At 45.0% G+C, this 1,120,114-nt stretch overlaps 5 protein-coding genes and 1 non-coding gene across 7 annotated transcripts; 2 read left to right on the forward strand and 4 right to left on the reverse strand.

The window, feature by feature from the left end:
- On the reverse strand, positions 4,152-580,151 carry AFF3 (AF4/FMR2 family member 3). 2 transcript variants are annotated; one of them, XM_018054920.1, is made up of 25 exons: positions 580,107-580,151; positions 579,840-579,959; positions 484,658-484,732; positions 482,302-482,422; positions 480,926-481,238; positions 480,417-480,799; positions 310,052-310,099; positions 215,873-215,953; positions 204,453-204,489; positions 190,943-190,994; positions 137,319-137,370; positions 105,105-105,145; positions 65,911-66,097; positions 57,344-58,450; positions 51,856-51,980; positions 46,039-46,240; positions 44,083-44,204; positions 32,833-32,896; positions 29,191-29,327; positions 22,901-22,972; positions 20,924-21,017; positions 17,695-17,744; positions 17,032-17,255; positions 7,675-13,424; positions 4,152-5,575 (listed from the first exon to the last, which is right to left on the reverse strand). In XM_018054920.1, exons 2-24 carry the CDS (start codon positions 579,890-579,892, stop codon positions 13,303-13,305), a joined length of 3,762 nt encoding a protein of 1,253 aa, XP_017910409.1. In that variant the 5' UTR covers positions 579,893-579,959; positions 580,107-580,151; the 3' UTR covers positions 4,152-5,575; positions 7,675-13,302. The 2 variants fall into 2 exon arrangements, with proteins under 2 accessions (XP_017910409.1, XP_017910410.1); XM_018054921.1 differs by lacking the exon at positions 484,658-484,732.
- Positions 560,226-560,296, reverse strand: TRNAC-GCA. The gene has a single exon. It is a non-coding gene; the product is annotated as a tRNA-Cys (tRNA).
- Positions 816,300-842,418, reverse strand: LONRF2 (LON peptidase N-terminal domain and ring finger 2). Its single transcript, XM_018054704.1, is given in 20 exon segments — positions 816,300-817,028; positions 821,286-821,435; positions 823,394-823,425; positions 823,428-823,555; positions 824,135-824,293; positions 825,525-825,561; positions 825,564-825,642; positions 826,816-826,825; positions 827,320-827,424; positions 827,960-828,059; positions 829,763-829,964; positions 830,723-830,831; positions 830,866-830,918; positions 831,585-831,707; positions 836,544-836,662; positions 840,923-841,075; positions 841,078-841,239; positions 841,242-841,466; positions 841,469-841,751; positions 842,365-842,418. Coding segments are annotated over 20 exon segments (2,478 nt in total). The 3' UTR covers positions 816,300-816,833.
- CHST10 (carbohydrate sulfotransferase 10) lies at positions 854,088-876,749 on the reverse strand. Its single transcript, XM_018054922.1, has 7 exons — positions 876,488-876,749; positions 874,378-874,444; positions 867,172-867,303; positions 861,245-861,336; positions 860,229-860,448; positions 857,664-857,769; positions 854,088-855,951 (listed from the first exon to the last, which is right to left on the reverse strand). Exons 3-7 carry the CDS (start codon positions 867,281-867,283, stop codon positions 855,414-855,416), a joined length of 1,068 nt encoding a protein of 355 aa, XP_017910411.1. The 5' UTR covers positions 867,284-867,303; positions 874,378-874,444; positions 876,488-876,749; the 3' UTR covers positions 854,088-855,413.
- On the forward strand, positions 893,469-904,778 carry NMS (neuromedin S). The gene is made up of 10 exons (XM_005686290.2): positions 893,469-893,642; positions 896,030-896,085; positions 896,394-896,432; positions 898,355-898,378; positions 898,478-898,531; positions 900,499-900,573; positions 901,983-902,018; positions 902,608-902,649; positions 903,715-903,764; positions 904,621-904,778. Exons 1-9 carry the CDS (start codon positions 893,507-893,509, stop codon positions 903,751-903,753), a joined length of 501 nt encoding a protein of 166 aa, XP_005686347.2. The 5' UTR covers positions 893,469-893,506; the 3' UTR covers positions 903,754-903,764; positions 904,621-904,778.
- Positions 936,178-947,731, forward strand: PDCL3 (phosducin like 3). The gene is made up of 6 exons (XM_018054923.1): positions 936,178-936,302; positions 939,294-939,423; positions 942,555-942,645; positions 942,822-942,965; positions 943,953-944,161; positions 946,863-947,731. Exons 1-6 carry the CDS (start codon positions 936,297-936,299, stop codon positions 947,003-947,005), a joined length of 723 nt encoding a protein of 240 aa, XP_017910412.1. The 5' UTR covers positions 936,178-936,296; the 3' UTR covers positions 947,006-947,731.

Consider the following 1,120,114-nt stretch of genomic DNA (forward strand, 5'->3'; position numbering starts at 1 on the left):
GAACTATGAAGCATCTCTGAGGATGAAAGGATCCTCATGAAGAGGAAACCACAGTTCTGAGGTTGTGCAGAACTAAAAAGACAGAGGGCTGCTCTAGGATGTGATGAGCTTGGAGATCAAGAACATTGGGAGGATCCAGGGAGGACCGTCACTTTGTTCACCATAGAGAAGCTACCACCTCTCCACCCTGAAGGTTGAGAAGCTGGCAGTAGAGGTCTCAGTCCCCCAGTATGGAGCACTGGGTTCAGACAGTCATGATGGGGAGGCCAGGTGAGGCCCTGGCAACACCCAGGTGGGACGGGACGCTCTCTAGATGCAGTGAATAGGAATTGGCAGAGAGGCTGAAAACCAGATGTGAAGTGGAGCAGGCAGCCAATGACCCCTAAACATTTGAAAAAGCCATGAGAGAGAGGTTACAGCCCCAACAAATGGAAAAGTTTACACCCAAAGAGCAGAGTTAATAGAGCAGACAGAACAAGAATTTGGCACATATATAATTAGAATCCTCAGAGAGAAATAAAATGATATTGCACCCATAAAAAGGAATGTTTTAGAGATCTTGGAAATGAAAAATTTGATGATTGAAATAAAATTCTCAGTAAATGGGCAGAAGCACTGAAGCTGATAAGAGAGTAAGTTGAAAGGCTGAGTGTAGGAATGCTCTCTGAATAGCAAAAACGGACAAGGCTACAGGAAGGATAGACACCGGTTAAGAGAACGGGAGGACAAACCCCACAGCTGCCAACTTTCATTCAGCCGATCTTCAGCAGATGAGAACAGAGAACATGGAGGGGAGAGGTCATTCAGGCAGGAACGGAAGGCAGGGCCCCAGACTGAGGACAGGTGTGGGTCCTGGAGGCAGCTGAACAGAATCAAGGTCAAACAGAAGGAAAGACTCTCATCAGCAATTTCACAGTGACATTTCTGAGCTCAAGCACAAAGAGAAAACCCTGAAGGCTTCTGGGAGTAGGAGGGGGAGGGTAGAGAAGGGAGCGACTACATAACTACAAAAATAACACTGGATACGAGGAGAAACTGGGGAAATAGCTTCAAACTTCTGAGGAAAATCCTTGGGAATCATTATTCCACAAGTGTAACAACAATACAAGTGTGAGGACCCACAATGAGATGTTTTTCAGACATGCAAGGATTCAAATATTTGACATCTCAGACCTGATCTGAAAGAAGAATTAACTCAAAGACTATGATACAAGAAGCCACAAAACAGGGACCTCCTCGGCAGTCCAGCTGTTAAGACTCCGAGTTGCAAATACAGGTGGGGGTGGGGGTTCAATCCCTGGTCAGGGAACTAGGATCTCACATGCTGGAAAAAAAAAAAAAAAGAAACTACAAAACAAATGGGGAGTCAGTACCTTAAACACAGAGCTATAATTCACATACCACAAGATTTATCCTTTTAAGGTATGATTCAGGAGACTTTAGTGTTTCCACAATGCCATTCAACTGTCCCCAGTGTCTAAGCCCAGGACACTCAGCGCCCAGATAGAAACTCTGTGCCCGTCAGCGGTCTTGCCCCGGGTCTTCATCCTATTTTAACAGGATATTGAAATAGGGTTCCTTTTCTCTCTTTTCTGAGGAGTCCTTGAGACAGTAGGAAAAAGCAAAATAAATACAACTTGTCCATCCAACAACAGACAGAAGAGAGAAACTACAGGAAACTGTGGCAAATGAACTCGCAGTGAGGTGGCAGGTAAACTGAAGCAGGTCAGTAAGTCACAACCAATCTGACTCTGTTAAATTCATCTATTAAAAATGTGGAGGTGCTCACAGTGGGTAAACCCTACATTCAACCATATGCTGTTGTAACCATAGGTGAGGGACAAACCTAAAGCAAAACCACACAGGATAATAAGAGATCCTGGGATGGAAAAAGATACCTGCAAGTTATCATAAATGATGCATTTCCATATATAATATATGGTGCTATAGAAATGTAACATGGGGCAAAAGAGAATTTGAAGCAGAAGCTTAAGAAGACCATGAAGGATATTTCCTGTAGATAAAAGGAATACACTGTCAAGATCTGTCAGCCATGGGTGTTTAAACATCTAAAATATAGATTCAAAATCTGTTCTGTTCTATGTCCCCATATACTAGCAATGAAGCAAAACCCACACCCTCGATGATCACAGGAGAATCTGTTAGACTCGAGAGATCAGGAAAAGTGACCAGAAAGACATAAAACATGTATGAGGCAAAAGTCCCAGAGAGGCGCGGGGGTCAGGCCTGCCTGTCAAGCACTGGGAAGTCTGGTGACCTCGGGCAGCCGGCCCAGGTGCTATCTTTGGAGTGGGACAGAACGGCCAGGGTGCCAGGTCCACACTGGCTGCTGGGGTATCTGAGCAGAGAGCACTGGGGCAGAAAGGGGCTGCAGGACTCTGGAGGCACAGAATTTCTGGAACAACTTTATACTTCTACTGTACCCTCAGAAACACTATTACATATATCAATTGCTCCAGCTTGGAGCAGGATACCCAAATGTCAGCCCAAGAACCCCAGTATGGGCTGCATCTCTTGGAGAACGGGGACTGAGAGTGGGCGGGGCGTGGCTGGCTCAAGAACGCATTCCGCACTTTCCTGCTGTCCCTTCAGCCAGGAGACTAAGGCACACATTTATTTGTTTTTAAACTGGGCGAGATGTTGCCTGATTGAAACAAGTGCATTTACAGGAAATTTAATTCATAACTGATGGTTAAATAAGAGGCCACTTTTAGCCCATAACAACTTACAAGAGAAGAACAAAGTTGGAGGACTCAGGGTTTCCAATTTTAAAAATTACTACAAAGTTACAGTAATTGAGACAGTGAAGTCCTGCCACAGGAAAGACACAGAGGTCATCGGAATGGAATTAGAGACCAGAAATAAACCTTCTAGTGCGTGGTCACTTGATTTCAGACAAGGATGGCAAGACAATTTAATGAGGGTGAGAACAGTCTTTTAAACAAAGAGTACCAAGACAATTGGATATCCACATGCAAAAGAAAGAAGCTGGATCCCTTTCTCATGCTATATACAAAAACCACCCAAAAGTGGGTCCTATATCTAAATTTTAGAGCTAAAATTTTAAAATTTACTTGAGGAAAATATAAGAGTAAATCTTCATAACCTTGGGTTAGGCAAACCCTTCTTATATATGCTATGATGAAAAAGCACAAGAGACAAATTTCAAATAGATATCTTGTACCTCATCAAAATTAAACACTTCTGTACCCAAAAGGATAGTACAAGAAAGTGAAAAAATGACCACAGAATGAAAATATTTGCAGATCTTACATCTGATCAGGGACTCATATCCAGAACACAAAAGAGATCCTTACCAACTCAACAAGGCAAAAGACAAATAACCTGTTAAAAATGGCTAACTTAATAGGTGTTTCTCCAAGGAAGATTTAAAACGGCCAATAAGCACCTCAGTATCAGTCACTGGATTCTCCTTGGTGGCTCAGATGAATCTGCCTGAAATGCAGGTGACCCGGGTTCCATCCTTGGGTTGGGAAGAGTCGCTGCAGAAGGGAACAGCTGCCCACTCCAGTATTCTTGCCTGGTGAATCCCCATGGACAGAGGAGCCTGGCGGGTTACAGTCCATGGGATTGCAAAGAGTCGGGGTTGGGAAGAGTCGCTGCAGAAGGGAACAGCTGCCCACTCCAGTATTCTTGCCTGGTGAATCCCCATGGACAGAGGAGCCTGGCGGGTTACAGTCCATGCAATTGCAAAGAGTCGGGCAGGACTGAGCCACTAATTCTTTGACACACATACATCAGCAGTCATTACGGAAATGCAAGTGAAACCCACAATCTAACACTTGGTAGAACAGTCATTACGAAAAAGGACGGTAACGTATGTTGAGGGTGTCGAGAAGTTGGAACTCACATATACTGCTGGTGGGAACCTGTAAGAGTGCTGCTTCTGTGGAGAATGGTTCAAAAGTTCCTTAAAAAGTCAGACACAAAAAAGAAAAGGGAAAAAGAAATGTAGGCTTACGTTAGCTTTAGTATGGACCATTTTCAATGTCCATCTGCTGTTTGTGTCCGAACTAAGTCACATAACAGCTAATAAACAAAGCTCGGATATATAAACAAACAAACAATAAACGACAATCAAAAACTCTCTTAGCAAGATGATTCCAGGCTCCGTCACAGGTTGCTTTATTTTTCACTTCAAACTAACACTGAACTTCTTCTGCCAAAGGCATTATTAGATCAGTGCCCCTTTCTTTAAAATGCTTTTATCCATTCGTCCAGTTCAGGGGCTTCAGACTTTTGTAGAGGAAAAGATAGCCTGTGACAAAGGATGACATTTAACACAAAATCCTGTAACACAAGAGAAAGGACATTTTACTCGGAAGAGGTTCTAGGAAGAGACAGTAGGATGTTTGTGAGACAGAGTGATGTGGATTTCAAGGTTTAATGAGATATTAAAAAAAGTACTTTTCACTGATGCATCAGTTTTTACTGTCAAATATAAAAGTGCTTATTCTCACAAATCCTTAACGCTCATTCTGTTACAGTACAGAAAGATGCTTCTCCGTTCCAGAACTGTGCCGCACGCATTTCATGTGACTTACAGACACAGCAAAACCTCCATACAGTTAAATAAATGGCCAGCGATTCCATCATCCTTGCTTGTACTCGTCGATTTAAACTCGGACCAAACATAAGATCCTCCCAGACAAATCCTTAATATTAGTTGTTCTCTACTCCTTCCTAATATCTTGCCCAAATAATTCATGATTTGAATGTGTACTTCTGTTTATTTGCAATATGATAAAATACAGCTGTTGGGGGGACAGCGTTTTCATTTTTTTAATACAAGAGGGAGACAATTTGCAATTCTGTAAGCAGATCCGAGCAACCAGCAAAGGAGAGAAACTTTACCCTCCCTCCAGGACTATAGGCGGCTTTGAAGCAGCTGGGAGATGAGACCCCTCTGGAAGAGGAAGAGCTCTTGGTAACTTAGGGAGGGTCCACTGGAATTTCCTTGGGAAAAATGTTCACGAATTTCAAGAAAACCTGGAAGAAGCGTTCCTTGCTAAAGCCATCATTCTTTATTAATTTCTTGGGTTAAGATTTTTTTTAAAATCACCTTATTAAAGATGTAGCTGAAAGCACAAGATTTCATCAGGAGTAGGGCGTGTCATGGTGATTCTTAACAGACCATTATGACTACTTGGATTAAAATAGTGACGATCAACACAGATCCTATGCTTTTTACCCTTATCAAATGCTCTCACAAGAAGTCTCAAATGAATATCACATAACAAAAATGAACTTAAGCTCTTTTAATAGTGAACAGCTAGACAAAAATGAAAACGGTATTGGATGTTAATAAATATAGCACTTTATAACCAATGCTACAATATGTACATTTTTACAGCATAAATTACTGTATAGAACTGTCTGACTTAAAATCCTCTTCAATTGTTGAAATAATCCTAAGACCAATTCCTGTAAGAGGAGATGAAGGCCCTTTATTTTGGTTTGGTGGCTGCTTCAGCTGCATGGCTGGCGATGTCTCACGGGGGATGAGCAGGTTTCTAAGTGGCTGGCAGCTTTCCTAAGACCAAGATGCAGAATTTGAAAAGGTGTTTAGTGTGACACATGGGGCCTCTGATATCCCCACACTAAAACCTTGAATTAGAATTGCCAGCTCCATGAATAAACATCCAAGATGACACAGCAAAAGGAAAATGGTGGGATTAAAATTCCTGCTCTGGCTGAGGCAAACTGTTGAGAGTGACTTTGAACTTGATTTCACAGAACCTTGGCGGTAACCCGCTGTCACGCTGTAGTAGGCGTGTCTGTTCTCTAACATCCTGCCTGAGATGAGATGAAATCTGAGTGTCTAGCTGGTGAATCTCCACCTCCTCATGCTAATATTAATCTGAATACCTGGAGTTCACCCAGGTGTTGTGCTGCTATGAAAAGGGTATGGTATTATTTGGGCTTAAATCAGGCTGGAACTTTCATGACTGTTAGCTGTTACTCTTTCGTCCTAGGGAAAGACTAGGAAAGGGGTTTCCAGTGAGTATGACAAGAAGGGGCCCTTCTGAATGAGCGTTTCATGATTGTTTCGGCTAAGCTCAAAGCACTGATGGTGGGGCACAAGGATGCCCCCATGTCTAAATAATAGAAATATTAGGTAGAAGCTGAAAAACCTCAACTGAACATTTATTGCTTGACCTCAGTGATGACAGTCAGGTCAGTGGTCAGATTTCCGGGCTCTGTCTTGCTGCCTGGAGGGAGAACGGTCATTCTCACAAAGTCACCAAGTTCTCAGGTTGGCTTTCCCTCTCCAGGGAGCCTGAGTAAGGGTTAGCCTACAATTAAGCAATAATGTTGAGGCAATTATCTAGCCCACTAGAGGGAAACCCCCCCTTTCCTCAGGAGGGGTCTCTGCTTTCCTGAAGCTTGTGACATACCCGTGTGACAAGTCCCCTTTCTCAGGGACAAACCTCCCAGAGCAGCTGTCCTCCACCCCACCAGCCCCCCAAAACAAAAACAGTCACCACCAGAGGGGCAAGATTCTCATGAAGAGAACTGGCATCAAAGGAAAGCCAGGAGAGAATGGGTAGTGAGAAGATGGTGCCGTGGGCCATCTGGCCAGACCAGGATGTTCAGAGCCTGGTGGTCTAGAGGCAGGCTGTGTTCTCACTGAAGAGGCACCCAAGGGGAGCGGGACCCCATGTCCCTCCTTCCCCTGTTTCTTAAGGCCAGGACTGGACGAGGAAAGGAATGGTGGGATTATACCACCACCTGCAGAGGACCTGGCAAGGACAGACCCCTCCACCCCTGCCCCCTCACTGGTCTATTAGAGCCCTGCCTACTAGCAGGTTGGACTCAAAAGTGGTAACAGCAAAAGCTTGGGGGTCCCATGGAGACCCCACTGTCATCCTCTTGGTTCCAGAGAACTGGGTCGGAGCTGGGACCTTGCTCATCACACACCTTTGCATCATGGTACGTAGAAGAGACTGGGCTGCCTCTGTTGTCACAGTGATGCTTAACTCCAGCTGCCGGCGACAACTGGGGTCTCCAGCCGCTGCTCTAACCTGGTGATCCGCAATTGGATCTTTGGCGCGGCAGCTAATTGGGTTACATTTCACACAGAGGAAATGGAATCGTGGAGAGGGGCTTTATCCAAGAACTGGGGGCAGCAAGCAAAGGAGGAGTGTCTAGGCAGCCTGATTTACCCCTGACCCTTCAAACCTCAACGTCATCAAGTTCTCATATTGAATCTGTTTGCTTAAAGTTCCCACTGTCTCTAGTAACTGTTCTTCTAAACAGTTCAGATACAGAATCTGACTGATTAGAAGGAAAAAAAAAAAAAAACCCAAAGGAATGAAAAAAAATCAAGCCAGTTCACAGAGAAGGAAATTTTGGGTTGAGTTGGCAGCCCTGGGGACCTCAGGGGATTCATAATCAGTTTGCAAATTACTCAAAGGAAAGTGTTAATACTGGTTTTTTTTGCCCTACAAATAGATCCCAGAGATAGCTGGTAAGGCTAAGGAAGTGCCTATCACTAAAGATGAGTGTGCTACATGCTTAGGATTTTTGACACCTGAACTATGAGGTCATACTTCAGCTTTGGTGATCATTCATGCTGCAGATGAAGGTAACAGAGGAGACTCAAAGAATGTTCTTTAAAAAGCCACATACATTTGGCTACTGTGGGTAGACTCTGCCCAGTCAAGTAACGCACATTCCTCAGTGGTATTTTCTTTGCTCATCTGGGCATCTAGAAATAAAGAGAAGGTCAATACTGGAGGAAAAAAAAATCAGTCCTGTTTTATGAAAAACTGAAAAAGCATTGGAAACCAATACAGAAGTAAGATAATTGGGATTATTTTTTATAAACAAAGAGCACTCTTGGATAATTCTAAACATTGGCATTATCTTACACCATAGCTGGATATAAGCACTTTCTGATGAGCTTTTCCTATGTTAGAAGTGAGTCTGCGATCTGGCTTTTCAAGTCTCAACATTATTTCCTGATGCTTAAAGACAAACGCTGATCCTCGTGTTCACTGGCAATTAATTAGTACCTTGAATTCATCCCTCAGAGCAAATGTGTTCACAATTGGCCATAAGAGGTGGCTTTTCAAAGTAATGTAGAGGGATTTAATCCCTTGATTCCCATTACTACGAGTAAGAGTTGTGAGCCTATATCCCCTTTCAACTGACCCCAAATTCACCCCCTGCTGCCTCAGAGCACCAATTAAATAATAAAACCCAAACCAAACCATGGTCAGATGTATTTCATTTGAGGACAGAGTTTTATAATTTCCCTTATGCCAAGCAAACAAACCCATCTGATGATATATACAGAAGGATTCGGTTTGAACAAAGAGAACACGCATCTCAAAAGTCTGAACATTTCTTGTGCTATTTGTCAGGAAGTTTGTAATGTCAAAACACTGTGTTCTTCTGGGAATGGGAAGACAAGGAAATAAACTCTGGCTCCAGATTGCTGGAAATGCAGTTTACGTTGTTGGGTTGTTTTTTTCCTTTCATTAAAAAAAAAGATCTTTTAAGACTCCAGTTGATTCAGTGAAATGTCAATTGTTCAGTTATGTCCGACTCTTTGTGACCCCATGGATTGTAGCCCATCAGGCTCCTCTGTCCATGGGATTTTCCAGGCAAGAATACTGGAGTGGGTTGCCATTTCCTTCTCCAGGGGATCTTCCCGACCCAGGAGTCAAACCTGGTTCCCTGCATTGCAGGTAGATTCTTTACCGTCTGGGCCACCACTTCTTAAAAATAGGATTCTGATGGGAATAGACTTCAGCGAGTAGGAGGCTAAACTGCATGAGGGGAAGATAGCTCTTGAAAGATTATTGGATATTTCTTAGCCCAAACCACCTCTGAAAGAGTGCCAAGTTCAGTGGTCTCTGGAGCAAGCAAAGCCAAGGACCCCATTCTGGTCGTCTTTGAGATGAGGTGGTCTTCATGGTGACCGGAGCTAGGGTTCTGCTGTCGTATTTGAATATAAAGATACAGGCTGGACAAAATGAAGCAACGGTTTTACTTCTGTTCCTGTTTCTACTTCTTTTTAGTTTAATTTGAGGAGGGAAGGAATGAAAAGGGGAAGAAAGAGTAAAAAAATATGAGGCTAATAAAAAACGCTCTCACATGGAGGAGATATATATCATGGAAAGCCACTGGTCTAATATCTCTATCTTCAGTAGTTCAAAATTCTCTCATTTTACTCAAGAAAATATTGCTGACATTACTCCACCACGTTGGTTAGAGTTGGAAAAACCTGGTAGACACAAGTGAGGGAATTAACTTCTGTCATTATGGAATGTTGAGTAAAACAGTGTCCCGGGGCTGCTGGCTGGACAGGCATCAGTGTAGCTATCAAAATAACCCCCTTAAGCTCCCTATTCAGCATTTTCTGGGACAGTGTGGGTGTGTTCTCACACACGTGTGTAAATATGCTGGGAAATGGGAAAGACAAGTAGCAAACTATACTTCCAATAATGAAAACATTACTTTTTTCCCCCACGAAAAAATCAGACTTGGTAATGATAATCTGTTGGAAGCATCATTTAAAAAATTTTATGAAACTACAAGGTCCATTCTAAAGAGATTATGAACTAGGGACCAGAATGCTTATTTGAATATATTTTGAGTCTGAAGTTTCCTTGTAAAAATATTCACAGAAATTGGTGGACATTTTTTCATATTTTTACGTACAACTCGATGGCTCTCATTTACAACATAAATCATTTAATGTAACATTTGCAACCTTAGAAAGGCAGACATAGTTAATCCAAGTCAGTTTATAAATTCCAATTTCACATGGATTAAAAACTGCAGATAAATTAAGTCACAATAATATCCTGTACATGCATTAAGGCTGGTGACTGCTAAAGTGTCTTGGGTATCTACAAACAGGAAATCACACACAGATTACTGGGTTTGGAGAGTGTCTACATCATTAAAAAAAATCTTGCCTTTTTTTTTTTTTTTGGTGATACAGATTTCAACAGTAACTCTGGAAAACTGTGAAAAATGTTATTTAAAAATATATATGTATATACTACTGCACAGTTTCAAAGATGTGGTTCATAAATAAGGTTGGCTGCACTGATTAATTTGATAACAATTACTGCACTTCCGAGGTGATTTAAACACGCAGTGACTTATACTCAACATTAGGCACTGGTCATATCCTTCAAGCATACTACAGTTTTATGGTAGCTGTACTGTACATATATATTTTTAAATGTATGTATTTATACAAACTGTGTATATTATGTATGGGATGTCAGAAATGTACACATCACTGTTATGTAATACACACATCTTTGTTGTAGATAAGAGGGTACATTTTAGTGCAGAAAAGCTCACTGCGTTGATTCCACATGTTCAATCCAATACACAGTTTGTCAACTTTTCAGATTTTTTTTTCCAGTACATTTCTCTTTAGATAGTGGGTCCGACTTTCCGTTTGCAATTTGAAAGTTTCCAGAAATAACGTTTTAACAGAACCTCTCTTCCCAAACACAATTCTGCATGTGAGTCTGATCTGTGTCGAATGGTAACAAATCCCACATTTTAATCATGAATATATTTGGGTTCCTCTCTTTCAAAGATATTTCTAACAATTGTGATCCAGGTCCATTCAGGTCATGGAGGGATAAGGCCAGTTGAACTTGTACTGAACTTCTGAAGAAATAATGTCTTCAAATAGAAGGGAATGATGATAGACATTCCACATTTAAATGGGAGGCTCTCCCAAAGGATATACAGGGAAGGGCGAGCAGTGCTGTCTCTCGGGGGTGGGACAGCGTACTTCCAACTTTACACTTGTCTGCATTGTTTGAATTTTCACCATGAGTGTCTATTAGTTTCATAACCAGAAAACACAAGAGAGCTATTTGTACTTTGAACAAAACTAAAGAAAAGGAACCAGCAATGATCAGAAGATGCTTCCTTATCAAAAGCACTGATGCCAAAGCAAGGAACAACCACTCCCCAACATGCTCCACCAATGAAATGCGACTGTGAGAGCAACGGCACGCTGCGACTGCCCCCAGTCCACTGGTTTCATGTTTCGTTGGAAATGACTGCGGCTCACGGCATCCTGATGTAGGGCTGCTGGCACAACCAGCTGGAGGCAGCCTGTGCCTTGACTTGTGAGCACACTATGTGGATACCACCATGTGGCCTGGGGCTTAAAGGTGAATAAGATCAGAAAGGCACCCCAGGGATGCACAAGGGACACTGGGGGGGGGGCATCCTTTTATGTGAAAGTCTGAACGTTTCATCAGAATTCAGCAACAGTGAGTAGAACTAAGCCTCAGTCCTCCAAAAAATAAATAAAAATTTCTTAAGTTAGATCCCAATGGGAAGGGGAAATCTAGTAATAATTAGTGAAAGGAATGTCAGAAGCACCTCGGTTGGATAAATGTGAAAAAAGAAGTATTGTTAATATTTCCAGCTGCTTAAAGGCCAACACCAAATGCAAATTTCACAAAGCCTTCACTTGTTCATTGAAATGAATTTCAAATCACCAAAGCTGTTCAATCACTTGCACAGTTTTGAATCAGTGCTTAGAGCTAGGGAATTACAGCAATCTGATTTCCCACCCACAGATCAGGCTGACGAAAATGTTAATATTACAACCAAACCAGTGAGACCATTAGCATCTGATATACATGTTTTACGTTACCATCACCTTGAAAAATGGATTATTCCATGTACCCCATCACCTGTCTTTCTCAGGCTGTCTTAGGGTAATTTTGTCAAGTGAGAGGCATCAAGGTCATTATTTTTATTTTTAAAGCATGGCAAGGTATATCCTCCTTTCCAGGAGTTTTTCTTTTCTTTTTTTTTTTTTTTAACCAATATCTTTGTATTCAAATATATTTAACAAGAACACTAAATCTAGGATATGACAAGAGACAATAAAAGAAATAAATTTCAGCCAATAAAAGAAATTTCAGACAAACATTGTAAACAAAATGATGAAAAAAACTAAAATGTAAACTTAATTAAAAAAAAGCAAAACAAAGAATCGGGGGAAGACATACGCGTACTGGATGCACGGGGGCTTAAGCATGGTGTTCGGGTCACTGCCACCCCAGACAAACTGCAATCACTACAGGGATCTCCTGCTCTGTGGTGAGCAACCTGCTTATCAGACCCTGAAATACATCCCCCAGGTCAAAAACGCATTCAAGGTCCGCACGGCACTTTCCCCAAAAACAGGGAGGATTAGACAGAATCACGGCAGCAAACAGTTCTCGGCCTGACAAAGCAACAGACACAGATTCCGATGGAAGGGACACCCTAGACAATGTCCTCATTTGGCCAAGAACATGGGTAAGAAAGCTCTCAGAGAAAGAAAAGGCTTGTTGAAAAGTTATCGGCTGACAAACCCACGGGGCTCCACAGCCCCTGGGGTCACAGTGGCGAGAGGAAGAGACACACGTGCCGGCTGGGCTCCTGGCAGGTGCAGAGGGTTGTTTCTCACCGAGCCCGGGGACACAGCTGCTGCTGCTTTCTTCTGGGTGAGTTTTCAAAGACATGGAGGTTTGTTTTTTTTCCACCAAATCTCAGGGTCAGGGTCATGGTCATACTATTTTGGGGGGCAGGGCAGGGAAGGCCCATGGAAGTCGATTCATTTGCGTCTAACACGTTTAGTTGATAGTAGAGTTGGAGAATTGGATGGAGGAGGGGAGGGACTAGACAAAAGGCAGGGTATTTGGTAACATGCAATCTAGTAAACGTCCAGCACAAAAATAACTGACTTATTTTCATTATTCAAATACCCATTAATACAGACAATAAAAAAATAATGGGAGAAAAGTATATTAATACTGAAAGTAATCAACAGTATAAGAACTGGGTTCATCTTAACTGGCAGTCAAGCTTTTGGTGTGCTATATTGCACCTGGTTCACTAACCCATGAGATTTTGGTTGAATATTCTAAGAAGTCACGGTTTAGCTTGAACTAGAAAGTGTGTGTGTGTGTGTGTGTGTGTGTGTTTTCTCTGATCAGAAACGTCAGATCACTTTGTCTAACCTGGGATTCTGGAAACTAGACAAAGACATGGTCTAGAGAACTGTTGTGTCCTACACACCTCCACAGGCAGCTTATTCCACACCCACACACACAAACACACATGCCCTGGGAGAAAAGACTGCTGTTCGATGCTGAAAAATATTCACCGCCTTTCAAGAAATGCTGTGGCCGGGAACGTGGGGAGCACAGTGTCCAGAAACGCTGGGCGATCCGTGGAGACGCGCGCACGCCGCAGCCAGGGGGCAGGTGTCTAGGCCAGGTGGGCGCTGTTTCGCAGCCAGTGCAGGCCCTGCTGGGAGTACTGGACCAGGTGCTCCATGCTGCTGTGCAGGGTGACCGGCCCCATGAGCAGGTCCAGGTCGTTGAAGAATTCTGGTGAAACAGAGAGGGTCGTCAGGGGGATACACGCTCAGCTCCCGGTCCCATCATATGACGTGAGCCCCCCAGCAGAGAGCTCACCTACGTCCCGAGAAGCCCTCGACTGGCGACTACTAATTCAAACCAATGACATCTATTCAGCCAGAAAGCAAGGAAAACTGACTTCCCCGGGCAGCATTCTCCTTTGTGCAGTGACACCTGTTACCCTGAACTTGGCCTGAACTTGGCCTGAAGCTGTCAGCCTTTCCACTGTACTCAACTGTGTTAGGTGCTGAGCCCCTGGGGCAGTCCAAGGCTCCTGGAGGCAGATCAGGGATGGGTGTTTGTTTTTCTCTTTTGGCTTTTGGAACAATCAGCTTGTATACACTCTTTTATTTTTATTATATTGGAGAAGAGTTAATTTCCAATGTCGTGTTGGTTTCAGGTGTACAGCATAGATTCAGTCATATGTGAAATATGAGTCAGCTTCTTTTCCCTTATAGGTCATTGCAAAATGCTGAGTAGAGTTCCCTGTGGTCAGAGTAGGTCCTTGTTCACAGATGGGTTCTGAGGCATCTCTACTGAGGTTGCCAGCCAGTCTGTGAACCTTCTCTGGGTTTGTCCTTGCTTTAAACATGTATCATTGCCAAGGTGCTATGCTAGGGGCCCAAGGGTGGAGTCAGAGAGGGCACCAAGATGAAGAATGCATAGGCTCTGCCATCTCAGAGACTACAGTTTAGCAGCTGACAGAGACAGATCAATTCACGTGACTGCCACGCTGCACCGACCAGGGCCGCTGAAGAGCACTCTCTGGAAGCAAGAATCTGGGGAAAGTGTCTGTCGCTCAGTCGTGTCTGACTCACGCGACCCCAGGGACTGCAGCCTGCCAGGCTCCTCTGTTCATGGGATTCTCCAGGCAAGAATACTGGGGTGAGTTGCCATTTCCTTCTCCAGGGGATCTTCCCGACCCAGGGATTGAACCCTGGTCTTCTGCACTGCAGGCAGATTCTTTACTGTCCGAGCCACCCGGGAGAAGGTTTTGAAAGGTGCTCCTGGATGTGCTGAATGAGGTCCGCTAGGGAGGCTCAGAGAAGAGCCAGGGTCCAGGTGGCAGGGAGGACAGCGTGGCAGGAAGCCAGGAGCAGAGCCGGGGAGGAGGGGCAGGTTGGGGGAAGCCAGGTGGACTTCAGACTGGAAGCGTGGCTCTGCTGAGGGACAGGTGGCAGCTGGTGACACCATCTGGAGCCTGGCCTGCTCAGGTTCTCCCAAACCGGCCCTAGAAACCTTTGTGCATTTGTCCTTGCTCTTTTATTCACCTGTGACACCCACCCCGACTCCATCTCAGCTACTCGACTACTATCAAAGTCCTGTTCTGTGCCAGCTCCTCTAGGGGGCCTGTCCTGCTGGTCTTGGCGCCTGGCACTGACCTCCTTGGCTTCCCCTCTGGGTTTTTCTGGTTACACCATCCCTGAGCTGCTGTTATGTCCCATCTGGTTACATGATCAGTTTCATGTACTCAGGGCCCAGCTGCCTATCTGTGCCACTGGTTCTCATCTCATCATGAACTCCTCAGTCTTAGCCTCAGAAGCACGTTACCATGGGAACAAAACTGTCACTCAGTACTGGAGAAAGAGCAGGAACTTGGTAGGGAGAACATTAATAACATATATACCAGTCAGGGCTTCCCTGGTGGCTCAGACAATAAAGAATCTGCCAGCAAAGCAGGAGCCTTGGGTTCGATCCCTGAGTCAGGAAGTACCGCTGGAGGAGGAAATGGCTACCTATTCCAGTATTCTTGCCTGGAGAATCCTGTGGACAGAGGAGCCTGGCACACTATAGTCCATGGGGTGGAAAGAGTTAGACATGACTAAGCGACTATCACTTCATTTTCTTTCATAACAATGCATGTCTTAAAAGAATCTATACCTGTTGATCTCAGCATTCTACTCCTATCAGAAGATAATCAGAAATATGAACAATGATTTATATGAAGCTATCTATCATACTGTTATTTGTAATAGTGGAAGAAAGTGGAAGTAACATAAATGTTCAACAGCAGGGGAATGGTTTGAGAAATTGTGATTACTTTAAGACTGTATAAAGTAGCTCAGCTCCCTAGTAGCTCAGACAGTAAAGCTTCCTCCTGCAATGCAGGAGACCACGGTTCGATCCCTGGGTTGGGAAGAGTGCCTGGAGAGGGAAATGGCAATCCACTCCAGTGGATTCTTGCTTGGAAAATTCCATGGACAAAGAAGCCTGGCGGGCTACAGTCCATGGAGTCACAAAGAGTCAGTCGGACACGACTGAGTGACTAACACACACAGCGACTGTATAACCACTATTAGACAGTGTTACAGAGCCATCATAAAGGGTGTTTGTGAACTAGTCTCATGAAAATCTGCCTGATATAATGTAAAATGAAAAAAAAAGGATGCAAAACTGTACATGATCTTATTTTGGTAAAAATCCTGCATATTTGGAGAAGACTAGATGACATTTCAATAGAATGTTAATAGTGATAAGATTGTTGTTGTTTAATTGCTAAGTTGTGTCCGATTCTTTTGTGACCCCATGGACTGTAGCCCACCGGACTCCTCTGTCCTCGGAATTTCCAGGCAAGAATACTGGAGTGAGTTGCCATTTCCTTCTCCAGGGGATCTCTCTGACCCAGGGATCAAACCCAAGTCTCTTTCATGGCAAGTGGGTTCTTTACCACTGTGCCACCAGAGAAGCCTGTGATAAGATTACTGATAATTAAAAATTTTTTTTCTCTATTTTCTGTACTTTACAAATTTAGCCATCGTTACATACATACCAGTTTAAACATGCTTTTATGAGTAAAAACAAACATTATTTAAAAGAAATAGAGCTACTGTATAGCTCAGGGAACTCTACTAGGCTCTCTGGTGACCTAAATGGGAAGGAAATCAGATAAAAAGGGATATATATATCCACACAGCAGAAACTAACACAACATTGTAAAGCATCTATACTCCAATAAAAATTAATTAAAAGGAAAGAAATACAACTTACCCATAAAAACCTTTTTTTTTTTTTCAGTTGTAACCAGCTATCATTTGAATAGGCAATAGCATTCATGTGTGTGTGTGTGAAGTCACTTCAGTCGTGCCCAACTCTGAGACCGTATGGACAGCAGCCCACCAGGCTCCTCTGTCCAGGGACTCTCCAGGCAAAAACACTGGAGTGGGTTGCCATGCCCTCCTCCAGGGGAGCTTTCTGACCCAGGGATCGAGCCGTGTCTGGGCATTTCAGATCCCCAGCTATGGTCTAGGCACTGTGCAGGTCTTAGGGTTACAAAGTTGAATAAAACGTCATCCCTACCTTCAAGGACCTCACTGTCTACAGGAAAAACATACGTGTGCACATCTATATAACTTGTATCTGTATCATTGGTTCCTGTATCATCTCTAACCCCGCCTCTATCTCTATCTTTCCCGCAGGAATGATCAAGATAGGCAGAGGCACTGGAAGTGCCGAGGAGGGGGAGAAGTACAGCTTCTACTTGGGTGCATGATGCCGTCTCACCCAGCGACGCCCAAGGATCAGGCTGTCTCCCCGAGCTGTGGCCGACCCACGCACAGCTCCCCCAAGGTGCAGGCACCTCTGTTTTCCTTGGCTAGGTTGTCCGCCATCTCCCAGTAGTCGTAGCTGTGGAGGATGCTGTTGGTGATGCTCACGTGGTTGGCCGCCATCTGGTGGATGCGCTGCGGGATGCTGACGATGGTTGATGGGGACAGGGCGTTGCTGTTGGACAGGCTCCCCTGAGAGCCCACGGAGCCGGTGGGGGATGGGTTGGGAGACATGGGGGATGGGGTCCCAGTGCTCCTGGAAGGGGAGAGCATGGAAAAACAAGAGTGGAGAGGTTAGTACCTGGTGAGGCAGGGCGGCCCCTCAGGGCACTGTAAACAGTACGCGCGTTGCCCAACATCGTGTGTGTGTGTGTGTGTGTGTGTGTCTGTGTGTGTGTGTGTGTGTCTGTGTGTCTGTGTGTCTGGGGTGGGAGGGCTCAGCTGTGTCCAATTCTTTGTGACCCCATGGACTGTAGCCCATCAGGCTCCTCTGTCCACGGGATTTTCCAGGCAAGGATACTGGAGTGGGTTGCCATTTCCTCCTCCATGGGATCTTCCCGACCCAGAGCTCCATCCCATCTCTTGCATATCCTGCATTGGCAGGCAGGTTATTTACCACTGAGCCACGGGAAAGCCCTTGCTCAGCTTCATGCAACATCTCATTTATCACCTTCACTTTGCAAAAATGAACTTACTTTCCACTGGCCCCCCATGGAGATGGGGCTTGGGCAGCTTTAGATGAATTCTGCAAGAAAACAAAAATGTTGACAGTGAGTACCATCTGCTTGAGTTTAAACAGCCCACAATAGCATGCTCTTAGTTGACCACTGAGAGAAGCAATGACAGACTCTGTAGATAAAATGCAGGGTCACAGAAACTGGACCTGGGAAGTCACAGTTACTAGGCTTTTGGCTTCCTCTCTGCAGGACAGTAGGGTGGCAGGCAACTCCCCTCCCACACATACACTGAGAACATCTTATATTTAAATGTAGGGCATATTTGCAGAACTGTTGACATAATATTTAATGCCTGAAAATATATGAGACCATCAACTGTTACTGTTTTCACTTGGGAAACTTTAAAGTATTTCTCTTAAAGGAAGTTGCTCTTGAACATGTCTAAAAGAATAGATTAAATGTATTTCCTTAACAGAGACTGAATTCAAAAATTCTGATTTATTTAAATATCCTGATTTAGGATTTGTTGCCTGAGCCAGTTGTTTGCATCAGGCATTTAAAAGACACTTTGCCTGTGGCAAGGGAAGTTTCTAAATGTACAGAGAGATTTCCTCCCTGAGAGTCCAATGAAGCTTTCTTGGACACAAATCTGTGAGATTGTTAAGGACAAAAATGGTCTTTATAATACGGATGTCAATGTTCCCTTCCAGAAACAAGAAAATATAATAGCCTCAGCTTGGTTCCCCAGAGACAAAATGCTTCTTTTGGTTAAAAAGAATTTTATGAAGTGGTGACTGAGTTTTAGATTTTAGCGGAGGTGTTATCAAAATGGTGAGAAATGGCCTTACACGTGGGAATTGTGCAACATTGCCTTCAGGCCTCTTGCATTACAACTGAGGTCCCGTGACTGTAAAAAACACAGGTAGGGGCAAAGTCCTGTTTTCCAGAGCCAGTGGTACTGATGAAACTTATTTTTTATGAACCAACTATCATTGGTTCCTGGTGGCTCAGAAGGTAAAGAATCTGCCTGCAATAACGGAGACCTGGGTTCGATCCCTGGGTTGGGAAGATCCCCTGGAGAAGGCAATGGCTATCCACTGCAGTATTCTTGCCTGGAAAATTCCACTGACAGAGGAGTCTGGAGGGCTACAGTCTAAGCCATCGCAGAGTCAGACATGACTGAGCAACTAACACCAATCATTGCTTCCTAAAGTTTTCATAATCTCTGAACTTAAGTAGTATTGAAGTAGCTTTGATTTAGGGTATCTACCAGGAACTTCTGGAGGGGGAGATCTGATTCTGAAGTTATGATCTTTGTTCATTCTGTACAGCTTCACAGACAATCCACATACATTAAGAACTTGGATCTCTTGAAAGTTCTGTGTCTTAGAGTTCGGATTCCTTCTTTATTCAAGTGCTTTGCTTTACTATAATAACTCTTAAGTAATAGCTCTTCAGTCAGTTCAGTTCAGTCACTCAGTTGTGTCTAACTCGTTGCAACCCCATGGACTGCAGCACACCAGGCTTCCCTGTCCATCACTAACTTTGAGTCTGCTTAAACTCATGTCCATTGAGTCAGTGACGCCATCCAACTATCTCGTCCTCTATCGTCCCCTTCTCCTCCTGCCCTCGATCTTTCCCAGCATCAGGGTCTTTTCCAGTGAGTCAGTTCTTAACATCAGGTGGCCAAAGTATTGGAGTTTCAGCTTCAGCATCAGTCCTTCCAATGAACATCCAGGACTGATTTCCTTTAGGATGGACTGGTTGGATCTCCTTGCAGTCCAAGGGATTCTCAAGAGTCTTCTCCAACACCACAGTTCAAAAGCATCAATTCTTCCACACTCAGCTTCTTTATAGTCCAACTCTCACATCCATACATGACCACTGGAAAAACCATAGCTTTGACTAGATGGACCTTTGTTGGCAAAGTAATGTCTCTTCTTTTTAATATGCTGTCTAGGTTGGTCATAACTTTTCTTCCAAGGAGCAAGTGTCTTTTAATTTCATGGCTGCAGCCACCACCTGCAGTGATTTTGGAGCCCAAAATAGCTCTTAGATTCTAAATTTTTGAAAACGACTTAAACTTAGGCACCCAAAGTAAACAGAGACTCTTAAGTGTCAGTACTTGTCATTATAACCCACGATTGTCAGTGGACTAAGACAGTTACCTTTATGGCTTAGCACCTGGATACTCTACATGCACGGCCCGGCTATCTGATGGACATGGACCTCCAACACAGCCGGGTCATCAGAAATCATCTCCAAGAAGTGGAGGTTGGGGATTAAAGATCTAAAATGATGACTGTGGGGACTTCCCTTGTGGTACAGTGGATAAGAATTTTCCTGCCAGTGCAGGGGGGGACACAGTCTGGGAAGATTCCTGCTCCGGGCGTGGAGCAACTAAAAGCCTGTATACTGCGCTAGAGCGCACGAGCCGCAACTACTGACGCCTAGGCGCCTAGACCCTGTGCTTTGCAACAAGAGAAGCCACCGCAATGAGAAGCCTGGGCACCTCAAGGAAGAGTAGCCCCCACTCGCTGCAACTAGAGAAAAATCCACTCAGGAACGAAGACCCAGTGCAGCCAAAAACAAATGTAAAATGATGGCTGTGTATCTGATAAAGAGCTGGTGGAGGCAGAGATGGTATAATTTCTTGTTTCTACAGTCAAATGGACAGCAAAGAGGCCAGAAGTCTCAAATAAATTATTATGTCAGGTCCACTTCACAGCAGAACATCAGGGTTTTTTTTTGTCTCCCGTCCTCTTTCTTCATTCTCCCAATGAAAATGATTTCATTCCATAAAAAAGCGCAGTTTCCAATTCTATCCTTTTATGTGCACAGTGCTATTCCAGTGCCTCTGGGTTCTACCAAGCCATTTCTTATCATTTAAAATAACACCTTTATTAAAAATTAAATTAGTGACTGGAGATAGCAAAGAGGAGTTACTTCTAAGAGGAAGAAGCTCTGCGTGAACACGAGGAATTTATGTTAGCTATAAAGATGGACCTCCTAGGACGCTGGGGTGGGTAACAGGATCTTCTTTCTCTAGGGGCACTAGAGGGGATAAATTAGATGGGTTCTCAGGCTATTCTCTAAGCCCTGAATGCCATGAGTAGGTCGTAAATGGGGGTTAGTGTAGATACCAGACGGCTCCTGTATTAGCCCCAAATCAGTGGACTCTGCATTGAACATGTCCTTGACAGGGAGACAGCTGGGTACAACATTCTGCCCGTTAGCCAGACAGTACCTTGAAATAGTCGATAAGTGCTTTTGAATACTTGACAGCGTGATCCCTTTTGAGTCGAAACATCCTCCAGTACAGGAGAGCCAGGCATCGGTAACTGCAGCAGGGAGAGACAAATGAGCGGCCCCCGTGCCAACAATCTTGTTCCAATGCACTCAATGTTCCTAGCATGATCATATATATATTAAACATTTCTATACACAGGTATCTGACCTTCCTATTGGTTCAATAGGATTCAAAATTTCAGTTACTCCATTAAAAACATCCCTTCATATAAGAAAATATGTATAAACAACATATATACTAAACAATATAAATATAAATATGAATCAATAAACTGTGTATATATAAATAAAGAATATAACTACAAATGAATAGCTTTATTGCTTCTCCGTTGGGACTAAGCAGCTGGCCATTTCCTTCTTCCACCACGAGAGGGCAGTCTCTCTCCACTAGAGAAGTGAGAAGCTTTAGCACAGCGAGCTCTGCTTTCTGGGTGAACTTCAGGGCAGCACTACCTTACTCTGATTTTCCCCGGACATCTTGAACTTCTGGCCGTGGGTCGTGGCTTTGTTGAAAGCACAGCCCTTCTACCTGTTTTTGTCACCTTCACTTTTAAGTTAGTTTACTGAGGGAGAGTGGATACATGTATATGTATGGCTGAGTCCCTTTACTGTCCATCTAAAACTATCACATCACTGTTAATTGGCTATACTCCAATATAAAATAAAAAGTAAAAAAAACCTACTTTACTGGACTATAATTAGTTCATATAAAGTAACAGATATGAATGTGTTTTATAAATGATTAAAAATTATGCTGGGAGTAGTTTATTTTATAGTTTATATATTTGTTATTTACATAGCAGTAATCCCTCTTATATAATATGAACTAATCATAGTTAATTTATTAATCCTAGCATGAACGTTAAAGTTTGAAAAGAGCATAGAAAGCACTTCCCGAGCCATATCAACTACTTCCTGGTGCTTTTCACTCGTAATTATTGGCTAACTCAGATATGGTATTGACAGAGTAGAATACCAACCTAGAAAATACAACTTAATGGTCTCAAATTTTATTTTTTTTATTTAAATTTTAAAATTTATTTTTATTTTAATACAATTTTTAAAGGTTACTTTCTATTTACAGTTATTACAGAATATTGGCTGCACTCATTCCCCGTGTTGTATTAATACAACATATCCCTGAGTAATAGCACATCAAGCTCTACATAAAGTGGTGATGGAAAACTATCAGAGACCCTCTCTTTTGTGTCTGTCGCTATTGCTATTATCACTGTCACTATTTTGAGATTCAGTTCTACGACTTGCAAATCAGGGTCTAGGGTGGAGTATGAACCGTCAGAGATAAGAGACATTTTGGTTCCTTATCACAGCAGGCGCTAACAGTGAAGTGCCCTGAGGAAATGTCATGGGGAAAATTATTGTTATTATAATCACATAATCATTATCATTTCTGTTATTATAGAAAAAAACCTGTTACATGTTGATTAACATTTATAAAGTCTTTGACTATCAAAGCGGAAGGAATGGCTCCTCAGTTTAACGTGTTGAGAACCTGAACACGCTGTTTTGACTCAGCCCTACTAATCCCACACGTAAAGAGACAGATGAATCATTCTGATTGCATCCAAAATGTTAAATATGAGAGATTACATTGGGCACAATTCCCATTCAAATGATTAAAATACAAACTTACCTGATTTTAGAACACACAGACACACACACACACACACAGAGGAAAGCGAGCCCTTGTGTCGCAGACCTGCTCACTTTTAGTCATGAATTCACCTCATGCGTAGGGCAGCAGGGTGCAGGCTCTCCATGGCTACCTCGAGAAATGCCTTCAGTTCGGTGTGTTAGAAGCATTGTGAACACAGCACGCATTTTGGCACCAGGTTACCAGCTTCGCCAGCGCAGAGGCTGGGGAGGCTCTTCTAAGCCGATATGATGTGCTTACCATAATGCAGCCAGCTGTTTATCCTCTGGTGTGGCATTGGGGCCTGAGTGGGTTTTTAGTCTCATGGCATACCTTAAAAGAGAAAAAAAAGGAAAGGAAAACAAAGAAATAAAGCTTTCTTACTAACCCATGGACCATCTTTGGGGATGGTAGTTCTGTTAGCTCTTCGTGGTGCTTGCTGATTTTATTGTTACGTAGTCCACTGACGCACATCCGACTCTGTGACCCTGTGAACTTCAGCCTGCCGGGCTCCTCTGTCCGTGTGACTTCCCGGGCAAGAATGCTGCAGTGGGTTGCCGTTTCCTTCTCCAGGGGATCTTCCTGACCCAGGGACTGAAGCCCTGTCTCCTGCATTGGAGCCACGCGGAAGGCCTGACAGCTCTCTCTTGAAAGCCAGCTGAGGTTGCCCCATTTCCCCTAACCGTGACAGTACTGTCACGACTAGAACAAAATGACTTTGATGACCATCTAGCTACTTCCTGCTTTTTAACAATGCAAGTCCAAATTCTACAGACGGTCAAGAGTGTTATCCATTGAAGCATTACCCATGCATATAGTGATGCATCCATTTTTACAAATTCTGATCTATGGCTGAGTGAGTGACTGAGAAGATGTTGGTAAAGTTCAACCCTTTCAGACCAATCTCCAGAAAAATGTTTACTCTTTGTCTTCAGATGAATACGTGGGTTTACCTTTTTTTTTTTTTTTGATTGTTACAAAACTCTTATTTTGACAGCAGTATAACTGTCCTGGATGCATGACTAGCAGATTTTATGAACTTTACTCAATCTCACTTTTTCTCTGAACCAGCTGTCTATGGTCATTCCTTTCTCCAGTAATACACCAGGTTACTTGCAGATCCTTGGAGAGACCTGAGGCAGGCTGGGGAATGGTCAGGGAGTCCTGGGTTCAAATCCCAGGTTAGTCACTTATTGGTCATGGGAGCTTACACAAATTAACATCTTTAAGCCTCCTTTCCCTTCTTTATAAAGTAAGATGAGTACTTTACTGCTGATCGCATAGCATCGCTGTAGAGATTAAGTGAAACAGTATCTGTAGAGCTCTCAGCATAGTGGGCTGGCTTGTTGCAAGCTGCTCAAGAAACGGTACTGTTATTACATTGTCTCCAACACATGTAGATTTGTAGTACTTTTAAAAAGTTTATTTTTTGCTAGGTAAGAAATGGATTTATTCAGATTCAGAGAAAAGCACAGTCCACAGACAGTGTGGGCCATCGCAGAGGGCGAGTGTGTAAAAATCTACTTATTTTTAATTAGAAGATGATTGCTTGACAATATTGGTTTGGTTTCTGCCATACATCAGCGTGAATCAGCCATAGGTATACTTACGTTCCCTCCCTCTTGAACCTCCCTCCCTTTTCGAGTGTATCCCCTTTGTTTAGTTTTCATAGGGTTATTTCTCACAGTTTATTGGTCTCAACATTTTCTACTCTGCATGAAGAGCGGAAACCTTACTTCCATGTTTATGCAGTTAAATAACATTGCCTTGAGCATCACACAGGTCTTCCCTGGTAGCTCAGGTGGTAAAGAATCTTCCTACAATGTGGGAGACTTGCTGGGTTTGACCCCTGGGTCAGGAAGATCCCCTGGAGAAGGGAATGGCAACCCACTCCAGCATTTTAGCCTGGGAAATCCATGGACAGAGGATCCTGGTGGGCTACAGTCCACGGGGTTGCAAAGAGCCGGACACGACTGAGCAAGTAACAGTGTGCATTGATCATCAGATGGCGGTATATTTTTTGTTTCAATCACTGAGCACTCTGGTTTATATAGCTCACGAGGAGGGTGGTTTATCGCACGTGCCCAGAGTTCTTCCCTTATGTTGCTTTTCCTTTCCTATTGGCCCAAGATTCCTTCTTTTGCCGCTTCCTTTCTGTTTGAGAAACTTCCTTTAGCCAACCTTCAAAGGTAGGTCTGTTAGATACAAGCTTTTCATCTTCCTTAGTCTGAGAATATTTTTATTTCCTCTTTATTCCTGAAGAACGAGGCCTCCCTGAATCTAACTGCACGGTTAGCCGGGTTTCCCTCCTTCAGCGCTGGAGACACGCCATGCCACTTCCGGCTTCCGCGGCGCTGGGCCGCACGCGGCTGCGCCGGCACCGGCGTCCCCCGTGGGTGCTGTGCCACGCCTCTCATGGCTTTCAGGACTTTCTGCTTGTTTTCCGTTTTCAGAGACGTAGTTTTGATGGTGTAGTGACATGCAGTGCTCTGGCTTTGGGCTGTTTGGAGTTTTCTCTGCTTCCGGAACCCGTAGGGTTATGTCTTTTGCCAAATTTGGCAAGTTTCAGTCATTACTTCTTTAAAAAAATACAGTTCTATTTATTTGCTGATTTTGGCTCTTGCTGCGTGGGCTTTTCTCGAGCTGCGGTGAGTCTGGAGCCGGAGTGGGAGGGCTTCTCCCGCTGAGGCTCCTGGGCTCAGTTTCTCTGGAGCACGTGGAATCTTCCTGCACCAGGGACTGAAGCCATGTCTCCTGCACGGGCAGGGGGATTCTTCGCCATGAAGCCCTAGCCATTACTTCTGTCACGTATCTTTCAGCTCCATTCTCTCCTTCGGGGACCCCAAGGACGACCTGGAGGGTCTGCTGTCATTGTGCTTGAAGCTCTCCACTTCTTTTTCAGTCTGGTTTCTTGGTTGCTTAGGTTGGGGGTAGGTTCTATTTCTTGGTCTCAAGTTCACTGATTCTATGCTCCGTCATCGCTTCTCTGCTACTGTGACCCCTCCAGTGAGGTTTATATTTCCGTTACATTTCTCAGTTCCATAATTTCCATTTGGTTCTTTTCCAAAATAACTTCTTCTTTGTTGAGACTTCAATTTTTTTTGTTTCAAGAGAATTTGTAATTGCTTGTTGAAGCATTTTTCTGACAGTTGCTTTAAAATCCTTGTCAGATAATTCTAACACCTGATTCGTCCTGGTTACTGGTGTCAACCAGTTGTCTTTTCTCATCTTGGCTGTGATTTTCTTGTTTCTTGGCATGACGAGTGAATTTCTACTGCATGTTAGACATTCTGCCTATCATGTTAGAAGACCCTGGGTCCTGTTTAAATATTTTCTTTTAAAAGCAAGTCATCCTGTTTAGGTTTAGCAGGCAAGTCCTAGCCTACTTCTGTGGGATGTGGTTCCAGTTACAATTTAATTTTCAGAGCCTTTGTGCTATAATTTTTTCCTAAAATTTTGGCATGTGGGATCTTTGTTTCCTGAAAAGGGACTGAACCATGTCCCACTGAAATGAAAGCATGGAGTCTTAACCACTGGACCTCCAAGGAAGTCTACATGGTGGAATTTTTGATTTGAGGAGATGGGGTTCCACTTGCCAGTGTGCCCCAGGCACTTTCTCCTTGGTGGAGAGCGGAATTCTCTCACATCCTTAGCTGGGCACCTGAGGCAGGACCCCACCTCCCCAAAGTGCGTGCTCCTGGCTCCCCAGAGTCTCTCAGTGGGGGAAGGGAGTCTCAGACCTGGTGGGCAACATGCAGTTTCAAGCAGTAAATTAATGTTATCTTCCAACTCAGGTAAGAAGAGCTCTTATTTTAGTTTTCAGGGCAGCTTAAGGGACTCTACTCAATCATCTAAAAAATGGACTGTATTTTCCACCCATGCAAAGTCCCATCCCTGGTGCAGAGTGGGTGTGCATGTCAGCACCTCCAGTGGTATCTGATGGAAACAGGCAATTACTGCTGCTTGGGTTTGTTTGTTTGTTCTTAAAGTGTGAATGCCTTAAGCAGACGGTGTACACTCCAGGTCACCACAGGCCCTGTGACCCGCTGATCTGTACTATTGACTGAGTACATACTATGTTGTAGGAGCTCCTCCAGGGGCTATGAGGACATTAATGAACAGATCCGCAACCCCCCCACACCCCTGTGCTCAAGGCACTTGCATCCTAGGACACCTTACAGCCTTGTGCCTGTCTGCTTCCTCCCACTTTCTTCCCTGCCTGCCTGTGGGCATCCACGTCTGTGCCTTATTCAGAGGATGAACCATGAGAAACTAAGATCATGGACGTGAGTTTAAGCAAACTCCTGGAGATGGTGAAGGGCAAGGGAGCCTGGCATGCTGTAGTCCATGGGGTTGCAAACAGTCGGACAAAACATAGCAACTGAACAACAACAAGATCTCTTAAAGTAATTTTAGTTTTTTTCTTTTACTATGGCAATTTCTTTTCTTCACAGTCCAAAATACTGTACCAAATAAGAAGATAGTATGAAGCAATCACCAGTGCATTGGTGTAGTAGAAATATTTTAATAAGAAAAAGGGCTGGACAGCGTTGACTTCCGAAACATTCTTGAAAAGTGCGTTTTGCAGATGATGTGTTCTTCATGTTGGGATGACAATTTCAAAGGCCATCATCCTTTCCTGAATCCCGAAGAAGAGTGATGGAAAACACCATTGACTTGGGTCAACGCAACCAAGAAGATTAAATTTAGGATAATTAGAAATCTTCCAGGGCTTCCCTGGAGGTCCAGTGGTTAAGAATCTGCTTGTCAATGCAGGGGACATGGGTTCCAGCCCTGGTCTGGGAGGAGCCCACATGTAGCAGAGCAACTAAGCCCATGCTCTGAGATAAGAGGAGCCACGGTGAGGAGAGGCCCCACACCCCATAATGAAGAGCAGGCCCTGCTTTCCACAGCGAGAGAAAGCCCGTGCCCAGCGACGAATACCCAGCCCAGCCATGAGGAAATGAGAAACTGTCCATCTGGAATAGTGAGGCATGGTAAGACACAGTTATTCTCAGGTGGCCTAGAATCCCAGAACTAGAAAAATCTCTTAAAGTTAATTTTGGGACGGGTTATTTCATATAGTGCGTATTAGACGTTATTCCAAGCAGCTGAGCCAGCTACAGACATAAAACATGACACGGGCTCTCTCAGAACGATTAATGGGTGACATTCCCTTAATGGTTCATTAGCGGCATGAAGGATGTGCCTTTCCACGCAACCACCGTGGAAGGTAGGCGTCTCCCGCCTGTGGCCCTGCTGTGCCCCTGGCACAAAGCCTGCGTCTGTTTGCACCGTGGCCCGAACTCAGACTGGGGGATGGTGCTCAGGTCCAAGCCTTAGACCAGGGCAAGGCCAGTACCTTTTCAGACAGAGCATCATAGGATGGGTTTCCTTTCCTAAAATCCCCTTGCGCCTTCTTTCCTGTTATTAAATACTCCTGAATCATTTATTGATTGGAGTTAGAATTTGGATTATACAAGTCTAAATAATATTGAATCAGATAATAATAATAAAACCGCAGCACAGAGGTGAAAAGAGTTCCAATTCTGCCACTTCCCAGCAGGCGAAGTCGGCAACTCACGTCTCCATCAGACAAAGCTTCCTTCCTGCTAGTGGGGTTGGAGGAGCCGCCCTCCCAACCCTCACTCACACAGAGATCAAAGGAGGCAGGCGATGCCAAAACACATTGCAAGCTCGTCCATCTTATTTGGGGGATGAACACTGGCTCTTGGTAGCTGACAGTGTGATCTTTTTTTGTCCCCCAAGAATAATTATAATAGATATTTATTTATAGCACAGATAGTTCTACATTGTACATTTCAGGTTTGAAAGTGAAAGCACTGATCATTCCATCGTGTCCAACTCTTTGCGACCCCATGGATAGGAGCTTGCCAGGCTCCTCTGTCCGTGGGATTCTCCAGGCAAGAATACTGCAGTGGGTTGCCATTCCCTTCTCCAGAGGTCCTTCTCGACCCAGGGGTCAAAACTGCGTTTCCTGCATTGCAGGCAGGTTCTTTGCTGTTGAGCCACCAGGGAAGCCCACATTTCAGGTTTAACCAACTTCATAAAGATACTTGAGGGCAGCCACATCCACAGGTTTAGACACATGATTGTTTCATGATGAATTCTCCTCTCTCTTCTTTCCTGAATACCCTCTTTCAGGGCACGGTTCAAGGTAGAATTTATCCTCCTCATATTTTGTCCACTGCTCTAAAGGCAAGACCTGTTTCCTCATGCTCAGGTGCAGCGCTCTCTTAATATGTACCCCCCGTCGTTACAAAAGCTCTCAGGAAGCCTCCCTGTGGCTCCTCTTACATTGTCATTCTCATATACCGCATCTCCTCACAGTAAGCCCAGTGTACGGAATCCGACAGCATCGCAAACCATTTTCGAATACCCTCCAGTCGCCTTCTTGCTGTTGCGGTGGCAGGCCTGCTCACTGTTTCGACCCAGATGGTGTGACCTTTTCTGTGTTCATGGTCCTTATACACATATATTCTTCCCTCCAGCTGCCTGCCCCACCCGCTTGCAAGGAATGCAGTGCTTACCTGATGAGCTCAACTGTCTCTGAATACATGGTGTAAGGAGACTTGGACTCCATGGGGCCCTGTTCCATAGCATTTCCACACTCGATGAATGACAAGGCTGCTTCTGCGTAGTTCAGAGCCTTCCCAAACTTTTCCACCTGATCAAGAGAGTGAACACAGCGCCTTCCTCAAGAAGAGCTTTTCAAACAGCGTTGTCACAAAATCTATATGCTTTATTTGAGAAACTCGACTTTAAAGTTCCAAAAGCTTGCGAATGGAACCCAGAAAAAAATAGAAATAAGGTAATTCCTTCTCTAGTTATTTTCACAGATTCCTGCTGGTTTAGGGCAAGTGCGTGAATGGTTAAACAGAGTTACGCCAAATCCATATCATAATCAGAATTGCACAGAACTTCATAGCTGCTCTAATTTCTCTGGTTCTCTTTCTTAACTCCTAATGGTCAAATCAGCGTCACTCCTTGGTCCTTGCTGTTGTGCTAAATATTGATATATGTGTGTACTCTGGCTCTATGTGAGAGTTTTCACATTTTTATGGTATACTCCCACTTGGACAATTTAAGGCCTTGGTTATTATCTTTTACACTGTTTGTGACACCTATTGGGATGGTCAAAAAGTGCAGTTGGGTTTTTCTGTAACATCGAACAACAACAACAACAAAAACAACCCAAAGCAAGCTTTGCGGCCAAACCAATACATCTCCACACCTCTGCGTAGTCATGTATTTTTCAGTTGTTTCATGAATAGGACCTCGCCCCAAGGGAGAGGAAAGACAGGGAGGGGAGGCACAGCTCAAGGAATGGCATCAATGCTCATTGGATACAATGCTGAGCATCAGCAGAACTGATTTGGGAGCATTTGTTGCTGTTGTTTGGTTGCTAAGTCCTGTCCAACTCTTTTGTGACCCCATGGACTACAGTCCTCCAGGCTCCTCCGTCCATGGGATTCTCCAGGCAAGGATACTGGAGTGGGTAGCCAATCCCTTCTCCAGGGGATCTTCCCGACCCAGGAGCTGAACCTGTGTCTCCTGTGTTCTTTAGCATTTGAGCCACAGGGGAAGCCTTTGTGGGGGGGCCTGTAGACCCTCTAAACTTACGTTAATCTTTCCCTATATCAGCTTTACATTCTTAAGTTCTCATAAATCTAAATGTACACGTCAGATTCATGGTTCTGTACATTCTCACTCTTGATGGATAGCACATTCTAAATTGGGATTGGATAATCTCCCAGGTTTTCAAACATTCATTCATGAAACAAAACAGAATTACAGAGAGTCTTAACTACTGATCTAAGTCTTGCCTCTGAAAAAAAAAAACAAAACCCTCTCATTATTCATGACACCTTAGGAAATGGAAATGTAAGGTGAAACTCTCCTGTGTTAGCAAATCAAAAATTTAAACAGCTTTAACCCTAAGAGGAGTATTTCTTGGCAGTGCTTTTAGATTAAGGAAGTCATTTCTTTCAACAAGTATTTCCTGACGTACCCGATTCTGTGTGATTTGCACTTGACACACAAAAGCTCCTTCTAGGAACATGTACTTAGAAAAAAAATGTGCACTCATGAGATAGCTCAAAGTGGAAGGGAGTCCATGATTAACTAGCGGAATGCAAAGGAGTCCAATGCCAAAGGGAGGGCAGGAGGGAGCAAGTGACAGGGCTACAGGGAGGCCAGGTGGCCTCCAGGAGGAGACCTGAAGGGACTCAGAAGACGACCCAGGAAGGGAAAGTATGGTCTGGTGGAATCTGGGGAGGACATTGAAGGTGTGAGTATGCACGACAGTGAGAGTGTGTGTCTACGAGATACTGTCAGTGTGCCCTCTGCAGGTGCAAAGCCCACTGGCTGGCACAAGGCAGGTGTGCTTAGAGGCGGCAGGGGGCCAGTGTGGTTGTAGCACAGTGTCACTGGGAAAGGCCAGCTGGGCAAGGTGACACGGAATGAAGAATCCTGGTAAACCTTGGATGATTCAGGCAGGAAGCCTCCCGCTTTAAAATTCAGTGTGCCCATGCACTGGCTTCCACTGGCAACCAGGCCTCCCCATCACGGAGGTCCCCAAACTTTTTGGCACCAGGGACCAGTTTTGTGGAAGACAATCTTTCCAGACTGGAGTCGGGGCATGGTTAGGGGATGATTTTCATAAGGAGTGCACAACCTAGATCCCCTGAACTTGCAGTTCACAGTAGGGTTCACACTCCTAAGAGAATAGAATGTTGCTGCTGACCTGCAGGAGGCAGAGCTCAGGCAGTAAAGTGAGCGATGGGCAGCAGCTGAAATACAGATGAAGCTTTGCTTGCCCACCACTCACCTCCTGCTATGCAGTCTGGTTCCTAACGAATCACAGACCCGTAGTGGTCTGTGGCACAGGGGTTGGGGACCCGTGCTCCATCAGACTGTGGGATTGTGAGGATAAGAACTCCACCTCCTACTTCCCTTCTGTATTTTCTGATACGCTGTGATTATTTCCCCTGTATACCAGTGGACCCAGGCAGTGAGCTTCATACTAATAAATGCTTGGTGGGCAACCTCAGTAGCATTGGGGAGGGTGAGGTTACAGTTTATGCATCTGCAACCCTGGAAGAATAATACTCTGAAGGTCATTTGAGAGTCCCTTGGACTGCAAGGAGATCCAACCAGTCCATCCTAAAGGAGATCAGTCCTGAGCGTTCATTGGAAGGACTGATGTTGAAGCTGAAACTCCAATACTTTGGCCACCTCATGCGAAGAACTGACTCATTGGAAAAGACCCTGATGCTGGGCAAGATTGAGGGCAGGAGGAGAAGGGGATGACAGAGGATGAGATGGCTGGATGGCATCACCAACTCAATGGACATGAGTTTGGGTAAACTCCAGGAGGTGGCGATGGACAGGGAGGCCTGGCGTGTTGCAGTCCATCGGGTCGCAGAGTCGGACGCGACTGAGCGACTAAACTAAACTGAAGGCCATTTGAGATGCCTTACTCATCTCTAGTGCCCTGATTTCAGTTATGGATGCTGGAGGAGAGCAGAACTGAAATGACCAGGGAAGAAGGGGTCCTTTAGGATGAGATTTTCAGATGGGACAACCATATGTCTGTTACAGAAAAAAATCAGAAGTTTTCTATCTCTTGCCTGAAGGCATTAAGCTTTCCCAAATAAAAAAACTTACTCTTTGAAAACATCAAATCATAGTAACTTTACGGTCTTGTGTGTGTGTAATAGTTTCTTGGTTGTCCAGTTTCAGAGGAAGTATTTACTTTGGCAGGTACACATGAAGAACAAAAGTCTTTTTGAAAAGGGATTTGATCCTGGGACCAAGCCAAGGATTGGCCAGGCTAACAAGGGAGAAAAATGCAAACCATTTTTTTTTTTTAAGGAAAAAACAAAACAAAAAACTACCACCCACTGATTCCATTGCCTCTGGTTCCCATTCAAACTTTAGGCCTAAATTGAAATATTTGTTTATCCAGGGCTTCCTCCAAGTCAGACGTTATTAGTTGAGGTCATAATTTATCGGACCATGAGCACTGGATTATATAAACACTTCTGCATTTAACAGACCCAGCCATCCTTGTAATAGATTTTATAATTACCCTGGCTATGCTGCCCCAGCGATGAAGCTGCGCTACAAACGTAATTTGGAGGAACAGATCTGGAGAGAAAAGGTCTTACCATCGCATCTGCTTTATGCTTCATTCGCTTAGCTTCTTGCATAAAATAATCTGCACTGCGTGGCCTACAAGGAGAGAGTGACATGAAGCATCATCCCTGTGCAACTGTAAGATCTTCAGCAAATATTCTTTCCTTTGCTCAAACCTGAACCACAATTTCAAGACTCTGCTTAAGATGGAATCAAGTATATATATATTTTTGCATTTCCAAACTACTGCCTATATGTAAAAGACCACCATTATATTGCTCTTAAGTTAGCAATTCAAAACATGCTCAATATATGTAGATAAATATATACATTTACAGTGATTTTTTAACATGGATCCCCAGTGCCTAATTTGTAAGTCAGATTTTTTTATCTCACGGTTAAGAAAATGCAAAATCTTATTTCACATGACATTTACATGACACAATCCACTTTTGATATAAAGATGGCAAAGATATAATAATTGTATAGATGTGCATAGGTGTGTGTATTTGTCTAGCCTTATAAAAATCGGTGTTGTTTGTTTGCATAACTGGTACCTAAGGTTGTATGTGTCTCTATAATTATTTTAAAGCTTTGCAGTGAGAAATGAAAAGAGGTGATACTGCAATGATTACATTCCAGGTGTAATGAAACTAATTGCAAAATGATGTCTACCTTGTCACAATGCAAACACAGCTTGTATTCTCTTGAGTTCTGATTAGCTGGCTGGTAAACATTTAACCCCAGGCATGGGCATTATTAAAGCAATAACCCGACTCTGCAGCAAGACGAAGGTAATTCATCCAGAGAGGAATCTGAGACTGTGAAATGACCCCAAGTTACACTAAACCACTCATCAGACAGCACCTTTAAGTACTTCGTCAGGTGGATTTTAAAAAATCTACATAGTCTAAGTACCATCAGTATAAACTTTTCGTGTATTATGGGTCTTTATGTAATCAACAAACTTGACCTATTCATGAATACTCAACATAGGGCACCACGCCCTGAATGAGAGATAAGATGTTAGTAGTGATATTAATCATACACTGTGTAGTCTATTTAACATACTTATTTTGAACTGCCTTCTTTCAGATTCTAACGGGTCTTTTTCCATACTACAATATTAGGTAGCCAGAGCATCCTTTTATTCTAAGGGGTCAAAATGCTTAAAAAAAATCACACAGATCGTGTCAATGACATTACCATCCAAAGCGGTGATCCTCATTTGAATGGTTTAATCAATCAAACAAAGGGACAAACCAGGATCAAAGCAAATACTTAATCTTGGGTCACAAATCACAGAAGCAAGAGAAAGACCTTGGTTTTCTGTCTCTTCTTGCCCATAAAATATCATCAGCCCTTGTGGTAACACGCTGGGAATATTTAACTTTCCCAACAAGGAAATAGGAACATGGCTGCAGGGCCCCCGTTATGTGTATGATGAAACTCCCGTCTCTGGGTCATGATCCCTTCATGCTTTCCCTGCCACACAGGCCTGAGCCCTTCCTTTCATCCTGACGGATCTGCACTGGTGGGTGAAGACTGTGGGTTCCTTCAAAGGAGGGCCAGCTTCGACCACCTCTTCTTTCTCCAATTTATTTCCTCTGTGTTTATTCCATTTGAATGACGTTTTGGTTGCTTTTCATGGTGGTTTATTCTTCTTTGTCCACAGATTGACCTTTGAACACATACTGGCTATCTGTTGGGTCTTTGATGCCAACTCTGGCAATTTACATTATTTTTGTTCTTATTTTTTAATAGACTGTCAAGTTTTCTGAGCAGTTTTAGGCTCAGAGCAAAATGAAGTGGAAAATACAGAGTCCCCATAAACCACTTGGTACACGTGCACAGCCTCCCTTACTACTAACCCCCCTCAATTGAGCAGCCCATTTGTTACAATTGATAAACCTAAACTGAGTGACCTCCTTGATGGTCCAGTGGCTAAGACTCAAAGCTCTCACTGCAGGGGGCCCTGGTTTGGTCCCTGGTCGGTGAACTAGATTCCCACATGCCATAACCAAGAGTTTTCATGCTCCACGAAAAGATCCCACATGCCGGCACAGCCAGATTAAAAACCCTAAACTAACATGTCATTATCACCTGAAGTCTGTAGTTTACATTTGGATGCACTCTTGGTGGGGCACATTCTATGGGTTTGAAAACTGTAGGATGCCACATAGCCACCATAATAGTGCCATACAGAGTAGGCTCACATCTTAAAATCCTCTGCAATATTTTTTGTCTTTTTGCTGAATGCCCCAGAACAGAAGACCAGATCTACTGCTAGCTAGAAGCCAGGTCTGACTCCTGAGTTCAGATGGGGTCCTGCAGCCTACCTGTTCAGGAAAGGAGCTGCCGTACCTCCATCCATTTCCTCCCTGCTGCTATCACATGCTATGAACGCTTCCTTGTCAATATCCCCTTCTTTCCTCAAGGACCACATCCACCCAGGTCCAGGCTTTCATCACCTCTCCCGGCCTCGAGTTTCACTCCTGTCCCATCTCTCCTGAGCTTTAACTCTTGAGTAACGTTTGTAAAACATGGCTTTCGTTATATATCACCACCCTATCATAGATCTAAAATCAAACTCCAGAGCCTCTGAAACTGAATCTCAGTCCTGGTCTTTAGTAAGCTTGCCTAACCCTCTTCACTGCATTACTTACTCACCAAGTCCCTCAACCACAGTGAGTGGTGTCCTCACTGGCTGGTCAACATTTCAGCGCTGTTTTAGAAGCCCTGCTCATCCCTCCCCTCCTCCCTAGAACACCCTCCTCTCTGCTCCTTCACGAAATGCTTACAGTGAGCCAGATGTTGCTCATCTCTCAAATTCTCAGGCCCTAAGGACTTTTTGCTGGGAAAGATTGAAGGCAGGAGGAGAAGGCAGCAACAGGATGAGATGGTTGGATGGCATGACTGACTCAACGGACATGAGTGTGAGCACACTCTGGGAGACGGTGAAGGACAGGGAGGCCTGGCGTGCTGCAGTCCATGGGGTCACAGAGAGTTGGACATGACTTAGTGACGGAACAACAACAAAAAGCCTTCTTGGTAATTTTGGTTCATGCTCAGCTATGTCTTTCCTGATTTCAGATACCGCTTCTTGTTCGCACTTCGCTTCCAGGCATTTAATTACCTTCTGAGCTGTCCCGGGCTGCAGTCATTGCATGTGTGCAAATTGGCAGCTGGAATATTTTCAGCGTGGGCTCTGCCGTAGACCTCTTTGATCTTTCCCACCTTGTTGTTGTAGGTACATGGTAGAAGAGAAATGAGTCCCCCGTGCATTCACATTTCGAGTTTAGAAGAGAGAGAGTGTGTTGGCTTCTGATGGGGTGCAGCCTCGAAGCCAACGAGCCAGAGAACATCTCCATGGCAACCTGATATTCTCTGCATCATTATCTGTCCCACACTCAAATAGAGGAGTTTGGTCATTTTTCTCTTGCCCTCTTTTTTGTAGACCTTGTCACTGACAGATCATCATTTTTTCAAACGCATTTTGTTTTCATGAAAGAATTCTGGTAACAAGCCAAGGCATCTTCGTTTCTACTAGCCTTTTAAGTTATCCCCAGGGGGGCAGTGGCCTCAAATTCCCCATATGGATGCCGCCATCAGTGCTGTTTTTATCTGCAGTGTGTAAATGTATTCTTTAAACCTGAGATGGAGTCTGAGTCACAGACTCTCACAATAGTGTATGTGGATAAGTAACACATCTGTTTTCTGACTGTATCACAGGAGTGACAACATTGACCTGAGATGCTGAAGAAGTGTACTATCAGGGCCTATCTAGGAGCACATGAGAATTCTCATCTTTGCATCTTACTGCACTGACTCACTGAAGACTGCCTGCTGATTGGCCCTTTTTTCCCCCTCTCAGGTGATTTCTAGAGTGTTGGTTCCAGGTCAGATCATTATAAAGGCAATTGGATGATGGGACGTCACCCAGATTGCCCGGCAACGCCATAGACACGTGCTGTCAGGAAGGCGTCACTCTGGTGGTGACCTTCAAGTCAGCAGGGAGATAAAACGGTTGTCACCATTGTGGCAGCTACAGAATATAAGACTGCAGAGGCCCTAAAACGAAACCCAGTTATCTCAGCGTTCAAACCGAGTTTTCCTCGAGTCTTCTTTTTTTTTTTTTTAATGTGGAAAACCTAGAGTTTGGCTTTTTATTGTGATAATAACATTCTTCACATTGTTTCGCAGGGTGATGATATGTGATGCTAATCTGTGAGAAAGCCTAAGAAAAGTACAGTTAAACATCACGAATGTGACTGACTGCATCTCCAGGGCTCTTCAGAACCCGGGCTTGGAGCATCTGAAAACCTAGGCTGAGCCACACGTATCTCTGTTATAAGAGCTCTTGGCACCAAAAGTAATGTGACCACAGGATCCAGACAGCAACGACCTCCTCTCCTCCCAGCGGCCCCAGCAGCACACACGTGGCCTTAGTTCTAAGCAGCAGTAGGTGTGAGCCACCCTCTTGTTTCTGCTGGCCTGGGAGTATCACAGCGCCCTGACGCTTTGTTCTCCTGCGTGACTGACATGGAACCGAATGCTCTCCCACGGACAGGCTGGCAGGCAGCTTTCTGGGACTCCTACCTCTGTGAAATGCCCGTACCCACCCCCTTCCAACCCGGCAGAGCCAGCCTGTTTTGTGAAAACTGGCAGAGACGGAGAGCCTGACGTGTCTGAACAAACAGGTTCCCTGGCACCGCACAAGTCGAGATAATTTTCTCAGGGAGTTGGAATCCAAATCAGACAACGAGGCAACTGCACACCAAATGAATTCATCATCTGAGAGCCTGTCAGCCTGTCATCTGATAAGTCCTGCAGGTGTTACCATGGCCCAAGCTGTGAGGTTCTTTCTTCCCTAAGAAGAACGTGTAAGAAGTGGAGGAACTGTTTTCCATGAATGCTGTGGCTGAGGGCACTTCATAGCCAGGGGCCCCGGTGCTGCCGTTGGCTTTATGAGCGCTTCCAGAAAGAAGTGAGAAGGCTGCTTACAGCTTCCCTAGTGATTCAGACAGTAAAGAATCTGCCTGCAATGCAGGAGACATGGGTTCGATCCCTGGGTCAGGAAGATCCTCTGGAGAAGGGAATGGCAACCCACTCCAGTATTCTTGCCTGGAGAATTTCATGGACAGAAGAACTTGGTGGGCTATAGTCCATGGGGTGGCAAAGAGTCAGACATGACCGAGCAACTAAGCACATTAGCTTTTAAGCACAAGGATTCAAATGCAGCTTTTGTTTCTATGTTCTTGATGTTGGCTGGGACCCCTAAATCCCTGGCTTCTCAGAAACATGAGCGATGACTCGTCGTGTCTCCTACAGGTCGCAGGCTCTCACAGGAGGCTCCTCTCTCGGCCACACTTAGAAAATAACACGTGCTTTCCGGGACACGCAGGCTAAACGTGGCAGGCTGTTGTCATTCTATCATAAGCAGCTTCCTGTTTAAGTGGAAACTCATCAATTTGATTGCTGTTCTTCTCCAGGTGTTACAGGTAAGATAAAATCATTTTACAAAGCCCTTCAAAGGATCAGAGGGCTCAGATTTCAATCAGAATGATCTGAAAGGCCCTGTCCACCATTCTTGCCCTCCTAACCTCTGGCCAAATCCTTTTGTTCCTTCTTTCCCTCTGTTTTGACTAAAAACAAACAAACAAAAAAACCTTGGCAGAGAGGGACTTCATAAGGGAAAAAATTCCATATGAAGAAAGAAAGGCACAGGAATGGTATTATCAGAAAGGGTGGAGTCCAGCTTTGAAGTGATGGGAAGCGGGGGGGCCCCTCGGGAGGGGAATGGTCCCAGCCAGCCCACCACAGGAGTGCCTTGCCTTGATCTAATATCACCTACGTAAGGATTTCAGCTGGGGTCCTTTGAATAAATCACCTGACCTTTCACTTACGGGAGTCTTCCAATGTCTATAAAATTAAAATCCTTTCAGCTATAAGAATGCTAAGTATCAGGACATCATAAGTGCCAACTTCGTCTCCCTAACCTGCCAGCCACACGGCACAGGCCGTGGCTTCAGCATCGCGTGGCAAGGGAGTCTTTTCTTGGCGTCTGGAGGTTTCAGTAGCTGGGCTCCTGTAATCAATGCCATGGGGACAGATGGGGCGTTCGGAGGTTTGGCTGAATGTGACGATCGTGACTGACTCTTCCTTGTGAAATGTGGGCAACAGTCGGCACATCCTTCTGGAAGCGGCAGGCAGGTTGGCACCTGGGGTTCTCTGGCTCCCTGGCACAGCAATATGGCATGGGGGAACGGAGGCCAAGCGCTTCACCATCAGCTGTGCCCAGATATCTGCACCGAGGCCTTCGTGACACAGCTGTTCCCTAGATTTTCCACCGCCAGTAACTCTCCCGTCACTAGTGATGACACCAAGCGATTTCTAGCTCATGGCTTTGCACTAATAAGATCGGTTTCTAGGCTTTGGGTTGAATGAAGTGCTGTCACTCATGGACATAAATTCCTAACAGATTTTTGAAACAAAAGTTTGGTAATCACACCAGTGTCACCTTAAAACCAGAGCTGCCCATTAAAATGAATGAAATAACGCCATTTGCAGCAACATGGATGGCCCTAGACATTGTCATACGGAGTGAAGATAGTCAGACAGAGAAGGAGAAATATCGGATGCCATCCCTTACATGTGGAATCTAAAAAGAAATGATACAAACGAACTTACTTATAAAACAGAGACTCATGGACTTATAGAATGGACTTACGGTTGCCAAAAGGAAGGCTGTGGGGAGGGATGATTAGGGAGCTTGGGATCCGTATGTATACACTGCTATATTTAAAACGTCGTGTGGGTGCCTAGTTGCTCAGTCCTGTCTGACTCTTTTGGGCTTCCCAGGTGGCACTAGTGGTAAAGAACCCGCCTGCCAATGCAGGAGACATAAGAGACCTGGGTTTGATCCCTGGGTTGGGAAGATGCCCTGGAGGAGGGCCTGGCAACCCACTCCAGTATTCTTGTCTGGAGAATCCCATGGACAGAGGCGCCTGGTGGGCTGCAGTCCATGGGGCCGCAAAGAGTCGGACACGACTGAAGAGACAGCACGCACGCACACGTCTGACTCTCTGCAACCACATGAACTGTAGCCCACCAGCCTCCTCTGTCCATGCGATCTTCCAGGCAAGGATACTGGAGTGGGCTGACATCTCCCTCTCCAGGGGATCTTCCCAGCCCAGGGACCACACCCTCATCTCATGTGTCTTCTGCACTGCAGGTATGTCCTTTACCCACTGAGCACTGGAGAAGCCCCATCATATTTAAAACGGATAACCAGCAAGGATTATAGCACAGGGGATTCTGCTCAGGGTTATGTGGCAGCCTGGATGGGAGGGGAGTTTGTGGGAGAATGGACACAGGTCTATGGATGGCTGCCTCCCTTTGCTGTTCACCTGAAGCTATTACAACATTGTGAATCGGCTATTCCCTAATACAAAATAAGAAGCTTAAAAAAAAACCCAACCCTGCTGAGGAGTGAAAGTGGCACATGGCTAAACGGCTAAACGTCAGGGGAGGAGGAGGTGCAGTCATCACTGCCTCCCATCTGAGCCTGCAGGATAGGCTGATCTGGATCACATTTTAAAAAATAAGTTATTCTGTTCAGTTCTATCTCCATTCTGAAGGCACCACCTGGTACCTGCTGAATTGGTAAGTAACCTAGGAAAAGGGGCTGGAAGCCTATGAATTTAAATTGACTTGCCTGTAGTAATTCCTTACATTCACGGAAAAAAGAAAAAGAAAAAAAAGATGCAGGCACTACCCCCTGCCCCCGCCAGACAGGCTTCCCTAGTGGCTCAGATGGTGAAGAATCTGCCTGCAGTGCAGAAGACCTGGGTTCGATCCCTGGGTTGGGAAGATCCCCTGGAGGAGGGCATGGCAACCCACTCCAGTATTTTTGCCTGGAGAATCCCGTGGACAGAGAAGCCTGGTGGGCTACAGTCCATGGGGTTGCAAAGAGACGAATGTGACTGAGCAACTAACACTTTCACCCCCGCTCCCCCAGAATGTGATTCCACTTAGGGTGACTCAACAGTTGTTACTGGAGTGCCTGCTGAATTCTGGCTGTTGTCTGAAATGCACGTGTATTCAACCATTAACGAGTATTTATAATACAAAAGGATGAGTTTACTTTTTTTTTTTTTTTTAAAGCTACAGGATGTAGCTCTGAAAGTGAAATGGCACGATGGCAGCTGTTACTTTTGGGAATGCAATAACTGGATTTCTACCAGCTCTACATCACTTTGGTGCCAATTCTCTAGTTCTTTCTTTCTTTCTGGTGGTCTCTCTCTGTCCATGTCACTGCCTGTTGACACCTCCAGTGAGGAGAAGTCAAGGAAAGTGACAGGAGCCAGGTCATGGTCCTTGAAGCCGGTGCAGAGCGGAGAGAAAGCTGGAGGCTGAAAACCGCAGAGGAGTTTCCTAAAGAGGCCGCCCATGTACCGCCATCTTCCCTGAATTAATACCTGAAGGAATGAAGCAGATACCCCCACTCCCGCTCCCGCACCTCAGCACACGCCGGCTGAACACTTCACACACTTTTAGGGGACTTCCTAGCCCAGTGATCTCTTAAGACCCATATTTTCATTGTTCCGAGGAACAGACGGTGCCTGCTGTTGCTTTTCAAACCTGAAGAGTTTCCCCGCGATTTTCTCAGTTCAGTGGTTGAGTGGCTGCGTGAGCCGCGTGTTTCTTTTGCCGTCATGGATTTCAAATCAATTGGGGCACATGGCAATTGGAAGACGTCTCTCTCTCCGTATGATGGATATGTAAGAGGGCTTTTTAAAAATTCTATCTATGCCCATAAAAGGAGAAACAGTTTTATTGTAGCTGTCAGCCAGAAAAATCACAGTTTGCTAATGGGAAGAATGCATGATAACAGCCTCTTGGTTTGATACAGATAGGGACAAAATTACATTAGCCACCGTCTCAGCAGATTGAGAGACATTTCCTCTTGTGAACAGTCCAAGGAGCTGCAGGTCCACGTAGGACCGTGTAGCTGTTGCTGTTTTAGACTTAGTTTTCTGGTCTATGCTTTGGAAAATGCCTTACATGTTAATTTCCCATACGTGTGTGTTTAAACACCACGCCCTTGATATGTCTGATGCGCTGGGTACCTTACTGTTGAATGTGTGTGTATGCTCACTTTGTTAGACTATGACAAAGTCTTAGTCTTTCTCTTCTTCTTTTTTTGTTCCTTATCATCAGATCTTTCATCATATTTGCACTATTCTTTAATTTATTTTTCATTGAACATAGCTGATTTACAATGTTAATTTCTGCTGCCCAGCAAAGTGACTCAGTTATGCACATACGTATATTCTTCTTTGTACTCCTTTCCACTATGGTTTATCCAGGAGAGAGAATATGCTATACAGAAAGATCTTGCTGTTTATCCATCCTATATACACTAGTTTGCCTCTCCTAACCCCAAATTCCTAGTCTATCCCTCCTCCTCAGCAAGCTTCTTGAGATGAATAGGGGAGGTTTGGGACCCAAAACCTCAGCAAGCTTGGTTTGAATGATGTACAGAGCCACATTTCCATTCTTATAAAGACTTGACCTATAAGACAAGTATAATTGCTTTTCATTCCTTTAGGAACTGAGTTTCAAGCTAAAGGATACAGAGGCTGACCCATCTGTATAGTAACTACTTTATCTTCAATTTGTTTCCTAATATTAGGGAGAACATCCTTAATTAAGATGGAAATCAAAAGATTCCTACATCTTCCAAATGTAAATTTCCATACTGTCATTAAGCACAATTCCAACTGCCTGTTTTTATTAACGGTTAAAGCTCCCTTTGAACAATTTATACCCCCAAACACTAATTATATATGGAGTTGACTGTCGGATTGGATTACATGCCCTTCACCCTGGGGATTAATTACCACTTCTCTGGCTGCCCAGGGCAGTGAGATGAGGGAAAGGGGAGCTGGTGAGGGTCAGGGGAGAATGTGTGTGGGGTTGAGTGCAGGTGCAATCACAGGAAGAGGAGAAAAACACACGTCCTCCTGGGCCACCCTTACACTTTACTAAACTCAGTCATCTGGGAGTGTGTCCAAAGAAGGAACAAAGACTCTGGATTTGGCTCTCAGTCCTCGAAGTCTAGCTCCTCGTTAGCTTAATGAGGTCCACGCAGGGCCTGAGGAAGACAACTTAGTATTCCTGTTTCTTGGACATGAAGAAACAGACCTTGTCTACACTCTTGGTAAAGACAGGGTGGGAGAAAAGGCTGGGAGGAAGATGAGGGTGGAAGAGACAGCTTCCGCCTCTCCAGGTGGTCGCTCTGAGAAGAGGCCATCTCACCGGGTCTCAGGGGACCTGCCAGGAGACCAGGGTCATGCCTCACTTTTTCTGGTTAGGAAGCAGGGACTCAGAGACATTTAGCACCATTTTGGTTTCTGACTGTGGGTGGGGCGCGTGGCTTACAGTCTGTCCCCTCAGCTGGACGGTCAGCAGTCAGAGGGCAGGAGGGGTCTCTCACTGTTGTCTGTTGGTCCCCGCTGGGGATTTAAGGGCGTGCCTCCCACAGATACACAATAGTGTGCTTGCTGAACAGCAGAAATTGAAAATGGGATTCAAGCCAAACTCTTGAAACCATATCTCCTGCCCTCGAGGCTTGTCCTTGACACATATTTTTTCCCTAAGAGCCTAAATAATTTTCAGTATCATTTTATCATTTCTCATGTGTCATTTTCAGCATCTCCTGAGCGTTCCAGGATGCTATATTTATTCATGTTCTTCTTTTGTTTCTCCTCCTAAGTTGATGCTGGGAATGAAATACTTGGGTTTTGGCACTATGATGGGGGGACGGATGACAGGATATTTTTCCTGTATAAGAATTATTTACACTTTTATAAAGACTATAGCACTTTAGAGAACAGAAAGCTTTCAGGAGTGAATCACTATTTTTCTTTGCCTGTTACAGTTTACAAAGACAGAAATGCCTCTTTCTGGTAGCATACAGCCCCAAATGCAGGTGCTCAGAAATATAAGACTCCTTGATGCCATTTGCCTTAGATTTCTGGCATCCTGGATACAACTGTGATAGCACTGGCTGTCCTATTCATTCAAACCACTCCCCGCCAAGGGCTCGGGGGTGCACTCAGCAATTTCCTTTGAGAGGGTGACATTTAACTGACTGGGTCACATGACAGAAATGGCCACACTAGGGTTTATATGTGTCTAATCTGTAGACACATATAAACCATCTACCCGGTCCCACTTATCTGGCCTTCCCCATATCGACAAGACCCCACACTTACATATCATCGAAGATGAGTTTCTGCCTCTTGCAGTCCCGGTGGCTGTTGGAGCCTGGAGACCAGGGCTCGGTCTGCGGCCGTGACTTGTGGAGGATGTTTTCAGAATTGGTGTGAGCCGCTTTCTGGACAACAAACAAACACAGCCGCTTTTGAGAAACTGGCCCTCTGGCTGAAGGAGTAACCCGTTAGAATTGCTTGGGTTCTAGGTTAGACGTGATAGCGCTTTTTGTTTCGATTAAGAAAGAGAAACGTGTGCATTTTAGGTCTCAAGCTGGAAGCTTGTACGTGTGTGGTCAGATGCCATCCGCACGGCAACATTACCAGGGAGGCCTTAGTCTTGCTCTTGCATCCAGATCCTGAACCTGCTGAAGCGCAGATGGCTACTGCGGATGCAGGCTGGGGGCTTAGGACTCAGGCTCCTACTTTTCCCGGTTGCTAGGCCCACGGTTCTCCAAACTGACTGCATCAGAGTCACCATTAACACATAGACAGCTGAGTGCCACCACCAGCATCTCTGTCCCAGTAGGTCTGGGGGGGGCCTGAGAACAAGCATTCTGCACAAGTTTCAGAGTGCTGGTCTAGGACCGGAGCTCTCAGAACCACTGAGCTGTGTTCATCCTTCACGAGAGGTTCAGGTCATAGACTGACTGGTTCTCATCAGCTGTGTCTGACAAACAGGATGAGAAATTATTTAAGATGTGTTTTAAAAAGAAACACTCTCTATCTGGGGAAAAACTTAAACATCCTTTTTTTTGCTCCCCCTGGAGATACAGATATATAAAGAGCAGCTACTGTGTGCTGATCATTTGGATCATAAAACACCCTGTCTTTGGTTAGGAGATTCAAATGGATTCCTCTGAAGTAATTAAAGTGGAGTGGATACCAGTGCTTCTTTAAATATGGGCTGATTTTATGTGCAGATCAAGCCTCTTTGTTATGAGAGGCTCTAGGACTCTGGGCATTTCCTTTTTGGCACACACAGTAGTAAATTACGGATGTGTGTGAACCCTGGTCTAAGTGGCTCTCCTCAGCTCGACTGTAAGCTTCCTGCAGGCAGAGACTGAATCTGTTAGGTTAGCAATGCACCTCAATTGCTTAGCAGAGTGTCTGGGACACAATAAGTACTTCCTTGATCAACACCTGTTCAGTGAAAGAGGGTTGAAATAAAGTCTATAATTGGTTAAAGATTCTCTGCACATCATAGTTGCTTGTGATAGAAGGCTCTAGAGGCAAAGAGAAGTTGTGCTTGGTTTAAAATTTGAATTGCTTGCTTTTTATTTCTGATTTTCCTAATATGACCTTCTCAGATTCTTGTACCCTAGAACTAAAGAGAACTGCTCTCAAATGAGGGTGCCTAAGAGGCTTAGTTTCCTGATGGTTCAGTAAGACTGTGGCTCTTGTTGGACCTTAACAACTTTTTTTTCGCCTTTTTGAGTCACTGGATAAAGCATGAAATGCTGCCTCCCCTGTTTGTTTGCAGAGTCCTATTGCCAAGTCTCAATTCTCCTTGCCTCATAAAGCCCTGCTGGATTTGAGAAGCACAATGGGGAGAGTTTGAAATTAAATAAAGTACTTGGAGGATGCACAGTTCAGGGATGTCCACTCTTAAAGAGTATCCGTAAAGAGGGACTCACATGCAGTATGAGTATCCACAGGGGTGGAGCCGGGTTCATGTGGGCCCATGGAGAACGTGGGGCTGTTTCTTTTCAGAATGGAAAATGAGGTCCTCCAAAGAGGTTCCTAAGCAGAAGAGGCTTAAAATACCGCCTCTTTTTCTTCTGCCACAGCCTGTGCAAGACGCAAAGGGCAGCTCTTGCTGGGTCTTCCCAGAGCAGCACTCAGGGCTGCCTTGAGGGGCCTTGAGCTGGAGTTTAGACCGAGCTGGGTTACAGGCAGAGTAAGGGCTGTGCTCGGTTTCATTTCTGTTTCAACTGGGACAGGAGGGCATCAACCTACCGTGAGGTCCGCGGCATGGCTCTGCAGCTGGCTCTCCGCCTTATGCTTTTTGTTGGAGGAGGTGGAAGTGAACAGACCGTTGCTGTTGGATTTGCTGGAGGAAGTTAAGTCCTCGCCGGAGAATTTGTGTTTAGATGCGTCGGAGAGGGGTGAGATGGGCGACCGGAGCATTTTTTCATTTTTATTTATTGGTATTGCCAAGCTGGGAAAGGAAGTCACAGTAATGGAATGTCACACACTCAGCACAGGGGAAGGAAAATGTTTTATATATGACCCAAACCTCCCATTTAAAACCTGCTGGTAGGAAGATGTTTACTGGGAATTCTTGTGCCAGGAAACAATTTTATGGCATTAGGACCGTAACAAACAACAAGCACATCTTGTTCATTGCTTCTTTACTTATTCTCCCAGAATTAAGAGTAATTCTGGAGCGAAACGACTAAGAATAATACTCTCACTTCCCAAGTTTTTCATCCAAGGATCTCAAAATACACAGCAAACCACTTACTGTTTTCCTAACAAGTGCAAGCAGTAGGTAATGGGAAACTCAATTAAATGATACATGAGATCTCTACTTCCAAAAGGACTTTAGCTAACACCTGCTGCTGCTGCTGCTGCTGCTGCTGCAAGTCGCTTCAGTCGTGTCTGACTCTGTGCAACCCCAGAGATGGCTGCCCACCAGGCTTCCTCGTCCCTGGAATTCTCCAGGGAAGAATACTGGAGTGGGTTGCCATTTCCTTCTCCAATGCATGAAAGTGAAAAGTGAAAGTGAAGTAGCCCAGTCGTGTCCTGCTTTTACTGACCCCATGGACTGCAGCCCACCAGGCTCCTCTGCTGTGGGATTTTCCAGGCAAGAGTACTGGAGTGGGTTGCCATTGCCTTCTCCCTAATTATCCCACGGAGAATAACACAATCACAGAACAATCAAGCATGAAGCTACCTTCCAATTGTTAGGCAACCAGGCATTGATCAGAATACAAAGAACTGAAACAGTCATCAGAAATGACATTTTCTGATTTCTAGTACCTTATTTTACTTTCAAAACTATTGTCTATGCCTGAATATACATCCCAGTGGACCGTCACAGAAGGGAGTCACTTATATCTGGATCTTTACAATGTACGTAATGTGGATAGGGCTCTCTCTATTACTTCACGTGGAAACAAAAAGAGTAGGAAGACACATTAGCCCAAAATGAACTCAATCATTGCTAACTTGGGATGATTCTCCACCTGGTAGAGTCAGGCAATGTAAGGTAAATTCATTGGACAAAGAGTTAGTCATTTTTCCTGCATTTATGACTTCTTAATTGCATGTGTTGGCTATCACTGCAAACAAGCCATTAAGGTCACTTTTTATTTTTTAAGCAATATCCTCAGTTGGTGGTCACAGTGCAGAAATTACAAATGTAGGCCTCTAGAACAAATGAGAAACCAAGATGCTTAATGCTACGCAAACACGTTTGTGTAGGGAGAGAATTTCTGATGACAGCTTTCTGGTTTAAAAAGCACTGTGCATCCAACGACTTAGAAGTGAGAAGCTGTGTTCTAGAAAACTGCCTTGGGCGAATCAGAAGTAGCTCATCCAGTGAGGATGAAACACTGAAGCTGAAGATGGATGTTAATTGTCTGAATGTAATGGTTTCTCGACACATGAGTAAAGAAACCCTATTTCGAAGTCTCTATTATTTTACATACAGTACTCAGGTGGTGCTATAGTGATAAAGAACCCACTTGCCAATGCTGGAGACATAAGAGACACTGGTTTGATCCCTAGGTCAGGAAGATCCCCTGGAGGATAAAACGGCAACCCACTCCAGTATTACTGCCTGGAGATTTCCATGGACAGAGGGGACTGGTGGGCTACAGTCCATAGGGTTGCAAAGAGTTGGACCCGGCTGAATTGATTTAGCACGCGTGCACTCAGTTCAGTCCAGTCGGTCAGTCGTGTCTGACTATTTGCAACCCCATGGACCGCAGCAAGTCAGGCTTCCCTGTGCATCACCAACTCCCAGAGCTTGCTCAAACTCATGTCCATTGAGTCAGTGATGCCATCCAACCATCTCATTCTCTGTCGTCCCCTTGTCCTCCTGCCTTCAATCTTTCCCAGCATCAGAGTCTTTTCTAATGAGTCAGTTCTTTATATCAGGTGGCCAAAGTATCGGAGCTTCATCTTCAGTATCAGTCCTTCCAATGAATATTCAGGACTGATATCCTTTAGGATTGACTGGTTTGATTTCCTTGCAGTCCAAGGGACTCTCAAGAGTCTTCTCCCACACCACAGTTCAAAAGCACCAATTCTTTGGTGCTTAGCTTTCTTTATGATCCAACTCTCACATCCATACATGACTACTGAAAAAACCACAGCTTTGACTATATGGACCTTTGTTGGCAAAGTAATTTCTCTGCTTTTTAATATGCCGTTTAGGTTGGTTATACTTTTCTTCCAAGGAGCAAATGTCTTTTAATTTCATGGCTGCAGTCACCATCTGCAGTGATTTTGGAGCCCAGGAAAATAAAATCTGTCACTGTTTCCATTGTTAAACCATCTATTTGCCATGAAGTGATGGGACTGGATGCCATGCTCTTAGTTTCTTGAACATTGAGTTTTAAGGCATGTACTACATGATTTTATTTTATTTTTTAAAAGACTTTTTGATGTGGACCATTTTAAAAGTCTTTATTGAATTCATTACAGTATTGCTTCTGTTTTATGTGTTTTTTTTTTTTCCTGCCACAAAGCATGTGGGGTCTTAGCTCCCCAACCAGGGAAGGAACCCGCACCCCCTGCATTGGGAAAGCGAAGTCTTAACTACTGGACTACCAGGGTTTTAAACATGATTTTAAACACTTGTAGGAAAGGAAATTATTACATTAAATATTGTCAAGCACATACAATCTTTTCTTCTTCATCATAAGTGTATCTATTGAAATTGACCAAAGTAATTTTGAAACATTCTTGGGATCATGTCTTTGGGACATGCGATTACCATATATATCGAATTGTCGTATTACACTGGTACAGCTTGACAGAGGTAACCACAATTTGAGAAATACACAGACCACTTTTCCTAGAAAAACTCAAAGCTCCTTCATAGCGGCATTGAGTCCCTACTTAACATAAGTGAAACTATCAGAGCCAGCAGTCTCTGCCAAGCAAAGGGTCTGGAGCAGGAGTCCCTAACCTTTTTGGCATCGGGCCAGTTTCATGGAAGACTATTTTTTCATGGGCCAGGACCCAGAGCGGAAATGGTTTGGGGATGATTCAAGCGCATTACATTTAACTGTGCACTTTATTTCTATTATTATTACATCAACTCTGTCTCAGATCTTCAGGCCTTCAACCCTGAAGATTAAGGACCTCTGCTTTTATCCTGGGGTCCCTGAACTTGCATGGATAAGAAATTACATCTTCATTTTCATTAACCTCTCAGTGAAACGGAACATTTCCTTTAATGACGAACGAAGGCAGGAAACCAGAGGAGTGGTTAGCAGGTGTACTGCTTGCAATACCTGTGACTGCGTCACCAGTGGAAATCACAGATATTTTCATGTCATATCGGTTGTTGCAGACATCTTCAAATATTATTTAGACTCATCACTGCCAGCAATTATAGCAGTTACTAGAGCCAGCAGACAGGTTATTCAATCACACATTTAAAAGACACTCTGGAGTTGCATTTTCTCCTTTCACATGTCCCCAGTGTTTTGGGACACCATCTGCTGGGCACAGAGGACTGCGGGTTTGGCCAGCTTGTCTTTGCTGCTCCTCCTCACTCAGACCTCCCAGAGCCCTAGTCCTCCTTTCCCAAGGTGATTCTAACACTGCAGCCGCCTGTGCTCGGGTGCCCGGGCTCTCTAATTTCCTCTCCGGGTTTTAGTACTGCTCTACGTCTTCTCCTAACCTTTCAGTTTACATTTTTATGTGTTGCACTGAAACATTAATCTCCCCTTAAAAATTCTATGTACACAGTCGGGGAGAGTGAAGAGTGTCTGAGCAGAGGGAAAGTGGTTTCTGAGCTGTGCTGTTTCTAAATGGAAAGAGCTTCTGTGACTGATGATGAGCTCCTCGCTTGTAATAAATATCGGGGGCCTTGCTTTGCCAGGAAGCCGTTTGTCATGGAGGGGAGTCAGCGCTATGCAGGTCCCCCTGGAACCCCTCTGAGGAGGGGCTGTTTCGCCTTGGAGACCCGGATCTTGTCTATCCCCACAAATTCAGTCCATAGCCAGGATCTTTAGGTGTGTTTTATGAAGAGTCTGCTTATTACATCTGTGTGATAAGCTTAGTGTTCTCATGACTCTTAATTCAGTTTTTTGGGTCTCCCAGGTGGCGCTAGTGGTAAAGAACCTGCCGACCAATTCAGGAGACGTAAGAGACCTAGGTTCGATCCCTGAGTTGGGAAGATCCCCTGGAGGAGGGCATGACAATTCACTCCAGTATTCTTGCCTAGAAAATCCCATGGACAGAGGAGCCTGGTGGGCTACAGTCCATGGGGTCACAGAGTCGGACACTGCTGAAGTGACTTAGCACACAGGTGGAATTCGGTTTTTAAATTTTCAGAGTAGAGGGTGTGTTTTTGAAAGGATAGAATGTGCTATAGCTGGTAACTGGTCTTTTGTTACAAAGAAGCACTGCTGGTGCACCCGGAACTGTGACAAGCAGCCCACGCCCAGGGTCCTGGTGAACCGTCTGTGTGCGCTTAGTCACTCAGTCGTGTCTGACTCTTTGCGATCCCATGGACTGTAGCCCACCAGGCTCCTCTGTCCATGGGATTCTCCAGGCAAGAATACTGGAGCAGGTTTCCATGCCCTCCTCCAGGGGATCTTCCCAGTTCAGGGATCAAACCCAGGTCTCCCTCATTGCAGGCGGATTTTATACTGTCTGAGTTACTAGGGAAGCTCAAGAATACTGGAGTGGGTATTAGCTATCCCTTCTCTAGGGGATCTTCCCAACCCAGGAATTGAACCAGGGTCTCCTGCATGGCAGGAGGATTCTTTACCAGCTGAGCTACCAGGGAAGCCCTGTGTTAAACCAAGGGAATCAGGTCTGCAAGAGACAGGCTGGGACCCTGGGATCCTCTGCTTCAGCGCTTGCACCTGGACACATGTCTCCTATAGCAACAAAATACAAAGCAATCCTAAAGGACTCGGGGCTTCCCTGGTGGCTCAGACGGTAAAGGCATTGCAGAACCAGGGTTCGATCCCTGGGTTGGGAAGATCCTCTGGAGGAGGGCATGGCAACACATTTTGGTATTCTTGCCTGGAGAATCCCCATGGACAGAGATCTTGGTGGGCTACAGTCCATGGGGTCGCAAAGAGCTGGACTCGACTAAGCAACTAAGCACAGCCTAAGGGACTAAAAACAACTGTGAGCGTGTGCAGTTGGAGCAAATTATGAACAACAAGATACAAAAAGACCAAAAACCCAACTGCCAATTTTGAGGAACTGGGAGCAAAAGTGCACACAAGACCAATGAAGGGCATGGGCAGGCCAAGTCCCCCTCCACGAGACCCCTGGACCCACAACTTCCTCCCTCACATTTAAGGAATCGGCTTGCCCCCATCAGAGAGTGAGCAAGGGAAACTGTTACTTTTTCCTCACTCCTTCAAGCTGCAGCCTGAGCCCCAACAAAGCCTTGGCTGAATTTCTCCTCTGGCCTCTTATCAATTTCTATTGATTAAGGAGTCCAAGAACCCTGGTCTGGACACCCAGAGCAGAGAAATCATTAAAAAAAAATCTACTCTCCCCCTGCAAACACGTGCCTCTCAGACCCAGGCGTGCCTCCACCAACCCTTGCCTTTGCAGGAGGGCACGTACCTGTTGATGTTCATGCTGCAGTGATTTGCGGACAAAGCGCTGCTGGCAGGGGCGGTCAGCCGCGAGGCGCTCTCCCTCTCTCCCGGGGCCTTCTTGGTCTCCCTGTAGTCGTCTTCGTTGTCGCACTGCATGGAAAGAAGCAAAAACCAATCAGCTTCGGACTTCGACGGATCACAGCGAGCTCCCATCCCACCAGAGCAGGGGCTTCTTTGGACAAGGTCCTGAGCACCAACAGGATGGCAGCACTCTCGGCCCCGGCCTCGGTTCGCCGTCAGCTCCTCCTCGAACAAGGATGAAATCTGTCGTTTTGACTACTGACAGCTTACGAAAAGTGTGACACCAGGATCAAACTGCAGGAGGGAATATTTTGAATGATGCAAACTGCTCAACAAATGCGCTGGATTCTACCCTCCAAAGAAGATCTGCTCTGGAGTCTCACTGGAGTTCAGCATCCCTTTCTTTGGCATTTCTTGGTACCCAAACAAGGTATAGCAAGCCATCTGTCCTGGGCTTAATGCTGTAGGAGCAGTGACAAGCTCAGGCTTTTCTTCTGAAATTCATGGCCTTGAAGGATCTTTTTATAAAACAGCAGTTCGACTGGATCGTTTCCACGGTTGTATTTAACTTTAGACGTGTAACAGGTGTGATGCAGGCCTCCCACGTGGCACTAGCGGTAAAGAACCCGTCTGCCAATGCAGGAGACACAGGAGACTCAGGTTCGATCCCTGGGTTGGGGAGATCGCCTGGAGGAGGGCCTGGCAACCCACTCCAGGATTCTTGCCTGGAGAATCCCATGGACAGAGGAGCCTGGCAGGCTACAGTCCACAGGGTCGCAAAGAGACGCAACTGAAGCAGCTTAGCACAGCACACACGCAGGGGTAATGCATGTGCACTCAACCAACTTCTATTTTTGCTGAGATTGCAGCAACACAGCAGAGAGACATTCAGGATTCTCAGCGGTGTTTCCAGGAGACGGGCACTGATACTGAAGATAGAAAGACTGTGACCTTCTCCTTCTAGCTGGGATGTCACACAGCCTCTGGAGGAAGGACCACAGATGCTCACATTGAAACTATGCCCCATGGAGGGTCTGAGCCAAACCTCTGAACCCCCTAGTTTTGGCCCCCAGGGCTCCAGCAGGGCTAGACTCTGCACCCTGGGCAGCCAGGTCTGCGATGTCCCACCTCCCGCACCCAAAACTAGTGGTTTCACACCCCAGATGATGAGTAAGGAGCACTGTGCAAATGTTCTTCCCCTTCTTTATGCATGTTCACCTATGTTTCAGTAGATTTCATGAGGAGAGCTGAGTGTCAGGCTTAGTGTAAATGAAGTTTCATAAGTTAAACTTAAAAAGTCCATGAATAGTAAAATTACTTAAATATAGATTATGAATTATACATGTCTCTGTTTTTGCACATCTCTACTGACATATGCCTGTATAGCTATATGTATTTCCAATGTCTATATGTTTATCAATTTCTATCTCTGAAACACCTCTCTCTTTATATCAGCCTGTCCATTTATCCATCAGTCTCCAGATGACGGATTGATTTACTCATTAATCAATTAATCACCTGGGAGTTGATGGATAAATGCATCTGAGAAGTAATGAGGAGGGCAGGATATGCAGAGGAAAACAGAAGGAAAAGAGGGGCAGGTGTGTAGCGAGCTAACCCGTATTACTAAATTATATCATTTTAACCTAACAACATCCCTGTAAAGATGTCACCAGTTTACAAATGAAGAAACTGAAGTACACAGAAGGGAAGGTCACCTGATTAAGGTCACCTAGGAGGTCAGGGCTGAGGGCATGATTTGTGGGCTTCAGTGCAAAATGTAAAGGCTAGGCCCCATGTTCAAAAAGCTGGAGAAGATGCTTGCTGTCAGCCTTGGTGATGATTTTCTTGAATTTAACACCAAAAGCAAAAGTAAGAATAAACGGACTATGTTAAACAAAAAAGCTTCTGCAAAACAAAGTGTAAGTGTCTCAGTCACATCTGACTCTTTGTGACCCCGTGGACTATAAAGTCCATGGAATTCTCCAGGCCAGAATACTGGAGTGGGTAGCCATTCCCTTCTCCAGGGAATATTCTCAACTCAGGGATCGAACCCAACCAAGTCTTTGGCACTGCAGGTAGATTCTTTACCAGCTGAGCCACCAGGGAAGCCTGCACAGCAAAGGAAACCATCAATAAAATGAAAAGGCAATCTACTGAATGTAAAAAAATATTTTCAAATAATATATCCGAGAAGGGGTTAATATTCAAAACACATATAAAGAACACTTGCAATTCAACAACAAAGAAACAAACGAAAAAATCTGATTGAAAAACAGGCGGAGGATTTGATTAAATATTTTTTCTGAAGAATACATACAGATGGTCAACAGGCACATGAAAAGATGCTCAGCATCACTAACCATCAGGGAAATGCAAATCAAAACCACAATGAGATATCACCTCACACCTCTTAGAATGGCTGTCATCAAAAAGACTAGAAATAATACACGTGTGAGGATGTGGTGAAAAAGGAGCCCTCATGCACTGTTGGTGCAACCACCTAACAGTATGGAGGTTGCTCAAAAAATTAAAATAGAGTGACTACTTGATCCAGCAATCTCACTTCTGGGTATTAATCCAAAGAAAAGTGAAACACTGATTTCAAAAGACCCCCACGTTCACTGCAGCATTATTTACAATGGCCAAGACAAGGAAACAGCGTAAATGGCTGTGGATGGATAAGGAAATTGGGGCATAGGTATGTATACAACGGAAGAAGGGAGTCTTGCCATTTGCAACAACACGGATGGGCCTGGAGGGTGCTATGCGAAGTGAAATGAGTGGGATGTGTGTGTGCCAGTCACTCGGTCTCGTCCGATTCTTTGTGATGACAATGATGACTAAGACCTTAGGATCTCACTTAAATGTAGAATCTGAAAACCAAAACCAAACCACTCTGGGGTGGAGAGAGGGGTATAAAATGAAGGGGTGAAGGAAATTAAAGAAGTACAAATCTCCAGTTATAAAATGAGTAAGTCACGTGGATGCAGGGCAACACTAATAAACAGCATGGTGAGTGTAGCTAAAAATACCCTGGCACGCATTGGAAAGTAGCTAGGAGATCTTGACAGTTCTCACCAGAAGAAGAGATTTGTAATTATGTATAGTGATGGATGTTAGCTGGACTGATTGTGGTCATCATTTTGCAACACATGTAAACCAATATTGAATCATTATATTGTATAACTGAAAATAATATAATGTTATGTCAATTATACCTCAAAAAAAAAAAAAGCGGTTAAAGAGTAACATTATAAAGTGCTAAAGTCAGGAGCATTTTCCTGTCTTGAAACTGGTCTCAACCTGTCAGAGAAGTGTGTTTACTTGCTGCTTTACACTGTGCTCCTGGAAGCACGGGGATGCTTGGCACGTGCTGACTCTCCCAAATGCCAGGAGTACTGGCCTGAGACCGGGCGCGTGCACGCAGCCCAGCAAACGTCTTCTGCCACCTGCCAGCTGTGGGTCGCGGGGTGAGGAAGTGCAGTCAGGCACCACCGCTTCCCCAAGGCCAACTGGCAGTCTCTCCTGGGGGACCCCGCAGTACCTGGATTGAGGGCGGGGAGGTGCTGATCCTGACCCCAACCCTCACTATGCCGGCGCCTTGGCCGGTGGATGGGGATGCAGAGAGGGGAGGCTGCTCCCAGCCAGGAATGCACAGGGGCCACAGGGCAGGCAGAACCCATCCTGGGGAAATGAAGGGGGTGGGACCAAGCATGCTCTGTTGTCCCATCACCTTCACTTACAAAAGACAGATTCAAAGAGAAAAGGAGGAATTCCAAGATGGCAGCCACAGGCGTTAAATTCTGAGCATGGAGTCTTCTGAGCGGGGGCCGTGAGGCGAAAGGACTACACAAACCTCCAGCTGGTTTATTATTGGGAGACCCTATAGCCAGAGACCTGACTTCATTCCCAGCTCTGTCCTTTCTCACCTACATGACCCTAGGGCAAGTCACTTTAGGCTCTGTAAGCCTCAGTTTCCTCATCTGTAAAAGGGGTAGGACAAGAACATTTGCCTCAAAAGTTGTAAGGATTTTATAAATGATTGGGGCTTCCCTGGTGGCTCAGAGGTTAAAGCGTCTGCCTGCAATGCGGGAGACCTGGGTTCGATCCCTGGGTCGGGAAGATCCCTGGAGAAGGAAATGGCAACCCACTCCAGTATTCTTGCCTGGAGAACCCCCATGGACAGAGGAGCCTAGTGGGCTACAGTCCACGGGGTTGCAAAGAGTCGGACACGACTGAGCAACTTCACTTCAGCATCCCTCGTGGGGACATATACATGTGTTCACAGTTGTGAATGGTTTTGTCCCAAATCTGGGGCCGTCCATGAGGGCTATAATCTTTCGTTTGTCGCCCACTGTGTTTCTCGCTGTGGTCCTAGTTACTTTTGAAGATGTAGTAACAGGAGGGGGTAAAGAGTCTCAGAACTGGTTTTAAATTATGATTAAGTGATTCCTGCGCTCAAAAATTCTTCAAAAACATCTGAATGGCCAAGTGTGTGGGTCTACTTCTGGACCCGCATCCAGCTCTCCCTGCACTTAAGTCCCTGCCCGCCTCACTCTGCTCAATCCCCCTCTGTTCAGCTGGCTTCCCAGCTTTGGCAGCGAATCCTCTGATTACTCAAAAGTCCCTCCTGCTTAGGGCCCTGTTCCCAGCTCCTCTCCACCACAAAGTCCTTCCGCTCAATACCATGGGGAGCACCAGCCTATGGCTCCCATGCCACAAGCTGGTGGGTCCTGTTGCCCACGATCCCCACTGGTCACTTCCATATTCACGCCTCACCCTAGTCACAGCCTTACTCAACTCTATGAGGCAGCTGGCTTCTGAAGTCAAGGAATGACCCCACCTTTTCCAGCAAAGAATGGGGTTCACCTGTGTTTAGTTTTCCTCACTGGTCCAGCCTCTAGCTCATTCCCTGAAGACACTCAGTGAAGATTTCCCAACTGCCTACTTCCACATGCAGTGGGACAGGCCTTAATTATCTATCACATGGGAATGATAGCTAGTCTTCCCACAGTGGGCATTTCTAAGGATGTTGAGTTAATATGTGTCAAGTACTTACACTGGGCTTCCCTGGTGGCTTAGATGGTAAAGGATCTGCCTGCAATGCAGGAGACACGGGTTCGATCCCAGACTGGGAAGATACCCTGGAGAAGGGCATGGCAACTCACTCCAGTATTCTTGCCTGGAGAATCCCATGGACAGGGGAGCCTGGCAGGCTACAGTCATAGCGTTGCAGAATGTCAGACGTAGCGACTGAAGTGACTCAGGAGGCTCCTATGCATTTATGTAAAGTCCTCTATGAACGTTTGCTGGAGAAGGACACATAAATTCCTGCTCCTGGAACATTCCAGACCAGTGGACCTGCCCACAAGTTCGGGGAGGGCCCTCCCTCCCACTGTGCCTTCAGCCCCTCGGGTTTCCAGGCCTACCTTGCGTTTCCTCTTGGATTTTGGCAAGGTCTTTTCCACCGGTGCCTCGGATGCATGGGTCGTCGGGGGCGCGCTCTCAGAGTCCTTGGCTGCGGGAGCACTCAAGACCCCCGGCTCCTGGGGCAGGTGTTCCGGAATCCTGGACAGAAGTGTCAGGTCGATTTTGACCCAGAGTGACCGAACCTCGTCACTGTCCTTCAACGGGGAGAGAAGCTCGTTGCGGCCGAAGGGGACCAGTGTGTAGAACTGCTCCTCCAGCTCCTTGGCAATGTCGCTGGTGGTCCTGGCGTTGATGGAGCCCACGGGAGCGCGGGGGCCGCCGCCGCTGATGCTGGTGGGAGCCTCCTTCAGCCTCGGGTCGTTCCCGGAGGCGGCGGCGGCGGCGGCCGCAGCGGCCACGGCCTTGGACAGAGGGTAGTCCTCCTGCTCCGACTCCAGGTCCGAGTCCGAGGAGGAGGAGGAAGAGGAGGACTCCGTCTCGATGAACTCCTTGGATTTGGGGACGATCCTGCTCAGCCCCCGCGTGCGGCGCTTCTCGCAGGTCACGGCCGAGCGCAGCTCCTTGCGGTGGTTGGTCCTGCTGTTGCCGCAAGGCCTGGGCTTGGGCGGCTCCGGGGGAACCCCCGCGCCCGCCCCCGGCGCCTCGGCAGCTACGGGCTCCTCGGGCCGGTGGCCGCCGTCGCCGGCCGAGGTCCTCTCGGTGCGCCGGGTGGGCTTCTTGCCCGCGGACCTCCGGGCAGGCGCGGGCGCGCTCTCGGCGGGCGCACCAGGCACCGCGGGCGGCGGGGCGGCAGCGGCGGTCACGGCCACGGCCACGGCGGCGGGCGGGGACTTCTGCTTCACGCCTTTGCTCCCCGGGGCCTTGTTCGCGGTCCTGGGCCTCTGCTCCTCCTTGCAGGCGCCCTTGATGTCCTTGTCTCTCAGGCCGGGCGGGCAGACGTCGGGGAGCTTCCCGCAGTCCTGCGTGTCCTCCTTCACTGGGGTGTAGTACTGACTGCTCTCCGGCCCGTGGTGGCTTTCATTTTGGATCAGGACAGGGGGCTTGTGGTGATTCACTTTGTTTAGCCATTTATCCAGCTGCCACTTGTTAGAGGACGCTGGTTCCGCCTAAAAGCAGAAAACCGGCAAAAAACAAAACATCGCTTAGGACAGACTGACTTAGACGCGCCTGGCTGTTTTTCTCTTGGCTTGCTGCTCCTTTAGGCGTGTGAGCAGAAACCTGATGGGCTGGAAACTCAAGGAACGTGGAAGCAGGCGGTGTGTGTAGCGTCAACAGGCACACAGGGTGGCCACCCACAGGGCTTCCCAGGTGGCCCAAAGCATAAAGAACCTACCTGCCGGTGCAGGAGCCCCGGGTTTGATCCCTGGGTTGGAAGATCCCCTGGAGAAGGGAATGGTTACCTACTCCAGTATTGTTGCCTGGAGAACTCCATGGACAGAGGAGCCTGGCAGGCTACAGTCCATGGGGTCACAAAGAGATGGACATGACTGAGCGACTGACACTTTCCTGGACCCCCGCACTGAAATGCCAGTGCAGCAGCTTGAGAAATGAGAGGACACACTATTCCTCATTAGGACCCATTTCCAGCACTTTTGAGTGTTATACAGTGTATATTTTTTGTGTTTATACAGACATGCATAAACTTGAGAGCCCATGAAAGTTAACTGGGGTGTAGTTAGGAGACCTTGAGTGCTGAAGCGCACATTTTTTTTTTGGTGAGACTTGTAATTTGGGGAGAAAATAAAACGGGGCCGAGTGGACCCTGCTGGACTTGGTTCATCCATCCTCAACCCGCTTCCATCACACTTTGCCCGAAATGTTTCAGATGAGGAGGTGACAATGAACACCTCTCCTGTAAACAGTTTTGCTAAATTCGAGCAAATCCTGGGCATTCCCGGTGTTAAACTGACCCATGGATTGGCTCTGGGGGAGAGGGGAGGCCAGTGAATGCCCTGTAACAGAATGTCAAAGGTCATGCAGACACATTTTGGGGAAAGAATAGTTTGCAGAGTTTGCACGTACCTCTCTGGGGATCTATGTCTTATTGAAAGGTTAAGAACTGCTTCTCTTACAGGGAGTAAATGTTGTCGATTTTTTAATAAAAGTCCATTTATCCAGCCTCTCTGATTATTAGTAGAAAAGAGGTATATTGATAAGTGCAGAACTTTGTTGTTGCTGTTTAGTTGCAAAGTCATGTTTGACTTTTTGGCAACCCCGTGGTTCTCTGCCCATCGGATTTCCCAGGCAAGAATACCACAGTGGGTTGCTGTGTCCTTCTCCAGGGGATTTTCCTGACCCAGGGATTGAACCCACGTCTCCTGTATTGCGGGTGGATTCCTGACCGCTGAGCTACCAGGGAAGTCCCATAGACCTTTAGCTAGAATGTTTTTAATTTGTGAGATGGGGGAGAATTTTGGCGTGATTAAGATGATGTATGTTTCCTTCCCTACGTCCTCCACTCTATAAATTCATGGCTTCTGATGACTGGGTGAGGTGGGGGTGGGGTGGGGTGGTGGAACTAGATACCGCCCAGAATAAAGAAGAATGGCTTAGCTTTGCATTTCATATTGGTTTGTTAAAGCCTCGACCAAGTCAGGCTCCCTTGCAGGAGAAAAACACTGTTCTTTAAGATCATAATTTCTGAATGCTTGCTTTCAGGTGTTAAGATTTGGTTTCCAACAAAGAGGTTGGTCTTAAGAGCAGGACTTGGGGCACCGCCTCATGCAGAAAGGATCCTGCGGCAGGGCGGCAAGGGGTGAGGAGGGCAGGCAGTGCTCTAGACCCAGGGGTCCTGGCTGAGTCTGGGGCACAGCTCAGGGAGACGGGAAGCTTTAGTGGGCCAGCAGGGCCTGGGGCCACAGAGTGTGGACAGTGAGCACTGCGGCTGCGGCAGGGACTGTGGACAGTCTACTGGCTTCCTCCAAACAGACGAGACCAACTACAGTTCAGGGGACCGCAGCACAGGGTGTTGAGGGACTGGGAGCGACAAGGGACTGTAAGCAGAAAATGACCCTGCAGCGCATCAGTGATCACTCCAGTGATGAAATCCTCCCTCTGCTATGAAGGCGCCCTCCGGGAAGTCTTAATGGGAGTCTCCTTGTGAGGCATCTCACACGGGGATCCCAGGCCCTGCTCCTGGGGCCACGAGGATGGGGGAAGCATCCCCATGGGGTACAGGTGTGGAAGGGCCTCTCTCATGACCCCGATAGGGAGTCTGGACTGACTTGGTGTTCTGCTTTGTTTGTGTTCATGCCACCCATAGGGCCGGGACTCCTGAATAAGAGGCAAAAAAACAAAATGGTAAGATCTTTTTTGTGCCTCTGAGTTTTATTTTGTAAATTCTGACCTCGCTTTAATGTGGCACCTCCAGAGACAGGGAACAACGGAGCCCACAGAGCCCACCTGACCTGGTCCATCCTGCGACAGTGAAGTGACCGAGGAAGCAGGGTGGCAGGACATAGAATGGCTTATTTGCCGAAGGGGAGCTCTCATCTGCTCTGAGGTGAGCTGAGTGTGACTAAAGGCTACTTTAATTAAAAAAAAAATTATTTATTTGTCCATTTTGGCTGCACCAGGTCTTAGCTGCAGCATTCGGGAGCTTTGATTTTTGTTGCAGCACGTGGGATCTTCAGCTGGGGCATTCGGATGCTTAGCTGCGGCACGCGGGATCTAGTTCCATGACCAGGGGTTGAACCCGGGCTCCCTGCATTGGGAGCTTGGAGTCTTAGCCACTGGACCACCAGAGAAGTCCCCTGAAGGCTAATTGGTGGCAAACACGTTTATGGCTTTGAGGCTGTCTCCTCCCCAGCCCCATTTCTCTCTGACCCCTGGCTGGGTCAATGACTTCTGTGCCTCAGCTTCCCCAGATAGATGGAGGCCCAGTAATGTGAGTGGATGCTGAAGGCGCCTTGCAGAAGGGGACACACACTGGACTGGGTGGACACATTAATGGCAGCATCCGCCACTTGCCGCTGCCCCCCCCCCCCAACCCCCTGCCCCAGTCATCCTCGTCCCCGCCGTCCTGAGCCTTCCACACCTCACATCTCTTACATGTGAGGACATAGATGCCTGCCTGGAGCCAAAACACAGCGGCTCACAGGGAGACTCCCACTAAAACTCCCCAGAGGAAGTCTTCACAGCGAGGGGAGGATTTAATCAATGGAGTAAGGGCCCGCTGCCCCATGTGCTGCAGAGTCATTTTTTCTGCTCTTCACAGCCAAAGAAATCAGGACCATTTTCAGTACATTGCTAAATCACGTTCCCTTTCTCAAGGATCTACAATGACCTCCTCTTGCCTCTCGAAGAAAATGCAAACTCCTCAGGCAGCCATCATCTTACAGGCATCTTTCATTGCTGGAACACCCACAGTGTGCTCCCATATCACATGTATCATCTAATTTAACCCATAGATAAGAGATACTATCACCCTTAGTTTTTAGATGAGGCTCAGGGAAGTTAAGTAACATGTCCAAAGCTGCAGAGCTACCAGGCACCAGCAAGACTAAACCCACGCTTGTCACAGTTGAGAGTCAGATTCCCTTCCCTGTTGTGTTGCCTAAGCTCCCATTACTCTCTGGGGAAGCCTCATGGAAAGGGGACCTTGTTTCACTTGAGAAATGTTAGGTCTTCAAATGATAGAATTTGATGTGACTTTTGGAGAAGGTACCACTAACTCTCCAGATAATACCTGTTGCCCTCCATTATCCTTAACGGCATCATCTTTTGATATCCACATCTGTTTCATGTATATGAATCTTGTGTCTTCAACAAAGCCAAACACTGCTTTCTGGCAGAGGCCAGGTTTCCGCTTCTTTGTATCCCTCGCAGGACCCGTAACAGGTTAAAGGGGCAGCTTGCTCTGACCCTGTTGCTACTAATGACTCACAATGAGCTGTTGCTCCCTGCTTGTCACTTACTCCTCAGAAAAACCTCACAGATTAGACAGTGTGAGATTATCTGCCATTGGGGGGATAAAACTGTGGCCAAGCAAGCTTAAACAGCCAAGAATTAGGTGGCAGGGGAGGAGGGCAGTCTTGGGGCTTGGAGCTCCTTGCCTGGCAGGCTGCTGCCTCTGGTTTACTGTCTGAGCCATCCACTGGGGTTCTGCCCAGCGCTTTTGCTTGTTTGCTGGCTTGCAGTGAGTATTTCCAGCCAGGACTCTCCTCTCTGATCAATCTTCCCTCTGATTCATGCACAAGCCCTCCAGGGCATACTCTAGTCTCTATTTTATCTACAACCTCAGGGCACCCACTGCCACATACCCCACAGATGCCTAATTAAAGAGAAGCTTGTTGAATCCATGAATAACTTGTATTTTTGAAGATTTTCAAGAATGATCTAGGGTAGCATTTTCCAAAATGTGCTTTTAGCCCATGAAGAGAGCGTACCATGGTTGGATATATTTGGGAAACACCGCAATGGAGAACACTGTTTACATGAGTGATGTTGAGGGCTGAGTGATGCCCTGCAGTTGAGAAACGGGTGAAACCTACTTTATCCTGGCTCTTCTCAAAATCCTGTGACCAGAGACTGCCCTGGTGGCCCAGTGGATAAGACTCTGTGCTCCCAACGCAGGGGGACCAGGTTTGATCCCTGGTCAGAGAACTAGGTCCTACATGCTGCAACTAAGAGCTCCCATGCCACAGCTAAAGATCCCATGTGCCTCAACTATGACCCCGTGCAGTCAAATAAAAATAAAGTCCTGCGACCAGGCTCTTTCTTGTTCACATAGCAAGCTGTCCCTTTACTTGGAACACTGGTCTAAGGAGCTCTGTGTGCAGCTGTAAATGTGCTAATGGAGGGCCAAAATGCACCCCCCACCCCCTTCCTGCTCCCTGGTCAAGCTCTGGCATGAAAGGATGTCCCAGACCAAGAAAGAAGAAAGAACTCAATGAAAAAAATGAGTCTGATGACAAGCAACCAAACTTCAGGCCACAGAGAGGGGATCTGCAGCAATGGAAACACTGAATCCAGTGTCTCTTCCATGCCCACTTGCAGACTAGGGGTTATATTCCATGGTGATGCGTATGAAAGGCAGCGGTTTTCTACAACCAGGGCCAGAAACACAGCTTGGATGAGACGAAGGAGAGCCAAGCAGGTGCCCAGTGCTGGCGCGCTGCGGGGCAGGGTGGGGCGATGCAGCTGTCTTGGGACATCATGAGGATCTCCTGCCCTCATATCAGGACATTTCCGGAAGGGGAAAGGAGGGCCAGATATGTTTTGCTGCAAAGCAGCAGGAACAGGTCTTTGCAATGGAATGGGAGGTGTGTGGCTATAAAGAGCTGGGTGGTCCTGTGGGTGACAGGGAAACGGGTCTCACTGCTCTCTGTCAGGGGACCTGGGCCAGCTCAGCGCAGAGGAGAGCAGGGCTGCCATAGAGTCGGCCCTTAATGCTTCTTCCCCTCTTTTCAATGTTCATTCTGCAAAATCATTGTAATTTTTTTTTTAACAAAATTTTTGGCCATGCCACATGGCTTGTGGGATCTTAGTTCCCCAATGAGACACCAAACCCACAATGTCCTTGGCAGTGAAAGCACGGAGTCCTAACCACTGGACCGCCGGGGAATTCCCTCCCTGTATTTCTGAAGGGTGTGTGTCTGTAGTCGTCTTGGGAAAAAATGTTAAAAAAAAAAAAAAAGCCAAAAATCCCTTACTTTTATTCCAAGGAATACATTTCTTTCCAGCAGAGGTAAGTCACATGCTCTGTGGCTACACCTGTCACTTCTGCACTCCCTCTGCAAGGAGAAGCCAGAAGTTGAAACCTACCCGTGGCCTCAGGCAACTTAAACTCTAAGGCCTGTGTTAGCAGATTCCCCTCCTCCTCCTCCTCCTCGGCTGGGGGCTCCGGTTGCTGCTGGAAGAAATGACAAGTGCTTCCTTTCATCACCAAGGAGTTCAGGTCTTCGTAATTATTTCAGTGACATTTTAGAGGGAGTCTGCTCAAAGCCCTTTATAACCGTGCTTCTCTGAGGCTGGTTTCAGCCTCATCTAGAAACTCCAGGAGTCACATTTCAACATGCAAATAATATTCAACATTCCTGAATTTAACCTTCAAAGTCACGAAGAGCCCGGGATGGGGGTTCTCATTCACAGACCCCAAGGCTTTTAATCCACCGCCACTATCCCCCTTGGCCCTTGCAATGTCCCTGGAACACAATTCTTTCTACTACATATTCTGGAGTTTTTCAACAAATTAGATCACAAAGCTGGCTCTGAAGAAGCTTGGTTAATGCCTCTGTTTTGTTTTGATTTTTTTTTTTGCTTGTTTGTTTCAAATTATTCTCTTTAGAGTATCAAGTCTGTGAAGACAGGAATCTTCTTTGTCAGATCATTGCTGTCTCCCAGGGCCAAGCGTATCTGTGGCAGAGACTCAATATTTGTTGAAAAACCATAAGTGAGTGAATAAACATGAATGAATGAAATGATGGAGAAGGAATCATTTAGCTTCTGGGGAAAGTCAGGGTTATATCAACATATAGCTTTTACAGGTTAATATAGCTAAGGGCCTTTCCCTTACTTATACAGGGAGATAGAGATAGACAGACAGACAGATCAAGAGAGATAGAGGGAGAGAGAGATATAGGCACACAAACTGGAAATGTGAGGCTGGTTGGCCCTTAAAGGTGCTCTCCTCTCAGCACCAAGGTTTGGACATGTGGGTTTGGTTCATTTTAGAGCTTATTTAGAAATTTGGGCCCCAGAGTGGTACAGAGGATTGCAGGTTAAAAAAAAAAAAAAATCCTATGATCCTCAGTAACGTGAAATGTCTATACACTTAAGAAGAAGCCTTTTTATTCCTTCTTTAGAAATCAAAGTCTACCCTTACCAATCCAGAAACTGGACAAGTGTGTTCTCAGTCCTCTCTCAAGGATCCATGCTCTGAATTACTATTTAATTTCCCCCTTTAAAGTAGAAATAGCAATGGGTTTCATCGGGACCATATCATGTTTTTATATGAGGCACCTAAATCTTCCACATAGATATTCATCATAACTATAAAAGCTTTCATTATTATTTTCAGGTTCATGCTAATTTTTCTCTATTTTCACAAAGAAAACACAGTTAAAAAGGTTTTATTTATACTTATAGCCCATGTTCTTCTAATCTGTGACAAACTGCAAAAAGGTAAGATTCTAGCCATGTCTAATCCACAAAACTCCTTTCTCCATGATTTACAGGAGCTCACACTTCAGGCTAGAGCTGCCCTATCTGCTTATTGCCTCACTGACCCCAATCCTCAGGTTATTTCCAGCCAGCGATGTTTACAGCACGTTTGGAAAGTTCTGGAAGTCAAGATAGAGATTTTTGGACTGTAAGAGATGAAGTTTCTAGATCTCATAGGAAGCTCTGTAGCTAGGAGCACTTTGAGGAGGAGGTTGGGGGAAATGAGCCCAAATCAATCCTGGCAGGCTGACTGGGAGTGGTGGCCTAAAAGGGTCACGGCAGCTTGCAGGCCACGGAGACTGGAGGAGTGGGAGGTGTGAGAACCACACTGGGAGGAGGACCAACTATGCTCTCCGGGGTAGAAGCAGGCAGGGGAGGCCCCTGGAGGCCCGCAGGTACTCACCTCGGGACTGGAGTAGTGGGGAGGCTTGCTGCCCTCGCTCTCGCTGGAACTGCTCTCTGTCTCCGAGTCGGACCCCGAGCTGCTCTCCGAGTCGCTGGAGGAACTGCTCCCGCTGCTGCTGCTGCCGCTGCTGCTGCCCTTGCTCGAGGGAGCGGAGGCCCTGCAGTCGGCCGGCTGGAGTCCAGCACTGCCCACCCGCGAGGAAAGAGAGGGAAGGGAAGCCGAGTGAGCAAACACGGAAGCGCCGCTGAGCGGGCTGGCGGGCACCGGAGGCGCGCAGCCCGCACATCTGCCAGCCGTCACCTGGACGGAGCTGGCAGAGCCACCGGCAAGGTCACAACAGCCTCCTGGTTAAGACAACGGAGGCACAGAAATAAAACTGGGAGCGAAGGCTGGAGCCCCCTGGCCGTCGGGCACCGGCTGGCGTGACTGCTGTGTGACCATTTCAGAAAAGGAGGTGACGTCGCTGCAGGAGGACTGTCCCTGTTCTGCTGCTGTTTCTGGGAATGGCTTTTCAAATGCATCCCCGATTCCAATCATTGACCATAAAAGCCAGGAAATCCAAAATGCTTGAAATATTTTGCAAAGAACGAAGAGGTCTGTTTGCTTTATTTTAGGAAGTGGGCTGTGAGGAAGGGCACAGTGTCCTGCTCTGTGCTTGCACGGCCTTCTGGAAGGTTCCAGACACAGAGGGACGGACCAAGTTGTCTGGCTTCCTACCTCTCCCCACCCGTAGCATCCAGCGCCATCGTCTTTACAGGAGCTGGGCTGCTGTCTAAACAGTACTTTTCCTTTGAGCCTTTTATTAGAGAACTGGAGATCCCTCACTCACACAGTTTTTATTTATTCTGACTTTAAAATTCAACTCCAGTGCATGGCATACAGCGATACCATTTCAAATTATACTCGATGTTCATATCCACACTGAAATCTGCCAGGAAGGTCTATACTCAAATTAGAAACTCAAACAGAACAGCAAACATGGATCCTTCTCATGGCAATTAATTAACCACAAAAATGCAAATAACACACATCCGCCCAAACAGTGAGCCATAAAGTTCTGGTACTCACAAAATAGCCAACATTTTCAGTGTCCGTTATTAATTGCATTGAAACACACCTGACTCTGTCCTTTTTGAGGTCAAACTCTAAACCCAGAAAATGCAGTGACTACTTTTTTAATGTTGAGTCAGCACATATTGGCTTGCTTCTCCCTCTTGTGACCACCATTTCAACAGGACTGCATGCGAGTGAGCTTGTCAGAGTTTATAGTCTCAAGCGCAAAAGCAGCCAGGGCAAGGTAAAGGACCCTTCCCACCCGCCCCTTAGATCCTTGACAAATGCTTTGCCGGGGGACAGAGTCCTATAAATCCTCAGTGTAGGGGCCGGGGAAGGGGGCTAAAATGCACTGGGATCTTGCTTTTCAGAAGAAGGATAAGACAAGAAATGATCTTGCCGGATGGACCTACAAATCAAAGCACTGTTTTGAATTGCAGGTTTAAGGAAAAGTGGAGTTGGAACATAACCTTCCCCAGTGGTTTTTATTTCTTCTGCCAGTGTCACGGTCTGTACCCAAACAGTCCGACAAAATTCTTCACCATCAGGCAGCATCTGCAGCTCGACACCTTGCCTGAACTAAAATGATTCCTTTCCCAGCCTGCGGTTTGTTCTGGTATTGAGTGAGGACTCCTGGATCTTTAGACAGAGGCTGGGAAGGGGCGGTTAGTGATCAAAGGGTTATAATATTTCTTTCTTCCCTTATGAACTAAAATCCATTTTTCCTAGAGGCCGAGTCAAATTGACCACTATCAATGGAATCATAAAGAAAAGGCTGTTAGATCCTGAACTGAACATGAACGTTTGGGATCCATGTTAACGGTTTGTTAGCAGGTCCCCAAAACACTGGGGAAAAACTGCAAAAAACCAAAAACCTTCCCAAACCCAACCAACACAAACCCAAACCTAAAAACTCCCCAAAGCCAGAGAACACACGTTGGAGGAAAGAGATCTGTCTGCCCGCCACACTCTGGAATGACATCTGCTGAAGTCCAGGAAATTGAGAGAAATAAAGAGCATTTTGATTGGTTTTATATAATGGTCAAAGGCTTTGATCACCAAGCGGTACATTCTCCAGCTTTCATCCCCACAACAAAGGACGCATGAGGCTGGCGCTGGGTGTACCTGGTTGCTGTGTCTGCAGCAGAGGCAGCAACGTGTGTGCAATTCCCGGGGGCCTGCACCACAAGCTGACTGTCTTTTGAAGAGTGGCCCTTTAATTTCTGGGAAAATGTCCATTAAACAGTTACTGTGCCGCCTTTCTTTTATGACTGCTGTCCTGTCGTAATGAGACCCACTAGCCCAGGGAGACGGAGTCTCTGATCTGAATCAGATTGGCAGAAAAGCCTTAAGAGTTTTATGTTTTCCTTCCTTATACTAGGAAATTCACTTAAAATGACAGCTTTGCTGGCATAACTATTATTTGCTTTTGAAACAGTTGGGAGAGCCAAGAATTTTAGGTTTTCTTCTTGCCTTGCTTTGAAGGGCTGTGAGGCTCTTGTTGCCTCTGGGGTCAGGACTGAATACATCCGTGTTTCCGTGGTCTGGGTAGAGACTGTGTGGCTTTTGACATGACAATCCATATCAAGGATGGAGGCAGGCCTGTCTGCAAGGGCTCTGGAGGCTTCAGTTTTCGGATTAAGGTAACTGCCCTGAACTCCATAAAACCTGCTCCATTAAATAGCCTTTTTTGGGGTCACTGGGGAACGCTGGTCATTTCGGACTCAGTGTAGTGACCATTTTTGCCACGAGTGGAAGCCGCTGTGGCAGAATAAAGAAGCTAGGGATGGTCATCACAGCAGATGAGAACAGAGAGAAGGATGGTGGTGGTTTAGTCGCCAAGCCATGTCTAACTCTTGTGACCCCATGGACTGTAGCCTGCTAGGCTCTTCTGTCCTTGGGATTCTCCAGGCAAGAATACTGGAGGGCGTTGCCATTTCCTTCTCCAGGGGATCTTTCGGATCCAGGAATCCAACCTGGGTCCCCTGCATTGCAGGCAGATGCAAGAGAAGGATGGGCTCGCTTAAACCAGAGAAGCTCTTTGAGGTAGTGGAATTAAGATGATGGAAAAAGACATATTGAGCATACCCTCCTACAAGAAGATTTCAGGCTTTATATATTTAAAACTGCAAACTGCGAATTTTAGTGTGCTGACTAGTTGTCATGTTTCCATACCAAAGACATTAACAATTTTTTCAACTTAAGTTAAAAAGTAACTTTTTCCTGAAATGATACCATGGATCGACTGTCATGATGACACAGCATTGAGCAATTTTTAGGAGAGTTCTTGGACCCTGTGCCATTTCCGGATCATGGTGTCCTTGAAAATATGTGGACATGAAGATATCACTGAGATCATGGAATAAAAGCCTTTGTGTCAACGAACTTCGCACAGTGCCTGGGACATAATAGGTGATCACATGTGATTATTTTTCTGGGCTCCAAAATCACTGCAGATGGTGATTACAGCCATGAAATTAAAAGAAGCTTACTCCTTGGAAGGAAAGTTATGACCAACCTAGATAGCATATTCAAAAGCAGAGACGTTACTTTGCTAACAAAGGTCCATCTAGTCAAGGCTATGGTTTTCCCAGTGGTCATGTATGGATGTGAGAGTTGGACTGTGAAGAAAGCTGAGCACCGAAGAATTGATGCTTTTGAACTGTGGTGTTGGAGAAGACTCTTGAAAGTCCCTTGGACTGCAAGGAGATCCAACCAGGCCATCTAAAGGAGACACTGATGCTGAAGCTGAAACTCCAATACTTTGGCCACCTCATTCGAAGAGTTGACTCATTGGAAAAGACCCTGATGTTGCGAGGGATTTGGGCAGGAGGAGAAGGGGATGACAGAGGATGAGATGGTTGGATGGCATCACCGACTCGATGGACATGAGTTTGGGTAAACTCTGGGAGTTGGTGATGGACAGGGAGGGCTGGTGTGCTGCGATTCATGGGGTCACAAAGAGTCGGACATGACTGTGCGACTGAACTGACCTGACCTGTGATTACTGAATGAAAAAATCAATAGAAAAAATAAGGATTTAACCTTTCAAAATGGTTACAAACTCATTGGAAAATACCCTGATACTGGGAAAGACTGAGGCAAAGGAGAAGGGGGTGAAGGATGAGATGGTTGGATAGGATCACCAACTCAATGGACATGAATCTGAGCGAACTCTGGGAGATAGGGAGGGACAGAAGAGCCCAGCATGCTGTAGTCCATGGGGTCACAAAGAGTCAGACATGACTTAGCAACCAAACAAGAAAAACAATCTTTCTTCTCTATTTTAAAAAAACAACACCACCAAAAACAAATAAGAGGATTTTAGTCCCTCCTGTACTTTTCCAGTATTAATACCTCTCCTTGAAAAGAATGTCTTTAAACGTACTCAAAATTTCATGTGCTATGTAACGTAAGCCCAGTTCTCCCCTGGATGGTTTATTTCCTTTTGGTATTTTTATTTCAACAAATGTTTTGCCTGTTTTGTGAAGTGGCCAAGACCAAATACCCATTTGGGAGTGTCTTAGCTTCACTCTAAACAAATTGCTTGCCATGCCCCTTCCTTTGGCTGCAGCGACTGAATCTGGCCTGGGCTGAGTCTGAGTACCAATGGTCAGAGAAGAGATCTAGACCCCAGATGCCTAGATCTCACAGCACAGGCCCTCCTGCCAAGTGTATTGTGGGACCTGGATAAATATCCAAAGTTGTTCATGAGCTGTGAACTAACAAGGAACATGGAGGCTGGCTCTGTGCCTGGCGGGCACTGTGTGGGTAACTGTGATGCCCAGCGTGCCGTTGAGATGGATTGAAGGAGAATAGTTTAGGAGAGGTCCCACTTCTTCTCACTCAGCACTCTGTATGAACTAACACAGGCTTGCTCTCTAAACCATGATCAGTGCCCTGGCGTCGGTCCTCTTTCCTGATGCTGTCTCTGTGGACACCAACTGATCTAAAACTATAGCCACACTGTTGTTTGGTTGCTCAGTTGTACCTGACTCTTTTGTGACACCATGGACTGTAGCCTGCCCAGCTCCTCTGTCCCTGGGATTTCTGAGGCAAGAATACTGGAGTGCGTTGTCATTTCCTTCTCCAGGGGAATCTTCCTGACCCAGAGATGGAACCCGATTCTCCTTCATTGGCAGGTGGACTCTTTACCGCTGAGCCACCAGGGAGGCTCCAATAACCACATTAGGAGATGTGACCGTGGAAAAGCTGGCACAAGGAGGTTTACTGTTGCTGGAATTATCCCCCCAAATATAAAACTGGCAGGACTGTTGGTCTTGGACTAAAAGTTTTTGTTAGCTTTGATGCTGGGAAAGATTGAAGGCAGGAGGAGAAGGGGATGACAGAGGATGAGGTGGTTGGATGGCACCACCAACGTGATGGACATGAGTTTGAGCAAGCTCTGGGAGCTGGTGAAGGGCAGGGAAACCTGGCGTGCCACAGTCCATGGGGTTACAAAGAGTCAGACATGACTGAACGACTGAACACCACCACCAAAACTCTGTAATACCTCTAGGAACAAGTCTTGTATTAAACATGGCTTTTGAAGCTCTTCATGGTCTGGCCTTGATTACATTTCTGGCAGTTCCTCAATGGGTCCACCCCCAAACCTTAGCTGTAATAAATCTCATCACTTTTACAACCTGGGTACATTTGCAAATGTTATTTTCTGTGCCAGAAAGCCCCTTTCTCCCTTTCTTCCTTTGGTTACCTCGAACTCACTCTCCAGGAATGAGCTGCAACATCTCAAAGTTCCAGGCTGCCAGCTTCTCCAGCTAGTCCAGGCTATATGAGGAAATCCCACGGACAGAGGAGCCTGGTGGCCCACCATCCATGGGGTCACAAAGAGTTGGACGGCACTGAGCATGCGCGCAGGCACACACATGCAGGGAGCCCACGGCCGTGTCTTTCCTCAGGCCCAGAGTTCTTGGCTGATACGCCTTCTCTCCATCTTTCAGTCTTACGATTTTTTAATACATACTACCTGAAGATTTTAGCTGTGCTCTGCAAGGGGAATAGAGAGAAGTATATCTGCATCTTATTCCAGAATAGGAACCACTCAATATTTGTCAAGTGGAAGCCAAGACATGGACACAACCTAAATGTCCACTAACAAAGGAGCGGATAAAGATGTATATGCATGCAATGGGATGCTGCTCAGCCATAAGAAGAATGAAATAATGCCATGTGCAGCAGCCTGGACGGACCCAGAGATCGTCATACTGAGCGAAGCAAGTCAGACAAAGAAAGACAAACATCATATGACATTGCCTATATGTAGAATCTAAAAAAAAGGACCTGTGAACTTATTTACGATAACAGAGTCACGACTGTCGAGAACAAAGGCGGAAGTTCCCTCCTATGGTTACCAAGGAGGAATAAATCAGGAGATGGGGACTGACATATACACACTACTATAAACAAAAGAGATAACTAATAAGGACCTACTGTACAGCACAAGGCACTCTACTCAACACTCTGGGAAAACATGGGCAAAGAATCTAAAAAAAGAGTGGATATACGTGTATGTATAACTGATTCACTCTACTGTACACCGGGAACTAACTCAGCATTGTAAATCAACTATACTCCAATAAAAATTAAAAACAGTATTTATCAAGTCAGAAGGAACCCTCCCTCAGTACTTCCAAACTCCAGCACTGTTAACTGTGTTAAAAGCCGACGTAGGAGACCACCGGGCAGGTCTCCTTTATAGTCACTGCCCATTCTATCACCCAGGCAAATTAGGCTTTCCTTAGTGTAGTCAAAAGACATTTACTGTGGAAATTAAGCTCTGATTTTAAAACTCTGTGTACTAAAGCTAGAAAGAACACCTACATGGATAGTCTTGTGAGAAAAATGACTTGAACTGGGATTGTAGAAATGTTAAGGATAAAAAGGAGAGCGTGTCTTTAAATTTAGGTTCAGAGTAAATGGCATGGGGTAAAGGATGATCCTGTGTGACCTTTGTTGAGAATTCACTTGATGCCAGGTGCTGCAGAGCTATAGCGTGTGTGTGCATGTGCGTGTGCGTGTACGTGTGCGGTTTGCGGAGGAGGGAGCGGATAGGCACTTAGCCAGGCAGAGAGCCTGCCACAGAGGAGTTGGTTTCTTTCAGCTTCTCCAGGGAAAGAAGTGAACCATCAGAAACTGGGCATGCATGCATGCCTGCCTCATTGCTCAGTCACGTCTAACTATTTGCAACTCCACGGACTACAGCCCACCAAGCTCCTCAGTCCATGGAATCTCCAGGCAAGAATACTGGAGTGAGTTACTGTGCCCTCCTCCAGGGGATCTTTCTAACTCAGGGATCAAACCCACATCTCCTGTGTCTCCTGCATGGCAGGCGGATTCTTTACCCGGTGAGCCATCAGAGCCGTATAGAATCATAAAGTATGTGAAGTCAGCTATAGAAAAAACTAACGCAAGTCTTGATACCACTTGTTGACAATGCAAAAACTGCATATTTTTCACTAATATACAAAATCAAACAAAGGAAAGTTCTATAAATAAATCAGAATGGAGCATGCAGACCCCAGGGGAGGACAACAGCCATACCCCCCAACAGGAACTCAGGTCTTAAGACCTGAGACCCTGGGGTTTTCTGTTACTTTATGCCTCTGTCTCTTTCTTAGAGGGTGTGTATTATTCTGTCTCTTTCTAGGTAGGGACAACCAAGTTCCTAATAAGGGACAGAGCTGAGATTCTATTTCCAGAAAGCTATCCCATGAAAACAATCAGGGATGTGTAAAACATGTATCTACAAGGACATATGCTCTTATGTTATTTGCAATGGGCTTCCCTGCTGGCTCAAATGGTAAAGAATATGTCTGTAATGCAAGAGACCTAGGTTCAATCCCTGGGCCGGCAAGATCCCCTGGAGAAGGAAATGGCAACCCACTCCAGTATTCTTGCCTGGAGAATTCCATGGACAGAGGAGCCTGTCAGGCTACAATCCATGGGAAAGGATTTGTAAACAACCAAAATGCCCATAAACGGGAGACCAGTTAAATAAATAACTATACATTCTTATGAGGGAATGTAGTACTATACAGTTATTATAAACATATTAGGGCAGAATATTTACTGCCATGAAAAATTCTCACTCTACATTTGTGAGGCAATGGGCTTTTCAGTATGTCTATCATCTGAGGGCAGAGAAATGGACCAGGAATACCTACGTGCTAATCCCGCTTCTTCCCCTAGAAGAGAGAATAGGGTTTTACTGACTCAGGGTTTTGAAGCTTAAGAATCAGAGGGTCCCACTTGTCTATAAACAGGTTCTGACATGGGAGTATTAAGAACACAGATTGTGTAAGTCTTTTTGACGGGGTTTGTGAGACCCAAGTGCAGAAGCACTGAGATGTAAGTACTTTGCTACAACCTCCAAGGGCACCTGGGGTGCACTTGTGCTAGCTATGGGGCAGCGCTTTCTCTGCTGCGTTGCTGAACTCTTTGCCAAATTAGTGAAGGCCGTCATCTAACCTCACGTGATATATGTGCGTGGTCTTTCCTGGACAATCTGCTGGCTACAAAGTAGCATGACCGGAAGTACATAAAATATTACACATACAGAGCAAAACACTGGATGGATACATATTCAAATATTAACGGTGGATATTTTCAGAAGGTGGAATTATGAGGATAAATATTTTTCAAACATTCCTATTTTTCCAAGTTCTTCATTTTTTCACCAATATAACATGCTTCCTTTTAAATGTCCATTACATTGTGGAACATTATTCTACTACTATATTATTGAATTTAGCTTGCTAGTATTTTAGCTAGGATTTTGGGAGGACCTATATTTATAGGTGAACTTGACATATATCTACATTTATCCATTTCATGTTTTGTGTTCCCTGGTAAAAAACCCGCGTGCAATGAGGGAGACCTGGGTTTGATCCCTGGGTTAGATCCCTGGGTTAGAAGATCCCGTGGAGGAGGGCATGGCAACCCACTCCAGTATTCTTTCCTGGAGAATCCCCATGGACAGAGGAGCCTGGCAGGCTACAGTCCATGGGGTCGCAGAGTCAGACACAACTGAGTGACTAAGCACAGCACAGAGCATTTCATATTTTGGGAACAATTTTTGGCAGATTTTGCAACATGGTGGTTTTAGCTTAAAAGAATATATTGGATATCGTTTCACCTTTTACAGTGTCCTATCTATAGTAAAGCTTATATAGTATGAGACTTATTAGTTCCTTGAAATTTTAGAACTTATCACTTGAAACTTACCACTTTTGTAATAACAAAAGTCTAAAAATCTAAAAGGGGGTGCAGGGAGGCAGGTCTGTAAATATCACTGGGAAGCTGAGAAATATCTGCACCTCTTGTTTGAGTAACAGACAGGATTTAAGCTGGGAGACCTGGTGAGTTAGGGTCTTAGAGGACACTGGGCTTGCACCCTTGTGGAATGCTTCTCCAAAAGCCTGCTGGCTGGGCTAGACCATCTCTGAACCTTACAGCCAAGCAAAACCAGCCTGCAGCTGCATTATCGTGCAGGCCTTGGCAGTGTTTAAGAGGCTTGCCCAGAAACTGCTGCCTTCTGGTGATGCAAACTTGCTTCCCTTTGAGTCAGGTGGGTGGTCCTGCCAGTGAAGCTGAGTTGAAAAACCTTTCTTGGCTCAGAGAGCATTTCAAAGCCAGGAACTCAACATCCTTCTCTTCACGATTGGGACTGGAGCTGCAATGCAGCAACAGCTCACTTTATGGGAAGCCAGAAAGACCCCCAAGCACAGTGCCTCCCCTGGCAGAGCTACTATCTGGATAAAAGTCCCATTTACATGTTATTAATTTTATTATTAATGTGAATATTATATTAATAAAATTAACATAATTTTATTACTATCTGGATAAAAGTCAGATACACAATGTGAAAATATTTTCCCCTCTGTGTGGGTACTCTTTTCCCTTCTTGATGATATCGCTTGCAGCAAAACACTTTAATTTGGATGTAGTTGATTAGCCTATTTTTTATCTTTACTTGACCATTTTTAATAATAGATGCTTCAATGTATATGGTTTATTAAAATTTTTCAAAGCATTTTCTTTTCAGATCCCTCCTCTGGGCCACACGATAATCCTACATAAGAGAATCATCAAGTCCACTTCACAGCACAGGTGCACGCTTGGTGGAGAAGGAAGTTTGCACCACAGATCCATCCCAGGCTCCTCAGGCTAACTTGTACTCTCTGAGTTCCCAGACTTTCTCAGTGACTGGGTTAAATTATCAGCCTTTCTGGCCTCAGGCACATTAGGCACATCTAGAGAATTTTTACCATGTGAAGCAGAATACAGGGTAAACTTTAGAACTGGACAGACCCAGACAGACATCTGACCTCCTCTGCTTGCTTGCTGTGTGGCCTTGGGGAAGTTGCTGACCCTCTCTGAGCCTCTCAGCTGCCTCCCTGGATTAAGTGGGTAATAACAGTGTTGGCCTCATAGGGTTGCTAGGTGGACTAGATGAGAACATGCTTGTAATGTTCTTAGCACAGTGCCAAGTATATAGTAAGTGCTCAATACCTAAGGTTAACAGTAGTCTCCTTTAATTTTTAATAACTCTCATACTTCTTCCAACATGGCAGCCCAAACAGATAGGAATTCCTCCAGTTTACTGGCATTCTTAACTCATATTACCCATCTCTGGTCACTTCATGGGATTGTCAGATGTGCGATCAGGAAGGAACCTGGGAGATTAGCTACTCTGTCTCTCCAGAAAAAGACTGTCGAAGGTGACACAGCAAATGAGCTTTCCAACACTACTTCTTAGAGGTCTCCTATTTCCATAGACTTTGCTGTTTTAGTGCAGAGCTCCAGACAGCTAGGACCTTGAACAAGGTCAAAGGCAGCTCCCAAGGGAGGCTAGTGGGGCCCAGAGAGATTGGCAGCACCCAGCTGGAATCAAGAATGTCTCCTGAAAACTCTCCTCCTACCCTCATCTCCGTCTGAATACATCAATCCCATTTCTCTCCTGTGTTTAAAGCAAATAAACCAAGCTTCTTCATGTCAGCATGACGTGGTGTTTAATTTGCATCTCACCAAGGAATACAAGACTTAAGAATGACAAGCACAAGAGATTTTTATGGAAACCAAATGACAGTATGCGAACCCAGACTTGTGGCCGTGCCCACTCAAGCTGTGATCTCGTGAGCCGTTGTCAACCAGGCTGGATTTGCTCCCCGGATGAAGACTCTCAGGGCAAACGTGTCAAGTATTATTCAGGTGTTTCTGCAGGAAGCGCTCTTCAGAAGGGCCTTTTGAAAGGCTGTGTAATAGAGCAGAGCTGATGGACCGTGTCTGGTGACAGGGAACATGGGCAGCAGTTAAAATAAGCAGAAACCCAGCAAGGAAGGACATGCGGGCCTCACAGTAAGAAGCCCCCAGAGAGGGGAGTTTCCAGGACCAGCAAACTCAGCGACTCCGGGGCCCCAGCAGGGACCCAGTTTCTTTCCATGTCCTCTCACTGCCATCCTTGACTTGTCTGCAGGCTGATGCTCCTCACTGCTCTCAGATGACTGCGACAGTTATCACACAGAGCTGCCCATGTCCAGGAAAAGGGATGGTCCTATCTTATTTCCCTCATTGCACAGACTACCCCTCATGTCAAGCTGGCTTGAACTGCATCATGTGACCAGGGCTAAACCAGTTCCACAGTAAGAGTGATAAGACCACAGAGATTGGGTTGGACCAATCAACACACAGTTCTTAGGGTTGGCGCCAAACCAACTTCCCCTGAAGAATCTGCGGCTCAGTGTAAGATGAACTGAATAGAGGGTTCTCTTTGTAAGGAAGTGAAGACCATCGTCCAGAATGCCTGCACTATCTATGTGATCCTAACTTCCCAAATCCTTGCCACATCTCCATCAAGGTGAGCTTGGTGAATCAGTCCAGCTGAGGTTCAGCCTGGAAACCTGCAATCCTGGGTCACAGTCATTCCCTGGAGGTCTCCACCTCCCCATCGATTAAGACATGGGCTTGGATCAGATAATTTCTAAAGTTCCTCTCACTACTAATATTCTCTGATAAATCTATAATTAATCAAAAATCCAATGATCCTCATCTTAGTTACTTATCCTGAGAAATGCCTAATAGAATTCTAATGAGATGACAGGCTCCTTTCTGGGCTTCCTAGGTGTCGTTAATGGTAAAGAAGCCGCCTGCCAATGCAAGAGATGAAAGAGATGCGGTTGGATCCCTGGGTGGGGAAGACCCCCTGGAGGAGGAAATGGCAACCCACTCCAGTATTCTTGCCTGGGAAATTCCATGGGCAGAGGAGCATGGCTGGCTACAGGCCATGGACCCACAAAGAGTCAGGGATGACTGAGCAACTGAGCACACACGTGTTCATTTCTGTGGAGTTCTTTTCCTTTCCCTCATTCAGGATGACGTGCCATGGGAGGTGTGAGCAAGGGCCCCCACAGCCACGATGACCCATTACAGCTAGTTAGTCCTGAGTGGGCTCTAATATGCTGTCCCTGTGTTTTCTTCCTGAACGTGCATGGAGCTGTCTATATAACGGTTGAGCACATGTGAAACAAACACCTACCTCTACAAGCCCAGGTGATCACAGGCATTCCCTTGACAACTATGTACTGAGCCTCTGATACGTTAGATGCTGTGCTGGGGGCTAGAGATTTCTTAGCTTGCTGTGTGTCGACTTCCAAGATGAGCTGAAGGCATCACCTGCCTAAATCCAGCCACATCCAGAGCTGGACTTCCTTTTGTTTTAGGTCAGTAGGGTTCCTCTGCCATGTAGAATTTGCCAGGCTCCTTCCTTGCACTGTGGGTCTGCACCCACACCTGTCTGGCACTGTTCTGAGCATGGTGGGGGCGAACTGCACGATGCAAATCCACACCCTCTGATTTGGAGGGTCCAGAACAAGGTTCCAAACAAGACAGTGTATGTCAAGTGTTGAACTGTGTGATAAAATCCTTAGGGCTGACAATTGAGGGGCCAGGGGAATAGGGAGGGCCAGAGTTATCAAGGGGGGTCCACAGAGAAGTGGGAGCTAGGCTGAGTGCTGAACACAAGGTGCGATTTATCTTCTAGAGTAGAGATGGGGCAAGCCTTGGGCAAAGGGGTCGAAGAATGGGTGCAAAGCCAAGGCCGGACAGACCCATCAGGGCGGGTATGCAGGGTGAAGCGAAACAGGCTCAGACTGGAGGCGGTACTATTTATCCTTCCTCCTAGTCTCCAGAGTCTGGTATCAAGTAGCCCTTTAATTAATTACTTTATTTACTTTGGTCCCAGGGGCCCGCGCCTGTGATCCTGCGTCTTTCTCGATAATTGGGACCGGGGAGCAGGTTCCTGCGAACGCAGGAGCAGGAGCCCTGTGGCTTGCGCATGCGCAGTTCGCTCGCGCGCCTTTCCTCAGGTGTCTGGGTTCTCTAGCACCACGTGGACAAGATGGGCTCCTCCCATCAAGCCTGGTTCTGCCGATCTCCGCACTCTAGCCCTTCCATTTAGGCACACGAATGATGAACAGAGCTGGAAGAAACAGACAGGGGCTGACGGATTTCCTGGACTGCGTGAGATGAAATTCCATAAGCAAGTGTTCTGTGTCATTTAAAACAGCAAGGCTATTCTGAGTGGGATGTTCTTGAGAAAAACGCTGGACCAGGGCTCTCCAGCCTCACTCCGGTGCAGCCGCAGCTGGAGGAGGGGGCATATAAATAGGGAGGTAGGCTCCTCTCCAACCACCTTTACAGTGTGGCCCTACAGATATACTCTTCAGAGGCTGTGTCCGCAAGAGAACACTGAGGGAGAACTCATGGCAGAAAGCAACCCCCACGGACAGAGGCAGAGAATGAGAGAAACCCAGCTAGGGGGAACACCACAAAGACATTCCAGTCGAGGAAAGACATGTACACATTGGTATATCTAAAACGGATAACCAAAAAGGACCCACTATAGAACGGGACCCCGTATAGCACGGGGAACTCTGCTCAATATTCTGTAATAAACTAAGTGAGAAAAGCATCTGAAAAAGAATAGATACATGTATATGTATAACTGCATTACTAACTGTTCATCGGAAACTAACACAATGGTGTTAATCAACCATGCTCTGACACAAAATACAAATTAAAAGAAAATACAATTTTAAAATAGCCAAAACAAAGAAAGACGTTCAGGCCATGCCTGTGTCTCTTTAAGGTTAGCTGAACAATGAAAGGCACTTTCACTGCCACGTTGATCAAAGAGGGAGGACAGTGGAGAGGGGTAGGTAAGAAAATGAAAGGGGAATGAAATAAACGAGAATGGGGGCAATATATTATAACTTTGTTTGCTTTATCATTCCCGAGCACGGCTCCCCAGACAGTGCAGTGGTAAAGAACCCCCTGCCAATGCGGGAAACGTGGGTTTGATCCCTGGGTTGGGAAGATGCCCTGGAGGAGGGCATGGCAACCCACTCCTGCATTTTTGCCTGGAGAATCCCATGGACAGAGGAGCCTGGCGGGCTACAGTCTGTGGGGTCACAAAAGAATTGGACACAACTGAACGACGGAGCATGCATGCACGCATGCACAGTGCCAAGTAAGTCCTGTGACTCTCCAGCGCCATCCTGGAGGAGAAACTGAGCAGTCCCTCTCCCCGGATGTGCAGCCCGCTGACAGGAAGAGCATCCCCAAACATCGCACCACAGGCCAATCAAACTTTCTCGTCCCTGCCCGATGAGATGATTTGTTCTGGGAGGGCCTGAATGGGCCTGTGCATCAGCCGTGGACGAGCCAGGCCTGCAGGGCCGCAGCGTGTCCTTTCCCCAGACACCAGGATGGAGGCTGGAAGTGCAGTCCGGGCCCCAGCTCGGCTCTGGTGAAAGGCAGAGAGCCTGTCGCTTGTCCAGGGGAACGGCTCCTGCCAGTAGGGAGCTCCCGCTTCAGATCCGTGTGTCCCCTTGATCAGACCCACTCTGCCTCAAAGGCTGTTTCACTTTCCTTTTCCCAGTGAAGGAAAAAGGAGCAAGGGGGATCACAGGAGGCAGGAGGAAGGTCTGATGTTAGGGCACAGCTGGCAGTGTGCACCTTGGGCGAGTCCAAGGAGCAGAGTGCATTTGGAACCTCAGAGTGTCACCTGAAAGAACACTCCCCATGAGGATCTTAAGTTAAAAGATGGGGCTTGCGTTATGCTCCATAAGGCCAGTGACCTGGCGTCCCTAGGCCCTGCAGCCAGGACTGTCACTTAATTTGCAGGGGCTCACTGCAAAACGAGTAAGCGAGCCTCTTATTCAGGAGGCAGGGAAATTAGTGTCATCACACCACTAAGATACAGCGCCCCTCTTTTCTTCTGAGGCCTTTCAATGGGCCACAGCATTTTTTCTTTGCTATTTCACACCATGCTCTCTGAGCCCTGGGGCACTTGTGGGGTGAATATAAGCCCAGGCAGTCAAGGCTATGGTTTTTCCAGTAGTCATGTATGGATGTGAGAGTTGGACTGTGAAAAAGGCTTAGTGCCGAAGAATTGATGCTTTTGAAGTGTGGTGTGGGAGAAGACTCTTGAGAGTCCCTTGGACTGCAAGGAGATCCAACCAGTCCATTTTGAAGGAGATCAACCCTGGGATTTCTTTGGAAGGAATGATGCTAAAGCTGAAACTCTAGTACTTTGGCCACCTCATGAGAAGAGTTGACTCATTGGAAAAGACTTTGATGTTGGGAGGGATTGGGGGCAGGAGGAGAAGGGGACGACCGAGGATGAGATGGCTGGATGGCATCACTGACTCAATGGACATGAATCTGGGTGAACTCCAGGAGTTGGTGATGGACAGGGAGGCCTGGCGTGCTGCAATTCATGGGGTCGCAAAGAGTTGGACACGACTGAGCGACTGAACTGAACTGAACTGGGGGTCTTATCAGGTGGTGCCCTGGCTTGGGGGTTGTGACACTGAGCCAGGCACCTCCCCTCCCCATACGCTCACAACCCCAACCAACATGGGCAGGGGGTGACCTCCAAAGTATTGTGGCCTTTGCACCAGGACACATGAGGCACTGTGGTCAGATTGTGGGAGAGGCTTGACCCTGAACAGCTGCCCATTGGACAGACCCCAGTGCTGCCAGCTCGGGGTGGAAAGGGCTTTTCAGTGCCCCAGGCGTGCTGCCCTCCCAACCCAGCTGTGTCCATGCCCTGCTAGGGGGTACGAGATGGCACCAGTAACTGCAGAGTGGAGGGGGGAACCCTAGGTGGGACCAAGGGAGGCAGACTCTGAGAGCCCATCACAGGGAGGTGGTCTACCCAGAGCCAAGGGCTCCAAGCCCCTGCTCCATGCCCCATGGTCCCACTGGACTTTGCTTATAAAACACAGATGCAAGGAACAAACTCTTAAGAATTTCAGGAGAACGACTGCAGAGCATTAAACCAAGTGTGGGCAGTCTGAGCATGGGGCTGTACGACACTGCACGGTCAGCGGCCCATGAAACTGGTCCTGCTTAGAATGCAGGTTTCCTCCACCTCTGTCCTCCTCTGAAACACAGTGCTCAATGCACAGGCTGTCTTCCAGGCTCCTGTCGGGGGGTGGGGGCAGATCCTGCCTGTAATCTACCGGTAACCGATCTGCTAGAGTGCCCTTACTTAGCTCACTGCTGTAAAGGTGCAAGAAAATTCTGCAGACTATTTCCAGGTAACCAAGGTGGTGACAGCTTTGGAAGCTCAGAGGAGGCTCTGCAGAGAAAGGATTTTAAATAAGTTGGAGTCCCATGTAATTAAAATAATCTCGAATTAAAATTGCCACTTCAGTAATTGCTTTTATATTATAATATTTACTACCATTGCCGTGTGTAACTTATCTCATTAATTACCTCTGGAAGAAAGGTAGGCAATGAATAATTAATGAGATGTGATAACCGAGGGAGTAATAGGGCTTAAGACACAGAGCTCGGAAGTGCCACCTGCACGTGGTCCCATTAATGAGAACCTCACAGCCCAAAGGCCACATGCTGGCAGGGGATGCTGTGCCCATCCCCCGTAGCTCTTACAGGTCAGCACAGAAATCTCTGTGGCTTCCTCCAAGATGTGGAAACAGGTCAGGAAGTCTCCTTGGTGGCAGCAAGAGAAAGCTTCTGCTTTACTGGAAACAGACAGGCCTTGGCACAGATAACTCAGCAAAAGCAGAAATGGCACCAAAGGGTCAGCACAGTGCTGAGGCAGCGGTCCGTGCCTTCTGTAAAGGGGAGCCTGATGTTTTCCATCAGGACGTGGATGGTGGGCAGGGGATGCAGAGGGAGGGGTAGGAGTGCAGTCAGGTCCCTTTGATCTGCAAATGGTACCCACCTCCCCCCAGTGTGGATTTCCAAATAGGCCAACACTTGTTCCAAGGATGACACTCTCTGCAGGCACAAAGACACACAATCATCTGGAAAATCAAACAGAATCCTTGGGCACTGTCCTACTGGGAGTGAGGTGCTTATTCTATTGTCTGAAAAGAGAGAAAATTAGTTTTCAAAAAAGCACTCTTGGAGAGTGAGACAGAATTGTGATTTAAGCTGCACTGATAGTTTGTATACACATGGCCCTCCAAGATCTGGACATTTTCTGATGTAATTTCCCATGATGATCAGACAGTTTCACAGATTACTTTTTAAATGGACTTTCGATCAAGATATGTTGTCTGTAGCGTTCCCAGATAAAATACAGGGCACCCTCTGAAATTTGAATTTCAGATAAACAATGGATAATACGCAATATTAGGGATATGCTTATCCCAAAGTTATTCCTGTATCTTTATTTGCTAAATCTGGCAGCCTAAGGTTTGTGATCTTTCTAATCCATCCATTGTAGAAAACGTGTGGTGCCAAGCACGGAGGAAACACTCCTGGGATGTTTGTGAATGAATGCGTAGTCTGGCATGTCTGGCAACCAGCATCACCGTTAAGTAACATGTAGGGACTTCCTGCTCGAAGTTGTGCACAGTGCCTTCTGGGTTATTTGACAGGATCCGAGATGGAATAACATGTGAGAAGATTAACTACAGTTAGTCACAGATTGGGAAGTCTGAGGATCTGGGAGTTCATATTTCAGGTTGCCTAAACTGTATTTTAAGATCAGTGTAATACAACAGACATTTTCATGGAAGCATAGTATCAGTGAAAAAAAATGTTGCCGTATCAGTAAACAAAGGGCGTTACAGCCATCAGGCCATCACATTAGAGCTGTTTCAACCACCCAGAGAGTGCCCCGCAAGGAGCCTCAGGATGAGAAAACGCAGGATACTGGCTCCAGTTTGCTGAGGCGCACATCAAAGGAATGATTTCAATGAGCCCCTGACTCTTGTATTTTGCCAAGAATACAAAAGTGCTAAGATCTTTAACTTGAGATATTTGGTTTTCTTCAATTAAAACAGTAATCTCTTGAAGTTCTGACTGCCTGCTCTTTGTTGCAAAAATTCCTATATATCCTGGCTCCTCCCTTCGCCCTTTGGAGCAGTCCCTCAGTGCTATCTGAGATGCTTTGTCCCGGGCTTAAGTCCTCAGTTTTGTCTATCGAATAAAACATAATTCTCAACTTTTAGCTTGGGCGTTGGTTTTCAGTTGACCATAGTTTTAGTAGACCATAGTCACAAAATAAAAGGATGATACCATCTGTGTCTATTTCAAAGTCATAAAATTCAGGGTTAAAATGTTGCCTTTTTAAAGCTTTTGAATGAGCTGAAAGGGATGAAAGTAAGCCTTATGTAACCACTTTCCCAGTGAAACAAAATTTATTTACATCTCCACAACTGCAACACTGCCAGCTAATGTAGAAACCTAATGTGGCCATAGTTAGAGATGAGAATTTCTATAAAATGTATTGAACTGGTTTCCAGAGCAGGTGTAGAGAGTGTCCACACCAAAGGGCCTTTAGCACCTCCTGACTGGCAGAGCTCCACCTGCCCTTAGCTGTGTGCTACCACAGTTGCACAGCAGACAGTGGAAAATGTTATTTTGTGCAATACAACAGGTTTGGGGATAATGTTGGAGTTAATAAGTACCTGCCCTCCTTGGGGTGTTTCACAGAAAGAAAGTGGGATCTTTAAAGCTAGAGGTGACTTTCCAAGCTTGTGCTCACTGTTGTTTCCACTTTTAATCTCATACCACAGGCAAGGTAGAAAAGTCCCTCGGAAAGGAATTCTACTCCTTCAGGCCTTATTGGACCTTCCTACTGCCCTGGAGGGGCTTCCCTGTTGGCTCAGACAATAAAGAATCTGCCTGTAATGCAGGAGACCGGCGTTCAATTCCTGGGTTGGGAAGATTCCCTGGAGAAGGGAATGGCTATTCAATCTAATATTCTTGCTTGGAAGAATTCCATGGACAGAGGAGCCTGGTGGGCTACAGTTCATGGGGGGTCGCAAAGAGTCGGACATGACTGAGTGACTAACTCTGTCCTGGATGCAGCTTACCCTTTTTAGAACATGTAGGGAGGATGGAGAGGTGGGTGAGGTCTTCAGCACACACCAAGTTTCATTTCAGATTCCTCTTAGGGAGCTGCTCATGGGGCCAAGTGACCCAGCCCCTCAGAAACTCTACCCTTATGAGGGGTGAACTCATTAAGACCTGAGTTTCCTGGAGAAGCCTGCCTTGACTAGGGTTCTAGCATTAAGACTGCCAACAGGGACTTCCCTGGTGGTCTGGTGGTGAAGACTCCACATTCCCAATGCAGGGGACTTGGGTTGGATCCTTGGTCCGGGAACTAGATCCCGCATGGCAAAACTAAAGATCCTGCACACTGTAATGAAGGTTCCACTTGCCACAACTGAGGCCTGGTAACGCCAAATTAAAACACAAAAACGAAAACTTCCAATAGGTGATCTTCCTCAGAAAGCTAACGCTGGAGCTACCATGAGGATGCATTGCACGAAGCTTGAAAGGAGAAGGTTAACGAGGAATGTGCTAAATAGTAACTGAAGTCACAGCACGGTGACAGCAATTGGAAAATAAGCTACAGTGACCACCCACTGCTGGTGTTCAAACACCTGTCACGGAACCAAAGAGATTTCAGACACCATCGTCATACTTCCCTCCAGAAGTTTATCAGCTAATGAGGAGATGAGGCCAGTGGAGGATGGTGGCCTGGGGAGAATCAGTGGGGCACTCTCACACAGGAGTGACACAGCAGAGGGACCCAGACCTTGAAGGAGCACCGGTCCTGGGCTCCCCTCATGGGAGGGCCGACTTTTTAGGGGACCCAGGGTTTCTTCTTTTAATTTTAATTTGCCTGCTTCTTGGAAGAAAAGTTATGACCAACCTAGACAGCATATTGAAAAGCAGAGACATCACTTTGCCAACAAAGGTCCACATAGTCAAAGCTATGGTTTTTCCAGTAGTCATGAATAGATGTGTGAGTTAGACTAGAAAGAAGGCTGAGTGCTGAAGAATTGATGCTTTCAAACTGTGGTGCTGGAGAAGACTCTTGAGAGTCCCTTGGACTGCAAGGAGATCAAAATAGTTAATCCTAAAGGAAACCAACCCTGAATATTCCTTGGAAAGACTGATGATGAAGCTAAAGCTCTAACACTTTGGTCACTTGATTTGAAGAGCTATCATTGGGAAGGACCCTGATGCTGGGAAAGGTTGATGGCAGGTGGAGAAGGGGGCGGCAGAGGATGAGGTGGTTGGATGGCACCACTGACTCAATGCACATGAGTTTCAGCAATCTCCAGGAGATGGTGGAAGACAGGGAAGCCTGGTGTGCTGCAGTCCATGGGGTCACAAGGAGGAGGACATGACTAAGTGGACAACAACCACAGCAGCATTGCATCAGGGACGGTAGAGCGGAAATGGAGGAGGGCATTTCAGAAGGAAGCAGCCACAGCTAAGTCTGGAGGACAGGGGAGGCCTGCGGGGTGATATAGGCCTTGGAGGAGGGCTCAGTCCAGGGGTGAAGGCTCCTGGGGGTGGCCTGGTTGTCTGAGCCTCTTCCTTGGCCCCCTGATTAGCATTCTAAAAACTGCAGGGAGCCTTCTTTCCCAAAGAACTGCAGCCTTGAGTCAATGAAAGGATGAAGTTAGATTTCCTCCCACTGGTGGCCCGATTCTCATGTGAACTGCTGCCTATCACCACCCGTTCCAAACAAATGTCCCTTCAACTCTTCCCCATCTGCCTTCATAACCAGAGCTCTTATTCCATAGTTGGAAATGAATGGTTTATGTCAAAAATGTTTCCTAACACTGACACATATTCAGAATTAGTTATAATTAGTGTGGCTATACAGTTTATGGTTTAAACCAGGATAATTTGCTTTAAAAAAATTTGGTAAAATATACGTAAAAATAAAATTCACCATCCTAGTCATTTTAAAATGTACAGTTCAGTGGCAGTAAGTATATATGTATTGCCTTCCATCTACTAAACTCTTTTCATCTTACAAAACTGAACCTCCATTCCTGTTAAACACTAACTTCCCATCTCCCCCTCTTGCATCCCCTGGCAACCACCATTCTGCTTTCTGTATGGATTTGACCACTCTAGATACTTCATATGAGTGGAATAACACAGTTTTTATTTTTATTTTTGAACTTGTTTCACTTAGCATAGTGTCCTCAAAGTACATAATATTCTCAAGGGACACGTTAGAATTTCTTACTCTTTTTTTTGAAACTTTTTGGCCACGCCATGCAATATGTGGGATCCTAGATCCTGCACCAGGGATTGAACCCACACCCCCTGCTTTGGAAGCAAGGAGTCTTAACACTGGACCACCAGGAAAGTCCAGAATTTCCTTCTTTTTAAAGGCTGATTAATATCCCATTGTGTTATGCAGAGAGCACATCCTGTTCATCCATTCATCCATCTATGGATATCTGAGTTGGATATAGCAGTTGGATATATCTGATCTGGATATATCATAGAAGATATCTATGGATATCTTCTGCAGCTTGGCTATCATGAAGAATGCTGCTACGAACATGGGTCTGCAAATACCTCTTGGAGGTCCTGCTTTCGATTCTTTGGGATACATATCCAAAAGTGGAATTGCTGGATCACGTGGTAATCCTGTTTTCATTTTTTGAGGAGTTGTCATTTTTTTTCTTCTGTAATGGCTGCACCATTTTACACTCCCACCAACAGTGTACACGTGTTCCAACTGCTCCACGTCCTCGACAACACTTGCTGTTTTGTTTTTTTATAGCAGAGTAGTGGCAACTCATTGTGGTTTAAACTGGGACCCTTGCACCAGTGAGGGAAACACAGCTCTTCATTACCCTGGGGTGCATGGTGACCGCAGCTATATTCAGCCTGGGGAATGACACAGGAAGTGCTGCTCCGGTGACCTCAGATCTGGGGACGGGGAAGCCAGGGTGCAGCACTCTGCAGAAGAGCACATGCCAGTCTTCAGAGGGGGCCCTGTTCCTCCCTGTCATCTATCTGCTGGCATTCCCAACTTGCATAGGTAGAGGACAGTTTTGCAGATTACTGCCAGGTAACCAAGGCAGTGACAGTTTTAGAAGCTCAAAAAGGCTCTGTAGAGACAGGATTTTAAATAAGGTGGTGTCCCCGAGCACTGTTATTGATTGCATAGTAAACATAAAGAAAATTTAGGCTTGTTGAAACATTCTGGTTAGAAGAGTGGGCATTTGGACCTGGCTGGGCTGATAAAAAAGGGCAATGAAGTTAACTGCTATGTTATACTCAGACAGCTAGTTAGCTATGTGCTTCAAATAATCCACATCTCTTAACTAGATTTATGTATATCCCTGGTCATTTCACTATAGATTAGAGCATTTTATATGATAATTTTTGTTTGTGACAAGTCTCCATTTATGTGTAAAGATTTATTATGTAGGCCAATATTGATTATGAGTAAAGCTTTAGAGATCCTAATAAAATATAGGTGCATCGAACAGAGAACAAATTAGTGGTTACCAGAGGGGGCAGGGAAGGTGGAATGTAGGGGCAGGCAGAATTTATAAAAAGGGTTATTGTGGGATCATATGAAATCATGTGCGTAAAGCTTTTGAAAACTGTAGAGCACTACAGAATTGAAAAAAACTTTCAATAAAAATTAAAATAATAAAGGCAGATGTAATTACTGAGAAATTAAACAGATGAGTCAGTTCTTAATATTGATAAGACTCTTTGCTTTAACAACAACAACAAAAAATATAGATCCATAGATTGCTATCTGATGTGAAGAACTAACTCACTGGAAAAGACCCTGATGCTGGGAAAATTTGAGGGCAGGAGGAGAAGGGGACGACAGAGGATGACACGGTTGGATGGCATCACGGACTCAATGGACATGAGTTTGAGCAGGTTCTGGAAGTTGGTGATGGTCAGGGAAGCCTGGCGTGCTGCAGTCCATGGGGTCTCAGAGTCAGACACAACTGAGCAACTGAACTGTACTGAACTGATAGACTGCTACAGGAAACCGCCTCATGGGAAAGCTGGATTTACTGAACACAGAAATGGCTCAGGATTAGGTGGCAACATGGTGATCTTGGTGATCCAGGATATTCATGGGAAGAGAGGTTACATCAGAGATTTACAAAGACTGTGTTCTTTATCCTGAGTATCGAATATTCCAGGTTTCCCATATCTAGTCTACTAAGTGCCTCAAGTAAAGAAATAAAATCGCCAATCATACAATTTTAATCTTTCCTAAGGAGATGCAAGAGACGTGGGTTCAATGCCTGGGCTAGGAAGATGCCCTGGAGGGGGAAATGGCAACCCATTCCAGCATTCTTGCCTGAGAATTCCATGGACAGAAGTCTAGAGGGCTATAGTCCACAGGGTCGCAAAGAGTTGAACATGACTGAGCGACTGAGCATGCACCCACAGCTTACGTATTATTTTAGAACTTTAACCAAATCTGCACAAATGAAAACATTCTCAAGGCTTTACAGGGGATAGTATTCAGATTCTATTCCAAGTACAGAAAAGGAGGAAACTACTATTAAGGCATTTTTCAGCCGACACCATCCTATTAAGAGACCTGAGTTCTATGAGGAAAGATTGTATTTGTGACATAGCCAGTGGTGCTTTGCGACATCACAGCTAAGTCTTAACCACTGGACTTCCAGGGAAATCCCCCCAATAGTATTTAGTAACAGATTATAACCATTACTGTAATAACTTGATGACTTTAGTAACTGGAACCACTCAAACTTTTCCAGAAAAGCAACTGGGTATCAATAGCATCTCTGTATTGGCTTTGGATATATTTAGTTTATGATATACATTTAAAATCGTTATATTTAATGCCATGTTTGCTGTAAACCACTTGAAGTAATTCTGTCTCTATTTCAGGTGATGGACAGGGAAGCCTGGCACGCTACAGTCCATGGGGGCGCAAACAGTCAGACACGACTAAGGGACTGAAATGAACTGATTCAACAAAAAAGGAGAAAAAGTTGGCATAATGGTAAAGAAAGTATTTTTGAATTGAAATTGCCCCTTCGGTGATTGCTTTTGTATTAGAATATTTATTGCCATTTCCCTTATGTAACTTATTTCATTAATTACTTTTGGAGAAGAGTAGCCGCCATGCCTAGGTTGGGATGTAAAGGGTTAAGGATGAAGGAGGGAATGGGGGTGTTTTGACTTTACCCTTTATTCCTCATCAAGAGTAAGAGCTTTTCAAGTTGCTTTTTCTCTTTTTGCAGCCACTGTCTTACTAAAAAGTGGACCATTTGTAATCAGCATTTTTAAACATAGCTCTCTGGCAAAAATAATCTCTCAAAGCCTAACAACAAGGCCTTGAGATGGATAGAATGAGCATTACTATCTCCACCTCACGGAGGAGAAACTAAGCCCCTGTTGGTGTGACATCCCTTCTGATGTCCAGGGAGACCCATGTGGTCTCCACTCCCCAGGAACTTCATCTCACTTGTTTGAGGCAAGGAAGTCAGGATGACGGATGACCAGCGCCCAGAGGAACAGTATATACGGTCAGAGAACACAAGAGACTCAGCAGCTCATCACCAGTGATGAGGGCCGCACAGGAGGCGAGCCGAGGGTGCCCTGGGGGCGGTGGCGAAGGCAGCAGGGCAGGGCGTTGCAGCTGTGATCGGGAGCGTGGAGAGGAGGAGCCAGGCGCGTCTGCGGGGAGGGGCGGAGAGAAGAAGCCCTGCTCCAGGCGGAAGGAGCAGCAGGCGTCTCGGGGCAGGGGGTGAAGACTCCTGTGCCCCGACTCTCGAAATGAGTCTGAAGGGGGCCCAAGGACTCTTGACAGTTGAGCTCCTGCTCCGCCATCTCCGTTTTTTCTTTTCCATTACAGTTTATTATGAGATACTGAATATAGTTCCCTGTGCTATACAGTCGGACCTTGCTGTTAATTTATGTTATACACAGTACCTTGTGTCCATGAATTCCAAACTCCTAACTTATCCCCGAACCCCCCAAACCGCAACTTTCATCTTCATTAATCACAACTTTGGTCTCTATGTCTGTGAGTCTGTCTCTGTTTTGTATATAAGTTCATTTGTTTCATATTTTAGATTCTGCATGTAGGTGATATCCTGGTATGCGTCTTTCTCTCTTGACTCACTTCGTATAATATGATCATCTCTAGATCCATCTCTGTGGCTGCAAATGGTATGATGTCATTCTTTTTTACTGCTGCGGTGGTTTAGTCGCTAAGTCGTGTCCAACTCTTACAACCCCATGGACTGTAGCCTGCCAGGCTCCTCTGTCCATGGGGATTGTCCAGGCAAGAATATTGGAATGGGTTGCCATTTCCTTCTCCAGGGGATCTTCCTGACTAAGGAATCAAACCCGGGTCTCCTGCATTGCAGGCAGACTCTGTACTGACTGAGCTACGAGGGAAGCCCCTGTTATCACTGAGTGGTATTCTATTACACATACGTTCCACGTCTTCTTTATCCATTCATATGTCAATGGACATTTAGGTTGCTTCCATGTCTTGCCTTCTCTGAACGGCGCTGCTATGAACATTGAGGTGCACATATCTTTTGAATTAAGAGTTTCCTCCAGCTCTATCCCCAGGAGAGGGATTGCAGGATTATATGGTAGCTCTCAGTTTTTTGAGGAACCGCCATACTGTATTCCGTAGTGGCTTTCCACCAATTTACACTCCCACCAACAGTATAGGAGGAAGGTTCCCTTTTCTCCATGCCCTTTCCAGCATTTATTGTTTGCAGACTTTTTGATGATGGCCTTTCTGGCCAGTGTGATACATCACTGTAGTTTTGATTTGCATGTATCTAATAATTAGTGATGTTGGGCATCTTTTCATGTGTCTGTTGGCCACCTGTATTTCTTCCTTGGAGAAATATCTATTTAGATCTTTTGCCCATTTTTTGATTGAGTTCTTTAGGTTTTTTGGTTATTTAGTTGTATGAAGTGTCTGTATGTTTTGGAAATTAAGTCCTTGTTGGCATGACATTCCTTCTGATACCCAGAGAGATCTGTGTGGTCTCAGTCACCCAGAGCCTTCACCTCACTTGACTGAGGTCAGGAACTCAGGATGATGGATGACTGGTGAGCTAGGGAACAGTATAAGGGCAGGCTCACACTTTAAAGACTCAGGCGAGGGCACAGAGTTGCTGTCAGGATGTGAGCAAAATTTCGCCTGTATTTTGAAATGTTAGTGAATAGCTAATATTTCTCCAGCCAGGTGGAAGGGAAAAAAATCTTCAAGAAATATAAGCCTTAGGCAATCAGGCTGGCTTGGCTCTCCTTTACTCATCGTATAACTCCGTCAAAGCACGACCACAGCGCTTTTCAAGTTTTCCATCATCTTCTATTTTAAGTGCAGAACACAGCAGGAGGTCTGAAATCCCTAGAAGTGCTTGCCTGGAGAAAACGGAAGTGGATTGAGGTCTGTCCTACCACGCAAGCCCCCAGCGGGATCCTTCGTGGGCGTGTGTTCATTCCCATTTTACGTTCAAACGTGGAGTGGACAGAGACGAAGCGTGACTAAACCTGCCTCTGCTCTAACATGCGGGCAGGGGCAAGGGCAGCCTGTGGCCCTGCACGAGGCACTCAGGCCTGTGCCAGGACCGTGAGGCCAGGGGTTTTGTCCTTTTGGGGATTCTGTAGGCAGAGCAAGGATGAGGCCCTTTGCCACCAGTGAGGTCTGCCAGGCCCTCCCCGCCCTAGGCTATGCTGCCTTCCCAAAACTTGGGCTCCACCCACCTTGGGCACCTGACTCCACCCTCCAGTCCTGTTTCCCCATGTGGAAAGTGGGGACAGTGATACCTATCCCAGGGGACAGTCAGGGGGATGAAATGGGGTGACGACATCAGGTCCCAGCAGAGGACTTGGTGTGGCAGCCACGAGGCTCCCAGAGGCCTGGGGGTGGCCTGAAGACCACGAGCCTTTCTCATTCAGTGTTCTGCGCATCCTCCAACAACAGCAAAGGCCCATCTGGCCGTCTGTTTAGAATTCCACTGAATAGCTCAGTGGCTGGGCAATGACACAAAGCAAACAGGGCCTCCTTCACCTAGTCCTGCAGAAACTAATAAACACCCCAATTCTCTGTGCCTGCGCAGCGTGCGTGGCTGAAAGGGCCTCTACACATCCCATCTGCCTTTCCTCCCCTGGACCAGGATTCACCTGGTTCAACAGGGGTCTGTTGCTGTGCAGTCGCTCAGTCGTGTCTGACTCTTTGCGACCCCATGGACTGCAGCATGCCAGGCTTCCCTGTCCTTCACCGTCTCCCGGAGCTTGCTCAAACTCATGTCCATTGAGTCAGTGATGCCATCCAACCATCTCATCCTGTCACCCCCTTCTCCTCCTGCCCTTAATCTTTTTCAGCATCACAGTCTTTTCCAATGAGTTGGCTCTTCACATCAGGTGGCCAAAGTATTGGAGCTTCAGTTCAGCATTAGTCCTTCCAATGAATATGTAGGGTTGATTTCCTTTAGGATGAATGGGGATTATATCTTCATTTTAAGAAGAGGAACCGTGGCCTAAAGAGGCTTGCTGGCTCCCTGATGGTGAACAGGGCAAATGGGGCCACTGCGAGGCCAACTGGGGCCTCTGGACTTCAGGTCTGGGCTAGGCTTCTCGAGTCTCCGTCCAGTTAGCAGCAGGGAGCCAGCAAGCCGGTGGACCTGGTCTGCGAGAACGAGAAAAGGGCCACAGCCTTTCCCTTCCCGAGTAGTTGGTTTGGTATCAACATTTAACCCAACTGACCAGTACTTAATGAATGAGCATGGACATTCCAAATGCTGCCTGCCGGGATGGGAGGAGCTATGGATACAGGGCAGCATGGAAAGGGAAACTCAAGGCCAGAGAGCGCTCCAGGGAGGGGGAGGAAAGGCTCAGGAACCCGCTCAGAGTTTGGCAGCAGGTTAGATGGTTGTCCTCGAATAACAGGGATACAGATGGCCAGGCTCTGATGCCGGCTGAGGAGAGCAGAGCTGGGCACCATGTTCTGCTGGCCAACAGGAGGACCCAGTATGACAGCTGGCCCGCCGGCACCTGGCCTGGGAGCCAGCACGGGAAAGGCCAGCCTGCTCCCCTCCAGGGGGCACGTTAACCTTTCAACACCAGCAGGGGAGCTCATTGGGCCCCCAAACACAGTCAGCAGAGCCAGCAGGCCAGCCTGCCAATGCTGGCCCAAGGCTGCCTTTGGAGGACATTGGAGGCAGGAGTCAGAGGAGGCGAGTGGAGAGAGGGGCCGAGAGTGGTGGAGGGACAGGCCCGGTGCCCAGAGTTAGCAGCTGGCTGGGCAGCTTGCTCCAGCTGGCTCAGCATCCTAGGAGTGAACAGTGAACTGCCTGGGTGGGGCTGCCTGGCTGTGGGTGGGAGAAGCAAGGAGAGGAGGGGGTGGGAGGTGCTGGCCTGAAAGGCTCTGGGAGCAGAGAATGAAGGCTCCAGGCCTTCGGCGAGTTTTCTCCACTAAGAGGAGATTAAAAAGAAAACAAAACAAAAAAACAATTGTGGTGTCACAATTTAAATAAGCTTTCATCAAAAGAAGCTAAGCAGTTTGGTTTTAAATAAAACAAAACCCCACTAATCTACTAGATTTAAAACTACCCACACACTGCAAATGTTTCTCCAGCTGGACTCCCACTTATTAAGAGCACGGACACAAGTGAATGAGTTATAAAGACACGGTGGCCTCGGTGCACTAAGAAATATACATGGGAGATTTTGCTGGTGGTCCAGTGGCTAACGGGCTTCCCAGGTGGCTCTGTAAAGAATCTGCCTGCCAATGCAAGAGACGTAGGTTCGATCCTTGGATTAGGAAGATCCTCTGGAGGAGGGCATGGCAACCCACTCCAGTATTCTTGCCTGGGAAGTCCTATGGACAGAGGAACCTGGCGGGCTACAGTCCTTGGGGTCGCAAAGAGTCAGACAAGGCTGAGCACGCACAAGCAAGTGCACTGATTTAAGAATCCGCCCACCACTTCAGGGAGCTCAATCCCTGGTCCGGGAGGATTCCACATGCCTGGGGGCAACTGAGCCCATGTGCCATAGCTGCTGACCTCGAGAGCCTGGAGCCTGAACACTCCCAACTACTGAGCTGGCGCGTTGCAGCCACTGCACCCTGTGCGCCCAGAGCCTGTGCACAACTAGAGAAGCCCGTGTGGTGAGAAGCCTGCTCACTGCAACTAGAGAAGAGCCCCAGCTCACTGCAACTAGAGAGGAGGCCCAGCTCACTGCAACTAGAGAGGAGGCCCAGCTCACTGCAACTAGAGAGGAGGCCCAGCTCACTGCAACTAGAGAGGAGGCCCAGCTCACTGCAACTAGAGAGGAGGCCCAGCTCACTGCACCTAGAGAGGAGGCCCAGCTCACTGCACCTAGAGAGGAGGCCCAGCTCACTGCAACTAGAGAGAGCCCCGGTGCAGCAGTGTAGGAGGCCCGTGCACCACAGGGAAGACCTAGCACAGCCATAAATAATAAATATGCAGATTAAATTGTTCTAAAAGTTCACTTTAAAAACTTCCTGTTACCAGAGGCCCCTCCGGATGCATCCTCCTGGCTCAGACCTCAGGCGGTGGGTCTGCAGGAACCCGCAGGCACCCCCCGAGTCACTAAACCATCTTAATGAGTAATTAGTGGTTTCAAACAGCTTGTTATTTATTTACTCGAAAGACCGTTAACAGCTTCTTTCAGGCTGCTGTGTTCTGTTGCGTAAAATACATGTTTGGGGCCTTTAAAAACATGCCTTATTTACCTGGTAGGACTCATTGTCTTCTCTGGAGCTGTTACATTTTATGATGGAAATTAGCACTGGGGGGCTTTTTAAAAGCTGGTTTTCAGACTCGATAGCCTGCGTTTGCTTATGACACTGATGCAAACAGCTGTGCTGACGGTCACCGAGGGCAGTCAGGGAGACTGCCGCCGAGACGGCTGCTGAGAAGCGGCAGCAAGGCGAGTGCGTCCACGTCGGTGAGTGTCCACGGGCACCACTGACCCCGTGGGAGAAGAGGCCCCACAAAGAGGCTCAGAGAGCGTTTTCTCTCTTTCCATGGCCCCCAAACAGATCTCTACCGGGATCTCCCAGGTTACCTGAGAGTCACTGCTTTTGAAATAAGGATGATTTACTTTAAAAATAATAAAACGAATCTAATTATTTAGAAATCGACTAGAAAAGCTGTCAGGAAACAACCCAGGGTGGCTTTTCTAGGTGAGTGAAGTAGGATATTGACACAGGAGAGATAGGTGGCAGGCTCCTCAGGGGCCGGGGTGAACTCACCCAGGGACCCACAGTTTGGCTTTTTTTTTTTTTTTTAAAATGGGAGAATAGGCTCAATTAGAACCTATTACAAAGTTGGGAGGAAATAAGCAATAGTAAGGGATAGTTCTTGGGCTTTGTTGATATTTATTTTTCTATACTGTCAAGGTAAAAACATGCTCCACACTGTGATTTGTTCATGGTTCCATAAATTAAATCCACTCTGTCATATTTTCCCGTCTTCCTATTCAAGCTTCTCGGCATGACTTAGAGAATATCTCGTGGTACTTTGATTAGCGGGCTTTCTTAGTGATGCAATAGGGTAATTACTATCATATGGATAGACTAACAAAGCATTTTTTCTATTTATCACCTCATTTAATCTGACCGTAAACCTAACAAGGAGGGTATAATTACCACCCTGTTTATGCAACTGAGAAAGTTCAGACTCAGATGAATAAATACTTTTCCCAAATTCCAGCCCAAGTTCAAGGATGCAAAATCCGATGCTTGCTTCATGACGTCTTACAAAAGAAGAGAGGAGATTAGGGAAAGCCGGGCCAGATATACGGTGTTTTCCCTCCTCCTTATCATGGGAGCAGAGATGTGTAGCATAATTTGAACTCACGGCCTTTCATATTTGAAAGGCATTAAGTTATTATTGAGCAGCCGTTCTTTTTTTCTCTAAATAACTTTACTTCTTTATATTTATTTTTGGCTGTGCCGGGCCTTTGTTGCTGCGAGGGCTTTCTCTAGTTGTGGCAAGTAGGGGCTGCTCTCTAGGTGCCGTACACAGGCTTCGCATTGCAGTGGCCTCTCTTGTGGAGTACAAGCTCTAGCTCTCTTTATAACTTGGTGGGGTGGGAGGATGTTACTGAAGCGGCAAAGAGCAACAGCTCTAGCATCAGCTGGAGTCAGATAGGCCACACTGTGGCTTTTCAGCCACTAGATTGTGGGTCAGTGACACGTCTCTAGAAACCCAGGTTCCCTAGGATTTCAGAAAGGATATGTGGAAAAGGAAACAAGTTCCTCTCTTTAGGCCCTAATGTTGAATTCCTCCTTCTTGGCTGAGTGGGCTATCGTGAGGAATAACGACGTGATGCTTGTGAGGTGCTTGGTGGTGTACTTACACGTGACTGCTGTACTAACAAGGCCCAGGACCATACAAGCACACGCCCACATTCAATACACGCAGCAGATCTGCATGCGTCTAAGTTTCCTCTGAAAGTGAAAGTGTTAGTCACTCAGCCATGTCCAATTCTTTGCGACCCCATGGACTGACTGCAGCCTGGCAGACTCCTCTATTCATGGAATTCTCCAGGATAAAATGCTGGAGTGGGTAGCCATTCCCTTCTCCAGGGGAATCTTCCTGACCCAGGAATCAAACCCAGGTCTCCCGCACTGTGGGCGGACTGTGTACTGTCTGAGCCACCAACTTTCCTCTACCACCCTGTAAACTCCCAGAGAGTGGGATACATGGGTTTTTTTGTGTCTTGCGTAGAGACTGGCTTGACACCTTACTCACTGTGCGGTCTCTATCCTGCAAATGTGCGTTGACTGAGGAAAGGAAAATAGAAATGAATAATTGGTAGAGATCGTATGGGAGGGCATCGAAAGATGTGCCCATAGTGGGAAGCCTGGCAATGAGAGGGGAGGAAGAGACAGGGAGCAGCCAGAGGTCATGTCTAGGTATTAGCAGAACTATGGCACCCTACAGTTCTCTCTGGTCACTGATTTCTAATTTAACTCCACTCTAATTGAATTGCACTGGATGGTTTCAATTTTTTGAAGGGTTTTTTCTCTAAGACTTTCTTCCTACTTTTGGATTGTTTTAAAAAAAATCACTCCATTTCCCTGTCCCAGGTGGCAGTTAATAGTGCGTCTCAATTCTACAGCATCTTTTAGGCGTGGACTCCTCAGTAGCGAGCCCCTGACCGTTAAGCTCTGCTTCCGGCGGTGGTCTGCTGCCATGGTGAACAGGCATCATTTCAGCAAGCTATTTTCTATTTTAAGCCCAGAGTTGCCATTTGTTGCTGTCATTCAGTCACTAAGTTGTGTCCGACTCTTTGCAACCCCATGGACTGTAGCTTTCCAGGCCTTCACTGTCTCCTGGAGTTTGCTCAGATTCATGTCCATTGAGTCGGTGATGCTATCTAACCATCTCATAGCGTATCAGACACCTTCCGACCTGGGGGCCTCATTTTCCAGTGTTGCCTTTTCATACTGTCCCTGGGGTTCTCCAGCTAAGAATACTGGAGTAGGTTGCTATTTCCTTCTCCGGTGGACCACGTTTTGTCCGAACTCTTCACTATGACCCGCCCATGTTGGGTAGCCCTGCACAGCATAGCTCATGGTTTCACTGAGTTATGCACCATCCTTTGCCACAACAATGCTGTGATCCATGAAACGGGAAGAGTTGCCATTGCTTAACCACAAAACACAGGACCTAATTCTCTCATTCATTTGTTCATCGTTTTCTTCATTCATCAGATGACTTCTGTGTCTCCTAATTGCCAGGAACTGTGCTAGGTGCTAGGGATAAAAAAAAAAAGCTAGGCCAGAAATGTAAGGACTATTATAATTATTAGTAGAGACAAAGGATCTACCAATGCTACTCTCTACTAAACAAAGTGCAGATAGAGTAAGCTATTAACATTTGTTAGACTATAAAACATGGCACGAACCGCCAGCCCCTGACCCCATCCAAGCCTGCCTGCTTCCTTGCTGCGTGATGGGGATGAGAGAATTCTACTCCTCATGAATCAGAGAACCTGGAGTACAGTCTCAGCTCTACCACTTGCTGTCTTGTGACCTTGCGTGACTCCATTGCCTGTCTCAGGTTCAGTTTTCTTATCTGTAAAATGGGTCCCTTCTATCTCATGGGGCTGCTGTGGGATCATAAAATTAGACAGTCAATGAGATGGGCTTTCTAAACTCTAGAGCTCTTTAAAGACGTTTTGCACGGTATCCCAAAGTGACTTTATCATAAGAAGCTGTTGCGTTGGAGAGACCGGGGACCACAGTGTGGCTCGAGGGCGAGGCTGATACTTCCCCTCCTGCTACTTTGTCATTTTACAAGTTGGAAATCTGAAACTTTCTCACAAGCCTCTCCTGCTCCCTGTTCAGACCCTTTGAGAAGAGCCCAATCGTCACCAGTGCCTGGCAATTGTGACTTTCTTCTCCCGATTTCAGGGACAGTGTGTAAAATGAGACCCGGAAAGTCACCCTGCGGTTCTGGCGGCCACGCCCAGTACACTCCCCTCCGCCTGACCAAGGTTGGTGCACGTGGCGACGGGTCAGGAAGGTGAGGCTGAATGCAAAGTGCACACCCTCCTGCCCCCGGCTGTTAGCACCTGCCCTCCCCTGCCCAGGGGCACCACATCCAGCCTTGCTTCCAGACGTGATCACACTCAAACCGAGGTGAGCCCTTCATTCTAGGTGAGTCCTCACTTACTTAATTTCATTATATTCTCCCTAATGGAAAGAGGAGAGTTGATGGGTGAGATTTATTTGAGGAAGGGCAAGACTGAGGCGAGCAGATGCGCGAGGCTAATGGGGGCTTTCTCTTCACAAAGTCAGCACCTCTGGACTCTGGACCGGGAGGCGCCGAGCGCAGGTGACAGGCTGCTTCTCCCCATGGCCCGCCGGCACCAGCCCCGGGCCCGCTGTGCACACAAGGTACTTCAGTGGAGCCTCGTGGTACCAGTGCATAAATCAACGGCAGTTGTTTAGATTCCAGTATAAATGGATCTTGGACCTGAGATACTGCCAGATGGGCAGACCAGGTTACAGTCTGGTGATGCATCTCCAAGGCTGTAAAAATGGAGCCATTTCTGGAGTCGCAGGCTGACATTTCAGAAGATGATTACATGCGCAATTTAACCATACGGCCATTCGTGTCCTCCTAGCCCCACGGCCTTAACAACTGTTTTCATGTTGGCTTTCTTGCTTGTTCCTGTTTTTTCTTCCCAAAGTTAAGCACAATCTTTCCCCTGCCCCCAACCGCCCAGCTTCTCATCTTTCTAGCTGAATGTGATTTATTCATATGAAATTATGCTCCATTTTTATAAAACCCAAGTTACTGCAAATGAAGCTGAAGGTTTCACAGAAAATATTAATTCCTGATCTACAGCTATAAAGCATCCTGGCTCACTCTGCAGCGGCTCTGTTGCTCCGAGACGGATGGAAGCGGTCCAAGGGGATGATTAACTTCTCAGCCCTGCCAGCTGCCTAGTACCCCTCTTGCCCTGGATTTCCAGATTGACCCCCAGCTTCTCTGCCAACGTGCAGTTGCTCAGCTTGATATATCAGACGAATCCTTTTTCTGATCACAGTTATCTACTATTCACTAGTTAGGAAGGGAAGCTAATAGTATTCAGAGGCACTTTCCATACCGCACACACACCCTGTTTTCTCCTGATAGCATTCTGCATATCCTCCACGTTACCAGTGACACGGCACCTAAGACGTGCCTTTAGAAATGACCCACTGGCCAATTAATCCCAATTCTTCTCTGCCTCTCTGTGCCCCACGCAGCACAATGGTCTGTAGGAAGAAGAGATCCTCGAGAGGCACATTATAAGAAGTGGGTAAGTAAGAAGGAGCATGTCTCTTTGCAAAGGGTGGTTTTCTGGTTTATCTTGTTGAGAACTTTGCCACCTCTTCCTGGCCTTTGCTTTTCCGTTATCTGGGGGCATTGGCAGGCCTCTGTAGTAAGCCAGCTGCTTCTCAACAGCATAAAACTGACAGATGAAAAAATCTGTAGCCATCAGGAGAAAAGAACAAAACCCACCTACCCCATCTTCACTCACCCTTCCCATCACTGCAGGTGGCACGGATGAATTGGGCCAAAGCCTGTCTGGACTTGGAGTGCTTGGGGTATTTTCGTTGAGCCATAAATTAAGCCCATAGCTCAAGCAAAACCAAAGAAGGCGACAGGTTTTTCTTGGATGTTTTTTTAATTTTAGTAATGGCAATATTACAGGTGTTGTTTTTTTAAAATATATTTTTGGCCACACAGTGTGTCATTTAGGTTCCTAGTTCCCTGACCAGGGATCAAACCTGCTCCCTGTTGCATTGGAAGTTCAGAGTCCTAAGCACTGGACCACCAGGGAGGCCCTGGCAATATCAGAGATTTAATTGATCAACGTTGTGTATTTATTGGCTTTCCCGGTGACTCTGCAGTAAAGAATCCACCTGCAATGCAGAAACTGCAGCCGAAACAGGTTCGATCCCTGGGTTAGGAAGATTCCCTGGAGGAGGGCATGGCAATCCACTCAAGTATTCTTGCCTGGAGACTTCCATGGACAGAGGAGCCTGGTGGGCTACAGTCCATAGGGTTGCAAAAAGTCTTAGCATGCAAGTGTTAAGAGAGCGTGACTTAGCACGCATGCCCATGTACTGATTACGGAGAACTCGCTGAACTTTAAAGCATTACGGTCTCAACTGTCAGATGTTGGGTTTCTGCTAAAATGTCCCTGGAAACCAGGAAGCTGGAACAACGAAAAGACAGACAAGACCGACCTTCAGAAAACATCCGGATGTCTTCCACACTCTGACATTCCATGTGGATGAGATTTCTACCTGACCTCAGACAGGAAAGAGCAAAGCCTGTCCTGTGAAGGGAGACTTTCTTACGGGGAAGCAGAGGACAACTGGCTTCCTACAGTGTAGACTCACACCCCTCCAACAACCCACAGCAAGTAAGCTACATTTCATGATCAGGCTGTTCATCTTGAGGCAAAACGACCCTGCTCCTGGATCAGATGTCCTGTGCTCACCAGCTAAATGGGACGGACATGGGATCACAAAGGGGCAAGTGAGCCAGACACCTCAGTGTCACTTGGTGGTGAGACACAAACCAGCCCGGGCTTTCTGTGCAACTCCTAATCCCAGCATTCAGGGAGCAGCCGCAAAGGCCCCAAAGCGCTTCTTCTAGAACAGAAACACAAGTGCCTAATCACCATGGAATTTTATATCAAGAGGTGATAACAGGCTGAAAAAAAAAAAAAAGTTTAGGAAACCAGAATAGTTTGTGTGACTGGATGCAGAAATGATTACCACCAGGCCGTAGGGAGTCTGAGGTGTAGGGGTTAGACCTCTACTTTGGGAAGGTCACAGCCTGGGGTTGTGGGGGGATTTTTACTCAATTCCATTCCCACCCTGAGGCAGTTCCTGCAACAAAAGAATTCTAGGCAAGTCATACAGCGGTTGGACCCAGAGTCACATTTCTCATTTTCTAGAAAAGGCTGGTTTACTCCACAGAATACGTAGCGTGACAGAAAATGATATCTGTCATGTGATAAGCTAGCATTCTCTAATTTAAGAAGCTGGAAAACACGAGTCCAGTTGATTCAGTAGGTCTTACAAGTCCTTATTTTGAAGAAGGGTTTTTTAACTGTATCTCCCAACAATGACAGATATTTCTCACTCATGGAAATACTCGTGTGGCCCTGAATTAAGAGAAAACATAGAACAGGAGGTGACGCCAACTCATTGCTCTGAAAGGCACCGGCTTCCTCGCACTTTGAGCAGGAAAGCTGCTAGATGTAGAGGGAGGTGCTCAGTTACATTTGAAGACAGAGAAATTCGTAAGACAAGCAGCGAGAACGGGAACCTCGGCTTCCGGGCAGTGGACTTTCTTCCTTACAGTTTCTGCACGTAGTGGTTATATAACAGCAAGGGCTAAGATTCTAACTTACGAGCCAATGACTTGGCTTCAGGGTAAGTTTTTGAGAAGATCAGAAAATGTCAAAGGTAATAGTGCTGCTCATCATGAAAGTCCGTGCCCATCTTCTACCCAGGACCGAGTCATGTGTCTTTGGGAAAGAAGCCTTAGAATACACCAGTCCTAGTTTCTGATGACTTGTCTTTGTATCCACAGCCGTATCTTCAAAGGGAGTCCATATTTTTAAAAAATAGTCCTTGATTCATTCTACCAAAGGCCATAAAGAGATTCTGTGTCTCTGTAGTCGTTTTATTGAAATGTAATTGATATACCGTAAAGTTCACCCATTTAAAGCTTGCAATTTAGTTGTTTTTATTATATTTACTGGGTTGTGAAATCATCACCACAATCTAACTTCACATAATTTTTATCATCCCATAAAGAAACCTTGTCACCACCAGCAATGGCATAACATTGTAAACTGTGGGCTTTCTCTTGCTTCTCAATGTGTTTTGTTGAAGGACTCACTTAAGAAGAAGAGTCAAAGGGAAAAAAGAAACACGTTGAGAAAAGGAATTAATGTGTTAGATTTTAAATGTGTTTTGATCCAGTCCCTCTCCTCCTCTTCCCAACAGACTCAGAGGTGGTGCTGCTGCTGCTGCTGCTGCTGCTGAGTTGCTTCAGTCGTGTCCGACTCTGTGCGACCCCATAGACGGTAGCCCACCAGGCCCCCCCCGTCCCTGGGATTCTCCAGGCAAGAACACTGGAGTGGGTTGCCATTTCCTTCTCCACAGAGGTGGTACAGTTACCAGCTTTTGCGAAAGTCACAGAAGCAACCCCAGAAGATGATGTGGCAGCCACTTTCACAGCACACAGGCTGGTGTGGGGAAGGCTTTTCAGCTGAAACCACAACACTACAGCTCAGCCTGCCACCACCGAGAAAATGCTTTTCATCTATGTGCATGGATAATTCACCTCAGGGACAGATTTTTCCTTGGAGAGGCACTGAACTGAGCTGGTTTACACAGGCAATTACTGCTCATTCCACAAAAAAAATGAACTGGGAAGGAAAGGAGTGGGGGTGATGGTAGCTAGCCAATGCAAGGTGTCTGCTAGCCTGCTGAGTGGGACGTCTCCTCCAGGTCTTTCTAACTTTGTAAGAACATCACTTGCGGAAGGAAAGGAAACAAGGCTTCGTCTTTACCACCTGGTAGTCTTTAAAATACACACAAACACACACCCCTTGGCAAATGAGAAATAAAAAAACCAACCCAAACCAGTAAATGGTCAAGTCTACTCTAGGAAGTAACTTATTATACATCCCCACTCAACTATCTTTATACAGCCTTATAGGCAAAGCAAGATGTGAAATACAGCTTGAGTATGTTTACTGATTAGGTTTCCATATCTCGTTCAATCACACAAGTCAGAAAAGACAAGCCAGAGTGAGAAGGAAAAAGTCAGGCACACAGGACTGGGAACTGGGTTCCGCGCATAAAGTATTTCGAGAGAGAATCTCATCAGAAGCCAGACAGCTCTTGGGGAAGTGTCTGAAGAGAACACCCCAGAATAAATGCAGTACTTATTGCTGAAAAATGAGCTCAGATCTCAACCAATCCCAAAGTTCAGAATTTACTGCACCATTCAGGACGCTCCTTCCAAGTTTCTTGTCTCCCGTTTCATCGCACAACGAGGGATTCTCCGTACTTTCTATGAAATACAGCACGGCGAGTTTTGCAGTAATAAACTCCACACATGCATGACGAATCGAGGCATGCAAAATGTTTAACATCCCAGTTCACAGATACTTTAGGGACAAAATCCGATTATGAATTATATGCCACAATAAATAGGGCTCAATGTTTCATAAAGCAATTTATAGTTCATAAAAATGACAAAACGTACCTGTCAGACAGAGTGTGGAGGGCCGTTCTCTGGGCTGCCTGCTGGAAGAAAGGGCAGAGATGTTTGTTTAATATTCTGGCTTTTAAATTATGTGCTCAATCAATACTTAAAAAAAAACCAACCCCGTGTCACCCACATATTTTGCCAAGTAGCCAAATATGAAACTACTAGTAACATAGTAGAGAACCCTTTTGTATTATTAGGAATATTAGAAAATGAACATTTCTGAAGTTAACTGAAGTCCCTCACCGGGCACACCTGCCACCAGGGGGCGGCCTTGAGGAGGCTGGACATGGCACCAGTCAGACCTATTTCATTTCCACTTCCTGAAATCATTTTTAAACACTATTTTATTCTAGTTTCCTGTAAGAAAAGGATCTGTTTTGGTTCCTCTGCAGTTACGTTCCCAACGAAGGTATAATTTTACTCCAAGTTTTCAGATTTATTGATAAAGTCATCACAACTGGATATTGGAACATTGACTGGCTTTGAGATGATATTAGGTGATTATTTATATGTTTTAGACACAGTTAACATAATTTCTAAAGAGTCTTTTAGAGATTCACATTGAAATATCTATGAATGCAATTACATGATGTTGGGATTTAAAAGAATATAACTGGATGGGAGAGAGAGGGGGTGGGCATATAAATGAAACGAGACAGCCTTGGGTGGGTGGCTCTTGAAACTAGGTGATGAGCACATTGGGGGAATATTACAGTATTCTGGGAAATTTTGTGTTTTAAAATGTCCATGATAAAAAAAGAAAAAAGAAAATAAGAAGGCCTCCACTGCTCCTTCAGATTCTCCCACTTTCCCACTCACTTTCCCTTTCCTGTTCTTTTTTTTCCTTTGCCCACTTGCCTTCCCCTGAATCTGTGGAAGGCAGAGAGCACACTCTCTTCTCTGATGAGAAGTCACACGAGGAGGGGATCAAAGTGTGGCCTCGAAGACCAAGGCCTCCTCAGGGTCCACACAGGAGACAAGGAGTGTACATGGTCCGTCTTCACTCTTGACCCAACAGGTGTCAAAGTTTACTGTTTATCAGAGACAATAACGTCTCCCGTGCTCTTCTTCTTCACAGGAAGCAGACAAAATAGAATCTTCAGGTTAGGAAAAAGGACACATCAGTACCATTATCCCTAGTACAGAAACGAAAGATACCCTCGGTGATAGCAGGATGTCCTTGGATCAGGCAGTCAGACCAACACTTACTGAATTCCTACTACACAGAAGATGACTGCCCTGGGCGCTACGGGGCACAAAGGCAAAAGCAGAAGAAGTGGTCACCGTCCTGGACAAGCTGCGTCTCCAGGGAGTTAGAATGGAGGTCCAGGGATGACTTGCAGACATTGATGAGATAACATGGAAATAAAACGGTGAAGGCTGTTGTATGGCGGAAGCCAGTCCAATATTGTACAGCGATTATTCTCCACCTTAAAGTATTTTTTTAAAAAAGGTGAAGGTAGGACAGAGCTAAGAAGGGGCGGACACAAGCGATGACTAACCACTGGTGCATCTTTAGACACGCAGTTGCATCCGACTCGTTGTGACCCACCGACTGTAGCCCACCAGGACTCTCTGCTAAGAACACTATTCCCTTCTCCAGGGGATCTTCCTGGCCCAGGGACTGAACCTGGGTCTCCTGCACTGCAGGCAGATTCTTTACCGTCTGAGCCACCAGGGTTCTACAGTGTGGGGAGCTGTTAACAGGTGCTCTGGGAATATCTGCAGAGTGAACGCCAACAAAGACGTCACTTACGGGGTCCTTCCCACGGAACTGTGGCCCGGGGGGAGCGGGCACTGCTGGTCCTGGGCTAGATGGCAGAGAAAGGGCCTGTCTGAGCCCCCAGCAGTGCTTCTCACCTGGGCTCCCCTCACCCCAGTGCCAAGAGTGTCTGGGTTTGAGGTGGGTGTGTTTCTGTGTGTCGCACTCACGCGGGGCTCACTACTGCCGTGTAGTGCCTGCCCCGAGGGTGCGAACGACTTTTAAAAGTCAGGGGCATCCCTGGTAGAATCAGAAACTCTCCTCTTAAAATGACAAAGGTGTCTCCGTGGAGACACTGCGGCAAAGTAGGAATGAAAGGCAGGTTTGAAAGCAAGAACCCAGGGAACACGGGCTCCGGGGCTGAGCACCAGGAACGGAAAATGATATGAGAAACTTAGATAAGTCTACAGGCGACACAGCCTCAGTGAGTTAGAAAAAAAGGTAACATCTGTTGAACTGGGAACGGAGAGTCTCATGCCCTGGGACAGGCTCTGCCTCTCATTTATATTATGGACCTGTATTCCGGTCCTCAACCCAGACCTTAGTTTTCAAACAGCCCTTTCCCTCCCCGAATGGACGCTGAGGGAGCCAGTCGAGGTCCAGGTCCTGGGGACAATCTGAGGGGCAGCTGCCCCTTCCTCCCTTCCTGGATTCCAGGTAGTGGAAGCCCGAGTGTCCTGGCATTCTAAGGGCACGCCATCCATTCAAGACGGGAAGCAAGAATGCGCGCTGTGCTCTCTCTTCTTGGGGACACGTGAGGGAGCGGAATGAGGCAGGGGGAAGAGGCGAGAGGCTGCTGGAAGGTCTGGAGTGCAGGCTCCCCCGGGACGCCTCAGAGGAGGCACATCCTTCTCTCTCCTCTCTCTCCTTCCTCTGTGAGGGCCGCCCCAGGGGCACATTCACAGGACACCCCGCCGGTGCCGGGCAGCCACTGCTGTTCCCTGGTCCCCTCCTAAGGGGGTCTCTCCTCACTCAGCAAGATGGCCTTCAGGTTGGAAGGTATCCCTGAAAAGAACTTCAGTCTCTACTCCTGTTTGGCTAAGTATACAAAAAAGCATCTGGGACTCCCCAGAGGAAAGACAGCGTATATTATTAGCACAGTCTCTCCACATCGTCTCAGTAGGAGGCATTGGAGACGGACTCTTCCTGGAATAACAAAAATCACAGGAGATGCGACTAAAAGTTCAACAGAAATCTCTCACATGGCATCTGAATTTTCCCCAGCCGTGGATGTCAATTTTTAAAAAATGTCTATTGATTCCTTTCTCTCCTGCCTGCAAATACTTCCCACTGGCTTTTGTGATAAGGAAAACACAGCGCTGGTTGATGTGCAGTCTACAGAAGATGACTTAAGAAGCAGAAGCAAAGCAAAACAAACCCTCAACAGAAAACTCAGATGCCCATCACTAGAATACCTATGAGTGGATGCTTCCCAGGTGGTAGTACCTGCTGAGAATAACTCCATAGGACTGATGTGGGCGAGGCCTCTAATGCAAGCTGAGCTGAAGCTGGGAGCTGCAGACAGACATGACCCTGGGACCAACAGGTCCTTCCAGGCTTAGACATCCTGCACCTAACCCAGGCACTCTGTAGTCCGTCCACACGACTGCCTGCACTGCTATTTTTAATGCCTACTTTTGATTGTGCTATTTAATTTGTAGTTACTCTCCATCATTAAAAACTTAACAGAAGATGGCTCATCATCCATCAAGAAAGGAGATGAGAATATATTAAATGTTTTAAATAACTTCTTGAGAAAAAAAACCTTATGGCATTAAAACTCTATGTTATATGTCAGAGCAAAGACCACCAACTTTATTTTTTTTTTACTGCCTTAAACTTTGGCAGTTGTATACTATTTTATTTTACTGTTGGAAAATAAGAAAATAAATAAACATTGGAATTAAACAGCAGAGAAAAATTACTTAGGTGACTCATGATTGAATGCTGAAAAACTACTCATAGTAAACTAGATGAATTGCCCACTTTCCTTTTCTTAAGACTCGTACATTACAGCAACCGTATTTCTCTCTTCCTAAATCATCATCTTCTCTTGTAACTTTCTTTTTATTTAGTTCTCAGCAGAATAGATTGAGAGGGTTAAGAGCATGCATCATTGATCTTTCCTGAGTTCATTACTCATGCATGAATGACTCTGAAGGGTAAGTCTATGAGTCAAAACAAGTTTTCTGCCAGAAATAATCATTTTCCAGCTTCTCTTCAAGAGATGACATCTTTTCTGTGTCTTTATTATAGGAAGCTGGTGCTTGGGAGCCTAATCAGTAGACTCACAGGTTTCAATGCACACTAGATGAGTTACCAGTCACAATCTGTTATCGACGGGAAGTTAAAAAGGAAATTAACTGTTCTTACTGTAACTGGGTCAAGTGGTGAACAAGTTCATGGGTACTGGAGTGGGGAGAAAACAAAGGGAAAAGACTGGAATTCAGAGAGGTCTCAGCATGATCCAGTTTCTTTCTTACTGACAGAAACAGAACTAACATGTGAGCAGAACCGTAAAGCAATCGGATGTACCTGTTATGTGCAGGTGCTGGGCTTGGCTTGGGTGACAGTCAAAATAGGCAAAGCTTTTGCAACACTGTACTTGGAATCTCCAGGTGAGCCAGACACAAACGGTTAGACACACAGAAGCATTCTAGATGGCGAGGGCTATGATCAAAGGGGACAGGAGCTGTGAACCAGAATGTGAAGGGTCCTTGTTTGGGATGAATGTACAGGGAAGGCTCTCTAAGGAGGGGTAAGAGTATTGAATGAGAAAAGTATGAATGCAGAGGAGGAAGGGACAACTGTTTAGTAGCAGAGGCCTGAGGCAGGCCTGGATCCCTGCTTAGTTGAAGAGCTACAGGAAGGTTGCTGTCAGGCACGTTAGTGAGCGGTGGGAACAGTGGCAGGTTGTGGAGGTCAGGTTAAGGATTTTGGACGTTATCCACAGCAATATGAAGTCACTGAAAGGTTTACATGAGGGGAAGCTGAGAGAAGGATGTACGGCACCTGCCTGTACATTCTTTGCAACTTTTGGTGAATCTATAATTTAAAGAAAAAAAGAGTAAGGAGAAAGGCAATATGACTTAAGCTTTTCAAATACCCCTCTGCCTTTTGTGTGGCAAATGGATTGGGACAGGAAGGGACAAAGTTGAAGGTCACTTGCAGCGATCTAGGTAAGGGGAGTGCATGGGAGCAGTGGAGATGGAGAGAGTTCATGGTACATTTTGGAGGTAGGCTTGAGGGAACTAGTGACTGACTGAATGTTGGGGGGGTGGGGAGCGTCAGGAATGAGTCCCAGGCTCCTGGCAGGAGCACGTGGCATGGATGGAGAACCACCGACTTGGACAGGCAAGATGGGGCAGAAGCAGGACAAGGGCAGAGTTCAGGTCTGGGTGTGAAAAGAACTCTAATTCGAAAAGATACATGCAGCCCAGTGTTCACAGCAGCACTGTTCACAATAGTCAAGACATGGAAACAGCCTAAATGTCCATTAACAGATGAATGGATAAAGAAGAAATGGTACACGTACATGATAGAATATTATTTAGCCATCAAAAAGAATGGAACTTTGCCATCGGCAGTAACATGGATGGACTTGAAAGGCATTATGCTTAGAGAAGTTATGTCAGAGAGAGAAAGACAAATATTGTATGATGTCACGTACACATGGGCTCTAAAAAATTCAAGAAACTAGTGAATAACAGAAAGGAAACACACTCGGATATAGAGAACAAACTAGCGGTTACCAGTGGGAGGGAGGCGGGGCAGGTACAAACGACTGGGTATGAGATAGGCTCAAGGAGGTATTGTACCCCATGGGGAACAGAGCCAGTGTTTGGCAGTAACTGCAAATGGAAAGTAACTTTTAAAACTGCATTTAAAAAATGCTAAGATCTCCCCACTGCCCCTCCAAAAGTTTGGATGTGCAAAGTTCCAGTTGCTTATGGGATGTCAAGAGGAGATGCTGAGTAGACAACTGGATTTGTGAGACAAAACTGTTAAACGCCAGTTAAGAACACAACATCAATCTGTTTTCGGCAAGTGACAATCCCAAGGAGAGAGACGGTTTGATTTTCTGGATCTGCATTTCGGTATTGGTCTAAGAGAAGCAGATATAGACTCCAGCTGGGGAGGACACACTTCCGTCTCTGCACTTCACGTGGGCATGACCTCCACCTGCTACACAGCATCAGGTGTATGACCAGGACAGTCAAGGAGGTGCCACCGCAGCAGCAGTCACAATCCCATCATGTCATTGTGTGAGGCTTGTCTCCGCATTTAATTACTCGAATAAACACGACCGCAGCTAATCTTAGTTCATCTGCGTTTGGCTGTTATTGAAGCAGGCTATGAAATTTACACGGACGCTCACCTCTTTCTAGGAATTCTGGCTGGTAAGGGCTTAGTATTTTCTTGCCATCCTTCTTCAAGTTGAAACTTGCATTTATTAACTTATTTCCCTGTTTAATTTCCTTCTACCTCTATTAGCACATTTTATGTTTCATTAACTTAATTTTTATGCTGTTGTTTTTCATTTTGGTCCTAGTTGATGACTGTCTTTAACTTTATGTTGCGAGTTTCCATTTGTTTTTTTTTCCAATCCATTTAGCAATATTTGCAAGACAAAGGAAAGAGTCTCTTTTCTTTTCAAGTAATAATAAGTACTTTACATTTTTAGAATTCTAGAAATGCTGTCTAGGAAGGGTTGCGCTCAGTGGACTCTGACCTTATCCTGTGCCCTACAGGGGTCAGGCAGAGTCAGGCGTGACACTATCATTTAGCATCCAAATAAGAACAGTTTTGAGAGTGAAATGGGATGCTAACCAGATGAGTATCAGGGACAAGAGGAGAAAATCCTGCTTTCTTGGGGCACAACATACGGTCACGTGAATAAAGATGACTCTACACATATAAACATGATCAGAATGAGCAGCATAGAATTTCAGGAGCTAAGGAACTTGCCAAAAAAACAAAAGCAAACACCTGAATCTGGTCATTTCTGGACAAACCACCCCGACGCTTGGTGTCTCTTTAAATCAAGTCGGTGCTTCTCCTGTCCTTCCTCCAGCTTGTGCTCTGTTTAGAGTCTGCCTACAACCGGAGGTCCTTTTGATGGAGACTGCCTTGACCACTCAGGCTCCTGTTGACCCTCCAGCTCTCAGAGCTCCTGGTCAGAACACGGCTTAGCGCTGGGTTCTATTCTTTCCTGGGGAACTTGCCATCTGCTTCACAGGAATTTTAGTCTTGGCTAAAACTCAAGTCCCCTGAAGATCACTAAAGGCAGAGATCTCAGCTCATCCTCACTCCACTGGAGACAGCCTCCCGCGGATGGACAGCGCCTGCAGCGGGATTCGAGATAGGATGTGAGTAGCAACTTCTAGTGATAACAAACGCTACTATGTGCCACGGCTCCGATGTCAGAGCTTTGCTGAAGTACACTTTTTCCTCTTAGCTGTATATTCTTTCTCTATTTTACTATCTTGAAAATCTAGGATATACTTTTCTTTAGAGAAATTTTGACTGGTTGTTTTAACTGCATAGCTTTGATTTGCATATGTCTACCAGGGATTACTTTGCCAACAAAGGTCCGTCTAGTCAAGGCTGGGTTTTTCCAGTAGTCATGTATGGATGTGAGAGTTGGACTGTGAAGAAAGCTGAGCACTGAAGAATTGATGCTTCTGAACTGTGGTGTTGGAGAAGACTCTTGAGAGTCCCTTGGACAGCAAGGAGATTCAACCAGTCCATCCTAAGGGAGATCAGTCCTGGGTGTTCATTGGAAGGACTTATGCTAAAGCTGAAACTCCAATACTTTGGTCACCTCATGCAAAGAGTTGACTCATTGGAAAAGATCCTGATGCTGGGAGGGATTGGGGGCAGGAGGAGAAGGGGATGACAGAGGATGAGATGGCTTGATGGCATTACCTACTCGATGGACATGAGCTTGAGTAAACTCTGGGAGTTGGTGATGGACAGGGAGGCCTGGCATGTTGTAATTCATGGGGTTGCAAAGAGTTGGACACAACTGAGCGACTGAACTGACCTGAACTGAACCAGGGATTTGATAAAGATAGCAACTGACACTTATTAGTACTTGTTATATCCTATGGGAAGTGCTGATTAGACATGATGATACCAGATGGTTTGCTGGATAACATTATCTTAAAATTTGGATTCTGTTACTGACACGCTGATCTGGGGGCCTATTTAAGGTTGGTGGCCATCCTAACTTGGCAATTCAAACCTTCTGAGAGGGATTAAGAGGCACTCTTGTCTTCACTGAGCATTTCCAGGACATTTTACTCTAGAGACAACTCTAGGAACAATGGTAACATTCGCCATGCGGCCCCTTCTGCATCCAGGAGGGGTTTCCATCACAAGAGAAGAGTTTGGGGCAGCTGCTAAGGGTTAGGAGAAAGAAGGGACGGTGTGTGGATAGTGTGAGCACATGCCCCAGGGGCTGTCCTCCAACCACAGTGACTGATGTCAGATTCCTCCCAGGAGGCGAGGGCCCCAGGGAGGACCTGGACGATACAGGCACCTAGAGTGATGGGCCATACAGACCACCATGAGGGCAACGCTACGGGTCAGAGAGTCCTGGTGGATTCCTGGGGGAGGTCTACGTGGTAGAGCGGGTGGTATATGGTGCTAAGAGGTCAGTCTGCAGTGGGTGGGTGATGGCAGGAAGACCCACAGCCATGCATTAGGTTATTAGTGTGGCAAGGGTGGGGGTGGGGGGCGGGCAGAAGCAAGCTGGGTGACACTCGGCTCCTTGCCAGGTCTTGGGGAGCAACTTGTGCTTCAAGAGCTGTGGCATCACTGTCCTCGAGCAAGTAGCCTCTTCTACCTGGGCTTCTAGGAATTTGCTCTATAAAGGACCAGACTGAGGGAGGCTAGAAACCAGCTCCTTAAGGACAGGAAGTGGGTACCAGGTACATAACTGAACAACTCTTGGTACAGTACAAGGTCTACGTACAGCACAGGGCACACAGATACTTGACAAATATAATGTTCCTAGGTGACCAAGACAGGGGTGGTGCCTCTGCCAAAGCCCTGACGGAGGATGCATTAACTTTCTCTCATTCATTCATTCACTCAATTTGACCTCATTGCTAAAAAGATTTGTGTCAGCAGAGGATGAGAACTCAAAATCAGCAACAGATTTAAAAGTCTCTCACAGATTTTAAAGTTTATTCAAGCTTTTGTTAGTATAATTACAAACCAAAGAGGTTTATTTTTTTCTCTTAATTTTAAAAGAATGAGAAAGTCAGTCTTCTGTGTTGAAACAGGCATTTATTACCCTTCAATTGCCAGTCACTCTTTTAGGTAAGTTGTTGCTGCTGTTTCGTCTGTTAAGCCATGTCCAACTCTTTTGTGACCCCATGGACTGCAGCTGGCCAGGTAAGAAGATGTGAAAAATCTTTGCTGAACTATTATTTTGTTAAAAATCAAAACGACATGTTCTGTGTACATGCTTTCTTACAAGAAACTCATTTTGGGGTCTCCCTGCCGGCTCAGTAGTTCAGAATCTGCCTGCCAATGCAGGAAGCATGGGTTCCATCCCTGGACCCCGGAAGATCCCACATGTATGTGCGTGTGTGTACACGCTCAGTCAGTCATGTCCAATTCTTTGTTGCCCAATGGACTACAGCTTGCCAGGCTCCTCTGTCCATGAGATTTCTGAGGCGAGAATACTGGAATGGGTTGCCATTTTCTTCCCTAGGAATCTTTTCCACCCAGGGACAGAACCCAAGTCTCTTATGTCTCCTGCAGTGGCAGGTGGGTTCTTTACCACTAGCACCACCAGGGAAGATCCCACGTGCCATGGAGCCACTGGGACCGTGTGCCACAACCACTGAGCCTGAGATCTAGAGCCTAGGAACCGCAACTAATGAGCCCATGTGTAGCAACTCTGAGGCTTGCATGCCCTAGAGCCCGTGTTGTGCAACAAGAGAAACCACTGCAATAAGAAGCCCACACACTGCAAATACACAGTGGCCCCCACTCGCCTCAACTGGAAAAAAGCCTGCCTGCAGCAACAAGGACCCCGCACAGCCAAATAATAAATTAACTAAATCCAAAAAAATCTTTCAAATTGACCTTGGAATGAATTAGAATGCTGTAAGAAAATGTATAAATGAGCAACATAAAGAAAGTCTGTTCCTCCCCCTTCTTCTTAAAAAAAAATCATTTTTTTCCTTGCAGCATTTTTCAGTAAAAGCTTCTATCAAGGTACTAAATAAGAGATTGTTTTACTCTATGTGACTCCCCATCTCTGGACAGGTGGAAAACCACCAGCCTCTCTCTCTGCCTCTCTCTCTGTTGCCCTCTCTCTGCCTCTCTCCCCTAAATTGCCAGCTCACTATTCTCACCTCCTCCTCTGATTTTAGATCTATTCTTCTATCATTAGCTACTTGCCTTTACTTAGATAAATCAATTTTCTGGCTCCTCCCTGTACTGTTCTCCTTTTATTATCTAAATAAGCCTAAAAAATTCCAGCAATTTAGATGCAAACTTGGAGACTGGGGGAGAGGGGTCAGCTCCGAGAGCACAGGAGTCCTGCACACTTACCCCAGGCCTCACTCTGTGCCTCGCTTCCACTGGACTATTACTCTTTATAACAAAGAGATCAAGCCCTGAGCCTTTGGAGTAGGAGCACTGACTCCAAGACCCTAGACTAGCAGAGAGCTAACCCTAGGGAGTATCAAATAGTCACAACTCACACAAAGGAAACCACTCGAGTACAAAACTTGGCATCACCCAACCACCAGTATCACCCTGCGAAGGATGCTTCATATGAATGACAAACGAAACAAAAATACAAACCTAATTATCAGCAGACGCTGAATGAGACACCACCTCACTCAGCCTTGCCCATCAGAGGAAAAACAAACCAACGAGAACAAACTCAGCACAAACCTTCCCCTACACAAAGCTTACACAAACCACTGGACCAAGCTTAGGAGGGCAGAAACCAAAAGGAAGAAAGAATTCAACCTTGAAGCCTGGGGAAAGGAGACCTCAAACAGAATATGTTTAAAAAAATAATGAAAAGGCAGAGAAATACTATGCAAATGAAGGAACAAACTAGAAACACACAAGTCCAAATAAATGAAGAGGAAATAGGCAAACTCCCCAAAAAGGAATTCAGAATAATGACAGTAAAGATGATCCAAAGCCTTAAAAATAGAAAGGAGAAAATGCAAGAATCAATTAACAAAGACCTAGAAGAATTAAAGAATAAACACACAGAGACATACAACACAATTACTGAAATTAAAAATACTCTGGAAAGAGTCAACAGCAGAATATCTGAGGCAGAAGAACGAATCAGCAAGCTGGAAGATAAAATGGTGGAAACAACTTCTGAAGAGCAGAGCAACCTCTGGAACAATATCAAATGCACCAACATTCGAATTACAGGGGTCCCAGAAGAAGAGAAAAAGAAAAGGTATGAGAAAATTTTTGAAGAGATTATAGTTGAAAATTTCCCCAACATGGAAAAGGAAATAGTCAGTCAAGTGCAAGAGGCACAAAGGGTCCCATACAGGATAAGCCCAAGGAGAAACACGCCAAGACACATACTAATCAAACTAATAAAGGCTAAACACAAAGAAAAAATATTAAAAGCAGCAAGGGAGAAGCAATAAGTAACATACAAGGGAAACCCCATACACTTAACAGCTGATCTTTCAGCAGAAACTCTGCAGGCAAGAAGGGAATGGCAGGATATATTTAAAGTACTGAAAGGGAAAAATCTACAACCAAGATGACTGTACCCGGCAAGGATCTCATTCAAAAAAATTTTTTTTTCAATTTTTATTTTTACTTTATTTCACTTTATAATACTGTATTGGTTCTGCCATACATTGACATGAATCCACCATGGGTGTACATGAGTTCCCAAACATGAACACCCCTCCCACCTCCCACCCCCTATTCAGACAAGCAAAAGTTAAGAGAATTCAGTACCATCAAATCAGCTTTACAACAAATGTTAAAGGGACTATATAGTCAAGAAATACAAGAGAAGAAAAAGATCTATAAAATCAACCCCAAACGATTAAGAAAATGGCAATAGGAACATATATATCAATAATTACTTTAAATGTAAATAGATTAAATGCTTCATCCAAAAGACACAGACTGGCTGAATGAATACAAAAACAAGACCCATATATATATGCTGTCTACAAAAAACCCACTTCAGACCTAAAGACACATATAGACAGAAAATGAGAGGATGGAAAAATATATTTCGTGCAAATGGGAAGCAAAAGAAAGCTGGAGTAGCAATCCTCATATCAGACAAAATAGACCTTAAAATAAAGAATATTACAAGAGATAAGGAAGGACACTATATAATGATCAAGGGATCAATCCAAGAGGAAGACAGAGCAATTGTAAATATCTATGCTCCCAACATAGGAGCACCTCAATACAAGAGACAAACACTAACAGACATAAAGGGAGAAATTGACAGTAACACAGTAACTGTAGGAGACTTTAACACCACACTCACACCAAGGGACAGATCATTAAAACAAAATTAATAAGGAAACACAAGTCTTAAATGATACATTAGATGAGATGGATTTCATTGATATCTTCAGGACAGTCCATTCAAACGCAGAAGAATACACCTTCTTCTCAAGTGCACATGGAACATTCTCCAGAATAGACCACATCTTGGGTCACAAATCAAACCTCAGTAAATTTAAGAAAATTGAAATTGTATCAAGCATCTTCTCTGACCACAGTGCCATAAGACTTAGATATCAATTTCAAGAAAAAAACCAGAAGAAACACAAACACATGGAGATTAAATAATACATTTCTAAACAACCAGTAGGTTATTGAAGAAATCAAAAGGGAAATTAAAAATTTCTAGAAACAAATGACAATGAAAACACAACAACTCAAAACCCATGGGATGCAGCAAGAGCAGCTCTAAGAGGGAAGTTGATACAATACGATCCTACCTCAAGAAACAAGAAAAACATAGAATAGACAACCTAACTTTACACCTAAAACAACTAGAAAAAGAACCAAAACCTCCCAAAATTAGCAGAAGGAAAGAACTCATAAAGATCTGAGCAGAAATAAATGAAAAAGAAATGAGAGAAACAATGGTAAAGATTAATAAAACTAAGAGCTAGCTCTTAGAGAAGATAAACAAAAGTCACAAACCTTTAGCCAGACTCATCAAGAAAAAAAAGAGAGAAGAATCTAATCAACAAATTAGAAATGAAAAAGGAGAGGTCACAACAGACAGTGCAGAAATACAAAGGATTATAAGAGACTATTATGAACAACTATATGGCAATAAAATGGATAACCTGGAAGAAATGGACAGATTCCTAGAAAAGTTCAATCTTCCAAGACTGAACCAGGAAGAAATAGGAATTATGAACAACCCAATTACAAGCACTGAAACTGAAGCTGTGATTAAAAAATTTCCAAAAAAAACAAAAGCCTGGGACCAGATGCCTTCACAGTAGAATTCTATCAAAGATTTAGAGAAGAGCGAATGCCTATACTTCTATAACTTTAAAAAAAATCGCAGAGGAAGGAACACTTCCAAACTCATTTTATGAGTTCACCACCACCCTGATACCAAAACCAAAGACAACACTGAAAAAAGAAAACTACAGGCCAATATCACTGATGAACATAGATGCAAAAATCTTCAACAAAATTTTAGCAAACAGAATTCAGCAACACATTAAAAAGCTTATACAACATGATCGAGTTTGGTTTATTCCAGGGATGCAAGGATTCTTCAATACATGCAAATCAATCAATGTGATATACATTAGTGAAGCGAAGTTGTGAAGTTGCTCAGTCGTGTCCGACTCTTTGCGACCCCGTGGACTGTAGTCTACCAGGCTCCTCTGTCCATGGGATTTTCTAGGCAATAATCCTGGAGTGGGTTGCCATTTCCTTCTCCAGGGGATCTTCCCAACCCAGGGCTCGAAGCCGGGTCTCCTGCATTGTAGACAGACAGTTTACCATCTGAGCCAATAATCTAAACAGATGCAGAAAAAGCCTTTGACAAAATAAAGCACCCATTTATGATTAAAACTTTTCAAAAAATGGGCATAGAAGGAACCTACTCAACATAGTAAAGGCCATATATGATAAGCTGACAGCAAACATTATTCTCAATGGTGAAAAATTGACAGCCTTCCCCCTAAGATCAGGAACAAGACAAGGGTGTCCACTTTCACCACTATTATTCAACAAAGTTCTGGAAGTCCTAGCTACAGCAAACAGAGAAAAAGAAATGAAAGGAATCCATATCAGAAAAGAAGTAAAGCTCTCACTGTTTGCAGATGACATGATACTGTATGTCGAAAACCCTGAAGATAGAATCAGAAAATTACTAGAGCTACTCAGTGAATTTAGCAAAGTTGCAGGACACAAAATCAATATGCTGAAATTGCTTGCATTTCTATATACTAACAATGAAAAACCAGAAAGAGAAATTAAGGAATCAATCCCATTCACCATTGCAACAAAAAGAATTAAATATCTAGGAATAAACTTACCTACGGAGACAAAAGAACTGTACACAGAAAATTGTAGACTATGCCAAAGCCTTTGACTGTGTGGATCACAATAAACTGTGGAAAATTCTGAAAGAACTGGGAATACCAGACCACCTGACCTGCCTCTTGAGAAATCTGTATGCAGGTCAGGAAGCCCCAATTAGAACTGGACATGGAACAACAGACTGGGTCCAAATAGGAAAAGGAGTACGTCAAGGCTGTAGAGTGTCACCCTGCTTATTTAACTTCTATGCAGAGTACATCATGAGAAACGTTGGGCTGGAAGAAGCACAAGCTGGAATCAAGATTGCCAGGAGAAATATCAATAACTTCAGATATGCAGATGACACCACCCTTATGGCAGAAAGTGAAGGGGAACTAAAGAGCCTCTTGATGAAAGTGAAAGAGGAGGGTGAAAAGGTTGGCTTAAAGCTCAACATTCAGAAAACGAAGATCATGGCATCTGGTCCCATCACTTCATGGGAAACAGATGGGGAAACAGTGGAAACAGTGTCAGACTTTATTTTGGGTGGCTCCAAAATCACTGCAGATGGTGATTGCAGCCATGAAATTAAAAGACAGTTACTCCTTGGAAGGAAAATTATGACCAACCTAGATAGCATATTCAAAAGCAGAGACATTACTTTGCCGACTAAGGTCCATCTAGTCAAGGCTATGGTTTTTCCAGTGGTCATGTATGGATGTGAGAGTTGGACTGTGAAGAAAGCTGAGCATCAAAGAACTGATGCTTTTGAACTGTGGTGTTGGAGAAGACTCTTGAGAGTCCCTTGGACTGCAAAGGGGATCCAACCAGTCCATTCTAAAGGAGATCAGTCCCTGGGTGTCCTTTGGAAGGAATGATGCTAAAGCTGAAACTCCAGTACTTTGGCCACCTCATGCGAAGAGTTGACTCACTAGAAAAGACTCATGCTGGGAGGGGTTGGGGGCAGGAGGAGAAGGGGATGACCCAGGATGAGATGCCTGGATGGCATCACCGACTCGATGGACGTGAGTTTGAGTGAGCTCCAGGAGTTGGTGATGGACAGGGAGGCCTGGCGTGCTGCGATTCTTGGGGTAGCAAAGAGTCGGACACGACTGAGCGACTGAACTGAACTGAACTGAGGTTGCTTCTGTGTCCTGGCTATTACAAACAGTGCTGCTCTGAACAGTGGGGTGCATGTGTCTTTTTCAATTAGTGTTAAATCTTTTTCAGATATATGCCTAGGAGTGGGATTGTTGGAGCATATGGTTAATTCTATTTTTAGTTTGTAAAGGACTCTCCTTACTGTTCTCCACAGTTGCTGTACTAGTTTGCTGCTGCTAAGTGGCTTCAGTCGTGTCCGACTCTGTGCGACCCCATAGACAGCAGCCCACCAGGCCGCCCCATCCCTGGGATTCTCCAGGCAAGAACACTGGAGTGGGTTGCCATTTCCTTCTCCAGTTCATGAAAGTGAAAAGTGAAAGTGAAGTCGCTCAGTCGTGTCCGATTCTTAGCGACCCCATGGACTGCAGCCCACCACGCTCCTCTGTCCATGGGATTCTCCAGGCAAGAGTATTGGAGTGGGGCACCATTGCCTTCTCCAGATATATGCTGAGGAGTGGGATTGTTGGATCATATGGTTATTTCTAATTTTAGTTTTTAAAGGACTCTCCTTACTGTTCTTCACAGTTGCTGCACTAGTTTACATTCCCATTAACAGTGTAGGAGGGTTCCCTTTCCTACACACCCTCTCCAGCATTTATTATCTGCAGACTGTTTGATGATGGCCATTCTGACTGGTGTGAGGCGATACCTCACCGTAGTTTTTGATTTGCATTTCTCTAATAATTAGCAATGTTGAGCATTTATTCATGTGTCTGTTGGCCATCTGTATGCCTTCTTTGAAGACGTGTTTATTTAGGTCTTCTGCCCATTATTTTTTTTTTAGGTTCTTTGTTTAAAGAATATTTTTTAAAAACCTACTTTAGCTGACATTAAGATACTGAAGCAGAGGTTCACTAAAGTTGGCTTGCTTGTGGTCACAGAGCCAGAGAATAAGACAACTGGACACGCACAGTGCCAGAGAGCACCCTGGCTCTGCCTTTGCTGACCTGCGGACTGTTCGGGCCAGAGACTGAAGGGAAGGGGCTCAGATGCAAGAAACTCCCCAGGGAAGCCTTCTTTTTTTTTTTTTTTCAATCTCCAGGGCTCACTGTGACAGGACTGCATATGTAAAGTGCCCACCCAGGTCAGGTCTGGTGCTGTTGGTCGAAGGTGAAAGAGCCAAGCTCAGTGGTCAGTTCTCAGGTCAGTGAGAGCAGCAGAAGCGTTTAGATTCGGGGACAGTGTTGCCAAGGCAACAGCACCTCCCACATGAGTGAGTCTGTGTGTGTGCGTGCACGTTTGTCAAGTTCAAAGTGAATGCAAATAAGATCAACAACTATTGATGGCTGAGCTGCCCTCAGACCCTCTCTGAGCAGTGAGTGAATTGCAGTTTCTGGTTCTTGGGAGTGGGAGGCTAAATTGGGAGTGTGCAGGGTGATGCAGTCCAGACCTTGCAGGTTCTATGTGGCTGCCTGGCTTTCTGGCCTGCTCTTCAGGGCTTCCGTCAATCATAACTCCTCGAATCTTCGCACAGGGCAATTTCAGCCCAGGCCAGACCTTGAGCGCAGCCAGGATGACGACGGCCCATTAATAACCCTCATCTTTGGCAGAGCAGGCAGACACTGGGATTGCTCACTCCCTGCTTTGGCGGGTTTGCCACATGCCTCTTGGAGCTTTTAACAGAGTCCTTATGGTACCTTCATTCGATGCTTTGGTGGAGCCCCATTCACTTCCCCTTGCTGCAGTACGGGATTCGTTACTATGGATGCAACCCAGACCCAGGGGTGGGAGAGACAGATGTTACTTTGTTCTTGTCGGAAGACAAGATGAAAGGAACATACGTATTTTGATAGTTTTGTTAAAAATGCAACCTGTGCTTGAAGAACCAAAATCTAAGTCTGGCTTTTTGTTTCACAACACATCCTGTTGAATCAAAGTAGAAGGCAATGGCACCCCACTCCAGTACTCTTGCCTGGAAAGTCCCATGGATGGAGGAGCCTGGTGGGCTGCAGTTCAAGGGGTCACGAAGAGTCGGACACGACTGAGCGACTTCCCTTTCACGTTTCACTTTCATCCATTGGAGAAGGAAATGGCAACCCACTCCAGTGTTCTTGCCTGGAGAATCCCAGGGACGGTGGAGCCTGGTGGGCTGCCATCTATGGGGTCGCACAGAGTCGGACACGACTGAAGCGACTTAGCAGCAGCAGCTATATTTGAATGTAAAAATGGGTTTGTCAAGGTTAGGAAAGAGCCTCGTAATTTCACTTTGCAAGCCAATTAGATAACATAAGAGAAGCTGAAGTACTTCTGATTGTTTTACTATTGGTATTAGGATTTTCACCTCTCAACTGACCATTGCCTGATGGTTTATACTTGAAAGTCTTTTCACACATAACATGTGTAATCACGTCTTTTTTCCTTCAACTGCCTTGGACTTTTAAGAATGAAGTCCAGTTAGAGACAAACTTGTTTGCAAAGCAGAAACAGAGATACAGATGTAGAGATACCAAAGGGGAAGGGAAGGTGGGATGAATTGGGATATTGAGATTCACATATACATGTATACACTGTTGAGACTATGTGTAAAATAGATAGGGCTTCCCAGGTGGCGCTAGTGGTAAAGAATCAGCCTGCCAATGCAGGACACATAAGAGATTCAGGTTCGATCCCTGGAAGAAGATGGGAAGATTCCCCTGGAGGAGGAAATGGCAAGCCACTCCAGTATTCTTGGCTGGGAAATCCAATGTATAGAGGAGCCTGGCAGGCTACAGTCTGTGGGGCTGCAAAGAGTCAGACACGACTGAGTGTCTGAACACCATAAAATAGATAACTGATGAGAACTTACTAGAACAGAGAACTCTACTCAATGCTCTATGGTGACCTAAATGGGGAGGAAATCTAAAAATGAGTGGATATATATGTATCAGGGATTCACTCTGTTGTACAGCAGAAACGAATACAACATGGTAAAGCAATAATACTCCAATAAAAATTGATTTAAAAAAGGAACAAAGTCCAGGTAGAAAGGAGAGGTACCCAGAGACATCCCCAGAGACAGATTCCGGCAGCCTCATACTCTAGCACTTTTCTATGAGAAGAGGACCATGTCTGATGACATTTCAGAAACTGTCTGGTCTGCTTCTTCTTTTTTTTTTTTCTCCTTGGCCAGGCCCTATGGAATGCGGCATTTTAGTTCCCTGGTCAGGGATAGAAACTGTGACCCCGGCTGGGGAAGCATGGAGTCTTAACCACTGGACCACCTGGTAAGTCCTTGATCTGTTCCTAAAAGATCATCTTGTTTCACTCAGCACAGTCTTTCAGCTACAGATCTGCCCAGGATGGAACTGCAAGTGCCCAGGGGCACTGAATTCCCATGAATGATTTTGTTCCCCGTATTACAGAAACAAGAGCCTAAGATAGGTCTCCTGAGGAACGCTGTGCTTCTGAGATAACTGGCCCCACTTGGAGAAGACTTGGAAAAACACAAACACGAATAAAACTTTCCAAGTGCATACCTGGACCAGAAACGTGAATGACTGTAGGGAGAGCCTCTCCCACGTGAAGGCCCCCAAGGCTGGGTATGAGTGATAGCACAGACTCCAGGCAGCACCCACTCTTGAAGGGCTGAACCTCTGCAAATGCTACTGAAGGGAAAACCCCATAAAAGTCACAGGACAAAGCGCTCTTATCAGAGTCCTTTGGAGGCAGATTTCCACTTCCTCTGCCAACCTGTGCAGGGCTAGCAGCTTCATTTGAGAAGAGCATGCCTATCTTCTGCTGTTTTCTGAATGGAGTCTCTTTTGGTGGTTCTGATATCCATTAAAAAAGCCTGGCTTAGTTTCCAAAATGTAGCTTCCTCTGAATTCTTCAGCTTAACAAAGCCATGAGTCTCCATTTTTGTGTTAACTGTGTGTTTGCCCAAATTTAATGGATCACCTTTTAATTTCTACATAATTTTGCTCATTTTCCAGATACCCACTGAGGATCCTCAGACTGAAATTAGTCACATCCCATAGTCCAAGCTGAGTGGACACAACTAGGCTTCCATCAATCTCAGGTACCCAGACGAGGTTTGAGAAAAAAGAGTTAGAAGACAAGGCTGTGGGCCTTGGTATATCTGAGCCCCATGACGTTTAGGTTGGCTGACTGTTTCAGTTTTGGAAATGCCTGTTGATTAACATAGAAAAGATTTAACTACATTCTTGTGTATCCCCATCTATGCTTATGCTTCTCACAAATTATGTTTATAAAGATTGCCATCATGTTAACCATCAACAACCTACTATAAAGCACAGGGAATTTTGCTTGATGTTATGTGGCAGCCTCGATGGGAGGGGGGTTTTGGGGAGAATGGACATATGTATATGTATGGCTGAGTCCCTTCACTGTTTACTTGAAGCTGTCACAACATTGTTTGTTAATTGGCTATACTCTGATATAAAACAAAAAGTTAAAAAAAAGAGTGGTATCATGTAATAAAACTGGCCATCTTAAAATACTTTTGCATTTGCTTCTGGTGATAGTAACATTTTTATGTATAAAATATTACCTAACTTAACTTTAGGGCCATTAAACAAAGAAACAGACAAAAACCTCCTGGTGAACACTGGTGTTTCACTGACTGTGACTGAAGTTTGAATTACGATAACTTCATATGACAAAGATCTGATCATTTTCAAAGACAGTTGCCGTTCTGTTTCCATATTAACAAGAGACAAATCAGTATAATTAAACTGGATAGGGAGCTTAGGTACAACGCTAATGAAAGATAGTACAACACTAAAAATAAAAACAAACATAAATGACAACTTTTTTTCTATTTTTGCTATTAGGTTTAATATATGTAATATATTACATACATTCCCTGGTGGCTCAGACGGTAAAGAATTTGCTTGCAATACGGGGGACCTGGGTTTGATCCCTGGGTTGGGAAGATGCCGTGGAGAAGGGAACATCTAACCACTCCAGTATTCTGGCTTGGAGAATTCCATGGACGGAGGAACTTGGCAGACTACAGTCCATGGGCTCGCAAAGAGTCAGACATGACTGAGTGACTCTCATTTAATATATGTAATGCATACTTTTTTTGTACAGTCATTGAGGACAGGGCATTTCCCAGCATTTAAAAAGTATTTTGGATTTTTGAGGTTAAATGATCGTAATGAAGATTACAAATGTGTAATTCATCAAGACTGACAAGCCAGCATCTTGCACGATATCTGACATTTAGTAGGCATTCAAGATTGTTCTGAGAATGACTTTTATGGAAAAATGTTTTAGTTCTTGTTGGCTACAAATCCCATCTATGATAGAGGTCATTTCCAATGTAGCAGAAACTTGATTTTGGAGCCTCAGCCCTCAAACCTGGTCCTGATTACTGCTTCAACTCCTGTTTATATAATTCTACACAATTTTGGCAGGAATCAAGAGCACATACCAGGGTGTTGGCTTTTATGAATCTCCTGAGATGTGAATGTCAAGTTGACTGGATGAACTCTGGCCACAAATCCCAGACAAGCACAATGACTCTATTTATTCAGACTTGGCCGCCTGAATGCAGATTGACTCTGCGGGTAATAAATTTTCACAGGCAAAGAACTTCAGCATCCACCAAGCTGATCCCGAGAAGAAAAATGCACTCAGGGACGTGGAGCTGGGCTGCAAGAACCTCCTGTATTTTTACTTCACATCTGCATGTCATTCAGCTGATTCATTTGGTGACTGATGGGCATGCCCTGCTGATGGTTTCAGAGGTTCTGAAAAGCTCTGCTTTCTGTTACGCAATTGTCATATTAAAAAGGAACAAGGGAGAAAATGAACAGCGGCCATTACAATTGGCAATCTGCTTTTAATATTACACCCAGAGCTGATGTTACTTACCCAGTGACCTCTACGGTAAAGAGCAGAAAATTGAGATGGGAATGTTCTGCATGCTTCTTCATAAGAAACCATCGTTAACAAGAAGCAGTAAGAACTGCAATTCGGCACTCAGAGCAGCCTCACCTATAATCCCGACACCTTGATGAGCGAAGCTTTAGAATTTTTCTCAGACAACTAGATTCTTTTTGAGAGCGATTATTAGCACTCTATGCATTAAGAAGAAGCAAAGAACTGGCTCTTTAACTTGCAGATTTATGTTAACTATGTGGACATCTATTAAATTAATTGTGTGCTCTCCAAATATTGATCGGGGATTAAAAGGTAACTTTTCTTCATTGTGAGAAGCAAATGATGCCAGTAGGAAAATTTCCTTCTGCAGATTATATCCCATGATCACTGCCTGTAAAATTAAAACTGTCAGTTTAAGTGGATAAACCATGCTCATTTAAAGAGAAAAATGCAGTTATATAATTAAAATGAAAAGACTGCCTAATATGTGTGGATAATGTAATTACTGGAAGCTGCAGGCACACACACAGCCATTCAATTTGGATCCCTGCGCCTTACTTCCCTGAGTTAATGTATTTGTCATCTCTGAAACGCTGTCTGCAGTTGACACCATCTCAGCTGCTCCTTGTTGAATGTTGTAATCATGTGGCCTTGTCCTTACATCTTAGCTATAATAATTTCAACTAAGTACTTGCTGTGTCCAACCACCCAAGCTCGCCCTCCTCACGTGACAGGCAGAACTCATTTCTTAAACTTGCCTTTTATTTATTTACTTTTATTTTATTTTTGGCTTCAGTGAGTGGCATGCCAGATCTTAGTTCCCCAACCAGGGATTGAACCCGTGCCCCCTGAAGTGGAAGCATGGAGTTTTAACCACTGGATTTCCAGCGAAGTCCCAGAACTCATTTTTTCACTGAATGGGAAGATATGCAATATAATTCATCTCTCCCTTTTGGATCCACCAAAAAATTCTTTTAGTACTTTCAGGAACCACTTTGTCTTAAATCTTGTAACTCCATCACTTTCTTCCAAAGAAATACTGGTGTCCAGAAATGCTAAAACCCAGGGTCACAGGCAAGGAGGCGCCACACATATTTTGTGTCCTTGTTTAATTTACCCAAACAAGAACTCTGACTCTCAAATCATGTCATATTTCTAGTCAAAGGCATGAAAATTATAAGAATAAACATGAGACTGAACATCCATTTTCCTTAAACCTCCAAATTCAGTAAACCTGGTCACAATTCCAGTTCTAGAGATTACAGTCAGAATTCTACCATGTGTGAAAGGGGAGGCTGTGAAGAAATCCATTCTCTTGGTGTTGGAGATTTCTGGAAAGTTATAGCCTCAGTATGCCCTGGCATGAAGCTGCAGGCTTCCCAGGTGGCTCAGACAGTAAAGCATCTGCCCCCAGGGCAGGAGACCTGGGTTCGATCCTTGGGTTGGGAAGATCCCCTGGAGAAAGGCATGACAACCCACCCCAGTATTCTTGCCTGGAGAATTCCATGGACAGAGGAGCTCAGCAGGCTACTGTCCATGGGGCCACAAGGAGTTGGACACAACTGAGCATAAAGCAGTTGTTGACGTTTCTACAGAGACTGGAGAAATGTTTTTCTCCTAAATAGGTAGGTGAATTGTGTATTCATCTACAACTTTTGACCTTGGGTCTGTGTTTTTTGTCTTCTTTGTCAACACTTTTGATCTTCTGATAAGACTAATTTGAAAAATCGCAGTGTTTAATAAAAGAAATAGACTGAAAGTCATCTTTGATACTGAACAATAGACAGCAGGAAGTACTCTTAATTCAACTTAACATTACGCATCATTCACATATCCGTTCAGCAAGTACACAGCACCTCTGCTGTGCCAAATACAGTCCCTTCCCCTCAGGAAACTTCCAATCTGGTTGGTAGAGATATTTAAAAAAATAAATATAAGGCATAACTAAAACTATGATGAGACATAAGAAGAAATGTTAGGTTATCATGACAAGGACTAACAAGGGGCCCAAGTTAGATTACTGAAGGCTCCCTGGTGAAGTGGAATTTATGCTGCACCCCCAAGATGAGTAGGTATTAGCAGGGCAAAAAATGAGGGAGAAGAGGCCTATGGAGGCCCTAAGCCACCTGAGCTCAGCTTCCTGGAGGAGCTGAAATAAGGCCCATGGAGTGGAAATACCATGACCCATCTCAATGTGAAGCGAAGCGGAAGCCCTGAGTGAAGCCAGCCTGTGGAGGGTGCGGTCAGCTACCCTATGGGCTTTGGATTGTACCCCAAGTGGAATGGGAGCCCATTTAAGATTTTAAATTTAGGAATGACTTGATCTGATGTTGATGATCTGACTTGATCTTTTTAAAAAGATCCCTGTGTATTATAGAGGGGTAAGAAGAGAGACATGCTGGTTCCTACTGAACTGGTTTAGACCAACCAGGATAGAAAGAGGTGAGATGGATGGACTAACAGCTGTGAATTTATAGGACTTGGAGATAAAACTAACATTGGAGTGCGGAACGGGGGCGTCATCAAGGATGAGTCCGATGTTTCCAGACTTGAACAACTGGGTGTCTGGCAGTTCTAGGTTAGAAATGGAAACAATCACAAGGGGAACATATTTGTGTGTGGGTAGGAAGAGGGGTGGCAAAAACCAGAACTCCAGTTTAGCACAAACTGGATCTGAAATGCCTGTGAGACATCCAAGTGGAAAAATCAAGCAGGGCTGTGGTTCAGAAGAGAGCTCTGAGCTGAGGATATAACTTTAGAAACTGTGAGCATATAAAAACTGAAGGTTGTGGGAATTGATGAGATCACCCTGAGAGAGAGAGACAGACAGAGGAAGTGGGGAAGATAAATCAGGAGTAAATGATGAAAGACTCCAACATGCAAGTCTGGCTGGAGGAGGAGCAGTCAGCAAAGGAGTTTGAGAAGAGGACAGGCAAGAATCAAGGAGCATCTGATGCTCGAAACCTCCAGAAAAGTGGGATAAGCAACAGCTTTCAATGCTGTAAGTCTTCTGAAAAGAGACTTCAGAAGGAAAACGCCTGAAAAGAGCCCAGCCCACGTGGCTCTGCAGACCCACTGCAGACACTGTGACCCAGTGAGTAGTTCTGGTAGAGAGGAGGGGCAGAAAAGAGTTCAAGGAGTGAGTCCCCAGGTAACTGAGAGGAAACTCTTGAGAAGAGGAAGGCAGTGTCCTCCTGTGATAGGGAGAAGGGAGAAAAGTGAAGGAAAAGGTAGTTGTGTCCATCTGGTTACAGGAAGATGACGCTTTTGCTAGACGGCAGTCAGCATGGTATGCAGCAAGGAAGGAAAGGTGAATGAGGCACAGAATAAGATTCAGGTCATTCACTCAAGAAGTCAGGAAGACGGATAACTAAATCTCATATTATCAGTTCTGTGATGGAGGTGATTACAGGATCCTAAGGGAGAAAACTTAAAAATCCCATCACCAGTGAACTGTTATGTGTATATAATGTAATTCCTAGAACAGGCACTAAAAAAGCTATATAAAGAGGCACACTCAAAACTACTATATATAAACAGAAATGGAATTCTATAAATTGTTCAAGGAACCTATAGAAATTCAGGAAAAAGAAAACAGAAAAATGAAAAAATAAAGAGGACAGAAGACAAAAATAAAATGATAGATTAAGTCCTAACATAATTAATGATCATTAATGTAACATTATGTTACATTAATTTATATTGATTAGTTACCTTAATTTTCAACCAATAATTACATTAAATGTAAATGGTCCAAACACATTTAATTAAAAGACAGAAATTGCAAAGAGGATAAAAGATAGACAACCATATGTTGTCTGTAAGAAACTAATTTCAAATATAACAATATAGGTAGGTTGTAAGTAAAAGAATGGGAAAAGTTATATCATGCAAACATCGATTAAAAGAAACCAACAGCTACCACACTGACATCAAGTAAAGTAGACATCAGTACAAAGAAAGTTAGGAGAGCTAGAGTGGAACACCGGAGAAGGCAATGGCACCCCACTCCAGCACTCTTGCCTGGAAAATCCCATGGACAGAAGAGCCTGGTGGGCTACAGCTCATGGGGTCGCGAAGAGTCGGACACGACTGAGCAACTTCACTTTTACTTTCATGCATTGGAGAAGGAAATGGCAACCCACTCCAGTGTTCTTGCCTGGAGAATCCCAGGGATGGGCGAGCCTGGTGGGCTGCCGTCTATGGGGTCGCACAGAGCTGGACACGACTGAAGCGACTTAGCAGCAGCAGCAGCAGCAGCAGCAGCAGAGTGGAAGATGTGTGCCAAGTTAGTTGTGTCCAGCTCTTTGCAACCCTCTGGCTGTAGCCTGCCAGGCTCCTCTGTCCTTGGGATTCTTCAGGTAAGAATACTAGAGTGGGTTGCCATGCCCTCCTCCAGGGGATCCTCCTGACCCAGGGATGGAACCTAGGTCTCTTATGTCTCCTGCATTGGCAGGCAGGTTCTTTACCACTAGTGCCACCTGGGAAGCCCAGAGTGGCACATACATAATGATAAAAGGCCAATCCACCAAGAAGACGTAGCAATCCCAAATGCGTGCAGTGAATGTGTGCTATAAATCCCAAAATAACAGCAGTAAAACACGTGACGCGAAAACACTGATGGAACAGAAAGGAGAAATAGACAAATCCACAGTTGCAGTTGGAGGCTTCAGCACTCCTCTCCCAACAACTGATGGAGCAACTAGACAGAAAGTCAGCAAGGATATAGAATAACACAAGGACGACATCAACCAACAGGTTCTAACCGACATTTATGGAACACTCCACCCAACATCAGCAGAATATACATTCTTTCAAGTGCCCATAAAACATATGCCAATGTAGACCATATCTTGGGTCATAAAAAGTACTCGATATACTTATAAAAACTGAAATCATACAGGATGTATTCTTAGACCACAATAGAACCAGACTAGAAATCAATACAAGGAAGATCACAGGAAATCTCCGAACACTTGGAAATAAAACAACACACTTCTAAAAGCATCAAAGAGGATGTCTCTCTGAACTCAATCACCGTGAAAGTACAAACATAGAGAAATTTATGAGATGTATTGCTGAGAGTGAGATGCATAGCGCTGAATGATTATTCTTAAAACAGGACAATCACAAATCGATAATCTAGCCTCCCTCAAGAAAGTAGAATAAGAAGAGCAAAATAATCCAAAGCAAGTGCAAGGAGGGAAATCATAAAGGCAAGAAATCAATGAAATTGAAAGCAGAAAAACTGACAGAGAATATCAGTGAAACAAAAAGCTAGTTCTTTGGGAAGAACAATGAAATTGATGAAGCTCTAGTAAGACTGACAAAGAAAAAAAATTAAGATCAGTGTTAAGAATGAAACAGGGGCATGGATAAAGAAGTTGTGGTACACATATACAAAGGAATATTACTCAGCCATAAAAAGAACACATTCGAGTCAGTCCTAATGAGGTGGATGAACCTAGAGCCTGCTATACAGAGTGAAGTAAGTCAGAAAAAGGAAAACAACTATTGTATGCTAATGCATTTGTAGGGGCCTCCCTGAGAGCTCAGTTAGTAAAGAATCCACCTGCAATGCAGGAGGCCCCGGTTCAATCCCTGGGTCGGGAAGATCCTCTGGAGAAGGCATAGGCTACCCCCTCCAGTATTCTTGGGCTTCCCTTGTGGCTCAGATGGTAAAGAATCCACCAGCAGTGCAGGAGACCTGGGTTTGATCCCTGGGTTGGGAAGATCCCCTGGAGAAGGGAAAGGCTACCCACTTCAGTATTCTGGCCTAGAGAATTCCATGGACAGTCCATGGGGTCGCAGAGTCGGACGGACACAACTGAGTGACTTTCACTTTCACGGAATCTAGAAAGACGGTACTGATGAACCTATTTGCAGGACAGCAAAGGAGATGCAGACACAGAAAACAAACTTGTGGACACAGCGGAGGAAAGAAAGGGTGGGATGAATCGAGAGAGCAGCGTGGAAACACATACATGACCATATGTAAAATACATAGCCAGTAGGAATGTGCTGAATGGTGTAAAAAGCTCAAATCAGGTGCTCTGTGACAACCTAGAGGGGTGGGATGGGGTGGGAGGTGAGAGTGAGGTCAAGGGGGGGGGACACGCGTATGCCTATGGCTGATTCATACATGACAGAGACCAATGCAATATTGTAAAGCAGTTATTCTCCAATTAAAAATAAACAAATTAAAAAATTTTTAAAAGACTTTTAAAAAAAGAATGAAGCAGGGGCTGTCACTATAGATTCAGACTTCAAATGGACAATGAAGTAATACAACTCTGCTGCTGCTGCTAAGCTGCTTCAGTCGTGTCCGACTCTGTGGACCCCAGAGACGGCAGCCCACCAGGCTCCCCCGTCCCTGGGACTCTCCAGGCAAGAACACTGGAGTGGGTTGCCATTTCCTTCTCCAATGCATGAAAGTGAAAAGCAAAAGTGAAGTCGCTCAGTTGTGTCTGACTCTTAGCGACTCCATGGACTGCAGCCCGCCAGGCTCCTCCATCCATGGGACCCTCCAGGCAAGAGTCCTGGAGTGGGGTGCCACTGCCTTCTCTGAATACAACTCTACACACATAAATATGACAATTTAAATGACATCGTGGACGCTATTTCCCTAGCAGTCCAGTGGTTAAGACTTCACCTTCCAACCCAAGGGATGTAGGTTCAATCCCTAGTTGGGGAACTAAGATCCCACATAACTTGGGGTCAAAATCCAAAACATAAAACAGAAACACTGTGTAAAATAGATGACCAGGGCGGGTTTGATGTGTGAAGAAGGGCACCCAAACCCGGTGCTCTGAGACAACCCAGAGGGATGGGGGGAGGGAGGCAGAGGCGGGGGACACATGTATACACAGGCTCCCCGATTCATGTTGCTGTATGGCAAAAACCACCACAGTATTGTAAAGTAATTATCCTCCAATTAAAATAAATACATTAATTTTTAAAAAATGGTCCACGTCAAAAAATCTTAAAAAAAAATGACACAATGGATTAATTACTTGAAAAGCACATACCACCATAACCTACCCAATGTGAAATGATCTGAGAAGCCCTTTAACTATCAAGAAAATAGTTTCTAAAAGTTTCTAAAACTCTCCAAGCCCACATGGTTTCCCTGGAGAATTCTGACAAACATTTAAAGAAGAATTAACATTAATCTTATACAATTGCTTCAAGCAAAAGAAGAGCAGAAAACACTTAGCAATTCATGCTATAAGCCAGCATTACCCTTATGTCAAAACCAGACACAGACAATACAGAAAAAGAAACCTTTGGACCAGTATTTCTCATGAATATAAAAAGACAAGCACGTGAGGAAATGTAGAGCAAAAGGAATTCTCTAACATTGCTGGGGGCAGAGTCAGAAGGTACAACCATTTTGGGAAAATCTACTCAAACTGAACATCCTAGAGCATTTTTACTCTTGGGGACAGACCCACAAGAATGTTCCCACGTGCTCCCCAAAGACTTGTACAAGAACGTTAGTAACAACACTATCCCAATAGCCCTAAACGCCCTTGTGCCTGTCGGTAGGAGGTTGGGTAAGCAAATGATAGCATATGCATACGATGGATTAGGATCCAGCAATGGAAATGAGCAAACTTCACTTACATGCAATATCATGCGTGAGTCTTATAAACAAAATGCCGAGTGACAGAAGCCAGACACAACAGCACGCAGTCAGACTCCTACTGACGTCAACGTGAAAGACAAAGACAGTTATGATTCGGTGTTAGAAAGCAGGAGTAGTTACCCTGGAAAGAGATGGGGGAGACCCGAGAGACTGGTCATGTGTGTATCTTGATTTGGGTGCTGGTTACATGGGTGTGGTTTACAGATACTCATCGAGTCATAGTCTGAGGTTACGTGTAACTTTTATTGCGCGTGAGTGCTAAGTCACTTCACTTGTGTCCAGCTCTTTGTGACCCCATGGACCTTTGCCCGCCAGGATCCTCTGTCTATGGAATTCTCCAGGCAAGAATACTAGAGTGGGTTGCCATGCCCTCCAGGGGATCTTTCTGACTCAGAGATCAAACCCACATCTCTTAAGTCTCATGGACTGGCAGGCAGGTTCTTTACCACTAACGCCACCTGGAAAGTCCAACTTTTCATCTGGTCTATTCAAGCTGTGGTGGTTTAGTTGCTAAGTTGTATCCAGCTCTTGCAACCCTATGGACTGTAGCCTGCTGGGCTCCTCTGTCCATGGGATTCTCCAGGCAGTTGATGTAAAAAGAAGGGAAAAGCCTGTTGGATCTGGTGATATGAAGATTACAGGTGAGCACAAGTAGTGAGGAGGTGGTGGGCTGCAGGGATCTCATGTTAATTCCAGTTCTACATGACCAGCTCTGGAGCACAGAGCAGTTCAGGGACTGGGGCAAGGCTGCAGAGCTACTGGGGAGCAGAGCAGGGAGTTGAAGCCAGGGCTGCTGAGCCCACGCTCACTCAGTAAACTGGCCTGTCTCCGATTTTGAGGCTGTGAGGGTAAAGGAACATTAGACAGGAATATGCAAATACATTTGAGTCTGAGGCTACTTTCTGAAAAACACACAGGCGGAGCAACTCTATGCTCTTGCGGAAGTCCCTTGATCACAGCAGCTACACAGGCTGGTGACCAACCGTCACAAGGACGACCTGGTGTCATGTAAGAAAAGGCCAAGGATTTCAGTGCACTGCATTTACCAAGGCAGGGAAAAGTTCTTGAAAGATTTGGGGCTAAGGGACAGACTCTGATCATATCTGAAAAACCCATTTATGTAAGATGCTTAATTATCTCTCCATGCCAGAGAAAGGCAATTGTGTATATGTGCTGTGTGTGTGCAGAGCCTCCACTCTTTTAGGGGCACAATCATATTTTGGTCTTGAAGAGAAAACAAAATTCTGTATCATCAGTCTTTATTTATCTACTTCCCTTTTTTTCTTTTGAAAAGCTTTATTATTTATTTATTTGGCTGTGCCAGGTTTTAGTTGCAGCATGAGGATCTTTAGTTGCTGTCTGCGGGATCGGATTTGGGTCCCCTGATTGGAAGTGTGGAGTCTTAGCCACTGAACCACCAGGAAAGTCCCATTAGTCTTTTTTTTAAAAGCATGAGAATTATAATTTTGTGATTATATAAAGGCCAAGCTACACACCCAAACACACACACAAAGGATAACACATATTCAGTGTTAGGACAATCAATAAACTGCCGTATACAAAACCACTGTCTGGAGTCTTAATTACAAGGGAGGATTATGGTATGAAAACCGTTCACTCTTTCATTGCAAATGACAGGAAGACGTATACATGTAGGGACCAAAAGCAAGAAGAAAGACCTGACCAGCATATTCACAGAACAGTATTTCCCATGGCTACAGAGTGGGAAGGAGTAGCTAATGGAGCGAAATGGGTAAGCTGAAAGTTCCCACTGCCTTAGACTATCTGTCTGGTCCATCCTTGAATTTTTAAACTGTGTTTTCAGTAGAAATACTTTCTGGTAATAGTCCAGGAAATTCTTTCCAAATTAACACTTGCTGAATGAAACAGTCTGTAAACCACTTTTCCAATATGAAGGGTACACAATCTACACGTTTGCTGTACATTCCACGCTAAGTACACTGCGGAATGTACTTAGTCTGAACGTCCACTGGGGAAAGAGACACAAGAGATGAGATCCTTTGCTTATAGATATGAAGATGATGACCAACATGAGCGACTCATTCCCTAGTTCTGCCAAGATCATCTGGCCTGCTGGGTGCACCCAGAAACAGATGGGTCCACCTCTAAACAACCAAAAGCCTGAGTGGTCCTCCTTGCTCAAAACTCCTTCGCTTGGGCCTTTCTTTGCTGGCCCATCTAGTTTCAAATGGCACTGAGCTCTGTCCTGTACTCAGTCCGTTCTTCGATGCCTCACCTTCTCTTACGGGGTGGGAGGCTCTTCTGTGACCCCACAGCTCAGGTACTCTTCCTGGATGTTTCCTTTGACTTTGATCTCCCCTTGGTACACTCTCTCGGTACCTTATTTGCGTTTGGATGTCTAGACGGCTGTGTGACGTGAGTGGCATTCCCTGATAGCTCTGCATAAAATCCACTATTCCAAGATCAACTGAACAGTGCACGTGTCTCGTATCACATGTAAAAATGACACAGAAAACCTCTCTGAATTGTCTTTATACCGATCACATTTATCCCAACTTGACACAATACAAAATAGGTGATGAGGAAAAGGAAACAGAAGCGGAGGAAAATCTGCCTTTCAAGTTTTCAAACTTGCTTTAAAATACAAACATTTCCTGAAATGCAGAAGTGAAAGTAATGAATGTTAAGTGGGTATTTTTTCACCTTAACTGACTGATCAGAAGAGTATTTATAAACCCCTGACTGATGTCTGGAGCTGATAAATCAACACCAGAGGAGAAGGTTTCAAGCACATTTATCACTTAAGACAAACAGGCTATTCTGAGTGTGATTATTTTTTATTCATCACTTTAGCTTACCTCTGCATTTGCTCCTGCTCAGTGTTAATAGTATCTGTGGAAGACTTCTCAATATTTAATGCTACAGCATACTTACTGCATGCTGATGAGGTGAAACTCACACATTTGATCTCCAGAAAGCCAGTAACCTTTCCAAAAAAAGTTTCTATCTCACACTGAAGCCTGATCCCAGGCGGCTTCCATGTAAATAGCTGCTGTTGGCTTCAGTGCCATGAAGATACAGAATTACAGCTTTAAGCGAAATTAAAGGCCAAGATATTTATATTTGAACAGGCTGGCTGAACGGCACAGAATCCTGTCATCAGCCGAGAACACCCAGCAGCCAAGGGTATTGCAATCTAGCATCCATACGGCTCAACACCCAGGACCGTCTACTGGGTCAGCACTACCATGTCACATTCAAAGAACTGCAACATGAAAGCACATCTTACCTGTTCATTCTCCTCTTCATCGCTGCTTAGCTTAAGGTCATCTTCTAGCATTCTGAAAGAGGGAACACAAAGGTACAGATACTTAGCAAATTCAAGAGACTTCAGCACCAAAATATGTGTGTTAGAGCAACGCTTCAGTAAGGAGTGTAGTTTTTGTTGTTCAGTCGCTGAGTTGTCTCTGACTCTTTGCAACTCTATGGGCTGGAGATCAAACCAGTCAATGCGAAAGGAAATCAACCCTGAATATTCATCGGAAGGACTGATGCTAACATTGAAACTCCAATACTTTGGCCACCTGATGTGAAGAGCTGACTCATTGGAAAAGACCCTGTTGCTAGGAAAGATTGAGAGGAGAAGGGGGCGATAAAGGATGAGATGGTTGGATAGCATCATCAACTCGATGGACATGAGCTTGAGCAAACTCTAGGAGATAGTGAAGGACAGGGAATGAGTGTATTAGATTTCCTTATTGAAAAAATGTTTCCTTTCGAGCCCTTTTCCTCCAATGCCACATTATGAAAATGAACCCTCAGGACAGCCATAGGACATGACAGGATGCTTCAAGAATATGAAATTTTAAATAAACAGAATCAAACAGGTGCTTTTCCTTGTGAAATTTTAATTCCATGATTGTTTGTTCATTGTTTCCCATGTGGCAGGGGCTTGACCATATCTCTATTATTATTGGCAGGAAACAGAGGAGGAGAATGGGCAGAACCTTGCCAAGAGCTAGAAAATAGTAAACTTGAGTTCTCGGTGCAGCTGTTTGGCGTTCCCCATCAAAGATCTGGAGAAAAACCACTGTCTGACCATCCTCCTGGATGGGGAAAAATCAAGTAGCAGGAAACTTTCTGAAATATCTTGTCCCTCAGGTGCGTCATGACAGATCCAGTGGGAAAGCATATTTTTGGGTCCATGAAAGTTAAATCCATGCTTTCAAACTGTGGTGCTGGAGAAGACTCTTGAGAGTGCCTCGGATTGCAGGAAGATCAAACTAGTCAACTCTAAAGGAAATCAAGCCTGGATATTCATTGGAAGGACTGATGCTGAAGCTGAAGCTCCAATAATTTGGCCACCTGATGCAAAGAGCCAACTCATTGGGAAAGACCTTGATGCTGGGAAAGATTGAGAGCAGGAGGAGAAGGGGATGACAGAGGATGAGACGGTTGGATGGCATCACTGACTCAATGGACATGAGTTTGAGCAAACTCTGGGAGACAGTGAAGGACAGGGAAGCCTGGTGCACTGCAGTCCACACAGTCACAAAGAGTTGGACACATCTTAGTGACTGAACAACAAAAACTTAAAAGTCAAAAATTTTAAAAAAAATCTGAAAAAGAATAGATACATGTATATGTATAATTGAATCACTTTGCTGTACACCTGAAACTAACACAATATTGTAAATCAACTATACTCAAATATAAAGTAAAAATACAGGACGATGATAGATATATAAAAAATTAAATTTTAAAAAGAAACTAAATTCAAATGTTATTATTTCTGATGATGACGAAACTGTATTCTTATCAGCACTGCTGATTTATTTCTTTATAGAATAATTATTTTCACAGGACGTCATTCAAAAGAAATCTCACTAAGACGCACATCTAAACACAGATGAGTGCAAAACTGCTCTGCCTGAAGCAAGGGGAAGAGTCCATTTGGGGATGGACACCAGGGCTCCAGGGATCAGTCTGGAGGCACTGAGGCCCTGTGCTGGAAAGGCCTCACTGTCCTCTCTGAAGTTACCTTCACAGTCCAAAGCCTGGGACTCCCCTGGTGGTCCAGGGGCTAAGGCTCTGTGCCCCCCATGCGGAGGGGAACTGGATCCACGAGACACAACTAAGGGTTCAGACGCTGCAGCTAAGATCCAGTGCAGCCAAATAAATACCTTTTTAAAAGTCCAAAGCCTGACCCCTAAAATGTGCTGTTTCCTTTAAAAGTTAATTATAGGCCTATTGTTGATAAATTCCTCTGATTATTTAAAATTTTTTTTGATAGAAACCGTTTTAAAAGCCCTTTATTGAATTTGTTACAATATTGCTTTTGTTTCACGCTTTGGTGTTTTTTGTTTTTTTTTTTCGGCCAGAGGCATGTGGGAGCTTAGCTCCCTGACCAGGAATTGAACCTCCACCCTCTTGCCTTGGAAGGCAGAGTCTTAACCACTAGAAATGGAAGTCCCTTCTGAATAGCTTTAGTAATTTCAGTGACTTTTGGGATAAGCTTGGGGTAAAGGTCTGCCAGGGCAAGGTGTTCTGCCCCAAACAGCCCCTCACCAGCCCCATTTCCCTCTTTGTGAAGTGAAGGGTTATAAAGCTGGGCATCTGCAAGGTCCAGTCCTGTTTTAGAGTCTTTGAGTCCACAAAATAAATTTGCCCCTCATTTCCTAAAGTAGAAAAACTCTTGCATTTGTTCTAAAGAGCACGACTGTGAAATTTCCAAGCAATTTTCCTGTACCATTTAAGCCGTAACCATTAGGGCACCAAATCCCCCCCGCAGCTGTGGCCATTCTACCAGTAGTAAGTGGTATCCTTTATTACTTGAGCCAGAAGCAAACAAGCCAAGCGCCAGCAAAGACTGCACAGTTGCACTTAACTGCCTTTACATCCGTGTGGCTTATCACTCATTTCTCCCAACCTCATGAATTCATACGCGGGCTTCACAGAGAAGAGACACCATTAGGGTTTATTAGGGCATTGCTGGGAAAGAACCTAGGAGGGCACTGTGTGTCCTTTGTCCTGGGACCCTAGTGACCAGCAGGGTGGTGGCACAGAGTACAATACCTGTTGGTTGCCTGGGCGCCTATCACAAGATGACTTTCTTACCTAAAGGCATAATTCCCTTCTGAGGAAAAGGACAGCTTCTGTTCCCCTACTGCCTGTCCTGGGGTCATGTGTCAACCGAAATTTGGTTTAATCTTGAGGACTGCTCTGTAAGCACTGGATGTGGAAAGCGTGGGTGGGAAGGTGGAGGGAAGGACAACATCATGGTTAAGAAGCCCTTGTTAGATAGAAGTTATGTCAAGGGTGACTGAGGAGTTCATCTCTGTATGGACAACACTGTGTACAGATTTGAAGACCACTGTCAACCAGAGGAAGACACCCCGACATGCCCCAGAGCCAGGGTTTTTAGCTTGGTTGCACACCAGTCTTCTGTGAGCTGGTCCCTGGGAGCTGTGCAGAGAAAAGAGTACGTGGCCGTTTGCCTCTGAGGATCCAATTAAAGTCCAGAATGTCTTGAAATAGGAGGAACTGGTGGTGGGAATACCGAGTTCAACAGCTTATTCACGTTGCACAGCACCCCAGGAAGCTGGCTGCCAGCAGCACCCGGACCGCAGTTATGAAGACAGTCACCACCGTCCGGAGCTCAGATGCCAACAGGCACACGCAGAGGCGACTCAGGCTCAAGCCCCCTGAGAACACGCCCGGCCCTTCTGCTTTGTTCTGGCCACAGCAGAGTCCCTCTGACTCAACTTCCAAAGCACAGCGCATGTCCCTTTCAATGCTGGGAACGTCAACGTGGCTTCTTAGAGAGCCTGAGGAGGACCTGAAGGGTATCTGAGGTTACAGAGGGAAAGAGAAAAGCTGGGACCACTTAAGACCCTCAGAACTGTCCCCACTGGGTGCAGACTGTGGCTGGAGGCCACCCTCCACCCACATCCACACTCACCATCAGAGCAGTCCCACCCATTGACAACATATTTATCATCTATTTTCTAAAGGCAATAGATGAGCTTAAGTAAGTTAAACAACAATAAATAACAACAAAAGCTTTAAACCAAGAGTGAAAGAAAATGCAGGCTAAGTGTTGGTGAGGACTCAGGGCAGGGGTTGAAGGCTGACTCCAACACTCTGAAGCACTGAGCTCGGTGACTGGGGCGGAAGAGGAGGGCTTGTGGCTTGCAGGGCACGCCTGCATCTCTAAGCCCCTCCAGCTGGGCCCCACCAGGCTCCCCGCTTCCAGGTCCCTCGGCCCCTCCCCTATACATCCCTGCGGTGCCCTCCTAGGTATCCCAGCCCCTGTCCAACAGTAGCAGCTCCCAAGGTGGCAGGCCTGCTGAGCACTTTCTAGACGTGAGCTCGTTCAGTCCCACAGCATCTCCTTGAGGGGGATGCTGCCGGGGCAGCGGTCCTCAGGGGTCAGACCACCCTGGGAGGAATGCTGGCTTTGCATTCAGCAGGTCCTTTCTCAGTGGGTTTCCTGAGAAATCGTTACAGAATCCTTGGAAAGTGCTTAGTGCAGAAGCTGGTTCAGAACCAACAGTCAACACACGTTCATTTTTCATGAATATTCCTCTTTTACCTCTGAGGATAAAGCCTTGGAGCATTTAGGAAACTTGCATGTGTCAACAATTTGGGACAGAAGATGTTTCTGTAATAATGCCTTAAAAGTAAGCCATGTGCTCTATTTTCAGGCCACCCTGAGAAGAAAAGATGACGTTTTCTGGAGATTGTGGAGGGGGGACATATTTCACGATATAATTGCTGCCATGGTTGATGGATCTGATGTGACTTTATGTCTACAGAGGGCAAAAAGCACAGCCATCAGTCCGAGCGCACAGGAGATGTGTCCTGGAGCCTGGGGTTGGTCACATGACACAGGGTCCCTTAGCAGAGCTCACAGTCTGATGACAGTAGGGATGCTGAGATAAAACAGTTGATAAAATAAAACTCTGCGAATGAAGGCCAGAGAGCAGAGGTGAAGCCAGAGGTGCAGCGAAACCTGGCCTTCACGTCCTGAGTGCCCGAGGAACTGTCCCACTGTGTCTGGACCACTTCTGGCCAGCACCTGGTGGTGACTTCATGGTGGAGTCTGGTTGGACAGCTGAGAACCAGGACCCTGACAGGACTGAGGCGGGACTTCATTTTAAACACGCATCTAGGTGATTCAGATTCTATTCATTTCTCACTGGCACAATGTGTAAACAGTTTCTTAACATTATTGTCCCAGGAAGGTTACAACATGCCCCCTGAGCAGCTGGTGTGTGTGCACGCTCAGTTGTGTCTGACTCTTTAGCGATCCCATGGACTATAGCCCACCAGGCTCCTCTGCCCATGGGATTTCCCGGGCAAGAATACTGGAGTGTTTTCCCTACTCTAGGGGTTTTCTCCACCCCGTGATCGAATCTGTGTCTCCTGCACTGGTTTATTGCTATACCACCTGTACAAAGGGTCCGCTGGGAGCTGTGCAGAGAAAAGGGTGTGTGGTCGTTCGCCTCTGAGTTCTGATGGGGAACCCAGTACAAACACTTCTCTTCACAGTTTGCCAAGTCCCACCTCGGGTGGACCACTCTGTTTCTGGAAGTGAAGGATGAATGAAAACAGCGCCTCACCACTGACAGCAGGATTACCATCCAAACTCCCAATCACTTACTCGTTCCATCTTCTGCATTCTTTCGTGGTGGGCACCTGTCTTTGGAAAGCATTCTGTCTTCCAGGGCTGGTTCTTCTCACACATTACATTCAAACCAGTACCAGCATTTTTAAGGGCCTTAACATTTTGAAGGTCTGGCGTAACTAATTCTCACGGAACTCAATTGCCTCATCTGAAGGTAAGGCTCTCAGAAAAGTGAGGATTTCAATACAACCCTTGCAATGTGGACAGAGGAGCCTGGCGGGTCACAGTCTAGAGGTTTGCAGAGTCAGACATGACTGAAGTAACTTAGTATGAAGCATGCACTTGAAACTTTAATATTTGAAGACGGTAGCTCTGGCTCAGTGGGAAAGAATCTGCCAGGCAGACCCCTTGGTGGGGAAGATCCCCTGGAGGAGGAAATGGCAACCCACTCCAGTATTCTTGCCTGGGAAATCCCATGGACAGGGGAGACTGGAGGGCTACAGTTTGTGGGGTTGTAAAGATTCGTACACGACTGAACTCTCTCACACACACGACTTTATGTTGTGGCTGCTGCTTATATTTTTGATGTCCACAATTCCTCAGGAAGCAGAAATAGTAGCCTACCCTTCACAGATGGCCCTGCTCCTAGGGCTCATCTTTTTACACAGGTATTGCAAACAGCCACATTAACTACCTTCAAATATGACGGCAGTCATTTCACACAGCAGCGGTTTTTAATTAATAGTATTTCCCTGGAATTGCTTGTCATTTGGGGCCTTTATCAGATCTGAATCCTGCAGTCCTTTAACGTTCATTTCATGTTCTTAATGGCTTCTTAAAAATCAGATTTTTAATTGGGCTGTTTGGTTTGCATATTTGCTTCTATAGCTGGTGCTTCTACGATCTCCACCTGTTTGAGATTTAAAGCCAAAGACAAATGCTTATGACTCCCTATTAAACATATTCACATATGCAAATATCTATTCTAACAATGTGGCATGTTTAACCTACCTGTCACACAAGTTCATCCCTCTGAAGGAATTCCCCGAGCCTTCCTCTCTGCTGCTTGGAACACAGGAGGCGAACTTATAAATCTCATCTCCTTGTTTCTGAAGTCCACTGCTCTGTCAAGGTTAGTGCTACCATCTGCCTGGGCTTATTTTCACTAACAGGTGACACCCTTCCTCTCTGCGTTTGTTCAGAAGAATTCAGCTTGTGCTCTTCCCCGGTTAACTGAGAACCCAGGTGGCCTAGGGCAGGCTCAGCCAGAGTTGGGGATGTAGTGCATCCAGGTGACAAGCAAGGGAACGTAGCCTGGAAGCCAATGCAGAGATCGGGAACAAGACAAAGGTGGTCTATACAGATGGCCTGAGACGCCTCCAACTTTGAGCCTCTCCTACCGCGTGTCACGTCGACACCTTTCAAAGCAGTGCTGGTTCATGGGAAGATGGCATCTGCGCACACAAGTCTTTCTGGATCCCCTCTTGCCAGGATTGGTTCCAGCTGTTCATGAAATCGCAAACTGTCTTCTCAACTCTTTCATCCATGTTCACTCCGGGGTGAAAGAGTGCTGTAGCTTTTCTGTGTATGGCCTCAGTTTTTCTTAAGGACATTAAGTTCCAATGGTCCTTTTCCTCTACCAAGTCTACCTGCCGTCTTGATACAGGCCTGTCTTCCCTAGGGGACAGCATCTCCTAGCATTTCCTACCACTTAAGACCCTCGCAAAAGCCAGCCCCATTAGGAATCCTGCAGACCCTGGTGAGAAAATCAAGCAGATAGTCTCACGCGTGTGTACGCTTAGCCGTTCAGTCATGTCCGACTCTTTGCAGTCCACAGACTGTAACCCATCAGGTCCTCGGTCCATGGGATTCGCCAGGCAAGAGTATGGAGCGGGTTGCCATACCCTTCTCCAGGGGATCTTCCTGTCCCAGGGACTGAACCCAGATATCCTGCATTGCAGGCAGATTCTTTACCATCTGAGCTCCAGGGAAGCCCGGGTAGTCTAAAATCTAGTATCAATACATTAATATAGAATAAGCGGAAATCAAAGGAAGGTGAAAATCAACACTAATACAAGGACACAGCCTGTGGCCCTGGAGTGTGGGTGGTGGGATGCGGTTGGCCAGCACTGAGTCTGAGTTCTGTCCCTAACCAGCTCTGTGAACTTGGGAAAATCATTCACTCATTCTGGACATGGTTTCCTCAGCTCTAAAATTAAGCTGGGATAAAATGAACTCTACAAACTCTTGTGGCTCTAAATTCTGACTCTCTGCCTCTACCAACAGGTGGAAAGTCCAGTTAGACTGTTGGGAGTTTAGAGAGTTCCCTGGATCTGAGTTGACATGACTCATTTAAAAGTAAAACTGCCAGGTTGATTAAAGGGTCCAAGTTCCACACTGGAGCCAGGAGCCTGGAGTGAAGTCCAGTCATTTCTTTGAATGCCTACTTCCTCACATGTCAGGTGAAACATTTTACATGTTTTTTCTTAAATTTACATAAAAATGAACACGGCAGTGCTTTTAGATGGTAGAGTGCTACAGAGTGTTTGACTATTTCTAGAAACATCTCAGATATGCAGATGACACCACCCTAATGGCAGAAAGCAAAGAGGAACTAAAAGCCTTTTGATGAAGGTGAAAATGGAGAGTGAAAAAGTTGGCTTAAAATTCAACATTCAAAAAACTAAGATCATGGCATCCAGTCTCATCACCTTATGACAAGCAGACGGGGAAAAAATGGAAACAGTGACAGATTTTATTTTCTTGGGCTACAAAATCACTGTGGATGGTGACTGCAGCCACAAAATTAAAAGACGCTTACTCCTTGGGAGAAAAGCTCTGACATACCTAGACAGCGTTATTAAAAATCAGAGACATCACTTTGCTGACATAGGTCTGTATAGTCAAAGCTATGGTTTTTCCAATAGTACATACAGATGTGAGAGTTGGATCATAAAGAAGGCTGAGCACCAAAGAATTGATGCTTTCAAATTGCAGTGCTGGAGAAGACTCTTGAGAGTCCTTTGGACAGCAAGGAGATCAAACCAGACAATCCTAAAGGAAATGAACCCTAAATATTCACTGGAAGGATTGATGTTATAGCTGAAGCTCCAATATTTTAGCCACCTGATGCCAATATTTTGAGATCACCCCTTCCTCATTGGAAAAGCCCCTGATGCTGGGAAAGAGGAAGAGAAGAGAAGGGGGCAGCAGAGGATGAGATGGTTGGATGCCATCATTGACTCAACGGACATGAGTTGGAGGAAATTCTGGGTGATAGTGAAGGACAGGAAAGCCTGGTGTGCTTCAGTCCACGGGGTCGCAAAGAGTCAGACACAACTTATCAACTGAACAACAATAAGAAACAGGTCTTGTGTGATACGGTGTGAAGGACGGAGCCTTGCCGGCAAGCACCACCTGCACTGAGTCTACAATAACCAAGCACCTTCCCAGGAACAAAGGCTTTTGTGCGAGGTGGTCATGAGAACTGGACCGGGAGGTAGAGGCAGCGCCCCACCTGGCTCGAGACCAGGGAAGTGTTCCTTCTTCTGTTACAAACTAACCCGTTGTCTCTAGATATTTTCTAGATTCTTCCTTTTTATAGTGGAATGTGATCCCAAACACACATCTATCGGCTTTGGGGCAGTTAAAAAAAACTAGACTCATATTTTTCTTTTCTCCTAAGAGCATCTACAAATAAAATCAGACAGCACATATGCTAAATGATGAGCAGAGCAGCTCAGCAATTTGCTGAGAACCCCCAACAAGCCTTCGCCAAGTGCTCTGGGCTCTGTTTCGTGTAGCACTGGAAGCATATGTCCTCTTAAACACTCTGTGTCTGCAGGAGCCTTCATTCTTTCTAAGGAACAATGTGTCCCCGAGCTCCACTGCAAAGGCACATTTAGAAAAGCACGTAGTCACAGGCCATTCTTCCACGTAACTGAAACAAGGAGCTGGCGGCCAAGTGTACCGAGCAGTTCCTCACCAGATCAGTCTTCCAGGGCAGTAAGGACCCCGAGGTGCTGTGGCAGAATGTTTACAGAGGAAAGCGAACTTGGCAGGCCCGCTGCTCTGACCTCCAGCGCCTAGGGCAGCAGGAAGCTCCCTGAACAGGAGCCTTGGGACTCAAAGCTGGGCCAGCGATTCTTAGCCAGCTGAGGGCTTGTTAAGACACAGGAGGCTGGGCCCGCCTCCAAGTGTGGGAATGCCCCCCCATATTTGCATTTATAATAAGTCCCCGGGTGATACAGAGGCTGCTGGCCAGAGGCCACACTTTCAGAAGCACTGGGCTAGGCCGTAACCTCCTGCCCACAAAGGTTTATTACATCCCGAGTCAGGCACCGAGAGCAGAGAGCCTGTGGGATGGTCCCTCGAGTCTCCTCTGAGGACTTACTGGGGCCTGTGGTCTGGGTCAGGGGGCCTGCAGCCCTGACACTCAGACACATCCCAGTGTGGATTCCTCCCTAGATCTCTCCCAGCTTGACCTGGGCCGAAGGGTGGGATGACACCACCCTTATGGCAGAAAGTGAAGAGGAACTAAAAAGCCTCTTGATGAAAGTGAAAGAGGAGAGTGAAAGAGTTGGCTTAAAGCTCAACATTCAGAAAACTAAGATCATGGCATCTGGTCCCATCACTTCATGGGAAATAGATGGGGAAACAGTGGAAACAGTGTCAGACTTTATTTTGGGGGGACTCCAAAATCACTGCAGATGGTGACTGCAGCCATGAAATTAAAAGACACTTACTCCTTGGAAGGAAAGTTATGACCAACCTAGATAGCATATTCAAAAGCAGAGACATTACTTTGCCAACAAAGGTCTAGTCAAGGCTATGGTTTTTCCAGTGGTCACGTATGGATGTTAGAGTTGGACTGTGAAGAAAGCCGAGTGCCGAAGAATTGATGCTTTTGAACTGTGGTGTTGGAGAAGACTCTTGAGAGTCCCTTGGACTGCAAAGGAGATCCAACCAGTCCATTCTGAAGGAGATCAGTTCCTGGGTGTTCTTTGTAAGGATTGATGCTAAAGCTGAAACTCCAGTACTTTGGCCATCTCATGCGAAGAGTTGCCTAATTGGAAAAGACTCTGATGCTGGGAGGGATTGGGGGCAGGAGGAGAAGGGGACGACAGAGGATGAGATGGGTGGATGGCATCATCGACTTGATGGACAAGAGTTTGGGTAAACTCTGGGAGTTGGTGAAGGACAGGGAGGCCTGCTGCTGCTGCTAAGTTACTTCAGTCGTGTCCGACTCTGTGTGACCCCATAGACGGCAGCCTACCAGGCTCCCGTCCCTGGGATTCTCCAGGCAAGAACACTGGAGTGGGTTGCCATTTCCTTCTCCAATGCATGAAAGTGAAGTCGCTCAGTTGTGTCCAACCTTCAGCGACCTGGCGTGCTGCAATTCATGGGGTAGCAAAGAGTTGGACACGACTGAGCGACTGAACTGAACTGAAAGGGTGAGATCCCAGAGAGAACCAGGGAGAACTCCTCTCACTCACTCCCACATCTGCTAAGGGAAAGACCTCATTCACCCAGCCCGCTGAGCCTGACTCACTGGATACAAGCTCCCAAGGCTCGCACCTGCCCTCAGAATGTTGGAGTAGCCAGGCCTGGAGACCAGTGACCCAGTGAGCCCCTGAGCAGAGCACTGGAGGAGGAGGGCCGTGCTGGCTTCAGGCTCCTGCAGGGGTCAGATGGAGTCGAGGAAGGTGATCCTCAGGCATGGTGGGCCAGGGGATGGAGGGAGATTATATCCTGCACTCCCATGGTGTTCTTTTTGAAAAGTGACACACACACACGGTTCAAAACTCCCACTAAAGGTAAACTATCCAGGGGAATGTCTTCCTCCTTCCTGTCCCTACCTACTTACTTCCCAGTCTTGCCCCTGAAGTCACCACTGTCTGTAGTTCCTTATGTATGTATGACTTCAGGGTTTATGCATTAACCAGCAAACATTAATGCAGCACCGTGGGCCCCTTAGAGTTGTGCTCAGTCGTGTTCGACTCTTTGCCACCCGGTGGACTGTAGCCCACCAGGCTCCTCTGTCCATGGGATTTTCCAGGCAGGAATACTGCAGTGGGTTGCCATTTCCTCCTCCAGAGGATCTTCCCGACCCAGGGATCGAACCTGCGTCTCCTGTATCTCCTGCATTGGCAGGCAGATTTTTTTTACAACTTGAGCCACCTAGGATGTCCAGTTCAAGCCTAACAGGTCACTAAAATGTTCTAATAGCCATGCGAAAAAAAGTAAAAACAGGTAAAATTAATTTTACAACATATTCAACATATATAAATCACCATTATCATTTCAGTGTGATAACATATACATTTCCAGGGCTCAACAGTCACGTCTGGCCAGTGGCTGCCAGACTGTGCAAGACAGGCTCAGAGCTTCTGCAGACGGTGAGGACTGCTTGTATCTCGAGGAAGTGTCACGTCCCTGCCCCCCCAACCTTCAGCTCCTCTTTGCCTCTTTTAGGGGTCACTCTTCTCTACATTTCCTTCCCCACGGGGTACACTGGATAAGCCTGTGAAGGTAAAGACCCTGATAACTCAAGAGTGTGGAGGAGTTGAGCAGGAGAAAGGCAAGGCTCTGGTCAGAACAGATGTAAATGTGTCCCCCTGTTGACAATTCCTGGTGGGGACAGGGACTCCAAAGGTCAGTTAAATATGTCAGTGACCCATCTTGCTCCCAATTCTGAGGACACTATCTGCTCGGGACCTGACACACCACAGTGTCTTATGGAAGAGCTGTGAGGAGAAACCAGTGCACAGCTGCAGGCGGTTCAATTCAGGAGCCACAGCCTCGGAAAATGGAGCAGGGGCAGCTTGGCAAATACACTGTGTAAAATGCTGACCACTTGACAAGGCAAGTCTGCCTACTCACTTCTCTCATTGATCATGTCCCCACTTCTCTTAGATGTAGTATGGACCCATCTTACCAAAGTTATTTGAAATATCCCAGTGTTTTTTTTTTTTTAGTTACCTATTTTTAAAAGTGTGCTGGCTGTTCTTTTTATTTGGAATTGCAGTTCTAGCAAGGGGATCTGGGCAGCTGTGCCCAGTTTCCTTGAACAGTTCAGGCCTCTTTCCACCCAAAAAGCTGTAAGCACAACACGCAGTTGGGATGATTGTGAAAACAAGAAAATGCTCCCTCTTTTCCCTTCAGGGCACTGTAGATTATAAAGTAGCTTTCTCAGAACTATTAGACTCGAAAATTGCTTCCTCCTGAAAGAATAAGAGGGAAAGAGGACTGGCTGGACTCGATCATCTCTATCAAAAACAAGTCGGACTTCAGAACGAGTACTTGAAGGGAAGCCTTGCTCCTCAAAGCTGGTTTTAAAATTCCCATCTTTGTCTGTTACAGGGACTTAGAAAATTAGCTTCTGAACTAATGTTTTTGGTATTAGAGGATTCTAATACCTCTAATTCTAATTAGAGGTTTCTAAGGCATGATGAATTCAAGTTCTGCAGACCTGGGAGAGAGGTCAGGGGACCTTGACTGGGAACTTGGAGTTTCCTATGCTGCCCAGACTTGACCATGGGCATTTCTTTACATGAACCTCTTAGAAGGGGATTGTGTACCTACCCCGAGGGGAATGAGAAATGAGATCTGCACCGATTGGGCTCCAGTCGGTGATGCCAAATGTTGATGGTCAGTAAATTGGAAACCTGGTTGGCTATTTCTGTTTCCTAACTAGTGGCTTGCTTATTTCATTCATAACTTTTGACAGGAAGGACGTATTGAATCTGGAAGGGTCATACATAGGGCGGGCAGGTTAAGATGCATTCTTTTGTTCACAATACTAGTTTTTGCATTGTTATGGCGATTGCTATTGACAAGCTGACTGCTGAGACAGCCTCTAATTAACAGATTTATTTGAACAGATACCCTGTGACGGTTAGGAAACAGAGTCGAGCATAATGTCCTAATAAGTGAAGGCAGGCATGCTGAACTACACTCACGTCACATGCTCCCTGAGTATGGCCTAACACAGTGGTTTCTAGACTTTATTACACAATGGAATCACTTGGGATCTTTAAAAAAATATCAATGCCAGGCTCCCGCTCCACCCCCACATTCTGATGTAACAGATCTGGGATGTGATCTGGGCATCCAGAATTTTAAAAGCTCCCAGGATGATTCTCATTTATAGCCAAACATAGGAACCACCGTATAACACAACGAACTGGATGGTCTGCAGAGGGGAATATCCTGAATAGCTTGGGTCCTTGGAAAAAGTCCCAAACTCTGAGTTTTAGTCTGTCCGCTAATAAAAAGGCATGAAAGTCAAGACACAAATGAGACAGTAGAAGTGAAAGCACACTGGAAACTGGAGAGCCTCCTAGGGGTTTCTCATCCATGAGGTCAGCATCACCTGGGTGTTGAAACACTGACTCATGGGCCTCTTTCCCAGAGATGCTAATTTAATTGGTCCTAGACTGGGCACCAGAGTCAGTGTTTTGTCCCACCGCACAGTATATGGCATCTCAGGTCTCTGAGCAAGGATTGAAACTGCACCCCTGCATTGGAAGCATGCTCTTAAGCCCTGGACTTCTAGGGAAGTCCCAATACTGATATTTTTGGCAAGCATCGCAGATGACTGTAGTATTCAGCCAGGGTTGAAAACCAATGCCTAATTCCAAACAAATGCTCACCTTTTCATTAAAGCCGTCTGCAATCTCCACATCTTATCTGACTTTGTACAGAACTAGAGCACTGTATCAAGATCATGTATCAACTCAACTGCCTTCACCTTTCCCCCAACTTCCATTTGAATACGAACGTTTCCAGGGAGGTGGGCACTTCCTGAATGCCAAGGGTAAGGCACAACTCACCCTTCCTAATGAGTTAAAGGATTAGAATTCTTTGTGGTTGTTTTCAGCAACCATGGGCAGTTCTAGGGCCTCTGAGATCATCTTCTGGCTTGTTCTTCAGCCTCTGGGATGAAATAGAGATGCTTCCATAGGTTATCCTGCCTTTCAAGGTCTCTGAAGAAATCCCCCAACTTTCTTCGAGACAGTACAGCACCGTTGTTGCTCTTGTTCAGTTGTTAATTCACGTCTGACTCTCTGTGAGCCCATGGACTGCAGCACACCAGGCTTCCCTCTCCTCCACCACCTCCCAGAGTTTGCGCAAACTCATGTTCATTGAGTTGACAATGCCATCCAGCCATCTCATCCTCTGCCTGCCTGCAGGGTTTTGAGTCAGATGTCACAAGTGAGAGGCGCCTGCACAGGATCTGAAAGGTGGAAGGGTAACAGAAGGTTTGCACTAGGGCAGTGGAAGCAGGCATATAAGCGCCAGCGGGTGGTAGATATGAGGCTCTTCGAGAGGCTTCCAGGATCCTTCTGGGAATAACACCTGCAGACGCCAAGACATCTGAGATGACTGTCGGCAGTTTTCATCCATGGTTTTCCAGAACTGATCACTGATTTCCAGCTGGCCTCTGGCCTAGCTTACCTAACCCTCCTGATGGACTTGGAGGTCACTCATGTCTTGTGTTAAGTGTCTTCCTACTTGAAACACCTCAAGTGGCTTCTCTTTTCCAGATCAAATTCTAACTGGTATGTATAGTAATTAAGAGCTTGAGCCCTGCAGGCAGAAAGCCTGATTGATGGATCCATATGCCTGTTTTGCCTCATACGCGCTGTGCATCCTCGTGCAAAGAACTGAGTTGCTCTCTCAGTTTCCTCATCTTTAAAATGGACGATCAATGGACTTCCCTGGTGGCCCAGGTGTTAAAACTCTGTGCTTCCCATTGCAGGGGGCATGGGTTCAATCCCTGGGTCCCTGGTCCAGAAAGTTGTGCATGCCACGCTGGTGTGCACCCCCCCCCCAAAAGGTACTAGACTGAGTAGTCTGTCGACACAGCGAAGGGGTGGAGCTGCAAAGTGTCTCCATGCTAGCTACAGGCACAAATCAAAGGCTTGTCATTATCTGTGCAAAGTAGTGAAATTCTGGCCAAATAGTCATCTTAAGTCCTCACAAAGCATTCTTGCTCTTGACCAGCAAGAGAAGAACTTTTTCCAGATGACAGAGATCTGCATATGCAGGCATAACGCGTTAAGGGTATAGGGGACACGCTTGTTTCTTGGTCCTGCTTCGTCACGCGGATGTATGTGACATTTGCGTGATGCTCCTTCTTAGAGATGCTCTGTGCACGGCTCTCTGGCCTCTTGAGGGCCTCTTTACCTTCGAACCTCTTTCATGGATCCGCCTCTTCCGGCCACTCCTCCGAAGCTGATGCAATCCTAGGATCCTGCCCCAACTCTCCGATCTTCTGCACCCTCTCATCTCTTCATCTGCTCCTAAGGATGACCACTGTGATCTTATCCTCCACTGTGATATGCCCCAAACCAGATCCACTATCTCCTCACCTAAAATCCAGCATTCACTGCTGAATCCCATGTCCACCTGCTCATCTGTATGCAGGGTCTGGCTTCCCCTCTCTCCTCCTTACAGCTTCTTCAGCTTTGTCTTGAACCCATTTCTGTCTCCACCCCTTCTCACACTCCAGGTCTCGCTGTAATCACTTACTCCCTCCCTCCCGTCATTCCTCTAGATTCTATTTCCCACCTTGCTTCAGTCCGTCTCAAATCTACATTGTTCCTGCTGCTTCTAAAGTACACAGACCTCCTCATGGCCTGGCCGCAGCTCACGGCAGTTGCTCCCCTGTACTCACTTTGCACTGACCTTGACAGTGGCTTCGAGGACCAGGCCCTCAGAAAGCTGAGGCTGAGCAGATACCTTCCAGCCCTGTCAGGCCCCCTCACCACCCTTCTCCCCTCCCCGTCGGACCATCTGAACCAGAATTCCCTCCCTCCCATGTGCACGGGACTCCCTGTTCCAGGGAAATCTCAGGCTGCCTGGTTCCCAAGGCTGGTCTCCAACCCAGGACGCTCCCCATCACAGCTCTGTCCCCCCAGCTGAGTGTGAGTTTCAGGAAATTTTAGAGTTTCAGGGGTACTCTGAGAGCTCTATGAGGGATCTTGCAATATATCTGTGCCCAAATTATCTTCATGAAAGATGCAGACACCGTCACGAAATTCCACCTAAGATACATGTAGAGGCCGAACTTCTGCAGCCTGTGGTCCAGGGCACGGTTTTATTTTGGAGCATCTGGTGACACAGTGCCCTTGTGTCCTTTCTCCCTATACCCCTGCCCTGGACTATTTCTCTGCTTCCTCTGACCTGCCTTCCCCAAAGACATTTATCTCAGGCCACTGTCAGGGGACTGAGGCCGTGAATGAACTTGTGCACTAGAGAAATCCTCTGCAAAGGGACTTGAGAGGCGTTGGTGACAGTGGAGACTAGTGGTTGATAAACTGCGTGGTCACCGGCAGCCCAGCCTTTTTAGCAGAGGAGAGCCTGTGCTGGAGGGCAGGGCCCTCAAACGTCTCCTCAGCCACCTTAGCCCCCCAGAGGGAAGCAGGCTCTGACAGTGCACGCGGACAGCCCTGCAGGGTCAGGAGAAAACTGGACTTAAGGGAGAGCTCCCTAGGACGAAGGCTGTTAGATAAAAGGTAGAAATTCATTCTGAGGGAGGTTGTGTTTCAGGAGGATGTTTACTTAGCGATTAGGAACCAGGGGTGGCTCAGAGGGTGAAGATCCCACCTTCAATGCAGGAGATGCATGTTTGATCCCTGGGTCAGGAAGACCCCCTGGAGGAGGAAATGGCAACCCACTCCAGTATTCTTGCCTGGTGAATCTCCATGGGCAGAGGAGCCTGGTGGGCTATAGTCCATGGGATCACAAAGAGTTGGACATGACTGAGCAACTAACACTTTCTCACTTTCAGGAACCAGGGAAAGGCTAAGTTCATTCAATTAACTTAGTGTTTAACATGGGGTTAATGTTATCTAGAATTCAGAAGCCTTTAAGGACTTTTCAGCAGAGCCTTCTTCCCTTCTCTTTGGGAACTTCTGGAAACAGTGACTGGTCATCAGTCCCCAAGGCTTGGCTGAGCTGGCTGGAGTGCAAGGTCAAAATAGCTCTGCTGAAACCTAGGGAGGGTGTGGCCATTGGTGCAGGGCCCACAACCTACCTCTCTGGGCCCAGGCTGCCTCTTGCAAATCTCAAGCACTGTTAACTCTTTCCCCTGCAGAACTGAGTCCCAAGGCACGAAAAATCCCCAGCTGTTAAATCCAGTGTTGGCCTCTGCAGAGGCCTCCCATCAGCCCAGAGGGCCCCTTTGGTCAGGGGACAGGACAGTGAATTCTGTTGACCCCTTGGTCTTGATCCCTTCTTCAGCAGCACTGTTCCTTATTCTTGCTCTTATGTGTCATCAACCGCAGCAGATCTTACCCCACTGATCTGGCGGCTCAGATGCTAAGGCTTATCAGTTTGTGGTGGTCAGAGGTGGGGACTGTGCCTGGGAGGTGCAGGTAGCATAAGGAGGATGGGCTGATGAAGGTCCCAGAGGAGTTTTCGAGGAGAGGGGAGGAGGAGCAGCAAGTCATATCCTACAATGACTCACTCGCAGCCTGCCCCTTCCTCTGTCGTTTGAACTGTACACACCTTTGGGGGTCCAGCTCAGATATGCTCCTCTAGGAAGCCACCAGACTGTCCACCTGCTCTGGTCTCCCATCTTTGAGCACCAGCACGGACCCCTGTCCTGGCTGGGCGCTAGGGGTTCCTGCCTCCTTGGCTCTGAAGGGCCAAGATGATGTATGTAACTCCTCGCATCCTGTGGACCAGTCAGGTGGCCAGTACCAGGTGAAACGCGGTGCAAGGGGGCTCGGCGTCAAAGCTTCCTGAGGCTGGAGCTGCTGCAGCTTTGTGGGGGCTCTGAGTCCATCAGGATACAGCCCTCTCTCAGGGCCCCTGACACCTTGCACAGAAATGCTCTCTCTTCATTTCACCCCCCAGCCCCGCAGGGCCAGCGTCATTTGAGCAGGGGCTGAGAATGTCATATTCCCTTGGTCCCTGTCATTCCAGGGCTGAGCATGGGGCCCCTGACAGAGCAGGAACTTAACTGAAGAGATTCTCAACCGAACCAAATGACCAGAAATAGACCACTGTGGTAACAGGGGAATAGCTGGGCAGCAGAACAGGAGAAAAGGGCTACCACGATGTCACGATGAGAATTCCATTCTAACTGCAACTCAAGTCTCTTTATTGATAGGAACATTACCATTTCTCCAGATGGGTACCTCTAAATGTGATTGTGCGAGAAAATTTTATTTTTCTCTGTGTATATTTCAGTCATATTCTTGGAAAGAAACCTTCTTCCTGCTCTTAGATAGTGCAAAAACCAGATGTGCTCAAATCTAATTTTCATATTGAAAGAGTTTACATACCATTAGGATTTCTTACCTGAGATCATCATTTACAGTAATTCTAAGCTTTTTCTAGTAAGGAAAAATACTTATGCTTTTCCTGTCTTTTAGAAGCCAGGGTGATTTCAACCAAAGAAAAATGAAAGCACTAGTGGATATTACAGAAATGGCATTGCCTCCTAGATCCTGCAGTTTGTAAGTCCTACGTTTATTGCTGGTTCCTTGACAAGTGGGAAATGACTTTTTAAAATCTTATGACACCAAGTAAATACTTCCTTCTAGCTTTCCCTTATTACTCAAAAATAAAGTCATTAATTTTTTTTTTTTTTAAAGAATGAACACGAAAGCCAGTGATTTTTGGTGCCTTATTTACATTTAGGTTGGTAATAAGTAAAGCACTCACAATACCTCTTTCTTTTCCCATCATTATTTCTGTTACAGTATCTTACATACATAAACCCCAGCCTTTTCACTGTGTAAACATGTGCTTTTCAGAACTCTGCAGGCGAGGACTTCCCTGGTTGTACAATGGATAAGAATCCTCCTGCCAGTGCAGGAGACAGGGTTCTACCCCTGATCTGAGAAGACTCCACGAGCCTCAGAGCAGCCAGCCCGTGCGCCACACTACTGAGCCCACACTCTAGGGCCTGTGAGTGGCAACTACCGTGTCCAAGTACTGAACTACCAAGCCCAAGTACCAAACTACTGTGCCCAAGCACCAAACTACCAAGCCCAAGTACCACAGCTACTGAAGCCTAGAGCCTCTGCCCTGCAAGAAGAGGGGCCGCTGTGATGAGAAACCTGTGCCATCTCAACAAAAGCAGCCCCAGCTCTCTGCAACCAGAGATAGCAACTAGGTTCCAGCATAACCAAAACCAGACAAACAAACAAACCCTCCAGTCAAGAAACTGGAGACGGGTGCTTTAAACACTCAAAGGATTTTGTGGGCTCAAGGTCAAATTCTGAAGGATGACCCATTTGGCTGTTCTTACCCCACTGACCTGGTGGCTCAGACGCTAAAGAGTCTGCCTTTAATGTGGGACATCCGGGTTGCATCCTTGGGTTGGGAAGTTCCCCTGGAGAAGGGAACGGCTAGAATCCCATGGACAGAAGAGCCTGAGAGACCAACTTTCTCACCCCACTGATCAGGCGGCAGGTGTAAACACAGGGTGCTTATGGTCAGAGTGGGCCCTGGGCGGTCAGTCTCACTGGCAGCCCAAAGGAGGCTTGGGCCTGGTGTGTAAGGGATGCGATTTCTGGCTCTCCTTTCTAGCATTCTTTACCAGCTTGGTGATCTGGTGGCCATACTGGCTGTCCATTTCCAGCTCTCTATAAATGATAACACAAACACTCTCTCAGAATGGCATATTTGAAAGAAAATATGGTGAACAAAGGCTTTTGTATTCCCAGGAATGAAGCATTATCAAAAGTTTATCACTTGTTATGAGAATTACTGCAGCTTCTGATCTAGGGGATTTATCTTCTAAATACTTACACATAACTGCCCGCCCCACAATTCCCCACAAGAGGGCATCTCCCTTCATGAGCCAGCACCCTGGGTCATTCTTGCTGCTCGCAATGTATTTTCAGCCTCCCCTGATCCACTCTGCCATTTCACATGGTTGGGTCCACCTTTCCTTCACAAATTTGGGGTACTATTTTTATTTTCAGCCTAACTTAAGATACATTAGAGAAAGAGGCTAAAGGTTGTCAACAGTGTTTAAAGAAGTAATAAGAACAGTCACATTTCTGGGTCAGTTGTGAGCAGACCTCCACACCTCCTCAATGACCTTCGAATGTTCAACTCGTCTACTTAAAAGAAAGCTTTGAATCCCTCAAGTTATGTATGATATGAATAGGAAGTGGCTGACACCTATACAGAAAACAGTGCTGGGTCTGGAGTTAATTTTTTACTTTTAACGTTGTCACTTACTTACTAGCTCTATGGCCCCGAGCAATTTAACCTTTTTAGGTCTCCACTTCTGAATATACATTGAGAATAAATAATACACATCCCCTCAACTTTAAAGGGTTGAGTAAGATAATGTAGATGAAAGTATTCTGTAGATTTTAAATCATAGAATAAATGAGGGTTTATATCAGTGTAGGCTCAGAGCCTCATGTAGAGTAGGATCTCAATAAATGGAAATTGAATTGCAGGGCATGAAAGAGTCACCACTAATTCTTCTGGCAACTTGACGAGTAATCCAGGGGTGAGGGAGGGTGGGAAATCCCGTTGGCAGATTATACTTGGGTTTAGCATGCTCCAATCCGCTTTCTTAACTGACACCAGGATGGAAGTAATGAACTTCAACATCTGGTTATATGGCTCTAAGGAATCAGTTTAAATGACCAAACACAGGGAATTCATTTAATTCTCGATGGCATGGGCCCCCTGGAAAGGCAGGCAATAGGCCTGGCCTCAGTAAGCATCTGGAGAGGGCAGACGTCCAGCTGAGGGACCGGGGAACTGCACCCCTTTCCTTCCCTCTCCTGTCCCCTCACCGCCATCCTGCGCCTGCCTGCCTGCCTCCTCCCCATGCCCGGGACCTGGGAGCCCAGGCTGGGTGCTTCTGGCCTCTCCCTTCTCTTATTCTGCTTGTACCTGTGGCTGGTTTCATTCACCTAGGCACTTACTTCTGCTACTATTCACTGTGGTTCCTGGAGCTTTACCTCTCTGCTTTGAGGTCAGAGATGGTATTTCAAGTGTCTTTTGAGTCCCCCACCCCTGTCTGAGGACCAAGTCTGCAGCAGGTGATAGCTGATGAGGGGCCCGGACACCTGTGAAGGTGCTGGGCTCTGGTCCTGCAGGCTGCAGCCATCCGCCAAAGGACTGGAAGCAGGACAAGGACCTGCTTAGCCCCATCTTTCAGAAAGGCAGTCTTTAAGGTGGACTTGATGGGAGACTGGGAGAGAGCGAAGCCAGATTTTCAGGGAGGGAAAAACAGGTCCACAATACTTATCTGAAACCCTCAGGTCTGGATGTGTTTTGGGTTCAGAACATCTTTGTATTTTAGGAAAGCAAACCAATGCCTACACCGCACAGCCTATACCATCCCAGGCAGGGTCTGGGTGCTCTGATGACTAGACAGTCACAGCGAGTGGGAAAAAATCTGCACATCACTTTCAATCGGTTCTGCCAGAGGAAGTTTTTAAAAGCTCAGGTGTTCAGAGCTTTTAAAGTTAATGGATTGAGAGAGAGACTGTGGGTTGGTATTTAAAGGAAAGCCTTCTAAGAAGGATGGGGCTTGCTGAGCAAAGACTCTTGTGTTTTGCTGAGTGCCTGGAGTGGAGTAAGTGCAGAGGTCAGGGAGGAGAACTGCTCAGCCCCATAGAAGGCAGGGTGTCTGGACTGTGGGCAGAGACGGGCAGAGGGCAAAGAGAGGGGCCGGCAGGCTGGTGCGGGACGGATGCTGAAGCTACCCAAGGAAGCCAGGCAGAAGAAGCTGGTGGGGCAGACAAGGGCTCTTAAGAAGTGAAATGCCTCAGTTTGAAATCACCTGCGTTGTTTTCTCTAAGTCCCCTCCCTGTCCGCCCTCACATACCTGATGACTGCCTACAATAGGACCGTCTAACAGAAGGATCAAGTGGCCACCTAGGTGATTTTAAAATTTCTAGTGATAGTGCTAAAAAATTAAAAAGAAATAGCATAATTTTAATAATATATTTTATTTGACCCAATACATTCTAAACCGTGTCATGTAATCAATAAAAGGGTTTCCCTGGTGGCTTAGATAGTCAAGAATCTGCCTGCAATGCGGGAGACCTGGGTTCAGTCTCTGGGTTGCGAAGATCCCTTGGAGAAGTAAATAGCTAGCTACCCACTCCAGTATTTTTGCCTGGAGAATTCCGTGGACAGGAGCCTGGCGGGCTACAGTCCATGGGGTCACAAAGAGTTGGACACGACTGAGGGACTAACACTAACAATCAATAAAAAATTACTGAGACCTTTCACTTTTTTTTTGCACCAAGTATTTGGAATTTGGAGTGTATTTTACACTAACAACCTTCTCAGTCCAGACTCTCCACAACCCAACAGCCAGCTGTGCCTGGCGGCTCCTGGACTGGGCAGTGCAGCCCTAGATTCCCCGGGGGCCTCAGGGTTGGGCGGCAGCGGAGGGGGGAGTGGGGGGCAGGCCCTACTCCCAGCTCTGTGCTGGGTGAGTCTCCCTGGTGGGGCTCTCACAGACTCAATGCTTCTAGCCCTGGACAATCTGACTCCAGTAATTCATCAGCTTCCCAACAACCAGGGGATTTAGGCCAGGTGCCCCATCTATGAGCACAAACATGTTCTTCTCTAGTCAGATCTTTTGAGAAAGGCTGGAAGTGAGCCCTGAAACTGCAAGGGAAAATCTGGAGTACGAGTTTCTCCATAAAAACTCTGATTTTACATGTGTGCCCGTAGCTTCAAGGCATGGAGCAGGTGGGATTATCCCTGCCCCCACTCTTTTCATTATAAATGAACATGTTTAGTTTCGACAACTGTAATAAAGAGATTTCTCACACTAACAACACATCCCTACATTTTCACTTGATTTTATTGGTCAGAGATTGGATTTCATTTGTAATGATTAATCCTGAGACTCTGTGAGCACTTATACACACTTGAATGCCATAAAAAAAAGGGAGCTGATGAAGAAGCCGAAATAAAATATCTGCAAAAATAAACATCACAGGGTCATTTTTCTCTGGCTAAAGAATCCTCCAGAATCTCTGAAAAGATGACTTATGTGTGTGGGGACAGCCCAAACCATGCCAACAAGGCACTTAGTAAACATGAGTCATCCAGAACTTGGCCCCGCCGTGGAGGCACCCACTCCTCATAGCCTGGTGCCCCCCGCCCCCACCACAGCAGTTAGCCATCCAAGCCTACTAAACAAAACTGATTGTTTTTTTAGTGAGGGGTGTGGATAAAATTCTCAAATGAATTGCCTGAGAAGTCAATTTGACATATGATCAACTAAAATCTTGGCTTCTCAGAAGAACTATAAAAAATTTCACTAACATCACACCAATCTCCAGTGTGCTCCTACCAGCATCCCGTCATTTAATAGAGTCAAGTCTCAGGTGGGTTATGCACAAGAAGCTAAAATGACTGCATCTAAGCCAAACAGTCAGCAACTGTAAGCCAAGTTCATCATGCGCTTCTGTCATTTACACTTTAAGTTGTGTTCCATAGAGAAGGTATTATGCATTTCATAATCCCGGGGAATGCCAGCCACATGCACAGTTATATCTGTCCCACTTTGTTTTCTATGAAAGAAAGAGAATCAAGCTTGCTTGTTACTGTTCTGCACTGTTCTCCCTTTATGCACCACACACGTGGTCTCTGGAAGCCCAGAGCTTGAACTAACGAAAGGTCTGCACATGGTATGACACAGCGTGTAATTTCTATGTTCTGGAGGGATTACTGACGGCCACGGAGAGGGAGGCGGCCAGCCTCTCTGCTCTCTTTGCCCTTCTCTTCCACCATCTATTTCTTCTGAGATCCCTGCCCTGCCAGGGAGATTTGAAGGTGTTAGGTCTCTCAACTCAATTTTTCTTCCCACCTCCAAGAAATAAAGCCCACCTGGCTCTTTCGAAGTAGAGACTGGAAGAAGGAGGGGAAAGCAGGTGAGGGGTGCGTTTCACAAGAGTTCAGGTCTGGTTCCTGTGGACCTGCCAATTCTCAGTGCCACCTGGGGTCCTGCCACACGTGCAGCTGAACAGACCTGTCTGCGGCATGAGATGGCCTGCCCATCCCCGACCTGTGTGTGGCAGTGGCGTGTGTGTGTGCGTGTGTGTGTGTGTGTGTGTGTTTGGAATTGTGGATATTCTACCTTGAAATAAACTCTCCAACTCAAAGACCAACTGTTAAGAGCCCAGAGTTTTTACAGAGAAAGAAAATATGGAAATTTCAGGTCTACAAGGAAAATGTGGTAAGAAAGAGCAATGAATAAGATGATGAGTTATGCTTCCAGACATACTTCTACTGTAAAGGCTACTTTTGTTTTAAATAAGCAAGGCATTCTGTTCTGAAAGAAAGGTCCTTGGGGTGAATATAAGAGAAAAAATAGGTCCTAGTAAGGATCCAAGTCCTGATAACTGTTTTCAGGGTTTGGCAGCTCTGCCACATGTTCAGAGCTGATGACTGGTACATCTGAGGATCTGAATTCTCCTCCTGGTTCTGATGTTAACTATTTACCCATAACCTTTCTTGTGGCTTCCTTACTGAATAAAGAACCCAATTCCCAATCTTCTTTATAGGTTGTTGTTGAAGAAAATGTGATGCAGTGCTTTGAAAGTCATTATTTTATTAACATAAATGCAGTAGCAAACAAATTCCTGACTATGAATTTGCATGCCATCAATATATCTACTGCCTGTGTGACAAGGTCTCATCTCTAACATTCTATGTATGTTTTTTTCCTCTAAAACTTCTTTGTGTATTCCCAGCCTGTTCAAAATAGAATTCTAAGTGGGTAGCATCTGCAGGACTGGGCAATGCTATGTTGTTTCTGGACCTAACCCAAAGTTCCAAGAACCAGACCATCTCTAAACTTCTTCCCAGTTTGAAAACTCATCTAATCTAAGCAACAACAATCTCTAACCAGGAACCTCTCCTCTTTGCCTTTGGACTATTATTTTAGCAGCTTATTATTATTATTTTTTTTAAAGCTCATTTCCCCATCCCATGGCTACGTGTCTCCTGACACCACTAATGATGGAGTGCTGGGTCCAACCTGGGCATCTCGTCCCTGCTGACTGTCCAAGAGTCAGCCTGTGACTCACGCCTTGGGCTATCCAGCACTGGGGTGCTGGGTGGCTGTCACCATGATGTTTACAGGATTTGGAAATTCCACCTCAAGCTCTGCTCCAAGGGTGTTGATCCTGGCTAGCTGCTTTCATGAAAAAAATCCAAGCACCCTGGCTCACTTGGGGAATCTGGCATTCTTGAGCTTTTGATACTGAGACAGTGGAAAACTTTATCAGTATCCATGCTGCCAGTAATTTTTATCCATTTGAGCACTTAATCTTTTACACATTTACCCAGCAATTTCCAAAGCTTGCTACAGATCAGAGTTAGCACTCTTCTGCTAGAAGAGAATACCTCATGGTTCTGATAGACATGTTAGTAGACAACGTGTGAGACCGTTTTAGGCATTTAGGCATCAGCGTTTTATAATGTCCATCATAGAGCCCTTTGTACAGGTTTTGTTGGAATTACACTTAGCATTTCATTTTCTTTGAAGCATCTGTAAATAGTACTGTATATTTTAATTTGGTTTCTACTTGTTGTCAGCATATAGAAACTTAACTGATTTTTGCGTGTTGATCTTCGATCCTGTAATATTATAGAGCTTGTTCGTTAGTTCTATTTGATAGGTTCTTTGGGATTTTCTATATAGACAAGCATGGTGTCTTCAAATAGACACAGTTTCCCCTCTTCTTTGGCCAATATATGTCTAATACTTATTTTTCTTGCCATATTTCAGTGGCTAGAGTTTCCAGTATGACACTGAATCAGAGCAGGGACAGTGAACATCCTTATCTTGCTTTCAACCTTAGAGGGACAGCATCCACCCTTTCACTATTAAGTAGGATGTTAGCTGTGGTTTGCAAATGTTCTTTGCAAGGCTGAGGAAGTTCCCCTAGAGTACTGAGAATTTTTATAATGCATGAGTGTTAAATTTCATCAAATGTTTTTCTCCATCAACTGGCACGATCATGTGCTTTTTCTTCTTTAGCCTGTTGCTATAGTTGATTACACTGGTTGATTTTTGAATACTGAATCAGCCTTGCATACTTGGAATAAATCCCACCTGGTCATGAGCATGGTCTTTTTATACAATGTAAGATTTAAGTTAACATTTTCTTAAACCTTTTTTTAAATGTTTAGTTCATGGGAGATATTGGTCTGTCGGAGAAGGCAATGGCAATCCACCCCAGTACTCTTGCTTGGAAAATCCCATGGGCGGAGGAGCCTGGTGGGCTGCAGTCCATGGGATAGCTAGGAGTCGGACATGACTGAGTGACTTCACTTTCACTTTTCACTTTCATGCATTGGAGAAGGAAACGGCAACCCACTCCAGTGTTCTTGCCTGGAGAATCCCAAGGACGGGGGAGCCTGGTGGGCTGCCGTCTATGGGGTCGCAGAGAGTCGGACATGACTGAAGTGACTTAGCAGCAGCATTTTCATTTTTGTTTTGTCTTTGCTTGGCTTTGGCATCAGGGAAATGGACTCATGTGATTTGGGAAGTCATCCCTCCTTTTTCTTTTTCTGGGAGAATATATAAAATTAATGTTAACTCTTCTTTAAATATACGGTAACATTTTGCAGTGTAACCATCAGAGCCTGGAGATTTTTTTTTTCAGGCGGAAGCAAATTTTAAACAACAAATTTCTTAAATAGTTACAGGGCTATTCTGTTCGATCCCTGGGTTGGGAAGATCCCCTGGAGAAGGGAAAGGCTACCCACTCCAGTATTCTGGCCTAGAGAATTCCATGGTCTATGTCCAAGGGGTTGCAAAGTTTGGACATGACTGAATGACTTTCACTTCACTTCATTCTGGTTGAGTATTTCAACTTGGCTGAGTTTTGATAATCTGTTGTTTCTAAGAATTGGTCCATTTCACATAAATCATCAGATTTATGTGTGTAGAGTGTTCATAGGGATTATCTTATCCTTTTGACATCTGTAGGGTCTATAGTGATGCTCCCAATTCACTCTTGATATTGGTTATTTGCGTTTTCTCTCTTCTCTTCAATCATGCTAGAATTTTTAAAATTTATTCAAAGAACCAGCTTTTGGCTTATTTTCTGTATTGTTTTCCTGTTTTCGATTTCATTGATTTCTGCTCTTAGCTGCATTATTTCCATTCTTCTGCTTGTCTTGGCTTTTTGAGTTTCTCAAAGTAGGATTTAGATAATCGATTTCAGATCTTTACTCCATTCTAACATAAGCATTTAGTGAAGTGAAAGTGAAAGTTGCTCAGTTATGTCCAATTCTTTTGCGACCCCATGGACTATACAGTCCATGCGGTTCTCCAGGGCAGAATACTGGAGAGGGTAGCCTTCCCCTTCTCCAGGGGATCTTCCCAACCCAGGGATCAAATCCAGGTCTTCTGCCCTGGAGGATTCTTCACCAGCTGAACCACAAGGAAAGTCCATTTAATGCTGTAAATTTACATATTGGTGTTGTTTTAGCTGTATCCTACAAATTTTGATATGCTGTCTTTTTTTGGTGTATGTTGTAATTTTTCTTTCTATGTATATTATAAATTTCTTTTGAAATTTCCTTTTTGACCTATGGGTCATTTAGAAGTTTGCTGTTTAATTTCCGAGTGTTTGGAAATTTTCCAGTTGTCTTTCCATGACTGACTTTTAGTTTGACTGTTATGGTGAGAGAACACACTATGATTTCAATTCTTTTAAACTTGTTAAGGATTTTTTCTATGTACCAGAATAAGGCTTATCTTCATGGATGTTCCACGGGAGACTGTGTGTCCTCCTGTTGTTGGGTGAAATGTTCTATCAATATCCATTAGATCCTGTTGTTTGATGGTTTGGTTCAGTTCATTTATATCCTGTCTAGTAGTCTATTGATTGCTTAAAGGAGGGTTAAATCCTTAACTATAATTGTGGATTTGTCTATCTATCTTTTCAATTCTATCAATTTTTGCCTCATGTATTTTGAAGTGCTGTTATTTCTCCATACACATTTCCAATTGGTGTATCTTCTTAGTGGGTTGACCCTTTTTTCTTTATGTAATTTCCCTATTTGTCCCTAGTAATTTTATTTGCTATAAAATCTACTTTTTAATATTAATATAGCCACTCTTGATTTTTTAAATTAATTTTTACATGATGTATTTTCTGATATTTTTACTTTCAATCTACCTATGCCATTAAGTTTGATGTGAGTTTCTTGTGGACAGTAAATAGTTGGGTCATTAAAAAAATCAACTCTACCAATCTCTACTATTTAGTTTCTGTATTTAGACCACTCACATCTAATGTGATTACTGACAATGTTAGGGCACAGTTCTGCCATACTGTCCATTGTACACCGTTTTTTCCTTTTGCTTCCTATTCCTCTTTTTTTCCTCTTCATATGGCTTACTAGTACATTTCTCAGAGCATTTTGATTTGTTCATAATGTTTTTTTAATATGGTACTTTGTATAGTTTCCTTAGGGGTTGCTTTAGGTAGTGCCATACACACAGATAACTTATCAGTCTACCGGTATCCTCTTTGAAGTATAGAAATTTTACCTCCATTTTAAGTCCCTTTATCCTACAGTTTACCCTGGGACCAGCATACAGCTTTAGCAGTCTGGGTCCAAAATACGAGGCCCTGTCATTCCTGAACTTGAGGTGTGATCTTGAGGTCTCAAGCCATTCCTGTACCAGTAACATCTGTATAGGCACTGGGCTTGCAGTTTAAAGAAATATAAGAATATAACCATCCACTATAGCTCAGATCTCAGATGTATGATAAAAGCTCTAGGCAGATGGTCAGAATCAATATATAGTATCATACCTGTGGCTATAATTGGGTAAAATGAAGTACTGATCTCAGAAGTTGTGGACCCCACCATGAACAGCCACTCCACTTTTAGGATTTATTTTTACGCTAAGTCGCTTCAGTTGTGTCCGACTCTGTGAGACGCCATGGACTGCCACCTTAAAACCAACAAGCGACTAATCATGTTTCTTGCCCTTTATTGCTTTTCGAGCCCCTAAATCATCCAGTTAGTAGAATGAAGTACACAGTTCTAGATCATGGAATGTATTATGTTCCCAGGTCAGTGTGCTAATCCCTGGCTAAGTCACATTTTGGCATGATCAGAAATGTACTCTAGATAAATTAATCATATAGTTGGAATGAAGAAACTGGTAGCAGGAAGATCAGGCTTCTGTAGAGGGCTGGGAACGAAGCAGGGAAGGCCTGAACAAAGGTATGGCTACAGAGATGTAAAGGAATAGAATTATTATACTCAGGAGAAGCTACGGGGTTAGAACGTGAAAGGATACAGCAAGTGACTGGGTTCTGGAGCTAAGGAAGGAGATAGAGCCCATGGTTTTGACTCTGGGTGGCAGCACTAATGAAAGAGAAAGATCTGGGCGTGGGGTGGAATGGAGAGGAACGTGAGGTTCTGAACACATAAGAGTTTGAGGTCTTGGTGACTGGCTGGAAAGACTGGTTAGGAGCTCGAGGAAGACATGAGAGTTAGGGATCTTGATGTGGGAGGCTCCTGGACAGACGTGAGAGTAAAAGATGTGGGGATGGATGACATCACCATTAGGAGGCTGCTGAGAAAAAGAAACAGATCAAAGATCGAGCGTTGGTAAGAACAGCAACAACAACAAACCAAATCGAGCGAGGGCAGCTGGACAGCAAAGAGTAGATGGTTCAAAGCAGGCACGAGCTACAGGTCATAGACTGCAAAGACGTCAGGAAAGTCAGGGGCTGGGAAAGGGCCACTGGTCCGGCCCAGGACAAAGAGGTCATGCTGGCACACAAGTCCAGATGCCAGAAACCAGACGCAGAGGACAGGAAGTCAGAAAGGAGGGCCCACGGGAGGTCCAAGGATGGGAGAGAAAGGCCAAGCATGAGAGCCCGGCAGTCACAACGCTTGATGGGTGTGGCTATTTGGTCTGGTTTGGGAAAATACCAGAATGTTGCAGGCTGGGAGAAAGCGTACCTAAGGAAGGGATGAACCGGGCCTGTGGAAGGACAGAGGGAGGAGACCAGGTCAGGGAATTGGAAGGGAAATAGGTCAGGAGGAAGCAGAGAGGCGCAAAGCTAGGGGGCAATTTCAGGTGGAGACAAACCAAGTACAGGACACTGCCCCAAAGCCTCTGAACGCATGATCACTTTTCTTTTTAACCTACAATGCTTCCCTTGTTGAAATTTGTGTGATTCCGTTGGGGCCTAGGGGGTTTCCAAATCTGACTAATCAGCAACATTAATTGGGAAACTTAAAAAATACAGATTCCTAGGCCCAAACCCAGCCCCAGTGAATAACAATTTCTGGTGGAGGGGGCCTAGGAATCTATACCGTAAAGCCTCCTCAGTGATTCCTATGGTGATCTGGGTTTGAGACCTCCAAGTATGTTTTAAACCAAAGACATGTATCAGAATGACAGGGGTAAGCGCTAAGTCCTCAGAGCACAGCTACTGACATTTCCAAAAGCTCCCCAGGAGATCTGGTGTGCACCCTGGTTAAGAACCACAGTGAGGAGACAGGACTGAAAAAGCAACCTGGTCAGGAAGGATACTGAAGTCACCATGCAGACTGTTTCTCTGTTGCTGACATCACCTGACAATTTCCTCTGGACATTTTTCCTATCAAAACAGCGCCTATTCCCAGCCTGGCTGCTGCAGGTGGACCGATGTGATTCCTTGCGACTTGTCAGCGCATTTCCGAGGCAGCCAGGCCGGTGGGGAGGTCAGCTCTGCCCGCTGGGGAGAGACTGGCTTTGGAACTGTTTTTGCAGCTTCTTTAACGGAAAGCATATAGAATAACATTGCTCTTTCTCTGAACTAACCACACACTGAACCTTATGAAAGAAACAGTAAGATGCAGAACAGAGACAAGGTGGGAGAAAAAGCCACATTTCACTAGTTCGAGAGAAAATCTGATCAAGTAGATTCAGAATTAATTTGGTCTGAAAATTCCCTGCTCTCTTCTGCTGATATTTTTTTTAAAGCAGCAGCAACAATACAAAAACTACAAAAATGAGAGCCTGACACATACTTGTCTGGCTTTGACAGAGGCTGCAAGCCCAGCCCTTTTCATACCTCCCAGAGAAACATTTTCTTTTATCCAAAATGGTGGTGTGATCCAGTCCCTGCTCCAACAGCCCCAATGCCTCATCTGTCGGAGTCTTTCAAGTTTACGGCACAGACGGAAGCTGTCAGTTTCTCTCTCTTTTTATAGGACATTCACATTTGCATTCTCAACAGACAGTACACGCCTCAAAGGCCATATTCCCCCCAACATAATAATCCTACGCTTGAAATATGAACAAGATAATAGCAGCATGAAAATATTCTTACCCCGATGAAGGCTGGCTCCAGCTGTGGCTTAGTAAGTCAAAAACTAGTAAACTTGCTTGTAATAACATCCTAAAAATTCCAAAGGTTATTTTCCCTCATCCACAGTTAAAAAGCCATCTCCTACAGAACAGTGTCATGTCTGTGACGTGTCCAGGATTAAGGCAAGAGAGTTCTTGGTTATAGTAATTTGTCTGGTTAGAGATTAAAGAAAAAAAAAACAAAAACTTGACTTGAGCTGTCAGTTAATATTTTTCACTTAACAACAACAACAACAAAAAAGCCATTTTCATGCTTCACCGCAGAACTGTGTGATTTTTAAACAGGTAAATTCTCCTCCGTGTCTGGCATCTGATAGTTTTTTTGCATGTCAGCGTAAGCAAGCAAGCAAAACACCGATGAAGTTTCAAATGCGGCTTAGTTACATAAACGGAAGTTAGCTTTCTTTGATATAGAATTACCGAAGCATCTCACTGAAAAAGCAAAATCCTCCTTGCAATTAATAAAGAATTGGGGTATTCTAACCAAGCTGAAAACTAAGAACCTTCAAATTCCAAGTGTTTCCATTCCTGGATGAGCTTTGGTATTCACATGTTAATAGGATGCCTGCTTTTTTTTTTTTTTTTTTCCCCCTTCTTCTTTTGGCCAATGTTCAGGCCAAAGAGTCTGTGAAACAGACTTTTTCCATCTTATGACCTGCTTTAGAATTTCTTTCTTGCAAAATGTTAGTTATTTTGCTTGGCAGATTGCCTGAACACATTCTTATTTTCTCTCTCTCCTACTACTTTACCTCTATCCCATCTCTCTTCTCTCCCATCTTTCCCCTCTTTTTCTTTTATTCTTTGATAAATTATATATTTAAATTAGAGTTCACTTGGACCTACAGTCTATGTGTGACTTGGCAGGGTTGCTAGAGTTAGCAAATAAAAATACATAATCCCCAGTGAAACCTGAATTTCAGGTAAAAAAATATGCCCCCCACCCATTTTTTTTTTAAGTGTAAATATGTCTCAAATGGGGCTTTCCTGATAGCTCAGCTGGTAGAAAATCTGCCTGCATTGCTGGAGACCCTGGTTCGATTCCTGGGTCGGGAAGGTACTCTGGAGAAGGGATAGGCTATCGACTCCAGTATTCTTGGGCTTCCCTGGTGGCTCAGATGGTAAAGAATCTGCTGCAATGCAGGAGAGCTGGGTTCAGTCTCTAGGTTGGGAGGATCCGCTGGAGAAGGGACTGGCAATCCACTGCAGTATTCTTGCCTGGAGAATCCCCATGGACAGAGCCTGGTGGGCTACAGTCCATGGGGTCACAAAGAGTCGGACACGACTGAGCGGCTAAGCACGTGGTACACATGTCTCAAATACTGCATGAGACATACTTACACTCATAAACTATCCCTTATTCAGCTGATACTCAAAGGGAACTGGGTGTCTTGTATTTTATCTGGCAATCCTAGTTTAGAGGTTAAACAGAGGGATGTGAAACAATGAAGACTTCCATTGACAACTCCTGGCAGAAGAGGCATTTCCATTCCTGTCCTTCTGAATGTCTCTGGTCTAGGGACAGCATTCTCCATGGCATTGCTTCAGTTTATTTTTGATCAACCAGCGTGAATGAAAGATCCACAGAGGGTACCACATCCTGATACTGAAGGAGTCCACTCAGAGTTCCAGGGCTGACCCACTATCACCTGAATCCAGAACCTGTGCAACTGGTCCCTCAGGCAACATGTGATCTTAGTCCAAGCAACAGATACCATACAAATACTTGAGTTTTAATGGCTCACTTTTCTTTCAAATTTGAACCTTGAATTTAATGCTTTCAAAGGCACTGAATTCTGCTGTTCTGACTCTAAGGCTGTACAGCATGATTGGTAATGGTATGATTAAAAAAAGAAGAAGAAGAATTCAAATGTACTTCAAAATATAATGAAATGATCACCTCTTGGACATTCTCAAGGGAAGATAAAAATAATGATATGGTACAGACATTTAAAGATAAGATAAACACCTTAATTATGCTAATTCTTAATTCAAGTGTATTCTCCAACATCTAAGTACTCCCAGGGGTATAACACAATTTAGAAGCGCTGTTCTGCAGTTTACAGACACAGTCATGTTTAGTATCTGGAAATAATCTGCAGTCTAATAGCAGAAATGAAGGCTATAGCGAAGTGCAGTTGAAAGCATGGGCTCAGGCGGCAAAATGAGTTGAAATCCCAGCTCTGTCGCACAATAGCTGTGTGACTCTGGGCAAATTACTTACCCTCTCAGTGCATCATTTCCCTTAGCTGTAAATGGGGATAACCATCCCAGAGAGCTGTGAGAATAATACGAGTAAAATCTTAGAACAGTGCCTAGCACATAGTAAATGCTCAGTAAATTGAAGGGGTGAAAGTCATACGACCCAGCCAAAACTGTCTGCAGGAAAACAAAACTCACAAAATTAAGAGACTACCTCCATTTTCACAAGTGACTCATGAGAAAAAAAGATTTTTTGTTTTTGTTTTTGTGGTCAGATGGGTAACATCTATTTTTTCAAAATTAAAAATAAAGATATTTTATGTATTTACGCATTAAAAATCCTCTGTTTTGAGAGTAATCTGCTTCTGAAAGTAGCATCACCCTGTTTCTAGAAGTAAGGCTGTAGGGTCGCCAGTTCTCCCCAACTACTGGTTGTTTTTCTCGTCTCACCCTGCTTATTCATTCTCCTTACTTGCCAAAACTCCGAAAGCAAATGAATAATACTCTGTCCCCCATCCCTACAATCCAATTAATCTCACTCAATCCTCTCAATTTGGTGTTAAACAGACTTTCAAATGAAACAGTCCCCGGTCGCCGGGTTTCCCGCCATCTGGTGACGCAGAGCTTCATTTGTTTGTGTTTGGAAGCAGCTGCTGAGCCCGGCAGCGCTGAGGTCTACAGTGCAGCCCACGTTTCTGCAGGCTGAGGCGGTGTCAAAGAAAGGGTGCTTTCAAGTCCAGCGCTTGTAGGGGAATTTCCTTGCTGGGACACGCTACCTATGTGAGCTCTCCGAGCCTGGGTTCTTTATCTATAAAAAGGGAGATTCTGATGCTGTCGATGTTTTCGAGGTGCTGTGAGGATTCAAAGAACTGACTCACCTACAGGGTGATCCTGTGTTCAGTTTGCGCCAGCTGTCCCTGCATCACTGTTATCTATTGTATAACCCTCCGAGTTTAGGAAGCATTAGCACACAGTCTGGTCTACAGTTAGAATTCAGCATTTGTAACCTCTTCGTCATGATACATATAACCCCACGGTACTATTTGAAAGAAACGCTTTACATCCCACAGAGCCATCATTTCTAAAGCAGGAATGACCTTCTTCACACAGAAGGATGAGTGCATGTGTGTGAATGTTTTGTCACCTTTATTCCTACAGTCCCTGTCCCTTCCTGTGTGCGTGTGCGTCTGTGTGTGCACGCTCAGTTGTACCTGACTCTTTACGACCCTATGGACTGTAGCCCGCCAGGCTCCTCTGTCCATGGGATTTTCCAGGCAAGAATACTGGAGTGGGTTGCCATTTCCTCCTCCAGGAGATCTTCCCAACCCAGGGATTGAACCTGGGTCTCTTTCATCTCCCACGCTGACAGGTGGATTCTTTACCACTAGAGCCACCTGGGAAGACTGTTCAGTCATTTAGGAAGCTCAAAGTGGAGATGGAATTCTCTGTGGCAGAAACTTGAGGCTTAAATACTTTACATGCTTCAGGGGGGTCATGTGAACACTGCTTTACCAAGACACACTCTGCCAACAGCAGAAGGCCCCTTGAGGTGAGCAGGTGGGCCAGGGCTGGGGAACTGTCCTTTGATTTCTGCCAGCTTCCTGGACTGTCAGATGAATTCCAGACTCCAGCCCCTGCTACTTCCAAGACCTCCATCACTGTGCAGAAACACCACCTTGACTCATGGCCTGTAACCAGGCTTCCTCCTGACTCCTCCCGCAAGCCTCCTCCCGGGCTCTGTGGGCTACAGCTCTCTAAAGTTTATGGTGGGAGAGCAGAGGATCAGGGCTTTTAGGGAGATGCCAGCCTTTTGCTCAGAAACAGGCTTTCTTCCTTCCTATCCTACTTCATGAGCTCTCTGCAGCAGACCTAAAGCAGTGCCTCCAACAGGGATCTCAGGTCTGTCACTGCCAGCTTGGGAGGTCTCACTCGCTGAGACCTTGCCTTTCCCGTCTGTAATATGAGATGCAGTAACGCCACCGGACTGTGGTGAGACGGAAATCAGACAACGTGTCTGGCAGAGTGCTTGGCCCAAAGTAGACATTGAACGCATAGGGATTATGCATTTTGGTACCAGGCTGCCTGAGAAGGGACCAGCATTAGAGAGAGGCATGGGAGTGCAAAGAGAATCTGTGATCTGGGGGTGGGAGGGATGGGGGAAACTCAGTTTGTAAATATACAAGCTCTGCATTTTGCAGATTTACATTTAATTAAAATCCACAGAAAAGAAAGAGCAAATCAAGCTAATAGTATTTCTGAAAGAAGATATATGAAACACACAGCGGATGCATTCAAACCAGCCTCCGTTATCCTGCGTTCATTCATTTACTCACACTGATAATCTTTTACTGAGTAAGTATTATGCTCTAAATGCTGGGCCAGGCTTCAACACAAGACTGTGAAGCAGCTTTATGAAAGAAAACATTTGGATGAAGCATAATCAGTCTGTTAATGTCAGGCAATATTTATTGATTACGTACTGCCATCAATACATATGGTAATATTTATTGATTTACCACAGTCTCCCTTGGCCAGAGTGACTCAGAAAAATATTGCCATCTGCTACAACCACACTGAATACAGAGGAGCTCCAGTTTACTAATGAATGTCTCTTCGGACTGAAAGAGCTCATTGCAAAGGTGCCAAGCTCACTTCCACAGACTGTCCACCTTAATCATCAAGTGAGAGGAGTGGTTGCTTCTCTGGCCGAGTTAGCGGTTGGTGCAAAATAACCCTTCCTGTACAGCAGTCACTCCAAATACATGTTCCGCGAGGCTGTGAATGGGTCCTGGAATTTTCCGAGTTGTCACTCCCTTGAGTCAAAGCTTTCTTTGGCTCTAGTATAATGCCTCGGGTTCTCTGAGGGGAGTCCTGCAGGGCTGCCTATAAACTAGCCTGTCGGGCAGGGTGGGCCAGAGAGAGGCCGCACAGCAGACAGACTCCTTGGAGGCAGATCTTTAGACAAGCCCTGGTTTCCTCGCCTGTAAAATGGGAAGGAAGAACTTCCTCTCCAGGCTGTGAGGAGGCTGGAAGAGGCCATCCTCCTCAGTGACCAAGCCTGGGCCACAAACGTGGCAGGGCCCCTGCACGTCATATCCTTTCCTTCCCTCCCTTCCTTGGCACAAGTTATTAATAATATCTCGTTTGTTGGTCAGTAACCTTTACTATGTCTTGTGAACCTGGGTTGACAAAAATGAATTTGTGTGGTTTGACTTGCACTAAAAAAAAAAAAAAAATACCAAGAATAGAAAACATCAGTGTCACGGCGGGTAATGTTTTGTGACACTTTCGTTTGAAACACACACTCTCACAGGATGTGCTGTATGGCTGACTGAGTAGGTTATATTCGAAAATTTGAGATGTGTATGTACTCCAAAGAATGAAAGCAGGAGGGGATATTTGTATACTCATGTTCATAGCAGTGTAATTCACAACAGCTAAAAGGGTAGGTGTACTTTAAATGATTATTGATGGATAACTGGATAAATAAATGTCTATACACATGATGGAATATTATTCAGTTTTAAAGGGAAAGAAAATGCCTTTTTAAAGAGGAAGGAAATTCTGACACATGGTATAATATGGATGAACCTTGAAGACATTATGCAAAGTGAAATAAGTCGGACATGAAAGGACAAATACTGTCTGATTCCACTTCTATGAGGTCCCTAGAGTAGTCAAAATTATAGAGACAGCAAGTGGAGTAGTGGGAAGAGGAAACAGAGAGATATTGGCTATGGCAATTTATTAACTTGGTATTAATGAGAACAGAATTTCAGTTTGGGAAGATGAAGACCTCTGGGAATACTTGGTGGTGATGGTAGCCGCAGAAATGTGAATGTACTGAATGCTTCTGGATTGTATGCTTCAAGATGCTTAAAGTGGTAAAGTTTATGTTATGTGTATTTTATCACAATTAAATTACAAACCCTTTAAATAATAAAAAAATTAAAAAAGCTTGAGATATCCTGACCTAGCTGACACCTTGAGAGATATGCTTGGATGGAATCCAGGTATAGAGAAAACAGAAAGCATGAGTCCAAGGGCACCAAACAGGAGATGGGATCGGACTTCCTAGTTTGGTCAAAGAATTTTCTTTAATGATCTCTGGGACGATGGGCCTTTCCGTCTGGTGTATGGATACGGAAGTTAAGGTTTGCAGCCTTGTTCTGGGATGGCGTAAGTTCCAATCTACATTTCTGGATTCATTTAGTATTTTAACTTGAGAGTACAATTGACACAAAGTGAAAGTGTTAGTCACTCAGTCATGTCTGAGTCTTTGCCACCCCATGGAGCCCACCAGGCTCCTCTGTCCATGGAATTCTCCAGGCAAGAATACTGGAGTGGTTAGCCAGTCCCGTCTCTTCCCGACATCCTCTGGGGTCACAAAGAGTTGGGCAAGACTGAATGACTAAGAACCAGCACAGAGCGACATCTAATTTCCTCCTCAGGTGAAACAACTTCCTGCCCTCTCCTCCCTTTCAGCAACGTTGCCCATTCCCAGTTGGACCAGTTGGTTCCTGAAGTCTGGGTCAAAGTCTTCCCTCCATATCCACTGGACACACCACACCTCTCAAGAGGCTTCAATCTCATTGCACCTACGTAAGGAGGGAGTCCGAGGAGCCCTAAAGAGCCTTCCACGGTTATTTTTTATTCTGTGCCTAAGAGTTGGAGAAACGGGATCTGGCCACTTTTCTCTAGACAAAGGGCCTATACTAGATTTCTCATTTTCCTAGCAGACAGGATCCTGGCAAATGACTTAAACAGATACGGAAAGGCAGTCTCTCGGGAAGGTACCTCACGGGCTAAAAGAACAGTCACAGTTCATCATTTTAGACACCGATTGCTATGGCCAAAATAAATATCAGGAAGGTTTCAGATTTCTCTAAAAAGAAAATAACCTCTTTTGGTAACAGTTCTCAAATCGACTTTGATCTCTCAAATTCCAAAACCTATTACATGATTAGTTTCTATAATCTTATTATTAAAAGCACATGCGTAAGTGGGAGATTTCTTTATATGTTTAGCACATAACTGTTCCTTTGTATATTTTCCCTCCATATTTAACATTTTCTAAGGTAATTCTACAATGGGCATAAGATATGTTTAATAAATAACTATAGGCTGTGTCCCCTCTCCCAAACATATATGTTGAAATCCTCATTTATTAATTAATCCTTAATGTTAGGTATTAGGAGGTACGCCTTTGGGAGGTATGAGGTCATGAAGGTAGCATCAGCACAAATGGGATTAATGCCTCCTTACAAGAAGAGACACGGCAGAGTTCGCTTCCTGTCTCCCCATTCTTTGCAGTGTGAAGACATGGCAAGAAGATAGCCGCCTGCAAGCCAGGAAGTTTTGGTTTTGGCACTGAGCCGGCCGGCAACTTGATCCTAGATTTGCTAGCCTCCAAAGCTATGAGAAATAACGTTCTGCTGTTTATATGCCACTGAGTCTATGGTGGTTTGTTATACAGTGGCCTGAATTGATGGAGTTGATATAAACTCATTGATATAACATGGATCACCTTTCACCTTTATAAATGACTCACAGGCACACATCAGACACCTGGAAAGGAGCTTTGGACATCATTTAGACCCACTTTGTTCCACCAGTCAGTGATATCCAAGTCTTCCAAGATGTTTAAGGTCAGCAGCGGTGGAGGTGAATTCTCCAGCCACCCCTGGGGACAGGTAAAGCCATGAACTGCTGGCCTCTGGTCCTACAGTCTGGAGGCCAGGAGAAGAGCGCTTCCGGCTGACATCTCTGGAGAAAACTGACCACTCAGCCTTTTTCTTCACAGCCCCAGCTTCACGAGAACTTTGTAAACTTCCTGTTGCTGTCCAGTCACTAAGTCATATCAAACGTTTCGCAACCCCATGGACTGCTTTCCTGTCCTTCGCTATCTCCCAGAATTTAACAGTGATACATCCAACCATCTCATCCTCTGTTACTCTGCTGCTGCTTTTGCCTTCAATCGTTCCCAGCACCCGGGTCTTTTCCAGTGAGTCTTTGCATCAGGTGGCCAAAGTAGCAGACATTCAGCATCAGTCCTTCCAGTGAATATTCAGGGTTGATTTCCTTTAGGATTGACTGGTTTCATCTTGCTGTCCAAGGGACTCTCAAGAGTCTTTGTAAACTTAACCCTTTCTAATGGTGTTATCGTTTTAAAAGGAGAGATGAAAATTCTCATTAAGCTCTGATCTGTACCAACTGCAGAGACAGGGTTGCTTTCCCTCTTCCTCTCTTTTCACTTTCTCTCTATGTCACATATTATTACTGTTAAATAGTAATAATAAGAATTTACTGAGTGCCTACTAGGTTCTCCTGGGTTCCCTTACCCTACTGCTCTCCACCCGGGCGCCCTTTCCCAATAAAATCTCTTGCTTTGTCAGCACATGTGTCTCCTCGGACAATTCATTTCCGAGTGTTAGACAAGAGCCCAGTTTTGGGCCCTGGAAGGGGTCCCTCTTCCTCCAACAAATGGCGACTCTGGCGGAGACTCTTCTTCGCTGAGACTGACATCCTGACCACTCGGGTACTCAGGGGCCAGCCTGCCTGCCAATGGACCAGACCCAGCGGCCACAACTGGGACCCTTTTGTCCCTGGTCTACCCCTGACGCGGACAACTGGCCAGAGTGCCCAGACCAGTAAGGAACAAGAGACTTTATTGACCTCTCTCCTCTTCCCTCTCTCTTTCCTCTCCTTAACGCTTCCTATCCTTCCCTGTTTTTCTAGTCCCCCGGTCCTGGATGCAGGAATCTGGTCGAAGGGCCCTCAGCCTGAGCTAAGGATTGGAGACTAATCACCTCCTCTTGGCAGAGAACTCGAATTCTGCTTCTGGTCTGGGCTGATTTCTGGTAGGGCTGAGTTCCAGTCCTCCCTTCTCTGGAGGCCCAGGGAAAAGTCCCATAACACCTGGGTATCTGTAGGTGGCAGGAGACGTCTGTAAGGCCACCTCTTTAGCCCCCCTCTCCCGCCTCCTCCCCCTTCTTCTTTCAACCTGGCTTCCTTGCCTCCCTTGAAATCTTCGATGTTAGTACTTGGATCTGAAGTTCTGTGTCCCTATAGGAAGTTTTCTGAGAGACTGTATTCTTGTATTTAAGGCCTTCCCTGGTGGTGCAGAGGTTAAAGCGTCTGCCTGCAATGTGGGAGACCTGGGTTCGATCCCTGGGTCGGGAAGATCCCCTGGAGAAGGAAATGGCAACCCACTCCAGTACTCTTGCCTGGAGAATCCCATGGACAGAGGAGCTTGGTGGGCTACAGTCCACAGGTCGCAAAGAGTCGGACAGGACTGAGCGACTTCACTTTCTACTAGGTAATGGGCCCTCACCATATATTCCAACTACTGTATTAACTTTGGAGAAAGAAGGTTTTGTGGGTTGCTCTAGTTCAGTTTGAGCTCATAATAGTTTCCCAGTCTTTTATTGTACGATGTGCACGCCGGGCAGACCACTTCCTTCCACTACATTTTGTTATTTCTTTTTCGTAGAAATTTAACTGTTTGTGTTTAATCCAGTTTCCTTAATTTATGAAGGTCATTTTGAATCCTCATTTATTCTTTAAAGTTATCGCTATTTTGTTCAAATGCTGATGGGTGCTGCCTTAGGAGTTTTCTACAAGCCTATGCTTTCGACCTCAGACTTGAGCATTGGTTGGCCAGTGGTGGGCAAATCTGGATTAAGTAAGCACAGTGACCCTGCCAAATTGCAGTCTTCCCTGTGTCTGGGAGATCTCCATTTGCTCCTTATTCCTAGAACTTTTCTAGTAAAGATGTAAAATCTAAAAGGATTTCAGTCTGCCTTAGTCACTTGCTCTAAAAGGTCATCACCATAGTCAAGGTCATGGAGGTTTTTTTTTTTTTTTTCTTTTCTTTTGGCTGTGCCATGCAGCGTGCGGGATCTTAGTTCCCTGACCAGGGATCAAACCCATGTCCTCTGCACTGGGAGCATGGTGGAGTCTTAACCACTGGACCGTCAGGGAAGTCCCCATGTAGGTTTCCTTCTGTGCGATCTTCCAGGAGTTTTACGGTGCTGTGTTTTACACTTAGGTCTGCGATCCATTGTGGGTTAATTTTAGTGAGGAGTGTAAGGCTGTGTCTGGATTCATTTTTCGAATATGTGGATATACAGTGTTCCGCCACCATTTGTTGAAAAGACCATCTGTGTCCATCGGATTGTCTTTAATTGCTTTTCTGAGACTGGCTGACTATATTTAGGTGGGTTTGTTTCTGGGCTCTCTATTGTGTTCCATCATTACTTAGCTACTTTTTTGCTAAGTATTAGCTTTATAGTAAGCCTTGAAGCTGGGTAGTTTGGGCCCTCCAACTTTGTTCTTCTTTTTTCTTGTATTGGCTATTTGACGTCTTCGCCTTTTCCCTTACAGACTTTAGAATCAGTTTGTTGATATCCACAAAATAACTTGCTGGAATTTTGATTCAGATTGCACTGGATCTAAAGATGATGTTGGGGAATTTGTTAATTTTTTATTAGAAATATTCCATTATGTTTCCAGTACATTGGAAAGTATTCCAGTATTCCAATATGCCAAAATTGTTTATTCATTTACCAGTTGATGTATATTGGGGTTGTTTCCAGTTTCTGACTATCAAGAGTAAAACCACTATTAAAATTCTTGTACTAATCTTTTAATGACATATGTTTTTCATTTTTCCCATGTTAATAATTACAGATGGAACTGTGTGCCTAATTGCTGGGGAATGCAATAAATGTGTGTATAAGAAACAGTTATTTAAAATGGTTATGTGATTTTTACACTCACAACAGTAATACACAAGAGTTTCAGTTGCTTCATAACCCATGATTGTTTGGTGGTGTTGGTCTTTTCAGTTTTAATCATTCTAGTGGGTATATAGTAGTATTTCATTGTGGCTTTAATTTGCATTTCCCTGAAGATGAATATTATCAGTAAAATGAATGTTTTCAATTCCTTATGGCCACTTATATATCTTCTTTTGTTTTGTTCAAGGCTTTGCCCATTTAAAAATATCTGTGTTTTCATCATTTTGTTATTGAATTGTCAGAATTCCTTATATATTCTGGACACAAAGTATTTGTCAGGTATATGGACTGTAAATATATTCTCCCAGTTTGGGTCTTGTCTTGTCATTTCAATGACCATAGATTTAGAATTTTGATGAAGTCCAATTCATCAGGGCTTTCTTTTCTCTGGTTTTGTGGTTTCTGTAAGAAATCATTGCAGGTTATAAAGAAATTGTCCTATGCTTTCTTTCAGAAGCTTTGCAGTTTTGGCTTTGTTGAGGTCCGTGATCCATCTCCATTGTGTCTGGCGTGAGATTGATATGTTTCCCCAGCAGCTGCTCAAGCACCATTTGTTGAAGACTTGGCTTTCCCCACTCAACAGCTTAATGTCTTTATCAAAAATCAGGTGACCATATATTTGTGGGTCTATTTCCAGATTCTATTTTATCTGTTTTATGTCAGTGCCAAACTATCTTAATTACTTTAGTTTTACAGTAAACCTTGAAATCAGGTACTGTACGGCCTCCAAATTTGCTCTTCTTCAACACTGTTTTGGCTACCAAGGTCCCTTGCTTGTCTATAAAAATTCGCAAGGCAACTTGTCATTTTCTATCAGTGTCCTACTGCCCTTTGATTAACATTACGTCATAGTTGTATAAGAACTGACATATTAACATTCAATTAGCCTTCCAATTTCGGAGAAGGCAATGGCACCCCACTCCAGTACTCTTGCCTGGAAAATCCCATGGACGGAGGAGCCTGGTGGGCTGCAGTCCATGGGTCGCGAAGAGTCGGACACGACTGAACAACTTCACTTTCACTTTTCACCTTCACGCATTGGAGAAGGAAATGGCAACCCACTCCAGTGTTCTTGCCTGGAGAATCCCGGGGATGGGAAGCCTGGTGGGCTGCCGTCTATGGGGTCGCACAGAGTCAGACACAACTGAAGCGACTTAGCAGCAGCAGCAGCAGCCTTCCAATTTATGAACTTCTCTCCATCTAAGTCTAAAATTTCTCTCCTCAAGGTTTAATGTCTTTTGCTAAATTTATTCAGCATTTTATGTCATTGTAAACAGGGTGGCTTTTATTTCATTTTGCAACTGTTCATTGTTTATTGCTATTAGAAACACAGTTGAGTTTTGTAAACTGACCCTGCTGAATTCATTTACTGGTTCTAGCAGCATGTGTGCTAAGTTGCTTCTGTCATGTCCAACTCTTTGGACTTTGTAAACGGTAGCCCACAGACTCCTCTGTCCATGGGATTCTCCGGGCAAGAATACTGGAGTGGGTTGCCGCGCTCTCCTCCAGGAGATCTTCCTGACCCAGGGATTGAACCTGTGCCTTTTATGTCTCCTGCATTGGCAGGGGGGTTCTTTACCACTAGCACCACCTGGAAAGCCCTAGTAGTTGTTTATTAAATTTCTTAGGATTTTCTCTATAAGCAATCATTCGTAAAGATTTTTCCAAAAGATTTTTCAATCTTTATGTCTATTATTTCCTTTTCTTGCCTTATTGCACTGACTAGAACTTCAGAGAAGGGGATGACAGAGGATGAGATGGTTGGATGGCATCACCGACACAATGGACATGGGTTTGGGTGGACTCCGGGAGTTGGTGATGAACAGGGAGGCCTGGCGTGCTGCGGTTCATGGGGTTGCAAAGAGTCAGACACAACTGAGCGACTGAACTGAACTGAACTGAGAACTTTCAGTGCAATGCTAAATAGAGGAGATAATGCAGACATTAATGCTATGTTCTTGATCTCAGGAGGAAAGTGTTTGGTATTTCACCATTAAATATGATGTTAGCAGGAGGTGTGGGGGCAGATTCCCTTTGTCAGATAAAGTAAGATCTCTTCTTGTCCTAGTTTGCTGAGAGTTTTAAAAGTCATAGATGGGTGCTGAATCATGTCAAATGCCTTTCCTTCATTGATTTAGAGGATCATATGGTTTTCTCCATTATTTTATTAATACGGTAGATTATATTGATTATGTTTTCTAATGTTAAGTCAACTAATCGTTCCTGTGATAAACCCTATTTGGTTATAATGAATCATATCCTTGTGTATCATTGGATCATATATACTAATGGTTTGTTAAGACGTTTAAGTTTTTAATGTTTATAAGAAATATTGGGTGATAACTTTCTTATTGGTGATAACTTTCTTTCTTACAAATCCTATGCCATATTTTGGTATCAAGGTTACACTGACTTTATAACAATAAATTCAGTAGTTTTTCTCCCTCTCCTATTTTCTGAAGGAGTTTGTGTAAGACCAGTAGATCATTTTTGGTGTTTCATTGGTAGAAATATTTCTTACTTAAGTTTTGATGGAATTTGCCAGTGAAACCATCTGGCTCTGGAGGAATTTTCTTTGTGGAAAAGTTTTGAATACAAATTCAAATTTCTTTAATAGTAATAGGGTCATTCAGATATTCTATTTTTTTCTCAAGGCAGTTATGATAAATTACATTTTCTGAGGAAACTATTTCATCTAAGCTGTCAAATTAATTAGCAGAAATTGATTCATAATATCCAGTTATTACTGTTTAAATTTCTGTAGGATATGCAGTTATGACGACTTTTTCTTTGCTGACGTTGGTAATTTATATTTTTCCTCTTTTCTTCCTTGATTAGTTCCGTCAGTGTTTTGCTAATTATACTGAATTTTTAAAAGAAACAAATTTTGGCTTTCTTAATTTTTCTCTATTGTTTTACAATTCCTACTCCTATTGTTATATGTATTTCTCCCTAATTATTTCGGTTTACTTTATTCTTCCTTTTCTAGCTTCTTAAAGTGGAAACATAAATTACAGTTGTTCACCTTTGTTCTCTTCTCATCTAGCCATGTAAAGTTATATATTTGTTTTTGTTGTGTATATTGTTTTAGTGAATCCAATAAAAGCTCACAAATTGTACATGCATTTTCATTCAGTTAAAATTATTTTCTAATTTCCTTTTTGACTATTCTATTTAGGAATGCGATTTAACTTTTAAATATTAGAGGTTTCCTGGAATTCCATTGCTATTGACGTATAATGGAATCATGCTGTGATCATAGAACATGTTCTTTAAGATTTTAATCCTATAGAATTTATTGATATGCCTTTTACTGTGCACAATAAGGTCTATCTTGGTGAGCAAATCATGTGTACTTGGTTATATTATATCTTACACTTTTTGGGTAGTGTTTTATAAATTTCAGTTAGGACGAAGTGGTTGTTGATGTTCAAATCTTCTATGTGCTTCCTAATATTTTGCTTAATTTTTTTCAATCGATTACTGAAGAAAGGGATTTAAAAAATTTCTATTGTTCTCTCAGTTTTTGTTTCACATATTTTGATGATCTATTAGCAAATACACCCATATTATGACTGTTATGGTTTCTTCATTAACTAACCTTTTTAGAATGAGAAAATGTTCTTTTTACCTCTTCTAATACTTTCCATCTAGACCTCTATTTGGTAGTTTAATAGTATCACCCTAGCTTTCTTATACTTACTATTTACACAGTCTACCTTTCCCTCTTTTGGCTTCAACCTGCTGTTTTTTGTATTTAAACTGTATATCTTAAAGACAGTAGGCACTCTTTTCAGTCTAACCTATTTTGGTATTCTATTTTAATGCCTCCAATGGCATTTATGCTCTTTTGGATATTGTTAGTGTTTTGCTAGGTATTTCACCATGCATCCTTAACTTACTGCCAGCCTACCTGCATTTAATATTATTATATATCACTTCACATAAAGTGTAAGAATCTTCTAGTCATGCAATTCCACTTACTCTCTTATCCTTTGAGCTATTTTATCATAGATTTTATATTTGCATACATCATAAATCCCATAAAACACTATCTTATTTTTAGCATTAAATAATCTTTTTATACTTACACATATATTTTTCATGTCCTGTAAATACTTCCTTCATGTAGGTTTGAACTTCCACCTGATATTATTACCCTTCAGTCTGACAAATTTCCTTTATCATTTATTGTAGTGCAAGCCTCCTGGAGACAAATTCTCTCAGATTATATAACATCAAAAATAACTTTATTTCACTTTATTTTGAAGGATATTTTAGCTAGATTTATAATTCTAACTTGACATTTATTTATCTTCTTTTTTTTTTTTTTGTCTTTCAGCACTTTAATGATGTCTTTGCTTGTATTCCAGCCTCTGTACTCTGTGGTAGGAATCTTTTGGTTAACTGCATCACTGATACCTTAAACATAATATGTTATTTTTCTCTACCAATGTTTAAGATTTTCAAGATCTCTTTAATTTAGGTTTCAGCAATTTTACCATAATCTTTTAAGGTGTGGTTTTACTTTCTTTATCCTGTTTAGGATTTGTTGGGAGAAGGAAAATGGCAACCCACTCCAGTGTTCTTGCCTAGAGAATCCTGTGGACAGAGGAGCCTGGTAGGTTGCTGTCCATAGGGTCGCACAGAGTCAGACATGCTGAAGCGACTTAGCATGCATACATGCATTGGAGAAGGAAATGGCAACCCACTCCAGTGTTCTTGCCTGGAGAATCCCAGGGACAGAGGAGCCTGGTGGGCTGCCGTCTATGGGGTCGCACAGAGTGGGACACGACGGAAGCGACTTGGCAGCAGCAGCACGATTTGTTGAGCTTCATGTAAGTTAATGTTTTCAGCCAGTTTAGGAAGGTTTCAGCTATTAGTTCTTCAAATGTTTCTTCTGATCTACTTCTCTGTCCTCTCCTCTGGGACCCCAATTACATGTCTATTATACTGCTTGACACTGTCCTATAATTCACTGAGGTTCTGCTCATTGTTTTTAATCTCCATTCTCATTGTTCTTCATATTAGATAATGCTTACTGATCTGAAGTTATTCCCCCGTTATTTCATCATTTCCATTTTTCACTTAAGATTATCCAATGACATTTTCATTTTAAACACGTTGCTTTTCAGTTGCAGGATTTTTATTTGGTTTGTCTGATTTGTTTTCATTTCCCTGCTGAGAGTCCTCGTCTTTTGCTTACTATGATCATGTTTTTGTTTATGTTCTTGAACATATTTTATTTTATTTTTTTACATTTTTTGTTTTACTTTTTTAATTTTTATTTTTACTTTACAATACTGTATTGGTTTTGCCATACATTGACATGAATCCACCACGGGTGTACATGCATTCCCAAACATGAACCCCCCTCCCACCTCCCTCCCCATAACATCTCTCTGGGTCATCCCCGTGCACCAGCCCCAAGCATCCTGTATCCTGCATTGGACATAGACTGGCGATTCAATTCTTACATGATAGTATACATGTTTCAATACCATTCTCCCAAATCATCCCACCCTCTCCCTCTCCCTCTGAGTCCAAAAGTCCGCTCTACACATCTATGTCTCTTTTGCTGTCTCTCATACAGGGTCATCATTGCCATCTTTCTAAATTCCATATATATGTGTTGGTATACTGTATTGGTGTTTTTCTTTCTGGCTTACCTCACTCTGTGTAATTGGCTCCAGTTTCATCCACCTCATTAGAACTGATTCAAATGTATTCTTTTTAATGGCTGAGTAATACTCCATTGTGTATATGTACCACAGCTTTCTTATCCATTCATCTGCTGATGGACATCTTGCACATATTTTAATATCTACTTTAAAGTTACTGTCTGAAAATCCCAACATTTAGGTTACTTTTTTTCTTGATTATGGACAACAATTTCCTATTCCTACACATATTCTTTAATTTTGGGTTAGGCAATAAATATTTTGCATGGTATGTTATAGAGGCTTTAGATTCTGTTTCATACCTTTAGAGTATTAATATTTTTGTTCTTTCAGACAAATCACTAGCTGAACTTGTGAATACTTAGGATTACATTTTGTTATGATCTACTTTGGTTTTGCTCTTAAGTTTTAGGGTGAATCTTTATTCTTAAAGGCAAGGCCTTTCTGAGGTTTCAGGCAAAAACCCAAGTATTTGTAATGATTTACATTAGATTCCCTATAACTTGGGTGAGATTCAAATTCCATACTCTATAGGCAGTCATAGGCAGTAGATGTTGACATCTCTGCTCAGCTTTTCAGTGGTTCAGTTATTGTTTTCCACTGGGCTCATTGGCCTTTCCCCATACATATGCAGTTTAGAAGTCATTCAAGCATGACAGGGAATTTAAATACAGAAGTGGAACTCTCTTCTGTATGGCTGCCTTCTCTCTGGAATTTCCTCCCTTAAATCCCAGCCACCCTGGCAGCCTTGAACTCCATCTTCAGACACTTCAAGATTATATGATCATGGCCTTGCATCGCAGTTGTTCTTTGTGGAATGTGGAGTGCCCTCAGAGGAGAAGCTGCGTAACTGTAGATCTCATGCATTCCAGTTTCTTTCTTTCAAGGGTCAAACTGCCAACATTTTCTGCCTTTTCTCGATCAGACTCTAGTGTCTTCAAATTCTAAGTTTTGTTTTTTTAAGAATATTTCATCCGGAGTTTTCAATAGTTATCAGAAGGAGAGTTAATCCAACATAAGCTTCTCTATCACTGAGAACACTGGCATTCTATCACAAAAATTTTAATTTGTGTATGTGCTAAGAATAAACTGTAAAAAGATCTAAAAAACTCTCATCTTTCTGAATACTCAGAAAACCATTCAATAATATATCCTGAAGGGATCCTCAGGTGTTATCCAGACTACTCTGTCCTATAAGGCAGTCCCTATACAGTGACGTATCATGTGTTATGATTAACCTCCCGCTCTTACTTACTTGTTTCAGGAGGTAATGTTTACTGAAGTAACGTTAATTACCAATGTTTCAGTAATGACTCCATACAAGTATATACTGCAAAATGATCATCACAGTAAGTCTAGTTGACATCTATTTCCACACATAGTTACACTTTTTTGTGTGTGTGATGAGTGCTTCTAAGATTTACTCTTAGCAACTTGCACATATTTAATACAGAATTATTAGCCATAGTCACCATGATTTACGTTACATTCCCAGGGCTTTTTTATTTTATAGCTAGAAGTTTGTGTGTTTTGACCACCTTCACCCATTTTGTCCACTGCTCACCCCCAGCCTCTGGAGGCTACTAATCTGTTCTTGGTATCTATGAGCTCTCTCTCTCTCTTTTTTAAAGATTCTACATCAAGTGAGGTTATATGGTATTCGTCTTTCTGTTGGACTTATTTCACCTAGAATGATGCCCTCAAGGTCCGTCTGTGTTGTCACAAGTAGCAGGATATCCCTCTGTTTAAAGCTGAATAATATTCCATTGTGTACATAGACCACATTTTGCTTCTCCATTCATCTGTCAGTGAACACTTAGGTTGCTTCCATGTCTTGGCCATCACAAATAATGCTAATCTCCAGCTAGGTTGGTAAAGAATCTGCCTGCAATGCAGGAGACCTGGGTTCGATTCCTGGGTCAGGAAGATCCCCTGGAGAAGGAAATGGCAACCCACTCCAGTATGCTTGCCTGGAGAATCCCATGGACAGAGGAGTCTGGCGGTGTACATACAGTCCATGGGGTTACAGACATGACTTCGCAACTAAACCGTCTCACTTTTAAAAGAGGCCAGTGAGGAAAGATGCTTCCTTGGAAAATGAGCTGTATGGAGACTCAATTTTATACTACAATTTAAATCCATAGAATGCCTTTAAATAATTCACAGTTCATGGAACTCTACAGACAAAGGGATGTAGCGGCATCTTGGAAGTCGACATTTTCCCACCAAACCACAAATGCGGAACGTGTGCCTTTCCCAGGGCCTGTGTATATGTTAGCGACAGTTTCCTTTGCGCTGCTTCACCCCTTCAGTTCCGACGGAGTTCATAATTTTGGTCTGCTTTATCAGGTTATCTCGGGCTTCCCTGGTGGCTCAGATGGTAAAGAATCTCCCTGTAATGCAGGAGACCTGGGTTCAATCCCTGGGTGGGGAAGATCCCCTGGAGGAGGGCATGGCAACTCACTCTAGTGTTCTTGGCTAGAAAATTCCATGAACAGAGGAGCCTGGTGGGTGTCACACAGGGTCAGACATGACTAACGTGACCTAGCAGATACCCATCAGGTCTTCTCAGCTTGCTCCACCTTCTGGCATCCGTACACTCTGATTCTGCTGAACTGGCTTCTGAATCATTATGATTATCCTGACCCTTAATGTTGAGTATCCTCTCAAAATCCACATGCTGAAGTCCTAACTTCTAGTACTCCAGAAGATGATTTTATATGGAGACAGGGTCTTCACCAGGGTAATGATGTTAAAATGAAATCATTAGGGTGGGCCAAAATCCAACATAACTAGTATTTTTATAAAAAGGGGCAATATGGGCACAGAGACGTGCATAGGAGGAAGATGATGTGAAGAAACTCAGGGAGATGTTTATCCACAGAACAATGAACAAGACCTCGAAAAAGATCCTTCCTTCATAGTAGAAACAAACCCTAATGATAATATTGGGTTTCTAGCTTCCAGAACTTAGATAATAAATTTCTCTTGTTCACGGGACCCAGTTTGTGCTACGTTGTTACAGAGGCCCTAGCAAACTAATATGCTTACCATTTAACAAATAAATAGATTCCCATTTTTCTACTTGGATTGACTTACGACTTTGTTTTGTCTCCTAAGATCCACTCACCCCCTCATCATGGTAAATGGCCAAAAAAAGCAAAATATCCTAAGATTTGTGTTCTAGTTTTATCACTCAAATTGAATGACTTTTCTGATTCTTAGATTCCTTATACGAAAAATAAGGATACTATCCCTGCCCTACTAGCTTATCTAGATAAAGCTCAGATAGGGTATCACATAGAGACAGTAAATCTCTACCCGAGTCTAAGGCAGCCTGAGTTCCTGCTCTTCATTCGTAATAAGCTATTCCTCTTGCCTAATCGTAACAGAACCACTGCTAGAGGGCTCTATGAGAGGATCAAGCTCAGAAGTCTCCACTTTTAACACAGGTCCAACCTCAGACTTTATTTCTGCTATTTCTAGTTCAAGAGGCAGGATGTGAGCAGATGAATAAGGAACTGCTTTGTTCAGGAATGTGGGGTCACGCTTCAAGCTTTCACTATTCACAAATCTCTGGAGGGTTTAAAAGTAATTTCTCAGACAACATATTGATTTTGTTAAGGTAATGAGTTATAGAAACTAAGACTTTTCAGAAATGTATAAGGGAAGGAGAGCTTTAGTGGCACATGAAACTGTATTAACAAAATTTGAGTCTATCGAACGTGATTTTTCTTTTTCGGTTGTTCTGTGAGGTTTGTGGGATCTTAGTTGCCCAACCAGGAGCTGAACCTGGGCTCTGGGCAGTGAAAGTATGGAGTCTTAACCACTGGACAGCCAGGGAATTCCCACTGTATGTGATTTTAAATTTGAAAAAATTAAACGTAGGATGCTAGCTGCTTTCTAACATACTTTGTATGTATCTTTGTCTGCTTTTAAAATGATTTTGTTGAAAAATGGTTGCTTCTATAATAATTAACACTTTTATAAAATTAATTATAAAAATAAAACTTACTCTCAAATAGTTTACATTTTAGTTGCATAAATTTTTATCTAGTCTCAAACGTTGTTCAAAAGAACCAAATTTTTAAAAGTGACTCTACCCTTTTCAGTTCTCTAGAATGCCTCCAGATGGCATTAAAACCCTTTTCTTATTTTATATAGTAAAAAATTTAAAAATTAGTACTATTTTAATAATTAAAAACCAGACACATTCATTATATCATTAGAAATCATGATAACAGAACCACTTATAACTTTTAGGATATCTTATATCTTAGGATATAACTTTAGGATATATCTTAAGAAAAACCAGCAAATAGTCACAATCTTTACGAAATAAATCGTCATCCTATACAAGCCAAAGACTCTTCCTAGACTGAGAAACACATCTTGGACAAATACACTCAATAATGTTATATCACAAGCTGTCATTTCTAATGGCTAGAAAGCACTTTAAATGCTTAGTAAGAAGAGCACTGGTCCAAATATAGATATATTCACAAAACTGTCTTATAAGAAATCACATTTAACTCCTCAGAAATGATAAAAAATAATGATTTTTAAGAAAAAAAAACTTGTTACTACTTCCTATTCAGCCAAAATAATTTGTTAGCTCGTGAGTTATGTAAACTTTGGCACATAAATTTGGCATCAAATTAATCATCCAAACATTTTTTCGATTGCTTGAGTATTGAGAGCAGAAAGACGAAATGTGGAATGTGTTTTAAAAGAGCCCTTTCTTATCTCTTTACAACTGTGTTTGTTAACTCAAAAACATGGATAATCCTTCATGTCTATAACTGTACATTTCACATAATTCAGAGGTGAGGTTGCAAAGGGCAGGCTTTAAAATGACACAGGTACTTCCCAGGTGTGTAGGACAGACGATCTCCCAGTATGTGAGAAACATTTTCCAATTATTTATGACAGTGATAGACGTTGCTGAGCAAGTTCCAAAAGCTCTCCTCCCTCCCTCCGCCCCATAATACCATCAAATCTCATTACATCTATCTGTACATTATAAAGAGGAGCCTTGTGTTTTCAAGATTGCTCTTACTGGGCTAAAGCACTAGAAAGACCTCAAAATGCAACTGCATCCAAAAGCATGTAAGCAGGCATTATCATGAGAAAGAGAACCACAGACTTCCTTCCATTATTATTATTACTATAACAAGATATTTGCGCTATTTTGTATTATAAGCGTGTTAGAGAACTCGGGATAGAAACAGGAAAGAGACTTACGATGTATTCGATGTGCCATTGTCTGGACTCTCTGGCTCGGCATCACCTTTCTCTTAAAAAAGGAAGCAGAAAAAAAAATACCTTGTGAGTGTTACAGCCTTTAAGATTTAAGAGAGATTCAATATTAACAATCATTCAAAATGTGCAGCAGGAGGCTTTTAAAACATCTTTTTATTGTCCAAGAACTGGATTTGCAAAATAGTTTCTTCTCTGTAATACAATTGCCGGGCATGGATCTATGAACAGGTACGAAGGAGCTGTTTGCAAACAACCAGAGGCTCAGAGTGGAGACCCTGCCTAAAGATAAATATCTTATAGATGGAACCTGTTTTCTTCCCCTTCATTTTACAGAAAATTTAAGGAAATAAACCCCATTAGCATTCTAGATGCAAGGCACTTTGACGCTTTCTGCCATGTGTATGCTCAGTCACTTCAATTGTGTTCAACTCTTCGTGACCCTATGGCTCCTCCGTCCATGGGATTCTCCAGACAAGAATACTGGAGTGGGCTGCCATGCCCTCCTCTGGGGGATCTTCCTAAACCAGGGATTAAACCTCAGTCTCTTATGTCTCCTGCACAGGCAGGTGGGTTCTGCACCACCAGCGCCACGCGGGATGGTGGTGCCTAGCTTGGGTTTAGCCCTGCTGCTGCTGCTAAGTCGCTTCAGTCGTGTCCAACTCTGTGCGACCCCATAGACGGCCTCCTACCAGGCTCCCCCGTCCCTGGGATTCTCCAGGCAAGAACACTGGAGTGGGTTGCCATTTCCTTCTCTAGTGCATGAAAGTGAAAAGTGAAAGTGAAGTCACTCAGTCGTGTCCGACTCTTAGCGACCTCATGGACTGCAGCCTACCAGGCTCCTCCGTCCACGGGATTTTCCAGGCAAGAGCACTGGAGTGGGGTGCCACTGCCTTCTCCAGTGTTTAGCCCTAACACAAGCGAAACCAGGTGGGCAGCATCAGAGCTTGGACAAGAGGATTGTACACAACACTGAGGCTGCACCCCAGCTTACAAGATCCCTAAGAATGACACTGCAGAGAACCCTGGCAGCAGATTCTGGGGTCACCCTGTTAGCACAGAATAAGATGCAAATCAGAAATCCTTCCTGACCACCTGAGAGGCTAGTTAAGCAACGTTTCTGCCGTATGTGGTCAAGGATTGGATGGGTCCATTTTTTGGAGTTTTAAAGGGCAAATTCCTCTCACAGTATATATAATTCTTAGATCCTCAACCACTGATGGTTTGAAACTATACATCCTCATATTACAAGGTGCTTCTTTTTATTTCCTTGAGGCTAGGAGATAGAAGAAGGGCCACCTGGGAGGTGGCTCAGTGGTAAAGAATTCACCTGCTAAGCTGGAGACATGGATTCGATACCGGGGTTAAGATCCCCTGGAGCAGAAAACGGCAACCCACTCCATATTCTTGCCTGGTAAATTTCACGGACAGAGGAACCTGGTGGGCTACAGTCCATGGGGTCAGAGTTGGACACAACTGAGCGACTAAGCAGCAACAGAGGAGACAGGAGGGTCGTGACTGCCACGTGAGCTAGCTCTGGTTATGCCGGCTATGCACTGCTAATAGCTTAACAAACCCCAGAGAAGACTATGAGTTGCAAGGGATGGGACTGAAGGTGGCAACTTGCTTCATTTTGCTATTTCAAGTCAGGCCTGGAGACCTTGTAGAAGCCCTCAGTCTATCATTAAGGGCCTCAGGTTTATGCCCTGTACCAAACTCCTTTTTGACACGTAGGCTGAGGAATGACCTCCTAAATCACATGATGAACACACTTCAAAGATGCTGTCCAAGCTTCTTTTTTCCTTATAGGAAATGAAACAGTTGTGAGAGAAAGAAGACCATTCTATATGACCCACACACCTATCTCAGACGTGACTGTGCTAATGAGTGCCCACATAGTGCTTGAAGCGCCCATGAAGGGTAGCCACCTTGTAAAAAAGTCACAACACCTGTTTTAACTGCCTCAGCAGCAAACACTGATCAGACAGAGCCCCCAAACATAGGAAATCATGGTGAAGTAAAAGTAGAGACAGCAAATTAATAGACTTTTAAGCTCATATTTCCATATCATATTTTGTCTTCCAGGCCAGACCTGTTGTGAACTCATTGAGAGACAGGCAAGACCTTGTCAGCTACTTTCATGCTAGAAAATAACCTAATTTAGTAGTTTCCAGAATTACTTTCCAATAAGTAACCACAATTCCTGCCAGAATCCCCAAATACAGAGTTACCTAAGACAGGTAAAGACAACTGGCTGCTGCTATGGTTCAGGTGTGTCCGACTCTTTGTGACCCCCATAGACTGCAGCCCACCAGACTCCTCTGTCCTTATCAAGATTGCTCAGTGAAACATCAACAACCTCAGATATGCAGATGATACCAGTTTAATGACAGAAAGTGAAGAGGAACCGAAGAGCCTCTGGATGAGGATAAAAGAGGAGAGTTAAAAAGCTGGCTTAAAACCCAACGTGAGAAAGACAACTAGACGGAGGTTTGACTTTTCTTAAACACAGTGACTTTTCCCCCTTTCATCTGGAGAAACTGGTTATGTTTCCTGGTCTGCAGCCACCAGAAGTCACCCCACAACTCATCATCATCAGGAACGTAAACAGCAGGCAACCGTAAACATTTCTGAACAACTTATGTCAAAAAAAAAAAAATCAATACGCCTTACGAAGACATTATTTGGATGCTTGAATAAATATGTTTTACCTTGATCAGCAATGCTGCCAGATAACCTGCGGGCTGGGGGACAGAGGCCTTACTGCACCTGGGGTCTGGGGGCTGCGGGGAGGGCTGGATCAGTGCAGGCGCGAAGCTGCAGCTGATTACCTCTGCTCTTAGCAGCACTTATGTTGTGGCAACGGGGAAAACAGAACAGATTCTGGCAAACAGGAAGGATGCAACAGGGCCAAATGAGGCATTTGTGAACAGTCTGGGAGTGAATGCTCTCAGCTGATCATGAATTAACCTTTCTGGGGGGAAAGTGAGCTCAGGATAAGGTCAGGAATTGAAACTATGTCTGTTCATCAGAAAGAACTAAACACAAAATTCTCCCCAAATATCTGGAAATTTTAGGTGATGCAATTTCTGAAGTTAACTTGAAATGTCTGAGTGTACAAGCCAGGAAGAATCATAGGCTCTTTATCAGGACCCAAGGGAAAAATGATGAATGTAAGCCAGAAAAAGTGCTCAGGAAGAGACTTTCCAGTTGGGTGCTCAGGAGATGTTTCCTTGCTACCACCAAACAGGACTATTGGGGGTCGTTCTGACTATTTCAGCTGATTTCACAGTAGATTCCACATTGCTGTCCTTTGGAAGGGACCTGAATTGATCTTTTGAGGAAATATAATTACAGATAGGAAGAGAGAAAAAATGAGCCATAGAAAGAAAAATTATATATACACACACACGTACGTATGTACTCACACATGTAAATAGATATGTACATGTATATCTATATTATTTGTGTTTTTTCTTTTTAAATTTCTTTTTAACTTTTTATTTTATGTTAGAGTATAGTTGATTAACAACGTTGTGTTAGTTTCAGGTGTATAGCAAAGTGATTCAATTATACAGATACATGTATCTGAAGCTGCAACTGTGGCCACCTGATGAGAAGAGCTGACTCATTGGAAAAGACCCGGATGCTGGGAAAGATTGAGGGCAGGAAGAGAAGCGAGTGACAGAGGATGAGATGCTTGGATAGTATCACTAACTCAACAGACATGAATTTGAGCAAACTCTGGGAGACCGTGAAGGCCAGGGAAGCCTGGCATGCTGCAGTCCATGGTATGGCAGAGTCGAGCATGACTTAGCGAGTGAAAAACAGCATTCTTTTCCAGATTCTTCTCCTGTTTAGGTTGTAACATAATGTTGAGTATAGAGTTCCCTGTGCTGTACAGCAGGCTCTTGCTGGTTATCTGTTTTAAATATAGCAATGTGTCCATGTTCATCTCATGTGTTCTTTCAGCGTGACACTCTGTATTTGTCTCCCTGAGCCTTCCACAGGACCAAGCACATATACACACTCAGCATATGTCTGCTGTCCGATGACCTTTCATTACCGCAGAATCCCACGCGATAGTGGGAAAGAGGAGGATGACGTATGTGCACGTTCCGCTGAGAAGGATACAGACTTTGACGTATGAAAGTTTTGAGGCTCCAATAGGCCACTTAAAAAGTTACAGTAGCTACATGTTTAATCCAATAAATGTACCAAGGGCTTATATAGCGTGTACTCTGTCTGGAAAGATAGATAATGTCTAATTTAACTGAAAACGACTGCACTACTGGAGTACCACTGCACTCTACGTAAGTGGTACTATGAAAAGGAAATCAAAGTAGACCTGGGCTGCATTCTGCTGGGAAGGAAGCTGATGCTATACTAGAGCATTTCTTTATAGTGAAAGTAATCTGTGCTCATGGTAACAACCATTATGCGAAATAATACACTTATTTTTAGAGAAATTAACTTCAGAGATACATAATAATTTCTAAGATGAAAAATGAGAGAAGGTATTTAATATACTTATATGACCACTTCCCTTCTTACAATTGTTGCCAGTTCTTTAACTATTTTTAATGTCCATGCTGTGCTTAGTCACTCAGTCATGTCCGACTTTTTGTGACCCCATGGACTGTAACCCACCAGGCTCCTCTGTCCATGGGGATTCTCCAGGCAAGAATACTAGAGTGGATTGCCACGACCTCCTCCAGGGGATCTTCTCAACCCAGGGATCAAACCCAGGTCTCCTATATTGAAGCCCTTTTAATGTCTAGTGGGTATTTTAACTTTAAATAAATTTAATCCTCTATTTTTTGATTAATCAACTTCTGACAGTACCTTTTCTTTTATACTATGTGAAGTGAAGAAACCCCCCCATTTATTCTTCCCTCCTGCTCTCCCCTCCCTCTATCACATCCTACTCTGCACAGCTATACCTTTCTTCTTGCATAGTCGAGATTTAAAATATTTATACTCTGTTCAGTAATTATTGAGCCATCTCATTAATATTAATCTAATTAATAATTTAAGTTTGGGAAGTGCCTATAGGCCAATGAGAAAAATTATATATGAATAGTGGAATTTATAATATTGTAGCAATATAAATATTAATCTCTAAGAAACAGTAGAAAGACTGGACCTGTGCAGAAGGCCTGTCACTAAACTTGGTCCCCAGCATTTACGTCAAATGGATTTTCATTCTTACATCTCACTGTGGCATAGATTAATTTGTCTCAGACAAAGGCTATGTCTTTTCTAAAAAGAAGTTCAATAGAGCATGCATGTAATGTGTGTAAAAATGTGTGTGTGTGTATATATATATATATATATATATATATATAGGCTTCCCAGGTGGTGCTAGTGGTAAAGAACAAACCTGCCAATGCAGGAGACACAAGAGACGGATCCCTGGGCTGGGAAGATCCCCCTGGAGGAGGGCATGGCAACCCACTCCAGTATTCTTGCCTGGGAAATCCCATGGACAGAGGAGCCTGGTGGGCTACAGTCCATAGAGTTGCAAGGAGTCAGACACAACTGAAGCGACTGAACACACACACACACACACACACACACACACACACACATACACACACATCTTTTAAAAAGTAAATCAGGTTAATTGTGAAAACACCTTGCAAGCCGAGAAATGGGACACTGACAATAAACAGCCCAGAATCCTCTTAGGCTTGCATCCTATTGAGTTCCCGTTAGCGAGTAATGGAATCTTGTGTTAATCTTCCAACTTTTCTTGATGGTTTTGGTTGTCCTGTATTTATTTGTAAGCAAAATACTCTTCGGTTTGTCCTGATTCTAAATTTCCCGTGAATGGACTTGTACCGCATGCATTCTTCTGGAGCTTACTTCTGTCACTCAACAGTGTGATTTTTAGATTCGGCCAGCATGATGCACCTAGCTTCGGTTCATTCATCCTGCTGCTGTGCAGCATCCCCTTATTTAGTTCAGGTCAGTCGCTCAGTGGTGTCCGACTCTTTGCGACCCCATGGACTGCAGCACGCCAGGCTTCCCTGTCCATCACCAGCTCCTGGAGCTTGCTCAAACTCATGTCCATCGAGCTGGTGATGCCATCCAACCATCTGATCCTCGGTCATCCCCTTCTCCTCCCGCCTTCAATCTTTCCCAGCATCAGGGTCTTTTCCAGTGAGTCAGTTCTTCACATCAGGTGTCCAAAGTATTGGAGTTTCAACTTCAGCACTAGTCCTTCCAATGAATATTTGGGACATCCTTTAGGATGTACTGGTTGGATCTCCTTGCAGTCCGAGGGACCCTCAAGAGTCTTCTCCAATACCACAGTTCAAAAGCATCAATAAAAACCTGCTATTTTCCTTTATTTGACACTTTCTTTTGGTGTTTTATTTAAGAAATACATCAGAAAGATGTTCTCTATACCCTTTTGAAAGTGTATAATTTTACTTGTCCCATTTAGGTCTTTTGCAAATACCTGGAATGGTTTCTATATGTGATGTGAGGTAGGAGTTAACTTCCTTTTTCTCCCTGTAGATTACTAGCTATTTGGGCGCTACCTATTAAGAAGCCCGTTCTTTCTCCATTGATCTGCACTGTTAGCTCTGACATGAATCTGGTTTTCATATGTCTGTGGGTCTGTTTCCCCTATACTGTTTCACTGCCCAATCTGTCTATTATTATCTTCATTACTTAGTTTTGGTGTTGTTTAGTCGCCAAGTCGTGTCCTACTCTTTGCAAGCCCATGGACTGCAGCACGCCAGGCCTCCCTGTCCCTTACCATCTTATTACTTAGCTAAAATAGTCATTCATTCATTCATAATATTGGTAACACAAGCCTTCAGCCTTGCTCTTCTTCAAGAGTATGAGCTATGTATTTTTGGCTCTTTGTAATATTAAATAAATGTGAGAATCAACCTTGTCAGTTTCCACATACAGAAAAATGAAGTTATAATTTCACTGTCTCCTGGTTCCCACAGCTGCTGTCAAAAGTCAACCGGAAGTTTAACTGTTGCTTCCTTATTAAATGGTATTTTAGGAATTTTTCTTTATTTATGTGGTTTGCAGTTTAACTATTATGTATCTAGTGTGGACTTATTTTTCTTTATCCTGCTTAGTATTCATTGGATTTCTTGAATCTGCAAGGTAGAGTTTTTCAATTGTGGAAAAATTTCAGCCATCATCTCCTTTAACATTCCCTCTCTTTCCTTATCTTTTTCTGGAATTCTAGTTAAATATATGTTAGACCTTCTTGCTTTATATCCCAGGTTTTTAAACATCCTTTCTCGACTGCAGTCTAGGTAATTTCTTAAGTTCAATTTCCTGATTCATTACTTTTTCTTCACCTATATCTAAACTACAGTTAAACCTAAGCAAATAAATTTTAATTTCTGTAGAGGTTCTGATTAGTATACTTTCAAATACTTTTGCTACCATATTTTCAATTTTCTCATTTTTGAAAATTAACATAAACATTCTTATTTTATGTTCTGAGCTTGGTAATTCCAGTATCTGAAGTCCTTGGAGGTCTCTTTAATTCTTGGCTGTCTGTTGTTTTTCTTTGCTTTTGTTCAAGGTCTCTTGTTTTATTGTATATAAATATTTTTGATAATAAGTGCTCATTTCCCTAGGGATTCTCATTCTTTTATTTGTTCTTCTCTATTTTCTTTGTTTTCTTTGTGTGGTATATTCTAAATAGCCAGATTTGATCTTTCTGTAATGACTAATCTTTATGTGCTTTAATTTCCTTTCATATTTTTTTATTGCTTTTGCTTTATATTAGGAAAAAAATGTTTTCAACCTTATATTCTAGACTTCAGCTATTATCCATCATTTCTATTAAGTTTAAAAATTTTGTCAACTTTATCTTTGATTCTCAAGTACTCATTTGATCTATAACTGCTTCTTTTTCATACCAATCTGTTCTTTTTATTTGATGCAAATAATTTCAATTGCTTCTGAAGACTGCAGTCACATTTGAAAATTTTTTCTTCTGTTTCTTGAATTAAGTAGATTTCCTCTGGGTCAGTGTTTTTCTTTGTTGCTCATGGTTATGTATTCACCTTTTTGAATGTGAATTCAAACTGGTTAAAAAGTACTGGTGTGGATTTTCTGTATTAGTATATTGATCTATCTTGCTAACATGTTTCCCTTGTAGGGAGAGGCTGATTTACAGCTTTTTCTAAGTGGACAGAGTATGTTAATTAGAGTTCAGGAGAGAAGAACTCTCAAGACAAGCTGGGAGTCCTGACTGTCCTCTGAACCCCCAGCAAAAATAGGAAGCAGTTTAGTCTGGGTGTACAGCATTTTGGTTTATTTCCCTCTTGAGAAAAACTGATTTTTCTTCCACCAACCTTAGATGTTGGAGAGGAGTCTTGAGAATCCCTTGGACTGCAAGGAGATCAAACCAGTCAATCCTAAGGGAAATCAGTCCCGAATATTCATTGGAAGAACTGATGCTGAAGCTGAAACTCCAATACTTTGGCCACCTGATGTGAAGAACTGACTCATTTGAAAAGAGCCTGATGCTGGGAAAGATTGAAGGTGGGAGGAGAAGGGGACGGCAGAGGATGAGATGGTTGGATGTCGTCAGCTACTTGATGGACATGAGTTTGAGCAAGCTCCAGGAGTTGGTGATGGACAAGGAAGCCTGGAGTGCTGCAGTCCATGGGGTCGCAAAGAGTCAGACACGACTGAGCGACTGAACTGAACTGAACTGAACCATAGATGTGTGTTTTCAAGGTTTGGTATTATCTCAGAATCTACTCTGCTTCTCTCTTAGGTGCATGTATGTGCCTGTGCTTAGTCACTCAGTTGTGACCAACTTTTTGTGACCCTACGAACTCTAGCCTGCCAGACGACTCTGTCCATGGGATTCTCCAGGCAAGAACACTGGGGTGGATTGCCATGCCCTCCTCCAGGGGATCTTCCCAACCCAGGGATAGAACCTAGGTCTCCTGCATTGCAGGCGGATTCTTTACTGTCTGCGCAGGCAGATTCTTTATTGTCTGAGCCACCAGGGAAGCCTAAGAATCCCTTCTCCAGGGTATCTTCCTGACCCAGGAATTGAACCAGAGGCTCCTGCATTGCAGGCAGATTCTTTACCAGCTGAGCTACCAAGAAAGTCCCTCTCTCTTAGGTACCAGCTCCCAGCTAGAAGTTCTAGATAACTGTTAATTTTCTTGGCAAATGTTACTTTTTTTTTTTTTTTTTTTTTTTTGTACGTTGGTTTCTGGGGGAGGAAAACCACACTGAAAGCTCCATATGAAAACCTGCCAAGATGGGAGTGGAGGCGTAAAGGCTGGAAGAACAGCCATGTTCCCATCACTGTCTACAGTCCACCCCTCTTCTCTGCTGGGGTTGAGAGGGAATTCAGCCTCTCCTGGAGTGAGCTCTGAAGGACATTCCCACCACCACTATGGATTGTTTATGTTTGTTTCATTATTTTCTTTTTTCTGAGCCATCACCTTCCCTGCCCAGGATCATCTAACAGCACAGTCCCACCCACTCTCCATTTTCCAGAAACTCAGCTGAATTTCTGGTTTGCTAATGAAATTCTTTCCTGTTTTCAGGGCTATTATGGATTTCCTTCCTTCACTGCCGCTTTTGGTTATTTTAATGCAGATTCAGAAGGAGGGAAAGAAGTGCTTATGCTCAGTCTGACACAAGAACGGGACATTCTCACACCTTTAAGAAACTATAAACATGCATCACCTATTTTAATGTTTAAGTTTCTCAACACTTAATAAGCTGCCATTTTATAATATTAAATTAATTGGTAATCAGCAGTCAAGGCTATGGTTTTTCCTGTGGTCATGTATGGATGTGAGAGTTGAACTGTAAAGAAGGCTGAGTGCCGAAGAATTGATGCTTTTGAACTGTGGTGTTGGAGAAGACTCTTGAGAGTCCCTTGGACTGCAAGGAGATCCATCCAGTCCATTCTGAAGGAGATCAGCCCTGGGATTTCTTTGGAAGGAATGATGCTAAAGCTGAAACTCCAGTACTTTGGCCACCTCATGCAAAGAGTTGACTCACTGGAAAAGACTCTGATGCTGGGAGGGATTGGGGGCAGGAGGAGAAGGGGACGACAGAGGATGAGATGGCTGGATGGCATCACTGACTCGATGGACGTGAGTCTGAGTGAACTCCAGGAGCTGGTGATGGACAGGGAGGCCTGGCGTGCTGCAATTCATGGGGTCGCAAAGAGTTGGACACGACTGAGCGACTGCACTGAACGGAACTGAAGCTTGCTAAAGCAGCTCTCTTTTAAAAGATTTGGATTAAAAAATAATTTTCTGTTTAATTTATACACTCTTTTCTCTTAGTATCTACATAACATAGTTTTCTAATTTCAAAAATAAAAAAGCACTGACCTAGAGCGGGGAAGATCAGTCTATCAAGATACATTTTGTTTCTCTGAAATTCAGTGTTTTCCTCTTTTCTACATACTTAGTGGAGTCATGATTCCCCAAACTGTAATTATTCCAAACTAAATGCAAGAAACAGCACAGGAGATGCTGGTAGGACCCGCTCTGTAAAGTTTCCAGGGTGCTATAATAGACAGAGGACACTCTGATTTTTATTTTTTTCCATTATGATTTCTTACGGGATTTTGAATATAGTTCCCTGTCCTATCCAGTAGGATCTTGTTGTCTATTTTATATACATAATTGTATCTGCTAACCCCAACTTCTAATTTGTTCCCCCACTTTCCCCTTTGGTAACCGTAAGTTTGCTTTCTGTCTCGGTAACTGTGGCTCTGTTTTGTAAATGCGTTCGTGTCACAGTTTATATCTACCCATGAGTGATATCATGGTCTCTCTCCTCTGCCTGACTTACGTCACTCAGCATGACAGTCTCTAGGTTCGCCCACGTTGCTGCAAATGGCATTATTTCATTCTGCTAGGTAGTCAGAAGAGGGAAAAGGAATCCAGGACGGCGGTGGCTAAAAGACAATGAAGAGAAAAAGCCCACGAAAATAGAACAAAGGAAGGTCCAAGGACCAGAGTGAGGACCTCAGGTAAAACAATCAATACTCCTGGCTGGCCCAATTTACACAGGACAGGCCCAGGAAAAAACAAAACAAAACAAAAAAAACACGTATAAAAAGAGGAGCCAACGCCAGCTCGCTCGCTCTCTCTCCCGCGCACTGAGGCGCTCTTCTCTTCGTGTCTTTGGATCGACGTGCCCTGATGCCTTGAAGGTGGATTTTCCTGCTATCTTCTAAATAAAATAGAGCTGTAACACTGAACTGTAACACTGATTTGTCTAAGAGCTATAACACGGTCCATTCGAGACCTGAGAGCTATAACACGGTCTATCCAAGACCCGAAAGCTGTGACACGCCGAGGGGGCTTTCATGTCCATCACTCCAAATCTTTGTTGCGACAAGACAAAAACCAAGGAGCATACACCCGCCTGACAATATTTTTTTTTTTTTTTTTGCTGCATAGCATTCCATTCTGGGTATGTGTGTATGCACACACTTGTATACACAAACATACCACATCACTGATTTTTAAATAATAATATTATCTTTTTAATGGGAGAAGCTTTATTCGAAAAAAAAAAAAAAAACAAACCCTTACCCCTAGAAAAGAGAAAGTCAATAACAAATATCCTTAGATGATGAATTGCCAGAATGTGGTTTATGCCATATCATGTAGGTGCCACTCACAATTCCAAAGAAGGTAGGCATGCTTACATTATCTCAATGGTAGGATCAGCAAGAAAATGTCATGCAGTGCCAAAAAAATAGGCCAGAAGCAAACAAGAATCTTGGACAGGAATTTAATCTCACACGGAAGGGATGGAAGCAACCTTTTAGGGGTCAAGGTTATGGGACGGAAAGCCTATTGTCTTTGGGACAGAGATCCTTGAATTCAAATCCTGTCACCTTTTTTAAGCCATGTGACCATGGTCTAGGTATTAACTGCAGAATCTCATTTTCATCCTGTGCAGAATGAGGCTGCAATGCCTACTTCATACAGCTACTGTGGGGATTAAATGAAAGAGCGGACATAAAGAAGAGCCTGAACACAGAAGGGACTGAACAGCTATTTCCTTTGTTCTTTTTTATGTCAAAGACTCCAAGCTGAGAGGAAGTACATTTATTCTATTATATCTATTATCTCCTCCCTTTACCCTGAGCTGTTTAAGTTGAAATGGAAAGAAATGGTGAGCAAAGCACAGGCAATTCTTCTGTATGCTCTTGTCTTTGGCATATGATGCCGAGGCCTGCACACCTCATGAACTTAACCATGCATCTCCTGATTCCTTTCCTTACTATTATACTTATTAATTTCTATAGATTTCAAGTCCCTTGGAATTTCACCTCTTCCCTGGTGCTTGTGCTCACAGCACATTCCAACAGAGGGTGGGATAATTAATGAGATTGCCTATGCACTATTATGCCATCATCCCCCTCCCCTGACCTTCCTCTAGCTGTGCACTGAAAGTCTAGGGCTTTCTAATGCATTTGTCCCGATGTCTTTTCTCCATAATCTTTCTGCCCTCACAGATGCTCAGTGGGTGAGCCCCAGACACATCTACTGGCTCAGAGTGATTTTCACGTTCAAACATAGCCTTGAAATTTGCAAGCAATGCTCTTTAGCCAACTGGCTGGTCAAGAGACGAACAAAGCCCAGTCTCTGTGGGTGTGATTACATGACATGGATGGGGTGGCTTATGCATTTTTAATGCTCAAGAAAATATTAATACCAATTAGCACTGCTGAAGAAGAGAATTAAAACAATACTTCATGGAATGATATTCTCTGTTTGATGATGAAGCCCCAGTGTTTTATTATACACTGGGTTCAACAACGAAATTCCTTCTAGGACACTTTAGTCTGTTTCTCCCCAGAAGAGGGCATGGTTTCTTCATGGATTCTAAGAACATTTATCATGAGATATTCTGATTGTTCTCTTTGCCCACCTATTTTCTTTTAATTTAGGTAACTCATTAGTTGCCTTTAAAAAGATTTTCCCCTCATACACACCAGAGGCCAACTGTAAGAAAGGATGGTATTACTTCCTCCTAGGGCTACTCTGAAATTCACCATTTTATACTGTGGCCCCAAGTAAAAAGTGTTAGTTGCTCAGTCATTTCCAACTCTTTGCGACCCCATGGTCTGTAGCCCACCAGGCTCCTCTGTCCATGGAATTCTGCAGGCAAGAATACTTGAGTAGGTTGCCATTCCCTTCTCCAAGGGATCTTCCTGACCCAGGGATCGAACCTGGGTCTCTTGTATTGCAGGCAGCTTCTTTACCATCTGAGCCACCAGGGAAGTCATATTTTGTCCCTACTTCCCTTGAATAAAGATAGAACATTCAAGGTCACGATGTACCTTATCCATGTGGGCAGCACTTTAACAAATGGCCCTCATATTCCCCACTTGATTTTGTCTTAGTGAAGTTCTTTTAAACCTATTGTATATTGCATGCATCCCCACTCTTCACCCACTTCCACCCCTACATATGAAGCTACAGAAAGAAGCATTTCTTACTTGGATTATTGTGTCCAGAGGAGGCAAGCTGAGAGTCCTAAAATAAAACAAGAATTATCAATTAATTTTCTTATTTTTTTCATTAGACTTTGTTCTTCATTTCACTAACATTTTAATATTGATTATGTATTGAAACAATACTATTTTGTTTATATGAGATTATAAAAATTACATGATAAAATTATGTTCACATCTTTATTCTTACAGTTTCAATGTGGCTACTATGAAATAAAAAATTTTATGTGTTTATATTATATATCTGCTGGACAGCACTGCTTTTGAGGAATAACAGAATGACTGGATATCTAATGGAAAAAAATAACCCTGACCTTTATACGAATTAATCTTAAAATCACTCTAATTAAATCATAGATCCAAGCATAAATACCCAAACTATAAGGGGTCTAGAAAAGTAATCTTTTTATTTTGACTTTCAAAATGAGATATATTATCGGTCGCTCAGAACCTAATCACTGATCATAATCTCTACCAGCTACCATAAGGAGAAACATTTTCGCGTTCCTTAAGCAGTTCTGGTATACAGCTCACAATTACTTCTATGTTGTATTATGGACTTCTTGTTTTGCTCACTGAAGTGAAATTCCTGTAACATAAAATTTACCACTTTAACCTGAACAGTTCAGTGGCATTTCGTACTAAACCACCACCTCTAATTGCAAAATATTTCTACCATTCCAAAGTCAAATTCCTTCCCCATTTCCCCATCTCCTCAGTACTTGGTAACCACCAGTCTACATCCTGTCTTTATGGCTTCTCCTATTCTGGGTATTTCATATTAATAGAATGATACAATATGTCACCTTTTTTGTCTGGCTTCTTTCATTTAGCATAATGTTTCAGAGGTTCACCCATGCCATAGCACATGTCAATGTTTCATTCCTTTTATGGCTGAATAATACTCCATTATACATGTACACACACACACACACACACACACACACACACACACACACACACCCCAGTCTGTTTATCCATTCATCTGTTACTGGACGCGTGGGCTGCTCCCACCTTTTGACAGTTGCGAGCAGTGCTGCTACAAACGCATATGCACGTGTACTTTTTGGACCCTTCTTCAATCCTTTGAGTATACATCTAGGAGTGGAGTCGAGGGTCATATGCTAATTCTACATTAAACTTTCTGAACAACCACCAGACTTTTCCACAGTGGCTGAAACGCTTTGAGTTTCTACCAGCAATGTATGAGAGTTTCAATTTCTCTACATCCTCACCAAAGCTTGCGATTTTCTTTTAATCAAAAAAATTTATTATAGGCATTTAAGTGGGTATGTAGTAGTTTCTCATTGTGGTTTTGACTTGCATTTCCCTAATGACTATGATGCTGAACATCTTTTCATATGTTTTTTGGCCATTTGTATACTTCTTTGGATAAATGTGTATTCAAATACTTTGTCCATTTTCTTGTTTTCAATAGTATCAAAATTATCTTTATTTTTTCACTGAAGTATAGTTGATTTACAATATTGTATTAGTTTCTGGTGCACAGAAAATGATTCAGTTATATACACACACACACACACATATGCACATATTCTTTTTTATATTACACTGTCCATTTTTCAATCGGGTTGTTTGCCTTTTTGTTGTTGAGTTAAAAGAGTACTTCATATATTCTGGATACCAGACTTTTATTACATAAGTGATCTGCAAATATTTCCTCTTATTCTGTCAGTTGTCTTTTCACTTTATTGATAGTGTCCTTTAACACACACAAGTTTTTAATTTTTAGTTTGACTTTCAAAATGAGATATATTATCGGTCGTTCAGAACCTAATCACTGATCATAATCCAATAAGTCCAATTTATCTATTTTTTCTTTTGTTACCTGTGCTTTGGGGGTCATATCTGAGACTCCACCGTTAAATCCAAGGTTGGAAATACTAATCTCTGTTTCTTCTGTGAAGTTCATGGCTCTAGTTCTTATATTTGGGATCTATGTATTACTGACTTTTAATCTAACCCTTCACTCTCACCACCCTTTCTGTGGATGAGGCTGGCAACCATCCCAGTGGGACATTCCACTGAGCAACTGCTGTCACTCTCGCGTGGGTGGACAGGAGATTATTATGGCTTTCCACACACCTGGAATGGCAGAAAGCCAGGACTGCGCGGTATTCGAATTCAGTTACTGACCAGGTAAATAGTGATTGAACCTGATTTTATTTCCACTAAAGTGAAATGCTAAATTCTGTTTTGGGAATTCACATTCTCTTTCCTTTGGCTCTTTCCTGTGGCTCAGTCGTAAAGAATTTGCTTGCCAATGCAGGAAACTCAGGTTCAGTCCCTGGGTTGGGAAGATACCCTGGGGGAGGAAATGGCAACCCACTCCGGTACTCTTGCTTGGGAAATCCCATGGACAGAGGAGCCTGGTGGGCTACAGTTCATGGGGTAGCAAAGAGTTGGACATGACTGAGAGACTGAGTACCTTCCTTACAAAATTCCCATTTAATATGAATAAAGAGAGTTATAAAACAATGTATTGAGATGGTAGGAATGTAAAAAACCCATAAAGTCCAGTGAAACTCATTTACAATTTTAGTGTGTGGGACAAAAATCCAGTGAAATGAAGTCAACTTCTGTTTTATGGCTTTTTAAATTATTTTAAAAAGCAGTGAATATTTTATTTATTCTTTATTATTTTAATTTTACTCAGATTGGTGGGTAGGGGTTCGGTAAGAAATTTGGCTTTCCACTCTAGTAAGCAGACTAAGTCATACACAGATGTCTTTAATGTTAATGTTGGTAGAAATGAGCTGTTTATCTGAAGAAAAATAACAAGCTCAACTCTCAACCCAAGCTTCAGCTTTTGGAAACAGTGTATTAAAGATAAAATATGGTTCCTGAGATGATGGGCTAAAATCTAATCCTCAGAAATGATTTTGGCCAATTTGCATGGTTGCTGTTACAAAGAGGACATCCATAGTTAACTTCCCCAAACGGACTGGGATATTTCTCACTCCTTCTAACCAATGTAGAGTTTATGTCTGAACATGAATTAGAGTGAGCTCTTATACATGAAAAACACTTTGAGTCTCATGTAGTTGAGCCCCTTGAGTCATCTGCAGATTTTGGTATTTCGGAGATGTCTTGTACCAGAGCAGTGAAGACTCATTTACTGTCAGATGAAGAAGAATGGTAACGGAGATAGTTTTCAACGTTATGACCATTCTTGGGGAAAAAAAAACATAGTACAAATTTTTGTGACATTGCTTGCTGTTGTTATCGGGACATAGATAATTTTACAGCTTGATGCACTGCAGACATCCTGAAACCCAGATGATGACTACTGACCACAGGCTCTTGAGACCTGAAAATGAGCTTACAGAGAACCTGAATGATAATTACACACTGCAAGACCATGTGTTTCATAAGCAGTAAATTTCAAAATTTAATGAACACATCTGTGTCATTAATGATGATAATTTCTGTTTTGGATGGGGGAGTGAAAAGGGGCAGAAAATGGTTAAAGTCGTTGGTTAAAAAAAAAATCACCATCAAAGTCTGCTCTCTGGAGGGAAAGAGACTTTGGAGAGACGCAATAAAGACTGCCCCTAATGTGTCATCCCACGTCTCTAGCTGGCATCCTCTGGATGGTGCACTGACCACAAATGGAGCCCGCATGCCTGGACTGGCCCACTCTGTGGGTACAGATGATGCCCCAGTATCCTTCTTACTGATCTGGAGAGTGCATCACTTGTCTGCTGGTGGAAGGTGTAACGAGGCTCCTCCCAAGTTTGGGTCACAGGGCCCTGAGTGCATTCTCATTAGCTTTCTGCTGCCAATGACAGGGCCCATGGTTTGCTACCTCTTGAAGCAGTACTGCCCTGCCCAGCCGGCTGCAAGACTGGCGGGCGGAGGCGGGGAAGGAGGGCACAGACCATGCAGATCCCTTATCCCTCACTGAGCCAGAGCCTGGCTAGGCTCAGAGGGAAACAAGCTCCAGACGCTGAAGTCCTTTCCATTTTCGTGTCTCCTGCTGCCCAAGTCAGACACTCAGATGCTCTTACAGCTATAGCTTCTGTCTCAAAGGCTTTTTCTCTCTCTGTGAACACCATCCCTGGGTAGCTGCCTGGAGAGTGGCTGGCCCCATCTGGGCACTGTCATTTCAGCCTCCTCTGGGAACATTCCACCAGATCTGCAAGGCTCCCTGTTGGGTCCTCAGGGGTTACAGAAGTGAGTGTACAAAGCCCCTGCCTTCCCCGCCTGGGAGCCCAGGGAGTCAGCAGAGGAGATGATGTGTATATAAGTTCTGATAACCCAGGGCGGAGAGGCATGTCACGACTGCTGTGCGGGAGCGCTTTGAGCCTTTGGAACCTGTCCTCATCCTTGGATGTGTGTCCCGCCATCTTCTGTGTTCTGCCTGGAAACTTCATTCTCCCCTCAAGGCTCAGAACAAAGAAGCTCAAGGGTATCTATTCTTTGAAATACTCCTGCATCTCAGAAGGACTTATTTGGTTTATGTTTTCACTGCTGCTGCTGCTGCTGCTGCTGCTGCTAAGTCGCTTCAGTCTTGTCCGACTCTGTACAGTGTCAAACTAAGAACTGTCTTTTTGACTATGACTCCTGTTTTAAACATAAACCTTTATCAAAGTATAAATGATATAACATACACTGTACATATTTAAGGTATTCAATTAGATAATGAATATATAATAAAAGAATGTTACTATTGTCTTGACCCAAGGATGGCTCCATCTTATGAAATAGCATTTCCTATTTAAACAACAGCAGTTTCCTAAAGGAAATCAACCCTAAATTTTCACTGGAAGGGCCGAAGCTCCAATACTTTGTCCACCTGATGCAAAGAGCTGATTCACTGGAAAAGACTGAGGGAAGGAGGAGAAGGGGGTGACCGAGGATGAGATGATGGGATGGCATCACCAACTCAATGGACGTGAGTTTGAGCAACTTCTGGGAGATGGTGAAGGACAGGGAAGCCTGGTGTGCTGCAGTCCATGGGGTCACAGAAAGTCGGACACGACTGAGCGACTGAACAGCAGTGAAAGGAACATTAAAGAAAACTCAGGAAAATAGGAAAGTGTAAGGAAAAGTTGCGGGTGTTCCTGTAGCAGGACATTTCTGAGGTTACTCTAGGGTGCTTAGTTTTCCACATTCACTCATCACGCATGTGTCACTCTGACGACAATGTGCACAAACGGGAGAACCACCTCTGGTTACTTAGAATATCTACAGCTGGAAACTTAGGCTTTTCTATCTTTAAATCCTGAATCCCCAACACCTAAACTATTGTTGGGTACACAGAAATCCCAGAACTTCTTTAAAGGCAGTAATGAGTTGGGAAGTAAAGTTTGTACAAATCATTTTGCTGAAGACAGAAATAACTGAGCAATCTAGTGGCTGAGAAAACCATTCGAGGAAGCATTATAATAAATACTATATTTCATCAAAGGTAGTTCAGTTCAGTTGCTCAGTCATGTCCGACTCTTTGCAACCCCATGAATCGCAGCATGCCAGGCCTCCCTGTCCATCACCAACTCCCGGAGTTCACTCAAACTCAAGTCCATCAGGTCGGTGATGCCATCCAGCCATCTCATCCTCTGTCGTCCCCTTCTCCTCCTGTCTCCAATCCCTCCCAGCATCAGGGTCTTTTCAATGAGTCAACTCTTCACATGAGGTGGCCAAAGCTGGAGTTTCAGCTTTAGCATCAGTCCTTCCAATGAACACCCAGGACTAATCTCTGATCTCCTTTAGAATGGACTGGTTGGATTTCCTTACAGTCCAAGGGACTCTCAAGAGTCTTCTCCAACACCACAGTTCAAAAGCATCAATTCTTTGGCACTCAGCTTTCTTCACAGTCCAGCTCTCACATCCATACATGACCACTGGAAAAACCATAGCCTTGACTAGACAGACCTTTGCTGGCAAAGTAATGTCTCTGCTTTTGAATATGCTATCTAGGTTGGTCATAACTTTCCTTCCAAGGAGTAAGTGTCTTTTAATTTCATGGCTGCAGTCACCATCTGCAGTGATTTTGGAGCCCCCAAAACTAAAGTCTGACACTGTTTCCACTGTTTCCCCATCTATTTCCCATGAAGTGATGGGACCAGATGCCAAACTGTGTAAGGCTGCATTACCTCATGCATTACTACTGAAGACAATTGCTGCCAATTAATTGTAAAATGCCATCAATGTAAAACAGATCCTGATACTAGGATCTTAAAATGTGAAAAAAATATGCACCTTAGACCAATAAAATATAGTGGCTCTTAAGCTATGTTGCTGATGGAAAAGAGCCCTTACCGTGTGAAGACACTACTGGAAAGTGGTTTTTTGTCTCTATTCCTGTCCTGAAAATAGGTTTCTCTGTACCATTTTTCTAGGTTTCATATTATATTCGGTTTTTTTTTTTCTCTGATTTACTTTACTCTGTATGATGGTCTCTAAGTCCATCCACATCTCTCCCAATGATTCCATTTCATTCTTTTGTGGCTAAATATATATTCCATTGCATATGGGCACCACATCTTCTTTGCCCGTCCATCTTTCGTTAGCCATTAAGGCCGTTTCTGCGTCCTGGCTGTTGTAAACAGTGGTGCAGTGAGCAGTGGGGTACATGTGTCGTTTTGAATTATGGTTTTCTCAGAGCACATGCTCAGCAGTGGGAATAACAGCAGAAACGAACACAACATTGTGAAGCAATTATACTCCAATTCTTTAAAAAATGGCTTTTTGGAACCATCTGAAGACTGCTGTAACTCATACACCCTCTTGCTTGCCTGTCAATCCATCATAGGAATTATAAAGACAAGAAATGGAAATGCAGCTTCTTTGCTTTTCAGACCCCCACATAAAGCTAGTTACTATAGGCAAAAGAACACTTGCTGTGGTTTGGCTTTCCTTCTTTCTCACCAATCACGTTCTTTTCTATGAAGCTCAGAACAACTAAAATAATGCAAATTAAAATCAATTTAACTGTTTACTTTGAGGCAATGAAGTAAAAGTGAAGTTTTAGCCTAAACATCTTGTGGTCATTTCTAAAGCATGCCAAGGAACCCAAAGAGAGATACAGATCATAAACTTTTCAACTTCAAAGTGCTTTCCGTCATGCTTGCTGGCTTTCATTCTCCTTGTACTGCATAGAGAGAAAGGCAATAGGGCTCTCATTTCTCTAATCATGCTAGAACTCTTCTGCCTAATGCTTTAGAAACTTGTCAGCAAGAACAGTTTCAAACCAGATCTGATCCCATCAGTTTCAGCATTCATTGCCATGTGAAACGTTTGCAAAATGCCATTAGATTTGCACAGATGCCTTCTGGGGATGAAAAAAGTTCTACACTTTTAGTTCCGGGTTTGTGTTTCAAAACTTATGAGCCTGCTCTGGAAATCAAGGGAAAAAGACAAAGCAGATTCTTTTTTTTTTTTTTTCTTGGTTGAAATACCTGCTAATTGCATGCATTCTTTACCAAATTCAATTCCTTTTGAGATTTGAAGAATAAGGCAGACATGTCTGGTAGTGTTTGTCTAGGGAACTGTGACTCGAAGTTAAATCTTCAGAGAACAGAAAAAACATCCAAGTTCAGTTATCTATTGGCGTTATTATATGTTATGTCCTTCAATACCCGGACAAATTGGGGAAATTCTCGGAAGTATGTAGCTAATTAATTTAGCGCTACTGGTAATTCAGAAAGCACATTTAAATCGACTTTCCTTTGAGGTCAAATTGCTCCTTTAATCTCAATAAGGGCTTAATTTCATTATTTATTAGTCATTTTGGAGATTTTGCCCTGCAAGTTCCATAAACAATTCTAGCTCCTACACACTAGCAATCTTGATAATCCCAAACATTAATAATCTAATTAATGAACTGCAAGCCTCCAGCTGTCAGAATACTAATTAGTGGAGATACAGGTTAAAAGAGAATTAGTAAGGTCTTTGCAGTAAGCAGGACAAGGGCTCCTCCAAAGACGTCTGCATCTTAATTCCCAGGCCCTGTGAGTATGCTACTTCTCATGGCAAAAGGGACTTTGCAGAAGTGATTAAGTATTTTGAGACGGGAGATCATCCTACTCTCCAGGAGGGCCCAACGTCATCACAAAGGGAAGGGAGGTGGCAGGAGAGTCAGGGAAGATGTGACAAGGAGGTTAGAGGTCAGAATGACGCGAGCCACGAGCTAAGTAACAGCGGTAGCCTCTTGGAGCCGAGAAAGACAAGACAGCAAATTCTCCCTTAAAACATTCAGAAGAAACAAAGCTCTGCCAACACCTGGATTTCAGCTCTGTGAAACTGATTTCAGACTCTGACTTCCAGTGTTGTAAGATAATAAATTTGCGTTGTCTTAAGTCACTAAGTTTATGGTGATTTGTTATAGTAGAAATGACACTAATGCAGTCTTATTTCATTGGGACAAGATAAATCACCAATACTCATTGTGAAATGTTTGAAAGAAAGGCATTATTAAAATCACGCAATGTTCCTACACATTACTTATTTATTTAATTTTGGGGCTGTGCTGGGTCTCTATCGCTGCGCACGGGCTTTCTCTAGTTGCAGCGATAGCAGCTCCTCTCCAGTTGCGGTGAGCAGGCTTCCTGCTCTGGCTTCTCTTGCTGCGGAACATGGACTCTAGGGCGTGCGGGCTTCTGTAGTTGTAGCACATGGGCAAGGGAGCTTTGGCCCACGGGCTTAGCTGCTCTGAAGCGTGTGGCACCTTCCCCAACCTGGGATGTGTGTCCCCTGCCTTGGCAGGTGGATTCTTAACCACTGGACCATCAGGGAAGTCCAATGTTCCTACACTTTGTAAAATCACCTATTCTTTCTTGAGAAAAACCCAAAAGATCTAGAGCTGAAATAGCTCCCCACAAATTCTATAGTAATCCTGGAGAAGACAGGATTTTTTTCCTATTTAAACTTCAAGTTCTGTGCCCTCTATGATGCAATGGTGGGGAGAAACATTTAGATTCTAGACATATTTTGAAGGTAGGGTAGATATGATTTAATGATGGGTTGGATGCATGTCATGAGGGAAAGAGAAGAATCAAGGATGGTGTTGAAGAGCGTCCCCCCAGAAGCTCGTGTCTGCTCACAACCTGTGAATTTGACCTTATGTGGATATAGAGTCTCTGCAGGTAAACTCAAGTTCAGATGGCTGCTGAGGGTGGGCCCTAAATCTAGCGACTGCCATCCCTGGAAGAGGACGGAGACTTGGGGAGATGGCCCCACAAGTGCAGAGGCAGACAGAGTGATGTGCCCTTAAGCCAAGGGATGTGGCCTGCCGTCAGCAGTCCCCGGGAGCTGGAAGAGGCAAGGAAAGGTTCCTCCCTCAAGCCTGCAGTGGGAGCAGGAACCTGCTGACACTTTGCTCTCAGACTTCTAGCCTCCAGAACTGCGAGAAAAACACATTTTTTTCCTATTTTAAGCCACCTGGTATGTGTACTTCGTTATTGCTGTTTTCAGTCGCTAAGTCGTGTTCTACACTCTGTGACCCCATGGATCGCAGCACGCCAGGCTCGTCTGTCCTCCCGGAGTTTGCTTGAACTCATGTCCATCGACTCGGTGATGTCATTCAACCATCTCATCCTCTGTCGTCCCCTTCTCCTCCCACCTTCAATCTTTCTCAGCATCAGGGTCTTTTCCAGTGAGTCAGCTCTATGCATCAGGTGGCCAAAGTACTGGAGTTTCAGTTTCAGCATCAGTCCTTCCAATGAATACTCAGGACCGATTTCCTTTAGGATTAACTGGTTTGATCTCCTTGCAGTCCAACGGACTCTCAAGAGTCCTTTTCAACACCACAATTTGAAAGCATTAATTCTTTAGCACTCAGCCTTCTTTATGGTCCAACTCCCACATCTGTACATGACTACTGGGAAAACCATAGCTTTTATAGGTACCTTAGAAAAGAAATAGAGATGGCTCCAAGACTTAGGCCTGTGCCCACTGCAAAAATGAGGAGACCGCTTATTGTAAAACACAGGATAGAAGGTTAGCGGGAAGACTAAAGGCTCAGTTTTTGATACGTCAAGCTTGAGATGTTTGTTAGATCCCCAAGTGGGGATGTTGAGTAAGTAAACAGAAACACAAGTATGGAGCTTGGGGGATGGAGAAGGGGATCGAGATACAGATTTAGATGTTAGCCAGCTGAGCATACAGGGTATTTAAAGCAAAAGACCAAGACAAGAGCGCTAGGAGAGCGAACCAGGAGAAAGGAGGGAAGATGAAGGACCATAGGCAAGTACAGAGTGACAATCAGAGACTCTGGATCCAGACTGGACTGCAAACCTGAGAGAAGATACACCCCAGCAACACAGTCAGCACATCTTAGCAAGCAGAAGATTGGAGACACGATAAACCTCGACGAATTAAGAGACTGACAGGTCACTGTGAAGGTATAATGCTAAAAAATAGTTACAAAAATGATTGCTTGAAATACTGCCCACTTTCTGCTACTGTTAAGAAAAATTAAAAAAAAAATCTCTATATACTCACTTGGAAAGACTTCTAAATATACCTTATTAAGAGAAATAAAAATCAACTTTTAGGACAGAGTTTACCATTGTGACAATTGTAATGAACAATTATTTCGATAATTTACTTTAGAAAGTTGTGATTTAACATTTAGCAATGACATTTGCGCATTGTGTGTATCTGGAAAAAAATCAATTCTTAGAAAAAGTACCATTTAGGACTCTTAAAAAAAACTGCATATGCACAAATGTGTATATAACACACAAGAAAAAGAACTGAAATGGTATACACCAAACTCTTGATGGTAATCTCTGGGTAGGGAAATAAAATCTGGACAAGAGTATGATAGACTTCATATTTTGCTTCTTCTATTTGTATAATCACATCTTTATAATGAGTATATAATTATGTGTTGGTTGTATGATTAAAAACCTAAAACTTATTATACTCATGTAAGACTGAAATACATTTTGTGACGTTTTGTGTTTGCTAGTTCTCAGAAAATCTTTTTTATTAAGTCCTAGAAAATATTTTCAGCTTTATAAAAGATAACTAAGAAATTATATACTTCATGTCCTTAATTCTAAGACACTGATTTTAAGATACATCGTTAATTTAATAACAGCTTTTCAGAAAGAAAAACAAGGCATACAATTATACTGAATGCATGAAATGATTGTAAGATGCATTTCAACGTCACAAATGTTTCTAGATAAAATAATAGTTACAATATTCATCACGTTTTGCAGGAAGTAGGAAAGTGGAGGTAAGTGTAAAAGGACTGTAAGCTTGATATTATCCCTTGGATGAATAGACCTACACTTGGAAATTGTTGAAAATCAGATCCATGTGCCCCGGCCAGGAATATTTACAGGGAAAGACAATAAGGGAAAACCCACTGTCCACTGGAAATCTTGTGCGAGTAAAATATACTCATCCTGAGTGCTGCAGGATCTCACCTTATTTGGAAATGGAAATTTGCTTGGTTCCACTTTGCCAGGTGGTTGAAGAGCAGCAAGCGGTGGAGGCCAGGTCATCTCCTAAAGGGAGGGAGAAAAAAACAAAGCTGTCAAACAGAAAGCATTTGAAGCAGCACAGAAAACAACTTCACACGCCGGTCTTAGGAAGGCATGCAAGAGATAAGGAATGAGCAGAGGGAAATAATAAACGAAAGGAACTTTTTAAAAAAAGATCTGAAACCCACTTTTATGATTTCTTTTCTTCATCTACCAATTCCTGGTTCCATGGCTATCTCCATCAATGCTTTCTACCTTAGAAAGATCTACTAGGCTAGCCTATTTTCATTTCATTTAAGCTCCTAAGTAAAGGGATGACCCAGTGGTAAAAGTTCCATGGAAAATACCACACAAAGGGGGCTGCTTCCTACAAAGTTCACGGGGTGTTTCTGAAGGAATGCACACAACATGGGGATCATTATTTAGAGGGGCTATTTATTTTATTATGAGCAGTGTAAGTTTCCAGTAAGTCCCAAACATCATTTTGGTCTTCATAGAAATGTCATTCATGAAGAAATGAAAAAAACAAAGAATACAACTTTAGCTCAACATGTAATAATACTTCATCTGCTTTTTGACATACACTCTCACTAAGCTGTGAGAGAGAGAGAGAGTGCAAGGTGGCAGGGGGACGGTATTTGTTTCATTCATATCTGGTATTTTTCTCCAGTTCCATCTCCTGGAAAATATTTGCATTCACTAAATGATTATAGAATTAAATTGAATCCATTTCTGATTACCAAGAATCTGACTTGGAATTTACAAATCAGTTCTGAACCCTATTTCTTGATTCCTTCCACTTCCAAACCTAAGTGACAAGCACTGAGGCAAGAGGTGATTTATTTTGAGAAATAAACTCAACATTCAGAAAACTAAGATCATGGCAGCCGGTCCCATCACTCCATGGCAAATAGATGGGGAAACAATGGAAATAGTGAAAGACTTTATTTGTTTGGGCTCCAAAATCACTGCAGATCGTGATTGCAGCCATGAAATTAAAAGACACTTGCTCATTGGAATAAAGGCTATGACCAACCTAGACAGCATATTAAAAAGCAGAGACATTACTTTGCCAACAAAGGTCCATCTAGTGAAAGCTATGGTTTTTCCAGTAGTCATGTGTGGATGTGAGAGTTGGACCATAAAGAAAGCTGAGTGCTGAAGAATTGATGCTTTTGAGCTGTGGTGTTGGAGAACACTCTTGAGAGTCCCTGGGACTGCAAGGAGATTCAACCAGTCCATCCTAAAGGAAATCGGTCTTAAATATTCATTGGAAGGACTGATGCTGAAGCTGCAACTCCGATGCTGTGGAAACCTGATGGGAAGAACTGACTCATTGAAAAAGACCCTGATGCTGGGAAAGATTGAAGGTGGGAGGAGAAGGGGACGACAGAGGATGAGATGGTTGGATGGCATCACCGACTCAATGGACATGAGTCTGAGTAAGCTCCAGGAGTTGGTGATGAACAGCAAAGCCTGGTGTGCTGCAGTCCATGGGGTCACAAAGAGTCAGACACGACTGAGAGACTGAACTGAACTGATTTTGAGAAAAGCAAGAAATTCTCTGTTTACGTGAAGACATTTTCTGGAAGTCCACCCTGGAAGGACTTATGGGTGACCAACCTCATGCACTTAAGGTGTCCCTTCTCTATCCTGCTGTTACCAAGGTTTCTCTAATGAAGAGCAAAAGAAGATCCAATGTCCCCTTATTACCGTCTCTCCTCTGCTCCCCAAGCACCTGCCTGCTCTATCGTGTATCAAACCATGTTATCTCTTTTAAAGAGGCTGCAAAGCAACACTGCTGAATTTGTGTCCAGGGACAGGGTCAGTTCAGTGCATTTCTTAATCAGCATTCTTGCAACGTATCCTTGCAACGTCTCTACCTTTCCACTCACCTGAACAACCATTCTAATCACACCTTTATTATTTTTAACCTGAAGGACGTTAATGCTTTCTGATGGCTCTCTTTCTTCTTTTATTATTAATCGTTCCCACACATCTCTGCTGAGTTAATTTTCCTAAAGTGAAGATCCAAAGGAAAAGCTTCCCTGGCTCCACCATCTTCATATACCATCACATACACAGCCATAAGGGCTTCCCAGGTGGAACCTTTGGTAAAGAACCCACCAGGAGACACAAGTGACTCAGGTTCAATACTTGGATTGGGAGGATTCCCTGGAGGAGGAAATGGCACCCCATTCCAGTATTCTGAGCTAGGGAATCCCATGGACAGAGGAACCTGGCAGGCTGCAGTCCATGGAGTTGCAGAGTTGAACACAACTGAGAGACTGAACTAATACACACAGTAATAAAGGCTGATGGTGCCACTGGTTGTGCTTTATGGTTTTCAGAGTACTCGTTCCATTCAAGTTTACACTCAACCCTTAATGTAATTACTAGCATCTCCATGTAACAGGTGAGGAAGTCAAAGTTCAAAAAGATTGATTGCTTTGCTCAAGTTCAAAAATGCCACCGCTGAAGTGCACACATCTATCCCCTTAGTACAAATCCAGTATTTCTTTTTCACTTTACTGCGTTTACTAAGACATCATCCTAGTGTTCAAACCTTCTGCAAAAAGATTCTGATTTTCAGCCTTGTGTCTTTTTGTTAAACCACGCACCCTAAAGATAGGACGAACTACTGTTTCTGCTTTTACTTACAACATTCTCTTCGTGTGTGAATGCCCCAGCGCCACATGCTTTTTGGATTTCTAGCCATTCATGAAGGCTCATCTTAAACATCGCCTCTGTCTGGAGGCCTTTGCTGACTCCCCTTCTATTCCAATATGATAAGAGAGCGCCCTTCTCATCCTCCTCCAAGGCACTTTCCCCCTCTCTCTTTTTCATAGTAACTGTTACGTTCCTTTTTGTGTTGTAGTTTTGTGAGTAAACACCTCAGTCTGCATTCAACCACTTTTCCCTCTTCTGATACCCTTCTCCCAATGTGGAGGAAAAATCATGCTTGGGAAACCTAATGTCTTTCAAGAACAGAACTCTGAAGAAGGACTGAACATTTCTTTCAGTAGGGATACTGTCTACTCATCTTTGTATGGACTAAATAAAGCACCTTGCTCAAAATTACCTCGTTGAATTGAAAGGAGCACCTATATGTCAATGCAACATTGCTTGCTAACATTAATTATAGCTAAATATTTCCATGTGATTTTCCCATCTAACGAGTACCACTAAATTTACGAAGGAATAGTAGAGACAGTAGGTCTATCTGACTCTTTGCCAGCCCGTGGACTGCAGCCTGCCAGGGTCCTCTGTCCATGGGATTCTCCAGGGAAGAATACTGGAGTGGGTTGCCATTCCCTTCTCCAGGGTATCTTTCCAACCCAGGGATAGAACCCGGGTCTCCTGCCTTGTAGACAGATTCTTTACTATCTGAGCCAAAAGAGAAGTCCCAAACAGTTTATTAGAATTTCCCCAAACACTTACATATACTTGTTTTGAATGAATGTGCAATGACTTTCTAAGACCGATTCATTAAAGTTCTCTATTAGGGTTTCATGTGAAAATTAAGTGCAAACAGACTATTTTTATTTCCTCTTCTGTCACTTACTAGCTCAGTGAGCTTAGGTAAGTCACATCTTCAGCCAGCTGTAGTGATTTCAAACCATCAGCTTTGGAAGCAACCAGATCTCAGCTTGTGGCATCTTTGAAACAGAGGGAATAGAGATGCTAACTATCTCATGGCTTAATCATGAGGATTAAATGAGATTTTATAGATATAATATGTGTATATATATAATCCCTAACTCTATATCTATGTGTGTATGTACACATATATGAGCATGGTTCCCTAATGTTTAATCATTCAATAAAAAGCAGATCTGATGCTGATTAGTACCGAGCTGAGTTTCAGAATTCTCTCTGAAATGAGAGGTAGAATTTCTCTCTGTTTTAGATGTCAGAAATCTGAGATGATAGAATATCTGGGGAAGCGCTTTTATAAAAGAATGAAGCATTGTGCAAATGTGATCCATAATTAAGTTAGCAATGATTAATAGAAACTACAGAGTGCTCAAACACAAACTTATTTAAAGAGATTATTATGATTCCTGAGTATGATCTGTACTTTATACTGGAGAAAAACTCCTTAAGCTTTCTTATCAGAATAGATCTCTGACATAGTAGTAACAGCCAGTGAAGAAAGATGTGACTTTAAAAAAGTGTTTCATTGGTACCTTATTTCTGGGAGTGATTTAGATGTAAGCAAAGGTACATTTTTTCCTAACTGCTAAACCTTCACTTAGTTTGCCTCAGATTATTTTCTCTACAAGGAAAGGATGCTGTGTCCCATTGCCAGACCATGGACCCCACGCCATTACATGCAGCATTCACCTCTGCCCTGTTCAGACCTCCTAACTTCAACCACCCCTCATCACTGCTTTGCTCTTTCTACCCCCACTCAGCTGTTCTTTACCCACTTCCTGAGCCACAGATAAGAGAGGAAGAGAAATACAAAGCTTGAAGCCAATTACTCCAAACTCTAGGTGGGTACTTTCTGATAAACTTTTCTGCTAGGGCTTGCATCTCTCTACCTTCTTTCCTTTCTGATTTTCTTGTCACTCAGGAATGACATCATACCGTGTTCCCCAGCAGCTGGGAGGTCCTCAGTTAAGACCCTATGCTTCTTAGCTAACTGATGGGATTAAAACTCTGAAAAAAAAGATACAAATGAATTTATTTACAAAACAGAAGTAGACTCACTGACACAGAAAGCACACTTGTGGTTACCAAAGGGGACAGGTGAGGGGGAGGGATACATTAGGAGTCTGAGATGAGCGGATATTCACTACTATAAATAAAATGGATAAACAGCAGAGAACAACTGTATAGCACAGGGAGCTACATTCAATGTCTTGTAATGATCTAGCGCGGAAAAGAGTCTGAGAAATTATTGCCTGTGTGTATATATGACTGAATCATTTTGTGGTACACCTGAAACACAACGCTGTAAATCAAATATATGTCAAAATAATTTTTTTGAGGTCAATCTGCTTTACTTTTTAAATTTTTTAATGTTTACAATGTTGTGTTTGTTTCCGCTGTACAACAATGCAAATCAGCCATAATTATCCATATATCCCCTCCCTCTTGGACCCTCCTCGCCACCTCTCCCCTGTCCCAGAGTGACAGGGGAGTCATCAGAGGGTGCCAGTCTGGACCCCAGGTGTCATACAGTGACTGCTCATCAGCTCTCTCTTCATATTTTACGCATGATAGTGTGATATGTTGATGCCACTTTCTCCATTCGGCCTGTTCTCTCCTTCCCCTGCAGTGTCCACAAGCCCCTTCTCCATCTGTGCCTCCAATCCTTCTTTGCAGATAGGTTCATCAACACCACTTTTCTCGATTCCACAGATATGTGTTAATACCCCAACGTTCACTGCAGCACTGTTTAAAGTAGCCAGGATGTGGAAGCAACCTGAATGTTCATCAACAGATGAATGGATAAAGAAGATATGGTGTATATACACAGTGGAATATTACTCAGCCATAAAAAGAACGAATTTGAGTCAGTTCCAGTGAGGTGGATGAACCTAGAGCTTGTGATATAAGACGTAAGTTGGAAACAGAAAAGCAAAAGAAATTTTAAGTATATATATAAAAAAACAATCAATGTATCTGTGTTAACACAGCCTCAACAGTCCCATCTCCCAAGGAAAGATGTCTAGTTATGCAAGGGATATATATCAGAGTATCTTATTTCCTAGACAGACTTTAAATGCCAAGTCTCTATATAGCAAATATACTCAATTCTGTCCTAAATGAATGAACAGATAAGGTTAAATAATAGGAGTATAGAAGGTTGTCTTTCATGAACTGTCCAGCCCTTTCTCTCTCCTCCACATACCAGTCTTCAGAAGCCAGGGGTCACATAGGCCAGTCTCCATGTTCCTGCCTTGTTAGACGGCAAGACTGACCATGGGTCCCAGGATTCTTCAGCGTCAAGGTGAGAAGATGCTCATACACTCATTTTGCACCCCTGCCCCCCCACCGTCATGTAGCTTCCGCTTGCGCTGAGATCACCTGTATCGGCCCATCTCAGGACAGACGGCGGGAGACTTAAAGCGGCCATTCAACAAGGAGCACAGCTCTTTATTATCAAAAGAGAGAAGAAACAAAAACTTGCATGTTACGCTGAGGTCTAATAATCTTAGAGTCCAAAACATGCAGTTAGGAAAGATCTGCAAAGTGTACTGAGCTTGCAAAAAGATGAAACTAGAAAAAAATGTAAACTGTATCTTATTCCTACTAGATGCACCAAATAGAAAAACGACTTTCCCTGGTCTCTGTCCCTGGGTACTGCTTCCCTCTTGGCCACAGCCACAGTGGTGTTTTATCTAAAACTGACCATGCCACGCGGCTTCGGCGACCTTGCTCCACACACTCAGGATGCCCCACCACAGGACGCTCTCAAGGCACACCGCAGAGCTACCCTCTGTTACCTTCCTACATTGTCCCCCTCTAAGGCTGATGGACTTCCTTCCTGTCCTGTCCGAGCTTTCCTTGCCCTGAATTCTTTCGAGTTTCATTTCATGTTATTCCAACTTTACTTACTGCTTCATTCTCTCTCACTCCCACCTCTTTGAATCAGGTCACTGACCAGTGCGGTCCTCAGCAAGGGATGCCCAGCCCTCTCTCTCTCACCCATGATTTGTGTCGCTTTCTTTATGGTTTACAGGCTACCTGGGGCTGTGAGTTTTCCTTTTATGGGTTATCACTGTCAGATTGTTAAACCTTTTATTCCCTACCAGATGATAACCTCTTGGGGGAAGGGATCATATCTGGTAACTCCGTCAATATCTACATAATGGGTAAAATAATAGAAATCCATTTAACCTCTCTGAGATTCTTTTCTGCCTTCTTCTTTGTTGTTGTAAAATAACAATAATAAATTATACTTGTCCTACCAAACACATATGACTGCTGCCAGGATAGCTGTTCAATTGCTAAGTCGTGTCTGACTCTTTGCGACCCCAAGGACTGCAGCATGCCAGGCTTCCCCATCCTTCACCATCGCCTGGAGTTTGCTCAGATTCATGTCTGTTGAGTTGTGATGCCATCAAACCATCTCTTCCTCTGTCGACCCTTACTCCTCCTGCCTTCAATTTTTCCCAGCATCAGGGTTTTTCCCAGTGAGTCGGCTCTTCGTAACAGGTGGCCAAAGTATTAGAGTTTCAGCTTCAGCATCAGTCCTTCCAATGAATATTCAGGGCTGATTTCCCTTAGGATTGACTAGTTGGATCTCCTTGCTGTTCAGGGGACTCTCAAAAGTCTTCTCCAGCACCATAGTTCAAAAGCATCAATTCTTTGGCCCTCAGCCTTCTTAATGGTCCAGCTCTCACATCCAAACATGGATGAGAGAGATTAAATCACATTAAATTAAATTACTTCTTTCTCTCTCTTAGCAATGTCTCCATGTTTGCTCCCACCAGAGGGTCCACCTCCACAGGCCTGGCCAGTGACCACAGTGAACTCCAGAATGCTCTGTGCTCAGCAATTGAGTCTTTACAAAATAAAACACTGGGTTAATCCCGTCAAATGCAAAACGCCAGAGTCGATTTTTATCTGTGGCAGGGGCTGCTGAAGATCAGAGCGTGATTTTATTTTCAGTTTCCATATCAGAATCATCACTCAGCAGTTGTTTCACACATATTATTCATGTTATTGCACTCTTATCAGTTAAGTGCCACCAGCAGTGGAACCTGGTAATTTTGATTACACTTGCATATGCTTTTAACGCTGGAAGCCAACAGGAGCACCATATCTGGTGAAAGGGAGGCATTACAGCTGGCCTGTGCGCGGGAGACAGGGCACAAGACTGGAGTTAGATAAAGCAGGAAAACCATGCTCCTTCCTGGACAGAACCAGCGCTTCCTAGTTGACAACGCATCCCAGGACTGTAAACACAGACTCCAGGTCAGACTTTAAGCCTGGGCAGGCCTGAGCTTAGAACAAGGAGGTCACTGTCAAAATCACTAATTTGGGCTTCCCTGGTGGCTCAGACAGTAAAGAATCTGTTTGCAATGCAGGAGACCTGGGTTCGATCCCTGGGTCGGGAAGAACCCCTGGCGAAGGGAATGGCTATCCACTCCAGTATTCCTGCCTAACTGAAGAATTCCACGGAGAGATGAGCCTGGCGGGCTAGAGTGCATGGGATTGCAAAGAGTCAGACATGACTGAGCGACTAACACAACAACAACTCGACAGATCTATAAAAAAGCCAAAAAGCCTTCATTCTGTCCCTACAGTAGAGGGACCTATAGTTTGAAAAGTAATAGGCAGTACAGTGTGTTCATAGCAATTGATGGAAAGCTTTTGGAAAAGCAGTAGCTGCTGAAAAATAAAAGTACTTTTCTTATTAAGATTCTTTACACCTATTTTTCTTTTTTAAAAAATGTATTTATTGAAGTATAGTTGATTTACAATGCTAATTTCTGCTGTACTGCAAAGTGATTCAGTTATATATATATATATACACACACACATATATATGCATTCTTTTTCATATTCTTTTCCATTAGGGTTTATCACAGGATCTTGGATTTAGTTTCCTGTGCTATACAGTGGGAACTTGTTGTTTATCTATTATATATATGTATATATTTTATATATTTATGGATAGTAGTTTGCATCTGCTAATCCCAAACTCCCAGTCCACCCCTCCTCTACCCTTCTTTCCCCCTGGCGACCACAAGTCTGTACTCTAGATCTGTCCGTTTGTAAAAACCTATTTTTCTTAGTACAACTCAGGCTGCTAAAATTAAAAATATGCAAATAACCCATGGAAATCTATAAAAATAGGGTTACCAAAATCATAATGAAATCTTGTTCTTTTAAACTGAAAACGCAGGCATATGTCCAATATAAACTAAAAGTGGCCTGAGAAGGGGATTCCCAGTTGCCGTGCGTGTATTATCTGGTCTCACACACCCTCCCCTACCAGGGGGTGGGTGGGAGGCACTCTGACTGGAACACTGACTAATTCACTGCAATGCCAGAGCTTCTAAACTAGTCGCTGTCCTCTGTTCTCAATGAAGTTAATCACCAGTGGATGCAACAGAGGGTACACCACGTAGGTAAAGATTAATGGAATCAATTCGAGAAGCAGCTTTTAATTCAGGTTTCACAGACTGGAGAACACGTGCATGAGAGGACAATATAATCCCACGGGCTTTCGGCAGGAAGGCAGGCATTGGGTGCTGACATCGGAAGGAAACCTTCCCAACTGGAAATTCCAAGGGTGCCTAAGACCTGAGCCACACACTCACTTCTGTAAATCGACCATATGACTTCCAGGTCTCACAAAGCTAAGCCGACGTGGTGTATGGCCTTTCCTTATTGCCTTCACACTGCAAAAAGAGTCTTATTCGCTGTAAGGAAATCAGTCCCATTTGCTGGAGACCCGGACCCCTCATCTCTCTGATTTCAGCTGTCCTTGAAAACTCTGGACTCCTTGTGGAAAGGATAAGCGCCTTGACTGAAGTTTATATAACTAACTGTCACTCTTGAAAAAATTATCTCATGCTGGAAAGTGAAAGTGTTAGTTGCTCAGTTGTGTCCAACTCTTTGTAACCCCATGGGCTGTAGCCTGCCAGGCTCTTCCAACCATGGAATTCTCCAGGCAAGATACTGAAGTGGTTGCCATTCCCTTCTCCAGGGGCTCTTCCTGATCCAGGGATTGAACCTGGGTCTTCTGCATTGCAGGCAGATTCTTTACCATCTGAGCCACCAGGCATATAACTACCACTCTTAAAAAAATTATCTCATGCTAGATCCCTGCATTTTGGACTTTTCTGAATATTTCTTGTTCTAGCTGCAGTTTTGTTGTTTTCTTGTTTTATTTCGGAACAGGAAGATGGACTTGATTTGTCTTATTCCCCTGTCCCTTTCTGTTAAGTGCATTCCCCATTCTCTCTGTGTGTTATTTGGGACCTTCCAGAGCAATAAAAACCAGACACTCCTAAGGTTCATTTTAAATGAAATCTATTCATTTGAGATGAATATATTTCAAGCTTACTGTCATTCCCATTCTTTGGTTTGGGGATAGCTTCTAGGACCTAAGAGTGTGTTAAAATGTTCCAAGTAGTGAAATCTACGTCAGGTTCTCAGAATGTAAAGGCGATGGTTTGATGTTCAGTGCACACCTGCAGGAACTTCACGGTTCTTGTTAAACCTAGGTGACAGTTTCACCCCTGAATTCCTGCTGGCAACACCCAAGTAGGTACCTGCTAGCTTCCTGCATTCTTAAAAACCCAGTGCTCCCAAAGAGAAGCACTCACAGGTTTAGTCATAAATTTAAAAGATGCTTTCAAGGAGAGACTGAAGCATGTGAAGAGCATTAAAAGGATTTCCCACATTTGGAATCTTGGGCTGGTATTTTCCTGTATCCTTTCTGAGAATAAATCATCTTAAATCTAGGTTTACAAGAAGAGAGCCAAATTTCTGACTAGCTCATGAGAAAGGTCGTGTTATTAATGATGCCACTGTTATCCTACTTCTGATCTCCATTATACCTCTTAGTGGAGATGCAGACACTCAGAAATTAGCCCTGTGAAGGACATATAAATTATAATTAATCTCTGAAATAACTGTGGTTTGTACTAATCAAACTTCTCTTTCCTAGTGGCTCAGTGGTAAAGAATCCACCTGCAGTGAAAGAGACATGGGTTCGTTCCCTGGGTCAGGAAGATCCCCTGCAAAGGAAATGGCAACCCGCTCCAGTATTCTTGCCTGAAAAATTCCATAGACGGAGGAGCTTGGCAGGCTACAGTCCACAGGGTCACAGAAGAGTCGGATGTGACTGAGTGACTAAACAGCAACAAGGGAAAAGATGAGGAGGGTGGTGGAGGTTAGGAGGAGAGGAGGGTCATAATTACGTTCTTGGCCATGGTTTTCACTTTATATGTTCCGAACCATTTTCCACAGACAGATAATCGTGAAATGTGCTTTTGATGAAGCCTGTGTCTCAGTTATAGAGGAGGAGAATGGTGGAATAGAACAGGCTCCAAGTTGGCATTTAATATTTGCCAATGGGGTCGCTAAGAGTCAGCACGACTGAGCGACTTCACTTGGGCTTTTCACTTTCATGCACTGGAGAAGGAAATGGCACCCCATTCCAGTGTTCTTGCCTGGAGAACCCCAGGGACGGGGGAGCCTGGTGGGCTGTCGTCTATGGGGTCGCACAGAGTCGGACACGACTGAGGCGACTCGGCAGCAGCAGCAGCAACCTCGCCTGATACTTGCCCTGCCGTGGACCAGCAGGATGACACTGGGCAACTTTCCTGTTTTGATTATTGGTGTCCTCATCCACAAATGGGTGTTAATAACCTTCCCTCACAGGATTACTGAAAGGATTAGCGATAGACACACAAAGTACCTAGCGCAGGATCTGGCCCAAAGTCGCTGCTCCCTGGAAGGTAATCATTGATGTGTTGCTAACTTTAGGATGCGTGTTCCAGCTTTTGGCATAGACTTTGTGAAGGGATGGGATGAACACAGGGGAAAACATTTATGAGTTGTTTTTTTTTAAATCTATCTCACTTCGTTAATTACTTAATATTTAACTGGTTAATTATTCATAGTCAAATAGAAGGCATAATGAACATGTGCTTATTAAATAATAATTTGCTTCTCTAACTCCTTTGCCACTAAAGCACCACGCACACGGGGGATGGGGGGGTGTGCTATGTCAGTGACTGGTATTTTTCCTAAATGGTCCAATTATGAGTAACCAGGATGTGTCCTGTTTCCAAAAGTTGATTTTGAGTTCCAAAGAGTTCAGATGCTTTGCCCTTGTGCCTACAGATTCCTCCCAGGACAGCAGGGAGGGCTATCCAGCTGGCATGCCGGCCTGAGAGCTCATCTCAGATGGGTCGCAGGATGCAGGGGGGAAAGGGGTCGTACAGGAGGAAAGCTTCTGTGGGATGGGGGGCAGGGCTTAGCATCCAGGCAGGGCACACGCAAAGCGGGCCAGCCTGGACAGGAGCAGACCCTGGAAGCCACTGCGGTTAAGATAAAGAGTCTCTGGTGTGGCAGGATTTCTGGTTCACCAGAGGGAAAGCAAGTCTCACTGCTTCACTGCTGTGAACCTGACCCTGTTGAAAGCATGCGTCTTTCTCTCCTTCAAGCCCTTTCCCAGCTAACTTCCTACCAGACACCAGGCTCCTGTCTATGAACTTCACTCAAATATCTCTTCTCAGGTTGAAAGGTGATTTATAAATCAGGGTTGGCATTGCCCAAGTCCAGCCAGATGTTCCTGGACTTAAGTATGAGAAAAGCAAGGTGACTTCATCAGAGACAGAAAATGTCTACTGCAGTGCTCCATATATGGACAGTCAAATCCAGAGACTGGGAGAAAGCTGCTTAGCTCCAGAGAAACTTTTATTTTTTTTTACCATGAGGTTAAAATATCCTTAAAAAAAGGAAAAGCAAAAGATTAAAATGTTTTCCTTCAGAAGTTCACAGGTCTTCAAGAAGAAGAGAAGTTGGGGTCAAAAGAAAAATCGGACAACAGTTACCCTTATTAGAAGAAAGAAACAACAAAAAAGGCTGAGTTTAGTATAGACTAAGACGCTTACCCTTTGGGGAAAAGTACTCTGTGAAAACAGAGAAATAAAGATAAAAGAGGAAGACACCAAATTAATGATGTCCCAAAAAGACAAGATTCAGAACTCAGTTGCTAAATGCGTCTTTACATGAGAAAAGGAAGAAAAGAACTTTAGGAGGAAATCAGAAAGCAAAGATGATCTTGCAGCAGTCTCTCAGGAGGGGGAGAAAGTGAGAAGGAAGGTTCGGAATATACAGGGCAAATGGATAATTTACAAATTTCAGACAGATGTTTCTCTTCTTTGATCCTCGCTGACAACACACAGCTCCATGTCAGGAGAAGGGGTCTCCAATCACGCTGAGGAGTTTATGACTCAGTAAAGCCAGTCGGGTCAGGGTCTCCTAGTGTGCCCAGATGTGCACTCCCCCAGACACATATTTCAGTTTCCACTACATGCCAGGTGCTACTTCAGGTCCTGGGAATACAATGTAACAGACATGGCCCCACCGGCTCTTAGGAAACATGAGCATCCCTGGGAGAGCCAAGTAATGAACAACGAACAAGAAATTTAACTACAACAGGCCCATACTCCTCATGGTTGCTGGGTTTTGTTTTGTTTCCTGATAGGGCCACCCCAGCCACCAAAGCTCATCCTGCTTTAATGGGTGCTGGTTGAGAAGCCATAGTCCTCAAACTTGCTACATTGATCTGATGTGTCTAATTAAAGAAAAGCATGAGAGGGGACTGGGTTGCAGTTATCAGACATTTGAGGGGTGGCCTTGTGGGAAAAACATTTTGTGTGTCCTATGGAGACAAGAAGCACGATGAGAATCAAAGCTATAGGAAAGAGTTGTGTGTGTGTGTGTGTGTGTGTGTGTTTTTAATAAACTCTCTAATGAATCTGTCTCTGGTGCTAAATATTCCGCAGGTGCTTTTTGTTAACAAGCCCTGCTTTAGGAGCTGGAAATAAAACTGAAAATAAAGTCAACGTCCTCATGGAGGTCACCTTCTGGCCAAAATGAGACAATACTTTGCAACACCATGTAATAAAACATAGTGTAACTTAGCATAATGTAATATGATATAGCATAATAATGAAACACAAAAACTACTCAATAATAGCTGGCCATGTAAAAATGGCAAGCTGCTTATCTTGGAAGTTTCAGGACCATATAGAGTGAGAGCTCTCTGGGAATTCAAAGTCTGGAGCATCTGCTCTGCTCTGACTTTGGTGGGACTACAGCGGGGTTTGGGGCAACCCCTGCCCCCTCCATTTGTCTCTGATTCTGGACTCAATGAATTCTGGACTATCCATGTGATCCCTGAAAGGCTGGGGATACATGATTCCTTTTTAATTTTTGATTTAACTGAGAAGTTTCCTCACTACATCTTTTGGATTCCATAAATAGTACCTGATTTTTGCTAAAAAGTTAAACACTGCAAAAATACAAAGTGCAGGAAAATGAAAGCCAGCCAGGATCCTAAGATGTAGAGATAATGCCCACAGTAAACAGTTTTAAGCCCTAGCTACTTACCCAGTTCTTATATACATATACTAACATGGGGATTATATGTATACTTCTAATAAGGTCACACTGTCTAGGGACTTAATCTTTTTCATTTTTCACTTCTTCTTTCCCCAAAGAACATATAAACTTGCCATCTTTTTAAAGGCTGCATAGACCACTGCATTGCCTGGAAGTACTATAGTTTATTTAATCAAATGATGTAGAGTTAAATTGTGGTGAGTTTTCATTACTCCAACCATGCTTAAGCAAAAATCCTTGTATATTGATTTTTTTCATGGTTCTATGTTTCTTAAATAGGATTAATTCCTGGTATAGATTTTCTAAGTCAAATGGCATAAATATTTAAAATTTTCATATATTGTCAAATTGTTCTCCAAAAAAATGGCCTATTAATTTACATTTCTCCAACAGTATTCTGTTCCTGTTCCTTTACTAATATTCTTTTTAAAAATAAGATTCGAAGTGGCTTCTGACCAAGATGATGACACAGGGGGCTCCTGAATTTCTGTTCTCTCACAGACTCACTGAACATACACAACACACGGAAGTAAAATCCTCTGAGAGAAATTCAGAAACCAGGCGAGTGACTCCTACACATCAGACAACAGAGAAAATGCCCGTATCAAAATAGGTGAGAAAGGCTGAGACACACTGCTGCCATGAAGCCTACCCCTGGCACGGCACCATACACTTGGAGGGAACTCCCTAACTCCCAGCTTGTCCTTGAGGAGTAAACCGTCTGGACCACAGACCACACACCCAGCACTCCAGTTTTTAAGCATGCGACCTGAATGACAGGCCCCCCCCCCAATCACCCAGCTCTGATAATCAGTGGGGCTTGCGTTCACGAGTCCCATGGGACTATAGGAAACAGGACCACAGAGGCAGTTGTTAAGAAGCATGGCAACATTCCCATGGCTATGTACCTGGCTCAGGCAGGGGAGAAGTGAAAACACCCTGCTTCACGTTCTCCCTGGAAGGGGTTCAACCGCACACTTTACCAGTTGTTGCCAGGGAGTCCAGCTTCTGATCAGTCTACGTCTAGGTACTACAAATCTCCCCTTTGGGACACTGACAGGTGTCTCTCTCTGAGAGAGGTGAGTCTTTTATCTAGTATGCAGAAACCAACAGAATGTATCATAAGATGAAGAAACAAAGAGATATGTTCCAAACAAAAGAACAAGATAAACTTCCAAAACCAATATTAATGAAATAGAAATAAATGACGCAATAGAGAGTTCAATAGATAGTTCCAGATAATCACGATGGTGTGATCACTCACCTGGAGCCAGACATCCTGGAATGTGAAGTCAAGTGGGCCTTAGGAAGCATCACTACGAACAAAGCTAATGGAGGTGATGGAATTCCAGTGGAGCTATTTCAAATCCTAAAAGATGATGCTGTGAAAGTGCTGCACTCAATATGCTAGCAAATTTGGAAAACTCAGCAGTGGCCACAGGACTGGAAAAGGTCAGTTTTCATTCCAATCCCAAAGAAAGACAATGCCAAAGAATGTTCAAACTATCTCATAATTTCACATATCTCACACGCTAACAGAGTAATGCTCAAAATTCTCCAAGCCAGGCTTCAGCAATATGTGAACCATGAACTTCCAGGTGTTCAAGCTGGTTTTAGAAAAGGCAAAGGAACCAGAGATCAAACTGCCAACATCTGCTAGATCATCGAAAAAGCAAAAGAGTTCCAGAAAAACATCTGCTTTATTCACTATGCCAAAGCCTTTGACTGTGTGGATCACAATAAACTGTGGAAAATTCTTCAAGAGATGGGAATACCAGACCACTTGACCTGCCTCTTGAGAAATCTGTATGCAGGTCAGGAAGCAATAGTTAGAACTGGACATGGCACAACAGACTGGCTTTAAATAGGAAAAGGAATACGTCAAGGCTGTATATTGTCACCCTGCTTATTTAACTTAAATGCAGAGTACATCGTGAGAAATGCTGGGCTGGAAGAAGCACAAGCTGGAATCAAGATTGCTGGGAGAAATATCAATAACCTCCGATATGCATATGACACCACCCTTATGGCAGAAAGAGAAGAATTAAAGAGTCTCTTTACGAAAGCGAAAGAGGAGAGCAAAAAAGTTGGCTTAAAGTTCAACAATCAGAAAACTAAGACCATGGCATCCAGTCCCATTCAGTTCAGTTCAGTTCAGTCACTCAGGTGTGTCTGACTTTTTGTGACCCCCATGAATTGCTGGATGCCAGGCCTCCCTGTCCATCACTAACTCCTGGAGTTCACTCAAACTCACATCCATCGAGGCAGTGATGCCATCCAGCCATGTCATCCTCTGTCGTCCCCTTCTCCTCCTGCCCCCAATCCCTCCCAGCATCAGAGTCTTTTCTAATGAGTCAACTCTTCACATGAGGTGGCCAAAGTATTATAATTTCAGCTTTAGCATCAGTTGTTCCAATGAACACCCAGGACTGATCTCTGATCTCCTTTAGAATGGACTGGTTGGATCTCCTTGCAGTCCAAGGGACTCTCAAGAGTCTTCTCCAATACCACAGTTCAAAAGCATCAATTCTTCAGTGCTCAGCCTTCTTCACAGTCCAACTCTCACATCCATACATGACCACTGGAAAAACCATAGCCTTGACTAGACGGAACTTTGTTGACAAAGTGATGTCTCTGCTTTTGAATATACTATCTAGGTTGGTCACAACTTTCTTTCCAAGGAGTAAGCGTCTTTTAATTTCATGGCTGCAGTCACCATCTGCAGTGATTTTGGAGCCCCCAGAAATAAAGTCTGACACTGTTTCCACTGTTTCCTCATCTATTTCCCATGAAGTGATGGGACCAGATGCCATGATCTTCGTTTTCTGAATGTTGAGCTTTAAGCCAACTTTTTCACTCTCCTCTTTCACTTTCATCAAGAGGCTTTTTAGTTCCTCTTCACTTTCTGCCATAAGGGTGGTATCGTGCATATCAGAGGTTATTGATATTTCTCCCAGCAATCTTGATTCCAGCTTGTGTTTCTTCCAGTCCAGTGTTTCTCATGATGTACTCTGCATATAAGTTAAATAAGCAGGGTGACAATATAAAGCCTTGACATACTCCTTTTCCTATTTGGAACCAGCCTGTTGTTCCATGTCCAGTTCTAACTGTTGCTTCCTGACCTGCATATAGGTTTCTCAAGAGGCAGGGTCAAGCGGTCTGGTATTCCCATCTCTTGAAGAATTTTCAACAGTTTATTGTGATCCACACAGTCAAAGGCTTTGGCATAGTCAATAAAGCAGAAATAGATGTTTTTCTGGAACTCTCTTGCTTTTTTGATGATCCAGCAGATGTTGGCAATTTGATCTGTGGTTCCTCTGCCTTTTCTAAAACCAGTCCCATTACTTCATGACAAATAGTTTGAAGAAGAGAAACAGTGGAAACAGTGGCAGACTTTTTGGGCTCCAAAATCACTGCAGATGGTGACTGCAGCCATGAAAATAAAAGACGCTTACTGCTTGGAAGAAAAGTTATGACCAACCTAGACAGCATATTAAAAAGCAGAGACATTACTTTGCCAACAAAGGTCTGTCTATAAAGAAAGCTGAGTGCTGAAGAATTGATGCTTTTGAACTGTGGTGTTGGAGAAGACTCTTGAGAGTCCCTTGGCCTGCAAGGAGATCCAACCAGTCCATTCTAAAGGAGATCAGTCCTGTGTGTTCATTGGTAGGACTGATGTTGAAGCTGGAACTCCAATACTTTGGCCACCTCATGCGAAGAGCTGACTCATTGGAAAAGACCCTGATGCTGGGAAAGCTTGAGGGCGGGAGGAGAAGGGGATGACAGAAGATGAGATGGTTGGATGGCATCGCCGACTCAATGGACATTGGTTTGAGTGGACTCCAAGAGTTGGTGGTGGACAGGGAGGCCTGGCATGCTGCATTCCATGGGGTCACAAAAAGTTGGAGATGACTGAGTGACTGAACTGAAATGAGATAGGTCAAAATAACAGTCATAAAGATGCACACCAAGGTGAGGGGATCAATGTGTGAACAAAGTGAAAAAGGTAAGGAGATCAATGTGTGAACAAAGGGAAAATCACAACAAAGAGAAAATATTAAGAAGTATGAAAGAGAAATCACAAGCCTGAAGAACATAATAAATATAGTAACATGGACTGTAGCCTGCCGGGCTCCTCTGTCCAAGGAGTTCTCGAGGTAAGAATACTGGAGTGGGTTGCCATTCCTTTCTCCAGGGGACCTTCCCAATGCAGGGACTGAACCTGAGTCTCCTGCATTGCAGGCATTCTTTACCATCTGAGCCACCATGGAAGTCCGAAAAAGTTCAACAGAGAGATTCAAAAGCAGACTAGACGAAGCAGAAGAGAGGATCAGTGAACTAGAAGAAAGGCCAGTGGAATTCATCCAGTAAGAGGGGAAAAAAAAAAGAAAAGATTGAGAACGAGTGGAGATAGCTTAAGACGCGTATGGGACACTATCAAACAGAACAGCATACGCCTGTGGGGATCCCAAGAGGAGAAGAAAGAGAGAAAGAGGCAGAAAGCTTTTCAGAGAACCTGGGGAAAGAAACAGACATTCGGATCTAGGAATCTCCGAAAGCACCAAAGGAGATGAATTTAAAGAGATTCATACTGAGATCTGAGACGTATTACAATTGTCAAAAGTTGAAGACAAGGAGAGAATCTTAAAAGAAGTAAGAGAAATGCAACTTGTTTATGCACAAGGGAACCCCTCTAGGACTATGAGCAAATTTTTCAGCAGAAAACTTGCAGGCTAGAAGGTAGTGTGGGATTATGCCCAAGAACACAATACTCAGCAAAGCTGTCCTTCAGAATTGAAAGAAATACAAAAAGGTTTCCAGTTAAACAAAAGCTGAAGGAGTTTATTACCATTAGACCAGCCTTACTATAAATGTTAAATGGACTTCAATGAGCTGAATTCAAATTAGTAACAAAAAATACATGAAAGTGTAAAAGTCACTGATAAGGGTAAATGTATAAATCTGTAATACTCTAATATTATAATGATGGTGAGTATTTACAAGGGAGGTGATAAATCACTTATAACTCTAATATACAGGTAAAAAGAAATTCTTTACAATAACTATAATTATAATAATTTGTTAATGAATATACAATATAAAAAGACTTAAATTGTGACATCAGAAACAAAATGTGGGAAAGGGAGTGTAAAAATAAGCAAGCAGGACATCAGCCTAAAACACCTCTGCACAGCAAAGGAAACATCAACAAAATGCAAAGGTGACCCATGGAATTAGAGATTTGCGAACCACACATCTGATGGAGGGTTAGCATCCAAAACAGACAAGGAACTTATACAACTCAATAGTAAAAAGCCAAACAACCCAATTAAAATGTGGGCAATGGACCCGGAGACATTTTTTCCAGAGATGACACACAAATGGCCAACAGGTACATGGAAAGGTACTGAATATCACTAAAGGGTAAGGGAAATGCAAATCGAAACACATACACCTCAGAACTCGCCCCGGTGGTCCAGCGGTTACGAATCTGCCTTCCAATGCAGGAGACGTGGGCAGGGAGCTAAGGTCAACGAGTACCCATCAGGTTAATTCCCAGCTTAAAACAATTGCCTTTCGTTGAGAAGAGCCCCACCCACAGAGGTGGACCTGAAGTAACCACGTGCAAGGTCCTTGCAACTTAACCCTGACCTCTGGCCACCTCCTAGGGGTGGACAACTGACCTATGCTGGACCGAGATTTGAAACTTAAACAGGGAGACTGGAGCTGGCTGAAGCTGGTGCTTGAATGGCAGTGTCCACGTACTCCAGTTGCTGAGGCCTCCATAGTCCGCTACCCATGAAGACCACGGCTGCCATTAGGTTGCGGAGGCAGGGGTGGGGAAGGGGTTCCCATTGTCTCAAGGCCTGGGCTCGGCTAGCTGGCGGCTGTGATGAGGGCTCTGGAGCCCTGCAGGACACGGCCCTCAGCCTGTCCCCGGCCCACAGCTCACCCGCAGGCCCTGAGGCTGGAGGGCCCGTAGGGTCCCAGGGAGCAGGCTGCCATCCACCTCCCACAGCACCCTCTGTCACGAGGCTGACCACGAGGCTGACCATTGGCAGAGCGGGACCTCTAACTGCCGCACTCAGTCTCGCGATAACTGTCCTGTGCTAACAACTGTGCCCCTATTCCAGAACTGCCACCCGATCCAGCAATCCCACTTCTGGGTAATATCCAAAAGAAATGAATCATCATCCCAAAGAGACACAGGCACTCCCAAGTTCACTGCAGCATTCTTCATAACAGCAACGGTACGCAAAGAACCGACGTGTCCACTGGCAGATAATGGAGAAACAAACTGTGGTATATGTGAACGTTATTTAGCCTTAAAAAGGAGCACCGCTTTCAACAAATGGGTCGACCTTGAGGACACTATGCTAAGCGGAATAGGTCAGTCAAGACAGATACTGTGTGGCATCACTTTATGTGGAGAAAGAAAGTAGAATGGTGACTGCCTGGGACTGAGGGATGGGGTAAACAGGGAGAGATTGGTAAAAGGATGCAAGTGAAAGTCATCCAGTTGTGTCCAGCTCTTTGGGATCCCATGGACTATACAGTCCATGGAATTCTCCAAGCCAGAATCCTGGAGTTGGTAGCCTTTCCCTTCTCTAGCAGATCTTCCCAACCCAGGAATCGAACCAGGGTCTCCTACATTGCAGGTGGATTCTTTACCAACTGAGTTATCAGGGAAGCCCTCTTATGAGGACCTAAATATAGCTGATAATAAAATACTTACAGTTGTAATGATTATACTATACTGTATGATTGAAATTTGACAGAGGAGCCTGGCAGGCTACAATCCATGGGGTCACAAAGAGTCAGACACAACTTAGTGACTAAACCACAACCATAACTGAAACGTGCTGAGCAGAATTTAAGTGTGCTTACCAAAATAAGGAAGATAAATATGTGAGGCAACGGATGTGCTAATTATCTTGATGGTGGGAATCCTTTCACAATGTATATCATATCATCATGTATACTTTAAATGTATTGCAATTTTATTTTGTTATACACAATTCATTATACTTCAATTTAAAATATTTTTTAACTCATTGCCAATTTCATAGGAGAAATGAACTGTTGCTTTAATTGCATCTCTATTAGTATAGCATATTTATTAGACGCATTCTTTTCCTATTTCTAGAACACCTGTTTATATTTTTGCTTACTCTTATATGAGAATATATATTTTTATTATTGTTTAAAGAGTGCTTTGGTTATCTGGGAAATTAGCTCTCTGTCTCACCTCTTAGGTTGTCCCACAAATATATTTACCATATCACATCTCTATGGGTAGAATTCCTGAAATAAATATGAACAAGAAAACTGCAAGGAAAAGCAACTTTTGAGAAGAAAAGGTGAGCCATAAAATTTTATCTTTGAAGAATATTCCATATAGTCATTAAAGTATATGGCAGGCAAGTTTTATTATAGAGCAGCAAACTTTTCTAAATGTTGAAACCTGATTGCTAAAAGTATGTTGTTGTTTAATTGCTAAGTCATGTCGGACTCTTTGCAACCCCATGGACTGTAGCCCACTAGGCTCCTCTGTCCAACAGATTCTCCAAGCAAGAATACTGGAGTGGGTTGCCATTTCCTTCTCCAGGGATCTTCCTGATCCAGGGATTGAACTGGTGTCTCCTTCATGGCAGGCAGAGTCTTTACCAGTTCCCCGTTAAAAATATGTGTTGCACTAAAAGCTTAAACAGGGCAGGACATCAATATTCCAGTTGAACCATCCAGGGTATAAGAGTGTGTGTGTGTGTGTGTGTGTGTGTGTGTGTGTGTGTGTGTGAATGTTTCCATATAATGGGTATGAGGGATCTTATTGGGTTGATGCAATCTTCTAAAACTATAATATGATGATGGTTGCACAAATCTATAAATTTACTACATATCATTGAATTGCATGCTTGAAATGGGTTAGTTTTCTGATTTGTAAATTATGCCTCAATACAGCTGTAAAGAAGACCTAGAGATTGCTCAATTGTGTGTGCAGATGGTGAGTGGCAGAGGGGTTCTGAGACAATACCCCCTAGACTCAGGGAAGGAGTAGCAAGTTTTTGAGGAAGGGTCCAGAGCCTTCTCAGCATGGCTCTGAGGACCCCAGCTAAATGTTGTCATCATTCTTTGACAAACTGAAGGGATACTGAAGGACACAGAAGCTCTGGTTTCACATTCCAGCTGAGCCCCAGAATGACCATTGGCTTTGGGCAGATAACTTCTCCAGGTCAAGACCTCTCATTTGAAAAGCAGTAACATGGCTCCCTGCGGTGGCCTCTGTCCCCGGATTCCAGGGTTCCCTGTGGCCCTGGGACCCGACTCACCACCTCCTCATTCCAAGTCCAGGGCTATTCCCACTTCCTTCCGCACAGTTATTCTGCCTTTGGGGGCCCTGAAAGAGTGGGGAAGGCATATTTTCAAATGCCAGGTGCCTCTGGGCCTAACAGCACATGTCCTGACGCCTCTCCCAGGAGCGTCTCCCTGGGGTTCAGGCAAGCCGGGTTCCCACCGCTCCCACATGCAGGAGGCCCATGCACTCACCCGCCCGAGGCTGCCCGGACGTCTGACCTCTGCCGGCATGGCTCTGTCCACACCCTACCCTTTCATCACATACTAGTTCATGACCCCAGTGGTTCAGGAACATCTCACAGCCTCCTTTGTTTAACCTCCCCTTTCTCCGAGAGTCTAGAGCACTAACAGTTTATAACTCAGTCGACACTGAATGAGACCACAGTTAAGCTCTCTGAGGGCAGAGAGCCCTCTTTGTTCACGACTCCATCCCCAGGGTCTATCTCAGCACAGTGCCCACGCCGGGTACTCAGATAAAGGTTGCTCAACAAGTGAGGTGTGCTGCTGTCCTGAAGCTGTTATGACCTTGCTAGATCAACACTCATTCGTATCATTTGTTGTCACTGTTCGGCAGGTGGGTCTTTCTTGCCACCAGGGCTGGGGCAGCTCAAGATCGTTCTGAAATTCGTCTTTGGGAACTAATGCCTCTACATCATGGGCCTCTGAATTCCTGGGGGATGAAGGGTTGGGCGTGACAGCATTAACAGTGGATTTGAATTCAGAGAGAGTCAGAAGTGGTTCAGAGTCAAGCTTCAAGAAAGTGAATGAGTAAGCTAAGGAGAGCCGTTCTGGGTCGTAACCCAACTCAGAGCTCATCCACTTCGTTCTCAAGAAGAAAGTAGTTCTAGGAATGCTTGCGAGATAACATCACTAGAACGAGTTATTTAGTGTCTCGAAATGACTTTTTTGAGGGACAATGAGTAATCCCTTTGAATGCATTAAAAATACTCCAGACGTGAGCATTTCTTTTAAAATCAAACCTCGCAACTAAACACACAGTAGGAACTAATTTGACACCGACTGATCTCGTCTTATTTACAGTTGTGGCAGAACACTAGTTTGGTTCTGAGCAAATATGAACTTTGAAATAAATTTGATGCTGAACAAAAACCCAGCATCTCCAGTAGAACAATAAAATAATGGAACAGTAGGAGACACAGAAAAATACATAATGACCTCTCAGAAGGAAGGAAAGTGTGCAGAACTTGCAAATTATGATTCTCAGAGGGGTTTCAAATAACACCGGGCAAAAAGAGAACACTCTAGTTGTTTCTGGAGTTCCTTATATTTGTGTCTTTTTGGCTCCTAATAAAGAATCGGCAGCAGAGTAGGGATTATTCTGGACAAATTTCAAAAAATTAAAACAAAAGTTTAAAAAAATAGTAAGAAGAATAGAGGTCAGTCTGTTTACCTAGCACAGACAGATGGCTGTATTTATGCAGTTAGAGGAGTGAGGCAGAGAGACTTCCAAAGTTCCATGAAGCGCATTTGCCAAGAAAATGCTTCAGGTTGGCAGAAGGTAGAAACCCAGTATTGGGTAAATATTTAGCAACACTGACGGATTTTTAACACTAATATCTCTTGTGCAGCAGAACGTGCTTTATGGTCTGAAATCGCTCTCTCCATTCTGTTTTGCCAGTGATGATACAAATCAAAGCACAGTCACCTGTCGAGGATGAATCCTGCACCTGTGAAACGGTACTTCAAACAAGCCAGCTTCCCAATTACAATGGAGAGGAGCTGGCAGCATGCATGCTCCCTGCTCCTGCAGTGGGCTCCTCGCTCTCACACAGAAGGGCTGTCAGTGGCACCATGAACAAACCACGGAAATTCCCCTTTATTACTGCTGTCTGCACAACCGATGTTCGGTCTGGGCTCCGTGGCAGATTCTGGTCCAAACTCGAGAGGGCTCCGCTCTGAGGCGTCCTCAGTGGCTCTGACTCTGGTAGAGACCAGACTTCTGGGAGCACCATGACAGCAGCCTCCAGCCTGGCTTCAGGGCGAGGGAGGGGCCCTGCGCTGTGCCTGTCAGTGGGGCACAGAGAACAGGGACCACGGAAGGGAGCTCACAGGGCAGCTGGGGAGATAGGAATCCGCGAGAAAACAGCCCTTCAGGCATGGGCTGCAGTTGCTGTTGCTTAGTCACTAAGTTGTCATGTCCAGCTCTTTGCAACCCGGTGGACGGTAGCCCGCCAGGCTCCTCTGTCCAAGGGATTTCCCAGGCAAGAATACCAGAGCTGGTTACCATTTCCTTCTCCGAGGATCTTCCCCACTCAGGGATTGAACCTGTGTCTCCTGCATTGGCAGGTGGAGTCTTTACCACTGAGCCACCTGGGAAGCCCTCAGACATGGGCAGCAGATTCCAAATTCAGGGCCAGGCAGTGATGTGGGGCTCGCCATACGCTGGCATGGCCAGGGCTGCATGGATCTACTGTCCAGAATTTATAACAGAAGGTGAGAGTTGGGTGACCCCAGGAACAGGCTGGTGGGATAGTCTGAGCTGGGTCAAGGGGATGAGTAGGGAGCAGAGGAGGGTACTGGGCAAGGTCTATAAGGGGATTTGAATGTGATCTCGAGGCATGGAGGGTAGGGGCTGGCAGTGGGTGGGCACTGAGGGTCTAAACGTGGAAGGTCACACATATCTGGTGCTGCTTTAGAGTGACTTGGCAACAGTGGGCCAGACAACCTGGATGAGGGGACAGTGGAAAAGGAGGTGACCTTTTAAAGTGATGAGAAAGACAGTTACAGGAAGGAGGAGACGGCAGGCTCTAGGTAAAATCAGATATTTCAGCATCAGAGTAAGGAACTGCTTTTAGAGGACAGAGTCTGCAGGGCCAGCTTCTGATCTCAGAACAGGTCTCTTTGGAGGTAGCTGGAGCACCAAAGTGTCCCAGGCCCAGAAGGATGACTTGGGGGCAGCCATGCTCCCCCTCAACTCCTGGACCACTTCCGTGCCCTGCCCCGTCCAGCCGAGGCACCCTCAGGACACAGGGAACCTCCTTCACTCTTCTGGATTCTCCTTCACTACAGCAGAGAGAAGCGGACCTGGTCAGTGTGCCCTCAAGTTAAACAAACAAAAACTGTGGATTGACCCACCTGATTTATCCAACTCAACACAGAGTCTTCACACAGTCTTTGCTCAGCTTCTGACTACAGAAGACCTCAAAACCACTGTCCTTCCCCTCAGGAGAATCACCATTAGAAGTGAAGATGTGGGACTTCTATGGTGATCCGGTGGCTAAGACTCTGAGCTCCCAAAGCTGGGGACCTAGGTTCAATCCCTGGTCGGGGAACTAGATCCCCCATGCTGCAGCTAAGACCCAGAACAGCCAAAAAAAAAAAAAAAAAAAACATATGTGGAGACACAATGCATGCATGCTTAGTCATGTCCTTTCTTTGCGACCCTACGGACTGTAGCCCGCCAGGCTACTCTGTCCATGGGATTTTTCCAGGCAACTGGAGTGGGTTGCCATTTCCTCCTCCAGGGGATCTTCCTGACCAGGAGATCGAACCTGCATATCTCGTGTCTCCTGCATTGCAGGCAGATTCTTTACCGCTGAGCCATTGTAGAAGCTCATGATGAACACATATTAATTAGTGAGCATCACAGAATGGCATGTAATTCACATTTTTAGAATGGCAACACTATGCATTCTAGATTACAAGGGTTAGACGAGTTGAGAGGCATTTAGAATCAATGACCAAATAATTTCAAAAAAGCATAAGAGCCTGAAATGAGCAGAGCAGCCTTGTTTAAAGGACTCTTGCTCTTCCTTACTGAGGATAAGACTTTAAGACAGAACGAACCTTGGGCTTTGAGAAAGAGGGAAAATATTTGAATGGATGTATGAAAATTAAACAATGACCAGCATAATCACTGAGTCACCTTTAACTGGAAATTTCACATTTAAAATCTCAGTTCAAGTGTGAGACTAGCCGATTCAGTTCCTTGGGCTATTGCTGATCAGAGCATTGACAACTAATACGTTTTCAAAGGTGTTGAGTACAGAACACTCACTCAGGTCTCCTTCTGCATGGCTCTTGCAGTCCTTAGAATAGTGTGAGGTAAGCACTACTGACCCATTTTACAGATGAGGAAACTGAGAACTTGCGAAGTTAAAGAACCTTCCCAAGGTCACACAGCCGTAGGTGAAGGAGCCACATCTCCACCTGCCTCTGAGCCACCCTGTCTCTGTGCTCACCTCCGTGGAGAAGGGGCTGCTTGGTTCCCACCCAGAGGCACTGGCTGCCAGAAGCACTCCCACTGCCCTCAACAGGCACCTTCTGCTACTGACCAAGCCCTGGACACAGCAGTAGGGCAAAGCAAGGCTCTCTGAGGTTCCATGAGAAATGCTTTCAGAGGGGATGCAGGCCCTGAGCTGCTGCTCACTCTCTGAAACACGGGTAGTTTGACACCACAGGGGAAATCTGTTTTGCACTAGTATACTTTTATAGGCATAACTAGTTGCTGAGAACTGGGTATTTCCAGATAGACTGTTTGTTGGGGTGGCGGGTGTGATGGTAAAGGGGGAGTCCTGGCCATAAAGTAATCTTTGGCCCAGAGCAATGGGTCTATGTTTTTCTTAAAAACAAACACACACACCAACAATAATAAACAAACAAAAAGCATACCATTCAGGCTCTCAAGTCAGTTGTGGCGTAGCCGATTGGTTTTAAACAAGCATCTACGGAGAGCCTCCTGCGTCCATGCAGAGTTCTTACACAGGTCCTCTCGCTGACCTGCTTCCTTCCCAGGCATGTCTGAGGAAAGTGCACCAGGCATCTGCAGTGCTTTCCACATGGAGGAGGCCTCTACTCCTCCAAAAGCCTTGTCCTGGTCCTACCTGACCCCAGCCCCATCCCTCGCGGGCCTTAAACCAGCTGACGGCAGATGGTGGCCGGAATGAGCCCAAGGGCCAACTGTGCACAGCAGTGGGCCCCAGACCGTGGGTGTTGGTGGGCAGACCACGTGGGGTCCCTGGCTTGAACTCTGAGTCTTAGGGATGTTCGGCCAGGGAAGACTCCGTTCTGGCGGCCAGGGCCTTCGCTTCCTGTGCCAGATTAAGCATCCCACTGCCTGGCCTTCTCTGCTTCTCTCGCAGATTTAAGTACATGGCTCCTCACTGCGACTCTCAAACCTCCTCATTATAACTCATCAGGAGGCTAGCTCGACAACTCCAGCACCTGGCAGGCTCTCTACTCTGTTCCTGTCCTTTCTGAGAACATGAAACTGCCCTGGAGAGCTGGTCTCTGCCAGACTACCTCCCTAGAGGCAGAAGTCAGCTCCCTTCAGTAGCTCCCCAGGCTGCCCAGAGGAGAGGCCCAGCGCTCCCACAGCAGGCCCCCGGGGTTACTCTATAAAACCCACATCTGGGAGAATTAGTTCCAGCACTGCTGGTTCAAACAGGAAGCTGGTATGTCCCTGTGACCTGGTCCCTACAGGCCTGTGGAATAAGGACAGGTTGGCTTGTCCCAGGCTTGAGGGGTTCTGCAACCCGTATGCCTGCCCTGTGTCCTTGGGCAGAGTGGCCTGGTGCTCCCGCGGCTTGGAGCTCACTTCCCCTTCCCTGGTTTCTGGCCTCCTCTTCCAGTTCCTCCTGCAGGTTTAAGAGGCCTGCACCTCACACAGCACTGGCACTGAGCTTGAATAAAAGGATGGAGCGTGGATCTAAGGAAGGGGTGAAGCGTGGGTGTCTCAGACAGTGACTGGGATGGGAGGTGGAGGAAACAGGGGGCTAGGAGCAGATCAGGAAGCAGAAGTATCGGGCACACAGACACATTCCAGCACGGTTCCCGGACATGCGTGCCAAGTCACTTCAGTCGTGTCCAGCTCCTTGTGGCCCGACTGACTGCAGCCCGCCAGGCTCCTCCATCCATGGAATTCTCCAGTCAAGAATACTGGAGTGGGTAGCCATCTCCTTCTCCAGGGGGTCTTCCCAACCCAGGGATCTAACCCGTATCTCCTGTCTCCTGCGCTGGCAGGCAGGTCCTTTACCACTAGCACCACCTGGAAGCCCCGTGGCTCTCCTACTCTTAACCAGCTCAGGCAGGATCGAAGGTTGTCTCCTCTGCTCCCACATCCATTTCCCTTTCATGTGAGCATCACTGGGATCCACATGGAAGCCCCTCTGTCCAGTGTTTTATGAGGGCATCTCTGTGTATACTGTACATGCGTGTGCTGACCACCCCTCCCCACCACACATATGAACATGGAAAGAAGGAGCTCAGGAAAGTCATCTAGTGGACCTTCCACAAAAATTTCAATATAAGGACACCTTTTGGAAGTCAGAATTTGGTAGACTTGTAGTTTTTAGGGTATAGTGACCGTGAAATGACTAAAAAAGTTATTCTAAATTCAGTATCACCTTTAAATGAACACACCGCATTTAATAATCAGGAAACAATGGCATTTTAAAAAGAGCACAGCCCCTCCTCGGGCTTCCCAGGTGGCTCTCTGGGTAAAGAATCCACCTGACAATGCAAGAGAAGTGAGAGACTCGGGTTGGATCCCTGGGTCGGGAAGATCCCCTGGAGAAGAGCACGGCAGAACCACTCCAGTATTCTTGCCTGGAGAATCCCACGGACAGAGAAGCCTGGTGGGCTATATATAGTTCATGGGGTTGCACAGAGCCGGACATGACTGAAGCAACAGCAGAGCACACACAGTCTCTCCTTAGGGATCATCATAAATGTAATGATGAGAAAAAGGGATGAGAAAAATTCTCACCAGACTCTCACTGATGGGAAGGTGAGATGAATTATAGACTCTGCTGGTGGATCTTCAGATATTCAACTATGATGATATTAAGGTTTTCAGTTATTTTCACTTCTAATGGCCAGAAAAACATGTTGATTCATGGTTCCCAGAAATGGAGATAGGCTTTGGAGAAGGAAGAAGATAACGGGGCTTTCACACTACACTGACTACACGTGTTAGGGTGATAGGCATGTATCACAGAACTTCACTATATTTCCTATATGGAAGCTCTTTTTGTTATTATTATTATTTTTTATCTAAACTTTCTGCTTTCACAATTTAAAAAAAAATCTTTTCCTTTTAAAGATATTTTTTCCTGTGAACCATTTTTAAGTCTTTATTTATTTATTTATTTAAGTCCTTATTTGATCTGTTACAATATTGCTTCTGTTTTACGTTTTGGTTTTTTGGCCTCGAGACACGTGGGACCTACCAGGGATCAAACCCATATCCCTTGCATTGGAAGGCAAAGTCTTAACCATTAGGCTGCCAGGGAAGTCCCTTACCTTCACAATTAAAAGAAAAAAAATAGTAGGAAAGGAAAGACATCTGAGTTTGTGTGTGTGTGTGTGGATGAGTGTGTATGTGCTAAGGAGATGCCTCTCATGGAGAACCTGGCCACTTTCCAATAAAGCACATACTACAGGTGTATTTTTCTGGTACCTCAGAGCCTAAAATTGCCATTGCATTGTTTTTACTAGGAACTACAAAATCACTTTCTAAAAATTGACATAAAATTCACATTCTATACAATGCACCATCTTAGCCATTTTAACATGCACAGTTGAGTGGTTTATTAGTTATTCACAATGCTGTACAATTGCCATCCATTTCTAATTCTAAACCATTTCCACCATACTCAAAAGAAACCTTGTACCTTCCAGTCCCAGGCTCCTCCCACCCTCTGGCAACCACTGTCTACTTTCTGTCGCTATGGACTTACCTATTCTGGACATTTCACATAAATGGAATCATAGAGTGTTTGGCCTTTTGTGTCTTGCATCTTTCACTTAGCATAATGTTTCCAGGGTTCATCCATGTTGCAATCTATGTCAGTACTTCATCCTTATTTTTGGCCAAAAAAGACTTCATTGTACCATAATTTGTTTCTCTACTCATCAGTTGATAAACATTGGGGTGGTTTCAACTTTTTGGCTATTATGGATAACACTGCTGCAAACATTCATGTAAAAGGTTTTGTGTGAACACATGTTCTTAATTTTCTTGGATATATACTTCAGAGGGGAACTGCTGGGTCACTGGTCACTTCATGTTTAATTTTTTGAGAAATTGCCAACAGTTCTCCACAGCCCCTGCACCATTTTACACTCCCACAGCAACATATGAGGTTTCTGATTTCTAAACATTGTTGCCAATACTTCTTTTATTTTTTGTTACCCTCATGGGGTATGACAGAGAAGGCAACGGCACTCTACTCCAGTGTTGTTGCCTGGAAAATCCCATGGATGGAGGAGCCTGGTAGGCTGCAGTCCATGGGGTTGCTAAGAGTCGTGCACGACTGAAGAGACGCAGTAGCAGCAGCAGCAGCAGCAGCAAGAGTTCTTTATAAATTCTGGATAACAGATCCTTTTTAAACATGCTGCTGCTGGTGTCGCTAAGTCCGACTCTGTGCGACCCCAGAGACGGCAGCCCACCAGGCTCCCCTGTCCCTGGGATTCTCCAGGCAAGAACACTGAAGTGGGTTGCCATTTCCTTCTCCAATGCATGAAGGTGAAAAGTGAAAGTGAAGTCGCTCAGTGGTGTCCGACTCTTAGCGACCCCATGGACTACAGCCTACCAGGCTCCTCTGTCCATGGGATTTTCCAGGCAAGAGTACTGGAGTGGGGTGCCATTGCCTTCTCCGTTTTTAGACATATAATTTGCAAATACTTTCTTCCATTCTGTGAGTTGTCTTCTCACTTTCTTCATAGTGTCCTTTAAGGTACAAAATGTTCAGATTTTGATAAGAGCTAACGTAGTTATACTTCATGGGAAATAGATGGGAAAACAGTGGAAACAGTGTCAGACTTTATTTTGGGGGGCTCCAAAATCACTGCAGATGGTGACTGCAGCCATGAAATTAAAAGACGCTTACTCCTTGGAAGGAAAGTTATGACCAACCTAGATAGCATATTCAAAAGTAGAGACATTACTTTGCCAACAAAGGTCAGTCTAGTCAAGGCTGTGGTTTTTCCAGTAGTCATGTATGGATGTGAGAGCTGGACTGTGAAGAAAGCTGAGTGCCAAAGAATTGCTGCTTTTGAACTGTGGTGTTGGAGAAGACTTGAGAGTCCCTTGGACTGCAAGGAGATCCAATCAGTCCATTCTGAAGGAGATCAGCCCTGGGATTTCTTTGGAAGGAATGATGCTGAAGCTCAAACTCCAATACTTTGGCCACCTCATGAGAAGAGTTGACTCACTGGAAAAGACTCTGATGCTGGGAGGGATTGGGGGCAGGAGGAGAAGGGGACGACAGAGGATGACATGGCTGGATGGCATCACTGCCTCGATGGATGTGAGTCTGAGTGAACTCCGGGAGTTGGTGATGGACAGGGAGGCCTGGCATGCTGCAATTCATGGGGTCACAAAAAGTCGGACACGACTGAGTGACTGAACTGAACTGAATGTAGCTATTTTTCCTTTTGTTTCTTGGGCTTTTCATGTAATAGTTAATAAGTAACTGTCTAATCAGAGGTCACAAAGATCTGGGCTTATATTTTCTTCTAAGATTTTTATAATTTTAGCTCTAAAATGTAGGTCTTCAATCCATCTGGAGTTAAATTTTACTTAAAAAAATTATTTACTTTTGGCTGCACTGGGTCTTCCACGGCTATACTCAGGCTTTCTCTAGCTGCAGCGAGCAGGGCTGTTTCTCTTGCTGTGGTGTGCAGGCTTCTGAGTGTGGTGGTGTCCCTTGTTGTGGAGCATGGGCTCAGGAGTTGTGGCCCATGGGTTTAGCTGTCCTGTGGCGTGTGGAATCTTCCTGGATCAGGGATTGAACCTGTGTCCCCTGAATTGGCAGGTGGATTCTGGAGCGTCAGGGAAGTCTGAATGAATGTTTATATATGGTGTGAGGTAGCTGACTTCAGTCTTTTACATGAGGTTGTTCAGTTGTCCCAGTACCATTTACTGAATGAACACTTCTTCTCTCATTGAATGGCCCTGGCATCCTCGTCAAAGATTAACTGACCATAAACTCATGGGTTTAGTTTTGAACTCTCAGTTCTATTCCATTGATCTATATGTCTATCCTAATCTCATCACCACAGCATCTTGATTAAGTATGACTGTTTTGCAGTAAGCTTTGAAATCATCAAGTGTGAGCCTTTCAACTTTGTTCAATGTTTTCTTTAGGCTTTGGAGGTCTCTTGATTTCCATATGAATTTTAAGATCGGCTTGTCCATTTTTGTAAAAAGGGCAGTTGAAATTTTGATGGGTATTGCACTGAAATCTGTGAGTCAGTTTGGGGAGCACTGCCATCTTAATATTATTCTTCCAGTCCATGAACACAGGATATCTTTACATTTATTTAGACCTTGACCTTCTTTCAACACTGTCTTCTAGTTTTCCATGGACAAGTACTGCATTTCCTTGGTTAATTTTACTCCTGGTTTTATTCTTTTGATGCCATTGCCAACGGACTTCTTTTCCTGGCACTTCCAGATAGTCCATTACTAGTATAGAGAAATATTTATTTTTGTATATTGATCTTATATCCTGTAACACGGCTACTTGTTTATTAATTATAATATTTTGTGTACATATATGGGGGCTCTTTAGGACTTTCCATATAGAAGATGATGTTACCAGTGAATGGAGATGGTTTTACTTATCCCTTTCCAATCTGCAAGCCTTTTATTTTCTTTCCTAATTGCCTTAGATAGTACTTCCAACACCATGTTGAATGAAGCAGTGACTGCGGACATTCCTGTACAGTTCCTGATCTGAGCAGAAAGTTTTCAGTCTTGCACTATTAAATATGATACTAGTTGTAGGTTTTCCATGGATACTCTTCCTGGTTGAAGAAGTTCACCTCTATTCCTAGCTTGTTGAGAGTTTTTAATCGTGAAAGGGTGTTAGATTTTTGTCAAAAGCTTTACTTTTTCATTTATTAGATGATAATAGGTTTTTAAAGATCATTTATTCTATAGTTATTATATTACTTGATTTTCATTTGTTGAGTCGATTTTGAATTCTTGGGACAAATTCCTAAACAACAATTTAAAAACAGCGGCAATATGATCATTATGCTAATAGTATCATATACCAGTGCGGTAATTCACATTTTCATGGGATTTTCACAAACAGAAAATCCTGGGAAAGTGACCACACAGTTATTATTTTTAATCTTCATTTTACAAGTGAAGAAACTGAAGCTTAGAAACTCGTCTAGAAGACCATGCTGGCATATGATACAGACATTGAACAAACTTGTTCAGATGAATGACTGAATGCATGGAAGAGAAAAAGAAAAAGCGAGGAAATGGGGTGAAGAAATATATCAAAAGGGTATTTGCATTTCTTAGCAACTTAATCAAGTCTAGCAGAATACAGAGAGGGATTTGAACGCAACAAAATCCAAACATACGTAACATATATTTTATAATTCTCTTTCCTGTAAGCTGGAAATACAATGCATTTTCTTTGATGTGAGGAGAGAGAAATGCTGAGAGGGATACTGGGGGCCGACATGTCATTTAAGCTCATGGAGAACTTTATTACTTTGGAGACTTCATTACAAATAATCAAACACACACACACACACACACACACCAAAAACTACTGCTTCAGAAACCTAAAAGGAAAGTTTTTTTCCTTTCTCTTCTTTAAATTATTCTGGCCAATGTTTTGATTTTCCATTTCCCTTTAGGGACAAAGACAGTTGTCTTTAGGATTTAAGGTCTTCACATTGTAATAACTGTAAACAGAGTACACTTGAAAGGCTTAATGTACACGTTACCAAAAGCCCTGTATCCCAAACATCTGTAAATGCTAGTGAACATTATAAAATAAAGACACAGAATTCCAGGTTTATGACACTATTTTTTCAAGACACTAATTCTGAGAGAAAGAGGGAAGAAGGGAGGGAGAGATGAAGGAACACAACCTAAGAGATTGAGGTAAGCATTAGAATTTTAAAAGGCAATACAATGTCTCCACTGAATGCTCAGGGGACATCCTGCCGTAGGCCTGCCACTGACCCTGCAAGGTTTTCCGAGGTGATCTATTTGAAGCTGCTCCTGAAACTTTCCATTTATTTATTTTTTATGAGTAGCATATTTTAATTCATTCCCTTCAGTTCATTAAACTGAGTGGATTAAAAGACACAGAAACAGAGAAAATCTTAATAATATGATGTAGATAGCATATCTAACTAACATGCACTGAGCCCTAAAATTTTTAAAATTTATTTATTTTAATTGGAGACTAATTACTTTACAATATTGTAGTGGTTTTGCCTTACATTGACATGAATCCGCCACGGGTGTAGGTGTGTTCTCCATCCCGAACCCCCCTCCCACCTCCCTCCCCATCCCATCCCTCAGGGTCGTCCCAGTGCACCAGCCCTGAGCACCCTGTCTCATGCATCAAACCTGGACTGGTGATCTGTTTCACATATGATAATCTACATGTTTCAATGCTGTTCTCTCAAATCATCCCACCCTCGCCTTCTCCCACAGAGTCGAAAAGTCTGTTCTTCACATTTGTGTCTCTTTTGCTGTCTCATATATGGGGTCATCACTACCATCTTTCTAAATTCCATGTACATGTTTTAATATGCTATATTCGTGTTTTTCTTTCTGACTTACTTCACTCTGTGTAATAGGCTCCAGTTTCATCCAGCTCATTAGAACTGATTCAAATGTGTTCTTTTTAATAGCTAAGTAATATTCCATAGAAGATACCCTTCGTCCAAGGTAAGGAGCAGCGGGCTGTGCTTTGCTGGAGCAGCCGTGAAGAGATACCCCATGCCCAAGGTAAGAGAAACCCAAGTAAGATGGTAGGTGTTCCAAGAGGGCATCAGACGGCAGATGCTGGGAGCCAGCACAGCCATCCCACCGATGACAAGGTCATGCGGAAGAGATCTGATAAGCAAGGCTTCAGGACTCAACGGACCCCCTGGACCTGCCCAAGCATCTATCTCAAAAACCAGAATCTGTCTGTCTTACTATTTTATGTCTTTCACCAACTCTTCTGACATTAACAGGGGGCTATCCCCAACCACCTTTCTCTGGAAAAATCAACTTAGGGCTCTGGCTAATAAGTCTTCTGGACATGATAGGAGTATTTCAATTCAAACCCCTCCGATGGCTTTCTAGCTTGCCTAACAGGTTTATACAGACTCTTGCAGCTACGCAAATGATTGTTCACAGCCTCCCAACTGTGAGAGGCACAGGAAGCCTAAAACATAGAGCCTTTCAAAGAGTTAAAAGCTATTAGAATAGTGCTGGTGTAGGATTTCACTGTTGAGCCAATGCTTGCTGCCAAGTTCCCATATCCCTTATCCATTGTGCACCTGGGAGTACATTAGTTAACATAGTTGGAATGTAAGAAAAACAAGTGTAGCCTTGAAATTAACCACATCAGACCTTTGAGCTAATTGTTTCTTTCTTGTAACTCACTGCATCTTTGCTCCATGAGAAATGTAACTTTGTTTAGCATTTTCTGAGGCTGACATAGATTAGAAATATACAGAAAAAACGCTTTGAGGGAAAGTAAGTTTTCTGGTTGAGCAGCCTTTATCAAAAGAGGGTCATACAATGTCCACAGGCCTCCAAGGCCAGAAGATAATGTACACAACATTGTCTATGGGAAAGGTTTGCAGAAAAAATCCTGGTTTCGATAAGGGCAAAACTGCTGGAGTGTTTGGGCTGACTCTGTATGACCTTGCATCTTTCATTTCCCTCTATGTACAAGTCAAGGTATAAAAATCCCTTTTGAAAATAAAGTTATGGGCCTTGCTCACCAAAGAAGCTTGGTCTCCCCATGTTTTTCTTTCTTTCTCTCTTTCTTTCTTTCTCTCTCTTACTCTCTTACGGGAAGGCGCTCTGCGTCTTCACTCCCCCGGGAGACCAGGAGGGCGCCTGTGGCCTCCGTGAACAGAGCAAGTCCCTTGTCTCGGGGCTTTATTGGCTTTCTGTGTAAACCAAGGAATGTCAGCTTCTGTTCTTTCCTCTCTCATTCACTCATTCATTCATTCATTCATCAATGCCATTTCTCCTGAGGGTTCCCATGGATCCTGTGGGGGCTGGAACCTAGCAGGCAGACACACTGAAACCATACTCACAGAAAACTAGTCAATCTATTCACACTAGGACCACAGCCTTGTCTGTTTCAATGAAACTAAGCCATGCCCGCAGGGCAACCCAAGACAGGCGGGTCATGGTGGAGAGGTCTGACAGAATGTGGTCCACTGGAGAAGGGAATGGCAAACCACTTCAGTATTCTTGCCTTGAGAACCCCATGAACAATGTGAAAAGGCAAAATGATAGGATACTGAAAGAGGAACTCGCCAGGTCAGTAGGTGCCCAATATGCTACTGGAGATCAGTAGAGAAATAACTCCAGAAAGAATGAAGGGATGGAGCCAAGGCAAAAACAATACCCAGCTGTGGATGTGACTGGTGATAGAAGCAAGGTCTGATGCTGTAAAGAGCAATATTGCATAGGAACCTGGAATGTCAGGTCCATGAATCAATGCAAATTGGAAGTGGTCAAACAAGACATGGTAAGAGTGAACGTCGACATTCTAGGAATCAGTGAACTAAAATGGACTGGAATGGGTGAATTTAACTCAGATGACCATTATATCTACTACTGTGGGCAGGAATCCCTCAGAAGAAATGGAGTAGCCATCATGGTCAACAAAAGAGTCTGAAATGCAGTACTTGGATGCAATCTCAAAAATGACAGAAGGATCTCTGTTTCCAAGGCAAACCATTCAATATCACAGTAATCCAAGTCTATGCCCCAACCAGTAATGCTGAAGAAGCTGAAGTTGAACAGTTCTATGAAGACCTACAAGACCTCTTAGAACTAACACCCCCAAAAGATATCCTTTTCATTATAGGGGACTGGAATGCAAAAGTAGGAAGTCAAGAAACACCTGGAGTAACAGGCAAATTTGGCCTTGGAATGCAGAATGAAGCAGGGCAAAGACTTTTAGAGTTTTGCCAAGAAAATGCACTGGTCATAGCAAATACCCTCTTCCAACAACACAAGAGAAAACTCTACACATGGCCATCACCAGATGGTCAACACCGAAATCAGATTGATTACATTCTTTGCAGCCAAAGATGGAGAAGCTCTATACAGTCAACAAAAACAAGACTGGGAGCTGACTGTGGCTCAGATCATGAACTCCTTATTACTAAATTCAGACTTAAATTGAAGAAAGTAGGGAAAACCGCTAGACCACTCAGGTATGACCTAAATCAAATCCCTTATGATTATACAGTGAAAGTGAGAAATAGATTTAAGGGCCTAGATCTGATAGATAGAGTGCCTGATGAACTATGGAATGAGGTTTGTGACATTGTACAGGAGACAGGGATCAAGACCATCCCCATGGAAAAGAAATGCAAAAAAGTAACATGGCTGTCTGGGGAGGCCTTACAAATAGCTGTGAAAGGAAGAGAGGTGAAAAGCAAAGGAGAAAAGGAAAGATATAAGCATCTGAATGCAGAGTTCCAAAGAATAGCAAGAAGAGATAAGAAAGCCTTCTTCAGCGTTCAGTGCAAAGAAGTAGAGGAAAAGAACAGAATGGGAAAGACTAGAGATCTCTTCAAGAAAATTAGAGATACCAAGGGAACATTTCATGCAAAGATGGGCTTGATAAAGGACAGAAATGGTATGGACCTAACAGAAGCAGAAGATATCAAGAAGAGGTGGCAAGAATACACAGAAGAACTGTACAAAAAGATCTTCATGACCAAGATAATCATGATGGTGTGATCACTCATTTAGAGCCAGACATCCTGGAATGTGAAGTCAAGTGGGCCTTAGAAAGCATCACTACAAACAAAGCTAATGGAGGTGATGGAATTCCAGTTGAGCTGTTTCAAATCCTGAAAGATGATGCTGTCAAAGTGCTGCACTCAATATGCCAGCAAATTTGGAAAACTCAGCAGTGGCCACAGGACTGGAAAAGATCAGTTTTCATTCCAATCCCATAGAAAGTCAATGCCAAAGAGTGCTCAAACTACCGCACAATTGCACTCATCTCACATGCTAGTAAAGTAATGCTCAAAATTCTCCAAGCCAGGCTTCAGCAATACATGAACCGTGAACTTCCTGATGTTCAAGGTGCTGGTTTTAGAAAAGGCAGAGGAACCAGAGATCAAATTGTCAACATCTGCTGGATCATGGAAAAAGCAAGAGAGTTCCAGAAAAACATCTATTTTTGCTTTATTGACTATGCCAAAGCCTTGACTGTGTGGATCACAATAAACTATGGAAAATTCTGAAAGAGATGGGAATACCAGACCACCTGACCTGCCTCTGGAGAAATCTGTATGCAGGTCAGGAAGCAACAATTAGAACTGGACATGGAACAACAGGCTGGTTCCAAATAGGAAAAGGAGTACGTCAAGACTGTATATTGTCACCTTGCTTATTTAACTTATATGCAGAGTACATCATGAGAAACGTTGGACTGGAAGAAACACAAGCTGGAATCAAGATTGCCGGGAGAAATAGCAATAACCTCAGATATGCAGTTGACACCACGCTTATGGCAGAAAGTGAAGAGGAACTAAAAAGCCTCTCGATGAAAGTGAAAGAGGAGAGTGAAAAAGTTGGCTTAAATACTCAACATTCAGAAAACGAAGATCATGGCATCTGGTCCCATCACTCCATAGGAAATAGATGGGGAAACAGTGGAAACAGTGTCAGACTTTATTTTTTTGTGCTCCAAAACCACTGCAGATGGTGACTGCAGCCATGAAATTAAAAGGCACTTACTCCTTGGAAGAAAAGTTATGACCAACCTAGATAGCATATTCAAAAGCAGAGACATTAGATTGCTGACTAAGGTCCATCTAGTCAAGGCTATGGTTTTTCCAGTGGTCATGTATGGATGTGAGAGTTGGACTGTGAAGAAGGATGAGCACAGAAGAATTGATGCTTTTGAACTGTGGTGTTGGAGAAGACTCTTCAGAGTCCCTTGGACTGCAAGGAGATCCAACCAGTCCATTCTGAAAGAAATCAGCCCTGGGATTTCTTTGGAAGGAATGATGCTAAAGCTGAAACTCCAGTACTTTGGCCACCTCATGCAAAGAGTTGACTCATTGGAAAAGACTCTGATGCTGGGAGGGATTGGGGGCAGGAGGAGAAGGGGACTATAGAGGATGACATGGCTAGATGGCATCACTGCCTTGATGGACGTGAGTCTGAGTGAACTCCGGGAGTTGGTGATGGACAGGGAGGCCTGGTGTGCTGTGATTCATGGGGTCGCAAAGAATCAGACATGACTGAGCAACTGAACTGACTAATATTCCATAGTGTATATGTACCACAGCTTTCTTATCCATTCGTCTGCTGATGGACATCTAGGTTGCTTCCATGTCCTGGCTATTATAAACAGTGCTGCAATGAACATTGGGGTACACGTGTCTCTTTCAATTCTGTTTTCCTCAGTGTGTATGCCCAGAAGTGGGATTGCTGGGTCATAAGGCAGCTCTATTTCCAGTTTTTTAAGGAATCTCCACACTGTTCTCCATAGTGGCTGTACTAGTTTGCATTCCCACCAACAGTGTAAGAGGGTTCCCTTTTCTCCACATCCTTTCCAGCATTTATTGCTTGTAGACTTTTGGATCACAGCCATTCTGACTGGCGTGAGATGGTACCTCATTGTGGTTTTGATTTGCATTTGTCTGATAATGAATGATGTTGAGCATCTTTTCATGTGTTTGTTAGCCATCTGTATGTCTTCTTTGGAGAAATGTCTGTTCAGTTCTTTGGCCCATTGTTTGATTGGGTCGTTTATTTTTCTGGAATTGAGCTGCATGAGCTGCTTGTATATTTTTGAGATTAATTCTTTGTCAGTTGCTTCATTTGCCATTATTTTCTCCCATTCTGATGGCTTTCTTTTCACCTTGCTTATTGTTTCCTTCGTTGTGCAAAAGCTTTTAAGTTTAATTAGGTCCCATTTGTTTACTTTTGCTTTTATTTCCATTACTCTGGGAGGTGGGTCATAGAGGATCCTGCTGTGATTTATGTCGGAGAGTGTTTTGCCTATGTTCTCCTCTAGGAGTTTTATAGTTTCTGGTCTTACATTTAGATCTTTAATCCATTTTGAGTTTATTTTTGTTTATGGTGTTAGAAAGTGCTCTAGTTTCATTCTTTTACAAGTGGTTGACCAGTTTTCCCAGCACCACTTGTTAAAGAGATTGTCTTTTCTCTATTGTATATTCTTGCCTCCTTTGTCAAAGATTCCTGAAACTTTTTAAACCTTGACCTGCAGTGATTGTTCTCAGAAGCTCCGACTTCAAATGCATTCGCTCTGGGCTTTACTTTTGGTGTCAGCATCCAAAGACTGATCAGGCCACGCCCCACGTTTGTTTAAACGGATGGTTAGGTTTGGGGACAAATACTCCTGCTCCAATGTGCACCCATGCGTGCGTGCGCACATACACTCACACCACCACCACCACCACCACCACCAGACACACACACACACACCACCACACACACACCACACACAACACACCACCACCACCACACACACACACCACCACCAGCACCACCACCACCAAACACACACACACACACACCACCACACACACACCACACACACACACACCAGCACCACCACCACCAAACACACACACACACACACCACCACACACACACCACACACACACACTCCACCACCACCACCACACACACACACACACACACACACACACCACCACACACACACACCACCACACACACACACCACACACACATCCCACCACCAGGACCACCACCACACACACACACACACACACACCACCACACACACACACCCCACACACCACCACACACACACCACACACAACACCCCACCACCACCCACACACACCCCACCACCACCACACACACACACCACACACACACCACCACACACATACCACCACCACCACCCACACACACCCCACCACCACCACACACACCACCACCACCACCACCACCACACACACACACACACACACCACCACACACACACCACACACACACACTCCACCACCACACACACATATACCACCACACACACACACACACCACACACACACACACGACCACGACCACCCACACACACACCACCACCACCACACACACACACACACACACACACCACACACACACACACACACACACACACACACACCACCACCACCACCACGCACACCCACTGATGGCAAAATCTGAGACAAGGCTTCTGAAGGTAAAATTAGTGCTTCAAAGTCCCGTAAAAGACTCAAAATATTTTAAACTCATGACATTTAGGTATCCAGAAGTGAAAAAGACATAAATGCTTATTCTGGCCCACAAGTGTATAGAGGGTCCATTTTCTTAAGTTTGAATATTTGCCACAGAAATAATTTTCAGCATCCAAACGTTTGTTCTGCTTTGCTATTTTTAGGCAAGTGCCTCGAGTTGCAGAGAGTTACGTGGCGGGCAGAGACTGTGAATGGCTGCCTAGAACTTGGGGCCCAACCTGGCTTTCTTTTCTCTAGGTACTTCTCTTGCAGAAGACAGTGGTGGCTAAAATCATCCCTCACAGGAGGAAAATGGACAATGAGCAGAGATTTCCATGAGAAAACTTCACTATCTACCCAACTTCAAAATGGACAGAAAGCTTTGGCTCTATCTCCAAGTTTTTCCCAGCTGCCATTTGTTGCCAGCTCCACCTCGTAAAGCATCTCCTCTTAATACCCTCCTCCAAACTTTCAGGATGGACGTTCCCTCCATGCCTGGCCCCAAGCGTGGGAATCCTGACACACTGGTGCCTCTAAGCTGGACTCCGGGTGCTCTGAGGGGGCTGGTGTATTGTCTGTGCCCAGGGCTGCCAGGGGAAGGTGTAAGCGTCAACTCTGCAATTTCATGCCAGTAGCCAAGCTGCCCTGCATCGTGAGAGAAGCCACACACCCTCAGAAGGTGTCACTCAGGCCTCTGCTTCCCAGGCCACTCAGTATCTACTCAGCGAAGATGCCATGTGACAGCAAATATTGGACGACCTGAGAGGGTTCCTGTCAACCCCACACTGTCCTAAGGATGGAGTCCAGCTTGGTCGCTGAAAAAACGTGTGTTCTTTTTGAAACCAAAACATTATCTGTCATAAAGCATTTAGCCTGGCTGTCTTTCTAGAATCTAGGCATACTCTATGATATGGAAGGCTGTCATTAGCAGGAACTTTCCTCCAGAAAAGAAAAAAGATGGTTGAGAGATCTCCCTGATGATCTAACACCAGCCACTTTTCTAAGGTATTCTGTTTTTGCTTCAATTGCACCAGACAGGGAGCCCTCATGGCGAGGGAAAGTGACTGGGGAGGGTCTAATGTGTCTGATTAGGGGACTCACTCTGTACCGAGCTTAGAGACTGTACTCTGTCAGCCAGACATCACTCATTGCAAGAACCCCGGGCAGCTACATTCACTCTGATCTGCTTTCTGGGTGCACCCAGGCATCCCCTATAGCACCAAAGAAAACACTCGAGGAAACCTCCTCGTATGCCTGGCTGAGAAGCAAGGACTTGCCTCACCAGCTGCTCTGGCCTGAATGATTAGCGAGGGATTTATTTAAGCCCTCAGCCCCTTAGAGAACTGGATTCAGTCCAGACACTCTGGAGGCAGTATGTGTGGATCAGAACCAGGCCTGCACAGCTCGCGTTTCCAGGACCCTGTCCTCTCCAACACCTCTCTGACTGGAAGCAAGACTTCACTGGGGAGCTGCCCCTGGTCTGCAGTCTGGGACCTTGTGTGTGTGTGTGTGTGATGGTGTGTGAAGATGTGTGTGTGTGTGTGTGATGGTGTGTATGTGTGTGTGTGATGAGGTGTGTGGTGTGTGTGCGATGAGGTGTGTGTGTATGTGTGTGGTGTATGTGATGGTCTGTATGTGTGTGTGTGTAATGGTGTGTGTGTGTGTGTATGAGATGGTGGGTGTGTGATGGGGTGTGATGGTGTGTCAGATGGTGTGTATGTGTGTATGTGTGAGATGGTGTGTATGTGTGTGATGGTGGGTGTGTGTGATGGTGTGTATGTGTGACGGTGTGTGTGTGTGTGTGTGTGATGGTGTGTATGGGTGACAGTGTGTGTGTGTGTGAAGGTGTGTGTGTGTGAAGGTGTGTGTGTGTGACGTGTGTGTGTGACGGTGTGTGTGTGTGTGAAGGTGTGTATGGGTGATGATGTGTGTGTGGGTGGGTGGGTGACGGTGTGTGTGTGTGTGTGTGTGTATGGGTGACGGTGTGTGTGTGTGTGTGATGGTGTGTGTGTGTGATTGTGTGTGTATATAATGGTTGTGTGTGTGTGATGGTGTGTGTGATGGTGTGTGTGTGTGATGGTATGTATGGGTGACGGTGTGTGTGTGTGTATGGGTGACGGTGTGTATGTGTGTGTGTGTGTGTGTATGGGTGACGGTGTGTGTGTGTGTGTGTGATGGTGTGTGTGTGATTGTGTGTGTGTATATAATGGTTGTGTGTGTGTGATGGTGTGTGTGTGTGATGGTATGTATGGGTGACAGTGTGTGTGGGTGTGTGGGGTGGTGTGTATGGGTGATGGTGTGTGTGTGTGTGATGGTGTGTGTGTGTGTGATGGTGTTTGTGTGTGACGGTGTGTGTGCGTGGGTGTGTGATGGTGTGTATGGGTGACGGTATGTGTGTGTGATGGTGCGTATGGGTGACGGGGTGTGTGTGTGTGGGTGACGGTGTGTGTGTGTGTGTGTGTGTGTGGTGTGATGGTGTGTGTGTGTGTGTCCGTGCAGTAATACCCTGTCCAGCCTCAGCAGGCTCCGAGTCTGACAGATGCAGGACTCATACCAAGAAACATATCACAGAACAAGGATGACAGACAGGCCTGGAGCTTCCATCTCTGCAGGTGCTGGGAACAGACTTGGAGCAAAGAATAGATAGAAGGCAAAGGCGCTGGCCGACAGAGCTGCACACACCAGGAGATTCTATTCCTGCACATGACAGATGGGGCTTCCCTTGGGGCTCAGATGGTAGAGGATCTGTCTGTAATGCAGGAGAGCCAGGTTCAATCCCTGGGTCGGGAAGATCCCCTAGAAAAGGAACGGCTACCCATTCTCCAGTATTCTTGCCTGGAGAATTCCACGGACAGAGGAGCCTGGTGGGCTGCAGTTGTTAGGTCACAAAGAGTCGGACACGACTGAGTGACTAACACTTCCACACTTTTCACATGACAGGGGAGCACGATATTAGGACAGGAGAAAGCTTTGTGCAGCACTAAGATATTGCTTCGCAACTTTAGAATCTTAGGTTGTTAGCATGTGGCAAGCAAGCTCTACGTGGCATTAGACATGGCAGCAATTTTCTTCTATTGAATAAAATGAGCTTCAATCCTTTTAGATGCTTTTTATTTTGGGATCTGAAGTAAGAATATATCCATGTAATTGTACTGCCCTCAAATTCAGTCCATACTCTTTCAATTACCTTTAGAGGCTGTTTCCATCATGAGTACATGCTAAGTTATTAGAGTATAAAAATTCATAATGGTCCCATCAGACGGCTGTATTAGTTTTCTTCTTTGCAAATGTGCTCTCTGTACTCTTTGCATATCTCCTCAATCCTTAACCTTAGCTCTGAAATTGTTGAGGGAATCCTAACCACAGTATCGTAACCTGTCTGTGTCTTGTTTGGTGTGTATGCACGGAGGTAATGCAAGGACCCTCTGAGGTTTTCTCAATTTTATCCTCATGTACAGCTTTGCTTGGGTCCTGACGGCCAAGAGGTTGGAAGAGGCAGGATGAGTTAGAGATGCTGCAGGTCAGTGTGAACTGGTTTGTCTGTTTGTAACTCAATGCAGGAGACCTGGGTTTGACCCCTGGGTCAGGAAGACCCTCTGGAGAAGGGAATGGCTACTCACTCCAGTATTCTTGAACTGGAGAAGCACATGGACAGAGGAGCCTGGCGGGCTACATGGGGTTGGAAAGACCGGACTCGACTGAGCAACTAACAGACACACACAATCGAAGGCTCACTAAGCCACCCCAAGCCCTAACCTATGTGGATCTGTATAATAGGAAGAGAGAAAAACAGAGGGTAGAGGATTACAGCAAGACTCTATGACTTAAGAAATTATGTATCACTTGGACTTCCCTGATAGTCCAGTGGTAAAGAATCCACTTTTCAATGCAGGGGTTTGGGTTTGATGTCTGATCTGGGAACTAAGATCCCACATGCCCTGGGGCAACGTGAGAGCCCTCTCGCCACAGTTACTGAGCCTGTGTGCTCCGGAGCTTGCGCACCACAAGAAGAGAAGCCTGTGCGTTGCACCTAAGGTCCAGTGTACCCCAAAAAAAAGAAATTATATGTCACTACCTTAGTGCCCACTCGTGTTAAACAGCCATTTCTAAATCTAAAATAACAGCACAGAGGTAGATTCTATCTGCATGTAAAAGGATAGTGCTAGTTATTGAAAAGCAGAGACATTACTTTGCCAACAAAGGTCCGTCTAGTCAAGGCTATGGTTTTTCCTGTGGTCATGTATGGATATGAGAGTTGGACTGTGAAGAAGGCTGAGAGCCAAAGAACTGATGTTTTTGAACTGTGGTGTTGGAGAAGACTCTTGAGAGTCCCTTGGACTGCAAGGAGATCCAACCAGTCCATTCTGAATGAGATCAGCCCTGGGATTTCTTTGGAAGGAATGATGCTAAAGCTGAAAGAAACTCCAGTACTTTGGCCACCTCATGCAAAGAGTTGACTCATTGGAAAAGACCCTGATGCTGGGAGGGATTGGGGCAGGAGGAAAAGGGGATGAGATGGCTGGATGGCATCACCAACTCGATGGACGTGAGTCTGAGTGAACTCTGGGAGTTGGTGATGGACAGGGAGGCTTGGCGTGCTGCGATTCATGGGGTCACAAAGAGTCATACACGACTGAGCGACTGAACCGAACTGAGTTCGAAAATTATATCCAAATCTCTAACAATTACCTGGAAAGGTTACAACTGCTAAAGATAGGATGACTGACTAGCTTAGAAAGAATAAAACTTCACTGTTGTCTTATTCCTTTCCTCTCTTTATAATGAAATCTTGCATTTTCTCTAAGGGCAGTAAAAGGGGATATCTCCTTTCACTTCAGGTTTCTGGGAGACAGTTAAGCTAAAAGTTCTTAAACATATTGCAGATGAAAGGTCCATCTGCTGTATCTTATTCTGTGACAGACAAGAGTTTAGAACTCTTCAGAAAACTTCGAACTGTTTCCATATTACTAGAGAAATTCTGAGAGTTGGAGTCAGCGCAAACATTTCAGTTCTTTAAGAAGTTATGGTCTTTTTGCTCCATCCCACGGATATTAACCAAGTTCCTGCATTTGAATCTCAATTGGATTTCATTGAGTGACATGAGACACTCAGCCAGTACAATGCCTGATATGTTTTGCATAAGAACCATAGAAGGGGAAGAGTCTGGGCTTTGTAATGTGACCCCGGGTAGGTCTGAATCTTAGCTCTGCTGCGTGTGCTCTGTGTCCTGCAGAGCCTCTGAGGTCCAGTTTCCTCATCTGTAAATGGGGACTGATGACCATACTTGATTCAAGGGACTGATGAGACGCTCAGATAAGACAGGAGCACTAAAGCTACCGTCAGCACATGAGCTCCTTGTGTCCTTAAATCTCAGTTGTGGCCAATGAAATTTTGTGTTGTTTTCAGGGTAGATGCTTTCTTTTCTTCAATTAAAAATTTTTTAACTAAAATATGGTTAATTTACAAGGTTGTTAGTTTCAGGTGTAGAGCAAAGTGATTCAGTTGTACATATATGTGTGTCTGTATGTATATATATATGTTTTAGATTCTTTTCCATCACAGGTCAAGAGTCACAAAGAATTGGACACAACTGAGAAACTGAACAAAAACAACTATATAGGTTATGACAAGATATTGAATATAGTGCCTTGTGCTATCCAGTAGGTTCTTGTTGGTTATCTATTTTATATATAGTAGTATGCATCTGTTCGGAGAAGGCAATGGCACCCCACTCCAGTACTCTTGCCTGGAAAATCCCATGGACGGAGGAGCCTGGTGGGCTGCAGTCCATGGGGTCGCAAAGAGCCAGACGCAACTGAGCGATTTCACTTTCATTTTTCACTTTAATGCACTGGAGAAGGAAATGGCAACCCACTCCAGTGTTCTTGCCTGGAGAATCCCAGGGATGGAGGAGCCTGGTGGGCTGCCGTCTACGGGGTTGCACAGAGTTGGACACGATTGAAGCGACACTTAGCAGCAGCAGCAGTATGCATCTGTTAGTCCCAAACTGCTAATTTATCCCTCCTCTGTCTTTCCCCTTTGGTAACCATTAGTTTGTTTTCTATGTGAGTCTATTTGTGTTTTGTAAATAAGTTCATTTGTAGTCGTTTTTTAGATTCTAAATATAAGCAATATCATATGCTCTTTGTCTTTCTCTGACTTATTTCACTTAGTGTGATAATCTCTAGGTCCATCCATTATGATGTAAATGGAATCATTTCATTCTTGTCTATAGCAGCAAACATGGCTCAGATGGTAAAGAATCTGCCTGCAATGTGGGAGACCTGGGCTCCATCCCTGGGTTGGGATGATCCCCTGGAGAAGGGAATGGCAACCCACTCCAGTATTCTTGCCTGGAGAATCCTATGGACGGAGGCGCCTGGCGGGCTATAGTCAATAGGGTCACAAAGAGTCAAGTAATATTTCATTGTATATATGCGCTGCATCTTCTTTATCCACTGAAATTATCATTAAGGATAAAAACAATAGATCATATAATAATAACACTCATAAAGTGAAAGATATAGTATCGGACAGTCAGATTAAAAAATGTTTCATCTTCAAAATCACAAATGTTTTTAAAAAAATGTTAAGCTTCCCCACACTCGGTTTCTTGGTCCTCTGGGATAAAAACACGAGTGTAACTCTGCACTGTGATCAAGAATCAGACAGGTAAGTCGCTGATGCTGCCTAGAAATTGGGGGTGCTGGAGCCAGCAAATAGAACAGACACTGGAAAGCATCTGTGGTTTTTATGCCACAGTGCTATAAAGGAAGATAGTAAAAATATAAACGCTAACTCCAAATTAATCCTTTTATGCCAACTTGCTGTAAAATATTTACAGGATTCAGGCTGGCTTTCGTGAGAGATTTAATGTGTCGGTGGAACTCTCCCCTTTCTGGTGCTTTTAGCTCCAGTGGCTGGATTCCCACCATACCATCTGTTCCTGACACTTGGTCTCATTAGCGCGACTATTTTTATTGATACGCCCAGCAATGCATCTCATACCATCTTAGCTAAGCATTATTTATTGTATCTATCTATACAACAATATTAACACAGTCAAGCACCAGGATCGGCCCTTGAGGGCATCATTAAAGTCAGCCAGTGTTCAGCGAGAGACTTAATGATGGATTTAATGGTATTAAATGGGAAAAAATGCCCTTGGCCTTTACATTCTCATTTAAAAACATATAAAAGAGCAGTAATTCAGGCAGTTATACTTCTCTCAAAGATTTTGCTCTAAATCACAGATGGCCATGGGAGGCCATGCGGCGGCTGGCTCACACCCACGCACTCTGACTGGAGCCAGAAGTGCCTCGTTGGGTCATAATTAGCAAACTGCCTGCAAACTCAACTCTTTAAATCAGAGACCAGCGAGTGCCAGGCTGAAGCACAGAGGGTGGAAAAGGAGCAAAAACGACCTTCTCGGTATTCTTGGGAAGCTTCCTTCCCTGGATACCTGCAACCCCTTCATTTCACACTCATGCCGTGCAAAGTGGTGTGTTTTGCTTTGTAAGAAAGCCTCATGGTTTGGCTCTTTGCTTAAGGACTTCGAGGAAGTACGCTTCCCTGGACCAGTCCCTGTCCACCCCTCTCCCCAGACAAGTTACATGTTTATATTTCAGAATCACATCACTGGACCAAACTCATTATCATTTCCATAGGATTGGGTACCCTGGAGAGCTCTGATCAGGGGCTGCTAGTCTGAAACATTTCTGATTCAAGACCATTTGTCTGGGTTTCAAATTTGGATGGAGATGGTTTTGGTAGAGGAGAAAAAAGAAATCCTGAATGTTACTCAGAGGATTGACTTTGCATTGCTGGGTTCTGAACCTGCTCTGTGACCTGGGGCTAGACATCCTCTGCGTCTGTTCTGTAAGACCCTGTTATCTGTAAGATGCCTCCTAGACCTGATATGATAGAAAACATAGAAAACAACTCTTATAAAACAATTAGTTAACACTTGTGAAATGCTTTGTATAAAGCTTAATATTTTGTTTCTTACTAAAACACTCAGAGTTTTAGTAAGAAATTGCTGGAACTTCCCTGGTGGTTCAGGGCTAAGACTGTGCTCCCAATACAGGGGGCCTGGTTTCAATCCCCTAGTCAGGGAACTAGATGCCACATGCTACAACGAAGATCAAAGATCCTGTGTGCTGCAACTAAGACCTGGCAAGCCAAATAAACAAATAAACAATAAATATTTTTAAAGAAATTGTTGATGAGGGGCTTTCCCAGTGGCTGAGACGGGAAAGAATCTGCCTGTAATGAGGGAGACCCAGGTTCCATCCCTGGGTCAGGAAGATCCCCTGGAGGAGGAAACGGCAATGCACTCCAGTATTCTTGCCTGGAGAATCCCATGGAGAGAGGAGCCTGGCGGGCTACAGTCCATGGGGCCATGAAGATTCAGACAGGACTGAGTGACTAACACTTCCACTTTCAAGTAATAAGTATTGCTTTGTTTTCTAGAGACCCTAGCAACCCTGGAAAGTGTGTCCAGAATGACAATCTGGTCGCCCTCTCTTGGAACTTCCATCAGGCCTCTCTGATACCAGCTGGGACTAACAAGCAGTGGCTGGCAGCTGCATTGTTCTTGCCTCTGGAATCAGGAAAGACTCATTTTGGAAATCCTGCAAATCAGCACTGAGAATGGGTCCTGGGGGAGAAGCCAGCGAGGAAACAGCCCAAGGACTCCGGCTGCCTCAATGGGAAAGTTGCAGCGCTGGGTCCTGCCCACACGTTTTACAGTCTTGTCAGGAAAAACATCAGTGGCAGAAGCCCAGGCTCTGCAAATTAAAATACAGCTACAAGAGGAGCTCCTTTGCATTTTAAAGCCAATTACAGAATCATTCAACTAATTTCAACAATGAAAGGAATGTAGATCCCGTCAAAATTACACACGCACACATGGACCCTGGTGATGATACCTAAAATTAGATTCTTGGGGGCAGCTCCTGCAAAAATAAATGCAAAGCGATTGCTCATCAGAAAATACATACTTTCCCATGCAAATCTCCCTTGCCTGTGATAAATTCCTCCAACAAAATGACTACTCAAGCATTTTCAACCTGCTTTGAAAAATACTGCAAGCTAATGTTTCTTGTCCAGAAATGTGTATACAGCATGGAAAAGAGAAGAAATGTGACAGCAACATCAGAGTCTTGAACTGTGTGAAAGCCAATCCATAAAAGAAATGTCACCAGAACTGGTTGAAATTGACTAAGAACCAGGTAAACATGGTAACCATGGTGTCCAACAGGTGCAAAACAAAACCTCTAAAAACCTATTAATAAGCATATTGCCATCTTCTCTTCTCCATCTAGACACAATGGGCTTAACGCTTTGGAATTTTTGAATAAAATGCACTAAATAGAATCTTCTGTGAATGAACGAGACAGCAAAGATGGGCTTCTCCCTGGTAAAGAAACTCTAAGAAATACTCATCTGAGGATAAAATGTTTCCTTTAGGGAGCACTGTTTGCTTTTAGAATTTTAATTATCAACCTCCACTATGTTGCTGCCGAATTCTATAGCAGTTTTCAACCCGGGAACAAGGTCTGCAGGCATTTTTGGTTGTCACGACTGAGGGGGTGCTACTGGCCTGCAGGGGGCGCTGCTGAACATCCTACGATGCAATGGGCCTTCAGAACAGTCCTCTGGCCCCAAATGTCAGCAGTGCCGGGGCTGATAAACAGACAACCCAGAGATTCCCTAGGTATTTACCCAACATAAACGGAAACACAGGTCCACAAATCAAGAGTCACGAATGAATGGACACAAATGAATAGCCAGATGAACAGATGCATAGGGTGAGGTCCAGAAGACCCTGAGGAGGAGTTTGGGGTGAGCCACCCTCCCAGCATGTGGACAAGTTCTTGTTCGCCAACCTGGAAGATCCCTGAACCCCATCCTTCTGGGGTTTTCTGGAAGCTTCATTTTGTAGCCACGATTGATTGAATCATTGGTCACTGGTGATTAATGCAACTTTTAACCTCAGGACCCTCCCCGGTGGCCAGGATGTAGGGCTGGAAATTCCAAGCTTTTAATGACACGGTTGGCTCAGTGTTTAAGAATCTGCCTGCCATGTAGGAGACATGGGTTCTATCCCTGGGTCAGGAAGATCCCCTGGAAAAGGAAACAGAACCCACTCCAGTATTCTTGCCTGGAGAATCCCATGGACAGAGGAGCCTGGTGGGCTACAGCCCGTGGGGTCACAAAAGAGTTGGAAACAACTGAGTGACTAAACAACAACATAATGACAGCAACTTTCTGTCTGCTCATTCTATCAAATAACAAGAAAAAAGTTTTGAAACTTACAACTAAAATTGTGAATTTGTCAATTTCTCCAAGCTATTCCACCAGCTCTTTTATTAAATATATACATATTTGAGGCTATTATGCACCTTTGATAACTTATTATGCAAACTTTATCATTTTAAAACACATCACTACATTCCTGGCAATATTATTTGTTCTGAATTCTACTTTGATATTAAAATAGACCCTCAGTCTTTCCCTAGATTAATATTTGAGTATATTTTTCATCCTTTCAGTCTGCCTATCTCTGTTTTTATATTTCAGGAGTGGCCATGGGACTGGAAAAGATCAGTTTGCATTCCAATCCCAAAGAAAGGCAATGCCAAAGAGTGCTCAAACTACCGCACAATTGCACTCATCTCACACGCTAGTCCATGGGATTTTCCAGGCAAGAGTGCCGGAGCAGCAGCAGCAGCAGCACACGCTAGTAATGCTCAGTTCTCCATGCCAGGCTTCAGCAACACGTGAACCATGAACTTCCAGATGCTCAAGCTAGTTTTAGAAAAGGCAGAGGAACCAGAGATCAAATTGCCAACATCTGCTGGATCATCAAAAAGGCAAGAGAGTTCCAGAAAAACATCTGTTTCTGCTTTATTGACTATGCCAAAGCCTTTAACTGTGTAAGAGTAAGAGTAAGTTGCTCAGTCGTGTCTGACTCTTTGCGACCCCATGGACTGTAGCCCACCAGGCTCCTCAGTCCATGGAATTTTCCAGGCAAGATTACTGGAGTGGGTTGCCATTTCCTTCGCCTCTTGAGAAACCTGTATGCAGGTCAGGAAGCAACAGTTAGAACTGGACATGGAACAACAGGCTGGTTCCAAAGAGGAAAAGGAGTACATTAAGGCTGTATATCGTCACCCTGCTTAATTAACTTATATGCAGAGTACATCATGAGAAACACTGGGCTGGATGAAGCAAAAGCTGGAATCAAGATTGCTGGGAGAAATATCAATAACCTCAGATACGCAGATGACACCACTCTTACGGCAGAAAGTGAAGAAGAACTAAAGAGCCCCTAGATGAAAGTGAAAGAGGAGAGTGAAAAAGTTGGCTTAAAGCTCAACATGCAGAAAACTAAGATCATGGCAAATAAATGGAGAAACAGTGGAAACAGTGGCAGACTTTAGTTTTTGGGCTCCCAAATCACTGCAGATGATGACGGCAGCCATGAAATTAAAAGACACTTACTCCTTGGAAGGAAAGTTATGACCAACCTAGACAGCATATTAAAAAGTAGAGACATTACTTTGCCAACAAAGGTCCATCTAGTTAAGGCTATGATTTTTCCAGTAGTCATGTATGGATGTGAGAGTTGGACTATCAAGAAAGCTGAGCATGGAAGAATTGCTGCTTTCGAACTGTGGTGTTGGAGAAGACTCTTGAGAGTTCCTTGGACTACAAGGAGATCCAACCAGTCCATCCTAAAGGAAATCATTCCTGAATATTCATTGGAAGGACTGATGTTGAAGCTGAAACTCCAATACTTTGGTCACCTGATGTGAAGAGCTGACTCATTTGAAAAGATCTTGATGCTGGGAAAGGTTGAAGGTGGAAGGAGAAGGGGATGACCGAGGATGAGATGGTTGGATGGCATCACCGAGTCAATGGACATGAGTTTGAGTAACCTCCAGGAGTTGATGATGGACATGGAGGCCTGGCATGCTTCAGTCCATGGGGTCGCAAAGAGTTGGACATTACTGAGCGACTGAACTGAACTAAACTGGTACTTTTCAACCTTTCACTTTGCCTATCTCTATCTTTATATTTAAAGTATGTAGACGGAATATAGTTGATATAGCTTCTACTAGATCCATTTAAAAAATCTTGGCCTTTTCATTTAATGTAATTATGAATTACATTAATTTAATGTTACACGTACATTATCTTGGACTTTTAAGTTTATCTTGGTAGCTGCTTACTATGTGCCCTGTCTGTTCTTGGTTTCTTTGCTTCTCTTTTCCTGCCTTCTTTTGTACTAATTGTGGCTTAGCTTAGCTGGTAAAGAATCTGCCTGCAATGCGGGAGACCCGGGTTCAGTTCTTGGGTTGGGAAGATCCCCTGGAGAAGGGCTAGGTTACCCACTCCAGTATTCTGGCCTGGAGAATTTCACAGACTGTATAGTCCATGGGGTTGCAAAGAGCTGGACACGACTGAGCAACTTTAACTTTCACTTTGTATTAATCAAATATTTCTTTTATTTTTCCTCCTTATTCACTTATTTGTGATATTTCTGTTTACTTTTAAATTGTTGCTTTTCAGTTTATGATGTGTATTTTTATTATGGCCTGTTGTAAAGTAATATATCACTCTATTTCCAATGTAAGAACTTTATAATAGCACCCTTCATTTCCCTGTTCAGTCCTTTGTATAATTGTTGCCATTCATCCTACTTTGACACAGACACTCGAATAAATTTCTATCTTTGGTTTTAGATTACCAGTTATTGTTAACATAGTATTAAATTAGGAAAAATATTTTATATTGAATAATATATTTAACATTCCTGGAGCCCTTCACTCTTTTACATAGCTTCAAATTTCCCTCTGCTACTATTTTTCTTAAGCCTGAAGACATTTCTTTAAAATTTTTTTATTCCAATATGTTGGCAATGTCTCGCCTTTAGTTTCTTTGAAAAATTCTACTCTCCTGCATTTTTGAAAGATATTTTCACTGGATATTTATTTCTAGGTTGATTTCTTTTTCTTGCAACCCACTTTGAAAATGTTACTCCATTGTGTTGTTGTTAGTATTATTTCTGACAGTAAGACTGTAGCTATGTTTTCATATTTGTTCCCCTGTATATAGTGTTCCTTATCCTTCTCTGCCCATGTCAGACTTTTCTGTTACTCATTTTTAGCATTTTGATATGATCTGCTTTGATTGTTATGTTCTTTGTATTTATCCTACTCAGGATTTGTTGAACTTTCTGTATCTGCAGGTTTATACTTTTCATCAGATATAAAAGACGGTAAGCCATTATTACTTCAAAACATTTTTTTCTTCATCTTTCTCTCTTCTCTCCTTCTGGAATTACCCAGCAAACCTACAACAGCTAGCTAGATATTGTGACACAGGCCGCTGAGTCTCTGCTCTTTTTCTTTTGTAATCCTTATGCTTTATTTTGGATAGTTTCCACGGTGATATCTTCAGTTTCATTGATTTTTATTTTCTGAAGCGTCAGATTAATGGTAAGTCTACTTGGTGAGTTTTAAAAGTCAAATAGGATACTTTCAGCTCTAGAAGTTCCATTGTTATGTCATTAATGTGTTTCCTTATTGTGTTATATCAACTTTTTATATCATCATCAACTTTTATATCACTGATTTCTTTCTTTATTGTGTTAGTCTTTTCCTTTAAATCTTCAAGATCATTTACATTAGCTGTTGGAAAGCCTTTGTCTGATAATTCCATAATATTTTCATTTCTTGGGATGTTTCTATTGACCAATTGTCCATTTGTTAAAGGTCACGTTTTGCTTCTTTTTGTGTCTAAACAATTGGAATCAATACTTAACATCATAAATGTTACACTGATAACTGTTTGAACCTTTTTTTCTTCAAAGATTGGTGAGATTTGTTACTAGTGAATGAGGTGTATCCTTCCAAGGATTAATTTTAAAGTTTTTAGCGTGTGTCCAAAGTAACCTTTACTCTGGGGATATTTTATCCTTATTACTAAGGTATGGCTCTTCTGGTGTCTCCACTTAATGGTGGTGTTTTGATTTTTCTTTTAAAGAGATTTCTCCATTATGGTTTGTGAGAATTCAAATACACCTCTGTCTTATATGAGCTCTGGGAATTGTTTAGTTTATAGCTCCATGGAAATCTTTATTTTCATGGCCTGTGGAGTTTCACATTACATATGCAAGGATTAGTATTCAGTCAAAGACTCAAGGGATTTCCTATGCAGATTTCTGAAACTCTTTCTTTTAATGCCTCTACTTTTGCATTCTGCCTTGCAAATTCCCGTTCCCTGGGCCTCTCCAAACGTTGTTCTCTCCTCTCAACTTGGCAAGACTTCTAGATTCTGCTTGAAGCTACTACCTCTCTGGACTGCAGTCTGGAAAGCACTTCTGAGTATAAATTTGAAGTGGTTTCGGTAGTCACCTAATTTATTTTTCCTTCTTATAGAATCACAAGTCTGTACGGACTGTGTTCCAATGTCTAAAAATAGTTACTTCATGTATTTTGTGCAGTGTTATAGTTGTTTACGGCAAAAGGGCAAATTTTACGCTGTTTATTACTTCATCAGTGGAATGAGAGTAATCATTCAAAAACACATGCCTGATGATGGTATATCTGTATAACTTATCGTCTACATTGAGATATTTTGGTAGTGCTAAAATACTAACCAAAAGGGGGTTTTGTGATAACAGGCATAAAGGCAGATGGTCACAGGGAAACTATAACCCTCTGCCATTGGTATGCATCATGGCTTAGCTTCAGAGCTCTTATTACCTTTACCCAACCTCCTTTTCCGACAACATTTATTCTTTACACTTTACTAACTTGATAATGCTCTTTCTTTTGCTTTTGACACCTCTCTTCTCCTGTCCATCTAGTAAATTATTCTGCCCTTCAGGTGGTTGAAACACTATCTTCCTCTGTCTCCATAGGACTTTGTACCTTATTTGGCAGGTACCTCATGGCATTGCATTAATTTGTTTACATTTTTACTCCTCTCATGAGCTAGACTTTTGAGGAAGTACAAAATCAAGAAACATATCTTTGAAAAATTAATCTAGAAGCAATATTTGTGAAATATTGGATAAAGGAAAAGTGATATGGGTAGGTCAGGAGATAGTTCAATATCGATAGTCTGAAGTTAAAGGGCTTCTGTTGCGGTTTAGCTGGTAAAGAACCTGCCAGCAATACGGAAGACCCAGGTTCTATCCCTGGATCCTGAAGAATTCCAGACGGGAAACCCACTCCAGTATTCTTGCCAGGAGAATTCCACGGACAGAGGAGCCTGGAGGGCTACAGTTCATGGGTTCACAAAGAGTTGGACAAGACTAAGCAACTAACACGACTGAGCGACTTCACTTTCCCTTTTCACTTTCATGCATTGGAGAAGGAAATGGCAACCCACTCCAGTGTTCTTGCCTGGAGAATCCCAGGGACGGGGGAGCCTGGTGGGCTGCCGTCTATGGGGTCACAGAGTCGGACACGACTGAAGTGACTTAGTAGCAGCAGCAAGCAAGTAACACTTTCACTTTTTGAAGTTAAAGAAACTCAAAGGCCTCTTAGCACCAAATCATCTTATTAATCTTAGACTCTGAACAACAGTCAAAATCTGTTTAGAAAATCAGGATTTTAAAACCTGAAAATCTCAGTATAGAGGTTCTTCATAGTTTATGATCTAAGTAAACCTGCCAAAATTTGACGAGTTTCAATGTTGGGAAAATACCAGCAATTTCCCCACTGTACTATACTTAATATTCTACTATAGTACCCACTGCAACTGACATATATAAACTATCATGCTCACAATCTCATTATTTGATGCAAAGTGAAAGTTGCTCAGTTGTGTCTGATTCTTTGCGACTCCATGGACTGTGGAATTCTCCAGGCCAGCCATTCCCTTCTCCAGGGGACCTTCCCAACCCAGGGATCGAACCCAGGTCTTTGGTCCTGGGGTTGGTACAAGACTATAGTCAAATATGGTGTCATGAATTGATTTTTAAGACTCTTGACATTAGACAACCAACAACACTGATTCTTAGGAGATGGAAAAGAAGTAAGGTAAAGCTGTGCATTATGCCAGGTTCCCGTACCAAGAGTTTCCAGACTGTGGAACTGAGAGGATAATTAGAGTTATCACTGGTCCAGTTAGAGCCCAGTGACCATCCTGAGCTGACTCTGGGAAGACAAGTCGACTAGAGGTTGTAGGACGGGGTGCCAGGGAGGAGACTGCTACATACAGAGAACCCTGAGACCTGAGGAAGGTCCCCTTAAGTACTCAGAGTCCTGAGTAACACAAGAGTGAGGAAACAACTTGAGGCTGGAAAAAGAGTCCTCCGAGATGAGCAGAGAGAAAACACCAGGGGTTCACATAAAGCCAGAAACAGTCACTGTTCTCACTAGCTAGAGTGGAAAACCTCGTCATGAATAGAGCATTGGATATCGCATGCAAAAGAATCTTGTTTCAGCTCTGGGAACAGTCAGCCTTAGACTAAATACTGCTCTGTTCTCACCTTTAAAGTTGCAAAACGAGACCCCAAGTGATCAAGTTGTTTCCAAGTAACTTGACTGCACCCTAGAACAAAAGCTCAAGAAGATGCATAGAAATAAAAAAGGCAGCCTTCTCACTGTCTGCTATCCAACTAAAGATTACTAGATCTACAAGGAAGCAAGACAGTGCAGCCCACCATGGGGAGAAGAGAGACCAAAAGCAATGCAGAACTGACAGGTATTAAAATTAACAGCTAAAGATATGAAATAGTATTATAACTGTAATCTATACGTCCCCAAAGTAGAGACACAGAATATATACAGAAGACCCAAATCAAACTACACAAAAATGAAACTCAGACCAGAAAAAGTGGTAAAAAAAAAAAAAGTAAAAATAATATCAATAAACTATAGGATCACTTCACCGATGCCTTAATGTACATGAAATAGGAGTCCCTAAAGAATAAAGGGATGAAAGGGAGAGAAAACATGCTTAAAGAAATATAGAAAGAAAAAATTCAAATTTGATGAAAATTATAAATTCACACATTCAGGAAACTCAATGAACACAAGAATCACAAAGAAAGCTATATGAGGACACAGTGTAATCAAGTTGCTCAAAATCAGTGATAAAGAGAAAACATTAAAGCAGCCAGAGTGAAATGAAATGCAGATTTTTGTCGGATTACAGAAGATTTTTGTCGTTGTTGTCGGAAACAATGCAAGTGAGAAGACAGTAGGGCAACATCTTTAATACATGGAAAGTAAATAGACACCAACTCAGTAACAATAACCAGCAAAAATACCTGTGAAAAACTACGGTAAAATCAAGACATTTTCAGACATATTGAAACTGAAAGAATTCATAATTGGCAGACCGGCACTTCAGGAAATGTTAAAGGAACTCCTATAGTTGGAAATATGGACACGCACTAAGGACTAAAGAGAACTGGAAATGGTTAACTTCAGAGGTCAAGATAGAAAAATATATTTTATTATTTAAATGTGTTTCAAAAAATATAATTGTTTCAACAAAAATAATAATTAATGTGGAGTCTATAACATATGCCAGCAAGCCACATAACAACAATAGCATAAAGGTGACTGGGAAGGGGATGCATCGTGCTGCAAAGTTCTTAAACGGGATACGCTTGCTAAGTTGCTTCAGTTGCGTCTGACTCTTTACCATCCTATGGATCACAGCCCACTGGGTTCTGTGTCCTTGGCATTCTCTAGGCAAGAATACTGGAGTGGGTTGCCACGTGCTCCTCCAGGAGATGTTCCCAACCCACGTCTCTTACACCTCCTGTACTGGCAGGCGGGTTCTCTACCACAAGCGCCATTTGGGAAGCCCCTGTACAGAATATGAGTAGCTTCCCTTGTAGCTCAGTTGGTAAAGAATCTGCCTGCAGTGCAGGAGACCTGGATTTGATCCCTGGGTTGGGAAGATCCCCTGGAGAAGGAAATGGCAACCCACTCCAGCATTCTTGCCTGGAAAATCCCATGGACAGAGGAGCCTGGTAGGCTGCAGTCCATGGGGTCACAAAGAGTCGGGCACGACTGAGTGTCTAACCTTAACCTTGATACAGTACATGAAGCGGTATAATATCTCTCGGAAGGAGACTGTGACAAGCTGAAGATACAAACCCTAAAGCAGTCATTAAAATGACAGAGTTATAGTTAGTAAGACAACAAATAAAATGGAATAATGAAAGACTAAAGAAGGCAGAAAAAGAGGGAGGCAAAACAAACAAAAGACTGAATGAAGAGAAAATAGCAAGACGACAGATTCAACCCTACGCATATCTAAGCACATTAAGTGCAACAGTCTCAAATCTCAGCTGAGAGACAGAAATGGTGAGACTGCATAGAAAGGCATGACCTGTTATAGGCTGTTTATAAGAAACACACTTCAGGGACTTCCCCGGTGGTCCAGTGGCCAAGACTCTGTGCTTCCAGTGCAGGGGGCCCACGTTCAATCCCTGGACAAGGAACTAGATCCCACGTGCTGCCATTAAGACCCAGCCGAACCAAATAAATGAAAAATTTAAAAAGAACCACACTTTAAACATAAAAAAACAAATAGATTAAAACAAAATGACAGAAATACATATTACATGCTGCTGCTGCTAAGTCACTTCAGTCGTGTCCGACTCTGTGCGACCCCATAGACGGCAGCCCACCAGGCTCCCCCGTCCCTGGGATTCTCCGGGCAAGAACACTGGAGTGGGTTGCCATGTCCTTCTCCCAATGCATGAAAGTGAAAAGTGAAAGGGAAGTCACTCAGTCGTGTCTGACTCTTAGCAACCCCATGGACTGCAGCCTACCAGGCTCCTCCGTCCATGGGATTTTCCAGGCAAGAGTACTGGAGTGGGGTGCCATTGCCTTCTCCGATATTACATGCTAACGTTAGTCAAAAGAGAGCTAGAGAGGTCATATTTACATCAAAGTATATCTCAGTGCAACTAGGGAAAAGATGGTTATATCACAATGTTTAAGGAATTCATTCATCAATAGCACATTACAATCTAAATGAATGCATACCTAATAGCAAAGGTTCAAATGTATGAAGGAAAAATGGATACAATGACAAGAAGATACAGACAAACCTCTAATTATAAGTATATTTCAATATCCCTCCCTTAGTAACTGACAGAATAGGAAGAAAATCAGTCAGGATGCAGAAAATCCAGTGGAATCTACAAAATACTAGTAAAATCAATAAGTTAGTTTCACAGTGTTGCAAGATATAAGATCAGTAAACGAAGATCAATTTTATACCTATATGCCAGCAACTAATAAACCAAAATCGAAAAAAAGGAAATGTCCCTTTACAACAGCAAAATACTAGGGACAATTCTGGAGAAGGCGACGGCACCCCACTCCAGCACTCTCGCCTGGAAAATCCCATGGATGGAGGAGCCTGGTGGGCTGCAGTCCATGGCGTCGCTAACAGTCAGACACGACTGAGCGCTTCCCTTTCACTTTTCACTTTCATGCGTTGGAGAAGGAAATGGCAACCCACTCCAGTGTTCTTGCCTGGAGAATCCCAGGGATGGGGGAGCCTGGTGGGCTGCCGTCTATGGGGTCACACAGAGTCGGACACGACTGGAGCGGCTTAGCAGCAGCAGCAGCAGCAGCAGGGACAATTCTGATAAAAGATACTCAAGTCCTGTACACGAAAACTGCAAAACATTGCAGAGAGAAATTAAAACAGATTTAAATAAGTGGAGATATATACTATAATCATGGTTTGAAAGAATCAGTATCGTTAAGATGTCAGTTCTCTCCAAACTGATCTGCAGATTCAATACAATCCCGATAAACATCCCAGTAGGCAATTTTTTGGGGGGTACAAATTGACAAGCTGATTCTGATATTCACAAGGAAATGCAAAGGTGTTAAAATAACAAAAGAGCTTTGAAAACCAAGAACAAAGTTGGAGAACTAACAGTATGTGATAGGAAATCTCATTATAAAGCTACAGTGAACAAGAAGGTGTGATATTGGTGTAAAGACAGAGACAGGAACAAAATACAGAATCCAGAAACAGACATAAATGGACAAACTGATTCTTAGCAAAAGTACAAGGATAGTATTTTCAACAACTGGTGCTAGAACAACTGGATATCCATGTGCAAAAACTGAACTTCCATCCATTATTTTAAAGTATGTAAAACCTAAAATTGCAAAATTTGTCAAAGAAAACAGGAAAAAAATTCTTGTGACCTTGCATTAGGGAAATGTTTTGCAACTATGACATCTAAAATATGATACCTAAAAAACTGATAAACTGAACTTCATCCAAATTAATTTTTTTAAATATAATCTTCAAAAGACATTGTTAAAGAGAAAGTAAAGATGAACCCTGTACTGACAGAAAATATTTGCAAAGTATGTATCTGCAAAGTATGAAAAAAAGTGAAAATGAAAGTGAAGTCGCTCAGCCGTGTCTGACTCTTTGTGACCTCATGGACTGTAGCCTACCAGGCTTCTCCGTCCATGGGATTTTTCAGGCAAGAATACTGGAGTGGGTTACCATTTCCTCCTCCAGGGGATCTTCCTGACCCAGGGATCGAACCCAGGTCTCCCGCATTGGAGGCAGACACTTTAACCTCTGAGCCACCTGATCTCTGCAAAGTCTATATACATATAAATACTTTTATGTATATAAAAACTTTCAAAAATCAATAATAAGGAAAAAATCAATGCAATAGAGAAGTGCAAAAGTTTTAAACAGTTTGGCAAAGGAGATATGAAAAGATGCTTGCTCCTTGGAAGAAAAGCTATGACAAACCTAGGCAGCATATTAAAAAGCAGAGACATTACTTTGCCAACAAAGCCCATATAGTGAAAGCTATGGTTTTTCCAGTAGTCATGTATGGATGTCAGAGTTGGACTATAAAGAAAGCTGAGCATGGAAGAATTGATGCTTTTGAGCTGTGGTGCTGGAGAAGACTCTCTCTTGAGAGTCCCTAGGACTGCAAGGAGATCAAACCAGTCAGTCCTAAAGGAAATCAGTCCTGAATATTCATTGGAAGGGCTGAGTGACTGGACAACAGAAGAAGATATATATAGATGAATAATAAGTGCCTGAGAAGATGCTCAATATAATTAGTCATTAAGGCAACCTAAATTAAAACCATGAAATACCATTACAAACATCAGAATGTTTAGATTTAGAAAGACCAAGTGTTCGCAAGGCTGTGGGGGAGCTGAAACACTCACATCCTGCAGTTGGGAATGAAAAATAGGGTAAGTGCTTTGGTGGACAGTTGGGGAGGTTTCCTAAGATGCCAGATATACTTCTACCAGTTGATCCAAACACTCTACTCCTGGATATTTACTCCAGAGGGGAAAAAAAAGCATAATTCTACTAAAAGACATTTTGTGTGTTATAAACATGTGCACAAATGTTTATAACAGATTCACTTGTAACAGCCAAGAAATAGAAACAACTCAAATGTCCTTTTAAAGCCAATGAATAAACAAATACAGTAAATCTGTACATTGGAATTCTGCTCAACAATAAAAAGAGAATGAATTATTGATACAAGCAAAAAGATAGATGAATCTCAAAATAATTATGTACAGTGAATGAAGCCAAACAAGAAAGAACACATACTGTATGATTTTATGCAGATAATACTATAAACTCATAAGGAAATGATACTTAATACTGTATTCTAACACATATATATGGAATCTAGAAAAATGGTCCTGAAGAATTTACTTACAGGGCAACAGTGGAGAAACAGACATAGAGGATAAACTTACAGCCATGGGGAGAGGGGGGGAGAGGGTGAGATATATGGAAAGAGTAACATGGAAACAAACAAACAAAAAAACTAATGAAAATACAAAAACCTGGCTTTTCTATTAAAAAAAAACTCACAAAAGTCTGGTAATGCTGAATTGATATCTTGATCAGGTGTCTGTGAGCTGGAGCTGAGTAGCACCTGACTTTTTAATAAAGATGGGTCAGGAGAGCTTTCCCTGGTTTAAACAGTTATGTTACCTACCAGGTCCTGTAAGCATTTGCATAATCAAAGTCTCTGAAAGAGCTTGAAATCTGATCTAGGAATGGAAGTAGTAGCAATAAAATTAATATGAAATAAGAAACTCTTTTCAGACCCTGGGATACTTCCTTTTACCTAATAAAGAGGTTTATGGTGCGTGTGTGCTAAGTCACGTCAGTTGTGTCCAACTTTTGTGCAACCCTATGGACTGCAGCCTGCCAGGCTCCTCTGTCCATGGGATTTCCCAGGCAAGAATACTGGAGTGGGTCACCATGCCCTCCTCCAGGGGATCTTCCCGACCCAGGAACTGTCCCTGCATTGGCGGTGGGTTCCTTACCACTAGCATGCCCTAGGAATCCAAAGAGGTTTATACTACATTATTATTTCTTTTTAGTCAGGTTATCAGAAATTTTAGATGTAAATATAAACAAAACAGTATACTTTCTAATTCACTAGAAATTGCATCTATGCCTTTAATTGTAATATTTCTATAAATTCTGTTTGGAGGAGGAAAAGAATAACACGTGACTCATAAATGAAACATTTAGCCGATGGTATTTTGAAAAATAAATAAATAGAACACAAACTCGTCTATAATGACAGCAGTCAGTGGTGGCCTGGGGATAGGTGGGACAGGCAGAGACAGGTAAGAGGAGTGAACGAAACGCGGCCTGAGAAAAATCTGGGGAGTGGTGGATATGCTCATTATCCTGATTGTGGTGATACTTCTACATGAAAATTCATGAAGCTGTCGTTCTAAACACGTGTAGATTATCATATGTCAATTACACCTCAGTAAAGAAATGTAAAAATAATATTTCCTATTTCTCTTCAATTCTATGCAATTTAGACTTCACACATGCCATCCTTGCTATATGCTCCAAGCAGTTATCTCTTTCATCAAAACAAGTCCAGTAGTTTTCGAGAAAAATTTCAGAAAATCTTCAAGTATGTTAACTTCAGTTATTTCTTGTCATTTTATAAGTTCACTTTCTCCTTTAACCTTTTTCTAAATGTGCTGAAAGGTATTTTCTCATGTTTTCATTAACCTGGTCTTCAGTGTCATAGACTCTGGTGATTGTGGATATTTCAGGTCAAGAAAATGAAGCCAATGGCATTGTTGATTGGAAGCCTAAGTAAGGCAGAGTGGCTGGGTCAGAGTGGCTGACCCAGCAGGACACTCCTGTGTTGCGCGTATAGCAAGATCCTGCTGCTGCACGCAGAACCTGGGCTTCTTTTCTTCAGAGCGCTGCATGAAGGCGGCTGTTCTGTTGAAAAGTCTTCACCAACTATGTCCCTGTCTTAACACCTCGTTGTAGGACCTCTCATCTTACACAACCCCCCTGTGCTCCAGTTCTTCAATTTATGCATTTCCCCTGATCATAAAAGCAGTGCTCTCTATATTATTTCAAGTCATTAATTAGCCAAGTTCCTTTATTTTCTGTAAGTCAATCCTTTTGCGGCTCTTCCCTTAACTACCTCCCCTCAGAACTATTTCCTTTGTTAAATACATGCTTATACAAGTTTCTGAATGTGTATTATGTATCAATTATATAATTACATAATTACAGTAATCGGATTTAACGGTATAATTAGAATGTGTAATTACATAATTAAAACATGTAATTACCAAGTTAAAAAAATAATATGGAAATTATTTTTTTTAAATGAATAATACATGTATGAGTAGGCAGCTCTCAGAGTTCACTACTTAAGCGTTCTAAAAATCATTTCAGCTGCAAACAAACCTAGAACCCAGTAAGCAGTTATTTCACTTGACGGGTTGAATATTTTCAAAAAAATTTAATAGATTTTGATTTTATTAAAATAGTAAAAACCTTTAAGAGTTCATATTTCGGATGCAGGAGAAAGACAAAAAAAAAGGCAGTTCTCACGGTCTGAACATATTATTCACCTGTTCCCCTAGACAAACTGAAAGTTTCCTTAATGTAATTAACTGCAAATAGTAAGTAGTGATGACTGAGAACGAAAGTCGTGACCCAGCTGGTATTCTGGTGAGTCCATGAGACAGTACTTCTGATTCTACCCCCAAATTCTATGCTTGGTCTCAAAGGTACAATGCTAATTTTAAAAATAAATGTTGACTATACATGGGCTTCACAATAAAAAATAAATCCACCTCTATTCATTTAATTTCAACTTGAACAAAAATTTTTTTAAATCTAGAAGTTTATTTTATGAGTGGTATGATGATGGTTCAGTTATGCTAGGTTGGAGAGGCAGAGGGGGATCAGATGAGTTCTTCAGATTCACGTTCTTCAGACAGACATATAGCCAATAAATAAAACACAGAGAGAATATGGACAGTAATAGCTTTAAAAGACTTTTTAAAAATCTAATAAGGTCATAATTTGGTGCCTAAGGAAATAATCTTCATCATCTAAACCAGCAATCAATTGCTGATTTTTCTGATCCAAATCAACACAGCAGTTGATTACTTTCTTCACAGGAAAAATCCCTAAGTCCTCTTCAGGCCCGTAACACTTTGTACATGCTTAATAATACAGCACTTAATCCCATTATCTCATAATAATGTTTACGTCTGCCACTTCTTCAGAATATGAATTCTAGGAGAGCAATCGCTCAGCACAGGAAAGATTTCTCAAACATGTTGAATGCCTGCAGGAGTCGTCTACACACAGATACATACATAGGCACACACACAATGAAGGACTATTTGCCTGTCCTTTTCATGGGGACACAGAACGAATCCGTCTCTTGACAACACATGTCACCAGCACATCTTTCAAAACCCAACGGTTTCACTTGCAAATACTCCTAAAGATCATTCTCAGATGAAAACTTGTTCTTGGACAGAAAAGGAAACACAAACATGAAATAAAAGAGTATGTTGCACAGAGACGGCAAGAAAAAATTAGCTGAATAGTTACAGTAAGCCACGGTCTAAAGCTTGATATTTTGCATCACATAACATAGAGGATCATTATATTAATAAGTGGGTGTCTGTCGGATCTGATCAGTCTGGTCTTCAGAGTTGCCCCGTTTCAGCAGACAGCTCCATCACTCCTCATCTTATGAACTCATCTGCAGCAGTTTAATGTTCCGTTCATTAGTTAATTATTTGCATCAACATTTCTTGGGCTTCTGTTCACTCTGTGTGAAGCAGTGTGCTGGCATGAAAGATGCAACAAAGAGCAGGAAGTAACAGCCCCTGGCCTCATGGAGCTCATGCTCCAGGAACAGGACAGACACAGAAGCAAGAGACAGCGCACACTCTCAGTCTGTGCTCAGAGAGCGCCCAGACCCAGGGAGTGTGGAGAACAGCGTGCCATGACGAATTCCGCACACTGCCTGAGGGCTCAAGCTCCCGGGACCCTGACCATTTCAGAGTTGTTGCAGATAATCCAGGCTGAACTTCATACACCAGAACAACTGGCTTAGAATGACTCCAACATCCCAGAACCTGGAGCTGGAAGATTCATTAGTCTCAGGAACCCCATTCCCTCTAAACACACCCATCCCCAACTCATTCACCCTCACTCCAGGGTAAAAACTGGCAAGCATTGTTCTCAGTCTGTTTTTGTCAGCAAACAAATTAGTAGGTTGGGGTCCAACATGTCTGTGCATGCGTGCATGCTAAGTCACTTCCGTCATGTCCAACTCTTTGCGACCCCACGGACTGTAGCCCACCAGGCTCCTCTGTCGATAGGATTCTCCAGGCAAGAATACTGGAGTGGGTTGCCATTTCCTTCTCCAGGGGATCTTCCTGAGTCAGGGATCGAACCCGCATCTCTTATGTCAGACAGACCCATTTCCCCAAACGTGTCATGAAATGCAGTGTCCTTTGTCCCACAAGTAGCTGTCTATCCATACCTACTGGAAGTCTCCTGAATCAAATGCCCTATTCAGCAGAAAATAGTTTGTAATGTAATGCACACATGCTGTTGCTTCAGTCATATTCGACTCTTTGCAACCCTATGGAGCCACTAGGCTCCTCTGTCCATAGGATTCTCCAGGCAAGAATACTGGAGTGGGTTGCCATGCCCTCCTCCAGGGGATCTTCCTGACTCAGGGATCGAACATGTGTATCCTGCGACTCCTGTATTTCAGGTGGATTCTTTACTGCTAAGCCACCAGGGAGGCCCCTTGCAATGTAATATATGGCCCTAAACTGAGGAGTTAATGATTCTGCCTAGCAGCAAAGAAGAAACTTGCAAAAATCATGGAAGCGTGCAAGTTCACAGTTATTCACATAAATACAGCTGAGGCTTATTGGGAAGGTTTGGGTTTTGTTTGCTTGCTTCTTTTGAGGAAATAGGTTCCTCCTTAGCTACTTGGGACCAAGTAGTAGCCATCCCAGAGCATCCTCCACAGCTGGACGTCAGTCACAGCCAACCAAGAGAGAGGTGCCCGATGACTCTGAAGACAAATCCTGCTTTGAATTCCAGCCTGACCACCTACTAGCTGAGCGATTCTGGGTAGATCACCCAATCTCACTGAGCCTATTTTCTGCTTTTATTAAAGCAGGATGAGCTCAGTCTGACTCTTGGTGACCCCATGGACTGTAGCCCGCCAGGCTCCTCTGTCCATGGAATTCTCCAGGCAAGAATACTGGAGTGGGTTGCCATGCCCTCCTGCAGGGGATCTGGCCCACCCAGGGACTGAACCCAGGCCTCCTGCATTGCAGGTGGATTCTTTATTGTCTGAGCCACCAGGGCAGCCTACAAGGAGGATGAAAGGAGACAGTACATGCAAAGCTCCAGCTCGGTGCACACATGGCCCCCTCCCCACCTGCCGGAGCAGCGGCCACAGTTAGGAGTGAGGGTCCCAGCTGGCCGCCAAGAGTTCAGCACCTCAGAAGCCACCTTTTCTTCTCCACTAGCCCTGCTGTCACTCTCCCTTTCTGCCCTGCCTTCACTCTCATCTCCAAGGTCAGATCTTGGGGCCTCAGAGGTTTTCCACCTTCCAGAAGCTTCCTTCATCTTCCAAAGAAAAAAATTTTTAAACTCATCATGAAACACCAATGCTTCATGTTCATTTCATCATGTCTTCCCTTTAAAAACCCCACATGAGACCACTTCTTGCCTGGCTCTCTCACCTTTTGTAGGTGAATGTCTGTGTTTTAATTCATTGCCTTTTCTATCTATTGAGTTCTCCTGCCCAGGCAGTGAACCTGTGAGCTTAAAATGGAAACAGAGAACCTCCTCCCTTTTCTGCAGCTGCCGCTTCACTAGTAGTCATTAAGTAGAGTCAGTGTTTTAACGCACTAACAAAAACACATGATTGTTTAACAGAGTATATTATGGAAAATGGCAGTGTTAATAGTCTCTGTGGAGTTCTAGTTGGGGAAAAGTACATTATAGCCTTGCCAAGGCAGGGGGCTGTTTTTGTACGTGAAAATAAGTTACCGACATTGTATATCATTTTTATATCTTGTTGCTAGGCAACATCTAAGAATGTGGTTATTGCAAATGTGTCTGCTTTCTTGTTTAAAAAAAAAAATCCACTTCTTAATTCTGTTAAATTAGCCCCGTTATTGATTCTGTGGTCTTTCCTGAGTATATTGATTGAGGTTCATCCATTAGCTTGGGGTGAGGAGGGGGAGGACAAGGCAGGCTTGCGTCTGTAACTAGAACGCAGACATTAACACTAATCATTAGTTCTCTTGTTTGTCACTCTTTGTTTTCATACACAGACAGGTAGAGTTCTGGTACCCAGAGATGCAGTCTTCAAAGGATGAGAGGAAGATGGGGACAGAGTCTGCCAGCGAATGAAATAAGTAATTACACGTATTTTTCTAGCGTGAGCTTCCTATCACCGATGGTCCTGAGGCCCCAGAATCTTTCTTTATTTTCTTTCTCTTGAAGTTTGACTCTTGTTTCAGCCTCTGTTTGCTTGTTCTTCTTTCCTGCTGACGTGCCACATTAAAGCCATATCCCCTGTCACTTAAGAGAATGAGGGAGGGGTATACAGAGGCAGTGCAGAGGGTAAGGAAAGGTGACTGGTCATTTCCCATGAAAGAGAATTCTCCCGGCCTCTCTCTCAGCCACTCTTCCTGGACCCCTGCTAATGGGAGGTGTCTTCTCTTCACCCTGTTGGTGAGGGAGGGACTCTGACCCTACAGTGATAGGGATGCAGAGTGGGGTCCTCCCGAGGGTAGGCAGAGGCGATGGGCAGCAGCTTATCGGTCACATTTATCCTCAGCCTGGGGAGAGGCTCTCAGGGTGTAGAGTGAACCAGCAGGGGCTGTGGGAGGCAGGCAAGAGGACAGAGTGATTCTACAGGGGGGGACCTTGGCTTGTTCTACTAATTCCACAGGCTGGCAGGGAACTAGACTCCTTACTTGGGGATGAGCAGGAACAGCACCTGGTCCCTTGATAAGGAGGGCTGTTTGGATAGGAGACCTTAGCCACGAGGATGGAATAGGTGGGGGCTTGTGGTAGGATCATGTGAAGCCCTTCTGGTTTCATCAGATGTCAAGGCAGCACATAGTACTGAGTCTCAATCTTAGTTAGTCCACCCCAGAAACAGATGATTAGACTGGCTTTTCTGACTTCAGGGCAAAAAAAAATCCAGGACCGAGGAGTCAAATTTACAGTTGCGGCTGACCAGGAAGACCTTTCTATCAGCTGAGAGACCACAAAACTAAAGGGTCTCTTTGGGGACATCACAGCTCCCCATCCAAGGAAGAACAGAAACTTTCAGCTCAGTTCAGTTGCTCAGTCATGTCTGACTCTGTGACCCCATGAATCGCAGCATGCCAGGCCTCCCTGTTCATCACCAACTCCCGGAGTTCACTCAGACTCATGTCCATCGAGTCAGTGATGCCATCCAGCCATCTCTTCCTCGGTTGCCCCCTTCTCCTCCTGCCCCCAATCCCTCCCAGCATCAGAGTCTTTTCCAATGAGTCAACTCTTCACATGAGGTGGCCAAAGTACTGGAGTTTCAGCTTTAGCATCATTCTCTCCAAAGAACACCCAGGGCTGATCTCCTTCAGAATGGACTGGTTGGATCTCCTTGCAGTCCAAGGGACTCTCAAGAGTCTTCTCCAACACCACAGTTCAAAAGCATCAATTCTTCGGTGCTCAGCTTTCTTTATAGCCCAACTCTCACATCCATACATGACCACTGGAAAAACCATAGCCTTGACTAGATGGACCTTTGTTGGCAAAGTAATGTCTCTGCTTTTCAATGTGCTATCTAGGTTGGTCATAACCTTCCTTCCAAGGAGTAAGCGTCTTTTAATTTCATGGCTGCAGTCACCATCTGCAGTGATTTTGGAGCCCAAAAAAATAAAGTCTGACACTGTTTCCACTGTTTCCCCATCTATTTCCCATGAAGTGATGGGACCAGATGCCATGATCTTCGTTTTCTGAATGTTGAGCTTTAAGCCAACTTTTTCACTCTCCTCTTTCACTTTCATCAAGAGAAACTTTAGCAAGGATTAAAGTTTAGCAGGGATTGCTGCCTTCTTGCATGGGAAATTCCATGGACGGAGAAGCCTATGGGGTCACAATGAGTTGGACATGACTGAGCGACCTCACTTTCCTTTCCTTTCCTGCTTTAGGCTCATGGCCAGTCCTTCTAAAGGGGATTCTGTGAACTTATAGGAAAGAACATATACCAAGCCATTTCCTCTCACCTGTTTTGTGTTCTCTCCCTTCCACCAGGATCCTAATTCCTTCTGTGACTGTTGAGGGTGCAAGAAATAGCCCTGAAGGTACCAGTCGCCCCACCCAAACAAAGCAAGGAATGTTTGGGGGTTAGGCTAAGATTTAGGCCTCAGCTGAGCTTTGAGCCCTTAAACATGGCTTTGATAAATTCGTTATCAAGTTTGTCAAAAAGGGATCATGACCCCTAAATTCTTTGAGGTCGTGATTGAGTCCACGATCTGCGAGACATCGAGGTTTCCATGGACTACTACATTCATTCCATCAGTATGTCTCCCAGATTCATCTATACCTCTCTTTCAGAAATGATGGAAAACTACCAAAATAAACCCACTTGAATGTATTGTGCCATGGATTGTACGAGAAACCCATGTAAGGATTCAGCATTCAAAATGGACCACTTGTTGCTATTTGCAAGATAGTATGCTGGACCCCAGACTCCCCAGATGGTGCTAGAAGTAAAGAACCCGCTTGCCAGCGCGGGAGACATGGACGTCTTTGGGGGAATGGATCTATCTGATTCACAGTGCTGGCTTCAGTATATGTGCTGAGACAGAATAAATGCTCAGGGACTATGTATAAAATGAACTTTTAGGTACTCATGAATTTCAGAGCTTCCCCAATAGGCCAGTGATTTTTCACTCATGAGCCTCTGGAATTTGACTCAATACTCTATCTCTCTATCTATCCATATAAAGCCCAGGATGAGAAAAAGGTCTGTTATCCCTGGAGCACATCTGGAGTGGAATGAGTTGTTTACTGGGAAGGGCAGTGACTGTAGCTGAGGACCACTCCAAGGCAGCTAGGCATCCTTCAGTTGCTATGCAACCCTAGGCATTTCCCCTCATCTTACCTGGGCTTTCTCACCTCACCTGGTTTCTTGTCTAGAAAATAATTACACTTACACTGTCACGTTATGGAATACCCACAGGGCACAAAGCAATAAACTTATGGCTTATTTAAGCCAGAAAATAAAGCTAAAGCAAAGGACAGGATTAGTCCAAATACCTGGGCTCAAGCAGGAGCATTAGACTCTTACTGCCTCCAGGCAATCGTGGTCATATGCAATCTTGGCTTTGGGGCATTTAAGAGCAGTATTTGAAAAAATCTCGTTTCCTATGAGATTTTTGTCAAAATCTGTGCATGTGCTTGTGTTGGTTTTTACTATTTATTTTATTGCTGCTGTAACAAATCACTTCAAAATTAGTGGAATGCAAGTCATTCCACTCCAGATTCGCTCCAGGAATAACAGACCTTTTTGCTTATCTTGGGCTTTATATGGATAGATAGATAGAGAGATAGAGTACTGAGTCAAACTCCAGAGGATCATGAGTGAAAAATCACTGGGCTATTAGGGAAGCTCTGAAAGTCATGAGTGCCTAAAGTTCATTTTATACACAGTCCCTGATTAGTGAGTGTGCATTTATTATCTTACAGGTCAGAAACTCAGAGGCCCAGAACTGGCTAGAATCAAGATAGTGGTAGGGTTGTGTTCTGTTTTGGATGCCCTAGATTCGGACACGACTAAGCGACTGAACTGAACTGAACTGAACCTAGTGGAGAATCTGTTCCCCGCCCTCCCAGTTTCTAGAGGCTGCCGGCATTTCTTGGCTCATGGCTCCTCCTTCCATCTTCAAAGCCAGTAAAGGCTTTTTCACACCCTCATCTCTCCGGTTCTCTCTCTTCAGCCTCTCTGCTCCACTTATAAGGGCACCTGTAATTAGGCGGCACCTACCCAGATAGTCTAGGATCTTTCCCCATCCCAACATCAGCTGCCTAGCAACCTAATTTCTTTGTTCCCCCAACTCCCCTTTGCCACATGAAACAGTCCCATATTCTGGGGATTCGGAATGTAACTCTAATTACACTAGGCATGACTCTGTCCCCCACAGTGTCTGTATATGATTCATCATCTGTCTATCAAGAGCAATGATGAGGACTTCGCTGGTGGTTAGGAATCTGCTTGCCAGTGCAGGGACAAAGGTTTGACTCCTGGTCTGAGAAGATCCCACACACCACGGAGCAACTAAGCCCAAGCACCGCGACTACTGAGCGCAGGTACTAGAGCCCACGCTCTGCACCAGGAGAAGCCACCGCAATGAGAAGCCTGCACTACGCAACTGGAGGAAGTCCATGTGCCACAATGAAGACCCATGCAGGCAAAAATGAAATACTTACATACGTTACAAACATTTTTTTAAGACTGATTAATGATGGGTTATGAATTCTGTGGGTACAGCCCAGCAACCTGGTCGAGACTTTTTATCACCTTGAGAACTTTATATTCTAAGGAGCATAATGTATAAAATATTAATTACCATCAGAAAAAACCCTAGCATTTATAACATGATTTATAGTTGCTAAAATACTTGGACATATATATTTCTTATTAAATCCTCATCATGACTTTGCAGGACATGTAAGGAAAGTATTATTATCTCTAATTCACAGGTGAGTAAGCTGGGGCATGGAGGAATTTCTTTTCTCTTATGACAGTCACAACAGCAGATTTCACCTTGCGTGTGCAAGTGCGCTATGTTGCTTCAGTCGTGTCCAGCTCTTTACGACTCCATGGACTGTGGCCCGCCAGGCTCCTCTGCCCACGGGATTCTCCAGGCATGAACACTGCGGTGGGTTGCCATGCCCTCCTCCAGGGAATCTTCCTGACCCAGGGATCAAAACCATGTGGGTGCTTTACCATTAGTGCCACCGGAGAAGCCCTGATTCAAACCTAGATGGGCAGAATTCCAGTCCAGCAAAACCTACTCATACTGCAAAACCCTGACAGGCTATGTCATGTCAACATCTACCGCCCGGAGAAGCGGGAAGAGATCCTATTTCTATGGTAGGAAAGGAAGCCCAGGTGTGGGGCCGTTCAGAAACTTTGTAAGGAACACACAGGACGCCTACGCCTCTTGCAGAGCCGACATTCTCCGCGCATCACCCCAGAACTTATCCCTGGTCCTCACTGGAGACAGTGATGTAATGACGGAGCGAGAGGATAGGAAGGGCTACGTAGACAGCCAGCATCACCACAGGGCTGAGGGGCAGCAGAGCAGTTTGTGCACTTCACACCCAGAGCTGACGGGGCTGCTTGCTTTAATGTTCTGTGTGTTAATAAAAGCAGCAGCTGTGAATGGCTGCAGCCTGTCATGCCCGCTGGTCACTAGGTACCTGAACACATGTAAGGGGAGGGGGAGGAGTTCTGTTAAAATCTGGTATTCCTGCTTGCCACTCTGGGTTCTTTTATTCTCCAAAAAGGTACTTTTTTTTTTTTTTTTCATGGAGAGTCCAAGGTCGGAACCCTGTTTGCTCTAATGATCTCACAGATGGGTTCTGATGTCTTAACTTAAAAAATAAAGGGACTGATTCTCATGCTCCACCAAAGAGACGGACATCCGTGAAGTGTGGCCACCCCACCTATAGACCATCTATAGTGACTGCGTTTTGGTCACCATCGGCCACTCTCTCCATCTGGAGGCCACCCACAGAGGCCGTGAGAAATGAAATCTTTTCCGGGGATCTTTGAAGAAAGCCCTGCAGGTGAAAAACTACCAGAAGCTGAAAAGTCATGCGCGCCTGCCGGTGGAACCCAGCAAAGTCTCGGGGAGCACCCTGGGTGTCCCGTTGCGGCATCCTCTGGAGGAAAGACCTGCTGGCTCCCAGAATGCTCACTGGCCACCACCTTAAGACGTGGCTCTGACGGTTAAACTGGTAGAGGATGAGAAAAATGAGAATCACCGGTAAAGGAAAACACACAAATTCAAAGGCATAAAGGAAGCCCAGAGTGACTCCCTTTCTTAATTGCCTAATACAATCCCCACTAGATGCATAAATTACAGTTCCTATTAACAGCTCTATGAATAATAATCAGTTTACTTTCTGACTTGTACCTAAATATACTTTTCTATATGATTTCATCTTTTATTCAGCTGTTTAAAAGCAGAACACTAATTACAGTTCCTATTAGTCAACATCATTTTTTCCCTCCTCTTTGCCATGGAGCATGTGTGATGACTGATTTTCTAAAAACAGAATTCCTTAGCATATGGAACAAATCATGCTATTATTAATGCATCCCCAAATGACTCTGCATTTCAATTCCCTTAATTATTTAGTCATTGCTGATTACGTCTTTTTACAATTCATTATCGCATTTTTCGCAACACGAACATTTTCTTCATTAAGTGTCAAAATGAACGGTTTGACCTCATAAAAAAGACACAGTTTTGAAAGTCTGTGCTTCTTTTCTTTAATGTTTTCACACTATATGATAACGCGGCACTAAACAGAAAGTTTTTCAAGGACACTGTAATATACACCTAGTCTGTTTGCAGTGACAGCCGTTGTTGGCTGACCTTGGGGTAAGTGAGGAGGTGGGCTGTGGAGCTGTCCCTAGCACATCTCTAAAGATCAATCCAGAATAAACGAGGAGTTTGGGACTAACATGTACACACAACTCTCTATAAAACAGATAACCCACAAGAACTTACTACACAAGGAACTCTATTCAATGTTTTGTACAACTTATTTGGGAAAACAGTCTGAAAAAGAATACATGTATATGGATAACTGAATCACTTTGCTGATACACCTGAAACTCACATAACATTGTAAATCATTTATACTCCAATATAAAATAAAAGTTAAAAAAGAACCCTAATTCAGTCACACTGGGATGTGCTCATTTTAAACAAACATACTATCTGTGCAAGAAGACTGTTGTACTAGTTTTAATCACAAAGCTAAAACCAGCTTTTAAAACATAGCTCTTCAAGTAGTACTGGGAAACTCTGGATAAGAAACATTTACTAAAATGAGAACTGACTCTTAATAAAAATTAATTGTGCCCTTTGGTTGATCCTCCAGAAGTTATAGAGCCAGATTCTGACCTGGACTCTTTAATAAGGCCTGGGCACTAGGGCCCTCATGCAGATGTTGGCTCATGATTTCGGGGAGGTCCATGTACCTCGTCTGAGTCCAAATTCATTGTAAAAATTTTTTTAAAAAGCGAAGGGAAAATTGGAAAGGATTAAGAAGGCTGAGAATGTGAGGGAATTAAAGGAAAAGAGACATGCTTACTGTTATCCGGCTAAAGCCTTGCCTCTGAGGTGTGAGATTTTCCTACAATCATGCTTCATTTGTAACCTAGATGGTAGATGCTACCATAATGTAGGGGTTTCCCTGGTGGCTCAGATGGTAAAGAATCTGCCTGCAATGTGGGAGACTGGGGTTTGATCCCCGAGTCAGGAAGATCCCCTGGAGGAGGGCCAACCCAGGGATCGAACCTGGGTCTCCTGCATTGCAAGCAGACGCTTTACTGTCTGAGTCACCAGGGAAACAGAGGGCAAGGCTACCCATTCCTGAATTCTTGCCTGGAGAATTCCATGGACAGAGGAGCCTGGTGGGCCACAATCCATGGGGTCACAAAGAGTCAGACACGACTGAGTGACTAACGAAATGGTAAACCTTTTTATTAGGTATACTTTCTATTTTCGCATGTACCTCCTGATCATGCTACAGTTGAGTCCTACTGAACAGGACGTGACAATGGAACTTGTTTTTGTCTTTGTCTTTTGATTTAGAACAAGCAACAGATGCCATATTGTCAAAGGGAGGTGTACCTAGTCAGGGCAGAGCTCGAATCAAGTGACAATCCTTCATACATGGTCTAAGAAAGTCAACCCATTTCCTTTCTCACTTCTTCTTTTAAGGGTCCATGTAGAAGCTGGAGATTTTCTTTTCTTTTTGATACCCCTTTAAAAGATTCTTTCTTTCCTTCTTTCTTTTTATTTTTTGGCCGTGCTGGGTCTTTGTTGCTGCGTGTCGGCTTTCTGTAGTTTCAGAGAATAGGGGCTCCTTTTCATTGCAGTGTGTGGGTTTCTCACTGGTGGTCTCTCTTGCTGCAGAGCACAGCCTCTAGGTGAATGCGCTTCAGTAGGTGTGGTGCACAGGCTTAGTTACCCCGTGGTATGCGGGATCTTCCTGGACCAGGAATCGAACCCATGTTCCCCGCACTGGAAGGAGGATTCTTAACCACTAGACCACCAGCGAAGTCTGAAGTTGGGGATTTTCTGAACCTACCTCTTTGAAGACTCTCACTACTTTAACTGTTCTTCCAAGCCCGAGTCGATTTCTGTGTTTCGCACTGCTCGCCTCAGTCTTAACGTGGGAAGGATTTATATTTAAGTAGGAGGGTTCTATGTCATTTGCCAATAAGACAGCTGCTCCAAGCAATCTACCAAGTTTATTTCGATGTGAAAATACCACTGTAAGTTAGAAGCTATGCATAATTTTTAATCCTTTGTGAGCTCTCAGAAGGAGTCTTTGGAAACACAGTAGACTAGAACATATATTATGGAAACTACTTTGCCTGGGTAATCTGATTCATAATTAGGCATAATTGGTATAACCATATACTTGTAAAAGCAACGAAAGGGGCATAAATCGACACAAATGAAGGTAGTTTTATCATAACTAAGAAGGCAAAGAAATTTAAATGAGCACTTTAACTGTACTTAAAGAGATTTAAAAAAAACCATCAACCACCTACAAACAATGTTCCACCAGGGGGTGTCGTCTGCATTTACTTGCTTTCTGGCTGCTTTGCAAGTGTATGCACCTGAACAGTTGTTTTAAAAAACGGTAGTTTTGTAAAGTGATTTATAATGTCCCACTGGCTTTGATATTTATTCCGAGGAAGTATTGTCTTTCTATTGTATTGTTTGTCAATCAAACTCAAAGCGATTCCAATGCTTTTGTTTTCTAGTAATACTACCTTGTTAAAAAAAAAAAACCTGTAAGCAGACACCTAGACTCTAGATATCTAGGGGAATTTGCTATTAATCCCACATTAATCCTTTCCTGTAGGCAGGAGCCCTTTAGCAAAGCAAAGATTTCCTAGCAATAAAGATAATCTCGTCAATCCTCCACAACTGGATTTTACAGATGGATATTTCCTTAAGTGAACCTCATCTCTAATGAATTTGAAACTACTTGATTATCCTAATGAGAATGATAGCAGCTAACAGTCATCAGTTTAAAAATAAACTGTTTATTTCAATCACAGCTTTGCTTTGGTTTACCTCCAGAACTGTGTGTGATGAATGAAAACATTTGGTTAGACATGTTGACTCACGAAGATGTGTGTATCCACAAATTTATCTGGCAATAGATGTTACAACCACATCACATAATGAGTGAGAACAATGCCTTTCTTCTTTGCGAAATGCACACTGTATTGAAATCTCTATTGACTGGCTGTCACCGGGCTGGTCAGTGGCAGAGCTGTTTGTTGAACAGAGTGTCTGATGCAAGAGCTCCAGCTGGGGTGAAAACTCACACCCGGGCAGGCAGGGGTGCGGGCTGTGGTCTCTTGGGGCCTCTGACTCTCCGTCTTTATCCATCCCTCTCCTGGAGAGGAGGACCATGTTGATTGCTGGAGCTCTTACGAAGAGTAATATGGGCAGGTGGTGTCAGTAACAGAGCTTTATGGAGGGAGGCAAAACACAGGCTGATGCAAAAGAACCCTGTGCTTCAAGACGCACTACTCAGTAACTGGGTGATACAGAAATACATGCTAGAGACCAACTTGTAAGGAACTGTCAAAGGTACTCTTTGAAAAAATTTATTTATTTATTTACTTATGGCTGCGCTGTGTCTTCTAGGTGCAGTGAGCAGGGGCCACTCCCTAGCTGTGGGCGGGCTCCTCATTGCGGTGGCTTCTCTTGTGGAGCACAGGGCTCTAGGGTGCATGGGTTTCAGCAGTCGTGGTGCATGGACTTAGCTGCGCCGTGGCACACGGGATCTTCTTGGACCAGAGATCATGTCTGTGTTCCCTACATTGGCAGATGCATTCTCAACCTCTGTACCACCAGGGAAGTCCCTCAAAAGTACTCCTGTGCACCCTTGTGCCACACGTCAGGTATCAATCCTCAGCCAAACTGCTGGAAGCCCTGTACAGCTTCTTCCCACTGAAGCAACAGCGGCAGCCACGAGCATCCTTTTATAGCATCGAGGCCAGGAGAGAGAGGGGATGCAAACACAAGAGTCCAGATGCATCCCCACAAGGAGAGCTTGCCTAGTCCTGTGTACTGAAAATCACTCTATCTGGTTTCTGAACTTAGGCTCCGGAGTCTGGAGTTTAAGCCCTAACCATGCCTATTATCTACTATGCGTTCCCCTCCCCTTATCTCAGTTTCCTGCTCTGGAAGATGAGGATGGCTTCATCCAGGGGTAGAGTGAGGATTGAAGCAGAGAGCACATAGCAAGAGCGCAGAAAGCCGTGGATGCATGACACACCCTGCCACCGACATTGCTTCTGTTGCTTAAGTTCACGCAGTCTGCTCCGGCCCACAGCGTCTATTCAGATCCCTGCACCTTCAAGAAAAGGAGGCTGTCATGCACTGTTGCTGATGGGCTCTTTATCATTTTTGGTAATAAAAGGTCCAGCACACGTCCTGCAAGTTTTTACTTCCTGAGTTTTCCCAGCACCACTAAGACCTTGGGGCGGGGTGGGGGGTGGGTGGGAGGTTGGGTGGGCAGAAGGAATGCATTTAAAAAATGCTCCACCCAAAGTTATTGCTAATCTGATCTCCAAAACGTGTGTTCTAATACACCAAATATTTTGCCCACTGCTCTTTCTTTCCATTTCCCCCCATGTGCACGTGCTTGGCTTTTGATGTGGCACGCACTTTAAAAACACATTATTAAGCAGACAAGTCGGTCACCCCTGGAGCTGACACTCTGTCCCCTGCTTATTCTTAACAAGTCTCCTTTTGTGCTGAAGTAATTAATCATTTCAGCTTTCTAAGGGTTGCTGATGGTCTTTTGAGATGACTCCAGTTACCAAGGCCCCTCTACCCCCATCACTGTCTACACTGTTCTGAACATGTCAGGAATCTGCTCCTGGGTCTGTATTCACGTCACAGTGGGCTCCTCATTTCATACAACAATAACCACCAACGTCCGAAAGAACTTAGTGTTCGCTTGCCTTTTTCCAGAGTCTGGGTTTGGGGTGTGGGTGGAGGTGTGAGTGAGAGACTCTGGTGGAAAAAACAAAGAACTAGAAAGGGAAAAGGAATGATCAGCTCTGATTCTGCAGCCCAGAGGGGAGGTTTTAATCTCAGGGTCCTGGAGGGAATCTCTCGGGACACCACCTTCTTCATGCATTGTGGCTGAATTTTCTTTCTCCCTTTTTTCTCTTTCTCTCTGGTTTATTGGCAGCTGAGTTTTCAAACGGCTTTCCTGTTTGAAGCTGAATCTTTGACTCACCAGGGTCAGAGAATGTCATTTGGTTTCCAGGGTAGGTTGCGGGGGAGTTGGTCATTTTTAAGATGCTGTATCAACAATTTTAGCTAAATTTAGGTTCTATTTTTAAAAGCCTACCCTTCCCTGTCCTCCACCCAGGTAGCCACTGTTAAACTGAATTCAAAAATCAGGTTTAAAAATGACCAAAAATACTATGAGATCACAAGTTACTGCCAGAGAAAGGAAGACAAAAGTGATTCATAAACTAAATATGCAGATATAAATAAACCAATAATGTTGAATTAATTAATATAGATTCCCAGGGTGATTTTTAGAAAATATGTACTTTATAAACAGAGACAAATCTATATTTGAGATCATTAAAAAGATATTTATAAGTAACTGAAGAATACAGTTTTAAATTAGCACATAATGTATCAACAATAATGCTGATCTAAGATTTTTTAATCAGGTTCCAGAAGCCTAATCAATGTTCATAGAAAAATACCTTAAAAAAAAGAAGGAGTAGAATATAAAACTTTTAGTATTTTAAATTCCATAGAACCATAGAACTCTTGTTATTTAGGATGACAATAAAAATAAGGAATTAAAATGAAAACATTGTTGTGAAAAAGTTGTTCTAACAGACATGGGTAATAATAAACTACCCATGAATTATACTCCTGTAACTTTTTAGGAAATTCAGGGGAGAAAGACATCCATTTGGATAAACAGATATACCTTTTTAGTGGGAGGTAGAAGAAGAGGAAAGTCTAAAAAATAAAATAGATCATCTAGTGTCAGAATACCCTGGTGGCTCAGTGGTAAAGAATTCTTCTGTCAGCGCAGGAGAGGAGGATTCGATCCCTGGATCGGAAAGATCCCCTGTAGCAGGAAATGGCAACCCACTCCAGTCTCCTTGCCTGGGAAATCCATGGACAGAGGCGCCTGTAGGGTTACAGGCCATGGAGTTGCAAGAGTCAGACACAACTGAGCGACTAAAAACAGCAACAGTGTCAGGATATGACAATTATTTTCCAACCCAATACAACTCAATCCCCCTTATTTACGGGGGAAACATTCTAATACCCTAGTGGGTGATTTAAACCACAGATAGCAGTAAACCCTGCATACAATGTGTTTTTTCCTATATATGTTAATACATAAGTATGGTAAAATCTGGGCTTCCCTGGTGGCTCAGATGGTAAAGAATCTGCCTGCAATGCAGGAGACCCAGGTTTGATCCCTGGGTTGGGAAGATCCCCTGGAGAAGGGAATGGCAACCCACTCTAGTATTCTTGCCTGGAGGATTCCATGGACAGAGGAGCCTGGTGGCTACAGTCCGTGGGGTTGCAAACAGCTCAACATGACTGAACAACTCTCTCTCTCTCTCTCTCTCACACACACACACACACACACACACACACACACACACACACACACACGGGATAAAGTTTATTTATAAATTAGGCACAGTCAGAGAATATCCAAACTGCCAGCATCTACTCTTGGACTTTTGGGCCATTATTAAGAAAGATTAGAACCACTTGAATAGAAGAACCAAGACATCAAGAAGACTACAAGGTCACTAACGGGTGGGCTGCACTGAACCCCCACTGGGTTCACATCCCAGGTGGGATGGAGAGAGATGGTGCAAGACTTCATCACGCTGTTCAGGACAGCATGTGATTTAAAATCTACTAATTGTTTATTCCTGGAATTTTCTGTTTAATCATTTCAGACCTCAGTTGACCACGGGTAACCGAAACTATGGATAAAAGAGGACTACTGTACCTGGAGAGACAGAAAGGGGTGTCCTTTTCCTAACTTATCAACAGAACTAAAAGTGTTAGGAAGCAGGCTGAGCACAGTGAATCTCCAGAATGTCTTGGCTACACGTGGGCCCAGGAATGGAGCCACATACAAATGCGAAAACGCCTTGTGTGCAAAAACCAGTTAATTTGGAGCCTAAAGAATGCTGAGACTGGATTTCCTATTCTGACATTGCGGCTGTGTGTGGACAGCTTTCAAAATCAGAACAAAACAACGTGTAGATAAATATGGGCGCATGTTCTAAAAGTCATGAAAAATGTCCTGAGTCTCAATCCCTATGTTTTTAAAATACTTACATCTCACTGCCTCCAACAATTATTAAAAAAAAAAACAAGAACTGCACAACTATAAATCAAATATGTCAGAATTTACAAGACAACATACACATGAAATGGCAAAAAATAATCAGGTTTCTGTGGGGGTTTTTTAATGTTATAATGTCTACATGGGCTTCCCAGGTGGCACAGTGGTAGAGAATCTGCATGCCAAGCAGGGGACTCAGGTTCAGCCCCTGAGTTGGGAAGATCCCCTGGAGGAGGAAATGGCAACCTGTTACAGTATTCTTGCCTGAAAAATCTTGTGGACAGAGGAACCTGGTGGGTTACAGTCCATGGGGTCACAAAGAATAGGATACGACTGAGCACAGACAGCAGTGTCTAAATAATCATGAGAGTAAGAACTGCAGGCAATTATCTTTTATTTAAAAGATGGATGGACTTGAAAACACTATGTATGTGAAAGAAGCCAGCCAGAAAAGACCACATACTGTGTGATTCCATTTCTACCCAATGTCCAGAATAAGCAGATTTATAGAGACAAAAGGTGGGTAAGTGGTTGCCTAGGGCTGGAGCGGATGGGGAAGGAAGAGAGGTGATGGCTGAGAGGTGGGGGTTATTTTTGGGGGGGGCAATGAAGTGTCCTGAAGTTAACCGTGGTGAAGGACACACAATTATATGAATGTACTAAAAGCCCTGGACTGTAAAAGTTCAATGGCTATGTGAATTATTCTCAAAAATTTGTTTAAAAAACAAACAATATGTTTAATATCTAGATAGATGTTCTAATTTTCCAGGCCTGTATCTTGTCAATCCTCGAATGATCATTCTCGATCTTAGAAATTAGTCAAAACTTTCCTGTGAGTATGTAATAGTGATGTGCAGCGCATCAGTGTAATATCATAACTCTCCATGTGAAAAAAATAAAGAACCCTGTGTGGGATTTTCACGATAGTAAGTACAGTCTTAAAATGTACTTCTGGAGTTGATAACGTTGGGGAGATGTGCTTTAATTGTTCCAAGAGTGGCTTTAGACGGAGCATATTAGTCATGGAAATAGCTTTGACTTCCCTCTCCCGATTCCATGATCAACACTGTAATTGAATTATCCCTGCAAATTTAACACCTTGATTTCTTCAACTTGTGGATTCATCAGATATCAAAACAGAAAACTCAGTCTCATGGAAGATAATCAGACTACAGTTAGCGGATACCACAGGAAAGGTCTGAGCTCTTCTGGTGTGTGATTCATCAGTGGCATGTCCTTTCCACTTCCAACCCCTGGTGTGGACATGAGTGGTATGTCCTTTCCACTTCCGACCCTCAGGAGTTATTGAGTGAATTCTCATTGCTCTTGGATGTGTCCCAATTGCAGAATGTGTCCTCGTGCTCCCAGGTAACCCAACAATCTTGACTGTCCTTGGAGGGCCTAGGTTTCAGGTTATGCGTCAAGCTTATGCTTCAACAAAGCAATTCAGTCTTTTTGGGAAGGACCACAGGGTAGAGAGCAAAAACAGACATTGAGCAAAAGGTCAAAGTCATTCATTCATTCATTACTCCATATCTATTTATTCAGCATTAATTAAATATCCATTACGTGCTAGTTGCTTGCTAGCCCCTGGAGATAATGGTCACTGCCTAGTGGGGCTTAAGAAAGACCATTATGAGTCCATACAATAAGTGCTGTGATAAAAATAAAGGGTCCCTGAGGAATATAGAACAGGAGCCTGTATTCAGACTCTGGCAATCAGGAAGGCTTCCTGGAGGGAGTGGCATCTTAAGTGAGGCTTAGAGAAAAAGAAAGAAACACTTGGATGTTTGGGGTCAGGGGTAGACAGAGTAAGAGTGAAGCCTGGAGGGGAAGGAGAGGGCTGTGGTGTTGCTTGTACAGAAGTCGTGTAAAGAGTGGGAGGTGGGCAGCGGAGAGAGGCGAGGTTGAACACCACGGCAGCTGGAGCAAGTGTGGCTCTGCAGACCACATCCAGGAACCCGACCATGTCCCGAGCCGGGGAAGCCACTAACGTGTTTCCAGCAAACATTCTTTAGAAAGCTGACTCTGCCTGCACTGGGGAGAGATAGGGGGAGGCAGGAGACTGGAGGCCAGAAAGGGGGTCTCTGGAGTGATCAAGGTGGGAAAGGATGGTGACTGAAGGATGGTGATGGTGAAGGAAGAAATGGACCCATTAGGAGGAGATTCAGGAGAAAGCCAGCAGAGGAAAAGCCAGGTGCAGTGAGAGGAGACCTCGGGGCAGAGGTCTCACGACACATCTGGTGGGGCGATCTGGGGGCATGGGACAGGTGAGCATGAAAATCAGGAAACAGAGCCTGATAAATACACCTGATACCCATCTCAGCACAGAACATGAACCAAGGAAGCCAGCCCGAGAGGAGAGAGAGCCGGGGTAGGAGACCTACACCTAAGGGGCAGTTACAGGGAGAGACGTCCATGGAGGAGACTGGGAGGGAACGGCCGCCAGGATGGGAGTAAACCCTGGGGGACGTGGCGTGAGAGATGCCATGCTGAGGCGGGAGTGCTGGTCAGCGGCACTGCACACCCACCAAGGGCTCACAACACTGCAACGGTAAATCTCATTCATGGAAAGAGATAAATAAGGATGTGCGCAGGCTCCACATTCAAGTGCTTATCTTTATGAGGATGAAGACTCACTGAAACATAAAGAAGCAAAACACTCGGAGAAGCTGTGGAAACAGGAGTGGACACGCGACAGTGTGATCCAAGGGACCCCGCGGCTGGCTCCGTTGCACCTTCGACATTCTCGTGTCGCTGGGGCTGAACCATCACACCGCCTTTCAAAGGAACGCATCTCTATTTGTTTTCTCGCCCACATTCTCTCTCTGTAACCCACTTGTCCTGTAAGCGCGGGCTGAGCTCCTCCTGTGAGTCTGGCAAGCGTTCTAAAGCACTGAGTAAATCTACTTCTTTTTGAGTCACATTCAATCTTATTATTTCTCTGGCTTTGTGGATGTACCTTGCAAGACTAGAGCAACAGAAAACTTTAAAAATCAGGTATATTTAACACCCTGGTCCTCTCATGTAGTGCTGAAGTTCTCCCAGCATCCTGACGCGAAATGAGGAAGCTGTGTCCTTGACCTTGTTGGGAACCCCACCATCATGCAGTCTGGCTACTGACTCGCAGACCTGGCCCAACCTGGGCACAGCAGGAGGCACCAGTGCCCGAGCTTCCCTGACAGCCTGTAGCATCCAGCTGTTGTTACTATTTGTGGGCCTGCTCCTCTCCTCCAGGTGGCCCCTTCACAGCAAGATATTGACAAACATGGGAGCAAAGATATTGACTATGCAGAGACTGTGAGGGTAGAGAGTGTATTCCCACATACTGCCAGGCCGGCTAACATCCCCTCGTGCTCCTACACTCCTGGTTCTGTAAGCCTCTGTGACGTCTAACTACGCACATGGACACGTAAACACAGAAAGGCAAAGTCACTCACTCCAGACTGGAGCTTCCAGACCTCCGAGGTCCCTCTGGCCATTGCCCTGAAGCCTCTGGGCTCAGAACAGATTCTGAATGACAAAATCCTCACCCTGCTTCTGTTAGAAACTAAACAGCTTTGGCATCCGCACAAAGCCTACAGAGTGTAGCCCATGGCCCTGGAACTAGCAGCAGGCTGCTGGATACCCCTGCACAGGCACCAGGACCCTTAGGCAGAGACACGGAGCCGCTTAAGTAGGACTTCTGGTTTCAGCCAAAACGACTAATAACATCTAGCAAAACTGCACCTTCAGATGTAAACTAAGATGTTTTACATGATGTCTGTGTCTCTGTCCACCCAGGGTGTCATTGTTCAGTCTCTCAGTTGTGTCTGACTCTTCATGCCCCATGAATTACCGAATGCCAGGCTTCCCTGTCCCTCACTATCTCCCAGAGGTTGTTCAAATTCATGTTCATTGAGTTGGTGTTGCCATCCAACCATCTCCTCCTCTGTTGCCTCCTCCTCCTGCCCTCAATCTTTTCTAGCATCAGGGTCTTTGCATCCAGGTGGCCAAGTGAAAACAAAAAGAAAAATCAAAACAAGACACTGCCAAGTGAAACTCATATATCTTGGATAAGACACGCAGTTTGCTTGGTGAGTTTCTCCAGACCTCCATCACTGTTACTTTTGCTTTGATTCTATTTTACTATACCAAGTAATGGGATATGTAAATGGGGCTCCTCTGCACTTATGCCCAACCTGATTTTGCCATTTGTGGGCTTCATTTTGTCATGAATAAAATCCTTACTACTTGAAACAAATGAAATAATTTACAAAGGAAACACCATGAGGCAGAAAATGCCTGTCTGGTTGGAAACAGGGCAGATCTGACCTTGGTCCAGTTCTGCAAATGACCCAAACAGATTGTTTAAAACAAGAGTCTCTTTGTTTTCTATTTTCTCCAAGAGGGGTTAATGTATTTTTGTGGCACAGTGGTAAAGAATCTGCCCGCCAATGCAGGAGATGCAAGAGACAGGTTTTATCCTTGGGTCAGGAACATACCCTGGAAGAGGAAATGGCAACCCACTCCAGTATTCTTGCCTGGGAAATCCCACGGATGGAGGAGCCTGGCGGGCTACAGTCCATGGGGTCTCAAAGAGTTGGACATGACTGAGCGCGCCCGCGCACACACACACACACACACACACACACACACACACACACACACATTTTCATTTGGATTAAGGGGCTTGTGGACACTTGAGCATCAGGTTTCTCTTGGCACACCACTCGGCCTGGTCATGTTGAGGTGTCATGATGATGTATGTGGTATGTGATGGTAACCTCAACTCTCTCCTCTTTCACAGACTTCCCAGAAACACAACTGGAAATCTTCTTTAGGAGGCTCCTCAGTTGCTAGGAAACCAAGGAAGCTGAGTTCCCTCTATATGCTGGACACCTGGCCACTCACAGTGTTAGGAAATTGGTAAGGGTCTCCAGAATTTAGACAAGTACCCACTTCATACAGGAGAAAGGCAATTCTACGTACATATCCACCATGAATATTTCGCAGGAAATTGGAATTAAATTGGTGACTAAAGATGAAAGCCAAGAAGATAATCTGCTCAGATGGTGCCCTGAAACTGTCTGTAAATCCATCCTTCATATCTAAACCAGATCTCAACACTGGCCTCTTATTACAAAAGCTCCCTACGTTATGAGGGTGGCTCTCAATAACCACCATCTAGAGCTGTCTGGCGTCAAATCTGTGCATTCTAGTTTCAGCCCCACGTGACCCCATTACCTTGTAAATGGATTTTATTTGCTGAACAAATGTTAATGCCATTCTACGTGAATGGATAATGCTAGGAAAAGCACCTAAGTATTACAGCACTGGAGCCCTTAAGGATGAAATACAGTGTAACTTAGAAAACTGTCTGTTACAAACATATGTCAAGCCAGGAGGGCTCCCAGACCTTGGAGCTCATCTCCACAGAACTCCGTTATAATCTGCCCCTTGGTTAAATGAATTTTGCCATAATACATAGATTTACTAGGTCCCAAGAATGAAATTCTCTGAGCGAGGATAAAAAATAATTGTGCTTGAGAACATAATGTAATATTCAAATGACTTGAAAACAGTCACCTCAGCAAAAATAAGAGAGGGGAGAGGAAAATGAAATTTAAAGGTGAGATTGCTAATGTTGGCCATAAAACCTCCATGAGTTCAAGTGCACGCACGCGTGATCAGGCACTTTCGGATCACGAACATGTGGGAGCAGGAAACCTCCCTTATATGGCAAAATGCCTGAGTGGTTTCATGAATGAGCTGGGAGGTGCGTCTTGCTTTAATAAGGCAGCACCACAGGTGGGGGGCCATGCTGGTCCCAGACAGAGCTGGTCAGAAACCCCAGCTCTACTGCATGGCAGCTGTGTGCCCCTGCTCGCTGTTTAACCTCCCCTTGCCTCAGTTTCTTCCTCTGCAAAATGCGGATGAGAATAGTTCCCAACCACACAGCAGGCAGCTGTGATGGCCCAATGAGAAAACATAGGCAAGAGCCTTAGAAGAGTGTCTCAGACATAGTGAGAGAAAGAAAGTGAAGCTGCTCAGTCGTGTCCGACTCTCTACGACCCCATGGACTGGAGCCTACCGGCCTCCTCTGTCCATGGTATTTTCCAGGCAAGAGTACTGGAGTGGGTTGCTATTTCCTTCTCCAATAAATGTCATCCTGTCCTTGTTGGTGGTCCGTATAGAATCTGGGCTTCCTAGGTGGTGCTAGTGGTAAAGAATCCACCTGTCAACGCAAGAGACGCGAGAGACGCAGGTTCGATCCTGGGTTGGGAAGATCCCCTGGAGGAGAGCATGGCAACCCACTCCAGTGTTCTTGCCTGGAGAATCCCAGGGACAGAGGAGCCTGCCGGGCGACAGCCCATGGGCTCACAAAAGAGTAGGACGTGACCGAGCAAGTGAACACACACTCACATAGAATTTAGTGCAAATGAAGAGCACGAATGGAAACCATGGCCTCTCCTCATGAGTGGTTTCTAAACTCAGGGCCCCTCCCCTCCACCACCAGTTTGCTCCAGTCTGGACTCTGCCCCCTCTCCTCCACAGAAACAGCACTCCAGGCACGTCCCCAGCAGTCCAGTGGTTGACTCCAAGCTTCCAATGCAGGGGCACAGGTTCAGTTCCTGGTCGGGGAACTAAGATCCAGCAGGCGGCATGGTGTGACCAAAAACTAAATAAATAAAAATAAATTTAAAAAGAAAAAAGAAACAGTACTCCATAAGGTCACCCATGACCTTTCTTTCCAATCCTTTGGGTGGTCTTCCAGCCTCCTCTCTCTTCTCCTCTGGGAAATTCTGAGCCCAGTTGAATGGAAATTCTCTTGGCTTCGACTCTGTGACTTTTCAGTCAAGATTTTTCCTCAGATTCTCTGCTGACTCTCTCTCACATGGATTTGCCAGTGGCTCTTCCCTTGCCTGGCCTTGAAATGGTGGACTTTAGGCTCTCATTGCTTCTCAGCCGGTAGTCCCTCTCCGGGCAAATGGACCCATTTCTGCAGTTCTACAGCCAATGCGGTAATCCATCCAAAGTGTTGGCCTGCCTTTCAGACCTCTGCTCTGAGCTTATGCACATCCTCCACGTCTACCTGAGTATCACAAGGCACCTCAAACTCAGGATCTGAAAATGATCGTGCGATGGACTCCCTCCTCTTACCCAGCACTTAAACGGGGCAGGACCCTATGGTCCTTGCCCACATCCATCCCACCCACTCCCCATGTCCTCTGCTTGCCTTTTGCTGTGGAAACTTTAGTCAGAGAATAAGCTTAATCAGAGAAATGAGAAGTGCAGAGACAGAACAAAGGAGACCAACTAATAATAATGTAGTCATTAAGCACAGTCAAGGACCTTTAGCTCCTTTTCAAGGGCTATAGATAATATTCTAAGCCACAGCTTGTGAGCTGTCTTATAGATACTGAAACCCCAGGTAGAAGAAGGTAACTACAGGATGATCAGACTGTACCCATGACGTTCCATTAGCTGACACAATTCTGAGAACTGGCCTCAGAGAAATGGGAACAAATCAATCGTAGAAGTGAAGATTGCTGCTGCTGCTGCTAAGTCGCTTCAGTCGTGTCCAACTCTGTGCGACCCCATAGACAGCACCCCACCAGGCTTCCCAGTCCCTGGGATTCTCCAGGCAAGAACACTGGAGTGGGTTGCCATTACCTTCTCCAATGCGTGAAAGTGAAAAGTGAAAGTGAAGTCGCTCAGTCGTGTCTGACTCTAGTAACCCCACAGACTGCAGCCCACCGGAGTCCTCCATCCATAGGATTTTCCAGGCAAAAGTACTGGAGTGGGGTGCCATTGCCTTCTCCAGAAGTGAAGATTAACTGTACCTAAAACAACCAAGATGACACTGGTCAGACCACCGAGGACCAATTTAAAGATGACTCAGAGCTGACTGTGCTGTGTTTCTGCATGTACCCCCCCAACTTCTGTCCATAAAAGCTCTTGCCTTTGTACGGATGGCAGCCTTCCTCCGCCAGTTGCCAACATCTAAAATAAAGGAAGCTTTCCTCTTCACCAGCCTGGCCTGTTTATTGGCTTTCAGTAACCACCCTTTTGGTAACAGCATCAGCCTCTCCCTCCACCTTCACAGGTCTCTACCCAGCATCCCTCTCCCGGGACCTGCAACAGCCTCCCCCTCCTCCCCATGACAGCCCCAGTCTGCTCACATCCCTCCCAGCTCCGACCCTTCACTGGCTCCCTGCTGCTTAGCGGTTCCTGAGTGTGGCTGAGAAGGTACCGAATGACTGGCCTCTCCTGCTGGGCTTCTCCCATCTGCCCTCCGGCTGCACAGGCCTCTTCTTTCCTTCCCAGGTCTCTGACAAGCCGAGCTCTTTGCCCCTTCTGATGGGAAGCCCCACCATTTTCTTCAGGTTGCTTTCCTGTTCATTCTCCAGCTCTCAGTTCACAGGTTGCTTCCTCAGAGACACTATTCTTGATCACAAATTAGGTAATAAATGCTAGAGAAAATATTCAGGAAACCCGAGTATTTATCACAAATAGCAGGACAGGTTTATTGATGAGATTTAAAAAATAATGTAGTATCTATCTCTTCCAGCACACTGTTGGTCCAAAAGGGCCAGGGTCACATCTGTTTAAAACTTACCACTGATGCCCAGTACCTCCCATATGGAAAGAGCATGCTGCTGCTGCTACTGCTAAGTCGCTTCAGTCGTGTCCGACTCTGTGCAACCCCATAGATGGCAGCCCACCAGGGTCCCCCATCGCTGGGATTCTCCAGGCAAGAGTACTGGAGTGGGTTGCTGTTGCCTTCTCCGAAAGGGCATGCTAACGCTTGTTCAATGACTATCTCAATTTTAATTATTTTAAGGCATTTTTCATGACCCTCCTCTTCCTCCACAACAAGAGAAGCCACTGCTTTTCAGAATGAGATGCCTGCAAATAATTACCTCTGGTGATCTTGATGACATCAGGTTTGCCTGAGTTGATCCCAAGGGGAGAGAACCTGGTAAGGAAAACTGGGCTCCACAAAGATGGTCCACAGTAACCCAGCATTAAAAACGCCAACACGCCTCTTTTTTTAGGGGGAAGCATACAGCACGTGGAATCTGAGTTCCCTGACCAGGGATGGGACCCATACCCCCTGCTCTGGAAGCCTGGAGTCTTAACCACTGGACCACCAGGAAAGTCCCAGCCATGTGTCTTGTCCATGATTTATAGGGAAGGGAATCCGCTTGTGAGCCGTCACACTGATGCTCACCGTTCTCCTTTAGAGTAGTCTTTCACTCACTCATTTATTCATTCATCCCACAAGGTCATGAATTCTAAAGTCTAGACACTGGGGCCACCATGTGGGAAGGACACTGATATAAGACGGACACACAACCAACCCAGCAGGCTGTACCTGAGAAGGAGCCCTGTGCGTGTGTCTGCAGGGGAGGAGATGCTTAGAAGAGGCCAAAAGATCCTGGGGATTCCTGCTGTGAGAGGCAGGCGGCAGCCAGGAAAACACTCCCGTCAAAACTGGGAATGCCCACGTGCTCCTCTAGGAGCTCCCGAAGCACCAAGGGCCGCTACTGACACCTTAGGCTGCCAGGTGAGGGGCAGGAAAATGCTCCCATGACGGCGCCAGCACCTCCACCAGCACCTCCCAGGCTGCACGCTCTCCTCGCTGGGTGTTCCTCGCGGCCTTGCAGTGAAGGCAGCGTCCCCCACCTTTGACCCTGCACATGTGCATAAATCAATTATCTCCTGGGTCCAGGCTTTCCCTCTTGTTCCACACCTGATCTGAGGTGGGCAGGGGAGGCACCCGTGGCATGATGGGTTAGGGGTCAGTATTGTAGGGAGGCAGGAGTGAGGCGAGGCTGGGAACTTCAAACCAGCTCTCTTAAGAAAAAAACAAATGATGGTTTAAACACTTGACTGCAGCATCCAGTTTTAAGTGATTTTCGCATTATCTAACACATATCCTTCTGGTACGAGAACTACTCAAGCTCTTTATGAACGCCAAGCCTTGCCTGGAGTGCAGAACGGAAAGGTCAAATGACAGAGCTCTTCCATATCCTCAGAAAAGACAAGAAAAGATCAGAAGGGGCAGGATTTTTAACACAGTGAAACCAAAAAGAGGACCGGTATGTTGTGGTCTTCTCATTTTTCAGACAGACGCCAAAACCAATTGAAGGAGGATGGCTTAAACACTGAATATTGGGACCCAAAACGTGAAAGTATGTTGAAAGAGAAAAATAGGACAAGTACATTAGCATTCTACACTATTTGCATTTAGCCTGAAACAAGGCCCAGGAAAGAGAATTTAGATATAAAGTACAATATGTATTTTATTCAGCATATACTTAAATGCCAGGAATGAAGCTGCCACACATTTCTGACAACTGTTTTCTCTATAAACCTCTGCCACAAAACCAAAAATCATTACAAATTCAACAAACCAAACTTCAATTAATTATTTTCATCAATTCCACAGTGAAGAGATTTGTGAAATAATGCTTTCCAGGAAGAATAAAAATATCCTACCTCCGAAAATGATTTGACAGTCAATGTAAAATTTTAAAGCAAATAATTGTATTATTGTAGCTCACAAACAATTCAACAAAAAGTATGCAAGGTGTCCAAACATTAAAAATATATTAAAATAAAGTTATTTTTTCTTTATAGGGAATTGCCACACCATCTGGTCTGATTTATCCTGGTGTTTTGCCCAGTGTAATATCAGCTTTCTGAGAGCCATAAATTATTAGGTTATTCCAATGAAAAATATGAGTGAAGAAAAAATATAGGTTGAAGCGGACATCCTGATTTTAAGTCTGAATACTCAGGAGAACACTAACATGGCAGAAGAGCCCAGCCTAAGTGAATCTGCACATGAAACTAGTTCACAGGTGTGCATGTGAGATGATGATGATGAAAAGGGCAGGCTTACCGAGAGGACCAGGCAAAATAATAACGTGCGTAACAATACAGAAATAAATCTTCAGCACTGAGCATTACCTCTTTGTCAGAGTGCTTCTGATTCTAATCAAGTTTGGGAAAAAAAACCAGGCAACCCCTGCCTGACTGGGAAGCATGGACTATTAAAAGATGCTTTTAAATAGTAGGGAGATGAATGGGGGCACCCGAACACGAACACGGCCATATTTTTCACCTCAACTCTGCTGCTCTATCTTCCAGCTGATCCCCTTCACACAGCGTCACCTCAGCCTGTGCAAAGGGGCCAGATGGAGGTGTAGCTCCTAGGTTTCTAAAGGAAGCATGGTTTTGTACAGTCTTATTTAGGAAACTTGGGTGATTACCCTCTGAAAGGGTAAAGATGAAACAACACACGAACAACGGGCTCACTCTGACACTCGAGCCGCACACCTCCTTCTGTTTAAAGCCTACATCAACCAACTGGTAAACTTTTTAAAAGAATATCCTTACCCGAATGATTTCTTCAACACAGCTGTTGGTTTCTCCAGATCGACTCTCCTGCAAGCAAAGGGTAAAAAACATTAAGCCTGATAGAACACTCTTATCGTTACAATGAAAAGATGGCACGTAAGCCTCCAAACTGAATAGAGTTCAGACAGGGTACCATGCCTCATAGGGGACTTATAAGCTCTTTTCCTTAATGGGATAGCACCCATCATGGCTGAGACCATCCCCTTCCCCAACTGCTGCACCACAAACAGGGTGGCCAGAGCTTCGCACACGCCCCAGAGTTGCATTATTGGACCCTCCAGCCATGTCAACTCTCAGCAGGGCAGGCTCCTTAGGAGCAGAGCACACAACTGGCAGGTGTGAGCTCCATGCACCGGGGCTCCATCAAAGTGTGGAAGGAAAGGTGGCCTCTACTGCAAAGGTGCATCTAGTCCACCCACTGGATACATGCACGGGCCCTGCCAAATACCAAGCACAATGCTGGTAGTTGTATCACCCCCAGAGCCTAGATTTACAGGGTAATGGGCTGAAACCTGAAAGACCAAAAGAAGACACATCCTCCGAGGGCAGGCTGGGTCACGTCACCCACACTGCCCTGTGCTGAAGGCGTGGCACAGGCTCCAAGGAATGGGGATGTCAGGCCACAGACGACTCTGGGGACCATTGTAAGTTTCAGAGATGCTGTGTGGTTACTGCTGGTGACATCCTCCCAGGGCACAGGAGGTGGTTTTGTGGGATGTGAAAGCAGCGTCTGCAGTAGAAGTGCCAGCTGTGATCTCAGTGAGACACTTCTCCGTCCTTTGATTCAGTGACATTGACCAGCACTCGGCGTGACCTCCCAGAATGAAGCTTTCTTCGCGATGTCTTTCCTAAGCCCACCCTGTTCTCTCTTTCCTCCTCATGGTCCTCTCTCCCCGATGAATGCTGGCTTGCATATTTGTTGGTTTTCCTTGTTTGTTCCAAGTCATCCTTCAGAGGGCAGGTCAACCGTGACTTCCTCAGAATAGCATCCCTGGCCCTGGAATATTCAGCCACACAGCGTTTACTTCTCCAGGGCACTCACCAGGATGGTAATTCATGGACAGACTCTGGAAAGACCTCTCCTCCCTCCAGGACACATACCCCACCCACCTGGGGGCTCTGTGTCCTTCAGCACGTGCTTCACACAGCCTTAAGCATGTGCAGTGAACGGGTGTCTGTCAGGAAGGCATGCATGATTCTACTTCCTGCCATTCCCAGGAAGGGGAACGCTTACCACAACCCACTCGAGGACTTTCCAATATTACAAAGGCTCTACCAAAAAGTGCACCTGCAAATCCCAGACCTCCCTGTGTGGCCCCCACTTTCTTTTCCTGGTGGCGGAGTACTTTATCAGAAATATTCCACACTTCACACTAGGTAAGGAGCATGGGCGAATGAAAGTATGTGAGGCTTGAAAAGGTCCTATACATGACTGAGATTTTTCCTACCCAGATAGAGAAGATTTGTCCAAGGCTCCCAACTGAGGCGCAGGAGGTTTACATGACTTGCCCTCAGGCCACAGAACAGCAGGACCTGGACCAGGAAACAGGGCTCCTAATCCTCAGTTGTATACATTTTCTCTTCCAGAAGCTTTCCCCAATCCCAAAGGCTGTGCTGGAAATATATGATTCCCAAACCTGAGGTCACTTGTTTGTCAAAGATGTTTCATCAGCATGGTTTCTAGGAGTTTTCTATAGCTTACACACTTTTTTTTTTTTAATTGTGGTAAGGTAAAATACACATAAAATAAATGACTTCAACCATTTAAAGTATATATGGCCTTTAACCATTTTAAGTATATAAGGTCTTTACTGGCCTTAAATGCATTCATAATGTCATGTCTAATTCTAGAACATTTCTGTCACCCTGAATGGAGGCCCCATGCCCCTTAAACAAAAACTCTTAATTCCCCCTTCTCCTCAGCCCCTGGTAACCACTAATCTTTTTACTTTCTCTCACTATGGATTTTTCTATTCTAGATATTTCATATAAATGAATTCTACATTATGTGACCTTTTGTGTCTGGCTGGTGTGTTTCACTTAGAATAATATTTTCAAGGTTCACGTTGTAGCTTATGACAGTACTTCATTCCTTTTTGTGGCTAAATAATATTCCATTATATTTGAATATTATCACATTTAATTCATCTGTTCATCAGCTGATGGACATTTTGGTTTTTCCACTTTGACTATTGTGATAGCACTTCTATAAACATCTATGTACAAGTTTTTGGTTGAATGCCTATTTTCACTTCTTTTGGGTTACAGACATAGGGAGTCGAATTGGTGGGTCATATGGCCATTCTATCCTTAGCTTTTCTGAGGAGCTGCCACAGTGTTTTCCATAATGGCTATAACATTTTGCATTCCTACCAGCAGCGTATGGAGGTCCTAATTTTTCCACATCTTCACCAAACACTTGTCACTTGCTGGGTTTGTTTTGTTTTGGATAATAGCCATTCTACTGGGCTTAAATGGTAATTTATTGATGTTTTAATATATATTTTCCTAAGGATTAAAGATGTTGAGCGTGTTTTCATGTGGACATTGGCCATTTGTGTATCTTTGGAGAAATGGCTTTTTCCCAGCTTTTCCTTGGGTTGATTTTTTATTGTTTGGTTGTAGAGTTCTTGATATATTTTAGATAAAGACCCTTATCAGGTGTAAGATTTGCATATATTTTCACCCATTCTGTGGGTTGTATTTCTTCATAATATTCATGGATGCACAAAATTTTTAATTTTGATGAAGTCCAATTTACCTATTTTTTCTTTCTTTATTGCTTCTCTGTTGAGGTTATTTCTAAGAAACTATAGCCAAGTCCAAGGTTATGAAGATTTACCCATGTGTTCTTCCAAGAGTTTTACAGTTTTAGTTTTTATATTTAGGACTTTAATCCAATAGTTCGAGAACTTTTAGGTGACATTTATTTCCTTACAAATTATTTGCTACGTTTTAGTTAAAATAGGAACACTATTTTAGTTAAGATAGGAACACTATCTTTGCATAAATGGTTCCTTTCTAATCTCATCATTAAAAGATCAATAACAAAATGTGTAAATCACGACTACTGTTGGTAACAGTGCACTACCATAATCTACACGTCTGTCCCTGTAAAAAGCAGTGTTGAGTATCAAGGTGAGATTAGAAGACCCAATGCTTTCACTAACATCTCTTTCCTCTTTCCTATATTCATCCCTTCTTCTGTTTCCCCAAAAGTTCTATTTTGGCAAAACACATTGACTACACCCCACAGCTTCCATTTCCAGTGCCCTATCCCAGGACTGCTTGGGAAATGTCACCATCCTGATACTTCAGTTAAATTAGATCAGAGAGTTCTTTTTGAAACTGGCTCAAACCCTATGTTCTTTCCAGGGCAGCCAGAGGCAACCATTACAAAGGCCTCAGTGGTCCTTTGAACAATGATCTCTTTTGGAGTTCAGGTGAGAATGAATGGATGAGTTGGAAAACGTATCTTTGGGCCCATCAACCATTCCTCTTATCCCACTTCCAAATTCCAACCCTAAATTCTCAATGTATTTGTTATTTTCCACCTTAAAACAAACAGCCAAGGAAAATGTGACTTCACACTCTCCTGGTGGACTCACCCAGGCACACAACGTATTACAAAAACTCTTTATATGTTTGGTTCCGAACAGTTAAGCTTACCCTGAATACCACACTTCAATTTCATTTGAAGTGATTTATGTCAATAAGAAGGCAATGGCACCCCACTCCAGTACCCTTGCCTGGAAAATCCCATGGACAGAGGAGCCTGGTGGGCTGCAGTCCATGGGGTCACTAAGAGTCAGACATGACTGAGCAATTCACTTTCACTTTTCACTTTGATGCATTGGAGAAGGACATGGCAACCCACTCCAATGTTCTTGCCTGGAGAATCCCAGGGACGGGGGAGCCTGGTGGGCTGCCGTCTATGGGGTTGCACAGAGTCGGACACGACTGAAGCAACTTAGCAGCAGGTTCCTCTTAGTATCTCACCTCATGATCCTACAAATTTCTACTACCCTTCTCTGAAAATAGAACACTCAGAGAGGGAAACAGTGTAGAAGCCTTGTTAAACACTTCCCTTGTCAATGTAGATGAAGGACGTAGGATTATTACATTCAGTCATCTCAATGGGAACTCCAGCTGTGAGCTCTTAGGGTCTGGCCAGATATCAGGTCCTTCCGTTCTGGGAGGGCCCCTCACCCAGCTGAGAAGGTGCCAGGAATGAGGCCAGGACAAAGGCCTTCCAACAACAGTCTCAGGGAGTCCTACCTTTAAATTACAGGAATGGAGGGGCTTTGGCAAGGAACACTTTGGGCTTTCTCCGGAACATCTCTGACTCCGGGGGTTCCCAAAGGAAGGCACCATGTCGGGTTTGAATTTCTCAGATCCTATGTGGATTGGAGTGGATCCATGAGGCACAATAATGTAGACAGTTTGAAATGGAAGGAACCTTAGTGCTCATTTTACCCAACTGGATGACTTCACAGACGAAGAAACTGTGACCCACAGAAGCAGAGAGTCTTGTCCAAAATCATTTTTGGCAGCAAGGGACAGTCAAGGTAGAACCTACACACATCTGTTCAACACAGTTTAGTGAATTTTACTACCTCATGCAATCTCTCCAACTCAACTGGCTCAACTTGAGGTCACTGTCATGCTTACTGTATAGAAATGAAAGAATCTGGACAGTATTCAGGTAAATTTCCTCCTTTGTTCCCACACTGCAAATTATCCAGTACTTAGTCACTCTGGATCTTACTCATTAACCTCAAATATCACATGGATAAACCAAAAGTGGAAGAGACAGGAGAGGAAGTGGAGAAAAAGAGTTAATACAACCATTTATTTCTTCTGTGACAGTAACACATCAGAGATGAGGATTTGTGCCCTCCGAAACTAGAGGACAGAATTCTACTTCGCCTTTTCCAAATCTACAAAGGTTGGGGTGGGTATGTAGGGTTGGAATGGGGTAGGCATGGGGGTTAGGGAGACTGGGGGGCCTTTTAACTGCTTTCTTTCTCAAAGTCTTTCTCAAATACGGTTTCAGCTGCAGTTGTACACTTTGATTATATCTGCATTTTTAAAACTTTCAGTGTTTATGAACAAGATTAAAACATGCATGTAATTACATCTCCAAATTTTTGTTTATATTTTTCACAATGAAGTCATTGCTTTCCTTGGAAAGGTACCCACTGAGAAGGAGGGCTGCACAATGAAAATTTGAATTACTCGGTATTTTGTGAGGGTTTGGAGCTGTTGCTTCACACTGGGTCGCTGAGCTGTTGCTCCCTATTTACTCTGACTCTGATGAACCCACGCCATTTTCCTATCATTACAGTTTGAAATCTGTCATAACAGCCTCACCTCATCGAACCTCCAACTAAACTTCAATTAAAAGCGAGCAACCCCAGCTGATTCTTCTTCTTGACAGTGTTGTCGATCACGTTCCTTTTTCACAGAACTGCTTTCCTCAAATCTTAACCGCTTGAAAATACACACCACACACTGTCAGCACAATGTGAGAACGGAGCTGTGGGTAAGGAGAGCTTCAGCAATATCCAGGAGCATCCTACTTCTGAGAGCCTAAGCCCCTAATTACCATGCCAGGCACACAGCCCTGGAAGAAGCAAGCCGTGCTTAAGGAGAAAAGGCTCGAGCCAATCAGTGGGAAATGGCATTTCACTGCGGAGGAGATGAAGCTGTAGGCATCCTATTTTCAAAAATAGTTTAACTCTTCATCAGACACATCGAAGGAGGAACTTTCATTCTAAAATAACACTGTTTTAAAGTCAGAGTACCTCTGTCTGCAAGCACTCGAAAGGTCCTCAAACATCCAGGAACTGTTTGTCACATGCAGAGTCTTAAAAACTTCTACAAAAGTATTCTTAAATGTCTTACTATTTTTTTCAGAGCAGCATTTTGCATATATTTTATTTTGTTAATGTTTTTTTAATTGTGGTAAAAGTCACATAATATAAAACCTACTATTTTAACCATGTTTAACTGTACAGTTCAGTGGCACTGAGTACATTCAGTTATACAACTCTCACTACCATACACCTCCTGAATTTTTCACCTTCCTAAACTGTAACTCTGTCTCCATTAAACACCAACTCCCCTGGGCATCTAACAATGTACCTTCTGACTATGAATTTGACTATTGTAGATAGCTTGTAGAAGACTAATCAAACTTGATTCAGAGGGAAACTGAGATACAAAGAGAGGAGGTGTCCCGTCAGTGCCACCAAAGCAGTGACCGAGGACCTGAGCTCGGATTCAGGGGTGTTCAGGTTCACACATCCATGTGAAGCCCCATCCTCTGGCTGTATCCCTGGCCAGTCTCATCCGAGGACAGAGCCACCTGAGGCCAGGAGTCAGCCAGCCAGTGCTCTCCTCAGCGGGGTTTACATCACACCTAGCGCCTCCCCTTTCAGGCTGCCCTCTGCTCCCAGTCATCCCCGGGGGCAGGCTGGCCTCATCCCTCCTGCATGTCCCTCCTGGTTTCCCGGATGTGCTCAGCGGGCCTGCTCACCTCTTTTTCTGCTGCTCACATCCCCCTCTTCCTCTCAGAACCACTGTCACCACCATCACTGAGACACTGACACATCAAGGGGAAGAAAAACACAGAAAAATAAAAAGAGAAAGCTGTATCTCAAGAGTGCAAACAAAATGGCAGCAGATGGTAGCAGTATTATTTTCAACTAAAGGACAATTCATAAGAAAAACACTGAATTGGAGAGAATGAGGGAAAAATAGAGCATCAAAAGAAGGCGTGTCAAGAAAAAGAAGAAAGAGAATCAAAGTCAGGCATGCCAAGAAAAAGAAAATAGAGTTCTCATGGGTAGATGTCTCTAATCCACTTCTGTTTTTCCTAATAGACAAAGGACACCAAAAAGAAGACCCCAACTATATAAGGGGGATAGAGAATTTGAGAATAAAATTAAATAAGCCTAAACTGAGAGATATAATGAACCTAGACAGTTATGAGGAAACGCAATGCTTCAAGTGTACGTGAGATGGCTAGTGAGGTGGTCACACGGTTAGCCACAAAAGAGCATCAGAAAATTCCAAAAAGCAGTTGTTTTATAGTCCAGACTCTATAGTCACAAGTTATCAAAATAATTAAGCTACGAATTAAAACATTAGACATAAAAATCTCCTAGAATTCTTGGAATAAAATAAATACCACATAACTATAAATAAATCTTCACATTTACAGGAAAATAAAATTATAATATGGCAAAGCAAAATAATGGGATATTATTAGAGCTAAATTCATACACTAAAAGCTTTCATTCTTTTTTTAAAATAAAATGTAGGTACTAAGCAATCAGTTAAAAATTTAAAATCAAGGAGACATACAAAAGGAAAATAACAAATAGAGAAAACCAATGAAATATTTATAAAACAAAAGTAATAATTTATAAAGCAAATATATAATTTCTTAAAACAAAAACACATTACTCAAAATAATAATAGAAAGTCACTTAAAAATCTGTTCAATAAAAAAAGTCCAAATAAACATAATGTTATAAGAAGGAGATAAAATATATGGAAGGGCTTGTAATCATAAGAAAGCATTGATGTTAACATTAATATAGAAAATAATACTAATAAAGTTTGATGAAGTTGGTAACTTTCTGGGGAAAAAAGCTGATATAAGAAATAAACAAAAATGAGATTAGGCCTATAAATCTGAGAATGCAGATTAAATTAAAAATTATCTTCAAATAAGGCTTTAAGCCAAATAGTTTTAAAGTGAAGGGCTTTAAACTTTCAAGGAAGAACTAATTTCCACATGTTTATTCTTCCAAAGTAGAAGGTAATGGAAAGCTATGTGATTTATTTTATTAAATTAGTATAAAAACCTCACATAAGAAAATAAATCAAACCTCCTCAGAAAATCTGTGTAAAATCCTTAAGGGATTATTTGTAAATATGACTCATAAAATATTTTAAGAATTAGTGGAAACTTAGTGGGCTCTGCCCCGGTAATGCAAAAATAGTACAATCCTAGGGCCCCTTTAAAGTAAAGCATCACTAGGGAAAACACGTAAAACTGTGGTCATCTCAGGTTTTTTTTTGACCTCAGAGGATTTTTTGATCATATATCTAGAAAACTCCAAGAGAGTCCACTGTTACTGTTATTTTAAAGGGAGGTTTAAAAGTGGTTGGCTATTAACAGTCAAAGCTCAATAGCTCTTCTGTGCAGCAGCAATAAACACTTAAAAAATATGAAAAAATCCCACCCACACTATCAAGAAAAATAAATGAGGAATAACCTTAACAAGACATGTTGAAGATCTGTAAGAAAAATCTTCAGAATTCTACTGAAAGATGAAATGCCTGAAAGAGACCGCTCTTAGCTTCTCTAACTCTATCAAATAATACAAAGATAAATAAATGTATTAATTAGGACAAACCACAAAGTGTACTATCTAAAGAAAAAAAAAAAAAGGAGGTGAATGTCATGTAACAGAAAACCAACCATTTTTAAAGTGTGCAATTTACTGGCCTTTTATATATTCACAGTGTGTGAGTCACAGTCATCCCCATTTAGTTCCAAACGTTTCCATCATCCCAAAGTGAAACACTGTACCCATGAAGCAGTTTCTTCTCACTCCCCTTCATGCTAATTTTTTACTATGATTTTAGTATAGTAACAAATACCATACTGAATTGAAAAGAACAAAATGAGAAAAATGTTGATGAGTGTCGTTTACTTGTATCAGTAGATTTTATGGTGGATATGTCATCTCTCATTTATGTGTTTATGACCAGTTTCTGGCAGAGTTCTTGGCACAACAGAGTAAGCACGTGAAGATGTTTGTTGAATGAATAATAAATGGCCAATGTACAAAAAAAAATGAAAAGACTATTAAAAAATTAAAGTCTTACACTTTAATATGATTGGTCATCTATATTGCAATGTCTTCACTTTAACGAAAAAAAAAAAGCCAGAATTACCTTAAAGACAAACTCTTAAAATATCAACATTTATATACTTTATTAAAATTAAGTGTATACCCATTGATAGAGAAATCATTAACAAGTCATTTGGCTTCCCTAATCTCCACATTTGTGTCTGTACATCAGGGACCAAGTATTTGCAATGTTGTTAAAGAGTTAATAATCGATTTTTGCAGTCAGATTCCTAGCCATAGGACAAGACCTTCCAGTCATGTTGCTATTTTTATGATGAGAATTAGTGATCTCAATGAGAGCTTGTAGTTAAAAATGCATTTGGTTTTCAGGAAGTTAAGTGGTCTGTCGGTGCACTGACCTTGTCAAATGTCTACCGACGGCACAAAGAGATTAAAACCAGAGACGGTGGTTTTACATCCTGATCACTAACTGATATTGAGTGCTTTTCCAGGGGGTCATGTCTCAGTACAGAGCCCCGTGCTGTACACCAGGGCCACCCTCCACACTGTCCCGTCATAAATGGGCACAGGATTCACAGACGGGAATAACGCACGTGTAAGTCCGCCTGTAGCCTGAAACTGACAAGACCACCTCAAGACTGTTCTTTGCCCTGTGTTTTCTCATCTACGACTGTGTGGTCATTACTTTTAGTGAGAGGAAGACCACACAGGCTCTGGTAAGAGTGACAAGGCTGAAGGTATTTAACCCTCCCACGTCAGGCATTCTTCAGTGAGACTTCTAAATGTACCATTTCCTTTTTGAACTGCTGAATAACATGGGTTTGAACCATCTACCGGCCTATTTTTTCCAATAAATATAGTAATTGTGTTTTCATTTTACAAATCTTTAAGTGAACTAAAGGTAGGGGAAAGTGTGTGTTTGGAGAGAGATCACAAGATGAGGAATTCAAAGAACCCAGAGCCGAGTCCTGATTCTATCCACACTGTTTCCTGTCCTTGGGTGACTCATTCATCAGTTCATTTGTTTCAGAGGCAGAGATAGCAGTAAGTGAATTCTGGATTGTTCAAGGGTCAATTGTAATCTAATAACACATGTTATTTGTAGGTAGCAGAAGGCTTACTAATAGGGCAGTCCTATAATCTACCCTTTTCCTCCCCTTAAATAATGGAATGAAATGTACAAGAAAAAAGATTTGATTACTGTGTATAGTGAGAACATGGTTTTCGTTTCTAATCATGAAATTCTGAACACAGAAACCTATAAGATGGAGACAGTAATCCAGAGGGCCTGAAGAAATTAACCGATTAAGGAGACTTAGGACTGCTGTGATTTGTGTCTCGTGGTAAGATGGGAAATCAATTCTCTTTTAGCCCTGAACTGAAATGACTATTGGAAATGGTAAAAGCGGGGCTAAGTATTTGGCAAAATTCTATGTGACACAGTCTATTAATTTTACCCAAGCATTTTGCTAAGAGAAATAGAGATTCACAAATAACTCTTAACTCATTACAGACCAGGGGATTTTTGCAGAAACGTTAACACCCGTGGCTGGCAATTTGTATTTTGGCCAGTCAAAAATTAATTCTGTTAATTCACTAGTGGTTTGCCAGTTATCACATTCAATAGTTACACCTGCTGCTGCTGCTGCTGCTAAGTCGCTTCAGTTGTGTTTGACTGTGCGACCTGGTAGACAGCAGCCCACCAGGCTCCCCGATCCCTGGGATTCTCCAGGCAAGAACACTGGAGTGGGTTGCCATTTCCTTCTCCAATGCATGAAAGTGAAAAGTGAAAGTGAAGTCGCTCAGTTGTGTCCGACTCTAGCAACCCCATGGACTGGAGCCTACCAGGCTCCTCCGTCCATGGGATTTTCCAGGCAAGAGTACTGGGGTGGGGTGCCATGGCCTTCTCTGAGTTACACCTGACACACCTGTAAAGTCTCCAGCACGGTGAGTTTCATTTTGACTTTTCATATCAGAATTAATCACTAAGGTATTTTGTCTTTTTGGTCTAATACTTAATGTCATCTGAATCAGAACTATATTCTGAAGAACGATCATCTTCTGAGACACTAGTACATATGTTGCTTGGACAGCCAGACAAAATATCTGCATAAATTCACTGAAAAATTCTTCTTTACTCGAAATGTTGCAATGCATCATCTTCGAAAATTTTACGGTAATAAACTAGCATTTATAATACACACAAGGCTGGAACAAAAATCTAATGGAGCAAAATGTAAATGATAACGACAATCATAAGTTGTATAATGAACATTTCATCCATTATGCTGCTGCTAAGTCACTTCAGTCGTGTCTGACTCCGTGCGACCCCATAGACGGCAGCCCACCAGGCTCCCCCATCCCTGGGATTCTCCAGGCAAGAACACTGGAGTGCGTTGCCATTTCCTTCTCCAATGCATGAAAGTGAAAAGTGAAAGGGAAGTTGCTCAGTCGTGTCCGACTCTTCGCAACCCCATGGACCGCAGCCCACCAGGCTCCTCTGTCCATGGGATTTTCCAGGCAAGAGTACTGGAGTGGGGTGCCATCGCCTTCTCCGTTCATCCATTATAAGCTTTAACAATTTTGCAAGGTGTTGTTAATTGTATCACTCTTTAAGAATGGATTGATAGTCTCTGGTCAATAATGTGTAATATATTAAAGTCCCTCATGAGTCTTTCTCTTCATTGTCATTTCACTTTTCCAAAAAGGTTTCATGTCATCTGGCCCTCAGAACAGGGTTCATACTGCGTGTACACTTAACATAAACTCTTTCTATGTATGCCCTTGGAGGAGACATGCTATAGATATGTGCTGAATTAAGATATCCAGTTGAAATCAGCTGGGATAGGGGAGAAGATTTACCTGCCAGGTGGAAGCAGGTAACCTTGGAGAACATGAGCAAGAGATCAGTATGCATTTTGATTGGCTGGTGAGAATTTTCTAATACTACGAAGTTTTCTATTAAATTCTATTCTGTAAATCTATCTACAGTGCCACGCTGCTGCTGTTTAGGCACTAAGTCGTGTCTGACTCTTTGTGACCCCATGGACAGGAGCCTGCCAGGCTCCTCTGTCTATGGGATTCTCCAGGCAAGAATACTGGAGCGGGGTTGCCATTCCCTTCTCCAGGGGATCTTCCCGACCCAGGGATCGAACCCATGTCTCCTGCTTGGCAGGCAGATTCTTTACCACTGAGCCACCTGGGAGGCACCCTACAATGCTATACTTAAAGATTTTCTTCTTCTTTTTTTCATTTATGCAATATTTAACAGCATTTTCATTCTGTTAAGCCACGCTTTAAAAAAATTATTTTAATTTTATTATTTATTTATTTGGCTGTGCTGGGTCTGAGTTGTGCCACGTGGGACCTAGTTCCCTGGCCAGGGATGGAGCCCTGCATTGGGAGCATGGAGTCTTAGCCACTGGACCACCAGGAAAGTCCCAGCACTTTCATTCTTGAGTCTGCTGATGTAGTTTCGCTGTTCATCTTGGAACATATTTGCAGGCTATCACAACCTAACAGTCACAGTAGGTTTTATCTTTTCCCTTCCACTGTCATAAAATGCTCAGTTACTTCAAAACCTGTGTGTGTCACAGGGTAAGGCAGAGTGAGTCCACTGGCCTGTGGAACCAGCGGTGCCTGGGGCTGAACCTGGATATGAGTCCAAACATTTCCCCTCTCCTCTACCAGGGCAGGTCTCAGAAGGCCCCTGGCAGTGCCTGATGACCACTGGACTTCCATGTGAAATATGACCAGACAAAGCCATCTTCTGGCGACCCTCGCTGGGCTACTCAGGAAGACAAGAGGCACATCAGCTCCTGTGCCCCTACAATGCGGGGAGGAGAGCCGGGCTGTTCGCCATCCCTAGTCCAAGGCCTCTGCGGAGCCCAATGAGGGGACAAACTCTCCATCTTCATTCCCTCACCAGGTCACAAAACCCCTTGGAGTTATAAGCTGAAAGGAGAAAAACAAGGCTTCCCTGGCAGCTTAGTGGTAGAGAATCTGCCTGCCAACTCAGGAGACACGGGTTTGATTCCTGATCTGGGAAGATCCCACATGCCGCGGAGCAAGTAAGCCCGTGGGCCACAGCTACGGAGCCCGTGCTCTAGAGCCTGCCCTCTGCAGCGAGAGAAACCACTGCAGCGAGAAGCCAGGGCACTGCCACCGGAGAGGAGCCCCCGCCCGCCATCGCAAGAGAAAAGCCCGCCCAGCACCCAGCAACGAAGACCCCGCACAGCCACAAATGAGCGAATAGAGTGATGAGGAAAAACAAAAGGAGAAAAAAGAGGCACAAAGCAAAAAGTCTGATAATAAGTAAATGCCCCATTTCAACGATACTGTGATTATTATGGCAAGATGCTGCCTGGACAGAATGCAGACAGCCCCTCTTCACTGCTGCCTGGCACTGTACGTTAGGTTTCCCCAGTACAAGAAAGAATTGGAGAGAAAACCATTTGCTGAGGTCCCCTGTTGGTGGCACAGACTTTGACTTTTTTTGGCTTCTCTTGTTAGGACGTTACCGTATTTGATCAGAAGGCAGATTTCTGCATCTCGAATCTTTCCAAAGAAGAAAATTTTAACTGCGTTTACTGAAAAAAATAAAATAAAAGGGCTGAAATCTAAAGAAAACACACCCATGATTATATTGGAACAATTTAACAATAAAGAACATTTTATGATAAATACCAAGAGCAGTCAAATGAAGTCAGAAAGTGTAAATGAAAATTAGTCAAGGCTGTTTTCTACCTAACACTACGGCTTAAAGGTTCACAGAAAAAAAAAAAAAAAAATCACTAAGTGATCTATTAACCCTCCTCTCTAACATAATACCAATGAATAACGATGTTTGAATATTGACTTGATTTCTAATACTGGGAAAGTAAATGATTTTTGAATCTTTTAAAATTAATTCTTATTGGAGTTGAGTTGCTTTACAATGTGTCAGCTTCTGCTGTAGAGCAAAATGAAACAGTCATCCATTTACATATATCCCCTCCCTTTTAGGACCAAAATGAGGCCACATGTATGAGGCATTTGGAGAGTGCCTTCCACCCGACAGTCGATCAGTAAACAGGCCTAGTGATTTTATCTTAGAGTTAGAGAATATTTGAGTACTTAGAAAAGAAAGCAATGAACACTAGGGACCAGCATGAGGACCACAAAGACCAGATGATGCTCTCGCTCCAGTCTCCTCTGGTCTTCTCTTTTTTGAGGCTGTGCTGCACAGCAGCGTTCACAATCTTAGTTCCCCCACCAGGGACTGAACCCACACCCCCTGCAGTGGAAAGGCAGAGTCTCAACCACCTGACCACCAGGGAAGTCCTTCCTCTGGTCTTAAACATGATGTATCTAGATTTCTTTAAGGTATCTGTCAAGGACTTACAAGATCTCCCAGTAGGTGAGCTGGAAATGTATGAATTGGCTGTTAACATGGTCAGGTGAACTAGTACACAAGGAGTAAGTATTGTTCAAAAATTAGTTATCGAGTTTACTACGTGGCCAGCGTGTTCTAGATGCCACGACTCGGTAACTGAATATAACAGGCAAAAATTCCTGCCATTGTCATGTCTAGATTCTAACGAAAAGGAATAGTAAAAAGATCTCGCACACAGAAACTAAAGATCCCGTGTGCCACAGCTAAGACCTGGCATAGCCAAATAAATGTACAAAATAAATATTAAAAAAACTAAGCCAAAAATGGTAAACAGATAAATCACATGGTATCCTAGAAGGTAAAATGTTAAGGGGAAAAACATGCAGAGCAAGGGGTCTGGGGATGTGGGCTAGGACATTACATGCGGCTCGTCTCACGGGCCACTGTCTCTGCAACCAACAGAGAATCTAAGGCCTGGGCTGGGAGAGCTCCCTCCCCACCACCTTCCCTGTCCCTACACCTGCACATTTTTCCCTTCCACTGTGAGAACCTCGTCACTCTTAGTAATACTTGTGTTTAGGGTTTCCCTTTGTTGCTGAGCTGAAAGCTCCAGGTGTCTAGAAAAGAATGATAAGACTGAAGGAGGTCTGAGCCTTTGAGGAAGAGTTGAAGGGAATGGAGGACAGGAGTGGAATGGGCCACAGCAGACACATAATGTATTTCAAGACCACTGCTATGGAAAAGGGTTGAAAGGAATTCTGGGTCACTCCAGACGGTGGAGTTTGACCAATGGGGTCAAGTACAGGAGTCAACTTAGAGTCCTGAAAGTTCTTGAACAAAGAATATTCAAGCAGAATGATTAATTACATGTTCAACCAGAAATTCAGTGGCTCTCTGAGTGGAAGTTAGTCCCTAAGAGTCGGACCTGACTGAGTGACTAACACACACACACACACACACACACACACACACACACACACTGAGTGGAAGTTAGTTATTAAGTCACACCTCTAAGGGTGAGATTCTTGCTAAATTTAAGACTATAATTTTGGTCACTACCAACCAATTTTCAATCAATAAAATGTTGCATGATAAATTTTCTTCCACTTTAAGAATTTTTTATTGAACTATAGTTGAGTTATTATGTTGTGTTCATTTAAGTGATTCATATGTATATACATACATACACATATATAATTATCTCTAATATTCTTTTCTATTATGGTTTATCACAGGATATTGAATATAGTTCTCTGTGCTATACAGTAGGATTATGCTGTGTTTTTTTCCTTTTATTATGCACAGTAAATTTCATTTTTATTGTTTTTTTAATTAATTTATTTTAATTGGAGGCTAATTACTTTACAATATTGTGGTGGTTTTTGCCATATATTGACATGAATCAGCCACAGGTGTACAGTTTAGTTACAGTACTATAAGTCTGTATGAGTTATTTGTGAAGAAAACCCATAAAGAAAAAAAAAAAGAATATTTTAAAAGCACTAATCTGTAAATATGAAATAAGAAATATTACAGAACCCACTAAATTAAGTGGATTAATTGGGTGAAGATTTGAGAGATTTTAATGAACAATTAATCAATAAAAGTGTTCAACGTGAAAATCTGTTACAACCCTGTTGACATTATTTAACTTCAAGCACTTGAGTTCTGTGTGCTTATAATTAGCAAGCTATAAGAGATGCCATCCATAGGAACATAATGAAAAAAACTGTTTATAATGATAATTAGCATTCGTTTTCACAGAGAGGCAGGTCACATGACTACAGGCTGTAGCAAACAGAGGGATAAACTCATTATGAGGAAGATGCTTCACTTAGGCAGGAACCCTACAACGCAAAGCCTTGCCTTAGAAAATACATTATAAATAAAGCTTCCTGCTAAGACAGGGGAGATTTTCCAAAGCGAGGGAGGAAGTTCAGCGAATCCATACATTAATACCTTCACTGGATGTAATGAACATGTTGGTAAAGACTCAACTGTAGAAGCTGACTTTCATCTTCTCTTTTTGGTTCCTCAAATCTCACCTGCATAAATGTTCCACAGAATATATTCTGGGTATTGTGAAAGCCAAGGGAAAAATTTTTGTTAAGATTTTTTTGATGTGGACAGTTGTTAAAGTCTTTATTGAATTTGTTACAATATAGCTTCTGTTTTATGTTTGGGGTTTTTGGCCATGAGACATGTGGGATCTTATATCCCGTCCAGGGACTGAATCCAAACCACCTGCATTGGAAGGCGAAAACTGAACCACAGGGAAACCCCCTTAATTTTTATTTTATATTAGAATATAGTTGATTTACTTTTGATGCTGTGGTACAGCAAAGTGATCCAGTTATACATATACATATATCTATTCTTTTTCAAATTTTTTTCCCATTTAGGTTTTCTCCTGCACTTGGGCTATGGAGCCGACCTCGGACAGAACTTAATCTCCTCCTCTGAGCACCGTGGGGTGCTTCCAGGGGCAAAATCTAGGCTCAGAAGCAGGAAGCACAAACACACAGCACAAAGACGCTCACATTTGTCATTCTGGCTTTAGAAAAATCAACATGTTCATTCAGCAGAGATGAAGCTCCGGTTCCTTTTCACAGAAACTCTAACATCTATAGAGACCTACTCGGTGAAGCCCAAAACACTTTCTAGACACATGGTGAAGTAATCAAAGTGCCTCCTCACCTCTCACTGTACCTCTGAGCTGATAAAATCTATTAATCTTCTGACAAAGAACCTGGCAACACTTGGCAATAATTAGAGACCACGGTCCTCTTCTAGACACAGCACAGGGTCACCGGCAATATTAACTGGTTCCTCTATTTGTTCTACATGGACAGCTCAGTTTGTATGAATCTTAGAAAGATTCCTAGCCTGAAGTCAGGGAGACGTTCAGTGCAGGTCACGGGCTGGGCAAAGCCAGATACACATGGACAGTAAGCCAGTCGTCAGACAGTGCAGTCCATGGCATGGGCCCCCTGGGCCACACAGGTCCCTCAACAGACCTTATTTAAAAAGAGAAAAATCAGGACTTCTCTGGCGGCCCAGAGGTTAAGAATATGCCTGCCAATGCAGGGAACACAGGTTCGACCCCTGGTCTGGGAAGATTCCACATGCTGCAGGGCAGCTAGCCACAGCCACTGAGCCCTTGCTGCAGCTCCTGGAGCCTGCCTGCTCTAGAGCCCGTGCTCCAAAGAGAAGCCACTGCACTGAGAAGCCTGCAAACAGCTAGAGAGCAGACCCCACTCGCTGAAATTAGGGAAAGCCCATGCACAGCAAGGAAGACCCAGCACAACCAGCAAGAAAGTCAACTAATTACTAGTTTTTTTAAAAAAAGAGAAAAATCTAAGGACCTTAATAGAGACATAGGGGTGGGGGGTGCAGTGTACTTTTCATCATCACATGCCTTTGAAAGGAAAGGCCTTGGGGCAGCTCTTCCCGGTGTCCTATGTCTTTTCAATCTGAGAAGCAGGAAGATGCCTTGATGCCGGCACTGATCCCATTGTGCCCCTCAAGTGAACAAACTCTCTGAGGGCTCCCCTGGTGGTTCATGGGTTAAGAATCTGTGCTGTCAGTGCAGGGGCCCAGGTCCCATCCAGGTGGGGGGATTAGGTCCCACATGCTGTAACTAAGACCTGGAGCAGCCAAATAACATTTTCTGAAAAGTCTCCTGAGGGACTCTTTATATACATACATTTTTATTTTTAAAAAATCATATATTATTTTTTTAAAACATAAAAAACAAGGAAGATGATGAAGATATCACTTTTGGACAAACCCTTTTGCAAACAGACTTGAGTAAATTAAAAGCTAAAAAGACAAGAAAAGCAATTATGTTCAGGGACAGTATCTAGAAGGTCCCTATCAATGACTTCACTCATACATTTGGTCATAGGTGATCAATGGGGATCAAGGAAACAGACAGGGTCCTGAGTCTCATGGAGCTTATTCCATTCTCTGGCAAAACAGGGCAATAAACCAAGAGGACAATTTCGGATAGCGATGAGAATAGTCAACAGAGTGACATGAAAGGGTGACGTCTAACCATTAAGATTCCTCTCTGCACGGATACTATTGCATTTTCACTCATCATAAAGGTATAATGAGGACTTTTAGTCCTTTGGGTGAAAGGTGCAGTTTGAGATGAGAGTGTGTACTAATAACAGTAGGTATAAAATCCCCAAAATACAATCACATAAAACTGAAAAGAAACAGCAATACACGGTCCCAAGTTCTACCACATCCCCAGCACTCTAGGAAAGAACCTATTTACAGTTTCATTGCAGCCACCCTGAAAAGGTAGAAAGAGAATCACAGGTTTGTGATAAGAAATTCTGCAAATAACACGGCAGGATTACGGAATGCAAATGTACATGCCACCACGCCATCTGTTCAATGTGATGACAACACTGGGAAAAGGCCCTGAAAGAAATGATGTTTGAAATCATTAAAAAAATAACATTTCAAGTTTAAAATACTCAGGAATCTTAAAACCAGCATCAACACATTCAGCAACCATATGGCTCTACAGCAGGTTACAAAAAAAATCAGCCGGCTTGCATTTTCTACTTCCACCCAGTGGTTTCTAAAACAGGTTCCTTTTTTCCGTTGAATTCTTTCGTGTTTACAGCTTCTTGAATTATACCTAGAATCATAATATCCATTTCACTCTTCTGACGGAGTAGATAATATAGTGAGGAAGATTGAAGTCAACGGTTCCAGAAAAAGGAACATGGAGGTGACTACGTATAACTTAATGAACACATCTTGTTTTAAGTCGATTAGTCTCTCCATATTGATCTCGCAGTCTCAGAAATAATAGCCAACTTCACTCAGTGTCTTAAGCTGCCAGGCACCGTGCTTTACCTTCATCATCTATTCCAATCATCACGGTTTCACCAAGCGGACACCACTATTATCACAGTTTGTAAAAGAGGAACTTCCTCAGTGTCACAAGACTAGCACGTGGCAGGACCACCGTCCAAACCTGACTTCGCAGGCCAACAACACATTCTCATCTACTATTCCATGCCATACATCAGTATTCAGATATTTCTGTGGACCAAACGGAGTCGACTTTTCACGCTTAAGAAATGAGCAATGTATGTTTAAGTGTATTAGTTGCTGAGTTGTGTCCGACTCTTTGTGACCCCCTTGACTGTAGCCCACCAAGCTTCTCTACCCATGGAATTCTCCAGGCAAGAACACTGAAGTGGGTAGCCATTTCCTTCTCCAAGCGATCTTCCTGACCCAGGGACCAAACCTGGGCCTCCTGCATTGCAGTCAGATTCTTCACTGTCTGAGCCATCAGGGAAACCCAACGTATGTTTAGGGTCAAGCTAGACAAACTTTCTTGTCTCATCAATAAGAGATGCTTAGAGAAGTGCCTTAAACTTTCAACAATAGGAGGAGTGTTCTACAGTAGTCTACAGGAAAATTGTTCCAGAGGCAGAAGCCAGAAGGACAGTCACAGAGTTGGAAAACCCAGGACCAAACAGAGGACAATAAGTGACTGTTGTCGGTGTAGTTTTTGAGAAAGGAGTTAGAAGAAGATTAACATCAGCAAAACCTATCCCATCTCCTGCAATAAATCGGAGACCTAAATTTCCAACCTAACTTTTAAAATGACATCTACACTGGGATTTTCCCTGGAGGTTCAGTGGCTCAGACTTGAGTTCTAAAGTAGGGGGTTGTGCGTTTGATCTCTGCTCAGGGAGCTAAGCTCTCACATGCCTCATGGCCAGACAACTAAAACAGAAAACAGAAGCAATATTGTAAACAATTCAATAAAGACTTTAAAAATGGTTCACATAAAAATATGTATTTTTAAATGACATCTACAAAGCCATTATTTCCATTGTCAATAACAGATGACACACTCTACTCTATAACCCAAAGCACTCACCACTAGGGAAGCGACTTTATCTCAATCAGAGAGACAGAGTGCAAATTAGCATAAGCTTTCCAGCATCCGCCTGAGGATACGCCTGGGGCACCTAACACAGTGGTGGCCAGCACTGCAGAGACGTGTGCCCCTCAAACTGAGCAAAGGATTCGTGATAAACAGTTCAACTTGTGGGACAGAAAAGCAGCCTGAAGTTCACTGGCTGTATTTCAGTTCCAACCAATTCCAATGCTTGGTAAAAATTACGAAATTTATAAAGGCCTAGAGAATTAAAAATTTACAACAGAAATCCTTGGGGTTTCAAAGGAATTAAAAAGGAGTCTCATTCAACTGAACAGTTTCATATAGTAGCTTAGGGATATAGCGGGAACCCAATTCTTGATGATTGGATAGCACTTTTAATTCACATGTAAAAATCAGAATATAAATGGCTCGTTCTAGGGCACTTCACTTTTCTTTGCTTTACAGATACTGTGATTTTTTACAAATTGAAGGTCCATGTCAGCCCTGAGCTGAGTAAACCCATGAACATCATTTTTTCCAACAGCATTTGCTCACTTCATGTGTCTGTGTCATGTTTTGGTAATTCTCAAAATATTTCAAACTTTTTCACAATTATTATATTTGTTATATTAAGCTGTGATCAGTGATCTTTGATGTTACTATTGCAAAAATATTACAACTCGCTGAAGCCTCAGATGATGGCTTTTTTTTTTTTTTTTTTAGCAAGAAAGTATTTTTAAACTAAGGCATAAAACTGCTTGTTTGCTTTTAGGAATAATGCTATTACAAACTTAATAGACTACAGGATAGTGTAAATATATCTTTTATATGCATTGATAAACCAAAAAAAAAAAATCACATGACTTGCTTTCTTAATTGAACTTGCAATCTCTCTGAGATAAGTCTCTATTACCTCAAAAGGCTGGGGTCTGGTGAGTATATTTTAATTGCTAAAGTTACTTTTCTATCTAGAAGACTTTAAAAAAATAACAAAACATATTTAAAGAACTTGATGAATAGTTTAAGAGGAGCTCAAAGGAAGTCCCAGGGACGGGGAGGACGGGGAACCTGGTGGGCTGCCGTCTATGGGGTTGCACAGAGTCGGACACGACTGAAGCGATTTAGCAAGCAGCAGCAAAGGAAGTCAGACAGTAGGAACATCTCTTCAACATTTAAGTTCTCTGGAAATGAAGTTGCAACTGTAACCTCACAAATGCAACAAACCGTACAAGGCTAGATGTGAGGCACTCAGTGACTTCAACAATCCGCAAAGGCGCCCTGCCCTTTAGCTGTGTCTACAAATCAGCCCATGGCCAGGGGCATTCATGTTGCGCAGAAAGCTATGTGGCCTCATAAAACTCTGTCCCAAACCTTTCACTTCACACTCACCTCTTTTGCTTTCGTCTAATGCTTTTATGTCCTAACTTCTTAGCAATCTTGACTGTGTTTAGCAACTCTTTAAATCTCGTGTAGCCAAACAGTAATAACATAAAGAGAACCAGAACTACTTTGGGCAGAACAAGAAAATATGACAAGTTTGTAACTACAACTGTTTATCAGAGAAAAAAATCCATACACCCAATTCACATAAACACATATATATTAGCTCTAGCTTACAGCCTCCTATCACTTTTGCCTCTTGTATTGAAATTCTGCTAGAAATTAATGAGCTCTGTTTTTATTGAGTCCGTCTCTTTAAATTCTTTAGTCTTTTCCTAGAAAGAATCAGAGACTAGCTAATAGGACTCTAATTTTTATCTTTACTTATTATTAAATTATTTGGAGAGGGACCTATGTACATAGATTTCAAGATTGTCCACATGAATATTTATTTTCTCAAGGGGAAAACTGTGAAACTAATCGTCTTTGATTCTAAATAAATGAGTAATTATAACTGGTGACTATGTTTGGGAGCGCGTTTGCAAACTGTTCCTATAATTGTGTCACTCATTCACAAGCACAATTGATCGAATCAGTACATAATACTGCATCCTACTTACTTGCATTAATTGTGATCAATTGTCACAGTTTGTTAATAAGACTGAGTAATTTTTAATCCTAAAATAACTATGCTGATTATCAAATGATTCGGTATTATTTAGTTTTTCTTTATAACAGTTAGAAATTGTTTAATATAATCACTGCATTCTTGGATTTTTGAACCACAGGGCCTTTTTATTTTACTGTGCTTGCTTTACTTCCAAGAATTTAGAGGTTTTTCCAAGCCATTCTGTCAACAGCTCATTAGCAAACTAAACTAGGGTGAATACATGTTGTGATTTTTAAGCATAAAAAAATTAAGATATAGAAACGTAACATTAGAATGCGTGTGCCCAGTTGTCTCAGTCGTGTCTGACTCTGTGTGACCCCATGGATTCTGGGATCTCCCTGGGATTCTCCAGGCAAGAATACTGGAGTGGGTTGCCATGCCCTCCTCCAAGGGATCTTCCCGACCCAGGGGTGGATAGCGTCTCCTGCGCCTCCTGCATTGGCGGGCAGATTCTTTACCACTGAGCCTCCTGGGAAGCTGCGATTATATGGCACATCTCTCTGTGCTTTCCCCTCAATTTTCCTTATAGGAAAATTTTACACTTTAAAATGTTTACACTTTGAACATCTCTGAAAAGACAAAGTCAATAAAAAGGTTTTAAACATATAAAAATGTGAGGTTTCATCCTTTATGAATATGTCTGTGTTAAATTATATTCTGAAATAATCTCCAGAATAAAATATTGTAGCTCTGCATTTCCCACATCCTAATTACAGTGCTAAATTGAGATCGGGTTGCTTTCCTATATTGCCATTATCTTACACTTGCCTACAGTAAAGCTGATGTCTATGGCACCCTACTCCAGTCCTCTTGCCAGAGAAGGAAATGGCAACCCGCTCCAGTGTTCTTGCCTGGAGAATCCTGGGGACGGTGGAGCTTGATGGGCTGCCATCTACGGGGTTGCACAGAGTCGGACACGACTGAAGTGACTTAGTAGCAGCAGCAGTCTTGGAAGATTCTCCTGGGAGTTTTCCTGACCACACTGTTCTTCAGAAGAATTGCTAGAGTTATCTGCAAACATGTCACTCTGCACCCTGTCTTCTAGAATCGTATCATTTTTAGTGTGGACTTTTGGGGGGCAAGGAGGGGAGAAGCATGGTCAGAAACCATCCACAGCACAATCACCTAGAACTTTTGTTAAAACTACCAATTATTGGGCCAGTTCCAGACTTGCTGAATGAGAATCTCTGGGGTAGGATCCAGGAATTTACATTTTTAACAAGTTCCCTGGGAAATTCTCATATTACAACCAAGTTTGTAAAATACTTGAATACTTAGGAATATGGTAACTAACTAGATCCCAAGCGAATACTGAGGCTAATCCTAGCAGAGTCACATGATTATCCATCATCACCCAGAAATATACCTGCTTATCCTTTGTTTTCCATACGATCGTTTTCTACCTACTTCAAAACATTGCTTTTTCTTCCCTTCCCGTCTCCACTTTCAATCACATGAAAGCTCAGTTTTCTTTCTCTGTTTTTTGTTGTTTGTTTTAGTAATCTTGGTACAGAGTATTTTTAAAGGCCTTCTGATAATCTAAATGAATTTTTCAATGGCTTCTCTCTACTAACAAATTTCTATCTTCTCTCAAAACTGTGGCTTTTGGGTTAGTCAAGATATTCCCCATGGAAACCACATCCCCACCCCTCAACGTGTTGCCTGGCATTTTGCACTCAGTGACTCTCTCCTTTAACGGTGTTCACTGGCTGGCCTCTTCCGGAAATGACTCATAAACATTAATTCATTGAATTCCTGATGGAGACAACTTAACCGGTCACCAGGTTTTCAGCAATTTGCCAGTTAAATGATGGGTTCTGGTCAATAGCTCCAAAATCAATGCTGCTGTTGATTCGTTTCATTTGTGGTTTCGCATCTCTCTGATTCAAAAGACAATCTGAGACATACAGATGGTCAACAGGCGCAAGAATGATTCTCAACATCACTGATTATTAGGGAAACGCAAATCGAAACTGCAATGAGGTATCGCCTCACATCGGTCATAAAGGCCATCATCAAAATACGAATAACTGAGTCACTTTGCTGTACAGCAGAAAAACATCACTGTAAATAAACCATACTTCAATAACATTAAAAAAAAAAAGACAATTTGATCTTTTCCAAGAGCCAATACAGATTTCATTTAGTTTATTACTATGCAAGTGGTATAGAAAAGAGGCCAAGAGCAGTGCCTGGACTGGACGGCAGTCGCATTGTGCGCCTTAGTCTCCATCTCTGTGTCAATGACCACGCCACGCCAGGACTCCCCGGTGGTCCAGCAGTTAAGACTGTGCTCCCAATGCAGGAGGCCTGGGTTCAATCCCTGGTCAGAGAGCTCGATCCCACACGCCACAGTGAAGACTCAGCGGTGTCAAACAAATTTTTTTTAACTTCTAAAAAATGATCATGGCAATACCATGTTGCAGAGGTCAGTGTATTACACTGAAAAGTGACTGCAAAGGGCCTGGCTCCAAAGCCAAGATGTGAGGTCATCATTATTACTTTGAAATCCTCCAGTGTATTCTTGGCACTGTTATAAATCTTAGGCTACTGGGTCCTTAGCCCACTCCTCGTTCTCTTTTCTTAAATGTTTTAGTTCCAAATATATCATACAGGACCTCCCTGGGGGGTCCAGTCATTAAGAATCTACCTGCCAATGCATGGGACAAGAGTTTGATCCCTGGTCCGGGAAGATCCCTGGAGAAGGAAATGGCAACCCACTCCTGTATTCTTGCCTGGAGAATCCCATGGACAGAGGAGCCTGGCGGGCTACAGTCCATGTGGTCGCAGAGTCAGACACGACTGAAGTGACTCAGCACGCACGCCGGGAAGACCCCACACGCTGCGGGGCAATGAAGCCCGCGCACCGGAACTACTGAGCCTGAGCTCTAGAGGCTATGGGCTGTAACTGCTGAGGCCTACGCACCTAGAGGCCACGCTCTGCAGTGAGAGAAGCCACTGGAATGAGAAGCCCGTGCACCGCAACTAGAGAAAGCCAGACCAAGGGCAGTCATAAACAAACATCTGTCTACCTATAGATACATACAAAAATGTGCTCATAACACATACACATGGTTTAAAGAGTAACAGGGAAACACCTATTTGTATATCCAAACAGCTTCAGATACAGAATTAAAATGTATTTTCAGGTCCACTGTACTCGTCACCTCATCACCCACCCATCCCCATCCCAAATGGTGTGTTTGTCATTCTCTTGCTTTTCTTTATAGAGTTTTACTACCTGTCTGTTTAATACAGTTTTTAAGAAAACTTTGCAAGTTGCTCATAAATCCTTTTATGACCTATTTTCTTGTCAACACTTCCCATCTGCCGCCTTTTTATTAAGCTCTCCTGTTCTCTTAAAGTGAGGACTGTCACAGACTCTGAAAGCTGTTTTGTTCCTCACAATGGTCCACTTCTTTCTTCACTGCCTAGCTTTTGAAGGCTTCCTCTATCCCCTATCCTCCCCAAGACTCCCTCATTTAATGTCTCGATGTCTAGCCATGTTTATGGATCGTTACTCTGGCCCTGGGTACCACAGTCCTGTGGTCCTGACACTGGCCTAAAGTACCCAGGCAGGGAATGTCCACTGTCTCGAATCATCCCTTATGCTCTTCACCCTGTGTAATAATAGCTGAGTACAAGACAATATTTTACAAGCATAAAAGGGATCTTTGAGACGTTTCTGGTGTGTCAGAGTGCCAAAGGCGAGGGCCTCATGAAAGGAAACGAACTAAATGAGATTGTGATAAAAGGTACTCAGTTTTCTGGTCTAAATTAAATTTCTGTGCTGGATACCAAAGGTTTCCTCTTTGTGTCCTTCTTTTAAGTAGTTCTGATGGCAATTAAAAAGAGCCCTGTGGTCACTACACTGTGCTCTATTCTAACCACTTCTATCATCTAACGATGCTAGTTTGGCGAATGAATATTACCAGGATTTTTTTATTAAAATGAATAGTTTTAAATGGAAACACTCAATAAAAAATCTCAACAGATTTTTTTTTTTTCTGCAAAGGAAATGGAACCACGGAATTCAAAATGAATCCATCTACCTTGCTCAATAAAGACTCTGCTGTTCGTTTACTGCGGTCATTGATTTTTTGCAGGTAATAACAGAGGTTGAGAAGTAAGCTTTTGAAAATGTGGATGTTTTTGTCTTTCAAAAAGGAGCAAAAGGCAAAAAAGGGTAAAATTGCCTAGTTCAGACAAAAAAAAGTTAAAAATGTATCTTGTGCTAAAAGGATACCTATATCAGAGTGAAAGTAACACTTTTATGCTATGAAGATGACTATTTCAGTGTAAATACACTATTTTCTCATGGGCTATGAAGTTAGCTGATGACTGATTTAAACTATATAAACATCAGAGTCAGACTGTTCTATTTATTTTGTCTCCACTTGAAAAAAAATTTCAGGAAAGAATTCACACAACCCTAATCCTAATCCTTTAGCCTCCAAATAAAGTATCTTAAATAAATATAAGTATGATTTAGAGACACTGGAAAATATCTGAGTTCCTCCACTGATTTATGTTTCTTACATGCCATGTTAAAGAGACCACTTATAAAAATCAACCAGTAATATACATATTATGCTTTTATCCAATGATACAAAAATATGATTTAGTGGAGACTAATTCATCCACACAGTAGACCCATTCTTGACAAGGTGACCCAGAGGTTTTGGGGCTGAGTGTGGCCAGGGTGTGTGAGTTAGTCAACAGCATCCTAACTGAACAGCTCTGGGCCAGAGGGGCACGGAAGCACTGCAGGAAAACTAACAGGCAGGTTCATGATCAATTTTCACCTGAAATCCACATGCCACAAAGACGTTGCTTCTTTCCAAGGGTGGAGCAAACACTCCACGTTGGAAATGACACAGAAGGGGATAAAAGAGAGTCATTAATGAAGAACTTCCAAGCCAGGAGGGTACCAGGAAGATGCAGTAGAAACCACCTCTCTCTTTGGCACTTCAATTCCTCCAAATCACCTTCCCAAGGGAACCTGAGGAAGTCAGTTGTTGCCGGGGGGCCTCAGAGAGAATTCACTACTATTGTAACATCTGACTAGTCAGCTGCTGCTGCTAAGTCGCTTCAGTCGTGTCCGACTGTGTGACCCCATAGACGGCAGCCCACCAGGCTCCGCTGTCCCTGGGATTCTCCAGGCAAGAACACTGGAGTGGGTTGCCATTTCCTTCTCCAATGCATGAAGGTGAAAAGTGAAAGTGAAGTCGATCAGTCGTGCCCGACTCTTAGCGACCCCATGGACTGCAGCCTACCAGGCTCCTCTGTCCATGGGATTTTCCAGCAAGAGTACTAGAGTGGGGTGCCATTGCCTTCTCCTCTGACTAGTCTAGCTACTTCCCAGTCTCACCCACTGTGGTCTGGCAGAATTAGTTTATGTAGCTTTTCTTTGATTTATGATACAAAGAATGTGATGATGGCTGCATAACCCAGACAGAAAACAGGGGATAAGATCAAAGTCTCTACTCTGGGTCGGTCACTTTTATCCAAGGTGTGTGATATCATTTGGGGATGGATTTTAGGGTCCTGACAAGTTCATCTGCTCATAAAAATCCACACATCTTTAAAAGTCCACCTAACCTTTCCATGATCATGAGGGATGGAGTAAAGCAGAGTTCCACGACAGTTTCTATTTTGTTTCATCTATTTCATACATTTTTAAGCACAAACACAGGTCTGGAGACTGGTATAATGATGAATCCAGTCCTTTGAAAGAAGTTCTCAGTAGGGACGAATGTCAGGAGAATCCTACATCAGCCATTCGATCAGCCACATGACCAGCTATCCTAAGGCTGCTCACTTTGCAGACACCACGACCACTCTGCTGGTAGTGCCCTTCCCGTGGGCAGGGAGAAGCCTGAGTCTTCACGCTGGCCAATGCCAGGGAGGGCTGCAAGCAACCTGGGCTTCGTCAGGGAAGGTGAACCGGGGAGCTTTGCCTGAATTTGGCTCCACAACCGACTACATTCACTGAACACGAACCTGAACATGACTCAGGACTGACACATTCTTCAGGAGCATGACAGACAGCATTCAGCACCATCAACGCCCTGCAGAACCCAGAATCGAACAAAAGGCCCAAGAGTTACGCCTTCTGTGCAGCTGGATACTCAGAGGTGACAGGGAGGTCACATGTTGCTTCTCAGGCATTTTAATCAGCGTCCTGTAGGAACCTTCTTCAGCATTAAACAGAAGAGATGCTGAGAGTCAGTTTGACAACACTGCTGAGAACACGGGGGCACTGATGACCTCAGGCTCCAGCTGCATGAGCTGCTGAACGGTAGTCAACACGAGCCGCGGGTAGGTGAGTGCTGGAAGGAGAAGCGGCAGAACTGATTGCTACGGGCCGGCCACCAGGTGCCGGCGGAGACAGCAACGGGGACCGTCCCAGTTAGAGGAATGGGGAGCGCTTCTCTGGGCTGACTGTTTGGAAGCCTTTGAGGAAAAAAAGAGACACACACACAACTGGCCAGGCAGCTTTGACCCATGAGCAATGAACTATGGAAACAAAGAGTGATTAAAGAGTAAACCAAAGAATTATTTATATGAGCACAGAAGGTCCTGGCTGTCACATTGCTTATTTTAGCCACACATACTCCATATGTTTGATGCCAGAATTAGATTCAGAAAGAGCTCATTAAGCTGGATGGGCCATTCTAACAGAATGGAATTTAATAGAGACAAATGAATATTATATTTAGGGCCAAAGATACAACTCCAGGAACATACGAGCTGGAGCTTAAGCAGCCTCCTGTGTGTACAACTTAGGAGTTACTGGTGGGAGTCGACAGTGAAGCAAAGTTGACTAATAAATTATTTTTTTTTCCAGGAAAAAGGACAACCTTGCTCTGGCCAAATAGGGTGCCCTGTGCTATGTTCCAGAAGCCATTCATTAGAAAGGCGCCCAGAGAAGAGGAACACATGATGTCACTGAAAAAGTCAAGGATATTATATATCCCTCACATTTCTGGAGGGGAAATTAAAGCCAATGATGGGTGCACAGTCCATTCACTCAACTAGTATTTGCTGAACTCTTACTACGTGTCAGGCATTGTGCTCGGCAGTGGAATTGCAAGATAAGGTACATCTCCCCAACATTCAGATCTTCCCAGAAATTGGCTAGAATATACAATGACTATAGGGTCTGTGAAGATATTAAAGCCAAGCCTGGGAGCTACTTTTCCATCTTTGACTGGAAATGGAATAGGTGAATTGTAAACTCCTAACTCAGAGTATTTTATGACCATCTACCAGTTACATTATTTATTTCTCTTTATTAGTTCTTCCACATTCTATGAGAGAGGCTAACTAGTTCAATGTGGCTTTTGGTAGAAAGCAACAGAAACCAACTCTAGTGAACTTAATTTGAAATGGCATTTATTAAAGAGAATATTGGGTTTCTTATAGACCCCGCACGAGACCTGGGAAGCTAGGCTTGACGACCTTAAAAACAGAAGGCACACAGTGTGCATGGCTGGGGCCTGGGGAAGACGCCTCTCTGTAATTGATGGGCCCCATCCCTATCAGCAGGCACTCGGTGGCGGGCACTGGGTGGCGGGCACCGGTGGCGGGCGCTGGGTGGCGGGCGCTGGGTGGTGGACACTGGAAAGTGCTACAAGGAAACAGCAGCCTGGAAACCAGAGGACACTGTCACCACCATAGGCATCCCTGCTGGATGGACTCCACGCATTCCCTACATCCTTGGACCACAAGGCTCCCACTGAGTATCTGGAGGGGGATGAATCAAGCTGGCAGAGCCTGTATCGTGAGCTTAAGCCCCAGTTTCAAAGGAGGCTGGAGAATCAAGCATCCAGCATTTTCAGTTTCAGCAGGTGGGTTTGCCTCATAAGGCAGGGGATTCTATTAGGATGATCAGATGCTGAGTTCTCCCAAAACTAATGAGGATGTAAAAACACTCAATGGAAGTTACAGCAATTCTTCCCCCAATAATATATTAATGAAACCCAGTAACTGAAAGAGAATGCCAAAAGGTGAGAAAATGAAAGCTGGTCAAGTAGCTTCTCTGCTATGAGAGGGAGTGTTTGCTTCCCAGGCGGCACTAGTGGAAAAGAACCCGCCAGCCCATGCAGGAGACAGAAGAGGCATGGGTTTGATGCCGGGGTCGGGAAGATCCCCTGGAGGAGGGCATGGCAGCCCACTCCTGCATTCTTGCCTGGAGAATCTCATGGATAGAGGAAACTGGCATGGGGTCGCAAAGAATCGGACGCAACTGCAGCAACTTAGCACATACACATTTGCTCCTCTAAATCCCAATTTTATGGAAGAACTCTGATAGTCATGGCCACTCCTAAACACGGTTAACATTGTAAACCGTCATAGTAGGTCTGAAAGGAACTGATAAGAGGAGAAAAACCAAAGAGAAAGCAGGGAGTTCCAGGCTGCGGCTCAGGCACTAAAGAATCTACCTGCAATGCAGGAGACCTGAGTTTCATTCCTGGGTGGGGAAGATCCCCTGGAGAAGGGAATGGCCACCCACTCCAGTATTCTTGCCTGAAGAATTCATTCTTCAAGAGCCATCTCAAATCTATTACGGCAGATGAGGCTGAAGTCAGCCTACTGGAAAACTCATCACTGTAACAAGACTAAAATAACCTACTGGGATCACGGGACTGGGAGCAAGCTCTAGCAGCCAGGGAACCCGTCATATAGTGTCCCCGGGGCCTGTGTTTCCAAAAAGATGGCTGGCAGCCCCCGTTTGCCAAAGGGCCTCTAGAGAAGGTCTTTTGATAATTTCCGTAGATAAGACAGAGGGCTTCCCTGGTGGCTCAGATGGTAAAGAATCTGCCTGCAATGCAGGAGACCCAGGTTGGATCCCTGGGTTGGGAAGATTCCCCTGGAGAAGGGCATGGCAACCCACTCCAGTATTCCTGCCTGGAGAATTCCATGGACAGAGGAGCCTGGTGGGCTACAGTCCGTGGGGTCCCAAGAGTTGGACACGACTGAGCACCTAACACTTCACACTAGATAAGGCAGTACTGCAGATGGCTTCCACCTCATGCTCAGAATGTTCTTTGGTAACACTTTGCTCTTTCCATCCAAGCTCCCTCTCCACTCCCCAGGAGTGAGGACTCTGAGAAGGGGCTCACCATTTCTTTAATTTCCCTGTGGTCTCCACAGGACAGTGCTGGGTGCGGGGCACCGCAACCTCACGTACAACACGGGGAAGCATCCGCTGGGGCCCCCAGCGGTGACACCTCTGAATGCCAAACTCCCCCCAGGAAGTGTGAGTGTGCTAATCACACTGCTGGGGCAGGTGGGCACACGGAGAAAGAGACTAGCCCTCCTCACAGCTGTCAAGCTGGGCCCTTCTCATTAACACCCACATTTCGCTTTCTTTCTCTTTTACGTTTCTTTTCTTTTTTTTTTTTAGGTCTTTTGACTGCAGCTTGTGTACTTGAAGCATGTCACTGAAAAACGCACAGATGGGATCTACCAGCACATGAGAAGGCTCTCACAGCGTCTGAAAGCATGCTTGATTTCGTTCCTTAGGAAGAAAAAGAAATCCTGTTTCTAATGTCTACGCATATCCCACACTCTCCCTGCTTCAGAGACAGACTATCAAAAAAGCCAACATTCCAAGCAGTCCTAAGCAATAGGGCAATAATTAAAATCGAGTCCTTGTGATTTTTTTTTTTAATCTTAAAGCAGCTAATTGTATCTGCTAATCTTGTCTGCATAGTTCACAGAGAGGGCACAGCGCCGGAAACAGACTCAACATTAGCTGGAACTGAGTGAAATTCAACGTTAGGCTGGAAGGGAAGACAGGACAGGCAGGGGGTAGGGGGTGGAGATCTGACAGGTGGTGCCCTGAGGGGATATGTGTCCTGAAGCAGGAAGGTCTGGAAGGAGGGGCCTTCTATCTTGTTAGGAAAGTTCTGGAGAGAGGGGGCTGGGAGTTTTAGTTCAGAAGCAGGAAGGGGATGCGCACTGCAGAAGAGTTCTGAGAACCATGAGTCTGTCTGGGATGACCCTGCGACTTGAGCATTTTAATAAGTAGCATCTCAGATCCTCTGAACAACATCAAAGAAGCAGAGAGGATAAAGTTACTATTCCCTGGCTGGATGCTGTGTTCTCTTTGTAGGAAGCTGTCTCTTTATAGAAAGAAGAAAGGGGGCTATGCCAAGATCCAACAGTCCGATCTTGAATACAAGTTCCTAGTTCTGGACTTAGAGGTGGCCCCGGCCACCTCCACCTGGCCCCAACTAGCTCACGGGTCTCAGCGAACTGTTTCCCAACAAAGGGCCCCCTTCCCTGTGGGAGCTGGTAGAGAGAGAGCTGTAGTCAATACATTTAACACATGCCCAGAATTTGGAAAGGATGAGATCAGCAATCTTCCCAGAAAATACCCAACAGAATTTATTTGGCTGATAAAATTATAGGACTTCTTCAATCTCAGCAAAGGCATTCCATAAAAAGAAGGCACTGGCTCAATAAACATTTACTCAGCACCCACTATGCCCAAGTGCCAGGTGCAGGCCTGCAGGGTGGGCGCGGGCAGATGGGAGGGAATTAAATATGACTGGGATAGGCTTTCCACTGCAGAGAACCCACAACTGAAAATATCACTAATACAGCCCTGGAAATGACAACCTCTGTCCCCAGGAAGTGCTGGGACTGACTTTACTGAATAAGAAGAAAGGCTGAACAAGGAGCACAGTAAGTCTTCTACACATGAACCTCCAAGCTGCAAACCTGGAAAGATGCGAGCGTGTGTTCCACCAGCGTCAGGCGTGAGTGAAGCTGCAGCTCTCCACCCCCCCCCCCCCGTCTCCTGTTGCTGGTGATCCTTCAGCTCTTCCATCTCCCTCCTCCCCTCCCTCCTCCAGTCAGTGACTCTTTCTGCCTGTTCAGTCAATGCCAGCCCCTGGATGCCACTATGACACTATACTACTGTGCGTTCCAATGTACTATACTATAAGAGTCAAAATGTTTTATTTATTTATTTTATGTATTATTTGTGTGAAAAGTATCATAAACCCATTACAGTACAGTACAACATAGCTGATTGTGTTAGCTGGGTACCTGGGCTAACATTTTGGACCTACGAACAAACTGGAGTTAATGAACGCACTCTCAAAAAGGAACTCGTTCGTATATGGGGGACTTACCGTATTCAACTGTATCCATTATCTCCAGCCCAGCAGGTCCACCATCGTGTGTCCTTCTAGAGGACTTCAGAGTAACACAGCTCACCCCGTGTTACCTCGTAGGCATCCCAGTGGGTACAGTGATATGCCAGCCAGCCAGAGAAGCCATGGGCAACGACAGAACCTTGTCACAGCGGATCACTTCGATGGGAGGATTCAGGAGCAGAAAGTCATATATGATTAAAAAATCTGATGTCACTAGTGGAGGAACTCAAAATTCTGCTCTCCTTTGTGAGTTAATTTCACATTATTCCTAAACATTCAGAAAGACCAAGAACGTGTCCGCTCAGTGAGGCGCTGGCTGGATAACAGGGACCCTGTATTAGGGAGTTCACCAGGCCCAGGTAACCCAGGCACAGAGGAACCAGTGGAGGGGATGCTGGCTGGGGCCAAACTCTGGCGACGCCTCGGCATATCTGCAAGGACCCCGTTAGAAAGTTTTCAGAAATTGAACAGACTGAACTTGGTGGTCTCGCAGGTGTGCCTGACTTCAAAGCTACTTCTTATGCCTAACAGAGCTGAGAAAGCTCCAGGCCTCTCCCCAGCCTCAGCCTTTGGACCCCGTCTTGGCCACCCTCTGCTTCCAGTTGGCATCTTGTCACTGAGTAGCCTTGAGATCCCAGACCCAACTGGCTCACCTCCCCAGCGATCTGCATTCACCTCCCATACCTCCTCTCTCTGAACCTAGACTTCCGCCCTGATGGCGTGGGCCCAAGGGGTGTGGGCACTTCCCTAGTTGGCAGAGGAGAGTGGGAGGACGTACCTGCTACCCTCCCCACCACACACACACACACAGAGTTGGCCTCGGTGAGGGGATGGCACCCTGACATCCCAGCCCTGATGCTTCTGCTCACACAGGTCCCTACCCCCATCCCTGTGGCTTCCTGGAGAACCACTTCCTAGATTACGACAACGAGGAGGAAGGTGACCCCTTGATCATCCTCCACAGAGGGCAGGCTACCACGTGGGCTGGGCCAGGACCTCGGAGAAAGACTGGCACTCTGGGACTAGGAGCCTCCTGGAGGGAGGTTTTAACCACCCTGGAAGCCTTCTCCCCTAAGTGGAGGGAAGAGCAGAAACAATGCAGCTTTTTGCAGGAAAAAAAGAGTCAATTAGCCACTGTAAGAAGCATTATGTGCAAAATTATCAATTACAGAAAGAAACCACTCTGTCTCTCCAATTGGTTAAATTCCATGAAAGGTAATTAAAAATATGACCCCTGGATGTTGATGGCCTCAGTCTGAATGCTGACTTTGTCATTTGAGAGTTACATAACCACTTTGTATCTGTTTCTTTACCTGTAAAACGTAAGACCACCTGCCTCACAGAGAATGTCTCAGTTCAGTTCAATTCAGTCGCTCAGTCGTGTCCAGCTCTTTGCGACCCCATGAATCGCAGCACGCCAGGCCTCCCTGTCCATCACCAACTCCTGAAGTTCACTCAAACTCATGCCCATTGAGTCAGTGACGCCATCCAACTCTCTCATCCTCTGTCACCCTTTCTCCTCCTGCCCTCAATCTTTCCTAGCATTAGGGTCTTTTCCAATGAGTCAATTATTTGCATCAGGTGGCCAAAGTATTGGAGTTTCAGCTTCAGCATCAGTCCTTCCAATATTCAGGACTGATTTCCTTTAAGATGGACTGGTTGGATCTCCTTGCAAAATACCTGGCACATAGTAGCCACCCACTCTGGCGGCTCAGTGTAAAGAACCTGCCTGCCAATGCAGGAGACACAAGAGGTGTGGGTTCAATTCCTGGATCAGGAAGATGCCCTGGAGTAGGAAATGGCACCAGATTCTAGTATTCTTGCCTGGAAAATCCCATGGGCAGAGGAGCCTGGTGGGCTACAGTCCACGGGGTCACAAAAAAGTTGGACATGACTGAGCGACTGAGTACGCACTCTCAGTAAATATTAGCTACTAAGTGTTTATTTACATCACAACACTACGCTCTGTTCTATTTCGCTTCTTGACAAATTCACTCTGACCCACTGTAAAACATTAAAAACTTGGATAAGTTGAGCAAAATCCTTAATGATAAGGAAAGGCTCACAAAACCTGCTCATTTTGCAGATGTTTCTTCAAGGTTGACTTCCACACAACAATTAATTGAAGGCAACGTTGCGAAGATTTTTATTATCACAGCAACAACGTTTTGAGAAATGATAAAGGTTAGTTGTAAGGTGAATTCTGGAATCATAGCAATGACGTTTTCAAATGCCATTGCATTAAAAGCCATTGGTTTATCTGGCACTTTGAAAAATCTCCTACACGTGTATAATATGCATGCGTGAATGTGGAACGGGATGCACTGATAATCTGGAAAATATTGGTTGCTTGAATTAAACAGATCTTCCATATGCTAACACATTTCATTATAGAACATCAAGAAATCACATTTATTTACATCGCCACCAGTCTCATCAAAAAAGATGTTAAGTGTGTAATTTAATGTAGCTGTCAAGCTCCTAAGTGGCAGATACAAGTTTTTTCTAAAATTGTAATTTTTACTTGCAAACTCAAATTTTATCATTAGCAACAAATATTGTCAATTGTTTTCCTGGAAGTGACAGTTTCACTTCATTCATTTTCAAGAAGCTGTCTGCCAAACATCCAAGTTTCAGAACCACTGGGTGTCTCTCAGGCATTCTTTAAAGTAAAGTCGCGTGCCATTTTCCTTTTGTGCCATGAAGTGGTTTTTCTCAACCTATAACCCTACGGGGGAGACAGAAATGCCTTACACATACTCCTCACTTAGCAAGTATTAGAAAGACACGCATTCAGCTGGGAAATCTAATAAAATAAATAATTTTACTTTTTCATCAAGGACATTCTTAAGTGAAACTGGCAGGTTTTTTTTTTTTTTAAACTGTAAGTCCATGGCTGTGAATGCAGTTATTTACCGTAAGAAGCCGGCAGCAACTGTGACCGTCAACACAATGGAAAACAACAACAATAGCTGTTATCTCAACATTACTATGAAGAGAGTTTTGGCCTTGGGGACCCACCGTAAGGGTCTTGGTTCCCTCAAAGATTATGTGGTAAGAACTTTACTTCTCTCTGCCTCAGTTTTCCTATTTGTAGAATGGAGATAATACACAGGACATATCCCACAGGGTTGCTGTGAGAACCACATGGAATAAACCATGTAAAGAACAAAGCTGGCTGATGGTAGGTGCCATGTAAGGATAGGGTGAAAGGAGAGTAGGGACCAACTGAGAGCCCTGGCCCATTTAGGCATGATCAACATAACCACCTCAGTGATTTAACAAAAAGAAGAATATTCATCAGCCATTTCCGCTGAAAGAGTTGTTGGTTGAGTATTTCTCTGAGACTGTGATATTAGATCATGATCCGGGGGATATCAGTATCATGCGTAAAAAGGCCAAGCCAATGATGTGTTCCTTCCATTGTATCGACCTATCTTTTCAGTTCAGTTCAGTTCAGTTGCTCAGTCGTGTCCGACTCTTTGCAACCCCATGAACCACAGCATGCCAGGCCTCCCTGTCCATCACCAACTCCCAGAGTCCACCCAAACCCATGTCCATTGAGTCGGTGATGCCATCCAACCATCTAATCCTCTGTCATCTCCTTCTCTTCCTGCCCTCAATCTTTCCCAGCATCAGGGTCTTTTCCAGAATCAGCTCTTCACATCAGGTGGCCAAAGTATTGGAGTTTCAGCTTCAGTATCAGTCCTTCCAATGAACACTCAAGGACTGGTCTCCTTTAGGATGGACTAGTTGGATCGCCTTGCAGTCCAAGGGACTCTGAAGAGTCTTCTCCAACACCACACTTCAAAAGCATCAATTCTTCAGCACTCAGCCTTCTTCACAGTCCAACTCTCACATCCATACATGACCACTGGAAAAACCATAGCCTTGACTAGACGGACCTTTGTTGGCAAAGTAACGTCTCTGCTTTTCAATATGCTGCCTAGGTTGGTCATAACTTTCCTTCCAAGGAGTAAGCGGCTTTTAATTTCATGGCTGCAGTCACCATCTGCAGTGATTTTGGAGCCCAGAAAATAAAGTCAGCCACTGTTTCCCCATCTATTTGCCATGAAGTGATGGGACCGGATGCCATGATCTTACTTTTCTGAATGTTGATTTTTAAGCCAACTTTTTCACTCTCCTCTCTCACTTTCATCAACAAGTCAGGGACTCCTTCAAAGGCCCTACTGATGAGATCTAAAAAACTCTAATTGCTGTCCTCCCCTGTGTGGCCTGAGCACCTCGCTTGGAGTTTGCCGGCCAACTCGTCAAAGCACTGGGGAAAAAGCTGACACTTATGGACGTAAGTGTGAGTAAACTCTGAGAGATAGTGAAGGACAGGGAAGTCTGGTGTGCTGCAGTCCATGGAGTCGGAAAGAATCAGACAGCACTGAGCAACTGAACACCAGCAATATACACCAGCCCATTCTCCATGCTCTGATCTTTAGAGGTATAACACTTTTGATTCATACAGAGATAAAAAGTTGTAGAATGGAGAATAACATTTGTCTTATTGGAGGTTTATAAGAACATTGCAGCCAGACCTATGCGGACAGCTCCAAGAAAAAAAATGATTCAGGCAACAAGAAGTTTGCAGCAACCAGCCATACCTCCTGCCTTTTCAGGATAAAAGAAGCCTGAATTCTAACTCAGGTAAGATGGTTCTTTGGGACACTAGTCCACCATCTTGGTCTGCTGGATTTCAGAATTAAGTTGGTATTCTTTGGAACTCATCTCTCCATTTATTGGCCTATCTCATGGTGAATAGTACCAGCCTAGACTTGGTGACAATTTTATGATAAGTATACTTTAGTAGAAATAAAGTAAACAAATTTCTGTTCTGTCAGTAAACAGTGACATATTTCTTTCCATTGTCATATCCTCTGAGGCTAGCCTATCAAAACTGATACAGTCTAAAAATAATCAATAATAAGTGTAAATTTAAGAACATGTAAGACATTTCAATCAATTAATTTGAAAAACTATCACTAAATTCTTGATTTGGCAATGGGACATCTCTCAAGTGAAAGACAGGTGATTCCTGAAACCTGATGACGGGTTTTGTTTTTGCACTCTTATTTTAATAGTACCCTGTGACTATACCACTTTTCAGCAGTAATCCCACACCTTGACTCTTTTAAGTCTGTGGAAAATCTTGCAAGTATCTGAATTAAACATGGGTAGAGGAAGGAGAAAGCTAAACAACTTTCAGTCTACAAAATCAGATCACTCTGGAGAAGATACCAGGTTTTCTTTGTTTGCATAAAGTCTGCACTCAGGGCAGCCCATGAATCTTGGGTAGAGGCAATGAAGTAATAACTCATAGGCCTGAAAGAAAAAAAATCCCAGAGCTGGTCATGGTGAGAGAAACACAGTGTGTGCAGTTCTAAAACTGTTTTCCAGATTGTATTCTTTAACAAAGATACCTATTATTCATGCTTTTGAAAAAAAGTCAGTCACTTCCCTCGGCAGTCCATAACGAGTTCTGCAGATTCATGGAATTCCTTTCTTGAAATCGTTTCCTTTACCTGAATTTTTATGTTTATACTATCTGTCTCCAAGCTATTTAAACTCAGCTGGTGAACAGGGACCACGTTTATATCTTCTGAGCCATGCTCATCAACCTCTTAGCAGCTCCATAAATGTCTAGATAACAACAATATTAATAATATTAATGAAGCCTTACATACTGCAGAGTGGGTATCAGTTTTTCTCCCATTTCCTGTGGGTGAAGAGAGCCACCTCTGTAAAATTTCTCTATTATTACCTCATGGTAGGAAAACAGTCAGAGGTTCTCTGCAAAGGCAATTCTGAACTTTTGGAAAGCTCAGAGTTGACTGGGAATAAACAACTGGTGGTTAAACTTTTACAAAAAGCAGCAAAAGAAATGGGTTATTATTTCATATGTGGCCAGATTCACAAGCAATCCGGTTTTGCCAGTGTGTCCGAGCCCACGGTTGTATTCCTCTCCTAACTGTGAAAACACTGACCTTAAGCTTTCTTGAGTCTTTAATGTCCTTTTTGATTATTATTAGTGTCCATGGGAGTAGATACCACAGCTACCCCCCTGAGGTATAAGCTAACATCAATCATCATTGTAACTTTTATTTAAAAAATTAAAGCAGTTAAGGACCAAAGAGAAATAGCCTTCCTTATCGCTATCATTTAAAAATGTCAATGACAGTGGTATGATGGTTCCATGTTCATTCAATTGCCAATGAATCCAGATCCATAACTCAAAGCTGGATTCTCTGCACAACATGGGTTCGAGGTATCAACAGCCAAGATCACTGGATAAAAGAGATTTAAAATTTGTATCAGGATTTTACTTTCCAAGAATTCATCGTTCAGCTTTTGTTGCTGGTTGTTTTATTTCTAGCCTACTGGGAAAGGTAAGACCATCTGAGGCAGGCAGACGTTTGAGCCTAGATGCAGGCATGAGAGGACGAAGAAATCCTTGCACATCCTATGAAGGCAGATGGGCCCGCAATGCACGCTGCTGCGCTCTGGGTCATGCACCCCCGGAGGGCCCCGGGGGCGCTGCAGAGCCATCTCCTGGGACGCAGCTAGCTTGGAGGTTCTGACTCACTGTATCAGGGTTGTTTTTCCTCTTGGGAAAGATCAGACACTTGCCCTTTATAAAAAACCTTCAAGATGAGTCACAAGGAAAATGAATTGGCATTCTGGGGTGATATGTGGCAATCAAGGCTTGAAGCGAGGCCGCGCACCGGCAGATGGATGCTGTGACTGTGTCCCAGGCAGCGAGGGAGGGCTGGCGAGAGTGCTGTGCGTGCACAATCTCCAGCTCCAGGGTTCCTGGCGTGGACCCCATCATGCTTCTAGGACTCCCACTCAATTTCCAAAGGGTGCTACCCACCCTGGAGACAAACCTGGTCCACGGAGGAGATGCGAAGATCCACAGCCAGGGGAACAGATGGCTTGGGGAGAAGCAATCTGGAATGATAGTGAGGTGTGGGAGTCGACATGGAGGCTGGGAGAGCGGAGAAGGGGCCTTGGTATGTCGACAGATGACAGTGTCGTTGGGGAGGAGCAGTTGGGGGAGGCGAGGGAAATGGAAGTGATGTATTTATGCAAAAGGGTTGCAGGATAATTAGGAAAATTCCCCTTCTGTCGACTCAGCCAGTCCTGTGTAGTTCAGACTAAGTGAGCACTGGCCTCCTGGAGGAAGCAAAGGTTACAGGCTCTTCCAGCAGACGTTCTATTTCAGATGGAAACAAATCCAAACTGAGCTAATTTGTGTACAGCTGCGAGCAGTATAAACATGGCTGTGTGGAATTCTTTATGGAGTAGAGGCCTTTGTACTCCATACTTCACTGAAGTTAATAAGTAGGTGTCAAACTTTGAATTAAAATTCCCAGAAGAGGACACAGCACAAAGGACAATAAAAATGATTTTTAAATAATCATAGGGATAAATAGCATCCACTTCTGACAAATGTAAGTGCTGGCATAAAATGTTATTAGGCTACAGAGATCGTCTTTTGTTCAGGAAGTCTGTTTTATTCTCCAGCCATGTCATTCATCATCCTAATGACCCCTCAAAATGTAAATTAAATAGCAAAGATGGATTCACTCGAAAAGCATCTTTGTGCTTGGTGTTAAACCATTTTTCTACTTTTATTCTTATATATCAGTTCATTTTTTCCGCTGGGGGAAAAAAAGCCCTCAATCCTTGAACACTTTATAGGGTAGGTTCATGTAATTCATATTTTCAGTAAACAGCTCATTCATTCTCCAGCACTCTGGAATTTGCGATTTTAAAAAGCCCACCAAAACCCCCGAAATCACATTTTAGAATGCTGCGCCCTGTGAATTATGTCTGATTCAGAAAAATCTTAGAAACCTGTGCAGGCATTTGCTTTGTTTGATTCAGAAGCGATCTGGTCTGGGGAAGCCCTCAATAGGAAAGGATTAGTGAAAATTTCAAACAGCCTGAGTTTACTGAACCGAATGCATTAATGGCTAGGCAAACACCATTTCAACCATTAATGATAAAAGAATAAGGTCATGAGCCAAATTAGTTGCAATTTCTTGTTCTGTATTGATAAGAACGTTCCCCATTCCTATGATGAATAGAGAAATCAGGGTTTTGTACTTGACCTGAATTTATGCATGAGCACACACACCACAGGAGTGACGGAGCAGCCCTGCTCGGGAGGCATCCAGGAAAAATACGCCAGGAGAGGAATACGGCAGCAAATCGCGCCTCATTTTGGCATGATTGGTCCTCATTTGCCTCTCTCTGTCTCTCTTTCTCTCTCCCTCACCAGCTACTCTCCTCGCCCCCTCCCCAGCCTAGCCTCTCTTTCTGCAACTTATAAATCATTCTTTGGCCATTCCTGCTTATGGGAGAGCTCAGCTAACCCGTGTGTTTCTCTAGCTCTCAGCTCTGTGTGTGTGTGAGTGAATGTATATAAAACGAAGTTACAAATAATTGCACTGCTGAGGTTTACCTGATGTCCAGTGGACACCCATTAATCTGTGCTAGGGGGTTTCTACAGCCCCAATCTGCAGAATAAATTATCATTAACCAAGCTAGGTATGCCCTATTTTATGAGGTCAGAATTGTTGAAGAGAGAGCCCAGAGGGGTGGCTTGAAACCATCCAGCTGGGAAAGAAGCAAGCTGGTAGGTAGCATCACAGTGAAATCTAGGCTCTTGCAAGGGCTAGGGACCAACTGCTGGTCTGGCTTGAGGGACATCCCCAAAGCCTGTGTGATTTGTGAGGATTGCTGCATTTTAGAAGCTCTCACATTTAGCAGCAGTTCCTAGGGAGGAACTGGTTGAGTGTCACCTTCTTCTGAAGGGTTGGCTGATGAAAGAGCACATTATGACAAACAGGGGTTCACAGTAAGATCCACATATTCCACCCAACATCCTGTGGGTTATTGTTAATGGTGAATTTTCTTTACAACATGACAGCCGAATTCAATGCAAGACTCAAGACTGTCAGCATGACAGTTGGCCACGTAAAGAGACTCTGTCGTCTGAACTCAAGCAACGGCCGTTTCACTTCTGCCCATCAGAGTCCTAAAAATGCACATTTTGATGGGCCTATGGATTGGTATACGATCTAAGAGCAGCACTAACGAGTGAGGAGGACACTAATGCCACGTGTCTACAGGGTCTTGACAAGTCCTGGCGGGAAAGAAAGAAGAAGATGGGGAAGGGATGTAGTCTGAGCGATAAAGTAGGTGCTACTCCTGACAAAGAAAACCAGGCATGGCTCTACACAGACATTTAACTCTAAGAAAGTACTATACATCGAGAGATATATTTTTAAGATTCATTTTTAATGGGAGGATAATTGCTTTACAATGTTGTATTGGTTTCTGATGTACATCAACAAGAATCAGCCGTAGGTGGGATTTAATCCTCAATCCTCAACTAGAGTCTGGTTAGATAAATGGTTAGATTCAATAAATTAATTTATTTTTGACCCCAGGCAGGAAAAACAATGTCCAGTCCAGGAACAGGGAGATTCCCTACTGTGGAGCATGTGCCTTTTAAACTTTGCAATCTGATAATAACATAAATTCACACCAATATGGTACCTTCTTAGAATCACAGAATGTGCACACACAAAACCCTTCAAGAAGAAAAGAAATAAGCTCCTCCCCTAAATGTTTTCGGAGCAAATTCCCAGTGAAGAAGGATCTCACAGTTTGAATGCATAGACTTTTAACCAGATCTAAAATTCCTGCAAACAGGCCCCTTTATAAATGACTGACAGTCTCACTAGGAACTCCACAAAATAAAATCCATGCTTCATTAGTCCTCCAGCTGAACTCAGAATCCTCTGGCTCAGAATAAATCTCAGCCTTTAAAAATAAATTCTCCTCTGAATTAACATCTCAGAATCATTAATCTTTGGAGTGACCCTTCCATTTCATTTGGAAGAGAAATACCGCATTTCACAAAAGGTCTTTTTTTTCTTTTGGCAGACCATGATTTCATGGCGAGAAGGAAAATAGCATGGCTTTTTTCTTCTTATCACTTCCCCATTCTCACCCTCAAGGTGGCTGCTTTTTCCTTCTCAACCAAAACACCCTAAATCTAAAATTAAGGGGCCGCTATAGACTGAACCAGGAAGGGACTAAAATTTAAGGTTTAGGTCTGTAGAAAAATAAAAATAGACTAAAGGGAATGATTATACATTTCACGGAGAAGGAAGGTCTGTGATTAATAAAAGGTTAGTAAATTCACAAGGGCTGGGATTTTATTCTTCATCGCGGGGATCTGGTTTGTCAAGAAGACACAACTCCGCTTGATTTTTCCACAATATGGAACATGGAACATGAGTTATGTTAATATAATTCACAAGTCAGACGAAGAGATGAGGTCTGCGTGCAGCCAGGAGAGACGCTGCTCCCTTTCACCCAATGTGTCAGATATCAGAGGAACAGAAATCAAGTGATAAACACATGTGGAGGGCTTGGTCTACAAGGCAATTCTTACTGTAATTCCTCCTGAAGAAGAGATCCACTCTGGAAAGTAAACAATTGTTCCTTTGTATGCTGGTGTACTAATCTAGATTTTCAAAGCTGGATGTTTACCAAAGGCAGAGTACGCCATGCTGTCGGCCAGCTTTCACCATGAAGCCCACACAAGTCAGGTCTCAGAGGAGAGCCTTTCGGGTGTAAGGACTGCTGGCTTCACTGTATTTCCTTCTCGTATCATCCCCCGTCTTATCGTTGGGCTTCCCCTGTGGCTCAGCTGGTAAAGAATCCGCCTGCAATGTGGGAGACCTGGATTCGATCCACGAGTTGGGAGCATTCCCTGGAGAAGGGGAAGGCTGCCCACTCCAGTATCCTGGCCTTGAAAATTCCATGGACTGTGTAGTCCATGGGGTCGCAAAGAGTTGGACACGACTGAGTGACTTTCACTCACATCTTTCTTCAACCTCAGTTCTTCCCTCTTCCAAGGATATTCCGTGGAACCATCTGTGTCTTTCCGTATTTTGGGATTCTCCAGCCAGAATTAGTCCCCGGTGGCTCAGAGGGTAAAACATCTGCCTGCAATGCAGGAGACCCAGGTTCAGTCCCTGGGTCTGGAAGATCCTCTGGAGAAGGAAATGGCAACCTACTCCAGTATTCTTGCCTGGAGAATCCCATGGATGGAGGAGTCTGGTAGGCTACAGTCCACGGGGTCACAAAGAGTCAGACATGACTGAGCAACTTCACTTCACTTCACTTCACTTCAGCCAGAAATGACTCCCTACAAGTTTGTCTGTCACCCACCCCTTCCAAACAACTCTATCTTCTACTATTAGGTTGTGGTGGTGGTGGTTTAGCCACTAAGTCTTGTCCAAGTCTGTGATGCCATGGACTACAGTCCACCAGGCTCCTCTGTCCATGGGTTTTCCCAGGCAAGAATGCTGGAGTGGGTTGCCACTCCCTTCTCTGGGTGATCTTCCCAACGGAAGCATTGAACCCAGGTCTCCTGCTTTGCGGGTGGATTCTTTACCAACTGAGCCACCAGGGAAGCCCTATTTTCCTTTATTTTTTAAAATTTAAAGATCATATTTATTTGGAAGAAACAAAATACCCCACAACCCAAAGGATAAGACTTTACATATCAGGACATCTCCCAGCTATTAGGTCTACAGATTACAAATCATTTTCATAGGAGATATTTTTGTACAAATGTTACATGTATTGAGGAGGAGGTCATAAACTTTGTTTTAACATGGTGGCAGGTAGAGGAACAGGGAGAAAACAGCTTTTTTGTATACATCTACTTGGAAGGAGTAAACAAGAAGAGAGTAAACCCTACCACTTCATCATCTATAGCAAATGATTTAAGAAAAACACCCTCTCAACCTTGGGTATCTCTAAAAGCCACTTGCTAGCTACTAGACACTCCAAGCCAGTTATTTAAAGCCATTTCACTTGGTATATCTTTTATGTCCACTGGGTAAATGATTCATTATGCTCACTGCTGCAGCACTCATGAGGCAACACTCCTGCACGAAACACAGCATTCACCACTCGGCTCTCCATGCTTACCAACTCTAAAAGGCTATCCATCACCGAAAGGATAAATCTACAGCCTGTAGAGCCACCAGCTGCCCCGTCCTAAGCTTTCCTATCTGGTTCATTTGGGCATTTCCTTCTGAACGGTCTCTCCAATAGCAGAAATTAGGACTGGTACTGAAATGCATGTAGTCTACCTATCACATGAGGAGCTTCCCTGGTGGCTCAGCTGATGAAGAACACCCGTGGCAGTGCAGATGATGCAAGCGACTTGGGTTCAATTCCTTCCCCCCTGGGTGGGGAAGAGCCCCTGGAGAAGGACATGTCAAAGCACTCCAGTATGCTTGCCTGGAAAATTCCAGGGACAGAGGAACCTGGTGGGTTACAGTCCATGGGACTCCCAACTTGAATTTGAGGGAAAAATGAGTCTGAGAGAGATACTCTCAGTTCTAAATTTGTGTTTGTGCCCAGTAGTTGCCCATTTCAGGGATGAGGGTACTGGGGCTTTGAAGCCCTGAAAACTCCATCTTTGGCTTATTATAGGTTTCAGAGGCAGTGAAAGGGATGGAGCCCTTTGGGTGCTTGTCAGTGATCACAGAGTGGTTATGTATGGAACCCTCTGGGTGCTTGTCAGTGATCACTGAGTTGTTAGGGATGGAGCCCTTTGGGTGCTTATCAGTGATCACTGAGTTGTTAGGGATGGAGCCCTTTGGGTGCTTGTCAGTGATCACTGAGTTGTTAGGGATGGAGCCCTTTGGGTCCTTGTCAGTGATCACTGAGTTGTTAGGGATGGAGCCCTTTGGGTCCTTGTCAGTGATCACTGAGTTGTTAGGGATGGAGCCCTCTGGGTCCTTGTCAGTGATCACTGAGTTGTTAGGGATGGAGCCCTCTGGGTGCTTGTCAGTGATCACTGAGTTGTTAGGGATGGAGCCCTTTGGGTGCTTGTCAGTGATCACTGAGTTGTTAGGGATGGAGCCCTTTGGGTGCTTGTCAGTGATCACTGAGTTGTTAGGGATGGAGCCCTTTGGGTCCTTGTCAGTGATCACTGAGTTGTTAGGGATGGAGCCCTTTGGGTCCTTGTCAGTGATCACTGAGTTGTTAGGGATGGAGTCCTTTGGGGTGCTTGTCCCTGGTCACGGAGTTGTGCATGGTGGATCTGCCCTTCACTGCATCTTACTCCTGGATGAGAGCGAAATTTGACCACTCACTTGGGCCATTTGAACAAGGTCATTTGGAGGGCAGATCTCACCTCTAGGCAGATCATACTGACAGGACCGGCCTTGGAAGCTATCACGTGACGGAATGTCTCTGTATACCCTCTCCTGTTACATTACAGGCTATGGAGCTTACCTGTTATCAGCTAATTTTATTTCCTCCCCTACTGTGTGGAGATGGGCCAAGAACCACTAAAACAGGAGACATGTAGACAAGTGAAAGTTTATGGATCCAGTTAACTTTGGGTGATGAATCTGGGTGACAAGGAACTAGGTCTGAACCAGGTGTGCAATTCTTTTTTAAGTCCTCAAAATACATTAAAAAAAAAAAAAAGAAGAAAACCTCCTTTCAAATGCCTCTTATTCACCCTCTGCCTGATATCCAACCCTGTTCATGTTTATTCAGTTCCAGTGTGCCTTTCAGATTTATGATCTTGTTCCTACTTCAGAAAGGTTTACATGACCCTAAGCTGGGTGCTCAGCCTCATGCTTGCTGGATCTTGTCATTACTTTCCACCCACACATTCACAAACTGGGAGAACACTCATCTGACCCCCCGGCCAGGTCTTGCTGGAGAACCCTTTCTTCAGATTGGCTGCAGCCTACCCCGACACATAGATGTCCCAAGATTCCCACAGCTAAATTAAAATTAGTACACTAGAGTCATTAAAGAAAATGTTTTTTTCTGGGACAAAGGAGGGACATGCAAAGGTCAGATGGCCTCCTTAACAAGAGATGGACATGTTCCCATGATGTCAGGCCTGCGGGCAGAGCTAAGAGCACATACAGTCCCCTGCTGTCTCCCCTCCCTGCCAGGAAAATTCGGAGCATGCAAGTCTGCCATCAGGACAACCTTTGATTGCTTTTGGACTAGTTTAACTTCAAGTCCATTGGATTAAGGTCCTTTAAAAAGGGTCTGTATCCCATGCTCCATGGGAGAAATTTTATTAGCCAAATTGAAAAAAAACTGAATGACAATAGGGCAGACATATATTACATCCAACTGAAGGCTGTGGAAGAAATTCCATTATAATATTTGATTTGTAGATTTCTTAACCGGAAAAAGAACAACAGTATTCATGAAGAAATTTTACTGTATTAATTTGGGCTATTCTCTTAAAGTCTTTCTTTTTAAAAAAGACTTAAATTTATTTTTAATTAACGATAATTGCTTTACAATATAGCATCGGTATCTGGCAAACGTAGGAAAAAATATTTAAACTATGTTGACTTCAACTGTAAGAAATAGTACCTTTCTTTGAATTACATTTCCAGTGAGTCCTAACTTGCAAAATACAAGTCCTCTCTCAACTTCCCATAATGAGATAGTTGCTCAGTCACCTACCCAAACCGGTAGCACTAGCTGGTATTTGTAATGCTCTGGAATCATCCCAAAACCATCCCCCGACCCCAGTCTGCGGAAAAACTGTCTTCAACGAAACAAGTCCCTGGTGCCAAGAAGGTTGGGGCCTTCTTGTCTAGATCTCCTGCTATTAGGGGAGGAGACTGGCTTCAGCCTGGTTTGTCCACCTCCAAACAGGAACATTACTAAATATCCATGACCACATGGGATTCTAAGGGCTCCTTCTCTGCACTTACTGTTTGTAACCAAAGTCAGCAAGCGTTACACTAATAATTTCACAGACACTGCGATAGTCAAAACTATGCATGGAATGGTTTAGTAATGAACCTAGCATGAATACTTTTGATAAGGCCAAAGCAAGAGAAGAAAAAGTATATCCCCAATAGCATATTGGGATGGGAACTCAAAAAATAAAATATAGTGAAATGTCACTGCAATCTGAGAACAAACAAGAGCATAGGTAATGGGGGATTGGGATAAACTAAATAAATCTTGTCTCTAAAACACGGACATTGACGACATTATATGAAATTTCAAGTGAATAAAAACTGTCAATTAAACAGAAGCTTGAACTTTGCCATTTTGAAATAGCATTTTGTTTTCTGTATTATATTTCAAAATGACATCCAGGATTTCAGTTACAAGAGAAGGAATGTTTATTTAAATTGAATGTTATAATTACTCCAATGCTTGCAGATAATTTTCTTAGCTCTTCCTTTATTGTTTCCTACGTTGTCAGTTTTTAAAAACTGTGCTAGTGTGGATTTTGAAAAGTTACTACACTACGACCTTTGTTCTTCAGTATTTCAGATGGACATTCAACCCAACATAACTTTGAGACATCTTTCTCTTTTGTGTATTGTCATCCATCACTTGTAACTTCTGAAAAGACTAAAGCATGTATGTCCATACTGTATCTTTTTGAAGTGGCAGCTGTCTTTGTCAAAGCATTGCATCTTTTCAAGGAAATGTCAGCAATGTTATTGTTGGGCCTCCCTTTGCCCAAGAGGCCAATGAGGGCTAAACCACGAAGCCAACAAGACAGTTAAATCAATAGCAGTCACCGCACCATTGTTCACCCAGCAGAATCTTCGTTTACAATGAGGTTTTTACATCATTAAAGCAAGACACAGGACTGCCGATCTCCACTGGTTTCAAGTGCTAGATGAAAGAATTAATTTGACTGTCATAAAAAATATGATGTAACTGTGTGCCTCACACCTTTAAAAATTCATGTTCAGGTTTACAACCTAGAAGGACAGATGTATTGCCTAGAATTAAAAACCCTGATTTACCAATTCTTTCTTATTCTCACAGTCTACATAGACTTCAAACAGATCTAATCTTATATAGAGAAAAGCAAAAGGTTTCAATATAATTCCTTGAAGATGTTATGAATAATATATTTGAAATACATTTATGTTGACACATCGTAACACATGCTCTGTCATGACAGACTTCTTTGAAAGGAATGAAAACATCCCATAACACCCAAGCACACCTGCTCGGGGGCAGATGTGGGTTTCAGGAGCCCCTGGAGGAGATTGCTTAAAAAAGAATGCAAAGTAAGGAACACAAAATTAAGTACAGGGTCTTGTAAGAGGACAACGCAATCCAAAAGCCCTGAAATTTAAGCCTGATTAACCAAATGGTAAATTTACCCCTGCCTCAACCATTGAAAAGCACATGTACCCTTCTGTTGTCCACTGACAGGTTCTGAATGAACTGGGCTTTTAGCTTGGTCTTGCTCTCACAGCGGCCTCCCCAGACCTCCCCTGGATCTTCTGTCTTAGGGCTGGGAGAGAAGGCATGGGTATGTGGGTTCAGTCCACAGCGTTCTGTGAACATCCTGAAAAACTGCTGGTAGCCACTCCCACCCAGAGAGGCAGCGGCCAGGGAATACTTTCTGAATTTTGCACAATTTAGGGGGCTGGACAGGCTTGCCAACAGGTATAAGCTTATAGCTTTCTGAACTAGCTTTATATATGTGCATGTTTTGTTTCTAATCATTTATTTTTAGTATTAATCAGAAAAGCAACAAAGAAATGCAGTAAAGAACATCATCTATTGGAATCAGAAAAATAAATGTACAGTTACAGAAAAATATCTCACTGTATGATCTACATTATGATGTCCAGCATGATTTTAAGTGGTCATGATACTAAGAGATTGAAAACACAGTATTACTGCACTCTTTTAACTGGTCTTCTGTACCGTATACTATGATTAACGGGTCAAATCCAGCCCACCACCTGTTTGTACAAATAAAGTTTTACTGGAACCCAAGCGTACGCACTCATTTACATATTGGCCATCACTGCTTTCATGCTGCTTTACCATGGCAGACTTGAATGTCTGCAGCAAAGACCAGATGGTCCCCAAAGCCTTAAATCTTTATTACCTGGCCCTTTATAGAAAAAAGCTTGCTAAAGTCTGTTCTGTTCTGTTCCACTTTTATTTGCAGAATTACCTGTAGAAAATTAGAGGCTGACATTCACACTTACTGATTTTTAAAAAAAAAACTTTTAATTTTGTATTGGGGTAAAACTGATTAATAATGTTGTGATAGTTTCAGGTGAACAGGGAAGGGACTCCGCCATACATACACGTATGTATATCCACATTCTCTCCCAAACTCCCCTCCCATGTAGGCTGCCACAAAACATTGAGCAGACTCCCCTGAGCTATACAATAGGTCCTTGTTGTTGGTCATCCATCTTAAATACAGCAGTGTGCGCATGTCCATCCCAAACTCCCTAACGATTCCTCCCCCCAGCCTTCCCCCAGGCAACCATAAGTTCATTCTCTAAATCTGTGTGTCTCTTTCTGTTTTGTAAGTAAGTTTATTTGCAGCAACATGGATGGACCTGGAGACTGTCATGCTGAGTGAAGTCAGTCAGAGAAGGAGAAATATCGTATGACATCCCTTATGTGTAGAATCTAGAAAGAAATGATACAAATCACACTTACTCATTTTAACACTGTGATGATCTTAATTCTGTGATCTAGACTTCCATGATCTAGGTTCTCTGAGGTCATTTTTCCATTCTCCTCTCTCTTTGGAATTTCCTTTCAACACTGTCTGCCTAAAGGAAATGGTTCCTACCTTCTCCCTGAGATGGCTGCCCTAAAAGTCATGTCTGGGTAATGAGCACATTCTAAATCACTTGCCTCTTTCTTATTTTTCTAAGGATCTGGTGTAACTACCGACGTTTCATCACACCTCAGATCTCACTGCAGTGTCTGATACCTGTAATGTTGCAGTGTATGATGTCACAGTTATAAAGAAGGTGAGAATATTCAAACACAGGACACATTTCTAATGGAGTTTCTGGAATACTTGTGAAGGAGTTGGCAAGTTCTGGGAGTCAACTGTCCTGAGACTCTGACCACATTCTCCTTTTGCTATCTGGGCAATTTAACACAAATTTAGGGTACACTACATTAGCCTAGACAAATTACAACTAGGATACTATTATCAAAGTAAACACATCCTCACATATAAATTGCTTCAGAATGTGCAAAAGGAAATTCTGTATTATTTGATGATACTTATGTAAGTCTCTTTGGAGAGACTCCTGGACTCACAGATCCTCATAGAATATTATTTGGGCATCACGATAAGGAGACGGCAGAGCCCGAGGGCCGCCACCCACCCTCTGTTAGTTTAGCCAGCATCTGTCATCCTCCCTTCCCACCCAACCCTTCCTGAAGCCCGTGTGTCCCTTCCATCTGAGATGGGCTGGGACTGGGGACCTGGGACCTTTTGCCGCAGTGCCTGCACCTGGACAAACATTTCTCCAAGCAACGAAACACAAAGAAATGTGAAGGGACTAAAAATAAATCCATGCCTGTACAGTTGGGCAAATTATAAATAACAAGAAGCAAAAGATCACAAACCCAACTGCCACTTGTGAGATATCTGAGCAAAAGCAGGGACCTGTGCATGACCCCTGCACCCGGCACCACCAAGGGGGTGGGTAGACCACCCAAGCCCCCTCTCTGGCCTGACCCCTCACCCCATATAAGAGACCAGCTTTCTCTCCCCTCCTCAGAGAGCAAGCAAGGAAATCTGTTCCTTGTTTTCACTCCTGACGGCTGCAGCGTGAGTCTCAATAAAGACTTGTCTGAATTTCTTCTCTAGCCTCTTATCAATTACTATTGGCCAAGGAGTCTAAGAACTCGGATCAGTAACATATCCAGGTCATCATTCTGAACACGGAAGAGACTCTCGTGAGATCAACAGCACGGAGAATCACTGCAGGGCCCCCTCCCTCATCTGCTGTGGGGATCAGCATTCCACACTGTGACCCCTCCTCCTCGAACAGCTCAGAGGGACGGTCTGGACTTGCGGGGGAAGGTGGGAGTGGCACCCCGCCCCGGACAAGAAACAGGACATGGTCACCTAGGACATGGTCACCCTAAGGCTGCCACGGACCGCTCTGTGATCCACGAAGAAGAGAAAAGCCATTCTTACCATCTGGACAGACATCACAGGGGGAATCAGCTTTGGCCCTCCCCGACTCAGTGTTTTGTTTTGTTTTGTTTTTCCTAATTCAAATAAACCATTTTGTTCACCAGGGCTGGGCCTGTCTGCTTCCTGGTGCTGGTTCAGCTTTCTTTTCACAGTGAAGATGATCAGAGCCTCCTCAACACCTCCCACAACAGGAATAATTTCTCTTAAGGATGTATCTGAAGCACTTCAGAGTATGTGACACAGAGCAAGTATTTAATAAATGCTAGTGCTAACTTTGAAAGTCCCTTTTTAGACAGTGCTATTGACGGAAAATTTGTCTTCTCCCAAGCCCTAAACCCTGATGTGACAGTACTTGGAATTTGGAGGTGGGGCCTTCTGTAGGTAATCAGGGTTGGAAGAGGTTGTGATATGGGAGTCCTCCTCACAGGATTAGTGCTCTTTTAACACATAATGACTGGAAACAGATTTGTATGTCTTTTGTTACCCAAACATTACTGATCAGACATATGAATATGTTTTTCGAGAGTGATACAATTAACATTTGGTTCAGTTCAGTTCAGTCGATCAGTCATGTCCAATTCTTTGTGACCCTCATGGACTGCAGCACGCCAGGCCTCCCTGTCCATCACCAACTCCTGGAGCTTACTGAAACTCATGTCCATTGAGTTGGTAATGCCATCCAACCATCTGATCCTCTGTCGTCCCCTTCTCCTCCTGCCCTCAATCTTTCCCAGCATCAGGGTTTTTTGAAATGAGTCAATTCTTCGCATCAGGTGGCCAAAGTATTAGAGTGTCAGCTTCAGCATCACTCCTTCCAATGAACACTCAAGGACTTATCTCCTTTAAGATGGACTGGTTAGATCTCTTTGCAGTCCAAGGGATTTTCAAGAGTCTTCTCCAACATCACAGTTCAAAAGTATCAATTCTTTGGTGCTCAGCTCTCTTTATAGTCCAACTCTCACATTCATACATGACTACTGGAAAAACCATAGCCTTGACTAGACGGACCTTTGTTGGCAAGGTAATGTCTCTGCTTTTTAATATGCTGTCTAGGTTGGTCATAACTTTCCTTCCAAGGAGTAAGTGTCTTTTAATTTCATGGCTGCAGTCACCATCTGCAGTGATTTTGGTGCCCCCCCAAAATAAAGTCAGCCACTGTTTCCACTGTTCTCCCATCTATTTGCCATGAAGTGATGGGACAGGATGCCATGATCTTAGTTTTCTGAATGTTGAGCTTTAAGCCAACTTTTTCACTCTCCTCTCTTACTTTCATCAAGAGGCTCTTCAGTTCTTGTTTGCTTTCTGCCATAAGGGTGGTGTCATCTGCACAATTAACATTACTCTGTGAAGTTGTTAGAGCTTAAAACTGATCAGGTTCACTATACAACTTATTGTCATTGTTATGACTCACCTTTTGGTCCATTAGGTTTTTGTGCTAACCTTGTGTATATTATAAACACAAAATTTTCCAAACATGATGCAACATGAAATTTTGAGTGAAGAAGAGCTTTTCAATGAACTTTGTGCAAATACTTTATCTGCCTATCCAAGTGACACACACATTAGTGTCTCAGAAGATGACAGTTCTTCAGGATACAGTTCTGATTCAGGTGATGTGGATATCAGACCAAGAAGAAGACAGAAATCATTAATGGCTGATTCTGATACATAAAGTCAAAATGAGAATCATGGTGCTGGAGAATGCGCCTTTGCTTCTGCAGAAGAGTGGACTGAAGGCAATATTTCACGAAAATGAGAAGACTTTATAGGTGTGTCAGGCGTAACTACTGAATGTAATAACCCACAGAGTGTTAATTAAAGAATTAATTTTAATATTATGAAATTTAATATTAATTAATTAATAGAGGAATTGATGTTTTTGAACTGTGGTGTTGGAGAAGACTCTTGAGTGTCCCTTGGACTGCAAAGAGATCCAACCAGCCCATCCTAAAGGAGATCAGTCCTTGAGTGTTCATTGGAAGGACTGATGCTGAAGTGGAAACTCCTATACTTTGGCCACCTGATGCGAAGAACTGACTCATTTGAAAAGACCCTGATGCTGGGAAAGATTGAAGGCGGGAGGAGAAGGGGATGACAGAGGATGAGATGGCTGGATGGCATCACTGACTCAATGGACATGAATCTGAATAAACTCTGGGAGCTGGCGATGGACAGGGAGGCCTGGTGTGTTGCAGTCGATGGGGTCACAAAGACGTGGACACGACTGAGTGACTGAACTGAACTGAACTGAGAATTAATTTTTGGCTGGCTAAAAGAAAAATCGCAAGCCTCAGGTGCTGGTTTTTGTAAAAGTCTTCCAATCAGTAATGAGTTAAGAAGAGACACCACAGAGCTTCCACATGAGGAATCTCCCAACCACATGAGGACACAGTGAGAAAGGGGCCATCTACAAGCCAGGAGGGAGGGCCCTCACCAAAACCCAACCGTGCAAACATCTTGATCTATGCCTTCCGGCTTCCAGAAATTCAAGGATATAAATGTCTGTGGTTTAAGCCACCATTCTATGGCATTTTGTCACAGCAGACTGAACAGGTGAACAGAGATAGCTTTATGGGCTGAGGAAGAGCATCAATTAACATTATTTCATAAACTGAGACAGATAAACTAGACAGAGAGATTCAGAAATTACTAATTACCTTTCATCATCATCTCCAGCTTTCAACTTGAACTTTTTATCTATCAACCTTTAAAGGATTCAAAACTAAGAATCTAGATTCAGACTATTGGAATTTATATCCTGTTCTGCCACTTTCTCATTTGTAAGGCTTTCCTCTCTAAACCACAGAGGGACCTTATCTACGAAACAGAACTCATAATGGGGTTAAATGAGAAGTTCCATATAAAGTGCTTAGAAAGGTCATGACCTGCCCATACAGTGAAACACCATGCAGCAGCGAAATGTGATAAGGAAGCTTCTAGAGAGAGAGATGTCCAAACAAACTGGTGAGTAAAAAGAAAAGATAAACAAGGAAGAGCAAAAATACATTGATATGTGTCTTTAATGAAAAAGAAATAGAGGGAGGGGAAATGGGGGAGAAGGACAAATAAGGAAAATATTTATTCCTATGTGATTGCATTGGCTCAATGAAAACTTTAGATGAATCCACAAGATAATAAATACAGCAATCAGAGTGTTAGGGGGAGATGCAGAGGGACAGAAAAGAAGAGATGAGGATGAAGGCGAAAGTGGAATTTTATTGTATACGTTCTTAGAAAGTAAAAGTGAAAGTCACTCAGTCATGTCCAACTCTTTGCGACCCCATGGACAATACAGTCCATAGAATTCTCCAGGACAGAATACTGGAGTGGGTAGCCTTTCCCTCCTCCAGGGGATCTTCCCAACCTAGGGATCGAAGCCAGGTCTCCCACATAGTAGGTGGATTCTTCACCAGCTGAGCCACAAGGGAAGCCCTCTAATATTATTTAAACTTAAAAAATTAAGAATGAAGGAAAGAAACAACATAAAAAAGAAAGAAGGACTTTATCTGGCATTTAGTATTTAGATTGTTTGACACTTTTTCTGATGACTGTCTGGAAAATATTTTTAAAACCTTAATTACATAATACATAAGCACACGCTTTTAAAAAATTTCACAAAGCACAAAAGTACACTATTGATAATCGGTTATTTTGGAAGAGAGATACAGACTGGCAAAAAGCAAAAGGGATGAACACTTTAAAATCTCGGTACTTTGTGCCTCCCAGGTGGCACTAGCGGTAAAGAACCCACCTGCCAATGCAGAAGACACAGGTTCCGCCTCTGATGCAGGAAGATCCCACGTGCTGCAGGGCACCTAAGCCCCTGCCCAACTACTGAGCCTGTGCTCTGGAGCCCAGAAGCATCAACTACTGAAGCCCACGCACCCTAGATCCTGTGCTCCGTGACAAGAGAGGCCGCCACAAAGAGAAGCCTGCACACTGCAACAAACAGTAGTCTACCCCCCCACCCCCGCTGGCCACAACCAGAGGGAAGCCTGTGTGGCAATGAAGACCCAGCCCAGCCGAAAATCTATAAATAAGTAAACAAAATTCTAAAAATACATAAATAAAAAGAAAAGTAGGATCAAGCTATATACTTGTTTTGCAACTGCATTTCATTTAACTTTTTAAAAGTTCTTTCATCAACTACAGATTGATACACAGATCTTCTACATTCCGCATATGGAGAGCTGCATCATTTCTGCGTCATGGACATATGATAATCCACAATATTTTTATGCCCCAATTTAACGTCTTCCCTATTGGAAGGCATTTGGGTTGTTGACCATTTTTCTCTATTACTAGTTCTTTGTGCACATGTGTGGATATTTCTGCCGGAAATGTGCTCAGGAATGAAACTCCCAGCCTAAAGGGCTCATGTTCTCAAATACTGGCAGACACTGCCAAACTGCACTCTGAAAAGACAATGCCAGTTTACAATCTCACCAACAGAGCACTTCCCTATGTTTGAGAAGAAAACTGATACAAAGATCGATTTTAAAAATTTAAATGTTGCTTTTGAAGCTGAACTGTATTTCAATAACACAGGGTAGGGACATGCCTTTGATTTAAAAAAAGATGATATGTTGAAATTCAGACAGGCTAAAGCAGAAGATGCTGAAGAAGCTGAAGTTTAACGGTTCTATGAAGACCTACAAGACTGTCTAGAACTAACACCCAAAAAAGATGTCCTTTTCATTATAGGGGACTGGAATGCAAAAGTAGGAAGTCAAGAGATACCTGGCGTAACAGGCAAATTTGGCCTTGGAGTACAGAATGAAGCAGGGCAAAGGCTAAGAGAGTTTTGCCAAGAGAATGCACTGGTCATAGCAAACACCCTCTTCCAACAACACAAGAGAAGACTCTACACATGGACATCACCAGATGGTCGACCCTGAAATTGGACTGATTATAGGAGAGGTTCTATACAGTCAGCAAAAACGAGACTGGGAGCTGACTGTGGCTCAGATCATGAACTCCTTAATGCCAAATTCTGACTTAAATTGAAGAAAGTAGGGAAAACCACTAGACCATTCAGGTATGATCTAATTGAAATCCCTTATGATTATACAGTGGAAGTGACAAATAGGTTCAAGGGATTAGCTCTAATAGAGTACCTGAAGAGCTATGAACAGAGGTTTGTGACATTATATAGGAGGCGGTGTTCAAGACCATCCTCGAGAAAAAGAAACGCAAAAAGGCAAAATGGTTGTCTGACAAGCCCTTACAAATAGCTGAGGAAAGAAGAGAAGGTAAAGGCAAAGGAGAAAAGGAAAGATATAAGCATCTGAATGCAGAGTTCCAAAGAATAGCAAGGAGAAATAAGAAAGCCTTCCTCAGTGATCAATGCAAAGAAATAGAGGAAAACAACAGAATGGGAAAGACTAGAGATCTCTTCAAGAACATTAGAGATACCAAGGGAACATTTCATGCAAAGATGGGCTCCAGAAAGGACAGAAATAGTATGGACCTAACAGAAGCAGAAGATATTAGGAAGAGGTGGCAGGAATACACAGAAGAATTATACAAAAAGGTTTTCACAACCCAGATAATCATGATGGTGTGATCACTCACCTAGAGCCAGACATCCTGGAATGCAAGTGGGCCTTAGGAAGCATCACTATGAACAAAGCTAGTGGAGGTGATGGAATTCCAGTGGAGCTATTTCAAATCCTGAAAGATGATGCAGTGAAAGTGCTGCACGCAATATGCTAGCGAATTTGGAAAACTCAGCAGTGACCAGAGGACTGGAAAAGGTCAGTTTTCATTCCAATCCCAAAGAAAGGCAATGCAAAGAATGTTCAAACTATTGAAAAACTGCACTCATCTCACATGCTAGTAAAGTAATGCTCAAAATTCTCCAAGTCAGGCTTCAATAATACATGAACCATGAACTTCCAGATGGTCAAGCTGAATTTAGAAAAGGCAGAGGAAACAGAGATAAAATTGCCAACATCTGTTGGATCATCAAAAAAGCAAGGGAGTTCCAGAAAAACATCTATTTCTGCTTTATTGACTATGCCAAAGCCTTTGACTGTATGGATCAACACAAACTGTGGAAAATTCTTCAAGAGATGGGAATACCAGACCACCTGACCTGCCTCTTGAGAAATCTGTATGCAGGTCAGGAAGCAACAGTTAGAACTGGACATGGCACGACAGACTGGTTCCAAATAGGAAAAGGAGTACGTCAAGGCTGTATATTGCCACCCTGCTTATTTAACTTATATGCAGAGTACATCATGAGAAACACTGGGCTGGAGGAAGCACAAGCTGGAATCAAGGCTGCTGGGAGAAATATCAATAACCTCAGATATGCAGTTGACACCACCCTTATGGCAGAAAGCAAAGAACAGAAGAGCCTCCTGAGGAAAGTGAAAGAAGAGAGTGAAAAAGTTGGCTTAAAACTCAACATTCAGACAACTAAGATGATGGCATCTGGTCCCAACACTTCATGGCAAATAGATGGGGAAACAATGGAAACAGTGACAGACTTTTTTGGGGGAGGCTCCAAATCACTGCAGATGGTGACTGTAGCCATGAAATTAAAAGACGCTTGCTCCTTGGAAGAAAAGCTACGACCAAACTAAACAGCATATTAAAAAGCAGAGACATTACTTTGCCAACAAAGGTCCATCTAGTCAAGGCTATGGTTTTTCCAGTAGTCATGTATGAATGTGAGAGTTGGAGTATAAAGAAAGCTGAGCACCAAAGAATAGATACTTTTGAACTGTGGTGTTGGAGAAGACTCTTGAGAGTCCCTTGGACTGCAAGGAGATCCAACCAGTCCATCCTAAAGGAAACCAGTTCTGAATATTCATTGGAAGGAGTGATGCTGAAGCTGACACTCTAATACTTTGGCCACCTGATGTGAAGAACTGAATCATTGGAAAAGACCCTGATGCTGGGAAAGATTGAAGGTAGGAGGAGAAGGGGACGACAGAGGATCAGATGGTCGGATGGCATCACTGACTCAGTGGACATGAGTTTGAGGAAACTCCAGGAGTTGGTGATGGACAGGGAGGCCTGGCGTGCTGCAGTCCATGGGGTCTCAAGGAGTTGAACACGACTGAGTGACTGAACTGAACTGAAAGCAGAAGATTTTCTTGTGGAATAAGGATCATAGCCTTCTCTTATAAATGCATCTCTTCACATCTCTTCAACTCTTGAAAGCAGTTTTATAGAGGCCCCAGATCTCACAGCAGAGAGGACCCTCACCTGCGGTCAAGCTTGACCTCTTACACGGATGTAGAACCTGCTCGCCATGGCCCATTCCAGCAAAGGCATGGGCTGTTTGCTCTGTCTGTGCTGATGAACCAGAAAGAGCAGTGCTTCAGATACTTGGTATAAGTTATTTAAAGTAATAAGGCATATTAGTAGCTGCTTGTGTACTGTAACCCACTCCAGTATTCTTGCCTGGAGAATCCCACTGACAGAGGTGCCTGGCATGGCCTGGGATGGCAAAGAGTTGGACTCATCGAGGGACTAACACACACATACTGCTAAGAGGGCCATCTCTTTTCTTAATTTTCTTGTTTCTCCACCTCCTACCTCTTCCTCATCATTTTTTTTTTTCAAACTAAATCTCTCTTGAGAAGTCATATAGCCACAGAAAACAAGAAAACTGTTCACCTTAGGTTTCTTGAGTAAACAGGTAGGAAGACCCAAGGTGGTTATATGATAAATACAACACGTATGGCTCAGATGGCAAAGAATCTGCCTGCAATGTGGGAGACCTGGGTTCGATCCTTGGGTTGGGAAGATCCCCTGGAGGAGGGTATGGCAACCCGCTCCAGTGTTCTTGCCTGGAGAATCCCATGGACAGAGGAGCCTGGGGGGCTACGGTCTATGGGGTCACATTAATTGGACACAGCTGAGCAACTAAGCACACACATATATATGATTTTATAAATTTAGATGAAACTGTTATTATCAGTTCAGGGAACTCCCCATCAATACCATCTAAGTGCTCACCTATTACCTCCAAATCTCAGAAACAGGAAAGCCCATTCTGACCTTCTTTCTGCCATAGCCACTTTCCCACAACCCACTCCTGTGACTTTTGCAGGCACGTCTGGTTCTAGAAGAATTTTCCAGGGTCAGTACCTGATACTTTTTGCACAGAACTTGACCCAAGAATCTCTCAGAAGTTTCCATCTGAAGCAACGCAGAGTTAAGTCAAGGTGCTTTAAATTTGCTAGCCAAGATGTTTCATTTGATCATTTTTCCCAGTCAAAAATACATTCTTATTCAATAGTTCTCTACCCAAGGGGTTAATGAGCTCTTTTTCAAGTAGAGCAAAACCTTTAAATCTTAAAGAAATGATTTACTTTTCCTTGGCTTTTTAAAAAAATATTTTTCATTATTTTTTCAAATGCCCTGTGGAGGGTTATTAAAAAATGGAAAATGGTTGGTCACTTTATCTGCCAAAACTAAATGAGGCAGATATGTATTATACAGTCAACAGAAAGGTGAATTCACCTAATTACCATAGGTATGATCACCATTTTAGGACAACAAAGACCAACATTTAAACTGCATTTCAGAAGTTTTATTTCAGCAACAGATAAAAGAGAAACTGGACTGTAAACATATATACTTGATTTTATTTTTGTTCAGCTGCAAAGTCGTGTCTGAGTCTTTGTGGCCCCGTGGACGGCAGTGTGCCAGGCTCCCTTGCCCTTCACTGTCTCCTGAAGTTTGCTCAAATCCATGTCCATTGGCGTTGGTGATGCTCTCTAACCGTCTCACTCTCTGCCACCCCTTCTCCTGTCCCCTTCAGTCTTTCCCAGCATCAGGCTCTTTTCCAATGAGTCGGCTCCTCACATCAAGTGACCAAAGTATTGGAGCTTCAGCACCTGTCCTTAATGAATATTCAGGGTTGATTTCCTGAATAGTTATGTGCAATTGATTTATTTTGTCATAAAAAGCAAACTCTCCTGCCCAATCCACACCCCCTTCTCTAGCAAGACATTCAACAGATTCTTAGGAGAAACTTTGGAATGAGAGTCTCACTGTCTACACCCAGCTGCCTCCTCAGAGCCCAGTTTCTTGCCCTTTGTGAATCCTCTCCTGATGATTTTGGTGCATATTCCTAACTTCTTTCAACTTCTGGAATGTGGACTGTCCACACCATTTTTTGTCTTTTTTCATTGACCTTGTTATATCACCACTTTAGAGTCTTACACCAGCTATGCCTATCTATATAGAGGTGGCAAATGCCAGTAAATACTGAATTGAAATATTTAGTTGAAAAAAATGATATAGATGCAGCTGATGAATATGATTCAAGAGTCCCTGAACTGCGAAGCAGACTAATGATCTGCCAATTTGATAAAAACATATCAATTGTGAAATGATAACAAAGTCTCTGATGAAGAAATGAAGCCTCCCAAGAAAATGAAGCCTCTCAAATGATTAATTTTTGGAATATCCTGGAAAACTCATTGATAAGCTGGGTCAACAAGACTGAAGACTTTTCTGTTTTCAACCCTCTCTGCAATTCCTGCTGAGGACATTATAAAGTTACACACAGAACCCAGACAAGAGTGGCTTCTCTTCTCTCTTGTTAACTAAGAAACAAGTTTGCAAAGAAAACTGTGTGCTCTCATCCCCTTTGCTCTTCTTTCCATTTTCTTGACATGTAACATTTCCCCATAAAATCTGAAGTGATGACTACATACATGTATTGAGCGTCTACACTGTATCCAGCAGGGTGCTCAATGCTTCAGCTGAATCATTTCACCCTCATATGAGGACACCGAGGGCAGCTCAAGGCCGGCATTCTGCACCTTCCTTGGATTCCAAAGTCCTGGCTCTTAATACTGACCACAGCACTCCATGACCCCACACAGGACAAGCTGTCATCTCCAACTTCAAGAGCAAGCTCACGATCTCAAAGAGCACGTCCTTAAACAACTGCGTCCCGGACACCTTCCTGTTCACCGTCTCCTCTCCTCCTGCGGGACACCTTCCTCAATCCTGCCTTTGCTTCTGCCAACACTTTCAATCCCCAAATGTTGCCTCCAGCCTGCAGCTCTGTTTCCTCAAGAAGCTTCTTCCACGTCTGCTCTGCCCACCTCCTACCCCCAGACAAAGCTTTAATAATATATTTTTGGAATATTAAAAGCAGGGAAAATGTGTTAATGACTGCTACACGCGACAGCATGATGACTCACACATCTGACGTCAGCTCAAGAAGCAAGATAAAAAGAGAACACAGTCTGTATTTCCAAATTAGAAAAATAATTAACCGTGACCTTTGAGGAGGGCATGAAGGCCATGTCCAGGTTATAGGTTCTGTTCTGTTTTTAGATCTGGGTGCTGATTACATGGGTTTACTTGGTAAAATTTTAGCAAGCTGTACACTCATGATTTACACATTTTTTCCCGAATTTGCTGCACTTATTTAAAATGTGTAAAATCATAGTTTTACTTTTAGGAAATTGATATGACTTCATTACATTTTGAATACTAGAATACAGTGTGCAAATTTTCCAAGTTCTCTCCCCTAATGTAAACTGGTACAACCACTACGGAGAACAGTTTGGAGGTTCCTTAAAAACTAAAAATAGAACTACCATATACTCCAGCAATCCCAATCCCAGTTATATAACCAAAGAAAACGATAATTCAAAAAGATAGATGTTCACAGCAGCATTATTTACAATAGCCAAGACATGGAAGGAACCTAAATGTCCATCAACAGAGGAATAGATAAAGATGTGATATGTGTACACACTCACCCAAACCCAAGACAATGGAATATTACCTAGCCATTAAAAAGAATGAAATAATGGCATTTGCAGCAACATGGACGGTTCTAGAGATTATCATAGTAAGTCTGATGAAGACAGACAAATATCATATAATATCACATATATGGAACTAAAAAATGATACAAATGCACATATTTACAAAACAGAAACACTCACAGACTTCAAAAACAAACTGACAGTTACCAAAGCGGAAAGGTGGAAGGGAGGGATAAGTTGGGTGTTTGGGATTAACATATATGCACTACTAAATATAAAATAATCAACAAGGACAGGGAACTCAGTATTCTGTAAGAACCTGTGGGGGGAAAGAATCTGAAAAAGAACTGATACATGTATATGCATAACTGATTTCTTTGCTGTACACCTGAAACTATCAAAACATTGTAAATCAACTACATTCCAATGTAGAATAAATATTAAATTTAAAAAAGCTTCTTTCCCCAATCTTAATAAAAAACAACAGGTGTGGTGGAAAAAAAATTATACATTTTCATCTCAGCTTAAAATTCTACAGTGGGTCCCACTGCCTCCAGACCTGAAATCCAAGGTCCCGCTGATGGCCCCCTCTTGTTGGTCAATTTCATGTCCCATGGCTGCCCCTGCTCCCTCAGGACTGCTTGTCTCCCCTCTGGTCCCAGCATCCCAGCCCCCTTCCTGCTTTCTGGTCTCAGCTCCTTGTCTTCTCTTTACATCTCTGCTTAGGCTAACCTCACCCCTTCAAATCCAAGAACAGTTCAAACACCATTTCCTCTAGAGCCCATCTTGCAGGACTCAGCGCGATGTTGTCTTTAATAAATCCTGTGGCTTCGGAATGTCTGGCTTTGGTCACACACACAAAAATGCAGTATATTGAAAACAAAAAAGCCCACTTATATATAAAAAAAAGCCCTCTTCATGGTTTCTTGTCTTTCACCCCACATTCACTAATATACACAAGTTCTTTCAACTCCCGTAATCTTGGCAAATTGAAACTGCAGTTTTCTGAAACAAAGGTCACTTGCTCAGCCACAGATAAATAAAAATTCACAAGCATCTTCAGGAAAATCAATACAGGTACTAAAAAATCCAAGTTGATAATAAATTTTAGTTCCCCTTGCACATTGCTCATGAATGTCACTATTTACTGGAACTGCTGTAATATCAAATATTTCAGAAGGTTATTGATTTTGCCACTGAAGTGTGACTAAAGGGATAAATAAACTGTTCCTGGGGTCAATCGATCCATTTATCTTCACTGGTATTTTATAAAAAGTCAAAGTAGCATAAACTTTGATAAATAAATGTTATCATGAAAGAAATATCGCTGACATAAGGACTGGAAGGAAGAAAGAACAGACAATTCTGATTTCTGAAAGACACAAAACTGGTTTAACATTTTCACAAACACGGGGTCAAGAAAAATAGGACCTTAAAAATAGGACCTTAAAAATAAAGTTCTCATGAAATAGACATGCAAATCAACAAAGGGTTTGTTTTCTTCTTTCTTCTTCTTCTTCTTCTTCTTTTTTTTTTTTTTTTTTTTTGCTTTTTTATTCTGCTAATCGGAAAGTAACTGCTAGAGTCTCTAAGGTAGAGAAATGTCTCTGAATAGTTTTAAGGTAGGTTTGGAAATGGCAGTCTATTTAGATTAAAAAACATCAGACTGGGGTACACTCTGAAGTGGCTTTTGAAGGCTTTGCTGTGAAATCAGGCTGTACCAATAATCACTTATCTGCACCACAATGCTCCCATAAAGATTTCAATGCAACCACAGCCTGGTGGCTGTAAGAGGACATTAAGGCTTCCAAAGTGAAAGCGTAGTGAAAGTGTTAGTCACTAAGTCCTGTCTGACTCTTTGCAACCCTATGTAGCCCAACCAGGATCCTCTGTCCATGGGGATTCTCTAGGTAAGAATACTGGCATGGGTAGCCATTCCCTCCTCCAGGGTATATTCCTGACCCAGGGAATGAACCCAGGTCTCCTGCATTGCAGGTGGGTTCTTTACCGTCTGAGCCACCTGGACATTAAGGCTTCCAAGGAATTTTGACTCTAGTCCAGGAAAAATGGGAACCCCACAAAGCGGCTATAACATACCATGAGAACTTAAACTGGCAAGATACTACTGCAGTTGTGTGAAGACAGCATTGCCATCATGTGATGGAACAAGCTGCTGATGATCAAAGTACACAAGTTGATACCGTCATTTCAGCCCAGTCACGACTTCGGTCAAACCCCATCCCCCAGGGAGATGCGCGGCTCTTGGAACGCAGAGACTGATTATGAACTTGGTTTCAGTGTCCTCCGAAAAGGCCCTCCCAACTTAACCTTCCAATCCAAATCTCTCAGACTTGAGCCTGCTCTGCTTCTCTTCTTATTAGTACCGAGACCCCTTCAAGAATGCCTGATTTTTTTCCTTTCCTTCACAGACCGTGGCGATCTTCAAGGACTCCTGCCTAGAAAGAGGCTTTTCAGGGTCCTGTTAGAGAAAAGCCCATTCAGCATTGGGCAAAACAGGGTCTCTCCCCTGGGGGGCTGGTGTGATGCCTAACAGCACAAAAGTGGGCGCTGCATACAATGCTATTTACTGATGGCAAGTGTCTCGATGGTCAGACGAGGCCTGGGATTCCCTGAGGGTCACAGGATGTTGGCAATGTGGTTCTCACAGCTGCGCAAGCCACCCCAGGCAAGGACAGAGTGGTAGCCATGGGTACAGTCAAAGGGGGGAAAGGCCCTCAACCAGAGGCTGTCCGGAGGCCTGGATGCTTTCCATGAAATAAGCCTGGCACATTCTCATGATGGCAGGTCACTAGAAAGAGTCCATGGAGTGCACAATGCTGCTCAGTTTCCATCTCCTGAACAGCTGAAAGTATAGGATCAGTGCCAGACTTGCAAAAATGCACATCCCTGTCCAACAGCAGCATTCCTCCTGGTCATTTGAAGGAACAGGATATGTGTGTGCATGTGTGTGCACCTGTGCAAGCATGTTTGGGTGCATACGCACACATGCCGTCCAGCTATAAATGTACTGCAGTAAATCTCCCTGGCATGACGGCACTAAAGAAATAAGGAAAATATTCTTTAGTGGCAGATTTCTCCTCTCTTCCCCTCCTTCCCAAGTCCCTCTGAGGCATACTGGACATGTCTTCCCAATGCATTACAGCAAGACCCCGACATACGAACCCTCAAAGACGCAATGTACATTTACATGTCCAATCACATAAGTTAGCTCACAAGTTCGCATCTGGCGTACACTATCACATGCCTGGAGAAGGCACTGGCACCCCACTCCAGTACTCTTGCCTGGAAAATCCCATGGGCGGAGGAGTCTGGTGGGCTGCAGTCCATTGGGTCACTAGAGTCGGACACGACTGAGCGACTTCACTTTCACTTTCCACTTTCATGCATTGGAGAAGGAAATGGCAACCCACTCCAGTGTTGTTGCCTGGAGAATCCCAGGGACGGGGGAGCCTGGCGGGCTGCCGTCTATGGGGTCTCACAGGTTCGGACACGACTGAAGCGACTTAGCAGCAGCAGCATCACGTGCCTGCATCCTCCACAAGCCGTCGTGCTTCTGTGTACTTTACTGTACAGCACAGTGTAGAGGACAGCAGCATAGTGTCTCTATTTCAAGCCCAGGATGTCCGGAAGCAAGCACAAAATCAGCAGCGATGTAGCTGGTACTGCTAAGAAATGCCAAGTGATAACAATGGAAACAAAAGTGAAAATAATGGCAAGAGTGGAAGGAGGAAGAAGCATGCTTTTAATGTATTATTTGTGTGAAAAGTATTATAAACCTATACAATACATGGAGGGTACATTGTGTTAGCTGGGTATGTAGGCTAACTTTGTTGGACTTATGAACCGACTGAACTTAGAAATGTACTCTCATAATAGAACTTATTCGTATGTTGGGGACTTACTGTAGAAGAAAAAGAAGACTTCACTGTCAAATCAGTGAGAGCTTCCCTTCCTCTACCAGGGTGCCATCTACTCATGCATTATGTAGCACAGCTGGAGAAAATCTGAATGTAGCCCGGCAGACTGGGCCCCGTCCTTGGGCTTGGCCATGCAACCTGTGTTTCTCCATCCACGCTTCTCCCAGTCTCCGACAAGTTCTGCCAAACTTCGTGGGCTCTGTGGCCAATGGGGCTCTCCACTCGGCCCATCTTGGTCCCCTGCCTTCATCTGCTTTTCTTCGTGTATTTAGTTCCTCAAGGGATGACACCACCCCGCTTCTGACTGCTCAAGCTGGAGCCCCGGAAGTCAGCCTCCACTTCTGTCCTCATTTCACCCACAACCGATGCATTACAAACTCTTCCTGAGGCCTCTGTCCTCTGCACGCTCCTCTCCATTTCTGCAGCATTTAGTCTGCTCCTGCTTCCAGTCTCTTTAGTCTGGCTGTGGCAGCTGCCTCCCGACACATCTTCTGGGATCCCGTCCCACTCCAGCGGCTTCTCCTACCGCAGCTGTAGTGATCTTTCTAAAGCAGCACCAGAGCCGAGTCACTGGGAAAGACCCTGATGCTGGGAAAGACTGAGGGGAGGGGGAGCAGGGGGCTGCAGAAGAAGCAATGCCTGGATGGCATCACCGACTCAATGCACATGAGTCTGAGATAGTGAAGGAGATAGTAATGGACAGGGAAGCCTGGCAGGCTGCAGCCCATGAAGCCACAGAGTCGGACACGACTGAGTGACTGAACTGCATCACCTCCCTCCCCTGCCTGAGACACTTTGATGGCTGTGCCCCTGGAAGTGAAGGCCGACTGCTGATGCCAGCTGGGAGGGCATTTCATGATCTAGCCTACATGCACCTGCTCAATTTCTCCCGCAGTTCCTCCCTCCGGCCTCGCTCAGCCTCGCCTACACGTCTAGGCTTTGCAAATCTGTTTCCCTCGTCCCTCTGCATCACCTGCTTCTCTGCTTGGATGTAATTTTCTCCTCAAACAGCAAAGGGAGGCCCCTCCTGGGTGTTCCCACAAAACTCTGTGTGTGGTGGCCATTAATATTGCTCATGAAATTAAGATTTTGCACATATATGGAACTGTATTTGCACATGACTGTTTAAACTGTAAGCTCATGCACTAAAAAAGTATAAACTTTAATACACAGTATAAGTAATTTATAGTCCTATAAATTTTTAAAATCTGGAAGTCACATGCTGTAATTAATACTGACTTGTTCTGCATATACAATGAAGGAAATATTTCTCTTTCTACAGTCAGAGAAATCAAACATTTATTTAAAATCAGTAAGCAATAAATTCTAATTCCCATTGGGGGACTTTTCTGAATAATGGTTAAATACGCACATATGCAGCATACAATGTGTCTGAGCATAGTTAGCTGAATTCTGTTGACTCAGCTCAACAACGCAGGTGTGGCTCATTTTACATGATGGGCATCCTTTGACAACTGTGAACTTCTGTGAATCAAAGTTTATTTTAAATGTTCCAATGAGCAAATTCTATGTAATTCCATGTTCAAAAGGAAGAATCATGTCTTAATTTAACTTTCTTGAATAATCCAGACTTTTATAATTGGATCTACTTATAGCAATATTATAAAGCAATTAAATTGATTATCATCACAGAATAAAACATGAAGAAAAAACCCAGGAATATAAGATATGTAGCTACCTATCACTAACATCCTACATAATACCATCACTGGGATGATTAAGCTGTCTTAAAAGCCTCTCATGCATAATGAAGGAAGAAATACAGGAAAGTTTAGTATTTATATCCTTCTGAATCCCATTTGATCTACTAATTTCAATTTTTTTTTAAACTCCCAATTTACAACTACCAAGAACACACACAGCATTCTAGAATGGAGGCATTTTTCCCAAAGGCACAAAAATTAGATTCTTAGAAGAATTATCTCAATTTTTAAGTAAATAAACACGAAATAGCTTCTTAGGCATACCAACATACATACACATGTAATTGTATCATTACACTCTGTTTCAGCAATTGTAAGATGCTGTCAACTGTGAGATGTACCACAATGCTGTGTGCTGTTGAGAAAGAAGAACTCCTGTCAACCACGTTATGATTCATAATAGATTGTAAGACACACTCTAATTTCAAAGATGTTAAAATGTGAGAAAATGTGCATTTTGAAATCACTGATATATAGGAATAGACTCCTTTCTGCTGCTTCTCCAGCATTTTGGAGGACTGCTTGGCAAATAGTAAACACTCTATAAATATTTCCTGAGTGAAGGAAAAAATAATAATATTTAACACATAGCAAAATAATATCTTGCATATAGGAAAATCATATAAATTATGGACACTGATCAAAGATTTTAAAGAATAACAGTTGTTTTATATACCAATTGTCTCTCCTTTTAATTGCAGCTCAGGAAATTAAAATATAATTATGCTGCTACTGCTGCTAAGTCACGTCAGTCATGTCCGACTCTGTGCGACCCCAGAGACGGCAGCCCACCAGGCTCCCCTGTCCCTGGGATTCTCCAGGCAAGAACACTGGAGTGGGTTGCCATTTCCTTCTCCAGTGCATGAAAGTGAAAAGTGAAAGTGAAGTCGCTCAGTCGTGTCCGACTCTTTGCGACCCCATGGACTGTAGCCCACCAGGCTCCTCCGTCCATGCGATCTTCCATGCAAGAGTACTGGAGTGGGGTGCCATTGCCTTCTCCGAAATAACTCTTATAAATGTCCATTAAATAGATGACAATCAGGTTTAAGACATGCAAAAAAAAATCATCTATAAATTTTATGAGATTCTTATTTTAACAACATTTTTAAATGATCACCCTGCTATGCCAATTTGATAATAGTTTGCAATAGACTGTCCTTTTGAATTTTACTTTGAGCCCATTACTTATTTCAGACTTATCTCAAAGGTCTGAGTTATCTTAATGTAACCAAATACCCCTTAGATTTTATCTTAAATCCTGTCAATATGAATGGGAAAGTGCCCTATTTCACACCTGCTGACAACTTGCTGATGCTGCCAATTACAAACCTCCTAAGTGTATTTCACGAACAGTTCTTCCTTAGTATATTTCTTTTCTGTTAGCTAACATTCTTTTGAGATATTACCAACAGGGAGCACTTTTATAAATGAAAAGAGTTCAAAAAACCTCTCATTTTTTGCTTAATTGGCTAAGTGTTAGTTCATCCCTTTACACATCTTCTGTATGGATTTTAGCCTTCATCTGAAAACTTCCCCTTTCTTCTTGGTTGTTTTGCCTCTTTGGGCTCACAGGTATGAAAATGGGAACTGGTAATGTCATCTTTAATGGTTTTGCCATCTGATGGTCCACTGGGAATGGAAGCTCTGGCTACCCAAGCCTTGATCTTCATGTAAAAATGCCAGGTCCACTGGGTCTGAAATAACTCTGTACTCAATACACAACGCAAAACAGGGTCTGGACTCTGGAGAATGACGAACCAAGGTCATCGTGTTCTGTCTTCACAACAAAATGCACATTTCCTATTAAACGGCAAATCCTTCACTTCTAAAGGTTGAATAGGACAGTATTTATAAAAGAATTCCACTTGGTAAAATTTAGAGTACAGGAAAAAAGTCCTATCCAAAAATACACTCTGGCTTGGGGCTCTTTTTGTTTGATTTTGAATTAACTTATTTTACACTTTTTCTCTCTCAATATTTTGGAAGACAAACACTGGTAGATACAGACGTCTCAGGCCCTGAAATCTAAAATACTTCCCCATGCTCCTTTAGCTGCCTTGTAAAGTTTTCCGTTACAAGAGGGCTTTCATTTTTATTGATATATTTTTGGTGCAAGCATACTGGTAGCAATGTTTCCCTATCTTTTTCATTGTTTTGTTTCTTCAACAATCAGCTTTGCCTTGGCCTTGTTCCCTAGGCTCCTTTAGAGGTGGGGAAAGAAGGTTCCAAAAGACTGTGGCCAGTTCTGTAAGACTGTTTGGATCACTAACATAATGCGTCTAGTCCTCTTTCCTAGGTGTCTTTTAGGGTTTAGAATTACAGCCCTTCCCACACCCCCAGAGCCGGGCTTCCTGCCTGTAGCCATATTGGCGGGCTGCTCCATAATGATGCCCAGGCAGCTGGTGCCCCACGGGCCTGCCTTCCCTTCCCTCCACTCTCCTCTTCGCTGGTGCTGCCTCTGGCCTCTCCCCTTTCCCTCCATGCCCTCTGGCTGCCACTCTCCTGCCCTTGCTCCTCCCACTCTACCACTCTGGTGTCCACGCTGGGGAAGTCCATAAACCGTGCTCCCCCATGGCCAGCTTTCAAGAGGTGGAACTGTGATGCCTACAACTGCGCGGCGCATCTGACGATGGTGTGCCATCTGGGAGGCTCTCCTGTTTCCTCTCCCAGCTGGCAGCCACATCTTCAAGGAACTGCCCTGAAGACGCTTGCTCAAGTTTCTGCCAGCCTTACTCTGCTACCCTGGGGAAAGGTTTCCACTGAACCTTACAGGACTCTTAATAACTAACCCTCCACATTAAGGACAAAGTCAGTCCTCAGCGTACCTGCCTGGGATTCTTGGGCAAAATGCTTCTTGCCTGCTCCCCCTCCTCGGAAATTAGTCCGTTACTTTTTCTTCTCTCACCATCTCTGACACTGGTTACTGTGCCAAGGAGGAATGGCCCCAGTGCATTGTTCCCTTTCTCCTGGGTATTTATTCCCAGCTTCAGACCCACAAGGAGAGTAATCCCAGCTTCAGACCCACAAGGAGAGGAGCGTCACGCGCTCCACAACATGGATACAAACAGCTATATAAGTCCTTTGTTGCCATTTTATATTTCAAAAACTATAACAGATATTCATGAGTTTAATTTAACTGTCTACTTACAACCAGCCATGCTTGTTAAGGGCTGCAATAAACCAACAGAAAAATTAAGCGCTCCACTTCCTCACATCCTAAGTAATAGATTATTTGAAGAGGTCCACATTACACATTCAGTTGGTACTCATACCAGCAGCATAGATCCTAATGATTCCATTTGGTATTCCTACAGACGTTATCATGTATCACGTCTTCTGCTGCCACTGCAGAATCAGGCCCATTCACTGTTGGTTTTTTCCTTTTTTTCCAGTTCCTTGTGTTTGATAAATAAGCTGATAGTCTTTGTGGTGCACAATAAAAGAACATTAAAACCAGACACACTAATGTGTGTCTGGAGACATAAGAAGGAATAAACTGTTTAAAGTCCCAACACCAAAACACTCCAGCTTCTTGCCTACTGCTCCACCCAGCTGACTGTTAGGCATTCTTATATTTCCAGATGTGATTCCAAACAACGTGGAAATAAAACTCTCTAACTTTACTCGGAAGCCTTTACCTGTGTTCTTTCATCATGCCAGATATTCAGGTGATTGACTTAAGAACCCCACAAGCTCCATGTTATAGACAAGGAAACTAGAACAAAGATAGTTTAGGAGGGCCTTCCCTGGTGGTTCAGTGGCTAAGAGTCTGCAGGGGATGAGGGCTCCAGCCCTGGCTGCGGAACTAAGACCCCACATGTCAGAGAGCAACTAAGACTGCTCACCGCAATTAAGACACAATGCAGCCAAATAAATAAATAGACATTTTTTAAAAAATAAAGGGTTTAGGAAATGCACTTGGTAGGCAGGGAACTAAGAAGTGGTGGACCTGGGCTTTAGACATACACCCTGTGACATCCAAGTAGGTGCCTGAAGATCTACTTGTCAGCCTCAAACATAATCCTACCCTTGTCTTTCTGGGGTCGTCAGATGTATGCGTCAGCTTGGCTAGGCTAGAGGCCCTGGTTTCTCAATCAAACACTCACCTAGGTGTAAAGGTATTCTGTACCATGCTGTTAACATCCACAATCAGGTGGCTTTATGCAAAGGACATCGTTATTATGGATAATATAGAATCATCCCTGAATATTCATTGGCAGGACTGATGCTGAAGCTGAAGCTCCAATACCTTGGCCACCTGATGTGAAGAGCCGATTCATTGGAAAAGACCCTCATGCTGGGGATGATTGAAGGCAGGAGGAGAAGGGGGCAACAGAGGAGGAGATGGTTGGATGGAATCACTGATTCAATGGACGTGAGTTTGAGCAAACTCTGGGAGATAGAGAAGGACCGGAAAGCCTGGTGTGCTGCAGCCCACGGGGTCAAGAAGAGTCAGACACAACTGAGCGACTGAACAACAACAATCTAATACATATATATTATATTATGCATATAATATATATATCTTCTGTTTCTGAGCCTCTTCCGGAACCCTGACTGCTTCGCACGTGAACTCTACCGATACTGTCTGTGCCAATCCTGCATGTCGCCCTCCCGTGACAACGTACAGCGAGTCATACACTACACGCCAGGCAAGTATCTGATGCGCTATACTCCTGAAGAGCAACCTACCCCAATTCCTTAGTGACAAGTGATTTAATTCTGTTTTTCATTTTGTAATTCGGGGCTCCTTTCTCCTTAATGGAGGTGTATCCTACAAGAACATCCTACTCATGTACTTGGAGTCACTCATATATTTATTATGTCATTGACTAAAAGATGTCAGAATTATGTCAAATCTGTGTAAGCTGCCTAAAACCAGCTCAATTCTGTTGCACTGTGTACAATTTTACCATTTTACATAATTAACGAGTTCATGCAAAACTCAGTCATTCTATGCGTAAGATTAAAGTGAAGTATTCCTAGTATTACCAAAATATTATTCCTTAGACACTAGTTTAGAAAAGCCTATTCTTCTCTTCAGGTTAACTAACCACATTCCCTGAAAGCTCCACAGTGAATCATGCATCCAGTCTGGCAATTACTTTACTTGCTTGCCTGTGGAGCTTTTGCTATTCATTCTTTCTCATCCTAAGTAGCTAGCTTTTGATTCTTTCTTCTGATAAGAGATTCTGAATTGCTGAGGAATGCTGCTTTTATTTGGAGGAGGAAATGGCAACCCACTCCAATGTTCCTGCCTGGAAAATCCCATGGACAGAGGAGCCTGGCGGGCTACAGTTCATGGCGTCACAGAGTCAGACATAACTGAGTATACACGCACACTACTCTTAACATGAAACAAATATTTACCACATGAATAGAAACGAAGGTCAGGTAGGCAGACAGATAAGCTGTAAGCATCACATGGTCAAAAGTCCAGTCCTCACTCATTTGATTCAAGATGGAGAGTGAAGAACCAAGTCCCTCTCTGCTAAGAAGAAGAATGAACAGGTGAATGATAGTATCAAAAGGTCTTGGATTCACTAGACTCATCCTCTCGCTACTGTAGCTCCCCCATTCATTATTAAGGGAATTGGAAGAAAATGGGCAAGTACAGGTCACATGAATAGAAACAAACGCCAAGCAGGCAGAGAGAGAAGCCGTACGCATCCCGTGGCCATAAGTCCAGTCTTCGTTCATAATAATTTTGAATCTGTGCTGCCCTTTCTACCTCTTGCCTACTGATCTAACACCAGGAAGAAGTCATCTATGTGTCACTGAAGCTGACTTTCAACCGTCACTCAATGTCACTGATGGAAAAATGTTTAAAAGTGATTTCTTCATATACAACAGCGATAGGTTCAATCTGAGACGAACTCCCAAATCGAAAACGTACTGATTTAGATTAAAAAGAACACAACCACAATGCTATGCTCTGCCACGGAGACTACTCACTAAATATTAATAGTATTAAAATGACTATTCAGGAGGAAAACACTCTTAATACTTGATTTGGGAATAAACATACTTCTGTTCAGGCAATGATAGAAAACTATCCTCTCATTATTTATTCACTAACTATTGTTAGTTAACAATTTTATTGTTCATTTATTTTCAATCCCAGGACTATTTTTTAAAACTATATCTGATTAATAATTTAAAATACTGTATTATGTAGTAGCATTTGGATATTATATTAAAGCATTAAAGAAAGCTCTAGAGATAAAATAGCAACGTACTCATCCTCTACCACCCCTGTGCTATATTTTAGTATTCTGATCACAGTATGCGCAAAGGGATGCACCGAAAACACCTAGACGAAAATTTTATAGTTATTGCAAGGATATTATAAACAACCTTGTCATCCGTATCACTGTCTATGAGAATACAAAGGAATAAAGTCTCTTGGATCACGATGAGGAAGGACTCTGCTTCTCCTAAGTAACTGAGTTTTTATTTAAGGACAACATGAATCTTTTCTTTGCCGGGGGGGGGGGGCACATTCCATGGTATGTGGGATCTTGGTTCCCTGACCAGGGATCAAACCTGTACCCCCTGGACCATCAGGGAAGTCCCAAGGACAACATGACTCTTGAAGCCTTTCAAATTTCCCTATTCACTTTAACTGTTAGGAATCTCAGCATCAATTTACAGGCTACTTTTACTTACCAATAATTGTATGAATTTTGGTAAGCTACCTCATGTCCTTTTCAGAAGAAGAAAACTATGAGGAGCAATGTGGTTTGGCAGGCGAAGTTAAATATCATCATTTCAGGACCTCTGGGTGGCTTTGCTCTTTGGCTGGAGCAAATCACTTAATTAAAGCCAACATCACGTATTTCTCCAAATTCAGAATTAGGGATGCTATAATTCCTTTCTCCTTATCCAAGGCTACTCTGATGATTGGTGAACTTGGTGAACTTTAACTGAAAAATCTTAAAAGAATGCTTGCACATAAATGTTAAGGAAAGTATTTTTTTAAAAAGCGTTTGATTTGTGTGCACAGTATAATAACCCAGCGCAGTGTCTGAGTCAGAGCTGTGGGCTCTGGGCTTCCTGGAGTGGAGCATATTAGTCCATTCATCCTGCCAGCTGTCTGATGCTTTGTCTTGACAGTGGACTGGTCCATGCTGCAGGAGGTGCGGCCTCACGCCAGGGTCCAGGCGGTTTTGTGTGTGGTTATCACATCCCAATCTCTTTCAACCACTGATCTATTATTTCTATGTGTTCCTTTTCATAAGACTGAGAATGGACCAAGATTTAGTACAAAAACGATTTTTTTTAAATAAGAAAAAGAATCCTCTCAAAACTCAGTAGAAAATGGAAATTACAGACTAGCTCCCTCAGTAGATCAAACTGGTTTTGTCGAATATTCACAACCATTTCAAGATTTGCACTTCTTATGTTCTCTTAGATCAGCAGGGCAAAGGGTGTAAGTATTACAGCTAAGCACGTTCTGACCCATGTGACATGGCAAGATCCAAGTAGGAAGGTCGAGGAGTCCTGGGGGTTTTCTGTGTCCCAAGATTCATATTGATATTTACTGATTAACACTTTAAACTGAAAATAAAAACAGATTCTAAGTGATGTGTCATGTATTACTGCAAAATGTTTCTTTTTTTTTACCTTTTTTCTTTTTTAATTTAAATTTATTTATTTTAATTGGAGGCTAATTACTTTACAATATTGTATTGGTTTAAGAGACACAGATGTATAGAACAGTCTTTTGGACTCTGTGGGAGAGGGAGAGGGTGGGATGACTTGGGAGAATGGCACTGAAACATGTATAACGTCATATAAGAAACGAATCGCCAGTCCAGGTTCGATGCAGGATATAGGATGCGTGGGGCTGGTGCACTGGGATGACCCGGAGGGATGGTATGGGGAGGGAGGTGGCAGGATTGCAAAACGTTTCTTCATGAAATAAGCTGCTTTACCTGGCAGCAGCTGCCATTATCCCCCTGCATGGAAGCTGAGTGGTACCCAAAGGGGGTCAGCTGAGTCACGGTAGCCAAGGGGCTGGAAGTGGAGACCAGTATACCTGTGGCAATGTGGCACCACACAGACAAAACCCAACACCCAGGCTAGGCGGTGAAGGACCCCCCGCTGTGAGCGCTGGGAGGTGAGATTCCAAGAAGCCCCGGGTATCTGAAAGCAATTTAACATTTAAAAAGCTCTGAATGGTAACGGTTAACCTCTCCATTGATTCACCAGTACTGTCTTGTTGAGATGCTAGACTTTACAAGCGCAAGGGACTGAGCCCCAGTGAAAGAGAGGGACAGAATTCATCTGCAGCAAGGACTGGAGCCTCAGACACAATATTCCATGGCACACGGAAGGAGGAGTTCAGAGATAACAGGACAACAGATTGCTCTTCAGCACCAAGGAGAGCAAGGCTACATTCATATCACTGAGGAACAGTGAGCCTGGTTTCTCCGAGTGATTGGCCTATAAAAGGAGGACTGCTCTATTTATTAATGTAAGAATCTAGCATTATGAGAGGCTTAGGGCAAAAACCTACTGTGTCCCATGGGAAAATGTTTGCCCAGGAAACAAACAATCAATAGTTGTATATTATATTTAGCTAAAGTTTTATGCGTGATGACAAACACAGTCCATAAATGTCACTTGGTAATCTGCACGGGCAAAAATTATCAGCCAAAAGTCACACATGGGGTGTGCGTGCTTCCAAATACCACATAACTGATTACAACATGTCTTCATATTTATAACTATGCTGTATGTTCCTATTAAGACCCAATAAATTACTTCTCTGCACCACTGATTATAAAGATCTTTCTTCATTAGGGTAACTTCCAATCATACAGAGCTTTCAAAAGGTCGTATTTTTAACGTGAATAAATGTAGTTGTATTTTTCACCAAATGATCCCTTCAAAATCAGAAATCACCAGGGTATGGAAGAGACACAGGGCTACATATTTAATCAGGAAACTGTAAATATAACGAAGGGCAAAATCTCACAGGGTCGTACATGCCCAAATGATAACACAGGGAAACAAATTCTCAGCTTATTGTTTCTGTATTAGAGACTGATTTTTGCTCCGCCAAAATCACACATTCCACAAGCAAAATAAATTATTCCCGTTATTTTAAGCCACTACGTTTCGAGGTGTTTTGCCATGCAGCAACAGCTCACACAAAGACTCCCTATCAGAAGAGCACAAAGACGCTTGTGATGGGCTGTTCTCTTTGTAGAGGCAAATACTAAGTGGCACCAAAACAGAGACGAGAAAGCACAACCTTTATCTGAGCTTAACACCTCCTTCCCCACCAACCCCATACCCTATCGTCACCTGGACTCTCCAGCCCTCACTTTGATCTCACAAATACTGGAGCAAAACCAGTTCCACCTCACTCCTTCCGCTCAGAGAGGAGGAGAAAGAAGAAAAGTTGAAACTACAGTGACAAGAAGAGTGTCTTATCTAGCTATACCTACCACTGTGCCTAAGGCGGTAGGAACTTTTTTTAAGTAACTATATTAAATATTGAACTCCAGGTAGTATTTTTTTCTCACATGTGTATGTATTATCAATGGTGAATTTTTGAGTGTGTTTGTTTGTGTACATTCTAATATTGAACAAATAAGTAAATAGATTGTGGATAATAAGAACAAGGTTTCTCTCTGTTGGAAAAGGCAGTTATGAATACAGAAAGAGAATATTAGAATGATCCCTGTGAAACTGTATTGGAATTAGAGGTATCAGTATGAACCCTACTTTTTGTTGGATACAAAGGAAGATAAATAAGATATATGGAGGTATGATAGATGTTAAATAGATACTTATTGAACAGTAGTAAATGTAACAGTAGTTACAGATGGATGGATGTATATATGCATTTTCTATGTATATTTAATACACTATATAAGATAGATAAGATGGGTCATGTAGTAGCTTTGTCCAATGAAAGGGCCTAGAACCAATGAGCACACACACAGCGGTTGCTAAAAACCATTTCTATGATAAATGAAACCAGGGTTCCCTGAAGATGGCTGATTCTAGGTCTGGGGTTGTAAACCACTGACTAAACTAAAAATTCATGAATTCATACTGGTTAAGTAAATCAAGTAGAAGGTAAGCTCTTCCTTACAGGGGAATGCTGACTAATAAATGTAAAGGTAACTATGTAATTAGAAAACCACCGTCTTGCAAGCATCACTATAATCACGGATTCAGGCAAGAATCATCAATGAATGTTAACACCACTGAGTGAGAGTTGGATGATAAATCAGGTGTTGGCATAGCTCAAAGATTCTCACTGACCGTACTCATTAGTAATGTCAGTGGAGAAACCGACAGGCCCCACCTTAGTCAAGTGATGGCATTCACGGCACCAGCAGCAGCAGAAGTCGGCATCATGGGCCTCCGGACATAACACTCTGAGAGGGGTCAGTGCCCTTCCAGTGCCCAAAATGCAGAACCTGAATCTGCTCAGCTGTGTCCAACTCTGAGACCCCATGGACTGTTGCCTGCCAGGCTCCTCTGTCCATGGGACTTCCCAGGCAAGAACACTGGAGTGGGTTGCCATTTCCTTCTCCAGGGGGTCTTCCCAACCCAGGGATCGAACCCCAGTCTCCCGTGTCTCCAGCGTTGGCAGGCAGATTTTTTAACACTGTGTTAGCTGGGAAGCCCCAGAAAACATTAAACAGACCGAAACTAAGAAACAGACTATAAAACTATGGCCTCAAGGCCTCAAAATATGTCAAGGTCACAAAAGACAGGGGAAAAAAAAAAAAAGCCCAAGGAACTGATACCTATTAAAGGAGCCTAAAGGGAGATGTTAACAGTGATCTTAAGGTGGATCCTGGGCCAGAAAAAGAGAGAGGAATCATTAGTACAATAGGAGAAACTAAAGTAAGGGCTGGAGAATACATTATAGTAATATTAAACCCCTGATTTGTATCACTGTACTGTGGTTATATAAGAGAATGCTCTTGCTTTGGGGGGGAATATACTGGAGGTACGTAGGAACAAAAAAGCATCATGTCTGTAACTTATTCTCAAATGGTTCCAAAAAATTATACGTACATATGCTAATATATTTTACATTATATACACATAAAGGAAGCAAAGTCAGGAGACGCAAAAGAAAGAAGGAGGTGGGGGAGGAAAGGGAGGAGAGGAGAGAAAAAGAGAAAAATAAAGCAATGTGGTTAATATTTGGGGAATCTGAGTAAAAAGTGTAAGGGAAGGCTTTGATTCTTCCTGCAACTTTCAAGGATGAAATTATTTCAAAGTGTCTTACAATTATACAGACATGGAACGATGAAAAATATTCACTTAATAACAAAACAGGTTAATTAAAATGTACATATTAACTCCTAACAATTGTTAAAATGGAAGAATACAGAACAGCATGGACCAATGGGATAGATGCTGAAACCATGTCAAGCGAAAAAGGCAAGTTAGACCATGTCATGGACAGTTCAGTATCATCTGCAAATTTAAAACAAATATGGGAAATATGACTGTAAGACATTTTGTGAAATTCTTAGTATTTTTTTAACATGAAGATCCCACATTTTCATTTCTGACTGGGGCTTAAATTATGTGCCCCATAAATTATTGTAATATTTTATTTCTTTCATAACAACCAAAATGAATTAGTTATTTCTGGGTAGCATATATCCAGGTGTTGACTATATTATTCTATGTACTTTTCAGTATTTCAACATTTTTTTTCTGTTTAAAAAGGATCTTTCCTTAAGTTCATCTTAAGATGTTAATATAGCTTTAGCCTGTGGTGATAAAACCAGAAAAAAGGAGCAAAAACAACCCAACAGTCAACATTTCAAAATCTTTTTTTAAAGCTTGTTATATTTATTTTTCTATAATTTGCATTTAAGGAAAAATAATGTCACCCATATAAAAACATAATTTCATGATAAACCCCTTGATTTTCTCTTCCGACCAAATTGATCTCCCTTCTTTCCTGTAAATCGAAGACAATGGCACCCCAGTCCAGTACTCTTGCCTGGAAAATCCCATGGATGGAGGAGCCTGGAAGGCTGCAGTCCATGGGGTCGCTGAGGGTCAAACAAGACTGAGCGACTTCACTTTCACTTTTCACTCTCATGCACTGGAGAAGAAAATGGCAACCCACTCCAGTGTTGTTGCCTGGAGAATCTCAGGGACGGGGGAGCCTGGTGGGCTGCCGTCTATGGGGTCACACAGAGTCGGATACGACTGAATCGACTTAGCAGCAGCAGCAGCATGCTATTGCATCATCAATTCTAATACCAGAAAAGGAAGAAAGAAAAAACCCAGTTTTCTTCTTTCAGTGTAGTTTTCAAAAGGGAAAAAGTAATTTACTGTTCCTTCAACCAAACAGTTCTCTCCTATTATTTGAAAATATATTCTGGTTGCAGGAACAAAATAAGATACAGATTCCTGTTCTTATTTTTCGTACTGGCTTGCCCTTTGCATTGCTGGGTATCTTTGATGATGAGCATGATAATTCACAAGTCCTAGAGGAAAGTTTTCAGAGTATCATCATCTAGCTTTGGAGACAATGAGGAAAAGGCAATCAAAGTTGGAAATACTCTGGGAATATCTTGGGCCATTTAAAACAATTTAAATTAGACCACTACTTCACTGCAGTTGATGTTCTTATAAATCTACCAACAAACATCTCCACTGACCAGTTCCTAGTTCTTTAGACTCTCTGTGCGTCAGAAATACTAAGTCCCCACACGCCATGCTCCACTCCTGCCTTCCACAAAGATGGTGCCACAATTAGAAAAGCATCAGTGCTTGCAATATTAAGTGCGCCAATCTTCAATTCATTAACAACTCTGGGTTGTTGCATTCATTCATTCTGACAACAAATATTTACGAGATGAGATGAACTGACATAACCCAAGTAAGCAGTAACCAAAAGGCATAGGAAGTGCTCGCCTCAAGGCTCCCTTACAGAAGTCACGTGCCAGTGGGGCATGAAGAATAAGTGCAAGCACCACCTGAAACCAAACCCTAGTAGAAGCAGCCTCCGCAGGCCGACTCTACATACACTGCGGTCTCGTTTCCAAGGATTTTATGAAAAATGACAGCAGCAACAAAATTCAGTACACAAGTTTCATATGAAAACTAAACTTGAGCGTCAGCCCCTTCTTTGTCATCCAAAGCTGCTTTTACACAAAACTCCTATATCCTCCTATAGCCCCATAAAAAAGTTACTTTTCATCAGGGGCATGAAAAGGCCTGGCTATCACGCTTTGAAAAGCAGGAATTTTTATTAATCCTAATCATTATCTTTATTGCTTTATGGTATACCTTAGGTTACTGTTTGATTTTTATTAACATAGACAATAATCATTAATTCTTAGTGGTAGTCTGGAATCATTTCCCTCCACAGTTAATGGTCTTCCCCATAAATGACATGGATGAAAAACATCTGGGGGGCACCTAATGCTTTTATGGAGGATCCATGAGCATAAAACTATTAATGTTTATCTTTTAAGCATAATTATCATATTTCTCACATAAATGCTTATGGTTGAACACATCAATTAAAACTAGATTCATAATTTTCATGTTTCAAATTTAATTGTGTGAAGAAAATCTATTGTATGCCCTCTTGTATATGTCTTTCAGGAGGCATTACTTGGCCAATTCTAGAAAAGGTTGTGGAATATGAGATGATTCCTTCTGTGAACAAATCCAGTCCTATGGGCATCTGCCATCAATTGGCATACATGCACTACCATAGGTAAAATAGATAGCTAGTGGGAAGATGCTCTAAAACAGGGAGCTCAGCTTGGTGCTCCGTGATGACCTAGAAGGGTAAGATGGGGTGGGGTGGGGTAGGAGGGAGAGAAATTATGTATACTTATGGCTGATTCATGTTGGTGTACAATAGAAACTAATACAACATTATAAAGCAACTATCATACAAGTAAAAATAAATTTTAAAAGACTGGAGCAGCCATGCTTGTTCAGATTATTTTAGGTCTAAGAGATGAACTTTGTTCATGTTTAGAAAACTAAGTTCAACTTACCTACAATAGTTTTAATTTTAAAAAATCCCTATTAAAATTTTTTCATACTAATTAATCTTTTTTCTTATTAATAAGTAATACTAAGGATAATGTTAAAAGTAACACAGTTTCCCAAATGACACCTGAAGTGAGTAGGAAATAACAAATATAAGAGGAAATTAAGGAAATAGAAAACTGAGAAACAGCAAAAGAATCAGCAAAGCTGGAAGTCAGTTCTTTAAGAAGATTGATAAAATTGATAACCACAGAGCAATACTGATCACGATGAAAAGAAGACAAAGAAAACAGCAATTATCAATATTAAGAAGAAAACAGTGACCATCATTACAGATTGCACAAAAATGAAGCGCACAAATAGGGGGTAGCATAAACAACTTTATATCAATAAATCTGACAACCTGGATGAAACAGACAAATTCACTTAAAGATACAACTTACCAAAACTGACACACAAAGAAATCAAAATGTAAATAATGTTGTACTTGTTAAAGACATTGAATTCATAATTAAACAACTTCTCTGAAGAAAACTCTAAAACTAAATGTCTCCACAGTTAAATTCTTCCAAAAACTAATCAAAGAACTAAAGCCAGTCACACACTTTTAGAAAATAAGGAAGAGAATATTTCCCAGCTCATCGGATGAAGTCATTATAATCTTGGTACCAAAATCAAAGACAGGAAAAGAACATTACAGGTCAAAATTCCTCCAGAATATTGATATAGAAAAATCTTTAAAACAAATATCAAATCACTTGGAAATATATAAAGAAAGATACTACACTATAACCGGTAGAATTTACTCCACAGATTAAAGGCTGGAAATCAATTAATGCTGTTCACTGTATTAACAGATGAGAGGGGGACATTCAAATGATCATTTCAGCAGATGCAGACAAAGCATTTGACACATCCATTTATGGCTGAATACATAACCCATTTGCGTTATATCACCCATTTATGTGAAAAACTTTTCAGCATGCTAGGAAGAAAAGAGAAGTTCCTCAGCCTCTGTGTGTACAAAATATTGATAAGACTTTGGTCTGAACTGTATTTGTGATGTTTAGCAGAATTCTGATTATCAATTTCTAGAAATAAGATTTCAATAATGAAAAACATATGGAATAGCTGGAAAGAAATGGGCTTTGGGCTTCAGAATCAGCAAGTACTTTATTTCACATTCTATCCAAAGTTCACAGTTAGAAGTTCTATAAATTTAGGAGAAGATTCAGAGTTTTGCAAAAGGACCAATTAAAGATGACTAGGATCTTCTGAATTCTGGCTGAGTGGAGAGTGAGGCCCAACAAATTCATTAAAAAGAGACAAAGCACCGAGCAACAATAGCGGTTCAATGGTGTAAAGCACACCTATGATGCTGCCTGCAATAAGAATTCATAACTTTGCTTTGGGAAAAACATACTCTCCAAATAGAAAATTTCTGCCTCCTTGGTTTCTAAGATCTACATAGCTTTAAAACAAAAAGGAAAAAGATGCTCTGACCTACACCAGTATGCATGTACTGTACTCAACATTAAGGGTGTTTGTTGACTCTCTATATTCATAACATGGAGTGCATTTTTAATGTTGCAGTTCTTACCATGATAATTAAACCAAGGTCAAGAATAAAAGTGTATAAAGGTTCAGAAAAATTCCACTTTAAGATTGCTCTCTGCCTTCCGACTGGAGAATGGAGAGAATGAGAGTAGGTAGCTAAGTTCAGGTCTCTGGAGAGGACTGCCCGTGAGGACTGTCAAAGCAGGAGCATCATTCACGCATCCAACTCAAGCCACTCCTCCTAGCTTGTCGTAATACCCTTCCCCCCAACCCCTTAGTGTCCCAGCCTGTCCTTCCTCCAGCAAACACAACTGAACAAACTTTTGTGCCCTACATCAGACTGAGGACCGAGGGAATTTTAGGTGTTTCGGAAAGAACACACACAGAGACCAGTCAGCAAGGCACAATCTGCTCCCTCTTCAGCGAACGCAAACCTCACACAGCCGTCAAGGTCCCACTTGCAGGTCGCTTCCCGTGAGCTGCTTTTCTGGAGCCCCCAAAGTCTCTGACCTTCTTCCTCCCGTCACTGCCCACACTCCGTCACTGCCCGCACTCCGTCACGGCTCGCCTGTGATCCTGTGGTGAGCTGCGGTTGACCTCCAGGGTGCGTGTGGGATTCGCTCTGGGTCTGTCTACATGGAAGTCTTCCCCCGGGGCTCAGCACAGCACAGCACCCTGCAGGCAGCCACTGCTCACTCAAGGAGAGCTGCTCCCCAGCCTTTCCATTTCAGTCAGGAACTTGAGAGAGGACTACGGTTATCAGCAAGTCGAGGGAGCCAAAGTCCCACTCCCCGTCCTTCCACCCATCACATTACATGTAAATCCAAACTTCACTTTACCTGGCTTATTGCTGTAAACTCAGCATTGATCTGGCAAAAATAGCAACATTGCGAGGACACTGTATCGCATGCTATGCTTCAGATTAGAAACTATTAAGATGACACATTAAAACCCAAATGCCATTTCATCAACTTAATTTTCCCCTGTCACACACTTCAAAAGGGAATTTCTATTTTAGAACCACAGCATCAAATGCAAATGACTAAGGTTTTTAATACTATTATTGTTATTATTACTATAACCATCAACATTATTATTACAACAGATTTTTTTTTTCCTTTTGCTCCTACTGATTCGTTAAAATTTACTTCAGTTTTGGCATGGATGATCAATGTCCGTTTTTTCAAGCTCAACACATATATTCTCCTACAAACTATCCCCAGCGGCTCAGTGGTAAAGAATCTGCCTGCAATGGCGGAGCTGCAGGTTCAGTCCCTAGGTCAGGAAGATCCCTGGGAGGAGAGCATGGAAACCCACTTCATTATTCTTGCCTGGAGAATCCCATGGACAGAGGAGCCTGGTGGGCTACAGTTCCATTGTGTCGCAGTCGGACATGACAGAAGAAACTTAGCAAGCACACACGCACGCATGCTTATTATTATTGATGAACGCAAGCACATCCAAGGAATAAATCCAATTGCCACCGAGCAGATACTGGAATTTACATCTACTGCTTTTGATCTCCATGAGGTCAAGGACCACACATGAATGTCACATTTGTGTTCTTAGCAGACAGCAGAGCGCCTGGCACATAGTAGGTACCCAATCAAAGTTTGTGGAAAGGATGCCCTTCAGTTAGTCTTGGTCAGATTAAAAGATGACTCAAGAATTTAAAAAGGAATGTGCTGAGATCTCAGCCTTCCACAACCTCTGAAATTCCTTGCTGGGCTTCCCTGGGGTGTGTGCCTTTGCTGAGCCTGTCCTGGTGGATAGAACAGTTCAGAGGTCAAGTGCAAGTGGAAGGGCACACACAGAAACGGCTGCAGACCCTTGCACCACTCAGCACACAAAAAGACGAGCAGTAAATGTTTGTTCAGTTAGAAGTGGACATGGAACAACAGACTGGTTCCAAACAGGAAAAGGAGTATGTTAAGGCTGTATATTGTCACCCTGCTTATTTAACTTATATGCAGGGTACATCATGAGAAACGCTGGGTTGGAGGAAGCATAAGCTGGAATCAAGATTGCTGGGAGAAATATCAATAACCTCAGATATGCAGGTGACATCACCCTTATGGTAGAAAGTGAACAAGAACTAAAGGGTCTCTTGATGAAAGTGAAAGAGGAGAGTGAAAAACCTGGCTTAAAAGTCAACATTCAGAAAACTAAGATCATGGCATCCGGTCCCATCACTTCATGGCAGATAGATGGGGAAACAGTGGCTGACTTTATTTTCCTGGGCTCCAAAATCACTGCAGATGGTGACTGCAGCCATGAAATTAAAAGATGCTTACTCCTTGGAAGGAAAGTTATGGCCAACCTAGACAGCATATTAAAAAGCAGAGACATTACTTTGCCAATAAAGGTCCATCTAGTCAAGGCTATGGTTTTTCCAATAGTCATGTATGGATGTGAGAGTTGGACTATAATGAGAGCTGAATGCTGAAGAACTGAGGCTTTTGAACTGTGGTGTTGGAGAAGACTCTTGAGAGTCCCTTGGACTGCAAGGAGATCCTCCTGCATGAGGAGTTGAGTATACAAAAGTTAATAATTCACAATCCTTTGCCCGCATGGGGCCGTGTCTCTGCTATGAGCATGCATGCCCAGGGTGTCTGGAGTGGGGCAGGACCTTCTGATCCACATGCAGGTCTAGGTTCTTTATGTTTCTCATTTCCCCACACTGAGTTGGGTTCTACTGTTTACAGACATATGTTTTTTATAAAACAAAGCCCCGCATCCCAAAGCACCTACTTCCTGCAGTGTTAATTTATGCATACATGGTGTACATACAGAGGTGGAGGACCAGGTTAGAACAGATATAAACTGTTCTTTCTGGGCTTCCCAGGTGGCTCAGTGGTAAAGAATCCACCAAAGCAGGGGACACAGGAAACGCAGGTTTGATTCCTGAGTGGGGAAGATCTCCTGGAGAAGGAAATGGCAATCCATTCCAGTATTCTTGCCTGGAAAATCCCATGGACAGAGGAGCCTGGTGGGGTATAGTCCATGGGGTCACAAAGAGTCGGACGTGACAGCTTGCGTGTACATGGTGCACTCACAAACTGAAGGGGAGGTTGAGGGCATTTCAAGGGCAGTCTTCACCTCGTACACGGACTTTGAGGCTAACCCCTCCACCAGATATGCAAAGCGCTTTGAACACACAGGACCTGGATGAAGGGGTAAGCCTGATGCCATGTAGGCTTGCAGAGGATGTTATATACGGCCTGTCCCTTTATTATCCAACAACTTGTTTCCAACATATCATACACTGAACAATGCTTCTATCGATCTCCTGCTAGAAGCCTGATTTCTTTCCTCTACTTATATTAACAGATTAAATACTTTTTCAAATAAAATCAAATCTCCGAAGTCAAACCAATCAGGATGATGCTCATATATGTAAACCTCTAAAACCTCAAGACAAAGGCATCCTAGTGGATATGCCCCGCATGCATGCTCGGTCCTTCAGTCGTGTCCAACTCTTTGTGTCCCCATGGACTGTAGCCCACCAGGCTCCTCTGTCCATGGGATTTCCCAGGCGTGGGTTGCCATTTCCTCCTCCAGGGGGATGTGCTGATCCAGGTCAGTTTCTACCCAGTTTCCCTCTGGCTCCTATGGGCTCCATGCTCAGGGTATAAGTGACATGCAAGGCTGTCCTGGACTCTCTTGAGCGTGGTAGACGTCTGCTTCCTTGAAGGAAAGGGGTTGAAACCTACACCTTTCATCATCCTACTTTTCATCATGTCCCTGCTTCTGCAGACAGATACTGACTTAGGGGCAACAGCTAGAAGGAGTTGAATAATTAAATAATTTTCACCAGAAGGAGATGAATAATTAAACAATTTTCCAAAGGATACCAAGTTAGAAACCCCTGAGTTGGATGAAGCTGGAAGCAATCCAGCCTCGGAGCCTGCCCAGGAATCTAAACCTTTCAAATAGGAAATGTCCTGCTCAGATAACCATGCATGTACACAGAGATGTCACAGAGAGCATAGGAGGCTATTTCATGCTTCAGGGTCCATCAGGCTATTGCAGGACAGATGTTCTAATGGGAGAAAGGAAATGAAAGCTTCCACCTACATAACTTCATGAAAACCTCAAAATGACAGTAAACTAGCACCATGTCCATCTTTTTAGTATGCACAACATGAAACCTAGGATCCTTCCTCAAGCACAAGTTTCCTAAAGTTCTTTGTCCACACAGATATTTGCAAGTGATACTTACAGGTCATTTTCACACAGAATGTACTCATCTAATTTTATTTACAAAACTATAATAAACTAGACTTTGTCTGCCAGTATCCAGAGGAACTTGAAAGTCTCTGATAGATAAAATAACCTTGCTTTAAAAGTTCAGTGATTGTATCTGCATAAACTAAATGAGGTGTTTTTTTTTTTTAATCATCACTCTTTAGATAAATAAGGAAAGTCCAATGTGTTCTTCAATAGGAAACACAGAAAGAAGACAGAAAATGAGACAATTTCTCTGGCAGGATTTGGTGATTTCCTGGGTAATAAACTAATAATTCTACTGTGGCTTGTGATGATCCAACCTATGTTCCTAACTACAACAAATCCAGACAGCATATTAAAAAGCAGAGACATCAGTTTGCTGACAGAAGTCCGAATAGTTAAAGCTATGGTTTTTCCAGTAGTCATGTACGGATGTCAGAGTTGGACTGTAAAGAAAGCTGAGCATCAAAGAATTGATGCTTTTGAACTGTGGTGTTGGAGACGACTCTTGAGAGTCCCTTGGACTGCAAGGAGATCCAACCAGTCCATCCTAAAGGAAATCAGTACTGAGTATTCATTGGAAGGACTGATGCTGAAGCTGAAACTCCAATACTTTGGCCACCTGATGCGAAGAGCTAACTCATTAGAAAAGACCCTGATGCTGGGAAAGGTTGAAGGTGGGAGGAGAAGGGGACAACAGAGGATGAGATGATTGGATGGCTTAACCGACTTAATGGACACAAGTTTGAGCAAGCTTGGGAGTTGGTGACGGACAGGGAAGCCTGGCGTGCTATAGTCCATGGGGTTGCAAAGAGTCAAGACATGACTGAGCGACTGAGCTAACCTGAAGACATTCTGAGCTATGATTTAAGAAATAGCATGGGCAAATGGAAGTAAAAAATCTGCTTAGTATGAGAAAATTCATAACCGATTATGTCACATAATTGAAATTAAGTCCATGGATTAACTCAATTCAAGAAGAAATCATTGTATCATTAAGTCTGACTGCTACCTCCTTTCATATAACTTTACACTAACTTAGGTTGACCTCACTTATATTTTAAAAAACCGATCAGTTTCTTGTTCCTGGGACTTACACTAATCATCTGAAAAACCACTTTACTTAAAGTGTAGCTTCTTATAGAAAAATGTCCTCTTAGAACAAAGCATTTTCTGATATCACATGGCTTTGTCTTCACTTTACTTAGATTCAAGTTCACAGTGCAATGAAATAAAAAGCAATTGAAAACTTTTAAAATAAATATGTTTGGATATAATATTTTACAACCAAAATAGCTTTCAAATAGCATTTCTAAACAACTGAAGAGGCTGGAATGCCAACAAAGATCAGAGAATGAGCATCACTTTAAAATATAGTTTGACATGTTCAGTGAAGGGGAACCAGAGGCAGATGCACTATTATACATTTAGAATTTTAATTTTTTTTGAATGAGCATATAACTTTTTTACATGTTTCAAATTCAGGAAAAGCAGAAAATCCTGGGATATTAACATAGATAAACTACTTTCAGGATTCCACAATGACTGCCACAGACCTGCACAACAGCATCTCTGTAAACTTAAGGGAAATGTTGACTCTGAGCTAAGAGAGTGTTCGATGTCCAGGTGAAGTTGATAGGATGAGCTCAGTTTACCCAAACCCTGTGCCCTCCCACTGGGAAAGGATAAAAGGATGGTTCCTATCCGAAGAATGAAACAAAAGGATTCTCTTCCCAAGGATTGCAATCTGTTAATAAGAAAGACAAGCAGAGCTGAACAAACAGCTGGTTCCCATGAAGGGCTGTGCAGCACACCCAGTAATGCGCGGTCAAAGTTCAAGGTCGGCTGCATTGTCAGCTGCGTCTTCAACATGGCTGCTGCACGCTGCTCCCACACTAGTCAGTCCAGCCTGAGCCCTGACCCCAGCCACGGATACCATGCGGTCACCTGAACGTGCCATGAACTGGTTACTTTCTAATTTTTATTGGAGTATAGTTGCTTTAAAAGGTTGTGCTAGTTTCTGCTGCACAGTAAAGTGGATCAGCCACACATACACATATACCCCCTCTCTTCTAAACTCTATTCCCACATAGGTCGTTACAGAGCACTCGGAGAATCCCCTGTGCTATCAAGTCAGCTCTTACTAGTTATCTTTTATATATAGTAGAACCTGTTTTAAGAAGGTAGAAGAAAATTCTCCAGCACGTGCGCTAGGCCCCTCCCCCTCCCTCCGTCCATCCCTTCCTCTTTCGTTCCCCCTCCTTCCCTCCGTCTCTCCGTCTCTCCCTCTTTCTCTCTTTCACTTAACTCCTACATTTCTGTACTCTGGGACCAACAAGGCTTCTGATGAAAGGAGATCTGTGACTGGGGTTCCAAAGTGTTGATTAATGTTGTACCTGCTATGCGGATCCATGGGGGGAGGGGAAGACCAGCCTAAGGGCTTTCATGTTTCTTTAAAGTGCCAGCATTTGATGAGCCAAGTTTCCCACTGGGACCTTAGAAGTTAGCTTCAAAATGCAGGCTCAAATGTATGTAATTTCCAGTCTACATTCTCAAGGACATGCCCCATGTCTAGAAGGCTTTCATGAGACCTAAGAGGTACATGCTTATAACTGTCCTCATAGCACATCTGGGTATGATTTAGTAACCTGCTTAAGCTTTTGCATACTCAAGTTCCAACTCAAGTTTAAGATCTGGAATAAAGAGCATTTAAAGTTACTGAATGAGTCTGCCTTTTTTTTTTTTTTTTTTTTAAATTTCACAATTTTGGCAATGGTTCACAGTTTCAGGACACTGAATAAGTATGGATTATCATGAAGCCAGGATCAGCCTGCTTTATAAAAAAAATCAACAAAATTAGAAAATAAACACAATGGTGTCCTCCCACCTCATTACCTTTGGTTGGTTGAGGCCTTGAGCGCATGATGGGTCAGGTGCTAAGAACCTCCATTCACTGAACAGTAGTTGTTTTTGCTGTTGCTTACTTGCTCAGTTGTGTCTGACTCTTTATGACTCTACAGACCATAGTTCACCTGGCTCCTCCGTCCATGGGATTCTCCAGGCACAATACTGCAGTGGGCTGCCATTTCCTCCTCCAGGGGATCTTCCCGACCCAGGGATCAAAGCTGGCCCCCTACATCTCCTCCACTGGTAGGCAGGTTCTTTTCCACTGAGACACCAGGGGAGCACATTCACTGAAGAGTTGTTGAGCTCAAACCACTGGCTGGGATATCAAGCAAGGCAGTCTGCATGCTCTGTCCACAAACAGCTCTCAGTGTGGCCACCAAGGAAAGCCACAAGGTACCGCTCCTTTGAAGGGAGAGTAAGGTATTGGTTTCATGACTAAGAAGAGACTGGATCTTTCTGGCTACCAACCCAGGAGGACCCCAGCTATGAGGACTGGTTGAGATGCTGGAAGACCTCCCATGGATTCTTTGCTTTTCTCTTTCATTTCACTGAGTGCTTCATTAAAGCCACAGTTATTTACGTACACTGTTTAGAGATCACTGTGATACTTTTGTTGTTGTTTGATTTATAGAAACACACTCTAAGTAATTTGCATCATGAGGTTTGCTATGTACCCACTACAGTCCATGGGAAACGAGATGCTCAACAGCACAGTCTTTGTAACTATAAATTAGGCGCATTTATCTTCCTTAATTTAGCACTACAATCAGTGCACAGAGGATACAGCTGACTCTGCTCATTTTTCTCTTTGAGAAAGTGCATTTCAGAAGATAGTTCTCCTCATTCCAGATTTTATGCTGATTAAGAAGAGAAAAAAACACACCAAGATTTGGTAACAGAGCACTCTCTAGTTTTATGGGGCAAGGAGCAAGCACTGCCAAGAGAATGTTGCACTGCAGAGGCATCCTCTGTATTTACGGCCTTTCCCACGCTACACACACCAGAGCACTGCCTGCAGACTGTGCAAGGGGCCTGTCGGACAGTGCCGTCTTTCCTTGCTCAGGGACAGTACTATACATGGGACACCATGCCACCTTATAAACAGTCTGCCCAGCTAAACTGTAAGGACTAGGAGGGGAGGGTATGCGTGTCGCTCGGTCATGCCCAACTCTTTGCGACCCCATGGACGGTAGCCTGCCAGGCTCCTATGCCCATAGTCTCCAGGCAAGAATACTGGAGTGGGTTGCTATTTCCTTCTCCAAGGAGGGTAGGGACTGCACCTCAAGTTCATCCTTGTGTAGCACATACAAAACACCCATCAATGTCAGCTCCCCACTCTCAGGATCAGAGAAGGCAACTCCAAGAGTTTAAAAGGCTACACAGAAGGGCGGCAGGGGAAACAGCCTCCACGTGACCCTCTGGACTTCTGAGTTAATCAAGTTTTCCAATTAACTTTTCCATTGTGCTACACAGATCGTCTTGTTCTATTCATGATCATAACATACAGTTTCAATAATGTGGTTTTTTTTTATTATTGATGTTAAATATGCTCCTAGGAGTTGCACTGCAATGAAGTAATTTCATAGAAAGGCAAACCAGATTTGCTTGTCAGATAATAAATATATATGTTCATAATTAGAACAGATTTATATTTCCAGCGAGGAGCATAATGGAAAGAAGACAGTGGTATGGAAATTTTGTGCCCTGCAACAGCAGTGACGTATTTCACCTGAGATCGCTTTCAGACAGACACAATATTCTGAAAATTAAAGGTGTGGGGAGGAGTTGAAGAAAGTTCTTTTGAGGACCCATCAAGAAAGCAATGATCTTAAACCACAGGTGGTGGTATTTAGGGTAAGCGTTTGAAAGAGTCTTAAACATGAGCCTTGTTTGTAGAGCAGATAACTAATGGTGGCTGGAGGTGTTAGGAATAAGCTAGTCCTGGGAGCGAGATAGGCTTTAATACGTGTGTCAACCTGGCTGAGCATCCTGAACGTCCTTGGGTCTGAGACCTCCACAAAATGTTCAGCAGGCACTCCAGGCTTGGGGAGGAAGCCCCAGCGTCTCTAGGGAGCCAATCACTCCTCTGGAATGGTTCAGAATGACAGCACAAGGAACTGAAAGAGGCTTACGTATACGACACAGCAGACTGAGGACCAGACTCCGTGCTTGAAGTCTCCCCATCAGAAGCTGGGCTTCTGGTTCCCCATGCTTCTCCCAACACATCACTGGAGGGGACAGCGATGTCTCGATCAAGCCTGTGGTTCTCTTTTAGTCCCGTGGGTTGACCTTTGACACGGATCTATCAACTGCACATTTTCAGGTCTAGAAGGTGAATACATTTATGTGAGTTTTCAGGAAGTGCTGAATGTCAGAAATGGTTCTGAGAAGGCTCCTCTGTGACCCAGCACACCAGGACCTCCAAAGGCAATTCCCGAAAGCAACAGAGGGGTCTACAGGACTTCCGAGGGGCTACACGTGTATCTGTAAGGGCCCGCTGACAGGGAGCAGAGGATCAGGGCAGGTCAAGTCAGAGGAGGAAAGTCCTGGCCAACCTCCACCCCCGGAAGGGGCAGGGATGCAGGGGGCTTAGCCTCACAATGAGGGCAGCGCTAGCCCAGGGACAACAAGAGAGTAGATCCCGCGACTTTCTAGATGCCTTGTGTTAACAGTAGATGTTTGCATACAGATGGTTACCTTGTTAGAGCTTCCCTCTTCTTCCCTACCCAGAGGAGAAGAGGCCTGCACTCCAGCGCTCAGAAGGGGCCCGATGGGAAGAAGCACTTCCAGCCGCAGGCAGGGGCGGCCTCTGCCTCTTACTGCCTAAGGGAGAGGGCCCAGCGCCTGGCTCCAAGTCCTTCTGGTACATTCCTTTTGTTCTCCCATCAGACAGGAAGCTTTGCCAGGCCTCTTAGGGAAAGCTGTGGCTTCCAGCATCACCCAAAGCTGCTGGAATTGGAGTGCTTAATTCCGGGGAGAAGAGACACAGATGGAAGACCACCTTCTCGCATCCTCTCTGTCAGCTGAGCTTTCCACCTACATCTGCTGCTTATGTCTTATTTCCCAAATGGCTCTGAACCCGGGACAGGAAGAGACTTTATACCCTGCCTAAAACCTGACACCTTAATGTCTGGGAAAGGGAGGTCACCCAATGCTGAGCATTGGCACTGGGAAGGCAAGGGCCTCCTCCAGCACAGGTGGCATTCTTTGCTCCAGAGCCATGGAGACACCTCAGAACGCCCCTCAACCGGGTGTCTGCAGCAGCACCACTGCCACTGAACCGCCTTTGCAACATGAACTATAACCGTTTATTATTCCTGTTTCTGCATACTGGACATGGGTTGTGTTTTCTAGAGAAACTCTTTCTTACCGTACTTAGCCAGATGGCTTCTCTCTCTCACTCGTTTATTCGTTCACTGTACAAATATTTAATAAGCAGTTTATAACCAAGTGGGAGAGAAAGCAGCAGATATTTTCCTTAATGAACTTCTTTAAAAGTATTAAGTACTGAGCATAGTATAGCACCATGAGCCCAACTGAGAAGACATATTCTCAGTACACTCATGGCTACAAAAAAAATTCAAACATTCTCTGAGAATCGCAGGCCATCCCCCATGAATGAGGGTGGTGACTATGTTCCATCTGATGGCGGAGAACTCTGAGGGATCCTAGCACCACCATGGGTGTTCCTAGGACCCTACAAATAGCCCCATACTGGAAGGCATACAGTCTGTTCCCAAACTCCATCACCACTCTATCCTGAATACACTAGGATTTGAATACACTTCAGGTTTTTCCTTTCCACTGAAGGTTATCAGAGAGTGAGATATACGAGTGCTCAACAACATGGAGGAAGGAATTGGGAACATTTGCTTGAAACAATCCAACTTCGAATACTCTTCCCAGTAAATAATACAGTTTCCTCATCCTTAATCAGCAGAAATGAAAGGAAGGAGATGGGATATAAGACTATGAGTTCAAACAAAAACAAAAGCAGAAATAACTCCAAAATCAGGAAAGGAAAACACACATACTCACTGGCTGATCTTGGAGCATAGATAGACAGATAGACAGATAGGTAAATTGACAGGTCAATCAGTAGACAGATGAATGTCCAGGGAGAGAGCTAGAGAGAAAGAATTTTCCAAGGTACTTGGAAAAGTAAGCATAATCCAACACTCTTGTGTTTTTCTTCCTTTCCTTTCCCCCCTTCTCATTCTTTCTATTGCTCAGAGATCATAGCCTTTCGGGAAAGGGAGTTGAGTATCAGCTGGGTGTTAATTAGAGGACTTGAGTTGCTGGAACAGAAGGATTAGCGCGAGCCAGCCACACGATGCTCGGCTAATCCCTCACCTGAGGCACCGGAGCCACCAGGGCCTGGTGGGGCTGTGTGGGCAGGACTTCCCAGGAAATCAGAGGATCATTTCCTGACAGCTCCATCTGCTGAGTGCCAGCACCTGGCCTGCTTTGATGATGGGTTTTACCCTAATCAGACCACCCAGGAACTGAAGGGACAAGGAAGCCAGCTGAGCTTCTGAGAGATGTCCATGCTGCTACCAGGAGGATTACAGAATCAAGGCATTCTTGTTATCTGTCAAATCCTTGTACATTCCTACACAGGCGGGAGGAAATGCCATTTGGGCTTGTGCCTGTGAAGTTTGCAGCCTTGTGACGTCATGTTCTAATTTTTTTAGAACACGAAAGAGAAGTTCCACCACATGAACGGCACCAAGTCCAACCTCAACTTCTGAAGTCTCAGGGAAAGGAAAGGGAATTAGAGGGCATCCATTCTGTCTGCAGATGCCAGCTCATGGGGAGAAATCACTGGACTTATGAAGTATGAACACACTAGTCAGAAAGGCAAATGCTCTTAAGGGACTAATAACCTTCATCAAGAAAGAGTTTCTTCCTTCAATAATTATTGGCACGTCCTGGTTAGAATGGCTGCTATCAAAATGTCTACAAACAATAAATGCTGGAAAGGGTGTGGAGAAAAGGGAACCCTCTTACACTGTTGGTGGGAATGCAAACTAGTACAGCCACTATGGAGAAGAGTGTGGAAAGTCCTTAAAAAACTGGAAATAGAACTGCCTTATGACCCAGCAATCCCACTGCTGGGCATACACACCGAGGAAGCCAGAATTGAAAGAGACACGTGTACCCCAATGTTCATCGCAGCACTGTTTACAATAGCCAGGACATGGAAGCAACCTAGATGCCCATCAGCAGACGAATGGATAAGAAAACTGTGGTACATATACACTATGGAATATTAGTAGGCTATTAAAAAGAACACACTTGAATCAGTTCTAATGAGGTGAATGAAACTGGAGCCTATTATACAGAGTGAAGTAGGTCATACAGAAAAACACCAATACGGTATAGTAACACATACATATGGAATTTAGAAAGATGGCAATGACGACCCTATGTACAAGACAGCAAAAGAAGCACAGATGTAAAGAACAGACTTTTGGACTCTGTGGGAGAGGGCAAGGGTGGGATGATTAGAGAGAAAAGCACTGAAACATGTATACTACCATATGTGAAATAGATGACCAGTGCAAGCTCGATGCACGAAACGGGGCACTCAAAGCTGGTGTACTGGGACAACCCAGAGGGATGGAATGGGGAGAGTCGTGTGAGGGGGGTTCGGGATGGGGGACACATGCACACCCGTGGCTGATTCATGTCCATGCATGGCAAAAATCACCACAATATTGTAATTAGCCTCCAATTAAAAAAGTAAATTAATTAAAAAAATAATTATTGGTGTTTATTTTCTGCCCTCAGTCCAGACATGAGCTTGAGCTGGATCTGTGTGTGGTGTCGTCCACAATCAAAGTCAATGCAGGACATCCCAGTCTAAGTGGACCCTCAGACTCTCAGGTATGAGCCAAGGACATCTATGATTATTTAATGGGCCCCAAACCCAAAAAGTAACATTCTAAAATGGTTATTTACATTCAGGAAGGAAAGAGGAGGAAAGTACAGTGTATTTCACAGTGCTCGGATATAAGAACCGTGGGGTGCTGGTCTGACAGGCAGGGAGACAAAGGAAGAAAGCAATTCACACAGATACACAGGAGCATAAAAAGAGATGAATATATAAAGCACATGTAATTAAAGTGAAATGAATGTTCTTATCAGAAAAGATTCGAGAACAGTAATAGCCTTTATTTGTGTGTGCGCTCAGTCCTGTCCAACTCTTTTGCGACCCCATGGACTGCAGCCCGCCAGGCTCCTCTGTCCATGGGACTCCCCAGGCAAGACTACTGGAGTGGGTTGCCACGCTCTCCCCCAGGGGATCTGACCGACTCAGGGATCGAACCTGTTTCTCTTGTTTCCTGCATTGGCAGGCAGGTTCTTACCACTAGCGCCACTTGGGAAGTGCCATATATACTTTTAATATATACTATACTCTCTCTATATGTATACATATGTATGTATGCTGCTGCTGCTGCTGCTGCTAAATCGCTTCAGTCGTGTCCGACTCTGTGCGACCCCAAAGACAGCAGCCCACCAGGCTCCGCCGTCCCTGGGATTCTCCAGGCAAGAACACTGCAGTAGGTTGCCATTTCCTTCTCCAGTGCATGAAAGTGAAAAGTGAAAGTGAAGTCGCTCAGTCGTGTCTGACTCTTCGCGACCCCATGGACTGCAGCCCACCAGGCTCCTCCGTCCATGGGATTTTCCAGGCAAGAGTACTGGAGTGGGGGGCCACTGCCTTCTCCATATGTAAGTATATGTGTGTATAAATGTACACACACAAACACGTATGCACAGAGAACCCTATTGGCTCTGTTTCTCTGAAGAATCCCAATACAAATGTTAGCCTTTTATTATTACTTTACGGCTAAGAAAGATGAGACATGCAAGGGGTCAATATCACATGCGAGATTCCATCTTGATTGACTGTTTCCACAAGGACCATCCTGTTTGATCTTGGATCCCAGAGAACTCGGGCAGAATGTCAAGAGGATGATCTACTTAAAACACACACTTGGTTGTTTCCTTCCCATCACAAAATAAATATAAATGTTTAGTTTAGCTTAAATGTAAATGTTTAAGATGCACTTAAGCAACATTTAACATTCTGATCACAAAGGTCTTTACACTTAGCTCATCTACTCACATAAACACAATGAGGAAGTTCTTTGATTTAGAAAAGGGCTTCTCTTTTACTTTGTTGGTCCTCCTTTACACTTGGTTAAAGAACCTCAGCCCCTTTCCGACACAATAGCTTCTTTCTGTTTAGATCAACACTGTACCAAAGGAGCATTTAAATATTTGCAACAAATTGGAACGAATTACCCAGAAACATCCAACTACGTGCAGCTTTGAAAAGGCTATGATATATAAAGGTAGAAACTAACAACTTTCTTTCATATTTCTAAACTCCGGACAGGGACAAATCTAGCTATTTGTTAAAGCTAAGCTTCTGGAAACATTTGATATTCCATCTACTTCTGCATTAATGAAACACTTGAAATAGAAGTTAAATTCACATTTCTTTCATTATCTGTTTATGGCATTAATAAGAATAACTTTGCTAGTGTGTCAATTTTCTCTCGAGGTAAATTTAAGTTGTTAAGAGTACATAAAAGCTTTATATTTAAGTCTTGTTCTAAACGATGACTACATTGTTCTGATGGGGCCTGCAGCATTGAGATGACAGTCAGATGTGTTCCAGTGTATTGAACTAAAAGCTAATTTAGGGAAAAAATATCCCTTCTTCACAAATACTGAGATCTTAGATTTCTCATTAGAGTTCACCTCCAAATACATATATATCTGACATGGCAGATGACTCCAGCTATATTATTTTTTTACATTTTTTCCAGTTTTATTGAAAAATACTCGACATCACTGTAAAAATTTACAGTGTATAGCATGAAGGCTTGATTTACATCTACCATAAAATAAACCACAATAGGTTTAGTGAACATTCATCTCTCACATGGATACAGTAAAGAGGAAAGAAAAGGCCTCCTGTGATGAGAACTCCCAGGTGGCTCAGTGGTAAAGAATCTGCCTGGAATGCAGGAGATGTGGGTTCAGCTCTTGAGTCAGGAAGATCCCCTGGAGAAGGGAATGGCTTCCCATCCTAGCATTCTTGCCTGGAGAATCCCATGGACAGAGGAGCCTGGTGGGCTACAGTCCATGGGGTCACAAAGAGTCAGACACGACTGAAGCGACTTCACACACACATGATGAGAACTCTTAGAATATTCTAAACAACCTTCCATCATGTGGCAACTCATGCTACTATATAATCTTAAATCAGGAGACCCTGACACTCCAGAGCTTCTGTCTATGTTTGCAAGTGAGTGCTCATGGGGTACGTGCATGCTATTCCATTTAATCTGTTACATGGACTTTCCTCTGTGATTATACATTTTTTTATCAGTTAAGTAATTAGAAAAATATCCCTCTTAAGTAGATAGAATTTTCGAGTTTTTCAAAATTATCTTCCAGATAACTTGTTTTCAGAAACCAAAACTAGAACTAGAACCAGGAGGCAATTCCACTTCATTTTGTTTTCCGTCTGTCAAATCCTCACCTTGGTTTCCTGACCACCACCTCCTCACTCCCTTTCTTCATGCTCCAGATTACTGCTGCTGCTGCTGCTGCTAAGTCGCTTCAGTCATGTCCGACTCTGTGCGACCCCATAGACGGCAGCCCACCAGGCTCCGCCATCCCTGGGATTCTCCAGGCAAGAACACTGGAGTGGGTTGCCATTTCCTTCTCCAATGCATGAAAGTGAAAAGGGAAACTGAAGTCGCTCAGTCGTGTCCAACTCTTTGCAACCCCATGGGCTGCAGCCTACCAGGCTCCTCCGTCCACGCGATTTTCCAGGCAAGAGTCCTGATTACTAGGACTAGTCCAGATTACTAGGTCCATATTAAAGGGAATCAGAAAAGGTCTGCAGAGGCTGAAGACCCATCAGCGGAGATTGAGTATTTCCAGAATATTGCTTTGAAGCCCTGAATAGGGAAATGAGCTTCTACTTCTGTGGAGACCAAATCAGGAGAGTCAAGCCCCCTCTCTCCAAGGAGGGTCCCAGTGACAGCCAGTCATCAGGGTATGGACGGTGCATGGGAGTTCCTCTGGCAGTCAGAGCAAAAGAAACTGGCTCGGCACTGCTCTAAATTCACAGGAACTGCCAAAAATTCCCCCCAAATTCCTTAGAAGATTCAGCAGCCATTCCTGCTATGAGAAGCTTTGCCTAAAAGATTTCTGTAGGGAGAAGTCTTTCAGGCAGTCTAACAAGTCACCATCCCACTGTCATGTTATGCTTACCAGAGCTGCCTTGCATGTCATGTGCAGTAAACCTTCCAATTTTATAAAACCTCAATTACATGTAGTGGCAGAGATGGCTAACTACATATTACCATCCATTTTCCCCTGCCTCTTTACTACCTGCACCCAAATTTTGTTGGATGAGGCAATGTACTCACTTGATATGTCATATTTCCCAATTTCTGCAGTGACTACTCATGTGATTCAATCTATTTCAGTGAGATACCACAAGTTATCTGCTGGGGCATCTGAGGAAGTTCCTTAAGTAGAGAGTTACTCAGCTGGTAGCCCTTCTTCTGTCCATTCCCCTCCTTCCTAGCAGGGAGAGCAACATGATGGCTGGAACTGCAGTAACTACCTTGTGACAATGAAGTAACTTTGAGGAAAGAAGTTACACAATAAGAATCTGCCTGCAGTGCAGGAGACCCAGGGTTCAATCCCTGGGTCAGGAAGATCTTCCAGAGAAGGGAATGGCAATCCACTCAAGTATTCTTGCCTAGAGAATCCCATGGACAGAGGAGGAGCCTGGCAGGCCACAGTCCATGGAGTTGCAAAGAGTCGGACAGGACTGAGTGACAGATAGGACTACTACTAAGGATGGTAACAAAAAGAATGAGCCTGAGGCAATGGTGACGTCATGGCTAAACAGCCTGTTGAGCTCAATCAACTGGTCAATCTTTTAAAAGACACACATGGCTTATCTTTCAGGTACCTTGGTCACCCCTTTCTCTAGTCAATTGTTCAGCACTTACCGAGTGTGCCAAGGGCTGAAGATACAAGCATGGGTGAGATGTAGTTATAATAGTCTACTGGGGGAAACACTCAGGTAAGCAGCAGCATACATTTTATATTACACTAAGATGCTCACCATCATCAGGCATTTAAAAGATGCTTTTAGACAACGCATATGTGAAATCTAGAAAAATGGTACAGATGATCTTATTTGCAAAGCAGCAGGAGAGACACAGACGTAGAGAACAGATGTATGGACACCAAGTGGGGAAAGGGGTGAGGGCTGAATGAACTGGGAGGTTGGGACTGACATACCCACACTAGTGACAATGTACATGAAACAGATGGCTAATGAGAACCCACCATACACAGCTCAGGGAACTCTACTGAATGCTCCGAGGGGACTTACATGGAAAGGAAATCCAATATACGTGCACATATGGCCGAGTCACTTTGTTGCACAGCAGAAACGAACATTGCAAAGCAACTATATTCCAACAAAAATTAATATTTTTTTAATTTATTTTTTAAATTTTAAAATCTTTAATTCTTACATGCGTTCCCAAACATGAACCCCCCTCCCACCTCCCTCCCCACAACATCTCTCTGGGTCATCCCCATGCACCAGCCCCAAGCATGCTGCACCCTACGTCAGACATGGACTGGCGATTCAATTCTTACATGACAGTATACATGTTAGAATTCCCATTCTCCCAAATCATCCCACCCTCTCCCTCTCCCTCTGAGTCCAAAAGTCCGTTATACACATCTGTGTCTTTTTTCCTGTCTTGCATACAGGGTCGTCATTGCCATCTTCCTAAATTCCATATATATATGTGTTAGTATACTGTATTGGTGTTTTTCTTTCTGGCTTACTTCACTCTGCATAATTGGCTCCAGTTTCCAAAAATTAATTTTTAAAAGTAAAAAAGAATAATAAAAGATGTCTATTAAGTACTTGCTAAGTGCTAGGTGCTCTCCTAGCCACATATGACAATGAGTTTATATTCCAGACGGCAAGGGGAAGAGCAAGAGAGGAAACAAAATCAATAAAGAAGGAAATTAATAAACAAGGCAGCTTCAGAAAATATGCGTGCTGTGATAGAGGCACTGCTGGGGGGCTGTATTAGAAACATTCGAGAAAAAGCCCCTCTAGAAAGATAGTATTGGAACTGAGACTCTGAACAAAGAGGGAAGAGAGCCCTCTGAAGAGCTAGGGAAGGAACCTTCCTGGCAAAGGCAGAGCAGATGCAAAGATCCTAGGGTAGGTATACAGTCAGCACGTTAGAGGGTGATACTGATAACTCACACAGAAGCCCTTAGCTCTGACTAGGGGAAGCGAGAAATCAAGGAAATTTTCCAAGTTGGCCTTGGCTACAACCATGCCCTCCTTCTCTCTAGAGCAGAGGAGCAGTGACTGGATCCCCTCTCCACCCATGCCCACAACACACATGGCTCAGTGACACCACCATCTGTGTCTCACTCCCAGCAGATTTTACCTCCCTGAGAAACAGTCATGTGAGATTCGGAGAAAAAAAATCAGAAGAAACCCATCCTTCTCCTTCCCTGTTGGAGGACATTGCTGGCAGCATCACCGCATCCACAGCGGCTGTCGTGAATACGACCCAGCCTGTTCCCAGATTAACGGCTATGCAAAAGTTCACTAAAACCCCATCCCTGTTCGAAGTCTGCCAGGGACCTCTGACTGAAACAGTCGACTGTATCTTCCCTGAGCATATGCCAAGCTGTCATGGAAGAGAAACTGCCCCTAGGACCTCAAAGCTGCAGAGAGCGCACAGCAAGTGAAACACACAACTCAGCCCCTTCCTCCAAAGCCCAGGGGAGGACCCAGGGATGCTCTGCAGTCCTGAGGACCCTGAAGTGGCTCCACCACAAATACTAAGAAGAGGGTGACAGCCCATTATTTGAACCCTGGGGAATGTAGAAACACGCTAGTCCACTGACTTTAGAAGATTCACAGGTGATATATTCGGTTTTCACTGGATGATGATATTATTACATAGACAATAATTCTTTGATCTTTAAAAAAAAAATGTGTCACTGTCTTCTTCTCAAACCCCAAAGATCTCTTTTCCTCTGAAAAAAAAAAAAAATGATGGTTTATTGAGTGAAAGGGTTTTTCCTCATTTTAGTGAAGATCCTTTCTCCCTTTTCATAGATTTACTGCCCTCCATAACTGTCAAATTATTACCTGGTGATCTATTTCTAATGAACTCAACTTGGTTAGAAAAAGAAGCCCAGTGTGGAACAACAGTTTCTCAGCAGCTTCCTATGACCCCCTGCTGACTGTCATGGTCTCTTGTGTAATAACGGAGCTGAGGGCGATCTTTGCGGAGTCTTCTGGTGCTTCCCTTCTTGTATGTTTCTCCCAGATTGGTACTTTATTTAAAACTGGGACCAGTAGGTCATCCTTCCCACCCAAGTCTCTATTTGCAAATTTTGCTTGGATGTTCATCAACATAAGACTGAATGTTGGCTTTCAACCTAACCCACTTTTGCCTTCTATGAGTCCTCTGTATTTAAAATAAGTCTACTTGTATTAACTTTTTGTTCTAATGGCCACAGCTGGCCTTGGGGTTGATTATCTTGGGTTAGTGCCGGGGTCCAACTCCGGTGGATCCAGGGTGATTCGAAGGTGGGGACCGAGTCGGCGTCGTGGAATAGCATCCATGCTCCAGATGGGAATTCAGTCAGAAAAACAGGAGCAAGAAAGAAGTGACATGGGGGAATCAGTCTTTCTGGAAACTGATCCGATTTCTTTATTTTGGGGTTTGCTTATATACCTTTTGTTACACATAGGGATGAATACAGAGTCATGTGGGGGTCAGCAGTCCTGACCTTTATCAAAATCAGGTGCTTCACATAAATGTAGAAAAAAAGGTCTTAGGAGTATTACATCATCTTCTGGCCATGAGACCCGCTGACATTTTATGATCCTTTCTTTCTGATAACCAAAAAACTTATTTCTTCCAAGGGTGTTTTTTCTTAAACCAGGCACCACCCTCCAAATAAAGTTACATTCCTATAGGGTGAGGGTGTAGTGAGTTACAATCAAGAAAGGAATTTATTTAACCCAAGGTTAACATGATTAATCTTAAAAGTTAATACTTATTTCTCCTATATGCTTAAAGGTTAATACTTATTTCTCCTATATGTTAGTTATATTCATTATAAGGGTAGGGAACATGGAGATTTAGCAGCAAACATCAGCCCAACAAATGAAAATCCTTTCACCAATGCTCCCCTTAAGATCTATTTAGTCTTAAGATAGTGATAAAGTTACATTTTTATATAGCAAGGACACAGTGATTTATAACAAAGTACAGTGATCTATTACAAAAGAGAAAATTCATTAACTCAAAAAGTCTAGTATTGCTAACCTTAAAAACTACTGTATTTCCTTTTCTATATTCCAAATACATTGATTAATATATTCCCAGGTGCCTAAGGATATGGAGGCCTGGCGGCAATCATTGACTCAACAAGAAGAAAAAGCCCTATGCTAATTAAGACTCTCAAAATACTCCCAAACTCTCTGTGCTGTTTATGGTTGAGAGGTAGTAAACAATCATGTGCCTAGTGGCAGCACTATGGATAATCCTGTCACACAAGCTAGTCTGTCAGCAGAGAGGTTTGACCTGAGACATCCTTGTCCCACCCAGAGCAGGGAATTAGCAGCAATTATTGACACAACAAATGAAAAACCCTTCACCAATATAATTCCTAACCAACCCACTATACTAATAATTTCTAACTCCCCAAAAGAATTTGCCTTTAGTAAGTCTGAAACATCTCGTGCCTCTCAGGCTGGGAGGCTGTAAACAATCACATGTGGCCGGACGAACCTATACAGGCAGGCTAGATAACCTTCAGAGGGGTCCGTAAGCTGAAACACTCTTGTCACGCCCAGGAATTTTTATTGCCTTGGAGCTGCACGTTTACTCCTTCTCCGAGAGAAACGGTTATGGGGGAGAGCCCCCCGTAAAGTCAGAGGTGTAGGTGAGAGCATAAAACAGACTCTGGTTTGGGGGTTAGATGCTCGGGAACAGGGGGTTTCCTGAGGCTTGATCACGCCTTCGCGTTTGCCAAGCCTCCTTCCTCATGACCTTTGCCATGGGCGGAGTTCCTCACGCTGGCCCGGGCAGGTTAGAGTTGATTACATTCTTTGCATGTTATCACAAGGGCCTCCCAGATGGCGCTAGTTGTAAAGAATCGGCCTGCCAATGCAGGAGACGTAAGAGACCTGGGTTCAATCCCTGGGTTGGGAAGATCCCCTGGAGGAGGACCTGGCAACCCACTCCAGTATTCTTGCCTGGAGAATCCCATGGACAAAGGAGCCTGACGGGCTACAGTCCACAGGGTTACAAAGAGTCAGACACGACTGAAGTGACTTAGCACACAGGTTGTCACAATGTGAATATTTCTCACTAAAAACTAAAGCTACTTGAATGTACTAGCGACTGCCCTATCAGTAATAACATCCATACTCAGGAATGTCTTAATAAGTAAAGTAGAGTTGATCAGACAAAAACTCAAGGCAAAGCAGACTCACGGATGGTGGAGAATCTGAATTCCTGCTTCTTCAGAAATCTAGAGTTCTTGGGGAAAGATTCCCAGCCACATCAAATTACACCACGTGACAGGTGCTCTGACCTGAAGAAAATAACAAGAAGCGGCCCTTCTCTCCCTGCAGGTTGAGAAGCTGACATCCTACGGAAGAATCAACATGCTCTCCTACTTCTTGCTCTTTGGTTTTTCAGCACTTAACGTGCTATGAGTCATGCTTGGCCCTGGCTGTTCAAAGAAGGGTAAGACGAGACAGCGGGTGCCAGAGGACCCAGGGAGCTTCCCTCTACCCAGGGTGACATAGGGTCAATAACCCATGGGATCCGAGTCCAGAAAGAGATTTCTTTTTCAAGATGAAATATAATAATCATGGTTTAAAATATACATTATTTTACATTCAGTTAAGAGAAGAAATGGACCTCTCTTGGGTATTTTTTTAAAACAGACTTTTAGAGAAACAGTGCTAAGGAGTTTGGATGAATCTGTGATGTATGCTCTTTAACGTGATTCTGCCATTCCAGCGTGCCACAGGAAACTGCGCTAAAATTCCACACCACTGCACTCACGCCAGAGGGACAAAGGCAAGACCTCACCCTCCTCCTGAGCTGACCTCGTCCTCAGAGACGAGTGAACACACAGAGATAACTCTGAATACAGGACAATGAGGGCTGGTGCAGAGACAGGGACCACGCGCAGAGGAACCAGCAAAGAATGGCCTTTAGCTGGTTCTTGGGAGACAAACATGATTTCTAAGACCTGGTATCCTTTTACTGAGGAATAACTTGGCATTTCTACTCCTTCAAAGTAACAGTGTCTCTTTCAGACACCACCAGGATCACGTTAATACGTGGATGCAGAAGACACAAATGCATAATTCTCCGCTTGTCTATTTAGCAAAACAAGCAGCAAGAAAACAATTCTTTTACTGGATAAAACTCCTAGGCTCATGGAACTCTGAGGAAACCATCTACATCTTCCTTGTAGACTGGTGGCAACCATGACTCCCTCTCCAGAGACAGGTGAAGAGCAGAGATCAGAAGCCCCATCAAGGCTTCTTGGTTCCCATTACACCTTCTCACCTGTGAAGTCAGACCACTCACCCAGGCATCCCAGTGGTCCCCAGCAGAGGGGATGGAGTCCAGCCCTTCCTGCTCTTCATGAAGGCTACTGGGGATGGTTTCTGTTTTCCGCTTGTTTCACTTCTGTCCCGTGCTGTCTAGCCAGGGACAATGAGGACCTCACCATCAGCCTTATCCGCACCGGGGAAACTACCTGTGATCCAGATTATGCAAACATTGATTCCTTCAATTGGCTTCTTGCTGACTCTAAAGCCTAGACCACAGGCATATTACACCTGGCTCAGCTCTAAACGCTGGGAAAAATAATCGCTAGAGAAGTCATGCTCTCCGAAAGTAAGCCCTGCACTTGGAAGACGCTTGGGGTTGGAATGCAAAGGCTGAAGACAGAAATCTTAGCACCCACTCAAGCACTCCTCAAGAAGAGTGTGAGGGATGTGCCAGAGGGCTCTGCCCCACGTCGGCATAGGCCCGGAGAGCACTCAAAATACACAGCCTGGAGGTAAGCTGATACGTGATGGATAAACAAGGGCCACTGTATAGCACAGGTAAAACTCTATTCAATACCCTGTGATAAACCATATGGAAAAGAGTTATGAAAAAGAATATATATATGTGTGTGTGTATAACTGGACTGTTTTACTGTATAGCAGAAATTAATACAACACTGTAAATCAACTACAGTTCAACAAAAGTGCAAGTGTTAGTCCATCAGTCGTGTCTGACTCTTTGCAACCCCATGGACGATAGCCCGCCAGGCTCCTCTGTCCGTAGGATTTCCCAGGCAAAAATACTGGAGAGCCATTTCCTTCTCCAGGGGATCTTCCCCACTCAGGGACTGAACCCAGGTCTCCCACATTGCAGGCAGATTCTTTACCACCTGAGCCACCAAGGAAGCCTTTATTTTCAATAAAAGTAAACAAAAAAAATGTATTGAATGATTACTATAAATAACTACATATGTGCAAAGCCAGTTACTGAATTTTGGACAGATAGAAACTCTTCAGTTATCTACTTCAATGATTTTCTAAACGCTTCACATGTGTCCCCTGTGAAGCCTTCTCCTAAGCTCTGAGAGACACCCACAACCCCTGCCTCGCAGACTCATTTCTATCCTGCAGTATGGAAGAGGGAAGGATCATGAACTCAAAATACGGTGATGGTCCAGAGGAAGGCTCTGACCTCCTCCTGGGGGATCTGGAGACACCAGCATCTCCAGAATTTCTCCATCACACGCCTCAAATTCAGACATGATGTTTCCCTTGCAGACTAACAGTTATCAAAAATAGAGGGAAGCCAGTTAAGGTGGGCCACCCTACTTAGAAATCAATTATAGATGAATAAAAACTAGGTAAAAGTTTACATTTATTTTTTGATACTTGGGTAAAATGGTTTGTTAAGAAAATAATACTAAGAATGGGCATGTGGGAGGGTCATTTATAACCTACTTAGGAGGCTAGACTATCTCAGGCAGCTTTAATCCCTAATTACATACAAATGAGTAACTAATCGCCAACCTTTAAGCCATGACTGTGCCTTTTCATTTGTGCATTACCCAGCTGGCCTTGCCTATGTCTGAGATAAAAGCATCCTTTTGAAGACATGTCACTTGTGGGTTTCTATTTGGCAACATTTTGTTGCCAGCATCCCAGTGAAAGTGTTATTTGATCTATTCAGTCGTTAGGTAAATATTTATTCCACACCTATTATGTGCAAAGCCCTGTATGAAATACTGTGTGCGTGCGTGCGTGTGCGTGTGTGTGCCTATGGATTGTAGCCCACCAGGCTCCTCTGTCCTTGGGATTTTCTTCCTTCTCCAGGGGATCTTCCCAACCCAGGGATCAAACCCGAGTCTCCTGCATTGCAGGCAGATTCTTTACCATCTGAGCCACCGGGAAGCCCATGAAGTACTGTAATAGATTGGAAAAATAAACAAACATCCAAACAAGTTCATGGAATAGAAAATGAAAAAAGAGGTATGTATCGATGAACTGCGTGAAACTTTCACCAGAAGTGGAAGTGGCATCTGACCAGGAAGATCACGACGGGGGTCATTAGGACCAGCTGGAGGGTGGGGTGTGGGTGGAGAATGCAAATCAGCTAGGAGAGGCGGGAAGCATGCCTGGGGTGCATGGGGAATACTGAGACATCAGTTTTTTCAGTCTTAGAGTCAACCAAAAGACTAGTGGAGGATAAACCTTGGAAGAGAGCTCGGGGAGTCGGAAGAGCTCAGGGAGTCGGAACAGAGCATCCTTCAGCCACAATCAAGCATCTAGACTGAGGCTCTGGACTCCTTTACAATAGGGAGATCACGACCCTCAATGCAACAGCAATAAAGTCAGATTACTTTTCCAGTTCTCTGCAACACAAGGTGCTCTCACATGGGCTGACTGGCCTCCTTCCCCCATGCTGGTCTGCATGGTACAGATCCCTAGTCTGGGGCCCTCAGAGCTCTCTGCGCTCTGCCTTGAGGAAGGCCTGGCAGTTTCCTGCCTGCAGTGTTCAAATTCTGTATTGAAGGAGGAAACAGACAGAACAGGCTCCATCTGGAGAGCAGGACTCCATCTTGGGCAGGACTGTGGGCACTGAGCTCTATGCCCAGTATCTATGGAAATGACACACAGACTGGAAAACCAGCCCACCCCACCCCTGCTGCCCCCCCACCATGCCACACCCATGGAAGAGCCCCAGGGCTCCTACCTAGACTCTCCATCACCTAAAAGAATACCCTAATTATCTGTGTAACCGAATAGAATCATACATTCTATTATGCTTATTGAGGTATGACCATAGGCCTATTGATAATTGTCCACTGTTAATTACCTAGGCTTAAGGCACACGAATTAGGGTTTAAGGCATATGAATCATGGGTTAACTTTGTATCTTTCTTTTCCTCTGTTCAGACTAGTTTCAGGGAATTTGGGGAGGTGGGTTTGGGCACGTACACTTAAGGTATATAAGGTTTTCACAAAAACTGGCCGGGGTCCTTGGCTCGGAGGAGACTCTGCCTTGGGCCCGCCGGTGTAATAAACCGCACTCCGCTGTCTGCATTGTCCTCCTGAGTGAGCTTGTTTTCTGGAACACGTGGCTACAGCAATATCACTCATTCCTTTGAGAATCTCCTGGTCTCAGAGACTCTTCCAAATTAAATCCTGCAAAAGCTCCCACAGTGCCTGGCTGCATCTACCTGCTGAGCCTTTGCTGGGCTTTGTACGCATGCATTTTTCTTGCAATTCCATTCCCTTCTGTTCCACACGGAACAGAAAAACTCAAAGGAAAAGGAAGACGAATGAAAACAGTGGAGAACAAGGGCCTTGTTAAAGAGGACATCTCTCCCCCATAAATGAGCTTCTCCTGTTGTCCCCAGAGGAGCCCTCTGCCTAATCCTGAGGAAAGAATTTAAGTCCTAAGACACAGCCCAGGAAATCTAAGGCAGAGCCACCATTCTCTATTCCAAACCAACAGTTCCTCCTGGAAGACATCTGAGATTGAAAAACGCTGTCACAAACAGGAAACAAAAAGCGAACAAAACACAAGAAAAAATAGACATGGGAAAAAAAACACAAAACCTCAAAAATGAGTCTTCCCTGCCATTAACTCATGACACCATCTAATCCTCAGCTAGAGAGAGATGAATTGGGTGGGGGTGGGGGAACAGGTGGGAAACCTCTGGATGTGTCTTGAATTTACATTCTCCAAATAAAATTTTAGTTGGAAGAAAAGAAAAGTCCCTTTCAAGATGACCTTGAGCAAGTTACTCCAGTTTTGGATTTCTCATCTATAAATTGGGAAAATAACAGTACCAACCCGATGGGGCTGTCAAGAATTTAGTGAACTAGTTCATGTAAAAGTACTTAACACACCCACTTTGGATACCTTATTGCTGCTAACATTCATGAATCAACACCGTTTTATTTATTGAACTGTTTCCATTACAAGTAAAGTATCTTTCCTATTAGTTTCTATAAAGATAGGAGAAAAGATAAACTTTGGGGGAAGTGTATAAATGCCCCTTGGTGTTGAATGTCCTAAAACACTCACAGGCTTCTAGGTATGTCTTTTAAAGCCCTTAAAATAATATGTCAGTGACAAGAAATAGAATTAAATGTCTTTTTACACAATAACCATGAGGTGATATTTTTTACTCTTTCCAAGTACTAAAAAAAAAAACCTCTCTTTTATATTTTCCCTAGCCATTATAGAGAAACTTTTACCACCAAATGTCTAATATTAGCAGTTTGATTTTATAAGAGACAAGGCATTACTAACAGAGTGATTTTATAGCTAAACCTTAATTACATGTTCAACTGTGTCAAGTAAGTTTGGACAAAGAACTTCATTGTGAAACTCAGTGTAACCTAACAGTAAGATTAAGTGAATTCTCTTTCTGTTCTTTCTGTTCTCAACTATTTCTACATTCGTGGTTAGGTTCCTCGGGTTTTGTTTTCACTTTGTAATCCATCCAAAACTAAGAGGGGAAACAAGATAAAGGAAAGTGGGTGTGTGGGGAAATATGTGATAAACATTCCAAGAGAGGAACAATGAAGTTATGTGTTGAATCTCAATATTCTCTTTGGTAAAAGAGATACAAAGTCACAGTATTCTGGATTCCAATGCCTGGGGTATCAGAGACAAGTAACTGTTTCTTCTTTGAATGATCACAAGAAATCATTAGTCCTAGTAATAATGAAAATAATATGGCTGAACAAAAACGGAGTGGGTTTTGCTTTGGTGCGGGCCTTGAGTACATTGCCGTATCTATGAAATCATTCTATTTTACGAAATTAAGATTAAAAGAATAGACTTAACCACTTTAAACTCATAGACGGAGAATGTATGCAACAAACTGAGAAAGAACATTTATTAATTTATAGTTCAGCATTTTACTATTCTAATTTAATATCCACTCTGTCATGAGTAAAGAATGAATCAAGTCATAATTACTCTTCAAAATAATCTGACAAAAACTGAATGTCCATCCTTGAGAACATCTTTCTGAGTTTCAATCCATAAAGAGGATTCCTTTGGAAAAATTATTTAGAGTGTCTGTGATTCTTCCAAGGATTTCTCTTTTCAAAATACCTACCAGGCCATCATCCTGGCTGGTTGATTTTTTTTCTCTAATTATTAACTTGTTTAACTGCCAAATGCTCATTTGCCAATGGCACACTGCCTATGACTCGAGTAGTTCTTCATCACTCTCACTGATATGATGAAATTAAGATGTGCGTGTCCTATTTCCAAGTGTTGTGTTAGCCACTCAGTCGTGTCCGACTCTTTGGGACCCCACGGACGGTAGCCTGCCAGACTCCTCTGCCCATGGAATTCTCCCGGAAAGAATACAGGAGTGGGTAGCCTTTCCCTCGCCCAGACCCATTTCCAAACTGATGTGTATCTGCAATTTACTGTCAGATGTTTACAATCACTTAGTGACAAATAGGATGGGCAGACACAGGGTCAGAAAAAAGACATCTGAATTGGAATTAATATTACAGATGGTGAGTTCACTTGTAAATATTGTCATTTGCAAATCTGGAGCGATTGAGTTCTCTAAGAATTAAAAATGAGATACTAACTTGCCTAGTTTAGAGACAAGAGGTACCAGTAGAGTTCTTCCATTTCAGAAAGTCCTGGGCTTTCTAAGACTGAAACCCTTACTTGCTTCCCTCTGTCCCACTGCCCCCATCCTGAAGATGCTCCCCTTGACCTTCCCTCCAAAGTTCTGCTTTTCCTCCTTCCCTGATTATCCAATCCTGCATATTACTATTTCTAAGCTTTATTAGGAAAATAGCTATCGAACACATTGGGCTGGCCAAAAAGTTTGTCATTATGGGAAACCCGAATCAACTTTTTGGCCAACCCAATAAAAGCCTTATCTGACCATATCATTTGTTATTAAAAATGGGGCAAAGACAGGAGTCCTCTCCTTCAACACACTGCCCTTTACCAGGGCCCTTCTGTTTCTTCCAGACCCTAGTGGTTGGGAATGTGGGTGCTGAGAACAGACAACTGGGTACAGATCCTGGCTCCCTAACTTACTGTGTGACCTAGGGTAAATTGCTTAACCTCTCTGGACCTCGGTTTCCTTACCTGTAAAATGTGGGTAGTAATGGTGCTCAACTCAATAGAGTCAGGAAGAGGATGAGGTGAGATAATGTGGGAAACAGGTCGACACAGTGCCTGGCACCCAGCAAGCACCAAGTAAGAGCTGGTCATTACTGGGAACGTCAAGCACCGTCCAGGCTAATTAAGAGGAGGTATCAGGATCCATGCCTGAGCCCTGAAATCTGAAAAGGGTTCTGTGTGGTGGGAACTTCAAAAGGAAGCCTCACATTCATGGCTGCATAATTTGGGACCAGGTAAGAAAGATGATGCTGTGAAAGTGCTGCACTCGATATGCCAGCAAATTTGGAAAAAGCAGCAGTGGCCACAGAACCGGAAAAGGTCAGTTTGCATTCCAATCCCAAAGAAAGGCAATGCCAAACAATGCTCAAACTACCGCACAATTGCACTCGTCTCACACATTAGTAAAGTAATGCTCAAAAGTCTCCAAGCCAGGCTTCAACAGTACATGAACCATGAACTTCCAGATGTTCAAGCTGGTTTTAGAAAAGGCAGAGCAACCAGAGATCAAATTGCCAACATCTGCTGGATCATCAAAAAAGCAAGAGAGTTCCAGAAAAACATCAACTTCTGCTTTATTGACTATGCCAAAGCCTTTGACTGGGCAGATTACAACAAACTGTGGAAAATTCTGAAAGAGATGGGAATACCAGACCACCTGACCTGCCTCTTGAGAAACCTGTATGCAGGTCAGGAAGCAACAGTTCGAACTGGGCATGGAACAACAGACTGGTTCCAAATAGGAAAAGGAGTACGTCAAGGCTGTGTATTGTCACCCTGCTTATTTAACTTACATTCAGAGTACATCATGAGAAATGCTGGGCTGGATGAAGCCCAAGCTGGAATCAAGATTGCTGGCAGAAATATCAATAACCTCAGATATGCAGATGACACCACCCTTACGGCAGAAAGAGATGAACTAGAGAGTCTCTTGATGGAAGTGAAAGAGGAGAGTGAAAAAGTTGGCTTAAAACTCAACATTCCGGAAACTAAGATCATGGCATCTGGTCCCATCACTTCATGGGAAACAGATGGGGAAACAGTGGAAACAGTTACAGACTATTTCCGGGGGGGTGGCTGCAGATGGTGATTGCAGCCATGAAATTAAAAGACGCTTGCTCCTTGAAAGAAATGTTATGACAAACCTAGACAGTATATTGAAAAGCAGACATTACTTTGCCAACAAAGGTGCATCTAGTCAAAGCTGTGGTTTTTCCAGGAGTCATGTATGCATGTGAGAGTTGGACCACAAAGAAAGCTGAGCACCGAAGAATTGATGCTTTTGAACTGTGGTGTTGGAGAAGACTCTTAGTCCCTTAGACTGCAAGGAGATCCAACCAGTCCATCCTAAAGGAAATCAGTCCTGAATACTCATTGGAAGGACTGATGCTGAAGCTGAAACTCCAATAGTTTGGCCACCTGATGTGACGAACTGACTCATTTGAAAAGACCCTGATGTTGGGGAAGATTGAAGGCAGGAAGAGAAGGGGACGACAGAGGATGATATGTTGGATGGCATCACTGACTCAATGGGCATGAGTTTGAGTAAACTCCAGGAGTTGGTGATGGACATGGAGGCCTAGCGTGCTGCAGTCCATGGGGTTGCAAAGAATCAGACACAACTGAGCGACTGAACTGAACTGAACTGAACTGAGTAGGGACAGACATTCAACACCGCCTGTGCATCCTGGCAGTTGTGTGACTCTAGATTGACTATCTAATATATCGTTAGACTTTCCTTCATTATAAAACATGAACATAATACTCCCCAACACGTGATGATTTTGGGGGGAATTTTTTTGATATGCAAAATGCATTTGAGAAAGGATCAGAAACAGACTCACACAGCTACTCACAAATGTTCATTTCCCTTTCCTTCTTTAGAACAATGCCCCTCTATTGAATTTACAAATATCTAGACGAGTATGTGCCATGTAAATAAAAAGTGCATTGTGGTCAATTTTAAATCGTTCTGTGTCCAAACTATAAGCCTTTGAAGATGGAGGATCAGGAATAGCTGTAACTTCTCAAAGTCACCAAAATCTATTATTTCATCCTGCACAGAAGTGGCTGAGAAATGAACTGAGAAAGCTATTTTATAGCATCCTTTCTGGGGCTGTGTTTTATGTAGTAGCGGTGTAGGGCAGGGGGGTGGGGTGGATGCCAGTTGTTAAAAGCAGTCAGGAAATGGTGAAAATGAGAGACAAGGTGATGCATGGTTCTACAAACACAGTGAGCGGACAGCATGGGAGAGAGGGCGACAGAGCACTCTGCAAAGGACCTAACTGAGGAGCTGGCTTCCCTCCACAGCCCCTGTTCCCATGATCCTCCACTACCCCCAAAAACGGTCCACAGCTGGAAACAGGCAGCTCTCCCCCATACAACTGCGTGAGCCATTACGCAGATGTAACAGATGATGAGTGGATATGAAACTGTGTCTGTGGGTCTGACTGTGTGGCCAAGGTCATGGATTAACTTAGGGGCTTCATGGCTTAACTTACCTTGTATACTAATTGCAGGGTCTTACTGTGAATGTGGAGAAGGCAATGGCAACCCACTCCAGTATTCTTGCCTGGAAAATCCCATGGACAGAGAAGCCTGGTGAGCTGCAGTCCATGGGGTCGTGAAGAGTCAGACACAACCGAACGACTTCACTTTCACTTTTCACTTTCACGCACTGGAGAAGGAAATGGCAGCCCACTCCAGTGTTCCTGCCTGGAGAATCTCAGGGATGGCGGAGCCTGGTGGGCTGCCGTCTATGGGGTCGCACAGAGTCGGACACGACTGAAGCGACTTAGCAGCATTGTGAATGTGTGTGAACAGATGACATAGATCTTTACCTCTGCGGCACACAAACCAAAATCCCAAATGTCCTTCTGATACAGGATCAGTGACGTCTTTTCATATACAGCTAGCATTATATAAACGCAGGGAAATTAAAAATTTCAAATACAAAAAAAAATAATGCCCTGCTTAAATAACAATTTGCCACTCTGACAATTATACACAGAAGGTATTTTTTTTTCCCCGACCCTCATTCCCCTTGTAGGATTTTTCCAACTTGTAAGTGTAGCAAAGATCAATTTCAAACATTTTCTAGTAAATGGTGATATGTCTATCTGTCTCTGTATGGATATGTGCATGTGCGCTCAGTCATGTCTGACTCTTTGAGACCCCACGAGCTGTAGCTCACCAGGCTCCTCTGTCCATGGGATTTCCCGGGCAAGAACACTGGGGTGGGTTTTCATTTCCTTCTCCAGGGAATCTTCCCAACCCAGACATCGAGCCTGAGACTCCTTCATCTCCTGCACTGTTAGGTGGATTCTTTACCACTGAGCCACCTGGGAATCCTCTCTATATAGATATATACCTATTGAAACTTTGTGGACGCTAACAAGGCAATAGTGCACGCAATACTGTAAAGAACTACAGTGCTTAGAAATGCTTCGTTTATCACCAAGGTGACGTAGTAAAGTAAAAATGATAAAATATAATTAAACATTATTTACAGAAACTATCAAAAAATAATTGACTTGCACAAACCCAGAACTCATATGAAAAAAAAGAAATTGATGGATAATAAAATATACTGTATTCTGTCCTCCAGACATAATTACTTCAAGATAGCAATTAAAAGTTATAGGAAGTTGTTAAATTTCTTTTGCGACACTTTATTACTGTGAACTCAAGATCCTTTGATGGAGAACTGCCTCCAAAAAATTCTTATGACGGTGGGATATCTTCATAGGAACTCAAAGATATGTGTTATAAACAAGTAGAAATGAATTTTGACACAGTCATGACTCGGCTGTACTTGTCATATTTCTGTGCCCAAGAGACAGACTTTTGCTCCAATTAGAAATGTCCAATGCTCTGAAAGCCAAGGCTGAGCACAGTTTAATATTAAGACAAAATTAAATTTTAATGCAAAAATAATATTCTGCAGAAAGACTGGCAGAAGAATATATTTTTACTAACGATGATCATGTCAATGTTTTTTTCCACATTTCTTTATCATTTAAGGAAGTAGGACAATGTTCCATAAAGCCAGCATTCAGTTTTTAAAAGGGTATAAAAATCCCACCTTTTGGTCTTTTTTACAGTATATTCAGAGTCTAGAGAATTCTTTGTATACATAGGCACATGTGAACACAAACTCCTCTACACTACTGCAAAGGATGGGGGGAGAGGCTAAGATTTCAAATGTTTTTATACAGATTTCGTAACCACTCAAAAGTGAAGATGGTTTTAGTAAAAAGAATAGTCACAGCAAATTTGAAAATTGTATATGTACATCAAACAGCTATCAGGAATCCAACTGTATTTAATTTCTCATCCTCTTATACTTTCCTTATCCACAAAAGATGCTTTTTAAAAATATATGTAGTTTCAGTGCAAACATACACAAGTGACGGTGATACAATGGGACGCTAAAGGGAGGATGGACTAATGTGCGTCCCCTGAAAGCACAGCTGAGTGCGAGACCAGCGGCAGAGCAGGAAGACAGCGGCGGCTAGCGCCAAGGCCCTCCCACCCGGATGTGAGAAGAAGCCTAAACCACGGGAGTGAGTGTTCCCTGAAGCAGAGCTGAAACGGAATCACGACAGATGTGGAACGTCTGCCGGAAGCCACGCAACCAGGGGCTGTTTGTTACTGCAGCAGAGCTTGGCTTAAACTGATTGACATGAAGCCTGCATCTGATTTTTATTAGCGAGTTGCGCTTTGAGGACCTGTTTTTAACTCTACCACAAAAGTTATCCCTCTCCTGCAAGGCCTTGTTTTTACATAAAAATAAATGGAAAGGATTTGGTGACATTCCTTACAGATGCCTAGTTTCGACCCTTCAGTATTATGCTGTGAAAGAAATTTCACGAGCACTTTGTCCATCATCCATTCCTTTTCATGACAGGACATCTCAGCATTGCTGAACAACAGATTATCCCCGGAGTGTGGCGACAGACAAGGCTTTCCTGAGAGAGGAACAGAAAGTGGAATAGGAAATAAGGAACTCCCTGGCATTATATGACGATCCATTACCGTTGCCTCCGACTGAGGGGGAAATGGAAGCTTCATGCCCTAAGAATCACAGCGTAAAAGTAGGTTTAAGCTGTATAAAGCAAAATATTATAAGTACCTACCCACCGAAGTTACAATTTATAGCAAGTTCAACAGAAAGGACGGACCCGTGGTGCTCAACAAACTCCAAGCCCCGTGCTGGAGCCCTGGTGTGAAGGGACAACACATTTCTCCTTGCCCATGGGATCTGAACAGGGGTCTCCAATGCAAAGACCACACAGGCCCCTCACATTCACAGACCATGTGTGTGTGTCCGTCTCTACATGGCCAGGTAGAAACCTGCTACATACCTTACTTAATTAAAGGTTGACCCTAAGAACTGGGGAGGGCATTCCAGAGTTATTTTTTCAATGTGTCACTCCTTTACAGGGAAGGGAGTCATGCTAGGCACCTCAGAGTTGCCAGCAGAAAGAGATTAAAATCAAAGGAAAACAACCCCATGTGATAGTTCCTTAAATTTATCTCTGCAGCCAGTCACATCAGAACATTCACTTATGTTTTTGTGTGGGATGTGGAAGAAGGGAGAGGAGAAGATGGGAGTGAGCCAGTACATCTCTTTACGGAGCGAGAAAGATATAGCCTGGGGTCACAGAAAGACCAGCTTCCGGGTTGTCGGCCCCCACCAGGCGTTCACAAGCCAGCACTGTCTCCAAGGGTGGTGTGAAGGTTCTACAGGACTGACTGGATCCTCCAGGTTAGAGAGGCCTTTCAGATCGGGCACATGCAATGAGCAAAACAGAAGCAAACTCTGAAGATCCCTGGAAGATAAGCACATGTTCGATCTTTTTCAGCAAAAAGCCACTCAGTGTGGAAACAAAGGGCTGTGATGCTGTTGATGTATCCTCAGCATCTAAAGCAAGAGAGGCAGGTGGGCCTTTCAAGGCGGAATAGCCACAAGACCTGGGTTGGCCTAGCCACAGGCCCAGCAGCATGGCTCACGGCCACCTGGCCCGCAAAGAGTTTCAGGTTGACTTGTGCATGTGCTAAGTCGCTTCCCTCGTGTCTGACTCTTTATGACCCCAGGGACTGTAGCCTGCCAGGCTCCTCTGTCCATGGGATTCTCCACGCATGAATACTGAAGCAGGCTGTCATGCTCTCCTCCAGGGGATCTTCCCAGCCCGGGGATTGAACCAATGTCTCCTGAGGCTCCTGCACTGCAGCCAGATTCTTTACCATTGAGTCACCGGGGAAGCCCTGGTTGACTTGACTCGCCCACAATAATTAAAGCAAAATGCCCCTCATGTCCCTAGGTGGCTAGTTTTCCACCTAGAGCAAGGAAATTGGTTGTCAGGTTGTCCTCGGCCCCAGTAAGAGCACTGTTTTCAGTTCTAGATACACTGTTAGGACAAGATGCAAACATGAGCAAACAGAAAGACAAAGGCTTTAGAGATCAACCTCAAGAACTGAAGCTGGAGAGCCTGGGATACTGGTGGAGCAGAGAGACTATCCTCCAAATATTTGAAGGTTTGCTCTCTGATGCAATTCAGTAAATCTTCACTAAGGAACCTCCATGTGGATGATCCCAGGAGTAACACTGACTGTCAAAACAGTCCCTGTCCTTGGAGAGCTTGCAACTGAGTGCAGGCTGGGAGGTTAGAAATCACTAGTACGGACACAGGCAAGTGTGAGGAAGTCCCCCGGGCCCTGGGGAGGTCATATTTCACTAGAGCACTTTGTGGAGGGATGATGAAGTGGAGAGCCAGACTCTCTGAGTATAAGGTAAGACATAGGACATTATCAGGAATAGGACAAAGAGAGGTTGGTGTGGAAAATAAAATGTATGAGGGTGGAGGGAAGAGTCTGGTTTTGTCTGGAAAATACAGAATGATGGGGATAGTAATGGAAGACTGATGTGTAAGCATGTATTTCCCAGGCATATTTATATTCAAAGAGAATTTTTATCACATTATTAAGATATTCTTATTTGAGTGTTAGGAAAACAGAGAATAAATATCCTTCCCTCACAACCCCCTGGTTCCAGGTAATACTTTTTGGTTCAACACATTCAACAATGGACTACTGATTTGAACAGGAGGAAGAAATTATGTGTAACAGGATAAATACAAATGAGATTATTGGCATTTTTCCTCCTAAAATCAGTCATAGATTTCTTTTTCCCTTTCTGTTTGTCAACACAGCCCACTCATGTTAAACACAGCCTTACAATACGGGACCCCCTTTTAAATCCCTAAATTCCCTATCAATCTCCTCTCGACACAAATGGAGTTCACACCCCTCCCTCCCACACCCATCACTTCCAAGTCCCATCACAAGACCATAGATGTTTTCAACAGTGACTTAGACAAAACAGACATGGCCAGGGGCTCTTGTGTGCTCTATTATATTAGCACAATCCCTGGTACATGGTCTGTGACCAACAGTTTGTTGTCAAATAAAGCAAACAGATCTTTAACTTATGTAGAATAACCCAAAATAAAAATATATGTTTAATTGTTTCTTTGCTCCTTAAAATTGCCTGTGATACCAACAGGGTATCCAACACAATCCCGATTTCGCCCTAAATGAGATGTGAATGTGCAGACTTTAAAAGGGAAATCCTTTCTTTGCTTGATGGACTGCCAGATTGATCATCGCCCCCCACCCCAGTACCCACCTTTAAATATTTAACTGTATCTAAACAACAACAGTTGCCTGGAAAATCCCATGGACGGAGGAGCCTGGGAGGCTGCAGTCCATGGGGTCACTGAGGGTTGGACACGACTGAGTGACTTCACTTTCACTTTTCACTCTCGTGCATTGGAGAAGGACACGGCAACCCACTCCAGTGTTCTTGCCTGGAGAATCCCAGGGACAGAGGAGCCTAGTGGGCTGCCGTCTATGGGGTCGCACAGAGTCGGACACGGCTGAAGCGACTTAGCAGCAGCAGCAGTAGCAGCAGCAAACAACAACAATAATAGTGCAGGTTTCTCTACTGTGAATTTTAGACTCCACTAAAAAATGTGGGGGGCTTCCCCGGCGGTGCTAGTGGTAAAGAAACCACCTGCCAAAGCAGGAGACACAAGAGACGTGGGTTTGATCCCTGGGTCAGGAAGGTCCCCTGGAGGAGGGCATGGCAACCCACTCCAGTATTCTTGCCTGGAGAATCCCATGGACAGAGGAGCCTGGCGGGCTACAGTCCACAGGGCTGCAAAGAGTTGGATTTGACTGAGCGACTGAGCATGCACGCACAGAAAATGCTGACCTCGTATGTCCTCACGCTTACATAACTATTAGAAGGAAAGTAGTCATTCTGATGTTTTATCTAACATTACTACCTATGATTATTTTTATGTTTACTGAAAAAACTGCTAGCACCAGATGGACTAACTCAGATAATCTGCTGGGATGTTGTATTATACGAACAGTATGCTAAATGCTACCAACCTTAATAATAACTCCTCCAATACTTTTCCTCCTATCACCTGCTGAGCTTCAGGCTGCAAATCTTTGATTAAAAAAAAAAAATCAATATGCCATCTATGTTGAATTATTTTTCATCTCTTCCTCCCTCCTCTCTCCCCTCCTTCGTGCCTACACGCTACCTAGCACAGAAAGCCTGCAAACTGGACCAGGAGCATCCGCGGAAGGGACAGCGGCAGGTTCCGAGCGGAGTGGGTAACAACCACAGCACACAGCAGAGGGGTGGGCCTCCAGGCCCCCTGCTGAGCACTCTGACAGGCTAAGTCAGGATCTGGCCTCCACCTTCTGCCAGCCCCCTCTTGGGCATGCTGGGCTGTTTGCGCTCAGCTGCATGGACACAGCTGCCCAACCAGTGACCTGCTTTCACACAGCCCCGTGCTCCCGGCTTTCCTCACTGTCACATGTCCATCCATACAGAGGGCTTGCTACCTGTTTTCTCAAAACTGGAAATCCCACTGACTCAGCCACACACCTCTTTCACTTTTCAATCACTGCCTTCGGGATTTTAGTCATCACATGCAGGCATTCATTATGAAAGCCATTCTCCCAAAGTTTTCCTCATCACCTGTCTCCCACTGATCTCTCCCTGCCCTGGTTCCCACTCTCCCACTATATGGTAAAGCAGGGGCCAGCTGACTTGCGGGGGGAGGGGGAGGGAGGAGTATCTTGTTCTAAGATGTGACTTTCTAGCTCTTGTTTTCATATTACCAGTTAGAAGCCTCTTTAATCTTAAGATCATATCCTATGGGCACTGTGACCATTGAAAACCGCGGTTATGAATTGCAGAGATCAGACTCAGAGATACATTGATCTTTCCTCCCTTGGAGTCCCCAGGGTTTCCTGTCTATATCATTCACTTGGCAGTTAATCACGTCTTGCTTTGAGACACATGTGGTTTCCCTTTTGCCATTTGCCATTTTCTTTAGCTCTTTGTTCCCAACTGGCCAGTCCGTTTGACACACAGAGGTTACGTGGATTAAACATCTCTACATTTTTCATAGGCTATGCAAACTGGGTCTCAAACATATGTGTGGAATGACCTGTGAGCCTCAGTTCTGAACAGGGATGGTGTCAACTCATTTCTCCCTGTTTCTGCTAAGCACAGCAACAAACCCTGGAAATAACACAAAGACCAGCTGAAGGAAAAGTCTAAAAGGTGTCAAGGGTAAGGTGAATTGGCCCGGGATCCTAGGTCCTAAGGTACACAGAGTGACAGCATCTTAGAACTGCCTCATCCAACACAAGACGATGTCTCAGACCTGGCATCCCCTGGCCCGCGACCTGCAAGAACAGAAAGCAGCCATGAGACTCAGTCCTTTTGCAAACTGAGTGAGTCTTAACCTACCCAATGAGGCTAGGGGTAAAGAATCCTGCATTGGCAGGAGACATAAGAGACACGGGTTCAATCCTTGGGTCAGGGAGATCGCCTGGGGGAGGGCATGGCAATCCACTCCAGTGTTCTTGCTTGGAGACTCCCATGGACAGAAGAGTCTGGTGGGCTACCGTCCATTGGGTCATAAAGAGTTGGACACAACTGAAGTGACTTAGCACACTTAATCTACAATGGCAGATGAGGCAGAGCCGGTAAGGGGGATGGATCACATGCTGCACCCACAAACTAGTGTCAAGAAGTGTTTTGAGTGAGGCTGAGACTGCCAGGCCTGAGACTGCCCTCCTCACCCAGACACACCACGAAAGGGGGCTCTGCCACAGTGAGCAGGTGACTTCACAGCTTAAACACCTCACTTTCAGCAACAGTTGTTGTTGGTTAGCCATTCAGTCATGTCTGACTCTGTGACCCTATGGATTGTAGCCTGTCAAGCTCCTCTGTCCAAGGGATTTCCCACACAAGAACACTAGAGTGTGTTGACACAGAACTGCTAAACAGAACATCAAGAAGAATGTGGAAGAAATGAACAGCACAGATCTCTCACTGACGTATATAGAAAACTCTGCTCAATGATAACAGAACTCACATTTTTTTTTAAAGTTCCTATGGAATGGTCAAAAAGGCAGAGCATTTCCTGTGTCACAAAACAAACTTCAACCAACTTAAGAGAACTGAAATCATACACAGACCATAAGCAAACCATACTAGAAATCAGTAACAAAAGACAGTAACCCCTAAACCCCTGGAAGTCACACAACATACTTCTCAAAAACTCATGGATCAAAGAGGAAATCCTAAAGCAAATAAAGAATCCACAGAACTGAATATGAAAATATAACATATTCAACATTCAGGACAGGCAGCTACGGCAGTACTGAGAGGGAAATTGATAGTGCTAGAATACTTGCATTAAAAAAAGGAAAGATATCAAGTCTTAGAGACAAAGAAAAAAAAATCTCAATAAAATACTAGCAAATCAAATCTAGCAGTGTATAAAAAGGAGTAAGCACCATGACCAAGCAGGATTTATTTCTGGAATGTAAAGACAACTTGAAGGAAATTTGTGGTGATGGAATTGCTCTGATGTTGACTGTACTGATGTCAATATCCTGACGATGATATTCTATCATAGGGTTGCAAGATGTTACCACCTGGAGGAAACAGGTGAAGGGTACCTAGGGTCTTTCTGTATTATTTCCATAAACTGCCTGTGAATCTACAATGATCTCAAAACAAAATGTGTAATTAAAGCATCTGAAGTGACTTAGCAGCAGCAGCAGCAGCAGTGGGTGCTGAATGTAATGCAACTCAATCATTCATCTCTAAGAGATCTCCATTATTATGGAAGACTGAGTGGCATGGTGGTTGGTGCTTAGGGGTTAAAGAAACTTCAGTTTTATGAATGACACAGAGTGAATGCAAGATGAAATATAAAAATACATTAAAAAAACTACTATGAATGCTAGACCTAGAAGACAAGAGTATAACCAGATTGAAGCTACCTAACTAAAGAAATGCCACATGACTCAGAAGTGCGGCTGAGGTGACTGACCATCCCAGTCCTTTCCAGGGAAGAAGGCTTAGTCAAATCTATCACTAAGATCCTATTAGTAAGTCATTCACACCATCGGGATGGAAGACCAGAAGTGTCCTTACTGGACTTCAAATATTCCAGTCCTATTCTCTTTCTAGGGTGCATGGCAGATAAATCAAAATATTTACAAATCCACAGTAATCCTGTACCTGGTGACAACTAGCTGAAAGCTATTGTTGCATACATGTCTATCTTTTGCTTTTTTCCCTCGAAGCCAGCCACATCTCAAACCTATATTCTTCCCCAAATTTGTAATTTTTTTCCCACTTTAGTGAATAAACTGACATTCTACTTCACACACCTTCATAGTTTAATTTATGTGAGTACAGTTTTAAGAGTCTGGATGCAAAATCAGTGACTGTGGCAAACGTGCCAATGAAAGGCACCACCACAAATGACCTCTTAAGAACTGGGCTGACTTTCACAGCCAATGTCATTTCCTCTGTTTGTCTTGGGGGCTCTGATCTTTCTGAACCCACTAGTCATTCTTCTTGCCTACAAGATCTTTTTTGCGGTAGTTTGAGAATTCTTTGACATTGCCTTTCTTTGGGATTGGAATGAAAACTGACCTTAACTAGTCCTGTGGCCACTGCTGAGTTTTCCAAATTTGCTGGCATATTGCATGCAGCACTTTCACAGCATCAACTTTTAGGATTTGAAACAGCTCAACCGGAATTCCATCACCTCCACTAGCTTTATTCGTAGTGATGCTTCCTAAGGCCCACTTGACTTCGTATTCCAGGATGTCTGGCTCTAGATGAATGATCACACCATTGTGATTATCTAGGTTGTGAAGATCTACTGCACAATTACACTCATCTCACGTGCTGGCAAAGTGATGCTCAAAATTCTCTAAGCCAGGCTTCAACAGTACATGAACCATGAACTTCCAGATGTTCAAGCTGGATTTAGAAAAGGCAGAGGAACCAGAGATCAAATTGCCAACATCTGTTGGATCACTGAAAAACAAGAGAGTTCCAGAAAAACATCAACTTCTGCTTTATTGACTATGCCAAAGCCTTTGACTGTGTGGATCACAATAAACTGTAGAAAATTCTTCAAGAGATGGGCATACCAGACCACCTGACCTGCCTCTTGAGAAATCTGTACGCAGGTCAAAAAGCAACAGTTAGAACTGGACATGGAACAATAGACCAGTTTCAAATTGGCAAAGGAGTACATCAAGGCTGTATATTGTCACCCTGCTTATTTAACTTATATGCAGAGTACATCATGAGAAATGCTGGGCTGGATGAAGCACAAGCTGGAATCAAGAATGCTGAGAGAAATATCAATAACCTCAGATATGCAGATGCCCCCACCCTTATGGCAGAAAGCGAAGAAGAACTGAAGAACCTCTCAATGAAAGTGAAGGAGGAGAGTGAAAAAGTTGGCTTAAACTCAACATTCCAAAAACTAAGATCATGGCATCTGGTCCCATCACTTCATGGCAAACAGATGGGGAAACAGTGACAGACTTTTTTGTGGGGAGCTCCAAAATCACTGCAGATGGTGATTGCAGCCATGAAATTAAAAGACGCTTCCTCCTTGGAAGAAAAGTTATGACCAAACTAGACAGCATATTAAAGAGCAGAGACACTTTGCCAAGAAAGGTCCATCAAGTTAAGGCTATGGCTTTTCCAGTAGTCACGTATGGATGTGAGAGTTGGACTATAAAAAAAGCTCAGCGCCGAAGAATTGATGCTTTTGAACTGTGGTGTTGGAGAAGACTCTTGAGAGTCCCTTGGACTGTAAGGAGATCCAACCAGTCCATCCTAAAGGAAATCAGTCCTGAATATTCATTGGAAGGACTGATGCTGAAGCTGAAACTCCAATACTTTGGCCACCTGATGTGACGAACTAACTCATTTGAAAAGACTCTGATGTTGGGAAAGACTGAAGGTGGGAGGAGAGGGGGACGACAGAGGATGAGATGGTTGGATGGCATCACCGACTCAATGGACATGAGTTTGAGTAAACTCTGGGAGTTGGTGATGGACAGGGAGGTCTGGTGTGCTGCAGTCCATGAAGTTGCAAAGAGTCGGACACGACTGAGTGACTGAACTGAACTGAACCGAGTCATTCTTCAGTCAACAAAACCAAATTAAATATGGTGCTTTGTTCTCTGACTATACTAACACAATTGTCACATGACAAATAGGAATATACATGAGAGTTTTACTACTGCTTTGACTACCAAGTGAAATAATTTGGTTTTGCTTATTTTAAAGCAGTATGAAAATTCAAGATTTAAAAATATGATATTATAATAGAGGCAATGAAATTAATTTCTCCCAATTCTAGGCTTGAAGACTCTTATTAATTAGCTCCATTAAGCTTATGATTTGGAAGATTAGACTAAGACCTTTACAAACACTTCATCTTTCTCCAGTAGGACCTCCCCCCAACCTGGTCTCCCTTATGTGAGCCCTGGGCTCATGTAAACTGGTAGGAGAAAGCCATTTTAGATGAGCTTACTCGGTTTGAATTGAACTGTGGTGTTGGAGAAGACTCTTGAGAATCCCTTGGACTGCAAGGAGATCCAACCAGTCAGTCCTAAAGGAAATCAACCTTGAGCATTCACTGGAAGGACTGATGCAGAAGCTGAAGCTCCAATACTTCGGCCACCTCATGTGAAGAGCTGACTCCCTGGAAAAGACCCTGATGCTGGGAAAGATTGAGGGAAAGAGGAGAAGGGACAACAGAGGATGAGATGGCTGGATGGCATCACTGACGCAATAGACATGAGTCTGAGCAAACTCTGGGAGACAGTGAAAGACAGGGAAGCCTGGCCTGCTCTAGTCCATGAGGCTGCAAAGATTCGGACAAGACTTAGCAACTGAGTAACAACTGGGTTACATTCGAAGACAAAGTAAAACATATGTGGCTATAATGGCCAGAGACTAAACTTAATATGGATGAAATACTACCTAACAGATCACCTATTATTAATGGTTTTTAAAAAATGACCAAGGGAACCTGGACTCAGAAACGATGACCTCGAAAGAAAATGTACGACAAAGGAATAATCAGTAAAACTCAATAGAGACTTTTTAAAAAAATCATTGATAAATCATTACCATGTTATTTATGAGGAAAACCATTGATCCTGATTTAAATAATTTCATTAAGCTAAATATAAAAATGAGAAAAATTGGAAACAGATTAACAGTGCTCTATGGAAAATTGATTATGGGAAGGAATTAAATTGGCTTAATGATGTTCCCTCAGGAACTTCATGAAAATTAATTCATGCTGGGCCAATTCTGATTAAAATGTTATGCTCATAAATTGGAGTCAAAACATCCTATGCTCTGATGACATCATTCTGCAGCTTGAATGCTTTGCTGCCTTGGATGCTGCTAGGCTACCTTCTCCTGATTTCCCCCCACCCCTGCTTTCTCTTTCCCAGGCCTTCACTTCCATTTATTTTTTCCCACATCTCAGCTCTTATACACAGGTCCTCCCCTGGACTCAGTGCTAAACCCACGTCTGTAAATCTCTCTCCCTCCCTCCCCTACTCTTCCCAGTCTCCTTCCCTTTCTTCCTCCCTTCCTCCCCCGGTAAAGTTTAAGACTTCAAACTCCATGTCTCCCCACGCTTTCTCCTGAGTGCCAGCTATGAGTTTCCAATGCCTGCAAGAGTCTTTTCATATAGATGTTCCACTAATGCATGACATTCAAACCATTCCAAACTGGACCTAGTATCCTTCTCCACAACCTAGTGGACACAGGGATGTGCTGGGGCGGGCTCCAACCACCTCATGTTCCGATTGGTACCCTTCTTCTCAACTCCGCAGGTAGTGAGTGACACCATCCTGGTAGGCAGAAATCAGCTTTGGTGAAAGTGCCTACGATGTGAAAATTGGCAAGTGGCCCCTCTCCGGATTATTCCTCCACATTCCACTCAGTGCCACTGCCTAACGCAAGCCATCACTGGTGTGGATCTGGGCTACTGCAGTTGTTTCAATCGCAATAGATCCCTGTGACGTCCATTACTGATCATACAATCTGTCCTCACAGCCACAGGATTCTACCCCTTATAACAGAGTTTCGCACCTTCAATTCTGCTTCCATATCTCACTATTTTGTAAGGAATTAAGTCCAAAACACAGTAGATTATCTTGTGTTCCCAGAATAAGAGAAGTACCTAAACATGTACATCTGTGAATTTCTCTTGTATTCCCTTAACTTCAAACATTCTTACCCTCATCACCCTCATCTCAAGGGCCATTCAGCTGAGAAGCCCCCATCCTGATTCCCCCCAGGAAGAAATAACCCTTCCTTCCTTTGTGCCTACATAACCTTTGTTTGATCACAATTTCGCCTTCTCTCCCAAGCTTCCATGTCTCATGCATGAAACCTGGCAAGCCACTGACGTCACTTCCATCTTTTTTAAAACCTCCTTTTGCTCTGAACTGATGGAGATTCCATGTTCCTTTCAACCATGGATTTCCTTCATTTTGCTTTCCTAACCCAATTTAATTATTCCTCAAACCATAAGTATTTACAGAGTTAAGAATGCCTGGTCTGTCTCTCACAATCATGCAAGATGAAAGGGCATTTAACCCCAGGCTGGGTGTTCCAAGTGCCTGCAATTAAGTGAATCTCTCTTCCTCCTGTTGGTTGACTCTGTGATTAAAAAAGAAAATGATTTCATTAGAGATAATTTAGTTGACATTTCTGCTTTGGTTCAACTTGAAGTTGCAACGGCTTCCGCTGCTCTGGCATGATTTGGCGTGCAGTGACATCAAGAAACAAGGAATGGGAATGCCCTCAATGTATGTGAGTCACGGGTGAAACACGGAGTGAGCAGAAAGAGACAGGGGCCCAGAGGAGGTTTGGTTTGTCATAAACAGCCACGGGGAGCCACTCTAGCTTCTGGCTGGCTGGAGAGGTTGTACGGTTTCCCATTATCCTTCCTTTTTCAGCTCTACTTTCCTTTACCTCTTCATTGCCCACGTCTAAGGCAGCTGAAGCAGCATCCTCTCAATTATGTACCAGAATTCAGTATTGTGCAATCACAAAAGAAGACATTCACAGCTGGAGGGTCAAAAGTTGTTTTTCAGTTGCTCAGTCGTGTCCAACTCTTTACTTCCCCCTGGACTGCAGCACGCCAGGCCTCCCTGTCCATCACCAGCTCCCAAAGTTTGCTCAAACTCATGTTCATTGAGTCAGTGATGCCATCCAATCATCTCATCGTCTGTCACCCGCTTCTCCTCTGCCCTCAATCTTTCCCAGCATCAGGGTCTTTTCCAATGAGTCAGCTCTTCACATCAGAGCTTCAGCTTCAGCATCAGTCCTTCCAGTGAATATTCAGGACTGATTTCCTTTAGGATTGACTGGTTTGATCTCCTTCCTGTCCAAGGGACTCTCAAGAGTCTTCTCCAACACCACAGTTCAAAAGCATCAATTTTTTGGCACTCCGTCTTTTTTATGATCCAGCTCTTACATCTGCACTTGACTACTGGAAAAACCATAGCTTTGACTATATCGACCTTTGTAGGCAGAGTATGAGATAAAAATGAAGAAAGGGAGGTGACACAGGCTCTGGAGTCAGACGGAGTAAACGTGCCGTCATTCTGAGACCCATGGAAGGAAGGAAGCTTGGCCACAGTTTTTGGATTTCTGCTCTCCCCTCTGCTGGAGTAGAAGGGTGAGGAGCTTACACCCCACAGCCACATAGGTGAGAAGATGCTCTCCTCAGGTGGGCACGCAACATCTCCCTTCCAGACTCTTCCAGGGATGTCAGACCTGGGTCACTCCACTCGCTTTGACACCCTCACCGGCGACACTAACACTTATTTTGTCTTTTGGTGACTGGTGATCCCAGTCTATCTTGAATAAAATGTACTAATCAGTAGAAAGACCCATGTTTGGATAATGCTACTCTCTCTGGGGGAGAAAAGTGAAAGAGAAAGTGTTAGTTACTCAGTCACGTCTGACTCTTTGTGACCCCATGGACTATAGCCTGGTGGAATTCTCCAGGCAAGAATACTGGAGTGGGTTGCCAGGCCCTTCTCCAGAGGATCTTCCTGACCCAGGGACTGAACCCAGGCCTCCTGCACTGCAGGCAGATTCTTTACTGTCTGAGCCATCAGGGAAACCCTTTACGGGGGAAGGGTCAACTTAAACTCTCTTATGTAAGAAGAAAGATAACTTTTTATTAATAGAAACTTATAAACCTGAAAATCCATATGGCTTCTACCAGATCACCTAGATTCATTCTTAAAAATTAATAGATCTCTACCAAATAAAATGATATTAGTATTTCTAAGCCTGAATATCCATCTGCTGTCATCTTTTACATCTGGGACCTTTGAAGTTTTATACAGAAGAGTTACAATAGCACTATACATGAATGTAATGTTCTTCTCTCAAGAAATAACATTCTGCCAAGGAATAACATTGCCCACCTCAGCCTCAATGTTTGTCCTGCTCTTTGAACTGAGAAAAACACAATATCACCTACTAGCCTACAAACGGTGCCTCTTCTCCGGGAGAGGCAAAAACATTTTCAATAAGTCCTAGAAAGGGAAGAAATGGCAAAAGGCACAGACCTGAAAAGATGTCCCCATAGTTTTTCGCTGGGGTACTTAACTCTTTTTAAAATTTTTGTTGGAGTATAGTTGCTCTACAATGCTGTGTTAGTTTCTACTGTACAGCAAAATGCATCAGCCATCCATATCCATGTGTCTCCTCCCTTTCGGACTTCCTTTCCGTTCAAGTCACCACAGTGCATTAAGTAGAGTTCCCGGTGCCACACACATTAGCTATTCTATACAGAGTATCAACAATATACAGGCGTCAATCCGTATCTCCCAATTCCTCCCCCTTTCCCCCTTCCCCCTTGGGCATCCATATATTTGCTCTCTATATTGGTGTCTCTGTTTCTCCTTTGCAAATAAGATCATCTATACCATTTTTATAGATCCGACAGATATATGCATGAATATATGATATTTTCTCTTTCTGTCTTACTTCACTCTGTGTGACAGTCTCTACCTATATCTGCAAATGGCACTGTTTCATTCCTTCCTATGGCTAATATTCCATTGTATATATGCACCACAGCTTCTTTATCCATTCATCTGCGGATGGACATTTAGGTTGCTTCCATGTCCTGGCCATCGTACACATCAGGGCACTTACTCTTAAATGACAACACACTGAAGTCACCTTCCTGATGTCCTGAAGAAAGAAGGGTCCCACCTTCTCTTGAGTAACCCTCCACCTGTGACTCAGAGAGCATCCTTCGTCATCCTGAACCTCTCCTCCACCAACACCTCCTTCCCTCCCCTTCCAACAACCACCGCTCTTCTACAGCCTGAAAAAGCCACTGACTGATCCTCTTGCTTTCCTGGAAACCTCCTTCTCTCTCTCTCCATCCTTCCATCCTTCTTCATTACTAAACATGACTTAGAATCAAAATCTCTATTTCATCGTCACCCATCCACTCACTTTGAAATCTTTCCCCACCTGGCTTAGGTTCTACCAAACTGTTTTCCTATTTTTATTGCTTTCACAAAAGTCAACAAGGACTTTCTTTTGCCACAGAAGTAAACTTTCTTCCTAACTTCTCAAGGCATGTACAATGGGGACGCCTGCTTTTCCCCTTGCCCTCCTGACACACTGCCCTTCCCTCAGCTCCAGGACACTCCATGTCCTTCTCCTCACGCTGTTCTCTGCTGGGGTCTTCAGCTGTGCACTAATGATGCCAGGTTCCCAGGGCTGAGTTCTGAGCCCCTGACAACTCCTCTTTCTCTCAGTCTCCTTCCCAAAGAGACTCAGTTACTTGTTCCATTTATTGAATTCTCATTGCTAAGACTGCTCTCTCAAGCACCTACCTTACCTCTCCAAATGCCTCAGAATTCCACTTAAATTTTCTGCCATCAACTCAAATTCAGCATATCCAATGAGAAACTATCACACGTTGGGACAGATCCCAGAGAACCGAGGCTGCCTTTCAGTGTCTCCACTTCTATGACCCATGTGCTTAGCATGGATTAAGCTTTCTGAATATCTATGTCTACAACACAAGAGTCAAAATATCTTTCCTGCCTGGTCCAGAGGGTTGTTGTGATGGTCAAATGGTTTTTACCCCTACTGAATGCTGCAAATGCCTAAGGCAGAGTCTTGTCAATTCTCCTGCCTCCCCTATTGCTCTAAGGAGCCCTTCCTCAGTCTCAGAACCAGCGCCTTCTCTTCCATGTTCTCCCTTCTCGGCACCTCCAGATGCATCCTCAAGTCCTGCAACTCCCCTTCAAGGCATCCATCCTTCTCATTCTTTCAGTCCAGACCTTCATCCCCCAGTACTGGGTTGACCCAACAGTTCATGCTGTAAGACGGCATGGAAAAACCCAAACTTTCTGGTTAACCCAATACTTGCTTTCTGCAACAGTTTCCTAATTCAGACATTTCCCCCCTTTTCTCTTCTCTATCCATTCTGCTACCTACTCACCCCCACAACAACCTTCCTAAGTTTTAACTCCCACAACATCTCTTCCCATTTCCTAAACTGATAATGGTCCCCACTCTGCCCAGGAAAATATCCAAACTCTCCTGGCTGACTTTCAATCCCTCTGGAACATAACCTTTCTCTCCAATCAAAAGGATCTCCAACAAATCCAAAACCAGAACCCATGACTCCTAAATGTAAACGCGATGTCTCCCCTCAAGGCTGAAAGCTCCGTGAAAATATACCTACATTAAAAAAACATGTCTTCAATTTATTTTGTGTAACCCACACTACGTAGTCCACAGCGCATGTGGTGTTGGATCCAACTTGCGCTGAAAACGCTAAGCAGGGTAATATGATCACGAAATCATACGAAAATGAAAGCCACTTCAGTTTCAATAACATCATCATCCAGCCCCACACTGGGGAGCCAGGCCCAGGGCCAAACCAAAAAATGAGCAACAAAAGTCAGTGTATTAGTTGGAGGTTTTAGCACAGTAAGACTGGTCTAGAAACATATCCTGAGGCCCAGTTAACAAAACTTTTATGGTGGGAGAAAAAAAACAAAACAAAACATGGATGATTCCCAGTGTCTAAATCATGAGCAGGAAACCAAAAGAATCTGACAGTGTAAAGACAGAAGAAGCCTCGATCCCTGAACAGGTGAAACGAGTCAGATCCGCTTCAAGCCAGGGTCATTTCCAGGGGCACAGAAATCTTCCTGCTTAGGGCCAGATGATCTATCTGCCAGAGGACAGCGGTTCTAATAAATTCACTGGGCACTAACAGCATGGATCCCTGGTACCAGGCATCAATCAGAATAGATCCCCCAACTCCACAGGGAAGGCCGATGATGGTCCAGTGCAGAGGCCACAGGAGTGTGGCAGGCTCAGGAGCCACGGGCTGGCTTTCTAGTCACCTCTGTTCCCAGAGACCATGAGGAGGCCACCAGATCAGTTCAGTGGGAAGATCTGGACAGGCGCGCGTCCAAGAGAAGGCTTACCTCTAGAGCGGCTATAGTTGGTGAATTCTGGAGTCAGGGAAGCCTCAGGCAGCGTCCTTTCTTATTAGCTCATGGAAATCACGTCAGGGAGGGGGTCAATGACAAACAGTGACACCATGCAGAGTTTCATGGAATATTCTGGTTAATTTTCTTTTCAAGATGGATGATATTTTCATTAACTCGACAACTAGTTACGGGCCCGTTACTGGATGCTAGGCACTGGTGGAGGTGCCCATGATACATCAGTAAACAAAACAGACATGGTACTTAATATACTGAAAAGGCAGGCAATGAACCAGAAAGTGACGAAGGGAACTGCAGACAGGGCTAAGTGAAATGCAGAATTCTTAACAGGCTGGAAAGGATACAGAATCCATGTAGGTGGTCAGGGACCTGAGGGAGGCAATCAGTGGAGGCCATGGGACAAGGATGCGTCTCCAACGCCTTCTCACCACCTTCCCCTGGCTCCTGGAGTTGGAAGCCACCTCTCAGCCAGAGCTCTGTCTCCACTCCTGCCTGGGACAAATAGTACGTTGCCTCTTTACTCCTTTGTGAAGCCCGGCACAATGCCTCCATACCTCCACGTGGTTAAGGACGTACGGACACGTGAGCTCTTTTCTGGTTATTTCATTTCATGGAAAAGCATGCTTTTGGACACACTTGACCTGATCAGAAATGGACCCTAAAACAACACATGAGCCCTTTCATTTTTTTTCCTGGAGGTCTTGTATGACTTCTGAACACTTCCATTTCCATGACACTCAGTGGCTCTGTATGAAGTGCTCACTGTGGACACATTTGCTGTTCTCAGCATTCGTGGGCCACACTCACCTCTCACTGACCTGTGCATGATGCAGCCAAAGGGCAGGCCAGCTGCTCACTAGAAAAACACCTGTTTGCTAGGAGTTGACATGAGGAGGGAGAACAGGCCCTCAGGACTTGTGTCCTTTGCAACGGCTTTACACCCAGTGAAAAATGGGGGCCAACAAGGTTGCTCTCCTGGCCTTACTTTCTCATTCCTGCATCAACTCAGAATACTTCACGAATAATTTTTATCCATCACTTCAGACTAGCACTTAGGATGGAAGGGTTTGTTTCTCTTATTCGAATTTATGCACAGAGGAGGGAAAGATCACTTGACATGGACCCATGTTTCTCCTCAGTTTGACACCCTAAGCCTGTGCCGCAGGGAATTAGACCCAGATTAGAATTTTGGGTCCATGGAACTCGTTCTCACTGTTTGGAAGTGGGTGTATAACACTGTGGGCTTTTCAGGGGGCTCAGTGGTACAAGAGTCCGCCCGCCCATGCAGGAGACGCAGGACACCGTGGTTTTGGGCCCCGGGTCAGGAAGATCCCCTAGAGAAGGAAATGGCAACCCACTCTAGTGTTCTTGCCTGGAGAATCCCACAGACAGAGGAGGCTGGTGGGCTACAGTCCATGGGGTGGCAAGAGCTGGACACGACCGAGCACGCACGCGCTCAGTATAGCGCTGCACCGCCTCAGCCCAGCGGCCTAACTCTCATTCTTAATGGTCTCTCTGATCCAGGTGCTTAATGGGAAATGACTGGCACAGGTCTTCTATTTCCACTTTGCATCTGCAGCTATTGTTTTAATTAGTTTGTGTGGGCTGGCCCTTTGTTGTGGCCTGCCCTGGGGCCTGGGGGCCCGCAGAGGGGTCTTGTGTTGGAATGTGGGTCTTAATGAGCCATTTCAGAAAGACAGCCTTCTGCCGAGCTGGGAGCCAGAGCGCCACCCGAGATGCCCCCAGGAGAGGATGGCTCATGAATTTCTAAGGTTGCCTTTCTCATTTGCATTTAAACATAACTCCCGAAGAAGAGCAATTTCACCAGTGATTTTCTGGGCTGGGACGCGAGGGAGTTTAGAGGTTGAATATGTACAAATTATGTTAATACACCAGAGGTAAATGGAAGTCAAGAGTGTTGTCATGTAAAACATATACTGTTATCTAAATGCCTATTTTCTACCAAAGGTTTCTCCCCCCCCAGCCCGCCCCCACCTTTAGGTGAAGTGTGATGGAAAGGTTTCAAAGCAAGTGAACCTTTAAAATTCCTATTTGATTAAAACCATCTGAAGAGTCCTCCCATTCCTGTAACCTGGGCTTCAGAAACCTTAACAAGAGGAAGATTAGTCGGTGCCTGGTGACTCCGTACAATGCCTCGAAACCAATCTAACTTAACACCTGTGTGTCCGTCAATAAGCGTACTCCAGCTCAAAAGTGAGCACGCTGCTGAGCGATTCTGACACTGACTGCACGACAGTCACAAACTCTGTACCCAAACACTGGCAGATAAGAAGCTAAGTGCAGTGACGGAAGGCGCCTGGATACAAGCAGGCATCATCACAGCCCTGACCCACAGACAGACAGCCTGCTCGCCTTCACCACCGAGGCACTCCGGCATTCATCTGATGCCGCTTTTTTTTCCAGGTCTGACCACCTTTTGTCTCTCCGACTAGTGAAAAAGGGTAACATTCTGTCAATGCCGCCCCTGCGACAGTGAAGGGTCTCTTGTTGAGCATGAAGTAATTCAGAAGTTGACACTGGTGATCACCTGCAGGGCTGAAAGGTTATGGAGCGGGATCTGTTTGAGCCCTTTCTCCCCGTCCACCCGTTGGGTGCCGATGGAGACCATGGACACCTCACTTTCCAGGCTGTGACACGACACTCGTATGAAGCCATCCCAGGGCCAGGAATGATGCGGGCCTGTGATGATATGGTGGCTCGGAGGAGTCCCCGTCAGCAGGCTGTAATTCAAGGTCATTAATAATGTGCTTCCTGAAATACACAGCTTCAACCACTAAGAGGCTGTTACAAAGACTGTCCACTTTGTTTGGAACTTAAAATAACCAAAAGAACCTGCGGTATGTGAGCCAACCATGAAGCCTGCCAACCTGGAGCGCTTCTTTAACCTGGGACTGGCATTTGCCTGCCCTTACTTTGCGGTCAACTTGATTTTCAGTCTCGCCGAGCTCTGTGGGTCTCTTATCTTGACAGCAGTTAGGCTAGGGAGCACGATGTGGAGTTTGAAGCCAGAATCCACTCAGACTCACTGAATTACTCATTTTAACCCCAATGAATTGGGGAAGAATTGGGTCTCCTCCAGTATCACACAAAGGAGGAAAAAACCCTCAACAATCTATCTAAATTATCCAAGTGTCTGAACAATTTTACTTGGTAAGACACTGATGCTGGGGAAAACTGAGGGCAAGAGAAGGGGGCGACAGAGGATGAGATGGTTGTATAGCATCACTGACTCAACAGACCTAAGTTTGAGGAAACTCAGGGAGACAGTGATGGACAGAGCAGTCTGGCGTGCTGCAATTCATAAGGACGCAAAGAGTCAGATATGACTTAGCAACTGAACAACAACAACCACAAGATACTCCTAGATGTGAAAGTGCTTGTCGCTCAGCCGTGTATGACTCTGGGACTCCATGGACTGCAGCACGCCAGGTTCCTCTGTCCACGGAATTCTCTAGGCAAAAACACTGGAGTGGGTAGCCATTTCCTTCTCCAGGGGATCTTTCCGACCCAAGGATCAAACCCAGGTTTCTTGCATTGCAAGCAGATGCTTTACTGTCTGAGCCACCAGGGAAGCCCAAGATATACCTAGACAGTATACTAAAGAGCAAAGACATCACTTTGCCACCAAAGTCTGTATAAGGAAAGGTATGGTTTTTCTAGTCATCATGTATGGATGTGTATGTGGACCACAAAGGAGGCTGAGTGTCAAAGAACTGATGTTTTTGAACTGTGGTGCTGGAGAAGACTCTTGAGACTCCCTTGACGCAGGGAGATCAAACCAATCAATCTTAAAGGAAATCGATTCTGAATATTCATTGAAAGGACTGATGCTGAAGCTGAAGCTTCAACACTTTGGCCATCTGATGCGAAGAGCTGACTCATTGGAAAAGACTCTGATGCTGGGAAAGACTGAAGGCAAAAGAAGAGGGAAGCAGAGGCGGAGATGGTTAGATAGCATCACCAACTCAGTGGACATGAACTTGAGCAAACTCCGGGAGATGGTGAAGGACATGGAAGTCTGGTGTGCTGCAGTCCACGGGGTCTCACAGAGTTGGTCACAACTTAGGGACTGAACAACGATACAACAAAAGATACACCTGCTTCTAAAATATGAATCACAATGGCAGGGAAGTCTTCTGACTTCAAATCAATGGACGCCAACGTGGACCACGGAAATATATTTGTAAACTCATTATCTGTAAACCAAGACACTGACTTTGGCATTTTGCTAATTAGTGAGAATAAAACAGAGAAACTGTTTAGGAAATCTGGATTCTCATACACCCTGCATCCTTAAAGCACACTCCTGGGCTAGGAGTGAGAGGCACATGAGTTTCCATTTTATTACAAGACCTTTGGAACCCAGCTGGCTAAGCTAGGATAAGTGACACATGTGATTTGATGAGCGCTTGTGGCCACCGCCCTTCCTGCCAATATCTCGTCAGCTTTCCTTCCCATCTTTTTTTTTTTTTTTTTTTGCCAAGCCACCCTCGATTATAAAAGTGATACATCAAAGAAGATCTCACTAAATTGTGGAAAAGCACAGCCAGGGAGATGGAGAGCTAAAATACAGAAAATGAAGCTAAGAAACAGATTCTGAAAGCAGTATTCTACTGGTAAGAAGGACCAAGAAGGTGACAGATGGACCCAGGTCCATACAACCAGCCCAGGGCGGAGGCAGGACATTTTACTATCCTGGTGACCACCCAGGGTTTTTGCACACAGTTCACTGTACTGTAAGAGGAGGTTAATAAGAACTCTTCTTCAAAATCAAATTCTATTATTAGATACAGATTTCTGGTGGGAATACTTTAGAAATTAGAAAGGATTTTCAATTTAAATTAAATATCTAATTATGCCTCCAAGAATTCATACCTCAATAGGAATCTGTTTTACTTCACCCTTTTATAAAAAAAAAAAAAAAAATTCGCTTTTCTCTTTCTGCTCATAAATTGAGAGTTCTGTGCAAAATGATTCATTTTCATCTCTGATTAAAATGCAGCCTATTAAAATAGGTTTGGGGATTAGAATCTGAGGTCCAGGGATTCAACGAAATTGTAGGGACTAGTTCCTAGATGTATACACACGTATTTTTCCAGGAAAATGTTCCTAGCATTTATCAGATTTTCAAATGGATCTAGGACTTTCCCCAAAGATGAATAACTTCTGTTCCAGAGAGGGCTGAGGTTTTGGCAAAAGTAAGGAATCCGCACTCCGGAATCTTGTTTCTCTCAATAGCTTCTAAATCTCTTTGATTCGCGCAATTGCTTTTAAATTCACAAAGGAAATCCATAAGACCTACAAAGAAAAGTCAACTCCAGCTCTCACTGGAAGGGAAACGGGCAGGAACTGATGAATTCTGCAGTGATGAAAATTTAATATACAACTTTTTACTTCAGTTCAGGTAGCCTGAATTTCAGATTGGATAGTGTCGGCAGAGAAACCATGTCCTTCCCTTTTTCACCCCCTTATCTCCTAGCCTTTTCACCTTACAAAAGAAAGGCTTATATTTACTTGACTTGAATTTTCCTAGCGAGCTTTTTTCTTCTGAATTCAAGTGACTGGAACTGAAATTATTCCACCTGGGGAGAAGAGAAAGCTGAAAGCCAATTTAATATTGGTTTTCAAATACATGAAGGAGGATGATGGCCCAAGGAAATGGTCTTTGCACTAAACTATGAAGAATCTGAGTTTTGCTCTGAAGTTAAATTTCCTGACGTAAAGAGTTCATAACATTAAACTGAGAGACTTAGGACTGTTTTTGGAGACTTTCTGAATAGGAGAGAGTCTTTAAAAGTTTGGGATGGCTTGGATGTGGTCTTGTCTGACGTCAGGAGGGTGAATTTTGCCCCCTTCCGTACCTTCCTGGCCTGTAAATGTAAGGATACGGCTGGTGTGTCGGAAGTTCAAACACTCACCCTGGATGTCCAGAGTCACCTCTGTAACCTGGGCCGGACAGCTGCCAACCAATAAATCCCACACACCAGCCATCTTTCAGCCACTATTGCCCACTTGGGGCCTGCTTCTGTCTGAGGCTAGGGAGAGGGTATCCAATAGAGGGGAGAGTGCTGTTCCCCAGTTTTACCCCCAATCTCCAACAAAGCTTCGGAGAACCTAAGTTTTCAAGGAAAACAGAAGTATTGGGTTGCCCAAAAAGTTTGTTTGGGTTTTTCTGTAAGATCGTACAGGAAACCAGAACGAACTTTTTGACCAACCCAAAAGATCTCAGGTGTGATAGCAGAAACTTGCATGAACGTCAGTTTTGTTTAAATCCATATTTAATTTTTCAGCACATCTTTTTTCTTCTATTGGCAAAAAGCAGAGCCCGGCTCTGCTACTGAAATGCCATCTCTCTGACTGGGCTGGTCTCTGCCTCCCTATTTGCTGGACAATACTGTCCCCACTTAGAAGGAAGGAGATGTCTGCTGTCTTAGACCTTCAGATTGGATTTATGTGATTTATGTGAATCCCAAAGTGGACACCAAGGAGATACAGGGTCTGGAAACTCTGATCCCTCCAACTCTGATCAGCCCATCCTCACCGGCTCAGAGACCCTGAGTTGTTCAGGGAGCCTGGAAGACATCTGGTCAACTTCTGTCTACAATACTTGCCCCTCAGTCAAGGCTCCCAAAGTGGTTCACCCAGCTCCAGCCAGGATCCCCCCAGAAGGAGGAATCACTACTTTCAAACAAACCATCCAAAAGTTTGCCTGCTCTAAACAAGAGAGAGAGCTGGGCTGAAATCTGCCTCTTACTCTTGTCCACACGTGTCCCTTCACACGAGTCTGTGCAATGTCACTCAAAGGTCTAAATGCAGGACTCTCACCGGGGCAATAAAGTCCGGGACAGCTGCAGTATGCGTGCCTTCAGGTACAGGGTTTCAGGGCTGCTTGTTTTTACATTTTCTATGGTTTTCATTTGCTTCAGATGTAGTTGAACTGTCACTTGCCGGCACCCTGGATTTTTTTCTTATCCCCCTGCAAGGAGACCTCAAGTCAGCTAACGTGAGAAACTGGGAACAGAGACCCCTTATCCTGCTGTCTTACTGAGGGGGTCTCCTTTCCTAAAATAAAAGTCCAAAGGTTATTGCATGAGCCTGGACAGACGCCACTCTCAGCTTCCCATGGTTGCGATCACAGAATCTCAGGTTCAGGAGCAGAATTCCTATGAGGTTAGTGCCATCTCTTCTTTTCGGAAACAAAATAACTTGCAAAACATGTCTGAGGATCCTTTATGAGTGAAGAATCCTCACAGAACTCTGATCCACAGGAAAAATCTCAACATGGTACATTGTAGCTGCCTGGTACAGAGCTGAAAACCCAGCAGAAACCAAGCGTGGCTCAGCAGTTCAGTATGGAAAACATATTTAGAAAGTGCTCACAGTATGGTTTTATTAACATTAGTAACATGGCAATATTAATGTGGTACTATGACTACATCAACACTGCGTGCATCCTAAGCCACTGCAGTCATGTCCTGACTCTGCGACCCCATGGACTGCAGCCCGCCAGGCTCCTCTGTCCACGGGATTCTCCAGACAAGAATACTGGAGTGGGCTGCCATTTCCTCTCCAGGGATCTTCCCGACTCAGGGATTGAACCCATGTCTCATATCTCTTGCACTGGCAGGTGGGTTCTTGACCACTAGTGCCATTTGGGAAACCCACCTCAGCATCGCTTATCGATGAATAAAAATGTCAAAGTATCGACGAGAATAATATGAGCGGAAAGTCACTGGCTTTTCCCCAACACCCGGCCCGAGCAGCCAACACGGCAGATGAAAATCATCATCCAGAGGATGGGGGCATCCTCCTTCTCCTCCTGGAGGAGGACACAGCCCATGAGCATGCGTGACACAGCCGGGAAGAGACGAAGGGCTGACGGGACCAAGGGTGGGCATGTAAGGCCTGGGAAAGGGTCCGCCAACTGGGAGAGACCAATTCAAGGAGGGAGGGAAGATACTTTAAGCCTCTCCAAAATCTGAAAAAAGCAGGGAATATCTAACTAACAAGCACATCTGTCTGCCTCCCTCCTGCTCTCAAAGACAAAGACAAAGGCCTGGGCTAAGTTATTTCCGAGTGACCCCGAGGCTCTCCAGGGCCCCGCGCACACTAGGCGTTTCTCACATGTGGATACCGAACGGACTGCATTTTCCCAAGGCCAGAGTCCCAGCTTGAGAACTAGCTCGTTTCAGTAAGAGGCGCCGTGTAAGAGGAGTCTCTGTAGAAAAGAAGTAGGCTGGCTGGTCACAAGCTCAGAACAGCTGTGGGGCTGAGGCTGCGTAAGAACAAATCAGGGAGAAGTCTCCTAAGCCATGAAAAGCCACCGTTCAGAGTCCAATGGAGAAAAAAAAAGCTCAGGGTATTTTTAGGTTTTTCTATTCTTTATTTACAAAAATAAATGACTTCTTAGTTCTGCTATCTCTATATTAAATGTTTTCTTTCCTGCTGCAGATTCACTATTTGAACTCTGAGCATCACTAATAATTTGAATTCTGTCGAGCCAAGCAATGCAGATGACGCAAACGCTGTTCTGAGTATCGTATTGTGCTGTCTACATTTCTCACCAGCTTCCAACAACTACACTTCTTACCATAACCAGGTGCCCTTAATTAAGTCTGTTTCTACCCAATTTTTTTAATAATGTAAAAATCCCCAACAATCTCCTTGGTCTATGGCCCCGTTATGGCTACAGCACACTAGTCAACCCCAGGGACGGCTTGACTTAAGCTAATCGAGGATTGTGAGTTTCACGTTCATCGTCATGGTGTTGCTTATGGAAATGCGTATTATGCTGTTTGCCTTCCCCTGCTGTTCCGCAATCTCGTTTCAGCCTCGAGGGCTGCCGGGCACACTTGGCCCTTGTGCCAGGACAGAAGACACAAGAAAAGCCCAAACAGACACAAGGTCATTGTTCTCGCTCCTCCGACTGCCGCTCTAATGACCCTCTGGCACAAACCTGCATGAGGTGGCACTTAGAGACGGGGCACATCTCAGAGACACCTGGACCAGAAAGAGGGAAACGAAGAAAGCGATGATTTCTCTCTCCCAAGAGGTGGCAATTTTTAGATTTCAAAGGAATAACAGACAGACACGCTAAGAACTGGACTTGTGACAACCGCTTGTCTTTTCCTGACTCCATTAATGCCAGGTTTGTTGACCTGAACCATGAGACCATGTATTTTCTTCTTATTTAATACTCCCTGAGCAGCAATTACCTGGATCAATTTTCTTTTATCCAGATTGATTCTATAAAAAATATCTTTTAGTCATGGCATTTTATTTACCAAAATATGTTTTGGCATAACCCGTTTTTATAGTCAGTCTAAGAGAAATTAAAGTAAGAGAGTTATCGTTAAATTATAGGAGTAGTTTTTAATTATAAAAGTAATTTACATTCATTGTGAGAACAAAGTAAAAAAGAGTAAAAATATTAAATAATGTCACAGACCAAAATGATCTCTAGTAACAGTATTTATAAAATTGAGATCATCCGCTGCGTGCTGTTTTACACACTTATTTTTCAGTTAACATATTATAAAATTTTCTCATGATGTAAGTGCTCTTCAAAACTGTCTTTTAATGTCACATAGGGCAAAGGAATTTTTTCCAATTCCTTGATTCATTAAATGAAACTATGACACACATTTCTGTAGATATCTTAAATTTCTTTACTCATGCTCAAAATTGCTCTGTAGAAAATTAACAATTTAAACCTCTAAAAGGATATGACAAGAATGTCTGCTACCAATCCTTCACAGTCTTTAATTTTTTGCCAGTGTGATGGGGGACAAGCTACGATACTAATATTTTCATTTGTGTTTTTCCATATTGTTTATTGGACAGTTTGACACTGTCTTTTGTGAATGGGCTGCCCAGGATCTTTGCTCATTTCTCTTTTACAGCACTGGGTCTTTTCCTGCATGTGTGTGCTTAGTTGCTCAGTGGTGTCCGACTCTTTGCAACCCCACGGACTGTAGCCCACCAGGCTCCTTTATCCATGATATTCTCCAGGCGAGAATACTGGAGTGGGTTGCCACGCCTTCCTCCAGGGGATCTTCCCAACCCAGGATCGAATCCAGGTCTCCCGCATTGCAGATGTATTCTTTACCATCTGAGCAAGGAGGAAAGCCTGTGGGTCTTTCCCTAATTCACACTTAACAGTCCTTTATGTTTTAAAGATATTCACAGGCTAAAAAATTGCCCCAGTTTGTCATTTGCCTTTAAATTTGAGATCATGTTTCAAAAAATCAAATGAATAGAAATCTTTACCTCTGTCATTCCCCAGGGGAGTTTCAAGGCATCATTGGAAATTATTCCATTTATAATAATCAGATACAGGTGATGTTCTGAACTTGTCCATTGGCTGCTAACCACATAAAACAGAAAAGCACTTGAAACCTTTTGAAAAAAAAGAGAGCCTTGACAACTGTCGGAAGACATAAAGTGCCAATTGCTTCCATTGCTCTCTTGCCATTCATGAGATCAGGAGCCAGCAGTATCCAAAGACCCCATCTCTACAGAAGGCTCTTTCTAAGCACGGGAGCCATATGCCAGCAGGCACAGGCTGTCCAGGCCAGTTGGCATCCTTTGGAATGCTGGCTGGAGTTTGAAGGCACCCAAGGAACATAAACTAAAAAGAATAAAGCACCCCAGTTTGAGCAACCACACTCACTGAACCACCTGAAATTCCTGAGTCTCATTCTGACACATTAACTATAGGAAATATTCCTCAGGACTCTGATGTGTAGACCCAGGACACTATATTTGCTAGAAATGTGTAGAAAACATTCAATGCAGAGCATTTAATTCAAAATGCAACTGAAAACGAGGCAATCAAGAAGAGAACCAAGATTAAAACTAATAGAGAAAAAAAAATCAGGACAGAAAAAAAAAAAAAAACCACTTCCGAATTATAAATAGTCAGAGAAAGACCATATGATACCGCTTATATGTGGAATCTTAAAAAATGATACAAATGAACTAACGAAACAGAAACAGACTCACAGACTTGGAAAATGAACTTATGGGTGAGGGCAGAGAGGGACAGCCAGGGAGTTTGGGATGGACATGTACCCACGGCTATATTTAAAATGGATAACCAACAAGGACCTACTGTACAGCCTGGGGAGCTCTGCTCAATGTTATGTAACAATCTAAGTGGGAAAAAAATTTTTGAAAAGGAACAGACACATGTATAACTGATTTACTTTGCCGTACACCTGAAACTAATACAACACTGTTAATCAACTATACTCCAACATAAAATAGAAAGGTAAAAATCATAAAGTGTATGATAGAACTAAAAACATACTTCATAATTAAAGACAGGGGAGGATTTAACAGTGGAGGAAACAGAACATTCGGGGCTTTAGGAGTTAGGTTCCCTCTTCTACAATTACTCAGTGAATTACCACATACAAGTAATCTCCCTGACGGACAGGACATTATCACAGTATGTAAGCACTCATTCACACATAGGATTTTGTCTTAATAAAGACAAAAATCTCAGGCCCTTAAAGAACTATTCATGTGCCTGTGGCTGATTAGAATTCAACCATAAGAGACTAGAAATGAACGAGAGGAGATCTAAGTTCTGCTTCATCAGATGAGCCTGGTACAGGTGGGAGATTCACTTGCAGCGTCTCTTGAACAGGAAGTCAAGACATCTGTCCCCATCCATCCCAGTGGCGGATGATGTACATCTTGAATTGAGCCTGTTCTTCCCTTGGCCTGTTCCCTCCACTCTGCTGTGAGTGGTTTACAACTTTTCAGTCCTTGATATAAAGGATACCCCCACAGTTCTGCATCACCTGTGTCTTCCTTCATCTGCGTGTGCCTGCTCAGCCACTCAGTCAGGTCTGACTCTTCGTGACCCTACAGATGGTAGCCCACCAGGCTCCTCTGTCTGTAGGATTCTCTAGGCAAGCATACTGGAGTGGGGTGCCAGGCCTCCTTCAGGGGATCTTTCCAGCCCAGGGATCAAACCCACGTCTTCTGTGTCTCCTGCATTGGAGGCAGATTCTTTACCCCTATCCAAGATGATACAATTCACTTTTTTTGTGGCTCACTCATGAATTATTTTTAAAGTCTTTGTTGTTATTAATATTACTAGTATATGTGTGTTTGGTCGTTAATTGTATCTGACTCTTGCCACCCCATGGACTGTAGCCCACCAGGCTCCTCTGTCCATAGGCTGTTCAGTTCAGTTCAGTCGCTCAGTCGTGTGTGACTCTTTGAGACCCTGTGAACCGCAGTATGCCAGGCCTCCCTGTCCGACCTAAATCAAATCCCTTATGACTATACAGTGGAAGTGAGAAATAGATTTAAAGGACCAGATCTGATAGACAGAGTGTCTGATGAACTTTGGACAGAGGTTCGTGACATTGTACAGGAGATAGGGAGCAAGACCATCCCCATGGAAAAGAAATGCAAAAAAGCAAAATGGCTGTCTGAGGAGGCCTTACAAATAGCTGTGGGAAGAAGACAAGTGAAAAGCAAAGGAGAAAAGGAAAGATATACCCACTTGAATGCAGAGTTCCAAAGAATAGCAAGGAGAGATAAGCAAGCCTTCCTCAGCAATCAATGCAAAGAAATAGAGGAAAACAACAGAATGGGAAAGACTAGAGATCTCTTCAAGAAAAGCAGAAATACCAAGGGAGCATTTCATGCAAAGATGGGCTCGATAAAGGACAGAAATGGTATGGACCTAACAGAAACAGAAGATATTAAGAAGAGGTGGCAAGAATACACAGAAGAACTGTACAAAAAAAAAAAAAAAAAGATCCACAGACTGAAATAATATCAAAAACTTGACAAAATCAAGTGTTTTGACCTTCAAGGGTCTGGCACGGTTGGCCACCTGAGGGGAGAAACCGCAGAGAACCAGCACTGGAATCTTATCTGATTGACCTCAGAAGGGCCAGAAGTCAGAAACATAATTATCTGGACAATTTGGGTGAGAAAAACTCACTTTTCCCTGAATTCTTTGTTTAAAGAGGCTTTAATGGACTGAATTACTCAGATAATTGTTCTGCATTGGTTTGCCTGTAATTAAAATCAGGAAGGGAATAACACTGCCAGGCAAGCAGTGTGGTCTGGTTTAGAGTACTGAGGACTCACTTCAAAGGTTAATGCAACGGTTGTACTACACAGCTCCAGAAAGTGCCAGCTGAGCAGAAAAATTCATTCAAACAACATTAGTTTTAATTTCATAAGAAATCTACTTCACAAAGCTCATATATAAAACCATGGTTTTCAAGCATGAGAAAGAAGAGCGATTTCCTCTTTTTTTTTTTTAACATAAAATAATCCAAATTATAAAAGTGATTTCCTTGCAGTTTGTCAAGATTTAGCTCGGTTTTTTTCACTTTCATAATCTTTCATTTTCTCAACTTTATCATGGATAATGAAAAAAAAGTGAGTATTATTCCCTTAGTCATGTCTGACTCTGTGACTCCATGGACTGTAGCCTGCTAGGCCCCTCTGTCCACAGAATTCTCCAGGCAAGAATACTGGAGTGGGTTGCCATCCCCTTCTCCAGGGGATCTTCCCAAACCCAGGGATCGAATCCGGGTCTCCTGCACTGCAGGCAGATTCTTTACCATCCGAGCCACCAGGGAAGCCCCATAATCGATTATAAGTTGCCACTATTTTTTAAAATGTCAGGCTTCATGTGTTGAGGTGATTATGCCAAGAGCTGAAACACTATGGATAGTGAACAAGGAACACTGCATCAAAGGCTCACATACAGGGATCCATCCTTCCAACTACACGATTCACTGATTTTTGTATACGAAGGGGATGTACGAAGCTTTTAAATTTGGCCCCAGGTAGAAAATTTTCATAATGTAAGATCTTCACTCAGCTTCCATATCCTGTTTTGTCCAAACACTATGTCAGAACACTATTTGTCAGTACACTATGAAATACCTAGAAATATTAAACACTGGCCCCTTCTGTGAAGGCCTAGGCTGAGAATTAAGATTGCTTAGAAATAACCCAAAAGATTGTCTAAACGTGTTTTTGCTTTGTTTTGGTAACTTACAAGATCAGCAATATGCTATAGTCCGATGGATGTAAAAATAGCTGACTAGAGGGGCTTCCCTGGAGGCCCGGCAGTTAAGAATCCTCCTGCCATTGCAGGGAACTCGGGTTCAATTCCTGATCCAGGAACTGAGGTCCCACATGCCTTGGGACAACTAAGCCCAAACGCCACAACTACTGAGCTTGCTTGCTCTAGAGCCCAAGCACCATAAATACGGAAGCCTGGGCACCTCAACTAGATAGTAGCCCCTGTTCACCAAAACTAGAGGAAGGCTGCCTGCAGCAATGAAGAGCCGGGGCACTGCGATGAAGACTCAGCACAAACAGAAATAAACTTTTTAAACTGAAATAAAACTCCTGAAGTGCAAATATGAACTACTGTTTAAAAAACATAAGTGACTTAAAATGGAAAAAAGTATGTGAGTAAATCTACAAACCCAACACCCACCATTGCTCTAGTTCTGGGCCATCCAGCCCTACCCCCACTCTGCCCATCAGGAGGACTCAGTTAATTCAGGAGAGCGGCTTGCTGCCTGAGATTCTTGCCAGAACGCTTAACAGGCCCCTCATTTGTCGGGGGGTTTTATAGGTCTCTGGTGCTGAGCAGAGGTAAGGACAGCTTGCAGGGCAGGAGGAAGACAGATAAAACCACCCCGCTGTGCAGACTCAGCCCATTTGCACTGGCTCTCATACAGAAAACAAATTGCAACCTCTCACAAAGGGGCTCTTTTCTGCACTAGCAACCCTGAAAAATGCAGGCAAAAAAAAAAAAAAAAGAAGTGAGTAAATCAGGCAACTTCACATCAGGAGGGAAAAAAAAATGGCTACCACTCCAACAGCTGCTCTCATAATTAAGAACAGATTTCATCACTAAACTCTTGCTGGTTTTGTCTGCAGCAAAACAAATACACAGATGTGAGGCATTCCATACTGGAAATTTTGTACTGGGTAACCAAACTGAATTCACCTTTTCTGCTTTAAAATCTTCTCTTAAAATATAATCCAAAGAGAAAAGCATATGCCAATGTTCAAACCCTAAGTACAACTATATTTCTGTCATCATCTTGCAACTAAATTTATTTTGGCATCCTCCCAAACTCACTTTCTTTTTACATATTCAGAACTGCAATGGGCTGCCATGGACATGACCTCTCTCAAATAATGAAAGTGTGCCACCAGCTTCTTTTACTCATAAAATTGGCTCAATTTATGGCTGCCTCATTTATCCACCTTTTAAAAGATTGCAAGGGACATGCAGTAAAAGGGATAGCATTTGACCTTTTTAAAGGTAAATTGGTGTGCCGTTAAGTCAGAGAAATAAAATTAATGAAATGATAAAATTATAATAAAAATGGGTAGGTGAGGGCAAATTAATGGAATGCCACTCTGCTGCAATGAGAAATCTGCGGCTCACACAGTCTGTGTGATTCTCACAAACAAAATGCTGAACAAAAGTAGCCAATAATATAAAGTAGACAAATGAGCAAAAATGATTTAAAGTCAAGATATTAGTCAATCACGGGTGGATGGGGCAGGTGCTGGAAGGGGGTTATCAGAGGGTTTCTAAGGGTCTAGTAATGCTCTCTTAATCTCAGTGGTGGTTACACAGATGTGTTCAATTTGTAAAACTTCACGCTGAATACTTAGGATTGCTTGTCCATAAATAAAGGATACCTCCACAAGAAGCAAAAAAGAAATTAAATTTAAAAAAATACTCAAGGCATGCCCTAAATTTCCAGATTCTCAACCACCTGCTCACCAGTTTGAGCCAGAACCTTTTCACATGACCCAGTCCACCCAGTGATCACAAACTTCCTGACGCTATTACAACAGTGTCTTGATTAACAATCTTCATCAAGTCTTAAGTTATACTTTTTGAGTGATTAAATTTGTTAGAGCAGTTCTCCTGGGTTCCCTTTCCCTACTGCTCTCCACCCGGGCGCCCTTTCCCAATAAAATCGCTTGCTTTGTCAGCACATGTGTCTCCTCGGAAAATTCATTTCCGAATGTTAGACAAGAGCCCAGTTTCGGGCCCTGGAAGGGGTTCCTCTTCCTGCAACAAATTGGGTGTATGTTTTAGCTTCAATATCCTAGGACAGCTTATTTAATAAGTTAAACTGATTACCACCCACCAAAAGTGTGATGTTAAATTACCTTCTGTTGTGCATTTCACTATGACATCTATAATTCAAAGCAAAGGAGTTCTAAACATGTCATTTTCAGTAAAATGTGGTTCTAGGAGCATTTTTTTAAAGGACATGTTATCACACTATTTTGCCCAAGGAAGAATAATCCTTATAGAAAGCCACCAATGTCAATAAGCTAAGGAAAATGTACGATAATGCCTACCCAAGTTGACACAGTACTTTGCAAGAGTCCAAATACTTAGATTTAAAAAACTACAACCACCAAAATACCCAACGTGTACTGTAGTGATGTTTGATTAGTAGATTGAAGAGTGGTGGAGTTTTCATCTGGAACTGCAATTTCGGAAGCTGACATCAATGCTGTAAATAAGCTTTAAGACAGGAGAGGACCTGGATAAGCTTCCTAAGCGAGCTGTGGTGTTGCTCATGAGGGTGGTGTTTTGCACGCTCTCTCCTCCCAGTTAGGTCTTTGATGAACAAAAAGGCTGATCGTTACAAACATAATCACACACGCTTTACTTTAAGTGGCTCCCCAGCTGCACTTCTCAAATGGTGACCATCAATACATGAACCAGGGGTCAAAGGCATAAAGAAGCTTCCTTGACACTGAGAGGAGGGGCTCTCTGACCCCTCTCATTATGTTTGTTCACCTATTTCAACATTGTTGCCAAGGCTGAATTCTCTTCTGATAGCTTGATCCTACCCAGTAATTCATGTCAAACCATGAAACCTAAAAGAAAGGGATACAGGACACTTCATCTGTAATCTCTGGTGAATCACTCTGGGGTCCACACGGATAAGGGAAACCTAAGAGAACTTGTACTCGGCACAATGAAGCTCTCCACAGACTGGTGTCTGTTGCAATGAACTGAAACAGCTCAGAGTCTGGTTTTGCCTTCATGGGGAACGATCCCACAGACAGACATATCTTCAAGCTACTGTTAGTTTAGATGCAGCCACAGACCCTTCCATGTGCATGTGGTTCTGAGACAGAGCTGCGAACCCAGAACAGGGCAGGGTTCATCTCACTTATTCTCAGCTTTAGCTAGGGTAAGAGATGTGACTCGGACTTTGGATATATCAGACTATGAGCATTGACTTGTTTCAGAGAATTCTTCCGTAGCCAGAATTTAAGGAAACTAGATCTGTATCCCAATGAAATTATACTTCCCTACCAACTATTTGCTACCTCAAACAAAGGTTTAGTTTAATCCTGCACTACCACAGCTTTTCAAAATGTATTCTCTAGTGTTTAAAAAGTTAATGTCTGGCCAGAATTCTGACAAGATGTAGGATATAAAGTGTGCTATTTTCTCAATCTCCAGCCTGGGATAATGTTTGCTTACAAAACTGAGTTTTTTGTTGGGGGCGGGGGGGATGCTATGCGATCTTTTTTAAAGATTTTATTTTAAAGCTTTGAAGAATTTTTAGTGTTAAATTTAACACTTTAACTGAACATTACTTTGTAAAGGACCTGCATGGTAAGCAGTGTACTTAGTGCCCAGGATATAAAGATGAATAAGACAGGGTGCCAGCCTGACTGGGAGCTCACAGGTCGTAGCTCACTGGAAAAGCCAGCTATGTGAATCTATGGATGGAAGGATGGATAAAAAACAGAGAGATGAGAAGTGCCCTGAAGGAATACAGAAAGCAGCTCATTCTGTGAGCAGAGGTTTCACAGAGGAGATGATACAGAGGTTTAGTGACAGAAGCCCAGTGGGGTAGCGGTGAGCGCAAGCAGCAGGTCTCTGATAGGGAGCAGAAACCTGTGTGTGTGTTCGGTTGCTCAGTCATGTCCAAGTCTTTGCAACCTTATGGACTATATCCCGCTAGGCTCCTCTGCCCGTGGCATTCTCCAGGCAAGAATACTGGAGTATCCCAATGAAATTATAGTTTTCAAATGTGGACACTTCCCTACCAACTATTTGCTACCTCAAACGAAGGTTTAGTTTAATCCTGCACTACCTACAGCTTTTGAAAATATATTCTCTAGTGTTTAAAAATTTACTGTTTGGCTGTTTCCTACTCCGGGGTATCTTCCAGACTCAGGGATCAAGCCCCCATCTTTTATGTCTCCTGTGCTGGAGGGCAGGTTCTTTAGGAGCAATTCACTATAAAACATGGAGGCAGGAGCGTGCATGGTGTGTTGTTCTGAGTGGCTAGAAAAGAGAGGACCCCAGGCTCCTGGGGTGAAAGCCAGAGCAGGAGATGAGGGAAGACGCTGAGGTTCTAGACTTTTATCTTCTAGGTTAGTATTTTCTAACATGTTTCTCAGAATGCTAATTCCATGAGTTGCTGTGAAAAAAAAAACAAAACAAAACAAAACCAAAACAACAACCAAAGCCACTGTTGTAATCAAGTGAGCTGAGAAAATGCTGCTCAGAAGAGTCTCCTTTCAGAGATTCATAACATAACATTTGGTATAAGAGAAATATGAAAGTAAAAACCCATGTAACTCAAACATCATTTTCATGGAGCTACTGATAACCTTCCAAACTAATGTTCTGCAGAATATACTTGGGGGATGCTGAAAGCTGCTCTAGGAAACCAGGTAAGAAAAGGAGCTGCTGGAGCAAGAAAGTAACATGATCAGACTAGTGTTTTCCTTTTTATTTCCTCTGCATTACAAAAAACTTTTTAGTTATATATGCCTGGTACTGAGTGGATGGTGAAGTACATTTGGAAGAGATTAATGGCAAAGAGCCAAGAGGTGATGAAACCCAAGGATGAGGGATTCCACTCAAGAGACTTTCTAAGATAAAATTAAAAGGAATTAACAATGAAGTAGAGGTTGTGTGTGTGTGCACTTGTGTGTGTGCACTTGTGTGTGTGTGCACTTGTGTGTGCATGTGCACTCGTGCTTGCTCAGTCATGTCCAACTCTTTGTGATCTTGTGGGCTGTAGCCTGCCAGGCTGCTCTGTCTGGAATTCTCCAGGCAAGAATACTGGCGTGTGTAGTTATTCCCTTATCCAGGGGATCTTCCCAACCCAGAGATCGAACCCAGATCTCCTGCACTGCAGGCAGATTCTTTACCATCTGAGCCACCAGGGAAGCCCAATTGCATTTCATTGTAACATCATGCAATTAGCCTGGCTTACTGAGAAGGTGATGAAGAAAGGCAGTATCCTTTATCGACAATGGTCTTACATCCCACACAGTCAATCAACAAACAGCCCCCAAATACCTAACATGAGTGAGACACAGTCGTCCTTAGTCACTTAGGAGACACCAGGAAAAGGAGGAGGGAACAGCACAATCATAACTGATCTCCAGGAAGATTCCAGGAGCCACCACTTAACTGCATATAATGACTGTAACTGACTGGCATGAAGTTCTTAAGCATTTAAGTACAGAATACTTTAACACCTGTGTGAGATATATCAAAATTTCAAGTGAAAGTGAAACCCCTCAGTCGTGTCCAACTCTTTGCGACCCCATGGGCTGTAGTCTATCAGGCTCCTCCGTCCATGGGATTTTCCAGGCAAGAGTGCTGGAGTGGAGTGCCATTTCCTTCTCCAGGGGATCTTCCCGACCCAGGAATCGAACCTGGGTCTCCTGTATTGCAGGCAGATGCTTTACTGTCTGAGCCACCACAAAATGAGGGGGATAAAACCCCTCAAGAGTTATGAGATATTGCTGCACTGCAATGGGAATGCATTTAGTGGAACTGAACTGTACATTTAAAAATGGTTAAGATGGTAAATTTTATGCTATGTGCTTTTTTACCACAATTTTTTAAAAATTTAAAGGAATTATGAAATTAAATTATCTTAAATTTATCCGTGAAATACTTGTTCTGTATCACACAGATATACTTCTCCCCTGTTCACCTGCAAGGATTTTAAGGTGGGGAATGAAGAGGAGAAACTGGATCTTTAGAAGGATTAATTAGATAACGCTCTTCAGGGTTTGTTAAAGAGAAGCTGACCTGATGACTACTCAAAAGCTAGAAAAGCTAGTAGTCAAATAGGAAGTAGCACTAAGATTTGGATGACTATTTGAGATTTTTCGAAAGAGCAATCAACAAGATATGGTATAAAATAAAGAACCCAAGATGATCCCAAGAGTCCCAGTAAGACCAAGGCAATTCAAGTTGTGAATTGTGTGTGACCACAATTCAAGTTGTGGTCAACTCAAATTTAAACCACTGAAATGAAAACATCCAGAAAACATTTCGGTTAAAGGAAACTACAGCTTGGATGCTGTTCAACCATCAAGGCCCAAAGATACCATCCAAAGATACATGCCAGAAACTCAAACCAGGAACTCAGAGGAACCCCAACTCACCACAACCTTCCCATAACCAGCTGAGCCATCACTTTTTGTCCCAGGGATGCCACTCTACTCACCTATCCCTACGCAGTCTTCACTTGAAGTTTGCCTGGGGAGGAGAGAGATTAACAGAGAGAAGAAACAGCAGTTTCACTTTCAATTTGAAGGAACTGAAGGGACTTCCGGAGGGTGGAAGAATCTCTTCTAAAACTTTGCTGAGCTCTAGGAAGCAGAATCTACCTGAGAAAAATTAAACCTTTTCCAGAGTTTATGCCTTTAGGCAATCTGACCATTGATCTTCCTTCTGTTTGGATCCTATTTCTGCAGGCAACCTGGAAACTCTCTTCTGATCGAACAAAAGGTCATCCGGCATTTCCAGATCCATTTCTGTGATGTTCCATTCACTGAAACAGCAGATTAACTTAATCTTGGCTGTTCAATAGTCATAAGGCCTACAATCTCTCCTCTCCATTCCAACACATGGGCGGGGGTTGGGTGGGGGAGAAAGTCAGAAAGTCATTATATTTGAGTGGAAGAATCTTAACCACAGGGTGGGGTATTGAAAAAAAGAAAAAGGGAAAACTCAAGTTTTTAATTAAAACCTTCACAGCCTTATCCAAAATGTTTCAGCCTTTGCAGATTAAATAGAAATTTTCCACTTAAAAGAAGTGTAGTCAATTTCTAGGGGGTGGGGAAAAACAGTACCTGGAAAAGCAACATGTATTTTCTTTCCCACTGGAATGGATACATTTAGACAATCTTACCTATCTCTATCTCTTAAATTTAAGCTCAAATATTTATTTTCCATTTTAAAAGCAGGCATATTTTAATTTCTAATCTAAGGTTATTGTGGTCTACTAAATATATCTACTAAATATTTTATTTCTTAATCTGTGTAATACAGCTCAGGAAAAAAAATGCAGTCATAAAACCTGTTGGTATAAAGATAAGCAGTTTATTTAATATCTAATTAAATGTGGTCACCAGAGAAATCACAGCTTATGAAACTTTATCAGAAAAAGATTAATCCATTTCAGGCTTAACCCAAATGTCAGAAGAGAACTCATGAATTTAGATAGGAATCCACATATTAGGCAAAGAAATTTTCATATTGAGTAGAAAGAACCTATATTACTGGCTATACTTATACTTACTTCAATCAATTTATATACTTTGTAACTATCACTGATGTCAGGGGCAATTATCATATATAATAATGTAATAGGGAGCCTCTCTCTATTTGTCGAAAATGTCTACAATGTCCTTAAACACTTTATGAATTCATAGATCCCATTCATCCAGAAATTCAGAAAATTACATAGACTGTGTCATCCTAATTCAAAAACAACAATTCAGCAAAAACGTTGGACTCAAACACTGGAGAAGTGAGAAAGGAGAAAATGATTTCTTCCTTTGAAGGGCTCATGGAAAGCATGGCAGCTAAACCTTTAAACAAGCAACCACTGATATAAAGTAGTAACTACTATCCAGCAGGGACGGCTTGCTTTCCCCCAGTATCTATTCATGTCTTCTTCCAGAATATAAAATTTTTCTCAGGGCACAAGATGACCCAGCATAAGGACTGGACAATTTTCTCAGCCTTCTTTGAATCTCAGAAAGCTGGGTGACTAACTCGGGCCAGTGGATTATGAAAGAAAGTGGTTTGCACTCCTTCCAAGTTGAAACTCTAAAGGGCAGGATACGCTCCCCCCACCTTTCCTCTTCCATCTTCCCAGTCTGGAAAGGAACACAGGGCATCTTGGATCACATGCATGAGCCTAACAGTCCTACTGATCACAGAACAACAGGGTAAAGGAGGCTGAGTCCATCCATGATTGGATACCACAAAGCAGACCCAGCACACCATCTCAAATTTAAAATGAACGAGAAATTAACTTTCGTCTTGTTTTTAAGCTGCTGTTTTTGGAACCTATTATAACAATGTGCTCTAACTTAACTATAATAGAGATTCTTCTTTTCCTGAGGATTATGTTACTGGAAAAATGCCCATTAAAATGAAGAACCAAAATTTAATAGTGTGAGTAAAGGAGAGTATGATTTATAACTTTTTCATGAAAAATAAAACCCTGAACTATGGCAATAAATTAATCTTATAATTAGTAAAATAGAAACGAGAAGTAGAATTTTATAAATTCTTGGAAAAAAATGACAAGTAATCACAGGGAGGGGCATAACCTCTTTTTTTTTTCCCACTAAGGTATACAATCATGTGATACAACTAATGACAAAAAATCAGATACTGTATGAAACAGAATGGAAACTGTTTCTGAGTCACTAACACAGAGAAAAGGATTAAGAAAAATAACAGTGAATTCAGGTGAAAAAATACAGATCAAAGCAATTAGAAAGAAATTAGTATTAACAGAACTGCAAAAAAGACCAATCTGACTCAACATAAGGATAATTCAATTAAAAGGCAAATCAAAACCAATATGTGCAAACACTTAATATAAAAGAAATTCCCTGAACTAGAAAAATGAACTAATCTTAAAAGACTGAAAGAACACCCCATGTTTCAGGAAATGCTCAGGACTGAAACATTTTCATTAAGCTACAGAATTTTAAAGAAGTAATTCTTCAGGTATTTAAGCAGAAAGAACAAAACATCAACAAGAAATAACAGATGGGCATATCAGAGGAACATATGACTGAACTCAAGGGTGGTTCTGTGTTTGATGAATCTAAAGAAATATAAAGAGAGGGAAGGAAAAAAATGTTATCTGGAATGAAGTTCATCTTATATTTTTCTTTTTCCAGATGGTGGGATCTGAGCTGGTTTTAAAATTTCATTGTTCTTCACTGTTTACATTGTTAAAATGAACATCTACCCTGTTGATAAAAACAATGCGTGATGAAACAGAAAAGTATCGGGAATAAGATGGAGGGACTTCCCTGGGGGTCCAGTGGTTAAGACTCTGTGATTCCAACGCAGGGGGTACAGGTTCAATTTCTGGTCGGGGAACTAAGATCCCACATGCCACATGGTAGAGTGGCAAAAAAACAAAAAAAGAGAGAGAGAGAGAATAAGATGGAAAGCAATGTGCCAATATGTCAACAATGTTCAATTCTAGGCAGTGACTTTCTAACTTCCAAGTATTACTGTTATATTTTTTAAGAGGAACTGGCCTGGGGGAAAAAGAGAATTTGGCAGGCAGACTAGGAAAGGACAGCACTCCAAGCATAAACAGAGAAAAGAGTGAAAGAAAATGACACGCTTAGGACCAGCAAGAACTCTAGTTAAGCAGATGGAGATAAAGCCTGGGTCAGATTATAGGCTATGCTTGAACTTCATTCTGGTCTTTAGTTCTGTCACTAAATCACAGAATACTATTCAAACCAATTAGAGTAGGTGGAGAATCCCAGGGATGGCGGAGCCTGGTGGGCTGCTGTCCATGGGGTCGCACAGAGTCGGACACGACTGAAGCGACTTAGCAACAGCAGCAGGCTCTGCTCACCAGTGCGGAAATGCAATGCCCAGACCTCAGGGACAAAGTAATTCAGGACTAGATCAAACAGAATCCTCATCATTAATGCAAAGATAAACAAGAAAGGAACCCTGATCTCAACATATTTGTGAGATCAGATGGACGAGATATTTGTGAGATCAGATATTTGTGATACTTACAAGATATTTGTGAGGTCAGATGAACACAAAGAGAAGTAAATAGTAACACACAGTAATACAGCACCATGGATGGCATTACTGACTCAGTTTGAACAAACTCCGGGAGATGGTGAAGGACAGGGAAGGACAGGGAAGCCACAAAGTCAGACACGACTTAGTGAATAAACAGAGCAACGACAAAACATCACACGTGGACATGATAGGAATTTGGAAGAAAAGAAGTTCCTGGGCGCTTGAAGCAGACTGTCAAAGTGGTGGGGCTTAGGAGTAGGTCTTGAAAACAGGATGGAGTATTTTAAGTCTTCCCAGTTTTATAAGAAATCGTATCAGAGGATCCCTACCTACAGCTATATCACATTTCTATTTATCTTTTTTCTTGCTGAAATTATAGTGAAAAGATAAGACTAATTAATCAGTTATACTGGACTTTGACTATCTGAAAAAATAAGCAAGCAAAGCTTCACCTTACAGCAAAATAAGTTCCTGATATATAACTTCTCATCTGGTTCTTCTATGGGTTTCATGTTAGATTTAACTCTTCAATATATTTATGGAAATAGCCTTGTAAACCATAATTACAAAGAAAGACATCACAGGAAGGATACAAAATTTAATTTCTCTACGAAACAAAGTTAATCAAAAGACTAAAAACTGCTTCCAATACATTTAGGAAAGGTCAATTTTAAAGAACCCAGAGTTGGGAAGATCCCCTGGAGAAGGGAAAGGCTACCCACTCCAGTATTCTGGCCTGGAGAATTCCAAGAAATGTATAGTCCATGGGGTGGCAAAGAGTTGGACATGACTGAGTGACTTTCACTTTCATTTTCTCAGTAAGAAAACATACAAATACTTCAACAGAAAAATGAGTAAAGGACATGAACAGAAGATTCACAGAAGAGTATATATGAGAAGCTCTTGCTCATTTTGGAATCATAAACTAGTTGTCTAAGAATTTTTTCTTGGGAAATATTATATCAACACAAAATTTATTTATTAAGATGCTCATTGCAGAATAATTTACAATAACTAAAAAAACCCTGAAAACAGCTTCAGTGCCCAGGAAAAGTATTATATAAATAAACTGTGGTACCTCCACAGGACAAAACCACTGAAGAAGTCTCCCAACCAAATGAGATGCAAAAAAACAGGCATCAAATGCTGTCAAAGACTATTCAATGACATAGTACAGTGTTGACGGTATGTTAGAAAAATGAATGGGATAATGACCAAATCTAACAGCCTCATCCCAATTCCAGACAGGAGGAAGTACAGGAAAAGCCCAGAAGGATCCATACCAAATGCAAATTGTGATTTTTTCCAGATTGTGGGATTACAAGGGATTTTTTTTCCTCCTTTGTTTTCTTAATGTCATCCAAGTTTTTACAGTGAAGATATGCTATTTGTAAAATCTTTGCTGATCTTTACAGTAAAACTTCTGGAAAGAGTCATCTATATGCAATGTCTCTAATTCCTCTGCTTGATTCTCTCTTCAAACCAAACAGGCTTTGGCCCCAAAACCTTTCTTCCATGTTACTAAATCCAGTATCAGCAGAACTGACCCTGGTGATCATTCTCTTCCCATCTTGACACCCTCTCTCCTTGTGGCTTTTGGAGAGCACATGGCTGTCTTCCTACCTACTGACTCCTTCTTGTCTCCTTTACAGCTGCCTTCTACCCATCAACCCCTTGCCCCTGGACAGCACTCAGCTCTTTGCTTCAGCCATGCTCAACCTCTGGAGACCGTCCAGCCTCAAGGCATTCGATACCACATGTTTGTGGAAAACTCCCAAATCTCCATCTGTGGCCCAGATGCAGATTTTCTTCTCTACTAAACTCCAGAATTGTCACTCCAATCTGTGTGCCTACTTATTACCTCCACGCAGATGTCTAATAGACATCTCACACTCAATAAACCCATGAACTTCTGCTCTTCCCCTCAAACCCTCCTTCCCATATAGCTTTCCCCATCTCAGGCAGTTCAGTTCAGTCACTCAGTCATGTCCAACTCTTTGCGACCCCATGAATTGCAGCGCACCAGGCCTCCCTGTCCATCACCAACTCCCAGAGTTCACTCAGACTCATGTCCATCGAGTTGGTGATGCCATCCAGCCATCTCATCCTCTGTCATCCCCTTCTCCTCCTGCCCCCAATCCCTCCCAGCATCAGAGTCTTTTCCAACGAGTCAACTCTTCACATGAGGTGGCCAAAGTACTGGAGTTTCAGCTTTAGTATCATTCCCTCCAAAGAACACCCAGGACCAATCTCCTTTAGAATGGACTGGCTGGATCTCCTTGCAGTCCAAGGGACTCTCAAGAGTCTTCTCCAACACCACAGTTCAAAAGCATCAATTCTTCAGCACTCAGCTTTCTTGACAGTCCAACTCTCACATCCATACATGACCACAGGAAAAACCATAGCCTTGACTAGACGGACCTTTGTTGGCAAAGTAATGTCTCTGCTTTTGAATATACTATCTAGGTTGGTCATAACTTTCCTTCCAAGGAGTAAGCGTCTTTTAATATCATGGCTTCAATCACCATCTGCAGTGATTTTGGAGCCCCCAAAGATAAAAAGTCTGACACTATTTCCACTGTTTCCCCATCTATTTCCCATCTCAGTTGACAGCAACTTCCTTTCAGCTGCTCAGGTCAAAATCTGACCTCTGTTCCTCTCCATCTGTCATCCAAGCCATTAGAAAACCTTCCCGCTCTCCTTCCATGTGGATCGAGTCCAACCTCATCATGTTTGCCACCACCTAGAACTAACTGCTATCACTGCTCCTCTGGATCAGGGCAGCAATCTGCCGGCAGAGTTTCTATTCTTGCCTGGGTACAGTCTGCTCTTGACACGACAGCAAGATTATGTTTGGACCACCTAAGTCAGATCCTTGTAACACCTAAGTCAGATCCCGACATCTGTGCTCAAAATCCACCAATGGCTCCCCATTCTCACTCACTGTCCTTACTGTGGCTGAGAGGGCTCAGATGGTGGGCTTCCCCTCCAGTCTTCTTCCTCCCCTTGCACTTGGGGGCAGCGTAGACCTTGCTGCTATTCCAGGGTGAGGGTCTCTATCCTACCCTACCTGACACTCTCTCAAGCTGTCTTCCTGGCAGACTCCCTCACTTTCTTCTTGCTGAAATGTCCCTCACTCAGTGAGAACTGCCCTAACCGCCCTTTCTAACGCTGCAACCTGGTCCCTACCCCACATCACATGCACCCCCGCCCCTTCCTCTGCTCTGCTTTTTTCTTTTTCCCTAATACTTACCACCACTTACAAAAGGTTAAAAAGGAGTGTGTAAAACAGGCTATGATGAAGCAAAGACAGCTACTCTGAAAACTCACACTTAAATGGACTTCATGTCTATCAGGAAAGGGTGGCATGATCCTGCAAGGAGTACTGTCCAGAGGGACATGGTGAGGATTTAACCGACAGGAGTTAATAGTTTAAAAAAAAAAAAAGAAACAAAAACAGAACCGAAATAGACCACCACCGAAACTCTGGGATGCAAATCTAAAGCCAAGAAGCCCAAGTGACAGGTTGATTTGCAGGTCCACATAGAAAGGGCGAGATCCAAAGATAGGGCAGCCTCCCTGGAGGCTGTGAGCTGCCTCTAGGCTGTGGAGTCGGAACACAGACGGGAGGAACCTGTACAGGGCTGTCAAGGGAGGAGCCGAATACACCACAGAGGTTTGGAGAAGACCTTCCATCACCAAGGCTCTCTGTGAGATTTTCAAGACTTCTGAGAATTAAAGGGAGAGGGGAGGGCCTGATACATTGCTGCATGTGTACGCCTTTCTATTTTTCACTGTTTATCCTCCTGGTCACACACTTAAATGGGTCAACCCTTTACTGTGTTGACCAAGGGCTGCATAGACCTGAACAGTATATAACCAGCAATATTACCGAAGGATGTATCTGGAAGATGACAAATAAACCTGGATGTGGATTATGTTTGTGTAAATTATGAAACGGTGGATTACCATGAGTAACTGGAATAGGATTGTGACGGAAACACAGAATGACATCCAGAGGAAAAGGGCCGCGGGACATTCTGGGAATCTGCACTCACTGGCGGGGGCCTCTAAGAACCCCTGTATCCTAGGCTCTTTCCAGTACATGAACACTTGATTCTCATGGCAGAAAGTGTGAAGGTGTGGGCACTGCCCTGCACCCCCAGCACTCTCATTGCCCTGCTTGTTCCCACGTCTCACATCACGTGGCTGGAGACACGAGAATCACGAACACAGCCCACCCCATGCCCTGCCCCCCAGCCAGGGCTTCTGCTCATGGAAATCAGACAAAGGAGAACAGGCAGAAAGAGGCCAAGCCCATACACAGCACCCCTGGCAGAGGCCCGGCCTGCTTCGGCTTTGTTTCCAAGGCCGGCATATAGCTCCGTGGTTTATTTCACTTGGGCTGTGTTTACATACATCAGTAAATATGGTTCCCATTGCCCTTCGGCACAGCAGCTATAAATTACTTGTTGGAAGCATCAGCCTCCTTTCTTCCCATAAAAGGCTCGGCAGAAATGACTGGGGCCCCAAAGAGAGGAGGTCAGTGGTTGGATGGGAGTGACTTCCTTCACCCACGTTCTTCCATTAATCAACTGATTCAACAAATATCTAACTGAGCCAGGCACTGTCAGGGGTGCTTCCATAAACAAAGCAGTCAAAACAAAACAGAAATCCTTGCCCTCACAGGGCACTCCAAGTCTAGTGAGCTTCATCCACCTCGTCTCAATTTCCAGATTCTGAGCTCTCAAACCATCTAGAGGTGAGCACATCAGAAAAGACATGCGAAGCAGCCAGAGGTACTCTGAACAAGTATAATAATAACTATAGCCGTTTTTGTTAGTGTGGATATCTTGAGTGTTTATCAGGCGCCCATCCCTGTTCTAAGCACTTACATCGCTAACTTATCAAGCAGTCATAAAAATGCTATCAATGCGCACTGTTGCATTCAACTGTGATCCTCACAGTTTTAAATTTTAGATGGAAATAGGGTCTTGGCAAAGGTAACTGAGTTAAAATGAGGCCATCTGGGTGGGCTCTAAGCCAAAGTGACTGATGGCCTTGCCAAAAGAAGAAAATGGGACAGACACAGGTAACGCGAGGAAAGACACCCTGAGAACACAGGAAGAGACCGCCATCTGCAAGTCAAGGGAAATAAGCCTGGAGCAACACCCGCTTCCCAAGCCTCCAAGGAAACCAACTCTGTCGACACCTTGATTTCCGGCTTCCAGCCTCCAGAACTGTGAGACAATACATTTCTGCTGATCTAAGCTAACCAACTTGTGAAAGTGTCTGCTGTTCCTGAAGCCTGACCTGGGTCAGAACAGAAAACCACCATGTCCCGGGGTGGCCAGTAGGCCACTGGTCCCCTGAGCAGCCCTGGATGGAGTGTGTAAACAGCAGGATCCTCCATGCATGCATCCTACAGAGGTATCACTAATACAGCTTCCTCATGTGGGTGAGTGATGCTGCCGCTCAGCTCAATTAAACACACTGTTTAATACTCTGTGCCTGAAAAGAGATCTGTTTCAATGAGTCATTCTAAATATGTGCTCCCTGAACATTTTAATGTCTCTTCTCAGCCCCAGTCTTGTTGATTTTGTATTTCATGGAACTGGAAGTAAAACTCAAGAATGATGTGGTCCATGGCAGATAATAATAGCTCAGAAAAACCGAACACATAGACGGAGAAATTCCATTCCAGACTCAGTAATAAACTCTCAGGACAGGGCTAAGCGTTAAATAAGGGAGACTCGTGTCACTCAGGCTTTGCTTTATTAATCCAGGATAATCTCAGTCTTCATGACTGCAGTGACTTTTAGCAAATAAACACAAAAGAAATTGCAGGATTTCATTTTTCTTTCTCCTCCCACCTCTTGTCACGGGCCCACTACACCTCCAACTCACACACAAGCAGAATCACTTTCAATAACACCCTCATTTCTATATTTTGCTAGCTTTTGTTGTTTCAGGGGCATTTTAAATGAGAATAATGTAGCCAGTAATTTTTGAATGCTTACCATGATATCACCGTGCTAAGCACATTACAGACTTTATCTCATCTACCCTCTGGTAACTCTGTCGAGGAGATATGATCATTCTCTCCACTCCACAAGAATGGAAACGGAGGGGAAGTTAAAGCCCTGGCTCCTGGTGACATGGCTAACAAGTGTCAGAACCAAGATGAAAACCTGGTCCTTGTGGGTGTCCAGAGACCTGGTCATCTCACTGAGCCCCGTGCCAGCCCGGTGTGTTCAAAGGCCTGCACGTGATTTCTGCCCAAGAGAGGATGAAACACACAAGAAGAGGCTTTCCTCCCTGGACTCTGCAGGGCGGGGGAGATGCTGGACCACACAGCATCTTTTCAAGTGACTCCCAACTCCCAGGCTTCAGGCTGTCAGTCCCAGGTCTGGAGAAACACCCCCAAGGTTGCCATTTAAGGGAAAACAGACTCATCATCTGTCCAGATGATATCTGGGACAGGAAGCTTTATGGGGAAAATAAAGTGGCTTGCCACCCCCCTCTACCTGTGTCCTGCCTGCAATGCCTCCATCACTGGGAGTAGCTTCCCACCTCATGGCTGGAAAACTCCATAATATAAATCTAGAGAAGCCAGAGGGGAAGGGGGGATGGGAAAAGATACCTGTACTTTCTCCCAACAGGTCACATTTTAATATGCTTTCTCCACCACTTTCAATATAAGATTAGATCAACTGAAGTCATTTTAAAGTGACTGGGTGCTTTACCTTTCAGGGTAACGTAAGAATACCAAAACAGGTTGGCTGAACATAAGAGTACCAAAACATTTCCAATTGCCAGCCTTTGCTCTGACCTTCAGGACGACCCACCTGTAAGATGGAAAACAAGCACTTTCGTCCCACCATATCTGAGATCAAATTTGTGAGTCTTCACTTCTGAGTCTAAGCGGTACCAGTTCTCTGAGACTTCCTGAGAGAAAAGAGGATGGAAGAAGCACAGAGTGTATCCATCGATGCTGTTGCCAAGCCACACTGTGGGAGGATGGAGGCTGTCGTGACAGGCAGGATGAGGCCAAAACAGAGCGGGACCACAGGCTGGCCACACACCCTCTTTCCATCAGGGAGCAATCAGAGAGCATCCTTTGATTTGAAAACAATAAGCAGCTCAAATGTAATTAAGAAATTTAGCCTGGTATGAATATGTAATGTACACACTGCTTTGCAGACGCCTTCTTCCTCCGACAGGCTGGTGCCGACTTTCATTTGGAAGAAATCCATTTTCATACAAAGGTAACCGAGAGTGACAGGATATAGGAAGCCTACCTCATTTATCTTCTGTGAACTTTAAAGAAAAAAATCAGTTAATTGCTTTTCTAGGAAGCTGTTTTATGAAATCATGGTGCTTTATCTTTCTGCTCTTATTTGTGGTATAAATGGTGATTTTAAAATGCCCGTCATGCAAATGCTATGATTAATCAATACTTCTTAAGGGATTTAATGACTTCTTTTAAAAACAGAAATCTGATCAACCAAAAACGGTCAATGTGTTCTTGTAGATGAATTATCAACCACTAAGAAAACTCCAAACATACAGTCTACTAAATGATACTTAAATATAGGTGTCTCTTTCCCTGGGGAGGGGCAGTAGTCATGGGTTTCCTGACTTTGCAAACGCATTCTTTTCCCAGCCACTCAAGCTCTCTGCAAGAGCAGTGTAAGTTACTGCCACTTATTAAATTAATAGCAAACAGAAACTAAAATATGAATGTTTTAGAATGCCACCGCTGAAACTGTAGCATGCCAAACAAACTGATCTCATAGACTAAGGCTCATATTTTGGCTCCACTGCACTACATACTAGTCTTTTTTATAGCACTGCCCAATTTTTGTTTTGCCTACAGCACCTAGGATAAAAATACATATTTTTTAATTCTACCAACTAATATGATGCACATATGAAGCATATAATATGAAGCACACTAATATGAAGACTAATATGAAGCCCACTTTTCCAATCTGAAATTCACCTCTTATTTCAAATAACAGTGTCTTATTAGCCCATGAGCCAAAGACAGGCACTGCGAAACTAATGAAGCATGAGCTTCAGGGGCTCTGGAGCCAAGGTTCCTCCCAAGGTCCCAAGAGGAGCCCCAACAATGTGTTTTTGTAAATATTTCAAATGTAAAATATTTTCCTATTCTTTTTTTTTTCCTAAACAGGACCCCTAAGACAGTATAAATGTAGGTCTCACAATCTATATTTGCCCCCTCTAGGTTAACAGGGAATTACATGTTACATGTTAAGGGCAAAATACTAATTGTGTATGTGTGTGCATGAGACAAAAAATAATTCACTTCCACCGGAAGAGTCAGTGTGCCCTGCCTTAGAGCACTCCAATATGCCTGCTTCAGCCATTCCTCAAGGCTCCTGGCTCCTGCCTCACAGGAGTCACCCTTCCAAGTGGCACCCCAGGGAGGGCTCACTTAATGAGGGGTAGCATCAGGAGTGAAAGTCTTGGCTATAACAACAAAAATATGTTTTTCATTAAACACAAAACTGAGCTGGGAACAGCCAGCCAAGAGGCAGGTGTATCAGTGAAGGAAGTCCCTTGAGGTCTCTCACTTCCACATGAAACTGCACTGAAATTTCTCTACACTAATTACCTATTATTGAAGATGAAAGAATGGTAACAAATAATTCGCCACGGCAGCAGATAGGGTGCACACGTTGGAAAGAATGAAGAATTTACCAAGTGGAAAATCAGACAAGAGAGATTCTCAAATTTTCAATTTTTAAAAACAACAAAGAATTTTTTCTACTCTAAGGATTACGAAGGTAAGGGAATTTTCCTAGGGCTAGAAGTCCAATTTTAAATTTAGTTTGGACTATAAGTGAGAGAAATGGCAAATTAAAAGTGAAGCGCTGGAGTCTCTTTAATTTCTTGGAGGCAGAGATCGTGTTTTAAATTTTTTTTTTAATCTTTCACACCACATTCCACCTAGCTATTGATTTGCTTTACTTATGAGGATCGGCCCTTCCCAGTACCATATGTATAATTATATTTTCACTTCCCTGGTTTTCATGTCATTTTTACCCAACGCTTCTTTTGAGTCTCCAAATTCTTCACAGTGTCTTAAGTCTTGCTCTACAGCTAACATCTTGAAAAAGTGTAGTCAAGTAACACAAGGTCCCTTCAGGTCATCTCCTGTGTCAATTTTCCTAAGAAACATATGCTCTATCTCAGTGAAAATAACATCAGTACTACTGAAAGGACATTTCCATAGAGCTGGTATCTGTGTAAAAAAATACAAAGGCACTAACATTTATTAAATGGCTTGCCACTCTGTTTTATTCCTTCCAAAAAATAAAAGCAAATATACCTTCAAATCCAACTAGTTGATAAAATTCTTCAGTTTCTATTATGACTGTGCCTTTATAGAAATGTCTTATAAATATTGAATGATATGTCTACAAAGGGTATTTTTAAACTCTTGAGGGTACTGTAAAGAAACAAACCAACCAACAAACTCTTTGAGCTTGAAGGACAGGAAGTGGAACATTCACTTATAGGAAACACCCTGCTGCCCATGGGAAAGAGTCATGTTATTATAATAGCAGACTGACCGAACACACAAGAGTCACATGATCCAAATTACCATGGTGTCCCTAATATGCAAAATTACCATGGTGTCCCTAATATGCAAAATGACCATATCGTCCCTAATATGCAAAATGACCATATCGTCCCTAATATGCAAAGCTCTTTGCTAAAATAAAGACTGCATATACTCTCCCCCACCAAACAAACAAAAAACCCCATCAATTTTAACTTTGTTCTACAAACAACATTACCTCTTTTCCTCAATGCATGATTGACCTCTTTGATATATACCTTGGAGAAAGTTCAATGTCATTCCATGTGGGGGGAATGAAACATTTCTCGTATAAAAAGTTCTCATTTCTCTCAGTCTGCATCTCTGTCTCAAGCACTTCCCTCTTTCTGTGATTACCAACACTTGCACAGGGTGTCATCCTCAATCTGCAGTCTGAGACAGGCATCACGGAAGCGTCCACGTGAGCAAGGACATACCCAAAAGCCCAGTGAGAACTGGAGAGTTGTCCACATAAGGCTGTCCTGGTTGTCAGAAACAGACTTTCCACCAGAGCTTTACCAAGCTCACTAGGTTCCAAAGTAAATAAATTGGTACCCAATAAGTTTTAAGTTCCTTTGGTGCATAAAAAAAAATCATCGTAACAAGGAATCACTGGGAATTAAAATTATGAAGGGATTCCTGGTGATTATGGTCACCTCTGTTCAAAAATAAGTCAGGCTTCATTGGCTGGTTCAGACCATTTATTTGATGAGGATAAGCAAAATCAAAGAGCTGGATGAATTCAATTTTGTCAGCAGGTATCTAGGTACGTTTCCTACAAACGTTTAGAAGCATAATGCTTACAGAAGTTACCTTTTGCTTCCATTAATTCCTAATAAACACTTTTTGGGATCCATCATAAATGAATAATCGAAAGAAGTCTTTGGTGTGCATGTCACTTAATTTCCTCATGAGAACCTGTGCAAACATCTCAGAGTAATAGATGTGTCTTCTTTAAGGGGAATACATTGATCTCTCAGTAGGTACCTGGTGCTTTCTGAGATGAGAAATCAGAAATGCATAAAAGAGCTGATGGTGTCTCAGCCTTGTCAGACCCACGATGAAAAATGTCAAATCATCTATGTCATATGGTTACTAGATCAAGTTAAGATACAAAGAATATTCTGGCCATCACTGTTGTTCCATCTTTTGAAAAGAATATGTTAAAAAATAAAAAATAAAACTCCACGAAGAGTTCCTAAGTATAATGTTCTGGAGCTTACACTATACGTTAGTAAGTATGCCATATCACAGCAAGATAAACAAACAAAATGTACAGTCATATTTCTTCATGTGATCTTGGCAACTGTCATCTATTTGGAATAGAATACGAGATGCGATTTTCTCAAACAGAACCTCATCTTCCACCCAGATTTACTGTTCAAGTGACTAGCTGCAGCCTCTTTGCTAACTCTGTGATTGGGATTTACTTGTTCTAAAGTCTAGTATTCCATATATTCATCCTATATTTTTTGTAATGCAATGGAAAAAGCATTTTATATTAAACTCAGCATGCAAACCAGAAGATCCTGAACTAAAAGATTTCACTCTCTTCATATAACCAGCATCATTTTCATAGGACAAGGAGAATTCTCTCTTAACATCAATGAATCCAGATCTCAGATATTATAATATGGATAGGACACCTGAAACTTTTGAATCATCACCATGTTCAATACTGAATCACTTAACAATTATTTTAGAAGACATGATGAGGCCTACCTTGTGAAGCTTTTCCTGGAACATTTCAATACTGTCAAAAATGTTGAATTTCTGAACTCTTTCACATACAAATTAACCTCTTTACATACTAAAAGCTTTGACATACTTTTTGCCAGTGTACAAAATCTCTGACAATACTGCTTTGTTACACACACACACACACACACACACACACACACATCCCTTGAACTATATTACTTCAAGGTATTCCTTCCTGAACGAGCAGACACACCACAGCTGCATATGCTGGTCCTTAAAAATATTTTTATTATAATCAATTTGAGATTTTTTTTTTTTTTTCAATTTGAGATTTTAAGAGTCATTATGGCTGCATATACCCTTCTGTATTGATGGCTACAAATTCCACCATGTGACATTAGTCACACATCGAAATAAACAAACAGGGAGTGAAACTCAGAACTGTCAGATCATCACTCGGAACAACTCAGATGCAGGTACGTGGTGTGGAGAAAAGACTCACCTCTCCTTGTTTGGGGATGCTGAACTTGGAGAGCTTGGCCTTGGCTCTGGCTGACTCTGACTTGGTGGCCGGGACTCCTCTGTACAAGCAGTGCACGCCAGTCTCTGCAGACGACTTTAGCTTTGGAGACTCATCGGGCGCCTGATCTTGGCCATCCATGGGCCGCACATAGGCGGTAGGCTTCTGCTGGACAAGGCTGGGTTTCGAAGCCAGGGAGGGAGGAAAGTTCTGCACGCAGTGGCCACTGCCGCTGTGCTTGGCTCCCATAGCAGGGGGCCTGTCCTGGGTCTGAAGACCCACCTCGACGTTGCACACCTGTTTGGTCCGCGGCTGCTGTCTGCCAATGCCGTCGCCAAGCAAGGTCCTGAGAGTGCCCTGTTGTGCTGAGTTGGAAGAAGAAGAAGAGGAAGATGAGGAGGAGGGGCTTGACACACTGGGGCTGGGGTTTTTACTATGATTTTCTGGGTGAGCAGATCTGTTCAGATCAAGCGTTCTGTGTCCGTGCTTACTTGCTCTCTGTTGGCCATCGGACGGTGGGTGCCCAGCCTTCTGCCAGCCCATGGTGCCCCGCTTACTCTGCTGCCCGGGGACGGCTGCTGGGGCAGAGGACGTGGTGCTGCAGACGGATGCTGGCTGGGTCTGGGCTCTTGAATCTGCCACAAAATGTTCATCAATCTTGGTCACGGGAGCCTGAGGAACCCCGGGTTTGGGAACACCCACAAGATGACTCTGGTTTGATCGATCCGTGAGAAAGTCTTTCATCTCATCGTAATTGCCTAAAGTGTTCTGGAGCCGGTTGGAGAGCTCATCCCCCTTGTTAGTCTAGAGAGAGAACACAACACCCACACTTCTGTTAGAGAGCACGGAAACACAGGGGGACGATGGAAGGAGAGGCACCCTTATCACTGGAAGAGACAGACCCGCCACATTCAGAACGAGAGCAGGAAGATTTGATCAGACTCAGTGTTTCTGAAGACATCTGTCTACTCTCAGCATCTCGCCAGAGCTGGACCACTGCTACCGGCCTCAGCACGCACGAGTGAAGCGTCTCTCCTTGGTCTTGCGCGGCAGCCAAGGAGACCAGGAAATTTACTATCGCCACGTCACCAAATGGTCTGGACTAAGGCTTTCCTTAGGAGTGGATTTCCTTTTCCTTTCTTTTTTTCATTCCACTGTAAGTTTTCCTTGAAAGTCCAGATTTGGCTCAAATTGTTTTGCTTCCAATGTCTAAAGAATTATTCTCATCAGAAACCCAGAGGGACAGACAGAAGAAGCCAGAGAGTACAGCGCCGTGTCCATCACCCCGCCAGCAGTCCCGGGGCAGCAGGCTAAGGGGGCACCGTGGCACTCAATCTGCCCTAAGCCCCCGGCCTGAACTATGCTCACTTCCAAGCAGCCTGAGAAATGAGTGAAATCTGGGAAGAGAATTTCATTTTGGAAGCGAGGTTATATTTCTGGCCTTCAGCAGCAATAAGAAACAATCCAACAGCTCTTTTCTCACGAACCACATCAAGTACCCTGCTCCTAGGCTAAGCTACGTGTGACAAAGACGGAAACCAACCTCTTTTTAGTGTTTGTTTCCCAACAGTTTAGAAAACATAACAAACAGCCCTGACTTTGCAAATCAGTGCAGAGATGAAGTCAATTATGGATAAAAACCACAGCACACAGACATCCACCTTCAATAAAAGCTGTATTTCACTGAGGGACCAGCCAGCAAAGACAGGTGAAAGAGACACCAAAATTCGTGGTGGGGGGGGACCCCATATTTAGGGGTTGAGCTGTCTCAAGTTGTGTTGGCCAGCTCCTGTAGTCAAAACTGCCATCCCATGGGGTTAAGCAAGAGGAAAGAGGGGCTGAAGAAGAACACATGAAAACCATCTACCTTGTAGGGTTCACTAAACAGGGAGTAACTCGAATTAAACGCGCCATCGTCCTGCTGAGTTTCCTGGTTTCTTCTTTCTCGTTCTTTCCTCCGTAACACGTTTCTATCTGGTTCGTAGACACTGCATAAGGGAAAAAGGAAAGAGGATAACCATACACACAAACAAATTAAATGTAATGCCCAATGTATCAGTCACCTGAGTGCAGAGGTCTGGTTCTCGGGGAAATGGTGATGGTGAAGGGGAGCAGGGACCAGATGAAAGCCAGTCTAATCAAGCAGTGCAGCAAGGGTGTTTTAGAATTCCATTCTTCAGGAGGGAAAGAAATCTTCAGGACAAGTTGCAACCAGTACTAGACCTCTCTCCTAATATGTGAAAGAGGGAGTACCTACACAACTTTGACAGGAGAAGACTGAAAATAACCTTAAAGCAGATGGTAATTACAGCAATGTGTAAATAGAAATTATGAGTGTATTTCCTCTTATGACATAGCCCCAGAATGTTATATGGGAATGTGTCTGCTCTTTTCTTTCTCCCCCGCCTTTTTTTTGCACGGCTGTGTTTCTGTAGTGATTCTTTCATTAACTAGATCCCCAAAGAGCTGTTAAAACGCCATGCTGCAGTGGTTTTCACGGTTATGAGCCTTCTTCTGATCTCTGCTAATCAGTCAAGTCGTCAAACCCCTCCCGAATCCATCCTTCCTTCTGATATATTTGACACGATCACTCTTCCTCACCATGAAAAATGTGCCAAGAGGAAGGGATGCAGGCAACGACAGAGAGGACGGAAATTGAATCATGGTGTGTCATCAAGGAACTCGGGCTTTTTGTGCAAGAAAATTAATATCTATTCCCTCAAGATGTAATTACGAAGTGACCAGAAACCTGATAACTAGAAGGACTAAGGAAAAAAAATAGTGTTCCTTCCTCTTAGCAAAGGGAAAATAAAGGGGCTAATTCAACTAATAATAAGGAAGTGACTCGTTAAGTGATGGAAGGAAATAGACTTGTTTTTTCAGCTCAGTAGACAGAAAAATCTAGCCCCCGTGTAGACAACAGAACTACCTATTGTAAGGCACTGCCATGCCCTCCAAACGAGCGCTGTGTCCCTTTCCAGCAGGCAGTTTCAGTGACCTTGTCGTCATTTTGCTCAGACCTCCCTCTCAGTCTAGGAGACAGAGGCTGGAGTTGGGAGCCAGGATGGCCACCTCCTGACCGTGATCCTGCCATAAACCAGTGATGTGATGACGAAAAAGCCTGCCATCGCTCTCTCTGCAGCCCTCATTATAAAACCGTACCCTCATGGTACTGTCACAAGGTTTGAACGTGAAGGAAATCTCCAAAGAGGGCTTTGTAATAGCTTCGGGTGCCCAAAATCCAATGTACTGCTATCAAATGTTGTTATAATGAGAGGATTCGAGGGTTCAAAGAAACTTAAAAAAATAAGTGAGGTTTGGGGTATTTTTTTTAGCTAAATTGCTATCTCGAGTAAAAGAGCATATGCATGTCATGTTGCTGTAAAGGATGCAAATAAAACGATCATAAAATAAATATTGCTTATCCTCCCAGCTCTGCCCGTGAGACCAGGATGTATTTTAAATTCACTGTCAAAGGGGTGATGTTCAATGTGCTTCTGGCAAGACTTCGAGAGCACCTAAGGCATTTCATTTAAATTTCAGATCAGGGAAGGTTAAAATACCCAGAACATGTAGCCTATTAGCATTTTAATTCATCCTTAGTACATTACCCAAAGTTATTCGGTTTGGGAGTCCAAGAAGTGACCTTCGCGTAAGGGAGGCTGGAACCCTAGTCTTTCCCACCGTGAGGCTCACCACTCCAACCCTATCGTTCCTGGGCACTCCCCAGGGTGGCTTTGGTGACAGTGAGTGGCACAAGGGAGGCACGAGATGGGAATGACACTGATTCACAGAACCAGGAGAGAGAACAATTGTCCTGCCCCGAGTGCAGACACCTGGGCCTGACTTCTGTGAACATGCCGTGGAATTCTGCTGGAGGCTGCTCTGGGAACAATAGCTCATGCTATGGATGGGCATGAGGGGGGCTGGAGCCAAGAGAGGCACTGCAGCTTTACACTGAACTGGCTCATTTCCGGACCAGCACCAGCACTCAGAAACACAGCCTGCATCACATGCACACACCCATGGGCGAAGCACCTACTGTGCACCCCCATGCACAGAGATCTCCACAGACATGCTTGCTGTCTTCAGCCAACTCAGGCTGACCAAACACACAAGACTGGGGGGATGCATGAAGTGGACTGATGTAACACAGAGCAGGCAGGTGGTCATTCAGGATGATTCCCCGGGCTTCTGAGAAGCCCCCATACCCAGTATGATACCTCCTGCATCTGCTGGCTGACGACTGAAACTCCACAACTAGAGAGTCATTCCTCTGGTTTAGGATGTCTTCACCCCTGTAAGAAATGCAGACACCACAAGGAGGGAAAACACTTTACACCTGTTCAGCCCTCGGCGCCTAAGTGTGCATGCGTTTGTTAGCTTTTCCCCAGAGGCCAGGGGGAAAGGACACAGGACATCACGGTCCAAGGGGAGTCCAAACAGGACTTGTGATGCAATGAGAAGGTCAGGAACAGTGTAGAGTATAGCAATGAAGATACAGAAGTTACATTTCAAGGGACTTCCCTGGCGGTCCAATGGTTAAGAATCTGCCTTGCAAGGCAGGGGACTCGGATTTGATCCCTGGTTGGTGAACTAAGGTCCCACATGCCACAGAGCAAGTAAGCCCATGTGCCACAACCAGAGGGTCCACACGCCGCCACGAAAGGTCCCACGCGGCGCAATGACGATCCCGTGTGCTGCAACTAAGACCCGACGCAGCTGGATAACTAAGTATTTTTTTAAAAAATTCCTAGAAGGGGGATTTGATGGTTGGCTAGCATAAAAAATGCTGGAGAGGGTGTAGAGAAAAGGGAACCCTCTTACACCGTTGAGTGGGAATACAAACTAGTACAGCCACTATGGAGAACAGTGTGGAGATTCCTTAAAAAACTGAAAATAGAACTGCCTTATGACCCAGCAATCCCAGTGCTGAGCATGCACACCGAGGAAACCAGAACTGAAAGAGACACGTGTACCCAATGTTCATCACAGCACTGTTTATAATAGCCAGGACATGGAAGCAACCTAGATGTCCATCAGCAGATGAATGGGTAAGAAAGCTGTGGTACATATACACAATGGAGTATTACTCAGCCATTAAAAAGAATACATTTGAATCAGTTCTAATGAAGTGGATGAAACTGGAGCCAATTATACAGAGTGAAGTAAGCCAGAAAGAAAAACACCAATACAGTATACTAACACATATATATGGAATTTAGAAAGATGGTAAGGATAACCCTGTATGTGAGACAGCAAAAGAGACACAGATGTATAGAACGGACTTTTGGACTCTGTGGGAGAGGGAGAGGGTGGGATGTTTTGGGAGAATGGCATTGAAACATGTATATTATGTGTGAAATGGATTGTCAGTCCAGGTTCGATGCATGATATTGGATGCTCAGGACTGGTACACTGGGATGACCCAGAGGGATGGGATGGGGAGGGAGGAGGGAGGGGGGTTCAGGATGGGGAACACATGTACACCCATGGCTGATTCATGTCAATGTATGGCAAAACCACTATAGTATTATAAAGTAATTAGCCTCCAAAAAATTAATTAATTAATTTTAAAAAATTCCTAGAAGGGGGATTTGATGTTTGGCTAGCATTAAAAAAAAAAAAAAAGACACTTAAAAAAAAATTAACCCTACCTATTCTGCAGTGTGACCTGGACATTTAAGAAAAAGGCATTAAAGGGACTTCTCTAGCGGCCCAGCGGCTAAGACTCTGCACTCCCGGAGCCCAGGTTCAAGCCCTGGTCAGGGAACTAGATCTTGCATGCCACAATGAAGAGTCTGCATGCCAAAACTAAAGATGCAGCAAAATCAATTAATTTTTTTTAAAAATAAAAAGGCATTAGGATACAGGCCACATTGATGAAGCAGGTATCCGACTGGCTGCATTTCTGGGGTCAAGGATCACTCCCAAATATGGAGAAGAGGGAGGTAAGGCGCTGCACTCCTCCTTAGGCAGACCCGCCTTGTTCCCAAACACCGTGAAGCGTAAAGATAACCAAATACACTCGCAGATGCAGACCGCCACTGGCTCACGTTCTCTAACGAGGTCCCGCAGGCATACCCAGCCTCTGGCTTTCTTACAAGGAGGACTGAATACCCTCAGGACCTCCTCCACATACGCCACTAACACAAATGCACTGGCTGCCTTTCGTGGGACACAATGACATACCCTCCACACCATCAGATGAAACCGGAATGACCCAAGATGACACCTCCCCCTCCCCGAGAGGCGGGCGATGGAAGCCTCACAAGGGAGGCAATCCTTGTTGGCTGCCTTCCCTCGGGTTTCTCTTCTCCACCTGGGGAGGGAAGCACTGCTTTCACTGGTCATTCAGCATCTCCTCCCAGGAACCCACCTCCTCCTCCCTTATCCTGAACTGGAACCACAACCCACTCGTCACCGACAGAGAGCGGAAGTCATGGGAACGGAAAGTCTGGAGTTGGCAGCCCTCCCCTCTCCATAAGCATCTGAACTTTTCTCTCTTCTACTGACACTCAGTGTGCTGACTCACAGACAGCACCTTCCCAACGGTGAGTCTTCCATTCCTCTAACCACGAGTCTGGGAAGGTTCTCGCAACCCCGGAGAGCACATTTCTCTTGATGTCACACCATTAAAATTCAGCCCTCTTCCCCACTCTGCCATCCAGCAACACTAGGGTCGGGCCATTTGCTTTTCAAGCAAGGGAACCTTCCTCTCACGTACCAAAAGTCAGGTCAGCTTCCCTGGGGATAGTCACAGAGAATTTTGATTCTTGGTGTGTCAATATAGAAACTCGGTAAGAAGAGCCTCATGGTATGTGTTACATCTCTTTGTTACCAGCAGATAGTAAAATCCTCTATCATCTGTAAGGTGGTTTCTTGTTTCTCTGACATTTACAAGAATTGTACTCCTCAAATGTATGTCACCAAATGTATTTATTTATTTTGCATGAAAGTAAAGGCAGTCAAGTGCTATGATACTATTTACTACTTATTACAAATGTATATCATTCCCACAAAATGAAGCTTTTTAATCTTCTTCTAAAAGACTTACTTATTAAAAAAACAGTCAATGAAAAATGCTGTTAAAAACATATCTGATAATTTCCCATATATTTGTTTTTAATCTATAAATCGAAGGATTTTGTGGGGCTCTGGTCAACGCCAATTGTGCTGCTTAAGGAGGAAAAGATGCCCCAATATGACATTATCAGTTCCAAAATTAATGTATTCTCGATTACGTGGTGACAGCATGGAACTAAGAGGCAGTAATACCTTTGAGCCTCAGGCTTCTACCTTCCGCTGAGCTCAAAGCATTTCACATATATATCCTTTCATCCTTACAGTGTCCCTTGGAGAAAGACAGGGATGGAAGATATTCCTAGGTTCACTTTTTTAAAGATGGAGGAACTCAGGGTAAGAGTTTGAATGTCTAAACAGTGTCATGGAGAAGACACCATGTGGAAGAACCTATGCCCATAGTACTTTCTTCATGTCCATCCAGGGAAGGGGACCTACCTAAGAACCAAGAAGTGGTCACATTTCCCACACCCTGGCGTCTGCAAGCCCAGGGTCAAGCAGTTGTGAACATAAGCAGCCGCAAAGTAAAGCAGGGCAAGCGAAACAAAGGGAAGCTATTTCCTCCTTCAGACAGTAGTTAAAGGACCCCTGCTGGGCAGAGAATATTGACATCCTGTGGTTGGGGCACTTGAGAAGGAGCCAGGATCGCTTCCTGCAAGAGATCTCCTCCGAGCTGGGTCTTAAAGGAGCAGATGGAAGAGAGGGAAGGGAAGAGGAAGGACCAGGAAGTAGAAGACCCACAAATAATGAGAAAGTGACCTTTGACAGTATTTGGAGGAGGTGACATTTGCCTTCACCACACCATCTTTAACCAGATGGAATTCCACATCCAAAGTTTTGTTTATTTGCTTTGCTCCATTGCTAAAGCCACCTCACCCGAAATAAGTTTATTTGATCTCTTCCTGAAACCGGGCCTGGTTGGGAGTGAATAAATGAAGCGTGGGTGCAGGGGAGAATGAATGGGCACCCAGACTCACTAGCCCTTTCTTTACAGTTTGCATCAGGGCCTCCCTTGAGCAGCTGGACCACAGAGGAGACAGTCTTATCTGTCCGAGGACGTGGACAGTCCTGGAATATGGGGCTAACCAGCCCCCAGGGGGTGGGCCGGAGGCACAGGGTCAACAGGAAGAAGAGGCACCAAGCAAAGGGGGAAGGATGTTCCGCAGACACACTCCTGCTCTTCAGAGCAGCAACATCAGCAACTGTGTGTAATTAAGGAAGTGAAATCAAGCTCCAAAATTATAACAATTGCTTTAAATTTAATGAGTCTAATTAACAGCTCTTGTTATTTATAAAACAAATACTAAAATATCAGTAATCCTTCCTTAAATCAGAGAAAAGCAAGGTTGTTGAAGTTTACTTGCAAAATCCTTTCTTAGTCTGCAGTCAGAGCTGGTGGCTGCTGCGGCTTCTGTTAAAGTCGCTTCAGTCGTGTCCGACTCTGTGCGACCCCATAGACGGCAGCCCACCAGGCTCCCCCGTCCCTGGGATTCTCCAGGCAAGAACACCGGAGTGGGCTGCCATTTCCTTCTCCAATGCATGAAAGTGAAAAGTGAAAGTGAAGTCACTCAGTTGTGTCCAACTCTTCGTGACCCCGTGGACTGCAGCCTACCAGGCTCCTCCGTCCATGGGATTTTCCAGGCAAGAGTACTGGAGTGGGTTGCCATTGCCTTCTCCGAGAGCTGGTGGACTGAAGGGCAGAAAGGTGGTCAGGGAATGGGTAAGTGATAGAGGCAAGTCTGGCAGAAAAGATGTGGCTGGAGACAGAGAAGGGTAAGGAAGCAAGGATCCTCCCAAAAGGGGTAGAGGAAGGCCCTGAGTTGTTGTAGCTGCTGTGGTGTTGGTGGTGTTGATGGTGACTCTGACAGTTGTGACTGTAATTGTGATGATTGTGATGATGGTGACTGTGATGGTGGCTATGGTGACGGTGGTGATAGTGGTGATGGTGATGATGATGGTGGTGATGGTATGGATGGTGATTGATCACGGTGATGGTGACGGTGGTGATAGTGGTGATGGTGATGATGGTGGTGGTGGTGATGGTATGGATGGTGATTGATGGTGATGATGGTGACAGTGGTGATAGTGGTGATGGTGATAATTGTGATGATGGTGATGGTGTGGATGGTGATTGATCATGATGATGGTGATGACTGTGATGGTGGTGATGGTATGGATGGTGATAATGGTGACAGTGGTAATAGTGGTGATGGTGGTGATGATGATGGTGGTGATGGTATGGATGGTGATTGATGGTGATGATGGTGACGGTGGTGGTAGTGGTGATGGTGACGATGATGATGGTGGTGATGGTATGGATGGCGATTGATCATGATGATGGTGACGGTGGTGATAGTGGTGATGGTGATAATGATGATGGTGGTGATGGTATGGATGGTGATTGATCATGATGATGGTGATGACTGTGATGGTGGTGATGGTATGGATGGTGATAATGGTGACAGTGGTAATAGTGGTGATGGTGGTGGTGATGATGGTGGTGATGGTATGGATGGTGATTGATGGTGATGATGGTGACCGTGGTGATAGTGGTGATGGTGATGATTGTGATGGTGGTGATGGTGTGGATGGTGATTGATCATGATGATGGTGATGACTGTGATGGTGGTGATGGTATGGATGGTGATTGATGGTGATGATGGTGACCGTGGTGATAGTGGTGATGGTGATGATTGTGATGGTGGTGATGGTGTGGATGGTGATTGATCATGATGATGGTGATGACTGTGATGGTGGTGATGGTATGGATGGTGATAATGGTGACAGTGGTAATAGTGGTGATGGTGGTGATGATGATGGTGGTGATGGTATGGATGGTGATTGATGGTGATGATGGTGACGGTGGTGATAGTGGTGATGGTGATGATTGTGATGGTGGTGATGGTATGGATGGTGATTGATCATGATGATGGTGATGGTGGTGATAGTGGTGATGGTGATAATGATGATGGTGGTGATGGTATGGATGGTGATGATGGTGACGGTGGTGATAGTGGTGATGGTGACGATGGTATGGATGGTGATTGATCACGATGATGGTGATGGTGGTGGTAGTGGTGATGGTGATTGATCGTGATGATAGTGATGGTGGTGGTGATAGTGAGGATGGTGACTATGATGGTAACGGTGGTGACAGAGACTATGATGGTGATGACTGTGATGCTGATGAATGTGGTGGTAGTGATGGTGGTGATTCTGATGGTGATGATCGTGATGGTGGTGATGGTGGTGAAGGTGACTGATGGGGATGGTGATGGTGACGGCAATGCTAGTGGTGACTGCAAGGTGATGGTGGAGATAGCAGTGACTATAATGGCAGTAGCTGTGATGGTGATGATGGTGGTGACTGATGGTGATGACTGAGATGGTGGCAGTAGGCGGGGGTGGTGATTAAAGACCTGCTGGGGAATGAGGACTGGCCAACAGTGCATACTATGAACGCTTAACCCTGAAGCACACTCCTGTGACCCTGCTCACTAACACTGGGCTTTTCACTTTGAGTCACTGAATCCCAGTTCCTATGCCTGTTCACCCTATTTTCCCCCTACAGTTCGATGCCTGGCTCACCATGACCTCTGTAACTACAAGCGTCAACCCCACGATTATTTCCACCATGGACATTTTGAAAAGGTGAGCCCAACCTTACCTGTGTGTCTCTGACCACAAAGGCTGTCTCAATCTTAATTCAATCTTGGAACTCTGAGAAAATTTACAGATCTCTGCCTTAGGGCTGCCAGCCTGTTCTATGAGAAGGGGAAGAGAATTGGAGCTAGTCGTGCCATAATCACTTCTGCACCACAGCTTTTGTGAAACTAGAAAACTGAAGGGAATCAGAAACTAACAGGCACCCACAGAAAAATTTAGCCAGTAAATATTTCAACAAAAACTAGCCTTTTGGGATGACCCGTACCATCATCTCAGACCCATTAGGCCCAGATTAAATTTTGCTCATACCAATTTCCCTTTATTACTCTACGCAGCCACTGTAGGAACGACTTCACATGCATTATTTCATTTCATAGTCTTTAGAACCCCAAGAGAATTCTCCATCCACCCACGAAGAAACGAGAGGCTCAATACCCACAGCCAGCGAGCGACAATGCCTGGGTCTGAAGCCAGGCAGTCTGGCACCAGAGACTGACTTCTTGACTCAGCTTGCGTGGCTCCCCAGGGAACTTACTCACTGACAGACTTTGACAAATGGTGCCCCCATCTTTTGTTAGTAAATGTCAGGCAGAAGGGTGTTCATTTTCAGATCGTGACAATTTCAGTTCATTCTTCCAAGATCTGTTAAGCCCCCTTTGGTGGATATGCGTGAATCATAAGAATTCTTCTAAAGCCTATAAAATAGAACTGGGATAAGCAATTCAAATGAGTCAGCACTAGCAATTAACTAATACTCCAGCTGATGAGTTCTGTACAGCGAGCTCCTAGAGAATTACAGAATACCACAGTGAGCGTGTTTTATAATAGGGCCAGCAGGGCCGGGTCACTGCTGCAGGATGGGCCTGGACACTGACTGTTTCCCAACTACTTACTGAATCCTGACTCCATTTCTTTTTTTTTTTTTTTTTCGGTGGAAATGATGACTGCTCCAAATCTCTCTCGTAAACACGCTCCAGTGAGTGTTCAGAGAGATGGCAGATAAATGACAGCTTTGCATAGCCAAGGGTTAAACGCTTTTCCCGAGGGACGCTCCGTCTTGGTGCCACGAGAGCGAGTGTCAGGTTCTAATGGAATTGTTCCATGATAAACCACCGGGCTGGATGACAAGCAGCTTTCAAAGAGGCTCTCTGTATAGTATCCACACCCCAAGTTAATTTGAGGTTCTTAACAGGACCTCTTTGCTTTATAATATAAAAGTGCCTTGGGATGAAGCAATTACACTGATTTACCATCTTCTCCTTGGGAGACTATAAAGACACGGCAGAGCCTCGCAAAAGCCGTAACTTAACCAAATGAGGCCCACCTGCAAAGCCCCTACTATGCCATTTCAAAGAGTCCACTGCAGCCCGAGGCACAGAGCCGGCATCCATCACAGCTGCCCATGGTGAGCAGGATGCCTACTCCTAGGGCTTCTCATGTTAGAGCCCATAAATTACTCTTCCTTCACCAAATGCTCAGTTAAATTTCATTTTCACTTTACAGCATCAGTTGCTAAACTTCAGCTCCGAGGGATTTTAAAGCCATTCCCAGGGAGGGTTCTATCTTGCAGCCTCTTGTAACCAGGATGCTCTCCCAAACAACCCCTGTGTGACCACTGAAGCTCATGGGCGAGGGTGCCCACGTGGCAGGGCAGAAGAGTGACTGGAGTTCCTCATCTAACTTCCTGATGTTTTTCAACAGATTAGGCACCCGGACAAGGAAAGCTCTGGGGCCTCAAACATCAACCATTAAGGAATGGATCACATTCTTCCTATATACAGCTCTTCACCTCTGCTTCTGCCCAGAAACAGGATTGAGATAAGCACCAACCTGCTGACATGGACCCTAGAGGAGGAAATGGCAACCTGCTCCAGTATTCTTGCCTAGAAAATCCCATGGACAGAGGAGCCTGGCCGGCTAAAGTCAGGGAATCACAAAGAGTCAGACTCGACTGAGCACGCATGCATTCTGACACGAATATTCTGAGCATGAGGAATGGTCAACGTGGCCTACTGCAGTGTGAGGCTCAGAACTAACCCTGGGCTAGGGTGACAACACACAGAGCTCCCACTGTGCACACGTGGCGTTAAAGGAAAATGGGGGCTGATGTATGTGCATGGCCATATGTAAAACAAACAGCTCGTGAGAAGCTGCTGTATAACAGGGAGCTCAGCTCAGTGCTCTGCGATGACCTAGAGGGGCGGGATGGGGGGTACGGTGGAGACAAGAAGAAGGGGATATGTGTATACTTATAGCCTTGGAGTACGGAATGAAGCAGGGCAAAGGCTAATAGAGTTTGGCCAAGACAACGCACTGGTCATACCAAACACCCTCTTCCAACACCACAAGAGAAGACTCTACACATGGACATCACCAGATGGTCAACATCAAAATCACATTGATTATATTCTTTGCAGCCAAAGATGGCGAAGCTCTATACAGTCAGCAAAAACAAGACCAGGAGCTGACTGTGGCTCAGATCATGAACTTCTTATTGCCAAATTCAGACTTAAATTGAAGAAAGTAGGGAAAACCACTAGACCATTCAGGTATCACCTAAATCAAATCCCTTATGATTATACAGTGGAAGTGAGAAATAGATTTAAGGGACTACATCTGATAGATAGAGTGCCTGATGAACTATGGATGGAGGTTTGTGACATTGTACAGGAGACAGGGAGCAAGACCATCCCCATGGAAAAGAAATGCAAAAAAGCAAAATGGCTGTCTGAGGAGGCCTTACGAATAGCTGTGAAAAGAAGACAAGTGAAAAGCAAAGGAGAAAAGGAAAGATATAAGCATCTGAATGGAGAGTTCCAAAGAATAGCAAGGAGAGATAAGAAAGCCTTCCTTAGTGATCAGTGCAAAGAAATAGAGGAAAAGAACAGAATGGGAAAGACTAGAGATCTCTTCAAGAAAATTAGAGATACCAAGGGAACATTTCATGCAAAGATGGGCTCGATAAAGGACAGAAATGGTCTTTTATGGACCTAACAGAAGCAGAAGATATTAAGAAGAGGTGGCAAGAATACACAGAAGAACTGTACAAAAAAGATCTTCATGACCCAGATAATCACGATGGTGTGATCAATCACCCAGAGCCAGACATCCTGGAATGTGAAGTCAAGTGGGCCTTAGAAAGCATCACTACGAACAAAGCTAGTGGAGGTGATGGAATTCCAGTGGAGCTATTTCAGATCCTGAAAGATGATGCTACGAAAGTGCTGCACTCAATATACCAGCAAATTTGGAAAACTCAGCAGTGGCCACAGGACTAGAAAAGTCAGTTTTCATTCCAATCCCAAAGAAAGGCAATGCCAAAGAATGCTCAAACTATCACACAATTGCACTCATCTCACACGCTAGTAAAGTAATGCTCAAAATTCTCCAAGCCAGGCTTCAGCAATATGTGAATCATGAACTTCCAGATGTTCAAGCTGGTTTTAGAAAAGGCAGAGGAACCAGAGATCAAATTGCCAACATCTGCTGGATCATCGAAAAAGCAAGAGAGTTCCAGAAAAACATCTACTTCTGCTTTATTGACTATGCCAAAGCCTTTGACTGTGTGGATCACAATAAACTGTGGAAAATTCTGAAAGAGATGGGAATACCAGACCACCTGACCTGCCTCTTGAGAAACCTATATGCAGGTCAGGAAGCAACAGTTAGAACTGGATGTGGAACAACAGACTGGTTCCAAATAGGAAAAGGAGTATGTCAAGGCTATATATTGTCTCCCTGTTTATTGAACTTATATGCAGAATACATCATGAGAAACACTGGGCTGGATGAAGCACAAGCTGGAATCAAGATTGCTGGGGGAAATATCAATAACCTCAGATATGCAGATGACACCACCCTTATGGCAGAAAGTGAAGAGGAACTAAAAAGCCTCTTGATGAAAGTGAAAGAGGAGAGTGAAAAAGTTGGCTTAAAGCTCAACATTCAGAAATGAAGATCATGGCATCCTGTCCCATCACTTCATGGGAAATAGATGGGGAAACAGTGGAAACAGTGTCAGACTTTATTTTTGGGGGCTCCAAAATCACTGCAGGTGGTGACTGCAGCCATGAAATTAAAAGACGCTTACTCCTTGGAAGGAAAGTTATGACCAACCTAGACAGCATATTCAAAAGCAGAGACATTACTTTGCTAACAAAAGTCCGTCTAGTCAAGGCTGTGGTTTTTCCAGTGGTCATGTATGGATGTGACAGTTGGACTGTGAAGAAAGCTGAGCGCCGAAGAATTGATGCTTTTGAACTGTGGTGTTGGAGAAGACTCTTGAGAGTCCCTTGGACTGCAAGGAGATCCAACCAGTCCATTCTTAAGGAGATCAGTCCTGAGTGTTCATTGGAAGGACTGATGCTGAGGCTGAAACTCCAATACTTTGGCCACCTCATGCGAAGAGTTGACTCATTGGAAAAGACTCTGATGCTGGGAGGGATTAGGGGCAGGAGGAGAAGGGGACGACAGAGGATGAGATGGCTGGATGGCATCACCGACTTGATGGACATGAGTTTGGGTAAACTCTGGGAGTTGATGATGGACAGGGAGGCCTAGCGTGCTGCAGTTCATGGGGTCACAAAGAGTTGGACATGACTGAGCAACTGAACTGAACTGAACTGAACTGATAGCTGATTCACTTCGATGTACATTATAAAGCACCTATACCCAAATTAAAAACAAAATTTGACCTGTACACATTCCACAATTTGAACAAAGAGAATGAAAAATCCATTCAATTCCTGGATCCTGAAATATTTTAAGGATACAGAATATAATAATGAGAAGCATAATAATATCAATATTGGGCAACTGTTGTGTTCAGGAGTTTCTAAAGAAAGTTGTATTTGTTACCTTCTTTATCCCTCTCAATAAACCTGTTATGTATCCTCCGTTTGTGCAAAGCACAACATCATAATGAATATATATATATAATGAAATAAAATCTGTGTACCATATATAGATTCTAATGCTCATTTTACAAATAAACACCCTTCTTCAATGAAAAGGGCTTAGGAAATTTAAATGTTACTCTTAGTAGTAACCATTACTATTAAATTCTATGTTCTGTACAAGTTCTGGATATTAAAGACAATTTAAGTTTTAAAAATAATAAATTCTTATTTAAAAAATGCTCAGCTAATACGGTATACAGAGTGCCAGCTAGTCCATGGCCCCACCTTGACACAGAGACTCCTGCGGATGTTTCTCCATCTTGCTGGGGTGAAAATTCTGTAGTCAATTATGCATGATGTAGAGGAAGATGTGGAGAATTATGAATTATTTGAACTCTACGGTTCTATAATTCATTCTGTGCAAGTGACACTAAAGATGATTGATTCTAAATATCCATATAACACAGTGTCAGAAAATCAAGGGGTCTTCCCATGACTGATGCATCGCTCACACGTTTCCCCAGTTCAACCAGACATGCCATTGATCATAAAACTGTTTTATTTGATCCCTAGAACATTAAGAATATTATATATTATGAGGCTGCCTACACATGATGATAATTATCCCAGTTCTTTGAGAAATGCTTCAAAGAGGACACTCGCTAAGTCTGTTCTGACAACATGCTTGCTTCATGTTCTCTTAAAACGTCACCTCTTGTTTCCTCTCCTTCCCCAGCCCTTGTTGGTGTTGTTTAGTCACTATCCTGCCCACCTCTTTTGTGACCACATGGACTGTGGCCCACCAGGCTCCTTCTGTCCACAGGATTCTCCAGGCAAGAATACTGGAGTGGGTTGCCATTTCCTTCTCCAGGGGATCTTCTCGACCCAGGGATCGAACCTGCATCTCCTGCATTGGCAGGCAGATTCTTTACCACTGAGCCACCTGGGAAGCCCCTTCCCCAGCCTTTAGTCTTTTTTTAATGTTTCCCACATACACCCATATACAAAGTAAGCCCAATGTCTTAGGCAATGTAAGTAGCTCTGATATTAGGGTAAGTTTATTAATGTCCACACCTCTCAGAATAAGCTGACAATGCCTGGCTCACAAGAGGCACTCAGTGACCATTTGTTCCATGAACAGAGGAACAGATGGATGGATGAATCACTGACTTTCTTTTTCACTAATCCCACCTTCAGCGAAGCCAGGGAGGAGAAGCAACACTGGGAGAGGATTTGTCTGTTCTTCTCAGGACAGTAAAGCACATGCTCCGATAAGCAAAGCCCTTTCGGGTACATTCTGAAAGCAGCAGCTTCGAGGAGTTGCTGAAGCTAGGCTTTAACAAATCATTGTTTTCAAAGATTTGCACAAAGAGACATGGAAGTGTCACGATGTCCTTTTGCAATGGAAAGTCTACATCCATTTATGGAACATACTGTATAATAACAGGTCAGTGGAAAACAAACTGGAAAATTACTGAACTCGAAGCCTTCTTCAGTAAGAAAATGAATGAGAGTCAGCTTGGAATTACACCGAAAAGACACAGCAAAGCCTCCCACTTGACAAGACCTTAACTTCCAAGGACTGTCCTCTAGAGTCAAAGGCATTACCGCTGGGCCGAGAGTGAGAAGACTCAGAGGTGATCCAGCCACAGACAAGCTGTGAACTATTCCATCCTGCAGGCTCAAACATGTAAACCAAACCAATCCATACATTGATCAGTAAGAAGCACACAAGGTGCTTGAAAATATTAATGTGTTCTGCCAAGGTGAAGTATCATGAATAGCTGGATGGAAAGTGATTAAAATACCTACCATGCAGGAAGAAATATGACCCCTTATCCACCCCAGGTAGATGGCCTGAGAAGGCATCACTAAGTGCTGACTTTGACCCAAGAATATCCTATCTAGGAATATGCAATTTGTATTTAGGATATCACTGCAAAACAAATTATGAATTAAGTTACAAATAAAATTTAAACCAATTAAATATCATTTCAAGAAGACTGGCTGACAAATTACAATACTTCATCCAAAGCAAGAGTATGTAGCCATTGGATGGCATGAATCTAATTGTACAGATGTGGAAAATATCCAAGATACATAAACTGAAAAGAATAAGTTGTAGATGGGAAATGATATAATCTCTTTTACATAAAATAACCTGTGTGTTTATGCACATATGAAAATGTTTAAATATTTATCTCTGAGATGAATGATGGAATGGTGGGGAGAGAAAGGAATTTATATTCTTCTGTCTTCTTTGAATATTTTATAACCACATATTACTTTTGCAATAAAGAGTCTTGTTTTAAAAATATTAACAGTGTCTTTTTTACCTTTTTATTTGATATTGGAGCACAGCTGCTTTGCAGTCTTGTTAGTCCCAGGTGTACGGCATGTCCATGCGGCCATTCTCCCCCAGCCTCCCAGCCCATCCAGCCTGCCACATAATACTGAGTAGAGTTCCCTGCGCCATACAGCAGGTTCTTGTTGTTACCCATTTTAAATACGGCAGTGTGTAGTATGGGCCTCCTGGGTGGCTCAGTGATAAAGAATTCACCTATCAATGCAGGAGACACAAGACCACCAACTCCATCAGTCTTGCCTGGGAAATCCCATGGACAGGGGAGACTGGCGGGCTCTAGTTCATGGGGTCGCAAAAGAGTCAGACATGACTGAGCACACACGCGTGCAGCGGATCCCTTTCAGGACTATCTATAAACATGCAACACGTAAAATTAAGGCTGTGCTGTGCTTAGTCACTCAGTCATGTCTGACTCTTTGTGACCCCATGGACGGCAGCTCACCAGGCTCCTCTGTCCATGGGGACTCTCTAGACAAGAATACTGGAGTGGGTTGCCATACCCTCCTCCAGAAGATGTTCCCAACCCAGGGATGAAACCCAAGTCTCCCCACACTTCAGGTAGATTCTTTACCATCTGAGCCACAAGCGAAGCCCATGAATACTGGAGTGAACAGCCAATCCCTTCTCCAGCGGATCTCCCCAACCCAGGAATCAAACTGGTGTCTCCTGCATTGCAGGTGGATTCTTCACCAGCTGAGCTACCAGGGAAGCCAAAATTAAGGCAGTGATTAGTAAATTTGGATTTACTAATCGGATTTCATGCTGCCCTCTACCAGGACTCTGGCTCTCCCCTCCAGGCCAGGCCAATTTTCTCCTCTACTCCTTCTCTCCTACTGACCACCCTCCCCAAGGATGAACTAAACCAATCTCTCCACCTATCTCACCTACTGATTTCAATCCAACCAAATTCTACATCAAGCAAGAACATTTTGAATTTCCCAGTATTTGCCCTATAATTATACATGCAAAAAAATAAAGTAAGAAAGAAAGCCACCATATTCGTCTTGAGAGCATCTAACTTCTCACCACACCTACTCCAGGATCATTTGGGCCTTAGACAAATAACATGCATGATTCCCATGGATAATTCAGAAGACACCAGGTCATTTGACAGCAGCTCTGGGAACTTCTCTTTCACAACTCAACTTGTCTGCTTCCTCCAAGAGACACAGAATCCCAAGATTATGAACCCTAGGTGCAGAGGCATCTTGGACATTGCATTTATAATGGGACATTTTACATCAGAAAGGGGTGGCTGAACTGCCAAGGCCCTTCAGTAACTCTGAACCCTACTCTCCTGGCTACAAATTAACTGTCCATTCCCTACAAATCTTTCCTGCCTTCTAATTTCTCTAGGACTCTTTTCCAGTTTTTATGTGAAACTGACTCATCTTTTATCTCATCAAACTTTGTTTGCTGTTTGAGAAATACTACTTATGATATTTCTTTTCAAGTTTAATTTTAGATTAAGAAAATAATTTTTCTTCAGATTATGTTATGCATTTCCTTTGTTTCAAATATTTGTTTCAAGCAGTTGTGTCTGACTAGTATTTACAAGTCTTATAGAGCAACAAAATTATCATCAATAAATGCAAAATCACCATAATGTTAAATTAGACATATCACATTTTCTTCAATATTAAAGGCTATGACTAATGGTATTTCTATTAGTATCTCTAAAAATAACTAGTAAGCCTGCAAATCCAATGTGCCATTTCCTAACCATGTCAATTATTTACCAGGTATATTAAATTCACAAAAGAAATAATAATAAATATGTAAACATTGTACATCTCCACTAATAATTTAAGAAATGCAAACTATATCAAAGTGAAATCATTTTTATCTGTCCAATTGAAAAAGATTTTTTGAAAACAAGGTAATATAATATTCCATCCCAGTAAGTGCTGGGTGACTGGGGCATCTCCCGTGGGGCTGGAGGGAGGATAGACCAGAACAAAATTCCTGAAAACAGCTGTGCATTTTGTAGTACATATTTGGAAACTTTAAAGAGAATTGTTCACCTTGCTAATCTCCTTCTAGGAATCTGGCCAAAGAAAATGGTCAAAAATGCAAAGATCCATGCAGATGAAATGTTTATCAGACTATTGTATATAAGGCGGCTTCTCTCATAGCTCAGCTGGTAAAGAATCCGCCTGCAGTGCAGGAGAGCTGGGTTTGATCCCTGGGTCGGGAAGATCCCCTGGAGAAGGGAAAGGCTAAGGTACACTCCAGCATTCTGGCCCAGAGATTTCCATGGACTGTATAGTCCTTGGGGTTGCAAAGAGTCAGATGTGACTGAGTGACCTTCACTTTCACTTTCATTGTATATAAGAGGGGAAACTAGAAGCAACCCTATGTGTAATGACTAGAAAATAATGAGATCATCTGTATGTTGTAGCCACTCTACTCATGTGTTCAATCATATTTAATGACAGAGGAAATGCCCACAATGTAATATTAAATTAAAAAACAGGATAAGAATTATATAAGCAATGTGATTAAAATTCCATTAAAATTATCCATAGACATATGGGTGTATGTATGTATGCATATACATGAATATATACATAAAGAATCTAAGCGAATATCAAGATGTTAACATTGGTTATTTCTTAGTAACAGAAAAAAATAACATTTTATTTTTCCTTTGCTTTTACTCAGTATGTTTGATGCTGTGTATTAAACATTTATTATTCTTCATACATATTAGGATAGGTACTCTCAAAAAAAAACACAGAAAATATGAGGTTACCCAAAATATTCTTTCACATTTTTCTGTACAATGTCATGGAAAAGCTTGAATGAATTTTTGGCCAAACCAATAGCAAGTGTTGGCAAGGATATGCAAAGGCTGGAACCATGTACACACTGCTGGTGGGAATATACCAATAAAGTCCAATTGTCATGTAGAAGAGCATGGCACTTCCTCAAAAGATTAAAACTAGAATTATAGTATGATCAAACAGTCCTACTTCTGGCCACATACCTGTAAGACTTGAAAGACGGTCTCAAAGAGATCCGTGTTCACAGCAGCACCATTCACAACGCCTGTGAGGTGGGACCAGCCCGAGTGATGAGTGACTGGGCAAGCCAACTGTAGCCTGTTCATGCAACGGAATGCTACTCAGCCTTAACAGGAAGGAGGTTCTGACGTGCGCTACAATGTCACGGGCTGAACTGCGTCCCCCGCCCCCTGCCAATCCCTATACTGAAGCCTTATCCCCTAGAGCCTCAGAATGTTAGAGATAGGGTCTTTAAAGAGGTGGTTAAGTCAACATGAGGCCATTAGGGTGGGTCTTAGTTCAATCTGACTGAGATCTTACGCGAAGAGGAAATGAGGACACATGAAGGAGCAATCAGGAAGGCCTGGACAAAGACCACAGGAAGAGCTCACGAGCGCTCGTCCTCTGCAAGCCAAGGACAGAGGCTTCAGAAGAAACCAAACCTGCAGACACTTTGACCTTGGACTTCCAGCCTCCAGGACTGCAAGAAAACAATATTCCTGTTGTTTAAGCCCCCAAGAGCAACAAATAAACCTTTATTATTAAAAAAAAAAAATTCTACGGTCCTAAAAATTCTATGGCCTTGGTGTATGAGGGAGAGTTAGAAGATGAGAAACTAACTGGATTTATTTTAAACATCTGAGCTATGACAAGCTTGCACCTACATACTCACACACACAAATGTGGGCTACATGAATCGTCAAATCTGTATGAAACATCTGAGTTACTTGCAACTCTCTAAAATTAACTCAAATCATTTACCAGATGGCAAATTCTGGAAATAAATTTAAAATATGCAAAAAAATACTATCTGACTTTTATATGAAACACAGAGTACCTAATTATAACTTTGTATTTCAATTTTGAAAAGACTTTTTATTTCTAATATCAGTTCTGAATGATAATCAATTCTGATTTGCAAAATGGTCTACGTTTTATAAGCAAATAAGTATTTCCCACTTGCAATTTTTATTGGACAATAAAGACCATATGGCTAAGAATTCATCTGAATAAATAAAAAAAAAGATACAAATTTTTATTATACAATGTGCCTCTAAAACTTTTTAAGAACCTCTGCAACAGCATTTTGTGTGTCTCCAATTAAGATTTACTACATAATAAAATTATGTAGTAATAATACACAACCTTTTCTAAAGTCATATGATTCTTCAATATTTACCCTTGCTACACTACAGCATATAAATCATGCAAGTGAATTCTCACGATACACATTATTTAGGGCACAGAATCATTTTGATTTAATTCTCAATAAGTGAAGCAGTAACTTGTTACTTGAGACTGGCAAATCAATATCAAATGCTTGTTCTAAGATTGCTTATCACTCTAGTCATGCAAGTAGCTTGAAAAACTGAAGTATTCTCATTGACAAAGGGATTGCTCTATTTGTTTTCTAAAAGCTTTCCCATATGACACTATACTTAGTTTTACAACCAAGAAAAAAATCAATTTCTTTCTTTAACCTGTCAATCAGAAAACACATACAGAAACAATGATTTTATTAGAACACACAAAAGTACACTAAATAATAATGTAAGATGCAATGGAAATATAAAACAACATTACATAGAAAATACACACATATAAAACAGAACTAACATACACATAAAACAGAATGAACATACATATGAATAGAGACTTAAATGCAAAAAAAAATTAAATATGGAAATTAAAACTAAGATGACAAAAATCAGTTGGACTTACTCTTATCTTTGGTTTTCAAATATACCCATCTCTTTTTCAGTTCAGAATTCAAAATAATAAATAAAATCATTAGAACAACTACCTTTTCCCATTACCATGAAAGTCAACTGGAACCTAATTTTTCTTTTTGTTTCTATGTATGAACACTAAACTTCCTAGGGGGTGATAATGCTGGCACATTCATATCAGAGCATCAGTAAAAACATTTCTCTTTAAAACAGTCTGAGTGACTCTAAATTACACTTCATACAATAAAGAACCAAGAAATACAGATGTCTGTCTGGCTTTTGATCTAGTGCCTATAAAGACTCCTAAAAAGTTATATATGGGCAACTACCTTAGGTAGATAGCAACATAACACACTGATCTAATTATTATCCACATTCCCCCATCTCATCAAGGTCACTCAAGCTCACCATATGTGAGCTAGTATATGTCACCCATACACATTGCTTCATATAATTTTTTATTTTAACGGATTATTGTTGTTGTTCAGTCACAAGGTTATGTCCAACTCTTTGCGATCCCATGCGCCCAAGCTTCCCCGTCTTTCACTATTTCCCAGAGTTTCTCAAACCCATGTCCACTGAGTCAGTGATTCTATCCAACCATCTCATCTTCTGTTGTCCCCTTCTCCTGCCCTCAATCTTTCCCAGCATCAGGGCCTTTTCCAGTGAGTCGGTTCTTTGCACCAGGTGGCCAAAGTACTGGAGTTTCAGTTTCAGCATCAGTCCTTCCAATGAATATTCAGGGTTGATATCCCTTAGGATTGGCTGGTTTGATCTCCTTGTAGTCCAAGGGACTTTCAGGAGTCTTCTCCAGCATCACAGTTCAAAAGCATCAATTCTTCGGCACTCAGCCTTCTTTATGGCCCAACTCTCACATCCATACCTGACTACTGGAAAAACCATAGTTTTGACTAGATGGACAGCTGTTGGAAAAGTGATGTCTCTGCTTTTTAATACACTGTCTAGATTTGTCATAGCTTTCCTTCCAAGGAGTAAGGTGTTCTAATTTCATGGATGTAGTCACCATCTGCAGTGATTTTGGAGCCTAAGAAAATAAAATCTGTCACTGTTTCCACTTTTTCCTCTTAACGAATGGTTATTGCCAAGCACCACAGGTTGGCTCTTAAAAGCGAAGTCTGACCCTGGAAAAGGGTCATTTCTTATTCCAGTGTCCATTCCCTGGGAGGGGCTCACCCTGTGCCCTACCCGGGCATCCTCACGGTCACCAACAAGGCACTGCTCCGTGGCATCTCACGCTTAGCAATACATGACTGAGGGCCATTTAAACTTTCGTCTTTGGGAACCCATGGAACCACACACTGTAACAAAGTAGAACCTGCTTGAGAACTGCTCACACCAAGAACCGCCCTTGTGCGTGCATGTGAGTGAAGTCACTTCAGTCATGTCCAATTCTTTGCAACCTACAGACTGTAGCCCAATGGGCTTCTCTGTCCATGGGCTTCTCCATGGACAGAGTGGGTTGCCATGCCCTCCTCCAGGGAATCTGTCAAATCAAGGATGCTTATGATGTCTATTTCACCCAAGGATCAGCACCTACATCAGGCTATGCTTAAGAAATCCTCACTGAATTAGCCAACCTTCTGTCCAGGAATGCTGCCAGTGTGCTGGGCACCTCCAAGTGTGAATGAATCACATTTAGTTGAAGGAGTAACCAGACACCCCAACTATGAATAACAATGACTGCAGCAGAGGATGATGGCTCTTCAGTAGACCATCAAGTCCTGACAAATGAGGAGAACCAAGCACTTTTTGACCAGTCTTGGCCACAAAGCTTATGGGTCCACGAACCAGAAAATAAACTGTAGTGGGAAGACTCCAGCTTGGAACCACAGGATCCGGGTTTTAGCCCCAGGGTTACCTTTTCTTTTTCTCAAGCACTTGAAGACCAAGACTTCCCTTTTTGAATGAAATAAATGCTATCTGCAGCAACATGGATGGACCTAGAGATTATTGTACTAAGTGAAGTGAATCAGAAAAAGACAAATATCATATGATGTCATCTACACGTGGAATCTAAAATACAACACAGGTGAGCTTATCTACAAAGCAGAAGCAGAGTCACAGAGAGAGAACACAGACTTGTGGTTGCCAAGACAGGTAGGGGTGAGGGAGGGAGGGATTGGGATTAGCAGACGCAAACTATTACATATAGGATGGAGAAATAAGGTTCTACTGTATAGCACATGGAACTACATTCAATATCCCAGATAAACAATGATGGAAAAGAATATGAACAAGGATGTATATATATATATGTGTGTGTGTGTGTGTGTGTGTATATATATATATGTATGTATTGGTTTCCCTAGTGGCTCAGATGGTAAAGCATCTGCCTGCAATGAGGGAGACCCAGGTTCATTCCCTGGTTTGGGAAGATCCCTGGAGAAGGGATGGCAACCCACCCCAGTATTCTTGCCTGGAGAATTCCAGAGGAGCCTGGCAGGCTACAGGCAATGGGATCGCAAAGAGGTGGACTTGACTGAAGTGACCTGGCATGCGTGCCTGTGCACACACACCCACACACACACCCACCCACCCACACACACCCACCCACCCACACACACCCACACACCCACACACACCCACCCACACACATACACACACCCACACACACCCACACACACACCCACACACACACCCACACACACACCCACACCCAAACCCACACCCACACCCCCACACCCACACCCCCCCACACACACACACCCACACACACACACACACCCACACACACACACACACACACACACACACACACACACAATTAAATCGCTTTGCTCTACAGCAGAAATTAACAGTGTTATAAATCAATTAATCTTGAATAAAATAAATTGTGTATGTAAAGAATTTCCTTTCATTTATGTATTCTCAGTATCTAACAGTGCTCAGCATACAACTGGCCCCCAGTGAGTGAGTGTTCAATGAAAGAGCAAGAGAACACATCTTCTTTGTGTTACCTTAAGCCCCTCATGTTTCCAAAGTTTTAAAAACAAGGACAGCTCAACACCTGTAGGACTTTACATCAGACTGTTGTGAGAACAGGTGAACTAGTACAAACAAAAATTGTCTATTAACCCTAAAGGTAAGTTAAACAAAGGTGACAGAGTTTAGAAAGGTAAGTTCTAAGGAAAGATGTGGTGGCCGCCAGGAGGGTACTTCAAGGAACAATTATGAATAAAAATAAAATAACCTCCAAAAGCCCAGATTTCTCCTCTGTCCCTAAACCACTTAATCCACCTCTTGGCTTCAAAGATGTTCAATCTACCAAGAAAACCCACTGATAAGGTTCCAACCAAACCTGTAAGTATGTGCCAGGCTCTGAAAAACTAAGGTGTGGAAGAAAATTTTTCAAACTCTCTGCTGACAAGCCTCTCCACTCATTAATTTCCCACTTAACATAGATGGCACCACTGTCACGATGCCTTAGGTTCAGAGCGTCTTCCATTTATCTACACCTTTAATTCCTTTCATTTAACGGCTCCAGGACTGACCCACACAATACCTAAGGTCATCATTATCCTACCAACTTTTTAAAAACTAAATTCATATCATTATAAACGCTTGAAGAAAAAAATGCTTCTTCAATAATCCCCCTTTTGGGTTTTGGAATCATAGGTAAAGTATTTTGGGGAAAAAATTTAGCTTACCTCATAACATATTCAAAAATAAATCCCAATAAACTAAAGAATAATTTTTAATGAAACTATAAACCAAGAAGAAAATAAAAGTAAATATATAAGTGATCTTGGAGGGCGCTAGGATTCTTAATCACTAAAGCAATAAGAGAAAAAAAACTTGCTATATTTGACTATGTAAAAATTATACATTTATATAGAGCATAAAATCTCCAGCTAAAATATTAAGAGAAAAAAGTTAAAGGATATAAATATAAGAAAAGGGATAACAGTATTATTACATATGGGGTTGACAAAAAAGTTCATTGAACTTTTTCCAAAAGATGTTATAGAAAAATCTTAACAAACTTTTTGGCCAACTCAATATATAAAGAGTTGTTAGAAATAAAGAAAATGGTTTAAAAATAACAGATAAAGTGAATCAGGACATAAACAGCAAGTCCAAAAAAACAAAAAATTGAGAGAAAGAGGAAAAACTGAACATGTTAATAATGCATATAACCAGTAATTTTTAAAAAGGGAAAAAGAAAGAAAATCACCTTCCATACCAAATAGACAAAGAACTAAAAGTATAATCTTCAATACAGACAATGGTACGGGGCAGCAGGAGGTCTCACTCACTCGTGCTGGTAGCTAAACAGGTCAAGTCTTTCCAAAGGGAAAATTGGCAATATATCAAAAAGTATATCAAAGCTCACAATCTCCAAACAGGAAATCCATTTTTAAGAATTTTTGCTAAAGGAATTACCAGTGATATCTGCAATGTCTTCTGTACAGGAATGCTCACCATAGCTCATGTTAATGTAACAGCTAAAATATTATGAGGAAAAGAATCTAAAGGTCTAATAGAAAAGGGCTAAGTAAGTTACGGTGCCTTTATGTAACTGAGCATTATGAATCTGTTTTCAAGGAAAATATCATAATAATGATAAATTCTTACAATATTTAGTGAAAATGCAAGATTCATAATTATATAGGTTAGGATCCAAATATGGGGGGAAGGGGCCAAGAGGAATACACCTTGTGTACACTTGGCTCCATGAGAAAAGCATGAATGGTACTCCCACTTGAACCTGGAGTGACTTGGTGCTTTTTGTTTGGTTTTTAAGTGTGTGGTTTGGGTTTCTGTTGACTCTGAAATGGCATGGATAGAAAGAAAGACTTTCAAAATCAGTATTTCAAATTATGAAACTCTTAGCTTTATTTCTTCTTACCTAAAAAAAAAAAAAAAATCCCCATCAAGCCATTAAATAAAGAGAAAAAAAACGAAAGGAGGAAAAGGCAAGGACAATACAAGAGTCATTCCTCTGCAATGAAGAGTCTAACACAGAAGCCTCTCCAGCCCCCGTGTGGTTCTCCAGAGGACACAGGACACACAGAGGGACCCATGAACACTTTAGCTGAGCAAGTGGACCTATAGATGTCTGCGTTCCCACCACGCTAAGGGTACCAGGTGGTCTCAGCAGATCTGAGCCCAACAGACCACCTGGCCCCTTATCTCATCCTCTCCAGGATTCCAACCTTCCACAAGTCGACTTAAATTGTCCTCAAATTTAAAAACTACAACAACAACAACTGGTGATATCAATAAGCCCCCAGAACGATGAGCAAGTGTGTACATATCAAAAGGAAAAGGGCTGCAGAGAGCAAAAAAATGTTTCACAGAAAGCCACAGAAAAGAGTAAACTATCTCAACCATTTTGTGAACTAGTAATACAAAGAGAGCTTTGATTTTATTTCTCATCTATTTCATAAAATTTGGAGAGAGAGAGTGAAATACATCACAGGGCTTGCAGTTTGGGGGGAAGAGGCTGGGCACCAGTCCAAATCTTCCCATGATTTTACCCCTGACACATAAAGACCACAATGGAACAAAGCATTCAAGTGCTGGAAACTGTATCTATGGGTCATGGGACTAAGCAACATGTTTTATTTTCTTCTTTATAGTTCTTCTACCTTTAAATTTTCCTGAAATTCGTCTTACTCTTATAATGAGAAAAGACTTTTATAACTGTGCTTAAAATGTTAATTAGCTAAATGAAATGCCACCTTCAGTATGTCAGCTTCCTGCTCAAAAATCTACCACAGCTTCCTAGGGATTAGTAGCTATCCAATCAAACTTACTCTCTTTCCATTATTTCCTATCAGATGTGATGATGTCCAGAATCGTTAGCATGACACAAGAATTCTCCCTAGCCATACCCACTGACCTACCTGCCTCCTCGCCCCTAACCAAGTTACTCTGCTACACACACTCATATTCTTGAAAGACCAGGTTGCTCCCCACACATTGGGCCCCTTAAGGTTGCACACATCTTGCTGCTAAGTCGCTTCAGTCGTGTCCGACTCTGTGCGACCCCAGAGACGGCAGCCCACCAGGCTCCCCCATCCCTGGGATTCTCCAGGCAAGAACACTGGAGTGGGTTGCCATTTCCTTCTCCAATGCATGAAAGTGAAAAGGGAAAGTGAAGTCGCTCAGTCATGGTCAACTCTTAGCGACCCATGGACTTGGCCCACCAGGCTCCTCTGTCCATGGGACTTCCCAGGCAACAGTGCTGGAGTGGGTTGCCATTGCCTTCTCCGGGGGAGCTTCCTGACCCAGGGATTGAACATGCGTCTCCTATGCTGGCAGGTGGATTCTTTACTACTGAGCCACCAGGGAAGCCCGGTTATAGCTAACAGCCTTCCCTGATGGCTTAGCTGGTAAAGAATCGTCCTGCAATGTGGGAGACCTGGGTTCAATCCCTGGGCTGGGATGATGCCCTGGAGGAGGGCATGGCAACCCCCTCCAGTATTCTTGCCTGGAGAATCCCCATGGGCAGAGGGCCTGGCGGGCTACAGTCCATGGGGTTGCAAGGAGTCAGACACGACTGAGCGACCAAGCACAGCCCAGCACAGCACAGCCTCCACATTAGCCTGTGATCCCTCTACAGAAAGAAAACACGACAAGTTACTTGGAATTCCATTGCTCCTGAGTCGCTGACACTCCACACACAGCTCCACCCCAATGACTAGAGTTTCTTTGCTCCAAGAGTCTAACCCAGCTGAGATGCAATCATCTGACTAACCCAGCTTGAATGCGGCGCTGAGCTTTTTCAAAGGGTCTGAATGCTCCTGGAGACCTCCCTCCTGCCACCAAGGGGCAGAGGGAAAACAAGGGACCTGACCCCTTTTCTCGCCACTAGTGGCAGGAGAAGATGTCCTGGCTTTACAGCCTACCAGTCCCATCAGATGCCCACCGTGAACCCCCGATGTGAACACCTGATAGGGTGGTGACAAAAACTGGCGTCAGCTTCTCCTGGTCTGTCGCCAGTGTCCAGAGCTGGGGCACCTGCTCCCTTCACCTAATGCTTACAGGCCTGCCTTTTCTTTCGAGCATTTTCTCACGGACCATCACAAGTGAAAGGGGTGTTTGAAAACACAGGGCTTTTTAGGAAAGTGTTGTTTTGTCAGACCGAGTGGGAAGTCAGACTGGACAATGATGGGAAGACCCCACTGAGGGAACAGAGTCCCCACTTAGCTAAACTCTTGAAGGAAAACCAGGATGTGAAACTAAGGGATGAAAACCACCATCAACTGGGGGATGTACCTTTGACAAGAGCCAAGCAGACCTGTGTTCTGAATCTGCCACATCCTGTGGCACGGTTACCAACCTTGCTATTTTCCCCCTTTAATTAGGATTGTTAAAGTAAAAAGAAATGGGAGAGCAGTTGTCAGTAAAAAAAAAAAAGAAAGAAAAGAAATACTGACATATAAAAAAATTATAACTGTCTCTTGTTGTTGCTGTTGAGTCACTGAGTCATGCCAGATTCTTTGTGACCACATAGACTACAGCACCCCAGGCCTTTATTACACCCTGGAGTTTGCTCAAACTCATGTCCATTGAGTAAGTGATGTCATCCAACCATTTCATTCTCCGTCGCTCCCTTCTCCTCCTGCCCTTAATCTTTCCCAGCATCAGGGTCTTTTCCAATGAGTTGGCTCTTCACAACAGGTGGCCAAAATATTAGAGCTTCAGCTTCAGCATTAGTCCTTGCAATGAGTATTCAACGGTTGATATCCTTTAGGATTGACTGGTTTGATCTCCTTGCTGTCCAAGGGACTCTCAAGAGTCTTCTCTAACACCAGAATTAGAAAGCATCAATTCTTTAGCACTCGGCCTTCTGTATGGTGCAACTCTCACATCCATACATGACCACTGGAAAAACCATAGCTTTGACCAGACAGACTGAAATAAGCAAGAACTAAACCTTACCAAATTCTAGCCTATGAATTCTAAAAAAGGATACAATTCAACAGTCTCAATACACATAGCCTCCTCCTTGATCACATCACCTTCCTATGAAACCAGTGCAAAAAGAATCTTGAAATACTCTAGATAAATTTTTACTATTCCATACCCTTTCTTAACCAGAAAAAAAGTTACACTTACCAACTCTGTAATTTAGTGATTTCTTATCAAAAACTGGAAGGTGGCATGGAAAAGAAGCACAGAGCTTAAGGGCTGCACTTCTGGGGGTGGGGTGGGTGGGGGGACCCAGCTCTACTCTTGCCAGACATCCACCTCTGAGAAACAATCAATGTCTTTACCCACAAAGCGAGACAATAAGGCTGATATCCCACACCCTCTTTGTATTTTTGGAAAGACAAAATAAGACATTGCTCCTCTACTATAAAAGAGTAATTCAAGTAGGAAAGCAGTATATTAGTAGCAGCACCAAAGAAAAACTGATGCTGATAACATAACATTAAAATCTGTAGCAGAGTTGAATTTATCTCCACTACTCTTAAATTTTATTACTGAGCTCCTTGAAAAGTCATCAACTTTAAGAATTTGCAAGCACATCTGAATTAAGTTTGAATGTGTCAGGAGTGTTGATGTGATGGATGCTCCAAATGGTGGTGAGGGTCTGGAGGATCAGTTAGGACCTCTCAAGCTTTCTCTTACTCCCAAGAGGTGAGGAGTGTATAGTCTCAACACCAGCTCATCAGGACAAAGGCCCCATCACCCCAGTGCGTCAGCCCTGCCAAGTTCTCCTCCAGGTGACAGCTTCCTTCTTCATCACCTGGAAAGTTGAGCCAATCCAGGTCCCTGAGTTTTCAAACATGCCAACACTGAACTAAAACTATATGCAAATACATCACCTCAAGACAAGGAAAGTCACGTGGAACTGATGGTTCCACCAATACCATGTCTGCAGAGAAGTTCAAGTAAGAGTCTCCTAAGCCTCTGGTGGAACTCCTCCAGTTTCAGCAGAGCAGCCAACAGGTCCACAGACGAGCTATGAAATGGGCCTCATTGCACAGGCGTGGCTTCAACTGTACCTTGACTTCAGGGAGCAGAGTGTTTTTGAAATACACCTTGGAAAGACCCTCACTTGTAAGGTCAGGCAGTGTCAATGCTTGCAAGACAGTGTGAAAGTGAAAGTGTTAGTCACTCAGTTGTGTCCGATTCTTTGTGATCCTATGGACTGCAGCCCATCAGGCTCCCCTGCATGGGGTTTCCCAGGCAAGAGTACTAGAGTGGGTTGCCATTCCCTTCTTCAGGGGATATTCCCGACCCAGGAATCAAAACTGGGTCTCCTGCACTGCAGGCAGATTCTTTACCAACTGAGCCACCAGGGAACAGTGTAACACTAGGCAAAATATTCTCTTAACAATAAGAGAAGTATCATGATTTTAATCATGGAGTGCCAAGTCAACTCATCTTCAACGTGTTGTGTTCAGATGACAGGCAGGCAGCTGATGCTAGAGTTAGGCTTGTCCAATTAATCAAATAACCTTCATGCCACTTACCCTTGGAATTGGCATTAGGAAAGCCCCTGTGTGCCCCCAAATCATATAATTCCATGGCTTCCTGTTCATTAAGTCCAGGTTGGGCTAGGCTGGTATGTCATATTTTGACATGTAGCCACAAGGGATATACAATCACAATTAAGGGGAGACCTTAGCTAAAATTGACATGCCCCGCTCGAATGAACAATTTATGCCTGCACAGGGGTAAAACCACATATAGCTTCCCCAAGTGATGAATATTAAACTGTCAGAAGCACAAAGAGATATAATTCATTTATTAAGTTTGCATAAGATGTTTCTTTTTGCTTCGAACCAAACATAGAGAAGAGGTGTTTGAACCATGGCAAGTACACAGGATGTTATTAATTGCACACAGACTGTCAATACTAAGACCATCATATTTATCGAATAAACCTGCAGTGTTCACATAAAATCCTTTTCCTCTCACATTTAACCCTCCCCTGGTTTCCCTCTGCATTTAGAATAAATGCCAAACTCCTCATCATCACTTGCAAAGCTCCAGCTTGCATCCTCTCTCTGAGCCATCTCATGCCCCCCCCACCCCCACCCCACTCCACAGCCTCTCCAAGCCCCTGGCAGAGCCCCACCCTGACTCATGCTACCGCTGGCAGGCTGGCCCTCTTTGTTTGCTTCTGTCCTGTGATGAGTGAGGAGAGTAGCCCTCGTCTTGCTTCTTCCCTTGCTTGGAAAGCTTTTTGCCCCTAAACCTCTGTGTGGCTAACTTCTCACCGTGTGTTAGTTGCTCAGTCGTGTCCGACTCTTTGCAACCCCACAGACCGTAGCCCACCAGGCCCCTCTGCCCACGGGATTCTCCAGGCAAGAACACTGGAGTGGGTTGCCATTTCCTTCTCCAAAAGGAACTACAGAAAGAAAGAAAGTGAAGTCACTCAGTAGGGTCTAACTCTTTGCAAGCTCATGGACTGTATGTAGCCTACAAGGCTCCTCCATCCATGGAATTTTCCAGGCAAGAGTACTGGAGTGGGTTGCCACTTCCTTCTCCAGATCTCAGGTCAAATGTCACCTCACCGGGGGGGAGCTCCTCCTGCCCCCCCAGTGAGGGATGCCTCCACCTGCATCAGTATCCCATCTCCTAGCACCCAGTTCGTTTTCTCTGTAGTATAAACTATACGTCAGGCTGAAATTTGCCATCCGCCGCTTATCTGGCCCATTGAGATGGAAGCTCAGATTGGAAAGCTGTTTCCTCTCTGTGGAGTTTCTAGAACATTGCTTGGCACACAGTAGGTCCAGAATAGCTCTAGGTCACATAAATAAATGCTGTGCTAGAAGACGGACAAAGCAAGTTACAGACATGATCCACACCACTGAAGACATCAAATGACTGAGAATTGAATGGACTAAGAACAGCCAAAAGAACATTAAAAATGAAATGTAGCAGCTTCATACCCAACTGAGATTAAGCCATCAAAGTGAGCTGAATGTATTCAATTCAAACAAATGATTTAATATCAATAAAATAAGGACGATCACACATAAATCCGAGCGGCCCAGGCTGGGAAGGTGTTCTGAGTGAGGTTTGATAATGAAGAATGTGGTGAACGTTCTAACATGGTGTTACAGACTGAATATTTGTGTCTCCCCCAGATTCATGCATTGAAGTACAGAATCTCCTTTGACATTACGGTATTTGGAGGTGGGGGCCTTTGGAAGGTAATCAGGTTTAGATGGGCTGTCCTGGTGGCTCATTTGGTAAAGAATCAGCTTGCAATGCAGGAGACCCAGGTCCAGTCCCTGGGTGGGGAAGCTTCCCTGGAGAAGGAAATGGCAACCCATTCTAGTATTCTTGCCTGGAAAATCCCATGGACAGAGGAGACTGGTGGGTTATAGTCCATGGGGTTGCAAAGAGTCGGACACAACTTGGTGACTAAACCACCACCACCAACAGCAGGGTTAGAAAAGGTCATGAGGGTGGGGTCCCCTGATGGGATGAGCGTCCTAATCCGAAGAGGAAGAGACACCAACATCTCTCTCTCTCCTCACCACAACCCCTACACCACCAATGTGAGGATACAGCCAGAAGGCAGCTGTCTGCAAGCGAGGAAGAGGGCCCTCACCAGAAACCCAATCAGCTGACACCTTGATCTTGGACTTCCAGCCTCAAGAACTTTGGGTAATAAATGTCTGTTGTTTAAGTCCCAAGACTCTGTATTTGTCATAACAGCCTGAGCTCACACACATGGTATGTCTGATGTGGTATCCATTGCCTGGAACATCAGAATTGCTCAATAAATATCACTGAATTGTGAAATATTTAAACTAAGAAAACTCTGGAAGGTTACTATAGCTTTCTCAGTGAATCATTTTAAAGACCACTTTATAGAAAAGTGTCCCTATAATCTCTAGTGATCTTTCCAGCATAAATACGGGACATGTGGATATTAAAATTAGGCAGAAGAAAATTATCTATGAATGCAGGGATGACAAAACCCGAAATAATTTTTTTCAAGTAGGGAGGACTTATTTTCTTTAGCCTCACAAATTTCAAAGAGGCTCTGCACATACAAACAGACTCTAGCTTTTCCTCGTTCCTCATGCCCAGAAACTGGGACCTTCAGATGCCAGGAACGGGTTCAATATCTAACCCATGTGATAAGCACGCAGGAGAAACTCTCAAGCAACCATGAGAACTTCTGTGGAGCTGCCAAAAGGCCAGATGCCTCTCTCTAAAGGCTACAGATTTGGCTTGGGAAAGAACCTCCAGCCTCAGCCTCCAACAAGTAGGGCAGGTGGAATGAGGCGGTGTGCCGTGTGTGTCCCTGGCCCCTCCGCCAGCATCTCCTCTGACAGCGGCCCTGTGTCATCACCAGCCTTGGCGGCCCACGAGGACATGAGGCTCTCCTGTGCAGGAGGGCAGGGCTGGGAGGATCTGGCCGGAGGCTGTGCAAAATGAATCCTGTACACTTACGTATGGAGAATGTGACATGAAGGGCTTCCCACGTGGTGCCGGTTGTAAAGAATCCACTGCCAATGCAGGGGACACAGAGACACAGGTTTGATCCCTGGGTTGGGAAGATCCCCTGGAGAAGGGCGTGGCAACTCACTCCAGTATTCTCGCCTGGAGAATCCGCATGGACAGAGGAGCCTGGCGGGCTACTGTTCACAGAGGCAAAAAGAGTCGGACACAACTGAAGCGATTTCGCACACACACACTGTGATATTTAAAAAGACGTAAAATCGCTTCACTGCACCTGAGATTTTTATTTTCAGAGAAATTGAATACAGATGAAGGGAAAAATATAGCTACATTCAAAAACAGGTTTCATGATCAAGAATATCAGAAAATAAAACTTTTTTTTAACCAATATGCGCAACAGAGAGCAGTTATTTTTACTACTGCCATCTAGTAAACCATCATCTGTGTGGTCTTTTGCCTTAAATCTGAGCTTTGAAAAGATTCTCCTCGTGTGCATTCATTGTCACCCTTGCAAAACTGGCATGGAGATCTGGCTTGAAATCACGATTCCAGAGGGGTTTTGTAGCTGTTATCGAGCGGTTCTGTGATTTTTTTTTTTTTTAAAGAAAGCCTAGACTTCTTTTTCTACATTTGTAGCCCTGATGGAACTCATCTGAGCTTAAATTTGCTGCCAAAATTATTTTCCAATATCTGTAACACTGGTGGGCCTCCAGAGAGCATGTGTGCCCTGGGCTTTCATAATTAGGCAGCTCACACCTGAGCATCTCGCCTCCGGTAATGAGATCTCGTGGCACAGCTTCCTTCCCATCTGGCCATGGGGCCAGATGAACCCAGCGTGCCCGTGACCATGAGCAGTGTAGCAGTGCCCTCCCTCTCCACCTTGAGATACCCAGGCTCTCCTCCGCTCGGTCAGGCCTGGAGGGCATCTTCCTCTTCTCTCTCCACACCTAGAAGAATCCCTTGTCATGGAAGACACTTCATAAACATTCATTTCCTGGCAGTAACAATATCTATATATCCATAGACAATGACACATTTCCAGTGAAAATAGCTCTTTCTGTTTTCATTTGCCTCTGTCCTCTAAGACACAAATATTGGGGATGGTACAAAGAAAAATCTCTAGGTAAAAATACTGAATTTATGCAAGATTGCCCCTTCTCTCGCCTCTTTTATGTCTGTCTAAATCAGTTACAGAGTGCAATGATTCTCAATGTTGTGTTTTTTTTTTAATTTTACTTTATTTTACTTTACAATACTGTATTGGTTTTGCCATACATCAACTGAATCCTCAATGTTGTTTCTCAAGATTTTTTTTCATTCTCAACACACCACAGCAGTTCCCTGTCCTGAATGGACACAGTAGCCAACTGCTAAGAGAGCCAATTCCCTACCACAATAAACAGAAACACAGAGTATCTCATTTTCCCTTCTGTGGGTTGGCCCGCTGTTTGCTGGCTCACTGGCTGATGGATGTTTGACATGACATTCGATTTTGTTTGACTCTTGAGATTTTAGTTTGGGGGAAGTTGATATGTTTCTATTCCTTCAAAAATAATCCATAAATGTGCCAAAGAGGAAACAGAAAATATTCCGTCCATTCAGAGGCCCGTGGACTCTCTCTGTTTTACTACTGGCTCACTGTCCAGGAGCTCCGACCACATTAAGCCACGAAGCAGATCTGAAAGCACTGATAGGAAAAGTCTGCTAGGAACAGAACAGGATGACCACCTTTTCTGGGAGAAAGAGCCACGGCCCAGAGACTCTCAAGCGCCTCCCTAGTGTAGCCAGCCATCCTCCTACAACTCAGGGCTGGAAGAGCTCAGGAAAGGAAGGAGGAGAAACCAGCCAGGGCAATGGGTGGTGGGCAAAGCATAAGGGGAGGTGGTGGTAGTTTCTTTAATCAAGAACTGTTTTCTTTAATCAAGTGGGCAGTGGTAGCCAGAGAAGATGTGAATTCCCCTTAGCAAAGCCGCAACTGATGAGCTAGTTGTTGTTTACTTGCTCAGCTGTGTCTGTCTCTTTGCGACCTCACGGACTGCAGCACGCCAGGCATCCCTGTTCACCATCTCCAGGAGCTTGCTTAAACTCATTTCCATTGAGTCAGTTATGCCATCCAACCATCTCCTCCTCTGTCATCCCCTTCTTCTCCTGCCGTCAGTCTTTCCCAGCATCAGGGTCTTTTCTAATGAGTCAGTTATTCACATCAGGTGGCCAAAGTATTGGAGTTTCAGCTTCAGCATCAGTCCTTCCAATGAATATTCAGGACTCATTTCCTTTAGGATTGACTGATTTGATCTCCTTGCAGTCCAAGGAACTCTTAAGAGTGTTCTCCAACACCACAATTCAAAAGCATGAATTCTTCGCCACTCAGCTTTCTTTATAGTCCAACTCTCACATCCATACATGACTACTGGAAAAACCATAGCTTTGACTATACAGACCTTCGTTGGCTAAGTAATGTCTTTGCTTTTTAATACGCTGCCTAGGTTTGTCATAACTTTCCTTCCAAGGAGTAAGCATCTTTTAATTTCATGGTTGCAGTCACCATCTGCAGTGATTTTTGAGTCCAAGAAAATAAAGTCTGTCACTGTTTCCATTGTTTCCACATCTATTTAACATGAATTGATGGGACAGGATGCCATGATCTTTGTTTTTTGAATCTTGAGTTTTAAGCCAGCTTTTTCACTCTCCTCTTTTACTTTCATCAAGAGGCTCTTCAGTTCTTTTTTGCTTTCTGCCATAAGGGTGGTGTCATCTGCATATCTGAGATTACTGATATTTCTCCCTGCAATCTTGATTCCAGCTTGTGCTTCATCCAGCCCGGCATTTCATATAATGTAAAATAAGTTAAATAAGCATATAAGTTAAATAAGCAGGGTGACAATATACAGCCTTGGTATACTCCTTTCCCAATTTGGAAACAGTCCATTGTTCCATGTCTGGTTCTAACTGTAGCTTCTTGACCTGCATAGAGGTTTCTCAGGAAGCAGGTAAGGCGGTCTGGTATTCCCATCTCTTGTAAGAGTTTTCCACAGCTTGTTGTGATCCACATAAAGGCTTTGGTGTAGCCCGTGGAGCAGAAGTCGATGCTTCTCTGGAGCTCGCTTGCCTTTTCTGTGGCCCGACGGGTGTTGGCGGTCTGAGCCGGACAATGGCTGGATGGCACCATCCTCACCCATCAGCAGCTGCCATGTTCTCGCCAGGGCTCGTTTTGCCCCTAAGACGCCTAGAGAACAACCCAGCAACTGCTAACTCACTTACAAAGGCAGAGATCATTATTGAATGCTCACTATATATCAGGTTTTCTGCTAAGCACTGCCTGAAAACTTCCCTTCAAGGCTTGTGGTTGTCAGTCACTCGGTCGTGTCCAACTTTTTGTGACCCCAAGGAGTGTGGCACGCCAGGCTTCTCTATCTTTCACTATCTCCTGGAATTTGCTCAAACTCAAGTCCATTAATCTCACCTTCTGTTGCCCCATTCTCCTCCTGCCCTCAATCTTTCCCAGCATCAGGGTCTTTTCCAATGAGTCAGCTCTTCACATCAGGTGGCCAAAGTATTGGAGCTTCACCGTCAGTGCCTCCAGCAAATATTCAGGATTGATTTCCTTTAGGATTGACTGATTTGATCTCCTTGCAGGCCAAGGGATTCTCAAGAGCCTTCTCCAACACCACAGTTCAAAAGCATCACTTTTTCAGTGCTCAGCCTTCTTTATGGTCCAACTCTCACATCCGTACATGACTACATAAACACACTACCTTGAACGGTACTGATATTTATTATTCTAGGCGGATGTGTGTACACACACACACACACAAACATGTGATTTCTAAACTACCCTACCATCCTATGTTGGTGTGTTAATCACAATTCAAGGGGCCTCCCTGGCAGTCCAGTGTTAAGCCTCTGTGCATCCAATGCGGGTACCCGGTTGGGTAACTAAGATCCCACACGATGTATGGCAAGGCCAAATTAAAAAGAAAATAAATAAACAAAAACAATTCAATCCACAGTACACACACTTGACAATTTCTTCTTAAATTCAGAGTGATTAAAATCTTGAGTTAAAAACACAAAATCAACTGTGAGATCGAAGCCGATGTTTATCATGGCCATAACACTTAAGTTCTTCATTCAATCATTAGTGTACTGATGAAACTCCCTGTAAGGAGTAAAACATCATGTCCTTGGTGACATATTAAGCTGCAAAGCTGTTTCCTCTGTTCTCTGGGTTCTCACTTATATTAACGAGTGTCATAAAAGAAAACCTTAAAGATAATATTTATTTGCAGAAACAAGCATTAACTTGGAGCACTCAGAGGCACATATGTGCCTGGAGGGGAAACACTCGAGGGAATCCTGCTACTTTATCATGTCGTGGATATTATTACCCCGGTACCTGCCCATCTCCACACTCAGCCCACTCTCGGTATTTCATGTCTATCTCTGCCCTGGCCAGGCCCTGCCAGGGGCACACCTGCACATTACCCTCAGTAATGACACCAGTAAATAACACATTTTACTCTTTGTCAGAACTGTCTAAGATTAAATAAATGTGACATATTTTAAGAAGGAGTGTGTCTCTGTTGTTTACAATTTAGCAAAGATAAAGCCACAACAAACACTGTAAGCCATAAATCAAGACATCTACCGTCGTACTGCTCTTATTCATCTCCGGGTTGAACAAATGTTAATTATAGGGAATCTGAAAATGAGGCTTGTTAATGTCATTTTTAATTTAGCATGTTACAGTGTAAATGTTTTCCATTGTGTTAATTTACACCTGTTATCACCAGCTTCATTATTAGGTTTATAGCAGAGCAGTTCTTTGTGACTCTGGAATTTGCTTAAAATGGCAGAAACAATTGCTAATTAGAAGGGCACGTTTACTTTAATTATATTTATTTCCTAGTCTAGTTTTATATGTAATGTACTATGGAAGTGTATGATTTAATTAGTGAAACCCATTTATCACAAGTAATTTCTCAAATGAGAACTGCTTAAAAAACACAACAGATTCATTCAGAGGATGATAAATTCCTTGGATGATACGCCTGCAGAGTGACCTGTCTACAGAAATCTTTTGCTCATGAACTCAAGGTATTTTCCCACTTCTGTTCCAAATACTGTAATAATTACCAGTAACAACACTTCAACGCTCACATTTTTAATGCAAATTTTAAATGGGTGTCCAACAGTTAGAAATTTATAAGCTCAAAATTTTAAAACCTGTATTCAAAATTAAGATAGGCTTCTATTTATTGATATGCACACTGACAAATTTCGTTTAAAACTCTAACAATACAAAAAGCAAATTCCTTTTGTTTTTAATAAAAAAGGACATGGCTTTTTTTTTTTTTCCCTTGAGTCATTTCTCTGGCACCCAAAGTATAACTGACTTTTCCCCTCCAGATACTGGGGCACAGTTTACTACCAATGGAATAATTAAGTCAGGAAAAGACTATCAGTAGATGTTAAATTCCCAGGAAAGATGGCTGGAGAACAGGACACTTGGTCTCAAATGACCGCCCCAAAGGCTCTTAGTCACAGAAGGAAGTGCCTTTAGAGCAGAGAAGTCTGGCGGGCGCCTGAAACATGGGACCAAGACGCAGCCCCACAGGTGCGGCTTGTCCTGGCGCGCTTCCCCAGCCCGACCTCCAGCACAGCTGACCTGATGTGCCTCCTAAGGACCACGTGGGAAGCAGCTCTGGTTCAGGTGGCCTTCTTAACTCTGACAACAGGAAATGAACAGATACGGAGTGCAGGACACTCCGCAAGAACTAGACTGGGCTTTTCCAAATGGTCGACGTCACAAAAGACTCTGAAAAAGCCAAGGGAGTATTCGAGATTCAAAAGAGGCTAACGAGGCGTGACAACTAAATCCCATATGAATACGCGACACTTGACTGGGTCCTGGACTAAAAACACCACCAGCTCTACGGAAAATTATTGAGGTCACTGGAGCCTGGGCACTAGCACATGGGCTGGGCACCATATCATCATATCAAGGTTACTCTTTCCTGGGGTTTTAGTAGTAACAGATTGTGTAAGAGAATCACCTAATTCTTCAGAGACATACCTGAAGCGGTTCAGGATGAACTGTCAAATATGCAACCTTCCTGGAAATATTTAAAAAATGACTAAGACCCCATGCTTCCAATGCAGGGGGCCCAGGTTCAGTCCCTGGTTGGGGAACTAGATCCCACACGGTGCAACTAGGACTGGGTACAGCCAAACAAATAACAAATTTTTTAAAAAATTTAATGTATTAAAAACAAAGTTAGAGCCAGGAAGGAAATGTGGCAAAATGGCAAGTGAATGGGGTTAAGCTCATCACAACATCTTTCTACTTTGCTATAAACTTGAAGTCACAGGTTGGGGAAGTATAACTATTCCAATGGGCTGGGTGGGAGACCGAAGAAGAAACACTTTCTACAGCTTCTCACATGCAGACGTTCAAGAAATACTGTACTCCTCTGTGCGTAACCTTTTCAGCATAATGATTCAGCATAAGCATTAAAATGGCAGTTACCCTTAGACATGGCTTCACAGGCGTGCTTCCATGTATGCACAGGCAAAATTCCCATAAAGTACATTCTAATCACCTGACATTTTCAGACCCCAGAAAGAATTCATTCTACAGAGCAGCCAAGACATTTCCCATAAAGAAACACTCTTTCATAAATCCCACAGCCCAAAGAGAGAGCCAGTTCTCCATTTGATTCTGTGATTAAAAATCCAAATATACTGGTTTTTTCCAGTAGTTATGTATGGATGTGAGAGTTGAGCTATAAAGAAGCCTGAGTGCCAAAGAACTGATGCTTCTGAATTATGGCACTGGAGAAGACTCTTGAGAGTCCTTCGGACAGCAAGGAGATCAAACCAGTCAATCCTAAAGGAAATTAACCTTGAATATTCATTGGGAGGACTGATGCTTAGGCAGAAGCCCCAGTATTTTGGCCACCTGATGTGAAGGGCCAACTCACTGGAGAAGACCCTGATGCTGGGAAAGACTGAAGGCCGGAGGAGAAGGGGACAACATGCTTAGATGGTTGGATGGCATCGCTGACTCAATGGACATCAGTTTGAGCAAACTCCAGGAGATGGTGAAGGACAGGGAAGCCTGGTATGCTGCACTCCATTGGGTTGCAAAGAGTCAGACACAACTTAGTAACAATAACAATTCTTAACAAATAAAAGTAGGCATTTGTATGTGGAGATTTCACCCAACTAAGAGAAACCCCTCAGAACACTAAAAGGCAGAGTATAGACCATTCATCTCTAAGTAGAGCCTGCTGAGTATTTCCCTTCTGCTTCTGGACCACTCCCGCTCACCCCCATACAGCAGGCAATGCTGACTGTCTCTTCTGGAGGATGCTCACTGCTCTTGGATTGATGGGGCTTAACAGCCAGCAGAATCTGCTGTCATAGGACCCACAAAAAGATCCATCATTCCACAGCCCATCTCCAGTCCTCCCTGTTCAGAAAGAGGAGCACACGCGTTCCCTCTTACTCCTTGCACGTGCGTCCTCGGTCGCTCAGTTATGATTTCGGGACTCCATGAACTATGCAGCCTACCAGGCTTCTCTGTCCATGGATGAGGGAGGTCATAAGATGTTTCAGGAAAGAGCAGGAGAATCCAGGCAGAGCCCATATGATGCCTCTGAGGCAGGTGCAGAAGGCTGCTAGTGAAGAGCTAGTGAGGTCGCCGACACCTGGGTAAACCTGCAGCTGGGCAGCCTGTAACGATGGCCTCCAAACCCACTGCACATGCACATCCCCAAATGGACACGTTTCTGAGGTCTTCCACCTCCAGAAAAGGAAAGAACTGGGATGAGGCAAGGCTTGTAGGGGAGACGAGTCCAGTAGTGACCTGTCTGGGCAGCAGCATCTCCCCACCCTCTCTCTGTCAGGCTGTTAAAAAGTGAAAAACTAACCTGACTCCTGATCTATTGTTTATACAGAGTCAAAGTTAAAACCCAGGGTGCTGGACAGGCACAGACTGCATGTGTGTTCACGTCCAAGTTCGCACAGGCACTACATACCCTGCGCCGCGTGCTTCAGGAAGTAACAGCCCCTTAAGGAGAGGCTGCTGAAGCAGGTAAGTTTCAGTCAAACGTAACCTTCACCTTAGAAACCAGGAACTGGAGTAATTAGATTACCATCTTTCCAACACTGTGGGAGAGATGTGATCAATTGGAGCCAAGATCAGTTACATTATTTGGTTTACCTAAGTAATGGACCCTTAAATGCAATCAATACTTCTCCAGGCTGTGAGGCTTCAAGACCTGAGATGCATTCAACAGAAACGCTCTTGCCTTTTCACAGAGGCTTAGGATGTTCAGTCATGTGGGAGGGGACTGCAGAGACTGGGGGGAGAGAAGGAAAAGGTCATTTAAACGTAGGGTCTGCCTCTCTTTCCCTCGTTCGTGTGCTCTTTTCATGTCTGTTTGTATGGGTAGACATGTGAGCTATATGAATTACATTAGATAAAATTACATCCCATCTTTTACTGAAGATCCTAATCTTGGGAAGAGCAGCCAGGCCCCTCAGTTTCTTTTGAAAGTTTCAGCACTGAACCTTCTTTACAGGATCAAGAATAAAATTAAGACGGCTACTGACATTCAAAGAAATTTACAAACTTTAGCAAACTGTGAAGTTATGGAGAAAGTGGCAGAGGCAGCCTCACATCTTCCATCTCACCCCACCTCCCCTCCACGAATGGATCGAGGGACGAGCAGGGTGGGTCTCACGCCCAGTTTGTGCGGGGACCACCCAGTGCTACTGTCCTGCCTTCCAGGATGACGCTTGCTTGGCCTCGATCTGTAACGTCCGTGTGCATGTGTCTGTGTGTTAGTCGCTCAGTCATGTTCAACTCTTCGTGACCCCCTGAGCTGCAGCTCGCCAGGCTCCTCTGTGCATGGGATTTCCCAGGCGAGAACACTCGAGCGGGCTGCCATTTCCTTCTCCGTCAGCCAGCATGGACTTTCACCCATTGCTGTTTGCCAACCACTGAGAGCTAACTCTGAATAACTGTATGGATGGTCCTAAAGTCAAACGGACCCCATGCCAGCAGAGTGAAAGCACACCCGCGCACTCCATTACAGACATAGCTAGGCTTTCGGCTCACACATCTTTCCTCCAAAATGAAGAAAATGCACCTGGAGCTCTGTCTTCTCATCTGTGCAATGGGGGTAATTAGGAGCCTGCACAGCTTGTCTGGGACTAGGAAAAATGGCAGGGCATCTAGAAGCATCTTAGACACAAGGTAAGTGCTTAGCCTGTTGTGACAGTGTCAGGAGCAGCGCCCTATAGGAAGTTTTCCTTTGAGGGTCTCGCATCTTTCTGGCCACATCACCTGCTGATTCGACAAGAGGAGCCCACGTGCCAAGAACACTCAGGAAAGCCCCCCAGCGGAGCTTCTGATGGGGGCCTTGAACTCACCTAATCCTGCACGCCCTCATGGATTCTGCCCGAAGAGCCCTCTTCCTCATCCTCTTGACAGTATTAAAGGATTAACTAGCACTTGGGACTCCTTGAAGAGGCCTGAAGGGTGTTTATGCATAAAATCCAAGTACCTAAGCCCACAGCTGTCCCTGGGGTGCCCACTGACCGCCTTCGTGTATAGCGGATGCGCCAGCTCCTTAAATCAAGCATTGAGCTTTCCAGGGGCTGCGGGCTCTGACCTGGTGAAGGTTTCTCACTCCAAGGCATTACTGCTTCCATTTCCTTTAAAAACATCAGTCTAACCCTGAGGATTGCAGAGGGCCCTTGTGGTCACTAGCACTAGGGAAAGAGAATTCTTTCTGCCTGGGGCCCTGAGGCTGGGACATGGGCTTTTTCCTGCCTTCAAACCTGAACTGAAACAGGGACCCTGCCTGGGTCCTGAACCTGCAGGCCTTCGGACTGGAGCGTATAGCGTCGGCCCTCTTGCTCACCAGGCTTAGACTCAAAATTATTTGCTCCTCTGAGTCTCCAGTTTGCTGACTGACCCTGCAGAGTTTGGGACTTGCTGGCCCTTATCATCACATAAGGCAATCCCTTACAATAAACCTCTCTGTATAAACACACACAGCCTGGTTCTGTTTCTCTGCAGAACCCTGACTAATACAATCACCAAGGGCCTCTACAATTCTAACCTACGCCTCATGGTCATCCGATCTCTGCTTGCACACCTCCCAGGGAGGAGGCCACCTTGCCTCCCACGGCAGCTCATTCTGTTTTAAGGAGGGTGATATGTGGGAAGTACCACCTCTGGATGTGACTCCAAAGCTGAAGCAGCCTCGTTCTCAGCACAAGGAGCTTGGAGCTCGCAGGTGTGACATGAGCTGAGCGGAGCACACACAGGGAGCCTTTTATCCTTGTTTTCCATTCTAACTGCATTAACACAGGTTGAGACTGCCTTGGTGGGTACTGTCAGCTTTGCTTCCTTTTGGTTTTCCTGGCTATAAATATCATAATGTTGGTAATACTGAGTCTGCAGGGAACCCTCAGCCCATTTTCACTTGCATCATGGTGAAGTGAAACCACCCCCCATCCCGCCAATATCCTGTTCTGCCAAGGACCCTGAGAGCAGAAGTGAGGGACTTCACATTTGCTACAATAACCAACATCCTTTTGTTACCTTCGGGGCACAAATGGTGGAATCATGATCTTGTCATCTAGAGAAGCAGCTCTTCCGCTCCCCTTCCTGTCATCCAGAGACTGGATTACACGTCATTGCCTCCAGCAGGAAACAGGAGACAGCTTCCGGCTCCCCAGCACTCTCTCTCCCCTCCACCTCTCCCAACCAGAGGCCACCAGCCCTGACGGCACATTACAGCCAACTGGGAGCCTGCAACATGAACGCCAGGCCCACGCTCAGGGATTCCTATCCAGCTGCGAGTGGAGGGGTGCAGGTGTTAGTAAGAACTTAGGTGATTCTAATGTGCAGCTGATCTGAAGCCAGGCCTCTGTCTAGGCCAGGGGTCAGCAAATCTTTTTCTGTAAACAGCCAGACAGCAAACATCTTACGCGCTGTGTGGGCCATCTAGTCCCCAAGGCAGCTGCTCAGCTCTGCTCCTACAGCACAAAAGTGGCTGCAGACAACACAGAAATGAGTGCCTTGACAGTGTTCCAATAAAACTTTATTTACAAAAGCAAGCAGTGCACTGTAGTTGGCCCACAGACTGCAGCATGTCAATTAATCCATTCCTCATCCAGTTTTAAAAGGGTTGTTGTACCAAATACAAACTCATTGAACTGTGTTATTATCCAGCTCACATTTTTCTGCCTTGCCATGCCACCAGGGACTCTCAGATGGCTTGATGAGATCAATATTTACTGTCCATCTGACATTCCCTTCCTGTATCGAACTAATAATCCCATGCAAACAGGAATAAACTTGTTCTTTGAGGATCCTTTCTGTTTCCCAGTAATCACTGCTGCCTTTTTAGATGTTCACAAACATCTGTTCAAGGTTGCGTCTCGAATTTCATCATAAACTGACTTAAGCACATCCATCTATAGATTCTAAACTATGCTTTTCCGCCACTGAAAACCAGGACATGTTCACTGAAATCATTTACAATCTCCAGGCATGGCTCTTTCCCTTGATTCACAAAATAATACCTACAGTGGCTCCACAATCCTATCTGTAGGTTCTCTTGGTGCCCAGGAGACCTACATTCTGTATAGCAGCTCTCACTCTCTCTCTCCTATCTTGGGCTTTAATTTCTCCCAACCATGTTTATTCTACCCTTTCCCCATTTCAAGATCATTTTTCCTGATAAACATGATAAAGTCAAAATCGGAGTCAAGCAGCTCTGCTCTCCCTGTGACATCTGTTTGCACTGTACCATCTGTTCTAAATGAGGCTCTGCGTTCTTCCTCTTCGCTCCACATACAATCGCTCTAAAATCTCCATCCAGGTGGCTGTGCTTTCTGGGCTGCCTGGGGTAGTCAGGTATCTGTCTTTGGCCCTGAGGTAAATAAATGGTAATAGAGCCTCTTCACTTCAAAACATTTTCAGTCTGAACAGCTGGTTCTGTACAGAAAGTGGAGGAAATGGAGGCAGACAGTATTTCATAGACTTGGTGGCTTCCTGGGTCTTTCACCCACTCAAGAAGAAGAGGAAAGCGTTCCTGCTGAAGTCTCTGACCATGCTGGGTTCACCTCCTGTATCTGCTATTTACTAGCTGTGTGACCTCAGCGTAAGTCATTCATTCCCAGCTTTCGACTTGATGGAGTCTTTGTACCTATTAAACTCATGCATGCCTGATTACTGCACTTAGCACAGCACACAGGGCACGGAGTAAATGCTCAGTGTGACCTACCATTACTACGAGTGTCATTATCAAAGATGCTCACCCCCCTCAACTCCACCTCCCCACAGTCTTGTAAAGTCTCCCCCACCTTGCTGGAGAAGTCTTTTGTCTTCCCTGGAAAGCGGGGCTCCTCAGAGGAGGTTTCTCCCCTAGCAAAGAAACAACTTGCATTAATAACCTACATAACTCATGAGCTGCTCTGGCAGGAATGCAAACACATATTCCACGAACCCCTGAGCGTCTCGATTCCCTGGAATCGAGATAAACAACCCTCCTGCATGGTTCCCCTGAGAACAGCAACCCCCCCACACACACTGAAACTTGGGAGATTTCAACTCCCAAAGAGCCAGAGTAAATCATACCAGCTAGAAAACACAATGACTACATTAACTTCCTGAGAAAAAAGACTGACCAAAGCATATTCAAATAAGAGCATTAGAAAAAGGACCACACAGGAAAAAATGAGTGATAGCTGGGGTTTCAGCACCAAATATAAAAATAGCAACCCTTTACTGAGCGACTACCGTGTGCCAAGAAATGACATGCTAGGCATTTCATAAACGGTATTTCATGCATCCCTCTCAACAATTCTTCTGGGGAGTGAGGCTCAGAGGACTCGATGGGTGCATAATTAGTAAATGGCAGGAAAAGAGTTCACCCCAGGCCTCCTACACCCAAAGTCCAGGCTCTTTCAGATACACCATGTTATTTTTTTTTTTTTATAAAGACAATCCAAACCTGGTTTTAGACACTTAAAAAGCAAAAAAAAAAAAAAAGCAGTTTATGGCATTTACGGGGTCACAAAGAGTTGGACATGACTTACTGACTGAAAAACAACAACAAAAGCAAAAAGCCTTCATGATAAAAAAGCAAAATAATATTTACTTGCATTTTAGAGAATTCTATAAACCTTGTTGATTAAGTGGATAGATGACTTTTAGTCAGCAATTTGGATGATGAAAGTCAGATACCCAAGGTGCTTTTTACACCAGACATAAGATATACACAAGGCCAGTAGCTTGAAGCAGGTCATTACAGTGAATTATTTACATCCAGCAAACTCAAGGGAGGTCTCATTTTGACCCTTTCTGTGTACCAGAGAGAAAGTGAGTAAATACCATGAAGTGGCCCAGAATTTAGAAGATGGGGTCCTATTAATAATGGACTGAATGTTATATGGAAACTCTAATCCCCAATGGGATAGAGTTGGAGGTGGGCCCTTAGGGAGATAATAAGGATTAGCTGAAGTCATGAGGGTGGGGCTCCTATGATGGAATTAGTGCCCTTATCAAAAGAGGAAAGGACCAGAGCCCTCTCTCTCTCCACCAACTGAGGATTCAGCAAGATGACATGCATCCACCAACCAGGAAGAAACATCAGCTGGCACTTGATCTTGGGCTTCCCAGCCTTCAGAATTGTGAGGGATAAATGTCTGTTTGAGCCACTCACTCTGTAGTAATTTTGTTAGAGCAGCCTGAACCGACTAAAATAGGTTCCTATCCTAGTCCACATACTGGCTACATGTATGAACTGGTATTAGATGTTTGGTGTCCATGAGCTTGAGCTTTCAGCAGTTAAATTTCCCTTTGAAAGCATGTCTTCTTTCAACAAATGATGCTAGAACAACTAGATATCCACATGCAAGGGAATGAAATGGGACCCTGTGTTGGGGAGCCCTAGGGCCACCACCATGCTTAGATATTTGCTGAAAGGACGGGGACTCAGCAGAGTTGTAACAGGATGTATCACAGCCATGCAGTAAGGATGCAAAGCTGGATCCCAGAGGAAAAGACACATGGGAATCTGGAGGGACCCACAGAAAGTCTTCCCTTTCTCTCCTTCTGGTTTACACTGATCACACTTTCCCCCCAGCAACAAAAATGCAACAACACAGGTACAAGGTTTCTGCCCAGGAGAGCTCATTAGAGACTCGGCACCCCAGGTTTTCACCAGAAGTTGGTCATGTAATTCAAACCAAAACGACAGATACCCCCTCACAGAAGGAGAGCAAGAGGTCTCCTCCTCACACCAAAATTAACTCAAAATCAACCACAGACCTAAATGCAAGAGCTAAAACTATTTTTAAAGCTACTTTAAACATAGAGGAGGTCATCTTCATGACCTTGATTAGCAAAGCTTTCTTAGATATGACAGTAAAAGCACGAGAAACAAAAACCAAAGTAGATTTAATCAACATCATAACAAGAGCTGGTGAGGATATGGAGGAAGTAGCACCCTCATACACTATAGGCGGGGTATACAGTGATGCAGCCACTTTGGAAAATAGTCTGGCAGGCCCTCAACCGTTAACCTCAGAGTTAAACATCTCAACCAGCAAGTCCCCTCCTAGGTATACACCCAAGGACACTGAGAACACACACACAAAAGCCTGCACACAAATGCTTGAAGCAACATTTCTGTAACAGCCAAAAAGCGTGAACAATGCGGTCTGTACATTCAACCGAACACTGTTCAGCAATAAAAAGGAATTACATGCGCTACAATGTGGGTAAACCTTAAAAATGTTATGCTGAGCAAAACAAATCAGACAGAAAAGGCCACATATTATATAATCCCATTTATATGAAACGGAAATCTCTAGAGAACAGAAGTAGTAGGTTCATGGTTTTTCCAGGAGTGGGCTTAGTGGGGAGCTGGTCAGGGGAGATAGCTACAGGGTTTCTTCCGGGGGTCATGAAAATGGTCCAAAATCAACAGCAGGGAGGACTGCCCAGGGTGAAAAGACTGTACGGATGAGTTGTATGGTAAGTGAGTTATGTCTAAACAAAGTTATTTTTCTTAAAGTGTATGTCTGTACTATACCAAGGTAAGTTAACAAAAGGACAATGATAAAACGGAAGCTAATTTTGACCCAGAGGCCACATCAATGCTCCCATCCATCTGAAGAGTCAACCAAGAAGCCAGATGTCAGAACTGGAAGAAGGCGGTCCAGGACTTGGCCCTGATTCCTTGCAAGGGCCTCTGGAGAGGACAATGAAAGTTTTTTGGGCATGAAACATGGCCGTTTCTACAGGACACCTTTTATAACCCCAACCATATGATGTGCTTCCTTAAAATCATAAATCACATTCTGCATGACCACAGTCACAAAACACCCATATTCATCTGATCTATTCATCAATAATTAGAGAGCACTCAGAGGGTCCAGGAGATAAAGTGATGATGTCAGGATAGAACTCTGACAGAAGGGGACACTGAGGCACAGCAGTGTTAACGGGCCTGAGGTCACACAACTGCAAGGAAGGAAACTGCGCTTTAAACCCAGTCGCTTTGGCTCCAAAGGCTCTGCCCTTAATGGTGCTAACTGCCATCTACTTAACAGTATGACCTTTCAGCCACAATTTCCTGTCCCTTCTAGAAGTTGGTCAAAGGTTTTGTTGAAATACAGACAAACCACACATTGAACATCTCTCGGAGCTATTAGGAAAACTATTTTGATGGCTATTTTTGTTTACTTATATTTATTTTGAAATGTTTGGTTGAAACAGCCTTTCTGTTTTACGACAGTTTTAGATGTAAAGCAAAGCTGCACAGACAGTACAGAGTCGTCCGTACTCTCCATCACCCAGTTTGCCCTCCTGCTCACATCTTACATGACCGGAACCCACCCAGGTTTACTGTACTTCCTTTTAATTTCACAATTTCTCCCCCGTCGTCCTTTCCCAACCACATTACAGTTTGTAGTTTCACCTCCTCCAGTCCGCGACAGTTTCTCAGACTGTCCTCATTTCTGATGACCTTGACTGTTTCGAGGTGTACCAGTCAGGCATTTTGTAGGACGTCCCTCAGTTGGGGTCTTACTGATGCCTTTTTCATCCCTGGACTGAGATTCCAGGAGAGGACCCCAGGGGTGAAGGGCTCATCTTGTCATGTCTCATCAAGGACAGGTGCTCACACATAACTCACCGTTGCTGACACTAACCCTGACCACCTGGCTGAGAAGGCATTCTCCAGGTTCCTCCGCCACAGACACACTCCCCCCGCAGCCCCCACCACAAATGGCTCTTTGGAATAAGTCACAAAAAGCAGCCCACACTCCAGGGGTGGAGGGTCAAACTCCACCTCCTTGGTGGGTGTAGCTATATAGACATAATTGTATTTCTAAATGGGTTTAATCTGTCCTGCCACTGAAAACACAAAACATGCCAAACGAGTGTGTCCTGCCCTGCCCTGTCTGTAGTGACCCTGTCAGGGTGCTGAGGGCTCACTTTGTTCTTCCTGTGTCTCAGTATCAGTGAGTAACAGGTACTTTCTGCAAGGTAATAAAAAAAAAGTGAACCGAAGAGCTTGCAGAGAAAAGCCGGAAATCTGTCTCATTCTAGAGGATGTGTAACAAACAGGAGGTGAGAGGAAGGAGAAAAGTTATCCTGTGAGACAGGGGGTAACACAATTTGTATATGTTCATATGGGCTTCTTGTCTGGGAAATCCCATGGACAGAGGACCCTGGTGGGCTACAGTCCTTGGGGTTGCAGAGTCAGACACAACTGAGTGACTAACACTTAGACTTTTCATAGTCTTTTAAAAGATATTTTTTAATGTGGACCATTTAAAAAGTCTTTTTTGAATTTGTTACAATATTTTTTCTGTGATCAGTTCAGTTCAGTCGCTCAGTCGTGTCCGACTCTTTGTGACCCCATGAACCTCAGCATGTTAGGCCTCCCTGTCCATCACCAACTCCCGGAGTCCACCCAAACCCACGTCCATTGAGTCAATGATACCATCCAACCATCTCATCCTCTGTCGTCCCCTTCTCCTTCTGCCCCCAATCCCTCCCAACATCAGGGTCTTTTCAAATGAGTCAGCTCTTCACATCAGGTGGCCAAAGTATTGGAGTTTCAGCTTCAGCATCAGTCCTTCCAATGAACACTCAGGACTGGTCTCCTTTATGGACTGGTTGCATCTCCTTGCAGTCCAAGGGACTCTCAAGAGTCTTCTCCAAAACCACAGTTCAAAAGCATCAATTCTTCGGTGCTCAACTTTCTTTATAGACCAACTCTCACATCCATATTTCTGTTATCAGTTTTGGTTTTTTGGCTGAAAGGCATGTGGGATCTTAGACCCCTGAGCAGGGATCAAACGCGTACCTCCTGCATTGAAAGCTGAAATCTTAACCACTGGACTGCCAAGGAAGTCTTGTATGGACAGTTATGGACAGCTGGAAGTCCCGTATGGAGAGCTTCCAAAGAGCTCTCCAGTCACAACAGGTATAAACATAGTTCCAAAGTGATGTGTCAGGCTTCTCAAAGGAACTTTTCAAGGTTAGCGTATCACAACTATTTCACGACTGTTTATACCCTCTGCCCACTCTAAATTAAAACAAAATAAAAGGAGGTCAAGAGAGAATTTCTATTTCTTTGAGAAAAAAAAAGCTGTGCTGTGGTTATCACTACCAATGCCGCTGGGGTTGGGCTGGGGTAGCAAGTGGATGGAGTGCCCACTCTCACCCGAGCCTCATGAGAGAAGCTCCAAGAAGAAAAGCGCTGCCCTCCACATGGCTGCCCTAGAGCTGAAGGCCACCCAGTGAGCGGGATGGGAAGCAGACCCCCGCCCGGAGGCCGGGGCGGACACAGCTGCTCGGGCAGCACCTGCACCCTGGTCCCCGCCCCCAGGTGGAACAAAGGGGCCTGGACCTGGGGAGCCACACGCAGAACGTATGGTGGGGATGCTGCCCGGAGGTCACCCTGAGGCTTCTTCCAGGGGATGAGGTGACCCCAACAGGGTCTAGATGGAGCAGACCTCCGTAAAATCACCATCTGTGAGGGCACTTGGGAGCAGCTGAAGGAAAAGGCTGCCCCAGCACGGGGGGCAATTCAGACAGACAAGGAGGTGAAATACAAAAGAAACACTAACAGATACGGAGGATACGATGAGAGGGTCTAAAATAAGTCTCAACACAGTCCTTGAAGAAAAGAATAGAAAAGATGGAGGAAAGGGGATACGTATTCAAGGAAATAATAACCGAGACTTTTCCAGAGGTGATAAGACATGAATCCACAGATATACTAATTGGGGTAAATAAAAAGAAATCCAACTTAGACTCATTCTAGTAAAATTGAAAAGAGATAAAGATATAACACAGCAGCTGAGCCCAGAAAACACAGAGCCGGCTTTTAACCAGACTGGGCAGGTAAGAAATCTTCTCTATTTCTCACAATTAAATTACCTTTCTTTCCTCAACTCCTTTTCTTTCTCAACATGAACCAAATGAAAAAGGGCAGTGAGAACACAGGGGATGACGAAAAAGGCACCAAACATACCTCCTCCTCCATTATCAGGGTGGATGCCCACAAGCATGCCTCAGGCAGGAAAAGTCTTACCTTTGGATGAATGAAGTCTCTCAAATTTTTACTAACGTAGTAATTCTTTGATGCTTTCGAACTGTGGTTCTGGAGAAGACTCTTGAGAGTCCCTTGGACAGCAAGGAGATCAAACAATCAATCCCAAAGGAAATCAACCCTGAATATTCACTGGAAGGACTGATGCTAAAACTGAAGCTCCAATACTTTGGCCACCTGGTACAAAGAGCCGACTCATTGGAAAAAAACATGATGCTCGGAAAGATTGAGGCCAAGAGGAAAAGAGATGATAGAGGATGAGATGGTTGGATGGCCTCGCCATTTCAATGGACATGAACTTGGGCAAACTCCGGGGGATGGCGAGGAACAGGGAGGCCTGGCGTGCTGCAGTCCATGGGGTTGCAGAGTCAGACATGACTTGGAGGCTGAACAACAATACACTTGATCGTTTATTCTGACTGCTACTAATTTGAGACAGTGTGTTTTCTACTTAACCCAAATGTCCACTGTAAAAACAGACTCATGAGCGATCCCTCTTCAATGCGAGTGTTAAATTCTTCTGACTTCTATAGCACAATCCGCAGAACAAATCAAGACTATCTCTCGACACTTGTTTCCCAGGAACGGAAACCACAGTTGGCTTGATACATGTGGCCTGTGTAAACACAGAAATAATCACTATGCAGCGGTAATTTCCCACTCACCTCCAGTCCTATTTTTAATAAGCAAAACATTAACCTTCCAACTTGAGAAAAGCATCTATTCTTTTATGAATACTATAGATGCCTTTTGAGATGCTCTTCTTATACATCAGCTGACCAGAAAAGAGGATGAGAGAATGAATAATTCCCAGGGGAAGGAAAAAAAATCCCCTCTTCAGCTGGTGTAAGTCTTGCCAATAATGTGCACACAGCATTTCGCATTTACCATAAAGCTCTTCAATTAGTTCATAGACAAGTTAACCTCCTCACTCCCAGAAAATATAATTCACACACACTTTATACCGTGTGGCATTCTGCTGGCTATTATCCATCATTTACAAGTGTTATTTGTCTATAAAAATGACACTAAATTTTTGAAAAATGACACTGCTCTGCCTGCTTCTAGCAATGTTTTAAAAAATGGTACCCCTGCAAAAGGCTTTAAGTTGGATAAGAAGCAATTAGTCAAAGAAGCAATAAATATTTTTTAAAAGGATATAAATGATTGCTTGTCCAGATAGCCAAATGTCTAAAGGCTGATGCACAATAAAATAAGGGTTAATGTAAAAGAGTCCACTTGATTATTTATGGTTAATAAAGTTAATCAAATTCAGTGCTTCTTACTCATGCATGCATTTAAACAGAAACACAAGTCTGATATGCATATTTATGGAAAGCAGCCCAAAAGATCATTATCTCTAAAAGAAATCCAGCAAAGAAAGAGATGCCTAAAATGTTGTTTCCCCTCACAACATAAACTGTTTTGCTTCAAACACAAACATTTATTTTAATTAAAATCATTAAGCCAAATAATATTTTCCACAACTGACAACCATGACTAAACATGAGTTCCAGGATTAAATATTAAAATAATTTTTGGAGACATAGAAACACTCCGTCAGAGCCCTTCAATTTTCCTTTTGCCGGTATCTCATCCACCTATCCTTGAGTATTTTTGTTCCTCCACTCAAAAATCTAGTCTCCAAAGACATATTAGGATCTTTTTAAAACAAAATTAGATAAGCATAAGCTCATCAATCAGCAATTTCTAAATGCGTTATCTTCAAGCGGTTGGGTCTTTTATGTCACTTATCTGCTTAAAATGAAGTGTAAAAGAGTTCCCAAGAAAAGAAGACAGAAAATTAACTTCATTTCATAAGTTCTCCAATCATGTCAGCAGACAGCTGACATTATTACTGCTCACACTTATAAATCAGTGGTTATATACACTGGTTAAGCAAGGAAAGAAATGAAGAAGGCAATTATGCAGTGGTGAAATTCCCATGCAGCACATTTGCAGTCAATACTGCTGAACAGGGGTTTACTTGTACTTAAAAAATCTCCAGACATTTTGGGGGTGAGTCATTTTTTTAGGGGAAGAAAGTAGGAAATCAATGCAATTTGTCTTACAAGAAAAAAAAAAGCAGCAAGAAATCAACAAATTATCCTTATAACCCAGTGCATTGTTTATTTTGAAAGTGAATTCTAAAACTTCCACATATCATAAAATGACAAAACAGTGCTGAATTAAACTGAGAGTAGAACACTTGGGGGGAATGAGTGACATGCAGATACGTGCAGACATTTAGTGGCAAATGAGCCACTGGCAAACAGACACAGGAAAAAGCCCAGCTGGAGTTTCCTCACTCTCTTCTGTCCTGGGTCACATGCAGAAGGGCCACAGTGCCATTCCGAAATCTTAAGTTTCCACTTCTTGGATGCTTTATTAACTTTTCTTTTAATGCACAGCTGAATATTCTAACCAACACACTGTAGACACACAGTTACTAGATGCTGATTAGACTGTGATGTGTTTGTAATGGTCTGTAGTAGAAGGTTCTGGCAGACCCAGTGAGGGCTCCTTTATTTCTCCCCTTACGACGTGTTAGTCACTCAGTCATGTCTGACTCTTTGTGACCCCATGGACTGTAACCTGTCAGAATCCTCTGTTCATGGGATTCTCCAGGCAATTCTTCTGGAGTGGGTTGCCATTCTCTTCTCCAGGGGATGTTCCCGACCCAGGGACTGAACCTGGGTCTCCTGCACTGCAGGCAGGTTCCTTACCGTCTGAGCCGCCAGAGAAGCCTTCTCCACTTATGACCACACGTTAATCTGTGATGGCCTAGGTACTGCATCAGAGCAAGCAGTGCACCTCCCTGCAAGAGGAGAAGCATCCTCTCTTCCATCTTCTTAAAATTACTTGAAAGAAATGAGAGATCTTTTCTATACACTCCAAATGAGGACCAAATAATGTTTATCATGTCTGAGGCACCATTTGATTTTCAAAGCATTTGCTAGAGATCTATTCATTAACTCCCACAGAAAGCCAGAGAAAATACTGTCTGATACAGAAGATGGGAGAGAAATCTATGGAAAACTTGACGACAGTCTGAGAGCATCAACAAATAGAACCTACAGAAGATAACTTACTTGTATCTTCCACTCCAGGGTCACCTACGATCTGAAGGCAATAATGCTCTTGACAATGGGCAGCTGCAGTGACTCGTATCTTCAGCTAAACTCTCCTACCCATAATTCTTTCCCTCTCAACCAGGAAACACGAGGATCTGCTCATACTTTCACTTGGTTAAAAGTGGTGTTGCTCAAAAAACCAGATGAATAATCCTAAATCCCCAGGGAGATGTACGAAGTTGACTTCTTGGAGTCCAGTCTACAGCCAAGGAAAGAGCTGGGTGATCTGCAGGGGAAACAGTCTCTTGTCTATTTCCTTCCTGAGAACAAATGGAGCCAGCACAGACCCAAGAGTGCATGTGTGTGCAAACACACACCCTTCTCCAAGCTCATCTGAGCTCAATTAACAGAGCTGTTTCTGAGTGATCTGTTCCCCACAAGGTCAGAATTTCCTGGTAAATATTTCTGACAACTCCACCCTGCTTAAGAGCAACAGCAAACTAAGAAAACAGCCCACTAGAAAAGGAGTCTGAATCCCATGGAGAAGCCAACAGTAGTGTTAAGAAGCACGGCAACTAAACAGTCACAACATTTATGGCCTTTATGTAATCCATACATCAAGACTCTGGCTAGGCAACATTTTTAGCATCCCTCCTCACAAGGTAGGGCAAGGATGCTTATTAACCCTATTTCACAAAAGAACTTTGGCCCAGAGAATGAAAAGACTTGTCTGGACTCTAAATGGGTGATAAGGTAGAAAGACATGAATTCAGGTCTCCCAACTCCTGGCTAACTAAATGATGGACAGCTCAGAAGAGTTATAGAAAAGTCAACACAAAGTGTCAGCTGTTATTTACACTGCCTGTGATAAATGTTTGTGCCGGGGGGCAGGGGGGAACTTCAAACAAGATGGGAAAGAGTTTAAACACAAAGGGCCAAAGGGTTTAATATAGGAGAAAAATCTGTTTGCTTTTCCTCCAGGGGAGGAGCTGGTCAGGAACAGCCTGTTCTCCTAGGAAAGGTTGGCCCAGCACAGCCAGGACCACCAGACCCCAGGCCACGTGGACCTGAGATGCACGCTGCTTCGGCACAGCTAGCTTCTCTCTTAATGCTCCAAGCTCTGCTCTTTTAAATCCTGCCTGTCTTTGACCTGGAATGTCAATGATCTCTTCTGACAATTATGGGGGTTGTATGGCATTTCCTTTGTGGGGGGCTCACAATTAGCCCAGAGTAGGAAAGCCGCAATAGGAAGAAGCTGGGTTGCTTGGAACAGCATAAAGGCTGTCACGCCATAGAAGGACTACGCATGCGCAGAGCAGAGCTTACTAACAATCAAGAAGGGATCAACCACGGCGAAGCCCGACTAGAGACTGGAGGCTCATCTGCCTCCCGCAAAAGCTCAGACGCCCTCAGTTAAAGATGTTGGGAGGAGACTTTCACATGGAGAAAGATGTCAGACACAATGAAAGCAAGGACTCCTTCAAATGCTAAGATTTGATTGTTGTTCTTTAGTTGCTGAGTCATGTCCGACTTTTTCCGACTCCATGGACTGTAAGCCCGCCAGACTTCTCTGTCCATGGGATTTCCCAGGCAAGAATACTGGGGTGGGTGGCCATTCCCTTCTCCAGGGGATCTTCCCAACCCAGGGGTCGAACCCACATCTCCTGCATTGAAGGCAGATTCTTTACCACTGAACCACCTCGGAAGCCCTCGAGGATTCGATGATGGTTTCTAAATGACTCTGCTCAGGCCCTCACAATGGTCACTTGCAAAGGATGAGCACTGGGGTCACGGACTGAGTCCCAAGGTCAGCACTATTATCTCATAACTGTCTTCCAGCCAAGTGTGGCCTCCAAATTGTGGTGTTTAGTAAAACCAACTGCAGAACCAACTCAACCATAAAGATATTTCTATCTATTCTCTGCAACTTCTAAATCCTACTCTCCAGAAGTGGATCCAGGAATCTCAGTTGTTAAAAAGCCTTCCAATTTGCAGAACCAGGGACAAACTTTTTAGCTGACATCTTTATTTGTGAACTAGGATGTTAGCTTTTGCCTAAATGAGTCATGAAGATATGTAAACAAGATGACAAAACACTTAGCATAGCCTGTATCTAGTAAACACCCAGTCCCTTAAAAAATGTGTTCTCTGGAGTGCAAGATCAAGCTCATAAGCATTCATTGACTAAAAATGAGGACGCCGTGACTTTTCATAGAGTGAACGTTCAGCCATCTCCTATGTTCTTAACCTGTTTTCCTGTCCTTCAGGCATGAAACTTGGATGAAATTGGATGCAACAGTATTTCAAATCAGTCGAAAAAAATGCCTTAGACATGCAAACATTTGTTGTTGTTCAGTCACTAAGTCGTGTCCAACTTTTTGTGACCCCGTAGGCTGCAGCACGCCAGGCTCCCCTGTCCTTCATTATCTCCTAGAGTTTGCTCAGACTCATGTCCATTGAGCCAATGATGCCTTTCCAGCACCTCATCCACCTCATCCTCTGTTGCCCTCTTCTCTTTCCCTCAATCTTTCCAGCATCGCAGTCTTTTCCACTGAGTTGGCTGTTGGCATCAGGTGGTCAACTACTGGAAAAACCACAGCTTTGACTATACAGACCTTTGTTGCCAAAGTGATGTCACTGCTTTTTAATACACTCTCTAAGCTTGTCATAGCTTTTCTATTGTGAACATTACCCTAAGTTAATTTAACATAAAGATGCATGGAAAAGTTTAATAGAGTACTACATACAGCCTTTGAATTTTTGCTCTTTTATAACAATTAGAAGCTTAAGTTATAAATTCTGTACAACGTTGAAAACTCATATTTATTTCTACATACTCAGGTGAAAGATAAAAGACCCCATTTCTCTTCTTCCTTTTATCAGGCAGTCACATTCACTCGTTTAAAATCCTGCAAGGCACTGAGGTGGAAGAATTATCCTGTTCTGACATTTCTATTGCCACAAACGGCTCCCATTCTTTAATTGTAAAGTTGCTTCTAGACACTAGGGTGAGCGTTAAAATACCCCCAGACAGAAAGGAAGAAAGGAGGTAATTGGAGCAATTTATATCGACTGAAAAGACATCTCCTGGGTCTCTGCATCTCCCATTGCAAGTTATTAGACTGTTTCTGTTTGGGTGGTTTTATACAAAAAAGTGGTAAAGCGTGGTTGTCTCAGCACACCTAAAGGTTGCACTCCAAGCAGCTGATCTGTACGTGAGAACAAGGAGCTGTCAAATACTTTGCCTTCCAGCAGATTAAAACCGGCTGACTAACAGATGCGAAGCTGTCGTTGCTGAATTGCTGTGAATCGAAATCTGAGCATTTTCGGAAGATACATCACTTTTTAGAGCAGTTGTCTGATGCCTCGGGTCCATTATCCTGTTCATGACTGAGATAGAACCCCTGTCTTTCATTTATGATCATCCTCTGGCTCCCCTGAAGGACGACACAGGGTTTGGCATTATTCTCCAGCTGTGTGCTTGAAAAGTGATATGCTGGCTTCTAATCACTGGTGATATTTTCACCTTGTTCACACATGATCATTTTAGAAACACACTGTCTTCATTTCTGACTGGCCCTACACGGCCGTGGCCCTGAAAGACTCTGTGGTCACCTCTGTCACACAGGAAGCCTCTGACTCAGTGCAGATGCTCAGGCAAGCTTTGCTGAATGAAGCAACTATCCTTAACACCTAAAGATCTATGCCCTCCAGATGGTTTTTGGCAAAGTCTTCATACTGCAAACCGCCATCTCTAGTGAATGTGTCTGATTGTTCTTAACTTTAATAAATGAAATTTTTCTTAAAATAGAACATATTGTTTCTGGCTTTCTGTTTTAAAGTTATTGATAGAAATGAACATTTTGAGAGTACACAATAGAATAAAATTATAGTTATAGTCTTGTCCGGCAGAGTGTAGGTACTCAAATATTGTTCAAAAAGACTCTATATTTTAGAAGTTACAGCACGGAAACACTGGATTTGAAATATACTGCAATTTAACAATGTAAATGTATTCTTTTTGATTGTGGTCTAATAGTATATGACCTTTTCTAAAAAGAAGCAGAATGTGTGTAAAAGCTTAATGCTGGAACTGTCATCACATAAAACAGAAAACGTTTCTAAAAACAAAAATGATTGACAGGAGAAAAGTCTGAGATATCTTTCAATGAAAGTATAAAAATTATAGGAGGGGTTCAAAGCTCCAAACTTTGGGTTTTCATGTAAAGAGTGTACAAAACGTGAATTGTGAGATGTACGCTAGACTGTCTATAAATAAGATGACTCCAAGAGGCCACACTATACAAATATGGACTTCAGTTTGAAGTAACAGTCCCAGGGCAATGGGGAACACACATTTATTGATCCTCGAAACACATTTGGAGGGAGGGAGTGCAATTCTGTAAGGCTCCTCATCTGAAGAAAGCAAGCTCCAAGCTTTGGATCCAACCTAAGCAGGATCAGTGAGAGGGCTCCATGTCGGGGTCTTCCTTCAAAGGGGCTGGCAATGTGCAGATGTTAGAAGGCTTCGGGCAGAACAGTCCATGAACACCCAATGACGCAGTAAACAGGCTGGGCCTTTATCTAAGCACCATGATTGTGATGTGCTTTTCCTTTTTCTCTGCAAATCAGCTGCCTGTTTCCTCGGGAGATATTCTGCCCATCTCAGAGCCCCGGTGAGTACAGACCCCAGGTACCCTCTGCATCAGAGGGTAGGTAGTTGGATCTGTAGGTAGGACAGTCTGCAAATCCAGCTTGCTCAACTAAACACCACTGCTCGTGTATTTTTATGCCTTCTGACGCCTGTTACTAAAGATAGACCCTAGGAGAGGTGCTAAAAACTGGAGCTTTTGAGTCTAGAGATGGGGTGGCCAAAAAGTCACTTCAATTTTTACCACAGAATGAGACATTTTGGATTCCCTGTGTCCTTGTGCTCAGGATGTCCTCCAAGTGACCCCTTGGCCTTCAAGGGAACGTGCTGTGGACCCACGGGGAGCAGGAGCCAGGGAGGGGGAGTCCTGAGCCGGCTGGGGCGCTGCTGGCTAGGCCACACTGGGAAGGGGCCTCCTATTGATACAGGCTGCAGTCCCAGGAAGGCGCCCACTGCGGACCAGGAGGGAAGGTGTCAGCAACAAACTGAAACGCCTCCAAAGTCACCCTGAGTGCTCACCTTTGGTTTTCTTAAGTGTGGGAGTAATGCCTTGAATGCTAAGAATCCACCATATCCCAAATATTGACTTCTTGGTTTTTATTACAATAAAATATGCTTGGCCCACTTCATAGGTTTTCTGCACCCAGAAAGTTCCATCTGAAACATGCTCCCCAAATAACTATCGTGGCTGTCTCTTATTTGTGTTTTCTTTATCTCTGACATTTTGTCACTGTTTTCTTTTTTCCTGCCATCACTCTTACTTTAACAGAGCCCTTTTGTTCCTGATCTCTGTTCCCATATTAAATGACTTGGCTAATGAATTTACAGATTTAAACACGAATATGGTTTTGCTGGGCTTCAGTGAAATGTCAATGACAACATCCAGCACTTTAAACTCTGAACGTTGAAGACAGATTCCCTAATCTCAGTCTTGGAGAAACTTCCTCTGCTGCGATCTGTGTTCCCCAAAATTCATCCACTGAAGGCCTAACCCTGAGGCGCTCAGAACGTGATCTTATTTGGAAATAGGGTCTGTGCAGATATAATCAGTCAAGATGCCACGCCAGAGCAGAGTGGGCCCCACTGATGTCCTTACGACAGGGAGACATTTGAACACAAACCTGCACACAAAGGGTCAGCATGAAAGTAGAGATCAAGGTGACCACAAGCCAAGAACATGAAGTGTTGCCAGCAAACCAGGAGAAGCTAGGACAGAGGCAGGAACAGATTGTCCCTCCCAGCCCTAAGAAGCCCTGCCTACACCTTCATCTTGGAGTACCAGCCTCCAAAAACATGAGGCAGTGAATTTCTGTCGTTAAAGCCTTCCCGTCTGCGGCACCTGCTCACAGTAGCCCTGGCCACGCGCTGTCTCTGATCCCCAAGAAGCTCAACTCAACGCAACACAACAGTCAGTCAAACTCAAAACAACATGGAGCTCAACACAACACAAAACAGAGTCAGTCAAACTCAGTACAACACGGAGCCAGATACACAAGACACTAACCTTTTCTCAAGTAAAGGCAAGTTCATGTATCACGGTCACAAGTTAAAAATTAAAGTATTGCTTTTGCCATCTACAATTCAAAGCTGCTATCAAGAGCTTGCAGAAGGCTGCTTCACGGAAATCAGGGGGTTTTTGTTTTGTCTGGGGGTGTTTTTCCCCCACTTCAAGAACTAGAGAATAAAGGCCCAGGAGAGTGCCTACTGACATGGTTTATCCTGATTACACCAATTCTGCCCCCATAGAATGAAGCAGGATTTTGGAAACAGCCACTGCCACTCGGAGGCACACTGAAGCCCACCTCTAAGCCCTGGTAGAGAAGAAGGTAAGAAGAGGCAGCATGATGCCTGAATAGATTTTCTAAATTCTAATTAAAATGTTCAAAAGGACCATTATAGGATCTTAACTCCTGCCAGTAAATAGAGCACTTAATTACATGACAATGAGCTATAAATATAACCCCTCTAGAAAGGAAACTGGGCGCAGAGTTCTCTGGGCTCTAGGGAGTATCCTTTGCTTTTACAAGAATGACCTGTGCTAACGTCTTGTGTTTCTCAGTGGGGGATGAGATGACTTCAGAGAAGACCACACAGAAGCTAGCCTTGGATGAAGTTCAATGTCAAGGATCCCAGGTAAAATATGGCAAAAACCCCTAGCTCCCCAGACCACCTCTTCCAAAACCCTCCTAGGAAACACAATGATCCAACCTTCACTAAGGAAACAAGTCCTCAAGCACAACAAAATCTGGGACCACAGTTTTGCCCCTCCAGTGAAGGGGCACTTCTTATACTAGAGCTCCGAAAACTAACAGGAAGAAGCATATGACATCATTCATAATGCATTAGAGGCCCACAGTCAAGAGGATCGTCTGGGCTGTTTGCGTCTCTGACTCTCCGTCAGGACACTCTGTCAGGATGCTGTGCTGAAAGGACCCTTCCATGGAGCACAACGAAAGCAGAGCTTGGAGGACTAGCAGCTACACCTCCTAGAAACTATCAGACCAGAATAATTCTGTTTCTAGATGTGGCAACAACAGGAGCCAAAAAATAAATAAATAAATAAAACACAAAGCAAAAAGGAAAAGAAAATTAAGGAAACAACTAAAGAAATTTCCATATAATTAGGGAAAATCTCAGACTTGGGTATTTTATAAACGATTCAAGCTTTCACTCTTCCTTACAGGTTCCAGCCAAATCCCCAGTGTGCATCGTCTGCTGATGTTTCGTATGATGGTGAACACAGAAGACCGTGTTCTAGTTGTCTCGCTGGCTTCTCTCCTGTAAGAGGTTTCAGGGCTTGAAGGCACTGCACTATCAGAATATCTTGGGGCCTGGATTATGGAGCCCTGGTACCTCCTGGCTAACTGGACACACCCATAACCACACAGCCCGGCATCTTTGTGCTCATCCACCACTCACAGGGGGTGTTAATCTGGTTTGCAGGCCAGCTGGCAGGCCTCCACCAAAGCAAATTAGAAAATCAGGCTGGACTAGAGAAACAAAATTCTCCTGGCCCAAGGGAGTTTCTTCTGATGCCATGGGTGCAAAGTGGCTGCCGTTTATGGGGAAAAAGTTGTGTCTTCAGGGTCACTGAAGTTTGGTCCCTCACACTCTGTATTGTCCCCCATCAATCATATCTCTAACTGCAAACCAAGATAAGTTCTTACCTACCGCAGTACCAATTAAAATGTCACCCCGAGACAAGGAAGATTCCACACAGCTTCTGCTGCAGCAAACGATCAAGGTGTCAGTGTCACCTCCGCACTACATTCAGGAATCTGTTTCCCACCGAGGATTCAACACTTTCCCAGTGCTTAAAGGAAACAAAAAAGCCTCACCGCCAGAAAGTAAATCCATGTGACCTCAACATCAAGTGTAAGAGTGGTCACTGCAGCTGAACTCCCAGAGAAGCAGAAACCCCACGTCTCACACCTAACTTCCTAGGAGACAAGCCTCAAAGTACTTATGGTTCTGGCCCCGGGAACCTGTTTGCCTTTTCCTGTGCACAGAGTTAGTGTACATCCTAGACGTTCCTTCCAGAGGCTTTGCCTTTGACTCTGAGTTGCTAAGATCTCCTGACAGTGTCATTCTTTCCCCATTTTTCCCCGTTTTTCCTTTTAATAAACTTCCTGTTGCAGCCCAAGAGACTGGGACAGGGCAGGTGTAGCTCCTGCAAGAATGCTGAAGATGATTTAATCTGCTAGCAATTCCTCCTCCACGGGAGGGAAGCCTGGTCTCCTGGGCCAGGGCAAGGCCAGCAACACCAGGGTGTGTGGGAGGTAAGAAAACAGCTCCCAGAGATGGGGGTGTTCCAAGGGACCTGGGAATATGTTAGAGCAGGAGGAAAAGAGGCTTTGCAGGGGGACTAAGGTAGGGATCTCAAGCTAGAGATATTTTCCTGGGTGATCTCAGTTTGTGTGTTAGTCACTCAGTTGTGTCTGACTCTTTGTGAACCCACAGACTGTAGCCCACCTGGCTCCTCTGTCCATGGAATCCTCCAGGCGAGAATACTGGAGTGGGTTGCCATTCCCTTCTCCAGAGGAACTTTTCAACTCAGGGATCGAACCCTGGTCTTCTGCCTCACAGGCAGATTCTTTACCATTTGAGCTACAGGGATGATCTCAGTGGACCCAATCTAATCACAAAGGTTCTTAGAAGCGGGAGGCAGGAGGGTTGGAGAACCAGGGGTTTTGGGGGTGGCTGCTGGCTGTGAAGATAGAGGAAGACACCAGGAGTCAAGCGTTGCAGAGAGACTCCAGCAGCTGGACAAAGGAAACAGATTCTCCTGACAGCCTCTAGAAGGAACACAGTTCTGTGGACACCTTGATTTTAGCCCAGGGAAGCCTGTTTCAGTCTTTGGATCTCCAGAACTGCAAATAAATGTGTGCAATTTCAACCCACTGAGTCTGAGAAAATTTGCTCCAGCCACACCACCGAATCTAATCCAGCATGTTACCCCCCTCCCTCTTGATCTAATACGACCTGGGAGTTTGGGGAAGCAAGTAGGCAGAAAATTCCTAGTAGGTCCCCAAACTGTTCTCAGCTACCTCCACTCCCCATGATGAGCTGTTCCATTAACAGAAGCTAAACAGGCATCACTTCCTTTCCTTGAAGACTACTCAGCATTGCAGAATTCTTAAGGCTGGACACATAATCTGATCATTTAAGCCAAACCTACAATTTTATCAAGAGGGAAATTGTTTTCCTTTTACCAAGAGGAAAATAAGAATGCAGAGAGTGTCGAGGAATGCCCAGGGACATCCAGTCAACTGGTAACTTCTGCTGATATCTTAACCCAGTTTTCCAAATTTCCTATTTCCTGCTTGTATCGTTAACAACTGGGTCCCTTGGAAACACAGACTTTCTTCCCTAAGTTATTTCGTTGGCAAACTTCTCCAAACTAACTATTTCAGTTAGTAAAGTGTGCATATTTTGCATATTCCCACAGACAACTCAGAGAACTACAATGCACGTCACAGCATCAGGCACAAGCTAGGAAAGAGGGCGCTAGCCTGGTTGTGATCTTGAAGCCAGGCGCCTTCAGCTTCTGCTGACCCATAAACGTTATAATAACTCAGTGCAGAAGTCTGTCAAGCTGTGGGTTCTACAGATGCCATCCAAAACTCTTATATGCGGAATCCAAAACAGGACACAAATGAACGTCTCTATGAAACGGAAACAGACTCACGGACACAGAACAGACTTGTGGCTGCCAAGCCAGAGAGGGAAGGATGATGGATTGGGAGTTTGGGATTAGCAGATGGAAACTATTATGTATAGAATGAATGGACAACAAGGTCCCCACCTGCAGAGCACAAGGAGCTATACTCAATGTGACAGTGACAAACTATAACAGAAAAGAATATATACACACACACACACACGCACATATATGTAATGGAATCACTTTGCTGTACAACAGAAATTAACACAACACTGTAAATCAACTATGTTGTTGTTCAGTCGTTACGTTGTGCCCGATTCTATGTGAGCCCATGGACTGCACCATGCCAGGCTTCCCTGCCTTTACCATCTCCCAGAGTTTGCTTAAACTCATGCCCATTGAGTCGGTGATGCCATCCAACCGCCTCATCCTCTGCCACCCCCTTTTCCTCCTGCCCTCAATCTTTCCCAACTTCAATAAAATAAATTTTTAAAATACTAAAGAGTTTTTAGCACCTCAAATTTGCAGCTTTTCACAAGGCTTGCTTTTATTATTCTGAACCAAAATAATCTGTTTAGAGCTGGAAGAGACTTAGAGACTATTTGTTCCACCTTTCACTGAGTCAGACAATTCTCTCAACAGGAGTACGTACATATGACGTGGTCCTGACTCAAAAGTGCAAACTAAACAATGTCTCAGGAGGCCTTCTCCCAGCTGTAGCACTGAGTCTTGTTTTTAATCAGTGCATAAATGATGACACAGGGCACAGGCTCATTGCGCTGCAGGCTGAAGTGGGTTAAGTGGACTTGCAAACATCTCCCAGTGAAAGGATTAAAAACTCAAATTAAGAATAATATTACATCAAATGGAGTTAACTGTTATACACAGAGAGCACACTTAATCTCCTGGGCATATTTATGGAGAAAATCATAATTCAAAAAGATACTTGTACCCCAAAGTCCACTGCAGCACTATTTACAATAGCTGAGACATGGAAGCAACCTAAATGTCCATTGACAGGAATGGTTAAAAAAGATGTGACATATATTTGTGTGTGCATGTACTACACACACACACACACACACACACACACACACACACACACACACACACACAGAGAGAGTGGAATATTACTCAACCATAAAAAAGGATGAAATAATGACATTTGCAGCAACATGGAAGAACGTAGAGACCATCACACTAAATGAAGTCAGAGAAAGACAAATATGGTATCACTCATCTGTGGAATCTCATTTTGCAAATGATATAAATGAACTTATTTACAAATCAGAAACAGATTCACAGACTTCAGAGACAAAATGACGGTTACAAAAGGGAAAACATGGCGGGAGGCAGGATGAATTAGGAGCTTGGGATCAATACACGCTGCTATATATAAAACCAGACATTCAACGCGAACCTACTGCATAGCACAGGGAGCTCTGCTCAGTACTCTGTAAACCATATGGGAAAAGAGCCTGAAAAGAAGGAACATACGTATAACTGAATCAATGCACTGAACGCTTGAAACTAACACGACATTGTAAATCGACTAATACTCCGGAAACTTTTTTCAAAAGGTCACCTAAACACTAGCCCACGTTTCTCAACTCCGCCGTCAACGCCACGGCAGCCCTGCCTGCCACGCTGCCCTTCTTGCCTGCGCCCTTTGTTTTATAATGGGTGCCCCACCAGAACACGGGGAATTCTACAGGCATGAGCAATTCCTGCTCAGGCCTCAGAGGTGGGCAGACCCTCCGGAACACAAGAGTTTATAATATGAATTGTACTTCCTTCCAGCCCTTCAGCAGAACTCAGAGGCCCTAGCTTCATAAACACTTGCAGATATAATCTAAACATTTCCTCCGGGCCTAGTTCCTGTACCAGTGTTTGCTCCTTGGTTTGAAGTTTATTCTCAGTTGGGACTAAAGTCAGTCTGATGGATGCCAATGTCGTGCCTGAGTGCTGGGTGAACAGGCTGCTGTCAGACTCGCCGTAGGAAAAGATTAGGAAGTCAGTCTCCCTGAAGCTGGTCGTTTCCTGCGTTTCTAGCCATGAAGACAGAACATCCAGGTGCTTCTTCTCCTTGCTCTTGACTACCCATGCGTGTAGGTCAACATTACTTACATAGTATATAAACTACTCTGCCCTCCCCCCAGTCCTCCAGCACAGCAGCCTGACCAAGAATAAGAACTATAATAAAAAAAAAAAAGTTTGAAGGCTGCTAGATCCTTTAACAGAGAGAGAACCTGTGTTGCTTTAAAGTTGGAATGATGCTATGTCCAGTGTCAAAACTGGGCTTCAACCTCAACTATGTCTTGCTTTCCTTATCTGCCAGCAGGGTAGGTTACTGTGAAGACTGGAGAGAGTGTGGATGAGATGCCCTTAGTGATGAGCAGCTCTTGTTACTATTATTTATTGCTACTGGCAAAGTATTTCCTGCAAGTTTATCACAAGTTTGTTTAGCTCTGTCAAAGAATATTGGGTTGGCCAAAAAGTTCATTCATGTAAGCTGTTATGGCAAAACCCAAACAAATGTTTTGGCCAACCCAATATATTACTTCTAATTAAAACATGACTACAGTTCATTTTGAGGGCTTTATTTTCCTTTACATTATTATGCAGGGCCTGAGCTTTAAAAAGCTCTGCGGAGATGGGTCAACCCTCTTGTACATCACTGTTCCAAAACCCAGAGACAAGGAGCAAAAGTAAAGCCAACCATCTCAGATCATAAAGAAGGGGATGGAGGAAGGAGCCAGGAAGGAGAAGAAAGAAGGTTCTATCACCAAAAAAAAAGAGGTAAAACTCGGCGGGGGGGGAGAAAAGCATAGGCATGTGCCAAGTACTAACAGGCTTGTCTCAGAATTCTCCCTGAAGGGAAAATTCTGTATTGTTTGGGCTACATGGTACAATGTCAGTGGCTTCTCAGCCAAATCTCTACTTCAGGGCTGAAGAACACTGTCTTCCTCTGGGGACAAAGGGAAGCAAAGCTCTCTGCCTGTCACAGAGAACTAGGATGTGCCCCTGGTGCCACCACTCGCCAGCGGCAACATTTAGGTATGAAGTTAACGCCTCCGTGTCCCGCTGAGCCAGCTGTCAAGAGGGAGGGTACCAGTGCCCTCCCAGCAGAGCCAACTGGCCTGTGACAGCGCTTGGGTGAAGCCGCAGCCTATCAGCCTGGCTCACCCACCTTTGTCTCCAGGAAACCACAGAGGGTTCCAGGTTGCTGCCAGAGGACCTGCTCAGTGAACTCTGCACTTCTCCAAAGAGAAGGCCTTTGAATGGGTGTGGAAACCCAGGAGGACGGTCAAGGCAAGGCTGGGAACCCAGGGGGGGCCTTTCCTGGGCCAGGAGTAGAGGTAGGCGGGGAGGTGCCCAGAACTTTGCAGTCGGCATTAAGGGCTGTGTTGTGTTCGTTGCTCAGCCATGTCTGACTCTTCGCAATCCCATAGACTATAGTCCACGAGGCTCCTCTGTCCATGGAATTCCCCAGGCAAGAATACTCCAGGCGTGGGTAGCCATTCCCTTCTTCAGGGGCTCTTCCAGAGCCGGGGATCGAACCCAGCTCTCCTGCATTGCACAGATATTCGTTACTATCTGACCCACCATGGAAGCCAATGAGGATAAAGGAGGTGGCTAAAAAGCCAGGTGACAGGAGAGACCTGGGGGCCACATGGAAGCCTTGGAAAAGTGGGGCCCCAAAACCAACAAGACTGCCTAGACAGAAGTCAAAGAGCAGCACAGAGAAGACCTCCAGCTCCTGGGTGTCCCACTGCGGGAGGGGCCAAGCCCACCATCCACAAGCACAATGAGGAAAAAAGCCCTCAGGAGGCAGGGTGGTTACGGTGAAATGGATGAAAAGATCTTGATACAGAGACCTGTTTTCTGTCTAACCATGAAGTGGCTTCCAAATTTCAGGAAGTGGATTTGTAAGAGCTATTCTCTCCCCTTCATTTAGATCTGAAGACAAGGAAGAAAGTTCTGGAAGCCACATGGAACAGAGCTGGAAAAGCATGAAACCCCCACCTGCTTACCTGGTGCCCCAGACAGGTTCTGCTTCATCTCCACACTCTGCTCTGCCTTCCTACCTCTCCTCGGCCTGCACTCTCCTCCACTAGCCTGGCCCAGGAGCTGTGTGCTCTAGAATCTCAAAGGAACGGAAAGCAGGGGGGCCCTGAACAGGATGCGGCCCCAGCAACTGACTCACACTCACCTCTGTTCCTTCAGGTGCACTGAATCTTTTCGGGGAAAAGAGTTACGATTTACTGAGTGCTAAGTACAAGACACTGTCCTGGGTTAACTGTAAGAATTCATTCATTTAATTCACCTAAGATGGGACAGTAATAGCATGCCCACTTTATAGATATGGAAATTAAAAATCAGATGCTAACCATGGGCATGCTGCTGCTGCTGCTAAGTCACTTCAGTCGTGTCCAACTCTGTGCGACCCCATAGACGGCAGCCCGCCAGGCTCCCCCATCCCTGGGATTCTCCAAGCAAGAACACTGGAGTGGGTTGCCATTTCCTTCTCCAATGCATGAAAGTGAAAAGTGAAAGTGAAGTCGCTCAGTCGTGTCCGACTCTTAGCGACCCCATGGACTGCAGCCCACCAGGCTCCTCCATCCATGGGATTTTCCAGGCAAGAGTACTGGAGTGGGGTGCCACTGCCTTCTCCATGGGCAGAGCCAGAAGAAAAGCCCACATTTGGTCTCTTGTGAACCAAATGTGCTCCCATAATGGTCAACAGGCAGCCTCTGTAAAGAAATTATGTCTACTGGAGGCAAAAATGAGATGGAACCACACAGAAAGTTCTTGTGTATAGGCTGTTTTATTACTATTATTATAACTTTAAAGAAAAGTTCCTATTGACATTTCTCTCCTTCATTCAGTTAATTTTAATATCTGGTTCCTTGGAAAGCCCTTTAAGAAAGTTTAGCCTAAGTATAAAGGCTCTAATGTTTTCTTAACTTTGCTTTTTCATTATGAGTCTTTCTCATCAAAAATGGTTCAGGTCGTCCTAAAAGTAAACACAATGTCAGGAAAAATTAAGATGTGTTAAAATATGAAATGAATGAACAGACACACTTCAGAAGAGACAAGAGGGCAGCATCGTCCTAGATGCTAAAATTGTCTAATTCTAGCAGAACCGTGACGGACACTAACTAAAGCACAGTGACCAGGCCACCCCATGCTGCTTTCTGGATTCTACATATAGACCATGTCCAAATTCCCCAAGTCTAACCCCGGCTTCATCACACATACTTGGCAAAAGAATGTCGTCCTGATGAAGCCCTCCATGGCTAACTCCATGCCCCCAACATAAACTTGTCTTCCCCAACTGCCAGGGGAGAAATGGATCGCTTCTGTACTCTTGGTGTCCAGCCAGACTATATTAAAAAGTCCTTGATCTTGCCGCAGCCAATAAAAAGGGCCTCACCATCAGTTATGAGAAAGCTGTCGTGTGACAAATTTGAATACTACATCGTGGAGGGAAAAACATCTAGGGCTGCATGACCACTCTCAAAGTGACACAGGAAGCTATTTGGTCATGACTTTACCATTGAGTGAGTGACCTTCAGGATTAACTCAGGCTCCAGTTAACACTTGAAAAGCCCTTAGGAAACAGGGTGATATGCAGTCTTATAAAATGGCTCTATACCAATGCATTTGAATCCCTGAGTCCTTATACACAATACTGGTCTCCTTAATTTCCTTTTAGTCACAGAACACCTGCGTTTTTCTTTTACGCGTTAGGCCTACACTATGAAAATGTCTACATAATCAACTTTTGCAATTAAGGCAAATCAAAGGCAGCAGACTCCTGTTGTATCCTTAGGAAATGACAGGTGAAGAGAGCCCTGCGTAGGCTCTGAGTCCTTACTGGCTGACTCTCCATGGCCCACGCTGTCCCTCTGCCCCAGCTGTGTAACTCCAAGCCTCCTGCTTGTTCAGACAGTTCAGAAGAGCCTCAGCCATGCCTTCAGGATGCAATCATTTTCATCCAGCAAGACAGCTTGGCCAAGCCTCCCTCTGAGCTCGCCCTCTTTCCTCTGCATCTGGAAACTAACAGAGGAATACAACTACTTCTCTGAGTGCCAGCTCGGCTTCTGCTCAGGGTGGAAAACGGCTACTGCCAGGGCCATGTCCACCCTCGTGGAAAGTGCGGTCACAGATGCCTCTGGGAGTCTGCTGAAAGCTGGAGGCTCTCTTCTCAAAAGGAAAAAAAAAAAAGCACATGTTGGTGGGGGGTGGGGGTGGGGGGTTCCCTAACCTCCACGTTTCAAGGCTAAGAGAGGAAGACTGGGGTGAGGACAAGCAGAGAGAAAGAGATGACGGTAGGAGAGACAGAGAAAGAGAGCGAAATGGGGTGGGGTAGTCAGAACAAGTGACAGACACTGAAGAACGTGCTGCAGAGAGAACGGACTGTCTCCTCTCTTTGCCTGGGTTCTGGCTGAGGTTCTAGCTTCCCAGTGACCTTGAGTGAGCTCTTGGAATAAGCCCCAGACTCTTCTGGTGTACAAGGAGGGGCATTAACTAGATAACCTCACAACAGTTTATACCTATGAACTCATTTAACCCAGACAGCAATCCTTTGTGGCGGGTATATATTTTTTTAAGGGTTCACAATTGACAAAATAGTCATCCATGGCCAGTGAGTAGCAGTGGCCCCGGGGGGTGGGAGTGGGGCGGACTCAGACCACCTGATTCAGAGCCATGCTCTCCAACATTAGTAGGTGGTTCCTGCCTTCCACCAACTCACACGCCAGGGGAATAGTTTCAATACAAAATATATATATATATATATATATATATATATGTTCAATATTTTGACAGTGAAATGAACATAGCTATAAACAATATGTAAATATACAGTGGACAGATTTTTTTTTTAACAAAAAAGGGAATCGGTGTCTCACTACGCACACTGGTTAGACACATTAATTTATTATGAAAGACTTGTATCGATAAAATATCATATATCTTTAGTAACATTTAAAATGTCAAGATAACTCACTTTCTTGAGGACATAAAATTATTTTCAACAAAGGATAGTTTTTTATAAATGCTCATGTTTTCACTGCTTGTCCATAGCACACTTCTTTATGCACATTTATTAGCATAGTGCATATCAATTACTTTATGACCAACAGATACAGCAAGCAACACACAAAATTATCAGTGTTACTCTAAAACCAATTTGGGGAAGGCACAGAAGACACAAGTGGCCCTCAGTATCCACAGGTTCCGCAGAAGCAGCATTCAACCAACCGGGGATCCTTGGATATGGAACTTGCGGATGTGGAGGCCGACCTGCTATGCCATTTTGTAGAAGGGATTTGAGCATCAGTGGATTTTGGCATCCTCAGGGGTCCTGGAATCAATCTCCCATAGATACCAAATGAAACCTGTGTTAACCATGACACTAATGATAAACTTGAAAAAAATTATGCTTAGTCAAATACAATGAATTCAGGTTCGCAGAATTACTTGTAATGCAATCAAATACTTTCTTAAAACCTTACACACGCACACAAGTTAAAGTGACATCAGAATGTTTTGAGCCTGTCATAGCTCTTTGTCAGAGCAAAGGTATGAACTCCCCTTCAGCCCCTTTCTATACAAGAGGCTGGTCTGATGCAAACATCTTTCTCATCACCTTAGCCACGCCAGTTCCCAACTCTTCCCTAACAGCTCGCCTATCCCTTGACCATAAACATGCAAGTTCTCCATCAGGGCCTTTGGCCTTTCACTGAGATTTCTATACCTTAAACTCCAAAACCACTCCCAGCTGCACCATTTCCATTCCCAAATCCAAGCAAACTGGCTATGCCAGAATCGCCTGAGACTGCGGGTTTTTCGTAAGCCAGCACAAATCCCTGGTCCCCCACCCTAGAGACTTTGAATGTCTAGGTGATTCTGGGAAGCAGCTAGATTTAAGAACTCCTGGACTGCACCGTGGATATTAACACTGTGTTATGGGCACGGTGTTCTTCACTGTACAGTGAGGAAACCGGGCTGCAGAGATGACCCCAAGTCTCCGTCCACACGGACCTAACAGTCTAGGAGTCTAGCTTCTAGAGCTACTTCATGGACACTGGTTTCGCTCCAACCAGACTTCATGGTTTTCAGAGTAGAGACCACATGACCTCTTCTGAGTGTTTTGTGCACAGTTCAATAAACGTAATCATGAGCTCCTATGACAATGCCCTGCCGATTGAGGAGACAGACGCTGCTCTGGCCAGGTAAACCCTGTGCAGAGTCTGATCCACAAGTTACATCAGGCATCAGAAGAACCTCCCACAGACAATTCAAGATATTGGCACTGGATTTACTGCCGTCCGCAAACTACAGATATCACTCTTTCAAATACCAGAAAACCAAGAAAGCTTAAGTTTTGACTTTCTGTCTATTTGTTAAGGAAACCACAGAAGACTCTTACAGATTCCATCTCTGGTTTGTGAGAATTATGAGCCATATTGCTGGTACTGTCGAAAGTGTTCACATATCTAAGAGAAAGTAATGGTGAGAAAAACAAGATCATAGTTCTTTTTACTGCAATGTCAGGAGGAAAATGCAGGTAACAATTCAAGTCCAGCAAATATATCAAACGGGCTTTGCATCTATTACCAAGCTTATACTATTGAAAGGGGACTTTACTAGCTGGCCTTTTGGAGTTTTCCATGTGTAGCTATGGAATCTTCTTAAGAAGAAAAGTATCTTTGTTGGAAAGCAAAGATTTACAGAAGCAGAAAAAAACAAATGTCCTCACATTTATATAGCTTTAATCCCAGGTGGCTCAGTGGTAAAGAATCTATCTGCCAATGAAGGGAACACAGGTTCAACCACTGGATCAGGAAGACCACTTGGCACCCCACTCTGGAATTATTGCATGGAGAATCCCACAGACAGAGGAGACTGGCAGACGACATACAGTCCATCGTGTCCTAGAGAGACGGCCACAACTCAGCAACTAAACAACAATAACATGCAAACGACAATAGTTCTCAGGTCGTTTTCACATGTTATTTCATTTCAGCCTCTCACAACAGCCCTTGGAGCAGGCAAGGTGTACATTATCTGCATTTTTACAAATGAAAAAACAAAACAGAAAGGTTATGAAACTTCTCCATGGTGGAGCTGGAACCAGACACCCAGGGTTCACACTCTCTTACTGACTCGCTATACCAGGAATCCCGCAGAGGAAGATGTGTGATGTCTGGCCAGGTCAGTGGGGGGTTGGCTTGTTTCCTTCATTTTATTTTAAATTTGAAGGTACTGAAACAAGGTGTCCAAGCATTCAACTGGCCGCAGGCCCCATTGCATCTAATTATGTAACTGTTTCAGACAATTCTCCTTGGGGCTTCCCAGGTGGTGCTAGTGGTAAAGAACCCACCTGCCAACGCAGGATGCATAAGAGATGCGGGCTTGATCCCTGGATCAGGAAGGTCCCCTGGAGGAGGGCATGGCAACCCACTCCAGTATATTCTTGCCTGGAGAATACTGTGGACAAAGGAGGCTGGCTGGCTATAGTCCACAGGGTCACAAAAAGTCTGACATAACTAAAGCAATTTAGCACGTGCAGACAATTACGGCATCTTCTTGGTCCCTGAAGGTATCTGAGTTTGTGAGCCCACTGCTAAGTAATTACACTTACATACCTAAGTAAATATAAACAATTCTATCTTAACATCACATAATATCTTAAGAGCACATTCACATCATATGTTTCACTTGCTTCTCATATTCCTATTTCCTGATTAGAAAACTAAGCTCAGTGGGGGAGGGAGAGAGTGGAGAAAGAAGTATCAACATATACACACTATCAGGTATGAGATGGATAGCTGGTGAGAAGCTGCTGTGTAGCACAGCGAGCCCAGTCTTGTGTTCTGATGACCTGGAAGGATGGGATGGGAGAAAGCGAGGGAGGCTGGGGAGGGTGGGGATGGCTGACTTGCATCGTTGTATGGCAGAAATCACCTAGGTAGAATGTTGAAAAGCAGAGACATTACTTTGCCGACTAAGGTCCTTCTAGTCAAGGCTATGGTTTTTCCAGTGGTCATGTATGGATGTGAGAATTGGACTGTGAAGAAAGCTGAGCGCCAAAGAATTGATGCTTTTGAACTGTGGTGTTGGAGCAGACTCTTGAGAGTCCCTTGGACTGCAAGGAGATCCAACCAGTCCATTCTGAAGGAAATCAGCCCTGGGATTTCTTTGGAAGAAATGATGCTAAAGCTGAAGCTCCAATACTTTGGACACCTCATGCGAAGAGGTGACTCATTGGAAAAGACTCTGATGCTGGGAGGAATTGGGGGCAGGAGGAGAAGGGGATGACCAAGGATGAGATGGCTGGATGGCATCACGGACTCGATGAACGTGAGTCTGAGTGAACTCCGGGAGTTGGTGATGGACAGGGAGGCCTGGCGTGCTGCGATTCATGGGGTCTCAAAGAGTCGGACCTGACTGAGCGACTGAACTGAACTGAACTGATGGCAGAAATCAACACAACATTGTAAAAAATATTTTAACTCAAAAAAACAAATAAAAACAAAAGAATTCAGACCAAAAACAAACAAACAAACAAACAAAAATCTGAGTGACTTTCACAAGATCAGGACCTAAACTCTGAATGTGTCAGGCAAGAAATAATATGGTGTGGGAATTTCTTAAGCAAGTTTCAAGGTAAAGCTCTTTGGCTAACCATTATATAAAAGTTTCTGAATGTGAGTACTCAGGTAGGCATATATTGAAATTTGATTATCACTCAAAGGACAGTCATTAAGAGTATGAGCAGAAATGAAACTTCCATATTTCCATTAAGGAGTCATGTACCAACATTTTTCTCCCCAAGTGTTCATGAGCTTGTAATAATAAAAAAGAAGCTGACAAATGTCTGTATTTTTAAATAATTCAACAAAATTACTAGCAAAAGGAGTCCAGCAACGTACAAAAGAATTATACATCATGACAGTGTGAGATATTCTGGGAATGCGAGGTTGGTTCAACATACAAAAATTAGTCAATGTAATAAATCCCATTTACACAATAAAGGACAAAATTCACATGATCAGATCAATAGATGCAGAAGAAGCCTTTGACAAAATGAAACACTTTCATGATAATAACATTCAACAAACTAGGAGCAGAAAGAAACTTCCTCAACCTGATAAAAAGGACATCTATGAAAACCCACAGACAACATCGTACTGAAAGTTTTCCCCCTAAGATCAGGAACAAGCCTAGAATATCCATTCTCACCCCTGATATTCAGCTTTGTACTGGGGGTTCCAACAGATCAATCAAACAAGAAACAAAAGACATCCAGATTGAAAAGGAAAAAGCAAAACTATCTCTATTTGCAAATGAGCTGATCTTGCATATTTAAAATTCAAAGGAATACATAGATACATGCACACATACACACCACTCCCCGACTCTCAAGACTAATGAACACATTCAGCAAAGTTGCAGGGTAAAGATCAATATACAAAAAATACAGTACAAATTATTAGTCATCCATATTTTCATCAATACATAATTACTGGCAACTAAAAAGGTTGCTCTTTTATTTTCATTCATCTCCATCGGAGATGTAGACATATAAAATTCAGAATTTATATTAGATGTTTCAACTATCTGCTATTTAAGAGATATGCTTCTTGGAATACACACAGTTCTAGAAAATGTGAAAGGAAAAATCTTTTGCTTATATAGCCAAGAAGGTTAAGTGATGAGAATCAGAAAAGATTTTGAAGCAACAAAGATCTTCTGCTAGGCCCATTAAAGAACACTAATTTGCTCATGTTTTAATTCTCTAATGGGTCTTTTTCAAAGTACTATATACCAGTTGTAATTGGTTCAAAATATTGCATCTTGATGCTCACACAAACTGAAAGTAATGACTACATTTTCACTTATAAAGTTTATATTTTTACTTTGGCCCAGTCTCCTGGAGATTTTAAACACTATTAAGCACGTCACAATATTGGTGTGGACTCTCTTTCTGCAATTTCATTAGAATTAACGTAGAAGAGCATCTTATTCCAATAATAGTGAACATGTTTCTTAAGTAACATAACCCCAAAATACATAGCAAGTTGTCCTATGTTTCAGAAAAGCATTATATTAGCTCTTTTCTAAAGATCTGAATATGGACCCTGCCTATTCTAAAACCTGTAAGGAATAAAGTGGGCTGGGGTATGACTACGCTCTGAGAAATCCTACGAAGATCCAGGAAATTCCCTTCATATCCTCTACTCTAGGACCCCGATAAACACACACTCATTAATTCACATCAGTGGTAATTTATCATTCCCCATGTACTTGTAGGTTCACACATCTTCTTTTGTTACTTAAATTTTTTTCAAACATCAAAACTAGGTTCAAGCTATATGTAAAGCTTCAGTTAAAGAAGGCATTAATGAGACTTTTTCTGTAAAGCAGATAATTTATTGCCTGATTCCCTTCCAAGGTATACGGATTTTGCTCCTCATTCACAACTTGATTATAATTAGTGGCAAGCAATGGCAAGTTATTAATTTACAAATCAGGACATAATAATTGAATAACAGTATTCTTTTCTACATGGTGGAGGCAAATTATTTCGAGATGAAAGTTTAAATAAACACATATTTTTAAAAACAATTTCCCTAATATTATAAGTCTGTAACACAGAAGCTCTGGACCTTTGGATGAAAACGTCTCACTGGGGTTTATCATCCGTCCCTTTTTTCCAAAGTGAAAATTCAAAAGAGATGATAAATGCCAGTAAAAAGAAAACCACAGGCCAAAAGGCAGAAATCTTCCATAATATAAAAGAATATGTACCAGACAGTTCTATAAACTCTTCTCTGAATCTTGCTATTTTCTTTAATCTAAAAACACTGATTAACTATATACACATATATATGTGTGTGTGTGTATATATATACATATAAACATTTATACATACATACATGATGCTGCTGCTTAGTCGCTCAGTCATGTCTGACTCTGTGCAACCCTATGCACTGCAGCCCACCAGGCTCCTCTGTCCATGGGATTCTCCAGGCAAGAGTGCTGGAGTGGGGTGCCATACTCCCCTCCAGGGGATCTTCCCAACCCAGGGATCGAACCTGGGTCTCCTGCATTGCAGGCAGATTCTTTACCACTGAGCCACCAGGGAAGTCTACATACATATACATATGCATACATATATATATATATATATATATATATATATATATATATATATATATATGACTTCCTCAATGCAGTGGTAACGAACCTGCCTGCCAATGCAGGAAGTGTAAGAGATGCAGGCTCTATCTCTAGGTCTGGAAGATCCTCTGGAGAAGGCAATGGCAACCCACTCCAGTAGTCTTGCCTAGAAAATTCCATGGACAGAGGAGCCTGGCAGGCTACAGTCCATGGGGTTGCAAAGAGTCAGACATGACTGAGCATGCACGTATGCATATACATGCACACACACACACACACACACACAGATACACTGATTAGTTACATAGCAGACTATTCCACTTTCCACTTTTTCATCACCCTCCCTTTAAAAGAACATGGATCCCTGCTGACTGGCATGTGGCCTGCAGTACTGCTTTGGAAAAGAAGGATACTTTCCCTTCCAACTGAGGTCAGGCTTGACCTTTCCACTTACTAAGCCAATGGCATGGGAGCCACATGACAGACTCCACATCCAGCTAAGATCTCTGTCCCCTCTATCGAGAGGATGGCATATTTCAGAAGAGTGCACTCTGTCAGGCTGGGCCTGGGAATGAAAGAGACATTAGTGCACACCTGACCTTCACCTGGCATGTAGCATGGACAAGAACAACAATTTGCAACCAGAAGCCAGGGATCTGGGGGGTGTTTGTTACCAGAGCATCGCCTGACAAAAGCTGGCGGATACAAATTGCAGCCCTAACATTTAACCTGCTTCACCAATGCAACTCACCTGTAGGGAGACAAACCTAAGAGATGTCATGAACAGCTCCTAGGGGAGGTTGATTTCACATTTCAGTATGAAAGAAATGCTTCATGACTCATCTCCAGGTTTGCCAGGACCCAGCAATATGATGTAAAGCTCTCCCATGTTCTACATCAGTGATTAACGCACAGATGAAAGAAGTAAATCCAGAGAATAGAAAGCAGGGAAATCTGGAGTCACAGAAATGAGGACTACATGACTTGGGTCACTGTACCAAGACTACAAGGAACAGTCATCCCATTGGAGAATCGGGGGTCATTCTATGACCGAAGACTGGGGAGCAAGCATATGGGTATGCCCGAAGTAGAGATATGAGGTCATGGTATAGTTATCCATCTGAAATAATGATCACAGTCTGTACTGACAGGAAAGAATATAAATATTGCCATTTGGGCTATCCATAGTCATTGCTCCTAAGTCCACCTCAACTGAACAATAATATAATTGCTTCACCAATTCTGAAGTTCCAGTTTTAACTGTTCTCTATCTTAACTAAAACACAAATAATAAATTTTTAAAACAGGTAGTTCTTAGCACTCACAATGCACAGGGCTCATCATGTTTAATATTAGCACTGAGGAGCCAGAAGGACTCCTTGCCCTCAAGAGAAGAAAGTATTAGACCATCTTCTAAGACTGTGTTCTGCAGTCATCAGATAAACTCAAGCACAGACCTTTGGGGCGGTGAAGTTATCACCTCAAAATTAAGATACAAACTGACTCACATAAATGCTTCTGAGTATCTTTTCAGCCACAGAATGGATACAATCATTGAAAACAACTGCTAATCAACACATTCAGTAAAAAGAAAAAAAATTAAGCAAAAATTAAGACAGCAGAAAAAAGAATGAATAATAAAGTTACCACTTCTTGAGGACCTACTGTGTGCTGGGCTATATTATCTTATTTAATCTGCATAGCAAATCAGTTGCATAGGCATTATTGCCTATTTTATACATGAGGAAACTGAGGTGAGGAAACAGGGAATTTAGGTTACTAGCCCAAGGTAGTACACCTTGTAAATGGCATAGTCAGAACCCACCACATGCTGGCTCCAAACCTCTGCCCATCCCGTTATCAAACGGCAGTGTTCTGGAATTTTATCAGCCAAGCAGATTTTTTTCCTTAAAATGTAAACTGTCTTGTTCAAGGATTTTTAAAGAAGGCATTCTTTTTGTCACCTGTTTCAACATGTCACAATTCCTTATGCCAAGAATCTATTAACTTTACTTCACCCAAATATCTTGTGACACAAATTAAGCCTATTTACTCTTTCCATGTCATCAAGGTAACACTTTTCATAGAAGCAGTAACACAGCTTGAGGAGACTGTCTGTCTTTATGCAGAAACTAAGAAGAAACTCCGCATGAAAATGAATCACTTACACAGTTTCAAATTACTTTCATAAGGTAGCTTTACTAACCTGTCTACCGTATCATTATTTTTATTAATAAAATTACATTTAGGTGTTGGGGTAGACTGGACCAGCTGGGGTGAACAGTTGTGACCGTTTTCTTCATCCATAAAACTTGTCAAATTAGTAGTTTTATGAGGATACAAAGTTTTTATATGTTCGAAATGCTGACAAAAAGAGCAGTACCTAAAATGACAATGAATTCCAGACACTCCTAGCATAGGAAAGCCTGCTTGATTAGAATTACGTTTATCTGAAATATACAATAATTGGGCACAGTATATTATTCATCCTGAATTAAAAAGCTGAAAGTAAATCTCAAGAGGTTTCTCCATGTATACCTTATTGTACCTGTTGGAGACCACATGTATATGCATACACATATAAATTACAAATAATGTCAGAAGGGACCTCAGAACCCATATCCTCTAAGCCTGTCATTCAGAGATACTGAGATAACTTCTGATAGGACGATGGCCACAAGGAAGGACCTTGGAGCCAGACCACCTGGGCTAAACCCCCAGCTCTGCCTGCACTATCTGTGGCGCTTTGGACAAGGTACTGTTTCCTTCTCTATAAAATTGGGAATAACAGAACTGGCCTCACAGGTTAGGAAGATTAATTGAGCTACCGAACATGTGAAGGGCTCACTGCACTTCCTTATGAAGAAAAACTAAGAAACCCCAAGGCCAAATGGGCTGATGAGCGCCTTTCTAAGGACAGCAATGTTAAATGTCAGAGCAATGTTCCAGGGCACCTGACTTTGTCAGTCTTGTCTGGTTGAAAACATTTTTAATAATCTGTGTTCAACAGTTCACCATGAGAAAAGTCCACTAATTTTTCCTGGCAATGTAGCCTCATCCAATTCCTTCTGAATCAAAAAACCACCCCAGCCTCCTCACATTAGGTGACTCCTCTAAAGCAGCTGCCCACTGGGGCAAGCAAGGAGAGGGAGGGATGGATTGTGGGAATAGATGCAAACTAGTATATATACGATGGATAAACCACAAGGTGTCTCAGATGGTAAAGAATCTATCTGCCTGCAATGCAGGAGACCCGGGTTCAATCCCTAGGTCAGGAAGATCCCCTGGAGAAGGAAATAGCAACCCACTCCAGTATTCCTGCCTGGAGAATCCCATGGACAGGGGAGCCTGGCGGGCTACTGCCCATGGGGTTGCAAAGAGTCAGACACAACTGAGCGACTAACAGTTTCAGTTTCAAACCACAAGGTCCTGTTGTACAGCACTGGGAACTATATTCAACATTGTATGCCAAACCATAATGGAAAAGAATAAGAACACAAATATATACACATGTATAACTGAATCACGTCCAAGGAGCGGTGGCTGCGCGGGCGCAGGAGGGCTGAGAGGAGCTATTCCATGTTTAAGGTCAGGAGGGGTGGCAGTGAGGAGATAACCCTTGTCCAAGGTAAGAAGCAGCAGCTGCGCTTTGCTGGAGCAGCAGTGAAGAGATACCCCACATCCAAGGTAAGAGAAACCCAAGTAAGATGGTAGGTGTTGCGAGAGGGCATCAAAGGGCAGACACACTGAAACCATAATCACAGAAAACTAGTCATTCTGATCACACGGACCACAGCCTTGTCTAACTCAGTGAAACTAAGCCATGCCCTGTGGGGCCACCCAAGATGGGCGGGTCATGGTGGAGAGGTCTGACAGAATGTGGTCCACTGGAGAAGGGAATGGCAAACCACTTCAGTATTCTTGCCTTGAGAACCCCATGAACAGTATGAAAAGGCAGAATGATAGGACACTGAAAGAGGAACTCCCCAGGTCGATAGGTGCCCAATATGCTACTAGAGATCAATGGAGAAATAACTCCAGAAAGAATGAAGGGATGGAGCCAAAGCAAAAACCCAGCTGTGGATGTGACTGGTGATAGAAGCAAGGTCCAGTGCTGTAAAGAGCAATATTGCATAGGAACCTGGAATGTCAGGTCCATGAATCAAGGCAAATTGGAAGTGGTCAAACAGGAGATGGCAAGAGTGAACGTCGACATTCTAGGAATCAGCGAACTAAAATGGACTGGAATGGGTGAATTTAACTCATATGACCATTATATTACTACTACGGGCAGGAATCCCTTAGAAGAAATGGAGTAGCCATCACGGTCAACAAGAGTCCAAAATGCAGTACTTGGATGCAATCTCAAAAAAAACGACAGAATGATCTCTGTTCGTTTCCAAGGCAAACCATTCAATATCACAGTAATCCAAGTCTATGTCCCAACCAGTAACACTGAAGAAGCTGACATTGAACGGTTCTATGCAGACCTATAAGACCTTTTAGAACTAACACCCAAAAAAGATGTCCTTTTCTTTATAGGGGACTGGAAGGCAAAAGTAGGAAGTCAAGAAACACCTGGAGTAACAGGCAAATTTGGCCTTGGAATGGGGAATGAAGCAGGGCAAAGGCTAATAGAGTTCTGCCAAGAGAACGCACTAGTCATAGTAAACACCCTCTTCCAGCAACACAAGAGAAGACTCTACACATGGACATCACCAGATGGTCAACACTGAAATCAGATTGATTATATTCTTTGCAGTCAAAGATGGAGAAGCTCTATACAGTCAGCAAAAACAAGACCGGGAGCTGACTGCGGCTCGGACCATGAACTCCTTATTGCCAAATTCAGACTTAAATTGAAGAAAATAGGGAAAATCACTAGACCATTCAGGTATGACCTAAATCAAATCCCTTATGATCATAGAGTGGAAGTGAGAAATAGATTTAAGGGACTAGATCTGATAGATAGTGCCTGATGAACTATGGATGGAGGTTCATGACATTGTACAGGAGACAGGGATCAAGACTATCCCTATGGAAAAGAAATGCAAGAAAGCAAAATGGCTGTCTGGGGAGGCCTTACAAAGAGCTGTGAAAAAAAGAGAAGTGAAAAGCAATGGAGAAAAGGAAAGATATAAGCATCTGAATGCAGAGTTCCAAAGAATAGCAAGAAGAGATGCGAAAGCCTTCTTCAGCAATCAATGCAAAGAAATAGAGGAAAAGAACAGAATGGGAAAAACTAGAGATCTCTTCAAGACAATTAGAGATACCAAGGGAACTTTTCTTGCAAAGATGGGCTCGATAAAGGACAGACATGGTATGGACCTAACAGAAGCAGAAGACATTAAGAAGAGGTGGCAAGAATACACAAAAGAACTGTACAAAAAAGATCTTCATGACCCGGATAATCATGATGGTGTGAAAACTCACCTGGAGCCAGACATCCTCGAGTGCAAAGTCAAGTGGGCCTTAGGAAGCATCACTACGAACAAAGCTAGTGGAGGTGATGGAATTCCAGTGGAGCTATTTCAAATCCTAAAAGATGATACTGTGAAAGTGCTGCACTCAATATGCCAGCAAATTTGGAAAACTCAGCAGTGGCCACAGGACTGGAAAAGGTCAGTTTTTATTCCAATCCCAAAGAAAGGCAATGCCAAAGAATGCTCAAACTATCGCACAATTGCACTCATCTCACACGCTAGTAAAGTAATGCTCAAAATTCTCCAAGCCAGGCTTCAGCAATACGTGAACCATGAACTTCCAGATGCTCAAGCTGGTTTTAGAAAAGGCAGAGGAACCAGAGATCAAATTGCCAACATCCACTGGATCATCGAAAAAACAAGAGTTCCAGAAAAACATTTACTTCTGCATTATTGACTATGCCAAAGCCTTTGACTGTGTGGATCACAATAAACTGGAAAATTCTTCAAGAGATGGCAGTACCAGACCACCTGACTTGCCTCTTGAGAAACCTGTATGCAGGTCAGGAAGCAACAGTTAGAACTGGACATGCAACAACAGACTGGTTCCAAATAGGAAAAGGAGTGCGTCAAGGCTGTATATTGTCACCCTGTTTATTTGACTTATATGCAGAGTACATCATGAGAAACGCTGGACTGGAAGACGCAAAAGCTGGAATCAAGATTGCCAGGAAAAATATCAATAACCTCAGATATGCAGATGATACCACCCTTATGGCAGAAAGTGAAGAGGAACTAAAAAGCCTCTTGGTGAAAGTGAAAGAGGAGAGTGAAAAAGTTGGCTTAAAGCTCAACATTCAGAAAACTAAGATCATGGCATCTGGTCCCATCACTTCATGGCAAATAGATGGGGAAACAGTGGAAACAGTGTCAGACTTTATTTTGGGGGCTCCAAAATCACTGCAGATGGTGATTACAGCCATGAAATTAAAAGACGCTTACTCCTTGGAAGAAAAGTTATGACCAACCTAGATAGTATATTGAAAAGCAGAGACATTACTTTGCCAACAAAGGTCCATCTAGTCAAGGCTATGGTTTTTCCAGTGGTCATGAATGGATGTGAGAGTTGGACTGTGAAGAAAGCTGAGTGCCGAAGAATCGATGCTTTTGAACTGTGGTGTTGGAGAAGACTCTTGAGAGTCTCTTGGACTGCAAGGAGATCCAATCAGTCCATTCTTAAGGAGATCAGTCCTGGGTGTTCTTTGGAAAGAATGATGCTAAAGCTGATTGGCCACCTCATGTGAAGGGTTGACTCACTGGAAAAGACTCTGATGCTGGGACGCATTGGGGGCAGGAGGAGAAGGGGACGACAGAGGATGAGATGCCTGGATGACATCACCGACTCGATGGACGTGAGTTTGAGTGAACTGCAGGAGTTGGTGTTGGACAGAGAGGCCTGGCATGCTGCAATTCATGGTGTTGCAAAGGGTCGGACATGACTGAGCTGCACTGAACTGATAACTGAATCACTCTGCTGCACAGCAGAAATAACACAGCATTGTAAATCAACTATAGTTCCGTAAAATAAAGCATGAATCCCACTCTCTCCTGGCTTCCATCTCTCTGATGGTTTCTTCAACCTCCTGCCCAGACTGCCTTCCAACCCACTGCTCCTCTGGGTCCTCAGCCGACGTATTCTCGCCTCCCTCTTCCTAGGTAATCGTGTCCAATTACATGACTGTCACTAGCACCTATATAATGATAACTCCCAAATATTTATTTTGTCCTTGTCTTCTTTCAAAAGGTCACTACCACATAGCAAACTTACTCCAGGCAACTCTACCTGGATGGTCCACAGGGATTTCAAATGGAACATTTTAAGATCCAAACACTCCATCCACCCCACTCAGCTTGCTCCTCCCTATACTCCTACCTCATCACACAAGCCAAACATCCTAAAAGCATCTTTGCCGCCCTCCCTGACCCAGTCTCCCTTATTCCCCCAACAAGTCAATCAGCAAAATTTCCAGTGTAATTCCCTACAGATTCTCTCGTCCTCCTCTTCCCTCTATCCTTCCTGCCTGACCTGATCCTCCAGACATGGCCCATCACGGCCCCCAGACTCACCCATGCCAAATGCCTTCTAGAAATAGTAATAAAATATAAGTGGGACCATTTTGCTCCCCTGGTCACACAGCAGTCCCCGGCCTACCGGACAATGTCTAAGCTCACTGAAATGCCATGTGGGGCCCTCCGCACCCCAACCTCCCCTCCTGCTGCTCCCTACCTGGAATGCTTCAGACCCACAACCCACTTGCACTTGTCACAGTGACTCACAACACACTGCCCTGCACCTCTCTACCTTACTTACATTACTGCACCTGCAGCCCTCTTCTCCTAGCCTACCTCCAATTCATCCTTCAAAACTCAAACTGCATGTCACTTTCCCCAGGAACTCTTCCCTAAAACTCCATAATGGAGAGGGTAGTCTTTAATGTACTCCACTGGGTTCCCTATTAAAACAGGTACAAACACTACTGAGATTATTTGAAATAATCTGTTTGAAGCTTAAGTACACAAACACCAAGGGCTAAAAATGTGGTGCTTATTTCTGCATCTGGCTTAATAATCTCAATCCAGAAACCTATAAATCTAGAGAAAGAGGGATATGAAGAGCAGCTTAGGCATACATACTGTGTTAGATTATTGTATATACTATTTCAGGATGTTAAAACATTACTTTTATCCTGCTGAGGGATAACAGTAAAGAAAAGAATAGAAATCAATTTATGTAACTAATTATCTACCCAAATAGTAGAAATGAAATTACCATACTTCCTTTTTCTACTATAAATATTTAATTTCCATATTCAGAACTTGTTAACTAAGCCTTGAAGTTTTCATTCAACTTGCGGGGTAGGAGGGGAGAGGCGGGGACTAAAGTGGTATGTAAAATTCACTGCTTTCCCATAAGATACTTTTCTCAGATACTCTGCTCGTACTAAAAGATTAAAGTCTACTTACTGAAAAACAAACACACAATCTAAAGGAAAGTCACCTAAAAGATTTAGTTCTCAGAAGAAGCCATACCATATTCTGGAGAAGGATCTACCTTTGATGAAAACACACACACACACACACACACACACACACACACACACACACGAGAGTCCAGCTGAGCCGCCCACTCTGGCACATGGAGGTGATTCTCAGAAGGACTCAGCAGCCTCTGCAGGCAACATCTGCCCCGAGCTCCAATATTATGACCAGCAGATGATCAGGGTGCTTGGGAATAGCATGGATGTTCCCTCCTCACCCTAGCATGAGCCCAGAAAATGGGAGCCAGGCAAAGGCTTCATGCTGAACTTCCACAGCCAGCCAGCCATACAACACAGCCATACAACTATTAACTGTTCAATTTTCCACCAAAGAGAGAAAACTGTTAATATACGGAGGTTGTTGAAGAGGTATGGTTTCCCCATCACTGCTGATGCTACAGCCTGCTTACATACTTGGCTCAGAGGGTCTCTAAAGTTACACCCTCCCATCCAAGGAATCCTCATCTCCACTGCTGCTGTGGACCACAAGAGGGGCTAAGTGGCACATTTCAGAAAGTGGATGGACCAACCCATTCTGGATCCTGAGCCTCTATTTCAGTGAACCGCAGAGACAGGCCAGCCTATCTCGTCAGTCAAACCCCAATTTGGAATTACATAGCCAAAGTTCAGAATTTAGCTGACCACTATCAATTGCTTTTTTTATTCCAAAGGAACAGTTGGGTGTTTCTTCTTGCTGTTATTGTTTGTTGCTCAGTCAGTAAGCCATTTCGGACTCTTTGCGACCCCATGGACTGCAGCATGCCAGGCTTCCCTGTCCTTCACTATCTCCAGGAGTTGCTCAAACTCATGCCCATTGAGTCGGTAATGCCATCCAAGCATCTCATCTTCTCTTGCCCCCTTATCCTGCCTTCAATCTCTCCCAGCATCAGCATCTTTTCTAATGAGTCAGCTCTTCAGGTGGCCAAAGTATTAGAGCTTCAGCTTCAGCATCAGCCCTTCCAATGAGTGTGCAGGATTGATTTCCTTAGGATTGACTGCTTTGATCTCCTTGCAGTCCAAGGGACTCTCAAGGGTCTTCTCTGGCACCAAAATTTGAAAGTATCAATTCTTCTTGCTCAGCCTTCATTATCATTCAACTCTCATATCGGTACATGACTACTGGAAAAAACTGCAGCTTTGAGTATACAGACCTTTGTCACCAAAGTAATGTCTCTGCTTTTTAATATGCTGCCTAGGTTTGTCATAGCTTTTCTTCCAAGGGGCAAGCATCTTTTAATTTTGTGGCTGCAGTCACCATTCACAGTGATTTTGGAGCCCAAGAAAATAAAATCTGTCACTGTTTCCACTGAGGACCCAACACAGCAAACCACTGACTCTGAGAGCCTCCCCTCCTTGACTGGGGAAGCTGTGCAAATCACCTGGCTATTCCGTTATCAGTATCTTTATTGATAGTCATTAAATAATGTTTTCTCCAAAGTGAGAGAAAATACATTAATTTGATGATAACAGTACAAATCTAAGCAATAACCAAACCCCTGCTTCCTTCTGCTGGGTCTGATCTGTCTCCATGCCTGGGGGCAGCTGTTTCCTTCTCACTTATTCCCTATCTGAAGAAGTTACACAGAATCTAATGTTCCCTACTATAGGAAATGGTTAAATGCAATTGGATAACAATGGATTATGAGGTAGAAGGCAATATTCCAGCCACTAAAAGCACAAACGCAAAGTGCTGTCCCAAACGACAGGCTAAAAGCAACGGGGAGCACTTCCTCTGAGGGGGTCACATGCGTCTCAGGCTGCACAATTTAAACTAGTCACTATTATTCCTGAAAAGTCAGCTCTGCCTTCCAAATCTGAAATAGTCACAATTGCTGAAGCCCAATCTGGCTTGCTCCGATCAGCTACAGTCCTCCATGCCTATCTCAGAGAAGGAAAATCTGTGTGTGTGTATGTGTGTGCATGCACACACACCCTCATTAAGAAGATAAAGCAAATAAACTTCCCGCCAAGCTCACAGTACACTCAAAGTCAACTGCGCTGTATTTACTCACATAATCAGTCTCATCTGCACTTATTTTTCTAATGAAACAGGACTGGAAATTAAACATGGCTAAACAGCAGCTAAGTCTGACTGCCTAATGGACTCGGGCACTCTGCTGAGCGAGGGAAGGTCCCCCCAGAGGCTCTGAGCCCACCATGGGTTCCACCTGGAGCTGAGCTGTGATTTCTTTTAGGACACTGGGAAAGGTGCAGTTTGCAGCTATGGCCACAGGGTAGTGCAGTAATTCTGCAAATAGTTACCCCCTCCCCCATCACTGCCACCTCCCTGCACCAGCCCACCCCTAGTTTCTTCCTAAAGAGAATGGGATCATTTGGTCTGAGTCCTGGGCACCTACAGGAATGTTTGTGAGATTCCTGAGAAACACAGAGTATTTGTAAAATTCTAAATCCAGTCACTCAAAGCACTGTCTCCTAATACAGAAGGACTGTCTCTAAAGGGTTGACAAGAACTGTAAGGCTATAAAAAGTGATTAGCCTGTTTATTATAAACTTTGTTTACTTAGGTTTTTATGTTTATCTCCCACTATATCCCCACTAGGATACAATTAACCACCCCCTCATTTATCAAAATTGTATTAGGAAGACTCACGAAAATAAAATAAATGCCGCATCAAAATGTAACCTCCCAGCACTGTGGAATTGTAATGTTATTATGCAGAGCCTTCTCAAAACAAAAAGATGATGCAAAATTTTTAAAGAGTTTCTTTTCAAAGGAATGTTTATTCTTTTACTTCTTGCTACTCAAGGTTTGGTCTAAGGACCAGCAGTTCTATCTGGGAGCTGATTAAAACTGCAGACTCATAACCCTACCAGGGAAACCTGGTGTGCTGCAGCGGGGTCCCAAAGCATCAGACACGACTGAGTGACTGAACAACAGCGACAACCCTGCCCTGCACCTGTTAAATCAGAATCTATATTTTATCGAGATGCAAGTTATCTAGATGCAGGTACCCTGAGAGGCGCTGGCCTGAGTGATAGGTAACTATATGGACCTTTGTACTGCAAAACTATTTTCTAAGCCCTAAGTCTTTTCTTCCTCAAGATACATTTTCTAGAAAAATAAATATATCTTGAAATTCTAAAACAAAAGTAGACAGATTATTTCCCCAGAACTGCTGATGGTTGACTAGAATAAAGCCTTTTTCCATCTAAATGGCCAGGTAACTAATTATCATTTCAATGAACGCTGACAGAAAATCTGGTCTGTCACTTTATACCTCAGGTAAACAGGGCAGGTATGACAAGAAAAATTTACCTAAGACTAACAGACTCCCATGACAACCTCCAGAGGATTTTCAGAAAATAATTTCCTGTCCATAAAAACAGGAAAAATAAAATGATTTCAGTTCAAGTTAAGCACATAGCTGTAAACTGAGTTGCTTTGTTAGTGTGGTCACCAAATTACAGCCACTGTTGTTTACCTCGGCTAACAACGAGCCTCCTGGGAGGAAATTAATGCAAAGAAGCCTGAGTACCCTCCACGCCCTTCTCCACACGCGAGTGGAGGAACTGCAAAATACACAAGTGAGCACAATGAATGACTATGGCTCTCCTTGACTGCTGCTCGCGTGTGATAGGAATGATCGCAGAATTGTGAGGCTGGAAGGACTCAGAGATAACTTCCTGCCGCCAGTCCACTTACTCTGGAAACGCGTTCTACAAAGTCCCTGGCAGGGGGTCTCAGCCTCCTAGGGACAGGTCATCCATACTCTCCGAGACAGCCTTGTCACTCACGCCCACGGACCTCAATGACATCCTCGGACAACCCAGTGTAATACCTGGGAACACTCAGAGCCCCTATCATATCCCCAGGTATTTCACGTCCCCAGGTATTTCATTTCCAGAGACTAAAACCCATTAAGCTCCTCGGATGGTGTGGTACCCTCTCATCCTGGTATAACTGTGTTATTCTGTTTTTACTGAAACTAAATTATGATTAGCCTGACATAATTTAATGAGACCCACAGAGCCAAATGAAGTCATTTGATGTAATGGGTGGTAATTCAATACATTCTCAGCGAAACATCAAAGATTATGTAATGGTTAATATATCTACACGTTACTAGTACAACTGTAAGTGAGGACATATTTGTCTGTTCAACCGTGATGTACAACTAAGAAAAACTCCTGACCTCTACTCAGAAAGGTCCCTGGGTCCTACTGCCAGGGACAGGAGCCTGCACCAGATGGATGACCTGACCCAACGTGACCTTTCTGTATCCTTCCCTGTTTATGATAAAGAGACATTCTGAAGGAAGTGAAGGGCATAAAAGAACCGCGTGTGGCATTCACGGAGCAATTGACACTTTCATTACTTCACATCACAGCCTTATGAGGTAGGCCGGTATAAGTGCCGTCACTTTATAAGTGATTAAACAAGACTGAGAATAGGAAATGAGAAAGATCCTGAGCTGCCCAGGGCCAAACAGAAAGCAAGGTTGGGGCCAGCTGAATTCAGAAACCTCCATTAAATTCCCAAACAAAAGAGAAGAGACAACACTAAAATAAGTTTTATGGGTTCCACTTTGAAACAAAACAAGAAAACATTATGTTATCATTAAATGATATTAAAATCATCTTTTATGGCCCTGATTTTGCCACCAAAGCTTTATCCCCCCGACTACAAAAAAAAAAAAAAAGAAAAAAATCCTGCATTTCGTTTTTAGAGAGTTTTTTCTTAATTTGACTGTTCTTTTAACCAAAATTATGCCAAAGGGCCTCGTTCAAGTTGCTAAATTTAAAGTGCCATTGATTAGATCCATTCTGGTTCACAAGGACATTCTCCCGAAATAGACTTTTAGCATTTTATAACCCTCCTACATTTTCACAGAAGAGAATCTGGAACACAGGAAGGAATCATTTCCTCGCACACAAGACTCATTTTCATCGTCATCAAAAGGCACTTGGTTAAAACCCTTGGTTAAAGCTCGTCTGCACATCCAGCGCGCATCCCCCCCATCATCCTGACACCCAGTTTGAGAAATTGGGTCCTCAGCTTCAGCGCCCTGAATTAATCAGTCTCCCCCACCACCCCATCCTGGCTTCCTCCAAGATACACCACTCACGGAACCACAAAGGGATGCAGCCCCCAGCTTCCGCGCTCAGCTCTGCTCTGATTCCCACCTCTCACTGGCCACTAGCCCCTCCAAGGGCGCAGCCCTCGTGCCCTGGCCCTGGCAGCCACTCTGCTGTAAACTTTCTCTCCCCTGCACCTGGGGAGGCCCTTTTCCACGCTCTGTGCATGCGTGCTCTGGGCCAATGATTGGCCCCGCAGCCAACCATTCTCCACGTTCGGCCAATGAGAAGGAGCGCAGCCAACAGGACTGCTCTGGACCAATGGGCTCCAGCACGCCTGGGGTTCAGGCCACGCCCAGTGGAGGTGCTGGGTACCAGTTTCGCCTCTCCTGATAAATTGCTGCCAGCTTTACAGGAGTGGGGATAGGCCTGAAAATGTTTGCTTTGTTGGAGCTAGAGGAAAGGGCTGAGGGTCAATATCAGGAATGAGGGGCTGCTTTCTGACCCCTCATGGGGGGAGCCTAAGGAGGCCTGGAAGAAGGTGATTGATTTTTAAGACAACCAAATAGGCCCGCCGGCGCTCCTGGGAAGATATGGAGACTACGCGATTAGTGGCTCCTCCGCTTGGCTCCCCGTCCCCCTACAGGGGTGCAGTCCAGCCCCAGCTGAGTTATTAATAGTCAATAACTTCATCCAACAAGCTCCACGCTTTATTCCCTCCTTATTTCTAGTCACAACCTTCCCTCCATATGGACTTTCCTCCCTTTCACCTTCTCCTTCTGAAAGTCCACTTCTCCAGGATGCCTTTCAAGGCCCCTCTGCCCTAAAGGTCTCTTCCCCTACCCTTGTTGTGGTTGCTCGGCCGCTTAGTTGTGTCCGACTCTTTTGTGACCCCCATGGATTGTCGCCCCCAGGCTCCTCTGTCCTTGGGACTTCCCAGGCAAGAATACTGGAGTGGGCTGCCATTTCCCTCTTAACCCAGGGGATCTTGTTGACCCAGGGATAGAACTCAAGTCTCTGCTTTGGCAGGCGAGCTCTTGAGGCTGGAGCCACGAAGGAAACCTGCCTCCCCCGCAACAGGGCAGCCTCAGCTTCTTCCTATAGCAAATACTGATCTGAATGGCTTATTCTCCTTCAAGTTCCCTACAAATCCACTGTCCTTTGAATTACTACAGTAGGGTTGTTGTTTTGTTTTGTTTTGTTTCCTCCTAAACTACAGGTTTCAACCCATGGATAAGAAATTTTTAAAAAACAGAATATAAAATACCAAAGTACATCTCCCATAATGCGGGCAAGTGTTATTTGTGACACTTGTTTCAGTTCTGAGTCTGTGGGCACACAAATGATGTGGTAGGTTGCAGTGTTAAACATACTTGCTACGGTGAGTCCTGGCAGAAAACCTGTGAAAGCAACCGCTCCCTGACACCTAACCTAGAGGCTGCCTAATGCTCTGTGAATGCTCACTGAACAAACCGATGAGCATGATATGATCCATTCATTACAACTTCAAAGGTTCCACTTGGAAAGCATATAAAGTAGAATGCCTATTGGAACCCAAAGAAATGGATTCTGGGCCATGTGAAGCTATGGGGCGGAGTAGAGAGGGATCTGAATATTGACTATTTTATTCCAACAGACTTTCTCCCCAGTAACTAACATGTGTCTATACTTAGCGGAGATTAGATACAATTTTGACTTAAGTTCAGTGTGGAAAGCTTATCTCGGTCACTGAAAGCACGTCATGATTACAGAGTTCTGAATCTTTGAAATACTTGGTATAGGTAATTCCACCATGACTCATAAAAGGATCTTTCAGAGACACCATGAAAGCCTTTGTTCCAGTTCTTTCTTTGCCCAAGATGCCGCTATGTCCTCTCAATACCCCACCCCCACCGTCTGTAAAAATCCCATTCATCTTTCAAGGCTTAGTTCAAAGGCCACCTTTTCCACGGAAGCCTTTTTTTTAAACTCGATTTCTCCTCTTTCCCTCCTCCACCACCCACCCACTCTGGTCCCAAATATGGTCTTTTTCACTTCGGAATCACCACTGTTGAAGCCTTCCTTTTATATGTGTGTACTTGTCTCATCTCCACGAGACAATAACACGCGCAACTCACGGCTTACTCTTCTCTGCATCCCCTGTGGTAACCAGCACAAGCTCTTGTCTTTAAGAGGTGATCAATACAATGTGTTAAGTGAATAAATGAAAGCAACTGTTACGCCATTCAAAGGGATGGTCTTTATTTCAAAGGCCCTGAGGAATGGCGTACATGCCCAGCAGCTGATGAAAAGCTCGTGGAGAACTGGAAGAAGAGGGGACGGAGGGGACAGAGGTGGATTTTGAGAAGGGGCTCGGCTCCTCTACGCATCTGCCCCTGTAAACTTACTGAATCCCCAGCTCTTCAGGGACTCAGCTCTAAGAACAAAGCTAGGGAGCTGGGCACAGGATGCACGCCTTCACCTGCTCCAAACTCTCCACTCCTGCTTCAAACCAGAAATGGGAAGCAGAAGTGGGAATAAGGGCAGCCCTTCTCAACTTTAAGGTATGGCTGAAAAGAAAAACTGAAACTGCTATCTGGATGATTCAGGTTCAAAATCTCCGCTCCCCCCCAACCTTGAAAAAAAAGAATGGGGGTTTCTGGAGGGGAGGGGAGGACGGGAAAGGGTGTGCAAGGAAGCAAAGGAGATTAAATTCAACAGTACTGGGCTCTTTAGTTCATATTGTCTCTGCAGTCATTTGGGGATGCTTTCAGTGACCACTAGACTAAGCCAGCTCAGGTTCAAAGGCACAGTCACAACGAATAAACTCAAATTTGTTTTATTGGAAAATGATGTCCAGCAGTGAAAACACTGTTTGTTAAAATCCCATTCTCTTTTGCCGTAGTACCTTCTCCGCCCCCACCCTCCCCCCTAAAGAACAGTGTTTTCCTAAAGGGGATTAAGGAAAGAAAGTTTTAGTGGACTCTATTTTAAATTTATACACATTTTATAAGCTAATTCAAATAGGGCAGCAGATGTAACTTCCTAAATCATGGTATTTTGTTTTCAAATCTTTAATTTTAAATTAATATAATGTAGGGCTCTGACCTTCTCTTTCTTTAATATTATATCAGAATCTTCATCAAGATTCTGTTTTGTAACAAATTCCAGACCTGCCCTCATAAAATGGGAATACATCTGCATTCCCATAAATGGGAATACTTTAGAAAATACACTGGATTTAAAATCAGAAAAGTTGAGCTTTGAAATTAATGCTTGGTTCAAACATGGCTCCTCCAGTTCTAGATGTGTGACCTTGAGCAGGTCAGCTAATCTTCCCAACCCTCAATTTCCCAATCTGTAAACTGGGAATAAAAACAGTACTTCGTTGTTCCCTAAGGTTGTTGTGAAAATTAAATGAGCTAAGACATGTAATGTACTTAGAAAAGAGTTTAAAGATGCTAAGTATGTGCACTGTACTTAGAGCATGTCTGGCTAAGTTTCTGGTAAATGTTGGTTTAAAAATTCTGCTGTCATTTGTTTAACGGTCTCAGTAAAGTCATTCTACAGTTCAAGCCCTCTATTTACTTATCTGCAGAATGGGACTACCACCACTTACCACCTCTGGGATTGCTATGAGATTCAAGTAAGGAAACAATGGATATGAAAATGTTCTGACCCACAGAATGTAATCAAATGTTAGTTATTTGGGGTCACCTATAAGCTTAAAGTAAACCATAAACTTAAAAACAGAAAAACGTAAAAGTCAACCATAAAACTGAGTTAGAAAATAGCATCCATTCCATGTTAGAAATGTATACTTAAGGAGTTTGGTTTCGCTTTAACTGATCAGAAATATATAAGCTCTGAGAAGATGTAACTTCTGCGTCTGCAAACTAGAAATGCTCCCTCAGTCAAGCCAAACTGTTCTACTATGTTTTAATCAAGAAAGCCTGCACAGTTTCATAAGCCAAAGAGAAACTGATGGATTGATTAAAATCTGACTGCATGTACAGCAACTTAAAAAAAAAACCCACTTATTTTTTAATTTTTTCAAATAATAAAAGTACTGTAGCTAGTGTAAATTTCAAGTCAATTCAACAGACATTTTTTGTGTAACTGTGCTCCTGGTAACTCAGCCAGAAACTAAAGATGCAGAGGAAAAGAGAGCTTAGGCATGTGCTGGAAAAGTCACAGATTATGACTGATAATTTCAAAATATCCCTTGTAAGAGTCATAAGGGGGCTTCAGTTTTGAGTCAGCAAGCAGACAAGAAGCCTACAAACCTACCAAAACAAAAAGTTCTTTCCTTTGACTGAAAAACTGCCTTTTAAAAGCAAAAGTCATTTTTAAAGCACAGTTTCTATCTCCAAACCTACTGAATTTGTGCCAGAAACCAACATTTCAAAGTGTAAACCTGTAAAGCAATAAGTATCTATAAATGAAAGACTGAAATAACCCCAGAAGCAACAACACAGTAATTAGCGACTTTTATAGAGTAATAACATGTTTCATATTCTTTTTACACTGACTCTTTGAAGTTTCCAGTGTAATATATAAAACTTTTATTACATTAGGGCCCATCCTCGTGTATTTTATAGGTGTCAGCACTATGCAGAGCAAGCTGCACTTACTCAGCCTCGTATCTTTTATAAGAAACTGGTGATGCACTAGCTTTGTGTCCAGTTTAGTTAGTTACACCTGGTTTTCGACAGAGTCGTCCCTGGAAGCATGAAGCAAGGGAAACATACACATATCCACAAATCATCTATATGGTCTATAAATCAAACAGCAGTTCAGCTGTAAAATTGCACACTGCATATTCATGTGCACACCACTTGCAGTTTTAGACGCATGTGAACTCTTTACTGAATTAAAGAAGAAAAGGGATGGGGGGAACCAAACCTCAGCTCTACAATAAGCGATTTCCAGAGGCAGAACAGAATGCAGTTAATATGCTTGTTCCACAGATGTTCATTCCGTAAATATTAAACAGAACACAAGTTCCTCCAGGAATATGCAGGCAGTAATTTTACCACCTGAATAGGGCTGGTTGGAAACATTTAGGAGATGGGGGGAGGCGGTGGATAAGAGGGATGTGGAAGCAGCCAATGGGATTTTTAACACACCCGAAACTAGAATTAAACTGTTTCCAGCGGCGCTTTACCTACAGCAGCTCCGCAATGTGAGGAGCCCGAGCCACAGAACCCCGAGGGCTACCGCCAGGCCGCCCGCTCCCCAAGCTGCGAGCCGTGAGCGCGGAATAAAGGGACACACGGGGCGCCAGTGGGCTGGAGCGGGGACAGGAGGAGTGTGGCCAGGCGAGGTGTGAAGAAAGAGCCCAAAGGGATTGCGAACCTCGAGGAAATGAGTCTCCCAAGGCCAGGGCCTCCGGAATTCCCGCACGGAGAAGCACTCGCCCCACTGCCCTCGGGTTCACTTTCTATCTCGGGTGGGAGTGGGTGGGAGAGATAGAACGGCTGCGGCCGCCAGGACCGGGCGGAGACAGGCGGGAGGCTGGAGCATCCTCTAAGGGCGCTGGGCAGCAGCCTCAACTCCAGGGGGTCGCTGATGTGAACGACGGGGTGCGCAAATGGAGGGAAGGGAGGTGAGAGGTGCGCGGGCGGGGTGGGGGAACCGAGGGGTGGATCCCCGGCACTAGTGACACGTTCTAGAAATCGGTGTATTATCAAGGCTGCGCTCTGCCCCTGGCTCCCCAGATCACCGGCCCCCGGGCTGGGGGCCGACAGCACCGCGGGGAGGAGACGGGAACGGGGGCCGAGAAGACAAGCGGGCGGCCCGGCCTCCCCCTGGGGGAGACGGGAAGGAGCCGGCGCGGCGGGCGCCCCGGACGCTCCCCGCCCCCACGGTGGCTGGTCGCCCGAACCCCCGACCCAGGTGAGGGCGCGCGGGCCGCCACAGTCTCCCCTCGCCGCTCGCGCCCGCCCAAGCGGCGGGCACGGGGACTCACCACAGCGACTCGAGGTCCCATTCCTGCAGCAGGGCTAAGTCGAAGCTGTCCATGGTGGGAGGTGTCAGGGCCGCCGCCGCCGCCGTCGCCGCCGCCGCCGAGGATCGGGACGCCCGCGCGCTGCAACGAAAGGCGCCGCTCAAGGTGCATCCCGGCCGCGCCGGAGGGGCCGCCGCCCGCCCGCCGCCCGCCCCCGGCTCGGGGCTCCCGGCGCCCCCCTCCCGCCTCGGGGCCGGCCGGGCGGCTGGCGGCGGCCAGCGCACTCACCCGCTCGCCGGCTCGCGCAGGCACACACCGCAGAGAGCGGCGCGATCGCCGCCGCCGCCACCGCCTCCTCCCCCCCTCCACCCCGCCCGCCCCGCGCCCGCCCCTCCTCCCGCCCTCGCGGCGGCCCGGCCCGGCCCGGCCCGCTGCAGCCGCCGCCGCTCCGAGTCCGCCCGCCCGCCTTTCTCCTCCGGGAGGCGCGTGTGCGCGGGCGAGGCCGAGACGCGCGCGCGCCGTGAGCCCCGCGCCGCGCCCGCCCCGCGCGCCCCTGCGCTCCCCGCGCGGCTCCCCCGGGTCCCGACCGCTAGCAGGCCGCGCCGCCCGGCCCGCCCCGGCCCCAGCGTACCGCTCCGCGCCGCGACCCCGGCCTCCCGGGGGCGCCCGGCGCGATCCGGCCAGCCGGGCCGAGGGGCGGGCGGCGGCGCGGAGGGTCGGGGACGCAGAGCTAGTCCTGGGCTGCCGCATCTTCTGCCCCGGCCCCGCCCGGCCTCCCCCCTACCCCCGGGGGCACACACTTCTTGGGGAGGGTCCGGTCTTCGCCTGACCCGGCCGGGCGCCCCCCGCCGCGGGCCGGGCGATGGGGCGGCTGCCGACCTGAGTGGGTGCTGGGAGATGCCCTGGCGGCTCCAGGCGCGGAGCGAGTTGGCGGTGCAGCCTGCAGTAGCGCCGTAAACAAACCGCTTAAAATATCTGGAGCCAATAAGTTACGTTAAATCAAGGGGGTCGGGGATGAAACCTCTTCTGAGGGGACCTGCAGTTTGAGGAAGGTACCCCCATCCCGAGTGCTCCAGCTGGCCCGACCCTGGAAACCCATCTCCTTGCTCTTTCTTTCAGGGAAGGGGGACAGGCCTCTGGGGGTTGACTGCAAACTTCCAGCCCTGTCTTCTGTGTGACAGAAGGATGACAGTGTCCCTGTGGCTCCTGAAAAACCAAGTTCTTCTTATTATTACTACTTCCTGGAGTTTAGAGATCACTTCCCCCTCCCTTGCTTTTGTGTAAGGGCTGAGAAGCCGGCGTCTCATCAGCGCCCTAGCCCTGTGTGTTTCTCGATAGCTGGCCCAAACCCAGAACCTCACTTTTGTCTCCTGACTCTCCCGTCCTCTCGGCCACAGCGCTGGGAGCCTGGCCCAAGCTCCCAAAGACTTCCTGGAGAGAGCAGTACTGGGCAGGGTAATACCCATCCCTTGCACCCAACCCCCCCAAGGCCCTGCCAGAGGGAGCCTTCTGGCACGTTCCCCTTTTGTTCATTCTAGACAAGAGGAACCACTGCCTGAGGCTGCAGAAATCTAGACCCTTGGGTAGCACTAAGTCACAGGATCCCTCCATCTGGAGGCAAGCCTAAGGAATTATACCCTCCTCACCTCCCTGACCTCTGAATGAGGATTAACAAACTAAGTCTGGAGCACACGCAGAAGAAGAAAGGACCAAGGAGAATTCTTTCCTGTTTGGGGTTGGATTACAAAAAACGCTCAACCCCCTGCTGCCTTCCCCCAGCTCTGATGTCCTGCCTTCATCAGCATCCATAACTAATGCGCAGAAGGTAAAGCAGTAGAGGCAGGCAGAGTCTGACAGAAAGGAGTTTCCCTCAACACGGTCTGAGGGAAAAGAATTGCTATTTTACAAGCTGGTAACTCCCAGCCCCTAAAGACCTCGCTCATTAGTTGAAGGTAGTAACAAGGCTAGGGAATGCGAGGATGGGGGAGCACATGCGTGTGAAACAGTCTTCCCAGGACCCAGTCCAGGGTGTATCTGGAGAGGCTGGGAGGGAGGGGGGAATCTGTCTTCTCGACGTCTCCTTAGCATAAGCCTTGTTGCAAATGTTTGCTCTGGCAAAAGTGAGATGGCTGAAGCATCCAGACAGTGTTCCCAGGAACAAAGGCTGCGGGGCGGACGGAGGGGCGGGGGTTATTGTGGAGGGTGGAGGAGAGCTCAAGAAAACAGCTCCGCTCTGGAACGACTGCAAGCGCCACTCCCCAGCAAGAGGAGCGTCCTGTTCCTGGGCTAAGGGCTGCCGGCTGCCTGCCGGGAAGCTTCTCCAGAAAGACCTCCCACCCTTCTCAGGGATCTGACTTCCCTTCCCTTCCCACACGTCTGTTTATACAATGGAGGAAGGCTGAAGAACAAACAGAACCATGTTTACTGGGACTCCCATCCTGGGCCTGAGCTCAGGATACAAAATTGCCCTCACCATGGAGGCTGAGGATAAATAGACCGTCCTGGAAGAGGGAAAGGAGAAAGCCTTAGGGTTACGGAGCTGACGGAGTGGTTCCCCCATAAAAGACCTCGCGCCCCGCCCCACCACCACCAAAAAAGCCACGGAGGAATGGATAGATAGATTTCTATTTGAATTTAAACACGGAGTCTCGTGCTGATGCATGGGTAAATTAGAGCCTAAAGCAATTTCACCGTGGGTAGTAGGCATTGTTTTTCTTCAGGACTAGGGGCCTCTAACACAGGGGAAGTTACGTGAACACTTTTATTTCCAGTTTTTGTGTATAGTCTCCAGTGGGACAATAAGGCCTTTTGAAAAAACTCAAATAATATTGTATCAGTGGATGCCAGCTTTGCTAAGTTGTCATAGAAAGAAATTTATATCATCCACAGGTAAAATGTAGAACAGTTAATGAGAGCTTGTATAGGGTGATCTTATTATTATTATTTATCAGGTTTATTAAGCTGTTCTTACTATCCTCCAGCCAGTGGTATGTTTTGGTACACATACCAAAGCAAGCACTTATGTCAAAATGTTAAATCCTTAATAAAAAGCACCAAAAAGTGTGTGTGGAATAAGGGGGACGGGGGGAGGGTGGTGCTTGGACACCCTGGGATTCAAATGCCAGAACTAAAAGGGAGGATTTTTTTTTTTTTTTTGTAAAGGAATAAGAGATAACCTAAGTTACAAATAAAAATAAAACTGGTATTTCCTATGAAGCTGATATAGTTTCTGTGCATAGTAAAGGCAGTCAGGCTGGAGGAACTTCGCTCCCTCTGGAGATAAATGAGGCACTACTACAGAAAGCTCAACAAAGGTGCCCAGCTTCAGAGAGCAGCTGGGGGAGGCAGCTACATAAGAGGGGCTGCTGGCATCCTAAGCCAGGTTTGTTTGTTTAGGCCACATCTCTGAAGGAAAAGGACTCAGAAATGAATCCTACTCAGTGTGGGGCAGGCATTCAAGGGCACTCAGCTAGGGCCTCACTCACATTCTGCCAGCCTGGAACTGGAAACCTCAACAGACCCAGAAGCAAGTCTGTGGTATCCGACTGAGATCACCTTTTGGATACGGACTGAGAGAAGAGAGCCCTTACATGGCTTTATTAATTCAGGCCTTTTTCTGAAGACCTGGCTGCAGCTCAGAGGTCTTTTGTGACCAGGTGGGAATTTTCCGTTTACGATCCCACCATTCCTCTGGAAGGATATGCCTGGCCAAAAGTCAGCGGTGCAGGTGGTCCTGCCGGAAGGTGACAGGAGCCCTGCCCCACCTCCGCCAGCACTGTGTTCACCACAGCCCCCCTCCTGTTTCAGCCAGACGGCGGATGGCACCAGCGCTCAGTCTGTCTCCTTCCTGAGGCTTCTTGGATGTTTGTATTTGTCTGTAGGGATGGCAGAATCAGCCCTCTAGGCTTTCTGCTTGCAAATGACATGCTAATATGTCAAGCCCCCCGGACAGCCCCAGTTTTAATCCACCTGGGAGCTCAAGAGTCCCCAGGGCTTTCCTCTCCTCTGCTATCTTAGAGTGGCTCTAGCCTGGGATCTGAGGGGCCTTTCTTTTTCTATCTTTTTCATCATTCACCAGGTCCTGAGCAGATGGTGTGGCTGTGCTGGCTGTCATCACTCCTCCTATGTTTCCATGGAAACCTGGGGCATAGGGACCATCTCTGCCTTGGGCTCTCTGGCAGTATCCTCTGGCCCCTCCCCCTTGCCTGCCCACGTCCTGAAGAGTTTGAGAACCTTCTGCCAGGGTCATTTCTGAGATCATCTAAGGACATACTCCCCAGGAATGGGGCTGGAAAAGGGATGGGAGGAGAGGGGAGGCCAGTTCCCCAGTTGTGTGGCTGAGGCCAGTTTGCAATGGGGGCATATTCAGACTATCTGTCCCTTTAGCTGGATTCCATTATGGCTGATTATTGCCCAGATGTCAAAAGAGATGCGCCTAAGCTTGTCTCTGCTCATCAGGCAGCAGATATGTAATGAGTGTAACAATGTTACTGATAGTTTACCTTTAACGGACATTCTGCCCCCTCCCTGAGCAGCCTTCTGGATTTTTTTTTTTTTTAACAAACCATGTTTTCCCTAAGGAATGTACCTTCCTCAAAGTTTCCAACATCCTCCTGCCTACATAATTCACTTATATAGCTACTAAGACATTAATTAGATTCAGAAGTCTGTGGAAACAGCAGAGCTGGGCAGGTCAGAGGCCAGGCAGGGCAGAGAAAAGAGTGGGGAAAATGACCCTTGGGAGAAAGGAGGGAAGCAGAGGGAAATTTTTCATGCCATTCAAGTACAAACAAGATAATTTCAAAATGTGGACAACTACTATAACATTGTTTAGAGAATTAAAGTAGTGTCCAGTTAAAGATTACTTTTTAAAAAAAAATTTGATTTGGCATAAGAATTCTATGGATATATGTCTTTGGTGTTGTTCAGTTGCAAAGTTGTATCCGACTCTTTGCAACTCCATGGACTGCAGAACTCCAGGCTTCCCTGTCCTTCATTCTCCTGGAGTTTGCTCAAAATCATTACTATTGAGTCAGTGATGCCCTCCCACCATCTCATCCTTTTTGGTATTAGTTGCTCCTTATACATCTGCTACAAAAGACTATTGTTTCTGAAGCTCACCGCAGTTTTTTGTTTTTTTTTTAAAGAAACAAAGCATGTGTACTGAAAATGAAAATGCAGACAGAAAAAGCGTAGGCAATTCAAAAAGTGGATCAGAAAAGTAATTCCTATCATAGATCATGTATTTCACACCATGCTGACCTACTTGGGGGATAATCCCATTATTTGTGATACAAGAAGATCCCTTGGTACTGCTAACAAGAACCAACCATCCTGACTTAAAATTTAATATCCCCATTGGCTCTTTGTTGCGCTTCTTTGAGATGTGCACTGACCATCGTGTAAGACTCAAGGACTCTAAACCTCTGAGAATGTGTGCATGCAACTCTTTGCAACACTATAGACTGTAGCCCACCAGGCTTCTCTGTCCATGAGATTCCCCAAGCAAGAACACTGGAGTGGGCTGTGATGCTCTCCTCCAGGGGATCTTTCTGACCCAGGGATTGAACCTGCATCTCTTGCATCTGCTGTATTAGCTGGTGGGTCCTTTACCACTAGCACTACCTAGGAATATGGCCAACATTTCTATATTATGATATACTGGGTTCTATCAATTCTGTGTATTCCTCCTAAAACCACATGAGGTATGTTACCATTGTTTTTGTTTTACAGATGAGTAAAAAAGAACAGTTATGTGTCACAAACCAAAGAACAACAGATTGGATCTAGTGATCAAGGCTGGGTTGGACATTTTTGTCTCGGGCAGCTCTAAAATGTTGGAGTTCTATCTTCAGATGTCCTCCTGAGCACTGCCAGACAGGAATCTCTGGAGGACAGCAGGGGAGCCATAAATCTTTTCCTGTTTAAATGGAGGACCTCCTCCTCGGTTTAAACAAATCTCAAGATGTTGGCCTGTTCCCAACAGGAGCACCTGCTGTTTAGTTAGGTGTTGACAGACAGCAAGAGTTGCGTCCAGGAGGAGGAGATGCAGCTTAGGTCTGAGGGGAAACGTGGTAAGGAAGTCACGACATGACTGCATGTCAGGCTCTTTTCTCTGTGGCACCAGAGAGCATTCAGGTGTAGAGCTAATGATCCCCAGAGAGCCTCCGAGGACACTGAGGTCACAAGAGGGCCAGTTCTGGCTCATGTCCTAAAGACAGAGAAATTTCAAATATACGTCTTGATAGTTAAACATTGATGGGCCAAGGACAGCAATATAAGATCCTCCCAAAGTCTATCAGGTAACAGCATCTCCAAACCTCAAAGTTCATAGCAGAAGTGCTCTCATCTGGAAATAGAAGACACAGAGAGAGCAGGGTACCTCACTGGGAGCTTGGGACAAACATGCGACGTCGGTCACTGCTAGTTGCCTACCCGATATCTATCTGCCCCCCTTTTTACTGAGAAAACCTAACTTTGGGGATGTGATGAGCCCAGGTGAAATAATTATATTTTCTAGTCTCTATCACAGCAAGAACTGGGCATGGATATATATGGAATTTAGAAAGATGGTAATAATAACCCTGTATGCGAGACAGCAAAAGAGACACAGATGTATAGAACAGTCTTTTGGACTCTGTGGGAAAGGGCGAGGGTAGGATGATTTGGGAGAATGGCATTGAAACATGTATAATATCATATATGAAATGAATCACCAGTCCAGGTTCGATGCAGGATACAGGATGCTCGGGGCTGGTGCACTGGGATGACCCAGAGGGATGGTACGGGGAGGGAGGTGGGAGGGGGGTTCAGGACGGGGAACACGTGTACACCTGGGGCGGATTCATGTTGATGTATGGCAGAACCAATACAATATTGTAAAGTAATTAGCCTCCAATTAAAATAAATAAATCTATATTTAAAAAAATAAAGCTATTAAAAGGGGAAAAAAAAGAACTGGGCATGGAACACAGCTCAAGCCAATGAGACATAAGCCTAAGTTGGCTGGAATTCCTTTTTTTTAATATAAATTTATTTATTTTAATTGGAGGCTAATTACTTTACAATAAGTCAGCTGGAATTTCTTGGCAAGTTTCCCTTTCCTGGAGTAGGCAGACTTTTATCCTCTGGGTCACTTCTCTCTTCATTCTTCCAGAATGCAACTGAAGGCCTGAGATAGAGGAGCTACCTTGGACCCTGCAGGCAAAACCCACAAACTAAAGTTGGCAGACCTGAAGTTAAAAGGCAGCAATGCCCTTGTTGGTTTATTCACATAATTGTGCCATCCTTGAACCACCACCTAGCTCAAGACTTTCGGGGACAAAATAAGACTCTGTTTGGCTGAGCCACTATAATCATGTTTTGACTGTTGTTACACCTAACTCATAAAGAAGTCATGTTCCCTCCAGTGTGCCCTTCACAGGGCCACTTATGGTAAGGTCTATGAGATGACCCAGACGATGTGCCCCATGGGCCTCCCAGGTGGCTCAGTGGTAAAGAATCCACCTGCCAATACAGGAGACTGGGGTTTGGTCCCTGGGTCAGGAAGATCCCCTGTAGAAGGAAATGGCAACCCACTCCATTATTCTCGCCAAGAAAGTCCCATGGACAGAGGGGCCTGGTGGGATACAGTCCATGGGGTCGCAAAGAGTCAGACACAACTGAGCGCACACACACACACTTGCCCCAAAGGCAAAGCCTATATTTTCTCTCTTAAATACATCCTTGCCTTCTGGGTTCACTCCAGTTGTAATAAGATCAATTAACAAGAAACCCATGCGGCCTCAATTGTCTGAAGACTGATTAATCCAGCTCCAGCATTTTTTTAGTATTCCATATTAATAATTGTTTCTTTATTTCCATGTTATTTATTAACCTGGTTGAGTGACTGTTACATCCCTCACAGGGATGCTGGAAGACCTCATTTCTGGAAAATAGTGTAGGAACAATAAGAGTCAGCCTTTCTCGTGTCCTTGCCACATATTCAAAAAATATGCATGTTTTAGGCTCTGCCATTGTTTCTACCAATAAACTAATTACCACTGTATGAAGCTGATTTACTTCAGAAGGAGTTTAGAAAAACAACTAATTAAGAAGAGGATTTTGAAATATAAACTGTATTACAAGGTTAGAACTCTATAATGAAATTGTAGAAGCTTGGAAGTCGGAAGGAACCATGGAGGCTCTCTCACTAACCTCCAACCCCAGGCAGGAACCCCTCTCTGTTAGCCCTGGTATGTTCAGCCCACTCAAGGAGATTTCTAATGATGGGTAGTGCACTCTCTCAAAAGCCTTCCTATTCTGTTTTTAATGGAGCTTAGCTCCACCTGAACGACATTCTTCTTTATATTTATGAATCCCAAATTGATCTCCCTGCAACTTCCTAGCATCTCAGCAGCTTACAGTAAGCACTCAGTTACAGCTCAGCTCCACCGAACCTCTCTTGGTCCTCAATACCTGGAATTACTTGCAAGCTCAAGTAGTTTTCCTTGGCACCTTTGGCAGAGAGAGCTCCTTGTTGGGTTGGGAATCCCTTACAATGAAGCGGAGCCAGTGTCTTAGGAGGAGGAAGTAGACGGGGGCGAAAGAAACTCCATCTTCCTCCACCTGGTCGTTGGTTTCTTGGAAGAAGGGAGCTTTCAAAAGGCAGGCGGAGCCACGAGCAAGAAAACGGCCACTACAAGGGAGGGAGGCAGGAACCTTCCCAAAAGAAAGCTACATCCCCGCGGGTTTTTAAGGAGGAAGCTGCACAATGAGAAGTAGAACACGGGGGCCCAAGACCCTGGGAGAGGGGTGAGAGCGAGGCCAGGAAGGAGGCCTCAGCGCCAGACCCACCCTCCCGTCAAGACAGCAGCTCTTTCAAGAGCTAGTTCCCAGTGTTTTTCCAAAGTTCCAACTCTCCTGTGACGCATATTATAATTCCATATACTTGGCACAGATAGTTACATTTTTATGAATTTAACATTACTTTCTGTCACTCTCTAGACAACAATATGAAGTTTATTACAGCATAAAGGGAAATTCATCCTTTTGGGCCCAAGTGAGTGGCAGCCCAGATCCCCACACTGTCATCTCTGTCATAACCAAGCCCAGGTCTCAGGCTCAGGACCCAAGACAATACTCTCAATGAGCACATAAACCATTTCAGATATATATATATATATATTTTTTTTATCGAACAAACATTATTGAGCATCTAATACATGCCAAGCAGTGCATTAAGAAATAAGGAGAGAGACTTCCCTGGTGGTCTAAAGGCTAAAACTTCGTACTCCCAATGCAAGGGGTCCAGGTTCGATCCCCGGTCAGGGAACTAGATCCCACATGCTGCAACTAAAAATCCTGCATTGCCACGACTAAGACCTCCTGCAACCAAATAAATAAATGTCCTTCTGCTCAGTCATGTCTGACTCTTTGTGGTCCCATGGACTCAGGCTCATCTGTCCATGGGATTTTTTTTCAGGCAAGAGTATTCAAGTGGGTTGCCATTTCCTGCTCCAGGGGATCTTCGCAACCCAGGGATCGAACATGTCTCTTGCATCTCCTGCATTGACAGGTGGATTCTTTACCACTAGTGCCACCTGGGAATACCAAATAAATAAACAAGTAGCTTAAAAAAAAAAAAGGAGCAATTATATTATAATATGATTAGTGGTATGTCTAGGGAAGCGCAACTACTCAGGGAGATCTTCTAGAAAAAAACGACTGACTCATATTCTAAGTCAAGAACTGACTCATCTAGAATAAGGCGTGTGGCAGAGGATGGAAGAGGTCTGTGTGCCACGCTGAATCACCTGCTATGACACAGGTATGTCTTCAAAGCTATCGGAGCAGGAGCAAAGGGGGTGGCGAGTCCTGTCTGAGGCTCTCGTAATGCAGAAGCTAACATGTGGGTTGGGTCTAAAGGAATGAGAGTCGAAGTGTAGCTGGAAGTGATGGAAAAGCATTCCAGGCAGAAGGGAAAGCGCAGGATGGAGCACAAAGGCAAGATGCATGTCACATGCTGGTGACAGAGGAGGTTCTGTGTCATCCAAGGGTTGCTTTGGGGAGGAGGGCTGGAGCAGTCTGTGGGTCATGTTCAGGGTGGGAGCAAAAGCAGAAGAAAAAGGCGCCAAGGCCAGGGCAGGAGATTAGGGCCAGGTGGTGAAGCGCCGTGTTCGGCTGTTGTGAAAACACTATAAGTGGGCAGGAAATGAACATCAGAGATTCAGTAAAGCAGCGCGCATACACCCAGCTGCTAAACCCAGGGGGATAACTGAGAATCGAAAAGAGGAAATGGTTTCTGAGAAACCAGAGAAAGTATTGCACAGAGCACTCAGCCCAGAGGCTTTTTTTTTTTTTTTTTTTGCTATAAAATCGAGCAAGCCCTTCCTGCGGCACAGGGTTGACCACATCATCTGCAGGGCCCAGAGCAAACTGAAAATGTGGAGCCTCTTGTTCATAAATGATGAAGAATTTCACAATGATGAGAGGAGAGTATTAACCCAAGTGCAGGACCCTTCTAAGTGTGGGGCCTTGTGTCACTGCCGAGGTCACAGCCCACAAAGCCAGGGTTGCTGAGGTATTGGTGCTAAAGGGCACCTTGTCGCTAATAGGGTGAGTGCCGGGAAGCCTGCATCACAAGGCTGGTTGAGCAGCACGTGGGGAGCACAGCCCTGCGTTCACACAGTCTGCAACACAGTACTGAAAACATTCAGTGGAAGATAATCCAAGCCACGCACAGCAATGTGTGATGGGGAAATCTTAAATGAAAAGTAGTCTCAGAACGTCTCTAGTGGTCCAGGGGTTAAGACTCTCAGTTACCACTGCAGAGGGCATGGGTTTAATCCCTGGTCGGATCCTGCAGGCTGCACAGTGCAGCCAAAAAAAGTACTTTCAATTTATAACAGTGAGTCCTCACAAAGGCTTCTGCTGGCTAGGCAAGTGACGATAGAGCTCTTAGGGAAACTGAGGGAAGGCGGAAATTGTTCTCCAAAAGAAAATAGTAATAATAGGAGTACAGGAAGAAATGAAGAGCTTGGCCAGAGGTGGAAGGAACGCAGCTTCCTGCGTAAGGGAGTAGAATTTGGGGCAAAGACAGAAAATCTAAATGGGATTTCAGAATTTTTTTATGATATAATATACCCAGCAAGTTTTACATAAACTGCAATGCTCATCCAAGCTTATGAAGAAAGAAGTAAGTGTGTGTGTGTTGAGGGAGATGATTTTCAAACCCAGTTGCCGATTAGACTCACCAGGGAGAGTTTGAAGAGCCTCTGAATCAAGGGAAGCCGTCACACAAGTGGCCAAGAGGTATCTCTTCCGGCCCTGGTTCAGGCCTTCTTCTGTGGTAACCCTGTCATTTCCACTGACCTATTTGTCTCTCTTTGGGCCAGTCTCACACTTTTAATGACTACAGCTTTATAATAAACTTTGATGGTTCCTAGAGGCAGCTACCCTCATCTTGTTCTTCCTTAAGGCATTCTCCTGTTCCTAGTTCTTTGTTTTCCATCATTGCTTTAGAATCAACTTTTCAAATTACACACACACTCACACAACAATCCTCATCACTTTTACAGAAAATGCCTTGAATATATAGATCTGTTTGGAGAGCTAATACATCAATAGTACTGTCTTCTGACACCTGAACATGCTATGTTACTCTGATTATTTAGACTTCCCTTTACTTGGATCAGTAATGTTTCATATTCATGTTCATAGAGATCTTGCATGTCTGTCATGCGTTAGATTTTTTCCTTTGATTAACCTATTTACTCTAATAATTTGTCTGTAGCTGTATTCTTATTTCCTATGTACACGATAATTCAGCAACATCATCATGTGATTTAGGGATGGCTTTTTCCCAACCACTGCAATCCTTACACCTTTCTTTCTTTTCTTAATTTACCAGCTAGAATTTTAACTACAATGTTGAGTAGAAACAGTAACGGTGGGCATCCTTGTCTTATTCCTGATTTCAAACTAGGGTTTTTTAGTCGATCCTGTATCAGATTAGGGAATTTTCCATTTATTCCTTTATTCCTACTTTGTTAACCTTATAGCTATTAATTTTTGTTGTTTGTTGAAATCATGAGTTGTAGCTGAAATTTATAAAACGCTTTCTATGGCCTGTTGATTGTATTATCTGACATTTTTTTTCTATCGATGGTTAATGTAGTGAATTACATTGATTAATTTTCAAAAGTCAAACCAGCCTTGTATTCGTGGAGTAAATAAAACTTAGTGGTAATACGTTACTTGCTATAGATTCAATGTGCTATTTTTTGTAGGGGAGGGGAATTTCTGCACCAATGGGCATGCATAAGTGAGTAAAATTTTCCTGTTTTGAAGTGAGCTCATTAGCTTTTGCTAAGAAAGCCCTTGGAAATGAACTGGGGACATGTACCTCTTTTTCTTTTTATTTTCTGGGAAAGATGATGTAATCTTGGAATGATTTCTTAAGAATTTAGTGGCATTCACCAGTAAAGTCATCTGTGCTTAGACATTTCTCTGAAGGAAAAACTTTAATTATGGATTTGATTTTTAGTAGTTTTAAGTCTACTTTCTGTCAATTTTGGTAAGTTGCTTGCTTCTAAAAGATATCATGGAAATCATGGAAAATTTCAAATTGAGTGGCATAGTCATGGTGTTTACTTATTTGCTGGCTTTTTAGTAGCTGTAGGGTCTGTAGTTATCCTCTTTTCATTCCTTACATTCCATATTTGTGGTTTCTCTCTCTCTCTCTCTTTTTAAGTCAATATCACCAGCACTCAATTTTATTATTTTCACAGAACAGCCTTTTGTCTGTTTTGATTCCTCTCTTTTCTACCTCATTGATTTCTGCTCTCATCTTCATCATTTCCTTCATTCTAATTTATTTTATTTTGATTTGCTGTTTTCTTCTGAATTTCTTGAGCTGGATGCTTGGCTCTGATAGTTGATCTTCCTTCTCTTCTAATATATGTATTTAGCACTACACGTTCTCACGTAAGCACAACTTTAGCTGCATTCGATAAGCTTTGATGTATAGAACTGGCATTACCATTTAGCGCAAAGTATTTTCTAATTTCCATTGTGCTTCCTTCTTTAACATGCTAGTCACTTAGAAGCATATTTCTTTGCTTCCAAACATGTGGGATTATCTAGTTAACCTTTAGCAGTTGACTTGTGGTTCAACTGCACTATGATTGCAGAAGATACTCTAGAATTTTGATCTTATGAAAAATTTTGAGACTTACTCTCTGGTTTTACATATGATCAATTTTGTAAATACTTTCTGTGTGCTAGAAAAATATGTGTATTCTGCTACTGTTGGTACAGTATGCTCTCTCTAATAATATGGGCTTTCCTGGTGACTCAGTGGCAAAGGATAATGAAGCTGTTTGCCAATGAAGGAGATGCAGGTTTGATCCCTGAGCTGGGAAGGTCCCCTGGATAAGGAAATGTCAATCCACTCCATTTAATATCCAAGTATTCTTTTCTGGGAAATCCCATGGACAAAGGAGCCTGGTCGGGCTACAGTCCCTGGGGTCACAAAGAGTCAGACATGACTTAACAACTAAACAACACCATATATATATGTGTGTGTGTGTGTGTGTGTGTGTGTATGCATATTTATGTAATATGTTTTCTAATATTATTGTTCAAAGCTCTGTCTTTATTGATATTTTTCTGCCTTTATATCTAAGAGACACGTTAACATTTCCCACTGTAATTAAGAATTTACTTGTTTCTTCATGTAATTCAAGTTCTGCTTTATATATTTTGAGGCTATGTTTATTAAATGCATAAATATTTAGGATAGTTATATCATCCTGGCGAATCCATCTTATTAAAAGGATGATGTGTCCCTCTTAACCTCTAATGATGATTTTTGCCTGAGAAGACATAGAAAAATACTGCTAAGACTAGTAGACTATATATATGCTAAAAGCATACCACCAATATTTTCTTCTAGGAGTTCTGTAGTTTCAGGTCTTACATTCAAGTCTTTAATCCATTGTCAGTTGATTTTTGTGTATGGTGTAGGGTAGTGGTCTAGAATCTTCTTTCTGAATGTGGCTTTGCAGTTTTCCCAAGCATCATTTATTGAAGGGACTATCTCCATTGTATATTCTTTGCTTCTTTGTCATAAATCAATTGTCCATATATGTGGGGATTTATTTCTAGGCTTTCATTTTTATTCTATTTTTCTGCTAATACCATGCTGTTTCGATTATCAAGGCTTTGTAATATAGTTTGGAATCAGGGAGCATGACTAACTCTAGTTTTATTTTTTTCTCAGGGTTGTTTTGGCTGTTCAGGGTCTTCTGTGGTTCCCTATAAATTTTAGAGGTTTTATTTTTTCTGTAAAAAAATGTCCTTGGAATTTTTATAGAGATTACACAATCAAAGTGTAATTAATCTGTACATTAGTTTAGGTAATATGGACATTTCAATAATGTTAATTCTTCTAATCCATGAGCACAATGTATCTTTCCATTTATTGTGTCTTCTTCAATTTCTTTCAACAATGTCTTATAGTTTTCAGTGTACAAGACTTTCAACTCTTTGGTTAAATTTATTCCTAGATATTTTTTTGTTTTGGTTGTGATTCTAAGTGGAATTATTTTCTTGATTTCTCTTTCTGCTAGCTCATTATTAGCATCAAGAAATGCAAAAGAATTCTGTGTGTTGATTTTGTACCTGCAACTTTTCTATATTTGTTTATTTCTAATGGTTTTTTGGTAGAGTCTTCAGGGTTTTCTATATATAAGATCATGCCATCTGCAAATGGAGGTAGTTTTACTTCTTTCCTTCTGATTTATATATCTCATGGCTCCCTCTCACCTAATTGCTATGGCTAGGACTTCCAGTTGGACAAAAAAGAGTGAGCAATCTTGTCATATTCCTGATCTTAGAGGAAAATCTTTCAGCAGATGGACCCCTTAAAAGAAAGACTGGGAAATGGGTGACTTTCCCTGCTCCATCTGTGCTGAGTCCTTGCGTGATAAGCCACAGTGAGTGCTTATGTGTCCATTAATAACCTCAGTAACCTCTTCATTTGCCATATCCATATGAGTCCCATGGACACAAGATCCACTGGTTTTCAGAGGTAGGTGTTTGGGGGACCTATCCTTGGGTGAGAGTCTGAAAAGTTGGGGTCCTAAATTTAGGGTTCAAACCCTTTGCTCCTTAGTGATAAACCAGGAATATGGAGTGACCACCAGGCTGTACGATGCTATGCCAGGGGTGGGGTTTATGGAAAGAGTGCATCCCAAAATTTCCTCACATTTCAATGTGGATATTTTCTCATTTGCTGATATGTAGAAGTCTCTCAGACAGTCTCCAAATTTCTTTCAGAGGTAATTGCTCTGTGTATATCTGTACATTTGGTGCAGAAGAGTAGCCTCCTATACCACCATCTTGATCAACCTTTCTATTTTACCTTTATTATTAAAGGATATTTTGCTAGGTTTACAATTCTAGATTGACAGTTTTTTTCCCCATCAACTTAAAGATATTATATCACTGCCTCTGGCTCTGTCTTGTCTGTTTAAAAGTCAGCTGTCAATATTACTTTATTCCTTTAAAGGTAAAGCCTCTTTTTCCTCTAACTGCCTCTAAGATTTTCTTTTTTGCTTTTTCTCTCAGCAGTTTTACTATGATGTATATAGAATGTGAGTTCTTTTTTCTTTATCCTCCTTGAGGTGCTTAAGACATATCATCTGAGTTTGATATCTTTTAAGCAGTTTTGGTTCATTTTTAGCCTTTATCTCGATAGCTGTTAGTTACTGATTTTGACTCATTCTCTCTTTGCTTTTCTTCTGAGACTCCAATTTCATGCATGTTAGAATTTCTCACTGTCGTCTCTTTCACCGTCTTTCAAAATTTTAATTTTTTGCCTTTTAAATCTCCTTTCTGAATATTTTCTTCTAATGTATTTTCCAGTTAACTTTTTCTTCAGTTGTGTGTAATCTGCCTTTTAAGACATTTACTGAGTTCTTGATTGAAATATCATATTTTTTTATTCTAGAGTTTCCATTTGATTCATTTTCATAGTTTCTCATCTTCTGTTAAAATTCTCCATCTTACCTGCTTTCAACTTACACATCATAGTTATCTTAAAGTTTGTATCTAATGATGATTTTATCTGAAGCCCCTATAAGTATACTTCTACTGTCTATTTTTTTCTGCTGACAAGTCATTTGTATTCTCATACCTCCTTCTCTAAAGTTTTTTTTTCATATGATGGACATTGTATTTGCAAAATAATTTTCAGAAGTAGTTTGAGGCCTACAGTGATATTATTTTTCTCCAGAGAAGAACCTTTCTGCCAGGTTCTTAGGCTCATTAGCAATTTAAGATTACCTTTATATAATTTCACATGCTGGGGGATTTCTCATTAGCAATTTAGGATTCAATTCAGTTCAGTTCAGTCGCTCAGTCATCTCTGACTCTTTGCGACCCCATGAATTGCAGCATGCCAGGCCTCCCTGGCCATCACCAACTCCCGGAGTTCACTCAGACTCAATGTCCATCGAGTCCGTGATGCCATCCAGCCATCTCATCCTCTGTCGTCCCCTTCTCCTCCTGCCCCCAATCCCTCCCAGCATCAGAGTCTTTTCCAATGAGTCAACTCTTCACATGAGGTGGCCAAAGTACTGGAGCTTCAGCTTTAGCATCATTCCTTCCACAGAAATCCCAGGGCTGATCTCCTTCAGAATGGACTGGTTGGATCTCCTTGCAGTCCAAGGGACTCACTAGAGTCTTCTCCAACACCACAGTTCAAAAGAATCAATTCTTCGGCGCTCAGCCTCCTTCACAGTCCAACTCTCATATCCATACATGACCACAGGAAAAACCATAGCCTTGACTAGACGGACCTTAGTTGGCCAAGTAATGTCTCTGCTTTTGAATATGCTATCTAGGTTGGTCATAACTTTCCTTCCAAGGAGTAAGCATCTTTTAATTTCATGGCTGCAGTCACCATCTGCAGTGATTTCACATGCTGGGGAATTTTAAATGATAAAAAAGCACCTTTAGGGGCATATAGTTCCCATCTTGGGGGGATACACTCCTCAAGATTGCAATCCTAATAATGGGTGTTCATTTTGCTTACTTTTATTCTTTATGGACGTTTGTCAACACCTGAGCCCTAGAGGTGGAGAAGGCAGTGGCACCCCACTCCGGTACTCTTGCCTGGAGAATCCCATGGACGGAGGAGCCTGGTGGGCTGTGGTCCATGGGGTCATTAAAAGTCGGACACTGAGCAATTTCACTTTCACTTTTCACTTTCATGCATTGGAGAAGGAAATGGCAACCCACTTCAGTATTCTTGCCTGGAGAATCCCAGGGACAGAGGAGCCTGTTGGGCTGCCGTCTGTGGGGTTGCACAGAGTCGGACATGACTGACGTGACTTAGCAGCAGCAGCAGAGCCCTAGGGGGCTGCCAACAGCTTGTGTTATCCTCTTGTCACTGCCTTCAAAGCTGACCCTCAGACGAAATGTAGTCCCAGACACCAAACACACTTCCCTTAATTTCTGTTTTCTTCTGGAGCATGGCTCTGCAATCCTTCACTTAACTTTCAGATCTCTGATGCCTTTATATTCTAATTATTCAAAAAGTTCTTCCTTCAGATGCGCATGTGCTATGAAAAACAAAGCTATTCTTGGATTTGGGTGATTTGCTCTGAAAATGACCTTCACAGGATGGCTGTGAACTATCCTTTGTATTACTAATAGTTAAGAGCACAGGATTTGGTTCCAGCAAATCTGGTTCAAATCTTTGTTTTGTTTCTGTTAGCAGTGAGATTTACAGGAACTTAATTAAACTTTCTGATTCTCACTTCTCTCATGGGTAAAATGTGAATGATGATTACAGCTCCTTTGCTGACAAATAAATAGAACAACATTGTAAAGATATAATACACAGTTGGCATCTAGTGTAAGGACTGATCAAATGGCAACTATTCTTATTCAATATGAATTATTTAAATATTTAATAACATGAGTCAAACATAACTATTTTAGATTTAAGATGGTTATAATTATGGGAATTTTTTTTTTCTGGTATTGTATTTCAGAAAGAAACTCTTAGGTCATGTCTCTGGGGTCCTGGAAATACTTGCTGTGTAATTTTTTCATACTCAAATCTCAGCAGTGTTTATGCTGTAGAACTCAGGAAAACCCAGTGGAATACTTCTTTGCATTGTGGGGTCAATTACAAGCTCCAATTAAAGCAAATCTGGCTTTGCCTACATGTAATGTTCAAAAGTATACCTCCACGCAGAGATGTATGAGATTTCTGCTTATGTGTCTAAGTTTCTACAACTGTTCCAATTGTTTTTATGCCTCTACCAGTTAGTTCCCTCTTCACCCACAGGTAAGGCCAAAGGTACATTAGCAAAAAGTCCCTATGATTACCCTCTGGGGCCCTGTTGTTCTAGCCCTACTTTTAAACCACTTGGCCTTGTTTTCTATGTCTAGAGATTATCTACTCTTCAGGAGACTATTCCTTGCCAATTCTGCCTGTTGGGCACTTGAAAGCAGGTTCATTTAAACATCAATAACTAGGAGTCCTCATTGACCTCATGCTGCTTAATTCCTAACCTAGTCTTGACCCCAGAACAAAATCTTGTGAAAAGTCAATAAAAGTAGCAAACAGTGTTATGTTATCCTTGGCAGACTTTGCAAAACAATGATAGGGTTTAACAATAGTTCATCACAGGCTTAATAGTTGCTAACAAGTATTGAATGTTTACATGCACATATGCACTCACTGGATGCACAGAACAACCAAATGAGGTAGGCATTGTCATTATCCCTGTTTTACAGGGGAGGAGCTATGGTAAGGAGATCCAACCAGTCCATCCTAGAGGAAATCAGTCCTGAGTATTCACTGGAAGGACTGATGCTGAAGCTGAAATTCCAATACTTTGGCTACCTGGTGCGAAGAACTGACTCACTGGAAAAGACTCTGATGCTGGCAAAGATTGAAGGCAGGAGGAAAATGAGATGACAGAGGATGAGATGGCTAGATGGCATCACTGACTCAATGGACATGAGTCTGAATAAACTCTGGGAGTTGGCGATGGACAGGGATGCCTGGCGTGCTGCAGTCCATGGGGTCACAAAGAGTCAGACATGACTGAGCAACTGAACTGAACTGAACTATGGTTTCCCGGGGCAGAGTATTTAGCCTGAGGCTACAAACCATCAGCCGGGCTCCTATCAGCAACTCCTGGAGTCTATGTGCTGTCCCTGCAGAATCTTAGACTGAAAAACTGAGACTCAGTGTATCACAGAGGAAGCAGCTGTGAAGTTTTGAAGGAATGACCAGAGAATTAATAGATCTATAGTTATTGTGCAGAATTGCTCTGTTAGAATGGGGTAGAATATGCCTTTTTTGGGTAGGCAATAGAATAAACCTTTAGTTTTCAAGTATATGTGGAACATTTCATAATTTGACTATGTGCTTCACCAATGAAATTTCTAGCAGTGAGAAAATGAGACAAAAATCATAATGATATTAGAATGTTTTTATACTGAATGATAACATAAATGGCACGTATCAAAACAAGAGGGATATAGCAATACTTAAGGGAAATGTTTGTGTGCTCAGTCATGTCTGACTCTTTGCAACCCCTGGACTGTAGCCTGCCAGGCTCCCTTGTCTATGGGATTTGCATACCCTTAAATACATTAGTAAAAATAAAGTCGCATAATTTATTTTTAATTGCAGCATAGCTCATTTATTCAGTGTTGTGTTAGTTTCAGGTATACAGCAAAGTGGTTCAGTTATACATACATATATATGTATGTATAATATATATAATACATGTGTGTATACATATATTCTTTTTCGGATTCTTTTCCCTTATAGGTTATTACAAAATACTGCGTATAGTTCCCTGTTCTATACACTAGGGCAGTGTTGGTGGACTGTGCTTTTTAAGACTGTCCTGATGAGAACAGAGACGAAGGATCTAATTCAAACAATTAGGTGAGCAAATATCCAAATCAGTCCATCAGAATAGGGTGAGAGGATTCTGAAAGCAAAGGAGAGCATCTGGCCGTGTAAGTGGTCGTGTTCAATAAATAATCCATTAGAGGAGGCATTAGCAGATCCTGAGAAGAAGGTTCTTAGAGAAACTTCCAATGGGCTAAGTGAGAGAGAAGGCTCCTGTAAGTACAGTTGACCCTTGAGCAACACAGGTTTGAATCAGCGTGTCCACTTAAATGTAGACCTCATTCCGCAGTGGACACTGCAGCGGTACAGGGTGGGTGGTCAGTTAAATCCGTAGAAGTGTGGACATGGAGCACCAACGCCAAGTTAAACGTGGATTTTCCATGCCATGGAGGTTGTACCCCTAATCTTCGTATTGTTTGGGGGTTGACTGTTTAAGCCTGTGAAAAATTAACGTGCTAGTCACTGGATTATGTGTTTCCATAAGATCTCTGACTAAAACTATTTAGTGGGTAACCAGGTTACAGCACTTACCCTCACTAAGGATTCTAACAGCCCAACCCACAGCCCTCCACACAAGTCTTTGTACTTGAGGATCTTTTATTGAGGTGACATGGAATTATAGTAAGAATGTTCCCTGCAGTGGTAGTGCAGAATCTTAACCACTGGACCCCAGGGAATTCCTATTCCCTTTAACTTCTTGAGACAAATTAAAATGTAGCTTCAGAAGATTATCATAAGATTGAAGGGTACTTCCCTTCACCCCAGGCTTGCAACCTAATAAGACGAGTCTAAGTATGGATAGAAATAGATTTGGGGACTGCTAATACTATGGATGGGAGAGATGGACTGTGAAGAAGGCTGAGCACCAAAGAATTGATGCTTTTGAACTGTGGTGTTGGAGAAGACTCTTGAGAGTCCCTTGGACTGCAAGGAGATCCAACCAGTCCATTCTGAAGGACATCAACCCTGGGATTTCTTTGGAAGGAATGATGCTGAAGCTGAAGCTCCAGTACGTTGGACACCTCATGCGAAGAGTTGACTCATTGGAAAAGACTCTGATGCTGGGAGGGATTGGGGGCAGGAGGAGAAGGGGACGACAGAGTATGAGATGGCTGGATGGCATCACTGACTCGATGGACGCGAGTCTGAGTGAACTCCGGGAGTTGGTGGTGGACAGGGAGGCCTGGCGTGCTGCGATTCATGGGGTCACAAAGAGTCGGACACGACTAAGCGACTGAACTGAACTGAACTCAACTGAACTGAATATTAAAGTGCTGGTGTGAAGGTGAAATGATCTGTGACACCTGTTCCAAAGATGGTCGAGATGAGGGAAGGGTGATCATACAGGCTATAGCAGTGGCTTCCCAATTGAAGATTAAAAAAAAAAATGAAGTTCACATAGGTTTGCTCTGTATCCCACTAGTCATTAATCCCGAATAAGGCTTGGACCACTGTATCTTGAAAGAATGCTGGTTCTGTGGACACATTTATTTAGAAAGTGCCAGAGCTGGTCAAGGCTTTGAGCCAGATCTTAAAGGATGGATTAGGTCAGCAGAAAAGGGGTTCGTTCAAATCAGAGGAAAGCCAAGGGGTGAGGATGACTCTGAAATTCTCACTCAGACAAATGATGGGTAGTGCTGCCAAGATAATGGATGGAGGAGGAGATGTCAGTCAAAGTCAGGACAAATATGGTATCTGGCCACACACGGGAAATCCCTCTTCAAGACACTGGTGGACCTTAATCAGAGTTACTGTCTCTATCTGCCTTTCTCCATACTTACACAATTGCAATCTTCCTATAACTTTTTAGGGTACGTTTGTGACTATCCTAGAGCTTCAGTCTCTATATATTTTCAATATGTTATTGACTATAATGGGATGTTATCTACTGAGGGCTGAGATGATCAATCCTGAGAGAACTCTCCACAAGCAGGAACTTTATTTCAAATGCTTTACTGTCAGCTTTAGATAATAGGCAGGCTGCAATCTTTCTTTTTCATGGGGCTTCCCAGGTGACTCAGTAATAAAGAATATCTGCCACTGCAGGAGATATAAGAGACATAGGTTCAATCCCTGGGTCAGGGCGTCACTATTTTGCCAGGAAGATCTCATGGACAGAGGAGCCTAGCAGACTACAATCCATGGGACTGCAAAGAGTAGGACTGAGCAACTGAGCACACATAATCTTTCTTTTTCACATCTCACAAACACCTAATGAGTTTGTGGATTCATATTTTGTACTTGAGGAAATTAAGGCATTAACCTACAGCATCTTCAAGGATGTAAGGAACGGTTGCAAAACTAAGCGGTAGTTATAGCCAAAATGCAAAGAACAAAAATGAACACAGAGCGAGGCTACCCAACCCAAAATAAAGACAGTGTGACTCAGGAATGAAAAGCTACATCGCCATACACGTGGTCTAAAACTGAGCAACTGAGAACATGTCTCTGAAGAGCAAAGGAAAGCAAAATGGCTCTTTAATAAATTAAATCAATTTCTCTCAAATTATATGTTTTCTAAATTGAGCATTTCCCAAAATGTGCTTTTCCCAATGCCTATTACCAATGAAAGGCTCTGAGAAGAGCAGCTGCAAAGGAAAACTAACTTCACTTAACCCAGAGCTGATCAAACTTATTTGACTTGGGAATGCATTTTTCATGGAACATCTATTATTAAATCCCTAAAAGGTGTGGGAATGTTGAATTAAGAAACCAATTCGTGTGGTACAACCACTGTGGAGAACAACATGGTAAATGAAAAATAGAGTTACCATATAATCCATCAATCCCACTCTTGGGCATATATCCAGAAAGAACTATAATTCAAAAAGATAGATACATGTATGCCTAAGTTCATAGCAGCGCTATTCACAATAGCCAAGACACGAAGACAACCTAAATGTCTATTCTCCATGAGTGAATAAAGAAAATGTGGTATCTACATTCAATGAAATATGACTTAGTCATTAAAAAAATGAAATAATGCCATTTGCAACAACCCAGATGGACCTAGAGATGATGTACTAACTGAAATAAGCCAGACAGAGAAAGACAAATGCCGTATGGTAGTACCTGTATGTGGGTGGAATCTAAAACATGACCAGATGAACCCGTCTATGAAACGGAAACAGACTCACAGATATAGAGAGCAGGCTTGTGGCTGCCAAGGCGGGGCGGTGGGAGGGAAGGACTGGGAAGTTTGGGATTAGCAGATGGAAACTATTACATACAGAATGAATAAACAGCTAGGCCCTACTTTGTAGCACACGGAACTATACTCAATATCCTATGATAAACCGTAATGGAAAAGAATATGAAAAAGAGAATATGCATGTATAACTGAATCCCTTTGTTGAATAGCAGAAATTGACACAGCATTATAAATCAACTATACTGCAATAATTTTTTTTTTTAAAAGCACAGGACAACATATGTTGTAATTGTCTTCACTCAACATGAGAATCTCTGATGCTTAACAGAAGGATTTTATCCATTATAAAAAGAAACCAATCCATGGTTTAACGTCATGGTGTCTGGTGTAGCAAGGTGATCCACACATGCTTATATTTTAATTTTCAGAGTAGTTTTTTAATAACAAAGTCATTATTTGTCATCAAGTTTTTAAGTAGATTTTTTAACAAGTGAAGTAGCAGTGATCTTCAGAATCAGGACAAAACCTTAGAATTAGGAAGAATGTGGCTTTCTTTAACATCCACTAAAAATAATTTAAGAAATTTCTACCGTCTCATGACCTGCCCAACCCAGGAATAAATTATTCCCTCTAGTTCCTCAGCTCATAGTTCCTCTAAAACTTAATTCTGCTTAGATGCTTTCTGAGTGTGAGTGAAATTTAATTATCTCATTTTCTTTAATAGCAGAGTACAGATTAATTGCTTAAGAGGAAAAGATGGCTGTTACATGAGTGGAAAGGTACTGAGTCCTTGGTGCTCAAGATATGGCCATCAAGGTGGAAGCTTTAACTGTAGAGCCTGTGAAAGTGTATATTTACAGAAAAGACAGAGCTTTTATTCATATGACATGATTTTTTTCATTTATGTCAAAATTTATTTGGTTTTGTGGAATGAGAATAAAAGTGTTCATCCGGCAAACAGCAGTTCAAATTTTGGCTTCATCGCTTACTAGCTATTTAACCACAGGCAGGTCTCTGAGCTTCAGTTTCTTCTTTGTAAAATGGCATTAATAGCTCAGCAAACTAGAATAAAGTCTTTGTCATTTTAGCATTTTGAAATCTTCAGGATGATTGCGGCTCACCATCTCGCTCCCCTCAAGCAAAGCTTCCTAGCAGACACCCACCCCAATCTCACTCACAGTTCTCAAGGAGAGAGATCCAGTCAGAAAACAGATCCGCTGACAATAAACTAATGAGATACACACTCTTTCCTTCTCCCTGAAATGGAACTGCGAAACTAAGAATCACTGTGACATGAAAAACAAAGCAAAAGAAACACAAACTGACCCAGAAGAAACAGAAAGACAATTAGGGAACAGAAGACAGCACTAAAAACCCTCTGCTGCTGCTGCTGCTAAGTCGCTTCAGTCGTGTCCGCCTCTGTGGGACCCCATAGACGGCAGCCCACCAGGCTCCCCCGTCCCTGGGATTCTCCAGGCAAGAACGCTGGAGTGGGTTGCCATTTCTTTCTCCAATGCATGAAAGTGAAAAGTGAAAGTGAAGTCGCTCAGTCATGTCTGACTCTTCGCGACCCCATGGACTGCAGCCCACCAGGCTCCTCCGTCCAAGGGATTTTCCAGGCAGGAGAACTGGACACAAATGTACAGTGCAAACACGGATGCCGAGGAAGGGAGGGAGGGAGGGATCGGCGCGTGGGAGGCGCCATACACACACTATGCTGTGCTGTTCTGTACCAAGTTGCTCCAGTCGAGTCCGACTCGTTGCAACCCTGTGGAATGTAGCCCGCCAGGCTCCTCTGTCCATGGCAAGAATACTGGAGTGGGTTGCCATGCCCTCCTCCAGGGGATCTTCCTGACCGAGGGATCACACCCGCAGCTCCTGCATTACAGGCAGATTCTTTACCACTGAGCCACCGGGGAAGCCCCCGTATATATACTACTATGTACAAAGTGGATAACTGATGAGAAGTGACCATACAGCACAGGGAACTCTATTATGCTCTGTGGTGACCTAAATGGGTCACCAAAACAGAAAGAAATCCAAAACAGAGGGGATATGTGTATTTGTACTTTGCTGGATAGCAGAAACCAACATAATATTATAAAGGAACCATATTCCAATTTTTTTTAAAAGACTCTAATTAATATGCCAAGACAATTTTGGAGAAAATATAATATCCTTAAAATGAGAACAAAATGCTAAGAAAAGAAATGATTAGAGAATAAAAGACAGTATTTGCAGATTAAAAAAATGACTGGTTAAAAAAAAAACTTTTAAATTAAAGCAAAGCTAGAAAATAAACCCAAATACTCTACTCTCTTAAAGTATAAGGAGAAAAAGACAAGGAAATTTAAAACTATGAGAAAGAAAATTAGTGTAGAAGATTTCACATACAGGGTTCACTTCAGTTCAGTTCAGTCGCCCAGTCGTGTCCGACTCTTTGCCACCCCATGAATCGCAGCACGCCAGGCCTCCCTGTCCATCACCAACTCCCGGAGTTCACTCAGACTCACGTCCATCGAGTCAGTGATGCCATCCAGCCATCTCATCCTGGGTCGTCCTCTTCTCCTCCTGCCCCCAATCCCTCCCAGCATCAGAGTCTTTTCCAATGAGTCAACTCTTCTCATGAGGTGTCCAAAGTACTGGAGCTTCAGCTTCAGCATCATTCCTTCCAAAGAAATCCCAGGGTTGATGTCCTTCAGAATGGACTGGTTGGATCTCCTTGCAGTCCAAGGGACTCGCAAGAGTCGTCTCCAACACCACACTTCAAAAACATCAATTCTTCGGTGCTCAGCCTTCTTCACAGTCCAACTCTCACATCCATACATGACCACAAGAAAAACCATAGCCTTGACTAGATGGACCTTAGTCGGCAAAGTAACATCTCTGCTTCTGAATATACTATCTAGGTTGGTCATAACTTTCCTTCCAAGGAGTAAGTGTCTTTTAATTTCATGGCTGCAGTCACCATCTGCACTGATTTTGGAGCCCCCAAAAATAAAGTCTGGCACTGTTTCCACTGTTTCCCCATCTATTTCCCATGAAGTGATGGGACCGGATGCCATGATCTTCGTTTTCTGAATGTTGAGCTTTAAGCCAACTTTTTCACTCTCCTCTTTCACTTTCATCAAGAGGCTCTTTAGTTCCTCTTCACTTTCTGCCATAAGGGTGGTGTCATCTGCATATCTGAGGTTATTGATATTTCTCCCAGCAACCTTGATTCCAGCTTGTGCTTCTTCCAGCCCAGCGTTTCTCATGACGTACTCTGCATATAAGTTAAATAAGCAGGGTGACAATATACAGCTTTGACGTACTCCTTTTCCTATTTGGAACCAGTCTGTTGTTCCATGTTCAGTTCTAACTGTTGCTTCCTGACCTGCATACAGATTTCTCAAGAGGCAGGTCAGGTGGTCCGGTATTCCCATCTCTTTCAGAATTTTCTACAGTTTATTGTGATCCACACAGTCAAAGGCTTTGGCATAGTCAATACAGCAGAAATAGATGTTTTTCTGGAACTCTCTTGCTTTTTACATGATCCAGCAGATGTTGGCAATTTGATCTCTGGTTCCTCTGCCTTTTCTAAAACCAGCTTGAACATCAGGGAGTTCACAGTTTACAGGGTTAGAGATGAAAAAATAATTTTTTAATAGTTGAAAAAAATGGTTGAAGTTTAAGGATAAAATTCTTCAGAATTAAAAGAGGTTTCTGAATGCCCAGAACAACTAAAGGAAAGAGAGCCATACCTAGACACGCCTCTGACGTGTACCTAGACTGTTCTCTGATGAGTACTGAGAATACAAAGTAAACTTTGTCTAAAGGGTTCTATGCCCAGACAGGCATCAGTCAAGCATGAAGGCAAGACAATATTTTCAGACAAAAACATATCAGAAAGTTTATCTCCTATATATCCTTTCCTTTAAAAAGTATTTGGAGATATATCTAGAAAAACAAAGGGTAGAATAAGAAGGATATTTGGGGTCTAGGAGTCTGTGGTTCCCATCCCGAGTCCTGACAGCAGCGGAAGAAGTTTGCGACTTGACAGTTGCGCAGCAAGCGTAGCGGAAGGAGCAGGAGGGTGGTGGAGCAATCAGGGGTGGAGGTCTCCAGGAGAAAACGGGGACTGAAAAGAAAAGCCAGACTCGGGGAAAATTAATCACAAGGGCAAATAATGCGAGAAAAACAACCGCCACCGGGGATCAGTGGTAAGATGAGGAGCGTGTAACACAGCTGAACACATGATAAACCCGTAATTCACACATGAAGCAAGCTAAAGCGTGGCCGTATTGGAGGATATAAACAAAAAAAGGAGATTCGTGACCCTTGATTCTGGGAACATCATCTCTTCACTGGCCCATGGGTTAGGATGTTAAGCTTATTAAATGACTTGATCGGTGGATGGAGAGCCATGGAGACTTGGCTGTGACTGCAGGACCAAAGCGTGCAGTCAATGTTTATCCCCAAAAGCGGAACATGGAAGCTGAAGAAAGTGTAGGGGCACCTTCACCTTCCACAGCGAGGAACAGGAGAGAGAATACTAACGAAAATTGAAAGAAAGTGAAAGTGTTAGTTGCTCGGTCATGTCCAACTTTTTGGAACCCCGTGGACTGTAGCCCTCCAGGCTCCCCTGTCCATGAAATTCTCCAGGCAAGGATACTGGAATGGGTAGCTATTCCCTTTTCCAGGGGATTTTCCCTACTCAGGGATCGAACCAGGGTCTCTTGCATTGCAGGCAGATTCTTCTCTATCTGAATCACCAGGGGAGCCCATCAAAGACTGATGGATTAAGAAATGCAGAATTAGTATAATACTGAAAAATACGAATATACACTCAGGGAGAACAAAGATAATAATATGTCAAACACTCAGAAAAAAATATATGTGTGCGTGTGTGTGTGTGGGGGGGGGTGTGTGTATAACTAAATCACTTTGCTGTATACCTGAAACTCACAAAACATTGTAAATCAACTATACAATTAAAAAAAGTAGTTCTCTGTGATGACCTAGGGTGGGATGGTGGTAGGGATTTTATATGACAACCAGCGACGATGAGCTCAGCTGTTGGACCAAGAAGAAGCCCCAAAGCACTTCCCAAAGCCAAATTTGCACCAAAAAGAGATCACGGTCACTGTATGCTGGTGTGCTGCTGGTCTGATCTACTACAGCTTCCTGAATCCTGGCAAAACCACTACATCTGAGAAGTATGCTTAGCAAATCGATGAGATGCTCCAAAAACTGCAATGCCTGCAGCCGCCACTGATCAACAGAAAGGACCCAATTCTTCTGCATGACAGTGTCAGACCACATGTCCCACAACCAAGGCTTCAAACGTGGAATGAATTGAGCTATGAAGTTTTGCCTCATCTGCTATATTCTCCTGACCTCTCATCACCCAGCTAAGCCTTCTTCAAGCATCTCAACAACTTTATGGAGGGCAAATGCTTCCATGATGAGCAGGAGGCAGAAAATGCTTTCTAAGAATTCATCTAATCCTAAAGCACGATTTTACACTACAGGAATCAGCAAACCTATTTCTCATTGGCAAAAACGTGTTATGTTAATGGTTTCTATTTTGATTCTTAAAGATGTGTTTTAGCCTAGCTATAATGATCTAAAATTCACAGTCTGAAACTGCAATTACTTTTGCACCAACCTAATCATTGTAATAGTACACAGAAGAATAGAGATGGCCATGGGTCGTGGTGGCTTCCTTGGGGACGTGACCAGTAAGAGGAACCTGAGGAAGATCCAGCCGGGTGAGGGAAGAGAGCTCTGGGCTGGGGAACACATGTGCAATTTCAGGCAGAGGAAAGACCTGGTGACTGGGGTAGATTGGCGTGCTGTAAGGAAGCTCCATGTGAGCCTAGGAAAGGGAAAGAGCCAAGTCTAACAGGGCTTTGTTGGCCAAATTTTAGGATGCTAAGGAGGCCATGTAAGCACTGTGGCTTGTCTGTTATCAATATCACGCTTGAGGCTGGGAACTCCTGGCTGTGGGCATGCGCCTGAGACAAGAGCTTCCACGCAGGCTTCCTGACCTCTCGGGAGGGGACCCAGCTTGTGGGTTTGCTTTTCAGGGTCTAATAACTGAGCTAGCAAAGAAGAAGGAAATGTTCTCAGATAACAGAGTGGAATGCGTGTGTGTGCTCCGTTGCTCAGTCATGTCTATTTGCGACCCCATGGACTGGAGCCCACCAGGCTCCTCTGTCCAAGGGATTCTTCAGGCAAGAGTACTGCAGTGGGTGGCCATTCCCTCCTCCAGGGGATTTTCCCAACTCAAGGATCGAACCTGCCTCTCCTGAGGCTCCTGCAATGCAGGCAGATTCTTTATCGTTGAGCCACCAGGGAAGCCCCTGAGAAGAATCCACTTATTCCACACACTGTGTGCTAACTTGCAGACCCCCAATGAGAGGAGCTGAGAACGCTGAGGGAAGTGGCTGGATGTCCCCATCACCAGGGTGCCAGTCCTCGTCAGGATGCAGGGAGCCTGTTTCAGCAGGAAGCAAAGGAACATGCTCAGGGCCACTGAGGCAATGATCAACAGCAAAGCGCTCCGTTCAAGAAGCTGGAAGCACGTTTACGGGGCTCTCTGGAGCCTGGGGCTGGGCCAGATGCCAGCAAGCACTGCACAGATACGAGCCCTACCCCAGGAAGTGCCTGTTCTTGGAAGACAGAAATAGATGTGGGTGAACACAGATCCAGATTCTCACAGAGCACAAATGCTGCCCAGGGATTAGGCTCGGCACTCCGGGAAGCTGAAAGAACTCTTCCTATCCACTGGGGTCCTCGTTAGTGCATCGAAGCAGTAATTTAGTCAATGACAAGGGTTCACGGGGCTTTCTAAGGCACTTAACTTACTCCCAGGATGTTGGTGGCACATCAGGGGAATCCAGCTCACTAATCTTTAACACTTGTCATAATTATTTCTCCTTCCATAATACTATTTTCCCCCTGAGAAATGCAAAATTATTACATAAGTAATGTAGAAATATAAGTCTGTGAGTTTTTTTCTTAATAAAATGTAGTCAGATACCCCAGGGAATTTTTGTAACAAAAGCCTCACAAATCAATTATATTTTCTCATTTCGGGTTCTGATAATTGAATATTTTATTTTGATATTTATTCAATTTCCTTCCAAATGAAAAGGTGGAGTTCTGTTGACACACTGAGAAGGGAGGGTATTATTAATTAAGGTTGTTTAAAGTCGAAGATGAAAACAGTGCTGGTGCATATAAATGCGCTTCAGTGAGCCGTCAGGGAGGTTGCAAGGACCTTGGTGGTGATCCTGCTTGGAGGGACGGTAGTGCTATGTCCCTGTCCTTGGTAGGAGGTAACTCTGCATTCACAGTTCATCAAGTCAGAGAAAAAGTACCTGATGCGCCCAGCCGGGTATAGTGATGGGTAAGGAACACCAGGCTCAGAAAGGTTGAGGACGCTTGGCCAGGACCACACAGCTGCTTGGTGGCAGAGCCAGAACCAGATGGGGGTCTTTGATTCCTGGTGGCACTTCTTTCTACTTATTTTCTTATTTTTATCTATTTGGCTGTTCCAGGTCTTAGTTGCAGTATGCGGGATGATCTTAGTTGCTGTATGCAGGATCTTTAGTTGAGGCATGTGGGATCTAGTTCCCTGACCAAGGATCAAACCCAAGCCCCTGCATTGGGAGCGTGGAGTCTTAATAGCTGGACCACCAGGGATGTCCCCCCAGTGGGCACTTCTAACTGACACCTGACCCCGGAATCTACTTGGCCTGACCCCTGAACGTCAATCGTTGCTCTCCATCTCTGCTACTGCACAAATGTTCTGAACGTCTGCATAAACAAGGCCTGACAGAAGCAGCCCAAGGAGGGTGGTTCCTGCTCCCAGCTTGATGCTGGTGAGTTACCCAGGGGCATGGAGATTTGCAGGATGGGGTGCAGCTGCGGGAGGGGCCAGCATCAATCAGCAAATGATCATGGAGCTGCTAGATATTTCACCCTCTCTTGCTAGCTCCCTTCCTCAGCTGGGGACACCTTTATAATAGGTGTGAACAATACCCCTCCTAGTTTCCTCTCACTCTTTCTCTCTGTCTCGCTCCCTCTCTCCACCCCCCTTCCTTTGCCCATTCTCATGGGAACAACTATCCAGAGGCTTCTGGTGTTTTTAGTGGTTGGTTAAGGATGACCAGAGTGACCCACTCATGAAAGGTTAATTTCAGAGTTCAAGCAATGAGTTTTCCAGAGCCTGCCTCTTCCAACTGGTGCCACTGGAGATAAGTAAACGATACTTATTGTTATTGGACCCAAAGGATACTTTGAGTACAGAGAACTCTGATCTGTCTGCCTAAGTCAACCTCATATTCTTTTCTTTATTCCCTGTGATGCCAGAAGGCAAAATGGGAAACAAGGGCCAAATTTACAAAGAGACCAATTTTGCTTTGAGAAGAAAGATTTTCAAGTCACTGAAACTCTTTGGAAAGAAAGAAATGGCAGTATTCAGGGGCTATGAGCTTTCTGTTGTCAGAGACAGTTAGAGAGAGGACAGTTCCTTATCAAAATGTGCTGGCAGAGGAGAGTATGGTTAGAATCTGTGATCTCTAAGGTCTCAAGGCTCACATATCTAATTTGTTTATCCTTCCTATGGACACATTTCTGGAGTTTGGTCAGAGGTCAGGGGTCAAGAGTCAGGCACCTCCAGTCCATCTCTCGCCTTGGCTAACCCAGGCTGCTCATGCACTCGGTCCAGCCAGGAATATGCCAGCTGCAGCACCGGAGAGGACAGCTGGGAAGACCACACGCTAAGGGGTCAGAGCTCCCTGATTTCAGCTACACCATTGCCGTGCACGAACTCAGCAGCATCAACCACTTAACCAAACCAAAGGATTCATTTCCATGAGATTCTAAAACAAGAATCCCTAATGATTCCCCCCACTTAGAGCCACAGGAAAATGTGGCAGGGATGTCATCATATTATTTGGATGTGTACCCACTTGCCAGTTACTCTGGGTTGATGCTTCCTGATGTGAACATAAACTGAACATAAAACCCAAATCATACATTTGACACTTTATCCAAGACCAAAAAGAGATGGGTTATTTCAGCAAAAACATCAGCCTCATAGTTTTCCTGGCAAATGTGCTATTGCTAAGTGGATATATATATATATATATACATACATACATATATATACAGATGTACATATATATATGCGTGTAACAGTTGACATTATGAGCAAGTAATGGTCAGGCCACTGCAATGGGCAATTTACTCTCCAGGAAAGCAACAGGGCTGGTGCTAGATGCACACTTTTTTCCAGGCTACTCAGAGTCATTTAGAAAATTACTATTATTATTCACAAAATGCTCCACCGATGTGAGGAATTAACCCTCTTCCCCAACATGTCTCAATTACTTGTTCTTCAAGTAATAAGCATGTTAAAGCAGAGGTGAGTCCAGAGTCTAAATAGTGAAAAAAAAAAAAAAAGTTACTTTTTACTGAGTGCTTGGTATGTCCCAGGCACTCTGCATGTGTGAATAGGGACTAAAATCCAGCCTCATTAAATCCTCACAGCAACCCAGATGTGTTATGATCCTTATATTAAATGAAGAGTGAGCTGAGGCTCAGAAATGAAAGTCACTTGCCGGTCAGAACAGCCATCAGAAAGTCTACAAACAATAAATGCTGGAGCGAGTAGGGGGAAACAGGAGCCGTCCTAGACTGTTGGTGGGACCACAGGGGAGGACAGTGTGGAGGTTCCTCAAAAGCTAAAGCTAGAACTGCTGCACCATCCAGCACTCCCACCCCAGGCATATATCCAGACAGGACTATGATTTGAAAAGACACCTGACCTCTGTGTTCATAGCAGCACTGTTCACAACAGCCAAGACACGGAGGCAACCTGAATGTCCATCAGCGGAGGAGTCGATAAAGAAGACGTGGTACACGGACGCAATGGAACAGTCCGGTCAGTTCAGGCACTCAGTCGTGTCCGACTCTCTGCGACCCCATGAATCACAGCACTCCAGGCCTCCCTGTCCATCACCATCTCCTGGAGTTCACTCAGACTCACATCCATCAAGTTGGTGATGCCATCCAGCCATCTCATCCTCTGTCATCCCCTTCTCCTCCTGCCCCCAATCCCTCCCAGCATCACAGTCTTTCCCAATGAGTCAACTCTTCGCATGAGGTGGCCAAAGTACTGGAGTTTCAGCTTTAGCACCATTCCTTCCAAAGAACACCCAGGGCTAATCTCCTTTAGAATGGACTGGTTGGATCTCCTTGCAGTCCAAGGGACTCTCAAGAGTCTTCTCCAACACCATACTTCAATAGCATCAATTCTTCAGTGCTCAGCTTTCTTCACAGTCCAACTCTCACATCCATACATGACCACTGGAAAAACCATAGCCTTGACTAGATGGACCTTTGTTGGCAAAGTAATGTCTCTGCTTTTGAATATGCTATCTAGGTTGGTCATAACTTTCCTTCCAAGGAGTAAGCGTCTTTTAATTTCATGGCTGCAGTCACCATCTGCAGTGATTTTGGAGCCCCCCAAAATAAAGTCTGACACTGTTTCCACTGTTTTCCCATCTATTTCCATGAAGTGATGGGACCAGATGCCATGATCTTCATTTTCTGAATGTTGAGCTTTAAACCAACTTTTTCACTCTCCTCTTTCACTTTCATCAAGAGGCTTTTTAGCTCCTCTTCACTTTCTGCCATAAGGGTGGTGTCATCTGCATATCTAAGGTTACTGATATTTCTCCCGGCAATCTTGATTCTAGCTTGTGCTTCTTCCAGCCCAGTGTTTCTCATGATGTACTCTGCATATAAGTTAAACAAGCAGAGTGACAATATACAGCTTTGATGTACTTCTTTTCCTATTTGGAACCAGTCTGTTGTTCCATGTCCAGTTCTAACTGTTGCTTCCTGACCTGCATATAGGTTTCTCAAGAGGCAAGTCAGGTGGTTTGGTATTCCCAGTTCTTTCAGAATTTTCCACGGTTTATTGTGATCCACATGGTCAAAGGCTTTGGCATAGTCAATAAAGCAGAAATGGATGTTTTTCTGGAACTCTCTTGCTTTTTACATGATCCAGCAGATGTTGGCAATTTGATCTCTGGTTCCTCTGCCTTTTCTAAAACCAGCTTGAACATCTGGAAGTTCACGGTTCACATATTGCTGAAGCCTGGCTTGGAGAATTTTGAGCATTACTTTACTAGCGTGTGAGATGAGTGCAATTGTGTGGTAGTTTGAGCATTTTTTGGCATTGCCTTTCTTTGGGATTGGAATGAAAACTGACCTTTTCCAGTCTTGTGGCCACTGCTGAGTTTTCCAAATTTGCTGGCATATTGAGTGTAGCACTTTCACAGCATCATCTTTCAGGGTTTGAAATAGCTCAACTGGAATTCCATCCCCTCCACTAGCTTTGTTCGTAGTGATGCTTTCTAAGGCCCACTTGACTTCACATTCCAAGATGTCTGGCTCCAGGTGAGTGACCATACCATTGTGATTATCTTGGTCGTAAAGATCTTTTTTGCACAGTTCTTCTGTGTATTCTTGCCACCTCTTCTTACTCAGCCATTAAAAGAGGGAAATAATGCCTTTTTCAGCATCTTAGATGAACCTAGAGGTTATCATACTAAGTGAAGTAAGTCAGACAAAGACAAATATCACATGATATCACTTGGGTGGAATCTAATTTTTAAAAATGATACAAATGAGATTCTTCACAAAACAGAAACAAACTTACAGATACTGAAAACAAACTTATGGTTATCAAAGGGGAAATGTGCGTGGAAGGAATAGATCAGGAGCTTTGTATGATCAGGAGCTTTGTATGAACGTATCAATTCAGTTCAGTTCAGTTGCCCAGTCGTGTCCGACTCTTTGCAACCCCATGAATGGACTGGTTGGTATGAACTACTATATACAAGAGAGATAACCAACAAGGACCCGCTGTATAGCAGAGGGAACTGTACTCAATACTCTGATAAGCTATATTAGAAAAGAATCTTAGAAAGGATGAGTATATGTATTATTGAATCACTATGCTCTACACCTAAGACTAACACACATTATAAATCAACTATACACTCATAAAATTATTTTTTAAGAAAGGAACATAGTTCGCCCACGGTCAAACAGCAAAGTGCTTGATGGGTGATGATTAACATCCCTTTTACTGGGAGGCAGAGCTGGGAGGGGTCTCATGTTCATCAAAGCCTTTACTCTTGGCTTCTCTGTGGCTCTCTCAAGACTTGTACCATCCATGAGAAGGAAGCGGGTCACTGGCAGGAATCCTTGTCCTAAGGGAGCCATACTGTATATGTTACACTTTCAGGAGCTCCCTCTCGTTTAAGAGCATGTAGCACCCAAAACAAATGATCAAGATGTAGTCTCCCAACTTGAATAGGTGTGCAAAAAAGATTCCAGAAGTTCACCGATACATTCTGTGTTCATGGAAGCCATGGTTAGATTCTCAGTTGCAGATATCATCATTTCTAAAGCTGACATGCCCAAGGCTGCCATGTGGGCAAGGCTCCATACCAGCTCTCCATTCCCTGGCACCAGAGATTTATGCCACACCAAATACTCCTCTCACCCAGGCCTGGCTGGTGTTCATGCGTAAGAGACACCTGTTCCTAAGGGTGCAGCCCCGTGGACACAGGGTTTGGTGAGACACTGGGTACACTGTGAGACCTGAAGAAAAGGTGTCTGTTCCTTCAGGCAAATGGGGTCAGCTGGATCTTAGTCCCTGTTCACACACTCAGCAGGGTGCCCTGTGCAGGAGGCTGCCTACCTACACAGATGTTCCAACAGCACATGGTGTGTTCATTGCCCCAGAAATACAAGTCCTGCATATCACAAGTTCCAAATAGTGGTTTCCAGGAACTCCAGGTTTTCTGGAGTTCTTTTAGGAGGCTTGTAAACAAAATCATTGATGCAGTTTAGGGCGGTGAGATTGTTGGGCTATCTTGTAGCTTCCTGGAGCAGGTGCGGCCTCAAGGAACAACCCAGCTTAGGCACCATCAGGACCACAGAAGTGTCCATGGGGGGGACAGAAGGGTGTTTGCCAGTCCAAAACACTAAGTGCTCACTTTTTATTGCTAAACAAAGATTGTTGAGCATCTCCTAAAGTACAAAAGCATAATTTCAGGCCAGACAACAAAAAGGTTGAATAATAGACTCATAGGGCCTACCCAGAAGCTCGGTGGTAAATAATCGGCCTGCAAAGTAGGAGATGTGGGTTTGATCCCTGCGACAGGAAGATCCCATGGAGGAGGGTGTGGTAACCCACTCCAATATTCTTGCCTGGAGAATCCCATGGACAGAGGAGCCTGCCGGGCTACAGTCCATGGGGTCACAATGAGTCAGACATGACTGAGTGATTGAGCACATACTCACGCGTACAGTAGACTCATAAAATGAATGGCCAGAAATTCCACACCAACGTTTCCAACCCAGAGTTTCTCAGACTCCAGATGGTAAAACATGCTACTTAATAATCAAAAAGATGGACTCAAGAACCCAGTCCCCCAGCATCCCTGTTCCTTTAGGAAGAGGGAGGCCTACGACTTCCGTGACACTCGGGCCCCATGGTCACCGAAAGGAGGAGCCGTTCCCTCAGTGTGTCCCTGGGTGTTCCCTCTGCCCTTGAACCACTCAGATGAGTATGATTTTCAGGTTACTGTTATTGCTATGATGTAAGGGCAGTTTTCCTGGGCAAGGCTGTCTCTTTAAATAGATTTCTCAAGAATTAAACGTCTCCTGTAGCACCTTCTCTTTACTATGTTTATGAGTCAGTGAGGGTGAAGTGGTGCACCCCAGGGAAATAGTGAATGAATCGATGGATGGATAAAATAATGAATAAACATTTGAAAGCCCCATCTGTATGTCATGTGTGGAAACATAGAGATAATAATATTAAAAGCTAATGGTTATCTCAGGGTGTATGCCCAGTAGTAAGATTGCTGGGTCATAAGGTAGTTCTATCTTTAGGTTTTTAAGGAACCTCCATACTGTTATCCATATATATTCCCACCAACACTTCAAGAGGGAAAACCATAATTCAAAACCATAATTCACAAAGATACATGCACCCCAATGTTCATCACAGCACTATTTTCAATAGCCATGACATGGAGCAGCCTAAATGCCCATCACCAGATGAATGAAGAAAGAAGATAAGGTACGTACATACAATGGAGTATTACTCGGCCATAAAAAGGAACAAAATTAGGTCACCTGTAGTGATGTAGCTGGACCTAGAGTTGTCACAGAGAGTGAAAAAAGGCAGAAAGGGGAAAACAAATATTGTGTATTAACATATATATATGGAATCTGGGAAAGTGGTATAGACGAATCTATTTGCAGGGCAGGAATAGAGACACAAACACGGAGCAGGGACCTAGGGACACAGGGGAAAGGGAGGTGGGACAAAGCGGGAGAGCAGCACTGACGTGTACCCAGGACCACGTGTGAAACAGAAGCTGGTGGGAAGCTGCTGTCCCGCACAGGGAGCTCAGCCTGCTGCTCTGTGCTGACCCGGAGGGCTGGTTTGGGGGAGGTGGGCATGAGGCTCTCGAGGGAGGGGATATAGGCCCATTACACATCTTCACGTTGTTATACAGCTGAAACTAACACAACATTGTGAAGCGATTATACTCCAATTTAAAAAATAAATTAAAAAATTTTAAAGCCCCATCTAAGAGTTATGCGTGGCCTTAGGAGATAGGAATATTAAAAGCTAGTGCTACTAAGCACCATCATATGCCTAACAGTTTTCTAGGAAAGGTATGTATATTTGCTCACTGAATCCACCTGGTTTCCCCTTTTACAGAATTGAGTAACTCGCCTGCCAACCACACAGCTGGTGAGACTTCTCTTCTGAAAAGCTTACTAGGCTTTTGTATTTTTTTCTTTTCTGAATTTATTTGGTAGAGCTCTTTATATATTTGAAACAGTACTTGCTCATTATATACTGAAGTATTCTTCGAAGTTTGCTGCTCATCTTTTCACTGTGTGTTTTTGACAGAGCCAAATCTATATTTTTATTTATACTTCATTTATTCAGTATCAGGCTTACAAAAACATTTCTCATCACAAGATTATTTTATCTTCACCTGAATTTTTCTCTGGTAATTTTCAAGCTTTATTATACGACATTAAAATATTTCTAGAACATATTTTGGTTTAATATATTAGGTATGCCTACCTAGATAGCATATTAAAAAGCAGAGACATTACTTTGCCAAAAATGGTCCGTCCAGTCAAAGCTATGGTTTTTCCAGTAGTCATGTATGGATGTGAGAGTTGGACTACAAAGTAAGCTGAGTGCCAAAGAATTGATGCTTTTGAACTGTAGTGTTGAAGAAGACTCTCGAGAGTCCCTTGGACTGCAAGGAGATCCAACCAGTCCATCCTAAAGGAAATCAGTTGGGAATATTCATTGGAAGGACTGATGTTGAAGCTGAAACTCCAATACTTTGGCCACCTGATGGGAAGAACTGACTCGTTAGAAAAGACCCTGATGCTGGGAAAGACTGAAGGCAGGAGGAGAAGGGGACGACAGAAGATGAGATGGTTGGATGGCATCACTGACTCAATGGACACGAGTTTGAGTAAGCTCTGGGAGTTAGTGATGGACAGGGAAGCCTGACGTGCTGCATTCCATGGGGTTGCAAAGAGTCGGACACGACTAAGTGACTGGACTGAACTGAAGCATCTAATTTTATTCTCTTCCCCACCACTCCCACAGTTAGGACAGTGTCCCAGTATCATTTAATGAAAAGCTACTTGTTGAACCATTCATTTACTCAATGGATATTTATCCAGAACCTACCATGAACAGACATTTTTCTAGGTCCTGGTGATAGATTACATTCTAATGGGAAGAGGCCAATAATGACACCTAAACATGCAACACATTAGATGATGTGAAACACGACAGACCAAGAGGGGCTGGAATGGCTTTCTTGGTCAAGGATGATCAAGGAAGGTCTCTCTGAAATGGAAACATCTGGGTGGAGACCAGAAGGAGGTAAGAGATGGCCCAGGCACCCAGGCAGGGAGTGCCAGGCAGAGGAGACCACAAACACTGGACCAGCAGGTGGGGTTACATTTGGTGTATTCAAATCGTGGCAAAGAGGCCACTCAAACAGAAGCCGTACCACTAGTTAGGGAAAAGGAGGCCAGGAGTCAGAGGGGTGGCAGGAGTCAGGCTGTGTAGGACCTGACAGGTCATGGTAAACACTTTGAATTTTGGTGCTGGCTGAGTTGAGTGGATTGCATTTCCAAATATGACCTCAGCAACATCCTCTGCACTCTGCTGCATGGCCACGTTGCCCTGCCCCTGTCAGGAAGGGCTGTCTCTCAACCTCTGAATCTGGGCTGGTTTGCTAAGTGCTTTGGCCAACAAAATATGGCAGAAGGATGTTGTCCCAGCCCCTGTCTTGTGTGGCAGCTTCTTCTTCCTGCCTCTTAGAGATCATCACAGAGGGAAAAGTGCATGAACCTCAGGACTGGTAGTCTGTTCAAACCACATGGCGAGCCCTGGAAGGGGAGAGGTCACCAGGTGCCAGGATACGAGTGAAGAAGCCACCTTGGAGGGGGCCCTCTAGCCCAGCCCACACTAAACTGCCCCCATTCATGAACCACAGGATCTCGAGCAGAACGGAAAGGTTGTTTTAAGCCACCATGTTTTTTTGGGGGGGGGTGCTTGATTATGTAGCTTGAAACAGTGAGGTAAGGATGCCATGGGAGGGTTTTGAGCAATCATCTAATTTGACTTCAGTTTTACAAGAATTCTTCTGTCTCTGTGCTGAGGACAGAATAAAGAAGGGAGCGTGTTTGTGGAACAGGTGAGGGACCCAAGAAGTTGAGTGCTAAGAAGGGATTCAATCTAGATATATTTCAAAGGACACATGGATGGGATCTTCGGATGGATTAGATGTGGGTTGTGATAGAAAGAAGCGAAGGATGGCTTCAGAGGGCAGGCCTGACCCTGGAAGAATGAAGGGGGCTTCTGCTGATGTGCAAGGGAATGACAGGAGGACCACTGCTGGGGCTAGGGAGTCAGGAATTCTGTGTTAGACAAACGACGACTGTGAGGCTGGACACACATTCAAGTGGAGATGCTGAGTGGAGATGGAGAGTGAGGCGTCCCGTCAGAAAAGAGGTCAGGGCTGGGAGAAGCCATTTCGGATGTCGCTGGTGTTTCAGTGGTGTTACTGGACCAGATCACGTGGGGAGTGAACGCAGACACAGTAGTGATGCTGGAGGTCTGATCCCCGAGCACTCCAGCGTCTCACACACATGGAAGAGTTGGAAGAGGAATCTAACAGGACAGTGAGATAGGATAAAGAGGAAGAGAAGGCTGTTCTGGAGGTAGAAGAAGGTATCTCAAGAAGAAATTAGGGACTTCCCTGGTGGTCTGTGGCTCAGATGGTAAAGCATCAGCCTGCAATGCAGGAGACCTGAGTTCAATCCCTGGATGGGGAAGATCCCCTGGGAAAAGGAATGGCTACCCACTCCAGTATTCTTGCCTGGAAAAGTCCATGGAGGAGGAGCCTGGCTGGCTACAGTCCATGGGGTCGCAAAGAGTCAGACATGACTGAGCAACTAACACTATATCTGATGGCCCAGTCGTTAAAAATCCACCTTGCAATTCAGGGGACATGGGTTCAATCCCTGGTTGGGGAACTAAGATCCCACATCCCGTGGAGCCGCTAAGCCCGCCTGCTGCAACTATAATGCCTGTTGGCTCTAAAACCCACCACAAAGACCCAGCACACCAAAAAAAAAAAAAAGGGGGGGGGGGGAAATTACTGTGTCAAAGCTGCTGAAGATCAAGCCAAATGAAGACTGACCACTGATTCCCAAAATGACTGTTCTCACTCTTGCTATTACTGATTCCAAAAGGTGCTTTTATCAGCCGGTACATTTGCATGTGTGTGAGAGCCTGTGTACGTACTTTCTCTTCTCTCCCACCGATCTGTTTACCCATCTGGAACTACGTGACCACTGAAACTTTCATAGCTGACAAGACAAGCCCCGTGCCTGCCCCCACCTTTTCTTCAAAAATATCATTGCTATTATTTAGAATTTTAGATTGGAATTTTACCAAGTTCCTCCCCCCACCAATGCACTGGAAATTCTTTTACATACTTTTTTGCATACAAATTAGGTTGGTAAAAGTTCATACTGCTTATCTAGTCTCCATATACTCTGTGTTTCCAATTATATGTTTTATGTCCCTAAGTAGATGGGTTTTTTCGGTGGGGGGTAAAGTTCTCATGTATTTTAAGTTCTTTTCTAGATATTTATACTGCAGTGACTTTTGTGAATTAAATCCCTTCTTACTGGCTCTCTTTTGCCTTAAGAAACCTATCCATTTTTGTGTAAAGAATTCTCTTATCATTTCTAGTGATTTTACAGGTGATGCAGACAGATTTCAACCCTTTTGCTATTGCCACGGGCAAGACAGCTTAGGAATCACAGAGCCAGTGGATAAGACTGTCCGCCCTTCTGTTGATAAAATTACTCCTAGTTTGGAGAATGGGACGTAACGTGTCAAGATTTCAAAGTGTTTCCCAAAGAACTCCATGATCCCCAGGTGCTCTGAGAATGACTGTAGCCATACATCTCAAACTGTCCCGGAGAGCCCCAATTTCCAATATTTTTTCCTTTTGTTAATCCATGAGTCAGACCATATGTCCTTTGATCTTTGCTTCAAAAAATATTGCCACAGTATTTAGAAACAGGGACAGCCTAGACAAAGTTAGAACATATGGAATGTTTTTCCTCTGAACCCCTCACTTTCCTCTTAGAATTCTTCCTGGTGCTGTGTGTTGGGTGTGTGCATGTGCACGCCCACGCATGCACACACACTGACACACACACACACACACACAGTGGCGTCCTGGAAGAAAAAGATTCCATTCAAATAATACTACACGTGCTGCTTCTGCGCAGCCTGGACTCAGGGTAGCCCTAAAGCCAGCTGGGGGGAGGTTTCAGAGCTGGGGAGCCTGGGTTTGAGCCCCACATCTAACTGTGTGCACTTGGTGGACAGGTCGCTTAACCTCTTGGAATTTCTGTTCTCCGTATGTAAAAGGCGTGTGTAATATTTAACATTGTGGGGCTGTTGCGGGGACTCAGAAAATGACTCTTTGTGCTCAATACAGGTAGGAGCTAGGGAGATATGCCTATTCCTTTGATTTACAAGGAGGTTCCATTTATTGCTCAAATCCTTGAGGAAATTCTCTGGTCTCCTCTATTCCCCGATGTAGAAGCAAAGTGACCAGAATAAATGAGGATGCAGGACGCAGTGGGGCTCAGTTTCCTGAATCTCCCTGGTGTGCACTTGTCTGCACAAGCAAACCACCAAAGGCTCTCTCTCCCAGTGACAACTGGCCAGCTTCCACTCAGAGACTGTTGTGCAAGAACCACTTGCCACTTTTCGCTGTCACCATTCAACCACCCACCCCTTCCTATTGTGTCTCCAGTCTTCCTCCCGGAGGCCTCCTTGTGCATAGCTTGAAGTCAAATGAATGGGACTGACCTTTCCCTGGGGACAGACAAGTGACTGGCACACAGCTCGTCGCCCTCCCCTTCCTGCGACCCTATATTTTATATAGATGGTGTGCCAACATGGGAACAGTTGAGGTCTTCTCTGCCACAGTGATGGCTACACTACATGGCCCAGCCCGTGCCCACGTTTCCATTGCCATGGTTCTTACTGGTATCTTACTGGTTCTGGCTTGCCTGGCTTTCAGATCTCCTTACTTGCTGTTCTTTAAGCCTGGTCAGCCTCCAAAATTGTTTCCAAAGATGGCTTTTTTGGAATGAATAAAGAAGCTGTGGTCCATACATACAATGGAATATTCAGTTCAGTTCAGTTCCGTCGCTCAGTCGTGTCTGACTCTTTGCGACCCCATGAATTGCAGCAGGGCACGGGTACAGGAGGGCCTAGAGGAACTACTCCACGTTCAAGGTCAGGAGGGGCGGTCAGGAGGAGATACCCCTCATCCAAGGTAAGGAGCAGTGGCTGCGCTTTGCTGGAGCAGCCCTGAAGAGATACCCCACGTCCAGTGGAATATTACTCAGCCATAAAAAGGAATAAATCTGAGTAGCTGAACTGAGGTAGACAAACCTAGAGCCTGTTACACAGAGTGAAATAAGGCAGGAAGAGAACAACAAATATCATCTATTAACACACACATACGGAATCTAGAAAAATGGTACTGATGAGCCTATTTGCCAGGCAGGAATAGACACACAGAGGAAGGACTTGGGGACCCAATGGGGGAAGGAGAAGGCGGGACGAGTTGAGAGAATAGCATTGAAATATATAGATTACCATGGGTAAAACAGACACCTAGTGGGAAGTTGCTGTATAACAGGGAGCTTAGCTTGGTGCTTTGTGATGACGGAGAGGGGTAAGGTAGCGGGAGGGGGGAGGGAGGCTCAGAGACAGAGGATAGATGTATATATATGACTGATTCATACTGTTGTACAGCAGAAACCAACACAACATTGTAAAGCAATTATCCTCCAATTAAAAAACAAACAAACAAAAAAAAGATGGTCTTTTTGTTCGGCACAACTCAATGCGGTTTCTTTCCCTTGCAACAAGAGCACGGTCTGATGCAGCCAGACTCCCCAAGAAAAAGAAGAAAAGGAGGCTCAATTCACTCCAAGAGTTCTCTCTTACTGTGGTCAACATCCAGGACTTGGGAGAAAGGTGAAATCCTAAAACACATCACTAACGGGACAGGACCACTGAGCTGAAGTTAGGCATCACCATGTTGGAGAGGATCTGGGAGTAAGAATGCCTTTTTATCATCAGAGGAGGATGGAGGGAAGAGGGGTAGCAAACAGCAAGTTGATAGAACCACCAACACAAACTCCTGTATATTTTAGGAGAACTTGAGACAATTTCTTTGGGGGAGATGGGGGAAAGAAAATGCTCGATTGGCCCTTTCTCGCTTAGTATCCATCATCTCAGCGTTGCTCGTCGGCCCTGAGAAAGCCGCCACAGAGTGTTTGACTAGTTATCTGATTGTCATCCTCCTTAACGCGCTTCATGGTCTGCCGGCGGATGGTAGTTTAAGCAGAATCTAATTGGTAACATATTGTCGATTGAATTAAGTGCCATATGATAGAGATTTAAATCCTGGTAATTTTTCCAGAAAGAAAAAAAATAACCTGTCAACGGGCTATAGCAGAGGAACCGCCATAAATCAAATTGTCATGTTTATTAGTTATTGCAGGAGCCTGGTTGTCTTGTGTTCATTATAATCCCCCATTTTTAGCACCGATAAAAACTATAAAGAGAAATATTTGTGCAAGGTGCTTTTTAATAGGTCTATGTTTGCACACAAATACCTGCTTGTATTTTAATCATGAGAAAAATGAGGCTATTTCACTTTAAAAGGAATTCTGACTGTTAGCTAAATGAAGGATAATGTGTTTCATCTTTTATGAAGCTACGTTTTAAAACATTGGTTTTCAACTCACTAATAATCAAGAAAAGCAAATAAAACCAGTGGAGTAATGCCATTTGCTTATCAGGTTTGCAAAAATTAAAAGAACTGATTAAAATGATGGCGCTAAAGGATGTGGAGAACAATCACTGCAGTTTGATTTGGAATATTTAAAAATGGAAATAAATTAATTTTCCATATATGAGTCTAGTTTAATGAATTAAGGAATGTCAGTACCGGAGAGTGCAAAGTAGCCATTTGAAAGAATCAGTTAAATCATACTTAATGATGTATTATGAAGAATCTACATCACTTGTATTTTCCTTTTCACATCACTGAGTGTTGCTTTCAACCTTTCTTCTTACGCGACTCAGAAATATAATAGCTATAGAGTTGCCAGATGATTCAGCAATCTGACCCTTGGGGATATATCAGGAAAAGATGAAAACTCTGATGTGAAAAGATACATGCTCCCCAGTATTCATAGCAGCACTATTTACAATAGACAAGACCAGGAAACAATGTAAGTATCCATCGTCAGATGAGTGGATGAAGAACATGGAGTACCTACATACACGGGATACTACTCAGCCACAAAAAGAGTAAGATAATGTCATTTGCTACAACATGGATGGATCCAGAAGTTATTATACTAAATGAAGCAAGTCAGACCAAGAGAGACAAATATCATGATATCACGTAGATGTGGAATCTACAAAAATGATACAAACAAACTCATTCCAAAACAGAATTAGACTCACAGACATAGAAGACAATTTATCACTACCAAAGGGGAAAGGAGGGACGGTCAATTAGGAGTTTGGGATTAACAGATACATACTACTATATACAAAATAGATAAACAAGGACATGTGTGTGAAGTCGCTCAGTCGTGTCCAACTCTTTGCGACCCCATGGACTGTAACCTACCAGGCTCCTCCCTCCATGGGATTCTCCAGGCAACAGTACTGGAGTGGGTTGCCATTTCCTTCTCCAGGGGATCTTCCTGACCCAGGGATCGAACCCAGGTCTCCAGCATTCCAGGCAGATGCTTTAACCTCTGAGCCACCAGGGAAGCCCAACTGTATAGCATGTTCAAATTAATAACAGAAAAGAGTCTGAAAAAGTGTATGTACATACAATGCATATGTATGTATGGAAAGAGAGAGATACATATGTAACTGAATTTTTCTGCTGTATACTTGAAACATTGTAGATCAATTGCACTTTACATAGTATTTACATATGTAGCATTTTACAATTTAATAGCATTTTATATGTGCTATTTAATAGCATTTTACATATGTAGCTTGGCTGAAATCTCATAAAACCCTACAAACTAAGTAGAGCAGGTTATTTTACCCCCTTTACAAATAAAGATACCAGAGTGTGGAAGAAAAAATGACTTACTGAAGTAGTCCCATGGCTGTCAAAGTCAAAAGGCTGGGTGTAAGCCTAGGGGTTCTTCCCCTGAACCACAGAGCAGAACAGAGGGTTTGGAAATTAGAGACCAGCATCCAGCTCCCACCACAGCTTTAACTCTCAGTGTGATTTGAATCTGGTTCTTAATTTCCTGGGACTCAGCTTCCTCACCCATCACGTTCCTTCACCACTTAGCTCACACTGTGGAGGCGACACAGGGAGCTAGGAGCAGTCTGCATGCTTAGCAGCTCTCGGCTTCCTTCTTCAATAGGCACCATCACACAAGGGATCTGAGCAACAATATGAGCAAAGGTGTGTAACACGGGAGCACAAGCTTTCCACACGAGAGGCACTAAACACAGGCCATTTACCATCACTTGGATGTCACAGTTACATCTGTCTGCCTTTGGCTGCTGTGCACATGGACATAGAGCATGTGTAAGAGCTACAGAGCTCGTAGAACCAAATTCGCTGAATTCAAGCGCTTGCTCCTCTCACCAGGGGGACCTGCGGAGGGCTGCCCCTGCTCCTTCCCCATCCACTCACGACACCCTGCAGGTAAAGGACTGCGTGTTGGTGCCATTGCTCTGACTTCTTCTGTGTCTCCCTAAACACCCCACCACACAGCCCCCTTTCCCACTACCGATCTTTTCCTCCTACCATTTCCCTTCACATCTGAAAGCTTAACTGCACAAAACGTGACGACAGCAATAACGATAACGCCGGCCACTAACACTTAGGAGGCCCTTTCAGTGCATCACTCTCCTAAGTGCTTCATATGTCTTAGTTCTTCTAATCTTATTTAGGTGGAGACTATTATTGTAGAGACTACTACTGAACCCAATTTACAGATGCTGGAACCCCAGATGCAGGTGTAGAGACTTGCCCAAAGCCAAAAGAAGTGTTAGAGTTGGGATTAGAACCCAGAAGTCTAGCCAGTGAGCAATGAATGTATTTTCCACTCCCAGATGCAAAACAAGTAAAAATATGCATGGCATAACTCAACAGAAAGTTTGGGTAATGCCCACAGCAAGGGGACAGCAGTACAGAAACAAAAACCAAAACCCTAGAATACCGAGTCTTCGTGCTACTATTACTCTAAAAACCTCACTGTCATGAGACGGGAAAACTTGAAAGCCCTACGTAAGGGAGGGCACTCTTCTTCAATTTTGCACCCACAGCCCAATGCTGTGGGCAGACGGCATAACTTTCTTAACTGAGGGTTCAGTGTGTACACTCAAGACTCAAAGAATGAGCAGGCTACTATCTGTTTGTTGATGTGGGTGTGAGTTAACATCTAGCCTTTAGCTCATTCTTGCTGCACTATCAGGCCCCAGACTACTTGAGCAGTTCCCATCCCCCGGGATTTTCACCCCTTTGAATAAAACGGATTATAAAATACATATCCAAACATGATTTCACTTTTATATTTGTAAGACCTGAATAGCAAGGAGTTGACAACTTAAGGAAGAAAATCCTTTATCACACCATAAACTCTAGTTTCAAAAACATGGTCGCTATTGCTATTTTGTATCATGGATGAGTCTTCCTGTGTCACACGCGTCTGCCCGTCTATAAACATAATGCTGCGTGTACATGCGCATGACGGGTGTACTCACATGCACACATGTATACGATTCCACTATCGCTTAGCTCACACTGCAGAGGTGGCACGGGGAGCTAGAAGCAGAGTCTGGACACAGACTCCATTCTGCACACTTAGACCAGCGCTTAGCTGTGATGATGTGCTGTGCAAGAAATACACATAGTGCTGTCGGCCCCCGCCCACGAGGCGGCCGGAGCTGTATCTTCAGGACGGGTGATGGCCTCAGGGTGAGCCCTGCACACTTGATCCCTCCTGGGCCCAGGGCTCTGAGACCGCTTGGCCAATGGCCTACATGGGGATCAGACACACTCTTCCTGACTTCCACAGGCCCAGCCAGCATCTCAAAGGTGGGTGCACGCACTCACACCCAGGTGTGCGTTCTCTACAAGCTCCCCGCCATGTGAATTCTGTGACCTTTCTGGACTACATTCCACATCTGCTTCCCCAGTCGGTGCGGCCACTCACCGAGGCTGGGTTCTGTCTATGGTGCAGACTGAGAGTCCCCACCACTGGGCCCTGAGGAGCTTGGCCAGGCTCCTCTGAATCACCCCCTGAGGCTGCGATGGGAGAGTCACTATTTTCCATCCAAGGTGGCCCAGAGAGTCAGACCTCTCTGGCTTGATCTTACCTCTCAACACACACGTTCTTTGTCTTTTTCTCCCAAATTAAGTTGTTCAATGTCTTCCTTCTGAGGCTGAGGGTGCAGCTCTCTTCTCCCTGGCAAGCCTTCTGAATGGCACTTTCCGTATAAACAGGAAGAGTGCATGTGGTCACCACTGAAGTGTGCAGGTGTTGATAGAGGATGTGAAAGTGTGGAGGCGAGTGACTAAACCAGCCAATGGCGTTTCCCCACCAGGCATGCAGCCAGCCTCCTCTCACCCACAGCAGAGCAAGGTCAACCAGAAGGCTGGAACCAGCAGCCCGGGCCCCCTTCTGGGGGGCCACTTGACACAGAGCAGAAGAACATGGTCAGGGAGGCCAAGGGAGAAGTTCTCAGTTGCTCTGCTCCTCTCCCTAACTCTAAATAAACCCTTTCAAAGAATCCCAGGAACAGCTTTGAATCCCTTAAATATAATATATTCTTGTCATCAGGTATGCTGACTTAGATGGGCTACTTAACTGAAACTCTGCTGGTTTTCCTAAACTTCCTGGGCATCCAAGAGATCACGCCAAAAGCTGTATCCTGCCTCTGGACTGTAGTAAGGCTTCTAGAACTTTCTAGGGCCCAGATGCACTGGCAGAGGAGAAAGAACGCTGGATGAGGAATCAGACACCCCGAGGCTGTGTGCTTGGAGGGTCTGTGCCCCCTCGCCTCCACCAGAAGGCCTCCCTGCTCCATGCCCTTGCCTCTCTCCCTGCCCCCGCCCCATCTCTAAAGTCACTTTCACTAATGTCACCAGCAAGCTTAGACAATGGCACTCTTTCAGTTCCTGTCCTTGTTTCTTCCCCAGGAGTGTTGACACTTGTGACCACTTCTTTACTTCTGGAACTTTCCCTCTGCCCCATGACTCCCAACTCCTGGCTGTGGCTGGTAATTTCTGTCACTGCCAGGCTTCCATTCCTCTGCCACCTCCTTAAATTCTGTCCTTCCCGGGCTCCATCCTCAGTGCAGTGGTTTGCGTTCTCCTGAGCGGCCTCTTCTGCAATCTAGACACTGCTTTCCAAAGCCCACGTCCACCTATTCCCATCTCTGCTGCTCCCCCAGGGCATCTCCCAGGCATCAGATTTAACCGTTTGAATGAACTCCTGGTCTGTAACCCGCACCTGCCTCACTTTCCATGTGGCTTGTGAAACCCTTCCTGTCATCTTCCCAACTTGCTCCTTGATTTCTCTCCTGAGTTTGCCTCCATCTGGTCTGACCTTGGCTAATACGGCTTTTTCAGGCTAGACTCTCAGTTTCCTTATACAAACAGGGCCATCCATCCATATCCTCAGGATGGATGAGCTTCTGGACACACCTAGACACTGCCCTACTCATCCCCATGCCCATCCCAGTATTGGCCACACCAGTTCAGTTCAGTAACTCAGTCATGTCTGACTCTTTGTGACCCAGTGGACTGCAGCACGCCAGGCTTCCCTGTCCATCATCAACTTCCAGAGCTTGCTCAGACTCATGTCCATCGAGTCGGTGATGCCATCCAACCATCTCATCCTCTGTCGTCCCCTTCTCCTGCCCTCAATCTTTCCCACCATCAGGGTCTTTTCAAATGAGTCAGTTCTTTGCATCAGGTGGCCAAAGTATGGGAGCTTCAGCTTCAGCATCAGTCCTTCCAATGAATATTCAGGATTGACTTCCTTTAGGATGGACTGGTTGGATCTTCTTGCTGTCCAAGGGACTCTCAAGAGTCTTTCCCAACACCACAGTTCAAAAACATCAGTTCTTCTATGCTCAGCTTTTTTTACAGTCGAACTCTCACATCCATACATGACTACTGGAAAACCCTTAGCTTTGACTAGACGGACCTTTTTTGGCAAAGTAATGTCTCTGCTTTTTAATATGCTGTCTAGGTTTGTCACAGTTCTTCTCCCAAGGAGCAAATGTCTTTTGATTTCATGGCTGCAGTCACCATCAGCAGTGATTTGGGAGCTCAAAAAAAAAAAAAAGTCTGTCACTGTTTCCATTGTTTCTCCATCTATTTGCCATGAAGTGATGGGACCAGATGCCATGATTTTAGTTTTTTGAATGTTGAGTTTTAAGCCAGCTTTTCCACTCTCCTCTTTCACTTTCATCAAGAGGCTCTTTAGTTCTTCTTCACTTTCTGCCATAAGGGTGGTGTCATCTGTGTACCCGAGGTTATTGATATTTCTCCCAGCAATCTTGATTCCAGCTTGTGCTTCATCCAGCCTGCTGTTTCTCATGATGTACTCTGCATAGAAGTTAAATAAGCAGGGTGACAATATACAGCCTTAATGTACTCCTTTCCCAATTTGGAATCGTTTGAATGTAGAGTTCCAAAGAATAGCAAGGAGAGATAAGAAAGCCCTCCTCACTGATCAATGCAAAGAAATAGAGGAAAACAACAGAATGGGAAAGACTAGAGATCTCTTCAAGAAAATTAGGGACACCAAGGGAACATTTCATGCAAAGATGGGCACAATAAAGGACAGAAATTGTATGGACCTAACAGAAGCAGAAGATATTAAAAAGCAGTGGCAAGAATACATAGAAGAACTGTACAAAAAAGATCTTCATGACCCAGATAATTAGAATGGTGTGATCACTCACCTAGAGTCAGACATCCTGGAGTGCAGAGTCAAGTGGGCCTTAGGAAGCATCACTGTGAACAAAGCTAGTGGAGGTAATGGAATTCCAGTTGAGCTCTTTCAAATCCTGAATGATGATGCTGTGAAAGTGCTGCGCTCAATATGCCAGCAAATCTGGAAAACTCAGCAGTGGCCACAGGACTGGAAAAGTCAGTTTTCAATCCCAAAGAAAGGCAATGCCAAAGAGTGTTCTAACTACTGCACAATTGTACTCATCTCACACACTAGTAGAGCAATGCTCAAAATTCTCCAAGCCAGGCTTCAGCAATATGTGAACCGTGAACTTCCAGATGTTCAAGCTGGATTTAGAAAAGGCAGAGGAACCAGAGATCAAATTGCCACATCCATTGGGTCATTGAAAAAGCAAGAGAGTTCCAAAAAAACATCTACTTCTGCTTTATTGAATACACCAAAGCCTTTATCTGTGTGGATCATGACAAACTGGAAAATTCTTCAAGAGATGGGAATACCAGACCTCCTGATCTGCCTCCTGAGAAACTTCTATGCAGGTCAAGAACCAACAATTAGAACTGGACATAGAACAACAGACTGGTTCCAAATTGGGGAACCAGTTCCATACCAAGTCCCCAGCAAAGGGAAAACTTCTTTTTTCTTATATCTAAGCCAGAAATGGGCTGCCCTTCTGCCTTCTCTTTCCCACAGACTCTCCATCAATCTCCAGTTATCAAGATCTCTCAACTCTATCCCCTAAACCGCACCTCAAATTCTCTCTCTTTTCCTTCAGATCTTGACATCACCGTGGCATGTGCACCCCAGGTGTGGAAGCAATCCACTGAGGAAGGAGAAGGCTGGAATACCTACTCACCCTTACTTGCTTGTTTGGTTTTATGAGCTGAAGACTCATAAACATTTACCATTTGTGTTACAGCGTAACATTTACTGTTAGCTATTTGGACGGGTCCCACCCAGTGGCACTGAGCAGGCGCAATACTGTGCAACCACCACCACCATCTGACCCAAGACTCATATTGATTTTTACAGCATCCTTTTAGTGTCTGCTTCCTGTGGGTGTTTTAATGCACACGATGCGTGAATACCATCAGGCTATGACCACTTGTGAATAATCACACATCCACTGGAATATGTTGGGGAGATTTATTTACTGGAAAAGGTTGCGTGATCAGACATGTGGACATGTCCAGTCCTGGCTGCCTGGACTCCTATCCTAGGGAACAGGCTCCAGAGTATTTTCCCAACTGCCTCCACACTTCCTTTGTCAGAGACAACAAAAATGGTGACGTTATGCTTCCTCACCCCACTCCCACTCTCCGCACCTTTCAATGGCTCCCTGTCACCTCCAGGAAAACCCCCACGTCCCATCCCTGAGCAGGCAAGGCACTTGATGCGACGGGCTGTGCCCTTTCCAGCCCTGTCTCTGCCACTCCCGTGACGCACTTCCCCCCTCACTCCCCAAGACCATCACCCCACAGGCGGTTTGCTAAACACCCGGCCGCGCTAGGCCACCCTGGCTTCTCCCACGCCATGCCCTCTTCCGGAGAACGCCTTCATGCCCATCTGCTCTCTGGCAAGTCCCCACGAATGCTAGAGGCCCTTCCTCATTACTCCTTTCTGAAGGAGAATCCTTTGTACCTGAGAGCCACCACCTAGTACTTGCCTCCGTGTTCGACAGCATTTACTATGGGCGATATGGTAGTTAAGGGAAGGGGATCTGATCTGACGTCAGCAAGCCCTGGGGTTGAATTCCACCTCTGCCACTTACTGGCTGTGGTACCTTGGGTGTGTAACTTAATTTCAGCTTCCTCATCCACACAACACCCACATCACAGAGCTATGGTATAAACTTGACAACATCGTGCCTGAACAGGATGTAACAGTTATTCGGGTCTATGGGGTCGCAGAGTTGGACATGACTGAAGCGACTTAGCAGCAGCAGCAGCAGCAGCAGCAGCAGCAGTGGAGATTATTGTTATGGCTATTTTATTTACCTTATTATTCAGAAAACTCCTTATAAAATGCATCAATTTCATAGCAAGGAGAGCTACTCCTGATAAGGCAGAATGCCTTCGTTAAAAAAGAAAAAAAAGATAATTCTTTAGTGTACACTTGTAACAGGAGGTCAGAGAATGCGTTTTCTGCCAGGGGCTGAGGGTGGGCCTGGGGGAACATCCCCAGCTTCAGATCTCTGCCACTGCCCGCGCCACTCACCTCCCACCACTCACCCAGCAATAACCCACCACCAGCAGGTTGCTGAACACTCTGGGCCGCATCCTGTCACCGTGCTTTTGTATGAATGAGTTCCTTGGTGTGCTCACCCTGGCAGGGGAACTCAGGGGAGCCTGCCTGCCCCTCTCAGCCAGGACCCTTGTGTTCCCCACACAGGAATCCCTGTTCTGGGACTAGGATGTGAGCAGCAACAAATCCTAACTACTATATATGACACAGACCAACAAGGAACTGTATTCAGTGTCTTGTAATAAACTATAATGGAAAAGAATATGAAAAAGAATATATATTTATGTAAACTGAATCACTTTGCTGTATACATCATAAATTAATTACAAATAAAAACAATAATAAAAATTCAATAACTAAATAATAACAATTACTATTTTTTGAACAGCAGAAAAAAGAAGGCTATGGAGGCAGGGCTTGTCACAGATATCTTCATTTACATTGATTTCCATCCTCTGGTAAAGTATCTGGCATGATGTTTCTGTTTAGTTGTTTGTTTTTTTTTTTTAACTTTTACTTTATATTGGAGTTATCAGTTCAGTTCAGTGGCTCACTTGTGTCTGGCTCTTTGCAACCCCATGGACTGCAGCACGTAAGGCTTCCCTGTCCATCACCAACTCCCGGAGCTTGCCCAAACTCATGTCCATCGGGTCGGCGATGCCATTCAACAATCTCGTCCTCTGTCATCCCCTTCTCCTCCTGCCTTCAATCTTTCCCAGCATCAAAGTCTTTTCCAATGAGTTGCTTCTTCGCGTCAGGTGGTCAAAGTGTCAGAGCGTCAGCTTCAGCATCAGTCCTTCCAATGAATATTAAGGACTGATTTCTTTTAGGATTAACTTTTAGAATCCCCTGGCAGTCCAAGGGACTCTCAAGAGTCGTCTCCAACACCACAGTTCAAAAGCATCAATTCTTCTTCAACTTTCTTTATGGTCTAACTCTCACATCCATACGTAACTATTGGATAAACCATAGCTTTGACTAGACAGACATTTGTTGGCAAAGTAATGTCTCTGCTTTTTAATATGCTGTCTAGGTTGGTCATAAATTTTCTTCCAGGGGGCAAGCATCTTTTAATTTCATGGCTGCAATCAGCATCTGCAGTGATTTTGGAGCCCCCCAAAATAAAGTCTGACACTGTTTCTATTGTTTCCCTATCTATCTGCCATGGAGTGATGGGACTGGATGTCATGATCTTAGTTTTTTGAGTGTTGAGTTTTAAGCCAGCTTTTTCACTCTTCTCTTTCACTTTCATCAAGAGGCTTTTTAGTTCCTCTTCACTTTCTGCCATAAGGGTGGTGTCATCTGCATATCTGAGGTTATTGATATTTCTCCCAGCAATCTTGATTCCAGCTTGTGCTTCTTCCAGTCCAGCGTTTCTCATGATGTACTCTGCATATAAGTTAAATAAGCAGGGTGACAATACACAGCCTTGACGTACTCCTTTTTCTATTTGGAACCAGTCTGTTGTTCCATGTCCAGTTCTAACTGTTGCTTCCTGATCTGCATACAGATTTCTCAAGAGGCAGGTTAGGTGTCTGGTATTCCCATCTCTTTCAGAATTTTCCACAGTTTATTGTGATCCACACAGTCAAAGGCTTTGGCATAGTCAATAAAGCAGAAATAGATGTTTTTCTGGAACTCTCTTCCTTTTTCAATGATCCAGCAGATATTGGCAATTTGATCTCTGGTTCTTCTGTCTTTTCTAAAACCAGCTTTAACATCTGGAATTTCCAGTTCATATACTGTTGAAGCCTCGCTTGGAGGATTTTGAGCAATACTTTGCTATTGTGTGAGACAAGTGCAATTGTGCAATAGTTTGAGCATTGTTTGGCATTGCCTTTCTTTGGGATTAGAATGAAAACTGTCTTTTCCAGTCCTGTGGCCACTGCTGAGTTTTCCAGATTTGCTGGCATATTGAGCGCAGCACTTTCACAGCATCATTTTTTAGGATTTGAAATAGCTCAACTGGAATTCCATCACCTCCGCTAGCTTTGTTCACAGTGATGCTTCCTAAGGCCCACTTGACTCTGCACTCCAGGATGTCTGGCTCTAGGTGAATGATGACACCATCATGATTATCTGGGTCATGAAGATCTTTTTTGTATAGTTTTTCTATGTATTCTTGCCACCTCTTCTTAATATCTTCTGCTTCTGTTAGGTCCATACCGTTTCTGTCCTTTATTGTGCCCATCTTTGCATGAAATGTTCCCTTGGTGTCTCTAATTTTCTTGAAGAGATCTCTAGTCTTTTCAGTTCTGTTGTTTTCCTCTATTTCTTTGCATTGATCACTGAGGAAGGCTTTCTTATCTCTTCTCGATATTCTTTGGAACTCTGCATTCAGATGGGTATATCTTTCCTTTTCTCCTTTGCCTTTTGCTACTCTTCTTTTCTCAGCTATTTATAAGGCCTCCTCAGACAACCATTTTGCCTTTTTGCATTTCTGTTTCTTGGGGATGGTCTTGATCACTGCCTCCTGTACAATGTCACAAACCTCCATCCATAGTTCTTCAGGCACTCTGTCTATCAGATCTAATCCCTTGAATCTATTTCTCACTTCCTCTATATAATCGTAAGGGATTTGATTTAGGTCATACGTGAATGGTCTAGTGGTTTTCCCTACTTTCTTCAATTTAAGTCTGAATTTGGCAATAAAGAGTTCATGATCGGAGCCACAGTCAGCTCCCAGTCTTGTTTTTGCTGACCGTCTAGAGCTTCTCCATTTTCAGCTGCAAAGAATATAATCAGTCTGATTCTGGTACTGACCATCTGGGGCTGTCCATGTGCAGCGTCATCTCTTGTGTTGTTGGAGTATAGCTGATTAGCCAAGTTGCACTGGTGTCAAGGTGATTCAGTTATACATATTCATTAGTGTTAAGTTGCTAAGTCATGTCTGAGTCTTTGCGACCCCATGGACTGTGGTCCACCAGGCTCCTCTGTTCATGGGATTTCCCAGGCAAAAATACTGGAGTGGGTTGCCATTTCCTTCTCCAGGGGATCTTCCCAGGTCAGGGATCGAACCTGTGTCTTCTGTGTCTCATGTATTGGCAGGCTGTTCTTTATCACTGAGCCACCTGGGAAGCCCCATTTATATATATACATGTGTCCATTCTTTATCAGATTCTTGGGATTGACCTGTATACACTGCTATATTTAAAACAGATAACCAACAAGGACTCACTCTATAGCACAAGCAGCTCTGCTCAATATTATGTAACAACCTAAACGGGGAAAGAATTTCAATTTCGAAAACCTATTCCTTACCTTCTCAACCAATATGCATTGTTCTCCTTGCATGTACCTTGCCCAGCCCAAACTGGCATGATGTGTAGGAAAAGTACTTCCTCTGTCACAATACCCAGCACACTTCTTTACAATCGGTGGTTGTTGAAGAAGTCCATGAGGTTATTACACTGCAGTTTTGTGAAACCAATTGTGGGCCCAAGTCCAGTAGTGTGTTAGCCTTGCCACACTGTGAAACCTGGAGCAAGGTATCATATCTCGGAGCTGCAGCTCCCTCGTCTATAAAATGGGAAGCACAAGACACATCTTCCCACAGGAACAGGGTCGTGACCAAAGCAGGTTGTAAACTGCAAAGCCCATTGTGAAAGCGATGCGGCCACATGTGTTTGGAGCTGGAAGCAGGAAAGGAGGACGCAGGAAGGAAGATGACAGAAGAGAAGGGGAAAATGCTCTGCACCCAGCAGGACATCAGCTGGACGCCTGACTCCAAACATGCTGCTTCTCTAGCGGGAGAAAGTCGGGGCTTCGCCTCTGTCCCAGGAAGGGCTGTGTTTGAGCCAATTCCCTGTGTATTTGGCAAAGTTCTTGGCCCTCCCTGGAGGGAAGTAATGCATCTTACAACCTCATGCCTCACGATAGGGAACAGAGTAGAGGAAACACAGCTGGGCTTGTCTGCCGGACCAGGAGACAAGCCCCAAAGGGGCTGCATGGGAGGACCTCTCCATGGGCCTGGGGTGGGGAGATATGCTGGGAATCCTGCAGTGCTTTGCTGGGCAAGCAGAACAGCACAGATGGTGAATGGGTGAGTATGGGCTGGTTAGTGCCGACTGAGTCTGTGTTATCGTTCCCAACCACAGTGGGTGCGGGCAGCCTCGCCTGCCTGGTGCCAGTCTAGGTATGGAGACCGGGTACTAAGGGAGGGGCCCAGAGGATCCTTACTCTGGAAGACTGTGCACAATCATGAACGCACATCTCAGAAAGTGCCCATCTCCACACCACCCTGAGTGCCCTAGCGAGGCCTCCTGCACACAGCAGGCGCTATGAAATTAGGTTGACCAAATAAAAGGATCTAATCTAACTGATATCTCTTTGTGTATGTTTATATTTATTGTGGGATTTCCCAGGTAGCACAAGTGGTAAAGAACCTGCCTGCTAATGAGACTCAGGTTTGATTCCTAGGTCAGGAAGATCCCCTGGAGGAGGGCATGGCAACCCACTCCAGTATTCTTGCCTGGAGAATCCCATGGACAGAGGAGCCTGGTGGGCTACAGTCCACAGGGTCACAAAGAGTCAGACACGACTGAAGCAGCTTAGCACGCATGCATATCTACTGTGTGTCCTGTGTGATAATTAAAAATAACTGACATTTATTGCATTCGTGCTTACAGTGCCCCAAGAAGCACTCTGCATGTATTCATTTACTTAATCCTCCAAAAGCCCTGTGAAAGAGATACGATTCTTAACCTCATTTTACCAATGCGGAATATAAAGTACAGAAGTGTAAGAAACTGTCCAAGGCCACACAAGTAATCAGTGATAGATATGGAGTTCAAACACAAGTATTACTGCTTCAGGGCACATAGTTTCTACACACACACACACACACATGCATGCACACACTTTATTCACATACTTTTGTACGTATGTGTAAAATCAAGTCTACATACTGTATTCATATGTAAATCTATATGCATAATGTTTATCCGCGGCATGACCGTCCCACATGAAATTTTCATTAGATTTCTCAGCCTTCCTGAGCAACCCCAAATGTACACATGTATATAAAATCATTTTACTGGTAGTAGTAAATTTCAGTAGCACCTATATCAAACTGAGGGAGAAGAGGGATGAAGCCAAGTTGGTTAGGGGAACAACTTCTCTGTATTAGAACCAAAGGTTTCTAGATTGAACAACAGAAGGAAACGACCCAAAGGCAGAAGGAACGAGTCTCACACACGGGTTTAGAAAGTGACGGCAAACGGGCAACGAGCGCATCAGGGGAGGGAGGCAAAGCATCCCATCACACGGAAGAAAAATTGCTGTGGAGCCACTCAGTAATTCATGACCGGAACATGAAGCAGGCGCTGCGGCAGGGATAAAATAAGAAACAAATAGGGTAGACAGGGATGGAACATAATTACAGAGCCACTCAATCGGCTGGCACCGTTTACCGGAGAATAAGTTGCCTCCATGAGAATTTGCATACAAATGAGATGCTGAAAGCACAGAAACAGGACTGTGATAAGACCTCATACATGTTATTAAAGCATGTCAGTAGGGGAAAAATTCATTCAATTGATACTGTGTAGGTTTAACGACATAACATGACCAAAATAAAATTTAAATGGTATCCTTGGCTTCAAAACAGGTATGTGGCTTTCAATTCAGAATGCTAACAGATATTTTGTGTGTGTCTATCTCATTCATTTTCTTTTTTCTCTTTAAAAAATTTTTATTTATTTTTAAAGTTTGAAGCATAGCTGATTTCCCATGTTGTGTTAGTTTCGAGTGTGCAGCATGGTGATTCAGTTATACAGATGTATGTGTACATATTTACGTACACGGGCTTCCCTAGTGGCTCAGATTGTAAGGAGTCTTCCTGCAGTGCGGGAGACCTGGGTTTGATTCCTGCGTCAGGAAGATCCCCTAGAGAAGGAAATGGCAACCCACTCAGTATCCTTGCCTGGAAAATTCCATGGACAGAGGAGCCTGGCGGGGGCTACAGTCCATGGGGTCACAAAGAATCGGACATGACTTAGCGACTTCATTTTTCACTTTCACTTTCTCTTTCTGTATGTATATTCATGGCCTCATGTATTTGAAGTGTTATTTTAGGAACAAATATGTTAAAATTAGTATTGAAGTATCGGTTCTCCCACTGGTTAAATGCAATCATTTCTTTAATTTCTAACTTTCATGAACACTTCTTTATTCTCTTGTTCTATGCTGCATCTAATTCCTAAATAAGACTTTTAAAGAATCATTTCTGCCAATCTTACATTGCTAATGTTGACATAATCTTCCTATATAGGTAAGACAATAATGTTGTTGAACGTCTCTCAGTCATGTCCAACTCTTTGTGACCCCATGACTATACAGTCCATGGAATTCTCCAGGCCAGAATACTAGAATGAGTAGCCTTTCCCTTCTTCAGGGGATCTTCTCAACCCAGGGATCGAACCCAGGTCTCCTGCATTGCAGGTGGATTATTAACCAGCCGAGCCACCAGGAAAGCCCAAGAATACTGGAGTGGGCAACCTATCCCTTCTCCAGTGGATCTTCCCGACCCACGAATCGAACTGGGGTCTCTTGCATTGCAGGCAGATTCTTTACCACCTGAGCTACCAGGGAAGTCCTGAAACTGAATCACTGTACTGAACACCTGAAATGAACACAACATTGTAAATCAACTATATTACAATAAAAAATCATATTAAAAAAAAAGGCACACCTGCCACAAAGCATCCACGTCACACAACAGAGATGTAGATGCAAGGCCTGGCCTGGTCCCTGCTCATCCTCCTTAACTCCCAGCCAGGTGCTTGCTATGTGAGTTGCTCCTTGGGCCCCCTACCTGGACTTACCTGTCCCAGGACAGGCAGTGAAGACCTTTCTGCAGGTGGCTGCTGAATCAGATGCTCAGGTGGCAGACACTTCCTGCCCATGCTCAGTGGACTGGGGTACAGCGGACAAAGATAGATGTCACTTATCATATTCTCTCTCTGGTCTCAGGGACTGCAGGCCACGTGGTCACACACAGTCTGCTTAAGCAGTTCTCTGAGAAGTACCAGGAAAAGCTGCGCAAGGCTTGAGGGGGACCAATCTGAAGTTTTCGGCATCCCTAAGCTCCTTACATGACATCCTGAGCTCCTTAAGGGCTCAGAGGTCCTCCAGCCCGGGAGTGCTTGTTGGTTGGTTGGGAAACTGTTCTAAGGTACAGAAGCTAAGAGAGGGTTATTATTTCCATACCCTGTAGGCCCTTGGCTGATACCTGTGTTACTGCACCCCTGCATTTGGGGTTTTTAGTTACCAATTTGATTGTCCTAAAAATTTGCCTTTTCTCTATTTGATACTATGTTTCAGGGCACATTAATGTTCCTGCTTGTTTTAATTTTGTTAGTAATTATGCTTTATACCCGGAGAAGGCAATGGCACCCCACTCCAGTACTCTTGCCTGGAAAATCCCATGAATGGAGGAGCCTGGTAGGCTGCAGTCCATGGGGTCGCTAGAGTCGGACACAACTGAGCGACTTCACTTTCACTTTTCACTCTCATGCATTGGAGAAGGAAATGGCAGCCCACTCCAGTGTTCTTGCCTGGAGAATTCCAGGGACGGGGGAGCCTGGTGGACTGCCGTCTCTGGGGTTGCACAGAGTCAGACACGACTGAAGCGACTTAGCAGCAGCAGCAGCATGCTTTATACCAATTTATGAAATTATTCCATTTCTCATTATAATTACAATTGTACACTGAATTTGACTTTGTATGAATATAAATACTGCCCCCCACCTCGTTTATGTTTTGCATATTCCTGAGAGTCTTTATTTATTCTTTTATATTTCTTCGTCATTTTGATTTACATATTAGGAGCCTAGAGGCTTAGTTAGAGTTTATGTTTCAGCTGGTATTTGCCCTTTAGGAAAGGAGTTTTCCCCTATTTATTTTTATTGTCTTAATTCAATTGCCTTTTCTTCTGTTATTTTTCAGGGTTCTTCTTTTTTATATTTCTATGTAAATTATGTATTCCTCTTTGAAAGGTAGAGATCCTGTTGTAATTCCATTGTTTTTTATTCTCTAAACCTTGTCATTTTGAAACTGGTAAAAACATAAGCAATATTTACTGTTTTAATTTTAGTAAACTGATATAACGTCTCACAGAACAGCCTATTAAATAGAGCTACTAATGGCACAATAATTTCAGTAATTCTAGTGGGAGCTGGTGGTAACTGAGTGTGTACCATGTACTAGAAACCTGGGTTATGGGCTTCAAAGATGGGATACAGGGATGGAGTTCCCAAGGTTGAGTGCCTGGCCAAGGCCAAGGGCTAGCAGAGTTGAAGCTGAATGCTGAATCCAGGCTGTGTGATCCCAGAGGCTAACCCCAAATCCAAAGGGATGCCCCCAGACACCACCTAAGGGACAGAGAGTCCCTTCTCCCCGAGTGGCCTCTGCAGTTCCTCCAAGGATGCTCAGAAGGGTCTCTTAGCCAAAGATCACTGGGGAAAAAGGATCATTGGGATTCACTTTGAGTGAATCCATTTCATGTGGAGAACAAAACTTGATACTCAATAGAGAAACAAGAAGTCTGATTGCAACTCAATCTTTAAAAATCAAGTGAAGAATTAAGAAAGTAAGTTTATCTTACATTTATGAAAGTGTTGGTTATCACTGTAATTACATGCTCATTCTTAAAGGCAAACAAGAGTGCCTTAAACAGAATATTCTTTGGTTGGCTTTTGGGTGCAATATTTCTGGAAAAAGAGTTGGATGGCACCCAAGGACATCCTTCACTTCACATGGTTTTATGACAAAAGCATGAAGCAAGTGTCTCTTGCATTTAAATTAAAAAAGAAGCAGTAACAGCAAAGGATTTATATATTTGCCTAATGTCTCTCTTAATCCTTGACATTAAAAATCACTCTCTCTTGAAATGCCTAAGTGTGGATTTTCTCTTCAATTTTTAACTAGCAGAATTCTGCTGAACTGAATTAGATAATAGTTTTACATGTGATTCAAAGAGCTCTCCAACACCACTTTTATCCGCTTCATGAAATCCCGCCCTCTCTAGCAAAATGGATGGACTTGCATTGCCTGTTCACTGCATTGCACTGTCCTGTTCTGCTTAAGGTCTGACCAGTGAGGAGGGACACACTGTACCAGTCTTGGTCCCTGCAGGAAACAGATGGCCTCCTCACTCAGATGGTATAATGAAGGAGAGTTTAATACAGAAAACTTTTAAAATGTTGTTGTCTAGGGGAAGCCAGTAGAGGATGCTGCAGGATATCTGGGTTAGCAATGTCAGGAAGCTGTTACCAGTCACCCTCATTCCTCACACCACCTCCTGTGACCCAAGGTGCATAGCTGGTGCTGCAGGGCAGGGATGCTTTGCAGGAGCTGTTGTTTAGATGGAAGGACACGAGCCGTTTGCAGTGGCCCGGCTGAGAGGGAGTGTAATTACCCTGACATCACTCTTGTACTCTCTTCTGCTCTCCTACCAGTGACAGCCATTGGCCAAACCCAGTGGAATCCAAAGAACAAGGGAGGGACTTCCCTGGCAGTTCAGATCCTGGCCAGTGCAGGGAAGGTTCAATCCCTGGTCTGAGAGGATTCCACATCCCACAGGGCAACTAAGCCTGCACTCTAGAGCCTGTGATCCACAAGAGAAGCCACCACAATGAGAAGCCTGTGTACCACAGCTAGAAAGTAGCCGCCACTCGCTGCAGCTAGAGAAAGCCAACACGCAGCAAGGAAGACCCAGCACAGCCAAAAATAAACAACAAAAAATTAATAAACGTACAAGTTAAAAAAAGCAAGGAAGCCCACTGGCTATATTTATAAAGTTCAGACTCTCAGATCACAGTGTGGGAAAGGAGAAATTGAACATGAAAGTGAAAGTCGCTCAGTTGTGTCTGACTCATTGAGACCCCATGGACTATAGCCTACGAGGCTCCTCTGTCTATGGAATTCTCCAGGCAAGAATACTGGAGTGGGTTGCCATTCCCTTCTCCAGGGGATCATCCCAACCCAGGGATCAAAGCCAAGTCTCCTGCATGGCAGGTGGATTCTTTACCATAGGAGGCCAAAAAAATATATCTATCATCCTGACATATTTTGCTCCTCCACAGACTGTAGCCCACCATGGGCTACAGAAACTATCACAAATATTTTCTGGCATTTTGAGGCCAAGAGGCCATATCTAAGTTTTCAAGCCTTAACTTAATCTCCAGTTTCACAATCTCACTTGACTTATAAGGTTTAATGAGCAAATGGAAGTTTTAGAAAGGAATTAAGAGGGAAATCACTCCATATTGTATCATACTATGAATGACTTAAGAAAAATTGGAAATGCAAAGTTACTCCCGGCTCCTTTTTGAACACATTCAGATCTGAAATGAATGTCATCTAGAATAATCATTTAAATCTATTTGCTTCTATACATTCAGAATAATTGCCCTGTTTTTGAACATGCTGATGGTTAACAGAGTGCAAATAAAGGCAGAAGGAACAGAATACCTCATCTTGATAAAAAGCTTTGTCCAGGCTACACTTGCAGACACAAGCACTTGTTTCTAGCTGGTGAGTCATTTACTTACTTCCAAAATTTAGCTTCCCTCTATCTACCCAACTAGGAGGCAGGCCATTCACTAGCGTAGAAGATTCCTTTCAATTTAACACTACTTCAACAAACATTCTGCAAGGCTGACCAGGCCTCATGGTCCACACCCTCGTGAATCCTCAGTGTTTCATCTCTGGAGGCTTGTTATCTCCTCTGGCTACTGTCTGGGAGCCAGGACCTAGAGCATCTGCGTGAGTTTAAGCCATGTCTTAGGTACAGTCCCCCACAAATAGGTTCTTGAGACAAGGATTCTAGTGGAAATCGCTTCTTTAGGAGACGAAGAAAACATCAGTAGGGTAGTTGGGTAGAGAGAGACAGGAAAGGGAAGTCATCCAAAAGAAGGCATTGTCAAGCCACTGTGGCCAACTGGAATTTAACCTTCTGGGAAAATGAAATAGGAACCCACGTAGAACATACAACTCAGGAGCTAGGGACTGGAGTATTTACATAACAACTTCTATCTGTCATTGGCTGAAAGCTGCTTGCTGGAAGGACTAGTTGGCTGAGACCTTCAGTCTGCCACAGATGAAAGCAAAACAAGGTGTGAAAGCTAGAGAAAACCCTCAGGCATGGAAGTACAGGCCTTGGCAGGTGGCTGTCAGACTGGCATATTCTAAGGTGTAGCTGCGGCCAGGGGATTGGGCAACCAACAGCTCCTGCTATACCACGGCCCTCTCCTATCACTTTCTAACACCATCAGTTCTGGGAAATTATGTTCTCATCTTGAAGCAGGGAGACCTCTACTGTCCCCACCCTGTTTCTCTCAAGAGCTTTGTTGAGTCTGCAGACTTAGAGAACAAATTTATGGTTGCCAGCAGGGGGAAGGATGAGGGGAAGGGATAGTTAGGGAGTTTGGGGTGTACATGTGCACACTGCTGTACTTAATGGATGACCAACAAGGTCCTACACTATAGCACAGGGAACTCTGCTCACTGGTATGTGGTAGCCTGGATGGGAGGAGATTTTGTGGGGAAGGAATACATGTATGTGTCTGGCTGAGTCCCTTTGCTGTTTACCTGAAACTATGATAACATTGTTAATTGGCTATACCCCAATACAAAAAATGGGAGGTGCTTCCCAGGTGGCTCAGTGGTAAAGAATCTGCCTGCAAATGCAGGAGACGCAGGGGATGTGGGTTCAATGACTGGGTTGGTAAGATCCCCTGGGGAAGAAAATGGCAACCCAATCCAGTATTCTTGCCTGGAAAATTCCACGTGCAGAGGAGGTCTGTGGGGTCGTAAAGAGTGGGATACAACTGAATGACTGAGAACAGCACAAAATAAAAGGCTTGTTTTGTTTTGCTTTTTTTAATTTTGTTGAATGTTGCCATTCTCTAAGTTATTCTGAAGTCCTAGGCTTTCAGAATACCAAAGTCAGCAAGTGACATGCTCCTGACTCTCTAGTCTATCCTATTTCCACATGAGACAATGGACACAGAATGAAGTCTCTGTAGAAATGGATAAAATTAAATGGAGGGAAAACTGGGAAGTTTAACATCTCAAAATTTTACTCTTCCATAGACCCCACCACTGTTATTTCATTAGATATTTCATCATCCCATGCACAACAGAAAATATTACCATGAGAACACTCACGAACACTAGTACTAGTAAGTTTGAATAACTAGAGTCAAATAAAAAATTATATATAATCTTTGGCATCTGCATGCTTATAATTCAAACTTTTTTTTTTAAATTAAATGCCTAGAGAGTATTTTCCTTTAGGCTATGATGATTCCATCATTTGTAGTAGACAAATGCTTCAGCTGAAGACAAGTAGACAAGTAAATACACAATAAATTTGTTTGAGGGTACGGGAGAGATGCTGGGACAAATGCAAGCACTTGAGGGGCCAAAGCTCTCAAGAAAAAGGAAACCCATTGAAAAGTCAACTATTTTCATTTCTCTTAGGACATTTGTGGATTCCTGACACAGAGAGAAGGCTGAATGGGGCAGAAGAATGTTATAAAGAATCAGATAAGCCAGAAGAGCTTTTCCTAATCTCAATCTCACAGGGATGCAAAGGCAAAACAGGAGTTTGGGGTTGCTGAGGCAGCACAAACGTGAAGGCTCAGTACACAAAAGGAAGAGAAACTCAGGAAAGTGAGTCTGACACCCCACAGCAGTTTTCCCCTTAAAGCACTTCCTGATTCTTAATTTCTGTGACAAAAAAATGCTCAGAAACTTCTAAAAATATAGCTGGAAAATACTGCAGATATTTTAGTGCTCTTGTATATCTGGGGAGATAAAAATTGTGAGTCCAGCACCCTTAAAGCTCTAGTAAACACCCACACTTTCATCTGAGAGTCTGGAGTACACACTAAACGTAGTTCGATCAGAGACAGTCTTACAAAGTCTGTAACATAGGATAACATTAATCCTCTCTGAAGGAAGAAAATAAAACACACTCAGTCGCCTCAATTTTCATACATATGACACATAATTAAAGATATCAAGTATATAGAAAACAAGGTCAAGGGAAAAATAAGCAATAAAAATAGATGCAAAGGTGATCAAAATATTTAATTAGTGTACACCATTCACATATATATTAGACAGACTTCCCTGGTGGCTCAGACAGTAAAAGCATCTGCCTACAATGGGAAGACCTGGGTTTGATCCCTGGGTCGGGAAGATCCCCTGGAGAAGGCAACCCACTCCAGTACTCTTGCCTGGAAAATCCCATGGACAAGGAGACTGGTAGGCTATAACCCATGGGTTCACAAAGAGTCAGACATGACTGAGCGACTTCACTTTACTATTCACGTATAGGATTAATGAGTTTCTAAGACTAGATGATACAAGGAAGAATTTCAATAGAAAACTCTAATATATTAAAGGGAAATTCTAGAAGTTAAAAATATAACTGAAATTTAGGCAGAAGACTCAGACATAAATAGCCTCGGTGTTTTCTGGATCTGTCTCCTAAAGTAAAGGAAATAAAAGCAAAAATAAACGAATTGGACCTTCTTATACTAAAAAAATTTTCCACAGCAAAAGAAATCATAAACAAAATGGCAAGAAAACCTACTGAATGGGAGAAAATATTTGCAACTGATATGACTAACAAGAGATTAATATCCAACATATATAAACAGCTATTACAACTCAACACCATAAAACCAAACAATTCGATTAAAAAATGGGCATAAGAATTGAACAGACATTTTTCCAGGAAATGCAGATGGCCAACAGGAACATGAAAAGATGTTCAGCATCACTAATCATCAGGGAAATGCAAATCAAAACCACCAGGAGATATCACGTCACATGTGTCACAATGGCTATCATCAAAAAGAACACAAATAACAAAATGGTGAGGATGTGGGGAAAAGGGAGCCTGCCTGCACTGTTAGTGGGATTGTAAATTGGTACAGCTACTATGGAAAACTGTATGGAGGTTTTCAAAAAACTAAAAGTAGAGCTACTATATGACCCATCAATTCCACACCTGGGTATTTATTAAAAAAAAAAAAAACCAATAATCCAAAAGATATGTGCACCCCCATGTTCATAGCAACATTATTTATAGTTGCCAAGACACACAAGCAACCTAAATGTTTGTCAACAGATGAATGGGTAAAGAAGATATATATATTCCACTTAAGTACTTCAATTTAAAGGCACAGCTTGTTAAAAACAAATGGGATTTAAAACAATCAAAACCCAAGTACATGCTGCTTATAAGAATCTAATTGAAACATAAAGACAAAAAGAGGTTAAAAGTAAAAGAATGGAAAAAAAATAACCATGCTAACACCAGTCAAAAGAAAGTTTTTATCTCAATAGATGTAGAGAATGCCTTTGACGAAATTCAACATCCATTTATGATAAAAACCCTCCAGAAAGCAGGAATAGAAGGAACATACCTCAACATAATAAAAGCTATATATGACAAAGCCACAGCAAGCATTATCCTCAATGGTGAAAAATTGAAACCATTTCTGCTAAAGTCAGGAACAAGACAAGGGTTCCCACTCTCACCACTACTATTCAACATAGATTTGGAAATTTTGGCCACAGCAATAAGAGCAGAAAAAGAAATAAAAGGAATCCAGATTGGAAAAGAAGTAAAACTCTCACTGTTTGCAGATGACATGATCCTCTACATAGAAAACCCTAAAGACTCCACCAGAAATACTAGAGCTAATTAATGTATATAGTAAAGTTGCAGGGTATAAAATCAACACACAGAAATCCCTTGCATTCCTATACACTAACAATGAGAAAACAGAAAGAGAAATTAAGGAAACAATTCCAGTCACCACTGCAATGAAAAGAATAAAATACTTAAGAATATATCTACCTAAAGAAACAAAAGACCTATATACAGAAAACTATAAAACGCTGGTGAAAGAAATAAAAAAGGACACAAATAGATGGAGAAATATACCATGTTCATGGATCAGAAGAATCAATATAGTGAAAATGAGTATACTACCCAAAGCAATCTATAGATTCAAAGCAACCCCTATCAAGCTACCAATGGTATCTTTCACAGAACTAGATCAAATAATTTCACAATTTGTATGGAAACACAAAAAACCTCGAATAGCCAAAGCAATCTTGAGAAAGAAGAATGGAACTGGAGGAATCAACCTGCCTGACTTCAGGCTCTACTACAAAGCCACAGTCATCAAGATAGTATGGTACCAGCACAAAGACAGAAATATAGATCAATGGAACAAAATAGAAAGCCCAGAGATAAACCTATGCACCTATGGTCACCTTATCATAGACAAAGGAGGCAAGAATATACAATGGAGAAAAGACAATCTCTTTAACAAGTGGTGCTGGAAAAACTGGTCAATGACTTGTAAAAAAATGAAACTAAAACACTTTCTAACACCATACACAAATATAAACTCAAAATGGATTAAAGATCTAAATTTAAGACCAGAAACTATAAAACTCCTAGAGGAAGACATAGGGAAAACACTCTCCGACATAAATCACAGTAGGATCTTCTATGACCCACCTCCCAGAATATTGGAAATAAAAGCAAAAATAAACAAATGGGACCTTACTAAAATTAAAAGCTTTTGCACAATGAAGGAAACTATAAGCAAGGTGAAAAGACAGTCTTTAGAATGGGAGAAAACAATAGCAAACGAAGCAACTGACAAAGAATTAACCTCAAAAATATACAAGCAACTCCTGCAGCTCAATTCCAGAAAAATAAACAACCCAATCAAAAAATGGGCCAAAGAACTAAACAGACATTTCTCCAAAGAAGACATACAGATGGCTAACAAACACATGAAAAGATGCTCAACATCACTCATTATTAGAGAAATGCAAACCAAAACCACAGTGAGGTACCATTTCTTGCCAGTCAGAATGGCTGCGATCCAAAAGTCTACAAGCAATAAATGCTAGAGAGGGTGTCGAGAAAAGGGAACCCTCTTACACTGTTGGTGGGAATGCAAACTAGTACAGCCACTATGGAGAACAGTGTGGAGATTCCTTAAAAAACTGGAAATAGAACTGCCTTCTGACCCAGCAATCCCACTGCTGGGCATATACACCGAGGAAACCAGAATTGAAAGAGACACATGTACCCCAACATTCATTGCAGCACTGTTTATAATAGCCAGGACATGGAAGCAACCTAGATGTCCATCAGCAGATGAATGGATAAGAAAGCTGTGGTACATATACACAATGGAATATTACTCAGCCATTAAAAAAATACATTTGAATCAGTTCTAATGAGGTGGATGAAACCGGAGCCTATTATGCAGAGTGAAGTAAGCCAGAAAGAAAAACACCAATACAGTATACTCACACATATATATGGAATTTAGAAAGATGGCAATGATGACCCTGTATGTGAGACAGCAAAAGAGACACAGATGTTTAGAACAGTCTTTTGGACTCTGTGGGAGAGGGCGAGGGTGGGATGATTTGGGAGAATGGCATTGAAACATGTATATTATCATATGTGAAACAGATCTCCAGCCCAGGTTCGATGCTTGATACAGGGCGCTCAGGGCTGGTGCACTGGGATGATCCAGAGGGATGGGGTGGGGATGGAGGTGGGAAGGGGGTTCAGGATGGGGGAACGCATGTACACCTGTGGCAGATCCATGTCAATGTATGGCAAAACCAATACAATATTGTAAAGTAATTAGCCTCCAAAAAATAAATAAGCAAATAAATTTAAAAAAAAATCAGGTAGAGTCAATTTCAGAGCAAAAATATCACCAAGGACCCAGAGGGTCAATGATAATGGTATCTTACAATGACGAACAGATCAATTCATCAAAGGAACATACAATACTAATATTTGTGTTCCTAAAATATAAAGTAAAAATTTTAAAACCTGCAAGGAGAAACAGAGGAAATCCACAATTATGGTAGATGTCACCACCCATCTATCCACAATGGAGAAAACAAGTACACAGAGAATCAGAGTTAATATAGAAGATTTGAACAGCCCTATCAATGTAATTGAACCAATTTACATCAAAGAACACTCCACCCAACAACAGCGGAATGCATTAGTTTTTCAAGGGCACGTGGAATGTTTGTCAAGATAGGCCATGTTACAGACCATGAAACCATTCTCAGTAATTTATAAAGGGATGATGTCATCTAAAGTATGCTCTTTAGAATGGGATGAATCAGAAATAAATAATAAAAATCCCTAGGAAGTCCTCAAATATTTGGGAATTAGAGGGAAGCCTGGCGTGCTGCAGTCCGTGGGGTCACAAAGAGTCAGACATGACTGAGCGACTGAAATGAAATGAACTGATGAGACTTCCAAATAGACTATGGATCTCAGGGAAAAACACCAAGAAAGTATTTTGCACTGCATGAAAATGAAAACACAGCCTATCAAAAATCTTCAAGATGCAGCTAAAGCTATGTTTAAAAGGATATTTAAAACACCTATAATAGAAAAGAAAGAAATTTTCAAACCAAAGACTACCTTAAGAAATGAAAATAAGAGGAGCCAATGAAACTTGAAGTAATCAGAAGAAAGGAAATGATGAAGGTCAAAGCAGAAATTTATGTAATAGAAAAACAAAAGGGAAATATTAATAAAATGAAAACTAGCTTTTTTGAGAACATGAAGCTGATAAACCTCTAGTTAAATGGCTTCACTATGACTTTCACTAAACATTTCCTCTAGGTTGTTATTAGTCAAATGAATTGTGGTATGGCCATACTATGGAGCACTGGTCAGCTTTTTAAAAAATGAAAATATGACACCATATGGATGAGTCTCTAAATAACTATGCTGAGTAAAAAATGACAGACAATAAAGAGAAGAGGCCGTGGTATTTACTTCTATAAAATCTGAGAAAATGCATGGAGAAGGAAATGGCAACCCCCTCCAGTGTACTTGCCTGGGAAATCCCATGGACAGAGGAGCCTGGCAGGCTCCAGTCCCTGGAGGTGGCAAAGAGTTGGACCTGACTTAGCAGCTAAATGACAACAATGAGGCAAGTGAGGGTGCCATAGGGCCGAGACCACAGAAGATACCAGATACATGATGAGTGACCAGGCTTGTCCCTCTGGGGTGCTGACACTGTGCTCTCACTGAAGAGCTCTTTCTTTAACTGCCACAAGTTCCAGATATTCAGGCTCCATGGGTCAGTAAAATGTTCCCTTCCCTCCTCACCAAAATAGTAAATCTAACGATTTTGAAGGTTGGCCCCCCAAAAAGACATTAATAAGGCAATTTACCATCAATTATCAAAAGAAATTGAGAAAATGCAAATAATCTACGATGGCAAAAGCAGATCAGTAGTTGCTAGGGGGTAGGGATGGGAAGGGTCAGAAGGGAGATAGTAAGAAGGAGTTCAATAAATCTTTTGGAAATAATTCTACCTCTGGTGAGGCTTCCCAGGTGGCAGTAGTGGTAAAGAACCCACCTGCCAATGCAGGAGACGTAAGAGATGCAGGTTCAGTCCCTGGGTCGGGAAGGTCCCCTGCAGGAGGAAATGGCAACCCACTCCAGTGTTCTTGCCTGGAATTCTTGTCCGGTATTCTCCCATGGACAGAGAAGCCCAGCAGGCTATACAGTCCACAGGGTCTCAAAGCATAGGACACGACTGAGCGGCTAAGCACACACACACACACACATCGTCTCTGCTGCATATTCTCATTTTGTTTTTTACAACCCTTGACAAAAGCAAAAACCATTCTTAGCTGGTGGGCCATACAAGGGCAAGCTGGGGTGGGCTGTCATCTGCTAGTCCTTGATCCAAACCACTAGCAAGGGACATGTTACTCCATATGCAATAACATGAACACATTGCCTGAACCCAAATTGCATGAGAGAACCCATTCATAAAAGTGTATATACTTATGATTCGAGACAAAGCTGCTGCTTATAAACGTCTTGATGATGGTTACCTTTAGGGGTAATGCTAATGATGAAAGCAGACACTTTTGTATAGACACTTTTAAATAGTGCTTCTGAGGGGCCAGTAATAATATTGCTTCTTGATCTGGGTAGTGGCTACACATGATTCATTTGCAGAAGCTTCCTTGAATTACATACTTATGATCTGTATCATTTTCCATATGTGTGTTGTACTTCCAAAATAATTTTATGAAAATACTACAGGGACTTCCCTGGTGGTCTGCTGGTTAAGAATCCACCTTCCAATGCAGGGGATGCAGGTTCAATCCCTGGTCAGGGAAGTAAGATCCCACATGCCATGGGGGCACCTAAGCCCAAGCACCGCAACTGGAAAAGCCCACATGCTTCAACAAAGACCAATGCAGTCAAAATTAATACTGTTAAGTTTAAAAATACTACAAAATCATAGAAGTCCATTTTTTTGCCCCACAAAACTTATTTTCTTCTCATTGCCATTTTGTATCAGTTTCTTTTTAGCTGTCTTAATTAGTAAGAAGCATAGCCCACCCAAGTTTCCACTTCATCTAAAAAGCTTGCCGATGGCCCAGAAGACTGTTTTGTGACTCGGGGTCGCTGTAATGCTACTAAATAACAGTACCCCAAACTTTGACTTTCCATGTCATGAGTGAGGTGAGAGGGAGAGAGAGAAAATGAGATGGAGTCAGAGAGAACAGCATAGCCCTTTGAGGGAAGTCATCTCAAGTACAGAAGTACAATAGTTTCGTCATCTGGCCTGTGGTCATTCTCCCTGATCATAACACATTTCAGTAGAAGAGAATTAAGAACACAGTTTAGCCCAAATCAAAAAGCCTCACTGAACATGTTTTTCTCATTTGTGCTTTATCCTAAACATTTGTAAAGATTTAGCAGTACACCCCTGCAAGCCTTTTTAATCCACATTCCAGTACGAGAGTTTTCACAAAAGCTTCTCAAAGACCTTTTTATTTCCAAGTTTCAACAGAGCCAAGTTACTTCATCCTCTCAGGTGGCTTGGGGAGACCTTGAGACCATGACCCACAAACAGGACAGATAAGAAGGTGACTAATGCAAGTAGGGAGTTCTCATACCTGCCCCGGTATCACCAGGATGGGGCTAGGAGGGCAAGCCCCAGGGTCCAGACATAAGCAGAAATACAAGAATGGTCAGAGTGGTCTTCCACTGCTGGGAGGTGTTGCTGTGTCTCAGGTCTGGGTTGAAAAAATAATATGTGCTGACCTGGCTTTCAATTTATAGTTGAGCTGATATGCAGTAAAGTTGGGTTTCTTAAGGGGGAAATGAGGCTTTAAGAGAAGAAAGGAAATGACTGTGGAGTATTAAATGGAAGCACAGCATCTGGGAGCTTGTGACCCCAAGAAGGGCAGGAAAGTGTTTAAAACTGTGAGCGCAGACAGAAGTGTCAGCATCAGAAGTGTGTGGGTAGGTACGGATAGGAAGAAGATAAAAATATTGGTTGAAAATGGAGAAAGAGAAACAGAGTAAAACAGAGACGTGAAAGGGTGGAAAGAAGATGAAAGGATGACCAGGAAATGTGCCAGGGCTGGTGCCTCTTGATGCCTGCCAATCAACAAGGGGCGAGGGCAAGTCAGATGCTGATGACCCTTCAAGCGAGCCTCCCAAGGAAAGAATTAGCCCTCCTGGACCAAATGACCCGAGCTCCCCCTCCCCACCCCCCGCCCTACCCTTTACTACACTATGCCTGTACATGGAAGAATTTGGGAATTAAGGGAAGAGCAAAGAATAACAGCATGTGATTATAAATGATGCGGGCTCAGATGGCTGCTTTTGATAGTTCTAAGGAGTCTGTGTGGGAAAAGACAAACCGAAAGAAAACCCACAGCACTCAAAGGTCAGAAGATCTTTATGGAAGATCTTTATGGAAGTGTTCCTTATTCTTACAGCTGTAGGGCAGGCATAGATGTGGAACAAGCTTAGAATCTGGTTATAGCATCGGTAGCATTGCTGCATCAGCTAAGCACCCAACCGCTCCCCCACCCCCAGGTCCTCTGTCACCCCTTTCTCCTCCTGCCCTCAATCTTTCTGAGCATCAGACTCTTTTCCAATGAGTCAGTTCTTCACATGAGGTGGCCACACTAGTACATTGCTGTACTAGGACACTGTAAAGAACAAGATGTGCCCGAGAATTAGGATGCAGACATCTGGGTAGACAGGAAGAGGCTGAGAGTTTTGAACTAGCCAAATTCCCCTTAATCTTTTAGTAGTGGAAAGAAGACCTCACATCCTCCCAAAAACCTTTCCCTGAAGCTTTTCAATAACCGTGGCTGGGCAACTGTATCTCAAGATCCTCGGCCATCAGCCCTCATCACCTCTATATGCTAAAGAGAGCTCCATCCACATGTACCCCTGATAAATTTATAAGACTTGCTCTGGAAGGTAATAACGTGTTAGGCTAAGAGAGAATGACAACAAGCTAAGAGAGATTCAGAGCTTTGCTGAATTGTTTGCTGAGTATTGTTGGCAGTTACTCCATGTGGAAAGCATATATGGAAGTGAATTCTGAGGATGTAAAGCCAAGGAGGAAGAAATACATAATCAGGTCAAATCAACTAATATAATATACTCACTCAGGATTTTGGATTTAAAATGCTGACTTTGGCACCTGAAAGTGACAGTAATTATTTGCTGGGATTCACTGAAGCCTGGACTCAAATCCTGGTCTATAGTCAATGAGGTTGAACACTCCTGGTAATGCTTTGCAAAACTGGGTGAGTTTACAAAAACAGTTTCCTGGGTAGCACCTCCAGAGATTTTGATTAACTAAGTCTGGGTTAGAATCTGAAAATCTGCATTTCTAAGAAGCTCCTAGGTGATACCTATGCTCTAGGCAGATTTGGGATAGCACTCAAACAATACCTGAAGAGGCAAGTGTCTGAAGATGAAGGATGATGGGAGTGATGGGATGGATCTGGTAAGCACAACCTGTTCAGATGTCCCCTGACTTTGAGCCATGGGAGGCCCATCCTTTCCCCCAGGCTGTAAGAGGTGAATCAGTGAAAAGGGCCTGTGATCCTTGAAAAGCTCTGAGGTGGCTGTCTTCTGAAGGCTGGGGATATTGGTGTGGCCACTTGTTGGTCTTTTTTATTTCACTAACTGAACTGTGTTGTTTCACTTCTTTTAAAAATAATTATTTGGGCTGTGTCAGGTCTTAGTTGTGGCGTGCAGGATCTTTTGTTGCATGTGCGGGCTTCGCAGTTGTGGTGCACAGGCTCAGCTGTTGTGATGTGTGGGCTTAGTTGCCCTGCAGCATGTGGGACCTTAGTTCCCCGACCAGGAATCGAACTCACATCCCCAACATTGGAAAGCAGATTTTTAATCACTGGACCATCAAGGAGGTCCCCGTTTATTGGATTTTCTGATCTCAATGGGAACTTGACTTTGTTGGCCTGGAAAGACCAGGGTAGCTCACAAGTCCGAGAAGCCTGGCTGTCCATGCTGGCTGCTGGCGAGGAGACTGGCTGGGGCTGCTGACCAGCGTGCCTGCACATGGGCTCTCTGTGAGACCTGGGCTTTGGACAGCCTGAGGGTTGTCTTCCAAGAGGAAGGAGGGAAGAAACAGATGCCCCCAGCCCTTTCAGCGCCCAGGCCCAGGACACACAGTGGCACTGCTACCATGTTGTTTTTCTTGGTCCCTCGATCTAGTTTCAAGGAGAGAAGAAATGAACTCTACCGCTTGATGGGAGAGAGCGACAGACTTTGCTGCCATGCGTAATCCACTACAGACACCAAGAGACAACATGCTCTGAACTGGCCTCCGTGAACAAGGCATTATCTGACGTATCAGATCATAAAAAGGGACATTCGTAATAACATTCCCTTGTCAAGTGCAAAACAGCAAATATAAAACTGAGTCAGTGCGGGTCTGGAAGGCATGAATACACTGCCCGAGCCAATGGGTCATATTCATGTGCTTCCTGATCCTATTTCCCTCTTCTCCCTTGACCCATGGCTTCCTGAGGCATTCCTTAGGATCAGTAAAATGGGGATGCTAGGAAAGCAGGAAGTAGATGCGGTTACCACTACAGTCCTTTTTGAAGTGGCCCAGAAAAGCAATGGTGGAGTAAATCCTCCCAGGGGCAAAACTTCAGATAACGCATCTGGTTGACCACTTCGTGTGGAAACAGACATGGCCTGAAAAGTGATTCTACACTTATTTAAGTGAAGGGGTATTGGTTTGGCCAGTAGGTGAAAGATGTTGAAAAACACAGGATTGAAAAGTTAGTGACAAGGAGGTCCGGGGGAGAGCTGAAGACTCTCTCAGAAGACATCTACGCCCCGGTGGGCACCTGCCAGAGGAGGCGCTTCAATTTCAGTTATTTGTTGAATAAATTATCTGACCAGCATGTACATACAAGTTATGATATTTGAAATAATATTTTATATAATTACTATTCTTAATGTGATCGTGAAGAAAACCATACATAGTTACCTTTTAGAAGTGTTTTCTTTTTTCCTTCCTAAAGACCCACCTTTAAATCTGTGTGGAGATGGTAGAAATATTCTGCCATGCTCTCTGGGATGAGCTGGAGACCACAGCTCACTATGAATTACGTGTACGTATATGCATGTGTGTGAGTGTGTGAGTGTGTATTGTGTAGCTATGTATGTGTGTGATACGTGCGCATTTGTGTATGTCCATGTATGTGTTTGTGTGTGTATGCATGCACACCTGATGTGTATGCGTATCTGTGTATATCTGGATGCGTGCATGTATGTGCATTCATGTATATGCGTCTATATGCAAGTGTGCATATACCCACGTATATTTATGTGTGTGTCCATGTGTGTTTATCTGTGTATATGGGTGTGAGGTAAATGTGTATATGGTGTATGTGTGTATTTGCATGTATGTTGTATGCAATGTATGTGTATACATGGTGTATGTACATCCATGTTTATACACATGTATAGTGCGTATATGCATGTGTATATGGGAATATGTGCAGTGTATACAGCTGTGTGTGTATGTTTGTGTGTATAAACATGGGTATGTGGGAGGTGTTTGCTGTGGGGGGGGTGTGTGTGTGTTAGAGGTGCAGCTAGAATCCTAGAGCAGAGACAGAAGCCTGCAGGTCTAAAATGTTTTAACTACATGTTGAGGAGAGAGCTTGGGCCAAGGGGCTCGTAGGAAGCTAACTGACGTCCTTCTCTGAGCAGCAGAAAGCAGAGGCAGCCAGAGGAAACGGAAATGTTCCAGACCAGTGCAGGGTGAAGAAGAAGAAAAATCGCGCGTGAGGCTGCTCAAAGGATACAATATTTAGTGACTCAGGAATTACAACAGTTAAGTGATGACATGAAGGCTTAATGTACACTTAGGAGTTATATTCAACCGTTGGCAGTAATTCAGGGCTCATGAAAAGAGAGATAATAATAATAATGAGGATGACAGCTGAGACTATTAAGCACTTACTGGGTGCTAGAACTGATCTAAGCCTCTTGCGTATTAAAAGAGTTCTGCAACCAACTCCACCGTGGTGGGGTGTGCATGTGATGGGGCTTCCCCGCTACTACCACCAAGCAAGCAACTGTCTAATCACTCGCTGGGGATTGTTTAACTAGACTTAACCCTGACACAGTTTACCCAGAGACGGCCTCAGGTCCCACAGCCTAGGTCCCAGGCCCACAAGACCGCCCCTGACTACTTCAGGGGCCAATTCCAGGCACTGGCCATCACTGTGCTTCTGACCAACTGGCTATAAGTCAGAGGTTGGTGTTGGTTAATTTGCTAGAGCAGCTCACAGCATTCAGAGAGCCATTTTACATACTATATCACTGCTTATTGGGCTTTCCTTGTGGCGCAGCTGGTAAAGAATCCGCCTGCATTGCAAGAGACCTAGGTTCGATCCCTGAGTTGGGAAGATCCCTTGGAGAAGGGAAAGGCTACCCAGTCCAGTATTCTGGCCTGAAGAATTCCATGGACTATATAGCCCATGGGGTCACAAAGAGTCAGACATGACTGAGCAACTTTCACTTGCACTGTTTATAAAGGATGTGACTCAGGAACAGCCATATGAAAAAGATGCATTGAACAAGGAATGGGGAAGGGGTGCAGAGCCTCCATGCCCTCCCTGGGTCCATTCTCCCCACATCTGCACATACTCACCAATCCAGAAGCTCTCAGAACCCATCCTTGTGGTTTTTATGGAGGCTTCATTACACAGGCAGGATTGATTTAACTCACTGGCCATTGGTGACTACACCAAACCTCCACCCTTTCTCCCCTCTCCAGAGATCAGGGGGTGGGACTGAAAGTTCCAATCCTCCAATCACAGGGCTGGCTCCCCTGATAACCAATCCTATCCTTAGGTTCAGGCCAATTTGCACCTCATTAACATAACAAAAGACACCTTTATTGCATACATCACAGAAAAAAAATCCCAAAGGTTTTAGGATCTCTGTGTCAGGAAAGCACAACAACCAAATATGTATTTCTTATAAATCACAATATCACACATGTGTTAGCTCTTTGAATTCAGATAACAATGCACTGAGATATGCTCTATCATCTCCACTTTATAGACAAAGTCATCAAGGGACAGAGGGAAGGGGTGACAACTTGCCCAAGTTTGTAGAGCCTGGAGGCAGTGGCGCCAGGATTCAGGTCCCAGTAGCCTGACGCAGAGAGGGCACTGGCACCCCACTCCAGTACTCTTGCCTAGAAAATCCCATGGACGGAGGAGCCTGGTGGGCTGCAGTCCATGGTGTCGCAAAGAGTCGGACACGACTGAGCGACTTCACTTTCACTTTTCATTTTCATGCATTGGAGAAGGAAATGGCAACTCACTCCAGTGTTCTTGCCTGGAGAATCCAAGGCATAGGGGTGCCTGGTGGGCTGTCCGCACAGAGTCAGACACGATTGAAGCCACTTAGCAGCAGCAGCAGCCTGACTCCAGACTCCCTGGGGTCCACAGCTAAACAGGTTCACAGGTGGTTTTCTTAATATTTTTATGTCTGTAGATAAAGATAGGGGAATGAATCACCCATTAGATTTTTGCTATCGAGTTCTCTTATACTATCCTAAACCAGCTACTCTGATATTAACCAGAAGTAGGGTGACCAGCCACCCCAGTTTGACCAGGAGCTAACCAGGATGGTTGGTCATCCTAAAAACCATGCTATTTAAAAGAAACATATTTATTTCTGTGGACTTCCACCATTTTATTTTAATAAAGTCACCAGGATAACTTTCACATGTTGTCTCTGGCATCCATTAATAACTATTAATAACTTATTAATTGGTAGGTAGGCCTTCACGTGGTTTTTCATTGAGTAGCGACTTTCTTCCCAGCATCCTGAGATGGTCTTGCTTTGTTGTTGAGTGGAGGGGAGGGGGCAGAAGGCTCCCCAGCCCACTGAGTGGGGAATCAGGCACCGCTAGGTTGAGGGAGAGCTCCCCTATAGGAGGGACAGGACTCCAGGGATGGTGGAAATCTCCCAGGAGGTCCAGTCTCTCTGATCTGCAGGGTCACTCTCCCAGTTCAGACCTGGGAGAGCACAGATCAGTCAAGATGCCCACGCATACCACTTGCACCCATAAGACGGGGCACACTGGGCCACCCGTTCATTCTGCAAAAGATCTGAAACTCAGTATTGGGTGCACGGCCGGCCAATGCCTTTGATGTCTTTGTAGTAACTGGTTGATTGTCAGCGTTTCTCCCACCTCTTCACCTTGCGGCCTCAGAGGGTCATTCCCACTGGGCCTTTAGCCCTCTTTGCCCCTTGGCCCCCTGCCATCCGCTGGAATCTTTTCCTTGAGCAACTGGGGAAACACATTTCCCTCAGTCTCTCTGGTGAGATCTGGCCGCCTCAGCTCAATGCACTGGCTCATTTTCGGCAAGTTCAATACCCCAGCGGGGAGAAAAACCCCCGCCTGCCCCGCTCTGTTTTTATCAGACCAGTCAAAATAATACTGGACGAGTGCTGGAGGGCCTTCGTTTCCTGAGCCTCCCTTCATACCCGCTAATGATCAGCCCTATCTGGGCTGAGGAGTGTAGACTGGCAAAAATAAATCCTAATGGGTGATCATTTCAAATGCCATCAACAAAGTTACTCAGGCAGAAAGGGGTTTGGTTGCACGGGTAGTCTGTGACCAAGATGCTTTTGAACTCAATTTTGCTTAAAAGTGAGCAACAAACAATCGAGAAATGAATAACATGAGATCTGGGATCATTTGTGTAAAATTTCATTTGTATCAAAAGAAACCTGTGTACCAGAACCAAAACTCTGGTCATTGTGGCTGACAACATCCTCCCGAGTGGTGATCACTAAAATGGAACTCTGCATAATTTCCTGACATTCGCGCGTCTCTTCTGCATGAGAAATCAGTTCTGAAATCCAAATAGCTTTTCAGGAAAAAAATATTTGAAATATGAAAGGAGATTTCATTTTCTCCCAATCTCTAGAGATAAAGCGGCACCACTTCAAGAGGGACACAGTTCAATCATTTAAACCTCCAGTCTTATCTAGCATCACACTGTAATCGTACAGTTCTTCCTGAGGGTAAACAAAAGCCTGCTTTAAGGCCCTAGCTTATAATTATTTTACCATTAGAAGCATAACCATATTTCAAAACCCTGGTGTTTACTGTTCTGATCTATTTGTTTCACTCCCAATGATCAGCTGGTTCCCAGTTAGAGAGATGAGCTTGGAAGGAAATGAAGGTCTTTCTAAGAACTAATAAAAGACCATCTCTTCCGCAAGTGTTGTTTATGTTTGTCATCATTTGCTGGAAGACACTCTAGGAAATGGGAAGGAGATTATTACACAAGAACACATCTTGTAGGGAGAAATAAAGCTGGGCCTGTCGATTCTGTGTCCTATCCCAGAAATTGAGTGACGCAGTTCCAAGATGCTCAGTGATGTTCTTTTATTTTGCTTTGGAGCGAGAGGGAGAAAGTGAGCAGCTTGGTCCTGGGAAGCCAGCAGTATTGTGCTGGGCCCTGGCATGGCGCTAGGGACAACTGCTTAAGAGCCCACAATTAACTTATTGGTAAACATATGATGAAATATGATATCACTTATATGCAGAATCTTAAAAAAAGGTACAAATGGACTTATCTACAAAAGAGAAACAGCGTTACAGATGTAGAAGCCAAACTTATGGCTTCCAGGGATAGAGACACTGGGAGATTGGGCCTGACATACACATATTCCTGTATATAAAATAGACAACTGATAAAGACCTATTGTATAGCACAGGGAACTCTATTCAATACTCTGTAATGCCCTATATGGGAAAAGAATCTGAAAACAGTGAATATGCGTATATGCATAACTTTTTCACTTTGTTGTATACCTGAAACTAATACAACATGGTAAATCAACGATACCTCCAATGAAACATTTTTTAAATACAATGAAAAAAGAGTCCTGACTTTGCCTGGCCAATTCTCCAGTCTAAAAAAAGGAGATGGTTTTCTTTCTGTTGCTTTGCTTAAGGACCCAAGAGATTATGCAAGAATCCCCGAAGACCCCAGTGTATTTAAGGAGCCCAGGTTTATGGAGTGTAAAAAGGATACATTCTAGTGCATTAATTTCTGGGCTTATTTATTCCCTGCTCACTCCTTTTTCATGGACCCTGTATAGCTCTGCTCTGAGTGACATGAGGATACCATGGAGCCCAGGGGTGGAAGTGAATAGACTGGCCTTTCGGTGTCTCAGTCTTCCTTCAGTTTCTCAAACAAGCCCCGCCTCCCCAGCTAGCTTGCATGCATTCTGTCTGCCCAGAGCCTTGTGCCCAGACCTGGCTTCCTCCAACCACAGCCTCCTAGCTCCAGGCTACTTCCCATAACAGCCCCACTCTGCCCTGACCTGTGTGCCTTGCCAGCTGGACTCTCTTCCCCCATCAAGTTTTCACAGTGATGTTCATTCCACCCATAAACCAAGAGTATTGCCTTATTGGCTAACGTTAGGAAAGTACAAACCTAGCACCATTTTCGACCCCAGTACGAGGCAGCAGTGGTACCAACATACCCTCTGTCTCTCCCTCCTGACTCTGGGCAAAATATCAATCAGTGCTGATTACTGTATGCTGATGCTCAAGTCTTTCTCAGCACAGCCCTCTGAACAGCTACAAGCTACTGCTGTGGGTTAGCAAGCAAGATCTCTCAGCAAACAAATATTTGTTGAAGCCTGTCATAGCCCACGTACCTCTCCCAGGCCCTGGGGACACAGTAGAAAACACGGCAAATGACATGCCCTCATAGAAGCCAGATAAATAGATACAAACTTTAACATCAGACAGGGAAAATAATGTATTGAAGGAAAAGTAAAGCAGAGAAGGAGACGGAGTTTCCTGGGGTGGGGTGGGGAAGGGGGTTACTCTGCTAACAGTGGTCAACTCTATAAGAAGACATTTGAGTGGAAGGGAGGGAGTTGAGCCTGCAAATTCATGTGGGGAAAGTCTTCCAGGCAAAGGGAATAGCAAGTGCAAAAGCCCTGGGGTGGGAGCTCCACTCACCATCCCATACTTAGCTCTTTATTTTATTCAGTGTAGGCTTGTTTTGTTTATTCAAATAAGCAAAACAAGATCTGAGCAGCCTAAAACAACAGTGATGTAATTCTTGCCGTGTTAGTTGGGCAGCACGTCTCCAGAGGGAAACCCAGGAAGAAAGGACCTTCCATTAAGGCACAGTCCCTTCAACCCAAGGCCTGGGAGGGCAACCTGGAAGGGCAGAGCATGCAGAGGATCCCACTGGGATGCTCCAGGAGCCAGGTCTGAGGGCACACACCTAATTTCCGGCCATGTTTCCAGGATCAGCCACCCAGCCCTACTTATTTGCCAGGGACACTGGGAAATGCAGCCTAGGAGGAGGAAAAGGGACCCATTTGGGGAGAGTGTTGGCGTGGGAAGGGGTGTACAGGCACCGTCTCTGCTCCATCAAAATGCTGCCTCATTTTGATTCTATTTCCACGATGCAGAGAAGTAATAAGAGACCTCAGAGGTTTCACTGAAGTATCTCATTTCACAGATGAGGCAAGAGAAGCAAAGTGACTTGCCTGGTGCAGAGTCTAAACTAAGAACCCTGCTCTCCAGATTCTTTCCATCCTTCCTTCCTTCTTCCCTCCCTCCTTCCTTTCCTTCTTCTCTTTGGGTTATTTTATTTACTTAGGCATAACTTATATACAATAAAAGTCACCACTTTCTAAATATGTCATTTGATGAGTTTCAGCTACAATCATATAATCGTAGTCCTTACATACAGAATATTTCCATCACACCAAGAAGTTTCCTCTGGCCCCTTTGCATTCAGTTTCTTCTCCTATCTTCTTGACCTCTCAGAATCACTTTTTAAAAAAAGATTCCTGGTCCAGCACTCCCAATTCTACCCAAGCAATATTTTTACTTGACCAAGAAGCTACACATTCACTGAGGTCAACAATTAGGCCTCTAATCCCAGCTCCTAGAACAGGATTGGACAGGGAGCAAATCCTAATAATTGATCAGAGGTGAAGTTGGTACAACTTTTCCTCTTCAAATGTGAATCTGTCAAGTGAGCCTTTTTCATATGGAGGGAGGAGGTAAAGGAAAACACTCGGCTGCATTTCACACATCTAGGCTGTCTGTGACCACGAGATCTGCCGTTGTTTCACATACCAATGAAAATGGAAAATGCTGTCAATTAATTCTGGCTAAATGCTCTCCTATCACTTAAAGATATGCATTTATACTCATTAACAGAGTTTATACAGGTTTAATAAGATATAGATTTTCATTGTGGTAAATATACAAAACATAAAAGTTACCATTTGAACCTTTTTTTTTTTTTTTTTACTTTACAATATTATATTGGTTTTGCCATACATCAACATGAATCCGCCACAGGTATACACGTGTTCCCCATCCTGAACCCTCCTCCCTCCTTCCTCCCTGTACCATCCCTCTGGGTCATCCCAGTGCACTAGCCCCAAGAATCCAGTGTTATGCATCAAACCTGGGCTGGCGACTTGTTTCATATGTGATATTATACATGTTTCAATGCCATTCTCCCAAATCATCCCACCCTCTCCCTCTCCCAGAGAGTCCAAAAGCCTGTTCTATACATCTGTGTCTCTTTTGCTGTCTCGCATACAGGGTTATCGTTACCGTGTTTCTAAATTCCTTATATATGCGTTAGTATACTGTATTGGTGTTTTTCTTTCTGGCTTACTTCACTCTGTATAATAGGCTCCAGTTTCATCCACCTCATTAGAACTGATTCAAATGAATTCTTTCTGATGGCTGAATCATGCTCCATTGTGTATATGTACCACTGAACCGTTTTTCAGTGTACAGTTCGACAGCACCAAGTGCATTCGCGCTGTTAGGCAACCATCACCACCATCCATCTCCAGAATTCATCTTTCCAACCTGAGCCTCTGCACCCATCAAACAGTAACTCTCCACTTCTCCCCTTACCACGGTCCCTACTATTCACCTATCTGTCTCTATGAGTTTGACCACTCTTGGACCTCATATAAGCGGATTCATATAATGTTTGTCCTTTCATGATTTATTTCACTTAACAATGTCATCAAAATTCATCCAAATTGTAGAATGTATCAGAATTTCATAAATGCTCAAAGCCAAATAATAGTCCATTGTACGTACAGACCACATTTTGTTTATCCATTTATCTGTGGAAGGACCTTTTGGTTGCTTCCATCTTTCAGCTATTGTGCATAATGACTCTGCATGGGGCTTCCCAGGAGGCACTAGTGGTAAAGAACCCGCCTGCCAATGCAGGAGACATAAGAGACACATGTTCAACACCTGGGTCAGGAAAAACCCCTTGGAGGAGGGCACAGCAGTCATACTCCACTATTCTTGCCTGGAGAATCCCATGGACAAGGGAGCCTGGCGGGCTACAGTCCATCGGGTTGCACAGAGTTGGACATGACTGAAGCGACTTAGCACACACGCACGATGCTCTGAACATGAAAGCATAATTATCTGTTCAAGTCCCTGTCTTCAGTCCTTTGGGATCTGTACCCAGAAGTGGAATCACTGGATCATACGGTGATTCTATGCTTGATTTTTTGAGAGACTGTCATCCTGCAGGGGCCACACCATTTTACATTCCCATCAGTCATGATGAATCTGGATTGCAATTTCTCCACATCCTCAGCAACATCTTTTATTTTCTGATTTTCTTTTTATAATAGCCATTCCAATTAGACATAGATTTCTAGCACATATCACTCCTGTGCATTCATAAGAAGGAAAACATAAGTGAAATGAACAGTTCCAGATACCCCTAAAACTTCATATTTAGTCTGACCTTCCAGAGTCACCATATGACTCAGAGAGGAAGTTTTCCTGCCCACGTCACGCTGTGATATGGGACCATCAAGCTCGTTGGTGATGCGGCATTTTTTAAAAAGGCCCTAAAAACAAGCCCTAGGGGGCTTCACAGGTGGCGCTAGGGGTAAAGAACCCGCCTGTCAATGAAGGAGATGTAAGAGACCTGAGCTCGATCCCTGGGTTGGAAAGATCCCCTGGAGGAGGGCATGGAAACCCACTCCAATATCCTTGCCTAGAGAATCGCATGGACAGAGGAGCCTGGCAGGTTCTCTGGGGTTGAAGAGTCAGACACGACTAAAGTGACTTAGCACAAGGCCAGCTGGTGCTGGGTCCCTCAGCTCTTGCCGCGCTCTGTAGAGTCAGCCTACTTGTGGCTCTTGCTTTGGGAATGTTGCCCGACAGCCTGGTTCGCCACCTCCTCCCCCTGCACCACCATGCCCTGCGACTGCTCTGCACAGTGCTGCACCGTGACCTCAGGATTTTCTTCCAGGTCAATGACCTCCATTCTGCAAGTTTTGATATTGGTGTTTCCAATGTCAATGCCTACTTGGGCAATGGCAATGATGTTACAGCCTTGACAAAGAATGTCAGATGTCACTGATTACAAGACATATCTTAATTCCAGAAAGGTTAAAATTAAAAAAAACTTTTTTAAAATTATGTGTATGGTCGCCAGAACATGGAAGCAACCTAGATGTCCATTGACAGATGAATGGACAAAGAAGTTGCGGTACATATATACAATGGAATATTACTCAACCATAGGAAGAAATAAATTTGAGTCAGTTGAACTGAGATGGATGAACCTAAAGCCTGTTATACAGAGGGGAGTAAGTTAGAGAAAAACAAATATCATATATTAATACATATATGTGGAATCTAGAAAAATGGTACTGGTGAACCTATTTTCAGGGCAGGAATAGCAACACAGGCGTAGAGAACAGAATGGTGGACACAGCGGGGTAAAGAGAGGGTAGACAGATTGAGAGAGTAGCATAGAAATATACACATCACCACGTGTAAAACAGATAGCTAATGGGAAGTTGCTAGTACACGGGGAGCCCAGCCTGGCACTCTGCAATGATCTAGGGGAGTAAGACGGAAGAGGGCAGTGGGAGGAAGGTTCAACAGGGAGGGGATATATATATATATATATATATATATACATACTTATGGCTGATTCACATTGTTGTATGACAGAAATCAATACAATATTGTAAAGCAACTATCCTCCAATTAAAAATAAAAATTTAAAAACTTACATGTACTGTTGAATGATGAGATTCATTGATAAAAGTGTGATGGATTTTGCACGTGGATCACTTGATATGAAGAGTCTGCGGTAATCCAGTTCCCTCCCTGGAAATTAACATTTAACAACTCAGGTGGGTTGGGGTACACAGTTAGGTACGGCAAGGGATACACAGCACACCCATCCAATGAGACCAGAGCCCGTTTCAACCTGATCCTCAAGGCACAACTAATAGTGCTGCCCTCACAGCTAGAGGACGCACAGAGGATCCACACCGGCGGCCTCAGGATGCATGAGCCTTCTGTTAAGATGCCTGCTGATCCTGTTACTCCAGGAGAGGGAGCGCTTCTGGTCTTTAACTGGAAAAAAAAAAGACACCTCTCTGGAAGAAAGCCTGAGGGTCTCTTTCTGCCATGAGGGGGCAGAATGGACACTTGTTGGTTTAGTCACTAACTCATCTCTGACTCTTCGTGACCCCATGGACTGCGGCCTGCTTTTCCACTAAAAGGATTTGGTTGCGTTCTCTTGAAAAGTGAAATGAAAGTGAAAGTTGCTCAAGTCGTGTCTGACTCTTTGCGACCCCATGGACTGTCCATGGAATTCTCCAGGCCAGAATACTGGAGAGGGTAGCCTTTCCCTTCTCCAGGGGATCTTCCTGACCCAGGAATCAAACCAGCGTCTCCTGCAATGCAGGTGGATTCTTTACCAACTGAGCTAGTGGGAAGCCCTTCTTTTATGTGTGATATAATTCTGCCAAGTCTTGGCATAACACTTTTGGGAAAAGTTAACTCTTTAATTCATCCCTGAAGGCTGTTCTGATTTTCCTTATGGTTGGCAGGATCACGAAAAAGTGTGTACCCCATCTGGAACTTACAGGTCTGAATTACTTCTGAGAAGTGAGAAGGGAATAGATGGTAATGTAGAAACACCCAAAACAATCATGGAAACAGAGAGAAAGTTCCCAGGAGAGGGCAATTTAGAAACTTCATTAGACTTAAAATTAATTTATCTTCATCATTTACTTAAATTTTTATAGTTAGAAAATATAATAAATATAGGTTGGCAGAAGTGCATAAAAAGCATAAATTTGCAATAAATGTAATTATAAAGTTGCTTAAGTCAATAATAATTAGAATCTAGGTAGCCCCCTAGGGCTTCCCTGGTAGCTCAGACAGTAAAGAAACTGCCTGTAATGTAGAAGACCTGGGTTCAATCTCTGGGTTGGGAAGATACCCTCAAGAAGGGAATGACAACCCACTCCAGTATTCTTGCCTGGAGAATCTTATGGACAGAGGAGCCTGGTGGGCTACAGACCGTGGGGTCGCAAAGAGTTGCACAGGCCTGAGGGACTAACACATGCCCAGCCCCCTAAAAACCCAGCCCTGGGCTCCCCTCCCCATTGCACACTGCTCGCCTTGCTGTGAACTTCTCAGCCAGAGACTCTAGGCTCCAGGCAGTGCTGCTTCATGGGTGCCAGCTGTGTGGCATCACGAAGCCCTACACTCAAACCAGTCCTGGGCTTGGGCTTTAACGCTCTGCTCTCACCATCTTTAAATTCTTAGAAACTCTTTGAACTTGTGGTTTTATAAGTGAAGTCAATGGAGTATGCACATGAGCATATGTGCACAGGAGACATATGTACCCTTTATATTTTAGTACTTTTCCCCTCCTTTTTTGGGACAAAAGATCCTACCAATTCATGGTGTGCTGGTCTCATAAATTACGTAGCTGGTTGTAGATAAAGGAATGCTAAATGCAAAAGGAAGAAAGAGAGAAAGGAAGGGAGGGAGGGAAGGAAGAAGGGAAGGAAGGGAGAGAAGGAGGGAGGGAGGCAGGGAGAGAGGAAGAAAGATGTTAACAGGCAATTTTTGGCAAGAAACCTATAGGTGCTCATATGTGACACAGCTGGAGGGTGACCTCCAGCTGTTCTAGATGTAATAGAAAGGATATAATCACTCAGCAACTGACCTCATTCCCTGAACAGACAGTGAGGGCCAACCATATGAAAAGCATTGCAGCAGATTAACGAAACAGCATTCCTACCCTCAGGGGATCACAAGTTTCCCGGGCAAAATGAAATATACATGTTCCTTCCTGGCTCCAGACATTTATCTTCACTGCAGCCAGAGTGATCCTTCTAAAACACAGATCTGAATATGACACTTCTGTCCTTAAAACTCTTCATTGACTTCCCAGCACCCTCAGAATAAAGCTCCAACTCCCTGACTTGGTGATTTACCAATAAAATTCATAAAGGGCCAACAGTAAGAAGACAGACTACCTTCCATAATGAGAAGTCCTAGGAAGAGAGGCCTTAGACCTGGGCAATTCATCTGGCCGATGATCTCACTGTAAAAGTGGGGGCTCTTCATCTGGCTGTTCTGGCCTTTCAACAAATTGATTTGTTCTCTGGAGTCGGTTTATCTTCTGATCCCCAAATGGCAGGTTATATCCACAGGGGTGGGGAAAATGGAGTGATGTGTTTGATTCTTTGGGACCCTTTTAATGAGCATGGAAAGCTTTGTGGAAAACACTCCTCCCCAACTTTCTCCTTGGAAAATACTGCATTCTTGCCAAAGCTACCCTTGCCCCTGAAAAGGGAATGGGATGACCGTGATCGGCTTAGACCCTGGTCTGGGGAGGAGTGGTCTGCCTCTCAACCACATCCTGCCCAGCAGCTAAACAGCATAGAGATTCCAGGAGCAAAGAAGGATGGCTAGTGGTGAAGCAGCCATTAGTGCCCACCACCTCAGGCTCACAGGACCCTCCATCATCTTGTCCTGCCCACCCAGCCTCATCTGTTGCCATGTCTCTCACCCATTCTCTTCTTCAGCTGCACTAAATTTCCCCACCTGCCAGGCTCTGTTCTTGTTTTGGGTATCTGCTCATGCCATTCTTTTACCAGGAACCCTTTTTCCACTGAAGCACCTCCTACTCCCAGACTTCAGCGTGAATACACATATACATACATACACACACACAAACACAATTTACTTGGTGAATTCTGGCTCATTCTTTTGAGTAGTAGTTTATCCAATGCGGGAGACCAGGGTTTGATCCCTGGGTTGGGAAGATCCCCTGGAGAAGGAAATGGCAACCCACTCCAGTATTCTTGCCTGGAGAATCCTATAGACTGAGGAGCCTGGTGGGCTGCAGTCCACGGGGTCACAAAGAGTTGGACACGACTGAGTGACTTTACTTACTTACTTACTTACTTATCCAGTATCTAAGCAGGATAAACTGCTTAGAACTGCTTAGGGAAGCAGGCAGTATCTGATCTACTGATACATTTTGTGTTTCCCTTCTTCTTTTTATATTTTTGCATTAGTTCTGGACATTTAAAAATAAAAATCCAGCTTATTGATTTCTCTTGAAAATTGAGAACACTGGCCCCACATGGCTTCGGGACTCCATTCATTTAAACCAACCACTCCAGTTCATTCAGCCTCTACATGGCTAGATTAACTCTTTTTTCTAGCCTGCTTGGCCCTGTAGACATTTGAGGTTGGCAACTGGCTTCCCTGGTGGCTCAGTGGTAAAGAACCTGTCTGCCAATGCAAGAGGCACAGAAGTCACAGGCTTGATTCCTGGGCTGCAGAGATCTCTTGAAGAAGGAAATGGCAGCCCACTCCAGTATTCTTGACTAGGAAATCCCATGGACAGAGCAGACTGGTGGACCACAGTCCACGGAGTCACAAGACTCAGACACGACTGAGCAACTGAGCACACACACACGCACACGCACACACACACACACACACACAACCTTGGTTTAGACGTCCCCTGCCTGCCCACTCCCAATCTGGTTTGGGATGTTTACCAGGCCCCCTTCCCTGTCCTTGTCAAAGCATTTCCACATACTATTGCACCCAGCCATTTTCTCGTCAGCTCCCCCAGTACTCCTTCAGATAGGAGCTTCCTTAAAGGCCATGAGTGTGTCTGTCGTGCTCATGGTTCTGGCTTCATCACCTGGCCCAAGGCCTGGCAAGGAGCAAGTGCTAATGAAAGTGAAACGTAAACAATATGATGTTTGTCTCAGGAGAGCATTCGGACGCTACTTGTTTACCCTGCAATTACATGTTAATTCAAGCAGTATCAACTAACTGCCCATTTTAGGTCTGCTAGTATGCTCAGTGCTAGGAATGGGAGGTAACAAAGTCATCCCTGAACCCCAATGAGCTCGCAGTCTTAAACAGGGAGACTGAGAGATACGTGAAGGTTACACTGGAGATGGTAAATGGTATCAGAGAAGAATGTGGAGGGGCCCTGAAGAGTGTAGTTGACTATCTTTAGTGGTAAAGAAAATTCAGCTGATCAGGGAAGGGAGGAGATGCAGAAATCAGAAAGGAGCAGTCAAGAAACAATAATACAGCCTTGGGACAGGGTCTTGGTTCCCCCTCAAGGAATATACATGACAAAACCTTTGAGTTCTTCTGTAGGTATCCAGGTGGAGGATGCTAACTTCAGGCTGAGCACTAGATTCCTGGAGCACTGCCCTGTTACCTCACTGTTAACCAATCAGAAGAAACTCTGAACATGCTGGAAGATAATGAATGGCAGAGAAGCCCCAGGTGGGCAGTGGGCGCTGGAGTGGCAGCTGCATCATGGTGGAGAGGCAGCTGCGTGGTGCTGGAGTGAATTTGAGGAGATACCCCACATCCAAAGGCAAAGGAAAACCCCAACAAAATGGTTCAGTTCAGTTCAGTTCAGTTGCTCAGTCATATCCGACTATTTGCAACCCCATGAATTGCAGCATGCCAGGCCTCCCTGTGCATCACCAACTCCTGGAGTTCACTCAAACTTATGTCCATTGAGTTGGTGATGCCATCCAGCCATCTCATCCTCTGTTTTCCCCTTCTCCCCCTGCCCCCAATCCCTCCCAGCATCAGAGCCTTTTCCAATGAGTCAACTCCTCGCATGAGGTGGCCAAAGTATTGGAGTTTCAGCTTCAGCATCAGTCCTTCCAATGAACCCCCAGGACTGATCTCCTTTAGGACCGACTGGTTGGATCTCCTTGCAGTCCAAGGGACTCTCAAAAGTCTTCTCCAACACCACAGTTCAAAAGCAGCAATCCTTCAGCACTCAGCTTTCTTCACAGTCCATACATGACCACTGGAAAAACCATAGCCTTGACTAGATGGACCTTTGTTGGCAAGGTAATATCTCTGCTTTTCAATATGCTATCTAGGTTGGTCATAACTTTCCTTCCAAGGAGTAAGTGTCTTTTAATTTCATGGCTGCACTCACCATCTGCAGTGATTTTGGAGCCCCAAACAATAAAGTCTGACACTCGTTCCACTGTTTCCCCATCTATCACCCATGAAGTGATGGGACCGGATGCCATGATCTTCGTTTTCTGAATGTTGAGCTTTAAGCCAACTTTTTCACTCTCCTCTTTCACTTTCATCAAGAGGTTTTTAGTTCTTCTTCACTTTCTGCCATAAGGGTGGTGTCATCTGCCTATCTGAGATTATTGATATTTCTCCTGGCAATCTTGATTCCAGCTCACACTTCCTCCAGCCCAGCATTTCTCATGTTGTACTCTGCATATAAATTAAATGAGCAGGGTGACAATATACAGCCTTGACGTACTCCTTTTCCTATTTGGAACCAGTCTGTTGTTCCATGTCCAGTTCTAACTGTTGCTTCCTGACCTGCATATAGATTTCTCAAGAGGCAGGTCAAGTGCTCTGGTATTCCCATCTCTTTCAGAATCTTCCACAGTTTATTGTGATCCATACAGTCAAAGGCTTGGTCATAGTCAATAAAGCAGAAATAGATGTTTTTCTGGAACTCTCTTGCTTTTTCCATGATCCAGCAGATGTTGGCAATTTGATCTCTGGTTCCTCTGCCTTTTCTAAAACCAGCTTGAACATCTGGAAGTTCATGGTTCACATACAAGATGGTAGGAGGGGCAAAATCACATTTAGAATCAAATCCCATAACCACCAGAGATGCTCAGAGGGCTCAAACAAAACTTGTGTGCACGAGGACCCAGAGACTGAGCCAGAACTGTGTCAGAGTGTCTCCTGAGGAGGTACCTGCCACAGGGCAGGGGCTCTGGGTGCAGCCGTCCTGGGTATGGCATAAACCCTCTTGGAGCAAGTCACCGTTAACCCCACCATAGAGCCGCCAGAACTTACACAGGACTGGGGAAACAGACTCTTGGAAGGCATGAACAAAATCTGTGCACACCAAGACCCAGGAGAAAGGAGCAGTGACCCCACAAGAGACTAACCCAGACTTGCCAGTGAGTGTCCGGGAGTCCCCAGTGGAGGCATGGGTCAGTGGAGGCCTGCTGCAGGGCTGGAGGCAGAGAGCGCAGCTGCGCATGCCTGGGACCTTCTGAAGGAGGTCACCATTATCTGCATTACTGCCACCATAGTTTGGCCTCAGGTCAAATAACAGGGAGGGAACGCAGCCCCACCAATCAATAGAAAATTAGATTAAAGATTTATTGAGCATGGCCCCACCCATCAGGACAAGACTCAATTTCCCCCTCAGTCAGTCTCTCCCATCAGGAAGCTTCCATAAGCCTCTTATCTTTCTCCATCAGAGGGCAGACAGAATGAAAACCACAATCAGAAAACTAACCAATCTGATCACATGGACCACAGCTTTGTCTAACTCAATGAAACCAGGAGCCATGCCATGTAGGGCCACCCAAGACAGATGGGTGATGGTGGAGAGTTCTGAAAAAATGTGCCCACTGGAGAAGGGAATGGCAAACCACTTCAGTATTCTTGCCTTTAGAACCCCATGAACAGTATGAAAAGGCAAAAAGATAGGACACTGAAAGATGAATTCCCTAGGTCAGTAGGTGTCCAATATGCTCCTGGAGATCAGTGGAGAAATAACTCCAGAAAGAATAAAAAGACAGAGCCAAAGCAAAAACAACACCCAGTTGTGGATGTGACTGGTGATGGAAGCAAGGTCTGATGCTGTAAAGAGCAATATTGTATAGGAACCTGGAATGTTAGGTCCATGAATCAAGGCAAATTGGAAGAGGTAAAACAGGAGTTGGCAAGAGTGAATGTCAACATTCTAGGAATCAGAGAACTAAAATGGACTGGAATGAGTGAATTTAATTCAGATGACCATTACATCTACTACTGTGGGCAAGAATCCCTTAGAAGAAATGGAGTAACCATCATAGTCAACAAGAGTCCAAAATGCAGTACTTGGATGCAATCTCAAAAACGACAGAATGATCTCTGTTCATTTCCAAGGCAAACCATTCAATATCACAGTAATCCAAGTCTATGCCCCAACCAGTAATGCTGAAGAAACTGAAGTTGAACGGTTCTATGAAGACCTACAAGACCTTTTAGAACTAACATCCAAAAAAGATGTCCTTTTCATTATAGGGGACTGGAATGCAAAAGTAGGAAGGCAAGAAATAGCAGAAGTAACAGGCAAATTTGGCCTTGGAGTACAGAATGAAGCAGGGCAAGGATAACAGAGTTTTGCCAAGAGAACACACTGGTCATAGCAAACACCCTCTTCCAACAACACAAGAGAAGACTCTACACATGGACATCACCAGATAGTCAATACCGAAATCTGATTATATTCCTTGCAGCCAAAGATGGAGAAGCTCTATACAGTCAGCAAAAACAAGACTGGGAGCTGACTGTGGCTCTGATCATGAACTCCTTATTGCCAAATTCAGACTTAAATTGAAGAAAGTAGGGAAAACCACTAGACTATTCAGGTATAACCTAACTCAAATCTCTTATGATTGTACAGTGGAAGTGAGAAATAGATTCAAGGGATTAGATCTGATAGACAGAGTGCCTGAAGAACTATGGATGGAGGTTCCTACAGGAGGCAGGGATCAAGACCATCCCCAAGAAAAAGAAATGTAAAAATGCAAAATGATTGTCTGAGGAGGCCTTACAAATAACTGTGAAAAGAAGAGAAGTGAAAGGCAAAGGAGAAAAGGAAAGATGTACCCATTTGACTGCAGAGTCCCAAAGAATAGCAAGGAGAGATAACAAAGCCTTCTTCTGTGATCAATGCAAAGAAATCGATGAAAACAATAGAATGGGAAAGACTAGAGATCTCTTCAAGAAAATTAGAGATACCAAGGGAACATTTCATGCAAAGATGGGCACAATAAAAGACAAAAATGGTATGGACCTAACAGAAGCAGAAGATATTAAGAAGAGGTGGCAAGGATACACAAAAGAATTATACAAAAAAGATCTTTTTTTGTATAATTATCTGACCCAGATAATTAGAATGGTGTGACCACTCACCTACAGCCAGACATCCTGGAATGTGTAGTTAAGTGAGCCTTAGAAAGCATCACTTGGAGAAGGCAATGGCACCCCTCTCCAGTACTCTTGCCTGGAAAATCCCATGGATGGAGGAGCCTGGTAGGCTGCAGTCCATGGGGTCGCTGAGGGTCGGACACAACTGAATGACTTCACTTTCACTTTTCACTTTCATGCTTTGGAGAAGGAAATGGCAACCCACTCCAGTGTTGTTGCCTGGAGAATCCCAGGGACGGGGAGCCTGGTGGGCTGCTATCTATGGGGTCGCACAGAGTCGGACACAACTGATGCAACTTAGCAGCAGCAGCAGCAGAAAGCATCACTAAGAACAAGCTAGTAGAGGTGATGGAATTCCAGTCGAGATGTTTCAAATTCTAAAAGATGATGCTGTGAAAGTGCTGCATTCGATATGCCAACAAATCTGGAAAACTCAGCAGTGGCCACAGGACTGGAAAAGGTCAGTTTTCATTCCAATCCCAAAGAAAGGCAATGCCAAACAATGCTCAAACTACCGCACAATTGCACTCATCTCACATGCTAGTAAAGTAATGCTCAAAATTCTCCAAGCCAGGCTTCAGCAATATGTGAACCATGAACTTCCAGATGTTCAAGCTGGATTTAGAAAAGGCAGAGGAAACACAGATCAAATTGCCAACATCCGTTGGATCATCGAAAAAGCAAGAAAGTTCCAGGAAAAAAAAAAAAAAACCTTTTGCTTCATTGACTACACTAAAGCCTTTGACTGCCTGGATCACAACAAACTATGGAAAATTCTTCAAGAGGTAGGAATACCAGACCACCTGACCTGCCTCCTGAGAAACCTCCATGCAGATCAAGAAGTACCAGTTAGAACTGGAATGGTTCCAAATCAGGAAAGGAGTACATCAAGGCTGTATATTGTCACCCTGCTTATTTAACTTATATGCAGAGTACATCATGTGAAATGATGGGCTGGATGAAGCACAAGCTGGAATCAAGATTTCTGGTTAGAAATATCAATAATCTCAGAACCTCTTGATGAAAGCGAAAGAAGAGAGTAAAAAATCTGGCTTAAAAATCCACATTCAGAAAACTAAGATCATGGTATCTGGTCCCATCATTTCATGGCAAATAGATGGGGAAAGAAACAATGGAAACAGTGGCTGACTTTATTTTTGGGGGCTCCAAAATCACTGCAGATGCTAACTGCAGCCATGAAATTAAAAGAGGTTTGCTCCTTGGAAGAAAAGCTATGACAACCTAGACAGCATATTAAAAAGCAGAGACATTATTTTGTCAACAAACATCTGTCTAGTCAAGGCTATGGTTTTTCCAGTAGTCATATATGGATGTGAGAGTGGGACTATAAAGAAAGCTGAGCATGGAAGAACTGATGCTTTTGAACTGGTATTGGAGAAGACTCTTGAGAGTCCCTTGGACAGCAAGGAGATCCAACTAGTCCATCCTAAAGGAGATCAATCCTGAATATTCTTTGGAAGGACTGATGCTGAAGCTGAACTCCAATACTTTGGCCACCTGATGTGAAGAACTGATCCATTTGAAAAGACCCTGATGCTGGGAAAGATTGAAGGTGGAAGGAGAAGGGGACAACAGAGGATGAGATGGTTGGATGACATCACTGACTCAATGGACATGAGTTTGAGTAGGCTCCAGGAGTTGGCGATGGACAGGGAAGCCTGGAATACTGCAGTCCATGGGGTCGCAAAGAGTCGGACATGACTGAGCGACTGAACTGAGCTGAATAAATGACTCCCCCCCCCCAATTATTTCCCCTTTAAAAACTTTCATGATTGAGCAGAATCTTCAGAGTTGATTTTGGGACATGAGTCCTCCTTCTCCCCAGGTTGCTAGCCTCGTGAATAAAGCAACCTTTCCATTCCTACCAGTCAATCCTAAAGGAAATCAACACTGAATAGTCATTGGAAGGATTTATGCTATAGCTGAAGTTCCAATACTTTGGCTACCTTATACAAAGAGCCAACTCACTGGAAAAGACCCTGATGCTGGGACAGATTGAAGGTGAAAGCAGAAGAGGGTGGCAAAAGGCTAAAATGATTAGCTGGCATCACCAACTCAATGGCCTTGAATCTGAGCAAATTCCAGGAGACAGTGAAGGACAGGGGAGCCTGGTGTGCTGTAGCCCATGTGTCATAAAGAGTCGGACATGACTTAGTAAGTGGACAAAACAACAACCACCATTCCTACTAACACTGGTCTCTAGAGTTTTGACTTTTGAGCAGCAAGCAGCCAAACCTGAGTCTGGTAACACTGTTGTTGCGACACTGGAAGCCACTGCCCTGCTGGGACTGAGGGGCAAGAAGAAGAGATAGTACAGAGGAGCAAAGGAGAGCCAGAGTTCTGGGGGCCTGATCAAGAGGAGAAATCTGGCCCCAAGGTAAGCAGAAAGAGAGTCTCCAGAGAAAGAGAAAGCCATTTTGGTCTAAGCCATTTTGTGATCTAACTCTGGCCACAATGCTTGTCCTTACAAGTCTCAGTAATCAATGATCTTAAGGAAAGTGAGACAAGGCAGGAACAAAGCGAAAGCAGTCAAGAAACAATAGTTCAGTGAAAAAACTGAGTCCTAGTCCCTCCTCAAGTAATATACATAACAATCTGGCACAGTCTTTGAGTTCTGCAGGAATGAAGCCCCCCACTCCCAGATGGAGGATGGAAGGATGATGTTGACCCTCTTGACTTCAGTCAACTAAAGCTTGGACTCTGTCGACCTTTGCCCTAACTCTATGTGAAATTGTCCGCTGCTCAAGCCCCTTCATGGATATGCATGTACCTTAGTTTTAAGCTTTCTCAGTTTTGCCATTCGAGAAGACGCTTCTTTGAGAAAGGTCTCTGAGGTTCTCCTTACTTGTTGCAGGTAACAAATCTTTCCTTCTCCCCATCTTTGGTTTGGTTGTGTCTACTGACTCAACACCCACCAAGAGGCAAATACAGTTTTCAGAAAATACCAACGTACAGAGTAAGGAAGAACTACCCAACCTCTCTCTCTTCCCTCCTGCCAGCCTCTCTCATTGGCTGAATCTCACCGGGAATTGAGAGGACAGGGTGCCAGGTGACAGGTTCTGCACCGGTCAGCCTCCTGGGGTACAGAACTGGGCAGAGGAAGGAAGAAGGGAGCAAAGGACCTGGGTTGGGGGGCAGGGGTGACGAGACAGAAAATACCTGATATAGAGACTTTCCAAGACGAGCTCCCCCAGGAGCTCATGAAGTCAGGAGGGAAAACACTGTTTTCCTGATATTTGGTTTCATTTATTTTAGTTTTGTTTTATTGTTGTTCTTGGTCTCTTTGGTTTACTTGTTGATTATTCTTATATGTATGGATGTTTTCACCTTATTTGCAGTTTTTATCACATGGAAATGAGTTTGCTGAGTCAGCTACCCTTTGTAAACTCCAGTGACACGTTCATTCACTAAGGCAGAAGTTCTCCATTTAAACAGTTGGCCTTGAAAATAAAAATCTAAACAAAAGGACTCAAGAATTTGGGGGTTTGGTTTTGTTTCTTCAGTTACCGAGTACATCAGCTGGAGCTCAGGCATTGGCAATGGCGCTTTCAGTGCTACGGGGAAGGTTGGAAACTACTTCTGTGATCAGTCTAGATTTCCCTGTGGCTCTGAAATAAATGACATTAAGTCCTCATCTCAAGTTTTAATTCCTTTGAGATCTCTTTGCTCCTTCTCTTGGCTCAAATAAAAGAAGGAACATTTATGAAAGATTTGGTTTCTCCATCTATTTCTGCCCTTAAGGGAATAAAAATGGTGGTGGATTGTGCAAGTTGAAAATGAAATCTTTGGAGCAGATTATTCCTTGTGATCCAGTTAGGAATTTCTCAAAGTCTGTGTCTACACTACATGGACCAAAACTTCTGGCTGAAAAATGAGACCAAAACAAAGCTGTGCGTTTCCTTTCATGGCCTCCCTAAGGAAAACCCAGGGGCTAGGCACTGTGTAGGCTCCCAGCAACGGCTCCACAGAAGAAACACCTGCCGACCACGTGGAGGGGGCTGAGGGTGGTGCTACTTACACCTTAAAGCTCACAGAGGAGATGAAAGGCAGTTAAAGATCTGGAAGACTGCAAAAGTCCTTTCTGAAAGGCATTAATGGAAGTTTATACTAAAGTGCTTTGACCTGGCAAGCTGATTAATTTCTGACCCCCCATTGGTTTGTGCTGTCAGTTCTGGGCATTCTTACGGAAAAATACTCTATACATTACACACTTAAATTTTATGCAGATTTTTAAAAATTTCCATTTCAAAAGGAGATTTTGAAAATCATTCCAACAGGATGTCTACATCCCAACGGTTAGATGGGCAGAAGGGGAGTTGGGGAACCTGTGTCCGGGACCTTTTAACCCCTGGCAAACAGCTGAGCCTCTTGTGGCTTAATTTCTCTGTGAGTAAAGAGAGCTGAACACCTCTGCCTCATTGCCCCATTGAAGGCCGACCAGGAACGAATGAGAACTTGTTCTGGTGCTTGAAGAAGCACAGAGCCTCATAGGAAAGCACAGTACCACGTTCTCGCCTTTCTGGCTGCTTGCCAAGACTCGGGGCTACAGTCGGGTTTGGTCCCTGGTGGGGAGAGAGGGAAGAGGAGGTCACTCTTCACGGACAGTGCATTCACTGTGATGACTGCAACAGGTTTGGGCTTGGTGGGTGTCAGAGGAGGTGGGTTTGGGGCACACTCCCAAGACAGTGAGATCTGTGTGTCCCAGGTCTAAGATGCTCTGAACACTTCACCCACTAAAGGGGGCATGTGGTAAGGATGGGGGGTCCCTGGGACTACAGGAACCTCTGCTGTGATGCTCTGCTTCCATTCGAGGGGTGTTGCCTAATGTAAGAAGGTGTGGGTGGGGCTCTCAAACCACAGCTACCAGGAAGGTGTGGTCAAGGGAATGTGGGCCTGCTGGGGTTTTAGCTTGCCATCTTCCCTTCCCCCAAAACACATGCGAAGTCCCTCTAGAGTCCTGCCACAGCTGTGTCCCCCACTGTGTGCCCTTTGGGGACGTCTACCTCTGCAGTCAGGAGCACTGCCCCTCCTTGCTCACCTGTCCCCTGGGGCCAGGGACACTGTGCGTCCTTTGTGAGACTCTAGGCTTCATGACCTTGACCTCCGTTTTTAGTGAAATCAATTTAGTCACCTCTGATTGTCAGGGCTGGCGCTCCTCTTTCCCTCCACATGAGTCTGGCCATACCCCTTGGGTAAGGTGAGGGCTTGCCACCTAACTGTGACTCACAGAAACCATTGAAATCTGTAAATAGGGAGACTTAGAGCCTTACAGTGACCCTAGGGTAACAAATTTTCTCTTTCTTCATTTTTCAGTTCAGTAGAGTCACCTCCCCTCCCTTTCCATTTGGGCCTTCATTAGATGCCTCAGGGGCCAAGTTCAAAGTCAGCCCCTTTCATCTCTGCTGACTGGACATCAAAAACGGTGTTCCCAGGCCTCAGTGGGCACTCTGTCACCATCCATTCTGCTTCTGGGAAAGTTGAGGGAAAGCCCTTCCCTTCCCATACTACCTGCAACCCAGAAGGCCCCTGTGGGGCTAATGGGCCCAGAAGCCATTCAAAAAGTTGCTAAGGAGGGAGGGGAAGGGATGCAGAGACAAGGGAGGAACAACTGAGAAAAACCAGCACAGCCTTGGGGCAGGGTCCTGGTTCCCCCGCGATGGTGCACAGAACAATATCTTTGAACTCTTCTGCAGAACTGAAACCCCCACCAAATGGAAGATGTTCCAGAGAGAAGCTCCTCAGGAGACCACCTGAGGCCAGATTAGAGTGCAGGCCCCAACACACCCCATCCTTATCAGCAAGCCTGCCCTTGAGCCATTGCTATGAAACTCCTCACCAAATCCCCCAGAGTCGGGACACACAATTTTGAGAGGCTCAAGCCCACTGTGTCCCCCTTTGCTGGCAAAGCAACAAGGCTATTCTCTTATACTTCACCCAAAACTCTGTCTCCAAGATTCGATTTGGCACAGGTGCAGAGGCTGAGTTTTTAGTACTGCCATGACACTCAGGGTCCAGGAAATCTCTCCTCCACTTGGGGAGTCTCAATACACAGCATTGGACAAATATGCTGTCCTTTAAACTTATCCTGTAGATTTAACTTCAGACCAAGACAAATATGGAGTTTGGAGCTCAAATGTATTAAAGGGATTTATGCATGACTAAAAATAGAGAGAAATTCATTACATTCTTTTCTTGTAAGAAGCTGGATTCACTTTGCCAAATGTGTCTCAGAAAGTGCATCTTTTTTTTCCTGTCAATAGTTACATCTGCTGCTGTTCCCAGCAGGGCAGATTGTCCATTAAATAATCACAGTATAAGGGAATCCTCTATGAAATACAATTTTAACTCAGGAGGAGATAGGTATGCCACGCTTTAAAGGATAGAGATGTTCTTCAAAGTGATTTTTCGGTAAAGCAACTAAGAAATACCAGAAATGCACCAGAAGGGAAATGAAAAATGTGGCTCAGACTCCAGACAGGAGGCGGGGGTGGCAGCGAGTAGTGGGGGAGGGGCGCAGCCTCAGCCTGGCGGGGAAGGAGGGCTGCTCTGTCACGGGTAAGGTCTGCAGCTCCAGGAAGCCAGAGACCCTGGCTGCCCAAAGGGCCACTGCCGGTAGCGCCAGCAGCTCTGGCTCCCCTCCCCCACTCCCTTCTGGTCTGCTTTGCACCATCATCAGGCCAAGGCAGAGACAGCCAGGGATGGGGCCGTGCCTTGGAGAGGACCCTGGAGCCAATAGGAAAAGAGCTTTCACTTCGTGGACAATTTACAGCGGCTTCTGAAGCACAGTGGCTTCTGTAATGCAAGGTACAGTTGGTACAGCTCTGAGGAAGGCATTTTATGTCCTAGAGATGTTCTGTGCCTGTCGGAGATGCTGCCTTTTAGGCAGACAAATTCCTGATCTAACTCAGATGTCCTCTGAGGCCTCGCTAACCCTGGAGTTGAGGGAACCTTGGCTTCTTAAGCCCTCAGGGGCCTTCTGATGACTCCTGAGCACCCCCAGATTCACTCTCAGTCTGGACCTTACTCCCCACACCCTGTCTCCCATATTCTGTCCTGATGGGGGTGAGACACAGACTCCTCTTGGATCCCTTGTAGGAATCCCCTTACACAAAAGCATCATGAGCCAACCCGCCTAAAGGTTGAGGTTGGGGTGCATTTGGGGGTTCTATCATGCACCTGCCTGCTCACAACATCAAAACCTCCCCCACAGGGTCTTCCTTGGGGGTGATGAAGATGCTTTGGAGCTTGATGGAGGTGATGCTTGCACACCACTGTGTATGTGCTAAATGCCATTGTAAAGTGGACCACCTACTGTTCTGTGAATTTCACCTTAGCAAAAAACAGACACCACCTGCAGCAACATGGATGGACCTAGAGATGACCATACTAAGCGAAGCAAGTCAGAGAAGACACGTGCATGATATCGTTTATATGTGGAGTCTAAAATATGACACAAACGAACTTATTTACAAACCAGAAACAGGCTCACAGACATAGAGAATTAACTTATGGCTACCAGAGTGGAAAGATGGGGAGAGATAAATTAGGAGTTTGGGATTTACAAGTACACACTACAATATAAAAAATACATAATCAACAAGGGCATACTATATAGTACAGGGAACTACACACGATATCTTATAATAGCTTATAAAGGAAAAAAATCTGAGGAAGAACAGGTAGATGGAACTGAATCATTGTGCTCTACACTTGAAACATTGTAAATCAACCATACTTCAATGAAAAACAAATAAAGGAAAAAACAAACAAAAAACTCCAAACCCCCACTCCAGTGTCTCCCTCACTCGGAGCCCAGCTGTTCCTCTTCCCTCACCTCCCCTCTCTCAGGCCAGGCCAGCCTTCCCTGCCCACCATGGTGCCCACACTTGCCCTTACAAGTGACTCCAGGGTATCCGCTTTCCAGGGCCTGGCCTGGGCCCATCTACCCTCCAAAAAGTCAGTAAGCTGAAAAGAGTGACATTGCTCTCTGTTCCGCTGACTTAAGTGAGGGGTTGTGAGGAGTCAGTGGGCACAAAGGAAGGTTTGCTTTTTAATGACCAGTAGCATCATGAGAAACGCTGGGCTGGAAGAAGCACAAGCTGGAATCAAGATTGCTGGGAGAAATATCAATAACCTCAGATATCCAGATGACACCACCCTTATGGCAGAAAGTGAAGAACTAAAAAGCCTCATGATGAAAGTGAAAGAGGAGAGTGGAAAAGTTGGCTTAAAGCTCAACATTCAGAAAACCAAGATCATGGCATCTGGTCCCATCACTTCATGGGAAATAGATGGGGAAACAGTGGAAACAGTGTCAGACTTTATTTTTCTGGGCTCCAAAATCACTGCAGATGGTGATTGCAGCCATGAAATTAAAAGACACTTACTCCTTGGAAGGAGGGTTATGACCAACCTAGACAGCATATTAAAAAGCAGAGACATTACCTTGCCAACAAACGTACATCTAGTCAAGGCTATGGTTTTTCCAGTGGTCATGTATGGATGTGAGAGTTGGACTGTGAAGAAAGCTGAGTGGACTGTGAAGAAAGCTGAGCGCCGAAGAATTGATGCTTTTGAACTGTGGTGTTAGAGAAGACTCCTGAAAGTCCCAGGGACTGCAAGGAGATCGAACCAGTCCATTCTAAAGGAGATCAGTCCTGGGTGTTCATTGGAAGGACTGATGCTAAAGCTGAAACTCCAGTACTTTGGCCACCTCATGCAACGAGCTGACTCACTGGAAAAGGTTCTGATGCTGGGAGGGATTGGGGGCAGGAGGAGAAGGGGATGACAGAGGATGAGATGGCTGGATGGCATCACCGATTCGATGGACATGAGTTTGAGTGAACTCCAGGAGTTGGTGATGGACAGGGAGGCCTGGTGTGCTGCAATTCATGGGGTCGCAAAGAATCAGACATGACTGAGCAACTGAACTGAACTGAGCATCTGTGATCAGAGAAGGCAATGATACCCCACTCCAGTACTCTTGCCTGGAAAATCCCATGGACGGAGGAGCCTGGTGGGCTGCAGTCCATGGGGTCGCTAAGAGTCGGACACAACTGAGTGATTTCACTTTCACTTTTCACTTCCATGCACTGGAGAAGGAAATGGCAACCCACTCCAGTGTTCTTGCCTGGAGAATCCCAGGGACGGAGGAGCCTGGTGGGCTGCCGTCTATGGGGTCACACACAACTGAAGCGACTTAGCAGCAGCAGCATCTGTGACATTCTGCCCCTCACATAACTGGTCCCCCTGAGTAGATACCCAACTCTCCCAGCCCTACAGAACTCCTCAAGAGCTCAGAGAGTAGAGACAAATTGTCCACAGCGAGTGGTCAGACACTGAACAGCAGCCGCTTCTGCTATTTCCTTGCTCCTTGACCTTGAGGGGCCCTCCAGCCTCTGTGCACTTTGGTCCCTTCACCGCTACAAGGGGGTCACAGCAGTGAAACAGGAGAGAAGGGGGCAGGGCACAATCTATGAAAGAATGACATAGCCTGAGGACAGGACATAAACTCATTAGGACCAAATACATCCAATATGGCAGACAAGTCTACGTCACTAAACCTTGAGCCTCGGTACAGCTCATCGTAACACATCAGCAAGCTAAAGGACACACCCACAGGCGCCATGACAGTTCCAATGCCAGCCATAAAGGTCAAAAAGTGGCTGATGGCCCAATTCCTAGAAATGTCCCCTTTCCCCAAAATAGCTGGAATACTTCTCTTCTACTCATTAAGCCTATGAAATTACCCAGCCCTATCAAAAACTGCTGGCCCCACACTGTGGGACTACTCTAACCTTCTGAGATGGCCCAGACTATAGACTCTCTGTCTATAGAGTACAGTGGTTTAGTCGCTAAGTCTGTCCAACTCTTGTGACCCCATAGACCATAGCCTGCCAGGCTCCTCTGTTCATGGGATTCTCCACACAAGGATACTGGAGTGGGTTGCCATTTTCTTCTCCAGGGGATCTTCCTGATCCAGGGATCGAACCTGGGTCTCCTACATTGCAGGCAGACTCTACTGACTGAGCTTCAAGGGACGCTGTAGCTTAGAGTATGAAAGTGAAAGTGAGAGTGTAAGTTGCTCGGTCGTATCTGACTCTCTGCAACCCCATGGGTAGAATTCTCCAGGCCAGAATACTGGAGTGGGTAGCCTTTCCCTTCTCCAGCGGATCTTCCCAACCCAGGAATGGAATCGGGGTCTCCTGCATTGCAGGCAGATTCTTTACCTACTGAGCTATAAGGGAAGCCTGTGTTTCTTTCTAAATATATCCACTTCTTACCTTTCACTTTCTCTCTCACTGAATTCTTTCTCTGTTGAGACTAAGAACCTGAGCTTCATTAAGTCCTGAGGCCAGATATATGATCTCAGTTAAAAGGCTGTGGGTTTAAGCCCCAGTGAGAAGCGCATGGTTTCAGCAGGACTTACTTCATCTGGTTGTGGGAAGTGCTAGGTCATGAGAAGTCACCAGCCTGCGGTAGTGACAGTAACAGCTAATGTTAGAGTCTGTGGTTCCTGGCACCTCAGAGCACGGGCAGCAGAAGGCCTTGCCTGTGTGGAGTTTTGGCTTGGCATTGCTGTATTCCAACTATCTCCACTTTCATTCTCCACCGTCCCAGGAAACCTGTCCCTATGGACTCAGAAATTCTGGGGTCCCTGGGACTGCAAAGATGCCTGGAAAGTGGGTGCTTAGGCATAAGTGTGTCACATTTTAACTGGAACTTGTTAAATTGCTTTTATTTGTATTAATTACAGTTTACAAAACACCCTTACAATAATTTTCTCACTTGTTTTCACAACCACGATACAAAGCAGATTTCCCCCTATCTTTAGAGATGAGAAAGCTGAGATTCAAAGAGGTTAGGGGACTTGCCTAATGTCACAAAGCAAAGGGTAGTAAAGAGAAAACCAGGAGTTCCAGCGGAAGCCCTGTCCACAAAGCCAAGGTCTTCCTCAGCTGAGTGCTCCCACGCGGCCAGCAAGGGGTTGACAGCTGGTGGACAGAATGAAAGAAAGTCACACAGGTCAGGCCTGCCCCAGCAGAGCTTCCAGTCTACATGGGGACAACTGAAGCGCTACAGTCCCTGGTCCATAGGGTGGCCAAAACTCTAGGACATTGTAGAAGGAATTCTTTTTATTTTCTGAAAGGACATATTGTGATGATGAACTGTGCCTCTGGCGAGCATGCTTATGGATGCAGTGAGGAAAGCTTTGTGGCTGGTTCTCAGCTTGAGGAGGGAGGTGGCCCAGTTGAGGGGACCTTTGGTCCAAGGCAAAGTCAGGGGACACCTGTCACTGGGCAAAGCTGTCCAGGTTCACCTAGACATGACTCAGTTTTTTAACTCGTTAAAAGGGGATCATCAGAGTACCTGCCTCATAGGGTTATTCCGTAAATAAAATGAGACAGTCTATGTACAATATTTCAGGGCTTCCCTGGTAGCTCAAACAGTAAAGAATCTGCTTGCAAATCAGGAAACCTGGAGAAGGGAATGGCAACCCACTCCAGTACTCTTGCCTGGAGAAACCCATGGACAGAGGATCTTGGTGGGCTACAGTCCATGAGGTCACAAGAGAGTCGGACACAACGGAGCAACTAACACTTTAACTTGCTTTCATGTAAGTTATTTAGCGTGTTTCCAAAATTATCAATATATCTATTCAAGCAAGCTCTGTTCCACTTTGACTATCATTAGCATTAAGCAAATTCAACATTAGCTGATGCCACCTGCTTTGTACAATGACTGGGTCATATGGATTAGCTGCAATTAACCACTCCAAGTTGGATATCCTTTATTCCTCATAGATTATACATAGACTTGAAATCCAGGGAGCACTAAAACCATCACCACGATGAACAGCAGAGAGAAAATTTATAGTCTGAGAGTTTTTTACAACCTCAGTCACAAAAGAGGTTTTGGAGAGAATGCTCAATCATAAAGATATTTTTTATACCTACTATTTCACTTAAATGTCAGATTAGAGAGTAGACTTTAATTAAAGTTTTTAATAAGTATTCTTGATCTCTATTTTATATGTGTGTTTGGGAAGTTTTGTAAAATCTACTAAAATACAGTAAAATAGATTAAGAAAGTGGAATGATATGTCCTTTTAAAAATTTTTTTTGAAGAATATATAAGAAATGGCAATTTCCTACTCTTATTATTTTGTTCATTTTCAAAAAACAAGAACTTAAAAAGATATTCAAGAGAAGATTTTCTCAAATACTGAAGGTAAACTATTTTCACATTGTGATGGCAACTTGGGTCACTCATCATTTTTAATAAACTGGTTAATGACTAAAAGTGAACAAAATAGGGAAGTGAGTAATCAGGTGGAATTTATGTTATTTTAAAGCTGGAATAAAAGTCTATGGGATGGAAAAAAAAGCCTTTGGGGGCTTGGCCAAGTTCCTCAGTCAGGAGGCTGAGCAGAATGGCTGCTCTCAGGAATCAGCGTCCGGGCACACAGACAGAGTCTATTAAAAATTAACAAAATAGTTTGGATGACTATTTTAAGCACTGTGAATTGGCAAATGGTAAGTACCTAGCTGAACAGATGACGGGTTAAGATTCTTAATAGCCAATTGTGAAGGAAATGGACCAGGACAGGCTTTCAGACACAGGAGTGGCCCGTGACACAAAGACTGAGCTGGGGGTACATGGCAACGTGTGATCAGCGACTCCCCGGGGAGCAAATGGGAAAAGCCCAATCTAATGTCCCCTCAGTTGCTGAGAATTTTCTATCAAACTAAGGGTAAATCTGGAACTCGGGGTGGAAATGTCGGTCACATGCCTCGCAGTGGGCCTTAAGAATGGGGACACCCAGTAACGGGCAGAGGCTGACTATTACAGGCATTATGCAATGGTTTAGTAATCTGGGTGTGTGTGTGTGTGTGTGTGTTTTCTAATGTTCTGACACCTTGGGGCCTGGATAAACCTAGAGAGAATGGCCCCTCGAGGGCTGTCAGTTTCTGGGCCTTTGAGCTTGCCTCTCATATGCAAACCAACCCAACCAACGCCCTCCTCTACCAAGCCCTTACATTCAGGGTCACTACCCCCCTGCCCTAATCACCTCAGGACCAGATACCAGACAACAATCACAGCCGCTAAGTTCCAGAGCCCACTGAAATTATTCAAACTAGCCAACCCTAAATTTGCTTCCTCTGCTTGGCCTGTTCCTCCCATACCTGAATAATAATAAAACAGCCACACCAAGTATTCCTAGCTTCAAAGAAGCCCCACCAAAATGTCATGTACCCAGAAAAGGCCAGGCTGAGGAAGTGAGTCTGAGCTTAGAATGCAGGGCCCCTGTGCCTGCATGGGTAACCTGGACTTTATCCTGCAGACATCAGAGAACCTCTACCACCTCCTGAGCCAAGGGCAACTCTCCTGGAAGATGGATCTGGCCTGGGCTGCAGTATGTGTGATGGAGGCAGGGAGTCTCGTGAGGAGGCTGGAGTAGCTGCGTAGGCAAGAGGGCTGGGCCCAGGGCCCTTGGAGAGAGAATGAAAAGTGCACTGTAGATCACAAAGGGCAAGATTTGCCAACCAGCGAAATGCGGTGAGCAGGAGAAGAGAATGACCAGAGCTTCCAAACGCCAGTCTCTCCGAAGACAGGGGCAGGAATAGGAGTGAGGTAAAGAGGAGAAGTTTGGAAGGAAGGGGGTAACTGGCTTCTTCATTTCCTCTTTCAAACGAGGATGCTAGTGACCATCATGTTTGCCTTCATCCCACAAGCATTGACTGGCCTAGCACCTCCCAGGCCCTGTCCTAGGTGCTGAGGAGAAAGCAGGGAATGAACAAACCCAAACCAGCCACCTGCACAGAGCTTATATCCCAGTGGGGATATAACATACTGCCGGGACTTCCCTGGTGGGCCTGTGGTTAAGAATCCACCTTGCAATGCAACGGACGTGGGTTCAGTTCCCAGTGGAGGCACCAAGATTCCCACATGCCGTGGAGCAACTAAACCCGAGCGCTGCAACTGCTGAAGCCCATGCACCACAGCTAGAGTCTGTCTGTTGCAGCAAAAGATCCCGCATGCCCCAACCAAGTCCTGACACAGCCAATGAATTAAATAGATAAATAAATATTTTTAAGGAGCATCATAAGCCAGGAGCTGCAGGCCAGACTCAGCTGCATGCCCCTCTCCAGTGACTTGCTGTTCATTTCATCCTTGAAAACACGTTCGCATCTGCCTCATCAACCTCATTCTCGCTGACATGAAGATAGCATCAGGGCTTTTAGCGGACAAGCCAGAGTCAGTTACACTAACTTAGAAATCCATATTTATTTATTTTCCCTTTCAGTGTATCCAATAAGTGCTAATAAAAGGAGATGAAGGAGTCACGTGGGTACTCCTTCACACTCCAGATGAGCGTGAGTAAATCTCCCAGCCTGGGGAGGGCAATTCCTCAGTTGTTGCCCGATTCTGTTCCTCCCTGGAGGCGGGAAAGTCCTCTCCCCTGGCCAGGCCCTCCTTCCTTCCCAGGGTGCAACAATCACCATTGCTTTTGTATGACTTCTACCTGCAGCATGATCATTTTATATCAGATTCCAGCACCAAGCCTGGGAGCCGCAGATCAACAGCAAAACATACAGATTAGATACAGAGAGAGAGAGGCACCAGGTGGGCAAAGCCATGCAGTGTCCCAACAGCAGGATGAGCACTTTTCCACCTGTTTGTCTCACCTCTGCCCTCTGACATCTCCCCTGGCTGTGGGTAAGAGCTGCTGTCTTTCCTTCAGCCTTAGGCAGCTCAGGCTGCGTCAAGTAGCAGCTTCAACCACAGACAACTGCGCCTCACAGTTCTGGAGACTGGGGCCCAACATAAAGATGCTGGCCAGTTGCTTACCTGTCGAGGCCTCTCTTCCTGGCTTGCCGAGAGCTGCCTTCTCACCATGTCCTCACGTGGTAGAGAGGAGATCATCTTTCTCCTGTCTTTCCTTACAAGGGCACCAAGCCCATCACGAAGTCTCCATCCTCACAACCTAATTCCCTACCGCAGGCCCCATCTCCAAATACTATCACATGGGGGTTAGGGTTCCAATGTCTGAATTTAGGGGGGAACCCAATTGTTCAATCCATAGTACCTTCCTCGGCCCAAAGGCCATGAATAAGCCCTCCAGGTTCTCTCATCATGGATAAATTTGTGTAGACTTTTTTTTTTAAGCCAAGCAGAAGGTAAAAGGTTTTACTACTTAATAACACCAATTTTATCATCACTTAGCCCAACTTCCTTCTGACAATTTCATCATCACTTACAATAACTTCCATTAGGGTAATAAGGCATTAAGTAGATGTTGATTGCAAATAATCTGCTTACATTCACTAATTATATGGAGACTGATTTTTTTCCTCCTGTTTCAAATGTAATTTTAAAACATCAATACTTCCTAAAAACAAGACTTATCAAAGTGAGGAGACACTTTGGACTCAGAGATAGAAAATGAGATTTTTATATATTTGGCAAGTGCCCGATTACAGGATGAAGATAAATGAAGGCTTCATCTTCAGCAATAATGTAAATGACTCACTATAGCTGATTTGCTCTCACCTTCTCTCCCTTGGGGTCAAATTAATATGTTTACTCCCGACAAGCCATTTTATACAGTAGAAAATATTGATGCCTTGCTGCCATCTCACGGGGTGGGGAAGGGGGCAATCCAGCATGTGGTCCTTATAGTATAAATTGCCAGGCTCTGAATTTTACGAGACTTCCATAGCTGTGAAGTGCTAGTTTAAGTGAGGTATAGAGGGGCTCTGGCTACATTATATTTTTATTTAAGGCTGCTATAAAGTTTTGTAAGGCTGTCCATTACAACCCTGGCTTTCACGTGGCTATCATAAGTCAATGGGAATAATGATATTACTATTACTATGACTACTGGCAAATTGCTATTTGAATACTGGCAAGAATATAGATTCTAATTATTTGTTCTCAATCTGATAAAATAACCTTTGGTTATTTTCAAGTTTATAAGATCAATAATGCCCAGACTTGGGCTGTCAGAGACATCCTTTAGGGGTCTTCTGCAATCAGAAATGATTTCCTTTCATCAACGAACATTTTCTAACCTCTTTTTCAGTAATATATTCAGATCTCTTTAACTTGGTGGGAATAAAAAATAATCCAGATTTCAGTTAAAAAAATAATGACAATGATAGTTGGCACTATATAATGTTTTTAACTATTTAAAAACAATTTTCTTCTCTCATTCTCTCTTTAGAAGATCCTGAGCATTAGTTGAACATATCTTATGTGTTACATTTTATGGGTTGGGCAGGTATTTCCCTGTTTTATAGATAAGAAACCAAGGCTTAGAGAAATCAAGTGACTTGCTCCAGGCCATATGAGTGACTTTCCATAGTGAGAACAGAAGGACTTTGGTATCCTGATCAATAGCGTTTCAGCTACAGAATGTGAGATGCTTATGATGGGAAATGCACACACACTCTTTTTAATGTACTTTTATCACAATCTCCAGAGAGGGAGTCGTACATGAGCACATGGCTTTTACTTTTACTGTTAGGCTTGGCCAGTTTGGGCTGATGCCAAGGGCCTGGCCCGTCGCATGTGGTCTGTTCTATGCACATCACCATAGATCCATGTGAAGAGGTTTGAGACGGCTAGCTGTCCCTCCCCGGTGCGTGTGGCCTGGGGCGTGTGAGAAGCAGCTGCAGGGACACCAGCGGCATCCCCCCTCTGCTGGGTGGCTCTGCCCGACATGGGCCGTTCAGACCAGTCACCCTGGTTTCCACCCCTGCCAGCAAAAGCAATTAAAGGTGGGCATAAGTTCTGTCTCCCAGGAGGTTTCCAAAGAGCAAGTAAAACGTTTAGCATAACTGAAATTCTCAAGTCCACTAACAGTTGAACTTGTGTCTACCAACTGCAAACTGCTACCCCAGGATGTACTGATTCGCACTGACATGCTGCTACCATGCTTGATATTTGGGGATTGGGTGGGTGGGGGGAGATGGTCAAGAAAGTTTAGATCAAAAGGACTATAGCATTGTATAGTATAGGGAACTATATTCAATAGACTATGATAAACCACAACGGAAAATAATATGAGAAAGAATATCTATGTGTATAACTGAATCATTTTGCTATATGGCAGAAATTAACATACATTATAAATCAATGATATTTCAATAAAATAAACTTAAAACAAACAGATATATATAAAACTAACTTATGGTTACCAAAGGGGATAGTGGGGTACAGGGGGAAATAAATTAGGAGTTTGGGATTAACATATACACACTACTATGCATAAAATAAATAAACAACAAATACCTACCATATAGTGCAGGAAACTATACTAGATACCTTAGAATAACCTATAATGGAAAAGAATCTGAAAAAGAACATATATGTGTGTGTTTGCATATTTATATACATATATATATCTGAATCACTTTTCTGTATATCTGAAACTAACACGACATTGCAAATTAAATATACTTCAATGTAAAGAGGCTCCCCAGGTGGCTCAGTGGTAAACAACCCACCTGCCATTGCAGGAGACGCACACTAGATCCCTGGGTCGGGAAGATCCCCTGGAGAAGGGCCTGGCGACCCACTCTAATAGTCTTGCCTGGGAAATTTCACGGACAGAGGAGCCTTGACGGCGATAGTCCATCCAGTTGCAAAGAGCTGCCCATGACTGAGTGCACACACGTACACACACACACAATTTAAACAATGGTTCCAAAAGAAGAAGAAGATCCCCGCTGAAAAAGGTCAAGAAACTCCTCGACACAAGAGTCTTCCTCACTTGCTGTGTCTCCCCTCTGTCTACACAGCGCCCAATGACAGCCAGGGGTCCCAGGGAAGCTCCAGAGAGAAAGCGAGGCTCGTCCACATATTGCCAAGGATACACACTCCCAACCTGAACTGTCAGGTGACCCCCACCGTAACATCCTCCTCCTTTAAACTGCAACTGGTATTTCTTAGGGTACAGAAAGGAACTGCTTGGCTTCCTTAGGCGCAAAATCATCACAGCGAGTATTTTTTCCTTCCCACAGGTGGTCTCCTCAAGTTTAAAGGTTGTGGTGACGCATTCGCCATCACCCCATCGTTGTGTTTACGGAACATCCTTTGCAAGGGTTCAAGTGAATAGACGTAGGCCCTGCAGGCCCAACGTTGACAATTTACTAGAACATAGGTCTAATTATTCCAAATTCTGATACAATTAGGCCCAAATGTTCAATTTTCCACGTGTTCCTCTTAATTAAAAATGAAATGAAAAAGAAACCATCAAAAGTATATAAATAAAAGCAGATGGAATGCAGTATGGGAAGCTCTTCTGTGATAACATTCCCTTTAATAGAATCCATTGGCTAATTTGGTTGATAAAAGCAGTGTTAAAATTAAATAAGAACGAACATACACCGGGTAAATATTTGTGGTTTCCAGCCTGTGCTACCACGATAAAGGTAATTTAGCTTAAAAGCAGTCATCATCTTTCTTCATAACTGATAAAGCATTACTAATTGTGTGTGTTAATATGATACAATATGGAACTGAATCGAGATTTTATCTTAATAACATCTCCACTAAATTAAAGACGGCGTTGGATGACAGCAAAGATAAGTCTGTTTATCTCCTAGTAGGACATTAAAAAAAACTGTGAAGAGATGGTCCAGTGAGTATGTTCTCCATACTATTTTAGCTGCTAGTTGTATTATATTTATTGTCACTATTGTAAACAACCCTTTCTGGAGGGATAATCTAGATAATGTTTTATGGAGAAAAGTAATACTTTAATTATGATATACGAGATACCAATCTTTTCCTTTTCATGTTTGATAGGATATTTCTATAAACAAGACGCTGGGTGGAAAATGATTCGACTTGGCTGCAAGGAAATAAGCATCCTGCAGAGCTATTTCACTGCCCCTGAGCCTCTACAAGCACTCGATGGGCAGACAGGGATTGTCACAGAGAGAACTCCCTGCTTCGTGGGAGTGAACGATGATGATGTAACTGCAAGAATGCTCATACCATGGTTCCCATTCATCCCTTCCTCCAGCCCCTGAGCTGTCTGTCAGTGTGTGGCTGGGGTGTGCACGACCCGTGGCGGCTCTCAGCTGTGTCCCTGCCAGGCTGGAGGCACAGGACTCCCTTGGGGCACTGTCCAGCTGGAGGCCCAAGGCCTGAGAAACCCAGCTCCTTTCTGGGGGCCTGGGGGGCCTCACCTGATGCATCCACTGCCACAGCCCTGGCTGCCCTGAAGGACCCGGAGAGGTTTTGAATGTCAGTTGTTTAGTCTGTGAATGTGTTTGTCTTTACAAGCACACAATGCGAACTGCTGTGAATTTCCTGTGAGCACGAGGCCCCCCGCCCCTCCCAGCCACACATCTCTATGTGGCCTGGTGCCCTGTCATCTCGCCTCTGGGGGCAGACAGCCCAGCAACCCCCACACGGGCAGACCTATCTCCTCACTGCCGACTTTCAGCACGTGCATCACTCAGCCGTGTCTGATACAACACAGCACGAGTGTAAACAGCCAGAGTCGTTATCAAGTACTGGCTGGGAATGAAAGCAGTTCAAGAATAAATACAAACCTTCCCCCAAATATGCTGTCCACAAAATCAGCCTGCAGGAGTGGATGCCAACCCTATTTTTATATCGACCTGATGGAATTCTTAATACTCAGCAAAAAAGAAAATCAGAGTTTAACATGAAGCAGGAGATATAATAAATAATGAACAGCACTAACAGCTTAGCATCATAAGGAAACAGATGGAAAACTTCTCTCCCGAGATCACTGCTTCCAAAATTAGAGAAAGGGCTTCTGGAAGTGTTCAGGGTGGAGAGTTCAAGCCTGAATTTCAATGAGGTGGGAATACTTTTTAGTAGAGATATAAGACTTTCCTGTCTCCCTCTTAGAAAACACAGAAAGGATAGCATTCATCTGCTTTACCCAGGACTCAAAGGCAAAACCTCAGGCTCTTCCAGAATGTTGGATTCAATTAAACCAGGGAAGATGCTGCTGGGGCTTTGCTGCCTACAGAAGTGTTACAATGCCATCGTCTGTCCAGGAAAAGAAAGGACCACCCATCCACATGCTGAAAGTTCTCAGAATACCAGAGCATCAGGAATACAGGAATCCTTTCCCTGAGAAGAGCATGACCAGCCATGGTTTCTTAATGGGCCAAAAGGCCAGTGACCCTGTCTCAGGGACCCTGAAGGCCTGGTCTTCTGAACCTACAGCTGCGGCAGGGTGGACACAGTGCCAACGAAACAGTGAGGGTGAAGCTGGACCGTGCCACCCGGCTGTCTCCGCTCTGCATTGCCTGGGGACAACATGGATGCTTAAGTCTCTCTTTACTCCCTTTCCAGGAAAGAAGGTTTGTCACAGATGGACACGCCAAAGCACACGTAATCTTGGGGGAGCTCGTATGCCACCAATCCCAGGCCCTCTGGCTCTCCGGAGACCCCCTTCTCCAGCTGCCACCTTCAGGAAGTTACTTGACTGTACCACATCCTCCTGAGAGGCAGGTGTGTACCTGTGGCCTTCTGCTCACTGGTCAGGAAACCCCGGGTGGGCTCCCTGGGTGGAACTGAGGTTCCCTTCTGCCTCAATTCCAGCAATAATAAGGTCCTTCTTAAGACTTTGGCTTCACAGCTGATTCAAAGCACCTCTGCTGGTACTGTCATCATCTCACCAACAAGCCTTTCATACTAGAATGGCTCTCAGAAGTTGACGAGAGCAAAATTAGCATAAACAGATGATCCAAAATACTCTGATTGGGGTTGGGGGCCACCCAGAGCAGTCTGGCAGAGAATGGCTTCCCCGCGAAACTGGAGTCTGGCGTATCACCCGGAATCCCGATCCCGGAAAAACTCCAACAGACTGTAGGCTGAAATCTTGAGTCTAAAACTCATGACCTGAGGACACTGCAGATTGGGAGGAGTTCCAGTTTCACCACAATGGTTCTAATGAACTTTACCACCCATGACACAAATGAACACAAACGGATGGTCAAGCCAAACCCAAGTTCAAAATGTCAGAAAATAGGAGATAAGGTAACTTTCCTCAATTTCAGGAACGGATAGGAAATGATGAAGTCAAAAGCATGTTTTTCAAAACCATAGCAGCTTCTCTCTTCAAAACCAAGAGAAAAAACTTCCGTGTCCAGAAGTTAAGACTCTCTGTTTCCACTGCAGGGGGCAGGGGTTCTATCCCTGGTCTGGGAACTAAGATCCCACATGCTGTGTGGAGCAGCAGAATGAATTTAAAAAGAAAGAGGTCATCGGTCCTGCCCAGTCTCAAGGGGAGAGGATCATACGAGAACACTACGAACACTAAGAGGTGGGGTGTATGGGGGACACCCTATGTGTCTTCCTGCCATAACACAGTTACCAAAATCAGGAAATTTAACATTGATGCTGTCCTTCTCAGGGGACCAGACCCTGATGTCAGTTTGTCCCGTCATTGATGATACGAACTCTGATCATTTGGTGAAGACAGCATCTACTAGGTTTCTCATCTGTCGTAAATTTACCAATTTCCCCCTTGTAATTATTGAGTCATAACCTGTTCATCAAATCTTCACCCAATAATTTTAGCAAAATTAATGACCTTTGCCTGATTCAGCTGGTACCAGGATCGCTGCAAATTTTGGAGGCTTTGTCAATTTCATCCTTCCATTTTCCTTTTATTAGCTGGCATTCTGCATCCTCTCTCCCTGCACGTATGTGGGTACCTAAGTAGGTTTGCATGTCAGTGTGGACTCATGGATTCTTATTATCTTACTGTCCTTATTTATTCCGATGTTCAAACTGTCCCAAGCTTGGTCAGAGGGGACACTTGCATGCCGGCTCCTACCTTCTGAGTTCTTTTAACATTTCCCCGTCATTCTGGGCATGCTTCCTTACTTTCTGGCATAACAGTGATCTGGGTCCACCTTGTACTCTCCGGGCACAGCCCTGGAATCAGATCATTTTTCTTGGGAGTGCTGGTTCTTTGTATTGGAGAACGGCATGTAGAAACCAAGATCAGTGTGTGTGACAGGCTTTCAAATAAATATATGGACGGTAAACATGGAGAGTCCACTGCAGCAGGTGGAACAGTGGACACCAGAAGTGCTGTCGGCGTAGAGGCCAGGAGTCCCACCATAGACAGCCTGTCTCTTGCCCTGAAGTGTTTGGAACCACGCCAGACCCTTAGTGGGTCCTCTATAACTACCTGGTTGATTGATTTATCTACCCATTGACCATATTTATTGTTCGATAATAGAGCTGAAGTTACTTCTGTTGTTGTGTTCAGTCGCTAAGTTGTGTCCGACTCTTCTAACCCCACGAACTGCAGCATGCCAGGCTTTCCTGCCCTTTGTTATCTCCAGGAGTTTGCTCAGATTCAAGTCCATTAAGTCAACAATGTTATCTAACCATCTCATTCTCTGTCACCCCCTTCTCCTGCATTCATCAGGGTCTTTTCCCAGGAGTCAGCTCTTCACATCAGGTGGCCAAAGTATTGGAGCTTCAGCTTCAGCATCAGTCCTTCCAATGAATACTCAGAGTTAATTTCCTTTAGGATGGACTGGTTGGATCTCCTTGCTGTTCAAGGGACTCTCAAGAATCTTCTCCAACACCACAATTTGAAAGCATCTTTTCTTCAGCGCTCAGCCTTCTTTGTGGTCCAACTCTCACAATAGTACATGACTACTGAAAAAACCATACCTTTGACCATATGGACTTTTATTGGCAAAGTGATGTTTCTGCTTTTTAATACACTGTCTAGGTTTGTCATAGCTTTCCTTCCAAGGAGCAAGCATCTAATTTCACGGCTTTATTAGATGCATTTTCCTGGACCTTTGCAATAGGCAAAATCCATTGAGTGAGCAGTTTGGAGGTCATCTGGGCCACCGCTCCATTCAGTTAACAAGGCCTCTTGGACCTCAGGGGCCTTCCTAGGTGCCTCAGTGGTAAAGAATCTGCCTGCCAAGCAAGAGATGCGGGAGACATAGGAGACTCAGGTTTAATCCCCGGGTCGGGAAGATCCTCTGAGGGAGGGACTGGAAACCCACTCCAGTACTCTTGCCTGTAAAATCCCACGGACAGAGGAACCTGGCAGGCTACAGCCCATGGGGTCACAAAGAGTCAGACACAAGTGAGCAACTGGACACACACACGTGACTCACTTGGACCTCACCAAGGGAAATGCCATCTCCAAGTCACACGGGTACACGGCCAGCAGCAGAGCCGGGCCTGGACACCAGTCCTCCTGGCGCCAAGCCCTGCATGCCACACACCTCTCATGAGAACCATCTATGATGAGGCACTGCAAAGCATCATCTCCTTTGAACAGAGAAGGTTTGCTCAAGCCTCTCCCCTTAGTGCCCTAGCATGGTCTGGCCTGGGAGCCATGCTTCCTGCCCAGCCCACACTGGCAACCACTGTCTGGATCAATCAAGGTCATGGGCTTCAGCAACGTATGTTTAGGGGAGTCACACCCCACGCCAGGCACTGCAAGTTCTGAGCACACACACCACTGGCGTTCTTGACCATCGAGACCACCTGCAGGGCTCTAAGGAGGCTGGTGACTTGGGGAGGGACACAGCCCCCCACCTCTGTTCTGAGGTCCTCAGTGTCTATTGCATGGCAAGAATGCGCTGTGTTACTGCTTATTCATTAAAAAGTAATACATACAGACAATTTTCTAAAACTCTAGATGAAACTGTAGCTGCAGGTTACTCAGACCTTCTTCCAGGCCCAATATCTTGCATATTTCCTCTGTCGTCAACACAAACACCTTACAAGGAAGCTATAATTAGCTCCCATTTTTCTTTGGAAACACCTGGGGCAGAAGAGATCAGCCTCATCTAAGGTCACACAAAGCGAGTGGAGGTGAGAGGGCTGGGGGCCGGCCCCCTCACCCACAGACTCTGAAGCAGGACATCCCCCTGGACAGAGGCATTCGAAGGGGGTCAGAAGCCAAAAGGCTGACGTGCATGGCTGGGTAGCCTGTGCTCCCAGGAGGGTGCACCCCCTGGGCCTTTGCCCGACTCCCTTCACCAGCCTGTCTCCCCAAGCCCCAGCCCCGGGCAGGCTCCTCCAGCTTCAGGCTGTGCTCTCTCTAGCCGGAGCATCTGCACTGGCTTCCTCCCTCCCTAAAGGACTTGGTTCCAGTTCTCAGCTTTTAAGTCCCCAAAAATCTTCTGGTAGGGTCAGCCCATAAATGTCCCAGCTTGGCTGGAGACAGCAGTAAGCCACACCAAGGTTTCCCTCACACGACTTGGAGCTTTGCCTGGACCGCTCTCTAAGGGAGGGCGGCAATGTGGAGACGGGCTTTGTCTGGTGCAGAAAGAGTCCCGGGAAACACTCCTGGGATAGGACCTGAGATGGAAATAAAACCTATTGCTCAGGACTCTGCTCAGGGAGCTTTGCCTGAAACACCTTGAACAAGCAATAATTTCCGTGAGACCAATACTCGAATGGAAAGGTGCTCATGACTCCAGACAGTGCAGGCATCGGGGTTTCCAAGAGCAGCTGAGTCGAGATCTTTTGGAGTTAGATCTGGATTCCAGTGCCAGTTCTATGGGTCACCAGCTGTGGGACCTTGGGCACATCCCCTTAACCAGAAGAGAGACTAAACATGTTACCCCTCCCAGGGGCCTGTCTGGCCTAAAGTTAACGAAGCCTAAGATTTGTGTGTAGCTGTAGTTTTGTGTCACTTGTTTGGGAGGAGGTGCTCTCAAAGTGTAGCAGGGAAGAAACTCTATTCTTAGTCACTAAGGGGATGCTGCCCATAAACTGAAATTGTATATAAGAGCCCATGTCTGGGAACCCTGCCTCCCAGGTAATGATCATTAAGCTAAAAACATTTCTGTTTAGCTCGCAGGAGACACACTGACCAGACTGTGTCAATGACTACAGAAAGGAAGAAATGAACATATCCCTTCTGGAGACTGACCTGAACCAGAAAATAGTAGTTAACTTCATTTCCTCCCCTTTTAATACAAAAGAAGCCTGAATTCTAACCCAGGCAAGATGGCTCTCTGGGACACAAGTCCACCATCTTCTCGGTCTGCCAGCTCTCTCCGGAATAAAGCCACTAAGCCCTTGTCCCAACAACTCGTCTCTTGATTTATTGGCCTTGCTGTGTGGTGAGTGGGGCGAGCTTAGACTGTAACAGAACTGCGTACGCTCCAAAGCCTTGACTCTGCTGCTGTTACTATGGGCCATTCATGTGTTCGGAGGGACAATCCTTACTCCCTAAGGTGTAGGTGCTATGGGAGAAGCGATAGCATTCAGAGCTCAGGGCCCAAGCGCAGCCCCAGGAATCTGTGGACTGAGGGCATCATTGTCCATGAGGCCTTGGCTCTGTCTCCTCCGCTTCTCCCCACCTGCCTGCGCTGTGCTGTGCTAAGTCGCTTCAGTCATATCCGACTCATTGAAACCTCATGGACTGTAGCCTGCCAGGATCCTCTGTCCATGAGATTCTCCAGGCAAGAGCACTGGACTGGGTTGCCATTTCCTCCTGCAGGGGATCTTCCCAACCCAGGGATCAAACTCGCATCTCTTAAGTCTTCTGCGTGACTCAGGAGGGTCCTTTACCACTAGCCCTACCTGCCTGGGTCTCTTGAAATCATGTACGTGAAAGCACCTGGAACAAAAAAATGCTATTCAAATGTCCAAGGTGAGCATGTCCTGCCTTTTTCAGACCTTGCTCCCTGGCACAGAGGATCCCCAATGAGTACACGCTGGGGTCACAGGAGGGATCTGGGGAAATACAGATGTCTGGAGTCCACCCCAAGCCAATTAAATCAGAGACCCTGGGAGCAGGGCTCAGGCATGGGCTCTTGGTTTTGGTCCCTCGGCTGCTGCCGCTGTGTATCCAAGGTTGGGAACCACCATCTCAGAAAACCTTCCTATGCCTCCCAGACCTTGTGTTTCTGGAACATTGATCGGAATACTTCTCTCCGTCATTCATTTGTGCTTAGCGTTCACTTCCTTGTACTGTCACTTGTCATTTTGTTTCTGCCTCCCAGGGTAGGTGGTGAGTATCTTCACACCTTCCCCATCTTCCCCTTGTCCCCTTACCACACCACCTCCCCTCAGCTCTCGGCATTTAAATATACCTCCAGCTGTGAGCAGGAGGATGGAGCTGGCTGTCTGCTGTGCACCCAGGAACAGCTAATCGACTGGAAGATAGGAGAATAGCCACCACACGTGTCACTTTATGTGCCAGGAGCTTCCATGCCCCGTAAGATGTCAAGACTGGAGAAGGCGCTGATCAGTCCCAGTGTATAGGCGAGAGAGGTGAGGCTCACAAAGGTGCAGTGGTTTGCCCGAGGTCACAGGGTTCCCCAGTGCTGGGGCTGGTCTGTGGCTCTGAAGCACATGCTCTTCTCTGAGCAGGCTGCCCCAACTATGGTCTCACTGATGCAACGGTTGATCAGAGAGAAAGTGTTTGGGTCCAAGACTGGGTGCCAGCTCAAGCAGAGATCAAGAGGACCGTAAAACCGAGACTTCAATTTCACTACACATGTTCCTGATATGACTAAGACTTGTTTTGTGTGGCCAGGCTGAGAACCAAATGACTAACACAGCTATAAAATCTGGGTGCTTTCCTGAGTTCCTGCAGAAATAAATTAATAATAAGGTAACCTATAAATATTTAATTGTCGATTCGAGGTTTTTCCTTTTTTGGATGGGAATCAACATCCTTTGATAATTGCATCTGAAAGTTGCAAATAATCTCTGACCCTCACGCTTCTTGGTGAAACCTATGTAAATGATCTCTTCAAAGAAAATCTATTTGGAGTAAAAGACCTGGTGGGAAAGATGAAGAGTGAAACCATTCTAACCTGGAGGTCATTTCACCACAAGGGTGTGAGGACAGGGCTGGAAGCAGGCAGGCAGTGGGTGCATAAGTGAAAGGCTTACTCTGTCCAGGCTGCTCCCTATTCTCCTCCTTTATGCCCAGGAAAAAAAAAAAAAGGTGAAAGTTGTTAGTCACTTAGTCGTGTCTGACTTTTTGCCACACCATGAACTGTAGCCCACCAGTTTCCTCTGTCCATGGGATTTCCCAGACAAGAATACTGGAGTGGATAGCCAATCCCTTCTCTAGGGGGTCTTCCCCAACAAGGGATCGAACCCAGGTCTCCTGCCTTGGCAGGTGGATTCTTAATCACCTGAGCCACCAGGGAAGCCCTATGCCCAGAAAAGCACCCACCAAATCCCACACTGGTCTCAGATGACAGAATTCCCTGCCCTGTTGTATAGTTGCTGGAGCCAAAAGCACGAGGCCCACCCGCTAAGGCAGTTGTTCCTCCTCAGTGGTTAGAAGTCTGATCCTGGAGCTATTTCTAAACGCAGTCCAGAAAGTCTGGTTCTATGGGTTCAGCTGGGGCCAAGGGAGAGCTCAGGAATCTGTCACCTTAGGGGACATCTCAGACTCATGAAGGCTGTGAGATGCAAGCTTAAGATCACAGACTCAGCATGCCTTTCAAAGGTCATTCAGTTCAACCTCCCCTTTTTGTCTTATCCCGCATCCCATCAGGGGTCCCCTGTACTCCTCTCTGGGCTTCTGGGATCAACACCCATGGAAAGGAAGGGAGGGGAGGGAGGCAGGATGGGGTCAGGTGAGAAGCCTGGCGGCAATGCAGACTCAGTGAAGGCCCACTCAGCTCCACAAGGGGAGTTCTGCTGCAGGAAGGACCACTCAAGGGGTCCCAAGCCAAGTGAGTGGAAAGACCTGTGCCTTTGCACCTCTGCACGGAGCAGTTATTCCTGAAGAGGGCTGACAGCCAGGGGACATCTCCAGCAGCACTGCAGCATCTGGGGGAGGGAGTGCTGGTCCCCCAACGCCCACAACGGTTCTCTCTGCTAGTAATTCTTCTCCTCCTCCAGGACTTCCACAACTCAGTACTGTAACCTCCTGCGCATGCTGGGTGAATACTCAGCTGAGGAACTCGATAGCTTGTGAACATATTCTTTCTCTGAAGGCATACAGACATGCTTTAGCGGTTCTCCCATATAACGGGCAGGCAGGTGGCGCTAGTGGTAAAGAACCCACCTGCAAATGTGGGTTGGATCCCTCGGTCAGGAATCCCCTGGAGGAGGGCATGGCAACCCACTCCAGTATTCTTGCCTGGAGAATCCCACGGACAGAGGAGCCTGGCAGGCTACAGTCGATGAAGTCGCAAGGAGTCAGATACACCTGAGCAACTTGGCATGCACGCACAACCTTCATACAAAGGCAAAGTCAAAATGAGCCAGATGGCCAGATGCTGTCCTGCGGGCCCCTCTGAGGACACTGTTGTGGTCATCATTCATTGCGAACATCTCTATACCCCAGATCATATGCTTAGAAAATTTTCACAAATTTAACCCTCAAATAAACCCATGAAGCAGGACCTACAAAATCATTGTTCTCATTTTACTGATGAAGGAATTTTGAGACGTTCAGAGCAATTAAATACATTGCCTGATATCCCGTGCAGTTGGTGGGTGAGCCTGAATGAGAACTCAGGTCCCCTGGCATGCTGCTCACCAGCGTTAAAAATATTCCCTTTGAAAGCTGGGTCCCAGGCCCCATCCACGAAGGGGAACCAACAGGGAAGCACGCGCTGCTCCTGATGTCACACACGTGAGACCTCCTCTGGCGGCCAGGATGTCAGGTGCCCTCTTGGAATCGGAGCCCCTGCTGTGATCGTCCACACGGCCTCAGCCAAGGTCTTGGCTGCTCTTCCTGTGACCTGTGACCTCCTCACACCCCAGGCTTTCCTAAGCAGAAGAGGGTCTTCAGGGAATTCCCTAGATAAAGGGAAATGACATCACATGGCTAAAATCACTTTATATGACTGTTCTTTTCCACTCCTTGGCAGTCTGACTGTTTTAAGGTGTATGTTTAAAAAACATTCAGACATTTCAATAAAAATATAACACACACACACACACACTCCTTTCTTTCCCAGACAGGTTTTTCTCTAACTTGAATGTTTTCATTGAAGCAGCTGGGAAACCCTGAAATCACAGAAAAACTAATTAACAGGCCTGGTGGGGGGCGGACATCATTCAGCATCTCATCAGCAGAGTCCTAGCTAGGGTGTCCTCATCATCAGAGTCTCCTGCTTATGGTGTTCTCATCATCAGCGCCCTCATCGTCAGTCCTGCCTAGGGTATGCTCTTCATCACAGTCCTACTTAGGATGTCCTCATCGTCAGAGTCTCCCATCTAGGGGGTCCTCACTGTCAGAGTCCTACCTAGGGTGGAGGATCCCAGGCTTCACCTCAAGGCTCCGAGGTACAGAGGTGCAGTTGCCTTGCTGAACAAACACAGTGCTGGGTCATCCCTCAGCGGCACCCCCAAACTCAACACACACCTATCTAGGCTCCATGGGGGCCTGTTCCTGGCCCCAAGAGGCCCCCCACCAGCCAGAGGGAGAGGATCCAGGTGACCAAGCCCTCCCAAAATGGGAGTGCAGTTCATGTTTGCTCCGTAAGTCCTGGAAGGTCCCTGTTTTATAAAAGTGCCCCACCTTGGCTGGGGGCAGGAAGAGACTGTGGGTGCTTCTCGTAACATGTCCCAAGGCTATTGCTTCCTAGGAGCAGGGAGACCTGGGGCCGCACGCTCTTTCCTCCTCTCTCTCTCCCATCCTACACCCCTGTGTCCCTCCTCCTGCAACAGATGCAGCCACTTGTCAGCCACCAAACCCCTGTGTGACAGAAACACACACACTCTGATTCTCACAGCTGCAATATCAACCGAGAGCCCTTAGGTAGGCACTGACCTACATAGAGTTTAATATGGAAATATAAGAATGTTTATCTTCAAAAAAAATCCCTGACCCACTTTCAGGCCACCAACACAGGTACTCCCGGGTAAGGCAGATTCCTGTTGACTCCTACCCGCACGAATGCTAATATCATTAGCATTTGTCCTGGGGTTTAGAGTAACTCAATCAAAGCCCCCTTCCCCCTCCCCAGCAAGGGCCAATTCTGAAAAGAGCCTTAATTTATTTGTCAGAACACACAGATGCCGCTTTGAGGGTCTGAATTAAAACAGTGAATTCTCAAACACAGGCTCACGGCCTGGCAATTCTATGCATCCTTCACAGGATGGGGCATTTGGGGGAAGAAATGGAGCTGAAGTATCGTAGTGATGAATTTATGAAAGAGTGCTTGTCGTTTTTCTTCCCTTCACTTTTCACTTGCTCTAAGAAACTCCTTTAAAATTATTTTTAAATAATTATTGTGTTGCATTAAACGGTACTAGCTGAGATTTAAATTCTCTGGGGGGAAAAACAGAATTGGCTCCGTCCACATTAGCCTAGTTAAAAGAACACATGATTTGGAATTCAAAGACCTGGGCTGAAATTCTGGCTCTAGCATCTAATAACAGCATGACCTGGGGTGGTCCTTGCCTTTCTTTTCTATTTGCTTCTTTTGGAAAATGGGAACCACATTTACACTTACTTCATGAGTTATTTATTTACTATAAAGACCAAGTAAGATCGTGCATGTATTTTATCAGCTATAAAACTTTTCCTAGGATAAAGCATCTTCCTTCATTTTGCATTCAGTAGTAGGAGGGGTACGGAGAAGGCAATGGCGCCCCACACCAGTACTCTTGCCTGGAAACTCCCATGGATGGAGGAGCCTGGTGGGCTGCAGTCCATGGGGTCGCTAAGAGTCAGACTCGACTGAGCGACTTCACTTTCACTTTTCACTTTCATGCATTGGAGAAGGAAATGGCAACCTACTCCAGTGTTCTTGCCTGGAGAATCCCAGGGACGAGGGAGCCTGGTGGGCTGCCGTCTCTGGGGTCGCACAGAGTCGGACACGACTGAAGCGACTTAGCAGCAGCAGTAGGGGGGTAAGGACTTCCCAGGTAGTGCAGTGGTAAAGAATCTGCCTGCCTAGGGGAGAATGGATGCTCGTATATGCATGGCTGAGTCCCTTTGCTGTTCCCCTGAAACTATCACAACATTGTTAATTGGCCATTCTCCAATACAGAATAAAAAAAAATTTTTTTTTTAAAAAACCCACCACCACCAACAAAAAAGAATCCGCCTGCCAATGCGGGAGATGCAAGAGATGGGGGTTTTATCTCTGGGTCAGGTAGATCCCCTGGAGGAGGAAATGACAACCCTCTCCAGTACTCTTGCCTGGAAAATTCCATGGACAAAGGAGCCTGGTGGGTTACAGTCCATGGGGTCCCAAAGAGTTGGACACGACTGAGAGACTGAGCAGTCAGGTAGTAGAAGGGGTAAAGTCAACACGGAGAATCAGGAAAAGTTCTTTTCTAAACCGTGATTGGCTTCCCAGTTTATCCTCGGGTCCTCTGAGGTACTCAATCTCTGTGTTTATCTCCACATGTGGCACAAAATTAATTATAATTCATTCATACTAAAGTGTAAACATCTCTTGCAGGAACCAAGACTTTAATCGGCATTGCAATGCTCTCTGAGTGAGGAACTGAGGGTCCATTAATAGTTTGGGGGTAGGAAGGCATATTGGATTTCCCCAATTCCACTAATAGGGAATCCCACTTGTCATTGGAAATATTAGTTTTGAGGAAATCACAAGCTGCCTGCTTGTGGATACTTAAGGACATCACTGTGAGTGGCAGGGATGTGATCTGAAATGAGTCATTTTCAACAAGAACCCAGGGTAACTGTTACCAATCTCTTAATCAGCACCACCACACACTCGTCATGAATAACCACCTTCCTGGGACCCCTTGCACCTGTGGTCCTGACCCAGGCTCCTCACCCTAATATTAACACCCAGACACCAAGAATATAAGAGGTTCTTCTTTTCGATGCTATTATAGACGGAATTGTTTTCTGATTGTTCATTGCAAGTATATAGAAATAACTGCTTTTTACATATTGATCTTTCATTTGCAATCTTGGTGAACTCATTCATTGGCTTTCATGGGTCTTTGAGTGGATTCCTTAGATTCCCCAGCCTCTGGAATCTAATGCCCAATGATCTGAGGTGGAGCTGATGTAATAATAACAGAAATAAAGGGCACAATAAATCTAACATGATTGAATCGTATGGAAACCATCTCCCTTCCCCTGCCTGTGGAAAAATTGTCTTCCACAAAACCAGTCCATGGTGTCAAAAGGGTCAGGGACCACTGCAAGGGTTTCCTATATGCACGATCATGTCATCTGCAAATAGATATGTTTTATTTCTTCCTTTGCAACCTGATGCCTCTCATTTCTTTCTCTTGCCTAATGGCACTGGTTAGAACCTCCAGAACAATACTGAATAGAAGTGCTGAAAAGGACAGCTTGGTCTTGTTCCAGTCTTAGGGTGCGAACATTCAGTCTTACTTCTAAGTATGGCGTTCGCTGAGGGCTGCTCATGGTTGCCCTTTACCTGGTTGAGGAATTTTCCTTCTAATTCTGGTTTGCTGAATATTTTTACAACAGATGTTTTGAATTTTGTCAAATGTATTCCTTACCTCTATTGACATTATCATGTGGGTTTTGCCCTTTATTCTATTAATGTGGTGTATTATGTTGATCAACTTTTGGGTGATAAATCAACCTTGCATTTCTAGGATAAGATCCACTTGGTCCTGGTGTATAATCCTTTTTATACGTTCCTGGATCTGATTTAGTATTTTGTTGAGGATTTTTACATCTGCACTGATAAGACATATTGGTCTGTAGTTTTCTTGTGATGGCTTTGATTCCGGGATTAAGGTTGTACAGGCCTCATACGATGAATTGACAGTGTTCCCTTCTTTCCTGCTTTTTGAAAAAATTTGTAATTCTTCAAATGTTTGGTAGAATTCACCAGTGAAGCCATTTGGGACGGGACTTTCCTCAGTGTTTTTATATTATTATTTTAATCTCTTTGCTGGTTATAGGTCTATTCAGATTTTCTTTTTTATTTTCTTAACTAGTTCTTAAAGGAATCAAGTCACCCTAAATTGAACAGGCTCAGAGATGCTACTGAGTTGATGCTTGCAACTGAGTCCTTTTCCTTCATCCAAGCAAGGAGACTGTGGCTACAATATCTAGAAACTTGAGCCAGTTTAATTTCCTAAAATATTTGGTCCAAAATATGGGCTTGTGAATGAGCAAAAGCGTGCTGGAACTAAATCCCCATCATTCTGCAGTCCAACACAAACTGCAGCAGGTGTTCACTGAGATGCCCATAGCTCTTCTCTAAAGCTGGAGAAGGCTGGCTGATATTACATGACTTCTTAGAGGTGGTCAGTTCCCAGGAAATGCATTTAAAAAAACCACACACATTCTTTGTTTTCTCTTCCACGTGGATAGCTCAAAGGCCTCTGAAGAGTTATTATCAACAACCATCTCCCCCACCACAGAGGACCAGAGTCCTTCAGAGTTGCCAGTATGGACTCAGTTTCTTGTGATTCCTTTTCTAATTCAGCCTGGCTACAAGGAAGTGAGCTTCCCAACTTCATTTCTAGGTGTATCTGAGAGTCACTTTCATTGTTACCATTTTTGTTGTTACCAACGTTTCATCGTCTCTATCATTACCTAGAAATGGAATTATGTGCAGAACTAATGCCCGTGGAGAGCTTGTAAGACTCAGGAAATCCAACCACATTCTCACAGCCATTCTTGGACCACAGTTTTTGGCTTCCTTCCTGCATGGAAGGCTCTTGTTTTTCACTTGTTCTCTTAAGTTTACTCCTGAGAGGAAACCTTGTCAAACTGCTCCCATCAATTAGACTCCCTTTGTATCTAAGTTCATGGAGTCTGCAAAAGTAGGATGAGAACCCCACAAAAGCAGTAAGTGGCTATTGGGACGTCCACCCCGAGCCAAGCCACCGTCTCCTCTTGTCTGGGTGATTCCAGGACCTCCTGCTGCTCTCCCTGCTTCTTCCCACAGACCATGGTCTACCCTCCCCCCAGGGGCAGAGTGCCCTTGTTAAAACATAGTCAGAGCATGGCACTTCGCTGCTAGGATTAGTCCAATCGCTCCCAATCTCATTCAGGAGATGAGCCAGTCTTTACTGTGGTCTGCATATCTCTGCTCTCATATCTGTGCTCTGCGCTCTCCCGGGCTCTCCACCTGCTTCCGCCTTGTGGGCTCCTTAAACATCCCTGTGTATCTTCTGTCCCCTCTGCCTGGAACAATCTTCCCTTAGAGAGGCACAGGTTCACCCTTTTACCATCTCTAGGTATTTACCCAAACATCACATTCAAAGTGAGGATACTCTGCAGACTTGTGGTTGCCAAGGGGGAGTGGGGTGGGGCAAGGATGGATTGGAAGTTTGGGGTCAGCAGACACAAACTGCTATATATGGTATGGATAAACAACAAGGGCCTATCGTAGAGCACAAGGAACTCTATTCAATACCCTATGATAAACCACAATGGAAAAAAATTTTAGAAGAATGTATACACATTTATAACTGAATCACTTTGCTGTACAGCAAAAATAAACACAACACTGTAAGTCAACTATGCTTCAGTTTAAAATAAAATGAGTTTGTTCCTGCCCACTCTAAAATTTCATCTCCATCCCTACCCCTAAAACCTCTATCTTCCTTACATTTTATGCATCAATTCTGTTATTGTCTTTCTCTCTGCAAGACTGTGAGGTAGAAGTTTCCTATTTGTTCACTGAAGGGATGGGGGTGGAGGAAGGACACCTTTTACACGGCTTAACATCCCATCGCCCAAGCAGGTACCGGTCGTCCCTAAAGAGCTGGTTGACCCTGTCACAGTTTCCCGTGGATCCATTTAACTGGCTGAGTGAAGCCAGGGCCACCATGCTGATTAGGCAACTTATGGGAAAACTTTTTCTCCTTCTTTTCCCAAGTAGAAAAATAAAAGTCAATGCCCAGAGAATTGTTACCTTTCCTTTTAAAAAGATTAGTTCACTTTGTTTTCTTTAACCAAAGATATATAAAAACATATATGCATATAAACATATATTGGACACAACCGAGCAACTAAGCACTGCACATACGAAATATATATACCATGTGCTCTTAGGATTTCAACACATGAAATTCGGGGGGACACAAGCATCAGTGCGTGCACATGCTAAGTTGCCTCAGTTGTGCCCGACTCTGCAATCCCATGGACTGTAGCCCGCCAGGCTCCTCTGTCCATGGAATTTCCCAGGCAAGAATACTGGAGTAAGTTGCCATTTCCTACTCATGGGGATCTTCCCAACCCAGGGATCAAACCTGTGTCCCTTTAAGACTCCTGCATTGGCAGGCAGGTTATTCACCACTAGCGCCACCTGGGAGGCTCATAAGCACCAAGTAGTGAAAGTCTCTCAGTGATGTCCGACTCTTTGCCACCCCCTGAACTATACAGTCCATGGAATTCTCCAGGCCAGACTACTGGAGTGGGTAGCCTTTCCCTTCTCCAAGGGATCTTAACAACCCAGGTATCCTGCATTGCAGGCGGATTCTTTACCGGCTGAGCCACAAGGGAAGCCCGAGAATACTGGAGTGGGTAGCCTATCCCTTCTCCAGCGGATCTTTCCAATCCAGGAATCGAACCAGGGTCTCCTGCATTGCAGGTGGATTCTTACCAACTGAGCCATCAGGGAAGCCCAGGTAAATTCCAAAAACACTTTTAAAAATTACAGATATATAAACATAGATATGTACCTGTAGACAGACACACATATACATAACATATATATTACATGCTGGGAGGATTTCAATATACGAATTCTGGGGGAATACAACTGTCAGTAGTTATAGTAGATGCTAGAAACACTTTTTACATCAGATATACAAACGTATATATGCAGTATACACACATTTTATGCAATTAGGATTTCAACATATGCATTTTTGGCGGGGGGGGAACACAAGCATCAGTAGCTATGGCAGCTTCTAGAAACACGTGTTTCTATACCACAGATATAATAAGCACACGTGTACACGTAACACACACGTCATGCGCTAGGCGGGTGGGAGGGCCAGCGGCCGGAAGCGGAAGCGTGTGTCGCGCACGCAGTGCCTCCGCGCAGGGTCGGGGGCGGGAGTCTCCCGCAGGGGCCGCTGCACGGTGTCTTTCATGTCCACAAGCTCTGGGCGACGGTGGCGAAGCAGCAGCTAATCTCTCGGGGAGAAGGTTCTTCCGACTGTGGTCTGAGGGCCATGGTCCCTTCCGCGGTCTGGCAGCTCTTTGAGGATCCGAGTGGAGAATGCGACAGAAACGTGTTCTTTGTGGGAGCGTGGTCTCAGCTCCCGTCGCGGAGGCGACAGCCTGCGTCGCGAGCCGGAAGACAGAGCAAAAGCCGGGGGAAATGGAGTTGATCCTGCAGACCGTTCAGCTCTCATGACACCTCGCTGGAGGAGGGTGGGGTGATCCAGAGGGCGTGCGCTCAGCTGTTCCCCGAGCTGGACAGCGGGCGGGGAGGCTCCTCGCCTTCCCCTGGCCTTGCCGTGTACACCCGCCGCTCCTTCCCACCGTGGGAGCCGCGGACACAGCTCTGAGAGAGCAGGGTGCTGGAGAGACCCTTTGGGTGGCGTAGGCGACTGGCCTCCACAAAAGCCTGTCTGTAGACGTGAGATTCTGGTGAGCAGCGGTGGAGATCTGCTTGCCAGGACGAGCAAGTAGCATGTAGAAAAAAATATATATATGATTATAATAAAAGCTGATATTCATTTTAAAAATAAATAAAAATAGATCAGTTATTTCCTGATCTTCAATCTCTTTTATTTTTTTACTGTGGACCATTTTTAAAGTCTGTATTGAATTTGTTACAATATTGCTTCTTTTATTTTTGTTTCTTTGGCTGCAAGGCACCTGGGATCTTAGTTCTCCAACCAGGGAGCACACGTGCATCCCCTGCATGGGAAGGGGGAAGTCCCTCCGGATCTCCATTCTGTCCACTCCACTGAGCGCTCCAGTCAAGGTCTCTGCTGATGTCCTCCCACCCATCCTAGCTCTCAGTTCCCAGCTCTCACCTTGTTCATCTTCTTCCTTGAAACTCTTTCTTTACTTGGTTTCAAGGTCACCATCGTCTCTCCTCTCCCCTCCACCTCAAGGTGCCTCCTCAGACTCTATGGCTAGTTCCTCTTCATCTGTCCAACCTGGAGTGCCCAGAGCTCGGTTCTCAGATCTCTGCTTCTTGCTCTCCACATCCACTCCCTAGGAGCTATCACTACTTCTAATTGCTCAGGACCATGGAGAAGGCAGTGGCACCCCACTCCAGTACTCTTGCCTGGAAAATCCCATGGACAGAGGAGCCTGGTAGGCTTCAGTCCATGGGGTCGTGAAGAATCAGACATGACTGAGTGACTTCACTTTTACTTTTCACTTTCAGGTATTGGAGAAGAAAATGGCAACCCACTCCAGTGTTCTTGCCTGGAGAATCCCAGGGATGGCGGAGCCCAATGGGCTGCCGTCTGTGGGGTCGCACAGAGTCGGACACAACTGAAGCGACTTAGCAGCAGTAGCAGCAGAATGGAATTCACACTTCCAGCCCAGGTCTCTCCCAGGAAAGGCAGATTCATAGCCAACTGCCCACTTGACATCTTTCCACAAATTAAGCATCATGTCAAGTTCACTACATCCCAACAGAGCCTTGGAGCAAACAGGAGGCTTTCCATTCTAAATGAGTGGTACTTTAAACCGAATGACCTCTGAGTCATCCCCGGTTCCTTGTCTCCCATGCACAATCAATCCACCACCTAATTCTTCAGACTGTGTCTAAAATTCCAACCTTTTTTTTTTTTTCTACCATCTACACCATAACTTTACCGGAATATTTCAGGGCCCCAACTGACTCCCCCGTTTCCTTTTCCTCCCCTTTACAATCTACTCTCTATACAGTAACTTTTGTTACCATTGTCCAGTTGCTCAGTCATGTCCAACTCTGCAACCCCATGGACTGCAGCACACCAGGCTTCCCTGTCCTTCACCACCTCTTGGAGAATGTTCAGACTCACATCTATTGAGTCAGTGGTGCCATCCAACCATCTCATCCTCTGTCGTCCCCTTCTCCTCCTGTCCTCCACCTTTTCCAGCATCAGAGTCTTTTCCAATGCGTCGGTTCTTTACACCAGGTGGCCAGAGTATTGGAGCTTCAGCTTCAGCATCAGTCCTTCCAACAAATATTCAGGGTTGATTTCCTTTAGGATTGACTGGTTTGATCTCTTTGCTGTCCAAGGGACTCTCAAGAGTCTTCTCCAGCACCACAGTTAGAAAGCATCAATTCTTTGGCAGTTAGCCTTCTTGAAGGTCCAACTCTCACATCTGTACATAACTACTAGAAAAAACATAATGTTGACTATATGTACCTTTGTCAGCAAAGTGATGTCTCTGCTTTTTAATATGCTGTCTAAGTTTGTCACAGCTTTTCTTCCAAGAGGGCCTTTAAAAAATATGTAAGCCAATATCATCCCTATCACTCCACTTATATGCCCAAGTCTTTCCATGTCACTTACAGTATCATCTGGTTACTAGCAACCTCTATAACCTCACAGCCCCTCATTTCCTCTTAACTCACTGCACACCAGCCACGCTGGCCTGTCCTTTCTCTAATACATGCTTCAGGGCCTTTGCACTTGCTCTAAACTATGTCCAGAATACTTTCTGCCAGATATCTGCCTGGCTTGCTCCCTACTTCTTTCTGGCCTGCCGGGAGCCAGAGTGAGGAACTCCACCCGTGGCAAAGGTCATGAGGAAGGAGGCTTCGGCATACGCAAAGGCGGGATCGAGCCTCAGGAAACTCCCTGTTTCCAAGCATCTACCCCCAAAACCAGAGTCTGCCTATTTTACCACTTTATGCTCTCACCTACACCTCTGACTTTATGGGGGGCTGTCCCCCACCTCTCATGGAGAAGGAGTTAACCTACAGCTCCAGTTAATAAAAATTCCTGGGCGCGACAAGGGTGTCTCAGGTCAAACCTCTCTGCTGGCAGACTAGCTTGTGTGACAGGATTATCCACACTCTTGGGGTACATGATTGTTTACAACCTCTCAACCATAAACAGCACAGAGAGTTTGGAGTATTTTGAAAGTCTTAGTTAGCATTGGGTTTTTCTAAAGATAAAAATTATATTGGTGAAGGGTTTTTCATTTGTTGAGCCAATATTTGCTGCTAAATCTCCATATTCCCTGCCCTTATAATGAACATAACTAACATATAGGAGAAATAAGTATTAACCTTTAAGATTAATCATGCTAACCTTAGGCTAAGTGAATTCCTTTCTTAATTGTAACCCACTACACCCTCACCCTATAGGAATGCAACTTTATCTGGTACCTTCGGAGGGTGGTGCCTGGTTTAAGAAAAATCACCCCTGGAAAATAAGTTTTTTGGTTGACTGACCATTATCAGAAGGAAAAGATCATAAAATGTAAGCAGGCCTCATGGCCAGAAGATGATGTAAAACCCCTAAGACCTTTTTGTATACATTTATATGAAGCACATGATTTTGATAAAGGTCAGGACTGCTGACCCCCATGTGACTTTAAAATTTCCATTTGTCTCTATGTGTAACAAAAAGTATATAAGCAAACCTGAAAATAAAGAAAACGGATCGGTTTCTGCAAAGACTGATTCCCCCGTGTCTTTCTTTCTTGTTCTCTGTTTTTCTGGCTGAATTCCCATCTGGAGCGTGGGTGCTCGCCAAGCTTGCTAATTTTGCCCTGGCTTTTAAGTTCCGTGCGAGAGGGAGCCCATGGTGGGGCACCCTCCAATATTCAAGTGGGCGCTGGTGGCCTACGTAGGTGGTGCAAGCTTCTTGTCTCGAAGCTTTATTGGTATCCCACGCAAACCAAGTTATTCAGCCTCTTTTTCTCCACTAATTTTCCTACTACACTATTTCTTTCTAATCTCCCTCTATATCTTTAATTAAGCAATTAATACCTAGGACGCTGACTCCGTCCCTGCTTTGAATTACCCTGGATCCACTGGGGCTGGACCCCGGCACTGGCCTTTTGCAGTTAGACCTCTGAACACTCTCTGTCAAACAGCATAGACTCCACTGGTCCACCCTTCTCTTCCCCTCACCCTTCCTAGCACTTCAGCCCTGCTGCCATATAATACACTTATTGCTTAGAGCGTGTCTCCTCTACCTACATGCATGCATGCTAAGTTGCTCCAGTCGTGTCCTGCTCTTTTTGACCCAGTGGACTGTAGCCCGCCAGGCTCCTCTGTCCATGGGGATTCTCCAGGTAAGAATACTGGAGTGGGTTGCAATTTCCTCCTCCAGGGGATCTCCCCCACCCAGGGATCAAACCTGCGTCTCATATGTCTCCTGCATTAGTAGGCAGGTTTTTACCACTGGTGCCACCTGGGAAGTTCCTTCTACATACAGGGGACAACAAATCCCTTTGTAAGCAAATCCCTTTGACTGGTTCACTGCTATACAAACAGTAAGCGACATATAGAACACATTTTTGCATCTTCTCTATAATAAAAGAATTAATTTATAATAGTAGATTTCAGAAACAACAATGCATCCAATAGCAGAAAAATGATTAAGTCAACTAGTTCCACTTCTCAATGGAATTTTATGTAATCAATAAAATCAATGGAATTGCTCATAGATATTACTCAAAGGACACAAACGATTTTCAAAAAGGACTTCAAATTGTTAACAGACACACAGGGGGAAAGTATTACCCACCTCACAACCAAGAAAAAGCAATTTAAAACATTGATGGGATACCATTTTTCTGTTATTAAATTAGCACATGTTTCTCTTTAAAAGTACATCACTGGGTTCTGGAAAGGCTTTCCAATGGTGAACTCTATTCTAGGGGATATAAATTTATACACCTTTGGAAAAAAACTTTTGGACAAAAATGCATCATATTACATCAAGATGTTCATTCTTTTTCATCTGGTAATTCTGCTGGGAATATCACATAAGACCATAATAAATACCATGGATATATATTTATATTTCCATGGTATTTTCTATATATATATTTATATTATGGTGTGTGTGCATGCTCAGTGTCTGACTCTTTGTGACCCCATGGACTGTAGCCCATCAGGCTCCTCTATCCATGGGATTTCCCAGGCAAGAATACTGGAGTGGATTGCCATTTCCTCTCCAGGGGATCTTCCCAACCCAGGGATCGAACCTGTGTCTCCTGAGTCTTCTGCATTGCCATGTGGATTCTTTACCACTGACCCACCCGGGAAGCATATGTTGGTGTGTGTGTATATATATTTACTTATACACACACATATATATATCAGATAATCTACATGTCTCATGGTTAAGAAAATGATGTATCTACCCCACTGAACATTTCAAGGCCACTAAAATGATGTTCATTAATGGTTTTATTGACTTGGAGAAATGTTTATAACCTAACATGATAGTAATTAAAAAAAAAAATCAGTGCCAGGTTATCTATATAAAGAGTGCAGAATGTCCACAGAGTGCCTTTAGAAACCTGGAGAAAGTTGACTTCTTTGCAGAATTACTCACTTGACATTTTCTATTTGTATTTCCAAAGTCTTAATTAAACTTCTCTTCAGTTATGCTTCGGCTGGGCTCTTTTTAGTTACAAATAAACAATAAAAATTTCACTCTGCCTTCCCTACTGCTAACCTCCATTAATTATTCAGGTTTATCATGATAGAAGTTTTGTGCTTAAATTTTAACCATAAAGAATTGTTAGCATTTTAGTAAGTCATAACATTTCACATCTATTAATGCATAATATATTGGTTGGCCAGAAAGCTCATTTGGGTTTTTCCACGGGATGTTAACCCATACAAACTTTCTGCCCATCCCAACAGAAACTGATTTTCTTTTTTAACCACATCTATTTTTCTCATCAAAACAAACAATAACAGGGAAATGATACCTATAGGAAAACCCTCACAAGTTCTCTCTTTTCGGAAAAGACTCATCAATCGCCATGGTGTGTGGAGCGTTGGAATCAGTTGTACTTGGAAAAGAAGAACTGACCAAGAAGGACTCTATCTAGTGGTCTTATCACCTGCTCCTCAGAACCCAGGAGGAGGGGAGGGGACAGCAGAATTGCCAGTCAGCCACATGGAATTCACCAAATAAATTTTAAACCTATTCTCTGTTGCACACCTGGGTGCCTGCACAGGCAGACCTGGCCTACGGTTGATCCAAAGGAATGAATGGGGACTTTCCTGGTTGTCCAGCGGCTAAGACTCTGCGCTCCCAATACAAGGGGCCCAGATTCAATCCCTGGTCAGGGAACTAGATCCCACAGGCTGCAACTAAGAGTTTGCACACTGCAATAAAGACCCAGAACAGACAAGTTAATAAATTATCTTTTAGTGTTAAAAAAAAAAAGGAGTGAATGCCTTTCTAAGTTGAAACTTTTGAAATAGCTATAGACTCAGAATAATGCAGACACACCTTCACCCAGTGCCCCCAGCCATAACATTTTGCAATACTATAGTACAACCCCACAAGCAGGATATCAAACGAGGTTGATACAATCCACCGATCTTATTCAGACCACCCCAGTTTTACTTGCACTCGTGTGTGGATATGTGTTGAGTCCTACACAATTTCATCACAAGAGCAGTTTCATTCTTTCAACACAGCAGTCAAGATACAGAGCAGCTCTCTCACTACCAGGACCCCTCTGTTGACCTTTTATAGACACCCACATCCTTCCTCTGACCCTGGTCTATTCCTAACCTCTAGCAACAACTAATCTGTTTTCCATTTCTACGTTTTTTCATGTCAAAAAAAAATTATGTAAATGGAATTATACAGTGTGTAAGCTTTGGGAATGTTTTTTTCACTCAGCATAATTCCTTCTAGACTCATCCAAGAGATTCTTCCAAGTAGCTAACTGTGTCAATTTGGGTTCCTATTTATTGCTTACTAGAACAAAGCTAGTGGAGGAGATGGAATTCCAGTTGAGCTATTTCAAATCCTGGAAGATGATGCTATGAAAGTGCTGCACTCAATACGCCAGCAAATTTGGAAAACTCAGCAGTGACCACAGGACTGGAAAAGGTCAGTTTTCATTCCAATTCCAAAGAAAGGCAATGTCAGAGAATGCTCAAACTACTGCACAATCGCACTCATCTCACACGCTAGTAAAGTAATGCTCAAAATTCTCCAAGCCAGGCTTCAGCAATATGTGAACTTCCACGTGTTCAAGCTGGTTTTAGAAAAAGCAGAGGAACCAGAGATCAAATTGCCAACATCCGCTAGATCATCAGAAAGCAAGAGAGTTCCGGAAAACATCTATTTCTGCTTTGTTGACTATGCCAAAGCCTTTGACTGTGTGGATCACAATAAACTGTGAAAAATTCTGAAAGAACTGGGAATACCAGACCACCTGACCTGCCTCTTGAGAAACGTATATGCAGGTCAGGAAGCAACAGTTAGAACTGGACATGGAACAACAGACTGGTTCCAAATAGGAAAAACAGTACGTCAAGGCTGTATATGGTCACCCTGCTTATTTAACTTTTATGCAGAGTATATCATGAGAAACGCTAGGCTGGAAAAAGCACAAGCTGGAATCAAGATTGCCGGGAGAAATATCAATAACCTCAGATATGCAGATGACACCATCCTTATGGCAGAAAGTGAAGAGGAACTAAAGAGTCTCTTGATGAAAGTGAAAGAGGAGAGTGAAAAAGCTGGCTTAAAGCTCAACATTCAGAAGATGAAGATCATGGCATCCAGTCCCATCACTTCATGGGAAATGGGGAAACAGTGGAAACGGTGTCATACTTTATTTTGGGGGGCTCCAAAATCACTGCAGATGGTGATTGTAGCCATGAAATTAAAAGACACTTACTCCTTGGAAGGAGGGTTATGACCAACCTAGATAGCATATTCAAAAGCAGAGACATTACCTTGCCAACAAAGGTCCATCTAGTCAAGGCTGTGGGTTTTCCAGTGGTCATGTATGGATGTGAAAGTTGGACTGTGAAGAAAGCTGAGTGCCGAAGAATTGATGCTTTTGAACTGCGGTATTGGAGAAGACTCTTGAGAGTCCCTTGGAGACTCTCAAGGAGATCCAACCAGTCCATTCTAAAGGAGATCGGTCCTGGGTGTTCTTTGGAAGGAATGATGCTGAAGCTGAAACTCCAGTACTTTGGCCACCTCATGCAAAGAGCTGACTCATTGGAAAAGACTCTGATGCTGGGAGGGACTAGGGGCAGGAGGAGAAGGGGACGACAGAGGATGAGATGGCTGGATGGCAGCCATCGTGACTTGATGGACACGAGTTTGGGTGAACTCCAGGAGTTGGTGATGGACAGGGAGGCCTGGCGTGCTGCAATTCATGGGGTCGCAAAAGTCGGACACGACTGAGCGACTGAACTGACCTGAACTGAGTATACCGCAGCTTGGGTGCACCACATTTTGTTTAACCATTGAAGGCTTTTAGAGTGTTTCCAGTTCTTGGCTATTACAAATAAAGCTTCCACACGCATCCATGTAGTTTTTTTCTATGAACTTAAGTTTTCATTTCTCTGGGATAAATGCCCAAGGGCACAATGGTAAAGAATCCGCCTGCCAGTGCAGGAGATGCAAGAGACGCAAGTTCGATCCCTTGGTCGGAAAGATCCCCTGGAGGAGGAAATGGCAACCCAGTATCCTTGCCTGGACAATCCCATGGACAGCGGAGCCTGGCGGGCTACAGTCCATGGGGTCACAGGGAGTCAGACACGACTGAGCGACTGAGCACAGATGATAATTCCATGTAGTGTTATAAGAAACGGCCAAACCACGTGCCAGAATGGCTGGACTATTTCACATTCTCACACTAGCACTGTGTGAGGGATCCAGTTTCTCCACATTCATAGCAGCATTGGGTAGTGTCATTATGTCTAATTTTAGCTATTCTGATCAGTTTATAATCATTTTCATTTGCATTTTCCTGAAAGTCAATGATGTTAAACATCTTTTCATGTGGGGCTTTTTTTTTTTTTTTGCCATTTATCTACCTTTTGGGGAAATGTCTGTTCATGTTTTTTTACCCATTTTATGATTAAACTGTTGTTGTTGTATTACTACTGGGGTTTGTTGTTGTTTTTTTTAAAGAGTAGCTTTTCAGAGCAGTTTCAGGTTCACAGCAAATTTGAGCAGAAAGTACGTGTACCCATATATGCACAGCCTCCCCTACTATCAACACTCCCCACCTGAAAGTGAAAGTGTTAGTCGCTCAGTCATGTCCAACTCTTTGCAACCCTATGGACTGTGGCCCACTAGGCTTCTCTGTCCCTTGGATTCTCCAGGCAAGAATACTGGAGTGGGCTGCCATTTCCTTCTCCAGGGGATCTTCCCAGCCCAGGGATCGAACCCGCATCTACTGCACTGCAGGCAGACGCTTTACCATCTGAGCCACCAAGGCTCTACATGCACCCTCAACCTGAGTGGTGCATTATTACAACCCATGAATACACGCTAACACATCATCAGCCAATGTTCAGGGTTTATTTCAGGGTTCACGCTCTGGGTTGTACATTTTATGGGTTTGGGCAAATGCATAATGACATGCACCCACCACTGTAGTTTCATACAAAATAACGTCACTGCCCTAAAAATTCTCTGTGCTCCACTTCTTCATCATTCCCGCCTCCTTAACCCCTGGCAACCACTGATCTCTTTTACTGTCTGCAGCTTTACCTTTCCCAGTATGTCATGCAATTGGAATCATACATGCAGCCTTTTCAGACTGACTTCTTTCACTTAGTAATAGGCAATAAGGATCTTCCATGTCTTTCTATGACTTGATAGCCCACTTCTTTCTAGCACTGAATAATGTAGCATTGTCTGGCTATATCAGAATTCATTTATCCATTCACCTATTGAAGTACATCTTGGTTTCTGCCAAGCTTGGGTGATTATGAATAAATCTGCTATAAACATCCATGTGCTGATTTTTGTAAGGACGCAAGTTTCCAATTCACTTGGATGAGTCCCAAGGAGCAAAACTGCTGGAATATAGAGTAAGTTTGGTTTTTCAAAACTGTCTTCCATGTTGGCCATACCATTTGCATTCCCACCAACACTGAAGAAATTCTGTCATTCCACTTTTTCACCAGCATCTGCTGTTGACAATGATTTGAATTTTGGCCACTTCAATAAGTGTGTAGTTGTATCTCATTGTTTTAATTTGCAAATCCTGAATGACATATAGTGGGGAGTATCTCTTAATATGCATTTGTGCTATCTGTGCATGTTCTTTGGTGAGATGTCTGTTCAGGTCTTTGCCCAATTTTTATTCAGGTTGTTTGCTTTCCTATCATTGAGTTTTAAGAGTTACTTGTGTATTTTAACTAATAGTCCTTTCTCAGATGTGACTTTTGCAAGAATACTTTGTCTGGCCCTAGGCCCCAAATATTTTTGCTTTAATGTAAGAGGCAACTGAAGAGAGCTCTGAAAAATAGAAAGAGGAAAACAGAGAGACTGCAAAGTGGAAGAACAACAAGGCAACATGGCTGTGTTTTTCTTTTTCAACCCCCGACCCATAAGATGAAAGTGACACAGCCTTCTTATTTTGCAGCTCCCAATTCTGCAATAGAAAATGACCATGGTAACACTCCTCCCCGGGACAGAGCAGGAATCCTGCCCCCCAAGTACCAGAAGGGATGGATCAGGAACCCTGCCTACAAAACAAGGCAAGGAAAAGTGTTCTCCTTTCCTTCTGGCTTGAGACCCTCCTCCATCTAGAGAAACCAGGGAGCCAGAAAGTCCTGGCAAGGGGGCTCTTCCATAGGAAGTTCTGAGTCAAGGAAGCATCTCTGTCTCCTGATAAAGACTCCAACCCAGAGACAGCAGATGCCGGGCAGCATCAGCAAGAGCGGATCTGCCACAATAAGCACCCATCCCAGGAAGTGCTCTCTGCCCCCAAAGGCAGGGAGGAGCCTGCCCAGGAATCACTCCTCATTTCCAGGACCTGCAGTGTCCTTTCCCTCATTTACAGGCACCAGCTGAGAAATCCCTTCTACCCTCTATGGCAGCACAAGCAACAACCAGCAGAAACCTTAGCACCAGATAAATCAAACAAATCAAAATAGCACCAGGAAGGCTGTGAAATTTAATTGTTTTTGCAACCTTAGCTCAAGAAATTAGTCTGGATGCTAAACCTAAAAAGTCACCTAACATTATAGCTAAAATGTCCAGCTGCGGTTTAGTCACTAAGTCGTGTCCAACTCTTGTGACCCCATGGACAGTAGCCTGCCATGTTCCTCTGTCCATGGGATTCTCCAGGCAAGAATGCTGGAATGGGCTGCCATTTCCTTCTCCACTAAAATGTCCAGGATACAATTTAAAAAAAAAATCACCAGTCATACCAAGAACCAGAAAAACCACAACTCAAGCGCAAAAAGACAATCCACTGAGGGCAATACTAAGAGGAATCAGACATGTGGGGTTATTTGACAAGAATTGTAAAGCAGTCATTATAGAAATGTTTCAACAATCAATTACAATTCTGTTGACACAAATGAAAGAATTTAAATCTCAGCAAGAAACACAAGCTATTAAAAAAAAAAAGAACCAGTGGGGGACTTACCTGGTGGTCTAGTGGGTAAGACTGCACTCCTAATGCAAGGGGCCCAAGTTTGGCCCCTGCTCATGGAACTAGATCCCACATGCCACAATTAAGACTCAGCACCACCAAAATAAATAAATAAGAATCAGTGGGAAATTGAAGAACTGAAAAACCCAATAACTGGAATTTTAAAGTACTGGTGCTAAGTCACTTCAGTCGTGTCTGACTCTATGTGACCCCATAGATGGCAGCTCACTAGGCTCCCCCGTCCCTGGGATTCTCCAGGCAAGAACACTGGAGTGGGTTGCCGTTTCCTTCTCCAGTGCATGAAAGTGAAAGTGAAGTTGCTCAGTCATGTCTGATTCTTAGCGACCCCATGGACTGCAGCCCACTAGGCTCCTCTGTCCATTGTCCAGGCAAGAGTATTGGAGTGGGTTGCCATTGCCTTCTCTATTTTAAGTACTGGATAGGGTCAATAGTAGAGTGGAGATGTGAGATGATCGAATTTGTAAATGAGAAAATAATAATAGATTTTACATAGTCTGAACAGGAGAAAGAAAAGAAACTGAAATAAAACAAAAGAAAACGAACAAAAAGAATTTCAAGGATCTGTGTGGCAATAATAGAAGATCCAACATTTGTCACATAAAAGTTTCAGAGGAGAAAGAAAGAGACTATGGCTGAAAGAGGATTCAAAGAAGTAATAACTGAAAACTTCTCAAATGTGGCAAAGGACACCAGCCTACAAATTCAAGAAGCTGAGTGAATCCCAAACATGATAAATCCAAAGAAACCCATGCCAAGACACATCACAATTAAACTTCTGAAAAAAAAAAGAAAAGAACAAAATCTTGGAAGCAGCCAGAGGAAAACGACACATTACCAAGAGAAGGACCACGAATTGCATGAGAGCAGGTTTCTCATCACCTGAAAACCACGGATACCAGAAGGCAGTGGATGATTTTTTAAGAACTGAAGGAAAAGGACTGCTAACGCACATTTTCTATATTTGGCAAAACTATCAGGATAAAGAGGAAAATAAAAATACTGTCAGTCAGCAAACACAAAATTTGCAGTTAGCAGACCTACCATTAATGAATGGCTAAAACACGTTCCACACAGAGAAAAGTAATAACGAAAGAAAGAATTTTGGAATACCAGGAAGGAAGAAAATAACCATAGAAAGAGAACATGTATGGATATATACAATAGGCTATCCTTTTACTCCTAGGATTCATAAATCATATTTCACCATGGAAACAAAAATAACACCATCTGACACTTGTAGGGAAGATGAAGGCGCTTCAGTGGAGGTAAGAGTTCCAAGCCCCACTTGAAGTGGTAAAATGCTAGTAACAGTAGATTGTCACAAGTCACACTGCATTTTGTAACAGAGTAACCACTAAGAAGCCTTTTCAAAAGGATACACTCAAGAACACTATAAGCAAAGAAAAATGTAATTCTAAAATTGGTGCAAAGTATCTATAGAGAGACAAGGAAAAAGAGACAAATGAGAACAGAGGAAAGAAACAAGGGACAGCATGACAGACTTAGTCCTAACATATCAACATTTAAATGTAAATAGTCCAAATATATTTCAAAGCTTTGGGGAGGAAACCATCAGCAAAATAAAAAAACACCTTACTGAATGGGAGAAAATACTTGTACATGATGTGATCAACAGGGGGTTAATATCCAAAGTATATAAATAGCTTATATCTCAATATAAAAAAATTTAATGGGCAGAAGAGCTGAACAGTCTTTTTTCCAAATATGACATCCAGATGGCCAATAGGCATGTGAAAAGACGCTCAACACTGCTAATCATCAGAGAAATGGAAACCAAAACCACAGTGAGATATCACTTCACACCTGTCAGAATGGCTGTTATCAAAAAGTCTACAAATAACAAATGTTGGTGAGGATACAGAGAAAAGGGAACCCTTGTATACCATCAATATGAATGGAAATTGGTGTGGCCACAATGGAAAATAGTATTAAGGTTCCACAAAAGATGAAGAATTGAACTATATACGATCAGGCAATTCCATCCCTGTTATACATCCGACGAAAATGAAAACACTAATTTGAAAAGATGCATGGACCCCAATGTTTGTAGTAGCACTACTTATTTCACGATAGCCAAGACATGGAAGCAACCTGAGTGTCCATCAACAGATGAATGGATAAAGAAATGTGTTACACACACACACACACACACACACACACACCCTCATGGAAAAGAACTGAATTCTGACATTTGCAAGGCCATGGGTGGACCTAGTGCAGTGTATTATGCTGAGTGAAACAAGTCAGAAAGACAGCTACTGTACGTCATCATCTGTACGTGAAATTTACCTACCTACCCAACGCTTGCATGTGAAATGAGACCTACCATATTCTGGGCCATAAAACAAATCTCAAAAGATGTAAAAGCACTGGAAAAATGCAGATCATGTTCTTTGGAATCAATTAGATTAGACCTCAATAAGATAAAGAACACAGGAAAAATTTCCAAACACTTGGAAATTAAACAATATACTTCTGAAAACAGTCTGGCTTCCCTGGTGGTCCAAGGTTTAAGAATCCGCCTGGCAGTGCAAGGGACACCCGTTTGATCCCTGGTGTGGGACAATCCCATATGCTGCGGGGCAGCTAAGCCCAGGAGCTACGGAGCCTGTGCACTAGAGTCCCTGCTCCGCAACAAGAGAATCCACTATGGTGAGAAGCCCATGCTCCTCGCTAGAGAGCGGCCCCGCTCGCTGTAACCAGAGAAAGCCCACACACAACAAAGACCCGGCACAGCCGAAGAGAAAGAAATCAGCAAATCCTTATTTTAAAAATCTATTGGTCAGAAATGGAGTTTCACAGGGAAATTTTAAATGTACACAGAACTGCATGGAAATGCTCACCAGTTATTAAAAGTTTGAAAGGTTTATAAAAGAAAGAATTTCGCTTTAAGTCCCTCATCAGGCTCTTTCCTCCCCTGGCTGAGTTATTCCAGTGTATCTAACCATACCATTTTCTGACTCCTCAATGAATTTTCAGTCCTTTGCAACACAATCTCTCCTCACCGATCACAGCCCTCTCCAAGTTTCCATTCATACTATATAGTCCACAATATTCTTCTGCAGGTAGGAAAATGTAAGGGAAAGAATTTTTCCTCTCATAGACGCTGTCACAGAGCAAATGTGTTCAAAAGTGTTAATAAAGTCTTGATTTTAGGAATGGCTCCTAAAGAGAGCTGGAAAGGCTCTAATGGGGTATAAAATCGGGCAATTAAATCCTGAAAGAATGCCTGAAAACCTCTAATGAGCTTTGCATGTTTCCTCTTCTTTTTAAAAGTGGGGTTGAACGAGTTACGTTATTCACACTTGGAAGTGTGAAGCTTAGCAAAAGCAGGCTTAATGATGTTTTGGCCAAGTGCTATGAGAGCAACGTGGTACTCAAACACTAATCTTCAGAAATTATAAAGAAATATACGCAGTACTCCAAATGGAAGCATTTTTCTTCTTTTGAAAAAATCAGATATAAGTACAGAGTAGACACAGTTTTGCCTTCCATCAGGCAGGGACCCTGGCGAGGGTGGTGACAAGTTAATTTCAGGAGTATGTGTCTGAGAGGAGAAACACAGCACTTGCTTTATGGCAAGTTTCCCTTGGGGGCAGAGGTCCAGGCTGGCTTTGGGGGTGGTCTGAGGGCCACCTGGACAAGCCAGGTCTCTGGCTAGCTCTGGAATGGGCTCTTTTCCAGGCCTCATTAGGCAAGGTTAAATTGAAGCCAGGGAGTGGGGGGTAGGTGGGGGTGGGGTTGGGAGAGAGGTCAAACCACCTGAGGAATCTGGACAGTATACACTGGAGCCCTTCAGATTCAGGACGGCACCAGACTCATCCACACTCACCATGGGTAAGACTTGTTGGAATTGTGCGGGTATCGAGTGAGGATAAGACCTGATCTTTGCCCTCAAGGATTTTACAATCTCCACGGCCATGCCTTTGTTCCTGAAAGTTGGCTTTCAGTGGGACACCACACTCTGAAAGCTGGTCAAGAAAGCTGCTTGATTGGCTGGAGAAAAGCCACCTTCCTATCAAACACAACCACCCTCGGATGCTTGCATTCCCTTTGCCATCATTCTGTTCTATCAGACCTCGGTGACGAGGTCTGATGACAGTGCACCAACTCCTGGCTGGGCTAATGGAAGCCTGTGCTGGTGAGTGCGTGCTGCGTGCTAGGTCGCTTCGGTCACGTCCAACTCTGTGCAACCCTATGGACAGTAGGCCCGCCAGGCTCCTCTGTCCATGGGATTTCCCAGGCAAGAACACTAGAGTGGGTTGCTGTGCCCTCCTCCAGGGGATCTTCCTGATGCAGGGATTGAACCTGCGTCTCATATCTCCCACATTGGCAGGCAGGTTCTTTACCACTAGTGCACCTGGGAAGCCCATGCACTGGTACCTCTGATCTAAAAGTCACAATCTCTGCTCTGAACTTAGGGCATAAATTTGAAGCTGGTTTGTAGGCTCTGCTGAGGCTACCACTAAAATTCATGGGCATTTCCCAATTATATAAATGTGAAGGGATGAGAAAAGAGTCAAGGAGCAGACTGGCCAGAAGGAGGAAACAGCCCAAGCCTGGGAAACCACTGGCTCAACTCTTTTCAGGAAATAATCAAAACATGTACACTAAACCACCATGACCTATTGTTCCAGTGATCAGATTGCTGAAGCCCAAAATGGGCCACTAGAATCAGCGTGGTGAGGGCATAAGAAATAAATAGATGCTGGAGTCCACGGCTGATGCGAGTATAAATCAGTACAGTTCCTGTTGTTTCTGTTCAGTCACTCTTTGTGACCCCATGGACTGCAGCACGCCAGGCTTCCCTGTCCTTCACTGTCTCCCAGAGCTTGCTCAAACTCATGTCCATTGAGTCAGTAATGCCATCTACCCATCTCATCTTCTGCCATCCCCTTCTCCTCCTGCCTTCAGTCTTTCCCAGCACATCAGGGTCTTTTCCAATGAGTTGGCTCATTTGTATCAGGTGGCCAAAGTATTGGAGCTTCAGCCTCATCATCGGCCCTTCCAGTGAATATTCAGGATTGATTTCCTTTAGAATAGACTGGTTTGATCTCCTTGTGGTCCAAGGGACTCTCAAGAGTCTTCTCCAGCACCACAGTATGAAAGCATCAATTCTTCAGTGCTCAGCCTTCTTTATGGTCCAACTCTCACATCCATACATGACTACTGGAAAAACCATAGTTTTGACTAGACAGACCTTCATTGGCAAAGTAATGTCTCTGCTTTTTAATATGCTGTCTAAGTTTGCCATAGCTTTTCTTCCAAGGAGCAAGCTTTTAAAAACATATACACTTTAAAAAATAGATGTATGTACTTATTTGACTGCACTGGGTCTTGGTCCTGGCATGCAGGAGCTTTAGTTGTAGCATGCAGGATCTAGTTTTCTGACCAGGGATTGAACCCAGGCTCCCTGCCTTGGAAGCACAGAGCCTCGGCCACTGGACCACCAGGGAGGTCGAAGTACACACTTTTGACTTGTGGTATCTACTGAAATGTTTCAAGGTCATACCTCTTGACCTGGTATTTCTATTTAAACCTCCAGAACCATTCTATGAGTGCTCTGAGACTCAGGAATGTTCCTTGTGGCTTTGCTTAACAGCTTGAAAGTATTAAAAACATACAAGTAACTCAAGTGAACTCTAAAGAAGATTAAATAAATGTTGGCAGCTTCACACAGTAGAATACTGTACATGTCTTAAGAATGAATTAGCCCCCTTTATACTGATGTGGAAAGTGAAAAATGCAAGCTCAGAGCAGCTTGGCTCATATGAGTCCACATCCAAAATAATCAATGGCAACAGTAATAGAGTTAATATCAGTGTGAAAAAAAAGAAGGTAGAGCATTAATTACCAATTTTTGGCAGCCTGTCTCTAGAAGGGAAATAATGCACATTCCTGGAAACCTTGGAATTTTAAGTAAACCTGGAATCATTTAATCAGCAGTAAAGAAAAACAGCAAGGTCCTACTGTATAGCACGGGTAACTCTATTCAATATTCTGTGATAAACTATAATGCAAAAGAATATGAAAAAGAATATATATATATATGTACAATTGAGTCACTTTGTTGTACAGCAGAAATTAACACAACATTGTAAATCAGCTACACGTCAATAAATTTTTTGCAAAAAAGATAGGACAGTGCTGCAGTATAGTTCTGAAACACATCTCAAGCCAGTGAATATTAGCAGGAGTTATTCGTGATGGTCTTATGAAGTGATACTTCACAGAGGACACAGATCTCCAGTATGAATAAGCAAGGGGAGGTCCAGCCAAAAGCGTGTCACAGGTTCACGTAGACTCCATATCACATCAAAGATCGCAACTGGGGGACTTCCCTGGTGGTCCAGGGGTTAAGGATCCGCCTGCCAACGCAGGGGACACAGGCGCTATCCCTGGTCTGGGAGGATCCCAAATGCCATGGGGTAAATAAGCTCATTGCCACAACTAGTGAAGCCCGACCTCCAGAGACCATGCTCCACAGGAGAAGCCACTGAGAGAGAAGCCAGCACACCCCGACAAAGAGGAGCTAGAGAAAGCCTGGGCATAGCAGCAAAGACCCAGCGCAGCCAAAACAAATAAGAGCTTTTAAAAAGGGCAGTTGGAAGCATATACACTACTATATGTAAAGCAGATAGCCAATGGAAATTTTCTGTATGACTCAGGGATCTCAGATGGGGACGCTGTGACAACCTAGCGGAGAGAAATGGGGTGGGAGGTGGGAGGGAGGTTCAAGAGGTGGGGGACATCTGTATACCTATGGCTGATTCATGTTGACGTATGGCAGAAACCAAAGCAATATTGTAAAGCAACTGTCCTTCAATTAAAAATAAATTTTTAAAAAAGAGTGTGGTTGGTTGTGGGTTTTGAGTGAGCAGTTTTTAAATCTCCTGAAGCCTCAGTTGGGCGAGAAGTCCTTTTAAGGTCTGCTTAAGAAGGGCTCAGCGGGCGAGTACGGAAGTGCAAGTAAGTAATTTCTGCTGGCCGTGGCACATGTGCTGGTACCAGGGCAGTGCGAGCTGGCTGACCACCACCGATCTAGCTAAACACAGACCCTTCCAGAATAACCTCAGTGGGCTTTCCCATTCCAATACTTTCTCTCTTTCATCCGAAGCCTCTGCTTTCCCAAGTTACTCAACTGAAGAAAATCAGAAATACAGAGACAGACAGAGAGAAATGCATTAGGAAGAAGAAAATATGAGTGGTGATGGGGACTCTCAGAGGGAGGGCCATTGCAGATGAGTTACTGGAGTGCAAATCACACTCACAAACGTGTGCAAAACCAACCAGGACCTCAAGAGGCAGTGACACACCCCCAGTCCCAGAGCCTGCCTTCCGGCCACCCCCAGGGAGCCTGCTCCACAACGTGGCCATTGATTCAGCCCAGGTGCATGCAGCCCCTGGCCAGCCCCATTTCCCCTTCCTACCCACAGCCTCCCCACTGCTCAGGAAGCTGTGAGGTCCCTGCTGCGCATGCAGAACTCAGGAGCCCGGGGAGTAAAGAGGGGGTGGGTGGGGGACAGTGCCAGGCTGATTCTCACCCTGAGAGCAGCTCTTGTGGCAAAGACAAGCCATTAAGTGAACTCAGGACAGTCTTGTAGGGCTTATGCCTTCACTGCCAGCCAGGATGGGGCCAGGGAGAAAGATGAAGCCACCAGCAATACTCAAGCCATTGCAATGCATTCTGTGGGCTCCTTGGGCCAGCCTAAGCTCCCCGGGTGGCTCGGAGGCAAAGAACCTGCCTGCCAATGCAGGAGATGCAGAAGCCTCAGGTTCGGTCCCTGGGTCAGAAAGATCCCCTGGAGGAGGAAATGGCACCCACTGCAGTGTTCTTGCCTGGAGAGTCCCATGGACAGAGGAGCCTGGCGGGCTACAGTCCTGGGGTCGCAAAGAGTCAGACACAGCTGACACAGCACACACACCCCGATCAGAACTTGGCAGTAATGATTTGCAGTGCGCAGGTGGAGGGCCATGGTGCTAGAGAGTTAACTGAAGTCTGAGCATGATTGAAATCTCTCCTGGGCATGACCGCAGTCAGGGGAGATTCCTGGAAACCAAGAAATCTCCAAGATGCAATGAAACAAGTCTCTAAGGATGTTTTAGTCACCCACGGGGACAGGCTTGAGAAGACTTCAGACCAGGAAAAAACACACCTCTGTGGTTTAAGACACCTAGCTTGTGGACTTTGTGCCGCTTGCCTTTGAAAACAAATACAACAGCTCATTTTCGACATCCTGCTGACAGGAACTTAGACTGTCTACAACAGTTCCCAGTGTAAGGCTATACAACAAAATGCAGCAAAGCCAGAATTACACGCTTTTAGCCTAAACTAGGGCTTCTCCAGTGCTCAGCTAGAAAAGAACCTGCCTGCCAACGCACAAAATGCAAGAGACAAGGTTTGATTCCTGGGTTGGAAAGATCCCCTGGAAAAAGAAATGGCAACCCACTCCAGTGTTCTTGCCTGGAGAATCCCATGGACAGAGGAGCCTGGCGGGCTAAAGTTCATGGGGTCACAAAGTTGGACACAACTGCATACACGCACCCTAAAATAGGATCATGGGCTTTCCATGAGACTTCCCTCACATCTCAGGAAACTTTCCAAGAACCATCTACTTATCAAGGGCAGTGCCACCTGCAAGGGATATGTGTGTCTTAACTGACATATTGTAAATATACACAAAAAAGCAGAGAGCTGATACCCTAAGCATAAAGTCCTAAATATTAGATGAGAATTAAATTAAGTGCATGTTGATTCCATTTAACCCACTTAACTGTGTTTTAGTCCTCCATATAATTGTCGACTGGAAATCTATGCATGTGAAAAAGCATCTAGGTTTTCACTTACTATCCTTACATGTTTATAACACACAGAAGAAAAACATCCACACAATATGGGCTCCAAAGCAAATGGAATCAAACCAAGATGTTCTTTGTTTGAGGGATGTTTTCTGAATTAGGGCCATGAAAACATGCATGATTTTGTGGCAATTTCACAAAATAGGATTTACCTTGATGACTTTGTAAAGCCTTGCACTGTAATTTCATCTACACACATTTCTGATTTTTCTGTCATCTGATATGCATTTTGCTGGCTGAAGACATAAACATGAATTCCATTCGGGATTGTTTGTTTCCTCATCACTGGTAACTGTCACAGCATCCCCCGCAGACCGCCAGGACATGAGCTCACAGAAGTGGAGCTGGGGTTCAGTTTGCCTCGGGAAGCATGGCGCAGCACCACGCTGCAGGGGCCCTGCGTACTTCATTCATTCCTTCAGCAAGCACACCCTTCCCCTGCTACCGCGCGCAGCATCCTGTATGAGGAGGAGCCCTCCAGGAAGAAACAACCCATCCTAGAAGGAAAGTTGTCGTTGTTGTTATTGTTGTTTAGTCGCTCAGTCGTGTCTGACTCTTTCGTGACCCCATGGACTGTAGCCCACCAGGCTCCTCTGTGCCTGGGGGTTCTCCAGAATCCTGGAGTGGGCTGCCATTGCCTTCTGCAGGGGATCTTTCTGACCCAGGGATGGAACGTGCGCCTTCAAGCCCAAAAGGAAAGTAGTATAGAACTATATTTCCTATCTACATTAACACAGTCTATACACATGTCTATGCACCACCTTGTTTAAAATTATTTTTGGCAAACCCCACAGGCCAGTTTTCTGTTTGTTCTCTGAGGGCCCCGGAAGGTCTGCGCTGGCACCAGCGGGACAGAGTCAGGTCTTGTGGGCTCCTTCCTAAGGATCCTAGCTGGACAGGGAGGAGAGGGTAATCCAGAATGTCGTTTCTAGTTTACTGCTTTTGACTAAAATAACAACATTCACTCTGACATAATGACTGCGCCAATTAGGCTTAAGCAAAGAAAAAACTCTGATGGAATAAATTTAGTTGTGGGAATGGAAACCTCTCTAGCAGTCCCTGCAGTAATTTTTCTGCATCCTCCCAGGGGTTGGTGACAGGCATGGTGCAGGCTGGACATCCACAGGGAGGCTAAGCTTCCGAGTCGGGGGTGGGGGGTTCTCCTTGTGACCAGCTGCTTGCTAGGCATTGCACCGTCTCTCCTGCCTTGCACCCCCAGCATAACCTAGTCAGGGCAGGGGTGCTGATGAAACAGGGAGAGCTGGACAGCAGGAAGGGCCTAAACAATACTTGGGCTAAAGTTTCCAGAATCCTGCCTTGAGTGGAAGCCTCCAATGGCAGGGTCCCAATCCATCTGACTGTGCATAGAGCAAATAAATACCAAATGAAAGAGTGGTTGGATCCAATTTCAAGGGCATTCAAATAAAAACCACTCTTATAACAGCCCACGTCCTTTCTCTGGGTGATGGTGTACAGAGGGACTCCTCCCACACAACCCCCTTTGTGTACAGGAAACTCAAGTCGGGTGTAGGACTGTGGTCACGCTTTCTTGGGGTCCTGAATGACAAATCAAGAGACTAGAAGCGTTTAGACTTTAAAAACAAACAAAATAAAATGGAGGTTCCAATAGAAAGTCATTTTGAGTAATTGTTCAAAAGTACAAATGTCTCTCTGCCGTGGCCAACACAAACAAGTGTTTACTCTGTTTTGCTTTTTACGTGAAACTGTCAGCCAAGCTGAAAAACCCTTCTCATCCCTGGCTGCCGCCTACGGGGACACCTGATGCTGTGCATCTGTGCAGACGCTCACTCGGCAAGGCCGAAGCCCCACCCGAGGAGGCTGCTAGGATCTTGGGTTCTCGCAAAGACAGGGAGACATGAGAAGCTGATTACTATTCAGATCAGCAGCCAGGCCTGGCTGTCTGGAACCGACATCGGCAGGTAAATAAGAGGGCATTCACTACAGATGGAGCACGTTGTCACCTCCCACCGTGGAAAGGGGAGATGCCTGCGCCCACGGCATTCGTGGTCCCCACGTGGGTACGTCTCCAGCCCCTCAAACACAGGGGTCACGCTTTGTGCACAATTACACATGCTTTGTGTAATTCATTGTTTCATGTCACTTAGCACCCACTCCATCCTCAGCATCCTTAGTCAGCAAGTACCTGGACTACTAGACGTAGCATCAGGCGGGGATGGGTCACAGCCTGGGGGCTGATTCTTGGCCCCTTTACTCACCTCCTGGGTTGTGGAGTCTCTGCATATGACACTGTCCACTTGCCAGTTACGACCTTTGCCAAACAACAGCAGCAAAGCCATTGGCTCTGTGGCTTACGTGTGTGCGTGTGCGCTTAGTCACTCAGGTCGTCTCTGACTCTTCGTGACCCTATGGACTGTAGCCCACCAGACTCCTCCATCCATGGCTTATATGGATTAACGAAATGACCTCATAAGAATAGCTAACTTGTATTGACCTTTTTCTCTGCATCTGAGACAGTGGTTCATATTCATTGTCTCACAGCAGCCCTGCAAGGCCGTTAGTACACTCCTTTTCCAGCTAAGGAAGCTGTGCACAGAGAGGTCAAGTAACTTGCCCCAAGTCACACAGCCAGCACAGTGAGGTAGCTCAGATGCCTTTCTGCTCTGTTCCTGACTCCAAGCCCATGCCTGCTCCTCCACACAGCCTGGGGGGTAGACACAGCTCCCCTCTCCCTACTCCCCTCCCTCGAGAGGGCTATAACACCATCCTTCAAGTTGTGGAAGGCAGTTTCTCAATCACACGCAAATTTGATTTGCCTTAAGTATCAACCTCACTTTATCTAAAAGCCCATCTTAACATGAACTTGCAAGGAGCTGAAAGGGGCTGTGGTGACTCAGGGGTTCAGGGCCTCTCCTGGGAATGACTGCGGTAAGACTACACCCTGCCTTATAAATCTTGTCCAGGAAAAGAAAAGAAGCCAGATTGCAGGCATAGAATTACTCCAGCTGCCGGGACCCCCGGCTCCCAGACTCCGGGAGATCAGAGGGGAGCCAGGCCCATCAGATGCCTGGCCCGGAGGGCCGTGTTTGAAGCGAAGACTCTCAGGTTTCCAAGGAGGGAAGGGTCGCTGGGGCTGAAGGATGAATCCGTGCTGTGTGGCTCCTCAGATAAGTTGAGGGCGGCAGACAGGATAACGAGCCAGACTCCTCTTGAGCTCAGATAAGATTGAGGCCCCTGTCTCCAACCATGTTATTAATACTCGGCTTGCTCTGCTGCCTGCCCAGGCAGAAAGGAGAGAGAGCTATTCTTTCCCTGCAGAGTCAGAACAGGCAGGGACTTCCCCAACAAAGGGGACCTCAAGGTTACAGACCAAGGAGGGTGGTTATTGACGGGGCCAGGTCAGCCTCGTCTGGTCCCATCCCTGCATCTCGGGAATTCGGCTCCATCCCAGAAGTGAGGCTGTAGCCATGACCTCCCTCTACCTTGCAATGTAACCACATTTACTAAGACATGGATATGGTACAAAGGCTCCCCAGGTGGCGCTAGTGGTAAAGAGCCTTCCCGCCAATTCAGGAGACATAAGAGACTTGGGTTCGATCCCTGGATCGGGACGATCCCCTGGAGGAGGAAAGATCCCCTGGCTACCCACTCCAGTATTCTTGCCTAGAGAATCCCCACGGACAGAGAAGCCTGGCAGGCTACAGTCCATGGAGTCACAAAGAGCTGGACGTGACTGAAGTGACAGCACGCACGCATGGATATGATACAACAGAGACTGTGTTTTCACAAATCTGTGAGATTAGCAGTGTGCCAGAGATGGTGGAATATGCATCAACATCTATGACAGCCTCCTCTGAGCATTTCAGGTAAATCTTTGTGGGGCTAGACTTACAGGACCAGGTGACTCTCAAAGCTTCTTCTCCATTACAGTGAGATGTTAGCAAAACATTTTTTTAAACAGAAGCTTATCTCTGGGGTCCCCGTGTCCTGAACTTTCACCCTAGGAAACACATGTTTCCATCTGCGTGCACCACCACTGCGCACATCCCCCAAACCCCTCCGTGTTGGTCCCCCCTGCCAGGCAGCCACCCAGACCCTGGGGTCCTCGCGAGCCCTTGGGTCAGTGCCTGCAGCTGGCTTCCTCATGTGTCCTTCTGAGAAGACGATCAGTATAAGGCATGTGCCTTCCCCTACCCCAGGCTCCCACCGTGGTCCGTCTGTCTTCCAGCATCCAGTAAACCAGGGGTCCCCAACCCTCCCCATCATCAGGGTCTGATGCCTGATGATCTGAGGTGGAACTGATGTAATAATAACAGAAATGAAATGCTCTTGACTCATGCCAAAATCATCACCTTCTGGTTTAAGGAAAAACTGTCTTCCACGAAACCGGTCCCTGGTGCCAAAATGGTTGGGAACCACTGCAGTAAACATTTACATACAGAGCATGAATCAATTCCACTAGAGATCCTCTCTCCCACACCCATGTTCTCTCTAACCTCTTCCTCTTCCTTATTCTCTTGAAATTCATCAGAGTTTCTTCAGGAAACACCCTACCTACCTCCTAACCCTCTTTCCATTTGGGAGCCAAACGAGAACCAGAATCAGGGGCGGGTGGTGCACAAGTGGTGCTGGGGATCTGGGTCCACCCGGAAGAGATGTGCCCGCCTTTGCCATGGAGGCAGGTGCAATGAGACTCCCAGAAGCGCTGGCTCATCTCCAGGAGCCCCTAACTGCTCATTCTGTTTCTCCAAGGAAACCTGCTTTCCTCAAGCACTAGCATTCAAGATGAACTTCACAAACATGATTTCCGGCAATGTGATTTGTTTTTCTGTCATCTTCTGCAGACAGCCTTGATGGTATGGCTATATTTCCCTGAGCAGTGCATCCGGATGCAGCTCAGGTTGTCCGTGGACTGGTCTTGGTCTGCAGGGTAATCTAAGCTCCTTTTCATGCAGCGTGCTCTTGATGGAGAAGTGTGATCTGAGTGCCAACCACCCACCCTGCACCTGGGAGGGGGTCGCCTTTGGTGAATCACCTCAGCTCCCATCTGCCTCACCTCTTGTTCCAGCCTGTGTCTTGGGGACCAGCTTCACACGGCTGTGAACAGCCAGCTTCTTGCCTGGCCACACTTGCTTTGGGTCTTCTCTCTGATGCTGAGGATGCCCGTGGAAAATGTCTCACCCACACATCACCTGAAAGTGCAAAGTTAATGCCTGTGAGGGTGGGAGGGGAGGCCATGCTTCCCCCTGCAATGCTCAGGGAGAGGGTTCTGAATCTTATTCCAGAAGGTTCTTCACAGCCCCAAGAAACAACATCCAGTGACTCTTTGCATCACCCAGCTGGATCCCACATCTCTCCCCTGCCTGCTCCCTCACGCCTGCTTCCTGGGACCACCCAGTTTATTTATTTAGCCCCAAATAAACCAGTCATATCAGACCTTGTCTCAGGATGTATTCTGCTGGGAAACCAGGAAGAGACTTCTCCTCCATGCCCCCAGCTGCACACATGGGCTAGCTGGGGAACCAGGCAGAAAGGCAGCTTCTCAGCACATCTGTAAGCATGTACGCTCAGTCTCCCAGCCGTGTCCCACTCTTTCTCGACCCCATGGACTATAGCCCACCAGGGTCCTCTGTCCATGGGATTTCCCAGGCAAGAATACTGGAGTGGGTCACCATTTCCTTTTCCAGGGGATCTTCCCGACCAGGGACTGAACCCATGTCTCCTGCATGGGAAGGTGGATTCTTTACTGCTGAGCCACCTGAGAAGTCCCTTAAGTGTGACTGTGGCTCATTTTCATCATTCTGGGCACTGAAACCAGAAACTTATTTGTGACAAGCCCCAGAAGAGCTTCCATGAACACAGGATTGCATAAAGACAACGGAAGAGTGGGTTCTTGCTCTAGAATGAGACATAAGGCAATTTTTTATATACTTAACTTGAGCATAGACACATATAACAATCTCTGGGTAATATAAACAGATTCTGACATCAAGTTTCAACTGTCTGCGCTGCCAAAAGTAAGAACATTTTTAATGGCACGTGGAGAGGAGCCGGTCTCTGCTCTAAGCTGAGCCAGATCCCTTGGCTTCAGCATTTTCTCCTCTCTGGATCTTGCTTGTTCGGCAAAGTTTGCGCTGGGACATCATTTCATTTGGGACACCAGGTTCAGGGTGAACCTCAGCAGTTTTATAGGAGGGACTGTAGAGAAGACTTGGTTCCGCCCAAGACTCTGCTATGTATCTCCCTCCATGTGGAGCACCCTGTCCTGGCAACCCGACCGCCTGCACAGCCTGGGTCCCTGGCTCTCATGGCCTCTGATCCCTCGCTCCCCACCTGAACTGTGGCCAAGACTCCAGATTCATCCTCTGCCTCTTTGGAGGGAAGAGTGTCTTCCTGACCAGGGTCTGAGCTAGGAGGGAACCCCCAGAGAGCAGGGGTCGACCTGTCCTCTCTCACACTGTGCTCAAATCACCTTCCCTCCCCGCCACAGTGTGGACTCGGCATCTCAGTACTTCCTGCCCGAGGCCCTGTGAGCAACAAGGAGATGGAGGCAGCCCTCCTGGTGGCATGCGGGTCCCTGGGCACCAGGTGAAGTGAGCTGATGAAAAGAACATGAGGCGGGATAAAAGGGAATGGGAAAGGGGCGGGGGGCCAAGGGAGGACGGACCTTCAGACAGCCAGCCATTCCTCTCTGGCTCCGTAGACAGCTTCGTGCAGGTGCTGGAACAAGGGAGGGGAAGGGAGAGGAAAGCGGAGGTGGGCGGAACTGAACCTCATAAATGGTCTAGTTCCCCCGGCTAGCAAGTATGTAAGATGTGAACTGTTTCACCTGAGTAAGATAAAAACCCCATTGGGGACGCAGCCTGCAGGAGGCAGGATGCTTTCTTACCCCTCTTCACCGCCTCCTGCTCTTCTAGAAAGCTCAACCTCGGAGTTTCCTAATTGCGGGCGGTGGGGTCACCTGGCTCTTTCAAAGGTAGAAGCAGGACGTTGGCTTTAGAGCGCCACCTGGAGGCCGAAGGGGCTCAGTACTCAGAGGGGCTGGGGTTCACTTATCCGCTCTAGGGAGACCAGGGGCGCCTCAACCTCATCAGCCCCCCACCCCCACCCCACCCCCAGGACCGGCTCAGGCACAGCCAGGGCCCTTTAAACACAATCCGGACTCAGGGAAAGGCTGGCAACCCCAGACCTCTCAGAGCTTCCTCTGGATTTTTTGGATTCTGTTTTTTCTTCCCATTTAGTCCCACCAAATGCATTCCAACCTTACAGACTTACAGCTCAAGGCAGAGTTGCTTATTTTTATGAACTGAGTCAACACAGAAAAGTGGGAAACGCACACTTCTTAACCCAAATGCTATGGCTTCCCCTGATTCTTTTAAGGAGGTCGTTGGGAAAAATATCAACAACCTCAGATATGCAGATGATACCACACAGCCGAAGCGACTTAGCATGCGCGCACACAAAGACCAGCTGAGTTCCTGCCTTTTGTACATGTTCCTATGGTGCTCTGAAACGTGCACAGAGGTTGTTCGCACTTCCACCTTTGTTTACTATCCCTCTTCCCCACAGGCTGTAAATTCCCTGAAGGCACAGCCCTGTCTCATTCACTGCTGTTCCCAGGCACTTGCACACTACACTGTCTGCGTTGGTTTTCAGGACCAGAAGTGAACAGAATTGGTATCAGGTTTTCAGCTGATCACAGGAAGGGACACAGAGCTTTCAGGGGGTTGAAACCAATTCAGGGTGTCTCTTCATGTGGCTCCCTCACTACCGCCTCAGCTTTTTCTGATCATGCCCCTCCTTGGGCTCTTCATAGTGGTCAGAACGGCCATCATCAAAAGGACCACAAATAACAATGTTGGTGGGGATGTGGAGAAAGGGGAACCCTCGTACATCGTTGGTGTGAATGGAAATGGTACAGCCACTATGGAAACAGTTCCTCAAAAAACTAAAAATAGAATTACCATATGACCCACAATTCCACTTCTGGGTATATACCTGGAAAAAATGAAAACACTGACTTGAAAAAATACATGCATCCCAGTGTTCATAGCAGCACTGTATACAGTTGCCAAGATATGGAAGCAACCTGAGTGTCTACCAACAACTGAATAAATAAATAAGATGTGGCAGACACACACGTATGTATACGTGTGTGTCTGTGTGTGTGTGTGTGTGTGTGTGTGTGTGTGTGTGGGCCTCCCTGGTGGCTCAGCAGTAAAGAATCTGCCGGCAACGCAGCAGGCCGAGGTTGGATCCCTGGGTCAAGAAGATCTGCTGCAGGAGGGCATGGCGGCCTGTTCCAGAGAATCCCATGGACGGAGGAACCTGGAGGGTTGTAGTCCATAGGGTCGCACAGAATCGGACACAACTGAAGCAGTATACACACACACTCACACACACACTCACACTCACACACACACACACAATGTAATACTACTCAGCCGTAAGAAAAGACAAAATTTTGTTATTTGCAGCAACATGGGTGGACTTGGAGGACATTATGCCAAGTAAAATAAAAGCCAGGTGGAGAAAGACAAACACTGCGTAATATCACTTATATGGGGAATCTAAAAAGTACCACAAACTAGCAAACGTAACAAAGAAGAAGCAGACTCACAGAGACAGAAAACAAACTAGAAGTTACCATGGACGAGAGGGGAGATAATATAGGAATCGAGGATAAAGAGGTACAAATTGTTGGGTATGAAATAAGCTATACGGGTAGACCATACAACACAGGGAATATAGCCAATATTTTATACTCTATAGAGTATGACCTTTAAAAATTGTGAATCTCTATACTGTATACCTGCAACTTACATAATGTTTCTGTACAGCAATTATACTTCCATAAATTTTAAATAAAAAGAAAGAAAGAAAGGCCTTTGAGTTTTAGGAGGCTGCCAGTCATGTGGGTTGACTCTGGAATACTGGGAGGATTCAGAGCCTTGGGATGGGGCCGATCTTAGGGGTGAATCTAGAGTGAGGAGAAACCTAGTTTTCCAGGCAGAGTATGGCCATTGATGGGGGGATGCAGCTAAGAGATGAGCGGTCACCCAGCCCAGGTTAGGAGGCTCGTGGGCGTCTCAGGTATGCTGACAGCTGAGTGGAGCGTGGGAGCAGGAAACGCAGAGAGGACCCTCTGCAAACACTGACTCTTGGGGCAGTTGGTCTGCAAATGGCAAGACCTCATCCACCAGCTGGTGGGGCAGGTGGTTCCTCCCCCCTGCCTAGGGCTCCACACCACACAGCAGCCCCTCCACATCACACATTATTCACCAGATAAGACATGCATTCATGTGATATTTTCTTTGCAGTTACTTGCAGGTACTGTTTATACCAACATTTACTGAAGCTGCAGCATTTTAGCAGGATTTATGCCAGGCATTGCTAACATTCTCTCTGTCGCCCCTTGGAGGTCAGTTCTCCCCTCAAAGCCCAGAGACCGTGGAAGGTGAGGACTTGACTCTCTCGAGGTGACAAGGAGGGCTCAGTACTAAGCCAGGGCACCTGAGCCTAAGGCACTAACGTGCCTGCCTTCTTGAGGAAAAGAGAGCTCTAACTTGGTTTAAAGTGTGTTTGTGTGTGCTGTGTATGTGTGTGTATACATGAGAGTGTGTGAGCATGTGGGACCTGTGTGTGTGTGTGTGTGTAGATTGTGAGTGTCTGAGACCAGGTATATCTGTGTGATTGTTAGTGGTGTGCTGTATGTGTGTACATGAGTGTGTGCAAGCGTGTGAGAGACGTGTGTGTGCAAGTGTGTGAAACCAGGTGTATGTGTCTGCTCTATGTATACATGAGTGTGTGAGCATGTGAGAGCCGTGTGTGTGTAGACTATATGAGACCAGGTGTATGTGTGTGATTGTGAGTGTATATGTGAGTGAGTTGTGTGAATGTGTATGTAAACCTGAGATTATGTATAAGAGTGTGTGAGGCTGGTACGTGAACATGAGTGTGTGTGTAAGTGTGTGAGCTCAGGGCAGTCAGCCAGGGCCCAAGCACAGCCCTCCAAGGGGCTTCTCACAGCTCCTCGGACTTGCCAGCCCAGCACACCCACACCATGCCCAGGACGGAGCTGAGTGCTGCGCCCAGGGGCTCCAAGCCTGGCTCGGTGCCAAGCCTCACCTCGCCTCACGCCTCCTCCAGAGAACCTGGGCACAGCACCGAACAGTCAAATATTTTCCTTTTCTGTCATCGCTAACGATAGCTCCGTAGCTCCCAGATCACTGCCTTCGCTCATTGCCATAATTAGCAATTTTCTGATATCATATAAGCACTGGTTAATTATTTCCTAGGAGACAAAGCAAAGTCGTGGGATGCTGCTGTGCAGTGGATACATCCTACTCCCGAGAGAAGCCCGGGTGCTTACACCGCAGGGCGGGCCCCAGAAGGGCACGGTGACCCCAGGCGGGGCACGGGGTGAGGGGGGTGAGGGGGGTGAGGGGGGTGAGGGGGTGAGGGGGTGAGGGGGGTGGGTCCCAGCCCCACTGTTCACGGATGCATCAGGCAGGTCCACAACATTCCTGGCCAGGGTCCCAGTAGGATGAGAGGACATTTGTCCCCCTCCCCAAGCCACCTGTGCATCCAGCATCATCCCCTTCTGCCGTGTTCCAACCCAGCTCGCCCGTCTTCACCCTCACCCTCAGGGCCCTGCTCTGTGTCTGCTTCTTCCCCTGGGGACCAGGGGAGCTGTAATCCCCTCCCGAGGGCAGGGCCTCCAGCAGTGGTCTGGACACGGGCCCCCTGTCCCCCCAGGGCCCCTGAGAGTTCTGGGGCACGTGGTCACCCAGGACGCACCGCAGACCCTCTAAGCAGGTGGCTGGGTGAAAAGAAGGAAAACCACCTACGAGGCTATTTTTGTCCGGGGTAATTCTAGAGACTGGAGCGCACCCTGGGTTTCCCTCCCTGCCTTACTCAAATAACAACCCCAGTGGTGTCTTCCTTTTGCGAGCGAGAAAGTCCCTTCTGGGCGGGAAGTTTGGGCTTCTCTGTTCCCAGAACCCAGCAGGGGCCACAGGTGTGTCCTCCAGGTGCCTCCAGACAGACGGGATGCTTTCATCTCTCCCTGGCTCCCCCCGCCCCCACTCCCCTTTGCATGGGGCTCTGAGAGGCTCTCTTGTCAGCCACATCCTGTTTGGTCGGGATGCCTCCACCTGAGCCCTGCCAGCCAGACCCCCTGGAGCCCCATCTGGGGTGTCGGGGCTGTGCTGGGCTGCTTCCACGTGGCCCGTGTCCTGAAGGCCCAGGCATCTGGCTGCTCCCTGATGGTCTGGCCACATGACCCGGTTTGCGGGGACAGCCCCGGCTGACACCTCCTGTCCGGGATGAATGGTTAAGAACTCCACGGAGTGTCACGGTTTGGACCACAATGACGGTCCCCCTACCTGGTAAAGGGGACTTCCCAGAGGGAAAGAATCCACTTGCCAATGCAGGAAATGCAGTTTCGATCCCTGGGTCAGGAAGATCCCCTGGACAAGGAAATGGCAACCTGCTCCAGTTTTCCTACCTGTAGAATTCCGTGGACAGGAGCCTGGCAGGTTACAGTCCACGGGGTCGCAAAGAGCCAGACATGACTTAGCAACTGAACAACAGCAACCTGGTGAGGAAGCTTCGAGCCCCAGCAGCGTCTCCTTGGCCCCTAAAGTCTGGCCAGCCTGCAGCACCTCCACCTCTGCTGGAGAGGGGCTGGAAGTCCTTCTGGAAGCCCGAGACGAACTGCTGTGGGCTGAGGAGAGCAGGCCGCCCCTGAGGCAGAGACCTGTAAGGCCATTGCTTCATGCCCAGCATCTGTTCAAACCTAGTTCAACCCTTCCCATGACACGGGAGTCCTGGAGCCCTGCTTCATGTCTCCAGCTGAGGCGTCCTCTCTCTGAGCCTGCAAATCCAGCCTGAGCTCCTTTCACCTCCATTGGCTCTGAGGGGCAATGTGACATCAGGCAGGTCACCTCCTTGCACTAAGCTTCCCTTCACCCACCTGTAAAACTAGAGGGTTAACTGTGCATGTCCTGCAGGCTTCACTGCAGATGGTCACTGCAGCCATGAAATTAAAAGACGCTTGCTCCTTGGAAGGAAAGCTATGACAAACCTAGACAGCATATGAAATAGCAGAGACATCATTTTGCTGACAAAAGTCTATATAGTCAAAGCTGTGGTTGTTCTAGGAGTCATGTATGGATGTGAGAGTTGGATGATACAGAGGGCTGAGTGCCAAAGAATTGATGCTTTTGAACTGTGCTGTTGGAGAAGACCCTTGAGAGTCCCTTGAACAGCAAGGAGATCAAAACCAGTCTGTCCTAAAGGAAATCAACCCTGAATATTCATTGGAAGGACTGATGCTGAAGCCAAAGCTCCAATAATTTGGTCACCTGATGTGGAAGACCGACTCATTAGAAAAGACCTTGATGCTGGAAAAGATTGAGGGCAGGAAGAGAAGGGAGCAACAGAGGATGAGATGGTTGGATGACATCACCGACTCGATGGACATGAGTCTGAGCAAATTCTGAGAGACAGTGGAGGATAGGGAAGCCCGGTGCGCTATATAGTCCATGAGGTCGCAAAGAGTCAGACACGACTTAGTGACTGAACAACAAGTACTCCCTTTCTTTCTTGACTATAAGCACCTTTTCTTTAAAAGGCAAAACCCAGAGTTATGTGTCGATGCCTGCGTCACCGATGCCTGCGTGTCATCAACCCATTTCACAGGAAGGAAAGAGGAGGTTCAGAGAGGTTAGCTTACTGGCCCAGGTCACACAGCTTAGCAGTTAAAAGCTCAGGGATGGTTTTGAACACAGGCCCTTCCTCCAGCTTGTCACACAATCCCATCTCGCTCCACAAAAACCTCACAATGACAAACAAACCTTTCTTCTGAAATCTACTGCAGGTTAGCCATGAAAGGGAAAGGAAGTGAAAGTGTTAGTTGCTCAGTCGTGTCTGACTCTTTGTGGCCCTACGGACTATAGCCTACCAGGCTCCTCTGTTCATGGGATTCTCTGTGCAAAAAGACCAGAGTGGGTTGCCATTCCTTTCTCCAGGGGATCTTCCTGACCCAGGGATCAAACCTGGGTCTCCTGCATTGCAGGCAATACTCCTTACCGTCTGAGCTACAAGGTTAGCCATGAAGGTGTACAATGGATGACATTTAAAATCAGCTGTGCTCTTCAAGAAAGATCGAATGGATTCCAGGCATCAACTGAAGAGAGCAATCATTTACACAAGCCAAGAAACTTAAGAGCTTCAGCCAAAATCAATAGGTCACTGCTCCCTATCTTCTGCCCTTGAGAACATGTGCCGTTGAGTCTGCTCGTGACCGTGACTTCTGGATCGAAGAAAAGATGTTCCAACAAGGTTTGCTATTTGCAAAAAGGGCCAGGGGATGTTGTTTCCAGGTACAAGGATTTGTGTCCAGAGAGGAAGTCTTGCCAGTCTATCCTCGACTTTGCCACTTCCCCTCTGGGCCTCAGAGTTCTCCTCTGTGCAACGGGCCTGGAGGAGCTCTGCTTCAGGACCCCTACAGCCTCCCCTCGCAGGGACCCCTGAGTCACACATCTTAGATGCTCAAGGTCTCTTCTGCTGTCTAGAAGGTTTGCACGAGCAAGTAGTAGTGCAGACTGATTGGTCCCTCCCCAAAGACAAGTCCACGTCATAATCCCCAGACCCTGTGAATGTGACCTTATTTAGAAAAAGGGGAGTTTCCCTGGTGGTCCAGTGGTTAAGACTCCGAGATCCCAAAGCAGGGGACCCATGTTCGATCCCTGCTGGGGGAACTAGATCCCACGTGCTGCAAGAGTTGGCATCTTGCAGCTAAGATCTGGCACAGCCAAATTAAAAAAATAGAAAAGGGTCTTTGTGGATAAATTAATTTCAGGATTTTAAGATGAGACCATCCTGGATTACCAAAAGGGGTCCTAAATCCAATGTGGAGTATCTTTTAAGAGACACATAGAGGAGAAGGCCACGTGAAGACTGAGGCAGGGGCCTGGCTGATTTGGCCATGGATCAAGAAGCACCATCAAACCCCACCCAAAGCCAGAGGAGGCAGGGAAGACAGTCTCTCCCACAGCCTCCAGGCCAACCCAGCCCCAAGACACCTTGATTCTGGATTTCCGGTTTCCAGAATTGTGAGGGACTAAGTTCCCGTGGTTTCAGGCTGTCCATTTTGGGTTAACTTGTTACAGGAGCCATTCAGAAAGTGGATACCAAGAGTCTGCTATGAACACAACCCGAGGGCACGTGTGTTCACTCTCCATATATTGGTACAAGTCACTTCATGGGTAAAGGTTTCTGGAAGGAACTGCTGGGTGGAATCACCTACCGAAATCAAGGTAAGCCACTGCCTGTTAGAAAACCTACGGATGACCTCTAGTAAAAGGCACAGGGGCTGAACAAGTCCCTCCAGCCACTGGGTTAGTCCCCACCTTCCCCGAACACCCCCACCGCCCGCCGTCATTGGGGAGCCGGCCCTGGGCTCACCTCGGATGGCTGAGAGGTCTCTCTCCTGCTTTCCCTGCTGGTCTGCGGAAAGCCCTGCCTGCCAGCCCGCCTCCTTCTCAGCCCAGCTCCTGCCCAGCACAGCAGGCCCTGCCGACCACTCCACCCAGGCCTTCAGGGACTTTCTTACGGCAAGAGCACAGGTCCTCAGCAGCCCCACTTCACCCTGTTCCCTGGCACAGCTGGCCCTCCTTCCTTTCTGAAACCCCCCAGATCCTGATGACATGACCCTCCCCGACTCTCAGCTGACCTGTCTTCAACCACCTTCCCAGTTTCCATCTCCTCTGCTCCCAGCACGGTCTTCTCAGGCCTGCCCAGCCTCAGACTCACCTGGGGCAGGTGAGGGATTACTTTATGTCACCTTGCCTGGGCCATGGGGTGTCCAAACATTTAGTCAAAATTCCATAGTTATATACACAGGTGTATATGTAATATGTGTATATATATGCACAATATATGTATATACACATATATTGTGCATATATATATATATAGTATTCAACTTCCCTCATAGCTCAGATGGTAAAGAATCTGCCAGTAATGCAGGAGACCTGGGTTCGATCCCTGGGTCAGGAAGATCCCCTGGAGAAGGGCATGGCAACCTACTCCAGTATTCTTGCTTAGAGAATCCCATGGTCAGAGGAGCCTAGCGGGCTACAACATGGGGTTGCAATATAGGGTTGCAAAGGGTTGGACATGACTGAGTGACTAACACTTTCACTTCATATAGGTATAAGTCTATGTACACATATATGCATATGTACATATAATGTTGTGTGTGCGCTTAGTCACTCAGTCATGTTCGACTCATGGACTGTAGCCCATCAGGTTCCTCCATCCATGGGATTCTCCAGGCAGGAATACAGGGGTGGGTTGCCATTTCCTTCCCCAGGGGATCTTCCCAATCCAGGGATTGAACCCACATCTCCTGCATTTCAGGTGGATTCTCTACCACTGAGCCACTGGGGAAGGCCATCTATATAAAACCAGGAGAACCATGATGTCAGCAGTCGGCAGGATTCTCGAGCACTGCCTCAGACCTAATGGACCCACATGTTTGGAGGCGCCCAGGAGTCTGCAGGCAGCTCAGCAGCTTCTTGTTCTCCTGTGAAGGGACACAGCTGAGCTTTGTGGCCAGCAGGGAGTCTCGGGGCTCAGGAGCCCCCCTTTCTCTCAGTCAGCAGGGCCGTAGGTCCCCTGTTGTCCCCTCTTCCTTCACCCAAAGAGGCCAGGATGGGGGCCCCAGGAAAGCAGTTAGACTAGACGTGGCAGGGCAGCCTGGGCCTGGGGTCTGCAGGCTTGGCCTCCATTCAAGCCACTGGGGCCTCCCAGTGGAAGTCAAGAGATGGCCCATCTCTGACACTCCCAGCAGCTTTCAGGAGGATTGCCTTCTCACTGTTGCCTAGACTCTGCCTTCCAGGAACACTCAGCCAAGTGGTAACACCACCAAAAGAAAAAGCCCCTTCTTCTTTGTAGGCTCTTAGAATCTGGTTGATTGAAGCCAAATGCTGCCACCACCAGCAACCCCGCCCCCAGCTGATTTCACACGCCCACAGGTGATGCCACCACCCACAGGATGATGACGTCCACACCTGGGCCAACAGGCCAGGCTCCCCACTAATGTCTGGGGCCGAGTTTCTTTCTTTTTAACTTATTTTATTGAAGTATTGTTGGCTTGCAATATTGTGTGAATTTTCTAGTGTACAGCAAAGTGATCCAGTTATATATATAAGTATGTTCTTGTTCATATTCTTTTCCATTATGGTTTATCGCAGGATATTGAATATAGTCCCCAGCACTGCACAGTAAACCTTGTTGTTTATCCATCCTATTAGTAAGAGCTTATATCTGCTGATTCCAGGTTCCCAATCCACCCTTCCCCACCCCACCCCGTCTTGGCAACCACAAGAGGTCGCCTCCTAGAATTCTCCACCTGGATGCTCAGCCTGCATTCCACGCAGCATATCCAAACCCACTTTATCAGCTCCCTTCCCACGCTCTTCTCCAAGTCTGTACCTTGCTTTGGTTAATGGTAGCACCAGTCACCCAACTGTTCCTGTTAACAATTCCACTGACATATTTTCTTCCCTTCCTCTCTTATCTCCCACAGCTGGTTGGTTACAGGATCTTGTCTGAGTCTCCCCTCCTCTCTCTGACCCTGCAACAGCCAGACTTGGCTCAGGCCCCGTCACTTTCTGCCTGGATTCCCTATAAAAAAGGAGAGCTCTTTAAGAGGTTGTAGGTAGAGATCTGGGCTTCCCTAGTAGTTCAGGGGTAAAAGAATCTGCCTCCAAGGCAGGAGAGGCAGGAGATGCAGGTTTGATCCCTGGGTTGGGAAGACCCCCTGGAGGAGGGCACGGCAATCCACTCTAGTATTCCTGCCTGGAGAATCTTATGGACAGAGGAGCCTAGTGGGCTTATGGTCCATAGGATCGCAAAGAGTCACACACTGCTGAAGAGACTTAGCATGCATGCACAGGTCGAGTTCTAGCATCAGACTAATCTAGGTTCAAATCCCAGCTCTGCCATTTACTGTGTGACTTTAGGTGGGTCAGTCAACTGCTCTAAGCCAGACAATTTCCTTATGTGGAAAATTCCTATTTCATAGGGTTCTGATGAGGATTAAATAGGACAGTGTTTAGCTTAGACCCTAGCACAGTGAGTCCATTCAAGGAACACCTGCACTAAATACCATCAGTTCTCCTGGGTAGACGAGGCCTTCCGCAGCCTGGATGTGGCCCTTCGCGCTCCACTGGAGCCCCCATGCTTTTCTCTCTGCTTTTCTCTCTGCCTGGAGCACCCACTCCGTTGTCCATCCAGTTAATGCAGATGTGTCCTTCACAAACGAGCTTGGGTGTCACTTCTTTATGACAACATGTCAGGAGCTTGAAATTGACTGGGCTGGGAGTGTTTACACAAAGGAAATTGGCAAACACTGCAAACCAGGGGGTGATTTATTATTTGCATGATTGTCTAGACTTGAGAAAATACCGACAAACGCGTTAATAATGCAGACTAAATGTAAAAGGGGGCTGCGCCGGTAACGATTACTCTGCAAATAGCTCAAAACCTGAGCAAATATTCCTCCAGTGTTTGCAAACTGTTATCTAATTCAGCAGAGAAGTTGCCTACATCACTGACAAATGAGTGACATACATCTTTGTTGGTTCACTGTGCCTTATAAACAATAGACATTTATGGTGAGGTTTTATTCATTTAGAATGATATGAGTGAGTTCTCTGCCAAATCAGATTGTAGTATGCACTTATCTGTAGCCTGATTTTGTGACACTGTTGTCGGTGATAAGATGATAAAGTAGATTTTGCAAGAAATAGTGAGTCACTCGGAGAAGGCAGTGGCAACCCACTCCAGTATTGCTGCCAGGGACGGGGGAGGCTGGTGGGCTGCCGTCTATGGGGTCACACAGAGTTGGACACGACTGTAGCGACTTAGCAGCTGCAGTGAGTCACTGAAGTTACAGGTATAAACTGAAAAATAAAGTTGCTTAAAATCTATATCATTTCTAAATGTGAATAACAAGATCACAAACAGAAAACCATAAATCTTCAATTGGTCTCATGAATTTCACTCACAATGTAGAATTATTTTTCAGTTTCCAGTCCCCCAAATGTCAAATGACATGGGACTTCCCTGGTGGCTAAGACTCTGCTCTCCCAGTGCCAGGGGCCCAGGTTCGATCCCTGGTCAGGGAACAAGATCCCACATGCTGCAACCAAATATTACGCATGCCACCAGGAAGCAATGAAAATCAAAGATCCTGAGTGCCACGACTAACACCCAGAAAGGTCAAATAAATAACTACTTTTTAAAAAAAGAAAAATATTTTAAAAATATCACATGACAGAGAAATTGGCTAAGCTGTTTAAATGCAAGCAAGATGAAGAGAGACAGAAAACAACAAGAACAAAAATCATGTAACACATCGAAACCCCTCCATTTATCACATCATCATTGAGATTTGACCACAGGGTGGCCAAAGGTATAAGAGTTCCAGAAAAACATTGCTAGGAGTCTGTGTGGATCCCTAGCTATATAGGTTCTGCAGTAAAAGTGCTGTGTATGTTATAATTTCTTTTAGATTGTGTGCTGGGGATCCTTTATGTCAGTAAAGTACTCACATGGCTGAGAACTCCTTGCTGCTGTGTGCAGCTGCCAGACTTTGCACTCGGTGGTACGCATTCCTGGGATGCCTTTTACAACTTCTTACACAGGGGGAAAACACAAATGCAATAAGTTAGACAGAAAGTGCATTGAACTTGAGTATAGTCCTCAATGTATCGGCCTGGCCAAACAGTTTGTTCAGGGTTTTCCATACGCTGGCATGGGGGAATCCGAACAAACTTTTTGGCCAACCCAACATATCTATTCATACAATGGAATACTACCAGCAACAGAAAGGGCAGGACATCCTGGGCAGAGAAAGACACTAATGTGGCACAGAGGTGCAGTGAGTGGGAGAACGGGCACAGAGGCATGCGTCCTGTGTAATCGAGAAGCTCACCGCCTCTTCCCTGAAGAATGTAACACTCTTGCCGGGGTCCTGGGTTCCAGCTGATTTGCAGCTGACTCCAGGGTTGCCATGAAATGACAATGCCCGGACGTCTGTGGTGGCAGAGGGTCCATGGCGAAGCGACCAGTGGAGTCCGCCGGGTGGGAACTCAGGCTTCACTCACCTGCCCACAGAGGCCTCTTGGGTGAGGATTAGCCACCTGGACCCTCGGGGGAGAAGTCCGGCTGGGACGGCCAGGATGCAGCCTCCACTCCTCCCATCCGTCCACGTCTCAGAGGGAGAGTCCCCAGACAGGGTAGGGAGAGGGCACAAAACGGCCCGGAAAATGACTACCGGACACTCTCACATCCCTCTTCTCCACATTTGACCCGGGCAGGAGGGCAGAGAACCATAGGGGCAACTTGGGTGGTGTGGTTCTGTGGCTGACCCCCCGTCTGTCCTTCCCAAGTCTGGGCAGGTCCTCAGAGGGAAGGGCCCACCTGGCAGGAGAGCTGAGTACACAGAGCCCTTGCTCGCCAGAATGTGGGTCTTGGGGAGCAGCGGGCAGGTGTCCCACGTGGTCGGATCTCGCCTTTCGCCAGGAAGAGACAGGAGGTCACATGCAGCTACCGCCCAGGGGCTCAGCTGCCTCGGGCCCCTAGTGGGAAAGAGCTGCTCTTCCATGTAGGTGCTCGATCCCTAGGGTCTACTGAAGCCCACAGCCCAGCACCGACCCTGAGGCCAGTTCCTTCCCCAGAAGGAAGCAGCGTGTGCTTGGAAACTGAACAGCACAAACAAAGATGGAGAAGCCAAGGAGCGCCCACCAAGAGCCAAGCCTTTGGTGAGCCCGCCCGCCCCGCCTGCTCCCATCACTCTGCTGGGAGCAGGCTCCTGCCTTTGGATCATGGGCACCGAGACACACTAGAAACACTCCCCTTAGCATCTACCCTTCCACCCTAGGAGGCCAGCATTCTGCTTGTGCTTTTGAACCCAAGAGAATTTGCTCCCCTGGGGAAAATGGCCACGTGTCATCAGAGCTAAATGGTACATCCATATGTCCTATTAAAAAATAAAACCATGCCAGTCAGAATGGCTGCGATCCAAAAGTCTACAAGCAATAAATGCTGGAGAGGGTGTGGAGAAAAGGGAACACTCTTACACTGTTGGTGGGAATGCAAACTAGTACAGCCACTATGGAGAACAGTGTGGAGATTCCTTAAAAAACTGCAAATAGAACTGCCTTATGACCCAGCAATCCCAGTGCTGAGCATACACACCAAGGAAACCAGAATTGAAAGAGACACATGTACCCCAATGTTCATCACAGCACTGTTTATAATAGCCAGGACATGGAAGCAACCTAGATGTCCATCAGCAGATGAATGGATAAGAAAGCTGTGGTACATATACACAATGGATCATTACTCAGCCATCAAAAATAATACATTTGCATCAGTTCTAATGAGGTGGATGAAACTGGAGCCAATTATACAGAGTGAAGTAAGCCAGAAAGAAAAACACCAATACAGTATACTAACACATATATATGGAATTTAGAAAGATGGTAATGATAACCCTGTATGCGAGACAGCAAAAGAGACACAGATGTATAGAACAGTCTTTGGACTCTGTGGGAGAGGGCGAGGGTGGGATGATTTGGGAGAATGGCACTGAAACATGTATAATATCATATATGAAACGAATTGCCAGTCCAGGTTTGATGCATGATACTGGAGGCTCGAGGGTGGTGCACTGGGACGACCCAGAGGGATGGTATGGGGAGGGAGGAGGGAGGGGGGTTCAGGATGGGGAACATGTGTATACCTGTGGCGGATTCATGTTGATGTATGGCAAAACCAATACAATATTGTAAAGTAATTAACCTCCAATTAAAATAAATAAATTTATGTTTTAAAAAATCAGGGCTTCCCTGGTGGCTCAGCAGTAGAGAATCCGCCTGCTAATGCGGGAGGCACGGGTTCGATCCCTGGCCCGGGAAGATCCCACATGCCGTGGAGCTACTAAGCCGGTGGACCACGCCTACTGAGCATGCATGCCCTAGAGCCTGTGCTCCGCAACCCAGGGAATAGCCCCCACTCGCCACAATTAGAGAAAGCTGGTGCAGAGCAACAGAGACCCAGCACAGCCAATAAATAAATAGATAATTTACAACAACAACAACAAAACCAAGCAAACAAAACATCTCCAAGTGGTAAGGAGCTCTAAGCAGCCACCAACTTGACTGAGACTCATTCCACCAAGGGGTCAAGGCTTTGGGGTTTGTGGATTCCGAAGCTACTTTACACATCTGGCTATTGAGCCCATGAAGGGTGTCATGTCCCAGTGGAGATGGGTGTTGAGTTTAAAATCCATACTGGATTTCAAGTGAAATAACTCATTCTTCGTTTTATATGGATGATATATTGAATTAACACACCAAGTTAAATAAACTCTATTGTTAGCATTTATTTTGCCTGCTTCTTTCCATTTGTTAAAAGTATGACCACCAGATTACCCATGACTTGTACTATGGCTGATATTCTATTCCAGTTTTAAGGGAACGTTTCCCCACATATTCCAAGGGAATCGGGTTTTTAAAAATAACCAGAATAGTAAGAAACCAAACTAAACACTTTATTTCAATGACCTGGACATTCTAAGGGCTTCTCACCAAGGATGGTGGGGGGTGGGGGTGGGCCCTGGTGTGGGACGCAAGGGATGCACTGTCTGCGGAGAATTTAAAAACAATGACAAAACCTAACCAGAGATCAGTCTGCCGTTTATTATTGCTACTATGTTGCTCCCACAGTGACAGACGGTTCCCAGAGTGCCAAACCCCTCCCCAGGCGCACACGGGGATTTACCTTTGGGACACCTGCTTCTGCTGCCCGCTGCCCCCCGGGTAAGCCCCCACCACGTGGCACACAGCCTGCCCTCTGCTTTGGTCAACAGCAACAAGGATCAGTATCCAGCCTGGGCCCTCTCGGGGCCCACAGGCCGACTTCCTCTCTGCCTTGCCCTGACCCTCACTGGTCAGGCACTCGTGTCCCGCTCCCAGGGCCTGTACCTCTTTCCACCAGCCCGCAGGGGTCGGGGAAGAGCAAACGCCCTTCTCAGGGGTGAGGGTCCACTGCACAGGGACCCCTGGGCTCACAAATGCTTCTGTTGCCCCCCTGAGCTGGGTGCTACACCGATGCCCTGGAGCTACCAAAAGCATAGACTTTGCAAAGCGTTCTTCTAGTAGCCAGGGTTCTCCAGAGCAACAGAACCAGCAGGTTGTATACACGCATAGAGAGAAAGAAAGAGGATTATTAGAAAGAATTGGCTCAGACTTCCCTGAGGATCGAGCGCTTAAGAGGGCTTCCCAGGTAATGCTAGTGGTAAAGAACCTGCCTGCCAATCCAGGAAACATAAAAGACATGGGTTCAGTCCCTGGGTCTGGAAGATGCCCTGGAGAGGGGCATGACAACCCACTCCAGTATTCTTGTCTGTAGAATCCCCGGACAGAGGAGCCTGGCCAGCTATAGTCCACGGGGTCACAAAGAGTCAGACACAGCTGAAGCGACTTAGTACGCACGCACGTAGTGCTTTAAGAATCCGCCTGTCAATACAGGTTCGATCCCCGGTCTGGCAAGATCCCACAAACCATGGAGCAACTAAACCTATGCACCGCAACTACGGAGGCCACGTGCTGCAGCTACTGAAGCCTTCGAGCCCCTGAACCCATGTCTAGCAGCAAGAAAAGATGCCACTCGCTGCAACTGGAGAAAGACCACACGCAGCAACAGAGACCCAGCACAGCCAAAGATAAATAAATAAACTACTTTTAAAGTTACAAAATACAGAATTGGCTTACGTGCTGGAGGCTGTCAAGCCCCAAATTTGCAGACCCACTGTCCTAGGTCAGGTCCAAAGGCTGGAAGCTACGTAGAACCAAGAGGAGCTCATGTTCCAGCTTGAAGACTTCAGGTGAGAGGTAGTCTCTTTCACTGGGGGTGGGGGTCGTCTTTTGTTCCACTCAGGCCTGCAGCTGATTGGAGGAGGCCCCCCTCACATGACTGAGGGCCCCCTGCTCTACTCACCATCTATCAATCAAACGTTAATCTTGTCCAAAAACACCATCACAGACTCATTCAGAATAATACCTGGGCGTCATGGCCCAGCCAGGTTGACATGTAAAATGAACCCGCATAGCTCCTGAGTGCTGGAGAAGACTCTTGAGAGACCCTTGGACTGCAAGGAGATCAAACCCGTCAATCTTAAAGGAAATCAGTTCTGAATATTCACTGGAAGGACTGATGCTGAGGCTGAAGCTCCAACACTTTGGCCACCTGATGCAAATCACTGACTCATTGGAAAAGACCCTGATGCCGGGGAAGATTGAAGGCAGGAGGGGAAGGGGATGCCAGAGGACACGATGATTAGATGGCATCACTGGCTCAATGAACATGAGTTTGAGCAAGCTCCAGGAGTTGGTGGTGGACCGGGAGGCCTGGTGAGCTGCAGTTCGTGATCATGCAGATTCGGACATGACTGAGCGACTGAGCAACAGCCGAGCTCCTTACAGGTGAGCACCAGGGCAGAGATGAGAAAAGGAAGAGGCGGCTGCACGGGCGCAAACGCGGAGCTGCACCACCCCTGTTGCACAACCTCTCTGGGCTGGTGCCCCTTCCATAGACCACACCCGCCAGTGGAGAAGCTCCCGCAGCATGCTCAGGGCCGCCCTTGGCACTAACTGCTGCCACTGTTAGCTTTACACTGTGGCTGGGATGGTGGTCCCAGGAGGTGAGGAGCCGGGAATGAGAAGACAGAAGGGTAAACCAGGGAAGGCGCCCTGGGGGAGGCAGACACTCTACGTAAGCTCAAAATCACTTCCCATGGCTTTGTGGCTTATTTTCTCTCATTTGCCTCTTAACTTTTAGATCTAGGACCTTATGAAGGTGAGAATTTCATCAGCTCCCCAAAATGAGTGCAAAACTTGCTTTTCCTGGATTAAATCCACTTCTGTGGGTCAGGTAGCCAGCAGGCTGGGAGCGCCTCCCTCCACCAGGCAGGGCATTCCTGCCACTCCTGCACCTCCCAGGACCCGGGTCCTTCTAAACCTGTGTTTACTCCGCGGCTGCTGAGCTCAGATCATCTCGAGGCTCTGATCTGAGGCCTTCCTGGCTGAGTGTCTGAACTGATTCGACAGAGCGGCTACGCACAGGCGCTGAAGCTAAAAATAGGCACATTTTCAGAGCGAGAGGAGGCAGAGTCCTTAGAAGTCCTGCAGCGGGAGAAAGGCAAGCCCTGGTCCAGGCCCCCGGGGCCGCGGGTGGGTGAGCGCGGGGGTCCAGTGAGTATTCATGGAGCCGTTACTGCACACGGTGTACTGAGGCCGGGGGGGCGGGGTTAGTTCTTCCTTTCCTGGGGGCTCCGGGAGGAAGGACTCGCCCATCCTTCCTCAGGCTCCTCGACAGACGCATTGGTTAGGCCTTAGCATCCGCTGGGCCCATCCAGTAGTCACCGTGCTCCCACCCCTCCTCTGCTCCTCAGGGCCTAACCCGAATTCTACCCCTCCTGACCAAGTGCGCGGAAAGTCGCTTCAGTCGTGTCCGACTCTGTGCGACCCTATGGAGGAGCCTGCCAGGCTCCTCTGCCCGTGGGATTCTCCAGGCAAGAATACTGGGGTGGGTTGCCATGCCCTCCTCCGGGGCGTGATTCCTGACCCAGGGATCGAACCCGAGTCACTTACATCTCCTGCGCTGGCAGGCGTGTTCTTAACCACTAGCGCCACCTGGGGAGCCAAGTGCAAACACCCCTATGCTCAGATTGAAATGGAGCAGGACCCTATGGTCCTCGCCCGCCTCTCCCCCACCTCATGTCCTCAGCCTGCCTTTTGTCTGTGAAAAACTTCAGCCAAAGAATAAGTTTAATCAGAGAAGCGAGAAAATGCAGAAACAAAGGGAAACAGTCTAAGAAGGTGAAATAATAATAGTTATTAAGCAAAGTTAAGGACCTTCAGTTCCTTCTCAGAGGCCATAGATAATACTCTGAGCCAGGCCCTGTGAGCTGTCTTGTAGACTCTGAAACCTCCACCAGGTGGAAGAGGTTAATTTCACGATGGCCAGACTGTAGCCATGACGTGAACTGCCACAACTCCCAGAACTGGCCTCAGAGAAATGGAAGCAGACTGACCCTGTAACTGAAGACTCACTGTGACTGAAGAGGGTTTCTGCATGTGCCCACCTCCCTTTGCCTATAAAAGCTCTTGCCCTTCGATTGGGGGAGGGCAGGAGGAGGATTGGGGGAGGGTGTCAGCCTTTGGACATGAGGCTGACCTCCCCTCCAATCTCTCCACCCCCCTACACAGCAGAGTCAGATAGGACTGAGCATGCCTGCATCCCCTGGGCTGCTGGCCTGTGAAACGAAACAAACTTTCCTTTCTACCAACTTCCCCTCTTTGTTGGCTTTTGAGCTGGGAGAAGCCAGACCCCACTTTCGGTAACCACATCCCAGCCCATGGACTTCTCCCCAAGCCTCTCCTTCCTGAGTGCCCAACCTTGGAGGCACATGGTCACCTACTGATGGCTTTCCATGTGCTTTAGCAAACTTAAACTGCAGACCAAGGTGGAGCTCAGCGTTCCCGTTTTATGCTGCTGCTGCTGCTGCTAAGTCGCTTCAGTCATGTCTGACTCTGTGCAACCCCATAGATGGCAACCCACCAGGCTCCCCCGTCCCTGGGATTCTCAAGGCAAGAACCCTGGAGTGGGTTGCCATGTCCTTCTCCAATGCATGAAAGTGAAAAGTGAAAGTGAAGTTGCCCAGTCGTGTCCGACTCTTAGCGACACCATGGACTGCAGCCTACCAGGCTCCTCCATCCATGGGATTTTCCAGGCAAGAGTACTGGAGTGGGGTGTCATCACCTTCTCCCATTTTATAATAAGAAGAAAATCGAGTCTCCAGAAAGTGAAGTGGGCCATGCTGCCCGTGTGGCATTGAAAGCCATCGGCAGTGGCTTTGTGGGTCTTTTCATCCAGCCAGCAGGGGGCGATAGAACCTAAACTTACCATCAGGACCCTCTGAGCCAGAGGCGTTCGCCTTGATTTATCCTAGTAGGTATTTGATCTTTTCAGAGAGAGAGGGGGGTTTCCCAGGTGGCTCAGTGGTAACGAATCAGCCTGCCAAGGCAGGAGACATGGGTTTGACCCCTAAGTCGGGGGAAGATCTCCTGGGGGAGGAAATGGCAAACCACTCTAGTATTCTTACCTGGAGAACCCCATGGACAGAGGAGCCTGGAGGGCTACAGTCCATTGGGTCACAAAGAATCAGACACGACTGAGCATGCATGCATGCGAGAAAGGATCTATAGCTTTCATCAGCTGTGAGCCAGGAAAAGATTACACAAGAATTCCGAAATCCTATAACGATGAAAACAGTAACAGTAAAACCCTGCAAGCTTGCTTTTTGGGTCAAAGACAACACTGAGACTCTTTCCTCCTGGCTGCAGTGGGGGCTCAGCTGTGCAGAAAGGAGCATCTTCCGTCCCTTCCAAGGGCAGCTCGGGCCCCAAATCCATCTCTTCATTTCTGAGTGCGCAGCGACACCGTGTGGCCATTTCTCAATACAGCTTCTTGCTGCTCTATTTTTTCATTATTTAAAAAATCACCAGATTGATGTTTTTGCTAGACATTTTGCCTTCATCCCACTGCACAGGAGAGGCAACGGAAGCAGCTGTGACTGGGCAGAGGTCAGCCAAGCTTATGGGGACAAATGTCCTCCTGGCATGCTGGCCGTGGAGACACGAGCTCAAGAAGCCGGCCGAGGGCGACCCCTTTGGGCACTGTTTGGGGGGACAGCAAGGTGGTGGTGGGACTTCAAGGTACTGAGCCAACGTTTAACCCCAAGCTGTGCTGCTGCCCTCTGCTGGCCCCTCCACGTGCCCCCTTCTTCTCCGCCTCCCACCCCGCCCCCCAGCGCTCCCCAAATCCAGGCTGCTGAAACTTGGTGGAAAGATCAAGGCAAACAGGTGAAACCAGGCAAACTCTGCCTTGGTATAACCTCCAGCCTCAGGAGGTGGATATGGGGGCTTGTTACGTGAGAGGGGACGGTCTGGGGATGGGTCACAAAGCCCCTCCTTTATTTTAAATGTGAGTGAGGGAAACGACTTTCAGCAGTCTCTCCTGAAGGAACTGCATATGGCCGTCTATGGGGTAGTACAGAGTCAGACAGCGACTTAGCAGCAGCAGCAGCAGCAGTACTGGGAAATGGCCACACGGGGTCGCTGCCGGCATAGAGATGATGGGATGGGCTCCGGCAGGAGGGTAGAGGGAGGCTGTCTAGGTGGCTTTGGATTTGAGGAAGGATTTGCCCCTGGAAGGGATGGAAGACGCTCCTTTTGGCACAGCTCAGTCCCGCACTGCAGCCAGGAGGCAAGAGTCTTAGTGTTGCCTTTGACCCAGAAAGCAAGCTTGCAGAATTTTCCTGTTTTCGTTGTTATAGGATCTTGGAATTCTTGTATAATCTTTTCAGGCTCACAGTTGATGAAACGTGTAGTGCCTTTTTCTCAGAAATCCACTATGAAAATTCAAGGCTGTGGCTAACATGTGTCAAGGCATGGTGGCTTAAACAAGGTAGGGTGTCGGGAGCCAGCGTGAGGAACTCCGCCCATGGCAAAGGTCATGAGGAAGGAGGCTTGGCATACGCGAAGGCGTGATCAAGCCTCAGGAAACCCCGTTCCCGAGCATCTACCCCAAAACCAGAGTCTGTTTTATGCTCTCCCCCATAACCATTTCTCTCAGAGAAGGAGTTAACTTGCAGCTCCAAGTCAATAAAAATTCCTGGGCATGACAAGAGTGTTTCAGCTTACAGACTCCTTTGAAGGTTATCTAGCCTGCCTGTATAGGTTCGTCCGGCCACATGTGATTGTTTACAGCCTCCCAATCTGAGAGGCATGAGATGTTTCAGACTTATTAAAGGCAAATTCTTTTGGGGAGTTGGAAATTATTAGTATAGTGGGTTGGTTAGGAATTATATTGGTGAAAGGATTTTCATTTGTTGGGCTGATGTTTGCTGCTAAATCTCCATGTTCCCTGCCCTTATAATGAATATAACTAACATATAGGAGAAATAAATATTAACCTTTAAGTGTATATGAGAAATAAGTATTAACCTTTAAGATTAATCATGTTAACCTTGGGTTAAATAAATTCCTTTCTTGATTGTAACTCACTACACCCTCACCCTATAGGAATGTAACTTTATTTGGAGGGTGGTGCCTGGTTTAAGAAAAAACACCCTTGGAAGAAATAAGTTTTTTGGTTATCAGAAAGAAAGGATCATAAAATGTCAGCAGGTCTCACTCATGGCCAGAAGATGATGTAAAATCCCTAAGACCTTTTTATGTGAAGCACCCGATTTTGATAAAGGTCAGGACTGCTGACCCCCACATGACTCTGTATTCATCCCTACGTGTAACAAAAGGTATATAAGCAAACCCAAAAATAAAGAAATCGGATCAGTTTCCAGAAAGACTGATTCCCCCATGTCGTTTCTCCCTGTTTTTCTGGCTGAATTCCCATCTGGAGCATGGATGCTATTCCACGCAAACCAAGTTATTCAGCCTCTTTTTCTCCACTAATCTTCCTACTACACTGTTTCTAATCTCTCTATATATCTGTAATTAAATATGTATTTTTCCAAGGAGGCCGATGCTGTCCCCACCTTTGAATCACCCTGGATCCACCGGGGATGGACCCCGGCAGTAGGGGGTATTTTCTCTCACATAATCTAAAGTCTGATAGAGGTACAGGAGACCCAAGGTTGCTATGGTGACTCCACCATGTCATGAGACCCTAACTGCTCTGCTTTCTGCTTCATCAATCCTGAAGTAGGTCTTCTATCCACAAGGTTACATTATGATCACAATAGGGTTGCTGGAGCTCCACCCATCAGTTCTGAGTTCCAGGCAGAAAAAAGAAAGAAGTCTCGTCTGTAGTGGTGACAATAGCTTCTATGTATTCAGTGCCTACTGTGTCTACATGCACTGTCTTGTCCATTCTCATAATAACCCTTCCAGATGGTGTCTGTTATTCCCATTTCACAGGCGAGGGAAATGAAGTGTATTGAGGCTGTCGCTCTTGTGCCCAGTCGCTTCAGTTGGGTCCAACTCATTGTGACTCCAAGGACTGCAGCCTTGGATTCTCCAGGCAAGAATGCTGGAGTGGGTTGCCATGCCCGCCTCCAGGGGATCTTCCTGACCCAGGGATCGAACCTGTCTCTTATGTCTCCTGTATTGCAGGCGGGTTCTTTACTGCTGAGCCACCAGGGAAGCCCAGTGAGGCCGTTACCAGCACTAGGTAGTGCGCGATGGAGACAACATCTGATCTAGAACTGACTTCAAATTCCACGGTGTTTACACTAGCGCCCGATGAAGGGGAGGAGCCACGGGACTCAGCCAGGTATTTTGCCCCAAGGGCCACCTTTCAAAGCTCCTTGCTTGGCATAGTTACTAAAGATTCTTAATTGTAAGTAGAAACGGCACCAAAATATTCTTTTTGAGGAGGAGGTTGTTGCTGCTGTGCCACCGTGGGGAAGATGGGGGAGCATTAAATAGAATGCTTTGCTGCAAAATCAGCAACTTTGCCGGGTACATTTCGCGGAGACCCTTCATCCTTCTTCTGCTCTGCTGCTGACTTGGTAGCCACAGGTGGGACCCTCCACGTGACCCTGGACTGCTCTGGTTAACATCCCATCATAGTGTCATCTTCCACTATTTGTACAGTTAGGTTCAGAGTTTTGTGAAACACATTTAAATGTGTCCATGTGTGTGTGCTCAGTCGTGTCCAGCTCTTTGAGACCCCATGGACTGAAGCCCACCAGGCTCCTCTGTCCATAGGATTCTCCAGGCAAGAACCCTGGGGTGGGTTGCCATGCCTTCCAAAAGGAAAATCCTTTTGTTTGGTTAAAAACAACTTACTCCAAGGTTCCTTTGACTGACACCCTCCAGTACTTTTAAATATATTTTTAAGGATTAACTCGGCAAAATGGTTTCCCCAGTGGCTCAGCAGTAAAGAATCTGCTGCATTGCAGGAGACCCAGGTTCAGCCCCTGGGTTGGGAAGATCCCCTGGAGAAGGGAATGTCAAACCACTCCAGTATTCTTGCCTGGAGAACCCCATGGACAGAAGAGCCTGGCGGGCTACAGTCCATGAGTTTGCAAAGAGTCAGGCACAACTGAGCACCTCATTGCTCAGAAGACAGATTCAAGAAGCACGTGAATTGTGTTCTACTGGTCTGCAAAGTGGAGAAGGCTTATAAAGGAAAAATCCACAAAATACCTAAGTTGTCAAGAATAATAACTAGAGCTGGCAAGAAGGAAGGGCATCATTAGGCAAGGGGTCTGGAATGGTTGTAGTTACAAGGGTGAGACCTTGAGGCCTTAAGGCTGCAGGTGGCAGCTGCTGGCAGATGTTTTGAGAACAGCTGGTGGTGTCCTGGAGTCTGATACAGTTCGGGAGATGTCAGTTCTGAGAGGCAGGAACATGCTTGAAACCATATCCACAATGGCCACCCAGCTTCATTTTCTATGCCTGAACCACAGTGACTCCATTTTTATTTCTTAAATGCATCCTTTCCTTTCATAGTTAAAGCAGGTGTACAATGCATGTCTGATGGACCACAAAACAAACTGTTCTAGTGATCATAAAGCTCAGGCTAAATCATGTGTAAGCCAGAATGACTTCCCCCACCTGTCAATATGAAAAGTCCTTCTGTCAAGGTCAAATGTCACATAGGTCTCATTGGGCTAAAATGAAGGTGTCATCAGGACTATCTTCCTTTGGAGAATCTGGGGGACAATTTGTTTCGCTGCCTTTTCCAGCTTCTCAAGGCTCCCCACACTCTTGTTCAGGAGTCACTTCCATTTTCAAAGCCAGCTGTTCTATTGCTCTGAACTCTGCCTCCATTTCCATTGCCCCATCTTCTTCTCTGACTTCCCTGCTTCTCTCTCTCGCTTTTAAGGACCCTTGTAACCTGTGTGGGCCCATCTACATAATACAGGATCATCTCCCCATCTCAAGGTGTGTGTGTGTGTGAGAGAGAGAGAGAGTTGCTTAGTCGTGTCCAACTCTTTGTGACCCCATGGACTGTAGCCCACCAGGCTCCTCTGTCCATGGCATTTCCCAGGCAGGAATACTGGAGTGGGTTGTCATTCCCTTCTCCAGGGGATCTTCCTGACTCAGGGATCGAACCCAGGTCTCCTGCGTTGGCAGGCAGATTCTTTACCACTGAGCCACCAGGGAAGCCCACAGGCCTCTTGGGGAGTCATCCTGCCTACCACCCGGGCCTCAGCACTCACCCAGTCTGCCTGTGGCCACCTGGCCTGGCCCTGAGCCCTTAGGCTCTAGGCAACAAGGACTTGAGAACCTAGGCAAGGCTTTCCCGCATGGCCCAGCCAGGTCTCTGGGTCTGGAGAAACTCTTGTTGGCCAGGGGAAGCCCATCCACCCCTGCCTTGGGCCCTTGGTCTGTGCCTAGTTGCTAGGAGGCTGACATTCTCATTTGCTCACCAGACATGCTGCCACCAGATACAGGCTTCATCGCTAACACGTCCTGCAGCCATCTATTCTACTGTTATGAGAGATGCTGCAGGCTGGGTTTTCGGAAACAGACTCTCAGATGGAGTCTTGGTGTGTGGGATGCTTGTTAAGAAATGCTCTTGGACATAGGTACATCTCTGGTTAATTTAGGATGATGTACGACAGAAACCAAACCAATATTGTAAAGCAATCATCAATTAAAAATAAATTAAAAAAAAGAAAAGAAATGCCCTGAGTCAACGTCTACGGAAGGGAAAGGCCGGAGGCAGCAATGGGCAGAGCAGCAAAACCACAGGCTGGGCTGACCCCACGGGGAGAGCTGGAGCTGGGATGGCCTCTCACAGGTGTCCTGAGCTAGGCTGTGCTCGCTCCCGGGTCTGAGCTGTGCGGACTCTGCAGCCAGGCAAGCCCAGAACAGGCAGAGCTAAAGGCTGGGGGCGGAGGGCACTTCCAGCCCCCAGAGCAACCTGTCCTTCGCCGAAAGGGGCCTGGGCGGCAGCACGTGGAAATGCTCACCACAGCCCACCCTGCGCCTCTCAGACACACTGCTTCCACCCCTTCTTCCACTGTATGTTCCAGAAGCAGCTCCTTCAAGATTCCCACGGCCTCTTTCCCTGGGGACACTTTAAAGGAGGTAGAATCACTCAGTCGTGTCCGACTCTTTGCGACCCCACGGACTGCAGCACTCCAGGCCTCCCTGTCCATCACCAACTCCTGGAGCTTGCTCAAACTCATGTCCATTGAGTCAGTGATGCCATCCAACCATCTCATTCTCTGTCATCCCCTTCTCCTCCTGCCCCCAACCCCTCCCAGCATCAGGGTCTTTTCCAAGGAATCAGTTCTTTGCAACAGGTGGCCAAAGTATTGGAGTTTCAGCTTCAGCATCAGTCCTTCCAGTGAATATTCAGGACTGATTTCCTTTAGAATGGACTGGTTTGATCTTCTTGCAGTCCAAGGGACTCTCAAGAGTTTCATCCAAACCACAGTTCAAAAGCATCAAATCTTCAGCGCTCAGGTTTCTTTATGGTCCAACTCTCACATCCACACATGACTACTGGAAAGACTATAGCTTTCACCATGCAGACCTCTGTCGGTAAATGTCTTGCTTTTTAATATGCTGTCTAGGTTTGTCACAGAGTTTCTTCATAAGATGTAAATGAGACCCTGATGCTGGCAGAGATGGAAGAAGAGGGTGGCAGAGGATGACAGTATCACTGACTCAGCGAACATGAAATTGAGCAAACTCCAGGAGATAGCGGAAGACAGAGGAGCCTGGCATGCTGCAGTCCACGGGGTCGCAAAAGGTGGGACACGACTTAGCAACTGAACAGTAAGATGCCTCTGGTGCTGCCCTTGAGGCCACATCCGATGACCACGGTCTCCCTCCTGGACCATCCACTCCAGGCTCCTGTCACCTCGGTTAGCAACTCTGCTGGTCTCAGTGGCTTCACCGATGTGATGACCAGAACCTCACCCCTGAAACGTATGAGCCCTAGTCTACAGGCCCTTCTCAGGCTGGAGCTGATCCCTGTTCATTTACATCAACACTAAGCAAGGGGTTCCAAGAGTCTCCCGTCCGTGTGCCTCACCCGGCTTCACGTGCATCCCCCTTCTCCCCGTGTGCAGCCGCCCTGCCTCCCGCTCCTGGGCAAATACCCCCTTCAGGACGTGACCCTGACGTGTTCGGATACAGCGACAGCTTGATTCAGAGTTTCACATGTTCCCAGGCAGAGATCTACCTTTGAGGACAAAGACATCTCAATCTGCAGAGCTGAGAATTAGGAGTTTAGTTTTTTCCCCTTGCTACCATTTCAAGGGGCTTCTCTGGTGGCTCAGTGATAAAGAATCTGCTTGCCCATGGCGCAGACACGGGCTCAATCCCTGGGTTGGGAAGATGCCCTGGAGAAAGGACTAGCCATGCCCTTGAGTATTCTTGCCTGAAGAATTCCACGGATGGAGGAACCAGGTGGGCAATACAGTCCATGGGGTCACAAAGAGTCGGTCACGACTGAGCTACTAAAAAGCTCTTTCAAGACCGTCACCCTTGACTGTAGGAGTATAAAGCTTCCATCTGTTTTCAGCCTCCACCTGTGTACCAAGCCCACAGGACCATGGATGAGAGTCAGACTCTTCCTCCTCTGCCTGGTCGCACACAAGCTCCCAGTCAGTGTCAGGAAGGTGCTAAGGAGTCTCGCTGGCAGGAGGACGGTGGAGACAGAGACCCGCGCTATGGGTCGCATAGTTTGCTGTCCCTCTGATCGGGCTTGACTGTAGACCACGTCTACCGTAAAATGAATCTTTGTGGGCCCACCCAACCTTGTCCTGGGGCAGGTGTCAGAACCCAGCCTGTCACAGTCATCTGTATAGCCACTATATGCCCCTTGGCCAAGGGTGCCATCTCTACCAGCTCCTGCAGCACACCAGAACTGGTTTTGGAAAGATATGAGGCACAGGCTTGCTCTGCAGAGCAAAGGAGCGTGTGCTGCGCTTCTCCTATTGTGATTTTCCATAAACACAGCTCCTCTCCCATCGACGATACACCCACCAGGTTATACAGCCCAAATGCCAGGGATCCTTGTACCACCGCCCAGACCTCCCCACAAAGTCTGCAGGCATCTGTTTCATCTTGTGGGAGCCAAATCCCCAGATATGGAACCTGCTGCCTCCAAACCCAAGGAGGGTAACAAGACGCCATGCTGCTTTCTTCATTGTGGGAGGCACAAGATGGTGTCATGCACCCTTTCCTTCAGGTGGGCAGTCCTGCTCCAGCACGTCTCTCACCAGCAGACTGAGGTGGCAGGCCCTGAATCCTCGGAGGGTTTATCTCCCACCTTCTGCAGTGTTTTACCCGGACCTCCCACGCACCGGCTTCTCGTTCACTCAGGTTGGTCAGGACGCTCTCAGTGGTACAGTGGGTGAACGTGACGCTCTGCCCAGCTTCCACGTGGTCCAGATCTCTTCAGACCATGTAATTACGGCGGGCAGGTCAACGTTAGTCCTGGGACAAAACCCTAAGTGTGCATTTTTGTTTTGTGTGAATGCAAACTGCCTCTCTTCTGATAGGAAGTGCCAATGTCTGCACGTCAGCTGCCTCCATCCAAGTTCCTATGTCCTGGCAAAGGAACAGCAGACTGGTACTGCAGGCTGCGATCGGGGTGAAAGCTCATTTCCGTTCAGGAGCATCTACTCTCCTTTTCCAGGATCCACTGGGATTTTTCAAGGGCTCAACTAGGAAGTTAAATGCAGAGCTGGTGGGACCACTACCTATGCATTCTTTTGATACTTAATGTTGATCTGTCCCTCCCCACTGGATGCGGTATTGTTTCAATTCGCCATCTAAGGGAGGGGGATAGTTTCAGCAGTTTCTGATTGCCCCTCCCCGCTATCACAGCTCTTACCTCTCAGGCCAAGAGCCAACAACAGGTCTAATCTAATCACACATTCAGGAACCAGGGAAATGACCACCAGGGTGGAGGGAGTTTGTGAACCAATGGACCCAGAGGGAGCTGAGTCCTGACCAGGACTGCACACATCCCACTGCAAAAGGGGTGCCAAGGCAGTGTTTGATGTACCTGGACAGGGGCTTCCCAGGTGGCACTGTGGTAAAGCATGCCTGCCAACACAGAAGATGCAGGAGACTGGGGTTCCATCCCTGGGTCGGGAAGATCCCCTGGAGGAGGAAATGGCAACCCACTCCAGAATTTCTTGCTTAAAAAATCCCAAGGACAGAGGAGCCTGGCAGGCTAGGGTCCATGGGGTCTCAGAGTCAGAATACAACTCAGCGACTGAACACACGCACACGCACACACATACCTGGACAGCAAAAGAAATATGGACCCTACATGCAAGAATCTTTAAAATGTGAGCTGCTACTCTTCCCACATTGCACTGTTGGCTGAATGACTGGCTGAAGCAACCTCTGCAGAAGGACAGGAGAAACTTACCGTGGTGTGATGGTCCCCCTCTTCCTGGGGAGCTGGTCTCGTCTTCACTCAGCAGGTTCTGGGTATGAAACTGACTCAGATATGGAAACTGGGCAAAGGAATGTGAATTTCTACTGGGGCAACTCCCCTTGAACTCTTGGTCATCGCTCCGACTCCTCTGAGTGGTGCAGGCTGAGTGGCTCCCGTGTGGCTGCCCACCTGTCCCCGGGGGAGCTCTGCTGTAATGCATCCTGTAGCCCTCTGCGGTCGGCAGCGCCTCTCCCGCACTGCGACGGCCCTCCTGCTGCCGGAAGGGGCGTGTTCCGTGGCCTCTCCTGCTTCGGAATTCTCTAATCTCAAGTGCCGGCGGTGGCGTGGCTTCTGTATCACACTTCGCCACGTCAGCCCTGAGGTGGATTTTAGGGTTTCTGAAACCTCGTTCATCAAGCCTCTCTCCCATTTTCTGGAGTCCTCCCAGTGTGTTAAATGGATCTGGAATCCCAACAGATTGCTCCCAGTCGTCAGCTCTCTCTTACTCAACTTCATGCTCCAACCCCTTCGCTGAAGCACTCACAGAATCACGCACTGTCTTCTGCCTTCTGCTGGTATACGTGGATGAGGTCTTGTCCCTAGTTGGGTTTTACAGTGATTTTAACCTTAGTTATAGGCTTATAGTGGGGCTTCCCAGGTACCACAGTGGTAAAGAGCCTGCCTGCCAATGCAGGAGACACAAGAGATGCAGGTTCAGTCCCTGGGTCAGGAAGATACCCTGGAGGAGAGAATGGCCACCCAACCCAGTATTCCTGCCTGGAGACCCCCGTGGACAGGGGAACCCAGTGGGCTACAGTCCACAGACTTGCAGAGAGTCGGACCCGACTGAGCCACTGAGCACACAGCCTTAGTGACAAGGAGGACAGGTGGGGTGGATTCTGAGGGGCCCATGGTGTCCGCTGCTATAGGAAGGAGCACTGGCATCATCTGTAAGCTACTTCTGTAGCTAGGTCCAGGAGGAATTCCCCAGGGGTTTTTATTGGCAATAAATTGTTCACAGCTTTTATCTCTGTCCAGAGTATCCATCAGTCTTATCAATAGCTACCCAATTCCACTGTCCTTTCCCAGTTCCAATGCCCTTCACCCGCATTTCTCAAAGGCCTGACAGATGGCATGAACTGGTCCTTCTGCTAGGACACCAGCTCAGTCCACCACCAGGGAAAGTTTCAGTTAGACAGTTACTTCATGCAAGGGGCTCTCTAGCCAGGGACAGGGATCTTACTGCAAGAAAGTGGTGAATAATTCAGCTCCAACACCTTTTTTTTTTTCTTTTTTTAAAAATTTACAATACTGTATTGGTTTTGCCATATATCAACATGAATCCGCCACGGGTGTACACATGTGCCAAATCCTGAACCCCCCCTCCTTCCTCCCTCCCCATACCATCCCTCTGGGTTATCCCAGTGCACCAGCCCCAAGCATCCTGTATCCTGCATGGAACCTAGACTGGCGATTCGTTTCATATATGATATTATACATGTTTCAATGCCATTCTCCCAAATCATCCCACCCTCGCCCTCTCGAGTCCAAAAGACTGTTCTATACATCTGCTTCTCTTCTGCTGTCTTGCATACAGGGTCATTACCATCTTTCTAAATTCCATATATATGTGTTAGTATGCTGTATTGGTGTTTTTCTTTCTGGCTTACTTCACTCTGGATAATCAGCTCCAGTTTCATCCACCTCATTAGAACTGATTCAAATGTATTCTTTTTGATGGCTGAGTAACACTCCATTGTGTATATGTACCACAGCTTTCTTATCCATTCATCTGCTGATGGACATCTAGGTAGCTTCCATGTCCTGGCTATTATAAACAGTGCTGTGATGAACATTGGGGTACACGTGTCTCTTTCAATTCTAGTTTCCTTGGTGTGTATGCCCAGCAGTGGGATTGCTGGGTCATAAGGCAGTTCTATTTCCAGTTTTTTAAGGCATCTCCACACTGTTCTCCACAGAGGCTGTACTAGTTTGCATTCCCACCAACAGTGTAGGAGGGTTCCCTTTTCTCCACACCCTCTCCAGCATTTATTGCTTGCAGACTTTTGGATCGCAGCCATTCTGAGTGGTGTGAAATGGTACCTCATTGTGGTCTTGATTTGCATTTCTCTGATAATGAGTGATGTGCCCAACACCTCATTTTAAGACTTGATTTCTTGGCCTGGTATGAAACCACTGCAGGCTGGCTCTAGGGAAGCAGGCTCTGAGACAAGAGTGTATCCTGCAAGACATTTATTAAGGCAGGCCCTTGGGAACAATGCCTGTGAGATCCACACCAAAGGAAGGAAGGGGGAACGGGCAGAGGGGGACATCCAGCCGGACCACAGGTGCAACAGCAGCCTCAGCTGGGCTCCCACGTGGGACCCTCTGTTGGGCTGACACAGCCTAGACCCTTTACCCTATCACTTTGATCAGTCACTGAACGTGAGTCTCCCCACGGAAGGATGAGACCTGGTGGGACACGGCCATCTGAAGGGGCCGACAGCCAGACACTCTCCCAGCAGAAGGCCACCAGTCTCGCATTAAAGAGGACTTGGGCCACGCATCGCGGGTGGCCACCATGCATGACTATGACACGTAGGTAAAATAAATACACGACCACCTCTGCCATTTGAAGACAGCGAGGTCTGGGGGCATGCTCATTACTGCAGCATCACGTGGTCTATCCTGAAAGATATATTGAACCTCATGCTTTGAAAGAAGCCTCAAGAATATGCAAAAGGAGCTTGTTCTAGAACTCCAGTCTTTTCTTTATTAAACATGGTGCTTCAACAGTCATTCTGAGCACACAAAGGTGAGTGAGGGAGACAGTTTTTTTTGGACCTCCACATCCTTGGTTGGTTCACCAAAGTCACTGGCTCAGGTCCCCAGTCTGCTGACACAGTCACTGGGTCTGGAGGGGGCACACACAGAGGTGGGCCCTGGGGCTGGAAGGGGCAGATTTCTGGGTGAAAAGCCAAGGGTTAAAATGGAATTAAACAAAAATTCAGTTTCTTAGCCACACTAAACACACTAAGCGCTCAACAACCACTTGTGGCTAGCAGCTACCATATTAGCATCAATAAGCAACATTTTCGTCATCATAGAAAATCCAACTGGACAGTGATGAAGGATTTAAGATTAGTCATCACTATACCTTGATAAAGGCCTAAATCTTACAGCTCATATATAAAAGAATCTCAGTTTAGGCTTTCCCAATGATGACAGCAATCCTAACAATTTTAATAATATTACAAATAACTATTTATGAGGACTGAAAGTTCTAAATTGTGTTTTTCAACAACCAAGCTACAGACAGAATTTAAATATCACCGAGAAACTAATATAGTACAAAACTGGCTCAAGGAGGAGGTGGTCAAAGTATATGGAACCAACTAAAAAGGGAAGGAAAAGTATCAAAAAGGTGTCAAATAGTTAATAAAAAGAGCTTACAGTGTTTTGTGATGAGTGTGGAATGCCAGCTTTATATTTTTCTAATTCTTTAAAAATTCTAAATATGCATTGTCATACCTAGCTCTGTACCTGGAATTTTATATTCCTTTTCTTAAGAAACATGACCCCCCATCCCTGAAAAAAAAAAAAAAAGTGTCAGTCTCTATAAAATTTTTCTGTAAATCCTATAAAATAAAATCTTATCTACGCTGGACAGAACTGATTTTAACTAGTGGTTTTTGTTTTTAAAGCAAAGCCACTGAGAGCCTCTTCTCTGATTTTTCCACTCCTGGATTAAGGTGGAAGAGTTCCACATCTGTGCTGAGTTGGATAGTGTTCCTCCAAATTCATGTCCAACTGGAACCTGTGACTGCGACCTTCTCTGGAAACTGGGTCTTTGCCAATGTAACCAAGTTAAGATGAGGTCACGCTGAAGTGAAAGCGTTAGTTGCTCAGTCATGTCTGACTCTTTGCGACCCCATGGACTGCAGCCCTCCAGGCTCCTCATGGAATCAAGTTGAGAAGAGGTCATGCGGGATCAGGGTTGGCCCTACATCCAATGACTGGTGCCCTTCCGTAAGAAGAGGGAGATTCGGACACACAGACGCTACACAGTGAAGGTGGGTACGCTGAGGACACAGACGAGCTCTGCCGCCCACAAGCCCAAGTGCGCTGGCAGCCACCAGGAGCCGGAAGATGCGGAAAACACTCCTCCAGAGGGGCCTCTGGAAAACCATGACCCTGCTGACACCTTGGTTTTGGACTTTTAACCCCAAGAACTTCAAATTGATAAATTTCTGTTGTTCACCACCACCAAGTTTGCGGTAACTGGTCGGACAGCATCCATGGAAAATCATACAATATCCTGCATATTGATTTGATCTAATTTCCATTCTATCCTATGACTTGGGTACAATTATTTATTAAAGGACATTTACAACGCTTTTATTTACAACAAATACCACATGTTAGATATACATTTCCAGTGAAAGAAAGTGAACAGGACAAGAATACATGAAGTAAACATCACAACACTGAAGTCTGGTCTCGCTTAAGCAACAAGAAATGTCACATACTGTCATTACACCGTGAATTCTGATTTGAACTCAGGAAATAAAAGGAAAGCCAGAGGAATCATCTACATTTTATGAATGTGAAAACATACTGCCTATCTCTGAATAGAAAAAGCATGATTTGTGAGTTTATCTCCATTGACTTATGTTCAAACATGCCCTTCTGATTAAACAGAAAAAAAAAATACACATCAAATTCTTAACTTGTAAAATCATTCCAAAACAATCAAATTGAGATGCTATGATGACACCATCCTCTGCTAGCATGAAAAAAGCAATATACAAATAGAACTCTCTGACCTGGGAAGTTTTTTCCCCAGAGTTCAGTGGGAAATTGTGTGTATGGGACAGGGGTGGGGAACGGGTCAGCAGGATGAGAGAAGATAAGCCAGTGGGAAACTCGATCAAACCGTTCACATTACAAGCGCGTATTAAACAATGAAGGTCAGCCTGCAGGGTTTTAAAAAGATTCCTAGAGGTAGAACGCTAGAGGTAATCCACGTTCTAAGCTCTATTTCTGCCCGTAAGGGCCACAGAGCCAAGTCAGCCCAGGCTCACCCCCTGCAGAGAAATACTCATTTTGAGAGTAAAAATCTGTAGCCGGAATGCTATAATGGGCTTGTTTAATAATGTTTTTTGTATTTTGTGACACTTTGATATTTTGGGAGCCTCCCTAACAGGGAAGAGATGGCCCCTTCCTTGACAGCAAATTCTTTTTTTTGGGGGGGTCTGAATTTTTTTGTGTATTGGGGTATAGCCAATTAACAATGCTGTAATAGTTTCAGGTGAACAGCGAAGGGACTCAGCCATGCACGTACATGTATACATTCCCTTGGCAAGCAACTCTGAGAGACAGCATCAAGAACCCATCAAGAACCAAGACTCTCACAGGAAAACCAACCAATCCAGCACCCACACTCTGAGCCACCTCCTCCAATGGCTCTTACCTGCCGGGAGGCAAGATTGCTCTGCCCGAGTCACCCAGGGCCGGCACCAGACAACTGGAGGCCACCCTGCAGCCCAGGGCCCCCGACATCATTCAAACCAGCCCACACCTTGCTGTCTCCCTGCCTTCATAATACAAGCTCCGCCCGCTCTCTCCCCTCACTCCAGGCCCGGCCTCCGCTAGACCTGCTGCTTCTCCCTGTGGCCCTGGGCGGCACGGCACCACCCTCTCCATGCTGCCACTCAGTCACCTCCGTGTGGGTTGGGACTTCCCAGGCGTTCCAGTGGTAAAAATCCACTTTGCCAGCTTCCCTGGTGGTCCAGTGGGTGGGAATCTGCCTGCCGATGCAGGGGACACAGGTTCAATCCCTGGCCTGGGAGGATCCCACATGTCTCAGAGCAAGTAAGCCTTTGCACCACAGCTACTGAGCCCACATGCTGCAACTACAGAGGCTCGCATGCCCAGAGCCCATGCTCCACTTCAACAGAAGCCGCTGCAATGAGAAGCCGGTGCACTGCAACCAGAGAGCAGCCGCCACAGACTACTAGAGAAAGCCCTCATGCAGTACAGACCCAACACAGCCAAAAAAAAACACACTTAGAGAAATCCCCCAGAATAAATAAATCTTTAAAAAAAAAAAAATCCCAGGGGACTTTCATTTTATCTCTGGTCAGGAACTGAGATCCCACACACTGCGGGGCAACTAAGCCCTCATGTCACACCTAGAGGGCCTGCACTCTGCAAGTAAAGATTCCCACATGACGCAACTAAGATGCAATGCATCCAGACATCTTTGTAAAAAATCCTGTGGGTACGTTTTAACACAGCTGGTGCAGCGGGCAGGGCGACTCTGCCCTTGACAGAGTGGCATGCCCATGACTGCTCCTGACTCACTAGGCAGACGCCTCTGGGGGCACGGTCAGCTGCTGGCACCCCTGGGCTCCACCACTCCGGCTGCCATCGCTGCCGTGGTTTTCCAGCCTTATTTGTGGGTGGACCCCGCAGCCTGGCCCTCTGCGACCCTCACGCACTCTCGGGTGCTGTAGTCCAGGCTGATGTTAAAGGTAAACCACTAGTTGGCCCCCTCTGGGGTACCTACCGTCCCATTTGATTCTCTACCCAGACAGCCTCACTTCTGGGCTGGTGACCCCAAGGGTGACTAGGATAACTGGCTGACAAGGCAGCCTCCTTCCAAAAGGAGGGGGGACCTCCCTGAGCAGTCTGTGCTTGAATCTGAGTCTCAGCAACCAAGGCAACAGTCCAGCTAAGTCCCCCTTCCCCGTTCTATGAGTGACGGGCCCCCTGCCCTGCCCTTTCAGGGGTGTCCCCAGCACAAAGTCCAGGTGTTGGTCCAGTGAGGGCAAGGCCGACACGGTGCCAGCAGCCCTCCTCAGGGAAGCCACAGAGCCTAGACGTGTAAGACTGCTTCCAGAGTGAACCTCTGCCATCGCCTGCCTTGCTGCTGCGTGGCCTGTCCCTAACCCAGCGGGATGTTACAGATCCCTTCTGAGGAGAGCGGCAGCTCAACATCCTCTGCTCTGTGTAAACTGTAACTCAGTTCCCTGAAACGAGGAAAAGGAACTGGGGAAGGAGGGCTTTGTCCCCAGTCCCCCGGGATCTGAGGATGCTTCTCAGCCCGCGTCTGCTCCACCGAGCTCTTTGTGACCCTCTGGACTGTAGCCTGCAAGGCTTCCGCTGGGCATGGAATTTCCCGGCAGTAATACTGGAGTGGGTTGTTCTTTCTTCTCCAGAGGACCTTCCTGACCCAGGGATTGAACCCAACTCCTGTGTCTCCTGTATTGGCAGGAGGACTCTTTACCACTGAGCCACCTGGGAAGCTTCTCAGCTCATACGAGAAGGCAGATCTCCTGGCCGACGTGTCTGGGCATCACGCGTGTCGCTGCCTATGAAGATGCTACGAGCTTCCTCCCAAATCAGGATGCTGCACCTCTGCTCTTCCAGCCCCTGTGATGTGGGCTGGGGTACCCTAGAAAGGGGGCCTCTCAAGACAATGAGGAGCTGATCAGGCCACACCAAAGGAATAAAACGAAAAAAAGAGTCATGCACAGATGGCAAAAAAAAAAAAAAAAAAAGAGAGAGAGAGAGAAAGAAAAGATATACAAGGCATCCTGAAAAATTTTAAAAGAAAAAGGGGTAAAGGGGATGGATGATGCTACAGTCAGCAGCTGTCCTGGGGAGAGGCTTCTGCCTGAGGCTCCAGGTTTCTTCTCCAGCCCCTCTCCCTCCAGTCAGACAGAAACTAAAAACCTCAAGTTCAGGGGCTAAAGGCTTGAAAGAGAAAACTATTTTTAAAAAAGAAAAACAGAAAAGGAAAAGTATGCGCCTAGACACAGAGGAGAAAATAAAAGATAACTGTATAGATCTATCTGCCTATATGTGTATGTATATGCATTTTTGCATTAAAATTATATATAATTATATAGTAATTATAGGACTCCCCTGTAGCTCAAATAGTAAAGAATCTGCCTGCAACGCAGGAGACCTGGGCTTGATTCCTGGGTCAGGAGGATCCTCTGAAGAAGGTAATGGCAATCCACTCCAGTATTCTTGCTTGTAGAATCTCACAGACAGAGAAGCCTGGAGGGCTACAGTTCGTGGGGTCACAAAGAGTCAGACATGGCTGAGCGACTAACACTATATATTAATTACACTATAAATATTATAGTTATATCATCTATAATTTTAATGCAAATAAAGTACATACAGTGAAACTTTTTAAAGGTAAACTTCACTAAAGTGGAGCCAGGAGGCCAGAAGGGCTGCTCATGCCATACCACTCTGACATTAATCACAGGAAGTGCCATCAATTACAGACCCCAACAGAAGAATCACCAGCAAGAAGGGATCAATTCCAGGCCCCAACTGGGACAGATGTACACTGCATCTCCTGCCAGACACCAACTGCCGATAAACCAAAGTCGCTGATAAAGCCCTGTTTATTTTGAAGGTCACCAATACATATACACGCAGGCTTCCCTGGTGGCTCCACGGGGTCACGAGAGAGTTGGAGACGACTTAGCTCCTGACCAACAGTACATACACGTACGTAACTACACTAAAACAGGGGTCTACGACTTGGTCCAGTTGGAAATCCAGAATCTATACACTGAAAGTTTATATCACAAATTATCCGATTAGCGGTATTTGGTCCTGTCCAAAACATCCATGTGGACATCTGGTCCACACTCAACGGTCTTGTCAAAAACATGTTTGGTCTTGTCAAAAAACATCCAGCCTTAGGAAACATCCCTGGGTTCAAACAGTCAGTAACATTTCTTTATACTTTTGGTTTACAGGATTAATACCTGAAGAATACTATCATGTTTCATTAGCCCCATAATTGTGCCGTAGCTATATTGCTGACAGTATCGCTTCTTGCCCAGTAGCCTAGCTGGTAACTGCACATGGGGTTGGGCTCAGACCCTGCAGTAGGAGCTGAGACTGGGAGCTCATGATACATGGCAAACTAATATGTCACTGGGCTTTTTTTTTTTTTTGGCATTTCAACTGTGTTTTTACCTTTCTTGAAATAATAAAGCATAATATGCTGAAAATGTTGCTTTCTCTGTGATAAAGAACCCATCTGCCAATGCAGGAAAAATAAGAGATGTGGGTTCAATCCCTGGGTCAGGAAGATCCCCTGGAGGGGGGCATAGCAACCTATTCCAGTATTCTTGCCTGGAGAATCCCATGGACAGAGAAGTCTGGGGGGCTATAGGCCAATCAGTTGCAGAGAGTCAGACACAAGAGAAGCAATTTAGCATGTACACAAAAAGTCACCAATTTCAATACGTTTTTTTAAATGCATGCTGATATGACAGCTATCACCATGCAGTGTAACAAAATTATTCTGAACGAAGTTAAAGACAACTAGGGGCTACCTGCATTTGCATGGGAAAGAAATCACAACATTAGCCCTTTACTGTGCACGACAGATCTCAAGATTGTAAGTATAAATGTTATTAGACAACTCCTACCAAAAACAGAAATAAAAGGATGCTTGTTTCACTGTCACAATCATGTTGGTAAAAAGTATCTCCTTTGGGTCTAACACAAGAATACGTGACAACAGAAAGACACTCCTGTAGTGACTGGCGACTTCCACTAATGCCTTTGGAAGCTGTGAATGGCCCTTCGAGTACACTGTGGAGAATGCAGAAGAAAACGTCAACGACTGAATGAATTATGCTGAAAGAGTGTACGTTTGTGGAGGGCGTGGCAGAGGCAGAAAACCGGAGCTCCAGGATTTCACTAGAAACCTGAGTGTTTATACAGCAGGACTGAATGGTGGTCAAGGGATAAACCACACTGTGGAAGGCTGGCAAAGCACACTTCTAAAGCTGATAGCAGCGCATCCTCCTTCAGTGGAGAGGGCTACTGAAACTGAAAAGATGAACAGCAAAGCAATGAACAAGTCATCATCCAGGCTCTTGGTGGTCACACTCAAAGACGGGCATGAACTTCATAACGATACCAACAAAATCAAGTTCACATAACCAACGTTTTTAACATATGTAACTAACATAAAGCCAACAATCAGGTGAGTATGCGCATGAGCACAGCAACTGCTCACCCACTGAAGAGTAACCTCGCTGAACTTCATGATGAGGAAGAACAAGGATAAATGTGAAATCCCAATCATATGAGCTGCAGTAAAAATAATAAAATTTTAACAAAGTGAAATGTTTGCATTATTTGACAAATCATAGACCAAATGTCTCAAGGGACGTTCTGAGGTTGTTGTTCAGTTGCTAAGCTGTGTCCTCCTCTTTGCAACCCCATGGACTGCACACACCAGGCCTCCCTACCCCTCATTATCTCCCGTAGGTGGCCCAAGGGATGTTTTGAACAGGACCAAATGTTCTGCAAGGGCTCTCTGTCATTACTGCAAAAAGCCAGGACCTTGAAAGAAATACTGCACCATGTTTAAGTGCTCCAGGTACCTACCGCCCTCCAGCCAGCCTCCCCAGTGTTCTCCTGTCCCCAGTGACAGGTCTCCTGAAAGGCTCCAGGGGCTCTTCCCAATCCTTCTCCCAACTGTCTTGGAGAAACACCACTCTCCAGACTGGAAAAGACTCTTTCTGTCCCTACTGACACCAGAGCTACACTCTCAGTGCTCAATCCTATTACCATTCAACAGTCCCTGCTTCAGAGTTCTGAACAGTTCAAATATTTGGGTCTCTAAAAAACCTCACCAGGTTTCCAGCTCTAAATTTACCCCCCTCTGCTTAGGCCTTTTTGGAGATACCCATCCTTTTCTCCTTAGCTCCTCTGCTCTTATTCATTTATTTGGTTGAGATTTAAGAAAAATATCATAACAGAAGAATATTCTTCTCCGAAAAGGTGGAAATAATTCTAGAACTTGACAGCAGCAGCAACAAAAAGAGCCAATTAGGTGAATCAAATGCCCCTTCGATATCTTTAATTTGCTTTGTTTCTAACGGCCAATTCCAAGAACACTAATCATATATATCCCTATTGGATCAGCTGCCACCCTCCTTAGGGACAAAATCCTCAAATGATATTAGCAGAATCCACAGTGCACCTCCTATGGAGATCCAAACAGATCCCTCAAAACCTTTCCCCAGAATTAGTTAGTATCTTATAAATAAAGAGGCCCTTTAAGACACTAGTTCAGGAATACGAGACTGTAAAGCCCAGGGTCTCATTATCCATCACACCATTCTCCACATCACTCCTATTTCACCTGTGAAGAAACCAAACAGCCAGCGAGGCAGGTTTGTCCGGGATTTCTGAGACGTAATCAATATTGCTGACTATGATACTGCTGTCCTTGGCCCCACACTTTATCAGCTTTCATCCCTACCGACAACAATTTTTTCTGTGACTGATTTACGTAATGCTTTCCTTAGTACCCCAGTAGATAAAGTCAGACAGTATCTTTTCACCTTTACTTGGGAAGGACAGCAATACACCTGGAGAGTAATGCCCCAGACAGTCACTGCAAGCCCTTCTGATTTCTCACAAACTTTAAAGGCTGATCTAGATGGTATCAAGCTCCCTGAAGGCTTCACCCTCCCTGAGGGTGACTTATATTTCTGCTCCCCTCCACGAGTGTTCTCACAAGAAAACATAGCCTCTACTGGCTAAACTTCTAGTCTGAAAGCGACAAAGTCTCTAAGGAAAAACGACAGTTTGTTCACACTCAAGTTCACTATTTAGGACATTTAATCTCAAAACAAGGACTGCATTTAGACAGCTTCACTGCATCCTGAAAGCCCTAAAGCTCAAAACCAACTGCAAGGTTTTCCAGGATTGGCAGGTAACTGTCACAACTAGATCCCAAACTTTTCCCTTATGAACCAACCATTATATACCTTGTTAAAATACTGAACTTAACCCTATCTTCTGGGAAGATTCAGATGGCATGACTTTTAAATCTTAAAGGAATGTTTAATAAATCCCCCTGCCCTTGGATATCACAATTATCGACTTCCTGTAAGAAAGATACCCCATGTCTGCTGCTTGGCACTGAAGCGACTGTGAGGAGGTACCCCATGTCCAAGGGCAGAGAAGCACCAGCAAGACAGTAGGGGCTGGAGCAGCAGCTGCGCCAGGGTTGGAGCGACTGTGAGGAAATATCCCACGTCCAAGGGCAAAGGAAAAGCTCCAGCAAGACAAAAGGAGGGGCAAAATCGCATTTAGAATCAAACCCCATACCTGCCAGAGGGGCTCAGAGGGCTCAAATATGACCTTCTGCACAACAGGACCCAGGGACTGAGCCAGAACTGTGTTTGGGTGTCTCCTGTGGGGTACGGGTCAGCCGTGGACTGCTGCAGGGCCAGGGGCTCTGGGTGCTGAGACTTGGGTATGGCATGAGCCCTCTTGGAAAAGGTCGCCATTAACCCCAGCATAGAGCTGCCAGAACTTACACACGGCTGGGAAACAGACTCTTGGAGGGCACAAACAGAACCTTGTGCGCACCACCCAGGGAGAAAGGAGCAGTGACCCCACAGGAGACTGTCCCGGACTTGCCCATGAGTGTCCAGGAATATCCGGAGGAAGCGTGGGTCGGCGGTGGCATGCTGCAGGGTTGGGGGCACTGAGTGTAGCAGTGTGTGCGTGGGACAGTTTAAGGAGGTCCCCATTAGCTTCACTGCCTCCACCACGGTGTGGCTTCAGGTAAAATAACGGGGAGGGAATATGGCCCCGCCCTTCAACGTAAAATTGGACTGAAGATTTACTGAGCGTGGCCCTGCCCAGCAGAACAAGACACAGTATGCCCTTCAGTCAATACTTCCTACTGGGAGGTTTCCATAATCCTCTAGTCCTTCTCCATCAGAGGGAAGACAGAGAATAAGAGTCAAAGAAAATTAACCAATTTGGTCACATGGACCACAGCCTTGTCTAGCTCAGTGAAACTGTGAGCCATGCCCTGTGGGGCCATCCAAGACAGACGGATCATGGTGGTGTGGGCTCACAAGACGTGGTCCACTGGAGAAGGGTGGCAAACCACTTCAGGATTCTTGCATGAGAACCCCAGGAACAGTATGAAAAGGAAAACAGAAAGGACACTGAAAGATGACCTCCGCAGGTCAGTAGGTGCCCAATATGCTACTGGAGATCAGTGGAGAACTAACTGCAGAAAGAATGAAGAGACGGAGCCAAAGCAAGAACAACATCCGGTTGTGGATGTGACTGGTGATGGAAAGAAAGTTCAATGCTGTAAAGAGCAATACTGCACAAGAACCTGGAATGTTAGGTCCATGAATCAAGGCAAGTTGAGCAGCGAGCAGCAGAGATGAGATACCCCACATCCAAGGTACGGAGCGCCGGCCAAGAGGAGAAATCCCATGTTCAAGGTAAGGAGCAACTACAGCGCTTTGCTGGAGCAGCCGTGAAGAGATACCTCACGTCCAAGGTAAGCGAAACCCAAGTAAGACGGCAGGAGCTGAGAGAGGGCATCAGAGGGCAGACAGACTGAAACCACAGTCACAGCAAAGTAGCCAACCTGATATCATGGACCACAGCCTTGTCTAACTCAGTGAAACTAAGCCAAGCCATGTAGGGCCACCCAAAACGGACGGGTCATGGTGCAGAGGTCTCACAAAATGTGTCCACTGGAGAAGGGAATGGCAAACTTCTTCAGTATTCTTGCCTTGAGAGCCTATGAACAGTATGAAAAGAAAAAAGACGGGACACTGAAAAGATGAACTTCCCAGGTTGGTAGGTGCCCAAAAGGCTCCTGAGATCAGTGGAGAACTAACTCCAGAAAGAATGGACACAGCCACTACAGAGAACAGTGTGGAGAGTCCTTAAAAACCTGGAAATAGAGCTGCCTTATGACCCAGCAATCCCACTGCTGGGCATACACACTGAGGAAACCAGAATCGAAAGAGACACATGTACCCCACTGTTCATCGCAGAACTGTTTGTAACAGCCAGGACATGGAAGCTACCTAGATGTCCATCAGCAGATGAATGGATAAGAAAGCTGTGGTACACATACACAATGGTACATATACACATATACTCAGTCATTAAAAAGAATACATTTCAATCAGTTCCAATGAGGTGGATGAAACTGGAGCCGATTATACAGAGAAAACACCAATACAGTATACTAACACATACATATGGAATTTAGAAAGATGGTAACAATAACCCTGTATGCGAGACAGCAAAAGAGACACAGATGTATCGAACAACCTTTTGGACTCTGTGGGAGAGGGAGAGGGTGGGATGATTTGGGAGAATAGCATTGAAACATGTATAATATCATATAAGAAATGAATCGCCAGTCTAGGTTCGATGCATGATACAGGATGCTTGGGGCTGGTGCACTGGGACGACCCAGAGGGATGGTACGGGGAGGGAGGTGGGAGGGGGTTCAGGATGGGGAACACGTGTACACCCGTGGCGGATTCACGTTGATGTATGGCAGAACCAATACAGTATTGTAAAGTTAAAAAAATAATAATAATAATAAATTAAATTAAAAAAAACAACAAAAGAATGAAGGGACAGAGTCAAAGCAAAAACAAAACCCAGTTGTGGATGGGACTGGTGATGGAAGGAAAGTCCAATGCTTAAAGAGCAATACTGCACAGGTACCTTGAATATTAGGTGGCTTCCTAGTGGCTCAGAGGTTAAAGCGTCTGCCTGCGTCTGCCTGCAATGCGGGAGACCTGGGTTCGATTCCTGAGTCAGGAAGATCCCCTGGAAAAGGAAAGGGCAACCCACTCCAGTATTTTTGCCTGGAAAATCCCATGGACAGAGGAGCCTGGTGTGCTGCAGTCCACAGGGTCACAAAGAGTCAGACACGACTGAGCAACTTGACTCACTCACTCACCCACCTTGAACGTTAGGTACCCGAATCAAGGCAAACTGGATCAGGGAGCAGCTGAGAGGAGACACCCCATGTCTAAGGTAAGGAGCAGCAGCCAAGAGGAGACACCCTACATCCCAAGTAAGAGAAACCCAAGTAAGATGGTAGGAGCTGAGAGAGGGCATCAGAGGGCAGACAGACTGAAACCACAGTCAGAGAAAACTAGCCAATCTGATCACAAGGACCACAGCCTTGTCTAACTCAATGAAACTAAGTCATGCCTTGTAGGGCCACCCAAGACGGACAGGTCATGGTGCAGAGGTCTCACAAAATGTGTCCACTGGAGAAGGGAATGGCAAACCACTTCAGTATTCTTGCCTTGAGAACCCCATGAACAGTATGAGAAGCAAAAAGATAGGACACTGAAAGATGAATTCCGCAGGTCAGTAGGTGCCCAATATGCTACTGGGGACAGTGGAGAACTAACTCCAGAAAGACTGAAGAGACAAAGCCAAGGCAAAAACAACACCCGGTTGTGCATGTGACTGGTGGTGGAATGAAAGTTCAATGCTGTAGAGAGCAATACTGCTAGGGACCTGGATTGTCAGGACCACGAATCAAGGCAAATTGGAGCAGCGAGAGGCTGAGAGGAGATACGCCTTGTCCAAGGTCAGGAGTGGAGGCCAAGAGGAGATACACCATGTCCAAGGACAGGAGTGTGACCAAGAGGAGATACCCCAGGTCCAAGGTAAGGAGCGGTGACCAAGAAGACATACCCCAGGTCCAAGGTCAGGGGCAGCGGCTGGCTTTGCTGGAGTCCCGTGAAGAGATGCCCCAAGTCCAAGGTAAGAAAAACTGCATTAAGGCAGTAGAGGCTGAGAGAAGGCTTCAGAGGGCAAACAGACTGAAACCACAATCACAGCAAAGTAGCTAGTCTGGTCACATGGACCACAGCCTCATCTAACTCAAAGAACTGAAGAGCCATGCCCTGTAAGGACACCAAGACGGACGGGTCATGCTGCAGTGTTCTGACAAAAAGTGGTCGACTGCACAAGGCAATAGGAAACCACTCCAGTATTCTTGCCTTGAGAACCCCATGAACAGTATGAAAAGTAAAAAGATAGGCCATTGAAAGATGAACTCCCCAGGTCAGTAGCTGCCCAATATACTACTGAAGATAGGTGGAAAACTAACTCCAGAAAGAGAGTCGGAGCCAAAGCAGGAACCACCACCAATTTGGATGTGACTGGTTATAGAAAGAAAGTCCAATGCTGTTAAGAGCAGTATTGCATAGGATCCTGGAATGTTACGACCAAGAGTCAAGGGAAAATGGAGCAGCGAGCGGCTGAGAGGAAAACCCCTTGTCCAAGTTCAACCCCAGTGGCCGAGAGGAGATACTCAACGTTCAAGGTAAGGAGCCACGGCTGTGCTTTGCTTGAGCAGCGGTGAAGAGATACCCTACATCCAACATTAAGTGAAACCCAAGTAAGATGGTAAGAGCTCAGAAAGGGTATCAGAGGACAGACAGGCTGAAACCACAGTCACAGCAAAGCAGCCAATCTGATATCATAGACCACAGCCTTGTCCAACTCAGTGACACTAAACCACGCCATGTACGGTCACTGACGACGGACGGGTCAAGGTGGAGAGGTCACACAAAACGTGTCCACTAGAGAGGGATTGGCAGACCACTTCAGTGTTCTTGCCTTGAGAACTCCATGAAGAGTATGAAAAGGAAAAATGACAGGACCACGAAACAGGAACTTCCCAGGTCAGTACGTATCCAATATGCCACTGGAGATCACTGGAGACCGAACTGCAGGAAGAATGAAGAGACGGAACCAGGGGAAAACACCACCCAGCGGAGTGGTGAAATTCCACTGCTGTAAAGGGCAATATTACACAGGTACCTGGAATGTCAGGGACACAAATCACGGCAAATTGGAGCAGCGAGTGGCCAAGAGTAGACACCACACGTCCAAGGTAAGGAGCAGCAGCTGTGCTTTGCTGGAACTGGTGAGAAGAGATACCCCACACTGAAAGTTAGAAGCGGCAGCGGCGCTTTGCTGGAACAGATGGGAAGAGATACCTCGTGCTCAAAGTAAGGAGCAGCAGTGGCGCTTTGCTGGAACAGATGGGAAGAGATACTCCACACCTTAAGTAAGGAGCAGCGACGGTGCTTTGCTGCAGAAGCCGTGAAGAGATACCCCACGTACAGCGTAAGAGAAACTCAAGGAAGACAGTAAGAGCTCAGAGAGGGCATCAGAGGATTGAGAGACTGAAACCACAGTCACAGCAAAGTAGCCAATCTGATCACACGGACCACAGGCTTGTCTAACTCATCAAAATAAGCCATGCTGTATAGGGCCACCCAAGTTGGACGGGTCATGGTGGAGAGTTCTGACAAAATGTGGTCCACTGGAGAAGGGAATGGCAAAACACTTCAGTGTTCTTGCTTTGATCCCCATGAACAGTATGAAAAGGAAAAAAGATAGGACACTTAAAGATGTACTCCCCAGGTGAGTAGGTGCCCAATATGCTACTTGAAAGGTCGGGCAAGGTCGGGCATGTTGAGGCAAGCCCAGACATGTTGAGGCATGCCCGGGTGTGTTGAGGCATGCCCCGAAAAAGTGCCGCAGACAAGTCTCGGAGGCGGGCCGACAACCAAGCCGTCCAATCAGGTGCCGACACGGAGCCCTTGGACACCAACCACCGCTGAGCCCGCGCTTTCTTCCTTATATAGGAGCCCGGCCCTGGCTATAAAACCTTTCCCCACCCCTCATACCTCGCAGACTCCCTTTGCTTCCTTGCTCACCCACCCCCGGGAGTTCTGCCCGAGAGCGACCGCCCAATAAAGGCTCTGATCAACGATCCATAGAGGGGGCTCTTTCTTCCCGCGGCGTTTCTTACATCTGGCACCCAACGTGGGGCTCGAGGTGAGGGCCCCCGGCACTCACCGTTGAGGCCCCCTCGAGCTCCACCGCCGCGGTAGCCCCGGACCCAGGCGGCTGACCAACCCCCCGGATGGCAGGATACGGGGTAAGTCCCTTCGGCTTTGGGGCCCGCCCTCCCTGGCGACCACCTCCTAGGGCCCGGTAACGGGTGCACACTTACTGGGCCCTCCCGGTCACCAGCTTGTGGGGGAGACGTCCCCAGCGGCTGAGTAGACCTCCGGCTTCGGCCCTTCCCGGTCCCCAGCTCGTGAGGAAGACGTTCCGAACGGCTGCACGGACCTCCGGCTTCCCTTGGCACGTCCGAAGATGTTCGGGCAGCGGGGGTTGCCTCCACGCTCTGTGGTCACCATGGGATCGACGGCCTCCAAACCCGATCCCCAATACTCCACCCCTTTAGAGTGCCTTCTGGCTAACCTGCAGACCCTAAGACTAAAGGGATATATCCGCCCCAAGCAGCTCACTTTTCTGTGTTCACAAGCCTGGCCTCAGTATCCCCTAGATAATGGCTCGCAGTGGCCAACCACAGGAACATTTGACTTTGACGTCCTCCGTGATTTAGATAATTACTGCAGGAGAACGGGAAAATGGTCTGAGGTCTGCTATGTTCAGGCCTTTTGGGCGTTGCGCTCTCGCCCCACACTCTGAGTCCTCTGCTTTCTCTATTCCCCCGGAAGATCTGGTGGCCCCTCCTCCCTATACCTCTCCCACGGCCCCAACCCCTTCCACTCCGGCCCCTCCTACCTCCGCTTCCGCCCCCGAGACTCCACCACCGGCCCCGGATCCTCCGGCCCTTAACCCTATCTTGTATCCTCCTCTTCCCCCCATCACTCCCTCCCCTTCTCCGGTTAGCTCCCACACCCGCTCCCACAGCAACCCTCTGGGAGCCTCCCCTCCCCCTCCCCCAGCCCCGCTACTCCCTCTTTGACAAGTAGCCAGAGCTGAGGGTCTAGCCCAAGTTCATGTCCCTCTTTCCCTCCAAGACTTAGCACAGACCGAGGCCAAACTGGGTTCCTTCTCCTCCAACCCCACTCAGTACATTAAGCAGTTTACTGGTCTGACCCGCGCCTACGCCTTGACATGGCAGGACATATATGTCATCCTGGGGTCTACCACCACCCCCGAAGAGAGGCAGGCCATCTGGACGGCAGCCAAGGCTCAGGCCGACCAGCAGCACTATGCCAACCCCTCCCCCGAGCGCCCCCCGGGGGCCCAGGCGGTTCCTGACACTGACCCTGGTTGGAACTACCAGGAAGGGGGTGGCGGCCAGCTGCGAGTACGCTATATGATAGAGTGTATCCTCGATGGGATGGAAACGTCCTCTCATAAGGTTGTAAACCTCCTCAAACTAGATGAGGTGACCCAGGGGCCCGACGAAAACCCAGCCATGTTCCTTAATCGGCTGACCGAGGCCCTTGTCCAATACACCAGGCTGTCCCCTGAGTCCCCCATCGGGGCAGCCACCTTGGCCAATTGTTTTATCTCCCAGTCTGCCCCCGATATCCAAAGAAAATTGGCCAAGGCTGAGGACGGCCCTCAGACCCCTATCCCAGACCTGGTAAAAATGGCTTTTAAGGTCTACAATGCCCGCGAAGAAACTGCTGAGGCCAGCCGAAAGGCAAGGCTCAAGCAAAAGGCCGAATTTCAGGCAAGCCTCCTAAACCAGCAAACCCAGGCCTTGGTAGCGGCCCTGCAGCCGGCGGCCCCAAAACCCCCCTCCGGGGGCCTGCTTCAAGTGCAGTCAAGAAGGGCATTGGGCCAAGATGTGCCCCAATCCGCGGCCTCCTTCCAAGCCATGCCCGTTGTGCAAACGACGAGGACACTGGGCCAGTGACGGTCCCCAGGCCTCTCGGGCCTCGACCTCTAGGGGCCGGGGACCAGAGCGCCCCAGGGAGACCTCCTGCCCTCCTCCGGCTTTGGAGCTGCTGAGCTTCGACGGTGACTGACGCCACCCAGACTCGGGGATCCCAATAACCCAAGCCGAGCCCAGGGTAACACTCCAGGTAGTGGGTAAGTCCATCAATTTTTTGGTTGATACGGGGGCTACCTATTTGGTCTGTCCCTCTTTCGGAGGCACTCTACGTCCTTCCCAGGTTTCGGTTATGCATTGACGGCCAACCCTTGTATCCGCTTCAAGCCCAACCACTATCTTGTCAATTAGATTCCTGTCTATTTACCCACTCCTTTTTGGTCATCCCCTCCTGCCCTACTCCTCTCTTGGGAAGAGATGTACTTGCTAAGCTGAAGGCCACTCTTCAGCTAGCTCCAGGATCGGCTCCCTCGTCAGGGGCCTTCCTAATGCTACTTGTTGACCCCTTCTGTTAATCCTAAGGTCTCACAATCCAAAGCCCAACTGACTCAGACTTCTGCCGTCTATCTGGGCCTCCAAATCACTCCGACCACTAAAGCCCTGACAGCAGACCGGTGTAGCCTCCTCCGGTCCATCTGCCCTCCAGCCGACGGAGACCAGATATTGTCCTTCTTAAGACTGACGGGATTCTTCCGACACTGGGTCCCAAATTATGCTACCCTGGCCAAACCTCTATATGCTGCAGCTAAAGAGACTCCCACAGGGCCGCTGTCTTCCCCCACTGAAGTGACTCAGGCCTTCCACACTTTACGCTCAACCCTATTGGCTGCACCCCCTCTCTTTCTCCCAAATCCCAACTATCCGCACCATCTATACACTGATGAAAAGGGAGGGATAGCGTTTGGAGCCTTGGTGCAACCGATTGGCCCCGAATTGCTGCCTATTGCTTACATATCCAAACAACTTGACCCCACAGCCAGGGGATGGTTCCCCTGCCTGTGGGCACTAGTGGCGGCAACAACGTTGTACGCCGATGCTAAAAAGCTGATTCATGGCCAACCCCTGACCATTTTCTCACCCCACCGTCTTGGTGACCTTTTAGCCTCTAGATTTCTTTCTGAACTCAGCGAGTCCAAGCTCCAACAATTTCACCCGGTATTTCTGGACAATCCTCAGGTTTTCATGGGCCGCTTCACAATTAAACCCGCTTTCCTCGCTACCCTCTCTCCCTCTCTCCTCAGAACCCCCAGCCCACTCATGCTCGGAGGTCCTTGAGTCCCTTATGCAACCACCCCACAACCTGTTCTCCAAACCTCTACCAAATCCAGAGCTAACTTTGTTCGTCGATGGGAGCTCAAAGTGAGACCCCAATGGAAACCGAAGGGCAGGCTATGCTGTGGTAACCACCCGGGAAGTCCTGGAGGCTCAGCCCTTGCCACCCGGGACGACTTCTCAGAAGGCTGAACTAACAGCCCTAACTACAGCCTTACACCTAGCAGAAGGAAAGAGGGCCAATATTTACACAGACTCCAAATATGCCTTCTTGACTGCCCATTCTCACGCGGCAATCTGGAAAGAACAGGGCTTCCTGACCACTAAAGGATCCCCCATCTGTAATGCCCCCCACATCACTCGACCGTTGGATGCCCTATCCCTGCCCAAAGAGGTCGCTATCATACATTGCAAGGGACACCAAAATACTCGTGACACTGTCGCTCTGGGTAACAACACGGCAGATCAAGTGGCTCGACAAATCACCTTACAACAAGCCCCCGAGCCCCTGCTGACTTTGAGATCCACCCTCGACCCAGATTATTCCAGCGAGGAAGCCAGAGCCTTGCTGGCGCAAGAAGGGGCTCAGAGGCACCCGTCGGGATGGATATTGCTCCATGGTAAACTGGTGCTTCCTGAGTGCCAGGCTAAGGCCATAATATCCCAAATCCACAATACCCTCCACATCGGACCAAGAGCTCTCTTTTCCTTTCTCAGTCCTGTCTTTTCTCCCCCACATCTCAGACAGACCATGTTTGCCGTCCACGGATCCTGCCTAACATGTGTCTCCACCTCTCCTCAGGGAGGACTCCGACCCCCACAGGAGACTCACCAGTTGAGGGGACATATGCCCGGGCAGGATTGGCAGACAGACTTCACCCACATGCCCAGACATCGAGCCTACCGCTGTCTGCTGGTCTTGGTGGTCACCTTTTCAGGATGGGTCGGGGCCTTCCCCACAGCCCGGGAGACGGCAGCGGCGGTGCTGGAGGTCTTGACGGCCCATCTCATTCCCAGATTTGGGTTGCCAAACTCTCTCCAGTCTGACAACGGGCCTGCATTTATCTCGCAGATCTCTAAGCAGGTGGCTGCGGCCCTGGGTATTGGCTGGCATCTCCACATCCCCTATCGGCCCCAATCGTCAGGCAAGGTAGAGCGGGTGAACGGCATCATCAAGACGCATCTGACCAAGCTTGCCTCAGAACTGCGGCTATCTTGGGTCGACCTCCTTCCTCTGGTGCTCACTCGCATTCGCACCACACCACACTCCAAAACAGGTTTGACCCCTTTTGAACTGCTCTACGGCAGGCCCTATCTCCTGACTCACCTCCCCGAGGGAGAGGCTCCCCCACTCGCAGGGTACCTCCCCCTCTTCTCCCTCCTACGATCCTTGCTGAGGGAACACGCAGACCAGGTCCTGCCACAACCGACCGACGACGCGGGGCCCACCCCGCCTCTGGCCCCAGGAGATCAGGTACTGCTAAAGACCCTGAGTCCCCGCCCACTACAGCCTCGCTGGACGGGACCCCATACTGTGATCCTCACCACTCCTGCAGCAGCCAAACTCCTGGGACACGAGCCCTGGTACCACCTGGCCTGACTCAAACGAGCTCCCCCGGGTCTCCCGGAGACAGGGGTGGCCCCGGCCCCGACCCCTTCTCCCGATCACTCCTACCGCTCCACCCTCACGGGGCCAACCAAACTGACCATCACCCGAACCCCTCTGTCGTCGATTCCTGAATGACTGAGAGACCACAGTCCAATTCGATCCGATGCTAGCCTGGCATCACCAGCTGTGGCTGCTGACGATTACAGCTCTGGCCATACTTTTTGCCATACATTTGCGGCCGTGGCCCCCCGCGATTGGTTCCTCTCTCTTCGACTGTCCCTGGCCCTCACATACCTGCTTCCTACTCCTGGGGTGCTAATCCCTTGGGACACCCTGACCTGGTTACCAGCTCCATCCTTACAGGACCCCCGAGGCTGGTTGTCCGCCACACCCCTTTCACCCCAACCTCGGAACGATGCGGGGCTCTCTACTCTGGGTTACTCTGGGGGTACTGGGGGTCCTGGAAAAAGGGGGATACACCAACCAAAACCCCCACCAGCCCTTTCAGGTCGCCTGGATCTTAAAAAATGGAGAGACCTACGAAGAGCTAAACCGGACCACAGCCACCCAACCAAAAGATAAGTGGTGGCCTGACCTATACTTTCCCCTCCAACAGCTAACCGAGACCTCATGGGCCCGGGCATATCTCAGAAAGGTCGGGTTTTATGCCTGCCCGGGACATTAGCGGGAAAACATAAAGACCTGTGGGGGAATGGTGAGCCGCTACTGTAAATCCTGGGACTGTGTCAACATGGTCCAGCTGATGGTGCTGCGACAGCAGTACCAAGGGCTTCCAGCAAGCACTCCGTGATGAAATTAACGGCAGACACCCCCGTCATCCCGGCCACACCCTACCCCTCATCGCCCCCGTTCAGCAGGAAGTAGCCAGAGAGAACCGTCGCCCCTTGTCCTATATCAAAAAGGCCGGGATGAAAGGTCGGGCAAGGTCGGGCATGTTGAGGCAAGCCCAGACATGTTGAGGCATGCCCCGAAAAAGTGCCGCAGACAAGTCCCGGAGGCGGGCCAACAACCAAGCCGTCCAATCAGGTGCTGACATGGAGCCCTTGGACACCAATCACCACTGTAGCCCGTGCTTTCTTCCTTATATGGGAGCCCGGCCCTGGCTATAAAACCTTTCCCCACCCCTCATACCTCGCAGACTCCCTTTGCTTCCTTGCTCACCCACCCCCGGGAGTTCTGCCCGAGAGCGAACGCCCAATAAAGGCTCTGATCAACGGTCCATAGAGGTGGCTCTTTCTTCCTGCAGCATTTCTTACACAAGTGAGATGGAAAGACTCCATCACTGGCCAGTGGAAGGGGCCTGATCCACTCCTTACAACAGGAAGAGGATTCGGATGCATATTCCCCATTGGGGACCCCAGCCCTATACGGATACCAGCAAAAAAACCTTAAATTATACCACAGGATAGAGATCAAATCTCAAATCTCAAAATCTGACACAGATTAAAGAGACGCTCACGTACTGAGCCCAAGAACAAAAAGTTCCTGAGGCGATCTTTCCTTCCCTTTCAGATCACCGATGCGGCGACCCTGGTGGACACTGCTCCTGGCGATCGTCAGAGTACCTATCCTCTCCTTGGTGACCTTCGTCATTGCCACAGCTGTGCAACAGTTTTTAGAATCTTTGAAGCCCAGGTTTAACGACACACAAGGCCATCAACCATGAGGGTACAACAGTGTCAGCATCCGTGCTGAGAGTTCAACAAGCTCAGACCATCAAAGTTATAAACAACACATCCACTGCCTCTGCTCAAGGATTTCAAACCAGCTCACACCAGCTCAAACACCTGAGATCTTCTGGAGGAAGAGATAGGGGCATGGTCTATGTTAAAGTTTTTGATTGGCTCTCTTGACTTCCGTACACGTGGACAGTGCGTGATTACCATAGACTCCTGTTAAGCTCATGACGACTTGACCTTTTATGCATATTATAATTTGGCCTTTAACGTGATTGGTGCAACTATGGCACATTATAATTTGACCTTTAACGTGATTGGTGCAACTATGGGAGGTCCCTCGCAGAACCCCCTTGCTTGCCTATATAAACCAAGAGTTTGTGGCAATAAAGCGGAACTGCTCAGACGGAACCCCTGTCGTGTCTGATTGTCTCTCGCTCGCCAAGGGGCTGGCTTGGCGGACAGCAGGCTCACCTCTCCTCGGGACCCCTCGGCTTTGCTGAGGGAAGATCCACTGCCTCTCTCTTTCTGCGGAGCACCCCCTGCAAGCTCCAAGAGGGCATCAGAGGACAGACAGACCGAAACACAGTCACAGCAAAGTAGCCAATCTCATATCATTGACCACAGCCTTGTCTAACTCAATAAAACTAAGCCACGCCTTACAGGGCCATCCCAGTCGGATGGGTCATGGTGGAGAGTTCTGACACAATGTGGACCACTGGAGAAGGGACTGGCCAACCACTTAAGTATTCTTCCCTTGAGAACCCCATGAACAGTATGAAAAGCAAAATAGACAGGACACTGAAACATGAACTCCCCAGGTGGGTAGGTGCCCAATATGCTACTGAGATCAGTGGAGAACTCCAGAAAGAATGAAGAGTCAGAGCCAAAGCAAAAACAACAGGCTGCGGACATGACTGGTGATGGAAGGGAACAACCAATGTTGTAAAGAGTAACACTGCATACGAACCTGGAATGTCAGGTCCACGAATCAAGGCAAACTGGAGCAGCGAGCGGCTGAGAGGAGAACCCCATGTCCAAGTTCAACAGCAGCGGCTGGGAGGAGATACCCCACGTCAAAGGTAAGGAGCAACAACGGTGCTTTGCTGAACCAGCTGTGAAGAGATACCTCACGTCCAAAGTAAGAGAAATCCTAGTAAGATGGTAGGAGCTGAGAGAGGGCATCAGAGGCAGACAGACTGAAACCACAATCACAGCAAAGTAGCCCATCTGATCACATGGACCAGAGCCTTGTCTAACTCAGTGAACCTAAGTCATGCTGTGTAGGGCCACCCAAGACAAACGGTCTCACAAAATGTGGACCACTGGAGAAGGGATTGGCAAACCACTTCAGTATTCTTGCCTTGAGAACCCCATGAGCAGTATGAAAGCAGAAAAGATACGACACTGAAAGATGAACTCCCCAGGCCGGTAGGTGCCCAACAGGCTACTGAGAAGAGCGGAGAACTATTCCAGAAAGAATGAAGAGACGGAGCCAAAGCAAAAACAACAGTCAATCTGGATGTGACTGCTGATGGAACGAAAGTCCAATGCTGTAAAGAGCAATACTGTTAGGAACCTGGAATTTTAGGACCACCAGTCAAGGCAAACTGGAGCAGCCAGAGGCCGAAGGAGATACGCCATGTCCAAGGTCAGGAGAGGGGGCCGAGAGGACATACCCCACGTCCAAAGTAAGGAGCAGCAGCGGCGCTTTACTCAAGCAGGCATGAAGAGATACCCCACGTCCAATGTAAGTGAAACTCATGTAATACGGTAAGTACGGGGGACTGCCCGTGAAGGGTTAAGTCTTGGGAGCTGCTCGGCGTTATGCAGAGCCTTAGGCATGTTCCTAAGCTCCCTGTCCCGCCCCCCTGAAGAATTTATTACCCTTAAGGCTCCAGGACGTTTGGTTCTTGCAACATTTCATAGAAGATAGATTATCTTATTGATAGAAGATAGATTATCTTATTGTGATCTGTACACAATGGTAAGGGTCTTGTGATTGTATTTGGAGATTAAGAACAATCTTGTGAATGTCAGAAGTCACGTGCTTTATCCTATATATACTGCAGCACAATAAAGGAAGGCATCAGCCATTTTGGTCTGATCCTCTCAACCCCATCTTTTGTCTCTCTTATTTTTCTTAGCGGGGACGCTCCGTTCTCTCCCTGTGCAGGTGTGACTCTTGCTTGTGCTGGCCGCGGCAGGTGGCGCCCAACGTGGGGCTCGATTTCGACAGTTTTCCTCGCCACTACTCTTATTAGCTAAAAAGAGTGAGTATATACGTATACAAGTGAATTTAAATTGAGGAGGAGTAGTAAGGTATATAGTTGAGAGTATAAATATGGGACAGACGCATAGTCGTCAATTGTTTGTACATATGTTATCTGTAATGTTGAAACATCGGGGAATTACTGTTTCCAAACCTAAATTAATCAATTTTTTTTCATTTATTGAGGAAGTTTGCCCTTGGTTCCCCAGAGAAGGTACAGTAAATTTAGAAACATGGAAAAAGGTAGGGGAACAAATTCGGGCTCATTATACTCTGCATGGCCCTGAAAAAGTCCCTGTTGAAACTTTATCCTTTTGGACACTAATTCGTGATTGTCTGGACTTTGATAATGATGAATTAAAACGTTTAGGAAATTTATTAAAACAGGAAGAAAATCCTCTCCATGTTCCTGATCCGGAACCCAGGTATGCTGTTCCCAAGGGAGTTGAAGGCGACCCTCCGTTTTCTAAATTATCGCGTCCTTCAGATAATGATGATTCACTTTCATCCACAGATGAGGCGGAATTAGACGAAGAAGCTGCTAAATACCATCAAGAAGATTGGGGTTTTTTAGCACAAGAAAAGGGGGCGTCAACATCTAAAGATGATTTGGTTGAATGTTTAAAAAACCTCACTGTTGCTTTACAGAATTCAGGAATTAAGCTCCCATTAGCAACTCTAAATCTCCTTCTGCTCCGCCTCTTCCCCCTGCCTATGCTCCTTCCGTTATAGCAGGTCTCGATCCCCCTCCGGGGCCTCCTCCTCCTCCTCCGAGATTGTGTCTCCGCTGCAGAAGGCATTGAAACAAGCACAACGACTTGGTGAGGTCGTCTCCGACTTTTCTTTTGCCTTTCCTGTCTTTGAAAATAACAACCAGCGTTTTTATGAAGCGCTGCCTTTCAAACAATTAAAAGAGTTAAAGATTGCTTGCTCACAATACGGTCCTACCGCTCCATTCACTGTTGCTATGATAGAAAATTTGGGTACTCAAAATCTACCCCCAAATGATTGGAAACAAATAACTAGGGCCTGTCTTTCGGGGGGAGATTATTTACTATGGAAATCTGAATATGCTGAACAGTGTGCTCGTATAGCCGATGTCAATCAGCAACAAGGTATACAGACTTCCTACGAAATGTTGGCTGGTGAAGGTGCTTTCCAGGCTACTGATACTCAACTTAACTTCTTACCTGGTGCATATGCACAAATATCAAATGCGGCTCGGCAGGCATGGAAAAAACTTCCTAGCTCTAGTACTAAGACAGAAGATCTTTCAAAAGTCCGACAGGGACCTGATGAGCCTTATCAGGACTTCGTGGCACAGCTCTTAGATACTATAGGTAAGATAATGTCAGATGAACAGGCTGGGATGTTATTGGCAAAACAATTGGCTTTTGAAAACGCTAACTCTGCCTGTCAAGCTGCTTTAAGACCTTATCGAAAAAAGGGAGATCTGTCTGATTTTATTTGCATTTGTGCTGACATTGGACCCTCCTACATGCAAGGTATTGCTATGGCAGCAGCATTACAAGGAAAAAGCATAAAAGAGGTACTTTTTCAGCAGCAAGCCCAGAACAAGAAAGGACTTCAAAAGTCAGGTAATTCGGGTTGTTTTGTTTGTGGTCAACCTGGCCATCGGGCTGCAGTGTGCCCTCAAAAACAACAAAGCCCTGTTAACACTCCTAATTTGTGCCCACGATGTAAAAAAGGAAAGCATTGGGCACGGGATTGCCATTCTAAAACGGATGTTCAAGGTAATCCTTTGCCCCCGGTTTCGGGAAACTGGGTGAGGGGCCAGCCCCTGGCCCCGAAACAATGTTATGGGGCAACGCTGCAGGTTCCAAAAGAACCACTGCAGACCTCTGTCGAGCCACAAGAGGCAGCGCGGGATTGGACCTCTGTGCCACCTCCTACACAGTATTAACTCCCGAGATGGGGGTTCAAACCCTTGCCACAAGAGTGTTTGGGCCTTTACCTCCAGGAACTGCTGGACTGCTTTTGGGGCGCAGCAGTGCGACTTTAAAAGGAATCCTTATTCATCCTGGTGTGATTGACTCTGATTATACAGGAGAGATAAAAATATTAGCCTCCGCTCCTAACAAAATTATTGTAATCAATGCAGGACAACGTATAGCTCAACTCCTTTTAGTTCCATTAGTTATACAAGGAAGAACAATTAACCGAGACCGTGAAGACAAAGGTTTCGGGTCCTCTGACGCCTATTGGGTGCAAAATGTTACCGAGGCACGACCAGAACTTGAGCTACGCATTAATGGTAAGCTTTTCCGTGGAGTGCTTGATACAGGGGCCGATATTAGCATTATTTCTGAAAAATACTGGCCTACTACATGGCCTAAACAGATGGCTATTTCCACTCTTCAGGGTATTGGCCAAACTACCAATCCAGAACAAAGCTCGTCCCTTCTTACTTGGACGGATAAAGACGGCCATACAGATCAATTTAAGCCTTATATTCTGCCCCATCTTCCAGTTAATCTATGGGGGCGTGATATATTAAGCAAAATGGGTGTTTATTTATATAGTCCTTCACCCACCGTAACAGATTTGATGTTGGATCAGGGCTTACTCCCAAACCAAGGTTTGGGTAAACAACATCAAGGTATCATTTTACCCCTTGATTTAAAATCTAATCAAAGTCGAAAGGGCTTGGGGTGTTTTCCCTAGGGACCTCTGATTCTCCTGTGACACATGCCGATCCTATTGATTGGAAATCTGAGGAACCGGTATGGGTCGATCAGTGGCCCCTAACACAAGAGAAACTTTCTGCCGCACAACAGCTGGTGCAGGAACAGCTGAGACTTGGGCATATTGAACCCTCTACCTCTGCGTGGAATTCCCCAATTTTTGTTATTAAAAAGAAGTCGGGAAAATGGAGATTGCTACAAGACCTTCGTAAGGTAAATGAAACGATGATGCATATGGGAGCCCTACAACCTGGATTGCCCACTCCTTCCGCTATACCTGATAAATCCTATATCATTATTATAGATTTAAAAGATTGTTTTTACACTATTCCTCTTGCACCTCAAGATTGTAAAAGATTTGCCTTTAGTTTGCCCTCTGTTAATTTTAAAGAGCCTATGCAACGCTATCAATGGAGAGTCCTCCCACAAGGAATGACTAATAGCCCTACGTTATGTCAAAAATTTGTTGCTACAGCATTAGCTCCCGTTCGTCAACGTTTTCCTCAGCTATATTTAGTTCATTATATGGATGACATATTACTAGCTCATGCTGACGAACAGCTATTGTATCAAGCTTTTTCTATTCTAAAGAAACATTTAAGCCTTAATGGTCTTGTCATAGCTGATGAAAAAATTCAAACTCACTTTCCCTATAATTATTTGGGTTTCTCCTTATATCCTCGTGCTTATAATACCCAATTAGTAAAATTACAGACTGACCATTTAAAAACTCTAAATGATTTTCAAAAACTTCTAGGAGACATTAATTGGATACGCCCTTATTTAAAACTACCCACTTATACCTTGCAGCCTTTATTTGATATCCTTAAAGGTGACTCTGACCCTGCGTCACCCCAAACACTTTCTTTAGAAGGACGATCAGCCTTACAATCAATAGAAGAAGCTATTAGACAACAACAGATTACTTATTGTGATTACCAACGACCATGGGGTTTGTATATACTTCCTACCCCTCGAGCACCTACAGGAGTTCTTTATCAAGATAAACCTTTGCGATGGATATATTTATCTGCTACTCCAACTAAACATCTGCTCCCTTATTATGAGCTTGTTGCAAAAATTGTAGCAAAAGGACGTCATGAGGCCATCCAATATTTTGGTATAGAACCCCCTTTCATTTGTATTCCTTATGCTTTAGAACAACAAGATTGGCTTTTTCAATTTTCAGATAATTGGTCTATAGCTTTTGCAAACTACCCGGGACGGATTACTCATCATTATCCTTCTGATAAATTGTTACAATTTGCTAGCCTTCATGCCTTTATTTTTCCAAAAATAGTCCGCCGACAACCCATTCCTGAAGCGACACTTATATTTACAGATGGATCTTCTAATGGTACTGCAGCTTTAATTATTAACCATCAAACTTATTATGCACATACCAGTTTCTCTTCTGCCCAGGTTGTGGAATTATTTGCAGTCCATCAAGCATTGCTAACTGTACCCACTTCCTTCAATTTATTTACAGACAGCTCCTATGTGGTCAGTGCTTTACAGATGATTGAAACTGTTCCAATTATCGGCACAACCTCTCCTGAAGTTCTTAACTTATTTAAATTAATTCAACAGGCCCTCCACCGTCGTCAATACCCGTGTTTCTTTGGGCATATTCGTGCGCATTCCACCCTTCCTGGTGCCCTGGTACAAGGAAATCACACTGCGGACATTCTTACTAAACAGGTGTTTTTTCAATCGGCTATCGATGCAGCCCAAAAATCTCATAACTTACATCATCAAAATAGTCATTCTTTACGGTTACAATTTAAGATTTCCCGTGAAGCTGCACGACAAATCGTAAAATCTTGCTCTACCTGTCCTCAATTCTTTGTTCTCCCTCAATATGGTATCAACCCTCGAGGTTTACGCCCTAATCATCTCTGGCAAACAGATGTCACTCACATTCCTCAATTTGGGCGTCTTAAATATGTTCATGTCTCCATCGACACTTTTTCCCATTTTCTCATGGCCTCCCTTCATACTGGAGAATCAACTCGTCATTGTATTCAACATTTGCTCTTTTGCTTTTCTATTTCAGGAATCCCACACACCCTTAAAACTGATAATGGACCCGGTTATATTAGCCGTTCTTTCCAACGTTTTTGTCTTTCCTTCCAAATCCATCATAAAACAGGAATTCCCTATAACCCACAGGGACAAGGTATTGTGGAACGAGCCCATCAGCGTCTCAAACATCAACTATTAAAACAAAAAAAGGGGAATGACTTGTATAGCCCCTCACCGCATAATGCCTTGAATCATGCTCTTTATGTTCTAAATTTTTTAACTCTAGACGCAGAAGGCAATTCAGCAGCCCAACGTTTTTGGGGAGAACGGTCCTCATGCAAAAAACCACTCGTACGATGGAAAGATCCACTTACCAATCTGTGGTATGGGCCAGACCCTGTATTAATATGGGGACGCGGGCATGTTTGTGTTTTTCCACAGAATGCCGAAGCGCCGCGCTGGATCCCAGAGAGGCTGGTACGCGCGGCGGAGGAACTCCCTGACACATCAAATGCACCACATGACACTGAGCGAGCCCACGAGTGAGCTGCCTACCCAAAGGCAGATTGAGGCGTTGATGCGATATGCTCAGAATGAGGCTCATGCACAACCTCCAGTGACGCCTACCAAAATACTGATCATGTTATTATTATTGTTACAGCAGATACAAAACGGGGCGGCTGCGGCTTTTTGGGCATACATTCCCGATCCACCTACGATTCAATCATTAGGATGGGATAAAGAAGTAGTACCTGTCTATGTCAATGATACAAGTCTTTTGGGAGGAAAATCAGATATTCATATTTCTCCCCAGCAAGCTAATATCTCTTTTTATGGTCTTACTACACAATATCCTATGTGCTTTTCTTATCAATCACAACATCCTCACTGTATACAGGTGTCAGCTGATATATCTTATCCTCGAGTGACTATTTCTGGCATTGATGAAAAAACCGGAAAAAGATCGTACCGTGACGGAACCGGACCTCTCGACATTCCGTTTTGCGACAAACATCTAAGCATCGGCATAGGAATAGACACTCCTTGGACTTTATGTCGAGCCCGGGTTGCATCGGTGTACAACATTAACAATGCCAATACCACCTTTTTATGGGATTGGGCACCTGGGGGAACACCTGATTTCCCTGAATATCGAGGACAGCATCCACCCATTTTCTCTGTAAACACTGCTCAAGTATATCAAACAGAACTGTGGAAACTTTTGGCTGCTTTTGGTCATGGCAATAGTCTATATTTACAACCCAATACTAGTGGGAACAAATATGGTAATGTAGGAGTTACGGGATTTTTATATCCCCGAGCTTGTGTCCCTTACCCATTTATGTTGATACAAGGCCATATGGAAATAACACTGTCATTGAATATTTATCATTTAAATTGTTCTAATTGCATACTTACCAATTGCATAAGAGGTGTTGCCAAAGGAGAACAAGTTATAATAGTAAAACAACCTGCTTTTGTAATATTACCTGTTGAAATAACTGAAAGCTTGGTATGACGAGACTGCTTTAGAATTACTACAACGCATTAACACGGCTCTTAGCCGCACTGAAAGAAGTGTGAGCCTGATTGTTCTGGGTATAGTATCTTTAATCACCCTTATAGCAACTGCTGTTACCGCTTCTGTATCTTTAGCACAATCCATTCAAGCTGCTCATACTGTAGATTCCTTGTCATATAATGTTACTAAAGTATTGGGAACACAAGAAGATATAGAGAGCAAAATAGAAGATAGATTATCAGCTTTATATGATGTGGTTAGAGTTCTAGGAGAACAAGTTCAGAGCATTAGTTTCCGCATGAAAATCCAATGTCATGCTAATTATAAGTGGATTTGTGTTACAAAAAAGGCTTATAATGCATCTGATTTTCCGTGGGATAAGGTGAAAAAACATCTACAAGGAATTTGATTTAATACTAATGTTTCTTTAGATCTTTTACAATTGCATAATGAAATTCTTGACATCGAAAATTCTCCAAAAGCTACTTTGAATACAGCTGATACTGTTGATAATTTTTTACAAAATTTATTTTCTAACTTCCCTAGCCTTCATTCACTGTGGCGAAGCATAATTGCTGTGGGCGCGGTTCTGACTGTTGTGCTTATATTGATTTGTTTAGCTCCTTGCCTTATTCGTAGCATTGTTAAAGAATTTTTACATATGAGAGTTCTGATACATAAAAACATGTTGCAACACCGACATCTTATGGAGCTTTTAAAAAATAAAGAGAGGGGAGCTGCGGGGGACTGCCCGTGAAGGGTTAAGTCTTGGGAGCTGCTCGGCGTTATGCAGAGCCTTAGGCATGTTCCTAAGCTCCCTGTCCCGCCCCCCTGAAGAATTTATTACCCTTAAGGCTCCAGGACGTTTGGTTCTTGCAACATTTCATAGAAGATAGATTATCTTATTGATAGAAGATAGATTATCTTATTGTGATCTGTACACAATGGTAAGGGTCTTGTGATTGTATTTGGAGATTAAGAACAATCTTGTGAATGTCAGAAGTCACGTACTTTATCCTATATATACTGCAGCACAATAAAGGAAGGCATCAGCCATTTTGGTCTGATCCTCTCAACCCCATCTTTTGTCTCTCTTATTTTTCTTAGCGGGGACGCTCCGTTCTCTCCCTGTGCAGGTGTGACTCTTGCTTGTGCTGGCCGCGGCAGGTAAGAGCTCAGAAAGGGCATCAGAGGACAGACAGACTTAAACTACAGTCACAGCAAAGCAGCCAATCTGATCACATGGACCACAGCCTTGTCTAACTCAATGAAACTAAGCCATGCATGCCATATAGGGCCACCTAAGTCAGACGGGTCACTGTGGAGAGTTCTGACAAAATGTGGTGCACTGGAGAAGGGAATGGCAAACCACTGAAGTATTCTTCCCTTGAGAACCCCATGAACAGTATGAAAAGCAAAAAGGATAAGACACTGAAAGATGAACTCCTGCCAGGATCGAGCCCAGGAGATCCCACCCATGGCAAGGTCATGCGAAGCAGACCTGATAAGCAAGGCACAGGACTCGAGGGACTCCCTTGGCCGATCCCACCTGTGACAAGGTCATGCGGAAGAGTCCAGATGAGCAAGGCGGATCAGGACTCGAGGGACCCCTGGACCTGCTTGAGCATCTACCCCAAAACCAGAATCTGTCTGTCTTACTATTTTATGCCTTTCATCAACTCTTCTGACACTAACGGCGGGGGGGGTGGGGGCGGGGGCTATCCCTGACCACCTTTCTCTGGAGAAAATCAACTTAGGGCTCTAGTTGATAAATCTCCTGGGCATGAAAGGAGTATTTCAATTCAAACCCCCTGTTAGCCTTCTAGCTTACTAGGCAGGTTTATCCAGACTCTTGCAACGTTATTGAGCCAATGCTTGCTGCCAAGTTCCCTCATCCCTTATGCATTGTGTTCCTGGGAGTGCACAGAGTTAGGATGTAGAAAAAACAAGTAGTAGCCTTAGCATTAGCAACATTAGACTTTGAGTTAATAAGTTCTTTCTTTGCTGTAACCCACTGAACCTTTGCTCCATAAAAATGTAACTCTGTACTTTAAGGGTGACGCAGGCTAAGGAATTTAAAAGAAAACATTTTGAGGGAAAATAAGTGTTCTAGCTGACCAACTGTTATCAAAAAGGGGTCATAAAATGTCAATAGGCCTCCGGGCCAGAAGATAATGTACAAAAAATAAGACCCTGGTTTATGAAACGGCATGCAGGAAGAAACCTGGTATCGATAAAAGTTAATACTGACGGAATGTTGAGCTGACTCTGCATTTTTTCACTTTGCTCAATGTACAACTCAGGGTATAAAAGCTCCCTCTGAAAATAAAGTGACGGGCCTCGCTCACCGAAGCTTGGTCACCCCGTGTCATTCTTTCATTCTTTTCGCCAACACCGTCCATCCTGAGGGTATCCCTGGACTCTGCTGAGGCTGGACCCCAGCAAGTGGCGCCCAAACAGGGACATCCGAAGGTAAGCTCCCCCACCGTGCAGTTTTTCGGGATGGCTAGGACCCCACTCAGGGTGCCACGGACCCCCCTGCATAAGATAGGTAGGTTGAGTAGGAGTGGGTAGTGTTGAATCTTACTTTGCAGACAGAAATCTCTGACATGGGTAACAAGGAGTCAAAAGAACGACAACTCTTTATAGGAGTAATTTTGCAACTATTAAACAAAAGAGGAATTAAAGTTAAGGCTAATGTTCAATCCTTTTTTACAATTGTACAAAAGCAATGTCCTTGGTTTCCAGAAGAGGGCACTGTTTATTTAGATACTTGGGAGAAGGTTGGGAAACAGCTGAAAACTTATTATACTTTGCATGGGCCAGAAAAGGTTCCTGTAGATGCTTTTGCTCTGTGGAATATGATTAAGAATGTCCTGGACCCCCGTCATGAGGCTGTTAGACAGCCTAGGGGGGAAGCTATAGCAGTGGATGGTGGTGGGTCTCCACCTTCTGCGCAGATCATATTTTCTGCCATTGACAAAGTAAAGGAGGGAGACTGTGCTCTACCTCCCGAGGAAGGAGAGGGCTTGCAGGATGCTGCGGCCAGGCACCCTGGCGAGCCCCCTCCCCCTCTATGCAAGCCTTTAAAAATCTATCCACCACTTTCTGATTTAAGGCGACCACTGCCACCTCCGCTTGCACCTACCTGGGCCCAGGAGTTCCCCACTTTGCCTCCAAAGCCTCCCAGAGCATTGCCTAAGGCTAAGAAAGATAGAGAGGTTTTTTTTTGAAACAAAGGAGCTTTTAAAGCAGACAATATTTAAATGCAAAATTTAAATGCACAATATACAGAGCCTGCTCCTTGGAGACAATGCCCTCAGGGGGGCCTCACCCAGGCTAAAAAAAAAAAAGAGAAAAAGAGAAAGAAAAATAATCATAATAAAAAAGATTCTACAAATAAAAAATGTTTCTCTTGTGGCCAAATGGGGCATTTCTGCCGGCAATGTTCTGCCAAGCAGGGACAACAAGCTGTGCCAATCAACCCCACGTAGCTCAGGACTGGTCAACAAGCCATGCCAATCAACCCCAGGTAGCTCAGGACTAGACCTCAGTTCCACCACCACACAATATTAACCCCTGATGTGCAGGTTACTCCAATGGGAGTGGCCAGCCCCCTGCCTGAGGGCATTATAGGACTTGTGCTAGGGCGTAGCTCGCTTTCTTTTCAAGGGATTTCCGTGGTGCCTGGTGTAGCTGATTCTGATTATACTGAGGAAATTAAAGTTTTGATCTTGCCGCCTACTAAAACTGTACAGATTAATAAAGGTCAAAGAACAGCACGGCCTTTGCTTTTACCTTATTATCAGACAGGAAAAACCTTGACTTCTCAAGCTGGGGGCCCCAGAGGATTTGGATCTAGTGATCTAGCTTTCTGAGTGCAGGAAATTACAGCTTCTAGGCCTTTAAAAGATCTTTTAATTCAAGGAAATAAAATGTCAGGGCTGTTAGATACTAGAGCAGACATCTCTTGCATTGCTGGAAAAGATCAAAAAGACAATTAACTGCTGAAGCTCAAAAGGCTCTACATAAGGTAAAACAGGCTTTGTCTAATAGCTATGTAAAAATAATTAACCTCATAGCCCCTTGGCAGTTTCTTTGCCTAGCTACTCCCATTGCACCACAGGTGCCTGTGGCAGGAGGGCCCTCTAGAATGGGTTAATCTTCCTGCTCAGGCCAAAAGGGTGGTAGCCTCATACCCGGGACTCGTGGCTACTCTTATATTAAAAGGGAGAAGATGTAGTCTTGAATTATTTGGCAAAGAACCATTAGAAATTGTAATTCCATATAACAAAGAAAAGCTTGATGCTCTTCTAATGTTTGATGAAAATTGGCAGATTGCTATAGGAAACTATTTTGGTCAAATTCTACATCATTTACCCTCACATGCTTTGTTAAACTTTATATCTAAACACCCAGTTATTTTCCCTGTTAGGTGCAAACAATTCCCTATTCCAGATGCTCAAATGGTCTTTACTGACAGGTCAGCTAATGGCAGAGCTTCTGTAGTTACAAGAAATCAGCATAAGGTTTTACAAACACAGAAAACTTCAACTCAAAAAGCTGAACTCACAGCTGTTATAGAGACTTTTGTTATGTTTGCAGAAGAAAAATTTAACCTTTATTCTGACTCTCAGTATGTGGTCAGGCTGTTTCCACACACTGAGATTGTGGTTCTGCCTGAAAACAAAACTACAATATTTCACTTATTAACTAAATTACAACAACAAATTTGGAAACGGAACCAAGCCTTTTACGCTGGCCATATTCAAGCCCATTCTGGATTGCCCGGCCCTTTAAATGTCTTCAGTGGTCTGACAGATTCGTTAGCCAAGGTCACAGTGACACCTGCCTTTGAAGAAGCCCGAGCCTCTCACTCACTTCATCATCAAAATGCTACCGCATTAAGGTATCAGTTTCAGATTCCTCGAGAATTTGCTCGAGAGATTGCTCGTTCCTGTTCAAATCGTCCTACTATGAAAAATCTGCCTATGAGAGCTAACCCTCGTGGTCTTAAACCTATTATGCTCTGACAGATGAATGTGACTCATATTTTCTCATTTAAAAAACTGTCTTTTGTTCATGTAACCATAGATCCTTTTTCTCATGTCATCACTGCAACTGCCCGCACGGGGAAAGCATGTGAAGATGTAGTGCAACATCTCTTTACCTGTTTTCTCATATTCAGGCTTACCAAAGGCTTTAAAAACTGACAACGCTCCTGCTTACACTTCCAAGTCTTTCCAAAATTTTTATATAAAGTTTCAAATAAAACATAACACAGGCATCCCTTATAACTTGCAAGGACAAGCTATACTAGAAAGAACACATCAAACATTAAAAATACAAATCCAAAAACTGCAAAAAGGAGAGTTCAAATATAGTTCCCCCCATCAGATTCTTCAACATGCTCTCTTTGTAATAAATAACCTAAATGCTGATTTGTCTGAAACCACTGCAATGCTTCATCACTGGTATCCAGAACAACAAAATAGAAAGCCGTTGGTGAAATGGAAGGACCTCCTCTCCGGATAATGGAGGGGTCCTGACTCATTGTTAACTAGCAGTTGAGGATATGCTTGTATTTTTCCACAGGACGCAGATTCTCTGATTTGGATCCTGGACAGACTGATTCATCATGTTGCAGCCCCCCAGGCACCCGGTTCCCCCATTGCCTCGACAACAGAGGAAGGTCACTCCTCTGCCCCTGCCTCTGCTGCCCACCTGGAAAGTCCAGCAGAACCCAAGACAACTGACATCAGAGATCCCGGATGAAGAGCGAGTGGACCCACCCACCAGACAGTTGTCACAGCTCCATATAAGAGATCATGTTCCCCCTATTCCTTACACCGCAAAAAATCACCAAGACGCCCTGCTTGGGCGACTCAGCAAGCCTCCATACCTACCTGGGGGCAGATTAAAACGCTCTGCCACCAGGCACAGGGGATAGCTTCTGCACAGGGATCTCCAACCTCCCGAGAGAGTGTTTATTGCTATGCTTGCCTTACTATCTTGCCAGGTAAGCGCCTCCTCTTCCACACCAGGAAATTACTGGACATACTTCCCTGATCCTCCAACTTTTGAAGTAGTTACATGGAGCAGTGACCCTATAAGGGTTAATACAGACCAACCTCGTCTTCTGGGAGGATCTTATACTTCCTATGTAAAAGGCCACTACCCTATTAATTTCAATTATACCTTCGGGGGATTGGCACATGATCGTCCTGTTTGCTTTAACTTCCCCTTTAGCCATACAGAAAACTTTATTACTCCCACTACAGAGGGATATATCGGAGCCTCCAGAAAGGCAATTCTGACAGATTTCCCAACCTCAAGATTTAAGTTTAAAGGGGATGGGTCAGTTTGGATATTACAAGCTCATATGCCCGGGGTCCTTGACCCCTATAAATCCTTATTCCTCAAAGCTCCATCAAAATATCCAAATCGTAATGATGTTGCTCCCTCAGATGTCATATGCAAAACTACAGATGACCATTTAGGGTATCTGATTTGGAAATCTTGTACTTATAATTAGAAAATTGATTACAGAATACCAGGAGGAGGAAATTATACAATTCAGGACTGGAACAACCCAAATCCAGGTCAGGACACAACATCCGATTGTGATTTTACCGACAGACTTGCCAATTGGCAGGAATATTCGGTTCCATGGCCATTAGCTGCCAACAGATGGTATCATAATCAATTGGTTCCTCCTATGTGGTCCTGTGCAACCAAAGACAGAACCTTTTGGCATCCGGAGACTGGGAGAGCCCTTGCCGCTACTGCCTCTATTACTTTAACCAGCCAGAAAATGATTCTATTTACTCTATTTTAGCTTGTCTACCCTCTCCCTATGGTTTTCTCTTCACTAATGATTCCGGAAGACTTAATATACAAGTGAATTATTCAGGTGGACCTAACGTAGTATCTTGTGAACAATGTATGCTCTCATCTTGTTTGACCCCTCAATATAACGTTTGTTCCTTTGTGGTGTTACAACGTCCACCCTGTATTATGGTGCCTGTGACTGTAGCCACTTATTGGTATAACTATGGTCTTGCTGTGTTACAACAATTACAAGATTTAATGCAATCGCAATGGTTTCTGGGCTTACTTATCTTGGGAGTATCAGCTTTAATAACTACAATTACTTCTGTTACTGTGGCAGCGATAACACTGCCTCAACAAGTGCACACTGCTCAATATGATCATGTCTAAAAACGTTTCTGTAACACTGGCAGCACAGGAAGTTACAGACAAAAAGCTAGAAATGAAGGCAGATGCCCTGGAAGCAGTGGTAACCATACTGGGACTGAATCACAGACACTAAAAGTGAAGCTGGCACCGTCCTGCCATGCCGACTGCCGGTGGGTTTGTGTAACACCCCTAAAAGTGAACAAGACAGATTATAACCGAGAGAAAATTAAAAATCACATTTCGGGGGTATGGAATAGTTCCAACATTAGTCTAGATTTAGGGAAACTTCATAATCAGATAAAGACCATGGAACACTCCTGATTAGATTTTACTGCCTCAAGAGCAACAAATGACTTTTCCCATACATTTTCTAACTTTATTTCAGGGAAAAACATTCTGTCTAGCATTTTTAGCTATGCTGCTGTGGCCGCTCTATTTCTGCTTCCATAATTATTCTTCCTTGTATTGTTAAGTCTCTTCGACAGAACACTCAGAAGCTTGCGACTGAATTACATCTGGCTGTCTTAAAAAATAAAAAGGGGGAGATGCCAGGAGCCAGCACGGGAGATCCCACCCATGACAAGGTCATGCGAAGGAGACCTGATAAGCAAGGCTTCAGGACTTGAGGGACTCCCTGGGCCGATCCCACCCATGAGAAAGTCATACGGAGGAGACCCGATGAGCAAGGCACATCAGGACTCGAGGGCACCCCCGGACCTGCTCGAGCGTCTACCCCCAAACCAGAATCTGTCTGTCTTACTATTTTATGCCTTTCACCAACTCTTCTGACATTAACAGGGGGCTATCCCTGACCACCTTTCTCTGGAGAAAATCAACTTAGGGCTCTACTGATAAATCTCCTGGGCATGAAAGGAGTATTTCAACTCAAACCCCTTGTTAGCGTTCTAGCTTACTTGACAGGTTTATCCAGACTCTTGCAATGTTATTGAGCCAATGCTTGCTGCCAAGTTCCCACATCCCTTAGCCACTGTGTTCCTGGGAGTGCATATAGTTAGGATGTAGAAAAAACAAGTAGTAGCCTTAGCATCAGCATCGTTAGACTTTGAGTTAATAAGTTCTTTCTTTGCTGTAACCCACTGAACCTTTGCTCCATAAAAATGTAACTCTGTACTTTAAGGGTGATGCAGGCTAGGGAATTTAAGAAAAAACATTTCAAGGGAAAGTAAGTGTTCTAGCTGACCAACCTTTATCAAAAAGGGGTCATGTCAACAGGCCTCCGGGCCAGAAGATAATGTACAAAAAATTAGACCCTGGTTTATGAAATGGTATGCAGGAAGAAACCTGGTATCGATAAAACTTAATACTGATGGAATGTTGAGCTGACTCCTCTGCATTTTTTCACTTTGCTCCATGTACAACTCAGGGTATAAAGCTCCCTCTGAAAATAAAGTGACGGGCCTCGCTCACCAAAGCTTGGTCACCCCGTGTCATTCTTTCATTCTTTTCGCCAGCGCCGTCCATCCTGAGGGTATCCCTGGACTCTGCTGAGGCTGGACCCCAGCAAACTCCCCAGGTTGGTAGGTGCCCAATATGCTACTGATATCAGTGGAGAACTAACTCCACAAAGAATGAAGAGACAGATCCAAAGCAAAAACACCACCAGGCAGTGGATGTGACTGGTGATGGAAGGGAAGTACCAATGTTGTAAAGAGCAATACTGCATAGGAACCTGGAATGTTAGGTCCATGAATCAAGGCAAATCGGAGCAGTGAGCGGCCGAGAGGAGAACCCCATGTCCAAATTCAACCCCAGTGACCAAGAAGAGATTCCCAACATTCAAGGCAAGGAGCCACGGCAGTGCTTTGCTCGAGCAGCCGTGAAGAGATACCACACATCCAACGTAAGTGAAACCCAAGTAAGACGGTAAGAGCTCAGAGAGGGCATTGGAGGACAGAGAGACTGAAACACAGCAAAGTAACCAATCTGATACCATGGACCACAGCCTTGTCTAACTCAGTGAAACTAAGCCATGCCATGTAGGTCCACCCAAGACGGACTGGTCATGGTGGAGAGGTCTCTCAAAATGTGTCCACTGGAGAAAGGAATGGCAAACCATTTCAGTATTCCTGCCTTGAGAACTCCATGAATAGTATGAAAAGGAAAAAAGATAGGACCATGAAATATGAACTTCCCAGTTCAGTGGCACCCAATATGCTACTGGAGATCAGCGGAGAAAAAACTCCAAAAAGATTGAAGAGACAAAGCCAAAGCAAAACAACACCCGGTTGTGGATGTGCTGCTGATGGAAGGGAAGCACCGATGTGGTAAAGAGCAGTCCTGCAAAGGAACCTGGAATGTTGGATCCACAAATCAAGGCAAACTGGCCCAGTGAGTGGCCGAGAGTAGACCCCACACGTCCAAGGTAAGGAGCAGAGGCTGCGCTTTGCGGGAACAGATGCGAAGAGATACTCCACATACAACGTAAGAGAAACCCAAGATGGTAAGAGCTCAGAGAGGGCATCAGAGGACTGAGAGACTGAAACTACAGTCACAGCAAAGTAGCCAATCTAATCACATGGACCACAGCCTTCCCTAACTCATCAAAATAAGCCATGCCGTATAGAGCCACCCAAGTCGCATGGATCATGGTGGAGAGTTCTGACAAAATGTGGTCCACTGGAGAAGGGAATGGCAAAACACTTTAGTATTTTCCCCTTGAGAACCCCATGAACAGTATGAAAAGCAAAAAAGACAGGACACTGAAAGATGAACTCCCCAGGCCGGTAGGTGCCCAACAGGCTACTGAGAAGAGTGGAGAACTAACTCCAGAAAGAATGAAGAGACAGAGCCAAAGCAAAAACAACAGTCAATCTGGATGTGACTGCTGATGGAACGAAAGTCCAATGCTGTAAAGAGCAATACTGCTAGGAACCTGGAATTTTAGGACCAAGAGTCAAGGCAAATTGGAGCAGCAAGAGGCCGAAGGAGATATGCCATGTCCAAGGTCAGGAGCAGCGGTCGAGAGGAGATATGTCATGTCCAAGGTCAGGAGCGGCAGCTGAGAGGAGATACACCATATCCAAGGTCAGGAGCAGCGGACATAAGGAGATACCCCGCGTCCAAAGTAAGGAGCTGTGGCGGCTCTTTGCTAGGGCAGCTGTGAAGAGACACCCCACGTCCAAGGTAAGACAAACCCAAATAAGATGGTAGGAGCTGAGAGAGGGCATCAGAGGGCAGACAGACTGAAACCACAGTCACAGCAATGTAGCCAATCTGATCACATGGAGGACAGCTGTGTCTAACTCAATGAAACTAAGCCATGCCATGTAGGGTCACCCAAGACGGATGGGTCATGGTGCAGAGGTCTCACAAAATGTCCACTGGAGAAAGGAATGGCAAACCACTTCTGTATTCTTGCCTTGAGAACTCCATGAACAGTATGAAAAGGAAAAAAGATAGGACACTGAAAGATGAACTCCCCAGGTCCGGAGGTGCCCAATATGCTACTGGAGATCAGTGGAGAACTAACTCTAGAAAGAATGAAGCTGCTAAGTCACTTCAGTCATGTCCGACTCTGTGTGATTCCATATACAGCCTCCCACCAGCCTCCGCCATCCCTGGGATTCTCCAGGCAAGAACACTGGAGTGGGTTGCCAATTCCTTCTCCAATGCATGAAAGTGAAAAGTGAGAGTGAAGTCACTCAGTCATGTCTGCCTCTTAGCGACCCCATGGACTGCAGCCCACCAGGCTCCTCCGTCCATGGGATTCTCCAGGCAAGGGTACTGGAGTGGGGTGCCACTGCCTTCTCCAAGAAAGAATGAAGACACGGAGCCAAAGTAAATACAACACCCGGTTGTGGATGTGACTGGTGATGGAAGGAAAGTCCAATGCTGTAAAGAGCAATACTGCACAGGAACCTGGATTGTAGGTCCATGAATCAAGGCAAATTTGAGCAGCGAGCGGGTAAGAGGAGATACCCCACGTCCAACGTCAGGAGCGGCGGCCGAGAGGAGATACCCCACGTCCAACTAAGGAGCAGCAGCTACGCTTTGCTGGAGCAGCCGTGAAGACACACCCCACGTCCAAGGTAAGAGAAGCCCCATTAAGACAGGAGGAGCTGAGAGGGCATCAGAGGGCAGACAGACTGAAACCACAATCACAGCAAAGTAGCCCATCTGATCACATGGACCACAGCCTTGTCTAACTCAATGAACCTAACAGCCAAACCCTATAGGGCCACCCAAGATGGTTGGGTCATAGTGGAGAGTTCTGACAAAAAGTGGTCCACTGGAGAATGGAATGGCAAACCACTTCAGTATTCTTGCCTTGAGAACCCCATGAGCAGTATGAAAAGGAAAAAAGATAGCGCACTGAAAGAATGAGTCCCCAGGTGGGTAGGTGCCCCATATGCTACTGGAGATCAGTGGAGAACTAACTCCAGAAAGAATGAAGGGATGGAGCCAAAGCAAGAATACCACCCAGTTGTGGATGTGACTGGTGATAGAAGCAAGGTCCGATGCTGTAAAGAGCAATACTGCATAGGAACCCGGAATGTTAGGTCCATGAATCAAGGCAAATTGGAAGTGGTCAAACAGCAGATGGCAAGAGTGAACATCGACATTCTAGGAATCAGCGAACTAAAATGGACTGGAATGGATGAATTTAACTCAGATGACCATTATATCTACTAAGGGTAAGAATCCCTTAGAACAAACGGAGTAGCCATCATGCTTAACAAGAGTCCGAAATGCAGTACTTGGATACAATCTCAAAAACGACAGAGTGATCTCTGTTCATTTCTAAGGCAAATCATTCACTATCACAGTAATCCAAGCCTATGCCCCGACCAGTAATGCTGAAGAAGCTGACGTTTAACAGTTCTATAAGACCTACAAGACCTTTTAGAACTGACACCCAAATAAGATGTCCTTTTCATTACAGGGGACTGGAATGCAAGAGTAGGAAGTCAAGAAACACCTGGAGTAACAGGCAAATTTGGCCTTGGAATGTGGAATGAAGCAGGGCAAAGACTAATAGAGTTTTGCCAGAGAATGCACTGGTCATAGCAAACACCCTCTTCCAACAACACAAGAGAAGACTCTACACATGGACATCAACAAGCTGCTTCCCTGCCCTGCCTGGCCTTGCCTGCAGAAACATCAGTACAATGAAGGCCCTGCCCCCTGCTTTCCCTTCACTCCTGTGTCTGCCTCCCCGACTCTGCTGCTTCCCCAGAGCAGTGTGTCCCTCATTTCCAGCAAACTGTGAGTAACAATGAAATCTTTCAATGGCACTGACCCTCTCTGTGTTGTCCCTCAGTCACTGTTACAAATTAAGACCCAGGCACAAATCAGAGCTACTGCCCCCAACATGGCCAAGTACAATGGCAGCACGTTCATTTCTTCATTATTTTATTCTGCAGAAATATCCTAATTCAGTTTTTGTTGTTCAGTTGCTTAGTCATGCCTGACTGCTTGCAACCCCACGGGCTGCAGCGTGCCAGACTTCCCTGTCTTTTACCATCTCCTGGAGCTTGTTCAAACTCATGTCCACTGAGTCGGTGATGCCATCCAACCATCTCGTCCTCTGTCTCCCCCTTCTCCTCCTGCCCTCACTCTTTTCCAGCATCAGGCTCTTTTCTAATGAGTTGGCTCTTTGCATCTGGTGGCCAAAACATTGTCTTTTTGATACATACTTAAGATTCACTACTAAAAGCTACTTTATAGGATTCAGCAGATTTTGGTACTTTGTTGTTTTTGTTTTTTTTTTAGCGCTAAGTTGAGAGGTGAAAGTCCAGGTAAGGAATTGTGAAGGTGAAAAGACCTTCTGGGACACAGAAGTCAATGGCTTAGAGTTAGGCATCCAGGCCTAGTGGAGGGGAGGTGATATCTGGCAACTTTCAGGGTACCGTTTCACCTCTGTGGCTGGTACAGATGTCCCTACCATTCAAATCTGGCTCAGATGATAAAGAATCCACCTACCAACGCAGGAGACATGGGTCCAACCCCTATGTCGGGAAGATCCCCTGTAGAAAAGGATGGCAGCCCACTCTGGTGTCCTTGCCTGGAGAACTGCATGGACAGAGGAGCCTGGCAGGCTACCATCCATTGGGTCGCAAAGAGTTGGACATGACTGAGCAACTAACACTTTCCTTGGGAATTAGATGTTGATGAACCATAGAATCAGAACAGGGCCTTTCAGGAGGCATGGCGTGCTAAACACTGAGAGCTTCTTCCTGCAAGTTGCCACTGCTACTCACGTTAAAATGGGAGAAGGGAAACCTCCCTACCTGACTCCAGGCACAGCTACATAAAATGAAACCTGTGCTTTACACAAAAAGAAACCATCCTCATTGATTTTCCTCCTAATGAGCTATATTCATTCTTCTCCATTTTTAGATTTCTTTATTATTTGAAAGACAGCATCTAAATTTTAAACAGTAATTTAAGTGGTGGGAGAAAATATAAAGAAAGACAAGGAGAAGAAACAGATGGATATTTTTTAAAAAGCAGGTCATAGATCCGAATGACTTTATGTAATATAGCTAGGTCAGGCAACAGAGTATTTTCGTTGTATCAATGGCCAACTTTCAAATAATTTTATGACAAAATGGTAATATCATGGTTCACAGCAATTTTACCATCTATAAATTTGTTCTTTGATGACTGAAAAGCCTTGTCCTAAGACTTGACATATGTTAAGAGTTGAGTTACAACTTACTAAATGTTTTCTTGGCATTTTCTTGGTTTGGGTGAAAGAAGCAGTTCAAGCAAAGACATCTCTTTGATTATAAGGATGTGATCCTTATTATATAAAATGGGATCACCTTTCAAAATTTGGCATGTGAATTGGTTAGAACCTATGGTGGTTGCATGGATAAACCTTGAAACTTTAAAATTTTTTTAAATTTGGAACTTAAAAAAAGATTCTTTTAATTCAGATGACAGGGATACACAGGAAACAAGATACCCACCCCTGACCCCAGCAAAATTGCCTGGACTTTCAGAATACTGTCTGTCACGGTATCAGCTGCATTTCAAAGACACAGGCAAGGATGGAATTATGAATCAAGTCACGCAGGAGAGTGACTGGAAAAATATCTAAGAGTGTACTGTGCTTCCAGCGTTAAATTAAAGGAAGAAAAATTACTCCCCTACACTTTTATCACTCTAAGCAGATTCTGTTTTTATTCTGATGTAACTAGAGCATTAGGACCAGAAAGCTTTCAGTGAAGTTAAACTGGAATGCTCTGACTTTTAACAAGGAATTACATTATTTTCTGAGATATCCTTAGACATGACATCTCTATCATAGTAAAAAAAAAAAAAAAAAAAAGAGGAAGGCAGGAACAGGGAGGCATGTGGACCGCTCTGTTTTAACTAGACTTGTAGCAAACCAGAGCTGGGATTCCTGGAAGTTTGTAAAAGGAAGCTTTCCTCCTAATACGACTTGGGATACTGTTTCTTTCATTCGGCTTCACGATAAATAACGTAATCCAAGTGCTCAGGAAGCACCCCCCCTCCTTCTGTTTTGAATGATGTGGCGGTGTGAGGCTCCACAGAGCATGAAGCAGCTGCAGTCCATTCCCTTTGGTGTCAAAAACCAAAAAAATAAAAAAAGAAGCTTTTGACTTAGAAAATGAACTTATGTTTGCCAGGGGAATGGATAATTAGGGAGTTAGGGATGGACATGTACACAGTGATATATTTAAACTGGATAACCAAAAAAGACCTACTGTGTAGTACAGGGAATTCTGCTCAATGTGATGTACTAGCCTGGATGGGAGCAGGGTTTGGGGGAGAATGGATACATGTGTATGTATGGCTGAGCCCCTTCAATTTTCACCTGAAACTATCACAACATTGTTAATCTGCTATATCCCAATACAAAATAAACAGTTCAAAGTTAAAAATAAAGGAAAAAATTTCTGCTGCTCTGGTCTGCATCATCACTGCTGACCAGGCTTTTATATGAGAACACTCGGAATGACAATATGGCTCAGAAAGGGGCAGACCGAATCAGGAAGAGGTAACAATGACTCTGGTTAAAGAACTGTGCGAGTTACGACATTTCAAGAGTGAGGCTGAGAAAGCTATAGCATCCAGCTGGTAGGAGGAAACCCTTATACTCTGAGCACAGAAACTTAACTTCAGGACATCTCCTGGAGAAAGCAGGATCACATTGTGGTTATCTGGACACCCCCACACAGAACAGCAATGGTAAGGCTTTAAAAGATTTTCAAGAAGAGAAAGACCACGGTCAAGGAACACCCACGGCGGCCAAGAACCACTTCTAACAGAGGCTGCTGGTACACTGCAGCTTTGCTTTCTGTTCGGTGATCAGCTTAGGCTGTAATGCCTAAAAATGGTGACCACTACTGTCCGTGCAGGGGCTTTCCAGGTGTGCTAGGGGCAAAGGATTCACCTGCCAATGCAAGAGAGGCCTGGGGCGGCAAGATTCCCTGGAGAAGGAAATGGCAACCCACTCCGGTATTCTTGCCTAGAAAATTCCCTGGACAGAAGAGCCTGGCGGGCTACATACAGCCCATGGCATCGCAAAGAGTCGGACATGACAGAGAGATTGGGCACACACATTGTCAATGCATGAATTAATAGCATATTTTAGAAATCACTTGGCCAAATTGCCTTTAAACCATGTTTAAGATGAGATTTGAGATACACAGTGTGTAAGGCACTGGAAACAGGGATTGGAGAATACCTTCAAATTTTCTCTTTGTGATTAAGAGAAGTATTTGCTCACTCCATAATGAAACTGAGTTTTAGCCACTGAAACCTCCTACAACTAAAAACAAATATGACTATGAAGTCTTTCTAATAAAAATGCTTGATGGGATTGATGAACCAACCACCACTGGCCATCATTAACTGCATTTTTTAAAGCTCAAACATCGCATATCTTGAATGAATAATAAAGCAAAACCCAAAGCTGTGATAACTCTCTAGCATGGTTTTCATCATCTCGTCATTAAAAACATCCAACTCACAGACCAAGAAGCCACCTAAACATACCAGCTGTTACGCCAGTGAGAAAGAGTCAGCACATCATGTTCAAATGGTCATTCCAACTAACATCATCAATATGCACTAGGGGGTTGGAAGTTATACACTGTATTTCAATAGATAACAACCAGTCTGATCATAGTAAAACTTAAAAAAAAAAAAAGAATTTTTAGGCTGGGTTTGGAAAAAAAACTTGCTTAATATTTACATCCCATACCCACCTCCCTCTCTTTGTATACTGTCCTGGTATGCTTTCTTGGGATAAACAGAGAGCGAATTCATAGCAGCTTTTTAATGTCTATCAGTGGATGGACTACTACTACTGCTAAGTCACTTCAGTCGTGTCCGACTCTGTGCGACCCCACAGACGGCAGCCCACCAGGCTCTGCCATCCCTGGGATTCTCCAGGCAAGAACACTGGAGTGGGCTGCCATTTCCCTCTCCAATGTATGAAAGTGAAAAGCGAAAGTGAAGTCGCTCAGTTGTGTCCGACCCTCAGCGACCCCATGGACTGCAGCCTTCCAGGCTCCTCCGTCCATAGGATTTTCCAGGCAAGAGTACTGGAGTGGGGTGCCATTGCCTTCTCCAAGTGGATGGACAGTGAGCTCAAATTTACTGATGGGTCTAACATCTAATGCCAATCTGCGCAGAACCATGACATTTTCTAAATGCTTCACACCCACCGGATTAGGATTAATAAGACACTGTGTTTCCAAGGGGTTCTCTGCACTATTTTGGTTGTATTCTTAACATCCCAATATGGGTAGAATTCCCTTTATTTATCCTGTGATGTGTGGGTGTGCATGTGGGTGTGTATGTATGCACAAATACATATCCTCAAATCAACTATACTGTTTTCAGGTTTTTCTACATCCAAAGTACACCTTCTTAAATTCTGATATTCATTTAGTTAAAATATGCAATTTACCACATTCAAACTACTGCAGGACACAAGAACACAGCTCTATTTGGTTCTGTACTACTTCTTGGATAAGGACTAACTTCACCCCCCACACTGGACAACAGTTTGATTCCTCCATTTCACAGTGACACACAAAGCATGTTTTCAGCTAGCCCGGACTCTGAGAAATATGCTTCCAGATAACAAGACAGTTTCCCTCTTACTATCCACCCACCCAAGCGAGCTGTTCCCGTCTGGAGGAGCAAGACACTTCACTGGGAAGGCAATCTTCTTTCTGGCAAAACCTAAACCACTCGTCAGTCATCTTTAGTGTACTGAGCACTGGAAGCATCTGTTCCAGAGAGATTTTTTAGGTTGTTTTCCAACCATGGGATCCATTCAGATTTCAGGCTCACCTTGCATGGAGTCAGATTCCATCTAGAACAGACTTAACTTCTGAATAGGAGACAACGTCTGCCAAGTGCTCCATTCTGGAACCCTATCAGCAAGCATTTTACAAAGCATGGTGGATGGATGTTAACTTGTCCGTGCCTGGCATGCCTCATAAAAACTCAAGGCCTTCCAGAAACCTCGACAGAAATCAATTACTTCTCTCCCTGCTATTAACGTGCTCTTGCTGACTATTCCTCTTACGCGTGATGATGACTAATATTCGCCGAATGGCAAGCAGGTGCTCCTTCAGCGAGATCACGCCCAGTGTGGCCAGTTGAGCCTTCTGTGCCAATGGCAACACCGCCAGCATCCACCAGGACCACGCAGGACCACCAGGGTTACTCTGTAAAAGAAAGGAAGACAAAATCAGCAGCTCAAGTAGAAGCCTGTTCTCAATGTGGTCTCTTGTCTCATCGACACGAGCAAGAATTAAATGCTGCCTTCTCTTTGAGATCTTCTGCACCATTCATTCAGCCCTAAAACACAAAGCTTACTTTTTAAAAAGCTTTTTATAATTTATTTATTTCTGGCCGTGCCGGGTCTTTGCTGGTGTGTGGGCTTTCCTCCAGCTGCCGAGACTGGGGGCTACTCTCTGGCTGCAGTGTGCGGGTTTCTCATTGCTGTGGCTTCTCTTGTTGCGGAGCAGGGGCTCTAGCGTGCACAGGCTTCAGCACTCGCAGTTTCCAGGCTTTACAGCACAGGCTCAGTACTTGGCACACAGGCTTAGCTGCTCTGTGGCATGTGGGGTCTTCCCGGATCGGGGATCGAACCCGTGTCTCCTGCACCAGCGGGCAGAGTCTCTACCACAGAGCTACCAGGGAAGCCCGGACAAAGCTTACTGGCATGTTACACACTTAAATGGGGGACATTCACATAAGGAAGAACCTGCCAAGAGACGCATCGTCCACAGGAAAACTCTTCATGAATTAGTCGTTCTTAGCCCCTTAAAGCTCTAGTTCACGATTCCCCTGGCGGTTCAGTGACTAAGACTCCAAGCGCCCAATACAGGGGCCTGGGTTCAATCCCTGGTCAGGGAACTGGATCCCACATGCCACAACTAATAAGACCAAGCACAGCCAAATAAATAATAATAAAGCTCTAGTTCACAGTCTATGACCCATTAGAAGAAGCGATCATAATTTTTATCTCTACTTTCCAATGTTCTGTTATTGTTTCCTAAACATGCTCTACAAAGCAAACTGTTTATAAAGAAACAGTATAGGTACAAATTTGACTGTTATAAATCTTATAATACAGTCAGTGAGACAAACATATAAAATAGCTATATATATGAGTTACTGTTAAATATATATATGTGTGTGGTATCATGGTTTAATTGCTAAGTCGTGTCTGACTGTTGTGACCTCACGGATTGTAGCCCACCAGACTCCTCTGTTCATGGACTTTTCCAGATAAGACTACTGGAATGGTTAGCCATTTCCTTCTCAGGGGATCTTCCTGACCCAGGGATCAAACCCAGGTCTCCTGCAATTTAGGTGTAATTTTTTACCAACTGAGCCACCAGGAAAGCCCATTTAATGAGTTACTATTAAATATGTATATGAATTATTATGCCACCTGATAGCCTTTATTTCATAACCAAACAGGCACTTCTGGATTGAGCTCTGAGCAAAAGGTAACCACAGAGTTGTTTTCAATATTCCCAGAACTGAAACCAAGATACCCAGGTCTCCCTGCTTCTCCTCCATCCCCACTCTAGAAGCAAGGAGAATCCAAACTGGGGACCAGGGGTGGTGGCTCCAGGCTCACCTTAGCTCAGGGTGAGAGATGAAGAATGGCACCGAAGTCAAAATGTATGGCGCAGCCCACATCACCGTGCAGAAGGCACCCACCTCCCCTCCAAGGGAAGACGGCACAAGTGTTGGACAACACAACCTTCTGTACGGTTCATACTCTCTTTTCTCTCCTCACTTTACTGAGTAGGGAGACACTGAGTGGCAGGCTTAATGGGGAAGCCTCAGCATAAAGGGGCTTCCCTGGTCGCTCGGACGGTAAGGAATCTGCCTGCAATGGAAGAGACCCAGGTTCGATCCCTGGGTTGGGAAGATTCCCCTGGAGAAGGGAATGGTTACCCACTCCAGTATTCTTGCCTAGAGAGTCCCATGGACAGAGGAGCCTGGCGGGCTACAGTCCATGGGGATGCAAGGAGCTGGACACAACTGAGTGACTAACACCTTCACTTTCAGCATAAAAATACCTCCCACATAGGACCTAAAATCCTCCGCGGTGGGAAGACGAGCGGTCTCCCAAAGGTGTTCACCTTTCGGTTCCTGAAGCCCGTGACTATGCAGCTTACACGTCGGCAGGGACCCTGCAGATGTGACTGAGTGAGGGACCTGGAGAGGTGCAAAGGTGATGCTGAATTGTTCCTGGCGGGTTCAACCTCATCACAAAGGTCCTTCCAGCAGAGAGCTGCTCTGGGCTGTGGTCAGAGTGGGGTATGAATTATGGAAGAAGGGTCAGAGGTCAACTCTGCTAGCCTGGAAGATGGAGGAAGGGGCCAGAGCCAAGGAACACCAGTAGCCTTTCAAGCCCAGAGAAGGGGAGGAAATGGACTCCCCTTCAGAGCCTCCAGCAAGGAATCAAGTCTTGCCATCACTTTGATCACAGCCTGGTGAGACCTGTGAGGGATTTCTAATCCCCAAACTGTACGATAATAAATTTCTGCTGTTTTTAAGCCATGACAATCATGCAATGTGTTACAATTAGAGAAAAATTTGGGTTAATAGCAAAAGTACCTAGAAAACACGGTAATTCATACTGTCATCAAGGTAGCCTAATCACCTTGCTTTCTGAATTTGAGCTACAAAACAGAGGAGCAGCAGAGATTATAATAAAGTGGAGGGTGAAGAATGCCTGAGGGTGACTTTTGACCAAAAGCATTTTCTTGGGTTTGGAAAAGATAGAACTCACACGAGACACAAGCCACCAAGAGACACAGAAAGAAAGGAAAATTGATAGAAACAATACAAAAGACACTTCGCCTGACCCTAAACCTGCCGAGACCTGGCCCTGTCCCCTCCTCTGCCTCCAGGACAGGTGAGCGGGCACAGCAGGAAGAGCTATACACTCTCAGTCACAAGCCCGCACCATCCCCTCTTGGCTCCATCGTCCAAACACGGGGGAGACGAGCCATTTGCACTTAGCGATGCTTCACAGACCTGAAGCCTGGTCATAACTGAAATACAACGGAATATTACTCATCCATAAGAGGAACAAAACTGGGTCCTCTGGAGTGATGTGGATGAACCTAGAGTCTGTCATACAGAGCGGAGTAAGTCAGAAAGAGGAAAACAAACACTGTATATTAACACATGTACATGGAATCTAGAAAGATGGTGCTGATGGACCTATTTGCAGGGCAGGAATAGAGGAGCAGACGTAGAGAACAGAACTGTGGACACAGAGGGGAAGGAGAGGGAGGGACGAATGAGACAGCAGCACTGAAATATACCCACTACTATGTGTAAAAACAGGTAGCTAGTGGGAACGTGCTATATAACACAGGCGCTCAGCTCGGTGATCTGTGATGACCTAGGGGGTGGGATGCTGGGGGAGAGGAAGGAGGCTGAAGAGGGAGGGGATGTATGCACTCATGTGGCTGATTCACTCTGCTGTAGAGCAGAAACTAACATAACATTGTAAAGCAACTACACTCCAATAAAAACAAAACCCTATGGGAAGCCATAATGGAAAAGAACACTAATGAAAGAGTGCACACATAGGTATAACTGAATCGCTTTGCTGTATCACAAATTAACAACACTGTAAATCTACCATGCTGCTGCTGCTGTTGCTAAGTCGCTTCAGTCGTGTCTGACTCTGTGCGACCCCATAGACGGCAGCCCACCAGGCTCCGCTGTCCCTGGGATTCTCCAGGCAAGAACACTGAAGTGAGCTGCCATTTCCTTCTCCAATGCATGAAAGTGAAAAGTGAAAGTGAAGTCGCTCAGTTGTGTCTGACTCTTAGTGACCCCATGGACTGCAGCCCACCAGGCTCCTCCGTCCATGGGATTTTCCAGGCAAGAGTACTGGAGTGGGGTGCCATTGCCTTCTCCGGTAAATCTACTATACTTCAATAAAAATAAATAAATAAGAAAAAGAAAGAAAACCCAGCATCACTGGAGCACTCTTGGGAGCAGAGAGAAAGCCCGTGAAGACGGACAGAGGACTGGAAACGCCTCTAAGTTAATGACAGAGAATTTCCTCATTTACTCAACGCCTGTTCAGTAGGGGTAAGGCAGGATTAGGTACAAAACGCAGAGTCTATCCTGCTGATAGACGACAATTACCAAACCTTCTGATGCTGGTGAGAGAAGTACAAGAGACAGCCAACCAGAATAAACTGATTTCTGACAGAAAACAAATTACCTTCACGTAGTATTTATCAGAAAGCATTTATCATTCTTGCTCCACAAGGCACATGCTAGTCTACCAGGTGTTGATAAATGAAAGTTTCATAAACGGCCGTAATGGAGTCGGCAGCAGAGCAGGCACCGCCAAGCTTCACTGGGGTGTGATGTGTCTCAGAACATGACGGCAGGAAGTATCAGCACTATGAAGGATCAGCACAGCATACCTGAGGCTCAGGTTCTCTGTCTGGCACTGACCCACAATGGCTTGAAATCTGCTCTTTCATGGGATCCTGAAGTGACGCGAACCAGGACACAGACTGCTGATAAACTGAATCGCGCAGCATGACGAGTTCCTCGCACTCTGGGCCTTCCACCTGGTCAAGGAAGAGAGACAGCCTTTTCAGCGATTCATTATCACACTTGTGTGTCCATTACACAGTGACCACGGCCACGTCTGCTGAGCAGATTCCTGGCGTTAGCACTTCAGTGATTCATCAGCATTTCAATAAACAGACAGGTGGCGCTACTGGTAAAGAATCTGCCTGCCAACGCAGGAGATGTGGGTTCCATACCTGGGTTGGCAAGATCCCCTGGAGAAGGAAATGGCAACCCACTCCACTACTCTTGCCTGGGAAATTCCATGGACAGAGGAGCCTGGCAGGCTGCAGTCCTCGGGGTGCAAAGATCGGACAGGACGGAACACACACACACAGGTACACAAGCTCAATGTAGAAGTCTGCACCGTTACACAGCGGTGCCCGATCTATCCCATGTCCATCGGCAACACCCAGATGCTTCTCGCACTATCTTAATAGAAAAATGCATCTGAAATTATCAGGAATCATTTTTAATGGCTACATGCAACCCTACATTTGAAATATACCATAACTTATTCAACCATTCACATAAGACGTATTTTATTAATAAGATAACACAAATAATATTAGGTAATTATGCAAAGTGGTTTTTTTCATATGTGCGTGAGAAGCGGCTGTCATTGCCTCAGGACAGATTCCCAGAAGCAGAATTACCAAGTCAAAGAGTGTTGTTTAGTTGCTTAGTCGTGTCTGACTCTGTGACCCATGGATTATAGCCCACCAGGCTCCTCTGTCTATGGGATTTTCAGGCAAGAATACTGGAGTGGGTTGCCATTTCCTTCTCCAGAGGATCTTTCCAATCCAGGAATGGAACTCTTGTCTTCTGCACCGGTAGGCGGATTCTTTACCACTGAGCCACCAGGGAAGTTCAAGTCAAAGAGTTACAGCAGTTTAAAACCTGTATCTCATGCCACCAAACTATACTTTAAAAGATATGCTACGGCAACAGTGCACTCACAGCCTGAGCCTGATGCCAGGGGACATCCTACGGCTTTAGAAGGACACACCCTGCTGCCTGGGCCCCTCTCACTGCCCAAGGCTCCGTCCTATGTAGGAACACTGAGCAGAAACAGCTCCAGGGGGCCTGGGTTTGTTCTGGCTTCATTCCTGCCTCTCATGTGGGAATGCTAGCCAGTTGTTCAGTTGCCTTAGGGTAGAACTTCCTCATCTGTAAAACAGGAGTAAACCACTAAGGTCCTTTCTGATTGCAAGACTATAGCATTTATGAAAGCTGGGGTAGACTCTGGAATTAGGCTATAACACACAACCATTCTTAATGTGATTAAAAAGCAAAGATGTCATTTTGCCAACAAAGATCTACATAGTCAAAGTTATGGTTTTTCCAGTAGTCATGTACAGATGTGAGCTGGACCATAAAGAAGGCTGAGCGCCAAAGCATTGATGCTTTCAAACTGTGCAGTTGGAGAAGACTCTTGAGAGTCCCCTGGACAGCAAGATCAAACAAGTCAATCCTAAAGGAAATCAACCCCGAATCCTGTTTGGAAGGACTGATGCTAAAGCTTAAGTTCCAATACTCTGGCCACCTGATGTGAAGAGCCAACTCACTAAAAAAGACTCTGATGCTGGGAAAGACCGAAGGCAGGAGGAGAAGGGGACGACAGAGGATGAGACGGTTGGATGGCATCACTGACTCAATGGACATGAACTTGGACGAGTTCCAGGAGATGGTGAGGGACAGAGAAGACTGGTGCGCTGCAGTCCATGGGGCTGCAAAGAGTCGGACACGACTTAGCGACTAAACAACAACAGCAACAACAGAAGAGGAGCCCCGAGAGCCGCCACACTCAGCCATCATCTTCCAACCACTTCCCCGTGCCCCGGACCTCGCCGTTCACCCGGCTGCATTCTGCCCTCTGGCCCGTGAGGCCCGGTGCCCACAGGGAAAGAGCGGCTGGAGAGGGGACGGGGCTGGCCCTGCAGGTGTGACTACCCACCCTTTCATCTTCTGAGTATTCAATGGCTGCCTGTTGTAGCCGTCTCTGTGACGGTGGCTCAAAACCCAGAAGCGGCTGATCCCCACGGCGTCAATGATAGAGCCGCCATCGGGGAATGTCCTGACGTCCTTGACTGCCAGCATGCAGCCATACTCTGAGATCCTGGCGAGACAGGGTGGGAGAGACAGCCAAGAATCAGCAGCTGTGATGTTCAAGGGGAAGGAGTGGGAGCCGAGACTAGAATGAAAGGTGGAATCACAACACAGATGTCCCCAGGCTTATACTTCGTTGTGTAATAGGAGCCACTGGGATTACCAACATCATCTTAAGTTGTTCTCTAAGAAAAACGAAAAATGATGCATTTAATTATAAGCCCCCTCCTCTTTTCAATCTTTTGGCTGCACCACACAGCATGTTCACAATTACACAGTGTTAGTCGCTCAGTCCTGTCCAACTCTTTGTGACCCCATGGACTGGACCGCCAGGCTCCTCTGTTCATGGGATTTTCCAGGAAAGAATACTGGAGTGAGGGAATATTGCCAACCCAGGGATCAAAACCAGACCTCCACGTTGCAGGCAGATTATTTACGATTTGAGCCACCAGGGAAGCCCCGCCACTCAGCATGTGGGATCTTGTTTCCCCAACCAGGAATCAAACCCGTATCCCCTGCATTGGAAGCGTGGGGTCTTAACCACTGGGAAGTCCCCAGAACCTTCTCTTTGAATACTGGTAACTCTTACCCTGCATGCTCAGCAGATAAACACATGCCACTCCGTTTGGGGCCTGTTTCCAGGCATCTTCGTATCATAAGCCGATAGCGGGGCTCAAAGATGTGGAGCAGGCAGGGCACGGTGGGGAAGGCCATGGTGCACACAAAGATGGGCACATCTCTGGTCAGACTGTGGGGTAAGAGGAATGTTAACTAGATGTGGGAGCTCACAGACAAGGAAGGGCGTGACAGCCGCGGTTCTCTTAATGACAAAACCCTTGGGCTTGCCTAAGCCTTAGGTGGGAAAAGAAAGTCAACAGTCACAGCATGAGAAAGTGCTCAGCAAGCCCTCTTATTTAATCTAACGAGAGAACTTGCTTAAGATCACTATGAACACATTCTCATGACCTTGAGGGCTCAGCGCTAAGCGACGTAAATCAGACAGAGAAAGACAGAAAGTGTATGACTTCATTTAAATATGGTATCTAAAAACAAACAAAACTAAGTTCATAGATACAGAGGACAGAAAGGGTTACCAGGAGAGAGAGAGAGAGTGTGTGTGTGCGTGTGTGTGTGTCTGTGTGTGTGTGCGTGTGTGTGTGTGTCTGTGTGTGTGTGTATCTGCGTGCGCAATGGGTGAAGGGGGTCAAAAAGCACAAAGTTCCAGTTATAAAATCAACAAGTCCTGGAGATGCAAGGCACAGCATGGTGACCATAGTTAATAATACTGTATTGCATATTTTAAAGTTGCTAAGAGAATAAATCTTAAAAAATTCTTATCACAATAAAAATATTCTAACTGTCTGGAGACAGATGTTAACTTAGATTTACTATGGTGATCATTTCACCATATTCACAAATGTCAACTCACTCTGTTGTACACCTGAAACTAGTATAATGCTAAACGTCGGTTACATCACAAGGAAAATAAATAAGAAAAAACTCTGATGAAAGCAAAAATGAAAGATGTCAAAAGTAATGAGTTCTACTAATAAATAAAAAAGACTAGAAGAATGATAAGATCTCAATACAGGGCACTACAACACAAAACTTTAATCACTTTAAAAGAAAAAAAAAAAAAACACAACTGTTTAGCCTATTTTGAAGGGAAAAAAGCCTGTTTTCAAATACCTTGTTTTGAACGAACTGTGCCTTTTCAGTTCTGAAAAATTCAGTATTGCTTATTTAGATATTAAAAAGCAGCCCTATGATTTCGTCAAAACACACTTTTGGAATATTTCTTACAACCTTCTTCAATTAAATTCCATAAACTCTTTGCAATTATTATTTTTTTCTTTTTTGAGGCCGATTTTTCTGCCAAAGAGGAGGGAAAGAAAACTGAGATAGAGCTGTGAGGTTGGCCAGGATTTCCTTCTTGTAACCGCAACTCAGCACGAAGTACCTAGAGCACGAGGACTTACTGTGACAGCTCCGTCATTTCTTCATCACAGATTCTCTGTCAGACAGCGCATCTGAGAAATACCGAAATATTAATTCTTCGGCCAGAGTAGTTTTATTAAATTTTCTGCTTGCTAACAACTGTAACAAAACAAAGTTAAATAATAATGCCATTTCTCAAGATTTCTCTTTTTTTGACGTGGACCATTTTTAAAGTCTTTATTGAGTTTGTAAAAATATTGTTTCTGTTTTACATTTTGGTTTTTTGTCTGCAAGACATGTCAGATCTTAGCTCCTTAACCAGGGACGGAACCCATGCACTCTGGAGGGGAAGGGTAAGTCTTAACCACTGCACCATGAAAGGAAGTCCTATGGTAATCAGCTCTTAAGGAAAAAGAGCTCTCTTTTGCAGGGAGCTGGGGCCTCAGAAGACAAAAGGGACTGAGGAGAGAGAGATGGAAGGTCGGCCCCGTGAGGAAAGGGCGGGCTGTCCCTCCCCCAGGAGAGCAGCTCAGGAGACAGGGTTTGCCTGGAGGAAGGAAGAGGCAATCCCCATCTTGCTGGCGTCTACACTCCATGGAGAATCAGGTCAGGGAGGGTAGAGGGAGTGAGTAGCAGGTGGTGGAAGACAAGAGAAATATCAAAGAGTCGCCCTGGAGAGTGAAATGCTGAAGCTGCCAGAGCAGCACAGCAAAGATGACTGACGTTCCAAGTCTCAGATTTAAGATTGTGAACTTCTTTAATCCCCCCTACTTCGTGGGCCCTTTCCCAATAAAATCTCTTGCTCTGTCAGCACATGTGTCTCCTCGGACAATTCATTTCCGAGTGTTAGACAAGAGCCCAGTTTCGGGCCCTGGAAGGGGTCCCTCTTCCTCCAACAAATGGCGACTCTGGCGGAGACCCTTCTTCGCTGAGACTGACATCCTGACCACTCGGGTACTCAGGGGCCAGCTTGCCTGCCAATGGACCAGACCCAGCGGCCACAACTGGGACCCTTTTGTCCCTGGTCTCCTCTTGATGCGGACAACTGGCCAGAGTGCCCTGATCAGTAAGGAACAAGAGACTTTACTGACCTCTCTCCCCTTCCCTCTCTCTTTCCTCTCCTTAATGCTTCCTATCCTTCCCTGTTTTTCTAGTCCCCCGGTCCTGGACGCAGGAATCTGGCTGAAGGGCCCTCAGCCTGAGCTGAGGATTGGAGACTGATCACCTCCTCTTGGCAGAGAACTCGAATTCTGCTTCTGGTCTGGTCTAATTTCTGACAGGGCCAAGTTCCAGTCCTCCCTTCTCTGGAGGCCCAGGGAAAAGTCCCATAACGTCTGAGCATCTGTAGGTGGCAGGAGACGTCTATAAGGCCACCCTTTCGCCCCCTTCTTCCGCCTCCGCCCCCTTCTTCTTTCAACCTGGCTTCCTTTCCTCCCTTGAAATCTTTGATGTTAGTACTTGGATTCTTGTATTTAAGGCCTTCCCTGGTGGAGCAGAGGTTAAAGCGTCTGCCTGCAATGTGGGAGACCTGGGTTTGATCCCTGGGTCGGGAAGATACCCTGGAGAAGGAAATGGCAACCCACTCCAGTACTCTTGCCTGGAGAATCCCATGGACAGAGGAGCTTGATGGGCTACAGTCCACGGGTCGCAAAGAGTCGGACATGACTGAGCGACTTCACTTCACTATACAGACACACACAAAAGCAAAAAGAGCTGACTTTGTCAGGACTGAGAATGGGAGCTAAGGGACCAAGGAATTAAAAGCTGCATGTGAAGGGAAAGGAAGTGGAGGGCAAATTTTAGAAGTGCCCGGATTTGTCATTTCCACAGAAATACTTACTTCTGCACAAGGGACAATGTGGGACGTGGTCCAGGCAGCGCTCGAGGCATTTCAGGCAAAACATGTGTCCACAGGGCGTAGTCACAGGTTCAAAGAACAACCTGCAGAAACATCTGGGTTTTCAGCAAGACATGTCCACAATAGACTTTCAAATAATCTATTCATTTTATAAGAACTCTAGAAACCACTTATACCCATTTTCCATTTTTATCTTATCAGATTTTTATAAAATAAAGCAATTGTTACTGAGGTGTACGTAATTTCTCTATAGGAGACACAGAGGTAAAAAGCAGACTTTCTGACTCAGTGGGAGAAGAAAAGCGTGGGATGATTTGAGAGAACAGCACTGAAACACATACATTATTGATGTAGAACAGATGACCAGTGGAAGTTTGATGCGTGAAGCAGGACAACCTGGAGGAATGAGGTGGGGAGGGAGTTGGGAGGGGGTTTCAGGATGGAGGGGACACAGGTGTACTTATGGCCAACTCAGACAGATGGGTGGCAAAAACCATCACAATATTGCAATTATCCTCCAATTAAAACAAACACTTTTTTAAAAGCCCATTACATTTAGGATACAAAGTTCAGAAAGGCTGGATTTTTCACAGTGGCGTAGATGCTATGTCACCATACCTCATACAAAGGGCACACTCAAAGTCAGCCACCTCTATGGGGAGCTCTTCACTTTCTCCTGTGTTACAGTTCACATTTGTTTGGGGTAAGGAGTCAGCCTCTGAAAAAATTTAAATGCTATAATTAACACTTGCACATCTGGGTAAGAGAAAGCAATAAAGTGTATTTCCTCTGGCTAAAGTGTGTTACAGGCTTCTCTGGTGCCTCAGATGGTAAAGAACATGCCCACAATGTGGGAGATTCAGGTTCAATCCTTGGGTCAGGAAGATCTCCTGGAGAAGAGCTATCCACTACAGTATTCTTGCCTGGAGAATTCCATGGACAGAGGAGCCTGGTGGGCTACAGTCCACTGGGTCACAAAGAGCTGGACGTGACTGCAGCGACAGAGCACGCACGCAGGGACACATTTAGATGAGTTTTAGATGTCCTTGACAGTTCCGGGCCCCCCAGGGATGCCAAGATCCCTGACGCTGGATGGAGTCCCTTACAGAAAATGGAGCGGTGTTTGCGAATAACCTAAGCACACCGTCCCACACACAGACACAGCCCAGAGGCATCTCGGGGTCCGTTCCAGTCCACCGCAATAAAGCCAATACTGCAATAAACTGAGTCATACAAACTGATTTTGGTTTCTCAGTGCATGTGAAACTTACATTTGGCCTTCCCTGGTGGCTCAGGGTTAAAGAATCTACCTGTCAAGACAGGAGACATGAGTTTGATCACTGACTCGGGAAGATCCCACCTGCCAAGGGAAAACTAAGCCTGTGCACCGCAACTACTGAGCCTGTGCTCTAGAGCTGGGGAGCTGCAGCTACTGAAGCCTGAGCACCCGCAAGCCCACTCTGCCACAGGAGGAGCCGCCGCAGGAGGAGTCTGAGCACCGCAAAAGAGTAGCCCTCACTCCCCACCACTAGAGGGAGCCCTCGAGCCGCAACACGGACCCAGAACAGCCAAAAATAATTAAAGTTAAAAAAAATCTTATGTTTACACTATATCGTAGTGCGCTAAGTGTGCAGCAGCATGATGCCTAAAAAGCAATACACATACATTAATTTAAAATAGGGTTAGTCGCTCAGCCGTGTCTGACTCTGTGACCCCATGGACTATAGCCCACCAGGCTCCTCTGTCCATGGAATTCTCCAGGCAAGAATACTGGAGTGGGTAACCATTCCCTTCTCCAGGGGATCATCCGAATCCAGGGATCAAACCTTGGTCTCCAGCATTACAGGCAGATTCTTTACCATCTGAGCCACCAGGGAAGCCCTAATTAAAAATAATTTATTGCTAAATGGGCTAACCGTTTCCTGACAACACAGGTTTGCCACAAACCTTCAATCTGGTAAAAATAATAATAATAATCTGCAAAGCACAATAAGTGAGGCAGGCCTATACCTTAAATCATCTCCAGATTACTAAAACTACTTATAGCAATACATGTAAACGTTATGTAAACAGTTGCTACACAGGGTAAGTTTTGCTTTTTGGCACTTTCTGAAACTGTTTTCCCAAATATTTCTGATCCGTGGTTGGTTGAATTCACTTGTACTGAAGCCTGGCTGTATATAGCCATTATGTATCTATAAGCCATGAATAAAAGGTAAAGTTACACCTAAATTTCTCTGCTTTTTGGCTATGAAGTCTTTATAGAAGTAACCACTGAAACTGGCCTATAATCTGAAAGGTGATATATTCATCTCACTATTCATCTTAAACTGCCTGCATAAATTTTTTAAAGTGTATTCAGCATCAGCCAACCGTCTCTCACTCTTCGGTCACATACTCCAAGACAAACGGCCTACTGACCTTTCCTGGGAATTTTCCCAGGGGCACTCACAGCACGTGCATCCTCTGAGTCATTCGGAAACTGTCTCTTTAAACCAGTGCTGGGCTCCGTTGGAAGGATGCCGTCTAACACCTCCTGATCCTCTTCACAGTGTAAGCCCAGGATGAAACGCAAAACTGAGGAACTGCTATTTCTAAACACATCAGGTTTCTCAGATGGATTCTGATAAAGTACGAAAAAAGAATCCTGAATATTAAAGACATCATAGCGTAAGAAAAAAAGTTCATGCAGTAGGGAGCAACTGAATACCAGTATTCATATATTTAAATTATCCCTGTGCTTTCTTTTCTCTAAGACAAAATAATTTCAAGTCTCCTGAGGTTTTGGGTGTTTTGGAATGTTCTAGAAGTTTCTTTTAATCTTTAGTGATTTTCTTTTTCTTAAATATTTTATTTATCTACTTGGCTGCCCCCCTCTTAGCTGCATCATGTGGAATCTTTAGTTGCAGCATGTGGGACTAGTTCCCTGACCAGGGTTCAAACCCAGGCTCCCTGCATTGCAGGCACAGAGTCTTAGCCACTGGACTACTAGGGAAGTCCCATCAATCTTCAGCGATTTTCAGTATTCCACCAACATCTTTGGAAAGTTTTAACTCTCAAGAGAAGAAGCCAGAACTGGTCTTGAGAAGTACTAGCTAATGGAATGTCAACATCTGAATAACTTGTAAATGTTCAAAACTATATTAAGCTTAGTCAAGATAATTTTGACAGTGACTTCCCTGGTGGTTCAGTGGTTAAGAAGCCACCTCTCAATGCAGGTGACGTGGTTCCATTCCTGGCCAGGGAACTAAGCAAAGCCCAAGAGCCACAACTGGAGAGGCCGCGTGCTGCAACAAGAGATCCTGTGTGCTGCAACTGAGACCTTACGCAGCTCACTTAAAAAAAAAAAAGATAATGTTGACAAATACGTGCACTTCCTACCTCAGACCCTCCTGCACTGCTACCTTCCTCCACAGGACCCTGGCTGTTCACATGGCTCTGATACTGAGCCTTCAGTCTCACGTTCAACAGTATACTTTGGGTAGAAGATGTTAAATTCTTTTTTTTTTTTTTTTTTTGAAGATGTTAAACTCTGAGGCATGTATTCTGAGGCTGGGAAAAACACCTCACACAGTACCTACAAAATTGCCAAGAGGAAAAAAGCATTTTTTAAAACACTTTTGAAAAATACATAACAAACTAACTTAAAAGATTTAGAGGAAATGTAAAAACAAGAACTCACGGTCACTGGAAATGCTAAGGCTGTGTAACTACCACTTACAAGTTTTTTTAACAGGGCAGATCTTTACACCAAGTGTGACTGGATGACCTCTAATAAGATGAGGCTAAAGATCTGCATAAAAGAGTAGATATTTCTGCATCTTGTTGGTGAAGCTTTGCTGAAAATTTCAAGTAAAGCTATGCAGCTGAATTGACAGATTTTGCACATAGCACAATGTCTTTTACGTGGCCCCTGCACCAACTATAACATCTGAATTACAAACCCTAGGTTGAATCACCTTGCATCCCCAGCGTCACACATTAACCTCGTCTCACTGATACAGGTTATTAGTTCAGCAGAGGTGAGATATCTATGCCCTGACTCGTGAAATGCGCTGCATTACCCATGGATGGCAGTTATCAAACGTGTGAGCTCATCATTATCACTGCGCATTTGAAATCACACTGTCATGAATATGCAGAGTTACATTTCTCACTTATTTTACACAAAGGAGCTACTCAGCATGAATACAAAGGCAGAAAGTGAGACTCAAAGAAGCAAGTCATTGAAAGGGAATCACACCTTCTGGGCTGCTTTCTTCACTGAGTTACATTCAAGATGTAGAGCAAGGCAGCAGAGAAACTCCCTCCACGTCTCCTTACTTCTTCCCAGTCCAGAGAGAGCCTGGGCTTTCACATGATGCCCCTGGATGCATCCAAAGACAAACATTTGTAAAAAAAACAGTGTGATGATGCACTTGCGTACAAACAGCCCTGAAAAAAAAAAATCACTGGAACGGTTTTACTTTCATGTTAAATAGAATAAACACAAGCCCACGGAGGATGGCTTCAGATCGACCACTTTCCAAATCGGGCAAACCTGAATGCCCCACAAGTATGATCCATGATCAGAACACCAGAGTCCACGCTTGGAGTCTGATCCCAAAGCAGATCCAAGGGACCAGCTAAGAGAGCACTGGACGTCCAGCACCTTTAACTCACTCAGTGATCAGCGGTCACTACCATGTCCCCATCTTCAAGGTGCATATGGTCTTGTGGGAGCAGACACACATGACAGAAATAACTATAACAAAGTGTTGGCATACAGAGTGCCACAACAGAAATTAACAAAACACAACATGGGTCAGTGTTTCCCAACAGCATTTTGCTTTTGCTTTATGGAGGCAGTATTTTCTCAAATCCCTGTATATATTGTGCTTTGTTTGACTAGTTCACGCGTTACTTTTCCATTGGAGTCGGTTGTTTCCATCATTTAATCTTTCTCTTCTGCGCTGTTGAATTTTTTTCTCATTGGTCCTCAGTTCTTTGCTCATTTTTAAGAAAGATGAACTGCTTCCAGCAGGGTTCCCCTGACACTGAGTCAGTTAGAGCCTTGGATGACTGGATGGATGGATGGATGGATACTGGATAGATGGATAGATGGATGGATAGATGACTGGATGGATGGATGACTGGATGGAAGACCATATAGATGGGCGGATGGATGACTGGGTGTATGGATGACTGGTAGGTGAATGACTGGGTGGATGACTGGACAGATGGACAGGTGGATGACTAGATAGACAGACGGATGGATGGATGAATGGATGACTGGATGGATGGATGATTGGATGACTGGATGGATGGATGGACAGACGGATGGGTGGATGAATGGATGGGTGGATGAATGGATGGGTGGATGAACGGACAGATGGGTGGATGGGTGGATGAACGGACAGATGGGTGGATGAATGGATGACTGGATAGATGGATGGATGACTGGATGGATGAATGATTGGATGACTGGATGGATGGATGTCTTGCTGGATGGATGACTGGTTGGATGAATGAATGACTGGATGGTTGGACAGATGAGTAAATGAATGGATGGATGTATGACTGGGTGGATAAAATAAAGGAAAAAGGGAGAACAAGCTACATATTATCTATTAACCTCGGTTACTGTTTCTTCAGTGTATCTAAAACAAAGGTAATTAGAAAGTAATACAGCAGGAGGAAAAATATCTTAATTATTAAATAGAGAATGCTATAGGTGTTCATCTCATCATAAGTTCTTTAAAATTTTAAAATCTCTTAAGGGGTTTAAAATTCAAAGATTCATGAAGAAAGGTACACCTTTTATTCTTTGGCTTATAAATCTTCTCAAGGACAACTTAAGCTAAAATTGTTAGGTCAGTTCAGTTAGGTTCAGTCGCTCAGTCATGTTCGACTCTGCGACCCCATGAATCGCAGCACACCAGGCCTCCCTGTCTATCACCAAATCCCGGAGTTCACTCAGACTCACGCTCATCAAGTCAGTGATGCCATCCAGCCATCTCATCCTCGGTCGTCCGCTTCTTCTCCTGCCCCCAATCCCTCCCAGCATCAAAGTCTTTCCCAATGAGTCAACTATTCTCATGAGGTGGCCAAAGTACGGGAGTTTCAGCTTTAGCATCATTCCTTCCAAAGAAATCCCAGGGTTGATCTCCTTCAGAATGGACTGGTTGGATCTCCTTGCAGTCCAAGGGACTCTCAAGAGTCTTCTCCAACACCACAGTTCAAAAGCATCAATTCTTCAGCGCTCAGCCCTCTTCACAGTCCAACTCTCACATCCATACATGACTACTGGAAAAACCACAGCATTGACTAGACGGACCTTAGTCGGCAAAATAATGTCTCGGCTTTTGAATATGTCATCTAGGTTGGTTATAACTTTTCTTCCAAGGAGTAAGCGTCTTTTAATTTCATGGCTGCAGTCACCATCTGCACTGATTTGGAGCCCCAAAATATAAAGTCTGACACTGTTTCCACTGTTTCCCCATCTATTTCCCCTGAAGTGATAGGACCGGATGCCATGATCTTCGTTTTCTGAATGTTGAGCTTTAAGCCAACTTTTTCACTCTCCTCTTTTACTTTCATCGAGAGGCTTTTTAGTTCCTCTTCACTTTCTGCCATAAGGGTGGTGTCATCTGCATATCTGAGGCTACTGATATTTCTCCCGGCAATCTTGATTCCAGCTTGTGCTTCTTCCAGCCTAGCATTTCTCATGATGTACTCTGCATATAAGTTAAATAAGCAGGGTGACGATATACAGCCTTGACGTACTCCTTTTCCTATTTGGAACCAGGCTGTTGTTCCATGTCCAGTTCTAACTGTTGCTTCCTGGCCTGCATATAGATTTCTCAAGAGGCAGATTAGGTGGTCTGGTGTTCCCATCTCTTTAAGAATTTTCCATAGTTTACTGCGATCCACACAGTCAAAGGCTTTGGCATAGTCAATAAAGAAATAGATGTTTTCCTGGAACTCTCTTGCTTTCTCCATGATCCAGCGGATGTTGGCAATTTGATCTCTGGTTCCTCTGCCTTTTCTAAAACCAGCTGGAACATCAGGAAGTTCACGGTTCACATATTGCTGAAGTCTGGCTTGGAGAAATTTTGAGCATTACTTTACTAGTGTGTCAGATGAATGCAATTGTGCGGTAGTCTGAGCATTCTTTGGCATTGCCTTTCTTTGGGATTGGAATGAAAACTGACCTTTTCCAGTCCTGTGGCCACTGCTGAGTTTTACAAATGTGCTGGCATATTGAGTGCAGCACTTTCACAGCATCATCTTTCAGGATTTGAAACAGCTCAACTGGAATGCCATCACCTCCACTAGCTTTGTTCGTAGTGATGCTTTCTAAGGCCCACTTGACTTCACATTCCAAGATGTCTGGCTCTAGATGAGTGATCACACCATCATGATTATCCGGGTCATGAAAATCTTTTTTGTACAGTTCTTCTGTGTATTCTTGCCACCTCTTCTTAATATCTTCTGCTTCTGTTAGGTCCATACCATTTCTATCCTTTATTGAGCCCATCTTTGTAAGAAATGTTCCCTTGGTATCTCTAATTTTCTTGAAGAGATCTCTAGTCTTTCCCATTCTGTTCTTTTCCTCTATTTCTTTGCATTGATCACTGAAGAAGGCTTTCTTATCTCTTCTTGCTATTCTCTGGAACTCTGCATTCAGATGCTTATATTTTTCCTTTTCTCCTTTGCTTTTCACCTCTCTTCTTTTCACAGCTATTTGTAAGGCCTCCCCAGACAGCCATTTTGCTTTTTTGCATTTCTTTTCCATGGGGATGGTCTTGATCCCTGTCTCCTATACAATGTCATGAACCTCATTCCATAGTTCATCAGGCACTCTATCTATCAGATCTAGGCCCTTAAATCTATTTCTCACTTCCACTGTATAATCCTAAGGGATTTGATGTAGGTCATACCTGAATGGTCTAGTGGTTTTCCCTACTTTCTTCAATTTAAGTCTGAATTTGGTAATAAGGAGTTCATGGTCTGGGCCACAGTCAGCTCCTGGTCTTGTTTTTGTTGAGCGTATAGAGCCTCTCCATCTTTGGCTGCAAAGAATATAATCAATCTGATTTCGGCGTTGACCATCTGGTGATGTCCATGTGTAGAGTCTTCTCTTGTGTTGTTGGAAGAGGGTGTTTGCTACGACCAGTGCATTATCTTGACAAAACTCTATTAGCCTTTGCCCTGCTTCATTCCATATTCCAAGGCCAAATTTGCCTGTTACTCCAGGTGTTTCTTGACTTCCTACTTTTGCATTCTAGTGCCCTATAATGAAAAGGACATCTTTTTGGGTTGTTAGTTCTAAGAGGTCTTGTAGGTCTTCATAGAACCATTCAACTTCAGCTTCTTCAGCGTTACTGGTTGGGGCACAGATTTGGATTACTGTGATATCGAATGGTTTGCCTTGGAAACGAACAGAGATCATTCTGTCGTTTTTGAGATTGCATCCAAGTACTGCATTTAGGACTCTTTTGTTGACCATGATGGCTACTCCATTTCTCCTGAGGGATTCCTGCCCACAGTAGTAGATATAATGGTCATCTAAGTTAAATTCACCCATTCCAGTCCATTTTAGTTCGCTGATTCCTAGAATGTCGACGTTCACTCTTGCCATCTCCTGTTTGACCACTTCCAATTTGCACTGATTCATGGACCTGACATTCCAGGTTCCTATGCAATATTGCTCTTGTGATATTTTGTATCACAGAGAAAGAGATATTGGAACTTTCCAGCCAAGACACAGAGATTAAAATTATTCCAGAATATATATAAAACTCACCCTTTCACTAACATTGCTTATATTCACCATGTATATTAGGGCTCAACTGCTAGACATGATTATTATATGACCTTCCTATTTAAACTGTAATTTTAAACATATCTTTTAACTCACAAATTTATAAGGTTCTTTTACTTTGTTTACATATTCGTTCAGTGCATAAGGCATATTATTCAGTTAATCACCTACTTGGTAATCCAAATTAGTGTTTCTTATCTAGATCCAGTTGGAAATTTGGTCTTTTCAACTGCGCTGGATTATTATGAAGTGGATTGCTACATTTAGACTACCCATAAACTGAGAGAAATGTACACTGTCTATAACTGCCTGATCACAACAGTCTTATTTAATAATTTATTAAGAACATTCCATAAATTTACATTTATTATCTCCAAAGCTGACCCATACAAATACCTTAGACAAGAGAGGTTCATTCTGACAAACTTCACCAGCATCCTGCAGAGCCTGTTCATAGTTCTTCATGGATAAATACAACTCTGCTCGCAGCAGCAATAATGAATTATCACCAGGAGCTGAAAGACATCAGGGATGGAAATAAACAAATATGACTGCACTTTAAAAAATCATCTTTAAGTGATTAAAAATATTAAATTAGAAAACGAACATAAAGGTAACTCTTCTTTGTTGGTGGGAATGTAAACTAGAGAATGCAAACAGCCACTATGGAGAACAGTATGGAGATTCCTTAACAAACCTGGAAGAAAACTACCACGAAAGTGAAAGTCACTCAGTCGTGTCCGACTCTTCATGACTCCATGGACTATAGAGTCCATGGAATTCTCCAGGCCAGAATACTGCAGTGGGTAGTCTTTCCCTTCTCCAGGGAATCTTCCCAACCCAGGGAGAGAACCCAGGTCTCCCGCATTGCAGGCGGATTCTTTACCAGCTGAGCCACAAGGGAAGCCCAAGAATACTGGAGTGGGTAGCCTATCCCTTCTCCAGCAAACCTTCCCATCCCAGGAATCAAACCAGGGTCTCCTGTGTTGCAGGCGGATTCTTTACCAACTGAGCTATCACAGACAATGAGAAAACTACAGTTCATAAAGACATATGTAAAACCCTGGTGGTCCAGTGGCTAAGACTCCAAGCTCCCAATGCAGGGGGCCCGAGTTCGATCCCTGGCCTGGGAACCAGATCACATGCCACAACTTAAAGAAAAGAAAGAGATCCCACATGCTGCAAGGAAGATCGAAGATCCCACAGGCTACAACTAAGACCCAGCACAGATAAATATTTTTAAAAAGACACAAGTACCCCAATGTTCACTGCGGCACTATTTACAATAGCCAGGACATGGAAGCAACCTAGATGTCCACTGACAGATGAATGGATAAAGAAGTTGTGGCACAAATATACAACGGAATATTACTCAGCCATAAACAGGAATGGATTTGAGTCAGTTGTAGTGAGGCGGATGAACCTAGAGCCTGTTATACAGAGTAAAGAAAGTCAGAAAGAGAAAAACAAATATCATATATTAACGCATATATATGGAATCTAGAAAAATAGTACTGATGAACCTATTGACAGAGAAGAAATGGAGATACAGATGTAGTGAATGGACTTGTGGACAGAGCAGGGAAAAGAGAGGCTAGGAGAAGCTGAGAAAATACCACTGACATATATACAAAATCATACGAAAAACAACTAACAGGAAGCTGCCGTATAACACAGGGAACCCAGCCTGGCACTGTGTGGTGACCTAGAGGGGTGGGATGGAGGCAGGAGGCTCAAGACGGAGGGAATATTTTCATAACTATGACTGGTTTGCACTGATGTATTGCAGAAACCATCACAACACTGTAAAGCAATTGTCCTCCAATTTTAAAAAAAAAAAGGTAAAATAAATAATTTCTTCTCAAATCATATCTAGAGTTTCGTAGTTTGGTAAGCATATTTTACACAGCTTCTCTCAGGCAATCAGAAACGAGAATGAGGGATATCTCAAATGCATCAGGAAAACAGACTGCTACACACACAGTAGCTACAACATAATTTTCACTAAGTAAATGCTGAGCCATCTTAATGTCGTAACTAGGCACAGAAAAATAAAAGATTTAGAGTAATTTTCTTGAAAGTACACGAGGAAATTTGCGTTTAAAAACATAGTAAAACATAATTTGTTTTTCTATACAACTGAGTGGGTGCAGATTCATGACCATAATTGTTCTCATAATATGTTCACGTAAGTGGGAAAAGAAGGAAAAAAAAAAATCTTTTCCCTAGAGTCTTTAAACAGAAGAGATCTTGAGAATTACTCATATGCTACTAAGAACCTAAGCCCAGCTGCACAGAAGCCAAGAGAACTAAGGACAGTGTTGAGAAGGCAGGGCACCATGGAAGCACGACACAGCCAGAGCTCCTGAAAGCAGAACCAGTACGACTATTTCTTTTGCTGCTGGACATGATTCACTCTACCCGTACTCGTGGTAGGATCTCTGAAACAGGGCTGAAGTGTGCCTTTTAGTTGATCGATAAATACTCCGGGCACCTAAGATGTGTTCTCATCTCTCTACTTCACATATGTTTTCAGCTTGCTCAAAACCCTTGAGTTTGACTTTTTCTCAAAGTAAGTACTTGGTGCTTTCGAAACCCTACTCTTATCTTCTTAGTTTACACAGTTAACTGGGAAAACACGCATAGAAGAACTCATGCAAAAAGATAACTGTATCAAGACACGGTGAGCAGGCACTGCTCATAAATGTGTTATTGCTACAAGTGTATAATATACAGAAGAGTATGACAGGGGCGAAAGGGGGCAGAGGGGAAAGGGACAGCAGGAATGCAAAGCCAAACAAGAAAAAGCTGAATTTTTAAAAAAGACATTGACTAGCTACGACAGAGATCAGCCTCTTTTTCTTCTGTAAAAGGCCAGGTATTAAATACTTTAGGCTTTGCAGGACAAGAGGTCAACTTGAGGATATGCCGGTATTTATATAACAAGAAAACAAATTTTTATAACTTATTTGTTGACAAAATTCAAAATATTTTTGTAATATAGGTTCATGGAGTCACAAAGAGTCGGACATGACTGAGTGCGCTCACACACACACACTCACACACACACAATTAGAAAAATGGAATTCTCTTCCAGAAGGTAAAATTTTCTCAATTCAGGTGCAGAGTTAGTGTCCCTTGTCGTAAAAATCAACTGAAAATGTTCACCACCTGATCTATAATGAAATTTTACATATTCACCTTTGAAAATGCTCACAGGTACTATGCAATATTGATGTCAGTCCACAAATGTGATTTTAAGATTTTTTTTTGATGTGGACCATCTTTATAAAGTCTTCACTGAATTCGCTACCATACTGCCTCTATTTTATGTGTTTTTTTTGGCTGCCAAAAAACTACCTGGGTAGTTCCCCCACCAGGTATTGAACCCAAGGCCCCTGAGTTGGAAACGTGGAGTCTTAACCATTGGACCACAAGGAAAGTCCCAAACATGTAATTTTTAGTTGATTATTTCACTGCCTGGAAGGTGTTCATAGAATTCTATTATATCCGTCTCATGATATCAGCCTCTGTAGTCAGTCTACATTGAACATAATTGCAGATTAATCTTTTCACACCCAATATCAGGTTAAAGTGCAAGGGCATATAGTTAAATGCATTTTGAAACACAGAAATCTTTAGAGATTTTTGGAAATCTAAAACAAACCAAAAAAAAAAAAAAAAAAGAGAGAGAGAGAAAGAAAATGCTGCTGGAAATATATTCTGAGCTTGGGAAATATACCTACTGCAAATCTATGTGAGAATGGACATTTCCATCTTGTTCCCACTTTGCTATAAGCTGATTCTCTGGAATGCTCTAAACAATCACACCTGATGAAAAAAACAGCTGACTCTTGCATTCTAGTATTTGTACTGTTTCCCTCGATGTTGCAACAACAGTGGTGGTAGTGAACATTTTTCTCTTATTCTAGAGTTTTTAAAAAAAGTGTCTAATGTTTTAACATGAAGTATGTTTGCTAAAATCTTCCAAAAGAGAATATTTATCAAATTAGGTTAAGCTGCCTCTTATTCCTAGTTTCTTACAAGGGCATTATAACATGCGGGCATGTGACAGATAACATGGCTCCCCGCTGGTATTACTGAATGGTTTATCTAATGTTGAATTACCCTTACATTTCAGGGGTAAGCCTTCCCTCTTGACCTTAACTCTTACTACATAGCTGGATTCAAAATACTAAGAAATTTAAAGTTTTGGCATCTATGTACCTACGTAACGTGGTGGTGGTGGTTTAGTCGCTAAGTCGCGTCTGACTCTGCGACCCCAGGGTCTGTAGCCCGCCACACTCCTCCCTCCATGGGGTTCTCCAGGCAAAAATACTGGAGTGGGCTGCCATTTCCTCCTCCAGGGGATATATAACCATCTAAAAAGCTAATTACACCCTAACAACACCTAACGGCCTTTGAGAGAGGAGAGAGTTCAGAGTCTGACTGCAGAGCCTAAGAACACCCTTCCTGGGTCCACCCGCTGAATCCCCAAAGCAAACCCGGCCCCACCGCAAGGTTCTCTTCTGCGCCCTGCCCCAGAGCGTGAGCCATCTGCATTTCCCTGCATGACCACCGAAAACCCTTCACTACACTCCTAAGATAGGGTGAAAAGACAGCCTTGGCCTCACAAGACGGTTCAGCAATGCCACGAAGGTCCTGGAAAAGACGGCCGCGGGTGGACTCGGCCTCTGCTCTTCGCCTCACCACCTGCAGAAAGCAAGGTCTCCCGTCCCGGGCCTGCGGCTCAATAGGCGCCCGCGCCCACTTACCCGGGTCCAGGGCTTGCTGACACCTGGCTAGCGCGGCCTCGGGCTGCCGCTGGCGCTGCAGGTTCCGCGCCTGGCCCGCCAGCCTGCGCGCCCAGCACTCGCCAGGGAAGGACTTCTCCAGCAGGCCGCTCAGCACCACGATGACCCGGCGCGCGGGCCCGGCTCGGCGGAGCGCCCGCAGGCGGTGCACCCGCACGGTAGCGTCACCGGCTTGTGCAGCAGCCGCCGGCAGCGCGGGCAGCCCAGCAGGTCCCGGGGCGCCTCCCGGGGGGCAAGGCCCGGGCTTTCCCGCAGTTCGCGCGGGCCCAGGGCGCGCGCAGGCTGGCCGTCAGTTCCCCCAGCTCGTCCAGCCGCTGCGTCCCCAGGCGCGCGGCGCCGCGGAACGCGCCCAGGCACTCGGGGAGGCGGCCCGCGCGGGCCAGCGCGTCCCCCACCTGCAGCCACAGGCCGCGGTCTGGCTACGCCAGGCCGGCCCGCGTCGAGCGGAAGAGCTCGGGCGCCGTGTCGTACTCGCCCGCGCGGAAGGCCTCGTCGCCCTTGTCCACCGCCGTGCCGGCGGCTCCCCGCAGTCGCCGCCGCGACAGGGTGGCGGGACCGGCTCGGGGCTCAGGCCGCACTTGCACCCTCGGCGGCGGGCGCAGGGTAAACCCGGCACAACCGGCTTCGGGCAGCTGAGACAGGCCCGCCCACCACCCCACCCGCAGCGCCGGCGGCTCCCGCAGACCCTCCCCTCCTCGCCGCGGGCGACCCCGCGCGCGTCTACGTGCGCGCTCGTCTGCGTCTGCACGCGCCCCCCGCCCGCACGCGCTCTGCACGCCTTCCGCGACTTCTAGGGCCCGCGGCCACCTCCGCTCTTGGAACAGGTGCCCTCAGTCCGCCCGGCGCTCAGCTCGCGTTGAGTGCCACCCTGGCTCCAAGGCCTGGCCAAGACCACCACCTGCGGCTGTGGTTAAAAAGAGAACAGATAAGTACCAAGGGTGTAAGGTGTAACATGATTACTATGGCTAATGCGGCCGTACCATGCACAGGAAAGTTGTTAAGAGAGCAAATCCAAGAGTTCTTATCACAAGGAGAAAATTTGTTTTCCCCTTCTTTTCTTTCCTTTCTTTCTATCGCATCTGTAGGAAAAGATGGAGAAGGGAATGGTTACCCACTCCAGTATTCTTGCCCAGAAAATGCAAGGAAAGGCCTAGCAGGCTGCAATCCATGGGGTCACAGAGTCGGACACGACTGAGGCGACTCTGACCACACACAAGATCACATTCTGTTTGAGAGGAACTTAAGGCATCACAGTGGATGCTGCCAATTAGGAGAGGTCACTCAGGTTACACAGCATGAACATAGCCGAGGTCAATGGGCTTGACCCCTCCACACAATCTGGGTGGAGCACTAGTTGAGCACCCTAGGCCAGATGGGTCATGATGGGTTCCTAAGAAGCCCACCTTCAAGACCATTCTATTGAGTTCCATCACCTCTGCATTGTTTGGGGACCACATGCCGTGGATTATCTATTGATAATGATCAATACATAATTGAGGCTCCAGAGGATCTCTGCTGGTGAGTGCTCATGGCTAGTTCCAGCTCCTCCCAGAACAGCCTAGGCTGGCTGGGCTTTAGGTCTTACCCCCACACCCATTCTAATGAACTGCCTAATTATCAACCTAATTAAGCTCACCTACTGGGGAAATCAGCCCCTCTGATCCAGGTTCCTGTTGCACTGGACACAGTTATTTTCTCCCAAGATGATCAAGGGCTGACTCGGGTTTTCACCGTGTTTGGTTATCTGTAAATTGACCTGCTGTCAGTCACCTGGATAATGGGGAGTAGACTGCTGTGGGGCAGGGGGCACAGCTCCCAGACATTGCTGCTCTGAAGATGCTCTGCCAGCCAGCGGCACTGACATCACCTGGAATTGATTAGAAAGGAGAGATCTGGGGCCCCACTGAGAATAGGCCCTTTAACAAGAGCTGCAAGCGATAGGAGACACACTGCCCAAGACCCAGCTGTACCCCTCAGAAAGTGGGGGAGGGGAGCCACCTTCAGGCATTTACCTCCTCTGGAGTGAAAAGGAGACCAAGTGAGCAGCAACCAAACTGGAGGAGTGAAGGGGAATATAGAGACCTGATAACTGCCTGATAAGACTGCTCCCAGCCCTTGATGGACACTGAGTATATTGTTGTTTAGTTGCTCAGTCATATCCAACTCTTTGCAAACCCATGGACTGCAGCCTGCGATGCTCCTCTGTCCATGGGATTTCCCAGGCAAGAATACTGGAGTGGAATGCCACTTTTTTTCTCCAGGGGATCTTCCTGACCCGGATCTCGAACCTACAGCTCCTGCACTGGCAGGCGGATTTTTTACCACTGAGCCACCTGGGAAGCCTGGGCACTGAGGATGCGTGTTCCGTATTTTCACATTATATTCACACTACCATTATATTGAGAAAACATCAGTTCAGTTCAGTCGCTCAGTCGTGTCCGACTCTGCGACCCCATGAATTGCAGCATGCCAGGCCTCCCTGTCCATCACCAACTGCTGGAGTTCACTCAGACTCATGTCCATCGAGTCCGTGATGCCATCCAGCCATCTCATCCTCTGTCGTCCCTTTCTCCGCCTGCTCCCAATCCCTCCCAGCATCAGAGTCTTTTCCAATGAGTCAACTCTTCGCATGAGGTGGCCAAAGTACTGGAGTTTCAGCTTTAGCATCATTCCTTCCAAAGAAATCCCAGGGTTGATCTCCTTCAGAATGGACTGGTTGGATCTTCTTGCAGTCCAGGGGACTCTCAAGAGTCTTCTCCAACACCACAGTTCAAAAGCATCAATTCTTCGGCGCTCAGCCTTCTTCACAGTCCATACATGACTCTCACATCCATACATGACTACTGGAAAAACCATAGCCTTGACTAGATGGACCTTTGTTGGAAAAGTATTGTCTCTGCTTTTGAGTATGCCATCTAGGTTGGTCATAACTTTTCTTCCAAGGAGTAAGCATCTTTTAATTTCATGGCTGCAGGCACCATCTGCAGTGATTTTGGAGCCCCAGAAAATAAAGTCTGACACTGTTTCCACTATTTCCCATGAAGTGATAGGACCGGATGCCATGATCTTCGTTTTCTGAATGTTGAGCTTTAAGCCAACTTTTTCACTCTCCTCTTTCACTTTCATCAAGAGGCTTTTTAGTTCCTCTTCACTTTCTGCCATAAGGGTGGTGTCATCTGCATATCTGAGGTTATTGATATTTGTCCTGGCAATCTTGATTCCAGCTTATGTTTCTTCCAGTCCAGCGTTTCTCATGATGTACTCTGCATAGAAGTTAAATAAGCAGGGTGACAATATACAGCCTTGATGCACTCCTTTTGCTATTTGGAACCAGTCGGTTGTTCCATGTCCAGTTCTAACTGTTGCTTCCTGACCTGCATACAGATTTCTCAAGAGGCAGGTCAGGTGGTCTGGTATTCCCATCTCTTTCAGAATTTTCCACAGTTTATTGTGATCCACACAGTCAAAGGCTTTGGCATAGTCAATAAAGCAGAAATAGATGTTTTTCTGGAACTCTCTTGCTTTTTCGATGATCCAGCAGATGTTGGCAATTTGATCTCTGGTTCCTCTGCCTTTTCTAAAACCAGCTTGAACATCAGGAAGTTCACGGTTCACATATTGCTGAAGCCTGGCTTGGAGAATTTTGAGCATTACTTTACTAGCATGTGAGATGACTGCAATTGTGCGGTAGTTTGAGCATTCTTTGGCATTGCCTTTCTTTGGGATTGGAATGAAAACTGACCTTTTCCAGTCCTGTGGCCACTGCTGAGTTTTACAAATTTGCTGGCATATTGAGTGCAGCACTTTCACAGCATCATCTTTCAGGATTTGAAATAGCTCCACTGGAATTCCATCACCTCCACTAGCTTTGTTCGTAGTGATGCTTTCTAAGGCCCACTTGACTTCATATTCCAGGATGTCTGGCTCTAGATGAGTGATCACACCATCGTGATTATCCGGGTTGTGAAGATCTTTTTTGTACAGTTCTTCTGTGTATTCTTGCCATCTCTTCTTAATATCTTCTGCTTCTGTTAGGTCCAGACCATTTCTGTCCTTTATCAAGCCCATCTTTGCATGAAATGTTCCCTTGGTATCTCTAATTTTCTTGAAGAGATCTGTAGTCTTTCCCATTCTGTTCTTTTCCTCTATTTCTTTGCATTGATCGCTGAAGAAGGCTTTCTCATCTCTTCTTGCTATTCTTTGGAACTCTGCATTCAGATGCTGATATCTTTCCTTTTCTCCTTTGCTTTTCGCTACTCTTCTTTTCACAGCTGTTTCTAAGGCCTCCCTAGACAGCCATTTTGCATTTTTGCATTTCTTTTCCATGGGGATGGTCTTGATCCCTGTCTCCTATACAATGTCATGAACCTCATTCCATAGTTCATCAGGCACTCTATCTATCAGATCTAGGCCCTTAAATCTATTTCTCACTTCCACTGTATGATCATAAGGGATTTGATGTAGGTCATACCTGAATGGTCTAGTGGTTTTCCCTACTTTCTTCAATTTGAGTCTGAATTTGGTAATAAGGAGTTCATGATCAGAGCCACAGTCAGCTCCTGGTCTTGTTTTTGCTGACTGTATAGAGTTTCTCCATCTTTGGCTGCAAAGAATATAATCAATCTGATTTCAGTGTTGACCAAAACATGGTGATGTTCAAATGAGTGTTGTTCAGTCTGACTCTTTGCGACCCCATGGGACTGCATCACTCCCAGGCTTCCCTGTCCTTCACCAACTCGGGGAGCTTGCTCAAACTCATGTACATTGAGTCTGTGATGCCATCCAAACAGCTCGCCCTCTGTCATTCCCTTCTGCCCTCAATCTTTCCCAGCATCAGGGTCTTTTCTAAGGAGTCAGCTCTTTACATCAGGTGGCCAAAGTATTGGAGCTTCAGCTTCAGCATCAGTCCTTCCAATGAATATTCAGGGTTGATTTCCTTTAGGATTGACTGGTTGGATCTCCTTGCAGTCCAAGAGATTTTCAGGCATCTTCTCCAACACCACAGTTTAAAAGCATCAATTCTTCGGTGCTCAGCCTTCTTTATGGTCCAACTTTCACATGCACACATGACTACTAGAAAAGCCATAGCTTTGACTATACTGACCTTTGTTGGCAAAGTAATGCCTCTGCTTTTTAATACGCTGTCATAGCTTTTCTTCCAAGGAGCAAGCATCATTTAGTTTCATGAGTGCAGTCACCACCTGCAGTGATTTTGGTGCCCAAGAAAATAAAGGCTGTCACTGTTTCCCCATCTATTTTCCATGAAGTGACGGGACCGGATGCCATGATCTTAGTTTTTTCAATGTTGAGTTTTAAGCCAGCTTTTTCACTCTCCTCTTTCACCTTCATCAAGAGGCTCTTTTAGTTCCTCTTCGCTATCTGTCATAAGGGTGGTGTCATCTACATATCTGAGGTTATTGGTATTTCTCCCTGCAATCTTGATTCCAGCTCAAATGAGTAGGACTCTCTAAGCACTGGAGCTAAATGATGGATGAGGGATTCCTTTAGGATGGTGAAGTGAAAATGTAGGAGACATCAATGTTCCTGGATCCTATATAATGACCATGGGCAGACAATTTTTAAACATCAGGCAAGATACTACAGGATTCATGGAGATAAAAATAAACCATGGGAAACGTTCCAGCCATCTGTGACACAGATGCACAGTGAGCAGCAATGGTGTGCCTTTCTGCAGAAAATGACCATCAGTCATTTCTTGAAACTTGTTGCTGAAAGCGGAAACAAGCCATCATTAGTGTTCATGGAGTTACTGGCTGACAGGTAATGAGCTATTGATCGGATAAAAGCTCTGTGGCCTTTTTCCTCCTTGGAACTCCCTGATCCTGAGTGGGTGCAGGATTACAATGGAAATTTCTCTCAACAAGTCCTTTCCAGTAAGACCCAATAAATCTTCACAAGTTGTCCTCAAATATATAACTCAGTTTCATATATCGTCTAACTATGGTTTCCACTGTCCAGAAACATCTGGTGAAAAGACAAGCAAGTAGGCTAAAAAGAAACTTAAGACATAAAGCCATCCTACCCATTCTGCATTATCTGTACTCACAGCTCATTTCTTAGGTTCCCTCACTATATACCTTCCTGTTCTTCACTCTCGGCTGTGAAAGATTGTACCCACCAAGGTCTCCCCAGTGACTATGTTCACATGTGGGTTCCAACCTACATTTCTAATGACGTTTTCCATCTATACAGCGAAGGCAGAAACAAGATGCCTTGACTTCCCTGCACAGGACAGTTATCTCAGGTGCTATGGGTTGAAGCTTGTCAGCGAAGTATGTACATGATAACAGGGGAAGTTTTTCCAGTAGTCATATACGTATGTGAGAGTCAGACCATAAAGAAGGCTGAGTGCCAAAGAATTGATGCCTTCATCAATTGTGGTGCTGGAAAAGACTCCTGAGAGTCCCTTGGACTGTAAGGAGATCCAACCAATCAATCCTAAGGAAAATCAACCCTGAATATTCATTGGAAGGACTAATGCTGAAGCTGAAGCTCCAATACTTTGGCCACCTGATGCAGAGAGTCGACTCATTGGAAAAGACCCTGATGCTGGGAAAGATTGAAGGCAGGAGGAGAAGGGGACGGCAGAGGACAAGATAGTCAGATAACATCACTGACTCAACGGATGTGAATTTGAGCAAACTCCAGGAGATAGAAGAGGGCAGAGGGGCCTGGCGTACTGCAGGCCATGGGGTTGCAGTGAGTCGGACACAATTTAGCGGCAACAACAATGAAAATTTCTGGTCAGTCCCAGTGAGGTAACTAGCTTCTGTCTCCCATAGGTAGCTTACCTAAGCCCGAAACAATCCACTCTTTCCCTCCATCTGCTTATAACAGCCTTCCGTTTTATACAGCTTCTCAAAGCTCCTCTCTGCTTGCTAGAAGGAATGCTGCCCAGTTCATGAATCATTTAATAAAACCAGTTAGACCTTTAAATTTTACTGTTAAATTGTTAACAATATGTGTGTACAGACAGACACACATGCTCACACATGTCTGTCGCACCCAAAGTTTTTCCTGCATATCTTGATTTTAGTTTGCTGAATATTAAGCAGGAAAAACTTTCTGTAGAATAATTAATTGACCTGCAAGTTCAAGCAGTTGTGGAATAGAAACCTGATCATGAAAACATTATACTCTTGGGTTTTGTTGATGCAGGAAGGGAATAGGGAAGATTTCTTTTTCTGCAGTTCCCACCAAAGCACCGAGTGTTTAAGGTCCAGGTGGGCTGAGTCCTCCATGGTACATGGTGGCTGGTGAGGACAGCCCCTAGCAAAGAGAACAGCTGCCTTGGGCTCACAGCAGGTCCCCATTCCCTTTGGAACTAGAGAGTTAGCTGGAGTTGCTGCCACTATCACTGAGGCAAGTGTCAAGAAAATAGGGTGACATCGTACAAAGACCAGAGCATCCCCGATGGCTCATCGAGTAAAGAATCTGCCTGCAATGCAGGAGATGCAGGTTCCATCCCTGAGTTGGGAAGATCTGCTGGAGGAGGAAATGGAAACCCACTCCAGTATTCTTGCCTGGGAAATCTCATGGACAGAGGAGCCTGGCGGGTTAATGTCCTAAGGGTCACAAAGAGTCAGACATGACTGAGCGACTAACACATACACACACTCATACAAAGACCGAAGCAAGAGGTCCCAGTCTTTTACGAAGAATTATCTTCTGGGAGAAAAGCTTTCTGTTTTAGAGCTTATGACTTAATAAATTAATAGACAAAATTTCCATTTCTATGGCTCAGAGACTTTTGGCAATCTCTCTGTAGACTTTTGTTTGATTTCCTGTCTTACCTGCTCTTCTGCAGAGAAAAATCTGACTACGTACATCCTGGACCTAATTTCAGAGGAGTAGTGTTTTGTAACCATCCTTACTGTAGCTTCTAAGCCTACCTTAGTGAGTTTTCCTGTCTACATAAAGGGAACCTGGGTTTAGCGGCTGCTAGAAGAGACAGCGCCCCCCCGGAGGAAGATGGGGAACAAAGCTGGCAGAGAAACTGATGACCAGAAGGCTTACGATGACCCAAGGCACCTTTGATGTCCCAGTGTAAACTGGATATTCTCACCATCCTCAAGTCATGGGATGTGAAGGGCGGCAAGGAGGAAAGGTGAAAAGGAGAAAAGCAGCAGCTTAGTTCGTGACTGGCGGCCCGCTGAATGCTGGGAGCTGGGGATGAGGGAGGTTCCATGCTGCTGCAGTGGTGCGGCGTGTACAGATGGGCAGCCACGGGGGTCAGCGAGCATCCCTGTAGAAAAACGCCACGCTCAGAACGACCCGGGCAGGGCGAGGCAACATTCACTGAGTATTTGTTCAGGCTCAGGATCTCACTGAGTATTTGTGCAGGCTCAGGATCTATGGTGATAAATGCCAACACTTCCTGCTCATGAGGGGCACACGATCTTGGGGATGGGGGGGGGGGTGGGGGGAGGAGGGGCGTGAGTAGTAGGAGGTGAAGGAGAGTGGGACATATGAGGATACAGTTCCATGTACAACATTCTTTCCTATAACAGATCACTGACCTGAGCCATACTTCCTTGCATTGGGAGGAGTTAGGTTTATTTAGTCCAATATTCTGTTGGCCATCCTAGCAAGCCCTCAAGGACTTGCAGGAGAAGGCGGCCTCGTTTATCCCCTTTGACATGAATGTTGGAGATGTGTGGAGGCTGTTTTTCCTAGCAGCTGAACTTGGCTCTGTAAGTAATTCACTGACGGCTTGTGCTGTGGGAAGAGGACACGCGATTCAAGGTGAAGAATGAGGGTTCGCTAGAGCCTCACTAGTTGTATGATCTTTGTACTTGGAGTGGGTTTACTGCACACAACATGTACCTGGGCCTGTGTTTTTTTTTTTTTTTTAATCCACTCTGTCTTTTAATTAGTGTATTTTGACCATTCACATTTTTTTCCTTTTTAAAAATTTTAATTGCAGGATAACTGCTTTACAACATTGTTGCTTTCTGCCATACAGCAATGTGAATCAGCCATGGGTACATGTATGTCCCCTCCTTCTTGGATCTCTGTTACACTGGGTTTCCAGCATTTCCTTTTGATTTTTCTTAGTTTCTGTCTCTCTGCTCTTACTGCTCATCTGTTCTTACATGATGTCTACTTTTTCCGTTAGAGCTCTCCACATATTAATCAGTTATATTAAATTCTCTGCCTGATAATTCCAACATTTGTGTTATACCGGAGTCTGGTTCTGATGCGCTTCATATTATTTTTTTATCTTTTAGCATGTCTTGAATTTTTTTTTGTTAAAAACAAGACATAGCAGGTAATAGGAGCTGAAGTAAAAGGCCTTTTGCGTTATGTTAACTGTGGAGGGGCTGGGCTGTTTAAGGTTTGTTGCAGCCACAACCTCTCCACATTGCAGTCAGAGAAGGCAATAGCACCCCACTCCAGTACCCTTGCCTGGAAAATCCCATGGACGGAGGAGCCTAGTGGGCTGCAGTCCACGGGGTCAAGAAGAGTCAGACACGACTGAGCAACTTCACTTTGACTTTTCACTTTCATGCATTGGAGAAGGACACAACTGAAGCGACTCAGCAGCAGCAGCAGCCACAGGTGCCTGTCTTCTAATTAGTGTATTTTGACCACGTTTTCCCCTTTAAAATTTTGGTTTTAACTGGAGGATAACTGCTTTTAATTCATTAGCCGGAGACACTCCAGCTTTCTCGTGTCCTTGTTGCTGCCCACTCTGTCGTCTCTGGGCTTCCCAAGTGACTCCTCCGTATAGAGCCCACGCTTGCAACTCTTTCAGCTCTAACTCACTGCCATTATACTTGATTTCTGGTGATGTGGTGGCTAGGTGTGGGAGAGGGGCAGCATTCTATAATCGTGTGATTAAATCTCTCAGTGGGCCCATGTCTCTGGGCTGTGACCTGTTTTTTCACCCTTGAGGTGAGACAGAAAGGCTTGAGGGGTAAATGCCTGTCTCCCATGGCTCTGGTAAAATCTTTCTCTCTAGAGAGTAGCCCATGTTATGGAGGATATTCTGGGCATATTTCAAAATGGTTACCTTTTGCATCTACCTGAAGACCCAGGAGATTTTTCTTGACTCTTCATGGTAACGATGTCTGGTAGCTCACAGTCAACGTCCAGCAACTTGTCAAAATTATAAGTGACCCTGCTGGTTCATGGATGGCATTTTTGAAATATGCCCAGACCATCCTCTGTAACTTAAGGGATTCCCTTGTGGCTCAGAGGGTAAAAGAGTCTGCCCACAATGGGGGAGACCTGAGTTCAATCCCTGAATTGGGAAGATCCCCTGAAGAAAATGGCACCCCACTCCAGTATTCTTGCCTGGAGAATCCCATGGACGGAGGAGCCTGGCGGGCTACAGTCCTGGGGTCGCAAAGAGTCAGACACACTGAGCAACTTCACTCTCACTGAAGAAAATGACAACCCACTCCAGTACTCTTGCCTGGAGAATCCCATGGATGAGGGGCCTGGCAGGCTACAGTCCATGGGTCGCAAAGAGTCAGACACACTGAGCGACTTCACTGAGGAAAATGGCACCCCGCTCCAGTATTCTTGCCTGAAGAATCCCATGGACAGAGGAGCCTGGCAGGCTACAGTCCATGGGGTCGCAAAGTCGGACACACTGAGCGACTTCACTCTCACTGAGGAAAATGGCACCCCACTCCAGTATTCTTGCCTGGAGAATCCTATGGACGGAGGAGCCTGGCAGGCTACAGTCCATGGGGTCGCAGAGTCAGACACACTGAGCGACTTCCCTCTCACTGCTTCACGGCTCTGGTGGCTCTGCTACAGGTAAGCTGGCCTCTGCTGAGATTCTGTGTTCACCCATTTCTCAGTTCTCTGATGAGTATAAGGTGTTGGTTTTCAGTGTTTTTGTTAACAATAGGAATGACAACTTCCAGGCTTTTCACACATTGGACCTGAAACCAGAAGTCTAGCTGTATAACCTTGAGCAAGTTAATTCCTGTGAAGTCATTTCTCCCTTTATGATACGGTGATTGTAAGCCCTTTAGGCCTATTTCATGTCATTATTTAAATCAGATAGTAAAGCACTATACTTCCATAAGGATTATCATCAATTTATCAACGTTCACTGCAAATTTGTGGAGTTGTCACCAGGAAATGTCCATCAAACTTGGAAGTGCATTTCCCAGTTCTGGTGAAACTGCTTGGATGCTGTGAAAGGCAAGTGTCCCAGTTCCAGGACTGGTTCATGATGCTGCCCCCAGTGGTCCTCCTACTCTTCTCCTGGAAGCAGAGGAACATGTGACCTTTGGGCATGATGGAACCACAAGAAGGAAAACTCCCTGCTTATGAGGAACAGACCATTGGGTTATTGTGTGTGCAAGAAATAATCACATTATTGTCTTTAGACACTGCAACTTTGGTTTTTGTTAGGACAGCTGATGTTGCCCTAGTTAATAAACAGTCATCCTGCTATTGGGGCTGCAGTTGTTTTGTGCTAAGTTGCTTCAGTTCTGTCCGACTCTCTGCAACCCTACAGACTGTAGCCCACCAGGCTCCTCTGTCCGTGGGATTCTCCAGGCTAGAATACTGGAGTGGGTTGCCATGCCCTCTTTCAGGGGATCTTCTCGACATGGGGATCTTCTGGACCCAGGGATCGAACCCATGTCTCCTGAGACTCCTGCATTGGCAAGTGGATTCTTTACCACTGAGTAACCTGGGAAACCCTTTCATTTTTAGGCTGAACTAATACGGGGCTGCAGTTACAAAAACCTAGACTATGTGTTTTTCATACTTCATATTAAGTGTTCAGGAGCTGGGTGGCTGAAAAAATAGATATGGTAGTCTGGAAAGATTGAGACTCACGCAGCGCTGCAGCGCGGTATTCAGTGAAGTCGCCTGTGGAGAACACAGAGACTGCTGGGGAAAGTGGAGGGGAAGGGGGAAACGGGCATGCGTACTAACTGTTCCTCTCTGTATTTCCCAAGCAGAGAGAGACGTGGGGAGGGAGGATTGGCTAGTTGAAATTGGCACGCACAAATGAAAAGTGCAGAATTTTCTTGATGTCATAAAAATTGAGTTTATAGATTCCAAGCAATAGGGTATAAGACTGAAGAAGGCTCTGTGCAAAGGCCCATTAAGACTTACCAGGTAAACTGACTCGGCCTTGAGGATAGTACAGATTGTGAATATGATGTTGCTGTCCAAGTCTTGGTTTAGACAGTTTCAAGGTAACTACTATTAACCAGACAGAGAGACTGGCTTGAAGGCGAAGAAACAAACATATTATTCCTCCTGTGTACCAGCCACCCCTTCCCAGCCTCTCCTCCTGTGAGGAGAGGGTTCTGCTTAGCTCTGGAACCCCACAACCCTGGGGCAGGGCTTGGCATGTCCAAGGGGCTTAGAAAATGTCCTGTGAAATACATATTTTATGGCAAAACAAGAAAAATTTAAACATAAAACATTTTCTCTGCCATCATCTCTTCCCTCCACTGTGCACTGGGCATTGACCACACCTCCCCATTTGCAAAAATACCTGCTCAGCCATAAAGAGCAACTTTCTCCCAGCTTCATCAAGAATGTTATCCTTAAAAAGAGAACATTCCTTCCTAATCTTGCCAGGGGTCACGACGATCCACCACTTTGTACCTGAAGATCTGGATTGTGTAAACTGTCAATAATACATCATTTAATGTGCAACCCTCTGTCTCAAAGACTAACATAATTGTGCTTTGACTTCTAACATGGGGAACAGCTCTGGGAGCTTTTTGAGAGGTTCCCAGGTTATGTCTGATTCCCTGGTGGCTCAGTAGTAAAGCTGCCCTCGATCGGGAAGATCCCCTGGAGAAGGAAATGGCAACCCACTCCAGTATTCTTGCCTGAGAAATCCCATGGACAGAGGAACCTGGCAGGCTGGTACATGGGGTTGCAGAAGAGTCAGACACGCCTTAGCAACTAAACAATCACTCTGTGCATCAGGCGTGAGATGATTCCAACAAGACGTTGCTAAAACATGATAGAAAGATGGTGCTGCAGCCTTTGCAGGCGACAGGCCACCTCATGGGCTGCCCCCGTCAGCGCTGCGGGCGGGCACATGCCCCTCACTGTCACCAGCCCTCGGGACACAGCCCACGCGGCCCCTCCCTGGGAACCACAGCCCACATCAGGTTGGCACGTGTTTTTTATTTTGTGTTACTTTCACATTTACAAACTCAGGAAGTCACACTGAGAAAGGGACGGCGGGGGCTTCCTGGAGGAAGCGCTGGGCTCCCGAGCCCTGTGTGGCCTGGTTGGACACTTGGGACTTTCTGCAGGGAGACTGTCCCAGACCTTGAGGGGCCTCACTGTCAGACGGCACATGAAGCGGTTAGTGTGGCCCACTGCTCCTCAGTGCCTGGAGATGCGTTACGTGGGCTGCCTCGACCCAAGGTTTTATTGCTGGTGAATCTGATTATCCAACTTGGGTCAGGATGACGGCATCATCAGAAGTGGGCCTGGTGGGACATGTTTTGCTGAGACTAAAATGTGTACACTGCACTGGTCTGGCGATGCTGGCATGCTGCCCCTGCCTGCCTTCAGCCCCCAGGAGAGACTGGTCCTCCAGGAGACGGGTGAAGACCTCTGTGCCCACCCACGCACGGCCGTCAGAGACAAGAGGCAGACAGTCACTGGGAAGGACATGCCCAAGACCAGGGCAGCCTGAATTCCAGCACCCAGCCAGCCCTGCCTCTTCCCAGGCCACGCTCCCTTTAAGGCCCCCAAAGAGGCTCCCTTCCTCAGGTGGGAAGAATGGACACTCCCCTCACTTCCCAAAACTGGATCTCTTGGACTGAATGAGATGATGATCACTTGGCAGGTAAAAGTGTGGAAATCTGGCCGAGGAGCACACAGCATGTATTCTGAAAAGGTGAACGGCTGAGGAACACCCCTGGGTCATTCCTGAACTTCTTGGGAACTAGAGAGCCATGGAGAGAGGGGTTTGGCTCTGCGATGACAGCGGCGGCCAAGATGAGAGCCAGAAGCGTGACTTTATCACTCAGATCTGATCCTGTCTTGGCCCCTGGGATGTCTGCAGGGTACCGGCTTGTCCACCTCTCTTCAAAGTGCTGGGTGCCATGCCTGCTGTCCCCTGGGGACAGACAGGACAGCCCTGCCCTGCAGGTGTCTAACAACTGAGGGAGACGACCAAGGCCATCTGATTTCCCCCCGGCTCTGTTTGACTGCAAATGTTTAACGCTATCCCCACCACCCTGGGGAGAGCAGAGGCTCGGTGGCACTGGAGGGTGGGGGCCAGGACCCTCCATGTACCTTATGTGCAGACTACGTCCTAACAGTCAGGGTGCAGCTTCACTGGGCAAGGTGCGCCCCGGTCCTCAGGGAGTGGCTGTCTTCAAGAGGAGGGAGGTGGAAGAAGTGTCATTTCTGTGCCTGAGCTCCACCTGGTTAGCCTCTGGTCTAACGAAGATATCTGAACTCATGGTCCTACACGTTAGTTCAGCAGGAACTCTGGTTTCTGGTACCCAAAGAGCTTGAAGTCCCCCTCGAACCGCGCATACAGGCGCCGGATGTCTCGTTTGCTGATGCCCAGGAAGTAGTGCTCGACCTTGGTTCTGTTGTACGCGGTGATGCCCAGCGGGATGGTGGGGTAGGACACCAGGTGGTCGATGCCCGCCTCCCTGAGGATGTACGGGGCATCGTCCTCCAGGGTCTCGTGGTGCCCGACAATGCTGTACGTGATCTCACAGGGTGCACACAGCTCCACGTACGTCACCCAGTGGATAATGTGGTCCCCAAACTGGAGATCCAGCCACCTGTGGTTGGGGTCACCCAGGTAGCGCACGAAATCCTCAAACTGGATGCCCCGGGTCTCCGTCCGGTTCCTCCTGTACTTTCTGATGATGCCGGGGGCGATCTCGTGCCTATACCAAGGCTCAAAGCGGGGGTTGTGGACAAACTTATCCTTAAACGCTGAGATCAGTCTCTCAAAAGGATCTCTTACGATAAAAAACTTGAAGTATGTTTTCAAGCTAAGGAAAAAGGTGGAAGATAAAGAAAAAGTTAACCCAATGCTGCTGGTGGTGCTGGCCATGGGTTGTGAGGCAGGGAAGAGTGAAACGTGATGGCTGGAGCAACAGCAGCCACCAGGCTGGGCCCTGTGCCAAAGGCATTGCACACAGTTCTTACTGAATTCACGCAGCCACCCTTGGAGGCAGATCCTCTTGTTAACCTATTACCCCATATTAACTTCAGGAATGTTTTTAAAAGTTTTGTTTTGGGACAGAAACCCAAAAGAGTAGAAACCTGCTTGATCAAGTGAGGAACAGCTGAAGCCAGAGGAAGTGAGTGACTCTATTCAAAATTGCCAGGGGAAGGAAAAATGGGGGGTGGGGGGAGGTAAGAGAAAATGGGAGTCACCAGGCTCCAGCTGGCAGGAAGAGGGTCTGGGGGAGCTCCCAGAGGGAGTGGTGGTGGCCCAGGGGTACCTGTGTGAAAAGCCTGTAATGACGATGACAGTGCTGTGACCCAGGCTCTCCCCAAGGCCAGGCACCCTCTCAGCGCTACTGCTGTGACCCAGGCACTCCCCCAGGCCAGGCGCCCTCTCAGCGCTACAGGCACTCCCCCAGGCCAGGCACCCTCTCAGCGCTACAGGCACTCCCCCAGGCCAGGTGCCCTCTCAGTGCTACTGCTGTGACCCAGGCTCTCCCCAAGGCCAGGCACCCTCTCAGCGCTACTGCTGTGACCCAGGCACTCCCCCAGGCCAGGCGCCCTCTCAGGCACTCCCCCAGGCCAGGCGCCCTCTCAGCGCTACAGGTCTCGGTTCGGCTGCTCTCACAAAAGCCCCACAGGACCAATGCTGAGGTGGGTGACAGAACCACCTGTCCCCAGGACGGTCTCTGATTTGGCATTTGGCATTTCTGAGACTGTACAAGCTGGAAAGAGCGAACAACCAGAGCTGGAAGCAATGGAAGTGAAGCAGCTGACAAGCAAGGGAGCTCAAAGACCACTCGGTGCCTGACACTGGCTGGCATACTGTGCACTTGTTCCTTTTAAACCTCGTCTTTTGGGGCCATTTCACAGCTCTCAAGAGAACTGTCCAGTCAGCTCAGGAACCTTCCCTGTGACAGTCTCCGTCCCGGCTGGGGCCAGCAAGGCCGGCCTCCCTCTACCGCTGCTGGGTCTAGCCCACCTGGCCACTCATTAGGGGACTGCTGCCCCGGAGGCCCACGCAGCACCGCAGAAGGAAATGAGAAACGAAGCGGGGTCTACCTGCAAGCCAAACCCCTTTCTTAGGAAACAAAGGTCATGCTCAGAAAGAAACCCATAAAACATTACCAAAGCAAAGCAGAACAAAAACGACCAGTCATTTTCACTAAGACCACCATGTAACTTTCATTTTGATGGCCTGTGTGAAGGTTAGGGTGGAGAAATTCGGAAATTCTCATGAAAAATGTGAATTTAAATGCACTGAACATTGGGTGTGTGCCTGGCTGCCTCTCACCCACACAAATGAGCAGCTCTTGGAGATGTCTGGGTAATGCAACGAGTAGAGGAGCGGAACCTGGGCTTTTATCAGCGTCCCCCTTTCCCCACCCCTGCCCACCCTCCTCCCCACCCTCCTCCCCACCCCTGCCCACCCTCCTCCCCACCCCTGCCCACCCTCCTCCTCCCCATCCCTCCCCACCCCTCCTCCTCCCCACCCCTGCCTACCCTCCTCCTCCCCACCCCTCCCCACCCCTACCGCTTCTGGATTTCGGCCTCGCTGAAGGAGGAGAGTCGTGGGAGGCCGTTCTTCTCGTGGTCGTGCACCACGTTCTCAGGGATCTCCTCGATGGAAGGGAAGGCTCCTGGGAAGCAAACGGGGGGTGGGGTGGGGGGAGAAGTTGTGTTTGCCTGGTCGCCTCTTAAGCTAGCCACTGCTGCCCTTAAAGAGAGATGCCCATCTCAGAATGCAGGTCCACACTCCCCACAAACCATCCCCCAGTATCCACATTTAGGTCTCAGCTCCAAATTTCAACTGCTCCTGTGGCAGGGTGAGACTGAAGAGCAGCTTTTGGTGATCCAGGAGCCAACGGGAGGAAACGGAGGAGTCAGGAAGAGGGAGTTAGGCCTACAGGCAGGAGCACCTGAATGAGGCTCAACCTGCATGTAAGAAAGATCACTGCCTGCAAGCAGGACGCCTGAAACCTGCAAAGCTTCCTCTCCTCTGAAACTGGGGGCAAACATCAGAGAAGCAGGACCAGGAAGCGCCCGGCTGATCTGCTCCATCGCTCCCAGCACCAGAGCACCCGGGCCTAAGAGGCTTCTGGGGAACCTCACAGCATCCCAGGCTGGCAAGTGGCCAGCGTGTTTGGTGCTGGATCAGCCAGGCTGATGCTCGGGGGTGAAGGGATGCAGATGAAGCAGGGCTCAGAGGAGGACAAGGAGCATCAGAGGAGGCAGGGCGGGACCAAGAGCCACAGTGCTGGACCCAGGCTGCCGACTGGAACCTGGGGGGCTCCTCCCAGGGTTGGGGGAGTTGGGTAGGTGCTCCCTCATCTCTCTACTCAGGCAAATGGAGATAAAGTGTCGGTGTGCTGGGGTGCTAGTCAAGGCCTCGCCACCCTTCACATCCATCCGTGTGTTAATCTTCCCTGTTAGACTCATGGTCTGGCAGGGAAGGCTCTCTGCTGGGCCTTCAAAGCAGGGACTGCAGTCTCTCCAGAATATTTAAGCCCTGACCCAGAACCCTGTGCTAAGCACTGAGACTGGACAGTTGTAAACGAGCAAGGTGTCCCACCTACTCCCAAGGCTGACAGGAGGGCAGCTCTGTGGGTCTGCACCTGGACCTGCTCTGGTACTTGTCGCCTTGCGGATGCGTCCAGGGACAGCCGAAGGCAGCCTCAGGACTGTTGTCCTCCTGCTGTGCCAAGTCGCTTCAGCCCTGTCTGACTCTTGGCCACCCCATGGACTGTAGCCCGCCAGGCTCCTCTGTCCGTGGGGTTCTCCAGGCAAGAACACTGCAGTGGGCTGCCACGCCCTCCTCCAGGGGATCCTCCCGACCCAGGGATGGAACCCGTGTCTCCTGCGTCTCCTGCAGTGGCAGCCGGGTTCTTTACCACCGTGCCGCCTGGGAAGCCCACATACGCACTGGCAAACTGCGCCCGTTTGTGTCCTGCTCTCATCAACGGATTCTTCTCCTTCAGAGACAAATGCTTCATACTGTGGCAGCAAACGTGTAAGACTCTGGTACATCTGTTGTTTTAAATTTGATCTGTAACCCCATTCTCCAATGTTAAAAGCCAACATACTGCCAGATTACTCCAGAAGCATGTTGATGACCACCAGAAGACAAAGCAAGTGTCTCCTTTCCTTATCAGCCAGTGAAAAGGTCAGATGACACCAGCTCTAACCACTGCCTCTGAGAGCAGCAGTAGGCCCAGGGACAGGGGGACGCAGACCCCATGGGGCTCCGAGGTCCGATGCTTGATTCGGAGTCACGCTGCTGTCCATTATGATTATTTTTCTTTTGAAGCTGAATTTAATACAGCCCATAATTATCGTGGGCGGTTCAGAGTAACTAGAGTTTAAACAAACAAACACAGCATCTGAAAACAGTGGTGAGGAATCGAAACATGCAGAGCATGAGGGCACTTTCCAGTGACTTAATTTGCTCCTGAGTAAACTCTACATTTCCTGAAGCAAGTCAATTAAATCCTCTGAACATGGCTGCTCGTTATAAGATGGGGTTGACTGTGGGTGGGGAGACCCCCAGACCCACTGACAGGGGTCACCCCACCCCGGGCACTGGCTGTGGGTCCTTCTCTGCACAGGAGAGCAGCTGTGAGGGCAGCTGCCAGGTGACTCAGTGAGTGTAGAGCCTTGACCTCCTAGGACAGAGCGAGAGATTCACAAGAATCAATGCAGTGACTCTGAAGGGAAGAAAAGGGATGAACTTGGGAGGCGGGGGCGGCAGGCAGAACTGGAGGGAGCCGGAGGGCCCTGACGGTGGGTGTGGACTGCCTGGGTGAGCCCTGCCAATATATAATGTGAGACAGGAATAGGAAAAACACCAGGGAATTTCCAGGTGGTCTAGTGGTTAAGACTCCTCACTTCCACTGCAGGGGGCACAGGTTCAAGGCCTGGCTAGAGAGCTAAGATCCCACGTGCTGCACAGCGTGGCCATAAAAAGGAAAAACACCAGCGAGCTGTCTGTGAGTTGCCGGCCCTCCCAGGTCTCCCTGGCTGCCCTCCCCAGCCCCTCCGACCCCCTCCCCGCAGACCCTGGGGTCCGGGCGGGACGGGCCTCACCCAGCACTGCACACACCATTCAGCACAATGAGCACTTTCTTCCACTGGGTGTTGCCCACTTTGGGGGTCTGGCAGAAGAGAATCTTGTGCTTGTCACAGACGAAAATCCGGTCGAGGACAAACTTGGAGATGGCGGTGTGGGAGAGGTTCCTCAGAGTATCCTCCCTGCAGACGTTCCTCATGAGCTCCAGGCGCTGCGTGTAGACCAGGGGCTCAACCAACATCCTCCCCGTCGGCTGCAGGGAACAAGGCAGAACGGGCACCGGGGCAGCGTGAGCGCCTGTGGGAGGAGCCCTGCCCTGCCCTCATGCCAGGCGTTAACTTGTGGAGGCCGGGGCCGCCCGGCTGAAACAGCTGGACAGCAGGCGCGAGTTTCAGGGACCCGGGGCTCAGGCTGTGGATGCGCCAGACCACAGAGCAGCCAGAGGCTGCTGACCCCGTCTCTCCTCAACCTCAGCCTGGACAACCCAAGGGGCGGGTGGGCTGTCTGTCTGCCTGGCACTGTGCTGACCGCACGAGGGCCGCTGATGCCCTGGCAAAGGCAGGGTCCTCGTCATTCAGGAATTTTAGGGAGGCCAGCTCTGCTCCCTTGCTCCCCACCTCCACGTAACCTGAGTGTAAGCATGCAAGCTGCACCTAAGGACCTGCTGTCTACACAGATGGTGGCTGTTCAAGATAATCTCGTACACTGGTGTATCTGCTTTATTAATTTAAGAAAATGCCTTAGGCCACTCAGTATGGGTTTTTCAAAGGCAAGAGCCATCATTCCACCTCCTCAGTGCTGAGCACACAATTTTGCTTCTCTGAAATGTACCCTGAGACACGTGGAAGGCAATGCCTGGCAGTTGCATCAGGGTACCGGAAGTTTAGCCTCTGTGAGCAGGTAATGGAGCTCACCAGCCCTGGTCCTGTTCTAAGGAGTCCAATGATGGGAGAGCCCCCTTGGGGCTGCAGGGGAGAGCAGGTGAGAGGGAGATGCTCTGGGAAGAACGGGCAAGGGGGTCAGCGCAGGCAGGGCCTGGCCATGCTCACCTTCAGCTCCTCAGGCAGGTGTGTCTCTCCTGGCGACCTCCCTGTGTCAGGCACGGCAGTCAGGAACAGAAACTCCTGCTTGGCGCTATAGGCTAGGAGACGGAGAGGTTAAAACGTCTCCCCGTGCAGGGGCAGACACACAGAGCAGTGCCACAGCCCAGGGACCCCAGAAAGAGGCCAAACACACACTTCCAAGTGATGGCTGGCAGGGCGATAAGGAGCGTCTTCTGAACAATGGACCCAAGGACCTGGACACCCCCAGGCACAAAAGGAGCATCTCCCTAAACCTCAGTCTTTATTCAAGAACAAACTCAAAATGGATCAGCATTTAAATGCGAAACACAAAACTAGAAAAGTTCTTTCAAAAGCATAATGTAAATCTTTGGAAAAACTGATAAACTGTATCTCATCAAAACTTAAAACTTCTGCTCTGCCAAAGACCCTGTGAAGAGGATGGAAAGACAAGCTACAGACTGAGAGAAAGTATCTGCAAACCACACATCTGACTGAGGACTGGAATCTAGAATAACGAAGTCTCAAATCACAGCAAAAAATGCAAACCATCCAGTTAGAAAAGGGGCAACACAGGAACAGACATTTCACGAAAGAGGCTCTGCAATGGTAGATGAACTCAGGAGAGGATGTTCAACATCATTAGCCATCAGGCAAAGGCAAATCCAAACCACAGTGAGATACCATGACACCTAGCAAAATGCCTGAAACAAAAAAGTGAAAACCCCGAGTGCTAGTGAGGACGGTGCAGCAACTCTTAAAAACTAAGTCTTCAACTACTGTATGACCCACTCCTAGGCACTTATCTCCGAGAAATAAAAATTTATGTCACAAAAAACCTATACATGGGACTTCCCTGGTGGTCCAGTGGATAAGAACCGCCTGCCAATGCAGGGGACACGGGTCGGGGGAGATCCCACATGAGACGGAGCAAATAAGCCCATGCCCCACAACTAGTGAGGGCGTGCTCTAGAACCTGTGAGCTGTAACCACTGAAGCCTGGGTGCCTAGAGCCCACGCTCAGCCACGAGAGAAGCCACTCACTGCGACAGAGCAGCCCCGGATCGCAGCCACCAGAGAAAACCTACACGCAGCAACTGAAATCAAGCCCGACCAAAACGAAACACTTACATGCGCACATGCACTGCAGTTTTATTTCTCACCGCCCCAAACAGAAAGAACTCAGTCCTCCTTTAGCGCCTGAGTGGTTGATCAAAGACCGGTACATCCAAACCATGGAGCACTGCTTAGCACTGAAAAGGAATGAGCTACCAATACGCACGATAAGCTAGATGAATTTCCAGGTCACCGTGGTGAATTGAGTCCACCGCAAAGGGTCGCATATACAACATTCTTGAGAGGACAAAATTACAGACAGGAGAAGGGATTAGTGGTTACCAAGGCCGGGGTCGGGGGGAGAGGGGCTGGGGGCTGGGGAGAGAGGAGTGGCTATAAAAGGACAACCCAAGGAATCTTTGTGGTGATGGAGATGCTCTGCGTCCTGGTCAGTACCCCGCCTGTGACTCTGCACTATGGTCCTGCAACGCATCACCCCCGAGCAGAAGAAAAAAAGGGTATGAAGGACCCTCTGTCTTACGTACTTACAACTGTGGGTGACTCGAGTGATCTCAAAATTGAAGGTTTAATGAGACAAGATTCAAGTCAGCAGTCAGGTTAGTGGTTACATGTTATTTTTGAAGTTTATGGGAATTGATGATTTCCCTGGTGGCGCAGTGGTAAAGAACCTGCCTGCCAATGCAGGGGACATGGGTCCAATCCCTGAATCGGGAAGATCCCCTGGAGAAGGAAATGGCAACCCACTCCAGTATTCTTGCCTGGAAAATCCAACAGAGAAGCCTGGTGGGCTACAGTCCACAGGTTGCAGAGTCGGACACAACTGAGCAACTATACGACACAGGAGTCGATATTCAACTAGAGGAAGTCTTACAAAATGCTAGAGCACGGTAATCATTTGCAACAAACTGATTTTCGGGAAAAACTCTGGGTAGAATTTTGAAGAAAATTTTCAAATCTCTACAATCAAAGAAACATTTGCTTTCAAAATTTTGCAAAGCCTAAATACAGAATTAGAATGAAAAAAGTAGTTATCAAAAAAAGCATAGAAATCAGCCTAATAAAGTGTAAGCAAAGGCACATTTCACTTTTGTTATAAACATCAAAACCTACTCCTCTTGGGTCATTACCACCAACACTCTGCAGGCTTCGCTGCGGCCCCCACTTCAGTCTGGCTGTTTAACTGCACCCCCAACTCTCTGCCTCACCCCCCACTCCCCACCTCCCACTCCCCAGCCAGCCCCACCGAGGACAGGCACCAGCCTGACGTCCTCCCTGCCCAGCGGGGAGGAACCCATCCTCCCGGAACCCCACCAATGATAATAACCCATCTCCCACCCCTCACGCCTCTGAGTTCTCTGACTCCAGTAGAAATCTTGGCCACACACCTCCGTGAATCCCGAGGAAACTGTTTCTTCCTTTCTCCTGCATTTGAGTTGAAATGCAGCCCAAACCAGAGGAGCCACTCTGTGCCCGCTGTGAGGCCAGGGACGGTATGAAGACAGAGAGGCAGTGCCCTGGGCCACCAGGCTCTGAAAGGCACCCAGGGGGCCAGGAGGCCAGCGTTCGCCCTCCCCGTCCTCCTCAGCCTCATCCCCAAGCACCCACGTGCTCAGGGGGACGTCACCTCCTACTCAGGCCCGGTCACCTCACGTGCCCACGTCTGTGAGCCGCACAGCAATGCTCGGCTCTGCCACAGGCCATGTGGGTTGCTAGAAACCTAAGCCTCCTCGGTGACATTCTAGATGTAAGATGTAGTCTGAATTCTAAACAACTGACTTACTAGTGAATTTCTGAAAAGTGTCTTATTTCACACACTCAAGAGCATGGAGAATGGCCAGCCACACACACCAGCCAGCCGTCCGCCAATTCTTAACAGCTTCTTCTGCTGCCAACTCCTGGTATTTGCTCCCCAGCCTTCCTCGAGCCCAATTCAGCTAGACTCGAATAAAGCCAACAGCACAACTTAATGTCTGGTTTTGCTTTTCAGTTGCTCTGCCCACAACTGTTTATTTTCACTGGATGCCTGCTGTCACCACTGTGGCCAAAGATCACACCCGTCCCCAACCCTCAGGGGCAAGGCACCAGCGCCAGGCCCAAGGGTGATCAGTAGGTATGACCAGGCGTCAGAACATAAGAGCTCACTCTCCTTAGAGGCGTCATCATCTCTGCTTTACAGAATGTCCCAACATTGCCAGGTGAGTGCTGCCTTGTTTTTCTAGACGTGACGGCATCCCCTCGTCCCCTGACCTCTCTGTGTGTCCAGCTGCCCAGGGTGCCCACTGCATCACACGCCGGATAGAGGGCATGCGGACATCACATCATGGGTTCTGCCCTTAAGCGGCTGGCAGCTGAGCTGAGGCAGAAGATTGGAAGGAGCGGTCAAACAGAAGCGAGAAAATCAGCTTCTACGCCTACCCACCAGATTCACAAGGATGTCGCTTCTGAGTTCAAGTGTCCACATACCATGCCGTCAATTTTCCACCACTGAATGGGATTTATTTCCCTAGGACAAAGGCTAGTTCAATACAGCACTGAAGTCTGTTAACCACACTGAATCACTGCCACAAACGTCACTGTGGCTTCACTGCTGAGTCAGAGAGAGATGCACACACACACACACACACACACACACACACACACACACGGCTTTAAACCACAACATGCTCTTCCTATCACACACACACACACACACACACGGCTTTAAACCACAGCGTGCTCCTCCTCTCACACACACACACACACACACACACACACACACGCGGCTTTAAACCACAGCGTGCCCCTCCTCTCTCACACACACACACACACACACACACACACACGCGGCTCTAAACCACAGCGTGCCCCTCCTCTCTCTCACACACACACACACACACACACACACACACGGCTTTAAACCACAGCATGCTCTTCCTACACACACACACACACACACACACACGGCTTTAAACCACAGCATGCTCTTCCTACACACACACACACACACACACACACACGCGCGGCTTTAAACCACAGCGTGCCCCTCCTCTCTCACACACACACACACACACACACACACACGCGGCTCTAAACCACAGCGTGCCCCTCCTCTCTCTCACACACACACACACACACACACACGGCTTTAAACCACAACATGCTCTTCCTACACACACACACACACACACACGCACACACGGCTTTAAACCACAGCGTGCTCTTCCTACCCACTGGGTGGCAGGAGAGCCATGAGGAGCAGGGAGGCACGGGACTCCCCTGGTGGCGCAGAGGGTGCAAATCTGCCGGCCAGTGCAGGAGACGCGGGCCTGACCCCCCACCCTGCCCCCATCCAGGAAGCGCCCACGTGCCGTGGGGCAACTAAGCCCTTGTGCGACAACCTGTGAAGCCCGTGTGCCTTAGAGCAACAGGGGAAACCACCCCAGTGAACAGCAGCCCCTGCTGGCAACTGGAGAAAAGCCTGCAAAGCAAGGGAGACCCAGCACAAAACAAACGATTATAAATAGAACAGGGAAGCCAGAAGCAAGCCCCCTTCATCCGCTGACTGGGAAGCTGGGACAAAGCTCACCTCCTCGGGGTCAGAGCTGGAAGGAGCCGCCCGGGGACTCCGAGCACACTGGCTCCCTGAACGCTGGGGCCGGGGATCGGCACCCGCTGTGCACAGGCGGGCTTCACCGCGCAGGACACCCCTGCACGTCAGGGACTCCCTGGTGATGCCAGCTCACAGTGCGCTCCTGGGTCAAGAGCAAAAACACTGAACGCCAGTGAAACAAACTCCAACCCAGGACAGAAACCGCCAGCTGAGAACAGCGCTGGGGGCTAATTTCGGTGCCTCCTTCTCTTGCCTGCCCGTCTGCCTTCCCCCCTTGCGCCTCTACAGGGAGGATGGAGGCGGGGTGGGGCGTCAGGCAGCCTCTGCACAGTCGGGGCAGCCGGGGGGGCTCTCCAGGGCGAGCAGGGCCCGGAGCCCGCTGGCCACACTGCCAACACAGGCTGTGCAGTGCACAGGTGGGAATCAGGGAAACCACCATGGGATCCTTTTCTACTTCCCCTCCCTAAGGGCCACACCTGCACATGGACATGTCAGACCCTGCGTGGAATAAACATACCCTGCAATTCCTCCCTGTCAGGCTGCTGTCCCCAGGCCAGGCTACAGCTGCTCACGGGCCCTCCCTGGGGGCCTGGCCTCCCACCATCCCTGAAGGAGTCGTCGCCTTGGGGCTCAAATGCCCATCCGCGCAGCTCCTCAGTCACACCCAGCACCTCCTCACAGGTCACTTTCAGGGCCTCAATGTGCTGGGGTTGGGTCTGTCAGCTGTCAGAGCAGGGAGGACACTCACTTCACAGAGAAAAACAGTAAGGCCCAAGCAATGGACAAGGGCGTGAACCAGACACAGCTTTCAAAGACTGGGTTGGGTCCTCTTAACATGTCCTCATCTGACATCGAGTCAACGGGAGTTAAAAATCCCAGCACACATCTATTTACACCAACTTCCTTCCGGAGCCCTGAAGGTGACCTTCAAACACGCTGCCCCCAGCAGGCAGCATCTCACCAGGACACCAAGCAGGGCTGGTCCCCAAACCCGGAGCCTGAGAGAACGTCGAAGAAGCCCCTAAGGAGAGTGTGTCCCCCAGCCCCTAGGGGAGGTGACGGGCAAGGACCCCTTCGTCCCTGTGCACCTCCCCTCCCGAGCCTCGGCACATCACTTGGACACAACAACCTCCTTCTGGCGTGAAAGGCCTTTGATTCTATGTCACTGCTCATCCGGGCAGGTACCCGGGAGCAGTATCACAGCAAGGTCTGAATTCACCAAATCCATTCCACGCGGTGGCGTACCTACCGTCAGGGTCTTTGAAGGTCAGCGTGATGAACTTGCTGGCCACCATGAACATGAAAATCACCCAGAAGCAGGCAGCCAACAGAAGCCACTGGTGGTGCATGTTGTCAGACATCAGCCATTCAGCGACTCTTCCTGGAAAACACAGCCAAATGGCCCTGCTGCTTACACATCAGTCAGTTACACCAAGGACAACAGAAAGAACAGGCAGCTTCAGTTAACAGCCTCCATACAAATGTTTTAAGATTCTTTGCTACTGATACCATGGGTATTTGAACTTGGTAACATCATATTTTTAATTACTAACAATTTATAAAGTTGATGGGTTTCCCAGGTGGTGCTAGCAGTAAAAGATCCGCCTGCCAATGCAGGAGACGCAAGAGATACACATTTGATCCCTGGGTCAGGAAGATCCCCCCAAGAAGCACATGGCAACCCACTCCAGTATTCCTGCCTGGGGAATCCCACAGACAGAGGAGCCTGGCGGGCTGCAGTCCATGACTTTGCAGACTCAGATATGATTGTGCATGTGTGCAATAAAAAGTTCATAACAAATCAACTTTTAATGGAAAGGAGCCATTTCTATTTGGTTTTAGAACACATGATAAGCCTTTACTCCTGCAATTGTGCCTGCTGACTCTTTCTGGCCCAGGCACCTGCCAATGCCTGGAAGCCAGGGCATGACGGGGCTCACTTTGGCCTGGACTTTTGCTGTGGCTAATTCTCAGAAGGCAGACACCATCCTGAGGAAATTCCAAGCAGGTTGTGTTTTTTTTTTGTTTGTTTTTGTTTAATTTAAATTTATTTTAATTGGAGGCTAATTACTTTACAATATTGTATTGGTTTTGCCATACATCAACATGAATCCGCCACGGGTGTACACGTGTTCCCCATCCAGAAACCCCCTCCCACCTCCCTCCCCGTACATCCCTCTGGGTCATCCCAGTGCACCAGCCCCAAACATCCTGTTGGCAAGCTTCAGGCACACCTACAGAAATGAAGTGTGGTGCATGCATGCTCGGTCATGTCCGACTCTTTTGCGACCCCACCAGGCTCCTCTGTCCATGGGATCTCCCAGGCAAGAAAACTGGAGTAGGTTGCCAATCCCTTCTCCAGGGGATCTTCTCAACCCAGGGTTAAACTTGGCATCTCCTGCACTGGCAGGTGGATTCTTTATCACTAGTGCCACCTGGCGGAGCAGGCAATGGCACCCCACTCTTGCCTGGAAAATCCCATGGGCAAAGACGCCTGGTAGGCTGCAGCCCATGGGGTCACGAAGAGTCGGACACGACTGAGCTACTTCACTTTCACTTTTCATTTTCATGCATTGGAAAAGGAAATGATAACCCACTCCAGTGTTCTTGCCTGGAGAATCCCAGGGACGGGGGAGCCTGGTGGGCTGCCGTCTATGGGGTCGCACAGAGTCGGACACGACTGAAGCGACTTAGCAGCAGCAGCAGCAGCAGTGCCACCTGGGAAGCCCTGTAGAGATGCAGAGAATCTCTGGAACCCTAGAAATGAACTCTGGAGCATCCAGCTCCATGCACTTGCTGCCAGGGCCTGGGAGGAGCCTTGGGGGGTGGGCGTTTCTCATGTTATCGCCACCTGGGAGCAATGTGGGGCACTTGGGTCCTCAGTGGGTCACATGAGCCACACGCTGCTGCAGGGGACACAGAAGAACTGGAAGTTGCGCTCAATTCTTGGCAAGAGAGACAAAAGAGTCTCTTTATTCACATGTCACCTTTAACACAGGACTTCCTGAAGCCAGACCCAGCCACACAGAGAGGCTACACTAGGCTGGGTTAATTTCTATCAGCTGACAGGCCCGCTCATCACTCCCGGGCAGCAGGGAGATGTTCTATTCCACACAGACCGTCTGCCAATGGCAGACGACTTCAGAAAGCCTGTGTGCGCTGGTGGACTGAGCTCACCACGGCCTGGGTGTCAGCTCTCCACCAGTCTCCACGGCAGATCCCTGCCTCCTAGACCTCACTGCAACTCTGAATTCCCACCCCCAAGGGCCTCTCAGCTTATGAGGGGGGTTCCCCCCCGCCACTGGCCTGCATCTGTACCTTCACTCTCAAGTCCCCACAAAGCAGGTGCATTGTTTTCCTGGAGTCCCCTGGTAGAAACAGAGGGGGAAAAACAGAAACAGTGACAGACTTTATTTTCTTGGGCTCCAAAATGACCACAGGTGGTGACTGCAGCCTTGAAATTTAAAAACGCTTGCTCCTTGGGAAAAAAAAACTTATGACAAACCTAGACAGCACATAAAAACCAGAAATGTCACTTTGCCTACAGAAGTCCGAATAGTCAAAGCTATGGTTTTTCTAGTAGTCATGTATGGACGTGAGAGTTGGACCATAAAGAAGGCTGAGTGACGAAGAACTGATGCTTTTAAACTGTGATGCTGGAGAAGACTCTTGAGAGTCCGTTGGACAGCAAGGAGATCAAACTAGTCAATCCTAAAGGAAATCAACCCTGAATATTCATTGGAAGGACTGACGCTAAAGCTGAAGCTCCAAAACTTTGGCCACCTGATGTGAAAAGCTGACTCATTAGAAAAGATCCTGATGCTGGGAAAGGTTGAGGGCAGGAGAATAAGGGGGCAAAAGAGAATGAGATGGTTGGAAAGTATCACCAAATCAATGGACATGAGTTTGAGCAAATTCCCAGAGACAGTGAAGGACAGGGAAGCCTGGCTGCTGCAGTCCATGGGGTCACAAAGACTCAGACACAACTAAACGACTGAACAACAACCTAGTAGAGCTGCCAGATTAAACAGATAAACACACAGGATGCTCCATGAAGTTTCAATTTCAGATTAAATACTAATTTTCCAGTTAAACTCCTCTGTCCATGGGATCCTCCAGGCAAGAATACTGGAGTGGGTAGCCCTTCCCTTCTCCAGGGGATCTTCTCAACCCAGGAATCGAACCCAGGTCTTCTGCATTGCAGGTAGATTCTTTACTATCTGAGCCACCAGGGAAGCCCCAAATTTTCAGTACTTTAGTATAAATATGGCCCTGATATTGCATGGGACACACTTAATACTTCAAAAAGTTACTTGCTGTTTCTCTGAATTTCCAGTTTACCAGGGTCTCCTGCGTTTTCTCTGGCACCATCCAACAAGAAGAGTGCACTCCCTCTCTGACCTCCTCAAGCAGCTGGCCTGTCTCCACAGGGTCTTCCCGTTCCCTCCTGCCACTCCTCCCAGCACAGAGCCCTGGAAGGCCCCAGCACTCGCCAGCTCTGGGACTCGCAAGGTCACTCACCCTCCCTAAGCTTAGACAAGGCCCTCCTCCTTCCAGGATGGCCACAAGGATTAGGCAACAAACTGCACCGAAAGGACCTGCCCCAGGAGCAGACCCTCTGAGAACAGAAACTGGCCAGTCGCTTGCATCCTTTGTGACTTTCCTGTTTAATCTCTACGTATCCAGAAAGGTGGCTCAGTGGTGAAGAACCGCCTGCCAGCGCCGGAGACTCGGGCTCAAGCCCTGGGTCGAGAAGACCCCTGGAGGAAGAAATGGCACCCCGCTCCAGTATTCTTGCCTGGAGAATCCCAGGGGCAGAGCAGCCTGGAGGGCTACAGTCCAGGGGGTCACAAAGGGTCGGACAGGACGAGGGATTGAGCAACAAAAGGAGATGCAGACTTGGAGAGCAGACTCTTAGGCAGGGGCAGGAGAGGGTGGGATGAAGGGAGCAAGCTGCGTGGAAACACACACACCACCACACGTGAAACAGAGAGCCAGTGGGGATTTGCTGTATGACTCAGGGAGCTCAAACTGGGGCTCCGTGACAGCATAGAGGGGCGGGGAGCGGTGGCAGATGGCAGGGGACATATGTCCCCCTATGGCTAATTCATGTTAATGTATGGCAGAAACTAACAGATTACTGTAAACCAGTTATCCTTCAATTAAAAATAAGTAAGTACAAAAAAACTACAGCAATGTCCTGGGCCCCAAGAACACCTGAGCCAAGACCACACAGACCTGTGGCGAAGGCTGCAGGCCAACTGGCGAGGACGAAGCTGGGCGAACCATTATGTGGGATTTGCAAGCGTCTGATGAAGCTCAACACAGGATTAAAGAGGTTTGCTGTTGTTCAGTCAGTAAGTCGTGCCCGACTCTTTGTGATCACATGGACTGCAGTACCCCGGGCTTCCTTGACCTTCATTGTTTCCCGGTGTTTGCTCAAACCCGTGTCCATTGAGTTGGTGATGCCATCCAACCATCTCATCCTCTGTCACCCCCTTCTCCTCTTTCCCTCCACCTTTCCCAGCATTACGGTCTTTTCCAATGAGTCAGCTCTTCACATCAGGTGGCCAATCAGTATTAGCCCTTCTAATGAATATTCCAGGGTTGATTTCCTTTAGGACTGAGTGGTTTAGTGAAAACACAGACCTCCTTGACATATACACACTACCATGTATAAAACAGACAGCAGCTATATAGCACAGGGGGCTCAGCTCGGTGCTCTGTGATGATCTAGAAGGGAGGGAGGTCCAAGAGGGAGGAGATATATGTATACGTATGGCTAATTCATGTTGTTTTGCAGCAGAAACCAACACAACATTGTAACACAATTATTCTCCAATTAAAAATAAATAAAAGTGATAAATATAAAGACCTCCATCACTCTTTCCATTTACTCCTGTTTTAGCCTTCCCAGCTATAGGTAACTAGCCCCTGTAGAATTCTGGGCTGACCTTGGAAAAATCAGCATAATTTGCCCCATTTTTTTTTTTAAACAAAAAGAAAGTCATTTCAAATTCCCATAGTCCCAGCTCCTCTCGGCCTGCCCACCACCTGTAGTGTTTCCTTGAACGCACAAACTCTCCACGGGTCTGCTTCCTGTCCAAGAGCGACGGGCTCAAGGCTCACCATTTCTGTCTGCAGAGAGGCTGGGGCCTGCGCCCACAGACAGTCCTCTCCTCACCCCCAAAGTCAGGGGACAAATGGCCTTTCAAAAGCCGGACACTTTCTGTATTTAACTCTCCTTTGTTCAAGGAGCCAAGACGGCTCCCAAGGTACCTCTTACAGATAACAGAAGTGAGTTTGAGTGTGCACCCCAGTGGAGGAAGGGGCAGCCCAGCTGTCTGTAGAGCCTCCCTACTTCAGACCATTGTGTGCGATTTGCAAGCGTCAAGGTGTCAGGCCAGGAGGCCAGCTCTTTGAAAACCCATAGGGCAGAGGTGGAGGATAAAGAATGATGGACAGATGGGGAAAGCAGGGCCGAGGATGTAGGAAGGTCACTAAAGATGCAAGAAACACTAACCTGTCTCTCTCTCTCAGTGAAGAGGAAGACAGCACACACATGACGCGCCTGTAGGAATAGCAGCCCCGCTGGTGCTATTACCAACTCTGCTGCAAATCTTCCCTGCCCTGCACTTTCAAAAGATGCTGTCTGAAAGCATCCATTTTTGCAGCTGCCAGTGGCTCCCCACACCCCGTCTGAGCTGTCATCCAAAAGCAGTCTTTCTGAATTTGTGCTAAAGAGTTTGACTCCCCCTTCCCCTACCATCTAATTCAACTTGTTTTTTTCTGGTTCTACTTTTACTATACACAATCACTCAACCTGTGGTAAATAAGCCCATTTAGCTTTGTAAAACAGCGAAAATTTTTTCAAAACCTATTGCTCTAGACAGGGCCGAGTGTGCACACAGCAAGAGATAAACCTCAAAACCGCGGCGCAAAAGGAATACAGCAAGAATAGAATGAGGTATATGACACAGTGCCATTTACGTAAATTAAAGACACAGGCGCTAAAACCAAAAATACATGTTCTACGAAAACACAGAGAAAGAAAGAAAAGGATGACCTTTCCAGTGATTTCTTATGTGGGTGGGGTAGAGTAAATGCGCTTGAGGAAAGGGAATTAGAAAGGAATCTCCAAGTAAGCAAAATGAGAGGGGAATTAGGAATCCCACGTAAGCGAAATGAGAGAGGGGCCCTGGAGACATCAGAGACAGTATCCCAGGAGTTAGCACCCATTCAGCTCCTTGAATGGGAAGGAGACAGAGGGATGGACAAACAGACAGAGGAAGGAGATGAGGTTTAAAGAGACCACAAAACAGTTTTCCCCCAAATGTCATTCATTCAGTTACATTTACCAAGGGCTTACTCTGAGCCAGGAGCCATTCCAGGCTCTGGGAATCCAGCAACCAACCTACCCTGCTCTCCTGGTGCTTTGTTCTAATAGAGGCAGACGGGACATGAACAGAGCCATTAACGTCCAAGATCACACAGGCACTAAGTGACGTGGTTAATAACACAGGAGGGTGAGGGATGAAGGAGGACCTGGGAGGAGACTATGTTGAGAAGATGCTCAGCAAAGGGAGGGGACCCATCACAGAGCACCTGGCAAGGAGCTCAGTCTGGGTCCAGAACCACCAGAGCGGCAAGGAGTGAGCAAGAGGGCAGGGGAGTGGCCCAGATGAACAGTCCTGTCCAAGGCCCTTTACTGAGATGGAAACTGACTCCTGGACCCTTGCTCCCATCACACGTGTACCCTGAGGAAAGGATTCCCTGTCCAGGGTTCAGTTTTTAAAACACTCATTCAAAACCTATCCAGACACTAAAGGAAATGTCACAAAAAGAATCTGGTCATGCACAATTTTCTGTCTCAGAATGACTGCTCATCCTTAGTGACCCGGAGGGAAACACACTCTTCTCTCTGGCAGATGGAGAACCAGTAAGAGGTAAAGACAGATTCTCATTAATGACGACGACGAACAGCAAACGCGTCTGCAGCGGGCGCCGCAGGCCACGCACTGCTCTCTACAGCTACTAAACTCGTCTAATGCCCTGCCTGAGTTGTGTCTGTGCATGCGTGCATGCTCAGCTGCTAAGCTGTGTCCAGCTCTTTGCAAACCCATGGACTGTAGCCCACCAAGCTCCTCTGTCCTTGGAATTTTCCAGGTAAGAATACTGGAGCGGGTTGCCATTTCCTCCTCCAGAGGACCTTCCCAACACAGGGAGTGAACTGGTGTCTCTTGCATTGGCAGGCAGATTATTCACTACCGCACAACCTGGGAAGCCCCTGCCTAAGAGGGCACTCCTATTGTCATTATGGTTAAGAATACATTTCTAAGAATACATGCACAAACTCCTGTTTATGAGTTTAAGCTTCTGTAAATCTCCATATGAGCAAGAATGGAAAATACTATTACATGACACAGAGTTCAGATAACTGGTGAGCTGTCCATACCTTCTGAGCCTGATCCACATTTCCTTGCAGTATCTGCTTTGCCTGAAGTTCTCGGCTCCTCCTGTAACTGTATGGGACAAAACAAACAAACAAACAAATAAGCACCATTAAAAGTTACAAAACCAACTTACTGAACACAACTTGCTTTATACTTGGGAAACAGTTAACCAGTATTAACAGCTAACCACTTAGGTTATTCGAGTATATTTCGCATACCAGGTCTCTTACAGAGAGGGGTTATCTTTGGGGATGGCTTGGTAAATGAATAAATTATTCTAAACGTACCAAAAGAGCTAGCTGTTTAAAAGATTCTTCCCTGTAATTTAGTATGAAAATGAAATCATTTTTGGAGCAAAAATAATACAACCCAATTATACCACTTTTATATGTTTGATATTGGGTAAAGGATTTCTGTATAAAATGATCAAATCTTTCAATGCAAGATTTTCGCTGGGTTTTGTATTTCTTCATGCTTTAATGACCTGGCACATTCGAGGCAAATGTGATAGCATGAATGAATAATTGGGAACAAGCCAAACTCATGGAGATAGAGAGATTACAGATTTAATAGAGTGAGCTGGCAAAGTAAACATCCAACCCACTGAAAACACAACACAGCCCAGCAGTCTGGGATGGTCAGAGAAGTCTAGCTATGCTTTCTTTTATGCTTATGAACTCAATATTAAAATGAAAAGCAATTTCATATTACAAAGATGGAAGGATTAAGCTTTATGTACTCACATGCAGATTCTTCTAGACCTGTGTCAAGACAAAATACTCTCTTGGCTTCTGTAATCCTTCAGGCCCTTTCCTCTCATCCACCTTTCTCCCTTGTTCCTATTCTATCATATAACCTCAAACATTTGAAAAATGTTCTAAATATAACTGAGAATTGCCCAGGATAGTAACTAGTTCCTCCCCTTCTTTGTTCAGTTCTGCCAAGAAGTCCAGTTTCCATTCCAGGGAAGAAGAGAATTTCTCTCTCAGGTATTTCTTGGAGATTTTTATTCTTGAGGGTCAAGAGCAAAGATGGAAAGATTTTTTTTTCCCCCATGCTGAAATTCCTATTTCAACCAAGATGAACTATGCCCGAATTATAACGGGGGGAAAAAAGACAGTAGATCATTTCAGTCTTCGTGTCTCTTCTTAACCCAGCCAATGAAAAGAGTGAATAAGCCTGTAGCAGAGCTCCCTGGTTTTAAGAATATCTGAGACATTCTTCACTCTGACAGTGAAAACTGTCCAATGACCAACTCTTCAGGGCCCAAGGTCCCTGACTTCGGGTGTTTCAGACAGAAAACCCCTTTGTGACGATCCTCGGGCTCAGCTAACCAGAACCTGGCTGTACCGTTTCCCATTCAGTGGCTGGCCCTTTCTCCTGCCTTTCGCAGACTTGGAAAGTAACAAGGCAGCTTTTGGAAGATCTGGTTCATCTTCCGGTCCAGACGTGCAGAAATGAATGCCTCCACCTCCAACTTCTGACAGGCCCCTTATGTCCAGATTTGAACTGAGGGCACCCTGGAGCCTACCTGGCAGGACACACGTATTTCCAACCGTCCTTTTCCCTCCTAGCTACCAGTGCGCGCGTGCTCAGTCGCATCCGACTCTTTGCGACCCCATGGACTGAAGCTGCCAGGCGTCTCTGGCCATGGGATTCTCCAAGCAAGAATTCCCTCCTCCAGGTCCACCCACCGGAGACTTGCTTAATTGTGCACTTAGAAAACTGCACATGGTCCCTCTTTCCTGGCCTCTCTCTCTCATCTCTGCATGCCCCCTGTGCCCAAGTGGAACATTTTCTTCCTCTTTCCGCTCCCAATGACAAATGCAAATTCTCAGGCAAGGATGAAAGAAGTAAACTATGGATCACCGAGAACCGGTGATGCCGCGACTACAGCATCCCCAGCAAAGACGCTGCCTTACTGCATAATTAACGTGTTGAAGGCTCTCCCCTTTCATTCCACGAACGAGGGAGGCCTCAAGTCGCCGAAACACACGGGGATGTCGCTGGCAAGGAGAAGCCGGTTCCCTCGGTTTTCCCGTCCACCCGGGGTGGGGAAGGGGTCCAGGAAAGTGACGCCCACCCCCCGCCCTCGCGCGTCCCCGAGCTCACCCTCAGTGGAGCCCGAGCTGTCGGGGTCCTCGGGCCCTTCTGCGGTCTCGGGGGCTTAGCTCGGCTTGGGCCTCGCGGGCCTGGGGGCGAGGCGCGAGGGGCCCAGGCGTCCCGGGAGCGCGGGAACCCGGCCCGGAGGCCTGGGCGCCGCCACCAGCCCTCCCGGCCGGGAATGTGGCGGCGGCGGCGCCGGAAGGAGGAAGGCTTATTCGCGAAGCTCTCTCCGGAGGCGAGGCCGCCGCCGCCCCCGCGCCGGTCAGCGCCGTGCGCGCTCCTGCCCCGCTCTGCGCGCCCCCGCCGCCGCCGCCGTCCCCGCCGTGCGCGCGCCGCCGCGTCGACCAAGGGGAGGCGCAGGGAGGCGGGGCCAGAGACCCCAGGACCCGGCTCCACGCGTGGCCCTTGCGGCCGAGTTCCAGTCCCACACCAACCCCCTCCCCAAAAGTCCGCGAGAGTGTATCCCAAGAAATGACAGAGGGACGTATGGCCAAACCTTATTCCACCAGGTCACCATCCATAAAACAGGTTGGGTGTTTGAGAACGAAAAAAAACCACACAAACTTGGAAAAATGAAAAAGAAAAAAATCTAAAAGTGGAAAAAGGCAAAAGTGTTTGAGTTTGGGGTGCCTCCCAGCATTCCTAATCAGCCTGCATGGTTAAAAAAGAAAGAAAAGGAAAAACAGAGCCATCAACAAGGCCTTTTCAACAGCCGCCCCCCCCCCCCCTTGACTAACAGTCTGGAGGACGTCATCCCGTTGTCAAGGCATGAAAAAAAAAGTGAAAGTGTTAGTCGCTCAGTCGTGGCCCACTATTTGCTACCCCGTGGACTGCAACCCACCAGGCTCCTCTGTCCGTGGGGTTCTCCAGGCAAGAATATTGGAGTGGGTAGCCATATCCTCCAGGGGATCTTCCCGACCCAGTATAGGGGTTCATAAACGAGGCACAAAGACCAGGTCAGACTGCAGTCCAGTAGAGCTTAACTTCTTAACCTGAGGAATGTGGTTAGGCTTGGGGTTTTAGGGAAATCGTTTCTAAGATTTTTGATGAAGTAAGCCCCAAAGGTGATTCGAGTTTTACTGCACTAGAAAACGTAAACCAGAAGGCAATGGCACCCCACTCCAGTACTCTTGCCTAGAAAATCCCATGGATGGAGGAGCCTGGTAGGTTGCAGTCCATGGAGTCGCTAAGAGTCAGACACGACTGAGCGACTTTACTTTCACTTTTCACTTTCATGCTTTGGAGAAGGAACTGGCAACCCACTCCAGGGTTCTTGCCTGGAGAGTCCCAGGGACGGGGGAGCCTGGTTGGCTGCCATCTATGGGGTCACACAGGGTTGGACACAACTGAAGCGACTTAGCAGCAGCAGCAGCAGCATGTTTGTTAACTACCTAAATATATATATCCATTTAGTAAACAGGGTAATATGTGTGTACATACATGCATGCACCTGGACTCATAAAATTTTGTCAGGCTTTTCAGGAACCAGGTTTTTTGTTGTTGTTAATTTTTTATTTACCCTGTTGATGTCTTCCTTAATGACTTAAATACAATATTGATGGGGCTCAGTATTATAGAATTTCACTTTTAACGTGGTTACTAACCACCCATGACTTAAAGATGGCAAGGCGGTTTAAGGGCGACTTGCTAGGTTTTTTTGACCACTTGTTCAGATATTTATTAAGCCCTTTCTTGGGGCAGTACATTGACAAGAGACATTTGCTTTCTCCTTGAGGATTTGAATGGAAGCACATACGTGACAGAAGCGCAATAAATGAATTTGGAGCTTAGATGTGACATTGAATAATATGCAGGGTTAAGGATCCAAGCTCTGGGAATTAGAGCTCGTGGGTTCAAGTCCTTATTTCACCACAGAAAGCTCATGACCCTGTCAAGTTCTTCTGTCTCTCTGTGCTCCTCGTTTCCTCATCTACAAAATGGGAATATTATCTAGTGTTTACCCTGGAGTTTGATTGTAAAGAAAAATAGAAATAAATGCATTTAAAGTACATAGCACATTTATTCCCAGTAGTAAACATTACAGAAGACATAAACTTTCATTATTATTGTTTACTTTTTATTGCATACCTAAGATGCTGTTCAAATAGTGAAAGATACAGTGCTTTCAGAAGGCTTATGCATTGGTGACTAAGGTAGCTGAATATTTTTGTTGGGGTTTTTCCAAATTTTTCTAGTTCTCCTTTTTGTTTCTATAAATGACCTTAAGGAAAGTATTATTATGTAGTCTGTATAACAGCAGGGTACTTCCTAAAATAGCAATTCTCAGAATGTGATCTGTGGACTCCTGAAAGTCTCCAAGATCCTTTCCGGGGATCTACAATATCAAAACTACTTTCAAAATAATATGAGAACGCTAGATGTCTTCACTATTTTTTTTAACATTTTCAAAATTGAAGTATAGTTCACTTATAAGGTTGTCTTAGTTTCAGGTGTATGGTAAAGTGATTCTGTTTTTTATATATATATATATATATGTTCTTTTTCAGATTCTTTTCCATTATAGGCTATTATAAGATATTGAATGTAGTTCTCTGTGCTATGCAGTAGTAGATCCTTGTTATTTATCTATTTTATGTATGTGCTCAGTTGCTCAGTCATGTCCGACTCTTTTGCTTTCCCATGGACTGTAGCTGGCCAGGCTCCTCTGTCCATTGGATTTTCCAGGCAAGAATACTGGAATGGGATGCCATTTCCGCCTCCATTTTATGTATAGTAGTTTGTTAATCCCAATTTCCTAATTTATGCCTCCACTGCTATCCCCTTTGATAACCAGAAGTTTGTTTTCTATGTCTGTGAGTCTATTTCTGTTTTTTTTTTTAATTTTACATCAGAGTATAGTTGATTAACAATATTGTGTTAGTTCAGGTGTACAGCAAAGTAATTCATTTATATATATATGTATCTATTCTTTTTCAAATTATTTTCCCATTTAGATTATTACATAATATTGTTAGCAGAATTAATAGCAGAGTTCCCTATGCTATACAGCAGATCCTTGCTGGCTATCCACTGTAAATACAGCAGTATGTACATGTCAATTTCAAACTCCCTATCTCTTGCCACCACCCTTCCTCCTACCATAAGTTCCTTCTCTAAGTCTGTGAGTTTATTTCTGCTTTGAAAATAAGTTCATTTATATCATTTTTTAAGACTCCACATCTAAGTGATATATATTTGTCTTTTTCTGACTTACTTCACTTAATATGATAATCTCTAGGTCCATCCATGTCACTGGAAATGGCATTATTTTATTCTTTTTAATGGCTGAGTAATATTCCACTGTATATACGTATGTGTGTGTGTGTGTATCACATCATCTTTGTCCATTCCTCTATTGATAGACATTTATGTTGCTTCTATATCTAGCTGTCTTCACTGTTTAGACATTTGCTCTGATGGCACAAAAGGAGTGGTGGGTAAAACTGATGATACTAGCATGAACCCAGGCAGTGGTGCACAGCTGAGCTGTCCGTCATCGTGCTCCTCCCCATCGTGCACATGCAGTAAAAACAAGCATGCAAACGAAAATCGCCTCTGAGGACTGGAGCAGCTCTCCTTTTTGGGATGCGATGATAAGTGCACAGGAGCACTCCCAGGGATGGGGATTGTCTGGAACCAAAGCTCTGGGGCCGTGATTTGCAGTTTGGAACACTAAGCTGCTTTTTTTCATTGAACACCAATTTTTTTTTCATTTGCCAAGGTTAGACAGGTTATTCAACAAAAATCAATTCTACTCAAATTCAGCGAAGGTCTCATTGCCTTTCTGCAACTTCCACAATTGTCACTACTCTAGTTCACATACAGGTTATGCGTTTGGAATTTAACATCTCAAATGCTGTCCCCTGGAACATTTCTTGAGTGTGATCATAATTTGCAGTAAAGTTTTAGTTAATATTACTTCATTTGGTCCCCTAAATATCCCAGATTCATGTCCTCCTGTATTCTCTTTAAATTGCGAATTTGGTTCATGGTTATGATTGTGCTAGCCAAGTAGCTGATAATGTATACATCCACTTCTATTTGACTTTAAATAGTTTAGAACTGATCAGACCTTGACAGTTTCAAGGACCAATTGTTTCCTGGTTCTAGGGGGACAATCTGAAATGCTAAATATTTTAGGAGGGTAACTGAGGGCAGCTTCTTGAGTCAGCTTACTTTTAGTTATCCAACTACTGAACCAGAGTGAAGTAAAGTGAAAGTCGCTCAGTCGTGTCCAACTCTTTGTGACCCCATGGACTACATAGTCCATGGCTGAACACCATTTTTACTTGAAGGAAGAACTGACAGACAAGCCATCATTCCACAGGCTTGAGGTTTGGCAGGCATTTTCTCTAAAATGAATGAAATGAACCTGTCACTGCAAGGAAAATAACCAGTAGTATTTGTTGCCAATGACAAAATTCAGGCTTTCAAGTGAAAATTCAAACTTTGGGAAAACCTGTATCTGCCGCTATGAGTTTGACAGCCTCCCAATACTTGAAGATTTTTCGGATGAAATCAGTGGTGATGTTGACAGCCATTATTATTATTTTTGTACTGTAGACTGATAGACCAATTGTGGCACAGTAAGAAATGTATATTTGGCCTTTTCCCTGGTTCTTGAAAGAGATTCTAAGACCTTTGAAATTTCTCAAATAATAGGGGTGATAAAGCATCTTTTTTTCGAATATTTGGCCTTTGTTCTGGTTCTTGACACAAATATCTTAAATTCTTTGAAATTTCCTGGTTGATTGTTGATCAGTCGCTAAGTCATGTCCAACTCTTTGCTACCCCATGCACTACAGTATGCCAGGCTCCCTTGTCCTTCATTATCTCCTGAAGTTTGCTCAGATTCATGTCCATTGAGTCAGTGATATTATTTAACCACCTCATCTTCTGCTGCCCTCTTCCCCTTTTGCCTTCAGTCTTTCCCAGCATCAGGGTCTTTTCCAGTGATTTGGCTCTTCAGATCAAGTGGCCAAAGTTTTGGAGCTTCAGCTTCAGCATCAGTCCTTCCAATGAATATTCAGGGTTGATTTCCTTTAGGATTGACTGCAGTGTTCTTCAGAGAAGGCAATGGCACCCTACTCCAGTATTCTTGCCTGGAAAATCCCATGGATGGAGGAGCCTAGTGGGTTACAGTCCATGGGGTCGCTAAGAGTCGGACACGACTGAGGTTTGGCAGGCTTTCACTGTTCACTTTCATGCATTGGAGAAGGAAATGGCAACCCACTCCAGTGTTCTTGCCTGGAGAATCCCAGGGACGGGGGAGCCTGGTGGACTGCCGTCTATGGGGTTGCACAGAGGCGGACATGACTGAAATGACTTAACACCAGCAGCAGCAGCAGCAGCAGCAATGGGAGCAGCTTTGTTAAACCTGTGGAGTCTGATGGTAACTCTGGGTGGCGTCATAATAGAATTGTACAACATTCCATTGGGGTCTGGAGAATCTAAGAGTTGGTGGTTAGAAAACACGCCAAGGCTGATGAATTTTAATGCAAGAGTACAAAAAGTCATTGATAGGAACTTGAGTTCTATGTTGTACCAAACTTTAAGAAACTACCACTTGCTGAATTGGGGTGTAGTATTAAAGAAAAACACCAAAAAATATCTGGAAAGATTATTGAACTACTTCCTCCTTTTCTACTTATTTGCATGAGGAAGGATTTTCTTCTTATTCTTTGGCCAAAATAACATTGCAACAGGTTGACTGCAGAAGTGTATGAATCCAGTTGTCTTCTACTGAGCACTATGTTAAAGAGATTTGCAAAAAGGAGAAACCTATATGCAGGCCAGGAAGCAACAGTTAGAACTGGACATGGAACAACAGACTGGTTCCAAATAGGAAAAGGAGTACATCAAGGCTGTATATTGTCACCCTGCTTATTTAACTTATATGCAGAGTACATCATGAGAAACGCTGAGCTGGAAGAAGCACAGGCTGCAATCAAGATTGCCAGGAGAAATATTAATAACCTCAGATATGCAGATGACACCACCCTTATGGCAGAAAGTGAAGAGGAACTAAAAAGCCTCTTGATGAAAGTGAAAGAGGAGAATGAAAAAGTTGGCTTAAATACTCAACATTAAGAAAATGAAGATCATGGCATCTGGTCCCATCACTTCATGGCAAATAGATGGGGAAACAGTGGAAACAGTGGCTGACTTTACTTTTTTGGAGCTCCAAAATCACTGCAGATGGTGACTGCAGCCATGAAATTAAAAGATGCTTACTCCTTGGAAGGAAAGTTATGACCAACCTAGATGGCATATTCAAAAGCAGAGACACTACTTTGCCAACAAAGTTCCGTCTAATCAAGGCTATGGTTTTTCCAGTAGTCATGTATGGATGTGAAAGTTGGACTGTGAAGAAAGCTGAGTGCTGAAGAATTGATGCTTTTGAACTGTGGTGTTGGAGAAGACTCTTGAGAGTCCCTTGGACTGCAAGGAGATCCAACCAGTCCATTCTAAAGGAGATTGGTCCTGGGTGTTCTTTGGAAGGAATGATGCTAAAGCTGAAACTCCAATACTTTTGGCCACCTCATGTGAAGAGTTGACTCATTGGAAAAGACTCTGATCTGGGAGGGATTGGGGGCAGGTGGAGAAGGGGACGGCAGAGGATGAGATGGCTGGATGGCATCACCAACTCGATGGGCATGAATTTGAGTGAACTCCAAGAGTTGGTGATGGACAGGGAGGCCTGGCATGCTGCAGTTCATGGGGTCGCAAAGAGCTGGACACAACTGAGAGACTGAACCGAACTGAAACAATGCTAAAGTTTTCTTTTGGAAAATGCAGTTATTTTTCCTTAAAAAAATATGTTATTATGGTAACATACAATGCTAATATCATTATTTTCAAGTCAATTAATAAGAAAATGTTTTAAATTTGTCAGTTTCAATTACTAATATTGTCTGCGTGTATGCATGTGTGTGAAGTTCCTTCAGTCATGTCCAACTCTGTGCGATCCTATGGAGCCTGCCAGGCTCCTCTGTCCTTGGGATTCTCTAGGCAAGAATACTGGAGTGGTTTGCCATTTCCTTTACAGTTCAGGTTGACAAAAGCTCTTTGTGTTTCTTGATCATTTTAAGAGTACAAAATTATCCTTGGACCAAAATGTTTGAGAACTGCCATTCTAAAAGAAACCCTCATTCTTAAAAGAAAAGTATACCAGATCCTCTTACCCTCCACAGTCATCAAGGGTGCATCTTTAAAGTGAAGGCTGGAGGATTGACGAAGTTAACCATTGGCCAAAACCTATTTCTCTCTGAACCAAACTAGTGGAATAATCAAATAGATACATTTAGAGAAAACCAGATGCCTCTTACAGGGGGTATGGGTTATGTGGAGAGCCATCATCCTGTAAGAGTAGGAATTTGCCAGTTCCTCTAAGCATTCTGTGGTATTGAGATTTCATAAATTTCTCTCCAGTTCTTCATTTTTGGTAGGCATGTACGGACTTGGAGTTCTTCAGTGCTGGGTGCCAGAAGTTGACATTGTTTTCTTTCTTGCCTCTTTCCCACTCCTAACTATGCCACAGCGAGGCCCCTGCCTTCCCCATGTTAGCCAGGGCAGGAGACAGTTCTCATATTACTGCCCTCCTCTTTCTGACCTCAGTATATACAGTGGACACTAGCCCCTAATGGACACCAGCCCCTCGCAGGCTTCCTTAGAGTTTCTTTAAAATAAAGTGGGTTTGGGGCTTCCCTGGTGGCTCAGTGGTAAAGAATCCGCCTGCCAATGCAGGAGATAAAGGAGATGTGTGTTCTATCCCTGGGTGGGGAAGATTCCTTGAAGGAAGAAATGGCAACCCACTCCAGTATTCTTACCTGGGAAATCCCATGCACAGAGGAGCTGGTGGGCTACAGTCCACAGGGTCACAAAGACTTGGACACAACTGAATGACTGAACACGTACCATGAACACAACCGGAAGCCTTTTTAAAAGGATGCCTCAATGGGGTTGACACGGACTCAGGACCTAGATGTATACCTTCTGAGAAGTATAGTGGTGTCAGATATCACAGCTGGGTAGTTATAACTGCAATAATTCTGTGGCTGTCTCACAGTAGAAAACTGAGTCACTCCGTGAACTGGTCAGCGGACTTTCCAAAAAGAAAATTACTCAGATGAGGAGAGAAGGAATACATGTGTAGTTCCAGCCCTGTTTTACTTCCAGTGAACCAATTGCTTTCTCCGTAGTGTCCCTATGCCTCAGTGCTCCCGTGGTATCACGATGGGTAATAAAAACACAGACTCCTGCAGAGGAGCACCGCTCCATGGTATTAAAATATGGCCTTGGGATGAAAAGAAATGAGCTTGTGACATCTGACTAATAGGGAGATGAAGCGCTATGCGAATTATTCATAGTGGGTCATAAAATGGAAAGGCTAGGGTGCCCACGGAGCAGGGCAGCCAGCAGTGCTCAGGGGCTGTTTGTATTCTGCTTCTCGAAATGACAAATTCTAGTCATCTGAGCCTTCTCGAAACTTCCCATCCACTAGGGCTGGTTAAATTAGTGCATGCATGATGTTTTTACACATGTGGGTGGCTGTGCACAGATCACACGGATGCTAGCAGCTATGATGGAGCCAGATCAGGGCACAGATCACTCGAGACATTCCATGTGGTTTCCAGGGAGTCCTGTGTTATCTGTTTATTTTTGGTATAAGATTTGTCTTTGTCTGTACTTTTACAGAATCAATATAACAATACCTTTGTGTTGTCTGTACTTTTACAGAATCGATACAACAATACCTTTGTGTGTCCTGAATCCAAAATGGGCTGTGAATGAGGTACTGAGTAAACAAAGGAAATCATCTACTTTTTAAAATTTAATTTATGTATTAGTTTTTTTGGGGATAGGGGTTTCCCTGATGGCTCAGATGGTAAAGAATCTCCCTGCAATGTGGGAGACCCAGATTCAATCCCTGGGTCAGGAAGATCCCCTGGAGGAGGGAATGGCTTCCCATTTCATTATTCTTGCCTAGAGAATCCCATGGATGGAGGAACCTGGTGGGCTGGAGTCCATGGGGTTGCAAAGAGTTGGACACGACTTAAATATCTTCAGTTCAGTCACTCAGTTGTGTCCAACTCTTTGCGACCCCATGAACCGCAGCACGCCAAGCCTTCCTGTCCATCACCAACTCCCAGAGTCCACCCAAACCCATGTCCATCGAGTCGGGGATGCCATCCAACCATCTCATCCTCTGTCATCCCCCTCTCCTCCTGCCCTCAATCTTTCCCAGCATCAGGGTCTTTTGCAAAGAGTCAGCTCTTCACATCAGTTGGCCAAAGTATTGGAGTTTCAGCTTCAACATCAGTCCTTCCAATGAACACCCAGGACTGATCTCCTTCAGAATGGACTGGTTGGATCTCCTTGCAGTCCAAGGGACTGTCAAGAGTCTTCTCCAACACCACGGTTCAAAAGTGCCAATTCTTCAGCGCTCAGCTTTCTTTATAGTCCAACTCTCACATCCATACGTGACTACTGGAAAAACCACAGCCTTGACTAGACAGACCTTTGTTGACAAAATAATGTCCTGCTTTTTAATATGCTGTCTAGGTTAGTCATAACTTTCCTTCCAAGGAGTAAGTGTCTTTTAATTTCATGGCTGCAGTGATTTTGCAGATGACTTAGCACACACTTATTTTTTTGGTTGCACTTGCAGGCTTTCTCTAGTTTTGGTGAGCAGGGGTGGTTCTCTAGTGGTTGTGTGTGGGGTTTTCATTGTGGTGGCTTTTCTTGTTGCAGAGCACAGGCTGTAGGGCATGGGGGCTCACTTGCTGCTTGGCATGTGAAATTTTACCGGACCATGAATCGAATCTGTGTCCCCTATATTGGAAGGCAGATTCTTAACCACTAGACCACCAAGGAAGTCTCAGAAATCATCCACTTTTGTTTGAACTGAGGTTCTTAACCTGTGGCCCCTGAACCCATAGGAAGAACATCTCAAACTCAGAGGGTAGCAGAGGCCTCTGAGAAGCGGGTTTTCAGTGTCAAGTCCCGTGTGCCGCACCTGGCAATCCTGATTCTCAGGGTGCAGAACAGGGCCCATGAACCTGCATTTTTCATGCACACCCTGGGTGTTTTTGAAACATATGGTCTGGGGGCTGCATTCAGAAGAATCCTCTCCTGAGGATGGGTGGGTGTTGTGGTGAGGGTTCATGAAAAAGGACTATAGCATAGAAAACAAATTGTGGTTACCAAAGGGGAAAGGGTGGGGATAAACTGGGAATTTGAAATTAACAGATACAAAGTACTGCATAGAAAAGAGATAAACAAGGTCCTACTGTATAGCACGGGGAACCATATTCAATATCCAGTGATAAATCACAATGGGAAAAAAATGAATAAGAATATATCTATATATATGTATATATATATATATAACTGAGTCACTTTGTTGCATACCTGAAGCACTGTAAATCAACTATACTTCAATTAAAAAATAAAATAAAACAGACACACACACACACACACAAGGCAAATGGATAACAAATTGTGCTAGGTCCACATAGGGGAATGGTGGTGGTTTAGTCACTAAGTTGTGTCCGACTCTGCATCCCCGTGGACTGTATACTGCCAGACTCTTCTGCCATGAGATTTCCCGGGCAAGAATACTGGAGTTGGTCGCCATTTCCTTCTCGCAACACAAATGAATACTGTTCAGCAGTAAAAAGAATGAACCCCTGATACACCCAACAAGGATAATGCTAAACAGAAGAAGTCAGATGCAAATAGCATGTCAAGTATGATTCCATTTATGTGAAATTCTAGATTAGATAGAACTAAGCTACAGTGACTGACAGATCAGTGGTTTCCCAGGGCTTGGACTTGGTGTGGGGACCAACTGCAAAGTCAAATGAGGAAAATTTTGGGGGTGATGAAAATGTTTCAGATTCTGATTTTAATGCTGGCTGTTTGGGTGTGTTTAGTTGCTCAAAATTCCTGGAAGGATACATTTAATATGGGTGCATTTTATTATATGTAAATTTTAACTTGATAAAGATAAAGGGTGGAAAATACCACATGCCTGAACTTCTGAAATGCTCTGAAAACTGGGCATCCACATGTGTCTGTGCGTTTTTCAGAGATGAGAATGCACAGCATCCCTCACATACCAAGAGACATCTGTGTCCCTTCAGGAGTTACAATCCCTGATGGCACATGGTCCCTATGAAACTAATGATTGTAACATCTTATGGTGAACCCAAATGAAGTTTTTGGCCAACTCAATAAAGCACAAGACACTCGTTTCCAGCTATATCCCTGGCCCCTCCATTTGCATCCTCAGCAGGCCTGTAACCAGCCCATCAACCGACCGCCCTCCCTCCAAGCCCACATCCCAGTCTCAGTCAGGGCTGCCGCTCTGCTCTCCACTGAAGACCTCACTCCCTGAAGGCCTCTCAGCTCCTTCCTTTCCTTCAGCCTCCAAACACACCTAACTCCCGTCAGTTCTCCAGTTCAGATGTCTGAATGCGCCAGCTCCTCTCCATCCCTGGTAACACTCTCACGGGTGTGGTCCTCACTATTCTTCACCTGAAGATGACACCACCTTCAGATCCCAATATCCTGCCTTGTGACCGTGAGAATGTCCTGATTCTTACATAATACATCCCACTCCTGATTGGCACAGCAGGCTCTTCAAGTGCAGCGCAGCCTCCCATGCCAACCTGGTTGCTAATCAGTGTGCTCCTCTGCCTTCTCACTTCCCTTCCTTCAAGAGGAGGCCAGATTCCACCATCAGATGATGCCCAGCAAGTGGTGGGCAGCTACATTTGCAAATGGAGAGAGTAAGCAGATAAAAATGACATTACTTGTTGACCACTCTCTCTACAAGTCTGCAGACTGATAACCTGTTTCCACTGAACCCTTCATTCTGCTTCCCCATCATCTTTTATATTAAAGATTTTATTTTCTATTTTATTTAATATCTATTTATTTATTATTCTTGGCTGTGCTGGGTCTTTGTTGCTGGAAACAGGCTTTCTCTAGTTGCAGTGAGTAGGGTCTACTCTTTGTTGTGATGCATGGGCTTTTCACTGCGGTGGCTTCTCTGGTTGGGGAGCACAGGTTCTGGGCACATGGGCTCCAGGAGCTGCAGCATGCAGGCTCAGTAGTTATGGCCCCCGGGCTCTAGAGTGCAGGCTCAATTGTTGTGGCACAGAGGCTTAGTTGCTCCAAGGCACGTTGGATCTTTCTGAACCAGGGACCAAACCCGTGTCTCCTGCAGTGGCAAATTCTTATCCACTGTACTTCCAGGGAAGTCCCTCCCCATCATCTTCGACACAGTCCTGACGACCTCTCCAAAGATGCCATGGCTCTCTCTCCTCCCACTCTAGCTATCAGCCTTGCTTCTGTCCCCAACCTTTGAGAGCACCAAACTTCACTTTTCTCTGATGCTTTCTCACCTTCATACCTTTTACACTGCCCTTACCTGCCTGCTCTGCTCCACAAACTCCACTTGTCTTTTAAACCCGTGTCAAAGCCAGCTCCACTGTACAGCCTTCTCTATTTTGGGTTTTGTCCAAGAGCAATTTCCAATCAATTATTTACTCTGTTTCTAATATAGCATTTTATATGTGTGTGTGCATGTTACACGTGTATGTTAGGTTTAATTAATTAATTCTCTGAAATTTATTTTAAATGATAGTCTGAAAAAGGGAATTTTTTCCCAATGGATAGCCAGTTGCCCTAACCACTGTTTACTGAGTAGTTCATTATTTTTACACTGACTTGAAATACCACCTTGACTCTTTGTTAAATTGGTCTGGGACTTCCCTGGCAGTCCAGAGGTTAAGATTCTGCACTGCCAATGTTGGGGATGGTGCAGATTTGATCTCTGGTCAGGGAACTAAGATCCCACAAATTGGGAGAAAATATTTGTAACATATATAATAAAAATTTTTTAAAAAACTGATCTGGATCGCAGACATTCTGACTGGTGTGAAGTGGTACCTCATTGTGGTTTTGATTTGCATTTCTCTAATAATGAGTGATGTTGAGCATCTTTTAAATGTCCATCAGCAGATGAATGGGTAAGAAAGCTGTGGTACATATACACAATGGAGTATTACTCAGCTGTTAAAAAGAATACATTTGAATCAGTTCTGATGAGATGGATGAAACTGGAGCCGATTATACAGAGTGAAGTAAGCCAGAAAGAAAAACACCAATACAGTATACTAACACATATATATGGAATTTAGAAAGATGGCAATGACGACCCTGTATGCAAGACAGCAAAAAAGACACAGATGTGTATAACAGACTTTTGGACTCAGAGGGAGAGGGAGAGGATGGGATGATTTGGGAGAATGGCATTGTAACATGTATACTATCATGTAAGAATCGAATCGCCAGTCTATGTCCGACGCAGGATACAGCATGCTTGGGGCTGGTGCACGGCGATGACCCAGAGGGATGTTATGGGGAGGGAGGTGGGTGGGGGGTTCATGTTTGGGAACGCATGTACACCCGTGGTGGATTCATGTCAATGTATGGCAAAACCAATACAGTATTGTAAAGTAAAATAAAGTAAATATATATATATATATATATAGAAGACAAACAAACAAAACAAACAAAAAAAAAACTGATCTGCTTCCATGCTCTCTTTCCATTGATCTATTTGCCTGTTCATGGATCATTACAAAATGACTACTATAACATAATTACCATTGCTTTATAGTACTTTTTCACATTAACAAAGTATAGTTCTTTTATAAAGGAATTTCTTGCATATTCCTGAATATTTTCTTTCCCAATTTAATTTCCAGAATCAGTATTAAGATTCTATGAAAAGTAATTTTAGAAATTTAATAAGAATTGTGCTGACTTTATAGATTAATTTGCAAGCAGTTGAACCTTTAACAACATTGAGTGTTGTCAAGGATCATGATGTACCTTTTTATTTCTTCACATATTCTTTTATATCCTTCAGTAAAGTTCTGTACATTTATTTTCTCATACACTCCATATTTATTTTTTCATTTAGTTCTCAGTATTTTACAGATATTTAAGCTAGTCACATTTTCTAATAAATATTTTTCAGTTTGTTTCCACATAAGTCTAAGAAACAAACACATTTTCTTTCTAAGGAAAGAAAATTATTCCTGAAAATAGTTTTCTTTAACTCTGGCTGTTTCAGTAAACTCTTATTAATTCTGATAATTTGCCAATTGATTCTTTTGGATTGGGGGGGGGTAGATAATCACATCATTTTAAATATGAGAGGTTCCATTTTTTGCTTCAATTTCATTATTTAATTATTGGGTTTCCATGATGGCTCAGAAGTAAAGAATCCAGCTGCAATGCAGGAGACACAAGAGACACAGGTTTGATCCCTGAGTGGGGAAGATCCCCTGGAAGAGGAAATGGCAATCCACTCCAATATCTTGCCTAGGAAATCCCACGGACAGAGAAGCTTCGTGGGCTATAATCTGTGGGGTCACAAACAGTTGGACACAACTGAGCACACATGCATTTATTATTATTTTTTGTTTGTACTGAACTGGCTAAAAATCTCTCTCTTTCTGTCAGTTGGTTTGGACTGTCATAACAGAAGATCACAGACTGGGTGGCTTAAACAATGGAAATTAATTTTCTCCCAGTTTGGAGACTGGAAGTCTGAGATCAAGGTTCCAGCAAGGTTGTTTCTGACAAGACGTTTCTCCTCTGCTTGCAGACAGGGCCTTCGTCCCGTGTCCTTATCCAGCCTTTTCTCTGTGAGCACATAGCAGGGGAGGGGACAGCATGCTAGTGTTCTTTCTTCTTATAAAGAACACCAGTCTTATTGGCTTAGGGCTCCATCCTTATACCTCACTTAACCTTAGTTAGCTCCTTAAAGTTGGACTGTGAAGAAGGCTGAGCGCTGAAGAATTGATGCTTTTGAGCTGTGGTGTTGGAAAAGACTCCTGACAGTCCCTTGGACTGCAAGGAGATCCAACCAGTCCATTCTGAAGGAGATCAGCCCTGGGATTTCTTTGGAAGGAATGATGCTAAAGCTGAAACTCCAGTACTTTGGCCACCTCATGTGAAGAGTTGACTCATTGGAAAAGACTCTGATGCTGGGAGGGATTGGGGGCAGGAGGAGAAGGGGACGACCGAGGATGAGATGGCTGGATGGCATCACTGACTCGATGGACGTGAGTCTGAGTGAACTCCAGGAGTTGGTGCTGGACAGGGAGGCCTGGAGTGCTGTGATTCATGGGGTCGCAAAGAGTCGGACATGACTGAGCGACTGAACTGAACTGAACTGAAGTTCCTTAAAAGCTGTTTTCAAATTAAGTCAACTTGAGGGGTCAAGGCTTGAACACAATTCAGTCTACACCAATGTTTTGAATAATATCAATGCAGAATTTTTCTCAGTTTTTCCTTTTCCCATTTCTGATTTATTATTAAAAATAATTTTTCATCCTGAATATGAGAAACAATGAATTCAAAATATGCAAAGGAAACAAATTTGATACAAGTCAGTTATTATCCTATAGGTTTATTTGAAAAATGTATGTCTGTGCATAGAGCACCCAGTTGTCTGGTAGACACAGACCAGATGTTTGAAAAGTAATTGTTGACTGACGCTTTATAGAACTTTGCTTTTATAGAATTTATGGAACACAAATCTTTGCTATTATGTGTGTGTTTTGTGTCTATAATGTCCATAAGCTGTTGTATTCAATACAATACAGATAAGAGGTTTATGTTCAAAAAGCAATCATTCATTTTTTTTTTCATTCAGTAGACTTGCTGTTCAACTGTATTTTAATACAAAAGACATCTTCTCTCTGTGGTGTTTAAAGACCTTGGTTATTCTCCTTGAACCAAAGTGGTAAATACTGTAATAAACAGAAATCTATATTTTTTATTGGATTAAAAAAGTAGGCAAATATTATGGCTATAGTTTATAATTCCACTTTGTTACGAATTAGAATTTTTTTGACAAAATATCACATTTTAAGTCATAAATAAATAGTTCCTGCTGAGCAACTTCCACCAAAACTTACTCTCCGAATTCTTAAAAGCAAAAGTTAAAGATATGCATGGTGAAAAAAATCCTCAAGCTATTTCATATCTGCCATGTATGTTACACTTTTCGCAAGCTTGCTGATTTCATTCTTCTTCTATCTCATATCCAACCTCAAGGAGGCTCTTTTTAGAAAAATATAACACATGGGCTAAAATCCCACACTTTTAGTGACAGGTACCTTGAGTCCAAATCCCTGGTTTGCATCCCTGATGGCTTAGTGATCTTGGCAAGTTCCTTACTCTCTCCCAGCCTCAATTTCTCCATTCATAAAATTAGGAAAGAGACACATTCTTAACGGGTTTCCTGCAAGATTGCATAAAATAACCTATATGATATCCCAAATGAAAGCTCAATAGATGAAGTAATTTTTCTATTATTATTAAACACTGTCATAATTTCTTTAATACTGATTTAATTTTAAATACTTAACTTGTTCGTAGAAACGAATCTGGAGAAACCTTAAGAAGTCTAATTTCCAACCATACTTAATTTTTGAAAAACCCTAATTGAACTTCTGAGTTACTTGTAACGTTATATCCAGGACTACAAATTTTGTTCACAGATGCACCAAAGACTATGAAACATCCTTTGTTAATGGTGGAAAATAAACATCTTCTTACAAAATAAAACTTCATCATTCAAAAGTTTATAGATTTATGCCCAGTGCTTTGATTTTTAAAAAAGAGAAAAAGCCTTTTTTTTTTTTTGAGTCAGAAATGTTTCTCAAACCACTATAGAATAGCAATTATGACTCTCCACTTTTTATTTTCATTGCTGGTTTGAAAAGATGACTCTACAATGCCTACATACACCAGGAAGATATTATTCTACAAATAAGGGCCCAGCATGACATTTATGAGAAAGCCAGTCCTCCTGCGCAAAGCTGATTTGTGCTCAGCCCATGCGCTCCAGGGCATTGCAAATAAAGGTACCTTCTCCACCCGGCTGGTCAGACAGAGGGTGAAGGGTTGTCTTTGCCGGTGGAATTTCAGGAAATGCTCAGCTCCTGTCCCAGCAGAACACGTCTGTGGCCAGCAAAAAGAATCTGGACTTTGAAGATGAAATGTCTTGCCCAGTTCCCATCCATCTTGGCCATCTATTGCTTCTGCCTGCTACAAATTCCTTCCTCAGGTAAGGGGACCTCTTCCAGGAGACCCCAGCTGGTCTGAGCTCTAAGGAAGACTGGGACAGAACCTTGATCCTTCAAGGCACTTCTGGAAGGAGTCTAGCTTGATCTCCTCACCCACCCTCTAGAAATGGCTTCCATCAGAGAGGAGGGACAAAGCTAGATGTCACTGCCTTTTACCTAAGAAGGTTACTTTCCCATGTGGAACCGCCTTTAAACAGCTCTTGCCCTGGGGCTGGCCCCAGGATGTGCCACTGAAACTGTGAGGAATATGAGCCAGGGGGCAACTCCAGCGTGTTAGTCATGTGTGGTCTTAGAACTCTGAAGACATGAGAGCGGAGATGGTAATACTGAGCTTACAGTCCCAAAGACTGAAGACTGGGGTACAGCTGGAGAGGGGCAGTGTAGAAGTGAACACAGGAAGAAGGAGTCTTTTCATAGTCTTTCCTCTGGATTGGACCGGAGTGTTGGGAGGGGTGGTGGAGGGGAAGTAGGGTGGGGGCAGCGTCCCAAGAAGCGCCTGTCTTCCAAGGCTTGGGCGCTGTCCGAGGTGCTGACGGGACTCGGGAGGTCGCGTCAACAACTGAGAATCAGTGTGTTTGTAGGGAACAAGGGTTAGGCATGGGGTTTGTAGTCAAAATTTCTTACTCATCTCCAGGTAACTCGCTATATGATACAGGAAGCAGTAGAAGCTCCTGTTGGAAACACATTTATTTAAAAATTTTAGATTTTTCCATTAGAATTTTGGCTTAAGGAGTAGAATATCTGTGAAAATATATTCAACCAGAAAATACATTTCAAATAGCATATTTGTTTTTCTGTGTTCTGCGGTGTAATCACAAAGGCTGGGTGTTGCAAGGCACCATGGAATTCATCTAGTTTAGCCCCTCAGAAGAGCAGGGATCACCTCTATGGTTTCCCTATTTGATTACTTTCAGAGACACTCAGCTCACTACCAGACCAAGTCAGCCAGTATCTGCCTCCCCTGGTTTCCAAAAGCACCTTATTAATATTACAATGTCTTATTACCTTTTATTTATCTGCTTACATATTTATATCCACCTCCCTCTTTTTATAATTTAATTTTCTGTTCCCTGAGGATGGGGTCCTTATGATCTTTATCATCGTATTGTTAACACAGAAACTCTTAATAAATCCTTAGGGGATTGTTTTGAATTACTTTGCATTTTTTAATACCTCCAGTCGTCAAAAACTTTTTTGCATCAATCTGCAATATGACCACATGTACTTTCTAACCATTAGCCTTAGTTCTGCCCTTGGGGGATATACAGAATAAGACTAATATTTCTTATGACAGTTCTCAAAATAGTTGAAGGCAGTGAACACAGGCTTCGTAATTTTTCTCTTGATGAAAGAAACCTACACTCAATTCCATCAGCTCACCACATATTCTATCATTTCAGGTAAGACTTCAGGTACCTTTCTAGGTTGGAACAGTATTATTTGCGTACAGCATTATTTTCTTGGCTTATAGTGAGACTGCAGAGAGCAAAAAATCACTGAATATTTTAAAAAATACTACTCTTGAGCTAGATATTCCCTGTTTCAGATTTTAAAAATCTGAATTGGGCATCTCATATTTATCCCATTTAATTTCATTTTGTTAGTTTTGATCTATCCTGCAGCTGATTCTTTCAGTTGCAGTGTTAACTATTTTTTCAAGTGTTGTGTTGTATGCAAATGAGATGAAGACTTCATTTAGGTCAGGTAAAATTTGACAGGCAGAGGGTTCAGGTACATGCCAGTAGCAACTTTCCTCATAATCCTACCCCTGAAGTGTCTGATGAGGCAGAGAGACAAATGGCCATATTTCTTTAAAGTTCCAAGACTAACTCTGTTGCACATACTAATTTTTTTAAAACGATGACTGCATTTTATTAATGTAATTAGGAGAAAGATAAAAAACAAAGTAGAAATGTATTGTAGTGGTAAATACAAGGTTTTGAGGAGGTTGCTTTTTAAATTAATTTTTGTTGGAGTATAGCTGATTTGCAATGTTGTGTTAGTTCCTGCTGTACAGCAAAGTGAATCAGCTGTATGTATACATATATCTCCTCTTATTGACACCATTTCTTGATATCCTGTCCTTACACATTCCGTCTAAATACAAATTGAGCTATTACCTAGGTGTTTTTTCTCTTCTTTCCTGACTTGCTAACTCTTGGTAAATATGAAAAACCATGCAATTTTAAGTTAATTTTGGCACAAGCCTGAGATTTGCTAGTGGTAGGTAGAAGTGTGTTTTCTTTGTCAGCCCTTTTAACACCATCATATTAATAGAATCACTGTATGTTTTTCATGGAAAAGATTTAAAAGTTAATGTTACTACCTCTTTTTTCCTAATGGAGATTTTTATGATTTCTCACAATAGGATTTCCTCAACCTTTCGCTGATGCTTCAGATGGCCTGGATATTGTGAAGTTTGAGGTACACCATTGTTCAGTAATGTGAGATTTTTATTTAGCCTTAACCTTGAAAATATCATGTGGACAATGTTCGCTCAAAACTATTTTCAGATCAAACTATTTTCAGATCAGATTCTTGGCTACAGCAGAAACTCCCTGTTGTCATTTTCATGGCCTCGTTTAAATTATCTTAGGAGTTGTGTTGAAATTCATGGCTGCTGTGGGAGAAGATAAAGGTTCATAAAGGAAACAACTTTAGAATTTAATTTTAATTCTATTGATTAAGGAATTTGTACTTATCTTTGATTTGTTTTCCTCATTTTTTTTTAGCGGATGGCATATTGGGCAAGTCTTTCTAGACAACCTAAGGTAAAAAAATTGATGCACGTAAGATAAGTCTTATATTTATAACAGTGCACCTGTTTATGCTGTAATCAATATCTGTAAATAAGCACTCTTTTGCAACCTACAGAATTCTGTGTGTATGTATTGTGTGTATAAAAATATTGTTTTAGGAAATAACAAGTGAATCTCCTAAATAGAAATGACCATAAAATATTGGTAGTTCATCTGCATTCTTACAATTATCATAGTCACATATACATATCGTACACATAATCACAGGCTGAGCTGCGCTTAGTCACTCAGTCGTGTCCTACTTTGTGACCCCATGGACTCTAGCCCACCAGTCTCCTCTGTCCATGGGATTCTCTAGGCAAGAATACCGGAGTGGGTTGCCATGCCCTCCTCCAGGGGAATCATTCCAACCCAGGGATCAAACTCAGGTCTCCCACATTGCAGGCCGATTTTTTACCATATAAGCCACCAGGGAAGCTGAAGAATACTGGAGTGGGTAGCCTATCCCTCCTCCTGGGGATTTTCCCGACCCAGGAATTGAACCAGGGTCTCCTGCATTGCAGGTGGATTCTTCACCAGCTGAGCTACCTGGGAAGCTCACATAATCACATATATACGTATAATTGCATACTATGTGGGGATACAGTACTGATCCCAATGGACAGAATTACTTGCTTTCATGGAACTTATATTCTAGTTGGGGAAACAGTCTATAATATAGATAACTAAAATCAAAAAACCATATTTTTTCTCTAAAAAGAAAAGAATAAAGCAAGGAAAGTACATATGATCTTGAGAGCTGGCATTCATCACCTAGAAAATCATCTTCAAAAAATGTTTTGACTTGGAAAGTAACGGTATAAAGTTGATAAACATGGTAACAAAAATATTGTTTACCTGATATGTGTCCAGAACATGCACACACACACACACACACACACATATACACCACACATACACAATACACACACACTTCTTGAACAGATGCTCACAAAGAGACCAGGAGTTGTTAAAGCAGTAGGCTGGTTTAGAAATGGCGATGGTAAGGAAGTAGAGAGTTAGTGTCCACTGAGCCTCTGCTGTTAATGGTTTAGGGTCATTTGTGTGTGTGTGTCCATATGCATGTGTGTGCGTGTACACGCATACCGCACAGAGAAAGAGAATTATGTAAGTATTGGTTACTGAAGAAAGTCTCCACAAAGTTTGTAGGAAGATCTACTCACAGCAACAAAATCAAAGTGTTCCTGACAACTTTCGTTCCTGTCTTGTTTGAAGTTTGAGCTGATTCAACAAGGTTTATAAATGAGATGCGATCAGTCGGTATTATAAATGAGATGAGACCAATAGTAACCAGATATTTGCAAGACCATCCACAGTACATCTTCGAGTAGGATGTGCTGCCAGTACAGCTTTTCCTGCGCTGTCATCCATGCAGACAGAACAAAATGATGCTCTAACAAGGATTTGGAAATTAAAAGCTGGATTTTCTGAAAAAAAAAAAAATGTGAAGATTCATGTAGAGAGATTTTGGGGGGGGAGTTGGGCTATATGAACCAACCCTCAAAACACTGAACTCTAGCATATTCCCAGGAGCAAATTAAAAGTTGCAACCATTATTTTATCCCACCTCTTAGTCAGATGGCTATCTGGGAATTGATTAGGGTATTGCTTCAACGCATTATAGAGTATGTTTTCCCTGAAGATCAAGAGAGTAAAACAAGATTAAGTTTTAAAGTAATGTTATTGCTGGCAAATTTCCTTTTTGCAAGATTCCACATCCACTACAGCCTTATTAAGGTGGTAAAATGATTTCCTTTTAGACTGCCAATTTATTTCATAATGTTCAGGTACGTCAAGAAGGTACCTGCTGTAATTTCTACTGGAAACCTGCCCTAGTGAAATTCTATGTGACATCCTCACTATTCTCTTTTCAGGATAATCAAGACATATACAAAAGGGTGAGTACTACCAGCCCAGTAACAAATTATGCCAATTACTACACTTTTGGCAAGTGACACTTAGAATTAAAATCAATCTTTTTTTTCCTTCTTATTTAGTTTTTATTTCACTACTCCAGAACTCGGGAGCCGATGCATCCAGTTAAAACAGGGGTCAGTATTTTATCATAATCATCTTTCTGTAAAAGTCACTTTCCTCTGCCTGCCTTTGTCCCTTTTCACTTAATATAGGCAGATAGGGATTTCCCTGGTGGTCTTGTGGCTAAGACTTTGCCTATCAATGTAGGGGGTGCAGGTTCGAACCCTGGTCAGGGAACTATGATCCCACATGCCTTGGGGCCAAAAAACCCCAAACCCAAAACAGAAGCAATATTGTAACAAATTCAATAAAGACTTTAAAAAATGGTTCACATCAAAAAATTCTTTAGTATATTCAGATAAATAGAAAAACAGGGGGCTTACAGACACTCTTGGTGCTTTTTTCCAAGGACTACAAGGATCATCTCTCTCCCTCTCTGGGGAAGGGGCCAGGGAGGTTGACAGATCTGAAAAGCTAGAGAACTCATTACAGAAAAGGAAAAATGAGTGAGAAATCACTTTTTATTATGCACTCAAACAGAGGGACAAGAAGAGCCTGGGAAAGGCTGAACTCTATTTACATTGCTCATAATTACCTTTTCTTTTTAAATTTTGGAAAACTACTTTGTGAAGTGTAAAGTGGAATATTCCCAACAGTCATCCACGGGGGTCTTTTATCCCTGTCACCGTGTAATACGTGCTGTGGGAATTAAAAGCATCACCTCTAATTTTCTTATTATACTTTTGAGTTATCCTCAGGGAGAGATTGTTGAATTTCTGCAGGGTATGATTTGGAGAATATTGGGAAAATCATAGAATAGAATTTTTACTAGAATTTCAATCCAGTTATAATGATTGAAATTATACTCTTAGAAAGTTGCTTATTTATTTAATCAAGACTTTCCAAGTCTTCAGGAAGATCCTTAAAAACAAACACACAAACAAACATACAGATACCAAGCGAAATGTTTTTTTCCTTAGAGGCAAGGACTCAAGTAGTACAGATTTAGTCATGGGGATCAGGTAAGGAGGGGGATATCGTCAAGACAGGCCATGGGCCCTGCAAGTGCAGCAATGTCAGTGATGGAAGGGGGCTTCCCTGGCAGTCCAGTGGTGAAGACCTTGCCTTCCAGCGCAGGGGGTGCACGTTCAGTCCCTGGTTGGGGAGCTAAGATCTTACATCCTCACAGCCAAAAACCCAAAGCATAAAACAGGAGCAATATTGTAACAAATTCAATAAGGGCTTTAAAAATGGTTCACATCAAAAAATCTTTAAAAAAGTAAAAATGGGCTGGAAAAGGTAAATTCCATGCCCGTGATGCAAGTTAACCTTTGTTGTTGCTCTTCAGTCACTAAGTCGTGTCTGACTCTTCTCTTTTGCGACCCCATGGTCTGTAGGCTCCTCTGTCCATGGGACTTCCCAGGCAAGGATACTGGAAGGGATTGTGATTTCCTTCTTCAGGGGATCTTCCCAACCCAGGGGTCAAACCCACGTCTCCTGCATTGGCAGGTGGATTCTTTACCACTGTGCCACCGGGGAAACAAAAATTAAGTTTTACTCTAAGCCAAAATGCCTGGGGAGAATTCACAGGACTAGATAAGGTAGGCTGTGTATGTCTGAGTGTGTGCTGGGCAGTCACAGAAGAGACATTCAGGGAAATAAGATGCGCTGGGTGGTGGTGATGAATGGCACCTTTTAGCCTTGTCCCTTAGAGGAGGAGAGCACACCTGGAGAGCCAGAGAGGATCTTCACAGAGATGCTTCTGTGAGATAAAGTACTCCACACTAGGACAAATGCTTGGGGTTAATGCAGACACAAGTCTGATTTCCCTTAAGGGAATATTTTTTAAGTGATGTGTTGGAATGAAATGTGTGAGCCAGGCAAGCTATTCTTTATTGATATCATAAAACTTCAGGCTTAGGCTTGGAAACGGATCTTACTCTGAAAATTAAACCCATTTGTAAGAGGGTGAGCAGACAGGATTGCGCATAGCCCTGGGCTCCATCCTGGCACTATCTGACCCTCACCGCCTCTTTGCCAGTTTCCTCCTGTGCACCCTCTAATGCGTCTGGCAGCCAAGCTTGCTGATCGAAGGATGAAGACATTTTGGCGGCGCGTATGTACTTTTTCCTTCCACCATACTGTTAATACCGCTGAAAGTTCACTTCGCCGTGGTGAATGCCTTTCGTCGCCTTGGGTGGTGCTCGCTGGCATTTTCTCCTTGTACAGTCTTCACACAGTGGCTGCAGGGCTGGGGTCAGGGAGGGGCTGTGGTCCAGCTTTGTGACCATCTCCTCATCTGTGCTCTTCATCCTTTTCCATTTTAGTTTTTATGCCATTTTTTTCACTTTCCCTGCCCCTTCTTATTCTTCCTCATGACATAGACACCTGCCCTGGTCATACACACTGCTTCCCATTGTCCCACCTGCTCCTTTATTTTTATCTCAGAGCTTTGTTTCCTTTGTTTTTTAAAAAAAAATTTTTCATTTATTTATATTTGGCCACTCTGAGTCTTTAGGTGCAATATCAGAGCTTTGTTTCTTAAAAAAAAATCTCTGATACTAACACAACATTGTAAATCAGCTATGCACTAATATGAAATAAAAAATTAAATTTCAAAAATGAATCATTTTGATTAAAATTTAAGTTTAGCTATGACTGGTTTCAATAATGGGCTTCCCAGCTGGCACTAGTGGTAAAGAACCCACCTGCCAATGCACAAGACGCAAGAGACTTGGGTTTGATCCCTGGGTCAGGAAGATCCCCTGGAGAAGGGAATGGCAACCCACTCCAGTATTTTTCCCTGGAGAATCCCATGGACAGAGGAACCTGGTGGGCTATAGTCCATAGGGTCGCAAAGAGTCAGACACGACTGAAGCAACTTAGCATTGCATTGCGGTTTCAGTAATAGCTGAACCTGTTGAAAAGGTCCATCAAGGTTTTGTTGCATGAGACCAAAACAAAGAAACACAATTTTTGGACAATGTGAGTCCAAGTAAGATGACCAACTCATTGCAGTTGGCCCAGGACATTCTTAGGTTTAGCTCTGAAAACGCCAAGACCCCAGAAAATTGCTCACTTCCTGAGAAGCCAGTTGGTCACCCTGAGCACAGGCCATCACAGTCTATCTGCTCAGATGCTGACAGCAGGCTTCCAGCTTGAGTCAGCCTCCACCACGGGCCAGATTTACTGGCACAGATGAGCTGAAAACACTGAAATTGTTTATCCTTGAAAAATATGCCTAAGCCAGGAGTCAATTTCAAGTGGAAGCTGTTGGGAAGAACAAGCAAGTTTAACATTGTCCTAGACCTTAAGGCAACTCAATCAAGCAAACATACTCATCATCCAGAATATGAAATTGTAACTGTCTCCAAGGTTAGCTGTCTCCTCGAATGACGTTTTTGCATCTGACTTCTGGTTATCTTAGAATGGAACCAGGGAGGGGCCAGGTCACAGCACCACTGCAAGCCAGGGAGCAGGGGGTGAGTTTCCTATTAAATTAACCCGGTCCTCATTCCTTTACAGGATTCCAGGGCCACTGCAGTGGATTTTACCAAAAAGGTAGGTAAACCTTACGGTGAACACCACCCCCAAAAAGAAAGATCTGCATCTCCTAGAGATGGGGGAATGCTTGCAGGCTCTTTGGACCACTTCTGCAAAGAACTGGCCTCACACTATGCTCTGGAATTCTCTGAGCATCCAATTTGGGGTTTCCCTGGGCTTGTCCTGGAGCGGAAAGAAACCAAGGAGCCGTGCTGCTGGATGGTACTATTTCATGTCAGTTCTTACAGGTGAGTCATGTGGGGCCATTTGCTCCTGGAGATTTGAGTTCTGGCTCAGGGGCCCACAGGCCAGTTGTGCAAATCTGGGGAGGGATCCTGCAGGTGTCATGAACCCCATGTATCAATGCCTGTGATTCTTCTAGTTGACCATGAACCATGAGAACCTGGGACCTTGTTAAAATGCAAATGGCTGGGCCCCAATCCCAGAGAATCAGTGGGCACCTGAGGTTTGGCATTTCTAACAAGTTCCCAGGTGTCGCTGATGCTTTGTGTCTGGGGACCACAGTTTGAAAACTACTGCCATAGACATCTTTGAAAGACCTTTGGCACAGCCTGATTGGGTAACAGTTTGTGTTTTTATCTCTCAGGATTACACTGCCACCTTGGGAAGACCGTTTTTCCTTTTCAGGGTAAAGCATGTTTCTTCTTTTTTTCACCCTGGTTCCATTCTACCTCCCCAATTATGGAGCTATTACTGAATGAGCCCAGCCAGGGCCCCATGGGGAACTGGTGAACCACTGACAGAACTTTCTCACCCTTAGGGCGTGAGTCATCACTTGGAAAGGCAAAGGTCCAGCAGGACACAGGCTGAGCACAGGAGGGCTCTGGGAGGAGCTCAGGGGTGGGAGGCAGGAGCTATGTTGATGGACAGATGTGGGGACCAACCATAGTTGGAGTCCATTTTCCCTAGCACAAAGGTCCAGAAAACTTGGCCCTCTCCCAGGAATAGAAGTCTACTGGTCCTTCTCCCGTTGGGACTTGAAGCCTCTTGCAAAAGTCACATATGATGTTTTAGTTCTTGATCTACCACTCACTAGCTGTTTCACCCCTTAGATCTTCAGTGTTTGCATCAGAAAAACGTGTGAGTCAGACTAAGCGTATGCTCCTCCATCTTCGGGGTCACTGGTGCTAAGAGATGCTCTGCAAAGGTCAAATATGGTCAAAACCACTGCACCTGACACTCCAAAGTTTACAGAGCGCACTTCCACGTCCTCAGAAAACAAGCTCTTTGATGTGGCTCAATCGTGCATTTCCAAACTTTCTTAGCCGCAGAAATTCTTCCCACCTCCACGACACCCCAAGTACACCTTCTACACCTGCATGGCCTGTTGGTGGCTGTTCTCTGGAAAGTGCTTGCAGAAACAGTTGGTCTGGGTCTGATGGTGTCTCTAGCGTGAGAAGTCTCGTGATGAATGGTTTGGGGATGGTCCTGCCATATAAACAGAGGCTGCGGGATGGAGTGGTGGGGTGGGAGACAGTGTCAGGAATGTAGGAACAGCAGGGGTCCCGGGGCACTGTCCAGAGGACCCACAGACCCACTCCCAAGCTGAGTGCCCAAGGAAGCTGCTAACACCCCATTTAGGGGAACAGAAACTTAGGGTAGCAGAGAAAGAATCTGGAACCAAGAATCAGATTCCAGGCAGTTTGGTCTCAGCACTGTAAGCGGCTCCGTTTTTTGTTTGTTTGTTTTTCAGCCAAGGAATGGAAGAAACCTTGACTTTGACACCTGGTAGGATTGTCCAAGGTCAGCCTCTCTGCGACTCTTCTCCAAATAAACGTTTTATGCCAGACATGGGGGAGTGAGAGGCAGCCAGAGGGGTGATAGTTCCAAAAAGCTGGGACCATGTGGAACCCCTAAGGACCTCTGCTCCCTCCCTTTCATGCTCTCAGCATCACAGAGACCCCACTGCAACCTGGCATTGTCCCAAACAAGGCAGTCTTTGCAGGTGCTCTGTCTCCAGCAGCCGCTGTGAGGAGACAGAGCTCTTGTGACTTCTCAGTGGGCCCTTGTGATGAGGCAAATCCGCATATCTGGCATGCTTGGTGGGGACGAGTTTTCTATAGTGGGGGCATTTCTGACTACAGCCAGGTCAGACTATTCCCTCCATTCAGTTATGCTCGGAGACCCCAAGGTGAAATCTCAGGGGATTTCTCGGCTTCAGGTCTGTGATGGTGTTGGGGGAGTCTGCAAGAAGGCAACTCTGGACCTTCTCTGTCTCTTACAATGATGCAGTTCCAGGAACACGAGGCTGCTGTCCTTCAGGGGCGCCCCAGCCTCCCACCTGGAGCACAGCCTGGACCAGCCAGCAGTGACTGAGGCCCTGGCAGGCCAGAGTGTCTGAGAGCTCTGTCCAGATGCTGAGGAGCACGCTACCCCGGCCGCACAGAGGGAGCTGGTCCCTGAGGCCATCCCCCTCACACTGACCTAGTGGCCTGATCAGTTACAGCAATAACACATCGCATGAGTCCTGGTTCTGGGCCTTTATGGCATGTCCAGTGAGGCATTTTTAAATACAGTGTATGATAACATGCCCCTCTGCTTCATCTCCATTCTGATAATGATTCTATCTGACCTGTATATTTTTCCTTTTTCTTTTCAGAATTCAGTGGCAAAGGCCGAGTCTGGATCAGGCAATCGAGCGATTGTTTTGAACAAACGTCAAATTTCTTTCTGTGAGCACTACTTAAAGAGAATGCTCTTGCCGCTCTATTCACTAGAATGTTCAATTATGTAAAAAATAAAGTAGCATTGACATGACACTTTCATTTCTTATTGGAAAGTGTTGGGGGAGGAATTGGATATATTTTTAAAGTGTATGTGTGTTAGTCGCTCAGTTGTGTCCAACTCTTTCTGACCCCATGAACTGTAGCCAACCAGGCTCCTCTGCCCATGGGATTTTCCAGGCAAGAATGCTGGAGTGGGTTGCCATTTCCTTCTCCAGGGAAATTCTTCCCGACCCAGGAATCGAACTTGGGTGTCCTGCATTGCAGGCAGATTCTTTACTCTGAGCCACCGGGGAAGCTTTAAGATACATATGTTTAAAATGTGCTGGATTTGGTATCGTTTAGCATGTCTTGACGACCTTGTTATTATTGAGAATTGAGAGCACAGGCTTGGGAGCATCTGATTGGTTTCAGATCCTGACTCCACCTTTTAGTTGGAGGACTGCGGGTTGGTCACTTTCATGATAAAATGGGGCTGGTAATTACAGCATCTTCACATCATTTTTGTGATGACTGGGTAGATAGTCCATATAAGGGGCTTAGAGTGGTGGTTCCCAGTGAGCACTCAGGGAGTGTTGGCTCTAGTTACACTTTGGAGATGAGTTTTGTTATACAAATGGTACCAAAGGGACTTGCCCTAATGAGAACTGCTCCTATACTGCTGACTAGGGGCTCAAAGTCACAGCATCAAGCTAACACATACTAACTCCAACATGATCCAGTAATCCCACTCTGGGCGTTTGTTCTTGCTCAGTCACTCAGTCGTGTCCACCTCTTTGTGATCTTATGGCGTATATCCAGACAAAACTATAATCTGAAAGGTTACATGCACCTCTATGCTCATGGCAGCCCTATTTACAATAGCCAAGACATGGAGACAATCTAAATATCCACTGACAGAGGAATGGACTCAGAGGGTGTTGTGTGCACACACAAGGGAATATTACTCAGCCATAAAAAGAATGAAATAATGCCGTTTGCAGCAACACAGATAGACCTAGAAATTATTATACTAAGCAAAATAAGTCAGAAAGAGAAAGATAAGAATCATATGCTATCACTTATGTGTGAAATCTAAAATATGACACAGATGAACTTATCTATGAAACAGAAACAGGCTCATAGACATAGAGAAAGATTTGTGGTTGCCAAGGGGTGGGAGAGGAATAGACAAAGTTTGGGATTCAGTCAGTTCAGTTCAATTACTCAGTCGTGTCCGACTCTTTGTGACCCCATGAACTGCAGCATGCCAGGCCTCCCTGTCCATCACCAACTCCCGGAGTTCACTCAGACTCATGTCCATCAAGTTGGTGATGCCATCCAGCCATCTCATCCTCTGTCATCCCCTTCTCCTCCTGCCCCCAATCCCTCCAGGCATCAGGGTCTTTTCCAATGAGTCAACTCTTGGCATGAGGTGGCCAAAGTATTGGAGTTTCAGCTTTAGCATCATTCCTTCCAATGAACACCCAGGACTGATCTCCTTCAGGATGGACTGATTGGATCTCCTTGCAGCCCAAGGGACTCTCAAGAGTCTTCTCCAACACCACAGTTCAAAAGCATCAGTTCTTTGGCGTTCAGCTTTCTTCACAGTCCAACTCTCACATCCATACATGACCAGTGGAGAAACCATAGCCGTGACTAGATGGACCTTTGTTGGCAAAGTAATGTCTCTGCATTTTAATATGCTGTCTAGGTTGGTCATAACTTTCCTTACAGGGAGTAAGTATCTTTTAATTTCATGGCTGTAATCACCATCTGCAGTGATTTGGGAGCCCCCAAAAATAAAGTCTGACAGAGTTTGGGATTAGCAAATGCAAACTATTCTATATAGAATGGATAAACAACAAGGACCTATTGTTTAACACAGTGAATTATATTCGATATCCTATGATAAACCATAATGGAAAAGAATATGAAAAAGAGTATATATGTGTATAACTGAATCACTCTGTTGTACAGCAGAAATTAACACCACATTCTATGTCAATAAAATTAAAAAAACAAACGAAAAAACCCGTAAAATCCCACATACCAACTCTGCTGCTGCTGCTGCTAAGTCACTTCAGTCGTGTCCGACTCTGTGCGACCCCATAGACGGCAGCCCACCAGGCTCCCCCATCCCTGGGATTCTCCAGGCAAGAACACTGGAGTGGGTTGCCATTTCCTTCTCCAATGCATGAAAGTGAAAAGTCAAAGGGAAGTCACTCAGTCGTGTCCGACTCTTAGCGACCCCATGGACTGCAGCCCACCAGGCTCCTCCGTCCATGGGATTTTCCAGGCAAGAGTACTGGAGTGGGGTGCCATTGCCTTCTCCACATACCAACTCTAGACTCTTAAAAGAAGCAGTGAGTATCTGGCCTTTACCTTCTCAGTTGCCTCCTCTGTAAATGACATTTGAGGAGCCCCAATGATACATGTGAACATAAACTGCACTCAACTTTCTTTCTTTGAAGTCTCTCAAGCTTCTCATCATATTTGAGTCCTCCTTTTAAAATGTCATTTAGCCATCACACTTCTAGGAGTCAGTTTTTAGTTTTTTTATTTTGTAATGATTATTTTCACTTTGATAAGCTTTTGCAATAAGTCTCAATCCTATTTTCTCCAAAGGAATATTTTAAGACCTATCTGTAGACCCTGCCACGCAGGATGAGTTGAGCAAGTCTACTGCCATGAGCTGTTGGGCTGTGTCACTAAATGGTAGAGTCAGAATTCAAACCCAGGTTGAAACGACTCCAACACCTACAGCTCTTTACCATCACAGGCCACTTCCCAGAAACATGGGATTAGCCGTTGGCCGGGGTCAAGACCGAGATGATTTTCCTCACTTGATATTTTAAAGGCATTGTGTCTTCACAGTAAGAGTTACACAACCACACACGGTATTGTTTACATCAGCCCTTTTGTTTGAAACTTTGGACCTTTAAGAGAATATGGTTAAAGTAAAAAGAAAGAAAACAATTTTCAACTCGATGAAAGACTGACGGTAAATGTACTAAATACACTGGACAACTAAGTAATTTTCAGATGTAAAAAGAAGAGTGTCCAAACTAACTTAAAAATGTCCCAAGTAGGACTTCCCCAGTGACACGATGGCTAAGGATCCTCAGGCCAGTGCGGAGGACGTGGGTTTGATCCCTGGTCCGAGAAGACTCCACATGCTGTGGGGCAGCTAAGCCCGTGCATCACAGCCACTGAAGCCTGCACACTCTAGAGCCTGCACTCCACAGGGAAGGCACCGCAGTGAGAAGCCCCTGCACCACAAGGAAGAGTAGCCTCCCCTGCCTGCAACCAGAGAAAGCCTGCACAAAGCAACGAAGACCCAGCACAGCCATCCTGAGTAGGATTCATTTTTGAAATTTGAAAACCATGCTTTAAGGGCTTCCCAGGCAGCACTAGTGGTAAAGAACCTGCTTGCCAGTGTAGGAGTCCTAAGAGGTGCAGGTTTGATCCCTGGGTCGGGACGATCCCCTGGAGGGGGGCATGGCGACCCACTCCAGTATTCTTGCTGGGAAAATCTCATGGACAAAGGAGCCTGGTAGGCTACAGTTCATAAAGTTGCAAAGAGTTGGATATGGCTGAAGAACACATGCTTTAATATATATTTGAAGGGATTAAAATCATCAGATCAGAAGGCAATATCAAGACGTGATTTAGTTAATAAGACATTGCCCACTAGACCTTATTCATGCCTTCCATACACTGATGGCTCCATTTATGATCAGATCCCGTCTTCTACCCAGAGTCCTTCCATCTAGAATATCTTGTCATCATTATGTTTTCCTCTAGTGCTGGGACAGTCAATGTTTGCGGATGTTTGTTGAAAGACTGATACGTCTTTATTAAAGTTAGACTGAGATGAAAAAACAGGAGGGAGATGAAATGCGGGTACAAGGTTGAGCTGCACAGGAAGTTGCAAACCTACAAACCTGGCCACCGTAGCCCTTGACTCAGGTGGGGATGGTGTTCCCAGTGCGAGAACAAGGTGAATCGAGAGTTCACCATGGCCAGGACTTCCCTGGCGGTCCAGTGGCTAAGACTCCCCATTCCCAATGCAGGGGGCCTGGTCAGGGAACTAGATCCCACATGCTGCAACTAAGCCCTGGTGCAGCCAAATAAATCAATTAAAAAAAAAAAAAAAGAGTTTACCATGGCCAGGGCCATATATGATTTGAGACCAAAAAGGGCTCGTGATCAATTAGGAGAGTACCCTCCCCCACCTCTCCCAGGAGATAGGAGACTCAGATGTTTTTCCAATGCAACATGTTTAGACTCTCTGGCTTTCTTAGTTTTTATAAAGTTACTTATCTTATGTGTCCCAATACCTGAAAGAAACATTTTCCTGGCCCAAATAAACCACATCCAAAGATGCTGGAAAAATTCCACTTTGAGAGAGGGTTGTTTTTTTTGCTCAATTTTTAATCTCTTTGCTGACTCTTGGTATTTCAGTTTAATATTAAAACCATCAATTTGCCTCAAGAGTTTAAGCCACGATCAATAGAAACCATGAAGGAGAGGCGGCAGGAGTTATTTTATTTATACCCTTAGTCTTTGTCTTCCAGACATCGGTGAAACAGAACTTGGAGGGTGACTGTGATAAAGCAGAGCCCAGCGGAAGAGGCTCCCCTTCACAACAGCTGCAGAGATGCTAGGGTGCAGGACAGCCAGCTGGTAGACCATATGTCCACACACTTGGAGGATGCATGGTCCAGGGAGGAGCTATCATTTGTCACCCTCTTGGGGAAAACTCACCTTGACCTGAAACAGGTGAAGAAGAGCGAGTGGTGTCTGTGGGGAGGAAAGCACTCACTGCCAGCTGCCTTGGTGCCCACTGATGAAGCAACGAGTACTTACTGCCTTGAAGCCTGCCGGTCTAGCTGCCTTCCACTGCCTCCCTCTCCGCCAACGCACCCCTTTCTGCACTCTGAATGGGGCTAAAATCCCTCTTTATCCGCCATCTCTTCCCTGGATGCTGTACCTCTCTTCCTTTCTCTTCCTTGATGACCGGGGAAGTGGTGGGAGTGGAGGCTGGGAGGCTGCTCAGAGTCCAGAGCACCAGGGATTCTGGGACACCTTGGATAAGGGGTTGTCTTCACAACCTTGATATTCCAGGTCAATCGCCCTCCGTCCTCCCCAGAGAGGCCACACTTCTCGGCAGCTCATTTCTTCTGGCTAAGACATCTTATCCCTTCTCCATCCTCTTAGCCACATCTATGCTACTGCCACGCGCACCCCCCCCCCCCCGGCTCCCCCACCGTAGCTTCTCTTGAGGGATATGGCAATTTGTCCAGGGTCCTTCTCTCTGCCTTGTCTCCTGTCCTCCTGCCTCAAAGCCCCTGTGAATATCTGTCTGACATGCTGGGCCTAGATTTTCTTGACCTCCTCACCCACAGAGCTCTTCCTCTCTTCTCCTTGGCTGCCCCCTGGGTCCCTCTCCATGTCAGCATTAGCTTCCTGAAAACAGGAGCCATGCCTCATTCATTTTTAAGCTCTGAGGCCTAACACAGCCCTTAGCTTAAAGTAGACTCTCCAAAAATGTTTGTGCAAGTGAATGGACAAGTGGTTATGTAAAGGATAAGTACCAGGTCCACATCGGGCCTCATCTCATTCTCTTTATGACTGAGTAGTATAGCCCATCGTGTATACGTGCCGTGTCTTCTTTATCCATATCTTTGTTGATGGAGGTCAGGTTGCTTCCATGTTCTGGCTATCACAAACAGTTCTGCTATGAACACTGGGGTGTATCTTTTCAAATTAGTGTTTTCGCCTTTTTAAGATATATGTCCAGGAAGGGGATTGCAGGATCATACGTCAACTCTATTTTTTAATTTGTTAAGGAACTGCCATACTATTTTCCACAGTGGCTTCACCAGTTCACATCCCCATGCGTATTCACTGCACTATCTCCACAACTCTACTATTCATCTACAACTGTTCTGAAATTTAAAAAGTTATTTTTAAGTATACACACACATACACCCCTTCACTAAAAGAAAAGAAAAAAATATTCTCAGACGGAATTTCAGAATGTGGGAAGAGCCGCCTCTGGTAAGGAGACACATAAAGAGGATTCAGGGAGATACATTTAGTGCCAGAATTAAGAATTTTATCAAGCTCAGTTTTTCTTTTACAAAGGAAAAGGAAGAAAAACACAACTCCTCCAACTATAGAGACTCTTCAAGTACCTGAAGCAGGAGACATTCAATTAGACTGATTACAGAGAAGTGGATGAGTTAAAAACTAGGTAACTATTACATTATCAAACTCTGCATTTCATAATAAAAAAATCTTAAGTAATATTAATTAGTGTAAATAAAAGTGCCACCATTTAGATTTTTATGGTAAAATTAAAGTATATTAAGATAGTGACTGCAGCCATGAAATTAAAAGATGCTTACTCCTTGGAAGAAAAGTTATGACCAACCTAGATAGCATATTCAAAAGCAGAGACATTACTTTGCCAACAAAGGTCTGTCCAGTCAAGGCTATGGTTTTTCCTGTGGTCATGTATGGATGTGAGAGTTGGACTGTGAAGAAAGCTGAGCGCCGAAGAATTGATGCTTTTGAACTGTGGTGTTGGACAAGACTCTTGAGGGTCCCTTGGACTGCAAGGAGATCCAACCAGTCCATTCTGAAGGAGATCAGCCCTGGGATTTCTTTGGAAGGAATGATGCTAAAGCTGAAGCTCCAGTACTTTGGCCACCTCATGTGAAGAGTTGCCTCATTGGAAAAGACTCTGATGCTGGGAGGGATTAGGGGCAGGAGGAGAAGGGGATGACACAGGATAAGATGGCTGGATGGCATCACTGACTCGATGGACATGAGTCTGAGTGAACTCCGGGAGTTGGTGATGGACAGGGAGGCCTGGCGTGCTGCGATTCATGGGGTCGCAAAGAGCTGGACACGACTGAGCGACTGAACTGAAGTGTATAAAGTTAGAGTATATCAGTATATCAAGGTGAAAGTGGAGAGAGCTAGGGACGGGGAAGAGAAAAGGAGTCCAGGGTGTAAGCTAAATATCCACTGGAAGGGCGTTCCTGGTTACTTTACGCTCAAGCATCAGGAAAAGAATGAACACAGCTTGGGCTTAATTAAGTAGGTTTAGAAACATAGTGAAGTCCCTGGTGGCTCAGATGGTGAAGCGCCTGCCTGCAGTGCGGGAGAGCCAGGTTCAGTCTCTGGGTTGGGAAGAAACATGACAGGGCTTCCTTGGTGGCTCAGACGGTAAAGAATCTGCCTGCAACGCAGGAGACACGGGTTTGACCCCTAGTTCAAGAAGATCCCCTTAGAATAATAATTGGCAACCCACTCCGGTATTCTTGCCTGGGAAATCTCATGGGCAGAGGAGCCTGGTGGGCTACAGCCCACAGGATCATAAAGAGTTGGACATGACTGAGGGATTAACATTTTCACATTTTCTTTTTCATAGCCGATTAATTATGTTGTGATAGCTTTAGGTAGACAGTAAAGGGACTCATCCATCCACATACATGTATCTATTCTCCTCCAAAGTCCCCTCCATCCAGGCTGCCACATAACACTGGGCAAAATGGTCCATGTGCTGTATAGTAGGTCCTTGTTGGTTTTCCCAGGTGGCTCAGGCGGTAACACGTCTGCCTACAATGCAGGAGACCTGGGTTCAATCCCTGGGTCAGGAAGATCCCCTGGAGAAGGAAATAGCAACCCACTCCAGTATTCTTGCCTGGAAAATCCCCTGGACAGAGGAGCCTGGTGAGCTACAGTCTACGGGGTCACAAAGATTCGGACATGACTGAGCAACTTCACTTTCACTTTCACTTTGTTGGTTATCCATTTTAAACATAGCAGCAAATACCGTCTTCTTATAAGGATGCTTGTCATATAGGATTGGGCTTCCCAGGTAGCACAATGATAAAGAACCTACCTGCCAATGATAACCAAACCAGGAGACATGGGTTTGATCCCTGGGTCAGGAAGATCCCCTGGAGGAGGAAATGGCAACCCACTCCAGTATTCTTGCCTGGAGAATCCCATGGACAGAAGAGCCTGGTGGGCTGCAGTCCATGAGGTTGAAAAGAGTTGGACACGACTGAGCGCACACGCACGACTACCTCTTAATTGCATCCTCAAATACTGTCACGTTCTAAGGTACTGGGGATTACGACCTCAACACATGAATATGGCGGGGATATAGCACAGCCCATGATCCCTTCCTGCACCCAGCGCAGGAGTGAGGAGATACACTGGGAAGCGAGGCAGGGGCCCGCTGCTAGGCTGCTACCCTTCCTCCCTAATAGCACCTCACCCCTTCTGTGTTGGGTTTGGCAATGACGGTGGAGGATAGAAGGGAGGCACTTTTTTTGCCGAATGGCCAGCAGTTGGCGTCTGCTGCTTTTCTTGCCACAATGGCCTGGTCTTGGTCTCTTCAGGAAAGGCCTCCCCAGTGAGCTCCTCAGAGGTCTGTGGTGAGCAGCGTTCCCGCCCAGTGCCCTAGGAGCCAATCTCTTCACCTCGGCAGAAGCCTCAGTGCCTCTCAAGTGCCAGAGACCCTTCACCGGACACCCAGCCATCTCTGAGAGCATCAGGCACAAGGGCCCATGCTTGGCTATTTCAAGACTTCTGGAAAACGTGTTTCCTTGGCAACCAAATGATGGCAAGGCAGGCTGCTCCAATTCCCTACTCAGGGTGGCACGGGGGCAAACTGCTTGTCATCAGCAGACAGCTAACTAATTAATAAAATGCAAATGTAGGTGTGTGTGTGTGTGTGTGTGTGTGTGTGTGCCCAGTCATCTCCAGCTCTTTTGCGACCCCACGGACTGTAGCCTGCCAGGCTCCTCTGCCTACGGGATTTCTCAGATAAGAATACTGGGTTGTCATGCCCTCCCCCTGGGGATCTTCCCGACTCTGGGAGAGAACTGGTCTCTCTTGCACCTCCTGCATCAGCAGGCAGATTCTTTACCACTGCACCACCTGGGAAGCCCAGAGACATCTTAGAAAGTCCAAGGGAGGGGGTCTGAGTCCAGCTGATCAGCTCTTTTTTGTTGTTGTTTTAATTGGAAAAATATTTTCCTTTAAGGATTTTTTTCTTTTTTTAATATAAATTTATTTATTTTAATTGGAGGCTAATTACTTTACAATATTGTATTGGTTTTGCCATACATCAACATGAATCCGCCCCGGGTGTACACATGTTCCCCCTCCTGAACCCCCCTTCCCACCTCCCTCCTCATACCATTCCTCTGGGTCATCCCAGTGCACCAGCCCCGAGCATCCTGTCTCATGCATTGAACCTGGACTGGCGATTCGTTTCACATATGATATTATACATGTTTCAATGCCATTCTCCCAAATCATCCCACCCTCGCCCCCTCCCACAGAGTTCAAAAGGCTATTCTATACATCTGTGTCTCTTTTGCTGTCTCGCATACACAGGGTTATCGTTACCATCTTTCTAAATTCCATATATATGCATTAGTATACTGTATTGGTGTTTTTCTTTCTGGCTTACTTCAGTCTGTATAATAGGCTCCAGTTTCATCCACCTCATTAGAACTGGTTCCAATGTATTCTTTTTAGTGGCTGAGTAATACTCCATTGTGTATATGTACCACAGCTTTCTTATCCATTCCTCTGCTGATGGACATCTAGGTTGCTTCCATGTCCTGGCTATTATAAACAGTGCTGCGATGAACAGTGGGGTACACGTGTCTCTTTCAATTCTGATCAGCTCTTTAGAACAAGAGGCGCTTACTTCCCTCTGGCCTTCTCCGGGCTCGAAGCACCAGTCCCTACACAGTAGAAACAGGACTACCCCCCTGCCACCAGCATGACCCCTGCCCAGGGAGCAGTCAGGATGCAGCATTGCTTGTTCATCCCCAAGGACTGTGAGTCCCTGGGAGTCCAGAAGGCGAAAGTGAAAGTGTCAGCCGCTCGGTTGCGTCCAAATCTTTGTGACCTCATGGACTGTAGCCCGCCAGGCGCCTCTCTCCTTGGGATTTCCCAGGCAAGAATACTGCAGTGGGCTCCCATTTCCTTCTCTAGGAGATCTTCCTGGACCAGGGATCGACCCTGTGTCTCCTGAATTGGCAGGTGGATTATTTACAGCTGAATCACCAGGGAAGACTTGGGAGTCCAGAGGGGTCAGTTAAAAAGGGATTAGTGCTGGGGAGGAGTTAAATATGGGAAAATCTGAACCATATTTTGAGACTGACTTACAATAGTGATTCCTGAATCTCTACCTTCTTTCCCTCCATCCTACCACGACTCATCTTGATATTTTCAGTCACTCATTTCTCAGGGCTCAGTAATGGACTTGAATGCACTCGTGAGGCTTCAGAAAGCATTTGACATGACAGAGGAGCCTGTGTTCATTATTATAAAACGGATTCTAGATTCTCCTCCAACCAGAAGACCCAGACAAGGCTTGCCTCTTTTCTTAGATAAATGTGAGCCAATGACAGATTTCGTGGAGAATTTCAGTGGCAGAACCACTGCTAAGAATAACCCTGGACTTGGTTTCAGGAGACCTTGATGTATTCCTCCCAGCCCCGTCTCTCTTGTCTTCAAACCCATTAAAAAGAGAATATCTACTATTTCACATGGTCGCCATTACATGATTAGTCGGAAAAATGCATTATTCGGTACATGAGAAAGAAAAGACACCCATTCCAGTGATCCCTGTCATTGTTCCCCCTCCAAATCCGAGCTGTATTTAAATCTGTGTCTCTGAAATTTTCTCAGACATCAAAACTGCGTTCAGTACCCTTCAACTGACAGGTTATGAAGCACAAAGTCAAAATATTCGATAATTTTGAAAGTACAATGAAATCAGTTTGATTATGTCAATTTTATTATGTACATGTCAGGGAGAATGTCTAATTTAACCCTATAAATTAGAAAAAACAATAGAAGCGAAGTAGGGTAGCAGTTAGGGCTTCCCAGGTGGCTCAGTAATAAAGATTCCGTCTGCAATGCAGGAGTTGCAGGTTCAATACTTGGGTTGGGAAGATCCCCTGGAGGAGGGCATGGCAACCCAATCCAGTCTTCTTGCCTGGAGACTTCCATGGACAGAGGAGCCTGGTAGGCTACAGTCCATCAGGTCACAAAAAGTCAGACACGACTGAAGCAACTTAGCAGGTACACAAGCAGGGTGGAGGTTAAGCCTATGCGCTGTGGAGCCAGACTGGTAAATCCCAGCTAGGCTACTTACTGGCTGTGATACCTTTAGCCAATGACTGAGTATCTCTGTGCCTCAGTTTTCTCATCTGTAGAATGCGCTGATAGAATCTTTGCCTTTTGTGAGGATTAAAGAAATTAGCACACAGGAAACACCCATGGCACGTCAAACTCAATCAGTATTAACTATTGTTATCAAAGGCAGATACTCCTGGAGGAAGGGATGATGGCTCCGTTTCCAATTTAAAGAAAGTCCATGAGATCATTCCTGAATACAAGTTTGAAGGGAATGAAAATAGAGACCCTGGACATGTGGGTGTGTGTGCTCGGTTGTGCTTGACTCTTTGAGATCCCCATGGACTATAGCCTGCCAAGTTCCTTTGTCCAGGGAAGTTTTCAGGCAAGAATACTGTAATGAATTGCCATTTCCTACCCCAGGAAAGCTTCCCTACCTAGGGACTGAACTTGAGCATTGGCAGGCAGATTCTTTACCACTGAGCCACCTGAGAAGCCCCAGAGGCTCTGGACTTATGATGTGTCCAGAATCCCCTGGTGGGCTGGTTAAAATATCGGTTTCTGAGTCCGCTCTGAGGGCTTGGAATTTGCATTTCTAACAAGCTCTCAGATGGCACTGATGATGCTGTTTGGGGACTGTTCTTTGAAAGCCTACAGCCATATTCCTCATAGGGTTTGGGGACTGCACTAGATTTATCAGGAAGGTATATAAGTCCCTGTGACAAACGCCCCACAAAGAGAGATTTCAAAGGGAAGGACAGGGAAGTGCTTGCAGCCAGGCTGCCCTGCAGCCCTTCTAGACTACCTCTGGAAAGAATTGGTCTTTTCTGGAAAGAACTGGTCTCTCCGCAAGATCCTGAAAAATCTTCTCTGAGGCTGAGCATGAAATCTCATGTTTCCCTGGACTTGTCCTGGGGAAAAAAAAGAATCACCGGTCTGTTACTGTTACTGTGCTATTACTGCGCTACTAGCCTACAAGTGCTAACACATAACACATGCAACACTTGATCAAACTCGCTCATGCACATGACTGCCTATTCAATAGCAAGCACCTTAAAAGCAGACATTCTGTTTTATTCATCTTTGGACGTTTAGCATCTTCCACTGAACAGAACATGGTAGAAACTTGATAAATGTTAAGTTCAGTAAATGTTCATTATGTTTCTAAATGAATATTGCAATGTTCTAATCAATTAGCTATTGATTAGATGATTTGTTACACAAAGATGAAGGACAGCGTGCGATGCTTCTTCTTTTATCCTACATTTCCAGATTTTGTTTTCTACAGAAGATCTGAAGATTTGTGGGGAGATGACCCCATTATGAGCTTGGTTATGTCTGTCTGGTCTGTTCTGCCACACTTGTACCATATCTTTGGGTGTTCCCAGGTCATTGTCCAAGGACATCACAGAAAAATCTGCTGTTGTCATTGGAGTATTGACTCAGGAAGGACAGTCTTTCTTCCTTCCTTCAAATCCCTGGACGCTTCCTTGGTATCAACTCCCCTGATTCACACACCCTTTGGCTGATGCCGCTGACCTTGGCTCAGACTCCACCATTCCGCAGAGCACTACTGCTGTCCACGGCCCCTCTGTCCTCCGTACCATGGACCAGAGAGTGGACTAGAGGCCACAAGTTCCAACACTTGACCCGAGGCTCTGCCTGCATCACCCCCCTGGCCGCTGGACACAAGTGTTCAGGATACAGACGTGGAGCATCCCAAATCCGGCTCCCTTAACTTCACTTAGGGCTCTCCTAGTGGCTCAGATGGTAAAGAATCTGCCTGCAATGAGGGAGACAGGGGTTTGATCCCTGGGTTGGGAAGATCCCCTGGAGGAGGGCATGGCAACCCACTCTAGTGTTCTTGCCTAGAGAGACCCCACAGACAGAGGAGCCTGGGGGGCTATAGTCCATGGGGTTGCAAAGCGTCAGACACGACTGAGCCACTAAGCACAGGTAACTTCACTTAACGAGAAGTTAGAGGTGACACTTTTTTGTTTTGAGAATGGGCAAATTTTATCTTAATCTCCTAGACTAACTTTATTTTGAGAAGCACGGAAATTAGCTTTAAGAATATTGAGAAAAATTTCAAACGTTGATGTGATTAGTTCGCTTCCTTCCTTCACAAAGGTAGCTAAACACTTTTCCTTATTGAATATGCACAAGTGCTAGGACAAATAGAGACATTCAAGTAATTTTCCCAGTAAAATGGAATTGCAAAGCAGAACAAGGAACATGGTTTATTGTAAGTGCCTGCAGGAACTATGAAATTCCATCAATTTAAAAGCCTCATCTGAGATGACTGACACAGGGGGAAACAGCTAGGTTACCTTTATGTTTATCTTGAACAATGGATGCATTCAGTTCAGTTCAGTCGCTCAGTCGTGTCTGACTCTTCTGACACCATGGACCACAGCACGCCAGGCTTCCCTGTTCATCACCAACTCCTGGAGTTTACTCAAACTCATCTCCATTGAATTGGTGATTCCATCCAACCATCTCATCCTCTTTCATCCCCTTCTCCTCCTGCCTTCAATCTTTCCCAACATCAGGGTCTTTTCAAATGAGTCAGCTCTTCCCATCAGGTGACCAAAGTACTGGAGTTTCAGCTTCAATATCAGTCTTTCCAATGAACACTCAGGCCTGATCTCCTTCAGGATGGATTTATTGGATCTCCTTGCAGTCCAAGGGACTCTCAAGAGTCTTCTCCAACACCTCAGTTGAAAAGCATCAATTCTTCGGCGCTCAGCTTTCTTCACAGTCCAACTCTCACATCCATACATGACTACTGGAAAAATCATAGCCTTGACTAGATGGACCTTAGTCGGCAAAGTGATGTCTCTGCTTTTTAATATGCTATCTAGGTTGGTCATAACTTTTCTTCCAAGAAGTAAGCATCTTTAAATTTCATGGCTGCAATCACCATCTGCAGTGATTTTGGAGCCCCAAAAAATAAAGTCAGCCACTGTTTCCACTGTTTCCCCATCTATTTGCCATGGAGTGATGGGACCAGATGCCACGATCTTAGTTTTCTGAATGTTGAGTTTTAAGCCAACTTTTTCACTCTTTCACTTTCATCAAGAAGTTCTTTAGTTCTTCTTCACTTTTTGCCAAAAGGGTGGGGGCATCTGAATATCTGAACTTATTGATATTTCTTCTGGCAATCTTGATTCCAGCTTGTGCTTCATCCAGCCCAGCATTTCTCATGGTGTACTCTGCATATAAGTTAAATAAGCAGGGTGACAATATACAGCCTTGACGTACTCCTTTTCCTATTTGGAACCAGGCTGTTCCATGTCCAGTTCTAACTGTTGCTTCCTGATGTGCATACAGATTTCTCAAGAGGCAGGTCAGGTGGTCTGGTATTCCCATCTCTTTCAGAATTTTCCACAGTTTATTGTGATCCACACAGTCAAAGGCTTTGGCATAGTCAATAAAGCAGAAATAGATGTTTTTCTGGAACTCTCTTGCTTTTTCCATGATCCAGCGGATGTTACCAATTTGATCTCTGGTTCCTCTGCCTTTTCTAAAACCAGCTTGAACATCAGGAAGTTCACGGTTCCCGTATTGCTGAAGCCTGGCTTGGAGAATTTTGAGCATTACTTTACTAGCATGTGAGAGGAGTGCAATTGTGTGGTAGTTTGAGCATTCTTTGGCATTGCCTTTCTTTGGGATTGGAATGAAAACTGACCTATTCCAGTCCTGTGGCCACTGCTGAGTTTTCCAAATTTGCTGCCATATTGAGTGCAGCACTTTCACAGCATCATCTTTCGGGATTTGAAATAACTCAATTGGAATTCCATCACCTCCACTTGCTTTGTTTGTACTAATGCTTCCTAAGGCCCACTTGACTTCACATTCCAGGATGTCAGGCTCTAGGTGAGTGATCACACCATCGTGATTATCTGGGTCATGAAGATCTTTTTTGTACAGTTCTTCTGTATATTCTTGCCACCTCTTCTTAATATCTTCTGCTTCTGTTAGGTCCATACTATTTCTGTCCTTTATTGAGCTCATCTTTGCATGAAATGTTCTCTTGATATCTCTAATTTTCTTGGAGAGATCTCTAGTTTTTCCCATTCTTTGTTTTCCTCTACTTCTTTCCACTGATCAAGGAGGAAGGCTTTCTAATCTCTCCTTGCTATTCTTTGGAACTCTGCATTCAAATGGGTATATCTTTCCTTTACTCCTTTGCTTTTCACTTCTCTTCTTTTCACAGCTATATGTAAGGCCTCCTCAGACAGGCCATTTCACTTTTTTGCATTTCTTTTCCATGGGGATGGTCTTGATCCCTGTCTCCTGTACAATGTCACAAACCTCCACACATAGTTCATCAGATACTCTGTCTATCTATCTAGTCCCTTAGAGCTATTTCTCACTTCCACTGTATAATCGTAAGGGATTTGATTTAGGTCATACCTGAATGGTCTAGTGGTTTTCCCTACTTTCTTCAATTTAAGTCTGAATTTGGCAATAAGGAGGTCAGGATCTGAGCCACAGTCAGCTCCTGGTCTTGTTTTTGCTGACTGTATAGAGTTTCTCCATCTTTGGCTGGAAAGAATATAATGCATTCTTATATTATAGGTGGATGCATTAAATACTCTTGCAGAGTTAACTGCCTCTTCCTCAGTTCCTAGGCTCACCCACCCGAGATCTCTGTCTTCCTTGGCACAGACGCTTTGTATGTTCCTATTTCTCATGTTCCCTTAGTCTGCAATTTCTCATTTTCTTATTATCCATCATATTGTGTTGAGCATATCTCTGAAATTTATCTTTGGAGCATGAAAGGTAAAAATCCATCCAAATAATAATGATAGCAGCTAATACTTACAGAATTAAGCACCGAGGACTGTTCTAAGCATTCACTCAATACTCAACAATGCCCTTATGAGGCAGCTACTATTATTATTCTAACTATTTTGTGGATGAGGAGCCAGAAGCTAAGCAGCTCGCTCAAGTTTACTCTGGCAGTGAGCATTCGAGCTGAAATGTGTCTGCAGGTGTTCTGGCTCCAGATAGGGGATAGAACTGTGTATGCATCAAGGAGGGAAGGATGAGGATAGGTGAGGATCCCTGGGTTTCTAAGAGAACCTCAGTTACCCACGTTGTTGTTATGTGAAGACAGCCTTAAGGTGTGTGTGTGGGTGTGTTAGGATACACGCATGCGTATTTGCTATATTTTTAAATTGGAGTAGAGTTACTTTACAATGCTGTGTTAGTTTCTGCTGTACAACAAAGTGAATCAGTTATACGTGTACATACGTCCCCTCCCTCTTGGACCTTCCTCCCACCCCACCACATCCTACCCCTCTAGGTCACTGCAGAGCACTGAGCTGAGCTCCCTACGCTGTACAGCAGGTTTGGACAGCAGCATGTATAAGAATGAATTTAGAACACTCTCTAACCTCATTGTTTAGTTGCTCAGTCATGTCCAACTCTTTGTGACACCAAGGACTGGAAATCGCCAGGCTCCTCTGTCCATGGGAATTCCCAGGCAAAAATACTGGGGTGGGTAGCTGTTTCCTTCTCCAGGGTATGTTCCCACCCCAAGAATTGAACCGGCATCTCCTGTGTTGGCAGGCAGGTTCTTTACCACTGAGCCACCTGGAAAGCCCTCTCTAACACCATACACAAATAAACTCAAAATAGATTAAGAACCTAAATGTAACACCGGACAGTATGAAACTCTTAGAGGAAAACATAGGAAGAACATTCTTTGACACAAATCACAGCAAGATTTCTTGAACCCACCTCTTAGAGTAATGAAGTGAGTGAGTGAAGTCACTCAGTCGTGTCCGACTCTTTGTGACCCCATGGACGGTAGCCTACCAGGCTCCTCTGTCCATAGGATTTTCCAGGCAAGAGTACTGGAGTGGGTTGCCATTTCCTTCTCCAGGAGATCTTCCCAACCCAGGGATCGAACCCAGGTCTCCCACATTGTAGGCAGACGTTTTACCATCTGAGCTACCAGGGAAGAGCCCAGAGTAATGAAAAGCAAAAATAAACAAATAGGGCCTAATGTTACAATATTTGAGTAAGACGCCATTGGGCTGAGATGGCTCTATGCAAACAACTTAAAACCCAGGGGTGCTGAAGACTGCTCTTGGTGTTTGGATGCAACACTGAGGTGGAGCAGGGTCATGCGGCCCTTGCCGCCCCCCACCTCCCCTCAACTTTCTCTGCCTGCCTTTTGCCTGTGGAAAACTTTAGTCAAAGAGTAAGTTTAATCAGGAAAATGAGAAATGCTGAAACAAAGGAAAACAGTCAAAAAAGACTAAATAATAATAATGTAGTCATTAAGCACGGTCAAGGACCTTCAGTTGTTTCTCAAGGTCTGTAGGTAATATTCTGAGCCACACCCTGTGAGCTGTCTTATAGATACTAGAACCCCAGGTGGAGAAGTTAACTGTGCCTAAGACTTGAGCTGCCATAGTTCCGAGAATTGACCACAAAGGAAAGATAGCAAATGGACATTGGAGCTAAAGATTAGCTACACCTAAAATAACCACGATGATGCTAGTCAGACCACTGATGACCAAATTGAAGATGACGGTTAGAGATGACTGTACTGTTTCTGCATGTACCCCCCCTCCCCCACCCAACTTTGTCTATAAAAGTTCTCACCCGCTGCTTGTCAAGGGCTTCGCTGGTGGCTCAGTGGGTAAAGCGTCTGCCTGCAGTGCAGGAGACCCGGGTTCGATCCCTGAGTAGAGAAGATCCCCTAGAGAAGGAAATGGCAACCCACTCCAGTATTCTTGCCTGGAGAATCCCATGGACGGAGGAACCTGGTAGGCTACAGTCCAGAGGGTCGCAAAAAGTCTGACACGATTGAACAACTTCACTTTCTTTCTTTCTTTCCTGCTTGTCAAGGGAAAGTCGGCCTCTGGACAGATATCCACTACCCTCCACCCAACCCTCTCAGTTCCCAGCATCTGAAATAAAGCAAACTTTCCTTTCCACCAACCCAGCCTGCTTATCGGCTCTGGAGCAGCGAGCAGCCGGGCCCCCCACGCATACCTTTGTAACAGCAGGGCTGAGGGCTGCCTGCTGAGATCCCAGAAAATAGCTCTGTGGGGTTGGAAGCAGCTGTGAGGCTTCAGGTTTCACTGGTTTGTGGTTAATTTGGGGACCTCTCTGCCGGGCATCAGCACCTGTCCTACAGGGAGGGCCAGGTCACCAGCAAGGACCATGATGACCGCCGTGGCCTGTGGGTGGGGACCCTGGCTGCTCTCTGTGCTTCTGGTAAGTTCCAAGGATTCTCCTCCAACCTGAGGAGGGCAAGTGCAGGAAAAAGGTCGAAGTCCCACTAGCCAGAAGTCAGAGTTCATTTGACCTGGAAAATTGAAATAGGTGTCATTTCTTCCACTGATTTAAAAAAGAAAAGAAAAAGAAAAAGAAATGACACAAATGGCCTTATTTAACAAAACAGAAACAGACTCACAGGCTTAAAGGATGACTTTATGTTTACCGGGGTGGGGGAGAATGGAGATAAGAGACAGTCAGGGAGTTTGGGATGGACATGTCCACACTGCTGTTTTTAAGATGGATAGCCAACAAGGTCCTATTGTAGAACACAGGGAACTCTGCCCAATGTCATGTGGCAGCCTGGATGGGACAGGACTTTGGGGGAGAATGGTTACATAGAAATGTGTGGCTGAGTCCCTTTGCTGTCCATCTGAAGCTATCACAGCATTGTTAATCACCTATACCCCAACACAAAATAAAAGTTAAAAAAATAAAGAATGCATGTTAATGCCTAAAAGAGAAAGAGGAAAAGAATTGCTATCTGTGGGGTTTCTTTATTTTTCTTGACTTCATAAATACAACTTAATTAGACTTAGATGAGAAACTAATCAAATTAGATAAATTGGGCCTAAAAACCTAGCCTGTGCCACCAAATCAGGAGAAGGGAGGAGAACCTCCTCTCTCTCTCGAAGGGGCTTCAGAACCAGCAGGCGATGCAGGTGTGGGGTTTTCAGACTTTGATCTGCTTAGAAGGCAGAGGAGAGGCTTCTGGGGGTTTTCCAGAGAGCGAGGCAGGACCCCAGGCTCAGATGGGGAGAAGAGACTCTTCTGAGTCTGGAGAAGGCTGAGCCAAGGGTCTCTTCACAGCACATTCAACCTGTATGGGAGAGGGGACAAAGTCTTCCATGTTATAATCAAGCCTGAAAGCTGCTGTCACTTTAAATTCCCATCCTCCAAAAGTATGATGTGCCAAGTACTGCTCTTGGCTTCAGGAACACAGCTTCAGTAAACAAGCTCATCATTAGCAACAGAACGATAAAACACAGTGACCGGTAAGTTCTATGAAGGCAAGTAAAAGAGGGTCAGAGTGACATGGAGTGGGGAGGCTTCTTCTTTAGAAGGAGCCATGAAGAGGGTTTCTCCAGGGAGCTAGCTGAGTGGAGAACCCAAGGACATGAGAAGTGACCCCCACAGAGATCTGGGGCCAGGTTTCCAAGCAGAGGAAACAGCAGATGTAGACGCCCAGGCAGGATCATGCCTGGCATGCTGGCAGAGCAGCAAGAGGCCAGTGCGGCTGGAGCAGGAGGAGGAGGAGAGCGACCGGGAAGCCGGGGAGGGACCTGAATGCATGGAAACTGGAGTCTAGTCTACACCACGACGTGGAGCCACAGGAAGGTTGACAGAAATAACATGATCTGACACCCTCATTGGACAGGAGCTTTTATTCTCTGGGGAGAACTGGCAGTGGAGTGGGAGATGGAGTAGGGAGGTCTATGAGGCCATTGCTGCATCTGGCAGAGCAGGAAGGTGGCTTGATCGGAGCGGGAGGGTATGATAGAATGCAACACTGGATTCCATGCCAGGTATCAGGGAAGCGGGTGCACTGGGGCAGGGCCGTGATACCTGGATAAGAACACTAAAGTGTATCGGGCGGCAAGGGCGGGGGAGACTTCCCTGGAGGCCCAGTGGCTAAGACCCTGTGCTCCCAATGCAGGGGAACCAGGTTCGATCCCTGGTTAGGGAACTAGATCTCTCATGCTGCAACTGAAGATCCTGTATGCCACAGCAAAGACCTGAGGCAGCCAAACAAAAAGCCAGAAACACTGGAGGGAAAGACTGGGGCTGGGGTAGCCGGACTTCTGGGCTAGTTTATGTTAGATTTGAGAATCCAGACCACAGGTCCATGGATTTAGGAAAGAATCAAAGGGGGGAAGTTTTGTTTCCAAAGCCTTCATCATACATACGGCGTTTGTCTTACAACCATGACCCCTGCTGAGACTACTCAAGAAGAGAGTGTAGAGAAGAGAACTGAGAACTGAGTCCTGGAGAAACCCAAAGCTTTGATTTTAGGAAGAGAAGAAGGATCCAGTGAGAGGACTGAACCGAAGCAGCCAGTGCCGGGGGCCGGGGGTGGGCGGCGAGCATTGGGAGAGCATGGGGTCAGGGAGCCAAGCCAAGAAAGGGTTTCCAGAAGCAGGGAACAAGCAACCCATCAAATCCACTGAGAAGGGAGGAAGAAGCACACAGAGAAAGAGCTGTTAGATTTCCCAATTGGGGTCAAGGGTGACTTCAACAAAAGCCTATTGAAGGAGTGAACAAAAACCTGACTGAATTGACTTGAACCTAGTGGGAGGGAGCAGGTGGAAGTATGTCAGATGTTGATGAGAATATTCCACTGTGGAGGGAGAAGTCTACAGTGGGAGCAAGAAGGATGGCTGCAACAGTGTCCAGCTTTGGACAAAAGACGGCAGGGACTCCATGCATGGAGGGGTATTTCCTTTTCTCAGGGGCTTGGACAGAACAATCTCAACCAGAAAGACGAGTCCACGTGCATGTGGACAGGTGGAGCTGATGGTGGGAGCCCGGAACATTCTCTTTTTGTTGCTTTTCTTGATGCAATAAATGAAACATCATTTCCTCAGGGTGTGGGGAGGGAGAAAGCATTGGGATTTTGAGAAGAGAGAAGGTGGGAAATGTTCTCTAGGATAGAGGAAGCATGAACAGCAGGGAAATGTAGTATTGCAAGCCCACTGGGTATGTGTGGTCATACATTAAAATTTTTTTAATTTGAATGTAACAGTGCAACTGAACTTATTTTCAAAGCAGAAATAGAGACACAGATGTAGAGAAGAAATTTACGGATACGGGGAGCGGGGATGAATTGGGAGACTGGAACTGACATTAGACACTATCGATACTATGTGTAACATAGGTAAGTAATGAGGATCAACTAGATAGCACGGGGAACTCTATCCAGTGCTCTGTGGGGACCTAAGTGGGAAGGAAATCTAAAAACGAGGGGATATTTGTATATGTGTAGCTAATTCACTTTGCCATACTCCACGGGGTCGCAAAGAGTCGGACACAACTGAGCGACTTCACTTTCATACAGCTCGAAGTAAGACACGAATTGGTTGTGTGTATTTCTATAGCCATTTACCTGCTCAGGTCGAGGGCCGATATGGACCAGGGGTGGGCTGTAACTAGTACTGGGATGTGGCGTGCAAGGCTGATGGAAGAGCAGGGGGCCCAGAGGAATCAGAATGAAGGGTCGTGAAGCCACGACCTTCCAGGCTGGACCTTCCAGTCCACTTCTTCCTTCCAGTCTGAGCAGCTCGAGAAACAGGAGGCAGGTTGATGGGTCAGAAATGGTTGGCCTGGAGACACTAGAGGGAAGATGTCCGTGAGGCTGAGGGAGAGGAGCTCTTGGGCTATCTTAGGTCTTGCTTGAGTTTGGGGTGGGGTGCGGGTGAGGAGGCATCTTATCTGGAGCAGGTGACTCTGGACGGACCCTTCAGGCCTGTCGGACAAGGGGAGGCCAAGAACATTCTATGAGTTGTTGCACTTCGAGTTTGAGAAGAACTCTGTTTATTTTATGGTAACATAAGTACTGCAACACAGCATCACAGAGACGGGCCACACAGAACCCTCACCACGTGCTGGCGTCACTGTTCTGCGATTACATGCCTTAAATCATGGACTCTTTTTTTTTTTTTAAGATTCTTTCTGATATAGGCCATCACAGAGTATTGAGTAGAGTTCTCTGTGCTATACAGTAGGTCCTTATTAGTTAGTAGGTTCTCATTAGTTATCTGTTTTACGTATAGTAGTGTGTATGTATGCATGTAGGCTAAGCTGCTTCAGTCATGTTTGACTCTGCGACCCCAAGGACTGTAACCCACCAGCCTCCTCTGCTCATGGGATTCTCCAGGCAAGAATACCAGAGTGAGTTGCCATGCTCTCCTCCAGGGAATCTTCCTGAGCCAGGGATGGAACCCACATCTTTCACATCTCCTGCATTGGCAGGCGGGTTCTACCGCTAGTGCCATCTGGGAAGCCCAGTAGTGTGCATCAGTTCAGTTCAGTCACTCGGTCATGTCCGACTCTTTGCAACCCCATGAATCGCAGCACGCCAGGCCTCCCTGTCCATCACCAACTCCCAAAGTTCACTCAGACTCATGTCCATCGAGTCAGTGATGCCATCCAGCCATCTCATCCTGGGTCGTCCCCTTCTCCTCCTGCCCCCAATCCCTCCCAGCATCAGAGTCTTTTCCAATGAGGCAACTCTTCGCAAAAAGTGGCCAAAGTATTGGAGTTTCAGCTTTAGCATCATTCCTTCCAAAGAAATCCCAGGGCTGATCTCCTTCAGAATGGACTGGATGGATCTCCTTGCAGTCCAAGGGACTCTCAAGAGTCTTCTCCAACACCACAGTTCAAAAGCATCAATTCTTCGGCGCTCAGCTTTCTTCACAGTCCAACTCTCACATCCATACATGACCACTGGAAAAACCATAGCCTTGACTAGACGGACCTTAGTCAGCAAAGTCATGTCTCTGCTTTTGAATATGCTATCTAGGTTGGTCATAACTTTTCTTCCAAGGAGTAAGCGTCTTTTAATTTCATGGCTGCAGTCACCATCTGCAGTGATTTTGGAGCCCCCCAAAATAAAGTCAGCCACTGTTTCCACTTTCAACTGTTTCCCCATCTATTTCCCATGAAGTGATGGGACCAGATGCCATGATCTTCGTTTCCTGAATATTGAGCTTTAAGCCAACTTTTTCACTCTCCTCTTTCACTTACCTCAATCCTAATCTCCCAATTTATTTCTCTCCCCTACCTATCCCCTGGTAACCATAAACTTGTTTTCTGTATCCATGACTATTCTGTTTTGTAAATAAGTTCATTTGTATCTTTTTTTTTTTTTTTTTACACTGTTGGTGGGAATGTAAATTGGTACAGCTGCTATGGAGAACAATTTGGAGAGTTCTTAAAAAACTAAAAACAGAGCTACCATATGACTCAGCAATCCCATCCCTGAAGGAAAACCATAATCTAAAAAGATACATGTCCCCCAGTGTTCATTGCAGAAGTATTTACAATAACCAAGACATGGAAGCAACGGAGTGTCCATTAACAGAGAAATGGATAAAGAAGATGTGGTATGTATATACAATGGGATATTACTCAGCAATAAAAAGAAAAAATAAGGCTTAAATAAGGGCTTTAAATCATAGACTCTTTACCAAACCCTTAGGAGTCATGGTCCCCATTTTACAGATGAGAAAACTGGTGAAAGAGATGAGCTGCCCTTTCCTGGGGGTTAATTCTTACATATAAGCCATGATCATTGTTTGTCTGAAGTAGTTTGATAACACTGACACAGCACAAAGCTGTTTCTCTGTGGAGAGGAGAAAGGGGCTCCTGAAAGGGGGAGGCCATTTATTTGCGGGAAAAATATACCAAGGACATAAAGAAGCTATGTTTTAGAAAATACATCTTTCTCTGAATTCTCATACATTTTAAGAAATGTTCTTTTTGTTGACTGTAGGATTAGTGATTGATTTTGAATTTATCAGAATAACAAAGCAGTAGTTTCCAAGGAGGGCAGGGACAGCTCCTAGGGGATATCTCAGAAATGAGTCAGAATTGTTTTTGTCACTTTGATGATTAGATGGGATGAGGAATCCAGGTGGCACTCATGGGTGGAGCTGAGGAATCTAGGACTTTCATATAAAATCAGCTTAAATTAAAGCATACATTTTTGTCCAGTTTGAAGTGAATTTTTCTAGGACTACTGCACATTTTCTTTTCTTTTATTGGAGTATGGTTGCTTTACAATGTTGTGTTAGTTTCCGCTGTCCAACAAAGGGAGTCATGCACACATATACATGGATCTCCTCTCCCTTGGATTTCCTCCCCATTTAGGTCACCACAGATCACGGAGTAGAGTCCCCTGTGCATGAGTAGGTTCTCATTGCATGCATGCTCAATCATGTCCAACTCTTTGGGACCCTACAGACTGTAGCCCAGCAGGCTCCACTGTTCATGGGATTGTCCCGGCAAGAATACTGGAGTGGGCTGCCATTTCCTCCTCCAGGGGATCGCCCCCACCCAGGGATCAAACCTGCATCTCTTTCTTTTCCTGCATTGCAAGCAGATTCCTTACTTCTCAGTCACTGGGGAAGCCTAGGTTCTCGGTGGTTATCTATTTTATACATGGTGGTTTAGGTTTAGTCACTAAGTCGTGTCCGACTCTTGTGACCCCATGGACTGTAGCCTGTCAGGCTCCTCTGTCCATGGGATTCTCCAGGCAAGAATACTGGAGTGGGTTGCCATTTCCTTCTCCAGGGGATCTTCCCAACCCAGGAATTAAACCCAGGTCTCCTGCATTGCAGGCAGATTCTTTACCAACTGAGCTACAAGGGAAGCTCCGTTTTATACATATTAGTATTTCTATGTCAATCCCAATCTCCTAACTCATCCTACCCTCTCTTTCTACCTTGGTGTCCATTTGGTTGTTCTCTACTGTGTCTGTTTCTGCTTTGCAAATAAGTTCACCTGTCCCATTTTTCTCAATGTCACATATATGTGTTAATATATGGTGTTTGTTTTTCTCGTTCTGACTTTCTTCAGTCTTCATGACAGTCTCTAGGTAGGACTACAACAAAGTTTCTAGAAGATCAATTCTCTTTAAAACAGTGGGAAGATTGTATTTTGTTTTGATTGGAATTTTACTGAGTTGTTCACCATTTTAGAAAACCATCACTCTGCCCATAATATCTCAGTCACCATGGCAACATACCTATTAGCTGACATTAGTAGCTGTGTAATCACAGTGATCCTACTTGAGTATAGACAAATATATTTATTTAGCTCTTATTTTTAAATATTAGAAATAAAGAAAAAGGAATGCTTTTTATTACAATTGGTAAATCACCTGACTACTTGATTTTATATTCTCGTGTGGCTAAACTGAAGGATTCACATATCAAAAATGGATTACTCTACTTTATAGTTAAAGTACTGGGCTGACTTTTGAAATGATTGTTTGTAGTTATGTTGTCTTTCCACTGAACTTCAGAATAAGAAAGAGAATATACATAATATTTGTTACCTAAGGGATATGGGATCTGGCACGGTTGAGAACAACTGTGGATACGGTAATAGCCAAAGTGTATAAACAACATGAATGTATGTCAACCTATGAATCAATAAACGAAAGGCAATATATCTATATGATGGAACTCTATTCAGCCTTGAAAAGGAATGAAGTGGTGATACATGCTATGACACGGATGAACTGGAAACAGTACATGCTAAGTGAAAGAACCCAGACATACAAAGCTACATACGTACGATTCCATTTACATAAAACGTCCAGAATAGGCACATCCACGAAGACAAAAAGTAAATTAGTGGTTTCCAGGGTCTGAGAAAAAGGATGGGTGGGGAATGAGTGCTAACAGGTGTGGGGTTTTCTGGGGAGATAGAAATGTTCTGGAACTGGATGGTGGTGATCGTTACACAACATTCTACTAAAAACTTCAGGGTTGACTTAAGATCGGCTGGTTTGATCTCCTTGCTGTCCAAGGGACTCTCAGGAGTCTTCTCCAGCTCCACAGCTTGAAGGCATAATTTCTTAGGAGCTCTGCCTTCTTTATGGTCCGGCTCTCACAACTGAATGTGAACACTGGGAAGAATGTGAACACTGGGTCAAGGCTCTTCTTGACCTTTGTCGGCAGAGTAATGGCTTTCCTTTCAACACCCTGTCTAGGTTGGTCAGAGCTTTCCTGCCAAGAAGCAAATGTCTTCTGATTTTGTGGCTGCAGTCACCATCCACCGTGATTTTAGAGCCCAAGAAGAGGAAATCTATCACTGCTTCCACCTTTCCCCCCTCTATTTGCCATTAGGTAATGGGTCCAGATACCATGATCTTAGTTTAGTTTAGTATTTAGTTTAAGCCAGCTCTTCCACTCTCCCCCTTCACCCTCATCAAGCGGCTCTTTAGTTCCTCTTTGCTTTCTCCCTTTACAGTGGTATGATCTACACATCTGAGATTGTTGATGTTTCTCCTACCTATCTTGATTCCAGCTTATAACTCATCCAGCCTGGCATTTCTCGTGATGTGCTCAGCGTATAGATTAAACAAACAGGGTGACAGCAGATAGCCCAGTTGTACCCCTTTCTCAATCTTGAACCAATCAGTTGTTCCATAGGATTCTAACTGTTGTTTCTTGACCCGCATACTGGTTTCTCAGCAGACAGGTAATGGTCTGGTATTCACATCTCTTTAAGAATTTTCCACAGTTTATTATGATCCACACAGTCTATCAGTTCAGTTCAGTTACTCAGTTGTGTCAGACTCTTTGAGACCCCATGGACTGCAGCACGCCAGGCTTCCCTGTCCATCACTAACTCCCGAGGCTTGCTCAGACTCATGTCCATCGAGTCGGTGATACCACCCAACCACCTCATCCTCTGTTGTCCCCTTCTCCTCCTGCCCTCAATCTTTCCCAGCATCAGGGTCTTTTCAAATGTGTCAGTTCTTCGCATCAGTTGGCCAAAGTATTGGAGTTTCAGCTTCACCCTGACAGTCTTTCCAATGAACACTCAGGGTTGATTTCCTCTAAGATTGACTGGTTGGATCTCCTTGTAGTTCAAGAGACTCTCAAGAGTCTTCTCCAACACCTCAGTTCAAAAGCATCAATTCTTTGGTGCTCAGCTTTCTTTACAGTCCAATTCTTACATCCATACATGACTGCTGAAAAAACCATAGCCTTGACTAGACAGACCTTAGTCGGCAAAGTAATGTCTCTGCTTTTGAATATGCTATCTAGGTTGGTCATAATTTTCTTCCAAAGAGCAAGAGTTTTTGAATTTCATGGCTGTAGTCACCACCTGCAGTGATTTTGGAGCCCCCCAAAATAAAGTTTGTCACTGTTTCCATTGTTTCCCCATCTATTTGTCATGAAGTGATGGATGGGATGTCACAATCTTAATTTTTTCAAAGTTGAGTTTTAAGCCAACCTTTTCACTCTCCTCTTTCACTTTCATCAAGAGGCTCTTCAGTTCTTCTTCGATCTCTGCCATAAAGGTGGTGTCATCTGTGTATCTGAGGTTATTGATATTTCTCCGGTCAATCTTGATTCCAGCTTGTGCTTCATCCAGCCTGGCGTTATGTACTCTGCATATAAATTAAAATCTATCTTACATTATTAAGTGCTTATGATCATCATCATGACTGTCATTCTTCAAGGCCATGTAGAACTCCAAAGAAACACTGAAGTCAGATGTCACAAAATGTGACCTAAGGGCGATCATCTTATCCAGGAGGCAGATTGTTGATCTCTACCCCACACTTACACAACCAGAATCTCTAAGCGTGGAACTTGGAATATGCATTTTTCACACTCTCCATGGAATTTTTATTTATACCAAGATTAGTGAACATTCCTTATGAAACCCGAAGCTGAAATATTAAATTCCATCCAAAATTATTCTATGTTAATTTCAATCTCCCAATTTATCCCTCCCCGTCTTACCCCTTGGTAACCATAAGTTTCTTTTTTACATCTGTAACTCTAATTCTGTTTCATAGATAAGTTCATTGGTACCCTTTTTTAATATTTCACATATAAGCAATTTCAGATGATATTTGTTTGTCTGACTTACTTCATTCAGGGTGATCATCTCCAGGTCCATTCATGTTGCAGTAATGTCACTATTTCATTCTTTTTTGTGGATGAGTAATATTCCTGTATATACGTATGGCATCTTCTTTATCCATTCCTCTGGGACATTCAGGTTGCTTCTATGTTCTGGCTATCGTAAATAGTGCTGCTATGAACACTGAGGTGGCTCAGAGGTTAAAGCGTCTGCCTCTAATGCGGGAGACCTGGGTTTGATCCCTGGGTCAGGAAGATCCCCTGGAGAAGGAAATGGCAACCCACTCCAGTATTCTTGCCTGGAGAATCCCATGGATGGAGAAGCCTGTGCATGTATATTTCCAAATTATGCTTTTCTCTGGATATATGCCCAGGAATGGGATCGCTGGATCATATGGTAGCTCTGTTTTTAGTTTTCAAAGGAACCTCTGTACAGTTCTCCATAGTGGCTGTTACCAATTTACATTCCTACCAACAGTGAAAGAGGGTTCCCTTTTTTCCACACCCTCTCCAGCATTTATTTTTTGTAGATTTTTTTTGATGATGGCCATTCTGACTGGCCTGAGGTGATACATTATTGTAGTTTTGATTTGTATTTCTCTGATAATGAATGATTTTTCGAAAAGCTGTTCTAGCTCTGCATTTTACTCCTTTCTCTAGAAAATTGTTCCTGAAAACAAATAGCTATTGCTTTCTGGGAAAACAGCTCTCCCCATGATCATGGTCATGGTTACCAGAATTTCCCCCAAAAGTTTCTTTCACAATATATACCTCACTGTGGTCAATAATCCTCAAGGTTCCAAAACCTTCTACATGTTTTCACTGTAGACATCATCTCAGCACCTAGCTTTTCCTGTGTGTGCCATCTCTTAATCATTTGACCTTCTGACCAATCTGACGACTGACAGAAGCTGGCAGCCATGCAGTCATCTCCTCCAATCATTTTCCTTCCTTTTTTTTTTTTTTTTAAAGAAAAAGAATGGCTTCCTAGCTGGCTCAGTGGTAAAGAATCTGCCTGTCAATGCAGGAGACTCTGGAGATGAGGGTTTGATCCCTGGGTCAGGAAGATCTGCTGGAGAAGGGAATGGCAACTCACTTCAGCATTCTTGCCTGGAGAATCCCATGGACAGAGGAGCCTGGAAGGTTACAGTTGGGAGAGCAGGGGGAGGGCTGCAAAGAGTTGGATGTGCCTTAGTACTCTTGCCTGGAAAATCCCATGGACGGAGGAGCCTGGTAGGCTGCAGTCCATGGGGTCTCGAAGAGTCAGACACGACTGAGCGACTTCACTTTCACTTTTCACTTTCATGCACTGGAGAAGGAAATGACAACCCACTCCAGTGTTCTTGACTGGAGAATCCCAGGGACGGGGAGCCTGGTGGGCTGGCATCTACGGGGTTGCACAGAGTCAGCCACGACTGAAGCGACTTAGCAGCAGTAGCAGCAGCAGTGACTAGCACACAGCACACAAAAGCAGAAAATGAGAGGCAATGAAAGAAAGGGGAATTCAGTGCAGTTTTCCACTGAGAAATCACACACAAGCCAGTCTTGGGATGATGGCTGCCTGAAGATCAAATAACAATAAAGTTTGGAAGATGAAATTTCAGATTATTTGGCAGCAGCTGTGGAGTCCCAGTTTTAATGATAGCTCATTGAAATTGCTCTTTTAACCACTCAGCTGAACCTTCTTATGCAAGCCTTTGGCTTCGAAAAAGAGGAAAATTTGAGATTATCTGATAATGTGAATCTATTCATCTTTTTCCTCTAGGATGAGAAAGAACAATGGACTAAAGATACCATTCCTATATCCAGGGTCCTATAAGGCAAAAATTCACAGTCACCATGCTTTGATGCCAATTGCAGCTTTTGCAGCAATTTGAGCAGGAGTCATTCATACCAGGCATTTTGCTCAGAAAATACCTGAATGGTAATATCCTTTGTGGTCACATATTACAGGATGAACCTATCTGAAGTATGTTTAGGTGTGAGTCACATTTTTTTAAAAATGCAGATTCTTGGTATATTTCTATCCATGGGCACTTGGGCTACATGGTGGGAGGGACTTTTCTAGTACTTGCCTGTTAGGAAATCCATATGATACATTTCATTTTAGAATTGGTCTCTCTGTTTTATTAAGTCTGTTCATCATTTATCAAGGGGTCAGGAAGATCCCCTGGAGAAGAAAATGGCAGATAGTGAAGCAGTATTCTTGCCTGAGAAATCCCATGGACAGAGGATCCTGGTAGGCTCCAGTCCATGGCGTTGCAAAAGAGTCAGACACAACTTAGTGACTAAAATGTCATGTCATGTATAAAACAGATAACAAATAAGGACCTAATATATAGCACGGGGACCTCTACTAACACTCTGTAATGGCTCATATGGGAAAAGAATCTATAAACAGTGAATATATGCGTAACTGATTCACTTTGCTTTATAGCAGAAAGCAAACAACATTATAAATGAACTATACTCCAATAAAATTTTTAAAAAGAAAACATCAGTTCCAGGTCCCATGGCTAGAAATGTAATGTGGGGATGGGACCGCAGGGTAGCGGCAGTTTTAGAAGGCTCACAGATAGTGAAGGACAGGGACGCCTGGCCTGCTGCAGTCCGTGGGGTTGCAAAGAGCGGGACAAGACTGAGCGAACAACAGGTGCTTCTAATGTAGCCGAAGTTGGACCGCCTACTCTACACACGTGTTGGCTGCGTTCTCTGTGTCTGCTACTTCACCACTGAGCTCAGGTGTCCAGGGAGGGGCATTGCTTTAACTCAGATTCGGAGTGCTGCATACACAGAAGCCTGAAGGGCTGTATTTTTCAGAAGCCGTTGTATTTTTCAATTTAGACTTGCATATTTCTACTCAGTGCCTCCCTTGCGCTCCGCAAAGGGCTAAGTCCTCTTGCGAATAGGAAACGCCTGAGGCTCAACCAGGTGAAGAGATGCTCACGTTTCTGGTTTCGTTTGTTGCGATTCCCGCCGCGTCCGCAGAGCCTAGAATAGTGCTTGGTACGTAGCAGGCGAACTGCTTTATGTCCTTCAAGGACAGTGACTGAATTCCAGGTAATCCTGCCTCCTTTTGAATCTTAACAACGAATCAGTGAAACGGGTTTCTATCTCTGACTTCTTGGGCCGAGACCTCCGAAACCATTGGATCCGTGTCTGGTGATGACACCTAGCTGCCGGGTACCTCCCCGATTCTGTCCCACCATTCGGCGGCCGAAGATGTGTCCTAATAAGGTTCAGCTCAGCAGCGGCCGGGATTAGCTCGGAGTCACTCGAGTGGGCGTGTCCAGCCTCTCGCCTGGGCGCAGCCTCAGAGGAGCACTCGCCTCCCCTGGCCCCGCCCTATCCTCTCCCGGAGGGCGGGGCGAAGGGCAGGCTGGGAGAGGAGGCGAGTGGCGCCTGCGCGCGTGCGCGGTAGAGAGCTCACGGGCTGGGTGGCTGTGGCCGGCAGGGCCCCAGCGATTTGACAGAAAATGCAGGTGAGCAAGCCGGGGGTGGGGTAGCGGGCTCGACGCCTGGAGGCTGCGGCCGCTCGTTTTGCCCCGCTCGGTCCATGCGGGCGGCTGCCTGTCCTTGCCGGGCCTGTGGGAAGTGCCGGGCGCCTCAGGCTCGGGCTGGCCGCGCGAGTTGAGACCGGCGCAGGCGCAGTGCGGACGGGCGGGCGTGGTCTCGCGTGTCCGCGGGTGGGCGTGCCCGCTCCCCTCCGTGTGTCCCACCCCCGAATCTTATCTTTGAGGGTAGTTCTCCGGGAGGTCGGCTGCCCTGGGCCTGTGAAGGCCTCTGCGGATCTTACCTGACAGAGTTACTTCCTCCTTGTTAACTCTGTTAGCGAGCACCTGCACAGGTGCGTTATGAACCCCCTTCACGGATGCGGAAGCTGAGGCTCGGATAATTGGAGGGTCCTCCCCTGAGGGGGTCGCATAACATAACCCGTGTTCTTGACCCTGCCTAGAGCTGAGTGAGGGGTTACAACATCCTTCCCTCTCTGCCTCCCAATGTTGGTGTACAGGTTGAGGTGCGTCCCCTGTGGACCCTAGAGTCCAGCCTGAGGGTCCCGCTGCCCAGTTATTAATACTTTCCCTTTAAAAATGGATAAAACCAAATCCCTCAGTTTTGTTCTTTTATTGTATCAGGAATTTATTAATGCAATTTGACTAAAAACCCATGGTTCAGTTCAGTCCGGTCGCTCAGTCGTGTCTGACTCTTTGCAACCCCATGAACCACAGTTCGCCAGGCCTCCCTGTCCATCACCAACTTCTGGAATCCACCCAAACCCATGTCCACTGAGTTGGTGATGCCATCCAACCATATCATCCTCTGTCGTCCCCTTCTCTTCCTGCCCACAATCTTTCCCAGCATCAGAGTCTTTTTAAATGAGTCAGCTCTTCGCATCAGGTGGCCAAAGTTATTGGAGTTTCAGCTTCAACATCAGTCCTTCCAATGAATATTCAGGACTGATTTCATTTAGGATGGACTGGTTGGATCTCCTTGAAGTCCAAGGGACTCTCAAGAATCTTCTCCAACAACACAGTTGAAAAGCATCAGTTCTTCAGCGCTCAACTTTCTTTATAGTCCAACTCACATCCATAGGTGACCACTGGAAAAACTATAACCTTGACTAGACGGACCTTTGTTGGCAAAGTAATGTCTCTGCCTTTGAATATGCTATCTAGGTTGGTCATAACTTTCCTTCCAAAGAGTAAGCATCTTTTAGTTTCATGGCTGCAGTCACCATCTGCAGTGATGGAAAAGTGGAAAAAAAAAAAAAAAAGACACCGTGGAAATGGATGCTTTTATGAGAAAATCTCTGATGATTCAGTTTTATCACTGTTAAAGGACCCTCCTCCAAAGGTCGTTCTCCTGCCTCCTAGATCCTCCTGTGGTTCGGAATTCTGATGAACTCATCTCTGACTCAGTGGCAGAAGGGAAGTGGAATTAGTGTGGGTTTGATTGGGGCTGGAGAGGTTTGTTGGTGTTCAGTCTCTCAGTCATGTTGGACTCTTTGCGACTCCATGGACTGCAGCAGACCAGGCTCCCCAGTCCTTCACCATCTCCTGGAGGTTGCTCAAACTCATGTCTGTTGAGCCGCTGCTATCCAACCATCTCATGCTCTATTGCCCCCTTCTCCTGCCCTCAGTCTTTCCTAGCATCAGGGTCTTTTCCATTGAGTCAGCTCTTTGCATCAGGTGGCCAAAGGATTGAAGCTTTAGCTTCATCATCAGTCCTTCCAGTCCTCCCCATCAGGGCTGGAGAGGATGATCATCTCCAAATACAACGTATGTGATGAAGAGGAAACTCAGAGCTGCCCTGGCCTCTGTGTTCTCTGTCCTTTTTGCCCCTGCTCAAAAATGTCATATCTTAAGAGGGCTTCCTGACCACCCTATGGAAGGGATTCTGTTTGTTTCTCTTTGACATATTTCAGCAGGACTGGCCAGGGAACTGAGGGTAGACCCTGGTTATCCCAGTGCTCTTCGCACAGCTTCCTGGTTTCATATTCCAGACCTGCCAAGACATGCCAAACCAGGTTTTGGGCAGCTGTGTTGTGGAGCTAGGAGCCCACCTTGGCATTTCTTTTTCTGATAGTTGATCCTGGTAAGTTTGACTTGTTCCAGCCTGGCAATGTCTTCCTTAACGCCATGGCTCTCCCAAGTTTGTGAGGATTAACTAGGTAGATACAGGCAAAGAAGTTTGTGGTGTCCCCAGCATGTAGGACTCAGTAAACATCAGCTATTGTGAACTTCTCCATGGCGTCTCAGCTCTTCCTCTTAGCCTTGGCCTTTAGGGAATCAGTCAGGCTCTCTTCCTTCTGATTTTCTTGCAGCCACTCAGGACTTTGGAATACTCTATATCTTGTACTCGGGCCCTTTGCACAGGCTGGTCCTTCTGCCTGGAAAGTCATTTCCTAAATTTTCACTCCTCTGTCTGGCTCCTTCTCACCCTCCAGTCACAGTTAAATGTCACCTCTCCTGAGAGAACGTCCTGGCCCATCTTGTGGACTGCACGCCCCCTGGAAGTCCAGCTCAGCAGCCTGGCCATTGCATTTGTCATGCTATCTGTTTGTGTATTTAGTTACTCATTGCCTGTTTCTTTCTCTCACCTGTAAAACTGGTGACTTTGGCATTCACCATGCTTCCCTACCATCTAGTACAATCATTTACATATAGTAGGTACTTAATAAAATATCTGTTGAACAGATCACTCCGAGTCATTAATGAAAATTGACCAGAAGCCAGGTCAGAGCCTTGGTGTCGGCATGGATGTCAGTCTGGACATCATGGCCTGATTTTTACCCTGAGACAGGAAGATTGGAACAGGGATTGTGTGTCTTTTGACAGATTGCCAGAAATAGACTTCAGAATAATTTGGTATGAAATCCTCTTCTTACCACTTTCCCATTTGAACCCTTGTCCAACATGGCACCCTCCACAGTGGACTTGGCCCTCACAGTACCCTTGGTCCACCTGCTCTAGGACCCCAACGCAGACACCGAGTGGAATGACATCTTACGCAAAAAAGGCATCTTGCCTTCAAAGGAAGATTTGAAAGATCTGGAGAAGGAGGCAGAAGAAGAGGAGCAGCAGATCCTCCAGCAGTCCATTGGTGAGCTTACCTATGTTTGTGATTCTGTGTCTGTCTGCTTAGGAAACCCTCGGCAAGCCTCTAACTGCTTCAGTAGAAGGATCCTCTGAGCGAGAGTTGAAGTGCTGGGCTGGACACTGCCTCTGGGCCCTCTGGCAGGGCATCTCTGGCTTCATCTTCCTGGGCCATAGAACTGGGGGCACTTCAGAGGCTCCCCCCATCTCCGCAGTTCCTGGTCTGTGTCTTTCTTCAGGGTTATCATAACCCTGAAGGAAATATTTCTGAGTCTCCACTTTTTGGTCAGTGATCAGTTCAGTTAATGTCATGGAAATCTGCCCAGAAGTTTTTACTGTTTGTAGTCTCCTGAGAAAGAAAGAAAGTGAAGTTGCTCAGTTGTGTCCAACTCTTTGCAACCCCATGGACTGTAGCCCACCAGGCTCCTCCTTCCATGGGATTTTCCAAGCAAGAATACTGGAGTGGATTGCCATTTCCTTCTCCAGGAGATCTTCCCGACCCAGGAAGATCTTCCTGGGATTGAATCCGGGTCTCCTGCATTGTAGGCAGATGCTTTACCGTCTGAGCCACCAGGGAAGTCGTAGTCTCCTGAGCATATGCTTTATCTTTGTGGTTTGATTGAGAATATTAAAATAACTTGATTTGGGGAAACATAAGATGCTTGTAGTGTACGCAGTCTAAGGTCTTTCTCACATGTAGGTATACCACTTGAATTGGAATCCCTTGTGGTGCTTGTCAAAAAAAACAAGCAAACAGACAAAACACAACAGTGCACAGTCCCTACTGAATCGGAATCTCTGGGGGTAAGGCCCAGGAATGTGCATATTAAGCCAGTGCCTCAGAGACTTTCTGATTCACACCTAAGTTTGAGAACTGTTGATCACAGGAGCGAGGACTTCTGTCCCATGTTGACATGTTAGGGCTGATTTAGAGGAGAATTTATTGCACAGCATTTATCTAGCAAATGTAATAAATTCTATCCAGAAGGACTGCTGTGTGGTGTGTGTTTTCTAGGCACTGGGGCTTTAGCTGTGCATGGGCCAGCCAAAACACCCTATCCTCTTGGAGCTTATGTTCTAATGGAGGAGACAGACAGTAAACGATACATGAGTGAAATATAGGAAAATAAGGCAGGAAGGGGTTGGAAGAGAAAGTGAAAGTCGCTCAGTTGTGTCCAACTCTTTGTGACCCCATGAAATGTAGTCTGCCAGGCTCCTCTGTCCATGGAATTGTCCAGGCAAAATACTGGAGTGGGTAGCCATTCCCTTCTCCAGAGGATCTTCCCAACCCAGTGATCGAACCCAGGTCTCCCTCACTGCAAGTGGATTCTTTACCATCTGAGCCACCAGGGAAGCCCTGGTGGGTATAACGTTGAAGGAGGGGGTGGGTATAATTCTAGAGGGTCAGAGAGGGCCTCACTGGGAATAACATTTGAGTCGACCCAAGGGAGGCGAATGAGCAAGTGGGAAGCATGTTGGAGGATCTGCCAGGAGGCCAGGGGGACTGGGAGACAGAAGCAGGAGGTTCAGAGGGACAAGCAGGGGTCAGACATTTAGGACCTTGTAGCGTCTAGTGTGGACCTTGGCTTCGATGTCTAATGAGGTGGGCATCATTGGAGGTTTGAACAGAGGAGGGACGTGCCCTCTGTGTTGACAGTACCTTCCTGTTGTCTTACTGAATGCGGACTGTAGGGGCAGGGCAGGAAGTGGGGAGACCAGGTGAAACGACTGCAGTGGTGCCCTTGGCAAGTGATGCCATTGGCTTGGACCAGAGTGGTGGGTGGAAGTGGCCAGATCTGGGTGTATTTTGAAGGTAGGACCGACGGGATTTGCTTATGGATCCTGTGATGGGTGTGAGAGCAAGTAAGGCAGAGATGACTGCAAGGCTCTGGGCTTGAGTGGCCAGAAGGATGGAGTCACCACGTGAGATGAGGAAGGCTTGGGCAGGAGCAGGTTTGGAGGTGAAGATCAGGAACTCGATTTAGGACCTAGTCACTTTGAGATTTCTTATTAGACAAATACGGATGGTAGGTGAGCAGTTGGGAATGCTTTCTTATATCAGAAATAAGGGCTAGAGGCATACATTTGGGAGTTGGCAGCATGTCGGTGGGTTTTAAAGCTGTGAGATGTAGTCACCAAGGGAGTGGGTATAGGTGAGGAAGGAAAGGAGTCCAGTCAACAGAGGGTCCAGGGGAGGGGCTGCCAGGAGGGAGGAGAAAAAGAGGCCAGAGGAGATGGACTTTCAGAGAGGAGGAGACACCCATCCAGTGATGGAGTAAGCCAAATATGCTCATCGGTTGAGTAAACAGATCATTACTGACTTTGGTAAGAGCAGGTTTGAGTCATGTTAGGGTGGAAGTCAGGGGACAAAAACCTGATTGGATGTCAAGAAGCAAGTCTTTATGGCAATAAAAACAAAATACAGATTTTTCCAGCCATTGATAAAAAAGAGAAGTGAGAGCTGCCTACAACTCACAAGAGAAGACCAGGTGACAATCCCTTTACCTCTAGCAAAGGTGTGCTGGGGAGGACCCCAGAGGGTATCTCCCCACCTTCTTGGAGGCATGAGAACTGTTACGCACCTGTCCCTGAGCATCATGAACTTGCAGATCAGGCCACTTGAGCTCAGGCTAATACACCTTTCTCCTTTTATAAATTTGGGAAACTGTCCTGTTTGTATCCTTATTGTCATGTGAATGTAAGAGAGCCAGGCTGGCTGATCTTTTAAAAATGCTCTCCCATTCTTAGTTACTGTATAACACCTTGGATGTGTGCATGCGTTCTAAGTCGCTTTAGTCATGTCTGACTGTTTGCGACCCTATGGACGTGTAGCCCACCAGGCTCCTGTGTTCATGGGATTCTCCAGGCAGGAATACTGGAGTGGGTTGCCGTGCCCTTCTTCAGGGGGTCTTCCCGACCCAGGGATTGAACTCACATCTCTAAACATTCTGCGTTGGCAGATGAGTTCTTTACCGCTAGTGCAACACCTTAACTACTTTTTATCTTGGTTTTGATGGGCTAGGGGCCTTTTGGTATTGCATGCACTCCTTTAGGAGAAAAGTGAAGGAGAAAAGACCCCAAATGCATCTTCGTTCATTTTTTACATTTTTGGTTTTTCACCGACTCAATGACATTCAGTGAAAACATATGAAGACATGACTTTGGAAGAACTGGAGGATAATGAAGACGAATTTAATGAGGAAGACGAACGTGCAATTGAAATGTACAGGTTAGTGCCACCCAGAGGGACTGCTTGGCTTTTCATGTGGCACTATAATGTGCGTCCTTTGAAATAACCCTGGCACATAAGTAAGTGAACCTGGACCTCTACAGAGTTTGCCATGTGAAAGGGGTGTGTGCGAGCGCACGTAGGTAAGATGTCTCTCTCCTCCTCCTGTCGTGCAGGCAGCAAAGACTGGCTGAGTGGAAAGCAACCCAACTGAAGAATAAGTTTGGAGAGGTTTTGGAAATCTCAGGAAAGGATTATGTTCAAGAAGTTACCAAAGCTGGTGAGGGCTTGTGGGTCATCCTGCACCTTTACAAACAAGGGTGAGCTGATCTGATGTGTGTGTATGCACGTGCAGTCTCTCAGTTGTGTCTGACTCTCTGTGACCCCATGGACTGTAGCCCGCCAGGCTTCTCTGTCCATGGGGTTTCCCAGGCAAGGATACTGCAGTGGGCTGTCATTTCCTTCTCCAGGGGAATCTTCCTGACCCAGGGATCAAACCTGCAAGTCCTGTGTCTCCTGCTTTGTCAGGGGTATTCTTTACCTCTGAGCCACCTGGGAATCCCTGTTGCCTGTCTTTAAATACTAGTTTGAATTTATGTCTTGAACATCTCAGGCTTACTTCACACCGGAAGTTTTTTTTTTTTTTTTAACTAATGTTTTATGTGTTTTTGTTGCAGATTTGCCCAAATATTATTGTCTAATTTTTGTCTTAAGACTTTCAGATTAATATTTGTGATATTAATAGCTTTATTAATACAAATGGCTTTATTAAATTGTGGCAGAACAGACTTTTTTTTTAAATTGTAAATGAATTCCTCAGTCACTTGTCCCTCTGAAAAAACTCCAGCGTTTCACGACTCCGTGTCGCGAGTCACTCTCCTTGATGGCGCAGGTGACTTTTGGGAGCATTGTCCGTGGCGAGAGATGCAGAGAGCCCCTAGCGCCTCACCTTCAGTTTTGCTCCCACCCTGTGGAGTCCAGTGCTTGTGCAGGAGTTTCTTTCAAGCTGGAAGTGCATTCTGAATCACACATTCTAAGCCTTGGATGCTCTCTCCTTAAGAAAAGCAAGACAGTTATCTTTTACAGTGGAGCTGCTTTTCTGACTTACTCAGTCAGATTAAATTGGACTTTGGCTTTTGAATACTTTGCCCAAAGCTATAGAAAGTTTTTAAGCACCGTTTGTTCATCTTGGCTGGAATAGCAGAAGCGCTTGTGAAGTTGTCATGAGGTTTTCTGTGGGGCAGAAGGGCAGCTGAGGTTTACTGTACACAGACACAAACTCACGGTTGCTTCTCTCTATTTCACAGGATTCCCCTCTGTGCCCTGATAAATCAGCACTTCAGTGCACTTGCCAGGAAGTTTCCTGATGTCAAGTTTATCAAAGCCATTTCAACCACCTGCATACCCAATTACCCTGATAGGAATCTGCCCACGATATTTGTGTACCTTGAAGGTGACATCAAGGCTCAGTTTATTGGACCTCTGGTGTTTGGTGGCATGAACCTGACTTTGGATGGTAAGGACTCTTTGAGGTACACATGAGGGATGGGCAGGGAGTGTGTCTGTTGTTAAGGGTGCCTGTTTCCTAGACGCAAGTGGGATGACTTGTCATAGAGTCACCTTTGTCCCGTGTGAGTGATTGTGAAAAGAGAAGAACATTGACTCTGTCATCTTAGATGAGTCATTGGGAGCAATTACAACTGGACTCTCAGTTAAAAGAGGGCAGAATGGATTTTAAAATATTTAATATTATTGTCTGTGCTGTTTTATTTGTCCCTACAGTTGAATATGTTTGTTTTTTAGTTATAACTCAAGATCACATCGTTCATTTCTTATTTAATTCACCCAAACATATTAGTGACAGATGTTTATATGTAAATATACATAAATATATGTAAATTTATACATATATGCTGCTGCTAAGTCGCTTCAGTCATGTCTGACTCTGCGACCCCATAGACAGCAGCCCATGAGGCTCCCCCATTCCTGAGATTCTCCAGGCAAGAACACTGGAGTAGGTTGCCATTTCCTTCTCCAATGCATGAAAGTGAAAAGTGAAAGTGAAGTCGCTCAGTCGTGTCCGACTCTTAGCAACCCCATGGACTGCGGCCCACCAGGCTCCTCCGTCCATGGGATTTTCCAGGCAAGAGTGCTGGAGTGGGGTGCCATTGCCTTCTCCTTATACATATATAAATCTCTATAAAAATATTTTTTCAGTTGAAAGGAAGCTTTTAAATGAAAAGTTTATTTAATTCTGCCTCTTAACTCCTAAAGGATATATCTTTTATTTTTTTCTACTTGTGAAATAGGAGGTATTAAAATACATATGCACACATAATATGTGGGAGAGAAGCTGAGGCCTATGAGCTTCCTACTAGGTCAGATTCTTTATCTCTTGAGTGCAGTGATATGTCCAACTATGCTTTAGTTAGTAGACTTTAAAAACATGTTAAAATATGACTTTATATTCTACTTTATATAACTATATAAGATATTCAACTGGGAAACGTGTAAACAGATACATAGATGCATTTATATATTATATCAGTTTTGCTTTATTCCAGTGTTCAAAGGTGTATGATATTTCAAACTAAGTATGTGTTTTGCCTCTTATTTTGATCTTTGAACATACCATTAGGGGAGAGAGATAGGTATACAATAATAATTATAGTCTTTGTTTCTAGAAAAAGTCTCATTTGTATGCCAGGCTCCATGGAATTCTCCAGGCAAAAATACTGGAGTGGGTTGCCATTCCCCCCTCCAGGGGATCTTCCCAACTGAGGGATCAAACTCAAGGATCGAAAGAATTGCTGGCAGATTCTTTACTGTCTGTCTGAGCCACCAGGAAAGCCCCATATAAATGAACATTAACATTAAATACATTCACTTACGCATATGCATGTACATGTGAATCTAAATACATCCTTAAGAATCAGAAATCCTAAGAATTTTTTTTTTGAGAAATTTATTGAATTTTTTTTGTCATTGAACCAAGATACCTAGAGCTGAAAATGCTGATGCTGTTCATCTCTGTGGAACACTTTGAATTAATGTGATTTCAGTAAAATTGGTTTTCAGATTTTTTAAAAAAATGTATTGGGCTGCACTGGATCTTAGTTATAGCATTCAAGGTCTAGGTCACTGATTGGGGATCAAACCCAGGCCCCTTGGATTGGGAGCATGGACTCTTAACCACTAGACCATCAGGGAAGTCCCTGGTTTTCAGATTTTAATAGAAGTTTCCTAGTTAGTAGAGCATCAGTTTAAACCAGACTGTTTGGTGTAGAATCTTTCTGACAGTCTCTCACTCCTGCCTGGGTAGAAAAATATATCACTTGATTTTGCTTCACAGTGTCCCACACCAGTGTGGATTTTTCACTGATTATAAGAGGGTAAAATATAGGATACTTTGGCTACCTGATGCGAAGAGCTGACTCGTTAGAAAAGACCCTGATGCCGGGAAGGATTGAGGGCAGGAAGAGAAGGGGACAACAGAGGATGAGATGGTTGGATGGCATCACCAACTCAATGGACATGGGTTTGGGTGGACTTCGGGAGTTGGTGATGGACAGGGAGGCCTGGCGTGCTGCAGTTCATGGGGTCACAAAGAATCGGATACAACTGAGCGACTGAACTGAACTAAACTGAACTGAAAATATAGGAGCTAAGCCTTTAATCACTGATTTTTTTTTTGATACTTTTAAGAATTATTACTACTTGGAACAAATGTATCAATCCTAGCATGTCATCATACCTTGAGCCTTTGACTCTAATAGGTTGAGATATTGGACATGAGGTTTAAGAATTTCCTTTTGCTAAATAAAATTGGATTTAATAATTACATTGCCAGCAAGACTGTGAAAAGTATTTTCTTAATATATTTCATGCTGATTTCTTTTCTGGGACATTATGCAAGCCAAGAAGCTAGGCCGTGAGAAGATGGGTTTAGTCCTTGGGTTTTTATTAGTTATCCTGGAGGTTCAAATGTATGTAATATTTCATTTAATCTCATTTTATGAAAAGTTTTTGCAGGTGTTTTTGTTTTCCTTTTTAAGGGTATGATTTTTCCCCCCCTTTCTTCCAGGTGCCTTATAATTATGACCCTCAAATTGTCATCAAGTGTGGATAGTCATAGTCTCTGCTTAGAAAAAACACTGTGGCTTGAGGTTGCCACTCAGGCTGAGTCTTAGGCAATTTGCTTTTTCTTTATCATGCAGAGTTAGAGTGGAAGTTGTCTGAGTCTGGAGCCATCAAGACGAGCCTGGAGGAGAACCCCAAGAAGCCCGTGGAAGACGTGCTGCTGTCCGCGGTGCGGTGCTCCGTCCCCGCCAGGAGGGACAGTGATTCTGAGGATGACTGAGGCCGTGGCCCTGGTAACCTGCTGAACTTTCCCGATGTGATATAGCATGAACTTTTTTTAAAAAAGGAAAAAGTAGAAACGTATACTGTGGTTTTTTAGTCTTTTACATTACGTTCTGAGTCTCATAGATCTCAGAAATAATCATTGCTGGGAATCCTTTTAAATTTCTGGGAACTCTTTTTAAATTAATAGTATTTCCTTAAGAAAAAAATAAAAGCCAGATATTAGTTTGGCAGATGTCTATGTTTTCCTTGCTTATATTTTAGATCAGCTGTAAAACTATTCACTATTCGTTTACATAAAACTATTAAAAAAGAAATACAGGAAATATAGAAGTTTTTTTTTAATAATGTGAATAAATTATACGGTGGAAAATGGCAAGCTAAGCTTTGCATTTATATTATTATTTCTTTTTATTCTTTTATAGAGCTAGCAATAGGATTATTAACTCAAAGGAATGAGTGCTAGGAAGAAGTCTTAGTATTTATCCTGTTTAGAAGAAATAGGCAATAATTTTTGTGAAATACTGTCTTATCAAAGTCTAAAAGATTAGGCTTATCAAACTAAAAGATTCCAATTTACTGCCATTTGGGGTCAAATAGTTTTTCTAGTTAAGATAATTTTTTTGTTTTCAGGCTGTTGAGATTTGAGCTAATCTCAATTACTGTAAAAGGTGTCACCTGAAACTTTTTTGAAAATAAATAGATATAAGCACACACAGAGATAGCCAAAGTATATCTCAATCAGTCAGTAAAAAACATAAAATGTTTTCTGACCAAGAATCCTCTTAGCATTTACCACTTCTCGTCAAATTGACATTAACAGAATAATCAGGGGGACTGTTGTTCCCTTATACTTGTGTTGAGTAATGTAGTGCTCACTACCCATAGTAAAGACTCCTAGTCTGAATCTTTAAAAAATTTGAATCAGAGAGGGCACAGAGTTCCTTCAGATTATTGTGTATTCTTGCTATCATTCAGAAAGAAACAAGCAGCTGTGACCCTTGATCTGTCGGAAGTGTCTGCATTAGTGACTTTATCTTTATATACACGTGAGAGCCAGCACTTCTGGTGGAAACATACTCTGTGTCACAGACTTCCTGGAAGGATTCCTCATGGAATTTTAATTGCAGGGTGGAAATAAGCTTGGTCAGGCCTGTCACTCATCTGCGGGTCCCATGGCTTAGATTTTCTGTTGTCAGCTGGCAGCAGAGTGAAGTGCAGTGGTGAAGGTGTGACTGCTGTGTTGGTCAAGAGCTGTGGTGCGTACTCTTCCCCAGTGGAGAGAGGTGTGTGTGAACGCGGCAGGCCTCATACTGCTGAGGAGCCCATTCAGGGTGTCATTCTCAACATACGCTATGCCACTTTGATTTTTGTTCCTCTGACATCTTTCCTCCATGCCAGACTAACGTGTTGAGTTTGTGCTCAAAGGCTCAGGTGACTTGGTTCATGATCCCTGTCTGGATATACAGCTCCCAGACCCCAGAAAGCTGTTTAGTCGTGCTGACTGAACTTGACTTAAAAATGCAGAGAAAGAACAGCATCTTTGTCCTAATATTAAAATTGTAATTTTAAACGTAACCTGGAAATTTCTACAGGTTGGTTAGTTCTGGAGACTTCCCCGTATTCCTTACCATTAACTTCCGTTTCATTTGGAGCGTTTGTGATGTGATGGAGGTGATACAGCTTGGTCTGAAGCACTGAGTTTGTTTCATTCCACAGCAGAAACACACAGTGACGAGGGAAAACCAGCAAGAAAGATCTCGACAGTTTGTCTCCTGGTGTTGGGAGGGAACAGTTATGGGGAAGGGGTGTTGAGTAGGTGCTAGGTAACCCTTTCTATAGTGATATTGGTGAAAAATGTTTTCAGGAAGTTGGGGTGGTAAGTAGTTTGGGAGAAATAACATAGTAGGACTGTAGACTCACCCCTTGGTATCCGTGGTGGTTGGTTCCAGGGCCCCATGGGGTATCTGCAGATGCTCAGGTCCTTGTAGCTGGCTCTCCGTGTCATCAGTCCGTGGTTTGTTGGATCCGCAGATGTGGAACCAGCAGACACAAATCCGCTGCTGTGCTGTGCTGTGCTGAGTTGTGTCTGACTCTGTTACCCATGGACTGTAGCCCACCAGGCTGCTCTGTCCGTGGGATCCTCCAGGCAAGAACACTGGAGTGGGGTGCCGTTTCCTCCTCCGGGGATCTTCCCGACCCAGCGATCCAACCTGTGTGTTGTGTCTGCCCTGCATTGGCAGGTGGGTTCTTTACTGCTGAGCCACCTGGGAAGCTGACTGTAATCAAATACAGCTGATTTTTCCTAGTTTTCCTTATTTTGTAGAGAAAAAGGATAGTTAGGATGTACACAACTACCTCATTGCAAACCTAAATTATATCCGCCTGTCCTGACATTGCCGAAACAGTGGCTTTCTGGGGCATCTTCTTTCCAAAGTGCCTCAGAGAACTCGTCTTGGATGCAGCAGACACTTTGTGAGAGACAGAAAGGGCTTAGAAGGGGGTCCTTTATCCCTAATGCCTCAGTTTTTCACCACTTATTGCCTCCAGCTTTAAATTTACTTTTCTTATATAAAAAGCCCCAATTTTGCCAATGCAGTTTTCAAGTACGACGGGCCAAATGTGTTGTGACTGGGTTGCCTAGTTTAGAAACATGTTCTGTGAAAGTGGTTTTGTCCTCCTTGTGAAACCAGCTGTTACTCATAAACACCTTTTCAACAGGTGGGTTTCGCCTGTCGCGTTCCTGATGTTTATGTCCGCTTTAGCCTAGGGTCCCGGCTTTCCGGCCTCTGCACGCTGCCCCCACTCGCTGACTGCACAAGGGCCCTGTCACTCATGTGCTGCTAGGAGATCCCTGGGTCCATTCTCACCACCCATCCCTGCAGCAGCCTCGTCTTCCATGCATTCAGTGTCCAGTGAAGATGGGTCTGCCCTCCACGGCCAAGCCGTCCTTCTATACTTTTGACCCTGTTTTCTCCCACATTCTTTCAGGACTTCGTCCCCGTAAATTATTGCCTTATCTCAGTCTCTCCCTTGATGTGGGGCCTCAGGCTGTAAGTGTTGGGATTGGTAACAGAGACTGCTCCCTACCTGTCAAGGACCAGGATTCTCCAGCTCCACTCCAGCAGCTGAAGGATTAAGCTCCCAGCCTCCGTTGGAGGTGCAGGTTGCCAGACGGAGGTGGGCAGAAGCTGGCTGGGAGTCCTGGGCACGCTTCTTGGGAAGGGCAGCTGCTGTAGATGTGACTGTAGCCTACCTGCGCTGTAGGGTGTGCATACAGAGCCAGAGCATCGAGGGTGGTATTTCTGGTGATGCTGTGAAGCCTCTGTAACCCGGCTCCCACCTGCCCTCCCTGGACTCCTCTTACTGGGAAAGAAGTAGCTTTCACCGTGGCCTCTCTTAGAAGCAGTTTATGCATCTCCTGCTAAAGCCCCCTGCCCATTGTCTGTCAAAACCACAACTGTCCTAGCTTTCTGCTCCCCACTTTCAGGTTGCTAAACAAAGCAGAGCAGTGTGTTCCTGGCCTCTGTGTCGTCATCATCATCGCCCTTCAGGAACTTCATGAGCCAGACCAGGACTTCCACTTTCGCCTGTGAAAGACCAGATACTCTGAACAGCTGCCACCCACCTGGCAGTAACTCAAAATTGTTTCTTTAATGTTCATAAATGTATGGCTGAGCTGTCAAGAAAGGAATCCATTCTCTGAGGCCAAAAACGATGTGAAAACAAAACTGCAGAAAGACAAGCGAGCCCTCAGCTCATGTACCCCCTGGGGCACCTACTGAGTCTTGGTGACACTAAGCACCTATGAGGATAGACTTGGGGGGTTGGCAGGAGGTAAGCCTTCAGGGAGGCCCCCTTGCAGACAGCTGGACTTCAATCTTCGGGGGAACTGGCACTAGTTGGAAAGGAAAACAGTCGCCCTCTGAAGTCACTTATACACCTTCCCTCCTGTGGGTTTGAGTTCTCATGGTACCTGTGGTCTAAGCATTTCCCATGTGAAATTCTTAAACAGGTCCCATTGTAATGCCCCTGGGTTCAAGGTCAGAGCAACTGTATATACACATGAGAACTCAGCTTTAATTTAGCGCTCAAGACACTCTCCACAGGGACATGAGCTGAGAGTCTTAAATCACAGGATGCCTCAAATAAGGCATCTGAAATGAAACCCAGCAGAAAAGAGTGCAGTCTTCCTGCAAGGAGTTAAGAGTAGTAGAATTTTCAGGACCAAAATATGAGCACATTTCATAGTTGTAAATAAGTAAAAGAGTAAAGAAGGGTTGCTTATATAAGTCCCTTATAAAAACAACTAATGGAAGAAAGAATTAATAAACTGGAAAGTAGAGCCAAATAATTACCCTATAGGCAGCACACAGAGACAAGTAGGTGGAAGTAGAAGTTAGATTAAGAGATGTGGAGGAGTGGTGAGAATGTGTAACACATCACTTACAATTTAAAAAAGCATATTAGAAATAAGTAACATTTGGAAAGATGAAGGTAGAATTTCCAGAACTGATGAAAGCCATCAACCCTCAGATGCAGAAAGCTATACAAATTTCAAGTGAGTTAAAGGAAGTAAATCCACACCTCCATGTATATAATGAAATTAGAATATCAGAAAAATTTGTAACACAGTTGGAAAAGTCAGATTACCTGTAACAAACAGCAACAGTAAGGCTCACTGCCTTCTCAGCAGCATCCGTGAAAGCAAGAAGACGGTACTAGTGTCTGTGGGCTACAAAGATGCAGCAACAAGAACTGTCAACTGAATTGTTAACACCCAGTGAGGCTCTGTTTTTTAAACTATTTTATCTGGGAGTATAGCCAATTAACAATGTTATGATAGTTTCATGTGGACAGAAAAGGGACTCAGCCATTCAAATGCATGTGTCCATTTCCCCCTAAATTCCCCTTTCATCCAGGTTGCCGCATAGCTTGATGAAGCACTATTTTAGGAGTGAAGATGTCATCAACAGACTTCACTAAAGGAGATTTAGAGGGTTTACTTTGTGCAGAACGACAGTGAGGAAAGCTCTGAGATTCAGGAAGGCATCAGTTCAGTTCAGTCGCTCAGGAAAGCATAGTGACCAAAAAAACACGGTTAAATCTGAATGAGCATTAACTTTACAAAACAATACAAATGATGTCTTGTTTATGACATTAAGATGAAATGGAACTGAAAAATAGGACAAATTAGCCCAGAAATTGAAGGGAACTTCATTGGAGTGTTAATGTTCTTAGATCCTTAAAAAATATTCAAGAAGTTGGTGAAAATATGGTTAAAAACATTCAAATAACAGTAAAAATTTTAAAAGTATATAATTTTAAAGTACTGTGTCTGAGGGTGCTCAGTTAATTCAGTAAAAGACTAGATTGAAGACTAAAAAGAAAAGGTAGAACCATAGAAAGTCCAAAGGTGCTAGAATCTAAACAGTGAGCACAGTAAATGTAAGTGGATGATACTAATAGTGCTTTTCACATGTGACCCTGCAGTCATGCTCTTAGGTGTTTACCCAACTTACTAAAACTTATGTCCATACAAAAACACAAATGTTTATAGCAGCTGTGTGTATAATGGCCCAAACTCAAAACAACCAAAGTGTCTATCCATAAATAAATGTGTAAACAAATTGTAATTTGATATAATGGAATCAGCGATAAAAAGAAATGAGCTACCAAGCCACAAAAACTGCGGGTGCTAAATGAAATAAGCTAGCCTGAAAAGACTGTCTATTTTATGATTGTAATTATAAGACATTCCAGAGAAGGCAAAACTGGAGATGTTAAGAAAATCCATGGGGAGGAGGAGGGAAAGGTAGGGGGTGTGGGATTGACATGTACACACCTCTGTTTAAAATGGATAACCAGGGACTTCCCTGGTGGTCCTGTGGTTGAGACTTCCCCTTCCAAAGCAGGTTTGATCCCCACTCAGGCAGCTAAGATCCCACATGCCCCATGGCCAAAAAACCAAAACATAAAACAGAAACAATATTGTGAGGAATTCAATAAAAACTAAAAAGCGGTCCCCATCAAAAACAATCAATAAAATGGATAACCAACAAATACACTGTATAAACTAGGGAATTCTACTCAATATTATGTAACAACCCAAATAGGAAAAGAATTTGAAAAGGAATAATACATTTATATATATAACTGAGTCATTTTGCTGTACACCTGAAACTATCACAGCATTGTTAACTATGCTCCAATATAAAATTAAAGAAAAAGGTCAAAGAAAAAATCATTGGTTCCAGGGGCTCAAGGGAATGGTGGTAGGGTTGAATAAGTAAAGCACAGGATTTCTAGGACAGTGAAACTGTTCAGAGGGTGGGGGTGTGATGATACGCATTTGTCAAAATCCATAGGACTTTGCAGCACTGAGTGGATCTTTATGCAAATTTAAAAAATCACATCAGGAGCTGGAATACATGGATGGAACACAGAACGACAAAACAACCGTATTATAAATGTATGAAACAACCTCGTGGAGGGAATTGACGGGGAAGATAACCTTGGAAATGAGTAACCTTGGACCTAAGTAACCTTGGAAATGAGTGGAGTCTGTAAGATGAAGCCCAAGAGAAACTGCATGAGGACTAGGCTGCAGCTGATAAATTTCTCACGTTGGTACCTGTTAACAATTGTGATGCTGCTCTAATGTGCTAGATTTAAACAAATGGAACCAGATGGTGGGAGCCAGGCTTCTCACTGTTATTTAGTGTGAGGTTACAGATAAGCTTAGTGATCCACCTGTAATGGATTAGAGTTGGACCCTTCGTATGAACTCATACAGGCACAGCTAGTTACGTATTTAGATGGTGTGAATATACGGGTTTATCAGGGCTTCCCTGATAACTCAGCTGGTAATCCGCCTGTAATGCAGGAGACCCCGGTTCTATTCCTGGGTCAGGAAGATCTGCTGGAGAAGGGATAGGCTACCCGCTCTAGTACTCTTGGGCTTCCCTTGTGGCTCAGCTGGTAAAGAATCTGCCCGCAATGCTGTAGACCTGGGTTCAATACCTGGGTTGGAAAGATCCCCTGGAGAAGGGAAAGGTTACCCACTCCAGTATTATGGCCTGGAGAATTTCATGGACTATATAGTCTGTGGGGCTGCAAAGTCTGTGGGGTCACAAAGGTCGGACACAGCTGAGCGACTCTGACCTTCACATACACAGGTTAGTAAACACATTTCCTTGCTCTGTCAGTTGAAGGGGCTTAAAAGCAATGACTCTCCCATTGCAAAGACCACACCTACTATTCAGATACTGGTTTCTAAGACCATTTCCTAAAAAAGAAACCAAAATTCTAGAGAAGCGGCTGATTCTACCACAAGAGTAGAAAATGGACAAGACCAACCTGGTTAACCTTGTAATGCCAGAAAGTAAAGATGTGTTCAAAACAAAACCCAAAATCACAATGATAGCAGTGTGTTGAAGGAATGCAGGAGTCTCCTAATGACTGGACAGTTTGAGCAACAAAATAAATACTGGATTACAACCTAAGTGTAAAATATATATCCATGAGTCTGTATAGATAAATGATGGAACAGATACACAGACTGAAGAGACCATTTCCTGCGCAGAATTCAGAATAATTTATGTAGATACTCCGTCCCCATTTAAGATGTTCCACTCTTCAAATGTGGGCTACACACGGTGACGTCCTTCCTAAGTGAGCAGCGTGGAAAGGAGTCAGGGTGGGGAGTAGCTTTACAGAAAGCTGCCAAGCTCTGCCACCCAGGTAACCAAAGTCAGAACCACTAGCTGTGAGGCATGTTGTTAATAATAGTATGGTCCCTGGGTATCGATGGGGTGAAAATGATACAAGACAAACTCTTTGATCTTCCTCCTTGAAACCCAGACCTGTACACAAATATCTGACAAATCCCAATTGAGGAATGTTCTATAAAACAGTTGATCAGGAATCTTCAAAACTGTAAAGGTTACCAAAAACAAAGTAAATTTGAGAAACTGACCCAGCCCTGCAGAGAGATCCCGAGGAGATGTGACGATGTAATGTAAGACAGTGTCCTTCATGGGATTCTAAAACAAAACGAAAGAATTCTCAATAAAGTGTGGATTTCAGTTAATAATCATGTATCAATATTGTATTGAAAAAAAAATATTGTATTGATTCATTAACTGTAACAAATGTCCTGTACTAATATAAGATGTAAGAATAGAGGAATTGGGTGCAGCATGTATGGGTACTCTGCTATCTTGTAGATTTTTCTGTACATCAAACACCATGTTAAGAAAATAAAAGTTGATTTTTTAAAAAAAGTCTGGTGGTTCACGAATCACATCAAACTGGAAATTGTCACTAGTGTAAGCAAGGTGGTGCTCAGCTCTTGATTGCCATCTATGTGTAATAAAGTGCCAGGATTAAAGGGCAAATGTCTTAGTTGGAATCTACCCAAGTGCAGAGCAAGTTGAGGGCTTAGGTGCCAAGTGAGAGGGAGATCCGGGAGGCAGGATGGGGAGAGGCCAGCGTGAGGGTGAGAGTCTGTGGTCAGTGCTGTGGGCAGTGGGAAGTCAATCCCTTAGGATCTTCTGAAAAACCCACAGTGTCTTCCACCCACAGAGTGGTGACTAGGCCACGTATCCCCCATCCTTGGCCCCCACTGCTTGAAGGCTGCTCCTGCGCCAGGGCCAAGCAGGTGTCTATCTGGGAGGAGGACCGGAACAGACTTTTAGGTGGGAAGCTGATAGTGCACAGCCAGTCTGAGCTTACCCGAAAGTTTGTTCTACTTTATACATTTAAAGAGTCTGCTTAGACATATTCAGACATGGATTTTTGTCACATATCACTCTTGTGCATATGTAAAAATGGAAGCAAAATAAATCGGTTGACATAATCCTGAAGTGTCCTGTTCAGAGTCCAGCTCTAATGCCTTGTGCTATTGAACTTAATGCTGAGACTTCTCTGATCCTATCAGTAGGTGGCGAGCTAAACCAACTTGATCCCGGCACCTTCCTGGCTAGCAGTCACTTCAGGACACAACCTGAACTCGAAAATGTTAATAATGAATGGGTAACGTGCTTAGAATTGATGAAATGAGTTAGTTCTAGTGCCTAGTGGATGAAGAAGACTATTTTAACTTAATCATTTTTGCATTTAATTTTGAAAGCAGATCATAAACTCCAAACCTGTTCACTGACATTTTAAAATGTTGAAATTAACCAGCTTCCTAATAGGGAAGATGCAGCTACTATTCTTTGTATATCCATTAAAGCAAATACAATATTTTTTAAAAATTAAAGACAAATATTTCCTTTTTGTAGATAACTTTCTGATAATTATTTAAAAATTTAATCATTTCAAAACAGATCATAAAAGGTTGTAGTTAGTAAAGATTTGGGTAATTAACAAATCAATTCTTTGCCTTTTACAAATATTACAGAAAACAACCAAAAAAGCTTCCAACTGTTTGTTCTATCCCTTGGATCTGAGATCCCCAAATGAAATAGTATGATAAACATGTATACACACACACACACACACACACACACATGCTGTACCGAACTGGTCTATATTGTAACTGCAATAACTAAATAAAAGTGAGGATAAATCTGTCAACCTCTTGTTATCCCAATTACTGACTTTGAGCCCCAAAGAGTTTCTGATTCCATTTTGGTTTCCCAATGCAACTGGAAAGAAAATGGGAGAAGCCCAGAACACTTGGCAGTCGTATTTCTTACTAGAAATCAATGCAGTTTCCAAACTCTGTGCCAAGGTATCCCAGATTCTCACAGCAAGTTAATGGGAGGGCGAATATCCTAAGAAGTCAGGGGAAACACAGCAACACTGCACATTTATCAAACACTACAGCAGTTGCCACCTCCAAGGAGGTCACAGCCTCGACATTAGCTTGCACTGCCCCTCTTCTGATGATGTCGCACCTTTTCAAAGCTGGGTTTTTGGCAGTTGCTGTGTTAAAAGCACGTACAGCTCAAAAGTCAGCCTGAAACAGGGCATGAGGGTGTCAGTGTCAAATTTCAAGGTGGGGAAAGTATGCTGTGCCCAACAGGAACCTGTATTCCATTCATAAGTTAAAAAGTAAACTTATTTTTCTTTCAATTTTCATGTGTGTGTGTGTGTGTGTGTGTGTGTGTGTGTGTGTGTGTGTGTGTGTGTATGAGTGTTCCTGGTAGCTCAGCAGTGAAAAATCCACCTGGCAGTGCAGGAGACGAAGGTTCGATCCCTGGGTCGGGAAATCCCCTGGAGGAGGAAATGGTAACCCACTCCAGTATTGCCTGGAAAATCCCATGGACAGAGGAACCTGGCGAGCTACAGTCCCTGGGGTCACAAAGAGTCGGACACGACTGCACACGCATGCACATGTGCATAAGCATCTGTGTGTGTGTGTGTGAGTAAACAGCTAGAAGATTTTAGGACATAAGTGCTTGTTAAGTTGTTTGGCCCTAACTACTTAATGAAAGAAAGTGGCACCTATTTCTTTCGGTTTAGGGGCACAGTGAAAAATTTGCTGAGCTGTGAACCTATGCAAGGTTGGGAACCTCTAGTAAATGGGTGTTCTGGTTTATAATGAAGTCTGGATTATAGTGGTCAGAACAAATCCATCCCTGAGACTTTGAGTTAAGGGATAATCTTGAATATGTCAGGCTGAAGGCTGGTATGTGTGACTCCAGGTTACCCCAGGAACCAACCTTCCTGGAGCACACAGCTTCATCTTTTTCACCACCTGCAGCAGAGCTAGTGGCTTCTCATGGTGCCATTAAAGCTTGTTTAACCTCCCTGGCCTCAGTTTTCTCATCTGTAAAAGGAATCCAACCCAGGCAGTTATTATGAGGATTAAATGAGCTAAGATTTGTAAAGCATTTAGAAGAGTGTGCTGGTGTTTTATTGGTGTTGATGTGACAACAGTAATTGCCATCGCTGGCAGCAGCAGCACCCTAATTTTTGAAAGCACAAAGCCTTTCACATGAGGGTAGCTTTGCTCATTTGAGATTAATTGCTTAGTCCTAGTGCTTGTGATTATAAACTGGACCTCATATGACCCAGAAATTCTTACAGTAAGCTTGGCAGGACAGCTTGGGAAGAATCTTACATCACATCTCTTCACATTCTTATTTGGGGAACTTCATGTAGTTTTCTTCCCTTTCTTATTTCCACCATTACCTAATCCTTCTGTATAATCTGTTTTCCCCTCTGCCCTTTTACATTCTGCTTCGGGTGTTAGGGAAATACCCATCTCTCTCTAGACTGTCCTGTACTTTCTTGTTGTCCTAGTGAGTGCAGTTCTTAGTCCAAAGCATGTGAGACTTTTATGTTCTCACACTGTTTCATTTATCACTTTCCAGGACAACTCTTCTCCATATGGATTAAATGCTAGGAGGCTCTTTGCCATGATTTTTCTCTTTTTAGAGTCTCTACTCTGTAACAGTCGATTATGTGATATCAGGTTATTCATCAGCCCTCCTAATGGATGCACCCTCTCGATTACAGGCATGGCTTCATCATGGGAAGAAGGCCCTGTGCTGGGCTGTGCAGCATCCGGTCTGCTCCTGTCCTCCTCCAGGATCCTACTTGTGAATTCTTTCAGAATAACGTACAGCTCACTGAGGCCTGTGACCACATTCAGAGACAGTAGGATGAAGATCACTGGGCTCCAAGGCACGTTTTACATTTTCCGTTGGGTTAGAATGAGTCAGAGAGAAATGGCGTCAGCCAGCTGGTCATGAAGCAGAAGGAAGGCCCCTGAACTCGAGAACTTCCCCGGAGGCTTCTTGTTTAATCTCCTGTAACTTTTCCTTGGCAGATCCTACCACTGATGCTCAGCCAGACATGTTCTTGGCAATGAGAGGTCTTGGAAGAATGAGCTTTCAGTTACTGGGTACATCTTTATGTTTCAGGCAGTAAACAGTGGTTGAGGGAGTGTGGCGCATCTGTTCAAAATGAATTCTGAGTCATATCTGATCTGCTCTTCTAGTGGCTTTGGAACATGTTATGACATATCCAATAGATAGAATCCTTTCAACACTCTCCTAGCGTCCACATGTGTTTGTGACCTCCCATAGTTCTTACTCGAAGCCCAATAAGCGCATCTTTTAGAGAAAGAATAAAGGAAGGGAGGAGGGAAAGAAAGATGGAAAGGGGGATTGTGTTAGTCACTCAGTCGTGCCTGACTCTCGGCAACCCCATGGACTGCAGCCTGCCAAGCTTCTCTGTCCATGAGATTTTCCGGGCAGGGATACTGGAGTGTTCTCCAAGGGATCTTCCCAACCTAAGGATTGAACCCAGGTCTCCTGCACTGCAGGCAGATTCTTTACTGACTGAGTTGCCAGGGAAGCCCAGGAAAGGGGGAGGGAGGAAGAATTCATGTTATTTGGAGGCCCTGTGTTGGCAACTATTTGTAAGTTAATGAGTTTCTCTTCTCCTTTGTAAATTGAACAGTATGTGGATCAGAAGCTTTGCCATTTTTGTTCAGGGCTTTTATTTGCTTGGAAAGGACCATAGAGAGGGTTTTGTTAATTTTCTTTTGGTATCTAGAGTCAAAGAGACTTCTGTACAGGATTTCTGCATGATTTAATAAATTGATGCTTTTGAATTGTGGTGCTGGAGAAGACTTGAGGGTTCCTTGGACAGCAAGGAGACTAAACCAGTCAATCCTAAAGGAAATCAAACCTGAATATTCACTGGAAAGACTGATGCCGAAGCTGAAGCTCCAATACTTTGGCCACCTAATGCAAAGAGCTGACTCATTGGAAAAGACCTTCATTCTGGAAAAGATTGAAGGCAGGAGGAGAAGAGGGCGAAAGAGAATGAGATGGTTGGATGGCATTACGTACGCAAATGGACATGAATTTGAGCAAACTCTGGGAGATAGTTAAGGAAGGGAAGCCTGGCAGTCCATGGGGTCACAAAGAGTTGGACATGACTTAGTGACTGACCAACAACAGCAATGACACCATTATCAGTGTTTGATTCCATGGTTCTAGGGAAAAGTTTTAAACAGCAGAAGTAGTTTAAGAAAGAAAGTTTTCACTAAAAGTCCACAAATCATTATACTTTATTGACCAGGATTTGCTCACAGTTATGTATAAATGTTTGCAAAAGCAAAGAAATTCAACACCTAAGAGTTCCTGAAGACCTTCCAAGGCCACTACAACGCAGTGTCTGCTTTTGAAGATGGCAGGCCCACTGAGTTAGCACACTGGAACCCAGGGAACTCTACATGTTTCCAGATAAAACGACTGCGAAGCAGGGGCTTTCAGCTCAAGAAGCAATCACTCACGAGTTGCACGTGTGGCTGCAGCAAAGTCAGTTAGCCCCTGCCTGGGGCCTGCAGAAAAATCAGGTCAGGACCAGGGGACGCTGTGAGGCTGGTCTGAACTGCGCATAATGAATTTGGCCTTTCCTAGGGAGAAGGTGTCTTTCTATCAGGTTTTTCTCAAGGTGTGCAGAATAGGTGGGTTTCCCTGGAGTATCTGATCTCAGCTGAGTGAGGCCAGGCAGAAAGGAACAAAGGATGCTGAGTGGATCCTGGGGCCAGTCAGCGGAGTTGATGCATAAAGTTTAAGCTACTGGGATTTGGGCAGAACCAGAGGACCTACCAAGTGGTTGAGGAGAGTGTTCCAGAGTTAGATCACCCCAGTCTGGAAGCTACCTTTCCTGCTTGGTTCTTTGTGACTTTGGGCAAGTTACTTAATTTTTTCCAAACTTCAGTTTCCTCAACTGTAAAATGTAGATGCTAACGATATGGACCTCAGGGGTGTTATGAAGATCAATATTATAATTATAAGGCTTCCATGGTGACTCAGCGGTAAAGAACCCGCCTGCCAGTGCAGGAGACACAGGCTCCATCCGTGGTCTGGGAAGATCCCACATGCTGCCGAGCAACTAAATCCTTGTGCCACAACTACTGAGTCTGTGCTCTAGAGCCTGGGAGCTGCAACTGCTGAGTCCATGAGCCACAGTTACTGAAGTCCTAGAGCCTGTGCTCGGCAACAAGAGAAGCCCCCACAATGAGAACCCCGCACACTGCAACTAGAGGAAAGCCCACGCAGCAACGGAGACCCAGCTGAGCCAGAAATAAGCAAATAATGAATTAAAAAGACCAGTGAGCTCTCAACGGAGGCCACTTTCAATATAAGTATGATACAAATTAATGCCTGGATCTTGCTTAGAAGAACGCTTTGCTCCGATAAGTACTGTGTTTATTATGTGAATTCATTTATTAGACCTGGAGTTCTAGCTGCTGTTACTGCCCTACAACCCATCACAGACCTAGCGTATAAACAGCCATCTTTGTGTTAATGCTCATGAGTTCTGTGATCAAGACCCAATGGGCATGGCCTTCTCTTGCCCCACCATATCGGGACCCTCAGAGATGAAGATTTGTGCTGGGAGTAACTCAGGTGGCCCAGATTATCACCCCAAGGTTCCTTCACTCACCTGTCTGGTTGGACTGGTTTGGAGGCTGGGCCCTCTGGGCCCGTCAGCTGGTGCCTACTTGTGCCTGAGTTGCCCCCTGGCCTTGCCTATCCTGGAAGCTATATTCCAAGAGGGGTGTCCCCAGGGCATGTGAAGAGAGCCAGAAGGAAGCCCCGGACATCACAGAGTCACTCCCACCATGTTCTACAAGGTGAAGCTGTCCCTAGCAGGCCAAGTTCAAGTGACGTGGACTCCAAGTGCCCATGGAATTTAATCCGACGGGAGAGCCTCACCAGTCCTGCCTTCTGGGGAAGCCCCATGTGCATTGCTCTGGCAGGCAGGACTGGTGCCCTAGCTTCTTCCAGATGAACAAAGCCCCTGGTTGACGTTGGTCCACCCAGCTGGGCGGGCCTGACCAAGAAGGACCTCAGAATCAGTGTCTCTTTCCCAAGGGACTGAGTGCAGGATCTTGGAGTAGCTCCCGAGGCTACTCCAGGTCAGACCCTTGTTCCCGCTTACTCCTTCCAGCACAGCAGCCGATGGACCCCATTGCCTGAAGTCAGTCCCGAATGGCTCTTCTCATCCTATGAGGTTGCCTGTACTCCATTGTTTTAATTACAGGCTGTTACTTCATTTAAAAAATCAGCACTACGATGCAAGGGACTGTCATTTTAAAAGCCAGACTCCTGGCCTGAAAACTCATCCGTGAATCAGAGGACAAACGTTCCCATTGTGCCGGTTAAAAATAGGAGCTATGGAAAAAGTGACAGAATGAGATGAATGCCGTTAAAGTGTAATTACATTTACTGTAAATGTGAGCCTTGGGAAGAGTATTCTAGGCAGAGAAGCTCTGCCAGAGCCTGTGACATGGAAAACCCAAAGCCTCAGCTGAATGCTGCTTTTATGCTTTGGATCATTGTAGTGTATACTATTGTGGATTGTTCTTAGTGTCCAGTAGCCTTCCTGGGGGTGTTTGAAAGAGCTGTGTCACTCCAAAGGGAAGTAAGAACAATGCAGTTCAGTTCACCTTGACTCTCAGAAGGTACGTTTTCTGTTCTCACAAGGCCATGTTTCTATACACCTGTATTCTATGTATCTAATGGTAAAGAATCCACCTGGCAATACAGGAGACTCAGATTAGATTCCCTGGGTTGGGAAGATCCCCTGGAAGAGGAAATGGCAGACTACTTCAGTATTCTTGCCTGGGAAATCCAACAGAGGAGGCTGACGGGCTAGAGTCCATGGGGTCACAGAGAGTCAGACATGACTGAACGAGTGAGCAAGTGCTATAATCTATCGTTTCTACCTATTTCTGTATCTCGTCCCTCAGTGCTCAAGTGTGGTAACTGCATTGGACATATTTGAAAGGCAAGGCTTAATTGTGTGGGTGTATTTGTTTTAATTGTGTGTGTTTTATTGACTACGCCAAACCCTTTGAGTGTGTGGATCACAACAAACTGTGGAAAATATTTTAAGAGATGGGAATAACAGACCACCTTACCTGTCTCCTCAGAAAGCTATACGCAGGAAAAGAAGCGACAGAACTGGACATGGAACAACTGACTGGTTAAAAATTGGGAAAGGAGTATGTCAAGGCTGTTGTCTCCCTGTTTATTTAACTTATATGTCGAGTATCTCATTGACATTCTAGGATGGATGAATCACAAACTAGAATCAAGATTTCCAGGAGAAACACCAACAACCTCAGATAAGCATACCGCTCTAATGGCAGAAAGTGAAGAGGAACTAACGAGCCTCCTGAGGGTGAAAGAAGAGAGTGAAAAGCTGGCTTAAAACTCAACCTTCAAAAAACTAAGATCATGCATCAAGCCTTGGGTCCCACCACTTCATGGAAAATAGATGGGGAAAAAATGGAAACAGTGACAGATTTTCTTTTTTGGGGGGGCTCCAAAGTCACTGCTGACCATAACTATAGCCATGAAATTCAAAGACGCTTGTTCCTTGGAAGAAAAGCTATAACAAACTTAGACAGCCTATCAAAAAGCAGAGACATCACTTTGCCAACAGAAGTCTGTATAGTCAAAGCAATGATTTTTCCAGTAGTCATACAGATGTGAGAGTTGGACCATAAAGAAGGCTGAGTGCTGAAGAATTGATGCTGTTGAACTGTGGTGCTTGAGGGTCCCTTAGACTGCAAGGAGATCCAACCAGTCAATCCTAAAGGAAATCAACCCTGAATATTAACTGGAAGGACTGATAATGAAACTGAAGCTCTAATACTTTGGCCTCCTGATGGGAAGAGCCAACTCATTGGAAAAGACCTTGATGCTGAGAAAGACTGAGGACAGGAGGAGAAGGGGATGACAGAGGATGAGATGGTTAGATAGCATCATTAACTCAACAAACATGAGTTTGAGCAAACTCTGGGAGATAGTGAAGGATAGGGAAGCTTGGTGTCCCAGTCCATGGGGTTGCAAAGAGTGGGACACGACTCAGTGACTAAGCAGCAGCAGCAGCAGCAATGTCATAATGAGCCAAATGACATTTTGGCTCATAGCTAAAAATTATTCTTTTCCATTGTTGAAGGACAAATGATTTCAAGCTTAAAAATGTGTGCTGTGCTTTGATGAACCTGTTGCTTTTGTTCCTTTATGCATTTGGTCAATTTTCTTACATTTTCCTAGGAATGAGACTGGGCTTCCCTGGTGGCTCAGAGGGTAAAGCATCTGCCTGTGATGCGAAAGACCCAGGTTCGATCCCTGCATTGGGAAGATCGCCTGGAGAAGGAAATGGCAACTCACTCCAGTATTCTTGCCTGGATAATCCCATGGACAGAGGAGCCTGGTGGCCTACAGTCCATGGGGTCACAAAGAGTCAGACATGACTGAGCGACTACACTTACTTACTTAGGAATGAGATTGTTGAATAAAAGATACACACATTTACTATTTTGATATCTTTATCATCAGATTTCCCTCTGGAAAGGTACCAGTTTACACTCCCACAAACACCTTTGTCAGCATTAGGTATTAATATCATAAATCCTACCAATCAAGAAAACAATTTCATATCAGCCATTTGTATGTCTTTGAAAAATTACCAATTCTTTACCCATTTTTATTGAGGTAGTCCTTTTTTTATTGACTTGTGACTGCTCTTTGCATATTAAGGGTACTAGGGACTTCCATGGAGAAGGCAATGGCACCCCACTCCAGCACTCTTGCCTGGAAAATCCCATGGACGGAGGAGCCTGGTGGGCTACAGTCCATGGGGTTGCTAAGAGTCAGACACGACTGAGCAACTTCACTTTCACTTTTCACTTTCATGCATTGGAGAAGGAAATGGCAACCCACCCCAGTGTTCTTGCCTGGAGAATCTCAGGGACGGTGGAACCTCATGGGCTGCTGTCTGTGGGGTCGCACAGAGTCAGACACGACTGAAGCGACTTAGCAGCAGCAGCAGCAGGGACTTGCATGGCTATCCAGTGGTCAAGACTCTTCCACAGCAGGGGGCACAGATTTGAACCCTGATCTGGGAATGAAGACCTCTATATGCCTTGTTGCAAAAAAAAAAAAAAAAAAGATACTGGCAATTTGTTGTATGTTTCTTGTTTTTTCTCAGTTTCTCTTTGTTTTGAGCCTTTTATTCTTGTTTTGTTTTAGTGCATTTTTGCCATATAAAAGTGTTAGAGTGTTAATCCTTTCATTGTTATGACCTCCGTGGAACTGCCCTAGGCCCAGGTGAAAATCATCACTTAATGTTTGTGGTAGTTTAATGTTTTCATTTTGTTTTGTTTGATATAATTTTAGTATAAGAAACCCTCCTCTATGTTTTCTTTCCCAATGGTTATCTGATTATCATTTCTTTATTTTTTATGATTTTTAGTGATTTTTAGAACCTCATTGTTTTGGCTGTGCCGGGTCCTTATTGCTGTGTGCAGGCTTTCTATAGCTGTGGTGCGTGCAGGCTGCTTCCTGGTTGCACAGGCTTCTCATCGCAGCAGTTTCTCTTACTGTGGAGCGTGGGCTCCAGGACTCACGGCTTCCATAGTTCTGGTGCACGGGCTTGGTTGTCCAGAGGCGTGTGGAATCCTCCCGGACCAGGGATCAAACCTGTGTCCTCCTCCTCGGCAAGTGGACTCTTAGCCACTGGACCACCAGGGAAGTGCTAAGATTTCTTTCAAACTTGGTTGGAGATGTAGAAGCCAAAGAGAGCATGGAAAATAGATGGCTTAAAAGCTGGACTGGGTTCTCTGTCTGACCTCTGTCTTCAGCATCCCTTTCTGAAAGGTAGGACGTAGGCAAGCCAGGGCGGCTTTAGGTGTTGACTTTCCAGGAATATTGACCAAAGCCAGGAATAAAATTGGGATGGTACCATCAAACTTGGAATACCAGCTTGCTTTAAAGGGAGTAATAAACAGGATGCTGTTATAAGAGGTCGTTTGTATGATAAAGTGTCTTGTTCCCTCAGAGGCCGCCTTCTCCACACTGAGTCCACGACCTTCAGACTCAGTCCTTTCCCCCGCTCCCTGCAGTGGAGTTAACACCAACACTGATGCCCTGGGGGGCGTTCGTCATTGACTGTGGCCCCAAAACCCACGAGGACAGATGCTGAGATTCACCAGCGTGGCCCTGCCCTCTCACGGTCCCTGGCACACAGCTGGCACCTTGAGGGTCTTTTCTGAAAGTTCCCCTGGCCGTGTTGGGCGTATAGTGGAGACGAGTCACCACCAGTGTCGTCATGAGTCGACCGGTATATGGGCTCAGTGATAAAGATTATGCTCTTATTGTGTTCATTTTCCTACCTGTGTCCACTTTTCCCACAGGTGTGGGCTGAGTGCCTGCTGCATGCAGGGCCTGTGCTGACAACAGGAACCCACCTGCCCCGGCCAAGCTGCCAGACACGGTGGGGAGAGACCACAGTAGGTGCAGACACACGAGGCAGACCCCGCGAAGACAGGAGCGGCTTCCCAGGGAGGTGGCTTCTGGAACGAGCCCTGTAGGATAAGGACAGGTAGGAACTCCAGTCACTGGAAACACTCTGTCCCGGGGAACACAGGGCCGAAGGGCAGCCTGCTGGCCGGTCCAGGTTTTGTTGTTCCTGTTGAGGAAGAGCTTTTAAATCAGCCTGTAAACTTTGGCAGAGGTTGGCTTCTAGTTTCTTTACCATCTAGACATCTGTTGCAGTTCATATATTTTTTTCTTAAGATTTTTTTTTAATATGGACCATTTTTAAAGTCTTTGTTGACTTTGTTACGATACTGATTCTGCTTTATGTTTTGATGTTTTGGCCATGAGGCACATGGGATCTCAGCTCCTCCACCAGGGATTGAACCCTCACCCCCTGCATTGGAAGGCGAAGTCTTAACCACTGGACAGCCAGGGAAGTCCCACAGTTCATGTGTTTTGATACCATCCGTCACTATGTGGATGGTCCACTCAGGAAGTAGGGCCAGGGGGCGGGGCTGAGCCGCGGCGTGGTCCACATGCTCAGGCTGCGGCCTGGGAGTCTGTACTGGGCTGGACCAGAATCCTGGGGCTGAGGTCCCCACAGAGGGATGGAGAACCACAGTTTCCTCCATCCTGACACTTGGCTCGTGTTTCTACAGTTTACCATAGTTCTGCCAGGCACCTGGCCAGTGCTGGTTCGTAGGGAGCTCAGTTCAGGTGCGCAGGCCTCTTACACAGGAGCACCCCAGCTCATTTATACACTTTGATTCCTTTTACTTTATTAAGTCATATTTGACACGGATGCAGGTCCTATGTAACAGATGTTATATTTGTATGTATGAATTTTGAGGTATAATAATCAAGCAAATGCTCTTGAACATGAAAACTAGAATATTACCAATGTATCTGAAACTACCCTGTGCCCCTCCCCAATCCTATCCCCATCTCCCCTCCAGAGGTCACCATTCTCCTGGATATTGTTTTTCATTATTTTGCTCCGCTATAAGTATTTAATAGCTTCACCATATATATATATATATATACAGGTAAGTGATATACCATGTCAGATAAAGAGGTCTGAGTGTGGAAGGATTGATGCTTTGAACTGTGGTGCTGGAGAAGAGTCTTGAGAGTTCTTTGGACTGCAAGGAGATCCAACCAGTCAATCCTAAAGGAAATTAATCCTGAATATTCATTGGAAGGACTGATGCTGAAGCTGAAGCTCCAGTACTTTGGCCACCTGATGAGAAGAGCCGACTCATTTTAAAAGACCCTGAGCTGGGAAAGATTGAGGGCAAGAAGAGAAGGGGATGACAGAAGTTGAAATGGTTTGATGGCATCATCAAGTCAATGGACATGAGTTTGGGTAGACTCTGGGAGTCGGTGAAGGACAGGGAAGCCTGGTGTGCTGCAGTCCATGGGATCGCAAAGAGTTGGGTACGACTGTCGACGGAACAACCACAATTTTGTAGTTTTCCGTTTTTTGAATAGTTCTTCAGAAATAAAGTCAAGTTCAGTAAACAGAAATTAAAACAAAACAAAACAAAACCCGGAGGCCAAGCCTGCTGGGGCGGCAGAGTTTGCCGGCGGCGGGGTCAGGGGGTCAGTGGGAGGAGGGGAATGGGGAACCTCAGGCCAGTGCCAGGTGCACACTGGTTGCCCGAAGGCTCCAATCGCCCACCGCGTGAACTCTCCAGCTCAGAACCGGGCGCAGCGGTTACGCGCGAAGCGGCCGCGAGAGGGCGCGATGCCCCAGGGAACCGCACCGGCCTCCGCGGTGCCGCGTTTGCTCCTCTCCAGGGTTGAAGAAGGGCGGGCGCGGGGTGGGGGGCGCGGGGTGCTGCGGGAGCTTGGGACACAGGGAGAGGGCGGGGAGGGCGTGGAGCCGCAGGAGGGCTGTTCAGGCATCCTCTCTCAGGTGCTCTGGATACCCGTGGTGGGGTGTGTTTCACTCAGATTCCTCTTAGCTGTTCAGTTCAGTCGCTCAGTCGTGTCGGACTCTGCGACCCCATGAATCGCAGCACGCCAGGCCTCCCTGTCCATCACCAACTCCCGGAGTTCACTCAAACTCACGTCCATCGAGTCGGTGATGCCATCCAGCCATCTCATCCTCTCTTGTCCCCTTCTCCTCCTGCCCCCAATCCCTCCCAGCATCAGAGTCTTTTCCAATGAGTCAGCTCTTCACATGAGGTGGCCAAAGTACTGGAGTTTCAGCTTTAGCATCATTCCCTCCAAAGAAATCCCAGGGCTGATCTCCTTCAGAATGGACTGGTTGGATCGCCTTGCAGCCCAAGGGACTCTCAAGAGTCTTCTCCAATACCACAGTTCAAAAGCATCAATTCTTCAGCGCTCAGCCTTCTTCACAGTCTAACTCTCACATCTATATATGACCACTGGAAAAACCATAGCCTTGACTAGATAGACCTTAGTCGGCAAAGTAATGTCTCTACTTTTGAATATACTATCTAGGTTGGTCATAACTTTTCTTCCAAGGAGTAAGCGTCTTTTAAATTCATGGCTGCAGTCACCATCTGCAGTGATTTTGGAGCCCAAAAAGATAAAGTCTGACACTGTTTCCACTGTTTCCCCATCTATTTCCCATGAAGTGATGGGACCAGATGCCATGATCTTCGTTTTCTGAATGTTGAGCTTTAAGCCAACTTTTTCACTCTCCTCTTTCACTTTCATCAAGAAGCTCTTTAGTTCCTCTTCACTTTCTGCCATAAGGGTGATGTCATCTGCATATCTGAGGTTATTGATATTTCTCCCAGCAATCTTGATTCCAGCTTTTGCTTCTTCCAGCCCAGCGTTTCTCATGATGTACTCTGCATAAAAGTTAAATAAGCAGGGTGACAATATACAGCCTTGACGTACTCCTTTTCCTATTTGGAACTAGTCTGTTGTTCCATGTCCAGTTCTAACTGTTGCTTCCTCACCTGCATACAGGTTTCTCAAGAGGCAGGTCAGTGGTCTGGTATTCCCATCTCTTTCAGAATTTTCCACAGTTTATTGTGATCCACACAGTCAAAGGCTTTGGCATAGTCAATAAAGCAGAAATAGACGTTTTTCTGGAACGCTCTTCCTTTTTCAATGAGCCAGCGGATGTTGGCAATTTGATCTCTGCTTCCTCTGCCTTTTCTAAAACCAGCTTGAACATCTGGAAGTTCATGGTTCATGTATTGCTGAAGATTGGCTTGGAGAATTTTGAGCCTTACTTTACTATCGTGTGAGATGAGGGCAATTGTGTGATAGTTTGAGCATTCTTTGGTGTTGCCTTTCTTTGGGATTGGAATGAAAACTGACCTTTTCCAGTCCTGTGGCCACTGCTGAGTTTTCCAAATTTGCTGGCATATTGAGTGCAGCACTTTCACAGCATCATCTTTCAGGATTTGCTGTTAGTGACCCAGAAACAACCTGATTACAATGTCTGGCACTTAGGTGCTGCCCTGATCACGTTTCTCACAGCTCCCTGTGGCCCTGCAAGTGAACCCCACTTTTTCAAGGAAGGGAGTCACATATCAGGGGTGAAGCAACCCATGGAGTCTGAGCCGCAGATGCATCCAGAGCATAAATGACCTGTGGCTCAAACAAACGGCCACCTCTTTCTCCTGATGAATTTCACTCTTTAAACCTTTCCTTTGCTTGGTTCCCTTTGCTCAGAACCCTCCCCTCCCACTCCTGTTGGTTCTCCCTGCTCTGCTCTGTGGGCCAGTCTTTCATGCCTGTCGCTCGTGGGTCCGGGAGCACGATGGATGAGTTGCTGTGTGAGTCTGGGCTCAGCCCCTCTGCTGTGTGTGAGTCCTAACTCTTCTGTTGCTGTTCAGTCAGGAGGTCGTGTCCGGCTCTTTGTGACCCCATGGACTGCAGGACGCCAGGCTTCCCTGTCCTTCAGTAACTCCCAGAGTCTGTGCCCCAACTATTAGTGCCGAAGAAGCTGAAGATGAATGGTTCTATGAAGACCCACAAGACCTTCTCGAGCTAACACCAAAACTCCTCTACACATCCCATTTTACCTCAAGTCTTCATGGCTGAGCTTGGAACTAAGGCCACGGTCAAACCTCCCCAGGAGTCCGAAGGCCCTTCTTTCCCGCCACGTGCTGGTGGAGCAGAGTGCAGCTGGGTGTGCCAGGCCCCCGGCAGCATTCGCAGCACATCTGTCTGCATGCGGGCGATGCTTCCTGCACGGGCTGCTCTGCGGACCCCTTTACCGTGGTGACCTCTCTGTGGTCACCGGCGTCGTGGGGCGTGGGGCAACTTCTCTCTCCTGACCCCAGCCCCTGTGGACTCTGAGCCTTGCTACCTCAGCCTGTGGAGGGAGGCAGGTGCCCACCCCCGACTGCAGCTCTCCTGCACTCAGAGGACGGCCAAGGCCCAGGATCCCACTTAGAAAGTAACCCCCGCCCATGAGCTCTGGACAGAGGGTCTGGGGGATGCTTGCCTCAGCCCCACAGAGGCTCCTGGGAGACAGAAGCACTTGATGGGCAAGGAGAGGTGGCAGTTGGGGGAAGGAGTTCCGCCCCCTCCCCAAGCATCCGGAGGCACCGGGCTCCCCGGGCCACCTGCCCCTCAGGGACCGCAGGGCTCTCCAGGGCCAGGCACTACGGTGGGAGCAGGGCTGAAGCCCAGACCACTTGCTTGAGGCTGCCTCCCGCTTGGGGCCTGCTGCTCAGGAAAGTACGAGGTGCTCTAGGGAGAGGTTCACCTGGCAGCTGGAAGCCAGGGTCACACTGTGCTCAGGAGCCCGTGAGAGGAAACAAACAAGCGTGAGAGCTGGGGAGCGCCATGGCACTGCTTTCCTGATCCTCAGTTCCGGACTTATAATGAGGAAATCAGTAGAACAACCTTCCCTCTGGTGGTTGAAGACAGAAGCTCAGAAAGGTAACTTGGCCAAGGCCACCCAGGCGTAGCTGGAAGTCAGGTCTCCTCAATGCCCCTTTCTGCACAGCTTGATGTGGCTCCGCCCTCCTGCCTCCTCCCCACCCTCTACTCCACTCAGCTCCCTCTGTAGGTGAAAGTGAAGTCACTCAGTCATGTCCGACCCGTGGGCTGTAGCCCACCAGGTCTCTCCAGGCAAGAATACTGGAGTGGGTTGCCATTTCCTTCGCCAGGGGATCTTCCCGACCCAGGGATCAAACCCAGGTCTCCCACATTGCAGGCAGATGCTTCAACCTCTGAGCCACCAGGGAAGCTCATTGATTTGTAGCCTGGAAGCAGATGGCTGAGAGCAGGTAGCATGTGGGGCTGAGGCCCGGGAGCCGGGGCCAGGCAGCAGCCGGGGCCAGGCAGCAGCCGGGTGGGTGTTGTCCCGAAGGCAGAGCCTGTTGCTGTCCCCCAGTGTGCTCAGAATCACCGGCTCCCTGTGGAGGAGCTGGGAAGGCTTCCAGTGCAAACTCCCTCTCAAGATGCCTGAAAGGCCAGGGGTTCCCAGAGCTCAGAGCTTCTACCTGGGTTCCCTCAGCAAAGGCAGGAACAGGGAGGCCTGTCAAACTGGAGCCTGCCCTTGAGGAAGCTGCTCACCTGTGGCTTGGACCCTCTGCCAGTACCCCTGCCCCGAAGGTCCGATGCTGCTTAGGGTGCACAGGCCGCCTCTCCGCTGCGCGCCACCCCACCCGCCCAGTCCCCGCAGGCGCCACACGCTCCCTACGGCTCAGGGGAGAGCTCGCACCTCCAACGCCTCTGACGTCTGCTTGTCTCCTCTCGCTTCTGGGCTTCCAGATGACTCAGACCCACATCTTCCTTTCCCGCCACTTCCCTGATCGCTTTCCTGCCTCCGAATTTGTCCCCTTGCCGCAGGGTGAGCGTCTGGCATAGCCAGAGCGCACTCTCACGCGGGGCCCCTGGCGCTGCGGTCTGGAGGCTGGCCCCACCTCCGTCCCCACCCCCGCTCTCCCTCCCGCAGTGGCAGCGCTGTCCCTGCCTGTTCGCCTCTCTGCCCGCCCCGCAGCCGGAAGCCTGGCGGGCACAGGGGTCCGTCTAGTCCCCAGGCCTGGAGCAGCGTGCCTGCTGCATGGCGTCGCCCAGAGGGGCGGCGGGGCAGGTGGAGTCTCAGGAGCGAGCCTACCCGCTGAGAGTCCCTGCTCCCGCCGTGCCCACGGTCCTCTCCGGTGTTTGGTGTGGCATCGCTGTGTCTCCCTCAGCATCTGGACCGAGCAGGCTGTCCGGCCTCTGTTTCAAGCACATTTTTTTTTTTCTTGAGCAATTTTAAGGAAGGAGAGAAGGAAGAAGTGAGGGAGAGAGGGAAAAGGAAGGAAAAGAAAGGGTTGAAGGATTGAAAGGAGGAAGGAGATGCGTGTACTTCTAAGCTCCGCTCTCCTGTCTCCCAGGGTTTCCTGCAGCTAGAAGGTTCCACATCCTGAGGCCACACACGGCTTTCCTAGGCCCCAGGCACTCTTGCTTTTGTGGGTTCCTTCCGCCATAAAATAGTGTTAAAAACTGTTTCATGAGTGTGTATGTTGGTGTAAAGATGAACATAGTCTGGCCTGGATTCATTATTTTATATTCATTATTGTTATATAATTTTTCCTTCTAATCTGAAATTACAACATTTTGTCATCGCCTCACAAACATCGTGCTCCCTGCACCCATGGAGGTCTTGGGGTGGGGAAGGTCTATGTGCCTTTTCTTCTAGGGGTTCACTTTCCCTGGAAGGGCAAGGGCATGGTGGGTGGGAGTCCCCGTCTCGCAGCCCTGAATGGAGGCCCTGCAGGAGCTTGTTGGTCGATGCTGTGAATCTAGAAGTGTGGAAACAGGAGGCACCGAGAGACCTGCTGGAGAAACGTCCACCTTGCGTCCAGGCTCCTGGCCTCCACTGGGAGGCAGTCAGCCATGTCTCGTAACTGTACCCTGGGCGAGTCGCCCGCACCCCCGATTGCAAATCCTCCCCCAGCCTCTCCTGCCGAGGCTCCCAAAGCAGTTTGTGACAAGTTAGGAATCACTGCTGAGCCCAAACCATGTGGATCAGATCGCATACCACACGGGAAGAACCAAAGGTGGGAGCTGCTTTAAAGACCCTTGGGCGGCTTCCCTGGTGGCCCCATGGTGAATAATCCACCTGCCAATACAGAAAACACGGGTTCCATCCCTGACCTGGGTGGGACCCGCATGCCGTGGGGCAGTTAAGGCCAACTGCAGAAGTGCAAGTGCCTGGAGCTCACGCGCCGCGAGAGAAGCCGCCGTGATGGAAACCCACGCGTGTGCAGCTGGAGAGGCGCCTCACTGCTGCAGCTGGAGAGAGCCTGCACAGCAACGAAGACCCCGGGAAGCCGGAAGGAGATAAATAATGTGAAGTAAAGACCCTTGGAAATAAAAAGCGTGGGGGGGTGGAGGGGCAGCAGAGGGGCTGAGAATCAAGTGTGTGCAGACATATAAACTGCTTAGATCTTAATGATTCCTTCATCCAAATTACAGTTTCAAATCAGTCAATTCTGGTATCATCTCCTGAGCTGGGCATTGGACATGTAAAAAGACAGCATAGAGAAGTAATTCCCTTTTCAGATTGGTGTTCTGGATCAAAGGAGAGAGGACGTAAACTCTATGAACTCCAGAGCTGTACCCATAACTATGTGGTGTTCGGATTTTTCTCTCCAGGAAGGAGACACTGCTATCATCATCCACCCACTTAGACATCTTCTGAGATACATAGTAGGGGAGCAGGGGGTGGGGCCATGTCCCTGCTGTGTTTGGACGGCCTGGAAATCAGACTCCCAGAGAGTTCCAATCCCTGGCTTTGTCAGTAGCTAAGCTCTATGCCTTTGGCACCCTCATTCCCCAATCATTCCAATTTAGAGATGACTAGCATTAGTTTAAAAAAAAAAAAAATTACCGGATAAAAGAAGATTTTACCGGGCAAATCTCCAATTGCGTCATCTTTTGGTTTCAGAGAATAATTGCAAGTCCCAAACCAGCAATCCTTTTACCTAGAAACTAAGTCTGGCAAATCCAAAGAACTGGCGTGTTCCAACAAGAAGGATGCAACTTAACTCCAGTTCTGTTTTCATTTTTGTAACATTTCCAAGGAATGAGGATGATAGGTATTCCAGCGTGAGAAGCCCTTTTGGATGGAATCCTCTCCACGGAGGGCCCAGATTGGGGTGACTGCCCGAGGCAGACTCCGGGGGACCCTCTCCCTCTTGTCCCACCTAGAGGCTGACATTACTGAGCCCAGAGGGTGCAGAGTGCCTGGTTCAGACCCTGATTGCAAGCCCCGAATTGGGTCACAGTCTTGTTGACTCCAGGGGCTGTTTCAGAAGATGATTCCAATGCCCCTTCACTCAGCTTAGTGAAGCAGCTACTCGAATCTACTTGCCCTGGAACAGAGGTGACTCCAGATGGACCCAGCTGAGCATCAGACATTCTGAGGCTTTGTGCCTGGTCTGCCACCCAACAGTAGCCGACCTTGGTGAGTTCTCGTATGTAAACGATGAAATGTAATGTGAAATGTACATGTAAGCAATGATACCACTCCGCAGTTGTGGATCAGGGCCTTCTGGACCATGGAGCCAGCAGAAACCGTGTCCAACTGGGAACTGAACCAAACTATCAGCATCACCCCAACCAGAAGCTTAGGACCTGGCCAGGAGTGAGGAGATGCATAGTCAAGGAAATCAGACTTTCCAAGAACCTCATTCCCAAGTCGGCAAGTTGACCAGGCTGTGGGAGAGGCAGCTTTCTTTGGTTTAAGTTGATACGTGTGTGTGAAGAATGAGATCTCAAGATACATTATCAGTTACACCCTGATTGCTGCACAGACTTTGAAATGCACCTCCTTGTAGCCGAGCGTGGTCCAGGCATCACAAAGGAGCGTGCCTTCCCTTGATGTTGTCCCGGTACGAGATGGAGTCTGACTTCTTCCCACCTGCTTATCTATGCATGTGTTCTCTGATGTCTGAGGATGAGGTCACCGGGGTCCACCGCCATAATCATCCGCTGACATCTATATGGAGCGAGGCCAAGGCCACTGAAGGCCGTTTATTATGAATATTGCCATCTGGACGTATTCCGATAAAATATGCAGGAGTCCTTTGCCTCAAGAAATGGAAATTATGATAAACCACTCACTTGATTTTGTGATTTTCCAGATTGGGTCACATGTCCACTGGAACCTAGGGTGTTCAGGCCCACCCAGATCAGATGAATTTGATCCAGAACTGGAAAGAGTTGGAACATTACTGGAAAATCAGAGTGCTGCTTCCTGAAGAAGGTCAGGAAAGGGGTGGATGCTGTTTAGGCAAGATCAAGAGGAGCCCCAGATTGATGAGAGGCAGGGCACGATCCACCCCAATGGATAAGTCAAAACCTCCGGGGCAAATACTGTCATGCTGACTCCAAGGCCACGAGCTGTGCTCCCTCGTCCACTTTTCAGCAGTCCTGCCCCGAGAGTGGACTCTGCTCCAGGATCTGGGCGAAACACTGCTGAGGATGCAGAGCAAGCCAGATGTGGCCCTGCTTCTCAAGGACCTGCATTTCCGCTTGGCTCAGACTCCTGCTCCATTGTGAGCCCCGAGCCAGGAATGAAACGACACCTGCCTTCCTGCTGGGCTCGCCGGGGCTCCTCTTTCTAGCAGAAAGGGATGTGGAAACCTGTCCATCACAGAGAAGGCATCTGATACTCGCTGAGATCACATATCGTCCTTGTGATTCATGGGGAAAGGCGGTTTCAAAGACAGTGCACATGGTGGTCCTCATCACAGGGGCAGGGCCGAGGGTGGAGCCACAGAGAACTTGCTGGCTCCCGTGTTCAGGGCCGCACCTGTCCCGCTGCAGGCAGCAGGGGAGCAGCCGGCACTGAGTGAGCGTCTGCTGCGGAGGAGGGGGTGGAGAGTGAGCGTCCGCTGCGGAGGAGGGGGTGGTGGTGGTGGGGGTGTTCCCTAGACTGCTTCAGTTTTTAGTTCCCTTCCTGCAAAGCATGATTGATTAAAAAAAAAAACAACTTTTTTCTTCGAATGAACTTATTTATGCTCTTTGAACTTGGAGATGGAAAAATCAAAGTTAGATTTTCTAAGTTTCCCAAGAAGTTTCCCAGGAGCTCCTGACCTACTTTGGGGGAAAGCAATTCTTGTCAGAAGTACAAACAAGGGGACCATTTGCAGAGGTTTTTCCCAGGGGTCGTTGGCGCACTTTGGAGGCTGGGGACCTGGGGCCCCTCTGAACATCAGTGCTGAGGCAATCCTGTCCCGTCCAGCTCCGCGGCGGAGCTTTGCCTGCATGGTGTCTAGAGCGGCACTGAGTTCCCAAGTGAGACCTGCCAGGCCACTCCCCTCCCACCTTGCTCCCACACCTTTCGGTGCCTCCAGCACCGCCCTCAGCTCTCACCAGCCTAAGTAAGGGGACCCAGGGGGAGCTTCTCAGGTGGAAATGGGTCTCCCGTGCATCTTGGCCCTCAGTCCTGGCAACCGGTTACCTTACTGCCAGCCAGCTAGCTGGGTCTTTGTGCGGGAACCCCTGCCTGAATAATCTCCCTGTTCCCCCAGATCTGTGGGCCCTGCACTTGCCCCCACCTCCTGCTCCAGCCCTGGGAGCTGGAGGTGGCTCCCGCCACTGTGCCGTTCAGGGCCTTGCCCGCTATGCCTGTGACACAAGGAGGCTCTGACGCGGCCTGCTCTCAGATGCTTGTGGGGCACACCCTCCTTCTCCCAGTTCCATCCTGCGTCCCAAGGCCAAAGCTGGAGACCCGACCTCCTTCCTGCAAGTTATCCCCGTTAATAGACTTTTGTAATCCCCTATGCTTCTCTCCTGGAGAGAAAAAGTAATTTTCACATTCTGTGGTTTCCTTTGATAGACTTGACAGTTCATCACACACACACACACATGCCCACACTCACACACTCACAGTTTGAGCTGGGAAACAAAACGACCAGAAAGGTTTGTGCTTGCTCAGGACCCATGGCTCCAAAAGTCACCGTTTTGGAGTGGTTTGTGGTTTGGCCATCTGTGATAGCCGCTGCATCTAGGTTACTGAGGGGCTTTGCCTGACACTCGACTATCAGTGGTTCGTGCTTATCCAGGACTCACGGCTCCAAAATCCCCATGATCTGTAGTTGGAAGTTTGCCCCCACTTCAAGCTCAGAGCAGGTTAAATTGTTGCCCCGAGTTAAAGCACGTTCTGCCTCCTTGAAACTTCTGGGCACTGGGTTTCTGTGTGTGAAGTGGAGCTGGACCAGGCTCTGTGGTGGTGCTCCTGCCTGCTCTCAGATACACCTAGTCCATGGGGTTCCTGTGAGGATAAGCGGGAAACTGGACTGAGGTGCCAGACCTGGAGCTTGGCATCTAGTGTGAGCTCACTGATGCTGGGTTTAGCTTTTATCACCCCTGATGAGGGTATCCACCAGCCTGGAGGGCACCAGGAGACTCAACCCTGAGGCTTCTGCAGAGCCAGCTCTTGTCTCTGCGGAATATGCTGTGCAGACCAGGCTTCCCTCCCCTCCTGCAGAGGGTTGCCTTTCTTGGTCTTTTCACACCTGACTCTCTGACTTATTCCAGGGCTGGGCTGTTGAAGGGCAGCAACCTTCCGTTCTGACAGGACCCTCTCCAGGTCTGGAGGGCTGCTCTGGAGCTGGTGAGACCCAGTTCAAGCCCCAGCCCCACTTGATGTAGCTGGGAGGCCCTGAGAAGAGCTTCACCTTCATCTTTCGCATCCCATCTCCCTGTTTTTGAGATGGTGATAACAGCACGGGTCTTACTGGCTTGCTGAGATGAGGGAGCATCTGGTGAGGTGCAAGCCCAAATTCCAGCGCAGCCTGTGGCGTCCGCTGCATCCGGGTTACCGAGCGGCTTTGCCGAACACGCGCCTGCCATGGTCCTCATCGTCTGTGATTCTGTGAGGCTCCTTGCTGAGAAGAGAACTAAGGGAGGCCCTCGCGAGAAACCCATGTGAAGAAGAAGTTCACTGACCCTCAGGGGCTCTCCAGAAGCCCAGCCCCAGCGCGTGCCTGAGCCTCCTGGGTCTGTGTGAGCAAGCTCGCCAGCGTCCGCACCCCGGGGGCCTCCGCCCCGTGCTCTTCCTGTCCTGAGCACAGCGCGCTCGCCGCCTTATTCCCTCCGGTCCTTCTCCTGTAGGACCGGAGCCTCCGTGAGGACAGAATCTCTTTCAGACAAAACATCCATATAGAGTCTCTGTGGCCTGATCTGCTCTACCTGCGATGGCCTGCATGGCTTCTCCACCGTGCCTGGGGCAGCTGAGTGAGGCGAGGGCGAAGGGGTGGCCCGCCCAAAGCCGCCAGTCAGCTCACGTTTGCACGCTGGGAGCCCTCGCGCCGTGGTCCCTGAGCAGCCCCTGCCCCTGCCGGCTGTTACGATCGTCGTCACCACCTGTCCGTAGGGCAGCCGTGTCACTCGTCACTCACACCGGCACACTTGTGAGTGTGGAGGCAGGGGCTGGGGCCACTCCAGGACGATGAGTGGGCCGCCTGGGACAGTGCCCCCACTGGAGGAACAAACACCGGGCAAGTCTCTGGGCTAAGCATTCTGCCAACCTCCTGTCTGGTCTGTCACAGGCTCCGTTAGGTCAGTCTGTCTCCTGCCACTGAAGTGATCCGAGTACTGAGGCCTGAGGGAGGAAAGGACCCAGACTGAGGCCATATCCCCTGCGGGAGGCAGCACCAGGCTCCCTGGGCCTCTGACCCCCTGCTGGCCTGCCTTCTGCTCACTTAACCGGTGCCTCAAACATGTGCGGCAGAGCCGTGTTACACTGGCACCTGGTGAGGCCCGGAGGCGCAGACTGGGGGTCAGGCAGCTCCCAGGTCCTTTGTTTACCCAGCTCTACATGGACATCTCAGGCTCATTCACAAATCCTGGTGTGATGTGGGCAGTGCTCTGGTTGGGCTTTTGTCGGTGGTGGTGGCCTGGCAGGCTCCCTGCCCCCTCGGTGAGTTTGGGAGCATGGCTTTGGCTCAGGTCCATGGCTGGGGACTAGGAGGCCTTGTCCTTAGCCAGGGGAGCTGGAAGTAGTCCAGGTGTTTCTTGCTGGAAGCAGAGATGGACACGGGGGGTCCCGGTGGCCCCCGCAGGGCGCTGCATGTCCATGGACAGTGATTGACGGCAGGGACACCGTCTCCACGGAGCCGTCACACAGAGTCTGCAGCACGCCCTCTCACTCACCAGAACAAAGGCTCCTGGTGACTCCGTGGTCCTGTAGCCCAACTGCCGTCCCCTCCAGCAGCCTTCTCCCTGCTCCCCTCCAAGGCCCAGGCACCCAGGGGAGCCGCCACCCCAGAGCCCTAGGGGCTGTGTGCTCTACGAGGGTCATGAGCACCCAGGATTTCCTGGAAATGCACTTACCGAGAGCACCAGCGTAAGAGTGGACAACCAGGAAAGCAGACAGACTCAAAGAAGCACCGCAGCCACACTTAGAAGGTGTGGCGCATCGGTTGACTCTCTTTCTTCACAGCCATATCTCTAGGTCGTTGAAAAGTCGTCCAGTGTGGTGATTATCACTTCGCTACCGTCTTTCCAGTGAAAGTTTCTGATCAGCCTTCTTGGGAACTTCCTGGGCAGAGTTACACTGTTTTACTCATCATATAAAACTTCTTTAACCAAAGACAATTAATTTGTAGTATCACATGCTTTGCTATTTTTGTGCTGGTCGTTCAGTCGTGTTTGACTCTTTCGACCCCATGGAGCCCCCCAGGCTCCTCTGCCCGTGGAATTCTCTAGGCAACAATACTGGAGTAGGTAGTCATTCCCTTCTCCAGTGGGTTTTCCCAAACCGGGGATCGAACCCCAGTCTCCTGCATTGCAGGCAGATTTGTTACCATCTGAGCCCCCAGGGAAGCCGGTCATGCGCTTTTCTACCCTGTATTACCAAACAGCTGTGGGTTGTGTGGGCAACGGCCCTACAGACTGGACAGGAGGGACTCTGCCTCACGCAGCCTTGCTGCTACATTGCACTGAAATACACTGCATGCTTTTCGCACGCACTCCTGCCTCATAATAACATAACAGCATCATATTGTTTGCATCACCAGTTCTATTTGCTAACACATATATAGCCAGTTCAATTCAGTTCAGTCTGTCAGTTGTGTCTGACTCTGCGACCCCATGAACCGCCAGGCCTCCCTGTCCATCACCAACTCCCAGACTTTACTCAGACTCATGTCCATTGAGTCAGTGATGCCATCCAACCATCTCATTCTCTGTCGTCCCCTTCTCCTGCCCTCAATCTTTCCCAGCATCAGGGTCTTTTCCAGTGAGCCAGCCCTTTGCCTCAGGTGGCCAAAGGATTGGAGTTTCAGCTTCAACATCAGTCCTTCTAATGAACACCCAGGACTGATCTCCTTTAAGATAGACTGGTTGAATCTCCTTGCAGTCCACGGGACTCTCAAGAGTCTTCTCCAACACCACAGTTCAAAAGCATCAATTCTTCGGCACTCAGCTTTCTTTATCGTCCAACTCTCACATCCATACATGACCACTGGAAAAACCATAGCCTGGACTAGATGAACCTTTGTTGACAAGGTAATGTCTCTGCTTTTTAATATGCTGTCTAGGTTGGTCATAACTTTCCTTCCAAGGAGTAAGTGTCTTAATTTCATGGCTACAATCACCACCCGCAGTGATTTTGTCCTAATTCCTGTGTATTGCTGACCATGCTAAATGCTCCCACACCTGTGAGAAGTAGGGTTTTAGTGAGGGTGACAATAGATGCTTCAAGAGAGAGAGGCAGAAATGCAGCCACTCTCACCAGCTTGGAGATTCCTTCTCACCCTGCGGGGGTCTGAGTTCCAGGTGGAAGGCGGCGTGGTGGGGCCAATGGCTGCTCTGCTCTGGTCTGCGTGTGCCTTCCAGAGTGGCTCTGGTCACTGCTGCTGGGCGCTTGGAGACAGAGCACAGAGGGTAGGGGGAGACACCTGAAGACAGCCTGTGACCACCCTCCTCCCATGGGGAAGGATAGAGCCACAGGATGCCGCCGCTGGGCAGACTGGGAGTGTGCCCCCATGCCAGCCCCTGCCCGGCCACGGGTGGAGGGTGCAGAGAAGGGCGAACAGCCAGGGCTTTGTGCCACAGGCACCGGCTGCCCTGCTGATGGGCACCTGAGGTGGCAGGAGGCAGGAGCTCCCCTGGCAGCACAGTCAGTGTGGGGCTGGGACGGGCGCTCGGGCCGTCCGCCGCAAGTCCGTGCTGACAGTCGGTACGCTGCGTTGGATTTGTCTGTGTTTACTTATTTGTTTTACGGGCTGCACTGGGTCTGCTGCTGCACACGGGCTTTCTCTGGGCGGGAGTGAGGGCGTCTCCTCGCTGTAGTGCAGGGCTCCAGCGTCTCTTGTTGCGGAGCACAAGCTCCAGCTGCGCGGGCTTCAGTAGTCGCAGCCCCTGGGCTCTAGAGCACAGGCTCAGGAGTGGGGGCACGTGGGCTGAGTTGCTTCAGGGCATATAGGATCTTCCCGGATCAGGGACTGAACCCACGTCCCTTGCATTGGCAGGCGGATCGTTATCCACTGTCCCACCAGCGAAGTCCATGCATTGGATTTATAATTCAATATGAATTTTAACATTTGCCCACTTACCATATCCTTCGCCCTGAAGCGTCAAAGCCACTGAGTTGTTGGAAAAGTACCTTGACGGTGGACTGGAGAGCTGGGTGTTATCCAGACTCTGTGAGTCCAGAGCCCCGAGGAGCTGGCAGGGGTAGGTGGATGAGAGACTGGCTGTTGGGCAGTACCAGTCCCTAAGGACAGGAAGGGGCCCGCTGCTCAAGGCTTTGCAGGGACCTCTGCCTCATCTTCCCTTAACACTGGGTGGCGAGGCTGGGGGTGCGGCCCCGGGGCTGCGGGCAGCCTACAGCTGAAGGTAACACTTCCTTCAGTTGGGCACCTCTTCTTGGCAGGATTTCTGGAGCCTCCTTGCACCTCAGAGAGCTCAGTGCTGCCCTCGGCCACTTCGTTCCTCATGGCCCCATCTCGTGTTCCTCTCCTCTCCATTTGGACCCCACCATCAGTACAGGATTGGGAGGGGGAGAGACGGGGACGTCAGGAAAACAAAGCGGCAGCTGCCATCTGGTAACAGTTGACAGGCACGGAGATGTTTTCCGCGTGCAGCTTGGGGGCAGGCAGGCCCCCGAGGTGCTGATCAGGATGAGGGGCGAGTCTGGCAAGGGTTTGGAGGCCGGGCGGTCACCGGGCAGCCGTGGCAGCTCTCCTCCGCCCCCAGCCCCGTCCCAGCTCTGGCCCCTTCACCGGGAACACGCTGCCTCCCGGCCCCTAGACTGACCAGTTTTGTCATCTAAGCTGATTCATTTTCCCTGCTAGGGGTTCGCAGGGCCAGCACAGTGCATGGCCTAGGTTAGTTTAAGCAAACACCCCGATCCAGCGATGGATAACTTCTAGGAGGTTAAGAAACCAGTGTTCCTCAGATCAAGTCCTTACACCGTCACACACTTGGCAGTCTCAAACACGTGCACTTATAGGGCTTCCAGATACTTGAAACCCATCCATGGTCTCCCTACACAAGGATGAAAACTCCTCTCCTAAATTTCACCACTCAATTTATTTATTAATCACGCCTATCATGTCAAGGCTGTATATTGTCACCCTGCTTATTTAACTTCTATGCAGAGTACATCATGAGAAACGCTGGGCTGGAAGAAGCACAAGCTGGAATCAAGATTTCCAGGAGAAATATCAATCACCTCAGATATGTAGATGACACCACCCTTATGGCAGAAAGTGAAGAACTAAAGAGCCTCTTGATGAAAGTGAAAGAGGAGAGTGAAAAAGTTGGCTTAAAGCTCAACATTCAGAAAACTAAGATCATGGCATCCAGTCCCATCACTTCATGGCAAAGAGATGGGGAAACAGTGGAAACAGTGGCTGACTTTACTTTTTTGGTCTCCAAGATCACTACAGACAGTGATTGCAGCCATGAAGTTAAAAGACGCTTACTCCTTGGAAGAAAAATTATGACCAACCTAGACAGCATATTAAAAAGCAGAGACATTACTTTGTCAACAAAGGTCCATCTAGTCAATGCTATGGTTTTTCCTGTGGTCATGTATGGATGTGAGAGTTAGACTATAAAGAAAGCTGAGTGCCGAAGAATTGATGCTTTTGAACTGTGGTGTTGGAGAAGACTCTTGAGAGTCCCATGGACAGCAAGGAGATCCAACCAGTCCATCCTAAAGGAGATCAGTCCTGGGTGTTCATTGGAAGGACTGATGCTGAAGCTGAAACTCCGATACTTTGGCCACCTGATGCAAAGAGCTGACTCATTGGAAAAGACCCTGATGCTGGGAAAGATTGAGGGCAGGAGGAGAAGGGGATGACAGAGGATGAGATGGTTGGATGGCATCACTGACTCAATGGACATGAGTCTGAGTAAAGTCTGGGAGTTGGTGATGGACAGGGAGGCCTGCCATGCTGTGGTTCATGGGGTCGCAAAAAGTCGGACACGACTGAGCGACTGGACTGAACTGAACTTAACTGAATCATGGCTATAAAAATGGATCAGCTCTCCTCTCAGCTCAGTAAGAGAGTAAGTTAAATAATCAGGGCCAACCCACGGTATGGAATATCCTGCAGTAACTCTAAAGTTACAAGACAGATGCTACATACAATATGGAAAGATGTCCAAGACAGTAAAGTTTGAAGTAAAATGGAAATTAATTTTGTTTAATTAGTTTAAGTACTAATACATCTATTGGGACTCCCCTGGCAGTCCTGTGGTTAAGACTCTGTACTCCCAATGCAGGGGGCATGAGTTCGATTCCCGATTGGGGAAGTAAGGGCCCACATGCAGTGTGGTGTGGCCAAAAAATGAATAAAATTAAAGTACACGTATTAAGAATCTTTCTTGTGCTGGGGCTGCAGCAACGAACAAACCAGGAATCCCCCTGGGAGCCCACACCTCTGGAGCCAGGGTGGGAAGCAGGATGGAGAGACGTGCTGGGTGGGCCACATGGGGCCACTGGTTCCGTCCTGATGGTGGCAGCGAGGGTTTATCACCCTCAATCTATCTGCTGTGGAAAGCGTTGTGTATAGGAATGGTTTAAAGTGGGAAGAGGTGATTCAGAGACACTGCCATAGCCCAGGTGACACCTGAGTGTGGCCTGACCATGGTGGGGGTGGGGGTGAGAGGTGAGTGGATTCTGAGTTGTAGAGACCCGGGATTTGTTGATGGTTCTGACCGTGAAAGGAGAGAGAGAAACCAAGGAGGATCTCCATGTGGTGGGGAATGGTGGTCAGACAGGGAGAGGAGCAGGCATGGAGGCACAAAGCCAAGGCCCCTGCTGTGGACTGGTCTGCTCAGCCGATTGTGTGCAGGCTGATCTGTCAAGAGGACAGGTGGTGGTCCCGTCTCAGGCTGGAGGTAGATGCTGAGAGGCGTCGCCTTTTAATCGTGATGCGTGGCTGGAGGAAGTCACAGAGGGAAGAGACAGGGTCCCAGACTGAGCCGGGGACCCTCCCTCATACAGGGGCCACTCACACAAGGAGAACCCAGCCTGAGAGACAGAGAAGGACCAGACCTGAGCTGTGAAGTAGGAGGAGGGCCTGGAGAGGAAGATCCCTAGAAACAAGGGTAGAAAGAGATTCACGAGGTGGGGAGAGACCAGCTCCTGCACGTGCTGCAGATGCCACTTACGTAAGACTGTGTCCCTCTGATTTTCACATGTATGTATACGTATGTATGTGTATACATACACTGCATGTATACAGTGCTGCCGATGCCGCTTATGTAAGATTGTGTACATGTGATATACATTTGCATATACATACGTGTATATACACACATGTTCATATAGGCAGATTGCAGATATATTATGCGTTAGGTTCCAGACTACTACAGGAAAGCAAGTATTGCACTAACGTGAGTCACACACATTTTTTTTTTGCATGAGTATAAAAGTTGTACTTACACTATACCATAGTGTGTGAAGGGTACAACAGCATTATTTCTAAAAAAATGAAAAATACTTTATGGCTAAAACATGCTAACCGTCCTCTGAGCCTTCGGCCAGTCCTAATCTTTTGCAATAGTCACAGCAAAGAATCACCGGTCACCCGTCACCATACAAGTACAACAACAGTGAAAGTGTGTGACGCATGGTGAGGGCTGTCCAGGTGTGACACAGAGACGGGAAGTGAGGGAATGGGGTCAGAGAACTGGCACCGAAAGACTTGCTCAGCAGTGGTTGCCTCGAACCTGCAAGTGGTGAAAAGCACAGCATCTGTGAAGTGCGGTAAACTGACCTGTAAATAAATGCACGGAGACATGTAAATGCATGGAGATTTCCGGAAAAATACAAACCAAAGGGGTAGGGGCTGGGTCTGCAGGAGGGGTAAAGGGATCTTCCTTTCCTACTGTGTCAGGTGTCCGTGCATCACTGCTATAATTTTTTTTTTAATGTGCACTGTTTTAAAAGTCGTTATTGAATTTGTTTCAATACTGTTTCTGTTTTATATTTTGTTCTTTTGGCCACAAGACATGTGGGATCCTAGCTCCCCAACCAGGGATCAAACCCGCACCTCCTGCATTGGAAGGCGAGTCTTAACCACCAGACCACCAGGGAAGTCCCTATTACTCATCTAACTTTAAAAGAAAAGTAAATTTAAATGGTGGGAAGCATCTCCAGTGGAGAAGGTCTCTCCCTCTCCCTGCAGGGCCTCCCTGCCTGCATACCCCTTCCTGAAGGGGGCTTGAGGGGCCCTGGCCTGGCCTGGCCTGGCCTCCTCCCCTCCACCCCAGGCGCCCAACCACCCCGTATTTCTCCCTGATGCAAGGCTGCCGTGCTCCAATCCTGTCTGTGCATCCCTGTTCTGAATCCTATCTGCCTTCCTGCCCCAGCAATGTCTTCTTCCAGACCACTCAACACAGGCAGCAAAAAATAATTCCACGATTGGTCACAGTTCTCTGTGAAGATGTAAATTCTATGTGACGCTGTGACATTTGCAGCAGGCTGCCGTGCTGACTTGGTTTTGTCTGTGGTGCTTGTTTTATCAATGAGCTTCTTTCCTGAGCAATTTCAGACTCTGTTTTGTGCAAATGATTGAAGACATTCTGGAAATTTCTTGCTTTTTGAATGATCTGCTCCTCCCAGACATCCCAAACTACTGAGGGGAAACAACTATAGTGTGTGCGCACACGTGCATACACACACACACACACAGAGACACTTTCCATCTCCATCAGGCTGAGAATCTCAGGGTAAATGAGCCAATTTGTTTTCATTTAAATATGAAAGCGGGAGAAGTAACCCTAACGGCATGCGTGAGAGAGCACAGAGCCGCAAGCTGGAAAAACACCAAGATGCATTTGCCACCTCTCTCGTGATAAATGATGTCTGTGCGATTAAACAGAAGCAGCCCAGAGGCCCTGAACACCTCAGTGCATTGTATTTTTATCTGTAGGGCCGTTACCCTTGTGTTTCCTGTCATAGACTGTAGACATCACAGATCTGCGGAGGAGGGGCGCTCTGACTGCACCGATGCTGAGTTATGGCAGGCCGCACAGAAAAGTAGGTCAGTGGGTCACCCATGCAAACCTGAGCAGAAAGGGAGAGTGTCTGACCCCTGCGAGCCCAGGGGTCCCAGAGCCCAGGCAGCGGCTGATGGAGCCCTTGGATGGTGCAGGCTGGATGCAGGGGGTTGGGGTGGTGGTGGGGGCCGCTGCATTCCATGGAGCAGGAAACCTCGGGGAAAGACCAGGGTTTGGTGTAGACACAGGAAGAGTGAGAGAAGGGCCTGAATCATTCTTCTGGAGCTCACAGCTGTGGACAGCTGAGAGAAGAAGGCACACGTGTTTGGAGCCCAGAACTGTATGGCTGTTGACCCAACTCACCTTGCCTGGAGCTGACTGAGAGCAAGTCGATGGATCATGGCCTTTCAGTTCTGTGAGGGTACTTGAGGAGGGATGGCTACTGAGCTCAACTTCCCACCCCAAGTGGGAACTCCCTCCCAGGGACCCTGGACAGCGGGCCTGAACGTGCAGCTCCACCCAGATCCAAGGAGTGGTGGGCATTCAGGGTCATGTGGCTTCAGAGTGAAGGTCTGAGACCCAGGTGGGTGGGCTGGTCCACTGGACTGGGCAGTGCCCCTTCCTTACTCAGTTCCCATCACAGTCTTCTCCGTGCCTGAAGCTCCCTGCACACCCTACTGTACAGACCTCATCCTTCTTGGGACAAGTGTGTGCAAGTGACCCCACTCCCTGGTGGAAGCCCAGGACAGGGGCTCAAGGCCCACTTAGGCAATACCAACATCGATTCTCCAACCCCCAGGTGGCCACTTGTTGGTCCTGCCTCTGCCCGTGGGGCCAAGGGGAGCATCCTCCCCTTCTACCCAAACCCTGAGCCCTTGGACAGCACACCCCAGTCTTCCCATCACCCAGCTGCACGGGGGGTGGGGGTGGGGGTCCTCCTGCAGTGTGGTCGCGGGCACCTTCAACATCGTGGGCACCTTCAACATCGTGGGCACCTTCAGATCTGGCTTTGTCTCCTTTTAACCCCCCAGGTGATTCCTGTGCGTCACTGAGGAGGGCACGGAGGTGTTGCTTTTAAGCAATCAGTACTTCCTCTGACTCCAGGAGGGCGGATTGTTACTTTTTAATTTTTAAAAATTTCTTTATTTATTGACTGCACTGGGTCTTCATTGCTGCAAGTGGGGGCCCCTCTTAGCTGCAGTGTGCAGGCTTCTCATTGCAGTGGCTTCTCTCATTGCAGAGCACAGGCTCAAGGAGGCACGCGCTTCAGCAGCTGTGGTGCACAGTCTTAGTTGCCCTGTGGCATGTGGGATCTTCCTGGACCAGGGATCGAACCCACGTGCCCTGCATTGGCAGGCACATTCTTAACCCATGGACCACCTGGAAAATCCAGACTGTTATTTTTTAAACAAGCCAAGAACATTTAAAGCTCCAGAAAGGAGTTTGGATTGAAACAATGTAAGCAGTTTTCATGATTTTCCAGGACAGGATGAGAAAGAACTGGCAGAGTCCCCTGAAGCTGGGAAGTTGTGTTCACAGGCAGATGGTCTCCTGGGCCTGGACACCAACAGGGGGACAGGAGGCTGGAACCGTGCTGGGCCCCAGGGGCTGCTTAGGGGCAGGGAGGCCAGCCTCACCTCATCTGGGCTGTAGCCCTTGACCTCAGCTGTGAGGCTTGCTCCTCGGGGGTGCTTTGTGAGGAGCTTCAGAGACTCTAGGCCTGGGACCTTCTCTCTCTGAACCAGGAATCTCCCTTCACACTTGGGGAAAATACTCTAGCTCTTGACCCTGGGCTTGCCTCCTGCATGCCCCCAGCTTGGAGAAGAGAGCCCCAGGTTTCCTGCTCTAAGTCTGCCCCCCCCACCGCCACATGCTGAAGCCTGGGGGTGCAGGGCGGGCCCCACTCTGCCTATAGACCCCTGGGTGGTGGCAGTGGCTGCTCATCCTCTGACCCACCACGAGGTGCTCTGGAACATGATCTGGAAGCTCTCCCTGGAGGTTCTCTTCCTTGGCTCATTCCGACGGCTTCTGCCCTCTAGATCTCAGGTGACCAAGCGCAAGCAGCGGTACCCTCAAAACTGTTTCACCTGCAGCCGCTGCTCCTGGTCTCCAGCGGGAGGCGAGCTTCACAGGGGTCTCGGACCCCTCCCCAGCCTTCCTGCACACTGACGCCAGTCAGGAAAGCAGGCACACACACGTCTTCCCATTGTCTTACTCCTTCTGGAAAAAAAAAAAAAATCTCTTTATTACTACGTTTGAACAGAATTTACTAGTGTTTCCTACTGATGATGCTAAAAGTTTTCACCTCAGAGTCTATTAATAAGTGATGACTCTGGGCAGAGGCCAAATCAGCATCGGGGGGACCCCAGAACTGACCACCCTGGCCCTGCCCTGTTCCAGGGTCCCAGGTGGGGCTGCTGGACACAGGGTTTGTACCTTGACATGGCCTAGGCCACAGGACAGTGGTTACACCCACGGAAGGCATGTTCTGTGTCACAGCCACCTCACCCGCAAAGCTGACTCAAAGCAAGGAGGAAAAAGGTGCTTTGAGCTGCAAGATGCAATCTCTCTGCCTCCCTGACCTCCCTGCACCCCCTCCCCGGGAAATGGGGACCCTTCCTTGAGATAAGAAGCAGTAACGCGCTGACACTGTCCTCAGACCACGCGTGGTAAGCTAGGGGCCAGCTGGACGCACCGGTGTCTGAAGGGGAGTATGGTGAGGATGGGTCCTCAGCTGGCCCCCCTCTGTGACCACACTTGCCCTGGGGAACCAGGGGGAGAGGGAGCCCCCTGGAGAGCCCAGATGAAGCAGTCCTCCTCCTGCAAGTCTGCAGACAGCCGAAGGCAAGGAGATGAACACAGTGACGGGGGCGCAGGCGATCAGCTGGCTCAGCCCAAGCGTGTTTGTCTTTGATAAATGGCTGGTACGGAAGCTGGTGTCGAGGGAGTAAAACCCATTCCCGGCAGTGGTGAAAACCACCGCAATGGTCACACAGCATCTGCTGGTGGCTCCCTACAGCCTCCTGAGTGAGATTCACGCTGGTCTTTTCTGCTCTGTAATAACACGGGTCCCACTGCCCTGTAATCTATCTGCACGCATGTCTATCACCCCCATCGGATGGAGAGCAGCTCAAGAAGAGGTCTTAGCTCTTATTCACCTTTTTTTTTTTTTTTTCTATGGGCTTCCCTGATGGCTCAGACCGTAAAGAGTCTGCCTGCAGTGCAAGAGACCTGGGTTCAATCCCTGGGTTAGGAGATCCCCTAGAGAAGAGGGGATGTTCTTTTCCCTACCAGCTGAATAGTAATAGCCAACATTAATGAAACACTTACTGTATGCCAGGCTCTGTGATAAGGAGATCATATACCTTTAATTCTCCACACCAACCCAGAGTGGTTGACAGTATTTTCCTGATTCTAAAGATGGGGCACTGACCCAAGGTGACCTGTGGGTGAGTGGTGAAACCAGGACTGGGAACAGGTAGGCTGATGTGGTGATCAGGCTCTTAATCACTGTTGCCCATGACTCTGTCAGTAAAGCTTCTGAGTCCCTCCCCTCCCCACCCGCTGAACAGGAAGTCATCTCTCCCAAGGCCCCAACCCATCATATCTGTCCTCACTCACAGCTTGTACCCAAGGCAGTCTTTCACTACATCATTGGCACAGAGACCCTCCTTGTGATGTTATCAACTGTCTGAGAGCAGGAACTCCTCTTTATTCATCTCTGTTGCCTTGGAGATCCAAGATCAGTGCCTTGCGTATAGAAAATGCCAGTGCTCCTTTAATTGAATTGAAATGTAATCATTTCTCATCTAGGGTTATATAGGGTCCCTTGAGACTAAATAACATTGACTATGTATTGAATTGTAACCATGATACTGTCGATAATAAGCTAAAAGATGGATGCAAGAAAGAAACATACTCCTGGCAGAAGCTGGATTGTAAACATGAGTCATGTCCAGTGATTTGACAAGTACACATGTGAAGTGGCTCGTTGATGGTTGCTATGGGAACCGTTACTTGGGACTCCTGTCAGGCCATAGCAATAACACTGTCTTTGCAGCTGTGTGCTCCGTGTGTCTGTGTGCTGAGCATATACTGAGGGCTTATGCCAATGATTGTCGCAGAAGATCATCCTGGAAAATAACTTCAGCTTCTCCTAATCTTTGTTGATGAAGATACTAATAATCTTTCATGCCTCCTCCATCAGGGGATGCCCCAGAATACCCAGTAGCAACATGAGCACATGTATTGCCCAGATATGGTGTACAGTGTGTGTGGTCAGTCGTGTCCAGCTCTTTGTGATCCCGTGGACTGTAGCCCACGAGGCTCCTCTGTCCATGGGACTTTCCAGGGAAGAACACTGGAGTGGGTTGCCATTTCCTTCTCCAGGGATCTTCCCTATCCAGGGACTGAACTCACGTCTCTCGCATCTCCTGCACTGGGTGATGGATTCTTTACCACTGGCGCCACCTGGGAAGCTGTTCATCAGGGGATATCATCAGTTATAAGGGAACTCTCAGGCTTCATTGAGAAACTGCTATGTGAAGGGTTCTGTGCTAAGTCATGTGTGAGAAATAGAGAGCCAAAGCAGGTGTCCTTGAACTTGAGAAAATTTTAGTCATTTCAAGACCCCTGATCTAGAAAACAAATCCTATATATATTTTGCCACTTCCTCAATAGTAACATTCTGCAAAACTACAGTATAATATCCCAACCAGGATACTAACACTGATACAATCTACTGGCTTGATCAGGGTTCCTGAATTTCCTTGTATTTGTGTGTGTGTGTGTGTGTGTGTGTGTGTGTGTGTGTGTGTGTTAGAACCTATGCGGTTTTATCAGCCAAGTGGTTTTATGTATCCACCACACAGATAAGATGTTGAAAAGTTTCAACATCGTAAGTATCCCTCACGTGGCTATTTCGTAATCACACCTACCTCTCCCACCCTTCTTCCTCCCCCACCACTAATTTGTCCTCCATTCCTAACACTGTCATTTCAGTGATTCCACTTACAGAACATTTTTGAAATGATCAAGTTAGACAGAACTGACATCTTTACTGTGTTGTTAAGTGTTTCCTAAGTATTTCATTTTCTTCGCAGTGATTATAAATAGCCTCGTATTTTTAATTTCAGCTTCCACATGTTGTCAGTGTTTAGAAATGTAGTCCATTTTTGTTTGCTGATTTTGTATCTTATGACCTTACTGAATTCACTCGTAAGTTCTAGAAGGTTTTTCATAGATTCCTGGGGAATTTTTACAGAGAAACAATTTTTGTATCATCTATAAATATAGTTTTATTCCTTCCTTTCCAAACATATGCCGTTTATTTCTTGTTTTTGCCTTCTTTCAGTGGGCAGAGCTTCCAGTTCTATGTACAATAAGAGTGATGAGGATAGACATCATTGTCTTATTCCTTATTTTAGAAGGGAAGAATTTCTTTATTAAATATTAATATTAGTTGTGACTCTTTGTAGAAACTCTTTGTTAAGCTGAGGTGACTTCCCCTCCGTTCATAACTTGCTGGGGTTTTTATTGTGAATGGTGCTGGACTTTGTAAAATGCTTTTGTGTGTCAGTTGATGTGATTATATGATATTTCTGTTTCAGCTTATTGAAATGGAGCCTAACATCATGGTTTTTTAAAAAAATATTTGAACCACCCCTGCATACCTGAAAGACATCCTACTTGTTTATAGTGAATAATTCTTTTTATATGTTATTGGATGAGGTTCATGAGTCTTTTGTTGAGGATTTTAACATCACACTTCATGTAAACTGTCAGTCTGTGGTTTTCTTTGTAGTATTCTTCTGATTTTAGTGTTAGGGTAGTACTGGCCTCATAAAATGAGCTGAGAAGTGTTCCCATCTTTCTATATACTGATGGGGATTGGGTAAAATTGGTGTTAATTCTTCTTTAAATATTTGGTAGAATTTTTGAAAATTTTTTTATTTTCTATTGGAGTAGAGCCAGTTAACACTGTTGTGATAGTTTCAGGTGGACAGCAAAGGGACTCAGCCATACATACACATGCATCCATTCTCCCCCAGTTAATGTTTGGTAGAGTTTTTTAGTGAAAATCTGTGGGCCTCGAGATTCCTTTTTGGAAAGGTTTTCAACTGCTAGAGTGATTTCTTTACATTAGGATTAGGATTACATTAGGCTGTAGGATTATTCTAATTATCAGCTTCATCTTGGTTGACATGGTAGTCTGTAGTTTTGAGAGACTGAGTCCATTTCTCTTTATTTAATTTGCGGCTGTGCTGGGTCTTTGTTGCTGCAGTCTTTCTCTAGTTGTGGCGAGCAGGAGCTACTCCTTGCTGGTGCACAGGCTTCTTTTTTTTTTAACTTTTTATTTTGTATTGGAGTATAGCTGATTAAAAAACAATGTTGTGATAGTTTCAGGCGAACTTCAGTGAAGGGACTCAGCTGTCATATACACGTCTTCATTCCCCCCCAAACTCCTGTCCCGTCCAGGCTGCCACATAATGCTGGGCAGAGTTCCCTGTGCTATACAGCAGGTCCTTGTTGGTTATTCACTTGAAATATAGCAGTCTGTACATGTCCGTCCCAAACCCCCTAACTATCCCTTCCTCCCACCCTCCACACTGGCAACCATAAGTTCATTCTGTAAGTTTGTGAATCTCTTTCTGTTTTGCAAGTAAATTCATTTGTATCATTTCTTTTTAGATTTCACATATAAGGGGTGTCCTTCTCTGTCTGACTTACTTCACTCAGTATGACAGTCTCTAGTTCCATCCAAGTTGCTGCAAATGGCATTATCTCATTCTTTTTAATGGCTGAGTGATGTTCTGTTGTGTCTATGTACTGCATCCTTTTTATCCATTGCTGTGCTGACGGGCGTTTAGGTTGCTCTCCTGTCCGGGCTATTGTGAATAGAGCTGGTCTTCTTGTGGTGCACGAGCTTCTCCCTGAAGCGGCTCTTCTTGCGGAGCACAGGCTGCAGGCGCAGCGGCTTCGGTAGTTGTGGCGCACGGGCTTAGGCGCTCTGAAGCGTAGGGAATCTTCCCGGAGCAGGGGTCAAACTTGTTCCCTGGATCGGCAGGCGGAGTCTTACCTACTGCGCCACCAGGGAAGTCGAGTCCATTTCTTCTGGTTTCACATATATGTGTGCTAGTTCGCTTCAGTCATTCTGACTCCTTGTGATCCTATAGATGGTAGCCCACCAGGCTCCTCTGTCCATGGGATTCTCCAGTCAAGAATACTGGGGTGGGTTGCTATGCCCTCCTCCAGGGGATCTTCCCGACCCAGGGATCGAACTCCTCTCTCCTGTGGCTCCTGCATTGCACGCAGCTCCCTTACTAATGAGCCATGGGGAAGCCCATGAGTTTAATGTTATTTATAACATTATTTTTCTAATGGCTACAGGATCCATACTGATATGCCCCCATTTCATTTCTAACATTGATGATTGATATCTTCTTTCACTTTCAGTGTCAGTATTGCTAGAGGTTATCCATTTTATGGATTGTTTTTGAAAAATCAGCATTCCTTTTTAAAAGAAACTTTCTCTATTTTTTTCCTACTTTCAACTTCATTCATTTCTCTTTTCCTTTTGCTTGCTTTGTGTTCATTCTGTGCTTTTCTGTCTAATTTCATGAAGCAGGAACTTATTAATTGGAAATCTTCCTCTTCTCCAATGCAAGCATTTAGCACCATAAGTTTTCTCATACTACTCCTTTAGTTGCATCCAACAAATTTTGATATGCTAGTCCCACCTTCTTGCTTGCTCCCTTCTTCCCTTTGTGAAAGAGAGAAAAAAAAAACAAAGATTGCCTGAGATAATGCTATAAACTGCTGGGCACCATCCTGCGAGCCCAGCATGGTTATGCCTGGAAGGCAAGAGTGGCAGCAGCTGCATCGTCCAGGGCCCGGGGCGCGCACCCCCTCCCAGGGCAGCTGGGGCCAAGACTCAGGCTCACGCCCAGACCCCGGGCCTGAGCCACACTCCTTGCTGCGCCCCTCCTTCCATGAGACCCCCACTCAAGGCGGTCTTCCTCCAGTGCATTAGTCAGGATTCCTCAGAAAATCACAACCAGCAGGCGATTTCTCTCCATGTACATACATATATATATAGAGAGAAAGGAAGATTATTTATATCTGCCATGTTATCTATACAATTACAGAAGCTGGCAAGTCCAAAATCTGTAGGGTGGGCCCACAGGTAGAGCATCAGGGCAGCTGCGGTTCAGGTCCAAAGGCCCTCTGCCCTCGAATCCCCTCTTCTGAATGGGAGGTCGGGTTTTTGTTCTATTCAGACTCTCCACTGGTTGGATGAGGCCTCTCTGCAGTGTGGAGGGCAGTCTGCTTTACTCAAAATCCACTGATTTCAGTGTTCATCGCATCTAAAACCACCAGAATAATGTTTTACCACATAGCTGAAACACGGCCCGGCCAAACTGACACCAAATCAACTCTCACACCTATAAACCCTTGAATTCAGATGCCTCAAAACCTGTTGCCCTGATCCTGGTGTACCTTCTATTCATCCTATCCTCACTTCAGCGGCAAAGCTTCCAGCACGGAGCAGGTATCTGTCAGAGCAGAATGAGCAGAATGCTTCTAGAGCCCCTGACTCTAAGGCTCCCCGGGGCGTAGTCTGCCCAGCAGCCTCCCTCTGACCCCGGGTGGCACACACCCAGAGGGTTAGGTTCACGCTTTCTTCTCTCATGCTGCCTGTCCCTGTGTGAGGAGGCCTCATGCCCCTTTGTTCCCGTCCAGATGGGGATTCTCAGGTTGGCCTGCCTTGTACAGGATCTGGATTTAGAGGCTACTCATCCCACTGGGCAAAGTTATCCTTTAAAAATGGGATTCTGAGATCACGCATCTCACGTGTGAAAGGCTCAGGGATCCACGTTCATCCTTAAGTCAGATGTGACGGCCACCACCCCTACACAAAATATTTCCTCTTTAAAAAAACTTCATGCGAGTTCAAAATAGCTTTCCACAATACTAATGCTTCTCCTGGAGATGATTTTTTTTTTTTCCTAATCCTTGACCTACTTTTCTCTGCGCTCAATATACCTAATGAGTAATAACGACTTGAGAGAGACAGGAGGGCCAGAGGAAGCCGCACTGAAAGGGCATCTTAAGAGAATGGTTCTGGAGCCCTGGAACTCAGCCAGCCCTGCTGTTGGGGCAGAAATGAGGGTGTCCGTCTGAAGGGCGGGCTTGCTGAAGGTCTCTGTGGCTGTGCTCTGCCCTTGGTGAGAGTCGGGGTGTTGCAGAGGTGGCTGATGGTGGAGCAGGCAGAGGGGCTGCCATAAACACACACACTCATACACAGACATGTTCACAACCCCCCAAACACAAACACACATACGCATACCCAAGTCGGGTATGGGGCTGTCGGAAGAATGCTTCAGGATCTAGAGCATCAGCTGCTGCCTGGAGGTGTTCTAGAACGGATCCCGTTACCAGTGTGATCCATGCAGGGAGGGACTAGGGCCTCTTCTCTGCCTCTGGAGCTGTAAACGCGAACTCCGCCAGGTTTGGGGCAGGAGGCAAGTGGTCATGCAGTTCACTTTCCCTCACACCTGGTTGTGTGCCTGGGCCGTGTCCCAAGACAAGAGCTGCTGCCTCAGGCCGAGGTCCGCGTCCGTCCCTGTGAACGGGGAGTGCAGAGAGGGGCTCTCAACAGGCTTCTCAGAGGGAGACGGAGGAAGCGGGTGGTTCCGGGAGAGAGGAAGAGGCAGAGAAATGACAGGGAATAATAGGGGGACCTCCTTGGTGGTCCAGTGGCTAAGCCTCCGAGCTCCCAGTGCAGCGGGCTTGGGTCTGATCCCTGGTCAGGGAGCTAGACGCCACAGACTGCAACTAAGACCAATGCAGCCAAATAAGTAAACGTTAGAGAGAGAGAGTGAACGACAGACAAGGAGTGAGGTAACTTTCAGGCCTGAGGAGGAGCAGAGTCCAAGGCTGCCATAAGTGGCCCGCTTCCTGGTGAGAGGGCAGGGCCTCCAAAGAGACAGGCCGTGGTGTCCTTCAGGGGCTTGACCACAGACCCCACAGCTCCCAGCACTAAGTCAGCTATGTGACAGGGAGGCAGCAGAGCCCACCTCAGGGTCCCTGTGCAGTACAGACTGGACAAGGCAGGGGTAGTCCTGGGCCCCGAGGGCGTGCAGGCTCACCCCTGCTTCCTGGCCTCCCTCCACAGACCCCCTGGTTCCTGTACAGCCCTGGGGATGGGGCTGACACTGCCACCCCTGCATGGCTCATCACCGACTCAGTGCACATTGAGCAAACTCCGGGAGATAGTGAAGGACAGGGAAGCCTGGTGTGCTGCAGTCCAAGGGCTCACAGAGAGTCAGACAGGACTGAGCGGCTGCACACCACCACAACATGACTGAAGGCCAGTGCGTGGCCGCTTCAGTAGGATGAGGCCTCTGAGTCCGGTTTCACTTGCTTTAAAGGCCTTGAAGCAGACTTCCTGATGTCCCCACGCCTGCCCCTCGGGGCCAAGACTCTAGGACCCCCTTCCTAACCCCGGACTCCTGCCTCCTCCACGGTGGTGAGGCTTAGGTGGCCTCCACTGTCATAGCTGCTTCCCAACAATTGACCGCCTTCCAGGCTTCAACTGCCTGAAAACCCAGTGAAGCTGGTGCCTCTCTCCTGGCCCACCAAGCACGACAGGTCCCATCCAAACAGAGCAAGACATCACCTGCCGTGGTGCTCCTTCCCACGGGTGCTCTGGGCGTCACTGCAGGACCACACAGACTGGAAGTGTGCGTCCGTGCCCCGCAGCTGTGCCCACGCCTGACTGCCTGGCCTGACTTCAAGTCCCCGGGGTGGGGGTACTAGGAGCATGCCCTTCCAGGTCCTTTGTTCTTTATGAGTGTCACTGCAGAGCCGAGATGCTGGAAGGTTTGACTGGCAGAGAACAACCAGGCACACACTGACAAAGGACCGATGGTCTTGTCCTTGGAGCCAGCGGCCTCCTTACCAACCCATGGGAGCTGTTTAGTTTCGGGCTGCCAAAACAGCAGAATCTAATCTTCTTCCAGTCCTGGAGGCGGGAAGCCTGCGATCAAGGTGTTAGCAGGTTTTTCCGAGGCCTCTCTCCTTGCCATGTAGATGGCCGTCTCTGTGTCGCATGGCCCTGCCCCTTCTGCGTGTCTGTGTCCAAGTTTCCTCTTCTGGTATGGACTCCTGCGCTCTTCTAGTATAGTCTTACTGGATAAGGGCCTACCCTAATGATCCCATTGTAACTCGATGACCTCTGTCAAGGCCAAATAAGGTCACATCCTGGGGCACTGGAGGGTTAGGACTTCAGTGTGAATTTGGGTGGGAGGGGCACACCTCATCTTGTAACAGCAACACTGATGTTACCCCAAGGGCTCCAGGATTTCATTTTCTTCATGGAAAAAGAATCTGGGCCATCTAGAAAGTGCTCCCTTTCTCACTCCCTCTGGGTTTGATCTGCTGTGTCATTAGGGCAAACTCTAAAATAAGAGGGAGAGAGTGAATCATGTACGTGGGTGTATTTAGTGGACTTAGAAGACACCAAATAGCCCAACCATGCTGTTTTCCAGCCACAAGTTCACCACTAACTGACTCTTCTAGAGGGATTTCTTTGGTCCGCAGAACAATGTCTCAGCCCCTGAATGCCCAAGACCTCCATTCCTATTATTTTTCACCCTTTTAACATTAAATCACCTCTACCTCCCTACTATCTCTATCTCTTTGGGACACTTCCTTCCAAAAAGGAGGCCCCATCCCACCACGGGAATCTGTCCATTTAAGGAAAATGACCGTCGTACCCAGTGGCTTAGACCATTTCTTTACAGCCTTTTATCTCAAGCATCAGAGCAGCACTCTCCTGGGAAGATGCTCGACTTTGAAATTGCTTTCAGACCCGTTTGATCTTTGCATCTAGGGAAGGGGGAAGGAAACAAATATTGATTGAGTTTGCTCCATGTTTCAGGCTTATTGTCAGTGTTTTTACATCTGTGGTTTCTTTAATCATCGCCTCAACCTATGGCATGGTTGTGCATCAGGAAAAAAGATGTCATGATGATGTGTAAACCCACCAACCCTGATCTCACCCCACTGAAGTGCTGCACACAGAGAGTAGGGTGGAGACCAGACAGGCCTGAATATCAGGTGACAATAATCTACAGAGCAAAGGGCACAGAGATCTCAGGAGGTAGAGAATATTCTTAAAGGTGGCGGAGGAGAGGTAGGGTGGAGAGGTGGCAGGAGAGCCCTGGTCCCCTGAGGGGCACGGCCCTCAGGAGAGTTAGCAAGTCATGCTGGCTGTTTGCAATAGCCAGGACATGGAAGCAGCCCAGACGTCCATCGGCAGACGAATGGGTAAGAAAGCCATGGTACGTATACACTATGGAATATTACTCAGCCATTAAAAAGAATACATTTGAATCAGTTCTAACGAGGTGGATGAAACTGGAGCCTATGATACAGGGTGAAGTAAGCCAGAAAGAAAAACACCAATACAGTATATTAACGCATATATATATGGCATTTAGAAAGATGGTGACAATAACCCTGTATGAGAGACAGCAAAAGAGACACAGATGCATAGAACAGTCTCTGGGACTCTGTGGGAGAGGGCGAGGGTGGGATGAGGGTGGGATGATTTGGGAGAATGGCACTGAAACATGTATATTATCATATGTGAAACACATCACCAGTCCAGGTTTGATGCATGATATAGGATTCTCGGGGCTGGTGCACTGGGATGACCCAGAGGGATGGGATGGGGAGGGAAGTGGAAGGGGGTTCAGGATGGGGAACATGTGTACACCCATGGCTGATTCATGTCAATGTATGGCAAAACCAATACAATATTGTAAAGTAATTAGACTCCAATTAAAATTTTTTAATGTATGTTTCTTGACCATAAAAAAAAAAAGAAAGTCGTGCTGGGCATCGCTGGTGGACTTCCCTCTTTCCTGTGCTGTACACGGCTCTTGCGACGTCTCAGGAGGTGTCAGAGAGTTGGGGTTGGGCTTGTCACCCTCGGGTGTAGCTGCTCTGAGCACCATTTTATAAATGAGGAAATTGGGGCTCAGAGTGATTGAGTCACAGCTCACCAGTGACAGGCCCCCACTTAAATGCGGGTTTGTTGTTGCTTTAGTCGCTAAGTCGTGTCTGACTCTGCAATGCCATGACTGTAGCCCACCAGGCTCCTCTGTCCATGGGCTTTCCCAGGCAAGAATATTAGAGTGGCTTGCCATTTCCTCCTCCAGATCTTCCTGACCCAAGGACTGAACCTGTGTCTCTTGCATTGGCATGTGGATACTTTACCATCTGAACCACCTGGGAAGCCCTCATTTTTAAAGTATGAACCATGAGCAAATAGTGATGCAGGAAAGTTTATCCCCTGCCCACCCACCCATGGAAAAGGCCAGCTGTCCAACTGTAACCTGATACTTAGATGATCCTCCACTGATGCTTGCATGAGTCTGTTACTTTTTCCCATTTTGGCCAAATAGGAAACAGAGACACAGCTTAACTTTGAATTTCCCTTGGCAAGCCAGCTTTCTAAAATCATCAGAGGTGAGCAGGACCATCTTCCTGCAATGCATTCCCCTTTGGGCTCGCTCTGCATGCTTGGCACACAGAAGTCATTGCTTCCACGTATCTGCACAGCCTTCTCCTCGTCTCACTTCCATCTGCAAAGAGAATCGTCATGAGTCTCAAGAAGGATGTAGCCCATTGACTTCATGCTGTAAAATCCCCAGCCTCTTATTTTGTATCTGTTCACATTTCCAAGTATTTCCCACTTGCCCTTTATCAACAACATTGTAATAAAACTCACTTTACCGGGTTCTGTCTCCAGGGAGAAGAATGGAAGCTTTGATTTCCACTCACAGCTTGGCCAGAAAAAAACAAGTCCTAAACCCCAGCATTCTTTAACTTGGATTGTTATAATTTCCATTCCTTATTAGGTTTTTAAACCAAATGTTCAGGTTAAAAAGCAAAGCAAAATTGCGTTTTTATCCCTGAGTCCAAAGAGAGAATTTCATATTCAGAGCCCTGTGGGAACAAAAACCTTCCGGAGAGGTGATGAGGCCTCCCACACAAACCAATCAGGCTGGAATCGGTGCTGTTAAGCGCTGCCTCCTGATGCCGAGCCCCACCTTCCTCTCTCAGGCATCATGGGGGGAAAGAGAAGGGCCAGCAGAAGGGCCAAACTTAGGAAACAGTGAATTATGAGCTATCATTTCAGGGAGGCTTGGACGATGCCTCCCCAAGCTAAAGTCATCCCAGAATCCCCACCATCCAGGTTTATCTCTTGGGTGGATGGGTTGTCTCCCATCGAAGTGCAAGTGTGCTTTAGAATTGCACTGCTTGTGCACAAGGAGCTCACAGGCGGGCAGGCAGGTTTTAGAACGAGACTTGGCCTCGTCCTGGCTCTTCCATCTCCTGGCTGTGTGACCTGGCATGGAATACCTAACCTCTCTGAGTGTGGATGTGCTCCTGTGCACATTAAGATAAATATTAATAGAAGCCACATCTTCGACATAATGGACATAAAGCCATTAGGACATAAAACATGCTGGATAAATACTAATTGCAACCCATACATTTTTATATGTTGTGTTATTTTCATTCAGTGTGTGTATCTTTATGGTTCCTTTGTGATCACTGCGCTTCAGAGCATAGACTCTGAAGCCAGACTGTCAGGATTTGAATCCCAGCTCTGCCACTTGTTAGCTGTGACCTTGGGCAAGTGAATTAACCACTCTGTGCCTCAGTCTTCTGATCTGTAAAGGGGGATCAAAATAGCACCTTGCTCACAGGATTGTTGTGGGGATGAATGACTTGATGTAGATAAAGTACTTGAAACAGTATCTGGATATGTGGATTCCCTCCCGAGCACATTTTCCCCTTTGATAGTTAAGTTTGAAAGTAAACACTTCTTTGTAAATGTTAAATGGATATATATTCCCTTATCGCTCTCTTTTTAAAATGTGTTTGGTATCTATTTGGTCTGTATTCTCCCTTCTCCCTCACCCCAAATATCCAATGTCCTTTACCTGTTAAGTCAAAGAACTCAGTAAACTTTCTCAGGACAAGATCACAGCATTTCTGAGACTGGACAATCTTCCAGCTGCACACTGGAGTTACATGGCACATCCTATAAACCTTTAAACCCAGAGGGAGGGTGCAGCAAATATTGTTCTTACCTACTGCCAGACCCGGAGAAGGCAATGGCACCCCACTCCAGTACTCTTGCCTGGAAAATCCCATGGACGGAGGAGCCTGGTGGGCTGCAGTCCATGGGGTAGCTAAGAGTCGGACACGACTGAGCGACTTCACTTTGACTTTTCACTTTGATGCACTGGAGAAGGAAATGGCAACCCACTCCAGTATTCTTGCCTGGAGAATCCCAGGGACGGGGGAGCCTGGTGGGCTGCCGTCTATGGGGTCGCAGAGAGTCGGCCACAACTGAAGCGACTTAGCAGCACTGCCAGACCATGCAGCAATGTCTGCGTAACATTAGAATCACTTCCATCTGCTGTTACTCGCTCCTTGCCTGTCTCAAAGATGTGTGAGTGACTTGTGAAAATATGGCCAAAGCTGTCTGGATATGAGTTTGTGGGGGGACAGATTTGGTCTATCGCTATTTTTTTTTTTTTTAACTGTGCGCTTCAGTTCTCTGAGGTTCATGAGATAAACTTTAGGGATTCTTGAAAATGAAGCCTAAACGTGACAGACAGGGCTCACGTATCTTGTTTTACCACCAAACTCTCCCCCAGAGTCCAATCTATCAAGAAAGTCTGTCCTTGGCACATTCATACTTTCTGACCCCCTTTTTTCATCCCCCTGACTTGGACAGGACAGCCTTTGGGGTGTCTGCCCCACCTACAGTCCTCTTCTATTTTTCGCTCCCACAGTTGGCCAGCCATTTTGGAACCGTGATCACATGACTTGGAGGCAGCAACTGATTGGACAAGGGCGTAGCTATAGCTGATAGCTGATTGGTGGGTATCAGCAATAGCTAATAACTGATAGGGCGGCGAAACAGCCGCTGGGAGCTGAGTGAACTGATGGTAAAGGGCTTCTCAGGTCTCCTTCTCGGACACTGCCCCTGCTGAAAGGCCCTCCAGTTTCTGCAGTCCTTTCCTGTCTCTACGAGGCCTGGCTGTAAAAATATTTCTGGTATCCCATTGAGCTTGCCTATTCAGTCTGTGTTCTGGCTTCCTTTATTCCAGAGCTGTGCTTATAATGAACACAGTTTTTCTGAGAGGTCTGAGGGCAGTTCAGTTTCCTGACATCTGAGATGAGCGTACCTGTTGTATAACCCTGTGGGCACTTCTGCTCCCCTGCTCTTGGCCTTTGGTCTTGACCCAAAGGCCACACACAGTCCAGCTGGCAACCATGCCTAGTCCATGGTTGCTTGAGATTCAACAGGGAACCCCATCTTTAAAGCCCAGTAACCCTCTGTCACTGAATTATAAAGTCTCTCTTCTGCCCCCTTAAAGCCCAGCCCTGGCTCAGTCCCCCCACAGCACTGCAGTGTGCATCTTGGAAAGTAGCCCCAAAGGAGTCTGTCCCAGGGTGGCAGAAGGATGAAAGGAAAAATCTGAGCAAATGGGTAGAAGGATGACCAAGCAATCCTGTGCTTGCCTTTAGCCTTCTCTTTAACTGAAGTTCAATGTGGTGTTGTTCCATAAATCAGTTCCCCCGTTTTGTGCTCAGCTTTCCCCATGGGAAATGGGGGCAGTGATGGCCAGTGGGCACTGAGCTAAAGCCCTGGCTGGGTACCGCCCATATCCAGGCACTGTCCTGAGCATTGACCACAGCCTGACCCTCACAAGAACCCTATGTGATTGGCCTATAGCAGCTCCATGTAGAGAAGGAGACCGTGAGGCACAGAAAGGTTAAGTAACTTTCCCCTGGGTGCACAGCTGGGAAGCCGTGGAGCTGAGACTTGAACCTGAAGAGCCTTTTATCTGCAGCGTAACTGTGGAGGCAAAGCCCTCCTTATCTAGCCACATGTTTCCCAGGCATGCTGGGGAACCAGCCCCAGGTCTCCTTAGAGGGAGAGAGAGGGTGAGCCCTTTTCTCAAAGTTGCAAAAAAAAATCTGCTCCTGAACATATTATCTAGTGGCTGATATTCCATCACTTTAAGACCATTTCCCTAACATGACCCCTTTAGGTTGTTCCTGCATTTTCCATAATTCCCAATGAGATCACCTTTGTGCTTGCTTTGTGGGCCTCTGAGGTGGGTGACCCCGGACCAATCCCACGATGCAGGTGACTTTCCCTCCAGACTCCTTGCAGCCTTGCTGGGTTGCCCCCCACCTCCCGTTCTTTTTCCATGTGGCTACTAGCTGCAAACTGAACACTCTGCAGTGATGTACCAGCAGCCTTGACCTCTCAGAGATGGTCACCAGTTCAGAATACAAGCCGCTTGGCTAAATGTGATTTTTGCGATAAATGAGCAGTGGTTTTTAGTCTAAGTATGTCCCCAGTATTACACAGAATGTACTTATACTTACATTTTCCATCATTTATCTGAAGCTCATTTTTAACTGGGCACCTTGTGTTTCTGTTTGCTCATTCTGGCAATCCTAAAGCCTAAGGGGCTTTCTTCTCCCTGAAGTTTTAACCAGCTGAGCACTATATTTCATTTTTGTGACAAGCAGGGTGTGACTGGCTTTCCTTCTGCTGGGAGTGAAGCAGTGGGGGGCTGGGGCATTTCAAGAATTAAGAGGATTCCTGGCTGGTGTCTCTTCCACCCTGATCTTCCTTGGCCTCAGAACAGCGGCTGGTCCTTCCCTTGCTCACCCCTTGAGCTCTGTCCTGGCTCTGAGCTCAGATGGGTGACTTTCTATCCCTTGGGTTTGGGCACTTATGTTTGCTTCCATCAGGGGTTGCTCATTGAATTCTCCCAGGTACATCTGCCCCTCAGGTTAGAGTGAAGTGGACAAGGAGAAATGCATTAACCCACTGCCCCTGACACTCAGTCTGGTGGCTCCTCAACTCAGGAGTCACATGTCCTGCTGGCAACGGTCAGCTGGGCCAGGTGATCCTTTTGAAATCAAGGGAACAGCAGGCCTTGAAGAATGGAGGTGTTAGCATAAATGAGGGAGGGAGGAGGAGAGCGAGGCCCACTTGGTAGCCTGTTAAGTCCACCAGAAACCCAGACGCGCCCGGAGACCCCCGAACCACCTGACTTCGTGTGTGAGCCATGTCTGTGCACTCACACAGTACCTGCATAGCCATCACACCCATTCAGCTCAGCTCATCTTTATTGAGCACCTACTTTGTGCTGAGTGCACTGATGGACTCATAAAGATGAGAAAGGTGCAGTCCCTGCCTTCAGAGGACACACGTCTTCTTGTAGGAGAGACATACGTGGAGAGGACATCCAGCCCCACGAGGTGAGTGCTATGAGATTGATGTGCCCAGGGCACCTGGGAGCCCTAGACAGCAGGGATGGGGACACACACCTGGGCTGTCCTGCCTGCCTCAGGGGGTGGCTCTCCCCCACCTCACAGACCCTTGGGAGCACTCAATACGAGGCATTTTAAACCACAGGATTGAGTGGAACTACTTTTTTTCAAAGCTCCCAGTTTCAGGAAATAATTTAGCCCAGTTGCCTAGGGGCCTGCTGCTCGTGGAAATCCAACAGAGGCAGCTGTTCCAATGCTCATTACACCCAGGCACCCACCACCTCCCCCGGCTTCCTTCCCGCGCCTGGGCCTCCCTCCTCTTCATCAGCAAATTCGTCTGCCTGGGCTAGTTTGGGGGTAATTACCTAGCAATTAAATGGTCTGATTTCTACATATTGGCTCCACTCAGAGCTGCCAAAAACATTCAAAGAGGGGCCAGGTGGGAGAGAGAAACATGCTTTTTCATTATTTTACCTACAGGATTCACTTGAAGGAGGGGGTGTGTGAGCTCGTTGCCCTAACTAGCTAGTTGGATGAGGACAAATTCCTCATTAATTTTAACTGTGTCAACTGGAGAAGCTGATGAAAGTGAGAGTGACTAATGAGTGGTGTTCCTGGGGACAGACCAAAGAGCACACAGGAAATGGGACGGGGTCCCAGTAAAAAGAGAGCTGCCCTCAGCAGCTGTGCGTGGGGAGCTGGCTCTGGAGGGCCATGGAGCAGGGTCACCACGGCTTCTCCCTGCGTCGGGTCCGGGCCTGCTGGTCAGCATGTGGTTACCATCAAGTGATTAGGGCTGTGCCCTGATGACGCCAGAGCAGGAGAGGAAATACCACAGGCTCCTAAGTGGCCTTGGGCGCTTGAGCCACTTAGCGATTGCATATGGCCGCCCACAGGCAAGTTGCAAAGTCTTTGGCCTATTTTAACTCACTTGTCTCCTCGCTGCTCCGTGAAGCAGGCAGGCCTGTGGTGTGTTAAGGAGGAATGCTGCTCAGCTTCTTAGAGCAACTTAGAAGAGCAGCCCCAGGGTTGTCCTCAGATTGCTGCATGGCTTCCAGGGAACCCTCAGATCTTCAAAAGGGGCAAGAAGGGTGTGAGGAGGATGTGTCAGCAGGATGGGGGCCAGTGTCAACAGAAAGCTCCTGCCTCGCATCCAGCCCTTTTGTGGGAAGACCTCCGATCCACCCCGGAATTTTTATGGGATCTCTAGCGTGTTTTCTGTTTGCTCGGCCTCTTTTCTGTGGGCCCGGTTCCTCCCTGCTCTCAGTCCAGATGATTCATTCAGGAGTGAGCATGTGACCCCAGACCAGACCATTCAGAAGGGTCTGTACTCCTGGGCATGTGACTCAGCTGGACCAATCAGAATCAATCTAAGACTTTTCTGGATGTACTGGAAAAGAGAGATGCTTTTTTAAAAAATTTTAAATAGGGGCTACTAACCTGCCTGAGGTTATTGATATTTCTCCCAGCAATCTTGATTCCAGCTTGTGCTTCATTCAGCCCAGCGTTTCTCATGATATATTCTGCATATAAGTTAAATAAGTAGGGTGACAATATACAGCCTTGATGTACTCCTTTTCCTATTTGGAACTAGTCTGTTCCAAATGTTCATGTTATGTTCCAAATGTTCCATGTCCAGTTCTAACTGTTGCTTCCTGACCTGCATACAGATTTCTCAGGAGGCAGGTTAGGTGGTCTGGTATTCCCATCTCTTTCAGAATTTTCCACAGTTTATTGTGATCCACACAGCCAACAGCTTTGGCATAGTCTATAAAGCAGAAGTAGATGTTTTTCAAGAACTCTGTTGGTTTTTTGATGATCCAGCAGATGTTGGCAATTTGATCTCTGGTTCCTCTACCTTTTCTAAAACCAGCTTGAACGTCTGGAAGTTCACATGCTATTGGAGCCTGGCTTGGAAAATTGTGAGCGTTACTTTACTAGCATGTGAGATGAGTGCAATTGTGCGGTAGTTTGAGCATTCTTTGGCACTGCCTTTCTTTGGGATTGGAATGAAAACTGACCTTTTCCAGTCCTGTGGCCACTGCTGAGTTTTACAAATTTGCTGGCATATTGAGTGCAGCACTTTCACAGCATCATCTTTTAGGATTTGAAGTAGCTCAACTGGAATTCCATCACCTCCATTAGCTTTGTTCATAATAATGCTTCCTAGGGCCCACTTGACTTCACATTCCAGGATGTCTGGCTCTAGGTGAGTGATCACACCATTGTGATTATCTGGGTCATGAAGATCTTTCTTGTACAGTTCTTCTGTGTATTCTTGCCACCTCTTCTTAATATCTTCTGCTTCTGTTAGGTCCATACAATTTCTGTCCTTTATCGAGCCCATCTTTGCATGAAATGTTCCTTTGGTATCTCTAATTTTCTTGAAGAGATCTCTAGTCTTTCCCATTCTATTGTTTTTCTCTATTTCTTTGCACTGATCACTGAGGAAGGCTTTCTAATCTCTCCTTACTGTTCTTTGGAACTCTGCATTCAAATGTGTATATCTTTCCTTTTCTCCTTTGCTTTTTGCTTCTCTTCTTTTCACAGCTATTTGTAAGTCCTCCTCAGACAGCCATTTTGCTTTTTTGCATTTCTTTTTTTGGGGGATGATCCTGATCCCTGTCTCCTGTACAATGTCACGAACCTCTGTCCATAGTTCATGAGGCACTCTATCTACCAGATCTAGATAGACAAGTGTTAAAGCTAGACATTCAGAACACTAAGATCATGGCATCCGGCCCCATCACTTCATGGCAAATAGATGGGGAAACAATGGAAACAGTGACAGACTTTGTTTTCTTGGGCTCCAAAATCACTGCAGATGGTGATTACAGCCATGAAATTAAAAGATGTTTACTCCTTGGAAGGAAAGTTATGACCAACCCAGACAGCATATTACAAAGCAGAGACATTACTTTACCAACAAAGGTCCATCTAGTCAAGGCCTTGGTTTTTCCAGCAGTCATATATGGATGTGAGAGTTGGACTATAAAGAAAGCTGAGCACAGAAGAACTGATGCTTTTGAACTGTGGTGTTGGAGAAGACTCTTGAGAGTCCCTTGGACTGCAAGGAGATCCAAGCAGTCCATCCTAAAGGAAATCAGTCCTGAATATTCAGTGGAAGGACTGGTGTTGAAGCTGAAACTCCAATACTTTGGCCACCTGATGGGACGAGCTGACTCATTTGAAAAGACCCTGATGCTGGGAAAGATTGAGGGCAGGAGGAGAAGGGGACGACAGAGGATGAGATGGTTGGATGGCATCACTGACTCAATGGACGTGAGTTTGAGTAAACTCCGGGAGTTGGTGATGGACAGGGAGGCCTGGCGTGCTGCAGTCCATGGGGTCGCAGAGTCGGACACGACTGAGCGACTGAACTGAGCTGAACCTGCTTGAAGTTACTTTCCTGTGATCAGGGGAGATTCTCTCTGGGAATGCAATGAATGCAAAAGAAGGCAGGGCTAAAGTTGAGAAGTGGAATTCTGACAGCATGGTTTGGGGTCCTGGATCAAGCTATGCCTGAATCTCTTGGATTTTTAGTTACTTGAGCTGATGTCACCTTTTTCCTTAATAAGATTGGGTCTGATTTCTGTAATTTACAACCAAGAGTTATGCTTAATAATCTAAACATTTACCTGGGACAAGTTATATTTCTGAGGTTCAATATCCTCATGGGTAAAAAAGGACAACAATGCCCATCTATAGTTATTGAAGAGAGCCAGCCATTCAACCAAAGGTGTAATATTTCCTTGGCCATCTTAACCATGTTTCCTATAGTTTCCTCTTGCAGAATAGGGCTAAGGAGACCATTCAACCTCCTAGAAGTGGTAGTGGTTTGGATAATAGATATGCTGTAGAATCTTTATTCTTATATAGCAATATTTTTCCCCAAGGGTAACTGAACTGTCAAAAAAAAAAAAAACTTTAAATTTTGAGATGATTGTAGACTCCATGCATTGACTGGAAGCAATAAAGAGAGATTCCATATCCCTCCCCTTCACCCAGTTACATAACTCGAGTACACCAGCCCAGTGAGAAAATTGGCCTTGGTGCATTGCACTGAACTCACACAAATTTCACCACTTACACGCGCAGATGTGTGTGTGTGTGTGTACCTACCTGTGTGGGTGATCAGCTGCTCAGTCTTTTGTGACCCCGTGGACTGCAGCCCGTCAGGCTCCTCTGGCCATGGGATTCTTCAGGCAGGGATACTGGAGTGGGTTGCCATTTCCTCCTCCAGGGGATCTTCCTGACCCAGGGATCAAACCAGAGTCTTCTGCGTTGCAGGCAGATTCTTTACCACTGAGCCATCAGGGAAGCCCCTGAACATTATATAAATGGAATCATATGATATGTAACCTTTTGAGACCAGCTCTTTTCAATCAGCATGTCTGCTGAGATCCATCCAACTTGTTGTGCACATCAATAGTTTCTTTCTTTTTGTTGACGAGTAGCATCCCATGGTAGGGACAGGCAACAGTTTCCCCAAACATTCACATACTGGAGGACATCTGGGTTTTTCCCAGTTTTCTTACCCTTAATCAATAAAGCTTATATGAACATTTGTGTGCAAGTTTTTGTGAACTTGAGTTTTCATTTCTCTGGGATAAATACTCGAGTGTAATTACTGGACAGTATGTTAAGTCTATTTTCAGTTTTAAGAGAAATTGCCAAATTACTTTCCAGCACGGCTAAATTGTTTTATATTCCGACCAGCAAGGGATAAGGGATCCAATTTCTCTTCCTTCTCACCAGCATTTGGTGTTATTACTATATTTTATTTTAACCATTCTGGCAGGTGTGTGATGATATCTAATTGTAGTTTTAATTAGCACTTTGTAATGCTCAAGATCCTTCAAGCTAGGCTTCAATAGTACATGAACCAAGAACTTCCAGATGTATAAGCTGGATTTTGAAAAGGCAGTGGAACCAGAGATTGAGTTGCCAACATCCACTGGATCAAAGAAAAAGCAAGGGAATTCCAAAAAAAAATCTACTTCTGTTTTACTGACTATGCCAAAGCCTTTGACTGTGTGGATCACAGTCAAACTGTGGAAAATTCTTCAAGAGATAGGAATACCAGACCACCTGACCTGCCTCCTGAGAAATCTGTACACAAGTCAAGAATCAGCAGAACTGGACATGGAACAATGGACTGGTTCAAAATTGGGAAAGGAGTATGACAAGGCTGTATATTGTCACCCTGCTTATTTGACTTATCTGCAGAGCACATCATGCGAAATGCTGGGCTGGATGACTCACAAGCTGGAAGAAATATCAATAACCTCAGATATGCAGATGACACCTTATGGCAGAAAGTAAAGAGGAACTAAAGAGCCTCTTGAAGGTGAAAGAGGAGACTGATAGAGCTGGCTTAAAATTCAATATTCAAAAAACTAAGGTCATGGCATCTGATCCCATCACTTCATGGCAAATATGGAAAAAGTGGAAACAGTGACAGAGTTTATTTTCTTAGGCTCCAAAGTCACCGTGGATGGTGAGTGCAGCCATGGAATTAAAAGATGCTTGCTCCTTGGAAGAAAAGCTGTGACAACCTAGACAGCATATTAAAAAGCAGAGACAGCACTTTGCTGACAAAGTCCATGTAGTCAAAGCTATGGTTTTTCCAGTAGTCATGTACGGATGTGAGAGTTGGACCATATAGAAGGCTGGATGCCAGTGACCTGCTGCTTTCAAATTGTGGTGCTAGAGAAGAGTCCCCTTGAAAAGCAAGGATATATATATACATATATATATACATATATACGTATATATATACATATACATGTATATATATATACACCCCCCTTTCTCTCAACTCTCCCTCCCACTCCCTCATCCCACCCCTCTAAGTTGTCACAGATCAGCAGGCTGGACTCTGTGTTGTACAGCAGTTTCCCTCTAGCTTTTAATACCTGTTTCACACATGACAGTGTATATATGTCAACACTACTTTCTCAGTTCATCCCACCCTCTCCATTCCCTGCTGTGTCCACACATCTGTTCTCCATGTCTGCATCTCCATTCCTTCTCTGCAGATTGGTTTATCAGTGCCATTTTTCTAAATCCCATATATATGTGTTAATCTACAGTATTTGTTTTTCTGACTTACTTCACTCTGGATAACAGGCTCTAGGTTTATCCCCCTCACTCTAACTGAATTCTTCATTACAGTTCCTCTTACGACTGAGCAGTATTCCATTGTGTATATGTACCACAACTTCTTTATCCATTCCTCTGTCGTTGGACATCTAGGTTGCTTCCATGTCCTGGCTATTGTAAAGAGCGCTGCAGTGAGCACTGGGGTACGCATGTTGAGAATTTGCGTTTCTAATGATTCCTGGGTGATGCTGATACCACTGGTCCCAAGGCCACACTGATAATAGTTGATAATATCTAGACACTCAGAATTTAAGAGAAGCAAAGCTCAAGGAACACTGATGTCTTCCCCCACCTCCCTGTCTGCTCCGTCTTCATACGGCCCACAGTAGCCATCCTAGGAGACCCCTTGAGCTTGGATTGGAGTGATGAGGGCCTCCCAGAAGCTAGCTGCTGCTGCTGCTAAGTCTCTTCAGTCGTGGCTGACTCTGTGCCACCCCACAGACAGCAGCCCACCAGGCTCCTCCATCCCTGGGATTCTCCAGGCAAGAACACTGGAGTGGGTTGCCATTTCCTTCTCCAATGCATGAAAGTGAAAACTGAAAGTGAAGTTGCTCAGTCATGCCTGAGCCTTAGCGACCCCATGGACTGCAGCCTACCAGGCTCCTCCGTCCGTGGGATTTTCCAGGCAAGAGTACTGGAGTGGTTTGCCATTGCAGTCACCGCCAGACACCTCCCAGCAGGGTGCACTCACCACTGGTCCCAGAAACCTCATTGCTGCAGCCATTTGGTCACTGATGCCACAGATTCATCGGGTGTCCTCTGCCCCAAGCACTGCCTCTGGAGCATGTAGTATACCTGAGAGGCAAGACTTTGCCTCTGAAGGAGAAAGAAGGAAATAACAAAATCATTTCAGGTGTTGATTCTGAGGGCTTTATGAAGCAGATTTTAAATGGCCATGTTACGTGATTAACTTCAGAGTACGATTTAAATTGGGAAGTCAGGAAAGGGCTTTCCAAAGAGGTGACAGCTGAGCAACGGAAGGAATCAGTTGTTTAAAGGACTTGGGGGAGAGGGCAGGGAGCCGGCCTGGGGCCAAAGCAGAGGCCCCGGGAACGGTGGGTAATGAGGGTGCTCGCAGGCCCGGGCGGGACTCGGGCCCCACTGCAGGCACACCTGTCTTTCTGCGCTGCTGCCAGCCCTCTCTCTGCTCTCTGCGCACTCGGCATCTTTGCAGTCCCTGGGGAAACGCCACTTCCTTTTGTGCAGTTCTCAAATGAGCTTGTTTGCCACTTAGCAGCTCTCTGATTTATGAACTTCCCAGTTCCACATCTTGGCAGGCCGCGCGATTGTACAGGATGCTCTTAATGAGGTGAAGAGGGGAGGGGACTCAGGGATGCCGTCTGGTGTCAGGGGCTCAGTCCCTGATGCACCCCAGATCCCTCACATGAAAACGCCAATCTTGTCATTGACAATGGGCCCACACCCCCATGGCCCTCCAGCCACAGCTCTGCCCCAACAGCAGAATCCCGAGTGTGCAGAGGCAAGTATGGTCCTGCCTCCACTCTTTCAGGCTGGTGAATCTAAGAAAATTACTTAAACTCTAAATCTCAGCTTCCTCTCCTTGGATAGGGTAATTGAGAGTTAACTCATGTGGGGCATGGCATGGAAGCAGCCCTGGGTAGAATTCATATTATTCATATTCATATAATTCATATAATTCATATTATTGTCAGTAACTCTACTTATTGTGGTCTGATACAAGTTAAAAATCAGCTGCAGGATTATGTCTTTTGTTTTTCAGATTTTGTGGGGTGCGGGATTTTTTGGCCAGGCCAAACAATCTGTGGGATCTTGGTTCCTGATCAGGGATAAAACCCATGCCCCGGCATTGAAAGCACACAGTCTTAACCATTGAACCGCCAGGGAAGTCCCACTTGGAGGATTATATCTCATAGTACTCCTATAATGCCTCCTTCCCCAACTGCCCCTCACAGAAGCATGGAATAAAGGGAGTAGTTAGTAGTGGTATAAGATCAGCCATCAGTGACCGTGCCTTTTATGTTATAAGCACTTTATACACTGCATATCTTTTCATGGTTACACTATGTCATTGAATCTTTGCAAAGGCATATTAATTAGATTTATCTTGGACTCCAAAATCACTGAGGATGGTGACTGCAGCCATGAAATTAAAAGACACTTGCTCTTTGAAAGGAAAGCTATGACAAATCTAGAAAGCATATTAAAAAGCAGACATCACTTTGCTAACAAAGGTCGGTCCAGTCAAAGCTATGGTTTTTCAGTAGTCATGTACGATGTGAGAGTTGGACCATGAAGAAGGCTGAGTGCCGAAGAATTGATGCTTTTGAACGGTGGTGTTGGAGAAGACTCTTGAGAATCCCTTGGACTGCAAGGAGATCCAACCAGTCCATCCTAAAGGAAATCAACCCTGAATATTCATTGGAAAGACTGATGCTGAAGCTGAAGCTGCAATACTCTGGTCCCCTGATGCAAAGAGCCAATTCATTGGAAAAGACCCTGATGCTGGGAAAGATTGATGGCAAAAGAAGAAGGGAGAAGTAGAGAATGAGAAGGTTAGATAGCATCACCAACTCAATGGACATGAGTTTGAGCAAACTCCAGGAGACAGTGGAGGCCAGGGAAGCCTGGTGTACTGCAGTTCATGAGGTCACAGAGAGTCACATACAACTTAGCAACTGAACAACAATATTAATTTCATTCTGTAAGTGAGGGAACAGAGGCCTGGAGACAAGAACTTGTCCAAGGTAACCTAGCTAATACGTGACTTAAGTCTGAGGCCATCAGTTCTGTGACTCTGAGCAGGACCTGTAAGTTCTTGGAGCCCCAGGCTCCTCATTTGAACTTTACAATGTTGCCGTTTGCACTGCATGGTGCAGCGCCTGCTCATCGAAGCAGAAAGTGTGGCTATTCCCGCCTCGCTCCCAGGAGCAGCTTCACTTCTGTGCATCAGATGCCCCTTCACCTTGATCGGCTCAGCAGCCATGCACTTCTGGGGCCTGTGCTCAATGCAGATGGAAGTCAGGGTGCTTACACGTCATGAACACAACAGTTCATGCCAGTGCTAGGGGCTGGGCCAGTCCTGGGTGAAGAGAACTTGCTGTAAAGGCCCCTCCTATGGATAGGCCCAGCAGGTTCAGGGCACAGCCTCCCTGGCTGTTGTTCTAATTTGTCTAAAACCCACAGGCCTGACTTTTTCACCCTTTAAAGCAATGGCTTCTCACCTTTGGGCTGCCCTGGTGGCTCAGACCGAAAAGAACCAGCTACAATGCAGGAGACCCAAGTTCAGTCCCAGGATCAGGAAGATCCTCTGGAGAAAGGAATGGCAACCCACTCCAATATTCTTGCCTGGGGAATCCCATGGACAGGGGAGCCTGGTGGGCTACACAGTCCATGGGGTTGCAAAGAGTTGGACACGACTGAGCGACTAACATTTTCACTTCTTTCTTCACCTTTAGGGAGAGTGGGGATGGTGTGTCCTTAAGGTCCTCAGAACGATGCATGAACACACACAATTTCAGGGCTTGCAGTCACCCCAAAGCTTCCCCATAGCCCAGGCTTTATAGGGAAGCAAGGGAACTGTGACCCCATGATTGGGCTCAGGGGAGGGTTGCCCTAGCCCCCTACATTGAGGACCTGCCCTCACAGAATGGTATTCACATAGGCATGCATGTCTCAGAGGCCTCCTTCCTCTAATTTCACTATTTTAGATTGTGGGAGGTGAGAGGGAGGTGTGATCTTTGCAAGAGAATATCTCTCATTCACCACAACTGTGGGGCAGCCTCTAGCGGGCCCGGTGCTCAGCAGTCAGCTCCTCTCTCCAGCTCCCGCAGGCCCTGCCCATCCCGGGCCACTTAGCCTCCTGTGCGCCCAGACTCCCCAGGGTTCGCCAGGAGCTTGTGCGTGGGCCTGGCCACAGCGCTTTCCAGCACCCCCTTCCAGGGCCCTCGCCCACATCACACGCAGCCCTGCCAGGCAGGGCTGAGACAGGCCTCCGTGACTGCACCGCCACCTCCTCCTCCTGACCCTGAGGCAGTTCTCCACAATGTTCCACGAAATAGTACTTCCTGAAATTTCCAAAGAGCCCATAAGAACAGCGAACCTGCAGGGGATAGGGATATAGGCCAAAGCAGCCAGAACTCAGAGTTCTTGGAAGGCTTCTGTTTTCTGTTTGGAAATGATTCAAGGGTTGTGTCTCATCCCATGATATTTCCAAGCTCACATGAACATAAAGAAGTAAAATGGATGTTCCCGGTTATGTGCCATGAATCACCTGTGGCTTGCCCACACTTCCACCAGCAGCCTGATTCTCCCCAAGAATCAGCAGCCAGTTAGTAGGAGCTTCTGGCTCGTGGGTGATTATTTTTCTTTAGTCTATCCACCGCATACTAGGGGAGAGCTGCCACGTGGAGGATGGCATACAAGTTAAGCCCTGGGGTTCTGAGTCATCTGGACTTGAGTTCAAAAATCTGTTTGTAATATAACAAATAAACAAAAAAAAATAATAAAGTAATGGAATAATTTCCTGCTTAACCATATAATAAGAATATTTTTGTAAATTTAAACATCATGTAAAAATAAAAAATGCCAAAGATGATGATAATAATAATAATAGAGGAAAAATCAGATAAAATATCTGTTCACTTACTAGCTGTGTAACTTTGGGCAAGTGGCTTAACCTCTCCAAGTTTCAGTTGCTTTGTCTATAGTAACATCTATCATATTGGACTTCTTTGAGAATTAACTAAAATAACATCTATAAAGCTTTCAGCTCCTTTCAATACAGTATCCAATACAATGCTGTATATGTATGAGACGCCTTATATTTCCAACACATGTAAATATTAGGCGCTATTGTGTCCTACTCTTTGCGACCCCATAGACTGTAGCATGCCAGGCTCCTATGTCCATGGAATTCTCCAGGCAAAAATACTAGAATGGGTTGCCATTTCCTTCTCCAGGGGATCTTCCCAACCCAGGGATCTAGCCCGGGTCTTCTGCATTGCAGGCAGATTCTTTACCATCAGAGGCACAGGGAGGCCCAGCACATGTAAAGTGCCACATGATATAAGGTGCCTTATAATTGTTTGTATGCAATTGTTAACTGAAGTGTTAATCGAAAGTGTTATATTAGGAATTATAAACAAAGATAAAAATATTAAACTTGTGTCTTTTTAATAGCAAAGCTTTTAATTTTCACATTCATGTTTCATTAATTTGTAAGTATTGAAAGAAATTATGTAAACATGAGAGCAAAAGCATCCAGCTGGAATGGGTTTGGGAAGAATCCCGGTGACTCTGGGTCAACTTACTGGGAGCAGAGGGGAGTGGGCTAGAGACCCCCACCCCAACATTGCGTGGGTAACGTTGAACCCCGGGGCGTGAGCACAAATGAAGGCCACGTGCCGTTCTACTACACATTTAAAAGTTCTAAGTCAAGCTACGTCTAACATCAGCGGTAGTCGATCTTTCTCTGACAAACCCAAAAGCCAAGGTTTAGTATTAAGTTTCTTGGACTCAGGATTTCGACCCAGAGCACGGTGGCCGAGAGGCCTGCTTGAGGCGCCCAGGCCAGGCCTTCCGCCGCCTCTTGCCCACCCCCCCGCACTCCTTCCCCGCTGAGGGAGCCTGGCCCTGAGGGCACCGTGCCCGCTCCATCTGCACCCCCTGCAAGCAGGACCCCAGGCCCCGGCAGGATGGCGCCCAGAGGAAAGGCTCTGCGGACAGAAGGGCTGTGGGGCCGTGAGGCCAGAGAACAGTGGGTCCCGGGCCTGCTTAGCAGGGTCTAGCGCTGGGGTTGGCAGGTGTTTCTGTAAACGGCCACAGGGTCTCTCTCGTAACCGCTCAAGTCTGCCGTCTTCCGTGAGAGTGGCCTCAGTCACTGCGTAAATGACTCAGTACAGAACTCGGCTGTGCTGCAGGTACACTTTACCTGCGGACACCGAAATTGGAATCTTATGTAATTTTCACGTCATTCTTCTTTTGATTTTTTTTTTAACCATTTAAAAATAGAAAAACCATTCTTAGCTCATGAGTTGTATGCAGACAAGTGACAGGTGCCCTTGGCCCTAGCCTAGAAGGTGAGCCAGAGCTCTGGGTGTACATGTCCCATGGAGCTCCGGATCTCTTACCATGCAGGGTGTGGGGCAGGACCCCCAGGGCATAGGGCTGAGGGCAGGAGCCCCCTCCTTGCCCAGCATTAGGCTGGCACTGAAGTAGCTCCCAGGCAAGAGGGGTGATTTTTATTGGGTCCATAAGTTGGTTGAGGGGAGCAAGAGCAGTTTGATCCTGATACCAGACTGGTCTCTTTAGCAGCATCCCCGGGACCTGTCACCCACCCCCTCACTTTTCCCTCTCTGACCCGTTGTTTCCAGTATCCTAGGCCTCCTCAGGGGTGTAACATGTGTGTGTGTGTGTGTGTGTGTGTGTGCGTGTGCACATGCACTTGTGCGTGTTTTGTGGGGGAGGCAGCTTATTCTCCCTGAAAAGGAGAGCCACACATAATAAACCCCCCAATCACTAGAGAACTCTGCAGCTCACAGTGGAATCGGCTGTCATCTCACCCCCCCGTCCCCTCCGGGGACATGTCCAGGCAGGAATCATCACACAGCAGGCTCAGTCCCAAGGGCACCTGTGTCCCCTTTCTCCTGCTCGGGCGATGCCTGTTGGAAGATGAGCATTCCTTTTCATTTCGGTCCAGCAGCTGAATTTAGGCTGTCTTCACAAACGCTGTTGATGCGGTTGCTGGATAATTTGTTTTCCATTGGTTCACTTGCCAGCAATTTCTAAGGCTCTTGCGGAAATCATTGTTAGTCATCCCTGTATTCAGCTTTGAGCTGAACCAATCTGATGGCTTTAAAGCAGGGATGGGGAGTGAGGAGTGAAGGAGAGAGGGAGGAAAAGAGAGAGATGAGAAGAGAGGGTTATTTGGATAAGGATGCACTTTCCCACAATTTTCCCTTTTTAAAAGTAGCAACATACACTCCAGAGGTGGGTGTGACTTTTGATAACAGATGCAGTCACAAAAATGATTTAAAATCGCATTTTGTGTCTAACTGATCACGTGGTGATGAGCCACTTCCCCGTCGTTTGACTCAAATTACCATGGGAACAGACTGCATCTTCAGAGAGGTGCTTCAGAGAAAGGGCTCTGGCAGCCTGTAGCTTCTGCCCCAGCCCTGCCCTCCTCTAGGACAAAGCCCTTTGTTGAGCTATTCATCCAGGTCTCAAGACTGGCCACCCATGTTTAATGGTCAGGGCACTTTGGGACCCTTGGGTAGTTTAGCATTTGTTGCAGGATCCTCAGGTCAGCAACCCCAGCTCTGGCCAAGCTCAGAGTGAGAGGATACCATCTGATTCTCGTCTTTCTCTTCCTTTTGCATCTAAGAATTCAAGCTTGAAATGGACCATCCTTCTTCCTACCCCCACCCCCCGCCCAGCTCCCAACTATCCCCTCCTGCTCCCCACAACACTGTACTCCAGACCCATAAGCCTCAGGAAGCCATCCAGCCCATGCCCTGGCACTCCTTGTAACGAGAATCTACCCTGATTAGAAGGCTTCCCAGGTGGCACTAGTGGTAAAGAACCCGCCTGCCAGTGCAGGAGATGCAAGAGGTGTGGGTTCTATCCCTGGGTTGGGAAGATCCCCTGGAGGCGGGCATGGCAACCCACTCTAGCGTTCTTGCCTGGAGAGTCCCATGGACAGAGGACCCTCACAGGCCGCAGTCCATGGGGTCACGACTGAGTGACTTAGCAGGCAGGCACACTGATTGGAGCTGTTGTTATGAACTTGCTGCGTATGAGATGCGCCTGGAGGGGAAGTTTCCGTGCTCGTGCCCAGGCCTTACCTGCAGGCCAGATAAATCAGGATGTTCTGGGTTGGGGGACTGGGCCTCAGTCGTTTGTAAAGACCACTGGGGGTCTCACATTGTATAGCCCCCGAGCATGAGAGCTGCTATGTTAGATGCAAAGATGAATGACTCCATACTTAGAATTCCTTGCTTCAGACCTAAGGTCCCTCAGTGCTCCCCGTCTCAAGTGAATTGCAGAGACACCCCATGAATAGGGCACCTCTGGGCCTTCCTGTTTCCACCTCCACATCCCTCTCTAGGTGATAAAGCCCACAGGGTCAGGGGCCGTGTTTATTTTGTTTACGTAGCACACCTGACACTTAGTGAAGCCTCAGCATTTTCTACCAGTACAAATCACTGAGTGAAGGACATTGATAAGAAACCATATCTAGTAAACTTGAAGCCTTGGATCTTGGCCAGAGTCAGACCTAGAGTTTCTAGATTCCCAGGTTAAATGGGTCAGCTGGTTGGGACAGAGCCTCCCTCCTCCTCCAGGAGGCTGATGTTTGCACCAGCCGGCTGGTCCTTGGTTGGAGTCAGCAGTCACCATGGTTGCTCTTGACTTGACAGCTGTTGGAGGTCCTGGATGGACCACATCTGGGACTCTCAGGGTTGCCTGCGGTCTGTCACCCCCGGTCCCAGAATCCAGCACGTGCTTTCTCACCTACTCTGTCCACCATGACACCTGTGAGGTTCCTCAAAGGCAGTGGTTCAGTTATCGAGAACCAGGAAACTCAGATCCCAGGTAGAAAATCAGCAACTGTCCTGAGCTATCTTAAAGACACTCCCACAACCGAAATTCATAGGTAGGATCATTTACCCTATAAAAGTGTGGGAAATAAAGCCCACCAGCCCAAACGGAAAGAATGGACTTGGAGCCACAAGGTACAGCGGGAAGCAAGGCTTTAATGACAGTCTTGCAAGATCAGGTGTCCGGTGGACAGGCACACCCAGTGTCATTACAACAAGCAATTTAGCACCCAAGTCCCTCCCCCAGTTCCTCGTTGGCTGAGTCCTATGGGATGAACAATCTTCTTGAACGTTGCCCAAGTTCATTCCCTTGCTCTTTATGGGCTGGCCCCTCCCTGATGTCTTCTTTCCCCCTTTCCTGCACAGTTACTCCCATTCTTGTGTTTTGAATTCACCAATAGAATCAGCCTGTGTGAAAATTCTAAGCATCCCACCCTCTCTTTGTTTGCCTAGACTTTCCAGTGTTGTAGCCCTGACGGTTGCTACATCACCAAGTGTTAGGTACGTTTCACTCAAAGCTAGCTATCCTTGAAAATGGATCGCTTCACGTTTTTACTTCTTACAAAAAGATCTCAGTCTTTTAAACAGAGACCCCAGTGAACTCTGTCCACAGGGTGAGGAGTTGGGGGAAGAGATGACTTCGTTTCGGTCCATTTCCCACCAGGTCCGTGGTTACTCCTGTTGATGCTGCTTTGTTACTCTTCTCATTGTCCCTATTTTAGCAGTTTTTCCTTTATCCAAGAGTGTTTCCTTTTCCGTCTCCAGAGATGTATACAGGCAGCAAGAACAACACTGGTCATCTCTAGTGAATAAAATCAATACATTAATTTTGAATGCAATGTGTTGAATTCATGAAAACTGTGAACTGGACTTAACTGGAGATTTATGTTTCAGTCCTTAATGAAGCAGAGATTCAAAATGTCATTTGCCTTCAAGTCACAGAGCTCGTGTGTGGAGAAGCAGAGCTTAAATCCAGTCTTGTAGAGCCTGGATCACTCTGGCTGGGTGTGGGAGAAGGCCCCAAGGAAGCCCTTGTCCTGGAAGGAGGGTGAGGACCCCCAGGCCTGAGAAGTTAAGTAGCTGGCCTGAGGACCAAATTCAGTTCCAGTGAAAGTGAGTGTGTATTTCTTTATTAAAAGGAGAAGGTATAGACTATCCACTCCTGTATTCTTGGGCTTCCCTGGTGGCTCAGTTGGTAAAGAATTTGCCTATGGTGTGGGAGACCTGGGTTCGATCCCTGGGTTAGGAAGATCCCCTGGAGAAGGGAAAGGCTACCCACTCCAGTATTCTGGCCTGGAGAATTCCACGGGCTGTATAGTTCTTGGGGTTTCAAAGAGTTGACACAACTGAGCAAATTAAAAGGACATTTTCCTGCAAATAGATTCATCAATAACCTCTTTCTAGATTCCATATCAGTTTAGTTCAGTTCAGTTGCTCAGTCGTATCCAACTCTTTGCGACCCCATGAATTGCAGCACGCCAGGCCTCCCTGTCCGTCACCAACTCCCGGAGTTCATTCAAACTCATCCATTGAGTCGGTGATGCCATCCAGCCATCTCATCCTCTGTCGCCCCCTTCTCCTCCTGCCCCCAATCCCTCCCAGGATCAGAGTCTTTTCCAATGAGTCAACTCTTCGCATGAGGTGGCCAAAGTACTGGAGTTTCAGCTTTAGCATCATTCCTTCCAAAGAACACCCAGGGCTGATCTCCTTCACTATGGACTGGTTGGATCTCCTTGCAGTCCAAGGGACTCTCAAGAGTCTTCTCCAACACCACAGTTCAAACGCATCAATTCTTCAGCACTCAGCTTTCTTCACAGTCCAACTCTCACATCCATACATGACCATAGGAAAAACCGTAGCCTTGACTAGACAGACTTGTTGGCAAAGTAATGTCTCTGCTTTTGAATATGCTATCTAGGTTGGTCATAACTTTCCTTCCAAGGAGTAAGCGTCTTTTAATTTCATGGCTGCAGTCACCATCTGCAGTGATTTTGGAGCCCCCCAAAATAATGTCTGACACTGTTTCCACTGTTTCTCCATCTATTTCCCATGAAGTGATGGGACCGGATGCCATGATCTTCCTTTTCTGAATGTTGAGCTTTAAGCCAACTTTTTCACTCTCCTCTTTCACTCATCAAGGGGCTTTTGAGTTCCTCTTCACTTTCTGCCATAAGGGTGGTGTCATCTGCATATCTGAGGTTATTGATATTTCTCCCAGCAATCTTGATTTCAGCTTTTGCTTCTTCCAGCCCAGCGTTTCTCATGATGTACTCTGCATAAAAGTTAAATAAGCAGGGTGACAGTATACAGCCTTGATGTACTCCTTTTCCTATTTGGAACCAGTCTGTTGTTGCATGTCCATGAACAGTAGGAAAAGGCGAAACAACAGGACACTGAAACATGAACTCCCCAGGCCAGTAGGTGCCCGATATGCTACTGGAGAACAGTGAAGACATAAATCCAGAAAGAATGAAGAGACAGAGCCACAGCAAACACAACACCCAAAAGACTGGGGTACAAAAGAGGGAGCCCCTAAGGACCAAGAGGGACCCAGGAATGAAGGGGCGGTGGCTTCGGATGCCTCTCTGGGCCTCAGTTTCCTCATCTGTAAACAAAGACTAACAGGGCCCATTGCAAAGACTTGCTTTTGTTACGGAATTAAGTTGTGTGGATCCTGCTGGCCAGGGCTCTCTGCCTCTTCCGGGGAGGGTTCTTTTTCCACTTGGGTTACTGTTGTTCAGCTGCTCAGTTGTGTCCAAGTCTCAGCAACTTCAGGGACTGCAGCATACCAGGCTTCCCTGTTCTTCACTGTCTCCTGGAGTTTGCTGAAACTCATGTGCATTGAGTCAGTGATGCCACCCAGCCATCTCATGCTCTGCTGCCCCCTCCTCCTCCCACCTTCAATCTTTTCCAGCATCAGGGTCTTTTCCAGTGAGTCAGTTCTTTGCATCAGGTGGCCAAAGTACTGGAGCTTCAGCTTCAGCATTAGTCCATCCAATGAATATTCAGGGTTGATTTCCTTTAGGATTGACTGGTTTGACTAGGAGAATATTGAAACCAAAGCTAAGATCCACACACCACAAGCTGTGTTCAGTGGCCAAAGACTGGAGGAGCAGGAACTAAGTTCACAACCAACTTCTCACCCAAATGGTGAGAGGAATTTCACTTTAAAGACAAAGGGAGGAGAGGTGGGGTTGTAATTAGTCTACAGGGGGAGTGGCGGGGAGCTCCCCACTCTTTACGCCTCCCACCCCCAGAAAGTGGGGTAGTGTTTTTTGGATCCTTAAAATCTAGTCCAATCAGGTATGACCTAAATCAAATCCTTTATGATTATACAGTGGAAGTGAGAAATAGATTTAAGGGACTAGATCTGATAGATGGAATGCCTGATGAACTATGGACGGAGGTTCATGACATTGTACAGGACACTTGGATCAAGACCATCCCCACGGAAAAGAAATGCAAAAAAGCAAAATGACTATCTGAGGAGGCCTTACAAATAGCTGTGAAAAGAAGAGAAGAGAAAAGCAAAGGAGAAAAGGAAAGATATAAGCATCTGAATGCAGAGTTCCAAAGAATAGCAAGGAGAGATAAGAAAGCCTTCCTCAGCGATCAATGCAAAGAAATAGAGGAAAACAACAGAATGGGAAAGACTAGAGATATCTTCAAGAAAATTAGAGTTACCAAGGGAACATTTCATGCAAAGATGGGCTCGATAAAGGACAGAAATGGTATGGACCTAACAGAAGCAGAAGATATTAAGAAGAGATGGCAAGAATATGTAGGAGAACTGTACAAAAGAGAGCTTCACGACCCAGATAATCCCGATGGTGTGATCACTCAGCTAGAGCCAGACATCCTGGAATGTGAAGTCAAGTGGGCCTTAGAAAGCATCTACTATGAACAAAGCTAGTGGAGGTGATGGAATTCCAGTTGAGCTATTTCAAATCCTGAAAGATGATGCTGTGAAAGTGCTGCACTCAATATGCCAGCAAATTTGGAAAACTCAGCAGTGGCCACAGGACTGGAAAAGGTCAGTTTTCATTCCAATCCCAAAGAAAGGCAATGCCAAAGAATGCTCAAACTACCACACAATTGCACTCATCTCACACGCTAATAGAGTAATGCTCAAGATTCTCCAAGCCAGGCTTCAATAATACGTGAACCATGAACTTCCAGATGTTCAAGCTGGTTTTAGAAAAGGCAGAGGGACCAGAGATCAAATTGCCAATATCCACCGGATCATGGAGAAAGCAAGAGAGTTCCAGAAAAACATCTATTTCTGCTTCACTGACTATGCCAAAGCTGTTGACTGTGTGGATCACAAGAAACTGTGGAAAATTCTGAAAGAGATGGGAATAACAGACCACCTAACCTGCCTCTTGAGAAACCTGTATGCAGGTCAGGAAGCAACAGTTAGAACTGGACATGGAACAACAGACTGGTTCCAAATAGGAAAAGGAGTACGTTAAGGCTGTATATTGTCACCCTGCTTATGTAACTTATATGCAGAGTACATCATGAGAAATGCTGGGCTGGAAGAAGCACAAGCTGGAATCAAGATTGCCGGGAGAAATATCAATAACCTCAGATATGTACATGACACCACCCTATGGCAGAAAGTGAAGAGGAACTAAAAATCCTCTTGATGAAAGAGGAGAGTGAAAAAGTTGGCTTAAAGCTCAACATATAGAAAATGAAGATCATGGCATCTGATCCCATCACTTCATGGGAAATAGATGGGGAAACAGTGTCAGACTTTATTTTTCTGGGCTCCAAAATCACTGCAGATGGTGATTGCAGCTATGAAATTAAAAGATGCTTACTCCTTGGAAGGAAAGTTATGACCAACCTAGATAGCATATTCAGAGACATTACTTTGTCAACAAAGGTCCATCTAGTCAAGGTTTTTCCAGTAGTCATGTATGGATGTGAGAGTTGGACTGTGAAGAAAGCTGAGTGCTGAAGAATTGATGCTTTTGAACTGTGGTGTTGGAGAAGACTCTTGAGAGTCCCTTGGACTGCAAGGAAATCCAACCGGTCCATTCTAAAGCAGATCAGACCTGGTTGTTCATTGGAAGGAATGATACTAAACCTGAAACTCCAGTACTTTGGCCACCTCATTTGAGGAGTTGACTCATTGGAAAAGACCCTGATGCTGGGAGGGATTGGGGGCAGGAGGAGAAGGGATGACAGAGGATGAGATGGCTGGATGGCATCACCGACTCGATGGACATGAGTCTGAGTGAACTCCGGGGCTGGCGATGGACAGGGAGGCCTGGCGTGCTGTGATTCACGCGGTCGAATGAGTCGGACGCGACTGAGCGACTGGACTGAACCGAACTGAGCATCTCGTCGCAGGCTTGTGGATGTGGCATTTGACTTGCTAATGTGATACAGTTAGCATAGAATGAGACTCGGGTCCGCTGGAGGTCAGATTCTAGGCTATCTTGGCCCCGGCTGGTTCCGTCAGGGATTTGTTTTGTTATATTTTGTTTGTAGCTTCCTTTCTTATCCCTGGACCATCTAACTTAAAGATTCACGCTTACTCTTGATAACAATGGGGGTTGGTGTGTTTTGAGCAAAGAACTAGAGCAGCTCCAGCATCACTTTGAAGATGAAATGAGCTAATATATGTAAAGTGCTCAGAAAAGGGCAAGCCCGCAGTTGGTGCTTGATGAGTGCTATTGTTATTGTTTCGCTGTAGTTGTAGCCAACTTGGCTTTTTCCTCTCCTTGCTGTTAACTCTCAAGCCTGCGGACGGTGGTCTGTGGCCTTCATCTGAGCAGGCCCAGCCCTGGAAGGCCAGGATGGGTGGGGAGGAGGATGGGTGGGGAGGATGCGACACAGCCCTCTCTGAACCTCCCCTGACAACACCGTGTATCCTCCAACTCCCTCCAAGCCCAGAACAGAAGCCAGGGCACATGCACCCTTGAAGCATATCCCAGAGCTCGGCGCCCAGAGGCCCTGCTGGATGCTGGCGGGGGTGTCTGAAGCACCAATGACTGTCCACAGAGCGGTAGAGCCCCCTGAAATGAGTCCCTCGACATCAGTGTTGGAGGGGACAGGAGAGAAGCTGATGGCAAATTCTGTTTTGATTTATGCACCGGTGCTCTTCATATCCGACTCAGCTCTTCTGCCTGACCCAGAACATTTGTGATTTACCAATCGGAAAATGGATGGGTTTGCATCCTGAGACAGTCTTACAGCCTCTCCAATAAATTCTTCATCAGTGGCTCCGACTTCTCAGCCACTGCCCTTGCATTTGGCTCTCCCTGAATTGGAGGTGAGTAAATCGTATTTTACAGAGTGCCATTCCGGCAGTTCCACCCAGCTCATTTGTCTCTGGAAATCAGGGGCTTGCATTTAGTTTAAATTAGCAGAGGAGTGTGTCATCTCCTGGCAGGCCTTGCTGGATCCTTACTCCCCCAGAATTCTGAGTGTCCTCCCCCAGCTCTCCCAGCCCTCTGTGTCTTGTCCCCTCTTAGCCCTATGTAGCCGACCTTCCTCCTCCTGCAGCTGGTTGCCCTCCAATAGAAGCCCACTTTGCAGCATGTCCTGGGGAGCAGATCCCACCAGCTTGATGGGGCTTTGCCTTCGCCTTTGAAGAGCCTAAGCTACTCCATCTTGTAAAAGAACTCCATTTTGTAAAGGTTCCGGGCAAACAGACTTAGACTTTGGATATTACCCAACCTTGCCCTACTGCCCACAAGCCAATCGACCCTCAGGTTAAACCTCCTGACTTTACATTCAGGAACTTGTGATTTACCTTGACAGTAAAAACCAATCAGGAATCCACACACAAACCCTATAGAAGAAAGTAACCAATCAGTTGTCCTTCAGCCTGAACACCCCCCTTTTACCCTTTCACTTGAATATTCCCTATAAAAGCAGTGTAACCCAAAACTCGGGGCTCCTCTCCTTAGCCGCTGCGTCGGTAATGGTGGGAGCCCCAGCTCGAGCTTGGTAATAAAAACTCTCTTGCTTTTGCATCGGATACCGGCTCCCTGGTGGTCATTGGGAGATTTCGCGACTTGGGCATAACACCTTCAGGGTCTGCTGGCTCAGTGAGTGGGTGGCCACCTGGGTGCAGACAGAACTCCTTCCCCTAAACAACTCCCAAGACCTGAACTTTCCAGCACATACTCAGGGTAACTCATGCAGGAAGTATCTGCTTCCAAGAAGAGGGTTAGGGCCATGCAATCTAAGCATCCACTTGTTTACTCTCTCTACAAAACTCCAATAAATCAAGTGCTCCCCTCCCCCTCAAGATTAGAAGCCTCCTGTGATTCATTTCCTCAGTCTTGCCAAAAAAAAAATGCAATGGGGGGTAGGAGGCGATGTGGGGAGCGAGGGTCTCCAGTCTGGTAGGGTGAGATGGGGGCTGTCCAGAGGTGCCAGGCGGCCACCCTGCCTGTGATCACTTTGATGATCTTAGCTGTGCTCCCTTCTGCCAGAAGTAGTTGTTTAAAGAATCTCAAGAAGGTGTAGTCACTCTTAATGCTTCATTGCTGTGAAAGGTTCTGGAATCCTCTAAAAGCCTTAACCTTTTTGTAGACACCAAAATTGCTCGACAGGGAAACACATTTATACTGCACTTGATAACTATAGAGTCTAATGAGATGCATTCTCATGTGAGGTAGGCAAGAAAGGAATGCCTTTTTTCCCCTCTTATCTCTTCAGTTAATTTGTATTGTTGTTGCTGTTCAGTCTCTTAAGTCATGTCCGACTCTGCGACCCCATGGACTGCAGCACACCAGGCTTCCCTGTCCTTCACCATCTCCCAGTGTTTGCTCAGACTCATGTCCGTTGAGTTGATGATGTCATCCAACCATCTCATCCTCTGTTGCCCCCTTCTCTTCCTGCCCTCAATCTTCCCCAGCATCAGGGTCTTCTCAACCGCACGGTTAGATGACTTTGGACAAACACATATTAATGCAATAGTGTAACCCACACTGCTCTCAAGTTCGGGGACACCCATCTCGCCCCAGAAAGTCACCTGGGGTTTCTCTTTTCCAGGCAGGTGCTCGTCTCCTCCCCCATAAGAAGCAACCGGTATCACCGTAGATGGGTTTTACCTGTTCCAGAACTTTATATAAATAGAATCAGAGCAGGATGTATGCTTTTTTATGCCTGATATCTCTTGTTCAGGATCATGGTTTTGAAATTCATGTTGTTAGATGTATTAATAATTTCTTTCATTGCTGAGTTGTAGTCTTTCCTACAGGTATTCTATAATTTGTTTACCCCTTGGATGGATATTTCAATTGTTTCTAGTTTTTGGCTATCATGAATAACGTGTTATATCTATTTTGTGCAGGTCTCTTTTTGGTGGACTTTTGTTTTTTATTTCTCTTGGTATAATACTGAGGAATGGAATGCTGGATTGCAAGAGAGATATAGGTTTAGTTTTTATAAGAAATTGCCAGAGAGCTTTCCAAAGTGGCTTCATCATTTTATGCTTCCACTATTTATGAATGAAATTTCTGATTGCTCCACGTTCTCACCATATTCTCTCAATATTTGGCATTGTCAGAATTTTAAAATTAGAACCATTGGTAGTGGTTAGTTAGTGCTATCTCATGGTGGTTTTTAATTTGTATTTCTCTGATTACTAATAATGCTGATTTTTTCATGTGATTATTGACCATTTGTATGTCTTTGTAAAGTGTCTGTTCAAGTCTTTTGCTTTTAATATTGAGTCATGAGAATTTTTAATGGATACTATGTGTAACTCATTGTCAGATATATGTGTTGAGGACATTATGTCCAACATATGGTGCTTTTTAAGAAGTTTTTGATTTTTGATGTAATGCAGTTTTAAAATATCTTTGCTTATTCCCATGGTCATAATGGTAATCTTTCATGCTTCCTTCTAGAAGTTTCATAGCTTTAGCATTTATATTTAGATCTCTATCAACTTTGAGTTAATTTTTATATGTGTTGTGGGGTAGGGATCAAGGTTCATTTGTTTTTTCCTGTATGAATATCAATTTTAGCTCCATTTACAGAAAAAATGGTCTTTCCACCTTGAGTTGCTTTGGTTCTTTTGTTAGAAATAAATTGACCATATGTGTTTCTGTCTACATCTGGACTATATTCTATTTTATTGATCTACTTATCAATTTATATGTAGATATCATACCATTACGATTCTGTAGCTTTATAGTATGTCTTGAAATCTGGCAATATGTATCCTTTCAAAAAACTGTTCTGGCTATTTTAGGTCCTTTTCATTTCCATATAAATTATAGAACGGCTCTCCTGGAGGCTCAGTGGTAAAGAATCTGCCTGCCAACCAGGAGACTCAGGAGACTTGAGTTCGATCCCTTAGTCAGGAAGATTCCCTGGAGAAGGAAATGGCAACCTGCTCCAGTATTCTTGCCTGGAGAATCCCATGGGCAGAGAAGCCTGGTGGGCTACAGTTCATGGGATCGCAGAAGAGGCAGACACAACTTAATGACTGAACAACAACAGCAACAAAAATTATAGAATAATTTTCTCTTATATTTTCTAGAATAGTATTTTACTGATTTCTACTATAAGAGATCTGCTGGATTAGGCAGAATTGACATCTCAGTAATTGTGAGTCTTCCCATCCACGAGCCTGTTATTTCACTCTGTGTGTTTAAGTCTACTTTGTCTCAGTAATGTTTGAAGATTTTAGGGTATAGGTCTTGTGCCTCTTTTGTTAAATTTATGTTGAAGTATTTTTATTTCAACAGCTGTGGTTAATGAAATTGTTTATCTTAAAGTTTGTTTTTTAATTGTTTAATGTTAATATAGAAAATAAAAGTATATTTTTATGCATTGACTTTTATCCTGGCACTTAACTAAATTTACATATTCTGGTAGCTTTTCTGAAGATTCCTTTGCATTTTCTATGTATATAATCCAGATGAACCTCCTTTAATATTTCTAATACAGTGGTGAATTGATGAATTCTTTAATTCTCTGTTTAGTTTGAAAATGTTATAGTTTCACTTTTAAAAGCATATATTTATAGGAAATAGAGGGCTTCCCAGGTGGCTCAGTGGGTAAAGAATCCACCTGCAGCGTAGGAGACACAGCAGACACATGTTCGATCCCAGGGTTGGGAAGATCCCCTGGAGGAGGGGGTGGCAACCTACTCTAGTATTCTTGCCTGGAGAATCCCATGGACAAAGGAGCCTGGCGGGCTACAGTCCATGGGGTCACAAAGCGTCAGACAGGACTGAAGCAACTTAGCACGCATACTCAGGAAACAGAATTCTAAATTGATAGTTTTTTTCAGCAACATTTAAAAGATTATTCTACTTACTGTTATCCTTATTGTTCTCTATCAGTGTGTCTTTTATATCTGCCTGGTTAAATTTTTCTCTATCACTGATGTTTAGAAATTTTACTTAGCACAAGATGTAGTCTCCTTTTGTTTATAATACTTAGAATTTATAGAGTTCTTCGGGTTTGAACTTGTCAGACTGATATGTTTCATCAAATTAGGAAAAAGTTCCACCATTATATTTTCAGTATTTTTTTAATTTTCTCTAATATCGCTAGTCTCTTTTTCTGAGACTATAGTTACACACGTTAGAAATGTGTGTCAATTTCTCTTCTGAACATCAAATTATATTTGCTTATTATATTCACATTTTCTTATAAATCCTTGAACAAATATGTTACAGTTGTTTTAAATTGCTTGTTTGCTAATCACATGACCTGTATCACCTCTGTGTCTGTTTCTATTGACTGTTTTTTCTCCTAGGTCGTGTTTCCTGCTTAAGTCATTTTTCCTACTTTATTTGTCTGACGATTTTTGAGTGTGTGTTGTACATTGTGAATACAATATTGTTGAGGGCTTGAATTTATTTTCTTCCTTTGAAACAGGGTTGCATATTTTTTGGCAGGCAGTTGATTTATTGACAGCACAGCTTGATTTTAGGCTTTGGTATGATGGGCTAAGAGTAGGTAGAATAAGAAAGACCAGCCCTTAATTTAGGACCTAGCTTTTCAGAGGTCTTAACTGAATCCTTGAGGTGTTCAGTGAAGTCTCTCCCCTTTGGAAACTTGGACCTCTTAACATTTCTCAGCACTGGGCCATCTTGGGAGCCTCCATTTAATTCCCAGCCCAGTCGTTGTTCTTTGCCAGGTCTTTTGGAGTCTTAGCTATGCATGTGTAGCTGAGCATCCATAGGCTCAAGAGATCCTTTATGCAGATTTCTGGGACTTTTTTGCTGCATAGCTTCTTCTTCTTTGGTATCCTGCCTCTCAAATTGCATCTGCCTCATCAACAACAAACTCTAATCTTTTCCCTCCACCAATGAGAATACTGCTCTCTATTTCAGTTCCACTTCTAGGCCACAATTTAGAAAGTGTTCTCAGGCAGAAAGCTGGCAGAAATGTGAAGTTATTCTGTGTGTCCTTCTTCTCACAGGGGCATAGCCCTGTCTTTTGTGGCTGAAAACATTTATTTCAAAAATCTTCCAGTTTTGTAGTTGCCTATGGTGGAAGATAAATCTGATACTCAATATTGCATCATGGCCTGGACTGGAAGCCTTCACAAGTGCCCATTTTACAGATGGGAGTGTGGAGGCTTATATACTCTGTGTGCTTTCACTCCATTAAGGTCTCTCAGGCCGTAACTGTCAGCATCCTGACCAGAGCCCTGATTTCTGCATCTACTTTCAAATCTCTCTGTACCACATCTCACCTTGTGTCAGAACATGGCAGTTCAGGCCGTGGGAGCCTCCTGTCCTCATCCTGGTGTGTTCTGTCCCAGCACTTGAGTCTTTTGGAGACTTTGGATGGCGAAGTGTGCAGGCGGGCTTGGGTCTGGCAGGCTTGGGTCAGAATCAGAGTCTTTATTTACTGAGAGGATTGACTTTGAACAAGGCTCTTCATGTTGTTGTTGTGGTTGTTTGGTCACAAAGTCATGTCCCACTCTTTGTGACTCCATGGACTGTAGCCCACCAGGCTTCTCTGTCTGTGGGATTTCCTAGGCAAGAATAGTGGAGTGGGTTGCCATTTCCTTCTCCAGGGGATCTTCCCGACCCAGGGATCAAACCCTTGTCTCCTGCACTGGTGGGCAGATTCTTTACCACGGGCTTCCCAGGTGGCTCAGATGGTAAGAATCTGCCTGAAGTGCAGGAGACCCAGACTCGATCCCTGGATTGGGAATATCCACTGGAGGAGGGCATGGTGACCCACTTTAGTATTCTTGCCTGGAAAATTCCATGGACCAGAGCAGCCCAGCAGGCTACAGTCCGTGGGTTTGCAAAGAGTTGGACGCGACTGAGCAACTAACACTTTCACGCTTTCTTTACCATTGAGACACCCAGGAAGCCCTTCATATACATACCTTCATTTCCTTACCGGTAAACTGAGGATAAAAACACTCACCTTGTAAGGGATTTATGACAGCCAAATGCTTAGATCTCAGCATCGTGCCTGGCGGAGAGACATGCTCCATGAAGGGGAGCCAGCCCCGCTCAGACTCTGTGAACTGGGGGTCGATCCCTAACAAATGCTCTCCTGTCTCTTACCACACACGTGGCAAGCTCGAGTTGTTTTGTTTATTCAAGCATTTTGAGGCAAGGGCACTTGGCGAGTCCCAGGTGTTATTAATATCTCTGAATCACCATGTAGTTCTATAAATACCTCTCCTAGCTGTTATTTTTTCCCCTTATCTCACTAAACTGTAAGTCAGCAATGAGGTTATGAATTACCAGCTCCCTTGTTCTCTGCTCTGTCATTAAGGAAGTGTTAGGTGAGAGTCCTCGCTGAGGATGGGGGTGGGTTAGTGCAGCAGGTAGCATGAATGCAAGAGGCTGTCTATTGCCTGGGCGCTGCCTGGGGGGAAAGTGCCGTGGGAACATCTCAACCCAGAGGAGCAGAGCTGGGTACCCAAGAGCTGAAGGGCATATGAAGTATCAGTCCATGAGAATTCTCCCTGTTGGGCTTCAGTTTTGGAAAACCCAGTTTCCCAGCTTTGCCAGCACTTTGTTTTAGGGCTTACTGTTTCATTGGCATCTCTTTTTTTGCTTCCCCTTGCCTACTAGGGGCTTCCCTCGTAGCTCAGCTGGTAAAGAGTCTGCCAGCAATGCAGGAGACCCTGGTTTGATTCCTGGGTCAGGATGATCCCCTAGAACAGAGATAGGCCACCCACCCCAGTATTCTTGGGCCTGTCTGGTGGCTCACACAGTAAAGAATCCTCCTGCAATGTGGGAGACCTGGGTTCAGTCCCTGGGTTGGGAAGATCCTCTGGAGGAGGGCATGGAAACCCATTCCAGTTTTCTTGCCTGGAGAATCCCCATGGACAGAGGAGCATGGCAGGCTACAGTCCATGGGGTCACAAAGAGTTGGACACGACTGAGTGACTAAGCACAGCACACATGCCTACCAGAATCAACCAATAAGCCATTCCAGTTGTATCCATGTTCTTCAGTTTAAGTTGGAGAGGAATTTCTTTAGCAGAGTTTGATCCTCTATAGAAGTTCAACTTCTCATTACCCTGGTCAGGAAGTCTTGTAAAACTACTCTGCCTCTAATGAAAGAAATTACGACAGGAAAAATGCTCTTAGGAAGGGGAAAAAAATATAGTTTTTGGGTTGAGGGGGTAAACCACTGCATTTGAGCTTGGCAGACAGGTGGGAGGTAGGCTCAGAGGCCAGCAACATGGCATCTCATGGGCCATGATTTCTGAGAATGGACAGATGGGCTCCTGTAGTCAGCATCTTTGGGGAAGGGGCCTAGGCTCCTCTGTTAGCAACACTCACCACAGGTTTCAAAGCCGTTTTCAGGTCAAGTGAGGTACAGATTAGGGGAGAGGCCCATTCCCTTCTCTCGTGCCTGAACCTTAGGCTTCCCTGCAGCTGGGCACACGGGGCTCTGGGAGCATGACGGAACATGGTTTTCATCCCCAATGTTGGTGTTCTTGCGCCTCCACCGGCAGGCCTGGCAGCCGCAGGGCTCATCCAAGTGGCTGGAGAGATGTAAACTCGCCCAAAGGACAGTGGGATCCGAGGGGATTCCCATGGCTACTGTCGGGGGATGTGCTTCATCACTTGTGTCCTCCAGCTTCACTTTACTCCGCCCATGTTGAGCCCTTCCATCCACCCGCCCACACAGCCACACACACATGCGCACACACCTCACCCGCAGGACCCTGTCCCAGTTGTCACCCTCCTCTGGCACCGCCAGACTTTCCCATCCCTCGGTTTGGTTGCCTTCCCTTGTGGTATATTCCAGACTGTCCCATCCAGGGACAACCACCTATTTTTCAGTGTTTTCTTTCCAAAGGACCATGGGCCATCCCTCTCCTTCCCTCATCAACACATATCCTGTAAGAGCCGTCTTCACCTCCTCTCGCTTCATCTTCGGCAGCCTGAATTCTTTTTTTTTAAATTTATTTATTTTAATTGGAGGCTAATTACTTTACAATACTGTAGTGGTTTTGCCATACATTGACATGAATCAGCCATGGGTGTACATGTGCTCCCCATCCCGAACCCCCCTCCCGCCTCCCTCCACATCCCATCCCTCAGGGTAATCCCAATGCACTGGCCCTGAGCACCCTGTCTCATGCATCGAACCTGGACTGGGGACTATTTCACATATGATATTATACATGTTTCTATGCTGTTCTCTCAAATCATCCCACCCTTGCCTTCTCCCACAGAGTCCAAAAGTCTGTTCTTCACATCTGTGTCTCTTTTGCTGTCTCGCATATAGGGTCATCGTTACCATCTTTCTAAATTCCATATATATGCATTAGTATACTGTATTGGTGTTTTTCTTTCTCACTTATACTTCGCTCTGTATAGTAGGCAGCCTGAATTCTGACCCGCAGCAAAATCATGCCCAACCCCGAGCTCCTGGATCCAGGGCTTGCTCCTGGGTTTTTGTCGTCTTCACATCCCTGGCAGCATTTGACTGACCACTTCCTCCTGCAGCTCCAGGCACCTCCCTTCTGCTTTCCTTTTTCCTAACAGCTTTCCCCTTATCCTCAGACTAGTCTGCTCAGGGCACTCCCCTCCCTATGTCCCATAAGCCTCTCACCTGTCTCTGCAGCCTTGACCAGAGAGCTTCCTCCCTCTTGCAGCTTGAATTCCAATCAGAATCTCCCTTCTCAAAAGCACTTGAGCTCCAGACACCAGGTTTCTAATTGCCCTCTGCACACTTCTTTCTGGAGGCTGGGGACCATTCAGATACCTGCAGCTCAACTTGTTCAAATGGAACTTTTCTATATGACCCTCCAGTGAAATGAAAGCTAGAGAGGAAAGAACCTCACACCCTCGTCTCTCCCATCTCCAAAACCAGTGTGCTGCGTGGGGCTATAGATACGTTTAGTGACAATGTCACCCATACTCCTTTCTAAGCACAGATAAATCACAGTACAGATAAGCCAAAATGAGACCAAAATTATGACCCTACCTTTTATGGGAAAAAAAAAAATGACCATGGTGAAGGGTTTTCAAACTACTCTGTTCTCTAAGTAATTATTTTTTAAAAATTATTTATTTATTTGGTTGCATTGGCTCTTTGTTGCTGCATGCAGGCTTTCTCTAGTTTGGGGGGAGCAGAGGCTACTCTCTAGGTGCGCAGACTTCCTCTTGCGGGGCTTCTCTTGTTGCGGAGCAGAGGCTGTAGGCGCACAAGCTTCAGCAGTTCCAGCTCACCGGCTCTAGAGTGCAGGCTCGGTAGCTGTGGGGCACGGGGTTTTGGTGCTCCTCAGTGTGGGAGATCTCCCCGGATTAGGAATCGAAACCCTGTCCCCTGCAGTGGCAGGCGGATTCCCATCCACTGTACTACCAGGGAATTTCTAGAAGTCATTATTGGTACTTGTCACGTTACTCTAAATATTGTCCCAGTCACAAAAGCGATGTGGAGGTTGGGTGAAATGCTGTCTCTGGCTGTGTGCCAGCTCTGTCATACAGCCCTCTTCTCTTCCTCCACACGCATCAACAACTCGACCATCTGAACCCTTTCCGGCACCCTTGCCTCTCTGTCCGATTGTTTCTGGTCCATTTCGACTTTGCCAGTCCAGGTCACAGACAGGTGACCGGCATGCCTTCAGCATGGGTGACATAGACAAAAGGCATGATTTGAATTTTGCTCTGGTTTTCTTGTTGATGTCAGGGCGGGAAGGAGGTTGAAAATATAACTGTGTTACAAGTCGCAGGGCCTCCAGCAAGAACCACTGCCCCAGCAGAGGAAATTCATTTTCTCACCCTGCTTGCTGGTGCAAAATCTGTTTATTTGTAGAGAGACAAGTATTAGTACACAGCAGAATGTAAGGGCTGAACGCCTGCGGGCCTGCAAAAACATTTTAGGATGGTGTTTATATTCCCGTCAAAGTTCAGTCTTAATGTCACAGCAGGAAGACAGAATCATAGAAGTACATGACGTAGCTTAGAAATAATAAGAGCTGCCCTGGGATCAAAGAAGGATGGACCAGGAAGAGGGAGGAGGGCTTGGGAAGGCTAGAGAAAGATCCAGGGGGCGGGGGAAGGGGTTAGCGGAGAGAGGAGACCTCTGGGGCTCGCCCAAGCAAGCCTAGCTCTTCTGTGTGGTGTGAAGGCCTGGTCTTTTCTTTGGGGAGACTTTTAAACCTTATGACCGTGAAGAAAGAATTGAGAATTGGGGCAGAGAGGAATTCTCTAAATCTGCAGCTCCCTTGAGGTTCTCACTGATTTCCTAGGGACTGTCTTTCCAGTTCTGTGAAATATGGTTGTCAAGAAAATGCTAATCCTCTAGAAGAACTTCCGTAGGTGTTTCGTCTGTGAGTGGATGCCTTAGGACCTTCAAGTCTGTGCTGGATGCATAGCTGGCCGACCAGCTGTAGCTTGCGTAAGGGAGAATTGAAGACGTTTACTGTCAATTCATAAACTGCTGGAAGATGTGGGCACCACAATCAGTGTTCCTCTGGATGCTTCAGAATGAGGGACACGTCATCACTTAAGTCAGAAGAATAAGAAAGAGGTGGTGGCCAGCCACACTCCCAAGGGTGGCAGGGAAGGAGGGAAGCCCTGTGGTCGGCAGGTCCTGGAGGCTGGGCTGTTCTGCCACCTTGATTCCAGGATCAGATGGTCCCGAGTTCAGTTCCCAGCTCCACGTGTTCACCAACCCAGAAACTTTGCACGCCTGGACACGACTGAGCGACCAGCACACACACATTCCAACTCTCCAAGCACATGGTTGGTTCCAGTAACAACCAGCTTCTCTCCCGGGTACTTCCAGAAGTCACCCTATTAACAAAAGTCACATTTGTCAGTCTCAGAAGGTCCGTGACAGGAAGGGGGCAGGGACCAAATCTACATATCTTATTTTCTTGCCCCTGCCCCTCCAAGCCTTATCCAGTCTTATGGTCGGTGCCTTCTCGCTCCCAAAACTGCAGACTCCACATTTGCAGAACATAATTTCTAGGCACTGTCTTCATGGGGAGGTTTCTTGAAAAGGGGTCCAGGAACTGTCCATACCCAGTCCCTGGAGATGATTGGTTTAGAAAAAAAAAAGGCAAAACCCTGATCTGGATTCCCAGACCTCTCCCAGAGCAGTGGAGTCAGACCCTCTGTGGAGCTGGGGCCAGGAATCTGCATTCCACACAGCCCCCCAAGGCATTCCAAGGTGCAAAGTGTGAGCATCACCCTGGGGTGGGAGTGGAGCGGGGTTGGGGGGACAGCTGCCGCACCTCCTCTCTCCCCTCCTGTGTTAAATACTGGAAATCAGACAGCTGGACCCTAAGCCAGGCACACAGAGGAAGACAAGACCTGGTCTCCCTGGCAAGTGTCATGTGTTAGGAGGCCAGAGCTGAAAGGCAGGAAGGGAAAATGGTTCCTCCACTAGGCTTGGCATTTTAGAAAACCCGGTTTCAAGCACCCTGAATTCTGAAGCCTGAAAATAGTTATTATTTTTGCCCTCATTACCTTCTTTCCCTATTTAAAGTGGAATCATTGTCAGAATAAAACTGCAGCTCCGCACAGCTCTGCCACAGCCTCATACAATAGACGCTAAAAATAGGGCTTTGCCTCCCAGCTCCGTGAAGCTCCATAAAATGAAACATATACACGCATGCACGTATTACTGGAGGTCTGTCCTGGCTTGTCTGCTGACATCCATTTTGCCTTTTCTTTCCCCAAAATAGCTTCCCCTTCTTTTCCGAGTGACCCCCTTTTCCTGATGTGCGCTGGTCAGTGGGTGGCACCAGCCCGGTCTGGCCCCCTCGGCCACTCTTCTTGGGTTTTCTATTTTGACTCCTGAGCCAGTTAACTAGGGACAGAGCTCATCCATCTGGAACCTTCTTGGCAAACGTCAGCCTTGCCCACAGCTGTGACGACACCCTCCTGTCCTTGCCCACCCTCACAATAGCTGGTGAGGTGAAAGCACTTGGAGATAGACTTGAACTTGGGCCTGGCTGGCGGCTGCCCAGGGTCAGAGCAGAAGCCTGGCGCTAAAAGGGGGACCTGGAAGGGGGGCTGCCACACAATGACCACCCCCCCAACCCCAGCAGAGGAGCCCGGGAAGGCGGTTACTAGCCGAGAGCCCCAGATCAGCTCCATGTCTGGAGAGCAGGAATTTCACTCAGGCAGACATATTGCTGCCTTGGCATTCTGGCAAGTTCTAACACCCAAAATAGCCAGCTTCTTTTAAATTCCTCCTGGCATCTGCCCGCAGCGCCCACGCCCAGGAAATGGTGGGCGGGGTCTGTTTGGCCCCACTGCAGTGAGCTAGAGTCATTTCACGCACGAAGAGAATGTAGTCGGGGCAGGAGTGTGTGCCCCTCGAGCAGGCTTCGGGGGCGCCTGCGCTCTTTGGCTTTTCCTTCTGTGGCGGGCGCTGCTGTGGGTGTCGCGCGTGCTGCTGCACAGCCCCTGGCGGGGCTCTCGGGCCCATCCCATCAGCTCCTCAGCCCCCCGACCTGACGTCCGGAGGCCGACTCATCCGGTCCTGCTCCCGACCCCTCCGCAGCGTCCTCTGCGTCTGGCCCTGGGTTTCCTGCCTCTGTAGCACGAGCCGCTCTCATCGCTTTGTGAAGTGGGCTGAGCAGACCAGGGCCGACCACCCCATACTGTCTTATTCTCCTGAGAAACCGAGGCCAATCGTGTTAACCCGTTAGGTTAGTGCCCATTATCCTCAGACCTTTCCAGCATCACCTCCTCCATGCACCTCTGGGAGTGCCATCTCTTGGGCAACCATAACTGTGTTCCAGAAGAGTTATGTGTGAGAAAGGGAAAGTGTTAGTTGCTTGGTCATGTCCGACTCTTTGCAACCCCATGGACTGTAGCCTGCCAGGCTCCTCTGTCCATGGGATTCCCCAGGCAAGAATAGTGGAGTGGGCTGACATTTCCTCCTCCAGGGGATCTTCCCAACCCAGGGGTCAAACCGACATCTCTTACATCTCCCATCTTGGCAGGTGGGCTCTTTAGCACCACCTGTGTGTGAGAGTACATCATGAGAAATGCTGGACTGGAAGAAACACAAGCTGGAATCAAGATTGCCGGGAGAAATATCAATAACCTCAGATATGCAGATGACACCACCCTTATGGCAGAAAGTGAAGAGGAACTCAAAAGCCTCTTGATGAAAGTGAAAGAGGAGAGTGAAAAATTGGCTTTAAAGCTCAACATTCAGAAAACGAAGATCATGGCCTCTGGTCCCATCACTTCATGGGAAATAGATGGGGAAACAGTGGAACCAGTGCCAGACTTTATTTTTGGGGGCTCCAGAATCACTGCAGATGGTGACTGCAGCCATGAAATTAAAACGCTTACTCCTTGGAAGAAAAGTTATGATGAACCTAGATATCATATTGAAAAGCAGAGACATTACTTTGCCAACTAAGGTCCGTCTAGTCAAGGCTATGGTTTTTCCTGTGGTCATGTATGGATGTGAGAGTTAGACTGTGAAGAACGCTGAGTGCTGAAGAATTGATGCTTTTGAACTGTGGTGTTGGAGAAGACTCTTGAGAGTCCCTTGGACTGCAAGGAGATCTGCCCTGGGATTTCTTTGGAAGGAATGATGCTAAAGCTGAAACTCCAGTACTTTGGCCACCTCATGTGAAGAGTTGACTCATTGGAAAAGACTCTGATGCTGGGAGGGATTGAGGGCAGGAGGAGAAGGGGACGACAGAGGATGAGATGGCTGGATGGCATCACTGACTCGATGGACGTGAGTCTGAGTGAACTCCGGGAGTTGGTGATGGACAGGGAGGCCTGGCGTGCTGCAGTTCATAGGGTCGCAAAGAGTCGGACATGACTGAGCGACTGAACTGAACTGATGTGTGAGAGGGCTGTTGTAAATCTGACTCTGTGCTAAGAGCAAATCATTGTCTCAATAGTTGTAGAAGTTTTGTTCTCAGGACTAATCCTCTTAAGCTGCGGCTTACCTGCAAATTTTTAGTGACCTCCCACCCCCACCCAGAGACCTGCACAGTCACATATATGTGGGTTCTCTCTGTGATCTCCTGCTGTATGAGAGAAACCACTCAGATTTATTGGCTGAAAATAACCATTTATGATTTCTCCTGATTCAGAGGGTTGACTGGGCCTGCAGAAGTGTCTTCTGTTTGTCTTGCTTGGGGGTCTCTCATAGGCCTGCAGTCAGATGGCTGGAACATCCAGCCTGGCTCTGCTTGGGGGCTGGAAGGCTGGTTCTCTGGTTTAATTCTCGTGGTCTTTCCATGTAGCTGCTTGAGCATCCTTACAGCATAGCAGCTGGCTCCCAGAGCAAGACTTCCAAGAAGATCAGCCCCACTCTGCAAGCCTCTGCTTTCATATCTCTAGATGATGACCCTTTGCCCAAAGCGAGTCACGTGGCTAAGCCCAGAGATGCCGTGGACAGTCCTGGGGGACAGTGGGGACAGGGACCCCTTGGAGCCACAGGTGTAACTGTCCGCCCCATTGGTTATTCCACTGAGACAGCCCCTCAGGAATAACTGACTCTGACACACCTGCCAGACCTTAAGCCAAGAGTGATGTCTGCTTTTCACAGAGAAGAAACAAAGAAGTAGAGAGCCACTTGGAGTAAAAGGAGGCTCTAGGGAGCTCACCCTCTCATTAAAGCCAAACAGAATTGGAGCACTTCTTCATCTGATTCTTTCGGTCGTTTTGATTTTTCTAACTTTTAAAAAAAGTATTTCTTTGTTTATTTGGCTGCGCCAGGCCTTAGTTGCAACACTTGGGATCTTCGACCTTTGTTGAGGCATGCAGGATCTTTTAGTTGGCATACAAACTTTTAGTGGTATACGAACTCTCAGTTGGAGCACGTGGGGTCTAATTCCCTGACCAAGGATGGAATCCAGGCCCCTACCTTGCAAGTGCGAAGTCATTGACGCTGGACCATCAGGGACATCTAACTTTTAAAAATACCATTTTAATTGAAAAAAAAATGTGTGGACCTCATGGCTCATTGTTTACATTCTTCCAGTCACTGGATTTGACTGACAGTAACTGTGTGCATCGCCTGTGACCCATGATCTTCCTTCACACTTCCCTCTCCTGAGAAACAAGAGCACCACGTCGTCTGGCTGATCCCCGAATTCTCCCGCAAAGATGCCTCCCTGCAGAAGGGTGTCTTGGCCGTCAGATGCCAATCTTGCCCGCTGTGTCCACAGGACATCTAGTTGCTCCACACATCCCCTCCCTAGACATGTGCATCCGTGATGCCCAGAAACCAGCACTTTAAAAGACTCAAGAGGAGGATTTGTTTCGTTTCATTTTGTTTTGAAGAGACGTGATTCACTGGTTTGGAAAGCTGAGGATATCAAGTTTGAGCTTCAAAATCTCAAAAAGGGAAACTATTTTGAATGACAGTAACAGACAAGAATTGAAGACATACAGTGTGACATTAAATGGCACAAGAAGAGCAAGACAGAGCAGAAGAAGTAGAATTTTAAGGCCTTTTTCTTAAGGAAAGTTTGAAACATTCATATAAGGAGCCAATAACGATCACTTTGCAGCAGATCTTAGTTCACCTCCACCTGCTGTCTCCAGCCAGGTGAGTCTGAGGCACATTCCAGAGACATTGTATCGTTAGTCTGTAACCAGTTATTGAATCTCAGAGTGATAGTTAGGCTGAGTGAAAGGAGCTAGAAAAGAAAGAGTATATACTTTATAATTCTATTTATTTAAGATTCTAGAATGTGCCAACAAATCTATATTGACAGAAATCAAGTCCGTGTCTGGGGGGCCAGGAGTGGAGACAGAAAAGGTGGGTGGTTACCAAAGAACGTCAGAAACTTTCAGGGGTCGTGGACATGCTCATTATCTTGGTTGTGGTGATGGCTTCACAGGCGGTGACATGCGCCCCTTACTTGCCAGATTTCACATTAAAAAAACCTTTTATTTATTTATTTGGCTAAATCAGGTCTTAGTCGCGGCACACAGAATCGTTGGTTGCGGCATGCAAGTTCTTAGATGCGGCATGTAGGACCTAGTTCCCTGACCAAGGATTGAACCCAGGCCCCTTGCATGGGGAGCACAGTCTTAGCCTCTGGACCTCCAGGGAAGCCCCTTACCTTTTAAATATGTGCCATTTATTGTACATTGATTGTACTTTCATCAGTCTATTTTTAACACAACACATGAAGATTGAAGATTGGGTTTAAACATAATCAGGTTTTTAAAAATTGAGTTAAATGTTTAAAGTAATTAGTTTCATTCTTTTTATTTTCATTGACATAAATATTTAACATACATTTTCCTTTGAGCCCCACTTCAGCTGTAACACACAGGTTCTGTTGTGTAATTTTTTAAATTGTGTTTCCTAAAATTTCTATGATCTTGGTGTACATTTGTTTTTTGATGTGATAGGTGTTGAGGAGAGAGTTGTTTGTCTTTTTTAAAAATTCAGATTAAAAAAAATTCAGGTAGAAGAATCTTCTCTGGTGCTCTATTTTGTAATCCATGTCTAGGCTGATCATACGACCAGAGGATTTTGCTAAGTATGGTTTCTACTTTTGGGAATTTGTTGAGATTTTTCACTGTGGTCTATTACATGGTCAGTTTTCATGAATTTTGATTAATTCTTGGAAAGAAGACTCTGTTTTTTGGAGATAGATTTTGACATATATCAGTCAGATCAACTTTCTCAATTTTTACTTATTTTTGCTACCTAAATTCTGGCGTGAGCTCAGAGTTGAAGAATTTCCTGCCACAGTGTGTGTCTCTCTCTCCTCTTCTTTTCTCTAACTGTGTGCCTTAGTCACCCAGTTGTGTCTGACTCTGTGACCCCGTGGACTGTAGCCCTCCAGGCTCCTCTGTCCATGGGATTCTCCAGGCAAGAACACTGGAGTGGGTTGCCGCGCCCTCCTCCAGGGGATCTTCCCGACCCAGCGATCGATCCCAGGCTCCCTTTCTCTAACTTCTGCCTCACAAATATGGTCGCTCTTTGATTTTACGCATAGATCTTCGTCGACTCCTGTCTTCCTTGTGTGACGTACACTTCAGCGTTAGCATGTCCCCTCCTCTGTCCCGTGTAGCGGTTTCTGCCCTGAGTTTCCACCTCTTTGATGGCAAACTGACAACGCTTGCTCTCTTTTGGTTTGCCCTCACCCGGTACACCGTGCCCATCCTCTTCATCTGACCCTTTCTGGTTCACTGTTTTAGATACTTTTAGTTGCTTTTGAACAGCATAAAATTGGATTGTGCTTCATGATGTAAGTCCATTTATATGAGTTAATCCCATTTGTTTGTTCATGTGATAGAAGAGTTTTATCTTATATCTGTCATATTATTTTGTTCCCTGAAGATATGGTTTCAAAACGTTTCCCTGTAAAGTCTACTTGTCTTCCTGGGGGAGGGGGAGGGGTGAGGAAAAAAGAGGCGAGGAGGAGGGGAGGGAAAGAGAAGAGGCCTCAAGAGAAGCTCTGGTCTTTAGGAAGGCTTGTAAACGCGAAGATTGTCCTATGGACTTTCTTTTTAAAAATTGTTTACTGACTTTTGGTTTCCCCGGGTCTCCGTTGCTGCACGTGGGCTCTCTCTAGCTGTGGCGGTCGGGGTTACTCTCCGCTGAGCTGCACACGCTTCCCGCTGCGGCGGCTTCTCTCGTTGCTGAGCACGGGCTCAAGGCACACGGGCTTCGGTAGTTGCAGCACGCGGGCTCAGTAGTCGTGGCGCATGAGCTTAGTTGCTCCAAGGCGTGCAGGATCTTCCTGGACCAGGCATCGAACCAGTGTCTCCTGCACCAGCAGACGGATTCTTATATACTGTGCCAGCAGGGAAGTCCTCTACTGATGTGCTTTATATCATCATATAACCCCCTGGGTTGTCTGCTTTTTAAATGGTATTGAGCAATAATGAAATTAGTATGTCTTTTCTTTCCTTCCGTCTACATCTCCTCTACTCCTGACTCAGTAACAGTATCTATTAGTTTTTACTTTGGACTCTTAAAAGTATTTATGTGTCTGCTCTTTGATTCTTTTGCTTTAATCCTTTCCTTTGTAGATGCAGCAATTATGAAGTTCCTGCCGTCTTTACCTCTTTCCCATCCAAAGTTTTGTTAGCTGTGCTTTTTCCACGTTGCACATGACGTTTAGATTCTGTGTTGTTACTCTAATCCCCACATTATTAACATATTCACTCTTAGATCTAAACTCAATATAATCAATGCTTACAGTGAGACTTCAGGCCAGAGTTACCATAGTTGACTCTCAGTTGGTCCAAATTCATTTTCTGTGTTTTTTCCCCAAGAAGGGCTCATGGGAACAATAATTTCTGGGTTCTTGCATGTTCAAACAGTTTGCTATAAAGTTTATAATTGTCGAACTTCTCGGATAATAGAAACTTTTTGGTTTACACTTCCCTTAAATACCTTCTAAACGTTGTTCTATTCTCTCCTAACGTGAAATGCTGCTCTGGTGAAATCTGAGCTCAACCTGTTTTTTTCTTTTTCTCTTTGTAAGTGACTTGATTTTTTTATGCTTTACTGCCCAAATGATACTTTCTTTAAGTCCAGTAACTTGAGTAAATGTGTCTCATGGGGTGACTGTCCTGAATCAGGTTGCTCTAGTAAGTAGTGTGAACATTCAATAAGTACATTTAAGTCTTTTTAAAAAAATATTCATTTATTTGATTGGGCCAGACCTTAGTTGTGCCACGCAGGATCTTTGATCTTCACTGTCGCATTCGGGAACCTTAGTTGCTCCAAGGCGTGTGGGATCTAGTTCCTTGACCAGGGATTGAACCTGGGCCCCCTGCACTGGGAGCCCGGAGTCTTTGCCACTGGACCACCAGGGAAGTCCCAAGTCTTGTTTTATTTTAGGAAATGATTTGAGTTATATTTTAAAATACTTGCTGCATCGCACTGTTTTGATTGCTCCAGGGAGCTCCGATGGGGCATATGTTGGCTTTCCTTTGAATTCCTGCCGTTCCCGCCATTTTCTCTCAAGCCTTTCCTTGAGTCTGCATCTCACGTTTGTGTCCTTTGCTTCCCTCAGTGTTTCTTGCCCTGACCCTGATCCCCTTTTCTCCTTCAGTTTTGTCTTCGTCCGTGTGATGGCTTCATTTTCCTCCTGCTTCTTTCCCGAGGCTTCCACTCCTGCCTTACACCCTCCTATGGTCTTGTCACCTTTTATTTGAGTTCCTGCTTTTGTGCTCTGTGGTTTTCCTTCAGAGAGAAAACTGTTTTGCTAGGGTTTTTTGGTTCTGTTTTGCTTCTAATTCATGGTGAAATGTTTGATCATGATTTGATGGCTTCCGGGCTGCGTTTTTCTGGTGCATGTTTTTCTGTTGACATGATTTGCTGCTCTCTATGGCTCGAGTTTTATCTAAGCTATTCTGTTTCCTTTTTTATTATACGTAGAGCATATGGGCTGAACTTTCCTGGATACAGCTCTTTTGTAAGAGGGTCTAACCAAGGGTGGGCCAAGAACAGCCTTCTAGATTTCTTAATCCCAAAGCATCCCCCCTTTTCTATTCACAGAGATGAATTGCTTCCTGAAAACACTGAGTGACTCTCTAGAGGGTTCTGCCTTCTCAGCTTCTCTGAATTGAGCCTGGTCCATGAAGGCTCCTGCTACCCATCCTGGGACCCCCAGTCCTTCAGCAGCCGTGCAGACGGGCAGGTGAGCACCTCCCCTCCAGGGAGTGCGCCTTCGCTTGCGCTTGCTAAGCCGCACCGCCATGGGCCCCTCGGTACCCCTGCCCCTCTTCCTGTGAGGCTTCTGCTCTTGGCAGTCCTTACGTACGCTTTAGAGTCTACAGATTATTTATCTACCTCTAAGCTTCAGGGCAAATGAAGCTCCTCGAAGTTGTGTTTGACTTCCATGAGGAGAAGGAAGCACCACCACTATGCTTGTATAATTTGGGGGCGTCGATGCTAAGTTTCCATACTCTCCTCCCCGAGGCATTTAGCCAGGTAAGCTTGAGGTGTGATGAGAGTCGGGTCTTAGTCCGTCACTTCATTTTCCCATCTCTGGCTCCTGCGCCCCTGTTCTGGCAGGTACATTAGTGGGAAGGAGGGTCAGTGGGGACAGCCAGGAGTGCCAGGAGCTGTAGCAAAGTAGAGAGCACACGTGTAATCTAAAAGCCTTCACTATCAACTAGGGATACACACACACACACACCATGCAGGGAGGCTTTGGTGTGCCGCGTTGTCTGGCCCATCTCTAGGGTCCTGCTGTGCTCTCCTGCATGAAGAATCCCCACCAGGACTGTACACTGCCTCAGGGGCTTCTCTAACCCCTACCAAACTCAAGGTCATCCTTCCTGCTGACTTCATACGGTCACAATGAGTTTGTGGGGAGAACCTGTTTTTCGCACCCACTCTAACACCGCATGTTTGGCTCCGCCCCAGTCCCATCTTTTTGCCTTCAGCTGGCCTTCCTATCATGTAAGGCGTTTTCCCAGGACTCCCTATGCAGGCTGGTGTTCTCCTGGGTGCACACACCACCCTAGTGGCTCTGGTTGATTCCAGCATCAGAGTGTGACCACCCGACCTCCCAGTCCCCAGGGCCACACGCAGAGGATGGGCCAGCCTCATGCTGGGAGAGAAGGCTGGACAAGCTGCCGGAAGGGAACAGGGATGCTGACATGACAGCTGGCTGGGTGGGCCCAAAGGGGAGCTGAGGACAGGCCCGGGAGCGGAGGCCATGCCCCCGCATGTCACCTGGGGCCCTGCACAGGGATTTCCGGGCTGTGTGCAGCTCCAGCAGCCCTGGAACAAAGTTGGAATGTTTGGAAAACTGCCTTGGCAGGACTAGGGGCCAAGTTTTTGCTCTGGACACTGACCAGCCATAAACAGGCTGCCATGAAACAGATCAAGAATCTTTTCCAATTAGGACAGTTGTGTGGGTTTAAAAAAAATTTTTTTTTTTTCCTCCTGAAGTAAGAAAGAGAACAAAATGCAAAAATCTGTTCTTTTCTTCCTAAAGTCTTTAAGTAGCAAATAAGCAAGGTGTCAGGACTGGGAAAGCCTTCTGTCTAGGCTCCGAGTAAATGAACTTGCCTTTTGGTAAAAGAGCTTGAGTTAAAATTAAACAGACACATATGCACTGCTTGCAATAGAATGATCCTGTGTGCAACGCCTTAAAAAGAAAGCTGAGCCCTTTTGCGAGCAGGGCAAGCACAGAGAAGCAGACAACAGCCCCTCCTCCAGAAATCTGTAAACAGCCCTCTCCTTCCACAATGGAGAAAGTTTCTCAAAGCGCCCACCAAATGTCCTTCTGGTCTGACAGCAGATGGCACAGGCCTATCTCTGGGTGCTTCTGGACAAAGCCACTTAGGGTGCTCCTAGTGACAAAGTCAGTTTGTTGTTCAGTCGCTAAGTCGTGTCCGACTCTTTGAGACCATATGGACTGCAGCACGCCAGGTTTCCCTGCCCTTCACCATCTCCCGGAGTTCACTCAAACTCATGTTCTTGGAGTCGGTGAGGCCATCCAGCCACCTCACACTCTGTCGCTCCCTTCTCCTCCTGCCGCCGATCTTCCCCAGCATCAGAGTCTTTTCCAGCGAGTCGACTCTGGGACATAGTCAGGTATCTGGGACTGCTGCGTTTACCCCAGGTCCACCCCCATCCCCAGTGGAGCCTTCAAAATCTGCAGAGATATACGAATCTGTGTTGGCCCATTTTAATGTAGATTTGAATCCAGTTTCAAATTCCAAGACCTAGAATGGTACCTGGCTCATGGTTCACACTTGACTGGCATCTGGTGCACAGATGAATCTCATGCCTTGCTACTGCGTCTAGTCTTTTAACTTCTTTTCCTTTCCTCTTTCCAGCTGTAATTGACTCTGAAAACCTGATCCTAGGAAGGTCATCTTTTTCCATATGGTCACAGCAGAAAGCCATCTAACAACCTCAGGGAGGGCTCATGGGGGCTCTTGGCACACACTCCAGCTCTTCTCGCTATAGAAGGCGCCATGTCAGGCCAACTCTAGGGACACTGGCAGATACTAGAAACCACCTGAGCCATGCAGACTCAGGAAGACAAGTCACTTTGGGGGTGAACTCCTCACTGAGGGCAAGCTGTCTAGAGGTTCTGTCCCTGACCCCTGGATGAGGCACAGAGAGCAGACCCCTTGTGGGTGCGCTTTTTCTTTCACACACTCACCTGTGTGTGACCCCCACATCCTTACCCATTGCTTCTCTGAGTAGACAGTCCACTTGAACTTCACTGTAGAGTTTGGACTGACTGGGCCCAGGGACGGGAGGGACCCTGCCCCGTCATGCCAGCGCCACTGGCACAGACCACAGCCTCCTTATTCCCAAGCTGTGCCACGGAACTGGATTTCCCCTGAACCAGCAACACAGGCCCCAAAGAAGCCGCCCACGCCAAGACCATCTTCTTGACACACAGACCCCAGTTCTGGGTGCATTCTGCTTGTCCCTCCTCCCCGAGCCTGGAAGCGTCACCCTCCGGGTGTCTGGCATTTTCACCGGGGGGAAACGCCTATCAGGGGTCAGGGCACTGGCTACCTGTCCTCCCTGCTCCTGCCTCCGGGAAGCAGCGTGTGCATGTGTGTGTGTGTGTGCGTGTGTGTGTGCGCGCGTGTGGGTGTGTGCGTGTGTGTGTGTGTGTGCGCGCGTGTGTGTGCTCAGTTGTGTCCGCCTCTTAGCCCACCAGGCTCCTCTGTCCATGGGATTTCCCAGGCAAGAATACTGGAGTAGGTTGCCATGCCCTCCTCCTCAAGGGGACTTTCTAGACCCCAGGATCAAACCCGCCTCTCCTGCGTTGCAGGCAGATTCTTTACCACTGCGCCACTGGGGAAGCCCTCGTTGGAAGCCCCATTTGGCTCATTTATGCTTTTCCTTCTGTTTGCTCAGCAGTTATTCCTCCCTCCCCAGACACCACCCCCATCACTCCTTGCTACTCCTGCAGATGTGACCCACAGGCTGGATTTCAGCTGACACCTTGGGTCAATAGTATGAAGCCCGAAAGCCTGGGGCAGTGCTTCCCAGCTGGTGGTGGGAAAGCCAGAGACCCCTTGCCACTGCCTGAGCCTCTGGTGTGCGGCTCCCCAGGAAGCAGTGTTAACTCTTATTCCTGGAGTGCTGCGTGGGAGCTGGGTGAGATGCTGGGAGGTGATAGAAAATATATATTTGTCTCTGCCCCCGGCTCCTGGCACAGAGCACCTAAAATTCTTGTAATTTCCTAAGTGGTAAGAACACTAAGAGCATCTTTTGTTCTAACGAGGCAACTCTGAGTGGGCTCCTGGAAGGGGGCTGGAAAGACCAAGCCATGATTAGAAACTTGGAATTTTCAGCCCCACCTCATCCTCCAGAGAGAGAAGGGGGTGGAAATGGAGTTAATGATCCATCATGCCCACGTGAGGAAGCTTCCATAAGGTCCCAACAGAAGAGGGTTCAGAGAGCTTCCAGGTGGGTGAAAACATCCACACTAGGAGGGTGACCTTCCCCAACTGTCCCCCTAACCTCACCCCATGTATCTCTTCATCTGGCTCTTCACCTGTGTCCTTTATCATATTCTAGCTGGCAAAGAATCTGCCTGCAGTGCAGGAGACCCCGGTTAGATTCCTGGGTCGGGAAGATCCACTGGAGAAGGGATAGGCCACCCACTCCAGTATTCTTGGCCTTCCCTGGTGGCTCAGCTGGTAAAGAATCCGCCTGCAATGTGGGAAACCTGAGTTTGATCCCTGGGACAGGAAATTCCATGGACTGTATAGTCCATGGGATTGCAAAGAGTCAGACACAACAGAACGACTTTCCCTTTCACCTCTATCTATCAGGCAAGAATACTGAAGTGGGTTGCCATTTCTGCTCCCAATCTTCCCGACCCAGAGATTGAACTGCGTCTCCTGCATTGCAGGTGGATTCTTTACCACTGAGCTACTGGAGAATCCCTCCTTTAATAGATGGGTAAACATAAATAGGGGCTTCCATGGTGGCTTATCCACCTGCCAATGCAGAAGACCCAGGTTCCATCCTTGGGGTGGGAAGATCCCCTGGGGAAGGAAATGGCAACCCAGTCCAGTCTTCTTGCCTGGGGAATCCCATGCACAGAGGAGCCTGGCAGGGCTACAGTCCCTGGGGTTGCAAAGACTCCGATACAACTAAGTGACTGAACAATAACAACAAAGCATAAATAGGCATTTCCCTGAATTCAGTGAGTGGCTCCAACAAATTAATTGAACCTGAGTAGGGGATTGTGCGGAGAAGGCAATGGCACCCCACTCCAGTACTCTAGCCTGGAAAATCCCATGGACGGGGAAAATCCCATGGATGGAGGAGCCTGGTGGGCCGCAGTCCATGGGGTCGCTAAGAGTCGGACACGACTGAGCGACTTCACTTTCACTTTTCACTTCCATGCACTGGAGAAGGAAATGGCAACCCGCTCCTGTGTTCTTGCCCGGAGAATCCCAGGGACAGGGGAGCCTGGTGGGCTGCCGTCTATGGGGTTGCACAGAGTCGGACACGACTGAAGCGACTTAGCAGCAGCAGCAGCAGCAGGGGATTGTGGGGATTTCTGATTTGTAGCCAAACTGGGCAGAAATTGTGGGGAACCTGGGGACCTTTGGCTTGTAACTGGCATCTGAAATGGGTGGGAGCAGTCTCTGGGATGCTGAGCCCATACCTGTGGGATCTGACACTGTCTCTAGGTAGATAGTGTCCAGATTAAGTTAAATAGTACGACCCCTAGCTGCTGTCACAGAAAACTAACTTCCCCAGTGAGGGGAAGCCCCAACTCAGAAGTGTCTTGGATGTCTTGTGTGAGCAGGAAAGACTTGCAGAAAAAGAAACAAAGGAGGACGTAGAAAACTGGGATTTTCCCTGCAAAGGAGATTGAGTTTTTTCCTATCCAGACGCATGTGTGATTTGCCTCATACATCCATTTCAGGGATCTGCCAGGAATGTCCAGGGGACCTGATTAATTTTGACCAGGTTTACTATTTCAGTTCCATTAAATATATCACCTTGAAATATAGTTTTCTTAATGAGGAATCCACAGAAGTGATTTTTAATGGATTTTAGTGCAATTCAAGGATGTTATTAAGGCAGGAGCTGTGAGTCACAGAAACTGTGGGCTATTTCTGATGCAGTTGTTATTTATATTGTTAAAACCTCCCTCTGTCCCCATAGGGAGACCATTCAAACATTGCTATGACGGGGACAGAGGTATCCAGGATGGAGCTTTTAGACTTTTATAACCCAGGCCCCTTCTTGTGAGTGTATGAATCTCAGCCTGTTTCCATCCCACCCTCAAATCCTGAAAGGTTCCCAGCTAAATATCACTAGACATTGGCCTATTCCCTTTGCCCAAAAAAACCCACTGTTGAACTCTACTTCGGGTAGTTTACACTCCAAGGACTAATCTCTTTTAGACGCTACTTTATAATACTGTTTCTATAATGTTGAATATGCTTTTCTCCCCTCACCACACATGGCTCCTTCTGTGTCCCTGACCAGGGGTGAAATCTGTGGGTAGACCCCATACACACACCACCACCTCTCCTGAGGTCCCCAGCCTTCTTGGCACCAGTGATTGACTTTGTGGAAGACAAGTTCTCCAAGGACCAAGCTGGAGCCATGGTTTGGGGACAATTCAAGCACATTACATTTATCATGCACTTTATTTCTTATCTAATGCTCCGGCTGATCTGACAGGAGGTACCAGTCCACAACCCAGAGGCTGGGGAACCCCTGGCAAAGCATCATTGATTAACTGTTGCTCACAGCTAAACTATGCATGCCTTTTATTGACTGATGCTGTGATGTCTAGGGCCTCTTTGTTGACCCTGGAAGGACTGCCCCTCCCAAGATGGCTAATTCCTGGAGACAATAAAATTACTTACCTGCATGCACACATTCCTGATGCAAATCAAGCAATGCAGAGCCCACATCCTCACCACTGTCTTTATGGGGCTCCCACATTTTGGCCGCTGTCCTCTGCCCTCAGCACCCCAGGGCCAGGTACCAGATGCGTGGGGACACCCCTAATTCTCTGGAGCATTATTCAAATGAGCAAATCCTAATTTGCTTCTTCAATTGTTCCTTCCATGGAAACTGCAATAAAGGCTCTTGCCCACATGCCCCCACTCCTGACTGATCTGGTGTTTCCCTGTGTGGTCCCACCATGGTGTGGTGTGTCCCCTTCTCTTGGGATCTGTGAGTATAAAATATTGTCTTTTCAATGACAGTCATCTCCCCATCTGTTGGCTTCACCATACCTGAATCACAGTAAATATTTTAAATCAACAGTTTTCAGATCAGTAAGGCAGTTCTTTCGACTCAGTAGGTATTTGCAGGGGCTTCCCAGGTAGCGCTAGTGGAGAAGAATCTGCCTGCAATGCAGGAAACACGGGAGATGTGGGTTTGATCCCTGGGTCAGAAGGATTCCCCGGAGGAGGGCATAGCAACCCACTCCAGCGTTCTTGCCTGGAGAATCCCATGGACAGAAGAGCCTGGTGGGCCACAGTCCGTGGGGTCACAAAGGGTCAGACAGGACTGAGCACACACACGGCACAGTGCAGGAATCTGCAGGCAGTCGTAGGTCCATAGGCAGCTCTGCTGATCTTGATGGCACTGCCCTGTTTGTTGGGGGATTAGCTGCCTTCTGGCTGTAAACTTCTAGAACATCCATGGCTGAGTCAGCTGGGTTCTCCCTCCTGTGGTCTGTTTCCTCCAGTGGGCCAGCTTGGGTCAGGTCACAGGGCTGGGGTAGGGAGCCCAGGGAATAGATGTGGGCAGGACCTCTTCATGCCTTAGCTGGGAAGGGGGCGGGGGGGGGGGGTGGGGGGGTGGTGGTGGTGGTGGGAAACGGCATTTTCCCTGCATCCTCTTGGCCAAAGCAAGTCACAAAGTAGCCTAGATTCCAGGGGGTCAGAAATAAACTCAACCTTCTGATCAAGGGGCCACAATGTCACCTTGAAAATGGTGTGGACACAGGGAACTCTGGAGATGTTTCCCAATCTTCATTCTTCTACTCAAAAGAGCAAATTGTGTAAAACACAGTTTTCCCCACTGACTCAAATGAAAGTATTTACATTTTGAATTTCAAAAGAAAAAAAGAAGAGATGGCCTGCATATGAACAATGCTTTACTGGTCCAGTAGAATCAGAATTAGATGGCATTTCATCATCTCGGGGGAATCACATAAACATGAATGATCGGGACAAAATATGGAAATCACTTGGAACACTTGTTAAAATATAGAACATCTAAATCAAGCTCAAGATGAGGCTGAGAAGTCTGTATGCTAACGAGTCTCCATATGCTAATGAGGGGACTCCAGGCAGGTGATCCTAAATACGTTGGTAAAATGCTGGTGTCAAAAAAATGTATGTGTGGGTGTGTGTGTGGGGGGGGGGGGGTGAGGGGGGTGGGGGTGGTAGCATCTCCAACTTACCAAAAGGGAACTAAGGTTTTAAGGCCTAGACCTGTTTACTGCCCAAGTTCACTCAGAAGATTAGGTGTAGAGGTGGGATTAGCACCCAAGTCTCTTGGCCCTTGACCTACAAGGCATGGTTAGAGGGGTACAGGGTGCCCCCATTTCCCTTAAAAACATTTCCCCTTGGGTCTTGCCACAGCCGTCCGTGGTTTACTTTTTCAATGTGAACAGGATTATTCCCACCCACTTTCAAACCTTGTGGGGAGTCTAGAGTGACTTGGGCACTGACAAGGTGGGGGAACAGGGAAGGAGAACATATTAAACCACTGCCCTAGAAGTCCTACCCCTTAGCGTGAATTGATGCATTATATTAGTTGCTAGCTACCAGCTTAGTCCTCGGGGAGTCTCGTTCACCCCTTGAAAGCATGCAGTGAAACGAGAACAGTGGGACTCCCTGGCAGTCCAGTGGTTAAGGCAAGGGGTGTGGGTCTGATCCTTGGTTGGGGACCTAAGATCCCACATGTCCCGTGGCCAAAAAATACCAAAAACCATAAAACAGAAGCAGTGTTGTAACAAATTCAGTAAAGGCTTTAAAAGTGGCTCGCATCAAAAAACATCTTGGAGAGAGAGAGGGAGCAGGTGGGAGGAAGGAGGACACTCTGTGAGCACTTGTGTATCTTCGCAGCTGATCCTCGTGATCCCCGATGATGGGGCCAGCATGTGCCCGTTTAACAGGTGGGAAGTGAGGGTGCACAGAAGCCTACCCACACTTCTGATGCAGACTGGATCCTGCCTCTCCTGGAAAATGACGATTCGGCAAAGAGAGCTCCACAAAGGGCTTTGACTTGGTGGGATTCCACAGGACACTAGAACAGGTACTGATGGTTTCCCCGGAAGGAAAGTGAGCAATCAGCTGACTTTTAAGATAAATGGAGGCTTTAAGCCTGGTGTGGAAAATGACATGCAAGACATACCCCCGGCTGGGAATCTGCAACAACACAGTCCTGACCTCACTACCCTTAGAAACCACACAACATTGTCAGGAAGGCAAAACGCAGCCCTGGGCCCCGCCTGCTCAGAACCTTAAGTGACAATGTCTAATCACTCTTCAAACTGATGAAAACAATCGCCCTCAGTTTGGCATTGGCCTCATCTTTGGATGGTTCCCCTGGGGCTCTGTGGACGCTTCAGATGGTGGATCAGTCAGGTTCTCAAAGAGGATGTGTGTGCATGTTAAATCATTACCTCCTGATAGATGATGGATAGATAGACGATCAGTAGAAATAATAGATGGTAGATGGATAGATAGACATAATAGATGACAGACCAATAGGTGATAGGTAAGTAGGAAGAAAGAAAGATAGATGGTTATAGAGGTTAATCTTTAGAAATTGGCTCATGCCGTTGTGGGACTGACGAATCCAAAGTCTGCCGGGCAGCCTGGCTGGAGACCAAGGAGGAGCTGATGCTGCAGCTCGGGTCTGAAGGCCATCAGCTGGCAGAGCTGCCTATTCCCCTGGGTGCTTCAGTACTTTTCTATTAAGACCTTGAACTGATTGGATGATTCCACCCCCTTTATAGAGGGTAACCTGCTGTACTCACACTCTCCTAATGAAAGTCATTCAGTTGTTTCCAACTCTTTGTGACCCCATGGACTATACAGTCCATGGAATTCTCCAGGCCAGAATACTGGAGGGGGTTGCTTTTCCCTTCTCCAGGGGCTCTTCCCGACCCAGGAACTGAACCCAGGTCTCCTGCACTGAGGTGGATTCCTTACCAGCTGAGCCACCAGGGAAGCCCATAGTCTCCTAATGAGAATATTAATCTCCTCTAGAAATACCTGCACAGCAACATCTAAACAGGTGTTTGCCCCAAATCTGGGTCCCCTAGTGTAGGGAGGTCGACACATGAGATGAACTCTCACAGCTGGACAAGGAGTATCCAGAGATGAGGGCCAGGCTCTGTGTTCAGAAACCGGCTGAGCGCTGAGCTGGATGTGGTGGGAGGAAAACAGGACCAAGGTGCAGCCCCGGCAGCTCCTGCTTCTGAAACTCAGCAGGTTCCGGGTCAAGAGCTGGTGTGACCTGCCCGGTAGCAAGCTGGTTCCTTCCAGCTGTGTTTGAGCAGGCTGGGCTCTTGCTGAAGGTCTCAGATGGCAGGACTCTGCCAACAGACATGTTATTCCCCTCCCCCAACCCCTCACTTGTGCACACTGCATACCCCAGCCTCCCACAGACACAGGTGGGAGTGAACACACACCAACTCCCAGAGAGACCCAGGGAGGGCCGCAGAGTGACAGGGGCCCTGGATTGCTCTGGAAGGCCGCTCCCCGATGGCTGTCCGTCCGGCCAGCCTGACCCCTTGGAGCCACAGTCTAGGAGAGCGATAGAAGGGCCAGGCAAGTCCCGCGGGGATGATGTCCAGCAGTGCGAAACCAGGGAGACGTTAGAGCATCAGATACAGCAGGAAAGCCCCTCTGTGTAGTTACTAATGAACTTTTGCTTCAGTGACCAGAAGGGGAGGGAAAACCCTGGAGGACGGTAGGGGAAAGGTGGTGCTGCCAGCAAGTCAGGGGAGATGGAGGGAGGGCATGAGGCAGAGCTGCAGAGGAGGCCGGGAGAGATGGTGGTGACCCTCGGCAACAGAGAGTTCTGGTTCTGGTCTCTAGACAAACGAGGGAGAATGAGTTGGGGGCACGACCAGACCCTGGGGATCAGGGCTTACCTAGGGCCAACATAGCAACTCTGGACATCATTTTTCTGATCTTCCTGGTGAAAGTTGGGTATTTTTAGCCTAGATTATCTGAATAACTTACTTGAATAGCTCTGACTGGAGGCAGAATTTGATTGGAAAAGGAGAGAAATGTGAAGACCCAGAGAAGGAATTCTGGAAACAGGGCTGGCCTGAGGCAAAACCAGAACTCGGCACCTTGTCCGTGCCCTTCCCTAGACCCCTGTCTGCAGGCGACCTTCCCATGCTGTGTCCCACCCCTCCTCCTCAAGGACCTCTGTGGGCCCGGCTTGCTCACCTGTTACTCTGCTTGACCTGCACCAGGATCTCCTGCAAGGTGATAATGATGCCTCAGGCACTGTGTTCCAGCCATGTGCTCCTGACATACAGCACATCATTGAGGCATCAGAAGTCCCATCTAAGTCCCACCTCCAGGCCCCAAGCAGGGCCGATAGAAACCCAGCCTGCAGGTGGCCTTCCTAGTCCCAAGAATCTGTTTTGATGGGTTGGCTTATTTGGAGAGGAAGGGGAGTTGGGGGAGGGGAGCAGGAGAAAAACAGAGCTGGAAGATACAGAGGCACCCTTGGCTGTTTGAGGATCTTGCCTTTAGCCTGACCCTATACCAACGTCTCCCCACACCTCCCACATCTTCAAGAGATCATCACTGGATCTCCTGGCTCGAAGCCAGCATTACTATTGAGAAACAGAGTATCCATCAGATTGCAGTCACTGCCTCTGGTGAGCCCAAGGGAACTCAGCATGTGAAAAAACAGGATACTGGCCCCAGATAGCTGAGATACATATAAAAGGAATGATTTCAGTGAGCCCAGACTCTTGCATCTTCCCATACAAAGAAAAGCATGAAATTCCTTAACTTGATATATCTGTTTTCCTTTAATTAACAACAATCTCTCAATGTTCAGACCACCTGCCCTTTGTTGTAAAACTTCTATATAACTTGGCTCCTCAGAGCAGTTATTTTAGGGTCACTTAAGATGCTGTTCACCCTTATGGCAGAAAGTGAAGAGGAACTAAAAAGCCTCTTTATGAAAGTGAAAGCGGAGAGTGAAAAAATTGGCTTAAAGCTCAACATTCAGAAAACGAAGATCATGACATCTGGTCCCATCACTTCATGGGAAATAGATGGGGAAACAGTGGAAACAGTGTCAGACTTTATTTTTCTGGGCTCCAAAATCACTGCAGATGGTGACTGCAGCCATGAAATTAAAAGACGCTTACTCCTTGGAAGGAAAGTTATGACGAACCTAGATATCATATTGAAAAGCAGAGACATTACTTTGCCGACTAAGGTCCATCTAGTCAAGGCTATGGTTTTTCCTGTGGTCATGTATGGATGCGAGAGTTGGACTGTGAAGAAGGCTGAGCACCGAAGAATTGATGCTTTTGAACTGTGGTGTTGGAGAAGACTCTTGAGAGTCCCTTGGACTGCAAGGAGATCCAACCAGTCCATTCTGAAGGAGATCAGCCCTGGGATTTCTTTGGAAGGAATGATGCTAAAGCTGAAACTCCGGTGCTTTGGCCACCTCATGCGAAGAGTTGCCTCATTGGAAAAGACTCTGATGCTGGGAGGGATTGGGGGCAGGAGGAGAAGGGGATGACAGAGGATGAGATGGCTGGTTGGCATCACGGACTCAATGGACGTGAGTCTGAGTGAACTCCGGGAGTTGGTGCTGGACAGGGAGGCCTGGCGGGCTGTGATTCATGGGGTCGCAAAGAGTCGAACACGACTGAGCGACTGAACTGAACTGAAGATGCTGTTCCCTAGGCTTGAAGTCCTAAAAATTCCCACCAAATGAAACTTAACTCTTAACTTTTAGGTTGTAATTATTTTTTAATAATCGACACTATCATCCCACGAGGATAAATTCCCCCTAACATTTTGCTCTTTCCAGTAGTCATGTACAGTTGTGAGAGTTGGACCATAAAGAAGGCTGAGGGCCGAAGAATTGATGCTTTCAAACTGTGGTGCTGGAGACGACTCTTGAGAGTCCCTTGGACTGCAAGGAGATCAAACCAGTCCATCCTAAAGGAAATCAGTCCTGAATATTCACTGGAAGGACTGATGCTGAAGCTGCAGCTCCATGCTTTGGCCACCTGATGATGCGAAGAATCAATTCAGTTCAGTGGAAAAGATCCTGACGCTGGGAAAGATTGCGGACAGGAGGAGAAGGGGCGACAGAGGATGAGATAGTTGGATGGCATCACGGATTCAGTGGACACAAGTTTGAGCAAACTCTGGGAGATAGTGAAGGACAGGGAAGCCTGGCATGCTGCAGTCCGTGGGGTCGCAACGTGTCGGACAAGACTGAGCAACTAAACAACTAAAAATGTTTTGGTAGAATAAACCTGCTGGGCAGCCACGGATCAGTGTTACAGGAGGACACTTCACCCCGCACGGGAGTTAGATTCTTAAAAACCAATATTTGTAATGTGTTCTTGTACTCTTGTTGAATTAATATTGTAATTTATTGGAAGATCACAGGAAAAAAAAATGAGAGTGGGAAGCCCAAATGCATGCTTGCAAAGGTGTCTCCCAAGGCACCTATTAAACTCAAAGCATTTAACAAATAAAACAGCCAATCAGGATGGATTCTTGGCCATAAGTTCTTGGGACTGGAAAGGCCACCCTGTAGGCTGGGTTTCTGTCAGCCCTGCTTAGGGCCCTGCGGTGTGATTTACATGCTAGTTTGTTTTTTTTTTTTCCTTTTTTAAAAAAGTATATGTATGTTTACTTGGCTGCATCAGGTCTTAGTTATGGGGCACAGACTCTCTAGTCGTGCCTCGTGGGCTTGGTTGCTCTCTGGAATGTGGGGTCTTAGTTCCCTGACCAGGGGTCAAACACATGTCCCCTGTATTGCAAGGTGGATTCTTAACCGCTGGACCACCAAGGAAGTCCCTACATGCTTGGTTTTTGACCACTGTCAAAACAGTGGTCTGTCTTCTTCTGCCCAAGTCTGTTGATTAAAAGTAGAAAAACCAGGATTCTCAGAACCCATGAAAGTAAAATGAACAAGAATTTTAAGTGGCAGAAGACATGTGTGGTTGCAGGGGAGACAAAGACCCATCTCCAGGACCATATCCTGTCCCCTGCAGTCCAGGGAGTGGTCTGTTCCCTTGGTAACTGGATGGTTCATTGAGATATTAACTCAGTCTGGTCACTAGCCATGCCAGTGGAGTTTCTTTCTTCCCTTTGCCAGGGCTCTGAGTTTTAGAGATCAGTGACACCCTTGGCAAAGGAGAGAAGGATCCAGCCTTTGATTTCTTAGTCCTACGGGGTGCTTTATCTGAAAAGGGAAAGTTTCCGATAAAGGTACAACTCAATCTTGGGGGGTTGGGATTAGGTAAGCAGTTTGTTGAAGGGAGCGGTCCACGTGGGCTGGAGACCTGAGCCCGAAATAGTCAGAGTGGGATGAATGGGAAGGATGGCTTCTTGGAGGGCCAGGGAGGGTGGACTGTAGAGTCTTTTACCAAAGTGTGGTCCATGATCAGCAATGAGCATCACCTAGAAACTCATTAGACATGCAGTATCGGGGGCCTCACCAGACCCACTGAATCACAACTTATTTATCATGCTGGCCACATGTCTCGGTACACATTAGAGTGTAAGAACTTCTCTAGTTACACTGCCTGGGGCTTCAGCAGCGATGCCAAGACAGACTCAGTGCCAAGGAAGAGAGTGGGACTGCATGAGCCGAATGCTCCCCTCTGTCCTTGGACTGGATGCGTGACAGCAGCGGTCAGAAGCCTTCCTCCAGTCTTCTGGGCTGTGCAAGCACCCCAGTCTCCTCACCACCCAGGGGTGGACATCCTCCCAAACATGACTGAGGTGGAATTTCCCCCCAACTCTGAAATGAGTTAGTGAATTAACAAAGTAACATCTGATGCATCTTCCACCTGAGTGCTGTGGAGTCAGTGTATACCCTTCATATGGTTTAATCAATTTCCTGACAAGGCATATGGGAAACACCTACTCTGTACTATCAACACATTCAATAGATTTTAATTCTTTTTGTTGAAAAGTCATTAGAGTGAAAAAGTGTTACTTGCTCAGTTATGTCCAACTCTTTGAGATCCCATGAACTATAGCCCACAGGCTCCTCTGTCCATGAAATTCTCCAGGCAAGAATACTGAAGTGGGTAGCCATTCCCTCTTCTCCAGAGGATCTTCCTGATGCAGGGATCAAACCCAGGTCTCCTGCACTGCAGGCGGATTCTTTACCATTTTAGCCACCAGGGATCTTTGAAAATTCACCAACATACACATAATTCATTTTGGTGCATAACCATCTCAAGATCCTGGTGGCTCTAACAGACCTCCCTTTCCTTACTCAGGGGCCTCCAGCTCGCTGGCTTTGCTGGGATCCGCTGGGCTTGACTCCGAGGCACATGCGGAGTTCAGGTCCACTCTGAGTGCCACCATGTAGCAGAACCAACAGCCACACAAGACTCATTCTTCTCATTGCTGATGGCATAAGTCAAACATTCAGGCAAAACCATAGTGCATCTCACGGTTTCTCCAAAAACCTAATCCAGCTTACATGTTTTTGGATAAATCAGGTCAGATGGCCATGCCCACGTGGGTGAGAAAGCCTGCTCCACACATTCTGCTGAGGAGCAGGGCAATCCTGTAGCAAAAGAAGAGAGGAGGGAGATGGGAACAGAAACCCCATCTCGCAAAATGCATAAGCCCGTTTCCAGCCTTGGCCAACCTGATGCACCCAAGCAAGGCTGTCTGGAATGCTGAAGGCTCTGTTGGTCAAGGACCAAGAATGTGGGCAGGAAAAGAGAGAAGGCTGATTTCTTTGTAGAATGCTGAAGCTGTCATTTTAAATATGCCCTGCTCATTTCTCATTAACCTGATCTGAAGGCAAAAAAAAAAAAAAAAAAAAGCCAGTTAAATTCAAGATTAATTGATGCAGTTTTGGTTAGTCAAAGTATCCCTGGCTGTATTTTTAATATTCAATAATCATGAATTTTAAAGAAAATTTAGTATTAATATATGTTGAGAACATGCTTTCTTCTAGAAAAGTATCAAATCAACAATGTAGGGTATAAAAATAGCAGCAAGAATGATGCCAGAATTTAATGAATGTTTACTATGTGCTAGACTTAGCAGCAGCAGCAGCAGCAGCAGACCTATTTAATCCTCAACCCTATAACTTATATTATTATCCTCATTTTACAAGTGAGGAAACCGAGACTTAATTACCAATTAAGTCACTTTCTCAGGGTCAGACAACCAGCCAAAAGCATAAAAAAAACCTTGAAATGAAAATCTCTTGGCCTCACTGTTCTTTTCTGTGAACCTCCGCCTTGATATTATGAGCTATAAAGATAAAGCCTATAACAGCCAGGTGTACTGTAGGCTTTCTAGAAATGGTGTTACTTTGAAAGAACACAGCTTCTTGATCTTAAACAGGCTGCACCATTCCTCGCTGTAGGAAACAGGCTTAACTATTCTGATGATCAAGTCCCTAGAAGGAATGACAACAGATAATCAAATTATTAATTTCTTCCAGGCTTCTCTCCAAAATGCTAAATGAGGACTTGAAAGCAGTGTGAAGGCAGGGTGGAAGGGTTTCCAAGAGAGAAGAACTGAGCTTTTAGCTCTTTATTCTGGTAGGAGGAGGAGGTTCAAGGTGAGGGAGGAAGAAGCAAAAGAAGTGGTTAAAGTTACATCAGTGTTTTCCCAAAAGCCAGCCAGTGGGAGCTCTCCCAGGCTGGGGACTGGGGGCCTGGCAGCAGCAAAAAGCCCACATGCCAGAGAAATCAGCCGTCACCCTATATTTGGTATCTAGCTAAAGATACCATTCCTGCTGCAAATCCATTTATAGTCCCTAAAGACATTTGAATCGAAAGACCATAAGAGAATGTTATTAGCAAGTTGAGAAGTCATAAGAAGGAACTTAACATGCCTCTTTGTGAAGTGTGTTTAAAGAAGAATCAAACATAGACTCCACAAACACTGAAGGGATGATAAAGAAATATTTTCAACAGGCCCACATACACAAGTTCAACAACTTGGATGAAATGCACCAACTCCTTGAAAACCAGAAATTATCTAAACTCAACCAAGATGAAATAGACAACCCAAATGCTTCTATAACTATCAAATCAATTAAATGTATAGTTAAAAACCTCCCACAACAAAATCTCCAGGCCAAATCACTGGCAAATTCTACCAAACATATAAGAAATAGCATTAAATACGCACAATCTATTCCAGGGCATAGAAGAGAAAGGAAATGTTTCAACTAGTTTTATGAAGCTGGTTTTATCAAAACCAAAGACAATACAAAAATTAAAAGTATAGAGCAATATGTCTCATGCATTTAGGTACAGAAATATTCAACAGAAGATTAGCAAATTGAATTCAGGACTATATTAAAGGGGCCAAGTTAGGAAGAGAGCGTGGCTTGGGCAAGGCAGAACAAGAGGGTCTTTTGGGTGATGAAATTATTCAATATCCAGATTGTGGTGAAGGTCATACAGACCCAAAGGTTTGTTTAAATTTGTGGACCTGACAGACAGAAAAAAGTCAATTTTGATGTATCTTAATTTTTAAACACATTTTAAAAGTCATATTTCTTGGGGGGGATAGATTAAAAAAAAATACCCATTGTGATAGACACAGTTATCATCCTCTGATGTCCGTTCTCCCTGTCTTCTTTCTAATAACGGGTTGTCTCTGCGAGTGTTGGAAGGGCAGATGGCTGCCCAGCCAGAGCCTGGTTTCCGCCACCCTTGCAGCTGGCTGCAGCCCTAGGTTTTGGCTAGTGAGATATGAGTACCTCCTTGAGAAAGGAAGGTGAGGGCAGCCTCCTTATCCTTCCTGGTCTTCTCCTGGAGGTGGTGCTGGTGAGCTCCTCTCAACCGCAGGATGAGGCCAAGAGGAACCCGCGCCTTAGGTCAAAGGACAGCCACCTGTTGACGAGGCAGCCATCCGGGGCCAGCTGGAAGCCCGAATGACCTCACAGAGTGGAGTCCAACCTTCTGTGCTGAACTGGTCACGTGCGATAAAATGAAACTTTGGACTTGTGTAGACTAATGCGTTTTATAGTGTCAGAGCAGCTTCATCCTTCCCATGATTAATACACATGTTCACTGCTGGAAAATTTCAAGGGTAAAGCAGAAATCATGCAGAGTCCTGGGCATGGGAGACGGGATATGTGGAGAGACTTCCTGGTCAGCCCTTAGACTGAAGTAACCCGCCCAGGAAACCCCTCTGTCTAGAGACGCCACCCCTGAGACACTGTTCATCAATGCCAGAGTGAAACAAAATTGGCAGCCAAACCCTGCTGAGGATTGTTCCTGAGGCGCCCCCGGTAAGAGAAATCTGTGTAACAGAATAATTTAGAGCTTGGTCTTTGGAGCTGGAAAGCAGTGGGTTCAGTCCTAGCCCCACTTCTTATGCCTGTGTGAGGCTTGGGCAGGCGTCTCAGCTTCTCAGGGTTTCAGTTTCCTCTGCCCTGAAACAGGACTAAGCAACAGCACCTTCATCAGGCGCTGTTATGAGAATTAAATGTGATTAGAGACAGGAAGGGCCTGGCGCATCATCAGTGCTCCATAAATGGGAGCACGGCATCATGCATTCATACACTACATGTCAATTAAGTGCCTACTGTGTGCAAGACAGATTTCTACGTGCTGGGGTGCACAATGACACAGAAAAGATCCTTGCAACCCTGGAGCTTATTTTTAACCAAAATTTTAAAATAACAATAGATCTGATGAAATTAAGATGGATGACGAGAGACACTGTTAGTAGTAAGCAGCTCTGACATGCGTGGGGATGTTTGGATTCAGTTTCCTCCCTCGGTTCTGCAGGTCATGCAGAAAGCTGGGCGGGCTGGGCGGGCAGTGAGGACACTCAGGGGCTCGTGCAGGAGAGCCTGTGCAGTGCACCACCCTGTGAGCTGTGCCAGGCGCCCTGCTCCAGGTGGTGTGCACACCGTCGCTGAGTGTGGGCGAAACCTGTACCTGCCAGAGCCCTCACTTCCAGGGCAGGTGCATAAACCTGGGATTCTGAGGACAGGGCAGGAGACAGAAGTCTCTGGTACGCCAACCAGATTTCAGATCTCTGGCCCCTCTCTCGGGAGCACAAGTGGTCCCCTTTGGGGAGCTCTGCAAACAGTTACCTTTTCCAAGCTAATGGAGGGCAGGCTATTTTCACTGAGATGGATTTCTCTATCCACAGATCAAGAACTGAACAGCAGTTTTCAACCCTATGGTTCATCAGAATCACATCTAGATCTTTAAAAAACAACAACACTCAAGCCCTCATTTTCAGAAAGTCTGCTCTGGTGCAGCTCCAGGATGGAGACGGGGTGTTCTTGCAATGTTCCCAAGTGATTAGATGTGACCTCAAGTTTGGAGGCCACCCGCTCTAGATCCAGTGTTCACCCTTAGACCAACCACAGACCACTCTTGCCCACAGAGAGGGACGGTCCAGATGCTGTGCCGTCTAGTCTCTCTCCTGCTGCCATTTAGACAAGAGTGGTCACGGTAGAGAAAGAACTAGGAGCGTTTCCAAGGGAGAAGCAAACTGCTTCCCAGCAGTGGGGACCCTTCAGTCCTTCTCCCCCCGTGGCCGGGATGCTCTCTCCTCCATCTGTCCACGGCCTCTCCAAGGTCCAGCCAAACAGCAGGCTGTCTGCTTCCAAACCTCCCCTCTGGTGACACCAGCCCACAGGGCCTCTGCTTCATTGAAATCTGGCCCCTTTCTCTAGTAACTGGGTTTTACAGTTTATAAAGAATCATCGCATATGTTGCATTATTTAATTCTCTCAACAACCTATGAGACAAGTGTAACCCCTCTACAAAGGGAGAAGCCACAAATTTAGAATATTAAATGATTTGCAAAGACCCCTTAACCTGTAACTGGCGGGTCTGGAGCCTGGGTCTCCTTGCTCCAGAGTGCTCTCAGTTTCTACCCTACCTGGAAAATCCCTTTAAGCAGCATCCTACCATGTAACCCCTTAATTTCGATGGCTGTCAAGGCTGTTAGCTTAACCTTCCCAAGTACTTGATCATAAAATTTACATTTTGTTTCCTCCTATGTTGTCCATTGTGATAGACTGGTTCATTCATGATAGTACCAATTCAAATGAATTCATTAAACATATATTGTTCACCTACTGCCTAACTGAAAATGATTGTTACTTACCAAAAGAAAGAGAAAGATAGAGAAAGAAAAATTCATTTCTTGGAAAGATTGATGCACAAAGTAAGGCACACGTCTCTAACCTTAGGCCTAAGTTCTAGATTTTGAGGGGGCTTCCTTGGTGGCTCAGCAGTAAAGAACCCACCTGCAATGCAGAAGACACACACAGAAGACGGCGGGTTCAGTCCCTGGGGTGGGACGATCCCCTGGAGAAGGAAATGGCACCCACTCCAGAATTCTTGCCTGGGAAATCCCATGGACAGAGGAGCTTGGCGGGTTCAGTCCATGGGGTTGCAAAAGAGTGGGGCATGACTTAATGAGTTAACAACAACAATAGCAACTAGATTTGAGAACTAACAGAGACATGGGCCACTCTGAGCTGGTCTTCCCGACTCGTTTACTATGAGCATAGAAGGCTCAGGGTTATGAGGATTTGGGTACTGTTGTATCTTTAACAAAGCCCTTCATGGAGTCATACATTTCCCTACATAAGCTTTATTTAGTATAGGTGCCGAAAGGTCTCAAGATAGCAGTAATTCACTTTTTCTGGAAGGTCATTAGCTTCATCACTTTCACATTACTTTTTTTTTTTGCAGGAAAATTATGAATGGTTAGTTGAAGGTAGAGTCATCAGGAACCAACATTCAAGTGATTTGCGCATTGAGTAAAAAACATTACCTTCGCCTCATCCTCAAGGTGAATTTTTTTTTAAATTCGTCAAAGCACATTGACAGAAATGGTCAGAATACAGGTCTTGAAGCATTTGCTAATTTCGGTCAAATCCAGAGGACACCAGCACAAAAGGCTTGGTGAAGGGCATTTCCTGTTGTCCTCTCACGTAGGTTGGATTTCTTCTTCCACAGCAGTCAGGTCAAGCAGCTCTGTGGTGCGGTGGGAGCTGGTTGGCTGCCGGCTGTAGCACTGTATGGACCTGGAGATGTTTCTAGTAAGATGAGAGTGGGGGGCTGCCTCTGGGAGGGATGGGAAGATGTGCTACAAAAAGGAGGAAGGTCTGACCCTCCAGGGAGAAAGTTCACGACTGAGAAGTAGCTACATTCCCAGTTAAATTTCCCACAGGGGATCCATGCAGCCAAGCAGAATCCAGACCTTCCCTCTCCATGGACTGAGCTGAAACTGAGTGTGGTGAGACCACACCGGACCCTGTGGTTCCCAGAGTCCTCCAGGTTCTTCCCATCTCTGTACGTTCACACAGTACCTCCTCCTAGCCCAGATGGGAACAGCAGCGGATTAGACACTGAAGAAGAAAAGATGCGTGAACCTGAAGACGAATGCCCAGCAAAATCAACTATCCAAAATGTCTAAAAGTGAACAGAAAATCAGTGCCTTCTGGGACAAACCATGAAGTCTAGCATACATGCAATTATAATCCCCAAAAAGAAGGAAAGAGGAAAAAGGAAAAACTTGATGAATAAATAATATTTTCAAATTTTATGAAAACTATAAATCCAGAAATCCATGAATAGCTACAAACCTGAAGGAGGATAAATGCTAAGAAAACCATACCAAATCACAGCACAATCAAATTCCTGAGTCCTAGTCATAAAGAGGTCATTTTAAAAGAATTCAGACAAGAAGACGTTTTAAATACACACAAAAAGTAAGAGTGACTAGATTTTTAGGAAGAAATTGAAAAAAACAGAAGAGAATGGAGCAAAACATTTAACATAATAAAATGAAATGATCACCCTAGAATTATATGCCCAGTAAACATTTTTTAAATGAGGAAAAATGGAAGACTTTTCAAATGAAAGTTTTTCTTTATCAGCAGAATTGTATCATGAGAAATGGTAAATACAGTTCTTCAAGTGAAGGAAAATGATACTTAATGGAAACTTGTATCTATGCAAGGAAATAAGCAACAGAAATTTTAAATATTTAAAATATGTGTAAAAAATATTTTTTCTGGGTAAGTAAAATATATTTTTTCAGTTAAAAAAAACTCCTTAAAAGATAACTGGCTGTTTAAAACAAAAATAATAAGGCTGGTCTAAATACTCAAATTAAAAGGGTTTATAATATAGAGGTAAAATACATGACAATAGCAGAAGAGATGGGAGGGGGAAATGGAAGTATATTTGTAAGGTTCTTGTATGTAAGAAACATCCTTTAAAGGTAGGCCTTTATTGTTAAAGATGAATATGATAAACTCGAAAATACATACACACACACCCAGAACAAAAGATATTGCTAAGTGAATGGTAGAGATAAAAAATATAATAATAAAGAATATTTGATATAAAATAAGGAGGAAAAGAGGAAAAAAAAGAAAGAGGTGGAAACTATTATTTAAAATAGGAAACAGAGGCTTCCCTGGTGGTCCAGTGGTTAAGAATCCACCTTGCAACGTAAGGGACCCCGATCAGTCCCTGGTCTGGGAAGACCCCGCGTGCCACGGGACAGCTGAATCCATGCGCCCAGCTACTGGGCCCACGCACCTAGAGACCGTGCTCTGCAGCAGGAGAAGCTGCTGCAGTGAGAGGCCCGTGTGCCACAGCTAGAGCAGCCCCCACACGGTAAGGAAATGAGTGATTATAAAAAGAGCCCAAAATAGAAAGCAATATGGTAAACTTAACCCCAACCATATCAATGATTACACTAGATATAAGCGGCCTAAACCTATGCTGTCTGATATATTAAACACTAGGCTCATGGGGCTCTTTAATTAAAATTTTGATAAAATCAACAACTTATTTCTTCAGTTGCACTATCAATATTTTGAGTGCTTAATAGCCACCAAGCTAGCATAGCATATTGGACATACCATTTATAACATTTCCATGATCACAAAACTCTATTAGAAAAGGCTGGTCTAAATACTCCAGTTAAAAGCAAAGATATGAGACTGAATTAAGACAAACAAACAAAAAAATCCAGCCATCTTCCAGAAGAAAACACACACACACATACACACACACACACACACGCACACACACACTCACATGTATATATGAGGAAGAGGTGGGTCAGAAGTTAAAGGATAGAAAAATTTTTACCATGTAGCCACTGGCCATAAGAAAGCTGGAGTGGTTCTGTTAACGTCAGACAAAGCAGATTCGTGAACCAGACACATGAACCACGGATAAAGAGGAATGTTTCAAAACGATAACTTTTTACTTAACTTTTATAATACTAGAGAGGACTTCACCATACTAAAGATGTTTGTACCCCATAACAGAGATTCAAAACCCAGGAAACACTGTATACTGGACGTGCCCTCCTACATGAAAAAACATGAAAAAGGAAACAAAATATGCGAAACAATGGTTTTCAAGCATTAGACATCAGGCAACAGAGGATGGGGGTCCCTGGAAGGCAGGAAATGGATGAAGTGTTCCCTGAGTGGAGGAGACCAAGCCGACAGTCCAGGGAGATGAGTGTGGCGGGAGACCGCGGGACAGATGCTGGAGGGAAGAGCAGCGGACGGAGAGGGGCTCCGATCCCCATCAGCTAGGGAGCAGCGCACTGACCCGTGAAAGTGTTTAAGCTTGGAGAAGCCGCCTGAGAGGAGGAGGGGGAGCATTACCTGGAGCTGATACAAGACCAGGAATAGCATCTGTTCACCAGACGGGAAAACCTCATAACAGAGAGGGCTTTGGATAGAATACTCAAAGGGTCTTGCCTGCACAGTGGGCAAAAACTAACCCTACATTGATTTCACAGGGCTATAGGTGTGTTGAAACATCAGATTTTACACTTTACATATGCACAATTTACTTCATGTAATTATAGTTCAAAGAAGTTGTTTTGAAAAAAGAATTTATATGAGTGATCTTATGCCAGTCAACCCAACAATATGAATAAAATGAGCAAATTCCTTGAAAAACATTAAATACTTAAACTGCATCAAAAGAGAAACAACTGAAGAATATGTATTTATGAAATTGAATTTATAATTAAAACATTCTCACAAAGAAAATCATAGTAATAGATGCCTTGCCTGGCAAATTTTCTGTAACATTTAAGGAAGAAACACACCAATCCTATTCAGAATCTTTCAGAAATTAGAGAAGGGAACACTTTCCAACTTATTTCATGGAGGCAGCATTATCTTACAGGAAAAGAAAATTACAGGTAAACATCATTCATGAACATCAATTAAAAAAATCCTTAAACAATTTTAGAAAATCAATTCCAACTATATAAAAATAACACATCATGACCCATTGGGTTTTATCCCAGGAATGCAAGTTTCACTTAACATTGGAAAATTCATCAGTGTAACTCACCATGACAGCAAACTTAAAAATAATGAAAAACCAATAGGTTCAGGAAAATCATTTGACAAAATTTAAAACCCAGTTATGAAAGAACTCTCAGAAAGCTAGGGATAGGAGAGAATGTCTTAAACCTAATAAAAGGCCTCTATGAGAAGCTTATAACTAACATTATCGTAAGAGCAGTGATGAATAAACCTATGCTGCCCTCCAAAGTTCAGGAACAAGGCAGTGCGTCCAAGTTCAATGCTTTTCTTCAACATCATACCAGAGGTCAAAGCCAATGCAAATGCCAATGTAAGGCAAAGGAAAAAGGATATAAATGGCCCACAGATTGGAAAGGAAGCTTACCCGTCATTATTTGGAGACTCTATATTTATATACGAAGCATGTCTTTAGAATCTTCAAAAAGGACATTAACACTGAATGAGCTTAGCAAAATCACTGGATAAAATTCATAATTAGTGAACAAAATGAATTGTATTTTCATATACTAGCAACAATTGGAAATTGAAGTTTAAAAATAATGCTATTTATAGTACCACCAAAAATCAGAAGTAGTTAGGGATATATTTACATGAAATATTTTAAAGAAATATCCGCTGTACACCATAAAGCACTGCTAAAACAAATTAAAGGACACCTAAATAAATGGATTGGAGAAGGAAATGGCAACTCACTCTTAATATTCTTGGCTGGAAAAACCCCATGGAGCCTGGCATGCTGCAGTCCATGGGGTCGCGGAGAGTTTGACATGACTTAGTAACTGAAAAACAACAAATAAATGGATAGTTATGGCACTTTCATGGGAAGAGAGACTCATTAAGACGGCGATTCTCTTCAAACTGATCTATAGACGTAATACAATGCCTAATTCTCAAGAGACTTCTTTTTGTAAAATTATGCAATTCTGAAATTTATATAGAAATGCAAAGAATCTAAATTATCCTGAGAATTTTGAAAAGGCAATAACAAGGTTAGAGTACTTATATTAGCTGATTTAAAGACTTACTATAAAATTTACAGTTATCGAGATACTGTGGCATCGATGTAAGAAGAGATACATGGACCGACAGAGCCAGAAGAGCATCTAAATATATACCTCTTAATAAAGGGGCCAAGGTTATTTAATAGGAAAAAGTCTTTTAATGTGTGGTCTAGAACAACCGGATTTTCATAATGAGGGAAAAAATGAAGTTCAACCTCTTCCTCCCAGCACAAACAAATAAGCTCATAATAAAACTCAAAATGGATCACAGACCTAAATGTAAAAGCTGTAATTATAAATCTTTTGGAAGAAAATACTGGAGAATATCTTACTGACTTGGGAGTAGAGAATAATTTCTTAGAAAAGACACTGAAACCAATAACCATAAAAAGGAAAATTGAGACCTTGCATCAAAAATTGAGACATTTACATCAAAATGTTAAACTTCGCATCAAAAATTAACTCGAAGAAAATGAATAGGTAAACTGAAAATTGTGATAAAAATGTGAACAGAAACTCTGTCAAAGGACTTATCTCCTGAGTAGATAAATAATCTCCCATAACGCAGAAAAAGAATTCAGTTTTAAAGAGTGGGGAGAGTGGGAGCAAAAGATTAGGAACATACATTTTTTAAAAAGATGTACAAGTGGCAGATAAGCTCACAAAAAGATGGTCAGCATATTACCACAAATCAGGGAAATATAAATTAAAAACACAAGGATACAGCAGTTCATATCCATTCAAAAAGCTAAAATCAAAAAGATTGATTTTGGCAAGTATTGGCAAGGATTTAAAGGATTTAAATCTGTCTGAGTATGGCAGACAGACTTCACAGAAGTCCTGTTATCATAACAGGGTCCTGGTGTGCACGAGAAGAAATCAGTCCTGAATATTCTTTGGAAGGACTGATGCTGAAGCTGAAACTCCAATAATTTGGCCACCTGATGCGAAGAACTGACTCATTGGAAAAGACCCTGATGCTGGGAAAGATTTAAGGTGGGAGGAGAAGGGGATGACAGAGGATGAGATGGTTGAATGGCATCACCGACTTGATGGACATGAGTTTGAGTAGGCTTTGAGGATTGGTGATGGACAGGGAAGCCTGGTGTGCTGCAGTCCATGGGGTCACAAGGAGTCGGACACGACTGAGCAACAGAACTGAACTGGACTTACTCAAACTCATCTCCATTGAGTTGGTGATGCCATCCAACCATCTCATCCTCTGTGGTCCCCTTCTCCTCCTGCCCTCAATTTTTCCCAGCATCAGTGTCTTTTCAAATGAGTCAGCTCTTCGCATCAGGTGACCAAAATATTGGAGCTTTGGCTTCAGCATCAGTCCTTCCAATGAATATTCAGGACTGATCCCCTTTAGGATGGACTGGTTGGATCTCCTTGCAGTCCAAGGGACTCTCAAGAGTCTTCTCCAACAAACAGTTCAAAAGCATCAGTTCTTCGGCGCTCAGATTTCTTTATAGTCCAACTCTCACATCCATACATGACTACTGGAAAAACCATAGCCTTGACTAGATGGACCTTTGTTGACAAAGTAATGTCTCTGCTTTTTAATATGCTGTCTAGGTTGGTAATAGCTTTCTTCCAAGGAGCAAGCATCTTTTAATTTCATGGCTATAGTCACCATCTGCAGGGATTTTGGAGCCCAGAAAAATAAAGTCAGCCACTATTTCCACTGTTTCCCCATCTATTTGCCATGAAGTGATGGGACTGGATGCCATGATCTTAGTTTTCTGAATGTTGAACTTTAAGCCAATTTTTTCACTCTCCTCTTTCACCTTCATCAAGAGGCTCTTTAGTTCTTCACTTTCTGCCATAAGGGTGGTGTCATCTGCATATCTGAGGTTATTGATATTTCTCCCGGCAATCTTGATTCCAGCTTCTGCTTCATCCAGCCCAGCATTTCTCATGATGTACTCTGCATAAAAGTTAAATAAGCAGGGTGACAATATACAGCCTTGATGTACTCCTATTCCAATTTGGAACCAATCTGTTGTTCCATGTCCAGTTCTAACTGTTGCTTCCTGACCTGCATACAGATTTCTCAGGAGGTAGGTCAGGTGGTCTGGTATTCCCATCTCTTTCAGAATTTTCCACAGTTTATTGTGATCCATGCAGTCAAAGGCTTTGGCGTAGTCATTAAAGCAGAAGTAGATGTTTTTCTGAAACTCTCTTGGTTTTTCAATGATCCAGAGGATGTTGGCAGTTTGGTCTCTGGTTTCTCTGCCTCCTCTAAATGAAGCTTGAACATCTGAAAATTCATGGTTCACATACTGATGAAGCCTGGCTTCATCAATTTTGAGCATTACTTTGCTAGCATGTGAGATGAGTGCGATTGTGTGGTGGTTTGAGCATTCTTCGGCATCGCTTTTCTTTGGGATTGGAATGAAAACTGACCTTTTCCAGTCCTGTGGCCACTGCTGAGTTTTCCAAATTTGCTGGCATATTGAGTACAGCACTTTCACAGCATCATCTTTTAGGATCAACTGGAATTCCATCACCTCCACTAGCTTTGTTCATAGTGATACTCCCTAAGGCCCACTTGACTCCACATTCCAGGATGTCTGGCTCTAGGTGAGTGATCACACCATTGTGGTTATCTGGGTCATGAAGATCTTTTTTGTTTAGTTCTTCTGTATATTCTTGCCACCTCTTCTTAATATCTTCTGCTTCTGTTAGGTCCATACTATTTCTGTTGTTTATTGAGCCCATTTTTGTGTGAAATGTTCCCTTAGTATCTCTAATTTCCTTGACGAGATCTCTAGTCTTTCCCATTCTATTGTTTTCCTCTATTTCTTTGCACTGTTCACTGAGGAAGGCTTTCTTATCTCTCCTTGCAATTCTTTGGAACTCTGCATTCAGATGGGTACATCTTTCCTTTTCTCCTTTGCCTTTCCCATCTTTTCTTTTCTCAGTTATTTGTAAAGCCTCCTTGGACAGCCATTTTGCCTCTTTTCATTTCTTTTCCTTGGGGATAGTCTTGATCACTGCCTCCTATACAGTGTCACAAACCTCGTCCATAGTTCTTCAGGCACTCTGTCTATCAGATCTAATCCCTTGAATCTGTTTATCACTTCCACTGTATAATTATAAGGGATTTGATTTAGGTCATACCTGAATGGTCTAGTGGTTTTCCCTACTTTCTTCAATTTAAGTCTCAATTTGGCAGTAAGGAGTTCATGAGCCATAGTCAGCTCCCGGTCTTGTTTTTGCTGACTCTATAGAGCTTCTCCATCTTTGGCTGCAAAGAATATAATCAGTCTGATTTTTATATTGACCATCTGGTGATGTCCAAATGTAGAGTCTTCTCTTGTGTTGTTGGAAGTGGGTGTTTGCTATGACCACTGTGTTCTCTTGACAAAACTCTGTTAGCCTTTGACCTGCTTCTTTGTACTCCAAGGCCAAATTTGCCTGTTACTCCAGGTATCTCTTGACTTCCTGCTTTGGCATTCCTGTCCCCTATATGAAAAGGACTTCTTGTTTGGGTGTTAGTTTTAGAAGGTCTTGTAGGTCTTCATAGAACCATTCAACTTCAGCTTATTCAGCATTACTGGTCAGGGCATAGACTTGGATTACTGTGCTATTGAATGTTTACCTTGGAAATGAACAGAGATCATTCTGTCATTTTTGAGATTGCGTCTAAATACTGCATTTTGGACTTTTGTTGACTAGGATGGCTACTCCATTTCTTCTAAGGGATTCTTGCCCGCAGTAGTAGGTATAATGGTCATCTGAGTTAAATTCACCCATTCCAGTCCATTTCAGTTTGCTGATTCCTAAAATGTTGATGTTCACTCTTGCCATCTCCTGTTTGACCACTGGTGCAGTCTGTGGGGTCACAAAGAGTTGGATACAATCGAGTGATTGAACTGAACTGGGACAGACTTAAAGATGGTCCCCAATAACCCTTGCTTCCTGGTGTTTATGCCCTTAGGTATTCCCCTCCCTTTAAGTATAGGTGAGATCTATTGAAATGGAGCAGGACCCTGTGGGCCTTGCCAGCCTCCTTGTCCTCAGCCTGCATTTTGTCTGTGGAAAAACTTTAGCCCAAGAATAAGTTTAATCAGAGAAGTGAGAAAATACAGAAAAACAGTTAAAGGAGACCAAATAATAATAATGTGGTCATTAAGCACAGTCAAGGACCTTTAGTTCCCTCTCCAGGGCTATAGATAATATCCTCAGCCATATCCTGAGAGCTGTTTTATAAATACTGAAACCCCTCCAGGTGGAAGACGTTAACTACAGGATGACCAGACTAATCATGGCTCAAGCTGCCACAGCTCTGACAACTGGCCTGAAGGAAATGGAAACAAACCAACCTGGAACTGAAGATTAACTGTACCTAAAACAGTCAAGATGCTGGTGAGACCACCGGAGTCCAACTTCAAGATGACTGTCAGAGCTGACTGTGCTGTTTCTGCATGTAACCACCTCCCTCTGTCTTTAAAAGCTCTTGCCCACTGTCAGTAGGGGCAGTTGGCCTTTGGATAGGCATCTGCCTTCCCCTCATCTCCCAGTTGCCAGCATCCAAAATAAAGCAAAATTTCCTTTTCCACCAACCTGGCTTCTTTAATGGCTTTTGAGCATTGAGCTGCCAGACCCCAGTTCGGTAACACCATGACCTGCTTACCTCCAATAGAAACAGCATAGGTGATGGGGGGTCATTCTTGTGTTTATGTTACATAAAATTGTACCTCCATCTTGATGACCATCACTTTTGCTAGATTTGATAAAGGAAGCCTACATGGGAAGATACCCGTGGGGCAAAGGTCTTGAGTGTAGCCACTAGCCACCGTCCAACAGAGAGCTAAAGTCTCACCTCCACCCCGCACCGTGTCCGCCCCCCCAACGAGGGAAACAAATCCTGCCAACAACCACATGAGCTCGAAAGTAGATCCTCCCCGAGTCAAGCCTCAGATGAGCCCCAGCCTCTGGTTCACCTTAACCATGAGAGACCCTGAAACAAAGCCCAGCTCAACAGTGCTGAAATTCTCAACCTGCACAAACTGTATGATAATAAATGCATTGTTTTAAGCCTTTGGGGCTTAGTAGCTTCTGAGGCAGCGATGGACGGAGCAAATGGATCCGCTCTACATTCTGGTGGGAATGTAGAATGGCATCACCAAGGGTGCAAAAACAGTTCGGCAATTTCTTTTAAACATGCACTTACTTGAAGACCAGCAATTGCACTCTAGGTATCAAGAAAAATTTTTGATGAACGGCCCACACAGGCAGGCTTATTAAGAGGGTACAGAAAATAAACCCGTTCACGTTTTCCTATCTGCCCATGCTTTCCTGGGAAGTCCACATGAGGCAAAAAAAAAAGCAAATCTAACTGCTTTTCCACCCCCAGAGCTGCTATTGCTCCCCTCGGCTGAGTCAGTGAGCGGAGCTTTTCTAGGCATTCCGGCAGGTGTGGGAGCTTCGCGCAAAGACCCTAACGTTGTAGAAGCGAGGCGAGAACTGACAGTCTAATGCTTTGCTTCCAATACGACGTGAACATTGGAAACTAGCTTAGACAGCAATCCCTCCTGTGTCTACTAATAAAACAGTTCACTGAGGCTCGCATCTCGCTTCTTCTCTTCTGATCCCTGAGCAGTGACTCCACATGGCTGGTCTGACCCCTGTCCCACTCCAGGGTGGTAGATTACTCATCTTTCTCAGAGACACTGCTATGTTTTACTCTTTGACGTTTCTAGAGCACAGCAAGGAACAGAAAGCTGCTTTGGGGTGCTGCGGGGCTGTGCGGCCCAGCCTGGGAGGACAGCTCAGTGAGGCTGTGCAGGCTGGGGTGGGGGTGGGATGGGAAACACTCGGGGCCCAGGAGACGGCGCCTTGAGGTGCACCTCAGCCGCTGGGAACCGAAAAGCCCCTACGGGACTCCCGGAGACCCAACAGGCAGACGGCAAAGCAGTTGTCAAGATCACAGTCGTTTGCCGGGCACCCTTCTGGCCCAGGCAGGATGCCCGCGCTGTGGAGATGGTGCAGGACACACAGCCGCCCAGCCCTCCAGAAGCGTAGCGCTGGGGCTTCAGTTCAGGCCTGGCCTGCCCTATCCGGTCCAATCTGACCGCACCAGCACCAGCCACTTGCTTCTTAGTCACGACCACCCCGACCCAGAGCCATGGGCCTCTGAAGCTGGCTGTTCTGTTTCCTGAGCCCCAAAGTGGCTGTCCCACAGATAGCCCAGAACTAAGAGGTTTCCCAGGACACAGGACGTTCAGAGCTAAGAGCAGAGCATCCCCCTCAAGCCAGGCTGGAGACGGTCACCCTACTTCAGGACGAAAGCTGGCCTCACAGGGAAGGAAAGGAGACGTGGAGAGGCTCAGAGCAGCCCCTCGCCTGCACCGCACGGTAGCCCCACGCGCCACACCCAGCCACACCTTATATTGCCTGTATTCACACACAGACGTGTGGCGTGGAATTTCCCAGGTGAAGCAGGGCTCGGTGATGGAGCCTGAGCACACAGTGAACGGTGATCAGTGGACCCAGCACACAATGGGGCCTGTGGCCTGACCCCACCTCCTCACCTGTTCTACCCTCAGCACCACCCCCACCCCACCTCCAGTTCCCCACCCCACCTACAGTTCTGCTCCAGAGCCCGCCAGGTCATTCCAGACCTCTAGATTTTATTTAGATGGCTCCCTCCGGCTGCCCTGCCAGCTCCTCCCAGACACCCAATCCTTCCTTCCTGTCCCCACCTTGACCTTCAGCCCTGCATCCGTCACGGTGCCCCCTGCCCCAGGAGGCACTGGGGCAGTGGTTAGGAGCACAGAGTGTGGGACTCAGACCCATTTGGGAAACTCTGAGTTTCCCATAGTGCTTCTTTCCAGAGGGCAAGTGGGCAAAGGAGGCTCTTCAAGCCTCAGTTTACTCATTTGGAAAATGGGAACAACAGCGTCTATCTAACAAAGTAAGACAATACGTCTTTTTAGGGAGTGGCACAGGAAAGCCTCAACTGACATCGGCACGCTAGTCTGTTTACAGGCCTTTATCCGCTGGTCCTTATATCCTGAGGGCCTGACAGTGAGCTGCTTATTGAATGAACGGGCTGAAAAGATGAGTGTGTGACTTCTGGGCTTTCCCTGTGGCTCAGCGGTAAAGAATCCACCTGCAATGCAGGAGTCACAGGAGACACAGGTTTGATCCCTGGGCTGGGAAGATCCCCTGGAGGAGGGCATGGCAACCCACTCCAGTATTCTTGCCTGGTAAATCCCATGGACAGAGGAGCCTGGGGTGCTACAGTCCATGGGGTCACCAAGAGTCAGACACGACTGAGCAACTGAGCGCACACACATGAGACTTAGCGCACACACACACACGACTGCTTCTAGAACTGGCTCCCGAGAGCACATGCTCGGTAATTTCAGGAAGCTGCAGGAGTGACCAGTTTTGCCTTCTCAGTTCAGAGGGTGAGTGACCGGGACACGCTCAGGCTGTCTGCACTGAGGAGTGGGAGGCAATTCGGCACATGCAGAACAAGAAGCTTTCCAAAGAGTCAGTTCAGCAGTTGCACTTCTAGGAATTTTTGCTCAGGGAATCATCAGAGTTAGACAAACGTGTCTACACAGGTTGTTTAAATCGTTGTTAATGAGAGTGAGGATTACCAATAGCCTAACTAGTCACAGCCACTAGTGGTTAAATCAGTTAAACATGGTGCGTGGCCCTGCAGCTGAGGGACTGGAAACTCGGGTCCTGAAGCCAGAGTGACTGGGCTCTATCCTGCCCCTGCCACCGACCAGCTGTGCAACCCTGTGTAAGTACTTAACATCTCTGTGCCTCTAAGCCTCGGGGGAAAGTGGAATGCATTACGCTTTCGCTGTGGGTTAGCTACTTTCATTGTTTTCCTACCATTGAAAGTCATATTATAGGAGGTTAAGGACATGAGACATTTTTCACAAGCATACTACCAATTTTTCTGCAACAGGATACAACTGAATATTTAGCACAAGCCTCATTTAAATTCTAAAATGTTGCTTTTAGCTCTAGAGGAATAGGTGCGATCACCTACAGTGGTTATCTTTGCACAGTAGAGTTACAGGGAACTTTTTGCGTTTTTCTGTGTGTTTAATTTTCTGTGATAAACAGCATCCGGCCACACTCCTGCTGAAATGACAAGGTGGGCAGCACCGTGACCGCGGGGGATTTTGAACTGGGTCCAGGTGAGCCCTACTCCTCATTTGTGGAGTGAAACAAGGGGCAGAGGCAGGCCCCCAAAGCCCCTCTGGCCCCCAGCTTCTCTGAAGGACATGGTTCCTACACAGAGACATACCAGCTGCTTGAAGAGAGGCATCGTGGAGAGAAAACTCGGGGGAAAAGGAAGTTATCTTTAATTAAATGACGTGAAAGTCAGTGTCCACATAAAGGCCCTTTCTGACTGCTGTTAGTCCAACGTGGATGCCTGGGACCAGCCTCCCGCCCTCACCTGGAGAAGTTTAGGGTCGCTGGTTGAAATGATTCAGGAAGCATTCTCGTCAGCTGACACCGACCCCTGGTTTATCTCCAGGTTGCCTGTGTGTGTGCGCAGTTGCTAAGTTGTGTCTAACTCTTTGTGACCCACGAGCGATAGCCCACCAGGCTCCTCTGTCCATGGGATTCCCCAGGCAGGAATGCTGGAGCCGGTTGCCTTCCCCTTCTCCAGGGATTCCCAATCCTGACCCGGGACTGAACCCGCATGTCCAGAATTGGCAGGCAGATTCTTTTACTTCCACTGCCACCTGGCAAGTCCCATCTCAAGGTGAGTTCATGGTCTTTTTTTCTTACTCAAGAGGCAGTTCTTCTGCTTCTGGGTTGATTCACAGTCAGTGATGTTCAACTGTGCTCTGGGAATGTTGTGTGCTTTATTTGGAGACTGGTTCATAGTTGCGTTTTGTATTTCAGTAAGCAGAACCGTTTGCATTTAGCAAGGGCTCCTGGCCTACTTGTAAGGGCTGTGCTTCCAATGATGGATTTTTCTGAGGTGTTATTTTGATGTTTGATTTAGCAGGTGCGTGCTGGGGCTGCCCAGGGGTTGAAGTACCCCTGGGTGAAGGATGGAGTCCTAGACCTGTGGGGGCAAAGAGGCTTCCTGGGCCAGGCTGCTTGTTGTGGTGGGATCCCCCTTGCCTGGGTTCCCCAGAGGTCCCTCCATCTCTCCATGAGCAAGGGGAGTGCCAGGACTGGTGGGGGCAAATACCAAGGAGAGGAACTGGAGATGAAGGAGTGATTCCCAGGAGGGTGCTGCAGGCACGCGGGCAGCCTGCAGGCGTGAGGTTCGCTGCTGCTTCCTGCTGAGGACCACTTGCCTAGAAGTGTAGGCAGTGGACCTAGGAGGTGGCAGCTTCTGAAGATGCTGTCAGTGGAGAGAGTTGGCAGGAGCTCCCTGGGTTACTTGGGACTCTGGAGGCCAAGTCTCAGATGGGTCCTGAGCCAAGGGGGCTTAAGTATATGTAAGCTGATCGCTCCCCAGTGGGAAGAGCAGTCCTGAGGCTGAGAGTGGAGGGAGGCACCCCTAGCTACTGGGAAGTAGGAGAAAGGGAGCCCGGGATACCAGGCATGTCACACGGCCCATTCCTGAGAAAGTCCAAGGGCACCTTGTCTGTGCTGTGCCAGTGTCCCAGGCAGTCGGCAAGGCGGCGGTGGTGGTGGGGCAGTTATCATCATTTTGTAGCCAAGGAAAGCTCACCTCAACCAGTTAAGTGGCCTGCCCTCGTCCAAACCAGTGAGTTCGTCCCTCCCCCCGACAGATAACCTTTCAGACTTGGACCAGGGACCTGACATTTCCATGATGGTTCAGAGGAAGATGGGAGTGTCCTACGCTGGGCTCTCAGCTCGCCTGGGTCCTTCAGGCTTTATCCATAACACTTAGCTAAAGAATCAGAAATGGGTATCACTTTCCCCAGTGAGAGGGCTACAAGACCCACAGCATCCCAGGTTTCAAGTCCTTGGGACCAACTAGCGAGGTGCAATGCCCTGTTCTGCATTCATGGCCCAGACTCCAGGTCTCATTAAGGGCCAAAGAGGGAACTTTGATTTTGAGGGAAAACTACATACACCTAGCTTGTAAGCAGATTTGACAGTCCTTTGCAATGTCAAGTCAGCCTTGCAGATACTTGTGGGATGATTACAACATGATTCCAACGTGGGTAGATTTGCTTAACAATTTCATCATATTTGCTTTTATTTTTTGTTTGTCCAGAAACTGCCCAGGAGGAGAAATTTTTTCTACTGACCCTAGGGGTTTCTCTAGAATTCGAGAGCCTCTTTTATTCAAAGGTTGTCCATTGATTAACAAAAAAAAAAAAAAAAAAAACAAAATAAAAACCAAAACTGAGCTGGTTAACATTCAATAAGCCCCAATCACCAATCTAAGAGTAAATAGTTACCTCCCTTTATCTTTCTTCTGGTTTTATGATTTTTCCCATTTTTTCTATGTCCTGTGAAACATGCTAGAGATTTAACAAGACACAATTCCCAGTGGATAATACTGGTGTGAAGTTAAGCTTCATGTTTATTTGTATTTTCTCTTGCTTTTCAAATATTTCTCATAGCACCATATGGGCTACATTTATCACCTATTCTATCCTTTGTCTCTGACTGATTTTCTAATTCACAATCAACAAGCTCTGCAAAAAAAAAAAAGCATTGTCAAGTTATAAAGGTTGATCTTTTCAAGTCTATTTTAATTTAGTTAAGTATCATCCTTTCCAGTTTTCTCAGATATTCTCACCTAGGAGTTATAAGAAAGGACAACATGGAGTACAGTTTTGTATTTTTAAGAGTATAAACGTGCTTCATAATCGAACAATAAAGATGCTTTTGACTGCAATAATAAACTGTAAATGACGTAAGCAATAAAGAAGATTTACGCTCTCAAATCATAGGAGTCCCAAGGTAGGGTAGCTCCACATTGGCTAATTCAGCCGCTCAACAACATCAGAGCCATCCCCACTCTTTGCCATCCCCATGCTCCCCATTGCCATCATAACAGAACTGACTTGTTCTCAAGATGACTACATCCAGTGGAAGAAAATGTTAACTCTTCATCTCTTCCTATGAATGAGGAACCCCACCCCCGCCAAATATCCCAAGCATATGTTCTTTGATATCAGCCAAAATTCATCTCCAAGCCTAAATCCACCCGTGGCAAGAGGAGTGGGATAAGTCAATGAGCTTGAGGATGACCCTGGTCTCCTAAAGCTGAAAAATTATCTGGGCTAAACCAGAAGGAAAAAGAATGGACGTGGGTGAACTCTCAGAAGGGACTGCTACTGTTTCATTTCGTCCCCACAACAATCTTATGGGGTAACTATTGTTATCCTTAATTTTAGAGATGGGAAACAGAAGCCTAGGAATTTCAAATCATTTACCTGATTAGCCATACATAGAATATAATGGAGCAGGAATTAACACAGCATGTCCCCAGTGAATTCAAACTCAGCTGAAACCATTTCACAACTTAGAGGTTATAATGATTCTCTTCTTGACCATTAAGAAAAAGGCACTCAACAGATAAAAAGCTGATGGCATAAAACCAAGATAATTTTAGAACTGAGAAGGGTCTTTCATATTCCACTTCCTACAGCATTCATCTGGGTGGTTTTGAGCTGCCCCTCTGTATGAAACATCACACTGGGAGCAGCTAGACAGACTGAGATGAGCAGTAAGACATGGCCTCTGCGCCCAGGGCTCACCAACTACTAGCAAGATGAGAGGCACACAAATAACGGTACCGTATGGCAGAATAGGGAAAGTGCCAAGAAAAAGGCACCCAAAGGCAATAGGGGACTATTGGGGAAAAAAAATAGATATTGACCGTAAAATGTTTCACGGAAAAGAGAGGATCTGGCGAGGTTCCTTGGAGACAACATTCCAACATGCAGAAATAAATGGAAAGGAAGTGTCTGGATCCCAGGATGGGAGCCCCATGCAGCAGCAGTAAACTGTAGGTCATGTGGACGAAACGTCAGGAAGTGAAATTTCACTGGAGGACAGGAAACAAATGATCTCTGAAAGTAAAGCTTGATCTTGAAGAGTTTATTTTTAGTGTATGGACTTGGGGTGGGGCATGAAGGTTTTTGATCAGATGTGGGAAGATCAAAATTGCCTTCTATAAAGATTAACCTGGAAATATACGGAAAGATTAACCTGATATATGGAATATATGGAAATATAGTAAGATGTCCTGTGTATCTGTTGGGATACTTGGTCTGCAAGCAATGGGAAACCCAACTCAACAGAGCTTGATCAACAAGGAAATTTATTATCTTGTTTAAAAGATGCCTCAGCATCAGCTTTCTGTCCCACTGCCCCCCTACTCTCAGGATGTGAGGGTTGTACTCAGCATAGCTCACTTGAGAAAGAGGTTGCTGCAGTTTCCAAGTCACTCAGTCATAACCAGGAGCATCCAGAGGGAGAAGAGACAATCCCTTCCTGCCATCCTTCTCAGGCAGGAGGGAATCACGCCCAGAAATCGTCCCCTTTCATCTCACTGGCCAGAGTTGAGTCACATGTCCTGGCCTAAACCAATCACTGATAAGGAGAATGGCCATGTCAGGATTCAGCCAATCACTGAACACCCTGAAGAACTGGGGAGATTTGGCTCTCCAGTCAAATAAGAAATCTGCAAATATGGAAGAGAGGAATGGATGCTGGGTAGACAATGACTAGGGCCTACCATGTGTTCCATAAGGAAGGAATCTGAAGCAAAAAGACCATTCCAGCTAAGAAATAATCACCACTTCAACAGGTTGCATGGGGAACTGCTCTTTCTCTTGTGCAACACAGGATCCCTTGTTTCATCATATTTTCTGCTTGATTATCTTTAGTGATGGAGAACTCAGCCCCCTGGAACTACCACATTCCATTAGTTAAAAGTCACTGGTGTAGGGCAGAAACCCTCATTCTTTATTCACAGAAATCCTTTCCAAACCAAGAATTCCCCATATTATATTTATGCAATTGAGGTGTTTTTTAAAAATCTTTAATATTCTTTAATTTTGTTACCATAAAATGTTGTTGGTTCCAGTGCAATAATCCAGCCTGACCTTCTAACAATTGTTGGTTAACTCTCTGTGGTATGCAAGTATTGTTCTAAGCATTAAGAGTAGACAGGTAATAAGGAGCTCACAGCCTTCTGGGAAGTGGACACACAGGCAAAGAATTATAACCCTAGTGTGATAACGCTGTAACGTGAAGTGGGTTGTGATGTGATGATGGGGGTGGGTTGCAAAGTGTGATTGTGATGATGACCAGTAATTCATGGAGAATGCTGTGGAAGACTTAAGAGTGATGAAAGAGCATCATGGCCTCCTGACCCCACCTCCCAGTCCTTAAATTCCCTTTGGAATTGTATTGCATCAGTGACTGTGACCAGTGTCCCAAGTTAATGCAGACATAACTGTCAGTGGCTGATTTGATCAGGGTTGAGACACAGGCTGGGCTAGAGTCAGGCCCAGACTGATGAAATGACATTGAGCAACTTAATTGTCTCTACTCGGTGTGGAGCAGACACCGCTCAGCACAAGTAGCTATTTCAACCTGGAGAAGAAAGCAGTGGGTTGGGGGAGCTGGGAGGTGGTGCTAAGACGTGGGTAAGATCAGGGGTTTCTGAAGGGCCAAGTGAACCTGGAAGGACGAGTGGATTTCAAAAGCTTGTTTTTCAAAGAAATAATATTTCCAAGTGGTCAGCCTCAAAATCCGTCCCAAGTCTCTGGTTTCTGGCTGAGTGTTTGTGTTTTATTGAGTGTGTATATGGGTGCAAACTCGTGCATTTTCCGAGCAACAAGGAGACTCATCGCTGCATGGTGTCTCATTCAGTGTATTATTGTTGACATGAGTTTAATCATCTGACCTCTCCATTCATTCACAGGAGGAATGAGCGGCTGGGTGAGCATCTTGTCAAACAAGTGTCATAAAAATGAAAACACAGACCCAGCAAGCCGGGTTTTGTTGTCGTTGGTGTTTGTTTGTTTGTTTACATGGCTGAAATAATTGGCTGCTTTCTGGATAAATGACTTATTGTCTTCACAATAGACTCAACCTCAGAAGGCTCCAAGGGGCTGTGGGAGCTTGGTTCCTCTCTCATTTTTAGGACAGAATGATGGCAATGTGCAGCCAACAGGTTAAAAGAAAGTTAAGGAATCAGGAGGGGTGGAAACACATGATGCTCAGAGTAAGTGGTCAAAGGAGCCCTCCTGATAGAGATCAAAGATTAATTATTTTTGTCAAAATGTCTATAGTTTTGCATCAGTTTTAAGAGTACCACAAAGTTATTTGGCTATCCATATATGTGTGTGTGTGTATCCTTTTTAAATTCTTTTCCATTATGGTTATTACAGTCATATTGTGATCAGTATTCATATATTGAATATGATTTTCTGTAGTGGCAATGGTTAGTCACTAATTCATGTCTAACTTTTGTGGCCCCATGGACTACAGCCAGCCAGGCTCCTTTCTCCATGGGATTTCCCAGGCAAGAATACTGGAGTGGGTTGCCATTTCCTTCTCCAGGGGTTCTTCTCCACCCAGGGATCAAAGCCGGGTCTCCCAGTCCTCCGCTGCAGGTGGATTCTCTCACTGACTGAGCCACGAGGGAAGCATGAGTTCCTGTGCTAGACAAGAAATCCTTGTTGTTTATTTTGTATATGGTAGTGTGCGTCTCTTAATCACATATTCCCAATTTATCCCTCTCCCTCTGCCGGTCCCCTTTGGTAACCATAAGTTTGTTTTCCATATCTGTGAGTCTGTTTCTGTTTTGTAAATAAGTTCATTTGAGCTGGTTTTTAGACTCCACATATAAGTGATCAGAAAGATTTTTTTAAACAGTGACTTTCAGTTCCTTTCCCCCCAAAACTTACATGAAACACATTTTATATAATAATCCAGTGCCACATACAGAGAAATAGGAAAGTTCCATAAAACGATACTGACTTTACTGTGAGCCCTAGTGACTTCCATTCTATTTCACTCAGAGACATGAGGTAATGGCTCACTCATAGATTGGTGCTCATGACTTGAAGAATACGGATTTTAAATCTCAAAATTAGAGTTCCCTGATACCAAGGCATGTCCCACGGGTTGTAGAAAAGGTGGCCCCCACGTTGCTGTCCTAGGTCGGCACCTTAGAACAGCAGGCTTTTACCTGTATCTGTGTTCATCAGAAGACCCAAGGTAGAAATGACCACCTAGTGACTGCCTCACTTGTGGGGAGAAGTGAATAGATGTTATATTTCTCTGAAGGAGACCAGAGTTAGATTTGCAATGCTCGAGATTGAAGTATTTCTGAAATAAGAAACAAAGTTCAAAATCCATATATAGCTTGAGTAAATTATTTTCTCAGATCTTTTAAAAAACTCTTTTCTTCCTTATATATTTCAAGAAAAGTGGCCGATTGCATATGAAAGGTCAGGTGGAATTACATAGTAATGCAAACTAGATTCTAGTCATTGAAAAAAATACATGCTGTGTCTTTATTTTCTGCTATACAACCAAGGGGCTCCCCAGGTGGCACTGGGGGTAAAGAACTACCCATGCAGGAGACCCAAGAGACGTGGGTTCGATCCCTGGGTGGGGAAGACCCCCTGGAGGAGTGCATGGCAACTCAACTCCAGTGTTCTTACCTGGAGAATTCCGTGGACAGAGAAGCCTGGCGGGCTACCGTGCATAGGCTCGCCAAGAATCAGACACGACTGAAGTGACTTAGCACCCTACAACCAAGAGATTTATTTTACAGCTAGCCAAGGGGGCTTCATGGAACAAGGCAGAGTCTCAAAATATTGGCTTAGAATTGATAAAGCCTATTTTATTGATGTTGTACAAGGATAGTACCTGTGCTCTAAAGAGCATGGAGCTTGAGGCCTAAAGATTGGTTGACGGTTGGGGTTCATATCCTAATTCTACCATTTATTAACCTTGTTAGAGGTTAGTTTGCCTGAAAAATCCCAAGGGCGGAAGAGCCTAGTAGGCTGCAGTCCATGGGGTCACGAAGAATCAGACACGACTGAGTGACTTCACTTTCCCTTTTCACTTTCATGCATTGGAAAAGGAAATGGCAACCCACTCCAGTGTTCTTGCCTGGAGAATCCCAGGGATGACGGAGCCTGGTGGGCTGCCGTCTATGGGGTCGCACAGAGTCAGACATGACTGAAGCGACTTAGCAGCAGCAGCAGAAGAGGTTATCTTTCCCATCAAGCAGACACTGAGACTGGCTTTAAGCACAGCAATTTCTGTGAAAAGTGAGATAGGTCATGGAAGGAAACCAATGTAAGGTGGGGTTTTTTTCTTATTCTTTTTAATAATTAAATTTATTTATTTTTAGTTGAAGGGTAATTGCTTTACAATGTTTCTGCCATACACCAACATGAATCAGCCACAGGTATACACACCCCTGTGCCCTCCCTCCTGACCCTCCCACCTCCCACCCCATCCCACCCCTAGGTTGTCTCAGAGCCCTGTTTGCAAGCTCCCACTGGCTGTCTCTTTTACATATGGTAGTGTGCATGCTTCCATGCTACTTTCTCCGTACATCTCACCCTCTCCTTCCTCCCCCGCCACCGTGTCCCTAAGTCTGTTCTCCAGTCTGATTTTTTTTATTGTAGTGAAATATACATAACATAAAACTGCCCCTTTCTGAGTGTACAATTGGTGGTCATAAGCATATTCATATTGTTGCACAAACATTTCCTCTACTCATTTCCACCTTTTTCTTTATTCCAAACTGAAGCTCGATGCCCATAAACAATCATCTCCCATCCCTTCCTCCCTCGTCCCCATAGTGACCGCTGTTCTGCTTTCGGTCTCTATGCTTCTTAAAGTCCGTTTGTCTGTCTGGCTGCGCTGAGTCCGAGCTGCCGTGCTCAGGCTCTCTGCTGTGTCATACGGGACCTTTCGACGCAGCCCGTGGGCTCTGCAGTTGCAGCGCGCAAGCTCGGTAGCTGTGGCGCACGGACTTAGTTGCTCCCAAGCACTTTAGTTCCTGAATGATCAGAGACTTTAGCTCCCTGACCAGGGATTGAACTCAAGTCCTCTGCATTGCAAGGCAGATTCTTTACCACTGGACCACCAGGAAAGTCTCTATAATTTTAGCTAAACTAGGTTCCTCGTGTAAGTGGAATCATAAGATAGTCATCATTTTTTGTGTGGTTTATTTCACCTTTTAGCATGATGTCTGCAAGGTTCTTCCTAGTTGCAGCGCAGGTCAGAATTTCCTTCCTTTTAAAGTCTGAATAATATTCCATTGTATGAATAGGCCACATTCTGTCCTCCATTCATCCATCAGAGGATGTCTGTGTTGCTTCCATGTTTTAGAGGGAACAATGCTGTTGTGAACAGAGGTATGCGGTGTCTGTGCAAGTCTCTGCTTTCACCCCTTTTGGGAACCTTCCCATACCTGGCATTGCTGGACCATGCGGTTAATTCTGTGTTTAACTGTTTGAGGCACTGCCATAGTGTTGTCAATGGCCTCTGCAGCATCTTATCCCCACCAACAGAACACAAGTGATCGTTTCTCTACATCCTTGCCAATACTTATTATTTTATGGGTTTTTGGATCAATATGAAGTATTTTAATGAACAGTTACCACCATGGGCACTAGGGCACAGTCCTTCTGGGGTCTCTGGGAGGCACCTTGGAACTGTCCCCATCAGGGGACAAAGAAGCTGGCATATTTCTCTACCAAATCCCATCTTGTGGTTGAGGCCGACAGAGCTGTAGTGATGCTGGGAATATGAGAGGACAGAGACAGATAATGTTTCTTGTAGCCCCATTTCAGGTCACCCGACTTCCTTAGAGCCTCAGTTCAGTTCAGTCGCTCAGTCGTGTCCGACTCTTTGCGACCCCATGAATTGCAGCACGCCAGGCCTCCCTGTCCATCACCATCTCCCAGAGTTCACTCAGACTCACGTCTGTCGAGTTGGTGATGCCATCCAGGCATCTCATCCTCTGTCGTCCCTGTTTCCTCCTGCCCCCAATCCCTCCCAGCATTTGTAGCCCAGGAGTGAAATCACCACTTTAGTATCATGTATCATGAGATAGCCATAAGAACATGTGTGGGAGCTTTGTAAACTGTAGAGTCTCTCCACGTGGGAAGCGATCTACTTCCTAGGAGACCTGCTGTGGGGGTTGATAAATTTCTGAGATTGCCAGGAACTGCAGGGAAACTGCAGATGGGCCTCTTGAATTTGCAAGGGAAGTGCAAGCACCGTAGCTTTCCCTGGGCCAACTATTCAGTGCAGCGTCCCTGTGCTGGCTTGTGGCCTGAGTAGTTAAAGCTAGTTTTTCCATTAAGTAAGGGTGGCAAATACAACATATTATAATTTAAGTCCCATCCTGGGACTTGGTATAATTATAAAGAGATCTTCCTTTTTGTCTTGAGTATCTAGGTTGGAACAGGAGAGTCTGTGGTCCTCCTACTCACATCATCAGCAGGTCATCTTATTAACAAACTCTAAGAGTTGCTATGTGTCTCTGAAACACACACATCAGTCCTTATATAGCAATTCGTTCATGCATTCATTCATTCAGATTACACTGTGAGCGTCTGCTGTGAGGCAGGCATTTGGCACAAGGGAAGGCCACTGCAGGAGGTAAACGCTGGGCTGAGCCTTGAGTGAGAAGGAGGAGGAGGAAGCCATGCAAAGAGCCGGGGGGAGGGACATCCTGGGCAAAGGGAGCTGTGAGTGCAAAGGCCCTGAAATTAAAGTGCAGAGAGGTCACTGTGGCCAGAGCACAGTGACTGAGGGGACAGTGGCCAGAAATGAGGTCAGAGAGTGACCAGGGGCCAGATGAACCCTGAAGGCCATATCAAAAGGTTTCGCTTTGTTTTCTTTTTTTTTTTTTTAATATAGTAGATTTACTATGCTGTGTTAATTTTTGTGCCTCAGAGTGATTCAGTTATACATATACATACATTCTTTTTCTAAATACTCTTTTCCATTCTGGTTTATTACAGGCTATTGAAGATGGTTTCCTGTGCTATGCAGTAGGGCCTTATTGTTTATCCATCCTCTTTAGAATAGTTTGCTTCTGCTAATCCCAACATTTTGAGTCCACCCCTTCTCCACCCCACCCCCTCAGCAGCCACCAGCCTGTTCTCTGTATCTGTGATCCTGTTTCACACATATGTTCATCTGCATCGTATTTTAGGTTCCGTATATAAGTGACATCATATGGCATTAGTCTTTCTCTGTCTGACTCACTTCACCTAGTACGATCATCTCTAGCTGTAGGATTGGCTTGCGAAGGAGAATTATTGGAGAGCCGCTCACAGGCTCTCGTCTGCTGAATGGAGCATTGACCCATAGGGTTGAGAGTGGCCCCTGAGAGGCTGACGTGGTTGCCCCAGTGCCAGGGGGCACGTGCACCAGGACAGCGGTACTGTTCCTTCTCTTTGGTTCAGATGCTCAAGATTTTATGAGCTCAAAAAAAAAAAAAGAAGATTTTATGAGCTCAGGTACTTGCTTTTCATCTTTGCAGCCCCACCTCCAATGTAAAGGCCACCGACGTTAGATTCTGATGTTAGTCTGAATCTCTATGCAACTAAGAAGTGTCAGGGAGGGTCAGGGGAAAATCTAATAGAAGTTGCTCTTACAGGGCATCAAAAAGCAGAGTGTCTGCGTCTCCAAGAGCTGTGGAGTATCCTGGGTATCTTCAATCTTGGCTTGAGACATCTGACACTGATTCCCATGGGCCCTTTTCGTAATAAAATGATGAAACGTCATCTGAATAACAGTGCAGTGAGGTGGGACTCCTTGTTAGCTGGACTTCTGGACTGGGGAGTGTTGATTTCTGCCTCTGGGAGGTCTTGGGTAGGCGGGGGATTGCTGCTGGTTCGTCCTGGTCAACGTTGTCTGCGAGGACTTGAAAAGTTTGGGTGGTGTGGATGTTTGTTTAACCTTTCTGTAGGCATCTTGGGCCAGGAAAGCTGAGTCATGGTTGGAAGACAGACTCACCATTCAGAGAGTCCCCCACTCAGGAAGTTCACAGCCTTTGTGCCACCCTGCTCCTCTATCATTTAGTACATATCCAACAAAACACACATACGAAGCAACCAGTGCATGTGTGCTGAGCCACTCAGCCATGTCCAGCTCTTTGGGACCCCGTGGACTGCAGCCCATCAGCTTCCTCTGTCCTTGGAATTTTCCAGGCAAGAATATTGGAGTGGGTTCAGAGTGTAGTTTTAAATGCGGGCGTCTAGATTCCACTCGTATTATGTCTAGGGAGGACAGAGATGAGTGATTTTCACAAGTGCTGACAGGATTCTAAGGTAGGTGGTCTGGGGTCCACAGTTTCCTCACTACCTTTGAGTTGCTTGGGGGCAGAGATGATCTTTTCCTTCGGCGCATGGTACTCACAGTAGGTGAGCATTCTGCTTAGCAATAAATATCCTAACGTTCCCTTCATCCTGAGAAGACTGAGGCCCTCTGCCTAGCTTCTCCCAGCTTCGTTTCCTTCTGCCTCCAAAGGCATCATAACCTCACAGAAGACACCCATGTCATTCCCTCTTATTTCAGAAGAGGAGTGTGGACTTTAGAAGCATACAGGCCTGGGATCAAATCCAAACTCTATTATTGATTGTCCAGGTCAACATTTCTCAAACCACAGCACACACCAGTCAGTGTGAGAGCTTGTTGGAACAGATAACGACATAGTAGGATGGAGTGAAGCCCTGAGCTCTGTGTGTCTAACCAGCTCCTGGGTGATACTGGCGCTTCTGGTCCAGGGCCACATTCCCAAAGTCTCAGGGCTGTGATCGACCTTGCTCAAGTACCTTCAGCTCTCAGAGCCCACTCCTTCCATTGGAGAAAAACAGAAAGTCTATTGGTCAAGATTGCATTGACTTCGGGTAACAGGAAGCAAACAGAGGAAACAACACCTGGATTTATTTTTCTCACTTGAAAAGCAGTCCAGGGATAAAGAGGCTGGGCCGGGGCCACTGGTAGGATAACCAGGCTCCTTCCCACTTCCTGCTTCAACAGCGCATGAAATTTGAGCCTCCAGGCTCTGAGACGGTGGGCAAAGGGCAAAGGCCATGTGCCAGCTGTGACTCTGTTTTTTAAAAATCAGAATGACTTACCCTGAGCCCTTCCCAGATGACACTGCTGAGATGTGGGTCAGGGGCACTCCTTGCAGCACAGGTGTGTGACAAGGTGAGTATCCTGCTGGGTGCATGGCAGATCTGAGATGACTGGAGGTTATTAGTAGCGAAGCAGGGAGCAGTGACGTCGGGCGGCCTCTAGCTGAGTCCGAAGCAAGTATCTATTTTGTGCCATTATAATGGGGTCTGTTGTTGTTCAGTCACTAAGTCGTGTCCAACTCTTTGCGACCCCATGGACTGCAGCACACCAGGCCTCCCTGTCCTTAACCATCTCCTGGAGTTTACTCAAACTCATGTCCATTGAGTCAGTGATGCAATCCAACCATCTCACCCTCTGTCGTCCCCTTCTCCTCCCGCCCTCAGTCTTTCCTAGCATCAGCGTCTTTTCAAATGAGTCAGCTCTTTGCATCAGGTGGCCAAAGTATTGGAGCTTTAGCTTCAGTCCTTCCAATGAATATTCAGGGTTGATTTCCTTTAGGATTGACTGGTTTGATCTCCTTACGGTGGGGATTAATAGGGCCCAGCCTAGCACGTACTACAGAGTAAAACCCAACAAGCCTGGCTTCCCTTCCTTTCTCTCCTGTGGTCTCCAGTGCATCTCCTCCAGGACTTGCTGAACCAGGATTGCTTCTCTTTGATGTCCTGAAAAAGCTAACATGTTGGCTTTTTCCCTTCGGTTTTCCAATTTGGCTATCTCTCCTAGACTGAAAAACCCTCTCTCCCTGGCTTCCCCCTCTCTCTCCCTACTATCTTACACACTTTCCGATCCATTACCTTGACAACCATCTGCATTTAATGGGCTTAATTGCCCATCCCTCCCCTAAAACTGCATTCTCAAAAATCAGAACTGTCATCCTACCAACAGATTCCAACAGTCTCTGCTCACTGTTCATCCCAGTGAACTTCCTGGCAGAATTGTGACATCACAGCACACACCTCCTCCCTGATATACCAGCCTCTTGTCTCTGAGGCGCTCTGCTCTCGGGTTCCCCACCTTCCTCTGGAGATGCTTCTCTTTCCTTCTGCTCTTTCTCTGCCTTTTCCTTGGAAACAGGCATTTCCAGCATCTCTTCTAGATGCTGTTTGCCCTACATACTCACTCATTTCATTTCATTCATTCCCCAGAGTCTAGGGCAGAGGTCAGCAAGCTGCAGCCCACTGGACAGATTTCACCCTCCTCTCCTTTCCCCTCAACTCCCACTCAACTGAAACTTGTAAAAATAAATTTTATTGGGACATGGGCACGCCCACATTATTTGCATAATCTACAGCTGCCTTTGCACAACAATGGCAGAGCTGCTACAGCTATCGTATGGTCCATAAGCCTGAAATATTTACAATTGCCCTTTACAGAACCTTGCCAACCTGTGCTCTAGACTCTTAAGAATGTCCAGACACACTTTGCTCCCTAGTGTTCACTCATGCACTCGTGCTGGGCATCAACAGGCTCTCCTCCAGCATCATTAATCCAAGTCCAAACTGTCTTCCTCCTCAGACCTGTTTCTGCTCTGGTTTTCATCAATTTCTATCACTTTCCTCACCCATGATCTACCTGTCATGAAACTGAAACTTTGTGGCCAATTTGTGGCATCAGGACCACAGGGCTGTGAAGGGCCTCCAAGTTGAGACTTTTCAGTGGTATCCATCCATCGTGGACGCTGAACATTAAATGGATTTGCATTTAAAAATCAGTATGGCATTAGCAAAACAAAACAAAATGGCACAAATTCAGCTCCTTCTTCCCTTAAAATCTTTCTAAATCACAGTGCTGACATACTCATTTTAAAGAGGTCTCCTATCTCCGTAACAATAGAGGAGGCAAAATTTCATAAACACGATACTTATTTCTCTCCATTGACCTAGAGAGCAATCATTCCTAACTTCTAATTATTTGATTAGCTGTAAGACTGAATTATCTATTACTGAAGAAAATATAAGGACCAACATGCCAACAACACCGCAGTCAAGTTCGTTCTATAATTTACTTTTCTACTTCCCCCAAACAATACCCTTCTTGATGTATTACTTCTCAAGGTATTGGAACAGAATATAAATTGTTTGGCCTATTAAGTTCTGCTAAAGTATCCAGTGAACACACCAAGATCACTGGCAATGGTGAGCGTCCCTTGTAAAAGCTCTTTGAACTTCGCTGGCTTTTTAGCCAAAAGGATTAGGAAGACTTTAGAAGCATCAGTGAAGACAAAGAGTGACAGTTGCTGGCCCTTTGATTTGTCCTTTCATCTGTCCGGTCCAGGATCTGTTATTTGTCAGGCACAGCAAGCGCGTGCCGGGTGCTGGAGATGCCCTCCCGAGCAGACTCACACGGGCTCGACGAGGGCTGCTCACTTTGTAAAACCAAATCCATGGGGCCGCAGAGCAAGCGATTCATCATATTTATAGAATAAACGAGTGTAGGAATGACAGTCCCTGGATATGACTTGCCATCAGTCACACAAAGGAAGAAGTGACCGTGTGGTGCCTGTTGCGTGAAAAGTGCGCTGTTATTCCCTCAGTCTGCAGCACAGGCTGCATAAACTCCTGAGCCTTGTCAGAGACTGATGGCGAGTTGAGAAATGGGTTGCAATGATCGGATCTCCACATCCAGGGACTGTATCAGCCTCTGTTATATGCTGGAAACAGTCTTCAGCTCCCATGAGCTCTTGTGTGTATTTGAATGATTGTCCGTAGTTTCAAAGCATTTTAAAATACGCCATATCTGTATATGCTGCTTGCTGCTGTTGTGCGTGCCTGCTCAGTCATGTCCAGCTCTTTGCAACCCCATGGACTGTAGCCCCCAGGCTCCTCTCCCCGTGGAATTTTCCAAGCAAGAAATACTGGAGTGGGTTTTCATTTCCTCTTCCAGATCTTCCCGACCCAGGGATCCAACTCGTGTCTCCTGCACCAGCAGGTAGATTCTTTACCACTTGGGCCACCAGGGAAGCTAGTAGGTATAAAATAAATGATTACTGGGAACATTAATTATATTATTACATTTTGTTCCAATAACTCTATATAGAACAGAGAACTCTACTCAATGCTCCGTGGTGACCTAAATGAGAAGGAAATTCAAGGGAAAAGGGATGCATATATATGCATGGCTAATTCACTTTGCTGTACAGCAGAAACTAACATAACATTGTAAAGCAACTATACTCAAATAAAAACAATTTAGAAGTAAATAAAAAACCATTTAAATAGTATATACCATATCTGTATTCCACCCCATAAAGCTGTGGGGTATGTGTTTTCAGGGGCTTTCTAGGAGGCACTAGTGGTAAAGAACCTACCTGCCAAAGCAGGAGTCATAAGCGATGCAAGTTCGATCCCTGGGTCGGGAAGATCCCCTTCAAGAGGGACTGGCCACCACTCCAGTATTCTTGCCTGGAGAATCCCATGGAGAGAGGAACCTGGTGGGCTACAGTCCATGGGGGTTGCAAAGAGTCGATTACGACTGGAGCCACTTGGCATGTGTTTTCATCCCTGTGTGGCAGCTAAAGAAAGTAAGCATCTGACAGTTTCAATGGGTGGCCCAGGCACAACCAGTGAGTATTGGGTCAGGTACTGGAGCCTAAGCTGCCTGCCTCTGTCTATAAACCTTGCCACCTGAATTTTCCAGAGTCACAGAGCTCCTGAGTGAGCAGGGAGCCACTGCCTCATCTTGGGCCCAAGCTACTTGCCAGACTGGCACTGGTACTTTCTCTCTCACTTTATTTTTTTTTTAAGTGTGCCTTTTTGTTGTTGCTGTTGCTGTTTGGTTGGTTTTTAATAGTTATTTTTACTTGTATGGCTGCATCAGGCCTTAGTTGCCACACGTGGGATCTTTAATTGCAGCTTGTAAACTTTTAGTTTCCTCATGTGGGATCTTAGTTCCCTGACCAGGGATTGAACCTGGGCCCCCTGTATTAGGAGCATGGAGTCTTAGCCACTTGACCACCAAGGAAGTCCCTCTTTCTTACTTTTAAAGTTGGAAAGTAAAGTTTGAAAAGGAGACCTGTGATGCCATAGCAAATCTCTTCCCCATGGCTAGTCAGTAAGAGTGAAACGGAAATAATATAACAGTTAAGTAGTGATCAAAGCTCTCACACTGGGTCCCTTTGGGAGGAAGAGCATCCGAAGGGGCTGGAGTTTGGACCCCAGCATGTCCCTAGCTGCAGAGTAGTGGGCAGGGGTCTTTCGGCTCCAGTGTCAGGCCACAGACCCTTGGGACAACGCAGGCAGCTCCTGCAGCAAGCCAGCCCCAGGCAAGGCGGGAGGCCAGCAATCTCACACCTGGCTTCCGCTCCGTCGCCTCTGAGGCAGTCCATTCTTGGCCAAATTCACTCTATACTGTCCCAGAGTCCAGTCTCTGGCTTCCCTGCACAGGAAAATCAGAGGACCCTTCCCCACAAAGCTCAGCGAGGACCCTGGGGCCCTGCCCAACTGACTCAGCCATAACCACCCAAGATTGGAGATTCTTGAGTCAGCTGCCCGGCCAGCCTTTTTAACTAAAGGTGACTGACCCTCACATATGCTGAGATTTCCTAAAGTGAAAAACAACTTCATCAAAGAGAAATACCCAGACAGGACTTCTCTGGTGGTCCAGCAGTTAAAACTCTACCCTTCCAATATAGGGGGTGTGGGTTCAACCCCTGATGGGGGAACTAAGATCCCACAGGCCACGAGGCATGGTAAAAAAAAAAAAAATTGAATAAAAAAATAGACGTGGCTAAGATGATAGATTCTACATTGTGAAAAAAGTTTTATTTATTTTTTAATATAAATTTATTTATTTTAATTGGAGGCTAATTACTTTACAGTACTGTAGTGGTTTTGCCATACATTGACATGTATCCGCCATGGGTGTACCCGTGTTCCCCATCCTGAACCCCCCTCCCACCTCCCTCCCCATCCCATCCCTCAGGGTCATCCCAGCACACCAGCCCTGAGCACCCTGTCTCATGCACCAAACCTGGGCTGGCGATTTGTTTCACATATGATATTATACATGTTTCAGTGCCATTCTCCCAAACCATCCCACCCTCGCCCTCTCCCACGGAGTCCCAGAGACAGTTCTATACATCTGTGCCTCTTTTGCTGTCTCGCATACAGGGTTATCATTACCATCTTTCAAAACTCCATATATATGTATTAGTGTACTGTATTGGTGTTTTTCTTTCTGGCTTACTTCACTCTGTATAATAGGCTCCAGTTCCATCCACTCATTAGAACTGATTCAAATGTATTCTTTTTTTTTTTTTAATGTATTCTTTTTAACGGGTGAGTAATATTCCATTGTGTATATGTATCACAGCTTTCTTATCCATTCATCTGCCGATGAACATCTAGGTTGCTTCCACGTCCTGGCTATTGTAAACAGTGCTGCGATGAACATTGGGGGTACATGTGTCTCTTTCAGTTCTGGTTTCCTCAGTGTGTATGTCCAGCAGCGGGATTGCTGGGTCATAAGGCAGTTCTATTTCCAGTTTTTTAAGGACTCTCCACACCGTTCTCCATAGTGGCTGTACTAGTTTGCATTCCCACCAACAGTGTAAGAGGGATCCCTTTTCTCCACACCCTCTCCAGCATTTACTGCTTGTAGACTTTTGGATCGCTGCCATTCTGACTGGTGTGAGATGGTACCTCATTGTGGTTTTGATTTGCATTTCTCTGATAATGAGTGATGTTGAGCATCTTTTCATGTGTTTGTTAGCCATCTGTATGTCTTCTTTGGAGAAACGTCTGTTTAGTTCTTTGGCCCATTGTTGGATTGGGTCGTTTATTTTTCTGGAATTGAGCTGGAGGAGTTGCTTGTATGTTTTTGAGATTAATTCTTTGTCAGTTGCTTCATTACATTGTGAAAAAAATTTTTTAAAGATAAATAACAAGGAACTGGGTCTTCATGTCTCAGCCTCCCCAGGAAGAGACTGAGCAAGCAGTGAGGATCTCCTCCTTGTGGCCAGGCTCTCAGCAGCCACGTGGACCTGGCTCTTGGGTCTTCCACACATACAAATAAGAAGTCTGCTCGATGAACTGGTCACTTAGATGAGCCTTTTCATCTGTGCGGTTTCAATTTAAAACACAGACCAAGCCATCTTTGCAAAATGTCCTCTGGTGTCTACTTCTTCCCGTTCACTTAATTAATCTGCAATTGTCCTCAAAGTTGATGATGGGGAGAGTTTCTAAGAACTGAGATTCTTCTAAGAACTTGAGCTCACTGGCTTATTTGGTTTGCCAAAAGCAGCAAGGGAGCATTTTTCTCTATGCTTTCTCAAGATTTATTTGGGGCTGCTAATTTATTCTCTGTTAAATTGGGCATCTCTAACCTGAGAAAGTTGTTAGAAATGAATAGAAGAGAGGGACGTGTGACCATCCTGTGTGAACAGAGTTCACTTGAATTGATGGAAACTTTTCACAAAGTTTCCCCAGGATTTTAGGATTAACCATGAAGGAGGAATGGAGATGGAGCGTGAGATGAAACTTCTCCCAGCACAGTGGTTTTCTCATCTTCTTGGACAGGCAATCAGCAAGCTCATTCCACCTCAGTGCACCCCGCCAGGTAGGCACATAGTCAAGTCCACTAACTCACGCTTAAGCAGAAAAGGAGGAGGAGGAAGGTTCTGGCTGAATCAATGCCACCCATCCTGTCAACAGTTCATGAGAAGAGCAACAGTGTTGGCTCAGGTCCCCTCCTTGGTGGGAAGGGGTTACGAATAGGAGCTTGGGAGCCAGACTTACAGGGTTCAAATCCCAGCTCCAGTTTCTCAAAAAACTAAAAATATAACTACCGTATGACCCAGCAGTTCCTCTCCTGGGTATATATCAGAAAAGAAAAGAAAAGAAAAGAAAAAAAAAACCTGAAACACTAATTTGAAAAGATCCATGTGCCCCAGTGTTCGTGCTGCTGCTGCTGCTGCTAAGTCGCTTCAGTCGTGTCCGACTCTGTGCGACCCCATAGGCAAGGGCCCACTGTCTCTGGGATTCTCCAGGCAAGAACACTGGAGTGGGTTGCCATTTCCTTCTCCAACGCATGAAAGTGAAAAGTGAAAGTGAAGTCGCTCAGTCGTGTCCAACTCTTCGCAACCCCCATCCATGGGATTTTCCATGATGTGGTGCAATCACACACACACACACGCACGCACGCACACACGTGCACACACACACACACGCACACACACAAATGCTACTTAGCCATGGATGGATTTGCAGGATACGCTAAGTGAGATACGTCAGACAGACAAAGAAAAATGCTGTATGAAATCCCCTATATGTGGAATCCAAACAAAGGCAACAAATGAGTGAAAAGCACAGGGAACGTAGCCAATATTTTGTAATAACCATAAATGGAAATTAACCTTTAGAAGGGGCTTCCCAGGTGGTGCAGTGGTAAATAATCCACCTGTCAATGCAAGAGATGCTGGTTTGATCCCTGGGTCGGGAAGATCCCCTAGAGAAGGAAATGGCAACCTACTCCAGTATTCTTGCCTGGGAAGTCCCATGGACAGAGGAGCCTGGCGGGCTACAGTCCATGGGGTCGCAAAAGAGTTGGACATAACTTAGCAACTAAAACAACAGCAACAACAAATTACCTAAAAAGAAAGACCAGCAAACTCTGTGATAGGAAAGGAAAGGTTAGAAGTAGTTAGAGAGGCTCTTGGCTTTCTTTACAGTGTTGCTGTGGCCGCCCTGCCCAGAATTCTAGGTCAACTGTCTGTCTGCCCCATGTCTACAGCCCAGCCCGAGAAGTGCTTCAGAGAGAGGAGGGAGTGACGCCCCCCAGAGGACGGGGAAGGGAGAGTGGTGCTGGAGCTGGGGTGTGAGGCATGGCTGGGCCTCAAGGTGCAGAACAGCGGGGAGGGTGCTCCTGGTCCAGAAAGGAGCCATACTGAGGATGGGAGGAGGCCAGGAGGGAAAGCGTCTCCAGTGGGCAGGAGATGGACTCGTGGCCGAGAGCTAAAGAAGGAAGGTCTCCGGAGACCCCCAAGGCATGCTAAGGAGGTCAGATTTTATCCTGGTGTGGAAGAAGCCAACAGTTCTTATAAGAGCATCGGCTCTGCTCTTTGAAAGCTCATCTTGGCTTCCGAGTAGATGATACATCGGAAGGGCAAAGGAGTGGAGAGACAGAATGAGTGAGGCTTGGCTAGAAGGCAGATGCTTAGCCCGGGAGAGAGAGCGTGGCTCCTCCATCCTGATCAGGAGACAACATCAGAAAAATTCTTTCTTCTTATTCAGGCATCCATCTGTCATCTGAAAGATGATAGTTTGGGCTGTCAAAGGGTACTCAAAGGGAATATCGCTCCTCTGATAAAACGGTTTGAGGGCAGAAGCTGTAATGAGAGTATAACAAGCTGAAAGAGATGCCCTTTGACAAATCTCTGCATCCTATTTCACCGAATACATTTTAAAACTCTGCTGTTAAAATAAGTTTCAATTCTGTGATGGAAAGAAATGTTTTCATCACCACTTTGATGGAAAGACTCATCTTAGAGGCAGGGAGATATTAGAAAAATGGATGAAGGGGTCTTGGTGTCTCTAATGAGGGGAGGCAGGCATGGATTTTTGTAGGTCCAGTGATTCTGGAAGACTATGGCCTGGGCTGTTCCTAGTGAACTGCTTCGTTTCTTTTCTTTTTAATTATTATTTATTTTTGGCTGCGCTGGCTCTTTGTTGCTGCCCAGACTTTTTGTGGTTGCGGTGCATGGGCTTCTCGTTGTGGCGGCTTCTATTATCATGGAGCACAGCTCTAGAGCGCGCGTAATAGTTGCGGCACACGGGCTTAGTTGCTGTGCAGCACAAAGGATCTTCCCGGACCAGGGATCAAACCTTGAACTGGCAGGCGGATTCTTTTTTTTTTTTTTTTTTTAATGTTGGATTATTTTTAATTGGATGATAATTGCTTTACAATGTTGTGTTGGTTTCTGCCATACATCAACATGAATCAGCCATAGGTACACACATGTCCCCTCCCTTTTGAGTCTCCCTCCCACTTCCCACCCCTCTAGGCTGTCACAGAGCACCTGATTTGAGCTCCCTGACTCATATGGCAAATTCCCACTGTCCCAGCTATCTACTTTACATATGGTAGTGTGTATCTTTCCACACTGCTCTCTCAGCTCATCCTTCCCTTTTCTTCCCTGCTGTGCCCATGGGTCTGTTCTCTCTGTCTGTGTCTCTGTTGCCTGCGGGTAGATTCTTAACCACTGGGCCACCAGAGAAGTCCTGCTTCATTTCTTAAGGCCTCTGGTTTTCTAAATGCTACCTAGATCATGGATTCTATCACAGATATTAAGCATTGTAAGAGTTAATAAAACTCCACTGGTCAAAAACAGAGTGTTGGGGCCAATAAATAAAAGACCTTGGCAGACATGACCATCTTTTAGGAAAGTCTGGCTTCCACAGACACTGTTAATTCACTGAAGGGCCCATATGGAAATTAATGGAAGCACTCTAACTGCAGTTAAACACAAAAATAGAATTCCAAGTGCTTTGAGAGAGAGGAAGTCAACTGTCAGAAAAATACTGCTAAATAACTAGACTCATTCTTTCTAGGAGAAGTGGTGGCCATTGGGAACTGAGCATGAGGAACTATGATTTTCCTCTAAGAATCCTAAGGGAAAGGATCATCCGTCATACCCAGGTTTTGCTTTGTTCTGGTCAGAAACCAAGAGCCATCCGAATAGCCTCAAGATATGGTGAAGGTATAAAAAATATTCTAATACTGTCTAACATTTTAAAGCCCTTACCCTGTTCTGGAAACTGTGATAAGCCCCTCCTATATTGTTTCAGTTCAGTTCAGTTCAGTTGCTCAGTCGTGTCCAACTCTTTGCGACCTTATGAATCGCAGCACACCAGGCCTCCCTGTCCAGCACCAACTCCCGGAGTTCACTCAAACTCATGTCCATCGAGTCAGTGATGCCATCCAGCCATCTCATCCTCGGTCGTCCCCTTCTCCTCCTGCCCCCAATCCCTCCCAGCATCAGAGTCTTTTCCAGTGAGTCAACTCTTCACATGAGGTGGCCAAAGTACTGGAGTTTCAGCTTTAGCATCATTCCTTCCAAAGAAATCCCAGGGCTGATCTCCTTCAGAATGGACTGGTTGGATCTCCTTGCAGTCCAAGGGACTCTCAAGAGTCTTCTCCAACACCACAGTTCAAAAGCATCAATTCTTCAGCGCTCAGCCTTCTTCACAGTCCAACTCTCACATCCATACATGACCACAGGAAAAACCGTAGCCTTGACTAGACGGACCTTGGTTGGCAAAGTAATGTCTCTGCTTTTGACTATGCTATCTAGGTTGGTCATAACTTTTCTTCCAAGGAGTAAACGTCTTTTAATTTCATGGCTGCAGTCACTATCTGCAGTGATTTTGGAGCCCAAAAAAATAAAGAAGTCTGACACTGTTTCCACTGTTTCCCCATCTATTTCCCATGAAGTGATGGGACTGGATGCCATGATCTTCATTTTCTGAATGTTGAGCTTTAAGCCAACTTTTTCACTCTCCTCTTTCACTTTCACCAAGAGGCTTTTTAGTTCCTCTTCACTTTCTGCCATAAGGGTGGTGTCATCTGCGTATCTGAGGTTATTGATATTTCTCCCAGCAATCTTGATTCCAGCTTGTGTTTCGTTTAGGCCTCACAATAACCCTGTGAAGTTGACAACAGTATTCTCCCCACAAGGCAAAGATTGAAGTCCAGAGAAGTTAAGGGGCTTGCCTGAGGCTACACAGCTCCCATGAGCTCAGTTGCAGCATGTAGGATCTTTGTTCCCTGACTGGGGTTCGAACCCACATCCCCTGCATTGGAAGTTGAATTCTTAACCACTGGACCACCAGGGAAGTCCCTTGCCCAAGTGTTTACTCCAGAGTTTCCTCCTGCCTCTGGCCCAGGTTCTGTTCTCGTGATGAAGTGAAAGTGAGTTAAAGTGTTAGTTGTTCAGTTGTGTTTGACTCTTTGTGACACCCAGGACTGTAGCCCACCAGGCTCCTCTGCCCATAGAATTTCCCAGACAAGAATACTGGAGTGGGTTGCCATTTTCTTCTCCAGGGGATCTTCCTGACCCAAGGATTGAACCCGGGTTTCCTGCATTGCAGTAGATTCTTTGGAGGCTGTCTGTTAAATCACAAATTCAGCCCATTCTGGCCCTTGAGATAAAATAACCACGGTAACAAGCTATGGTGGCTGATCTCTAGCTTTTCGGGTGTGATGTGGCGAGCAGCCCAAGCCAGGTGTTGGGGGCACGAGCATCAGTGAAGAAGGTGCTCGCTGGGTGCCTCCTCTGGGTGGGGCTCTAGCCCTGCAAACCTAACACCCCCTGCCCTGTGGCTGGCAGTGCTCAACGGCGTCACTCATGCGGTCCCAGGCTGTACTGGCCCGGGGTGGCTCTTCCCTCAGCTGGGGTGTGCCGTGAAGTTCGTCTAAGCCTCAGCTGCTTTCCCCACAGACTAGGCTGAGGGTCTTCCCCCACCCCCGCCGTCATATGGGGCCACTGAAAGATGACATGAGGCCTCAGGGGTGCCAGACTGGAGAGTGGAAAGCAGGCAGCAAGCCTGAAATACTCGTGTGATTCATGGCTGCAAGACTTTGGGCTTCCCTGGTGGTCCTGTGGTTAAGAATCCACCTCCCAGTGCAGGAGACATGGGTTCAGTCCCTGGTACGGGAAGATATCACGTGCCGTGGGGCAACAAAGCCCATGCGCCACAACTATTGAGCCTGCGCTCTAGAGCCTGGGAACCACAGCCACAGGGCCCACGTGCTGCAGCTCCTGAAGCCCGAGGGCCCTAGAATCCGGGCCCCAAGCAAGAGAAGCCACTGCCGTGAGAAGCCCACGCCCTGCAGCTAGAGAGTGACCCCGGCCCACACACACAGCAAGGAAGGCCCAGCCCCGCCACAAACTTCATATGCTTTTTAAAAAGACTTGGCCTTCCGCTTAATGGCTAGTCTTGCTGGGTTCTGGTCTGAACTGAACATTATGGTGACTACAGAACAGACTCCTGTGTGTTGAACCCCTCGTGTGTACCACGCACCTTGATGATCTCATCTCAGCAGCACAACAGCTCTACAGCCTGGGGATTCCTATGCTGGTCTCCATTTATCTAAGGAGGAGACTCAGATGCAGAGAGTTTGCATCATTTGCTGCTGGTCCCCGAGCTGTAAGAGCGCTGTGGGGCAGTGACTTCAGAGCCCACGCTGAGCCACTGGGATCCGGGGTCTGAGAAGCAGCAGCTGTGTTAGGACTGGGAGCCGAGGGGCATGTTTAACCCACTGGACGCATCAGTGCTCAGACAAGCCCGAGGCATCCTGCCCTGAGGGTGTGCTTGAGAGGAAACCTCCCTGGCAGGAGTGGTTCTCCAAAAACCACACAGACGAGCGAGGACCCCTGGATTTGGAAAAGCAGATTTCTCTTTGTTTATATTAATAAGTGAAGTGTTAGTCGCTCAGTCATGTCCAACTCTTTGTGACAACATGGACTGTAGCCTGCCAGGCTCCTCTGTCCATGGGATTCTCCAGGCAACAATATTGGAGTGGGTTGCCATTTCCACCTCCAGGGGATCTTCCTGATCCAGGGATTGAACCTGGGTCTCCCTCATTGCAGGCAGCTTCTTTACCATCTGAGCCACCATGGAACCCCAGGGTTGGGTGTGAACAGTGACCCCCCACTTAGAAGCACATATACCAAGCCTGCTTGGCTGGCACAATCTTGTCCGGTTACTAAAAAAACAATTCTGTTTGTGATACCTTAGATGTTTGGCTTTGCTTTCAAGCTGGGTAGTGTGGACGGCACAAGTTATTTTATAGCTCTCGCTGTAAAATGCCATGTTCTCAGTAATGAAAGGTAATCTGCTGTCACAGCCATCCTGCAAGGCTTCTCCCTGGGTGCTGGGTCCCTTGTTCCTGCCTGAATCTGTTCAGTTCTAGAATGTTCCTCCTTGGCTTCAAAGAAAGAAAGGAAGAAAAAAACAAGTTGATATTTTGCCGAATTTGAATAGCAACCAGTAAAGAAGGTCAAGTTTTAAAAGAAGCAACATGGGAGGGGATTGTAATTAAATTCGCTCTGGGCTGGGTACGGATGATTCATCCCACACAACATACTGGAAAGCACGTGACCGAAGGTATTTTTCTAAATAACCTCAAGTGCTAGTCGAGTTATTCTTTAAATTGCACTCCAGCGACATCTCCAAACTGGTATTTCGCTTGGCAGGCGCTGAGCCTCTGCCATAGCCCAGATTTTCCGGCAGCCAGAACCCAGCCTTGTTTTGACAGTTGTTTCTGCTGGCTTCCACTTCTGCCTGGAAGGATGGCACAGCTCACAGGTCTGGGGAGGGAGGTGTGTGGTGGACTCCACATGGGCAGAGCACCTCTGCTTGGGTCCAAGGAGCTACCCAGAGCCCTCAGATGGGCAGGATGAGCTTAGGTCTTTTCCGAATGATGGCGCTGCTAAAATTCCTCTCTGGGGAAGATTCTATGGGGCACAGGTAGCACTCTTGGTAACAACTCCACCTGCCACTGCAGGAGACCCAAGAGACATGGGTTCCATCCCTGGGTTGGAAAGAGCCACTGGAGTGTGTTCTTGCCTAGGAAACCCCATGGAGAGAGGAGCCTGGAGGGCTACAGTCCATGTGTTGCAGAGAGTCAGACACCGCTGAGCACACAGAGGCACGCAGGAAGGTTCCGTTGACCCGGGAGCCCCCAGGCAAATATGTGCCCAAAACCTCCTCCACTGGGAGGTGTCCCCACCCACAACACCACCCCTATCATTCCGAGCTTACTCTGGTTAGTACCTGTGATACAGCTCCAGGTGGGTCCTGGCCCTAGAGCCTGACCAGAGCTGAGCCCACCAGAGTCCTTTCTTTTTCCAGAAATTGAAGTGTTATTGATTTACAAAGTCATGTCAGTTTCTGGTATACAATAAAGTGATTCAGTTATACATCTATATAACTATTCCTTTTCATGTTCTTTTCCATTATGGTTTATTAATAGGATATTGAATGTAGTGCCCCGTGCTATACAGTAGGACCTTGTTGTTAACCTGTCTTATATAGTATGTGTGGTCTCAGCACATGCAGACACACCCCCTTATTTGTCCTGACTGCATAGTATTCCATTGTATGGGGTAATGGGGTGAATTGCATCTCCCCTTAAAAGATACACTGGCATCCCACCTCCTAGTAACTTAGAATGTGAAACAGGGTCTTCACATTGACCATCAAGTTAAAGTGAGGTCATAAGAGTGGGCCCTAATCCAAAATGACTGGTGTCCTTAAGGAAAGGGAACAGAGACAGTCACAAAGACCACCATTAACAAGAGGCCTGGATAAGCTCCTTCCCTCTTGGCTCTTGGAAAGAACCAGCTCTGCCAATACCTTCACCTTGGATTTCTAGCCTCCAGAATTGTGAGACAATAAATTTCTATCATTTAAGAAAACCTAGACCCACTCCAGTACTCTTGCCTGGAAAATCCCATGGGTGGAGGAGCCTGATAGGCTGCAGTCCATGGGGTCGCTAAGAGTCGGACACAACTGAGCGACTTCACTTTCACTCTTCACTTTCATGCATTGGAGAAGGAAATGGCAACCCACTCCAGTGTTCTTTCCTGGAGAATCCCAGGGATGGAGGAGCCTGGTGGGCTGCCGTCTATGGGGTTGCACAGGGTTGGACACGACTGAAGTGACTTAGCAGCAGCAGTAGCAGTCTATAATGAAGTGAAAGTCACTCAGTTTGTCCGACTCTTTGTGACCCTATGGACCGTAGCCCACCAGGTTCCTCTGTTCATGGGATTTCCCAGGCAAGAATACTGGAGGAGCTTGCCATTCCCTTCTCCAGGGGATCTAAATATTATGCAGTCAGGACAAAGAAGGGGGTGTGTCTGCATGTGCTGAGACCACACATACTATGTGAAAAAGCCAATCTTTAGTATTTATTTTATTGAAGTATAGCTGATTTACAATGTTGTGTTAATTTCTGTTATATAGAATAGTAATTCAGTTATATATATATATATATATACATACACATACATACACTATATATATATTCTTTTTCATATTCTTTTCTATTATGGTTTATTACATGATACTGAATATAGTTCCCTGTGCTATAGAGTAGGACCTTTAATTTTGGAGGTGGGGTATCTGAGAGGTAATTGGGCTTAGATGAAGAAGGAGGACCTTCTTGCATATCCATTCTATATGTAATAGTTTGTATCTGCTAATTCCAAACTCCCATTTCATCCCTTCCCCACTCCCCTCCCCCCAGGCAACCACAAATCTGTTCTTTATGCCTTTGACTATGTTTCTGTCTCACAGATAAGTTTGTCTGTGCCACATTTTAGATTCCACATATAAGCAATATCATATGATACTTGTCTTTCTTTGACTGACTGACTTCACTCAGTATGACAATATCTAGTTCCATCCAGGTTGCTGCAAATGGCATTATTTCCTTCTATTTATGGCTGAGTAATATAAAGTTATGACTAACCTAGATAGCATATTCAAAAGCAGAGACATTACTTTGCCAACTAAGGTCCGTCTAGTCAAGGCTATGGTTTTTCCTGTGGCCATGTAAGGATGTGAGAGTTGGACTGTGAAGAAGGCTGAGCGCCGAAGAATTGATGCTTTTGAACTGTGGTGTTGGAGAAGACTCTTGAGAGTCCCTTGGACTGCAAGGAGATCCAACCAGTCCATTCTGAAGGAGATCAGCCCTGGGATTTCTTTGGAAGGAATGATGCTGAAGCTGAAACTCCAGTACTTTGGCCACCTCATGAGAAGAGTTGACTCATTGGAGAAGACTCTGATGCTGGGAGGGATTGGGGGCAGGAGGAGAAGGGGACGACCGAGGATGAGATGGCTGGATGGCATCACTGACTCGATGGATGTGAGTCTGAGTGAACTCCGGGAGTTGGTGATGGACAGGGAGGCCTGGCGTGCTGCGATTCATGGGGTCGCAGAGAGTCGGACACGACTGAGCCACTGATCTGAACTGAATGTTCCATTGTCTATATGTGCTGCCTCTTCTTTACCCATTTTCATCTATTGATGGACACTTGGGTTGTTTCCATGTCCTGGGTGTTGTAAATAGTGCTGCAATGAAAGATACAGGGGTGCATGTATCTTTCTGAATTAAAGTTTGTCTGGGTAAATGCCCAGGAGTTGGATTGCTGGGTCCTATGGTAACCCTCTTTTTAGTATTTTGAGGAACCTCTGTACTGTTTTCCATAGTGGGTGCGCCAACTTCCATTCCCACCAACGGTGTAGGAGGGTTCCCTTTCCTCCACACCTTCTCCAGCATTTGTTATCTGTAGTACGCCTGCATATTCTGACCCCTCTGTAAAATATGTGCATGTGAGTGTGCGAGCACTGATATTGACACATGTAAGTGTAGTTCCTTAATTTCTGGAAGGAATCAAGACAAGTTCACAACAGTTATTTTGTTGGCGAGAGACCTGAAAAGGAAAGGGAAGACTGACTTTTGTATTTTATTGACTTTCTATCTCTATGCTGAGTCTCATGTGTAGATACACATACATACGTGTTTGTGCATGTATAAACATTACTTATGGGCTTCTCTGGTGGTTCAGACTGTAAAGAATCTGCCTGAAATGCAGGAGACCCAGGTTCAATCCTTGGGGTGGGACGATCCCCTGGAGAAGGGAATGGCTACCCACTCTAGTATTCTTGCCTGGAGAATTCGATGGACAGAGGAGCCTGATAAGCTACAGTTCATGGGGCTGCAAAGAGTCAGACACGACTGAGCGACTAAGACTGACATACATACATATATATAAAGAGACTTCTTTTCTTTCTTACGCTTTTCCATATTATATTAACAATGTAAGCTATATATTGTCGTTTTTAAAAAATTAATTTATTTTAATTGGAGGCTAATTACAACATTGTAGTGGTTTTTGCTGTACATTGACATGAATCAGCCATGGGTGTACATGTGTTCCCATCCTGAACCCCTCTCCCACCTCCCTCCCCTTAAATATGTGAGCTGATTTTTTCTCAGAAATAGGTTTTATATGCCAAGCATAACTTACACTCTGTGTATGTGTCTGTAGTGGTAAGCTCTTAAAAAGCTTATGCTTGTTCTTGTCCTCATCTGTGGTACTTAGCAAGAGCGGCCAGGAAATTAGGTCCTTTCTAGTGTTCTGGAGACAGTGATAGGGAGGATGATGGCAAAAGAAATCAAGGTTGGTCCTGGTTTGGAGGCTGGATACAACTGCTTCCTTGGACGATGAAATAAAGGCTTTTTTGTTAAATACCAGAGATTCATCAGGCAAAGCCTCGGAGTTGCCACAGGCTCTTATTCCATTCTGATGCCTGTGGTGTTTTCGAAGCTCCAAGAGAAATTCCCTTGGAAGGAATGAGAAGGCTGGGATGCAGTTATCTTTTTTTTTTTTCTTTTCTTTTTAAAGACTTCTTTTTAGGCCAGTTCTTTCTCAATCCTAGTTCCAGGAGAAAAGTTGACCGGGTATTAAAAAGCAGAGACATCACTTTGCTGACAAAGGTCCATATAATCAAAGCTATGGTTTTTCCACTAGTCATGTATGGATGTGAGAGTTGGACCAGAAAAAAGGCTGAGTGCCAAAGAATTGATGCTTTTGAACTCTAGTGCTAGAGAAGACTCTTGAGAGTCCCATGGAGAGCAAGGGGATCAAACCAGTCAATCCTAAAGAAAATCAACCCTGATTATTCCTTGGAAGGACTGATGCTGAAGGTGAAGCTCCAGTATTTGGCTACCGGATGCAAAGAGCCAACTCATTAGAAAAGACTCTGACGCTGGGAAAGACGGAGGGCCAGAGGAGAAGGGGGCATCAGAGGATGAGATGGTTGGGTGGCATCATCAACTCAATGGGCATGAGTCTGAGCAAACTGCGGGAGATAGTGAAGGACAGGAAAGTCTGGTGTGCTGCAGTCCATGGAGCTGCAAAGATCAAGGTACCACTGAGCACCTGAAGAGCAGCAGCAGCAGTGAAGTACACAGAAGCACAGTCACGTGTAGAGGGTGCACACACGTGAGACACGGAACTGACTTACATGATGAGACGAGTGAAGGCACTTGCTTCCTTGAAAGTTCACAATTTGAAGATTCACGTGCAGGAGACTTAACAGTAAATAAACCCAAGCTTCAAAAAGCATCGTTTGCTTCAGCCTGCAAGTTGAAAGTAGTTTAACTCACAGAAGCAAGTGGGAAAGAAAGAGGTCACAGAATTGAAGGGTTGCACAAAATAGCATCTGAAAAGGCTGATTTTCATTTACCTTTTATACGAGGTGGTCATTCAGGTGGCAATGTGCCTTTTATAAATGAAAGTTCACAGTTCTAATGGGTGAGAGTTGTAAATCACATAGGCGCTCGTCAGACCTCCAAATTCATGTTATTTCCATAGCTAATGCCATTTTTACAATCGTCTGCCTCATTTCTGTTAAGTAGGTGCATGTAGTTTCTTCTGCTGTTGATACCAGCCACAGGAGGAAAGGCTAGAAATACTAAATAAGTTTTGAAAGCGTCTTCTTTGATATTTGTAGGGGACAGGCAGTTTTAATTTTTTAAGTTGTGTGAGACAGCCTGCGGGCAGGGAGCTTGGCTTGCGTTGAGATCGCTCTCTGCATGGAAAAAAGAGTTCTGTCCTCAGCCTGGCACTGTCTGCCCTGACAACGCTGACAAACAGTGTGTTATTGCAAAAGGTAACCTGAGTGAACCTCCTGCCCGTGTCTCTGGACGTGAGAACGACATGGCCGTCAGGGAGGGAGCCTTAGGTCTGTAACCTTCCGTCTGTCATGACCCCGAAGCCACATATGAAAAGACGAGATGACTCTGGGTTTGGGGACAAAGATGTCTATTCACTCTGAATAAGGAAGAAATAATGACTTCCTCTAGGAAAACTTAATGGGTCTTCCCAGTTGAAAACTGGACAAAATTCTGCTGACTGTCAGGAATTTAGTATTAAAAATGGCCTTGCCACTAACCATGAGAACAGAAAATTACCATATGGAAAAGTTATCAACGTGTCCTTTTTGGAAGCAGTATGTTCAAGCATCAAAAAGAAAAAAAATCCATTAAACATGTTTCTGGGCATTTTTCCTCCATTGGCGGTGGGAATAGCATTCCCATTAATGGCAGAGTGAATATTCATGTTCTCAGAAGGGGCAGCACGCTGCCTGCTTGCAAAAGGAAGGGTATAAATTCAGATCAAGATCCGGGGCCCGGCTCTCACACCCATGCAGGCCCTGTCCTGTGGGTTCAGGCGCTCAGATGGAAGCTTTCCTTCTTTATTCCAGAAGCCCTAATGGGTAGCCCAGGCCCCACGCATGAAGGGGCTGGATAACTATAATTTCCCAGCAGTGTCTGTAACCTTCTCCCAGATCTGACTGTCAGGGAGTGGGAGGAGCAGGCAGCAAGCGGTGGGGGTGCAAGTCAGGATTTAAATCAAGCTTCGTTTCTTGAAATTGGCCTTATTCTATTTCTATGGTTCCAGGGCTTGGCAGGTCTTTTCCATTTATCTTGTTAACAATGGTAGGGATCCCTAGGAAAGGAAGTCACCCACAACTCCTCTGACCCTGAGATGCTGCAACAGGTCACTGAACCTAAACAAACTCTAAGATCCTCAGTTCGGTGTCTAGGATATAAAATATGAGCTCTGATCCACTTGGAAACCCCTGAGAGTGTGTTGGGATTTTTTTTCCCCCTCTTCTTCCAACAGGGTATTAATTTTTACATGAAACATCCTTTCTGTCAGTTCGGGAAAGCTACAACAGTCCCTACTTTAAAAAATATATATAGAAGAAGTTGAAATAAAATGTTTCGCTCTCAGTCACAGTACAGCTTACATCCCGAAGCACATGAGGTTTAATTTAAGACGAGACATTTAAGTACGAGGTGCGGCAGGAAAGGCTGTGAATTCTGTGTCTTTGGGATGTCATCCTTTCCCTGCCAAAGCTAAGGCCCAGGATATTTCCTTTGCCAAAGGCAAAGAGGGGTGTGTAAGGCTAGAGTCACCCACCTGGGGGCCATCGGCATACGGTGGGTGAGTAGAAAGGACAGCCAGCCATGAGGCTGTGTGGTTGGCTACAGGGTAGCCACCAGCTACCTGGCTGGGGAAGCAGAGCTGTTTTGCTTACTACATCCAAAGTAACCTTATAACAACTGGAAGATACTCGGTTATAAAAATTGAATATAGGCATTACCTGGTTAAGACTCTGTGCTGCCAATGCAGGGGATGTGGCTTCAATCCCTGGTCAGGGGACCAAGATCCCATATGTTGTACAGTGCAGCCAAATAAATAAAAATTAAAAATATAAAATATGCTGTATTCAGTTTTAAAAAATTTGATTGTAACAGTACATTCAATTAGGGGCTTCCCTGGTGACTCAGGGGTAAAGATCCACCTGCCAGTTCGGGAGATGCAAGAGACACAGATTGACGCCTGGTCCGGGAAGACCCCACGTGCCGTGGAGTAACTAAGCCGGTGAGCCGCAGCTATTTGGCCTCTGAGCTGCAACTACTGAGCCCATGTGTCACAACTGCTAAAGCCCGCACGTCTAGAGCAGCCACTGCAGTGAGAGGCCCACACACTGCAGCTAGAGCAGCCCCAGCTTGCCTCAGCTAGTGAAAAGCCTGCGCAGCAACAAGACCCAGCACAGCCAGTAAATAAATGAAATTATAAATTAAACATCAAAAATAATACATCCAGTTCTATATAGTAATATATACATAATAATACGCAATACATAATACAATACATAATATACATAATACAATGCAATACATAATATATACAATATATATAATACATACATAAAATATATATGAAAATATATACATATATAAAATGCATATATAGCATATGTAAGAAATATATGTTAGTTCAGTTCAGTCGCTCAGTTGTGTCCGACTCTTTGTGACCCCATGAACCACAGCACACCAGGCCTCCATATCCATCACCAACTCCCGGAGTCCACCCAAACCCGTGTCCATCGATTCGGTGATGCCATCCAACCATCTCATCCTCTGTCATCCCCTTCTCCTCCCGCCCTCAATCTTTCCCAGCATCTGGGTCTTTTCAAATGAGTCAGCTCTCCGCATCAGGTGGCCAAAGTATTGGAGTTTCAGCTTCAGCATCAGTCCTTCCAGTGAACACCCAGGACTGATCTCCTTCAGAATGGACTGGTTGGATCTCCTTGCAGTCCAAGGGACTCTCAAGAGTCTTCTCCAACACCACGGTTCAAAAGCATCAATTCTTCGGTGCTCAGCTTTCTTTATAGTCCAACTCTCATATCCATACATGACTACAGGAAAAACCATAGCATTGACTAGATGGACCTCTGTTGACAAAGCAATGTCTCTGCTTTTGAATATGCTATCTAGGTTAGTCATAACTTTCCTTCCAAGGAGTAAGCGTCTTTTAATTTCATGGCTGCAGTCACCAACTGCAGTGATTTTGGAGCCCCCAAAAATAAAGTCAGCCACTGTTTCCACTGTTTCCCCATCTCTTTGCCATGAAGTGATGGGACCAGAGGCCATGATCTTCGTTTTCTGAATGTCGAGTTTTAAGCCAACTTTTTCACTCTCCTCTTTCACTTTCATCAAGAGGCTCTTTAGTTCTTCTTCGCTTTCTGCCATAAGGGTGGTGTCATCTGCATATCTGAGGTTATTGATATTTCTCCTGGCAATCTTGATTCCACCTTGTGCTTCCTCCAGCCCAGCGTTTCTCATGATGTACTCTGCATATAAGTTAAATAAGCAGGGTGAGAATATACAGCCTTGACGTACTCCTTTTCCTATTTGGAACCAGTCTGTTGTTCCATGTCCAGTTCTAACTGTTGCTTCCTGACTGCTTGTAAATGTCAGTATAATTTTTCTATGTACCTGACGATATCAGTGAGGAAGAAGGCCTCTGGGATGACTTTTTGGTAGCATATGAGCAAGACCTTGGTGGGAGAGAAAGAATTTCAGCAGAGCAGTGAGAGAAAAGCAAAAACAAAATTTGATGCAGGAATAGCACAAGTCATAAACGGGGGCAGTGCAGTGTAGGGAGTGACGGAAAATAGACCAGGGAGCTAGGCTGTGATCAGGTTAACGTGGGTGGGTTCTGAGCATGCCAAGGAGTGTGGATTGGGTTTGGTGGCCATGGGAAAGCACTGAAATTGAAGCCAGGTGGCTGTACAGTCAGAGCCGCCTGACTCCACATGATAGCATGACCACCCGCAGGGCTTCTCAGTATCTCTGTGTGGCGGGAAGTCTCAGGCCATCCTGGGGGCCACAGGGCCCTTGTGGGGGCAGTCAGGGGGCTCAGCACAGTGGCTGAGTACCAAGAAGTACAGACATATATTAGTATGTCTACCCCTGGTCTGGGCTTCCCTGGAGGCTCAGTGATAAAGAACCTGCCTGCCAAGGAGAAGATGTGGATTCCATCCCTGGGTCAGAAAGACCCCCTGAAGAAGGAAATGGCAACCCACTCCAGTGTTCTTGCCTGGGAAGTCCCATGGACAGAGGAGTCTGTCGGGCCACAGTCCATGGGATCGCAAGGAGTCAGACACGACTTAGTGGCCGCATACATACGCACCCCTGGTCTAAATGTCCCCATGTCTACTGGCCTAAGACTAGAAGGCTCTCTAAACCCTCTCCCTGGGCCATAGGTGTCAATGTCCCCAAGATGAACTGCTTTATTAATTAATGGTTTTCTCTCCAGGCCCTTGGGTTTCGAGTTCTTTCGTCCAACTCTCTTGCAAAATCTCCTGCATGAAGTTCAGGGCAGAGTTTTGAAGCCCTTCCTTAGGTCATGACTAGGTTCCTTTTCTTTCACAATTCACATTCTGTACTTACTTGTGGCCAGTTAGAACAGTTAGAATGCGAGTGAGCTCTCCAACATCGGGCTGAACCACAGAAGAGAGACAGCAGGCAAGGGAAGAAACGAAGAGGGAACGAAGTACGAGGGGATGAGCATCCATCAGGCTCAGCCCCTGAATGACAAGAGCAGACGAGAGAGGAAGCATTTCAAGACAGACTTCAATTTTCAAGTGCAGGTAAGCGGAAGAAAAGTCCTATCATCCATAGGACTAGGGCAGCGGGGAGAAGGATCTGGGGTGGGGAGAAAGGGAAAAAGGAAGAATCAAGTTGGTTTGAGGCAAGTTAAGTGGGAGACATCCACACGGAAATATCGGCGGGCAGTTGGCAATGTGGGCGGAGAGCTGTCAGAACCTGAGATAAAGATTTGAAAGGCTTTGAAATAAGAAGCACAGAACTGGATTCTCCAGAGAAAGAAGGAAAAGAGCAAGAGAGAACCTTGGGGGCCTTGCTCACTTCTGGGGCCACAGGAAGATGAGGAGGAAGAAGGAAGGGGGCGGGGTGTGGTGGGGAGAAGGCAAGATGCTGACTGGATAGATGAGGCTTGAAGAAGGAAGAATTAGGCATATATCCTTAATGGATTTTTTTTCATTTTTTTTTTTTTTAGTAATTTTACTCAGACATAACTCACATACAGTACAATTAACCTACTTATTGTGTATAATTCAGTGGGTTTTAGTATATTCACAGAATTATATAGTCTTCACCACAATCAATTTTAGAACATTTCATCACCCTGAAAAACCTGTACTCTTTCTCCATGATATTTTAAATTCAAATGCGCCCTACAGAAGGCAAGTATATTTGCTTTCCATTTCTAGAGATTTGCCAGTTTGGGAGTTTCATATACATGGAATTCTGTTATTAGTCATTAGCGACCGCCTTCTTTCACTACGCATAATGTTTTCAAAGTTCAGCCAAGTCATGGCATGCATCAGGACTTCATTTGTTCTTATTGCTTGCCAAATAATATTTTGTTGCGTAGACAGAACACGTTTTGTATAGCCATTCATCAGTCCATGGACATTTGGGTTGCTTCCTGTTTTGAGCTGTGGTGTATAATCCTCATGTGGACATTCATGACATACACATCTGTTTTCATTTTCCTTGTGTACATACTTAGGAGTGGGATTGCTGGATCAAACGGTAACTCTATGTTTAACTTTATAAGGAAATGCAAATCTGTTTTCCTAAGAGGCTGCACCATTTTACATTCCTACTAGCAGTCCAAGTTCTCCACATTCTCACCAACACCTGTTTATCTTCATTTTTTGTTTTATTGTAAAAATCACAGACTTATAAAATGAACTTATGGTTGCCAGGGGGATGGGAAAGTTAGGGAGTTTGGAATGGTCATATACACACTGCTATATTTAAAATGGATAACCAACAAGGACCTGCTGTATAGCACATGGACCTGTGCTCAATGTTATCTGGCAGCCTGGATGGGAGGGGAGTTTGGGGGAGAATGGTTGCATTTATATGTATGTATGGCTGAGTCCCTTCTCTGTTCACCTGAAACTATGACATCATAACATTGTTAATTGGCTATACCGCAATATAAAATTAAAAATTCAAAAGCAAAAATAATAGTAATAGCCAATCTAGTGAGTATGAAATAGTATTTCCTGTGGCTTTAACTGACATTTCTCAAATGACTCAGGATGTGGATCATTTTTGAAGAAAAATCTATTCAGATTCTTTGACTATTTTTAAAAATTGAATTATTTGCCCCCTAAGAGTTTTTAAATAATATATTCCAGATAGAGGTCCCTTATCAGATACATGACTTGCAAATATTTTCTCCCATTCTGTGGGCTGTCCTTTTACTTTCTTGGTAGCGTCATCACATGTTTTTACTTTTGATGAAGTCCAACTTGTCTATTTCCCCTGCCCTTCGTTGCTGTTACTTTTAGTGTCATAGCTAAGAATCCCTGGCTAAATCCAAGGTCATGAAGATTTACCCCTATGTTTTTTTCTGAGAGTTTTATAGTTTTGACTCTTATCTTTATGCATGTGATTCATTTCAAGCTAATGTTTTCTATATAGTGTGAGGTAGGGGTCCAATTTCATTCTTTTGTGTATTGATTCCGCTGTCCCAGAATGATTTGTTACAAAAGACTGTTCTTTCCCCATTGAATTGTCTTGGTGTCCTTGTTGAAATCAACCAAACTTAATTGTGAGGGTTTATTTCTAAGCTCTCAGTTGTTTTTCCTTAATGTTTTATACTTGCCATTCATGCACTGTCTTCATATTTCATGTTAATTTAGAGTACAAATGTTGATTTCTTGACTGGTTGGCTCAGATCAGTATCTTAGACCTTGGCCCTCCAGCTCCCTGTGAGTTCAGACAATGCCTGCAGACCCCACCTTGCACAGCGCAAGCACAGCTCACTGCGTTTAATAGCCGTCTCCCTCTCGGGTAAAAGGCTTATTAACTTAATGGTCCTCCCTGCCAGTTTTGCTTTCTCTAAAAACCACAGTCAAGCCAACTGGCTCTCAACGCAACCTAAGGTCACCAGGTATTGGCTCAGCTCTGTGCTTCACATTTGGCCAGGCTGGACTCTGATGAAGCACCAAACGAGAACAAAGTGAGAGATGAGACGGAATATTTTAAAGCAGTTCATTTCCATGGAGCAGGGGGAGGGGGGAGGTAGAGAGTGAGAGCGAGAAAGAAGAGACGCCCAGAAGATACTGAGTGAAAGGGAAGGAACGAAGAAATAGGAAAATGGGGAGAAATCTTGAGGAGGGGACTTATTCCCATCAGTCACCTGGGTGAATGTGTCCAAGGCCAGCAGAAGAGCAGGGTGGTCAAAGCATCTGTGTGGGCAGCAGAGGCCCCCATTACCACCCTGCCCTGCTCCCTGCTAGCGGCGGTACCTGTGCAATACTGTAACCCCTCCAGGCCCCGTCCCATCATCTGTCAAAAGGGATAATAAGAAAACCACCCTCAAAGGGTGTCTTTGCTCGGTCACTCAGTCGTGTCTGACTCTTTGCAACCCCATGGACTGTAGCATGCCAGGCTCTGTGCATGGGATTTCCCAGGCAAGAATACTAGAGTGGGTTGCCATTTTCTCCCGCAGGGGATCTTCCTGACCCAGGGATCATACATGCGTGTCCTGCATTGCAGGCAGATGCTTTACCTGCTGAGTCATCAGGGAAGCCTCAAAGGGTGGCTGTGAAGATTAAACAAATGAATGCCTGCCTGCTCTTAACCCAGGGACTGGCACAGGAAGAACAATAAAATGAGCTCATGTCATATCACAATGCCGCAGTCCCCTACCTGTGGCATCACTACCTGTCTAAATCAGTACTTCTCAGATGTTATATACATTAAAATCTCCTGAAAGGCTTTTTTAACCCACTTTGTTGGAGCCCATGACCAGGGTTTCTGATTCAGCAGATCTGAGTGGAGAATTTGTATTTCTAACAAGTTCCCAGATGAAGCTGATGTGGTTGGCCCAAGGAACACATTTTGAGACCCACTGGTCTGAATTTCAGGGCCCAGAAAGCAAGGTGCTACCCACTGGCCTCTTAAATTCGCAAGTGAAAAGTCTTTCAAGGAAAGCCCTAGTACTCAGTCAATCCCAGACATAAGGCACTTTGCCCCATCAGAACCTCCATAATCATCATAAAAAGGAAAAGTATCTTTAATGGTTTGTGTGTGTTTGCATGTGTGTGTGTGTGTGTGTGCGCTCGGTCGTGTTCAACTCTTTGTGACCCCATAAACTGTCGCCCGCCAGGCTTCTTTATCCATCGGATTTCCCAGGCAAGAATACAGGAGTGGGTTGCCGTTTCCTATTCCAGGGAATCTTCCTGACCCAGGGATCAAACCCGTGTCTCTTTCATTTCCTGCATTGGCAGGTGGATTCTTTACCACTAGTGCCACCTGGGAAGATCTTGATGCTGGAAAAGATTGAGGGCAGGAGAAGAAGGGGGCCACAGAGGATGAGATGGTTGAATGGCATCACCAACTCAACTGACATGAATTTGAGCAAACTCCTGGAGACAGAGGAGGACAGGGGAGCCTGGCATGTTGCAGTCTACGGGGTCACAAAGAGTCGGACACGACTTAGTGACTAAACAACAGCAACAACAATAGCTTTAGTTAGAAATTTCTGGAATGCAAAAATACAGTCAAGCCCCATTGCCACGATAAAAGCATCTATAATTTCAGGGCAAACACTCCTTTGCCTTGAAAGGAAGAAAGCCAGAGAGACAAGCAATAGCACATTTCAAAAACATCGAATGAGGTTGTCTTATTCAAGAATCAGTTTCACTGTCAATGCAAGTATTAGACCAAAGCCATTGAGAAAAGCTTCTTTCTCACCAAAACCTTCTAACAAAGCATAGTGAGAAAATAATGCTTGTCCATACAGGAAATGCATCTCTTCTGCCTACTTGGGAGGGATTTTATAAATAGATCCTTGGAGAACATTTTTCTATCATTAGCTTTTCACTTCAAGTGAACTCTGTATAATGAATTTCGGTTCACTAAAAGTTCTTCCCAGCCAAAGTACATGGCAGAGTATGATTACGCATCTGTTAGTATAGAAACTTAACTATTCGAACAGCATTGCGCCCAAGTCAAAGAATCTTAAAAAGAGACAGAAATGGAAATCAGTCTGAGAAATGAGCTGAAAATGCCCATTTTAAACAGACACATGTAAATACATTAAAGGGGCTTCCCTCGTGGCTCAGCGGTAAAGAGTTTGCCTGCCAGCGCAGGAGATGCAGGTTTGATCACTGGATTGGGAAGACTCCTTGGAGAAAGAAATGGCAACCCACTCCAGTTTTCTTGCCTGGGCGATCCCATCAACAGAGGAGCCTGGCGGTTTACAGTCCATGGAGTCGCAAAAGTGCTGAATACGACTTAGCAACTAACCAACAAATACATTAAATGACCTCTCCTTGTTTGTTGTTGTTCAGTAGCTAAGTCCTGTCCGACTCTTTGTGACCCCATAGACAGCAGCGCACCAGGCTCCCCTGTCCTTCACTATCTCCCGGAGCTTGCTTTAACTCATATCCATTGAGTCAGTGATGCCATCCGACCATCTTGTCCCCTGTCTCCCCCTTCTCCTCCTGCCCTCAATCTTTCCCAGCATCAAGGTCTTTTCCAATGAGTCGGCTCTTTGCGTCAGGTGGCCAAAGAAAGGATTGTTGCTTCAGCTCCAGCACCAGTCCTTCCAACAAATATTCAGGGTTGATTTCCTTTAGGACTGACTGCTTGGATCTCTTAGTGGAGTTCAATGGGACATGAGCTGAGGACAGTGAAAGACAGTGCCCGCTTGTGTGGCAACACAGCTGCCTTTCTGCCCTGTTTAAAGGGTGTTTCCTGCACAGGGTGGAGAAGCATGTGTCTCAACAGGGGGCCTGTCCCTTTGGAAGTGATTCCTTCCACCCTGTATGTGCTTTACAGATACACCCTGTATCTGACTCTACAGTTGCTTCTGAAATCC

The sequence above is a fragment of the Capra hircus genome, chromosome 11 (assembly GCF_001704415.2).
Source record: "Capra hircus breed San Clemente chromosome 11, ASM170441v1, whole genome shotgun sequence".
NCBI lineage: Eukaryota > Metazoa > Chordata > Mammalia > Artiodactyla > Bovidae > Capra > Capra hircus.

What these genes read in the sequence shown, in the direction of transcription:
- AFF3 (XM_018054920.1), bottom strand. Translation starts at nt 579,892, where the DNA reads ATGGACAGCTTCGACTTAGCCCTGCTGCAGGAATGGGACCTCGAGTCG. An exon ending in AAACAGCTGGCTGCATTATG is followed by an intron (nt 21,018 to 22,900) that starts GTAAGCACATCA and finishes TCCCTGCTGCAG; the next exon opens with TTACCGATGCCTGGCTCTCC. An exon ending in CACTTATCGACTATTTCAAG is followed by an intron (nt 17,745 to 20,923) that starts GTACTGTCTGGC and finishes GTTTTCTTGCAG; the next exon opens with AATTCATCTAAAGCTGCCCA.
- CHST10 (XM_018054922.1), bottom strand. Translation starts at nt 867,283, where the DNA reads ATGTCTGACAACATGCACCACCAGTGGCTTCTGTTGGCTGCCTGCTTC. An exon ending in GACCTTCAAAGACCCTGACG is followed by an intron (nt 861,337 to 867,171) that starts GTAGGTACGCCA and finishes TCCGTCTCCTAG; the next exon opens with CCTATAGCGCCAAGCAGGAG. An exon ending in ACCTGCCTGAGGAGCTGAAG is followed by an intron (nt 860,449 to 861,244) that starts GTGAGCATGGCC and finishes TGTTCCCTGCAG; the next exon opens with CCGACGGGGAGGATGTTGGT.
- NMS (XM_005686290.2), top strand. Translation starts at nt 893,507, where the DNA reads ATGCTCAGCTCCTGTCCCAGCAGAACACGTCTGTGGCCAGCAAAAAGA. An exon ending in TGCATCCAGTTAAAACAGGG is followed by an intron (nt 898,532 to 900,498) that starts GTCAGTATTTTA and finishes CCTCTTTGCCAG; the next exon opens with TTTCCTCCTGTGCACCCTCT. An exon ending in GACCGTTTTTCCTTTTCAGG is followed by an intron (nt 902,650 to 903,714) that starts GTAAAGCATGTT and finishes TTTGTTTTTCAG; the next exon opens with CCAAGGAATGGAAGAAACCT.
- PDCL3 (XM_018054923.1), top strand. An exon ending in GATCCTCCAGCAGTCCATTG is followed by an intron (nt 939,424 to 942,554) that starts GTGAGCTTACCT and finishes AATGACATTCAG; the next exon opens with TGAAAACATATGAAGACATG. An exon ending in CTGCACCTTTACAAACAAGG is followed by an intron (nt 942,966 to 943,952) that starts GTGAGCTGATCT and finishes TCTATTTCACAG; the next exon opens with GATTCCCCTCTGTGCCCTGA.